General features: G+C 38.3%; 1 protein-coding gene and 2 long non-coding RNA genes across 14 annotated transcripts; 1 reads left to right on the plus strand and 2 right to left on the minus strand.

Annotated features, from left to right (window-relative positions):
• Positions 1 to 81,553: 81,553 nt before the first annotated feature.
• Positions 81,554 to 565,401, minus strand: L3MBTL4 (L3MBTL histone methyl-lysine binding protein 4). Of its 12 annotated transcripts, none has more exons than XM_078153502.1 (23): positions 565,313 to 565,398; positions 514,244 to 514,284; positions 443,997 to 444,076; positions 443,363 to 443,465; positions 437,589 to 437,643; positions 423,267 to 423,332; positions 406,696 to 406,764; positions 406,486 to 406,577; positions 389,828 to 389,932; positions 387,370 to 387,505; positions 384,953 to 385,044; positions 379,142 to 379,296; positions 377,990 to 378,066; positions 372,141 to 372,226; positions 363,332 to 363,442; positions 333,379 to 333,493; positions 299,891 to 299,993; positions 252,015 to 252,188; positions 228,474 to 228,544; positions 100,744 to 100,913; positions 96,000 to 96,101; positions 84,256 to 84,318; positions 81,554 to 83,211 (listed from the first exon to the last, which is right to left on the minus strand). In XM_078153502.1, exons 4-23 carry the CDS (start codon positions 443,432 to 443,434, stop codon positions 83,044 to 83,046), a joined length of 2,082 nt encoding a protein of 693 aa, XP_078009628.1. In that variant the 5' UTR covers positions 443,435 to 443,465; positions 443,997 to 444,076; positions 514,244 to 514,284; positions 565,313 to 565,398; the 3' UTR covers positions 81,554 to 83,043. The 12 variants fall into 12 exon arrangements, with proteins under 12 accessions (XP_078009628.1, XP_078009629.1, XP_020830641.1 ...); XM_078153503.1 differs by lacking the exon at positions 565,313 to 565,398 and adding an exon at positions 565,175 to 565,208; XM_020974982.2 differs by lacking the exon at positions 514,244 to 514,284 and having other exon boundaries at positions 565,313 to 565,399.
• A 3,534-nt stretch (positions 565,402 to 568,935) lies between these two features.
• On the plus strand, positions 568,936 to 577,881 carry LOC110199961 (uncharacterized). The gene is made up of 3 exons (XR_002322120.2): positions 568,936 to 569,483; positions 574,795 to 574,850; positions 575,317 to 577,881. It is a non-coding gene; the product is annotated as an uncharacterized LOC110199961 (long non-coding RNA).
• Positions 577,882 to 589,974: 12,093 nt separating this feature from the next.
• On the minus strand, positions 589,975 to 626,641 carry LOC110199957 (uncharacterized). Its single transcript, XR_013485723.1, has 4 exons — positions 626,455 to 626,641; positions 625,624 to 625,842; positions 606,120 to 606,220; positions 589,975 to 591,074 (listed from the first exon to the last, which is right to left on the minus strand). It is a non-coding gene; the product is annotated as an uncharacterized LOC110199957 (long non-coding RNA).
• Between the last annotated feature and the right edge of the window lie 304,616 nt (positions 626,642 to 931,257).

Genomic DNA, 931,257 nt, shown 5'->3' on the forward strand with positions numbered 1-931,257 from the left:
AGTAAATATTTGGCTGAATTGAATTGATTTGAATTAGAATGCCCTCCCTCTTTTTTCTTTTCTTTTAAAAAAAATAGCAGATAGTATGCTTCTATCTGCATTCAAACTCCATAGTTCTTTCTTTGGATGTGGATAGCATTTTCCATCATGAGGCTTTTGGAGTTGTCTTAGATCCTTGTATTGCTGAGAAGGGTTAAGTCTATCAATTTAGCAATCGAACAACGTGGCTGTTAATGTGAAAAATGTTCTCCTGGTTCTGCTCATTTCACTCAGCATCAGATCATACAAGTCTTTCCAGGTTTTTTGGAAGTCAGCCTGTTCTTCATTTCTTATAGCACAATAGTATTCCATTACATTCATATACCACAACTTGTTCAGCCATTCCCCAATTGGCGGGCATCCTCTCAATTTCCAATTCTTTGCTACCACAAAAAGAACTGCTATAAATATTTTTGTACATGTGAGTCCTTTTCTCAATTGTATGATCTCTTTGGGACATAGCCCTAGAAGTGCTATTGCTGGGTCAAAGGGTATGCACATTTTCATAGCCCTTTGGGCATAGTTCCAAATTGCTCTCCAAAATGGTTTCACAACTCCTCCAACAATGCATTAGTGTTCCAATTTTCCCACATCTTCTCCAACATTTATCATTTTCCTATTTTGTCATGTTGGTCAATCTGATAGGTGTGATGTGGTACCTCAGAGTTGTTTTGATTTTCATTTCTCTAATCAATAGTGATTTAGAGCATTTTTTCATATGACTATAGATGGCTTTAATTTCTTCATCTGAGAACTGCCTGTTCATATCCTTTGATGATTTATTAATTGGGGAACTCCCTCTTTTTTCACACTCTCACACACACACACACACACACAAACACCTATTGAATTTCTTACCTGCCCACAAAATCACAGACTATTAGAAATTAAAGGAACCTTCAAGTCCATCTTGTCGAATCCCCTCATTTTGAAGAAAGAGAGGCCAGGGAGGTCAAGTAGCTTGTCCAAGTTACACAAATAGTGAATAGCACATCTGGAATCAAAGTCTAGCTGAGGGGTGGGGAATCTGCGGCTTTAAGGCCACATGTGGCCTTCTAGGTCCTTAAGTGCAAACTTGCAATGAATCCAAATTTGGTCCAAAAGGCCACACTTAAGGACCTAGAAGGCCACATGTGGCCTTAAGCCCACAGATTCCCTACCCTGGTCTAGCTCTCCTGACTTCTTTAAAACTGAATCCATGTGCTACCTCCTCTGGGAAGCCTCATTTCCTACTCCCCAACCCCATTGGTAGTGTGACCTTTGTTCTTTTGGAACTTATACAATACTTCATACTTCTTTTATGTCCTTATTGTGTATTATTTTGTATTATAATTAATGTGTATGAATCCTATCTCCCTTAAAATAGAAGCTCCATAACTAGATTAGTATGAGTCATGAGAGGAACGGCAAGGAGACTGACCAGACATGCATGGAGCATCCTGATTAGAGAGATATAAGAAATTAGATTGGTTAATCAAGATGAGCTCAGTCGGAGAGCTGTGGATACCATTTGCTCCATTGTTTTTGGTTTCTGGGCTTTATGACATATGTGTGTGCATGTGCATGTATCTATGGGCATATATATCTATATAACTGGTTGTATGTACATATGTGCCTATGTGTGTAAAAGAGATTATATTAAAATTAATTAATTAATCAAAAAATTAATTTAAAATATCATTTATATATAAATATATAAAAATAAATAAAATATTTTAAAAATAAAATTAAAAGGAGATTATATGTTAAAATGTATATTACATATAATGATGCAGAAGGTTTATGATGTTTCTTATCTTAGGAAAAAATCATTTTTTAAGACAATACAAAGTTTAGTGGACAGCTAGCAGTTATTTAATAAATTTGGCAAGTAGAGATAGCTAGTTTGGAAATTAATCCTTAAATAGACTTTGTTTCTCTTCTTATTTTGGTGGGGAAGAGAGGTAGGGAAGAAGACTGAATTATCCAGTTATTTACAGAGGTCAAGTTCACTAGGTCATTCCCCTATTTTTTCCTTTGCTTTGTCTAGGTAGCTATATGGCAGCTACAAAGCATGGATTATCTATGATTGACAGGAAAAAAATATTTTTTGAGTCTTCTTGAAGCCCCTAAGGAGGCCCTGCAAGAATCCCCAGCCTGCAGAGGATGAAGGTCCTTTCCATCCTCCTGAAGCAGTGGGGAATTGACATGGGTTCAAGCAGTTAGGTGGTGCAATGGATAAAGTGCTGAGCCTGAAGTCAGAAAGACATCTTCCTGAGTTCAAATCCACCTCAGGCACTAGCTGTGTGACCCTGGACAAGTCACGTAACCCAGTTTGCCTCAGTTTTCTCATCTGTAAAATGAGCCGGAGAAGGAAATGGCAAACCACTCCAGTAAACCCCAAAATGGGGTCACAAAGAGTCAGACATGACTGAAAACAACTGAACAATAACAACAACAACAACAACAATTTCAGTCCCGTGCCTATATTGCTGGGATGCCCCTAAAACAATTCTCCCATGTGGATTGTTAGGCAGTCTGTCATCCAGTCCACTGGATGTTTCTCAGCAGCACCCTTGGACGTAGTACTTGCTATGGAGGGCTCAGATGGACTCAGATATTGAAGGAATATAGTATGGAGGCGGATCCTGCCATTAGTGTGGCTAACATTCCCAAGGTGGCCTACCCAAGGCTTTTCAGTAAGAATAGAAGGTTTCCCTCTGCATAGTGATGGATTTTCATCTCAAGCTCCTCCTGGTGTGTGTGTGTGTGTGTGTGTGTGTGTGTGTGTGTGTGTGTGTGTGTGTGTGTGTGTGTGTTTTCGTGTCAGCTAGCCTGTTGTTTGGGGAATGGCTACAGAGGCATGTGCATATAAGGGGATATCACTGTGCTGTAAGAAAAGATGGACATGATGAATGCAGAGAAGCACAGGGAGACTTACATGAATTGATTCATAAGAAGTAAGCAGAACAACAAATATACATAATTATCACAACTTGGAAACTGGAAAGAACAACAAAACAGCCAAAATTTAATATTTTGAAATTATCCTTTTTTTCTTTTTCTTTCTTTCTTTCTTTCTTTCTTTCTTTCTTTCTTTCTTTCTTTCTTTCTTTCTTTCTTTCTTTCTTTTTGTGAGGCAGTTGGGGTTAAGTGACTTGCCCAGGGTCACACAGCTAGTAAGTGTCAAGTGTCTGGTTTGAGACTGGATTTGAACTCAGGTCCTCCTGACCCTAGGGCCAGTATTGTATTCAATGTGCTACCTAGCTGCCATTATTATGAAATTATAAAGGTCAAACTTGGCCCCAAAGAAAAGATACAATAAGATACTTTCCTCTTCCTCCATTTTTTGCAGTGGTTGGGGTCCACGAGTATGAAATTTTCATATAACAATAGACCTTTTTCAATGTGTTGATCAGTCTGACTTAATTTTTTTCTTCCTCTTTTTCTTATTTAGAAAAAAAAATTGTTTTAAGGGATAGCTCTCCAGGAGGGAAGGAGAAAGATATAAGGGGAAACCCTGATGATATAAAAACAAAATATATGAATAAAAATCTACTTAAAGAATGTTAGCTAGATCTCAAAATGATCCATTGGTAGTATGTTTTGCTATTTCTGTTCTTTATGCTGGTCTTTGCTGTAACCTTTTGAGGTAGTGAGCTCCCTTTCCCTGGAAGTGTTCAAGCAGATAGTAGATGTCTTATGTCAGAGATGTCATAAAGGGCATTTATTTTTTCATTAAAGGGACAAACTAGATTACCTTTGAGGGCCCTTTCAATTCCAAGACTCTATGTCTTTCTATAAATATGTCGTGCCAATGAATCACAAACTGCCTTTCCCACCTCATCATTCACACATTAACACATTGATAAATCAATAAATAAGACCTAAATGCTTTCCTTTTTTGTCAGAAATCATTTTGATCTTGGCAAGGAAACAAAGGGCATCTTAAATCTCACAATATTTTGAGAAACAGCATGGTAGTGTGGAGAACCTTCTTTCAAATCTTGTCATAGATACTTAATAGTTGTGTTCCCTGGGCAAGTTAATCAACCTTCCTGGCTCTAAATTTCCTCATCTGCAAAATGGGCTGGGGGGTCGACTTTGAGGCCCACTTCAACTCTCAATCTCTGCTCCTGTGAATGTGGACATGGGAAGGGCTGTATTTCTTTAAACTGCTCTCGAAGGGAAGAAAAGAAACCTAATGTTTCTCATTGCTTATAAATTGAATTTCTATAAAGTCCAGTGATTGAAAAATCTAAGGACAAAGAAAGGTGCCATTCTAACAAAAACATGTCCCAATTCCTTCTTTCCCAGTATGCAAGACAGCAACACTTTCTTAAAGAGGCAAAGACAAGTTATGAGGATCCTTTCTCCAGATGTAGTAGGGACACTTGGTCAAGTAGACATTCCACATAGTGAGAAATAGTGTGCTGTCCTTTACCCATGTAGAAAGGCGATAAATCGATGTTCAAACCACTGATTTTGATTTTTAAAATATTTCACAACCACTTCCACTGAAGATCTGTATTTGGCTAGGAAATGGGTTAAAGGAAAACCACTAGACACTTAAGGCAAATCTCCTACCAGTTTAAAGTGTTCACATTTTTAAAAAGTTGAGCCAAACTCTCTGATTTTCCTCCAAGGGCCTCAGAATCACTGATACCCTCAGGCTTTTGATGAGATCAGTATTAATGCCCTGATAAAAATTAGACTTAATGGAAATGTGATGCCAATCAGTGTATAGCTCCAGGAGATCTTTTTTCTCAAAAGAGATGATTTTCCTCATTTATAGAGATAAATGCATGTATGATTGAGATTGGAAATCCAGCATCCAGGGGAGGAAGCGCAGGGGAAAAAAGGCAATTGGAACGGTTGTTTTAAGATCATATTCACTTGTGTATGTATCTCAGACCCCATTTGACTAATTTGAGAACTGAAAGACAGGTTTTATCCTAGGCTCCCAGAGCATTCTTCAGTAACAGCAGCATCTGCAGGGATGGCCTTGCCTATCAGAAGCTCGAGTCCAGTGCCCTGCCAAGCTTGTGGGTGGATTTGACAGGGAGCCTGTGATTGTGCCATGGCTTGGCAACTGAAATCATTTCTAAAACCTTAAAGACATAAAGCTCCATATGGCTTTATGAGTGTAACAAATGCCTTCCAAGTTTTTTTTTTCCTGTCCTAATTAAATGGGTATGAGCAGAGAATTGAGATGTTATGTTGAGATCTTGAGAGGTCACCTGTGTCACACTGTCTGCAGGGAGAGAGGGGCAGCTCCAGGGAGGTGACTCCCTTTCCTCCCCCTAGACCGTGTCTTCACCAAATCAGCATATCTTGCATCTATCTCCTTCTGTCTACTTATAGCAGTATTTACTTAGTTCAGGTCCTTATCACCACTTGTGCCCTCATGTGACCTATTGCTACAGCCTCCTAATTGTTCTCTCTGGTTCTAATATTTCTGCTTCATAGTTTATCACCATGAAGTTTCCAAATTCATATCCTTACTATATGTTTGACCATGGCACTCCATTAAAAAGTTTCAATAGTCCCTTATTGTTCCTTGGATAAAACACAAACTTCTTAGCCTGGCATTCAAGGCCTTCCACAATATGATTCCTACTTACCTTTCCAGCTTGTTTCACATTAATTCCTTCCATTCACTCTATGCTGCAGCCAAATTAGTCCACTAATGTCTGAACTTAAGCTTCAGTCTTCTTTTGCCCAGGCCATTTGTTCCCTATTCCTAGAATGAACTCACTCACACCTGGGTTTTCTCTCAGAACTCCTCCTCCTCCTCCTTGCCTGTCACCTTGCCCCAGTGTGAGTGCCCTATCCTCCTTTTCTTCTTACCTATATGTGCTGTCTTCCTCCACTAGAATGTAAGCTTCCTAAGGTGAGGAACTATCTAGTTTGCTTCTATTTATATCACCTGTGCCTGGCATAGAACCTTGCCTTCTACACAGAGTAGGATAGGATAACTGGAACTCTGGCCAGGGCACCAAAATTTAGAAGGCACTTAAAGCTCTATCTCAGAGCTTACATTCTCTTGCCCACAGTGGCTTTATCTCCATACCCTAGAATCTCTTCCGCCACATTTCTCTAACAGGAGCCATTACTTCAATAACCCTTCAGAAACCTCATAATATCTCAGCAAATAATGCTTCCCCCTACAAGCTATATCCCAGAAAAGCTTCTTATCTTACCTCTGCTTTCCTCTCCCCCTTTCCCTGGGTCTATAAATTCCTAGTTATGTCTCTGCTCCTATGCAAAGCCTTTCATGACATTTACCACCTCCCCCTCAAAAGAAAGTAATTGCAAGTCTCTCTTCCTAAAATTATTTTGTATTTATATAATACATAATATAAATATTATATACAGTTTATATTTGTTCATAATTTGATAATATACATTATACCATTGATTATAGAATTATATAGTATAACTTATTTATTTATAATTTTATTATAATATAAATATAAAACAATATTTTGTACTTATATAATGAAATATATAATATAAATATCTATAATTCTTATTTATTCATAATTTAATATTATAAATATGTGTTATATTATTATGTAGTATAACTCATTTGTTCATAATTTGTATTTATGATGGGAATATTATTTATGATAGAATAAAAATTATTTTGTACTTCCTAAAATTATTTGGTACTTATCTATGGGTCAAATCCCACCATCTTTGAATCTATAGAATCTAACATAGGGCCTTGCCCGTAATAAATGTAGTCACTTAGCATATGTTTCCTGAAATGAATTTGTAGTTTAGGAATCTGAGGTCCAGAGGGTAAGTTAGATCACCTATCCTCCAATGGAAGAAATTAGATAGGTTACTGAAGTTTCTGCTAGTCAGACTCTATGAGCCTGTGACAGGGCACATTTGAGGTTACAGAAATATAGTTATAAAAATTTTAATATGCAAAAGATCACCTAGTATTCTAACTTTCTTATTATCATACATATGAGTTCCTTCAAGTTCATGGCATAATCACAGCCAGAATGCACTGGGAAGGCATTGATTGCACTTAGGTTTATTATATTCCAATGGTTGCTGCCTTGCTACTTCTGCCTGCGAGATTATTCAAACTAAGCATCTCTCTTTATGAGCCACAGCTTCTGCATTTGCAACCTAAACTAATACTGACCTATAAACTCGTGTCTCATTTCTTGCTCCCTCTCCCTTCTGGTCTCTTCTGGCAGTGCTGCTTTTCAGGTTTCCCTCTGGTTAATTACCTTGTTTCTATGAGCCTTTCCCCAGGAGGAGTTAGGACTTTTGCCAATCTAGTGGAATTTTCTTTTCATATCTATCTTCTTCAGCCAGAAAATCCTTTAGTGGAATTTATCCATCCTTATAGGTGTCTGTGATACCTTTTAATTTAGTATTCCCATTAATGTGCTGTTTACTCCTTCCTCAAGATCATTAGGAAACTTGCAATACTCTGGGGAACATAGTGGGAATTTCTCATCTAATCATGTGTATTTAAGGTCTTACTGCATTCTTGGTTACTTTTTTGCTAATATCTCTCCTTTTTAATCTTTTTCTCCATGCTATAACCCCCTCCCCAAGCTTTTGCTCTTCATAAGATTTCTAGGGAGCTCATTCATCCATCTGTATACTGGGTAGAGATTTGTTGAGCAACTGTGGTTTGCAAGACACCATGCTATGTATTAAGGGAGGTCCAAAGATACAAGCCCTACCCTCAAGGAATCCCATAGTGAAATCAAAAGTACTTCCAGCTTAAGGATGAGATCAGAAAAACCTGAGGTAGATGTTCTAAAAATTAGAACAAAAAAAATTATAACTGGTGGTTCAGTACTCCACGCTCTGGGCATATATAAACAGAGTACGTTCTTCAGGACTATTCCTCCAAAACCACTCTTTCTCTAGCTCATTTTCTCGCAAGTTTATTCTGGAAGAATTACTGAATACAACCTATCTCTGAGCATTTGCTGCTGTAAGTAAAAGGGTCTCCCAATCTCATGCAAGTGTCCAATACAAATATTAGGAAAAGGACAGCCTTTATCCAACTCCACAGAATATGCAAAATACATAAAAAGACTCAGAGGAGACCGTCAACAATATAGAAAACACATCAAGTGTTCATGATAGTCCACAAACATAGCCATAACTTGCCTCCCTATCTGATGAATTATAATTTCCCCCAGGATTCTGTAGCCCCACTTGAGGTCTGGACTTCCCTCAGAAAGGAAAGAAAATGAGAGTTGCTGGATAGGCAATGGGCAGCTAGATGGTGCAGTGGATAGAGCACTGGGTTCTATCAGCACAGGAAGACTTATCTTTATGAGTTCAAATCCTGCCTCAGACACTTACTAGCAGAGTGAGCCTGGACAAGTCACTTAACCCCTTTTGCCTCAGTTTCCTCATCTGTAAAGTAATCTGGAGAAGGAAATGGCAAATCACTCCATTATCTTTGCCAAGAAAATCCCCAGTGGGGTTATGAAGAGTTGGACGTGGCTTGAACAACAACAAGAAGACAGGCAAGACACGTACATTCTAGTGAGTCCTATTTTTACTCCCAGAAGCCTTTTGGACTCCTCTGGAAGGGAAACCCTTCCCTTAAGGAAGTGGGGCTTAGAAAGGAATTTCCAAGAGAGTCTTAGGCTACTCATCCTCACCATCCAAATAACTCATAGTGATGAGTTTGTACTGGAATACAGAACTTTGTTCTGGAGTACAAAGTTCAGTTATCTCACTCCTTCATATCATGTCTTTAGCCCTTTGTAGCTGTTTCTCCCAGGAATCAGAGGCAGAATGCATGATCCTCATTTCCAGCTAAGAGGCATATGCCTTGCAGGAATCCCCCTTTCCTGAACTCTAAAACTTTCTTGTTAGTAATAAAACAAACTCTAAGACTGGAACTACTTGAGAAATCCCCTTTTCTCTGGCTAAAAGGCAAGATTCTGGGATCATGTGGCCCAGGAAATCTCCCTCCTCTGACTAAAGGGACAGGTTCAGGACTGTCAAACTTGGAGCTACTGAAGTGGCAACGCTCAGGAACTGCTTCCACTTGGTTACATGGTTCCATTCTTCATGACTGTCATATGTTTGAGAAGTTATGACTCTGACCATCAAAGACTTGGGTCAGGAACTCAACATCAATTCCTTTTAGTCCATCTGAGTGGACTGAAGTCCTCGGGTAGTTTCCATGTACTTCTGTTCCAAGGCTGCTATGAACAACTCAAGGTGTCTCTGGGAAAAAAAGGAAGGGAAAAAAGATTGGTATGATATATAATCTCTCTTTTATAGGTTAGCACAAAAGGCAGGGTCCTACTCAAAGAGTCTCATGACATCTTGAGACCATCCCCTATTATGAAACTTTATAGGAACAAAAGGAAATATTCTTACCCTTCAAAGGGAAGCACAGATCAAATGTCCCAACCAAATGCTTCCCAACCCTGTAAGATCATCAGATTGATTAGATACCTTCCTCAGTCATTGTGACAGATAGATACAAGACAGATAGGTACAAGAACCTTCCTTTCCCCTTTTCTCTCCCCATACTTTTATAAGAGGAGTGGGGAGGAGGAAGGAATCACAAAGAATATGTGGAATATGATTTGAAAGGCATGATACTAGTAGATTAAAAAGCTGCTGTGGCCAAAAGCCATGACAGAGAACACTGAACGGGGTGCTGAGATAGATATTCAAGAAGAAAGATTGCAGATGATGCGTTGTGTGAGCTGTCTGAAACTGTGGGGTTATCTAAATCTCTAGATAAATACATAGAAAGGGATGTATTTGGAAATCAATTCCTAAACTTTCTACTTTTGTATAACATTTGTTAAATGAGACAAAATCCATCATTGAGAAAGGATGAACTGTGGAAGACAAAAAGGGACTTTTAGAGAATGAAATACCCTCCTCTTTGACCAGCACCCTATGCCTCTTTTGAAATAACTGGTTATATTCATTATTATCTTAAATATAAAACCTATGCTCTGACTTCACGTGTACAAGGGGTATCATATTGTTTGCCTTCTCAATGTGTGAGGGAGGGGCTTAAAGGAGCTCAACATTTTTAAAAACTTAAAATAAATAAATTTTTTAAAAAAAAGAAAAAAACAAAAACCTATGATCCAAACCTTTGGAAATTTTGGGTTGTTTGAAGGAAATGAAATCTAATTCCTGTAGGTCTGAGGGATGAAATGATTAACATGATTTAGGAGTCTTAGATTCTAAAATGAAGGCTGGTCCTGAACAAAATTTAGGTGAACTTGGATTTCCCCACTTCCACTGTTTTTAATTTCCTCCTCCATCTCTTTGGCATGGAAAGTTATCAGCACTGGAGCTATCATCCCCTATTCAAGATATCAACTGGCTAATCAAACTCACCTGTGTCCTTGGGATATGATTAAAGGGCTGCTCCCTAGTACTGTTTATACATTTTAACGATGGTCTTAGCACAGTACCTGGCACATGGTAAGGCACCGCATAAACACTAGCTATTATTATTACTGTCTTCTACTGTCATTGGACCACTTACTCTGAGAAATGGACTTGTCCTTCCACTTTTTTATATCTTACTCTTGTTTTAACATAATGTAGAAATTAAAAAAAGAAAACTATTTTTGTTCCCTTAGCATTCACCTCCAGCTTCTACTCTTTCTGCACTTTCGTACTCCCAACACTGTTCTCATAGGATGATATCACCCTAACTCATGTTTCTATTCACATTTCAAAGACATTTTCCTCAGAACTCAACTGGGCCATAGAAATACTTGAAGATCACCTACTAAGTCAGAGAGGAATCATGGTCCACATTGGTAGAGAAAATACTCAAACCAAGGAAAAAATGGATCTTTGAATTATTAATGACCTTGCAAAGCACTGGGCTAGAGAGGCAATGTGGCATATTGGAAAGAGCACTGGACTAGAAGTCAGGCAAGACCTGTGTTCAAATTTTGTCTCCAACTTGCTACTGTGGGACCACGTCACTAAACCTCACTGAGCCAGAGTTTTCTTGTCTGTAAAATGGGGGTGATGATACCTGCATTGACTATCTCCAAGGATTGTGAAGATCAATTGAGATAATATAAGTAAAACACTTTTTAAATCTTAGAGTACTATCTGAGTGCCATATATTCTTATTATAAGCTCCAAAGATACACAGATAAATTGAATATAGGTGCACTCTCTGGGCTCTTATGATATAATGGAAAAGAGGAAGACACATACACAAATAGTAATTACATAAAGACAACAAAGAATCTTAGGAACTGAAAGAAGCCTCAGATGCTTTTTCATCCAAATCCTATCTAAAGAAAAATCCCCTCTTCAACATGCCTGTCAAGTAGTTATGAAGCTTTTGCTCAAAGACCTCAAGTGAAGAGGAACCACCATCTCCCAAGGTAGTCCATTCCACTTTTTGAATTGCTCTAGTTGTGAGGAAGTTTTTCCTTGTATCAAACCTCTATTTATGTCTTTGAAACTTCAACTTGTCCTCCCTCTGAAGCAAAAGAACTGTGGGTGTACCTCAAGGTCCTATCCTCTTCTCTTACTCTATATTCTTTCTTGATGATCTCATCAGGTCCCACGGATTTAGGCATTAGATATAGATATAGATATAGATATAGATATAGATATAGATATAGATATAGATATAGATATAGATATAGATATAGATATAGATATAGATACAGATATATAGATATATACATGTGTGTATATATATACATACATACATATATACATATATACATATATATACATACACACACACACACACACACACGCACACACACACATATATATATATATATATATATATATTGATGACTTCCCCATCTATATATCCAACCCTGGTCCCAACCCTGAGCTCCACTTCTGTATCTGTTGTTCAGTTGTTCAGTCATATCCAACTCTTCATGACCCTGTGGACCAGGGCATCTCCTTTGGTTAATTCTTGACTTGGCTATAGCAAAAATGCTGTTATAAATATATTTCTGTACATAGACTCTTTCTTTTTCTCAGTGAGTTCCTTGAGATATATGCCCAGCAGCGGAATCTCTGACTCAGAGGGTATGGACATTTCAGCCATTTTATTTGCATAATTCCAAATTGCTTTCCAGAATGGATATTCTAATTTACAGCTTCACCAACAATGTATTCCTATGTTTTTATTTTCACAACCCCAACAAAACTGACCATTCCAATTATTGTCATCTTTGCCTATTAGCTAGGTATGAGGAAGAAATCTCAGGTTTATTTAGATTTTCATTCATCTTATGATTAATGATTTAGAACATTCTTTCATATAGTTAATAGTTTATAATTATTTTGAGAACTATTTGTTTATATTATTTGGCCACTTGTCCATTGGGGATTGGCTTGTGGTATTAAATATTTCTGTTGTCTAGATATCTTCAATATCAATCCTTTGTTAGAGATATTTGAGCCATTAAGTTCCAGGCACTATGCTAAGCACTGGAGATACAAAGAGAAGCAAATTAACAGTTTCTGCTGTCAAGGAGCTTATGGTCTAATGGGAGAGACAATATGGAAACAATTATGTACAAGCTTCGTACGTATAGACTAAATTGGAGGTAGTCTCAGAAGGTATTAAGATTAAGGAAATCTGGGAAAGACTTAAAGGAAGCTAAGGAAACCAGGAGGCAGAGATGACAAAGGAGACACAAATTTTTTTTTTCACTTCTTCCCTTCTTATTCTTTCTGGTTAAATTTGATTGTGCAGTGGTATTTCAATTTCATGTGATTGAAATTATTATTTATTTTTTGTTTTTTGCAATTTCTCTAGCCTTTGTTTGGTAAAGAACACATCTCCTTCCCATTGCTGTGCAAAGAATATGCTCTGCTTCTCTTCTAATTTTTTTTTAATGTCATGATCTTTAGTTTTAGGTCAAGTATACATTTAGACTGTATTATAGATGATGGTATAACTGTGTTGATCTCAACTTAATTCCTGCCAGACTGCTTTCTAGTTTCCCAGTAGTTCATATCAAATAGGGAATTCTTTCCTAGGTGATTTATGTTTTCAGGTTCATGGAACAATGGGTTATTGAGTTTCCTTGTTTCTGATTCTCCTTTGTATTGGTCTGTTCATTGATTTACTTTCCAATTTTTTAACCAATAACAAATGCTTGGATGATTGCTTTGAGATATGGAAATGTTATTTTTCCTTTATCCCCCCTTTTTTATTGTTTCTCTTATATTTTGGATCTTTTTTATATCCAAATTAATTTTGTTATTTTATCTATCTCTGTACAGTATCTCTTTGGCAGTTTATTATAGTAAACAAAATGTAACTTAACTTTGGTGGTATTTCCATTTATATTATAGTGGCTTAGCTTCACTATGAGCATTGGCTATTCCTCTGGTGACTTAAGTTGGTCATTATATTTTTTAAGGAGAATTTTGAAACTGAATATATGTTTCTGTGTGTGTATGTGTGTGTGTGTATGCTTGTGAGCTGTGCTGTGGTGAACTGACTTCCAAATTTTTGTGCTTTTAATAGTTATTTTGAATGAGATTTCCTATTCTTATTTTGTCTCATGGATTTTATTATCATCATTATATAAAAAGCTGTTGAATTTTGTGGATTTATTTTGTAGCCTACAACTTTGTTGAAGCTATTGTCTTTATTAGTTTCTTTGCCAAGTTTCTATGATTCCCTAAGTAAAACATTATGTCAATAGCAAACAGGCATAGGTTTGTCTCATCTCTGCCTATCTCCATGCCTTTAATTTTTCTCTTCAGTAATATTGCTTTAGCTAGCACTTCTACAATTAGATCAAATAATAGTGAGAGCGGGCCTCTTTGTTTTACTCCTTTATTTATTGTGAAAGCTTCTACTATATCTCCACTGCATAAGATGCTTGCTTTTATTATCAAATACATGTTTTTATGATTTTTAAAAAAATCCCTCTATGCCTGTGATTATTAGGGTTTTTAGCATAAATGAGTGTTGTATACCATAAAAGGCTTTTTACTCATCTATAGAGATAATGTGGTTTGGGATGTTTTTGTTTTTAATATGATAAAGTTGATTGCTTTCCTAATTGTGAACTATCCTTGTATCCCTGGTATAAATACTATTTGGTTATAATTAAAAGCTTCTTGGATCTTTAACAGGATTTTATTAAAAATTTTAATTTCATATTCATTAATGTTATTGCTCTATAGTCTTCCTTCTGTGCTTTATCTGTCTCTGGTTTAATTACTAGGATTATATTTTTATCATACAAGGAGTTTGGTAGAGTGGTTTATTTGTCAATTTTCAGGATAATTTGTGTTGTAGTGATATTAATTGTTCTTTAAAGATTTAGTAGAATTATCCTGTAAGTCTATCAGGAACACGAGCTTTTTCCCCCCTTTAATCATTCTTTTGTAACTAGTTCTATTTTTATTTCTGACATTAGATTATTTAAGATCTCCATGTGGTATTCTGTTATTGTGGGCGTTTTTATACTTTTAAAGGAAAATTTCTATTTCTTTTGTATTTTTTCACTTTTTTGTCATATAACTATGTAGGTTCTGATAATTCTTTTCATTTCTTCTTTTATTGAAATTTTACCCTTTTTTAACTGTTGCTATTGTGTTGATATGATTTTACATGCTCTTTTTTTTTAATCAAGTGAGCTAAAGGTTTACAATTTTGTTAGTCTTTTTTATTTCAAATTTATTTCTCCTCTAATTGTCAAGTATCCCTTTTTTCGCCTATTTTGAAAGTTTATTTGTTGAGTTTCTGATCTCCCACTACAGAATCAATCAATCTGTGTCTGTCTGTCTATCTATCTTTATCTGTATTATATCTGTATCTGTGTGTGTGTATAGTATCAGAAGTCTCTGCAACAGGAGCGAAACCCCTGAGGTGGTCTCAAAGCACAAGACTATGGGCAGGTTAGTGTGCCCAGCTGGAGTGTGGAGGCTGGTGGTGGAACTGAGTAAGAGAGTTATGGATTAGAGATTTCACCGTTTTAAGTGATCTCCACTATATAACAATCCTAAGATTGACATCTTATTGGCATCTTCTTTCTTGTCTTGTGGGTTCAGTTGTAACTGCTTTACTTCTGGTGTAAAAGTCCTCTTTTGGGAGAGTTTTTGAGTGTTAGTGAGGAGTGGAGAAAATGTCTAGTTCTTTATGGTCACATGGCCTGGAAGGATCTCCTTCATAATCTTTCAACAACTCTCTCTCTCTCATTACCTTGACCATCAAGAAGAACACAGTGTAACAAGCACTGGATTTGGAGTCACAGCATTTCAATTTAAACCCAGACTCTGCCACTTAGTGACCTTGAGCAGGTCACTTCAACTCTCTTTGCCTTGGTTTTTTCCAGGTGTAAAATGAAGGGGTTGGACGAGATGACCCATGAGATTCCTTCCTGCTCTTAATATGTGATCCTATGAACTAGTCATTAGCCATTTTTATTCTGTTCTTTCTAGTCTAAAGATCAACCTCCTGGCCAAAGAAGACAGAAGCAAAATAGAGTTGAACTGTTTCACTTCTTCTTCATTGTCCTCTATTATTATCCTCTCCACCCTGACCAGCAATCCTATCCTGTCTTTGATCTTCCTCTTTTTCCCAATATAGCTTTAAAAAAAATCCTTAGCTCCTTCTGCCAAGGTCAGCTCATTCCGAGCTTGAGCACACTCCTGACACTCTTCTTAGAGGACTGTGCCAAGTTTCATATTCATCCTCTGTTAACTGCCCTTACTATCATTTTCTGTGCATGTCTTCTTAAAATTTAAATTGGTCAATGAGTTTTCTGTGAATCTACAGTGGTCTCATTAGAGAACTCCATCCTTTCTTCTTCATGGGGAGTTTTTATCTTTGTGTCTTCAGAATTTCATTCTTAAAAGCTTCTGGTCCTTCCTGGGCTGATTTGCTTTGGAAATCATGGAATCTCTACTTACCCTTTCAAATCTCTCTCCAAACCTATGGCACATGTCAGGCTGCCTGGATTTCTTTTTCTTTATCACAGATTCCAAAATGGAGCAAACACAACACCCTTAACACGCCTATCATTTCCAACTCAACATGTTTCTCTTTGCTGGTGAGCCTCAGATTCAGAATTGACATTCCCTTTGTTGATTCCTCCATACTTTGAAGGATGAAATTATTATTAAAGCAAGTCAAGAAATGATTAACTGCTCTGATTTTGGCAGAGAGAAAGTTCCAGCAGAGGCACAAATCATTGAAAATACCCAACCTCCATCACCATGTCATGTCCCCATGCCAATCTTGTGATATATTTACTGAATACTTCATGCATTTCCTCTTTCTGTCTCAGTCAGCCTGTCAACAAGCATTTATTAAGTACTTATTCCTAAGTCATGCACTGCATTAAGTGCTAGGAATACAAAGAAAGGCAAACATCATTGTCTCTACCCTTAAGGATCTCTTATTCTAACAGGGGAGACGACATGCAAACTAATACATATGTACAAGATATTCACAGTATAAATAGAAAGCAATCTCAAAGGGAAGGCACCATTAGTGGGGAGGGACCAGTAAGGGCCTCTCACAGAAGCTGTGATATGAGCTGAGACTTGAAGGAGGCAGAGGAAAAGAGGGAGAGCATTCCAGGTAATGGGAAACAGACAGTGAGAAGGCACCGAGTTGTAAGATGGAATGCTGTGGGCAAAGAAGAGAAGTAGATCGGTGTCACTGGAGTGTAGAAGAATAAACCATGAGACTGAAAAGGTAGGAAAGGGCCTGGCAATGAAGGGGTTTAAAAGCCAAACAGAGTGTTTTTTATTTTATCCTAGAGGCAACAAGTTTGATTGGAGTTTATTAAGTAAGGGGAATGATGCTTTGACAGCTGAGTGGAGGATGGACCGGAATAAGGAGAACCTTGAAGCAAGAAAACCAATCAACAAGTTATTGCAATAGTCCAGGCATGACGTAATGAGGGCCTGCACCAGAGTGCTGGCAGTGTCAGAGGAGAGAAGGGGATGTGTATGAAAGTAATAGAGAAGAAAGAACAACAAGATTTGGTAGCAGACTGAATACAGGGCAGGGGTGGGGGAGTGGGAGAGTGAGTGCAAGAGAGAAGTCAAAGATGACACACAGGTTGCAAGCCTGGCTAACTGGAAGAGAGGTAGTGCCCTAAACAGGAACAGAGAAACTGGGCAGAGAAAGCGGATGGGAGGAAAGATAATGAGCTTTGTTTTAGAAATATTGAGTTTAAAAGGCCTACGAGAGGGGCAGCTAGGTGGCACAGTAGATAGAGCACTGGTCCTGAAGTCAGGAGGACCTGAGTTCAAATTCAGCCTCAGACCAAATACTTGACACTTACTAGCTGTGTGACCCTGGGCAAGTCACTTAACCCCAATTGCCTAAAAAGAAAAAAAATGTCTGTGAGATATGAAGTTTGAGATGTCCAATAGGCAGTTGAGAATTTGAGACTGGAAGTCAGAAGAGAAAATAGAGTTAGATCAAAGAATCATCTGCATGGAGGTGATATACTTTTAACACTTCAAAATAAATTTATTTATATTTACATGCATTTCTAACCGATGCCCCCCCAACTGAACAAAAAAAAAAAAAAGAAAGAAAAAGAAAATCATCATCATAAACATTACAGTTAAACAAAACAAATTCCCAGAACAGCATTGCCTGAAAATTTCTTTCTTTGCATTTTAAGTTCGTCTTCTTTCTGGCAAGAGTTGAGGAGCATATTTTGTCTTCTTTAATTTTAATTTTATTTTTTAATTAACAGAAATCTATTTTCTCTCTTTCCCACACCCTACTCTACTGGAAAAAAAAACAACAACACAAAATCTTCATAAAAATACACATAATCGAGGAAAACAAATTCCCTTATTGGTAATATTCCAAAAGTATATGTCTCATTCTGCACCTGGAATCCATGACCTCTCTGTCAGGAGGTGGATAGCAGTCCTATAGAATCATGGATGGTCACTGCATTGATCAGTTTTCAAAAGCTGCTTGTTTTTAAAATGTTGTCATTATATAGATTGTTCTGGTTCTGATGATTTCATTCTCCATTAGCTTCTCTGTCTTCAAAATTATTCATTTTTATAGTTTTGATGTTATGGCATAAATTGCTTTTCTAGTGATGCTCACTTTATTCTTCTTCAGTTCATACCAGTCTATCCATGTCTTTTTGAAATAATCTTTTTTCTCATTTCTTACAGAACAATATTTTCCCATTGTATTTTATGCCACAATTAGTTCAGCTATTCTGCAGTTGATGGAAATCCTCTTAGTTTCCTTCTAGTTTTTTTTTTATCAATGCAAAAAGAATTATAAGTATTTTTGATATTCATTTTTTTAAATCTCTTTAGGGTATAGATATAGCAGTGATACAGCTTGGTCAAAGAGTATGCACTTATTACTAAGTTTTTGTGTGTAATTCCACACTGCTTTTCAGAATTGTTGGACCCAATATGCCCATTGTACCATAGCTCCTCCAATATTTGTCATTTTCTTTTTTTTTTTTTTCATCTTTGCCAATCTGATGGCTGTGAGGTACAATTTCAGGATTATTTTAATTTACATTTCTTTAATTATTTGTACTTTGGAGCATTTTTCAAATATCTATAGATAGCCTAAACTTCATCCTTGATAACTGCCTATAATTATCCCTAAACCATTTGTTCATTTGGGAATGACTCTATTCTTATCCATTTGACTCAATTCCTTATATTTCTTAAACATGGGAACACGGGAGGTGATGAGACCACCAAGTGAGATAACATAAAAGAAGAACAGAATAGGTACCAGGACAGAGTCTTGAGGATACCTATAGTTAGTGGTTGTGTCCTGAAAGAAGATCCAGCAAAGGATACTGAGAAGGAGTAGTCACAGAGGCAGGAGGAGAACCAAGAGAGCCTTTTCTGTTATTGTGACCCTCATGATAACACAGTTTTTGTTTCTGTCTTTACTGTTCTTCATCCAAATGCTATCCATCAAGCTTCCTTCCTTATGGTTTCTGAATTTTCTTAGTGAATATATCTTTTCAAAATACAATATTAATCCTTTTCAACTTAAATCCCTTTCGATGAAATAATAATAATTTAAGACCAAAACCAATTATTTGGGCATCATTAAGAAAAAAACAATATAAAATACTTTAAAAACTCTACATATTCCATTTTGCTCGATGTCAAAGCAAATGTTCTTTTAACATAAGCTATGAGAATAAGGTGATAGGTGGTACAGTGGGTAGAGTACCAGCCCTGAAGTCAGAAGGACCTGAGTTCAAATTCGGCCTTAGATCAAACTCTCGACACTTATTAGTTGTGTGACCCTGGGCAAGTCATTTAACCCCAATTGCCTAAAAAAAAGGAGAAGGAGAGAGAATAAGGCTTTTCCTAAGGCAGTTTGATAGACCCCCTTGTAAGTCTAAAAGTATAATTTCAACTAATAAACATGATTTCCTTTTATCTCTCAAAAAAACCCCTTTTAATTAGATTTGCAAGACTGCAGGTTCTTACCAAACTCTTACAAGCTATGCTCTATCTCTTCCCAGAATCTTCATATTCCTGTATTTTAAGTCCTGGTTCCAAGTAGACCCGAGATAAGCATAAAGGAGAGAGCCAGGCAAAGTTGTATGAGAAATTTATTTGACAGTGTTCAGGGAGGAAGTGGCACCTGGAAGGCCTTAAAGGAAGGGAAGGGCTTCAATAAAAAGAAAAATGTTTATTGGAGGGTGGGGAAGTGTTAGATTGGGAAGAAGGATCCATTCAAGGTATGGACAATGCCATAAACAAAGATGTAGGGAAAGGAGAACATAATAAGAGGACAGGGGATACAGATCATGCTAATTTGGTTGGAAAACATATGCAAAGGGGAAATTATATGACATAAGACTGGAAATGTAACTTGGATTCAGATTGGAAAGGAGCTTGAATGACAATATCAGCAATTTATTTTTTATGCAGTAAATGGGGGAGAATGAAAGTTGTTGTTTTTTTTTAAATCAGAATGGACAATTAGGAAGATTATTCTGGCAGTATTGGCTCTAATGTCCATGTGGAAAGCCAAGGAAAGTTGGTGCCTTGGCAGACTAAAGGACAAGAGATTTTTGAAGTGTGTCTTGGGGTGGAGGGGGAGGGATGACCTTGAAGGAACTCTCAGGCCTCACATTTTCTGCTCTGGCAGTAAGAAGGACAATTCCCGCTTGGTGGACATGTTTTCCAAGGCAATAATCATGAGAGTTTCAGTGTAATCTACAAAGTGTTTTCAGGTATATTATCCTTAATCTTCTTGATACAGAAATTATTATCCTCATTTTATAGATGAGGAAACCATACCTCAGAGAAGTTGAGGTCCTGGGTGAGTCACTTGCCTGGTAAGTAAGACAGAATAACTAATTTTTAAACCAAGGTTCTCTGACTCTACATCCAAGAATCTTTCCACTATACCACATAGCTCAAAGCTTTGAGACAGCTGGGTGGTAGAGTAGATAAAATGCTAGGCCTGGCATCAGATATATGGTCCTGGGAAAGTCACTTAACCTGTCTGCCTCAGTTTCCTCTTCTGTACAATGGGGATAATAATAGTACCTACCTCTCAGGGTTGTTATGAGGATCTAACTAGAAAATCTCTGGTATATAGTAAGCCTTTAACAAATGTTTATTTCTTTCCTTCAAAGCTGCATCTTTGTTCTCTATTTCATGTCTAATATACCATTAGATAGATTTCAGGAGACATATTTGATTTTTAATGAATAATTCAGTACTCCTGAAAGGTGACAGATGGACAATGAAGATCTCTGTTTACCCACAGGAAACATTGTACATGAATAATGACTTCTCTCTCTCTCTTTTTTTTTTCCCATCAGGCCAGTCTTTGTCTTTTCAGTTGGCTGGAACAATCATTCCAAATAGGTCTCTGCATTTTTCTGCTCCAACTACCTTTAAAAGTCATTTCTCAATGTATCCCTGGAGTCATGGTTTAATTTACCTTCTCTCAATGTGCATATGGAGAAACTGAGGCAGGGTTAAATGAAAAACAGTATGTATGAGAGGAGGCAATAAACCATAGGACCTGAAATATGACTTTTTCCCTCTCCAGAGGGAAACTGCCATAGAACTGCTGCATGTGCATTTTGCTAAACAGATCGCAGAAAGGGTCATCAACCAAAAACAATGTTTAGTATTTATTCTCCTTCCAGCACACTTACTAGGTAAACCTATCTCAGAGCACTTTGAGCTGATCTCAAGAGAAGCCTCAGAAAAAAAAATCCCATTCTAAATATTATTTTCATAAGTGACACATAGTCACACCACACTTTAGGAAGTTATCAGTTGTCTAAGATTCAAAACCATATTTATTCCCCATACACCTTCTCTCTCTGTCTCTGTCTCTCTTTCCCTCCCTCTTTCTCTCTTCCCCCATCTCTCTCTCTCTCTCTCTCTCTCTCTCTCTCTCTCTCTCTCTCTCTCTCTCTCTCTCTCTCTTTTGCTCTGTCTCTTTCTATCTCTTTCTCCATCTCTGTCTCTCTCAAAAGTAACGTTCTTTAATTTTTAAAGGTCAAGGAATGAAGTAGAGATGAAATCTGTTATTAAAGAGAAACCAGATGCTGTGGTAATAGAAGTTAAGAACACGGACTTACCCTTGCCTTGAACACAGCTCCCATAACCTACTTTTCACATGGCAAAAAACATCTTCTGTTTGCTCCAACTCGACAGTATTAGTCCATCTTGTGAAGCATCTCCCAGGGTCACTCTAAAAGCCAATTCACTCTGACTCTCTTACTTCCCTTCCCCACTCCCCACAATATGACTCTCTACTACAGGCACGATGAGCTAGAGAGGGGAGAAATGAAAGCTGATAGGAGTTAAGGAGGCTCCATGACACATGGAAAGAATGCTTAATTTGAAGTCAGAGGACTCAGGTTCAAATCCTGACCTGCAACTTTATAACCTATGTGACTTTGAGTAAGTTATTCAACTTCTCTGGGCCCCAGCATCCTCATTTGTAAAATGACAGGGTTAGAATAAATGACCTCCAATGTCCCTCCCAGTTCTATAACTATAACCTTATGACAACCACATTGGTTTTTAGAAGGGAGATGATAGGGTAGCACTCAATAAAATTTCAAAGTAAATGAAACTTGACTTTGGCATCTTTCCACCTCTCAGTTTCCCTATCATCTTGCTTAGGAATTCACAATCCTCATGCCATCTAAAACATCCAATTTCTACCCCCCACCCTCACCCAGGCTGGCTATCTGGAAAGTAAGCTACAGTGACCTATCACTTCCTTCTTTGCTCCTTTAAAACTCTTATTCCTCCCCTGCTAGGAATCAGAAAAACAATCTGATTCTATGTGAATCCCTTAGAATTTGTAGGTGTGTGGGTTGATTTCAAACATTCTCTGCATAAGTGCCATCTCCTTTTTGTATCCAGGAAAGTCTTGAATGTTTCATGATCATGCTATTCTTTTTTTTATACTTGATTATTTCCAAGTGTAAAGCAATAGAAAAGTTTCATGCTGTCTAAACTGCATCATGGGGCAGGTAGGTGACACAGTGGATAGAGCACCCGCTCTGGAGTCAGGAGGAACTGAGTTCAAATCTGGCCTCAGACACTTGACACTTACTAATTGGGTGATTCTGGCAAGTCACTTAATCCCAATTGCCTTGCAAAAATAAAATAAAATGCATCTCAAAAACCAAAGTTTTGTTGTTGTTGTTTGTTTTTACTGTTGACAGATATACATCACAGAGACAAGAATATGGGCTGAATGATACAATCATCTTTCTCTTTAGGTGGTTCTTATGTTTGCTTGGATTTGTTTGTATACCAATCTGGAGATGATTTGGACAGCAAAGTAGGTTTTGTAGCCCCAGCCTTCATACAGCTTCCATGAGCTTCCTTTGGCAGAATCTTTTGAAATGTTTTTGGGGATACCGGATGCCCAAAAGAGATTAAATGGCAGGTATAAGGAATTTCTAAACCCAAGTCAAATAATAATATGGAACAAAGGACCTTGATTCAACACCAGACATGGGGGATTCAAAGACTAGATTTACTCTAAGTCTGGGTGCACTCAGCTTGGTTTTTATTTGACTGTCCTTCGCTAGGTGTCCTGGCTTACAGTCTCAGCTATAACTAAAAAGCTGTCAGCCTGACATCATCAGAGAGAAGCTTTGTAGTTATTCAACCTTAGCAGATCTAGTCATTGTACCTGAGCACATAGGAACAGAAATGGTCAGCAGGGAACACTGAAGAGATATAGCACAGGCAAAGATCACAAGATCAGCAGAGATGCACAGAAGAGGCAATATGATGCCAATCCCAACTGTGCTTCTGACTTCCTGGACTTCAACACCCTTCCCCTTTAGTCCAGTCCTACATAGACTTTTCAGCTTACTTTTGAGGATTGCCTTACCCCATGAATAATGTAAGGCCCTTGAGGGCAGGGACATGTTCCTCTTTGCTTTATTTTCTCCCCAGCCCCTAGCATAGAGCCCAGCATATAGTAAACGCTTAAAAAATGCTTATTGCCTATCTGCTTGCCCAGCAAAGAGCAGAGACACAATGCCCAGTGGAGACAATGTGCCCAGAACAGAGACAACACAGCCAGGAGAGCAGACAGCAGAGATGAAACACCTAGCAAAGAGTAGTAGAAAACAATAATAAGACATCACCAGAGGAAATCTGTAGCCCTACAGCATCAGAAATGTGAATTGCTCTTGCCATACTCATGGGTGTCCTCCGGTCAGATGGTTTCTTGGTATGTGACTATCCATTTTCCCTACTCAAATGATCCTTATGTACATGTCAGTTCCTTATAAGCACGCCCTCCAGATGTGGTCCTTAATTATATATATTCTCTGAATGTGTTCCATTTTCCATGGTGGTATGCTAACATGTAGAAGAATGCATCCCATTTGTACACGCGGGTGAGAGGTAATCATTTGTTAATACTCTATATGCTATTCTGATTGATTACATATCTTTTCTTTGAATGAATTTGTCTTCTGGCTGGTTAGTAAAAGTAAGCATATTGGTGGGAACCCATGAGCTGGAGTGGGAGGAGGGGGATGATCCAAAGAAGGTCTCAAACCTGTGACAGCTTCTGAGCTCACAAGGGAGAGGGAATCCTAGAAGGGATTCAAGATCTCCCTGATGTAGATACTTCCTTCAAAGGTATCCTTACCCACCCATTTATTTTTGTCCTATATAACTTTTGTCCATGTCCTCTCTTCTATGATACTCATTGTTTTAAATATGGAATTCCAAAAGTGGTTAGATTTATGTCTGGCGGTTTGGCTTGCCAAGCTGGTAAGCTACATGAGGGCAAGAACCAGTATCATCTAAAATTTGAATGTTCCTTAATGTTCTTCATATAGTGTGTTTTAATAAACATTTCTTTTTTTTTTTAATGACTCCAGTAATTTCTGGTTGCTAAGAAGCACCTACAGACAGATTTGGATGTTGTTTCTTTTAGGTAACATTTACTTTTCCTACAATGGCCAAAAATTAAACTATTCATTGCTTTGCTGCTCATTTTAGAACTTCTGGCTGTTGCTTATGATACCTTAAATTTCTATAGCACTTCAGGGTTTAGAAAACACTTTCTTCACAACAACCCTATGAAATAGGTAGCAAAAGTATTATTAACCTCATTTTATAGATTAAAAAAACCTGAGGCTCAGAAAGGTTGAGTTACTTGACCAAGGTCACAGAGTTAATAAATGTCTCACATCCAAGTATTCTAACTCTTAAACTCTTAAATAAATGATTAAACTCTTAAACTAAACTCTTTCCATGACACCCTCAGCACCCTCTGCTCCCAACCCCAGCCAACTCTCCATTTCCCACCAGCTGTATTTCTTGGACTGGCTTCCACCATAGCCCTGCACATGGTCTTTCCCCCATCCCTTCCCCGGCACCTCTGCTTTTCATCTTCCTTTTGTGTGTTATCTTCCACCATTGGATTGTAAGCTCCTTGAGGGCAGGCACTGTCTTTCTTTTTCTTATTTGCATCCCCTTCACTTAGCTTAGTACCTGGCACATATAAGTGTTTAATAAATGCTTATTGACTGATTATACTGTTGTAAGATTTACTTTTCCTGCTGTTATCTAATTCATTCAAAAATACTTAAGTTCTTGCTGTGGACAAAATTACGCTAGGCATTGGAGGAGATACAAAGATAAGTGATGCAGTCCTTGCCCTCACGGTGGGGAGGGTATTAGACACATACATAAATAGGAAATAACTATTCCTATAAATACATACCTTTCAGAATAGATTATAAAAGATACACAAGAGAGATCCGAAGTGCTCATCAAGGACTAAGCAAGGAAAGTCCATTACCTATTAATTAAGTAGAAGATTGCCATACCCTCCGAGCCTGATAGCAAAAGCTTTGCCACTTTCCTCTTCAGAAATCTCGGACTCCATTCATAGCTAACCTCCATAAATATATTCCATGATCTGCACTTAACCTTCCCCAGAGATAGGTGCTTGTTTATTACATTGAATTAATCTTTAATTGGTAGAATTTCAAGCAATTGAGAGAGCGATATTTCTGGACAGGGCCCCTTACCCTTAAACCTTAACAAACTTAGCCTGTTTCAGTCCTGGGGGTGGTGAGAGGGTGGGATAGAGAGAAAGGAATACAGTGTTTGTGGCTCTCAACGTATTCACTGCGGCAAAGGGAAGAGGCAAAGCAGGAAGGAGGGGAAGAGCTAGGTAAAGCTGAATATTACTCTGAGGCCCTTATGAAGACTGTTGGATCTATAGCCCAGAAAGATTCAAATATCTAAGCCTTCTAGTTCTCTGAAAATACACTCCCAAGCCAAGCCTGGTATCCTGGGAAGAACTCCTTCCTCCAAGCCCAGATGACAGGTTTGCCTACTCCTTGGTACTAGAAGCAGGTGAAGGGTAGAAGGAAGGGTGACCATGGGGCTAACTTAGCTTAAAGCAGAGCTCCAGTCTGTCCTACTAACAGACTAGACCAGCTAGGGTTGAAGACTGAAGGCAGGAAGCTGGAGGAGTGACATTTTTGGTCAGGATACCATGCTTCTGAAAAGAAATTTCGATTGTGTGAAGAAGAAGGGGAAGGGAGTCACAAACTCTCCTCTTCCTTCTCTGCTCTAAGAACCATCCTTTTTTTCAGTTGGTTCCAGAAATGTTTAGTTTGGTGATATGAAAGCAATCCTGATTGTAGTCATTAACATGAACTACTTGCCATTTATCCCTAAGTACCATCCTGCATAATAACTACGCTTCCATACTTTGATGGATCTGTCATCTTATCAATGTGGAGCATCCTTCCAATGTCCTCTTGTTCTGTTTGACTCCAATCCATATTCTCCCATAGATCCTTTACATGGAGTCCATCCAAAGTTTTGGGGTCTACCCTCAATATCTTTTGATGTTGCTTGGATACCAATGGAGTACTAAGGTTTTCCATCTTTCCTCTTTTTTTCTCGTCTTTTCTTACCATACATCTCTGATGACATCCTTTATACTGTGTCGCTTGTGATTTCTGTATTAATAATAATTTCTTTATTGATATTAATAATTTCTTTATTAATAATAACATTTGCATTTGTTGCCTATGTAGATGATGTGCAAGGGTGTGCTGGTAAATGCTTAACAACCCCCCCAAAGGCAACACACTTTTAAGTTTAATCTGTATTATTAATACTTTCTCTATCTTTCTTAAATCAAATAGAAACAGAGGCCACTAAACCATAATAAGGTTCTCTGTGAACCATATAGTGATAGCAATTTTCTTTTTTTTGTGAGGCACTTGGGGTTAAGTGACTTGCCCAGAGTCATATAGCTAGTGAGTGTTACGTGTCTGAGGCTGGATTTGAACTCAGGTCCTCCTGACTCCAGGGCTGGTGCTCTATCCACTGCACCACCTAGCTGCCCCATGGTATGTGATATTATATATATCATATTTTTATTTTTAAAAATATTTCCCAATTGTATTTTATCTAATTCAGGTGGTTGGTCTAAGCAATCAATAAAACATTAAGTCAAACCCTGATTTATAGCATTTGCTGATTTCTGAAGCATAAATGCTCATGCTGAAAGAGCTGATTGGCTCTTGTTAGCTGATGTGCCCCCTGGTTATCTGTGACCACATGGTTCTGTCTAGATGTAGCTCACAGGGAGGCATGCATAGATATCTCTAGTCTTCTTCATTCACCCTTCTCCAAGGAAGACTTTGATTCCTGCCAGAAGGGGAAACAGGAGATTGGGGCCATGAAGCAGACCAGTCTGTTCTCCTTAGAGAGGGGATACTGGGCCAGAATTATATCGGTCTACCACTCTAAACGTTGTTAGCCTAGGGGAATAAAAGTTCAAGCTGTGCTCCTGATCACTATCCCTTAATGGAGGAGTGCCCCAAGCCATATATCCAAAGGCTTGAGTCTGTTCCCACCAAATGCCAGCTGCACAAAGACCACATACAGAGAGTAGGAAATCAACCTATTCAGCCAAGCTAATAGCAAACAGAAACCAGAGCAGTTATACAATGAAAATGTAACAGATAAATGAGTTCTCCCACTGGGTTCAAGGTATCTCAGTTCAATCAAAAGGGGGCCTAACTCTCACCCATGGGGATTTTATACAGAGTTCCTAGCGTGCTAACCTGGGGACAGAGATGTGATTGAGGTGCCAGCTCCTCTACGAGGTTTTCTTCTTCGCAGAGTCTCTATTTCCCCTTAGGGACCTCTCCTGAAGGTGAAAGTCAAAAGACCAGAATCTCCTGCTAAATTCTTGCCAAGTCTGGGAGCGATTAATCAATCTTTACCAATGAGGAGAGTCTTATTCAAATAGGCTTTGAACCTCTGGTTACATTCAAACAGACTTTGAGCGTCTGGTTGCAAATATAATGCAGCCTACTTATAACCATCAGGCATTTCTGTGTTACATTTTCAATATTAGCCTGATAAACCTGGTTGTAGGTTTTATTTTATTCCAGCACCAACCTCTGTTCACCTATGTTTAGTCTTTGTGACTTGTTTCACATGTAGCTTGGTTGTCTACTTACACCTGAAAAAAATTAGACCTTGACTCCTCCGCATCTATTTCTGCAATGAGGTCCTGAGATAGAGTGGAATTTGAGGAAAGAAGCCCCTTCCTTTGGGTGATCGACATCATTGTTTCTGGTTGGCAGTCTGGGTGAGTCAGTCTTGGACTTGCCTCCTTCATAGAGGAAAAAGCCCTGGACTTGGAGTAAAAAAAAAAAATCTGGGCTCAAATCTTAGCTCTGCCTCTTAACAGTTATATGATCTTGAGGAAATCACAACTTCCCTGAATTTCTGGTTCCTCATCTGTAAAACAGAGCAAGTAAAATACTTGTACCATCTACCCCTATATACGGGGTATAAGGTATATAAGTTACTGTGAGAAAATAACTTTATAGACTTTGAAGTGTTATGTACATGCGAGTTATTATTATTCACGGACAACTCGAAGGTCCCTAAAGGGGGAGAGGGAGAGACAGAGAACTGTCCACTAGATAATGGGCCCCAACTCTAACAGCTGGAAAGATAGCTCTGGTCTCACTTCCCCTCCTCCTGAATGAATGAATGAATGAACGAATGAAGAAGCAAATGCTTACTAGGTGCCAAGGACTGGAGATACAAATAGAAAAGTATGTTGTAATGAGGAATGCATATAGGAGGTAGGTAGTCCTATTAACAGAACTCAAGCAATTCAATTTAGTAAGCATTCATTAAGTATATACTGTGTGCAGAGTGTTGTTTAGTCATTTTGCAGTCATGTCTGACTGTTTGTGACACTTTGGGAAGTTTTCTTGGCAAAGAAACTGTGTAGTAGTTTGCCATTTCCTTCTCCAGCTCATTTAACAGGTGAGGAAACTGAAGCCAACAGAGTTAAGTGACTTGCCCAGGGTCAGACAGCTAGCTCGTATCTGAGGCCAGATTTGAACCCAGGTCTTCCTGACTCTAGGCCTGGCTCTCTATCCACTGTGCTGCCATGTGCAGAGTACCATATCACTAAACCTAACACTCTCTGGGAATGGGTGCTTGCTGAATTAACCTTTAATTGGTAGAACTTTAGGCAGCAGAGGGGGAGATATTTCTGGAAAGGGGGCTGTCCCTTTAAACACTCAACCTAGTCTAATCCTGGAGGGGTAGGGTGGTGGAGAGACAAGCATACACAAAATGTGACTCCCTTCCAGCAGGAGAAAGAGGTAAAGCAGGGAGGAGGTGAGGGACTGGTAATATAGGATATTACTCAGGGCCCTTATGAAAACTCCTGCATCTATAATCCGGAAGGACTCAAATATCCAAGCTTTCCTAACTCTCTGATAGGGGATACTTCAAAGTCAAGTCCCCTGGGAAGAGCTCCTTTGTCCCACCTTCAGGTGACAAGTTTTCCTATCCCTTGGTACCATGAGTAGAGACAGAGCTCTGGCATAGGGGCGGCTGCTGCTGTTGTTGGCCCAAGGCCAACCCTGGCTATTGGCCCAACTCTGAGGAGATCTGTGTTCTGGTTAGCACCCCATGAGGTCCTCTCACTCAGTGCTATCAGCTGGGGGGAGGAGGGTAACCCTAAGAGAGAGGAATAGCTTGCTGTCTCTCACACAGTGGTCATCTTCATAATTACTGTACACTGTGGTTACCAGATTTCACATGGTAGCAAGATAGGCCATTTTTTCCCACTAACGAAATGGCTTTTCCTCTCCATGGTGTTCTGACCCAAATACAGCAGCTGGCGAATTCTGGGAAAAAACAATGCAACAGTGAAACACATATGGAAAGGCTTTCAGGTGCTCTGATTATGGAGCAATTAATTAAAGGACAATAATGGAAATGTTCCAGATAACTCACCTCAAGCAGCTCCTCATGATTCCTTCTGCATCCAGGATATAAAAACACAATTATCAGTTAATTTGTTTTTAATATGTCCGTATAGCATTAGGCAATTCTTTGGTAATTGAACAGCAGCTAAATGCCCAGGTGTTTTAAGATACTTTTTATTCAATTACCCAACTTTCAGAAGACACAAGATACAATTAGCTCGGATTATTCACACACAGATGTACACCCTTAATCATTGCTGTAATAATAATGACTACTCACATTTATTTACACTTTTATCTTATAGAACACTTTCTCCTCAACAATACTTTGAAAATGTTAGTTGTCAACCATTTTGCTGATGATAAAACTTATCTCTGAGGGCTCTTCTAGGGCTGATGATCTATGATCATTAAATGGTCCACATAGCATAGTAGATAGATAAGAGTTTGACTTGAAGAGAGGATGACGGGTTCAAATCCTGACTGATATTTCCTAGCTGGGTGACCATGTCATTCTAATAGCCTTGAACCTCTATTTCTTCATCTGCAAAATGAGGTTATTAATACCAGTAGTATCTACTTCTTAAGATTGTTGCATACTCATATGATATAATGTATACAAAGTCTTTGCAGACATTAAGGGCATATATAAATGTCAGTTTAAAATAACAAAAATAAGTAAATGATGTTCTTTGTTATTGATTTGTTTCGGTTGTATCCAACTCCACTTTGGGGGTGGAGGAGTTCTTGGCAAAGATACTGGAGAGATTTCCCATTTCCTTCTCCAGCTCATTTTACAGATGAGGAACTGAGGCAAATAGGGTTAAGTGACTTACCCAGGGTCAAACAGCTAGTAAGTGTCTGAGGCTGGATTTGAACCCAGGTCTCCCTGACTCCAGGCCCAGCACTTCATCTACCTAGCTGCCTTTAAATGATGTTCAGAGATGTTAAATGTCTTAGCTATAGTCTCATACCCAAAAAGTGGCAAAGGTAAACCACCCAACCAGGATCCCCTGATTCCAAGTCCAGCACTCTGTCTTTGCTGTCTCTCCACTTTGTAATGAGGCATAATCGGATTTTTATTGTATGCCTTTTCATTGGATGCGTTATATTCATATGGTTTGCCATTGTATGTTGGGAACCATATTTTATCTCTGCTTTGTTCAGTACCTCTCTGTGTGTGTAATCCATGATACTGGTAAGACGCATTTACAGATATTACTAGAGATGTGGGAGTCCTTCCATAGTTTTTCAAAAATATTTCTTAAGCACCTACTTTGTGCTAGGAATCGTGATGGGTGCTATAAGCAAGGAAGATGAAAAAAAAATACAAAACCTGGTTCCTGCTCTCAAAGAGTTTGTACATATTTGAGGATATTAATAGATACGCACACAAAAATCATTAACAATAGGCTTCAGAGTTAGCATGGTAAAGTAGACCAAGGGCCTAGGATCGGGGTGGGGAACCTGCGGCCTTCTAGATCCTCAAGTGTGGCCCTTTGACCGAATCCAAACTTCACAGAGCAAATCCCCTTAATAAAAGGATTTGTTCTGTAAAACTTGGACTCAGTCAAAAGGCTGCACCCAAGGACCTAGAAGGTCACATGTGGTCTCAAGGCTACAGGTTCCCCACCCCAGCCAGATTCAAAACCTTCCTCTGATGCTTCCTCCACAACCTCCCTTGGACCTCAGCTTTCTCATCTATGAAATGAAGGCCTCAGAAATGCCTCTGAGGGATATTCCAGGGCTGGATTTATGATCCTATGATTTGTGATTTCATTGGTGCAAATATCCTTACCCTCATGTAGACTGAAAGTCCTCCATGCCTTAGCAGGCAGTTTCATGAGTTACTTTAGCAATGTGTCCATGATATGTTTAGTCTATATTTATACATACACATATAAAATGTCCTTAAAGCCTTAATGCCATTTTGAAATTTAAATGTTAAATTAAAATAAATTAAAATTTACAATTAAAACAGCACTAAGACTTTGAGGACACCCTGTATCTATTCTATAGTCTTGTTTGTTTGGGGTTTTTTTGTGCAATGTAAGCTACCAGAAGGTTGGAATGAAATGCTTTCCAAGTGACATAACTGGAACAAAGCTCTACACCCAAGGCCAAGGAGGCATAAGTGATATTGGTGGTGATTGACTGTTCCCCAAGTAGAATCCTACAGATGCATCTCTTAATTACAACATTAACCCTAGATGACTTGGTTGGAGGGGAAAGGAGAAACTGATTCCAAGCTCCGTGTGTGTGTGTGTGTGTGTGTGTGTGTGTGTGTGTGTGTGTGTGTGTGCGCGCGCGCGTTCAGAGAAGGTGGAACTGCCAGAAGCGTTATTATGAGCAGGAGAGATAATGGCAATCAGATACTGTCCCTATATTTTTTTCCTGTATCTCCCTGGTATTCTGGGATCACATTTCCAGGTTTGTGGTCTTTCTGGGCCACAAAGATGTAGCTGCCAAGTCTGTTCTCCTCCACCCTTTGGAATTCCTAGCTGTCTTCAGAGTTTACCTCAGGGGCCACCTCCCACACCTGGGATAAGAAGCCATCCTTTTTTTTCTTTTTTGTGGTAGTAAAGAATTGGAAATTGAAGGGATGCCCATCAATTGCGGAATGGCTGAACAAGTTGTGGTATATGAATGTAATGGAATACTATTGTGCTATAAGAAATGATGAGCAGGCCGACTTCAGAAAAACCTGGAAAGACTTGTACGGTTTGATGCTGAGTGAAGTAAGCAGAACCAGGAGAACATTGTACACAATAACAGCCATGTTGTGCGATGACTAACTTTGATAGACTTAGCCCTTTTCAGCAATGCAAAGATCTAAGACATCTTTAAAGGTCCCATGATGGAAAATGCTATCCACATCCAGAGAAAGAACTTTGGAGCCTGAATGAAGATTGAAGCATACTATTTGCCACCTTTTTTCTTCTGTTTTGTTTTGCTTTCTCTTTCTTGTAGTTCTTTCTATTGGTTCTAGTTCTTCTTTACAACATGACTAATGTAAAAATACGTTTAATAGGAATATACATGTATAGCCTATATCAGATTGTGGAGGCGGGGAGGGAGAAGGAGAAAAATTTAAAACTCTAAAGCTTATAGAAATGATTGTTGATAAGTCAAAATGAATTAATAAAAAAAAGAAGCCATCCTTCGTCCCCTAGGAATTGCTCTCCACACATCTTGCTCCCCCCAAAAAATTGTGTTTATGCTGTATAGATTTTTATTTACTTATCTATGTACATGTTTTACTTTACACACCCTCTCCCTCCTCTCCTCTACCTGTCCCCCCACCATAATTCTTCCTATGACATAGACTATTTCATTTTTGTCTTTGTCTTTCCAACACCCAATACAGTGTCTTGCATATAGGGGATGGAAATAGTAACTGGGCCTATAATTTTATTGGTTTATGGAATTATGGATGAGGAAAATCCCCCTTCCAATGTAGGTTAGCACCTTTCTGCAACTTGTAGTCTTAGAGAGATACCAAGGGCTCTGGGGGTTAAATGAATTGACCAGGACCACTCAGCCAGTATGTGTCAGAGGCAGGCCTTGAATCCAGGTCTCTTTGGCTCTGATGCCTGCTCTCTCTCCACTAACCTGTTATGCTCTCAGTCACACATATTAGAGACTTAATAAAGATTTGTTTCATTGAATTGAGAATAGCTCTTATGTGCTCCAGGAGGTGGTTAGGAGAGAGACTCTCTCCCTTTTGTCTCTTACTTAACCCCAGTCTCTTTTAGTCCCTGCCCCAGCTCCCAGCCTCCAGGGGTTGTTTCTGGCATGAGCCCAAGGGCTGTGAGGCTCTCTCTGCATGTGGTCATTAAAATTACATGACAGGACATTGGCTGCTCAGACAGAGGTCAACTTTCAGTGAGATACAGCTAGAGTTAGTGATTTAATAAAAGGGGACATGGAGAAAGATGAAAACACCAAAAAGAAGGCAGCAACATTGTCCCTCTCACTTTCTGTTTTTAGATGGCTAATGCTGACCTTCAGTTTTCTGTATTCTCATAGGCGGAAAAACCAAAACAGGAAACTTTCCTCCCTGAATGATGCAGCCCCTCACCAGCCCGAGTGGGGATTTCTTTACTTCTCTTCTCCTGTCAGACTTTTCATTTCTTTCCACTATCAACTTCAGCTTGGGCCTAATTCAGAACTCTCTTTTGTCCTAGCTCCTGTTCTCTGCCAGTCCTTACCATTGGGGCTGTTTTTATATGACTTCCATTGAATTTCCTCCTCATTTTCTCTCCCATCACATTGGCTTGCTCAGTTCTCTTCTCTGTTGCCTTTCAGAGTCCTGGTGCTCTGGGTTCTGGCATCTGGACTGTCCAGCCTGTGTCCAGCCTCATCGGCCCCAGGGAGAAACACAAGTACAGTACAACCTCCTCTTCCTTTGAAGGATCCAGGGCAAAACGCATCAACCCCAGCAGCTGGGGTGTCAGCTAATTCACTGAATGGTCGCTGAAGGGGCCTGAAAGGGTCAACATGGCACCCTAGTGTTTGACTTTCTAGTGAGGAGTCACTTCCACTCTCTTGTTGGGTCTTTTCAAAGGCTGATTTTGAGGTGGAAAGATACTGCTTTTAGTCTCAGTTCTGATGTAAAAATACTGCCTCTGTGACCATGGACAAGTCCTTTCACTATCTTGAATCTCAATTTCTTCATCTATGGAACAAGGAAGTTGGATCAGATAATATCTATGGTCCTTTCTGCCTCTAAATCCCATAATCCATTGATCAGTAAATGACAAAGCTACTATTGTACTATATTCTCACAGTCATGCTGTGAGGAAAATGCTTTGTAAACCTTAATGTTCTTTTAATAAAAGGAAATTATTATTGTCACTTACATCAACTTGTTTTGTTCCTTCAAAAGATGAATATCTCTTTTAAGGAAAGGTGTCTAGACTATAACAGCTAGGTGGTAGATAGAGCCAGGCCTAGAATTAAGTTCTGATCTCAAATATGGCCTCAGACATTAGCTCTGTGACCTCAGGCAAGTCATTTAACCTCTGTATGTTTCAGTTTCTTCATCTGTAAAACGGAGATAATAAGAGAATCTACCTTGAGGATTATTGTGAAGATAAAATTAGATAATATTTGTAAAGCACTTTGCAAACCTTAAGGTGCCATATAAATACTAGCTAGCTATTAAACAGAAATATCTTTTTGTTTCCTTCTGTCTCTTATGTTGTCATGATAGCGTGTATGTATTAAGTAGCTTAAACAGCTTTAATCACTTTAAATTGAACTAAAACCTTAGGGACAGTCTATATCTATCTATCTATCTATCTATCTATCTATCTATCTATCTATCTATCTATCTATCTATCTATATATATATATATGTAACACACACGTGTATATGTTATGAAAGCATATAAATCTCACTTATCCAGAAGAGGTTTAGATGATGACCTTCTACACTAAGACTATTCAGGGAATCTCACAGCACTGTGGAGCTAATTGCTCACAAATGCAAGCAGAAATAGCAATCAATCCAAAAAGCATTATATGTCAGGCCCTGCTCTAAGAGCTCATATATAAGCAATCCATCCTTCAGCAAGGACATATGTGAGAATATGCACAATGAACATAAAGAGAATAAATACAAATACATGCAGAATACTTATATATAAGACTGTTTGGAAGGAATGGCGCTAGCAGTTGAAGGGATCAAGAAAAATTACCTGTGGAAGGTGTTGCCTGAGTAGCATCTTGAGGAAAGAGGAATTCCCTGATGTAGAGGTGAGGAGAGATTGTACTCCAGGCATTTCCACTGCAAAGATATGGAGGCCTTATGTAGTCTTTGTATTATATGGGTTTGGAGATGGAAGCAGAAAACAAAAGACAGGTATACTAAATGATTTCTCTAGTCCCATTCTTGGAATGTGTACATTACTGGTCTGGTAAATAAACTCCCTTTCTCCTCAGGTAGTACAGTAGATAGAGTTCTAGGCCTGGAGTTAGGAAGATCTGAATTCAAATTTAACTTCAGACACTTACTAGCTGTATGACCCTGGGCAAGGCACTTAATTTTTGCATGCCTCAGTCTCCTCAGCTGTAAAATGGGGATAATAATAGCACCTACCTTCCAGGGTTGTTGTGAGGATCAAATAAGATAATATTTATAAAAAGCACTTAACACAGTGCCTGGCACAGAGTAGGTGCTGCGTAAATGTTTATTCTCTTCTCTTCCTGCCTATTCTAAACTACACTCTTGTTATTGCCTTCAATTCCTCCCCTACAGAGAGATTTCTCTGTGCATTTTTTTTGGAGGTGGGGGGGCAGTCGGGGTTAAATGACTTACCCAGGGTCACACAGTTAGTAAATGTCAAGTGTTTGGTCTGAGGCCAGATTTGAGCTCAGATCCTCCTGACTTCAGGGCCAGTGCTCTATCCACTGCACCATCTAGCTGCCCCTTTTCTGTGCATTCTTGAAGGGAGGGGTAAAGCAACAGAGAAGGCAGAATCACCCATCAGTACAGCATTCCCCAAGAAAGCAATGGCAATTAACTCACTTTCACTTAATGGCAAAAGCCTCACATCCACTTTACATACTTTGGGATGTTTAACAAAATTAATAAAGCAGTATAATTTTCTCTCATATTACTCTTGAGCCCCCAGTGAATACCCAGACTTAGCAATCATTCATTTTACCCTTTGGACCAGGGCTATTTGCTAGTCCCTCCTTTTGCAATTCCCTAGTCCCAAATGCTAAGGCACACACATCAAAATAAGTCACAGTCAATCATATTTTTATCCAGAATAAGCCAGCTTTTAAATAAGGAATTTTAAACAAATTCAAAGAGCAGAAAGCCACTGGAATAAAATATGGGAAAGAGGCTGACTGATACCTATTCTCTCTAATGGAAAGCACCTTTAGCTGTCCTGTTCTGCCCAAAGAAAGCAGAGGTGAATACAGTACAGAAAGGAGCACCAAGGCAGTCATGTTGATCCAGTTTCTAGACCAGGGGTTCTTCACCTAAGGTCCTTGAACAAGTCTGAAAAATATTTTAATAACTTTATTTCAATATAATTCATTTCCATTACAATCATAAATATTTTATTTTACGCATTTTAAACATTATTCTGAGAAGGAGACCGTGGGCTTTGCCAGACTGCTCAAGAGGTCGTGACAAAAAAGGTTGAGAATCCCTCCTTTAGACTCACATGCCAAAACATTTGCTTGAGTTCATCTCTTGAATCATGTGCTCCACAGTAATACCAACACTTCTAGTCTCAGTCTCTCTCAAGAATGGGAGAAAACAGTGTTATCTGTTTGTGACTATTATCTCCAAGACATATATCTCCTCTATCCAAAAAGTAATATCTCCTCATACTTTGCTATACTTATCCACATAAACTAATTAAAATCTACCAGATGTCTACATAAAATTATTACTATCTTTATTTTGCAGATGAATACACAGATATAGAAATTGCTTATGTGATGTTTCCAAGGCAGTGGTGGCCAAAATGAGAATATCAGGTGGTTGGGACTGCTAAATCTGTGGCAGAAATATACCCAAGGCCCCCCTTGGAGTCTAAAAGAAGGGATATACTGACTGGAGCCCTTATAGGGACATTTGATCCTTTACAGATACCCAGGCCCTTAGTAGCAAGAGAGTCCAGGAAGAAAAAGCCAAGAGTCATTACATGTATAGAAATAAAAACCACTTTGGCATAAAACTGGTTGGAGAAGGAAATGGCAAACCAGTCAAGTATCTCTGCCAGGAAAATGCCAAATGAGGTCACAAAGAGTCAGACACAGCTGAAAAGACTGAACACGAATGAAAATGGTAGGATAGAAGATACGGACCTGTGATTTCACTGGTATAGGGAACTCCCAGTGGTAATGGAGGTTGGCAATTTCTCTGCAACATATAGTCTTAAGAAAGTTTCCTGGGTCAGCCTCAAACACTTGACCCTGGGCAAGTCACTTAACTCCAAATGCCTCACCAAAAAAAGAGAAAAAAAGAGAAAGTTTCCTGGGGGTACTGGGGAGTTGTGACTTGTTCGTTTTCATACAGCCAATATGTATACAAAGCAGGACCTGACCTGACTCTTCAGTTTAGTTTTTTATCTGCTGCTGCTGCTGTTGAGGCATTTCTGTCCTTGTTTGACTCTTCATGACCACATTTGAGGTTTTCTTGACACAGATACTAGAGTGGTTTGCCATCTCCTCTAGCCCATTTTCCAGATGAAAAACTGAGGCAAACAGGGCTAAGTGACTTGCCCAAGGTCACACACCTAGTAAGTGTCTGAGGCCAGATTTGAACTCATGTCCTTCTGACTCCAGAAGGACTTCTGACTCTTTCTACTGCACCATGCAGCTGCCCCACCTCCAAGGCCCCTTTTAAAAAAAATACTGCTATCTCTCTATAGAAAATGATGATGGACTCATCTCTTTAAGGGATGCAATCTGACTACATCACAGATCCTAGCGAGGTCATGGCCACCTTCCACAAAATCATCACTGATACAGCCATGATTTCCTCCAGCACTTCTTAAACGACTGCAAAACTCTCCTTTTAATGATCAGAAATAGCAATGGACTCAGAGCTGTAAAATCAGGAACTTCAAGAAAGTTCTGATCAGACTTTACCAGCCAATTTAGGAGAGTTTGTATCATTCTCCCGAATTTCTATTTTGAGAGGAAATAGTCTTGTTTTAGCTAACAGGCATAGCACAGTGTAATACAAGGTGGCAGGATAATGTAAGAGACTGAAACTCTGAATGTTAGATAAATATTTGGTGGTTTCTAATAAATAGTGGGGGGAAAATCAACCATTTACTGAAAAGTGATACCAGGAGAGCAAAGCGAGACAGGGGGAAAAATCTGTAACTTTTGAATTTCTGCTAGCGAGCTTATTCATTCATTCAAATGAAGTATGCTAAGCTCTGGAAATGCAAAGGCAAAAATGGAAACAGCAATGCCCTCAAAGGGCTTATATTCTACTTGTAAGCTGCAACATATGTGTGTGTGTGTGTGTGTGTGTGTGTGTACACACACACACATATATACACACACACACACACACGCACATATATATACACACACATGTATATATTTAGTTTTCAACATTCACTTTTACAAGATTTTGAGTTCCCAATTTTCCTCCCTTCCCTCCCCCCTCCCCAAGACAGCAAGCAATCTGATACAGGTTGTACACAACATATACTTTAAAAAGCAAATACAACACAGTAATAGCCACACTGTACGATGACTAACTCTGATAGATTTAGCTCTTCTTCACAGTGCAAGGATCTAAGGCAACTCCAAAAGTCTCATGATGGAAAATGGTATCCACATCCAGAGAAAGAACTATGGAGTTTGAATGCAGATCGAAGAATACCATTTGCTGGGGTTTTTTTCTTCTGTATTGTTTTGTATCCTCTTTCTTGTGGTTCTTCCTGTTGGTTTGAGTTCTTACCTACAACATGACTAATGTGAAATATGTTTAATAGGAATGTATATGTAGAGCCTATATCAGATTGACGCTGTCTTGGGGAGGGAGGTGGGAAGTGAAGGGGAAAGAAGTTTAAAACTCAAAAGCTTATGGAAGTGATTGTTGAAAACTAAAAATAAATTAATTTTTAAAAAAGCAAATACAAGAGGACATATGGAAGATTAATTCCTGAGAGTGCCGAGGGTGGGGGAGGAAAGCAAATATGAGATAATTTGAGGAGAGAACACTAACTCCTGAGGTGGAGGAAAGGGGGAAAGAAAGAAAGGTTTCTTGGAGGGGGTGACGTCAGAACTGAGCCTTGAAGGAAGCTAGCTGTCATAAATGGCTGATGTGAAGGGGAGTCTGTTCTAATCAGAGGTTACAGCCTAACAAAGGTAGGGAGATGCATTTGGAATGCAGAGTTTAAGGAAGAGCATGAAGGTCAGTCTGGCCGAAATGTTTGTTGCTGTTGTTCAGTCCTGTCCAACTCTTCTCGACCCCACTTGGGGTTTTCTTGGCAAAGATACTGGAGTGGTTTGCCATTTCCTTCTCTAGCTCATTTTCCAGATGAGGAAACTGAGGCAAACAGGGTTAAGTGACTTGCCCAGGATCACACAGCTACCAAGTGTCTGAGGCCAATTTGAACTCAGATCTTCCTGACTCCAGGCCTGGCACTCTAACCACTGTGACACCTAACTGGCCCTTGGCTAAAATGTAAAGGACTTGAAAGGTGAAAGGGATAGGAACTGTGATTAGGAGGGGAACACCTGGGTGAGGACACTTTCTCTACCAGTGCAGCCAAGATCACCTGGCTATTATGTGTCAAAGGCAGCACACTGGTCTTTCTGCCTTCTATCAGCTCTCTATCCATTAGGCCATGCTGAGTCAGAGCTCATTGCTTAGGCTGAGGGTAACTTTTAACTGGGAAGCCACAAATTTTTTTTCTCCCGGTAACAGCTATTTTAATTTGGTCATTTTCCTCGAATACGGCTATTTTTACCACTGTACACCCATAACAGTACACAACCCACTATAGCTTTATGCTCATTTTACCTGTGCTCATGTTTGGAAACAATGGGATAAGGAAGTTTAAATTCTCAGAGAAAGATTTCCTGAGATAGTGCTGGAGAATGATTCCACACACATCTGGGGAAAATCAGAAAGGGCTGCACAGAGACAAGCTTAGCCTGTAGAAAATAAATTATTTGAAAGTGCTGTGTGGGACCCATCTCAAAGTTTCATAAAGCAGGAATGAAACACAAATGCATTCACTGTATTTTCAAATTCAGTGGTATTTATTCCATCCGGCACATTTGATTTAAAGGAAGAAATTGGTTTCTGAAGCAATCTGGTTGAGGATTGTTCCCCAGGGCATCACCTGCTAGTACTGGAATTCAGAAGTGGGTGCTGGGTTTCATTCCGGGCAGGAATTCCACAATAAGCTAGTTATGCATGCTTTTTCTTTCCTAAGCTGTTCCAATAGCTCAAGGCTTCGACTATTTCCAGGCCTCTTTTACCTCATTTCCCATACAGTGGAATATATTTTAAAAATTTATATGTGTCGTTTGCACACAGTATTATGAAATGTTATACCAGGAATGTGTCAATCTCCAGCTAAACAGAAAAGAAGGTTTCAAGTGTATGTACAGGGGATCGATGACTAAGTATCTGAAGGGAGCTCCACAGAGCAAACAAAGAGAGAGAAAGTTATGGAAGAGGCAGACATGCAATTATATCTTCTTTCCTCCATGCAGTGACTATGACATTTCCTGCAGTCAAAAATGATGATGAAACTAATCTCTGCAGCTCATGTTCAGTGCCTGGTTATCAAAAGGGTCCAGCCATTTGTTCCCGGGGAAGAGCTGATGGGGAAGAGGAGCAAAGCATCAGCAAACAGCAAGAATTCCAAGAACTGAAGGTCAGTTCAGGGAGATCTGGTGTCCTGCCCTTTCCCTTAAAGGTAGTGGCAACTGCCAGGATGAGGTGGATCCATAGGGCCCACATGGCCAGGGATAATGTTGTCTGTGTGAGGTAGAGGCCCTTCTATGAGGGTTTCACAATCTTCCTCTGGAGAGACATCAAGGGATAGATAAAATCATCCTTCGATTTAATTTAATGAATATTTCTTAAGCCTCTACAGCCTGCCAGCCAATGTGCTAGGTGCTGGGGCTTCAAAGATGGAAATGAAACCATCCCTCAAAGAGCTTATATTTTACTGGGGAAATACAACCTATATATTAGTAAGTACAAAGTCTTTTCAAAGTAATACAAAATACAAAGTAATACAAATCACTTAGAACTTAGCACAATCTCTGGCACATAGTAGGTAGGCACTTAATAAATGCTTTTTCAATGATTAAAAAAATTTCAAGAGGGTAGAGAGTGATAATACCTGTAGGTGGGAGTAGGGATTACATAAGACATGGCATCTGAACTGTGCTTTGAGAAAACCTAGAGATTCCAAGAGGCAAAAGTGAGGAGGGAGTGCGTTCCAGACAAGGGGCATCATTTATCCCATGGAAGGGAAGAAGCATTTGTTGAGCACCTACTCTGTACCAGGTACCATGCTAAGCACTTTACAAATATTATCTCATTGGACCCTCACAACAACCCAGTGAGGTAGGTGCTATTATTATCCCCATTTTACAATTGAAGAAACTGAAGCAGACAGAGGCTAAGTGACTTATCTAGGGTCATACAGTGAGTGATCAAGGATTTGAGAGAAAGGCTTATGTTTTGTTTTGGATAGAGAACTAGCTTAAAAGCAGGTCACAAGATACAGGGGGAAACAGGCAGTTCTCTGAATGGAAGGTTATTAAATAAAAATGTTGAACATTTTCATAATGATCTGAATGAGAGTGAACACAATGAAATCTCTAGCACTGCAGATGGGTAGTGAAATGCCAAGCTGACAGGGATAAAGCAAGATCTCACAAGGTCTTGTGAGTGGGCAGAAAATGGCAAATGAGCTTTAGCATGGGCAAATGTAAGGTAATACATTCTGGGGGAAATAATCCCAAAGTATACTTACAGCAAATCTCTGTCCTATCCCAGGGAAGGGATCTTGCAGTCACGGAAAGTGTTCCTTGCATATATTACCTTCCATTTTTCAACACAATTTCATGTCCTCTTTTGATCCCTAAAACAACAACCTGGTGAGGTAAGCAGGGAGTTATCATCCCTCCCTCCCAGAGCTGTTGTGAGTCTCTCGAATGAGATAATAATTACGAAGCACTTAGCACAGTGCCTGGCACATAGTAAGTGCTATATAAATATAATCATCACCATCATCATCATCGTCGTCGTCGTCATTACCATTGTTCTTATTTCATGGTAGAAGATGGAAAAGTGACTTGCCCAAGACTAATTAGCATCAGGGCCAAGCCTGGAACATAGGTCTCTTGACTTTTAGCTCTTCCCACTATTTTATACTTCTCTAACACAAGCTAGCATCTTAGTGCATGGCATTAGTACTATAGTCCCCTACAATGCCATCCATCTTCAAGAAACATTCATCCTCCTTTTTTTTCAATTAACAATCATCTATTTTCTCCCCTGCCACCTTCTTCCCATTGTGGGGTGGGGTGGGGAGAGTGAGAAAGAAAAAAGAAAACCCTCTAACATATCTGCTTAGTCAAGAAAAACAAATTTTGGCTTTTGAGAGCCAAGATGGCGGAGTAAGCAGGACATCACCATAACTCTCCCATACTCACCTCCAAACAACCATAAAATAATACCCCCAAACAAATCCTGGAACAGCAGAGCCGGCAAAAAAATGGGCTGAAACAATCTTTTAGCACAAGAAACTTGGAAGGTTGACAGGAAAGGTCTCACTTGGGTAAAAGGGGAATGCAGTCCAAGCCAGGAAGAGTCCCAGCAAGCCAGGAGCAAGCCCTGACTCAGCAAAGCAGTGGGAGATCCTGAGCCCCAGTGTGGTGGAGCAGGCCAACACCAGGACCCCTCATGTACCTCAGCATAGGCAGGGGAACAGACAGACACCAGCTCTGAGAACTTCCACATACTTCAGCCTAGCCCCTGACAAAAAGGTATATGCCAATGACAGGGACCCCCACAGGTGCCTAAGCAAATGAGCAGACACCAGCTTCAGGACTGCACACATAACCCAGCATAGGCACCTGCCACATGCTTCAGTGTAGCCCTGGGCAAACAAGCCAGGAATACCCCACTGGCCTCAGCACCCACCAGACATCAGCACGACGACCCTGGCTTAGCATCAGGCAAGCTGCCAGACCCCAATGACCTCCAGTAGTGCCAGCCACACACTCCCACCCCTCCCCTCAGTGCAGCACCAGACATGAGGGTCCCCTGTGGGGCCCAGGGCAACATCAGTGTGGCACCAGGTAAACAGCCCAGGACCTGCAGCCCCTGGAACAAGAAGCCTGAGTCAGTGCCTCTTCTACCATAGGAGCAGAGCTCAAATTTAAAAGCAAGGGAAAAGGCCAAAAAAACCCAAGCAAACAACAACAACAACAACAAAGAATCTGACCCTAGAAAGTTATGGTGACAGAAAAGACCAAGACATAAACTCAGCAGAGGACAACAATATCAAAACACCTAAGGGCAAAACCCTAAAGAAAAATGAAGAGTGGTCTCAAGCCTCACAAAGACATCATGGAAGAGCTCCAAAAAGGAGCTCAAAATCAAATAAGAGAGGTAGAAGAAAAACTGGGAAAAGAAATGAGAGTCATGCAAGAGAGTTATGACAAAAGAAACAACAGCTTGGGATGGAAACTGCTTAAAAAGTAGAACTGGCCAAATGGAAAAAGAGATACAAAAATCCCCTGAAGAAAACAACCCCTTAAAAAGCATAATTGGCCAAATGGAAAAGGAAGTACAAAACCTGAGGAATACAACTGCTTAAAAGTTAGGATTGGGCAAGTAAAAACGAAAGTCTTTGTGAGATACCAAGAATCAGTGAAACAAAATCAAAAGAACAAAAAAAAAAACCCCAGAAGAAAATGTAGACTACCTCATGGGAAAAACAACTGACCTGGAAAATAGATCCAGGAGAGATAATCTCAGAATCATTGGACTACCTGAAAGCCATAAGCAAAAGGAGGACCTGGACAGCATCTTCCAAGAAATTATCAAGGAAAGCTATACTGATATCCTGGAATCAGAGGACAAGACAGGCATTGAAAGAATCCACTGATCACTTCAGGGAAGAGGTCCTAAAACAAAAACTCCAAGGAACATTATAACCAAATTTCAGAACTATTAGGTCAAGGAAAACTACTTAAGTGGCCAGAATTCAAATATCAGGGAATCACAATCAGGATTACATAGGACTTACTTACAACATTAAAGGATTGGAGATTATGGAACATAATATTCCAAAAGGCAAAAGAGCTAGGACTACAACCAAGAATCACTTACCTAGTAAAATTAAGCCATAAAACTTCAAGGGGGAAAATGGTCATTCAATGAAATAGAAGGATTTTAAGCTTTCAAAAGGAGAAGACCAGAATTGAACAAAAAATTGGATCTCTAACATCAAGACCCAAGGGAAGCCTAAAAAGGTAAAAAGGGAAAAGAAAGCATAAAAGATTTAATAGAGCTAAACTGTTTACATCCCTACATGGGAAGATGATACTTGTTCTTAAAAATCATACCACCAATAGTATAGCTAGAAGGAATATACAGACAGAGGGTTCAGGTATAAGGTGAATTTGAGGGAATTCCATTTAAAAAATTGCTTAAGGGATGAGAAAGAGGAGTACACTGGGTGCAGAAAGAAGGGAGAGGTAAACTGGGGTAAATTAGGTTACACAAAGAGGTGTGAAAGCTATTATAGTTGAGGGGAAGATGGGAGGGTGGGTGACGAGCATTGCTTGAAACTTATTCTTATCAGAATTGGCTCAAAGAGGGCATAATATACACAATCAGTTGAATATAGAAATCTAACTTATCTGACAGGGAAGTAGAAAGGGAGGAGATTAAATAAAGGTGGGAGAGAGGGGGAGTGACAGAAGGGAGAGCAGATCAAGGGAGGTGGTAGACAGAAGCAAAGCACTTGTGAGGAGGGAAATGGTGAAAGAAGAAAGAGGACAAACAAGAGGAAAAATAATATGGAGGGAAATGCACAGTAATTATAACTGTAAATGTGAATGGGATGAACTCTCCTACAAAATGGAAGTGGATAGCAGAGTGGACCAAAAACCAGAATCCTACAATATGTTGTGTGCAAGAAACACACCCAAAGCACAGAGACACACACAGGGTAAAGGTAAGGGGCTGGAGCAGAATCTATTATGCTTCAGCTAAAGCAAAAAAAAAAAAAAAAGCAGGGGTAGCAATCCTTATCTCAGACAAAGCAAAAGCAAAAAATAGACCTACTTAAAAGAGATAATGAAGGAAACTACATCTTGCTGAAAGGTTCCATAGACAATGAACTAATATCAATACTCAACATATATTCCCCAAGTGGCAAAGAATCCATATTCTTAAAGGAGAAGTTAAGTGAGTTATAGGAAGAAATAGACAACAGAACTATGCTAGAGGGGGACCTCAACTGTCCCTCCCAGAACTTGATAATCCAACCAAAAAATTAACAAGAAAGAAACTAAAGGGGCATATAGAATATTACAAAAGTTAGATATGACAGACCTTTGGAGAAAACTGAATGGGAAGAAAAAGGAATATGCTCTTTTCTCTTCAGTACATGTCACCTACACAAAAATTGACATGTATTAGGGCACAAAACCCTCAAAATCAAATGTAGAAAGGCAGAAATATTAAATATATTCTTTTCAGATCATAGTGCCATGAGAATTACATTCAACAAAGGGCAGTAGAAAGATAGATTAAAAATTCATTGGAAATGAAATAATCTAATCCTAAAGAACAAGTGGGTCAAAGAACAAATCATAGAAATAATCAATAACTTCATTAAAGAGAATGATAACAAGACAATAACCAAAATTTATGGCATGCAGCCAATGCAGTACTTAGGAGAAAATTTATTTCTCTAAATTCTTACATCAACAAAATAGAGAAAGAGCAGATCAATCAACTGGGTGTGCAACTAAAAAAAAAAACTACGAAAAAAAATTAAAACTCTCCAATTGAGCACTAAATTGGAAATCCTGAAAACCAAAGGTGAGATTAATAAAGTTGAAAGTAAAAAAAAAATATTGAGCTAATCAATAAAATTAGGAGCTGGTTATATGGGGGAAAAACCCCGTAAGATAGATAAGCCATTGGTTAATCTGATTTAAAAAAAAAAAGGAAACCAAATATCTAGTATCAAAAATGAAAATTGTGAAATTATATCAATGAAGAAGAAATTAAAGCAATCTTTAGGAAATATTATGCCCAATTACACGCCACTAAATCTGACAATCTGAGCAAAATTGGTGAATATTTGTGAAAATGTAAATCACCCAGATTAACAGAATGGGAAATAGAATGCCTAAATAACCCCATCTTAGAAAAAGAAATCAAACCATTAGTGAAAGAAAAAGAAAAAAAATTCCCTAAGAAAAAGAAAAAAACAAATATTTATATTGGCCATGTCCAAAAATATTTGTCTTATTCTACATCTTGAGTCCATCAACCTTCTGGCAGCAGATAGGTAATATTCATCACCCTCTGGAATTGTGGTTGATCATTGCATTGCTCAGAGTTCATAAATCTTTCAAAATTGTTTGTTTTTACAATGTTATTGTTATGGTATAAATTGTTCTTCTGGGTATGTTCACCTTACTCTGCATAGTTGGCAGTCATGAAGACCTGAGTTCACAATCTGCTTCAGAGACTTACTAGCTGTGTGACCTTGGGCAGGTTACCTAACTCCTCTCAGCCTCCGTTTCCTCTTCAGTAACACTGGGATAATAATAGTGCCTACTTCATGGAGCTGGTGTGATGATCAAACAAGATAACACGCATAAAATGCTTTGAAAACCTTACAATCCTAGAGAAATGCTACCTAATTATTATAATTATTGTTGTTGTTGTTGTTATTTAGTGGTTTGCAGGTGCAATCCTGCATATCATGAGTTCATCACACCTTGAGTAATACGTACAAGTTCCAACAACCTCTGGAAAAAGGTAATTGAAATGATCATGGAGGTGGAAAGGCTCCTATATGTGGGGAGAATTTTAAAATAAGGACATTTCCATCTGAAAAGATGACAACTGTTAAGAGATACTCTCAAAGCTTATATTATCAGGAAAGCTAAGTGGAGGGAGGGGAGTAGGGATGTACTCCTTTACCAAATCCCAGCATATGTGAATTAAGGGACAACTTGAAACCTAAAGGAGACTTTTAAAATAATAACTCCTTTCTCTGGGGCTTTAAAGTTTACAAATGACTTTCCCTGACAATAGCCCTGTGAGGTTGAAAGGTAAAGTATCTTTACCCCTATTTTACAAATGAGAAGACTGGTATTCAGACAGGTTAAGTGGCTTGCCAATATAGAATCATCCAGCCAGCAAATGTGAAAGATGGGATTGCAACCTAGCTCTTCTGCCTCGAAGTCCAGGCTATAGTATACAGTGGGAAGATTTCTGGAAATCAGAGACCTTCGATTAAAATTTAGCTCATCTGTAACTTACTATCTGTTCAGAACTTAGTTTCTTTATCTGCAAAATGAGTGTGTTGCACTAGGTGACTTGTGAGGTCATATCCAGCTCTAAAGGTATGGTCTTATGTTCTATAATCTTTCTCCTAGCACACTCAACTTAGGAAATATATTGGTCTAATGAATCTGTGCTGGCCAATATAACTAGGTTCAAGAAGGGTTTAGGTATGTCAGATAGAAACATCATAGGAAGCAGTGCATGGTTAGAAAGAGCCAGGAAATCCTGGATCCAAGTCCTGCATTAGACATATACTAGTGGTGTGACCTGTGGCAACTCTACAAAATTGCAGAGAAGAGTGTAATCTGCACTGGTAGAGAAAGTTCCTTACTGGGACCTTCTCCTAACCAGATACATCAAATTTGCTACTGGCAACACAAATAAAAATGCAATACAACATAGATAATGTTTTTTTTTTTGTTTCCTATATTGTTTCAATATTGTGCAGCTAGGTGACACACAGGATAGAATGCCAGCCTTGGAGTCAGGAAGACTCATCTTCCTAAATTCAAATCTGGCCTCAGACACTTACTAGCTGTGTGACCCTGGGTAAGTCACTTAACCCTATTTGCCTCAGTTTTCTCATCTGGAAAATGAGCTGGAAAAGGAAATGGCAAACCACTCTGGTGTCTTTGCCAAGAAAACCCCTCACAGGATCATGAAAAGTCAGATAAGACTGAAAAATGTCTCAACAACAAAGTCAGTATTTGAATTTAACCCAGTTACCCTAAACCATGAAATCACAAGTCTGGTAAAAAGCAAATGAATAAAAGTTGGGGATATTTAAGGTGCAGTGTTATGTGATTTACTTGACACAAGTAATAATTTTTATGTAGTTTCATTTTGTGACAGTAATGATCATGCAGGTGTGCTTCTACTAAAACTAGGCTAATTTGAACCTCTGTCCTTGACCAAAAAAAAAATTAAGTTGATTTGATTTCTCCAGCTTTTGTTAGTTCTCTGTCAGTTGTGTTGGGTTTCATGCCAGATGTGTTTCATTGCTTTCTTTTGTTGTGTTTTTAATTTTGTGGTTTTTAAGAATGGACTTTGTCAAGTCCAAGTTATGGTTCTTAAAGAGTACGCTTTAATGGCTGTTAGAGATATTGCAGTTGCTATTGGTATAGGTAAGTCAAATATTTCAAGGATCTTCAAGCCCACAATGAAACAGGAGCTATTTCATCCAATCACAAAGGAAGGTGCTGTCCAAGTTGAAAATCAAGCCCAAGTACTGACAAGTTATTGCTGCAAAACAGCCTGATTGTTCATCAAAAAGAGGCAAAGAACTTCAGAGGGACCTGGCAACTGGAGGGAGTTTATTATCTCCCTCTACAGTATGGTAGAGGCTTTTTGAAATTAGAAAAGCAGCATAAAGACCAGTAAAAATAAACCAACAAAAACTCCTGCTAACTGTTGCTATGAATGAAAAATAAAATTGTATGGGTAAAACAATAAAGAGACTGGAGCACTGAAGATTAGAAAAATATTATTTCTACTGATAAAACTAATATTTCATTCAAGGCTATATGAAAACCATTGTCAGAATAAGTCCACATGAACTTGTAAGATCTGACCATTTTCATTACACTGTAAAATGGCTACCCCCAAAAATGTTGGGGGATTTTTACTTCCACGGGGTCTAGAAGTCTTGTCTTCATTGAGGTAATGATGAGCTATACTGAGAAACAGAATTGTTCCTAAACAGAAGTCCCCAAACGTAGATAAACATATTTCAGTAGCCTGGGAACTCACCTGACTCCAACTCTTTTGAAAACCTATAAACTATAATCCAGGCTAAACTTGGACATGTTTGCAGAGAAGTGCTGAATATCCAATGTGATAAAAGGGTCATGATAAAGAATTAGGATAGGCATCAAAATCTTGTGGACTCAACACAGAATTGTGGAAAACAAATCACTGCAGCAAAAAAGGAGGGCAAGTTGCATATTAAAAGTTGTTCAAAGTGGGAAAAGTTGTAAGATTCATTATATGCCAATAAATTTAATTTTAATTTGTCCCAAGTAATTTGCACTGCACTGTATCTATCACTAATCTTTTGTGATTGGAGTTGGGATGGAAATCATGCTTTCCCACAAACCATGTATTGGCTCCACTGTCATGGGGAGGATCCAGAACTCTGAAGAGCACTGGTGTGTCCCAGAGCCAGCCATATTTGTACTCTTGCATTGAATGCTTTTTTCCTGAATTTCACAAGTCTGAGTTTGCAGCTTACGATCATTCTAGAAACCTAACAAATGTCTCCTCAAATCACTTTGTATTAGACTCAGCTGTATACATCTTGTATCATCCCAGAATGTAAGCACTTTGAGGGCAAGGACTGTTGTATATGTTTGTTTTGACTTTGTATTCTACAACCTAGCATAGTATTTGGAATATAGTAGCTTCTTCATAAATGTTTGTTGAGTTAAATTGAGGAGACTGTTTCATGGGCCACCTGAGATGTACTTATACTAAAAATAGGTTCTTGAATTTAAAGCAACCCTCCTTTTCCTAACTGATTTCTAGCATTTAAAGCATACTCTCCTCATTCAGCCTAGCATCTTTTGATATTCCTAGGACTATTTCTCCTATACCAGGTGTTGGGAGCTTCCATCTAAAATGAGTTTCTTTTTCAGTGATCTAGAGCCTAAGCTCAGTAGCCAGTTCTATGGTGGCAGGTACCACTTCCAAAACGGTATGAGCCTTTGTTGATTTAGGCCCCTAGGGAACACTGGGCTATTTGTATCAGAGCAATTTCTTGGTCATATTTATGGTCATCCTGAATTTTTTCAGGCTCTGGAAATAGGTTTATTTGTATACTAGGATTTATTTCAAAATAGTCTATAAAAGGAACATAAATTAATATTACTGTATCTTAGGAAATGATATGAAGAATTCAAAGAAGCAAGAGGAAGACTTTGTAAACAAAGTAAGTAGACTGAGGAAAACAGCACCTAGAAAGAAAATACAGATGGAAAGAATGGGGGGAGAAGTGAAAACTGAATGCTATGTCATTATAATGACCAAGCTTAACCCTGAAGAGGAGAGACGAGAAAAAAAAATCTCCCACCCTTTTTTTTTTTACAGAGGTGGGGGACTATGAGCATGGAAGATTATACATTTTGTCAGACTTAACGGATATGTTGGTGAGTTTTGCTGAACTGTTCTTAAGAACATTTTTCTTTGCTACACGGGACGGCTCCTTGAGTGGAACAAAGGATGTATTTATACATTATGGTAACAAAATATATTAATTTTTAAAGGAATGCAAAGGTGGTTTGAGTAAGAGGAAATTAAATATAGTTAGTCATAAGAGCAGTAATTTTAGAATTAAATATAATAATAATATCTTGCATTTATATTGCACCTTAGACTTTGCAAAGCATTTTATAAATATTATCTTTTTTTGGGAGGGGGCATGTTGGTTTTGGTTTTTTTTGAGACAATGAGCATTAAGTGACTTGTCCAGGATCACACAGCTAGTAAGTGTCTAAGGCCAAATTTGAACTCAGACCTTCCTGACTCCAGGACCAGTGCTCTATCCGCTACTTCACCTAGCTGCCTCATAGATACTATTTCTTTATGACCACAACAACCCTAGAAGATAGATGCTATTATTATCTTAAATTTTTTCATTTATTTATTTATTTATTTATTTATTTATTTATTTATTTATTTATTTATTTATTTATTTATTTAGTTTGTTTGTTTGGTGAGGCAATCAGGGTGCCCAGAGTCACACAGTATTATCCTCATTTTAGAGATGATAAAGCTGAGGCAGACAGAGGTTAAGTAACTTGCTCAGGGTCACACAGCTAGTAAGTGTCTAAGGTCAAATTTGAACTCAGTGCTTTCTGGGTCCACACCCACCGTGCCACTAGTTGCCCACATTTGGGTTTGAGTTCTGACTCTGCCATTTAATAGCTGTGTCTCTGGGGAGGTTACTTAACTTTTCTGAGCTTCAGACTTTTGATCTCTAGAGTGAGAATAATAATATTCGAATTACCCACTTCACAAGATTATGAGGAAAGTATATTGTAAACCTCAAAGTGCTACATAAAATATGAATTCTTATTATGGGGCCCAAGAATCAGAAAAACTTTTAAAAGGCTGACATGGTTCAGATGCTTCTAAAATCTCTGTTCCAATGTAAATAAGAATGAAACTTTATAGGCCTTCATGACTCAGGTCATACCGGAGGTGGTCTAGGAAACCAAAAAGTATTACGGGAATACAGCACAGTGTGGTTGTGTTTTTGTGGTGACTGTTGGCTTCATTTTCTGTATCCCCAGCACCCTTTGCAATGCTGAGAGAGAGACAGGCAGAGACAGAGACAGAGAGATGGAGAGATGGAGAGAGAAAGACACAGACAGAAAAATAGGGACACAGACAGGAACAGAGACAGAGGGAAAGAGAAGGGGGGGAAGGGAGGGAGAGTGCGAGTGAGAGAGAGAGAGAGAGAGAGAGAGAGAGACAGAGACACAGAGAAAGATACAGAGACACAGAGAAAGAGAGAGAGAAAGACAGACAGGAACCGAGACAGAGGGAAAGAGAAGGGGGGGAAGGGAGGGAGAGTGCGAGTGAGAGAGAGAGAGAGAGAGAGAGAAACAGAGACAGAGACACAGAGAAAGATACAGAGACACAGAGAAAGAGAGAGATAAAGACAGACAGGAAACGAGACAGAGGGAAAGAGAAGGGGGGGAAGGGAGGGAGAGTGCGAGTGAGAGAGAGAGAGAGAGAGAGAGAGAGAGAGAGAGAGAGAGAGAAACAGAGACAGAGACACAGAGAAAGATACAGAGACACAGAGAAAGAGAGAGATAAAGACAGACAGGAACCGAGACAGAGGAAAAGAGAAGGGAGAGAGAGACAGACAGACACAAATAGAGAGAGACAGGGATACAGAGAAAGAGAAACAGAGAGATAAAGACAAACAGAGAAACAGAGAGGGAAAAAGAGGAGAGAGACAGAGACAGACAGAGAAAAAGAGAGAGACCCAGAGACAGAGAGATGGACAGCAATATCCTCCACATTAATTTTCAGATTATTTGGCTCGTGTTTTCCATAGAGGAAAAAAAAAGATACTGCCATTCATTTCCTGATTTCTCTTGTAGCTTAGGGGGAAGAGACTGCTTTAGTCATCGTCAATATAACTAACTTAGGGAACTGTTGCTCTTACCTAGGGACGCAAGAGTTCTGACACCCCCGAATCTCGTATATAGAACAGCAATGCCAATAGCCTGACACATATACAGTGGTTCAAGGTTTGCAAAACACTTGACATACATTATCTCATTTGACCCTCACAAGCACCTTATGAGGGAGGTGCTATTATTATTATTCCCATTTTACAGATGAGGAAATTAAGGTTCAGAAAGAATGACATGATTTGCTCAGGATTAGATGTAACTGGAAGTCGTTCTGACTCTAAGTCCAGCTCTCCGGCCACAATGCCTCCAGTGTTGCTTAGTATTAATGTTTACCTCCAAAGAGCTTAACCTGATCCACAGTAGATAAAGACAGGCTTATCAGTCTCACCCTCTATTCTCCCAAGTCCAACAGTAACAGCTCCGGGATATAAGTAGACTGTGAGAGGCTCAGGTTGGGCCTAGTAAGACCTCTGAGGTCTTACAAATATTGGTTGAATTGAATACCACACTCTGGTAATGGAGATGGAAAGAGAAACCAGGGATCCTAAATCCTAGATAGGTTTGGCCTCTGTAAATGCTTTACAAAACACTTTGACATGAAAATGCTTCCAAAAAATATAGAAGCCAGGGTCCCTCTTGGTCCTTTGCATCTTCAAGAAATGAAATCCAGAACAAACCAGAGAACAGCCCTTGTTCCATCCTTCAGGTGGTGGAAAATGGGTCATTTTCTGCAGCATCTTTCATCCTTATTGGTGCCAATCAACTAGGGAAACTCTCATTGCAGTTTCTCACTATTATCACTTCAGGTGTCTCAGATGACTTTGATGGGAAGCAGCAGCTCTGCAATAAAGACTGTTGTCAGCAGCTCTGCAAAGTTCCTGGCTTAGCTTTTCACGTTAACAACCTCCTCCTCCATCCTGGTAGTTGGGTTCAAAAATATCTCTCCAGCCCAAGCAAGGCTATCCAATATCACCAAGATGCAGGATGTTGGCCAGCTGGGCTCATTCCTCTAAGAGGAACAAGACCTTTAGTCTCTGTGCAAGTTTGCTGGCATTGACCACCGGTTTTTCCCTTCCTCCTCCCATGTTCCTAGTACTTTTTGAAATCGCTTCAGTGTAATTTGCATTCCTGGCACCGGTTGAAGGCTGGGGTAGAGTAAATGATGGGAGTGAGAAAGGTGAAGAATGTTAGGGGGTTTGAGTGTGTATCCTCAGCCTGAAAAAAGACTTAGTAAGAAGTACCGCTAATCATATTGGGTGACATTGCATGCATTCTTGAGTCAGGGAAGAGGTCAATGGAATTCAGCTGTGGGTTTGAAACTGTTGGTTGGGGTGGGTAGGGTAGGAGATCTCCACAGCTGCCTGAGGGGCCCTTTTGTCCGACATCTGGGTAGGGGCTAGGGACCTGACTACCAAAAGAGAATGCACGTTCCTTGAATGCAGGGATTGTTTTGTCTTTTTCATCCCCAGAGCCTCTCACAGTACTTTCTAGGCTAAGGTTTTCCTGTGTTATTCTAGGGAGCCATGGAGGATTCTTGAATATATGGGTGTTACAGTCAGATCAGAGTTTTACGAATAACAGTTCACCAGCTGAGTGAAAGATATATTACAGAGAGGACAGACGGAAAGCAAGTTATCTGATTATTAGACTACTGCAGTTGTCTACTATTCATCTAGGTGTACTCGGTGCCCTTGCAAGCACGATTCTAACAAAGTTTGTACAGAAAGGACAGGTACCTGAGTCCATTATCAATTAAAAAAAAAAAAGAAAACATTTCCCTTTGGTGGGCCCCCCTTCCCCCAGGTAGCTATGCAGTTCCTCTGACTATAAATGCCACTCTGGGGTGAAGACCCCTTTGATCCCCATGCAGATAAACAGCTCAAGGTTGCCAAGGGGTCAAGTATTCCTTTGCCTTTGGTGATCCTTACCTTCAGGACATATACAGTTGCTCCAGAGTACCTTAGGGTTGATGAGTCTTTCCCAAGTTGGGGGAAAAAAATCAAGGTCATTTAAAAGTTGACTTTTTTCCTCCATGTTTGCATCGTCCACATGACTGTCAGTACCAGTGAAGGTCAAAATCAAGCTGCAGGTTTGTTCCTCTTCTGTACCTTATTATTCTTTGGTTCCAACTCCTCCTTGGGCTCTTGAATCACTGTATGGCATTCTTCTGAGAGTCATCCCCCAGCTCACTCGCAGTCTGGATCCTCTGGAAAATGGATCCCCAGGTTCAAGGTATCTTGTGATCCTTAGTGCTAAAGCAATATCTCAGGAGCCCCAACTGATGTGTTTCCATTAATAGTTAGCCAGGGGGAACAAGCTGTGCTATATGAATGTAATAGAATACTATTGTTCTATAAGAAATGAGGAGCAGGCAGATTTCAGAAAAACCTGGAAAGACTTGTACAATCTGATGCTGAGTGAAATGAGCAGAACCAGGAGAACATTGTACACTGTAACAGCCACATGGTGTGATGACCAACTTTGGCAGACTTAGCTCTTCTTAGCAATATAATGATCTAAGACAATTCCAAAAGACTCATGACAGAAAATGCTATCCATCTCCAGAGAAAGAACTATGCTGTCTGAATACAAATCAAAGCATACAATTTTCTCTCTCTGCTTTTTCTTTCTTGTGGTTTCCCCCTTTTGTTCTGATGCTTCTTTCACAATATGACTAATGTGGAAATATGTTTAATATGATCATACATGTATAGCCTATATTAGATTGCATGCTGTCTTGGGGAGGGGTGGGGAAAAATTTGGAATTCAAAATCTTATAAAAGTGAATGTTGAAAACTACAACTAACTAACTAACTAACTAACTAAATACAAAACAGCCAGAGGACACAATTAACTCAAGTGCATTTACTGAGATGGCATAGTAATGACAATAGCTATAAAATATTCTATCCATAAATCTGGGGTACACTCTCCCATAAATAATATATAGTGTAAGTAAGAAGATTGGACATACACATAAACTATGCTGATAGAGAGGAATATATGTGGAATCATACAAGACCCCTCCAACTAACACTTTCAGCACTGCAAAGCTCCAATATCCTTTTTCTTTTCATAGATTCCTCACTTCGTCAGGACCAAGGTTTCAACCCAGGTCTTTCTTGATTTCAAGTCCAGCATTTTTCCTACTGTATTATGCTGACTCCACACTACAATTCAACACTGATTATGAGAAATATGGAAAAAAAGAGTTCTGGAACTGGAAAGGACCTTAAAGATTATTAGTGGCAGAGGCAGCTCGGCATCTTAGTGGATAGAGTGCTGAACTTGAAATCAGGAAGACCTGAGTTCAAATCGATCATCCAACATTTACTAGGGTAAGTCACTTAACTTCTATTTGTAAAGCACATAACACAATGTCTGGCACTTGGTAGGTGCTTAATAAATGGTCATCTGTAAAATGAAGATAATAATACTTACCTCTTAGGGCTACTGGGAGGATAAAATGAGATAATATTTGTGAGTCACTTTGCAAACACTAAGCACCATTTAAATGCCAGGTATTAATATTATGAAATGAATAAAGTTCAGACTCAGGAGGTACAAAAATATAGAGCAGAAATTTGATATGTGTGTCATATAAAGCAAAAGAACACTGGAGATCAGAATGCTAGAACCTGTGGACAGAATCTGGTCATGGGACAAGGGTCACAAAAGTATAGAACAGGGTTACTAAATAATGACGTTTGGGTAGTCATTGACAAGAACGATGGGGTCTGGTGAGCAGATTAGTTGTAGTTTTAACATCCTCCCATAGCTAAAACTGCAATCTCAACTTTTCATCCAAAGTTCCAGGGACTGAGTACTAATTAGAATTTTATTCAACAAACGTTTATTAAGCACCTACTATATGCAAGGCACTGTGCTAGGCAATGGGGATAGAAAGACAAAAAATGAACTAGTCCATATCCTCAAGGACCTTACAAAATGTGACTGCAGGATGGATGCATGAAATTAAAAAGAAAAATAAAGGCCAGTGATTTTAGATGCTATGGGTAAAGTCAGACCAAGCAAGATTTCTGTTTGTTTGGTTCAGGAGAATTCCATTGTAGGGATACCTGCCAGTGTTATAAACCAAGCCATGGCCTCTGGCCAAATATTCCCACTGAGAGCCCACAGCAGAAACTCATCATGGGCTTTGACTCACTAACAGCCTGCGGCCAAATGAAGCCTGCCTGGGTGATGAGGGAGGATACCGTATTGACAAAGTCAGGGGCAGGCGAGCAGATGGAGGCTCAGCGCAGCTCCAACAATATCAGGCTTCAGCCTCTCCTGACAAGCACTAAAACTGTCCAACAGGCTGCCTGGCCACACATCTCAGCCTTGCTGCTGATGGCACATTCTATTCTCAGAAGAGATGCCCAGGTGCCCTTTGCTTGCCATGTCTAATGTGAAATGGCAGGAGAAAGCCTGCAGGCAGGACAGTCTGTGGTGCAGGTTCAAAGTCAGGCTCCTAGCAGCTCAGCCACGATGGGCTTGTCACAGGGACAGCAGAGATGACAATGAGATGCCAGGGCAGTTGCTGCAGAGAACAGCAAGGAGCCACGATGGTTCATGAGGCCTAAAGAACAGGACCTTTGAGTGACTGATGCCCAGCTTGAGGGAGTGAGATGTTGATGTCTGTATGTCTTTGACAAAAACCTTGATTTTTTTTCTTTTGTTTTAGAAAAAAAATTCATTAGTTGATAATTTTTGAACAGTCATTTCTGGAGATCTTTCTTCCTCCTTGCAATCAAACCCACCCTCGTACATTAATTTATTTAAAATTTAATTTTATTGATATAATTAGCTTTTATGTCATCTCATTTTCCAATTACATTCCTCCCCCTACTCCCAGCCATCCCTTGAGAGAGAGAGACAGAGACAGAGAGAGGGAGGGAGGGAGAGAGAAAAGGAGAAAGAGAGAGAGAGAGAGAGAGAGAGAGAAGGAGGGGGAATGGAAGATAGAGGAAGAGGAGGATGGGGAGGGAAGGAGAAAGGGATGGAAAGAAAGAGAGATAAGGAGAGAAGGAAGGAGAAAGAGGAGGAGGGGAATAGGAAACAGAGGAAGAGGGGGACAGGGAGGGAGGGAAAGAGAAAGTAAGGAGAGAGGAAAGAGAGAGAGAGAGAGAGAGAGAGAGAGAGAGAGAGAGAGAGAGAGAGAGAGAGAGAGAGAGAGAGAGAGAGAGAGAGAGAGAGAGCTGTCAGTAAAACTAACCAAACTCAGTAAGAACAAAGACAGTGACCTTGTCTGACAATGTATGCCCCATGGCTTCCCACCTCACCTCTCTTCTAAGGTGTTTCATTATCTGGTACCAAGGATGATTATTATAATCACTCATAACTCACTTTTCTTTTCTGTTCCTTTCATTTCCTTTATTGTAGACATTGAGTGTTCTATTCTCCTGGTTCTGCTTATTTTACCCTGCATCAGTTTCTGTGAGTGTTTCCCTCTTACTCTGAATCCTTCATCTGCCTCACTTCTTGCTGCACAATAACAGTTCATTGCATTAACACACTACAACTTGCTTAGCAATTCCCAGTGGATCCATCCATCTTGTTTCCAGCCTCGGCTACCACAAAGAGTGGTGCTATCAATATGTTTGTATATCTGGAACTTTTTTCTGTCTTTGATCTTCTTGGGCTGGATGCCAAGTGGTGGGATGCTTGGGTCAAAGACTATGAACAACTTAGTCACTTTTCTCAAATAATTCTTTGACAGAAATCTTGGCCAGGATGAATATTCAGAAAAGGCTGGCTTATTTTGAAACAAAACCATCCTGTTCCCCAAGACAATGAGGCAAATGGTTGCTAACAGTCCTTGACCACGTACATAGTGGCAGATTTGATCATTCAGAGCCTGCCAGCAAGCTTCGTTTTGAGAAAATACTTAATAAAGCAGATGTTGAATCAGTGAATAAATGAAAATGACCCACTGGTGTATGAAGATGATGTACTGTTAATAGGCTATGATCCTTGAATTATATTTTTTCCCTACCGATGGCAATGGACTTGGGCTCATTTGCCCATTCTGGCTTCCTGTTCCACTTCTGACCAGTAGTGATTATCTGAGAGTTGCCTTGTTGAGCTTTAGTGGGCTGGGGACTTGAAACAGTTTTTCACTTTGTGGAGCTAACTTCCCTGTCTGGGGCTTAATCCAGTGGAGCTATGTCATCCAGATTAGGAGTTTATAGATATATGTCAAGGAATCCATGAACTTTAAAGCAAAAAAAAAAAGTCATCTTTATATTAACTAACCTCTAACTTAAATTTAGCATTTCCTTCAATTATGGATTTAAAAAAAATATTCTGAGAAGGGATCTGTAAGCTTCACCAGAGTTCCCGAGGGGTCCTTAACACACACACACAAAATAAAGAGCCTTTCCTCTAACTGGTAAACTATGTTCAGCATTTTAAAGGTCTTTACATCCTGATACCAACTATCTATCCAGTTTTATTACATATTCCTGCCCTTCACATAAACCATGGTCCAGGAAAACTGACCTTGTTTCTTACAGATGACATTTCATCCCCCCCCTCTCCTGCCTTTGGAAAAGCTATTTCTCAATCTTGAAATGCACATCCTTCTTACTTCTGCATTTTCAGAAGGAAGGAAGCAGTTAGGTGGCACAGTTGACAGAGTGCCAGGCCTGGAGTCAGGAAGACTGCCTTAGTTTCTGAGTTGCTTCTATAAAAAAATAAGCTTGAGAAAGAAATGGCAAACCACTCCAGTATCTCTGTCAAGAAAATTCCAAAAGGAGTCATGAAGAATTGTACATGACTGCAAAAAGAAAAAATGGGTCTTCCTGATTCTGGGCCTAACATTCTATCTACTGCACCATCTACCCGCCTCTGAAAATGTAGAGCTTCATTCAAAGGTCAACTCAAGTACTGCCATCTCCTACATTTTTCTTGATCTTTTCTTGATCTCTCTCTCCCCACCAGCTACTAGTGCCTCATTGCCTGAATTACCTTTTGCTTATTTTTATGGAGCTATTATCCCAAATCCCACTTTCACTGATGAGTCAGAGTCCCCCAAAGCATGACTACTATATGCCCTCAGGACTCTAGGGTTAGCCATTAGGGATTGGAGGCTGTTCTTTTATTGTTATATCTCATGAGCCCCCACTGGTGTGCTTCTCACCAAGATTATCAGTTTGATACCAATTAGCCAGGATAATTAACTTTTATAAAGGGATATTTACTAAATACCCCTAAAGTTAGAATAATTGGTACAAAACAACCCTCAAAAAGTCTGTGACACAAATGACCACCAATACATAGAGAATCCAGAGGAAACAGCAAAGGTTTTAACTCACAGATCCTGAAAAAGTCTTTTGCTGTGAGTCTTCAAGATGTTCTGCAATATGATGTAGCTTTTCTGCCGGTCTCTTTGTAGACCTTAGGATCTGTCTTTCTTCAACGACTCTTGTCTTCAATGACTTCAATGTCCTTGGCTCACAAAGCAGACACTGTACCAGATGTACTAAGATTATGCTAAGATTAGGCCACTAATATAGCTCTAGGATTAGGCTCTGGCCCTTCAAAGTTCATAAGTTCCTTCTCTGGCCAAACGGGACATGGATAGGGAGTAGGGAAGGGGAAAGAGAACAAGGGCAAGGCATTCTTCTCCTTTCCAAATGACTCCTCAGGATTTTGTTTGGCTTTTTTCAAAAATATATTTATTTTTTGTTTTCGACATCTACTTTTATAAGATTTTGAGTTCTAAATTTTTCCCCTCTCCCTCCACCCCCTCAAGACAGCATGCAATCTGATATAAGCTATACAAGTTTGATCATATTAAACATATTTCCACATTAGTCATGTTGTGAAAGAAGAATCAGAACAAAAGGGGAAAACCATGAGAAGGAAAAAAAACAACAAAAGGAAGAGAAAATAGTATGCTTAGATCTGTATTCAGACTCCACTAGTTCTTTCTCTGGACGTGGACAGCATTTCCTTCTCAGGGTTTTGACTGGAATACTCTCTCTCAGCCAGCCACTCCTTCTTCACTTGGCCAAGTCATAGGGAAGTGTTCAGTCCTTGTTCACACCTACTGAATAACTGATATGTACTCTCATTTGGTAAATGTATCTGGGCTAGCACTTTGATCTTTTCTTAAATGGGATGAAGTGATTTGATTGATTTACTCAATCAACCTCCACCTTTACCCTTCCCCCCATTCCAATTTTAATATTTGCTGTTCTCAACAAATCTATTGGAGTGTGTTTGGCAAAGTGCATAATCCCAAATCCTGGATAGCTCTTTAGAGACTTAGAGAGGTTCTTCATTATTCTTCCTCAATGCTTTCCCCAGAGCTTTGTACTAAGTAGTCACAGAAAAAAGTTTGTGTGGCCTAGTTTGTAATCAACTCTGGAAATTAATATGCTTCCATTCTTCCAAATACATAGTGACACAATTTAACAAATAGCATTTTACAAAATTGTAATAAGTTAATAATTTCTATCTTGCTAGTTCCTTCTGCAACCCAAAACAATAAAGAAAAGAGGAAAGAAAAAGAACAGAAAATTAAACCTTCCTCATGGGGTCTGGGGTATGTGTGGCAATCCTTGTCCCTTACACAGTTCCTTGAGCATGTGGGGCTCTTCTCGCAGGTATGCAGGACCTACACTGAAGTGGAAGTTACTCCTTCATCCTCAAGGGAGAAGCCAAACTGATCGGGTTTTTGGCGATTGCAAACCAGCTCTGAGGTTTGCTGGGGAGTTAGGGAACTTCATCCTCCCCCACTTATATGAAATGTTCTCCCCCTGACCTGTATGTATATGTATACATATATGTTTATATGTATATTTTATGTATATGTAATATACATAATCTGTGAGTACTCTGAATGTGTGTGTATATATCTACATATACACATTATATACACAATATACATATGCACGTGTATGTGTGTATGTATATATGTACATGTACATATATGCACATATATGTATGTATATATACACACACACATATTATATATAGTCTCTTCCAATAGAAGGTTAGCTACTTGAGGGCATGGGCACTTTGACTTTTGTCTTTGTGTATTCAGTGCTTACCACAGAACCTGGAATATAACAGGCATTTTATAAATGGTTGTTCATTGCTTGACTGATTAATAAGTTTTTAAACACTTGTATATTTGGGGCACCTAGGTGGCACAATGGATAGAGTGCAAGGCCTAGAGTCAGGAAGACTTATCTTTCTGAGTTCAAATCTGGCCTCAGACACTTACCAGCTGTGTGCCCTGGGCCAGTCATATAACCCCATTTGCCTCAGTTTCCTCATCTATAAAATGAGCTGGAGAAGGAAATAGCAAACTACTTAAGTACCTTTGTCAAGAAAACCCCAAATGGGGTCAGGAAGAGTTGGACATGACTGAAAACAACTGAACAACAACAACAACCATGAAGTGGTGTTGCCAGATAACACTTTTCAATTATATGTCTATGCAGTCTCTTTAGCGCGAAACCTCATGATCCTTGGAGAGGTCTCTAGAGGAGAAGGCAAAGGTAAGTCAGTACCACATTCTAGGAAGACTTACTTTTGCACCATCTCCTAGGAAGTCACAGTGCCCACTCTAAGCTCAATCAGAAAATAAAGATGTATGGCTGTTATTATTTTTTCCCCGAGCTATCCCTCCTCCCACACTTCCAGAAGCACAGACCCAGAAAGGGCCACCCCCATCCCCAGTCCCTTCCCAGCACCGAAGCAGATGGCAGATGTGCTCCATAGATGAACCGAGACTTCCACACTTTGGTGTTGTCCTGAAGGGACAAGGTGGCTTACATCAGGCATAGTTCTTGCTGCAATGCAGTAGCCAATGTTCTAGGCTAGAAGGAGAAAGAGAACTGGGGGCTGAGCAAATGAGTTCATTGTTCAGAAGGGGAATGAGCTCTAGCCTTGCCACTTGTCTTTTGATGGGAATTGTGAGGAGTGGGGGGCTCATCCTACCCACCTTGATCTCCTCTACACTTGGCCTGCTTACCTCTCTTAGCTTTGGCCTGCCAGGCTTGCAGCTCTTGGCAAAGAGGCGCCCCATTTCCCATTCCATGTTCTTGTTTTAAAAGAAAGGATTGAATCAGGAACAAGGTGCCTTTGTACTTATTCCACTGGTCCCTCCCCTCCCCTGCTCCCCTTGTAGGGCTTTGAGGGGAGTTTTCATAGTGTGGAGGAGATGGAGAAAAAAAGATGCTGTGCTCAGGCCTACATTCTCAAAAAGGAAGGGAAATGATTTTCTTACATGTTTCATGTCGAAAACATAGAAGAAACTCGGAATGCCAGGTCCCTGCTTCAGCGCTGGATTTCTATAAGGAACTTCAACTTGAAAACAATCCTCATTACTTTCAAAATATCCTTTTTTAGGGTTAACTTCTTCCTTTCCAAGGCTCTGTAGAGGAGACCTCACCAGGATCATAAGATTTATGATAATGAGTCCGGGGCAACTCACATGACAGAGGCTGGGGATATGTGGTCAACATCAGGGCATCTGGTCCAGTCTTTTCATTTTACTGTTAAAAACTTAAACCAAGATAAGTAGTGACTTACCTAAGGTCATATGGCTTAAAAAGTATCAGAGTCAAGATTCAAATCCAGATTCTGATGCCTTCTCTGTACTTCTTCATGCTGCTTTCTCCATGCATGATGTTATTTTTCCGAGGGACAGTCATTGCTAAAAATGAAGGCAAGGGTTTCATCAAAGACTGGCTTGTGTGTACTTTACCAGTTGGGATTGTGCAAGGTTCTTTGTTCCTAAGAGAAAGGTGATTGTGCAAAACTGGAGTAAGGCCAGACTCATCTGGTGATTCCTCGGCAGTGACATCAAACAAATAGTGACTTAGTATGTAGTCCTGGATTAGGTACCATTGAATTTGAATTCGCCTCCACATCAGTTCAGACTGAATTACCCTGTGAGAGGCAGCATGGTGAAGTGGAGAGAGAGCTAGCCTTGCAGTTAGCCAAACTTGGGTTCACTCATTGACTGGCTTTGGGATCTAGGCCAGTCATTTATCCTCTCATTGCTTCCAGCAAACCTCTAAGACTATCCATTCAAAATTAGTTGTCCATCTGATTAGTGGAGAGAAATTCCTTCCTGGGAGCTCCTTATATCAAGGAAACCACAGATATGTTCCCCCTAAAAGTTCACTTGTTTTTTGTTGAGCAAACACACAAAGGGCACCTTCTACTGCGCTAAGTGCACTACGTATATCATCTCATGACACTGATGTAACAATGCTGGGAACATGATGGGGATGGTCACAATAGGTTGGTTCTGCTGTGGTTGACACAAAGTCACCACTTCATTTACAACGAGAAAAAGAAACCCAATACAGTTGCCACTCTTGACTCGAAATATTCGGTGAAATCTGTGCAGAAACATCAACAAGTACGGTCTGGGTGCTTGCTCTATACCCATAGGACATAAGTTCTTTGAAGGCAGGGGCTGTTTTTGTTTTTGTCTTCGCGTCTCCAGTATAAGGCCCAACACAAAGTAAAGAGTTAATAAATGCTTACTGAATTAAATTGAACTGAATTCCTAGCAATGCACTAACTGAGTTTTAAAGAATTTATAGTCTAGATGGGAATCTAGAGTATCTGGCAGGAAGCAGAGAACAAGTAAGTGGCAAAATATGTGATGTGGACATAGCAGTATAGTAGTATTTGCTCAGCGGAAGAGGAAAAGGAAGGGGGGAGAGAAAGCGGATGCGTGGTCAGGAAGTCAGAGAAGAGTTCAAACCAAAGAGCTCAAAATACAAGGCTTCTCTTCTAAGGCATTTCACATTGGTTCTCCAAATGGAAAGATTGGTTCAGGCTCTCATGCTTGAAAACAGTCTTCTGTTTTGACTAATGCTTCATTATTACATTTAAGGCCTTGTTTTGAATACTCATTTTACAAACCACTTAAAAATAAAAGGGAAAGTCCATTTGGCTCCTGGGAGCTCCCTTTTAGCTTGGGAGGCCCAAGTATCCTCATTCTGATTATTTGATTCTGCACGCAGTCAATAGCTTTTCAGGGTGTTTCCTCCTTGTGTCATACAGATAGCACCTTTCATGATATTTGACACAGTTAAAGAGTGAATATATCTGTAGCATCATTAACTTTTAACGGAGGTCATGGTGATAACAGTCTATCTACTTCTCAACAGGCTATTTAGGGATAATGAGGAGGCTTTATTTCAGAGCAAGTACCTGGGGTAGCAGGGTGGTAAGATTTGGGGAATGAAAGAAATTAAAGGAACATTAGCTACAAAAAGTGGATGAAAATGTCACAAAACCAAACTTCTGGAGACAGGCTAAAGGAAATGAGATTTACTCTAAAGAGGAAAAGTTGAAGGATAACTTCTTGAGTCCTCAACATAGCTGGTCATTGTTTTTAACTAATTAAGCCACTAAATAACTATCTATATGGACTTGGGCATGAATAAGGGCATCTAGGTGGCCAGTCCTGAAGTCAGGAGGGCCTGAGTTTAAATCTGGCCTCAGATACTAGCTATGTGGCTCTGGGCAAAGTCACTTAACCCTGTTTGCCTCAGTTTCCTCATCTGTAAAATGAGCTGGAGAAGGAAATGGCAAACCAGTCCAGTATCTTTGCCAAGAAAACCCCAAACGGGATCATGAAGAGTTGGACATGACTGAAACTACTGAACAACAACACAGACTTGGGCAAGTTGTCCCGTCTCTCTAGGCATAGATTCCTTAACTGTAAAATAATTAAAATAGTTAACATTTATATAGATACTTCAGGTTTGTCAGGAGCTTTATTTGTAAGAGAAGTTCCTCAATGCTTATCTATTTGAGCCTTGAATAACCTGAAATTTTAACTGAAAGCTTAACATACACACACACACACACACACACACACACACACACACACTCATATAATATGCATATATATGAATACATACACAAATCTCTTACATGTACCTAGTAACTTACATGTTGTTTCTCCCATTTGAATATGAGCATCTTGAGGGCAAAGACTTTTTTTGCCTTTTCTTTGCATATCCCTAACACAGACTGAAAAAATAAGGAAGAGCACCAGGGGGCAACCACCAAGGGGTGCTCCTAAGAAGTCACAGGGAGAAGGCAATATGGTAGCCACTATGGGATATGGAAGCAAACAGGGTGGTGGTGGTGGTGGTAACTTTGTGCCTTTGTTGCTGGGTCAGTGGCCAAGAGACTTCAATCACGATGACACTGTCTTCATGCTAAGTGGCTTCAACCACAGAGTGGGGGCTGAGACACCAAAGAGGCTCCTGGAGCAGTTCAGTCAGTTAATAAGTATTTACTAAGTACTGTGCCAGGCATCATCGCTACCCTCATCACCATGCTGCTGATGTAAGCCCTGACTGACACCACCTCCCTCAGCTTCCTCTCTCCTCTGACTGGAGGGCTGGAGGATGAGTACCAAACTCCACCTACTGCCTTGAAAAGGGCAGAAACTGGACTTTGGGGCTCACTCCACTGCATCTGCTGCTCTGCCATGGAACAAAGTGACCCCCTTCCCCATCTCCACTCTGCTTTCCTCCCTCCTTTGTTAAGTAGTCTCCCGGTCCCCCCATTATACTGTAAGCTCCTTGAGGACAGAGATTGTTTTTCTTTTTATTAATTGTATCCCTAGCACTTTGCACAGTGTTTGGTACTAGTAGGTGCTTAATAAATGCATATTGGAAGAGTTAAGGATACAAAGATAAAAACCAGATTTTTTTAAAATTTAAATTTAAAAAATTTTAAATAAAAAAAATTCTTTTTAAAGTTCCTACCCTGAAGGAGTTTCCATTTTTCTAGTTATTTTGACAATGGAGTCCAAGTAGTGACTGTCAAAAAACTTGAACAGGAGGCCCCAGCCGTAGTAGCTAGTGATACTCATAGTTGTCATTTGCGCAGTAATGGTGGGGTAGGGTGGTGAGTAGGGTTGTCCAATTAGCTGGATTTGCATATTCCTCACCATTCTACTATTGAGTCATGGCCTGGGTATAATAAGTACTCCTTCTCTGTCCCAGGATATTGTATCAACAGATATGTAATTCTATTTTTTTTTCAGCTCTGAACCCCATGCCAGAGACAGTATTCTGGCAAAACCTCTCATTGTTAGATCAAGGAAATCCAGGATTACTTCTGTGGGCTGGATAGTGGTTGCTAGTGTTGGGGGTGGAGGAGGTTTTAGCAACACAGCGTCTGTCTGCCCACATAGTCCTTGTTCCCAGTAGGTCCGAATCACCAGAGTCCCTGCTTCTCTCTTTATTGTGGCTGCCTCTGCCCACACGTCTGTTCTTCTAGCTCCATATGGTTTCTCAAGGTTCTGCCTGTTTCTTCAGAGGCCTGGCTCCTCTTAGAGTTTTCTCCTTTGCCTCTAATGAATGAAATGACTTTCGAAAGTCACCTGGGGGAACAGCCATTCATTTTTTGTTCTATGGCATTATTACTTTTCCAATTCACTCAAGGCACTTGTTCATACTGACCTTTTCTTATTGGTCCCACTTGATCCTTTTTCTGTGAGGAGGTATCATGCTTTCTAGGACCAATTCCTTTATATTCACAAACAGCTAAAATCTCATTTGGGCTACACAACAATTTTGTGACCTGGGTACTACAGCTATTATTATCCCCTTTTTACAGATGAGAAAACTGAGGCTTACAGAATTTAAGCTACCTGCTCATGGTCACATAGCCACTAAGTGTCAGAGGCAGGACTACAATTCAAGTCTGTCCTGACTTTAGGTCTAGTGTCCTTTGCAGTACACCACACTATCTCTGAATAGAGGACACATGCTGGGTGTCAAAGCTCATTGGCTGTTCCTGGCTCATTGACTGACTTTCAGGAGATCGGTTTCCACCGTTGCTCAGTTTTCTCCTTTCTACATTAGAATAATAACCTTCCATTATCCCCACTGGGGGATTAGAGGGAAGGCTGGGAGAATTAAGTATCGGATAAATTTCTGAAGATGTGAGGTGGAAGGTTTATTTGAGCAGCAGAATGAGATGAAAATATATACACACTGCAGATTCATAGGTATGCCTCATAAACATCAGCTTACCACTGAGCTAAAATTAATGAGCCTGTATATAAAGCACTGCAGAACAAAATATATTCCTGATGACAATTTTACTTAATTACATTAGAAGTATCTCTGATTACTCCTTCTTAATTGCTACTTACAGTCTGAAGAACTTTGATGGAAATTTCCAGGGAACAGTTTACATAATTATTAAAATAAAACTAGTGTTTACAATGCCATTAAAACCATCATGGCAGCCAGTCACCAACCAAGTACCTACTGGATGCCCTGTTGGAGGAGCCATTGAGCCATGAACACACACACACACACACACACACACACACACACACACACACACACAAGCTTACAATCTGATAGAGACAGCAAAATATTAAGAAGGCCTAAAAGCTTCTATTTATATTCCCAGTGCTTAGCACATAGTAAGCACTAAATCAGAGGCACGAAGTCCACAATACCCTTAGTGTGGCCTGAACCAGCTTAAAATGTAACTGGGAAATATTTAACAGAATAAATAAAAATATGTACATAGAGAGCATTACATTTAAAAACTAAATTAATTTGGGTTCCATAAGGGATCATTCTGTAGGAATTAGTGGCCCCTATTTCTATTTAAGTTTGACACAACTGCACTAAATAAAGGCCCTCTCTAGCTAGCTAGTAGAGATCATTGGTGTGGAGCACATTCCTTTCTTACCACTTTCTTTTTCTGGGTTAAAGAAAGGTGTTGGAAGGAGGCAAAAAGACAAAAAAAAAGATAGGTTGGAAGGAAAAACATTGTTAACAATCATAACTGTGAATGGGATGCATTAACCCATAAACAAACATAATTGAATCATAAATGTTCACACAGAGCTTAAAATAAGGGACTGGAAAAAAAATCCATTATGCTCCAAGCAAACAAAAAAATATAATAATAAAATATAATAATAATAAAATAAATATATAATAATATAATATATAATATATAATATAAAAATAATAAAATAATAAAATAATAAAATAAGATAAAATAAGATAATAATAAAAATATAATTGATTAAAAGAGATAAGTAGGGGAACTACATTATGGTTAAAGGCAATGGATTAATATTAATACATAATACAGACGCACTGAATAACATAGTATCTATATACCTAGAGAAATAGTTAATATATAATATAATAACTATAATAGCTAGGGTCTTCAATATACTTCTCTCAGACCTAGAAAATTTAACTAAATAATAAACAAGAAAGTAGTTAAGGTCTTGAATAGGACTTTGAAACATTTAGATATAATAGATTTCTGGTGATTACTAATGGAAATAGAAAGGAGTAGGCATATCTGCAGCCATGTACAGCTGAAAAATGGAATACATTACAAAAACTGAATATATTAATACATAAGCACCTTATAGACAAATGCAGAAATATTAAATGCATTCTTTACAGACCACAATGTGATAAAAAAAATTATGTTCTATAAAGGGCCTTTGAAGCCAGTAATAAAAATTAATTGGAGACTACCTTAATCATAAAGAATTGCTGGATAAAAGAACAAATCATAGAAAAATTAGAAAATTTCATCTAATAAAATGACAATGATGAGAAAACATACTAAAAATTGGGATGTAGCCAAAGCAGTCCTTAAGAGAAAGTTTATATCTGAAGGTACTTTCATTTACAAAAGAAAGAGATCAATGATTTGATTATGCAGTTAAAAAACTAGTAAGGAAACAAATCACACCCCCTGAATTGAGCACTAAAATAGAAATTATGAAAATCAAATAAGAGATTGACAGTATTGAAACCAAAAAAACTAAAACATTAAATTGATAAAAATGGGAGTTCCTTAAGAGAAGAGGTCTGTGGTATATGATAAAGAACCTATATAATTGGATTGGAAAAACAATTTCATCTGTATTTCAATGTAATTGATTTTGTTTCTAGTCCTATGCATTTTATTTTAGGCACTTAAGAAAGTCATTTTGAAGGGGGCAACTAGGTGGCGCAGTGGACAGAGCACTGGCCCTGAAGTCAGGATGACCTGAGTTCAAATCCAGCCTCAGACCAAACACTTGACATTTACTAGTTGTGTGACCCTGGGCAAGTCACTTAATCCCAAATGCCTTAAAAAAAAGTCATTTTGAGAAGGGATCCATAAAAATAAAATACACTTTGACCAGGTTGGATTTATAATAGGTTGGTTCAATACTACAATCAATATCAAGTTCAATATAAATATAATACATAATATATTTGTGCTATATAATTAAGAAAAACTATAAATTCTATATATCCATACATGTGGGAAAAGTTTTTGACAAAGTGCCTCACCTATTTATGTTAAAAACACTAAAAAACATAGGAATAAATGGACTTTTCCTGAATATGATAAGTAGTATCTTTCTAAAACTTAGGGCTATCTTTATATTTAATAGGGATAAACTACAGGCCCTTCCTATAAGATCAGAGATAAAGCAAGGATGTCCATTATTGCCATTTTAAAAAAATATGGCGCTAGAAATGATAAATAGATCAATAAGACAAAAAAAGAAACAAAATCATTATTTTTTTCAGGTGATGTGATGCTCTACTTACAGAACCCTAAAAATCAAATAAAAAATAATTGAAACAATAATTTCATCAAAATAGCAGGATATAAAATAAATATAAAACATTATAATTTCTGCATATTTCCACCAAAAACAAGAAGGAACAGAAAGATAACGGTGCATTCAAAAACCTTCAGAATGTATAAAATATTTGGAAGTTTACTCACTAAGGAAAGCATAAGAACTATATGAATGTAGCTACAAAACATTGTTTAAAGAAATAAAGATAGGCCTTAATAATTGGAGAGACATTAATTGTTCATCATTGGACTTTGCCAAAATTTTTTAAATGGCAACACTATCTAAGTTAATTTATTCATGTAGTGTTATACTAATCAAATTAACACGGGATTAATTTATAGAGCTAGAAAAATAATAATGATATTCATATGAAGGAAAAAGGACACTAATATTAAGGGAAATAATTTTTAAAAGTAGAATATAATGAGGCCTATCTGTATTAGACCTTAACCTCATTACTCAAAAAGCAGTTACCATTAGAATTATTTGGAACTGGTTAAAGACTAAGGAAGTCAATCAGTGGAATAGATTATTTATGCATCATATAAAAACAAATAAGCATAGTAATATGGTGTTTAATCAACCCAAGGACCCCAGCTACTGAAGTAAAGAGTCACTATTTGACACACCTCTTAGTAAAACTGGAAAAAAAAATGGCAGAAATTAGGTCTAGGCCAACATCTCACATCATGTACACAGGATAAGTTCCAAAAAGAAACATAACTTAGATATGACAGGTCACACCAGAAAAAAAAAATTCGAGGAGGAAGGAAGTATCATTTACAACTATAGATAAAGGAACCAAACAAAGTATACAGAGTGATGCAGAAGATCAGTAGGTAATTTTGATGATATATAAGGTTTTTTTAAAATTAATGCAGTTAAAATTAGAAGGGAAAAGTTAACTAGAAAACAACATTTGTAGCAAGTTTCTCTGAAAATGGTTTGTTATGCAAGATATATATGGAACTGATTCAAATATATAAGAACAAGAACCATTCTCCAGTAGATAAATGATCTAAGGATATGAATAAAGATGTTCACAAAAGAAGAAAGCTATCAACAGACATGAAAAAATGTTCCAAACTACCAATAATTAGAGAAATGCAAATTAAAACACCTCAGGTTATATCTCCCTCCTATCACATTGAGAAAATGACAAAAAGGAAAATGACAGCTGTCGAAAGGGCTGTTCAAAAACAGACACACTAATATACTGTTGGTAGAACTATGAATTAGTCCAGCCATTCTGGAAAGCAATCTGCAATTATACCCCAAAAGTGACTACACTGTGCATACCCTTTGACTCTGTGATGTCATTAGTAAGCATATGCTACAATAACATCAAAGAAATAGTAAAATGTACAAAAAGACCCACATACACAAAAATATTTACAGCAGCTCTTCTTGTCTTGGCAAAGAATTTGAAAGTAAGAAAATGTCCATCTATTCAGGAATTGCTGGACAACTTATGCTAAATACATGTGATAGAATATTACTGCATCATAAGAAATGATGAAAGAGGTGGTTTTAGAAAAACCGGAGTCGTCTGGTATGAACAAATGGAGAGTGAAGTGAGCAGAACATGGAGAAATAAAGCAAGGTCAACATGAAAGCAAATCTGAACATGAATTCAGAACACGTTAATTACAACCACTTAAGAACGGGGAAACAGAACAAGCAGGAATGCACCAAGAACCCTGCTGGGGACTTGGAGGGAGTGCCTGAAAAATTGTTATGATTTGTACAGTGAAATTAATTTAAACGCAAGTTTGTTCACATTGATGTTCAAGTTTTTAACAATCTTTTTGACTTAAAAAGAGTTCCTCCTACTCCCTAGAAAGAAAGGAAAAGAAAAGCTTTTACAGTGTGATGCAGACAAAAACAGATTGCTGTAGTATAACCCGAGAGGGCTAGTAACAAGGAGTTTTGGCTAAATGGGAAAAAGAGACTGCATTGCCAATAGTATGCATGAAGGTGTGAACTCATATTTACATGGACTGAAAATCTTGGTGAGGGATTATCCAATATTAATTTAGTTATTTTCACATGTTCCGCAGTGTTCAAAGACTAGGGCATCAGTTTCCATGGGTTACCGACCCCCAGTTAAGAAAGGGTAAGAATCTAAGCTTTTGCACATTCAACTTTTTTCATTTCCTAAATAAGAAAAAAAGACTTTGAGCTGGAAGTAGCCTTAGAGATCTTCTTTCATTTTATAGTCCATCTCTTTCATTTTATAAATAATAATGATGATATTACATAGTGATGATTGATGATTTTATATAGTGCTTTAAGATTTGCAAGATGCTTTACATATTTTAACTCATTTAATCTTCACAGCAAACCTATAAAATAGGTAATATTATTGTCCCCATTTTACAGTTGAGGAGACTGAGGCATATAATGGTTAAGTGACTTGCCCAGGGTGACAAAGCTAGTAAGTCTCTGAAGTAGGATTTGAACTCAGGTCTTCCTGACTCCAAGTTTCATACCCTATTTAATAGCTACTGAGGGTAAGTGATTTGTCCAAAGACATATAGCTAGTAAATGGCAGTGTTGGGATTGGGAGTCCAAATATCCACAGCTGTTTCCATACCCTAGGGGTCCTGTCTGTGATGGGAATAATGATAAGGACCATTGATGTCAAGAAGATAAACACCATTCTTCTTGACAGGGAAGTCCCTTGAAGTTCTTCAGAAGTAATCTGCATAAAATCAGAGTTAGATGTTGCTAAAACAAGTATTGGAAAAGTGGAAAAATCCAATTAACAAGCTCCCACCTCTAGGCCCCACTGCCTATATTTTCCAAAATGTGTCCTCAGAACACTGTTTGGTGTGATGTGAATAAAAATACTTCCAGACGTACCAGTATCTCTGATCTCACCAAATTGGTCCTTCCTCCACTAAAGCAGTTTGCATCCCATTCATGTTCTGCAATCTTATATTAACATTATATTTTAAGTCCCAAAGTCTCTCCAAGTTAGTTTGAGAAATAAGAGTTTTTCACAATTGTCAATCACCCAGGTAGAACAAGTAATCTTAGAACACATACATTTTTGAACCACATTAATAAGCTGGCTTAGTGACATGCAGAGAAGTTAGGTCTCTTGGGGAAAAATGAACAAATGTACTCACCCTTTGGAGGCAAACAAAAAGAACTAAGACATCAACATCAAATTATAAAACAACTCCAAGAGGATTCTGTCTAAACACACAGTTGTACAGCCTCAACGTTAGCCATCTAATAGACACACAGATTCTCTCTGCTCCACTGAACAGACACCTGCATCCTTTGGTGCCAGTTACATGTGAAAACAACCGTTTAGCTTATTCAGAAATAGCAGAGTTAATTTCAAAGTATTTGTCGCCCATCGACTTCTGCAGTGAAGCTGAGCCAATACAGTCAAGAGTTCCTGGCATCTTCTCCTGTAAAAAAGCCTTTGAGGCCCCAGCAATTCACGGCAAAATACACAGTCTTCCATTCTCATTCAAACAGTCCATCTGGGTATTTAAAAGAACTGCTATCTGCTGCAGCTCAATGATCACAGAAAATCCCTTTTAGGAACATCTGAGCTTAACCTGGGATTTTCAGCACTTTCTGTTCTTCATGTATCACTTTCTCTTGGGGCCTAATTTCTGAAATCACAGGGAACACAGTCTAATTTCAAATGGAAGGAAATCAAGAACTTAGCAAAAGGTTCTCTACAGACAAATAAAAGCCCATTGAAGTCTGGTGTCATGATACCAAGTCACCAATTTAGAATTGAAAAAAAAAAAGGAGGTATGCCATGATTTATTTTATATGTTTTAGAAGTTTACAGGTTAAGTTCTTCTTCCTCTTCCCAGCTCCCCATAAAGCAGTGCTTTGTTCCTTTAACTATCAATTCTTGATCTTTTCATTTCATGAAAGTCATCAGCGCTTTCCATCTGACTTACAACTGAAATTTCCCATACATGTGTGGTCACTCAAATGGGAGCTCCTTAAGAGAAGGGGTCTATGATATATGACAGAGAATCTATATACTTGGATTGGAAAAAGGTTTCATCTTTATTTCAACATAATTGGCTTTGTTTGTAATCCTATGCATTTTATTTTAGGCACTTAAGAAAATCATTTTGACAAGGGATCCATAAGGCTTGTGCCTGACCTGTGGTAGAGCCTTTCAAGCTTGCTTGACTTGATCGGCCACAGTTAGACACTCTGTACATCGACCCTGACATCATGATGTCACTTTGGTTCTCTTCACTTACAAAGGACAACAATGCACCAGACTTCCAAAGGTTCTCCATGATAAAAAAAAAAAGAATAAGAAATCCTGATCTATGTAAATTATAGAGTCCCACTGTTGTTTTAGGGGTTACCACTACCAAATGCATGTTGGAAGTGCTGTAGTTCTGGTCTCTCTGCAGGCATCAATATGACATATGTCCAGAATTTCACGGTTAGAAGGGACCTCATCAGTTTTCTAGTCCAAGCCAAACCTGAAGAGGAATCCTTTGTACCCTATACTGACAAGTAATTATCAGGTCCTACCTAAAGACCCCAGAGGATCAGGAACTCACCGATTTCTCAGGAAGTTCTCAGGAAGTTTTCAGCTCTAAGTACTGGGAAGGTTTCCCCTACAGTGAGCCAATACAGACACCCCTCAGCACCTCCATGCACTGCTCATAGCTTTTTCTCCTTCTGGGGCAAAGTGAAATAAGCTTAATCCCTTTTCCATGAGACAGCTTTTCAAATCTTGAAGACAGCTATTCCCACCTCTCTTCTTCACTTCTTCAGGCCAAAAATCTTTAGTTCCTTTAACTGATCCCCACATGGGTTGGTTCCCCTTCCCCTAACAATCTTGGTTTTCCTTCTCTGGATGCATCCCAGTCTGTTAATACCCTTCCTAAAGCTAGCTGCCCCAAATTGAACACCACAATTCAGAGGTGGTCTGACTGGGGCAAAGTATGGCAGGGGGTTCTTCCACTGTTCTGAAAATAAACTACACTTCTCCTAAAGCAACCCAAGGCTGCATTTACTTTGGGGTCAGGGTGGGGGACTACCATGGCACATGGTCGACTCATTTAGTTTGTAGGTCACTAAAAGCTCCAGAGGCTTTTCCATAGGTACTATTGTCTATAGTCACGTTGTCTTTTCCTCCTCCCACCCTGTCCTCATGCAGTTAATTTTCTGAAACCACGTGGAGGAACTTAACATTTGTCATTCTTAAAATTCATTTCAATAGATGTAGCATATTGGTGACATGGCAGACAGAGTGCCAGGCCTACAGTCAAGAAGACCTTAGTCCAAATTTGACTTCAGATACTTTCTAGCTATGTGAGCCTGGGCAAGTCAGTTAACCTCTGCTTCAGTTTTCTCAACTGTAAAGTGGGGATAAAAACAACACCTACCTCTCAGGGTTATTATGAAGATCATATGAAATAATATTTGTAAAGTACTTAGCACAGTTGTGTTCTAGGCACATAGCAAGTACTACATAAATGTTAATTATGTTACTGTTAATTGTTATCATTATAGCCCATTGTTCTTACTTGTTAAGCTCTTTTTAAGAGTCCATTCTGTCATCCAAGTGGCTGACAATATCTCCCAGTTTTGTGTTATCCCTATCCGATAAATAGTTCTATGGTTTCTTCCAAGTCAAGAATCAGGGATGAGAAACCCGCGGCCTCGATGGGAAGCCTTCTAGGTCCTTGGGTGCAGCCTTTTGACTAAGTCCAAGTTTTACAGAACAAATCCTTTTATCAAAGGGATTTGTTTGGTGAAGTTTGGATTCTGTTAAAGGGCCACACGTGGCCTCAAGGCTGCAGGTTCCCCATCCCTGTGAGTCCAACCCATGTCTATATTGTTTACAAAGCATGGGGAAACTTGAGGTTGCTCATACTGTCAGAATGTATGCTTTTTTTTTAGAGCGCAAAAATATTCATTTCTTAGTTTTCAACTAAATAGTTCAAAAAACATTTATTTTTTAGTTTACAACTTGTAATCCCAGTGCCTTGCGCAGTGTTTGGTATATCGTAGGCCCTTAATAAATACTCGGTGGTTGACTGGCTCATGTAGGCTCCAGTTCACGGCTGTCACTACTAAATAATTCTTGTCCCCATGGTTTCCTTATGCTTTATCACAATCCCTCAAGGAACCCTAAATTTCAGCTTTGTAAATATCATCAAATAATTAAGATCAAATGGCTCTTTGACTGTGATCACTTTGGATGCAAACATTACGCATTACGAAAATTAAATACCCTCTGAAAATGAGTAATAGAACTTGATCCCAAATCAAAGCAGAAGACAATGTTATTAATAGGAGGACAGTCAAGGTAACTCAGGGCTAACCATAGGAAGAGAAGAGAGGCAGGTAGGAAGGAAGCAGCAGTCTCTCTTCAGCAGTTGTTCAGTCATGTTGGATTCTCTGTGATCCCATTTGGGATTTTCTTGGCAGATATCCTGGAGTGCTTTGCCATTTCCTTCTTCAGCTCATTTTATAGATGAGGAAACTAAGGCACACAGAGTTAAGTGACTTGTCCAGGGTCACACAGCTAGTAAGTGTCTGAGGCTGGATTTGAACTCAGGAAGATGAATCATCCTGACTTCAGGACTAGCACTCCATCCACTGCACCCCTGGCTGCCCACTGTTCATCAGGCCACTAGTCAAATTTGTAGACAAGAATGCAATGTAAAGTTAAATCATTTAGTTTTCTGTCATAGGAACCTTCAGATCTGCTACATTCTTTTTTTTTTTTTTTGGTAAGGCAATCAGGGTTAAGTGACTTGTCTAGGGTCGCACAGCTAGTAAGTGTCAAGTGTCTGAGGCCAAATTTGAACTCAGGTGCTCCTGACTCCAGGGCCAGTGCTGTATCCACTGTGCCACCTGGCTGTCCCTAGAGTTCCTAATTCTTTAGGCCCACAAAATCTTCCTCCTAAATTGCCACAGTTGCAAAAATATTATAACATTATGAGCCTAAAGAAACATGCTGCTAGGGTTACTGGTAAATTAGCATCAGTGAGTGTTTTGATATTTCAATTCTACTCATCCTAACAGGAATTTTTATATCCAATAATTAATTGTTTTCTATGGTAGCGCTTAACCAATTTATTAGAGGTAGCCGTGTGCTGTTGTTCAGTTATGTCCAATTCTTTGTGAACCTGTGGGCTATATCATGCCAATACTGTCCATGAGGTTTTCATGGCAGATACTGGAGTGGTTTACCATTTCCTTCTCCAGCTCATTTTTTTTTTAACAAATGAGAAACTGAGGAAAACAAGGTTAAGTGACTTGCCCAAGGTCACACAGCTAGTAAATATCTGAGACCAAATTTGAACTCAGGAAGATGAGTCTTCCTGACTCTAGGCCCACCTAGCTACCTCAGATGTAGTCATGTTTGTATCCAATATCAGCAAGTTAAAGAACACTGCTAATACTTAGAGATGCTGTTAGAGACTAGTATTCAAAGCTTATTATTTTATTCTTTGTTTATTTGGCTAGCTTCCCATTTTCTCCAAAAGTTAAGTGGGCATACAGTATCATTCAATGACATTGCTGTGTGACTGTAGTCTCATATATGGGTTTAGCTCAGCCAGGAATTTCCAGGTTCATTTGAAACTCTGCACCCAGCAAATGAAAGGTGCCAGCTCATTAGTCATAGATGTATGTTAACACTGATTCTTGATTCCGGAGGCCTGATGAAGCATGTTACCCACTGACAGAGTGTTGATAGACTTAATATACAAAATGAGATATACGTTTTCAAACATGGCCAACATAACAATCTGTTTTGCTTGACTCTGCATCTTTTCACATGGGTTTTTCTTTTTCTTTTTCTCAATAAGGGTGGAAGAGGTAGGGAGAGAAAATAAATGTTTATAAATGAAAAAAAATGTAAAACAAAACCAATGAGTCAATTTCTTTCTTTGCTACTCTTTCAATTTCTTCCATATGTGGATTATTAAGGGTTGTGGTTTCCAACCCAAAAGGGCAAGATGTGGTATAAGGAAATTAGAGACCTAATACAAGATGAGAATCAATTGTTCGGTATCTGAAAAACAGTCAGATTTCTTTTGCAAACTTTGCCTGATGTACTAGGAGTCTTGTCAGAGGAGCAATAGATTAATTTAGGATTCCTGCCAGATGCTGATGGCCCTCAATACTCTGCCCCATGAATTATATTTATTGGGGATTGGCAACGATTTTTTTAATAAGAGATTTGTCTGCATGACTGAAAACTTGTAAACTGCATGAGGACAGTGACAGAGTCTAATCTATCTTTGGATTCCTCTCTACGAAGCACTGAGGACAGAGGTCTACATATCATAAATGCTTAATACATAGTGTTTGAACTGAATGGAATTTAAGAGGATGCAAATCTTTTTGCACCCTCGCTGCATCTTTGAATGTCTCCCTTTACTCATACCACACTCTAAGTGGGGTAGAGTAGGGATAGGAAAGGAAAGGATCTATGATTTTGTTGGTATAGAGAAAGTCCCTCTACCATTGCAGGTTGGCAACTTCTTTGTAACCTATAATATTAGTTGCCTGGTGCACTGGAATATTAAGTGACTTGCCCAGGGTCCTAAACCCAATGTGTCAGAGGTGGGAATTCTGTCTCTCTATCACACACACACACACACACACACACACACACACAGAGCTGGGAAAAACAAGGAGGATCAGATGATGGGGCCTAAATATCACCAGGAGCTGGAATGGAAAGCTAATAGCTTTCCATTAGAAGTTACTTATCCTTCTCTTGTTGATACAGGCTATCAGGAAAAGGAATTAAAACTGTGATATGGATGAAAGTCCAGTAGGGTAGTCTCCATTGACACTTTCAGCTGTTATCAGTCATTTGCACTTTAGTGGGAACAAATATAACGTTTTGTTTTTGTTGGTTTTTTTTTTTTTTTTGGAGATCAAGCTTTGTTAGGAGAAAGCATAAAGACTGATACTTGAATTGGGAAGACTCTCAATCCATTAAGGAGGAAGAAAAGGGAAGTTTTGCCTCCTTCACAACTCTGCTCACCATGGATGACAATCTTTCATAAAAGCACTCTAGTCTCTTAGGTTCATGCCATTTTCTGGGCTGAACTGGGTCTTTTCCAGGGGGATCACTTATATCAACACTGGGAATAGGGATATTAGCCCAAGTCAATGAGATCCTGTTACTTTTCCCCTGGACTCTAGCGGTTGGTCTCCTTACTTCAAATTTTCTACTTTTCAGTTCACAGCTGCGAGAGTGGTCTCCTTAGGACTCACGTCTGACCATGTCACTCCCCTGCTCAAGAATCTTCACAGGCTCCTTACTGCTTAAAGGATAAAATAAAAATTCTTTAAAATGGAATTTAAAGTATATCACAATCTAGCTCCACTCTATCTTTTCAGACACATTTCACACTTTCCTTCATGAACTCTACATTCTTATCCAACACCTATCTGCTGCTTTCTAACCACACTATTCCAACTCTTGTTTCCATGTCTTTGCACAGACAATCTCAACATGGGTGGAATTTATTTCTCTCCCCCCCCACACCCCCATCTAGAGTCTACTCCCTCCTCCCTTCTGCTTTTTAGAATACTTAGCTTCCTTGAATTCTGAGTTCAGCGGACACCTAAGGCAAACCTTTTATCTCCTATTGTTAGTACTCTCTCCCTCCTCAAAGCCTCTCTTAAAAACATATTGATGCCATTTGTTTTTCTATCATATTCATTTCCAAACATAGCCTTCTCTCTCCTATCCAGAGAATAATCCCTTGTAACAAAGATTTTTAAAGTCAGAGAAAAAAAATTGGCAAAACTGGGGAATGACTGTTGGTCTTACACACTTGTGTTAGATCCCTAAATACCTTGAATATCAGAACATTATCAGAGATATTTGATGCAAAGATTTTCCCCAAGCAAAAGGTTTCTCACCTACATTTATTTAGTCTGTGCGATTTCATATAATCTCCGTTATCTATTTTCTCTCTTGTGATCTTCTTTATTTCCTTTGGTTAAGAATTCTTCCCCCTGGCCATTAGTTGTGAAATGTACCTAATCATATTCTTTTAATTTTAAGCTTACTGTGGTATATGGTGTAAGTTGCTGGTCTAAACCTAATTGCTGCCAAATTGCTTTCCAGTTTTCTCTGTAGTTCTTGTTAAAAAAAAAAAGCAACTCCTTAAATTATGTTGCACTTCCTTAGATAAGCACAAATTTTGTGTACTTCCTTAGAACAATGAGTAGAGAAGAGATAGATAGAGTCAATATCATAGAGGTAGAATTGATAACTTGGCAACTGACTGGCTATAGGTAAGAGTAAAGGCATTCTTTCAGGGGTATGATTTTTTATCACCACTGCCACAACCCTAGGCTCAATGAGCAGCAACCCACCTGAAGATCTGGGCTGCTATTTTAAGCAGGGATGGCGGCAGTCCTTCCAAGGTCTGTCCTGAAGCCTACCAAACAGACCTAAGAGACTTAAAACACCCAAACCGTGGCTAAAAAGAAACTATGCACATTGAGCAAAACCTAACCCAAACACAAGGAGTTGCCAGCACAATGTGGGGCACATAATAAGTGTTCAACATATAACTGCCAAATTTAACTTAACAGAACTGGTTGGTCTGTAATATTAATAAATAGCTGTAATGCAAGACTCCATAGTCTTTTTAACTTACTGCTTTTTGTCTCGCAGGTGCTTAATTTTTGTTGTTGTTATTGAATTACTTTTAATTGGTCCCTACTCTTCAAAACCATATTAGAACTACGAATTGCCCAAGAAAACCTATTCCCACATATGCAGCTCTCAAAGTAGGCTATATCCTTTGCTTGCTAATGCATGAGATGTCACTATGATTTTGTCTTGATTTCAAATGTAAGGGAAAGAGTCTCAAAGCTTAGACACAGTGTGTCATGTTAATGAAGGCAAGGGGACATGACTATCTCATGTATATCAATCTTTATTAGCATTTAAAATATATTAAAATATCAATAGAGTAAAAGCAGGGGTTTCATTTATCCATAGAAAGATTTGGTAAAATCACAGAAATGGAAATTTACATTAACCAATAATATATTAAAATTCTATCTAAATCAAAGACCCCAAGGAAACATAACAAATGCATATGCTTTAGAGATGATGTTTTTCCTCAAGTAACTGGTGTTGTTGACACTTCTATCCAAATAGATACGATATTAGAAAACCGTAATAGCTAGTTGCAAGTAGAGGGGGTGATAGTAGAACTTTATTATTTTTTCCCCTGATTTCTATGTCATTCCCCTTCTGCAAACATGGTGGAATTAATAATGTGAGCGCATTTGCCATTTCCTTGTGCATGGGCCCATCCGAAAAGAAGTGCCAATTATGGAGGATCTCATAGGATTCTGGTTTCAGGTATAATTACTTCTAGGTAAACATTAGCTTACAAAACATTTGAAAGTGGGAGACAATTCTTTTCAAGTCTCCTCCTTCTGATCATTCTTTTACGATGACATATCTCTAGCTTTAAAAAATACAATAGGCTCATCGTCCATTATAACACAGCTTTTGATTGCACAGATTACATACACAACAGGACAAGCCAGTCCCCTGAATGTGATCAGTTATACAGAGCAGAAGCCTGACATAACACAGCTCATCTATAAAGGCAGATTGTCAGCCAAAAGCAGTGTAATAAACAAATCTCAATGCTATACCATTTAAAATACTAGGGGACTGGATGATTGTCAGAGCTAGGCAGATGAGTGCTTCATTTTAAACTGCATAGGCCTGATTTTTGTGCTATCACATCATCACATCCCCCTTTAAAGGTCCCAAGAAGTCTTTAGTGAACAACCAAGAAATGGTCACTTAGAAAAAAGAGAGAATTAATGAATCATGAAAACATGTGCTTTTTTTTTTAAAAGCATTCACACTTTCCTGAGTAAAGTACACAAAAATCTCACAAGACATCTTTTTAAAGCACCAGGTCTTTGTCTCTTCCCTCCGTGTATCTCTTGCAGACTCATTACAGTCCAGATGGCAAATCTGAGCCAAGCTTGGATGTTCTGGTGAAAACATTAACAGTGTATTTATGAACACTGTTTTTCTAATATTTCACCACTTGAGGGTTTTTTTTTATGCCTGGGAGATGGGAAATGGCTTCTTTAATGGAATATAGGGAAAGAATAAAAATGAATGTATGTGTGGACATCTTTGGTCTGTCTGACGTGACAAGACTTTGCCAAAGAATAACAATGCTGAGGGACGTTTGAACGTGCCTAAAACTTTTTCAATTCTGGCACGTCGTCACCAAAATCTTTTCAATGTATAAAACTCAGAACATTTTTCAGTATGGACATGACCAGGTAAAACATGAAAAATCAAATTAATGTATTCCAGATTTTATTGCTTGAATAATCTAAGTTCAAGGTGTCCAGGAGAGGATGGTGCATCTATTCCCTGATGACTTTGCTGGAGGCAGAATCTGTTTCTCCGAGGTCCTGGGCATTCCTGAACATCAGGATGGAATTATAAATCTTCAACGCTGGGCCAAGTTTAATACGCATCACTTTGACTATATCTGTCTGGGTCAGAAGCAGGAAGGCTTTGCCATCAATCTGCTGCAAATAAAAAAAAAAAGGGCCTTGTCTTCATTCTTCTCCACACAGTACTTCTGATTCTCCTAGACTTTCTCTACAATGGCTTTGAGCCAGATAAGGTCAGGTGTCTCCTTATCCCTCTTCCTGTCCTACCCTCTTCCCACCTCAGCTTCTTTTAATGTGCTATCTTCCCCTTTAAAGAACATAAGCTCCTTGAGGGCATGGACTGTCTTTCTTTTTCCCCCCTCTTTCTATCCCCAGTGTTTAGCACAGTCCTGGCACATAGCAGACACTTAATAATAAATCACTTGCTTGTTGACTTAACCTTGTCACCAGTTTCTCACTTCAAACCCATCTGTCTACAACAAAAAGAGGCATTATCACATAGCAGAGAGAAAAATGGCTTTGGAGCCAGGAAAACAGGGCATATACAATGTGTGACCAAAGTCATTTAACTTCTCAATGACCTAGGCAACTAACACTATAAATTGTGGATAAATTGTGGCTATATGCATCAGTAAAGGGAGTTTCCATAGTAGGAGTTTCCTACCCTCATGAAATCACAGGGCTGGGCCTGGCTCAATACCATCACCACCACCCACACCACCACTACCACCAATAACTTCCGTATGGTCAAATATGTAGAGACTCAAACTCACCCTCACACAGGCCACTTAACCAGCCATGCCCTGATTTAGGAGATACAAGGCCAAGAAGGATTATGGTTTCTCTGAGCTAGTCCGTCAGAACTAATCTTTCCAATTAGTTTTTTTTTTTAATCATTTGAACATACACTTAAAAGTCGATTATTCCAATGCTGTTAAGTCACAACAGAGGGTGTACACTAATAATCCAGCCCATGAGGTAGGGGTGGGGATTACTATGGCTGCTCAAGCAGCTGGCATCTTGGGAAGGAGACAAGGTGCCTTTGCAAAGGCATAGCTATATACGACAGAGAAAAAGCTATACAAGACAACAACAAAAATTGTGACTATAATGACCAAGCTGGGCCCCGAAGACAAGAGATAGGGAGGCTACTGAAATACTTTTGCTGACATTTCTTACCTCTTTCTTGAAGTATCTGGAATGATCTTCACAGCCTGGAAGGCTTTGCACAAAATTTGCCACCTATAACACAAAACGAAAAACTTAATTTGAAACATGTGCATAGCAGGGGCTTAAAAGCTTAAATTCTATCTGTTCAAATTGATTGAATAAACTGAAATAATTTCTTAGGTCATAAGTGAATCACAGTATGGCTCAGCAAAGTACCTGGAACATGGTAAGTGCTTGAATGCGCTCTCTCTTTCTATGACTCTATTTCTCTCTCATAACCAATTTTATATCTGTGTACACATGCATATTTATATATTTCAAACTGTCAAAGACAAATTCTGGGACATCTCCTGATCACTCAATTCAACTCATTAACCACTTATTAAGTGCTAGTAATAGACAAGGTGCTACATTAGGCATTGAAAGTATAAAGATGAAAATAAAACAATTCCTGTCCTCGAGGTGAATGCTTGTGGGGGTAGGGAAGCAGTAACGACTAGGAGAATTAGGGAAGAAGGCACTGAAGAAGTGACACCCAAGCTCAGCATTTCAGGAACACAAGGAGAGGTGAATTCTAGGCAAAGAGGACAGTTTGTGCAAATGCAGAGCACCAAGCCTGGGACCTGGCTAATAGTCTGGGGTGTGCTGGTGCCAGCGTAGACTACTTTGATAGAGCTGATAGTTAAATTATAAACATGAAAATTTACACCTTGGAAATCAACCAATACTGAAAATCAGAGCTTGGCTTACTGTTTATCTAGACACAAGAAAGTATTGAAGAAAATGTTAATAATACAAATTACATTTTAAAGTGTGTAATGGGTACTCCCCTCCTCTTCCACAGCCTTGGTAGTAGTCCAGTAAGGCTAGAACACAGAAGAGTACAAAATAAGGTAGGAAAAGTAAGTAAGGAAAAGTAAGACTGGGGAAGGCCTTCAAGGACAGGCTCTTTGTATTTCTGTCTTATAGGCAATGAGAAGACATGGAAGGTTTTCTGAGTATTTGATTGGACCTATGCCTTAGGAAAAGTATTCTGACAGCTGTTTGGAGGATGTATTGGAGAAAGGAAAGATCAGAAGCAGGGGGACCAATTAGAAGTGAGAGGTCATGGGGCTTTAAGCCAGAATGTTGGCCATAGCAGCGAAGAGATGGAAACGGATGTGATAGTTATCATGGAGGGATGACGAACAAAACTCGGCAGCTGACTGACTATAAAGGAGAGGGAAGAGTTTAAGTGACTTGAGTCACTTAAGTGACCCCAGGTCACACAGGGTGGCAAGCCTCAGAGGCTCGTCTTAGCTCTCTAATTCCAGGGCCCAGTGTACTTTCTGGTCACTTTAGAGGAAGTAGTTTCAGTTGAGTGGTAGAGTGCAAAAGCAATGAGAAGTGAATGGGTGGAGAGGAAATGAAGGTAGAGGGTGTAAAGATAATTAATTCTTTCTAAGAGTTTGGCAGTGACAAGGAGGGAGATACAGGACAGTGGCTTGTAGGGTCAATTGAAGTTTGCTATGGGCATCTATGAAGGACACTGGACTTGATATTCAGACCTATTCAAGCAGCTACACACAGTTAATGGTTTTCTATATCTAGGTTAAAGTTCTACTAAAGATCTCTCTGTAGATTCAGGAAAAGAACATGTTTCCCAAGTGTCAGATCAAACAAAAGTGGAAAGTACAGATGTCCAGGAGCTTGTCCCTTGTACCACACAGGACCCTGACCCAGTGCAATTATTTTGTCTGATGCACAAAGAAAGTAGACTTTATTTAAAATGTCAGGAGAATATTTTCATAGTGAAATGAATAACTACCTCCTTACCCCCAGAAAGAGTTCCTGGGTGATTAAATAGTCAATTTTTAATCAGGCTAGAGGGCAATCAATACATTGATGGTCAGTGGTTTCTCAAGGCAACCAAAGACACAAAGGGAGACTCTGAATCACCTTAAATCCCTTCTGAAAGAGAACTCTTCTGACAAATGAAACTCAACCCTGATTGGCAGACATTTAATGAGAAGGTGGGCTAAAAGTCTTCAGCTCCTCCTAGTGAGAACATGGCTTGATCATGATACCCAGCCCAGTTCAGCAATCTGGACAGGTGAATCCATCTCCAATCAGACCACTCTGGCTGGTTTTCTATTTCATGAGCTGAGTAACCCTAAACTCTAATGGAGGGGTACAAGAAGGGGCTCTTTTCCCCAGGGTAAGAACTTGTCCAGATTGGATTCTGTTTACACTCTAAACAGAAGTTAGGTGTCCCAGTTGGGTGGCATACCCCCCAAGATTGAAGAGCATGTTCCTTGAGGGCTAAAGGTAATCTCAATCAGTCATGTCCTACAGAGACTGACTTTTTACAGGAGCTGGGCCTTAATGAGGAAATTGAGGAAAAAGTCCTGGATCCCAACTTAATAACTGGTTATTGATATAATAGTAAAATAATAATTTCTCTCAATAGGTTTGAGATTTGAAATTCCCAAAATCAACAGATTTTGGGAAATGGAGGCCCTGGCAGACTACAAGAGTTGTCAATGTCTCATCTGGTGGTCTGCTCAGTTCAGGTTATAGTTTTCCTGAGTCTGATTCCTGAGACCTAGATGTGAAACCTAGTCATGAAGAAAGATGAGCCTTTGGAGAAAAATAAATGTCAGTGTTCAGCAGGTTTTTTTCTCCTGGAAAAATTAAAAGGCAACAAAACTCTAGTATTTTCCTGTCCTCATCAAATGCCTGAGAAATCTCTAGAAAGGGCTGCTAGCTTCTCTGTGGCAGTGCCCTGCACGCGCAGGTGCTTAGTTCAGTTACTGAACTGAACCAAAACAACACATGGTAACTACTCACATGTGTGTGTGTGTGTGTGTGTGTGTGTATGTGTGTGTGTGTGTGTATGTGTGTGTGTGTGTATGTGTGTGTGTGTATGTGTGTGTGTGTATGTGTGTGTGTGTATGTGTGTGTGTGTGTATGTGTGTGTGTATGTGTGTGTGTGTGTATGTGTGTGTGTGTATGTGTATGTGTGTGTGTGTATGTGTGTGTGTGTATGTGTGTGTGTATGTGTGTGTGTGTATGTGTGTGTGTGTGTATGTGTGTGTGTATGTGTGTGTGTGTATGTGTGTGTGTATGTGTGTGTGTGTGTGTGTATGTGTGTGTGTGTGTGTATGTGTGTGTGTGTGTGTATGTGTGTGTGTGTGTATGTGTGTGTGTGTGTGTGTGTGTATGTGTGTGTGTGTATGTGTTTTAAGTCAAAGTTTGTCAGAGATAATTTATTCATATACACAGATTTCTGCTTGGAAAGAAATTCAGAATTCCTTAGGTTTTGGATTTACTTAAACAGAACAGTAATGTTCACGTCAGTGCACTTTTGGTGGGATATCTTCTAGCAACCTCTTCACCCTTGAGATCCTCCTCCATCTCTATGACCTGTTGGCTGGTTCCTCTCAGGGCATGCATTTTAAGGAGGAGGCTTAGGCTAAGTGTCTTTTATTCCTCTCCAAGCTGCACTCTTGATTCTTTACAGCAGAGGACTTTGTCTACAACGCCCCTTCCATCCCTCAAGCCAGGCACCTTCTTCCTGACTCCCTTTTATGTTTCTTGAGGCTGGGGCTTTCTGCTTGCATTCCTACTCCTCTCGCTTATTTAGCACAGGTCCTGGCACACACTAAGGGCTGACAAATGCTGGTTGACCTGACTTAAAATCACTCACTCCTTCTTTAACGGCTCCCATTTAAATCCGGTGGAAGGTCACGGTAAACAGGACAAATGCTCTCTAATAATCTTAGTTTCAGGAATCATGATCTTTCCCTGAAATTGATTGCCTTCTATTCAAAGATTCAAGTGACCCCGCAGGACTTCAGACTAAGACACCATCGTCATTTTCTCAATGGCTACAACACAACCAGTGCTTTGGTACTGTACACTTCTACATTCTCCCATTGTCATTCTGGGCACAAAATAATCTCATGCATGAGCCACGCTTCTAGGACAGCATTTTGTACTCTCTCTTCTCATTCTCTAGGCTGCACGTAATCAGCGGCAAGATACATGACTCGAGTTGGTTCATTATAAATTTGGAGCTCCCTGCTTTTTGCTTCAATACAGCAGATGCAGCAAAACAATGAAATAAAGAGAACTATTCCAGATGCTCAGGGTGTGTATCATGTGGCATTTAGGGTGGAAGCATTGCCTAGCATGATCCACTTTCATTTTTATCCAATCCAATTCAAGGCTATTCAATTCAACAAACATTTGTTTATTAGGCATCTACTCCATTCAGGGTGAGAGGCAGTGGCAGTAAGGGCAGACATTGGGGGAAACTCTGGGTTCCTCTACAGTTCACTAGCTAAGTGACTATGGACAAGTCACTAACCCAGGCAGCTCTCAATCTATATATTGTAGATATCAGTAGAGGGAATTAGGTGGCCCAGTGGAGAAAGCACTGGGCCTGGAGTCAAGAAGACCAGAGTTCAAATCTGACTTCAGACACGTACTGCGCTGTGACCTTGGACAAGTCACTTAATTTTTGTTTGCCTCCGTTTTCCTAATTTGTAAAATGGGAATTACAATAGTACCTACCTCCCAAGGTTGTTGTGAGGCTCAAATGAAATGATACTTGTTAAGTACCTGGCACACAGTATGTGTTATATAAATATTAGCTTTTATCATTTTTTATTATTTCTATAACAGGAGCTCCCCAAAAGGATAAAAATCACAGGTCCAGACCATATCAGTATTCCACCCACCAAAAAACTAACCAACAAACCCACGGAAGGCATTGTCCAACAGTCCCTACCCTTGAGGAATTTATATTGTAGTGACTCATGGAGGGGACACGATCTGAACATCAGCTTGTTTCCAGGGCGACCTCACTGGAAGCTCTGGCTTTTTTCAGTGGATACAAAAATCATGTTGGTTCAACAACCACTCTTGTCCTCTTTGTAAAAAAAATTCACTGATGCATACATAAGCTACAAGCTACCAGATCTACCAATCAAAGTACCAGAAGGATAATTTATAGAGCCAGACAAAATAACAACAAGATTGATTTGGAAAAATAAAAAGATCTAGAATATCAAAAGAAATAATGAAAAAGGAATGGAGACAGAATAGTACTTCTAGAACTAAAAGAATATTGTAAAGCAGTAATCATCAAAACTATATGGCAATCATTTAAAAAAAGGATATTAATAGAATATTAGAAAAGGAAAAATAAAAAAATAACTAAATTCAATAGCCCAGTGTTTAATAAATGTCAAAACATAAATTAACTAGGAAAAGTATGTGACAAGAATTGCTGGTAAGCTTGGAAAAAGTGTGGTAGAACACCATCTTATATCATATACAACAATCAACTAAAAATGGGTATGTGACATGAATATTAAAGATCATACCTAAAAAAAATCAGAAGATAACAAGATAGTTTTCACAGTTATGGGCAGGGAATGAATTTTTACGCAAAAAAGGGATGAAACTGATCACAAATGATAAAATAGAGCACTTTCATTGCATGAAATTAAAAGGTTCAATATGAACAAAATTAGTATAATTAGGATAAGAGGGGAAATGGTTAACTGGGATGGGGGAAACATATCAATGATCACTCACAAGAATCTGATATCCAAGATATTTAGGAAACTAACAGAAATACAGAATAACAAAAGTCATTGCTATATATAAATAGTTATATGAGATAAAAGGATACAAATGGTTCTCAAAAGAACTGCAAATTATTAACAACTGTATGGAAAAAAATGTTCCAAATTACTAATAGTAAGAGAAATGAAAATCAAAATAATTCTGAAATTTTACCTCACATTCAGCAAACAGGCAAAAATAACAAAAGATGTCAAAAGTCAATGAAGAAAAGGCTGTACAAAGATGGAGACAATAATGCACTGTTATTAGAGCACTGGTCAACTCTTCTGAATAATAATTTGGAATTATGTGAAGAAGATGACTAAAATATCCATATGCTTTGACCTAGAGATTCTAAGCAGGTCATTAAAAAAAAAAAAGATCGCATATATGACAAAATATTTATAGCAGCTTTTTTTGTAGTAGCAAAGAATGGGAAACAAAGTAGATGTTCATCAACTGGGGAATGGCTAAGCAAATTATGGTGCAAGCCTACAGGGGAATGTGCTGTTAAGAAATGAAAATATAATGAATACTGAAAAGCATGACTTATACGAACAGATGTAAAGCAAAGTAAGGCAAAGGACATACACAATGATTACAACAATGGGAACTGATCCTATTTCCTGAATAAATAAGATTTTTTTTCCTTTTCCAGGTGAACAAGAAGTAATGAACTGTCTTTTTGTAACCTATATTTAGCTTATCAATGGGGCAGCAAGGTGGCACAGTGAATAGAATGGTGGGTCTGAAGTCAGGAAGATTCATCTTCCTCAGTTCAAATCCAGTCTCAGACGCTTACTGTGTGACTCTGGACAAGTCTTTGCCTCAGTTGCCTCTTCTGTAAAATGAACAAGAGAAGGAAATGGCAAACCATTCCAGTATCTTTGTAAAGAAAATCTCAGTGGGGTCATGAAAAGTCAGACATGACCAACATTGACAAAATCTAGCTTATCAATACTTCCTTCTTAGAACTACTGAGCTGTCCCTTGAGTCCAGGCTGCAAAGGGATATGATTGGAAATCTAGAAAATTAAATCCAAAAAATTAAAATAATGCTGCTGAATCATAACGATCATGTTTGGCCCCAAAGAAAAGATATGAGAAAGCACCATTGCCCTTTTCTCTGCAAAAGATGGGAATTGTGGGTGTGGAATACATGCTGCATATAATATCAGACTTTTCTGATATGTCTTGCTAAAATTTTTCCTTTTTTTATTTTTATAAAGGATGGCTCTCTGGGATGAGAAGAGGAAATATTGGGAAATGTAGGTTTTGTAAAAACAAGACAGCAATAAAAATATTTAAAGAAAACAATTTTTTTTAAGCAACACCATAGCTGGTTGGTTTTCTCAAGGCCACTTAATCAGAGCTGCAAAGCAGAATTTAGCACCTGGGTGCACACCTTGGGCTGCTCACTCACCCTGATGTCTCTTCACTATATTTAGTCAGACTCAGTTTTACACCCAGTATGAAAGCCTCAGAATATTTTGTTTGTTTTTAGAAATAATCAGTGTGCTGATGTCTGCTTTGGTCAGCACTGACTCCACAAGTATAATTTTATCTTGAGTCCTTGAACCATTTTTAAAATAATCTTAAAAAAAATACCGGATGAGGATAAAAACATCACCACAAATAGCCAACCATCAAGCTGATAGGAAACAAAATGTTCTTGCCAGTATAGCACAGTGGGAAGAGGCCTCGGTTATCTGCCACACTAATCAAGCTGTATGACCTTGGGCAGATTTGACCTGTCTGGGTTTTGGCTTCCTCATTGTAAACGAGAGAGTCAGAGTAGATGACCTCTAAGATCCTAAGAACCTGTGATCTGATGTTCACTAAGAAAGGGATGAAAGACTCAGATTTAGACGTGGAAGGAACATTTGGGGTTAAAAGATTCAAATCATTATGTTATCAATAAGGAAAAAGAGGACCAGACGGAGATAACATGAGAAAGAGCCTGGATTTGAACACAGGCTTTCTGACTCCAGATCCTGCATTCTTTCTACTACGGCATGCCAAGAGGTGTTTGAGTAAGGGTCAGTTCACATACATAGTGGCTGTACATAGCATCTGCTTAATTCTTTCACCTATCAGCAAGTGTAAACTTTTTTAGTTGTGAAACTGGATTATCTGTGAATTCTTTGGGTAAGGAGGTATGATATGATATGATGTTACATTACATTACATCACATTATATATTGTCATGTCAGATTATATCATCATATCATATCAACAAGAATTTATTAAATACCTACTATGTGCCAGTCACTGTCCTTATCACTTTACAAATATTATCTCATTTGATCCTCACAATAACTCTGGGAAGTGGGTAATGTTATTATCCCCCTTTTATAGTTGTGAAGAAATTGAGACAGATAGAAGTTAAATGACTTGCCCGTGGTCACATAGCTACGAAGTGTCTGAGGCTGGATTTGAACTGAGGTCTTCCTGACTACAGGCCCAGAGTTCTCATCTACCAAGATTATGGATGACACATTCAAACACTATGGACACCAACTCTATTTACTGAGTAATTTTTTTTCTCTTCCTGATGAACAGGGATCAATAAACTCTCTTTTTGTAACCTGTATTTAGATTATCAATACCTCTTTCTTTGGACCTAGTGGGCTACCGCTTGGGTCCAGACTGTAAAGGGATGTGATTGGAAATCTAGATGTTCTCCAAGCTAATGAATAAAATGAAATTTCCCAGGCAAAGAGTACTCCTGGGGGATAGGAGATTGTACCATTCCCCAAGTGGTCTTTATGGATAGCAAATGACCTTATTGATATTTCAAGGTACATCATCTGTTCAGGATGAGTGAGGAGGACCAAAGAAACAGTTCTTCATTTCTGAGGAAAATGTTTTAGCAGCTGAGTTCTGGGAAAGGTCCCCAGAATTTCTGCTTATTTGTAAGAGAAATGATTTTATATGGCAAGAGAATATCCTACTGGGAATCTGGAGACCTGAGTTCTGGTTCTAGATTTGTAACTAGAAAGTTACTCCCCATCCCTGGGACTCAGTTTCTTCTTCTGTAAAAATGAGGGCAATGGAAAAGACACTTTATAAGATCTGTTCCAGCTCTAACATTCTATAACTGTAGGAATTTCATTTTCAGAAAAGCAGAGAAGAAATACTTCTGTTCTGTAGTAACAGTCCAGTCCTCTAAATTGACTTGATTTGTCTGCATGTAGGTTTAATTGTTCTTTTCTAGGCAAGCAAAGGCTCCTAATTATGTTTTTTTTCTTGCTCCCTGAAACCAGAAATTGTTGCTCATTATTATAGACAGGACAAATTGAAGATAATCAACAGAGGGAAGGCACCAATATTAAGGAAGATTCATAATATTTTCCTGCAGAAGGTGGGATTTTAGCTGAGGTCTGAAGGAAGTCTTGGAAGCCAAGAGGCGGAGATGAGGAAGGAGAGAGTCCCAGGCTTTGGGGGACAGCCAGTGAAGGTTCCCAGAGTCTGGAATTTAAAGTGTCTTGTTGGAGGATGGAAAGGAAGTTAATGTCCCTGGATCACAGAGGATATGGTGGGGAGGGTGAATGCAAGAAGACTGGAATGTAGGGTGGGGGACAGGTTATGAAGGTCTTCGAAAGCCTAACAGAAGATGTTGGTAGTAATTAATATAGAGCAGTGTGGTACACTGGAAGGGACACTGGGATCTAGGTTCAAATCCAACCTGTGACTTTGGACAAATCACTACTTCTTGCTAGGTCTGTTTCCTCATCTATAAAATGAAAGGATTGGATTAGATGGCCCATAAGGGCAGCTAGATGGTGCAGTGGATAGAATGCCAGGCTTGGAGTCAGGAAGACTCATCTTCCTGAGTTCAAATCTGGCTTCAGACACTTAATAGCTGTGTGACTCTGGACAAGTCAACTTAACCCTGTTTGCCTCAGTTGCCTCGTCTATAAAATGAGTTGGAGAAGGAAATGGTAAACTGCTCCTCATCTCTGCCAAGAAAACCCCAAAGAGGGTCACAAAAAGTCGGACACAGCTGAAAACAACTGAACAACAAGGTCCCTTCTAGCTATAGATCAAACCATAAAGATACTGCTTATTCAGTGAATGCATACCAGTAGCAGTCATCGAATTCCATCACCAGTGATCAGTGTCTGTATTTACCTGGTCCTGACATCTTCATGGCTTAATCATTGGATTTCCCAGTCCCTCCAAAAACAGCAGTCTGAATCCTAGCTGAGTTTATCTTCCCCATTTCGATGCTGATGAGTAAGTTCCATGAAACTTAACTATGAGGGATTCTTGATCAAAAGCTTAAACTAATATAGGATTTTTACCTTTGATAATATGAGGATGAAGCTTGATCTCATGGAAAGAGTGCTGTTTCTGGAGTCACTGGGCTCCCCAATGACTCAGGGAGAGGTCCTTCTCCTGGAGGGTGTGTGGCATGACTTTCACAATATGGTTAAAGCCTGTCACTGCTCTAGGAGAACACTGAACGTGAAGAATGACACAGCAACCTGGAGAGTCCAAACTTGATCTTTCTGGGCCTTGGAAACTTCCCTCACTCCTTTGCTTATAACCTACTTTTGTTGACATCTGTCTGTGGATCTCAGCAGGCCTCGTTTTCTCCAGTGGGCTTGCTGTTTCCTCCAGATCCCTCCAAATGCCAGTGTTCTCTGTTTTGCTGAGCCTGTTGAAGTGTGCCTGATGGTACCACCTTACAGGACATTTGGGATCATGCTCCCAGCCTGTCTCATTTTTTTTTTTTTAAACAGCAGAGTTTGTCATTTGCCCGTTTTATCCCCTCAAGGTCCAACTGCATAACATTCCTATCCTCAGCTTAGCGGTGCCCTGGATTCTTTGAACTGCGTTCCCCTGTGCAAAGCTTGCTTTGAAAGAGACTGCCATCTTTTAGCGTTAATGAACATTTGGGGAGCACTTGGCTGGGGATGGGCAATTTATATACAGTGCTTTAAAAGTTTTTTTTTTTAATATAGGAACAAAAATCCCTGTGCTTCTGCCAAGAATACTTACCAAGTCTCTCTGCAGCAGCTGGTGAGATAGATACGTACAGTCTGCTCACCCTATCTCCATAATGTGTATGTGTACATACACACACACACACATACACTATATATATAGGACTAAGTGTATGAATATATGTATATAGGCTCATATATGCCACTGCAAAATTCATTCTCTCGAAAAAAATACGTGCATGTGCAGAAACTGTTCTAGACAAAAGCGAAGAGAAAAATAAAGAGGTGGAAAAGACATAGGCCCTGCCCACAAGGAGCTTACAGTCTAATGCAATAAAGCAGGCTGTACAAAAATATGGCCCATGGGCCACTTGCTGCCTGCCAAAGGATTCCAGGCAGCATGCCAAAAATGTATACAATGTAAAAGAAAGTAAAGATGTAATGAGTGCTTTGTCGGTGCCCTGCTTAACATGCCTTCCGCTAGTCACTACTGTGTCCATCATGTAACATGGCCGGTGGGCTGCCACAGCATACTCTCTCCTATTTGTCATGTGACGCACGGCAACCAACCATGTCATTCTGTCTCTAGTCTGAGAGGAGCGAGAGTCTTATTACCTTTTTGTTGTGTTTTTGGTTGTTACTGGCATTGAATAGGGACAAAGTGAGTGCAGCAAAGTAAATTTTTTTTAAACATTAATGTGATTCCATGATAAAAAAAAATCTTAAGTAATAAGTGTAATTAATTAATATTAATTGAAATTTCCCTTTTCAAATATGGTTTATTTGCAAAATAGTCTGATCATTAATTATACCTTTACTTGCAAAGTGAGATGCTAAAAACCTATCTACAACGTGAAGAAGTTTAGCCTATTCTAATTTTGGCCCCTACTAAGTTGTGCAGGTCTGCAATAGGGTATCAGCAGAGATCAAAGGTCAAATGAAACTCTGCTAGCGGAATAGTACTGATCAATTCAACCACCTTCATCTTCACAGCAAAAAGAGATGCTTTTTTTCCCCTAACCAAATGTGATTAGAAATAACTAACTTAGAACCAAATTTCTAACAACATAGAATAGGTCTTTCACTGTACCTAGGCAAAAGGAAATATCCTTTCATCACTTCATCTTCTTTGTCATCTAAAGGGAATGGTACTTAACCCACAGGCTGTGGTTCATTTAGTACATACTGTTACAAGATTCTGCTCCATCACTTTCACTGCTGAGGAAGCACAGAAGTCATTTTTCTTCATCCAGCCATCCCAGAACTGCTTTCTCAAATGACTTCTATTCTGTAAATCAGAATTCCATACCAGATTCAAGCTGTTTTAAAACTCTTACCAAATCGTGGCCAATGGAAATACCTTCCCCACTGAACTCCGCTCTGCAGCATACCTTATTTTTATGTGTCTAACTCAGTGTGAGGTGCAATTAGAGATATAAGAGCAATATAAGACATAATCCCAAACCTCAAAATCAAAGTCTATATGGAGAGACAAGCTTAGCACATATGGAACCATTAGGTGCTAACCCACATGATGTTTGTTCAGTTGTTTTTTCAGTCATGTCTGACTCTTCACAACCCCACGTGAGGTTTTCTTGGCAAAGACACTGGAGTCGTTTGCCATTTCCTTCTCTAGCTCATTTTACAGATGAGGAAACTGAGGCAAACAGGGTTTAGTGACTTGCCCGGGGTCACACAGCTTGTAACTGTCTGAGACTCAGAAAGATTCCAAGCCCAGGGCTCTATTCACTGCATCTTGTGGCTGCCCCAACTTCGTTGCTAGATCTCATTATTTCAAGTATAAAAGAAAAGGCAAGGGGGTGAACAGAAAAGCATGGATTTGATCAGCCTGGTCACACAGCTGACTTCTTACAGAACACTAGAACAGCTGATGCAAACATTTACACTCTCTGGGGCCACTCAAGGATAAGCATCTGAAGACACAATCAACTAAAGTTTAAGGGGCTGGATTGTAGGTCTCTGTGTCCCCTGTGCAATGATTTTCCTAAGTTCTCAAAAAGCATTTGGTGACTGATTAAGTGATTTGGTACTGCCCTTTTTCTGCAATATTGGGTTACCTTTAACTCACTTTTCTTCCATGCTCAGTAAAAAAAAAAAATGCATTCTCTAACCTCCAAGGAGAAATACTGGGAAAATAAGAGACTATTTTCAGTAAGAGTCCCCATTTTGTTCAGAGGAAAATTAGGAGCAATGTATGGTTTAACTGATTCTGGCTTAACTCAAAATTTAAAGGCAAACCTATGTGGAGTGACTTTTTTTTTCTGTTTTGCACTTGGCATTGTAATTTTTTTTTTTTAACCACGATATCTCTAGCATGTCCCCTTCTTTCAGAGAACCCCAGGCATGTTGCTCACTTTACCCTCTATGGCCTGCTCTACCTTCCCACTAGGGGACTTGCCCTTGTGTGGCAACTCTTCTTCCCCTAAATCTTCATTTCGTAGAACTGCTGGCTTCCATTTAGATTCAGCTCAAGTACTATCTCCTGCAAAAGGTGTCCCTCCTCTTCTCCACCCCACCTGTGCCCCATACTGTGCTAATGCCTTCCCCTTTATGATTACTTAGCATAGAAAACAGATGGCTGGGCCTGAAGTCAGGAAGACCACAGTTCAAATCTGACCTCAGGTATTTACTAGCTGTGTGACCCCTGGAAAAATCACTGAAACCCTTTTTTGCCTCAGTTTCCTCAATGTAAAATACAGAAACAAAGAGCATCTGCCTCTCAGGGTTGTTGTAAAGATTAAAGGAGCACTTAACACAGTTCCTGGCACATAGTAGGTGCTTAATAAATACTTGTTTCTTTCTTATTTTTTATGTATCTAGTATTTATATATATGCATACTGTCTCCCCAGCCCTCCTGGAGGCAATGGAAGGTTTTTGCTTTTTCTCTGTCTCTTCTTAGCATAGTACCTGGTACATAGTAGGTGCTTAATAAATGACTGTTTCCTTCTTATTCTATATGTATCTGGTATGAATATATATGCAGACTGTCTCCCCAGACCTTGCTGAGGAAACACAAGGTTTTTGCCTTTTCTTTGTCTCTTCAATGCTTAGCATAGTGCCTGGCACATAGTAAGCACTTAAGTCAATCAAATGGCATTGCCATCTGGGCAATGCATGTTAGCAACAATCCTAAAGTTGGGCCTGCTCTTTGGTAGTGTAGTACGGTTGCAAAAACTCTGAACTTGTTGTCACAGGAAGCCTCTGATATTATCGCCTTAGCTAATTCTTTGTTACGTCTCCGAGCTCATGACTCCTCTTCTGTATGATGAGAGGGTCTGATGGAGTGATCTTTGCAAATCCCTTTTAGTCCTAATCCCATAATTCTTCAAAGTCAAGGTGAATAAATTACTTTCCAGGAGAAAAGAATTCAGTGGTAAGAAATGAATGAATTCTGCTGGAGCACCAAGATGCCACTGGGCAAATACCTAGTTTCAGAGAGTAACACTCTTGCCTTGAGTTAGAGAGAGTCACATGCAGGAGTAAACAAGATTCTGAGAAACCTGAAGTCCTCCTGTGTATTTTCACATTTTTGTTGGGATGAAGCTTATGGTAGAAGAAAGAACACTATATCTGGAGCCAGAAAAGTGGTTTTAAATAAAGGCTTTATATACGCTGACTAGCTGGGTGATCTTAGACAGGTCACTTAAGCTTGGTGATAATGCAGAGAAGAGTGATTTGGTGAATAGAGGACTGGCCTTAGAGTCAGAACATCTGTGTTCAAGTCACACCTCTGACACATAACTGGTTGTGTGACCCTGGACAAGTCACTTAACCTTGAAATGTTCTTGACAACTCTCTAAGATGGTAAGTTGCAGAGAAGGTACTGATCTGAAATGGCAAGAGTTTCCTCACCAGGCAGGTCCCTATAGAAGTAAAATCATGGTATTGCTAATCCACTACCAACCTTTCAGGTTCCTTTAAGGATTAAATCAGAAAATGTACAGGAAAGCAATTTGTAAACTATCAAATGAGACAAAATACAAGGTTTTGATATTGTTTCATGATTATATGTGAAATTTTTTTTTCCTTTTTTTTTTGCAAGGCAATGGAATGAAGTGACTTGCCCAGGGTCCCACAGCTAGTAAATGTCAAGTGTCTGAGGCTATATTTGAACTCAGGTCTTCCTGAATCCAGGGTCGGTGCTCTATCCACTGCACCACTTAGCTGCCCCTTATATGTGAAATTTTAAGTGAGTGATATGCTGTCATGAAAGCTTTGGCCTTTATGATTAAATTATTCCAGCTACAAGCAAAATAAGGAGGATTAAGATGAAGAGGGGAAGCTGAGGCAAAGGAACCAGAAGAAACCAATTAACTTTAAATGGCTTTCTTGATTTCTTTATGATCTTTACTTTCTTTTCCCCTTCATGGCATCTTTTTTTTTTTGGCTAGGCAACAGGGTTAAGTGACTTGCCCAGAATTATGCAGCTAATAAGTGTTATGTGTCTGAGGCTGGATCTGAGCTCAGGTCCTCCTGAATCCAGGGCCAGTGTTCCATCCACTGCACCACCTAACTGCTCCTCCCCTTCAAACTTACATAATAACCTGGGCGACATCAGAGCATTTGTTCGGACAAATGGAAAGGGGTACAATTTTGATAGAGCTTTCATAGAAATCTATCTTATACTCATAACTAGGAAACCTCGGAAACTTCAATGTCTTTCTCAATGTACTTCCCTCAAAGGGCTTCCTCTCCCCTGTGAGCGCTCAGACTAACAAGAACATTAAACATTAAAATATTTTATTCACAGAACAACAAAAAAAGGAGAGAACTAGCACCTAAGGCAATAGACAATTATGAAAAATTCTCCATCTCCCAAAGAGATCTTCTGCTACAGCCCTGTGTGGTTTGATGTTGCTAAATTCTCATCTTATAGCTCGATTAACCACCAATAATCCATGTTTAATCTGGTGGGTAGAATTGACTCAGGGATGCAAAATTGCTTCTGCTGATTCTCTGAAGGAACTACTCTGGTACTTACCTACATTTACTATCCCTGCTTATATTTATTTTTCTGTGTTATAGGCCCTTCCTATTTTTTTTTTTTTTTGGTGCCATGAATCAGATTGCATCCTTGGGATTCCCATGGTTTTTCGATTCACCATGCCCTAAGAATAGGTCACCTGGGTCACTGGTTGGTTCCCCCTGGCCAGTAAGACATGTTGGACCTATGATTAGCTAGGATGGCTATCTCTGGATGGAACCATCTAATTTAATCCTTATCAGAGTATTAGAATATATAACATATGGCTTGTCTGTAACCAAAATGGAGGTCTACATACACAACTGAAAAACTACAATAACAGCCACTTCGAGGCTAAGAACTTCACATTTAAAGATGAGATACTGGCATCTAGCCCTTGATTGGCAAATGCAATAGGTTTCTGCCAATCAGCCATCCTTGCATGAGGGAAGAGAAGGAAGTAAGGAAGGAAAGAAGGAAGGAAAGAAGGAAGGAAGGAAGGAAGGAAGGAAGGAAGGAAGGAAGGAAGGAAGGAAGGAAGGAAGGAAGGAAGGAAGGAAGGAAGGAAAGAAGGAAGGAAGGAAGGAAGGAAGGAAGGAAGGAAGGAAGGAAGGAAGGAAAGAAGGAAGGAAAGAAGGAAAGAAGGAAGGAAGGAAGGGAGAGAGGAAGGGAGGGAGGGATCTTACTTGACTTTTCCTGGCTTACGCTTGATATACTTAGATCTTATGCATTGACCATAGCCTCCCTTTTTTACTGAACCAAGGGCTTCATGCATATTTAAAAAAAAATCTTATCTGGAGGAGAAAAAAACACACACTTAGCAAAAATCATTTTATCAGGCATAAAAGGACATGAACATGAAAGCCATTTTAAATGCCACAGTTCTCATTTAGCCACTGTCCCTCAAAAAAGCTTCAAAACAAAGAAAGGAAATAGATTTCTCACCTCATCAACAGTCCAACTGGCTACTTCACTTGCCTGGATATCAGCCACGCCTGGAAGAAGCTTGCAGTGCTGTTCCCTGCACAGTGGAAGGTCTCGGGAGGGGTGGCTTGACATGGCAGACAGGAAAACTGACTGGTGGAGGGCCAGTTGTGTATTTTCAGTAGAGTATTCTGGGGGGCGAAAAAGTAGTGCTTTATGGAACCACTTTATTCAACCTAACTTAACAAATCTTAATAATCCCAATTTACAGCATTTACCATGTGGTAGGCACTGTGCTAAGTGCTTTAGAATTATTATCTCATTTGATCTTCACAACAACCCTGGGAGGTAGGTGTTATGATAAGTTCCATTTTATAGACAAAAAAAAATGAGGCATGAAGAGGTTAAGTGACATCTCTGGGGTCACACAGCTAGGAAGTGTCTGAGGCCACACTTGAACTCAGGTTTTCCTGACTCTAGGTCCAGCGTTCTATCCACTGAGTCACCCAGCTGCCCACTGTCTACAGAGTTCATTGTGCTATGTGCAGTGGAAGAGAACAATGTTTAGAAGAGCAAGGTCCATGCATTCTTGGAGCGTATAGTTCAGGCCAAATCTGCTATGATGAATGGCTATTATATTTAATCATGTCATTATAATGAATAATAATCATGTTACTACAATGAATAATAATCGTAATAACAATCCTCCAATAAGGTGCTTGGAAGTGATCCTGGGCTTTCAGAAGCTATTGTCACCTGTGTGTCCCTGGACTATGGGCTCTAGCAGGAGCAAGTACAGGCCACGCATCACAGTGACTGTATATTGTTTGTAAGTCAGCTTCATTAGGATTGGGCAGGAACACCACCAGAAGAAGCTGGTCCTCAGGAGAAGATTTTTAGCTACAGTAATCATCAAACAGTCTGTTCTGGTACAGAGGATCTGAGATCTAAATATGTAGATCCTCTTCTTTTCCTCAATAGAGCTTAAAAAAACACGTTTTTGTTCTCTGTACCTCTCCTCTGATGACTATTGCTGTACACTGTAGTTCTTCTGACATCTCAGAATCTCAGAAGACATTCATTTCAACCCTTACCTGGATGATGTTGATGATGATGATGATGATGATGATAATAATAATAATAATAATAACTAGCATTTATAACTCATTGAACCTCATGACAACCCTATGAAGTAGGGTCTTGCAGAATGTGAACTCTGGCCTTCCTGATCCCTAGTCATTTACTCTACAAACAGTACCAAAGATCATCTAGTCTTTGCTTAAAGCTGTCCAGTGAGGGGGAATCTCCTTCTACCTCCTCCTGCCCATTCCATCTTTGGATAGTTCTAGTTGTTAGGAAGACTTTGCTTAGAGCAAGTCTACGTTTCCCTCTTCATAATTTCCACTCATTGCTCCCTGTTCTGCCCTCCAAGGCAAAGTCACTATTTATCCTGCATTTTCAAAGAAGAGCAGGGACACCACGGGGTGATGTCTTGATTCATGGGTGAATCAGATTTAAGTGAAACAGAGTTGGACAAAGTTGGTCAGCCTCACTCTCTCTTTCATAGCCATCAAAGTCCAGTGGCAGGAAAAAAGTCAAGATGACTGGCAATGACTTGGGATGCAGTAGATGACCTTGGTATTCTCTATGTCTGACCAAGCTCTAAGGGCTTCAGCCACCTTGGAACAAAATGTTCTCATTCGCCCATTTTACCAGGTGAAGTTTGGGGTGGACACCAAAGGGCCTGAGGCCCAGCAGTTATCTTCAATCTGGTTTAGCCCATCTGCCAAGATGGTTTACTGGGGTATGGCCACAGTGCATGCTACAGCTTCCTGGAGTTGCAGGTGAGAACCAGGTCACAGGTGGACATCAAAGGTAGGTGAGCAGCCCTGAAAAGAGCTTGGCAAGCCCTCACCAGAGGTGTTGGTCCTCTCTGAACAGCCCATATACCAAGGCCATGCAGAAGAGAGCTAATCTCTCTTCCATATTACAACATTTCAAATACCTGAATATAGTAATGTCACCACTAATTCCTGTCTTCTCCAGACTAAATATCCCCAGGTTCCTTCCTGTAATCCTCATACAACACAATCTCAAAGCCCTTTATCAGCCTAACTGTCCTTTGAATACTATGTGATGTCCCTTTAAAAATGTGAACTGAAAACACTACAATTTTCAGACACAGTCTGACCAGAGCAGAATATTGTAAGAATATCACTTTTCTAGAACTGGACACCTATGCCTGTCTGAATGGAATCTATGATTTCCTTCTTTTTAAGTTTTATTGTTGTGTATTGTTCTTATGTTACAAACATTTGCAGATTACTCCCACATTTGTAACAAAGCAAAATAATAATACATGACCTTCTGAAAGAGCATACAACATTTTATATCTGTAGCACTGCTCCACCCCCAGATCTCTCTCTTTTTTTAATGAACAGAAATCTCTTTCCTCTTCCTCCACTCTCCATGATATTGGGGGGAAAAAAAAGAAGAGAAAAACAAAATTATTATAACAAATAGGCATAGTTAAGCAAAACACATTTCCTCAATGGTTATATAAAAATACATACATACACACATACATACACATACATATACACGTACATGTACACAATCATACATAACTCTGCACCCTAAACTAATCATCTCTTTGTCGTGGAGAATGTGTTTCACGCTCTGGAATACTCGGTCATGTCCTCTGGAATCATGAATTGTCATTGTACTGACGATAGTTCTTACAATTTTTAAAGTTGTTTGCTTTTACAGTGTTATTATTGTATAAATACAAGCAGAACTCCCAGCTCTGCTCATTTCACTCTTTATCAGTTTACAAACATCCTCAAGAGGATTCATTTTTATAATACTGATGTTATAGTATGAATGGTTCTCCTGGTTCTGCTCCTTTTGCTCTGCATCAATTCATACTAGTCTTTTTACAGCTCTTTGAAATCATGTATTTCCTTGCTCCTTACAGCACAATAATACTCCACTTTCACATATCACAACATTCTTCAATAGAGAGAAATCCCCTTAGCTTCCATTTTTTCTTATCACCACAAATAGAGCTGCAATATTTCTGCACATACAGGATCTTTTCCTCTTTCTTTGATCTCTCTGATATAGCCTAAGAGTTCATTAGTTTTCTAGACTATCTTATTACATTGGTGATTCATACTGAGCTTGAAGCCTACTAAAACCCTAGATCTTATTTTCACATGAACTGCTGCCTGGCCAATCTTCTATATCCTTGTACTTATGAATTTTTTTAAAAAGTTAAATGTAAGACTACATATTTCTCAAATTTCCCCTTATTAGAATTAATAATAAAGGTTTAGGCAACTTTATTCTCTTTTCCCTGTGTTACACTCTCCTAATAACAGAATTCCCTTCTGCCTCTTCATGTGGTCTTTCTTCATTTTTACAGTGAAGTCGTTTCTTGAGTTTGAAGGGAATGCTTTGTTACTAGTGTGAAGGCATTTCTCTCTCATACCATCATGGTGGGCCTGATGCTGAAGTAATAAAAAAAAGTCTGACATTTATATAAAGCTTTAAGGTTTACAAATATGGTTTCATTTGATCCTCAAAACAGTACCATGGTATAGGTAGTATAAATATTAGTATAGTAATTTCACAGATAAGAAAACTCTGAGAGATTAGATGGCCCCCCAACTTCACATGGTAAATGGCAGAGCCAGAATTCAAGCCTGGGTATTCTGATTCTAAGTCTTGTTTTATTTTCACTGTATTATGCTGCTTTCAAATCATTACAAATTCTCACACATATACAAATACAAAAATAATCATAATATAAAATAACATGTACATTACAGAGGTTCCAAACAAAGTGCTATGTGGGAGACATGGGGAAAAGACAGCATTATAAGACCATAGGGTATAGGCCTAATAGGAACTTGAAAGATCATCTAATCCAACCCTCACAAACTTTCTAGATGAGGAAACAGGCTGAAAGGATTAAGCTTGCTGGGGATAATAGCAGAAACTCAGACACACCAGGGATTTTCAATGGATTAGTCAAAGGCAATTGATAAGCAGCATTAACTAATTGTCAAGAAGGAAGACATCTTATCCTAGCTAACTGGCATTCATTGATCTGCTGGAAATTCTACTTTTGAAGAGTTGGATCAGTAAAGATAGCTGGGTCTGAGGATGCCAAGTTGGATAAATGGGATTAGAGAGAAAGAAAGATGGTTTTACAGGTATCATAAGGGTAGAAAGGGAATTTTAAAACCTTACAAAATGGGGGACTTTCCACACGCAGGGAGGTTTGTGCATAGACTAATGGTTAATTATGAAGGCTCAGGGGAGAAAAGATTAAATGATGGTGAATGAGCATGTCATAGGGCAAAGAAAAAGATGAGGGTATACTTGTTTGTGGTTAGGAATGGTGCTCAAGGTTATCTGCATCCTTACAGAGATGACTAATGTTGAGTTGGGCATGGACTTTGTGTCACCTCATTCTGTCAATAAATGATAAATGAAGCTGTGTCAAATGCTTGCACTGTGAGGTACCCAAGTTATTCTGAATCCTTGCCCCTCCCCAACCCCCAAGAGCAGATAGATCTAATAAAGTGATTTGTCCAAAGGCACATAGACAGTAAAAGAAGAATCAAGGTAGGATCAAGGGAAGCTTCCTAAAGGAAGGATGATTTATGTGTGGCTCTGAAGGATGGATAAGGAATTCAGCGTGTATGTGTGTGTGTGTGTGAGAGAGAGAGAGAGAGAGACAGACAGACAGACAGACAAAGGTGGTAGATCATTCTAGCATAGGCAATAATGTTAACAAAAGCATGGGAGGTAGGAAAGTACAGTGCATGCATGAAGAATGGAAAGTAGTTCCATAACATATGTGGATAAGGCTATTAAGGCAGGTTAAGTCTATGTTATGGAAGGGTCTTTAAACTGCTAAGTAAAGTTAAAGCAAAAGAACTTTAGTAGTGAATATGAGTCAGTCAAGCATTGATTAAATTCCTACTATGGGCCAGGCCCTGTGCTAAGAGTTACAGATACCAAAAAAGGTAAAAGACAGTACTTGCTCCCAAGGAACTCACAGTCTAATGAGAGATAAAACATATAAACAATTCTGTATAAACAAGAAATAGACACACACACACACATATTGATTATTTACAGATTATCTTGTGTGTGTGGTAGGTTTCTTGCAAAAGGTCGGATTTTAGCTGCTATTTGAAAAAAGACAGGGAAGTTAGAAGGTGGAGATAAAGAGAGAGAGAGTGTGCTCCAGGTACGTGGGACAGCAACTAAAAATTCCCAGAATTGGGAGATTGAGTATCTAGTTAGTTTAAGGAAAAGCAAGGAGGCTAGTGCCACTGGATTGCAGAGTATGGGGGTGGGATTAGGGAGTAAGAACATTGGAAAGGCAGGAAGGGACAAGGTTATGGAGGGGGTTAAAAGTAAAACAGGGTATATTATTTGATCCTGGGGGCAAGAAGGAGCTACTAGAATTGACCTAATGGGGGAAGAGGTGACATGGTCAATCTTTCACATTAGAAAGATGAATTTGACAGATGAGTGGAGGATGGACTGCAAATGGGAGAGAACTGAGGCAGGGAAAATGAGCAGGTTATTGCAACAGTCCAGGCAGAGTGATGTTGGTGGTGTTGGTGGAGGATCTGAAATGGTGAGGTAGTGGTGTTAGAGGAGAGAAGTTGCCATATTAGAGAGATATTGTGAAGGCAGAAATGACAGATCTTGGCAACTGACTGGATACGGAGGTAGGAGTGAGAGGGTGAGGAGGCAAGGATGACTCCTGGATTGTGAGCCTGAGTCACTGGAAGGCTGTTAACACTTTCCATAGTAACAGGTAGGTTAGGAAGAGTGGAGGGTTTGGGGAAAAAGACAAAGAATTCACTTTTGATACACTAAGTTCAAGATTGTACAAGACATCCAGTTTGAAATGTCCAATAGGCAGTTGGAGATGCAAGAGAATGGAAAGGGTCAGAGAAGAGGCTGCTTTTAGTTGCATCCCACTTTTTGTGAACCCCATGGACAAGTCCATGGAGTCATCTTGGCAAATATACTGGAGTAATTTCCCATTCCCTTCTCCAGTGTGCCCCATTTTAAAGACAAGCAGCTAAGGCAAACAGAAGTTAAGTGACTTGCCCAAGGTCACACAGCTAATAAGCATCTCAGTCTGGATTTGAACTCAGATCTTCCTGACTCTAAGCCTGGTGCTCTTTCTACCACACCATCTAGAAAGGTTAGGGCTAAGCAAATAAATATGAGAACCATCTGCATAGAGATGATAGTTGAACCCACAGGAGCTGATCAGATCACCAAGTTAAACAGTGTAGAAGGAGAAGAGGGCCCCAGGCAAGGCTTACCTCACCCCCACCCCTCATTAGCAGGTGAGATGTGGAAGACTATGCAGAAAAGAAGACTGAGTAGGAACAGTCAGACAGGTAGGAGGAGAATCAGGAGACAGCAATAGCAAGAAAACCTAGAGGGAAGAGAGCATCAAGGAGAAGGTGACTGACAGGGTCAAAGGCTACAGAAAAGTCAAGAAGGATGAAGACGGAGAAAGGACCATTAGATGTCGGAAGAGATCACTGGAAACTTTGGAGAGAGCAGCTTTGGTGGCTCGATGAGGTCAGAGGTTGGACTGCAGAGAGTAGTCAAAAAAACACTTATTAAGCATTTAGGATACAAATACAAAAAAAAAGGATCCATACCCTCAAGGAGCTTACACTCTAATGGAAGAAAACAATAGACAAGGGAAACTGAAGAGTGGGGTGAGAGGAGGGAAGGTACTCAAAACAGGGGCATGGTGAAGTCTTAGGAGTGTAGCTGGTGGGAAAGGAAGAGTTAAGAAGGGAGTGACAAGAAAGGAAGTGGAGGCATCAATTGCTGGAAGCCCCACCTGAGAGCTTAGCTAGAAAAGACAGAAGAGGTATAAGATGACAGGTAGCAGGAACAAACAGATCAAGTGAGGGTTTTTTTGGAGAAGAGAGAAAAATGGTTGTGTTTGTAGGCCAGTAGATGGGAGGATCTGAAGACAGTGAGAAAACTGGGATGATAGAGGAGGTAATCTGCTGGAAAAGATGGATTAAACAGGATTACTTGTGCGTGGAGAGGGGTTGGCCTTGCCAAGGAGAAAGGCCCCCTCTTTTAGTGAGAGAGGAGTGAAGGAGGTATATAATAGTGGTAGCCAGAGTGGAAATGTGAACTATGACTCCAAGGAAGAATGTAAACTACCTTCAGGAAATGTAAAAAGCAAAAGAAGCTCCAACTCTCACACAGGAAAACTTGCACACAACCCTGGGCCATCCCTGGCACAACGCCTTCTTTGTTCTGTTTCTATATCATACCTGGCCTGACCTGGGGCTGGCGCAATAATCCACGATGTTACTTTGTCCTGCTGCTGTCCAGGATGACTGTTCTCTAAGTGAGTAAACTCTCCCAATTAAGCCTAATAAAACCTATTAATAATCAAGTTGACATATATGATTCAAGAGAATCCCAAAGAACTAATGAAGCATACTATCTGCCTCCAGAGAAAGAACTGATGCTGTCTGAATACAGACTGAAGCATGCTATTTTTCACCTTCTTTCTTTCATTTTTTTCCCCCAAGTCTTCTTGTATGAAATGACTACTATGGAAATATTTTACATGACTGCACATATATAAACTATATTAGATTGCTTACTGTCCCTGGAAGGGGGGAGGGGATGGAGGGACAGAATTTGGAACTCAGAACGTTTTTTTAAAATGTTAAAAATTGTTTTGACATGTAATTTGAGGAAAAATCAAATATATGAAAAATAATTTTTAAAAAATCAACCTGGGCCCCTCTTTCTTCAGTGTCTCTATATTCTCTTGCAGGGCACACCACTCTATGGCATAATTAGGGCAGGACAGAACTGTCTCCTTACAGGAGAAGAAGGTGGCAGAAGACATTTTCATGATGTGAGATTAAGAGGAGGGGAAAAGAAAAAGCTCTCAGCAAATGGCCTTGATTTTTTCAGGGAAATATGAGGCAAGTTTTTCAGCTGAGAGGGTGGGGGGCAGGTGAGTCATGGGAGGTATTAAGAGGGATGAAATATTTTGGAAGAGATGCAGCAGTAAGACAGTGAGTCAATTAGGGAGGATTAAAAAGACTGCCCTGTCACAGTGAATGTCCAGTTGAGACCACAAAACATAAATTTGTAGAGAACCAGTCAACACAGTTTTATGATTTTCTCCAGCTTTGTTCATCAGGGAATTTTAACTGGAGGAATGGGTGATAGGGTCAGATCTTTGATAAGAAAAACAGACCTTGCAGCAATATGAAGGATGGAAGTAGAAGGAGTGTGGGTGGAAAGGTAATAGTCCAGGTGGGTAGTAATGAGGGCTTATATTAGGGTGACTGCTGGGGTAACAGAGAAGATGGAGCAGATAAAGTTAATAAGCATTTATTTAAGTACTTACTACGTACACGTAAGCCATAACTTGGAGAAGCTTCCATTTTAATTGGGGAAGACAATACATAAAATGGACCTGAAAGAAGGGTGGATGGGAGCATTACCCACACAGGGGCATGGTGGTAAAGTCCAGTCGGTAGAGAAATGAAGGATGGCTGGCCTAGCCTTTCTTCAAAATGGAGGTTGCAAGAGGAACTCTCCAGTGGGAGAAGGGAATTGTGGGAGTAGATGAACCCTTCAGGGTGAGAAGACCACAGGGTTGAAGGGAAATTCCAGGGTGAGAAGGCAATTGAGTCATGAAGACAAAATTAGAGAGTCAGAAGAGAGGAATTTTAGGGAGAGTGTCTCCTCTCTCCTACAGACACCACAAGCCCTTCACTTAGCTTGAGTATTACTTCTGTACTTACAGAAATATACATTCTCTCTCTCCCTCTTTCTCCATACATACACATATACATATATAGATACACAAGTATATATCTAAGTATATTCTTTCTCACTCTCTCTCTCTCCCTCTCCTGGACTGCCCATTCAAATCCCATTTCTATTATCCCTTCATGTCTATGGGACAACTACACCTGGATGTTCCTCCAAAACAAATTCAACATGTGAAAAATTGAGATGTGGGGGTAGAAGTAACAGGACTAGATGACCAATGGATGTGAGGGAAGAATGGAGAAGAGTCCATATCAAGGTTTTGAAAACAGGAAACTCAGTGAGTGGTGGCAACACTGACTGAAAGAGTGAGTCAGAAGAAGGCACAGGGTTGGGGAATAAGTTTTGGGAGAGATGAGTTCAGTTTCTGACATGATGAATTTGTTATGGAAGGACATCTGGGTGTAGCTGTCCAAGTGCAAGTGCAGGCAGGTAGAGATATGGATCTAGGCCTGGGAAGGACAGCTCAGCCTAGGGATATATAGGAGCCAGCTGCACCAAAGTGACATTCAAGCTGTGGGAATGGGTGGGATGTCTATGAGAGAGGGTGAAGAGGAGAGACTCTCCACAGATAATACGTCAGTGCTATTAGAGTCTCTTTCCTTTTTCGCTTCTGGGTCTGATAGACATCCAAACCCCCAGGTGATTACACAGGATACTGGCTGGTAGAAATGCTGGAACATCTGGATTTGTAGCTGCAGCTGGTAAGTTTCCTCCCAAGAAGGACATTATGCAAAGTTCCACTGATGGCAGCTGTCAATCCGTGGCCAGCTCCACAGATGATACATTTGATTTTTCATGTAGTTTCATCTGAATCTCCTATGAACTCACAGCATCACAGACAAAACAAGATTACCATCCTGCTGAGAGTGTTCGGCCTCTCCTCAGCCCCCTACTTGCATTACATTTGTTTATGTATACAGTCATCCCTTCCACATCACGACTTTCCTCATCCCGGCTTTGATGTGTGGGGGGTTGGCGTAAGAAATTAAATGAGTATTTTTCGGAGTTTTGCAGAAGCTGCAGACAACATGCAAAGGCCCACAGATGACACAAAGCCTACGACCAAATACTTAACCCAAATTTTACAATAAGGTACCGTAAACACCCCACGAAAGAAAAAAAAAATCAAACTCCTTCTCTGGTAATGAAGGAAGGGCCAAGACATTTTACACGTATTTTCCAGATCATGGGAGCGCCACACACCTAATCCCCTCGACATGGAAGGGTAACTGTATGTCATATTTCTCCTTCTCCCCCAACACCAGTAATAAACTCTTTAAGGGCAGAGACTAGCCTTAATTTATCTCTGCATCCCCAGGGACTAGCATTATCCCTTGCATGTAGTAGAGATCTAGTACATGTTTGCTGAATTGACTCAAAACGAGAGGTTGGCCCTGGAAAAAGGTCATGTTTGCTTTCACCTTGAATGCAGTTATACCCATCTATAATGGCTCCCTGCTACCTACAGGATCAAATATAATACCTTACTACAATATATATGTATATAACAATATCTTATTATAACATAGGCATATTATATTATTATATATAATTATAATATTATATATTATTGTGCTATATATAATAACATTATTATATTACATGTAATATTATATATTATTATAATATTGTATATTATAAAGTATTATATTTGATCCTGGAGGTAATAGGGAGCCAGTATAGATGGAGGACAACTATAGATCAACTATAGCCACTACAGATCAAAGCCCTTTATAACCTGGCCCCTCCCTGTACTTTTTTGTTGTTAAGTTGTTCAGTCGTATATGATTCTTTGTGAGCCCATGGACCATACTGTCCATGGGGTTTTCTTGGCAAAGATACTGGAGTGGTTTGCTATTTTCTTCTCCTGTGGATTAAGGCAAAGAGAGGTCAAGTGACTTGCGTAGGGTCATACAACCAGTAAGTGTCTGAGGTTATATTTGAACTGAGGTCTTCCTGACTCCAGGCCCAGTGCTCTATCTACTGAGCCGCAGATTTCCCACCCCTGTACTGAGCCATCTAGCTGTCTCCAAGGCAAACAGAGACTAAGTGACTTGCTTAAGGTCACCTAGCTAGTAAGTGTCTGAAGCCAAATTTGAACTCAGGTCTTCCTGACTCCAGACCGCCTCCACCTCCCTGCATATCTAGGCTAATTACACTTTTCTCCCTTCCACGTATTCTGTGATCCGGTGACACTGCCCCCTGGCTGTTCCTCATGTATGACACTTTCTTCTGACTGCACATTCACCGGCTGTCCTTTAGCCTAGAATATTCCTTCTCCTCCTCTCCACCTCACAGCTTCCCTGACTACTTTCAAGCTTCATTTAAAATCCCACCACCTGCAAGAAAACTTTCTTGAGGTGCCACCCACCCCTCCCCCCAGCACCTTCCCACTATTATCTCCAATTTATTAAAGACCTATCTATCTTGTTTGTACAGTTAATTGCATGCTGTCTCCCTCATTAGACTATAAGCTCCTGAAGAGCAGGGATTGTTTTTTTGTATCACTTTATATCCCCAGCATTTAGCACTACTGACTGGATCGGATTTGCTGTGCAAAAGCTGAGAGATAGGGGTTGTTCTTTTTGGAGTGAAGGCTTAGGGTTTATGACAAATCTAAGACAGACTATTCTATATGGTGATGATTATTTACATGTAGAAGGTTGGATATCATCACTGCTCAGCAGACCTTTGCTTTGACCTGGTGAGCTTGATGTCCTGTTCAAAGGGCATATTAGCTTTTTCGATTGGGCGGTCTGGCTTTAAAGAGGTTTAGATTCTACCCATGTCACCTCCTATCTCCTCCACAGTCTAAGAGCCTGAGTTATATGGGGATGACCAAGTCAGATAGTGAGACCAGATAAGGAATAAAAACATTATGGAGGTGGCAGGAGAGCCAATGTGCTTACAACAAAAAGGAATTTATTTTAACGTAATTTCATCATACGTTAGTAAAATTGTTGGTATTTTAAAGACTCTTAAGAGAAAAACTACAAAAGCAAACTAAAAATCTACTTTTGCTAATGCAAATGATAGATTAAGTAAGCAGTAGCCACGTAATTTAAAACCTATTATAATGGTCTGTATTTTCCTAACTGGTCCTGAAAATATGAAGCATCTATTATGCAAATATTATACCCTTAAATTAATCACCATTTTTAGCTGATGAGCCTGACCCACAGTTTACATAACCCCTTCCACTGCCAATACCCATTAGTAATCACAAGGTTTGAAACTACAAATGAACCCGTCAATCATGTGGCCTCTCTATAAAGCACTTTGAGTATAACGTGGCCAAGATGTCTCAGGAATATTTACTAATGCTCCCTGTCTATGCAGATAACAAGACAGCAAAATTGCTGGCTGTACCCGAATTCTCATGCTTCAGCTGCAGGCAGCAGCAGCAAATTCATCTTTAAATGCTGATTTGTCCAACATTGACCTTTTTAGTATGTAAATAGGTTATCTCTCTCGGTGTAGTTCAACTAACAGAAAGTAAGAGGCTGCAGGTTCTGAAGGAAAACTTCTTATTTCCTCCCAAGAGCCAGGATGTTTACAAATGTGAGTGCTCACTAATGAAGTTGTCAGGTTGGGCCATGAGTATATATAAAACACTTACTCCCACCCTACACCAGGGTCAACCTGCAAAAGAGTTGGGTGGCCAGAGGAAGACAGGAACCAGGGAGGATTATAGCTAGGAAGTCATACACTGTGAGACATTAAGCCAAGGACAAAGCCTAGCTTTAGCCTGGCAAGAAAAACAAAACAAAACAGTTTGTCAGTCAATTGTCTATTCCTATATAAATAACAGAGGCTTTAAAAAGGAAATAAAAATTGGTTGTTTTTTTTTTCTTATATCTCTCTCCCCAATTCCCACAGACCCACGCTGGCCATGTATAGGTTTAAACTTCTTAGGAACTTTAGAATCTATGATAACTGGATCTAAGCCCCTATAGGTATAATACAGGCATAATTCAATGTTATGGGAGTATGTATAAGTGGTCACAAGCATAGTGCCTGTCAGCTATCTGCATTTCAGTAACAGCCAAGTGGCCAGACCTTGCCAAATTATTGTTAGATTTAGAATAGTTGTGAATACAAGGAAGGTTGAAGGTACGGGTTAAAATGTATTAAAAAAAAATGAAATAAAACACTGCATTCCCAAATGAACAGCTCTCTCATGCCACAGTTTTCTTGAGAGCCAATGTGCTGCTTTGTGTTATGTGGCATATATTCAGAAATATATCCTAAATATGGAATTAGGTCTTTTCACATCAGTGTATGGCAAAGTACCCATTAATCTGGTTACCTAAGATTTCAGGACAGACACTTAAGATAATCCTGGTGGTAAAAAGGTCCTTTTATAGTTTATAGTTCTTGCCTCATTCTATTTTTTTTTTTGCTGGCATCCATACTTTTATGCCACGTTAATATGTTGATCAAAGGGACAATTTGGTATAGCAGACAAAGTCTCCTAGTAAATCAAACTATTTGGTTGAAGGAAGTATCATCTAGACTTCTCCAAGACTGAAAAAAGCTTCCTAATCATATGGGAGTACATAAGGTTTATGGTGAATAGATTCTTATTTGCTGTAGCGAGAGTGCAGTGGGTGTCAGGGAGAAATAATGCTAATAAAAGAAAAGAGGTTTTATTTGTCCAACTAAAAAGACATGCCCTGAGCTGGGAGTGTGGGGTGGAGGAAAGACAAGGCCAAAATTAGTTATATCTTGTAACAGAGCAACATATTATAAGATCAGTCTTAATGTCAGACATTGAAAGCTTGAAAGTTGTATTGTATGTACATACAACACATTTATAAGCCACAGGTCCATTTTATAGGAACACACTTTCACAGATTTAGAACTGGAAGGGATGTTAGACACCACCTAAAATGATTCTTTCATTTACAGATGGGGAAACTGAGACCCAGCCTTATCATACATAACTAGGGAGGGAGGAACACACATGTTTCCATTGTGTTTATTCTTCCTGGTGAAGGACCAGTAGATTTTGTCATGGACTCCGGTTGCTTGTACTCCCTTTCAAGTTCAGTATAGTCCAGTCAAACAGGCCTCTGATTGCCCTGCATACATGATCCTCCATTTCCTGTCTCTGCCTGTTCATGTGCTGTGCCCGGGGTCCCTTTTATCATCTCCCCATCACTTAGAATCCCTAGTTTCTTCCAAGACTCACTTCATCGGCCACCTCTTCCACGAAGCATTTCTTGAATCTCCTGAGCTGTTAATGTCCTTACACCTTCAAATCACCCTGTATCTGCTTTCCATATTCCTTGCATCTACCTGTATATACTATCTGCCCCCAAAGAATGTAATCTTCCTGAGGGCAAAGCCCATTTCACTTTTGTTTTTGGATTTCTAGGGCTCAGTACTGCCTGGCGCATCGATTGCTGATTACTTGGTTGACTGATTCTCCAATTCACAGAGAGAGCTGGGAAACTGACTTCCAAGTATGTTCTCTTTCCCTTACTCTACACTGCTTTGAGAGGGATGTACATATCCTGCTTTTTTAAAGCCAGTTCCTGAGGCAAGAGTTTAAAACAACCAACTTATAAGCCTCTCAATTAAATTGCGAGGTTATGAACCAATTTTATCTTACATGGTGCTCTTAGCTCCACATGACCTAGCATAATAAAAACAACACTGATAATAACATGATGCTTTAAAGTTTGTAAAGCACTTTAACATATGTGATCTCATGTTTTTTGATCACAACAACTCTGTGGGTATTATTATCATCATTTTGTAAATGAGGAAATTAAATATCAGTATTTTCCCATGTTTACCCAATACATAAAAAGGCTGATCCAGTGGACAAAGCTGTTGGGCCTAGAATCAGGAAGACATGAGTTAAAATCTGCCCTCAGGCTGTGTGATCCTGGGCAAGTCACTTGATTTATGTCTGCTTCAATTTCCTCATATATAAAAGAGGAATAATAATAGGACCTATCTACCAAGGTTGTTGTAAGAATCAAATGAGATTTGTAAAGTGCTTTGCAACCCTTAGAGTACTATGTAAAGGTTAGTTATTGTGATGATGATGTGTAAGAGATCAATGAATAAATGTAAAAGGTCGAACCTGAACCCATGTCTCTCAATACCAAGTCCAGCCTGCTTTCTACTAGACCACGAATGCTGTGTATGCATTAGCATCTCATTATAGATACCACTGATGGATTGATAACAGAAACACAGGGGGCCCATGTGTGGCTATGGCTACTGCTCTTGGCACCCAGTTTCACCAAACCAAGAGGTTTGGATTGAAGCACACTAAAGCATGAAAGAAGGTGCCATGTTAGAAATACAACTCAGCCATGTAGTAAGAGGGATAACTTTATCGAGAGCACAATTAAGTACTTCATCTATGAGGTTACAAACCCTTCAGAAAACAGCCAAGAATAATTTAGTACTTTAGAAATATCTCTCCTTTTGAGAGGGCTGATTGTTTTAATTAACAAAAATGTTCTTTATATTAGGGGAAAAAATAATCATGAAACATATATTTAAGCCAGATTTTGCTTCTTCTACCAGCAAAGTATGATGAAAAGGAATAAAGATATCTCCATTTCTACACTGGCCCTTTCATGTACCCCCCCACCCCCTGTCAAAAAAACCAAAACAAAACTAGGCATACAGTTACACTAAATCAGCTGAATACCATTTGAGAATGCATATGTTGGGAGAATTCCCCTCTCCCCCCATTTCCCCAACACTGTGATTTCTTCATAGGCATCTTGCCTTTGTTTATTATAATTAAGTTTTTAATGATTTCTGTCAAGGTGCCCAGAGGCTTTCAGGCAGGGGGACCTATCAAGGTTTCTGTTGCCAGCATGGCCTTTGCAAAAGTGCATTCCCTCAGCACTTGAGACAAAGCTCCAAAGGAGCTCCGGACTGGTCAAAGCACAAAGAGCCTTAGTCATACACTCTACATCTTTAAAGAGACACTCTGAATATTGCGGGGAGGGCAGAAAAGAGTTGTCTTCAAACACATTTTTAAGTCTTTACCTTTCTTGCTGAGCCAATTACATGTTGAAATCTGCCTGCGGGTCCCTGATGAGAGGGAGAAATAATTAATCAATCTTCAATTGCAAGTGAGGTTACAAAGGTCCAAAAGCAAAAAGTTGTCTCTCTTATATGGTGAAAATAATATAACCTAGCTAAAGGTGTCTCTTCTCAATTGTAAACCAAAATTGTAAAAAAAAAAAAGATTATCATAGGGAGCAGAGGAAAAGTAAACCAATCAACCCAAAATCCTTCTCTTTTGATTTCTCTCCTACTGCCCAATTTCGTATAGAAATTCCTTAAAGATTCTTTAAAAAAAAAAAAGACTTTGCTATGCAGCACCTGTGAAATCATATGGGTGATATGTCAAGGGCTTCACATGTTTTCAAACACATCAAAAAAGATATCCATCTGCAACACAAATAGCATCTTTCCCCCCCTCTATTGCGTCCTTCCTCTTCTCTATAACAAAGGGGAATAATAAAAATGACCTCACAGCATCTCTCTCATATGATCCTAATCCTTTTCTCTACTCACACATCTATTACTTAAGTTCAGGCCCTCATTACCTCTCCCCTAGAATATCGGGATGGCCTCCAAATTGCCCTTCCTCTCTCAAATCTCTCCCTCCCCAGGCCATCATACACACAGCCGCCAAAAGATTTTTCCTTAAATTTCAGTCTGACCATCTCAACTCACCTACTCAATCAGCTCCAGTGACTCCCTATTGCCCTTAGGACAAAATTGAAACTTCTCTGTTTAGTTTTTAAAGACCTTACCATCTGGCCCTAACCTACCTTTCTAGCATCATTGGATACCACTTTCCCACTGGCAGCCTGCAATCCAGCCAAATTGGCTTTCTCTGCTTCTCATGCACCAAGACCTCATTTCCGGTCTTCATGTCTTGGCACTGATTGCCCTCCATTCTTGGAATGTGCTCCCTCCTTCATCTCTGCTTCACAGAATCCTTCTCCTTTCAAGATACAGCCAGAACACTACTCTCTACATGAAGCCTTTCCTGACAACTCCCACCACCTCAATGCTAGCACCTCCACGTTCAGGAGACCTTGAACTCAACAACTTTGTGTTTATTTCAGCATATTTGTCTACATGATTCTTCTCTCCCCCGTTAGAATGTAATCTTATGAATAAGGATTGTTTCCATTTTTGTAATGGCATTCCCATCACTTAGTAAAGTACCTGACTGATTGCTCACAGGGTTATAGATTTAGAACCGGAAGGGACCTTAGACTTGATGTAATCTTTTATGATAAAGGTGAGGATACTAAGGGCTCCAGATGGAAAAATGATAAACACTATGATAAACTGCATCTTCGTTCACCTGGGGATGGCCCTGCTACCACGATGGTTTCCGTGTTTTCCAATTAAATTCACAGTTTTTTGGCTTCTTTCAATTCGTCCTGGTGTTCACCATTCTCCTGGTTCTTCTGCTATGCTTCCCTTCAAACAAAGAGGAAATGAGAGGCACAAGGGAGCTATCTAGTATGCTGGAGGATCTTTATCTGCTTCTCTTTATGAGTCTGTTTTCCCCAGCTTGGAAATCCAAGCTCCTCCAGAGCAATAATTTATTTGTCTATGTTGAATGCTTGGCACATCATGGACACTTCCTAAACGCCAAGTGATACCATCACCAAAACACAGAGCACCATTTGTTTGCTATGCTCACCCAGCATCTCTTTTCTCCCATTTATTCTGCATTCATACATTTATATCTGCCGAGTGCTTTATAATCATAGCTATTAGTCATTCCTCACAACAAGACTTTCTCCTCTCAGTCCCTTTTATTCAAATGTGGGAAATGAAAACGCAGAGAAGAAGGAGATTGGTCCAAGTCTATCCAGTGAACCAGTATGAGGGGAAGAAAGAGAACGAGAATTTGGCTTGGCTGGTCGATTGCTTGGCCTGCTGTCTCCGTCTGAAGTCAAGTTCTGTGCTGCTTTATGCAGGAAGGAGCCAGGGGACCGAGAGAGAAGCAGCAACGTTCTGGTATACCTACCCTCCCTAGGAGCTCCTGGAGAGCTGGCAGGGATGAAAACTTGCTGTTATTATTCATGTAATAGCTCTTGTTTTCTAAATGCTGTCTCCCTGGGGAAGAAGACCAGTGCCCATTCATTTTAAATGACAAATAAGCCACATGCTCAAACTGCAGTGAGCAGACTAGAATCAGAGCTGGCGTAAGAAGTCAAGGAATCAATTCATTGAAGGCAGAGATTAGTTCATTTTTTCTTTGTTTTCTTAGTGCCTGGAACGTGGTGTTGTTGTTCAGTCATTTCAGTTGTGTGTTACTCTTTATGAAGCCTTTTGGGGTTTTCTTGGTAAAAATACTGAAATGGTTTGCCATTCCCTACTCCATTTTGCAGATGAGGAAATCGAAGCAGACAGGGTTAAGTGACTTGTCTGGGTTCACACAGCTAGTAAGTATCTGAGGTCAAAAACTGAACTCAGGTCTTTTAGACTGCACGCTCTATCCGCTGCACTACCCACTGCACTGCCTCTAGGAATGCTGTGATTTTAGAAATCTGGTGAAAATTTAAAGGAACTAGCTGATAGGGAAAAGCAACGCCAGATGGCAACTATTTATCTGACTGGTCCCTTCTCTCACTCTCCTTCATCAAGCCCCCTGTACATGGATTTACCCCAGACCTCTGTCCAGGGTCCTTTCTCTTCTCTTTCTACATGGCAGCTAAGTCATTTCTTCAGCTATTATGGATTTAACTCTCAACCTGATGCAGAAGACTTCACAATCTACATATCTAGTCCTCTTCTCTCTTCTGAGTTCCAGTCCTCTATCTCCAATTGTTGGGGCACTTAGGTGATACCGCATGCAGAGTGCCAGGTAGAGTCAGGAAGATTCCAGCCCCAGACACTTATTAGCTGCAAGTCGCTTAACTTCTGTTTTCCTTAATCCACTGGAGAAGGAAATGGCAAACCACTCCAGGATCTTTGCCAGGAAAACTCCATGGGCAGTGTGGACACTACTGAACAATAACATATTTCATATTTACATATCTGTGTACTCTTCCCCCTCCTTCACCAACAGAATGCACACTCCTTGAGGACAGGTCCTATTTCAAGAGGGAGTGAAATCATAGCCGCACCTCCTAATCCTAACCTCTGTGCCTAGCACAGGATTTGGTGCACAGTGCAATGTAAGGTCCTGGAGGACAGGGACTGTTTCACTATGTCCCTGTTGCCAATAACTAACCGCTCACTGAATAAAACTGGATTGAGTAGTCTAAGGCTCCGGCTTTATATGACGCAACGTACTAGGCAGTGCAAAGTTTTTGCATATTTTTGAATTTCTAAGATTTCTAATAACATAGCAGACACCACTTGGAATCAGAACTCCACTTTGCAAGTTACCTCTCCTGAACCTACTTAATTCATGAATTACTAACGGAGCTTGATGAGCAGTTGTGAGCTCTCTAAGTGGAGCAAATGATTTAGTCACAGGAGAATCAGACAGAAACTCCTGTTTAGCATTCTGAAGCTCTTAACTGGTCCTTTCACTGCTCCTTATACATATCACTCCATCTCCTATCTCTGTGCAAAAGCTCAGGCTATTTTCACAGTCTTGAATCCACTCCATCCTCACCTCCAAATTCCTTCCTCAAATCCCTTGCTTTCCTGAAGTCTCTACTCACATGCCATCTTCGACATGAAGTATTTTCTGATTCCCGCTCACCAGCTATTAGTCGTCTCTCCACTCCCCAATAGAACGTAAGCCTCCTGACGGCAGGGATTGCTTCTCTTTTTGTTTTTGCATCCTGTGGGCCTAGCACAGACCTGGCACATAGCAAATGCATATTGACTGTACCGTGTTTAGCATGCACTCTGTGATGTCTCAGTAGCACTCTTCACTGGAAGAGATCTGAGGATTCTGAACATGACAGCATCCATTTGAGAGTCAGACACTCCTCCTAGACCCAGGCAGCAAGCAACAGTCCACTCTAAATTAGTTACCAGCCTCTCAACAAAAGACTTGTGCGCAACATAGTTTCAGTTCCCTAAAGAAGAACTGCCTTGTGCTATAAGATCTGCTCCACACAGTAGGGGATGCCATTAATTACCCTTTTTTTGATTGAATACTGCAACAGTCACCCAGCATGTCTCTTTCATGCTCCACAAGGCTATTTCCTTTCATTTGCAAAGGTGACACTGTAATTTAATGAATACTCACATCAACTTGACTGGAGTGAGCAAGAGAGTACCTCTTCACAGAGATGTTTTTCCTCCAATGAATGATCCCTAGTCTTTCAGGAGCAGATTGGAACAACTTTAGAGGAGAACAGAAGGAAAACAGAAAGCAGAAACATCTGTGGCTCTGCATGAACCAACAAACTCCTGAACTTTGGAAGTAACCTCTTATACCCCCTGCAAACCAAGTCAAAGAAAGCTGGGGCAAAGGGTGAGCACAGGAAACACTTCTCTTTTGCCAAAAAACATGTGAGCTTTATGAGTCCATAGCTGTGATCTGTGACTGGTATGACTCAACCTAGGATTTTCCCATTCTGAAAAGCTTATGCAGGGTCTAAATTTGCCTTTCTTTGAGTCCCTAGCACCTACACAGGGGCCTCACTAGGAGTAAGCATTTAATAAATAGTTAATTGATTGATCACACCATCATTTAAATAAATTAGGTCACGATAAATAACCTGTCAGACCTAGATGGGACAGCTGAAATGAAAATGGATGTAAACCTCACTGTTAAACTGACAGATTAACAATAGCTAATAACAGGTAGCATTTTAAAGTTTGCAAAACACTTTACATGTCATTCCATTTCACTTGATGAGCCCATTGGCTCTGCTACATTAAATTCTCAGCTCTACTTGTCCAGTCCTAACTCAGACTCCAGTCTTACATTTCCAGCTCCCTAACAGACATCTTGAACCAGATGTCTCCTTTTTATTGTTAGGTCATTTTTAAGTGTTTGACTCTCCATGACCCCATTTGGGTTTTCCTGGCAGAGATACTGGAGTGGTTTGCCATTCCCTTCTCCAGCTCATTTTACAGATGAGGAAACTGAGGCAAATAGGGTTAAGTGATTTGTCACAGAGCTAGTAACTGTGTGAGGCTGGATTTGAACTCATGAAGATGTATGTCTTCATGATTCTAAGCCCAGTGATCTATCCACTGTGCTACCTAGCTGCCCTTGGATGTCTCTTAGATGTCTTCAAATCAACACTTCCAAAACTGATTTATTTCCCCTTCTTCCAACCATTCCATCTTCCTAACTTCCCTATTACTGTCAAAAGTAACACCATCCTCCTACTCCCCAACGCTGATAATTTAAGTGTCATCCTCAACTCCTCATTTTCATCCCCATATCCAATCAACTATTGTTTTGTGGTTTCTACATTCTCTTTCTTTCTTTCTTTCTTTCTTTCTTTCTTTCTTTCTTTCTTTCTTTCTTTCTTTCTTTCTTTCTTTCTTTCTTTCTTTCTTTCTTTCTTTCTTTCTTTCTTTCTTTCTTTCTTTCTTTCTTTCGGCAATTGGGGTTAAGTGACTTTCCCAGAGTCATACAGCTAGTAAGCATCAAGTGATCAAGTGATCTGAGGCCGGACTGAACTCAGATCCTCTTGACTCCAGAGCTGGTGCTCTATCCACTGCTCCACCTAGCTGCCCCAGTTTCTACATTCTTATCTTTTGAATTCTCCCTTCTCCTCTGACACCACCACCACTCTAGTGCAGGACCTCATTACCTCACTCCTGGACTATTACAACAGTCTGCTGGTTGGTTTCCCGGCCTCATCTCTCCCCAATTCAGTCTATCTTCCACTCATGTCAGCCCCCGATTCATTAAATTCTACCGGCTCCCCACTACCTCCAGAATCAAACAGAAAATCCTCTGTGTGGCTTTTAAAGCCACATAACTGGCCCCTACCTACCATTTCTGTCTGCTCATACCTGATCCCCCTCTATCAACTCTGTGATCCAATGACTGTCATCCTTGTTTGTCATACAAAATACATCCCCCAACTCTAAGCATTTTCACTGGCTATCTCCCAAGACTAACTCCCTCCTTTCTCGTTTCCACCTCCTGGCTTCCTGTAAGTTTTAGCTAAAAGCCCACCTTCTACAAAAAGGTTTTCCTTTTTCTCCTTAATCTTAGTACTTAACCTCTGAGATTATCTCCAAGTTATCTTGCACATATCTTGTTGTACATATTTGTTTGCTTGTCTTCTCCATCACTGGACTGTGAACTTCTGGCTCACAGGTACTGTTTTTTTGCCTTTCTTTGTATCCCCAACTCTTAACATAGTCTCTGGCACATTGTAAGTGCTTCATACTTGTGGACTAATAGTCTAGCCCTGTAACCCTGGGAAAGTCATTTAACCTCTCTCAAGCTCAGTTTTATCATGAGTAAATGGAGGTAACAATACCATCTACAAAAAAAAAAAGTAGCTGGTAGGTGTTTTGACAGGATCAGAACTCAAGTCTTTCTAAGTCTATCACTTTATTTGCTCTACCAGGTATCAACCTCTTTCAAATTAAAAACGGAAAATCTTTTGACCTTTCCTAAGTTTGGGGGCTCTTCCTGAGAGGCAGCATTTGTAGAGCAAAACAAGGTTTAAGTTTTCATCTCCCCCCTGCTCGCTAACCAGCTGTGTAAATATGGACAAGTCACATAGGTTCTCTAAGCCTATTTTCTCCTCTCTTAAAACGAGGATAATACTCAATCTGGTGACCTCACTTGGTTTTTGGGAAGCTTAAGTGAGAAAATACATGATGATACACGTACGCTGTAAAATGCTCCAATGTCCAATGTCGGTCATTGGTATTGATTGGGAGGTGGGAGGAATGGGTGCGTTACTTTATTTCTTGGTTCTTTAGTTTCTCCATCTGAAAAATGGGAGTGATAACACCTATACTATCTACCTCTACTTCACAGGGTTGTTATGGGGAAAGCATTGTCCAAAACTTAAAAGGGTCATAGAAATGAACTGCTGCTGTTGTCATTGTAGGATTAGCAGGATAATCTACTTAGGGATGAAAGGGACCTTTGTTATTGCTGCTGGGGAGTCATGCCCTACTCATGGTCAGTGGACCACGGTGTGCATGGTTTTTCCTTGGCAAAGATACTGGACTAGTTTGCCACTTCCTTCTCCAGATGATTAAGGCATATAGGGACAATAAGCAACTTGCTTAGGCTCACACAGCTAATAAGCGTCTCAGGCTGGTTTTGAACTCAGGTCTTCCTGACTCCAGGCCCAGTGCTCTATCCACTGAGCCACCTAGCTGCCTCCTTACAGGAAACATCTGTTCTAATTCCCTTATTTTGTAGATGAGGAGCTATGGTCCAGAGATTAAGTGACTTATCCAAGGGGCACAGAAGTAGAAATGGAATGCAGGTCTGACCAACAACGATCACTCTTTGAACTGTAGTTTACCCAAGAATGGGCATAACCTGAGGTTTATGTGGGTCAGCATAACTCAAAAACTGGACAGCAATTCAGGCCGAAGTGGCCTTGTTGGACCTGTCTTGGTCTGGACTTGCATCTCTGGTGCTAGTCAGGGAATAGATGCTTCACTTTGGAGAAATAAGGAGATTAGGAAAACTTTAATGGAATATTTCCCCCTCTACTCTTCTTTTCTTTGCCCTTTAGCAATTGATGCTTATGAAATATTAAATATATAACACTCCCATCCTACCATTTCTGGATTTCATAGTTTCCTTGATTAATAGCTGGAAGGCATCTAGTGAACGCCCTCATTTTGCAGATGAGGGCACCGAGGCCCATAAGGGAAGAGTGACTTGCTAAAGGTCATGGAAGTAATAAGAAGCAGAACTAAGATCCAGACCCCGTTTCTCTGACTCCACATCCAATGCTTTTCCCTCTGTACCACTTTGACCCAAATGAACTGGTCAGTCAATCAATCAACATTTATTAAGTGCTATGTGCTAAGTGCTAGGGGCACAAAAAAAAAAGAGGTAAAAGACAGTCCCTTTCCTCAAAGAGCTTACAATTTAGTAGAGACAGAATGAGAAATTTTGGGATAGATATAGATGGATTCTCACTACAAAAAGAGGCTTACACATCCTGCTAGAAGGGGATGGGGCCAAAATATCTTGTGGGTAGCACATCCTTTTCTGATTTCCAAAAGAGAAATATTGAGAAATCAGGGAGAGGGAGTATACCAGACCACTAAGTGAAGAGTGAAACTTGGCCTGGGTAGGTAATGTCTGGGATCAGAGATTACATTTAGATACTACATAACTAAACTTCTGGTTTCTTTCCTGAACCTCTAGAATACATGTGCCCTGTGGTCTTCTACCTGGGGCCTGTATATTCTTGATTTAAAAACAAAACACAACAAAGCAACTCTAAGCTGCAGAAATGACAGCACCAGCCATAAACCCTGGCACCCCTCCTGGCAGGCGGAAGAAAGCATCTGCCTTCAGAGAGCTCCTAGTGCCAAGCTCAGCATCTGTGCGGCTTCTGGTGGCCCAGCTCTTCAGCTGATGAGAACGTGTACAAATGCTGATCTTTGGCAAAGAAATCTGCCTCTTGCCTTGGCAAGGAGAGACAGCACAGAAGTTAACTCTGTGGAGGTGCCAGGGTCTGCCCTCATGGAGGTGCTGACATTTTCACAGATATAAATTAAAAAAAAAACAGCTAGAGTTTTCGGGGCCTCCAGGAAACCAAGCATCCTGAGTGTCTTCTTTCCAAGTGTCTCAGAAATCACTGGCCTTTGTCCCCAGGATCACCTGGTTATATTAGACTATCTGGAATGGTTTCTTTATTGTTGCTGCTGTTTTCGGTTCTAAAATGGATTTCAGTAAAAGAGAAAATCTTAGAAGCAAGGATATTCCAAAGATGCTTGGAAAGGCATGTCTTTGGGTCATGATTCCTGAATGATGCTGACCTGGGCAGAGCCAGATGCTGCATTTCCTTATTTCTGAAACATGACTCCGTGCTAGGGGATGTTCCTTCATGATTTCTATGGTAGTTCTTCCTCTAGAACTTGCAAAATACACAGGCTGACTCCTGTTTACATATTTGTTGTTATTCCTGAGTGCCGGCAATTCAATCAAGAAGCCAGTAGAAAGAAGTTTCCTGGTTAAGGGTTATACAAATTTCAACTACTTTTCCTGCTTTTCAGTTAGAAAGAAAACCAAAGAAGAGCCCCACAAAGCCTCATTGTTAAAAAGATTTTAAACTTACTGGCTTCTCTTTTATCATTCTACCCCTAAATCTAAAATAATGGGAACAAACCACATTGCTAGGTACCTGACCTGCTTAGGGACCTGCCCACCCAGGCCAGGTTTCACTCCTCACTTAGTGGTCTCATATGTCTCCTCTCTCCCTGATTTTCAAATATTTCTCTTTTGGAAACCAGTAAAAACATGTGCCACCCACAGGATGTTTTGGCTTCAGTGACTTCCTCTTTTCAGCCACCCATAAGTCACTTCCCTTGGTTTCACATGTTTGGTAATGAGAGAGAACCTGGTAGGTTGTGCCCATTGTAAATTATAAAAGGAAAGAATGGAAGTTAAATTTTTTTTTCTGGTTAAATTTATCAAAGGACAAATGGATGCTCTACAAGATTTGCTCTTGAATTAAGATAAAATATTCATGGAACATCAAATTTCCCTCTGAGACTCAAGTCTCATAAACAAAACAATACTGAACTATACAAAAGCTAGCATGCCCAATGATCTCCCTCTCCATTTAAAAGAGATATCCTATACTATCTATATGCACAGAAAATATACATTTAATCTACTCTAATTCATTGGCAAGGGGAGCTAGGTGCAGTGGATAGAATGGTGGGTTTGGAGCCAGAAAGACTTATCTTCTTGAGTGCATATCTGGCCTCAGACACTTGCTAGCTGGGAGATTCTGGGTAAGTCACTTAACACTGTTTGCCTCAGTTTCTTCATCTGTATAATTAGCTGGAGAATGAAATGGTGAAGCACCCTAATGTTTTTGCCAAGAAAACTCTAAACAGGATCACAAAGGCTCAGACATGACTGAAAAAGACTGAATAATTTATCAGCATTCAAGGAGATAGAGGCATTTCACTGTTGTTTTTGTTTTTAAGTAGAAAAATTTGAATTAAGAGAGGAGTTTTAGAAAGCAGATGCTATCTATAGACATGTAAACGTGTATGTACATATTACACACATATATAGCAGACACACAGGTTGGTCAGCCTAGTATTTTTTTTTAAAGGCTTTTGGCAGGTAGAAACCAAAATAAGCCCTGAGCACAATTCTTGCTCAGGTCACGTGCATTTTTTTTTGTGTGTGTGTGCATACATCCTAAGCATGCTACCTTATCCTTTTCACATTTTTCCTAACAAGTTTCTTGGAAGATTGCCTCCACCACTGAATTGTCTTCAATTAGCCTGGTTAGATTCTTGACACATTACAGAGCTGATTTTTTTTTTAAGGTCTGCTAAATAGCTGATGTGGGATGAGGATGTTCTGGGGGTAATTTCTGGCATGTTACTGATAAACACTGAATCGGCCTGAAGTATAGTATATGCTATGTAGAATTTGCTTCTTAAACTATCTGTCAAAGCATGGAGCTAGAGGGAGCTGAAGAGTAGCACAGTGAGGGTTGGGGGTGGTACTGGGGCTTTTAAAAGAATGAACTGATATTGTCTGAATACAGACTGAAGCATGCTATTTTTTCACTTTTATTCTTTCTTTTTTAAATTCAAATCTTCTTGTAAAAAATGACTAATATGGAAATGTTTTACATGATTGCACATATATAACCTATATCTGATTGCTTACTGTCTCTGGGAGGTGACAGAAAGAGAGATAAAATTTGGACCTCAAAACTTAAAAAAAACCCCACCAAATGTTAAAAAACTGCTTTACATGTAATTGGGGAAAATAAAATATTATACATTAAAAAATATACAACTAAAAAAAGTATAACCAAGGGATTGTGAAAAGTCTAGAAGAAGAAAGCTGACTGAAACTCCATGAAGTATAAGAAACTCAATCAAAGACACAGCCACTGTCTGTGACATTGATGCTCATGAAGTGGCTGTGTGGGCATGAAGAAATAAATGGGGTTCTTGATCTAGGAGCCATTACTGGCTATAGAATCATGCAAACCTATCAATGAAGGACAAGGATTTGGAGCCTCTAGATTTCAGGGCATCATTAACTGTATACCATGTTTTTAACCTTTAAGTAACTGGTTCAAACTCAACCTATCAGAATTATAAAGAACTGCCAAAGGCATGTGAGAAAAAGGAAATGATGAAATTAATTAAAAAAATTTTTTTAATTAAAAAAAAAGAAGAAGGAAATGATGGCATTCATCCCTTTTTTTTTTAACAGATATCTGCTTGGGTTTCCTGGAACAGAGGTCACAGTTTAAATGGAACACAGTTTTAATGTCCCTATAATTGGACAGTAATGAAATAAATGGAAAAGACAATCTTGAAATGAGAAAAGAAACCCTCTATAAAAAATAAATAAAGGTCTTCCAAGTACCCTGTGAATCGGAATCCTTTCAAAACTTCCACTTGAGAAAGGGGAACAGAGCATTGCTAGAGCAAATGGGAGCTCCTGTAGGAAGTACTGCTTAAACTGCCTGGGAAAATAATGTATTCTGACCCAGTAATTTGTTGGAAGGGCCTATTCTTAATTAAAAACAACTAGGTGGTGCTGCGGATAAGAGCACCAGGCGTGGAGTCAGCAAGACTTGAGTTCAAATCTGACCTTGGATACTTACTAGCTGTGTGATGCTGGGCAAGTCACTTAACCTTGTTTGCCTCAGTTTCCTCATCTGTAAAATGAGCTGGAGAAGGAAATGTCAAATCACTCCAGTATCTCTGCCAAGAAAAACCCTGAAGGGGCCACCAAGATTCAGACATGACTGAACAACAACATTTTTTACTAAGAGGCATTTTTGAAGTGGTGCAACTAGAGTAGGTTTATGTTTTAAAGATTAAATTATGAAGTCAGAAGAAAACTAGATGACTGTCAGCACGCAATGCAAAACCTGAGGTGGTTCCATCAACATTTTTACTTCAATATTCTTGTTAATGATCAAGAGAAATAAATGCTTCTGTGCATGCATGCATGTATAGGTGATAGAAACAGGACAGGATAAGACACATCAGAAAGTAAATTTGAAAGAAGGTATTCTTAGTAACAGACTAATTCAAATCAACTGTTGCCACAAACTTAAAAATCTTATTTCTTGTAATTTTATTCTCATTTCTATAGCTTGGAATCTTCCCAAAGTATCTTTTTTTAAGCAAGTAATTTAAAAGAAAGTACATTTGTTTAGCTAAAAAAATAAAGTCAGAAGTGGCATATTTTCCAAGTCAATTGATGACTCCAATCTGAAAAGACATGCATCTCATAGGAAAACAAAACAGAAACTATCAAAAAACAAGCAAAAACTGACCCCCATTTTCTTTGAATATCAAAGATCTAGAGTTGGAAGGGACCTCAGAGGCCTTCTAGCCCAACACCTTAATTTTCATATATGAAGAAATGAGGCCCATCAAGATGAAATGACTTGTTCAAGGTCACACAGATATTGCTAGAGGTGGGATATGTATCCACATCCTTGGACCTCAAAACCATTGCCCTTTTCTCCAAGCTACCTTGCTTTGGCTTTCTTTCTTTAGTTTAACATCTTCATGCTGAGTGTTTCTCTGCCTTAGTTCCACAAATGCCTTCACTAAGTAGTATTTTATTTTAACATTTCCAGTCATGTCGCACTTAACTGCTGAAAATCTCATGGAAAAATATCAGGCTGTATTGCTAGAATGCTTTAGAGAACCCAAAGATAAAGGATTTCAGGTCATTATGGCCAAGATTAAATCCTTTTCCTCAATCCCATCACAGGCTTAGCTGTTCTGTTTATAATGTTTGCCTCCCTTCCTCCCTTCATTGCAGAGATAGGGGGCCTATGGGTATGGAAGGCAGCATACCTTGTCAGTGATGATTAATGCACTGGTTGGCTTTGCTATACTGTTCTTTCTCTTTCCCCTCATTTTTTTTTCTTTTAACAAACGTTGGCTCATTAGGCAAGGGATTTATTAAGGAGTGGATATAATAACAGAAAGCACAAATAAAATTTTAAAATAAAAACAGAACATTTGCTCCTATAATCCATAGCTATAATGAACGATATGCTGAACATAAGTTTTATTTTCAGGACTATTTGTGGCTAATCCTTTTTAGGACTTGTTATTGCACCTCTTATAACTGAAGATGGTGATTAATATAAGTAAATTTAAGTACAATACTGCCAAAACTTAATTATTCATGAGACTAGCAAGAATAACAACAGTAACAGAAACTTTTCAAATAACCTACCATTCAAAACCAATCAGAAATCCTTAGAAAAAATTTTAAATTCCATTCAGCATCTGATTTGGAAGCTAACCAGGCAGACTATAAGGTTTTTTTTTTCCTCTCTCCTTCAAATTACAATATATCATATTATCAAAGATGGCTATTTCTGCTTGGTTCCCATTTCCCTTTTGGTGAGATAATTAACTGATATGCCAGACCAATTTGTATTCAAAGTACCTACTAAAGACTTATCTAATGTGGTAACAGATTTTGGGAATCACCAAGGAGGAGCTTGAGTACCTTTTGGGGAAGATATTGGCAGGGGAGAGAATGGTAGCATGCTTGTTTGCTATATCCCCAAATGTCAGGACTGGAAAGGACCACTGACACCATCTTGTTCCATCTGTCTCCCAACAAGACTCCTCACTATATCTCTATCAAGGGATCATATAGCCTCTTCTGGAAGATGTCCAGTTATAGAAAACTCACTACTTTTTGAGTCTGTTCACTTCATTTTTATTTTTTAAATAATATTTTATTTTTTTCCAATTACATGTAAAGACAATTTTCAACATTCTTTTTTAAATAAGATTTGGACATCATTCTAGTCCAGAGGTGGGGAACCTCTGGCCTCGAGGCCACACGTGGCTCTCTAGGTCTTCAAGTGTGGCCCTTTGACTGAATCCAAACTTCACAGAACAAGATTTTGCGTTCCAGATTTTTCTCCCTCCTTCTCCTCCCCAAGATGGCAAGCAATCTGATGTAGGTTATACATGTGCAATCATGTAAAACATATTTCCACATTAGTCACATTGTGAAAGAAGAAATGAACCAAAAAAGAAAAAAAAAATGAGAAGAGTATGCTTTGATCTGCATTCAGACTCCATCACTTATTTCTCTGGATATGTCTACTTCATTTTTAGACAGTTCTAATGGTCAGACGTCCTTCTATTGAGCTGGGATCTGCTTCTGCACAGTCGTCTCTTTTTCCTGATTCTGCTCTCTGCAGCCAAGCAGACCAACTCCAATATTTTCCCCATACAAGAGCCCTTTCAATATTGGAAGTCATTTAATGCCTCCTCCCTATGTCTTCTCCAAGATAAACATCCACAGTTTGTTGAACTAATCCTCACATAGAATAGTATCCAGTCCTTGCACCCAGCCTGGTCATCCTTCTTTGGATTTTCTCTAGCTTATCAATGTCTGTCCTGAAATGTGCCAGGCAGAAATGAACATAACATTCTAGATGTGGTCTGACCTCAGCAGAGAAGAGTAGGACAATCATATCTTATGTTACAGACATTATATTTCTTAACATAGTCTAAGGTCATATTAAGTTTTTTGGCTGTCACATTGGTGATTCATACTGAGCTCTTTTTTGGATATAGTGATGTGGTCTAGCTATGCCTCTTCTTTTCTCCTACTTGTGAAGTTGGTTTTTTGAACCCAAGTGTAGATTTTTACATTTATAGCTATTAGATTTCATGTTATTAGATTTGGACATCATTCTAGTCCAGTGGTGGGGAACCTTCAGCCTCGAGGCCATATGTGGCCCTCTAGGTCCTCAAGTGCGGCCCTTTGACTGAATCCAAACTTCACAGAACAAATCCCCTTAATGAAAGGATTTGCTCTGTAAAACTCGAACTATGGCTAAGTAAAGCTCGGCTATGAGTTCCAGCTTCTCCAAGAAGGCTTCTCTACCTGTCCCAGTCCATATTGGTCTGTTTCTTCTCTAAATTCCAACTTAGTCACTATTTCAGCACTTAATTCTTCTTGAATCATTTCCATGTTCCTTATCCAGATGATAAACTGCTTGAGTTGAGTGGCCATCTCTTACATTATGCATCAGCCACACTGCTCAGTAAAGTGCTACAAAACAAGACCTAATAGGATCTCAGATTCAGAGTTGGAAAAGAGCTTAGAGTTCATTTGGTCCATACCCTACAGTTTAGAAATGATGAAATGGAAGGGCCAGAGAGGTTAAGTAATTTGCCCAAGGTCACACAGGTAGTAAGCGGCAGAGACGAGATTCCAACCATGATGATTTGACTCCAAATCTGGTACTTCCTCTGCACCAGGCTACCATTAAACAAATTCTTGGTGATTAATGCATTACTAAAGTGGCTTATTATGCCAGTAAAATTAAGAAAGCTTGTGAAATGATCTCTCGTACAGCTTGCTGCTGCTATTCACTCATTTCAATCATGTCTGACTCTTTGTGACCCCATCTGGGGTTTTCTTGGCAGAGACACTGGAGTGGTTTGCCATTTCCTTCTCCATTTTACAGATGGACTCATCAGTTTCACATTCAATGGCCTTTCCCTAGTTGTCATCAGCTTTTGACACTGCAGACCACCACCTCCTATTGGTTATGTATCTTCTCTTGGCTTCAGAAGCTCTCTTCTCATTCTCTTTCTACCTCTTTAATTGCTCCCACTCTGTCGCCTTTTCTACCTTCTCATCCTCTTTTTAGTTCCTTAACATAGTTGTTATAAAACTGAGGCAAATGGGTTATGTGACTTGCCCAGGGTCACACAGCTACTAAGTGTCTGAGGTCACATCTGAACTCAGGAAGATGAATCTTCCTGACTCTAGATCTAGTGCTCTCTGCACTGTGTCACCTAGGTACCCCTTTTGTACAGCAGCCTTGCTTAAATTCTAGAAACAGAATAATGCAATGGGTAAGTTATGTGTGCCAGCCTTCTTGAGGAATAAGGAAGATTTAAAGATCTTAGTAAGCGACAGTAAAGGTGATTTCATTAGGGATGAGAATCAGTTGGATAGGTGTCTGCAGGCAATAGAATTTTCCTCATCTTAAGTTACACAGTGGCACATGAAAATGACTATAAGGCAGCGATCAGATCACATAACACACAGGAGGTTCATCTGAAGATACTGTTTTTATGGCATTGCAACGCAGTGATGTGAATAGGACTGAATAAGCCAATTTTGACAAAGTTGGTGTGCACTAAAATGTTCCTTCTATTCTATCCTTTTCTACACCTATTTCGTTCACTATGGCAGCTTTCCAAACCTTATCCTCTCTCTTCTAGCCCTCAACTGCACCCCAGACTTCCATACTGACAGAAGATGATTTAGACTCCTATTTCTCTTTGTCAAAACTTCCTGGCACCATCACCCACTTTCTCATCAAAGAAGTGCTACTGCATCCCTACTCTTCACATTCTTCCCACACTTTTGATCCTATTCACTCCAGTCCCTATTAGAACCCTTCCTTCCAGCCTTTCTCATTTCTTTTCCCTCTGGCTCCATCTATCTAAAAACATGCTCATGTCTCAGGATTCTTTTGCCTTCCCACCCAACAGACACACACCTTGCCACACATATGTTTCAAAACTTTTATTTTAATTTTTTCCCTAAAAGTAGTATTTAGTGATTCTCTCCCCATCACAAATTTGTTGGAAAATGTATTTAAGCATGATGCCTCCAATCCTTCAACATCCACTCCTTGGATCCCTTGAAATCTGCTTTCTACCCACCACTTGACTGAAATTGCTCTCTACAAGGTTACCAATAGATGCCTCATCTTCACATTCAATGGCCTTTCCCCAATTGTCATCAGCTTTTGACACTGCAGACCACCACCGCCTCCTGCATATTATCTTTTCTTGGCTTCTGAAGCTCTGCTCTCCTCATTCTCTTCCTATCTCTTTAATTGATCCCACTGTCTCCTTTCCTACCTCCTCATCCTCTTTTTAGTTCCTTAATGTGGTTGTTATACAATTTTCTATCATTGCCCCCTTTTCTTTCTATAATCACTTCGCACTTCCCTTCACTCTCAAAGGCTTCAACTATTACTTCTAAGCAGATAACTTGACAATCTATGTTTCCCAACCATCTTCTCTCTTCTGCGCCTCTCTCAAATCTGCACCTCCCAACAGTTCCCTCCCATGTGACACATCCCAAACTAAGCATATTATCTTTCCTCCTGAGTCTGTATCTCCTTCTGCCTTTATGATTTCTGTTACTGGTACCAACCTGGCTTAGGATCTCATGATTGGAGCCTTGGTGTTATTGGTAACATTTTCCTCTCCCTCATATTTCACATAATCAGTTACCAAATCCTACAGGTTCTCCTTAACATCTTTCTGTCTTTTCCATCCCAATTTCCATTCCCATTGCTACCATCCTAGTATAGGCCCTCATTATGACCTGCTGAGATTATTTCAATATTTCCTAATATGTCTTCCAACTCTCTTCACCTTCTAAGCAATCTGTTGTGCCACTGTCAGATTTATCTTCCTTATATATTGATCTGGACTCCTCTACTCACTAGCTCACATTTATATGGTCGTTTAAAGTTTGCAAGGTACTTTACAGATAGGTAGGTGCTATTATTATCTCCATTTTACAAAAAAACTGAAACAGAGGGAGTTAAGTGACTTTCTCAGGGTCATATAAGTAGGAAGAATCTGACACCGAATTTGAACTCAGGCCTTCTTGCCTCCAGGCCCAGTGCTCTATCTAATGTACCACCTAGCTATTTCATGTCCTTCTAATAATAGCCTAATGAACAAAGTTTAAGTTTCATAGTTTATCATTTAAAGTTCTATACAAGCTGACACCATCTTACATTCCAACCTGACTTCTCATTATTGTCTTCTATCCACATCTCTGAAAGGCAATATGGTATGGTGGATAAATAGTCAGGAAGTCCTGGATTCAAGCACTGCCTCTGACCCATGACAGCTGTGTGACCCGGGGCAAGCCCCTTAATCAGTACCTCCAAATAACTCTTGAAGGGAGTTTCGACAGTATATGTAACCTACACACTGATGAAAGCACAGGTCCAAACCAAACACTCACTCCTGTGTAGCAGACAAACTGAATTCCTCTTTGCCCTATGCTTTTCATCTCTGAGTCTTTCTTCAGAATGTGCCTTATTTCCAGCATTTCTTCCCTCTCTCTGTCAATCCCTAGATATTATTCAAAATAATTCAACTTCAACCTCCTTCCCAACCCACCATCTGTAACCATCTTCTCCTCTGCACCTTACCTACTAATTTGTTTTGTACTTTTGTCCTACACAATTATATTTTAGGTTTTATAGTTATATACATTTTATATGTATTATCTCATTTGATTCTCACAACCCTGTGAAGTAGATACTCTACAAACCTTAAAGTGCTATATAAATGTGCTGCTTCTTCCTCTCCCTTCTCTTCTTTCTCTTTCTCTTCTCCTTCCTCCTCTTCCACTTCTCCTTCTCTCTCTTTTTCTTCTTCCACCACTATTACCACTACAATTACTATTACTACCAGTACTGCTGCCGCTGCTGCTACTACTACAATAAGAAGCAAGCAACAAGGTTAGAAGTTCTGTAAAGATGAAAAATATCTTATCTGAACTTCCTCTTTCCAATAGTACTCAAAGCAATTTTTTGCACATAGTAGATGCTTAATGCATGTTTACTATATTAAAACTGTGGGACTTGCAGCTCTACTCTTTAGACAATAGGAAGCATTTTACATGGCATTTTAATTTGCTGGAACTATAGGAGCAATGAAACAAAACCCATTCATCAAAGTATTCCCTCTGATTATCGAGAGGAAGGGATGCAGATGGAGGAAATGAAATAGATTTTGAATATTCTGAGGAAATACTCAAGATACTTAAGACCCTCCTTCCCCAAAAAGAGAAATGAAAGGTACTTAGATCATAGATCAAGATCTGGAAGAGACCTCAGAGGTCATCTGATCCAACACCCTTATTTTTATAGATGAGGAACCTGGTTCACCCAAGGAAGGATAGGAACCCAGGTCCTGTGATTCCATAAACAGTACTCCTTGCCCTTTACTAAAACTCTTCCTATGTGCTATTATCTTATGCTAATGTCATCTGAGAGTGAGAAAAAGGTCTGGAAATGATGACCTAGAGAGAACTTCCTGAATGAAGATGAGTCACCCACCAATATGGAGGACTGGAAGCCTCAGAATGGTGACCAACTTGGGTTCTGGGATGCAGGAGGACTAGAATCTTCCTCTTCTCCAGGGAAGAGTTTAGTGACAGAACAAGAAACAGACAGAAAAGAGCAGATGACAGAGAAATTAATATAAATAAGTTGTTTGTCCTTTTGAAAGAGGACCAATGACATCATGGGGTGATGGCTTAACTCTTCTGGATTTAAGTGAGGCAGAGTTGCACAAAGTTGTCAGCTTCACTCTCTCTTCCAGTCTTATTGAAGTTCAGTGACAGGACAAAAGTCAGGATGACTGGTGATGGCCCAGGATGGAGTCATTTTCAATATCTGATGAAGCTCTAAATGCTCCAAAGCACCTGTTTTAACCACCTTCATGGACACTGAAACAAATTGTTCTCATCTGCCCATTCTGCCAGGGGAAGTCTTCATGTGTTTGAGGTCAACATTCCCCTAATTCACTGAAGGGTTTAAAGTTTGTCAGTTACTCTCAACCTGGTTTAACCCATCTGCTGGGACAGTTTTATCACTGGGGTGTGGCTGCTGTGCATGCTACATCTTCTTGGAGCCACAGGTAAGAGTGAAAGGTGAACACCAAAAGTGGATGAGCAGCCCAGAAAAGGGCTCGGCAAGCGCTCATAACAGAGCTGCTAGTCCTCACTAAATACCTCATACACACCAATAAATAAGTAGCCAATGTAACAAAGAAGTTTGCAAGAAGATGCTCTAAACCACTTTCACTCCTCTCAAGAGTGGAATATAATTAAAGCATTTCCAAACCACCCTCTTCATCCTAAAATATTCAAGGAATTCTGACTGGGTGTCAAATGGCAAATAAACATTTATTGAGTACCCACTATGTACCAGGCACTGAGCCAGGGATACAAAGAGAGGCAAAAGACAGTCCCACCTCTCAAAGAGCTCACAGTCTACATGTTCCCTGAAATGTACTATTTAGCACTAAGTGGATACTATAATGGGGAAATCATCATTTCAGTTCAGATTATTGGTATTCACTTTTACATAGCATCGACCCTCAATAATGCTGCACACATGAAATCTCTAAATCTCACTGGAGTTTCCACTTCCTTTCCAACACAACTGTTCAGAAATTTTGTAAGATTCAGTGAGGAAACAGAGCCCCACTGAGGTTAAATGATTTGCTTAAGTCACAAATGCAGTATAATCAGAGGTGAGATTCACACCCACGTCTTTTGACTCTAAATTCAGCGTTCTTTCGATGGTTGATAAGAAATACTTTAAATGTATTTCCAGATCTGCCCCTTACCTGATTCACATTCTGGCAAAAAAAAAAAGTGTTAAAAGCAGAGAAGTACCTAAAAGTAGGTTGGCTGACAGGTGGGAAAGAGTACTTCTTAAATAGTTCCAAATTAGCATATGATTTGGGAATTACTCAATTGAACTAATAAACTAGGTCATTCAGATGTATTCCATTAATATTTTCCCTTACAAGAGAGTGCCTATCTGATTGGTGTTCAACTTCATATTAGCATTTAATTCCTTGCTTCTGAAAAACTGCAGGAAAATTTCCCATTGTTAGGTGTACTTTCCTCAGACCTAGACACAAAGCATAGCCATTGTATGTGTTTGCAACATATAATTATGCATAATTATATTAAAATATTAAACACTCCACAGGCCTTTAAAAAGTAATGTAATTCATTGGTATAGAGTCATTGCATGAATTACTGTACTGATTGTCAGAATACTAATCAGGAAAATACACCAGAATATGCAAAGATAATGTGCTGAAGTATTTTAGTTCATCAGAAAATCAGATGCCTTTCAAAAGAAAAAAAATCCTAAAAAGCTCACACAGGCTCAAGAGTTAGAAGGGATCCCAGATGTCATTTAGTCCAAACTGTACTTGAAATGGAATAAATGAGGGGTCCATCCATCTAGCCACTGCCTGAGGACCTCCAGTGATAGAGAATCTACTACACTCTGGGGCAGCCCATTTCACTTTTGGCAAGAATAAAGCAAAAGTCACTTTTCTGCTCAGTAAATTCCAAGGGCTCTCTATTACCTCTAGAATAACAAAAAACAAAAAAACCCCAAAACAACAACAACAACAAAAAGCACTCTCCTATTTGGCATTTAGAGTCCTTTACCACCTGGCTCCAATATACCTTTCCAACCTTATTATACGTTTGCTCACCTTCACATGATGCACAGTCCAAATAAACTGGTCTTCCTACTGTTCCTAAACATGATGCTGAATCTCTCCCTTCCACACCTTTGCACAGGTGACTGTCCCCTGTGCCTAGAATACACTACTTCTTGCCTTCTACCTCTCAGAATCTTAAAATGCATCTCAAACAACTTCAATATGAGGTCTTTTCTTGCTTGTCCCAGCTGTTAGGATCTCCCTATGAAAAATTTGCCGTATATTTATTTTGGATATATTTATACGGATATGGATTACCAAGCTCCCCCTGCCTGTTAAATTGTAAGCTCCTTGAGGGCAGTGGCTGTTATATTTTTGTCTTTGTATTCTTAGCAGACTCTGGCCAAGTACCTGGCACATAGCAGAGGACTACAATAAAAGCTTATCAAACTGCCACTTGATTCTCATTTTCAGAAAGTTCTACCTTAGTTACAAAGCGCTGAATTCTGGCTCTCTGTACCTTCCACCCTCGCTATCAGGTCTGCCCTCTAGCCAGTCAGAACAAATTTAATCTTTCAAATATCTGAAGACCACTATCACATCTCCTCCTAAATCTTCTTTTCTCCAGGTTAAACATCCTCAGTCCTTTTGATGGGGGAAAATGAGGGAGGACTGAATAAGTGTTAAGGGGTGGGACCATGAGAGTTGGCACACTGATAAGGAAGAGTTGCCTAATTTTTACTTTGCTTCTGTTTCTGTTTTGCCAAGGAGAATGGCAAAATAAAAATGGCTAATCAGGAGGTGATACCTACTATAAGAAAGAAAGCATTTGTGCTGCCCTTGGTGAATTCAAGTCACCATATCCAGATGAACAACAACCTGAAATCCTGCAAGAATTGGCAGGTACAATCGCTGGGTCACTGACATTGACCTTTGAATAGTTACCAAAAATAGGAATGGAGAAGAACAAATGTTCCCATTGTCAAAACGGAATAGAACAAGGAAAGGTATCAATAAACTATTAAAACATGCCTATTTGGCAACTATTTCATTTGTGCATAAAATCAATAAACAAATACTTGAGCACTGATGCTAGGTACCAGGCACAAAGAAACATAAAGTTTTTTATATTCAAGGAGATTACAATTTAATTGGGGGAGATAAGACATACACATATAAATAATTTTGTCATTCAGTCATTTGCAGTTGTGGCTAATTCTTTGTGACCCCATTTGGGGTTTTCTTGGCAAACATACTGGAGTGGTTTGCAATTTTCTTCTCCAGTTCATTTTGCGGATGAGGAAACTGACCCAAACAGGGTTAAGTGACTTGCCCAGGGTCACACAGCTAGTAAGTGTTTAGGCTGGATTTGAACTCAGGAAGATGAGTTTTCCTGAATCCAGGCCTGGAACTTGTCCATTGTGGTACCCAGTCACCCCTTAATCAGAAAGAGAGAGAGAGGGAGAGGGAGAGAGAGAGAGAGAGAGTATGTGTGTGTGTATACACATATATATATATATATATAATTTTATATAATATGTCTATAATGTGCATATAATATAATTATATATAGTACAATGTATATGTGTGTATAATTTTTAATGGGGCAACTAGGTAGCACAGTGGATAGAGTTCCAGGTCTGAAGTCAGGAAGACTCATTTTCCTGAGTTCAAATTTGGCCCCAGACACTTATTGGCTGTGTCACCGTGGGCATATCACTTAACACTGTTTGCCTCAGTTTCCTCACATATAAAATGATCTGGAGAAGGAAATGGCAAACTACTCCAGTATCTTTGCCAAGAAAACCTCAAATGGGGTCATGAAGAATCAAACATGACTGAACAACAAGAGAATATGTTATATATTTTATATAAATAATACTAACAGCAATGAAGTGGCCTTTCCTAATCTTCCCAACAGCTAGGGTCTTTCCCTGCCTTACTACCTCATATTTATTTGTATTTATGCTGTATATTCTCACATACGCCCTTGTTCTCTCCTCTATTAGAATGCTAGCTTATGGGGAGTAGGAATTGTTTCACTTGTTCTATTTTATCCCCAGAATCTAGCACAAGGCCTGGAACACAGCAGGCGGGGGGGGGGGGGAGAGAAGCCTACTGGTTGACTGATTGATAAAGTAAAAAATACATGGTAAGTGCCAAATGAGGGGACAGGTTGTAAGTGCTACAGGAGCAGAGAAGCAGAAGAAATCAATCCCTGTGGTCAGGAAAAAGCAGAGCAAAGCTCACAGCAGAGCTGGCATCTGAGATGTCTCACGAAAGATGGCTAAGATCCAGATACACAGAGAAAATATCACTCCACTTTCTCCCCTATCACTCTCCTAAATCCTCTGCATTCTAGTCTGTGACCTCCTCATTCATTTGAAACTGCTCTCTCCAAAGTTACCAATGATCCCTTTAATTATCAAATCTAATAATGGCTTCATCCTTCTTCACCTCTCTTGCACTCCGCCTTTCAGTCAGTCAATAAATATTTATTAAGCACCTACTATGTGCCAGGCACTGGGCTAAGCGCTGGGGTACAAAAAGAGGCAAAGGACAGTTTTTGCTCTCAAGAGCTGACAATCTAATGTGACAAGATGCAAACAACTATCTATGAACAAGAGATATACAAGATACGTGGGAGAGAATCAATATTAGGGAAGGCACTAGAATTAAGAGGGATTGGGAAAGGCTTCCTGCCATCCTCTTCTCCTGGCTACTCTCTCTTCTCTAAGTTTTTGGTACATCATGCTCTCTCTCCTGGTTCTCCTTGTCTCTCTGACTACTCCATCTCATCTTCTTCCACTGGATTACCATCCAGGGCACACTCACCAACAATGAGTGTTTCCTAAGGGTCTCTCCTTCACCCTTTTCCCTTTTCCCTCCATACTATCTTACTTAGTGATCTCATCAGCTCCCATAGATTCAATGATCATCTCGAATAGATCCTCAGACCTATTTATCCAGCTCCAAGTTCTCTTCTGAGCTCCAGCCTCACAACACCAACTGCCTATTAGATATCTCAAATTCAACAAATCCAAAATGGGACTTATTATCTTTCCTCTCAAAACCCTTCCCTCCCCCAAACTTCATCATTGTCTAAGTCACCTTTTTAGTCACCTGGGCTTGCTACTTCACTGTCAAGGATCCTTACCCTCTCACTTATATTTACCTCGCAAATCCAACATGATACCAAATCTTTTTGTTTCTATAGTATCTCATATATTTTCCCATTTCTTATTCTACAACTGCTATCCTTATGCAAGGCCTCATCACCTCATAGCTGAGCCACTATAACAGAATGCCAGGTGAGGGTCCCTGATGCAAGACTCCATTTCACCCTCCAATCAGCTACCACAGAGGTCTTCCTAAAACAATAATCTGATCATGCCACTCACCTACTCGATCTAATAGGTGTGGGGGATACATGGCAAGGGACAGACACTGTTTTTGTCCCTAGGCTGAATTTCTTTTTTCTTTTAATTTTTTCTTTTTTTGGAGGCAATCAGAGTTGTATATAGTTTTGTTCATTAAGTTGTTTTTTGGTGTTTTTTTTTTTTGGTGAGGCAATTGGGGTTAAGTGACTTGCTCAGGGTCACACAGTATCTAAGGCCAGATTTGAACTCCTACTTTCTTGTTTAAAAATAAGCTCACAGTACCTCAGTAATGAAGAAATGGTTACTTGCATAGGTGATCAATTAATTCCCTGTTACAGCTAAGGGGACAAGATAAAGTGAAACAGGAAACACTTGAAACCTCTGCTCTTGCGCAAATGTTAAAATACCAATTACTGAGAACCTTAGTTAAATAACATCAAAGTTCCTTTATGCAGCATCAGAAGAAAAAAAAAAGTAATACCCAACCACTCTTACTAAGTCATCCCAGAGATTTTTGGGACATACTGAAATTGACTTAAAGTAGCTCCTAAAGGAGAAATGAATGAGCCTTAACACTGGTAAAATTGGACAATTTTCTCTCCCCAAAAAATGTGATTTAGCCACTAAGCTAACAAAATCTAATAATCATTATAAGGAGAATCAGCCTACATTTCCTTTGGTGTTAATAATCATTGCTAGTATATGGGGATCTTTTTTTCTTCTCAATCCCTCAATAAGGGATACAGTTTGTATCATCCCTTATCTCATCAATACCTTCCAGTGGTTAGTACTCTGGTATCCCTGGGATGAGTAGGCACCAAGCTGAAGGAAGTTCTTTATGACATCTGCCCCCATCAAGTTCACTTCCAAAGGCAGCCCAGTCAATGGAAGAGTTAGTAGTTTGATCATCTTCTATGCTGGATCCTCTCAAATTTATCTAGGAAAACTGTGCCAAAGCAGAGTTAAAACACAGTATATCCCAAGTTCCTTGCTCTCAGTGCCTGGCAACACATTCTTAGAACCACGAGCTTTGGGAGCTAAAGGAATCTTAGTGTTGTCATATATTGGGGGAGAGACCAGATGAGCTCTAAGATACATAAAGATGAAGTGAGTTCTCTAAGGTCATATACAATACAATGTTGGAGCAAGAACTTGAAGCCAGTCTCCTGACTCATACACAGTCTAGCGCTCTTTCTATTTAATCAGAGCATCAAATAATAATGATTATGTAGCATCTAAATAATGCTTTAAGGTTTGCAGAGAGGTTTATGTACATGTATATGTATACTTATACACAGGCAAACATGTGTGTATATACTATGTATATACAGACATCTTTAGTGGGGGTCTGGCCAATGGGGAGCCCTGCCTTTGAGAGCTTGCACAGAAGGCTCTGCCTGATGCAATCCCTTGGAATTTTCAGGGTGTGCTCAGCCAAGGTATTACTTCAGGTCAACTTATCGAGTGAAGAAGAGAAGCTTTTGATGACTCAGACCCTGTTTTCCTGGCTGTGTTCGTGTGTGAAGTGCTGTCAGCTTCCAAGTGGGAAGAGAGGCCCCTGGGACTTTATCTCCTGAGCCAGGCTGATGCTCTGTGGCCCAGGAGTCTGTGATCCTGCTTTTGCTTCTCTGTGAAGCCTAATTTCTCCCTCTCTTAAGTGATGAAATATCAGATTAGGCCATCTCCAGACCTTCAAAAGGTCTGGAAAGCAAGCTTCCAGAGGTCCAGGAGCTAGAGTCTAACCCAGATCCTATGAACAGCCAAGCCAAATAAGGAATAAAATACTTAATAACCCACTTGATTCAGCATAGATGATTGAAGCCAGCCAAGAGGGAAAGCCACTAATTCTTGCATTGACTGAGCTGCCTTTGGAAGTGAACTTGATGGGGGCAGATGCCATGAAGAGTTCTTCAAGTTGGAGCCCACTCATCCCAGGGATACCACTGGAAGGTATTAATGAGATAAGGGATGATGCAAACTGTAACTGGTATCTAACACTGGGAAGAAGCTTTAGCTAACAGCATTAGTGAATTATCCCAACCCCTCAGAGGTATCATAGAAACCTATAGAGGGAGATGTAGTTTGCCTAAATATTTTATGGGACCTGCTTCAATATAAGTGTGAGCTGGGATAAGGATCTCCAAAGCTGATAAAGGCTATATATCATATGATCTGTGCAACAACCCTATGAGATGTGCTGTTAATTCAGTCAATAATTCTTGTAACAAGAATCCACTGTAAATAGACTGAAGGAAGAACACAGTTCTTCATGTGTGAAGTATCTTGAAGAAAACTTACATTTGGTGGGGTGGGGGTGGTAGGAGGTGCTGGGGGAAAAGAGCATGAGAAACTCATATGGTCTCTACCTTTATAATAACAATGACAAAATTTTAATTGATCTGCTTTGGCTACACCAGAAAATTTGGAAAATTACTGCTACATTTTATGTCATGCTCAGTAATAAAACACCAGTAGCATCAGAAAAATTCAACAGGCACAGTTAAGTCTGTGCTACTGAATCTGCCTGAACACAAAATAAGACAATGCATAAGGAAATTAAACAATTGTAGGTGGTACTCAAGCGTCCCCCTGCCTTGCCTTGCCTTGCCTCCAAGCACCCCAAGAACCTATGCTACTCTGGTGGCTTAAGAATGTCTGAGACAGTACCACAAGCCCTACACCTCTGCCACCAGGCTCTCTGAAACCTCCCCTATAGCCAGGAGGTGCACCGTGGGCAGGACAGCATGGCTGAAAACTGTAGGCAAAGGAGGCCACTGTGTTCAAAACATTTATTTTATTCCGAACTATCAAAGCCAGGAAGACTTGGTTCAAATCCTGTCTATGACACATGTTGGCTCTGTGCCCCTGGGCAAGTGCCCCCTCACTGCCTTAGGCAACTATCTAAGACCACTATTGAAGACTTAAACTTCTCAGTGCCCTAGGTAACTCTAATGTTCTAAGATGCAAGGAAGGTACCAGCCTTCGTTAATAGAGGGGATTTCCTCAGCCAAGATTTCCACATACCATTAACAATAAAGGACATATGAAGAAAGATGCTATCTGCATCTAGAGAAAGAACTGATAAACAGAAGTGTGTATAGAATTATGCACGTATAATTTTACATACATACATACATATATGTGTGTATATATATACACATATATATATATACATACACACCCACTTGTGTCTAATGGTAGCCATCTATAGGGTGGGGGAGAAGGGGAGGAAAAAAGGAAAAGAAAAAAGAAAAAAAAGAAATTTATATGATAATTTTATTACATATTTCAAAGGAATAGCAAGTTGTACAAAACAGATTTGCAGTTTCATGTACAATCATCTTTTTTACTATATTATGTTATGGAAATATGCTTCTTTTATTCCATAAATTAAAAATAAGTAAATAAAGATTGCCTTATACCAATAAGATCACAGATCTAGTTCTTCCTATTCCTCTTCTCTCTGTTTTTACAGTGAGTATGTAAGTGCTGGTGCACACACAAAATATATTCTACACAGGAAAAAGCATAACTTTATGAGGAGCTCAAATCTAGAGCTTCTAGTAAATATACTGTTCATGTTTAAAAAATGAAGTGTCTAGTCAAGGCAAATTTTGAGACAATCCATCATTCGGGGAAAGGCTTAGGCAAAGGGCCATTTTGAGTATACCTGGATTTTATTGAAGAAACATTCCTGAGCTTATAAAAAAGAAAAATTTTAAATTCAAATGAGGATATACTTTCTTTAGACCATTTTCCTAATTCTTCTGTTGTGAAAAAGGTAAACAGTCTTGTTGTTATATTAGTTGCCATGCTTCAAGTATTTTCATGGTGCATTTTTGGTACTTTCATAGGACTGGGGCAATATTCAAAAATATTACCTCATACCAAATGAGCTTACACCTGGTTCTAACTCACTTAAGGAAAGAATTCCCCAAAGCAAAGTTAAGGTACTGAGGCTTGATAGTATCTATACAGGTTTCTCTGTATTCCTCAAACAAAAAATTGACGTAAGTACATAACTATAACAACTGTCACAACATAAAAACACCCATTTCTATTGAAATGTAATATATGATAGTGAATCTGTACAAAATTAAAACTATGCCTGTATATATTTTTTTCCTTCCAGCGTATCTAATATAAATAAACACTGTTTTTCTAGAAGTAAAACCTGATTAAACTGGTCTCCATGAATTTGGAATTTATACTGAGTCAAACAAAGAGTATGTGATTTTTATTAAACAAACTGTTCAAAGTATTCTTTTCCTAATATTTCAGGGCCCTTAAATACAAGTAAAAATAGTCAAGGCTAAATTTAGTAGCTTCATTGAACCAAAGCCTCAACAAATTATTTAAGATTTCTATATTATGCTTTCAGCAACACAGTACAGTGGCAAGAATCCAAAGAACTGGTACTTGTTAATGAGTACCCTCTAATACCTTGGAACTCAGTAACAGCCATTAACTGGCCTTATATAATAGCTAGCATGTAATAGCTAGTATATATATAGCTCAAGTAGCACTTCAAGATTTGCAAACACCACAACTTTACAAATATATAATTGTATCCTCACAACAATCCTGGGAGGTAGGTGCTATTATTATCCCAGTAAAATACTATTATCTTACAGATAAGGAAACTGAGGCAGATAGCGCTTAAGTGATTTTTCCAGAATCACATAGCTGGTAAGTATCCAAGACTGGGTTTTAATTCAGGTCTTCCTGACTCCAGGCCAGGCTCTATACCCACTGCATCGCCAACCTGTACAAGTCATTTAATTTCTCAGGACATTGGCTTCCCTTTCCTAGAAAATAAAGAAGTAGGACCAGATATTCTCTAAGGTCCCTATCAGCTCCAAAGATTCTATTACCAACTCTGGGACTTCAGGCCCAACCTCTATCACCTGAACTTCCATTTTAAAAACTCTGTCAAGAAAAAAAAAAGAAATGGTATCTAACATGACTCATTTTTGAAGAAAACAGACTAGCTCTCTGTGATTACCACTTCCTTTTCTTGATGTTCACTAACTATCCTTCTAATAACAGATTCTGGTATTTTTTCCAGGAACCAAAGGTAAGCTCATTGGCATGTAGTCTTCAGGCACTCTATCCACTGTACCACCTAGCTGCCCCTTTTCAATCTTAATATTCTATAAGAAAAAAAAAGATTGAATTCATTTCCAGGAATTCATTGGCCACAGAGCACATCTTCTTTGACGTGGGCACACTGTATTGGATGGTCCTTTGCCAGTGTCTCCTACGTCATGCAATCGATTCCAAAGTTCTTCAGAGAGACCTTGGTATTACACATAATGCCATTTAAAAAACAAACAACTTCCAGTCTAGTACATTTCTAGAAAAATATGTGTCTACAAAATTAGCATTTTCCCAAAGTACACGTAAGGATTCCAGTCTGATTTTCAAAATGGTTGGGAAATCGTTACAATTAGAACACCAGCCAGCTATAGGCAAACTCTTATAACCAGTGGGGCCACAGGTTCGATGCATGCATCTGACAGTTACCATCTGTGTGCTCTTCAGCTGTGATCACGCCACATAGTGACACGGCAAGGTAAAGGTACAATCAAGGATATAAAAAAAAAACAGCAGTAGGCCTGGGCTGGATTTGATTAAATCTGAATCTTATCTCCATACCACCTTACCTCAGTCTAACATTCCCAAACAGTTACTTTCATGCCGAGTCTGGGTTGGAACAATGGAAGCTGAAACTATTTAGAAAAAAAAAACCTAACATATCAGAGACAGGCTATTTTAAAATTATTTGGTGGGTAGCCTTTTTCATATTTATCAAAATAAGGAAAATGGAAATTTAAGAACTTGGTTAAAGTTAGAAATAAATGAAAAACTTTTTTTTTAAATAAAAGAAAAACTGAGTATTTCCTGGCTCTATTCCTTGCTTTCTTCCTCACTGGCTTAGATAATAATTTTAACCAGGTTCAAGAAAAATGTATTTCCTTTCTTTCTTTATGCAAGGCTGTCTAAAGAAGATTAACTAAATATTGGAGAGGCATGATTTAGAGATTCAGAAATTTACAATGAAAAGAAACAAAACAAGATGACACCAGAAATCTATATCTATCTAGTTTAATGTCTTTAAAAATTAGACAGCCTCATTTGTCTGAAAATGTCTAAGAAATACCAACAACAAATCTTTGTGAAAAAGAAGCAACCAAAACATATGTACAGCTAGGTCCCAATTAGTGTGAATAGTGAATCCCCTGAAGTAGTCATATGCATTCAAATTCACACTACTTGAAGTTATAATTATAATTATGAAAATATGGTAAATGGTTTGGTGCAATGGAAATATGCCGTGTGAATTAGGATAATATGACATTTGAGAGATTCATCATTCGCAATAATCAGGACCTAGCTGTGTACACAGACCCTCCCTACCTCCACCACACACAGTGCTTCCAGGAGTTCTGTGGAAGGAAGCTATAGGGAGGCTTTCAGGAAACTACAGCAACTGAAAGATATTGACAGATGATGGTGATGTTCAGCTTGGTTTTCTCACTCACAATTTGAATTAGTTGTTTCCAAAACACTTAACCTCCATTTTCTCATCTTTAAAATGCATATTCAAAAAAAAAACACTTTATATATGGTAGTTGAAGGCTGGATTTAGAAACCACATCCATTAGTTACCAACTCATAAGAGACAGAAGTAGCGATTATAAAATACAGTAAAAATGCTCAATTATATTTCATTATTAATGCTTAGGCTACAGGAAAAGACATTGGGAAATTGATGGAAGGGAATAATTTCTTAAGAGTAGGAGATCTTTTGAACGAATAGGATCCCACGAATCAATCAATCAATAAGCATTTATTAAGAGCTTACTCTTTGCCTGACACTAGAGATAGAAACACAAAAGTGGAATAGTTTCTATGAGTTCCAAAGGGGAAGACAACATGTAGAAATGCAAGTATTTACAGAATAAATAAAAAGCAAATTACAAGTTCATTGAGGAAGAGTACATTAGCAGCTGTAAGCATTAAGAAGGGAGGGCTTCATGTAGAAGGTGGTCATTGAGGCAGGTCTTGAAGGAAACCAGGGATTCTAAAGAGGTTGAGGGAAGGAAGGAATATATTCCTGGGAGGGTAGACAGTCTGTGGCTACACACAGAGACAAGAGAGGGAGACTCATGTGCACAGAATAATCAGTAGATCAATTTGGCTGCACTGCAGAATATGTGGAGAACAGTTAAGTGTCTATGTAAGAAGAAAGGTGGAAAAGGGTCAGTTTGTGGACAACATTAAAAGCCAAACAGGAGTTTCTAGTTAATCCTAGAGATAACAGGGCCACCTAGTTGCCCCAATAGGGAGCCAGTAGGCACTAAGTTTCTATCACTGACTTTAATAATTCTACATGAAATGGATAGATGGTGGAAGCACAGTACAGAGCAGACAGCTTTGGATCTGGGAGTTGAGTCTGATTCCTGGCTCTGTGGCTTGCCTCATATATAGCCCTAGGCTGGTAATTTCACATCTTTGGGCCCAGTTTTCTCGTTTGTAAAATGGAGTTAGACGAGATGATTTCTCAGGTTCTTTCCAGCCCTGTGATTCGGTGAAACTAAGGCTAAAAGTCTTAACTCTCCAACACTTCCTCTATAATTTCATTCGACTTTTCTGGTCTTTGTTTTTTCTGTCCTCCTTTTAACAGCAGGGTGAGGAGAGGGTTGTGTTTTTGTTAGGAGAGCCAGCAGGTAGAGACTTAAAATAGAATTATAAGAGAAAGAGATTTATGGCACAATTAAAATCTGCAAGGGACAATTTTACCTATGGTTCCTAAAAGATGTTTCATTTGTTTCTTTTTCATAAACTAAAAGGCGGGGGGGGACGACGACAGGGGGACTTCACAGTATGGTTATGTCCTAGCAGTTAAAAAGAAATGCTAGAGGTTACAGTTCATGTTTTGGTTCTATTGCTTAATTACAGAACCTTGGAAGACTAGCTCTTTCTTGATCTCTGTTTAAAAAAAAATAAAAAGCATCATCTTTTCCAATCTCTTAGAACATATGCTCATTGTCAGTCAACAAGAATTTATTGAGTACTTAATGGGCTGGAAAGGGGAAGGTGTACTTAATGGGGGCCATGGTAGAGAAAATCTGGATTGAAGATTGGAGAGGAACAAGGCTGTGGCCAGCCTGGGTGTCTTCCTTATATGGAGGGTCTGAAAAGAGCCATCCAGTCAGAGGTGGAAGCCGCATGGGTGGAGGAGTTGTTTCCATCGTGTGAATTCAGGGCTAGAGTCAGATTCCAGGATGAAGAGCTTTCTGGGGGCAATGGTCTGGAAAGGCCAGAGTGCAGCCTGGAGAGTGTAGCTCACAAGGAACCAGGAAGATCCTAGATCTTTAACAATAATACTGTCTATGGAACAGTATTATAAAATGTAATTCTAGAAGTTGACCTAACTTGAGGAGTCCCTGAGGCAGAAGGAGCCCTCTCCCACCAAAGCAAACAAACAAATAAATAAAAGGTCTGATTCCTCCTTCAAGCACGGATCCATTCTACAATGACTGAGTTGAGAATAAATTCACAAACCGGCCAGTACACATATCAACTTTCATGATTCTTTGGTATTACTTTGCTACTGCAATACCTTACCACTTAAGAACACTGAAGTTCACTAAACCTCGTACCCTTAGGTAAGAATGGAATGTAAGAAGTTATGTAGCCTATTTTAATGCCTTCAGGCAGGGCAAAGTAGTAATAATGGAAAGAGCCTAAACTTGGAAGGAAGGGACCTTTGATTTTAGTTTCTTTTTTTCTGCCATTTCCCAGGGGTATGGTTTTAGACAAGTAATTTAACTGCTCCAAGCCTCAATTTTTCAATCTCTAAAAAGGGGATAATAACACTTAAACTATGTTCCTTACAAAGTAGTCATGAAGAAAATATTTTAAAATGCACAAATGGAAACTCCTATTGCTCACTTACACTTACCATTGATCACATATGCTCGCTTACACTAACCATGCTTCACATTCTACCTTGGCTGTCTTGCCATCTGCTCCCTGTAGCACCATCTAGACTGCTGGTCCAGACTTCCAAAGGCTATGCTCTTGAACACAGTATGTTCAGCTTTAAAACAACCACCCTAGAGGCTACACTGTGCTGACTGGTGAGAGTATAACTGCAAACTGAAATGGTCACTCCATCTAACCATGCTTCCTTCTCACTACAACCTTGCCCCTTTGACCACTTGTTCTGAGAACTGATATTAAAAAATCATGCTAGTGGAAAGGGTGTGACAATCATCTCCTCTAAGGCTTCACTCATCAGGCTACTACCCCCTTACATGTGTTATGTTTCCTACAAGAATATAAGCTTCCTGGGGTCAAGGACTGTTTCTTTCTTTTCTTTTCTTTTTTCCCCCAGAGCTTAGCCCAGTGCTTAGCACATAGTAAGTGCTTTATAAATTTTTTTCATTCATTTCATTTCATTCATTCAGAAATCTAATAGTTATTTTTACTTAAAAACTTTCCAGATAAGACTCCCTCCTATTTTTAAATACCTTCCCTAGGAATGCATTTCACTGTTGAACATCTGTAGGACACTATATATTAGACAAGGTATACTCAATAGATAATATACACATTAGTATCTCATGTATCACATCTTAGTGATATTAAAGTTGCAGGAACCATATGCATCAATGGACCACTGGCAGAAGGATGAGATGTATAAAACTAAAGCCAGATTGGTAGAACACCACAGGAGATAGGCATGGGAATGGACTAGATTCAAGGGAATGCTCAGATACCACTGGCAAAAGTGTAGCAGAGGATCAAGAATCAGATGAATCATCTGGAGTCATGGTGCACACACATACATACTACAGATCAGAGCAAGACAGTAGGACAAAATCAGAAGAGTAGTTACGGTCTAAGAAATTCGCAGTCTCTAAAAGAGAAAGGGCAAGGCAATAAATTCAAAAACCAAGACAGAGAGTTTGGGTAGCAAATTGATCAAATGGAAAATAGGGAATCAGAGGGCATAGGTTTGAATCCTGAATCTGCCACTTTTCTTCCTAAATGACTTTAGGCAATTCATTTAACTTTGGAGGGCATCAGTTTCCTTATCCCTACAATAAGTAGAGATGAGGAAAACCAGAATCACCCTTAAGGTCCCATCCAACTATGGTTCCTATAAGAATTCTGAAAGGCAGAAAGACACCACAATGGCATAAGCCAACAGGAACACACAACATTGTGCTGGCCTTTTGCCCCAGCTTCTAGGAAATCTCCCACATGCACGTAGACAAGAAGCCTCTGCATCTCACTGGAGTAGAGTAGGGTAGGAAGGACACAGGAGAAGACTCTGTCAGAGTTTCATCAATATTAAATATGTTATGCAGCAAAATGCGATGTCTAAATATAATTAACTCTCACTCCCATATAACAATGTTTGTTCACATCACCATATGTGCCACTGTTCACATAAGCTATTTCCAGCATAGGTGTTCTTTGGCCCCATTCTGTTTCTAATCTGAAGCCTTCATGCTTAAATCTGTTTGTTTTCATTTCAGACATCATAAAGACTGAGGATACAGTTGGTTTCCATCTCCTATGCAAGAGTACTTTATAGACTTCAAAATCATTATTAATCTGCCCCCTCAATTTTCCCTTTTCTAGAATGAATGATGCCTGGTCTCTCATTTCCTGATGGGTCTTGTTTTCAGCCTTTTAATCACATCTCTTACCCTCCCTTGATGCCCCTTTCAAATTGGGCATGATTGATTATTCTGCAGGTTTTTTAAAAAAATGCTAATTTACAAGTATGTCCTATTCCCAAACCTCATTCTGGCATAGAGACGAACTTGTATGCTTGAAGGCTATATCATTGAAGGGTAAATTCTAGGTTGCAAAGTCCCCATTTTGTTGGTTGACATGTTTGTTATCTGAGGGATAGTTTAGTTAAACTTAGAGAGGCTCATCTCTAAAAATTTGACCAGCATATGATGAATTTTTTGCTCATAGTAACTCATGAAACAGACAAAAAAACCAAACAAACCACACACATACACATGTGGGGAAGGGAGAGAAAAAGAGGGAAAAGTTCATATTGTTTCTAATGACAAGGCCTTTCTCCTTTTTCTTACTTTTTTATGATAAGAACTAAGTAAAAGTGAAGTCATAAAATGTAACTTATTTTTCTTTTCTTTTTTTTGGGGGGGGTGAGGCAATTGGGGTTAAGTGACTTGTCTAGGGTCACACAGCTAGTGTCAAATGTCTGAGGCTGGATCTGAACTCAGGTCCTCCTGACTCCAGGGCGAGTGCTCTATCTACTGTGCCACTTAGCTACCCCCCCCCGCCCTGCTTATTTCAATACTTCAAAAGTTAATGATCTTTTGGACCTGGGTTCTTCCTTTCCTGATGCAGAACACAACATTCTTCTTTAATTTAGTGACTAGTCGTTATGAGTTGCTGTGACTAAACGAAAGTTTTTACTCTGTAGCCAACCCGGCAATGTCTTTCCAAACTTAGCTAGCTGGTCCATCTTTGGGTCTTTCCATCTTGGTACAACCTACCAGGGCTTGCACCCTGCTGATACAGCTGTTAATAACCCAGGGACATGAGAGGAGGACTTCAGTGGAAGATGAAATAAAAACTGCTAATAAAACTGAGCCCAAGTCAGTGTTTCCATTTTAAAAATTTGTTGTTAATTGAATATGAAATCTAGTAGCAAAAATATGACCCTGCTTTTGAAGTTCCCAGCTCCAATTTCATGAACAAATACTTATTTGTAATATTTGTAATGGGCTTTTTCTTGGGCCTTTGGCTTCAGCTTCCCACAAAAGAGAGCACCCTACTCCTAACTCTTTGCTCAAAGAGTAACAACTCTTTGAGTCTGAAGAGGAACTCTGAGTTGCTGAGTGGGACCCAACTGTATTCTCTACAATCCTATGGTGAAAGGGCTATGAAAGTTGTAGTGGTGAGTATTTAAGGAAAAGGCTTTCTTGTGGCCTTCAGATATGCCAAACCTGAGATCTTCATCACCATACCCCTACCTCAAAAGTTAGCTTCCCCCCAGCAAAAGGGGAAAGACCAAAAGGTTGACCTCTCCAAGCTTCTGGAAAGGAGGGAACCCTAGACCCAGCCCTTGCCCTGTTTTACCTACAGAAGGACAAGCTCATTTTGTTCTCTAACTTGGCCTCTGCTCTTGCTCTGCCTAAGTATAAGGAGAGAGATTTGTACTGAGGAGAAAGGGGAAGGGGACTGGAGTTACGGTCTCCTGGTATGAATCTCTGGATTACTTAAGGGACAGAGGCTATGGTCCCCAAGGGCTCAAAGATTCCCCACACAGTTTTAAAAAAAAAAAAGAGAAGGGGAAGAGTTTTCCTTGGATTATTGGTCCCTCTCTTTCCTCTTTTTTTTTTTGGGTGAAGCAATCAGGGTTAAGTGACTTGCCCAGGGTCACACAGCTAGTGAGTGTTATGTGACTGAGGCTGGATTTGAACTCAGGTCCTCCTGACTCCAGGGCCTGTGCTCTACCCACCGTGCCACCTAGCTTTGGTACTCCAACCAATCCTTTACCCTTTTGGCCAAAGCCTTGCTCTCAGAGGCTTTCCTCATCCCTAGGCCCTGGAAGCCAGCTAGCCCCAGGGAGTTTCAGGACATTGTATTTTTATGAAACCCAAAGAAGGGGACTACAGAGAAGGGAGAGTTTGGACTGGACTTAGAGGTATTGGGGCCATTAGAATGGGACATGGAAGACACACACACACACACCACACACACACACACACATATACATGCAAATCTCTAAAACTCTAAGTTGGAGAGAAGGTGTCAATCTACATTGGTAAAGGGAGTTTCTATATAAAGGAGTTCACCATACCAGTGAAAGTCCCAGATCCAGTCCCTATACTTATCCTTGGATCAATAAAAGCTCAAACAAATCTTTTCAATTTGAAAGCAACAGCTTTGTAAACCATTCCTTTAATCTATACCACATATATACTGAGAATTAATACTACAGAAGTTTTCATTTAGGCTAGATCTGTTTTCAATCTATAGTCTTTAAATTTTTAAAAATCAATCCTAGCTTACCTATCTCTGCTAGAGATACTAAAAGGTATTTTCCCCCTTTAATTTCTTTACCTCCTTTTATTTATGTAATACAACTCCATTTTTAAATTACTCTTGTGAGATTTTAGATAAATACACACACACACTTACTATACAGTCTGACATTATTTTAGACCAAGCAAGGATTAAAAATAAGGGAAACAAAAGAAAAATTTTACTTTCTTTTATTATTTTTTTGTGTGTGTATGTGCACATACACTGCTTATTTTATGTGTATGAGTATACATATTATACTTATGTGTGTGTGTGTGTATATATATATATATGTACATACATATACTTTGGGAGGTATAAATATACACGTACACAGAATAAGAAAAATAAGGAAGTAGTGGCAAAGAACTAGAAATTGAGAGGATGCCCATCAATTGGGGAATGGCTAAACAAATTGAGGTATATGATTGTGATGGAATATTACTGTGTTGTAAGAAATGATGAGCAGGTTGATTTAGAGAAACATGGAAAGACTTGCATGAAATAATGAAGAGGTAAATGAACAGAAACAAGAAAATGCCGTACACAGTAACAGCAATATTGTTCAAGGAATAACTGTGAATGACTAAGTTATTCTGAGTATTATAAATACTCAAATCAACTACAAAGGACCTATGAAAGAAGATGTTACTCACCTGGAAAAGAACTAATAAACAGAAGTATGTATAATATAACAAAAAAAAACCAAATTAAATTAAAAAAAGAAGTATAAGAAAGTACAAGTTTACTTTTTCTTATTTTTCAGTTTAAACCTTAACCTGGCTTGACCTAAAATAACGTCAGACTTTAGGTATTAATGGAATACAAGCAATACAAGTGTGCCTATAAAGAAGTGAGGTGATATACGTGTTGCGGTATACGAGCACTACAGACTGACTACCCAGCTTTATGCCACAGTATGGATAATGGACAATTTGCATCTATTTTGCTTTTTCCATATGGGTTGTTAGGCTGACTTATCTTAAGGAATCATGGATCTCATTAAGAGCCTTAGATCCATAAGTAGGGACACCTCAAAGACCTTACCAACCATAGGGACTCCTCCTTCTTTCTGGATCTTACAGTGAACATCCTCTACGTCATACTTTGTTTTATGTCTCATCTGAAAATAATCAGAGTGGTCACTGAACAGTTATTACTAAGGCTGCTTTTATCAAGGAATTTTGTATGACTGTGATATTTGCACAAGATTTTATGAAGGCATCTTTAAGGCTGCGTCTCACTCCTCCAAGTCAAATGAATGATAAACACTGAGAGATCTTGAAAAACAGCAAAAGCAAAATAACATAGCCAAGTTTATTCTATAGGATCCCAGATACAAACCAGCCTTATTCCTTTGGATCTGTATCTCTTTGAATTTGATTTGGATGAGTGATTCTTTATAAAAGTCTGAAAATTAGAAAAATACAGGAATTACCCTGACACCCAGTAATACTGGCATCATTATTCCAAAGTGAGGAAATTAGTGTAGTTATCAACATGGGAAATATTTATAATTCAGCGACCTCTGTTATTGTTACTGCTGCCAGTGCAATAATTTATCAAGTTACGGTGTCTTACTGACAAGATTGAAACGTACATTAGCAGTGAAAAATGATTGCTAGGGAAGACTTAATTACTACCCTATGTGTACTTAATGTTGGTTGAAAAAATACATGAAGGCAAGCAGAAGTTGAATGTGACAAGAGCCTTTTTAGTTTGTCTATCAAGGAAGGCTGTAGATTTTTGGAAGAAATAAAAGAAGAAAACGAAGAGGGCAAAAGATAGCATTTAATGATGAACCTACGTTTTTCACATATAACTACCTAACATTAGAGGTTTTGTGTCTTTGTGAGGGGTGTGGGGGGGGCAGTGTTGGTCCAGGAATGGGAGTCAAATAATAACTGCCAAGTTGTTTGCACACTGTTTGCAAGGCACTTTGTATAAACTCATTTGGACCTCACCATGGGGATAGGTCCCACATCTGTGAGGTAGGTACTATGGGTATTATCTCCATTTTACAGATGACAAAACTGAGGCTTAGAGACATAATCTGTAAAAGGTCCCAAGTCTTGTCATTGTCAGAGCCTGTATTTGAAAATGCAAGTCTTCTAGACACCGTGTCTAGCGCTGTGCCCACTGCACCATGCTGCCTCTGAAATAGCAAGTATAGGTACACAATATTGTGTCAGTTCATGTTGAAATGGGTCTGCACACTGAGTTTTCTATTCATTCTTTCCATATCTAATGGCTAAAGTTATTCTCTTCCTGTTACACTATTCAAAATAAAACATCTCTTTTCTGTGGCCACACAGTACCAGGGTCTACCACTCTCCTCCATTCAAGAGCAGCAACACCTTGTAAAGGAAAGAACACTGGATATGAAGTCAGAGAACCTAACTGTCTTTTTACTCCTTTCCTCCTTACAGCTTCATGACAACGGGCATACCATTTGATCTCTTGAGGACTCAGTCTCCCCATCATTAAAATGGAGACAGTAACAGGGATGAAAGGGAACAAGCATTGAGAATTTATTATGCACTAGGCACTATCCCAAGCACTTTATAAATATCTCATTTGATTGATGATGGTATCAAATGATTTAGAGCTAGAATAGACCTAGGAGATTATCTAGTTTATCACCCTCAATTTATAGATAAGATGACTTATTACGCAAGTAATAAGTCATAGAGTTGGGATTTGAACATAGGTCTTATGACCCTAAATAAGAGCTCTTTCCACTTGTCTCTTCCTGTACTACCAGACCAAATGTGAAATTAAAATTAGGGTGGAAAAATCACTACAGGCATAGCCAGGTATTTCAAAGACACTGAAAGGGAATCACTGTTATAAATCCCATGAATTCCCAAAATAGGAATAAGTACCTGACTTTGATAACAGTTTTACATGAAATGAACAGTATTAGCAAATTCCTTCCTGTGCATGGAACCTAAAAAGTGTACGTTGTAAATTATATATATAAATGGGCAGCTATGTGGCATGGTGGATAGACTGCTGGGCATGGACTCAAGAGGACCTGATGTCAAATCCGGCCTCAGACACTCACTGGCTGTGTGACCCTGGCCAAGTCACTAAACTCTGTTTGCCTCAGTTTCCTCATCTGTAAAATGAGCTGGAGAAGGAAATGGCAAACTACTTTAGTATCTTTGCCAAGAAAATCCCAAATGGGGTCACAAAGAGTCAGATATGGCTCAACGGCTGAAAAAACAATATAAACGGAAGCTGTTATTATCATTTAATAGTCATGAACACTGGAACCTGGTGCTGGAGTACATCACTAGTCCAAGATGAAGCACAACGTGATCAGACACAGAAGACAACAAACCAACCGTGCAAATAATTTTCTTTTTAAGGTATTTTCGTGATTCTTTTTAAAAACATACTGCTATGTTCCCTCTAATAGAACTTTGTTTTGTAACAGAGAGGCATAGTCAAGAAAAGCATATACTTGTACATTGACCATATGTGATGCTTCATTCCACATCTGCCATCCACCACCTCTCTGCTGACAGCAGGAAGGTATGTTTCATCAGTAGACCAGTGGAATCAAGACTGGCTACTGTGCTGATCTGAATTCTGATGCGTTTTCATTTAGAGAAGGGATAAATGTTTTCTGTTACATTACTATACGCACCATTCTCTTGGCTCAGTTTACTTTGCTCTCCGTCAGTTCAAAAAATATTCCCCAGATTCTCAATGTCTTTGTTTACATATATGTATATCATGGCAAATTTTTAAAATTTATTTAATTATGGTATTTTAATTTATTTAATTATGGTAATTTCTTTAATATTTTTCATTTAATTTTGGTATTTTTTATATTTAACTATTGTAAAATAATTTTTCATCACATTCATATATCACAATTTGTTCAGTCGTTCCTCAAATGATGGGCACCCAACTTGTTTTGAGTTCAAACTATTTCCCCCAGATATACAATAAGATTCTAAAAATGTCTTTGATGATGATTTTCTACTTTACAAATTTCAGTACAAAATAATATTATTGCCTAAATAACTGTAGTGAAAGAACATTTTTAGGTAAAAGGAAAAAACTATACCCACTAGCTTAAAAATGGCCCCAAAGGGCTGTTTTTTTCCCAACTCTTGATGGAAGTAATCTTGCTTCTGGACTGAAACCTTTTATTCTGAAAATCAGCCTGCAGCATGGTAAGACCAAGTTTCCCTTAAAAAATAGGATTTGTAATAGGACTGCTGACAGAGCCATAACAAGACAAATATGTGGCCAGCATCAGCGTAATAAACAGTAGGAAGAGACATTTCAAGCCTTAGTTTAGACACCTGCATGACAGCACAGTGGAACAGACATTGATAAAACATAGATTTGAGGGAGAAAAGTGAGAACAAGATGTAAAGCCAAAACAATAAAGATGAAGAATTAAGGAGGACTTAGCATGAATGGCTGTCTATACACATAATGAAAGATTTAACATTATACAACAAACCTAACAGTTGAGGATGAAATGGAAATCAGGGTGTATGAAGCCTGGCTATGTGTCTCAAAGAAGATAAAAGGTCATAAAAGCTTTCAATCCCATGAATACTCAGGGAGTAAGTCCCTAAAGTAGAAATAAATGCTTGACTTTAATGATGGTCTCATGTGAAATCAACAGAATCAATAAATTCTCTCTTGAGCATTGTGGCCACCAAAATACATAGCCAAATGACAACCATTCATAGCCCAGGCATTTAGCATCAGGGGAAGGGAGAGAGAGTAAGAGTTCCTGGGTGTACGTAAAATCTATTATGACCTGTTTTACTTAGTCACCTTGTGTCTTCCGCAAGGAAATGTCTCTTTACTGAACAGAATCTCTAACTTACTCTACCATTCATTTCCCTCCCTTCTTCTGATCATCTATATACTACTTTCCCTACCTTTTCTGTTCCACACCTGTGCCCATTACACTGGAAAGAATATTTTAACACACTGTGTATTCCATCATATTTTGGTTTTCCTTTCTTGACCTCAATGATCAGTGACCAAATGGAAAACTATAGAGATTTTTCTATAAGCACACACCCACATAAACCAACCAAAATAATGAACAAACCATTCTCCTACCAGGGTGCCTATAGTTTCATTTCTGTTGTCAAGAAAAAATGCCCTAATTCAGTCTGATTTTCAAGGACTACCTAGAGGCATGTATTGGTAGGAAGACAGATATCTGCCCACAGGCAGTGAGAACAGAGAATCTCTAATTTTGAGACCAACAGTTAAGAAGGGATGACTCCTGTGTTACTTTTCTGTGTTCATCCCCCCCTCCCCCCGGCTTCTTATACTATTCACTTGCTCTTTTTTCTATTTTTTTTCCAACTATAATTGGTTTGGTACTAAGTCCCTTTGCTGACTCAGAGTAGAATGTGCTATTCAAAAACCACATGTAACTTCTGAAAAGGAAGTAAGTTTAAAAATTCATCTATGATGTTCCCCCATGATGAAGAAAATCCTTGTCCCTGCGCTGCTCTTTAAACTCCTGAGGAACTTGTCTTCATCAAGGAAGATTAATCTGATATTTGTTCATGTTCCCATTTTTGATGATTCATTTCTAAACCAATTTTCTTTATCTAGAACTTTATTGGCAGGAAAAAAATAATGTGGGTTTACTAAGTTTTCTACTAACTAGGTTATAGGAAAGAAAGGCTTGGGAAATGGAATCTTGTTTGCTGAGCCTATGATAGACAAGTAGAAGAAATCCTAGGATGAATTTCAAAAGACTGGTTCTGGTACCAGATCTGACAGTAAAGCTGATTGACCAAAAACCTCTTCTCTCTGGACCTCAACTGTAAAATGTTAACAATTACCTGTCCTCTGACCTCACATGTATGTTGTGAGGGTACTTTCCAATCATTACCAAATCATGTGGCCTGCACTAAGGCAATTCACCTCATCTCCTTTCCACCAGAACGTTGGTTTGAGCTCCTAGGACCCTGTTCAAGTAGGTGAGCTTTCGCCCTGTCTAGCTTGGAACCAGACTTTCATCTGCTTCCCCAGCCACTTCCAATCAGGTGAATACTCTTCTTCCCTTTTAGGTCCCTTTCACGTGTGTGTGTGTGTGTGTGTGTGTGTGTGTGTGTGTGTGTGTGTATCTATCTTTCCCATCAGAATGTACACTTTGAGGGCAAGGACTATTTTGTTTATTAGCTTTTGTACTCTCAGTGCTTAGCACAATGCCTGTCACACAGTAAGTACTTAATAAATCATTTATTATTAATTAATTCATAATTGCTATGGGAAGTTCTATATAAATGAGAAATTATTTTAAATTTTAAAATTATCTTAATCCAAATACTACTATTAAGCTCTTTCCATTTCACTGTACTTAATGCACACAGAGAGGCAGCAAACAGTGTAAGGGATAGAGAGTGGTTTTAGAATTAGAAACCCCTGGGTTTCATTCCTCTTGGCTGTGGCTGTGTCTGTGTGACCCTGGACATGTTCCCAAACCTTCTAGCATCCTAGGCAACTGTTTTAGGCTGCAAGTCACTCTGAGGTCCCCACACCGATAAAATGAGGAGTCCTGGTCCTACTCCATCATCAATGTATGCTGCAAAAGGTTTTCTCTTCTCTCTTTCAGGGAAGGGCAATCTCCAGAGAAATTAATTAACTGCAAGAACTGTACCTCAGGACTGCACCAAGAATGTTGCTGGGCACTACGGTATTTGTATATTCTTGGGAGAGGTGAGCAATACCTTCCCCTTCACCATCACCCCTCCTGCCCTGTCCATGGGAGGCTTGTTTTCCTTGATCACCCAAGTGACCGTTATCAGGAACAAATCATTTACTGAATTCCTTCAGTCTAGAGCAAAGAAATGTGGCACCATCCCTATCCTCAAGAACCTAATAGTAAAAAGTGCATACCCTTTGATCCAGCAATAGCACTTCTAGGGCTATATCCCAAAGAGATCAAACAAATGGGAAAAGGACCCACATGTACAAAAATATTCATAGCAGCTCTTTTTGTGGTGGCAAAGAATTGGAAATTGAGAGGATGCCCATCAACTGGGGAATGGCTGAGCAAGTTGTGGTATATGAATGTAATGGAATACTATTGTGCTATAAGAAATGATGAACAGGCTGACTTCAGAAAAACCTGGAAAGACTTGTATGGTCTGATGCTGAGTGAAGTGAGCAGAACCAAGAGGACATTACCTTCTGTTGAGCTTTGTTTCATCTTTCTGATGGTTCCTCCTATTGGTTTTAATTTTTACGTACAACTTCACTAATGTGAAAATATGTTTAATGGGTATGTAAATGTAAAGCCTATATCAGATTGTGTGCTGTCTTGGGGAGGGTGGGGGGGAGGAAGGGGGAGAAAAATTTTCAACTCAAAAGCATATGGAAGTGATTGTTGATAAATTAATAAAATTTAAAAAAAAGAACCTAATTGTAAATCTATACATGTGTATGTATGCATACGTGTATACATAATATCTATATATGTATGCAAACACAGGCAAGTAATATAGAAGGAAGTCAGAGGATGGAATGAACACTAACCAGCTGGGCTGGTGCTGAGAACTCTTGAGTCCTCAGAAGGATAAGGGTAAAAAAAAGGCCCTCTCTATAGCAGAATGGACATGGTATCTTTGGACTTTCCAATATGCCATCTGGCCCTCCCTTGTTGTCTTAAAATAGTTTAAACTGTTTCCAAACCATTCTTTGTATATATTTCAGGGATCTGAAAGTGACCCTTATATAATGTTATAAGAAAAATGTTGTGAGCCAAGATTCTGGTTAGCACAATTTAAGAAGAAAAACAAGCAATGATTCAATCCAAAGTTTAATTAAGCTTAGGCAATGTAATTAATGATTTGCTACTGCCTTAGGAGAAAAAAAAATAAACTGCAATCAACTTACTGGGATCACGAAAATTATGCTTTTGCCAAGGTAGGTAGAGGAAATTTCATGATGGTTTAGCTTTCAATTCTATGCACAGGTGCTTTACATCATTATCAAATTATATATTTTTGACATGTCCATGACACTAAATTATCCACAGACAGAATAATTTAAATTTATATAGTTTTTAGTAGTTTACAAACAGCATTTGCTATGTATTTTAGTCCATCTGAGCCTTGAAACAACCTTGTCTAATAGGAAAGGTAAATCAGAGATGAAGAAACGTGGCTTAGGGAAGTTCAGAAATTTACAGAAGGGAAGGAAGAAGGGAAGAAATGAAGGAGATAGAAAGAAAAGATGGGCTTACTAAGCACCTACTATGTACTAAGTGCTTTACAATAATTATCTCATCTGATCCTCACAACAATCCCAGGAGGTAGGTACTAAAATCATTCTCATTTTACAGTGGAGGAAACTGAGGCAGGCAAAGGTTAAGCAACTGAGGTCAGGACTCCAGGGCTGGAGCTCTATCCATTTGCCCCACCTCCAATTAAATAGGCAGTAAAGTCTTTAACACCTAGTCCAATTCTCTTTCCCCCATACAAGCCATTTTTGGTTAAATGTTAGACATGCTAAATAAATAGTGTCCCTGAATCTTTTGTGTACTTACATTTTAATCACTGAGTATCAATTTAAGTTAGAATTATATATTTTATAAGTGGAATATACCTTCAAGACCTTTCTCCTGTCATACTAACAGCTACAACCTACTTTTAAATGACTTCTGCTCTTATTCATGGGAGCCTGAGTGCCTTCTGACATGAAGACTGCCAGCTCAGCCATGCCTTCTTACCTTGTGTAGCTCTTGTCCATATCACATCCTCTCTTTGATAATATCTTTTACAGCTAATCATGCATTTCTTTGATGATATCTTTTATTATGCCTACCATGTACCTCTACTTTGCCCTTTGAGTGAACTGCAATTTTGATTCCTCAGATTCACAGCCATATAGCATCACTGGAAAAATACTGGTGTTTTAAAAATGAGGTTTTATTTCAAGAAAAAGGATGGGGTCACTGAAAAGCACTACAAAATTTCCCAGATGCAACATAACCTACTTTCTTCCTCCTATTTCAATGCTGGGTCCATAATTTTAAATTAGAATGGCCTACAGGCTTGGCAGGTAGGACTGAGAACTGGGGATTGGATGACATTAGTTAAGATTATGCAGAAATACAGTGATTGAGAAAGGGTATGAACAGATCCTTCTAAACCAGTTAGCGTTTCAATAGAAATAAAGGATTTCTTTGGAACTAAGGAATAAACCAATGCATAATCATGAAGGCAAAAGGATAAGTCACTGAGGTAGGACATAATGAAGGGAGTTTTTGAGACAAAAATCAGTGTCTGTAAGTAAAATTCTCACTCTGCCTTATTCTCCTTTCCATGACAAAAATAATGCAGCAATTAGGCAAGGGAAGGGTCAAGTTAGATAGTGTTAAATTATAATCAAGTATAGGCCCAGATTAAATTTGTGATTTTTTTGTTATGCTAAGAAAACAAATATTTCTTACATTTTGACCTTATGTAAATTCATTCGGACAGCAAGGTGGCACAATGGATAGAGCGCTGGGCCTGGAGTCAGGAAGGCTAATCTTCCTGGGTTAAAATCTGGCTCAGTCACTTACTCCCTGTGTGACCCTGGGAAAGTCATTTAGCTCTATTTGCCTCAGTTTCCTCATCTATAAAATGATCTGAAGAAGGAAATGGTAAAACACTCCCGTATCTCTTTGAACACAAATGAGGTCACAATGAGTTGGACGTGACTGAAAATGACTAAACAAAAAAATTCATTCACTCATTCTGTATCAGTTTACTTCATTATAATTTAATCTGAACATTTAATAAACATGTATTATGTTCAAGACATGATAACAAGGCTCTAGAAACATAAAGAGAAAAAACAGTAAATCATCCATCTTCAAGGAACTTGCATGGCATTTGAAGGCTATAACATGTATACGTAAAAATAAATATAAGCTAATTTAAACAGGGAGAGAATGCTGATCACTGAGGGCAAGCAGGAAAATCAAGGGCAACAAGCACTCATTTGTTGATTTACAATTTTAAAATAATCAAATGAGAGATACTGATTCTAGGAACAGCCATGGATATAAGCAGACGTAAAAAACAAAAAACTTGGCACTGGAAAGAACTTTTTAGGTCAGTTAGGCTGACCTCTTTTACGAAAGGCAAAAATTTATAATTTGGGAGGTCAAGTAATTTGCCCATTGTCAAACAGTGACATTTATTTAATTTAATAAATTTATTAATTATTAATTTATTTACTTTAATAAAGTCATAAATTTAGTGATTGATCTGGGACGCCATGCCAGGTATTCTCACTCCCAATCTATATATTAATCCTTTGATTTTTCAAGTGTCTATATGTAAAAATACACAGTGAACTATCTTATTGAACACATTTGATAGGACAGTGCATTGAGGTACTGAGGTAGGAAAGAAAGGCTGGTGTTATTGGGACCAAGGGAAGGGTTCCTTACTTGCTATAGGACACAAATTGTTTGAAAGAATACTATCATGATAGGATTACAAAATCTTAGATACAGAAACAGATGGGACCACAGCAGGAGTCTTTCTTATTCTTTTTATTCTGACGATTGTGACTTGTTCAGAGTCACAGAGATCATAAATAACCGAGTCGGGATTTGAACTCAGGGCCTCTGATGACAAACCTGGACCTCTTTCCACTTCCTCAATTTTAAATATTGGGCTCCAAAGCAAATTTTTTAAGGACAAACTCCTTCCTCTTTGTTAAATGCAATGTCAACAGATTATTATGACTTTCTGAAATGACAGGTCAGTTTGTGGTCTTAAATAAAATCTTAAATGTTATTGAATGATACAAGAATAAAGAGGGTCCATTTTTGGTCTTGAAAGAATCGATGAAATTCTATTCATTAAAGACAAATAGAAACAGGTCTGAAGGCAGCAGCAAATCAAAATGTTGAACATATTAAAATCTGCCACAAATTATTTTTCTAGGATCATTTCACTCTCCCAGTGTGCCTATCGACATCATCTCATCCACCCACCCAAACTTTGACATACACACAGAAAAGTGGTGCCTCTGAGAATCAGTGTACGGGAACAGTAATGGACTGAGAGCTGGAAGGACAGTTTTTGTCTGGGGGTTTGTCACTAATTAGGTGTGTGACCCTAGGCAACTTCTTTGGACCCAAATTTTCCCAAATGAAAAATAATGAGGGTTGGACTGGATGGTGTCTGACGTTCTTTCCAACTTTAACCTTTTATGATTTCAATTCTCTCATACTGTTGTGAGAGCAATGAGGCAGGCAGTATAACACATATCATTCTTTACATCTCTACCTGCTTACTGGACATTTTGAACCACATGTTTCTGAAACTCGATAATGTCCCAAACTGAACTAATTCTTTCCCCAAACCCTCCCCGTTCTGTCAAACTTCTTTATTATTGTTGAAGGCACCACCATCCTCCCAATTACTTGGGCTTGCAACCTAGGTGTCATCCTTGGCTCCTTATTCTCACCTCTTCCCCCAATCCAATATGTTGCCAAATCCTGATAATTCTCCCTTTTCAACCTTTCGGTTGAGAAGGATAACACCCTCTTATCTCCTCTGACACTTCTACCAGCCTGATGCAGGTCCTTATCACTTCACATCTGGACTTTCTAGTCTCCTCATAACTTATTTTCCCTTTCACACACCTCTAGGTATTTTCACTAGCTGTCCTCTATGCCTGGAATTTTCTCCTTCTTTCTCCCCACTTCTTAGCTTCAAAGTGTCAGCTAAAATCCCACCTTCTGCAAAGGGTCTTCCCTGTCCCCCTTAATGCTAGTGCCTTTCCTCTGACATTATCTCCAATTTGTCTTGTATGTATTTTGTTTGTATATAGTTGTTTGCATGTTGCCTCACTGGTTAAACTGTAAGCTCCTTGAGGACAGGGATTGTTTGAATGTTTCTCTGTATCTCTAAGCACTTAGCACATGGTAGGTGCTTAATAAATGCTTGTTGACACATATGATGAGTTAGATAGGTGCTAACTGTATTGTGTATAAATACTTAGAAAGTTGATCATGCATAGGAAACATACTTCAAAGAAATAATTTGCTTAAATATATTGCTTATCCTTTCCTAGCATCTTCCTTTCCCCATTCCCTCATAAGACCTCATACGACATTTTCCCTTGCCTTCTCCTCCAAGGTCTCTCTGCACCAATATCCCCTTTGTTCTAGAGTCTCCTTGTCCCTTATGTCTTTATACAGTTACTTATTTCTTGGTCCTTTTCTAACACCTCCATCACTTTTTAGCTACCACCTGCTTCTCTCCCATTTTTGTTTTTTGGTCTTTCCCACTATTTTCTCCTCCATCTACATCTGGAGGCTTTCATTTCTCACACCCTGGTTCTCCATCATGTCCTCTCTAGTATCTAATACTATCTTCCAGTCCATTCATCTTTCCTGATGCTTGTTTCAAATCTCATGGCATTAAAGACACTATGCAAGTCAAAGCTTTCCTTTTGAAATAAAGCTCATTACTTTCTTATTGAAATACAGGTTGATATTAATATATAGTCTAAAACTTTTATGAGGACATTCATTCACATATACAACATTTTAAAAGAGGGTATCCTCTACAGAAAATACCCAAAAAATATTTTTGAACTGTTAATAAACATATTAATCAAGAATTATAAGCTCTGATTGTTCCTTTAAGTCCTTCAGTTCTCTTCCTCCCCAGCCCCATTCTCTTCTCTGCTGAGTCAATGACAAACTGTAGAAATGACCTATTTTAAAACTATGAGGTGACTTTAAAACACGAGGAAATAAGACAAGGAGTGAATAAGACTCTTTCACAATGGTAAGGAGATCTAAAACTACTGGCCAGAATTCAAAACAAAACAAAACAAAACAAAGCTTGGAAATGAACGGCCATCAAGTTACAAAGACAGAACCATTTTCCTTAAGAAGCATGTGCCTTAAGAAATACACAGAACTACAGACACGGATAACAACAATAAAGATAAACAGGTTATAGTGACAAGTTACTGCAAAAGGGTGGTGCATATTAAAAGAGTCATTCACAGTGCTGACACAATGGAATCATATCCATGTGCCACCGCCCAAAGTTTTATTTTTTTTCTTTGTCATTCACCATGAATTTATGCCTACTGCGAGCCCTCCACTTTGCTACTGATCCTTATCAAAAAATGTTTCCTTAGAAAGTGGAGGTTTGAACAAATTGGCAATGATGAAAAAAAAATCAATTTTGGAAAGGCTGCAGAAAGAAAATCACATTAATAAATTGTGGATGGAGCTATCAATTGGTTCAAGTAGTTTGAATAGCCATTTGGAATTATGCTAAAAAAATGATTAAAATATCCATATACTTGGACCCAAATATCCCACTGATATTTGAGAGGAGATTCAAGGAGATCAAAGACAGAAGTTCCCAAATATCAAAATATTAATAACTGCATTTTTGTGGTAGCAAAGAACTGAAAACAAAATAAATGTTCATTGACTATGGAATGACTAAACAAATGATGGTAGATGAATGTGATAGAATATCATTATGTTAAAAGAAATGATGACTATGAAGAATTCACAGAAGCATAGGAAGACTTATATGAACTGATACAGGATGAAGTAAGCAGAAGGAGAAAAACAATATAAAAATGATTAAAACAAAGTAAACAGAAATGCAAAAGGATAAAGAATGAGAGACAGAAAGCAGAAAGAATAAGAGAAAGTAAAAGTAAAAAAGTAAGAAAGAAATTGCCTTCTCCTTTTACCTTTTTTTTGAAAGGTAAAAAAGGAAGGAAGGAAGCAAGAAAAGAAGAAAGTGAATGCTGTGTAACTATAATGACCAAGCCTGGCCCTACAGAAGAGTTGAGAAAATACACCTCCTGCTATCCCTTCTTTGCAGAGATATAGAACTATGGGCATGGAATACTGCATATATTTTCAACCTGGTTGATATGTTGGGTGGTTTTTAACCAAAGTCTCTCTTGTTCTCTCTCTTTCTCTCAACTTTATTGTGAGAGTCTGCAGATATATAAAGAGGGAGGGAAACATTTGGTAATGGAAGTGATATGAAATAAGCTGAGATATGAAAACAGTTTCTAAAATGGTTACAATAATGTAAATGAAGACAACACTAAAGGACAGTTTATTCCTGTAAGATTAATTGCAATGAGCAAACTTGGAATATCTTCAAAAACAAATAATAATACTCTCTTTCCTTAGGTCAAGGGTCTTAACTTGAACTTGAGTGTGAACTTTTTTTAAAAAAAACTTTTGATAACTACATTTTAATATAATTGGTTTTATTTGTACTCCTATGTATTTTGTGAGAAGGGATCTGTATTTCACATTGACAAAAGGGTCCATGACTCAAAAAACAAAGTAGGAGATTACAAAGTCATGAACACTGTCAACTTTCTCTAACTACAGTGCGGTCAGGGCAGACAGGAGGTGCATTGCATAGAGCACTGGGCTTAGAATCAGTAAGGCTCAGCTTTATGAGTTCAAATCTGGCCTCAGACACTTATTAGCTGTGTGACCCCAGGCAAGTGACTTAATCCTGTTTGCCTCAGTTTCTCAAATGTAAAAAATAAGCTGGAGAAGGAAATGGCAAACCAATCCAGAATCTTTGCCAAGAAAATCTTGGATGGAGTCACAAAGACTCTGACACAAGTGAAAAAATGACTTAAAAGTGTGGCCACTGGGACCAGGTTATTTTGCTTAATTATTTTTCTTTGTTATAAAAGAGAATTCTATTGAGGATGGGATAGAAGGGGTAGATCATGAAATAGCTGTGGACTAAGAAGGCACCAACAAAAATTTAAAATAAATAAATAAAAGCAGACTTTTCCCATTTTCACTGATTTGCCTTCTCTGACACTAATACAGTTATGCCCGTATACTAAAGATTTACACCAATAATTTACAAGTCTAACTAGCTGTGGTAGCAAACAGAAGGGGATCTATTGCTTTCATAAGACTCAGAAACAGCAATCCATATTGGTAAAGTTGGGAAAGAGAACAAAGACTCCTGCTTCTCATCTAGTGATTACAGAGATCATGAGTTGTGAAGTAAAGGAAAGATAAAAGGAAGCTTTGCTTTTGGCAGCAAACTTCACCTCAAACACGTGGAACTGAAGTTTTGCGCTATAATTTCCTTTTTTCTTTTATACTAGAATGTAGAAGATTAGATGGACCAAGTAGGGAAGACCCAGGCTAAATTTGTTTCCAGGAATCTAACTGTTGCATAACTTTCCAAAGAATAGGGAAATAAAATTCAACTAAATTAATTAGTTCTAATTAATTAATTAATTAATTAATTAATCAATTATATAGAACAAGCATTTGTTAAGAAATTGGTATCTGTCAAGCAACAGGCATGGTGTTGTGAGGGATACAAAAGAGGTCCTGGTATATGATTTGGAATCTGCAGTCCAGTGCAAAGAGCTTAGAAAAATATTTGTACTTCAAATACAGGGAAGGACACATTCACAGACTCAGGAAAAGAGAAAAGAGGAATGAAGCAGATTTTTCTCCTTATTTTCTAGTTGTTTATTTAAATTTGTTAATTTTACTGTAAAGTACCTTATATGTATAATTATTATAGTTTTTAATGAGATTGAGACTTTAAAAACTGAGTATCAATTTCATTATGAAAACCCACCAAGATTATTAGGGTAATTCTAGCAATACTCAAAGTACCCCACTGACAGCTACCTCACTTAAAAGCAAGGGATATACACTAAAATGTTATCCTTCTACTATGCTTCTAGAGATATTTTACCTCTCTATCTGGAGTGTCCATATCTTTCCCTATTTTTGACGGGATCTTTTAGGAGGGTCAAAGATTCTTGTCCTAATATGAATAAATGCACTCTATTGGTTGATTTGATTAGTTTGGGCTCTGAACAGATTAGGCTTAAAAAAAAGAAGAAAAAGAGCCATATCTGCTTATTTTTATGTATAGGGGTAGTGAACTAAGGGATTTCACAGGAGACTCCTAAAAGAGAAATTTGGTATCTTGTACCACAATCTTATGAAAAATGGTTGAGGAATTTGAATCACTTCACCATTTTTATATTTCAAACACAACATTCATATTCATGTAAATGGTTTTTCAGGAGCAAATACTAAATGAATCTGTCACTGTAATTTCCTAACATATTCCAAGATGATATTATCATGCTAAATCATGGTCTCTAAAGACCACAGAGATTCAATCATAAAAATTGCCCACTTTTCCACTCTAATGAATACTAGAGATGGTCATGAAAGCTGCCATTTACTACAGAAGTACTGGTGCAATCATACCCTGACTAGCCCCCTAGGCTAATAATAAATAACCATGCCAGTCAAATTCACTTGAAAAACAAGAAAGGAAACAAAACAATGTACTTGGATGAATTTAAACCATATCCTGGTTAAGAACTAAAAGACCTTAAAAACATTGACTTAAGAAAAGTATTGCTAACAGCTTAGAAATGTTTCTTTTTTCTGGAGGCAAACAGGTCTAATATGGATAGAATATTGCGCTTTCAGTAAGAGAGAGCTGGATTTGCATATTAACCACTAACTGTGTAGCCATGGGTAAGTTACAGTATTACAAAATCACAGAAACTGAGTTAGAAAGGTCCTCAGAAGTCATCTAATCCAAAAAGGCAAACAAGACAATATGTGTAAAGCACTTAGCATACAGCCTCTGATGCACAGTAGGTACTTAAATAAATGCATACTCTATTTCATTCTCTCATTTTACATGTGAGGAACTGAGGCCCCAGGCCTTAGGAAAGTGACTTTCCTAGTCAGTAAGCTAGTAAGTGCCTGAGTTTCAGTTTCCTCATCTGTAAAAGGAGGACAACAATCACTCCACTATCTACCTCCCAGGGTAGATAGGTGAGGTTAAACTCTTTTCAACAAGCATTTTTATTAAGTGCTTACCACGTTCAAACTTCAAATGAGAATCTGTGTAAGCACTTTGCAAACTTGAAATCATTATATAAACTTTTGCTATTATAATTATTATTACTATTCCAGTCACTCAAATCAATGGGTACTTAAAAAAAAATCTCACATTCTGTTTGAGAATAGGGCTTTTAGAAGATGGCATGGTTAATTAGCACAACTACACATTGAGGAATTTAGTTTATGATTATGAAAAGGTCACGTACTTGAAAATAAAGCTTAGTACGCCTACTACATTTAGCTAAATAATCACAGAGGATGTTTAAAAATAAATTCTAATATTCTCTCTTCCAAGAAACATCATCTCTTGATCTGGACTATTTTTTTAAATCACTGTTTCTCTTCTCATTACAAGCCAAGGTTTTCTTCTATACTGCAGAGGGTAACCACATTTCTAGTTTTTTCTTCAATTATTTAGTAATATCACAGTTTTCAAGATGATGCTGGTAGAACTGGGGCTCTGGTTGTGTCATTGCTGAAATGAGGTCTTTAACAATAACTGTACATATAAAGAACTCTATGTACTTCCTCTTTATCCACCCTAGGGAGTTACATGGTACAGTGGAAAGATTTGCAGCCAAAGGGTTGGGGTTTGAATTGCTACTCTTCCATTTATAGGCTGTGTGACATTAGGTGAGGCATTTAACCTAAACTCTAGGTCTTGATTTCCTAATTTAAAAAAATGAGGGGATTGAATTAGATGATCTGTAAATTCCCTTTTGGTTCTACATTGCCTAACAGATGATTAACCTGTTCAAGCCAGGCAAATATGCCAAAGACATGTTTTACATAGAGATGACTGGTCAGTCATCATTTATTCAATCAATATTTATCAAGTTCCTATGATATTTAAGGTATTCTGTGAGACCCTGAAGGAATTAAATGTGATAAAAAGATGATCCCTACCTAGTAGAAGCCTATAGTTAAGAGAAGATTAACTGATCAGCTATTTCTTTCTAATACAATTCAAATTCAAACAGCACACATCCCCATTCCCCAATCCTTTGATCTATTCAAACCTAAATTTTTGCTGGTCATTTTTAACAAATTAAGAGTGCCTACAGTAAAAGTCTAATCAGCCAATTAATTTGTGCATTTACTCAGCTAAGAACACTCCAGTTTTCATTTTCTAAAACCATTCTCTCTTTGTTTCCAATTTCTAATGCATATAGGTTCATGCTGTCCATTAACTTGATTAGAACACTCTTTTCATTGCATCTTTTAAAAGTATTAATGGATATTTTCATGAGACTCCCAAGCATTCCTTAAAAGTTCTCTCATGTTTAGCCAACACTCCAATGACAGCCTGTAATAGTTGCTGGCTATCCAGGAGAACACATACTATGAATGCTGCAAAGACACAAAAATCAGTAATCACTGGAACCTTCCATACATTCATAGCCTTCCTGGGTCTGTGCAATGGCTGTGTATCTGCCACTAAAATATTCTGTGTATGATGCAGAGGTGTCTGTGTATGGAGAAATGGAATGCTGGGAGTGAGCAAAGTTACCTAGGGAGGAGGATGGACGTATACAGATTATGATGGAAATCTTGGTTGCTCTCAAATTATCCCTACTACTTGAATTAAATGGTTTTTACATAACTCTTCAAAGTATTTTACAATTTTAATTGCATTCATGCTGACTATGAAATAGGTATTAATTTATTATATAGAAGGTCAGTTGGCACTTGTTAAATCTGACGTTTTAAACTTCATAGGATAATAGAATCATAGTAGTTTAGACTTGGAACAGATCTTGGAGGCCAACTACTCCAACCCCTTCATTTAAGAGATGAAGGAAACCAATGCCTTGAAAGCATGTAACGTTAAAAATATCTTTCTATTACAGCAGCAAGGAAGTCAGAGATAATCTTTACAGCCTCCACAAAGGGTAGATGGGTAACCAATTAATAGCACTGCAGGGAGGCAGCTTCTCTACCACCCCTAACATCTGGGAAGCCTCTAGGAATATGTACAGCAAAAGATTAAAAGGGGATCCAACTCTGCATAATACCTCTCAGAAAGTAGAAGTAGAAGCATCAAAAGGAAACTCCACTACTAGGAAGTCACACAAGAAAAGAGAGCAAGCAAGCTGAAGAGCTGCAATAAAAATATACATATGATGGAATAAGAGTAAGTCTTCTCCAGCAGAATGCTCCCCCTAATCATCCCATTCTGTCTCTTTCTGTAAATTGGCTGCTTCCCTGCTCCTTGTACAAACCCAGACTATCCTTAAAAACCCTCATTTAAACTAGGGGTCTGTCCCCACTAGCTATTATCCCGTATCTTTCCTTCTTTGAGAAAGCTGTCTACAAATCAGTGCTTTCTCTTCTTTACTCCTAATTTCTTCTAAGCCCTCGGTAGACTGTCTTCCAATCTCATCATTCAAATGAAAACCACTCTCTCCAAATACTCCCTCAAAACTTGCTCTCTGGAGTCTTCAAAGGCAAGCCAATTCAATCCAAGCCAACATGCATTTTTTTCCCTTGCTCTCCTCCCCTAGTCATACAGATGGCTACCAGCAAACACAAATATTAGTGTGCATGTATGCATATACATATATACATACATATATGTGTGTGTGTGTGTGTGTGTGTGTGTGTGTGTGTGTGTGTGTGTGTGTATAAATAAATAAATAAAATCATTCCGCACATAGTTCTATTTATAAGTTCTTTCTCTGGATGTAGATAAAGTCTTCCTTTTTAAGTCCATTAATTTGGGTATTTATAATAGACAAAATTACTTAGTTGCTCAAAGTTGTTCTTAAAAACAATATTGTTGTTATTATATACAATGTTCTCTTGGTTCTGCTCATTTTGCTTTTCATTATTTTGTGTAAGTCTTCCCATGTTTTTCTAAGATCATCAAGCTCACCATTTCTTACAGCACAGTGGTATTTTCATCACAATCATATACCACAATGTTATGTATAACATTAGATTGTAAGCTCCTTGAGGGCAGGGATTGTCTTTCGTCTTTTTTTGAATCTCCAGTGCTTAGCACAGTGCCTGGCACACAGTAGGTGTGTAATTTGAACATAAGCATACTCTCCCGATGTCCTCCTGTTTCTGTTTGCATGTCATTGCACTGTCCTCCCACCTGAAATACTCTCACTCTTCACCTCCATCTCTTAGAACCTCTGGCTTCTTTCGAGACTCAGCTCAAACCTCATCTTCTGCAGAAGGACTTTCCCAGTCTTCCTCCTCCTCCTTCTCCATCTACTCTAAGGTTACTTGCTATCTACCCTGTATCTTGTACATACACACATCCCCCCAGTAGATGCCAGCACCCCAACCCCAACCTCAATCCATCTTTTACATTGTAAACTCTTTGAGGTCAAGGACTTTCAAGGACTAGTTATGCTTTTTCTTTCTCTCTCTGGGCCTTGATACTATGCCCAGCATATAGTAAGCGCTCAGTAAATGTTTGTTGATTAATTGAAAATTTATAAAAGGGATTTATTAAATAATAACAAGACAAATAATAATAACACATTATTCACACACAGGGTAAAGAAGAAGAACACATTATATATTATTATTAATAACAATCCACTTGATGATTTACAAGGTGCTTTATAAACATTAGATATATATCATTCTATATCAAGTGAGTAAATGCGTACAAAACACCCTTTAAACCTTAAAGAACTATGTAAGTGTCAACTACGAGGAGTATGATTTATCAAAATCTATGGGAAATAGTCAAAACAGTACTCTGGGCCAAATTTAAAGTGCTAAATGGTTCTATTAACAAGAGAAACACATTACACATATTATCTCAGTTGAGTCCACATTTAAAGAACTCAGAAAAGGAACAAAACAATATACCAAAGGGAAACAGAGGAAGAAAAGAAAACCCATGAAGATTAGGGAAAGATTTTAATAAAATGGAAAATTCTACTATTTACTTCAAGGATCAATGACTTTTATTGTGATGAGCCCTCCCTTCACTGAATAGATCATATCCCACGTACAACTCTGTAAATGGAATTAGATAGAGATGTGATGTGGCTGAGAAATTCAACAACCAGAAGTCAGAATGGTGATGTCTCTCTGAAATGAACTGATTTGGTCCTCAGACATCAAATATGTGGCCCATTAATGGAGCTGTAGCTGAAGCCTTTGGTAGGATCTACTAGAAAAGCACGTGATACATTGGAATAACCTTTGAGAGCACAGAAGGAAGATGTCAAATAATGTCAGTATTCATTTTCCAGGTACAGAAAATGAAACCACTGAAATTATTAACAAAATCAATGCTTTTGTTTTAAAAATAAAGGACAAAGAAGATAGATAAATAATTATCTAATTTAATTTCAAAAAGTATTTAACTAAGTCAATGACCAAAGTTAGAAATAAAAAATGGGAGATTACAAAAATACAAAAGAAAGTAGGGAAATGCTGGAGCAGGTACCTCTTTATACTATTTTTAATCAGAAATGAAAAAAAAATGGATAATTATCTACAAAAATGGAAGATATCCATACAAAGCAGAAAATGGAAATAATAAATAATCTAATCCAAGAACAAAATCAGACCATTCATAAAAAGTATTAAAATCAGTTGCCCCATAAAATAGAACCAGAAAGATTTACAAAGAAATTATTCCAAACCATTAAGGAAAAATTAATCCATACATACATATAGGCTATTTCTAAATATGGAGACATACATTATATTATCCACATCTTTTTATGAAGAAAATATGGTTTTAATTCCTAAACCTAGTAAAGATAAGGCTGAAAAGGACAATTATAGGCCAAGAGAATGGAAGAGGTACTGTAAGAACTAGAGAAGGGCAAAGATCCCAAATTAAATATATAAGCAAAGGAGGAGAAGGTAGTTTATAAACTATCGGCTAGTGACTTTGCCTTTTACTCCTGGAAAATTCTGAAACACATTATTAAAGGGATGGTTGTGAGCATTTATAAAGGCTTGCAGTGATCACTCAAAACCAGTATAATTCTATTAAGAACTGGTTAGTTTGGATTTTTACCATACACAGTCATTCAGAGGCAGCTTTCAGATGGTTGTAGAGGTAACCAAGGGTGGTGGAATTAGAGTGGTGAAATTGCAGTCATTGGACCTTCCCCATTCCCAGACTTGCAGCTACCTGCATGACCCCAGAAAACGACTTAATCTTGTTTATAATGTGAAAGGGGATGGGTTTGATGTTCTTTAAGATCCCTTCCAGCTCTTAAGTCTATGATCCTATGGCAGAATAACTGTCCTGTTAGTCTGCAGCAATGCTATAGACATAGACTACTTTGGTTTCAAAAAGCCTCTCGTACAGGTTTTAAAAGGACATCAAGGTGGCACAGTGGATAGAGCATTGGATTGGAATCAGGAAGACCTATCTTCCTGAGTTCAAATACATTGTGATGCTGGGCAAGTCACTTAAACCTGTTTGCCTCAGTTTCCTTATTTGTATTGTGAGCTAAAGAAGGAAAAGGCAAACCACTCTAGTGTCTTTGCCTCCAAATGGAGTCACAGAGAGTTAGACACGATTGAACAGGTTTAAAAAAAGCCAACTGTTATTGTCTTTTTGGGAGCAAAGAAGTCAGTCATTACAGTTATAACTATTGTTCTGTAAGGTTCTTCTCTCATTACAATCAGGGAGAATGTGTGCTTTCATTATTGATCTATGAAAGTTTAAGAGATATACTATGGAGAAGGCAGAGAAAAAGAACTCAAGGATAAACTTCTTTCTTGTGAGAGCTGTGCTTATTATTCCCTTCCTTTTCCCCCCTAAAAAGAGAGGGCTGGAGCAGATGAGTAGTAAAGAACCTTCCAGCTTTAAGTCCACAAGCTTTGATCTTATTAGCAATAAAATGAGACAGACAATCAAAACATCATAGATTTAGAGCTGGAAGAGCCCTCAGTGATCATTCAGTCCAACTCTTTCATTTTACAGATGAGGAAACTGAGGCCCAGAAAGGCTGAGTTACTTGCCCAGAGTTACTCAACTAGTAAACGTCTGAGGCTGGGTTTGAACTTCATCCAACATGTTTTCTGCTGTACCATGCTGCCTTTCCAAAATCTACATTATACATTTCTACGTAATCACCAACAAAATCTGGGAAAACGAACAGAAAAATACCACTTAAAATTTAACAAAATACATCAATTATTTGGTCATTAACTCATCACAATACACAAAAGGCAAATATTTAAAAAAAATTTTAATTATTTTCTCAGAAATTAAGGAAGTACTGTTGAGATGTCCCCAATACGCAGGGCAATCAATCAATAAACATTTACTTAGAAACACCTACTATGTGCCAGGCACTGTGCTAAGCACTAGGGATACAAAAAGAAGCAAAAGACAGTATCTGTGCTCAAGGAACTTACAATCTAAAGACGGAGACAACCTGCAAACAAATACATACAAAATGAGCTACACAGAGGAAAAATAAGAGATAATTAAAAGGAGTTGGGGAAGGCTTTCTCTAGAAGCTGGGATTTTTGCAAAGACTTAAAGGAAACCAGGGAGTTGAGGAAGGAGAGCAGTCCAGGCATGGGAGGCAGTCAGAGAAAAGGGAGCAGAGAGAAGGGTAAAGTAAAATGTCAAAACCTGTCAATTTAATTTAATGAAAGATCAATCACAATGTGAATGGGCTACTTCACAGTATTAAAGTTATAATAAAATTCATGTAGACAAGACTACCATGAGCAACTATGAAAAAATACCTAATGGGGGGGGCGGGAAGAAGAGGGAGAATTGCCCCTGCTAGGTTTCAAAATACCCAAAAGAGTAGCAACTATGAAAAGTCTCAGGTGGTAGGATAAAAACATTTTTAACAATCAAAGGGACAGTAGCAAAGAATAGGAAGATAGGAAACAAAAAAAGATGTCTACCAAGTACAGAACAGTCAACAAATTGTGGTACATGAATGGATGGAAGGGAATATTACCACGCTATAAGAAGTAATGATAAAGATGATTACAGAGAAGCACAGAATTAGAGCATAGTGAAGAAAACATGTGCAAATGACTATAACAAAGAAAAACAAAGAATAATCATACACACACACACACACACAAAAAAAAAAGTGAATGTTGCAAAATTATAAAGAACAGGGGGCAGCTAGGTGGTGCAGTAGATAGAGCACTGGCCCTGAAGTCAGGAGGACCTTAGTTCAAATCCGGCCTCAGACCAAACACTTGATACTTACTAGCTGTGTGACCCCAGGCAAGTCACTTAACCCCAATTGCCTTAAAAAAAATTATGAAGAACACACATGGCCTGAAAGAAGAGAGAGGGGAAAACACTCCCAGCCCACTCCTGAGGCGTGAGGAAGTCCACGAGTATTGCACATTGCATATATTTTCAGACTTTTTCAATGTATTCATCACTTATGCTAAATTTTCTTCTGTCTTAAAAAATACTATTTGTTATATTCAATGGATTTTTTCAAGCGGATGGGGAGGGATAATGGAAAAAATGAAAAAAATAAAAGATGTCAACAAAAACTTATTTAAAAATCAACACGACAGCATAGAGAATTTAAAAATGAGATCTATATACACACAAAACCAGTTAACTAATTACTTTGGTGGGTTTTTTGGGGGGGAGATTGATAGCAGGTTAGCAAATGATTAGTTTAGGTCCACTCTTCATATCACATCCATACTAGGTCAAGGACCTGGAAATTTTAAATAATAATTTTAAAATGTAAAGAAAGAGGTAACATATATCCAGGATGAAATACTTTTGCCTATTAGTTTTCACAGACAAAAATGATGTAGTTTGTTAAAAAAAAAAGATGCTGTACAACACAAAATAATGTTCCCAAAATAAAATGAAAAGAAACAGATGGGAAGGGTTAAGTATGTATAACTGACAAAAGTTTGATAAACACTGTATAAGTTTGATAAAGACTGTATAAGTAACCAAAACAAATTTTCAGTGACTGACTACCCATTCTCTAGTAGTAAAATGATCAAAGGATGTATGTGAAAATGCAGTTTTGAAAGGAGGAAAGAGAAATTGTTAATAATCACTCAGAAGTATGTTCAAATATTTAGTGATAGAGAAATGCAAATTAAAAGAAATTGAAGTTACCATTGTTTTTCATTCAATTGGCATAGATGTTTAGAAACGTTAAATTTCAATCCCAGGAAGGGTGTAGGGAAGTAGGCATTCAATTATCATGATGGCGGGATGACAAATTGGTAGAAACCGTCAATATACAATAAAAATTAACAACAAAAGCCCTTTTTGCTTGGACCATCTTGGATTATAAATTTCAATCTTTTTTTTTTCTTCTCTTTTCTTTTTTTTAGGCAGTTGGGGTTAAGTGACTTGCCCAGGGTCACACAGCTAGTAAGTGTCAAGTGTTTAGTCTGAGGTCAAATTCAAACTCAGGTCCTCCTGACTCCAGGGCCAGTGCTCTATTCACTGCGCCGTCTAGCTGCCCCTATAAATTCCAATCTTAAAAGAACTTTAGACATCATCTAGTCTGTTTTACAGAGGAAGAAGCTGAGGCCCAGAGAGGCTGTTGTCACATGCTCAACATCACTCAGGAAATAACAAAGCCCAGATTTAAATCTAGGCCCTTAGACTTCAATTCCAGAACTTTTTCTGGAATTTCTTATACCATGCTGACTCCCTAAGGCATAGTAAGGATACTATTAAAATGGGGAAACAATTTATTTATCCAAAAATGTTTCTAGCTGCTTTACTTCTAATAAAAAAAATTTAGAAATAATCTCTTTGTATCAACATCTACAAAGGAAACATTTTTTGTTTTTATATGGGATTCAAGTACATATTGTCTTTATTATTAGTATTTGTTGAGTATCATTAAACATTTAATACAATTATTTTTAAATGGGGAAAATGAAATCTAATAAAGTTGCTTTTAATATCCACTTAATATAGAGGGTTCCATTGAAGAATCACAATTATGATTATAAAAATCTTCATGAGTATAAAGTACTTTATGAATATCCAATATTTCCATTTATACAATGCAAAATTAAAGTAAAGTGGTTGAGTTAATGGCTCATCTACATATTAGTATTTGACCTAATATTATAATTTCCATTTCTCTCCTTCAACTCTACTCACCCTATGATTATTTTACTATAGCTATTCTGTAGCAAAGTATGGCTTTTCTAGGCATTCTAACAATCAGACACATCTTTATTACCAATAAAATAACATTAAAAATAACTAGTATTCATAAAGATGAGCATGAAATATTGCATTTAAATGTCTTCTGAACCAACAATGAGAGCATATAAAGCCACAAACAGTATGACCTCAGTGCTAAGCACAGATCACCATATGATAATTCTTTAAAAACAGGTGCAATATGAAAGCTATATAAGGCAATTATTAATTAAACAGAACTCTCGAATAACCAGAATTAATCTTTAACCATGTTGGATATAAGAACTGGTATGTTTAATCTTTCTTTAATTCTATTCTGTGACTTAAAACTTCTTTACATTACTGCAATGTATAAAAGCAGCCTCAAAGTAAAACTTTTAACTGATTAAGTAGGATAACACTGTCTCTGACGAATTCAAGCAGAAAGGAGAAGAAATTCCAAGCAATTGTTTTTCCTCCCAAAAAAAGAGAAAAAGTGGAATTATGCAGAAAAACCTTAAGCTGTCATTGGGGAATGAAGAATTCTATAGGAAAGACAGTGGTCTGAAACTGAGAAAGTCTGGTAGAAGAGAAAAATATAGGTCTTAGAGAGATACTACTATACCAAGAAACCTTAAACCACATTACTTGAGAGTATGAGTTACAACAACAATAAAAGCCTAACAGAAAAATAGTCAGGGGCTTACTGCTTTGTCTCAAAGAATTCTGAGGGTACAAAGAATCATTCCACTTTATTTTGTCTGGGGCATTATATAAGTGACACTTGCCATTCTTACCCACTGAGAATTTGTGAAGGGCTTTCTCTGAATATAATGTAAACCTAGAAACCTGAGTCTTCCATGGTATAAAGAAATGGACACGATGTGTAGGCTCAGATGAACTTAATTATTTTTTAATATCCAAAGGACAGTCAATATTAACACAATGCAGTAACAGTAGGTGAGTTTCCAAGCACAACTCTGAAAGGAGGCACCTGGGATGTGGATTTGGAGAAACGGTCTGTCACTCTTCAAATAAACAGCTGAACTAGGTCTGCTCTAAAAGAAAATGCAATCTTACTGCTAAACTTCATTAAGTCTTCATGTTATGTTAACTATGCCTGAAAAATTAGATTAGAAAGGAATTAGTTATCCTAGAAAAATTAAATGACTGGAGAATAAAGTTAAAGAATAAGAAAGTTAAAGAATAAGATATTTATTTTGCTGATTTAAAAAAAATTATTCGTTTGAGCTAATTAAAAATTTGTGGCAGCTAGGTAGAGTAGTGGATAGAGTATTAGGCTTGGAATCAGGAAGACTCATCTTCCTGAATTCAAATCTGGTTTCACACACTAACTAGCTGTGTGACCCTAGGCAAATGACTTAACTCTGTTTGCCTCAGTTTCTTCATCTGTAAAAATGAGCTGGAGAGGGAAATGGCAAAGCATCCCAGTATCTCTGCCAAAAACCCCCCAAAATGGGTTCATAAAGAGTTGGACACAACTGAAATGACTTAACAACAACAAAGAAAAGTTTGATTGATGTCGCTGATTACAAGGAAAAGACCCTGACTCCCTTAAGAAAGGATCGTAGCACAGAACAGCATTAGCCCCTGAATAAGGGGGTGGAAGAAATATCAAATTTAGCAGTCATAGCGATCATTTTAATGCCTGGACTTCAATGCTCTTGGGCAATTCTGCACTCACATGGCAAAGGAGATAAATAGCTAACGATGTGGTCCCCACAAAGAAAACAGAATACTTCTAGGAAGCATAAAGAGTTGTGCATGCTCAATCACAAACAGCATTTCCAGTAACTTCCAAAAACAGAAAGGAACTCTAAAATTAGGGAAAAGCATCTAAATAGAGTGAAGAAATATGTGTGAAATCTATGGTTTTTCCCAGAAACTGGATTAATCTTTAAGCTGAGGTGCTGTCATGCAAAACAGCCTCAATTTCTTAAGAGGGAGGATGAATATAGTGGAATAAGAAATGAGGTAAACGAGGTGAGTGTCCAAATGGTGTAAAAGTACAGTTAGATGCCCCTTGAAAGCTATAAGCAGACAACTGCTGAGCAGATTTATGGGTCAGAGTAATATGGTACTCTCACAGAATAGCATCTTTATGGGGAAGAGTATAATATTTATAACAGAGCTGTCAATTAGACAGAGAAGCTCAGCTCTGGAAGAGACCTGAAAAGATCATTAATCCAGCTCTTGTTTCTAGGTAGTGCTGCATTAAAACCATCATAGAAAGGTAGCCTTCAATCACTGTTTACTATTTTAAGCAATATTCTTAATTATATGATTACATCATCATAAGTGTTCCTTCCCTCCCTACCTTAAGGTCTTCTTGAGTTACTATGACATGCCTCTTTAAAATCAGGTAGGTTGATACTCATATGATAAATCTGTTGTTTAGTTATTCAATCCCATATTTGGGATTTCCCTCACAAAGATCCTGGAGTGGTTTGCTACTTCTTTCTCCAGCTCATTTTACAAATGAGGAAATTGAGGCAAACAGGGTGAAGTAACCAGCCCAGTGTCACACAACTAGTAAATGTCTGAGGCCATATTTGAACTCAGGAAGATGAGTCTTCCTGATTCTAGGCCTGGCACTCTATCCACTGTCATCCACAGATGACAAATACACCACAGTCCATCATCAGGTCACGCCAGGAATGCCTTCCACCTTGGTAGGACTTTTCTGAGCTTGCTCTCTATAGAACACTGCTTTTGAGAAAGAACCCAGAATTACCTCCACACCATAATGAGGCACAAGAGGAGGTTTTTAGGGGCAAGTCATACACTCCAACCAAATTTATTGAGAGTTTACTGTATGTATTATATGTTGCACTGCTCTAGATGCTGCAGGTTACACTAAGAATTATGACATGGTTTCTTTCTTCAGGTAATTTATACTCTAGTAGGAGATTTAGGAAAATGAAATAATAATGTTGTTGTTCAGTCATGTCTGACTTTTTGTGATTCCATTTGGGAGTTTCTTGGCAAAGACAATGGAGTAGTTTGCCATTTCCTTCTCCAGATCATTCTACACAAACAAACAGGGTGAAGTGTCTTGTTCAGGGTCCCACGGCCAAAGGGATCCATGACACAAAAATGGTTAAGAACTCCTTCTCCAATTCATATTAGTAAGTGTCTGAGGCCAGATTTCAAGCCCAATGCTCTATTCACTGTGCCATCAAATCTGATCAACTGCTAAAGGAATGGTACAGAGAATAACCGCCATAAAAGAATCTTCAGAGAATTCAATTCGTCAAGTACTTATTAATCACTTGATATGTGTCAGATATTGCGCCAGGCACTTAGGATACAACAGTCCCTGCCCTCAAGAAGCTTCCATTTTGAAAAGCCTCCATAAGCTTCCTCTGATAGTACATTTCAGTATCTCACAATCGTTTTAGTAAGAGATGACTTTATTTGGATTTTAAACTTTACAAAATGTTATCAATGAACAAATATTTATTAAGCACCTACTATGTGCCAAGTATTATGCTTGAGGTTGGGGATAGGAACAGGAATAGGGAAAAGGGGCTAGACTTGTAATTCCATTAGGATAGCGAATTCCTAGGTGAGGAAACTTTTCCCACCAATTCAGGGCAGCATCTTTCTCGCAACTTATTGATTTAGAGAGTTACAGGAAGTATTGATATTAGAGGACCTGGGGATACAAATAAACAACAACCCAGTCCTTGCTATTACAACCTCACTTGCGAGGCAAGGCAGTTCAAGTACTATCATCCTTATCTCAGGCTCCAAGAGCTAAACAATTTGTCCAGTCTCACTGGACTTGAAATCAGACCACTTTCTACAACAATACGTACCTCTCTCCTGAATGCCTAATTAATAAGTTTCCTGCTCTGACTGAAGTCTTTTCAACATTGCCCTGTCATTTGTGGACACAGAGAAGAAATATCCACTGCCATTTATACTCAAACACTTTAACATTTTCTTCTTCTGTAGTTTCCCTTCCACACATTACCAGCCCAGGTCCTTTTAGCCTTTCCTCACAACACATGTTTGCCAAACCTTTAATTGCTTCTATTGTTCTCTCTGGATCCTCTTTGAGGGCTCAGTATCTTCTCAAAACCAGCTTCACCTCTGTGTCTCCAAACCCATATTACTGTCCTAATGAAGGCTTGTCCTGTGCTGTGAGCACTGAGACAGGATGACTTGCTTATATTACCCACTGTGCAGACAACCCACATTTGTTTCTTTCCTACAGAATGATATTGGTGATTTGTTATTTATGGATCTTCAGATTTTATTTTCTGTTTTACTGAGAATAAAACAAAAAGGAGAGACCTGGAATATAAATTAGAGCAGGGGTGCTTAACCATTTTTGTGGCGTGGACCCCTCTGGCAGGCTGGTAAAGCATATGGACCCCTTCTCAGAATAATGCTTTTAAATGCACAAAGTACATAGGATTATAAAGGAAACCAATTATATTGAAATGTACTTTTTTAAAAAAGGGAAGTCCACAGACCTCAGCTTAAGAGTTCTTGCCTTAGAAAATCATGAAGTCAAACTCCTCATTTCATAGATAAGGAAAACTGAACAAATCACTTGGAAAGACTGATGAAGTGACTCATTCCCAAGCACCGGAGAGAGAATAAGGATGAGAATTTAGGCCTTCTAACTCCTGTTGTTGTTCAGTCCTTTTTCAGTCATGTCCAACTCTTCATGACCCCATTTGGGGCTTTCTTGACAAAGTACTGGAGTGGCTTGCCATTTCCTTCTCCAGCTCATTTGACAGATGAGGAAACGGAGGCAAACAGGTAGTGTCTGAGGCCAGATCTGAACTCAGGTCTTCCTGACTCCTGGCCTGGCACTTCATCCACTGTGTCACCTAGATGCCCTCAGATATATTAGACAGATATATACACCATAACAGGTTTAACCTCGTTAGCCTACAACACAGCCTTGGACTTTGCAATCAATATTATAAAAGTGGTTCACTGAACCTACAAACTCAGCTGTCCTAACTAACAAGGAAAGAAGGGAGGAAAAGAGCATTTATAAAGTGCCTACTATGTGCCTGACTATTGAGCACGTCAACTAACAAGGAAAGAAGGGAGGAAACAAGTATCTATTAAGTGCCTACTACGTGCCAGGCACCGTGCTAAGCACTTCACAAACATTATCTCGTCTGATATTCCCAACAACCTTGAGAGGTAGGTGATACTATTATGCCCATTCTACAGTTGAGGAAACTGAGGCAAACACGGGTTTTTAAGTGACTCGCCCAGGGTCACACAGACACGACACTAAAGTGTCTGAGGCTGGATCTGATAGCAGATCCTGCTGTGCTACTTGGACAGACTCCTAGGATTTTGTCATTACCAGCTTTATCCTAAGTGGTGTTTTTCCTGGATCAGCTTGCCATCCCAGTGACTGTCCAGGCCAAAGCTCTCTTCCCTCTTTCCCACACTCATATAAGTGGGGTCTGCCACCATTAAAATAAACTCTGAGGGGCAGAAATGGCAGTACTTTTGTATCTCTATTCTTTGTGCTTCGCTGAGTATCCTGCACATAATTAAGTGGTTAATAAGTGCTCATTCATTCATTCATTCTCTAGGATTGAGATAGGTCATTATAATTGATGTGAGTACAGCTTACCTTTAGTGTAATTTTCATTTAGACTCTTACTGTCAATAAATCAGTCAATTAGCAAGCATTTATTACTTGCCTACTGTGAACCAGACACTGAGCTAGGCACTGGGGGTACTTACTATGTATAATCTTCTCTTGCTTCTGCTCTGCTTATCTTTCCACTTGAAAATGTGGACAATACCTGTACTACATCACACTGATATAAGAAGAAATTAAGTAATTCATCTGAACTATTTAGAGGAGGCAGGAACCAAAGCCCTTATCTGACCTATGCTTCTACTTGCATTTCTAATATTAACATCAGAAAAATTCTATCATCTTCAATGAATATGAATTAAGTGTCTACAGAATGCCTGGGACTGCAAAAGGCTGTATGTGGCACTGTGTAATCTCCTCTACACTGAAATATTCATTTACTATAAAGCCTCTTCACATATGTGTATGTGAGATGGGGGAAGGGGTGGAGAGGAAGACAGCGAATCTTCAAATTTATTCAAATCAGCATGAGGAAGGTGATAGTAACTTTTACAAAATCTAGCACAAACTGGGCCCCTGTAAGAGCCGAGGAGAGACACCTGTCATGTGGTTTTAAAGTCTTTTCAAATGTCCATCACGATATATCAAAACAGAGTTTCCATTCTTAAGATATGAGAATTTAAAAATGTTATGGAGTAAGTCATGACACCACATTATTTGAGAAAAATGTGGCCTATGGGGGTAAAGGGGCTTGTCCTCAGTCATCCACATATGAAATAAATGAAAGAGTATGGATTCAAATCCAGCTCCTCTAATTCCAAGTCCAGTGTCCCTCCTGCCCCCCAAACACACACACACGCACACACATGTACACACACATATGCATGCGCCTGTGCACACATGCGCACACACAAAAATATCTCTCTTTTCTAATCACCAACCTGGGCATACACCTTTTTTCTCTCTTAAATCCAAATAGGTAGACATGTCCACCTTATTAATATATTGATGCACTGAACTGAAGAAGCCAGAGCAAACACGGGCTTAACTTAATTATTTCACAGACTGGGGCAGGCAGTATAGAGTTATGGAAAGAGCACTGAACTAGTAATCAAGAAAATTCAGTTCAAGATGCAGTTCTGCAAGTTATTAGAGATGGTATAGTGGATAGAGAGCTAAGCCTGGAGTCAGGAAGACCTGAGTTTGAATCTGGCCTTAGATATTTATCAGCTGCGTGATCCTGGGCAAGCCACTTAACTTCTTTTTCCCTCAGTTTCCTCATCTGTAAAATGGGGATAATATACCTACTTCTCACACTTGTCATAAAAATCAAATGAGATAATGATGGTAAGAGCGCAACACAGTGCTTAGCACATAGTAAGCACTATTTGTGATTATTATTATAATTGCTAACCCTAGACATATTAACTTTTTTAAGCATCAGGATTTATTTTTGTTTTTAATCTAGGCCTGTACATTTGTCAGAGGGTCTCAAAGAACTGCCTGGAGCACTGAGAGGTTAGATGACTTGCCCAGGGTGATACAGTCAGTATATGTCAGAGGCAAGTCTTGAAACTAGGTCTTTCAGACTCTAAGGCCAGCTTTCTATCCATTAGCATAGTTTCCAGGAGCTGAAGTTTGCTCATCACTACAATGAAGACAAAAAGACTTGTACCACAGTGGATAGAGAGCCAGCCTTGGAGTCAGGAAGCCCAAGGTTCAAAGCCTATCTCTGAAGGGTCACCCTGGGCAAGTCACTTAGCTGTCCAATGCAACTTTCTAAGATCCTAAGTTAAAGATGAGGTGCTGACCTGCATTTGTAGGTGTAGCTTACACACTGGGATTCCCTGATTTGATGAAATCACAGGTCCAAATAGACCTCCTACTCCCAAAGCCCAAAGCAACTACCTCACAGGGTCTGTTGTGAGGGAAATTCTGTTAAACTAAATATTTGAATTTAATTATAAAATTCTATAGAAACAAGTTATTATAATAATAGAAATGTTGTTTGTCTTTTGTTTTGGAAGAGGACCAATGAAACACCATGGGTGATGTCTTGACTTGAATATAAATTGAATTTAAAAGAGGCAGTGTTGCATAAACCCATCAGCATCACTCTCTCTTCCCAAGTCACTGGCCTGGGAGGAATGGATGACCTTGTGTCTTCCATGTCTGAACAAGCTCTAAATGTTCTACAGTGCCTCCTTTAGCCGCCTTCATGGCCACTGGAACAAACTGGTCTCATCTGCCCATTCTGCTGGAGACATCCCCCTAACTCACTAATAGGTTTCAGGCCTGTTAGTTACCCTCAAGCTCGTTTAGCCTGTCTGCCAAGACTTTTTACCAGGGTGTGGCTGCTGTACATGGTATGGCTTCTTGGAGCCACAGGTGAGAGATGGATGACAGGTGAACCCCAAAGGTGGATGAGAAGTCCTGAAGGGCTTGGCAAGTCCTCCAGTCAGAGGTGCTGGTCCTCCTGAACATCCCATACGACCCACTGTTTAATGTGCCCGGAACCTCACTGGTTGGAAAAAAAAAATTAGTCAGATATTTAAAAAAAAATCTACTAAATGGGAATTTTGGGGGATTTTTGAGAAAGCCACAGATGACATGTGAAGGCCAGCAGAGAACACAGAGCCTGTGACTAAATACTTAACCTAAATTTTACAATAAGGTCCTGTAAACAACCCATAAAAGAAAAGGAATACATTTAGACTTCTTCTCTGGTACAAATTCTTTCCCAAACTCTTTCCTCTCCCACCAATCTGCTGTTCTGCCCTTACTTCAGTTTCCCAAGACTTCCCCCTTATAAAACCTGTGTAGCTTACATGACATCACCAACTCACATGTGAAATCTCCAGGATTAAATTACTCACATCCATTCAAAAGGATAATTCTTGAGCCCCCACCAATCTATTTACACACAATTTGTTCAAGGCAAAGGCACTTAGTGAAATAGCATATGAATGTTTCAGTCTCTCAGTGCATCTGTGATCTTACCGATGCGGAAACCCCTCCTAATGTTACAGTACACAAACACCCCTCCACCCTGCCTTCCTAGCCTGTGATTCATGTTCGTATCTCCCATAAAACCTTCAAGCTTCTTTTGTAGAACCGTCCTTAACACCCAACTTCCTGGTATCTTTCATTTCCTTATTTATAAATTATCTATAAATTTGGGATAGGAAAAACTGATCAACTTCACAATTAATTAAGAAGGGCCTGCAATGGACCTTGTGACGTTTTACAAGAAGACAAGCACACGACTTGGAGTCAGGAGAAATAGATTAAAAATACCACCTCTAATACTTACTAGCTGTGTGACCACGAGACAGTCCCTTTACCCCTTTCACCCTGGTTACTTCATCTGCAAAATGGGTATAAGAAAAAGGTAACACTGACCATACAGGACTCAGATGAAGACAAATTAGATAATTTTATTTTTATTTCTTTGGTGGCAATCGAGGTTAAATGACTAGCTGTCCAGATTTGAACTCAGGTTCTCCTGACTCCAAGGCTCAGCACTCTATCCACTGTGCCACCTAGCTGCCCCAAATTAGATAACTTACATAAAACACTTTGTGAATCTTAACATACAATATCAATATCCAATAGTATTATTATCACATCTGCAATAGCTTGTTATGGTTTTCAAAACACTCTCATATGAACTAATGCTTGTTAAAAGAAAATCCTGGTTGAGGCCTCACCTTGGTCAATTAAAAGTAAATTCAGGAAAGAAGACAAATATAGTACTGAACCAGCAGAAGATCTGAGCTCTGGTTCTAATCCCACCACTTACTCGCTATGTCACCCTGGGCCAATAGCTCCACTTTCTGCAGGAGATCGATCCTTGTTCTCTTGGCTACTAGTGCCTTTCCCTCTTAAGGCATCTGTCAGTATCTTGTAAATACATATTTACACATACGGTGTCTCAAGACCAGATCATGGTTTTTGCCATGGGTTGAAAGAACTGGTACATGTAGCCTAAAGAAGAGAAAACTTAGGGGTAAATGGACTGTATTTTAAGTTTTCAAAAAGCTGGCATGTGGAAGAGAGGGACTGACTTGTTCTGCTTGGCCCAAGAGGGCAGAATTACAACAAAGGGTGGAAATCGCAGTGAGGCAGACAGAGGTCTGAGGTCAGAAAAAAGCTCCCTTGCACAGTAATCCCATCACAGGAGTTAGGTATGCGGCACCTCTATCATCTGCAATATCCACATAAAATTTTTTGGCCCTCTTTTTGTACCAGAGAAGAAGTCTAAATTTATTCTTTTTCTTTTATGGGTTGTTTATAGTACCTCATTGTAAAATTTGAGCTAAGTATTTGGTCACAGGCTTTGTGTTGTCTGCTGGCTGTTGTCACATGTCATTTGCAGCTTCCTCAAAACCCCCCCAAAATTCCCATTTAATTTCTCATGCCGACCTGTGATATATTGAAACTGCGATGGGGAAAGTTGCAGAAGGGATAACTGTATTAGAGGTGTTTAGATATGCAACAGAAGCCTAACTGAGACAGTGTGGTCTACAGAATCCATAGGTTCTTTGAGTCTTTATACCATGAAAGTCAGTGTAAATACCCTACAACAAGGAAATTATTAGATTATTACATTTTGCATGTCCAGTCTAAATACAGACGTGTTCCTGAATGTGCCAAGCTGGGGTAATAATTTTTTAATTTTAAGCTATGCTTGGATTTGGTGTGATTTTAAATCATGTTTGGAATGCAAGTGTTATGATGAGTGCTTTAAGAAAGATCCCTAAAAGGATTCATCAAAAGAACACTGATATTGACATATGGCACAAGCTCTCTAAAGCACAGTAAAAAGACTCCAACAATCCATTACCTTCTCATAGGAATATATTCCTCTTTCTTACTTACGTCTGTATGAGCAACAGATGCCTGTGGTGAGCGGCCAACTCATCTATCTTTCATTGTCCTCTTAATTCTTTCTGTTTTCCCTCAGCACCAGACAAGGTGTTTCTCATGCAGAACTAACATATGTTGAAGCCCCTTTCTGCTGCCAATCATTCTGAGCACCACCCAACCTTTTACAAGCCCAGTTTAATCCTGCCTCTCAACATTAAGGAGTTCACAGGGCAATTTATTGGCAAAGTCTACAAAGGTTCTGTCTTGTTTTCATTAACCTGATTTCTAACTGATATTCAACAAGTACTTAGTAAGCATCCTCTATCACTTAAGGAGCTAGATAAAATGAAATAAAAAATGAAATAGTCACCTGCCTTCAAAGAGCTTATGTTCTATTGGGGAGGGGGGAAATGATGTGTACACACAGATGAGACACATTTTTAAGAAGTAGACCTGTGATTTCTTGGGTGTAGGGATAAAATCCCTACCACCTTGTATCTCAATACCTATTCTATTATATATAACTTTTATTATATTTTATGCTATTATCTTCTCATATATAACATATATTTATATATAACATATTAATAATAATATACATATATAACTTTTCTATTATATATATATCCGTAACTCTTTTGTATACAACATATAAAGTACTTATAAAGGTGGAAAACACCAACAAACTGCAAGGACGGATGAAGGCCACAGGTAAAAGAAAGCACCTGAGCTGCTGCCCAAGGCAGCTGAAGATCTCAAAAAGCAGAGGTGAGAATGGAGGCCATTGTGGATATACCAGCCAGACTGTATAAAGGTATAGAGCTAAGAGATGGGAACCACAAGAAAGGGGGGGATGTGTAATGCATATGGGGGAGTACTGTAAAATCAGTCTGGGAAGATCACTAGATCTGGCATCTGAGGACCTCAGTTAAAGCCTCTGCTTTGTCACTTTGCTGTGACTTTGGACAAAGTCACCTAAACTCTCTCTGAGCCTGTTTTCTTGTCTACAAAATGGGAAAATGATACCATCTTGAACTACCTCAAAGGATCAAATGATATAATAATAAAGTACCATAGAAATATAGGTTATTATAACAAGACTGCCTTGTATTTCTATAACTTGTTATAATTTACAAAGTACTTTTTACAAATTCTGAAACCGAACATGTGAGTGGTTCAGTCAAGGACAATTCCTAGGGCACCATGCTGACTTATGCAGATCTCAGGGTGCCATTATCTGCCATGAACTTGCTCTTGGGCTAGGCTCTCATGTCCTAGAAACTGGCACCACATGGGTTGTTAATGAGCTTCCCATGCACCTGCTGATCTACAACATGTCTGGCTGACAACCAGGATGGCTGCTCAGCAAGCCTTGTGCTTTACTTTTAACCATTCTTCTGATTCCCCCTTTGGGAATGTGTAGAGAGAAAACAGTGTATTCTTTCCAACCTATGCTATAAAGTGCAGGCATAGAACGAGGAGTCTGTAAAGCAAGTATATGCTAAGCCATCAGGGCCCAGGATGTAATTTTATTTCACTGTTTGACCACACATCTCCAACAGAGTTTGTGGAAACACAGAAGGGAGCTCAAGAAGGCTGGACTGCACATCCCTCTTTTTTTTTTTCCTTTTTGGTGAGGCAATCGGAGTAAAGTGATTTGCCCAGGGTCACACAGCTACTAAGCGTCAAGTGTCTCAGGCTGGATTTGAACTTAGGAACTCCTGACTCCAAGGCCAGAGCTCTCTCCACTGCACCACCAAGCTGTCCCTGCACATACCCCTTGAGTGAAGTTCAGGGTCAGAGTCATAAAGAACTTGTTATGGAGTAAGTGGGGAAAGGGGAAAAAAATCAATACAACCCTAAGCAAATCACTTCCACTTTCTGGATCTTAACTTCCCTCCTTGTACTATGGGAATGATAATTCCTGTAGCTCTGACCATTAAAGGGTGTTGGGAGGCTTGAAAGAGATAATTTACACAAATTATAAGACATTCTATAAATATCAACTACTATTCTTATTGAAAGGCAGCAGCATGATGTAACAGAGCCATGCAGTCAGGAGGACCTGGGTTCATATCCTGCCTCTCACTTGTACTAGCAATATGACTACAGGCAAAGCACCTGCCTTTCTGTGACCTCAGAACTATATATTACAGGTAAGACTGTATATTATATATAATTTATATATACTAATTATATAAAAGTATTATATATAACATTAAATATAATTATATATATGACTACACATTCCAGGTAAATTATAGGTCTGCACAAGTGATGGACATTTTTGCACTGGGAATTTCCCACACAAATGAAATTGTAGATCCAAACCACCCCCTTTAATATTTTTGAACATTATTATTATTTTTTGTTGTTATTATTTAGATGAAGAAGTTGGTAGGACTTTGTCCTTTCTCAAGATTCCTTTTTCCTAAGTGCTCCTGAATCAGCTGTCAGACAGACATACTTTTTTTTAGGATCATGTAAAATTCCTGTTTAAAAAAATTCCCCATCATCTGAAAAATAGAATCATGTAAAAGTTTTGCTACTGGATGCAGTCTTACAATTCTGAAAAGCAATCAACCTTGTAGTCTTCCTAATGATAAAAATATTAATAAATTCAACTCTAATTTCTACAATTTAAGAACAAATTTCCTAGGTCCTTTACAAGCTGTGATACCCTCTATTATTAACACCTGTGCACATAAATTTTGAAGTATTTAATTTTAGGTACCTCAATAAAATCAATACCTGACAGTATTTTTTAAAATGCAAATATAGCTTGACTCAAGCATGAACAATAGTTCTGAGCATTTGGATTTGACAAAAAAATATACTTCCCTGGAGCTCCACAGGGCTGCTTTTAAGTACAGGGCTTCTGTTTTGTAATGGTGTTCTCCCAGGGCAGTAACACGGGGCTGCAAATGAGCTCTGGAGAGAAGGATATGAATCTTTCTCCCTCTAGCCGATCTGTACAAAACTCTGAAATATTAAAAATTATAGCTGCTGTGGCAAATACATTGAATGGGTGCTTTTGTTCTTATGTTTTCCTTGTGCAAAAAAGGAGAAAGCCACAATAATGTATGCTAATCAATATTCAGAAAGATTTGGTCTCTTGGATACCTTCTGTCTTGGGTTTTTGGGTTGTGATGACATCAGATGCTTTTATACTCAGATTCAATGAACAAAATACCTAGGCATTGTTGCTTCTCTTTGTGCTTTTTAAAAATCTGTCATTCATTAAAGATATCTGGGCAATTTTACAAATGCAGGTTTTTGGTGGGGTTTTTTTTGTCTCTCTAGGACTTGGCAAAGTGCCAGACACATAATAGGCACTTAGTCAATGATTTTTCATTGAACTCACAAGGCAATTCTGGTGGTAAACGACATGTTGTAGATAGCAAACATGCTATTTGGCAAAAATGGAGACCAATGAGATGCCAATATAGCTCTCCGATAAAGTTTGATCACTTTCAATTCAGCAAATATGTATTAAGCACTCACTTAAGTGCTATGTATGAGGGACAGAAAAAAATTAATAAAGCACAGATTCCACACTCAAGGAGTTTACAATATAATCCGGGACAGGGATATAATAACTATGATACCAGGGAGAACACGGTAAATGCAAAAGAAAAGTCCAAACTAAGTGCTGGGAGAAATTTGAAGAAGGATCCTTTTCATCTGTGGATGGAGAAAGTTCAAGAGTTGGGAGTAGGGAAGTCCATTACAGGCAGGTGGATGGCATGTTCAAAGGCATGAAGATAAAAATGCCAACACTGAACAGTTTAGAAGAACGAATTATTAAAAAACAAAACAAAACAAAAACCCCCAACCATTCAGAGAGCTTACTATGTGACAGGCATTGTTAAGTGATGAAGATAGAATTACAAAGGCAGTCTAATCCCTGACCTCAAGGAATTTACATCCTAATAAAGAGACAACACCAGGGGAATGGTGGCCAGGAAATGTGTTCTGGTCTACAAAGTCACAAGGATAGTGAGTGGAAATCAACTGAAACAGCCTTTCCAAAAGAAATGCCAGTTGTTTTTTTTTTATTATAGTTTTTAGAGCAAGAAGTGGAAATTGTGTGTGTGTGTGTGTGTGTGTGTGTGTGTGTGTGTGTGTGTGTGTCTACAATGGTAGACCAGGAGATGGCCAGAGTAAAGACTATGGTCTCCTAGAATTCAAAGCTGAGTGACTCAGCTCTTCCCAGAGTACTTAAAGATGGGAATAGGGAGAGGGAAGGCTGGATGGGAACTGGGACCAGACTGTCCATGGGTTCAGGTTCAGGAGTTTATGCTGAAGGCAATGGGAAGCTATTGAAGGTTTTTTCCCCTCCCTAAGAATAGGAATGACATGATCAGAAAAGCTCATTAGGAATACCACATACGTACTAGCATGAAGGATGGATTGTACAGGTGATATATTGGATGCAAGAAAACTAATGTAGAGGCTAGTATCTTATTCTAGGCAAACAGAGATAAGGGTTAGACCTTGGGAGTTGAAAAGAAGGTAGAGACTGGAGAAAACAGAGGAATTGACAAGACTTGCAAACTAAAGGGATAAAGAGAGTGATGGGGAGAGAAGAATTTAAGAAATTCTGGTATTCTCTTAGACTTTGAAGAAAAGTTCATACAGACAACTTTGTAACTTATCCCTCCCTTGACAATGCCAGCAGCAATACAATAATGAGCAGGGACTTTAACATACACATTCCTTCATTCTGAATGTTTTACTGGCCCTCTTAACTACATATTAGAGAGAAGCTAACATTCTTATACTCTGCATCCATATTACAAGGTTTCTTAACCTTTCTTATTTGTGTTAGGCATCCCTTTGACAGTTTGTCTATGAAACCCTTTTCAGAGTAATACTTTTAAATGCATAAAATAAAATACATAGATACAAAGGAAAATCAATTATATCAAAACATACTATCAAAATATCTTAAAAAAAAAGACCACATACAGGTTCACGGAGCCCAGGTTAAGACCTCCTGCCATGCCACACCCGTGATGAAGACCAGCTTTATTAAGAAACTGACTTTATGTACTCTGGCACTGTCAGAGTACCATATTTCAGCAGTGAGTTTGACTACATTGCATTAAAATTTTCTGGCTTCAGAGGATGGATATTAAAAGTAGGAAAAATTGGCAGTGGCAGTCTCGGCTGGCAGGATAGCTACTGTAGAGAATTGGAGGAGTCCTGTAATATTCCTAATCACCTCGCTATTTTGTATCATTAAGCATTTATGGTTTATATCTGGCCCCTGTGCTTTGTACTTGATGACTGATGGGTTTCTCTTATGGAATCTCTATTATGATGGTGGTGTTTGAAGGTTTCAGGACTGTTTTAATATAAAATATTTATTTTGAAGTTCTTTGGGCTAGGAGGCACAAGTCAAAAGGGCCTTTTTGTGGTGTGTGTGTGGGGGTGTAATCCACAAAAATATTAAGTTATGAAAATAACATTAAAAAATTTGGGAGGTGGTGTTTATCATTGATTTCTGTGCGATGATCTCTATAAGACACAGATATTGTAAGACACAGGCTATATAACATCCATTGGCAAGATATCTCTAACTGGAACTTCCTGTCACTATGGTGATAATTGCTGTTCATCCTTCATTACTGAAGAGGACTGGTGCAATCACAATGAAAGGGTCAGGATGAAGTGTAATTAATGTTCATATGATGACCCTGACATTCACCACCCTCCAAGTGTTTCCTGGGTCATCAAAGATTCAATTATATTCAGGATATAATGTCAAACCCACTTGAATGACTCTTTGACAACCACAATATTTGATTGATCAAATAATTTTTTGATTCCTACTATACAAACTGCATAGTTGGAATTCATACTAAATAATTAAGATTATCTCACTTGGCAGAACTGAAAAGTTAAGCTGCGCTTCAATCTTTATTTAAGCAGAAGGCAAAAGAATCCACATGCCGTTCTACTTGACCTCTGCAAACCAAGAGGCAGCAGGTTATAGAAATTATTGTTTTCCTTCCAACCTCCTAAGTTAAAGAAATGAAAATCTCAGGTGAAGTTCTGCAAGCAGTCCACTCTACTTTGCCTATACTAAAGGATTTTCTGTTTCAAGATCCAGTGAGTAAGTAGGCTAATGGATATAGAGAATGCTGTCATTGTTTGTTTGCTGGGAAGGCACAAGTCAACAAACTGGAAAATGTACAGCAATAGCACAAAATTGTGTCATTTAAATGTGAATCTGAACACTACAAATCTCAAACTACAGCCGGCGTGCACCAGCAGACCTGGGGAAAGCCACTCAGGCTGAAGGGAATCTCGTTACAAAGTTTACTGCTTCCCACTGAAAGTTTGTCTTTCTGAGCAAAAAATCTAAGGTAGATGCATGTCAGCATCATTTTGCTGCATTTCATGCACAGCTGGTACTTTAAAAGCACTATCATTGTGAGGGTAATGAATGTAATCTAGAGATATTGGTCAATAACTCATTTATTTCAATATCCTGGTTAATACAAATTAAGGCTCTAAACGGCAGAGCAGAGACAAATTAGCAAGACCGATACCCCATACAGCAAAGGGACATAAATATTATGACACGTTTGATAAAAGAAGCAAAGGCATCAGTAGTTGCCATGGCTTGATTGGTGATACTAGTTTTCCTTTTGGAAAGGAACAATCCTCCTCCTCCTTTTTGTGGTCATCGCCTCTTTTTGCCACTGGCTCTATGTGGACAAAGTAATTTTGGCATTATAAACCTGCTAGGACAGAAATTAACTAATCAAAAAACATTTATTAAATACCTTATTATGTCCCAGGCACTATGCTGGGCACCGTACTTTTTTTTTTTTAAATTAAAAAAAATTTTTTTAAAAATTTTTTAGGCAGTTGGGGTTAAGTGACTTCCCCAGGGTCACACAGCTGGTAAGTGTCAAGCGTTTGGTCTGAGGCCAGATTTGAACTCAGGTCCTCCTGACTTTTGGACATATATCAAAACCATTCCTGTTAGTTTCCTCATCTGGTATTTCCCTATACCAATGAAATCACCAAATCATACAGATATGTATATATACACATACATATATTTATATATGGTTATTTTATAAATATGTGTATATTACATGCACATACACACACACACACACATAATTGTTATTACTCCTTGACTCTTCCACATAGCTGCTTTCTCTTATCAGAAACATTTCTCTTTAAAGGCCCAAGCTTTCAATTTCACCTTCACAGTTAGCACTGGAGTGACCTCAAGAGATGAGTTGAACTAGTCAGCCTCACCCCACCCCCCTTTTCTTATAGCAAATGTTGATCCAGCACAAAAGAGTCCACAATTTCAAACATTTTCTACTTTTCCCTTTACAATCCAATCAACCTAAATCCACAATCTAAGTGGGGGACAGAAACTGTACTCCAAATTCCTTTTAGAGACAGCTGATCAATGCAGGAATGGGTTTGGTCTTGCATAAAGGACATAATTATTAGTCTGGCTTTTCCCATAAAACATATTTTTTTTTCTTTTTTTCTTAAACTTAATGTGAGTTTTATTTATTTATTTTCCTGTGGCAGAGGAGAGGGGGGGAAATGGACCATGAAAGAATAAACCTGAAAATGTTTTAGAATGCATCTTATGAGATAAGGTAGGTAATTTATTCTTGCTACCAATTTTAAAGAAACAGATTTTGTCCCTGCACATGGAAGTCAATGAGTAGTGGAAATTTAAGCATGTCTTCAAAAGACCTTCTTTCAGAAACACGAATAAAAATGTCCTTTATTTTATGGCACAGAAACGGAATAATCTGTATTTAGACATAGTGTGCCTATGCAATGCCTATAGGTAAATAATATCTATAAAAGTCAATTTTCACCACTGACTACCCTATGTGCATATGTTGATATAACTTGTCACTTAAGCTGAATTAAAGCACTATCTGGATGATGCCATACTCTTACGTTAGACAAAAGAAGCTGTGGCATGAAGGCATTTTCATCAAGGATTTTCGTTTGGGGAAGATAAATCCCTTAAAGTCCTCTACTATTTATTTGCTACAGATGGAGAATATCCCTCTGTTTTACCTCCCACTAGCTCCTAGATCCCTGGCTGCTAAGCGATTTCACAGGTTAACTTATGTACTATGAATCTAGCTTCCAGTGCCTTCCCTCTGTTAATTTTCTCCTATTTATACTATATATAGCATGCTTTGCATATCCTTGTTTGCATGTTGTATCCCCCATTAGAATGTAAGTTCCTTGAGGGCAAGTACTGTCTTTGGTCTCTATTTGTATCCCCAATGCTTAGCACAATGCCTGCCACATAGTAGGCACTTAATAAATATTGACTGATTGACTAGCATCTAGGCTCAATGCAAATCAAATGCGATATTCCTACCAATTCCTCATCCCTATTCTAATTGCCCATTCTAACTCAATTTACCTATCTAGCCCATTTCACTATATCTTTTGAAGCCTCCACCCTTTTCAATAAACTTACCTAAACAGTAAGACATTTTGGCCAACATTACTTCTACCTACTCATTTTACCTGAAACATGCCTTGTAACCCTCACCACTAGGGACCACTTTTTCTCACTCTCTAAGACAGACTGTCATGGGACGAGAAGAGAGAATGGTAAATTCCTTCCCTCTCAATTGCCATTTCCTGACCATTTCCCTATCTTCATTCTTCATTAACCTTTTCTGTTTTGAACTCCATGCATTACAACCCTGTCATCTACTGATTGCCAGGTCACAGTGCCAACTTTCTTAATGAATTTACTAAATATTCACAGTGTGAATGTCATCTTTTTATGACTAATAGTTATGTTGACAACCTTACCACACAAATTTCCAACCTCTCCAACTCCAGTGGCCATCTCCACCACAAGTCAGCTACATGTCAACACAGTCATAATTCTTAGACTTTAGTATGTTAGAAGTATATGTTTCCAATGAGAAGATTAGGACTGATCTTGTGTCATTTTCTTATTAATTCTATTTACAAGTAATTGATTTTATCCTATAACTGCTTAAGTCATGGTTCTTTGTTTTAGAGCTTAGTTCAGAGTTCAGCTGGCCTGAAAAAGGTTAAATTTAAAAATCCAGCTTTCCTGTTCAAGGAACTCCAGGTGACCTTGGAGAATGCATATGAACACAAAGGGAGTCACACCCAATATCTTTACTTTACCAACCTATCCTTCGAGGATGTCTGGTTTGCTGTCCAAAAGTCTGGGCCACTGACTCACACCTGCACTTGAACAAAGAGTACTTCTTAGGCTCATGAGAGAAGAAGGGAGGTCATTACTAGTCCCTGTTACTAAACTTCCAACCAATCATGTTGTTCCCTGCATCTCAGCTCTGTAATCAGAGCTTAATTCCATGATGTCATCTACCCTGCTCCGTTCTTTGTTCTGTATTCCCCAAAACCTACATAAGGGAAACTATCCGTCTCCAAAGGGTCTTTGGCATTCAAGGAGCCAATCCATTGATCCACTTGTTGACAGGCAGCATGCCCTTGCAAATAATGTTTATCTTGCTCGGAGATCTGCCTCAGTTTACTCTTTTGTTAAAATCTCAAACACAATACCAACTTACCAATGAAATTCCATTCTATGAACCCAACTTCCAAAGTTTTTGCCTCCCTCATAGTTTCTCTTTTCTTCTGTCTACAGAAGAGGAGTGATCTCTATTCCTCATTAAAACATATTCTGCTAACTGGGCCCCTGACTCCATTTCTCCCTGCCTCCCCCAGAACCTTGCTCCCATAATTGTCCTCTTGTTCCCATTCATTTTCAGCCTCTCCCTATCTACTGGCTCCTTTTTATCTATTTTTCTAAAACAAAATTTCCCTTAATCCTTCTACTCCACATATCTATGGTTTAGGTTTGCTGCCTTCCTTTGACATCAAATTGCTTGGTCAGGTATGGGTTGGCCTAGATGTTCTCTATGTGATCTTCCCATTATAAGGTTCTGGGATGCCTTCCAATATTATATGACTCACATCCTAAAGTTGTCCCTACTCTCCCAGCACATTTTACTCAAGTTGGCTTCACTTCTCTCCTTAAATGGCTTTGACCATATAGTCTAATACTTTAATATTTACATAGCTACTACCCTGGAATCCTTAATTTCCCTGAATTTAAGTTGTTCCCAACTCCTTAATGCTCAACTCTGGAAAAATCCTACAATCTGATTTCTTTGCACCAGCTCTTAGGCTGCTAAGCACCACTGGGAAAATCACATACTCAAGCTAATTTTACTGACTACATACTTATGGAACACAACCCTCATATGAGTCTTTGCTAATACTTAATCTTTCTACTTTACACTTGACTCCCTGTAACATTCACCATAGTGACAATTCAAATCTTTTCATTTCTCCTGAATCTCCTACTGTATCTCCATACCCCTAGACTCACAGTAGATGACAGCCTGTGAAATCATTTAGAAGATAGATCATTTGGTTCCGGGAGCCTATATGGCAGAGTGAAAAGGTAGTCGCTCTCACTCTCCCCTATCAACCTCTGAAAACCCAGAAAATATCACCCCAGAAAAAAACCCTGGAACACCTGAACTAGAAGAAAGACAGGGAGCAGCAGTGCAGCAGCCCAGCAAACGGGTCTCCCAGTGCCTCAGCAAAAATAAGGGAGGCAGAACTACAAGGGGCCCCTGGCGGATAAGTACCCTGCAGGCATTCATCTGAAAGGAGGTGAAGAAAACAAGCTAAAGGCTTCCTAAAGCCCCGGCCTGGCTGATTCCAACCCAACACCAGGTGAGCAGTGGGAGCCCTGCACCCTCCAATTGTGAAGAAATTCTGAAACCCAGGTGGTAGAGCAGGCAAACACCAACACCTGGACCTCCCAGTGCCTCAGTGAGGGTGGGGGAAACCGGTGGAAACCAGCTCAGAAAACCACCAGGTGCCTCGGCACTGAACCGCAAAGGAATCTCCCAGTGCATTAGCAGAAACGAGGGAGACAACACTGCAGGGGGCCCCAGGCAGATAAACACCCTGCAGCACCCATCTAAAAGGAGCTGAAGAAAGCTAAAGGAAAAGCATGCAACCTAGAATTGCCTGAAAGTTCCAGCCTTGCTGATTCCAGCCCAACACAAGGTAAGCTGCCAGAAACCTACAGCCTCCAATTGCCAGCATAAGAGGCCCCAGCACACAAAGCCAGTGACCAAGACCTAGGCTCCCAACACAAGAAGCTTGGGTCAGTACCCTCTGTTCCCCAGCAGGAGAGCTCAATCTCTTTAAAGGCCAGGGAATAAAGAAACACCATGAGTAAAAAGAAACGTACCATAGATTCATATTATGAGAAGAGTGAAGATCAAGACAGAAATTCTGAAGAGGACAACATTGTCAACAAACCCACATCTGCAACAACAAAAGGGAATATGAACTGGTCTGAAGCCCAAAAAGCCTTCTTAGAAGGAGCTCAAGAAGGATTTTAATAGTCAAATGAGAGAGGTAGAAGAGTCCTTCAAAAATACAATTGGCCAATTGGAAAAAAAAATACACTGAAGAAAACAAGTCCCTAAAAAACACAATTGGCCAATTGAAGAAGGAAGACAAAACTAACAGAAGATACTGAAGGAAACAAGTCCCTAAAAAACACAATTGGCCAGTTGAAGAAGGAAGTACAAAAACTAACAGAAGAAAACAATCTGTTAAAAACTAGAATTGGACAAATGGAAACTAATGTCTCTATGAGAGAGCAAGAATCAGTCAAACAGAAACAAAAAAATGAAAAAATAGATGAAAATGTAAAATACCTCATCAGTAAAACAACCGACCTGGAAAATCGACTCAGGAGAGACAATTTAAAAATTATTGGACTACCTGAAAATCATGATGAAAAAAAGAGCCTGGACAGTATCTTTCAGGAAATCATAAAGGAAAACTGCCCAGAAGTCCTAGAACCAGAAGGGAAAATAACCATAGAAAGAATCCACGATCACCACCTGAAAGAGATCCCAAATTGACAATGCCAAGGAATATAATAGCAAAATTCCAAAATTACCAGATGAAAGAGAAGGTGCTGCAAGCAGCCAGAAAGAAACAATTTAAATATCATGGAACCACAGTCAGGATTACACAGGACCTTGCAGCTTCTACATTAAAAGACCGCAGGGCATGGAACATGATATTCCATAAGGCAAAGGAGCTTGGAATGCAGCCAAGGATCAATTACCCAGCAAAAATGAGCATCATTTTTCAAGGGAGGAGGTGGATATTCAAAAATAGGAGACTTCCAAACTTTCCTGATAAAAAGACCAGAGCTCAACAAAAAATTTGATCTTCAAGTACAGGACTCAAGAAGGACTTAAAAAGGTAAATGGGACAGAAGGATACAAATATTGTTAATAAGGGGGGCTGTTTAAACCCCTACAAGGGAATATGAGACTTGCAACCCTTGAGAACTGTATTGTTATTACACCTTGTTAAAGGAGTATACATAAAGAGGGTGGATATTAGTTGACTTTGATGTAATGATAAAAAAAAATCTAATCAAGTGGGTTAAATGGATCCAAATAAGTGGATCAATCTGATCTTAGAAAATGTACTGAGAAAGGAGGAGGCAGACAAGGGTAAATTACATTACAGGAAAAGACACAAAATCCTATTACAGCAGAGGGAAAGAAGGGGGGGGGAGCATTGTTTGAACCTTACTCTCATCAGATTTGGCTCAAGAAGGGCATAATATAATCAGTTAGGTATAGAAATCTAACTTGCCCTATAGGCAGTAGGAGGGAAAAGGGGAAAGAAAAGGGAGGGGAAAGAAGGGAGGGAAGAAGCAGCAGTAAGACTAAAGGGGAAGAAAAGGGAAAGGGATAATAAAAGGGGAGGGACTGAAGGAGGCGGTGGTCAAAAGCAAAACACTAGTGAAGGGGAAAGGAAAAAGGAGAAAGAAAAGCATAAATGGGGGAAAGGATGGAGAAAAAGACACAGATAGTAATCATAACTGTGAATGTGAATGGGATGAACTCTCCCATAAAACAGAAAAGGATTGCAGAATGGATTAAAAACCATAATCCTACAATATGTTGTTTACAGGAAACACATTTGAAAAAGAGTGACACATACAGGGTAAAGGTAAAAGGCTGGAGCAGAATATATTATGCTCAGCTGAAGTAAAAAAAGCAGGGGTAGCAATCCTGATCTCAGACAAAGCAAAAGCAAAAATAGATCTAATCAAAAGAGATAAGGAAGGAAACTACATCCTGCTAAAAGGCACCATAGACAATGAAGTAATATCATTACTAAACATATATGCACCAAATGGTATAGCATCCAAATTCTTACAGGAGAAGTTCAGGGAGTTACAGGAAGAAATAGACAGCAAAACTATACTAGTGGGGGACCTGAACCTCCCCCTCTGCACTAGATAAGTCTAACCACAAAATAAACAAGAAAGAAGTTAAGGAGGTGAATAGAACATTAGAAAAGTTAGGTATGATAGACCTCTGGAGAAAACTGAATGGGGATAGAAAGGAATATACTTTTTTCTCAGCAGTACATGGCACATACACAAAAATTGACCATGTACTAGGGCATAAAAACCTCACAATCCAATGCAGAAAGGCAGAAATATTAAATGCATCCTTTTCAGATCATGATGCAATAAAAATTATATGTAATAAAGGGCCATGGAAAGATAGACTAAAAAATAATTGGAAACTAAATAATCTAATCCTAAAAAATGATTGGGTCAAACAACAAATCATAGAAACAATCAATAATTTCATTCAAGAGAATGACAATAATGAGACAACATACCAAAACCTATGGGAGCAGCGAAGCAGTTCTTAGGGGAAGTTTTATATCTCTAAATGCTTACATAAATAAAATAGAAAAAGAGGAGATTAATGAATTGGGCATACAACTAAAAAAAGTAGAAAAAGAACGAATTAAAAACCTCAACTAAACACCAAATTAGAAATATTGAAAACCAAAGGAAAAATTAAAAAATTGAAATTAAGAAAACTATTGAACTAATAAATAAAACTAAGAGCTGGTTTTATGAAAAAACAATAAAATAGATAAGCCTTTGGTTAATTTAATTAAAAAAAAAAGAAAACCAAATTACTAGTATCAAGAATGAAAAGGGAAGCTACCACCAAGGAAGAGGAAATTAAAACAATAATTAGGAATTATTTTGCCCAACTATATGCCAACAAATTTGACAATCTTATTGAAATGGATACATATTTACAAAAATATAAATTGCCCAGATTAACCGAAGAGGAAGTAAAATACTTAAATAACCCCATCTCAGAAAAAGAAATTGAACAAGCCATTGATGAACTCCCTAGGAAAAAATCTCCAGGGCCAGATGGATTTACATGCGAATTCTATCAAACATTTAAAGAACAATTAATTCCAATACTATATAGACTATTTGGGAAAATAGGTGAAGAAGGAGTCTTACCAAATTCTTTTTATGATACAAATATGGTGTTGATACCTAAACCAGGAAGAGTCAAAATAGAGAAAGAAAATTATAGACCAATTTCTCTAATGAATATAGATGCAAAAATTTTAAACAAAATACTAGCAAGTAGATTGCAGCAACTTATCACAAGAATAATACAATATGACCAGGTAGGATTTATACCAGGAATGCAGGGTTGGTTCAATATTAGGAAAACTATCAGCATCATTGAGCATATCAACACAAAACCAACAGAAACCACATGATCATCTCAATAGATGCAGAAAAAGCTTTTGATAAAATACAACACCCATTCCTATTAAAAACACTAGAAAGCATAGGTATAAATGGAGTCTTCCTTAAAATAATAAATAGCATATATCTAAAACCTTCAGCAAGCATTATATGTAATGGGGACAGGCTAGAAGCATTTCCAATAAGATCGGGGTGAAACAAGGATGTCCATTATCACCACTGTTATTCAATATTGTACTGGAAACCTTAGCTTTAGCAATAAGAGAAGAAAAAGAAATTGAAGGCATTAGAATAGGCAAAGAAGAAACAAAGCTATCACTCTTTGCAGATGACATGATGATATACTTAGAGAATCCTAGAGAATCAAGTAAAAAACTACTTGAAATAATAAACAACTTTAGCAAAGTTGCAGGCTATAAAATAAACCCACATAAATCATCAGCATTTCTATATATTACCAACAAGCTCAGCAACAAGAGATACAAAGAGAAATCCCATTTAAACTTACTGTAGATATTATAAAATATTTAGGAGTCTACCTCCCGAAACAAACCCAGGAACTCTATGAACACAATTACAAAACACTTTTCACACAAATAAAATCAGATCTAAATAACTGGAAAAACATCAGTTGCTCATGGGTAGGCCAAGCTAATATAATAAAAATGACAATCCTACCTAAGCTAATTTACTTATTCAGTGCCATACCAATCAAACTACCAAGAAATTATTTTATGAGTTAGAAAAAATGATAACAAGATTCACTTGGAAAAACACAAGGTCCAGAATGTCAAAGGAACTAATGAAAGGAAATGCAGGGGAAGGTGGCCTAGCAATTCCAGATCTTAAATTGTATTATAAAGCAGCAATCATCAAAACTGCTTGGTACTGGCTAAGAAATAGGGAGGGGATCAGTGGAATAGGTTAAATATGCAAGACACAGTAGTCAATGACTATAAGTAATCTATTATTTGATAAACCCAAAGACCCCAGCTTCGGATAAGAACCCACTCTTTGAAAAAAACTGCTGGGAAAACTGGAAAAGAGTATGGCAGAAACTAGGCATAGACCCAAATCTCACACCATATACCAAAATAAAGTCAAAATGGGTTCATGACTTAGATATAAAGGCTGATACCATAAGTAAACTGGGAGAACAAGGAATAGTTTACCTATCAGATCTATGGAGAACAGAAGAATTCATGACCAAACAGGAGATAGAGAACATTATGAAAGCAAAATGGATCATTTTGATTACATTAAATTGAAAAGTTTTTGCACAAACAAAGCCAATGCAACTAAGATTAGAAGGAAGGTAGAAAATTGGGAAAGAATTTTTACAACCAGTCTCTCTGATAAAGGCCTCATTTCTAAAATATATAGAGAATTAAGACAAATTTATAAGAATAGAAGCCATTCCCCAACTGATAAATGGTTAAAGGATATGAACAGACAATTCTCAGATGAAGAAATTAAAGCCATCTATAGTCATATGAAAAAATTCTCTAAATCATTATTGATTAGAGAAATGCAAATCAAAACAACTCTGAGGTACCACATCACACCTATCAGATTGGCCAACATGACAAAACAGGAAAATGATAAATATTGGAGAAGATGTGGGAAAATTGGAACACTAATACATTGTTGGTGGAGTTGTGAAATGATCCAACCATTTTGGAGAACAATTTGGAACTATGCCCAAAGGGCTACAAAAATGTGCATACCCTTTGATCCAGCAATAGCACTTCTAGGGCTATAAACCAAAGAGATCAAACAAATGGGAAAAGGACCCACATGTACAAAAATATTCATTTTTGTGGTGTCAAAGAATTGGAAATTGAGAGGATGCCCATCAACTGGGGAATGGCTGAGCAAGTTGTGGTACATGAAAGTAATGGAATACTATTGTGCTATAAAAAATGATGAACAGGCTGACTTCAGAAAAACCTGGAAAGACTTGTATGGTCTGATGCTGAGTGAAGTGAGCAGAACCAAGAGGACTTTGTACACAATAACAGCCACATTATGTGATGACTAAGATTGTTCAACTGCACCCTTCTCAGCATTATGAGGATCTAAGACATTTCCAGAGGCCTCGTGATGGAAAATGCTGTCCACATCCAAAGAAAAACTATGGAAGTCGAATCGCTCTCAGTTATTTTTACCTTCTGTTGAGTTTTGTTTCATCTTTCTGGTGGTTCCTCCCTATTGGTTTTAATTTTTACTTACAGCTTCACTAATGTGAAAATATGTTTAATGGGTATGTAAATGAAAGCCTATATCAAATTCTGCACTGTCTTGGGGAGGGTGGGGGGAAGAGGGAGAAAAATTTTCAACTCAAAAGCATATGGAAGTGACTGTTGATAAATCAAAGTAAATTAATAAAATTTTTAAAAAAAGAAGATAGATCATTTGATATGAACCCATGAGATGAGACAGCAGTCCCAACTTTTTTCTATTTCTCAAAACTTTTCAGCATCTTCATTCAACTTCTCTTCCTTCCCTTATAGAAGGAAAGATATTCTTACTGTACAAAACACTACTTACATCTTTGATAACATTCCCTCCTGCTTCCTCTAGGACTCTGTTTTACCAGACCTCTACAATGTGGCACCACCCCACTGAAAAAGTGTTACTATGTACCATTCTCTTCTGTGAGTGCTACACTCCATCTAGAATGGACCACTGAGGTACCTAGTATTGTGTTCAGTTTTGGGAACTACACTTAACAGAAGTCTTTACCAAGCCAGAATTTCCAGAAGGGTGTTGAAGACCATACCAAGTGAAGATTAGTTGAAGGAACAGAGGATAATTAGCCCAGAAAAGAGGAGACTTGGGAGAGGGGCACTATGGCCACACTGAAGGGTCTGAAGTACTGTCAGAAGGCAGAGGGATTAGCCTTGTTGTATTTGGTTCTAGAACTAAGAGCAATGGGTGAAAATTCCAGGGAGGCAAATTTAGGCTGAAATAAAAAGAAGCACTTATGATAAAGAAAAGTTGCCTAAAAATGGAATTATCTGCCTTGAAAGTGAAAGGGTCCACCTTCATCAAAGGTCTTCAAGCTGAATACAAATGTCCACTTATTTGGTCAGTGATGCTGAAGAGGAGATTTCTGCTCAGGCTTAGATGACCTCTCATGTCTTTACAAGCTCTGAGATTCTGTGATATTCTCTATTTCCTCATAATTTCATTTTTGTCATCGTATAGGCCTTAGCAGCTAGCATAGTGCCTTGCACATACTCAAATACTCATTCCATATGTTCTCCATTAGGGGTTGGGTGGTCTTAGCCAATATGTAACCAAAGAATTAGTTACATTTAGAGACAACTCTAACATGTATTTGTGAAACTCAACACTAGAAAAAACTCACAGAATGTATTCAATTGATGGCCAGTTCACAGAATCATCTCTAAATATTTCAAGCTAGAAAGGGTTTTATAAATGAAGTTCAGACTCCTCATTTTACACATAAGGAACCTGAGATTTAGGAAAGACTCGGTGACTTCCCAAAAATCATACCGCAAATTATTAGCAGAGAGAGAATTAGAACTCAACTCTCTACATTCCTAATCCAGTGCTCTTCCCATGACAGGGTAGCTTCACATTACATCACAGAGTAAACACACCTTAAAGCCAAAGAGCACCCTTTCAGCAATTTGGTATTTTGCTGCAATGTATATTTAATATTGATGAGATTTTGAAAGGATAGTGGTCTTGGCTTTAAGGTGTGTTTATTACATCAATCTAGATTTAATTGCTACCATACTGGAAAACTCCAGTGAACTTAAAGCAAGCAGAAATGAGAGGATGATAAACAAAGGTTATAGATGTACTTTGAATCCCATTTATAACATCTGAAGAAGTGGAATCCAATCACCACTTGAAGACCTCCACTGTCAGGGAATCTAACACCTTCCTCACCCCACCAAGGCAGCCCATTGGGACAGTTCCAATCGTTGGGAATCTTCTTCCTTATCTTGAGCTGAAATCAGTCTTCCTATAATTTCTACCCTCTGGTAATAGAAGAGTATAGCTAAGCGTGACAGTTTCACACAAACAAAACTTCTTAAGCCACAGACTATGTTTCAACTCAGAATTTGTGAGAAAAATCTTGATGCCTCAGTGCAAAATTACAACCATGATTGCAGAAACAACTCAAATCGTCTAAGTGACTTACAGTGATAATGCATTCCTGACCCCTTCTGCCAGAGGCAAGAGTGGAGGGAAGCAGACAGATAGAATGAGTCTAGAGGTACAATCTCCTGACACCAAAATAATTTTATCAACCACATCTAGCCAATTTATGTGAATTCAAAGCTACCTGGAGTTTAGATTGGTGGATTTATAAAAAGCTCTAGGGACCCTCTGTCTATTAAACAGACCCTAATCCACTCAGGCCACTCCAAATCGGTCTAGAGTTCTCCATAGATTGAATTTTCTGGCTTGTGGTAATGTATGCAGTTTCATTTCCTAGAACCAGAACAAGAGTGGAACTCAAAGGGTGGAAGTGGGAGTGGCAGCACTTTATTTCTAGTATCCTTCTTTGTGAATAAGTTCAGTTAATAGTGTATAGCCTATTAATCAGTCCTTCAGTTAGCTTAGGCTGAGTTTGCGTTCCTAGAGATATAGAGAGACTCAATTAAAATAAGGCTTTTCAAGCACCTACTGAATGCTAAATGCTGGAGATATAAAACAAACCGAACCCCCCAAAAAGAGACAGAGAGAGACTTTGCCCTTGAGAAACTTGCCCTTTCTACTATGGACATTCAACATGTTCAAAGAGAACTAATTATGCACCAAGTAAACTCACAGCACTTTGGGGGCAGGAGGTATATGAACAGGCCCTGTGAATGGGAGTAGGAGTTCCAAGAACTGTAAGGGAGAAGGAAGAGTATTCTAAGATAAGTAGCTGGGGGAAGGTGTGGGAGGAGGGTAGCCTGTGGAAAAGCTCAGAGGTGGAAGATGGAATGCTGTGTATGGTGGAACATCAAACAAGCCAATTTGGCCAGAATCCAAAGGTTTAAGGGAGAGGAAGGTGCAAATCAACCTGCCACATTGTGGCTCTAGCTCTACAGGAGTGTATACTCTATCCCAGAGGCAACAGGGAGGAGGCACTACAGCTTCTTTTAGTAAGAGAGCGACTAGTTCAGACCCGAGCTTTAGGAATACGAATACGGCAGCTGAAAGGACGGATGCTGGGAGATCAGTTAGGAAATTTCTGCTTTAAAACCAGAAAGGAATAAAGACCTAAGCTAGGGCAGCTGGGGGGGTGAGTACAGAGAAGGGGGCACATGTGAGACACTGTACAGAGTTAGAATCAACAAGACACGGCAATGGGGGATCGTGAGCAAGAGTAAAGAAATTCTAAAGAGCAATTTGGAACTATGCCCAAAGGGCTATCAAACTGGGCATGCCCTTTGACCCAGCAATACCACTGCTAGGTCTGTATCCCAAAGAGATTAAAAGGACCTATTTGTACAAAAATATTAATAGAATCTCTTTCTGTAGTGGGAAAAAATTGGAAATTGAAGGGGTACTCATCAATCGGAGAATGGCTAAACAAGTTGTGGTATATGCTATGATGGAATATTATTATGCTATATGAAATGATGAGCAAGATGCTTTCAGAAAAACGCGGACTTACTTGCACTGATGCAAACTGATGTGAGCAGAATCAAGAGAAGACTGTACACAGTAAACAGAAATACTGTATGAGGATCAACTGTGAATGAGTTAGCTATTTTCAGCAAATACAAAGATCCAAGACTATTCCAAAGGATTTGTGATGAAAAAATGCCATCCACTTTCAGAGAAAGAATTGGAGTCTGAATGTAGATCGAAGCATACTACTTTTTACTTCCTTTGGGTTTTTTTGTGGGTTTTGTTTTTTGGTCTGTTTTCTTTCACAACATAACTAACTAATATAGAAATGTTTTGCATGACTTCACACATATAACCTATATAAAATTGTTTGCCATTTGAGGAAATGGGGAGAGAGGGAAAAAGAGCATTTGGAACTCAAAATTGTAAAGAATGAATGTCAAAAATTATTTTTACATGTAATTGAAGCAAACATATTTTTTAAAAGGAGTAAAGAAGAAAGGATGTTTCTTGGGTTGAGAAGCTGGGTCTGGAGTCAGGAAGTCCTAAGTTAAAATGTAGCTTCAGATACTAGCTGTGTGACCTTGGGCAAGTCACTTAACTTCTGCTTGCCTCAGCTTCCTAAACTGTAAATGTGGATAATAGTAGCATCTACTTTGCAGTCCTTTTGATGAATGAAATATCTGTAAGCAGGCACTTGGCATAGCATCTGGCACATAGCAGGTGCTATATAAATGCTTAGTCCTTTCTAGTCTTTTCTCCCTCTCTACAGAAAAAAAAAGGAAGTTAAGAGAAGGGGTGGGTTTAGGGGGAAAGATAATGAATTATCATGAATATGTTGAATTTAAAGTGCTTATGGGATAATCATATTGAGGTGTTCATCGGTCAGCAGGACACAGACACCTGGAGTTCAGGAAAGAAATGAGAACTTGATATGGAGATTCTGGAGTTTTCCGTACAGAGGTGACAGGTGAACCCATAGATTCTGATGAGATCAGCAAAACAGAATGTAGAAAGAAAGGAAAAATGGCCCTAGGATAGAGCCTTTTGAGACAGAGAGGAGGCAGGACAGGGATGATGATCCTGAAAAGGCCCCTGAGAAAGAATGGTCAGAGAAATATAAATGGATGAATGAATGGATGACAGAAACAATCATTAAGTGTTTATCATGCGTCAAGCACTCTTCTAAGCAATGGGGGTATGAACAGAAAAATGATATAGCCCTTTTATCAAGAAGCTCACATTCTAACTAGGGAAGACACCAGGTAGGAGGAGAACCCAAAGAAAGTAGCAACATGGATATAACAGAGGGAAGGAAAAGTATTCACGGACAAAAGGTGGTCAATGGTGTTAAATGCCACAGAGGCTAAGTGGATTACAACTATCATCTTTATTTCTAAAGGACAGACAGCACAATTAAACCAATTCAAATTTTCTGCAGTTTTCTGGTCATTTTTTTTTAAACAAGGTAATGACACTTTTTAATGCATTCAGAGATCCTAACCTTTGATAACATAAAAACCCTAAGACAAAAGACTCCAATTATTCCTACCAGTTTTCCCCAAAGGGTAAGACTTTTCTTTATTATCGGATTTTATTTGGGAAATTATGTATTCATTTCAAGATAAATTCATTTTGTTTACCAAACCCTGGGTATCATCATATGCACATCACTAATCCACAATCATCCCTTAAATCAGTAGCTTAAGGGTAGATAAGCATCAGAGGAAGAGAGAAGAGCCCAAGCATCTTAATCTAGGCTGCCACTGAACAGACTGAGAAATTCACTTAAAACTGCGTAAGAAATGGGTCATTCACTTGGAAAACATGGCAGATACAATTTTTCTTTATGCAGGTACTGTCCTTTGTGCCCTTAACTGCAAGGCTGCATAAAAACAAGGTAGAAGAGAGAATAATTTCATTAATTATTATTTTCATCATGTGTCCATTACAGCACCAAAGGCTATATCCATGAAACCCATACTCCAGCAGTATTCAAAGCTGTAAAAAGCTTTGAATATAAACCCAGAAAAAGCACAGTAGGTGTGTTTTGTGACCATTGTCTGAGCTGAGGTCAGAGAGTCTGGTCATCAAAAGGTTGACCACTAAATGATGAATTTTTTTTGAGACACAGCAACTTCGGATCCTCTACTGAGATTCAGAGGGATTGTGATCATCATTGGTGTCTAGAACACCCATACTGCTGAAATCACAAGTCCTTCAAATATTATATTATGCCATGTTTATTTGATGTTCGGTTTAGATTCTTAAAATCTAGCCACTGCTCAGATTCTTACAATCTAGCCAATAGCTCACCAATGTTCAGACTCCTTAAGAGTCTGCCCAATATGACGGATGTTCTAATAAACCTTGCCTTTGGCTAAAAGAAGTCTTGGATTGAATTCTTTTGGGCAAGACGCATATGTTCTGATTTTGGGGTCCCAGACCCCCAGACTCCCTAAACCTCAACATTTTGGTGGCCCTTACAGGGAAACTGCCTAACCCCAAGTTTTTCTCCAGCCAAGACTGGAAGGTATGTAAGCCTCCCCACCATCCTTCTTGCTCTGCAGTTGGGGTCGCTCTCCAACCACCAAGGCTTGGAGGTGCTTTTTGGGCAGATGGTTCTCTCACTCAACCTGACGTTCTCGGCTCTTGGTCCACTGGGTTGGTTGAAGGCCATGGACCTGGTACATCTTCCGCAGCACAGAGGACAAGGATGGATGCCCTATCTGGAAGTGTATGCCCAATTCTGTCAATTCTCTTGGAGCTAGGGAATTGGGAAAACTGCAGTTGTTTTTTGGTTCCCTGAGGCTTACTTACTCCCTTCCCTCTATACCCCTGAATCTTCCTTCATGGAGGTTACAGTGAAAAGTTAGCACAGCTAAAAATATCTTGGCAGATTCTGGAGGTTCTGTGATTGATCACTAAGGAGTTTTGAAACACCTCTTTACAACCCTGGTCACTCCCTTCCCTTGAGTCAAGAGAGTATCTGTTAACCTCTCATAGGAGAAAAGAGTTTCACTCTTTCCCCTTCACTTTGATTTCATCCTCCCCCATCTGGGGAAAAGAAGGAGGTGGGGAGCAGCAGCAGCTACAGCATGGGCCCCACTGGCAATGGCCTTGGGCCCTAGGGCAACTTTTGCCTGGAAGCATTATCCAGGTTCAGCACATCCTGCTCAAGGTACAGGAACTGGCCTCTGAACTTGAACTTGGTAAGCAGTAAGTTCAGTCTTTTTAAAGTTGTAGTTTTAACTATTAAAGATGATATTGATTCTTTGTGTGAAGTAATTTGGAAATGTGTTTAACAAAACTGAAGTCATCTGATTGGTAATGAGTTTGTTTCAAGTTTCAAATTGGTGAAGCTGTGATTAGTAAAACTTGCTGTTTGAGGTAAAAAAGCTCATGATTCTCTATATATAAGGTCCACTTTGTCACTAATGTTCAGATTCCTTAGGAGTCTGGCCAATATGGTCGATGTTCTAATAAACCTTGTTTTTGGCCATCGATAAATCAATAATCCACCATCTGAGACATGCTGATGAGGATGGGATCTAGACCCCAAAAAGAAAAAACCCTGGACTAAATCTCTGGCGGTCCCCAGAGGCTATAATTCCATCAACTGGCCTTTCATTGTAGCTATGCCCAATCTGTTACTCTCAACCTAGCCTAGACCTCCCTATGTCCCCCGGCCACTTCCCACCCTTAATCCTTTCTAGACTCCATTCTCCCTTGGCCACCCCTGGAGTTCTATTACCTTATGGACTACTTGGCCACTCCTAGATCCCTCCCATAGTCTTTCTGTATATAAGGTCCATCTCATCTCCATTAAGATGCTTGGATTCTTATAATCTAGACACTGGTCAGATTCTTATAATCTAGCCAATAGCTCACTAATGTTCAGACTCCTTAAGAGTCTGCCCAATATGATGTATGTTCTAATACACCTTGTCTTCGGCTGGGGAAAAAAAAAAAAGAAGTGGTCATACTCTGAGCCTCCCTTCCTGCCACCAGTCTATATTATATACACAACCTCATACACAAATGGCTCAAAATCAATTATTTGAAGGCATTCAGGCCAACGGAGCTGAAAATGTGTTAGTCCTTTTGGTTTCTTTCCTTCTCTTTTTAAAAGTATTGGTTTTGTGTAGACATGTCCAAATTTCTACAAAATGAAAAGGACCAGAGTTACAAAATTCATTAGTAGAAAGACACCAATAGTGCCACTTCAAGGACGAATTTCAGGTCAAGCAGAAAAGGATTCAACTTGAGAAAAGAAATACTGTCAAAAAGTCGAATAAGAATGTCAGAGACGCTGAAATGGTTTTTGACACGAGCTTTACTGCCAATATGATCAGCACAAAGCAAAATTCCTCTAGTTTCTGTAGCTTTTCTGTAGTGGACAGAGGAGATAAAAGTCAAGCCTTTGGATATATTTTCCATTGAGTCTAAGGGATTTATGGTTTTTCTGTCAACCACCTCAGGTTTTTTTAAAGGAGACAGGTTCAAGTCCAGATATCTAGTTGAAAAGTTTAGGGATGGCAACTATAGCCTGGCATACTGGATATAGTACTGGACTTGGGAGTAAGGAAGACTTGAGTTCAAATCTTGCCTCAGACACTGGCAGTGTAGCTCTAGTCAAGTCACTTATTCGCTCTCAGTCTTTTTTCTCTACTATATAATGGGAATAACAACACCTACCTCACAGAGTTATTGTGAGGGTCAATGAAATAGTATATGTACAGTGGTCTGCAAACCTTAATGGTGAACAATAAATACCAATCAAAGCAGAACAACACTAGTCTCAAAATCACAGAATCACAGAATCTGATAACTGGCAAGAAAAGCAGACCCTCAGTCTGAGGCATTATTGAATAAGAATCCCTTCTCAATAATACCCAGCAAGGGAGCCCAGTAACAGAAGCAGTCTACTCTTGAAGACCCTTAGGAAGAAGGAAATTAACTCTCTTATTAAGGAGTTAATTCACCTTTTAGAAAGCTCTGATTCTTAAGTTTTTCTTTATATTGAGCTGAACTCTGCCTCTCTGCAAACCCACTGCTTCTCGTCTTGTTTTCTATATGCGTCATCTTTTCAAATACTTGCAGTCATCATGTCACCACTAAGTTTTCTCTTAACAAGCCTAAACGTCACCAAACTGATCCTCATGTGATGAAAATGATCTTAAGTTCCTTTATCATCTCCATCACTGTCCAAATACTCTTATGAGTTTGTGGGTGAACTGACTCACAGGTTACAACCCACAGAGAAGACAGTATCTTAGATATCATCTGGCTAGGGTAGAAAATAGCTGGACTCTAGGACCCAGAATCTTCAGCCCTGAATGTTATATTTCTCTTGGCGAAGGCTAATTTATATTAGCTTTTGGTTGTTATTGTTGTTGTCATATCACATTGCTGACTTTGAGATGGAGCATTAAAACCACCACCACCACCATCACCACCATCACTACCAAAAAAGCCTTCTAAATCTTATTCAAATGAAATGTTGTCTAGACACAACTTCCTTATCTTGTACTTTGTGCAGGTGATTTTTTTGAAATGAAATGTAAAATTTAATATATTCCCAATTAAATTTCATCTTAGTAGATCTGGACCCACTTTTCTAACCTATGAATCATTATGCATTCTGACTTGGTCATCTATGTTAGATATCACTCTTTTGTGTCACCTGCAAATCTGATAAGCATGACATCTATGCCTTCATCTAAGCTGTTGATAAAAATGTAAATAGCCCAGAGCAAAGAACAAGTCCCCTTAAATATTCCCTTAGGGCTCCTTTTCATTATCCTAGGCTGCTCTGAGACTGTCTGAGTTGCTTAGTTCAACTGATATCCATATTAAGGTACCTTAAAAGGTGGATACCTTTCAGGTGTGCATTGGATTAGATGGCTACTAAGGTTTTCCTTTATCAAATTCCGTGATTCTGTTATTATGATATAATACGCATAAATTTAATGAGACCAAGGCCATCATGTAACACTCCAGTTGATAATTTCGTGTTGAGAAAAATTCTCTTTGAAGGTTAACATCTAAATGAGAATCTTGGTACCAGCACCACTCAACATCACTGGAAAAACTTAGAGTACCTAATGTGGTGATGAAGGGCTGGCATTTGACAGACACCTCCTTCCTTTAAAATATGAAATAAATGCTATCCTGGTGTTCATATTTAGCAAGAACACTGACACTTTCCCTCCCCACTCCCCATGCCCCGTTCTAACTTCTTTATCAGTTTCTTTAATTCCTTTGCATAGTATTTGTATTTAAAGTTCTGATTTTCCAAGGGCTGGGGAAAAAAAGCTTCTACTACTGTGAATGAACCTTATTTGCCATGGGTAGCTAGTATAGATGCTGTAACATGATTTTCCTTTGTACAGTGTAGCCACCAAAGCCTTATCAGCCAATTTTGAAGGAGAAATAATGCTGGATCTTTATACTGTAAATGCCTTCTGAAATTATACAAATCTCTTCTTCAAAGGGGAAGAAAAACAAGGCAGAAGAGCAAGGTAAAACAGTGAATGAGAAAGAACAATGTAAATAATAGATGAAACTGCAGTCTTTCCTAGTAAATAAAGGACAACACGTAAGTGATACACAATGTAGCCCACAAGGCAACGGTAACTATAGCAACAATGAAAGGAGCAATGAAATTTGCTGTGACTTGACAGAATCCCTGACTGATCTGTGGTCTATAGAGTCCAAGTGATGTTAGGACACATATTTATTTTCACATTGTACAGAAATATTTCACATTCCATATTTATGGAAAATTAATTATTTGTAAAGCTACTATCTAATTTTTTTTTCAAAAGTGCTTTAGCTCCGCCAGCTTACCTAACAGAACAGGCTGAATGCTAACAAAGCTCCCTGACTGTGTCAGGAACAATTATTTTCAACATCCTCTTCTCAGGAAGATGATTTTTAGGTCTGACATACTTCAGTTCAGAAATCTGACCTGCTGATGACTGTCCAAGAATCTGAATGATATACTTTTAGGAATCATTAACACAGTTTCAAGGCATCATACTAGACTGACTTACCTGCATACATATGAGATGTTAGATGTGAGCATTTTAGAGGCTTGTCCCCTTCTAAATTGTTTAATCTCAGTCTGAAGTAATATGGGCCTAAGAAAGCTCAGTGGGAATGCATGTGATGTTGAATGGCCTTTGGGGATGCTACAATTTGTCTCACTAACATGCTTTAAATTCTTTCATTAAGAGGTCTTCTCCTTTTTAACCTAATTTCTTTTTGCAGCAGGCTCAGTGAAACTCCTAAGGCTGACTCCACCAATTATATTTTTTGAATGATTCTTATAAATCTCAAGGCTAAGAGAACAATTTCTTAAAATAAGAGCCTTCTGATTAGTGAGCAATTCTTGTTCAGCTGTCTTTAGTCACCTTCAACTTTTCGAGACCCCATTTTGGGGTTTTCTTGGCAAAGATACTGGAGTGGTTTGCCATCTCTTTCTCCAGCAAATTTTACAGATGAGGAAATTGAGGTTAAGTGACTTGCCCAGGATCACCCAGCTAGTAAATGTCTGAGGGCAGATTTGAACTCAGGAAGATGAATCTTCCTGACTCTAGGCCTGGTACTCTATCTGCTGTACCTCCTAGCTGCCCTTCATGAGCTTCTACACTAGGCTGATTTTCTAGAAACTTACAGACTATATCTCTAGTAAAGGGAGCAAATCGTCTACCACTTCTGGTCCATCAGATCATCAGGGGTATTTTTTCTTCTAGGTCATTAACATACTTGTTCTGCAGGTAGCATTAGTTGAAGCCTTTTTTCTAGCATCAAAATTAAGTGACAGAATAGAAAGGTGACATTTTTTTAATAGCAGCAGAAGGAACAATGAACAAAGGATAGTATATCTTTGCTATGTAGCCTCCTATAATAGCCTCCTGTATCATTCTTAAAGAGTTTTCAAAGGCTAAATAAAGTCATGTTCCCTCCCTGCACATGTCAGAGGGGAATGGGAAGGGAAAGGAGACAGTCATAATGGCTTTATATCACTCTGCCTGATATAACACAGCGGATATTCAGTTCAGCTTCCTGGCATCATACATTGACTTTGAAGGAAGAAGTAGAGCTAGCATTCTGCTGGAAAGTTGGAGGGCAATTCCAACCACAAATTAAGATACCTTCCCATGGTTTAGAAGGTTTGACAAACTCATTCAACAAAAGGACTTAATATCTGATTAGAATTAAGTTAAGTCTCAAGGGGAACAAATATCTGACAATTGGTGACAGTAAGTGACCACGTCTCGGGTATCGAGTACATCTCATTTATGAAGATTGGGAAAGGTGAGGATTGCTCTACAAGGTAACTAAGTAGAAGTTGTGCTGGTTTGGAGATGAGGATGTGGCAGAGACAGAGAGTTAAGAGTATTTTTAGAACACTTGTGAGAAAGCTTGTGGTGTTGACTGCCCACATCACACCAGACTCGGCAATGCAGAATTTAGTTTCCAGAGTTGACAGTCCCTCAAACCTCATAACCCAAAAACATGTTACCTATTTATTAAGCAAGTTTATTTTTACCCAAATATTCTTCATTTTTCCACCAAGCTTCTTTCCACATTTGTGTTTCAATAATACTTTGTCAATAAACTCAAGGATGGAGTTCAATAGGAGAAACCACTTTTTTTTTAACTCACTCCCAAAATTCTACAGGAATATAATTTTCACTTATAAAAAGGATGTAGAAATTTAGCTGAGCAGTGCGCTCTAAAAATAAAATAAAGTCTAATAGCTGAAAGGGCAGTTAGATGATTCAGTGGATAGTGTATCCTGGGCCTGCAGTCAGGAAAACCTGAGCTCAAATCAGACCTCAAACTTAGCTATATGACCCTGGTCAACTCACTTAACCCCAGAATGCACAAAACTGGAGAAGAAAATGGGAAACCACTCTAGAATCTCTGCCAAGAAAAGCTGATGGACAGTTGGTTCAGGGGTCACAAAGAGTCAGACAGAACTGAAGGACTGAACAACAATGGCTGAAAAAAATGCCCCTACTTGCTTTCAGATTTCTATGACAGAAGCTGAAGGTAGATACATTATGGCTAATATTATTTTACTGAGGAAAGGCCACCTTTATTCTCCAGGCTACCACCCTTTTTAAAGCTCCATATATAACAACTGTTTCCAAGAGCAATGATGATTTGTCAACAATGGACTGAGTTATTGAGTTAAGCCTAAGATACTATGAAATAAAGGAAATGTTTCAAATGAAACTATAATTTTACTAAACAAGGATAATAAATAACATCTATATACTGCAAAAACATATCCCCTTGGTAATTGTCTTTATTTTGGTTTGAAGTTTCCTTACTTCTATTAGACTAATTCTCTTGTCCCAGCCCAACAACAGCATGGCCTGCAAACTGACCAATGCTAGCAGCCACCATGGCAGGGAAATGAGGACCTTATCATCATTTGCCTCAGTCTACCAAGGGACATCCCGAGGGACCAGCATGAATTGGCCTTGGCAAACCTTTCCCATCCCCAATTTATTCCTAAATCTCCAGTTTACAGATTCCCACCAGGCAACAGATATCCACTTTTAGCTGTATGCTCACCTGTTCTACCTCCCCCCATCCCCAGCTTGGTTGAAGGTACCCCAGACATTCCACTTTAACCCTTGTGCCCACCCAACTACCCCCTTCTCAACAGTAATTGGTTGAGGACTGTCTGCAGGGACATTATTATCACTGATGATTTAGAACATCTAAAGGAGGCATAAATCTCTTATAAAACAAGCATCTTTTGACTCTTTTTTGTAGTTTTTAATATCTGGATTAATCTCTAAATAAGATTAAAGGCTTTCTTCAAACGGGTAGTATTGCAGAGAGATTGAATTCGTATTTACCATAATAAAATAATAGTACTACATATGATACCATACATCAATTACGCACTTTTGCAGTGCCTCAGTCTTTTATAATAACCACTGAAATTTTTCTGTTAACATTTAGAATATACATTATATATTCCCAGGCTAGTTTCTCTTTATTTTTTTTCCTTAATATTGGAGAAAAACATGACTTAACTGTAAATGTCATCAAAGTACCTTTATGACTTTCCATTTTGCTTTTTAATCTATCTATCCCAACACATGAAGTGTTACCTACTAGATTACGTTTTTAGGTATAACAATTGATCTAAATCTTTACATGACAAAGATCCCAAGTACTGAAAAGTTGTTTTTTATTTCACCGTAATTAGTTTGAAAGCCTCTCCAAGAACTGTCTTATCCCCCACCTCCCATTAAAAAGTAAATTCCTTGACAGCAGAAGCTTTAAATCACTGTCTTTATATCCCTAGCTCATAACAAAGTGCCTAGCCCATCGTAGGTACTTAAGAAATGCTAGTTAATTGACTTACTACTAAAGCAAGAATAGTGCTCTGTAGAGAACACTAATCTCTCTGCAGAAATTTGGGCCCTTGGAAAATACAATCCTCAAGTTTATTACACCTGGTAAGCCCTGAAAATTCTACAAGCTACCTCACAGCGTAAGTCAATCATTTTGCTAAGTGGTATTATCCTAAGTACTGTGACAAAATGGCATGAACTACGGAATATCACAATCTCAGAAGAAATGGAATTACAAGAAATAAAAAGGACAAAAGAAGCCTCATGACAGGTATGGTAGATTACAGTATTTTACCAATGTCTTCCCCTCACTTTTATGTGTTGTAACTCGTCCCACCCCCAACCACTCGCAGGAGAAAGTCAACTCCTCAAATGCTGGGATTCCTTCATCTTTCTGTCTGTTTCCTTAGTGACTGCACATGGAAGGCATGTATTAAATCTTGGATGAAGTGAATTATATGGCTGGAAAAGGAGGTGAGAGTAACAGAGGGAGAATGAGACAAGAGACTGGACAGCTGGAAGAATATTTTCCAAAATGAGGGCCTTAAGCATTTTGGGCATATCTTTGATGCAGGATTTGCAGAAAAATACTATTTTCAGATGTGGCTAATGTATGATTTATTTTGCTTAATTATACATAAAAACATTTTTTTTTTAAAAAACTGGGTTCTATCTCACCTAGGCTGGAAGTGCCATAGCCACTCATAGGTTTGATCTCACTCTTGCTTGGCTCAGAAACTTTGACCTGTTCCATTTCCAACATGGTTTGGTTTGCCTCTCAGCATCTTGTTGGCTCTCTCCATTCTTAGGGATTATCCCTATTCATCTCAGAATTAGTAAGGACACCGTCAGCTTAGCCCTACTGTAGCTCAGAACTCCTGATCTCAAGAGATGTACTTCCACCAGCCTCAGCCTCCCCAGGAGCCAGGACTGAAGGTATAGGTGACCATGCCTAAAGTGACTGTACATATTTTTAATAAGGAATGGTTACCATTGTGTGTGTGTGTGTGTGTGTGTGTGTGTGCGTACGTATGTGTATGGGTGGGTAGGGGGTTGTTAGTGGAAAGTAAGAGGAAGGAAAGAAGTGAGAAATAAGGGAAGAAAGGAAGGAATGAAGGAAGAAAAGAAGGAAGGAATTAAAAAGTTTCATTACATTATTTGCATTTAAAAGTTCATGATTTCACATACAACTTTTTTGCTGCTGTTCTTTCAGCACTGAAATGTTTATGTTGGCTGATAACCGTTCACTTCATACTTCCTTAATCAAAACTCTGATATTCCTTTACCTGACTATAAGATCTTCTCATTCCATCTCCCCTTGTACTTCAATGCTCCTAAATCTATTCTTTGCTCTCATGAGACCTCCAATCCCTCAATATTTTATCCTGGCGCTAACTTACTCTCAATTCACTTTTCTCCCTTTCCAATTTCAACCCTGTATGTTAGCCAATTCAATTCTATCCTGTTCTCTATTGCTGAATCCCCTAGCCTCTTACCCTATCATCCCTTGCCAAACCGCAGCCCTGGAATACTCCCACCATTCATCCACTTTGTTAACTCCTACCTGTGTGCTGCTGAACGGAGCTGGAAAGTTGCTGAATGAGTATGTTATAAATTCATGTTATCCAGCTTAAAGTGAGGCCTCACTATAGCAATACTCCCCTAACCCCACAATTGATTTTTTAATTTCTCTCCCCAGAAACTGTTTCAAACTTTCGCTTCCCAATCTTACCATCATTCCCTCCCCATGTTCCTTCTATCTCCCTTTATCTTGTACCCCTCCATCAACTCCTATGGGTTTAGTCTCTTCCGATGACTCACAAATCTATCCATAGATATATCCATATCCATATTTATCTCTCCAGCCCCACTCTTTGCCCTGAGCTTTGGTGCCGTACCACTCCCTTCACCTCCAATGGTTCAACCTGAGATTCAACTGGTTCCCATCTCCCTGAGACCATCAAGGGCTCCCAGGACGGTTCATCCTTCTCCACTGTCCTCTGCCCCTCTCTTGTGTGAAATTCCCCTTCCACTACCTACCTCCCCTCTTGGACCAGGCTATATGCCTAATGTGTAAATGTCATTAACTAATAAAGGAGAAAAGATTTTTTAAAATGCCTATTGGATATTATAAACTGGATGGCCCAGAGACATCTCAAATATAACATATCTAAAATATAATTTACTGTTCCTGTTCCCTCCTACCTGTCCTCTTTATATTCTCTTTTTATACGGTCTCTGCATATAGACAGATAGATATGTACATATATGTATATATGTACACACACATACACACATATATACTTGTAGTCACCTCCACTGGAATCTAAGCTCCTTCAGAATATAGATTCTTTCACTGAATTTTTTTATCCCTAGTTCTTAGCACATTGCTCAACACACTTAAGTACTGCTTGTTGACTAAAGTTAAAAGAGAAATGACAATAATAATAAAATATGACAACAAATAATAAGATGATAATTCATACTTCACGGTTACAGAACGGTTGTTTGCTTCCATGAGGGGAGTCTTCACTTGGATAAAATCAAAATCAGTTGTGACAAAACTTATAATTACTAGCAATAAATAAAATTTTTGATACTTCTCTTTATAGTCAAGCCAGCAATACCAATATTCTCCAAGGAAGTGTAAATTTTATAAGTGTTAACATCATTGCACCAGAATCCCACACCCATACGTAACAGAAGATCTAAATTTACAGACATCATTTCTTTTGTCCCAACCCCCATTTCCTGTACATTTCTGAAAGTTAGTTTTCATGACCATTTGGTACTACAGGTAGGGAACCCAAGAAAGCTATGGCAGTAAACTAGTAAGCAGATGATTCAGTGGCAATAGTTAGGCAGATCATATGACATACATCATACATTTTAACACCCCCTCCCCCCTCCCTGACATACAAACACCCAAACACAAATCATCTCCAGGCTATTCATATTCCCAAATAAATTATCTTATTTGTGCATTATTCAAATTAGGAGAGAGGTGGATACACCCACTAAAATACTATTATGAATTAGCAAGAACTAAATGATCATAGCTCTCTGTTTGGTCACTGGCAAAAAGCAAAAATGAAAAGAATGATGTAAATCTGTTTCCTGTTACTGGTACTAAGGAGCTAAGTAACTTGTAGCATCAATGTTGCCATTATTGGTAGAGTGGGAGGGGATTTCTAGTTAAGCAGAACCCCAAAGATTCATGAATACAACTGGCTTATTTTAAAAGACATACTCAATTTGTGTTCCAGGTAGATGATTATGTATTAATTCACTTTGGAGCAGTTTTTGGACAAATCTAGGAAACTGAATGGAGAATGTAATACAATTCCAACTACCAACTATAATCCAAAGAATTGCTCTATGTGGTGATTTGGTCCAATGTAACTAGTGTGTGAATGATATAATACAAGCCTCAAGTAAGATACTGAAATCCTTCCCATTCTTCTGGCAAAGAAAATAATAAACAGCTGTCATAAGCATCCTTTCAGCCTACGTGTGGCTATCAGGTTTGCTGATATGTTTACCTTAGATAAACCTCTTAATTACTTTAGTTATTACCTTCTGGCAGGAGGAGTGGGTGGCACTTCTTTATTTTTTTAATTTCAAATTACTTCTATTTTGCTACCAACACTCTCTTCTGAAAACCCAGCTTTCTTAATTAATTCCTTACAATCCTGAACCTAATTAAAATTTTCATGTATCCAAAGCTATTTTTATACATTTTTGGGAGAAAAGAAAGAGCACTGATTCTGAATTTCATAGAACTATACCTGGTTGAAAATCTGGTAGCATTTCAGCAATTTTTTATAATACCTGCCAAGTCCAGCTACTACAGTGAATGAACTGCTTTAGGAATATAAAATGTGTAACTCAAAATTTAAAATATGCCTAAGATAAAAAAAATTTAGTTGAAAAGTATTTCAAGGAAAAGAATAGACACTAAAATTTCTACCCACTTTGTGGGGGGGGGTGTAAAATATCATTAAAAAAAATTTTTTTTAAAGAATTCATGATATGTAAAAAAGTATCACGATGAAGCTGAGAAAGAGCCAGCCTCAGACCAGGGAAGATATTTGCTGAAGTCCTACCTTTCAACACACCGCTATGTGACTGTAGGTAAGTTTTTTAGCCTATCAGGGTTCTAGGTAATTTCCTGAGATGCTACAGTGTAGAGAAGATTCTGATCTACACATTGGTAGAGGGAGTCTCCTTACCCAGGAATTCTCTATCCCAATGGAATAACAGGTTTGCTTTTTTTTTTAAACCCAAACAAAGAAAAATTCGGCCTGATTATAAAAACTTGTGTTCAGAAAAAGAGACACAAATCATGTCCCCCTTCACAAGTTAATACAAGGGAAGAAGAGTATTCTAAGAGCTAAAGAAGGCAGCAAGATTAACTGTCATCTGGGAAGGGAAGGGGAAAAATTATAAGAAATGAAATAAAGCTGAACTAAAAGGCATTTGCGTTAGACAAAAGAAAGGCTTGCTAGCATGACCACATACAAAGACTATAATGCTAAATTACTTCCATCCCTGTATACCAGTAGCTTCTTCTTTATGTAGAGCTCAGCCAGTAGGATACTAGGTTCAGTGCTGGAAGAAACCTTAGAAATCATTTATTCTAATCCCCTCATTTTAAAAGATGAAGAACTGATACCCAAAGAAGTTATGAGACTTGCCCAAGGTCATATTAAGCATTAAGAAGCAAAGTCATGATGTGAACCCAGGTCCCCTGATATCAAGCCCAATGTTCTCATGAACCCATCAAAGGAACCCACAAAATCATTTTAAATTCTTAGCATAGAGCTGTGGATCCAGGATCTTAAAATATTAAAACCAAAGAAAATAGTAAATGCCTGGAGAAAAGAAAAACATATGGCCAAGAATTTGCTTTTTTCTGTAAAGTGATGAAGAGAACAAGTATGTACTGAATAATTAAAACACATTTCATTTTTTACATTATGCAAATATATTTTTCTATTTATAAGGATTATCCTCATTACCACATTTACTATGTGCATTGTAAAAAAGGTTGGGTGTTGGTGTGCACGTGCCCACGTGTTTGCATGTTTTAATAAAAACATATAATTACTCTGTCGAGATGTTCCAAACCTTGTGGAAAACTGATTGAGAACTTTTTTTTTTAACATCTCTTATATTGTTTTCATAAATGGTACTTTTTAAAGATAAGGGCTTTAAGATTTTTGCAAGAGACCATGCTCTTTTTTTTTTTAACAGTGCCTTTGAAAACACAAGGTTCTACTCTCCACTCAGCTAAATATACAAATTGTTCTGCTTTAAAGAGGGTGTGTGTGTGTGTGTGTGTGTGTGTGTATTCGTGATCGCGCGCGCGGCGCACGTGCAGTGCCCTGTGCCTAATAGAGCCACAGTATTTTATCAGCCCTCCATTTTCTCCTTTGTGGCTGGGATGCAATCAAGAGCTGTTCCCTGGACCACAAGCTGTGCTTCACTCCCTACTGTGATGAGCAGAAATAGGCTAGCATGCTCCCAGGAATCCCAGCCCTCTCGTTCAATGACTGCCAAGTACACTTTCTTTCTCTCCTCAGAAATGTCTAATGGGTATTGCCTTCCTGAAAGGGAAATGCCGAACCACACAGCTGTGTTAATTTCAATGCACTCTAGGTTAAACCAGCAGAAAACTTTGCATCTCATTTTCATTTACAACAGCAGAGAAAGGTTTCCTATGGAGCTTTAGGAGATACAAATAGGGTAGAAATTCACTTCAGCCAGAGGGACAAAGGTGCTGATTAATTAATGATGATACAAAAATGCTTTAAGTGACCAGCATGGTGGAGCGGTCTGAGTGCTAGATTTGGAGTAGGAAGAGACCTAGGTAGGACTCCTTTGTCTAAAGCTTCCTTGCTGTGTGACCTTATTATTGAGCCTCTACAAGTCTCAATTTCCTGTTTAAAATGAAGATAACAATGCTTTTGTACTTACCTCATAGTGTTGTTGTGAGGGTCAAATGAACGATAAATATACAAGTGCTTTGCAATATCATATATATGTATATATATACACATACACACACACACACATATATAACACTGATATTTTCCATCATTGTTTGAATTAAAGCTACAGAAATAGAAACTGATTTGTTATGCTGATATGAAGAGTCATACACAAAAATATATCTTTATTGAGCTCTGCCTGGAAAGAGAATTCAACAAAAATAACTCTTGAATATACCCATAAACATATCCTCCAGCATTTATTTATTTGTTTGGTTTTTTTAAGGCAAGTAGATTCTTTTCTGCCTTTCTAAACCAGCGTCATAGCATCAGGGAATTTTAGCACTGGAAGGAACCTCAGAAGTCATCCTGTAGATGAGGTTATCTGCACAAATACTTTAGTCCTAACCTATTACAATAACATCAGAGATATTTTGGTTATAATGCTCTCTATGCAGAAGGCAAAGGTAGATGTTTCCATGAATGACTTTACTCTCATGGTCCTGTTTAAAAGAGTATGTAGTTTGATACTCTTCTTAGTGTGGGCAATTGTAGAGCAACTGCAGAATTTTGTAGTTGAAAGGGGCCTTAGAGATCATCTAAAGATTAAAAACCAAAATCTTTATTTTATTGATGATAAAACTGAAACTCTAGCATAGCTTGCTTTACTAAGAAGATGAAGCAGAACTGGAAACTAAGTCTTCCTATTCCCAGTCTAAAGGCTCTTTCCATCACAGCACTCAGTAAGACAGTTGAACAAACAAACAAACAAAAACTCCAAGAAATTTCCCATAAGAAAGCATTTTTTTTGTTGTGTTTTTACCTCTGAACAAATTATCCAAGTCAATATCTTCTTTTCCTTTGATTTTCAGACACTTTGCCTGCTGTACAAGTCTGGGCAAAGAACAGAAATAAAATCTAGGTTCATTATCCTGTGAGGTGGGAATAAATCATGGTAGCAGCATGAATCTAAATCAACACCACAGGGTAAACAGTAGTGAATTGGAAGGTATTTTGCTGCATTAATTTTTTTCTTGAATTTTTTTTTCCCAGGCCAAGAAAAAGGTTTTATTCAGGGACTAGGCCGAAATGTTGAGAAGCTTGTATTGTCACAGGTAGAAGTCACTTAAAATTCAGGAACTATGTTCTTTAGAACCTAAGAAGAGCTGTTTGGGTAAGAACCAGTTGCTACTGATGGCCTTAGGATCTGTTGCTAAAAAGATGATTATAAACATGGTGCTAGAACAACTAGGCAATGTCGGCTTCAGTTAAGTTACTGAGTCACAGAGCATTTGTTTACTATTGCAGCATTGCGGAATCTTGCAGGCTCTAATTTTGCAACTCTGATCATGGAATGTTGTTACAACTTGGCTTAGCACACTTTAAAAGATAAACATTATAAGAAACCTATACAAGGTAGTTAAATGTGTAGCATTGTTCCCAAGCAGGCAGGAAGCAGACCCATTTTAATTGATTTCCATGTTGCAGTTATGTAACAAAATCATAAATTTATTTTTCTTATGTTACAACACTTTAAAACTATTTAATCCTCTCCTCTCCCCCCCTACACCTCCCCCGTTGTCTCATTTTATTCTTCGAGAATCATAGAAATTTACATTGGGTCCTCACAGACCAGTTAGTCCAACCCAGCCCTTAATAAGTCTCCAACAAATGGTCATCTAGCCATTGCTTTAAAACCTCCAATGATGGGGACCTTATCACCTCCAGAAGCAACACATAATATTTCTGGAGAGCTCTTACTTATTAGGAAGATTTCGTTTCTTATATTAAACTTAAATTTAAGCCTCTGTATTTTCTACCCATTGTTCCTGGCTTATCCTACAGGGTGAAGAAGGACAACTCCAATTCTTTTTCCATATGAGAGCCCTTCAAATATTTGAACATAGCTATCATGGTTCCTTTTACATCTTCTCTTTTCCAGGCTGGGCACTCCTATTTCCTTCGCCCATTCCTCATATAATCTCGAATCACCATCCTAGCTGCCCTGTTCTGGAAGCTTTCCAGCTTATAAACAGTCTTCCTAAAATGAGGCAACCGGAACTGAATTTATTATTGCAATCAGATAATTATAAACATGGCACTAAAACAACTAAGAAATGGGAACTTCAGTTAAGTTGCTGAATGTCAGGGAACTTATTAACTTTTGTTAATGTGTTCCAGATATTGTCTGACCAGGGCAAAGTACAGTGGGACCATCACCTCCCAAGTTCTCAAGGCAACTTTTTGTGCCAACTAAGGTTATCTCAGTTCTGTAAAGGAGGAAAACTGAGGAAGAGGTGGGATTAAAACACTCACTGAACAGTTCAGGGAGAGGTATTTTGGAACACGTGCAAAATTTTTAAATAATTTAAGGAGGTGGTATACATAACTAGGGATAAGTTTTATGTGTAGATATTATCTATTTGTGTAAAAAAACCTATATGTTACAGAACACACAAATCCTATGGGTTTAGCATCTATTGTAGATATTTTGCTTTGCAAATAAGTTATTGAAAATATAATTTCTAATAAAATTCATATTTGGCACCTTCATGATGGGGCAGTCCTGCATATCTATTTACAAACTGAATGTAATCACACTAAAACATCAGGCATATTTTATGTACTTATTGTAATGCAGGATAAAACCATAAGAAGAATGCTAAATTGAAATGTCAGTATGGTTAATATTTTATAAAGAGAAAGAGAGCATAGCATATTAGAAAAGATTTGAAATCAGGAGAGACCTGGGTATGGAACCCACCTCTGACACCTGCTAGCAAAATGACAACATGCAAAATCATTTAACTTTTCTGGTCTGTAGCGTCCTCATCCATAAAAATGGAGAGAGTAACACCTGTGACTCCCATCTCAAAGGGCTGTAGTGAGTATCAAGAAGGAAGCAGGTACGAATCATGGTTCTATAATTTACTATCTCTGTGACCTCAGATAAATCACTTAACCTCCCTGGGCTCTATGTTCCTTAGCTAGAAAATGAGGGGGTTATATTAAATGGTCTCTAAAGTCCCTTCCAGCTCTAAACCTATTTAAAAAGTGCTATCTTTCTTTCTTTCTCTCCATATATACACATATACCAGCTATCACATTTTAGAAATATTTTTTGAGGATTAAGAAATGAAAATGTAATTTTTTGTTACAAGGAATGGCTTTCGGGGAGCGGGGAAGGAAAGGGATACAGGAAGAAATTTTAGTGATGTAAAAATAAAAGACAGCAATAAAAATATTAAATAAATGAAAAAGACTAGAAGCTTACACAGAAGTCTTCCATACCTGTAAACATAAGAACCCAGTTCCTTAATTCAACCAGTGTGAATAAAAAGACCCTTGAATACAATAAATGAGAGGGGAAGGAGAGAAAAGGAAGAGCATCCAAACAGCCTCAAAAGAGTATAGCTTTTTAGATAAGAAGGAAATAACAACTGAGTCAACAAGCAGCGGGGGGGGGGGGGGGGGGGGCACGCCGCAGCGGCAGAATAAACACCTCCAACATGATGAACAAATACTATGGATAAAAAGATCCACAAGAAAAGATACCAGAAGGGGGGAAAAACAGATTAACTTCCACAATGGCCCAAGAAATGGAAACTTTGAATAAAGGAATGGAATCGATGAGAAATCAAATCCTCAGGCTGGAAAGCCAATTTGCTGCAGAAGCAAAATTTTAGCAAAGCAAGAGCACAGGACGATGTGAAGGGAGGAGGGGAAGGGAGAGATATCTTACAAGCAAAGATGACAGAGTGAGAAGATTCATCAGAGAATTTATCTAAAAATCAGGAGATCATCTAGGAAAAAAAACATGAAGAAAAAGTGTTTAACCAAGATATTTTCAAGAAATTGCTTTAAAAAAGTCTTAGAATTAGTAAGATCAGGAGACATAATGCAAGTCTATTGGATTCACTGGGCACCCTCAAAGAGAAACATCAGATTCAATTCATCTGGGTAAAGAGTCATTGAATTCTAGAGCTACATGGACATAAAGAAATAATCTTACCACTGGCTAAGGAGAAACCCTCACCTATCTAAGGTAATACAATTCAAATTTCACTGGCTCATTATCTATCATGATAAGAGAGAGAAAAAGACTGTTATATGACCTTAAAATAAGAGTTGGGGGATTATTTCAAAGAAAGAATAGGGGAAATATCATGAATATTTTTCAGAGTAACCAAAATTCATTGGGTCTGTTATAATTTGTGGCAATATCAAGTGATGAGGGAGGAGGGAAATTAGTGTATATATCTTGAAATACATTATGTATACTACTGTAGCCGGTAGCATTTATAATTAATTTAACTGGATAGTGGTTGATATGTATAATAAGTGAGAGGTAGAATGTACTGTGTAGATGAACTAAGAGGGTTTAAAATATACTTAGCACTTATCACATATATTCAGCTGCGGTACTTATGATATTCAAATATTCAACAAGGGGAAGAGGAAATGAGTAATCTTAAAAGGGATACTACTATCTACTGGAGGTAAAAAGAAAGAGAAAGGGTCAATATTTTAAAAATTGAGAAAAGAAAACATTCCGTAGAGTTAATGGAATCAGTCAGGTCAGGATTAGAACTGTATTTTATTGAATTACATTCCTTTGCAATGAAAGTGGTAATTTGAAGAAAGTGTTACGCACTTAAAGGAAAATTTGGGATAACTGAGTTAATCTAGAAAACTCTTAGGGTTCTAGGAGTGTGTTGGGGATGAATGCACAGATGTGTTTGTTAAAAAAAAAAGAATTAGAAGGGTGTTGAAAGCTGGGTCTGCTATCTCACACACCTATAATCCTTACTACTGAGGAAGGTAGGCAGGTAGAGGGCATGAATTCAGATGTTCTAAGATAAGTAGGGCTAAGCTGATGGGGTGTCCTCACTAAATCTGGCACCAATATAGGAAGCCCCAAGAGCAGGGGGGCCCCTAGGTTGCCTAAGAAAGGGCAAACTGGTTCAGCCTGGAAAATGGGCAGGCCAAATCTGGACTGATGAGCAGTGGGGTTGTCCCGTGACTGACTGCTGTACTTCCAACCTGGGGCAGATAAAGAGACCAAGTCTTTAAAAAAAAAAAATCAAACAATTAAAAAAAAGTTGAGTTGATGGTTGTAGGTGGATTCCACCCCCTGTAGGAAGCCTAGATGGCACAAAGTTGATATAGGGATTGGCCTAGAGTTTGGAAAATCTAAGTTCAAATTTGGCCACAGACTCTTCCTTAATGGGATAACCCCAGCCAAATCCCTTAACTTGTCTGCCTCAGTTTCTTTATTAGTAAAGTGAGAATAATGATAAAACCTACCTCCCAGTGTTGGTGTGAGGGATCAAATAAGATATTTATAAAGCATTTGTCACAGTGCCTGGTACACAGAAGGTGCTTAATCAGTGCTTGTTTCCTTCCTTCCTTCCTTCCTTCCTCAATTCTTCTTAACCTTACTGCCTTCTCTCTGAGGTTATGCCAAATTTATCCTGTGTATATTTGTTTGTATATATAGCAGTTTATAAGTTGTCTCCCCCAATAGACTGTGAAATCTTGGAGATTGTATGCCCTGTCCTTAGCACAGGGGCTTAAAAATGCTAGGGGACTGACTGGGTGTTACAGCAAGAATTTGTGTGTATCAGCAAAAGGCCAATTAGAACTGTGTATGAACCATATGGATTTCAATGTAAATGGATTAAATATCTACAAAAAGAAAACGATTACAGAACAGGAAGGAGGACAAGCTGCAACAAGTCTGTAGTTTACTACAGGTGAGTATATGCCATGCTTATGATATTGGGGATTCCAAATGAGAGGCTGGAAAATAGGTTATTGTGGATCAGCAGCGTCTAGAAAATCAGGGCTGCAGTCCTCTTTCTGGACAGTTCATTTCAAACCAGAAACCAATGAGAGAACAGTAGCAACTCAATCATCAGTAAATGAACCACTGACAGAAAAAATACATCAATATTAAAGATTTGCGTACCTAATAGCCCTAATAAATAAAATTTTAAGGTTAAGGATTAGTTAATTTGTAAAAGGATCTAGACAGAAAGCAGGAATGGTGGGTGATTTCAACATCACATTTTCAGTATATAATAAGTCAAACTGAAACATAACTAATATAATTGAACAGTATACTAGAAAAATAATTTGATAAATATGTGGAACTAAGTGAGTTTACTAAGACAATTTATTTTAATTTAAATAAGCAAGGGACATTCAGAAAAACTGATCAAAATTTAGGGTATAAAGACCTTATGAATAAGTGAAGAAAATGCATATATTTAAATACTACTTCTACAGAATGTTAATTAATATAATAATAAAAAAGAGAAATGTGATAAAATTCAGCCTTCTGATGGCTTATTTAGAAAACTCAAGAATATCAACAACCAAACAACAGGTTCTTGTGCGCATCTGGTTCTTAACCATTATTATCTATTCTAACCTATACCTCTGATCTATTTTTTATTCATAACTAAATAATTTAGATAATTACTATTTAGTATAATTTTAAATCTGGAAATATAACCCTTGCTTCTTTTTTTTTAATTTTTCATCATTTCTTTGAGTATTGTTTTTCTCATTCTATAAATTATGTTATTAGTATTGTTACTGGTGAAGCATTCAATCTAAAGATTTATTTACAGAAATATTGTTAAACTTTCCTCAACTTAGCAATAAACACTGAATTATCTTTTTTCATTTTTTAGTTCATAAATTATTTCATAAAAAGTATTCTATAATTGAATATATATACATATATATGTATATATACATACATACACACACATATGTATATGTATGTGTATATATATTCCCTGTTAGTTGTGTAAACTTGGGCAAATCACTTCATCCATTTGGGCCTCATCTGTAAAATGGACAGTTGGATTCATCAAGTTTTAGTTCATGTAAATCTTCTGATATTTCTCTCAATTCCTCATATATGTCATTTCTTACGTGTCATAATATAGTATTATATTAATGAGTCACACTTTCTTCATCTCTCTCCTAATCAACAGCTATCAAATTTGTTCCTGGTTTGTATCTTTGTTCATTTTTCTATTAAAGAATTAATGAGTTTTCTCAACCTGCTTCCTGTCGCTAGAATGCACCCTCCCCGCAATTCTGACTACTGAAATCCTCCACACATCTTTAAAGCCTACTTCAAATGTCACCCTCCTCTGAATCTTTTCTTGTGTCACAGGACAGTCTGCTAAAGCTTATGGGATCAAAAATATTTTTAATGCACAAAATAAAATACAAAGGATGCAATTATTTTGAAGTATATGTACATATATATATATATGTATATATATATATATATATATGTATGTATGTATGTATTTTAAAAGTTCAGAAACTCTAAGAAGGCCTTTCCAAGACTTCTCATGCTCTTTTATTTCATAGCATTCTTTCCCTCACCACCTACTTAGAAGTCAAACAATTTTTACAATAGGGATTTGCAACATACATACAGCTATCAATGTAGAATACTATACTATACATCCAGTCTGTCTCTGATGTTGAAATCTGCCATTTGTCATCAAGGGTCACTGCCAACCTTTGTCATCAATTTAATTCAACAAATTTTATTAAGCTCCTATTATGTGCAAAGGGGTAGAGGGGTAGGAAAAAAGGAAGGAAAGAAGGAAGGAATTGTTAACTGTATAAAATAAAATACACAGAATTACAAAAGAAACTGATTATATTCTAATACAATGATCGAAATATTTTTTTTAAAAAAAGTTCAGAGATACTAAATTAAGAATTCCTGCTTTGATAGATCTTTTCAGTAAGGTGGATACTCCCATCATTGAAGCACATTACAACTCTTTGATTAGAAGGTCTTCACGAGTTACTAATATGTCCATGAGAGTCATTACCTGGTAGCTGACCTTCCAGTAATGAACCTCTGAACTCAGCCAGGCAGGCCATAAGACAACAAACACATACAAACCCTTGCTGGGCTTGTATCTGAAAATATTTACCTGCCATAGCTTGGGCTCTAGGGGCACAGTCTTTGAAAACCCAAAATCTCTTGCAATTTCATAATAAGGCACTAAGTATGATGTGTGTATATGTGTGTGTGTTTGTGTTGGGTCCAGTGGTATGCTGGAGCCAGCTCAAACCAGCCAGTGAGAGTCAATTGCTAAATTTTCAGTGTGAGCATTTACACCTTAGAAAATTGGCAAAGCTACTATTCAGGATTTGATTTATTGTTTTCCCGAGTGTCTATACTTCAGAAAGTGATGGAGAAAATGTTAATAATGCATTTTAACCTTAAAAGTATGTCACCTCCATGCTTTTATATTTTCAGAGAGCTGGCTTTATTAAACATTTACCACCACACTCTTGGGTAGGGTAGGGAGAGTAGGGAAAAGAAAGTGTACTGAACTGTGTACTGAAAAAAACCAAAAACCAAAAAACCAGACCCAACAATTCAAGCCTATTTTTGTCTGAGAAGCAAAAGAAATTTTTTTCTGACATAAGGAAGGCAGCAGTAACATCCTGTTTTGGCCTTCTATTTATTTGTATTTCTTTAAAGGCTGACTGTGATAATTTTTTACATTCAGAACAAATGATGAAATGGAATCATGTTCAACAGACCCACTATTGTCATGTGTCTTCTTGATGCATAAAAAAGGAAGCTTAAGGACTTTAAAAAACAGCAAATGACTATTTTATACATGCAAATATATCTTTTTCCAAAACGTCCTTCTCTAACTTCATGATGGTGGTTAGTGATTGCTTGCACTGTCACAGGATTTGTTTGTTTTCCCATATGCCTCCCCTCCCTCCAAGGTCTATTCCCCAGGCCCTGACCCACATAGCCACCGAAAACAGAAACACTAGGGTCTAAGATCCTGGAAGATTCTGCTTGCCTTTTGTTACCATTTAAACAGCTTTTAGTTTGTTTTGTTTTTTGGTTAGAACACCTTTACACTTAGTATTGGAAAATAAGTGCCTTGCATGAGAACACATTTTAGAAAGCATAAGGCACTATATAAATGTGAGGAGTTGGTAACAGGATTAGCCAAAAGAATTATAGAACTGGGAGAGGTCACAGAAATCATCTCATTCAAACCTCTCTCTCTTTACAGATGAGATAAACGAAGTCCAGAAAAGTTCAGGGCCTTGGCCGGGGTCACAGAGCTAGTTAATCGCAGAAGCTGACTTCAGGACTCCTTCTTCTACTTCATTAGGGGGGCTTCCCTCAGATCCCGTGACAGACACATCATTAGGCATGGATGTTCTTTGGAAACAGTTAAATCTTTTCAAAATTTCGATTCATATTAAGAGTTTGAAAATACCACATGATAAAAAATAACCAGCTAAAGGTCACATAAAACATGAAGTGAAACAAGTCAGCATAAGCTCTATTGGTAAAATTTTGTTTTCATGTAGTATATGTGTGCGTGTGTTTATGTATGTACATATGGATACCAATGCCTCCTCTACATAGGGAACCTTGAACAGTTTTAATACAAGTGGTTGGCTGGTCATTGAGTTGATCCAGCTTCTTGTATCTTTCAAAGTTACTTGTTTTTTACAATATGGATGAACTCAAGGTAGAGAATGAGACTTTTTTTGGACATGGCCAATGTGGGGATTTGTTTTGCCTGATTGCGCATATTTATTATAAGGATTTTGTTTGCCTTTTTTTTCACAGTGGGGGAGGGGAGGAAGAGAAAATAGATTTTTGCTATTTAAAACACACACATACATAATACATATGTGTGTGTGCGTGTGTGTGTGTATATATGCCCTTTACTGGCTAGAGCCTGGAACCAAGGAAGTTACTTAGAAATTTACAGACTTATATACTTTCAAAAGAATTTTAAAATCAGAGCAAGAAAAAACACTGCTTAAAACTTACAAAAAATATTATCAGATATATCTGATATGTATTACAATACCAGATAACAGCATCCATGGCTTTTTTTTCTTTTGTCTTCATAATATAAAGTATCCTTAAGAATACAGATAACAAATCAGTAACTCATTCTAAGTTACCAATTTTGTTTCCATGATTATAAAGTTGTATCTATGTCTGTATTTATATATGCTTCAATATTGGTTCTGTAATTTTGACGGTGTGGGCATTCTCTCTTTAAGTAGACACTACAACCCCATATAACCTAACAGACACTATTCAAGAGTTTCCTAACATATAGTTAGTCACCAGGCTTGAGCTTGAATCTCGTCCTGTTCCACAGAACGTTCCAGAACTTGTGCTCTTTTACCTACCATAGCTTTTGATAACCAAGTTCAACATCCAATTGAATCCACACACCTTGTCCCCCCATTAATTTAATTACTTCAAATAGTTCATAATTTATTTACCCTCCATGTTGGGGATAAGTACATCATAAATAGGTAGGTAAAGACAAAAAGAGGACAGATAGATGGAGAGGGGAATAGATAATAATAATAATACCTAACATTTATATAGTACCTGCTATGTGCTAAGCACTGTACTAAATCCTTTACAAATATTATTTCATTTTATTCTCATAACAAGCCTGAGACATAGATTAGATAATAGATGCTATTATTATCTCCACTTTACAGATGAGGAAACTGAAATTAAACAGAAGGTAAATCATTTGCTCAGGGTCATACAGCCAGATTCTGGGTCTTTGATAGGTGATCAGAGCTTTTTTTTTAAAATATAATTTTCTATGACTAAAAAACATTCCCTATTAAGAGTATGAAAACACTAAATTAAAGGCTCTTTTAGAATTCATGGCTCTATGACACCAATTCTAAAAATTAAATTGAAGCAACATTTATTAATCATTGACTTTCTGTGTAGCTGCAGATTCACAAAGATCAATGACATATGCTTTTTTTTTTTTTGCTTTATGGTGAGGAAATTGGGGTTAAGTGACTTGCCCAGGATCACACAGCTAGTAAGTGTTTGAGGCCACATTTGAACTTAGGTCCTCCTGACTCCAGGGCTGGTGCTCTATCCACTGTGACACCTAGCTGTGCCTGGTGATCAATGACATTGCTCCCAAGGAACCTGCAATGTAATGGGGCAAGTGGGAGAAGGACCTCCACCCCTCCTCCACACACACAAACATGACATGTGGGAAAGCATAACAAATAGAGGCCCAGGTAAAGCCTTGTGAGAAATCTGAGAAAAGAGAGATCATTTTTACTGAGAGAAGAGTAGACAATTTCAGGGAACAGCTTTATCAAGGTGGTTGCATCTGAGGTGGGGCTTGAAAGAAGTAAGGGATTTTAAAGGATGCAGATAAGGAGAAAATATACTGAGAATGGAGAGGAGAAGAAGAGAGATTAGAATGAAGTTTGGCTGGAATAAAGAGTCAGTAAGAGATAAGGTCAGACAAGTAAGCTGCAGTCACATGGCAGTCTACTTGAATGCTAGAACTGGGAGGTAATACTTTTATTCAGTAGGCAAGGAAGAGCAGTTGGAGGTTTTTAGTCAGAACAGTGGTATAATCAGTTAGGAGGACTACTCAAGTAGAGAGGTGAAAAACTGATTGGAGAGGGAAGAGGCTGGAAGCAAGAAAACTCATTAGGAGGGTAGTCTAGGGAAAGGGAGAAAGGATCCTGAATTATGGATTACAGTACAAGTAGAAAGCAGATAAGAGAGGGAAGAGATAGAAATCAAAGGGCTTCGTAAATGGAGTGGATGAATGGGGCCAGGGAGAGTGAAAAGTCACAGATGACTTCGAAGCTTTAACTGAGTGAGTGAAGGATGGCAGTACCATCAGCAGGAACAGCACAACTGAAAGGAGGGGCGGGATTAAGGGATAAGGAATTCACCTTTGGACACAATGAATTTAAAGTAGCAGGAGGGCATTCAGCAGACAGTGGGAAATGTAGGAACAGAACTCCGGGGAAAGGACAAAGATTTGGGGACAGGTCAATGCAGAAAATATTTTGGGGGAGAAGAAAGTTGTTATTTGGAGTGATATTTAAAATAAGTAAATTTTATAGTAACATAAATAAGTGATAATATTAACAAGTGATATTTCAAATAAGTCAATGGGTCATTCACAGAAGGGACCTCACTTGTCATCCTAGTCTATACACAAAAGCAATCTTCAAGAAAACATACCTGACAAATACAATTGTTAGAGAGCAAAATCTAAGCCGTATCTTTGTATTTCTAGGGCTTCCATGAGGGAGAACTTATCATCTCTCAAGGTGGCCCATCCCACTCATGGACAGTGCTAATCACGGGGAAGTGTTTTGTGTCTTCTAGACTAACTCCATGAACCTTCAACTCATTCTTCCTCGTTTACCCCTCTGAGGCTAAACAATACACCTAATCCCTTCTCCGCATGGTAGGATCAAATGAGATAATACGTATAAAGTTCTTTGCAAACCTTAAAAATGCTATCTAGATGCTCATAACAACAACAACAACCATATAATAATTTTTTCCTGATTCTTGTCTCCAACAGTTTTTTCAACCAATCTCCATATGCCATGGACTCAAGGTCCTTCATTACCCTGGTTGCCCTGTTCTGGATATTCTATAGATTATCAATGTACTTCTTAAGGCATGGTGCCCACAGCCAAACACAACATTCTACAGGAGGTCTTGTGAAAACAGAGAACATTGAGACTTCCATATAACTATTCCTGGAAGTTCTGCCCCCCTTAATGAAGCTATTCTGTTTCCCTTGGTGTAATGAGTGAGATCAGTATTAGTCATGAGTATATATCATGGTACTGAAAAAATAGTTCCTATGATAAGACTTCAATGAATGAAGATATCAACTCCCCTTTAGAAAAGGAGATACAATGTCCAGAACCATGACATTTTCTGACTTGTGAAGAATGAAGACAGAAAACAGAAGGATTTGGGTTTGTTTCATTTTGTTTTGTTTTTGCTCAATAATATTTGCCTACCAATGCTTATTCTGGATGGATTACAAGATTTTACCCAAAAAAAAACTGTATCAGACCTGATTTAAACCATATGTACACTTTATCTCAGTTTAAAAATGTTTCCTAAGTGTTGTGAAGTAGTTAACCTTAGGTTATAGTGACAAAGACGAACAGTAAGCAAGATAACCCAAAGCCAAAGAACAATGAAAAAAAGAACTACTGAAATCTGTTTTGAGCGTGCACAATATCACCTCTGGCAGCTTTGCCTGTCTATTTATGTAAGGTTCAGGTTGTTAAAAATATATTTATATTATCCAATACTTGCTATCTGGCTATAAGGGAGACAGCCCAGAAGCATGCCCCAGGGCAGTGGGGGAGTCAATCTAGGGCTGGAACTTTTTCCTGGATAAACCACAAAATGGTAAGGGAAAGCTGTCAGGATTGTACTACCAGTATTCTAACATGGCATTATATTTAGAACTTTAGGTCAGGTATGGCTGAATAATAGTTGAGGATGCTATGTCTTTTTTAGTGGTATAGAATCATAGAATCTCATTATTAAAAGGAACTTCCATGATCATCAAGGGCAGGGATGCTAAACCTTTGTTGCATCATGGATCTCCTGGGCCGTCTGTTTAAGCCTATGGACCCCTTTCTCAGGATGATGTTTTTAAATAACTGAAGGAAAAGCTAGATTTCACTTAGAGGTTAGTAAAAACATCTATTTTTTTTTCCTCATTCAAGTTCACAGAACCCTTGAAATTGATCCACGGAACGTCTTGGGGTTTATTTATCATAGTTTAAGTTCAACCTTAACCTTTAACTTAATCAAGAATACCCTCTATCTGGGACAGTTAGGTGATGTAGTACATACAGCACTGATCCTGGAGTCAGGAAGACCTGAGTTAACAATATGGCTTCAGACACTTACTACCTGCATGATCCTGGGCAAGTCACTTAATCCCAATTGCCTTACAAAAATACCCTCTATCTAACTTCAAAGGCAAAACCAGAATGGACAGGAGAACTAAAATGGAACTTAACCCAGCCAACCACAGGGTGTTTAGCTCCTCTATACTAACTCTATGTACTGAGAATTAGGACACTTGGGTTCTACCATAATGTTGGCCCTACCATTAACTGGTAGGTGTGACCATGTGCAGATCACTTAAGAATTCTGGACCTCTATTTTCTCATCCATAAAGGAAGTGGCTGAACCAGATAACCAGTAGAAAACCCATTTTCATCTCTTAGGTTTTATGATTTATGAGCACCATGGTGGACAAACACTTTCTTCAGCTCAGGGCAGAGATATTCTGGAGTGAGAAGGCCTTTTTCAGTCTCCGACCAAGAGCCAATATACTTATTGTTGTTAAGTCTTTTTTCAGTTCTGTCCAACTCTTTGTGACCCTGTTTGTTTTGTTTTTCTGGCAAAGATACTAGGGTAGTTTGGCATTCCCTTCTCTAGCTCATTTTATGGAAGAGGAAACCGATGCAAACAGGGTTAAGTGACTTGTCCAGGGTCACATAGCTAGTAAGTGTCTGAGGCCAGATTTGAACTCAGGAAGATGAGTCTTCCTGACTCCATGCCCAGCACTCTATCCACTGTGCCACCTAGCTGTCCCTAAGCCAATATAATACTAGTCCCTAATTGCTTCAGGGTTTCTGTAGGCATCTGAATTAGTCTTCAGTTAACAGGGAATTCAATTCAGTCATCATGGGATTCAGTTAGTTCAGCAACCTCCAAGTCATCCAAATCCAATAAACAAGTACTAAATTCCTGAGGTTTGTACGTGCACATGGCACAGGATGAACACAGACAGGCTTGATATAATTTCCTAGTTTCTTCAAGTCAAGATTTTTATGGGGGCTTTCTAATTACCCAATTTTACTTTCAATAGTAACAATAGCTGCTTTCATTGTAGGACCAATGGGCTTCATGCTCAGGAACACAGTGAGCTGAATGCCCATTTTCACTACATTTGTCCTGCTGGGATCTTATGAGAACATACACTCTCTACTTCAAGGCCAACAGATGTGGCACAACAGCAAACGGGCTGTTGGATACGGAATAAGAAACTCCAGAATTCAAATTCCACCTCTGAAACCTGCTAGTCAGGCAAAGAGCAAGTTACTCATCCTAAGTTTCTTCATTGTTAAAATGAGGAAAATAATATTTGTAAGTTTTATCTCCTAAAAGGTCATTGTGGGGCTCAAGCGAGATGAATGCCTGAAAAACACTTGGTAAACCTGAAAGAGCTATGTAAATATCAATTATTAGTGTGCTATTAATTAATTAACAGTGTTGACTGAGTGCCTACTATGTGTTCAGAAATGTGAGCGTACAAAATACTACAAGGCACGGAGCTTTCCCCCAAGAGCTCAAAGATTGGTTTTGTAAACAAGAGATACAAGTAAAAAATAATGAGTAAAAAGACAGGAAAAAATAAGGTTATGGGGCACACAAAGAGCTTAAAAGGAATCAGAAAAAGACAGAATGGCATGAGCTGTTTATCCAGGAAGAATTAAAAGGCACAAGACATAAAGGCTCCATAAGATATAGATGAGAGGAGATGAAAAGAAAGTTGGGGAGAAAAGCCTCAGGAAAAGTATAGAAATGAGCCTGGTTTGGGAGGTAGGGGCTGGAGTATAGACAGTGAGGTGACTGGCCTGAAAAGAGCTAGAAAGACGGGGAAATAAAGTTGATTAACTAATGAACCAGATACACACAGACATAGTCTGGTGTGTGGAACGACAAACTTATGTCCTTAGAATTCTGAAAATCAATCTTATTGTCGCTAATTTGGGAAATGGAAACAAGCTGGGTTGGCCTATGGCAGTGCAATTTATTACCAAGATTGTTAAGGAACTTTTCCACTACACCATTATCTCTAATTACCACAGTTCTGTTCTAGCCATTTTTATTACCAGTGTACGCCTAGAGAAGTACATAAGATTTACAAAAGAGTATGTTACGTGCGAACACAGTGACCTTCAGTCATTTATTAGCACTGAGCGAATTGGAGAGACTTCTTGGTTTCTGACACAGAAATGAGGACATGCTCATTTTAAAGATGCTGACTTTGAAGCAGTGGATGATAAGACCGTGACTTTGAAGTTAGAAATGACTTCAGGGGTCATCTGGTGCAACTCTTCTCATATTCAGATAAGGAACTGAGGTTTGCTCTTTTCTATAAGGAATCACGATTCCTCAAGGAATAATTCCATAAGGAAGTACGATTACACAAAATGCTAGGACTTTTTTGGAAAGTTGTTAAGTGACTTGCCCAAAGCCCACAGGGAGTAAATTAGTTAGGATTCAAACCTAGGTCCCCTGACTAAATCCAAATTATTTATAAGGCACCATGCTACTGGGTGGGACTGCCTCAGAAAATTATGAAAAGCAGAAAGGAACATGAGTTACAAAATGACTGTCATGAAACTCGATTAAATCAGGACATTTATAGATGAAATTGGAAAAAGGATAACAAATCGATGGATTACTGGTTATTTGCCAATATTTCTATCTTGATTTAGGAGGTGAAGTATATAGAATGTTGAGCCAGGAGTCAGGAAGACCTGAGTTCAAATATGGCCTCAGACACTTACTTCACTGTGTGACCCTGGGCAAGTCACTTAACCTGTTTGCTCAACAGTAAAATGGGGATAATAATAGCACCTACTCAGCAGGGTTGTTTTGAAGATCACGTGAGATATCTGTGAAATGCTTAGCACAACACCTGGTACATAGCAGATGTTATATAAACGCTCATTTCCTTCCCCTTTCCCACTGTTCTCATCAACAGTCAGTCAGCAAACATTTGTTAACTACTTATCGCGTGCCAGACACTGTGTTAAGTTTTGGGGTTACAAAGAAAGGCACAAACATCCTTCCTACCTTCAAGGAGCTCAGTTTAATGGAGGATACAACATGTAAATAATTATGCACATATAAGCTATATACAGTGTAAACTGAAGGCAGTCTCAGAGGGAAGGCATTACTCTTGGGGTAAGTGAGGATGGAAAGCAGAAGAAAAGACTCCTGCAGAAGGTGAGAAGCCAGGAGGCAGAGATAAGGTAGTAAAGCATTAGGCATGGGGGACAGCCAGTGCAAAAACCTGGTGGACTCTTAGTAGGGCATGTAGAGAGCTGACATGGTGAGATTTATGATTGGGGAAAAACACTGGCAACTGAACGGACTGTGGATAAGAGTTAATTAATCTTTTCCTACCAGGCCTTCCTACTGGTCCTCACACACGACATTCCATCTCTGAAGTCCACAGTGTCACGTGTAAGCATCAGTAGGAAGGCCTGCTCAGTGGGACCATAGTGTGTACGGAAGTGAGTAAAATATACGAAGACTATAGAAAGGTAGGGAAGGTCTGGCTGTGAATGACTTTAAATGTCAAAGAGAAGAGTTTATATTTGGAGGTAACACAGAGCCACTGGAGTTTACTGAGTAGAGAGGTAACACGGTCAGACCACTGTTTTGGGAAAAATCACTGGCAAAGTGGATGGAGCGTGGGTAGGAGTGGGGAGAGACTTGAGGCAGGGACAACAACTAGAAGGCAATGTATTCAAATCAAGGCCTAAGAAATTAAAAATTGGGGCAGCTAGGTGGTACAGTGGATAGAGCACTGGCCCTGAAGTCGGGAGGACCTGAGTTCAAATGCAGCCTCAGACCAAACACTTGACACTTACTAGCTGTGTGACCCTGGGGAAGTCACTTAACCCCAACTGCCAAAAAAAAAAAATTAAAAATTAAGTGACAAATCTAATAAGGGAAAAAAGAAAAGTATGTTTTTCTGTGACAAAAAGTGATACTTAACTGGAACTTACTTCTTAATTATTCTTTTCTAGTAGTCCAGACAGGGCAGCTAGGTGGCACAGTGTAGAGTGCTGGGCCTTAAGTCAGGAAGACTCACCTTCCTAAGTTCAAATCTGGCCCCAGAAACTAATTAGCTGTGTGACTCTGGGCAAGCCACTTAACCCTGTTTACCTCAGCGTCCTCATCTATAAAATGAGTTGGAGAAGGAAATGGCAAAGCACTCCAGTAGCTCTGCCAAGCATCAGTAAGAGGGCCTGCAAATGTGTGAGTGGAGAGAAGGATGTACAAAAAACATGTTATAAAAGTAGCAATGATAAGAACTGAGAATAAACTGGATATGTAGGGTGAGTGTGAGTAAGCAGTTGAAGATGACACCTTACCTAGATAAGCTGGAAGATGATAGCACCCCAGTCAGAGAAAGAGGACCTTTGGGAAGAGGGGAGGGTTTGGAGCAGAAAGACAAGGAGTTCTGTGTTAGACATGGGGAGTCTGAAGTGCCTGTGAGACATTCCATTCAAGATGCCCCAGACAGTGATGTAGTCCTAGAGCTAAGGGGATTGACTGAAGCTGACTGATTGATATATAGATAGATAGATAGATGGATAGATAGATAGATAGATAGATAGATATAGATATAGATAGATAGATAGATATAGTATAGATATAGATAGATAGATATAGATAGATAGATACAGATATATAGATAGATACAGATATATATATCTCTATATCTATAGATATATGTATATCTATAGATATATATATATCTATATATCTATATATCTATATATCTATATATATCTATATATATATATAGATATATATAGATATATATACGTATAGGAATCATCTGTATAGAAATGATCATTGAATCCATGGGAACTGATGGGATCAGCAAGGCAAAGAGCATAGAGAGAGAGAAGAGAAGAAGGCCCAGGAGACAGCCTTGAGAGATGATAACTACGGATGAGTCAGTGGCCTCACAAAAAGGAGGGAGGGGCACTAGATGGCACAATGGAAAGAACACTGGTCCCAGAGACAGGAGGACCTGAGTTCAATTCCAGCCTCTGACACTTACTACTTATATGACCCTTGGCAAGGTAAGAGAAGAACCAGGGAAGAACAGTATCACAAAATCCTGAAGAGATTACCCAAGAACAGATGATGATTTACAGGCTGTCTACCCTTCCACCCTGCCCTCCCCAAAAAGGGTAACAATAATGAGAAAGGAAAGCAGTCCTTTCTTAGCAATAACTAGCTAAAAGACTTTTAAAAAAAAAGTCATCTACATTCTGTGGATGTCAGTTTTCTCATCTGCAAAATGGATCTATAAAATTAATGTGGTTTTTTTTTGGGGGGGTGTACTAGGCAATGGAGTTAAGTGACTTGCCCAGGGTCACACAGCTAGTAAGTATTATGTGTCTGAGCTGGAGTTGAACTCAGGTCCTCCTGAATCCAGGGCTGGGGCTCTATCCACTGCGCCACCTAGCTGCCCCCAAATTAACGGTTCTTAATAAAATTAATCTATTAATTGCTCTCCCTCCTAAAAGTCATAAAATCATAAAACTGCAAACCATCTTAACATGGGAAACACAGAAACATTAGAAACACAGCAACAGACTGTCACTGTAATTGTATCAGCTCCATTAGGAACAGGTATAGAAGGTGTACAGCTAATCACTTTTATGGTAACGACTTCTAAATGTCTTTGGTGTAGCACATTTTAATATTACTTGAAATGTCACCCTACCTAAAGAAAATTAGAAAACTCACTATTTGGGGAATCAAATATTACATTAGTGACTAACCTTAAGCCTTTTATAATAAGGTCCCTAGATATAAAGGCTAGTTAATATTTAATATTAGAGAGCTTCTCCACAAAGGATAGGGTATAATTCAACAAGTATTTATAAGAGCAAAGGTACTGAATATCAACGAAATGCCATGCATTTGTGAATGTGAAAGGAAATGAAAAATTAGTATCACGCACCCTCTTCCTTCACTCATCACTTTTCAGTTTCCTTTTGAGCTGTCTTCTCCCCCTATTTTGTAGGCTCTTAGAGGGCATGGACTTTCTTCCTTCCTCTCTCCTTCTCCTTCTCCTCTTCTTTTTCCTCTCCTCCCTTCCTTATATTTGTATCACCAGCATTTAGCACAGTGTCTGGTATTTAGTAGAAGCTTAGAGTAACTCACTGAATGTTCTGAGATACTCCTTGGGGGAAAAAAAATAAATGAAAAGTAAATTTTGCATTTTTGATTTCAGTAATAATAAGATCTGATTATTTAAATTAGATTAATTCGTGTTTGATTAAGAAATTATAAAAGGCCTATCTGGTGTATTTGGTCAGACAGCTGTCTCAGTTATAATTTTCATGAGTTCAATGCTACAAAAAAGCATTTAAAAAGTTGTCAAGAAGCATTTGTTCCAGGCACTGTGCTGAACACTGGTGATAATGAATCAAAGAATGTTATCTTGTTGACTTTTAGAAGAGAACACATGATATTCTAACAATCATTATACATTTTTAGAAGTTACAAATACCTGCTCTCCTTCCATTTCAAGCAGGAAGATTTTTGGCTTTGGGCAAAGATAAGCCATTGGACAACTCTTATTTGCCAGAGATATGAATAATTATGGGAGATGAGAGGAAAGTCATGTTCTTTTCACCTTTCATATTCTCCTTATCTAATGTTCTTCTTTCAGTTTCCTTTCTCCTACTTTTGTTTCTTTCTTTCTTCAAACTAGAGAGGAGGTGTAAAAAACTAGGTGTGAGCAGAAGTCAGGTCTGCTACTGTTATCTCTATTCAGTGACGTACAAATATATGAGAAAAGAGGAAGAGGAAGCAAGGTGGGAGGAAACACTCAACCTGCAACAGCTTTGGCCCTGAAATCTGAAAGAAAGGCAGACAGAAAGGCTGCAAGGATGCATGGAAAACTTTTCAGGAGGGTTGCATATAGCGTTTAGGAAATGTAAGGAATCGATATTAATAGAAGAAGATGGTGCTTGATTTTACGTTCAACTACTAATTTAAAAAATGTGCTATTTTCACTAGTCTATCTAAGACATTTTGTTTATTCAAAAATGTTTTGGTGCAGAAGATTTCTGAATTTATAAACACAGGAAAGAAACTTGTGACAGAAATAAATAAGAATATATTAAAACAATACAATACAAGAAGCTCAAAAGGGGAAAGAGAACAACTGCACTTCATGAAGAAAAATATATTTTGAGGACAGAACATGACAGAGGTATCCAAAGCATTTTCTTTCTTCTTTTTTTCCTCTAATAAAGTCCAAGATCTCGATCTGTTAAGTCAAATGAGACTGGGGGCTCTGAGAATGAATATCTAGAATACCTGGAAGGAAAAGAGACATTCCCTGGAATTTTATTCTGAAAGAATATGTAGCCTAATACAGTAAAAAGAGCAAATGGAAGCAATGGTCTTCATGACTCTAGAAACAGGAAATCAGGAATGGAATGTTCATCAGAAAATGAGAAAAAAGGACCTGCCCGCATTAGGAAATAAAGACGATGCTAGAGACAAGTGTGCTTTCAATGACTTCAAGTTGTAAATAATGTGGGTGTGAAAAAATCACTAGAGAACAACTAGACCCTGTGAAGTTTCAACAAGAGAAGTGGGTGTAGAACAAACAAAATCCAAGAGAAGTTTATAAAAATAGAGAAACATGTGCACACACAAGAAGAAGACCACGTAATACAAAAAAAGGAGAAAAGCCAGGCCTCAGGACCATCCAAGTAAACATAAGCCACTCTACAATTATGAGACGTGACATCAATGCTAAATAACCTCAGTATAAAGAATGAACAAACATTTTAAAGAAACTTTGGGTGTAAAAATCTATCTAAGCATCCATTCACTGCTCAATTCAACTTCTCCCACAACATATAAGCTGCTCCTCAGGGGTAAGCTAGGTATTTGGAAAAGCTACATGAAATACATCTCCTGGTGCTGAAGTGGAAAGTTGCAACAGGCAGCCGCTGGTGCTCCAGGCCTTGAGTCAGGAAGACATGAGTTGAAGTCCAACCTCAGATACTTCTGAGGAATGGCTGTGGGCAAGTCACTTAACCTGTCTGCCTCAGTTTCCTCAATGATAAATGGGAATGATAATAGTACCTACCTCCCCAGGTAATTGTAAGCGCTTGGTGCAATGCCTGGAACGTATTAGCCATTTTAAAAATGGTTATTCCCTTCCCCAATACAGTAGAAAGAAAGAGTTGATGATCTGTAGTTACTAAAAACTGGAAATTAACAGGGGACCTATTGATGGGGAAATGTCTGAACAAAACGGGATAATTAACATATTGGAATATTATTATGCTGTACGAAGTGACACTTCTGAGGACTTCAGAGAAAAATAGGAATATTTTGTATGAATGATGCAGAGTACAGTGAGCAAAAACAGGAAAAAAATGAATGCAAACAAAAAGAAGACTAACCATAAAACAAATGCAGTGTAATCAAAATGACCTATCTCGGGTCATTGAGAAGAGGTGAAAAAATGTACCTCCCTCCCTTCCTTAGTGTGATGGGGAGCTAAGGATGCTGTTGCATAAGCTGTTAAAGATGAACACTGTGTTTGCTGGTTTGGCTGAAGTGCTTTTTCTTTGTTAAAGGGCTTTTCTTGATTACAAAGTTCACAGAGTGGATGGGTAAAGTATAGCTGGAAGGACCCTCCAAGTTCCTACACATACACGTTAGTGGTAATGCAAGAATACCATGGGTTTAGGTTGGAGCAATACCCCTCTCACCAGCGTCAGATGATCCTATGATTCTAGGTTAAACAAGGAGTTTCTATTTTGTTAGAGAGAACTAGAGATATAAGTCAAAGGGGAAGAGTATTAGACTGAAAGTCAAGTTGCCCAAGTTCTAGTTCAACCAAAAGATCGTGGTGATCACACTGATGATGATTAGAGCCCTAACTGCCAGTCCTAACAATCTTGAGCAAGCCAGTTCATGAATTAATCTTTAGGCCCTCAGTTTTCTCATCTATAAATTGGAAATGTTGACCTAGTTGAAATCACTTTAAGGTTGTTTTCAGTTCTAAAATTCTACTACTCTATGATTATGAGATTGCTGGATTTAGGGGCTAGGAGCCTGCATTCAAATGGGGTTCTATAACTTCAGTGCTAACTACATAACCTTTAGCAAATTGCTTAAATTCCTGGGCCTCAAATGAGTTTCCTCATTGTGAAATGAGAATATTAGTCTAGATGACCTCCAAGGTCCATTCTAGCTCTAAAATCAATGATCCTGTAGTTACTTTCTACCAATCAACTTCCACCTGGAATTTGATTGTGCCCTAACTTTTTGTTTTACCTACGCCCAGTGGTTATTTTATTGTTTGCCTGTTCTGTCAGTGCACCCTTCAATTTATTTGTTATTTATTGATCATTCACTAATAAGTGAGAGAAAATATGATATACTGAACAGAGGGACTGGTCAGGAAGATCTGTATTCACAACCTGCCCTGGAAACATATTAGCAATGGACAAGTCACAGTCTGTCAGTGACCCCAAGAGACTCAGACTGTAAATCACAGATGAGTTATCAATCTACATTGGTGAATCAAGTTTCTACACTGGTTGTTCTCTACACCAAGTAAATCATAAGTCTAAACATACATATGAAATTATTACTTATACTAATTCATATTTATATAGAACTTTAAGGTGGAAAAATTGCTTTCATCTCAACAACTCAGTAAGATGGGTAGGGCAAGCATCATTAAACCACTTTACAGATAAGGACACAGGCTTAGACTAGTGACTTGCCATGGTCACACAGCTAATAAGTATGAGAGCTGGGATCTGAACGAAAATTTCTAGAGTCCAAACCCAACATTCCTTCTGCTATATCACAATGCATCTCTGCAGTTACATTATGTGATTTTTACTTATGATTCTCAGCATGGAACCTTGAGAGCTCTGTGTACAAAATATTCTATAGCAATCTTCTGAGTGAACAGATAAAGAAATGTTCTGAACAGTTATAAGTATGTTTCCATCATTCTACTGAGTGACTATACATAAGTATAAATTGAAAGCTGACTCTTCTCTGGATGAATCCTAGGTTTACACTCAGAAAAATAAGCAACAAGAAAATAAAATTCCAAGAATGAAAGACAGTAAGAATCATTATTAAAATATTTGTAAAGTAGATGTCTGCACTGTTTAGGAGGAAGAAAAAAAGAAAATCAAAGTCTAGTAAATGGAAAAAGAAATCTAGGCAAAACTAATCAAAGAAACAAACACTGTAACTGAGCAAAAAAAAAAGAGAAAAGGATTGATGACAGTAATATATAAAATAACTGTTCTTGGGGAGGGAGTTAGAGAGGTTATGAGGAAACCAAAAGACCTAGTTTTATACCAGAAAGTATGCTTTCTCCTTGCTTAATTGGACCCTCAACACCGAGAGAAATATGAACAATTTTTGAAGATGAAGTAAGAGCCAAAAGTTTTCAAAGGAGAAAAGACTTGGTTGGGAATTATGCCCCAGTGAAAGTAACAATTTTTGAGCTATGAAAGAAGGATTAGAGCAAAAAAATCAAGTGAAAAGTATGTAAGGAACTGTCAACCCCAAATGATCTGAAAATGAAAAATCACTTTACATGCTCTTACATTCTAAGTAGTATTCACAAAAAAAGCTTCTTACCTGAGTTTACTGTTGAACTTTTCATGTTTTCCATTGAAGTTCACACTACAAAGACCTTTCAATTTTGAATGTGAAGAGTCGGCCACGAAATTTGCCTGTGTTTCTCTTCCCAAACAATGATGAAGCACTGCCTCCTTTTTCAAGTTTATGTCTGAATATGGGCAGCCATAAGCACTGTTTTGTATTTAAAAAAAAAAAAAGGAAAAGAAAAAAAAAGGCCCAATTGTTAGTATGTAGTGATAAACCAGCAATCCACTATGGTCAGAACAGATTTAGAGCAGCATTTAAAAATTGAGAAGATACATCCTGCTTGCACCAAATGCACTGAATATGTTTTTCCTTATCTGAAACTCCTTTGTTTGATAAAATATCAGATTCCAGATGTATAGATATTGGTCAACTGAAACAGTTTTTTGAAATATTTAACTTTTCATAACTATAACATAAGGAAATGTTTTCCATATGGTGATATAATGCATTTGTAACATAAAAGCTGATATCCCAGATGATGTCAGTCCATGAGTTGGATAGATTTTATTAGGTAAAACATATGTCATAAAATAAAGCCTATGGACAACTGGACAATCTTACCAATATAAACCCTTACAATATAATTTATTTTTATACCAATAATCTGGGAATGCCATTTTGCTTTAAAAAAAATAGATGAAAAGGTCTGGTTTTCTGAAATGCCTGTTTAGTTTAAACGACCTTGATTGATTTCATCAGTATAGGCATTCACTGCCTAGAGGCAGCTAGAGGTACAGTAGATAGAGTGAGGATCTCAAGATCAGAAGGTCTGCGTTCAAATTCTACATCACACATTTCCTAGCTGTGTGACCCTGGGCACATCGCTTAACCTCCCTGGCTCAGTTTATCCATTTATAAGATGGAGATAAAAGTGCCCACCTCACAGGGCTGTTGTAAAGATCAAATGACCAGCTCTCAATTCTCACTGCCATCCTGTCTTCACTGAAATACAACCACTGAAATATTGACAGTGGACCCAAGTAGTTCAGTAGTTGAGGCCTGCTTGACAGTATCATCAAGGAGAAGAAGACCCAGAATCAAAGATCAGCAAAAGAAAAGCCATCCTTTGGAAGTTATTAATGGTTCAGTTATAATAGTTTATATCTCTCCTCAACAGGAAAAAGTTGAAGGAAGATAGAAAAACAAACACAGAGGTAGATATCCTCCTGGTAATGATAACATCTCTCATTCCCTTTATGTCAATCACAAGAAAGGAAGGGCTCTGTTTAACTGTTGAATAAGAGCTTTAGATAAGAAACAGAAAATGGGGAAAGGAAATAAGTATTTAATTTCCAGGCGCTGCGCTGATCACTTTACAAATATTATTTCATATCCTTACATCAACCATGGGAGATAAGTGCTACTATTAATGCCATTTTACAGTTGAAGAAACTGAAGCAGCATCTGGAGTGGACATGCCGAGGGTCACATAGCTAGTAAGCAGCCGAGGCCAAATTTGAACTCAGGTCCTCCTGACCTGCCCAGTGTTCTATCCACCATGCCTCCTAACTGTATCGTAGGGCACAAGCGCGGCGGAAGGGTGGAATTTTTAAAAATATTTTTATTCTGGTAGAGAGTTCCCAAAAAGCATAAAACTTAATACTTTTGTTGGAAGTACTTAACAGTCTAACATAACTTTCTGTTACAAGATTTTTATTACCACTATTTGTTACAAATTTTCTTTTTTTCCCCTTAATTTCATCGCGTCACTCCCACTTGAATCACTCTGTGTAACACTAAAGCTTTCTCCTCCGAAATTTTAATTCCCCTGCATTTACTATATACCCTTGCTTGCTGCTGCTTCGAATTACATTTTATTTCCTTTAATCTACACTATATATCAATCCCTCCAGTCATTTAATTGTACTCATTCATTTTTTCCAAAATCCCTCCAGCTAGACTTTATCTCTTGGCAATGAGGTATACACAATGTAACATCAATTCACCTCACTAGGGCAGAATATTCTCTGAATTCTCTGAGGCAAATATTCTGAGGACACATCCTCAAATCACAAAGATGGCAGTAAAACTTGAGGTCAATTTAACATTTTTAAAAGACAAAGGCAAAAACTGCATATGAAGAGAAGATATTTGAAAGGAAACTTCCTAAGGAAATCATAACATAAAAACAAAAATTCATAGGATTGTTGATTTAGAACTGAAAGGGACCTTAAGAGGTCATCAAATTCAACTTGTTTCATTTTACAGAAGAAGAAACTGAGTCGGAGAAGTTAAGTGATTTACCCAGGGGAATTCCTTACTCCAAGCCAAGCACTCTGTCAACTGCCACCTTCTGTTGATATTGTTATTGTTTAATCATTTTCAGTCATGTCTGACTTTGTCAACCCTTGTTTGGAGTTTTCTTGGCAAAGATACTGAAGTTATTTGCCATTTCCTTCTCTAGCTCATTTTACAAATGAGAAAACAAAGGCAAAGAAGGTTAAGCGACTTGCCCAGTGCCCAGACACTAGCAGGTTATCTAAGACCACATCTGAACTCAGGTCTTCCTGATTCTAAGCCCATTACTCTACCCACTGCACAACCTACCTGCACCAAATGCCACCTAGGTAGTGATAAAAAATTTAAAGATGAAAATAAAATCGTAAACATTTTAAAGCACACATTCTTTTACCAAGGTAAATTACAAAAATCTATAGTCCCTCATTTTATCAAATATTTTTGTGTCGTTTTGCTTTTTGAAAATGAAAATATAAATGTAAAGTACTTTGCAAAACTTAAAAGTATTATGCAATATTAGCTAGTATTAATTATTATATGTTTATGCTACTCATCTGTATTAAAATTAATTTTACTGATAAATCTGATTGACAACAATTTTTAGCTGATGCAATAACATTTTCATACATGCCAACTCCCAGCTAAAGAAGGTTAAAAATTATGGAGGCCAATCTTCAATAAACAAGTTGTCAAAGGATAATCAATAAGCAGTCCTCAAAAAAGGAAATGCTAACTATGAACAACCAACCATATAACAGAATACTCCACATCATTAATATTAGGTTTGACTTCACATCTATCAGAGTGGCAAAGATAATAAACAACCAAAATGGTAAATGGTAGAGGAACTATGAGAAGATAGGCACATTAAAGTCATGATACCATATATATCCTTTGAATCAGTGGTACCATCATGCCAAGGTCAGACAGAAGGAAAGGCTCCATATATGCAAAAACAATTATAACAGTACTTTTATGGTAGCAAAAAAACCAAAACAAAACAAAACTAGAAACAAGGTAGATGATCATTCACTGATGAATAGCTGAATAAATTTAAGTATATGAATTAATGGAAAATTATTATGCCATAAGAAACGATGGAGAAGAATAATTCAGGGAACCTTGGGAAAATTTAAATAACCCTATTCAGGACAAACTAACCAAAAATAAAAGAACATTAAATACAACAATAATAACACAAAGGAAAATAATCATGAAAGACAATAGAACTCTTATTATTATAATAACCAATCTTATCTCCAGAGGAAATATATTGAAACATATCTTCCTCCTCTTGGCAAACAAGATGGTGGACAATAGTTGCAGAATGAAGTATAAATCAACATAAGTTTAAATACACTTTTGCATTACAAAAAGGGTCCCTTGCAGAGAAGAGGGGATGATGGGAAATACTGATTATGTAAAAAAATAAAATATCAACAAAACATTTTGAAAAGATTTGGGGTATCTCATTATTGTCTTCAAAAATTAAAAAAAAAAAAGGAAGAACAAGGTACCTAGAAAAACACCTGCAGACTGAGAAAGGTTCCCATTTGCTGACCGAGGCATGTGTTACATAATTGGAATCTGGCTGTTTCTGTTTGCAGGGAAAGAAGCAAGGGAGAGAAAGGAATAAATAAGAATTAGGTCTATAAGCACATGCACAGCAATTAGACTGCTTGTGTGTCAGGAAAGAAAGGCTCCTAAAAAATGGAAACAAACTGCTAGAAAGGCTTTCTGATGCCAAGATGGCCTGACTATCTTCAAAGAGATTTGGACAGAAAATAAGACTTACGGTAGGTCTGTAAAAAGCACCATCATCAAATCTGAGAACAAAATCAGGGTAATGTTAAAAAGCAATAAGAATTAAAGATGGATGACAGGGGTACCAAAGTACACCTTAACCTTTCTTTACTCTCTTGCCCAGAGGTGGGGAACTTGCGGCCTTCTAGGTCCTTGGGTGCAGCCTTTTCACTGAGTCCAAGCTTCACAGAACAAATCTTTTCATTAAAGGGATTTGTTCTATAAAGTTTGGATTTAATCAAAAGGCTGCACTTCGGGACTTAGAGGGCCACTTGCGCCTTGAAGCTGCAGATTCCCCACCCCTGAGTCTTGCCATATATGTGTATCTCTTGAAAAACTGTCATTTAATACTTACCTGCTTTGATAAAGAGTTCTCCATTTTTAAGGAAGAAAAGGCTAATGAGTAACTCACCCTGGGCAAGTTACTCAGCAGCAGTGGGCCTCAATTTCTTCAGATGCAAAATGGAGTGGTTGGGTTATATGGTCTCTAAAACCACTTGCAGATTATGTTTTAAAGAAAAGTTTGCTAATCTCTTTCAAAATATTCTACCGATGACATTGTACACAGTAATTGCAACATTGTACAATGATCAATTATGACTGACTTAGCTCTTCTCAGCAATATAATGAGCTAAGACAATTCCAAAAGACTTACGATGGAAAATGCTGTCCACATCCAGAGAAAGAAATGATGGATTCTGAATGCAGATGGAAGAATACTATTTTCACTTTCTTTGTTCTTAGTGTGTATTTTTTTCCTTCTGTTCTGTTTCTTCTTTCACAACATGAATAATGTGGAAATGTTTTACATGACTGCACATGCATATAATCCACATCAGATTGCTTGCTGTCATGGGGAGGAGGGTAGGGAGAAAAGTTTGGCACTCAAAAATCTTATAAAAATGAATGTTAAAAATATAAAGAGATAGTATTTATAAAGCGAAGAAAAAAATTCCACCTTTGACTGACCGGACAAGGAAGATGCTACAGAGATAACACTATTCAAATTTTAGCAGGTCTGTAGTTAAAGAAGAAACAAACAGCCTTTTGAGTACTGAATTGCAGATTTAACTCTACAGCACAAGGAGCTGATGATTTCAGAAACAGTACGCGGACAAGTGGAGGAGACTGGTACACCCTCCATAAGAATTATACACATCAAAAACTAGAGATACACTTCGTTCAGTGTTCTCTTTTAAAACAGAAATACTCGTGTGTGTGTGTGTGTGTGTGTGTGTGTGTGTGTGTGTGCGCGTGTGTACGTGTGTGTGTGGTGGCGGTGGTGGTTAGGGCTAACCTTCCAGCTATTTAAACTTTAGTATCTATTAAGGATAATCGATGAAATTTTCTCTTAGAACTTCACATTTCATCTTATTAAAGGCCCTCATTTTCACACTGGTAGCATCACAAGTGAAATTGGAACCCAGGTCCTTTGACTCCAAAGGCAATGTTCTCTCCTCCTTATTATAATGAATCCATCAGAGACAATGACAGTGTAACGCTGAGGAAAGTGACCTGGGTTTGAATGTCTGAAACTCTGAGACTTTCTCTGGGTCACTCTGTATCTGAGCCATTAGCACAGAACCCTCAGAAAAATTAAGGGGTTCACTCAAACTCTCCTGCCTTACATTTTCTCAACTTTTAAATCCATTTTGCTTATAACAAAATGAAACTCTTCCATTTACTCTTCGGTGCAATGATGAAAAAAATTAAGGTCCTAAAAGCAAGAAAAACAGTAAAGTTAAAAACATTTTCTCAAGTGGTGTGAAAGGAACGCTACAGCTACAGTAGGAAAATGAAAACTTATTTTACGTAAAAAGGATTGCTTATATGGGATGGGATGGAACCAACTCTGGAAAGACATCTGTCAGAACTCCTACCGGAATTCTGTGAGTGAAATTTCCTTAGAAGACTGAAACACACTGGGGTGACTCTTAAGAACCGGGCCTCTCTGTGGAACATCAGTCACGATCAATGGTTCCTTTAAAGATCAATGACCTCTGTGCAAAGACTGTTTATAGGAAGCTGTTTCTTCTTTTTGCTTTAAAAAAGATGAAACCTCGTATACTCCTCACTCTCTAACCATATGTAATGCATGCTCCACGTGGGGTGGGCACTCAAAGAGGTTCTAGTAGCTATGACCACAAGGATTCTCTTTTTCAAGTGTCATCTACAATTCAGGAAGGTGGCGATGTGGATTTCTTTCTCAATGATTTGACATATATATCTCCAGATATGCAAGATGTGAACTAGAAAGGAATGACAGACTGTTAGAGTTGGGAGGGACCTTAGAAACCCTCTGATACCAAAGTGTCTAAACATGTTTTGTGCCACTGACCCACTGAGCAACTGGGTGATACCTTTGGACCATTTCTCTGAATAATGTTTTTAAAAGGATAAAATAAAATATATAGGATAATGAAGGAAACTAATTACAGTTAAATAAAAATGGATTTTTTTTTTGCTTTTAAGGTCACAGATATCCTTGAACCCTGATGTAGTTCAATTCCTTCATTTATACAGAAGAAGTAAGCCTCTCTAAAATCACAAAGTTAGAGTAGAATGTAAGACCTAGAGCCCAAGTCTGTCTACTTTCTAATCATGGACTCTTCCTTTAAAAAAAACTGATATTTTTTTATGTCATGGTAATTTCATGATACATGTTTTTCCTTTCTTCCTTCATTCCATTAAAGTTATCCTCAGAGTAAAGGAAGATACAGAAGAAAAAATAAGTATTCTTTCTACTGCATTAGATGAAAAAAGAAATCCTGAAAGCTTTTCATTCTGATGGACTGCACAGGGAACAGAAGGCCAAATATAATGATATTTGTATCCTTGTATTTTTCCTTCACAAAGCTACTCTTTGTCATTTAATCATTTCAAATAGTATGCAAGTATTCTAATAGTATAAAAGCCAAAGGGACAATGTCACACTTAGTGGGCATGCATTAGGAATGGTCTTTTAAAGACTGTAAAAGAAATGTGTTTTGACTTGTTTTGCTATTGTAACACTTTGAATAATGATGCCAGAACAAGGAAAAATCATTAAGGAAAATCATACAGGTAAGAAAGCATTTATTATGTACCTACTACGTGCTAAGCACTTTACAAATATTATCTCATTTGATTCTTACAATAACCTTGGGAGGCAGGTGCTATTATGACCTCCACTTCACAGTTGAGGAAACTGGGACAGTCAGAGGTTAAGAGACTCGCCTGGGGTTACACAGACAGTAAGTATCTGAGGCTGGATTTGACACAGATCTTCCTGAGTCCATGTGCAGCATTCTCTTCACTGGGCCAACTGGTTGATCAGTCTCTTTCTCCTAAAGTACTTTGATTAATAGTCCCTAGACCCTCCTAATTTGTAAACTACAATAAAGAAGTACATCATCTCAATAAATATGCTAATAGCCTTAAATAATTTCTATCCAATGCCTAATGCACCCCATGAGTAATTGTGCAGGAAATGCATCTGGCTTGCATAGTTCTGAAATTTCTAACATCTACTACCTGCATAGTTAACATTGCACAGTCAATTAAACAGATGGAGTGATGATTAGACTGCATTACTGATTCAATGAAAGCTAATAAAACAGCTATGAATGTGTTTCTACTACAACAGTAACAATTACCTATTTTATAAAATTTTTCTTACAGTTTTATTCTTTGCATAATATGCTTAAGTTGTGGAAACACATCAAAATTTCCTACGGTTATTTTCCAGGAAGTATCACAAAAGAAATCTAATTGTTAAATTGAAAGCACCTGTTTCCATTACATTTCTTTTTGGCAAAGATGATTCTACAATAAAGAAATATCTAGTGTATATTTGTGTATGTGTATGTACATATATGTATGTATATATGTATGCATACAATAATAACTATAGTATAGTATATGTACTACACATAGTATATATAGAATAGTATGTATACTATACTATAAATACACACTAAATATACATACTAAAATCACTTTCCATACTTATATACTAAATAAATATCTTGTTGTTGTTAAGTCGTGTCTGATTCTTCATGACCCCATGGATCACAGCATTCCAGGCGTATCTATCTTCCATTATCTCCATATACACACATATGTGTATGTATATATGTGTATATGTAAATGTATACATATATACACACACATCTATTTCAAAATATTATATAAGTCTATCTTATAAAATAGTTTGCTGAGACAGTCACAAGTCATTCTTTAAAGAACAGAACACAATTTTAAGATTATATATTTTTGAGTAGCCAGAAATACTTCTAAGTTCTGATTCCAGTATTCAGTGAAATAATATCAACTCACTGATTCATCTAGCAAATATCAGTCAAGGGCCTACTATGAACGTGGGGACCAAATGGTACGATACCTGTCTTCATGGAGCTTTCATTCTAATAGGGGAAATAAAATCAACAAACAACTAGGATACATAGGAGAACATGAAAAAATAATAATAAGGGATGTACCAAGAGATATGATAGAATGGAGGGAAGAAAGATTACTTCTAGCAGTAGCACCAGGGAAAACTTTATAGGTGAGTTGTTATACAAATTAAGAACTAAAGCATAAGTCGGTTATGACCAATTGGAATGGGAGCAAGACAGAAGAAACAGCATAACCAAAGTCAAAGCTACCAGATACAGGGAACTCTAACCAGTCAGGAGTGCAGGGAGCTGGAGTACCTGGTTGGAGGTGTTCAACTCAGGAAGGTAGAGTGTAACAGCACGGTAGAAAGACGGAAGATGACTCTAGTGGCAGAGTGTAAGATGGACTATTAGAAAGATGTAGCACGTCATCAAGGAATTATTTAGATGGCACAATGGAGAGAGTGCTGGGCCTGGAATTAGGGAGACCTGAGTTCAAATCTGGCCTCAGACACGTACTAGATGTGTGACCCTGGACAAGTCACTTAACCTAGTTTGCCTCAGTTTCCCCACCAGTAAAATGAAGTGAAGAGAAAAAGGCAAACCATTCGAGTTTCTTTGCCAAGAAAACCCCAAAACGGGTCATGAAGAGTCAGATAAGACTTACGACAACATATGGACACAGTCTGACATTATATACAATGTTTCTCTCACATGGTCTAACCCACTTTGCAAAGAAGCAGTGGCAGGTATCTACTTTTATCTCTCCTCCAGAGCTAAGCTTTGTCATTATCATTTCACAGCACTCAGTTTCAATTTTGTTTTTATTTCCATTTACATCACTGTAGTCACTGTGCATTCTGTTTTCCTGGTTCTGCTTACATCAGGTCCTCCTGTCTATGAGAAGCAATACATTACAACTGAAATGGTGTGAGATTTGAAGTCGGAAGACTTGAGTGCCCATCCCAACTCTGACCTTTCCTGTGTGAGCTCAGGTGAGGCACAAGCACCCTGAGCATCACTTTTTTGTAAACGAAAAAGGACCTCTAAGCCTCTAAGGTTCCTCCCAGGTCTAAATCTATGATCTCATGATCCTTTTCTGTAATTCTTCTGGTAAAAGCTATGTAACCACTTGTGTGGGATGTAAAGGTGAATGTTTGTCAGGTAGAGGTTGGAATACATGAAGTCCCTTATTCCCTTCTCTCTCAGGCAACTGGGGTTAGGTGACTTGCCCAGAGTCACACAGCTAATGAGTATTATATGTCTGAGGCCACATTTGAACTCAGGTCCTCCTGACTCCAGGGCTGGTGCTCTATCCCCTGTGCCACCTAGCTGCCCCTCTCATTCCCTTCTCAAGTAGTAGTTGTGGTTTGATTGTTTCAGTCCTATCCGATTTTTTGTGACCCCATTTGGGATCTTCTTGGCAGAGATACTGCAGTGGTTTGCCATTTCCTTCTCCAGATCATTTTACAGATGAGGAAATCGAAGCAAACAGAGTTAAATGACTTGCTCAGGGTCATACAAGTAGTAAGTGTCTATGGCAAGATTTGAACTCAAGAAGATGAGTCTTCCTGACTCCAGGCCAGGCAGGAACTCTCTCCACAGCGCCCCCTAACTTCCCCCTTCTCTAGCAGACACTATCAGAACTCCAATTTAGAAATCAATTTAGAAGGGTTTTCTCATTCACTCACATCCCACTCATATAATCAAATGTTTTAAGAAACAGTGCAGACATGAAATTTGGAATTTATTTTTAGGCATTAACTTTTGAAAATTCTTCAGTGTTTCAGGGGAAAAAACACTCTTTATTATGTTCAGATAAACAGTTCTGTATGGTTGACTGCCAATCCAATTTTACATAATGAAATGACTGACAAAAACCAGTGGTAGGGAAGTACTGTAATTCTGCGTAGGTGTATGTATGCATACATAGGTGGTCAAGTGGACAGAGAACAGGGTCTGTAGTCAGGAAGACCCGAGTTTGAACTCTGCCTCGGAGGTGGTGACTGTGTGACCTTGCAAAGTCACTTAACTGCTCTGTGCTTCAGTTTCCTCAAATGCAGAATAAGAGTAATAATAATAATAATAATAATAATAATAATAATATAATAATAATAATATCTCAGGGTTGTCATGTGGATCCAGTAAATTTAACATATGTAAAGAACTTTGCAAATCTGAAAGTGCTATATAAAAGCTAGACAGTATTATATAAAGTAATGTTATCATATTAAATAACAGATTAAGTTTGTAGAGTATTTTAATGTATGTCAAAAATGCTTTATGTGCATTATCTCTTTTGATGTTCACAACAACACAATGAGCTAAATAGAACAAGTATTATTCCTATTGAGAAAGGGAACAACAGGAATTCTTCATTTCACATTTTTAAATTTGGAGAAACTAGGGGGCAGTTGGATGGCGCAGTGGATAGAGCTCTGGCATTGGAGTCAGGAGGATGTGAGTTCAAATCCAGTCTCAGACACATGACACTTACTAGCTGTGTGACCCTGGGCAAGTCCCTTAACCCAACTGCCTCACCAAAAAGCAAAATAAAAATAAAAATAGAAATAAAATAAAAATAAATTTGCAGAAACTAAAAATAATGACATAGCCATTCTGACTCTGACTAAATAAGGATAGATTTTCACTGTCTTCTAAAAAAAAAAAATCCCCAGGGGCAGCTAGTTGGCGCAGTGCATAGAACACTGTCCCTGAAGTCAGGAGGACCCGAGTTCAAATCTGGCCTCAGACCAAACACTTGACACTTACTAGCTGTGTGACCCTGGGCAAGTCACTTAATCCCAACTGCCTTAAAAAAAATGATTGAAAAAAAATCCCCAAATAGTTATTCTTTTGGAATCTTTCTCATGTAATAGGTAAAGTTTATAATCTAGTTAATAACTATAGGGAGTCAAATATACATATATTTTAAATTCTCACTATATGAAAAAACAAATTTTATCCCATGATGTTTTGATTCAAAACAAAAATAATTTAGGGAAGAAAATAATTAAAATTTAATTTATGTCTAAGATTAGCCTTTCCTCTTAAATACTTGGGTATAATGGCAACATTATTTTACAATGGTTTGGGATAAGGAGAGGGGAGATTTTATTTAGGAACTTTTCCTGGTGAGGAACACCCTCTACAAAGCATCTCTGGACCTTCTCATTTACTTAGAGTGGTACAGAGCTGTCTAGAACATTGAAAGTTTAAATGCATTGCCAGACATCACACAGCCAGCGGGTGTCAGAGGAAGGCCTTGAACCTAGACCTTCTAGGCCACAAAGCTGGCTCTCTATCCACATCTGCTAAGACATGCTGCTTCCAGATATTTACATAGCAAATTCCAATCTTCATAGTAGTTATGCAATATGTGTCTTGAAATTCTACAAGCCTACTTATCTCAGGACCTAATCATCTGTGGGTAGGGTCCAGTTTTGTTAGAATGAAGACCGTATCATGAAGGGCCTTTGCTATCATGCCTGAAAGGAACCAGATCATATACAGTTTTTAAATTCTAGGACAAAAAAATCTAAGATTTTATTCTAGAGGAAGGAGAATCAGTGTGGAATGGCAGATAGACAGACTTAGAGTTATCAAGTCCTAGATTCAAATTCTGCCACAGGTATTAATCTGTGTGACTTACTGTTGTCGCTGGGAGTCACTCGGGCTCTCTAGGTCTCAAGTTTCCTCACTTGTAAAATGAGGGAATTGAAATTCCTGGCTTCTGAGGTCCCTTCTGGCTCTAATCTTATGAGCCTATGAGCTAAGGTTGTTGAGCAGCGGGCCTGTCTCTTTGGAAGATTGTTTTGGAAACTATGTGATAGATGGGATAGAGAGAGGAGAGACCAGGAACCAGGAGACCTGCCAAGAGCTTATTACAAAAGTTCAGGTGAAAGGTCAGTTCTCCTCCTTCTTTTCATTTTGCATAAGTCTTCTATAATCCATGATCCTTGCAACTTTCCCCTATCCCTTAAGTTAAAAGTGTTTCCTACCTTCTCAAATTTCCCTATAACATTTTTTGCTGCTATTGCACTCTACATTGTAGGATACTGTTTTGTGTATAGCAGGTGGCTTCCTCCCTACTGGACTATAAACTCTTTGGGGAAGGCAATGCTTTATTTTCTGTAGCCCAGCACCTAGTACAATACATTATACACATTTTCTGTTGTTCAATCCTTCAGGCATGTCCAACTCTTTGTGACTCTGTGGACCACAGCACACCAATAGAGTACATGAGGTTTTCTTGGCAAAGATACTGGATTTTCATTTCCTTCTCCAGTAGATTAAAGCAAACAGAGTTTAAGTGACTTGCCCCAGGGTAACATAGCTAGTAAGTATTTGAGGCCTCATTCAAACTCAGATCTTCCTGACTCTGGGCCCAGTAGCTCTATCCACTGAGTCAACTAGTTGCATCATTATAGATATATCAGACCTTTAGTAATGGTTCGTTGAATTGAAATCAATATCCTTAGGAGGTATTTAGCCACAATTATCCTGACTTTACTAAAGAGGAAACAATCTCAAGGTACAGAAGGTAAGGGACTGAAGAAGGGCAGAGACTTAACTAGAACCCTGGGCTTTGAAATCCCTGTTCAGTGTTCTGTCCATTCACCTGTGCTACATCTCTAATAATAATAATGACAATGATCATAATAACACATTTTCATAAAGTAACAGACACTGGATAAATGTATATGCAAAAGGATAAATGAAAACACCTTTGGGAAATGAAGATGTCTACCAGTTTTATTCTATTCGATCCTAAATTTATTGAACTAGCACAAGACAATATTTGGTAAGAAAGGGAAAAAATTCTGGAGAAACAAAGGTACATGTCTGCATGTAATGAAATGTGATGTGAAGAATTGGCCATCTGGATAATTTTATATTGGGACAAGCTGTAATTTACAAAGCTTTGGAAGGGAAAGAAAAACAAAAACGAATGAGAAGCCCTGCATTTCTCCTGGAGAAAAATTTAATAGTTCTAAGCCAATATATTTTTAAAGTAGAATATATATGTATGCACATTTATGTCTTTCTTTTTATATACAAATTATACACAGAGTCATTCACTGACACGATATAGCTACGCCTGCACTGAAAAATATATTTGGTCATTTTAACAATTATCTGGATGTTTTCTATTTCCTGATGGTGCTAGTGGGAAGCTGACTTAAATAAAGTAGCAATAAATTAAATAAATCAACCTAAAGTGTCCCAATGTTTTAAGTGAAGCACAAAGCAGAAAACAAAACAACAACAAAAAAACCTATATCATCTTACTGAAATAACAAGCATCAATGAAATAGCTACTGAGTGCTTAGAAAGCACTATAAGGACAGAAAATAAAAAGAAGGCATGGACCCTGTCAATTAATTTGGGAGGCAAAAACGTGCAGTGTGTATATGTGCACTCATGCACGTAATGCTCAACATTTGTGGGTATGAAAGTGACAAGATAAAAGCTGAAAAGGATATCTAAAGAATATCTAAAGATTATTATCTTGGCACTTTGGAAAAAGTGAAACAAAATAGAGGATACTGGAGGCATGGGTCCCCATCTAAGAGAGAATGTAAATAATCCAGACAGGATGTGATGCGAATATGGATAAGGAAAGGAACTCTTAAAATTAGAGAGAAAGAAATTAATTTAGGATGTAGCAAAGAACAAATCAGCAGGAGTTAGTGATGCCCTAGTCACTGAATAAGCGAGCTATTTTGGAAGAAAAAGAAATTTAAAAAAAATAATTCTAAGGTTGTGGCCTTAGGGAAATACAGGCAGGAAAATTATAGCACCAGGGATAATCAAGAGGGAAGTCAGGAAAGGGTGTTCAGTCGCAAGAAAGAGAACAATTTCAATTTTTAACATTTTGGCAGCACATTTATTTTAAGTGAAAGCCTTATATGAGCGACCAAAAATATAAGGCTATTGGTGGTTTAAGATGGCAACAACAGAAGTTTTAGGAGTTATCTACTTAGCAAACATAGTTGAGACCAAGAGTCTACAAGCTTCTCAACCTGTATTCTGAAACCTGGGATGGCCAGCCATAGGCCCTGTACATTTACCATATTTATTGTGGGCCTTCACTCTACTATACTTATAGATCTGTGACTGCATCAAAGTGGCTACTTTGTTCCACCGATGCTGATCATTACCCATCCATGCCTGCCCTTACTGTCTGCTCCTATCCATGTCCTCCCATAGGTTCAACATAGAAGTCCATTCAAATTGTTGGGTGCCAGCCCTGCTTTCTTGACACTGTAGAGTTATGAGTAGAACAAAAAAGCTATCAGCATTTCTTCCTCAAACTCACTATGTGACCAAAACATCATCTTTTTTTATCACATGATCTCCACAATGGACATACTGACTTTGTTATTTCTTTAAAGTACCTTATGTTTTATAGGTTGCAGTTATTTCATATCTACCACATGACTCTTCATTGCTGTTTATGTGATACTCAAATTTAATTCTTTAGAGACTGCCATGTTTCATGACTCATAATCATACCTCATAACAGCTCTCCTCTGGTCAATAAACACTTAGAGATCTGCCTCTCCTGTGTTTACTGCTGCCCTCTGCACTTTGACACAAGTCCCGTCACTTATGTGGCTTATTCAATGCAAAGATGAGAAGGCAGCAGAAATGAAGAAGAGAAAAAGAAAAAAAAAACTGGTTTATCGTATTGTCCGGGCATTGCCTCGTGCTCAGTCCTGTGAAGGATGTAAAAAAAATCTAATATAGAGTTCCCAGTTGCAAGGAGTCCCTTACAATCACAGCTGGGGAAATAAGATATGTAAGAATACACAGAACTCTTAAAATTACATTAGGGAATAGATGACTACATGCTAAATGAGAGGTACAGACAATAAATGTTATATTGTAGGTAAGGGAAGGAACAACTCACTAGAAGGGTAAGAGAAGGCTTCAAGGAAGACATGGAATTTTACTTGGTCCTTGAAAGATGAGAAAGCTATAGATAATTGGAGGAGGGTTTTTTTTTAACCTAACTTTATTTATGAAAACATATTAAAAATCTCTAGCTACCTATCCCTAAATACTTAGAACTAGGCTATTATTTTAGGGCAGCTAGGTAGCGCAGTGGAGATACAGCACTGTGACTGAAGTTAGGAAGACTCATCTTTCTGAGTTCAAATCTGGCCTCAGATGTTAGCTGTGTGACCCTAGGAAAGTCACTTATCCCTGTTTGCCTCGTTTCCTCATCTGTAAAATGATCTGGAGAAGGAAATGGCAAACCACTCCAGTATCCCTGACAAGAAAACCCCAAATAGGGTCATGGAGAGTCAGACTCGACTGAACAACAGGCTATCATTTATCGATAAATATTTTAATTGGCATTTCTGTTACATAAATTAGCATTTTAAGCTTGTCAACTTATTACCATTTCAATCTAATAAAATGAGAAACGGTCCAAAGTTACAATAGTGTATCCCACTGATGTACCATAAGGTGAAAACACTATTATTTTATAGAATTAGATTTCACAGTTAGAGTCACTAATTGGGAGTATACCCTCCAAGATATTCAAGGCAGATTTAGTGACTTGAAACAGATGCCTTCATGAACTTCAGAAGCACAGCTGTGCTGCTTTGATTTTCCTCCGAAGAAGGAATTTGCTATGTTGTTATTGTTCCTGCCCCACTGCTCTTCCTTCTCAATACCAGAGATCTAAAGGTGCAGGTACTTTTCGGAAAAGGAGAATGAGGAATAAATGAGAAACACGTAGAAAAAATTAGAATTCTATCAGATTTTTGTTTTTAAAAAACTGGTACACTAAAGCTCTACTCTCTTTGTTTCACTATGCCCCCAAATGAAAAGAATTTGATTATTCAGTATAAGGGATAGGGACTGAATTTTTTATTTCACCGGTATAGGGAATTCCTGGAAGAGAAAACTTTCTATAAATACAATCTGGCACCTTCTCTACAACTCATAGCCTTAGAGAACTGCCTGGAGTACTGAGATAGCAAGTGATTTGCTTAGAGTCACACAGCTACTATGTGTCCTCAAACTTTTTTGTTTTGCTTTTTTTTTTTTTTGGTGAGGAAATCAGGGTTAAGTGACATGCCCAGGGTCACAAAGCTAGGCTAATATATATGTCAACAGTAAGACCTGAACTCAGGCCTTCTCAGCTTCAAGGTCAGGCTACCATCCACTATTCTAACTCTGCCTGTCAAATGCATTATGTCTTTTGCTGAAGGAGCAGACTAAGTTTAATACCAGCTTGTTGGCCACCAATCATTAATATTTGTTCATTCATTCTAGGTGGTGAGTCTCATCAAGCTTTTCATAAAATTTCTCTACCTCTTCAGCCTCTATAAAAGATGCTGGTCTATAACTTGTATTATAAATGCTCATCATGAAATATGATTATATGTACCACGAAATGTTTCTTGCTGCCTTTGGAAATGTGATAAAGCCACTGCCTCTCTTAGGAGAATACATAAAGCATCTTTACCACTTAGCTATAATTTCCTTCTTGTCTTCATTTATAGTTTGAATTGAATAAACAAACATTTATGTCATGGACCGCAAGGATCTTACATTTAGAGCATTAACAGTTAAGTAAATATTTTGACTATAGAGTTATAGAATCACAATAATAATTTTTTTTAAACACAGCAATTTAGCCTCAGCAAAATGGCTTACTGAATTTAATTTTCATGAATGGTGAGTTTATTCCACCAATAAGATAACCTTAGAAAGGAACAGCGTATTTTTATAGAGCTGAATATTTGCCTTTGTAAAGGAAGCAAGATATGAGACACATAATTACACTGCACTTTCTTTCTTAAAAAATAAAATTGTATTGATATCTTCTGTGTTTACCTCAGCTACTTTTCCCAATTTAGCTCTTCCCTTTCCCCTCCTAGAGAGCCATTCCTTATAACAAAGAGAATAAAAACAGTTCAGAAAGATCAACCTAGCAAAAGGGCTGACATAATATACAGTATCCCACACCCAGAGTCCTACAACTCTGCCAAGAAGCAGGAAGAAGTGCCTTTTCATATTTTTTCTTTAGGATAAGGCTTGGTAAGTATGAGTTTGCAACATTAAATTTTGATTGTTTTACTGTTATTCTTTCCATTTACACTTTTGTGGTCATTATGCAAACTTTTTTTTGTTGTTATTCTGCTTACTTTACCGTGGATCAGTTCATATAAGCCTTCTCATGTTTCTCTGTATTCATCTTAGGCATTACATCTTATAACATTGTAACAGCATTTATGTACCACAATATACTTAGCTATTCCACAGTCAATGTAGTCTATAATTTAAAAAAAAAAGGCTTTAATTACTATTTTTTGAGACTACAGGCACACTTACATTTTTATATTACTTGACTTTTTTTTAAATCACCTATCAATTCTCTTGTTTATGATCCCATGTGATTTCATCAATCCTACAGTGAAAGATTTTTCATTCATCTCTGATACCTTAAATACTACAATTTCAAGCCCCATGCTTTCTGACTGTGGCTTTATAGACTATTGACTCGTCCAGTATATTAAAAATTATTAAGAATTTTTATGTTACCCTTTTGTAATCCGAACAAAGTTTTCCTTGACTTTATTTCAGCTTGGGAAATAAACAGAAAAATTCAGAATTTTGTATTCCTAAAAAAAATTTCAAATTATCCACAAAAAAATTCATTAAAAAAAATTAGCAATGTGGACTGAAACACCTCCCTGCTTTTTTATTTTTATTTTTATTTTTCCTTATTTTTAGGTCTGTGTTTGTCCGTTCCAATCACTGATACTACTGAAACTCTCCTTGGACTCATTTCTCAATGTTTATCATTTACATCGTGTTAGCACACTTCCTGCCCCTTCATCCTCTTCTGATCCCAGTGATTCTGAACCTTGGGCCCCAGTGTACAAACCCTGCTGCCTATCCCTATATGACTGCTTCCTCATGTCCATTCCCTTCCTCTCCCCTCCATGTTTCACTCCAAGTCTACCTATGTTTTCCATTATGCTATCTTGAATGCCAAGCCAAAATTAATAAACTTCCTTTTATCTTAAATCTTTTCCTTTTTTCACTTCCTTCATCTTGTAGCACTGTGAATTGGCTCCCTGTTGATAACACTGTAAACCTAGACACCTTTTTAGTACTGATTGCACTTTTACTTATACTCTTTCATCAATTCAACTAGTAATGGGGGTGGGGGCCAGCAGGAATCTTTCTTGCTCCTCACTGTCCCGTTTTCGGACTGTAGCACCATCACTTGGCCATGTCCACTTATCTGAGTTTCATAACATCCAAATCTATCACCTAATCTAGATCTAGATGGCCATTACCTTTACCATGATATTCTCCTTCTTTCCTCACTATCTGACCCAGTTCAGTATTTGACTCAGCCTTCATCTCCTCCTCAAACCAGAAGATCTTTCTACCTTCAAACCGGGGGATTTCAACATACATATCGATGCTCCCCCATCTACCCTACCTTCCCACATCCTAAATCTACTCAATTCCTATGACCTATCTTCTCTATTTCATCTCTGCTACAAGATTAGATAATCATAGCCTTTATTTTTTCATCAACTACAAGTGTTTCACCTCCATGTTTATGATGAACTTATCAGCTCACATAAATTTAATTATTATTATCTCTATGAAGATAATGGATACAGGTGATCTATGTCCAGTCCCAGACTCTATTCATTACCTATTAGACATTTTAAACTGAATGTTCTAGAGACATCTCAAATTCAACATATACAAGAACCAACATTCTACTGAACTTCCTTATTTCTGCTGAGGACCCTACCATTCTTACAGTCTTCTCAGTTTATAACCTTGGCTGTTATCCTTGACTCCTAACTCTTCCTCACCCCATGTTTCCAATCTGTTGCCAAATCTTGCTTATTTCTACCTTCACAACATTACTTGCATCTAATCCCTTCTCTCTTCATATGCAGCTACCACTTTAGTTCAGACCTTCATCACCTCTCCCCTAGACTATTATAATGCCCTCTTAATTAACTACTCTGCCTCAAATCCCTCACATACACCACTCAATCTCCCATGTCCATTCCTATATACTAGCCATTGATCCCTCATGTCTTGAATGTACTCCCTCCCCCTTTAAAATCTAGCTCAAGCCTTCCTTCTATATGAAGGATTTCCTGATCTTCCCAACTGAGAGTGCCCTCCTTCTAAAACTACTTTGTAGTTGGGCAGCTAGGTGGCTCAGCGGATAGAGTGCTGGGCCTGGAGTCAGGAAGACCTGAGTTCAAATCCAGCCTCAGTCACTTATTAGCTGAGTGACCCTGGGCAAGTCACTTAACCCTGTTTGCTTTAGTTCCTCATCTGTGAAATATGCTGGAGAAGGAAATGGCAAACCATTCCAGTATCTTTGTCAAGAAAACCACAAATGAGCTTACAAAGGGTCAGACACAACTGAAATAACTGAACAACAACAACAACTCTGTAGTTATTTGCATTTATTCTCTTTGTATTTACACTGTATTTACTAATATGTGTCACAGAATATTAGCTCCTTCTGAGTAGTTTAGCAGTGTCTGGCACTTAACAGGGACTTAACATAAAGTTAATACCTATATACCTGATTAATAGATGGTCACCAGTGAACTTAAAGTTCTAAAGAGCCTCTATCATAGAAAAGAAAAATACAGCCAAGAAGGCTGCTTTCCTCTCCAAGACTTATTCATTCCTTTATTCCAGAGGTTTCATTAACTGTAATAGAGAATGTGCCTGTACAGGGGCGGAGCTCTTAATGAACATTCAAACTCTGTAGTTATTCAAAGTAGTGACCCTTTTAAGCTTGAGTCTGCAGAGGAGAGGAGACACTGCTCCATAAATATTTATGACCAATACAAAAGATTACTTACAATCAGTAATTTGAAGTAGTGTAATTAATTACTTAGGGTATATTAATTCATTTGTAATGCTAGTGTCTTTCCTAGTGTTTCCTCTCCAGTTTATCCTGTGTATATCTTGTTTGCACATAATTATTTGCATGATGTCTTCCTCATTAGACTATGAACTCCTTGAAGGCAGGGAGGAAGGGACTGTCATTTACCTTTTTTTTTTTGTATTCCCAGTGCTTAATACATAGTGTGCACTTAATAAATATTTATTAATTTGATGACTGATCTCATTTACAGAGGCAAAATTTTTTATACCATTTATACTTAATAATTCTGCCATTTCCAAAGTTAACCTTCTAGTAACAATGGAATACATACATATGACATCAACTATTATTTCCTGGGATGTACTATAATGGAAATAGGACTGTATTTTAAAGTAAGAGGAGCAGGTTGATATCATGGCTCTGCTACTTACTATCTAAATGCCTACTATGCTTAACCTTTTGGGGTCTCAATAATAAAATGAGAAAGTTGTACTAAACAATCTCTAAAGTCCTTTCTAAATTCATCTCTCATTCTCTCCCCTTTCTCCCCTCTCCTTCCTTCTCTCTTTCCCTCCATTACCCTCAACTTTTCTTCTCTCTCTTTCACTCTCTTTCTGTTTCTCTCCCCCCCCCCCCATGGGTTGGCAATGCTGACCTTAGTCATATAACACTGATATTCGATGGAATGACTCTGGCAATTATCAATATTTAAGAGAAGAAAAAACTAAAAACAGAAAACTGCTATTCTACTAATGGAGGCATAATTAAGTTTCCAATAAAAACGCAGACTAGTGAAATCATTAAGAAATGATTGGAACGAAAGGCCTAAGAGGAACTAGGTTCTGTTTCCTTAATGTCCCATTCTAGTCCCCAGGTTACTGGTGATTTTCTTTTCTCTCTACGAGGTTCCCTCATTCAGTGACACCTAGGGAACAAAGAAAAGAGGAGACTAGGGAGAAAAGGAGGAGATTAAAGAGGAAAGAGAAGGTAACAAGAGGTAGACGAGGTAGAAGGAAAAGGAAAGATAAAAAGAGGGATAGCAAGAACAGAGAACAGAAATGAGAAACAGGAAGGCAGGGAAAAGAACCACAGTTACACAGTGGATGAAATGAAGAGATGATGACAAGGGAATTAATTTGATGGAAGATTTTATAATCCATTATTTTGCATAATGGCAGGGCAGTGACTGGGCAAACTCTGTACAATCCCAGAGCCTCTGGGCAAAAGCATGCGACTGAGAACAGCATCTCACCCCAATAGCTTCACCTGAATACGGGGGTCACATCACAGACAGATTCTTCTGAATGACTAGAACCAGAGCACACACACACACAAAATCTAACTCAGGGGGCTATCAGGCTCAGCCTAGTGTACTTTAACTAAATTCCTGAGGCCTTTATTAATTGGGGGAGACACTGTAATGAAATAGACAGAAAAATCCACAGCTCAGATTTATTTTTTACAACTCACATTGTTCTGTGTGTGTTCTTTAGCCAATACACAGATATACTTACATATCAACCTGTGCAGACAGGTGTATCATACATAGGATAACGTGCAATCCAATCAATCAGCAAACATTTATTAAGCTCCTACTTTGTGGCAGGAACTCTGCTAAGCTCTGGCCATACAAAGACAAAAGGCAAATAAATGGTGCTTGCCTTCAAGGAGCCTACATTCCACTGAGGGAAAAACAAAACAAAACATGTAAAAATAAACCCAACAGTATTTGGCAGGGAAAAGGAGACTCTAACAGCTGAGAGGCTGAGGAAAAGCTTCATGTAAGAGGTGAAATTTCAGCTGAGCTTCACAGGAAGTTAAGGGTTTTAAGAGTCAAAAGGCTGGGGCACAGTAGAAAAGCACCAGTGCTGGAGTCAGGAGGATCTGAGTTCAAATGCGGCCTCAGACACTTACTAGTTGTGTGACCCTGGACAAGCCGCTGAACCTTGATCGCCTCAAATAAACAAACAAACAAACAAATAATAAATAAATAGATAAATAAGTAAGTAAATAGATGAAATAGTTAAAAGGTGCATTCCCAGAGGAAGTGCATTCCAAGCATAAGGAATAAATGGCACAAAAGAACAAAATGGATTATTGTTCACGAAGAAAATAAGGCCCATTTGGAACACAGAGTGCATGATACATTCAAACTGAACAAACATTTATAATGTACTAATAATTTGGGGAGCATAAAGGATGAATATGTGCCTGGCACACAGTAGACATTTAATAAATGTTTACTGACTGATTCACATTTGGGGGAGGGGGTAATATAGTTATGCAACCATACTGTTAATTCATACTGATCATGGCATCACATGATTTTCACGTTGGAATGGACTCTAATTCAAGTCCCTCATTTTGAAGGTGAAAAAAAAAAAGCTTCAGAAAGAAAGTAACTGACCCAAAGTCACATACTAAGAAGAAGAGTGAGGACTTAAATATCCACCTGCAAATCCAGTGATCTTTTCACCATATAATCTTGGGGCAGGTGAGGGTGTTACAGTGAAAGTATTGTGAGAATGTGGAGGAAAAAGATATTATATCTGGTTGAGAGGATCAGGAAGGGCTTTCAGGAAGGAGCAGAGCTGGAGCAGAGCTGGCCTCTGAAGAAGAGGAAAGATTCTACTAATAGAAGCTGTTTGGAGAGAGGTAAAGCATTACAGATACAGGGACTGGCCTCCATAAGCTCTGAGGATCACCTCAACTGTGGGATTCCAAAAGAACCAAGGCAAGAAGGTCTCTTCCCTCTCCAGGTAATCCTCCACTAAGCTACCAAAGTGATATCCCTAAAGCATAGGTATGACCATGTTCATTCAGGCTAAAATATCCAGTGGCTCCCTATTGCCACTAAAATAAAATATGAACAGTTCTGCGCTTGAGCCATTGTGGTTGTTCGTTTCCTTGTTCTCAAGGAGGACCATGACAGGAAGGAGATATCATGACTTACTTGCAAGTGAATTGGATTTAAGTGAGGGAGGGCTATGCAAAGTCACCACTGTAAGCATCTGATAAGCCTATGTTGACTTTTCAGGCTCATTTCACTTTGATTTTCTTTTCATGTACTTTATATTCCAGGCAAACTGGCCAACTTCTTCCTCCCCTGTGGTATTTTATTTCGCATTTTGGTGCCTGATCGGCAGAGGCTGATCCCCTATGCCTCAAGTACACCCCCTCACAGCTCACTTTGACCTCTGAGAATCCTTTCTTTCTTTCTTTCTTTCAAAATTCAGCTCATGTTACCTTGTACAACAATAACAAACGGCATTTATTAAACGCTTGTTCTGTGCCATGCCCTGGTCGAGGTGCTAGAGTTAGAGTTAAACAAAGTCTTTGATGTCAAGATGTGGAACAAGGAAGGATGTGTCTTCTTTCTGTGCACATGGGGCTGAGCACTGTTCCCTATACCTCAACCCAGTTGTATATATCAAGTAAAATATTCTTAGTTCTATCTCTCTTTTGTGCACTGTTTGATTTCTACCACAACAGTATCTCATTTACATGGATTGTCAGCATGTGAGATATACTATACAAATTATTTTTTTTCACAAATAACTGTAATTTAGCCCTTTAAATGCCCATATCTGGCTATTTTAAGCAATTTTTCTTTTCTTTTTTTTTTTTGGCTAGGCAATGGGGTTAAGTGACTTGCCCAGGGTCACACAGCTAGTAAGTGTTATGTGTCTGAAGTAGAATTTGAACTCAGGTCCTCCTGAATCCAGGGCTGGTGCTCTATCCACTGTGCCGCCTAGCTGCCCCTATTTTAAACAATTTTTTAAACTATCCTAAATATAATGGAAACATATTTAAGGACACTATAGAATTCCTTATTTTCTTAAATAGTACAGTGGAAACTGACTGGCTTCTTCTGCATGACTCACAACCATCCTTTTGAAAATGAATGAACATACTTTAGTGTAACAGTGTATCCTTCAGGGATGTAGGGCTCTTGGCCCCTACACTAAATAGCCCCTAAATTGCTGTGCTCATAAACGCTTTTGCCTGAATTAAGTTTTTCTGTTTTCAATTTGGCTATTATCACTTCTTATCGCCAACAGTATGCCTACCTCTAACTACCTGATCTACTGCTTTTTGTTTTGTTGATGCTGAGTAGTTTCAGTCATGTCCAACTCTTCATGGCCCCATTTGGGGTGTTCTTGGCAAAGATACTGGAATGGTTTGCTATTTCCTTTCCCAATTCATTTTATAGATGAGGAAACTGAGGCAAACAGGGTGAGGTGACTTGCCCAGGGTGATACAACTAGTAAATATCTGAGGCCTCATTTGAACTCAGGTTTTCTTGACTCCAGGCCCAGCACTCTCTCCATGGCACCACCTAGCTTCCCACTGATCTCCTCTTACCCCTCCCTACATGACTGCATATAATGTGCCATAGGGATGGGAAAAGCAGAGACCACTAAAACTACTTGTTCAGTGAATAGGCTCAAAATGAGAATATGAGAGAATCTTTAAGAAATGCAGAAATTTTGTTTGTCATCTTCTTCTTACAAGAGTATCTCATCAGCCTTCTTTTCTTCCCTGTGTGCTCTATTCTGGGGAAATCACATTGAATCCTAAGGCTCCAACTACTAACTCTATGTATATAACAAATCTATAAATCCAGCTCTAACCTCTCTCTTGAAGTTCAGACATGTAACTCCAAATCCCTATTAGACCACGATACAATGGCACCTAAATGTCAACGTGTCCAAACTAAGATTGTGAATTTTTCTCTAAATCTTCATCAGGGTCTATTTTCATTTGCGACAACACCATTTACACAAGACTTAGTTTTGTAAATCTTTAACATTTCCGTCTAATCTAATGTAGAACAGCTATTCATATCAATGTCTTATGTATCTTATGCCCTACTAGACTAAATATCTTGAAGGCAGGAGTTTAATTTTATCTACCTTTTGTATCTTCCCTAAAGCACAGTATGATGCTTTGTAAATTACTAGACATTGTTTATTGCTCTGTATTTTATTTTCAATTGGGGATAGAAGTAAAATGGGGGGAAGGGGTTGTTCCTGCTTCTTATCTGTGTATCAGGAGGCTGTCAGAAATGTGACCTCCAGGTAAGTGAGGGGTTCCTGTACTTGGAAACCTTTTCATGTAGAATCAAAATGACAATGAGAGAACCTGGGGAATCATATCCCAGCTGTCATTTACTACCTTGGACTAGACACTTCACCTTGAGGAAAGTACTTTATCTCACTGGGTCTCAGTTTCCTCATCTGTAAAATGAAAGGATTGGCCTACATACCTTCTTAGATCTCTTCTAGTCCTAAATCTATGAACTTATGACACCCAAATGAATAAAACAATTCTGTCCATATTTGAAGCATTACTTAAAAAAATAAGTAAAATCAGTCCTAAAAAATACAAACATTTGGCATAACAACAAAGGGAAACATTTGAGTTTTTAATACACATACATTTATAAAACATCATGGAGACCAACAGCAGAAGACTACAAGTAATACAACTTCACAAAACAATTAGAAGCAGTAGGAGCAAAAACAAATCTGCAAAAACCTTTTTATAAAAATCAACTAAGCCAAGAACATTTTTAAATGAAACCAGAAAATGGAACAAATTTGTCAGCTTTTCTATAGTGGTCTATTCTTATCATCCTCAGGAAAAGAACCAGCACATCTGAATGAACAGTTCAGTTCATAATGGGCCATATGAAGAAGGGCCCCAATCTTTGGGAGAACATGCAAAAGAATCAGAGGATCACAGAAATCTCTACCACAGATGGGTAGCAACCTACACTGGTGAAGGGCCCAAATCACAAAGGCTGCAAAGCCCCTAAAGCACAAAAAAATGCAAACTGCATGAAACGATGCGTAGTCATCTAAACCCCATTCATTCCAGTGAGAACTATGGAAAGGAACTTCCTTTTGAATAGGTCTTAGGAATGTTTATAAGAAATCTTTTAAAAGACAAGGCCCACTCTTCTCAGTGGACACAGGTCATTCTAAACCAAATTAATAAACTACATGATTTGAGATACATGACTGTGAAAATAGCACCTCTATTGATTTTTAGTATAGTCAGAGTAATCAAATTCATATAGCAAATAAGGCAGAGGAATGCTGCTAAGTTGTTTAGGCTTATACATGTTAATGATGAATTTTCCCATTAGTGTCAATGAGTTCTGCCTGTTTAACTGTAGGGCTTCCGTGAAAGAAAAGATACCAAATACTGTGATTGCTTATATTGGTGTCTTTCAAACTGTGTCACCCCGAAAGCAATTTCAGGAAAGATATCATAATGAGAAAGTGCTTTACAGAACTGGGTATATAGAAACCAAAACAAAAGGAGATAGACAGGAGTCTTTGGAGAAATAAAAATTGTTTCCTCATGTTTTGTGAATGTGTGAGTATTATCTGATTAGAACTAGAGGCTAATATATTCATAGATCATGAAGTGAATTGCTTTCTGTGTTTTCAGAAATTCTGTGAGAAATGAGAACAAAGACCTGGGGGGTAAGTATTCAAAATAAATATGATATAAACACCTCATTATGTTATAGCCAGGTTACTGTAAAATTTCATTTCTACTAGAGTAACAAAATCAAAATATGAATCTGGGGGCAGTGGAGCATTTTTAATTGGGAGAGTGAAAAATAGCAATTAAAAAGCAAAAAGATGACAACAACCAAAATAAAAACAAAAACAAGGCAGTGTAACAGCCTGCTCTGAGGCAGCATGGTATAGTAGAATTTGTACTCCAGGAAACATTCAGGACTCTGAATCCCATTTCTGCTATTTACTAGGTCTGTGACTATGAACACATTCTCTGAACTTCAGGCAATTCTCTAAGATCGATAAAGACAGGTTGGTATTTGCAATGGTGCTGTTAGATAGGTAACACCATCTACTCCCACTATCCCTACTCCTTCTATTTTCATTCCTTCCTCACTCCTCAATTCTCAATTTTTCTTCTAACTTCATAATTCAACTCCAACTGCTCTCTACAGTTACTAATGATTCTTTGCTCCTAAATGGGGTGTACAGGGGTGTTCAGGAGAACTAATGTCTCTGGTGTGAGAGTTCACCAAGCCCTTTTCGAGGCTGCTCATGCACCTTTGGTGTTGACTTGATTCACTCACCTCTGACCTGTGGTTCCAAGAAGTTGCAGCATATGCAGTAGCCACATACCATAAAACTATCTTGGGAGACTGGCTAAACCAAGTTGAGGGTAACCTACAGGCCTGGTGAGTTAAGCATGTGAAGTTTCCATGGCAAACCAGGCAGCTGAGAACAATTTGTTCCAACAGTCATGAAGGTAATTGTGGAGCTCTCAGAGCTCGGTCAGACATGGAAGGTGCCAAGATCCTCCACCGCATCCCAGGCCATCACCAGTAATCCTGCCTTTTGTCCTGCCACTGGATTTCAACGACTCTGGGAGAGAGAGTGAGGCTGACAACTTTGTGCAACTCTGCCTCACTTAAATCCAATTCACCCACGAGTCGAGACGTCACCCTGTGATGTCACTGGTCCTCTTTGAACATGAAGAATAAATAACAACGCAATTGCTGAATACCTTAGTCCTCATCCTTTCTGACCTCTCTGCAGACATTGATACTTTAACTACTCTATCCTCCTGGATGCTCTTATCTCCAGGTTTTTGTTGCACGTTTCTCTTGGTTTTCCTCCTACCTATCTGGTCACTCCTTAGTCTCCTTTGCTCATTATGTACATCCTGCATCCTGTGCATTTCCCAAGATTCTAGCCTGAATCTTCTCCTTCTTCTATATCCTCTCTTGGTGATCTCAACCGTGGGCACAAATATGTGTGGATGACTTCTGGATTTGGCCCTCGTCTCTCTTTCTAGTGGCAGACCCATATCATCAACCGACTGTTGAACATTGGAGCTGCATATCCCATGGGCATCCCAAACTCAACAGATACCAATCTAAACTCACTCTTGTTCTACCGCACCATGTACCTACTTTTCTCATCCCATCCTTCCAGTTCCTGGGTTGTTAATCTCAGTCTTTCTAGACTTTTCATTCTTTACCATCAGTTCTTAGTGATCCCATCAGCTCCCAATCAGAGTTCCATTATCTAGTCTTTCTCCTGAGCTCCCATCATGCACCACCAATGTCTCCTATGCATCTTGTGAAACTGAACTCATTATCTTTCCCCCTTCATACCCCCTTCCCCCTTCAAACCCAGGTTCACAATTTCTACTTTCCATTTCTAAACCTTCATCAGCTCATTCTCAGGCTATTACAATAGTGTTGTGGTTGTTCTCACTACATCAAGTCTCTCCTTATTCCAATCCTATACCTCATTATCAAAATGATTTTCCTAAAAAACACTCCAGCAGTTCCCTATCATCTCCAGGATAAAAAATAAAATCTTCTGTTAGGCTTTTAAAGCCTACCACAAACTGTCTGCTCCATGCACCCTGCCATCCAGTGACACTGGCCTTCAGGATGCTCCTCAAACACAACCCTCCATTTCCTTCCTCTGTGCATTGGCTGACTTCTCTTCCTTCTCCAGGTGGCCTAGAATGGGCTTCCCTTTCACCTCTGCCTCATAGTCTGCCCTCCCTCAAGACTCAACTCAAATTCTTCCTTCTAAAATAGGCGTTCTGATAGGAGTGGAAATAATCCACCCATCACCTCCACCAATCACCTCCTGAAAGAGATCCCCAAAGGAAAACTCCTAGGAATGTTGTAGCCAAATTCCAGAGTTCCCAGGTCAAGGAGAAAATACTGCAAGCAGCCAGAAAGAAACAATTCAAGTATTACGGAGATACGACCAGGATAACACAAGATTTAGCAGCTTCTACATTAAGGGACCACAGGGCTTGGAATATGATATTCAGAAGGGCAAAGGAGATAGGATGACAACCAAGAATCACCAACCCAGCAAAACTGAGTATAATCCTTCAGGGGGAAAAATGGATATCCAGTGAAATAGAGGGCTTTCAAGCATTCCTGATGAAAAGATCAGAGTTTAATAGAAAATTTGACTTTCAAATACAAGACTCATGAGAAACATGAAGAGGTAAACAGGAAAGAGAAATCATAAGAGACTTACTAAGGTTGAACTGTTTATACTCCTGCATGGAAAGATGATATTTGTAACTCATGAGACCTTTGTCAGTATTAGGGGTAGCGTGAGGGAAAAAATTATATGCATGTAGATAGGTAGATAGACAAATAAATAGAAGGCACAGAGCGAGTTGAAGATGAAGGAGTGATATCTGGAGAATTAAGGGGTGAGAGAGGATTACACTGGGAGGAGAAAGGGAAAGGTAGAATGGGGTAAATTATCTCACATAAAACAGACAAGAAAAGGCTTTTACAATGGAGAGGAAATGGGGGAAGGTGAGAGGGAATGAGTGAATCTTATTCTCATTGGATTTGGTTTAAGGAGGGAATAACATACAAACTCATCTGAGTATGGAAATCTGTCTTACCCTACAAGAAAAAAAGCAGGGGGATGATAGAGAGGAGGGCAGACTAGAGGAGGGGGTAATCAGAAGCAAACACTTCTAAGGAGGGACAAGGTCAAAAGAGAGAATAGAATAAATGGGGGGGTGGGATAGGGTTAAGGGAAATATACTTAGTTTTTCACAGCATGACCACCATGGAAGTGTTTTGCATGACTACACATGTATAACCAGTATTGAGTTGCTCACCTTCTCAATGAGGGTAGGTGGGGAGGGAAGAAGGGAGAAAATTTGGAACCCAAAGTTTTAAAAACAAGTGGTAAAAAATCATTTTCATATACAACTGGAAAATAAGAAACAGGAAATAGGGTATAGAAATCTATCTTGCCCTACAGGAAAACAGAAGGGGAAGATGATAAAAGAAGGGGTGGGGGGAAGATAGAAGGGAAGGTAGATTAAAGGAAAGGGTATTCAGAATGCATGCTGTCTTGGGGTTGGGGGAGGGATGAGACAGGTAGAAAATTTGGAACTCAAAATCTTGTGGAAGTGAATGTTGAAAATTAAAAATAAATAAATTAATGAATAAAAAAAAAAACAAAACAAAAAATAAATAAAAAATAAAGTAGGTCTTCCATAATCGTCTCTCCTCTTTCCTTCACTCCCCCTCCTCCAAGAATGCCTCCCACTTACACTATGTAGAGATATAGTATTAATATAGCAATCTGCATGTTATCTCTACCACTCGAATATGATCTCCTTGGGCAGAGGGGCTATGTTTTTACATGTATTAGTATCCCTAGTGCTTAGCACAGTGCCCAGCACAGAGTACACACTTAGTAAATGCTTGCTGACTTACTGATTCTACTTATATCTCTTGTATTTATACCCTTTATTCACTAAACCAACACTTTAAGTTCAAGCCCTAATCACATCTTTCCCAGCAATAGCCTTCTACCTGATCTTCCCACCTCCAGTCTCTCCCACCTCCAATTCATCTGCCAAATAGCTATTGAATGTGTATTCTAAAAGTACACGTCTTACCATATCAGTTCTCTTCTGAAGAAGCTCTAGTGTCTTCTCATCAGCCACAAGATAAAACACAAACTACTGGATACAGGGCTTTGTTATTCCCTGGTTGCTAGTGCCCTCCAATTACTCTGTATAGAACTTATATTTATTTATATGAAAACACGCTATTTCTCCCAAAAGGATATCAGCTTCTTGAAGACAAGGACTATTTCTTATGGTACAGTGTCTAGCAGAGCTGGCACTCAATAACTGTTTACTAAATAAATGAATTAAGCAGAGAAGACAAGAAATCATCTTAAATATCTAAATTTGTACTTTTGTTGCAACTGTAATTTTACTGGCCCTGAATTTCCATAACATTTTTTCACCAGAACAGTCAGATTACCAGCTGTTCTGTTCTGAGGCTACATAAAAATTTTGTAAGCTGCTTCTGTGACCTTATTTTCAAATACTGTTAAATGACTTTAGTAGTGATTGATTAAATGAACACCAAAATATTCATTTTTAATGAGCTTGCAATTTGTTTGTATGTATTATGGAAGAATGGTACATCAATCACTCAGTATGAATGTTTAGATAAAGATACAATTACACATTTTAATTTATTTAGTGCCTTTGTAATGAATTTGGTGGTATTCATTCTGCCACTAGCAATGAGTCTTTTCCTTCAAAGGGCTTTTTAGGAAAATGGATAAGTACCCCATCCATACTAGTTTTTGAACATTTTTTTTTATAAAGAGAGCTCTGATTATTCTCTGCTTAAGAATCAGTAGTTAACAAGGTGCATTTTAGAAATATGATAACTAAAGAAATAATTCAGGAATTGTTAACATGAACAAGAGTTAGAAAGGCACCCTGGATGGGCTGTTAAGGGCAATCATGTAGTGGTGACTCTGGCATCACAGACATAGCTGATCAGCTGTAGATGGGGGCAGAAGTGGAAGTTAAAGGGTTTCATTAAGCTCATAATGCATTTTGCTGGCAAACACCCAATAACCGCAGAACTCCTCCAAGTTTGACAAGGAATTCTGACAAGGAGCAGTCAAAGTAAAACAGGATGCCAGGTACATAAATGTACATGGATTACTGGGCAAGCAAGCACACATATACACACAAACATTCTCTGTCTCTCCTCTCTCTCTGTTTCTCTGTCTTTCTCTCTGTCTCTGTCTTCCCTACCACAGGACTACAATTTTAAGGAAGGTTTTTGGACTAGTTCATTAACCCAAGGGATATGATAACATAACAAATTAGCAAACCAACTGTGAGAAATGTAAGGCAATGCCAAGGTCCACAATCCTAGAATCACTTTCAGTGAGAGTCATTTCACTGGGGGAAGAAATATATCTGCCTTAAAGAAAGCTATAAAGAGACCATGTCATTTTAGAATTTGTGGTCAATAAGGATAGGAATGCCAACTACAATCAGATATGGATCTCAGATTTCACAAGAACAAAACTCATAGTTCAAGATCAGCATGGCCTGAGACTAAAAGGGAATTCACCTAAAGAATATGACAGGAGGCTCTCAAGAAGAAGAAATTTTGGTGATTAAATAATAATCAATTCAGATCAGGAAAATGGAGAAATGTCTAAAAAGATGGATGTGTCTGAACAGAGAATTCATCAACCACACTGAGATTTAAAAGGATACATATAAGAAATGGGAAGCAAAGGCAAATATCTGAAGACACATACAAAGAAGTAGCATGATCCCATATGAATAGTATCAGAATAGTTAAAGTATAGTTTAATCTGAGATCTCTAATAAAGTTGATGAATGGGCAGACAGCATCTTACTTTTTATGTTTTAAATATGTTTTTATTGATATCTTTTTGCTTTTACATCATCGATATTTCCACAATAGACCACCTTCCCAAGTTGAATTAGTTGTAAAAGAACTACTAAAGTGGGTGGAGGAAAACCATCTAGTATAGATGGATTTACTTTAAAAAAACAATTAATATCAACATTTTATAAATTATTCCCCAAAAATGAGAAACTCCTTTCATAGGATGAATATAGTCTTAATATCTAAAATGGAGGAGGATAAAGCAAAGAAAAAGAACTAATTACAGATCGATATTATTAGTGAATATCAGCTCAAAAATTTTAAATAAAATTTTAGCAGAAATATCACAGAAATTTATCAAAAAAATAATGTGCTACGACCAATTTTAATTTACACAAGGAATTCAAGGATAATTCAAATGTAGGAAAACAGTGAACATAATTAATTAGAAAATAAAAACCTACCTAACTACTCCATCCATAGTTGGAGAGAGGAGAGAGAAACTTAACCCTCATGCCAAAAACCTTACAATGTGGGGATCTTTTATGATTATTAATTAAAAGGGCTTTTTAAAGCAATGTTGAGAATAAGAGGAGCATCAGTAAAGGGAGAGGACCTCATTAGCAGATATTATACACAAAAAGCTGGACTCCTCAACTCTTACGTTGCTGCTGTTTTCTCTAAGGAGATAAGTGATTTTCTGGGAAATAAAAAACAAAAATGCCTAACAAAAGACTGGAAATGCAAAAGAAATGGAATGGTAAGAATGTGCCTGTTGGCCCTCAGCAAGTTTCAAACACTTCTGGGAAAGACTTGTCTATAAGTAAAATGGAATGCCTTATGGAACAGTCAGCTCCCTTTCAAGGTCATCAGGCATGACTGGATACAAGGTGGGTTAGACTGTGTGTTGAAGATCTTTTCAATTCTAAAGATACGATTTCATAAACGGTTAAGCCAACAACTCAACATCATAAGACACAGAAGAAGAAAAAGCTCACTGATTGAAAAAGAAAGCTGTTATTTTCTTAATTTCTGGAAATTCATACATAAAAAACCTGTGACTTCTTTCACAAATCACAAGAAAGAACACAACATATAATCCTAAGATCTTTATTAAAATCCTGGCTTTATTCCTCATAATATATATAATTACCTGCCTCCCTGGTTTCTTTCACTGATAGACGCGAGTTGGATTAGATGAAGTCTAAGATCCTTTCTAACTTAAAATCCTAATATTAAAACTAGAAGGAACATTAGTGATCATTTAATTTAATCCATTCACTTATCAAATGAGGAAACTGAGGCCCAGAGACATGAAGTACCTAGAGTAAAGACATACAATAGGTTGTAGCTGAGCTAGGACTAGAAAAAACCCGTCTCTTGACACCTAACTCAGTACTCTATGCTACTCTATACACTTTGATGAAATTCCATAAAACAAGATCAAGTGGTTTTTAAAAGTTATTACCTTGAGACAGACTGTTATGCAGAATGGGACACATTTTTGAACATGGCCAGAACCCTAATTTGTTTTGCTTGACTCTGCTTATCTGTCGCAAGGCTTTGTTTTTCTTATTCTTTTCTTTTACTGGGGTTTGGAAGGGAAGGAGGGAAAAATAAATGATAACTGGGGTGGAAGAGAAGTCATCACTTTGAATTGCAACATGCCAGAGAGAGAACAAGAGAACCAGAATACCAGTATATTCATTATCACCAAGCTGTGCAATACCTTTCCCTTATACACTTTTAGAACTGTGCAGTTGGCCAATATTCCCTGAATCAGCCAACCTTCCACGGAGCCAGAGTACACAGTCATTGGCAGCTTTCAGAATGGCTCTGTGTGTGTGTGTGTGTGTGTGTGTGTGTGTGTGTGTGTTTCCCCTGGATTGTTAATGCATTTTTATAGAATGGGAGGAAGGAATGGGGGATTTCTTTGAGGCTGTCTTATTATTTGGTGGGGGCAGGTAATTTCTTTTACACATAATACCTCACACTCTTGCTGTAGAGATTAAGAAAAAAAAATTTTTAAATTTGGTACCTATTAAGGATTGTTCCCAGATCTACCTCATGCATAGTCAATGATGAAAGCCTCCTTGCAAATCTAAAATTCTTGTGGTACATACAATAAGAAAGAAAAGTCAACTTTGAACATCACAAATGACCTCAAGAAAATCAACTGATGACTGCTGTTCACTAGAGCCCATTTAAAAATCCTAAGATGAAAGGGGCTCCATTTAGGATAAACAGAATATCTTTTCATGTATTTGTTTGTAGTCAAATCTTCTGCATTGTTTGTTATTCTAAATGAAGCAAATGCCACACTGACTACTTTCATAATCTGTTATCATTTGACAAATACATTGCAATATACTATTTATTTTAGATTATGTCCATGACATTTCTTTATGAATCCCAATTCCTCATTCGTTCAGCTATTATTCAGAGGATCTGAAAAATTTAGTAAACACCAATTGCTTCTTATAAATAGGCAATGCATCTCTTCCATCTGGCACCACACTCACACACATTAAAACTAGCATGTACAGGCACTTGGTTACATTGAGAGGGACTGAAGCTTAATTCAGTGTTCATTAGAGAAATGAGATGAGGTTAATACTGCTTTTTTTTTTTAAAAAAGGACAATATATCAAACTGTACTTGCTTTCATTTTTTTTTAATAACTAAAATTCTTATTTAACATTTCAAACTGTAAAGCATCTTTTTATGGACATATGAGTATTATGAGGAATGATCAACAGCCAGATATGGAAAGGTTAGAGAGAACATCCATGCAGCTTGGATTCATCTAACTCTATGTTCTAAATTCTGAAGATTGAGCACTGGCTGACTTGAAGTGCTGTTTTTATTTTGCTGGGGTCAGGGGGAGTGAGGAGGAAAGAAATTATACAAAACATAGTCTACTAAGAGCTCAGAATTCCTGAGCTCAAGATCCCTCAGCCTCAGCTGCTCTGGTAGCTGACATTATTATACTCGTGTAGATTATAAATATTGTGTCTCTTCCTCCAAACCATCCCCATTTCCTTGTGGCAGTCACAAACTGTGTGACCTTACTAGATATTCTAGTATAATATAAGTAGAGCCACAAACTTCCTACTGAACTTTTGGATGTCACAACTTTTTTGCACAGCGGAATATCTAAAGTAGCATATCCAAATGCCCAGCTGACAATCAAGAAATAAGTTGGGCTCATAGAAAACTAGACTCACTATCTCTCGATACTCAGATAAGAGTAGAGGTTATAGATCAGAGATTCGGAACTCAAAGGAATCTCAGAAGTCATGTAATCTACCTTCTCATTTTACAGATCAGGAATTAAGACACCCTCTTCCCCCCAAAAAAGCAAGAGGTATCAAGTGGCAGAACCTGGGTCCTCTGTCTCCAAATAAAACACTCTTTTCACTATACCAAACGATCTTTAAGAACTCTGTAACCCTTAAAGCACCATACAATGTCAGTTGTTGTTTTGGTTATCATAACAGATCAATATTCATTCTTATAGAAGTCCATTCTATTCAGTGATACTTGAATTCCACACAGAACTTAACAATCCCAGATCATCTAGAATCCAACACCACAAATATCTTTTTAAAGTAATTAGTGCTATCAAAATTGTAATCAATCTGTAAATCTGATATTGACCCTGGCTTCATTAATAATCTCTTTGCCCACTGTAGGCATCTTACTTTCTGGCAATGGCATATAAGTAAATTAATAGCACAGAATGTATAAGAATGCTATTTTTTCTCATTTAGCAAATGACAGTTGAGGGCTTAGCAATCTTCTTTATGATCACTCCTGACTCATATTCCCAGAGTTTCCCATCATGACCTAATAATGGGGGCTTAAAAAAAACTCCAAAGCCTACCTTTTGTCCATCTTCTTGCATCAGGCAAGGATCCTTGCATAGTCCTTGTATCAGGCAAGATTAGTTTTCCACATTTAACCCTCAAGTGACTATGATGCCACAAACTCCAAAAATAATGCTACTGCTAATGATTCTGTTTGATTGTGCTTGTATCTGGAATCACCTTTCAATCTTTACTTATATTATATTGAATTGAAAGTTAACCAGCTTGTAAAAAAAAAGAACATTATTTCCCAAGGACCCTGTAGGCATCTCAAAAATATTCTTCAAATGACTGTCATTTTAAAAAATTCTGTGATGTTTTTTAACTATGATGTGGTTGGTACTACATTAAAACCAAAGGCTACGCAGTGAAAAATATAGTAATCAGTTGTCTACAAGTCCAAACAACTGCTCTGAATTATTTTTACAATGAAATATTGCTCCCCACTCCCCACTCCTGCACCCCTATCCAATGCCAACTAAGCAATCTGCAAGTTATTTTAATATAATGTAGACACAATAACACGAGCTATTTTCCAGCAGACTTTGGTAAAATACACTTTGGGGGACCAATAAGAAAATTAACAAATGACTTACTTACCATCAGGGAAAGACTGAACCCCGTGAAAAAGCCCACTCATCATCACTAGAAGTCAAGTGGTTTTATTATCACATCAATATGACTCTTACTTCAATGGTTAAATGGAGAACATTCACACTTTCATATCCTGCACAATCTTTGCCAATACCTTTCTAGAAAATCATTTATCAGGGCTCTACTGAACACACAGGCGCCTTCTTCTAAGCTTCAGATAACTTGGGTAATGAATGAAAGATGCTCATTTTACCATACCTCAATCAATATCCACGAACATCAGATGAAAAATAAAACAAATCTAACCTAACAGGGTAAGTAGTTATAATCTGTGCCCACATTCTAATTCAATCATGGATTTAATAATCACACAAAAGTAGCCAGAACTCATCCCTCTTGCTCTTTCATTCTTATTTATGGGTCTCAATGATATTCAATAACCCCCCCCCACATTTTGGTGGAGAACAGAGGATCTGACTGAGTTCTTCTCAACCATTTAACCTGATGCAGAATTCTACAGCTGCATATACTTTAAGCATGTAGAATTTGCTCCCCGTTTTTGCTTTAAAATTCAGCATTCCATGTGCACTTTCATTCCATAAAAACTTAGGTCAAAATTCATTTTTTCTCAGATATTTTCCAGTCCAGTAAAGAAAGTCCTATCTGTTAACCTTCAAGAATTTTATAGTAACATAGAGGAAGTCTTCATATATTCGTGACTGATCTTTTTCCTAATGAGTTTTACTAAATTGCATAATCGTGTCATTTTAAGAACTAAAAATGTCTGCTTTTAAAAGTAAAAAGTATCAGGATTAGCTGCTGTGATCCTACCAGCTTTGTGATAATGGGCAAGTCACTAAACATCTGTCTGTCTCAGTTTCCTCATCTACAATATGGAGATGATAATAGCGCCTAAACCCTCCAGTTGTTGTAAGGATCCAATGTGATAATAAACATACAGCACCTGGCAAACAGTAGGTGCTTAACAAATGCTTGCTTCCTTCCTTCTTCCTTCTTTCCTATAGTACAGCACAGAGCTTTAAGGCACTTTACATATATCATTTAACTTGGTCCTCCCTCACTGAGGAGGTGCTGCAGATATTATCTCCACTTTACAGACAAGAAAATGGAAATTCATGCAGATTAAGTGACTTGTTCACCATCATACCGCCAGTGAGGATCAGAGACAACAGAGCCTGTGTGCCAATCAGAAGGTATACAACAGTAATCCTCAAGTTGCCCTATAGATAAATGAAGTCATATACTTTTTCCCATCCTAACTCTTGAGAAAGAGAATTTGAGTTTTAAAGAAACTCACTGTTACAGCCAGAAAAGCATGTTTAAGCAGTGTATATATATATATAAAATTCTGATAGGAGCTATAAAATAACACATTTATTCACTTTACCAAACCTAAAGCCTTAAGCTTAAAAAATTTTCAGGCTTGAGTACATGCCAATAGAAAGGGGGAAGAATACTACAGTTTGCTTATATTAAGCTGAGATAATGGGAAAATTCCTATGGCTTGTTTGGGACCCATGTGGGGAGTTCAATAAAGAAACTTCAAGGGGTGTGATGATCAGTATGCCACAAGGCTACTAACTATTTATATCTCTTCCTAACTAAAGTTTTAAAGTAAACCTTCTTGAAGTTTTTTTTTCTCAATAATAAATAGTTCCAATTTTATATTAAAACACCAATGAAACAAAAATAATTTCATGAAAATAAATCAATTGGCCAAATTTCTACAATATACTCGCTTCTATGAATCAAAGATTGCCTAGATTATGAAACAAAACTAACTATAGTTTCATTGAGTTACTGAGATCCAGATTGTAAATTAGAGAATAATGTGTGAACTTAGTTGGTACTTCTGTTCACTTTATCATGCATAAAACGTTCGGTTTTAAAAAACAGATGGAAAGAAATTAACTGTAATACTCAAAGGAATACATTGTTCAAATAATATTTTTGCAAATAAATGGAAATATTGATTTTTAAATTAATAAAAAGTATAAATGGGTACTTAATTTCTATAATATCCTTTAATTTCCGTTATGTTATTCCTTTCATTAGGTAGAAGTTTTTTTTCCCTTAATTACCTAAACAGTATTATCAAATGAAATTTAAAACTCTTCCAAAATGCTAAAATCAAAACCTGAATTTATTCTTGAACATACAAAAGCAATGAAGTCCATTAATTCCAAAGATACACTCTGGTAATTAGAATTTTCATAAATTTTAAATGAATAGTAAGTAATATAATAAAGTTTTCTTTGCTTCCAACCAGAAAATCATTTCCTGATCTTAGACCTATTATCCATACTAGGATAGAAATAGGGTAGAAAATTTAATAGTTTTGTCTTTCTGTTAACTCAAGGAACATAAATTTCCAAGTAATGCCAGGTGCTAAATCTCTCCTTTTAGTGGTTAAAAGAGCTCTACATAAGTTCTTGGTGATAAAGCCGTTTACTATATCCCAAGACAATTGCTAGCATAGTGCACTTTCACAAGGTCATGAAAGCAGAAAACAGAACTTTAAAAGGTAGACTCAAAGAGCGATGAGGTCCTCAACCACTGACAGTGTTTCTAACTGAGGCGCCTAAATACAGAAGTCTTCCTGATCTGTCTCAACATATGCCATGCAAGGGAAACATCTCCGTGGTAGAAACACTTCCCTCAGACCCGAGGACTAGGGAATTCTGAGTTTCTTTCCAGTTCTACTGCCCTACTCTGAACTAGAGTCAAATGGGCAGGAGTTACAGGGAGGTCCTTTTAAAGCTTCATATACAGAAGACCTTCCTTATAAAACAGTCTGACTATGGAATGAATTCCCACAGGAACTCATCAAGTTTGTCATTGGAGGAATTCAAGCAGAAGCTGAATTTCTTTTCTTTATCGCCCCCATATTCAATCAGTTGCCAAATCCTGAAAATTTTACCTTCAAATCTGGCTGCACTTCTCCCCTCTCATTAATACTAAAAATATTCAGGCCCTCATCTCATCTCAACTTAGATTACTGCAAACAGTCACTTAACTAGTCTCCTTGGGTCTACTCTTTACTTTTCGGTCATCTACTGATATGATCCGATTGAAAAACTTGCTATGGCTCCCCACTGCCAACCAGATCATGGATATATGTCTGATCCTGATATTCAAGGCCATCTACTACCTAGCCTTCATTTCAAGCTTTAACCTTTTCTACCGCTCCTCTACTGACCTTGAGTTGGATATGTTTGATAACTGTGTGCCAAATGTCTATGTTTCATACACATAATAACTGACCTAACTCCATTCAAATAATGATATGAAAATAAAATGAAATAATATTTGCAAAGTTTTTTTTGTAAAGCACTATATAATAGCTAACATTTATATAACAATTGCTACATGCCAAGCACTGCGTTAAGTGCTTTATAATTATTATCTCATTGAATCTTCACAACAACCCTCAAAGGCAGGTGTTATTATTATCTTCATTTTACAGATAAGGAAACTGAGGCAAACAGAAGCTAAGTGACTTACCCAGAGTCACACTGCCAGTAGTTGTAGGAGGCCATATTTGAACTCGGGTTTTCATAACTCCGAAGTCTAGTACACTCTCATTTCTGCTACCTAACTACCGACATACCTTTGCTTTGTCAGATAAGTTCTAATTCAAGAAATCATTTTTATGAAGCACCTTCTATGTGCCAGACACTACTCTAGTCACAGGAGACACAAACACAAAGAATAGTATCTCTACTAACAAGAAACTTACATTTGAAAACAGGGTGAGCATTGCATCTATCACTGTAACCTCTCTGTTGAACTGTTCCTAGCTGATACCTGGGTTTCTAGACAAAAGAGTAATAAATGTTGTGGGCAAGCTCCATGTTGTCCTATAAAAAGCGCTTACAACAGCGGTTGTTTTTATTTGACGTCTCTACCTTCAATCAATAGAAACCCTTTCTCTATTGGCATTCTCTGAGGATAGAATGCATTGGCTATGTCTGGGTTGCAGTGAGGTGACAGGATCCATGAACAAGACACACAGCTTTACCGGTAGATATTGTAACTGCTAGTTACAAAACAAATCAGGTTGTTATACTCTATAGATCAGTTTTTACTACAAACTTGGACTAAAGAGTTCTAATTTTAATCATGGGTCCTAGTTTAAAAATAAAGTTGTACTTTGTAGTCCTAATAGTTTCATTTCATTAAAATTTTTCTATGTTCACAAATACACCTACTTCATTTTTATCACTCTGTGAATGTTTTCAAATAAAATGTAAATTGTTTGATAATTGTGTGCCAAATGTCTAAGTTTCATACACATAATAACTGACCTAATTCCATTCAAATAATGATTTATGCAGATCCTACATGAATCCAACAAGGCTATTCACATTACTGTTAACTCCTCAATTACTTTAATCAAGGTTAAAAAGAAACTTGTCTGAAATACACCAATAAAGGACACCAAGAAGGCATTTGATGTAAATTAATGATGCCTCTAATACCAAGGTCTTCAATCATCTCACTATCTTAACTATCCTATTAGTTGTATAGAATAAGAAACTGATACGTTATTTTTTCTCATCATTTCTTTTCTATTTTTTTGTTTGTACCATCAGGATTCCTAATGACTAGTGGTTCCTGATAAGTTTACTATGCCTTTAATGCCTTTTTTGAAAACTGTATCCTATGTTTCTTTGAAACAAAACAGACTTTATTGATATCTTATTGTATTATTTCAACCCCTTCCGTCACTGAAACTTCACACCACCCATTAGGTCACAGTGGGAAGAAAAATTAGATTACACACATAGGAATTAAAAGTCTTCTGAAACAAGTTCAGTTTGAAAGGATGATGACAGGAAGGTGGGTCATTAGCCCCCAGAAAGGAGAATCAGAGCGTTCAGTCCCATCGGAAGGAAAGAAGAGGTGTGAGCAAGACTCAGGTGCCAGGTATTTTCCAGCAGACCTATCAGTCTACCCGAGGGAGAATGGCAGGCTCACCAAGGAATCTATGACCAAGTGGAGACCCAAATAAGAGGTAGACTAGACTAAAAAGTCCCCCCTGTATAATACTTGCAGATTTGACTTCATTTCCCACCCTGCTGTGCTGTTTTGGACTTTTCTATCATGCCCCAGACACCACTGAATCCTGTAAGATAGCTCTGGAACTCAACCTATCCCTCTGCCCCTGGGGTTACTTCCTCCCTCTGACTGAGGGGTGGAGAGCTTCACCCAGAGCCTGCACTTTATGGAGGGGGCCCAGGTCAGCTATCTCTTCATTTCCTACCTGGCTCCTCTGGACTTCTCCATCATGACACCCATTCCCTTTACTCTCCTCTCTTTTCCAGCTTCCTTCTGTGTGTTGTCTTCCCAATTAGACTGTAAGTTCTTCCTTGAGGACAGGGACTTCATCTTTCTTTGCATGGCCAGGGATTAGTATAGTATCTCCCCTAACTTCTCTGCTGACTTCCAATCTTGCATCTCCAGCTGTCTTTCAGGCATCTCAAACTGGATATCCAACAGACATCTTTTTAAATTATTTTTATGTATTTAATTTTTAATTTACAGAATAAAACATGCATTTCAACATAGTACAATTTTAAAAAAGATGACTACATGAAATTGCAAATCTAAAGTTGACATGTAAATTTCTTTGCTTTTTTTCTTTCCTCATCCACTCTCCCATCCCCTAGTCCTACAGATGGCTAACACTAGATACAAATGTGTGTGTATGTGTGTATTCTGTTTACAATTTGTTAGCACATAGTAGGCACTTAAATGTTTATTAAATGACGTGTAATAAAGAAAACCTATTCAGAAAGAACACCTGATATTTACTGTGATGACATCTGATGGTATATAAAAATATCTTTCCTAATGGGACCCTTCCTGTCTGCCATAAGGAGGGGTCTAAGTTTCATCACCTGTTCTTAGAACTTCACTGGTTTTTCAGACTTCACTGATTTTCAGATTATTCAGTTCTTAACTTCATTTTATTGATATCTTCATTCATATCGCTGGAGTCATTGTGTCTTTTATTTTCTTGCTTGTTTATTTTGTTCTCAGTTCATATAAATCTTTCTATGATTTTCTGAATCCCTCATTTCATCATTTCTTACTAGACAATAATATCCCACTGCATTTACATACCATGGTTTTTTCAGTCATTTGTCAGTGATGACCCACTTTTGTTTCTGGTTCTTTTCTACTACAGAGTATAGCTGTGAATATTTTGGCATACATTAAACTTTCATTTTGATCTTTGATATCTTTGGAGCATATGCCCAGGAGTGGGATAAACTGGGGAAATGGGTATAGACAGTTTGTCTAATTACTTCTGCTATATAATTCCAAAATGATATCCAGGACAGTCAGACAAATTCACAGATCCACTGACAGGCTGCATGATGTGCTGGTATTCTCAAGTTGTTTAACATTAACTTGTTCCATCTTTCATTATCTTTGTTAATTTACATGATGTGAGATGACACTTTTCAGAGTTGTTTTAATTTGCATTTCTCTTAGTGATTTGCAACACGGTTTCACAAAGTTATTTATAATTTGCAATTCTTTTGAAAAATGTTTGTTTATAATTTCTGAACATCTTTCTATTGGGTGACAGTTTTACATATTTATGTTCATTTCCTATATGCATTTTGGATATTGGACTTTTTATTTAATAAATAGATTGCTCTTCCTTTACCAATTCTCTTCTAATTCAGTTTTTGCTTGTTTTATTCATGCAAAAGCTTTTTCATTTTAAATAGTTATAACTGTTACTAATCTTTTATGAGCTCCTCTATTTCTTGTATATTTAAGAATATTCCCAGTAGCTATGGTTGTTAAAGTTCTTGTTTTCTTCCAAATTTTTTAATGATACAACTTTTTTATATTCAGGTTGATTATCTATTTTTAACTTATTCAGTTTACAGTATAAAATATTGGTCTATGCCTAACTTCTACCAAACTGCTTTCTAGTTTTCCTTGTATTTCTTGTTAAAAAGAGATGTTTTCTCCAATAATTTATGTTCTTAGACTAAAACACTGGGCAACTACAATACATTTCACTGTTCTGCTTTTCTGTCTCTATAACTATTACCTAAATAATTTTAACGGGTGGAACAGTCAATATAGTGAGTGCTGGACCTGGAATCAAGAAAACTTGAGTTCAAATTTGATCTCTGATACTTACTAGCTGTATGACCCTAGGCAAGTAACTTAACCTTTTCTTGAAATTTATTTTATTTTTAATTTATGTAATAAAACAAGCATTTCCATAACATAGTACAATAAAAAGGATGATTACACACGAAACTGCAAATCTATAATGTACAACTCACTATTCCTTTTACATATATAATAAAGTTATATATTACATATAGTAGTTATATATAAATATCTATGAATACATAATAAAATATATAAATTAATAAAATAGTGTATATATAACAAACATGTAAATTTCTTGTTCTTTTTTTTCTCCCCTCCCCCCCCCACCCTAGAGATGACTAAGTAACTTAATCTCAGGTTGCCTCATTTCGCTCAACTATAAAAAAGAATTAATAATAATACTAGTAGCTACTTTATAGGGTTATTATGAGGACTGAATGAGATAATATTTGAAAAGCACTTAGTACAGTGCCTGGCACATTTTGTTTTTGCTGTCGTTTGGTCATTTTCAGTCATGTCCAACTCTTTGTGACCTCATTTGGGGTTTTCTTGGCAAAGATACTGGAGTGGTTTGCCATTTCCTTCTCCAGCTAATTTTATAGATGAGGAAAACCAGGCAAACAAGGTTAAGTGACTTGCCGAGGATCACTCAGCTAAGAAGTGTCTAAGGCCACATTTGAACTCAGAAAGGTGAGTCTTACTGACTCCAGGCCTGGCATTTTATGCATTGTGGCGCCCCCTAGCCCGCCACTATTCCCTTCCCCTTCTCTATTGCTTTATAATAAATTGTGAGCTTTGACATTACCATGTACCCTGCATTCATTCTTCTCATCCATTTACCCTGAAATTCTAGATCTTTTATTCTCCCAAAGATATTTTAATATTATGTCTACTTCTACATACTGTCTGCTTGGTAATATGACTGGTGTAACATTAACTATAAATAAAATTTACTAGTATTGTCATTTCATTTTCTAAGCACAGCCTAACCAGAAGTAGTGAATATTTCCCCAATTATTCAAATAATTTATTTTTAAGAAGCACTGCTTACTTTTTTTCCAAGCATAAACATTCAAAGTGGATCACTATGGCATTGAATGGTTTTTTAAAAAATCACATTCTTTACTTTCAAACATCTCAGTCCCTAAGAATATTTTATAGAAAGGCCAGTAAAAGGAATTTTAGACATTCCAAATATGTCATGATTTTCAAAATGTAGGAATGTGCTGCGTGGGACTGGCAGTGGCAGAACCTAAGAGGAAGACGTGAGTTAGAAGACTAAACTATTGCAATATTTAATTAATGGGGAATCTAGGGATGAAGGTGAACCAAACTTCTAATTTCACTGGTACAAGGTCCCCGGGTGAGGGGTCTTTATTCAATGCAGTTACATCAATTCAGGTAAGTAACTCTTCTGTGATTTATAACCAGTATTGCCTGGGGCAACGTGATGTTAAATGAATGTTCACGTTCATCTGGCATTTATGTGTCAGAGGTGGGAACCCAAATCTTTCTAACTCCAAAGGCAGCTATGTACTAAATCCTGCTGACTTGAAAGCAGAGTTTTGAAATTCTTGTTTCTTTGATTCCTGTCTCCCTCCCCCTGTCCTTTATCCTTGCTGCCACTGAGAAAAAAATACACTCTAACAGCATGGCAAATTTCTAAATAAAATATATACAACATTTGTAACATAAAAATTAATACGGATTTCAAATTGATATATCAAAAAATAAATATGGTACATCAATATTTTTGTTCCTTTGGGATGTATAACATTATGACTGAAATAATCAAAAGTAATATGAAAACCCAAGGCAGAGACTACAGACACAAAATGAAATGCTCTTCGCCCTGATAATCACGGCAGAATTATAATAGTTTCATTTAATTTTGGTTTTTAATTATACAAATGAGGTGCTTAGCTTAGTAACTGATATTCAGAGGGTAATGACCTACAACGAATATAAACAGAAGTAGTAGTTTTCAAAAAAGTAATACATTAAAAACATTTAAATACCATACCTATGGGGTAGATAATTACAGTTAACTCCAGGAAAGCAACATTCTGAACTTCACTGTAAATACCACTGACTGCTACTCAAAATGAGTAAATGATAAAACAAGGGAAATGAAGACAACCTTCCAGAACTAATTTAAAATTTCCAACATATCCCACTCTATACTAAGCCAATTAACAAGAATTCCCAAGAAATTCTTTCCCCTACCTTGGCTGTACCGTATTATTAGAAATTATGAATGTTTTCAATGTTTGTCTCCCTTAATAATAAATGTCTGTAGCCTTTCCCTCTCTTAATTTCATATCAATATTTTAAAAGAAAATTCATAATCTCCTAAGCACATATCGTCCCTTCACCTACACAAATTGCAATCTCTCTACAATTAGTTGCCTTAGTCAAATAAGTTCATCACCTGGTGGCCAACCTTCTGAAGATGAATCTCCTCCAACTAAGATGGTAAATATCATGGGATCCCATAGGTCATCCAGGCTGTACTCAAAGCCTTTCTGGGTTGATAAAACCTACCAGAGAACACACTCTACAATCGTCAAGCCTCCAAAGTCACCTCCATGCCCCCATGAACCATCAGAATTAGACATTAGTAGAGGTTCACTGCATAAAATAAATTATTTATTTATATGGCATCTTGAGCATTGCAAGGCTTAGCTGATGCCTGTAAATGTGGACTCCAGATATCTTCCCTTTAAGTCATATGCTTTCCATCATAAACAATGTGGGCCAGATTCATAACCAATTACACAATGATAATTTCCCATAGCATGAAGATCTGATGATTTATTTCAGCAGCCTTTCTCCTGTTTTAGGCATTTGTATCAACTTCTATGTAAGTTAATCAACTTCTTATCTATGAGCTCAGAGCTTATTTAAAATAGTATGTCTGAATCACCTGTGCGAATAACCTGACATTTCCTTTCCCAATTTATAGAATTCCCAGGAGTAGGAAGAAAGAGGGGGATTGGAATTGGTTCATTTATTTGCATATTCATTTTTGTGTCATATTCTTCTGGAAAACTGAGAGTGGAAATATTTTTATGATTGATTCTTTCCCAGCAATTCTCCTACTACCATCCACATACCTGAGAGACAGAGAGAAATATAGCTAAGAGAGAGACAGAAATAAGAAACAGAAATAAGAGTTGCAGAGGGCAATAAAGCTTTGTGGATTCTCCTGGAAGGAGACGGAGTGGTATCAATGTAAGCAGGAGAATCTGAAGGCAGAGCAATGGGCTGCGAACACAGTCCAGTTAGTATGAGGCCTTGCAGGAAGCAGTGAAAGGGCAGAGAGCTAAAGGATAAAGAAGGTCTGAGGAAAAAAAAAATCTGAGGAAGGGCAGAAAATTCTAGGAGATTATGGGAAGGAGAGAGAAATGGAAGGTAGACCATCTGTGTAAGGTGGTATGAGGAGCACAAAGTTTCCTAGAAGCAACTGGAGGGTTTCTATAGGAGTACAAAGTTTGATGAAGAGCAGGGAGATAAAATATACCTGATATCTGACTGGCTTTAGACCTTTCTAAATTTATCTTAAGCCAAGAGTTGGTGTTAATCTGTACAGATGATTGAACCCATAACTGAACTTAGTCAAAATTATTTTTAAAAGGTACCTGTGATGTCCCATGTAGCTTGGACCTCTGATATGACCTACTCCTCGGCAACCTGGAGTGGGACAAACAGCCTGGCCTGCAGCAGTTTTCTCATCTTTTTCTCCTTTGAAAAGTAAAAAGAAAAAAAAAAGCATATATATTTTAAAAAATAAACTCTGAGTAAAGAAAATAGGAAAGACTAGAATAGGCAAATGACATCAACAGCTGAGATTTTTATCTTCTATGAAATGTGTATCACCATCAGAAAGCTCTTATTAAGGGCTGATTTCCATATACAGTACAGAATGATTGGTGTGATTTCTGCCCTTAAGGGTTATACAGTCTAAAAGACAAGACCCCGCACGCACAGAGTTGGAGGACACACCATACCTGAATAACAGGCATTAATGAAATACATAAATTCATCCTTCATAAAGCTGCCCAAATACTCTTCACAAGTCACAGATAAGGCCACAGTCATTCTGCTCAAAAAGCTTCAGTGGCTCACCACTTCTATTGGCCCAAAAGACCAAATCCAACCTCTGTCTGTTTGGTACAGCTTTGGTACAACTAAGAATGGTTTCTACATTTTGAAAAAAAAAGTTTCATTGTATTTAAAAATGTAAAAACCAAACACAGGTAGAGGGCTAGATTTAGCTAACTCCCAGCCTATAGGATAAAATACAAACTTGTCACCCTGGCATTTAAGGACTCTACAATCTGGCTCAAATCTATCTTTCTAGCATTTTATACCAAATTCCTCAGTTTCATTCATCCTGCATCCAGCCAACGTAGACTACATTTTAGCAGGACATGCTCCATGCCTTAAATGAACCACCTCCTCCTCCTGTACAGCTTTCAGAATCCTTATCTTCCTTCAAAGTTTAGGTCAGGCATTGCCTCCTCCAGGTAGCCTTCTCGGATCCCTCTAGTTGACAGTGTTCTTTCAATCCTTGAATATTCTGAGAAAATTTTATTTGTGCTGTTTCTCTGTTCATATTATTTGCTACCTTGTAATTCATTTGAGTACATGTTAGAACGTCCATGTCACAGCAGAATGAAGCCATTCTAAAGGTCAGGGACCCTTCTGTTGTTGCCTTTCTATAGTTAATCAAGCACAGTAGTTTTCATACAGTAGGTGCTACTAAGATGTATTGAATTGGACTGAAATATTTAACACGATAGGTGCCCGTCATCTCTTCTACCTGAGAGGCTGAGACTGGTGAATCTTGAGCTCAAGAGTTCTGAGCTACTTAGTTATATGAAAAAAATGCTCTCAATCACTACTGATTAGAGAAATGCAAATTAAAACAACTCTAACATGCCACATCACACCTATCAGATTGGCTAATGTGACAAAATAGGAAAATGATAAACACTGTAGAAGATGTGGGAAAATTGGAACACTAATGCTTCGTCGGTGGAGTTGTGAACTGGTCTAACCATTCTGGAGAGCCATTTGCAACTATGCCCAAAGGGCTATAAAACAGGGCATACCCAGCAATAGCACTTCTAGGTCTGTATCCCAAAGAGATCATAAAAATGGGAAAAGGACCCACATGAACAAAAATATTTGTAGCAGCTCCATTTGTGGTGGGCAAGAATTAGAAATCGAGGGGATCCCCATCAATTGGGGAATGGCTGAACAACTTGCGGTATATGACTATAGTGGAATACTATTGTTCCATAAGAAATGATGAGCCGGTGGACTTCAAAGTAAACCAAGAGAGCAACGTACATAGTAACAGCAACATTGGGTGATAACCAACTTTTGATAGACTTAACTCTTCTCAGCAATATAAGGATGTAAGACAATTCCAAAAGACTCATCTACATCCAGAGAAAGAACTATGGAGTCTGAATACAGATCAAAGCATACTATTTCCTCTCTCTCTCTCTCTCTCTCTCTCTCTCTCTCTCTCTCTCTCTCTCTTTTTTGTTTCTTCTTTCTTGTGGTTTTCCCTTTGGTTCTAATTCTTCTTTACAACTTGACTAATGTGGAAATATGTTTAACATGATTGTACATATATAGCCTATATCAGATTGCATGCCATCTTGGGGAGGGGCTAGTGGAGGGAGGGGGAGAAAATTTAGAACTCAAAATCTTATAGAAGTGAATGTTGAAAACTAAAAACAAATAAATAAAATAGAAAAAAGAGTTCTGAGCTACAATGGGATAAGATGACAGAGTGTTCTCACTAAGTCCAGCATCAACATGGCAAGCCTCGGGAGTAGAGGGCCACTAGGTTTCCTAAGGAGGGGAGAACTTGCCCAGGTCAGATATGGAGCAGGTCAACTTCTCATGACAATCAACGGATTTATCAGGTCATTGTAAAGTCATAGCATGTCCAAGCTAAGCAAGAGAGGATGATCATCTTAAAATAAATAAATGAACGAGTAAGCAAGTAAACTGAATTGGAGAAAAGAACGTATTTACTTTATCCCTTTCATGGACTAATCTCTGCAAGAACCAATCTGTTAATTAAGTAGGTACTTTAATTGTGATGGCACTGAATATATAAAATAATTTAGGTTCAATTGTAATTTTTATTGTATTGGCCTACTTATAAAAAGACACATGAAGAAAAGTGCTATCTGAATCCAGAGAAAGAACTGATAAATATAAGTATAGAATAATTTTACATATATACACCTGTTTGTGTCAATGGTAGCAATCTCTAGGGTGGGGGAAGGGGAAGAAAAAAATTTACATGATAACTTTATTATATATTTAAAAGGTATAGCAAGTTGTACATAACAGATCTGCAGTTTCAAGTACAATCATCTTTTTTATTATAGTATGTTATGCAAATGCTTGTTTTATTCTATAAATTAAAAATAAAATAAACTTTACAAAAGAAAAAAATTAACTAAGTAGGCTTTATTGTTGTTCAGTCATAACTGACTCTTCATGACACTGTATGGGGTTTTCTTTGCACAGCAGTGATTTGTCATTCCTTCTCTAGTAGATTAAGGCAAGCATAAGTTAAGTGATTTGTCCAGAATCTCACAGATAGTGTTTAAGACCAGATCTGAACTCAGATCTTCCTGACTCTAGGCCCAGCGCTCTATCCACTGAGCCACCTAGCTAACTAGGGTCTAGCGACTGTAAAAAAGAGGTAGCTAGGTGGCACAGGAGAGCTGGGCCTGGAATCAAGAAGACCTGAATTCAAATCTCACTGCAAATTCTTTCCAGCTGTGCAAACTTGGGCACTTTACTTAACCTTTTTGCCTCAGTTTCCTCAACTGTAAAACAGGGATAATAACAGCAAGATTGTTGTGAGGATCAAATGAGATAGTATTTGTAAAGTACTTAGTGCAGAGTAGGCACTATACATTTATTCTGCTATCTCTTACCCAATATAAAATAATTTCTAGAAGCAGAAGCATAGACAAGATAAGGAGACAGTACCCTCCTGGAATGAGAGGCAGCAGATGCAATGTCCTAAAGGAAGGAGATGGAATCTCACCTATAGGGACCAGCAAGTCAGTCCAATTGGTTTGGAATAGAGAGGGTGGAAGGAGAGTAATGCACCCTCCTGAAATACAGGCCAGAGCCAGACTAGTAAAGTGTTTAATGACCAAAAAGATAAGTTTGTGTTTTAACCTAGTGGGAACTGGGAAAAATGAAGCTTCTCAATCAGAGAGTGATATTATTAGATTAGATTAGGAATATCCATTTGGCAGCAGTGAAGAGGATGGATTAGGGACAAGATTCAGAGACATTCATTAAGAGCCTATTGCAACAGTCTAGACTAGATGGTGAGGCCCATGTCAGGTGACGGTTGTGCAAGTGGAAAGGAGGAGAGAGTTTGGGTCTGCTGCCAAGCTTCCTAGGACCTATACGTACAAAAGATATTTATAACAGCTCTTTTTGTGGTGACAAAGAATCAGAAATCAGGAAGATGCCCGTCAATTGAGGAACGGCAGCTGTGGGGTATAATTGTCATGGAATACTACTGGGCTACAACAAATGATGAAGGGGATGATTTCAGAAAAACCTGGGAAGATGACTCATATGAACCAGTGCAAAGTGAAGTGAGCAGAACCAGCAGAACATCGTACACAGTAACAGTAACACTGTAAGGACGATCAACTGTGAAAAACTTAGCTACTCTGATCAACACAATGACCCAAGACAATTCCAAAGGACTAACGATGAGAAAATGCTATCCGCCTCTAGAGAGAGAACTAAAGAACTCTGAGTGCAGATTAAGTATAACTTCTTGCTTATTGTTTGTATATTTGTTTTGCAACAAGGATAACATAGAAATGTTTTACAAGATTTATAGGTATATTTGATATCATATTTTTTGCCTTGTCAATGGTAGGGGAGAAGCTGGAAGGAAGAAGAGAATTTGGAACTCTTTTTTTTTAAAAAAAAAAGGAATGCCAAATACAAATAAAAAATGAGTTTGGTAAAAAGAAAAAAAATTGTTTTTCTTTTATTTCCTTTCCTTTTATTTCCTTCCATACTTGCTGTTTTGTGAAAGGATATTCCTCATAATCTCCTGTTTTTCTCTGTATGATTTCACAAACAAGTTTATATTCTAAACTGGTGCTGCCTTTGGCTGCCATCCCTCTCCAACTGGCAAGGAATTCAAGCATTTTCTGGATGAGACAATTTTTAGGTTCTTTTAAGGCAGCCCTTCTCTTTGCCAAAGGCCAACCGATCTACATGCATTCTTGATCTCACCCTTTCTCATCTTGCCAGCAGACTGCCCCTGGGATCATTCCCATTTCCTCTAATATCTTCAATCTTTCTTATCTATTGATTCCTTCTTTGCTTCCTATGAACACATGTAGGTCTCCCTGACCTTTGAAATACTCTCACTTGATCCTAGCAACCTGGCTAGCCATCATCCTGTATCTTTTCCTTCCCTTGCTGGCTAAATTACTTGAGAGCATAGTCTACACTGTGCTTCCTCTTCCTTTCCTCTCACTCTTTTCTAAACCATCTGCAATCTTGCTCCTGACCTCATTCAATGCTCCCTTAGCAATGATCTCAATGGCCAAATCTAATGGTCTTTCTGCAGCATCTGACCCTATTGATCACTTCCTCTTGCATAGTTTCTCCTCTTTATATTTTTGTGACACTGCTCTCTCCTGGTTCTCCTCTGTCTAACCGCTTCTGTTTCCTTTTACTGGATCTCCATCCATGTCAACTCTGATCCTCCTTGACCTTCCTGCAGCATCTGAATCTATTGATCACTTCCTCTTGCATAGTTTCTCCTCCTTATATTTTTGTGACACTGCTCTCTCCTAGTTCTCCTCTGTCAACCATTTCTCAGTTTCCTTATGCTGCATCTCCATCCATGTCACACACATACACACTAACCAAGTATCTCAAGGCTCTGTCTGGGCCCTCTTCATTCATCCCTCCACACCTTCTCATTGGGTAAACTAATGAGCTGATGATTTCCAGATCTACAGTTCCAGCCTATCTTTTCCTTGAACTACAATCTGTCTTTTAGGCATCTCAAACTCAATATGTCCACAACAGAACTTATTATCTTTCTCCAAAACATGCCCCAAGTTCCCTATTTCTGCCAAGGGAACTACTATCCTCCCAGTCATCCAAGCTCACAACCTCAATGTCATACCTGACTTCCCACCTTCACATATCCAGTCTGTTTCCAAATCTTCTCATTTCTACCTTCACAACATCTCTCATGTATGTCCTCTTCTCTGCACTTGCACAGCCAACACCCTGCATCACCTCAGGCCCTCATCACCTCTTGCTTGGACTATTAAAATAGCCTTCTAACATTTTTTCCCCTGCCTTAAGTCTCTCCTGCTCTCTCTCCAAATCATCCTCTATTCAACTGTCAAAGTGATTTTCCTAAAGCAAAGATCTGACCATGTCAATAACTACTCAATAAAACTACAGTGGCTTCAACTATGTCCATGATCAAAAATAAAGTGCTCTTTTATTATTTTACTTATTCTGTGCCCTGGAGAATCTAACTAAAATGACACACTTGCAATTCCTCCCACGTGACATTCCATCCTCTGTCTCTGTACCTTTGAGCTCGCTGTCCCACCAGCTTTACCTCCTCACCTGTGCCTCTCAGTTTCCACGTATTCTTGCAATACTCAGCTTTTGCAGGCAGCTTTCTCAGTCCTGTCCGTGCCCCTAGATGCTAGGATGTTGAGATTACTTTTCATCTGCACTCTTGTATGTTCCAACTTATTTACACATCGTCTCCCCATTGCAATATGAGATATTTGAAGATAGGAACTGGGGTGTTTTTTTGTTTTTTGTGTCCCCCCCCCCCCAGTACAGTGCCTGGCACACAGTCTTCTTGTTGAATCTTTTTTCAGTCATATCACTCTTAGTGAACCCACTTAAGGTATTCTTAGCAAATATAATGGAGTAGTTTTTCCATGCTCTTCATCAGCTCATTTTACAAATGAGGAAACTGAGGCAAACAGGATTAAGTGACTTGCCCAGGGTCACATAGCTAGTCAATGTCTGAGGCTGGATTTGAACTTGGGAAGATGTGTCTTCCTGACTCCAGGCCTGGTGCTCTAGCTAGTGCTCCACAAATACTTCTCTTCGGCCTTAAAATATGCATTGAGGTTGTTATGAAATGAGGTTGTCTTTGAACATATAAAAAAAAACAACAATTCCAACTATTCCTGTGTTGTCATTCTAACTGAGCCACTGAACACTGTAACATTTCTCTTTTTTATGTTTTTATTTATAATGAGGTCAAGATTGATACAAGTTATTTCTCCCAAGATTATATTCACCCATTGGTCACAGGACAAGGAGGGCAGTTATGTGGTACAGTGGATAAGGTGCTGGGCCTGGAGTCAGAAAGACCTGAGTTCTAATCCAGCCTTGGATGCTTACTAGCTGTATGACTCTGGTCAAGTGACTTAACCCTCTTTGCCTCAGTTTCCTCATGTGTAAAATGTACTGCAGAAGGAAACAGCAAACACTTCAGTATCTTTCCCAAGAAAACCCCAAATGGGTACACAGAGTCAGACACAACTGAAACAACTGAAAAACAACATAACAGCTTAAGTAAATCTTTACAAATTATCTAAAAGCTATGTGATTCTTAGAATGCCTGCCCCTCTTTCCACTAATCTACCGCCGTTACTACGGAAGCGGAAGAGGACTCCAGAGGACTGAGCCCCATGTTATATTTCTCTTTCTTTGATGGTACTTCACAGTCCAAGAATTTATCTCCAAGTGGTCAGAGCACTGGTAATGAAGTACTTCAAAAACAGAAATAGTCTGTTTCTCAGATTCCATTCAAAGTCACCAAACCCACTCCTTTCCCTAAGTTTTCTCTTTATGTTCAGATAACCACCATCTTCTCAATCGCAATCAATAATCCTCCATTCTACCCTCTTTCCCAATCCATAGATCCAATTAATTGCCAAATTCTATCAATTCCCCCCCATAGAATCTCTCATATATTTCTCCTTTCTCTCCAGCACAAAGCCATCACTGTAATTCAAGCTCTCATCAACACTCATCTAAATTACTACAGTAGCTTCCTAATTATTTTCCCTTCCTCCAGTATGTCCCCTCTACAGTCTTTCCTCACTACAGCTGACAAACTGCCTGTTCATATGCTTTACCATTTATCAATTGGGGAATGACTTGCATTCTTATAAATTTCATTTGGCTCTCTACATATTTGAGAAATAAGGGCTTTATCAGAAACACTGGCTGTAAAAACTGTCTCCAAGCTTTCTGCTTTTCTTCTAATCTTGGTTGCATTGGCTTTGTTTGTGCAAAAACTTTTTAATTTAATGTAACCAAAATTATCCATTTTGCATTTCATAATGCTCTCTATCTCTTGTTTGGTCATAAATTCCTCCCTTCTCCATAGATCTGACAGGTAAACTATTCCTTGCTCTCCTACAAATTCATATTTCTAAAGGGCAAGTCTGAATATGTCACTCTTCTTAAGAAACTTGAGAAGCTCCTTATTTCCTCTAGATCTGGGGTTCTTAACCTGGGTTCTACGAACTTCTCTTTTAAATAAAATGTTCAAGGCTGACTTCAGAAAAACCTGGGAAGACTTACATGGTCTGATGCTGAGTGAAGTGAGCAGAACCAAGAGGACTTTGTATAAAATAGCAGCCACGTTATGCAATGACTAAGAATGTTAAACTGAACCCTTCTCAGCATTACGAGGATCTAAGACATCTCCAGAGGCCTCGGGATGGAAAATGCTGTCCACATCCAAAGAAAGAACTATGGAAGTCGAATCGCTCTCACTTATTTTTACCTTAAGTTGAGTTTTGTTTCATCTTTCTGATGGTTCCTCCTATTGGTTTTAATTTTTACTTACAACTTCACTAATGTGAAAATATGTTTAATGGGTATGTAAATGTAAAGCCTATGTCAGATTGTGTGCCGTCTTGGGGGGGGGGAGAAAAAGGGAGAAAAAATTTTCAACTCAAAAGCATATGGAAAAAAAAACTTAAAAAAAATAAATAAATAAAGGGGAAAAAAAGATAAGAGCCTATTCTTCATTCAGTTTGCCAATCAATAATCACTTATTAAGTACCCACTATGGTCAGGCACTGTGCTAAGTAATGGGGATACAAAGAAAGGCCCCACTGGTGGGGGCTCAGGTCAATGGCATTAGAGAATCACTGCAATGCCTCAGAATCCTGAGGGGGAGATATACAGGCATACCTTGGAGAAATTACAGGTTCAATTCTAGACCACTGCAATAAAGCAAATACCACAAAAAATAAAAATAAAAATAAATAAAATGTTCAAAACTATATTTCAACATAATTGGTTTCTTTTGTAACCTTATAGATTTTAATGTATGCATGTAAAAATGTTCTTCTGGGAAGGGTTCCATCAGTTTCACTAGACTGCCAAAGGAAGCTGCAACATAAAGAAGGTAACAAGTAGTGCTCTAGATAAAACCCAAATTCCTCTGCCTGACATTTAAAGTTCTTCACCATATGGATTCAGCCTGGCTTTCCCGATCACGTTCCCCAAGTGGTCCTCCCAAGTTTCTCTTTCCATATAAAATATTCCACCTTCATCCCTATGTCTTCTTACACCCTTTCTTCCATATCTAGAAGGCTCTCCCTTCCTGCGTCTGCCTCCTAGAATCCCTAGTTTGCTACCTGCTTCAAAGCACAGCTCAGATGTTATCTCTCACAGAAGGCCCATCTTGATCTCCCCTCATCCGAGTGGTTACTTTCTCTTCTAATGTGTTTCTGTTGTCTGGTCGTTTTTTCAGTCATGTTCAACTGTCCCCGACACCATGTGGGGTTTTCTTGGCAAAGATACTGGAGTCGTTTGGCATTTCTTTCTCCAGCTCATTTTACAGATGAGGAAACTGAGGCAAGCAGGGTTAAGTGACTTGTTCAGGGTCACACAGCTAGTGTCTGAGGCCAGATTTGAACTCAGGAAGATGATTTTTCCTGACGCCAAGCCTAGCACTCTATCCACTGCACCACCTACCTGCCCTCCCTTTCCTAATTATGCTTATTTGTTTTGTATTTACTTATCAGTATATATGTCATCATAGTCTCCCTCCCCCACATCCTCAGCCCCTAAGCAGGATCACAGACTTGGAACAGAAAGAAACCTCAGAGGTCATCTAGTGCAACCCCCTCATTTTGCAGATGAGGAAACTGCCACAATAGTAAAGATCTGGGGCAGGATTGGAATCCAGGCCTTCCTGATTCCAAGGCCAGCATCCTATTGACAATGCCATGCTCCTTAAAGGTAGGGATTGTATGGTTTTTGTCTTTTCTTCCTCAGTGCCTAAAAATGGTGCTTACTAAACATATGTTGAATTCCATTTCCATCATGGTAGAACCTGGGGCAGCTAGGTGGTGAAGAGGATAGAGTGCTGGTCCTGAAGTCAGGAAGAATCATCTTCTTGAGTTCAAATCTGGCCTCAAACACTAGCTGTTTGACCCTGAACAAGTCACTTAACCCTGCTTGCCTCAGTTTCCTCATCTATAAAATGAGCTGAACAAGGAAATGCCAAGCCACTCCAGTACCTTTGCCAAGAAAACTCCAAATGGGGTCACGAAGAGTTGGCCGTGACCGAAACGACTCAACAACAACAACAGAGCCCGTTGAATCAAAAGTGAAGCTGACGTAGCCTTTCAGAACCCAGAGAACCCCCATGCCACACGTAGGCATCAGATTAGGACTTTGTAAGTAGTAAGGTATCAGTTGAAAAAATTATCTCTGTAGGGGAACCAGATGTCTTTGTAGAATCACATAAAAACATTTCTTCTTGAAAATGTTTTCCTTCCATTTTTCTTCCTTGATTTTTTTTTTTACTTTTCCTATATAGGTCACTAGGAAAAACTTTCATAAATAAAGCTAACTTTAATGCTAAGCCATATGGCTTTGCCCTTTGCTAGCTAAGTACATCTACTAATCTCTTTGGGCCTCTGTTTCCTCCATAGTAAAATAAAGGGGATAGCCAAATAAATGCTCCTTGTAGTTCTAAATCCTAGGAATATATCTGTGAAGTGCTTACTAAAGCATGATTGAATTTTCCATCAAAGCTTCCTTGACAAGAATAAAGAACAGAAAAGAGACATATCCTTGAAAACTCCAGATTTTTTGAATAATGAAAAAAAAGTATAATATTAGTGTCAACATTAATTCATGGCTGCAATTATATAAGCAGGACATATGGTTCACTACCTCTCCAAGCAGCCGAGAACATTGAAACAATGAGTGCACATGATGCTGTTATTTGATGTGCCCTTTCTGTAAGTAAGCAATGTTACTCTGAAACGCAGAGAGAAGCACAAAATGTCCCAGCCCTCCAGGTCATATGAAGCTGTCCTACATAATGCATGAGTATGAGAAATCCTTGTAGTCAGTGTAGACTCAATACGTAGGCGATTTCTTTGTCCCCAGAAAATGACTGAGGAAATTGTCTCCTCATCTCATTCAGAATTGACCAGAGGTGGCAACCCTGACAGAAGGAAATGGAGTTTATTATGATCTCCAGACTGGGTTAGCAGCTGAGGCCACCTCTCATCTATTCCCACCTGTTCTCTGCCTTCCTTGGAGGACGGAAGAGTTGCTTCTTTTGTTTTGCTGCTGCAATCATCTGATCTAATGCAAAATGAGAAAACTGACATTGATTGAATCAAATGAAGATACCTTAATGGATATGATGCAAGAAGATCTCAGTGACAAGAAATAGGAGAGGGGAAAGAAGGATGACTGTAATTATGTCAAGGCTAATTTCCCACTGCTAGCAAAGCATTCAATTTGGCTTGATTCTATTAGCAAATTCTTCTGCAGAGAAAATAATATTAGTGTTGGGTAGCAGTATCAGTAGAGGTGACATTAAGCTTGCAATGCCATTTTATCAAATAATTACACTAGCTTTTGAGTGAGAAAAATTTAAATGTACTTAAAGGTCATAGACTACAAAGACATCTACAGACTTAGAATTATAAAATGTCAGCCCCCCTATTCGTTTTTGTCCCCAGAAATGATTTACTCACCTCATTTAAAAATTTCAAACAATTAAAACCCACCTATGTTTTGTTTTCAATGAGTCAGGCACATTATCGGTGTTCTCTGCCTTTGGGTTTGGAATTTTTTCACTTTGGGAAATTTAGAGAGATAGTAGGTTATTCAGAAAATTTAATGAAATAATTGCCTTTAACTTTGGAGAAAAGCAAATAAACATCTTTCAAACAAAGCTTATCGGTTAATTATAAACATTTTCAGTTTCCCCCAAAATTGGGCTTAATAAATATCTATTGTACTAGATTAATGAGTTTCACAAAATTCCATAATAAAATCCAGTAGTTGTTTCACTCCGAGTGTTCAAAGTGTTGTGGAATCACATGACAAAGGGGGGGGAAGAACTTTATGAAATGGATAAATCATCAGAAGAATTCAAGAAATCAGTTCCCTAAACAACACAAATGCTCCACTTATGAAATGCTACACATAAGCCACTAAATTAGAAGAGTAGTCAACAAGAAAAACGTAGCCTTAGCAGTATCTTCAGGAGGATGAGGCTCATGGACCGTTAGTTATCAAGCTACGACCTTTCTGACAGCTGACGATGAAACAGAAAGATGGCTGGTCAACTAATCAATGGTAAAACACAAAAATGGAGTCAATAGTAGAACCAAATAAAGAGATTGGATGAAAATGACCTAAGGTTGTACAAGATTGACCAAAATTAGGTAAAGAATTAAAAGAAAACACAAGGCAAAGAGTGGATTAATGGTAAAGTTGTTCTGAAAGTCCTTTAAACATACTTGACACAAATGTTATAATGGGAAAGCAAAAAGATGAACTCCGTTAACATAAAACAGTTCAGGAGGAAGAGAGCCTTCTGGATAAGAAAGAATGGGATAGCGGGGGGAGGTATCTGTTAGAATCTAGAATGCCTGAGACTAAAATATCTGAAACATTCTAACAAAGATTTGTATGCAAGTATAGGCCAGAGGTGAATGAAACTTCACAGAACAAATCCCTTAATAAAAGGATTTGTTGTATAAAACTTGGACTCAGTCAAAAGACCACACCCAAGGACCTAGAAAGCCACATGTGGCCTCCAGGGCCCAGGTTCCCCACCCCTGGTATATAGGCTGACTCCAAGCTAGGGTAAATCAGGTTTATGTGAGGAAAAGGTTTTACTATGTTGTTTTATCTGTATAAGGATTGAGAGGCAGAGAAAATATGTTGTTGTTCAGTCATTTCAATTGGGTCTGCCTCTGTGGCCCCATCTGGGGTTTTCTTGGCAAAGACACTGGAATGTTTTGCAATTTCCTTCTCTAGTTCATTTCACATATGAGGAAACTGAGGTAAACAGGGATAAGTGACTTGCCCAGGGCCACACAGCTAGGAAGTATCTAAGGCCAGATTTGTACTCAGAAAGAGGAGTCTTTCTGACTCCAGGCCTGGCACTCTATCCTGCCATTAGCTTACAATTTTCAAAAACAAAGAAACTAATCTCTCCTAGTACTTGGTAAAAGAAAACAAATGACTATGGTTTAGAAAATAAAAATGGGTTCAAGCTCACAAATGGCATTACATAATCTTTTATTTTTTAAGGCAATTGGGGTTAAATGACTTGCCCAGGGTCACACAGCTAGTAAGTGTCAAGTGTTTGGTCTGAGGCCGTATTTGAACTCAGGTCCTCCTGACTTCAGGGCCGGTGCTCTATGTACTGTGCCACTTAGCTGCCCCAGCATTACATAATCTTGAGAGTTAAAGGTCACCTGACCTCCCTCCCCTTCTTCTACAACACCCCCAAGAGATGGCCCTGTTAGGAGAAAGGTCCTAAGATAAAACAAAGCCTCGCTGTATTAGTTTTAGCCATTACATGATCAAGATATCACAGGCTCATAGACCCACATCTGGAACAGGCTCTAGATAGCAATTAGTTGATCCCCTTCATTTTATGTATATAAGGCCCAAGATTCACATTTCCATTTGTAATCCCAAGTCATTTGCCCAAAGTCACACAGGTCATAAGAAGTAAATCCAAAAACTGAACTCAGGTCCCCAGACACCAATTCCAAAACTCTTTCAAATGCTGTGAACATATGTAACTAATTCCCAAGATTCACAAGGCACATTATATCAAGCAATTATTTTTTGAGTCACACAAAGGTACCATGTTCAAAGCAGATGCTATTAGTTTTCTAACCCCATGCTATAAACAAATTATCTGATTTTTCATTCAGATATATACAGTCTAGCTTACACTAAAAAGAGCATGTATTTGTCAGAAACCTCTGGCACTGCCACCTTGACCTCTAGTCTGCACTTCTGAGTGCTTCAGGATATCCAAATGCAGATAGTTGAGCCATTCCCCTGCTCAGTTTCTCCCTGTTCTTTTTCCCCATCTCTTCTAGGTTTCTGCCTCTTAAAAAACCTGGTTCAATATTAAGCTTAAACTCACATCTTTTCTTATTCTACTCTATCCTCCAAACAACTGCTAATGTGATTTTGCCAAAGCACAGATCATAATAAGGTGGGTCCGTGGCATCCATCCACCTAGCCTCACTCAATAAACAGCAGTGGCTCCCTGGTATGTATTGGATCAAATATAAACCTCCTCTGGCATTTCATCTCTTTAAACCCTAGTCCCATCTACCTTTTTAGCCTTATTTATGCATTACTTCCCTCCATACATTCTATGGTTCAATCAAGCTGGACTTCGGGCTGTTCTTCAGAAGTGACACTCCACCACCGCCTGTCTCCACGCCTTCATCCTCCATGCCTGCCTTCATTCTCTCTCAGCTCCACCTCTTGCAACCCCTGTCTTTCTGACTCTCCTCAAGTTTCTGCATGAGGTCTTTCCTGGGCCCCTAGCTGTTAGTGTCCCATGTGCCTTCCCTGAGATTACCTTGTATTTATTTGTGTATATGTATCTATGCATACATACGCTCGTGTTGGGTCCTACTCCTATTAGAATGTAAGATCTTTGAGGGCAAGAACGACTTTGCATTTGTATTTGTAACCCTAGTGTCTACCACAGTGTATAGTACATAGTAGGCACTTTAAAATTCTTATTGATTGATTAGTTGAAGCATAAAAATCAACAGCTTCCTGTCCCTTCGTGTTTCTTTCATGGACCTTGGGAAGAGATGTAAACTTTAGAGTGCTTTGTTATCAGGTCATGTTTAATCCTTTCACCTGATAAGCTTACATTTTTTCCCCCTCCTAAAGGAAGTTATATTTTTCTGTTTTTATCAATATGTCACACACAGTCTGATGACTGAAATCCAAACTAGCTTCCTACTGATGGAGACTTCTTCACCCATTCTCATAACCTAAATATGCATAAACCTTCCAATGTAATTTGAACAATACTACATTTTCAACATTCAGCTAATACATAACAAGTCTGCATCACAGCATTGCCCCAGTGCAGGGCAACTATAACAACATCCTTCCAACTGCATAAAAATGAATCCAAAGCAGTGAATTGTTTCATGAAAAAATAGTGGGGGCCCAAGGATGTCAAACATAGAAGCAAATGTCCAATACATACCAAAATATTCAAAGCAAAACTCTTTGTTGTAGCAAAGAACTGGAAACAAAGTGAGTATTCAGTGATCAGGGAATGAAAGGGAAAAAACGGGCATATAGATATAATGGAATATTATTGTGTAGCAAGAAATGACAAATGAGGAATACAGAGAAACATGCCAAGATTTTTATCAATTAATCAAGTAAGAAAAATTTATTAAGCATATACTATGTACAAAGCACTGTGCTAGACAATGGACTTATAAAGACAAAAATGAAAGTGTAGCTGTCCTTAGGAAGCATATATTCTGTTGAGGAAGACACCATGTTCATCTATAAATCTATACAAATAAGCATAAACTGATTGATGCAGAGTAAAACAAGTACAACTAAGAGAAAACATAATCACTATAACAATATAGTTTTTTTCAACATTTGTAAGAACTATGCTATGAATTTTACAAATATTAAAAGATTATAAATTTGTAATATTAAAAGATCCCTAAAAGGAAGGTGAATTCTGACTTCCTCACAGACTAACGAAGGTGGGTAGGAGACTACTTAGGCAGAGTGTTGTATACACTATCAGATGTATTTAGAACAGGAATTTTCGCTTAGTTGTTTATCTTTGTTAGGAGGGATAATTCAATCTGCAAGGGGATGGAGAGAACGTTCCACTTCCAACTAGAAATGATTGAAATGGAGACAGAATATATTTTTCTTTAAAGAAATCAAAAGAAAAGACAACAGAAGGGATCCGCCATATTGTGTCTAACCCAAAACATCTTTCTTCAAATCAAACCATAAGCGAAGTATGATATGTAAAAATAGCCAAAACACATTAGTAGTGAAGTAGACATCTAGTCGTTTCTAACAGACAATACTCTACAGAACTCAATTACATGAGAAATTCCTTTTTGTCATTCCAATTATACTTTTTTCCCCATGGCCTTTGCTTTAACCCCACCTCTGCACCTAATGGCACTCCTTTCTTTAATTGCCTGGAAATGAACTGGCAAAAGGTGGTACATTTACAGTAAGTAAATTCTCCATAGTGCTAGTTATAATAGGTGGTTATGTGTGATGGATGAAACTAGTTACCTTCCCTTTAAGATCTACGTACTGCTTACTCATCCCTTAGCCTTTTAATTAATCTGGATTCAGGGACCAAGGCAATAGGAGAAAATACATGAAATAACTCCTTCAGGGAGTTTAAAGTGTGACTGTTGCCCCAGAGGAAACTCTCTGGTAACAGATAGAACAGAACAGTCCCTAGCTGCCAGAATGCCTATTCAAAAGGCAAATAACAACAGTGTCTTTTAATTGTAGTTTCTGAAGTCAACCAGACAAAATAAAGTTCATATAACAAAAGACTATGTGCTCAACTTCTGAATTATTATGGATTGGGGGCAGGAAAAAAGAAGGGAAGGGGAGGGAAGGATTTATTATGTGTCTACTATGTGCCAGGCACTGTGATAAGATCTTTACAAATATTATCTCGTTTGATCCTCATAACAACCCTGGGAGGTAGGTGCTAATAATTATGATCATCATTTTTTTAGTTGAGGAAATTGACGCCATGCTTCTGGCTGTTATATAATCTGCAATCTAATCAGTAAACAAACATTTATTAAGTACCTACCACGTGTCATTTATTATGCAAGGTGATACAAAGACAAAATGAAACAGGAAGCCTACAATCTATCAAATGTAAGACTATGTAACTAATGCAAGGAAAAGGAAAAGGACCCACAGGTACAAAAATATCTATAGCAGCTCTTTTTGTGGTGGCAAAGAATTGGAAATTGTGGGGGAGCCCATCAGTTGGGGAATGGCTGAACAAGGTGTGGTATATGAATGTAATGGAATACTATTGTGCTATAAGAAATGATGAACAGGCTGACTTCAGAAAAACCTGAAAAGACTTATATGAACTGATGGTGAGTGAAGTGAGCAGAACCAGGAGAACATTTTATACAGTAACAGCCACAATGTGTGATGACTAACTTTGATAGACTCATCTACAAGGATCCAAGACAACTCCAAAGGACTCATGATGGAAAATGCTGTCCACATCCAGAAAAAGAACTATGGAATCTGAATGCTCGCTCTCTCTCACTCTCTCTCTCTTTCTTTTTTTGTTTGTGTCTTCTTTCTCCTGGTTTCTCCCATTGGTTCTAATTCTTCTTTACAATATGACTAATATGAAAAAGGTTTAATATGAATGTATATGTTGAGCCTATATCAACTTCATGCTGTCTTGGGGTTGAGAGACAGGAAAGATGGGGAGAAAAATTGGAACTCAAAATCTTATGGAAGAGAATGTTGAAAACTAAAAACAAATAAATAAGTTTTTTTAAAAAAAGAAAAAGAATGCAAGGTGAAATGGAAAAGAGTGCAATTTTTCCAGAGCTCCCTCTCTAATTAAAAAAAAAAATCATAAATGGCTCTACTTAAAATGTCTAATTTTTTTAAATCACTATTTATTCCTAAAGGGTCCTTTAAAGGTATATCTATCCATCTTTTTTTTAAAAAAACGATATGTTAAGTTGAGTCACTGCAGTTGTAACCAACTCTTCATGACTCCACCTGGGGTTTTCTTAGCAGAGATATTGAAGCCATTTGCATTTTCTTCCCCAGCTCATTTTACAGATGAGAACTGAGGCAAACAGGGTTACGTGACGTGCCCCCAGAGTCACAGTGTCTGAGGAAAGATCTGAACTCATGAAAAAGAATCTTACTGATTCCAAGCCCAATGCTCTATCCACTGTGCCACCCAGCTGCCTCCCCTTTTAAAAGGACACATATATACTACTAAAGATGGCATAAACACTTTAAAAAATTATTTGTGATAGATTATGGGAACCAGTGTGGTAGACTGGAAGGAGATCTAAGCCTAGAATCAGAACACCTGAATTTGAGTACCTGAGACGTGTTGTGGGATTTCACTCAAATCACAACTCTCTTGAAGCATCTTTTTTCGCATTTATAAAATGTGAACATTACTAGTTAGAATGAATTTAGATCCATTCAGATTGTGTATGTGAAGCTTTAAATAATGGGGAGGTACTATATAAATGACAAGAAGAAGGACAGATTCCTGTTGTTTGCCACCATTTGATCTCCAATCTGAGACCTGAAAGGACAGCTGACTACAAAAACGAAAACATGCCTTTTTAACCTCATCTCTAGGACTGTCTCTGTTTCTATGTGTATTTCTCTACTCTGACTTTTTGTCTCTCATTTTTTTTAAGAGAGAAGTAAAAGTCTGCAACTACAGAATACAAAGTGATGTTCTCTGGTTATAGAAAAGGTAATAAGTTTTTCAAATTAGCTTTGTGTCCTTGGGCAGATTGGTTAACTTTTCAATGCTTTCCTTTCCTTATAAGTAAAAAAAAATGATAAGGGAGAGAGGGGAATGTGGACAATCCTAAAGGTCCCTTCCAATTCTAAAATTTATGATTTTATATTTTATATCATTTATTATTATATTTATATTATATATTTTATATTGATTAGTATGGTCTTTTCTATAGCAAGTAGATATCGGAGTGGTGTGCTATTTCCTTCTCCAGCTCATTTTACAAATGAGGAAACTGAAAAAAAAGAGGGTTAAGTGACTTGCCCAAGGTCATACAGTTAGTAAGCATCTGAAATCAGATTTCACTCTAGGCCTGGCACTCTACCCACTACATCACCTGGCTGCCTAGTTCACTACTGAATAGTGAAGTCTACCAAATTTCATTATCACCATCAAAATCTAATGCCCTTTCTGTACTCGAGTGACAAATGTAATAACTGCCTACAAGTTAAACCAACTATAATAGAAAAAGCACTGGATTTGAACTGATAAAACTTGGGTTTTAATCCTGACTCTACCAATTACTCCTTTGGAAACCTTTGAGACTCAGTTTCCTCATCTGTAAAATGAGAGAGTAGGAGAAGATGATCTTTAAGGTCCCTTAAACAGCCTAGAACAAAAGCACTTTGAAGTAGGATTCTTCTCCCCCCACCCCTCAAGAAATACTCTGATGAATAGCAAATGGCAACAGCATCTGAAGAAGTAGCAATCAGGCTTTGATTTGATTACTATTTGATATAGTGCTATCACTTGTGGGGCAGGAGTCCTACTGTGAAGTCGAACACTATTCCTATAATTTTCCTCCAAAAGACTTGATATTTTTCTTCTGAGTACATTCTGCAATACCCACAGGTCATTATCCCATCATTTACTGGTTTTGATGGACAGCTAGGTGGCGCAGTAGATAGCGTACCAGGCCTGGAGTCCAGAAGACTCATCTTTCTGAGTTCAAATCAAATCTCAGACAATAAGATGGAGAAGGAAATGGCAAACCACTCCAGTACCTTTGCCAAGAAAACCCTGTATGGAGTTGCAAGAGTCAGACACAACTGAAAATACCTAAGCAACAACAATTTGGCTTTGATAAAAATCTATATCTAAATACAGTGAAAGTTGATGTTGGAGACACAAAAATGAACGTTCAAGTTTAATTAAAGAGCAAGAATAAATTAGAAGCACCTTAGAGAGACTAAGGGATAGACAGGGATAAGAGTCATATTGGCAAGGGTATCAAAAATTTTGAAGTAATTAGTTGATGATGCTATCATTGACTATAAAGTAATTTTGTTAGTTTTAAATGCCAATTTTATTTTAAATTCATACAATGCTGCACATGGAAATATATTTTGCATGATTGCATATGTATAACCTATATCAAATTGCTTGCCTTCTCAATGGGGGATGAGAGGGAGGAAGGGAAAGAATTTGAAACTCAAAAAAACTTTTAAATGAACATTAAAAATTGTTTTTACTTGTAATTGGGAAAAAAATAAAATACTGAATTTTAAAAAGCCATACAAAAGTATGGTTTGCCTTGTTTAGAGACTGTGTAATATATAATAAACTAAAATGGTCAAAGACCATTTGGTTTGACTATTTATAAAAAAGGCCAAGGACTAAAGAAAATTTCTGGCCATAATAAGTGACTGATCTTCAAAATTGCTCTGTGCTGATATTTGAAATACAAAGGCCAGATTTTAGAGAAAAGTAACTAGCTTTTGTTCTCACAACTCAGAAAGGATCCACAAGACAGAATATGTAGGATAAATGCTTTAACTAGAAATACTTAAAGCATGTGATATCATTAAGAGAAGACTGTAAGTACATTTTGAAATGTATTATTTTCTTGATAACTCTATCATGTAAATCTGTAATTAGGGACTTTTAAAATAGCTGACTTTTCCCTCTTCTTTTTCTTTCTTTCTTTTTTTTAAAAACATAATACAGTGTAATTGTCTATTAAGTCAATGAGTACTTAGGGACTCTTAAACCTGCAGATTGCAAAAGAATCCTTACGAAATTTCCTTTGAAATAGAGCACAACTGAGAATCCCCACTTGCATAGTTAAATTAGCAATCCTCTTTGGTCTGAATGACACAAGTACTCTATCATAGTTAGAGGTCAAGATGAAATCCATCATCCAAATACATTATTTTGTAACTTAAATGAGATTGCCCATCTCTGCTAGATTAAAGACTCCCTAATTCTATATTCTTGTAGTTTTCATCAAAAAGACTCATTTATTTCTTTGTGTAGTCTCAACTCTACATAATATAGAATGTAAGCACCTTGAGATCAGGAGCTATTGTACTTTTGTCTGTGACCATATCTTTTCACACCACACCTAGCACATCACAGGTGCGATGAATGTTTGTTGAATGACTGAGTTTAGAACTTGGAAAGCATTTTAGTTAGTAAGTCATTATTTTCATAGTATCTAAAGGCTGTATTTATAAGTTGGCTATATTATTGATTACACAATCTTTAGATTCCAACTGTGCTGTTTATTCATTTATTCATTCATTTATTTATTTATTCCCCTATTTATCTACTTATTTATCTTTCTATTCATTCATTCATTCATTCATTTACTTATCTACCAATATATCTATTTGCCTATGGGCAAAAGTTAGGAATATTCCACAGTCTGTTCCTCTTTTGTGTGCTCTAGAAAAAAGACCTCATGGTCACTGTACATTAACGTTTCATTTCATTTACTCAGTAAGCATCATAATGAATTCAAATATAAACAAAACATCACCACAATGGCAATATTATTCAGACATGGAAACTAATTATGAAACTGTCTTTGTTCAGCCTGTCAGCTCTGCTTATAAAAACTTCTTTGGTTGGCAGTGGATATTATTTTAGAAACCTTCAATTCCTGCTCTATCTAGATGGGGCGAGAAATGCTTCTCTCTAGGACCTCTGACCCAGTATGGTACAATGGAAAGAGTACCAAGTCTGGGGGCAGATGATGGTTGTTTGACTCCCAGCTCTGCCACGGAGAACGTGGGGGGCCCTGGACAAATCACCTAATCTAACGTACCTCCATTTTCTGTCGTGTAAGACAAGGGGGTTAGACTTGATGATTCCCAAGGTCCCTTTTAGCTTTAAGTCTGTGATCTCATGATTCTCTATATTGATTACTTCCAAATCTACCAGCCAATCACCATCATCTAGGCAAAGGGACTCAGAGACTAAAAAGGCTTTAAGAGACCAATCATGAATTTGCATTAGTGATTACTGAAGTGGGAATGTGAGGCATAATTGGCTCCTGAAAGGTTCCTGGAAGCATGACAAAACAAAATACAAGACTGTGTTTGACAGCCCAGGTGAATAAGGCATTTGGATGCCCTTCAAATGCACCAAGATTAAGGGAGCTCACGTGTCTCAGTCTATGTTGCCCAACTACTGAAGTTGAGGATAAGAAACCAAGCTTTGATCTTGCTTCTGCAGGGATGTGATATTATAAACCAAGGAATTTCACGTAGTTCTATTTCCCTTACTTAAAGACAGGTGTTCTAGTTTCTGGTGGTCCCCCTTGCCCTGCTAGATGCCAATAACAACAACAATAAAAATGTGAATACTAGCATTTACATAGGGCTTTAAGGATTGCAAAGTGCTTTACAGATAACATCTCCTTTTATAAATGTATAGTAAACTTAGGCTATTGCCAGAGTGGGGCAGCTGTAGATACAGTGCTGGGTCTGGAGTCAGGAAGACTCATCTTTCCTGAGTTTAAACTTGGCCTCAGACACTTAACTAGTTGTGTGACCCTGGGCAAGTCACTTCAACCTCTTTGCCTCAGTTACCTCATCTACAAAATGAGCTGGAGAAGGAAATGGCAAACCACTCTAGTATCTGACAAGAAAACACCAAATGGGGTCACAAAGAGTCAGACGTGACTGAAAATGACTGAACAACAATTGCCATAGTGAGGTCATTGATGCTATGAGCATCTCCTTTTTTCCTACAAATAATAATAATGATAATAATAGTAACTGTCCCTCTTTCTATCATACCTATGTATACTACTCATGGTTTTATAATGTCAATTCTTAAAACCCAATCTTTATAAATTAAGTTACAACATAAATCCTTCCCTGGAGTCTAAACTTTATACCAATGTGCCCACCCCTGTCCACCATTTTAAGGTCTGAGGAGTAAATCTGAAATTACTTTACTAATTACTTCTAAATCATTAGCAAACTATAGGGGCCAAGAGATCCAGGAACTGCTGTACGCTTCCCATTGGGGTCATCACTACTAAATCCAAGGAATGAAAACCAACCTTCTCAGGTTTGCTCATATTTCTGACTGTATCTGGAATCTCTCCCTTGGTTTATACTTATTCTTATATGTAAGCTGAGAGAACAGCTCCTTGTGTCTCTCAAGTTTAGGGTGCAATGTGTTCACTTCAGAAACAGTTCAGCTTGTTGATGTTGATGCTATAGTCACAGCGTGCGGGAGATTGCTCAAGCTGTGGATGTAATCCCTACATCTACAACAGACTTCTGGGTTCTTTGGCACTTAAGAATAAACACTTTTTTGTACGTCTCATGAAGAAAGCCCTATTGGGTATCAAACTCAGTATCCAGAATTGCCTTAGATTAAGACAATAAGTGATTCTACTGATCCTAGTGATGTGTAAATTACATAGAGCTCTAGGATTATAGAGTTGAAAGAGAATCCAGAGGCCATCATCAACCAGAATCTGATGCATGAATTCTCTTTGTAGCATTCCCAACACGGAACCATCCAGGTCCAAGTGGGACTCTTCGAATTATAAGAAAGTTTTCTCATATGTTGAGCTTACCATAGTGCCTATTTGCATAATAAGCATTTCATCAACGTCTGTAGAATTAAACGAATAGAGGTCTAAATCTGACCTCCTATAATGTCATCATATTTCTTCTGGGACTAAGCCAAAGTACTCTAATCTTTCTCCATGAAATGTAGGCAGGGGTCTTAAATTCAAGTGACTTCTCTTTTTCCATATTAACATTTCCACAAAATATATTTTACAATATTAAATATATTGACTAAGCTGCAGTTCTCTACCAGATCTGAGTAACAGGATAGCTTTCACAGAAAAAAAAGACGGTTAAGTATAAATGAATAATATAAAAATATGAGGTAAGAAAAGACATTTTGACCCATCAACAAAAAGCACCTCCTGATTAGCTACTTAGAAAAATATAACAAAGAATTCAAAATTAAATAAAACATATACTGTAGAGCAGGCTGTTATTTGTAGCCAGGAGGGAAGTGGATCACCATCCTTTTCAGTGTTTCCTCCTGTGAGCTGCATAAGAAAAAAGAGTATGACAGAAGGGAAACTTGGTATGGGGAAGGTAATGGAATTATCCTCAACACCTTCCTTGGACCTGAGATTTGCCTTTGGATGACTAATAAAAGTAAGTCATCAGAGGGGATTTGTGAGCTATATAGAGAAGGTTCTGACATACTACCTGGGAGAGCTTTCTGAGGGCCATGGGTGAGAGAGCGCTGTTTGCCACAACACTCTGAAACTTCTTATCAAATTCAAGCTTTTATCTAAAATGATCAAAAGCACAACTGGGCATAATAAAATACTTGATGACTATTAGAACACAAGTAGGTGGGAATCCTGAAGTCGCAGCGTAAGATGTAGGAAGTCATTTCCTGAAACAAGCAGTGAAGAAAAACTGCTGACAGGAAATCTTATGGACCCTGCAATCTGCTCCCAAGAAAATAACTTGTATTAATAAAACCCACACACAAGAGCTCATTGCTAGCATTAAATATTGATGTTACAGACCCACTAGGGAAAATTGGCCCACTTACAGAGATTCTATCTATCAGAGAATGGGCCAATCATCATTCCCCAAATGCAGGTAAACATTAAAGGCTACTCATACCAACCAGAAATGTCAACTCACTTGAAAAGCAGTCTATCTACAATGCAAATGTGAGGTTACCTGCACTAGGGATAAACTTCATAAAACACTGAGATCCCTAGAACTAATTTATGAGACATTTAGGCTTTGATGGTTTAGGAAATCACAAAGAAAAGGCAGAACTGAAATACTTTGCCAAGAACTTTAAGGGAAGTCAAAGCCAGTGATTTTAATGGAGTTGAATGAATCTAAAGGTTTTTCCACATTTAGGCTTAGCCCATAAGTACATATACACATGTAGAACAACCATAGTAAAGGATATAATGCAGTAGTTGTTCACATTTTAGCAAACAGTCAACTCATAATTATCTTGCCAATGAAAAGAAGCAATAGATGGAACTGATCATAAAAATTCATGGCTAACTTTTCTTGACTTCTGATTCCTCTGGTGAAATCAAACCCCACAGAAGCAGATTTCTGCCTAGCAAGGCAACCAGGAAGACAGTCAGGAACTGAGTAAAAGGATATGATGTATAATTGAATAGACAACCCACAGAACTCACTCATCAGTAAACAGGAATATATACATATTTTTGGGAGAGACACTGCAAATGGATAGTGACTTGCCCAAGATCCCACAGCTAACAGGCTTGAACACACAAGTTCTTGGAAGGCCAAATCCTACATTCTTTCCATAGGACTATTCTGGCATATGGCAGGTACGATCAGGCAATATGTAATATAGTTGAGGAATCATGTAGGAGAAAGATGACATTAGACAAATGTATGACTGGAAAATAAAATAGGTCAGTCATGCAATAAAAAGAAAGATAAGTGTCACTTGTGTGACACTTATGATGACCCATGTCATTCAACAGTATCCACCGGTTTCCACATTTGTCAAATGAGCTGGAAGGAAATGTCAAACCACTGCAGTATCTTCGCCAAGAAAACCTGAAAAGAGGTCACGAAGAGCGACTCCCTCCCCTCACCTCAAATCCTTCTGGCATCCTCCTCTACTATCTCCTGCTTCACTACAATCTCTGATGAAGAGTTGGACCTTCTGCCTTCCAAAGCCAATCTCTCTACATGGGTATTTTGAGGTTCCCCAAGAACCTCACAATGTAGTCAAGGTAATGTTTCCTTTATACCAGCAATGTCAAACTCAAATAGAAATGATTCCTGTAGGCAGCATAGTGACTTAGAAAACCACAAAATTAACATTATCTATGCTGTATTCTACTTTTATTAATTTTGTAAGATGTTTCCCAATTACATTTTAATCTGGTTCTGATTATACTGTTTTGCTGGCTTCAAGTCAGATATCTCTGCTCTACCCCATGCAACTTTCACTCTGGAAACAGACACAATTTGGACAAAGAGATGAGTTTGGAGAGAGAATTCCATGTGGCAAGAATGACATTTTGGGGGACAGTAGGGGAAAATGGATCGATAAAAGCAGGGCCAGATTATGGAAAACCTTGATGAAAAACTAGGGAGAGGGGTTCAGATTTGATGAAACAGGAAAATAATGTAAGTGGTTTGAGAAGGAGACTGAAGAGAATGGTGTTAAAGGATAATTATATGAGCAGCAGAACATGAAGAAGAATCCCAGGGACAATGCAGGTTCAAGAAAGCCAGATAGGAGCCAGATGAATAATCCTAGCAAGAGCAGATAGGAAGTTCACTAAGAATTTAATGATACCGTCTAAAGAGAGCTCTTTACGACTATCTTTTTTTTCTGGGCAGATGAATTTAACAGATTAGATCTAAGAGATTGAAAGTCATCTATCTTAACTAAAATATATCACTTGGGAATTTTGGCTAAGATGCTATTGTATTAATAGAGCAATAGGAGGGAAAAAATTCAGCAAAAGATACATTCTATTATTTTTAAAAATGGTTGATTCTTTGGGGTAAGAAAGTGAAAACAAACTAAAGTGACTGATGTATGAAAAATAAGGTCCACTGACCCCATACACATGATCTTCTTAATATTACCCAAACATGGACCAGAGAATCTTCTATGCAGTGGAATCCTGCTGGGTCAGAGAAAGTAGGAGTCAGAATTACCGGATTAGTTGTACAAAAGCTTCAGTCAGCTGCCAAGGACTCAGAATGCTGAGCTGAGCTTGGGCAAAGGAACAAGGTAAGTGCCTGGATCAGAAGCAAGACCCTATACTGCCAGAATCAAAACAGTTTGAGGAATGAGGAGAGAAATGTGATCTATGTGTTAGTCTGAAGCACAGAACACCAGAACAAGTGAATATGAGTTCTACAAAGAGTTCATTTAATTAGCCAAACTCTGTTTTGTGCCAGGACATGTGTACTTTTATCCACAATTATGTGAGCCTGGCCCTGTTTTCCAGGCTCTTCTAAATCACTTGCCGACAGACAATTCCTGACAATCTAAGGCTACAGACATCCATAAACTAGTGTTCTCCAAACTGTTTTGACTACACATTCCTATCAGTTATAAAAACATAAGTTAACAATGGTCATATTACATTACATATGTATAGATTTATATGCATACACACACACACACATATATGTTACATATGTACCACAGCAGAAATACATTAAGCACACTGAAAAACACAAAAAGACATTTAAAAGGTCAAGACGAAGATGAAAGAATATTTTCCAAATAACTTATTTATTAAATGATACAAAGTACCTTTTTTTGTTCTCACTAAAATATATTAATAGCAACAATGTTTTAGTAAAATGGATGCAATTGAATATTTTTCATTATTTTTTAAAATCTTGGTTTGGCATAATGATTCTAAGTTGGGCTGGAAAGTTGTTTATTTTGTATTAAAACATTTAATAAAATTTTAAAATGTTATTTCATCTTCACCTCATACTTTTTTTTTTAGTTTTTAGACAAGTGGGGTTAAGTGACTTGCCTCGGGTCACACAGCTATTAAGTGTCAAGTGCTTGGTCAGACGGCACATTTGAACTCATGTCCTCCTGACTTCAGGGCCGGTGCTCTATCCACTGCGCCACTTAGGTGACCCCCCAACACCTCATTCTTTCTAATATCTTTTTTGTGTATATGTTTTACTTGGTTATAATGGCTGTTACAACTGAAAAACAAAAAAAAAAACATCACAAAGGTAGTTGGGTGGTACAGTGGAAATAACACAAAAATTTGAGTCCCAATCCTTCGTCAGACATTTAACTCACTGTACGATCCTAAACATTTTGCCTGTCTGTGCCTTTGTTTCCTGATCTATAAAAAGATGATAACAGCAGCATCTACCTGACCAGGTTGTTGTATACATAAAATGAGGTAACATGTACAGTACTTTGCAAACCTTAAATTGCTATATGAATTCTAAATACATTCAAATGGAAGAAGTGCATTGATGGATATGCTTACTAAATAATCCTTTGATTCTATTCACCAAATTCACCATTATGCAAAGGTTTTTTACCGAAATTCAGTTAGTAAGTTCCCATCCTCACTGATAACATTAAGTCACTATTTAAAAGCAGTTGGATATATGGAATATACTTAGAAGGAATAGCAAGTTGTACATAATAGCTTTGCTTAAATTCTTTTTATAAGGCTATTTATCCTGTATATAGCTTGCTTTATATATATTTGTTTGGCTGTTGTCTCTCCCACTAGATTTTAAGTTCCCTGAAGGAAAGGACTGTCTTTACCTTCAGCACTTAGCACAGTGCCTGGCACACAGCAGATACTTAAAGTTTATTGATTGATTGATAAAAAATAAATAGAAACAAAAGATGCAATAGTTTTTTTCTATTCCTCACGGAAAAGACTTCTTAGTAGACACTCTGAGGCTTTATTCTGATTTAGTCATCTGAAATATTACCTTAATTTATGCCTGTATTCTAGACATAACTGAAAACTTAGCTCCTCTGAGCATCCTTTCCGACAAAGACTATTAATTTTGATTACTCCTTTATTTCAACACTGTCATACATAGCCTTTCATCTGCATAAAGGGTATTGCACTCTTCTCTCTGCACAGTCACAAGGCTAAAATCAGCAGGACAAATAAAGTCCTAATTTTAACAATTATTTTGTGTGGAACAAAGGTGTCGATGGAAGCAAATGCTGAGTCACATATCTGTGTTAAAAGTAAAATTCTCATGGGAGTTGGGGGGGAAGGAATATGACTGAAAATTTAGGGTAAGATGCACACAGATTCAAAGAAAAATAGTATGCAAGAGTCAAAGGGAACTTAGAAATCATTTGTTCAGATCCTCTCACATAAGGATGTATCAGAGACTGTAAAATGCCCCATTTGGCTGGGCATTTCCATTTGTTGAAATGCTATTTCTATGATGTGTCCCTTTAAAACATGACATATTGTGACTCACCATTTCAGAATTGCTTGCATCATACCTCAATGCATCAAGGATTTGTGATTTCACTCAGGTAGTGATCTTCTTTCAGGGTTGGAAACCATAACCCTTCTGTGGCATCACAGAGAGTTGCTGTGGCCTTAAGAAATTCCCACCTGGTCAGCATCCATTTGCTGGGCGATGAGCCTGTCTGAACTCACCCAGGGTGGTCACTCTGACAATATCAGCCCTGTCAGAATTTGTGCTTAATAGGCAAAGCCTTCAAAAACCACATGTCAGCTCCACACTAAGAGAAAGCAGTGGAAGAAGACTTGGGTAGACTGTCTGTATTGCATGTGTATGTAAAAACAAACTCTCAACAAGTCAAAAGCAGCACTCTCCAAGAAAAAAACAACTGGATGAATATGCTAGGTAAAGAACACAGGATTACAGATCCAGAATTGGAAAGGACCTCAGAGAGCACCTCGTCCAGCCCTCTGAATTTTCCAGATAAGGAGAGGCCCCAGGAGATACAGTGACTTGCTTACACCACCTAGGTAGTCAGTATCAGAGGCAGCATTTGAACCTAGGCCTTCTAACTCCAAAGACAATGCTCTTTCTATGGTACCATGCTGCTAAAAGCCAGATCGAAGATACCACATTCAATTGGAACTATGTAAGACCACCAGAAGCAACAAAGTTTTTATTTATTTCTTTAGAAAATAATGTTTTTAATTAATAAGCATTTATTTTCTCTCCTTCTTATGCCGTAACCCTGGGAAAGGAAGGTGAAAAGGAAGGAGAAGACGAATGAAAATGAGGACATAAAAACAGGTATTGGTCTAAGAAAAAGCGACAGGGGAAGGGGATAAAAGGAGCTGGGGAAAGGGATAAAGGAACAAGAGAAGCGAAGGGCATAGGGGAAAGGGATAAGGGAAGGAGATAGGGCTGGGGATCAGGGGAAGGGAAGTGGGTAAATATATACCATCCCACTTTTTTGTAAGGGTGGGAACCATGGTTGTGGGACTTGAAATATGATATTAAACCTTTCACTACATGGCTAGTTTTGCTGAACTATTTTTTTCCCTTTTTATTCTTTGTCAAAAGAGATGATTCTCTAGTAGGGAGTAAAGGGAAAGATACACTGGGAAATATAAGTAATATAAAAACCAAAGCTAATAATTTTTTAAAAGTACTATATAAATGTGAGTTGCAATGATGTCAATGGTGACTACTTAGGGTAGAGACAGATACCTTGGCTATGACAATCTAGGCTACCTCGTCCCCCAGCTGGCACCACACCAAAATACATTGTGATCCTAAGCATTCCACAGCAGCAACAGCAGAAAGCAATTAGGCCAAATGGGGAAAAAACCTGCCAAGAGTTATAGGGCCATATGAGACCAAGCAACACAACTTTGAGAAGTCTTTGCATACTATTTTAGAGCAGTTGGACCACAAGAACCTAAAATATCTCCAACACACCCGAAAATCAAAATAGTGAGAGAGATGATAGATACTCCTTTTAGAGAATTCTACTGTGCAGAAAATTTTCATCATTCAGGAAGGTTTCAACTCCTGAAAACCCAAGGGCCACTTGGACATTATGAGGGAGAGAAATGTAACAGAAGAAAGCCCTGGGATCTATCATAACATCATTTCACCACCAAAATGGCAAAACTCATCCTAAAAGTATCAGGTCCAGAAATAGGGGAATCTCCCTCCCTTGTTCCCCTGAGAATAATGTGGGTAATAGTGTCAGTGAGAGCAGCTCAGCTGCAATGAATTCAGAGGAAGTTTTATGGCTTATTGGACAGTTCAAAAACACTTAAGTACCTGCAGGAAACTCAGTGCATCAAATTATACAAACTGTTTATGCAAGTAAGATCTTCACTGTTAATTAGGTAACAAATTTTGTAACCTGACCCCTGGACCACGTTTCTTGGCTCCCTTAATAAATTCTGTTTGATCTAGAAACTGAGTCCTTGTATAGCATTTTCATTAGTGGCTTGGATAAAGCCACAACTGCCACATTCCTCAAATTTGCACAAGATACACATCTGGGAGGAATAATAAATACATGTGATGTCAGGTCCCCAAAAAAGACCAGCATAAGCTAGAACACTGAGACTAAATCTAGTGAGATGTAATTGAATAGAACTGAATGCAAAATCTTACTTCCAGCTAAAAAAATAAAAAATCAGTATCCCAAATGGGAGAACGATGGGCAGAGAGCAGTTTACCTGAAAAAGATCTAGGGGCTTTAGTGAAATAGGGATTCTTATAGAAGTACGGAGGTTAGATTTATGAAGTCAGCTTTTTTTTTCCCTTTGGGTTAGGCAATGGGGTTAAGTGACTTGACCAAGGCCACACAGCTAGTAAATGTTAAATGTTATGTGTCTGAGGCTGCATTTGAACTCAGGTCCTCCTGAATCCAGGGCAAGTGCTCTATCCACTGTACCATCTAGCTGCCCCTATGGAGGTTAGATTTAAAGGAAAATATTAGGTCAGTTCTAACTCTGAGATTCTGTGATCCCTGTTTTGTGATCCAGGCAATACCTCTGGCTTTCAGTAACCCAACAAAATCCTAGCTCTATGACCACAACCTCTGAACTTTGCAGTTCCCTCCCCTCTCTCCCCTCCCTACCTCTCCCCTTGCATAGTGATCTGTAAGTCAAAGCCTCCCAGCTCCTTACTCCCCAGTATCTTGTCTAAAATAAAATAAAATAAAATAAACTTCAATCTACCCTTCAGAAAAATCTCAATCTAAGTGTGAGTTAATCCAGACGCAGGGCTCACTCAGGTGGGATCAAGAGGAACAATACGCTGCTGAGGATTTGTCTCATATCAACAAACACTGCTGAGATCTGCTCATCATGGAATATCCCTTGGCAAAACCAGCTCCCTTCCTCCCATTGGTGAATTCTTTCTGAAGCCTCCATTTTGCTGAAGGGCTCAGGCCAGCCTTCCTCAATTTCTCCTAGCTTTTCAGGTCCCTTTTGTATGTTGTCTTCCTTTGTTAAAATGCAAGCTCCTTGAGGGCAGGGCCTGTTTTTCTTCTGGCTTGTATTTGTATTCCAAGCGCACAGTCCAGTGCCGAGCAAATAGTAGGCATTTAATAAATGTTTGTTTTCTTTCTTCCTTCATGTGCAGGGATCCTCACTTTCAGGGTTACAGAAATTCTCTCCAACCTGATAAATCTATCAGGCTCTCTCTGTGTGTCCCACATGCCCAAGGTATCACTAAATAGTATGATAGCATGCATTATTATCGTGTGTGGTGGAATGTAATGAAAAATAGCAAAAGATGACATTTATACAGTATTTTATGATTTACAAAGCATTTTCTAAAAGTAGTAAAATTGTATCCACACAATCCCATGATGTAGAAAATGTGAGCTTCACTCTCCCTCATTTTGTAGAAACAGCAGTAATTCCCATTAATGTGGAGTACTTTAAGGCCCACAAAGTGCTTTCCCATAACTACCCTACTGGACAGTATTTCAATGATTAGGAAATTGAGACTGAGAGAGTTTAAACACCCATCCTAAGATCACTCAGCTAATCCCACTGCAAAAGTTAAAGTTTGGCCTCAAACCCAGGTATTCTGATTCTTGTACTGCCCTAGATCTCTTCCCATTTTTAAAAGACACTAAAAGTCATATATAAAGGGAATTGAAACCAGACAGTCAAGTTTTTCAGCATTTTCATTAAAATTTCAGTCCCTATTGTACATACCTTAGTTTCTATTAGTAGTCCATTCTTCCCTAAAAGACTTTGATGCCCTATAGTAAAATTTTACTCTCTGCTAAATTTTCCTCTCTGCTTTTTTCTTGCTACATATTCATGTATTGAAATGATTATAAAGCTACTCAGTTGCATATTTCCTTCCACACCTACCTTTACCACTTGTATTTAGTAGGTATGCTAGTGGAATATGTTTGACTATAAAAGACACCTTTTAAGAGTAGGGGATTCTCTGAAAGACATATCTGTTTGCAATAGTTATACAGCCTAAGGAAGTCTCTCTCTGTGTTTGGTTTAATAGAAACCAATCTAATTTGTAGATCAAAAGCCTACATTTCATCTATCAAATGTGTACATATAAGAGCTAGAGCAATGAGCAAAAACTGTTTATGTGTATCTGAAATAAGTTACTAGTTATGAGAGTCTGAGCAAATCAAAGGAATCATTTACATAAAAAATTAGACACTAGTTACAAGGATAAAAGGTGTGGTAAGTAACAACACACACACACACACACACACACACACACACACACACACACACACACACACACACAACACACACATATACACCCCCAGGGTCTCAGTATCAACAGATTTTATTATTGTTCACACATCAAGAAGCAATTACTGGAAGCTATTCTATTTCTACACAAAAACATTTTTTTATGAAAATAAAATCCTACAGTGGAATATGCAGTTAATAAAGTATAAGGACTGAGTACTAAATATGTTCATTCATACATTTGTTCTTTTTTTATTCAAATGTTTATTAAGTATTTGCTACAGGAGAGGGCTAGATAGAAAAACAATGAATACCCAATTTCTATATTCTAAAGCTTACACACTCCAGTAAATAATGACACGTGTACAGATGAATGTGCAGCAAAGATCTAATACATTACACTATACTGACAAACACAAAATCTATACACAGAAGATGGCATTAATTTGCTCAGCTTGGTTTCCATTCTTAAAACGGACAATACTATCAATCAAATTTAGCTAATACTATCTAAAATCCATTCTGATTATCATACCTAATTCGTTATGCATGACAAATCATGGATGATTATTGATTTTCAATGATCTTTTTTGTATTTTTGCCTATTAAATACTTGGCTATTTGAAATATAAAAGAAGTTAACAACCCTAAGGCTCAAATGCATGCAAGGCAATTGAAAAACAACAAAACTCAATGAAAAAGATTGTACTTACGATATGGCACCTCTAGGGGGTGACCTGTCATATTGCACCATCCTATTGGGTGGATGTCAGGGCTGTCAACATCCATCCAATAGTCATATTTATGGCTCCAGCCATCAAAGTGGACCTGTCAAAAAGTGTAGTTTGAATAATCAGCATTTTGATAGTCATATATCCAAATATATATATGAAAAAATGTTATTAACCAGAGATCAACATACCACAAGTATAAAATTATCAAAAAATATTATTTGTGATCATAGCAAATAAAAATAAAGTTAAATTGAGAGTTCAAGACACATATATTTCTCAAAGAAATAATAAAACTTTTGACTTTTTGTCTGTTTTTTCTATTACCACAAGTAGATTCAGACATGGGTGAGAATTTTCACAAAAATTAAATGCCATTGTCACACTCTCTATTTAACCAGCTATTGACTTCTCATATCATCTTTTCTCATATAATCAAAAACAGTGATAAAACAAACCGAAACATTTTTTGATTTCCTGACCAGAGTTTTATCATCTCCATAGATGTTTCTCATTTTCATTCTGGTCTCATCTTTCCCCATATGTTTATCTTCAGAAATTGGCACGTTTTCAGGTTTGGCAAACCCTAGGACACTTTTCATCACATCCTAAATACACACACCCAAAAGAAAATATGCCTCCTAATTGCCCACATCAGGCTGAGATGTGGCACTGTTTCCACTATAGGTAAGTAGGGGGTAAATGTAAGTCTTCTATTTACCCAAGTTTAAAAAACACAGTATCAAATGTGGGGGAAGAAGAGAATGGTTAGACAATATTTCTTATGAAGAAGCAGTAAAAGTCAATAGTTTGAGGTGGTAGACAAAAAAATTCAAATGACATCCCAGGCTGAACTTACAGAAGCAAAATATCAAAAACACGAGATTGATGTTTCACTGTAGTCTATTATAATAAAAAAAAAAAATCTGGAGTAGTCTGTCAGGTTCTGGGCCCCACGTCTGAGGGGAGAGAGAAATAAGATAGTTCTTTTCAAGGCTGTTTTCAACACATGAAGGCAAAATGTAGTACAATCAGGAAAAGGGGCCCCTAGGTGGCGCAGTAGGCAGAACACTGGGCTTGGAATCAGGGAGACTCATCTTCATGAGTTCAAATCTGGCTTCACTTCCTAGCTGTGTGACCCTGGGCACGTCATTTAACCCTGATTTCCTCAGTTTCCTCATCTATAAAATGAGCTGGAGAAGGAAATGGCAAACCACTCTCGTACCTTTGCCAAGAAAACCCCAAATGGGGTCATGGAGAGTCAGATAGAAGCGAAAAACAACTTAATAACAAGAATCAGCAGCAATGGGTGGAATTCGCAGACTGGAAATTCTGCAGATGTCAGAGTGGAAGACTGAAGGTTGAGGGGTAGGGATGGGAAGAACTCCTAAGGATCAGAGCTTTCCAAAAGGGGACTAGACTACCTGGGAAAATGGAAGGGACCTCAGAAACCATCCAGTATAACTTCTATAAGAAAAGAATCCTCATTCTAATATACCTAATAAACATCCACCCAAACTCTGATTTAAGACCTTCAAAGCAAGAGGAACTCATCACTTCTTCATGTAGCCCATTACATTTTTTTTTCACAGCTTCAATTGTTTGGAAGATTTTCCTGATATCAAGTTTTTGCAATCTCCCCCTATTGCTACTGGGTTTTCCCTCTGGGGCCAAACAGAACAAATTTAATTCCTTTCTTAGGTGACAGACCTTCAAATATGAGAAGACACCTATCACGCCTCCCCTAAGTATTGCTTTTCCCAGGCTAAACATCTCCAGTGCCTTCAACACATCTTTCTATGCTGTGGACTGAAGGCTTTTGATCATCCTCTTCACATTCTTCATATTCTCCCTGTAATACTTCCCAGGTTATCATAAAGTATGCTGTCCAGAACTGAACACAATAATTCAGATAAGAGAAGAGTACAGTGTGGCTATTACTTCCCTATTCTTGGAAGATATTCCTGTCTTAATGCAGGCAAAGATTGATTAGCTTTTTTTTTTGGTCATGCTGATGAAACACACTGGGCTTGCTGTCCACAGAAAGCCATTGATCTTTGTCAGAAAAATTTCTGTCTAACCATGTCTTATACTGTGAGGTTGATCTTTTCATACCCAAATGTAAGATTTACATTTATCCCTACTGAGTTAAACTTATTAGATTTCTCTCAGTGCTTTATAATGCCAAGAACCCTATGGATCATCACTCTGTCATCTACTTTATTAGCTATCCCATGGTACCATCTTTAAATTTGGTAAGCTGGCCATCTAGTAAGTAGTCATTGACAAAAATATTAAACAACACAGCACAAATCTGAGCCATTACAGGAGATACCCCAGCTATGCTGACATTGAGTTATTAACAACTACACTTTCATAGTTAAGCCACCTGACCATTATGGGGAGACCTTCAAACAAAGCCTGGATAGCCACTTATTAAAGATGTCATAGAGAGGATTCTTTTTCAGGCATCATTTGGATTAGATGATTTCTGAATTTCCTTTAGCTCTGAAATTCTGTGCATAAATATCTAAAAACGCTAGATGAAGACTACTGCCAATATAATATGGTAAGGAAAAGAGGTGTTGTGAGCCTCAGAAATAGAAGACAGAACAGGTGGTATTTCACACAGCATTTAGAAGATTTCTCAGAAATTATGACAGCACCTGGGAGTAAGTGTGAGAGCTGAATTAACTGGATGGTGGTAGCAAATACAATTCTGAAGTGCCAAGGGTTTTAACCTAGAACTGTGAAATGGGATGGAAGAAAAAATACACCTTTATTTTCATTAACTTCTAACTGAAATTTAGCAATTCCTTCAATTGTTTAATGAGACTACCAAAAGAGACTGTGCCACAGAGAAAAGTTAGTAATTCCTGCACTAGAATATTTAACGGAGACAGAATGGGAAGGGAATTGGTGTATTTTTAAATTTTTTATTATGAATTTGACAAACATCAACAAACGTGGATATTTCCATACGCAAAGAACAGAAAGTGTATCATAGATAACACTATGCATATCTATTACATACAGCATAAAGTACATATTATATTTAAACAGTAATACCAATATGTCTCAGGTCAACTGTCTCTTTTTAAACTCCCTTCTGCTCTCTTATGCATCACTATCACTCCCTGCCATTCCACTCCTCTCCCCAAAAAAGAAAAAAAGGCTGGGCTCCAAAAACAAATAAAGTCAAGCAAAACAAATTAACACACTGACCACATATGAAAATGTATGTATCATTTTGTTACCTATAATCCCTTACTGTTGTCAGAATAAAAATATGACAAAAAGATAAACTGAGGCAAATTTCTCCAAGCCTTGATATCATTTCTCAACAGGGCCAGGCCACTTGATGGTCAATGGCTTCCTCCATTTATGCCTAAGACCCTTAAAAGAAGAGCTCCCCTTTTATAGGTTTTAGGGAGTACAGAACAAAGAATAGAACAGGGTACATGAAATCACCGGACAGGACAACATAGAGCTGACGTGAGAGGAACAAAATGACTGGCTGGAAGTTCGGTAACAAAGCACTAGCAAAGACTTCCTCTTTCCTTCCTGAAACTAAGAAGTGCTCACTGTTTGAGTCCAGACGCAAAGTTAGTGGGCCAGACTGTGGACAGCAAACCAGTATCCCTGAAGGATAGCTTGGTGGTGTAAAGACACTAGACCAAACTCCTGGTGCCAAACATCCCCCAGGGATAGTAAAATTCAAGAGTAGTACAGTGATTAGCAGGAGAGCTGGATTTTTAAACTTAATCCATTATGGGCCAGCTGAATCTCTGAACTAAGTTCTGAGACAAAGAACCACGACTTAAGCAGTTGCAGGACAACAGCAGTCAATTGTAAAAAAGAAAATTAAAAAAAAAATAGATACAGGATCAATTCACTGGGCTGCAGTGCGAAGACCACTATTGCCTTTTTGGATATCATGCTTGCTTCTCCTGCCTCTTTTGTCAATTACATGAACCTGTGTTTCTTTGTTATCAGGTAGAGTTTAATTGGAACTGTATTGAAAAATTACTATATTATGCTGATGAAAAGAAAAGGCATCCGTAATTTAAAAAAAAAACAACAAAACTCTGGACTTTAGAAATGCTGAATTTATATCAAAGCTCTACTAATCCTTTACTGTTGACCTTGAGCAAACTTCTCTCCTTCTCTGGGCCTGTTTCCTCAACTCCAAAATAAAGGATTTGGTCAACATGATCACTAAGTCACAGCTCAAGCATTCTGTCATTTTCTAATTTATATCTTTAGTCTCCTCTTGGCATTGATTTGCTACATATTGGCCAGATCATTTAACCTTTCATCGGATCAGTTTCATCACTTTTGATAGATTATGCTGCTCTCAGATATTGTATAGATTTTGTATATTAATATTTGAAAACATCATTTGAAAATATAAAGTGCTAGTTAAGTACCAGAAATAAAAGTAATCATCACAATTAGTAGTTCATTTGTGTTGCTGGGAGCAATAAAAAAAAATGTTGTTTGATTTTTTAAAGAGGCTATAGAGCCTTTAAACTGTTCTCAATTTAATTAATTTTAGTTAAGGAGACAGACTTAAATTTGCTTCTAAAAATAAGTGGAACTTAATTTAATGTGGTCATCATGACACACCTGCTGGATCCAAATTCTTTATCTGGATCAGATCCAAATCACCTCTTCTCCTAAGAGTTAGTGGTCTAAAAACGTGGATGTTCAGTCAGTAGTACACCGGCAGGATCAGAAGGGGAATACTTGTATACAATTTTTATGAATTACCACCCATACTTTATTTATCAACATTAATCCACTGGGGAAGAGTGTAGAACAGGCAAGCAGGAAATGAACACCAGAAATAGTCGGCACATTATGGATGGAAATCAGAAAAGACAGAATAGTGCTCTAGAAGAGTGCTCAGGTCTGAGGCTAGATGAGGTTCCTTCCAACTTCTGAATGTGAGAAACGCCTTTTTGCCTGTTCTATTCTGATGGACTAGTGATTTCAAGAGTGGGTATTCTATATACTAACGAGATTGGGACTGCCTTGGGCTTTCTGATCCTAAGTCATTCTTGCACCCTCTGTCACACGAAAGTTTAATCCTTTTTGAAGCTGACCTGTTAACCAAAGCATCTAGCAACAGCATCCTGTGGGACAATGACTGTCCTATCACCTCCACATTACTCCTAATAAACGCCTCATTCCCTTTCTTTTAATGTCTTAACTCCCTGAATATTCTATCCCCCCATCCTGTCCCATACTGATACACCTGTTCTCATCTGCTTCTATTCCATTCAAAGCCCAGGCAAAGTGCCACCTTCTTACCTTGTACATGAGGCCTTTCCTGATCCCTCCAACTGCTGGTGCCTCTATCCCCATCTTTCCCTCCCCCCGAAATATGATCACTTTTAAAATTTCCTATATAAATTTTTTATCTATTCATTTGTGTGCGTGTTGTTTGCACCAATAGAATATAAGCAACTCAAGAGCAGGAATTGTTTAATTTTGTCTTTGCAGGTGCTGAAAATGGAGTCAAGAGGACCTGAGTTTGAATCGTGCCTCAGATATTTACTCACTCTGTGACCTTAGGAAAGTCACTGAACCCCTCTGTACCTCAGTTTCTTCATCTGAAAACTAGGGTGGGGGATATACTTGATGGCCTTTAAGGTCTTTTGCAGCTAAATTACGATCTCTAGCACCTGACACACATCAAGCATTTAATGAATGCTTGTTGATCATTTGCTCTTATTTCCTACTCAAAAGCACTCCTCTGGACTTCTCCATCATGCCTTGGGAATACCTTCATCCTGGCAAGATCACTTCAGCCCCAGACCTCACAATTCATCGGTATTCACTGTCCCAGGGCCCTTTCCTCTCAGAACTTTCATGGAAGGAGGTGGCCCAGGGCAGACATCACTTCATTCTTCATCTGGCTAGCATTTCTCTGCTTTTCTCCTTCATGTCCTCTCACCAGAGACCTTCTCTCCTCACCCCACCTTTTCTGTTTCCCCTTTTATCTCCATTACACTGTAAGCTCCTTCTGGGCAAAGACTATCTTTTGATAATTTATATTTTCATAATTTACAACAGAGGTTCCCAAAATTATTTGGCCTGTGGCTCCCTTTAAAAAAAAAAAATTCAGTGCCCCACTGGAAATCTACTTTCTTTAACCCTTTAACAGTTTTGTTTTGTTTTGTTTGAAATTTGTATCGCTTAAAAAAATGTATATTTTTTTTAAAATGACATCTTAAATTCAATAATTTATTGTAAATGTGTGGGGTTTTGTCCTGCATTGAAATTTTCACTATACTATATTGTGTCATGTAACCGTACAGTATTGTAAACAAGTCATTACACACACATATTCCTGCCAATGCCTACTGGACTTCCCTACAATGCATAACACATTTGCCTGCCAATACTTGCTTGTTAAGACCTGTTGGTAGACTTGACCACTGATCGGTTATAACTTGCATTTTGTGTGTTTATTTGGAAAATAATGTAATCACTATGACTTTAACTCTGTTACAAAACTGATGAAACATTTACAATGGTTTTTCAAAATGTTCTTATCTTCTCTTCTTTCCTTATGCTTCCACCATCCCCTTATTTTTACTCAGTGTCCTCCGATTACACCCTACTACCTACTACTTCCCCCCAGGATCATTCCACTTTGGGGACTTATGAACAATGCCCAGCAAAAAGTGCTTAATAAATATTGACTGACTGATATGTAATAACATAAAATTCCAAAAAGTAAAATTTGAAAAATAATAGTTTATTTATTACTAATCCATACACACTAATTTTTTAATCCACTCACTACATGTTTTCTCTCTCTCTCTCCTCCAGCCCCTTTCCCTCCTTCTATCTTAGATACTTCTGGGGACGGTATAATTATTAAATGTCTAAACTGATAACAAAACTCATTTTAACAACTTAAGCCACAAATAAGTAACCCGATGTTTAACTCTGTAAAATATTATTAAGGCACAAGGAAATGCAAGTAAGGTATTAATGCTCAAACCACTCTGAAACAAGACTTCTGTTGCATGCATTTTACATACATTTTGTACTTTCTGTTTTTCTGGTCTGGAACTTTTTTGGAGGGGGAGGAAGGAGGGCCATGTCTAGAACTGTAATTTCACATGGAGTGCCAAGTGTTCTGCAATTTATAGCCTTATAGTGGTCTACCTAGCGTCACACTGTTAATATGTATCAAAATCTGGACTTGAGCCCAGGTTTTCCTGACTCTTAAGGAGGCTCTATATTCAATACACTAAGCAGCCTTTCATAGAGTCTTAGTCATAATTAATATTATACAGTACCTGAACTGAACTTTTCTTGAAAAAATAAAATTAAAATTCTAGATTATTCTAGAATTCTAGAAATGCAAGATTTCTATAGGCTTCCTAAGTTTTTTTTCTTTCTAGAATGTCTTTAAATGTTTCTGAATTTGAGCATTGTAAATCATTACAATTTTTGCTCACACAATTAACATTCTTCAGGGGATATATTCTAATGACTGACATTTTATAAGAAAGGAAATATACAATCTCAAAACTGGTTTTGAAAACATTGAAAACATCTATAAATGTTTTCATGGTACTTGTGAACATCTCAACATTTCAAGCACTGAAGCATCCCAATAAGCAATTAGAATGGAGGCCATACATTTCAGTATAAATAAGCTTCTGGGGCTATGTCAAGGGCACTGGCCTCTTCTGACAAAAAAAAAAAATTTCCTTTAGCTATCACTTTGGTAGAAACTTTCAGTATGTCTCATTATTGAAAGAAATCTCTCAGTTCATTGCAAGAAATTTGAGATTCCTCTCTTCATTCAGCGCTTTATTAAATCACTAAAGATTCTATGCTAAGTCACACACATTGGAATTTATGCAACTAAGTTTTGCAAAATCTACAGAAGCCATACCCACAGCAAAATAGATGTCTCTTTTACATCTATCTTTGGGTACTTAACAACTGTTCTCATCACAATACCTGTATATGCTAAATATGAATTTACCTGAAGGCATGGATTGGTCACCTTTCTTTAAGAAGTAATTTAAAATTTGTATGTACTCTAACATGGAACTGGTTAGGACAATATTTCTGGATACTAAGTTCTTAATTGGCTTTAAAATTAAAATTTCTCTTTACTCCAGAACATCTTTTGAGTGCCTTGACTCAATTTCTAAATGCAATTCAGCAACTTGATACTCTCTGAATCCTTTGAATTGACTCAATAATGTAGTACAGGGGTCTAAATTGCAAATAGTGGAATAGTCTTTTTTTTAACCTTTAAAGATAGTTTAAATGTATCTTTCTCCTCATCAAAACATACAACACTAAATATAAACTTTCCCATGAGACTCTACTTTTACCTCCTCACCTTTCCATTTATGTTTGTTGTCCCAACAACTAAATAACCTATTAATCTATCCCAGGTTGTTTTTTTCCAGAGAAATGACTATCTGAAAATATTTTATACGGTCAATAAACTTGTCTACATATCCTTTATCCTGGAAAACCCCCCCACATTTAATCTTAACATTCCTTATAGTAATCATTATATATCTCTCCCCTTACAATGGCTGAACTCCTTGAAAAAGCCATCTATACCTGGTACCTACACTCCTGTCTTCCTGATTCCATGCCCGGTCCACCTATTTATCTCCCAAAGCTTTATCCTTGGCCCAGCTTACTTTTCACTTGATACTATCCTACTTGGTGATCTTATCAGCTCCCATGGTTTCAAATGTTATTATGTATTTGTAGTTGATTCCCAGATCTACAAATCTAGCCATAGTCTCTATGCTGAGTGACAGTTGTGTCTCTGCAACTGTCTTGAATACATCTTGAACTGAATTAGATATCTCAAATTCAACATCCAAAATAGAATTCATTGTCTTTCCCCTTAAAGCCTCCCTTCTTCCAGAAGCCCCAATTCCTGTCCAGGGCATCACCATCCCCATCCTCCCAGTCATGCAGGCCCACAACCTTGGTTCTTATTCATATTCAACTCCTACAGCCAAACCATTACTAAATCTTATTGTTTTCTACCTATACAACTCCCCTTGCTTAATTCCCCTTCTCTCTACCTCACTTAGCCATAACCCTGAAACAGGCTTACGTCACTTTTCACTTGGACTATTGAAATAGCTTTCTAACTGGTTTCCCAGCCTCAAGGCTCTCCCTTTCACATTACCCTTATCTGTACTCTGGGTGTAAATGTAGATATTAAAAATATGTACTTTCTCATTTACAGGTTGTCTTCCCTGTTACAAACTATACTCTTTTGAAGGCAGGGGACATATTTTGTCTTTGTATTAGGAAAGGAATGTGGTTTTGTACTTAGGAAAATTACCAGCACACAGTTAAGTACTTGATAATGATTACTGAATGACTAACAGTTCAGTTGAGCAATTCAGAACTGTTATGGAGATTAAAAGTTCCAAAAATAAAGAAGTCCCAGCTATGGTCTGTCCTCACTTTGAGGGCATCACAGGAAAAGGGATCGGGAACATCTCTGGCTTTGGTGTCAATGCAGAAGTTTGGTGGTTGGATATAGAGCATCCTGGGAACCACTTAGGTATTAAAAGATTACAACATCAATGTCTGATTTCTTTTCAAATCATTTACTATTTTATGATACAGAAGTTGTCATGTTTTCCTCAATCATATAGCATTGTGATGCACTCAAAATAGCAATTGTTGGTGTGGCTGAAGGTATAATTTGATTCAAATACATTACTATCAGTGATTAAAACAAGCGTGTGCAAGACAAAGCTTTAGAAATTTAAAATATTTACTTTTAAATAAATTTTTTTTTCACAAATTGAACCATTTCACTCTGACATAACACAAAAAGAAAACTTTAAATATCAAGATAAAAACATAACATTCAGCTCGTCTGTATTTTTTTTTAGTTCAATGCTAATGTGAATTTCAAGAGCTTACATTTAAATCTTGATAGTTCTCTTGTTGTGCAATATAGATTAAAACTTAAAATGTAAGCCGACAGATATACGTTGTTGATATGCAGCATATTTAAGGTGACCTTAAAATGGGGATCCGAACAACCTGAAAATTTTTGTTTCTGTATCAATTTCTGGTGTTTACCTAGACTGGTTCTCTTGTTCTGAACCGTATAATTTATCCAAGTGACTCCAGGAGCTTTCTATTTGTCTTTCTTGTGTAAGTGAATAATTACCTGAACCACAGCAATGACTCCTGAAGATTAATTAAATCGCTAATGATTTCAAAGAACTGTGGAAAACACTGAACAATTTTCAGGTTACTGAGAATGAATGATTGCTTACATATAACAAATTGGCTAGTTTTTCTGTTTTCAAACATTCCCATGTTCACAATTCATTAAGGAGGCAAAACATGGTACGTTTATCTCAAAACAGATCTAATTTTGAGGAAGACTTAAGAGCTGGAAAGGATTTAAGAGATGTATCAATAGTCCTCACAGGTGGAGTTACTAGCACAGACAGTAATCCCGAGTCCAGCCTTAAGCCAAGGCTCTCTAACTTTATTATTCCACAAGAAAAGCCCTGGTTTTAGAGTCCAAAGCACTCCATCCAATCAAACATTTAATCAGTGACTATGGACCTTATCTACAAATAAGATGGGAAACAATGATACTTACTCTAATATCACAGCTTTATTCTAAAGAAAGTACTTCGTAAACCATAACACTACCTATAGAAATATGAGTTTGTAGTCCAAGTCTGTCTCTTTATTTATGCATGTGTTCAGTGAAGTACATTAAATCTTACCTACCATAATCTGCATTAAGATTAGCTATTCACTGTTCCCTTATTTTTTAATTCAATTTTATTTTCAGTTCCAAATTCTCTCCCTCCCTCTTCTCCCTTACCCACCCACAGAGAAAGCAAGAAAAGCAAAACCTGTTACCAATATGTGTACAGTCAAGCAAAACAAATTTCTGCATTAGACATGTCCCCCCCAAAAAAAGTTTCAACGTGTACTGAGTACATCAACTCTCTATCTAGCAGTAGACAGTCTGTTTCCTCCTGAGACCTCTGTAAATGTGGTGGATCCACTGTGTTGATCCTAAATCTTTCAAAGTTACCTCTACAGTATTGTTATTGTATAAATTTATTCTCCTAGTTCTGTTCTACCTCACTTCGCATCAGTCCATACAAGTCTCCCCAGGCTTCTCTGAAACCAACTCGTCATCATTTCTTACAACACAACAGTATTCCATTACACCCACGTACTATAACTAGTTCAGCTATTTTCCAATTAAGGGGCACCCCTTGACTTTCCAATTCTTTGCTATCATGGAAAGAACTTCTGTAAATATTTGTGTATATATGGGTCCTTACCCTCTTTGAACTCTTTAGAACATAGATTTAGAAGTGTAATGTATTACTAGGTCAAAGGGTATGCACTGTTTAACACCTTTCTGGGCATCAGCTATTTACTTTTCTACAAAACCTCTAGAAATTGGATGTTTTTTTCTCTTTTTATCTCTTCAAATGATTAAGATCTAAAGATGGTTTCTTGGTAAATCCTCAAGGAAAAGAAGGCCATCATCTTCGATATGTTGTTCCCTTTAGGTGAGAAATATATTCTGTTACCTTTCAGGGTATGGACAAAGATTTTTTTTAAAGTAGGCATTTATGTAAAATAATTTATTTTTCCTACTTTTAGCACACTCAATTCGATGTACTATGTTGATTAAGCATACTATAGTATGTTTTGAAGAAATGCAAATTTCAGCAAAAGAAGTAGAGCTGGCCTCAAAAGCCAGGAAGATGTGGGTTCAAATCCTGCCTCTGACACACACTGACTATATGATTCTGGGCAGGTCACTTAACCACTATTACTCCAGTAGTAAGACTGTAAGTTTCAAAAAAAGTGTCAACCTGAATCAGAGGGAATTTGCTTAACACAGTTGTCTATATCCAGGAAATCATATATCTAATCCCTATCACTTTCCTATGTCTTCCCAAGTATTCAATACATTTTGATAAGCCCTTCCTTTGTCAATTATATTGTAATGAACATACACACACATACAGGCTTTAATAAAGCCTTAAAAAGAATACTGAGGTATTATAGCAGCTCACATTCATTAACAGTACTTTCCTCACAACAACATCATTATTTTTTCTGGATGAAGACTGAGGTATTAATTGACTTGACCAAGGTTATTCAGCCATTAAGAATCTAGGCAGGGATTCCAAACCAGACATCCTAGCTCTGATGCCAGCATTCTCCCCCCTACATGGAGCTGCCACGCTATCCCAGAAAAACTCCTTTCTCTGGAACTTGCCCTCTCTTGCAGACTCTCTGCTTCTATTTAATTTGCATTCCAGCACACCCCCTCCTGCCCTACCTACTTACTAACTCCTGTTTTTACACTTTCGGCCATCTTCAGTATATCTCTCTACTTTCATTTTCTTTCACAGACAAGAGTAGTGCTATTTAATAGTTAAAAACAGGGAAGTATTTGAGGATTCTGAAACCCAGTGATAACACTCACGATAATGAGTCTAGCAACTACCTTAGAAATTAGGTTAATGCCACAGGTGTAAAATTAATGAGATTTCAAATGAGTTTTAAATTATTTGGTATCAATTCAAAGTTTAGTACATACATCTAATGCCCTGCTGAAACGGTGCAATAGGCCAATGGCACATGAGGAAAGAATAGGAAGGAATGCATCATCATTTGGTATGTATCACCTTCACCTCCTCTTCCAGCTTGGCCCCCACCCTCAAAGCCATTGTCAAGGTGAGTCATGGCTGCCATTTGCAACTGGCAAAAGGAAAGGCACAAGAGCCCAGGACCCATCTCACCCTCCACTCCTGCTTCCAATCTGCCCACACAGGTAGCCACTGTCCAGAGCAGGAGTGGGGAACCGGCGGCTTCAAGGCCACATGTAGTCCGCTAGGTCCTCAAGTGTAGCCCTTTGACTGAATTCAAACTTCACAGAACAAATCCCCATAATAAAAGGATTTGGTCTCTAAAACTTAGACTCAGTCAAAAGGCTGCCCCCAAGGACCTAGAAGGCCACATGTGGCCTTGAGGCTGCAGGTTCCACACCTATAGTCCAGAGGAACAAACCTTGCGGAACTTTAACCTGGCAACTCCTCTCGAAGGTGCTGCAGCTCCTGCCTCCTCAGGAGCCAGAGCTATTAAAAACCCAAAAAAGAAAGGTCATGATGCCAAACTCCTTGGCACCAACAAATGGTTCAGCATCAGCAAAAAAAAAATGGTTTCATTAATGGAAATGACAGTAAAGAAAGTACATTATTACTGGCCTTGCTGTTGCACTCGAAGGACCATGGTGCCTTTTTATCTACCCTGCAGCTGAAACCTATTTTATATACTCTTTCCCACTATTAGAATATGAACTCATTGAGGACATGGAGTTCTTATTTTTTTATTTGTATCCCCCAGCACTTAGGATAATACTTTACATTTATAGAGTTTAATCTGAACTTTTCCACTCATTCATTCATTCATTCATTCATAAAGTGCCTACTAAGTACTTGGTACTGTACTATCCACTAGGGTACAAAGAAAAAAATTCCTTGCTTTCAAAGAGCTTCCATTCTTCTGTTCAGATCTTTTCAGGCTAACACATAATATAATTCATACACGCCTTGTATAATTCACTGCAGTATTACCTGTAACTAAGAGGAGTTGAAGGACACTCCATTAAATTCACCCTAGGCAGGCTTTTCACAATCACTGAGGTATCATGAGAGAGGAATTCAGTTTTAAATCTATCCAAGCCCTTCCCTACTAAAGACTTAACCAATTATCAAGCCTCTATGTTTTAAGATTTTTGTCTATCAAAATCATCAATGTAGTCAGGTGTTTAATAGACTGCACCTCCTACATTCATCAAAATTGTGACCAAGATTTCTGCAGCAAGAGTTAAACATTCCACAACTCAGGTATAAAAAGTGACTCAGCAATGGTATTAGAACACACACTTCTCCCCTGAGAACACATACACCTCAAAAAAGGAAAATGGTATTAGAAGACGTAAGAAGAAGGTTAGATCTCATAAAAGAAACAAAGGAGAGAGGGGCAGCTAGGTGGCACAATGGATAGAGCATCGGCCCTGAATTCAGGAGGACCTAGTTCAAATCCGGCCTCAGATACATACCATTTATTAGCTATGTGACCCTGGGCAAGTCACTTAACCCCACTGCCTAGCAAAAAAAAAGAAAAAAAAACTAAGGAGAGAGTATGATTTAACAAGAGTGATTAGTCTTTGTCACTGAAAACTGGTCCTGATGAAATCTTTGGGTCAAGTGAAGGAGACTGCTACCTCTTACAGCATAGTCATTATCTGCATTATCATTTATTTATTTTAATAATTTCCATGTGAACTTGAGAATTAGGACACCATTGTTATATGTCAGTGATTTAAAACTAAGCATAGTGGGAAATGTCTTATTACAGTTCATTACCTGTGCAGTCTAAAGAACAATTCACAACTTTTCAAACACAGTGTGCAAATCTAGTGGCTATTAACTTTTTTTCACATAAGTGGTTTCCCATGCCTGGAATATGATTCCTTCGAATTCCTCGATTCCTTGACTTTCTATAGTCCTTTTCCATCTCTTAATGCCCAGTTCAGGTGTCCACTCAACAAAATGTTCCCTAACCTCTGTCAACTGAAAGTGATCTCTCCTTCAAAATGTCCTACAGCAGTGGTATCAAACAGTAATGCGGACCTCTAAACTGTATGTACAAAAGGATCTCTGAGGGATACATAATGACTTAGAAAACAACACATCAACGTTATCTATGTTCTGTTATATCTTTATTTATTTTATTAAATATTTCCCAATTATAATTTAATCTGGTTTGGGCTCCATTCAAGGTTGGGATTAGCTTGTGGCTTGTGACCTGCACTTCTTCTTCCATATAACATATTACCGATTCTCCCCATTACCACTGTAAGACTCATAAAAGCAGGAACTCTATTGTCTTCATTCTAGCATCCTCACAATGCATAATTAAGTGCTCTGCACAAAGTAGAAGACAATTCATAAAGGTTCACTGAATTGAACTCATTTTGGATAACAAAATCTAATTGCCAAAGGATCATTTTGGGAGATATAGCCTTGAGTCTAAAATAATGACCCTAACCTTGATTCCATCTTCTATCCTACAGCCTTTGCCCCCTCTAATACCTTCTCTATATAACTGCTGGTTACAGCTACATAAGCTTTTACTATATAATTCACATGCCCAAAATTCTACAATGTTTATTTATTGCATATCACATTAAATCCAAATTTCTCATCCCAGCATACAAGGTATTGCATAATATGGCCCTCCTTAAACTATGGAACTGTATTATCCACAATTATATAACCTTCTGCTTATAGGAAGATTGGTCTCTTCAAAGTTCCCGGATGACAGACTGTTTATTCCTGCCTTACTGGCTTCATTAACAATAATTCACACATCTACAGAACTTTAAATTTGCAAAGCACAATCCTAAAAACAATACTCTGAGGGGTGTAGTAAAAGTATGGTTATTCTTCCCCATTTATAGATGAGTAAACTGAGACTCAGAGAAGGTGACTTACCCATGGTCACATAACTTGCCATTCATGTTACTGTGAAGATTAAATGAGGAATGTTTGTAGAATGCTGGGTAAAAAGTTAAGCCCTATGTAAAAGTAAGGCATCACAATGAAGGGAAGTATTAGAAACAAAATAGAAACCACCATCCTACTCTGGTATAAAACCATGGTCTATTCATGCCTAGAAGAGTGTGCACTTCTTATGGCCACACCAAGCTACTAGAGAAGAGAAATTAAACTGTAAAAGGAACAGGGAACCCACAGTGGGATAAGGTGAAAAAGATTAGGAACTCTCAATCTGAGAAGAAATCTAAAAGAATGAAAATGAATGAAATAAATGAAAATCTACAAAATGATGAATGGTTGGCTTAATCTTTTTTAAAAAGATGACTTACTGGATTATTGTTCTACAAATTATGTTAACAGAGAAATTAGAATTCTCTGGAGTATAACTTTGGAGGGTTGACTTCATTACATCCTTCCACAATATGTGTCCATGTTGCTGTCAGAGGCAAGAGAATGTGTTGGATAGAGTAGGAGACAGTTATTTATATAGGAATAATGTTCTGATTTATGGCTGAGGAAATCTGCTTTAAAAAAAACTGCAGTAGGATTTCATAATGTTATGTTACGGAATAGTGAAATTTGGTTATAATGGGGGATGGTGGGGTCATTTCTTTAACTAGAAATCTAAGGAAGATAGTGTGGCATTATGGTAGGAGCAAAGAATTTAGAATTACGCAGCTTAGTTTTAAATCACCTTTTGGCTACTTACTTTTGAACTTGGACAAGTCCTACATTCTGGGCCTCAGTTCCACATTTATAAAATAAGGGGGAAAGGGAGATTGATTAAGTGATCACTAAGGTCCCTTTAAATCTGTAATTCTATAATTCCAAGTATTTTAAGAGATATCATGTAAAATGGATATAGATCTCTTCTGCTTGACTCCAGAGGGAAAAAATAGGAGTAATCACAGAATTTGAGTTAGCTGAGCCCTTAGGAAATGTCTAGTCCAAACAATACATGAAAAGAACCTACTTTATAATATGCTCAAAAAGTGGTCAAGAGAGAGTACAGTGGGACTATTGATTCCCTGATCCTTGAAGCTATGCCCCTCAATGCAGCCCAAGATTGTGCTCGCTATTTTTGGCCAAAACATCAAACTACTAAAAGAACAGATGCTGTCTAAACATGCCTCCCTCATCCTGGGAATTTACTTGTGAATCTGATATTTGTACACAAGTGAAAAAAGTGGGTGGAAATTGCAGAGAAGATGATTTTGGCTCAATGAAAGAAAAACTTCCTGATCATTAGAATTATCCAAAAATTAAATGGGCTGAGGAGGTGGTAGTTCCACCCTCACTAGATCAATCAACCAATCAATCAACCAGCATTTAGGTACTGATTAGCTATGTGGCACTGGATTGAGTAATAGGGATAAAAAGACAAAGAAGAAACAATTCTAGCTCTCAAGAAGCCTTTTTCTACTGGGGGGGGGGGAAGAGGATAGTATATATGTATACACATGTGTATACAGAATGGACATACTTCTTTAGGATGAATAAACCTCTTACAAGCTTCAAACTGAATGGTACTCATTTATGAAGTATTAATTAAGATCTTTGAAGATTTGTTGTGGGTTTTTTTCTCTGATACTGCATGACATACGTAGAAGCAGAGGGAAAGCATAGGAGATGATTCTAATTCAATCTCCTCATTTTATAGAATAGGAAACTGAGGTCTCAAGGGAGGAATGGAAGGGTCACCTAGGGTCACACCATCAACAGCATCTGATTTTCAACTCTACTTCTTTGACTACCAAGTGTGAGCAAGCAAGCAACTCAAAACACATTTATTTAGTTTCACATGGTTGACTGTGGTCTAGCTCAATTCTTAGGTGTTTTTCACTTCATTTCTGATCCTGCTGCCTAACCCACTTTCACCATCTCTTAAATCTGCGTGTGTCTTTGATCCTCACTCTGTCTCTCATGTCACTGTGATCTTTCAAGTTACTCTAAATGCAGCTTTCATCTTCTCTTCTGTCTTCTTTGCAGCTCCAATTCTGTGGCTGTTGTAAAATTACATCATTCTTAGGAGACATGTTTTCACAGAAGCCATAAGGAATTGCATATCAAAAACAACATAAACCAGAGAGTATATTTGAGGGTTGTAAACCACTCATGATCTCTCTTCACATCCCTATTTATATATTTACATTTGTTTCAGTTTCCCTCATGGTGACCTGATTTATGCTCCATTCTTAATATGATTCATATTAATGGAAAGATCAGTTATACCTTGGACCAGCTAGTCTATATTGTTCTGAATACATTTTAATCTTTCCCAGTATATTAAGCTCTATTCCTCTAAGTACATTTTTTTTGCCCTAATTCTGTACCTTGTGAAACACCCACAATGCTCTGGGATCATAATAAATAATTCAAATAAAATGAATAATCTTTTGCCTAAAAATATGTTTTCCTATTGTCTTTTTCTCACAGTTCCCTGTGTCCCCTTTCTTCCTCTTTCTAGCCTGACTGCTCCAAATTTCTGTAAAACTCATTCAAATGAAAATTACATTCTAAAAGAATTTTAAAACAAGTATGCCATCAACCAAAGATGAAATAGTAATAAGTGCTCATATTTCTATAGAACCATTAGAGCTCTGTGAGGTAGGTAATACAAAGAGCATTATCACCATTTTATGGATCAGAAGACTCAGTCTTGGAGAGATAAAAATGACTTGCCCAAGGACACACAGGCAATAAAGTACAGAGAAGGGATTTTATGAAGACAGATAAGCATGAGCACTACAAGTTTGTTGAATATCTTCTCCCCAGATAGAGTCACCTCGAAGGCCAAGGAAAGAGAAATAGGGAGTTCCTACTTCTCACCTTAATTGTGACAAGAAGATAGGAAAGAATGACTTTACTTTGAAGAAGACTTCCACCATCTTTGAGAATTCCATGACAACACAGGGAATTCTGATAAAGACTAATCACAGAGAAAAACATTTCCCAAAAGAATAACCTTGACTTTTAGTAACTCGCATCATTGACCTCAGACTTTGCAGACTTCCCCCATATCCATTCTGCCACAGAATGCTACTGATTGAAGCTATGTATTCTAATTGAGCCTAAATCGCTATTAAAAATACAATGTGTGGTGTAAGAATGTGAAGATGCTACCAGAAAGCAGTCAGTAATAGTGCACTAATACATTTCTTTTTATATCTGGCTACTTACAGACCTAATGGTAAGCAAGATTTTCCCTCTACTCTCAAAGAACCCAAACTGGGAAACTCCCATACCAATTGAAATCTAAGTCCTCTGCCTTCAAATCAGGATCTCTCTCAAAAGTAGGTACCATGCTTTGTAATAAGCAATTTATTTAAGACATGAGAACAAACAACCTTTCTTGGCTTTACATAATGAACTGGTATGCACTGTGGACTGACAAGGGATTTTAATGTTGATTAAAATGGCTATTAAGCTGGGTAGTCACATTAAACTCAGAAATCACTGAAAATTAGTGTTCTTTAATTAAAAAAAAAGTCTCAACAATCAACTGAATTCCAACAATCATCCATTAAGTGCCCCCCAAAAAAAAAAGGTACGCATAGCTTCTAACCTCTAGGAACTTCTATTCACAGACCATGGTCCAAACATTTAGAGCTAAATGGGGCAGCTAGGTGGCACAGTGGATAGAGTGCCAGGCCTGGAGTCAGGAAGATTCATCTTTCTGAGTCAAATCTGGCCTCAGACACTAGCTGTGGAATCCTGGGCAAGTCACTTAATCCTCTTTGCCTCAGTTTCCTCATCTGTAAAATGAACTGGAGAAGGAAATGGCAAACCAATCCACTACCTTTGCCAAGAAAATCCCAAATGAGGTCACAAACACAATTGAAACCACTGAATAACAACAACAATGGGAGTTAAGAGGTCATTGAGCCCAATCTCATTTTATAGATACGGAAACACACTGAAAGAAGTTAAGTGATCACACAGCCAGGGAGTGAGTATCTGAGTGAGGATTTGAGCTCAGGTCTTCCTGAGTACACAACTAAAACTACATCCTACCTAGTAGTCTCTAATATAAAGATACAGTATTTACACAAATAAATAACTATAACGAATGGCAGCTTTTCTTCCTAGGCACTCATCACAGAATCAGGATGCTGCTCTTTCAGATACTGCCTCTGACACAGACTGGTTATGTGCCCTCGGACAAGTGACTTCATTTTTCAGCACCCTGGCACCTTTTCAAGACTCTAAATTGCAGAGCCCTTTTGGTCTGTATTGGTGAAGGTAGATTCCTCCCACAGGAACTCCTTACACCAATGAAATCATTGTCCTAAACAAACAAAGAGTAAATTTAATTTGAGGAAGGAGAGAAGATTAACATATAGATAGATCAGAGAAAGTCTTCCACAGGAGAACATGCAGCACACCTTGAGCAAGCAGACGTTACTAAGAGGAAGGGGTGACCAGAAAAGGGGTCGGTGTGTCCTACATTCTGAGTCCATGATGTTTGATCTGTTTGAATCAGACACAGGATTTCATTAGTAGAGAGAACTCCCCTTGAGAAAAACAACCACTACTAATGTACGTCAATCCCTTCTCTGCACCTCAGTCTTAGAGAATTACCTAGGGAATAGAGAGATCAAGAGGTTAAGAGACTTTCCAAGGATCATACAGCCGGTTTGTGGCAACAGAAGCACTTGAACCCAGGCCTTTCTGACTCTGAGGCAGGCTCTTTATTCACTAAACCACTGCTGACTCTGTGTTCCTGTTTTTAGGTTTAAAAAAATTATTTGTTTGCTTGTTTTAATATATGGCATAGTGGTAAGAGGGCAGTTAGGTGGCACAATGGATAAAGAACTAGGCCTGGAATCAGGAAGACTCATTTCCTTGAGTTCAAATATGGCCTCAGACACTTACTAATTGTGTGACTCTGGGCAAGTCAATCCTGTTTGCCTCAGTTTTCTCATCCGTAAAATGAGCTGGAGAAAGAAATGGCAAATCACTTCAATATCTTTGCCAAGAAAACCTCAAAGGGAATCACAAAGAGTTGGACACAGCTGAAAAACGACTGAACAAAAGGGTAGAAGTATTTCATATTTGTAATTGCTATCAAGGATAAAATCTGTTCAACCAATGTATATTTCCAGATAGATGTGATACAGGTAAAATGGTCACAGAAATCTGGGCCTAATAATCCAACTCCAAAGTACAGAATAGTACACACACAGCGCTCATCACCATTGAAATATCAGGTCCTCCTGAACAGATCACTCATCCTCCCTGAGCACTGTGCTTGGTAAAATGCAACATAAAAACAAATGTTCGATAAATAACTGAAGCTAAAGTACACGGTATTTTCAGTTAGTTTTAAAAGAAGGTTGTCATTAATGATAGAAAACCACTAGCAACCATTACCATTCTAAATGACTTTTTACCATTGACTATCCATTATGTTTCCACTGCTACCCAACATTTCCACTCTTTTTCACATAATATTAGAATAATGGCCCTATGATATGCTATTCAATGACACTCTTGTAACCTGACTATGATTCACTGTGACTATGTTCCAAGAAGAAACAGAACCACCATATGCAATGAAATGATGCATCGCTTCAATTATCCAAATACAACATAAACCTCTTTGAGCCCTGCTTACAGGAAGCACTTTGGTTCATCAAAGAACATTAGTAATACAAAAGCATTGATTAATCAAAGTTCCCATACAGCATTACTAATGGCCTCTTCTTTATGAGACAACGAAGAGCATCCAGTTATTACTAAGTGCCAGGAGCCATTTCATGGTTGTTATGCCTAAGGAATAAGTCACCACTTGCAAATAACCTGTGTCAGTAAAACCCACATACTAGAGCTCATTACCATCATTACATATTTATGTTACAGCCCACAGGCAGAAGCTTTTGGAGAAGCCACCTATCTGAGAATAGGCCAATCGCTGCTCAACAAATGGGGGAAAATATAATAAACTATTCAAAACCAACTGAAAAATTAACGTAAGTGAAAGAAGTCCATCTACAATGAAAAGAGCATGTTGCCTACACTTGGGGAAAATATGAGATGCAAAAAAATGACATCTATTAGGTTTAAGATACTCAGACTTTGATAAATTAAAAAAGATGAAAAACTTTAATATTAGTTAGAATTCCAACCTCTCTAGAATAATAGTTTTGAATTTTGCTTGTCAGGACCCTGAATCCTTATGGTTATGAATATTCCAAAATATCCCTTTATATTTGGACTAGATTTATTGACCATTTACAGAAAAGGCATTTCTATTTGGAAATAGGGTAGCTTCTGAATTATAGTGGAAACTTATTTGGGGGCAGGCAGTGTTACAGATGATACCCAAAAAATGTAATTTTATCCCTGTAGGGAACTCTTCCCCTTCCTCTAATGTAGCTTGGTCACCCTTATAATCTATAGCCTTAGAGATCTGCCTGTGGAACTAAGAGATTAAGTGACTATCATTTATGATCCTATGAACCTGTTTACTTGGCTATAATCATATAGCTAGTGTATATAGAAGGAGAACTTGAACACAGGTCTTCCTAGCAACATATGAAATGAGTAGAAGAGGAAACAATGGTATACATAGGGCAAGTGATTTTTCTCAGATCAGTTATGGAAAAGAGGACAAAACGCTAATTATTCACATGCCCACCTCAGATTTTCTTAAATAAATGACAATTCAGGCATTATGGAGCTCTGAATGTGAGGGCACCTTCATACAGCTCTTCTGCAGGTGTGCTAGAAGCACGAGCAGCATTCCTTTACAGCAGAGGTTCTAATCTGGGATTAGTGAACTTTCAAAAACAAAAACCTTTCTGGTAATTGTACCTCAACATAATTAGTTTCCTTTGTAAATCTACATATTTTATTTTATGCATTTAAATACACTCTGAGAAAAGGTCCATAGCTGTCACCATACTGCCAAAGGGGTCCAGGACATCAAAAAAGTTAAGAATCCCTGTCCTACAGTATCTAGACCTCTCTCTACGCTACATTGAGCAAACCTGCGTACCTGAGGTGCTGGAAACAAGGCTCTACTTCACCACAGGCACATATCCTGACTGTCCTTATTTGTTTCTATCTAGAAAGATACTTAAAATGAGGGCATGCATCAGTCTTTTTTCTACTATTAATGTTCACATCTTCAGCCGCATTGTCAAGTGTACCGTCTGTGGACACATCTATCCTTAATGGATCCTGAGTGATGGTAGAAGAACCAATCAGACATGACAAGTGACTGCATTCAGGGAGTGAAGGACAGCAAAGAGTCAGAGAGAAGCTCAAGGCTTCCATGCCTGAAAATAATCATCCTTCCCCTGACTCTGCCTTAGTATTAACTCTATATCTAGACCTCAGTCAACTACTCGTTGCATTTGAACATTAATTCTGCCTTTATTCTCCTATCTACATATTATTGGTTTCTGCCTACCTACTAGGTCCCTATCCTATATCCTCCACATAGACAAGTTTATTTTTATTAAGTCATCTCCTCCAGGGGAATGAGAGATGGGAGCCAAAATAAGATCCAAGTGAGTGCAAACCAAAGGCTAGCTTCAGTCGGGAACCAGAGTTTCTCAGAAAAGCCAAAAAATGAAGGGGTTGAAACAGACCTGGGAAAGCTGGGACTGACCGTCAGTCAGCGACTGCTGATTTAGTAGGGGCCTACGAGGTGCCAGGCACTATTCTAAATGCTGAGGATTAAAAGCAAGTGTAAAGACATGACCTGTCCTGAGGGAGCTTACAGTCTATTGGAGAAAACATATAAAAAGAAGCAGACATTGGTTAGGGGCTGGGGAGGGGAGGGTTTGAAATGGGGACATGATAGAGAACCTTAAGGGTGTACAGCCTGAAGGGAAATGAAGCCCTGACTGAACCGGGCTCTCTCCTTAAAAGGAAAGGTTTCCGTCCTCCAATCAGAGGAAGAGAGGGGCCCCCAGGACAAAAGGAACTGAAGACATGTGGAGTTCTAGGGCTGACAGGATCTTTCAGGATACAGACATTTAAGGATAAAGAAGGGAATTAGAACTATCCAGATAGACTCAGCACCTCCCCAAAGGTTCAGACTTTTTCAAAAACCATCAACATCTACTCTTTTCAGAGGCCAACTCTGATGTGTCAAGTGAGGTCAGAAAGCAGATCCATCACTCTCCACCTCTCAGCCTTGCAGATGAAACCATGGACTAAAACAGCATAACCTCATAGACACTGATCCTGGCTTGCCGGACTGGATTCTGCCCCATTTGTGCAAACACCACAGCTTTGCTTTCTGGATTCACAGTACACACTCAATGTCCCCCAAATTGTGACCTTTTACCCATATGCCAGAGCAGCTACTGTTTACCACCATTCTGGCCTCTGGTGACCGCAGATATCCAATATTGCCACCCACAACCTTAATGCAGATATGAACAGAGGGACCGCACACAAGTAGAACAGCTGCTCTCAAAATTGAGTTGGATTTTTAAACACATATTTCCAAAGTTTGCTTGAATATCATTCTGCTGAAAATGCACTCTCCTTCCTCAAATTTTCCTGGAACACTTTTTGGAAAGATCATCTCTCTTTTGCACCCTGCATCTGTACTATTCTCAAACTGTATTTATTTTCCTTCCATATTCAGTCCAAATTCTACCTCATTCATCTAGTCTTTTCAATTTTTCTCCTCTCCCACCACCCCTACCCTCTGTTATTGGTACATTATCTTCTATCTCAACTTACCTCTTAGTATACCTTTATCTCCTTAACATATATCCCCAGTCTAGGGATTTCACTACCTTTTGTTGCATAATGGACCCCTCTGATAGTCTGGTGAAGCCTATGGGTCCCCTTCCCAGAATAATGTTTTATATGCATAAAATTAAATACATAAGATTAGAAATAAAACCAATTATATTGAAATATCATCATTAAAATATACATACAAGTTATTTAACCCCAGTAACAAGTTATTTAAGAACCCTTGCCCTAAGACAGGAATGTTTCATTTGTCACTGTATATGTCCCAAATCAAGCACAGTGTCATGCATATGGTAGGTTATGGCAGGTGCTTAATAAATATGTTGGACTGAGGTAATAAAGTCCTAAACCAGGGTGGTATCTATGAAAGGATAAAAAGCAACAAATTAGAGAGATTTTTGTCGTTGCTTCTCTAACATATTTTCTTTCCCAGGATAGATACAAAATTAATGCTTACTGTACTGAATGGAGTTAGGGAAGTAGAACCACCTGGGTGAATGGCTGATTGCAGGGAGTGAGGGAAGAATGAGGGATGAATAGGATGCTTCTATGCTTGATGATAATAATCGTGATCCCCCTGTATCTACTGCAGCACTTTACAATCCACAAAATTCTTTATCTATAGCTTACTGTTTGATGTGTATGACTACCCTGTGAGGTAAAAAATGTATTACTAGCCCCGCTTTCCACATTAAAAAAAAATTAAGGTTCAGAGAGGTTAATTGATTTGTCCAAGGTCCTGAAGAACTCAAATCCTTCGTCTCCTAATCTTGTATCCTTTCATCTATGCTAAATCATTGGCCATTGGGAGTCTGGAGTTAGCTAATTCATCACAAGAAGTGCCGACAACGACTCTGTGGGTGGCAATCTAATTACAAAACCAGTATATATCACCACAATAAAATATTAGAGGGCAAAATGTATTTATTGCAGGAGGCACCAACTTTAACATAAAATATGAAAGTGAAGTATTATCTGTCCATTTGCAGATATTTAAAGATGCTGGTTCTCCTAACTACAAAAGCAGGTATATTTGGGAAAGAACACACTTTTTTTTTCTGTGTGATCTATGTTCAGCTACAATTCTGAAAGAAAAAAGTATAAACAAAAGTTGAAATTCTAAACTAACTTGAAATAGTTTAGAAAGTTTCAGGAAAATGTTTATTAAAAAAACAGTTAATTATCTAGATTTATAGGCTATATATAGACTTTGAGAAAATCATTTTATTGATATAAAACAAATTTTAGTTTAGCAGCTATGTTACAAATAAAAAATATGTGTGTATATATATATATATATATATATATATATATATGAGTGCAGATTACAAGGTACAGTAAAAAACAGGTATTTTAAATAACTTCACTCAGTATGAATATTCTTTATATATAATCATTAAAAGACATGAGTAGCACTCCTGTAAATAACCCTACCTGGCTCAATCTTAGTAGAAATAACACCTGTTTCCACTTTGGTCTTTTTCCTATTTTTAAATTTTTGTACTGTGATCCCTATCAAAACTTTTAAAAACACCATTTTCAAAATCTTCATCTAAACTGAAAAGAAATCAGCAATAATTGTTTGGTACCATTATAACCAGTAATTGGAAGGTCAAGTGTTAGAGAACAGAGCAACTGGTTAACACTATTTCACTATGTCCCCAATTTTCAAAAGACTTTCTTAATTTTTTCCAATGAGAAATTCTGACAAGTTCAAAGATACATAAATTTGTCTCCTTTTTTTTGGTAGCCAACTAAACTAAGACTCACCAAGGTTGGTGACCTCCTCAAGGCACAGCATAACCCCTAATTTCAGTGGGTTTTAGCTGTTTTGCATTGGGACTAACACCTCCAAGCAATTTCCCTCCAGGTTTTAAAAGACAGAAACTTCTAAACTTATTAACCTGACCTAAAATTCAGAACTATCTTTAGTCTAAGTTGCCAATATGCCATGCTAATGTCTTCTGGCCATAATGTTATTTCTTTTTTAGAAATGCCATAAATACAGGCAGTTAATGCATTAAATATGAAAAGACTAACTGAAGGAACTCAATTTATTAATGATTCAATAGACCTTATGCTGAAAAGCATCTATTTGGGATTCATCTATTATTCATTTCACAGCTTAGCTGCCATTCCCACAGCAAATATTTATTAAATATTACTATGTTTTAAGTCATCTCCATACGTTTACTTGTGGGAGTACATATTTTCCCAAATAAAGGCTAAATTTCCTAAGAATATCCATCAGTCAACAGTAATTTAACATGTATTTTCTGAGACAGTGGCAGGAAGGGGCTTTCACACACAAAAGATACACTGTGCAACCAAACAAAAGAATGATTATTAAACAGAATAACTGACTATAAATTGAACAAGGCACACTGATGGAAGGACAACATAAATATTTATAAGTGTGGTAATTAATAAACAAAACAAGGAACAACAGAAGGAAGTCAGCGCTTTGGAGATTGTATCCAGTCTAAAAAAAGTAATAATTCACTCACCACTGGGTAATGTAAGAGGTAGGTCACATTGAGCATGATTTACAGATACATTATGTAGAAATAGCTACCTTCCCCATTCCTTTGTGGAAACATTATGAATGGTAATAACAATATTTCAGATTATCTGGGTGCTTAAAAATGGGCATAGAGACAATTACACACCTATCTAAAGGAAAAAAAAAAGAATCCTCAAAAAGACCACTCTTGTCTTCACATGGATATCTCTCATAAACAAATACATAAATAGCTGTTAATAGCCATAGCTATGAAATGGTGAATTAGTTTAATGAAGAAAATTACCCTTTCAGAAGAACCAAGTAAATACCTGAGGAGGTGTGTGTCTATGTGTGTGTGTATGTGCGCATGTGTCTTTAAATAACTTCGGAAAGGACATTAACGAGGTTACAAGTCTAGGCAGCATGGAAGAAACAAGATCCATCTCCTTTCAACTCAGAGTTCACAGATTCACAGAGGTGAAGACTACCTTATTAAACCTATACTAGAAGATTTCTAGTGAGAAGGACCTTTTCCTCTTCCCCAAAGACAGTATGTTTAAATTCTGGAAAGGAGTTAAGTTTTAGCAAGTTTTTTCTAACACTGATACATGATCTTATTAATGAGTCTTCTCCTGCTAATGATGCAGATTACAAACAATTTATGATCTCCTATTATGTTTATTGATTATTTCTGGTCTCTTATAAATACACTATAAATAAGTTTCATAGACTCTCCATCAGTTATCCCTCCCTCTTCCTTCATGACCAGCCTATGTTTCTTCCTGGTCAAAAATCCTCTCTATTGACAACTTTTACACTGTTTTTCTCCTGTAATTTTGTTAATATGTTGCAGGGTACTAAGGTCTACCATGTTTCTTTGCCCTTTGAATGATTCTGAACTTTGATTCTTCAAAGACTGATATTCCATGCCTCATAGAAAAAGAGCTACAAATCTGATTTTTTCCAACTTCCACCCAATGACCTTAATTCTAACCCCTGGAGATGAGCAGAACAAACCTAATACCTTATGTTATAACTCCTTAGATATATATATGACATCTAAATATCCACAGTTCTTTCAGAGTCCCCCCTGTAGGTAATGGTCTCTTGTTCTCCCACTAGGTTTCAGCCTTATCAGAAGGTCCCCGTTTCTGTCAAAAGGTCACAGAAAGAATACAGAATACCTCTCACTGACCTCCCTGGGACACTATCAATTTGAATGTGAACAATGACAGAATTAGCTTTTCCTGGCTGACACATCACCTTGTTAATGTGTAGTGAGTTTGCAACCTACCATGTCTCATGCATTCAGGACGGTATTTTAATTAGAGTTCAAAATGTATATTTTACATCTTGACTGGAAAATTTTTTAAACATTCTTTTACTGTCATCTTAAAACAATCTGACATACATTTGGATGGGAAAGTAGTTTTTCAATAAAAATATGACAATTGAATTCAACGCAAAAGTTTAAGTCAATTTATAGAAGTTCATATATAACTAACTTTGAGAAACAGGTTGAATATGTAAAATGTTACTTATCTGTATGTCAAAAAAAAATTCTAATAGCTTAAAAAAATCCCATTCAAAATTGAGTGAAATAAATAGTGCATGAGCAAAATACAAAACATGCAACAACAAAAAGTTCAAAGTAGTCATAATAATGTTAAAATTTTAAGTAAAATCAACGTACCAAAAGAATCATTCTCTCTTTCACACTTTGCCTGTAACTTTAAGATTCTTCCTAGAATTTTCCTGAGTACCAGGATCTAAAGCCAATTAAGAAACCATCAGTATGACACCTACTACCTATTACTCTGTCAGACTGGAGTAATTCACACTAACTAGGTTCTTAGGCCAGAGTTTCTCCACTTGTAAAATAAGGAATCTTTACTAAAGCATCTTTAAGATTCCTTCTACCTTTACAACCCAACACACTGAGTGTGACAAAGAAGAATTTAACTGGAAATCACATCACAGAACTGGGTTTAAATCTTGGCCATGCCACTTAACTAACTCTACTTATCGAGGCCTCATTTTCTTCATCTAAAAGATGAAAGGGCTGGACCGGATGACCTAAAAAGAACACTTCAAGCTTTAAGTCTCCACTGATTCTAGGAGAGATGTCTAACATATTTATTAATAGTATCTTATTAACTTATTCTCTATGTTTCTGAAATGTCTGTTGTCACTTGCATATTATAACTTCTATGAAACAATACATCTAAAGGTCATTTCTTTTGACTAACCATGTGTATATCAAGCCTAAATCAAAACTTCTTTCTGCATGGCATCTATTAAAATTATGCTTCTTTCATTTCTTTATTATTATGAAAATGAACTGTGCCTGGGTGAAAAATGATTTCTAAATTGAAGTCATGTGATTTCAATGATTTAATGACTTACACAGAAGCTCTACATGCTGAGCATAAAAAAAAATTAAGGTCTTTTGATTCACTGATTTTTAAAATATATATCATCTTGAGGAAGTTCAGAGACGTGATTATTAATCAAAATGTTACCTTAAAACCTAATCTCTTCTTTTTGCATTTCTATTCTGCACAATGTGATTGAGATAAGAGAAAAAGAAAAAATTGTGTTGCTGTTGTCAAGGACTGCAATGGTACAGCTGCTTTTGGAGGAGAAAAAAAAACAACGATGCTATCAGCACGCAAGAAACTCTGGTGACCGCCTAAATGGAAAATGTATTAGCATTTCTCTAAAGCTCGTGAGTCACTTCTAGCCTGCCTAGTCACCCCCTCCTAAATAAATGAGAGTTGCAGGGACTAATCACACGCAGCAAAGCTTGTGTTGGTAAATGAGGTCAGTCTCATTTCGCTTGATTTCTCAATAAATCAGGCAGATTTTATCCTTGGCATTCTATAGATGGAAGAGCTTGCAGCATCTATTATTACTATCTCCTCTATAGACAAGGCACTCTATATATTAGGCTTTACATCTGCAGAAGCAGGTTGCTGGCACACATGATGACATCCTGGAAATGGAACCAGGTTGGGGGATAGACAGTGGAGAATTAATAATGCGAAAGCATTACCTTTATTCTTTGGTCTTCTACATCTATGACAGAGGCAACACGAATTAAACTGGGATTACGCTTATCCACTGCTTCAAGTTTCATATTCACTAGGAATCCATGAGGCTTTCGCTGCAAAGAACATGAGAAAGACGAGTCATAACCAACAGAACAATCTAAAGTCAAAAAGGCAGCAGAAAAATGAAATCAATACGCTCTTTAAATTAATACTTTGCTCATTTTGGAAATGGAAGAAATTAGACACACAGACACTCCACCCTGGCAAAGTAAATATATTTCTTTGTGAAATTCATTCTAAGAGGAGGTGTGAGCCATGTTTAACATTGTTAATGACTCTGAAGGGACTTAAAAGGCCATCTAAGTTATTTATTTTACAGATGAGAAAATTAAGGCCTAGGAAAGTGAAGTGATTTACTTGTATCAAGTCACATAACTAATAACCTGGGGAGTCTGGATTTGAATCCAGGTTCCCTGACTCAAATTTAGCACTCCTTCCACTGTCCCATTTCATTATGTCAGACAACTAACCTAAACTGACTGCTCAAATGAGTCAAAGACATGAAAGTCAATGCCTTTTTGTTCAAAGTTGTTTAGAGTGTATTAAATGTTATTTTGGCTAACCAGCCTGTGAACTATTGATTGGAGGCTATTTGAAATACTGAGGATATTCTGGGACACAGGATGTTTGAGCTACAAATTCAATGAATGAAACGGTCCATCAGAATCTTTGATCTCTTCAAAGTTTATCTGGTTATTTTTGTTGTGTGTATATGTGTTTTTTTCTTATAAACACCTTGCAATTCGAATAACCACTGGCTGTTCTCACTTCGCAGTTTTGTAATGAGCACCAAAAAAAAGGGCAAACACACAAACAGAAACTTAGAAAAAATTAATTTAATGAACTTGGATAAAAGCAGTAGCATTACAATTAACAGAATACACATAACATGAACAGACACACACATATGCATTTATATGTATATATGCATGTATGTGTATTATGTATGGTTGTCTATTAATTTAAAGGGGTGAGAATTAAGATGATTTGCCTGATAAAATCACATGTCTTTTCTTCTCCTATTAGAATGTAATACTGGTTAAGAATTCCTAACTAGAGAGAAGCTAGGTAGTGCAGTGGATAGAGTTTCAGCCTTGGAGTCAGGAGGACTAAGGTTCATATCTGGTCTAGACACTTGATACTTATTAGCTGTGTGACCCTGGGCAAATCACTTAACCCCAACTGCCTCACCAAAAAAGCAAAAAAGAATTCCTAATCAAACAAGGGATAGATACATTCCAAAAGATAAAACAGGTAATTTCAATTCCATGAAATTAAAAAAGCTTTTGCATGAATAAAATTAATACAACTAGAATAATAAGGGAAAGAACTGACTGAGAAAAAATAATTTTTCAATTAAATATTTCTGATAATTACCTCATATCCAAGTTCCATAGACAAGAAACAGAAATATATAAGGCCAAAAGCCATTCACCAATATGTAAAACAGTCAAAGGATACAGATAGTTATTTAAAGAATTAAAAACTATTAACAATCACAGGAAAGAATGATCCAAATCATTAATAATAAGAGAAATGCAAAAGTAAATAACTCTGAGGTTTTATTAGCAAATCAGCAAGGACGACAAACAAGGAATTTAGTCAATGTTGGAGGAATTAATCAAAAAAGGGAGGCATAAAAATGTACTGTTGGTGGAGTCTTAAATTAGTCCAACCAATCTGAAAAGCAATTTGGAATTAAGTGAAGAAATTGACTAAAATATCCATTATCATTGACCCAGACCTTCCATTGCAAGGCATATCCTCTGAGGAGATGAATGACAAAAAATAAAGGTCCTGAATACTCCAAAATATTTATAGTAGCACTTTTTCTAGTATCAAAGAACTGAGGGAGGGACACAAGGAAGGAAGCAGGGAGGAAAGGAGAAGAGGGAGGGAGGAAAGGAGAAGAGGGAGGGTGGAAAGGAGAGAAGGAAGAGAGGGATGAAGGAAAGGGAGAAGAGGGAGGGAAGAAAGAAGGGAAGGAGGAAAAAGGGGAGGGAAAGAGGCAAGGAGGAAGGGAAGAAAAAAATAGAGGAAAGGAGGGAGGGAAGGAAGAAAAGATGGAATGAAGGGAGGAACAAAGAGAGGGAAGGAAGGAGGGAGGATGAGAGGATATGTAGATGTCTGTCACTTGAAGAATGGCTAAACAAAGTGTTGTCATGGATATAATGAAATATTACCAGCAACAACAAAAGAACAGAAACTGAATGCTATGAAATTATAGGAAGAGTCAGGAGAAGGTACCTCCTCTCAATACTTTTCAGGAATGGGAGGCTACGGGTATGGAGTACACATATAAAGTCTGTCTTTTTCAATGCAACGGTCAGTACTACCAAAGTCTTCCCCCATTCCCTTCCCATTTTGTTTATTGTTTGTTATAAGGGATTGTTCTCTGGAAGGAGGAGGAAGGAGGACTATATTAAAAAATAGAAATAATTTGAAAATGAAAGATATCAAAAATATATTTTTAAAGAATAGAGGGGCAGCTAGGTGGTACAGCAGATAGAAAATCCGCCTAGGAGTTAGGACGACCTGAGTTCAGATATGGCCTCAGACACAGCTCTGTGACTCTGGGCAAGTCACTTAATCCCAACTGCCTCCAATAAAATAAAATAAAGAGCAAGTCATTCAAGGGTAACTTATCAGCTGTCCAATGATACAGGAGGTGAGAAATGGAAGAAACAGCGTTTGGCTTAGAAGATGGAGAAGCTAAATGATTTGCCCAGTGTCACAAAGCTAGTATGTGTCAGAAGCAACTTTTAAATTATGGAACATTTGGAGAGGGGGGTGTGTGCAAGTGCGCGTGCATGTGTGTATGTGTGTGTGTGTGTGTGTGTGTGTGTGTGTGTGTGTGTGTGTGTGTGTGTGTGTGTTTTATAAAGTGCTGGAGTGATGAAACTAGGAGATGAAAATTTATATACTGAATTACCCATCATTATAAGTAACAGAATAATATAGTGGATAAAATGCTGGGTGTTGCATTGGCAAGACCTCAGCTTGAACACTACCTATAAGTCTACCTCTAGCTATGTGATCATGGCCAGCTCACTTAAACTTAACTGAACCCGAGTTATTCATTTGTAGAATAGAAGCAGCAGACTTTATGACCTCTGAGGTCCCATTCAGCTCCAAATCGATTATTTAAATCCTAACTATGCTATTTAATAGATGTTACATTGGGCAAGTCATAATCTCTCTTGCCCTCAGTTTCTTCATCTGTGTCTATCCCATTCAATTTCCTTTAATTTCTAAGATCCCTTAAAGTCGTCAACATATGAACTTATGACCTATGTGATCTCAGACAAGCAAATTAACGATTCAAACCTCAGTTTCTTAATCCTTGAAACAAGAGAATCTCTAAGGTCTTTTAAAATTCTATCCTATGAGCTAAACATCAGTGTCTGAACAATACCTCAAATCCAACATGTACAAAAGTGAAACAATCATTTTCTCCTATAAGACTGCTTACTTGTTACCTTCTATTGACAGTACTACCATCTTCTAGCCACCTAGTCTGGAAACATTTGCATTCTCTTTGAACCCATCCCATATACAATCTGTCTCTTCTTTTCTGCTCCCACTGAAATCACTCTTTAGTTGATCATAACCTCACAAATGGCTTAGTATATGTCTGCTGACTGGATATCCCTCCACTTTCCCATTTTCTCTCCAATCAATTAATCACACAGTTATCTGAATAATCTTAATGTACTGCTAGGATGATATCACTCCTCTATTCAAAACTTTTTAATGACTCTTTGTTGCCTTGAGCATAGAATACAGTGATTAGCCTGGTACTCTACATATACTCCCTATGGACATATTTTATTTACCCTCCTAACTCATCATGTGGTTCCTATCCCTATTTCTAGCTTCCTCTCATACAATTTTCCTTGATGTATTTTATACGACAGCCACTAATCGCTATTCTTATTCTGTTTTCTTCCTTCTTTGTTCTGCTGCACTGCCTGGAGAAGATTCCCTACATCAAGCATCTGACCTTTTAAATCTTTCCCTTTCTTCTTAACCTAACTCACATCATCTCTTCCCTAAACTCATACCTACCTGCCCCCTCCTCCATAACATAGTGCAATATAAACATTCTCGAGTATGGTCTGGTGGTCCTTGAGACCCCTTCAGAGAACTGTAAGGTAATAATACCAAGACATTACTATCAAAATATTGTTGTTGTTCGGTCATTTTAGTCATATCTAACTCTTTGTGACCCCATTTGGAGTTTTCTTGGCAAAGATACTGGAGTGCTTTGCCATTTCCTTTCCTAGTTCATTTTACAGATGAGGAAACTGAGGCAAACAGGGTTAAGTGACTTGCCCAGGATCACACAGCCAGAAGTGTTTGAGGCCATATCTGAACTCAGGTCCTTTTGACTCCAGGCCAAGCACTCTATCCTCTGTATTACCTAGATGCCCATTAAAATATTAATGCTTATGAAAATTCTCCCCTCATTTTCATGCGTGAGGCCAGATTTTCTTCATCAAATTGAACCAAAACAACCTATCACAACAAAATGAATGCATAAGCAGATTATAAAAATCCATCTGTCTTCTAAAAGCCAGACATTAAATTTGCAAAAATATGTAAAATAATGCCACTCATTTCTCAATTTATGTTTTGAAAAATAGTTCATTTTTGTCCAAAAATGTATTTATTTTAACATATAATGGGTTTATTATGCTTTTTAAATGAATTAATAAATATTTTAAAACTTTAAATATTTTAATTTCTAATACAGTAACTATCAATAGACAAAACACATGTAAGCAAAAGTTCCAGTCCCATATCAATTTGTAAAAGTATAAAGAGGTCCTGAGACCAAAAAGTCTGAGCACTGCTAAAGAAGTAGATGTTGCAATGAACTTGGGCTCAGGAAGACCAAGGTTCAAGTCCTACCTCAAACCAATATTAGCTGTGCAACCTTTGGCAAGTCATTTAAATCTTTCTTGCCTCAGTTTCCTCATCTATAAAATGAAGAAGTCAGACTCCATGGCTTCTAGGAGCCCAACTAGCTCAAAATTAATCTCCCTATCATTTTCTTTCTAAATTTTGCATAGCACTCTATTTAGGCCACTTTTTTGTCCTTATTACATTCTTTTGGATTGTAATAATTATGCAGATTCTTTATTTAACTGCAAAGTGTTGAAGGGCTTTGTATTACCAGGGCCTTGCAGTAGTGCTTAGATGTTCACTGAATTGGATCTTCATTATAACTCTTCCAAAAATGCAACTGAATAGCATACAGCCTGACCAAGTAGAGCTATCTTTGTTCAAAGATTATGTTCTGGAGTAAACTAAGGCATCATTATCAACATCAATTATTTTACAACACAGGTTACATTCCTTCCATACTTCGTCCTTAATAGATCATAACAGAAGGACTATGTTCAGATGTAGGCACCACATTTTATGATGGACACTGACAAATTGGAGAATGTAAAAAGGGAGAATAAACAGAATGATGAAATTCATTTGACTTGAGTATTGGTTGAATAAATTTGAGATGTTTAGGAGGAAGAAGCAAAGATACAGGGGGAACATGGTAATTCCCTCATATATCTGAAGGGCTGGCATAGAGAAGAAGTATTAGACTTGCCTTGCTTGACCCTGAAGGATAGAATTAAATGGATGGAAATTGCAAAAGAGAAAACACTTAGATATGATATAAGGAAAATGTTCCTATGAAATAAGAGCTAACCAGAAATGTAATGGGATGTTTTGGGAGTTAAAGTGTTTGGCCTCACTGGAAGTGTTTAAGAAAAGGCTGGACAACCATTTGTTGGGCAATGTTATGGGGCAGAATCTTGTTCAAGTAGAGGTTGCACTAGAAGGTCTAATTCTAACATTTTGTGACTCAGATGAATCTATGCTGACTCTAAATCAATTCACTAAATATTTCTTAACCCCATACTATGTACATGGCACTGGGGACAGACAGAAACATCAACTAAGGTGCAGTTCTGGCCATGAAAGAACTTATAGGACAGGGTGCCTCAAAAGTCTTAAGGTAAACTTGAGTTATTAAAGTCTAAACACCCTGTATAATGGGGGGATTAGACATATGCATAAATGTGATACAAAGAATAATGCGGGAGGCACATGGGAAAAATCTAAAGAAAGTCTTATGAGAGAGAGAGAAAAAGAGACAGAGAGAGAGAGAGAGAGAGAGAGAGAGAGAGAGAGAGAGAGAGAGAGAGAGAGAGAGAGAGAGATCATGTCCAATTGACCAGGAATCATCAAAATCATCATGGCAACAGTGATAAAGGCAGCAATGTAGTTTGGAGTAGGGAAAGTGATAAAAATGAGAAATGGAGAATGAGATTAAGGAATAATCTAGTTTAGCTAGAATACAGACTATATAAACAGGAACAGAGTGACATAGAGTGATATAGAGATAGGAAACCAGACTGTAGAGGGTCTTGAATAGCAGAATAAGGGATCTGTAACATAATTCAAAAGAGGCTGAAGGCTTTTGAATAAGATAAGTGATGGGACTGGAGCAATAAGTTAGGAAAAGCTTATTTCATCCATTGTAAAGAACAAACAAGACATGTTATTAGATTAGAAGAATATAGCTTAGAAGGCTATATTCTTTTAGCTATATTCTTTTTGGATAAAAGTACAAACTAATTATTTCCTATCAAATGGTTGTTTTTTCTTAAAAGATAAATGCAAGGGGAAAGAAATCTAGTTAAGGAATCCTTTACATTGGTTTTCCAGATGATTCAGTCCTCCTCTCCAATCTCCACACATAATGTTTAAATTTTGGCTATCTTTTTTAGCAGAACTTAAAATCCAGAACGTTCTATCTTCCCTTGGATACTGTGACACTATTATCTCTAGATTCTATTTCAATCCGTACGCCCATTTTAGCTTAGCATCTTTTTCTGGATCATTATCCATATTCTGACCACGAAACAGGACCATCCCACAATACTCTCTCCGGACCATATCTCCTCTTCTCTCAGTCTAATCTCATGGCTGGCGACTGCATCCATTTTCATGTATTTAATTATCAGCCTTATGCAGAGGACTCCCAAATGCATACACCCAATAATAATATATCTCCTAACTCATTTTAGATTGTCAACTGCCTGCTGAGAATCTTCACTTGGATGTAATTAATTTTCTTACTGGAAAACTTCAACAAACTTGCCAATTTCTGTTGAGGGCACTGTCATTTTTGTAGTTGTATGGATTCAGAAAGCTGGAGTCATCTTTCGTTATTTCTTCCCTCTCGTTATTCCCCAAATTCAGTCAGTCATCAAGTCTTGTCAATTCTATATTAAAAATGTCCACTAGATCTATGACCCCCTTTCTCCTCTTACACAGTAACCACTCTAGTTCAAACTCTCATTTTTTTTTTGTTTAGTCATTTTTCAGCTGTTGCCAACTATTCCTGACCCCATTTGGGTTTTTTTTTTTTGGCAGGTTTGCCATTTCCTTCTGCATTATATTTTACAGATGATGAAACTGAAGCAAATGGGAGTAAGTGACTTGCTCAGGAACTCAGAACTAGTAAGTACCTGAGGCTAGATTTGAACTCAGAAAGATGAGTCTTCCTAACTCCAGGCCTGATGCTTTATCCACTGTACCATTTAGCTGTCCCAAACCCTCATTACCTCTCACTTAAATTACTGCAGAGCTTCCTAAAGTCTCCTAGAGATTTCCCGAGTCTAGTCTCTGCTTGCTCGTAATCCATCATCCACATAGCTCAATTCCTAAAACAAAGATCTGAACATGTCATTCCTGTACCCTAGAGATTTTAGTGACTTCCTATTTATCCTCTAAGATAAAACACAAAATCTTCAGCCTGGCATTTAAAGAGTACTGCCTTCCATGCTTTCCAGGATTCTATCACCCCCCTTCAGACATCTTCTATTCCAGGTAAACACTCTTGCTAACTCTTCCTAGTATATGATATTCTAGGTTCCATCTCTGCCCCTTGGACCCCCACGTGTGAAATGCACTCACTTCTTAGCTTTACCTAGTTAGACTGTAGTGCCCTTCAAACCCCAGCTAAGTTGCCTCTGCTCTGGGAGGCTTTTCTTGACCCCATGCTATTCTTCTTTCCATTTTGAATCTGTTGTTGCTATTTAGTCATTTTTCACTTGTGTCCAATTCTTCATGACCCTATTTGGAGTTTTCTGGGAAAAGGCACTAGAGTGATTTGCCATTTCCTTCTCCAGCTCATTCTACAGATGAGAAACTGAGGCAAACATAGGTAAGTGATGTGCCCAGGGTCACACAGGTAGTAAGTGTCTGAGGCCAGATTTGAACTCAGGTCTTCCTGACTCCAGGACCGGCACTCTAGCCACTATGTAATTTATCTGTACACAAGTTTCATGGTCCAATGCAACATAAACTCCTTGAGGGTAAGGACTTTTTAATTTCTACTTGTATCCTAAGCACTCAACACAGTGTCTTGAACATAGAAGGCAGTGAATGTTTATCGAATTCAGTTGTTAAAATTAACTTTTCTAAACCTGTCACACAAAATTCAATACCTAATATGATAAGCAATCAGGTTTAGTTTGTTTTGGGGTTTTGGTTTTTTTGGTCTGTTTTTTTTTTTGAGAGGGAAAAGTGGGTTTTGGTCAGAATCTGTGATTCATCAGTGTAGAGAACTCCCAATATGTATGTGCACTCGAGCACATCAGCAATTCCTTTGTAATTTACAGTCTTAAAAATTGGCCTAGGGACACACCTACACCCACACCCACACACACTAACCATGTTAAAAGCTTTGACTGGAACTGCAGAAGATTGAGTAGTTTCCAAGTAGTCTGCCCAAGAAAAATTTTCTGGATCAGGATGACCTATGAGAGAGAGAGAGGGGAAGAACAGTGATCATGAAACCACTGAGACATTAACTTTTCTTACACGTACTAAATAATATTGAAAACAACAGTAGGTAATAATGACATAACTATTCTTTTACCAAAAAACAGTACTACAGGGACAGATGGTAGAACAGTGGATAGAGTACCAGGCCTGGAAGCCAGGAAACCTGAGTTCAAATCTGGCCTCAAAATGTAGCTGCATGACCCTGAACAAGTCACTTAACCCTCTGCTTTAGTTTCCTTAACTGTAAAATGGAGATAATAACAGCACCTACCTTACAAAGTTGCTGTGAGAATCAAATAAGATAATATTTTTTAAAAACACCTAGCAGAGGCACATAGAACACAACCCATTCAAGGATCTTGTAATTAAAGGAAGCTTCAAGGAGTCAAGGGGACTCTTACTAGGCAATTCAACAGCCCCTATTAGGCAACAACATTTTCCTCCTGATAAGACCTTTGCTATTTGAGTTAATATAATTTTAACTCCATTTCTTATAAAAGAATTGAACCCAAATTTTAAGCAAATTGGCCCCTAAAAATTAAGAAGGTATCTGTAAGATTTGTGAGTCTTCACTAAAAGATTTTAGAGAACATCACACTAAAGTGAATTTATGAAAGTGTAAAACTTCTTTATTTTTGTGATTTAAATTCTTTAAAACTGACCTATTTTTCCTTAGGATATCTTATCTCAAACCTAAAAGAACTGAAATATTTACCAGGGGAAACCACACGCTGTTATACTTTCAAATTCTGTAATTGCTCTCAGAAGAGCAATTAGCTATAAGCTGTGACTGATAAAGCAAATACGTTTTTCTGACAACAGTGTAATTGCAACCATAAAACATAATTTGATATAAAAAAATCCATAGGCTTAAAATTATGACAGGAAAAACTCACTGACTTTTAGGAAAATAACTATAGTTACCAAATCATTCATCCAAAGATTCTAAGAAGAAAATCACTGATGTGGACATTGCCTAATATTTCTTGTGAGTTACATACACTTAAGTCAACAGAAACCAAGATTCAGGCAGTCCTAGTCTAAGGAATGACTTAGAACACAAAGTTTGAATGATAATATGATAGAAAAAAATAAGGCAGAAACACTTTAAAATAAGTTTAGGAAGACAGTCCTCTTTCAATAATTTTTGAGATGCTTTTTGACATTTCAAAAGTATAATTTTATAATTTCTGTAAATTCATCCACATCAGCTGAGATTTGATTTTATTCAATTTCATGCAATTCAACAAGCATGTTTTAAGCATCTACCTATAAAAAAGATGAAAAAAAATTCCTGTTGATTTTAATTGTCATCAAGGGTCTTATATTCTACTGGAAGACAAAATATATAAAAACCATATTTCGGGTCTGAACAGTAAGAATTTTTGCTATAAACTATTATGTAATCTTTGGAACTGCAATGGATTTTAGCCTTAGATTAGGAAACCTGGGTTTAAAATCCACTTCTGCAAGTATACTCATATCTCTCTGAGCCTTAGCTTTCCCATCTGTAAAATGAAGAGGTTGAACTAGACGACCTTCTAAAATTATGATCCTTAATCCAGGGGGGATTTTGTGCAAATGACAAGGACCAGATTTCAGACATATTCCAATGAACCAGCCAAATGGATAAATGTGTCCAACCGCCTTTGCCATACATATGGATCTTCAGATTACCATAGTTGTCAACTCTCCAATTTCTTTAAATTGAAGAGAACAGCTCAAATCCTGTTATGTGGAGAAGGGCTTAGCCTTATTTAGGAAGACTGAATTGGACACTGGCTCAAGACAACCTTCTTCCCTGTGCAGTCCTGAACAGAATGTGATACGACAAAGGAGATGATATTCTCATCATGGTATCAAATGACATAAAAAGCATGAATTCTTAGCAGCAAAGGGTACTACTCTTCTGAACAGTAAATTAAGACTTAAGGACACCATTCCCAGACCTTATCCCCAGGCAAAAGGAATCCAAGATCAAAGTTAGTAAGCAGGTTGCTATGGAGTGAACTTAAGCTTTTAAGACCAGAAACACAATAGGCATTTTCTCCAATTTATCCTAACTGCTAAGAGAGACAAAGAAGTCTAAGCCTTGATAAATAGCAAAAGCCATTGAAATATGGAAATTATTTGTTGCCACTCATCTCAAGTTGTTAAACATTTATTAAGCCCTTACTATATGCAAGGTGGCATAGCGGAGAGAGTACCGGGCCTGAAGTCAGGAAGACTCATTTTCCTGAGTTCAAATCTGGCCTCACTTACTTACTAGCTATGTGACGCTGGGCAAGTGACTTAACTATGTTTACCTCAGTTTCCTTATCTATAAAATGAGTTGGAGAAGGAAATAGCAAATCACTCTATTATCTCTGCCAAGAAAACCCCAAATGGGGTCATGGAGAGAGGGACACACTGAAAAAAGACAACAAATATGCAAGGCATCAAGCTAAGCACTAAGGATATGAAAAAAGGAAAATAAACAAATGTCTGTCTCAAAGAGCTCAGAGTCTAATGCAGGAGGTAACACGCAAACAACTATACACAAATAAGATGATAAATTGGAGATAATGACAGAGAAGGCACTAGCATTATGGAGGAATTTAGGTCATTTCAGCCTCACAGGTAGCTTCTAAGACACATCAGCAGGATACTGGAGCAGCAGAAAGAGCACTGTATGTGGACTTTTGAATGTGAAATTGTGGGACATGAGTTTGCATCATAGCTCTGCCACTGTAAGACCACTTGTATGACCACAATAAATAAACAAGCATTTACCAAACACCTGAGTTGCAAAGCAGAACTGCAGTAGCTCAAAAGAAACGTGGGATGCTCAAATTTAGAGACATCTCCCTTCCAAATGTTCCTATGGACTCTTTGTGCCTGGCCTGTGACAGAGCCTTCCAAGCTCATACTGGTCTGATCAGCCGTAGCTGGACATACTGTACACTAACCCCAACATAGTGATGTCTTCAAGTACAACGGGCAACAAGCAACTCTGTGGGGAAGACGTGAAAAGTGCTGAGGATATAAAATACAGGGAATGAAACAACCCCTACCTGCAAGTCATTTGACCTCTCTGGACCTCAGTTTCCTCATCTGTAAAATAAGAGGGTTAAACGATATGACCTCTAAGGTCTCTACAGGATCTAAGAACATACCAGTGGTCTCACTTTCATTTCCTACACAAAGCTTGGCATCTCAGCTGGTCTCTACTGAACCCTCTTTTAAGCTGTTCTCAGTTTCGAGAGCGACCCCAGATGTTTTAAAACCGATGAGATACTGAAAGGGAAGTGAGAAGTGGCACCTTAGACATCAAGACTTATAAGAGCGGGAGGAGGAGAAGTTTCTCTGCCTTCTCCTCGTCTGTGGTTACCAATGCCAAATTTAAGGTTCACTGTCTTCACGTTGTTCTCCTTTTTTGTTGATTTTGAAAGATTAGATATCCTTTTGCCTAGCTGTGAGAAGGAAGGCTTTCGTTTCTTTTAATACTGCAGGGTATAGCTATGGCCAGAGCCAAGGAACAATGCACTATAACTGCCAAGTACTCATGGAAGACAGAAAACTGCAAACTTGGCAGTTTCTATTTTTCTTTTTTTAAACTTAACATTCTATGGAGCCTTAGTGGAGAGCTTCCAACCTATTTGAAAGCAAACTAAGGTATGATGGTTAGAGGAAGGCATTACTCCTCCCCCTCAACAGCATAAAACCGAGTTGAACTCAATAATTTATTCATTTTCACAAACTAACTGATCCACTTTATTACTCACATCCCTCCAGGGCTCTAGAGTCTCTGCAATAACAAGATTTCCCCCCCCCCCATCATTCTGCTCTTGGCTCATGACAACAATGATGGTGACTTTGTTTCTATCTCTTTAATGTGTTATGGAAACTATTTCTAGATCTTCTCAGTGCCAAGAGATGAGGATGATGGACTTTAACTTGAGTTTTTTTTGAGTACCAAATTTTATCCCCTGGGGACAACAAGAGCAATGTGAAATGAGTAGGGAGGGTAATCATCAGTACAGAAAGTGGAAGGAATATCTTGCTAACTCCAACTAGAACAACTATGTATATTTTGAGATCTGACAAAATCGTCAGCTCATCTTAAAGTGGATTATACTAAAGTTAGCTTTAGCCATTTTTTACAGAGATACAGGACAAGGGACTCAATATAAGAGTGATTTATCTAAATCAGATTGAGTAAATAATTATTTGTCCTGGAAGATCCTTCTTGACACATGTAACAGGCTTAAATATCTTCAGTTTCTTAGTGAATAGCCATTTTTCATAAAGTCTTTAGAATTACAAAACGAACTTCTGGATGTGTTCTGGATATTTTTAGAACAGTATGTCCACCAGAGAACAGTTGATATGGGATCTGTATTTAAATTAAAAGTTACATTTTCTCCCTTGTGAACCGTTATTTAAATATCATGCTAAGATTAAATAGATAGCTACCACACACAACTCATTTTTTGTTGCGTGCCAGATGCAAAAATGGCAAAGGCATTAACGGATCATTTTTTCAAGGGATTCTTGATAATGTGTCAACTCTTTGATCAACTTTGTGGCCTTTTAAAAGTCCTTTGAAAGAGTTCTCATTAATTTAGCTAACCCATTAAGAGACTTCTAAATTGGCTTGGTGAACTGAGTCTGAGCTTTTACATTAGGTCACAGATTTAAAATTAAAAGGGATATCAGAGGTCATCTAATACAAAGCCTTGCTTTTACAAGTGAGGAAACTGAGGCCCAGAGAGGTTAAGTAAATTGCTCATGGTCACACAAGTAGAAAATATTATAGGCAGGACTTTAAGTCAGGTCCCATGCTGCCAGAGTCAATGTTATTAAGTCACATGGCTCCTCTTTTCCTAGATTTCCATACATTTCCATGTGCTTGACATTGCTACCAAAACTGACTTGGATAGAATGATAAGTGTATGAACACACAATGATAAAATTGGTTATTATAAGTTGTAACTGCCTAGCCATCATATCATGGTGACTAATTTACAAAAGAATAATAATAATAATTCACTAGTATATCACGTAAGATTTTTCTCACAACATTACTATAGGTGATATTATTATCTCCCTTTTTTGTTGTTGTTATTCAGTTGTTTCAGGCATGTCTGATCTCTGTGATCCCATTTGGGGCTGATTTGCCATTTCCTTCTCCAGCTCATTTTACAGATGAGGAAACTGAGGCAGACAGGGTGATGTGACTAATGTCTAACGCTAGATTTGAACTCAGGAAGATAAGTTTTCCTAACTCCATGCCCCATGCTCTATTCACTGTACCATCTAGCTACCTATCTCCACTTTAAAGATATGGAAACTAAGGGTCAGATAGGCCTGGCAAGACATGTGCTAACTAGTTATATGTGTTAAAAGTAAGGTTCTTTGGCCTTCTGATGCCAAAGCCACCTTCATCTTTCACTATGTCATCCAGCGCATCTCACAAAATTTCACATTCAGCGTGGTCACTAGTTGAAGCACTGTTTGTTTTAAATGACTTCCTACTTTGCCTTATAATCTCATAATTGCAGGTTGGGTGGGTGGTGTTAATAGGGGGAGTAGGAAGATTTCAACCACTTGCTACTAAAGAGCGTAGTTGATCTTGTCTCGTTTTATTCTGTTTTTGTTGCTGCTAGAATTAACTTTGCATATCCCAAAACATACTTTGGAGTCTGTCCTTCACACTGTAACTATGGCACAGAAAAAAGAGAGGACACACTCACCTTGGGGTGCTATCAGAGTTCTTGCATTTTTCTGACACCATCCAATTGGTTGAATAAAAGGACTATGAATATCACACCTGCCAAAAATATACAATATTACTCTAAATAGAGTACTCTTCTAACTAAAGTAAGAGAAAGAGTTCAAGATTGATGATGGATATCAAGAGCAATTATCTTAAAATTACAGATGATCAAAAACAGCTTTATGTATGCTACCTTGTATTAAACATCTTGTACGTTGAATAACTTTGCCTTAGTAAGCCATAACTTTATCTGAGGTCTCACCAATCTTTATATAACACAAACCACCAACAATGTCCTTCCCTACCTCAAACCTACATTCTGCATGATGCTCTCATTTCATCTTACATTCATCGTACAATCAAAATTTGTACAGGTTTAGTCATTTTCAGAAGAAGTAGCTCTTTTATTACATATTATATTCTGGAAAACAGTGCTAGAAAATTATTTTAATGACAACTTCTTCCTTATTTAGCGCTGTAGCTCAGAAATACCATCCCTCCTTTCTAATACTATGTTAGCTTAATGTCATTATATGATCTATGTTCTCTGCTTTCTTTAGGCTTCCGAAGAACTCATTTACCACTTTAATTTTTATCTTCTCTAACAGGCAGCAGAACTATTTCTCAAAATTTTGGGGGGAAAAATGAAATTCTAGAATACTGCTTCACAAGAATGTTCTCTTTACCAACTAGACAAAATGTAACAAGATGACTTGAACTATACACATTAATTCAAATATGACACCATTAGTAGTCTATCTCATCATACAGGGGGAAAATAAGTTCTATGATTCAACTCTCAGGAGAGAAGAGGAAGAAAGAGTGAAAAAGGCAGCCAACTTCTCCCATGGTTCTATCATCACTGAGCATTCAACTTTATCTGAATATGGATCACACCTGATTATCTTTACCAGTAAAATGGTGCACTGGTACGTCTCACTGAAAACCTTACAACATCTATCCAGAGGGCTTCATGCACTCACTGGGCATTTGGAAGGTCGGCTGACCCCTCTCCTCATCTCTGTAGACAGCTCCCAAATTGGTGGGAGGAGTCCATCATTCTCCCATATCAGTGCCAGGATAAGTGGGAAGTCACAATATTTTAGATGAACAAGGACAGGTTCCTCACCAATAATCGTAGCTGTCATCCCAGTTGTCAAAGTGAACAAGCAGGCGATCTCCAACAATATCTGCGATGGTGGCCACACACACCAAGGAAGGGTTCTTCCTGTCAACCGCTTCAAGCTTCATTCCTACCCGAAGTTCTTCTGCTGGAGTTTCAATCTAGCAAAGCATCGCCATGGAAATACATTTTAAAGACAGCATGAAAGAGAACTAAACTAATATATTTTTTTAAAAATTCCATGATTTCTGCTACATTTCATTCCTTATCTTCTGGAATAGAGCTAAGAATATTCCAGTAAAGACTGTGCAAACAGGCTAGTATAACATATAGAGTCGTTATAATCATGTGAAACCTAGTTTTTATTTTATGGTTTCCTTCTGTTAATCATAGCAAGCAATTTTTATAGCACTTTGAGGTTTGCAAAACATTTAAAAATAACCCACTTTATCTCCCCAAAAATCTGGGAGGCATTTATAATAATAAAAAACTATCATTACACCCATTTTACAGATAAGGAAACTGAGGCTGGAAGTGACTCTGTGACTTGCTCAGAGTAAGTAAGGTCTGAGGCTAAGTTTAAAGTTTTTCTGACTCTGGAAGCAGAAGCATTTATTTGGTGGGTTATTTTTTCCTTCACTTAATTATCCTTCTTTGCAGTTCTTACTCAAATTAGATTGAAAAAAAAAAAACAACTTAGGATTACTGAAAGCAGTAGTGGCTTTAAAAAAGAACAGTCTTTTAACTAAAACAAAAGTTATAAAATATGTAAGGCATGCACTTCAGTCACTTCAAAACAAAAGTTAAATAATCTGACTGCTTGTTCTTGAAAATTATGTGGACTCCCTCCAAATTTAAACTGCATTTCCAAAAATTAGTGGGAAAGTTTCTAGCATTTGCTCATGACTAGAATTCATTTTCAGGTTTCAGAAGGGCACACTTTACCTGCATACAAGCTCTATACCCAGATTTGAAATTGCAATGTAATTTCCAAAAATGGCTTTAACAACATAAATGCCATTTCTGAATTCTTAGGTCCATGGGAAATAGTGGGCACTGGAGGCGAAAGAAAGCTGTCTGCACTGAAGGATTCCTGGATGCTCTCACACATAACTCACCAAATCTTCACAAAAGCCCTCTGCAGTATGCAGAGTAGATATTAACATCTTCATGCCAAACAAAGGGAAACTGATGCACAAAGAACTGAGATGCCTACAACCAAAGACATCCAACTAGCAAGAAGTAGAACCAGGAAAAGAAACTTGTTTTCCTAATTTCCAACATATACTATTTATACTAGGGGTGTGGGGGGTGGGGGTGGAACTTGTGGCCTCGAAGCCATATGTGGCCCTCTAGGTCCTCAAGTGCAGCCCTTTGGCTGAATCCAAACTTCACTGAACAAATCCCCTTAATAAAAGGATTTGTTCTGTAAAACCTGGACTCAATCCAAAGACCACACCCAAGGACCTGGAAGGCCACAGGTTCCCCACCCTGGTACTAGGTCAGTAAGGTAAAGCCACCGTCACCAGATTAGAAGATTGTCATTTCCCTTCTCACCTCTATAGGTTTTCAAGGCAGCATGAATGGAGTGACGGCCCAAGGAAAATCCTACCTCCCTCCTCACAGAATCTATGCCCTGAATGTACAAAATTTGGTGGATCCTTTCTCTTTCTATTCAATTCAAAAGCAGATTTTCTTCTCCATTTCAAGTGTCTGTCCAAGACATATGTACTAATGGATTAAATGGACTAACTATTCAACTTCATTTCAAAATCTATGTAATATACATTCTCTGTAAGATCATGCTGTCCTTCAGTCATTTTTCAGTCACGTCTTTCATGACCCCATTTGGGGTTTCCTTGGCAGATACTGGAAAGGTGTGCCCTTTTCTTCTCCAGCTCAGTTTACAGATGAGGAAACCCAGGCAAAAGGGGGTAAGCAACTTGCCTAGGTCACAGATAGTAAGTGTCTGAGGCCATTTTTGAACCAAGAAAGATAAGTCTTCCTGACTTCAGGCCTAGCGCTCTATCTATACACCACCTAGCTGCCCCTTCTGTAGGATCCTATAGCTTTATATAAGTAAGAGCAGTATCTTTTAAGAGACATAGATAAAGATGCCCTCCATTGATAGTAAAATTCTTCCATTTATAGTTTGCTCAGTATATCCCACATGATACTACCAACACCTTGATCAAGAACACACTTCCCTACTTTCTACCTTGTTTGTTATGGCAATTGCATCTGTCTCAGAATCTTGTTTGATCTTGATATAGACAGAGGAGGCACAGGGCTGGAAAGAGAGTTCTTAAGGCTGTGCTTTGCTACTCTAGAAAGTCAATTTAGTTTTTAATCACAAACAATAAACACAGTAGGATCTCATCTTGTCTAACCCTCTCAGTCAAGTTTAAGCAAATTACATATAAGATGCAATTGGCTGTGGAAAATTATTTGCCAAATTACATATGGCCTTTTCCTTCTTGCATTTTTATCAATTATGTCCTCAATACGCTCATGGGCCTATTGATTGGTTAATAGATAGTTCTCATGAAGGTTTTACAGGGAAAATAAAGTTATATCACATGGTTCAGTAGTTACTAATACTTTCAACATCACCATTTTTGAATAACAAAGTAATCCAAGAGCTTTTCCATATTTTTAAACCATCTGCCAGCCTTGAGATAACTCTAAAATTAATGTTTCTTTATTTCCTTGTCATCTCCAACACAGGCTTCATACACTCAACACAAACTTGGCCTACATGTTATTCTTGACCTTATCTTTTTAATTTTCACTTCCTGATATAAGATATCCTATAGCAATAGCCTCAACGTGGTGCTTCCACTGTAACTGATGATGACAACAGAGTGCTATTTCATTAAAGGTACATTTTTCTCCTATAGGATTATGCCCAACCTATCAATCTGGGGATAGCTGAACAAAGTATGGTACCTGAATGTAATAGAATATTATTTTCCTGAAATGATGAAACAGGTGATTTCAGGGGAAACTTTGGAAGACTTGTTAGGAATTGATATAAAAGTGAAATAAGAACCAGAACAACTTATAAGACAATAATAATACTGAAAAACAAAGACAACTTTAGGACTTAAAAACTTAAGGTGATCAATGCAATCCCCAATCATAACTTCAAAGGACCAATGATGAAGCAGGCTACCCACCCCCTGACACAAAGATAATTAACTCAGGATACAGAAAGAGACATCCATTTTTAGACATGTCTAATGTGGGAATTTATTTTGCTTGCCTATGCATATTTGTTATTAGTTATGCTTTGTTTTATTTTTAAAGACGGAGTGGGAAGTGGGCAACATAGAGAATATATACTTGTTAATTTACAAAAGAGAGACCAGAAATACTGAAAAATTTTTTCCATCCTATTTGAGTTCCTTAGGTTTCTAAGTCTTCTAAAAGGCATGTAGCCTTTCCTCTCTTAACCCAGAATCACTTTTTTTTCTTTTTTGCCTTTCTTGTGCTGCCTAATATTTGCCTTCCCATGGAAGACATCAAGAAGGAAGATAAAAGCTGACTTTGTCTAGGAACATTTTCTAGCTTTTTATAAAACTGTTCAACTTCTTCAACCTTTATAACAGATTTTGATGCAAAAACTACAATAATCTTCATAGGAGTCATTTTTCTTACACTTATAAATTGGTTGGTTGTCCTTCATTCTTGCAGAGGACCAAAATAATATCACTATGGTAGAGTCAAATTATAGTGTGTCTCACTGTGGCAAATCAAACCAATATGAACTCAGAATGCTCTATCACAGGACAGGCACAAATAGTGCATGGGAACATTTGGGGGAGGATTCTCTAAATCTGTGCATCTTGCATTTCTTTTGAGCTACTTCGATTCTACTTTGCTCACAGAGCACAACACCTTCTTTGATGTGGGTACACCATTCGGGGTGGTCCTTTGCCAGCAATCAATTGCAAAGTTCTTCAGAGAGACCTTGAGAGTGTCTATGTATCGCATGTGAGAATTTGCCTTGCATGAGTTCTCCATAAAATAATCTTTTAGGCAAACATACTTATGGCATTTAAACACCATGGCCAGTCCATTGGAGTTGGGCTCTTTGTAGTAGAGTTTGAATGCTTGGCAGTTTAGCTCGAGAAAAGACATCAATATATAGTACTTTTCTTGTTAGGTGACCTACAGAATCTTCCTAAGACAATTCAAACAGAAGTGATATAGTCTCCTAGCATGGCATTGGTATACTGTCCAGGTCTCACAGGCATGCAACAATAAGGGCAGCATAACAATTCTGTAGACCTTCAGTTTGGTGGTCAGTCCAACACCTTTCCTCTCCCACACTTTCCTTTGGAGCCTCCCAAACACTGAGCTACCTCTGGCAATGTGTAGGGGTATTACAAGGCCAGAGAACCAAATATTCTATGTAATGATATAATCTTGATGCTTTTGGAGACATAATTCTCCTAGGATCACAGACCTAGTTGGAAGGAACCTTAACATCCATCTAGTTCAAATTCTTTATCTTGCAAATGAGGAAACTGAGGCACAGAGATTAAGTATCATCCTAAGTGAGAGGGACAGAATTTAAACATAGATCCTTTGACTCTAAAACCATCACTCATACCTCACAACCCAAAGAAAGCTTCTAAGCTAACTCCTTTATTTTTCTCTCCAAGGAAAATCTGTGACCCATTTTTCCATGTCACTGCAAGTTATTTATATCTTCTGATTTCATTTCCTATAATAATACGAACATTGATGAGTTTCAGTTCCTGTAGTAGCATATCTTCTTTGTCATCGAAAACAGATCTTGCATTCAGAGGTCTAGGAGTCAAATTAATGTTGAGGCAGTCTATGAAATAAGTGATGCTAATTGTCTCCTGAGCCATTTTTCATTACTCTACCACCACGTTGACTACCCAGGAGAAAGGAGCACTTTGTGCTTTTCAGTTTCATGAGTTCATTTCATCACCTAGAGTTCAAACTGCTGAAGAATCTGGAGACACTTCTGGCAATGACAATTCCTGGAGAAAAGTAACAGACAGAGGCAGAAATGGCATCTGGAACTTGTCCACCCAAAGGGGAGAAAACCATGCTAGTTTTTATAATATTAAGCACAACTTTTCTAGATACATTCTGTCTACCTGAAAAAATCTACACTGGTTTGAAAAACACACCACCTCATACATAGGTCAATTTGCAGTATGAACTATTGGGAATGAACACATTTTGAAATGAGACCTGTAATTTTTAAGTATCCTCAAATGTAATCCCTTTTACCTATGGCTCATTTACTTTCCATATTTAAATTATTCTGTTAAGAAAAACTGATACTGCCCAGAGAAATGGTTGGTTTTTAAGTTGGAGAAAAAAAAAATGAAAGGCAGAAAAATGAATTCTTAAAGAATCATCAACAGAGGCGGTATGGTAGCAGGGGTAGGGAACCTGCAGCCTCGAGGCCACATGTGGCCCTCTAGGTCTTCAAGTGCGGCCCCTTGACTGAATCCAAACTTCACAGAACAGATTAAAGGGCCACACTTGAGGACCCAGAGGGTTACATGTGGCCTCAAGGCGGCAGGTTCCCTACCCCTGCTACCATACTGCCCAATGCTGAACTTGTAGGTCAGGACAGATCCAGGTTCAAATCCTGCCTCTCAACACTTACTAACTGTACATGAATACTATGTATACTATGCTTGTACACTAGTTTGTGACCTACGCATTAGCTATTAGGATGACCATCAATGTAGCAAACTATAAAATACTCAGGAAACCTGGGATTCGAAAAAAAGTAGCCTGATTTATATTAAAGTAGATACTTACCACACTTCTGCTTAGGAACAGTTTCTTGGGAGCATTCTGTAATTTAGAGGTCTTCAAGTTGTCCGTACAAGTAACCTTGTCCTTTTTGTAACCTAATGGAAATGAAAAGTTTTATAAATACCGTGCACATGGTTATTGAATTAATAATTGTTATTTTTATTCCAATTTTAAAAATCTTCTTGCCTACATTTCTCTGACTTACAGGAAATCTATGGATTTATCTATTAGGCATCTAGAGTCTCTAATTCATTCAAAGATCTAATTCATAAAATGTAAAACTGGTCACCCGAATTTTCTTCATGTACAGAAATCATTTCCTACTACAAGTCAATCAGTCCTAGGTCCTTAGACATCCAAACCAATCATTAAATAGTTCTCAAGTAGGCAGAAAGATATGATGACTACCAGGAAGGCTTTCCAAAAACTCTCAGACATCTTGTCAAGGAGTTGAACCCAACTGTTCCCAGACACTCAGAGAATCAATGCTGGCCCCATACCACCACCATCCCATCATCATATCAGGAACAGTATTAACTGTATTTGTTTAACTGGTTAATTAATTTCCAGTTCCCTATCAAGTGGCATGAGGAACTCTAGTCCCCAATTCTTTTTATTTTTTTATTTTTTAGGCAATTGGGGTTAAGTGACCTGCCCAGAGTCACACAGCTGGTGTTATGTGTCTGAGGCCGGATTTGAACTCAGGACCAGTGCTCTATCCACTGCGCCACCTAGCCGGCCCTAGTCCCCAATTCTTACAGACCACTCCTAAGAGTCTAATGGACAGCTGGGAAGAAAAGAACCATTAGGATCTACATCAACCAGAAGTCACTTTTCAGTTAATTCCAAGGGAAATGATGGTCATCCAAGGGCTTCTAGAAATCAGAGATTCCAATGAATTACCTAGTAAAAGGACAGCCTGTCTGACAATTTACTGACCAAAAACGTAGACCTCTACTGAGTTTACATCCATCTGGAATTTGCCTTAATTACTAATAAAGAGAGTCTAATATAATGGAAGTTGTACTAGACTCAGGAGATGCCTGGTTCTGACATTAACTAGCTGTGTGACTATGCTTAATAAAATTAACCTCTCTGAGTCTCAGTTTCCTCATCTGTAAAATAAGAGTAACAATACTGCAATACGCACTTCCCAGGGCTTTACAGTGAACAAAATTCTTTGTAAGTTAGAAAGCACTGTATGTGTGTGTGTGTGTGTGTGTGTGTGTGTGTGTAAATGTATATGTATATATGTGTATATATAATATATACGTAACATATATATGCATATGTGTGTGTGTGTGTGTGTGTGTTTGCTCCTATTTTCATAAGAATAAAGCTGAGCCCAAGGGAGGCTCAATTATATTTAGCTGTCTATTCATGGCATCTCTTCCATTATACCTCTCCCGCATTATGAAGATACACAATACAACCTCCTACCTTATTCAATTTACAAGAATACAGCTGATGACAATTTTTTCTATTTCTTTGATAGCTCATTAGAGACACATTTTTCAAACAAATGGTTAATCTTTATCAAACAGCTTAATTTAGGAGCATGAGATGTCGGATTCAGAACTGGGAGGGGCTGAAGAGATCATCTAAACAATCCGGCCCCTTTCATTTTGCCGATGAATTACACAAGACCCAGAGTGGCAAGGAGGTCACTTGGGCACTAAATGGAAGAGCTGAAATAAAAATCCAGGTCTTCCAACTCTAAACTCACCATTTTTTCAATGGCCATTAGATTGTAACCTCACTAAGGACAAGAGATTTTGCCTCTTTTTGAATCCCCCGTGCCTGGCCCATAGTGGGTGTTTAATACATGTTGACTGACTGACTGCCTCTTTCTTCAGCATGTTAAAGGTCACAGACGTCATCTTATTTCCAACAACCTTGTTTCATAAGCAAAGGATGAGTGATTACTCCTGTTTTACAAAATGAGGTAACTTCTCACAGAGATGAGTTGACCTGACCACGAGAAGAGTTAGTAAATGTCAGAACAAGCATCTGACCGTCTCTTGACTCTTAAGTATGGCTTGGCTCTTGGTATGACACCTGAATTCATTAGGCTAGAGTCCTGGTGTTTCTGTGTCACAAATCAATGATAAAATTGAGTGCTTAATGAAATGTACTCCTTTCATTACCCAGAGTGTTTGCTTGCTTTGTACTTAGGTCACATCATGACAACATTTCAAGTGAAAATGTGTTGACATATTTGATGTTATTATGCATGTGTTTCCAAGTAATTTATAATGGTAATAACCGTTGGACACTAGGTCTCCTTATATGGATTTCTTCTCATCTTGGAAACTATATTATGATGGACTCTCATGTTCATGTTTTGTGAAATGTTGTTTAAAGGAGAACTGAAATAGCAGTCGACCACCTTTCTAGTGGGTAAACATTTCCCCGCTTACCCTTAGGGACGTGCAATTCACGTTTGGTCTTTTCACACCACCCCACTGGGTGAATATCAGGGGAACCTGCATTGGTCCAAAAATCATAGCAGCTTAAATAGCCGTCAAAGTGAAGTCTTAGGCGATAACCACATACCTATAAAATGGGACGTGAGGAAATAGATGTAATTTTCTTTGCTTAAGACAGATGCAAAATTCACTAAGTACTAAATATTTTTACCTCAAATCAACAAGTAAAAGTATTAGCGATATGTTATTAAGGGCTATTCTCTTCTTAAAAATAATATCTGATTTATTTTAATTTCTAGAATATATAACTAAGATCGAGCAGAATGGAAGCTTCTTGAGGGCATGGTGGTTTCTTCTTTGTACTTGTAGTCCCAGTGACAAGTAGAATTTCTTTCACATAGTAGTGGTTTAATAAACACATCTGTGGAATTGAAAGTAGTATGCAAGGCAAGGATGCACAAAACTTAGTTTATGAGGGCAATTCAAATATTCAGATGCAGATGTTATAAAAAGGGCTTGTCTGGTAAGTTCACAGAGTTGGGACCCTTCTTCAAAAATCTTTCTTTTTCCTCCTCCTCCTCTTCCTCTTTCTCCTCCTCCTCCTTCTTCTTCTTTTTTTGCTTAGGCAATCTGGGCTAAGTGACTTGCCCAGGGTCACACAGATAGTAAGCATCAAGTGTCTGAGGCCAGATTTGAACTCAGGTCTTCCTGACTCCAAGGCTGCAGCTCCATCCAGTGTGCCACCTAGCTGCCCCTTTTTCTTAAACTGTGACTCTGAAAGACCAACTTAAACATACCAAGCCCCATCTTCTCAGCAACACTGCCTCTAGTCCTTCTATGGTACAGCTAATATAGAAAGGCCAGGGTTACATAAGCTAAGATACTTAAAACTCTCATGTATAGACCCAACAATTTCAAATGCTGTGTTTAAAAGGGGAGCAGTGATGTGTACCCTCAGAAACACCTTATTTCTTCTTTATCCAAGCACTATGTACTTGTCAATTTGACAAATAAAAAAGTTAGTAAAACAAACATGTTCTCTACATTTAATACTATCAAAATTAATAAGCACAGAAATTAAACAAAAATGGAAATTAGAATTAGAAAAATAATGCACATTGACTATGATTACTAAAAAGTAATATACAAATGTGAAGAAACTAAGGCAATAATAATAATTCACCAATGTTATCAGTATGCTAAAGTATGGGAGGTTTTCTTTTGACTGCAGTTACACAACCATCTTCATGCTGACTGTTACGCCAATAATGGAATTTTTTTAAAATTAAAAAACAGTATTTTTACTTTTAGCAGTAAACTTTGTTTAGTAAATATTTTCTCACAAGCCACTTACTTCCATCACACATTTTTCACGTTTCAATAACATAGCACCTCTCACACATTTCTCACTAACTGAGCTTAAAGACTTAAATGTAGTAGGGAGAAAATCAGCAGTCTAGAATTCACCTATGACTGTCAGACCTTTAAGCACTCCCTAATGAAGGTAATATAGGTATAAGCAAATGCATAAGTGTTTATGTAGTGGTATATGTCCAGATATTACTCATTTTGAATTGGGAAGCAGCATGTCATATTTGGCCTTGAAGTCAGGAGAACCTGGCTTCTGTTATATACAAGATATATGGGCCCGGAAAAGTAATTTAATCTCCACATGCTTCAGGAAACTCCCTAAGACTTCCAGAGGTGCAACTTGCATTGGTAGAGGGACTTTCCTCACCCCAATGAAATCAAAGGTTCTATTCTTATGTCCTACACACTACAAAACGTACATTCACCCATCCCTGACTAAAACAAAATAAGTAAATGAATAACATGCAACAGTAACCTAATGAAATCCTTTTCAACTCCAATCTGGCAATACACAATAATAATTACAAAACTGATCAGATCCATGGATTTGATGATGTAATTCCTAGGGTTACAATCTAAGGGTCTACTAAAAAAAGAAACAAAAGTCTAATTTGTATAAAAATATTCACAGCCAATTTATTTCTAACAGTGGAAAAACTAGGAAACATCTATATAAATGCTTAGGAAATAGCTAAACAAACTGATACATCAATATATCAAATACACTGAACCACTAACAATAACATGAGAACTATAAAGAAATATGGAAATACATATGAACTAAGAAAAAGTAAACAATCTACACTACATAAAAACTAAAATATTTTTATGTCTACAGAAAGAAGACATCAGAAGGAATAACAGAATTGCTATTGTTACATAAAAATATTCTTTTAAAATACAATTAATTTTAATTATATGGTTTCATTGGGTTCTATTGGGGTTATCTTTGTTGAGATATTTTTTTAAATGACATAAAATTAATTGCTCCAGCGCTGAAAACCCAATCTGTTATTCTCTAGGAATTTATTTTAACTTCTATAGAACAGTCAGTGAAACTACAATAAACTTCTCTTACCTCAGCTACAGAAAGCACAAAGAATTTAGATGGATCCTGGGGGTCAATGCCTTCTAATCTCATTCCAATTTGAAAACCATTTTCATGCTCAGGAAAGGACTGATCCTAGGGATATTCAAAAATACAGATAATTAAACTCTAGCTATTAAAATATTAACATACCAATACCCTGTAAGTAAAGATTTAGCATGCATATTATATTAGCAAATGGGAATCCTCTGTACTACCTGTAAAACTAAGCAGTATTTACCTTTAAAAAGCAGTCTACTGAAATTACTTAGCAAATATAGATGGTACACTAACTTTAAAGCACTTCAAATCATTTAAGATTATAATCATTTTACCTGCAATGCCACAAGCCCTAGAACATGAGATGCTTAGCCTTTGTTTCATAAAGGGCCACTTACTATTTCCATGAAACATTAAAAGCAATGAGTTGGAGTTGGGAATTGGGAATAGACCCATCTATGCATGGTGGCAGCTAGGTATGAACAGCTATGTGGCTCAGTGGATAGAGTGATGGGCCTAGAATCAGGAAGATTCACTTTCTGAGTTCAAATCTGAGGGCAGATTTGAACTAACACACACTAGCTGTGTGATCCTGGAGCACTGTTTGCCTCAGTTTCCTCAGCTGTAAAATGAGCTGGGGAAGGCAATGGCAAACCACTCAAGCGTCTTTGCTAAGAAAACCCCAAAAGGGGTCATGAAGAGTCAGAAACAACTGAAATGAATGAAAACCAACAAATTCATAGTTGACAAGTGTTGAGCAACATTCTGCTAAACAAATACTGCCACATAGTACAGATGATCCACAAAAAATAAAGTAAATAAATAAAATAAACACTTCTTTATAGCGCAAAGGGTCATATCATAAAATTACAAATAAACACACACATATATGTTTTATCTCATCCTTAAACACTGGATGACCACCAAGGCCCCTTTTCTCCTCTTCTCTGCACCTTCCTCATTCACCTCATTAGCTCCCAAGGATTCAATCATCATCTCTACACAAATGACTCTCAAATCTAGATATCTAATCTTCAGTCCCACATCAACAACTGCCTAAAGGACACTTTCAATTAAATGCCCTTCTAGGTATGCCGAATTCAGCACGTTGAATATAGAATTCATTATCTTTCTCCATAGACCTGCGCCTGACCTACTCACTTCTCTACCTCTGTTAGGGTTACCTCTCTCCTTTCAGGCCAAGTTGGCAAGTTCTTTATCATCTTCACCTCTTCACACTCCTTCTCTCCTGTATCCAATGAGTTGTCAAGTCTTGTCATCTACAGTCTTCCTCCCATCTTCCCGTTTCTCTACACTCACACGGCAAACAGACTAATTCACACGTTCACTCTTCTCACCTGGACTACTGCGATAACCTAACTGATCTCCCAGGTTCACTATCTTTCTTCTTCAATCCATCTTCTGCACAGCTGCCAAAAATCACCTCCCTAAATGACAGGTCCAACAAAAATCACTCAAGAATCTCAGCGGCTCCCTGTTGTCCCTAGGATAAAAAGCAGACTCCCTAGCTATTCAATATGATTCTAGCACTTCTTAGACATTTCAAATTTCTCCTCATGAATACAAACTACATTCCAATCAAAATACTTGCTGTTTCCCAAACCCATAGTTTCATTTCCTCTTTATGACTATGCCTCAAATGTACTCACTCCTCACTCTCCTCAACCTAAGCATACCTTCAAAGTTCAATGGAGCCGTCACCTCCCACAGGAAGCCTTCCCACATTGTCCTAGTTATTAATCCTCCTCAAATTATCTTGCACTTGGATCAATGTGTATATACTATCCCCACAGGGAAACATAAGCTCCATGAGGACAGGCACTTTTGTTTTCCCTTTTTATCACCAATGCCTTACACACACCTCTAGACACGTGACCCAGTGATACAGAAACTTTTTGACATCACTCCTGACAACAGGAATAAGGGCTATCAAAAACTTTTGTTAAATAGGTAGAAAATTACTAGGTTTAAAAGTCTTAAGAGTAAAAGGAAGTGAGTATCTAGAAGAGAAAGATAGCTCTAAAAGAGAGGACAGATGTTCAACCAAATTGATAAGCAGAGAGAAAAAAGACAAGTTATCAATAAAATTCTAAACTACCTTCCAACAACAAATGAAGGTCAATAGAGAAGCAGGGGTCCTTATTAAAATGCCCAATGAATCTGGTGGGGGTTTTTTGTTTGTTTTTTTCTCTTTGCTTATTTTGCTTTTTGGTGAGGCAATCAGGCTTAGGAGACTTGCCCAGGCTCACACAGCTAGTAAGTGTCAAGTGTCTGGTCTGTGGCTGGATTTGAACTCAGGTCTTCCTGACTTCAGGGTCGGTGCTCTATCCACTGCGCTACCTAGCTGCCCCTGCAACTGGTGTTTTCTAAAGATATGATTGTCTAAAAACAGCAGCATGGACAGCCTCGTTTACATAACAGGGAAGGTGAACATTTAGAACTATAAAACCAATGAAATTCAGAACTAGGAGGCTGGAATGCTCAAAGTTCAACAGCCTCACTTTACAGATAAAGAAATTCAAGTTCAGAGATATAAAGCAGCACATATCACAAAATAAAAACCATCCAACTAAAAGCTGTCACTTTTATAAATGCCCAAATGGGAAGATAGTTGAACATTAGCACCAACAATAACAGATTGTGTCCAGAATAATCTCTAGCTGACACAGCCATCAACCATTTTTTTTTCTTTTTTTTTGGACAACCAAAAAGACTGGAGGGACATGGAGGGGGAGAAGGGAGTGTCCTGGCCTATGATTTGGCTATTATGGGGCACTTCCAATGAGGAAACTCCTTCTACCAATAAAGGCAGCACGTGGGTTGTAAATCATGGCCTTAGAAAGTTGCCTGGAACACTACAAGGTTAAGCGACTTGCCCAAAGTCACATAGCTACTATGTGACTGAGGCAGCACTTTAACCCAGGGTCTAGTTTTCTCTGAGGTCTGCTTTTTAACCACTCTGCCATGAAAATGATGTGTAATCTGTTTTTCTAAAGATTGAAAACATGCAAGAATACCATATTAGTCTTCAATATATTCTGGTGAAGAAATAAGCAATGCTTATTTGTGGCCATATAAACAGATGAGGAAAACAAGATGGTATAATGCCCATTTCCCCCAAAGATCAACTCAATTTGAGTGGAGGAGTCAAAATTATAACCTCAAGTTATCTCACTTCCCATTTTAACCTCTGTTTATCCAGGCAAACAATTTCAAAAATCTAATAAGAGGAGTCTTGATTAAATGTTGACCATCATTTTTTTTATAATTAGAAATAAAATGATCAGTATATGAAAACCAGGTAATGATTAAAAGTCACACACAAAACATTTCATCTGGCACTGTTATGTTAATAGAAAGTATAGCTTAGCATTTTAATTCCAACTGGAACATGAAATATTTGTTCAGAATCTTAGGAAATGACCCAAAAAAATATCCTGAACAGCTGGCCCATATGCCTGTATCATTTTAGATTTTTTTTTACCAAGAAAGATGTTCTTTAAAAGATGATAAAAAAGCTAAAATGAAATGCTAAGACTGAGTGATTTCTGAAGCATTTTTTATTTGTACAAGAATAAAATGCCATGTGTGTGTTTAACTCTCCCAGGCTTCTTCTCACATCTACTCTGTTTTCCAGCAGATTTTATTTAACAAGTTTTATATGACTACCTCCTGTTCACTGCTTTGAAATTTCTCTGTGGTTTCTCCCCCCACATTCCCCTCAAATGAAAACAAGGGGGAAAATGTGTATTGATAACATTGAAATGAAATTTAAGCAGTTGTAGGAACTGACAGAAGATGCTTTTGTAGAAATGTCAGTCACAAAATAAAAAGGGGGGAAACATGACTTCCTGGGGAGCAGACTATGCCTTATTATCACACATGAATGATAGAAGCAAGACTCTTGCAGAAATTCACAGCCAGAAGTTAAGATGATCAATGTTACTATTATCAGCATATCAAAAGTGCTTCTCAATTGAACATTTGGGAGCTTTATATAATACTGTAACTAACACTGTATATATAACACAGCAGTGTCTTTCCTTTTCGGGTTTCAAATGAAAATAAAGCATACCATTTTCACAATTTTGAAGGACAGCATTCAGCAGGAAATGTCACCATTTTATGAGCTCTTTTCCAAATAGTCTCCTTTAATGATTCATTCACATGATACGCTTAGGGAGGGAGGGAGAAAATAAGCGTTTATTAAGCACCTACTATGCGCCAGGCACTATGGTAAGAACGTATTTGTAGGGGAGGGGTCTATTTCATTAAAAAATATCTCAAGATTATACCTGGTAATGAGGTTCACAGAATGAGTTTCTACTATATCCCATGGTGAATGAAAAACTTTACACCCCTAAATACTGGATCTTAATAAAATACCATTATTGAACACAACATCATCTACTAAATTAAAACCAATCACTCTATCAATCAACCTTTAAAGAGATAAATGCTAGATACTCTGGCAAAATCATTTCATTTCTTTAAGTCGCTAAAGCACCAGACCCCAACTAATTGTGTTCCTAGTGACCTTAAAAAAAAGACAACCAACAAATCAGTATCTATTCTAATACTCCAAGACCAAAAGTGTTCTTTCTCCTGTGGTAAACGATATTTAAGAATATGCGTATCTGATAAATTACGTTCTCTCTCTCTCTCTCTCTCTCTCTCTCTCTCTCTCTCTCTCTCTTCTCTCTCTCTCTCTCTCTCTCATGAAGCTGCCCATTCCAAACAAGTCAATTTCCCTTCCAAAAGGATATGCTATTATCCTTGAAGCACATCAGTTTTTCCATGAACTCAGACTGGATACAAAATAATCAATTTTTAATTTCCTCATGACATAAATGACTCATGATCATGCGATCCACTTGTTAGATTAATAGGAATTATTTCTAATTTCAAGGGGGAAAAAACTGAATTTTACAGCTGAGGCTAATCTAGTGGCGAGGGATGATAAAAGGTCTATCTTGCAACTCTTGTTTTATATGGCATTTTTTTTTACTATTTTGGATGCATTTAAATTCTGGTCAGATTTCTTAAATGGCTTACAAACATCATGTGCACAACACAAACACAGAGAGCAACATATCAATCTGTCACCACTTTGCCAGGAGCCCGCTACATAGCAGGTACTGTGGCACATAAGCACAAAAGTGAGGCAATCTGTGTTCTTAAGGAGCTCATATCCTACTGGGGAGACATACAACATTTTCACAAGTTATGTACAAAACAAAAGCAAAGTAAGGAAATGTCCCTTGTTGGAGCTGGAAAGTGAGATGAGCCTTGAAAGGAGTGAAGGGTTCCAAGAAGTGAGGAGGTGAGAAAGGAGCGCATTCCGGGAACAGTGCATACGGTCAGCATGACAGAAGAGAGGGGAAAGATAGAAATTCATCCACAGTGTAACAACAGTACTGCTGCATAGATAGGTCAGTCTATATTTTTCTGCTTTCTGTGAAGTAATAAGTTCATTCTCCTCTTCATTGAGTGCCAAACAACTCTATTTCACCTCCAAAATGTAAGAGAATTATGTTAACGTGTTTGATTGCACAATTAAAGTCTGCACTCAAAAAACACACCAGACATCTCAATAACCGACTGGATTAAATTCTCAGAAACAAAACAAAATGTACAACACAACTCTTTGAGAGTGCGATACTGAAATGGGCAAATCTTAACACGGCTAAAGAGTTCTCTATGAATAAAGTAAAAAGGACACCTAGGTAAGAGACTGTATGTAAAAAGCTCAAAATACCACAGACCATTTCCAGTGCCCTTATCAAAGCTGTCCACAAATTCCTCGACCAACAGAAAGCTTATGTCAAGAATCCTTGGAGAATATGTTGTCTAAAAAAAGAGAAAACAACAACCCCAAAACCATGGAACCTTTTTTCAAGCAGTGGGTCCTTCTGGAGGAAAGAGTCAATGTCACTTTTAATATAAAAGTTTACTTCAAGGACAGTCGTGGAATTTGCCATTCCTTGACTGGGGCAGGGGGAAGAGGGGAAGCACCATTTTGTCTCTTAATCGCTCTTCTAAAACAGTTATGAACTTGGCATTCAACTTCCAGCTGGAAGTTCAGATAAGCAGCTGTAGCATTTGTAGAAAATGAGAATACCAGCCTTTAGAACAAATAAGCAGCACTTACCTAACTCTCAAGTACTATTGCTCTGCATTTGCTGAACTATTAGATGTCAACCACTGAATTTGGAATTAGACCTTTTTCAACTAATACCGTTGGGGGGCGGGAACTGAGTTTGATTAGTTGTTGGGGTGTTTTTTTTCCCCACATCACATCACTATAGCCACTCCCCCCTCCAAATTAGAGATTATTATAGGTAAATAAAAATTCCCTTTTTAAAATATAAGTAACAAACTTTAGGTGGCCTGACTAATAACAGCAATATGTAAAGGTGGATCCTGGTTTTCAAAAGACTTCATATGACTTCAGACACAATACTTCAAACCCTGGGTAACACTGAAATGCACAGGATGACTGTTAAAATTCTGCATGTCAGAGTTTTTCAATACATTGGTTAGTTTTTCTGAACTTTTCCCTTATTTTTTATTCATTTTTTAAAAGATGTCTCAGTAATAGGAAATGTTGGTAATATAAATGCAAATAATATCAATAAAATTTACTTAAAATATGAATTCAAAGAATTATATAATGGGACAAGAATTAGAAATAAGGAAAACATAGAACTACCATATTAAGGTAAAAAGACTGTATGCTATATGTATGTGCACACACACACACTCTCTCTCTCTCTCTCTCTCTTTCTCCTCTCTCTCTCTCTCTCTCTCTCTCTCTCTCTCTCTCTCTCTCTCTCTCTCTCTCTCTCTCTCTCTCTCTCTCAATGTGGGGACATAATTTGATTCCCAGCAAGCCAAATAGAGTGCAGCACGTCATGGAAAAAGCTAATAGAAGGAGAAGGAAGAACACGTGTTTACTCACATAGTCTTTAATTCACAGCTCTAATGTACTCATCATGTAATACTGTATGCATGTATTTTATTTGTGTTGTAATCTATTCACCTACTAGATTGCAGGGTCTATTAAATCTATATCAAGTCTATAAAAAATTTCCTCAATGAAGTCAGGGGTCATATTTCACCTAAAATTTCTATCTCTTCAATGTCTAACTTAATTTTCTGCACAGACACAATAAATGTTGACTTAAAAATTATAGTAGAAATAATTATATTGAACAGTTTAAAAAACATAGCATTTCATCACAGCTATACCATTTGATTTTAAGATCAATTGCTATGTCAGCGTAATGTAAAACTTTATCATCTCTATCCCCACTCAATCACACATAAAATCTAATGAAAATGGTTAGATGAATACTATTAATCAACGCTTTTTTATAATAGATGAACATTCCATCACAAATTACACTATTTCACAAATGACTAACTTTGATATTTCATATTACTTAAGCCAAATGATACTATCATGTTTCCTGAAATGTACAAAACTTCCTACACAACGTATTACTAATAATAGCTCACATATAAACAATATTTTGTGATCTATAAAACCCTCTTCTGAAAACAGCCTTGTGATGTGGAAAGAGAAAATACACACACACACACACACTCTGCAGCAACTTTAAACTTATTTAAAATTTTTTAAAGTGAGGAAAGGTAGTGCCTTTAGGAAGACCTGGGAGCTCCCTACACTAAAGTCATGAAAGGGGATATGTACTTGGATTTTTTTCAGACAGAAAAGGATCTAAAAAGGCTTCACATGGGGTTTGATGCAGACAAAATATGATCATAGCACTGGGCTACAGATCTAAAACCAAATTCATTTGCTCATTTACTTTACTCTCGACATATCTAGTTCCTGAATTCCATTTGACAGTGCTAAAATTCTGACTAGATGCTTAAAACAATTTATGACCAAATACTGTAAGAACATCTGCCTGTATAGAAAAAGCACAGAAAAAGAACTTAAATGTCAAAGGAGGATGAGGGGGACATTTAAATATGCACGATGAATTTTACTTCTACAGGCAGCATTTTTTTTTGCTACTTTAGAATGGTTCTGAAGCCTTTTAATATTAAAAGGAAGTTGAAAAGGTAGTAATGATATGATATTCACAAGACTTTTTTTCAGTTAAGTTTCAAACTGCACAATTCATGCAAAGACATGTATTGAGCACCTATGTATTGATCTTATGCTTGGCAGTGTGGCCAACATAAAAGCAGAAAGCATGTTCACAGTCACTAGGGATGACATAATTAAATTAGGAAGCAAGAAAGCACACAAGTGAAACAACAAGAAAACCTTTTAAGGAAAATTTAGTAGTATCAGAATTCAGAACAAGAGAAAGATCATTAAAAGCTGAGGTCAAGGTTCTCAAAATCCAAATCACTTCCAGTTTCATGGGTCCTTAATCATAATAAAATAATTATGATACATGAATTTAAAATAAAGCAGCAAAGATGAGAAATTTTTTTATTTTAGTTTAAAATAAAATATTTTTTTCTCTGTTTTTCTGAGCAAATACACTAATTATTGAGGGAAGGTTATGCTTTTGTTCAATGTCACAAGTGTTCTCTATCTAACAGAGCTGTTTTGAGGAAAGAACTTTGTAAACTGTAAAATGCTATAAAAATGAGAATTGTTATTTTCATTATGCAAAGCATCAAACAATCAGCATTTTTAAGCATCTCTCCTATGCCAGGTGAGAGGGAGATTGGCACAGTTGGGAGCTGACCTTGGGACCTGGGACACGGGTTCAAATCCTGCCTGACACATTCTCTGTGACCCCCAGCAAGTGCCTCAAATCCCCAATTTCTTCACTGGAAGTTCCCTATCCTAATAAACCCCCAATTTCTTCACTGGAAGTTCCTTATCCTAGTAAAATCAAAACTCCATTCCTATGTTCTGGGAATGTGTATGTGTGTGTGTGCGAATACACAATTGTATCTCTGTGTATTGTAAATACTCCATATGTATATGTGTATACATATATACATGTATATATTACACATGTATAAACACATACTATACATACACACACATAATAAATATACATACAAATAACTCAGAGAAGAGAGGGAAAGCAGGGAAAGAGGGAAAAGAAGGGAGAGGAAAAGAGAGGGAGGGAGGAAGGGAGAGATGGGGGAGAGAAAAAGAGAGAGATTGATTCCTCAATGAGAACTATCTGTATCAGTCACAAGTATACTCCCCATCTATTCCATGAATTCTATCTTCCTACCAAACTGTCCTTCCTACTGGCTGTTCTCTATCTAAGATATTCCACATCTCCCACTTCTGTGACTCTTTAATACCTAGAATTTTCTCCCTACTCAATTAAACCTTACCAAATCTTCACCTTTCTTGAAAGCATTGCTAGTGCCATCACTTACAAATGGTCATTCTTGACCTCCCCATAGAGATGTTCTTCCACTGCTCCTACATACAAAAATTACCTTGTATTAACTCCACATTTATGTTGTATATGTTTATCTGTGTATTTGTTGTTGTCCCCTAATAAAATCTCATAATTTGGCCCCTCAGGGAAAAGAATGTTCTGTTTTTATCTTTTTATCTCCAATACTTACAACAATACCAGGTACACGAGACATTCAATAAATACTTGTTGCCTTGAGTTGCAACTGAATTTGTTAATAATATTCTACATTGTCATTTAGACATATATCTGAGTTTTATTACCATTCCTCTTCCTTATGGTCTACTTTTAATTACTAAACCTTTCCACTAATATTCTTCTTCCTAAAGCCTGCCTTCTATAGTCTATGGTATCTACTTGAAAGATGTATTTGAACAATCTTCTCCCTCTCCATCCATTGAAAGTTTAAAATTATTTTGATAAGACCTGCACGTCTCTGAGAAAATATATTTACCAGTGCTAGCTATTTGCAGTTCCTGCCTGACCATTCGTATGTCTTAAACCTTGAGGGAGAAATTCAAATCCTATTTTTAATTACCATCATCTTAACCATTTATTTACTTTGCAAATTCGCCTCTCTTCTGAAGGAGCCATCTTGAATCAGCAGCTATTATGAAGAAACTGTCTAAGCTCCAAAGAGCTTTAATATTTTTTGTCCAGAACTTTATCATCCATACCCAAGGCTTTATGGAAAATTAAGTTTTTAATAAGAATTAAAGGGGGAACATCACTGGAAGATTGTCAGGGAAGGAAGGATATGAGGGCAGAGACAGAGGAGGCTACGAGTCATGTAAAACAAACCTGCTTAATGACACGGTTTTGCTAAGCATTAATCTATGTACAGATGAAAGGGAAATAGACCAAGAATCCTCCAGTGCATTAGTGTTAAAGGAAGAGGAGGAGAGGCATAAAGAGAGAGGGGATGTTCTGAAAATCTTGGAATTCAAAGAAGTCCAGAATTTCAGGGTGGGAGGGACTACAGTGGCTTTCTAGTCTAACTCAAATCCAAAAAAGAATCTTTATAGAACAAATCTAATCCCACTTCCACTCAACAGCCCTCCAAAATAGTAGCCAGCACAAAGCAGGTGTTTATTAAACGTTTGTTTGATCAAATACTTGAAGAGAGGCATCTCCACCTCACCTAGCTAGCACCTTTATTTTCTCTAAGATAAAAATGTCTGGGTCATGTGATCTCATATGGCACTCAAGAACCTTCATCATTTTAGCTGCCTTCTCTATATGTGCTTCACCATAGCAGTATCCTCCTTTAACAGTGCCATAAAGACATCTTCTCAAGTAGCATCACATGTAGTCAACGGTAGTTTGCTCAAACCATCCTAGGCCAAACAATAGGTTAAAAAAATCATCTAATAATGGCTAGATCAGATGGAATGTCCTTCATTGTATTCTATGGCATATAAATTAGGATAAATTAAGGTGACATATAATCAAGGAAATGGGTTCTACAGAAGACTAGGGAGTATTAGGGAGTCTAGCAGTGCTTAGACTGAAAAAGGAAGACGAATAGCTATCAACAGGTACCAGTGAAGGAGAAATAAAGTAAAACGGCAGAAAAGGTGACAATGAACAAACATGAACGTATTGTGCCAGGCACTAAACAGATAAAAAAGTGTGATGTTGAAAAACAGAATTATGGGTTAAGAGCCATATGATGACATCTAGGGTATGATCATATTTATGAGCTAGGCTTCAGAAAAGATTTAATGATTCATCTTTCACATATCCAAGAGAGTTCTGTTTAGTCTCTTCCATTCCAAATACTATACCAAAAATATCTTCCACTAAAATCACTGTGGAGATTAAACTGGAACAAACACGCTGTGCTCAAGAAGCATCTGAAATGATGATAGGATTGAGAATTTCTTATATCCAAAAATATTTCCAAAGACACATCTGAAAAAATGTTTTTAAAATGCTTTAGAAATTTCACAATTTCCAAGTAATAATAATGATAATAACAATAAATAGCTAATATTTATATATATGTATATATGTATGTATATATAGATATATACATATACATACATATATACATATATATATATATAAATATAAATAAAATACTATGTATTAGGCACTTTCTAATTATCATCTCATTTGATCCCCACAGCAATCCTGGGAGGCAGGTGCTATTAAAATCCCTGTTTCATAGATGGGGCAAACAGGGTTAAGGGACTTGCCCAGGGTCACACAGCTGGTCAATGTCTGAAGACTAATTTGAACTCAGGTATTTCTGACTTCAGGCCTATATACTCTATCTACTGCACCACTAGCTACTCCCAGTTTACATCATAAATGTTCTTTGGAGAGAGAAGTAAAAAAGGCAGGCCTATGATTGCACCGGCGTAGGAGAATTTCTGATTTCAGAATCTTGCTACCCATGGAGATCAGCACCAACTCTGAGATAGATAGATGGAGGCTGAATGAATGCACGCATGCATAAATACATATATACATACATACACACATACATACACAAACACATACATGTACAGACACACCTATACGTATACATGATGTGTACAATTTATCAGCTGCACAGAGATGATATGGATTTCCTATGCCTGTAGCATTATAATAGTTAATCATATATGTAAGCTTTAAGGAGCTTACAATTTCACTGGCAAACAAAATATGGAGGGGCAGCTAGGTGGCACAGCGAATAAAAGCCAGGAAGTCAGGAAGACCCGAGTTAAAATTCAGCCTCAGATACTTACCAGCTGCGTGACCCTGGACAAGTCACTTAACCCTGTTTGCCTCAGTTTCCTCATCTGTCAAATGAGCTGGAGAAGGAAATGGCAAACCATTCTGGCATCTTTGCCAAGAAGCTCCCAAATGAGGTCACAATGAACTAGACGCAACTGAATAGCAACTAAACAACAAACAAGATATTACAGAATACATATTGTCGTTCAGTTGTTCACTTGTGGCAGACTCTTCATGAACCCGTAGGAGGTTTTCTTGGCAAAGATATTGGGGCAGTTTGCCATTTCCTTCTCCAGCGGATTAGGCAAACAGAGGTTAAGTGACTTGCCCAGGGTCACACTGCTAGTTAATGTCTGAGGCCATATTTGACCTTAGGTCTTCTTGACTCCAGGCCCAGCACTCTATCCACCTAACCACTAGCTAAATAAATATTAGTATTTGCTAAATCTAGTGAGTCTTTATCCTGAATCTACTTTTCAGCCCTAGGCTTTAGCCCAGGGGTGGGGAACCATCAGCCTTGAAGCCATGTGTGGCCTTCTAGGTCGTTGGGTGCGGCCTTTTGACTGAATCCAAATTTCACAGAACAAATCCTTTTATTAAGGGAATTTGTTTTGTGAAGTTTGGATTCAGTCAAAGAGCAGCACTTGAGGACTTAGAGGGCCACACGTGGTCGCCATCCCTGTCTTAGCCTCACAAGACCCTAGGAAGCCAACAATAAGTTCTTACCACAACTCATGATGACTTACATAAGTTTTCTTGCCTCAGTTCAAAATGTCCTTGTCTCTGACACTTAGAGCCCACTTCTGCTCTCCTATCTTCCTGGCTTTTAGCCATTATCCCCATTTCAACTGATGGTCTCTGCATACCCCCAGCTGAATGTCTTTTGCTCGCCTGGTCCTGTCTTATACATCATATCCTCAAGATCTAACGAAGCTCTGAGCCCAGAGTTGGGACTATTACTTAGTGATAGAACGTATGGTGCAAAAAGAAAGCAATCTGAATAAAGAAAAACTGAAGGACTAGGAAAAGAAATAATTCCACCTTCTATCTCTCCCACAGAATTCTGCAAAGGTGGTCAATAAATACTTATGGAGCTGGGCCATCAAGAGATGGACAGTCTTTGAAGAAAACAAGAGAAAGTGAAAAGCTAGGACTGGGGAACCAGCATGCCTCAAAGAATAGAATTAGAATCACAGATTTTGAGCTGGCAGGAACCTCTGAAGTCAATCTGTTCCAAGTCATCTGTTACAGATGAGGAAACTGAATGAAGCCCAGAGAGGTGACTAACTCAAGGTCATACAGGTAATAAGAGGCAGAGCCAGGATTAGAACTCAGATCCTCTAACACCAGCTCCAGCACCACTAAGGGTCCATATGAGAGCAGTGGAAAAATATGATGCAATAGGATGGGCAATGCACCTAAAATCACTTTTTATTCAAGAGGCAACAGAGAGCCTATTAGGGGATTGTGGGTGAAGAGATATCCAAGAAAAGACACCATTCAAAGAATCATAAATCAAGCAGTATATCACTCACACAATAGTTCCCAGTTGATCATCATTATAACCTTATGGTCTATCTTAAGATTATCTTAGAAGCAGTACAGAAGATTGACTAGAAAATTAAAGACTGAAGGAAGGGTGGAGAATGAGGAGCTCTTGCAAAAAGGCATTGAGAAAGGGAAGACAATATGGTACAATGGAAATAATTCTGGAATTGGAGTTAGAGAAACTTGGCCTGAATCCTGTCTCTCCCATTGTCCTACCTGTGTGGTCTTGGGCAAGGTACTGAACTTTTTTGGGTTTCAGTTACCTCACCTGTAAAATAACAGGATTAGACTACAAGATCTCTAATGTTCCTTCCAAATGTAAATCTCTAATAATGATGAATAACTAGAAAGCTGGCTACGTGAGGATATGGAAACAGATGGGAGAGATTATGGAGGTAGAATTGGCAAATCTGGCTAATTAGTTGGATAAGGGAGATGAATTCATGATTATGAACTTGAATTATGGTGGCAAGAAGTCTGGAGGAAGAGTAGGAGTAGGGAGAAAGAACATAAGTTTTATTTATAATATGCTGAGATTAAGGTGATGATAGAATGTGCAGGTTGAGGATGTCTAGCAGTCAGGTGGTGATGATCAGGTGAAAAATCAGAAGAGATACTGGATGGATGGACGGATGATAGAGATAGATAGATAGACACACAGACAGACAGTTATTTGGAGATGAAAACTGAAGCTATGGGAGCACATAAAAATCACTAACGGAGAAAATATATAATGAAAAAGGGAACCCAGAGAGAACAAGCCAAGGGGAACGTCCAGATTCTAGGTGCAAGAGTTGGATGATCATTCAACAAAAGCTAAAATGTAAAAAGAGAGTAAGACTAAGTCAACAGGGACCTCTGAGAAGAGTAGGGTAGTGGGAGGAAGACTCACATTTAAGAGGCAGTAGGAAGATGGCCTAGCAAAGAAGACTGAGAAGGAATTATCACATAAATAGAAAAAACAGGTAACAGCTCTTTTCGAAATGCCCTATTGCTTCCCATGCCTTGGCACTAAGGAGAAGAAGTATATATGGCAGATTTGCCACATCTCTGTCAGTTAAAACCAAACCACTAGGATGGTCTAAGAGCTTTCTAAAGTCTCTATAGACCTGACAGAAAAGAATTAAGTACTAGGTACACAGTATTCATTCCAAGTCTTGATACTTGTTATGAACAAACTAAAAATGGCTTCTGCCCTTGGAGGTCTTCAAACCTATGAAGTGAGTGACCTTAGTCCTATGGGTGATAACTAATCTCTAGGCAGAGAATAAAACAGTAGTCTAGAGTTAACTACAAAGTATCCTACCAATAGGGGGGACTTCTATATGGTTGCTGCGGCGTGCCTGACCTTTGATAAAAGATCACACTTATAAAGCTGGTGCAATGAAATCCAAACCAGTTCAACAAAACTATATTAAGTATGAACAGTGTGCCATGCCCTATAGCAAGGTCAGACTGGAAATACAAAGACAAAAACAAAAAAATCCCCTCTCTTAAGAATCTTACATTCTACTACAAGTGCTGAATTTTTAAATATACTGTATCCTTTATTACACAAGGGAACCAAAATGGCAAGCTGCTTCTAGCTCAAGGTTCAAAAATTCAAGTTAATCAATAAACAAGAATTTATTAAGTGTGTACTACATACTAAGCATTGTGCTGGCAATGTAAAAATAGTACAGCACATGGTCCTGCCCATCAAGAAACTTGTGATTTCATTGAAAAGACAAGCAATACATTTGAAACAATAGGGAACCAGATGGTATATAATGAAGTGTTAATGTCTAAAAATACCAACAGTAGTTCAAAGAAGGAGATGATAATAATAGTTAGCATCTACATATCACTTTAAGGTTTGCAAAGCACTTGGGAAATATCTCATCTGGTCCTCATAACAACCCTGGGAAGTAGGCGATATTACTCTGTACATTTTACAAATAAGGAAACTGAGGTAGACAGAGCTTTACATGACTTGCTCAAGACCACACAGTATCTACAAGCCAAAGTACCTAAGTATCTTCAGCCAAATTTGAACTCAGATCTTCCCGTCTCTAGGATCAGAACTCTTTTCACTGTGCCACCTGGCTGATGTGCCCAGAGAGAGGCAAGGCTCCATGGCTAAGGTATGATCAGAGCTGAGTCTCAAAGGATGGGCAGGATTTGGATAAATGCTGCAGGTGAAAAAAATAACTATGTAAGCGAAGGAATGACGTAGGAATAGCATGGCATTTTCAGACAACAGTAAAGAGGCTGGCCTAAAGTTAGAGATTAAATGGTTGAGGAATAACATGAAACAAATTAGAATCGGAAGCCATGTGTTTTACGCAACAGTTTCAAGAAGATGGGAGTTGTTAACATATCAGATGCCAGTTTATGATGGCACTAGGACAGTGAGATGGGGAGGAAAGCGTCAGAGAAGCTGGTGCCTTTAGGGCCAGATTATGTCTGTGAACCTCAAATCGAGGAAGAAAATACAAATCGGTCTATGAAGATACGCTCACGTTGTGTCCACTCTAAATTAGCAGCTGCTAAGGTCATTTATGACATAGACATCAGGGATTTTATTCAGTGCCTTTCAACACCGAATCTTGTCCACCAGCTTCTATAACCCCACTCACCAAGACAAAACCATATTTGGATGGGAGATGCACAAAGCAGGGTGAGAACAAACAAAACAGAGGTATTCTCTCCTATTTGGGATGATTCTTTCTGCCCCCCCACACCCAACCTTTCATAATCACAAGTAGCAAACTTTCCAATCTGTATTTCTTCTGTGAGAAGAGGATGAACGGTTGTTTACATACAAGCAAGTCACTTAAACCTCAGTTCCCACTTAGTCTATATAGTGTGAATTTGCTTTAAGAAGTTCCTCCATGGATTTAAAAAATAATAATAATAATATCATATGGAACAACTTACCCTAGAAAAGAGTTGAGCAGGGGCTGCTACAGCATTCTGTTCCTTTAAGTATTGATCCCAAGACCACGTCTCCCGTTCAGCAGCTAAATTTACTAGAAGAGAAAGAACAAAAAATGTTTCCACAAGCAACAAGTTTGCTTTACTGGCTAGAAACCTTTGAAATAAGTTAATTAATGAGATAACAAACTAGAAAGAAAACCGAAGAATTACATGCAGTTCTTTCGGATTCATCATAAGGAATTATGTAACTCAGAGCCTTCCCATGTTCCAGTTGTCCTTCTATAACATAAGAAAATATATTTTTACCTCTCAGGGATTTTTATTTGAAAAACTCTTTTTTCAATGGCTATCAATTCACAATTTTAATCATTTCTCCTGTTGAAGACAAAATTCTCATTGTTCAACTCCTCCTCCCTTGCCCAAAAAAAAAAAAAATGTAAACAGCTAGATGCTACCCACCTTTGCCCCTTTATGCAGCTGCTAGAGTTGGAACAGAACCAGCTACCAGAGGGAGCTACTGTGCTCAAAGCCTCTGTCTCCTCCCATGCTTGCAAGAGGCTGCCTAGCAAGAGCCAGAGAGCTCCTTTTCTCTCCTCTAAGCTGGGCCTTTGCCCCCATTCCCATTAGATCAAATGTGAACAGCTGTTAAAAAACTGATTTCCAACTTTAGTTTTGCTGCACTGCACCTTGTTAAAAGGGATGTCTCTGATAAAGGAAAGGGAAAGGGATATAGCAGGAAATTTGCGCAGGGTAAAAACCAAATATATTATTTTTTTTTAATGAAGAGACAGAACTTTGTATTCTGTTTTAAAATGGATAACATTCCAAATAGATTCGACATAACAGATAATTGTGAAAATTTTATTCAACGTAAGAAAGGATAACTCTCAGGATCTAATTTTTTCAGAACTCATGGCAGGAAAGGGCAGAGATTATTTAATCCAGCCTGCTCACTTGACAGATAGAAAACTAAATGCCTGGAAAGTACATAAGATAAAAAGGAATTTTTCTATAAAATTAAAATTTGAAGGCTATATGAACATATTCTCATTGTTAAATACCTAGCAATATAAAGTTATGACACACAGTAGTCCCTTTTTTTCAATAGTTCAGCTTTATTTTTGAAGTTGCCTTGTGCACAGCTTCATTTCAGTTAAATTCTTGTAAAATAACTGTCATTAGCTGCCTGACATCTAAGCATGCTGTGTTGGATAATGCCTCTTCTTAGGCAGCCAACTGCAAATGAAGTAATTCCCCTCATATTATCAAGATATCACTCCAATGTAATGAACTCTTTAAGTAGTCTGTCATTGAAATTATGGTAACTCTTAAACCCCTTACTTCATAATGAGCTGGCAATGCTATTGTAGCAAAAACCCTCCTTCCCAGCCTTAACTTGGAGTCATTTTCCTTTGCAGTCTTATGTTTCTTTTCCTAAAATTCACTGACCCCAGGGTCTCTGTAAGTTTGTCTTAATAGAATCAGTGAGGTAACTATCTCCATCCCAAACATGGAGCAAATCATCCAAGTTTACAACTGCTGAGCAACATTCCCTTCATATAATGATTAACTATAAATTTACTTGCCTCTCTCTAAGATGTAAGCTAAATTGTGAACTACTATAATCCATCAGAATGATGAATTGGGCTTATTCTATCAGTCAGAACTCTGACTCACAGCCTAAACCAGAAATCTCCTTCCTCTCGGGACTCAAGAGAGGAATAATTTAACCAAAATATTATTTAAGGTTATTTTCCCCATGATCTTTAGCAATGTATAAAAAAAAAACTACTTCAAGTTTGCAAAATTACATCCTAACTTCATAAATTCCTGACCTTTCAAAACTCTAGCTGGATATTACACTACAGGTGACTATACACAGATTTCGGGATTTGAAAGGTACATTAAATCTCAGACCCCTGATGTCTGACCCCAGGAGAGCACTTTTACTAGATAAGAACTAAATCAATGCTCTTTAGAGTTAAAAACTGAAACTTCTCCCTCCAGAGTCACCAATGGCGTGTTAACTGTCCTATCTAACGGATTTTCCCCTCAATCTTTATCCTTCTTGACCTCTCTGAAGCATTTGACACAGTTGATCATCCTCTTTTTCTGGACCTTTCTTCTCTAGGTTTTCATGACACTCCTCAATCTAACATGTCCTTTTGTTGGACTGCTCCTTATCCATCTCCTCCTTGAAGCATGAATCCAAAACATAACATAGAACCTCCTAAGACTTATGCAAATGGATGACAATTATTCACTTCTGGTGATTCATTTGGTCATAGTATATAACTCCACAGGGAAATTAAGTAGTACTGCTGACAGTTATGAACTCTTGAGCAAGAAACTGAAGACCATAAGGGCACAGGTGTGTTTTCTTTATTTTTGCCCACTGAAGGTAATGCATGCAAAAGAGAAAAATTAATTTGTGGAATAAACAAGTAGATAAGATGATGTCTAAAAATGAGATGTAGATCTCAGTTTAAAATATAAGGCTGCAACATGACTAATGTGGAAATATGTTTAATATAATTATACATGCATGGCCTATATCAGATTGCACACTGTCTTGGGGAGGGCAGAGGGGAAGGAGGGAGAGAACATTTAAAACTCAAAATCTTATAAAAGTGAATGTTGAAAACTAAAAATAAATAAATATATATATTTTTTAAATGAAATACAGGGCTAACAGATTCCTAGAACAAAGATGAACTACATGCAACAAAGGCTGGTTGTGAGAAGACAGAGGCATGTTAAGACGAAAAGCATTTCATATTCTCCACAAATACTCCATCTATTAAGAGATAGAAAGAAATCACCTCAAGACTCTCCCACTCCACCTAGGAATCCACTGAGATTGCCCACCCACCCACCAGAGTCCCACAGAGATCTTGGGATAGACAAGCCAGGGCAGATTAAAGAAGTGGCACAGAAGACACAATGCAGGAAGACCCTGGAGCCTTGGGGACAATTTTCAGTACTCCCTATGTATGCTGCCTAAGAGGCACCTAAGCCCAGCCTAGTGACTTTGGGGTTTTCTCTTTGCCTAATCCAAACGAGGCCTAAGACCAGTTAACGCAGGCTAGTCTAGTAGAGAGAACAACCTCAAGGGAGTTTAAGGGAGGATCCACCAGCGGTCTGAGTCTAACTTTGGAAGGGGAAGCTCTAGGTAAAAATACAGCCTGGATATTACATGAACCTTATAGCAGGAACCCAGCACAGGGACAGTATCCGCTGAGCCTAGCAGCTGTGAAGGAGGAATCCAGGCAGAGCCTACAAAGGAAAAGTCCTGGGGTCCTATGACTAAAGGGAGCTCACAGAAAGAGCTCAATTCTAGAGTAGCCCATGAAGCTATTAAAGGTGGGATCTAGTCTGGCACACTATACAGAGTAACAGGCAGGCCCTGCCCACACCATTCAGTTGAGGAGCTTTAACCCAAGCCACCCCCACCACATTACTCCCCAACCACATGCAAACCAAGAAAAAAGCCCTGAATGCCTTGAAGAAATAACTTGGTGTAAGAGATGCCCAAGGCATAAACCACAAAAAGACCTTGTAACAAGTTCTGACAAAGCCTTGGAGAAAAAAAAAAATGGCCTTGCCAAAGAGACCACAGTAATACCTGAGGAAATCAAACAAGAAATACAGAACGGAAGATTCAGAAAGGCAAGAATGACCAAAAAAATGGGAAACTGACACCTCAGAAGATGAAAAACTTCACTCTAAAACCAAACGCCCCAAAATTAAAATGGGTCAGACAGGAAAAAAAAAAAGACATAATTTGACAAGAAATATCAACATGAAGCCCAAAAATTTAAAAAAAGATTAAGGAATATAATATCAAAAACAAATAACCTGGAAAATAGATTGAGAGAAAATTTAAGAATTATCAGGATGGTTTAAAAACTATTATGGGGGGAAGTGAAGTCTACATTGATAAATGGAGAAGAAAAATTATAATACAGTCACAGAAGAAGAGGTGAGAGATGATTGATCTCTGGCATTAATTGAATGGGAACAGAAAGAAATATACTTTTTTTTTTTAATATAACAGCTTTACAAAACTTGGTCATGTGCTGGGGCATAAGGAAATCACCAAAAAAAATGAAGAAAAGTACAAATGCTCAACACATCATTTACAGATTATTGTTATTTTTTTTAAAAAACATTCAATTAAGGACACTTTAAGACATAATGCAAACATAATTAGGGGATAAAAACAAACCACAATTCTAAAGAATTGATGTGCCAAAAAAACAAATTTTAGAAACAGAAAATTTCATCAAGGAATACTACAATAAGGAAACAACATAGCAAAACTTATCAGCTGCAGCTAAAGTAGTTCTGAGAGGAAATTTATATCTCTAAATATTTTCAAAAATAAGAGAAAGAGTAAACTAAAGAATTGAGCATGCAATTTAAAAAAAAATTAATCAAATTCAACTAAATAATGAAATAGAAATTATGAAAATTAAAGATTAATAAAACTAAAAACAAAGATCATCTAAATGATAAAGGCGTAGGCTTAAAAAATAATAAAATAGATTAACAGGCAGGTAACCCTATTTTTAAAAAGAGAGGAAAAAAAATCAAATTGTATTTTTAAAATGGAAGAAAAAAAGGAGAACTTACAACAATTTAAAAAGAAATAAATGATCAATTATAGGCCCATAAAAACCTGATAATTTAGACAAAATAGACAAATATTCATAAAAAAAATCCAAATTGACAAAAGATCCAATATAAGAAAAAGAAATTGAACAAGTCATTAATGAATTTCCAAAGGAAATAAAAACAACAAAACTCCAAGACTAGATGGATTTACAAGTGAATTCTATCCAACATTGGAAAAACTGGTTCCAACACTAAAGAAATAAAAGAAGCCACACTTCCCATTTCTTTCTATGATATAAATATGGCCTTGATACCTAAAACAGAGAAAGACAAAGCAGAGAGAAAAAAACTGCATATCACTATGCCTAATGAACAGTGATGGAAAAAAATGTTAAATAAAACATTAGCAAATAGCTGCCAAAAACATATTAGAAAAATTTTATTCTAGGATCAGATTAGTTTTATGCCAGGAATATTGGGTTGGTTCAACATAAGGAATTGAGTCAAGTCAACAAACATTTATTAAGTGCCTACTTTTTATCACTTTTTACAGACAACTCTTAGAAAACTCTAGAAAGCCAACTAAAAATTAATTAAAATAATAACTTCAAAGAGGCAGATCATAGGATAAATTCACATAAATCATTAGAATTCTTTATATATAAAACCAAAATACAAACAAACCAGCAGGTAGTGCTAGAAAGTAAAATTTCATTCAAAATAACTTTAAAAAGCTATAAAATATTTGGTAGTGGATCTACCAAGATTCACTCAAGTGTTATATGAAACTATAAAATACTTTTTGCCATGCCTCCCACATAATAAACACTTAGTAAATCTCTTTATCCATCTATCTAACTTTGCCTAGTAGGTTCTGATATTTATTTCTTCTATTTTGTTGTGAGTTCTCAATTATACTATTTTGTTGATTTGAATTTCTCCTTGTTAATCAGATTTGTTTAAACATTTATGAATTTTATTTTTCAAAGGATCAGAGAACTAGTAATTCGTTGTTTTTAAATCAATTTTAGTTTCCAATTTACCTATTTCTCCTCTAATTTTTGAGATTTTCTTTATTACATATTTTGGGTATATTACATTCCCAATTTTTTTAAAATGTAAACTCTGTTCACCAATTATCTTCATTTCTAATTTGCAAATGTATATTTTTGGAGATATCATTTTTCCTCTGAGGGCTGCTTTAGCTAAATCTCATTAGTTTTAGCCGATTGTTTAGTCCTTGTCTTTCACATAATTAATTGTTTTTATTATTTGTCCTGCAAGCCTTTCATTATTTAGAATTTAATTAATTTTCCCTTTAGGTCTCTGTCTCTTGTTAATGTCTCCTGAAAGGATTATTTTTCTATTATGGTCAATTAAGGACGTTTACTATTTTTGACTTCTTAACGTGTATTTGCAATTCCTCTATGCCCTAATACATGTTCAATTTCTGTAAAAGTTCCGTATGTTGCCAAGATATATTTATATTCTTTAGTGGCCTCATTCAGAAGGCAGGCTATAGTTTTAGCTCTAATTTCTCCAGGAATTTGTTCAACTTTATATTTTCCCTTTTGTTTATCTTTCTATTGGATTTCCCCAAATTAGAGAGAAACATTAAAGTCTCTCATTATTATTGTATTACAATTTATGTCTTTGTGTTCAATTCAGTTACATTTCCTTTATAAACTGACACTACGCAATTTGGAATATATGAGTTTGATTTGACATTAATATTGATTATCTATGGCTCCTTTTAGCATAATGTGATTTATCTGTTTATATTGTGAATTTTGTTGTTGTTTGTTTCTTTTTCTGGTGAAATGACTCTAACTCTAGTTTTTCTGGATTCACCTGAAATTTGGTCATTCAGAATTACCAGTTAGAGGTTTCTATTACTCTTCCATTTGTCAAACATTCCTCCGTTTTTTGGAGTTTTATTTAATTTATTGAATTCCTTCTGTCTTCCTTTCCCCCTTCTTTTCTTGCTCTCAGTTATGGGGGAAATTCAAAATCCTCTCTCCCTTCCCTCTTCTCTAACTTCCTTCATTTTTGCCTGTTCCTTTTTCTAAGAAGGATTTCAGTCCTTTGTTATTTCAATTAATTCTCTTCTCTTTCTGTCTTTTCTAAACTTTTATTTTTTGATTTATTCCTTTTTCGCCTTTTAATGCTCCTTATGGGAAGACTCACATGACCTAATACAAAGTGAAGTAATCTGAGCGGGAAAAGAAACATAGACAGTCATCCCTTCCACATCGTGACTTTCTCCATCTAGGTTTCAATACAGCTTGGGTGGGCATAAGAAATTAAATGAGAATTGTTTGAAAGTTTTACAGAAGTCCCAGATGATATTCAAAGACCAGCAGGTGACACAGAAAAAGTTTAGAAACTTAGAAATGCATAAAATATGTGTAGAATTGCATAATATTGACATATTTTATCTTTTAATACCATAATAATTCAAACTTCTTCTTCTGGGAGAAGGGGAGGACCAAAAAATTTTACATGGATTTTCCAGATTGTGGAGGCACTGCACCCCTAACCCCCACCAATACGGAAGGGATAATTATATACAATGATTACAACTAGGTAAATGGAAAGGGGGTAAAAAGCAAAATAATAAAAAATAAATGTTGAAAAACAAGGAACAAGCTTGACAACAAAGCAGAGAGATATAAGAAGATACCTCCTCTACTCCTTTGCTATGGTAGAGGTTCCACCAGAGTGGAACACTGTCTATAACGTCAGAATTGTTTAGTTTATTTATTGGTATTGCTGTTTTTCCTCTTCCTCATCTTCTTTATTTTTTCTTTAAAAAAGTTTTGTTATAAGAAATGGCTCTGGGAGGGAAGAAGGGAAACAGCCAATGTAAAATCAAAAGATATCAATAAAAATCCCCAAGTAAACAGTGAGAGACAGAGAGATCTTTTTTTTTAAATAAACAGAACTTCAACTGAAATTACTGACTCCAAAGCTGACCTTTCTACAAACCCCCACTGCTGCCTCTATAGAAAAATTAACTCCAATTTCCAAAACAATCTCAGTAAACATTTATAGAGAACTATTCTGTCCGATTAAATTAGGAATTACAAGCTGAATTCTTCAGTTAACTACCGCCATTAAGTAAGCCATCCAGGTATTTCCTCTTGTTGGACTATCACTGCACCTAGCCTCATGCCTTGTACACACAGAGATAAGAGCTTGTTGAATCTAATTGCTTTTGAATGGAACTCTTTGTGAGTCTGAGACCCTATTAGTACTGACCTGAATTATAAAGTTTTTAAATGCCAAGACATTCCAGGAACTGTTATAACTAATGACCAAAGCAGTTAAAACAATATACTAGAGTAAATCAGTAATGGTACTGTTCCCTTAGCAACAGGGATAGAATAGCTCCCATTTATAGCAAGCAAGCCACAATTTTCTAATTTAGCACCTCACTGGCAATGAAACAGTTAATATCAGAAATAATAATCTGCAAAATTAGAGCCCTCACCATCACCCAAGAACCACTGCTCATGTTATTTTGATAAATTTCTCAATAAACACTCAAATCCCCTGCTTCTACTAAGTAATAATAGTAATTTAAAAGATAATCCAAAAATAACAAGTTGATCATAATTAGAATTCACTCTCTGAAACAGATGTAGCAACTGAGAGATTGAACGTGCATCTAACAGAGATTTCTAATGTTTTGAGGTGATTCTCATTAAGGTGATCACATACAGATAATGCTAATATATCACATACTGACAACACTAAAAGCCAGATCTTTGGCCCAAACGCATTAGTGCAGAGCTTGTAATGTTATCTTCCATAAGTAGTTTCAACCATAAGTTTATTTATACTAAGTTAATTTATTATAAGTTTATTTACCAACACATATGAGAAATTATCATAATAATAACAATCTTGAAATATACTGAGCCATAACTCTGTATTTATGTATAGGCATGTTTCTGCTTTGAAATTAACATCTTGAAAGAGCCACTGAGAAATTATTGAATGATTTCACATTTGGACAGCATTAGAGTCTAGGGATATACACTACTTTTACCAGCATCAATTCATTTTCACAATTATCTTTTTGAGATAAGTAGAATGGGTGGAAAGGAATGTAGAACCAACCTCAAACAGTAAAAATTAGGTGCAAGAAAAGTTTACAGCTCCTTATAGCCATCAAAGAGCTCTTTCAAGAAGTGGGGTGTATATAAAGGGGCTTAAGTTTGATTTCCACCTACTAGTCATGAGACCTTGAACAATTAACCTCTCTCTCAGTGCCAATCTCTTCTCTGAAAAAATGAGAAAAAAATCTCATACAATTTACGATGCTCTTGGCAGCATCACTGTCTTCCAAATTCAGTGTTTTTTTCCACTTTATTATGCAGCCTCTCATAATTTGATGAAGAATAACTGGAAAAAATGGAACTGGATACTGGTTAGGATGAACCAGATTGGGATTTTTAGCCTGGAGAACCACATAGCTTAGTGAAAACTAAGGCTCAGGATCAAGAAATAAAGGAGACCAAAGGCTTACCTAAGAAGCCTCAGACTTTTAAATCATGGCTATATTCATGAAGAAAATATAACATATGGAGAACATTTTATTCCCCAAAACACAATTAATATCAGGAATCCTTCAAAGCTGCTTTGGCCTTCCATCCAAGGCTGTCAATACTTGCCTGTCTTATTGATTTCATCCATTCCCATAGCTTCAATTATCATTTTTAGGCAGATGACTCCCCAATTTACAAATCCTTTCCAAACTGCTTCACACATCTCCAACTACCTAATGAATATTTCAAGCTGAATGACCTAACAGTACCTCCAACTCAAAATAAAAATTTAAATTCATTTGCCACCCCAAACCTGCCTCTCCTCCTAACATCTCAATTTTGTTGTTGAAAGTATCATCACACAACCCAGTTACTCAGAGTAAAATACCTGGATGATCTTTCGCACTCCTATTCTCATTAGTACTCTCATCTTTTCTTCTGAATTTCACTGATGTGGCTATTTCCTCTAAGAATTTATCCATGCCTGTCCAATCCTGTAAAATTCTTGCCCATGTCCTGCTGTTAATATGCCACTAGGGTCCACTCAACATGGAGGGGGCTTTTCTTGATTTCTCTCAACACCATAAATATGCCAGGGGAATATCGAGCTGTCTGTCTATTATGCCTTGTGCTCCACCTTGCAACTATGTTATTTTCTCTTTTCTTGAGGAGACATTTCTTTGGGTTCTTCTTCATAATTTCCTTGTTTGTAACATGTTACTACCTATTCACATCCACTTTTCCTTCTCTGCTGAACTTTGGGTGACTTCCCTTTTCAATTCTTTGGAAATCACAGTATTTCATGACTCAGTCACAGAACACTACAACAATATTGGTTTTCAAAACTGAATCTTTGTTTATCTAGCTGCCAAAATAATCTTACTAATACAAAAAACATTTTACTCTCCTACTCAAAAATTTCATATTCATACCACTATTTTTCTAGTGATATCATAGAACTTCAAGTCATGTATTATACTGCAGCCTCAAAAGAAATGAAGTTGAAGATCACCCAAAAGACAATAGAGAGCTGCATGCTAAGCAGCTTACAACACCTGAGAAATAACAGAAGAAATGTGGTACAAAGAGTATTACTAAGAGAAAGTTTGGGGCAGTTCGGCAGCACAGTGGATAGAGTGCCTGGCGTGGAGTCAAGAATACCTGAGTTCAAATCCAGCCTGTGACACTTACTAGATGTGTGAGTCTAGGCAAGTAACTTACCCATTTGCCTCAATTTCCTCATCTGTAAAACGAGCTGGAAGGAAATTGCCAACCACTCCAGTATCTTTGCCAAGAAAACCCCAAACGGGGTCAGGAAGAGCTGGACACAACCGAAACGACTCCTCAACAACAGCAATTTTTAGAGAAATTTATGACAGACATCCCAGTCATTTACTGAAAACAATGAACAGCCTAAAAGCTCCGCTGGCATCTCTGCAACGTCCAAAGAATGAGAAAGCCTGATGCAAGTTATATGGAAATGCTTGGGAAAGATTTTTGAGAAGAAATGGAAAAGACAGATTAGGAAGACATGAATGGACTATGGTCTGCAGAAGTAACAGTAGTGTCAAATTCAAATAGAAATGGGGCTACTACACTGTATATAAAGATCCCTGCAAGCATATACCGACTTGGAAAATCACACATTTGTATTTTTTCTTTATTAGTACATCAAAACATTAATTGTCAATTAATTTGACTGATTAATTAGTTAATTAATTAATGTATAGGAGCTACATTTTAATCTGCCTTAGGCTGCACTCAGGAGTTATGGGCCACATGTTTGACCCCTTTGGTCTACAGACCTGAAAAAAGAGGTTAACCCTTCCATTTAGGATGAAATACAGACTCCATAGCCTGGATTCCAAAGCCCTCTACAGCTTTCTCTGACCTCCATTTTCAGCCTTGCATAACTAACTATACTTCCTTTCCCAATCTAGATGCCAAGCAGCTAGGTGGCGCAGTGGATAGAGCTCCAGCTTTGGAATCAGGAAGACCTGAGTTCACTTGACACTTACTAGCTGTGTGACCCTGGGCAAGTCACTTAACCCCAATTGCCTCACCAAAAAGAGGAAAAAAATTCTACATGTCCAAAAAACTAAACCATGAGCTTATTTGGGATACTTTCCTGCTTGCTCCTTCTTCCATTAATATAATCAAGATGCCCCTATGCCAAATTTTACTCTCCACATTTTACTCTTCATTTCGAAATCCTTCTCTCCTAGCTCGGGTGTTGTCTCTTCCTGAGCCTCCAGCTCAAAGCGCGATCTCCCTCCAACTTTCTTAAAGCAGCTAGTTCTCCCCTTTGCTCTCATCACACAGAACCTTCTAAGACATGCATTTGTGATCCTGGGGTCATAAGAACACAAGGTCACAGATTTAGAGCGGAAAAGAACCTTAAGAGACCACTTAATCAAACCCCCTCATTTTACAAAGTAGAAAACTGACACCTGGAGGCTGCCTAAGGTCCCACCGGGTACTAATAAGCATCAGAAGCAGACTTTGAACCTCGGTCAAAGAGACAAAGTTCCTTAAATTGTTTCTCCCAGGTCACTCCTTTATTAGACTGTCAGTCAGCTAATTAATCAGTCAGTCAACAAACAAAAATAAGAATGACAAAACAAAGCCATTAAGCTGGAAAGTTTCCCAGTGCAGAACAATCAATAAACAAGAGTACTAAAAGCCAGTCACAGCTCTTCAGGAAAGGCAGCAGCCAAGGGCAATGTTAAGTTGAAAGAACAGAGTCATTTTGCAAAACGCTACAGAAGAGGATCACTGAACCTGGTATAAGAATCATAGCAACACTTACAAAATGCTTTAGGGTTTGCAAAGCACTTTACACATATTAACTTATTTGATCCTTGTAACAGTCCTTGTAGATGCTATTATTATCCCCATTTTATTACTGAGGAAATTGAGGCAGAGATTAAGTTAATAATATTTCCCCTTTTTTATAGAATGTCAGGCTCTGTGCTAATCCCTTTACATCATTATCTCATGTGGTCCTCACAACTTTGAAAGGTAGCTGCTTTTCAGACTTTACAGATAAGAAAATTAAGGAAAGCAGAAGTGAAGTGACCTTCCCAGGGTCACACAATTAGTTAAGGGTCCGAGGTCAGATTTATGTTAATGTTTCATTTTTCCCAATTATACATAGAAACAATTTTAACATTCTTTTCAGATTTTGAGTTCCAAATTCTCTCTCTCTCTCTTTCTCTCTCTCCCCTCCCCATTGAGAAGGCAAGCAACTTGACATCGGTTATATACATGTGGTCATGCAAAACACATTTCCATGTAAGTCATGCTATGAAAGAAAACACAGACAAAAAACCCCCCAAAAACCCAAGAATAAAGGAAGTAAAGAAAAAGTATGTTTGATCTGCATTCAGGCTCCACCAGTTATTTCTCTGGAAATCTGAGGCCAGATTTTAGCTCAGGTCTTCCTGACTCTAGGACCTAGTCCTCTATCCATCGTGCCACCCAGCTGCTCTTTAATTTCCCCTAACTCTCCTCCAAATAAAAAAAGGGAGGGAGAGTCCGCAAGACAAGGAAGGCAGATGGATGACCTGGCAATAGAACTTCTGCCTTCCTCATCTCTTTAAAATTTTGATAGAAATTGTCCATTCACTGAAACTATCAATAATAGAAATATTAAAAGGAAACAGTCTTTCAAAACTATTTTCCTAAGCAGAGTGCATGTTTGCAATCGTTCAACTAATGTAAAGAGGATTTCACTCCATTTTGATGTTTTAAAAAGCTTTTGACTGTATAACAAAACAGAACTTTGAAGGTTGTTCTTTAAGACTTCTCCTACATATGCATTCAAATTCGTCAAGACTGTGATATGTGACTCCAAGTCATGTCATCCTCTCCCTGATGCCCACAGTCCACTTCAAGAACAAAGGACAAGCCACACAACCACACGATCTAAGGGGGAAATTCCCCAGCTCTGAGAGGTACCAGTGGTGGACAGAAGCAGCAGGTGGTCAACACATCTGTAAATAATCAGATCCCTCAAATTAACAACGGTCAGCAGACCTGCAGAATCATCCAAAGACAGCCGAGAAGAGACACCCAGAAGAAACCCAGCACACAAAATAAGCACGGACTCCTCAGTTCAGAGGGGCCAGAAGCACTGGTACTTCTCCCACCCAAAACACCAAGATTTACAATGGATTTATTCCATATGGAAGATACACATAAGAGCATCCCCAGCCCCAATTACACACACACACACAATTGTTCTCTATATCTGGCAAAATGATGCTCAGGATATCTTGCAGTTTTGAGACCCCAGCAATATCAGATAATAAATAAAGCATTTGGGAACTGTCACACTGGTCTAAACTCAAGCACAGAGGCAGCTGTCTCTATATAACATCATTCCAAAATGGTAGGGGATGGTACACTCAGAAGTTACTCAGGATATGGATCAAGTACTGACCTGCTTGGACTCTCAGTTCATGGAAACAAAAGTCCCCTTAACCTTGGTTGCCCAGAGAATTAGGATCGCCTGATGAATCTACTTGGGAACTTAGACAGAAGTGGGTTCTCTTCAACCATTCCTGGGACATAAATTAGAATTGTCCAGGATGAGAAGGAACAGAGACATTGACTCCTACACTGGTGAAGAGCATATCTGAGCCAATCAGATTTTCATAATCCTACAGAGATGTGATTTTATCAAAGGGAGTTGTGTCTGGAGGATGGTAAACAAGATGAGAAGATCACTTAAAACCACCTGTTATAAGGAAGGCTTATGTCACTGTTGGCATATATTGTCCCAAATGCCTGAAGGGCAATTCTTCCCTTAGATTCCTTCAAGGCTCAGCTCAGGTATAGCCTACACACAAGACCTATTCAGGAAAGCAAGATAACACAGAGCATTGGGCCTAAAGTCAAGAAGATACCAGTTCAAATTTGACCTCAGACTCTTACCAGCTGTGTGACCACGGCAAATCAACTAATCTCTGATTGCCTCAGTTTCCTCCTTTGTAAAATGAGGATAATAATAACACCTATCTTCCAGGGTTGTTGTGAGAATCAAATGAGGTAACAAATTGTAAAACACTTACAGTGCCTGGCACATAAAAAGCACTATACAAATGGTAGCCATTATCATTATTGTCATTCTGATCCTCTCAGTTGCTGCTGTCCTCAAACCCCCCCCCCCAGAAATTGGCATTTACTTAATTTTACTTTAATTTTTAATTAATTTTACTTAATTTAATTTTTTAATTAATTTACTTTTACTTCAATTTAGCTAATTGGTATTTACTCTACTGTGTAGATGACTTCCCACCCTCCAAATAGGATGTAAATTCCTTGAAGCAAGGGGCTAGTTCTTCCTACTTAAGTCCAAATGACCTATTATAGCACTCCATACACACACTTAATAAAAGTTAATAGGTCACACATAGTTAAACATTTCTTCTTCCATGGAATTCCTATGCTGAACATGCTTGGGAAAAGATGTTTTTTTCATCTGACAAGTTAAACACAAAATGAAGGCACATCATGGTGGCATTTATATAGATATGAAACTGATACTTACATAGTATTTACTATGTATACGGTGCTAGGAACTTCACAACCATTATCTCATCTGATCCTCACAAACAACCCCAGAAGCATTTGTGCATATTCACATTTTAAACATGACACATTCTAACTGCGTCCTTTTCAGAACTTACCAATTTGAGAGAAAATTAAAAGGATATAAGACCACAGGCATTCTACTCATTAGTGTAAGAATTAATAAAGTCTTAAATTCACTGTACCCTCACTTTTTTTAAAATTGTACATTTTGGTTCCTCACAGTTAATTGGGTTAATAAGTCTTTCTTTCACCCTGGCCTCAAAGGCCAGAAAAGGTCAGCTGAGCCAAGCTAAATGAAACCAAAAAAACCCAGAAAATTAACAGAAAAAAAAATGAAAAGTTAGAAAACCTCATTTAGGTCTTTTAAATATCCAACTAATTGATTTTGTAATGAAAATTATTGCAAAAATATTTATTGGTAGTTTGAAATACTACATATCATGGTAGAATTAAAAGATATTTCTTTCTATTTAATAATAATCATTACATTTAAAGTTTATAAAGCACTTTACATTCCTCATCTCATTTGAGTAGACACTGGGTATTGGGTAGACAATACAGGTACCATTACCTCATTTTTATATATATGTGTGTATGTATATGTGTGTATATATATATGTGCGTATATGTGTGTGTGTATATTTATTTATTTATATATGTTTTCCCCAATTACATGTTAAAACAATTTTTTAACATTTTAAAAAAACTTATGAGTTCAAAATTCTATCCCTCCTTACCCCCTGAAATGGTAAGCAATCAGATATAGGTTATACATGTTCAATCATATAAAACATTTATATGTCATTTTGTACAAGACAAAGAATGAAAGAAACAAAATGAAAAATAGAATGCGTTAGTCTGTATTCAAAAAATATCAGCTCTTTCTCAGGAGGCAGATAGCAAGCTTCATCATCAGTCCTTTGGGATTGTCTCAGATCATTCTGTTGTTGAGAATAGCAAAATCATTCACAATTCTTCATCACACAATACAATATAGCTGTTACTGTGTATGATGCTCTCCTGGTTTTGCTCACTTCACTTTGCATCACTTCATATACATCTTAACAGGAAGAAAGTTAGCACTAGGAAGTTAGGTGACTTGCCTCCATCACACAGCTAGTAAGTGTCAGAAGCAGTATTTATTTTGTTCAACATTACCCCATTACATTTTTATCGGTTTCAGGACTGTACTCAGGAATTGTGGCTCCTCCAGGCCACCAGTTTGACAACTCTGTTCTATATGATTCAAGAGGGTGAGAAAAATACCTTCAAGAAAATCAAACAACTGCAACTCAAACTGATTTGCTCTGGTAAAAAACAAACAAACATACTGAAAGAGGGAATACTTTAAGGGCTTTCCCAAACTTCCTTTAAGTCCCAACTAAGATACTACCCTTTCCCCAATTGCTCTTAATTCCAATGCCTGTCCTCTATTAATCATTTCCTATTTATCCTGTATATAGCTTGCTATGATTATATGTATCTGAATGTTGCCTGCCCTATTGGATTGCAAGCTCCTTGAGTGCAGGGACTTCTCTTTGTTACCTTTTGCATCCCTGGTACTTAGCACAGTGCCTGGCACATAGTAAGCACTTAATACATGTTTGCTGATTGAAGTACAATATAAAGAGCTGTAGTGAAAAGTGAGTAATTAATTGTTGGGTTTTCCCTTTAGAAAAGAAAGACTGCCTGTATCATAAAATAATTGGGTTACACGCAATGATGATCTTCAAGGTAGAAAGAACAGGGATACACTTTAATAAGCTATCAAGAAAGATTATTATATATAATGTCTTCTCTGGGCAAAAGAGATTTTCATGCATCTCACATGATTTGGTTATTAATCTGGAATGACCTGACATGAATTAAGTCAACTTTATACCAAGAAACTGTTTTACAATACATTTTTATAGTTTTTGCTTTGTTTTTAAAGTAAATTGACTCTATCACCACCACCTTCCATCTAAGCATCCTCCCCTGCCCCCCAGAGTATAGATAGGGAATCCTGCGTACGTTCTTTTGACATGTTGGTGAATTTCATGGAATTCTTTTCTTCCTCCTCTTCTTCATTCTTTAACCCTGAAAAGGTTTGAGGAAGTCATAAATCAGAAAATATAAGTGATGGAAAACCAAAATATATCAATAAAATTATCTTTTAAAAAACAAACTCATTCAACAAATAAGTGTTCAGATTTTTTTCTAAAGGTCCTCCTAGCATTCTAAAGCAGGAACTTTGCCTTCTCCTTGACCCATCCCAAGTTATTATCATCAGCCTACCTCCAAGAACATAAAGATAAGGCCCAAACTAGGCCTCAATAATAATTCTCTTTTTATTCAAAATGCTCTCCCACAAAATTATTTTGTACATATCCCAGGGTGACTATCTGGAAGTTTTGAGGAAAAATATATTGTGCTCCTTTCAGCTTTTCAAGAAAAGAAAACTATTAAAAACCAAATGAATTTTAAAGATTAAAAGTTCATATCTGGCTGCTCCTAAAGGAAAAATAACTTCTTCCTTAAACATTAGGAAAGCTACATACGAACACAATTCCAGACCTACTTCACTTAAAGGAAACTCATTAGAATAAATAATAAATGTTACTAAGGAACCTTTTGCTATTTCTTTATGCAAACAGAAGCCAAGTCTCCAAATCCATCATAAAGAGCATGGAGACAAACCAAAACAGACAAATCACATCCTACCTATGGAGACTCTTAACTGAGCCAACCAGCCTAGACTTCGCACAAGACAAAATCCTTTAAAACCCCAAACTTTTAGCTCTTCCTGGTAATAATGTAAGCTGGGACACAAATAAAGGCATAGGTTGAATTCTGAAAGCCATTCAGCATTTAGAAGACTTGCCTTTCTATGCCATCAATCCAGCGTGAAATAAATGGAGCTTGGAGTCATCTGCAAATACTCAAATGGCTCTGTACCGTCATCAATTCAGAAGTTCCTGTCATCTATTCATGTCATAACTGACCCAAGTCTGTCCTATGTGACTCTCTTCCACGTCCTCCCTAAAGTTTATCACAATGGTTCTACCCAAGATGAGGGAAGCCTTCTTCACTTTCTCGTGACATCTCACAAGGGCCAGTGAAGAAATCTAGCCTTGTAACTAGCAACATGATCAGTCCATCTTCTCTTCCTGTCATATAATTCCTTGATGACAACATCCGTTCCTGTTGTTCAGATTAATTCAACAACTATATATTGCAACCTCCTCACACCCAAAATGCACTTTACCAACACCCTCTGTATATGAAAACAAAAGTAAAATGTTAGTACTGAAACTAAGGGCCTTTACTGCTATAGAAAACACTGGGTAAATAAAGGAGCCGTGCAATTTCCCTAAAGTAGTCCAGCTTGCTCTTCTTTGGAATTCTGGCCCAGCTCACTGTTCTTTGGCATTGTTTGTCCCAGAGACATATGCTATGATACAAGCTCTCTAGGGTATCCATTCAAATGCACCTCGATAGAAGAGCAATAAACATTTTTCATCCATTTGGTCTTTCTTCTGTGGACGGATGGGTGAAACTCATTTGAGCTACTACAGATTTTTTCCAAGAGACTCTTCTTAGGATTTGATATGGTCAAAACAATGCCATCCCCAAACAGTAGTATCTGGAGGACCTCACCATCCACCAAGAATCTTCCTCCACCTGGATCTGTTCCATCACAGTGGTAAATACTTTTAATAAGCATACATCTCCCTCTTTTATAAGCTGCCTGATGGAGTATATCAAAGAACCATTTCTGTGGTGACATCTTCTAAGGAGCTTTTAATGATGTCAATACATGGATTGGAACAGGGGTGTGCTGGAACTAGCTTACGCTGGCTCAAGGGAGATGACTGTTAAATTTTTAGTGTAGGTTTTCACACCTTGGAAATAGGAAACTGCTACAAACCAGGACTTGATTTACTGCTTTGCTGATTGTCAAAGCTTAAAGAAAGTGGTGGAGAAAATATGAATACTGATGATTAAACTTAAACGTGTGCTATTATTATACAGATGAGGAAACGGAGGCTGAGAAAGGTTAAGTGACTTGCCCGAGGTCACGTAGCTAGCAAAAATCTGGGAACCCATTCGAACTCAGATCTTCTGACTCCCAAGTCCAAGGTTTTATCTTCTGTACCACCTGGATGACTCTCACAGCTAATACTATAAGGAGACTGGCCTAGAAGATCTCTAAACTCTAAGATCATTTCTATTCACCCTATTTAAGAATGACTATCAGGGGCAGCTAGGTGGTGCAGTGGATAGAGCTCTGGCCTTGGAGTCAGGAAGACCTGAATTCAAATCCGGCCTCAGACCAAACACTTGACACTTACTAGCTGTGTGACCTTGGACAAGTCACTTAACCTCAACTGCCTCATCAAAAAAAAAAATGACTATCAGTAGGGTCTTAGCATCATTAAATCCCAAAGACGGAAAGTATCTCAAAGGACATCTGTTCTAACTTTACACAAACTACATACCTTTCTTGGTATGCAGTTAAAACTCAATACCTCCCAAAGGCAGTCAATTTAATCTTTTGGTATGTCTTATTTAGGAAGTTTTCTCTATATTTAGCAGGATTCTAGATCCCCAGAACTACCATGAAACATATTTCTTGTTAAATCTGGCTACACTATGATACCAATTCTGCTAGCTCCTTGACTCATCACTCCAAGGAGAGTGCCATAACCATCCTTCCACTGCATTGCGTCTTTTGGTTTCATTTATAATGACAATATCAGTATAAATAAGGTTCAGTTCTGCCAGTAGTATTTCAATTTTCTCATCACTGGACCAAGAAACCAAAAGCTAAATTCACATTACAATATAAGAACCACATGACTCTTTAGCAGCCTCTTTCATCCTTTTGTCTCCCTATCACTAAAGAATTGCAATATGAGTCATTTTATATTTTTATCCATTACATGGACTGCAATGGCCAAAAATAATCAATAATAATCAATGCCAACTTTAGGATAGTAACTTTTTGTCTTTAGACAAGAGATACATAATTTATAGCTTGCCCCGTATTCAATTCCTGTCCAGTTTGGCAGAACTATAGAAAAGGTTTGTTAACTGTAGGTCTGGGAATTTGTTTTTTGAATATTTTGGTAATTGTATTTCAATATAATTGATTTTCCTTGTACTCTTACATACTGTATTTTATAAGTTTGAAAACACAATTCTGAGGTGAAATCTTTTGGCTTCCAGACTGACAAAAAGATAACACAAAAAAGATTAAGAATTCCTGCTATAATTTTCATCCTACTAAAACAGCCCTTGGATAAACTCAGGAAAAACCTCCACATGATGATGGGCATCACAGTAGTACCTTAGAGGAAAATGAATAACAAGATAACACTCATAATCCATAGTCCTGCTTCACACATTTTTATGCACTGATAACCTCTACATTTAGACACCATTAAAATATCATCATTGTTTTGGTTTGGTTTTTTTGTTGTTGTTGTTTTTGGCTTTGTTTTGTTTTTCATTTCTTTCATCTTACTTAATGAAATATATTCCTAGGATGGCTGGAGAACTGAAATAAAAAGTATGGCAACACTAGTTGATTTCAAAGTAAGAGAGTATTAAAGTTTTAAAATTCACATGAAAATTAAAACAAATGATATGAGAATACACTGGACCTTCACTCTAATTTTGTTGTTGTTCAGTTATTTTTACAGTCATGTCTGAAATCTTCATGACCCCATTTGGGGTTTTCTTGGCAAAGACACTGGAGTGTTTTGCTATTTCCTTCTCCAGCTCATTTTATAGATGAGGAAACTGAGGCAAAGAGTTGCACAGCTAGTAAGGGTCTGAGTCCGGATTTGAAGTAAGGAACTAAGTCTTCCTGACTTCAGGCCCAACACTCTACCCACTGCGTTATCTAGCTGCCTCTAATACTTTTCACTAAAGAATATTAAATTCACTACAGTTTAGTTACAAAAGAGACTTCTTGTAAGGGGGGAGGAGAAGGTCTCCCTTATATAGGTGATCTCACAAAATGGATTCTAAGACTAAGGCTGTGAAAATGATACATTGTCAGTATTTAAGCATGTAATGGTTCATTGAAACACTATTTGTGAATATTAGAAAAAAAAAAGGAAATCAATGTAAAAAGAATCATATTGGTTTTGCCTTTGTGGACTTTAATATCCTTCTCTAGCTAAGATATTAACTAGGATAAAAAGGCATCTCAAAGAGAACAATGCAGACACAGTCCACTGTCAGCTGGGACTAGAGTGAACACGTAAAGTTCCAACTAGCTTTCCTCAAATAGTGAGGAAACCAAGTAGGGCAAACATGTCCATGGACATAAGGCAAGCTTTTTAACAACCTTTTTTGCAAACGCACATAAAAGCTGGAAAATTCAACTCTTGATGACACATATTTTGTAACCCATCAAGTCACATGTTTCACTGAAGAATTCAGCAGCTGGTAGACAGTAACACACAGGGGTAACAATTTTGAAACTCTGCCTAGGGTACACAAACACTCTGTCCCAACTCTGATAGACATTTATTTTCCAAAAATTTGTGATTGTCATTACCCAGAAAGTCAGCTAAGAACTCTGACAAAAGACTCAGAGGATCATATTCAAAGGGCCTTCTTGGAAGGCTTAAAAAAGGCATTTAGTGAGCCCCATTTTCAAAGTCAGCATTTAAAACTAATCCTTAGAAATAAGTTAGGCAGTTGGGAAAATGCATTTATGTTCTCTTCAAAATTTAGCAAACTATTGCTTCAAAATACTATGCCTTCTCATGGCTTAAAAGGCTTACTATGACTTCCAAAGTTACTTGAGTCAATGGGAGAATCTGACTCATAAAGATCTCCATGTGTGTAAGTATGTGTATAGGTATGGTCAAAGTGGTAGAAGGAGGAAGAGAAAGGAAGGAAATAAGTGTTTATTGAGTACCTACAATATGGTAGGCATTATGCTAAGTGCTTTACAAAAATTATCTCATTTAAACAGGATATAGACAGTTTTCAAAACAATTGCAATAAAAAACCTTATAAAAATTATTCTAACTCATTAGAACTGAAAAATGTAAATTAATAAAATACATAATTATTTGTATATTATCTCCCGCATTTGGTTGTGAATTCCTTGAGAGTAGGGTCTGCCTTCTGTCTCTTTGTAACCAAAGTTTACATGAATTGATGCAGAGTGAAGTAGGCAGACCAGAAAGAATGGTATACTGGTGTGTGAGGGCCTGTCCTATCTCATTCATTCAAGATACCTCAAAATGTGAAGGTGGCACAGTGGATACAGTGCTGGGCCTAGCGTCAGAAAGATCTGAGTCCAGATCTGGCGAAGTAACTTAACCTCTGTCTACCGTAGTAAATGGTAATAAGAGCACCCACCTCCCAGGTTTGTTGTGAGGATCAATGAGGTAATATTTATGAAGTGCTTAGCACAGTTCCAGGCACAGAACAGGTCCTTAACAAAGTCTTCTCAAAACTCCCTCCTCCCCACTCCTCCACCAATGAGTTGATCTGATAGCACAGATGGTGGCTCAGAGAGCTGGCTGAGCTCTAATTTGAGACTCAGATTCTAGGAACCTAGTACTTCCTCCCCTCTCCCCATTTCTAGCCTTCCCAAGGCCTTGGTTGGCTATAAAAAATAATCCTTCCAAAAAACCTTATTATCATGTATTAGTTTTATTCGTGAGCTGCATTTTCTTCTCTGGCATGTCCACTGACTTGCCATAAAACCACTTATTTGGAGAGCATTCACTATTAAATGATAGAAATAAAAAGGATAGGAGAGACTTATCACCTACCCCTTTCCAATTATGTCTGTGAAACCGAGAAAAGCCAGTTTGCTTGTTAATTCAGAAAGAAAAAATAGGTCATTAGTAGAGGAAATGAACAAATTCAATATTTTTATCGCAGAGATGCCAACTTCAAACATCTGAAGGGTGAGAATCAGGTGGTAACTTACAATAGAAGCTCATTAAGTCGTAGACTTTCCTCATTTAACATGTGGAAAAACTAGAGTCCACAGTCATTTTTTTTAAAAGTAACTTTGTAGGATGCCTGGACAGAGTTCTATAGCCATGAAATCAAGTTTCCTCCATGAAAAGCTAACTGAACCATTCAAGGAATGGACCCAAAAGCATGGCATCAATGCAAAAATTAGGACACATTCCTGGTGATATCAATTTTGTCATCACTCCCCATCATTTCAGAATGATTCTCAGAGGCAGAATTCAAATATTTTCCCTGAATTTCCACATCACTTTATCGCACGTGGAATGACAGAGAACTCTTACTTTATTCACTCATCTTATAAATGAGAAATATTGTGGTATATGAATGTAATAGAATATTGTGTTGTATTTCACAGGAATGATGAATATGGAAATGATGAATAAAATGAACACAGAAGCATGTATAGATTTCTACAACATGATGCAGACTAAAATAAGCAAAGGCAAGATAGCTCTCTCTCTCTAGAGAGAGAGAGAGAGAGAGAGAGAGAGAGCGCGCACTGGACTCGGGAGTCAGGAAGGACTGGGTTCAAATTCTGCCTCAGACACTTAATAGATATGTGACTGTTAGCAAGTTTAACTGGTCTGCCTCAGTTTCCTAATCTGTAAAATGGGGATAACTACAGTACCCACCTCCCAGGATTGTTGTGAGGATATCTGAAATAACATTGGTAAAATGCTTTGCAAACCAGAATGTCAATAGCAGTAGTAGTATTATAATCACAAAGGAATTGGAAAGACCAAATGCAAAACAATAATAAATGAATGTAGCAAAATTAAAATTTTACTAGCAAGCATAGCTTCAAAAAAAGTAAGAAGATACTAGCAACCCACTCCTTTTTTAGAAATGGAAGGTGCATAGGGGTGGTAGATTGAATATATTTTCCAATATTTTCAATATATCAATTAGTTCTGCTGATTTTTGTCTCTTCTCCCCCCTTTTCATTTAAAAATACTTGTTATATGACACAGTGCTCTCTGCCAGGTAGAAAAACAATGGGAGAAACTGTGATGATGTAAAAATAAAAGAAAACAATAAAAATTCATTAAAACAAAACAAGAAAAGTGAAGCAGAAAATGTCAAGGGCTTATCTCACATCAAGAACTATGGAAACAGATGGCACATCACTCATCTCCCTGACAAAGATCCTCAGTCAGAAAAGAGTTTCATAAATTTAAGTTAGATCTCTATCACAAAGAAACCTCAAATTATTCCACTTTTTCAGACCACTTAAGGACAAGCTAGATTTAAGGAATTATAGAAATTTAGGTCTGAAAGAAGACTCAGAAGGAATTCCATCCAAACTCCCCATTTTAAAGACTAGAAATTGTAATTCAGAGAGGCTGTGACTTGCTAGGAATCACACACCTGCTGAGTGGAAGAAATTAGATGACAACCTGGGTCACATACATCTAATCCAGAGCTCTTCTTAGGGACACAGTCTCTTCAAAGGGGAAGTCAAAGCTTCAAAAAGCTCGAGTTTCCAGAAAAAGCAGAAAAATGTTTAGCAAGAAAATTTGTTCATCAAAAAAATATTTATTCCAAACCTACTATACACATACCCCTTCTCACCTCATTTAGAATGCAAATTCATGAGGATGGGGACTGTTTTGTTTCTGTCTCTGTTCCTAGCCCCTAACACAATGTATGCCACACAGTAATCTAATAAATGCTTATTGATCGATTCACAGATTGATACTGAAATTAAGATGCTGCTCAAATCAAACACCCGTTGGAGATGAATGGAAAGGAAAGAAATAGGCTCAAATTTATCTAATCTACTATAACAATAATTCCTTATGCCTTTATGGTACTTTTGACTTTCAAAATACTATTTTATTATTTGGGGAATATTATTTATTTTCATAGAAAAGAACACAAAACAACTCCTGAAATAGTCAAGGAAAGTATTACCATCTTCATTTTACAAATGAAGAAACTGAGTTTTTCAGTGCTAAATATATATGATCAGCAATGAACAAAACTGCAAAATGATTGAGAAATATCCTCCCCAGGATGAACTGGTTACTTTTGCTAGCTTCTTTAACTCCTTTAAATCAATATTGTCAAATTCAGATAGAAACAGGAGCCACTAATCCGTCCATAAGGATCCCTATGGGCTACGTGTTGACTCAATTTTAAAATGCAAAATTATCTGTTTTACTATATTTTTATTTATTTTATTAAATATTTCTCAGTTACATTTTAATTTGGTTCAGCTGCCTTTTGAAGTGTTGTGGGTCACATGCAGCCCACAGGCTGCACATCTGATACCTCTGCTTTCGATTAACAGTCCTATTTAGTCTTAAATGTCTGTTGGCTGACTTTTTCTCATGATATATTCCTCTTTCTACAGCTCCTCACAACATTTACTACTGCTCACAAGCCTTTAGGGCAGCTAGGTGGCACAGCGCTGGATCTGGGGTCTTCCTGAGTTCAAATCTGGCCTCGGACACTTACTAGCTATGCAACCCTGGGCAAGTCACTTAATCCTGTTGACCTCAGTTTCCACATCTGTAAAATGAGCTGGAGAAGGAAATGGCAAACCACTCCAGCATCACCGCCAAGAAAACCCCAAATGGGGTCAGGAAGAGCTGGACATGACTGAAAACGACTAAATAGCAACAACACAAGTCTCTCTTCCTAGCTCTCCTCTGGGTGTTCATGACGCTAATCTCTTTGTTTCTCATCCTATTTGTCTCTTCTTGGCTAGATCACCATCCACATATTACCTTCTAAATGTGGGTTTATGGTGCAGCTAGGTGGCACAGTAGACAGAGCATTGGCCCTGGATTCGGAGGACCTGAGTTCAAATCCAGTCTCAAATCAGACAACTGACACTTACTAGCTGTGTGACTCTGGGCAAACCACTTAACTCCACTGCCTAGCCCCCCCAAAAAAAAAAATTCAAAAAACAAACAAAAAACAACAACAACATTGGATTTGGGGTCAGGTAACCTGGGCTAAAATCCCAGTTCTGCTACTAATTAGCTGTGTGACTTTGGCCATGTAACCTCCCATCTCTGGAATTGTTTTCTCAGCTATAAAAGGAAACAGCTGAATCAGGTAATCCAGCACCAACCTCTATGTTCCTTTACACTGCAAAACTTCTGAAAAACAGACTACAAGATCAGTCTGACAAGGTGATGTGTCTCAAAGGACAAACTCAAGAAAGTTAACTTAACCTTCAAACTGAGAAAATATTTTGTGACATACTACATATCCATGAATAACAAAACCACATGCTAAATTATTAAAGATACTTAATTTTAGTGGCTAGGCCCGCTAAAAACCTTTGGCCAGAGTCTGTTTTCACAAAAGAAACAAATGCCTTAAGTGTGATACAACAGATGCCAAAAGCAAATTTACAGGAGTGTGCAAAAAAAAAAAAAAAGAACAGGGGAAAAACAAAAACCTAATAAATAACAACTTATTTGTGAGGATGAACAAGAAGTTGTTTTTTCTCTCTCCCTTTCCGTCTGTCTGTCTGTCTGTCTGTCTGTCTGTCTGTCTGTCTCTCTCTCTCTCTCTCTCTCTCTCTCTCTCTCTCTCTCTCTCTCTCTCTCCAACCATAAACCCCTGCTGTTAGGCCTAGGGACACTTCACATTTATTTTTGAGATGCCACTGTTGCATAACTAAAATGCATTTCAATGGGACTGAATGTCAAGTTACATAATGGCCATGATTAGTGAATTCTATTTTGCTTTTTCAGCAAACATCAAGACAGGTCTTTGGGGAAGGAAAACTACAAAGCTGCAACTTTCTATTTACAATAGGAAGCAAGTTCTTTATTATTTGAAACATTCATCATTGAGTGAAGGATCTCATACCTAAGGGAATCCATGATCTCATCAGTCTGAGTGTGCCCTCCACTGGGAGAGACTGAAAACCCTTCTATGCTGTTTCTTCTTGGAAGATTCCTGCTCCTATTTCCAAACTACTTCTTCCCCCCCACCCTCTCATAGATCCATCCAAAATGACGGAGTCTTTTGATTCTTTTAATACAACAAAGGTACCAATATAGTACTTGGGATGTTCATTGTGCACGGGTGGGAAAAATCACACATCAATGACAAACATGATGCTCAAGATTCTGAAACAAGAAGGGGCAGCTAGGTGGCTCTGTGGATAGGGCAACAGCCCTGGAGTCAGAAGAACCAGAGTTCAAATCCAGACTCAGACACTTATTAGCTGTGTGACCCTGGGCAAGTCACTTAAACCCAATGGCCTCAAAAACAAACAAACAAACTTATGTAATAAGAAGCAATCTGTGAATCCCAGTTCTGGTTTATTGCATTTTACAGACTCTCGCTTCTTCGTCTGTACGAACTTCTAACATTATAGAACTGTACTCACTTAAATACTTTTATGAATTCATTATTTAACTAGATACATTCACCAATACAGATGGAAAACTCAGTTTATATTTGTGCTAATCAAATATTTGAGGAGGTAGCTAGGTGTCAAAGTGTGGGACTTGGAGTGATTAAGACACAAGTTTCATTTCTGCCTCAAGACACGGGTTATGTGACTCTCCTCATCTCCTACTACAAGTCACTTAACCATATGTGAAGGACTTTGCTAACCTTAAAAAGCTTTGTTGTTCAGTTATGTCTGACTCTTCATGAACCCATTAGGAATATTCTTGGCAAAGATACTAGACTGCTTTGTCATTTCCTTCTCCAGCTCATTTTACAGATGAGGAAACTGAGGCAAACAAGGTTCAGTGACTTGCCCAGGGTCCCACAGCTAGTAAGGTCTGAAGTCGGATTTGAACTCAGAAATATGAGTCTTCCTGACTTCAGGCCCAGTGCTACTGCCACCTAGCTGCCCTTAAAAAGCACTATATAAATGTTAGTGATTTTTTAAAAATGCATAGGTAGGACTTTTTAGGGAAGAAAGGTTGTTATTAAATAAAACTATGCTTAGGCACTATTCTTAAATATAGATATGACCTCTCTATCAAGACAAAATTGTTACCCACCTAACTGTAATGCATAAAAAATTCTGCAACAGCAGTTTGCTTAAGTAGCAATAATAATATATCTAGTTAAATAGAAGTTAAAAGGATTTACAACTTGTAAATAAGATATTTTAAATGACAGTAATTAAAAAAGGAAGATACAGATTAAAAATCTAGTAGGATCTATAGCACTGTGCAAGATTATTAATAACCATAATAAGTGAAATTAATTCCATGAGTAATATATTTGCTTCTGAAACACAGAGTATTTATAATCAGACCTTGAAGAAACTGGTTGTGAGGAAAATTTAAGTAAAGCACTGGAAATATTGTGAAATACTATGGAGTTTAAGCTTTAACATTATCAGGAAATACTGGAGTTTCACTCAGCTTTAAAAGTGCCAAAGATCATGACAAAGACCTTATATAAATAAACTACTTGGAAAACTCAGCTGTGATTTATTTCCAACGGTGATCAACATTTACTAAGTGATATATCACTGAGGAAATGCATAATGAAAAGAAGACGAGTTAGGTCCCAGGCTAAGCACCAAGTATACAAAAATGATAATGAAGTAGCCCCTGCCCTCAAGTAGCTTATGTTTAACTGGAAGGGAGATCAGAAACATAGATGGAGTTATGGCTTACAAGGCATACAAGGAGGATGGAGAGAACATTCACACCTGGAGGTCAGAAGCAAAACTCAAGAAAGAGTAGAAAGAAGGGGTAGCACCTCAGTAGGGGTAGCCCTGAAGAGTCACAGGGATTCTAAGAGGCAGGGCTGGAAGCAGTGCATTCCAGGCATGGGATCAACTTCTGTGAGTGCAGAGAGGAGGGATGTGACATATGAAGACAAGGAAAAGTCTGGCAGTCCACTCTGGTGGGCTAACAAAGTACATGCAGAGGACTACTATGAAATCAGGTGGGCAAGGTACGACCTAGATTGTAAAGGGACAAGATTGTGCCGGACAAATGAGTCTATATTTTTATCCTATAGGCCACCGAGGTTTGTTTGGTTTAAGTTGGGGGAAGGGGGTGACATGATCAAATCTGCATTTTAAAAATATCAGTTTGGCAGCTGTGTGGAAGGTGTATTGGAGAGGGGAAACTAGAAGAAATGGGGGAGTCCAATGATGGAGCCATTGCTGTAGGCCCAAGGGATGAGAGCATGAACTTCAGGAGGGACAGGTTTTCTAAGTAAGACAATGAGTCCATGACAAGAGTACAGGAGGTGAAGGCAGAAGGAAAGGAATAAGCATTTATTAAGCACCTACTATACGACAGGAACTGTGTTAAGCACTTTATAAGTATTACTGCATTTGATTCTCACAACAACCCTGGGAAGTAGGTGCTATTATTATACTCATTTTATACTTGAGGAGACTAAGACAAACAGAAGTTAAGTGACTTGTCTAGGATCATACAGTTAGTAAGTTATCTGAGGCTAAATTTGAACTCCAGTCTTCCTGACTCCAGGCTCAGAGCTCTATCAACAGTGTCACCTACCTGCCTCTGAAGAATAACAGATGGACAACCTGACTACTCCACCAGGTCCCCAAAAATGTAAGACTTGGAGGAACAATGCATTGACGGATTAGGTCCTATATCCTGCCCACCACCCCATCTCATAAATTAAAAATACCCCAATATAGGAAGTATCAAATGAAAAGCCCTAAAAGAATATTAACCTGCTTGCTGTAACTATAATATGCTTTATAGATTAGAGCCTGACTCAAGAGAATTAAAAATAAAATCAGAAATTCAGACCACAATCACAAATGCCATTTGGGAGGGGAGGGGAGCTGGCTATTTGTTTCTGTTATAAAGCCCTTCATGAAGGAATGAACACCTAGGATCATAGGCTGAAGCAGCTAGGTGGCACAGTAGCTAGAGTGCAGGGCCTGGAGTCAAGAAGATCTGAGTTCAAACTCAGCTTCAGATACTTCCTAGCTGTATAACCCTGAGCAAGTCACAATCTCTGTCTGCCTCAGCTTCCTCAACTATAAAATGAGGATGATAATAATAGCACCTACCTTACAAGACAGTTGTGAGGATCAAATAAGATAATAATTGTTAACAGAGATAAGGCATTTAATAAATGCTTATTCTCTTCCTCTTTCCATTTTTAGAGTTGGAAAGAGTCTTATAAGCTATGAAACTCAATCAGCTAATTTTACAGTTCAGGAAAAGAGAGACAGAAAGTTTACATGACTTGCTAGGGTCAAACAGCTAGCCCCTGGACTCTTGGAAATTCATAGATCAATGTTTCAAAGAGTCCAGCCAAGTTCATAAGAACCAGGCCTGATCTTTATGAGAAAGAATCTGATAAATTTTCAAAGTCAGTCATGGAGTAAGTCAAAACCTCTTCTCAATCCCCTTTCTTCTTTTCTTCCTTTACCCCCTCCACCAATTAAAATGCTCAAAGATCCCAAAGAACAGAGGTAAAAGATGACACTTTTATATCCCTGCCTATCAATGCCTAAGAACCCCTTCGAAGTGAGAGATAAGAGTGAAACACTTGATACATGTAAGAGATGAGACCTTGCTTTTATTTAAAAAAAAAAAAAGGGAAATCTGGGAAGCCCCTGCAGGTACTGCTCTCACCCCCATGAACTGACATGATACCATAACTGACCAATCTAATGGAAACCCACGGGAAGACATAGAATGGAAAACTTGCAGCATCTCCCAATACTTCCTAAAGATTTAGTCTGATATAAAGAATATCCTTCAGTGAATATTATTTGGTTGTCTAAGTTATGTATGGGATCTCTTTTACCTTTCTGAGTGCAAATGCTAATTTACCACAAAAATGACTTAGAGAGGCATTTGCCACTAAATATAGGAAACAATATGGACAGGATTAACTGACCAACTTCCGTTTCCACATTATATCTATAGAAATGGGGGGGGGGGCAGCTAGGTGGCACAGGGGATAGAGATTGGCCCTGAAGTCAGGAGGACCTGAGTTCAAATCCGGCCTCAGACCAGACACTTGACACTTACTAGCTGTGTGACCCTGGGCAAGTCACTTAACCCGAACTGCCTAAAAAGGGGGGGGGGATAAAAAAGAAATAGGGCTAATTCAACTGGGTGATTCCTGCACGGGGAAAATCATCTTCCATATACAAAAAGACATGGGTGAGTTGTAATATACATCAATGTTAGGAATCCACTGATTTCTTCCAAACATCGAAGAGATCAAGGATTTACTGAAGTACTAACACATACACAACAATATTTTAACTTAAATCAGTCATTTACATCCTGAATTTTAAAAGTTAAACATTCAAACTGCTGTATTATTAAAACATCCCCTTAGATCGTGCAGTTCACTATGCAGTTAGACTTTGAAGAAGATAATTATAGTTACCACGGCAGGAAGTGGGCATGCCATTCTTCCGTTTCTTGTTGTCTTTAGCTTGCTCCTATAAGACAGAAAACTTCCAATTTAGAGGGTACTTTGGTTTTTTAAGAGAAAAACTAAAGACTACTTTTTTTCTCTATAGTCCAGGAAACAGGAAGCAGCAGTCCTCACATGGGCACGCTATATTACAAGATCTGCCAAATAATGTCCTGGTTCAACATGTTTGGCTAAAGTGGACGCTCTAAATTACTCAAGCCTTGGTGCTTGAGATATTCAACTATCCACAACAAGTTATAAATGTATGATTTCTGAGAGCTAACAAGACATAGCTGATAAGACAGGATGTCACAAAAATGTCTTGAAAAATCAATAAAATATTCCATGTGATTTATCTATTAATTTCCTTCTATTTCATGAGTATTCTCAGCTATATAGCAGCTCAAAACAAAGACCTGGGTTTAAAGACTCCTCTAATAGACTCCTCTAATAAACACTGATCACAGAACTCTGAGTAATTAATTTAATTTCCCAGTACTCCCAGACAATCCTCTAGTCTAAGACTATCAGTTACAGAATCATTACAGCTGCTTTGATAGAAGGAATTTGTTCTCTAGGAATTCCCTACACTTTTATAAATTAGAGATCCATGCCCGTCTCCCTTCCCACTTACCTCCTCACCCCCAATAAAAAAAAAAGAAAATCAAAAGATTTGAAAATCAAAAAAATTTTATAAAAATCAAAAGCTTAAAAACAGCTCTGATCTACTATGAGGATTTTATATAACATGTTTATATAGACAAATTTATGCAGTAGACATCTAGAAGGAAAAAAAAATAAGTAGGAGAAAAAATAAGTGGCATAATAATGCAACCTGCTAGCTTTTCCCCCATGGCAAATTCAACAACACCCAGTACTACCCAATGGTATATGAAATGATGTTCTCATTTTCAAAGGAAAGTCCTTTATCCCAATCTCATTCCTCTTCACCCAATACAAATAATAATCTCTAATGAAGTTTTAATCTGGAGATTGAAAAGGTGATAAAAATCAGAGTTCAAAAATCACAGTAGGAGCTCCCACTTAAACAGTCCTTAACATTTGCAAAGCACTGCATATACATTATCCCATTTGACTTACACAAGAATCCTTTAAGTAGGTGCTATTATTATCAAACCTACTCTACAGGAAACTAGGACTCAGAGATGTTAGAAATTTTTCTATTGTCACACAGCTAGTAAGTATCAGAGGTGATATTCAAACCTACGATGTCCTGACTCTAAGCCCAATACTGTTTCTACTACCTCATTCTTCCCCTTGAGCCAATGAAGATAACACAATGTCTACCTGGGTCACACCTGATTCTATACAATACCAATGTTACCAAATTTTTTTCATGAGTACTAGAACACTTAAAACAAGGGAAATATGTAACTCCACATCCACCTGTGAATTTATTTACCTAGAATTTATATGGACAGCTAGGTGGCACAATGGAATCAGGAACACTCAACTTCCTAAGTCCAAATCCAGCCTCAGACACTTCCTAGCTATGTGAGCCTGGGCAAGTCACTTAGCCCTGTTTGCCTCAGTTTCTCATCTGTAAAATGAGCTAGAAGAAGGACATGGCAAAGCACTCCAGCATCTTTGCTAAGAAAACCCTAAATGGGGTCATAAAGAGTCGGACACAACTGAAATGACTCAACAACTTTTCCTTTCTATCATCTTTCTGTGACCAACACTACCACCCTAGTTCAATCCCCCATTGCTTCTTGTCACAGACTATTACAATGCACAGCACACTGAACACCCTGTCATCTCTTCATCCGTCACTGCTAAAATCATTCTTGCTGCTGCCTAATGAACAGCTATGACCATATCATCACCCTATCCCAGAACATCCATCAATTCCCAATTGTCTAATAAAATAGTACAAATCCTTAGTGTGGCGGTCAAGGCCCTTTGCAGTCTAGCTCCAAGCTACCTCTCCAAACCTACTCTCTACACACATACACACATACACATACACACACACACACACACACACACACACACACACACACACACACACACACACACACACACACACCTTGTCCTGCCTTCTACCTCTGCAGTGCCGTTGCTCATTCCATCTTTAATGCTTGCAATGAACACCTACCTCTTCTCCTTCCTATCTGTTGCAATCTACCCCTCCCTAGTTCAGTAGCTTGAAGCCTTCCCTAATGCTTCTACACAGAAATGATCTCCACCACCTCAAAATTTTTAGAGTAGTTTATTTGGAACTCTCTTACCTATTTTTCATTTTCTAATTTGTATTATATTTATGTAACTAGCTATTTTACATACCATTTGGAGGTTTACAAAGCACCTTATGAAAATAAACCAAAAACTATTCAATAAAGGAGACTAGGGACTGTAAAGAAAACTAAATGGCAAAGTCTGAGAATTGTGCATTAACCCATATCTATAAATCCCCAGCTTCTACAGAATCCTTCTCACAAAGCAGGCTCTTTACAGAGTTTTGTGGAACAAATGAATTTCTTCTGCAGGGGTATAATAGGCTTTACACAAGCCAGAAAATTGAGCATAATTTTGAATTTCAGAATAATTTGTACTACTGTTATGATCAATTAATCCCACTTGTTGGATAATTTTATAAAATTTGAAAAGATAATTGCTTATTTCATACATCTACATGTCATAAATCCTAGCTGTAATTAATTTTTAAAAGAATCATTTTAAAAAGAGAAAAATGAGGATTCAGTCTTTTGCAAATCCTGCTAAATAGGTATAATACCTAGAGGGTTAATAAGGAACAAATACAATCAACTCACAAAGGACGAAAAAGTTAGATTTGAAAATTGAGAACAAACCTCAGTGTCCCCCTCCCCAAGAAAAATATGGAAAGAGTGAAGATTATTTGCATAAAAGCACCAGAAAATAAATTCAAGATAAATAAAATTCTCTGCTTGAAAATTTCCATTCACTGATTTACAATCCAACCATTCGAGAGAGAGGATTAGCAAACAGGGAAAACAATCCAAAAGGTTTAATGTTCTCTTCCTTCAATTGCCTACACTTCATCATGTTCTTTTACTGTAACAGAACAACTTTTTTTTCTAATTAATCAGCTTCTACATTTCACTGGTCATAAATTCAAACTGGATGAAAGAAAATAAAAAGAATTAAAGCTTTTTATTCCTTGCCAATTTTTTGTTACTGGCCAATTTCAAGTCACCATCTTGGAAATAAAAATTCCTTTGTGCCTTTACTTCCCTGTGAAAGAGAATCTTCCCAAAGATTAGATTTCCCAATATCATACTGGATTTCTGTCTTTCTTCACATGCCCAAAACTTAATATGGTGCCTGGCACATAGTAAGTGCTTAATAAATGCTTGTTGATCTGTTACCATGGCATCAATGCCCCAGATAGCAATATACACAGGCTTAATGAATATAAAAAAAAAAAAGCACTGGAAACCGATTCAATAATCCCCATAATAAACTGCAACTTTGTTGAACTATGTTAGACATACCAATATTCTTTCTGTATTTTAATTCTTCATGATATATTTTTTATATTGTTTACATTTCACAATATGTTCTTCTTCCCTTTCCCTCCCAAAGAGTCATTTCTTATAACAAAAGATGGAACTAGAGAGGAAAAATCAGTTCAGACTAAATCTGATATCAAATGCAGCTACCCACACAATCTCCTGACCTGTATGAGTAGGGATGGAGATGCATTCTCATACATCTTTTTGGGGACCAAGCTTGGTCATCACAATTTCACAGCATTCAGGTTTGGTTATTTAATTGTTCTTTCCTCTTACAATGTTGAAGTAATTATTTCTATTGTTTTCATGGTTCTTCTTACTTGATCTTGTATTAGTTCTTATGAGTGTTTGTATGATTCTCTGTACTCCTCATAGTCATAATTTCTTATAGGACATGAATAGTTCATGACATTAAGGGGTGGGCTGGAGCCAGCTCATATTGGAGAGATGAATAATTAAATTTTCAATGAGAACATTCACAACTTGAAAATCAGCAAATGCTACAAATCAAGGCTTGTTTTATTGTTTTGTTGATTGGCTAGATTTAAGAAAGTGACAGAGAAATATTAACAAAGCAGATGAAACTTAATAGTGTATTATGGGGGGGCAGCAAAGTTAAGATGGCAGTTTAGTCAATCAATAACCATTTTAAATATATACTACTTAATAGGCACTGAGCTAAATGCTATGGATACAAAGAAAAGTAAAAGTAGTCCTTGCTCTCAAGAGGTCCATAATCAGATGGAGGAAGACAACAAGCAAATATGCACAAACAAGCTATATATGAGCTAAATAGAGAATAATTAACAGATTGGAGGCACTAAAATTAAGAGAGATTGGGAAGAAGTACAGCATAGTTTCCCACCAAACCCAGACGTTCCACCAGAAGCATGTAGAGCCTAGAGCTAACATAAAGTCCGTAGACAAGAAGCAGATGAGAAGAATAAGCAAATAAAAAAACAATCACACTATAAAGAGTTATTACAGAGATCAGGAAGCTCAAAATAAAACAGAAAAGAGAATGAGTTAAACACATCTACAAGCAGTCTCACAGAACACTGGACAACATTAGTCAAACATTAGACAAACCAGAATTCTAGGAAGAATTAAAGCAACAGGTTTTTTCAAAAGATTTTAAAAGGTTATTTTAAAAAACAAAAGCAATGGGGGAAGAGGGGGCGGGATTGGGAAAAATGAAAGCTAGGGAAGAAAGATATAAAGAATTAACAACTTGGAACAAGAGGTACAAAACCTTACCCTTTATGAAAATAAGAATGGACCAAATAGAAGCTAAGAACTCAATGAGACATCAAGAAATATTAAAACAAGTCAAAAGACTGAAGAGAAAAAAAAAAGGAAAATAAGGTGTTTTTTTTTTAAGTGACCTGGTAATCAAAGGGAGGAGAAAAAGTTTAAGAATCACTGGAATACACAAAAGCCGTGACCTAAAAAAAAAAAACAGGCTGGATATCATATTTTTAAAAACCACCAAAGAAAACTGTTCAAATATGTTAGAATCAGAGGTCAAAACACAAACTAAAAGAATTCATTGGTCACCTCCTGAAAGAACCCCAGAAAAAATCCTCCAGGAACATATAGCCAAAATGCAGAGTTCCCAGGTAAAGAAAATAAAATATCACAAATAGCCAGAGCCAAAGAAGTCAGGCACCAGTGCATCACAATGAGGACCATATAAGATTTAGGAGTCACTACTACAGAGTCAGCTAGGTGGCTCAGAGGACAGAGAACTGGGGCTAGAGTCAGGAAGAACTGAGTTCAAATCCAGACTCATAGATATTTAACTGCTCAACGCTCTAGACAACTCTCTGATACTCTAAATTGCAGAGATGATGTAGAAGAAAGAGTTTCCTTACCTGGGAAAAACTGCCTGTATCAGTGATATCACAGGTCTAATTCCTATCCCTATTTTACCATTTTACTTTTAAAAACTGACAATTCTCTGCATTCTAAACAGAACATACATGGTTTTACCGATTCTATCAGTATGTGAACTGGCCATAACTACAATTCTGTATACAAAAAGTATGCATAAATATAGATAGACAGAGACAGACAGACAGACAATCAATCTTAATCAAGTCCTAAATATATAGTGTGAATGAGAAACCTGGTAGTGATGATTAGAAAAGGAATGTACAACTATGCTATTCATTTCACACAGAAAATCAACACGTTATCGTAACGGATCAGATATTCAGGCCTTACCTTGCCTCTCTCCTGAGTCAGATGGTCCTTTGAATCTACATTACGCTTCCTCTTCTTTTGAAGCTGTTTCATTGTCACGTTCTCACTCCTCACCAGTGGTTCTCTACAAGACAATTTAAAATGAGAAAAGAAGTATTTTTCTACAATTCATTAAACATGCTTTAAATTATGAATCTTACAAATGGTGATTAGGGACTGCTTCCATAAACATATTAACAAAAATTACACAATGGATCTGTAATCCTCAATAAATGAATTAAGCTATAAAATTTTAAACAGAACCATACAATTATAAGTAGAAAAATTATTCTTCAATGCATCTGGAATTTACTTCCAAGACAAATATTACTGCAATTGTTATGTCAGGTAATTTTTGTTTTGTTGCTTAACTGATTAAGTATCGCACCTAATTCTCCAAGGTGGAGTTGATTAAGTATCACACCCAATTCTTCTGAGCGAAGTAGGAAAATTAAATTATAAAAAATGCAGTATACTATTTGTAGAACAAATTCACATTAAGATGTCTGCAATGCATTTATTACTTTCAACATGCTTCTCTTCCCCTTAAATGATGATTTGGGGAAATAAAACACAATCTTCCTCTTCACACTTCCATACAAATAATGGTACTCACACTTTCTAAATGACTAGAACTGTCCAGCCAAAGGCAATCTTCACCAAAGTTCTGAATCATCAAAAGCACATCACAACATTCTGAAACACAACAAATGAAAACAAAGATTTCAACATTAAGATACAGATATACACATATACTTATATGCATAAATGTATATTATAAGTATATATGTCTACATAAATAGATGTATATGCACATGCACATATATACACATGCACCTAGGAAAGTACTCTTATAACAAACATTTTCTCCCATAAATTTTTTGAATGTCTACTATCAGATGTGTGTATGAATAGATAAAAAATGTGTGGGGTGTGTGTGTGTGTGTGTGTGTGTGTGTGTGTGTGTGTGTGTGTATGTACATATGTGTCTATGTATATACGTGTATATATATACACATGCATATGTGTATATATGTGGCTGCATGTATACGAATGTATTCGTGTTACCATGCATGCATGTGTACATTCGCATATATATTCACATACCTACATAATATGATGGTAGACATTCAAAAATTTTATGGGAAAGAATGTTTGTTGTAAGAGTCATTATGCTAGGCTGTCCCCATGCCCAAAACACTCTCTCTCCTCATATCTGCCTCCTAGTTTCCCCTGTATTCCTTCCTCTCAGCTAAAATCACACCTTCTGCAAGAAGTGTTTCCCAGTCTGTCTTAATCCTGTTTTCTGTTTGAGATTTTATCCTGCATACATCTTGTTTATACGAAGTCATTGGTACCTAGCTGTTTGCATGCTGTTTCCCTCACTAAATTGTGAGCTCCTTGAGAAAAGGGGCTGGTTTTGCCCAGTGCTAAGACACAAAAAAAGGGACTTAAATAAATGCTGATTATCACTCCTAGGTCTATATCCCAAAGAGATCAAAGAAAAAGGAAAAGGACCCATTTGTACAAAAATAATTTACAGCAGCTCTCTTTGTGTTGGCAAAGCATTAGAAATTGAGGGGATGTCCATGAACTGGGAATTAACTGAACGAGTTGTGGTACAACATGACTGTGATGGAATACTATTGTGCTATAAGAAATGACGAGCAGGATAGTTTCACAAAAACACGGTAAGACTTATATAAACTGATGCAAAGCGAAGTAGGTAGAATCAAAAGAACACTGTAAACAACAGTAGCAATATTTTAACGATGATCAACTGTGAAAGACTTAGCTACATCAAGACAATGATCCAAGACAATTCTAAAGGACCCAAGAGGGAAAATCTTATCCACATTCAGAGAAAAAACTGATAAACTCTGAGCACAGATTGACGCATACTTTTTTTCCTTTATTTTTCTTGGGGGTCTTTTGTGTTTTCTTCTGCAATGTGGCTAACATGGAAATATGTTTTGCATGGAAAAAAAGTGAATTAAATAAATACTGGTTGACATACTGTCTGACTTTGGGCAAGTCATTTTAAACTCTCTGAGTATCATCTCCTTCATAAAATTAGGGAAGTTAGTTTTAAAAAATCATGGACTTTTAGAACTGGAAGGAAATTTAGAGATCACTAAAAAAAAAAATTCCCACTATACTAATGAGAAAAATAAGGCCCAAAGAGGAGTAGTGTCTAGGGGGACAACCTGGGTCTTTTACCTCCAGGTTCAATGAATTTCCACTTCATCATGCTAACTCCTGATGTTTTACATTTCCTCTAGCTCTAAAATCTGCATACCCATGATCTCAAGTGATTTATATTAAAAAAACATCAAAATGATGTTATACCTCATATTACAGATGAAAAGGAAAAGGTGCCCTCTGAATCGAAACAACAATATGTCACGCCTAATCTGGCTTATATCTGTGACCAATCTGTTAACTGGATTATGAAGGCCATTAATTGAACAGTTCTTGATTTGTAAATAAAATTCTCATTAGAATGTTGTTTGGCTTTATTGTACATAGTTAAAAGCTCACCAAATTCCTCAGTTTTCTCTAATGTACAAAAGTCTGTTCTTCATGGCCAGTAACTATTTGCTTCAATTGAGAAGCTATTCATATCCCTGAGAGATGTACTTGTCTGACTGAACTCAATAAAATAACATTCATTTCAAGGACTATAAATAAAATTTATCATGACTAGCTCCCGGTGATATCTATTATGCACTTCTATGCAAACAAACTATTTAGATTTGATGCCTCTGGCAAAGTATTATTGCATTAGACATAAGCACCACCCAGCCTGGATCACCTTGCATTATTAATAATATTCCAGAACTTAGCAAATTAAAAGCAATCTGTCTGTTTACAGTCCTCCCCCCCCCACCAAATTCCATCTTTCTCTGCCTCTCATCAAAGTTATCACTCTGCTTTTCCTTTCAATGGAAGTTTTTTAACCACCATAAATATGTAAGAAATGTGATGTAATGGTAAAGGAAGAGGCTAGACAGGGTCAGAAAGTCAAAGACTCAAATTCCACCTCAGATATTAAAATGTATGAACTTGGACAAATCATTTGACCTCTATTTGTCTCAGTTTCTTCCTCTATAAAAACGGGATAATAATAGTTCCCACCTCACAAGGTTGTTGTGGGGCTCAAATGAGATAATATGGGTAAAGGGCTTCAGAAATCTTAAGTGTCATGTGAATGCTATTATTTTATGAGATAAACATGGGTTTTCCATGTTTCATAAAAGAAATAATACATGCCATACTATTTAGAACAGCTTTTAAAAAAAATTCAATCACAACGGTCAAAGGATATGAACAGTCTTCAGATGAAAATATTAAAACTGTCTATAGTCACAGGAAAAAATGCTCTAAATCACTATTGATTAGAGAAATGCAAATTAAAACAACTCTGAGGTACCACCTCATACCTATCAGATCAGCTAATATGATAAAAAAAAAGAAAATGATAAATGTTAGAGAAGATGTGAGAAAACTGGAACACTAATGCACTGTTGGTGGAGTTGTGAACTGATCCAATCATTCTGGAGAGCAATTTGCAACTATGCCCAAAAGGCTATAAAGCTGTGCATACCCTTTGATCCAGCAATAATACCACTACTAGGTCTGTATCCCGAATAGATCACAAAAAAAGGAAAGGGATCCACAAGTACAAAAATATTTATGGCATTTCTTTTTGTGGTAGCAAAGACTTGGAAATTGAAAGGATACCCATCAATTGGGGAATGGTTGAACAAGTTGCGGTATATGAATGTAATGGAATATTATTGTTCTATAAGAAATGATGAGCAAGTAGATTTCAGAAAAACCAACAAGGACTTACATGAACTGATACTCAGTGAAGTAAGTAGAACCAGAAGAATACTGTATACAGTAACAGCAACACTGTGTGATGACCAACTCTGATAGACTTAGCTCTTCTCAGCAATACAATGGTCTAAGACAATTCCAAAAGACTCAAGATGGAATACGCTACCCACATCCAAAGAAAGAACTATGGAGTCTGAATACAGATCGAAGCACACTACCTTCTCTTTTTTCTTTCTTTCTTGCGTTTTTTTCCCTTTTGTTCTAATTCTTTCACAACATGACTAATGTGGAAATATGTTTAATATGATTGTACATGTATAGCCTATATCAGACTGCATGCCATCTTGGGAAGGGGGAAATAGAGGGTGGGGGAGAAAAAAATTGGAATTCAAAATCTCAAAAAACTGAATGTTAAAAACTATCTTTACGTGTAATTGAAAAAAAAATACCATTAAGGTAAAAAAATTCAATCATGCTATTTACCTATGTGTGATATTTAACAGTATCTCTTTTCAGCCCAGAAACAATAAAGCTAGACAAGAGAGGTGCCTAACCAGAGACAATTAAGCATTCAACACCACAGAGAGAAAGGAACAATCAGCCAGAGCAGAAAATTAATCTTTTAATCCCTTTAAATGCCAGTTAAGAATGCATACAGCCCAACCAACCACATCTCACCTGAAGTAAACTTGACTTGATTTTCTTGGCAAAATATCAAAATATCAAAGCTAGTACCTGGATTGCCCGTTATACAGCATAATAAAAATAGTCAAAAAAAACAATATCCACAGGGGCTGGCTTCCCAAGAAAGGTGGGGTTCACAATGAATAAACAGGAATGGCCAGTCCTGAAGATGTAACTATAAGTTATCACTTAGGCACGCATATTAAAAGTAGTGGTGATTCAGAGGGAAAACACCCCTTGTGGACCGTGGCTTTTGAAAAATGATCCAGATATTGATCTTTAAATCACAATAATAACAGTTAACATTTATATAGCCCTTTAAAATCGGCAAAACACTTTACATACATTATCTCATTTGAGCTTGACAAACACATGAAATAAAGAGGAAAATGGGGCCCAAGGCAGAGGAAGAATTAAAATCCAGGTTCTTTACCTCCAAATCTCTCCACTCTTTCCAGGGCTGCCAAGCTGACATCAATTGATGTGCCAAAGCTTAACTCCCTAGAGAAACCCTAAGGTTTCATAAGCTGTTTACTCCTATTTACACACAATCCTAACAAGCCGAATGGGCTGTTTTTGAAAACCGAAGCAACATATCTTATAATCAAATTCGAAAGCTGGAAAGGAGCTCAAAGAGAATGAAAGGGCAGAAAAACATGACAGCTGGCCCAAGAGGACAGACCGAAAGGACTACTAAAAAGTGGGAACAAGACCTAAAAAGCACAGCGAATTAAAGGCCATTTAGGGTAGAAGCACAGAATACATATACCCTAAGAGGCCCGAAAGGCAGAACCGTATTGTAATACAGTACAATAATTTATATTCAGATTGATGACAATCATTTTAAAAACAGGTTACGTTCTGTTCATCCTTTTATTTTTTCATTCATTTTTAATATCATAATCATGTGTGGATGTAGGTTCTCATCCCACCTCACCCCCAAATGACCCAAGAAAAGCAAGTAACCAGAAACAACAGTAGAAATTACCACATCTGACAATGCACACAACATTCTGCTTCTGCAGTCTCTTTGTGGAGAGAAAGGAGACAGATATCATTGTCCATTCTTTAGAACCAGGATCAATTATTTATCACATCTATCTGTTACAATTACAGAATTCTCCCTTTGGATTATTACTACTACTAATAACAACAATAATAATAGCTAACATTTAGAAAGCAAGTACTATGTACCAGGCACTGTGCTAAGTGCTTCACAATTACATCATTTGAGACCTGTGAGGTAGGTGCTAGTATTATCCCCACTTTACAGACAAGGAAACTGAGGCAAACAGGTTAAGTGACTTGTGCCTTACTAAGTATGTTACAATTAGTATTTCATTTGATCTTTGATACAATAGTGTGAATTATAGTAGAATTATTTCCATTTTACAAATGAGGAAACCGGGGCAAACAGAAGTTAAGTGATTTGCCCAGGAATCAGCTGGTAAACATCTGAGGCAGAATCTGGACTGAGATCTTTCTGACTACAGGCGCAAAACACTGTGCACTATGGTGCCACCTAGCTCCCTACAGTATTAGATTCACTGTGTCTATTGATTTTATGATTCTTTTTATTTTACTCTGCATCAGTTTACACAGATCTTCCCATGTTTCTCCAAGTCACTCATTCTCATCACTGAATCATTCCATTCTATTACATTAATTTACCATAGTTCAGAAAAACTTCCCAATCAATGAGCATCTACTTTTTTCTAGCTCTGCTGCCACAAAAAAAAAACCCATACATTTTATAATATTGCTTCCTAACTTTCCCCCCAGAGGGGCCTAGTGTGTCATGGACCCCTCTGGACCCTTCTGACGCTCTGGGAAAATCTATGGCCCCCTTCTCAGATTAATGTTTTTAAGTGCACAAAGCCAGATACAAAAAATTACAATGGAAATCAATTTTACTGAAATACAATTTAATATTTATATGAATATCTCTCTTCATACACACACACACACACACACACACACACACACACACACACACATCTATGTATAAAAATAAAAGTTCATGGACCTTAGGTTAAGAACCTCTGTTTTGGAAAATCCTTTCCTAAGTTATTAAAGTGTGTGTGCATGTGTAAATTCAGACATTTCATACTTATACAGATAAGCTTCCAACTATCCAGAATAGTTGGAAAGAGCTGAAGATCTGTACCAAATACTGCACTATTATTCCAAAATACAACCTTAGGGTAGAAGAGTCAAGAATTAATACCACAGAACAGAACAAGGAGAACATTGTACATAGTAATAGCAACACTGTACAATGACCAACTTTGATAGACTTAGCTCCTCTCAGCAATGCAATGGTAATTCCAAAAGACTCCCATGATGGAAAATGCTAATTCAGAGAAAGCACTACGGAGTCTGAATGAACATCGATGCATACTATTTTCTTTTTTGTTGTTGTTTTTCATACTTTTGTTCTGATTCTTCTCTCACAATAAAAGGAAAAAAAAGCAGACTTCTTATTTGGTACAAAGGGAGAGCCAAAAAATTTACATGGATTTTCCAGAACATGGGGGCACCAGGTCCCTACACCACAATGTGGAAAGGATAACTTTATAAGCAAGACAAACCGGAGAAAATTTCAGAGAGAAGGCAGTAAGATTAAGGATGGCAGTGGGAAGCCAGGAGGAAGAGACAAGAGAATGAGTCAAGGATGATAGCAAGGTTATGGGACTGGGTGACTGGAAGTGTGGTGGTACCCTCCAATAGTAATAGAAAGGGTTTAGAGAGTATACAGGAGAAGAAAGTGATCATCAGTGTCAAAGGCTACAGAGGTACAAAGAGGTTAAGAAGGATCCAGATTAAGAAAAGACTATTAGATCTGCCAATGCAGAAAACACTGACAGTTTCAGAGAGAGTGATTTCAGCAGAATGATGAGGTCAGAAGCCAAACTTCAGAGGGTTTAGAATGGAGAGAGAATGCAGATTAAAGGAATGGGAAGTGGGCAGGAGGGGAGCAGGGTCCTCTGAGCAGGCAATGTAGAATAGGGAACAACAGAGTTTGTACAAGGACAGCTGAGGGTTCAGAATCACAGGGATAGGCAGCACATGAAAGGCTGGAAGTACTCCATCCACTGAGGAATGGAACCCAGAGTATCTGGATGGAGAGAGAGAGAGATCCATTGAGGGAAGCAGCTTGGGGATCTAATTAAGGGTGGGTCTGATTTGAGAAAGGCCTCTAGAACAGAGGTGCCAAACACTTCACCTTTGGGGAATGACGACTGACCCATATTAAAATGAAATTGGGAAATATTTAACAAAATAAACAAAAATACTATAGAACACAGATAAAATTAATATATGGTTTTCTAAGTCAATATGTGCTCCACAGGGAACTTTATGTACAGCTTCATGCCCTACCCCAATTTCTATTTGAGTTTAATATTACTGCTCTAGAGCACTGGCATCTTCAGACCTCTCCTGGGGCAAAGACAAACACACTACAGGCAGGTTGCCTGGACAGGGACTGTAGCAGGGCTCACTGGGAATTCCAAGGAGCACAGACACCCCAAGTCACAAAGGCAGTCAGGATTTGAACTCACATTCTCTGACACCAAGACCACCACTCTTTTTTGATGACACAAGTCCAAGGATTGTTTAGCATGCAAATCCACATTGGAAAGCATCACTGGGGAGCACGACCTATTCAGAAGTCACTTCTGAGCGTCCCCACCTGTGCAAAGAAGCAGACAAGATGATACTCCCAAAAGTCCACTGTCTAAAAACGAGGTACATGGACCCCCTCATTCTGATAACACAGAGTGTGACAGCAAGAGATAATGGGATTATATGGGTAGGAACTCTGAGAGCAGGGGTCGTTGGTAGGTAGCAGCCATTCATAAGTCAGGTTTTCATAACTTTGAGATTGCCAATCATACTGCGGGAGCTTTTTTAGGCAAGTATATATCTTAGACTCCATTCAAAGGAATATGGCTAACTGAATTACAAAAAGTCAGCATCACCTACAGAGTTTTCTTAGAAGAATATGTTTATCTATTTTACTTTTATATTTATTTCACAGTACTTCGTGTATTTTATATACTCTCCTAGAAACTACATTATTTTCTATTCCACAAAAGCACAATCTCAGCGACTTTATCCAGGCTGTCTTCCATGCCAGGAATGCACTTCCTCCTCACCTCAAAAATAATGCCTAACCTCCTTCAAGGCTCAGCTCAAGTGCCAGGAGAAGATTTTCATGATCCTCCTTTCTTCTCCTTCACTCCCCAACACAGACAAGTTGGTTCTCTCTCCCTTTTCAAATGATCATGAAGTTTCTTATCTACTTACATGTCATATCACTGCAAGAGAACATAATAAGCGTTAGGTCAGGAGCCGCTTTTTGTCTTTCAATCCCCAGTGCTTACCACAGTGCCCTGAAGATAGGTGGCATTTAATAAATTTAATAAATAAATTATGTCCCACTCCCCAGGAAGAGATTCATGACAACTATGTTCCATCACTGAATGAAAAAGGCACACTCTGCCTAAAAAATTCTGCTAGATTCCTAAGAGACAATGAGTACTTAACACTAGAATAACTTGAGAAAATGCTGCTACAATAAACATATCCTACCGGTGATGACATTTTTGAATACAGTGGCTTTCTAAAAAGCGACATGTGAAAACATTGTCGAAAGAAAATTTCCCCAACATCATATATTTAAATGTTGTTCAAATAATTCTCCTCCCAGTAATTTCTTTAAAACACTGGCACTTGAATCATAACAAATAGTACAGTTGCCAGAGATGATTAAGCAAGTTAAGAGACATGAGGTGATCTTCTCACTGAGGCAGCTATAGTGGTATAGTGTATAACATGCTGGACTTTGAGTTAGGAAGACGAGTTCAAATGCTGCCTCGAGACATCATAGAGCAATTTAATCCTGAACGAGTCCAAATTTAAGCTTTCTCAGCCTCACTTTGGGCATCAAGGTGGCACAGTGGAGATGGAATGCAGGGTCTGGAGTCAGGAAGACTCATCTTCCAGAGTTCAAATCTGGCCTCCAACACTTACTAGTTGTGTGATCCTGGGTGAGTCACTTAACCCTGTTTGCCTCAGTTTCTTCATCTGTAAAACAAGCTAGGGAAGGAAAAAGCAAACCACTCCAGTATCTCTGCCAAGAAAGCCCCAAATGTGGTCAGGAAGAGTCATACACAACTGAAGCAAATGAACAGCAACAGCCTCAGTTTCCTCATCTGTAAAATGAAGTTAACAGCAGCACCTATTTCATAGGGTTGCTGTGAAAACCAAATGAGAAAATGCATACATAGTTCTGTTATAATGTGTTTAAAAAACACCAATCTGTTCCAACCCAATTGATATAAGAGATCATTCTGAGTATAACTCAAATTTTGAATTGGCTTCTGCCTAATTTCTTCCACGAGAAATGAAAAAACTCAGAAAACTACCCCACTTCACGATAACTCACAAGCTATACAACACATCAGACTTACCCACTCACACAAACAAACTTTCAGGTCTTGGTCAAAGTAAAGCACCCTATTTATTGTATATATCTTCTGATGAAGTAGGAGCTCTGAGGGGAGAAGAGCTGGTTTGCACCACACCCTCACTCCCATCCTCTTCCACCACAGTCAGTGGGCCTAATTTGCCCAGCCTGTGGGACGCAGATAGAGCCACTACATATGTATAAAACTGTACTATCATTTTTTTTTTGGTTAGGTTCCTATTTTTTTTTATGTGTTACTGATGAAATTCTTAAGTGGCCCCTAACTCCATCTTCCTTATAAATTCTGTGGGTTTTACTGTGTGATTTTGCATAGCAAGGTGCTTTCTAGGAACACGTATGTCCATTAGAGTAGAATTGCCTTTATATGTTAAAGCACTTAAAGAAGGAAGAGGAGGAGAAGAAGGAAAAGGCGTGCCGGGGGAAGTACACCTGATGTACTTTTCAATTTAATCAATGTTGCTAAGGTTCTCCATCACTTTCCTAAGTCTAGACAGTCAACAAAACAATATATCAAGCTCTGATTTATAGCATTTACTGATTTCCCAGGTGTGAATGCTTAAGCTGAAAATTTAACAATGGGCTCTCAGCCCAGTGGAGCTTGCTACAGAACCCCAGATTTCAGTTTATACTACTCTTGGTAGAAATAAGTGACTTCTCTTAGTAGCTGGCTAGACTGCCACCGATGTGACCCTTTTTCATCAGCCTTGGACAGCTGGTGCCCTGCCTGCCCTGTTATTTCTTGGAATCAATTTTCCTCTGGCCCAACATGATTCACTGAAACAGAGACTGACAAAGCAATTTTTGATGATCCTGGCGGAGGAAGCTCATTACTCCTCATGTAGGATCACATTCAAAAGTACATGCTAGGCTAGAGCAGGAGCTCTCAACCTGGCATCCACAGACCAGCAGCTCCAGTGGCAGATTTCTGGGGGTCTATAAATCTAGATGAGAAAAATGTACATCTTTTCTTTTCCCACTAATCTCTAACCAAAATTTAGCATTTTCTTCCATTGTGATTTTTTTTCACTTGTTCTTACAAGGGGCCAGTAGGTTTCACCAGATTGCCAAAGAGGTCCAGGATACAAAAGGTTAAAAACTCATGGGATAAAGGGATACTATCTGAATGTTGCAGTACCTTTTTTTACTTCCTTCCTCTGATTTCGTTATGTGGACTTTCAGAAATGGGCTGGGAGCAGATAGAATAATCAGGGACTAGGGAGGATAACCATGACCATTCCACCAGAAGCTATAGTGCCATGATGAATGGCACTATGGAAACCACCATATCAGAGACCACTTCAGATCCTAGGACAGTTACAGTGAATGAAGGCCAAGAGGAGAAAAGATCCAGAGCTTCTGAGACTACTGATGGTATGAATACTAGCTTAGCTGCTGACCTCAGGAAGTTGCATTCCTAAAATGGAGATTAAGAGTAGACAGAACCCCTTTACTGTCTTCTCAGCTTTCCTGGGTTTTGTTCATTTGTTTCAGAGTTTTGATTTTTTAAGTCCATAAGTCTGAGATACTACATAACCCCTTTCACCATTTTTTTTCTTAAATTGCATATATCTAAGGATATATCTGTCCAACTACACTCAAGGGTCTGGGAGAAAAACAGAAAAAAAAATGACTAGGAGATAATCAGATTCAAACACTAGTGTTTGGTCTCTTTCCCTGTTTTACTTTACTGTAACACACAATAAACTTGTCGTCACAGAGTGAATGTACTGGGAAGTGACCTGAAAGGATGGAATCCACAATTGGATGGGGATTGGGAGATAGGTAAAGAGGGCAAATTTCACATTTTAATATTTTGATATTTTATTCTAATCCCTACATTAACGTGAGACCTTGTCAGCAAGAGAAGGGATACCACAGCTGTTTCAAAGGCATCAAAAGAGTCGGTCACTGGGGGTTTAGGATATTGCAATTTCTATTGCTATTCTCCACCCACCTCCCCATCCTTCAGAGAGATGGCTTAAGTAGATTCCACACAATAAACAATTCATGTACAGTAGTGAGATAATTAAACCACCTTTCTGGATGAGTAAAGCGACACATTATCTTTCCAAAGGCTTAAGGAAGGCAAATCAAAGGCTAGTGTAAAAGATTTTGAAACAGCCCCTCAGGTGAGAGACCCTTGGATCCAGTTTCAAACGTAATACTCTCTCATTCATTCAGGTAGGCCAGTCATGGTACAGAGAAATGGGTCATAACATCCTGCAACTCCTAAGAAAAAAGGTTAATGATGTAGCACAGTGCCTGATAATAATTAGTTGTATAAATTATATCTACCACTCAGCGCTTTCAGACTAATCCTGAAAAAGTCTTGTGATAATCTTTCCGACATGGTAACCAAGATATCTTCTTTATCCATTCTCTCCTTCTCCTATGCCTATGTGATATTCTAAGTCATTTAACAACAACGTTTATTAAGGACTTCTGTGTACAGACTACTAGGACAGACACAAAGTCTGGATAAGCCCCTGCCCTCAGGAAGTTTATAGTCTAAGAAGAGTCAGCACCCATGTACTTCAAATATATTGTATCATATGAACATAACAATTTTGTGAGGTAGCTACTATAAATATTTTATCCCCATTATAACAGATGAGGAAGCTGAAGTTCAGAGATGTTAAATGACTTCTATATCACATAGCTTAGTAAATGTTGGGGCAACCTTCAGCTAGACCCATATTCAATTCTTTGTAAAAAGCAGATGACAGGATTTAAGAAGTGGGTTCTTACATTATGGCCAACATGATATCACAGGGAAAATGGCCTAAGACCATCTCTCCTGCCACCACAAAAAGACTGTCTCTGTCACTCTGATCCCTTGTTCACTGGGTTCAAAATCTCTGTTAAAAGTGTCAGGACTCTCAGAAATCAATGACACTTTCAGAGACAAAAAATAGCATGTATCACAACACACTAATCATGCGGGTGTTACAGCTTCCTTGACTGTCTTAAAATCAATAAGGCTTTGCAAGCTAAAAATAATACATATATATGCTGCTTTATAATAGCAATCTATGCTCTGTGGCTCTCCCGGAAAGTATGAGTTGTTACTTGAAAGATTTTTTTTTCATTTTTTTCTTGTTTCTCTTATTGATCTTTTAAATTCCCCATGTTATGCAGCTGGCTGGATTTCTTTTCCTCCAGTTTCAAATCTAACCCAATGGTAGGTGAGAATCACAGGTCAAAATAATTATATCTTGCTGCTCTAGAGCCACATTTTTTTCTCTTTCCATAAACTGAATCTATATTTTTCAAATGATTATCCATTTTACCCCTAGACAATTGCTCTTAATTCTATTCCTATCAATTTCTCAGCAGGAGCCACTTTGTTACATAGATCCCTTTCACATATACTGTCATTTTTTTAAGAAATAACTGAACTATAAGCCCCTCTAAACGTAAGGACTTGTTAAAATCTAAACCTAAAGACTTTTTAAATTTATTAGCTTATGATTCCTAGATTCACTCAATTCCACATGTATAAGTATGTATAGCTGAGTACATGACTACATGCATGCATATACAAAGTATACTTATACATGTGTAGTTGAGTAAACCTAGGAATGGGAAGCTCATGAATTTAATAAATACTTAGGTGAGTTTAGAGGGGCTACATAGCTCAATTATTTTTTAAAAATACAATATGTGTGAAAGTGATGTGCCAGAAAGTGGATTCTGCTGAGGAACTGATATGCATATAAGTATATGTAGCTGAGTACATGATTTTATGCATGTATACATGCATACTTATATAGATAGATGATAAATCTAAGACACTTATATATGCATAGTTATATATGTGCAGTTGAGTCTATGCATGTATATGCCTCAACTGTAAAATGGGGAAAATAATAGCACCTACTTCCCAGGGTTGGTGTGAAAATCAAATGAAATAATTATTTTATATCATATATATATATATATATGTATATATATATTATATTATTTATATCAAGTGATATATTATATTATATATAATATATTATATATGTTATAATGCTGGAGGAGCTTTGGGATAATAAATACACTAACACACTATTGGTAAAGCCACGAGTTAGTCTAACCATTCTGGAAAACAATTTAAATTACGCAAGAAAAACCACAAAACCATTTATACTCATTGTCCCAGAGATCCTACTAATGCCAAAAAGAAAGGTCTCATATACACCAAAACATGCAGAGCAGAATTTCTGCAGTAGCAAAAAACAGAAACAAATTAGTTATCCGCCACTGCTAGGAGAATGGCTAAACAAAGTGTTACCATAAATGTTAATTTGTGTAAATGGGATTTATTTTGCACCATAAGAAACTATGAATATGAGCAATTCTGAAAAATTTAAGACTCAGGAATTGATGCAAAATTAGGAAAGCAAGGCCAGGAGAACAAAACGTACAATAACCATAACAACGTGAATGAAAACAGCATTAAATTTCAAAAAACTGCAATGACCAATCTTGTGCTAGGAGAAACAGATGATAAAACATATGAGGACATAAGTTCCTTGGGATCAAGGACTATTTTATCTTGTATGTTCAGTGTACAGCATAGTGCCTTTTAGAAAACAGGAATCTAATGAGTACTCACGGAATTTAATTGAATTTCTTTCCTGTAGGTAAAGACTACAGAAATAGAATGTGACATATGAATCAGACATAGGCATTTTGAAGGTCAGTTTTGATTGACCATTTTTCTTTCTTACAAGAGCAGATTCAGGAGAGGGAACAGTGAGAAACGACTGATTTTGTCAAAAGGCATCAATAAAACATTAAATATAGTTTTAAAGAACAAAAGTAACAGGATGGAAATGCCTTTTTTAAATGTTATGAGCGGGGGCAGCTAGGTGGCACAGTGGATAGAGCACTGGCCCTGAAATCAGGAGAATCTGAGTTCAAATCTGGCCTCAGACCAAGCATTTGACACTTACTAGCTGTGTGACCCTGGGCAAGTCACTAAACCCTAATCGCCAAATAAATAAATAAATAAATAAACAAACAAATAAATAAATGGGTGAATAAATAAATGAATAAACAAGTAAATGAATGAATGAATAAATAAAATGTTATGAGCATGATTAGAAATTTAAATAATTAATGCTATCATTTCTTAAGCATTACCAAGTACTGACTGAGCACCAATGTGGGCATAATACAAAAGTAATAGAAGAAATCACTGCTTTGAAAGGTGTGTTGAAATAATTAAGAAATAACTGGGCTGGGCGGGGCAAGGCGGGGGGGGGGGCAGCTAGGTGGCATAGTGAATACAGCACCAGCCCTGGATTCAGGAGAACCTAAGTTCAAACCCGAACTCAGACACATAACACTTACTAGCTCTGTGACCCTGGGCAAGTCACTTAACTCAACCGCCTAGCCAAACAAAAAAAAAAAGAAAAAAGTAAAGAAATAACTAGGAAACAATGGAAGGATAAACTGTTTGGTGCTAATCAAGTACAACAGGAGCACAAATAATGAAGAGATCAGTTTAGATTGTATTAGACCAGAAACGGCTCCTGACAAGATGCGGAATCTGAGCTAGACTTTCAAGGCTGGTCCAAATTTAGATAAAGGAGAACTGCTGAGAAGCAACAAATGGGGAGAGAGAACATTCAAGGTGGGGACAAGAGAATGAGCAAAGGAAGGATGGAAAGGGGGAAAAAAAAGAGGTCCATATTTTCCAAGAACTGATAGTGTTAGTCAAAAAGAGGGTTTTTTTAAAAAAGATATTTACCTAGAATAACTACAATCAAAAAATGAAACAAAACCTATGAATTCACAGGTAATAAAAATCAAATGTCATTATTTCTAAGAGAAGTATTTACAAATATTGCAGAAATTCCATGTATATGTATGTGTATATATGTGTGTATATGTGTATATATATATATGTATGTATGTATTTGAATCTATTTCTCTCCCATCTTGTTCAACATAAATTTTCACATCAAGCTGATGACAAAAGGATGCGATAGAAACCATGAAAAATAACTCCAAACCTAAATATCTCCAAAGAGTTATGCTTGACTATCCATAGGCTTAGGAAAAATTTCAATGAAGTTTCTTTCTTTCTTTCTTCTTTCTTTTTCTTTCTTTCTTTCTTTCTTTCTTTCTTTCTTTCTTTCTTTCTTTCTTTTTTTTTAACTAGACCTGTGTTCACTGGCACAGGGAACTCTCAGTGAGGATCAACAACTATGTGGCAAATTACAACCTATGAGAGTTGCCCTGAAAAGCTAAGTGACTATGCAGGGATGGTCACAGGCTCAGGGTATGTCCAAGGAAGGGCTCTGAACTCGGAGCTTCCTAAGCACCTGTTGTGCTACATAGCCTCTCACCCTGCAGTTTATCTGAGGGAAAATGTCGCTTTAAAATTTATTTTCAGTTAACACGAATTCTTCTCGGGTACCATTTACAAAGAAAATCACTCACTAGTTATTTGTTCAAGAAAAATGTTAATGTTTTGTTCCTGAAAAAAAATATCTGAAACCATTTCTGTCAGCAAGAAACTTAAGTGACAACTTTGAAGAGGTTGGAAGACTTGTGAAAGAATTATTAAACTCTGTTAGCAACACAGAGATGAAGGGGAACAGACAGAAACAAATGGCTGAGGAAGTAGTCACAAGGATGAAAAATGCTATCTACCTCCAGAGAGAAAACCGACAGACTCTGAGTGTAGACTAAAGTGTAATTTTTTCACTTTATTTTTCTTGCCTTTTCTGGGCAACATGGCTAGTATGGAAACATGTTTTGCATGATTTCATATGTATAATTGATGTCGTATTGCTTGCCTTCTCAATGGGCGGCAGAAAGGTGAAGGAAGAAAATTCACAACTCAAAAAAAACTTAAATTAATATTAAAAATACATAATAAATTTGGAAGAAAAAAAAGGAATTGGACACAGGAAACTTCACACTCCAATTTCATGCTCAATAACCCTTCCAATATGGGAAAAACAGTCTGGGAAATCTAATCAATAAGGGATTGGGGCAGGGGTGAGGGAGCCCAAAATGAAAAACAAAGCCCAACTCTGGGAGGCCAGAAACCCAGGCTCTGGTCCAAGTTGTACTTGTCACGTAACTTGAGATGACCCCCATCCCTTTCCAAGTGTAACAGATGAAAAGCCGGACCAGCTCCTCCTGACCTGCTCTGCCTCTAAGCAGCCTCTTCTTATCTGGTGCAGAAACAGGGAAGTGATTTCAGAGTCAACCCCTGACCCTTCCATAACTACTGGACACCCAGTTAGCAGAAGGCTGAAAAAGAAAGCAGGTCTACTTATGGAACAGCCTGCAGGGTTCACAGACAGGTCAGAGGAACATTTCACCATGTAACATCCTGGCCTCTCCCCCTCCCCTCCCTTCCCCCCAACCTCACTGCGATGGGGAGAAGGCCCTGCAAACTCCAAGGCTCTCACGGTGGTCTGCAAGCTCGGGCAAGGTCTTCAGGATCTGGAGACTTTTCAAGCGTGGGCCCGGGGCTAGATCATGGGTGCCTCTTGTCTCAGGACTAGCCTCACTAAATTGAAAGAGGATTATAAAGGGCTTGTGTTCAATATATATGTAAGAAATTGAGTGAAATTTGTAAGAGTAAGAACCATTCTTACAAATGATAATAATCAAAGGAAATGAACAGACAGTTGTCAAAGGAAGCTATCAGTAATGATATGAAAAAGAAGCTCCAAATGACTAAGTATAGAAATACAAATTAAATATTTACAAAGTTCTACTTCATACTCTTCAGACTGGCAAAGATCACCAAAAAAAAAAAAAAAGAAAAAAAAGAAAGAAAAGAAAAAAAGAGAGAGAGAGGAAAATCACAAATTTTGGAGATGTTCCATCTCAAAGGCTCTGGCCATTTTCAGTGAGTGCCCCCCATGCCTGGAATGTTCTCCCTCCTTATTCCTACCTCCTAGTTTTCTTCAAGTCCTAGCTAAAACCCCACCTTCTACAGTGAGCCTTTCCCAATTCTTCTTAATTCTACTACCTTCTCTCCACTGATTTCCTATTTGTGCTGTATATAGCTTCCTTGTACATAGTTGCTTGCATGCTGTCTCCCATTAGAGCTCCTTGAGGCTATCTTTTTTTTTATTTCCCCAGAGCTTAGCATAGTGCCTGGTACACAGTTGGCACTTAATAAATGTTTGCTTTTTCTTTTCTTTTTTTGGAGGCAATCAGGGGTTAAATGACTTGTCCAAGATCACACTGCTACCAAGTGTGTGAGGCCGCATTTGAACTCAGGTCCTCCTGACTCCAGGGCCAGTGCTCTATCTACTGCATGACCTACCTGCCCCCCCTTTCTTGTTGTTTTGGAGAGTTTTTTTGGAGGAACCTCTTTAGGAAATAAGATACATTGATTCAGTTCTGGTGGGGCTATAAATTGGCCCAGATGTCTGGAAAGCGATTTGGAACTATGTCCAGAAATCTATCAAACTATGTATACCACTGATCCAATCACAGCATGAATTTAAATCAAAGGAAGAAGAAAATGACTCATATTTACAAAAATATTTATAGCAGCTCTTTTATGATGGCAAAGAACTGGAAAATAAGAGGGTTCCCATCAACTGGAGAATCTTTGAATAGATTATAGTATATAAATGTATTTTGCTGCTAAGAAATGATGAATGGCATGGTTACAGAGAAATGTGGGAAAAGTCATATGAAGTTATGCAAAGTGAAATGAGCAGAAACATGAAAACAACTTCTACAAGAAAAAACATCATTGTAAAGGCAAATTACTTTGAAAGAAGTAAAAACTCTGATCGATGCAATAACCATCACAAATTCCAGATGACCAACGATGAAGCATGCTACCCACCCCCTGCTAACGAGGTAAAGAACTCAAGATATAAAACAAAACAAAGTTTTTGGACATGGCCAATGTAAAGCTACATGGCTGATAGAGCACTAGGTCTGGAGTCAGGAAGAGTCATCTTGACTTGAGCTGGACCAAAACATAAACTCCATAGAGAACAATATCTATCATAGGTTTGTTGTGAAAAACCGAATGAGGTAATGCACAGTTTTGCTATAAAGTATTTAAAAAACACCAATTTGTTCCAACCCAGCTGATAACAAGGGAACATTCTGAGCATAATTGAAATTTTGAGTCTGCCTCTGTCCAATTTCTTCCACAAGAGATGAAAAAAAAAAATCAGAAAACTACCCACTTCATGGTAACTCATAAGCTATGACCCTTCGGACATCCACTTGCACTACACAAGCAAACTTTCACGTCTTTGTTAAAGTAAAGTACCGTATTTACTGTATATCTGCAGTAGAAGCTGTGAGAGAAGAGCTGGTTTGTACTACACCTTCACTCCTACTGGGTCACTGGGCCCAATTTGCCCAATCTGTAGGGATCTGATAGAGCCACTATACATGTATAAAACTGTACTATCATTTTTAATTAGGTTCCTATCTTTTTTTATATGTCACTGATGAAGTTTTTAAGTATTTGGCTCCTAACCCCCCTGCCCCATAAACCCTATGATTTTTACTATGTGATTTTTGCATAGCAAGATGCTTTTTTTTTTTAAATTTTTAGGCAATTGGGGTTAAGTGGCTTGCCCAGGGTCACACAGCTAGTAAGTGTCAAGTGTTTGAACTCAGGTACTCCTGACTTCATGGCTGGTGCTCTATCCACTGCGCCACCTAGCTGCCCCCTAGCAAGATGCTTTCTAGGAACATATATGACCATTAGAGCAAAACTGCCTGTATATCTTAAAGTGCTATATAAATGAGTTATAGGAGAAGGAGGGGGAGCTAACATGCTAGACGATGGAGTCAGGATCCAACAGATCTTGAAAGGCTAGGCTGTAACATTGGTCCAAATCTTATAACATGAAATTTAACAGGGAAAGTGAAAAAGTCTTGTATGTGGGTTTGAAAAATCAACTTCACTTGTAAAAGGCTGCAGAGACATAACCAAATGACAGTCTGTCTGACAAAGATCTTGGGGTTTTTTAGAGCACTTTAAGCTTGAATATGTCAATAATACACTATGACAGCGATGGGATCTAGGGCTACCCTAAGAAGCAAAGCTTCCAGCAACAGGGTGGTGATTATTGTTTTGTTGTTTGTGAAGAGGACCGATGACATCAGGAGGGCGATGTCTTAACTTGCAAGTGAACTGGATTTCAGTGAGGCAAAGCTATGCAAAGTCATCAGCCTCACTCTCTCCTCCAGGGTCATCTGAATCCAGTGGCAAGACATATACAAGGATGACTGGAGATGGATGACCCCAGATCCGGGAGGTGATAGTTAATAAACTAAACAACATCCAGAGAACAGGAACCAGGATAATGCAATCCCTGAAGATCTTGCCATATGAGGTCCATTTGAAAGAACTCAAGATGTTTAGCCTGGAGAAGATAAGACTCAAAGGTGTAAATAATATGCTCAAGCATTTGAAGGACCATTGCGTGGTAGAGGGATGGACTTGTTCTGTTTGGCCCTAGAATAGAACCAGAAAGAATTGGTAGAATATGCAACACAAATTAAAACCTTGCATAAAGTACAACCTTTTAGAACTATCCAAAAGTCTCCAAGCAAAGCCTGAATAACCACTTCCAGATAAACATTTATCAAATACTATGTTAGAAGAGATCCTATTTCAGTAGTGGGTGAGTCCCAGAAGTCCCTTGCAACTCTAAAATTCCATAATAATGTGAATCTCTGTGCACAGGAGGCCAATAAGGCTATTCAGAGGGTCAAGAGGGCCAACCCAAGGTAGAGGAATAACTCCCCATTACAGTTTAAAAATGTCGATCCTTAAATAAGCACAGGAAGGCTGGGAGGGACAAGGCAGATCCCAAAAGTAGCTGTCTGTACCCATTATAGATTTAAAGGACACTTGCTGGGGGAGTCTAACAGAGAACAGACAGAGAAGAAAAAATACAGGAGATGCTTGACTCTGACTGCTGTGGCATGACCAGTCATGCTTACACAGTAAAAGCTCAAGTGGCATCAAAAAAGAGATTAAAGACTGTTAACAACTAAGACTCAGACTCATACCTAGATGCCTAGAGCTTTCAGGAGCAGTCAGTAAATGCAGACAAAAACTCTAGGGTCTTCCTGAGGACCAGCATGGCTGGAGGCTTCAATGGGATTTCTCACAGAGCAATAAATTCAAGCTAAGAATACATTTTTTTTAAAGAAAAAAAAAAGAAAGAAAAGCTCCATCCCTAAGCTGAATAAAGCATCTGCTATACCTATATGTTACATTCTTTTCTATTTTACCTCAAATAGGACCTTTCACAGTTTGTAAAATAACTGATATGAATATATCAGTTTACAAAGTCTTTTTCTTTATAACAAGCCTGTGAGGTAACTAAAATAAACAGTGTTATCCCTATTTTACAGGTGAAGAAACTAAGGCCTAGAGAAGTTAAGTGATTTGCCTATAATTTTAAAATTAGTAAGCATCTTCTTCCAGAGCTCTTTCAGCTATAACAAAATATAAATAATTCATAAGCATCTTAATAACTGTATTTTAAAAATACAAAAAGTATAAAACATATAAAATGTATTATATATAAATCAGATGTAGGAATAATATTTATTATAAAATTTATAAAGCATAAAAGTAGTTTGCTTTTTATCAAAACCTAATTTCTTGCCAAATGGCAGATTTTTCCCCAAGTAAATTATTTTGGGAGATTTGTTGAACACAAGGCTATTGTATTCAATTATTTCTAATCCTTCCTTGTTCTAATCTGCTTTTCTATTTTTTTAAATGATGATTATCATTTTATAATATAGTTTGAAGTCTAGAATTGTTATTTCCCCTTCATTCCTACCCTCCCCACGTTCCCCTTGATATTCTAGATCTTTTGTTCTCCAAATTAATTTTATTATTTTCTCTAACTTTCCAAAGTATCTTTTTGATAGGTTGTTCAGCATAGCATTAAATCATTAAATTAATTTCAGTAGTATTGTTGTTTTTATTGTATTGGCACTACCTAGCCATGAGCAAGTGAGCACTTCTCCAATTATATATGCAGTTTTTTATTTCTCTACAGGACATTTTGTAACTCAAATCTACATAGGCATTCAATGTATTCTGGCAAACTGACTCCAGATATTTTATGCACTTTGTAATTCCACTGAATGAGACTTCTATTTCTAATATTTTCTGCTGGGTTTTGTTATTGCTACATAGAAATTCTATTGACTTTTGTAGATTTATTTTGTAGCCTGGCACTTTACTCAAATTATTGTCTCAGTTGGTTTCTTTGCTTATTCTCAAGGATATTCCAAGTAAAACTTCATCTCATCAACACAGGTAGGTTTATCTCCTCTTTGTCTAGTATTACACTTTGCATTTCTCTCTTGTCTTGTGGCCATTCCCATGTCAAACAACAGGAAAGAAAGGAGTAATCCTTGCTTTACTCCTGTATTTAAAGCAAAGTTTCTAATACTAGCTTTTGGTTTGAGATAAATTTTTTTATCATATTTTAAAAAGATCCACCTATGCCTACACCTAAAATCTCCACGATTTTAGCATAAGTGTAATATTTTATAAAGTTTTCTTTTTTCCTTCTATTGATATAATCATGTGGTTTAAGATTTTTTTCAATATGCTTATCAATTATGTTAACTGCTTTTTCAAATGTTGAACCATTCTTTCATCTAGACTATAAATCCAATTCCATCAGCTACATTAAAGCAATTTTTTTTTTGATAAATTGCTGGAGCCTTCTGCAAGGATTTAACATTTTTGAATTGCTGTTCATTAATGATACTGGTTTAGAATAGTTTTTCTTTGCTTTATTCTTCCCCAGTTTAAGTATCAGGACTATATTTGTCTCATAATATGAGTTTGATAAAGTGCTTTCAGTCGTAATTTTTAAGATAATTTGTAGAGTGTATTTGAACTGTTCTTTAGAAGTTTGATAGAATTATCCTACAATTTTATCTGGATCAAAGGGTTCCCCTCCTCCTTTGGTAGTTCCTTTATGGTTTGTTCCATTTTCTTTTCTAAGATTAAATTACTTAAGGTCTCTACTTGGTATTTTGTTCTTTGAATCTTTCCCATTTTTGTAGAGAAACCTCTGTTTCTTTTGAATTCTCAGTTCTGCTGCACATAAACTGGGTAAATAAGTTCTGATAATTCTTTCTCTTTTTTTGTCTGTTGTGATTTCACTTTGATAATTTTTGTTTAATCAATTTTATTTTCTCCTTTCTTCTTTTTAATAAGGTTAGCTAAAGTTTAGTTGGTAAATTAGTAAATTCAGTTGATCTCTTCAAAAAACCTGGTTGTAGACTTAATAATTTATAATCATTCTGGTTTCCAATTTACCTATTTTTCCTGTAATTTTAAAGATTTCCTCTTTTGTGCTTATTTGGAATTTATGTGTGGGTCTATTTTTAATTGCAGATACAGCTCATTAATTCCCTATTTTGGTATTTCATTAAGGTATATCTTAGGGATATAAGATTTTCCTCAGAGGACTGCTTTCGCTACATACCAGAAATTTTGGCATACTGTCTCATTATTATCATTGTCTTTCATGACATTTTTATTTTTATGATTTGTTCTTTGACCCGATTAACTGCTTAGGATTTCATTAGTAAATCCAATTTAGGTGTAAGTCTCTTCATTGTACTCCCAGAACGAATACTATTTTTAATGTATTGTAGTCTATTGCTGCTTTTTTACATTTATTTGCAATTCTCTGTGCCTTATATGATCTTTTTGAAAAGGCTCTATGTATTATTAAAAAAAAAAGATACATATCTTTAATGTTCCTATTCATCAGAAGCAGATCATATACCAGCTATGGCAAGGGGATGAATTCTTAAGCAAGTAAGGAATAGAGTGAACTACAAAATAGAAAATAGTTAATTTTGATGCTATAAAATCAAATTGATCAAATCAATTGATCATCTGACAAAATTAATGGAACTAGGATTAAGGAGGGAAGAGGACAATTAGAAAAAAAATCCTTTATCAAAATCTCCAATAAAGGTCAGCTATGTAAGCAATAAAGACAAGTAACAGAAATATGTAAAATCAAAAGTCATTCCCCAATACAGAAATGGTCAAAGGATATAAACAAACAATTCTCGAAAGAATTGTGAATTATTAACAGCCATATGAAATTGTTAACAACTATATGCTCCAAATCATTAATGAGGTAAATGCACATCAAAACAACCCTGACATGTAACATCATACCTAGCAAACTGACAAAGATGACAAAAGATTGAAATTGGAAGTGTTGTGGAAAAACAAGCAGACTGATGAATAATTATTAGTGGCATTACTAGTTGGTTTCAACATTCTAGAAAAGCAATTTGGAATTACGTGGAAATAGTACTGAGGATGACCATACATTTTGTTCTAGTGACTCCACCATCCCCCAAAGAGGGCAATGACAATAGAGAAAGGCCCCAAATACATGCAAATATTTATAGTAGCATTTAAAAATGAGAAGCAGAGTAGAAACTTTTCATTGACTGTGAAATGGATAAAAATATTCTGACACGTCAATCAATCAAAACATTTCTTGAGCCCCTACCATATACCAGGCACTGTGCCAAGCACTGGGGATACAAAAAGTGGCAAAAGACAGTCTCTGCCCTCAAGGAGTTTACAATCTAATGGGGTAGCATATAAATGTAACGAAATACTACTGTGCTGTAAGAAACAATGCAGATACTGAGCACTGAAAAGCATTAACTGATGCAAAGTGAAGTAAACAGAGCAAGGCGAACATTATACCTAATGACAACCACCACCAAAAAAATAAACTGAATGCTACAAAATTATAATAGCCAAATTTTGCCCCAAAGAAGAGAAATGAGAATATAAGCCCATTTGTTTCTTTACAGACGTAAGGAATCATGGAACGCTGCATATAATGAACATCACCTTTTATCAATATGTTGATTGAGTCTACCAAACTTTTTTTCATCTTTTTAAAATTCTTTCATTTAAGGGATGGTTTTCTGAAATGGAATGGGGGAAGGAATACAGTGGGAAATGTAGGTGGGAAATATGGGTGGTATAAAAACAAAAGACAGTAATAAGTTTTAAATTGCTCAATCTTAACTGTGACCTATGGAGAGACTTGGACTGTGGTCTTATAACCAAATGAGAAGCACTGACTCATGACAAAACCCCTTGTCCTGAAGACACTCAGCCAGAAATCTCCCCAAAAAGCATCGGAGTGGTGATAACACTGTTAGTTCATATAGCCTGACCTGTTAACATCACAACTTGTTTTGCTGACACTTATTTCCCTATATTTCTTTCCTATGCAAGAACACTTTTGTAACAAAAATACTTAGTACCTACATTTAGTCCATTATATTCATAACATTCCAAACACGAATCACTTGGTTGGAACAATCTATTCTCAGCAAAGAATGGGTATTTTCAGGAAGATATACAATGAAACTGAAATAAAACAAGTTTCTTCTTGAGTCAGATCTTAACAAGGAACCTTCATTATTTTACTTAAAAAGAATATTAGAAAATCGGACCTGCTCATAAAGGCAAATTAACATAAAATTGCATTTAAGAGACAATTATAAAGTAGGTTTGTTGCTATTAAAAAAAAAAACAAGTTTTAAGTCTCTCCATACTCCAAAACATCCTCCACACAGCTGCCAAGATGATTTTCCTAAAGCACACGTTTCACCAGGTCACAAACCTACTTGATAAACTCCTATGATCCATTGTTATCCCTAAGTGTCAAACCCAAAACTTCTCTATTTGGCATTTAAAGCTCTTCATAACCTAGCTCTATTTTACCTTTCCAGGTTTATTATAGGGTTTTCTGGGTCACAAAGGCAAAAATCCCCACAACCTCTCCAAAACAGAAATTATATTCAAATCTGGCCTCAGCAAGTCACTTAACCCCATTGCCTAGCCAAAAAACAAAAACAAAAACAAAAAAAACAGAAATTATACACCAAAGATAAAACAACTTCAGATGTCTCCATGGTCTAGGTTACTCAGAATCCAAAAGAAGATTTAAAAACAAAAACAAACAAAGAAAAAAGCCCAGAAACTGAGGCTTACTAACTCTGAGCTTACTTAGCACCCCTCCCACACTATGGACAAGGTTGCACTTGGCAGACCCAAGGATACAACACAGGCTTCCATCACCCACCCCCGTGATACCCCTATACCTCCTCCCTTTTTCCAGTGCCACAGAGGTCTAGAACTTGGGCCTCAGTGACCAGCATGGCCAGAACTTTTGAGGAGCAAAAGCCTGCTGGGGGATGCAACCCAGAAGCACTAGAGCTTGCAAAACTCTGAAGTGCTGGTGCTAGTGAAAGCAGGTTCTGAATTGCCTGTGCCAGGCTTCAGAACTGAGGAACAGAGAGAGTGGGACAGACTACCAGGAAAGGATACTGTGCATGTGGAGGGCTATGCAGTACTCCAACAAACCTAAAAAGAGCACAACATTCAGCTGTTCTGACCACCCAAATGTGAGTTAGAGCAGAGACCAAGGTTGGTCTCTATGAATTCCCCAGTATGGTAGGAGGCTCAGATGCTTTGAGATCCAGCCCCCAAGGAAACCATAATCAACGGGGACGCAGTCAGAAAGTGAGTGATAAGGAAAATAATGGGGAAGAAGATAGAAAGTACCAAAGATGTCAGGAAGAAGAAAACTCAAAGACCTTGAACATAAACAGATAAATCAACAGGAAAAAGAATAATATCAAAAGGATATATGTCCTCTAGATATGGTAAATGAGTTCAGGCATCTATGAATAATTACTGCAGAATAGAAGGATGATGTTCCAACACTTGATGAGACAGAGGACCCGGTGGAATTTGAGGACATAGAAACACAACACACTATTCCTGAATGATTTAAAAGAGAAATGAGAATTATGAGAGCAGAATTTATGTCTTGAACAGCAAAAATAATGAGCAGAAGAGAAAAACTTGAATCTGCAAGGACAAGCCTCACCAAAGAAACAAAAGAGAAAACAGATTAGGATTGTAAATACTGTACACAGAAGTAAAGGACAACCTAAAAGATGAAATGCAAAAAACAATTACATTAAAAAAGAATATGCTCACTATGCAAGCAAAACGTACATAACCGGAGGACAAGATGTATGCACAGACACCCTAAAGATTACAGGGCCCCCAAAAGCACACAAAGGGACAGAAAACGCTAACACCATAATAAACTGCTCAAAACTTCTTAACATGGACAATGAAACTCCAACTGAAAGAATTCACAACACACAGTAATAGCCACATTGTGCGATGACTAACGTTGATAGACTTAGCCCTTCTCAGCAGTGTAAGGATCTGAGACACTTCCAAGAGTCTCATGATGGAAAATGCTATCCACATCCAGAGAAAGAGCTATGGAGTTTGAATGCAGATCGAAGCACACTATTTGCTGTTTTTTTCTTCTGTTGTGTTTTGTTTCCTCTTTCTTGTAGTTTCTCCTATTGGTCCTCATTCTTTCTTACAACATGACTAATGTGAAAGTATGTTTAATAGGAATGTATATGTAAAGCCTTTGTCAGAATGCAAGCCTTCTTGGGGAGGGAGGGGAGGAGGAAGGGGGAGAAAAAAAATTTTAAACTCAAAAGCTTATGGAAGAGATTGTTGATAAATCAAAATAAATTAATTAAATTTTTTTTTTAAAAAAGAATTCACAAATTGCCACCAGGAAAAAAGACAAAAGCAAAAGCAAAAAACTCAAGGCTCCAAGCTTATTATACATTATTCCCTTTCATATGCTTTATGCTTCAGCCCAACTGACCTTCTTGCAGTTCCTCACATGCGACATCCCATCGAACCATCACTGTTCCTTCAAACAGTCTGCCTGCCATACCTGGAATTTATTGTCTTTTCACCTCAGCCTTTCAGAATCTCTAGTTTCCATCAAACTTAAACTCAAGTATCACCTTCTACACATGGCTCTTCTTTCTCCCCAAATGCAAGTTTCCCTGAAATTATACATGCCTATGCTGTTTCCCACCAAAAAAAAAAAACACCACGTAATCTCTTTGAAAGCAAGGAGTGCTTCATTTTTGTTTTTGCATCCCCAGCGCCAGGCATATAAGCGGCAAAGCACCTAATATATGCTTGATGACTGACTGAATCATTTGTAGCCTTAGATTAGACTCACCCTCTTCCAATGGCTGATAATGACAGCTAGCATTTATGTAGAGCTATAAGATTTGCAAGGCACTATAGAGATGTTCTCTAATTTAATCCTCATGACAACCCTGTGAGATAGGTGCTATTATTATCCCCGTTGAATAGATGAGGAAACTGAGGCTGAGAACAAATTAAGTGACTTACCCAAGATTATACAAGTAATGAGCATCTGAGTCAGGCTTTGAACTCTATTCTCCTAACACCATGTCCAGTACTTGGGCCTCCCACACCATTGGCGAAAGAGACAAAGCAACAGGGAGAGAAACTGTCGGAACATTTTAATTCTACTCAACAAAAAACATTTGAGTGACAAAAATGAGAGAAACTTTTGGGAGGGGAAAAAAAATGTCTTCAAATTCCTGGAAAGAAACTATGTCTCAAGGCACGAACTTTAGACATCAAGAAATCAGATTTTAAAATAATGCAGAGAAAGGAAAAGTATGATCCCATGACAGAAAAATCTAAAAGGGAATCAGGTGAGGATGGGTTAAAAGCTTTAAAAATTAAATTCTAACAATATATCCACTTATTATACCACTGAGGGGGGGAAAATGGGGAAATAACAGACACTACAAGGAGTTTGCAGTGAGGTCTTCATTTTCAAAGGTCAAACAAAGGTCTGGAAGGAAGGACACATAACCAAAGATGACACACAAAAGAACAGAGAATTATAATAAGTCAGAGAGGCTAAAGGCCATGATTATCTAAGCCTTGTGTAAAATGTTAAGGATGTCAAAAAACAGCCTTCGCTTCACTTCCACAAACATCTATAAGTATCTACTTTGTTGACAAAGAAGGCTGGAGTGGGCACAACTCTCTTCCCTCTTCTCTATGTCTGTCTCCCAAGCCTCCGGTCTTATCATTTCCAGAATAATTTCATTGCAGACACGGTCCCCACCAGACTTTAGGAGGTTCCATGATTCCAAGGATTATGTCACAACTAATGAGAGAGCAGGGAGAGGATTCTGCCTGTTTCCTCCCTTCAAACATTATCAACAGGGAAATGAATCCCAAGATAGCTAAGGAAAACTCCACCTATCAGCTCAAGCTCTACTCCTTCCCTGATGCTTTTCCCTGGATCTTCCCAACTGAAAGCATTCTTTCTCCTTAAATTTTCCTTGATTTCATCTTTTCCTCACTCCTCCCCAAATATCCAGGTCCTGTTTCTATGTCCACAACATCTCAAATCCATCCATTTTTCTCCACTCCCACAGTTTTCATCATAATTTGGGCCTTCTCCAGATTACTTATTGCAAAAGCCTACCAACTGGTCTCCCTCTACAAATCATCCTCCACAGAGTTGCCAAATTGTTTTTTTTTTTCTAAATTGGAGGCTGGCTAATATCATTATCCTATTCAATGAACTCCAGTGTCTATCCATCACCTGCAGACTCTCTGCTTTTCCAAGCTTTTCATACCTGGCCCCAACTTACCTTTACAGCCTCATTACACATTACTTTTCCCATTTCTCACATAGCCTTCTTACTGTTCTTCATACCTGATACTCCACCTACCATCTCCCTATTTTTGTAATTTGTAATTCCTTCTCACTTTTCTTCTTAAAATGGCTAATGTCCTTCAAGATTCAATTAAAATACCATTTTCTATATGAAGCCTCTCATGATCCACCTAGCTGCTAGTGCTTTACTACCCTCCCCAATTACACTGTATCCACTGGGCACCTATTTTATATATACATGCATGTACATATATAAATACACATCTGTACATACATGTATGTACACACACATTTTCTCCTCCCAATAGACTGTAAGCTTGTTGAGGGTAGGGACTGTTTCACTTTGTATTTGTATATCCAGGGATTAACATAGATTAATTTATGAAGTTAGAGAAAGCATATCTATAAGACTTATAGATGGCATAAAATTAAAAGACACATCTAATATTTTGGAAAACAGAATTAGGATTCAAAATTTTCTCAAAAGGCCAAATCTAAACAAAATTTAACATAGATAAAATGTAAAGTCTTGTATCTAGGTTTAAAATTTCAATTTTTGAATATATGATAGAGAACACCTGGCTTAACTGCCATTTGTGTAGATATAGGCTAGAGGTGCAGCTAGGTGGTGCAGTGGATACAGCTCCGGCCTTGGAGTCAGCGACACGTGAGTTCAAATCTGGCCTCAGACACTTGACACTTACTAGCTATGCGACCTTGGGCAAGTCACTCACTCCCGATTGCCTCACCAAAAAAAAAAAAAAGAATGTAGGTTAGAGACTGGACCTGTGATTTTATAAGTATAGGGAACTCCCAGGTGGGGAAAAACCTTCTACCAATGCAGGTTGGCATCTTCTCTGCAACTTACAGTACTAGAGTGTCCTAGAGCACTAAAACATTAAGTTATTTGCCCAGGGTTGGTCATATAGCTTGTACATGTCAGTGGTAGCACTTTAATCCTAATCTTCCCGACTACAGTGTCATGGCTTAAGTCTTCATACAGACTCAAGATAAATTAACAGAATAGAATGAAGGTTAAGGGGAGCAACCCGTACACTGCACTTTGGTCAAAATACAGATTCTAGTCAAAAAACCATGTGCCATTCTTTAAGCTACCCACGTTAGGATGGCCATTTCAGACTTAAATTTGTCTAAAAGTGGGTAACCAGGGTGGTGAAGGGGCTAGAGACCAGATCACATGAGAAAGCAATGAAGGAAATGGAGAGACGTTTCACTTATAGAGAAGAAAAGTTTTAAGACCAACGGGTAGGAGGTTACAGGGAGGCAGATACCTCTCTATAAAATAAGATTAAAAACAGCAGTCAGAGCTGTCCAACAAGGAAAGAGCTGCTATGTTAAGTAGTGAACGGCAGTACAAGGTCCCTCCCTGCTCAAATATTCTATGATAACTAGAAACTGACTTTAATTAGGTGTTAAGGGATATTTTTAAGGGGGAAAAAATAACATTCAGACTTGCCTTGGGAAAAATCCCAAGCGAAACTTTTCTTAAAATCCCCTTCCCCGACAAAAGGCAACATAAAAGGGCAACAATTTCCAGTAATGAATCGTGACCTCTCAGAGATGAAAGCATAAACAGGACAATTATGTCAAACATACTTTCTTTCTCTAGTCAAACTAAATTGAAGCTGTCCCTGAAGGAAGGCAGGATATTACCCAGAGGTAATACAAATTCTCACTAGTTAAAGAAGTCGTTAATAGTCAAGGGCTGTTTCCAAACTTGGGAACAAATCAAATGAATTAAACCATAGCAGATCAACACATTAAACTGAAAGCAAAAGACAACAACCAGTGACTGCAACCCATCCACATTCACAATGGACACATTCGGCTCCGTGGCCTCTCCCTCTTTGAAAAATGATGCTAATAAAGGAAACCATCCCGGCTTTCTGCCACTGATCTAGCTCATAACATAACAAAACAACCACCTAACTGACTGTGCATGAGGTGGCTCTAAAATATCACATTTCAAAGAAAGATGATTAAAGCAGAAAGGGATATGCCTGTCTGCCTGACAGTAATCACATGTGCATTCTATTCATGATTTGTAATAAGCATCCCTGTTACACTGAGGCAGTATCACACCTGATGAGGCAAGAAGGCTTCAGTTCAGGCCGACACGATTAAACAAAAGGCACAATAAATATTAGGAATATCTGGTGCCTGATTTCAGTACAGAACATAGTCAGCAGGTACTCTGAGAGTTGTTTAATAATTCATTTCCCTTTAGTCACTCAGAATGTCTTTCATAACATCATGATCAGGGAGATTCTTTAAAAAATAAAAATGCATGCATGCATAAAGCCCTGACAGCCTTCCTTCCCATTTTTCTTTATTGAGGGGAAAAAGTCAAGGCAAAGGGGGACTGTTATTTTTTTAAGGTAATAAAAATGAGATTTTTGGTGGGATTATCAGTACAGCAAAACCTCACAAATTAAAGGGAAAGTCCATCTGAATGACAGCATATTTTAAATAAAATTAGATTTTGTTAACTGATAATTGCATGTAACTAAAACCAGGGTAGCAGTAGGCCTGGTGGGGGTTCTCACACACTACATCTGCAAATAACCAATCAATAATCATTTTGTTGTTGTCGATGAGTTGTTTCAGTCACATCCAACTCTGTGACCCCATATGGAGTTTTCTTGGCAAAGATACTGGGGTAGTTTGCCATTTCTTTCTCCAGATCATTTTACAGATAAGGAAACTGAGGCAGACAGGGTTAAGTGACTTGCCAAGGGTCACACAGCCAGTAGGTGTCTGAGACTGGGTTTGAACTCAGAAACATGAGTCTTCCTGATTCAAAGCTGTGCTCTATCCACTTCACCATCTAGCCATCCAAAGCAGAAAGAAGACATACTTCTGGCTGGTTTAGAACCCAAGACCTTTTCCTGCCTGTTAGGTGAAAATGATAACCACTACACTGTGCATCAGGCACTGTGCTTAGCACTGGGGATAAAAAGAAAGGCAGAAGATATCTCTGCTCTCCAAGAGTTCACAATCTAATGGAGGAACACATTATAAGACACTGAAAAAGGTGGGGGAGGGGAGAAATGAAGGGAGGAAGGCATGATGATGTCCAAAGGAGGGCAGCCAGGTGGGAAATGAAGAGATGGCTGCCCCAAACACCCTTCTTAAATGGAGGACCTGGGAAGGGCTCCCTAGCATCCATCCTATCCACCTGGGAAGGTGGGGAGGGGCCTCAGGGCAAAGGGTACTAAGGAGGTGTATGACTTGCAGCATTTATGTGATCCTGCAAGGTGACAGGATTGCTGAGAGCATAATTAAGTCCAGAGGAGTGCAGCTAGTGGGAAATAGTGCAAAAGTATTCATAATTAGCTTATCAATTATATGTAAAGGAATGCTTCTAAAACACTTGAAAATAATCTTTCCCCTTGGATAAACACTCCCACTACAATCTCATATAAGCCAATTTGTAGAATCTGTTTTTAAAAAATGGAAACAAGGTAAACATCAGCTCCCACTATCACCTAAATTATTCTATTATAGCTAAGTGGAATGCCAAACACTATGATTTTCCTCTATGTGAAACATTTCTATTAATTAACCATAATATCTATGAGCTTGATTGGGTTAGTTATCCCCATTTTTGAAGCTGAGGGAAAAAAAAACCTACAATCAAATACCAAGTTAGCAAGAAGGTTGGAATTCCAGCCATCACAGAATTTCTCAACATTTGCCACTGACTTACAATGCACAAAATAACTCTTACTAATTCTGGATGGTTTTTTGTAACATGATATAGATACTGTTAACCTCTATTCTTTTAATTCCACCCTGATGATGTTTTCTTTGTGCCCTACTTGCTAAGATAAGCCATCTGAATCATCTGGACTTCTTTTATAAGAAAAAAAAATCAGACCAAAAATAACTCTCCAGCACATTCCTCTGTGTGAGCAGTGATGCAAGCTCTGAATCACCCTTCACCAATCCTCTGGACCCTAAGCCATTTATATATAGGGCAAGTCATCATTTGAACTTCCAAGTCACATCTTAGAAGAGCAAACAGTATAGAAAAAGAAAAAAGAAAAAAAAAACTTCTCAAAGAAGCCAGAATCAAATTGTTTAGGGAAGGAAGGAGAAAATTTAGGACTCAAAAATGTTTTTAAATGAATGTTTAAAATTTGTCTTTACATGTAATTGGAAAAAGTAAAAAACTATTAAAAAAATAAAAAGAAGTCATGTCACTGTCCTCACATAAAAAACTCCTTGCTTGTTAAACAGCTAAAAGTGTCCTTCTCTTTTCCCTTTACCCATTGTATAACTCGAATTTCTCTATTTAAACTTACCTGTCCCTCCTCATCCTCAGTATCAATCATGTATCCCATCAGCTCCCATGTCACTTCTCTTAAATCAATCCATCAACGTGCATTTATTAAGCACTTACTACAAGCCAGGCTCTGTGCTAGGCACTGAGAATACAAAAGCAAAAATTAAAGCCCTGCTCATAAAGAACTTACATTCAAAAGAGATAAGAATATATAAACACACATAGAGTCAAGATAAAAATAATAAGTACAAATGAATACAAAGGAATTAAATACAAGGTCATTTGGAAGGGAGAGCAACCAGAAGTTGTGGAGATAAGGAAAAGCTTCATGTAGAAGATTGTAGAAGATTGTGCATCTGGAAAGAGATTACATTAGGTAGTAGGGGGAGGAAGAAGTGGATTCCTGGCATGTAGTACATACAGCCAGTGCAAAGTCACAGAGATGGGAGATGGGGTGTTACCTGTAAGGAACAAGAAAAAGCCTATTTTGGATGGATACCAGAGTGTAGAAATGGGAGATAATTCCGCTCATGGCTGGAAAGATACACTGGAAACCATGTAATAAAGAGTTTTAAAAGCTAAACAGTTCATATTTTTATCCTAGAGACAACAGAGAATTATTGGAATGACCAGGAATAGGAGTAACATGGTCAAGTCTGTGCTTTCTGAAAATCACTTTGGCAGAGGTGGACAGGATGGACTTGAGCAGGAGAGGCCTGAGGCAAGGAAACCAATTGGGAGCCTACTGCAATAATCTAGGAGGGAGGTGCTACATTTTTCTTAGGTAGAACTTTAGCACAGAAACTATGATTGATGTGTAGACAGAACAAACTAAAAATCTTGAGCAGCTAGGGTAATACGTATTATCTTGCTATCTGGTTTGCATCTTTTCCATGAAAAGTATGTTTTTCAAACCAAGAACTTATTATAATTCCTAGGTGCTCAAGTTTTAGAGGATACCTTTTTCCCTATTTATTCTCCTACTTTATTATGAATACAACATTCAACTATTGATTGTCTGACTTGAAACTGCTTACTTAATAAATACATAATTAAAAATTCCTTCAACTACTAGACCACTTGTTACCATCAGGATTTTTCATAAAATCATTAGAGTCAAACTAAAACGGAAAATAAAAAGGAGGTTCTTTTATTATCATTTGGCCAATGGGTAGATAAATCAGTTACTTAAGTGTCCCTGACAGTGTTAAGACACACAATCTACTTCCTTTGACTGCGTGACCCAGACAATAAAATAGAAATAAACCCTCATCTATCCATTAATCTTAAGGCTAAACCTGTTTAATGCTTCAAAGTTCAAAATATAATCTCATTATTACACTTCAGGTACTTAAAAATATGAAGCTTAGGCAGGAAAATTTGTATGATGCCAAAGTATACAGTGTATATGAAAAGGTCAACTTCATGGAACATTAACCTCTCTGTACATTTTTGATATATGCATTGCTCTTCAGAGAGACAGAAAAGTAGGTGAAACCAAAAGTGGTTCACACCTACATAATCCCTTACAATTTAACAAGTACTTTCCTGAAAATAACCTAGACAGAGGAAACAGTTATCATTTTCATTGTATGTATCAGAAAATTTAACTTACTCATGGTCACACAATTGAATTAGAAGAATCAGGTCTCAAAATCAAACCTTCTTACTCCAAGTATAGCAATTATAAACACCACTTAAAATAGTATCATTCTCAACTGTTAGGCATATCTTTTTCCCTTTTGAGAGGATCCAGGTAACATTCCAAGAAAACAATCTGAAAGCAACAATTTTACATTTTAATTTCCCAATTGCATTCCTCCAGTGCCAAAAACATTGTCAATAAAGCTTTATAACTCAGTTTCCACAAAGAGCTAACAAGAAAGGGGCTAGGGGAGTGATCAATGAGTGGGGGGAGAGGAGGTCAGGAAAGGCGAAAGCCATAGCAGAGATCAATTGCTTTAAGGGTGGAAAGAAAATGTATGGTGTGACTGCATGGCAGTTAAAAATCACAATTCCTGACCTCATCTGATTGGGCCAAAAAGAAACCAATCTCAAATCCATGCTGTTAGGGAAACAATCTGGTATAATACAAAGAGGGATGAACATGGAGGCCTCAACTTGAGCCACAGGACCTTAATCTGAAACCTTACCCTACCATTTACATCCTATGTGATCCCATTTAACCCTCTGGGCCTCAGTAAAGGGAGGGGTGTGGAGTAGATGACCACTAAGGTCCTTTCATATCTTAGATTTTTGATGCTATGATCCTAAAATTCAAATAATCCATTCTAACATACTGACCTTACAATTCCTATTTCAACCTCAGAATCTGCCCCTTTTTAGACTTCACTAAACTTGTATCATCATCACATGGAAGGCACCCGAGGACTGGAGAGTAACAACTCTGCACACTATCGACCATGAACAATTCCTAGAAAAAACTCTACGACTTTGTCTAAGAGATGCTTGAACATCTGGAAAAGAAAGCGATCAAAAGAGCCAACATCAGAATTAGATCATGCCACAACTAACCTTCCGTCCTTTTTTGACAGGTTCACTAAACTGATATGCAAGAAAATATCACAGATACACTTTCTTCTTGTTGTTGTCGTCGTCATCATTGTTGTTCAGTCATTTCAGTCATATCCAACTCTTAGTGACCCCATTTGGTATTGGAGTGGATGCCATTTCCTTTCCCGACTCCTTTTACAGATGAGGAACTGAGGCAAACAGGATCAAGTGACTTGCCCAGGGTCACACAGGTAGTAAGTATCTGAGGCCAGATTTGAACTCAGGAAGATGAATCTTCCTGACTTCAGGCCTAGCACTGTATCCACGGCACCTCCCCCTAGATTTTAAAAATTCATATAGAAAGATGTCACCTACAAAACAGTTCCTTCAGATACAGAGTTAACTTAATTCCTAGATCCAAATGATAAATAACTAACGGTTCCATGATAAACAATGGTTCCATGAAGATCACCAAATGAGTATCTCAGATACCAATGCTTGGCCCTGAGCTTTTCAACATTCATATTAAACATGCTGACAAAAGCATTAATGTCACATCTATGAAATATGCAAATGATATAAAATTCAAAAAGATAGCTAATGCTGTAAGACAGAGAAAAGGATGCAAAAAGGTGTCACCAGGTGAGGATTGCTGGACCAAATTTATTAAGAGAACTTTTAATAAGAATAAATAAAATCTCCTACTTAATTTTTTAAAAATTATTTTTTTTCAATCAATAAGCTTCCTCCTATGCTCCCCATTGGAAAAGCAAACACATAAACAGAGGTCTGACAGGTAATTTCTTCCTTTTTCCTTCATATATCCATTAGAAGCTTATACAGTGTGAGATGTTGGTTTGTACCTAGTTTCTGCCAAACTGCTTTCCAATTTTCCCAAAAGTTTTCATCAAAAAGTGAGTAATTTTACCCTATTAGTTTAGGTCTTTAGGCTTACCAAACATTAGGCCACTGTAAACCTTTACTTCTGGTATCTAAATACCTAATCTGTTCCACTAATCAACCTCTCTGTTTCTTAACCAATACTATGTTGTATTAATGATTACTAATTTGTTGTATAGCCTAAAATGTGGGACTGCTAGGCAGCCTTACCACTTTTTTTTTCATTATTTACCATGAGATTCTTGAACTTTTGTTCCTCTCGATGAATTTTATTAATTTTTCTAACTACAGTAATCATTTGGTAGCTTAATTTGCATGGGGCAATGAATAAATTAAGTGATATTCTCTTTTGTATTAGGCTCACTTGGTCTACCCATGAGTAATTAGTATTCCTTCAATTATTTTAGATGTCTTTATTTTCATAAACAGTCCCAATAACTTCCCCTACACCTTTTCAATTATCATTTCTGTATTGTCTTCCTGCATTAGACTGAAAGTTCCTAGAGGGCAAACACTGTCATTGTTTTTTATATTTTTATTTTCATACCTTAGCACAGTGCCTGGAACATGTAGCTGTTTAAAAATTTTTATTGACTGATTATAGCTATAGTCATATAGTTCATGGGTGTGGCATGGTAGGTTGACTCAAGTATAATATAGTTCATGGGTGTGGCATGGTAGGTTGACTCAAGTATATTATGTATTCTGTAGACATTTTAAATGGAATGTCTCCTTGTATGTCTTTCTGCTGGGTTTTATTGAAAATATACAATAATTCTGATGACTTATGTGAGTTTGTTCAATAATGTGGAACTTCACTAAAGTAATTTTTTCAATTCATTTTGGGTGACTCTCTAGAATTCTACAAGTACACCTCATGTCATTTGGAAAAAGTAATATGCCCAAAGGGCAATAAAACAGTGCATGCCCTTTGCTCTAGCAATATCACTACTAGATCTGTATCCCAAAGAGATCATAAAAAAGGGAAAAGTATCCACACATACAAAAATATTTATAGCAGCTCTTTTTGTGATGGCAAGGAATTGGAAATTGAGGGGATGCCCATCATTTGGGGAATGGCTGAACAAATTGTGGTATATGAATGTAATGGAATACTATTGTTCCATAAGAAATGATGAGCAGACAGATTTCAGAAAAACCTGGAAAGACTTTGATGAACTGATGCTGAGTGAAGTGAGCAGAACCAGGAGAACACTGTACACAGCAACAACAACATTGTATGATGATCAACTTTAATAGACTTAGCTCTTCTCAGCAATGCAATGATCTAAGACAATTCCAAAAGACTCATGATGGAAAATGGTTTCCATTTCCAGAGAAAGAACTATGGAGTCTGAATGCGGACTGAAGTATACTATTTTCTATTTTCTTCTTTCTCATGGTTTTTCCCTTTTGTTCTGATTCTTCTCTCACAACATGACTAATGTGAGAATATGATTAATAGGACTATACATGTATAACCTATATCAGATTGCATGCCATCTTGAAGGTGAAGGGAAGGGAGTAAGGGGAGGAAATTTGAACTCAAAATCTTATAAAAGTGAATGCTGAAAACTAAAAATAAATATTAAAAAAAGAAAAAATAATAATTATATTTCTTCTTTGCCTATGTCTCAATTTTGTTCTTTCTTTTTTTGGTTCTGTTACTAGAGTTTCCAATTCTAACATTACTTCAAGTGGTAATGTTGACAATGGACCTCCTTACTTTAGCTCTGGTCTAATCAGAAAAGCCTCTAGTTTTACTCCTTTACATACGATGATGGCCTTTGATTTTAGATACATACTAATTACCATCTTTAAGGGAAAGTCTATTTATTACTGTGCTTGCTAGTGTTTTTAATAGAAACTGGTGCTATATTTTGTTACAAGCTTTTTCTGTCTAGTCATATGATTTTGTTCTTGTTATTAAGAGTCAATTATATTTGTAGTTTTCCTAATGTTAAACTAAGTTTGCATTCTTGACAAAAATCCAACCTGAGGGAGAACAGGAAGAGGATAATCATAAGGAGGATTTAAAAAAGAAAAAAGAAAGTGTATATGCCTATGATTGGGGTCTAGCTAAGTGAAAGAGTGAAACAAAAGCTATAAAGCACTCATGCTAAGCATATACTTGTCCCATGATCCTCTTCTTTGTAAAGGGAAAACAAGAAGCAAAGAGAGGAAAAATTAGAATAGGATATGATTTATGAGCATATATGTGAATGGAATGGACTCATCTTCAAAATGGAAAATAGCAAAATACATTAGAAAACAGAATTCAATAATGTGTCTTTCTTTTTTCTTTTTTCCAAGAAACAAAGCCTCACACAATTAAGAAAAAGAGCTGGAGCAAAAACCTGTTATGCTTCAACTGAACTCAGAAAAGCAGAGGTAGAAGGAAGAAGCAATCAGACATGACAATGGACTAGAAATGGGAGATGAAGGAAAGTGAAGAGTCGAGTATTCCCAAACTTAAGATAAAAATCATTAAAGTCCAATTATAGCACAAAATGGTGTAGAAAACCTCAAGAAAAACTGAAATCAAAGTCCCTAGATTCACAAAGACCTCTCTTGAATAGGCTTCGGCATAATTTGTTTCTAAGAGGTCATAATCCAGGGTAACTGCATGTTAATGCCCTCAACAGTAACAGCAAAGTTTGGAATGTGGGACTTTCTGTGGGGGAGAAGATAAGGAAATAAAAGATCTCCTTTGGTCTTGTTGAGGTTGAGAAGCCTAAGGAACACCCAGTTCAAGATACCAAAAATACAGTTGATAATGCAGGACTAGCGATGAAGAGACTAGGAGCAGATATATAGAAATGGGAATCATCTGCATAAAAAGAATAACTGAACCCATGGAAGTTGATGGGACATTAGGGCAAAAAGAGAAGGTTCAGGACAAAGCCCTGGAAGATACTTGTGTTTAGTGGGTATAACATGGAGGAAGAACCAGCAAAGGAGACTATGGAGGGATCAAACAAGTAGAATGAGAAAACCAAGGAAAACATATAATTAAAAATGATAACCATGAGTGCGAATGTATTGAATTTGCCCATAAAACACAAGGGGAGAGCAGAAAGGATTAAAAAGTAGAATCCTACACGTTGTTTAAAAGAAACACACTTGAAACAGAGATTCCAACAATGGCAAAATAAAGGGCTAGAACAGAACTTGTGCCTTAAGTGCACTCAAAAAAAGCATGGGTAGCAATCATAATTTTTAGGCAAGACAACAATAAAATCAGACAAGGTTAAAATAGATAAACATTATAGTTAAAGCTTCTAGAGGCAATCAAATAATATCAATACTTAATATCATTTTATCAGTTAATTTCATTGACTTTTTAAAGTTCTCTAGATAGACCATCACGTTATCTGCAAGAAATAGTCATTTTGTTTCCTTTTTTGCCTATGCTCATTTCCTGTCTCTATTACATATGATCTGGACTGGAGGGAGGGGAGGAGTAGATATTCTTCTGGTACAGAATCTAAGTATTTAAAGGTACAATTAACCTAATCACAGGGAGAAATAGATAGCAAAGTAGATAAAATGTTGGGAACCTCTCTATGAATCCCTTTCAGGAGTAGACAAATGTAACAAAGATAAATAAGAATTCCATTAAAGACTTAAATAGAATTTTAGAAAAGCTAGATATGGTAGCTCTCTGGCAATTATTCAAAAAGAAATGAAAGAAGTATATTTTTTCAATTATGTGTTGCACTTTCACAAAAACTGCCATGTACAAAGGATTAAAAATCTTATCAACACATACAGAAAGCACAAATACCAAACACACCTTTTACTGACCCCAATGCAACTTTAAAAACAAATAAACAAAAAACCCAGGAAGAATTAATTAGGCATGCAATTTTTAAAAAAAAAGGTAGAAAAGCAACAAATCTGAAATACCCCACTAAATATCAAAACAGAAATTCTTAAAATCAAAGACCTTAACAAAACTGAAAGAAAAAAAGAAGTAAATATAAGAAGGAGCTTAAAAATATAGGTACTATAATTTTTGAAAAGAAAAAACCAAATGCACAGTATAGAATATTTTATTCTATTATATGCCAATAGGTAACAAATAAAATAAAATTTTGTCTAAAATTCCTATATCAACAGAAGAAGAACTCATGGATGTAAGGGGGAGTTTCTAGTTCAATAAATTACTTACCAAAAGAAAAGACCTCAAAAATTAATAGATTTTAAAAGTTCATCCTATCAAAAAAATTTTTTTTTAATTCCATATTATAACAACTATTTGCAAAAACAGGAAAAGAGGTACAGCTAGGTGGCACAGTGGATAGAGCTCTCGCCTTGGAGTCATGAGGACCTGAATTCAAATCCAGCCTCACACATATGATAGTGTATACTAGCTGTGTGACCCTGGGCAAGTCACTTAACCCCAATTGCCTCACCAAAAAGAAAACAACAACAACAACAACAAAAAACACACCAGGAAAAGAAGGAATCTTTCCAGATGGTTTGTATGATAAAATATGATTTTTAAAAAATTTATCTAAACCAGGATGAAACAAAGCAAAGGAAAAAAACTATAGACCAATATGCTAATGAAAAGGCAAAATTTTTAAATAAAATCTGAAAAAAGATTACAACACATACCCCCAAAAATTATATACTATGATCAGGTAGGATTTATACGAAGAATGAAGGGTTGATTCAATATGAAGAAAACTAAAATTACAGAATACTATAATAACCAAAACAATAAAAAGCACACGATCATATCATTAGATGCTGGAAAATGTTTGACAAAATACGACACCTATTTGTGTTGAAAAGGCAGAAAGCATAAGAAAAAATTGGGGGGCATTTCCTTAATATGATGAGTAGCATCCTTAGAGACCAGAGACAGCCCTGAAGATCTAATTTAACATTCTGTATCTCAAAAGTTTCATGGGGTGGAAAGCTGAGCCAGAATCCAGGGTGAGACCAAGAAGGGTAGACCACTCCGCTCAAAAGTGAAAAAGGGGACATGGCCTGGCTCTAGCACAAAGATAAGACTAAATTTCAGGAACTAAAGCTAGAGAAAACCAAAAGGCAGAAGATGGCCCTGGCCTATTAATAAATATTGCAAGACGAAGGAAAATGATCAACACCTGCTGAGGCAGAAGACCCTGTGGATTACCCAAAAAAAAAAAAAAAGCACAGAACTACAGCAGTATGTCTGTGAATTGTTCGAGAGAAAAATAACTGTGAAAGCAGAATTTAAGGATTGCAAAGCAGAAATAATTGGCAAAAAAAAAAATGGAATCCACAGTGGAAACTTTGAAACAGAAACAAGAGAGAGCAACTGGTTAAGAATGCAAACAGAGAGACAAGGACAATTGGAAAGAGGAGAAGGAAATACACAGAACAGAAAGATATTCAAAAGGAAATCCAGAAAAACAGGACAGCTTTAAAACTAGCATGTTTGATTTACTATATTCTTTGAAGAAAAATCCAAGCTAAATGTAATTTCTTTAAAAGATTAATCCCATTAACCATAAACCTGAAAGTCCTATCTTTTATTTTCCTTTAGGTTTGTTTGTTTTTAATGTTTTAACTTTTTATATTTTGGTTGTATATCCATTTGTATTCACTGTGGTATGTGGGATAGGTGGATGATCTAAACTAATACCCGTCATCCTACTTTCCACTTTTCCCATATTTCTTGTCCAACATAAAATCTTTCTCCCGTAGTTCGTGTAATACAAATCACTTACAGTCTTTAAGTAAAGGATGCACCATAAGAGTGTTGGAGAGGTAAGAAGGATGCATTGGAGTTGTCTTTTATCCCAGGGACACATCTCTTAAGGAGATTTTGATAAGAGGAAGATGCCAATTTGGGACAGATGGACTTACATTTCTCAAATTAAATACTCCACCCTTGGGAGTGGGATCCCCCTGGTGATTCTGATAGCGTTTCAGATTGAAGAATGTCTTATACAGAAAAGCTTAGCTCAGCACTTTCCACCTTTATTAAATCTGAACCACATACAAAGCCACAGAGCATAACAGCATGCAATTATAACCTACAATTAAAAATTAAACATATTCTGAAATTACCTTTTTAAAAATAAAATAACTTAATGCATTTCAGTTTGTGAGACAGGCATCAGTGAAATCTGATGACATAATTATTTTATTTGTGATTTGGTCAAATAAATCTTATAATTGGTTAAAAATGCATCTTTGCCAGAAAAACATACAGAAATTTTCTCTTGTACCTATAAGTTTCTTTAGAAGAGAAAGCTTTAATCAGGATGCTTACATTTCAAATAGATAAATCCATCCTTTTTTCTAAACCATTTCCCAAAAATTCCTTATTCTATATAACACTACAGGGAATTCTCCCACCATATATCAATTTAATTCCCAGCATTACGGATTTAGAATCTTACCCTTTATGCTGAAGATGACCACAAAAATCACTCATAAAAGTTGACAGCTTGTGACAGCATTTCACTATTTTTACATTCAAAGACGCTGTGGTCTCTTCACAAACAGGCAAATAAAACAGGTTTTTGTAACTGAGATCACTAAACCAAATTTGATCATACTCTATCATTTTTTTTAGCACTCTAGGAATCTGAGAACCAAGAAAAAACTCAAAAGAATGTATATATTTGTATCTATCTTTCCTTTTTTTCCTCTTTCTGTTTAATAATTACTCCAGTTAAATTGATAATTCAGAACTACTACATGACATACTAATAACAAGTTGGCATTCTCTGTCATATATACAATACCTAACACAAAAATAGACATTCTAATATAAGAATGTTTAAGTGAGATTTAGATGAAGGAAGAATTATTTCACAACCATTTTTGTAGTCCCCCCCCCACTAAGGCTTGATGTTCATATAATTTTACTTTACAACATTCTAGCACTTTATATCAAAAATTCAATACATTTTATAGATGTAAATTAAGTCTAAAATCAGTTCTATCAATTATAATAATTTTACAGATGCCTAAGCTGAAATATTGGAAATGAATAACACAACCTTGTAACAAAGCGCAAAGACAATGTCAGGCTATCCCAATTTGGAATCCCAAATATTCAAGCTACCAGTGATAAAAATCTGAATTTTAAATGCAGCATTGGGATAACAATAAACTTTTCAAGCTAAGTGGTACAACAGATAGAGAGGCAGACATACACCAAAGAAGACCTGGGCTCAAATCTAGCCGTAGGCACCTACTAGCTATGTAGCTTTGGGTAAGTCAATCTGTTTGGCTTTGTTTCCTCAACTGTAAAATGGAGCTCATAACAGCATGTAACTCCCAAAGATATTGTGAAGATAATGAGATATTTGTAAAGCACTTTGTAAAAGTTAAAGCATTACATAAATACTATTATTATTATGAACTAAATTATAGGAGTGATCCTGACTCCAAATGTTACTGCTAGCTTTTCCAAATCACTGTCACTAGATCTTTCCTGAGTATTAATATATGAAGAAAGAAACAGGGAAACCAGTTAAAACTTGAGATGAACTCTTTAAAAGCATTATGTGATCTTTAGAAGTTAGTGACTTGGGGCAGCTAGGTGGCAAAGTGGATAGAGCACCAGCCCTGAAGTCAGGAGGACTTGAGTTCAAATCCAGCCTGAGACTAAACACTTGATACTTACTAGCTGTGTGACCCTGGGCAAGTCACTTAATCCCAGTTGCCTTTGGAAAAAAAAGGAAGTTAGTGACTTGACTCATGCTGAATACAACTTCAAAATCCCATAATTTGAACATTAAAGCCTTGAATGAAATTGTATGCAAGTGCAACAGCTTTTTCTCCAAGTTCTTCAGGTTAAATGAGCTGATAAACTTGAGAACTAAATATATATATATTATCCTAAGAATTATACTGTAATAACTTGCTTCCAGATAGTTTTCCACTTCAGCATATTCTGGGAGAGGCTTAAAAATAGATTAAATTCTTATTAACGACTTTAGCAAAGTTGCAGGATACAAAATAAACCCACAGAAATCATCAGAATTTCTATGTATTACCAACAAAGTCCAGCAGCAAGAGATAAAAAGGGAAATTCCATTTAAAATAACTGTAGACAATATAAAATACTTGGGAGTCTACTTGCCAAGACAAACCCAGGAACTATATGAACGCAACTATTAAACACTTTTCATACAAATAAAGTCAAATCTAACAACTGGAAAAATCTTAATTGCTCATGGGTAGGTTGAGGTAATATAATAAAAATGACAATTCTAATTAAATTAATCTATTTATTCAGTGCCATACCAATCAAACTATCAAAAATGTATTTTATAGTGCTAGAAAAAATAATAAAATTCATCTGGAAGAAAAAAAAGCTTAAGGATATCAAGGGAATCAATGAAAAAAATGCAAAAGAAGGTGGTCTAGCCGTAGGCTTCTTAAACTTTTTCCACTTGTAGACCCCTTCGGCGCTTCTTAAACTGTGGGCTTGACTCTAGCCATATCAGATTTCAAACTGTATTATAAAGTGATAATTATCAAAACAATCTGGTACTGGCTAAGAAATAGATTGGAATAGATTAGGTACAAATTACATTATAGTAAATGACCATAGTAATCTGGTATATAATAAACCCAAAGATCCAAGCTCTTGGAACAAAAACTCATTATTTGACAAAAACTACTGGGAAAACTGGATGGCAGAAACTAGGTAAAAACCATCATCTCTCATTGTATATTAAGACAAGGTCAAAATGGGCACACGATTTACACATAAAGGGTGATACCATAAGCAAATTAATAGAGTTTAGAATAGTTTATCTGTCAGATTTACAGAAAAGGGAAGAATTTAGGGCCAAATAAGATATAGACAGCATTACAAAATATAAAATATATAGTTTTGATTATATAAAATTAAAAAGGTTTTGCACAAATAAAGCCAATGCAACCAAAATTATAAGGAAGGCAGAAAACTGGGGGAAAAAATTTTGCAACAAGTCAAATTTATAAAAATATAAGTCATTCCCCAACTGATAAATGGTAAAAGGATATGAACCAGCAGTCTTCAGACAAAGATATCAAAGCTATCTATAGTCATATGAAAAAATGCTCTAAATCATTAATGATTAAAGAAATGTAAATTAAAACAACTCTAAGGTACAACTCACACCTATCAGACTGACTAATATGACAAAAAAAGAAAATGCTGGATGTTGGAGAGGATGTGGGAAAACTGGGACACTAATGAACTGTTGGTGGAGCTGTGAACTGATCCAACCATTCTGGAGAGCAATTTGGAACTATGCCCACAGGACTACAAAATTGTGCATATCCTTTGGTCCAGCAATACTACTGCTAGGTATATATCCCAAAGACATCCCAAAAAAGAGAAAAGGATCTATTTGCACAAAAATATTTATAGCAGCTCTTTTTGTGGTGGCTAAGAACTGAAAATCAAAGGAACTCCAAAGCAAGCTGTGGTACATGATTGTAATGGAATATTATTGTGCTGTAAGAAATGACAAAGCAAGATGATTTCAGAAAAACCTGGAAAGACTTACATGAACTGATGCACACGGAAGTGAACAGAACCAGAAGAATGTCGTACACAGTAACAGCAACATCATTTGGTGAAGAATTGTGAATGACTTAGTTATTCTCAGCAATACAATGATCTAAGACAATCCCAAAGGACTACTGAGGAAGCGTATTATTTGCCTCCACAGAAAGAATACAGACTGAAGTATGCTATTTTTCACTTTCCTTCTTTCACTTTTCTTTTATTCGAGTCTTCCTGTACAAAATGACTAACATGGAAACATTTTCACATAATTACACATGTATAACCTATATATCTGATTACTTACCATCAAGGGGTGGGAGGGTGGGGAGGAATAGATTAAATTCAAATAAGGGACAGGGCACACCATGAATATACTAAATACCAGACTTCAAGTTCATGAGGGCAAGAGTATGTTTTATTAAAACTTTGAATCTCCCCTCAGTGCCTAGATCAGTGCTCTTCACTCAAGAGATACTTAATAAGGAGATCAAAATGAACATATCAGGGGCCTTCTAACCAACCAATATATACAAGTTAGTGCTCCATGTGAAACTGCAGAGTTCTTTTAATGACCCACACTTTGTAAGGAAGACAAGATTTTTAATACCAATATCCTGCTAATGTTGGTGAATAGCAGAACATAGCCGTCTCTGAAGCATTAAAAATTATTTATCACACAGAGGGCAATGGTGAGGCACGTGGTGGGATAACAGGCTGCCGCACAGAAGCAATGAGGAACTCTAAAGAACAGGGGGACAGGACGTCTTGAAGGAAATATATGGCAGGAAGGGAAGTTCACCCAATTACGAGGCAAGAGATGACAGGTAAACAGCCAGAGTATTCCACTAGTATCCTGGAGATGTTAGGAAAAAATGAGGAAGGGGGACAGCTAGGTGGCACAGTGGATACAGCACTGGCCCTGGAGTCAGGAGGACCTGAGTTCAAATTCAGCCTCAGACACATAACACTTACTTAGCTGTAAGTCACTTAGCTCCAATTGCCCCACCAAAAATACAAACAAACAAACAAAAAAATGAGGAAGGCCTCCAGAACTTTGAGTAGTCCCACTCTGGTGAACTAATGGGAATGGACAGACAAGGGTCAAGCAGGACTGGGAGGCTTTATTGGAGGGAATTAACTAATGAAGGAGCACAAATAAGAGTTAAACAGGATAAACAGGCTTTATTGGGGAAAACTAGACATTCCCTTGAGGTTTTGTCCTGGGCATCAGATTTCTGCTGTGCTAAAAAATATGAAGGGTATGATTCATTTGAAATGTTGTAATCAGAAAAAGAAGTTAGAAAATCAAGGAGAATGCCTTTGGGCACCACTAAATTAAAGGAGGATGAAGATAAAGAGCCAGTATAGGAAACAAGGGAATACCAATCCAAGAAGATAACTGGATGAGTGAAATAAGTAAGGGAGCAGAGAGGACCAAAATGAATGGTCTGTATTGATATGGTGCCTTATAACAGTGCTATGAGGTCATTCAGGTAGGAATATTTCTATTTTACAACTAAGGAAACTGAGGCTTGGAAAGAATGTGTATCTAAAGAGGATGGGTCACCAAGCAAGGCCATTTTGGTTTGCTAAGGTACAGGGAAGGTGAGTGGAGCCAAAGAGCAGCAGATTAACACACTCTCTAATAGCCAATAGATGGGAGTATAATTTTAATTATGTTTCCAGAAATGGAAAGCTGGGGGAAGGGGTAATGAGAAGATGACAGGGTATAAAGTATAAAGCAGCTGGCCTGATATAGTGGGCCAAAAGGGCTAAATGCTCCAGGTCATGGCCTGTGGACCAAGGGGCAAGGATACCAGAAAGAAGATAAGCATTCACTGTTGGAGTTGTGGACTGATCCAACCATTCTGGAGAGCATTTGGAACTTTGCCCAAAGGAATTTCACCGTCCATACCCTTTTATCCAGCAATACCACTACTAGATCTGTTTCCCAAAGAAATCAAAGGAAAAGGACTTATTTGTACAAAAATCTTTATAGGGGCTCTTTTTCTACTGGCAAAGCATTGGAAATTGAAAGGATGCCCATCAATTGGGGAATGGCTGAACAAGTTGTGATCTATGATTGTAATGGAATACGACTGTGATTTAAGAAATAACGAGCAGGCAAATTTCAGAAAATCTGGATTTATATGAACTGATACAAAGTGAAGTCATCAGAGCCAGAATATTATATACAACAACAGCAATACTGTGTGATGATCAACTGTGAATGACTTAGCTCTTCTCATCAATACAATGATCCAAGACAATTCCAAAGAACTCGTGATGAAAAATGGTATCCATCTCCAGAGAAAGAACTGATAAAGTCTCAATGCAGATCAAAACATACTATTTTCTACTTTATTTTTTTCACGTTTTATTTTCTTTTGGGTCTGTGTCTTCTTTCACAACATGACTAACATGGTTAATAGGTTTTGCATGATTGAACATGCATAATCTATATCAAATTGTTTACTGTCTCAAGGAAGGCAGAGGTAAAGGAGGGCAAATTTTTTAAAAAATGAATGTTAAAAACTGTCTTTACGTGAAACTGTGGAAAAAATGAAATATTAAAAAAACAAAGATGAGCATTCATCCTAACCTATCTTTGATCTAAACTTCTCTATTTCCCTTATGGGTACAACTACCTCAGACTCATTCTCAACTCCTCTCTCTCCTTCAACTCCTATTATTTAATCAATTGCTGTGTTGTGCTGAATCTACCTCTGAGACTTCTTTCAAATCCAACTCTTCTTTCTCTTAATTCTGGTCCTCATCACCTCTCATCTGAATTACTCTACTAGCCTCTTCACTGGTCTTCCTGTTTCTTGTCTTTCTACTCTCCAATACATCCTCTGCACAGGCGCCCAATGAATACACCTCTCCTAGAATACCATAATATCCCATGACACGTGTCCCACAACGTGTTTGGACGTTTCCCAACTGGTGGGTATCTACTTTAAGTTTCTTGCTACCACAAAAAAAAAAATGCTACACATACTTTTGGTGTGCACAGAATGTTTCATTTTGTTCTTGGCCTCTTTGGGTTAAATGCCTAGGAAGAGAATCTGAATCAAAAAAAAAAAAATGTTAACACTGAAGTCTTCTTCACAATCTCTTCACATAAATTACAGATTGCTTTCCAGATTCACCAGCAGGGCCCATCTTTACCCAACTCCTCCAATATTGACTATTCTCATCTTTTATCATTGTTGTCAATTGCTAAGTGTTTGCTAGATGAAACCACAGGGTTGTTTCAGTTTGCATTTCTCCTATCATTAGTGATTTGGAGAATATGATAAATATAGAGGAACATACATGAACTGATACAAAGGCAAGTAAGCCAAGTTAAGAAAGCAATAAACACAATGACTATAATAATATAAAGGGAATGAATAACAATACAGAAACTGAATGCTGTGAAATTATTACAACCAATTTTGGTCCCAAAGGAAGGACAGAAGAAGGCATCACCATCCTCAACCCACTTATGACTTCCTTGCAAAGAAAGGTGATTACAAATATGGAATACTGCATATTTTTTCAGTATACCAGCAAATTTTGCAGAGCTTTCCCTCCCCCCACCTTTTCCTCTTTTTTTCTTCTTCATTATAAGGGTGGCTCTCTTGAGAAGGAGAGTTGGGAGAGATACAGTGGGAAATATTAGTAATATGGTAACAAAAGATTTCAACCAAAACATATTTACTAAACATAAGGAAGAAAATAAATGAGCATATTTATAACACGTGATTGACTCTGTCACTCCTCTGCTCACAAATCAGTAGTAGCTCCCTATTATTCTAGAGTAAAACATAAAATCCTTGTCCTATTATTTAAAGCCGTTCACAATTTGGATCCCATCTACTTTTCCAGGAGTATTTCAAGCTATTCAAGGTCACAGGACTGCTGGCTGGAAAGAACCTTAGAGATTCCTTAAAACAGTCTCCTCACTTTACAATGACACCCAGAAAGGTTAATAAATTTGCCCAAAGCCACAAAGATAGCTTAGTACCAAAGGCAGGCTTCAAACCCACATCCTCAGACTCCAACTCCAATGCTTTATCAACAATACATGTTGCCTCCATATCATCAAGTTTCTCTGATTCAGCATTAATATCCCAAATAGGGTGTCTCCCCTGGATAAGGGCTTTTCCTCATTCGTTAATCAATGCAAAAGCATTTACTAAACTTAAATACAAAAGTCAGTCCCTGCCCTCAAGGACTTTGCTTTCCAATAGGGAAAGATAACACACAAAAGGAATAGTGGCAAGGAAAGGGTGAAGTCACAAGGATGGTGGCATCTGAAAGATGTGCCCTCCACAGAAACAATGGAAGTGCTGATTTGACTGCCATTTCCAGAACAAGGGAAGGAAAGAAGGGCAGCATGGCGGCAACTCACACAAGGCATCATGGAATGCGATGTAGAAGATGTAGTGGTGGGGATGCCAGCTGACTAGAGGTAGTGAGAACTCACCAATCAGCATGGCCCCAGGGTAGGAGTTAGAGATCTTAGTTGGGAGGATGCACAGTAGAAACAGTAGCCTGAAGGCAAATTTCTCTCCACCAGATCGTGTATGATATTAAATAATGACTGCGTAGTAATGAGAGGCTTTTCTGCATTTATTATACTTACAAGTTGTCTTCCTTCATTTTTATTACATTTAATTAGGCCAGATACTATTTGAAGCTATTTTCCTGTGTATTATATTTATAGGGACTCTCCTGTGGGGAGCAATCGACTATTTAACAAGACTGACCTCAGACTAAAGCATCTCCCAAATATATTACATTGAAGGTATGCAGCATTTTATTGGTTTCTCTGTTAACTTGCTTTCAATTTCTTTGTTGGTTCGACTGCTGCCTCTGCAATCTGCCACCACAGTCACAGCACTGTCCCAAATTTGTGTTCCAGAGACAGTAATCTTGTAAATTTTTCTTAGGATAATATTTCCATGGCACTGCTGTGCTTTAAGAATTGACTTTTTGGTGTCAGACATAGTCTCCCTGGCAAGCTCACCTGCTGTGTAAGAGAGGTAATGCTGGGCTTTGAAAAGACTGGAAAGAGTTTGGAACAGTCACTACAAGAAATGTAATAGAAAATCAATAACAGATTAACAGAAAGGATGCACTGAGTATATCATCGGGGGCCCAATTAAAGTTATTCAGCATGAATTTGTAGTGGAACTAATTGGACTGGTATTGAAATTTTCTCCAGCACAACTTGCTAGCATGGGAAAAGGATCAGAAAATATCAATTGAGTTGGAGAATGGTGAGGCAGGTATGAGGGAGGGTCTAGATATCAAAGGATTTGAAGGTATCAAGGTAGTCCACAAATACCTTTGATTTGAGAGCGGTACACATGTGACTGGCTTTGTTCTGAACACACCTCCTCTATCTGCCTGGCAGCACCCTGCTCCTTTCTGTTATCACTGCCCATTTCTGGAAAACTAGAAACCCTGGTTTCCTTCTAGACTCACCTCTAGCACCATCTACAGTGGAAGGACTTTCCTGGTCCTTCCCCACCCATCTAAGTCCCTAATTCACTTCTCAAAGGTTCTGTGTATTTGCTATATGTCTATATTATGCTGTACCTATATTGCACATTGGAATGCAAGCTCCTTGAGGGCAGACATGATTTAACTTTTGTCTTTGTGCATATAGTAGGGGCTCAGCAAAGGCTGGTTGAATGGCTGATTTATTCCATACTTAACCAATTCTATTCAACTATCCCCAGGGCCTCCCAGCTTGTGACAGAGATAGGAAATTGAACAGACACCTGATCGAGCCCCAGTCCCTCAGTGTTAACATCTATTTCTTCCTGTTTCACTGCTGACTCAGTAAGTGGGTTGTTCTAGCCTCCATTAGCATATGAACTATATATGTGGACCAACAATATTGTCACCTATAATTCAAAATTTCCAAGATGTATAAGGGACAAAGGATCCAGACTTCCCACCCATCAAACTAGGAATGACAAGAGCTTAACATAACCTAGATGTGTCAATTCCAGGTGGTGACCTCTCAAAGGACAATCCTTTTCCTGTCAGACACTAACAATCATTACCCTCAAGATTTCAGGAACCTCCCTGCTGGAGTCCTTGAGAGCCTCAACCTTACTTTGACTACACCCCTGCCAAATCCAGGGTGCCCTATTTTGAGCCTCATATCTTCCCACATGTAAATTAAAACACTGGTATTGTAACAAAGGCCTATTTACATTTTTAAAATTTACTTTATTTTTCAATTCACAGAACAAAACAAGCATTTCCACAATACAGTACAAGAAAAAAAGATGACTGCATGTGAAACTGCAAATCTACCATGTACAACCTGCTACTGCCTCCAAACATACAACAAAGTAATCATGTATACTTCTTTTCTTTTCCTTTTTTCTTCCCTCCTTTCCCCTCCCTGCCCCAGTACTAGAGAGTTACCATTAGACACAAATAGGTATATATACACACATACATATACATGCACAAACGTATATATACATATAATTACTCTATACACACTTCTTATCAGTTATTTCTCTCAATGCAGATAATGTCTTTCTTCATATGTCCTTTATTTTAAATTTGTATATTTATAATAGTCAAAATGACTTAGCTGCTCAAAGTCATAGGAGTGGCTAGCCTATTTGCATTTAGCTTTACTATCTGGTCTGGCTCTTCTTGAAAGAAATCCCTAAGCTCCCAAAATAGCTGAAGATATTAGAAGAGTTACCAGCAAGAGCACAACTACGAAGAAACGACCACCAGGACCGGCTTAGGTAGGAAGGAATGTGAAAATAAGAGCATTTCTGGGAGAACTAGAAAGGGTAAAGGGCTTAAAGACCTTGATGATGGCAAAGGGTAGGATATCAGGAAGTGAAAAGGTGGTAACCCTGAGTAGATAGGAAGCTTTGGCCAAAGAAGAGAAATCAGACATCTACGAAAGAAAACAATTTCACACATTTGCTGAGGTTTCCGAAATTTGTAATTATTGGTGCCTAATTATAGTTCAAATGTATAGAAATGTTATCTACCTTAACTATAAGCTTTAGAGCCAAACTAATAGCTATTACAGCTTAAATAAAGGTAAATATCAACTTTAGTAGCTGAGATTATTACTGGAAAACTACAAGTACAAGCTAACATTTTTAGCTAAATAACGTTAGTTAAGCAAATGTAGCTTTCCCAAAATTAATTATAGTAAAAACAACTTCCACTAATTTTTATTCTGAAAGTTTAGTGACCCATCATAAGGTTGAGAATCTAAAGTAAGGGCCATTTTGTTTTTCTTAGCAGCAAGCTGGAAGCATCTTACAAATAAAAACAGTTAATCTTTCTGCAGCCACCAAGAGAGCTTCATTCATTTACTTCAATATACTCGGAACTTGCCCCATTTACACCAAAATTTTATAGCAGGGCTTTTTGTAGCAGCAAAAAACTGGAAACAAAGGAGATGACCCCATCCAGAGGGTAATGATACACAAATGTGGTGAACATATTACTGTGCTGTAAGAAATGGTGAATATAACGATCACAGAGAAACATGGAAAGACCTATGAACTGAGACCAAGTGAAGAAGGCAAACACACACAATGCATACTGCCACCACAAAACAATGGAAAATAATGCTATGAAATTATAAAGAACAAGACTGGTACCAAAGAAGACATGAAAGATCGACACCTCAATCTCTTCCAATATTGCAAATGCACAATTTTAGCTTTGCTTAATTTTTTTTCTTTTTTTAAAAAAATTCTTTGTTACAAAGGATGCATCTCTGAATGCTGTTCAGTTGTTTTAGTCATGTCCGAGTCTCCAGGACCCCATTTCAGGTTTTCTTGGCAAACATAGTGGAGTGATTTGCCATTTCCTTCTCCAGCTCATTTTATAGATAAGAAAACTGAGGCAGATAGGATTAAGTGACATGCCCAGGATCACAAAGCTAGCAAGTGTCTGAGGCTAAATTTGAACTTGGGTCTTTCTGACTTCCTGACTCCAGGCCCAGCATGCTATCCACTGTAACAGCTAGCTAAGAAGGAATGGAGGAGAATTAAAGACGGTTATCTAGATACAACCAAAAACAAATTGTGGAACATGAACATAATGAAATATTACTGTGCTATTTTTTAAAACTGACAAATCCATTGAATATAAAGAAGTACGAAAAGACTTATGTGAACTGATGCAAAGCTCATGGGGCTGACAGCACAATGCACAGAGTGCCAGGTCTGGAGTCAGGAAAACTCATCTTCCTGAATTCAAATCCTATCTCAGACATTTACTAGCTGTGTGATCCTGAGCAAGTCACTTAACCTTGTTGGCTTCATCTGTAGTAAATCACTCTAGCATCTTTACCAAGAAAACCCTAAATGAGATCATGAATAGTCAGACATGACTAAAAAAAAAATTAAAAAACAGAACAAAAAAGTCAGCAGGAAAACAACATACACAATGACCATAATCAGGTAAATGGAAGAACAACAAAGCAACAGAGACTGAATGTTGAGAAATTATCTTAACCAAGCTTAGCCCCAAAGAAGACAAATGAGTAGGCATTTCCTCCCATCCCACCCCAGCTGGTTTGCAAGAATCACAGACTGCAGGTGTGGCAGACTTAATCTAATGTCACTTTTTAATAGATTGGTTTGCTTCGATGAACTCTGTTTCCTCTTTTTATATTTTGTTTAAGGGATGGCTCTCTGAAAGGGGCAAGGGAGAGGTGCACTGGGAAATACAAGGGATGTAAAAGCAAATGATATTAAAAATGATTTACTTTTTTGAAAGTAATCCTTATGAGCATCTTCATAAAAACATTCACCAAATTCCTAATTGGGCATAATATTGTGCTAAATGGAATACAAAGAGAACCATTCTGATATAAATTCACAAGATGCAGCAGACTAGGTTTCTTTCAGACAAGAAGTACTGAAAATAGTATAAAACACATAAGTGCATTTTATGGAGACAAAAAGATGAATGAAATGCCCTATTCAAGTTTAACTCAGAATGAACCCTGTTTTCATCTGGGGACTGTGAAATGAAGATTTATAGCATGAAGTCAAAAGGGAGAAATAAGTATTTGAATCATAAATGCAAATTATGGTAATGATCTAGGCTACTCAGACCTGGCCCCAAATTATTCAGTCTACTCGCTCTCAGGAAAAAAGAATTAATTGGCTATTTCCTCTATCATTCCTTTGTTACTAGAAAATATTAGACATCTTAGCAGTCTGAACAAAGGAAAGGAAAGAAATATTCTCCAGGTCTCTCCTACCTCCCACAGAAACCAGGGCTAAGAAACCTCTGCTGACAAGAATAGAAACAGGAAAAATTTCATGGGAAATTCTCAAAGACCTGAAACACTACCTTAGCTTTAGATATCCAAGAGTTCTTAAATTTCTTGCCAGGGGTCTTAACTTTTCCTCCTGCCCAATGATTGTTGAAGCTGAATTCATGGAACCAAGTCATTCTGCCATGTTAAATTAAGCAGTAACCTTAAGCACAGAAAAAGCTAAAGAGGGAGATGACCTGTGTGCCCTCTACCTAATCTAGAGCAGGGGAACCTGCGGCCTTCAGGCCACATATGGCCCTCTAAGTCCTCAAGTGCAGCCCTTTGACTGAATCCAAATTTCACAGAATAAATTGTGGCCTTGAGGCCGCGGCTTCCCCACCCCTGACCTAATCCACAGTTTTAGGAACAGGTAAATAGGGCATTCAATAACAACAGGATGTGTGGAAGTGTAAAGAAGTCACGTTTTCTTAAACACCACTGAGGTCTGTTTATGAAAAGGATCTACTCTATACTTCGCTCTATCACGTACATTTGAAACTGGATAGCTGCTCCTTTCAGACACATCTTCCTTTGTAAACAGAATGAATCAGGTGCTCTAAGGATGCATTATGTGTCACTGGAAGGTCTTTTTTTGACCGCTGACTTACTGGTCAAGCATCCTCCAGAATAGCAACAATAATAATAGCATTTACATATTACTTTAAGGATTACTCAGTACTTTATTATCTCATTTAAGGTAGGTGCTATTATTGTTCCTATTTTACAGATGAGGCAACTGAGGTTGAGAGAAGTTAAGTTACTTGCCCTGGGTCACACAACTGGGACCAAGACTTGAACTCAGGTCTTCTTGATTCCAAGTCCAACATTCTGACCACTGAGCCACTTAACCAAGCATGCCAACATAAACCTTTGAATCTAAATAGAGATGCCCCCATCCCAAAAAAAGAGACCACAGAGAAGATTAAAATACTCTCACATCAGATGATAAGATGCTTTCACATCAGAGAGATATCTATTACTGAGGAAATAATTTAACAAACGCCATTTTAGGGCCTTAAAAAGTTGATAAAATCACAGGATTTTATAGCTGGAAGGGATGAGTTATGTTTCCAATGTTTCCAACAATCAATTAGGGGAAAAGTTCCTAAATCAAAAGAAAACTATAAATTACAGGGGAAAAAAAGCTTATGTTTTTCCAAGTGAAACACCTTTGATTGTGTGAACATGTCTACATCAATGTTGAAAGCATAGCAATTAATATTTTACAACAGCTTATAATTTATAATTAAATAATTTATCAAATTAAAGAAAACATAATTTAAAAGGAACTTTAACATACTCAAGAAGTATTTATTGAACAATTACTATGGCCAGGCACTATGCTAAATGTAAGGAATACAAATAAAAGTAGAAAAAAAAGACAGCCCCTGTACTTAAGTGGATTACAGTCTAATGAGAGAAGACAACACAGAAAGAGAAGCTGAAAAGAGATGGATGGAGATAACACCAGAAGGGGCATGGTACAGCGTCTTGATAGAGTCCTCAAAGTCAAGAAGAAAGCCTGGAGAGAATAAAGATATGGTTAACTTGGGCATTCCACTTACAAAAGAGGTTTAGGGAGGAACCAGTCAATCCTAAGAAGAAGCTTCAGGAAAGAAGAGAATTTCCACTGTAAGAAGTCCTTGGGGAGAGTGTAGTTCTAGTACACTAGACCTTTCTGCTCCACGGTGGATATGTATCTGGCCACTGGACCCAGATGGTTTCCGAGGAGGGAGTGAGGCTGGTGACTTTGCACAGCCCTCCCTCACTTAAATCCAGTTCACTTGCAAGTCATGGCATCACCTTCCTGAAGTCATGGTCCTCTTCAAGAAGGAAAGACAAACAACAACAGTGATAGATGAACAAAGGCTCACAGGTTGAGTAGTAGTAGCAGTGGCAGGAAGGCCTTTAACTCAAACTTTTAACCAATCTGTCCAAATGATCGTTGGACATCTCCAATTGGAAATCCTAAATGAATCTCAAATTCAGTATTTCTAAGCAGAAATCTTTATTTAACTCCCTAAAACCACCTCTCCTTTAAACCTTCCCAATTCCATCAAAGCCATCCCATCGTTTGAGTCATCCATGACTGTAACCTGGGTGTCATCCTCAACTCTTCCTTCTTCCTTACCCTCCATATCCAAACAATTGCCACGTCCTATAAATGTTCATTCAACATTTCTCACATCAGTCCCATTTTCTCCATTCATACACCTGCCACGTCATTCATGCCTCCATTACCTTTTGCCTGGACGACTGCCTTTCAGTCTCTCCTCTCTCAAATCGATCTTCCACACAACTGCCAAGTTGATATTCTTAAAACTGGAGTCTAACCATATTGTTCCCCTATTAAGGAACCTTCACTAGTTCACAACTGCTTCTAAGTTAAAATACAAACTCCTAAGCTCAGCATTTAAATTCTTCACAACGTGTCTCCAACCTGCCTTTCAAGATTTATATTACCTGCGTTTTAGCCAAACTTGCCTAGAACTTTCTATGTCTTAAGCTTAAAAATTCTATCTTCTATCTCTAGGCTTTTGCACAGACTGTATCTCAAGCCTTCAAATGCACCCTTCTCTTCGCCAATTATTAAAATCCCTAGCTTCTTCTGTGATTAGCTCATGTGCCATATCCAACAGAAAATCTTTCTCAATATCTACAACAGAGAGTGATCTACCCCTCATCCTTAAATTATGTACATTACTGAATTACATGTTACATCTCCCAGTATAATGTTAAACTCCCAAAGGCCTAGACATTTTCATTTTTTTATTATTGCCAAAACCTAATATCATGCTTTGAACATAGTAGCTACATAATAAATATATGTTGGATTTAATAGTTCTATAGCCCAAAGATATAAAAAAAAAAAGGAAAAGGATGTATTTGTACAAAAATATTTATAGTAGCTCTTTTTGTGGTGGCTAAGAATGGCAATCAAAGGGATGTCCATCAATTGAGAAATGGCAGAACAAGCTATGGTATGTGATTGTGCTATAAGAAATGATGAGCAGGCAGACTTCAGAAAGACCTGGAAAGACTTGTATGAACAGATGCATAGTGAAGTGAACAGAACCAGGAGAACACTGTACTCGGAAACAGCAATACTGCTCAATGAAAATCTGTGAATGATCTTGCTATTCTCAGCAATACAATGATCCAAGACAATCCCAAGGGACTAATGATGGAGCATATTATCTGCCTCCAGAGAAAGAACTCATATTGTTTGAATACAGACTGAAGCATGCTATTTTTAACTTTCTTTCATTCTTTTTCTTTTATTTGAGTCTTCTTATACAAAATGACTAATATGAAAATGTTTTATGTAATTACACATACATAACCTATATATGATTGCTTACCATCTGAGGAAGGGGGGAGGGAAGAGAGGGACAGAATTTGGACTCAAAAAAGGTAAAAAAGGATTTTGTCAACATACAATGCAAATTATCACAAAAGAGACCTCTCTTAAATGAGTGATGCTTTGAAAAATATATGGTATGCTAGTCAGCTTAAACTTTTTTTCCTTTTTTTTTTAACCACTCAGAAGAGGAAATTGCTAGGATTTTCCCTAATAGTTAACTTTTCTTTTTTTGGAAAAGCATAAAAACTGCTTCTTTTATAAGAAAGACTTGTATTTATAGTATTCCTTCAATTACATGTACATTTGTTGTTTTCTAAATAAAGAAAGCAAATCTTGTGAAGTGAGTAATTGTGTTACTAATACAGAAGCAATAACATTAATGGCTGTTATGGCTGACTGGCCCTCAAAGAAGCTATTAAATGCACTTCCCTCAAGAGGCATCCAAGGATCACAGATTTAGGGCTGGCAGGAACTTTAGAATTCATCTAGTTAAAACCCCTCATTTACAGAGGAAGAAACTGAGTCCCAGACAAGCTAAATGATTTGCCCAAGGTCATACAGCCAGAAAATAGAAGAGCTGGGATTTGAACTCAGGTTCTCTGACTCCAACATTCTTCTCACACAAGCAAAACCAGAACATACAATTTGCTGTTGTTTGGTTGCTTCAGTCATGCCCAACTCTTCAAGACCCCATTTAGGATTTTCTTGGCAGAAATATTAGAGCAGTTTGCCATTGCCTTCTCCAGCTCATTTTACAGATGAGGAAACTGAGGCAAACAAGGTTAAGTGACTTCCCAAGGTCACACAGCCAGCCAGGTTAAGTGTCTGAGGCCTGAATCCAGCCCTCCTAGCTGCCCAATACAGACAATAATTACATATGCTTTCATTGTTGGGTCCTTTCAGTCCTGTCTGACTCTTCCTGACTCCCTTTGGGGGTTTTCTTGGCAAAGAGCCCAGAATGGTTTGCCATATCCTTTTCCAGCTGGTTTTTACAGATAAGGAAACTGAGGTAAACAGGGTGAAGAGACTTGCCCAGGTTCACACAGCTGCAATGCTGACATTTAAATGAGAGCTTCTAAAAGTGCCTTCAAAAGTTTTGTCTCTACATCTCCAAAGGTTTCATGATGAAAAATGCCATCCACATCCAAAGAAAGAACTATGAAGTTTGAATGCAGATTGAAGCATACTATTTGCCATTATTTTCTTCCGTTTTGTTTCCTCTTTCTGATGGTTCCTCCTATGGGTTCTAATTCTTCCTTACAACAACACTAATGTGAAAATATGTTTAATAGGAATGTAAATGTACAGCTTATATCAGACAGCTCGCCGTCTTGGGGAGGAAGGCGAAGAAGGAGGGGGACAGAAATTTAAAACTCAAAAGCTTATGAAAGTAAGTTATTGACAAATCAATATAAATTTTTAAAAATCTATAAAAACGCTCTGTCTCTAAAGAAGGTTAAATGCTCCTTTGAAGTTTTGTTTACATTATGACTTCCTTTTGTCAAGATAGCAAAGGTAAAACTTCATGAAACTGTTTCCAATTACCAGGAATTTTGAGTTAAAAAAAAAAAAGAATAGAACTATAGTGCTTTAGCTTCTCAATGACAAAAAAAAAATTCCTGTTGCTTTGCAAGTGTCGATAAATGAGGTTTTAATAGTCAAAATAGCACTATTTGGTACAGTAAGCCTCCATTTTGGGGAAGGGCCCAGATCCTCATTCTCCTAACTTTATCACCATGCCCCTTAGGGTGTCTCCTTTTATCCCTTTTCAGCCCTCAGTTCCCCTTTATCGACTGAATTACCACCTTAGACTGTAAGATCCTTGAGGGCAGAGGCTATCTTTTTTCTTTTTGCTTGTATTTCTATCCCTGGTGCTTAGCATAGTACCTGGCACATAGCTGGGACTTAATAAATGCATGTTTGTTTGATTTGACTAGCATATAACATTATCATACAGTCCTGAGGTTTCACCAATAGGAAAATAACTAAAAATACTATTGATGCCTTCTTTCTGAAAATAGAGGAGAGTTTGCTGTAATGCTTAGCACAGAGCTTATCCTAAAAATACACTTTTTAAGGTGTTTCAATTAAAGAGCAAAAAACTAGTTTCTTCCAGGAAAGAAAACCACACTAATTATTTGTATAGTAGATTTTTTTTAAGGAACTCACAATAACATATTCCATGAAAATGTGACAAACAGGGGTGGCTAGGTGGAGCAGTGAATACAGCTCTGGCCTTGAAGTCAGGAGGACCTGAGTTCAATCCAGCCTCAGACACTTAACACTTACTAGCTGTGTGACCCTGGGCAAGTCACTTAACCCCAACTGCCTCACCAAAGAAAGCAAAAAAAAAAAGTGACAAACAACTAAAAATCTTCAATTCAAAATCCAAGAAACCTGAAAAATTCTTGAACAAATAAGTGCAATAAATTTATCCAAGATTTCTGTCAATTAGCTGGCAGTGGCTTCAAATGATGCAAACATAAGAAGGAAAAATGGAGAAACAATCGCTCCTGTTTGTGCCAAGATGGTCCAGGTTCAAAGAATTACTATAGAATTAACACTTATTTACAGTTCCCCAGGAAAGCCTTTTTTTACTCTCAGCCACAAAACTGTGCTTGCCTAAAAGATACATTTTATACTGTAGAACATTTTTCAACTCTGTGTAAAATATGCTTCACCATATTCTAGAGCTAGGACTCCCCTATAAATCGTTACAACTTAGCTAAGAGTTAGTCCCATCAGCCCCAGGATTTTTCTTCCCCAGTGTTTTCAGTCATTCAGTTATATTCTCCTCTTCATGACCCTGTGGACCACATCATGCCAATACCGTTCATGGGGTTTTCTTGGCAAAAATACTGAAATGGTATCCTCTTCCAGTGGATAAAGGTAAACAGAGGATAAGTGACTTGCCCAGGGCCACACAGCTGGCAAGGGTCTGAGGCTGGATTTGAACACAGGTCCTCCTGACTCCAAGGCTGGTGCTCTATCCACTGCACCACCTAACTGCCCCTTTCTCTATTAAATAATGGAGGCAATAACAGCTGTACCACTAACCTCAGAGGCACTGTTGAGAAAGTCAAATGATAACATGTGCCATGTGTTCTTACAAACCTTTCAGTGTCAGAACTTACTACTGTTGTTTTTTAAAAGTATATTCTTGTGGTACAAGGAGGAAGGACAGAGGGAATATGCATTTACATAATACCTACCACGTACCAAGCATTGTGCTAATAAGCGCTTTACAAATGTCTCAACCGATCCTCACAACAACTCTACAAGGTGGGTAGGGTTGGTATCACCATTTTGTAGTTGAAACTGAGGATAGATGACTCGCCCAGCGTCACACACAGTTATGAAGTGTATGAGGCTGGATTTGAACTCTGATCTTCCTGACTCCTGGCCTATCACTCTCTCCACTGAGATCTGTAGTTGGATGACCCAGGTTCAAATTCTGATTGTCACCTACAACCTGTGTGACCTTGGGCACGTCATTTATAAATAAGTAGGCTCAATTTTTTACTTTTTAATGATAGAGGAATGCGATCAAAACTGTTTGGAGCCCGGTGATGCAGGGAGTTAGAGGCACAAGTCCAAAAGAAAGATCAATATTAGGGAGATGTATCTAGAGACTGACATGAAGCCCTGGACTTAATGAGAATATCAATATAGTGAGAACTATAAAAAGCAACAGATGAGGAACAGCCAGGGGTTAAGAGAAAAACCAGGAGAATGTGGCGCTTCTAAATCCAAGGAAGAGGAAAAGCCCTGAAAGAGAGGGATCACAGGATATCAGGCTCAGAGGTAAAAGATGGTCACCATACCAAATGCTACAAATCTGTCAGAGAGGAGGACGAATGAAAGAGGCCGAATGATTGGATACTGAGACAGTCACTGGTGACCTTCTAGAGAAAAAGAGTATCATTACATTATTAGGGGCACAACTCAGATTACAAGGGGTTGAGGGGAAAAATGAGTACTGTAGAAACATAGGCACCTCCCCCCAGCCCCTGCCACCAAGGTAGCAGTAAAAGAGAAAAAAGATATCAAGGAGTACCTAGATGGAGTAGAGTAGAAAAGTCAGAGGAAAGAGTTTTTGGTTTGTTTGGGGTGGGTTTTTTCCCATTGGAATTAGGAAGATTTAAGCATGTTTGTAGACAGATGGGAAGGTGCTAACAGAGATGCTTTACATTAAACCAATGCAAAATACAACCTCAACTCTCCCAGCCTGCAGTTCAGGCTGAAAGAATAAAGGTTTCTCCGTGCTAAGGATCACTCTTGGGCTCTCTCCCTACCTGAATTAAAACAAACAAACTGATCCCTCTCTTGAAACCTGGGTGCAAGACAGTCATCTAACAGTCTCTTATCACACCCCTTTCCCAAGTAGCTGCAGTCAACCAAGCATGTTCAACAGAAACTCTTCAGCCACTGATCGCCTTGTAAAGGTACCTGACCCTCACGGCAGAATGTTCTCAGATAAAGCACTGGACCAGCAGGGATGCTGCCAGAATGACACTCTGCAGTCCCCACACAGCTTCACAGACAAATGCAAGATGCTGCTATTTACCCACACCATCATTCAGCATGAGAAAGAAGGTACAGTGCTCCCTAAAATATACCTTAAAGGAGTCAGGCACTGTAGGAAATAGGAGATCTTTGAATCACTTTAGCAGAGACATCCTGGCTCTATAAACTGCCCTTGGGAATAGCTTTAAAAAGACCTGACTCATACTGACACTATTTACAAGGTAAACACTGTACTGGATATACACTGGAAATTCCTTTAAGTGTTTGCTGAATTGGAAATATACACAGTGGATGCGCGGAATCAGCCCATAATTCCACCATCAGTCTTCCTACTACTAGGTCTTTCCCTCTGAGGTTACTTTCCCCTTACACAATATATATAACTTGTACCTACACCTACTGTATTTGTATGTGCAAATTATACAGAACAAGCACGGTTTGAAAGAAGTGAGAGGATGCTCCAACCCACCCCTTCACAGGTTCCCAGGTGTGGTACATTGAACAGGACTGGGTTGTGCTGATTTTTGTCCTCTTTTTCTGCCTTAAAAAATATATGTTAGGGGCAGCTAGGTGGCACAGTGGATAGAGCTCTGGCCTTGGAATCAGGAGGACCTGAGTTCAAATCCAGCCTCAGACACTTGATACTTACTAGCTGTATGCCCCTGGGCAAGTCACTTAACCCCAACTGCCTCAGCAAAAAAAAGTTTTTAAAAAAAGTTATATGGGATGGCTTTCTGCAAAGGGGAGGGACAAAGGAAGGGATAAATTATCAAGATATAAAGAAACAAACAACATCAATAGAAATTTACTTAAAAAAAGGTTAGTTAATGTTTGCTGAATTGAATTTAAAAAGCAGATAATAAACAGTGGGAGAAACATATATTATTTACATAGTATGTTTAGCAAATACATCACCCACGATAACCAAGCAAATATGTTGAGGAACAGATCAGAGGAAGTAACTGAGGATGCAGGTGGGTGTACGCCAAGTCTGGAAAGCTAGGAAATGTGGTCTGTATTCTGTAAATACCCTGCCTTTAGAAACTGTTTTGTAAATATACTGCTTTATGTGTTAGTTAATGGGTAAAACAGCCACAACCTGGGAAGAAATTATCTTCTGAGATGCAAAAATAACAAAAGGTTATGGGCTAAATTTTTAACATTCCTCCCCATGTTAATATCCCTTTTAGTAAGCAAACCTCTAAACTCAAAGTAAGACCCAAACCACAAAAGAGGAATTAAAAAAATCAAGCGAAGTGCATTCGAAGTGACTGAAAACTATAAACTTAGGGGAAATGCCAGGCAAAAGATTTTAATATCATTATTCTAATACCTGACACTCGAAGGAAACTAAAGATTTCAAACATGATAGCTTGTGCCCAGAGAGACAGAAGACAAGAGTATTATTATGGGCAACAGTGGGGAAAAACCAGTCTGGCTAGAACAGAGATGCCAGACTTAGCAAATCTGCTGATGACACAAATTGTAAAGGATAGCCAACAAGGAAGATGATGTACTGAAAGCTAACCAGAACAGAACCAATGGACCAAAGCAAATAAGAGAGACATTGAGTTTAATAGGGATAAATTTAAAGTCCTGAACGCAGATTCAAAACATCAGCTACCCACGTACAAGATCAGGGGAGACGTGATGCCCAGCCAGCAAGGAGGGCTGTGGTCCTGCTGGCCCCTGCCCTGGAGAGACTCGGCCTAGAGAACGGTGTCCACTTCTGAGTATTACCTTTTGGGAAAAGCGTTGTTGGCAAGATGGAGCATATCCACAAAAAAGCAACCAGGATGGTAAGGAGGACTCCAAACAATGTTATCCAAGAACCAGCTGAAGGACTAAGAAAATAGTAGATGTAGAGCCACAAGGAAACTTGAGGTTATCCAGGCCAAGCCCTTTGTTTTAGAGGGAACTGGAGACCAGTTAAATAAGGACCATTTAACATCCAGGGATTAAATAACCCGCACGAAATTAAGTGGCAAAAAAAAAAAAGTGGCAAAAAGTGACGGAGTCAGGACTTCAGTAGTTCCTGTTTCACTTTTTTTCTCTGTATCACTTAGAGCATTGCATATGCTGCCTCATACCAAAGTATTCACTTAACTGATTATTACTGTTATTAAATAAAAGTATATCCCCTGTGGTTCAAGGGGAAAGGAGAGAGGGAGGGAATACACAATACCATGTTAAGTGCTTTACAAATACTGTCTTATTTTGATCTTCACAAGAGCTCTGCAAGGTAGGTAGGGTTATTGTCCCCATTTTACAGTTGAGGAAATTGAAGCTAGCCAAGGATAAATGACTTGCCCAGGGTCAAACAGCTTAGTGTCTGAAGCTGGATCTGAACTCAGATCCTCCTGATTCCTGGCCCAGCACTCTACCCACTGGGATTTGTAGTTGACTCCAAAGCTGGGCAGCTAGGTGGGACAGTGTATAGAGCACCAGGCTTGGAATCAGGAAAACTCACCTTCCTGAGTTCAAATCTGCCCTCAGGCTCTTACTAGCTATGTGACCCCAAGCAAGTCACTTAACCCTGGATACCTCAGTTTCCTCATCCGTCAAAGGAGCTGGAGAAGGATGCAGCAAACTACTCCAGCATCTCTGCCAAGAAAACTCCAAAATGAGGTCACAAAGCATCAGACAGGGCTGAAATAACCGAACAGCGACCAAAGCTGGAGTTCTTTCCACTGCACCACATGTTCCACCCAAATAAGAAAAGATAAGAACAACATGGTAATAACGATCACTGTCTCTGAGCATCTTGTGTTGACTTATTTTGGCTGGTACCATGGGCGAGACTAGAAGCAAAGAGCATAAATCACAAAACTGTTAGGTTGAAAATATTTTTTTTTCTAAACACCTAACAAAGAGAGCTATTCCAAAGTGGAATGCCCTACCTTGGGTGATGTTTTTCCATTATCGAAATATCTCAAAGCGAAGCAGGAGAACCATTAGTCAGGGATGTTCTATAAAGGCTATTAAGACATGGGTAGGAGTAGATGGTTTCTGAAGTCCCTGTCCTAGCTCTAGGGATTACCAGTAATAGCTAACATTTATATAGCACTCACCATGTGCCTGGCGTCAGGATAAGCCATTTACAAATAATATCTCATTTGATCCTCACAAAAATCCTGGGGGAAAGGTGATATTATTATCCCCTTTTTACAGATGAGGAAAATTGAAGCAGAGGTTAAACGGCTTTCCCAGAGTCATACAGCTATTAAGTGTCTGAGGCTGGATCTGAACTCGGGTCTTCCTGACTCCAGATCCAGCACTCTATCCTTGGCACCATCTTATAACACCTACAGCAAGCAGGACCCAAGCAAACAAGTTTTCCCATCATTTTGAGGAAAGGATTCCAACCTCAAATGCTCTACAGAAAGACAAATCACTTCATCTCTGTGTTTCCTTCTCTATTATCTATGCTTACTACATGGAATTTTATGAGCTGAGGGTGAAAAATCTCTCTATTGGCTTCTAAAAGTGTAAAACATGTAGCCCAAGTTCTCCCCAAAGACAGGTGATCTTTTTACCTTCTGACATGTTTCAGTAAAAATAAGCTAGACCAAACACAAGAACTTTATTCGATGTGCGATTATGCCACTTTAAATAAAATTCTGCATGCTTGATGCTGCACTGTCCAATTTAACTGACTTATATACACTAAGTTTAGAAGCTATATACTGTACAGCATACTGATATAACACACTTGATTAAATGTCAATTGTTCTCATTTCTATTTTTAAAATTGGACATCTGGTCCTTGGGAAAGCATCTAATTATAATTTCAACAAGAAAGAAGAAACTTATGTCTACTTTAATTAAAATGACCACACTTTTTTCTATCTTTAATGTGAAGATTGTTGGTTCTCCCCAAGTAGACACTATACAAGTTAAGAGTTTTACTGTCTCAGTTGTTTTTCAATATAAAGAAATAACTCATGAGATTCCACCTTGCTTAAAGCATCACTACTCTTCTAAGCAGCTACAATCCGACCTATCAAGGGGTACATTTTTCAGGTATTTAGTTATTTCTGGCACAAGATTACATGAAATATTTTCTAAAGCTGAATGTGATACAAGGATGCTATTTTCATCCCATTGGCTTTCTTAATTAATTGTGCTTCTAATCAAAAGAAGATAACTGAAATACAATTATATGTTCATCAATAGATAATAACGACAAAACAGTATTCTAAAAGGGGAAGCTAGGTGGCACCATAGGGCACAGAGTGCCAGGCCTGGAGGCTGGAAGACTAGTCTTCTGAGCTCAAATGTGACCTCAGACACTTAATAGGTGCATGACCCTGGGCAAGTCACTTAACCCTGTTTGCCTCAGTCTCCTCATCTGTAAAATAAGCTGGAGAAAGAAATGGTAAAGCACTCCAATATCTTTGCCAAGAAAACCCCAAATAGGGTCAGGAAGAGTTGGATACAACTCAAACAACTGAACAACAGTAACATAAAGCAAACAACCCACAAGGGGAGCATTTGACCCATCTCCAAAGAGAAAAATACCATAATTGACTCTCTATTATCTACACAAATGGGGAGGAACATGACTATGGGTGATCTAAGTCAATGCCTAACACAAAAATCATTTGGTTTGTAAATGCATTTTTGCTTTTACAGTTGAATGCCAGTCTCCCAACTGTTGTAGATATTTACTACAAATAAAATAATAATAATTCTGACTCGGGACTCTAAAGGGCCTTAGAAACTGATAAATTAAAAATAGCTCTTCAAAAAACAAAGTACAAGAAGGAACAAAAACAGGGCACTTTGTAACTGTAAATACATACTTTAAAAAAATGTTCATAGAAGTTCATGGCTTCATGGACAATCCTCCTTTTTGTACTTTGTATCCTGAAATGTGAATTTGTTGATTATTAAATTAAATAATGAAATGAATTTTCTTTAATGCTTAGGGAAAAGAAAGGAAGCTGTAGAATAGGAAAACGTTTATCAGAAATATTTCAGACCTTTCATATCCAAGATATATAGACAACAGCAACATATGTGTATATATACATACATATATAGGTATATATATAAAACCAAGTCATTTCCCAACAAATGGTCAAAAGAAATGAAGAAACAGTTCTCCAAAAAAAATTGTAAACTATATTTAAAATGGTTTTTACCATAGGAAAAGATGCTTCAAATCACTAGCAATAAGAAAAATCAAAATCAAAACAATAAGCTTTCATCTCACTTGTTTTGCAATTGTCAGATGATAGCAAAAGATAGAAATAGTGTTGGAGGGACTATGGAAAGTCAGGCATGCACCAATACACTGTTAGTGGAGTATGAATCAGTACAAACATTTTAGAAAACAATTTAGAATTAAGCAAATAAAAAGGCTAAAATGTCTACACCCTTTGACCCATGCATTCCCTTGTGAGGCATACGCCCTAAAGAACTGACAAAACACACCTGTATACATCAAAATATTTACAGCAGTATTTTTTGTGGTAGCCAAGAACTGCCTATAAAATAGATGCTTATCAACTGAGAAGTGATTAAACAAATTGTAGTACATGAATGTAATGTAGTATCATTGCGCTGTGAAAAACAATGAACATAATACAGAGTGAAAAAATTTATATGAACTGATGCTAAGTCAAGCAGAGATAGCCAAGAAATCAATACACATGACTATAACAATATAAACGGGAAAAAATCATCATAAAATAAGTCAATAAGCATGTAGTAAGCACCTACTGTGTGCCAGGCTCTATGCTAAAAAATGGCAATGAAAAAGAAAAGCAAAAACAGTCCCTGCTTTCCAGGAGCTCACAGATTAATGGAGGATTCAACCTGAAAAGAACTGTGTACAAACAATGTACAGACAGGATAAACTGGCTGTAATTTCCGGGGGATGGCCCAACGTTAAGAAGATAGGATCTCAGCAGAGGGTTCAGGGTAGTCAGGGAATCCAAGAGAAAGACTTGAGGAAGGAGAGAATGCCAGGCACGGGAGACAGGTACAGAAAATGAACAGACTTGGGAGAGAGAGCTTCTTGTTGGAGAAACAGATGTTGAGGATGTGGAAGAGTGAAATGCATATGACAACTGGGAAGGTAGGCAGAGTCCAGGTTATAAATGGTTCTAAAAGTCAAACAGGATTTTATATTTGATCCTGGAGACAAGAGGGAGTCATCGAAAATGAATGCTAGGGGGCAGCTAGGTGGTGCAATGGATAGAGCACTGGACCTTAAGTCAGGAGGACCTGAGTTCAAATCTGCTCAGACCTAACACTTGACACCTGCTAGCTGTGTGACCTTGGGCAAGTCACTTAACCTCAATTGCCTAAAAAAAAAGAAAAGAAAAGAAAAGAATGTTAACAAAAGTTCCTGGGGGAGGTGGTCACAGGTATGGAACACTGCATACATTGTCAAAAAGTTTAAATATATGATTGGCTTTGCTGATCTTTTTTTTCTCTTTATCTTTTTCTTTGAAAAAAAAAACAAAACTTACGTGGTCTGGTTCTGTTAAAGGAGGAAAGGGAGGGATACTGGGGAACATTTGGGTGATGTAAAATGAAATATATATACATATATACATTTATTTTTAAGTCTGAAGAACTAGTACTCCAAACACAAGGCTACTGAGGGTGAATGTTATATACAGCAGAGCAACTAATAAATTAAGCAAAGTGCTGCCCAAAATTTAAAAATAAAATTTGTCCTGAATGAGTCATAATAAAGAAAAGCACAGCTTGATTTTCTGCGGATATGTCTCCAAACTTTTAAAGCATGTCCTTACCTGGTAATTTCAATGTTATCAATCTTTTTAAGAGCAAATACCTGCAACAAAGGGGACATACTTTAGAGTACTCAAAAACCAGAATATTGCTTATTACTAAATTTCTTAAAATATTAAATGTATTCCTTAAAAAACTATGGAAGATATAGGCTCTTAATTTTGTGAATTGCTTCTGATTTATAAAAATAGCAACAGTAGCCAATTTAAAAGAAAATGAGTAGACAGATTTGGCTAGAACTGAAGGTTCCAAGTAGAGTCAATCAGTCAATAAGCAGTAATGGGAGGTAAGAGGACCATAAATTGTAGATTTTAAAATTATGAAGCTCAGACTTTATCCCTGTAGGCAATGGAGAAATGCTAAAGATTGACACTATTATAGACAGTTTCCAGCTGGCTCACAAGTGAATTCATGGGATCACAGTATCTCAAAATTTCAGCACCTCAGAGGTCATCCGGTTCAATTTGCTCTAACATTCATCCCTAATAAGTGATACATTAGCCTCTGCTTTAAGGACAATCCAAAAAGTAAATAAAACATTGCAAATCTTCAGTGGGGGGAAAAAACCCATAAAGGTAATAACGTTTTTCTACTAATCTAACAATCTAATCTACTCATCAAGACATCTAGGTAGTACAATTAATAAAATATAGGACCTAGAGTCAGGAACACCCAAGTTCAAATCCAGCTTTAGAAACTTAGCTGTATGACCATAGGCAAGACAATTTCTCTCTTAGTTTCTTCCTCTGTAAAATGGACATAATAATGGCACCTTCCTCCCAGTGTTTTTGTAAGGATAAAATGAGATATTTATAACTGCTCTGCAAATCTTATGAGTGCTATACAGAAGCTAAAACTAACTAATTAATTAATTAATTAGTAATTGCTATATGTTAGCTATTAGGAACAGCTAGCTTTAAATGCTAGCTATTACTAACCAATTAAATAAAACCTGGCATGCATGCTGCAGTACATTCCTAGGGAATCTATGTTTACTGATCTCCCCCCTCCTTTCCCTCTCTCTCTCTCTCTCTCTCTCTCTCTCTCTCTCTCCTCTCTCTCTCTCTCTCTCTCTCTCTTTCTCTCTCTCTCTCTCTCTCACTCTCCCCCCCCTCTTCTCTCTCTTTCTCTCTCTCTCCTTCCCTCTTCTCTCCCCTCCTTCTCTTCTCTCCCCTCCTTCTCTCTCCTCTCTCTCTCTCTCTCTCTCTCTCTCTCTCTCTCTCTCTCTCTCTCTCTCTCTCTCTCTCTCTCTCTCTCTCCAGTCTCTCTTTCATTTTCCATGGAGCTAACAGGAATGTACAAATAGAGGCTTAGGGCTGCTCCCATGGTCCTTACGAGGGGAATGGGAGGAAGGGAAATGTTGAAGAGGACTGATCACTGTGCAAGGAAAGACAGCTTCCACTAACTACTCTCTTTTACATCTGCTAAGTGTAACAGGACTCTTCGAGGTCTCCCTCACACTCGCAGCAATGAGCCTGAGACTGGATATCAGGTCTTTTGCTGTCTCTTCTGCTTTGTGTGTCTTTTTTCCTGGACCTAACGGCCCATGCAGGAGGTTATCTCTGGAAAAACTCATCCTGGGATGAAACACTCAACACCAGGAGGATGAGCCCAAGTCATGTCCTGAGGACCTTGGGAGAGTTACAACAAAGAACCATGGTGAAGATGAAATGGTTTTCAGCCGTCCAACTGTTCCATGTTTTAATGTATCAACCCAATTGAAAGTGTAATAGAGCAATGGGTTACCGTTATCACTTATTATTTGTCAACACACGAGTCTTTTGTGTTTAAAGGATGAAATAATTCATTTCCTATAACTATCTACTTTGCAATAATGAGCAGAACCATAGAAGGGGCCCTGCTAATCCCTTCTGGAAAAATCTTAAGGATCAAATCAATGTTTTGTTCAAGACTTTTTCCCTGGCACTATAGATGATGGATGTAATAAATAATAACCAAAAAAAAAAAAATGATGTCCTTAATCTGGCGTCAGGCTGCCCAAGAGATAAACTCAGTCTTCAGGCCTTTATTAGGGGGTGCCCTGAGTCCCTTAAGCAATATTTACATGAGAAAGTATATGGACAGAAAACTTCTCTTTCTCAACATAAATGTTATGTACTAAGGAAGAAGCTTTTCCTGTGACAGTTGGGCAGAGCTGGAAGAGAAATAAGAAGGTTAAAAGAGCCATTTGCTGACATAAAAATAAGATTCTTGGTGCAGAGAAGTGTGGAAAAAGAGAGGGAAAAGTAGAGAACAGGTTATGCACGTATTTCCCTTCCCTGAAATAACTTACAAGAGATGAAAGAAAAGATGGGTCAGAAGAGTCCTATTCCAAATACCAAGAGGAGGAAGAGCCTGGCTGCTAGACCAGTGTAGAAGCAGACACATAGATACCCTGGGATAGATAAAGGGTACCATTTCTGCATACAGACTTTCATGAGTTATATAAATCTTAACTAGAGTAATTCTTGTATTTTGTTTTTGTTTTTACCTTTTAGGAAACTGCCAGTATAAAGTAAAAGCAAAACTCTTAGAGGAAGAAATTATAAAGGAAAAAAATCACACTATTTCATTTGTTTAATTTAGAATGGATGTTGCTTTGAAGATCACCATTAAATTGAGAGGAACTTTCTTTCTCAATCTGTCTAATGGAATTAAAATGAAAAACATTTGTTTTCTTGGTGTAGAACAAGTTTTTCTCTTAACATTTGATACTCTCCAGTTTTCAACATGGGAATAGTGAATTAATGTTTTTATCAATCTGTTTTTTCTTCTTTTATTTTATCAATTTAAAAATAAGTTCTTCAAATATGAAGACTCCATATCTTTTTTCAACTCCACTATTTCTCTGATACTTTCTTCCTACTCTTGGCATGTCTGCCACCAACTGTCCCAGCAGTTTGCTCCATCTTTGTTTCAATGACAAATGCTAATAACAACAAAAAAACCTTCATCCATCCTCTCCCCAAATAATATTTTCTTTTCCCCAGATACAAGTAACAATTCCCACTCATCCCAGAACCCTCACAACCTCATACGTACATCCAATTTTTGACACCTCCTCTAATATTAGCATTATTTGCTGCCAATACTCCATCAAAGATATAAAATTAAATTTCTGAACAAGTGGGAAATATATGGGAAAATATTCAAAAGCAAGGCATTTGATTAATTTGGTATTTAAATGAAATTCATTTCAAGCCAAACTTAATAAAGCACGACGATACCAAACATGTTACTGTTAATATAAGAAGACTCAGGTCTCTGAAAAGACTGCTTAGGCATACCAGGGAAATTTGGAGTGGTCCTCTGCATCACCACTCATGCCTAATGGTAAATACATGCAACAAAGTAAATTTATGTACTGTTAACGAACCATTTTCTTCTCGACAGGAACAGATTGACATAGTTTAGCCCTAGAAAGTCACTTTAAATTCAAACAAAAGGGCACAAGGGGCAGCTAGGTAGCACAATGGATAGAGCACTGGCCCTGGAGTCAGGAGGCCCTGAGCTCAAATCCAGCCTCAGACACATAACACTTACCAGCTGTGACCCTGGGCAAGTCACTTAACCCCATTGCCTAACCAAAAAAACCCAACCAAACAAAAAACAAATAAAAGTGCACATAAAAAAAGCAGACATAAAAAAAAAGGCAACAACTTTCTTTTGGTCCCCAGTGAGGCATTCTAACCAAATCCTAATTCTCAGAATCAGTCTGCCGACAGTTATGCAAGACTCCACAAAAGGTAAAAGGGTCCTAGGAGAGGGCTCTGGCTGAGAAGTAAAATGAGATTCTTTGTGGCGTCACAGGGTGGGAGAAATTTAAGAATTTATATGGCCTATTCTTTGTGTGTCCATGTATCCATCAGAACAATATTCCTTAAAAGTCAACTGTCTGGTCAATTCTCAAAGGTACTGCACAACCTCATAATGAAGAGAGAATTCCAAATGTCAAATCAGTATCACTCTAGCTGAGCTAAAATTCTCTTATCTTCTTAAGAGGAAACAGAGTAACTGTTCAATTCTTGAGTACGGTGCCTCACACAGAGTAAGTCCTAAATAAATGTTGAATAAATGAATTTTTTATAATATCCTTTCATTCATATTCAATGACCATTTATTAAGTGCCAACTTAGTGCCAGGCATTAGAAATACAAAGACAAATGACAAAGTAATCATTTGTTACAAGAGGGGCTTTGGAGAGAACAGGAGGGACACTGAAAGCTTGGGGGGACAGAAGGGGAATGGGAGAAGGTAATAATAGAGATGTTCTCCAAAAAGAGAAGAAAAAAGAAGAGTCTCAATGAAACATTTTAAAAAGACACAGAAGAGAGTGGACATAGATAAGTAACTCAGTATTGGTACTACTGTGTTACATTTAATCTACTTTATAAAAACTCAGATTTAGGGTTTCATAAACAATCCCACCGATCTTTTATTTGTATACAGAAATGTTCAAACTCACAGTAAATAAAAACAAGTGAAACAAGAAGATCGCTACTGGAGGGACGGGAAGAAGAAGAGGAAAAACACATACAGATAACGAAATACAAAGCGATTTGGAGTGAGGCGGCAATGACGACTGGGAAGGACTCGGTAAGGCCAACGATAAGGGCATTTGAGTGAGTCTTAAAGGTAGAGATAAGGAAGAACAGCATTCCAAGGACCAGGGACAGCCAGGCCCAATTCATGGAGGTGAGAGGTGGCAAGCCCTTGAAGACTATTATCCCCAATTAGAGTTCTTCTAAGTAAGAGCCTTGGTAAATCCAACTCCTTTAGTTTCTTCCCACAAGATCCATTTATTAAGTCTTCAATCATTTCTATTGATCTCTTCTGAAGCATCATTACATCTTGTCAGAAAGGAAAAGGTAAACTTAGTGATCTAGTATTAAAGGAACAATCACCATCTGCACACAGGATATCAGAAAGAGAACCAGAAAGATTGAGGTCAACCCTCATCTTTGACATAAACTGGCTACAAGGCCCCAAGCAAGTGACTTAAACTTTCGTACAAATCTCTCAAAGACTAGAAATTGCAGAGCTGATGCTGACCTGCATTGGCAAAAGGAATTTATACACAGACACACAAACAGAGACAGACAGACAGACACACACACACACACACACACACACACACACACACATACATACATACACACACCCTTACCTTATGCCTCCACTTACTGAGATTAACGTGAGAGTAATGCATTGTAAATCTTAAATCACTACATAAATACAAAGTGCAGTTACACAGACAGTTTTGGATCCAACGTTAAAAAAATAAACCAGTTATGAGTCATTATCTAGATCTAGATCTAGTCAGATCTAGAACTGAAAGTGAGGCTGTCTGGTCCAATACCTTCATTTTACAAATGAGGAAACTGAGATCTGAAAAGGTTGCATAACTTTCCTAGGGTCATACTACCATTAAGTGTTAGAGACAGGATCTGAACCTAGCTTCTCTGACTCCAGCGCAGGTGTTCTTTTCTCCATGTACTTCCTCCTTAAATTGGATTTAATACTTAAAACTGCATTAAGACTTTTATTTATACATTTAACATTTTGACTTTACTTACCTATGAATATAAAAAGTCTTATCACTTAAAAAAAAGAGTTATAAGATCAGGTACCTTTCATAGCTACGGCTAGAGAGACTTCTTAACCAAACAGGAATAGGAGATCACAAAATATAAAATAGCTCATTTTGAGTATAAAATTTTAAAGTTTTTGCAGAACATAAGCAATAACTAGAAGAAGGAAAGCTACTGACAGGCAAAAAGGAAATGAACAAAAAGATATACAAGAACAAGAGTCATTCCCCAATGGACAGATGGTAAAAAGTAATGAACATTTCAGAAAAGAATTGTAAATTATTAACAACCATATGAAAAAGTCCCAAATTAGTAATAATACAAGAAATATGTATTTAAAAATTTTTAAACCTCTAGGATATATTGCCAACCTAGCATATTTGTAAAGATGCCAAAAGCCAGAAAAAGTCAGTGCTGAAGAGAGTATGACAGGCACATTAATACATACTTGGTGGGATTCTCAATTGATGTAACCATTTTGGAAAGTAATTTGGAATTAATCTAATGTCCATACCCTTTAGATCTCACTGCTTGGCACATACCCATAAATAGGTCAAAAAAAATGTTTAGGACTTTCCAACAAAATATTCATAGAAGTACTTTTTATGGTAAGAAAAAAAAACCTACAAACAGAATTTTGTTTGCTCATCAACTGGGGAATGGAAAAACAAATTGTGACATGAATGTAATGAAATATTACACCATAAGAAAGGATGAATAGAAAGAATTTATTTTCTAATGAAAAAACAAAAAAATCTGAATTATGACATTATAAATACTAAGAGATGAGAAAATTCATCTTCCTCTATTCTTTGCAGAGATGGGAGACCATGGATGTTGAACAGAACATACACTGTTGGACTTGGTTGATGCATATTGATTAGTTTTGTTGAGCTGCTTTTATTTCCTCTTTTTTTTTTATTCTTTGTTACAAGGGATAGTTTCCTGGAGAGAAGAGGGGAGAGAGAGAGAGATTTGAAAATGAAATATGTGTAAAAGCAAAGGATATTAATAAACACACACGTGTTTGTGTATGTATATATGTGTATGCATAGCATGTAGAAAGTTGGCTGGTCTCAGACTCTAGATGGGTCCAAGTCTTGCCTCTTACATAAAAAAATCACTTGGGCAGCTAGGTGGTACAGTGGATAGAGCACTGGCCCTGAAGTCAGGAGGACCCGAGTTCAAATCCAGTCTCAGCCCAAACATCTGACACTTACTAGCTGTGTGACCCTGGGCAAGTCACTTAACCCCAATTGCCTTTAAAAAAAAAATCACTTGCCTTTCAGTGTCCCTGGAATGTTTCCAAGAACATAAATTGCATAGAAGGTCGAGATAGTTCATTGATAGAAGTCGGTCCCCACTGGGAGCTTCCTGAACAAATTAAATCTCTCTCTCATTATACATGTGTGTTTGTATATGTATATGTGTGTGTGTGTGTATATATAATATATATGTGTGTGTGTGCATATATGTACACACACATACATACATATATACATATATATTTTTTTAAAGTATCGATTTTTTTTTTACATTAGACAAAACTACTGGGGTCCCCGGATAGATGATCTTCATGACCTAATTCCAGGAGGACATCATGGTAGTCACATAGATACATAGAAACTGATACAGGAATGAAGGGAGGGAGAGAAGGAGAGAGAGAGGGAAGAAGGAAGAGGAAAAGAAAAGGGAAGGAAGAGGGGAGAGGAAGAAAGGGCAGGAGGATAGAAGAAGGAAGGAAGGAAGGAAGGAAGGAAGGAAGGAAGGAAGAAGGAAGGAAGGAAGGAAGGAAGGAAGCAAGGAAGGAAGGAAGTATTAAGCACTGCTATGTAGCAAGCACTGAACTAAGAGTTTTACAAATATTACCTCATTTAATCTTCACAACCCTAGGTAGGTGCTATTATTAACCCCATTTTACGGTTGAGTAAACTGAAGCAAGCATCATTTAAGTGACTTGCCTAAGGTCACTCTGCTAGTATCTTAGGTGGGATTTGAACTCAGGAATTGATGACTCCAGGCCCAGCTTTCTCTCTGCTCCACCACCAAAGTGCCTCTAAGTTTATGGCAAAATTTGTTGAGGAGGCGCCAAGTTCCTGAAGGTTCAAATTTCTAACAATAACACAGCCAAGTATCCCTATATCTTAACTTTCACATCTTATTCTAGATTTTATCAGGAAGTATCAGAGCACATAAGATGACAAAGAAAAAAATTTCTTGACTTTGCTTGATTAGAAATGTTTGAAACTCAGGGATTTATATTAACTTTTATACACACTGGTTTGAATATTTTTCTTCTTAAACAAAGCTCACAAATGGCCGACTTCCACACTGGTACTACTCTTAGAAAAGCTCAAAGGGTTCTTTGCTTTGAACTTAAAATCATCTCCATTACATCTGGGGTCTTCCTCTGGGAACAAGGATAATCATAACTAAATTAGAAGAGCTACTTTCTGGAAAGAGATCTGACTAAAATGCGCCTCAATTACATTCTAAATTTTTATGGTTCCAACTGGGAAACAAGACAGAAAAAATTAGCATTACACAAGGGGCCATTTCCTGGATATTTAAGGGCCACTGCTAATGGTACAATAGAGGCAGAATTTGATCTAATTTTCTTCTCTTTGTTTCCCCATCAAGTACAGATGTACAGTAATGCCTTTTTTATCGAGCATGGTCAGAGAATAAAAAACTTCATACAAACAAATTTTTATCAAAACTGAAGCTTATGCCTTTTTAGGCACCAATTTTTTATGAAAACAAATTTATAATCATTTTAAGGAAATCAGTCTAAAGTATGCTGGATAATTCTATACTTTCTTAGAGAGTACAGTGAATACAATCTAATGGGTTGATGACAGAGTATCATTGCTATGCACATCAATTATTATTACCATGTTACAATCAATGAACACTCTAAGTATTATTTATAGGGCTTCACAGGACTCCTACACTAAATGCACCCAGATACCTAATCTTTGTGACTTCTCTCCTCACTTTATATAGTTTCTAATTACCTCCTTCACTATGAGGCATTCCCTCCTAAAAGAAAAAGGATAACAAGACGGCAGTTGAGAAAGTAAATGGAGCTCAGCTCATCCCATCATTAAATAATCTGACTGCCCAACAACTTTCAAGAAATAAGTATTCTAGATGCTATAAACTTTTTGATTTCAAGACCCTTTTAATACTCTTCAATTATCAAGGACTCTTATAAACTGAAGATCCCAAAAAACTTCTATTTACGTGTTTATGTATTGTTTTATATATTTTTACAATTATCTTTCACATCTGGCTCAGTACAGGACAGCTGGATTCTCACATGATTATGCATTCAATTTGCTTCTTTATGTTGTTTTGGTTGAAGTATATGATAAAAATCTGGCCTAACAAGGATATAAAGCTAGCTAGACAGATAGCTAGCTAGATAGATAGATTAGAAAAAGTAAGAGTATTTTAATAGGCAAATAATATCTTAAATACTGTGAAAATAGTTTTGACTTCCATGACACCCTGAAAAGATTTTGGGGATACCCAGTATTCCAAGAATCATATTTTGAGAATCCCTGCCCTAGGGGATGAAGGCATAAAACTTCAGAAGAAAAAGTCTTCAGCTATAAGAAAACCCCCAAAAGGACAAAGGCAGAAGGGAAAGTCTTTGGTGTTGGGGGGGGGGAGAAGAGAATAGAACAAGCATTTATTTAGCACCTATTATTTGCCAGGCATTGGGCTAAGTACTTTACACTTATCTCATTTGATCCTCACAGCCCTGGACAGTAGGTGCTATTCTTATCACCCCCATTTTACCGCTGGGATAACTGAGATAGACAGAAGTTAAGCACTTTGTCCAGGTTCACACAACTAGTAAGGTTGGATTCGAATGCAGGGCTTCCTGATCCTGGTCCCAATGCTCTATTCACTGCCCCCTCCACCTAGCTGCCAAAGTAAAAAGATAAAAAGTTTAAAAAAAAAACAAAATCACAAACCTATTCAGGAAGTGAAGGTGGGAGAAGATGGTAGGGGCAAGGGCGTAGGGGAGCAGATGAGTGGGGGGCAGATGGTTAACTCTTTGTGGAAGAAAAGGTTCTTAATATAGTGAAGTAAATAAAAATAAAAAGTCCCTCCCCCTTATTCTTCTCTCCCTAACAAAAAAGCCCTAGCTCAACTAGGTCTATTCCAACAAAAGAAAGATAACTTCAGATTGAACTGAAAGTTTTAGAATAAGGTTTGTTTCTCTCATCATCCAAAGGAAAAGGCTTCAACTTTACCAGCTGTGAGACTATGGGCAAGTCACTTAACCCCAAGTAACTCACCAAAAAAAAAAAAAGGCTTCACCTAAGACCAATCACAAGAAAGGAGAATTTTAGTGTCCCTGGTGAGGAAAAAGGCATTGGCCACAATCAGAAGAAAAGGAGTGGTTGTTGTTCAGTCGTTTTAGTCATGTCCTGCTCTTCATCATCCTATTTGGGGTTTTCTTGGCAAAAATAGTGAAGCAGTTTGTCATTTCCTTCTCCAGCTCATTTTATATTTAAGGAAACTGAGGCAAACACAGTAAGTGACTTGCTCAGGGTCACACAGCTAGTAAGCGTCTGAAGCCACATCTGAACTCAGGTCTCCCTCTCTCTAGGTGCAGCACTCTATCCATTGGGCCACCTAGCTGCCTAAGTAAAGAGAGTATAGCCTAAAGAAAGACCTCTGTGGGTAAGAGAAATATCCTCAACTAGACAAACTCAACTCCTGAGGCATCAACAATAAAAATGAGGGGTGTCAACAGGCAATGAGGCTTATTACAAAAGAAATGAATATGCACGTGGAACCCAAAGGGTTCACAGTCCTTACAGAAGTTTGCATATTTATGCACATATTTATGTAGGACAAAAGGATGAGAAAACAGGAAGAGGCATGGCATGGGAGGAGAAAGATGTGGTAACTACTCCAGAAGCGGGGGAGCAAGTTCATGGCAAAAGCCACATTCTTTTCCCTTGGGAACTGCTAGACTATGAAGATAGATGGGGTTCTCTACAAAGGACCCCAGCTACACAAGCATTTTCCCCAGCCTAGCACAGCCTGGCTGGTGCCTGTCCTGCCCTCCCAAAGTCCAGTGTTTCTGGAAAGTATGGCAACTGAAAAAGACAAGTTCAGGGGACCCCTTAACATCAGAAGGAAAAAAACAGGACGTTAATGATGCCAGAGATGACCAAGGTACAGACCTGCAGGAAGAGAAAACTCAAAAACATCTACAGAAAAACAGCTTGTCCACAGGAACAAGCAGAAATCATCTAGGAAATGGTGCAAGTGTTTTAAAAAAGATTATAAAAGCAATGTGAGCCACGTTGGGGAGAGCAGGAAAAAGAAATAACAGCTTAACAGAAGAGTAAATTATTTATTTCCTTATTTAGAGTTACTTACCCTAATAAACAAACTCCCTAGAATCAGAATGGACCAAATGGAAATTAATGATTCCAGGAAAAAAATAAAACTTCTTTTTAAAAAGGTCAAAAGAATGAAAAAATATAAGCTGCCTAATCAAAAACAAATAATCTGGAAAACAACAAATCAAGGAAAGGGAACTTACAAATCATAGGGTTGCCTAAAATCCATGACCAAAAAAAAAAAAAGACATGGATATCATATTTCAAGAAATGGTTTTAAAAAAAAAAACTGCCCAGACATATAAGAACAAAAGGCAAGGTAAAAATAAAAAGAATCCACAGATCATCTCCAAAAAAACTCTCAAAATAAAACTTCCAGAAATGTCACTGTCAAAATCTAGAGCTTCCAAACAAAAAACAAGATATTGCAAATATCCAGAAAGAAAGAATTCAAATTTCAAGAAGCTATATTCATGATTACACAAGATTTAACAGCTAACACAAGAAAGGTGTGAATATGGAATGAGATATTATAAAAGGTGAGAAAAACCCTACAACCCAGAATAACTTAACCAATATAATGTAGTATAATCCTACAATAAAAAAAAAGAATTTCAAAGAAATAAAGGACTGATGACAAAACTGGAAGCTGAAAAGGAAATCTAAAATACAAATACAAGATAAAAGAAAAAAATAAAAAAGCAAAGAAAAGTGAATAAACAGAAGAGATATAATAAGGAAGAACTGTTTATACTCTAATGGGGTGGTGAGCAGGGGAATCAAAAGGGTTCTTTCAGAATCCTAATGTCACAAGGGATCAGAGGTAGCCAACTGAGACAGAAGATCTATAGTTTTGTTTATTTTGTCTATGCTTTAAGAAAAAAAAAGAGGGAGAGGGAGAATCGGGGGAAATGGGAGGGGAAATGGGAGAACTTGTTAACATAAATAATCAAGTTGCTAAAGCAAAATTATACACATCATAAAAGCAGGGAAAGTAGATATCAATTAAACTTGATTTTCATCTAAATTGATCAAAAAGAGGGCACACATACAAACACATGTAGTTTGATATAGGGATACAGGGATCCAGACAGGACAGGAAGAGAGAAAAGGAGTAGATTCAGAGAAGGATCACTCATAAGAAGAAAAATCTCTTAAGCTTAGAGGATATCGTGAAGAGATCAGAAAAGGGGGGAAAAAAGGTCAAAAGGGGGAAAAATGTTAACATCTTAAAATAAACAAGGAGTATAGACAACAAAAAGCATAAAAGAATAGAATTGAGGGAAATAAACAATTAACTATTATAAATGTGAATGGGATGAACTTACCTACAAAATGAAAGAGGTTAGCAGGAATGGATTAGAAAGCAAAACCCAACAATGTGTTGCTTCGAAGAAACACACTTGAAACAAAGACTCATCCAGAGTTCAAATAAATGGTTAGAGCAAAAAATTTGTTATGCCTCAGATAAACACAAAAATTTAGGGGTAGCAACTATGATTTCAAACAAAGCAACAGAAAAATAAACTTAATTAAAAGAGATAAACCACATTTTGCTAAAAGGTAGCCTACACAGTAGATTAATTTCAATATTTAACATATATTCATTAACTAGTATAACTTTTAAGTACTTAAAGGAAAAACCAAATGAATCAGAAAGAGAAATGAAAGGTAAATCAATAGTGGTAGGGTACCTCAAATTACCGTTACTATCGCTAAATAAAGCTAACAAAATAAACAAATAATAAGCTAGTGGCCTGAATACAATTTGAGAAAAAATAGACCAGACCTCTGATATTTACTGAATGGAAACAGAAAGGAGCACACATTTCTCAGATGTGCATGATACCTTTACAAAAACTGATAGTATCTAAAGATATAAACTTCAAAAATAAATGCAGAAAATCAGAAACATTTTTATATCCTCTAATAACCACAATGCAATAAAAATTATATTTAAGGCTTGCTTTTAAAAAGCACAATCAACTGAAGATTAAACAGGAAAACTAAATTACTAGCATTAAGAAAAAAAGGAAAATCCACAACAAATGAAGAAATAAAAGATATGTTAGAAATCATTTTGCCCTGACACGCTCATTATCTGTTGTTTTCCAGAAACCTGATAATCTAATGTATTAGAAGTAGCCAAATAAAAGGAAATGCTGGCTTAAAGAGTTTTCTGAGGAATAACATACAAGAGCTTGGGTAAATACAATTGATTCATCTAATTTGGCTGCTAAGATCTTTCTGCTTCCTTCGTAGTTCTTGGCTGTGTTCCAGGTAGCTGATTACTGAGGTGTTACTGCAAAATATGAATTGTTTTGATGAAAAAATAAATGGTTTATGGTTTTAAGAATAAAAGCATTAGCTGTAGAATATATTCAATGATCCAATGTAAATATAAAATATTCAACAAAAATTAAGACAAATATTCTAGTAACAAACTTTCAAGAATCAATACAACATCAGATATTTGCAGTCAACTTGTAGTACAACTTGTCCACTATGTCTTTAGCACAAAGTGTTTAGAGATAATTTTAAGCACGTAGTGGATGACAACATTTTGGGGGAAAATATGGAACATCGATTACAGGATTCCTGTTTGTTTCCAATGTCGTTTTCATGATCTAAGAGTGTGATATTCCATGATTAGCATCCATACAGAATTGCCATAAAATAATTAGTGTTCAAAAAAAAAAAGAGCCTTTGTCTCAGGGAAAAGAGCAGGTCATTCCCAAATGCAATATTGTTCACTCCCGGGCTTCAGTTCAATTCTTGGTCCAAATCACTGTCCATTTACAATGTCTGACTAAATATGTGTATTGATGGTCCACATCTCCAGTTTATACAACACATGGTAGCCTCCTACATATTACCAACGGGTAGCATAGAGGTATCAGAGAGACGAATCACAGGAGAAAACAGTCAATAAGCAATTATTTAGCACCTATTGTGTGCCAGGCACCATGCTAAATGCTTGAGATACAAAGAAAGGCAAAAGACAGTCCCTGCTCCCAAGGAGCTCACAGTCTAATTTAATTAGTAAGACAGCCTATAAACAACTATGTACAAATAAGATACCTATAGGATAAACTGGAAATACTCAAAGCAGGAAAGCACCAGAATAAAGGGGAATCAAGAAAGGTTGCTTATAACAGATGTAGCAAGACAAGGCATAATGGAGAAATTGCAAGCATGCCCCACTGATACTCACGCAATGTCAAAAGATCTAGAAGAATCCCAATACACTGGGTGAGCCACCTACCGAGGGTTTGTCAGCAGACACAGACAAAAGCAGCAAAGAATAAGAAGATGTGAATGGGTTGTAATCTGCACTATACTCATGTGGATGAGACCACAGATGCATCAAAGCATCAAAGAAGCTTCTTGATGTCTACTGCATGGCTGCCGAAAATTATGAGGACACACCCTCCAGGTTCCTGTTGAAAAATTTAACAGCCAAAGCAAACAGTATTGTCAAAGACTCCCAGTATTGCTCCACAATAACCCTGAGAATTGCTGCCTGAAACAACTGAGGGTGGGGGAGTGGAGAGGGCAGGATCTGGGTTCTCCTCCATATGGGGAACTCCCTGAAAGTAAAGTCCCTCTGTCAATGTCTCTGCAAAGTCTTGAAGTGTTTCCCAGGCAAAATGAGAGCCTGACTGGCCCAAGGTCCCACAGGCAGCATGTGTCAAAGGGAAGCATCTGAACCCCCCACTTTCCTGATCCCAAGGCCAGTTCTATACACAATGCCTTGGCTGCCTGAACCCACTATCAGCAGAAAATCTGTAAAAAGTAATGAATAAAAGAGGCATAGAGTTCATCTAAGTGTTCTTGGGTAGAGCAGCTGGCTCTTGGCATGCAATCCCTTTAGATGCAATAGAAAATACAAAAGGAGAAATGGGAGAGGGGAGGGGAGGGGAGGGGAAGGGACATGAATGTGAAGCTTTTTAACCTCATGGAGAAGGAAGAGTCACAGCAGCTTCCTCTCATCCAGAGGCAGCTGGTGATACACTGGGCCTGGAGCCAGGAACACCTGAGTTCAAATCCAACCTCAGATATGTCCCAGCTGTGTGATCTTTGGAAAGTCACTCAATCTCTGTTTGCCTCTTTCCTCAATAGAAAGAGTGGACTCACAATAGCATCTACTTCCCAGATTCCTTACAAAGATCAAATGAGATAATTGTAAAGCACTTAGCACAGTACCTAGCACGTAGCAGGCATTCTAGCTATTATTGTGGTAAACTACTTCATCAACCTAAAACTTAATTCATTTGAAATATAGCAGGAGAGTTCATCATTCTACAAGTACACCAAAGTGAAACATTTCATAATTACTTTATACTAATCAGCCCCCTAATTGTTATTCTTCTGTAATTGAGATTTGTATCGCTCTACTCAGGGTGGAATATAGTGAGAACACAAACAACTGTAACAAAGCATTTTCCTTACATGACACTGAGATGTTAACTTTCCCTTCTGCAGATGAAAACACAGGCTCTGAGTGGCTTGCCCTTTTCATACACATGCAGTCAGCAAGTGTTTCAGGTGGGATTCAAGCCCTAGTCTCCAGACACCCAATACAACACTGCCTTCCCCAAGGCTGCTCGGCGTTTTAATCACTATTGACAGAAAGCACTTTGTAGGAGGAAATGTTTCATACGAAGAAAAGCTACAAAGCTAGCTAGCTTTTCATGTGGATAGGAATTTCTCTAATGTGGATGTGGATTTTTTTGTCTATCCTCTTTCCCTCCTTTTCTGTAAACATTTCACAAGATTTCCCCTCTTATTCACTTAATTACAAATACCACCACCCACTTTAATGTTTGCAAAGAATTTCACTCATAAAAATGTTATTACATAACATAAATATTCCCATACCCATACAGAATGGAAGCATCATAAATGGTTACTAATTTGATGTGATTTACAGAGAAGGAAAATATGAGGTTTCTCAAAGGTTGCATGACTTACCCAAGGTCACTTTTATCTTGATTCTTTTTCCCCATTCTATATGGAGGCACTATTTCAGTTCTCCCAAAGAAGAATCATGAAACTCCAGCAACTCAAGAAAAGATTAACTAATCTACCAGGTCATCTAGCCCTGGGACATAAAACTACTTTCTAAAATTTATCCAGTCCAGTTATCTCACACAATAACATTTCTATTTCCCACAGAAATGGTTCTCCAGTTCAAATACATTAATAATATCTGGCATTTATAGAGCACATTAAGGTGTGTAAAATGCTTAACAGAGATTATTTAATATGATCCTCACAATTACCCTGGGAGGTAGGTGTTATTATTACCCCTATTTTACAAATGGGGAAACTAAGACTTTCCCAGGGTTTGCATCTGAGGCAGAGTTCCAACAGTCTTCCAGACTCCAAGTGCACTGACAATCAGAAATAAGCAGAAATACTAGCAACCCTCATCATCTCTGCCTAGACTACTGTAACAGTCTGCTGGTGGGTATGTCTGCCTCAAGTCTCCTTGCTCCAATCTGGCCTCTATTCAGCCACTAAAGTGATTTTCCTAAAGCCCATTCCAATCTAATCAATTAATATTTATTAAACACCTACTGTGTGCCAGGCACCGGCACTGGGGATACAAAATGAGTCCCTACCTTCAAGGAGCTTAATAGGGAAAATAACATGCAAACAAATATATACAAAGCAAACTACATACAAGATAAATAGGAAATAGAGGAAAGGTAATGGAATTAAAAGTGGGTTGGGGAAGGCTTCTTATAGAAGGTAGGATTTTAGTTAGGGCAACGAGGTGGCACAGTGGATAGAGTGCCAGGTCTGGAGTCAGGAAAACCTGAGTTCAAATCTAGCCTCAAGACACTTAATAGCTATGTGACCTTGGACAAGTTACTTAACCCTGTTTGCCTTAGTTTCTTCATCTGTAAAATGAGCTGGAGAAGGAAACCACTCTAGTATCTTTGCCAAGAAAACCCCAAATTGGGTAATGAAGTGTACAACACGCCTGAAAAATGATTGAACAACAAAAGGAAACCAGAGAGGTTGGTAGTGGCCCATCCTCCATTCAGTCACCAAAATGACCTTCCTTTTCTTTCACAACATGACTACTATGTATATGTTTTGCATGATTACATGTATAACCTATATCGAATTGTTTGACTTCTCAATGTGGGGGGAAGAGAAGGTGTGTGCCAGGGAAGGAAGAGAGAATTTGGAACTCAAAGTCTTAAAAACAAATATTAAAATTGGTTTTACATATAACTGGGGGAAAACAAAATACTAAATAAATACCAAAAAAAAAAAAAGACTTTCCTGAAGTGCAGGTTTGATCATGTCTCTCACACACACACACACACACACACACACACACACACACACACATGTCCCCCTCAATAAACTCCAGTGACTCCCTACTGCCCCTAGGAGCAAACACAAAATGCTGTTTGGCACTCAAAGCCCTTAATAATCTAGCCCCTTCCTACCTTTCCAGTCTTCTTATACTTTACTCCCCACACATACTCTTCAATCCAGTGACACTGGCCTTGTGGCTGTCCACAAAAGAAACACTCCATCTCTCGGCTCTGGACATTCTGTCTGTCTGCCCCCATCCCCGCCTCCACTCCATCTACCGAATCCCTGCCTTTCTCAACTAAAATCCCCTTTGCTATAGGAAGCTTTCCCCAAACCCTCTTAATTCCAGTGCCTTCCCTCTATTAATCATTTCCTATTTATCTTGTATATAGCTTGCCTTGGATATGTTTGTTTGTCTGTTGTCTTCCTCATTAGAAAGCTCCTTGAGGGCAGGGATTGTCTTGACCTCTTTTTGTACCCCCAGCACTTAGTACAACGTACGTGGGGAGAACATAGTAAGTGATTAATACAGTTTATTAACTGATTAATTAAACTATAATTCTTCATCTTTGGTATCCACACTTTGACCAGGTGAAAACTGTCCTTCCATTATCCCTTCCTTATCTATAAGCTTTTCAGGTTCAGAACTCAATGATACCAACACAATTTTCAAAAAAAAAAAAGATGGTTAAAATAAATAAATAAAATAAGAAAATGAAAATTTTTAAAAAATAGATTGTTTTGTGTAAGAAAAAAAAATCCTGTGAGGCAGTCAAGACAAATACTTCCATTGGACAGATGTGTAAACTGAGACTCAGAAGCAGAGGATTCAATGACTTGTTTAAATTACATGACTAAATCTGGGCCTAGAATACTAGCGTTGTGAAAGGACAATGGGGCATGAAGTTATAAGGACACCAAGGCTCCAACATTGGGGCAAGTCACATCTCTCAAAAATCTACAAAATGGGAATACGGTTTATATCACTTACGAGAAAAGTGGTTTTAAAACCCTGAAGAGTCTTGTAAATGGGAGTTAATTTTAGAACCAAGGTCTCCCTCCAGGGATCCACGAGTAGCTGTTGGTGGTGGTGGTGTTTGTCCTTCCTTCTCAAAGAAGACCATGACATCAGGAAAGTGATGCCACAACATGCAAGAGAATTGGATTTAAGTGAGGGTGGGCTGGGCAAAGTCACCAGCCTCACTTTCTCCTCCGGAGCCATCTGGGTCCAGTGGCCAGATACACATCAGGATGACTGGAGATGAAATTCACTGGCTCAATCGCATAATAATTCTGTTTCTCTCTTCTCTTTGATCTAAGTGTTCCCCAACAAACAATACTGTAGAAAGAACTGACAGATTAGGTAACTATTACCTCCAAAACTGTCAAAAAAAACTCCATAGTCCAAAAGCACATTCACCTTTTAACAGTCATACTTTTCATACTAACTTTTGAACCCTACCACCAAAACTCCTTCATTCTTTCAGTGCATGAGCTTGTCCACCAATAAACACCTTTACTTTGAACTTAACTGTTCTATTTTATTAGTATTTTTTTCAGATAGTGTTAGTGTATCATCTGCAGGTTCTCTTCTTATACGTGCTCTATTTCTTCGTTCTCAAAGTTGCTGCCCTGAAGTTTCCTGTTTTTGTGGCTTTAATATCAGCCAGCAAGCCTAGTCACCAAACTCTGTTCTAACACTGTAAAAAACTCTTCTAAAACCTAATAAAGGAAAACCTTATTGACTCCCAGGCATTAATTCAAAAAGCATGAAAATTTCTACCATTATTAGGAGAAGATAAATTAATAAGATTATGGGGAATATAACAGCATACATTCATCTGGCAATAAACAAGTCTTATCTAAGTATTAGAAAAGCCCTACGGACAACTAAAAATTTAAAAAAAAAACCTCACTAGGCTACTGTGCCAACTGTACCCCTCGTATTTGCCTAACCAAATAATTTCCCATTCTATAATTTCAGTTTCCTCTTTCAGTCATGTTCAACTCTTCATGATCCTACTTGGAGTCTTCTTGGCAAAGATACTGGAGTGATTTGCCATTTCCTTCTCCAGCTCATTTTAAAAATGAGGAAACTGAGGCAAACAAGGTTAAGTGACTTGCCCAAGGTCACACTGTAGAGGGCCGGCTTGGGGAGTTGGAGGGCTTAGGCCATCCCGGGTCTTACCTGTAGCTTGTACTAAGCCTGACAGCTGTGAAACTCAGGATGTCGGCTCACCACCCCCCAATTCCATCTCTTGAGAACAGGATACAGGAAGGGAGGAAACGGATGGAGTACAGGACAGGACGCAGGAAAGAGTGTAACAGACAAGGTACGAGGAAGTAAGGAAATCACCTAATTAGATTTGTACTTTTCATGAATAATAATGTTACTATTGCTTGATCCAGTGCTATATAAGCCTGAGCCCTCAGATCAATAAACAGAGTTTGTTCTTCACGGCTCTCACCTGGCCCATGATTCTTTCTCTCTTCACACTCTGCCGGCATCAGACCACAGCCGGGGACGCAGGCGCTCCTGGCATCACACATCTAGTTAAGTGTTTGAGGCTAGATCTGAACTCATGAAGATGATTTTTCCTGACTGCAGGCCTGGCACTCTATCCACTATACCAACTAGCTGCCCCAACCTCTGTTTCCTCATCTGGCTATAAGATGACCCTTAATACCTATGTAACATAAGACAAATCCCTTATTCTCTACAGGCTGCCATGTCCTCAACTCAAAAATGAGGTAGTTGAACTAAATAGCCTCTTATGTCTCTTCTACCTCTATGCATCCATTCTACCAGACTGACTATGTGGAAAGCATGGATCCCTGCAAGCCAATACAAAACTGACTTGTGACAGTGCTCTTGTCTAATGTTAGGACAACAAGTAAGCAAAAAGTATCACGATCTCCTGGAAATAAGTAGTTTGTCCTATTTCTACCATCAACCTACGCATGGATGATGGGTGGCCATCATCAATAATAATAGCAATTCCCATTTCCATAGTAATTTAAGATTTATAAAGCACTTGGAGAGAACCAAAAATAGTCTTTACCAGAATTGCTGATCCTCATGACTACCTTATTTCTACCAACGGCACCAAAATTCTGGAAAATCCAGACTCTGTCATTTCAGGATATGGTGTTGATGTTGGAAGAGTGGGAGCAATTTAACCTATCAGTCCTCAAATGCTGGTGACTCTCCCTTTGTAACATCACAATTATCGGCCCATTCGTCCCAATCCTGCCACCATCATACTAGCTCAAGTCTCCTTCCTCATAAATCCCTTTATTTGGTCCTCATAATTCCAATCCATCTTATTATATACTGCTACCAGATTAACCCTCTAGATGCACAAAGGTAGTTAATACCTCTGCTCAAAATCCTGCAATAGCAAAATCCCTCCCCTTGATGACAGTACAAAGTCCAAACTGCTTATTCTGGCATTTAAATCCCTCACAATCTTGCCCATTCTCTTGTTCCTATTAGAACTGCTCACCTATAGTCCCTGTCCAAAATACATATGCTGTGTTAGACCAATGCCAGGAACGGAACACATGGCTGTCGTCGTCAGGACAGTAACAAACACATAATGCTCATTTACGTGTCAACATCATCTTTGCTGACATAATTCAAAAAAACACAATTAGGCACCTTCCCAATATCTGGGGAAATTGAGCTTATTCTCAATAAGAACCAGTTTTACTGCCCTTGTGTCACTTGGCAGATTTATTTTCTTAATGTCTGCTCTATTACTCCATAAAATATTACTATGAGACTTAAGGACTGTCATTGCCAAGATCACTATGCCTATACTAATAAATTATCATTTTTCAGGAGCTATATCTAATAAAAATCATAGAATCTTAAAGTTGTTAGGACTTTCAGAGGTCATCTGGTCAGTGTCTTTATTCATATGACTATAATATTGTGCCTTCTACTCCTTCCTTGAATCCCTCCTCTTATTTTAAAGAGATGAATTATCACACAGTGCATAGAAAGGGGGGGGGGCCTCAGAGATAGGAAGGCCTGGTCAAGTACTATTTCTGACCGACTATATATAGGACCCTTGAGTCAGTTAAATTCTCAGTGCCCTTATGTAATTCTCAAAAACTGTAAGCTGCATAAGATTTGAGAGTTTTCTCAATGGGACGAAAAATTTAAAATCCCAAATTTTTTTTAAATTTTATTAATTTATTTTGATTTATCAACAATCACTTCTATATGCTTTTGAGTTGAAAATTTTTCTCCCCCTTCTTCCCCTCCACCCTCTCCAAGACGGCATACAATCTGATATAGGCTTTACATTTACATACCCATTAAACATATTTTCACATTAGTGAAGTTGTAAGTAAAAATTAAAACCAATAGGAGGAACCATCAGAAAGATGAAACAAAACTCAACAGAAGGTAAAAATAAGTGATAGCGATTTGACTTCCATAGTTCTTTCTTTGGATGGCATTTTCCATCTCGAGGTCTCTGGAGATGTCTTAGATCCTCGTAATGCTGAGAAGGGTTCAGTTTAACAGTCTTAGTCACTGCATAACGTGGCTGTTATTGTGGACAAAGTCCTCTTGGTTCTGCTCACTTCACTCAGCATCAGACCATATAAGTCTTTCCAGGTTTTTCTGAAGTCAGCCTGTTCATCATTTCTTATAGCACAATAGTATTCCATTACATTCATGTACCACAACTTGCTCAGCCATTCCCCAAGTGATGGGCATCCTCTCAATTTCCAATTCTTTACCACCACAAAAAGAGCTGCTATGAATATTTTTGTACATGTAGGTCCTTTTCCCATTTGTTTGATCTCTTTGGGATATAGCCCTAGAAGTGCTATTGCTGGATCAAAGGGTATGCACATTTTTGTAGCCCTTTGGGCATAATTCCAAATTGTTCTCCAAAATGCTTGGATCATTTCACAACTCCACCAACAATGTATTAGTGTTCCAATTTTCCCACATCTTCTCCAACATTTATCATTTTCCTGTTTTGTCATGTTGGCCAACAGACATTTGTAAAAATGAATAAAATCACTCCTGAAGTTTTCAAAATGAAATCTTTTTCAATTCTTTAGCAGCTAGAACCCAGCAGATCATACTGATATTTTATATTCATTTGGAGCAAAGTACTATAAAGTTAATGATTTCCCAAAGTTATACTAAGATTATACTAAGACTAAACTCCTAAAATTCTAGTACTACTACAAGTGTAGCAGCCAATGTGTTACTCTTCCAAGTTTAAAACCTTCTATCTTCCTGTGAATTGGGGATCAATAAAGTAGTTTTGAGTCATAAAATAAATGAAGATGAATTATTTTGATTTTAAAGGATTCACCTTTTAGTAACTATTCATTATGGGAAAGGGTTTACCAACGACTATCTCATGAGAAGAATCCTGAAGCTTGACAGAGTTCTCTTTAAAAAAAAAGCAATTAAAGAAAAGATGAGGTAAGCAACATGCAAAAGAAATGGAACACATTAACACAGTGTTCAACAAATTTAAGGCTAGAAAATTTCTTGGAGAAAGACTCCTGATTGGACAAGAAAAGCCAGGAAAATGTGATTTGGCAGAAATTAGTTTTAGGTCAGCATCTTATGCCTTACACTAGGTGTCAAATACACATGTAGTCTACAGCACACCCACCTAGGGCAGCCCAAACCATAATAAAATAGTTCCTGTCCGTTTTTATGTGCTTTTTATTAATTTTTTTTAAAATATGAACATGTACAGTTTTCTAAGTTAATATGTAAAGCCCTCAGGAAGTCTTCTCTGTGGTTTAGTGACTCCCATTTTTCTTTGAGCATGATATCAATGTTCTATACCATGATAAGCTTCAAATGGATATGCCATCTAAATGTAAAAGCTCACATCAAAAGTACTATGTTAATGCCATCTAAATGTAAAAGTTCACATCAAAAGTACTATGATAAGCACTAGGGATATAAATAAAAAAGCAAAAGTTCAGGCCAAGAGGGTTTAACTTTATTTACAAGTAAGTAAATAATCTATACAAAGTGATGAGTCAATAACACCTACAGGAAATCAGGAAAGGCTTCTTGGAGGAGGCATTTGAACTAAGCCTTGAAGGGAGTTAGGAGTTCCAGGAATAGGAGATAAGAAGAAAACGTTTCACAAACGGGGGACAGTCTGCAGAGTCAAGGGCAAGGAGGTTAAAGATGGAATGCTCAGTGTGAGAGAGTCTGGCTGGAGCACCCAGTGCCAAGAGAAAAACGTATCATCAGCCTGGAAAGATAGCCTGGAGCCAAGCTGTAACGTGCTTTAAATATGAAATAGAGTTTAAATTATATCCTGCAGACAATGGCAAAGACTATTTTTAAAAAAGGAAATAGTCAATGTTGGAGAAACTGTGGGAAGACAGGCACATTAACACATTGTTGGTAGAGCTGTGAATTGGACCACCTGTTCTGACAGACAATTTGGAATTATGTGAGAAAAGTCATTAAACTATTCATACCTTAAAAAAAAAAGTCTCAGTCTCCCCTTCTCACTGAGGGCTACTTATGGTCCCTTGATTCCACTATTAACCAGCATGGAAACGCTGACCTGATCCATCTCTGACCTGGGCCAGTTCACTCCTTCCTTAGGCAACCTGTCTCCCACTCCCAGGGCTGGGCACATCAGACACCTGATCAGCACAGCCCACCGCAGCTAAGAACTCCACCAGCCTCAGCCTGTATCCCTGGTAGCTGAATTTACAGGCACCTGTCAAAGCCCACGGCTATTCATAAGTGTGAGGGGAAAAAACCATGTACATCCCAGAGAGGTCAAAGACAGAAAGACTACCAAAATATTCATTACAAAGTAACTGAAAATAAAGGATGTTACCATAGATTGAGGAATATCTGAAGAAACTATAATATATGAGTAGAAAAGAATACTGTGGAGGGGAATTCAGAGAAACAGAAGACTGGTACCAGCTAATGGAAGAACAGCCAAGAGGTAACACACAATGACAATAATTTATCACAGTATATTTTATATGCAGGGGTGAACCAGGAAATACTTAACCACCAGCTGGGGGGGGAGAGGGTGCAATGTATAAATACAACATATTTTTAAACTGAATCTGTATTAACATTTTGTCCATCACCTAAACTTTACTGAATCAACAAAGCAATCGAGCCCTGATACGCGGCATGCCCTGCTATGCGGCCTTCGCTTACTTCCAAGGTGTAAATGCTCACACTGAAAATTTAACAATCTGCTGCTTGAGCTGGCTCCAGCCCATCCCTGAATCCCATTACACTGCTACTGCTGCTGCTGCTGCTGCTGCTGCTGCTGCTGCTGCTGCTGCTGCTGCTTCCACACTCTCTCTCACACCTGTCCCCAGCTTGGTACGCCCAGCTTCACCAGTAGTTCAACACCTGAACTCTTCTCTTGACTGTTAACACCATACTACAAGCATCGTAACAGGTCTTCCTGCCTCCAATCTCTGTCTTTTCCTTCACCTCGACGAATCTTTCTAATGTCACCTTTCTAATGCACAGCTCTGATACCTACGTCACTCACCTAAGCAAATGTCCAACAGTTCCCCGTTACTAACCAAATAAAACAAACTCTTGATACTGGTATTCAAAGCCTCCCCCCCCCCATATTCAAGATCTTACCTACTTATCCAGGCTCGACTCATATTACTCCCTTTCATGTAGTTTACATGCAAGGACTTGGGTTCAAATCCCATCTCTGATGTTTAATACCTGGCCCATCTTGGGCAAGTCATTTAACCTCCCTCTTCAATTGTAAAATGAAGGGTTGGACTTCTAAGGTGAGGTCCCTTTCAGCCCTAGACCTACAATCCTATCTTTCATACTCTATTCAACCCTTAATTCTCATTTTCCCTCTCCCTTTCTCTGTGCCTGCCTTTTCTAAGAAATCTCCTACACTAAGAATGGTTTCCTATCCCCCACAACCTTCCCCAATCTCTGTTCTTCCTTTCCTTCAAGTCTCAACTCAGATATACATCCTCTACAAAGTCTTCCCTGGACCTGTCTCTCCCAGGTAGCAGTGATCTCTTTCTTCTAAATTTCTCGTGGCACTTTATATAAACTTCCTGTCTGCTGCACATGTCTCTCTCTCTCTCTCTTGCATCATAATCATAAACTCCCATAGAGATGGGTGAATGTGTCTCATCTTGTATCATCTAGTGGGCATTCCATAAGTGTTTACTGATTTTAATTGAACTTTGAAGAGTAAAAACTTGACACCTGTACTCCCAAAAAGAAGCCTCCCCAAACAAAATCTTCTTCACTTTCCTTTTCTACTAGTCCTTTTGACCTAACTAAATCTGAAAAGACTTAAACTTCATCCTATTGTAGTTAAAACAGGCTTAGACACAGCTTTGAAAAGAAAAAGGGAACAGTGCCACCTAACTGTGGAAATGGCTTTGTTTTAAAGATTTTATTTAAAATCACATTAGTAGCAACTATCTTAATTATTTCTTATTCATTCTGATCCTTATTGGAAGTAATTTCTAAGATATGAGGTACATGATGCCAGCTTTCAGAAAGATAGGAAGCTAAAAGTCAATTTTTAATAAAATTCAATTCTGTAAAATATAATAGTTCTAAATGTTTAATAATAACATGGGCTAAAGAATAGCTAGCAAGGTAGATTACTACTAAGTAAAAATCTAAGAAAATCTCCCTTTTACATCTTTCCTCTACAAAGTCCTGTTATTGCTGCAAAGAACAAAAAAAGGACTGATAGGCAGGAGATAGCATTTCACTCAGCATGAGGAATATTCTCACAATCAATGATGTATAAAATTCACATGGGCTGCCTTGTGAAGTAGTGAGCTCCACATCACTGTTAAGTATTTAAACAGAGTGAGAACACCCACTCAGATGTTGTAAAGCAGTTTGCCCCATCCACAGGTGGCTTGAATCAGATCACTGATAAAGTCTGTCTTTCAACTAGCATTTATTATGCACCTACTAAGTGCCAGGCACCATATCTTCCAAATCCAAGATTCTATTATTCTTATTGAAATTAAATTCCTTGCAAAGCATAAATCCATATTTTCCATTTTATGCCTAAAACACTGCCATGATTCTACAAGTTTTAGTAGATTATGTTACAAAACAACTGAAAAGATTTTTAAAATTTTCTTTCAACTAAAAATAAATGGAAGGTTAGCGTCCCAGATAGAGCACAGGTGCAGGAGTTAAAAGTTGTAGGCTGCAGCCTGGCTCTAATCTCCTATGTGGACTCAGGTAAGTAACACATACTGTGCCTGCCTCCCTCAGAGGGATGGGGTGAGGAAAGCATCCTCAAATCCTTAAAGCCCTACATGAATGTGGGTACTATATTAACGGATGAGACAATGCTTCAAAAGCATTAAAAATGGCACAAAAATGTGGAGTACAGTAGTCCTACTACCACATATTTTTGAAACAATTAAGTCGAACCAAAATCATAAGATTTCACAAATATAGATTTAAATAGAAAATAACTCAAAGTAGGCCTATTTAGCATCATGTCCTCAAAATGCCATAAAGGCAAACATTACCCTTAAAGCAACCATTAGTCGCAGCCATACATCTAAACAGGCAATAAACCTTCAGAAAACCTGGCAACAGCCCTTAAAACACATAACCTACTCCATTTTTAACAATAACAACAACATAGCTTTATGAAGATCTTTGAGGTTTGCAAAGTGATCTACACATGATTTCATTTGATCTTCCTAACAAATCTGTAAGGTTGCTACTCTGATTAATCCCCATTTTACAGATGAGAAAACTGAGATCTAGAGCTTAAGTGTCTTGCCGGAAGTCACACAACCAGTAAGTACCTGAGGAGTGATTTTAACTCAGAACTTCTTCACTAAGTCTTAACAATGCACCACCATATTTCTCCCTTTTAATTTTGTTTTCCTGTAAATCTGCTTTTATGGTTGAATTGCTGAATGTATTTTACCACAGGCAGTATTTCTACTGTTAGGCTAATCACGTTTATCATAAGAGGGGAAAAAAGATGGGAGGAGGGCAGAAGGAGGTAGATATAATAATATGGGAAGGAGGGAGTCAATGAAAATTCTATGGATCTCAAACAAGAACCACTTCCCTGAAAGACCTGAACGGGCAAGGAGAGAGGGAATGTTCTAATGGCTAACAAAAAAATCAATGAACAACTAAGAAGTATAATCTGAGGTGAGAATGAGATTACTCACTTGCTCTCTTTCTCTCCTTCCCCTAGTTGTTGACAATCTAATGAGCTGAACTCTCACAATACTGAAAGTCATTAATAAAGCAAGAACAAGTAAACCTACCCTGAGTTATCACACTCTTAATCTTCACTCATTTGACAGTGTCAAAGGATAAAAATGAATAACTTCCCAGTAATTATTCAATATTCAGAATATAAAATAAGTTTGCATTTTTCAAGTGGGAAACATTTTCCAACTTTCTCAAGGTGCTACTGTTTCCTCTAAAGTTTCAACCACCTAAACAGCTTTTTCCTCTACTAGGAAAAAAAAAATACATCAAGACCTGTGGCTCTGGAGGCTAAAAAGCTGTTGCCTTAACCTCTTAAGCACAATGAAATATTTAATTATCATCACAGTCAATAAGACATTTTTCTGACCATCCACAGTGGTGGAAAAATTTTGTCCTTTAATGTACAACCTTGATACTTGGAAAAAGCAGGAGTCATTTGGAGCCCAGGTAAGAAGAAAGCAGTCCAATTTAAGAAGGAACTTCTTTAAAAAATTAGAGTTGTTAAAAAATGGCTTACGGTCCTTGGTGAGGTAGTGAGCTCCTAATCACTGGAAGTGTCCAAGTGACCAAAGGGTGTGTGACCATCTGTCAGATAGGCTTTTAGGTGAGATTCCTGCATAAGATGGCAGAAGAGACCAAATGACCGCTATCAATCCTTCCAATTCTGAGATTCTGTGACTCATACTAAAGCAGATAAAGCACTTTGCAAAGCTTAAGTTATTATATAAACACTAGTTATCATTATTATTTTGTGTAAAAGAAACAGGTGACTATAAACTGATTTTTTTTTGTATGTGATAAACTGACTGTCAAAGGATTTCCAAAAAGGAAGTCATGCGTTATTCATAACAAAGGAATGGCACATATTCAGGATGGCACAAACCTTGAATAGTTTTTCTAGGAGTCATGTTAGATTTGTGTTAGGACAACACAAAAAATGCTCCCTTACCTGAAAGCTATGGTATATATTTATTAAATGTCAGGACCAGGATAAAAAGAGTTAAGACCATTCAGAAACCTTGATCTCATTAGCATGGCATTCAAATAAGTCCACAGGGCACTTAAGTCGAATTGTGGATAGAGTGCTGGGCTTGAAGTAAGGAAGGCTCATCTTCCTGAGTTGAAATGTGGCCTCAGACACTTACTAGCTGGGTGACCCCAGGCCAGTCACCCAACCCTGTTTGCCTCAGTTTCCTCATCTGTAATATGAGAAGCTGGAGAAGGAAATGGCAAATCATTCCAATATCTTTGCCAAGAAAACTCCAAATGGAGTCACAAAGAGTTGGACACGATTGAAAAAAAAATGAACAAAGAAGTCCTCAAATCCAGTGACAACCACAGGAGTAATCAACTATTCATCAGAAAATTCAACCTTATTTCTATGAATAATTCTGCATGTAATACCTGCCACTATCAAATTAAGCAGACCTTTTTAACAAGACAAACTCATAAATTATCAAATATGCTATCCTAATTTTAGATCCTAATTTTATTCAAAGTAAATTTTAAGAAGTTAGCATACATATACCAGTATAAGAGCATTCTTCAGAAATAATCACCTTATACACACTAATCTGGAAAGATAGTTTAAGAAAATACAGTGCTTTGAAGAACAGAGGTACAGGTAGGCTAAATTAAATCATATCCAGCTGGAGAACTGCCAATCTGAAGAGGGTCTGCAACTGAGGGAAGAAAAATACCCAAGTAAATATACAAAATTAAAACAAGAAGAGAGTGGGTCAGGATAGACAGATAAATAACAACAGTGTTAAGTAACTCACAGGAAGTTGGGAGGGAGGCAGGAATTCTACTTATGGCTCAAGGCTACATATACAAATGTACAAAGTTTATTTCATTGGGGGAAAAAAGGGGAAGACTTGAAATTTTAAATGCTGTTGTTCAGTTGTTTTTCAGCCATGTGCAACTCTTTCATGACCCCATTTGGGGTCTTCTTGGCAAAGACACTGGAGTGGTTTGTGATTTCCTTCCCTAACTCATTTTACTGATGAGGAAAGTGAGGCAAACAGGGTTAAGTCATTTGCCCAGCATCACACAGTGTGGAAGTGTCTGACACCACATTTGAACTCAGGAAGATCAGTCTTCCTGACTCCAAGTCCAAAACTCTATCCCCTGCACCATGTAGCACAGATATCTCAGACATAAAAGAGGCTTTCTGGGAGAAGACTCACAGCTGGAATATAATAAAGGAAGAGCATATTTTGTTTAAAAAGAAATTTTATTTATTTATTTGTTTGTTTTTGGTGAGGCAACTGGGGTTAAGTGACTTGCCCAGAGTCACACAGCTAGTGAGTGTTATGTGTCTGAAGCCAGATTTGAACTCAGGTCCTCCTGACTTCAGGGCCGGTGATCTACCCACTGCGCCACCTAGCTGCCCCTAAAAAGAAATTTTAAAAATCATAAACAGCCATTTGAAGCAATACTATTTGTCAACAAGTTATATACCTATGTGGAAATCTAAAAAGCTGTGTGTCTAGGGAGGGGGAAGCTTGGTAGAAAGCATCTGAATATGAATAAAAGGGAAATAAAACTGAGATCACTGTGAGAATAGTCTTCCCAGGACAAGAAGAAGAAGTATTTCAAGCTCCTAATTTAAATCACCAACCTGGCACAGAAGAAAGGAATAGCGAGGCCACTCTGGTACTGTGGGATAAGCACTCGGTTTGGAGTCGGAGGACCTACATCTGCCCTGGCTCCATGTTTTCCAACTGTAATACCCTTGGCCAAGACTTTTGTTTCCTCACTCATATAATAAATAGGGATCATAAAACCTGCACTATCCACCTTGCGGGATGGCTGTGATTTGCAAATAAGTTATTTATATAAAACACTTATAAACCTTGGAGTCCCTTGATAAATGTCAGTTATCATCCTCATTACAGTGATGGGTGTAAGGGGCTGTCTTATTTATGTTTGTATCTCTCCCAGCACCTGGCCCAATGCCCTGCTCAGAGAAGACGCATAATTATTTGTCAAATAAATGGGAGACTTATCCCAAACTACCCAAACATCTGCTCCAAGTCTCTCATTCCACTAAATAGAGCATCTCATAAATTCCTGACTTGTCCTGATGACAATTCCATCTCTTAGAAAACTGATGAAGCAATGAGGGAACGGATAACTTGGGACTTAATTCTGACCAACAAGGAGGAACAGAGGTTGGTGAAGTGGAAGGGCCAGAACCTTGGAAGAAAGTGACCAAGTCATCTTAGAGTTTCTAACAGCAAAGGTAAGAGCATGCTGGGCATAGACAAATGTGTGTATCTCAGGCTTTAGAAAGGAGACTTCAGGAATGACAGGCACAACCCTATGTTCCAAAGCTCTAAAAAGGGTAATGATCTAAGTCAGAAGTGCCACATATCAGTGCAGCTGAACCACGTTCATTTCAATTCAACAAACTTTTATTAAGTGCCTCCTATGTGCCAGGCACTGCACTGGGCTCTGGGGATACAAAAAGAGGCAAAAGACAGTCTCTGCCCTCAAGGAGCTTACAATCTAATAAGGGAAACAACATGCAAATAAATATATCCAAAGCAAGCTATATACAAGATAAACAAGAAATAATTAAAAGAAGAAAAGCACTGAAATTAAGAATTAATTAACTGGAATGAATTAAAGCTTCCTGTAGAAGGTGGAATTTTAGTTGGGACTAAAAGGAAGCCAGAAAAATCATTAAACTGTGATTGATAACAGCCATGTTGTGCGATGACTAACACTGATAAACTGAACCCTTTCCAGCAATACAAGGATTTAAGACATCTCCAAAGGCCTCATGATGGAAAACGCTATCCACATCCAAAGAAAGAACTATGGAGTTTGAATGTAGATCGAAGCACACTATTTGCTTTTTTTTTTCTTCTGTTGAGTTTTGTTTCCTCTTTATGGTGGTTCCTCCTATTGTTTCTAATTCTTACTTACAACATCACTAACGTGAAAATATGTTTAACAGGAATGTAAATGTACAGCCTATATCCAGATTGTGCGCCATCTTGGGGAGGGTGGTGGGGAGGAAGGGGAGAAAAATTTTAAACTCAAAAGCATGTGGAAGTGATTGTTGATAAATCAAAATAAATTAATCAAAAAATGTAATTGGAAATATTTAACAAAATAAATAAAAACACAATAATACACAATAATGTTGGTATGTGGGGTTCAAGGATGTGCTGGAACCAGCTTAAACATAGATTATTAAATTTTCAGCATGAGCATTCACACCTCCGAAATCAGGAGAAGATATATGGACAAACTAAAGAATGGCATGGACATTAAAGAACTGTGTGGAAAGTTAAATTCTGCATAATTATGAGGATTAAATTTGGCCCTAAGGAAGGGATAACAAACTTCACCTCGCTCCCTTCTATGCAAAAGAAAGGGCCTACTGCCACTTAACCTGTCTGCCTCAGTTTCCTCACCTATAAAATGAGGATAATAGCAGCACCGATGTCCCAGGGTTATGAGGATAAAATGAGATCATATTTATAAAGTGCTCTGCAAACCTTAAACCTTTATATAAATGCTAACTACTGTTACTATTATTATTTCTATGAGTGTGAAACATTACTTATACCGTCAATTTCAGTTTTGCTAAACTTCTTTCTTTCTTCCTAGTTATACAGGAAAATTCAATAGGCAAAGGAAGGTAAAATGCATACATTTGGGAAAAGTGATATAAAAATTTAATTGTTTTTTAAAGAGGGAGAGGAGAATAGTGTCTAAAAAAAGATCAGAACAAAGTGAAACTGAAGCTAGGAATGAGAAGGAACTGAAAAGAGCTCCTTAGGCATATTTGAAACAAAATGAGGACCAAGAATAGAATAATAAGAAGTTGTATTCACATAGCACTTTGCTTTACAAGTAGTATCTCACTTAATTCTCACAGCAAACCTGGGAGGTTGGTGCTATTATCCTAATTTTATGAGATGAGGAAACTGAGACTGGAGGAAGTTAAGTGACTTGCCCAGGGTAACACAGCTAAAAGTAATAAAAGTCTCTCAGGATGGACTGGAACTCCTATCTTCCTGATTCCAAGCCCAGCATCAGTATCCACCTTCACTGCCTATTTCTGCATAGACAGAATAATGTTAAAGGATATAAAAGATGAAATACTTAACTCTTATCTCTCTTCATTTGTGGAAAATGTTCTTCAGACCATAAAAAACAGCACAAACACATTTAAAAGAAATTAAAGACCAAGAAAGCAAAGAGACAGTAAAGCAAGCCCCTTTCTGTTACAAATGAATTCTTTAAATGAGGAGTTTGGATTCCCTGAGCCTGATGAACAAATATTTCAGACTACCAAAAGAACTTAGCGATATAACCCACATGAACCAGTAGGTAATCTTTAAGGAAGTATGAGGAAGGCCAAAGGTGCTTCGAGACTAGAAACAAGTACATGTTCTGACTTTCAGGGAGAAATATAATATCCCTGAAACATTAACCAATTCAACAAACGCTTGTCTAGAACCTACTTTCAAAACATGGTGATAGCAGCTACACGTGACATAAAATAAGATACAATCCCTGATCTCCAGGATTTATTATCTAGAAGAGTTACATAACACAAACATATAACAATGCAAACTAGAACAGAAGTGATGCAAAAGTACAACTGATTCTGAGTACTATGCAAGGTCTAGGAAAAGGAATGTACCTTCATCTAAACTGCCAACAGCACCACCAACAGCACCTCAGGAAGGAGGCGGGGTGTTGTAAATAACAAAAAGTAAAGAAACAGCACACACAGAATTCCAGCTTGAGAGGTAGAAGAGACCTCAAAGGGCAAGTGCCCCAGCCAACTCTTTTTAACACCCAGGCCAAGGAGCTTGAGTGATTTGCCCAAGTTTCAAAGGCAGTAATCATCAGAAAGCAGGATGTAAACCTAGATCCTCGGATTCTGGAATCAGTAATCAGTCCTCTTCCCTGTGTTCCACAATGCCTCCTACCAAAAAGATTTGGGCCAATTAACCAGCCAAGAAAGAAGGAGAGGATGATACACCAGGAGCTCAAAAATCTAGACACAAGCCACCTGAAGTCCAAAGTAAGTGTTCACAAACACACCAGAAGGTGTGTCCAGAAGGGCAATGAATCAGAGACTGAGTCTAAGAACAAATATTTGCTCCACAGCTCAACAGGACCAGATTTCAGTCTGAAACAAGTTCAGAAAAACACCAACGGAAGAGAAAAAGCATGAATCACGAACTAGCAACTGAGAATTTACATATGAAGAAAGACACTATCGGCATCCAGGGAAAGAACTGCTAAATAGAAGTATGTATGAATAAATTAGGGAAATGTTTATTTTATTTCATAAATTAAAAATTAAAATAATTTGCCTGGCATTCTTTTATGGTAATAGCATGAAAACTATGTCCCCTTCTTTGCTCAGTTCATATTTCACAACTTACAAGAAGATAAGAGAAGGCTTACAAGAAGATAAGAGAGGTATCATGTGGCCTGGGTCCTCGAGGAAGGTAAATTTTCAACAGGCATAGATGGGGAGAGGAGGCATTCCAGGCATGAGATATACCACAAAAACTGAGATGGGTGGGCAAGGAAGGAGTAATACATTTTGGCTGAAGTGCAGACTACATGCAGCGTTGTATGAAGTAAAACTAGCAAATCAGGGGGTACCAATATCAGAGCACAGGATAACAAAGCTGGAAGGGGACTTCCAGACCATCTGTCTACTTCTCTCAAGACTCAGTTAAATTCTGTCAGACTCTTCATGACCCCATTGGGGGTTTACCTGGCAGACACTGGAGGGCTTTGCCATTTCCTTCTCCAGCTCATTTGACAAATGAGGAAACTGAAGTAACCAGGGTTAAGTCACTTGCCAGGGGTCACACAACTACTAAGTGTCTGAGGTCACATTTGAACTCAGGAAGATGAGTCTTTCTGATTCCAGGCCCAGCACCCTGTCCACTTTGCCACCCAGCTGCCCAATTCTTTCATTATATAATTCAGGAAATTGAACCATGGGATGTTGTGGCTTGCACCAAGGTCAAAAAGGTACTACACAGGTCATCCATAACAGGTACCTCCATTTCCTCTCCTCTCGCTTTCTTAACCCCTTACAATCTGGCTTCTGACTTTATCACTCTACCATAACTGCTCTCTCCAAAGTTACTAAGGATCTCCTAATTGTCAAATCCAATGGCCTTTCCTCAATCCTCATTCTCCTTGACCTCACAGCCTTTGACACTGTTTGTTGATCACTCTCCTTAACACTGTTCTCCCTAGCTTTTCAGGACATTCTCCTCCAGACCACGCCCTCCAACCTTAGGTTGTCCCATTGGGTTCTGTCCCAGGCTTTTTTCTCTCTCCTTCTATACTATTTCACTTGGTGATCTCATCAGCTTCCATGGATTTAATTATCATCACTACTATTCTCAAATCTACAATTTCTGCCCAACCTCTCTGCTGACCTTCAATCTCCTATCTCCAACTGCCTTTGATTCATCTCAAAATGGATAGACATAGACATCTTAAACTCAACATGTCCAAAAGTAACCTCATCCTTCCCTCTAATTCCTCCATCCCTGCTGCCACCACCTTCCCTATTATTGTAGAGGGTAGCACCATCCTCTTAGTTCCTCCAACTCACAACCTAGGTTTCATCCTGGACTCCTCACTATCTCTCATCCCACCCCATAGCCAAGATGTTGCCAAGGCTGTCCATCTCACCTTTGCACCCTCTCTCAAATACACTCCCATGTCTTTGTCCTCAAGGAACTTACAATCTAACAGGAGTGATAACATACAAGCAAATACATACTAAGCAAATTACATACAGGATAATTATAACATAATTGAGCAGAAAAGTAATAGAATTAAATGGGGTTGGGGAAAGTTTCTTGACGTATCTTAAATTTAACAATTTATTGTAAATTTGTGGGGTTTTTCCTGCATTGAAACTTTGATGATGCAATCTTGCATCATATAACTGTATAATATTGTGTTGTAAACAAGTCATTACATACACATATTCCTGCCACTGCATGCTAGACTCCTTGCACAATGGACAACATGCTTACCTGACAACACTTGCTTTTTAAGACCCATCAGAGGACTTGATCACTGACTGGTTACAACTTGCATTTTGTGTATTTATTTGGAAAATAATGTAATCACTATGACTTTAACTGTTATACAACAGATCAAACATGTACAAACGATTTTTCAAAATTTTCTTTTCCCTTATTTTTATTCAACACCCCTTAATTGCACACAAGGCTACCATCATCCCCCTCAATCTTTCCAGCACCCCCAGGGGCTGGTATCACCCACTAGAGTGATTTCCCTAAAGCACAGATATGATTATGTCACACACTCCCTACTCAATAAATTCCAGTAGCTCTCTATTGCCTCCAGGATCAAATACAAAATGCTTCGTTTGGCATTCCAAACCTTTCATATTTACCACATCCTCCCCACCTTTCCAGTCTTCTTACACCTTCCTCCCTGACACATACTCTTCAATTTGATGACAATGGACCTCTGACCATTCCAAGAACAAGACACTCTCCCTCAACTCCAGTGCTCTGGCTGTCTCCCACACCTGGAATACTCTCCTTCCTCCACTCTGCCTACTGACCTCCCTGGCTCCCTTTAAGGCTCAATTAAAATTCTATCCTTTACAGGAAGACTTCCCTAACCCTTCTTAATCCTAGGCTTTATCTCTATTACTTCTTAATTCCCCTGTATATAGCTTGCCTTGTGTATACTTGTTTGCATGTTGTTTCCCCTTCCGCCTCAGACTGTAAACTCCTTTAGGCAGAGACTATCTTCTGCCTCTTTGTGTATCCCCAGGTTTTAGCACTGTGCCTAACACACAGTAGGTATCTAATAAATATTACTGATTGATGGATAGTAGAGCCAAGATTTGAACACAGGCCCTCTATCTCCAAATCCTGTTATGCCAGAGCCTCATACTCTAGGTTAGGAGTTAGAATCTTATTACATAAAACAATAAGATTTTGAGCAGCAGTGTATCATGATCAACTGTCTATAAGGAAGATTAATCTAGGCACTATACAGAGAACACAAGTCAGAGAACAGAAGTGGGAAAAAGTTTGGGACTTTTGGAATCATACAATCAATAAATATTTACTAAGTACCTACTACCTCAACATTTTTGAACTGCTGGAATTATACAATCAATCAGTACCTACCATTGTGGCAACAGTTATGAACTGTTGGAATTATACAATCAACAAGCATTTATTAAGCACTTATGGCATACAAGTAGATAGTATTAAGAGTATGCCCTGGGGTAGGGACACTGAGAACCAAAAGGTGAGAGATGGGAAGAGAGATTTCCTGGGTAGAATCAATAGAAATCAGCAACTGATTAGACATTAGAGATGAGTGGAAGAAGAATCAAAAACAGTAAAAGATTTCAAATGTAGGTAAATAGCTGTGCCAATGACAGAAATAATGAAGTTGTAAGGGGGCTCTGGAGGTAATACATTAAATATAGTTTGAGAGAGTTGAGTTTGAGGGGCCAGAAGACTAAGGTGGAAAAATCCAGCTAATAGCTGAAACCATGAGTCTGACACAAGAATGTCATAGACTAGAGGAAACATAGTTGATATTAATCTACATAGAAAAAATAGCTGAAGCCATGAGAATAACTGAAAACTGTCAAGGACAGGAACTTAGAAAAGGAACAGAACAAGGAAATCGACAGAACTGAGGAAGGTAAACCCACAAAGGAGAAAGAAAACTAGATTTCCAGGGAATAAGGAGAGAGTAGAAGGAAAGGAAGCTGAGTTATATACTATTTTTCAATAAGACGAAAGAGCAAAGAAAAGTGGGAGTTTGAGGGGGCAGAAAGCTTGTTTGCATCTGGAGAGAAGAATGACTGGAGACACCCAAGAAAAAGTGAAGACAAAGAGATTGTATATGTATGAAAGGGAAAAGGAGAACATTAATGGATCAGGGCCATAGGTGAAGGGATTAGCCTAGGAAATAAAGAGGGATATATTAACCTCCACCAAAAAGGCAAGAGATTCTCAGAAGCCCTGGCTTCAGTCCAAGTACAACCTCTTCCAAAGGGACTTTCCTGACCCTCCTCCCCCAGGTGCCAAGTGTCTTCACTTTTTTTTAAATTTATGAAATAAGTATTTTCATAACATTATAGAATAAAAAGATGATTGAACAAGAAACTACAAATCTATTACAATTCTTATTCCTTTTAAATATATAATAAACTTTTTCTTTTTTTTCTTCCCCTCCTCCCCCACTCCTGCCCTAGAGATGGCTACCATTAGACACAAATATGTGTGTATATGTATGTATGTATATATGTATGTGTGTGTGTAAAATCATTCTATACATTCTTCTACTTAACACTGCTTTCCCTAGACGCAGATAGAATCTCCCTTTATAGATGCTTTGTGGTTAATTTGAACATTTATAACAGTCTCAATCACTTAAAGATGTTTTCAAAACAATATTGCTGTTACTGTATACAACGTTCTCTTGATTCTACTTTTTTTTATTATTCATTATTTCATGCAAGTCTAGCCATGTTTTTCAACCAAGCTCATTATTTCTTATACCACAACAGTATTCCATCACAATCATATACTACAACTTGTTTAGCCATTCCCCAATTACGGGCATCCCCACAATATCCAGTTCTTTGCCCCTACAAAGAGAGGTACTATGAATATTTTGGAACATAGAGGCTCTTTTCCTTTCTCCCTAATTATCTTTGGAAACAGATCTAGTAGTGGTATTGCTGGGTCAGAGGGTTGGATCTCCAAAATGGTTGGATCAGTTCACAGTTCCACCAACAGTGAATCGCAGTCCCGATTTTTCCAACATTTGTCACTTTTCCCTTCAATCATTTTAGTTAATAGGAGAGATTTTAAATGATACATCAAGACTGCTTTAATTTGCATTTCTCTAATCCAAGGGTGGGGAACCTGCCTGGAGGCCACATGCAGCCTTCTAGGTCCTTGGGTGCAGCCTTTTGACCAAGTCCAAGTTTTACAGAACAAATCTTTTTATTGTGAAGTTTGGATTTATTCAAAGGGCTGCACTTGAGGACTAGAGGGCCACATGTAGCCTTGAGGCTGCAGGTTCCCCACCCCTGCTCTAATCCATAATGATTAAGAGCACTTTCACTACCTTAACTTGTGTTTTTCAGTAGTATCAAACTCTTTGTGACCCATTTAGAGTATTCTTGGCAAAGATACTGGAGTAGTTTGCCATTTCCCTTCTCCAGTGCATTTTACAGATAAGGAAACTGAGGCAAACAGGGTTAAGTGACTTGCCCAGGGTCACACAGCTAATTAGTGTCTGAGGGCACATTTGAACTCAGAAAGATAAATCCTGACTCCAGGCCTCATGCTCTATCCACTGCACCACCTAGCTGCCCATATCTTACATAAACTGATTTATATACATGTTGTCTATCATCATATTAAATTATATCATATTGTTATGTTATGTTATATTATGTTATATTGTATTATATTATCCAGAAGGCACAGGGACTAGTTTTGCTTTTTCTAAGGCTCCTTAGCAAAGGTCACATAGTAGGAAAGTTGATTCCTTTAAAAATTGAAACATTCAAACAAGATAATCATCCCCAGAGCTAAGGAGGGATTAACTAGAAATCTGGAATTTTTCATATAGTTGAAAATTCTGGCTTCTAAACAGCTTGCAAAGTCTGGTAAAACAAAGGATTGGCATTAAGGTGTCTCTGAAAATTGTCACTCATTTGCTTGATGACCTCGGACAAGTGACTTGACCAATCTGTGCCTTTAAATGCCTATGTGTGTAAACAGAGTAACAAGGTACACCATTTATAAACTTGACAAAGGTGTTCTGAACAATTTTCCAGTAGGGTCACACAGCCCATCCAGGGCTCACTCCTCCGACCTGCACTAGCCCTTAAACATAATAATAGCCAGGCACAATACAAATATTATCTCATTTGATTCTCATACCAATCTTAAAGGTAGGTGCTGTTATTATCCTCATTTTGTAGCTAAGGAAACAGACCAAAAAAAAAAAAGTTAAATTACTTGCCCAGGGTCACATGGATGGTGTCTTGAGATTAAACTTCAACTCAGACCCAGTGATGCGATTTAGGGGTTCAGGGGTGCTGGAACCCCAAAATCACAACATGCAAGTCCTGCTCGAAAGAATTCGGCCCAAACCTTCTTTCAGCCAAAGACAAGGTTTATTAGAACATCCATCATATTGGCCAGACTCTTAAGGTGTCTGAACATTAGTAAACAATTGGCTAGATTATAAGAATCTGACCAGTGGCTAGATTTTAAGAATCCAAGCATCTTAATGGAGACAAGATAGACCTTATATACAGAAAGACTATAAGAGGAATGGCCAAGCAGTCTATGAGGTAATAGAACTCCAGGAATAGCCAAGGAAGAATGGAGTCCAGACACGATTAAGGGTGGGAAGTGGCCTGGGGCCATAGGGAGGTATGGAATTATAGCCTCAGGAAAACGCCAGAGATTGGCCACAAGGGAAAGTCCAGGGCCCTTCCCCCTAGGTCCACATCCCATCCTCATCACCAGCACTTTATCCACAGACACTCAGTTTCCTGAACAAAAAGCTTTTCAAGCAGTTTCCAAGTTAGAAGAGTTGTCCCAGAAGAGACAACCCCTAAAGTCTATAGTTATGAGCATTACTGTGACAGTCAAAAGCAGAGGGCTTGCCCCAAGGTAAAATTTTACTCGGGGAACTGGAATTTAAAATTATGACACTTCTCAGAAAAGGGGGGTGGAGGGTGGGAACCTCACTCTAAACACAGGAAGGAAGAATTTCCTTCTTCTGTGGATTAGGGAAACAAGTTAAGTGACTTGCCCCAAGGTCACAGAGCTAGTAAATATCTGAGGCCTCATTAAAACCCAGGTCTTCCAGACACCTGGGTGAAGTAGATAGGGTGCTGGGCCTGAAGATTCATCTTCCTGAGTTCAAATCTGACCTTTGACACTTAACTAGCTGTGTGACCCTGGGCAAGTCACTTAACCCTGTTTGCCTCACTTTCTCCTTCTGTAAAATGATCTGGAGAAGAAAATGACAAACCACCCCTACCAAGAAAACTCCAAATGGAGTCTCAGAGTTGGACACAAATAACAACAAACTTCCTGACTCCAGGCCCAGGGCCCTAGCTACAGAACTGCTTCTCTTCACTTTCACTAACATCAATTGTTTGATTATCTTTATGCAAATAGACTCTGAAGAAGGGATTAGTCTCCCAGCCTCTTCCCCAACCCTATTAGGCAGAAGAAAGTAGGACAAAGCACTTTAAATATTTTAGTTATCTCATTGGATCTGGAAAACCACTAGACTTCAGAGAACAGGGGCTGAACCAGGGTTTTCCTCGACAATGGGAATTCCCAGGTAAGGAAACTCCCTCTACCAAAAACAGTAAGGGAGTCACCTACAGCACTGACAGGTTGGGTGACCCACTCAGTCATTTATGTGACTGGGGTATGTATGTAACACGTATGTGTCAGAAGGGAGATTTAACCCACATCTATAAGCTAAGAAACCAGTTCTCTGTCCACCATTCTACACTACTCCAATTGTAGGTGCAGCTTAGGATTTCACTGCTGCTCATCCTTCGCTCTCAAAGATGACCAATGACATCACAAGGGTGATGTCTATAGCACTGTAGGAGAAGGAAAGGCCAAAGGAAAGATCAAAAATAAAAGCACTGGGAGCAGCTAGGTGGCACAGTGGATAGAGCACCTGCCCTGAAGTCAGGAAGACCTGAGTTCAAATCTGGCCTCAGACCAAACACCTGACATTTACTAGCTGTGTGACCCTGCGCAAGTCACTTAACCCCAACTGAAAGAAAGAAGAAAGAAAGGCATTGCCAAGAGAATGTCCTCCCAAAGGGATGTCTTAGCTTGCTTTTCTTAACAGAAAAAAATCACATGCACTAAAAATCTGATATTTTACAACTTATCCATCCCATTATCATGGTGACAGATTTATGACTGGCTAATAATAATGATGGAGGCAGCTTGGTGGCTTGATAGGCCTGGAGTCCTGAGTTCAATCTGGCCTCAGACATTCACTAGCAGTGTGACTCGGACAAGTCATTTAACCTAATCCGCTTCAGAAATGACAAACCACTCCAGCATCTTTGACAAGGAAATCCCATGGACAGTATGGTTCAAGAAGTAACAAAGACTCAGACACAAGTGAACAACAACAGTAATAACAATTATTATACTATACCGTACTGACTACATGCCAGTCCCCGCACTAAGCATTTTAAAAATGTTATCTTATTTGATTTTCACAACAGCCCTGGGAGTGCTATTATATATGCCATTTTACAGCTGAAGAAACTGAGGCAAACAAGTTTAAGTGACTCCTCCAAGATCACATAGGAGAGCTGTACTCAGGTCTTCCTAACTGCAGGCCTAGGGCTCTATCCACTGTACCACCCAGCTGCTTAATTCTGTCTAGTCTTGGCAGGAAGTATCTATCAAACATAATTATCATATAAGCCAGTGGTGTCAAACTCAGAAAGTCATGGGGGCCAATAAGTTTTACATGAGGATCCCTTCAGGCTGTGTATTGACTTAGAAACCACATATTAAAAGCAGCTATTTTTTATTTATTTTTATCTATTATTTTGAATATTTCCCAATTACATTCAAATCTGGTTCGCAGACCTGGGAGAACTGTTGCAGTGCATGGGGCTGGTCTGGTGTATGACACTTCTGCAAAAGGTATTTTCTGATAAGGGCTGAAAAACCAACTTTTTCAACAATAGAAAATTTCTCATCACCAAGAAGCCTCTTAATATGGAAAACTTCACCTTCTTTCACGAACTCACTCTGCGGCCTTGAATAAGTTTATGTTAACATTTCTGGGCTCCCATTTTCCTCCTCAGTAAAATGAAAAGGGGGTAGGAACTGTACTGAGGTAAATAATGTCTAAAGTCCTTTTAGCTCTAACATTCTATGATTCTAAATATGGAGTAAAAAAAATTAAAATTCCATACCATCATGTTGTTTCCTTTGGAAGAAAATATTAAGAGAAATAAAAACTCAAATATGATAATGTATGTAAAAAGTTATGCAAATGTTAGTTCTCATCATTTAAGGGTCTCAGTCCCACAGATGTGGCCAATGTCAGAGCCAAAGCTTCCCTTGAACTAAAATGCCTCTTGAAACAGAAATAACCCAACTTCAGGAAAACACCAAGCAAACACTTTCCACTAAACCATGCATTACTGACTTCTTCCATCATATGGGGAGAGCAATGGATAACTATACCTGCCAGGCTCCCTTTATTTTTCTTCACTGGCCATAGCAAAGAGCATTCTTTATTTTGGATGCTGAAGATTGGAATTCTTAAAAAGATTTCTGTGACATTCTCCTCATCCTCACTACGGGCACAAAAAAACAAACAAGATAAAAAAAACCTCAGCTCTCAAGATTACCAGTGGCTGATTGCAAGATAATGAATGGGCAGAGTCCCTCACCCAAAGACAGCAACAGCTGGGAGCAGACACACTTCCTTCAGTTTACACAGGATCCACAAGAGAGATGCCAGTTAACAGCTGCTGTTCTACATGGTTTACAGAATCCCGCAACCTTGCTTACTGAAGTCTTTAGCAACCAGTAAGTCTCCTTTCTGGCTTTGGCAGTTAGCAGAAATCGCAGAAACTCCTGTGCTTCTATTTAGTTCTGAGAACCTGGCCTGAAATTCCTTTTAACAGCCTTCTGCAAAAGGGAAACCAACCTTGTCTACTAGCCACAGCTTCAAACTTCCAGGCCTAACTGAAAAGTATGTCTTAAACTGCTGTCCAGAAAACATTCACAACGTATTTTCCAGGAATTAAAAGCATAGCCAACGAACAGCTCTAAGGGGCAAAAGCTTTGTTCTCAACCATCTCCATATTGCAGGTGTATAAAATAAGGATTTTGAAACACAGTACCATTAACAATTCAAGGCTAACATGTGCAAAGACCTGGGAATTCACAGTCAAGGGGTGTATAGCTAGGGTTTTAAAGTCTGCCAAACATGTTACCTACGTTATTTTAATTAATGTTCACCCTAATCCTAGAAAGTGGGTTAATCCCATTTCACAGATGAGGATGTATATTCATAAAGGGTGACTGCCTTGCTCCCCATTCTACAGATGAAGTCTCAGTTTGAGACTCCACTGAAAACGAAGCAGTCACAGCTAAATAATGGATTCTGAACTCAGGTCTTCTTGACTGGAGTCCAACATTCTGGCCACCGTGCCCATGTAGCTACCTAAATTACATTAGACCCTTTCTAGATCTTTCTAGGCTCTAATCTAGCATAGATTATAGATCTGCTATGATGCTCTCTAACATTTCCTCTAGTTCTAAGAGTCTATAAAATATTCTATGAACTGGAGGCTGTGCCCCTATGTCTAAAAAGTAACTTCCATAGAGACGATAGAACAAGGTCTATTGGGTGTATTAACAATTTACACAAAAGTAAAACAAACCCTTCTTCAAACACATCTTATTCGAGTATTGTATCATAGAGAACCAAATCTGATTTTTTTTAAATATCCTTTTCCCCTCAATCTATAATTAACACATAAACACTGCAGCCAGTTTCACACTTCTCCAGTGAATACAGAACTCAGAATGGATCAAAGCTGTACTAAACTCAATAAATAAATACCTCATGCTATAGGCTGGGGGACCATAGCAAAATCAATTCCTTGGAGATAGGGAAGAAGATAGAAGGGGAAAGATTAAAAGTAAAGAATTACTACCCATATTCGGTTTTTTTAAATTGTTTTAAACAATCAAGAATGATAGCCTTTTAGGATAGTTGTTTTTTAAGAGTATGCTGTACTTGCATTTAGAAAATTATGAACACGCATAAATTCTTATATTTGCCAGATGACCTCACAAATGACACTAGTCTTGAAGTCCATTTGAAACTCCTCATAATCACTAAACCGACACGGAAAATGTACAAATTCTGTGTTAAAGCCGGTTGCCATGTTTCAAGGTGTATGCTGTTTTGGTCATATGCTCAAGTACAAACAGACTCTACTATTTGCACATGACCATTCAAACAATTGGAGCCATTAACTCTAACAAGAGCTAAGAACAATAGTTCCGCCTAGAAACAAACCAATTCTCTCCAAAAGTGATCTTTTTCCCAGGGCTTAACTCTCTCTAGTAATAATAACAATAATGATAAGAACAGCTTTAAGGTTTATAATTCACTTTAGGAATATTAACTCATTTTACTCTCACAACAATCCTGGGAGGTGGGTGCTATTAACTCTGTTTTACAGATGAAGAAACTGAGGCAAAAGTTAAAGCATTCACCCATCTAGTCAGCTTCTAAGGCCAGAATTAGACTCAAATATCCCCATCTCCAGGTCTAGTGCTCTAACCACACAGCTCTACCTCAGTAGTATGAAAGCTCCTTAAGACAAGGAACTGTTAAGTAGCCCTCCTCCTTAAAAAAATGTTATACTGAATTCTAGTCAAATCTCAAGGCCTTTGATCAGTGCTGCCTTTGACACTGATGAAAACTAGCTCCTTAATAAAAATCATCTCCCTGGATTTAACACTGTATTAACCTTATTCATCTTTCTTTCAAACTACTCCTTCACAGTCTCCTCTGGTAGGGTCCTTTTCTTCCTGCTTCCTAATTGTGGCTGTTCTCAGTAGCTCAAGCCCCTTTCCTTCAACAAAACTTACCAAGTGTCCTCTAACTGTAAAGCCTTGCTGCAATGCATACAAGGATGAAGAAAAAATTATCGACCCCCTGCCCAACTCACCCCCCACCACTACCTTCAAGGAGTTTATAGAGGTAATAAAGGATAAAACAAGATGGGGTGGAATACAAAATGAGTTTAAAGGAGTAAAGTTTACCTCCAATTTGATGGGGAGGGGGTTATAAAAGGCTAAACTGGAAAGATGGCATTTAAAATTCGCCTTAAAAAGTGGTAAAATTTCTATAGGTAGATATGGAAAAAGAGAGGGAAAGAGGTAGACATTCCAGGCATAAGAAACAGTATAAACAAAGGCAAATAAAAAAATCTGGGCTCAGTCCCTTAGGGCCATCTTTTCAGCACACTTTTATAAGTAGTCTTCATTAGAATATTATCTCCTCGAGGGCAGGGTCTAGCTTTCTTTCTCTAGTATTTGTAATTCTCAGCGCTCAGCACAGTAGCAAGGGCTAGGTGTGAATGACTGACTATATATACATATATATATATATATATATATATATATATACACATATATATATGTGTATATATATGTGTATATATATATATATATATATATGCTCATTTAATCCTCATTATACTCACAGGTGTTAACCCCATTTTACAGATGGACAAACTGTGGCTCAAAGGGTTTGAAGAGATCTGGTTTGCCAAAGCTAGTCTTTTTAACATTCTAGATGGAGCAGATTATGAAGGATCCTGAGATACATCCTGGTGAATTGAAAAGAACAATGGATTTTGAATTAAAGGACTTCCTTTGAATACTGGCTCAGTCAAGTATAAGCTATATAATTTGGGAAAGTCATTTAACCTTCCTGGGCTTCAGTTTCCCCACCTACAAAACAAAGGAGGGGACAGGACTAGATTACTCCAAAACTAGATTCCAACTCTTAACTTATTTTAACAAGCTGGACTTTATCCCATAAGCAACATCGGGGCTTATGGATTCTGAGCAGGACACACAAACAATCAGAGTTGTGCTTCAGGAAAATTAATCTGGCAAAGGCATGTGTAGGAGAGTTTAGAGCAGTAGGAATGGAGACATGGCAACCAGTTAGGAGTCCACAGCAATAACCTTGTCCAGAGTTAGAGCCTAAACAGTGGCTGCAGAAATGGAAAGGAGGGGGGCAGATGCCTGAGATACTGCAGACGGAATTCAATCAAAAGGACTGAGCGACTAAGTGAATGTGGGTGGAAGGGAGATGTCAGAAACAACTCCAAGGTCTCCAGCCTGAGTGACTGTGAGGAGAATGGTGTATTGTACCCCTGAGGGAAAATAGGATAATCAGGACAAAGAAGCTGTTAGAGAGAGAAGCAGTTGGGGGACAAGAGATAATGAATTCAGTTTTGGACAAGTTTGAGTTTTACATGCTTTAACTGCAGCTGTCCAGTAGGTAGTTTGAAATAGGGATTAGAAGCTCAAGGAGAGAGTTTGGAGCTAGAATTATGTAAAATGCAAGGTAATGGCATATATAACACCTACAAGAAAGAGAAAGTAAAAAGAAAAAAAGGGACAGTATCTGAGCTTCGAGGAACACCCGCCTCTATTTAACCACCTACAGGTGGAGGAAAAGAAAAAATACAGGAAAGGCCGTGAATTTAGATGGTAGGAAGAGAAGCAAATAATTTCAGGATCTAGTTTAACCCTAACCCACTGAGGTCCTTTCTGAAGCTGAACTGCCAAGCATTCAAACCCAACTGAAGAGAGCGCAATTCCAATTGGCTGGCCACCCTGCTTGAATGCAAACATAAGTTTGCCTAAAATACTAATTTCTGGACAACTCACACAAGGCAAGTACCTATATGGAAGAAAAAATACAAGGACATTCTCGAGGTCTCTCCGAAGAATTTTAGTATCGATTGTGAGACATGGGAGACACTGGCATGGATGGAGTGCCAGCATCAAAGAAGGCACTGTGCTCTATGAGCAAAGCAGAATTGCAGTAGCTCAAAAGAAACATGAGACGCGCAAATTTAGAGACATCTCCCTCCCAGGTGTTCATACAGACTATTCGCAGCCAACCTGTGACAGAGCTTTCCAAGCTCCTATCAGTCTGATCAGCCACAGTCAAACACACTGTACGTGGACTCCAACACAGTAATATCATTTTGGTCTTTTAACGTTATGAAGGGCAGCAGCCAACCAACCGATTTCAGAATCCCAAAAGTCAAAGCAGTAACACAGCAAATCGTTTTGAAATACCACATGCAACCATGATACCTGAAATTGGAACTCGCTGCTTAACTAGCGTTCTCAAGTTCTTACTGCTTCCAGCTCTAGCCAAGTCAATCAAACCTAATAGACAAACATCCTCAATATAAACACATCGTCACCAAAGCCCACCAGAATACCCCCAAGCCCATTATGACATCCCCCAAGATCAAAAGCCAAAGTACAACCAAGCTCATCCTCCCCACCTCAGTTTTTCTACCCCAATCTCACCACCTCCACCAAGTCTCCAGCTTTCTTCAATGAGCTTTGTTCTTATAAAAATGAGTGTCCCTATAGTTCTGTAGCCAAATCCTATTTGCACAGGAAAAAAAAAAAACCTACCTTAGATAGAGTATGTCTCTGTCCAAAACAGTTAATGCCTTCTGTCTGTCCAATCACTCACGTACCTCACAAATCCCACTTCTATCAGAAATCTTCCTCCTGCTTTAAGGATACTATGAATATGAATCTGTGAGGCATACAGACTGTACTCTATCTGTACCCAAATAGGTAGAAAGCATGTTGTTGCCCATTTGTTTCCGTCTCTCTATGACTTCACTTTGGGTTTTCTTGGCAAAAATACTGAAATGGTTTACCATTTCTTTTTCCACCTCATTTAACAGATGAGAAAACTAAGGCAAACAGGGTTAGGTGACTTACTCAAGGTCATACAGCTAGTGTCTGAGGTCACATTTGAACTCAGATTTTCCTTGACTCCAGGCACAACACTCTATCCACTGTAGCACTCAGCAGCATACTTTGGTGGAAAGAGCATTTGATTTGGAGTCAGAAGACCTGAATTCAAATCCTCAGATGCATATTGCCTACTGTGACCTTAGGTTGAAAACTCCAAGGCCTGGACCTGTTTCCTCATCTAAAAAAAAAGAAGAAAGCTCTCTATGATCCTATCAACCCACTTTTAAATAGGAAGACTAATATGAATTAATACAAAGTGAAAGAAGTAAAACCAGGAAAACAACATACAAGACAACAACCATGTAAAATGGAAACAACCACCACAAACAACCTAAACGTTGGGGCAGCTAGGTGTTGAATTGGATAGAGCACTGACCCTGGAGTCAGGAGGACCTGAGTTCAAATCTGATCTCAGACACATAATACTTCCTAGCTGTGTGACTCTGGGCAAGTCACTTAACCCCAACTGCCTCACAAAAAAAGAAAAAAAAACCCTAAATGTTATGTAATAAACAAGCTTGATCCTAAAAGCCTAGATACACCTCTCCCTTCCTTCTTTGCAGGTGAGGAACTGCGGTGTTGGAATACTGCATATGCTGTCAGACATCATTAATGCTTTGGTTGGTTTTGCCAAAGTGCTTCTCTCCCTCTTTTTCTTTTTTCTTTTAATTAATTCTGACCAGGGCAACAGTTCCATGGGTAGGGGAAAGAGATATTCCATAAGGACGACAATGTAAAAACAATAGATCGCAAGAAAAAAAATAATTCATTTTGGAAGAAAAGTTACTAAATAGACTCAAGGAAATCGTATGATTAATCAAAAACAAGCCCTGTCAGCTTCAATTTGCATTTTATGCAGGGAATTTACAGTATATTTCTTATAAAGCAGGAAGCATAAGGAAAAGAACACAGGCCCAGAACTCTGGAAACCTGAATTCTAATCTCAGTTCTAGAACTTAACTAACTTTGAGCCACAGGGCAAGGCACATCTCTCCCAGGCTCATTTCCTTATCTGTAAAATTAGATTAGACTTTTGGTGAGTTAGAACAACAAACTGGGTTCGAAATGAACCTCTGCAAACTGAGCTTCTGCAAAGTTTCTGACCATTTTCTATGTTAAAAGGAATGTGAACATATGATCAAGAATCACGAAGTCCTAAAAATAAGGACAGTACCTCTGCATTTAAATCATGAGAGGCTCAGGGTAGGTCAACACCAAACCCTTGATTACTGACTGAATGACCAGACACTGACTTCATCAAAGCCTTGATTATTGACTGAATGACTACCATCTAGTCAATTTTTTTTTTAATAAAAGGGCTTCTTCTGTAAAATTTGGATTCAGTCAAAAAGCCTCACTTAAGGGCCTACAAGGCCACATGTGGCTTTAATGCTGTAGATTCCCCACCCATGGATCACAAAAGGACTCCTTCAAACCTCTGATTATTGACTGAATGACCAGACACTGATTTCACCAAAGTTTTGATTACTGACTGACCTCACCAAATTTTCGACTATTGACTGAATGACCAGACACTGATTTCACCAAACCCTTGATTATTGACTGACCAGACACTGATTTCACCAAAGCCTTGATTACTGACTGAATGACCGGACAGTGATTTCACCAAACCTCTGACTATTGACTGAATGGCCAGACACTGATTTCACCAAACCTCTGATTATTGACTGACTGACCAGACACTGATTTCACCAAAGCCTTGATTACTGAATGAGTGACCAGATGCTGATTTCTTCAAACACTTGACACATACCATCTTAAGAATAACAGGTGCTTTTCTTCTGGGGAGGAGGAAACGGGGAGAGTAGGGGAATTTTTTTCTTTGCCATGTTTTATCAGATGAAAGGTCAACTTTGTCATAAAGAAAGGCGTGAGCCGATCCCAAAGACAAAAAGAGAAGGTCGTGGGACTCAGGGAGTTTTCACACATAGGAGACACTACAAGCTCTGGTTCAGGCAAAACCTCCTTCCGAGATCTTCCTCCCTCTTGTAGAGTTGGACTCTACTTATCTCATCCTAGCCAACGATGGAAGAAGCCACGGGTGATGGAGGAGATGACGAGTGTCCCCGTCAAATAGGGTTTTCCCCCAAAGGAAACAGAAAGTGAAAAATGATTACGGAACATCTGTCCTCTGAGTCCCTCCCGCAGCTCAACCAAGCTGAAGTTGAGAGAGGAAGAGGAGGGAGAGATGGGGCATGGTCGGAGGGTCTTCGCGGGAAGTGAACGACCCCGGCCCGGCCCAGGTGCAGGAGGAGGAGCAGACACCCGGGCAACCCCGTGGGAAACAAAAGGCACGCGCGGCGCACAGTCCCGGCAGGGTACGATCACCCTCGGGGTAGGAGGGTGCTCCCGTGCCCCTCCCCCCGAACAAGGTCGGCCCCCTAGCTTTCCCCGAGGTCCTCCCTGCCCCAGCAGAGCGTCGGGGCTGTGTGGGCTCCTCCCGCAAGCGATCGCGCTGGGCGAACCCTTCACTTCCCCCCGGCCCCCCAAAGTTAACCCGCGCTCCGCGGATGCTGCTGCCGGCGCCACTGCTGCGGCTTTTGCGCCCCGTCCAAAGTGCAAGCAAAGTGGGGATAGCCCGCACCACGTCCCGCGTCCTCCGAAAGAGAAAGAAAAAGGGGATGGAATGAAATTAATTACCCCCGCCGCCCCCCCCAGCCCTCCAGGCACGCCGAGCCACACGCCACGCACGCACCTCGCGGGGCACTCGCCTTCCACCTCCTCCTCTTCCTCCCTGACCTCCCCGGGTTCCCCCCACCCCCCAGCGCCCCGGCTCTCGCACACGCGCCCTCGGGACCATCCCACATGGCTCCCGAGCGAGCGTCCTCCTTACCCCCCGCAGCGTCGGGCTCAGTGACAAGCCGGGCGGGGCCGCGACCCGAGGAGCAGCCGGGACTGCGCGAACCAATGCAGCCAAACCAGAGGCCAGGGGTGGGGAAGGGGCGGAGGGGGAGGAGAGGGTGGGGAGCCGCCCCCTCGCCCGCTCCTGGCGCGCATGCTCCCGCCTCCCTCTGCGGGAGGCCGAGGGAGAGCTTGCACCTGACTTCCCTTCTCCCTTTCCCTTCTCCCTCGGGCAGCCCGCGGCTTTTCTGCGGCTCTTGGGCTCTGCACCGGGCAGGTGGGATGGAGGGGGGCCCTTTCCCCTAGCCCGGGTGCCCTGCGCTCTCTCCCCGCTCGCCCTCCAACTCCGCTCGGATGCGCGCACCCCCGGAGTGCGGTCCCGCGGGCCCTGGCCACTTTCTCCTCCGCTGACTTCCAGTCCCGCCTTAGAGCCCTGGGGGTCTGCGCCGCTGCCCCCCACCCCCACCCCTGCCCTTCATCTCCCATTGCACGAGAGAGTGGATGAAGGAGAGAGGACAAAGCACGGGTGACTTTCCAGAGTATTAGCGGTTGGAGGGACCGAGAGGAGTGGGTGCCTGGGTTGAAGCAGGTGAAAGTGTCAAGGACGAGCTTTTCCTTTATTTTAAATAGAGACTTGTAGGAAGAGGGGAAGGGGCCAGTAGGAAGGAATAGGTAGAAAGGGAAGATGATAGGTAAGCCGAGGCTTAAAAGATATGGGAGGGAATAGGATAATTAATAATAATAAATTACATTTGTGTAACGCTTACAATGTACCCGACGCTGTGCTGTGCGCTTTCAAATTATTATCTCGTTTGATCCTCACAACAACCTTGGGAGGTATTCTCCCCATTTTATAGTTGAGGAAATTGAGGCAGACAGAGGTTAAGTTGATAATTATTATCTCATTTGATCCTCAGTTGTGGGAGGCAGATGCAGTTATTCCCATTTTACGGATGAGGAAACTGAAACAGAGGAGAAGCGACTTGTTCGGGGTCGTACAGATAGGAAGTATGATATGGGAAAGGTGCAAGTCTCAGAAGAAATAGGAGGGAATAAGATAATGCTAGCTAATATTTATAAGTGCTTTACAACTATTATCTCCTCTGATTCTCACAGTAACCCTGGGAGGCATGTGCCTCCCATTATTCCCATTTTACAGATGAGGAAGCTGAGGCAGCTAGGAAGTGACTGAAGCTAGATTTGAATTCACATCTTCCTGACTCCAGGACCAGGGCTCTACTATTAGCCACTGCTGGAAAGGGTCAAGGAAGTAGGTCCCATGGTGGTCAGTCCAGTGCTCCATTATACTCCACTGACTTCATATTTACATAAAATAGTAAATTTCAAAAATGAGCTCTTTCCGGTCTTCTTGCTCTATCCCATGGATGTTTTTTTTCCCTTAATGAACATCAGTGGTCTATGGAAGTAGATGGGGAAGAAGGGAAAGGATAGAAAGAGGAAGGATTCATAAACGACCTGTGAAGTGTTTTGTTTTTTTTTTAATCAGCTTATTTTTTTCCTAGAGAGATGTGGAATATTCCAATCACCCAGTTTTAAATTAGGAACAATATATTTAAGGTCCTCCAGCATGTTGAATGGACCCTCTTGGTAAACGGTAGGGAACATATGGAGACAAGAATTGTAACAGAAATTGGATGAACTATAGTCTTTTGGTGTGGTACATCCAGAACCATTTAAATACAGATAGGTCCCAATTAATGTGTTTGAACTATGTGAGATTGGGTTATAAAATGATAAATGGTCGCATGTAATTCAAGCTAACATTCAATTCACTTGCAAACTAGTTGAGAGTTCTAACAGTGGAGGTTGGATGTAATTTGCTGCTAGGTTCCATATTGTCAGTGAGTGTTCATTTATTTAAAAAATCCTTAACAAAATGGACAAAAGGAAGAACGCTTTGGATGGAAACACTACCAGTACGAAAACAAGAAGAGGCTTGTTAGAGCAAAATTAGAGCAAAAAAAAATGGATAAAATCATAACTGCATGAAAGTGGTCATAGTAACTCTAAAATACAAGATGTGCGAATGGCTAGATCTATGGTATGTAATACAATAAAACGAAATAAAAGAAAAAGGCAAAGTTGCATCAGCTCTCAATGGTTTGCCAATAACTACAGGGAATAGAAATGTCACAAGATAGAAACAGAGTGTGTTTTATAGCGGTATGGATTGAAAATTGCTATCCAAAAAGCTTTCCTCTTAGCAGAGCAGCTATTCAGACACAAACTACAGGTTTATTTAAGGCCTGGAGAAGCAAATAGAAATGAAATAGCTAGTGATGAAACTTTTGTTGCAAGTGTTTGTTGATTCAGTAGTTTTAAAAATCAGTTTAGTTGCATTATATTAAAATTATCTGAGAGGTGGCCAGTGCAGATGAGGACACAGAAGCTAAACATCCTAATGTTTTGAAGGAAATAATCAAAGAAGGTAGATACATTGATCAACAAAATTTTTAATGTGAGTGAAACATGCTTATTCCGGGAAAAGATGCCTTCCACAATTTGCATTTCTAAGAAGGAAAAAAATCAACCTGGATTTAGTATCTAAGATCACCTAACACTTTTTATTGGGAGGCTACCCAGAAGGTAGCAGGAAGATGTCTTAGTGGATGAGAGCCCAGCCTGGAATCAGGAAAATCTAAATTCAAATCCAGCCTCAGGATTACTAGCTGTGTGACCCTGGGCAAGTTACTTAACTGTGGCTTGGTTTCCTCAACTGTAAAATGAACTGGAGAAGGAAATAACAAACCACTCCAGAATCTTTGCCAAGAAAAGCCCTTGGACAGCATTGGTGTGATATGGGCCGTGGGGTCACCAAGAGTGGGACATGACTGGAAACAGCAAATCAGAAAGAGATTTTAAATTAAAACCAATGCTTACTTATCAGTTCCCAAATCCTCAAACTCTGGCAGGCTACAACCATCTATTGCTTCTAGTTCCTTGTTGGTCAGATAAGGAAGCAGGGGTAATTAAAGCTGTTTTCAAAAACTGATTTTCAAGTTATTTTAGCCAGATTATTAAAAAAACTATTGCAAGGACCAATGATACCACATTTAAAGCGCTGCTGATTTTAAAGAACACTCCAGGACATCCAACTACCCTTGGTGAGAATGTGAGCATGCAAATCTACCAATATGTATGCAGATTTAAAGAAAGAGAAGGCGGATCAGTCTATGCTTCTAAATTTTTTTTTTTAGTCAGTTGGGGTTAATTGACTTGCCAGGGTCACACAGCTAGTAAGCATCAAGTGTTGGTCTGAGGCCAATTTGAACTCCAATCCTCCTGACTTCAGGGCTAGTGCTCTATCTACTGCACCACTTAGCAGCCCCTCTAAAATATTTTAAAAGACAATGATGATGTTTTTATCATATTGTAGAGGCTTCTTTTTAGGTGTGATATTCAGTAATTTTAAAAATCTTGCTTTCTTAAATCACACCTTTTCCTTATAGCAAGTTTGAATCAGAAGTATTTTTTTATCCTTTCCTATTCTATTACATTAATAAACAGCTTAAAAACTTCTTTAAATTTTTTTTTCATTGCATCTATCATTGACTGGAACCAATTACCATATTTATGTAATTATATATTATTTGAATGGTTAAATTCAAATAATCTGACCATAGGATTCATTATTTGCCCTAATTAGAACCTAGTTGGTACATAAAACTACTCAAATTAATATAAAGTATCTTCAAACTTCATGTAAGTATTACGCCCAGTTAAAGGAGAAATACAGAAGACATTAGGGGAAGGTTAAAAAAAGCTAAGAAAAGAAAGTCACACACACGCTCAGAAATACTTTGTTTTTATGTAAGTTTTTATTGTTACATTCTGTTTTTACATCACCTTCATTTTCCAAGATATCCTCCCCATTCCCCACCACCATTCCCTTAACAAAGAATTAAAAAGAAGTAACAATTCAGCAAAACTAACCAACGTGTCAACCTAGTCTTAATGTTATCCTTGACTCTTCATCATCACCTCACATAACCAATCTGTTACTGTTTCTATTTTCACAGCTTTTCTACTAAGTCTCCTTAGGCCTGGACTTCTAAAATAACCTTCTAACTAGGCTTCCTGCCTTAAGTCTCTCCTGACTCCTGTCCATCCTCCCCTCAGGTGCTAAGATGATTTTTCTAAAGGTAGGTCTAACCATGTTACACTTTTCCTGTTCAGTAAGTTTCAGTGGCTCACTGTCACCACCAAAGTCAGATAAAAACTCCTCACCCCTTCTCTACCCTTCCAGCCTTCTTACCCCATATTCTTCTTCACACACTCTACCTTAAATGACCTGTTTGATGTTTCTCATACTCTATTTCCCATCTCAGTGTCTTGGCACCAGCTGTCTCTGATTCTTGAAATGATTTTCTTTCTCCCAGCTCCCCTACCTCCTCCTCTTAATTTTCCTGGCTTCCTTCAAGATTTAGCTCAAATTCTACCTTCTACAGGAAGCTTTTCCCACCTACCCACCTTCTTTCCAGTGCCTCCCTCTCTCAGATTACTGCCATCTAATCTGCTTTGTATATACATTTACCCCTTCCACATTGTGGTTTCGATATATCATGGGTCAGGACAAGAAGTTAAATGGGAATTTTAGGGGAGTTTTACAGAAGCTGAAAATGACATTCAGCCAGCAGACAACACAGAAAAAGTTTAGAAACTCAGAAATGCATAAAATGTATGTATAGTATAATGTCAACCCAAATTTTACAATAAGGTACTGTAAACCCTCCATAAAAGAAAAAGGAAAAATTCAGATTTCTTCTCTGTTATGAAGAGAGGGCCAAAAAATCATGCCCTCTAAGCCCCGTGAGGTAAAAGGGATAACTGTATCTTGCAAGTACCTAGATATTTGCATGTTGTCTACGCCATTAGAATATGTACTTCTTGAGAGAAAGGACCATTCAAGTTTTTTGTTTGTTGTTTTTATTTTTGTCTTTCTTCCTATCCCAGGCACTTAGCACAGTGCCTGGTATATAGCAACTAATTAACTAATGCTCTTTGACTGACAGGTTGGTATTTCATGTTCCACATTCATAAGTCTCCTACCCTCAGAAATAGAATTTTGGAGTAATACAGCCCATCCTATGGACTTTTGGGATGCTGCAACTGACTGTTTTGGCAACAGTAAGCATACATGGGGGTATCGAATCTTAATGCTTGCTCCATGAAACAATGAAATTTAGTTAGGGGCTGTATTCAATCTATAATGGACTATGGAGTTAAGCCATCTGTGACATACACATAGATTTGTTGGTTGTGAAAATTAAAAAGGACAAATTCAGTTCCTAAGGTACCGTGAACGATTTTTCCTAGAGTGCTATTTTATCTCCAATGATACAGATGTTCTATTGTCTTGAATCTAGAATTGCTGCCAGCAATGAAAAGGTTGAAAAAAAAGGTTAAGAATACAACTTGTCCTACTGTGATATGTAGTGTAGATACATTTAAGGCCTCATTGTAAAGGTATAAAGTAATTATGGACTTAAAACACCTTGGTTTTCTCAGTTTTCTTTAGAAATGTCATAATTTTGAGACATTTCTTGAGTAAGTTGGGATTAAACATATATAGGAACTGAAAGGCCTTGTTTTCATGGGCTCAATTTAAATGAGAAAAAGGAAAGGCTAGACAAACACAGGCGATAGGAACAGAACTTTTCCCCAGGATTACTTTGTTCTGATTTTTTGTGTGAGTACTGCTGACAACTTCATATGATCCTATTAGGAAAACATAATAGCTGCTTTTAAGTCACATTCTGATTCAAATTATGTAGAAATATAGGCAAGAATGCATTAGCACAGTTTTTGCAGAATTTTAAGAGAGTAGTAGGAATAAATCTTTTTTGTTGAAACAGCTGTATATTAGAATAGAATGATCAGATTGTTGGACTGTTACAAAATTTTCATTGGTCTATGAGTAATTGAGAGAATGATATAGAATGTTGTTATTTAATTTTTTTTTATAATTCAGGTGAATCATATAAACTCAAGTAAGGCTGACCAATTAAATAATAGTAATTTACTTTTGTCATAGAAATTCTCAGGTTATGGGAAGAGCTATATGAATTGATGCAGAGTGAAGTGAGCAGGGCTAGATCATTGTCCATAGTAGCAGCAGTATTGTCACGATGATCAGCGAAAGACTTAGCTACTCTAATCCACACAGTAATTCAAGACAATTCTGAAGGACTCATGATGAAAAATGCTATCCACTTCTAGAGAGAGAACTGATAAACTGAGTGCAAATCAAAGTATAATTTTTTCACTTTATTTTTCTTGCTTTTTTTTTCTTTTTGCAACATGCTAATATGGAAATGTTTTACATGATTTCACATGTGTAATTGGTATCATATTGCTTGCCTTCTTGATGTGTCAGCTAGGGACTAGAGGATGGCAGAATTGGGAATTCAAAATTTTAAAAAAGTGAATATTTAAATACTTAAAAAATAAATAATAGATTTGAAAAAAAATAATTCCCAGATTGTATACTCAATGTCTAGAAAAATTACCTTCTAAATATCACCAAACATAATCAATTCCCAATTTTGTTAGTAGATCTGAAATCATCCTGGTTGCCAAGAGTATCAGTGGCTTCCCTTTTGAAATAAGCTAAATTTAAATGATGCAGTTTAGGGGTTTAGGGATCCTAGGACCCCAAAATCACAACATGTAGGTCCTGTCTGAAAGAATTTGACCCAAGCCTTCTTTCAGCCAAAGACAAGGTTTCTTAGAACATCCATCATATTGGGCAGACTCTTAAGGAGTCTGAACGTGAGTAAGCAGTGGCTAGATTATAAGAATCCCAGCAGTGGCTAGATTTTAAGAATCTGAGCATCTTTAATGGAGACAAGATGGACCTTATATACAGAAAGCCTGTGGGAGGGATCTAGGAGTGGCCAAGTAGTTTGGGGTTATGGGAGGTTGGGGCCTAAGGAGATCTGAATGGGAAGGGAAATGGCCAGGGGCCATAGGGAGGTAAGACAATGGAGGGTGAGATTGGGTGTAGCCACAATGAAAGGCCAGTCGAGGGGATTATAGCCTTAGGGGAACGACAGAGATTTGACCACTTGGGAAAGTCCAAGGTTTTTCCTTTCTGGGGCCCAGATCCCAACCACATCATAAACATTTAAATCCTCTACTAAACTTGCATATTATTCATAAGTAGACTTTTAAGTTTTTTCAAAATTGCTATGTCAATAAATTCCATTACTTTATGCCATAGATCAGTAGCAGATATATTGATGTTATTATGTCTTTATCACAGTACGTCTCATAGCCCCTTGTTGCTAGAGAAGCACCAGCCAGGGAGTGTTTCGGAGCTATTGGAGTGATTCTGACCAGGGGTTGACCAAAAGTGCCTTTGTGAAAATAGCACTCATCTTTGGAACTGCACTTGGACTGGGGATGGGTGATGTGGAGTCGGTCTGTTAGAGGGGAGTGACCAGTATTATTACCCCTGGGAACCACTTAGAAAAGTCATGTCCCAAGAATATTCATTCACAGAGAAAACAAGTTAAAGATATAATAGGCTGACTATTTAAGTCTGGACAGGCTGCACTAAAAGGCCATTGCTGGATCCTTGGGAGTACAGTATGCACTCATCTTCCACCAAATTGGATAGGAAACTGCTACATAGGTCTTGTTCACCCCAAGTTCTTCTTCTGCCTGGGAGAGTGGGCGGGGATCTGGGAATTCGATTATATGATGATTTGGACAGACAGAAGCAGAGTCTAGACACCTCATTAACCAGTAACGGGGATGCCAATGGCTGGGATGACACTTGGCCCCCCGAGAGTATAATCCAGACATGTGGTCCAGCTACTTGGGCACAGGATGGAAGTTGGGAGCACAGACTCCCATCTCTATCCTTAATAGATTAATTAGGTTACAGGTAGTAGTGGAAATTATCACTAACCAAACAGCCCGAGCCATAGACCTCCTTGTGGACCAGGCCACCCAAACTTGGGAAGCTGTACTTCAGCATAGATTAGTCTTAGATTACTTATTGGCTGAAGAAGGAGGGTCATGGTGGGAACAAGCCTTCTGGTTTTTCTTAATTGCCATTTGTGGAGTGATTTTACTCCCCGTCTGTCTCCCTTGTATAATACAGCTTATTACACAGGGTGGTCCAAGATTCCCTGTCTAAAATGATCAGAATAGAAGGGAAAGGTGAAGTGAGATTAATGGTCTTAAAATCCCAAGGATGGGTACCCATTGTCCAAGATGACGGCAGGAACCTGATGGAGGCAGTGAGGAACAGTTAGTAGAAGAGGTTTTTCAGGAATGGTGTGAGGAGACTTCAAAGAAGTAGAAAACAAGAGGGGGGATTGTGAGGGATGAAATGCCTGGAACAGTGAAGTTTCCCCAGGGATTAAATATGAGCTATTAAATCTTGTGTATTTTGGAATAGCATGTGCCGTACCCCAACCTGCAAGAGAGAACATTGTGCAAACTTTGCAAACATTGAAACTGCTCACCCTTGCAAGGCTAACATTTGCAAAAACAGCTAATCTTGCAAAATGGCCTTGAAACCATCCAGATCCTGTTTTTGAGCTCAGAGCAAACAGCTATTAAAAGACTTCCCACCTTTTCTTGTCTCTAGGCAAACTTGTGTAACCACCTTTGTTCTTTGTTGCTGGGGAAGATTTCCTCAAATAGATTGTGCACCCTGAAGCCCAGGCATTGGGATAAGGGGTTAGTGAGGAGGAGCTTGAGTTAGGGTATAAGAAGACTTGCTTTCTGTAACCAATTTGCACTCCCTGGCCGGGGCTTCTCTAGCAATGAGAGGCATGCCCTTTCTCATGAGAAAGTAATAAAACTCTTTTCTGCTTGTCAAAAGCTCAGGCTCTGAATATTTTATTTGAGTAGTGGTTTCTGTCCCACACATTACCATATATAAAGTACTGTATTTATTTGTTTATATGGCCCAGGACAGCCATCCTTCTTTCCTCTTTTGGCTCTGCTTCTGACTCTCTGGATTTTACTACCATGGAGTTTCCCTCAGGGCCTCTGCCCTCTTCATCTGCCCCAGCAACCTTCTTCTCCCACTAGTTAGTTCTACAAAAGCCTTCATTTTGAGGCTAGGCCTAAGACAACCATTCTTCTTTCCTCTCCCAACTCTACTTTTTGACTCTTCAGACTTAACCATCATTTCCCTTCTCCCTACTTTCAGGCTCCCTTTTATGTGTTCTTTCTGCATTAAAATGTAAGGTCTTTCTGTCTTTCTGTATTTGTATTCCTTCATAAATACTTGTTAACTTGTAGACAGTATACAGCCTCAGAGCAAAGAATATGCATATTAGCATTAGCATAAGAATGTCTACATTATTCTCCATTTTGTGATCCTTTCCCACTCCCTTTACTTTGTATACAACACAGATATGTTGCTATTATTACTGTCTTCTGTACATATTGTTATTTTGGTTCTCCTTTCTCCATTGTACAACACTTCAGGTCTTCCCATGTTTCTCTGGATCAATGAAGACAGAATGAATCCTACTTAAAAGAATGTAAGCTATTTGATGATAAGGACTGTCTTTTTGCTTATATTTGGATCATCAGCACTTAGCACAATGCTTGGCACATGATAATTGCTTAATAAATTCTGGTTAACTTATTAACTTACATCTTAAGGATAATTGCTGGATAGGGGCAGCTAGGTGGTTCAGTGGATAGAGCTCTGGCCTTGGAGTCAAAAGGACCTGAGCTCAAATCCAGCCTCAGATACTTGACACGTACTACCTGTGTAACCCTGGGCAAGTCACTTAACCCTGATTGCCTTACCAAAAAGCGGGGGGGGGGGGGGGGGGGGAATTACTGGTATGTAATCTTGTCAGGACTGTTACTTTTTGGATTAAAACAGCCCCCAAGAATTTTTATTTGTTGCAATATTTCTTCAGGAATTATCATCATGATTTCTTTTATCTTGTACACCAATTACATACCACTGCTGTTTATATTTTCTTTCCTGTTTAGGTGTTGTTTTCCTGATTGGACTATTAACAAGATTGAGAACTGGAAAGATCTAGTCCAGTGCCTTCGTTTTACGGGGGAGGAATCTGAAACCCAGAACATGGAAGCCATTGGACCAATGTCACACTGGAAATAAGTAGCATCACTAACATTTGAACCCAGCTTCTCTGACTTCAGTTCCATCACTCCCATTGTTCCAATGAAATGGAAAGCATCTTTTAATGTAATAGGTTTGGGTGGGATTGAACCCCTTTCTTTCTACAATTATAGTTCATTATCAGCTCTATATTAGTACTTTTTACTCATAACAATTTTTGATGGTAATAGACAGCTAGGTAGGACAATGAAGAGAGTGCTAGACTTGATGTCAAGAAGGCCTGAATTCAAATCTTGCCTCTGTTATTTACTAGCTAAGTGATACTTGATAAGTTACTTAACCTCACAGCCTCAGTTTCCTTACCTACACAATGGGGATAATAATAGCACCTACTTCATAGGGTAGGAGGGAGGATCAACTGAGGCAATCTATACAAAGCTTTGTAAACCTTGACATGCCATATAAATGTTAGTGCTTTGCTATTACTCCTGTTAGTAATTTAAATTTAAAATTTATTTAAGAGTACAACCGTGTAAGAATTAAATTGAATAACCACAAGGTAATTATAAAAGAATAAAATCCAAATAAAACTCAACAAAAAAAAAGAATTTAAATCTGCACATCTCACTGAAAACTCAACAGTCTTCTGAGGAATTGCCTTCTTTTGTTAAAGTAATACTGACTGCTCTGACCCCCACGGCTGGAAGGCCAGGCATATTCCATTTCACCCCACCCCCAGGGCTCTCTGGTACTCTTAAGGAGGACTGTGGAGGTTTCTAGGCTGTTTGCCAGTGGTTCCAGCACTGAATGATGGTGTTCCTTCAAGTCTTAGAGGTGGAGTCCCCTGTACTCCGGTTTCATTTAACCACTAACAGTGAGGTTAGCTTTTATAAAAGAATATTTACTTTAAACATATATTAAGAAACTTACAAACCTACTATAGGACACATGGGAGGCATAATTTCCCTCTATCCCCTAAACCTCCAAACCACTTCTGTCTCAAGGGGAAGGGGATTAGGTTCACAGCTTAGCTCAGTGCCTATAAAGCACAGTCCCAAGTTCTAAATCCAAACCCTACTTCCTCTTGGGCTTGAGTCCCCAGTACCCTGGCTTCTCAGAGCTTCCCTGCTAGGCTGGCTGGCTACAACATCCCACTGGAACCCTGGCTCTGAGGTCACCATGGCTTGATTTTGGTCTAGTGGGGATTACCACCTGCACTTGAAAATGAGAAGGATAAATGAAACTAAACAGATACAAAGTCCTAGGCCATGAGGCCTAAAAAGACCTAAGGGGTAAGGTATCTTCCCTTCCTGGATCAATTCATGGCATCCATACTGTGAGTGAATTATGTGTCTCTTCACACTCAGTAAGCATCTAGAAGGAGCTGCCCCACCATTCTAGAGAGTAATTTGGAACTATGCTCAAGGGCTATGAAAGTGTGCATACCCTTTGATCCAGCAATAGTACTTCTCGGGCCGTGTCCCAGAGAGATCATACAAATAGGAAAAGGACACACACTGAGAGGATGCCCATCAATTGGGAAATGGCTGAACAAGTTGTGATATAGGAATGTAATGGAATACTATTGTGCTGTAAGAAATGATGAGCAGGCAGACTTCAGAAAAACCTGGAAAGGCTTGTATGGACTGATGCTGAGTGAAGTGAGCAGGAGAACGTTGTACACAGTAACAGCCACGTTGTGCAATGACTAATTTTGATAGACTTAGCTCTTCTCAGTAACGCAAGGATCTAAGACATCTCCAAAGGCCTCAGGATGGAAAATGCTATCCACAAAGAAGAAAGAACTGTGGAGTTTGAATGCAGATTGAAGCATACTATTTGCGATTTTTTTTTCTTCTGTTGTGTTTTGTTTCCTCTTTCTAGTGGTTCCTGCTATTGGTTCTAATTCTTACTACAACATCACTAATGTAAAAATATGTTTAATAGGAATATGTATGTATAGCCTGTATCAGATTGCTTGCTGTCTTGGGGAGGGAGGGTGAGAAAAATTTAAAACTCAAAAGCTTATGGAAGTGATTGTTGATAACTCAAAATAAATTAAAGATTTAAAAAAGAAAAGAAAAAGCTGCCCCAGTCTGGCAGTTTTAACAATGCATCCAATTAAAGGAGTTTACTCCCTTCCAGTGGTAGTGGAACCCAAAGAAGCAGGGTCTTCCATGTTACGTGAATTGGGCCTACTCCAAGACCCCATTAGACTGTCCTGTGAGATGTAGGAATCTATGAAACTATTTAATTCAACAATCATTTTTAAGTGCTTACTGTGTACAAGTCACTATTCTAGTCATGAGAGACAGAAAGATTTAAAAAAAAAAAAGACTTACTTGCCCTCAGTAAACTTATATTGTATTAGAGAAGATAGGACCCTACACAGATAAATACAAGTTGTCCATTTTTGGCTAATAGCTTTTGTTTTAAGCTATTTAGGCTTTAATAAATGGCTTTAAACAACACCAAGACTTTGGGGATACCTTGTATTACAAACTAGTATAATGAAAGCAAAAAGAGATAGCCTGGCAAAGAACTCTGAAAAATTTTGGGGTGGGGAAAGGATCTTCAGAGAAGGCTTCCTCTAGAAGGTGGTTTTTTGTCTTGACCTAAGTCTTTAAGAAAGGCAAGGATTCTGAAAAATGGAGATGATAAGGAAATTGATTCCAGGAATTTATTCTTGCACAGATGTATAAAGATGTGTAAAGGTGGGAAACAGATTGTCAAGCACAGGGAATAGCTAGTAGTTCACTTGAGCTGAAATGTAGAATGTGTGAATGGGGAGTACTGTGAAATGAAGACAAAAGCATGGTAGGCCTTAAATCCCAAGATAAGATTATATTTTATCCTACCTGCTATCGGGAGCCACAGAAAGATTCTGAGCAGTAGAGTCGGACTTGAACTTAAAGACAATTATTTTTGCAGCTATGTGAAGGTTAGATATGAGAAGCGAGGGAGTGAGGGCAGGGAGACCAGTGAGGAAGGTGTTACAGTAATCCATGCAAGAGATGGTGATAGTGGTGGTGTGAATAGAGAAAAGGGGGTGATACTAGAGATGCTGTAGAGTAACAGGATTTGGAAAGTGATTGAGTGTGACAGGGTGAGGAAAAGCAAAGACTACTTAGTAACAAAGGACAGAGAGAATATCTGTGCTATCAATAAAAGTAGAGGTGTTGAGAAGGGAGAGTTTAGAGAGAAATAGGTAAGTTTGGTTTTGAACCAGCAGATTGCCCCCTCTATCATCCCCACTCTCACTTATCTTCAATATTTTCCTGTCCACTGGCTACTTCCTACTGTCTGCGATTATGCCCATGTCTCACCTATCCTCAAAAAAAAACCCTGGCTTGATCCTTCCCTACTGTCATCCCATATCTCTTCTGCTATTTATGGCAAAGGATCTCCTTCTTGAGATGGTCATCCACACAAAGAACTGGAAATTAAAGGGAGGCCCATCGATTGGGAATGGCTGAACAAGTTGTGGTATATGAATATATTGGAACAATTTGTTGTAAGAAATGAAGAGTGGGCAGATTTCGGAGAAATCTAGAAAGACAAGAACTGGTGCAAAATAAAGCAAGCAGAACCAGGAGAACATTGTACAATGACCAACTATGAATGACTTAGCTATTCCTAGCAATACAATGATCCAAGACAATTCCAAATGATTCATGATGAAAAATGCTATCTGCATCCAGAGAAAGAACTGGTGGAGTCTGAATGCAGATCAAAGCATACTATCTTCAGTTTCTCTCTTTTTTTTAATGTTTTTTTTTCTTTTAGTCTGCTTCTTCTTTCACAACGTGACTAATATGTAAATAAGTTTTACATGATTGCACATATATATATGTATAATCTATATCAAATTGCTTGCCATCTTAGGGAGGTGGGGAAGTGAGGAAGAAAGGGAGAAAAATTGGAACTCAAAAAATCTTAAATTAATGTTAAAAATTGTCTTTACATGTAATTGGAAAAATAAAATACTAATTTAAAAAAATCACCCACAGTAGTTCTCTCTTCTGTCTTCTCACTCTCTTAACTCTTTGTCATCTGGCTTTTGAACTCAGCATTCAGCCAAACAGCTCTTTCCAAAATGAACAATTATCTCTTAATTGTCAAATACAATGGACTTTTCTCAAACCTCCTCCTTCTTGACTTCTCTGTGGCCTGTGACGCAGTCAATCACCCCCTTCTCTTTGACACGGTCTTCTCTTTAGGTTTTCAGGAGACCTCTCTCTCCTGCTTCTACTTATCTGGCCACTCCTTCTCAGGCTCCTTTTCTGCATCTTTCTCCAGGTCATGCTCACTAACCATAGGTGTCCCACACAGTTTCAGGCTGGGCCCTCTTCTCTTTTCTCCGTACTACTTCTCTTGGTGACCTCATCGGCTCCTAGGGACTTAGTTAGCATCTCTATTTTGACAATTCTCAAATTTATTTAATCATCCCTAATCTCTCTGCTGACCTTCAGTCTCACATCTCCAACTGCCTTTCAGACAACTTGAATTGGATGTCCAGTAGACATATAAATTCAATATATCCAAAAGGAACTCTTTATCTTTTCCCCAGAACTCTTCTCCCATTACAAACTTCTTTAGTACTCTTGAGGGCACCACCATTCTCCCGGTCCCTCAGACTCACGACCTAGGTGTCATTCTGGATTTCTCACTGCTGTCATCCCCATACCCATTCTGTTGCCAAGGCCTGTCAGTTTCCCCTTTGCAATGTTCCTCCCTCTCTCCTCTGGTACTGCCAGAATGCAGACCCTCATCACCTCACACCGTGATTATTGCAATAGCCTACTGGTGAGTCTGCCTCCCTCAAGTCTCTCCCATCTCCAACCCAACCTCCATTTAGCCACTAAAGTGATTTTCCTAAAACTCAGGTCCAATCATGTCACCTCCTCCCTACTCAGTAAACTTCCTATTGTTTCCAGGGTCAAATACAAAAGATCCCATGTTTGGCATTCAAAGCCTTTCATAACCTATTCCCCCAGTATCTTTCTAGTCTTCTTACACCTTACTCCCTGACACATACTCTTGGGTCCAGTGTCACTGGCCTCCTGGCTTTTCCATGAACAAGACACTCCATCTTTTGTCTCCAAGTGTTCTCTCTTGCTGTCCTCCATGCCTGGAATGTCCTCACCTGCTCTGACTACTGACCTCAATGGCTTCCTTTAAGTCCCAACTAACATCTCACCTTTAATTCCAGCTTGTCCTCTGTTATTTCCTATTTTCCCTATCTGTAGCTTACCTCTTTTATAGTTGTTTGCGTGTTGCCTCCACCATTAGATTATAAACTCCTTGAGAGCAGGAACTGTCTTTTACCTCATTTTGTATCTCCAATGCTTAGCACAGTGCCTGGCACATAGTAGATATTTAATAAATGTTCGGTGATTAGAAAAACTTCTCCATTCTTTTTTTTTTTTTTGGTGAGCCAATTGGGGTTAAGTGACTTGCCCAGTATCACACAGCCAGTAAGTATCAAGTGTCTAAGGACAGATTTGAACTCAGGTCCTCCTGACTCCAAAGCTGGAGTTCTATCCACTGTGCCACCTAGCTGCCCTAACTTCTCTATTCTCAAATGGTCGTCCCAGAAAGCTTAATTGATATATGCTATCTACCACTAAACATCCTCATGGAGCTTGAAGGAAAAAGACATAGAATCTCCAAAGGAAGATTTTATATGTGATTATATTTCAGGTCTATGTAATTGTATTTCTATAAATTATTATTGAGAGTAAAAGTTTATCATCCCCATTGTGAGGTCATGAAAATGAAAAATGGAAAAGCCGTTTAATATTTCAGGTAGAAATTGCTGGGTAAAAATGACTTTTTGAAAAAAATGTTTGAAATAACAGTAGCTATCCGCATTATTTAAAACAGCAGATTTTTAGCTCCTTGAGAGCAAGGACTGTCTTTTACTCTTTTTGAATCCCTTGTTCTTAGTACAATGGAACATTTTGTTTAGTTTGTCATTTTCAGTCATATTTGATTTTTTTTGTGACCTCTTTTGGGAGTTTTCTTGGCAAAGATACTGGAGTGGTTTGCCATTTCCTTCTCCAGCTCATTTTACAGACAAGGAAACTGAGGCAAACAGGGTGAAGTGACTTGCCTCGGGTCACACAAGTAGTGAGTATATAAGGCCAGATTTGAACTCGGATCTTCCTGACTTCAGGCCAGGCAGTCTATCCACAATGCTACCTAGCTGCCCCAACAGTGGCACATAGTAGATGCTTAGTAAGTTTATTCCAGTAGAGGTAGAAGAAGAGAAATAGTAGTACTTTTAAGATTGAGCTTAAATATTTGTGCTGTATTGTATTGTGCTTTTTGACCCCCAGTTCTAATTTGTTGAGATAATATGTTAAAGATAAGGCAGAGAGTGGGAAATTAATATACTCATAATTAGGGAACTTTTGTCTGGAAAATTCCCTTGAAATATTATGAAACAAAACCAAATGGCCCAAAGCTGGTTGAAGCTAGCTCCCAAAGAAGTAATATCTCACATTTATATAGTGCTTTAATATCTGAAAAATGCTTTATCTTATTTGTTCCTTGCAGGAAAGATGGTGTTATCCTTATTTTACAGATAAAGAAACTGGGGTTTAGAGACATTAAAAGACTTTCCCAGGGTCACAATATCTAGTAAGTGTCTAAGAAAGAATTTGAACTCAGGTCATCCTTCCTCTAAGGTTCAGCACTCTAGCCACTACCTATATAGCCCCTGATAACCAATGCATTGATTTGGTCTTTATAAAAATGTATGTTTTCTTATAACAGACAGAACCACTAAAATCCTATTCCTGTTCCTCATTGTGACATGGAGATGACTTGGTCTTCTCAAAGGTGAGGCCAGAAGTGCACAAGCTTTGGCAGGTCCTTCCAAAGAGAAGGGCTTCAAGTACTGACCTAGTGATGGTGAGTAAACCAGCCCAGCCAAGCTGGTTGGCCAGTTACAAGGTGAGGTAATCATTTAAAAAAATTCTGTAAGACCATCTCCCAGCCTGTAGAACAGTTGTAATCTGTACCATTGAAGGACAGCTCTACAAAGATGAAATCATAAGTATTTAAATACTAAAGAAAGAACCATAGTTGACACATCTAAAGACTGACAGAGACCTACCAGTATGCACTGATTAAACATGGAGTGAAATATTTATAGAATCAGAGTGTCAAAAATCATAATCTAGTCCTTCTCAAAAGAGCCCAAGTAGCATCATTTCTATTGCTTATGCTAGAATGATTCATGCTGAAATGAATCTGTCACTGGAATGGCCCATCTATAAAAATTTTTTCACAGCTTGCTGGATTTCATCAACAAATTTCATCTTCTGTTTAGTTTTTTATTTAATCAACTTAAACTCATTTGGACAGATTCTCTTCCTAGGTAGCTCTGGCAGAGTCACTGGTTTTTTAAATTTCATTTACATCAAGTTCCCTTAAAAAAATCATCTTACTTTAATTACATTCTTCACATATTTGGAGGAGTTAGTGTGTTGCCTAATTTTCCAACCTTTGGCCAAAAAAAAAAAGTGAGTATAACAACAACAACAACAATAACTTACCTACTTTAATATTTGCAAAGTGCTTTACAGATACTATGTCAGTAAATTTTTACAACCTAAGGGGTAGCACCATATCCATTTCATGAATTAGGAAGCTAAGACTGAGAAAGGTTAGAGGTCATGAGTAAGTGACAAGCTGAGGACTTACACTCACATCATGGCAGGGGGATAATTTTAACTAGGGAAAGAATGGACATAGGGAAGACATTTTGAGATAAATGTGGGGGGCGGGGGGAATGGTAACCAGGGGAGGGTATAGTTCAGGGTTGGGCTGCATAATTAAGGACATGAAAGGAGAAAGGCCCTACTATGGGACAGTGTTCTCTTCAGCATCTGCAATAACTGGCATTGTTCTGAGAGTGAGATACAGTGGAAAAAAGGAATCTATGGGTCAAGCCCTCTGAGACAGTGGCAGAAAGTGGGAGGGAAGAGCTGAGAATGGCTGCCTTAGAAGCTTTGATTGCATGATTAATACAGAGAAAAGAGAGAGACCAGATAATTGTAGAGGTCATGAATATGAGAATGAGGGTGTAGAGTAGCTAAATACAAAGGATGAATAATGAAGAGAGTGAGAAAAATCCTTTTTGGAAAGGGATGCAAAAAAATGCAATTTTAAAATCTAATGAACGCAACTAGTTGAAGGGGAGGAGAAGAAGGGGAAATCTACTTGACTAAACTGAGAAGGGAAAAAATTGAGGGAAGAATTTTATAACCAGCTGAAAGCAGGAGAATAAAAGTAACTGATAAACAAAACCCCAAAGGGAAAAGAACAACAAATGAGAAGAGAAGATAAGTACTGAGAGGAAAAGAGCCAGTGGGAACAGGGCCACCTTAAAAAAAGATACAAGTAACTGAAGGACAGCAGAAGAGGGGGAAAATACATAAGATGAAAAAAAATTTTCCATATTAGAGACACATAGATGAAAATATAAACCAAATTCTTATTACTTTAAATGTGAATGGATTAAACAATCCAATAAAACAAAAGAGAGTGACAGATTGGATAAGGAAACAAAATCCTACAGTCTGTTGCTTACTAGAAATACAGTTAAAAAAAAACAGATAAATTCACAAAATAAAACTAAGGGGATAGAAAAAAAAATGACTATGCTTTAAGTGAATCCAAAAAGTAGCAGCTGCAATCATCCTATCTAACAAAGTAAATACAAACATTCACAAAATAAAAAGAGATAAAAAAGGAAACTATATTATGCTGAAAGGAATCATAGACAACCAATATCAGTAATAAACTTACATGCTCCAAATGCCTTAGCATGCAAATTCATAAATGAAACATCTGAGTTTCAAGAAGACATAGTCAGTAACCTAATAGTGATAGGAAACTTCAATATCCCTCTATCAGTTTTGGAGAAGTCTAACAGAAATGTAAACAAAAGGGTAAAATTTGGAACTGAACAAGTTTCCGAAGAAACTAGAGTCAAAAGAGTCATGGTGTCTTTTAAAAGGGAAAGTAAATGAATGTGTGTGTGTGTGTGTGTTTCTTTACACCACATGGAACTTTTAAAAAATTGACCATGCACTTACTAGCTATGTGACCCTGGGCAAGTCACTTAACCCTGATTGCCTCACCAAAAAGCATGACCATGTACTAGAGCACAAAGATATTGCAAACAAATGTAAAAGGGCAGAAATAATTACTACATCCTTCACATACCATAACACAATAAAAATAAAAATTGGATTAGGGACCACAAACAAAAGATAGAGATCTAAACAGGGAGTTAAAGTGGGTTAAAGAACAAATCATAACAATAACTATGTAAAAGAAAGTGATAATAAAACAACATACTAACATTTCTGGGATGCAGCTAAAGCAGTTGTGAGGGTGAAAATCATATCTTTATAAATATTCATTAACAAAATAGAAAAAAATTGTGAACTGAATATACATTTTAAAAAATTAGAAAACCAAAAATATCTAAATAAATATAAAATAAGTACAAAAGAGGAGATATTAACTTTTTAGGGGGAGAATATATAAATTGGAAACAAAAAGATGATAAATAAAGCTAAAATCTGTTTCTTTGAAAAGACTAATAAAATTGATAAACCCTTAGCTAATCTAATTAAAAAGAGAGTAGAAAATCAAGTCAATAAAATAGCAAATGAGCAAGGTGAAATTACAGCAAAACTAGAAGAAATAAAAAGATAACCAGGACATTTTACGCACAGTTTTATGCTTACAAAACGAAGAATACAAAAGAAACGGAGGAATAGCTTCAAAAATATAAAATACCCAAACCATCAGAAGGCGAGATAGAGATCTTAAATAACCCAATAGATCTAACTGTAAAGGAACTATCAAAGGAAAAAATTCCTGGTCTTGATATATTCCCAAGGGAATTCTATCAAACTTTTAAAAAACAGTTAATACCCACACTTCACAAATTATTCTCAAAAATTGAGAAAGAACCCTATCCCAGATCTTTTATGAGACAAATATAGTCCTAATACCCAAACCAGGGAAAGAAAAAACATGGAAAGGAAACTATAGATCTATATAATCAATGAATATTGACTCAAAATTTTAAAACAAAATCCTATCAAACAGACTACAGTGATTTATCCAAGAAGTCATTCATTATGATTAAGTGCTATTTATACCAGGGATGCAAGGATGGTTCAATATTAGGAAAACAAGCAACATAAAAAACCAAAACATCCCAAAACACTTGCTCATCTCAATAGATACAGAAAAACCCTTTAACAAAGCACACCATTCTTTTATGCTATTAAAAAAACAAACCCTACAAAGTATAGGCATAGTGGGACCTTTTTTAATAACATAAAAAGCCTCAACCTAAAACCAAAAGCAAGCAGCATATGCGTTGGAGATATATTAGAACCTTTTCCAATAAATATGGGAGTGAACCAAGGATGCCCACTCTCACCACTATTATTTGATATAATTCTGGAAATGCTAGCAATCACAGTAAGAAAAGAGATAGAAATTGAAGGAATAAAAATAGGTAAAGAGGAAATAAACCTGCTGATGATATGATGGTTTACTTGAGAAACTCTAGGGAATCAGAAAGGACTAATTAAGACAATAACTTCAGCAAAGTTGTAAGCTACAAAATGAATCCTCAAAAATCAATAGCATTTCTATATAATAATAACAAAACACAAGAAACTATAATAGAAAGGGAAATTCCATTCCAAATAACTACAAAGTGCACAAAATAGCTGATCATCGACTTCCCACAGTACACAAAAGACTTAGACTTAATTATAAAGTGTTTCTTAAAAAAAAAACAACTTAATGAGCTGAAGGAATATTCAGTAGTTATGGAGGTGGGAGGTCAATAGGTGTTGCACATTGCATATATTTTTGTATTTTTTTGATTTATCAATAGGTTATGATGACTTATTTTTCCTCTCTAAAAATATATTATTTGTCCTATGAGATTGCCCCTCTAGGAGGGGAAAGGGATTACTAAACAGATAATATAAGTAAAAGCCCCCAAAAGAAGAAATCAATTTTCCTATATAATTTACAGAAATTATGCTATTCCCTTTGTTGAAAACTGGGACATTTACCATTTTGCAGGTCTTTGGCACAGCTCTTGTTCTTCAGTATCTACCAATGATCACTCTACAATTGTATCTGCCACTTCTTTCAGTATCTAATGATATAGTTCATCTGAGCCTGATGACTTGAAGTCATTGAAGAATAGAAAAAGTGTGAATCAATAAAATCTCTCTCTCTCTTTTTTTCTTTGCTAAGAGCCCCCAATTTTTCCAGGGAATGCCTCCCAGCAATGATAAAATCTATCCTTCACCATGTGCATTCTCACCACCCATTGCTTAGCTCTTGAATGAATTTTCCTAAGGACATACATAAATCAGTAATGCAATGAGTGAATACATTACCTTAGAGAAACTGGTATATTTCAAAATGAATAGTAAAAGAGAAAGCAAAATAAACTGTTAAAGAAACAAGGATTGGAGCATAGCCTCAGTTGTTTCTTGGGAGAATGCAAGAGTGAGATTAATGCAAGGGACAGGAAAGTAGGGAATCACCAATTCTGTGTTCAGCAACAGAGTTGAATCCAACTACCCAGTGTCTATTCCATGTGGTTTCTGCTCAATGCAGCTAGAGTCTATATTAGAGTCTCAGCATTGTCTCCTTATAGTTCGCTTGTGGAGGGGTCCTGGGGCAGCCTCAACCTCTGGCTCCTAAAAACCATCACCCGTTTTTCGCTCCCACCCATTCACTGCCTGGTTCAGGACATGAAAGGTGTTTTTGTCCTCACTAGTAAGCATGCATCCCCAATGTCTATTACAATTCCTTGGGGAGGTAAAGGAAGAAGGAAGCATTGATTAAATGCCTACTGTATGCCAGACACTGTGCTAAGTGCTTTACATAAATATATGCTCCATATATAAAGAAAAGAGAAATATCATTATCTGTGTTTTGTGGATATAGAAGCTAACAAACAAGAAAAAGATTTTTGATTTTTTAATATCAGAGAAATGAAGGGGAAGGAGAGAAGGGGGCAGAGTGATCCATAGTAGCAAAGTAGAAAGTATTATTCACCAGTGATAACTACAAAATTGAGAACTGTTCCTTGGAAGGCTTTAGTCACTTATTAAAAGATATCTTTTAAAGTTTCCATTGTGGAGATAACTCCATTAATTTAGTTTTCTTTTTGATTTACATCCATAAAAACAAACTATTTGACTGGAATATCAAAAATCAGAATTATTTTCTTTACCCTATATTATCAGATAAGGGCATCTAGGTGATGCAATGGATAGAGTGCCTGGTCCAAAGACAGAAAGATTCATCTTCCTGAGTTCAGATCTGGCCTCAGACATTGACTAGCTGTATGACCCTAGGCAAATCACTTACTCCTGTTTGCCTCAGTTTCTTCATCTCTAAAGTAAATTGGAGAAGGAAATGGGAAACCACTCTAGCAGCTTTGCCAAGAAAACCCCAAATGGGGTCACAAAGAGTTGGACACAAGTGAAATGACTGAATGACAACAAATAGCATATGATAGGCCAAATGGAGACTAATCTTAGAGGCTACTTTGTGCTTTGCTTAAGTTGCATATTTTATTACAGTACTAAAGAAATTGGATCATATACTGGAAGTTTTGATTTGTTCTAACTCTCAGATGTCTTATCTAAGTGCTTTCACAAACTCTCGTATCACCATCCTTTTAACTAGAGCATGAGTAACTTATCAATATGTCCATACATCATCAAGACATTAAGCTATCCCTTGATATTCCTGAATCTTGAGAATAAACTTTTTACACGTGAATATTGTCTGTAGAGCCACACAGTATAGTGGAAGGAGCCTTGGATCTGAAGTCAGGTGAGACTTGGGTTTGAATCCTGCCTCAGGATTTTAGGCAAGTTACTTAAGCTCTCTCAATCTCACTATCTTCATTTGTAAAATGAGGATAATAATATCTAACACGTGTTTGTGAGCAGCAAATATAAACTTTAAAACACTAAATGTCAGCTATTATTATTTTAAAAGTTGCACCCCACGAGTCTCTAAACCAGAAATAGCCAATCAGTTTATGATTAGAAGAGAGAGAAATAAAAAGCAGAAAAAGGAAAATTGTTTCCTTATGGTTAGGGCATTGAGAATGGGGGAAGTTTTTATACTATAGAGCAGTGTTGTCTAGCAGAAAGAACACTAAATTCTTAACCAGAAAATGTGAGTTTAGATGTTGCCTCTCTTCTCTTCTACCTCCGTGACCTTAGCCACATCACAGCTTTTCCATTTCTTTATCCATATTTAAAGAGTTAAGAGTTAGATTAAAGAGTTTCCTAGTTGATTTTATGAGTTTCCTAATCAAACAGATGAGATTACAGAGTGTGAGCCTTTGTTTGGAGGCTCTGGAGAGCCACTTCTCCATGGAACTATAGGTATGACCACCAGTACTTTGTCAATACAACATGGAGAATTCCAAAATGATTAACTGGTTTAGAATAAGAAGTGCATTTTTTAATAACAATTTTCTCAATAGCATGTTAAAAAAATTTAATGTTTATGTTTTTAAAATTTTGAGTTCCAAATTCTCTCCCTTTTTTCTTTCCTTTCTTCCCTCCTTGAGAAGGCAAACAATGTGCTATAAATTATACATATGAAGTCATGCAAAACATTTCCATATTAGCCATGTTGCAAAAGAAAATGCAGACCAGAAAACCCAAGAAAGATAAAGTAAAAAAGTCTGCTTCAATCTACATTCAGACTCCATTAGTTCGTTTTCTGGAGGTGGATAGCATTTTTTCCTTCAGAATTGTCTTGAATCTTTGTATTGCTAAGAACAGCTAAGTCATTCACAGTTGGTCATTGTATAACATTGCTATTACTATGTATGATGACCTCTTGTTTCTACTCACTTCATTTTGCATCAGTTCATGTAAGTCTTTCAAGGTTTTTCTGAAATCATCCTGTTTGCCATTTCTCATAGCACAATAGTATTCCATCACAATTGTATACCTTTGTTCAGCCATTCTTAGGGGTGGACTCTTAACAGAAAAAGGACCTTCTGTGGTCTATGAAAGTAAGCTGTGAGACCAGCTTTCTAAACAAATCAGCACGCAGCAGAGCAGACCTGCATTCGGGGAACCCATACCCATTTGTAGTTTCTTCTCCCCTCCCAGGTACAGTAGATAAAGACTTACAGAAAATACATGAAAGAGGTGGTTATGTGCTGGTAGTTGGCCCAAGTGTTTATGGACAATGTTCATAAACCCTAATTCCTGTGTGGAAGGATTGGGGTGGGGGGGATTTTGCCTGACTAGGTAAAGTGATCCTGAAATCTATACTTCTAGTCAGGGAAGGAAGATTTTCTGGGGAGCACCTCTGCAGAAATACCGAGTTCTAGAGTTTCTAATTTCAAACCTTCTAGATCAGGGGTTTTTAACTTTTTTAAAAAAGTTTATCATGGACAGTGGTGTGCTAGTAAAGGCCTTAACAGACTTTCTGGGAAATAAAAAAAAAACACATGATACACTTTTAGGTTTAATCTGAATTATTAGCATTTTCTCAATTACTTTAAATCTAAAACAACAAAATAATGAATCAAGCCCCTTTCTTCGCATTCCAAGGTGTAAATGCTCATACTGAAAGTTTAACAATCAGACCTGAGAGCCAATTTGAACTAATCCCAGCATACCCTTTGTCGTGGACTCTTTGCCAGTCTGGTGAAACTTGTGGGCCTCTTTTCAGAAGAATGTTTTCAAATGCATAAAATATAATGTGTGGAATTAAAAAGGAAACCAATTATATTGAAATTGTTGTCCAAGTATTAAAAAAAGAATTCATGAACCACAAATTAAGAGTCTTTGTAGAGATATTTCCTGATGCAGCATGCTCCTTGGAGAAAAAGGAGGTTCATTCTTATAGTTCCTGTGTGATGCTTTCTTGGAGAATAAAGCCAATGAATTACTTGGGTAGTTCAGACCCAATGGGAAAGAGATTGCTTGTTCAGCAACCCACAATTGTGTTTACCTTCTAGGGAAAATCTAAACCACAAGGTGATATTATGAGTCTTAGGAAGACTATGAAGGATACTGTGGGAACAAGGGACTTACGGGAATGTCAAAGCATTGCCCTCAAAGAAATCCCCAGTTCCTCTCTCTTCTGGAGACAGGGTGGAGCTAATGGGTTATTTAAATGTTTTATTTATTTGTCTACTGTTTATGGACTCCTATGAGTGCTTTGCATCATCTACATTTTCTAACGGGTAAAATGAAGGCTGCCCCAAGTCAGTATTTTACCTTGAGTGTCTGTACAGGAGCCAAGGGCCCTTGCTATCTATATTTAGGGAAATTTAGATGCTAAATATGTTTTGTTGTTGTTTAGTCGTTTCAGTCGTGAATGACTCTTCATGGTCCCATTTGGGGTTTTCTTGAGCAAAGATACTAGAACGGTTTGCTGTTTCCTTCTCTAGTTCATTTTACAGATGAGGAAACTGAGGCAAACAGTTGTTTTCCTAGATATGTCACAAATGTATCAGAAAAATTTCCTAGAGTAACTCTAGATAGGGGCAAGGAGCCAAAGAGATCATTTTCTTCTTTGTGTAAACCACCAAGATTCTTCCAAAGACCTGAAACATACACAAAGCAAGGTCAAGAAAATACTATAGCATTGAAGAACAAGAAGCATTGGTGACTGACAGTATGTCTTAAGCACAGAACCAAATAAAGACAATGACTTTTTATGGAATGCATAATGACCACACATTGCTGCCTCATTCAGCCAAATTTGCGCAATTGTGGGCCTGACCTTGTCTTACTATTACCCTGGAGAAACTGATTTATAATATTATAATGGGGGGTGACATATTTTTATATTTTTTATAGTAGTGTATTTTTACATAACAAAATTCTCTAAGTGAAAACTATAAATAACGTTGTTCATTTTAAAATGAACTTAGCCCAAGATTCTGAAAATAGTTTTTTGAATTTATATACAAAATGTACAATTCATTACCTTTCCTTTCAAAATCTCCCCTCTTCTGAACTTCCCTGTTACTTTTGAGGACACCCCCATTCCCTAAGTCACCCAGGTTTGAGCCTTGATTCTTCACTTGCCATATCCCACACATGTAATAAATTATAAAATCTTGTCATATTTTCCTTCCCAACATCTCTCATATATATGTCTCCTTTTTAACTTGGACACTGCCATCACCCTCATGCCAGTCCTTATCCTGTCACACTTGGACCATTGCAACAGCCTCATTCTTCCTGCCACACTCCAGTTCATCCTTCATTCAGATATCAACGATCTCCCTAAACTACAAGTCTGAACATGCCACTCCCCTACAAAATAAATGCCAGTGGCTCTTTATGACAAACTGAATAAAATAGAACCTCCTCTGTTTAGCTTTTAAGACCTTTACATTCTGGACCTTTCTTATCTTTCTAGTTTTCTTATTTTTTACTGGCCAGCAACACTGGCCTTCTTTTTAAAATTTTTTGTAAATATTTTATTTTTTCAAATTACATCTAGAAGCATTTTTTAATATTATTTTTTATAAATAGTATTTTCCAATTACATATAAAGATAGTTTTCAACATCCATTTTTATAAGATTTTGAGTTCCAAATTTTTCTCCCTTCCCCCCAAGATGGCAAGCAATCTGATATAGGTTATACATGTGCAATCATGTTAAACATGTTTCCACATTAGTCATGTTGTGAAAGAGGGAATAGAACAAAAGGGACAAACTATGAAAACAAAAAAAATGAAAATAATATACTTTGATCTGCATTCAGATTCTATAGTTCTTCCTCTGTGTGTGGATAGATAACATTTTCTATCATGAGTCTTTTGGAATTGTTTTGTATCATTGTACTGCTGAGAAGAGCTAAGTTTATCACAGTTGATCATCACACGATGTTGCTGTTACTGTGTACAATGTTCTGGTTCTGCTCGCTTCATTCAGCATCAGTTCATGTAAGTCTTTCCAGATTTTTCTGAAAACTGCCTGCTCATTATTTCTTATAGCACAATAGGAATCCATTACATTCATATACCACAACTTGTTTGGCCATTCCCCAGTTGATGGGCCTTTCCTCAATTTCTACTTCTTTACCACCATAAAAAGAACTGATATAAATATTTTTGCACATGTAGGTCTTTCCCCCTTTTTATGACCTCTTTGGGATACAGAACTAGTGGTGGTACTGCTGGATCAAAGGATATGCACAGTTTCATTGCCCTTTGGGCATAGTTTCAGACTATTCTCTGGCATGGTTGGATCAGTTCACAACTCCACCAGCAATGCATTAGTGTCCCAATTTTCCCACATCTTCTCCAACATTTATCATTTTCCTTTCCTGTCATATTAGCAATAGTCCTTTTCTAAAATTTTGCATTCCAAATCTCTCCCTTCCTCTCCACCCCCCTCACTGAGAAGGCAAGCAATATGATATAGATTATACACGTGCAATTATGCGAAAGATATTTCTATATTAGTCATGTTGTGAAAGAAAACGTAGACCAAAAATAAAACCCCAAGAAAAATAAAGTTTAAAAATAGTATGCTTCAATCTGCATTCAGACTCCATCAGTTCTTTCTCTAGACGTGGATAGCATCTTTCATCATGAGACCTTTGGGAAATTCTGACCTTCTTGCTATTCCTCAAATGAAACTACCTCCCAACTCTATATTTCCACATTTTCACTGGCTCTTTCTCCTCAACACTGCCGCCTACCTTTTCAGGCTTTCTTCAAAACTCAGCTCAAAGCCAGCCAGAACTAGAGGAGATCTTTCTAGCCTTTTACTCATCCCCAACTTTCCTCCAATTTACCCTGTTTATATTCTTGTACAAAAACAGTTGTTTGTATACTGTCTCTCCCCTTCAAACATGATGCTCTTTGAGGGCGGAGACTATGTTTGCCTTTTTTTTTTTCTTTTAAATACCTGGTACCTAGTATAAATGCTAGCACCAAGTTAGCAGTTGAACTCAAAAAGAAATAGAGGCTAAACTGTACATAAAGATCCCTGGGGGATGCTCAAATTAACTTTAAAAAAAAAACACAAATCAACATTATCTATGTTTTGTTGCATTTTTATTTATTTTGTTAACTATTTCTCAATTACATTTCAAACTATTTCAGGCTGAACTCAAGAATATAGCACCAGCTGCACATTTGGCACTTCTGAATGAAGCACTTATTTTAATGATCTTTTTTGTTTCTAGTAAGCATTTTTTTGCCTTATCTACGTGAAGGATCTGTGACTGGTGTTGATTTTGACCTGACTGGAAAGTTTATTTTAGGGATTATCTAGCCCACCCCTCCCATTTTATGACAGGGGCAAGAAATCACACAGAAGTGGTTACTGAGATCAGGAATTAAGCTACAGAACTGGGATTTGAAGCCAGCCTCTTTAACTCCAATCTAGTTCTCTTTCAATTGTATTGTTCTGCAATCTAGTTATGAATCTGAATAGCCTTTACTTTGCCAAAAGCTAGATTACAACCATTTATTTTTGTTCTCTTGGCTGTCAATTTTCTATTACCGTGTTATCTCTGTTATCACTAATGAATTTTTTTTAAACTGAAATAAAAGAAATAATTAAGGAAATGCATGAGAAGAAAGGAAGTATGGGAATCACGTATGAGACTGAGTGATAGCAAGTATGTTCAAAATAGTAAAAGACTCAAGGGAAAGTCTCCAACCAGTTGGGTATATTTTCTATGGAATATTAGTAGAAAGGCACAGAACAGAATCGTGTACCAGACATGTGAAAGGGGGTGTGTCTTGCCAGGGAAGCCAAATTCTCTTTGGAATGACATCCCTTGGAAAGCTGTCTCATTTCATAGAATGAAAAACCTTTTGAGCATGGGAGAATGTAAGCTCTTTGAAGGCAAGGACTATTTCATTTTTTTCTCTATACTCTGGGCCTTGAATGATGTCTGGCACTGGAAAAAGATATTTATCCTGAAAGAAAGCATCACAGATCTGTGATTTCTTCACTATAAGAAATTCCCAAGTAAAAAAAACTCCTTCTACCAATGAAGATCAGTAACTAATTTCCAGTTTAAAGTCTTAGAAACTTCTCTTGGACGTTGAGCAGTTAAATGACTTGCCCAGAGTCACACAGGTTATACGTGTCAAACGTAGGATTTGAAACCCAGGTCTTAACTCTGAAGCCAGTTCTCTACTTAACTACAACATACTGCTTGTAATTTGCCTGTTAAATAGTACGGAGGTTGCAAAATGTTCTGGGGGGCATCTAGTGGTATGCAGGTAAAAATTTAACACTTAGCTCTCCAGGAAAAAAAAGTGTAGAGAGACAGACTTTTAAGTTTAATATGTTTTTTTTTAACATTTTCTTCATCACTTTCTCAAGTCTAGACAATCAACAAAACAACAAATCAAGCCCTGATATGTATCATTTCACTGATTTCAGAGGTGTTAATTACTGTCAATTGTTAAATTAAAATCTAACAATTGGCTTTAGCACACATTTCACAAAATAAGAGATGTTGGAGAAGCATGGAAAGAGTAGGACACAAGCAGAAAATTGCCAGTGCATCCTGAGCTCTGGCATTCACTGGGACCTTGATGAGAGCAAGAGCCATAATCCAAGGTTTCAGTGATTATTCAGCTCCCATCCTGAGAAGACTGTTTTCAAAATTGTACAGGGGTTTCCTGTGCAGACAAACCCAGTGTCTTGTCCATAAGCTTCCTCCCGGAACTCTTTAAAAGTCCCTGACACTCAGAGGTTCCAAATACTATGAATTCATTCACAGCCTTCTGGGGGATAGAGTTCCAAAGAGAATATGGAGTCCATGACTATACCACTACTACCACCACCTGATACATGGCTAGATTGGAAGCAGCACCGAGACAGGGAGTTTACACACCAAGGAGTTAATAGCTATAATGGACCTTAGAGGACATCTAGTTCACCCCTTCACTTTACTGATGAAGAAACAGAGCCTCACCAAATTTAAGTAGCTTGCCCAAAGTCGTGCACTTGATAAGGGGCAGAATCAGGATTTGAACCTGAGCTCTCTGAGTCTGAGACTGTTAATAGCCAGAAAAACCCTCAAACGTCACCAAGTCTAACCTCATGCAAATGAGGAAACTAGGGTCAAAGGAATTTATGTCTTATCATAGTTTAGATTAGTTATTAGTTTAACATTACTAACATTAACATTACAATTAACATTACTAATCACTAATTAGTGATAATGTTGGAACTAGAATGCAGTTCTCTTAACTCTCAATTCAGTGATTTTTCTTCATAGTCTCTTGTCCACCTAGGGTTTTATCTTAACTATAGAGTTGTAACAAGTTTTGAATATGCAATAAATCTTTTTAAAAATAAGAGCAATTTGGAACTATGCCCCAAAAGTATGAAATTAATTATGCATACCCTTTAACCTAGTGATACCACTACTAGGTCTGTACCCCAAAGAAATCAAAGGGAAAGGAAAAGGAAAAGGACCTATATGTACAAAATTGTTTATAGCAGCTCTTTTTGTGGTGACAAAATATTGGAAATCAAAGCAATGCCCATCAATTGGGGAATGGCTGAACAAGTTGTGGTAGACGATTATGATGGAAAACTACTGTGCATAATAAATTATGAAAGGGATGGTTTCAGAAAAAACCTGGGAAGACTTACATGAAATGATGCAAAGTGAAGTAAGCAGAACCAGGAGAACATTGTGTACAGTAACAGCCACATTGTACAATGATCAACTATGAATGACTTAGCTATTTTCAGAAACACGATGATCCAAAATAATTCTGAAGGATTTATGATAAAAAAAAAAGCTATCCATCTCTAGAGAAAGAAATGATGGCATCTGAATACAGACTGCAACATACTTTTAAAATTTTCTTTATTATTCTTGTTTTTTTGGTCTGCATTTTCTTTTGCAACATACTTAATAGGAAATGTTTTGCATGACTCCACTTGTTTAATCTGTATCAAATTTCTTACCTTCTCAAGGAGGAGAGAGGAGAAAGAGGAAGAGAAGGAGAGAATTTGAAACTCAAAATTTAATAAAAACAAATGTTAAATTTTTTGTTTACATGTAATTGAGAAAAAACATTTAAAAAGAGCAATATTAATTTCTTCATTCTTTTCATTTAACAAATGTTTATAGTGTGCTTGCTGTGTGTGAGGTACTTTTGGTTTCCCAGTTATCCTCAGATTTAAAGAATGGGACAAATTATCTGCAAAATTATCACTCTCCATAGAAAGAGTTGATAAGGATTTGGTGAATCAGATAACACAGCTCTTCTCCACTTCTAGAAGCCAGGCATGATTTTTCTCCCAACGTCCTCTGATTTACAGTTTCACCTCTGGTGTTCTTCTCTTTCACACATTCATTTATAGCCCAATATTTTTAACTAAGCCAGATTGTTTGTGGGTTCCTTCTGCCTTTCTTGGTTTCATAAGTATTTTGATCATGTGAGAAGATTAGCATCAGCTAGCATACAGAATAGCTTAAACTGTGATTACATGAAGCATCATACATATTTGTAGCTTGTAGCAAGCAGATAGTTGGGCACTGTTTAAAGTGGGTATCATATGAATGAATATAACACTTCAGAGAAGGGCAGCATGATTAATTCCACCTATACATACACACACACACACACACACAAACACACACACACACACACGACACTGGAGCCATTGGTGCATTCTGTTGTGGAGCTTGTCTAACAATATAATGATACTGATGATGGAAATACTAATTATAATCCATATGGTGATGAAGCTTATTTATTTTTTTATTAGTTAATTTATTTTTAGTTTTCAATATTCACTTCCACAAGATTTTGAATTCCAAATTTTTCTCCCCATCTTGCCCCTCACCTCACCCCAAGATGGTGTGCATTCTGAATACCCCTTCCCCCAATCTGCCTTCCCTTCTATCATACCTCCCCCTTCTTTTATCCTCTTCCCCTTTTATTTTCCTGTAGGGCAGGATAGATTTCTGTACCCCATTGCCTGTATATCTTATTTCCCAGTTGCATGTAAAAACAATTTTTAACATTCATTTTAAAAACTTTGAGTTCCAAATTCTCTCCCTTCCTCCATCCCCACCCTCATTGAGAAGGCAAGCAATTTGATACAGGTTACACATGTGTAGTCATGCAAAACACTTCTATAATAGTCATGTTGTGAAAGACTAACTGTATTTCCCTCCATCCTATGCCTCCCTCCATCTATTCTATTCTCTCCTTTGACTCTGTCCCCCCTGTTTGCTTCTAATTACCCCCTCCCCCAATCTGTCCTCTCTTGTATCAATCCACCCCCCTCTCTTATCTCTTTTCCCCCTATTTTTCTGTAAGGTAAGTTAGATTTCCAAATCCAATTGAGTGTGTGTGTGTGTTATTCCCTCCATAAGTCAAATCCAATGAGAATGAGATTCACTCATTCTCTCTCACACCTCCTTCCTCTTTCATTCCACTGTAAAAGCTTTTCTTGCCTCTTTTATGTGAGATAATTTAGCCCATTCTACCTCTTTCTTTCTCTTTCTCCCAGTACAATCCTCTCTCACCCCTTAATTTTATTTTTTAGATAGCATCCCTTCATATTCAACTCACCCTCTGCCCTCTGTCTATATATATATTCTCTCCAAGTACCTTAATACTGAGAAAGGTCTCATGAGTTACAAATATCATCTTTCCATGTAGGAATGTAAACAATCCAACTTTAATAAATCTCTTATGATTCCTCTTTCCTGTTTACCTTTTCATGCTTCTCTTGAGTCTGGTATTTGAAAGTCAAATTTTCTACTCAGCTCTGAATCAAGATTTCTTGAAAGTCCTCTATTCCATTGAGTGTCTATTTCCCCCCCCCCCCGAAGGATTATACTCAGTTTTACTGGGTAGGTTGTTCTTGGTTTTAATCCTAGCTCCTTTGACCTCCAGAATATTATATTCCAACCCCTCTGGTACTTTAATGTAGAAGCTGCTAAATCTTGTGTTATCCTAATTGTGTTTCCACAATACTTAAACTGTTTCTTTCTGGCTGCTTGCAATGTTTTCTCCTTGACCTGGGAACTCTGGAATTTGGCTACAATATTCCTAGACATCTTCCTTTTGGGATCTCTTTCAGGAGGGGATTGGCGAATTCTTTCCATTTCTATTTTAGCCTCTGGTTCTAGAATATCAGGGCAGGTTTCCTTGATAATTTCTTGAAAGATGATGTGAAGACTCTTTTTTTTTTTTTTGATCATGGTTTTCAGGTAGTCCAGTGACTTTTAAATTCTCTCTCCTGGATCTATTTTCCAGGTCAGTTGTTTTTCCAATGAGATATTTCACATTGTCTTCTATTTTTTTCATTCTCTTGGTTTTGTTTTATAATTTCTTGATTTCTCATAGAGTCATTAACTTCCATTTGCTCCATTCTAATTTTTAAGGAATTATTTTCTTCAGTGAGCTTTTGGACCTCCTTTTCCATTTGGCTAATTCTGCTTTTTAAGGCATTCTTCTCCTCTTTGGCTTTTTGAACCTCTTTTGCCATTTGGGTTAGGCTATTCTTTAAGGTATTATTTTCTTCTGTATTTTTTTGGGTCTTCTTTAGCAAGCTGTTGACTCGTTTTTCATCGTTTTGTTGCATCACTCTCATTTCTCTTCCCAATTTTTCCTCTACTTCTTTCACTTTTCAAATCCCTTTTTGAGCTCTTCCATGGCTTGGAACTGATTCATATTTTTCTTGGAGGCTTTGGATGTAGGAGCTTTGACTTTGTTATCTTCTTCTGGTTGTATCTTTTGATCTTCTTTGTCACCTAAGTAAGATTCCACAGTCTGTTTTTTTTCCTGCTATTTGCTCATGTTCCAGCATGACTTTTCTTTCTTCCTTTTCTTTTTTTTTTTTTTTTTTTGGCTAGGCAATGGGGTTAAGTGACTTGCCCAGGGTCACACAGCTAATAGGTATATGTGAGGCCAGATTTGAACTCAGGTCTTTCTGAAGCCAGGGCCAGTGCTCTATCCACTGTGCCACCTAGCTGCCCCTCCCTGCACCACTTAGTTGCTCCTTGACTTTTTAACTCTGTTAATGTAGGGGTCTGCTTCCAGTGTGGAGGGTGTTCTGTTCCAAGCTTCAGGTGTTTTGTGCAGCTGTTTTCAGAGATACTTCTAGGGGCCTGTAAATGTTCAGTTGTTCCAAGGTGTTATGATCAAGGGCGAGGTGTTTACTCTTTTCCTGGCCTGTGCTGTGGTCTATGAGTGACCACAAGCACTCTTTTTTGCCTTTGAACTGTGAGGAGGATTCCTTCTCTACTGTGGCCACAAACTTTGCAATGCCAGTGCTCCTTCTTACCTCAGGACTGCCCAGGACCACAGTGGCCCCAGGGCTATGCTAGGGCTGGAACCTTACTGGGCTCCTCTCTTACCCAGGTCTGACCTTTCCTACTGACTTTCTAAGTTGTCTTTGGCATTTGTGGGTTGAGAAGTCTGGAAACCACCACAGCTGCCAATGATTCAGTCCCCTGAGGACTGTTCCAGGATTGCTAAGGCCTGGTCTTTGTTGGTACACCCAGGCTCAACTGTGTTCCTCTCCCAGCCCAGTGCAACAGACCTTTCCAATCAACCATCCAGGTTGTCTTGGGCTGGAATTTTGTCTCACTTTGTCTTTTTGTGGGTTCTGCTGCTCTAGAATTTCTTTAGAGTCATTTTTTATAGGTATTTGGAGGGGTTTGGGCGAGAGCTCAAGCAAGTTACTGCTTTTATTCCACCATCTTGGCCCTGCCTCTGAGACTTATTTCTAAAAGTCCAAAATATGGAGGTGAAAGAGAACCCTCCTAGGCACCCTACATTTAAAGTTTTTCCCTGCTCCCAAAAATCCTTACATGCAGAGTATATACCTTCTACCTCCTTTCATAATTTACACTAAAGAATCTGACATCCAATAAGAATGCAATGAATAAATGAAAATTTCCAGTGGTGTCAAACTCAAATGGAAATAGAGCACCAAACCATGCATAAGAATCCATAGGGCCGCAAATTGACTTTTTAAATTAATTAAAATTAATTAATTGAAATTAAAATTATTTGCTTTATTGTATTTTTATTCATTTAAAAAAAATATTTCCCAATGACATTTTAATCTGGTTAAGACTGCATCAAAGGACATAGCACCGACTGCTTGTTTGACACCTCTGGATGAAGCTTTTACTTGAGAGATCATTTTGGTTTCTAGAAAGCATTGATCTTTTGGCTTGTTATCTACAGGAAGGATCTATGATTTCCTCTGATTAGAGATCTCCCTTCCCCAAGAAGGATGCAAACTGTTTTAGTAGATAAGTCCAGGGCTTATTGCCTGAGTTTTAGATGACTTGCCATTTGAAGCCAGGCCCTCCAAGCCCCTTAGTCTATCCCCTACACTTCAGCCCCTGCTATCTGGAATCCAAAATTCATTTAACCCCTGACATTTATGAGAGCAGCCCTAAATGTGGAACTCTGAAATCCTCCAGAGCCTCTCTTTATCTTCTCCTTTTGGTCTTTAGGGAAACTCTTGGTAGAGTTTCAGAGTTTGTAACGATAACTAAAACATAATGTTCTTTCTTGAACTTTTGTTATCTTTCAGCATTCCTTATACATCCTCCCCTTTCTGCAATGTTAAAAAATGTATCTATTTCCCCCACAAACTAAATTAAACTGTCCATTTGGGATAATCCTAAGGTATCTTTCATTTTTTCTAAAAGTAATGGTACTACAATGTGTGGTCTACTTTCCAATCTTCAGCGTTCTAACACTTATTATTTTTTGAAAATGGATGAAAACATTCCATAACCCAATGTAGTGATATTCTTTATGCGTAAGGGAAATGGCAATCACATTTTACAAAAATACATATTAAGGAATGAGATTTTGTTTCTTTCATATCTTTTACAACTTAAAAGGCTTACTGGGCATGTCTCAAAATTGCTGAAATCTGCATTTCTGAGGAATTTTGTGACTAGATGTGGGTCAGCATATCACATTCTGCCTAAAACAATTTGAGACATCTTACTCTCCCTCATTTAAAGTTTTCTCCATATTTCTTGTCAAAAGATCGTAGGTTTATTCAGATGCATTTTATTTACATTGCCATCACAGGAGTCATATCGAATATCTTGTTTATCAATACACTACAGTAAATATTTGTTAAGTGCCTACTATGTGCTGGCCATTATGCTAATAGCTGGGGATACATTTAAGTAAAAAAATGATCATCCAGGCCCTGAAGGAGTTTATGATCTAATGATGGAAAGCAACACACAAAAGGAAGCTGCAAAAGGTGGAGTAAGTAGTGGGGGTGGGGGAAGGGGAAGAGAGGTACCCAGCTTGGAGGCATGATGATGGTGGACTCAATCCAAAGAATGAGGTTGGACTGGTGAGGAATGGAGAGTTGGCTGGGCTCCTGAATTGTCTTTAAATGGAGGTTTAGGTAGTTTTTTGCTTGATACTGGGAAAACAAATACAAAAGGGGTTCTTATCCTGGGGTCTGTAAACTTTATTTTATTTCTTTTTTATTTAGGCAACTATTTTTCAATACATTTGGTTTCCTTTCCCTATGTATTGTGTTATATGCATTTGAAACATTATTCTGAAAACCAGATCTCCAAAGGGATCCATGACACAAAAAAGAAAAAAAAAAGATTAAGAATACTTATACTGGGGAGAGACATCCCATTCAGAGATTAAACAAATGTAGTTTATTCAGGGTGTCCTAAAAGCATTAATGCAGTTTTAAGCTTTAATAGCTTAAAGACTTTTGGGACACCCTGAATACAAAGAGATACACAATAATTGTTGGGGAAAGAGAGAGTAAAAGCTGGGGAAATCAGGAAAGATGTCAAAAGAGGTCATGCTTGATCTCAGCCTTGAAGAGAAAAAAAAACCAAAACACTATTGTACAAGAAGAAAATAAAGATGATTTATTTATTCATTGTAATTATTTTTTTCTTCTAGAGACAGCATTCACTTTGGGAAAATAAGGGCTATATTTTTCTTTGTTGTGTATCATACCTGTTGCCAGCAACAGATAGTGCACCAAACAGGAAGGCTCAAAATAAATGTGAGAGGTGGGCCAGGCGGAGCAGTAAAGACTGACTCAGTTTATTCATCTGAGGGTACAGGGTATATAGAAAAAATCTAGCCTAACTTCAAAGAGTCCTTCCCGTGAGATACTCCCCCAAACATCTGCTGAGGATGTGACAACATACATTTCCTCATTATCAGGGTTCCTAGATTGGGTTGTATTTTCCAAGTCTTTCCCAGGTGCCTTGGCACCACCTGCATAGAGGAGTGAATGTGTAAATCTAAGGTTCGAAGAGTGAGAAGAAATGTCTCAGGAACCTCCCTTGCAGGGGGAGATTTGGAGAGCCCTGCTTCCTAAATGACTGAGCCCTGTAGGTTAAGCCTGGGCAAGAGTCAAACTCTGTCCTGGATCTTAAACCCAGATTGGACTCTTAGAGCTGGCCCTCAACACATATCTAGCACAGTATACATGTTTAATATGTATTATGCAGCTAAATTCTTCCTTCTTACACATGTTCCTTAATAATAACCAGAAGCAATGCACTGAATGGATATTGCTTACCCACCTCAGGAGTTAACATGCCACTCTGAGCTCCTAACTTAGTTATAGGATCCATAGGATCCTTGGAGATCACCTAATTCAACCCCTAATTTTATGGATGAAGACACTGAGGTCCAAAGAGGGCAAACGATTTGCCCAAAGTCATAGAGTTAATGGGCTGCTAGGTGGCGCAGTGGATAGAGTACTAGGCCAGAGGTTAGAAAGACTCATGTTCCTGAGTTCAAATTTGACCTCAGACACTTACTAGCTGTGTGACCTGGGACAAGTTACTTAATCCTGTTTGCTGGAGAAGGGAATGGAAAACTACTCCAGTATCTTTACCAAGAAAACCTCAGATGGGATCACAGGAAGACAGACATGACTGAAGCAAGACTGAATGATAGCAAAGCCTAGATTCCAGCTCAGCACTCAATGCCAAATTTAACATTCTTTCTACTACAGCTTACCGCTTCATCCCAGATAGGGATAAAATAATGAAATTAACACCTTGCACAGGTATAGTGCTTTAAAGTTTGAAATAAGGCCTATTAATAATAATGTAATTGTCATGGGAAAAAACACCCTGACACAATAGAGAAGAATTTGCATGAGCATTAAAATCAAACTAAAGCCAAATTAAATCAGGCAAGTTACTTTAGAACACCTAATTTGAACCCTAGAATGTTAGTGACATTGCAGCTAAATCTCAGCTCAAAATTTTTTTCAAAGGCTGGCAACGTCTATGCTACAAAGAACAACCTCTTTCTGAACTCCTTTTAACATTTACAGTGACCAGGAGATTAATTTTTCTCTAATTATAAATTAATGAATTACATGGAGTTAGTTTTGAAGTACAATGATTTAATTTCTGATTTTGGGTTATCAGGGAAAAAAGGCCTGTCAAATATCCATAATTGCAGTTTGGGGACATGTTCCCCACTGATGACATGAAATGAAAATTACACATAATTGAAAGCAAAGATGCTTTCTGCTTTAAATCGGTCTAGGTGTGAAGTGGATTGTTTCTATTTAAAAAACCAAAGTAACCTTAATGTTAAAGAGGAGAAGTTTGCCAGTTTTCATTTTCATTTTTAAATTAATATAACTAACTCGTCACCTTCACACCAACTCTAAGATGAGTCATCACAGGACCCTGGACACTGTCTGATCAACTGGCTTTTTCTCTATCCTATAGCCAGAAGATCCCTATTTCCTGTCCCCGTTATCTTAGTGATTCAAAATTTCTGTCTGTTGAGGTGAAAATAATTTCTCCTGCTGCTTAACTAGATACGATCATCCCTGTGTACCTCAACCTTACCTTTCCACAGGCCATATGGTCTTCAGCTTCTAGAACCTCAGGTCAATTTCTCTTTCTTTCCTTTTTTTTAAAAAAATGTTTTATTTGCATACTTTGGGCTACAATGTATCTTACAAGTGGAGAAACAAGGGGCAGGTAGGTGGCGCAGTGGATAGAGTACTGGCCCTGGAGTCAGGAGAACCTGAGTTCGAATCTGGCCTCAGACACATAACACTTGCTAGCTGTGTGACCTTGGGCAAGTCACTTAACCCCAACTGCTTCACCAAAAAAAACGAAAGAAAAGAAAAGGGGAAACAGAGGTCCAGATATTTTAAGCAATTTGTTCACAAAAGTAATATGTAGCAGATTCAGGGTTTGAATCCAGGTCCTATGCCTCTAAACCAATGCTTCCCCCCCCATCACACCATGTTTCCTTAAGTCTGATGCTTTCTATTTTAAATCATCTTTATTTCTGGATATATCTTCCTCCCTGCCCCATGCTATTGAGTCTTCTCTTTAGTCAATTAATAAGCATTTATTAACTGCTTACTATGTGCCAAGCACTGTTCTAAATACTGGAGATGCAAATTAACAAGTGAAAACAGTTCCTGCCCTCAATGAGCTTAAGCTTTAATGAAGAAGATAGGATGTACACGTATAGGTGTAACAGTCCTTTTCTCAGAGGGCCTAAATTGCAAAAGACCCTGAAAGTTATATTTCTTCATGCTCTGGAAGAGAAGAAGCTAGCATGAGAACAGGACTAGAGGGCACCATTTTTTAAACTAAAAGAGAGTTTTAAGGAGAGAAAAGAGAGGACAAGAGGAGAGAAGGGAGCTAGCAAGGCTTCCTAGACTCACATAGCAGCAGCAGCAGCATGGCCATGGTAGTAGTATGCATTTCTTTTCTAAACCTATCTCTCTTCCAAATTTTCCTGTTTTTATTGAGGATACTAGCATTTTTCTAGTCACTCATTTTCAGGACCTTGTAGCAATCCTCATATCTTTGCACTCCCTTAACCTCCATATTCAATCAACTATCAAGTCTTTATGATTCTATCCCCACAGTATCTCTTGCCTCAGTCCCCTTCTTTCCACTGAAATGGCTACTCTCATAATTCAGGCCCCCATCACCTGTTGCCTCATCTATTGTATGCCTCATCTATTATAATACCCTCCTAATTGACCTTTCTGTTTCCAGTTTCTCCCCTCTAGAATCCATTCTCAACATAGCTGACAGACTAATCTGCCTAAAGTATTTGTTAAGAAATTTTCAATGACTCCCTGCTCCTTCTAGGATGAAATGTAAATTTCTCCACCTGCCATGTAAAGCCCTCCACAGATTGGCTCCCAACTGCTTTTCCATTATTATTAGCCTTCACACACTCTATGTTTCAGTAAATTTGACCTATTTGTTGTTACCCAGACTTAACACTCTATTTTCGATTTTCATTTCCTTTTGTTATTTTTTAATTTAATTTTTTAATCAAACAAAATCTATTCCTGTCACTCCCAAAACAACAATAAACAAACAAATCACTTGTAACAAATATTCATAGGAAAGCGCAACAAATTCCTGCATTGGCCATATCCAAAAAATACATCTCAGGCTATACCCTAAGTCTGTCACATGCCTGTCAGGAGATGGGAAGCATGTCTCCATGTCCTTGAACTGGCTGTACCCTATGCCTAAAATGTAATCTCTCTTTATTAACTTTGAGGCTCAATTCAGGTACCACCTCCTATGAGAATCCTTTTTTGATCCCCTTAGCTGCTCCTTACTTGTTTCCAGTTATCTTTTACTTACCTCTCTGTATACATGCTGTAGAGGACCTTTGACTCTCAACAGGATGTAAGGTGCTTGTTGGCCAGAGTCTTATTTTGTATGGGTCTTTTTATCTCCAGAACCTAGAAGAGTGTATTGAACATAGTTAGCCCTTTAAAAAAAGTTTGCTGAATCATGAAATTGTTTGTGGTCTGCAGAGAAACTTACTAAATAAATACAATTAATATTTTATATTAATCACATGGCATCAAAACTGCTGCCAAAGTGTGGCAAATTGGGATGATCTCCCTGGCCCTGTACTTTGCCCACCACTCCCCTTGATCAGTTGTTTTAAGGCTTTCTGGGGCACAGATCAAACCAGATCCAAACAACTGGAGAAGCATTAATTGCTCATGGGCAAGGCAAGCCAATATAACTAAAATGACAACACTATCTAAATTAATGTACTTATTCAGTGCCATACCAATCAAACTACCAAAGAATTATTTTATAGAGCTAGGAAAAATAATAAAATTCACCTGGAGGACCAAAAGGTTGCCAATGAAAAAAACAAAAACAAACCAAGGACAGAAGCCTAAGCAGTACCTTATTTCAAATTACACTACAAAGTAGTAATTATCAAAATAATCTGGTAGTAGATAAGAAATAGAATGGTTAATCAATGGAGTATATGAGACATACAATACACAGAAGTAAGTGACCACAGTAACGTAGTGTTTGATAAACCCAATAATCTAAGCTATTGGGGCAAGAACTCAGTGATTGTGCAAAGACTGTTGGGAAAACTGGAAAGCAGTCTAGCAGAAACTAGGTATAGACATCTCACGCTATATACCAAGATAACCTCAAAATGAGTATATGATAGACATAAAGGATGATATCATAAGCAAATTGAAGGGGCATAGAAAAAATACTTTGTCAGAACTATGGATAAGGGAAGAATTTATGACCGAATAAAAGAGAGAGAGAGAGAGAGAGAGAGAGAGAGAGAGAGAGAGAGAGAGAGAGAGAGAGAGAGTGAGAGAGAGAGAGAGAGAGAGAGAGGATCACTGGAGGTAAAATTAGATAATTTTGATTACATTAAGTCAAAAAAGATTTGCACAAACAAAACCAATGCAGTCAAAATTAGAAGAAAAGCAAGAAATGGGGGGGGATTTTATAAGTTTCTCAGATAAAGATCTCATTTCTTAAATTTATAGGGAACTGAGCCAACTTTATAAAAAGAAGAGTCATTACCCAATTGATAAATGGACAAAGTTTATGAACACATATTTTTTCAGAAAAAGAAATCATAGCAATTGATAATACAAAAAAAGAATGCTTTAAATCATGAATACTTAAAGAAAGGCAAATTAAAACAACCCTAAGGTACCACCTCATACCAATCATATTGGCTAAGATGACACAGAAGGAAAGTGACAATGCTGAAAGGGATATGGAAAAGCAGGGACACTAATGCATGTTTGGTGAAGTTGTGAACTGGTCTAACCATTCTGAAGAACAATTTGGAACAATGTCTAAAGGGCTATACAGCTGTACATACCCTTTGACCAAGCAAATATATAATTTTCTGCATTCTCCACTGTTTCTCTTGATTGTACATCACACTGCACTTAAGAAAGCATTGGCAGTGTCAGAGACTCCATTCAGGAGTATTGACAAGTACTAAAAAGCCATTGTCATAAATTTGATCTGTAACATGGACCTGTGGCTTGGAAGCCCAAGATAGCATCCTATCTTCGAGGTCTTTCTTCAAGCAGGCAGGGGGCTATCTCTAGTCTTCCTGATCTACACCTTGCCACTGGACCCAGATGGCTCCGGAGGAGAAAGTGAGGTTGGTGACTTTGCACAGCCCTCCCTCACTTAAATCCAATTCATTTGCAAGTCATGGAATCATCTTCCTCATCTCATGGTCCTCTTCAAGAATGAAGGACAAACAATAACTACTATTACTAGCCCTGTACCCCAAAGAGATCAAAGAGAAAGGAAAAGGACCCTCATTTACAAAAATATTTATTGCGGCTCTTTTTTGTGATGGCAAAGAATTGGAAACTGAGGGGTTGCCCATCAACTGAAGAATGGCTGAACAAGTTGTGGTATATGATTGTGATAGAATACTGTTGTGCTATAAGAAATGATGAAGGGGATGATTTCAGAAAAACCTGGGAAGTCTTATACAAACTGATGCAAAGAGAAGTAAGCAGAACTAGAAGAACATTATATAAGAGCAATAATGTAGTACTCTTCAACTGTAAAAAACTTAGCTACTCTGATCAAGATAGTAATCCATGACAATTCCAAAGAGTTCATCATGATGAAAAATGCTGTCTCCTTCCAGAGAGAGAACTGATGAATTCTGAATACAGACTGAAGCATATTTCACTTTATATTTTTGCATTTTTTTCTTTTGTAACATAGCTAATGTGGAAATAGTTTTTGCATGACTTAGTATGTATAATTATTATTTTCCTTGCTTACTCAATAGGTGGGGGAGAAGTTGGAGGGAGGATTATAACTGTAAATAAAATTTTTTGAAAAGACTTTCTGTGACTCCTTGGAACTAATAATTAGGTTTTTTTCTTCATAATTTGTATTTAAAACACACATACATACAGACTCTATTGTGTCATATTGAAAAATGTTTCTGAAGGGTTTGTTTAAATATTACAACATTAAAAAAAATGGAAAACAAGCTTTGTGATTCTATTTACTTTAAAATACCTCTTTACTATTTTAATGTATTTTTGTCTTGTACATAGTAGAGGCCTAATAAATGTTTACTAATTTGATCTGAATTTTAAAATTAATCATAAGTATATCACTGGAGACAAAGAAATGGGAAATGTTTGCTGGTACTTTTGTTCCGTTTTCCTCCTAGTCTGTGTTCTTGTGAGAGTTCCTATCCTGATCATAATGCCAGCTCACCAGCTCTCCCAGGTCAAATATCCCTACCCTCTTCCCAGCACCTACCAGCCATATGCTGCCCTAGAAAGCAAACTAATATAAAACTAGAGGGCCTGGGTTCAAATTCTAGATCTGCTTCTTTTTGATCGTAGCTCAGTCACTTGACCTCTGGGGCACAACTTTCTCATTTATAAAATGAGAGAGTTACTACACAAACAAATCTGATCTAGTAAGAATTAGAAGGCATACAGATAATTGGGGGGGGAATCTTTGCAGCAAGTTTCTCTGATAAAGGTCTCATTTCTAAGATCTAAATTTATAAAACTAAGAGCCATTTCCCAATAAATCAAAGAATATGAATAGGCAGATTTCAAAGGAAGAAATCCAACCTATCAACAATTATATGAAAAATACTAGTAATGATTAGAGAAATGCACATTAAAGCAACTTTGACGTTCCACCTCACACCCATCAGACTGTCAAAAATGACAAAAGAGGAAAATGACAGATGTTGGAAGGGCTTTGGAAAAGAAGACCCTAGTGTGCTGCTGGTAGAGCTGTGAATCGGTCCAGCCATTCTGGAAAGTAATTTAGAGCTATGCCCAGCATGTTACCAGAATGTGCATGGTCTTTGACGCAGCTGTTCTGCTACTATCAGGGCTAAACCTGGAGGTAGACTGGTGGTGCATTGGATAGAACAGCAGGTCTGGAGTCAACAAGACCTGAGTTCAAATGTGGCCCCAGACACTTCCTAGCTGTGACCTTGGGCAAGCCACTTAACCTCTACCTGCCTCAATTTCCTTAATTGCAAAAGAGGGATGACAATAGCACCTGCTTCCCAGGGTTGGTATAAAGATCAAATGAGATATTTGTGAAGTGCTTAGCACAGGCCCTACCTAGTACATAGTAGGCACTTTTTAAATGCTTACTTCCTTTCTTATACCCCAGAGAGATCAAAGAAAGAGAAAAAGGTTCCATATATGCAAAAATGTTTGTAGCAACATTTTTCATGATAGCCCAAACTTGGAAACTAAGGGCATGTTCTCCTAGTGGGGAATGATTAAACCAGTTGTGGTATGTGAGTGCAACGGAATAATACTATGCCACAAGAAATGATGAAATCAACAGTTTCTGAGGTAACTGGGAAGGTTTTTACAAACTAATGCAGAACAAAGAGAGCAGAACTAGAACAATTTATGTAAATATAACATTCTAGAGATATAACACTTTGAAAGACTTTGGAAGTCTGATCAATTCATGGTCAACCAGGAGCCAAAAAGAATGAAGTTCATGAAATATGGGCACTCAGTTCCTGAAAGAGAGAATGAATTTAAAATGCAGAAAAAGACACGGGTTTTCAGACATAGCTATGTGGTAGTTTGTTTTGCTGGACTGTACGTCTATGTATTGAGGGCTCTGGGGTTTGTTTTTTTCCTTTTCTTTTAAAAATTGGCTCAGTGAGGGGGCAGGTTGGGGAGGGAGGAGAAGATGAAAAAAAAAACTTGTTAATTGTGTAACACTGACCACTGTGGCCCTCACTGCCTCTGGAAGACCAGGTAGGTCACATTTTCACTCCATCCTCAGAGTTCTTCTGGAATTCTTAAAGGGAATTAGGCAGCATTTAGGCTGTCTACAAAAAGCGTCAGTTTCCCAAATATAGGGGAGATTCCCCCCCCATTCCACTTAGCCCCTAAGAGTCAAATTAGTTTTAACAAAGAAATATTTATGCCAAAAGGGCAGTGACTCAGGAGGTCAGCTAATGTAAGTAGTAGCTCCATTAAACTGTGTTAAAAAAAAAAAAAGATGTGTGTGTGTGTGTGTGTGTATGCCATCAATTATAATTCCCACCACCAATACCCCAGACTGGCCCTCTTGCCTTTAACTCACTTTGCTCAGGTTGCTTTTGATGTTTCTCTTTCCCTTCAGTAGATAGTATTCAATTTAATCTGATCTCACAGATATTAGGGAATAGAGGATGAGCCATAGTGTAATTGGCCAGGCAGTCTCAGCCTCTGGGGATAATAATCCTTCCTAGCACCTAAGGAGAAAAGTAAATAGGAATTTTCTAGGTTGTAAATGGCTTGATCACCTTTGAAACTGTGAGTTCAATTCACACGGCAGCTCAGCTAGACTTTGTCAACATCAGTGCTCTAGGTTATTTTTACCCATGAGGCTTGTGTTAACATTTAAGGAGAAGAAATGGTCCATTAGTCAAAAGCAAGCATAGCTCTCCAACAAAGCATCAACGCCTCTAAATTAGTGTCTTCTGAGTAGTTTTAAGTTAGATCACAGGAAAAGTCAACATCATATTGTCATCATCATCAGCACCACCATCGTCATCACCAGCATTTCTATAGTGCTTGAAGGTGTGCAAAGAACTCATATGACTTTACAACAACGCTGTGAGGTTGGTGCTACTATTATCCCCATTTTACAGATGAGGAAACTGAGGCAAACAGAGTTAAGTCACTTATCCAGTTTTACAAAGCTGGTAAGTGTCTGAAGCCAGATCTGAACTCAGGTCTTCCTGACTACAAGCCTTTCATTCTTCTGCTTTGGTGGATGCTCAGAATTTACTATTGATGTAATGATGTTGGGGCAACCTCCCCAGTGACCTGTTTTCTCTATTATCCCAGGTTCTAAATGTTCAACTTGACTCATTTTCCCCCTATTCACTGGAAAATTTCCTCAATTTACATTCATCTATTAATCAATCACCTCAGCAAAACAATTTAAGAGGACTGGCTAAGCCCAACTGCTATGAGTGTGTATGGTGTGCTCAGCTATTTACAATTCCCACACAAGCTTCAGAGTATGTGTTGTTGTTGTTGTTTAGTAGCTTGACTGACTTTCCATGACCCCATTTTGGTGTTTTTGTGGCAAAGACACTGGAGTGGTTTGCCCTTTCCTTCTCTAGCTTATTATACAAATGAGGAAACTGAGGCAAACAGGGTTAAATGACTTGCCCAGGGTAACACTGCTACTAAGTGTCTGAACCTGGATTTGAACTCATGTCTTCCTGACTTCAGGCCCGATGGACCATTTACCTGGCCCAAGAGGATGTGTAGTTATGACTATTTTCTATCTACTGACTGCATAGTGAAGTCTATTGATTTTTGATTGGCTACTGAGCTGACCTGGGCTTGTATTCAAAAGACACTAACCGGTCAAGGTTCATTCTCTTTGCTATGTAGCTGGTTCCAGTAGGGAAGATATACTATAAGCCTCTGGATGGGAAGAAGCCACAGGCCACTCCCCACCCCCTCTGCTCTGGCCAGAAAATAGGCATTACCTCTTTGAGGTGGTTCTTTCCTGCTATTAGGTGAAGGAGTATCAGGCTAGGCTGTGACCTTGTCAACTTTAAAAAGTCAGGAAGGGCAGCTGACAGACGTCTGGGAGTCTCTGCTAGATTTTGTGGATAGCCTAACCCAATAAGTGTCAAAGTCCCAAGAGACCTGCTTGACCGAGCAAAAAGTGGATCAAAGGCAGCCAAGATCACGCAAAGGTAACTCATCTATTGGCCATCACATTTGGAAGTGAACTTGGTGGGGCGAATGCTTTATAGCAACTGCTTTAAGGCTAAGCCCACCATCTTCAGGGACCAAGGTAGTTTAATGGAGAAAGTGCCCTCGAGTGTCCCCTCCTGGATCATTGCCTTGTCATGGTAGAGGGGCTTGTGTAGCTTAATGAAACTATGAGCTATGCCATGCAGGGTTTCCCAAGATGGACAGGTCATAGTGGAGAGTTCTGACGAAAGGTGATCTGGTATTTTTTGCCAAGAAAACTCCATGCAAATCTGGATAGCATACTCAAAAACAGAGACATCACCTTGCCAACAAAGGTCCATATAGTCAAAGCTATGGTTTTTCCAATAGTAATGTATGGCTGTGAGAGTTGGGCCCTGAGGAAAACTGAGCACCACAGGATCAATGCTTTTGAGTTATTGGTGCTGGAGAAGACTTTTGAGATTCCCTTGTACAGCAAGGAGATTAGATCAGTCAATACTTAAATTAATTCAGACTACTCATTGGAAGGACAAACAGTGAGGCTGAAGCTTTAATACTTTGGCTATGGGAGAAGACAGAATTCATTGGAAAAGACCCCAGTGTTGGGAAAAATTGAAGACAAAAGGAGAAGGGAATGACAAAGAATGATATGGATAATAGTGTTATGGAAGCAACCAACATGAGCTTGGACAGACTTCGGGAGATGGTGTAGGATAGAAGGGCCTGGTGTGCTATGGCACATGAGATCACAAAAAGTTGGACACAACTGAATGACTGAACAACAAAGCCCACAAGTATTGAGGGAAATACTTTGTAACATCTGCTTTTGGTTTATTTCCCCAATAAATATAATTTTGTAAAAGTTAATTGATGTTAATTGTTATATGATACTAGAGGGAGCAGGATGTCACAGTCAATAGAATGCTGGCCCTGGAATCGGGAAGATGAGCTCCATTCTGCCTCAGACACTTACTAGCTCTGTGACCCTGAGAAAATCACTTAACCTCTCAGTGCCTCAGTTTCCTCATCTGTAAAATGAGGATGATAATCGCATCTACCCCCAGGGTTGTTGTGAGGATAAAATGAGACAATATTTGTGAAGCATTTTGCAAGCTTTAAGGTTTTCTATAAATGCTATTAGAGTTCTATTAGAGTTCTATTCACTGTAGATATCAATAACACAAGGGAAATACTAGCTGTAACTGGAATTAGTTTTGGGAGAATACAGCAGAATAGGGGATCAAGTTGATAACATTTATTATGGTGAACTATGTTTACATAAAGTAGATTAGCAAGGATGAAGGAATTCAGTTAAAAATAAGAATAAATATGAGTTAGAGTTTCCAAGGCCAACAAGAAAGAATCAATATTTCCTGGGGGAAAATTATAACTGAATTTCATTCTTAGAAATGAAAGGATTGTTTTTGGAAATTGATGCTCAGCATAAGTGATTGGCCTTTTCAGATGGTTCATTCCTCAGAGAGGATAGAGTGATAAATTACATTCAGTTATCTTCCACCAGTCTTCCTCTTGGGTTCTCTAAATTTATACTGCCCAGTTCAAGCTCTGTGCAAGGGTGACTTGCCCAAGACGGGCGAGAAGACTGGTCTGACTGCTCTTTACTCTAGGAATTTAGGAATTAGGGGAGTAAATGGAGGCCATCTCTGGTACCATCTGTATAGGGAAGGGACCAGGTTCTAGATGCAGCTTTGAAGGGAGGATAAGGAAAAGGTTCCTAGGCTAAGGAAAGAGTAGAGAGGGACTGAACTGGAGGAGGCTGTTGGGAGGATTGTTGTTGGGGTATGGGGTGGGAATGGTCCCACCAGACCCAGGAGACACAAATGGAGCAGTGTGGGGAGGTTTGAAACAAAGGGCATGACAGCAGGGCAATTCTGATCCCCCAGAACTGCTCCTTTAGATCCTCAAAAAGCCTTCCACCTACTGGTTGATGCCTGAAGTTGCAATGTCACAGTCTTATCCCTATAGGTTAATGTTTTGATCTTGAAGACAGTAACATTTAAGTTGTTATTTATTTATATACCTTAATGTGAATGAAAAAAATTGAAAGTCCATTTTTATAGGGGTATAGGGACATATTGGGCAGCTAGGTGGTGCTGTAAAAAGAACTCAGGGCCTGAAGTCAGGAAGACATGAGTTCAAATCCAACCTCAGACACTTAGTAGCAGTTCGACCCTGGGCAAGTTACTTAACCCTGTTTGCCTCAGTTTCCTCACTATAAAATGAACTGGAGAAGGAAATGACGAATCATTCCAGTATCTTTGTCAAGAAACTGCCACCACCTCCCTCCCCTCCCTCCCCCAAAATATAAGCAGTTGCAAAGAGTAGGGCACAATTGAAATGACTGAACAAGGGGAAGAAGCATGTGGACATCGGGACCTAAGGTGTGCGTAAGAGGGGAGGTGGGGTTGGCATTACAGAAGAAAAGAAAAGAGCTCAGAGGGTGTTGCGGGATACTTGATGACAAAGTTCACAACTTTGCTTCAGATCTGACCTTGTGTATTTCAGTATGCTCTTAAAATGGTCACAGAATGATATTTAGGGATGAAAAGGACTTTCCAGTTCATCTAGTCCAAATCTCTTAAGTTTATGGTTGTGGAAAACTGAGTCTCAGAGTGGTTAAGTGACTTGTTTGAAGTTACATGCTAAGTGTCAGAGCCAAGATTTTAACTTGGGCCCTGTGACTCCAAATCTACTATGCTCTGACTCCACTATACCACATCGCTTTCTACAATTCATACTACCGTAGAATAAAAAGCAGGGCAGCTAGGTGGTGCAATGGATAGAGTGCTGGGTCTAGAGTCAGGAAGATGCTTACTAGTTGTGTGACCCTGGGCAAGTCATTTAACCCTGTTTGCCTCAGTTTCCTCATCTATAAAATGAGCTGGAGGAGGAAATGGCAAACCACTCTAGTAACTTTGCCAAGAAAACTTCAAACTGGGTCATGAAACATGGGACATGACTGAAACAACTGAACAACAACAGAATAAAAACAAAACAAAACAACAACCTCAATAAAAACCCAAGATTACACTACTCAACTATATTTAACTTAGGACTCACTTCAACCCCTTGTATTTTTAAATTTGTCCTACTAGTTATTTGCTTTTGTCCTCATTGACTCTCAGTTTGTTCAATTTCTCAATCTCACTTTGAATTCTGTTCCCCTTTTTCATTGTATCAGAAACTTTGCCCAGCTGTCACCTGCAACTTCATAAGTATGTTCTGAATTCCTTCACTACAACCCTTGATAAAATAGTACTATGAATAAGAATGTTCTTCCCCTGACCTTTATGTGATGTATCACCTCACTTGTATCACCTCTCTTCTTCCCCCAACCCCAGCAAACCAGATAACACCAGGCTATCAATCATAGTCCTTCACTCATAATTCTAGAATTAATCACATACCTGCCTAACAGTGGTCAAAGTCAAAGCTCTGGGTCTACCTCTCTAGCTTGTTAGTGAGAACAAACTTAAGTATGTGCCATTTACTATAACCAATGAGGAGCTCTGAAGAACAGGAAAGAATTGTAAGACAGGAAGAGAAGAAGACTGGCTGTTCATATACCAAGAACAAGAGGTGACAGGTGGGCAGCCACTGGTACTCTAGCAATTTCAGAAGAAAGAAAGGAAAGCCTCTGGCATATTGAATGGACCCCACATGATGAACTTATGGAAGGACCTGGACAAATGACCTACAGGGTGGTCAGATAAGGGAAGGTTGCAATCTGCATCATTGGAGGGAACTAAATTAATGATATTACAGATCTGTTTCAGGGTGGAGAAGTTTGGGTTCTATTTGTATCTGAATAGATTTATCTAAGTATATATGTATATATATATATATATATATATATATATATATATATGTATATATATATATATGCACACACACACACACATATATATATACACACACACACACGCACATATATATATATATTATATATATATATTATATATATATATTATATATATATATACATATATGTATATCTTTCTGTATAGGTTTCCAACTCCTTCCCTGAGTATGTCCCCCACCCCCATAAGTTGCTAAATGAGTTCTCAGAGAAGTAGGAATGAAGCAAGGGAACATGCTTAAGAAATTGATGTTTTGAAATTGGGGAATAAGGGAATAAGTAGGAAAAGAAAACACCAGCGACAGACATAGTGACAGATTGAGATGGGGGAAAAATGAGAAAGGATGGCTTACAGATGTTTATGAGTCTCCAGTGGCTAAATTGATTGGCACCACTCCAACCTATTTATAGTTCCAGAGATTCCAGGAATTGTTTGAGGGGTGCTTGAAGAAGTCAGCAGCCTCTTCAGTGGGTGACTTTTAATGCCCACCAACCAAATGACCCTATTGTAACTAAAATGCATCCTTGGTAGGGATATCTTCAGAGAGTGTCTTCCTACCCTTCTTGGAGCAGCATCTTTGTAGCAGTCCTAGGTGAGAGGTGGCAGATCTGAAATGGCCCAGGTATGGTGCAATGGCTACCTTGTACAGTGAGACCCATGCCTGTGTGTGTGAGCAGTCCTCATGTTTCCAAAGTTAAACAGAGAGTAGCTATTAATATCAGATGATGATTGATGACTACAGTGAATGCTGGTGACAGCAGAAAGTGAAGAGTAAAGAATAAGACTTATCAAAGGTTAAAAATTGATCTCTCATGTCCTTTGCTCCACAAGTAGAGGTCAGTTATCTTTCTGCCTAGCCGTACTCCAGTGGAGTGTGGCAGGAATATTTTCTTGGGCTACATTTGTGATATCAGTAATGAATGTCTGTGTCTCTGAATGCACTGGGCATCTTGTCTTTCTCTCTGTTACCTGGTGCCTCTCTAAATAAGAGAGTCTCCCATGTTGGTGTTATAGATCTCTCTGTCATTTATGCTGCCCTGATTCCATTTATCTTCCATGCAGTGAAAATGTTTGCTCACCTAATCAACGTATTCATATGAAGTTACTTATTTATGCCAGGAAATGAAGTGGAGACAGACAAATTTATTATATACAACAATGTAAAACACTAATAATGATGTTTCTTTTAATATGGCCCTTCCTTTGATTTCATTGTTGGAAATAGATGAGCTATAGCTAGCTAACTAGGATGAGTTTATCTTTGTAATCACTACATTTTATGTTTTGTATTTTAATTGCAGTCTTTCCTTCTCTCAATTCAATTCAACATGCATTCATTAAGCATGTGCAAGGCATAAAGACAAACTCAAAAAATGCTACACCTCTCCCAACAACTTTCTTCATTCTAAATTGAATATATGCAGTATCTCTAAGTTAAACATAATGAGCAAGAAGGATGTAGGATCACAGACTTGGTTCTGGAAGGAACCTTAGAGGTCACCTAGACCAAATTTTCATTTTACATAGAAGGAAGGAAGACTCAGAGAGTTAAACGACTTGCTCAAGGTCACAAAGACAGTATTTATTCTACATGCTTCTAATTACAGATTTTGTTTTCTTTCTTATCTTGCTGATGTTCTTCATTTTCCTAGTCACTGAAAAAGAGAGAAAGAAAGAAATAAAAAAAGGAACCAAAGAGAGAGGAAAAAAGAAATAAAGGAGAAAGGAAGAAGGAAAGAAAGAGAAAGAAGACAAAAGAAGGAAGAGGAAGAAAGAAAAAAGAAGGAACAATGAGAAAGAAAAAAGAAAAGGAAGGAAGAGAGAGAGAAGAGAGAAAAAGAAAGGAAAGAAGAGAAGAAAGAAGGAAGGAAGAAAGAAGAAAAGAAAGAAAGAAAAAGAAAGAAATTGGCTTTTTGTCCTCCCATTCACAAAAATTTTGCAGCAATAATATTTCAATATATCTTGACCTGAGTAACACAAAAGTAAGCTAAATTATTGATAATCACACTTGTTAAACAAAAGAGGCAGACAGAATAGGTAAGGACATTGGTTTGCCATACACATCTTGGAAGCGAACAAGTCCTGTGGTCTTAGAACCTACATTTTTTTGAGGCTGCTATATATTTACTAATGATATGAACTGTCCTAAACTCAACCAAATTTATATTTAGAAGATCAGAATCACAAAATGTTAGAGTTGGAAGGGCTCTCAAATCTCATCCACCTAATTTTTTCCACTCCATCCTCCCTGCAAGGTGCCTGACTGATACATTCCTATCTCTCTCCTTCTCAAGAAATTTCAAGGGCTCCCTACCGACTGTAGGACTATAGGATCAAATATAAAATACTTTGCTTGGCATTTAACATCCTTCACTGTCTGACTCCAATTTATCTCCTCCTCTTGGTACTACTCACTCTCTTCAAGTTTCAGTTCAAGTATCTTCTCCTATAGGGGGCTTTTTCTTCATTTCCCCAGATTATTAGTTCTTTCCTGTCTCCAAATCACTCTTTATTTGCTTTGTGCATACTTCATATATACTTATATATTTATGTAACACAGACACTGGCCAATGGGGGCAGAGTCTTCGGAGCATGCCCGGTGGTCTCTGTGGGATATATACCCACGAGGAGGTGTGATGAGTTGGCTTCTGAAGACTCATGATGGTGCCCAATGGAAGGAGTCTGTCTCCAACTCAGAGCATGCATAAGGTTTGGATAACTGTCTTTTGTCAATTTACTTGTCCTCAGAAAGCCTTTTGATTGGCTACAGAGAATAGAACTGAGTGTGCATAAAAAAGACCCCAATATAATTCAGCCTCTCTTTCTAGCAGCTTTTTGAGTGAGTGGAGGAGAAATGCTGTAAGCCTCCAAGGCAAGGTGAGGGACTCCCTCACCTGGTTGCCCTGTGGCTTTTTCCCTTCTGTGTCTGTAGTGGTTATTCTTCTGTAATCCTGATCAAAATTATATTGGAGTACTAACTATTGGCTAGATGATATTGGGAAGATGTTAACGGATTGATCCATATTGAGAGGAATATACAATGTGAGGGCTCATGAATGATAGTGTTAACCTCACAATCCCTTAGGGTGACTACTTAGGCTCCTAAAGGGAAGAATAAGATCTAAGCTCTGAGGACTAACCTGACAGTGTGAGTGTGGGTTGACAGAGCAAACTCCAGCTATTATATGTGGTACATATAACAGGGAGATTGGTCATTGGGAGCCCAGTCCTTGGAGTATGGCCAGTGGCCAGTCTTCTTGTTCCATACACATGGTGTCTTCCCTCAGTAGAATGTGAACCTAAGAATGTAATCTGGAGGTCAAAGATTGTTCTATTTTTTGTCTTGGTATTCCTAGCACCTAACGCATAGTAGGAGCTAAGTCAATTTGAGTTGAATTTAATTGAACTCCCACCTTCTCCTCACCCTTTTTATATGTTGTCTCCCCCCCACCCCGCCATTAGATTATAAGCTCTTTGCAGGCAAGGACTGTCTTATACCTTTCTTTGTATCCCCAGTGCCTGGCACACAGTAGGTGCTACATAAATGTTTATTGATTCTGACTCATTTTAGAAATGGGAAAATTCCCAGGAGATCCATTAAAATTGACCTAACTCACTCAATCCAAACCCAGCAATTGCTCTGTTCTAAGAAATGTCCCAAGTATTAAAAATAAATGCTGATTGAATAAAGGAAGCCCAAGAGGGGCATCACACCACTGCACCATGACATCCTTAGCAGTCTGGATCTTGACACCTGTTTGTGACTATAATCAAGCCACATTGTGGACCCTGACCCACCTTTCTTCCCTGTTGGTCTCAGAGAGCTTCATGACAAACACTTTGACTGGGGATAGTCCGCCAAAAGATGCTGCTCCTGCCTGGCTGGCTGGCTTTGATCCCACTTTCAAAGCTATCACTTATTCATTCCCCAGGCAAAGTTTTCATGTGCTGGACAGAAATGTCAGAGCATATGTTAGGGTAATTCTGGATGTTTACACAATGTCCTCATGCTCACAGGTCTTTTCCCCTTCACCCTGTAGATCTGCCCTTTGCTCCACCCATTGTCCCAGGAAGTCACAGGTGAAATCTCTAATTTTCTGCTTTATAAAGCAAGATTGGGTTTGGATGGGGGTTAGAGAGATGGAGAGAGGTTGTGGGGAGTAAGGGCTTGGAGGGTTTGTTTCCTGACCTGCACCTTGCCTCTTGTATATAACATGTACAAGAATACAACAGCCTGACTCACTAGGAGTTGATAATTAGTGAGTTGAATTTTGCCATTATTGGTCTAACATCATGTAGAAGCCTTTAATACTAAATTGCAATGAAGGAGATCTAATATCATTAAGCTGTTAATTCACAGCTATCACAAACTTTGTAAACAATGCCATAATCGTGGATAGAGCACCTGGCACACAGCCAGGAAGACCTGAATTCAAAAGTCAAGACCAGCCTCAAACACTTACTAACTGTGTGACCCTGGGCAAATCGCTGAACCTGTTTGTCTCAGTTTTCCCCTTTCTATAAAATGGAGATTCTAATAGCACCTACCTCCCAGGGTTGTTGTGAAGATCAGATGAAATAATAATTGTAAAGCACTTGACACAGTGACTAATGCACACTAAGTGCTATATAAATGTTAGTTCCATATTGTTTTATGTGTGCAAAGATTTTGTAAATCTAGAGCAGAAATTTTCATTGAAGGTTGTGTAACCCAATACTTTGTTCACCATGTGGAATTTAGGATTATTTTCAGTGACTAATGTGTGAGACTATCATTGGTTTCTTAACTAATGTCCTAATTAATTTTTTTTAATCAAATCTTCACATAAGAACTAAAATGTATAGTTAAAAATGATCTTCATAGTCTTGGAGCTGCCCATGGTACTTTCTCGAAGGGACTTTGCGTTTTTATTTTTCATTGAAGGCAGAAAATTATTAACAAAATTAATTAAGAGGAAGAATGATCTCTGGATCACTAACACGAATGATATATTTCACTCCTCTTTGGTAAAATAAGAAACAAGGAATTTCCTTGGCATAGTTTCCAAATTAAAGAAAATTACTATTTTTCGGGTGTCAAGAGTATTACTATGTATGTGTAACCTCGCTTTCATCCAAGCCTGAGGCACTTTTAGCATTTCTGAATATAATGAATAATATAATTTTCTCTGTTGGCAGAGAAAATAATGAGCAGCCCCTTTGTACCTGTGTAAGGGACTTACTGAGTTAGTTCCAAAAACTTTAGAGACAGAAATGTGGACAGAGGATACTCTAGGGGAGGTGGTGGAGGAAGAATTTGGAATAGAGGACATGCATGGGAAGGTGGGTCCATCATATCTCTAAACTTACTTGAAATTCTAAAGATTGCTAAAAATGGACCTCCTATAGGTGGGAATTTTTTCTCTTTCCTGGTTTGAACTGAGATTCTCTCATTTGCAGATAAAGAGCTGATTGACTCTTGCATATTATTTGATATATTTTTAAAAATTAATCAATTTGTTTTTAGTTTTTAACATTCACTTCTATAAGATTTTGAGTTCCAAATTTTCTTCCCATCTCTCCTCTCCCCCCAAATACAGTGTGTATTCTAAATACCCCTTCCCCCAATCCACCCTCCCTTCTATTACTCCCCCCCCTTCTCTTAGCCCTTTCCCCTTCTATTTTCCTATAGGGCAGGATAAATTTCTATACCTCATTGCCTGTATTTCTTATTTCTCAGTTGTATGTTAAAACAATTTTTAACATTCATTTTTAAAACTTTGAGTTCCAAATTCTTTCCATTCCTCCAACCCCACCCACCCTTACTGAGAAGGCAAGCAATTTGATTTAGGCTATACAGGTGTAGTCATGCAAAACACTTTCATAATAGTCATGTTGTGATAGACTAACTATATTTCCCTCCATCCTATCTTGCCTCCCCTTTATTCTATTCTCTCCTTTACCCGGTCCTTCCTTAAAAGTGTTTGATTCTGATTACCCCCCTGCCCCAATCTGCCCTCCCTTCTATTATCCCCTTCTCTTATCCCCTTCTTCCCTATTTTCCTGTAGGATAAGATAGATTTCCATACCCAGTTGAGTGTATATGTTATTCCCTCCTTAAACCCAGTCTATTAGAGTAAGATTCACTCATTCTCTCTTACTTTCCCCTTCTTCCCTCCACTATAAAGGATTCTTCTTGCTTCTTTTATGTGAGATAATTTACCCCAAGTCTACCCCATTCTACTCCCTTTGTCCTCCCATTACAATTCTCTCTCACCCTTTAATTTTACTTTTTAGATATCATCCCCTCATGTTCAACTCATCCTGTGTCCTCTGTCAATATCTATATCTATCTATCTATCTATCTATCTATCTATCTATCTATCTATCTGTCTGTCTGTCTGTCTATCTTCCCTCCGACTACCTTAATACTGAGAAAGGTCTCATGAGTTACAAATATCATCTTTCCACATAGGAATGTAAACAGTTCCACTTTAATAAGTCCCTTATGATTTTTCTTTTCTGTTTACTTTTTCATGCTTCTCTTGAGTCTGGTATTTGAAAATCAAATTTCCTATTTAGCTACAGTCTTTTCATCAAGAGTGCTTGAAAGTCCTCTATTTCATTGAATATCCATTTTTTCCTTGAAGAATTATGCTCAGTTTTGCTGGGTAGGCAATTTTTGGTTTTTTGAATATCATATTCCAGAATATTATATTCTAAGCCCTCTGATCCCTCAGTGTAGAAGCTGCTAAATCTTGTGTTATCCTGATTGTGTTTTCATAATACTTGAGTTATTTCTTTTTGGCTGCTTGCAATATTTCCTCCTTACCTGGGGACTCTGGAATTTGGCCATAACTCCTGGGAGTTTTCCTTTTGGGATCTCTTTCAGGAGGGTTTAGTAGGTTCTTTCAATTTCTATTTTACCCTCTGATTCTAGAATGTCAGGGCAGTTTTCCTTCATAATTTCTTGAAACATGATGTCTAGGCTTTTTTGTTGATCATATAGATCAATGATTTTAAAATTATTTCTCTTGGATCTATTTTCCAGGTCAGTTGTTTTTCCAATGAGAAATTTCACTATTTTTTTTCATTCTTTTGGTTTTGTTTTATAATTTCTTGATTTCTCATGAAGTCATTAGCTTCCATTCTAATTTTTAAGGAATTCTTTTCTTTAGTGAGCTTTTGGATCACCTTTTCCATTTGGCTAATTCTGCTTTTTAAGGCATTCTTCTCCTCATTGGCTCTTTGGACTTCTTTTGTCATTTGGGTTAGTCTATTTTTTAAGGTGTTATTTTCCTCAGTATTTTCTGAGTCTCCTTTAGCAATCTGTTAACTCATTTTTTATCATTTTCTTGCATCGCTCTCATTTCTCTTCCCAATTTTTCCTCTACTTCTCTTACTTGCTTTTCAAATTCCTTGTAAAGCTCTTCCATGGCCTGAGCCCAATTCACATTTTTCTTGGAGGTTTTGGATGTAGGAGCTTTGACTTTGTTGTCTTCTTCTGTTTGTATGTTTTGATCTTCTTTGTCACCATAGTAAGATTCTATAGTCTGAGATTTTTCTGCTGTTTACTCATGTTCCTAGCTAATTACTTGACCTTTGTTAAGGTCTTTGTTAAGGTAGGCCTTTGCTTTAAGCATGGAGGGTATTCTGCTCCAAGCTTCAGGGGTTTTGTGTATCTGTTTTCAGAGATACTTTTAGGGGTCTATAAATTTTTAGTTCTTCCAAGGTGGTATGATCAAAGGAGAGATATTTGACTCCTTTCCTAGCCTGTGCTCTGGTCTATAAGTGACCACAAGCACTCTTTTCTGTGAGGAGGATTTCCTCTTTACTGCTGCCAAAGTTCTGCCACTTCAGCACTCCTCTTCACCCTTGTACCACCACCCAGGACAGTGACCCAGACCCAAGCACAGGCAAAGGAGGAGAATCCTGCCTCAGCACCAGCAAAGAGATCATTGCAATCCCCTTCTGATCAGCCGCTCAATTCCCCCTCTGTCTGTGGGCCAAGAGCTCCAGAAGCAGCCACTGCCGCTGTGGCCATCATCCCGAGACTATGCTAGGGTCAGGACTGTATCACGCTGCTCTCTCACCCAGGTCCTCCAAACCTTTCCCACTGACCTTTAAATTGTCTTTGGCATTTGTGGGTTGAGAAGTTTTGAAACTGCCACAGCTGCCCGCAATTCAGTCCCCTGAGACCTGCTCTGGGTTTGCTGCAGCCCTGGCTTTGCTTGCATGACCCACACTGGACTTCACTCCTCTCCCAGACTGGCACAACAGACCTTTCCAATCAACCATCCAGGTTGTCTTGGGCTGGAAATTTGTTTCACTCTGTCTTTTTGTGGGTTCTGCTGCTCTAGAATTTGTTTAGAGTCATTTTTTACAGGTATTTGGAGGGGTTTAGGAGAGAGCTCAAGACAGTCACTGCTTTTACTTTGCCATCTTGGCTCCACCCCTCACTTAGTATATATTAATCTAGGCAACTTCTTTGATTTCTATTTGCTGTTTGCTTGGATGAATAGGTTTGCTTCCTATTTGCTGTTGTGGACTTTCATGTAACCAGTGTTTGGTAGGAAGGTACTAAGCTGGCAAATATAAACTGAAGGCTACCTTTCCACTTTTTTTTTTTTTGGTGAGGCAATTGGGGTTAAGTGACTTGCCCAGGGTCACACAACTAGTAAGTGCTATATGTCGGAGGCCAGATTTGAATTCAGGTCCTCCTGACTCCAGGGCCAGTGCTTTATCCACTGCCCCACCTACCTGCCCCTACCCTTAAGAACAACCAGGGAAGTGGTTTTCCTTCTGAACCCCAACTTGTATTCCTAGATTAGAGATATTTGAAGGGTGGCAGATAGATATGTTCCAGCTCAGTATCCCTCTTGGAGACTGGAATAGAGACTACCCAACTAATATGCTTGCTGTGGAGGCGTGGCTTTCCTTGGTTCTCATCCTTTCCCTAAAAGCAGATCAGACCTCAGGTTATATCTATCCATGGGAGTAGAAAATATATTCACTTAGATAAATCTATACATTTAGATAAGTTGCATGCACATGTATCTTACATATGGAGAAAATATATATTACATATATGTTTACAGGATATAGCTCTGTGTGTATGTATGTATGCATGTTTGTGTGTGTGTATGTGTGTGAGTGTGGTTGCATTTGTGTGAGCACATGCTTGAGAGATAGCATATGGACTACTGGAATTCGAATCAAGAAAACTGGAATTTGAATTTTTTCCAAGTTACTTACTCATTGTGTGATCTTGGGCAATAATTTACTCTGTTTCCTCATCTGTAAAATGGGGATAGTAAGGCAGCTAGGTGGCACAGTGGATAGATTGCTGGGCGTGGCGTCAGGAAGTTGCTGTTCAGTTGATTCAGTCTTGTCCAACTCTTCATGACCCTGTGGACCATGCTGTCCACGAGTTTTTCTTGGCAAAGATGCTGGAGTGGATTGCCATTTCCTTCTCTAATGGATTAAGGCAAACAGGTTATTTTGTAAAGCATCCTGTAAGTCTTATGTGAACCGTGATAATTTTGAATACTAGAATCCTAAACCAGGTCAGAAGACCTGAGCTCAGACCTCATTTCAGCACTTCCTAGCTATGTGACCACTGACAAATCACTCTCTGAACCCAATTCTCATTTGATGTATGAGGCTGATTAGGGAACTTCCTGATATATTTACTAGTGTACCTCCCAAGGTCTTCTGCTCTGGCTCCTCGGGGATGGACCCAGATGTTGGCTTCTTACTGAAAGATAAGTACCTCATTCTGTCATTGCTTCTTGGTCACCATGGCTGTGTGTTGTGTGGAAGGTGCCTGGTAGCTGAGCCAAGAGGAGTTGTCTCTTCAGTAGGCTATAAGAGCTATAGAGAAAGACTAGTGTCTTCTCTAAACTATGTCACTTGGGAATCGGACAGTTCTCTTTGGACTTCCAGGAAGGAGGGAAGGAGATTTCTCTTCCCTCCATCCCCAGAAGCCATGGCTGATACAAATACACAGCAGCAAAAGCCTGGGCACATATGAAATAGCAGAACAAGAAGATTTGAAATAAAAAAATTTCCCACAAATATACTCACCATTAGGGAGCACCCATGAGAGAGTATGGAGGATTGACAAAGGAAGAATCCGTATGAAGGAACAAGTCACATTGCTGTTGCCACAGGGTGATGTCTTCTGGTGACGTTATCGCAGTGGTCTCAGGAAACCTGCCCATTGATGACTATGCCATCTCTTTAGGAAACATCCCTCTGTTAGGCTCACTGGACTTCCTCCTAACCAGGAACAGGAGTCTCTGCTGAACAAGCTCTTTGATAGTTATGGGGATTTCCAACTTTCTCTACTTTCAGTTAGTTGGGATATAATAGCTAGAGCCATTCCAGATAAGGGCAGACTGAAAGTCCTTTAGTCTTAAAGGCAAAACACCATTAAGAAAAGCCTGGCAGAGTACCCCCAGGCTATGATTAGATCTCTCCTTTGCAACTCCTAAATCTGGGACAGAGATTAAAGTTATAGATAACTTTACCCATTAATTAGCCATCTTCACTTATCCCCAACGGCTGTTTGGTTTAGTTGCAAATAAAATGATTGTGTAGTCATGTTTCAGGTGTGTCCCATTTTTTGTGACCCCTTTTTTTTGTGGGAGGAGGCTTTTGGCAAAGATACTGGAATGGTTTGCCATTTCCTTCTCCAGCTCATTTTACAGATGAGGAAAGGAAGACAGAGTTAAGTGACTTCAGCAGGGTCACACAGTAGTAAGTGTCTGAGGCCAGATTTGAAATCAGGAAGATGTCTTCCTGACTCCAGTCCTGGCACTCTGTCCACTGCACCACACAGCTGCCCACAAATGAATTTAAGACAGATCAAAAGGTAAACCAGGGAGTCAAGGTCAATGGTCTTTCCCTTCCTAGCCCACATTCATGTCTTTGTTATGCAGGTCTGTCCGCAGTAAAGTCAGATTGTTTTGGCCCATAAAAACCTCCCTAGATATAAAATAGAGAAAAATACTTGCATCACCATTCCCACAGACTTATTCTGAAGAAGGAGGTTTATAGAATATAAAGCCTATGCCCCTCTCCTGCTATCTTCATGCCATGCCCCCTGCCTCTAACCTAGCTCCACAGCTTCTCCTGAAGGCCCTTTGTACTGAGTGGGGAGAATTCTCCATACCCAACCAAACCCAGACCCTCCCATGCCAGTGCTCCCCAGACATCTTAATGCTATGCTGCCTTCATGCTGTGATACTTTCTGTAACTTTGGGAACAGTAATTAAATCTACACTTTCATTTGTGTAAAGGTCATGTAGTTAAGTGGTGCAATGGATAGAGTGCCAGGCCTGGAGTCAGAAAGATTCATCTTCCTGAGTTCAAATCAGGCCTCAGAAACTTACTAATTGTATGACCTTGGGCAAGTCATTTAACCCAGTTCCTCATCTGTAAAATGAAAATGAATCACCTTCTGATTAGTTTGAAAGAGCAACTGATTTATATCAAGCCTAATTTAAACAAACACTTTTGCATGATTTTGGATAGAATTGAAAAATGGGTATCATCATTTAGTAAACACAGATAATGATTTACTATAAACGCACTTGGATCTACATATCTTGAAGGATCTTTACAGCTATGATATCCATTAAACCCAAGGATTTAAATAAATCTAGAAATGGACTTTTAAATCCCTGTATCACAAAGTGGTAAAACAAGATTTTTAGAAATAATGTAACATATTCAATCACATTTTTATCATTAAAATATTGTGGTTAATAATAATATTTTTGTCAGAACCAAAAATTTCTTTCCTGTTAAGAAATAAAAAATAAAAAATTTAAAGTATTTTAAAACTGTTGTTGATTCTATCTTTATCTCATTCTTTTTAATGTTCATTTTAATTCATGCTTCATAATATACATACTATGTTAGTTTAGTACATGCATATAATTTATGCATCTATATAATTTATAGTATACATGTATATAGTTTATACATTTATATAATTTATAGTAGATATGTATATAGTTTAAGAATAAATATAGATATATTAGGGGCACATGCTCAGAAACATCTTACTGATAGAGTATATGATTTTAAAACTTTGGAGAAAATTACTCTATTAATCATGTATTGAGATGTATTTTTTCTTTCATTTATTTTATTCTGAACTTAAGAAATAAAACAAGCATTTCTATAACTTAGTAGAATAGAAAAAAAGATGACTGCACATGAATCTGCAAATCTATTATGTACAACTTGCTATTTCTTTTAAATATATAATAAAGATATCATGTAACTTTCTTCTTTTTCTTTTCTCCCCCCAAGATAGCTACTATTAGACTTAAATATGTATTATATATGCAAATACATACACATATACACATATATGTATGTGTATATATATATACATATATATGTACGTGTATTATACACGTACATATATATGTAAGACCATTCTAAACATACTTCTACTTACCAGTTCTTTCTCTGGATGTAGAAAGTGTCTTTCTTCATATTTGTTTTAAACTGGTTCTTTAATATTTTTGTCCTCTGACATTTGCTATAATTTTATTTCCAGATTCAGTATTCTTGACTATTCCTTAATCTCCATACCCTTATTTAGGTACCTTTTTCGTATAATGAAGGTATAATACCACTAGTGATATTATTCACCATTGGTCTTATTTACATGGTCCATCATCAGAACAAGAAATATGCTTGATATGAGATCCAGATTAAAATCATGATTTCTAAAAGCTACAAGTATTTATTAATGTAGATTAATTTAAAGCATATTACCAACCTCTTTTTTCAAAGTGGATGCATGTAGAGCAATTTGTGGGGGAATAGCAAAAATTACTGAGGATGGTGAATCAGCAAAGGAGAGTGACATCAAACAGTTGGTCAGGTGGGAGAAGCAAGAGAAAGCAGGGTCAAGGAAGTTGAGGGTGGAGAGAATATTCAGATGCAGGGAGTGGGCAGTAGTGTCAAATGCTGCAGAAGGTTTGCCAGAATAGTTTGCCATGGGAACTGGCCACAAGAGGTACCAACCAGAATCATGAAAAACTGACGATCTTGCATCTAGTAAGTATGGAAGATAAGGATGATTTTCTAGGGACTTAAATAGTAAGGGAAATGTTTGTCTTTCTGACATAAGACAGGAATTGCTATGAATGCTAGGATTTCCTAAAGAATGAAAAGAGGACAATGGGGGATAATTTCTTATGTTTTAGATTATCAGAGAGAATGAAGAGTTTCTTGAAGAAAAAAAAAAAAGGACTTTAATATAAACACAAAGAAGAAGGATCTAAAGATGCAGAAAGAAATATTAGGAGGGTAGAAGAACATGATATTGATGAGGAAAGGAAGAAGAAGCTCTGACACTTGGAGCTAAGTGAGAGTCTTGTCCAGAGGGAAGTGTTGGACCTTCTGAGAAAGAAGCAGTTACTTGTTGCTTGATAATGTCAAGGTAATTTCAGAAGCTAGACTGATGACCAAAGGTCAATGAGAGAGGATCTGAATGGTAACTGTTGGTGACAACAGCTCTTCCAAACAGAGTATTTTTTGACTTGACATAAACCACAGAGTGATTTGTTGCCTCTTGAGGTATATATATGGGTATGATGAAGGGGCTCAAAAGATACTTCAAATTTAATAATCTGTATCAGTGGTAGTGATTCCTACTTACTTCCTTTGTATTATGTGAGGATAAATGATACCATCAGAAGGAATCTAGAAAGCATTGCTATGGATTATAAAATCTGTGGAGAAGAAACAGTCTAGAGAAGAGAAAAACCAGGGGAGACAGGATAGCTTGTTCTGTGCATCCCCTAAGACAGAACAAAAAGCCTTAATAGAGTTCAAGGTCTGAAGAGGAAAACTTAGGCTCAATGTTAGGAAAAACCTCCTAACAATCGGGGCTGTTCTAAAATGTAATGGATTGTCTGGAAATGTGGAAGGTACCCCCTCCTCACACACTATTCCCACCTCACCCCTTATCTGTCTGATATCATCAAGGCTAGATAACCATTTATTAGGTGTGTTATGGTTGGGATTCTTTTAGGGTATGAGTTGGACTGGATGGCCATGGAAGAGGTCTCCTCTGACTCTCAGAATCTGCAACCACAGGGGCATAGGCTCTATTTCATTACTATTCACAGCTGAAGACAGGGACTTTAGATGAGAAAGGCAAATTTAGCTAATAACAGGCTGGTTAAGAAGACAACATGTGAGAACAGGATTTGACTTTCTGGATTACAGTTTAAAATATCTTAGTCAGTGATGGAGTGTACCTAAAATGGCCAGTAAAATTATATTTGCCTAGAATCTAGTGAATCTGATTAAGAGGGTTTTGAACTGAAAAAAGAGGAGAGGAAAGAAAAGTGCTTGATCTGCTAATAGTAATAGCTAGTATTTATACAGCACTTGAGGGTTTGCAAAGTGATTTACAAATATGATCTCATTTTATCCTTACAACAATTCTGGGAGATAGGTGTTGTTATTAACCCCAAGCGTACAAATGAGTAAACTGATGCACAGAGGAGTTAAGGGACTTGTTCATTTAATAAACGTTTTGAGGCCAGATTTGAACTAGGTCTTCCTGACTCCAGGTCTGGTGCTCTATTCAATGCATTCCTTGGATGCCTCTGTAGTACACAAAAGCAGCTACAACAGTGAAGAATAGCCCAAAATATGTCCAGCAATTTACAGGAAATTAACCAACAATCTCATGAACTCAATTTTATATATAAATGAATCTTGTTGTTCAGTTATTTCAGTCATGTCCAACTCTTCGTGATCCCATTTGGGGTTTTCTTGGCAAAGATACTGGAGTGTCTTCCCATTTTCTTCTCCAGCTTATCTTACAGATGAGGAAACTGAGTCAGAGTTAAGTAACTTGCCCAGGGTCACACAGCTAGTAAATGTCTGAGGCCAGGTTTGAATTCAGGAAGATGAGTCTTCCTGACTCCAGGCACAGCACTCTATCCACTGTACCACCTCACTGCCCTTATAAATGCATATAATACAGTTAATAATTAAAGTAAATAGAAATTTTGATGTAAGGAAGAAAAGTAAATCTTATAGTTGTTTAGATACTTCATGAGATGGGACTCATGCCTGGAATATGGCTCTGAAAGGGTATGCAGTAGAAAAGAATATGTGCAAATTGGGGAATAGTCACATTTCTTATTAAGAAGTTTTACCCCTATGAGAAAATACAGGAACTGAAAAGGGCAAGCACGGCAGAGAGCATTTACGTAAAAATTAATGGAGGCAAAAAGAGAAGCAATAATATTTTGGGAATATATTATACACCATATGGACAGAGGGTGGAAATTGACGAAGAGTTTGTGGAACATCATACAGTCGGCAAAGAAGCATCATAGAGTAGCGATGAGGGACCTTGGTTATCTGGGCAAATGTAGAGAAGTTAGAATTTTTAATTCAATTCAGTTGATTAACATTTACTAAGCACCTACTATGTATCAGGCACTGTGCTAAGCTTCTTGACTTGCCTCAGTGGCAATTTCATTCTTCAAAAAGCAAAGGAAGCAACGAAAACGTTAATCTTCAGTGTGAATTCAGATTGGCAGTGCTAGTTGCATGGTAAGGACAACAAAAGTAATTTTTTATTTATATTATGAAAAAAGAAGGCAATCAAGGAAGGGACAGGACTATTACACAGGGTGGCTGGGATGAGGTAATGGATGGTAGAGAGAAGAATGAAATACTTAACGCAAAAGAATCTGCCATCTTATTGATTTGGTTTTCTCCAGTGATGCAGATGGTGATACATCCAAACCTGTTTATCCTGTATGAGTCTTGTTCACATTCTTTCACAAGTTCATCACAGTGAGGCCACCCAATATTCGGGAAGCTTTCCTCACTTTATTTTTACTCAGTCAGGTCCAACCATGTCACCCCTCTACTGAGACTCCAATAACTCCCAGTCACCTTTAGGATCAAATATAATACTCCCTGTTTGGTATTCAAAGCCCTTCATAATCTAATCCCCCTCTTCCATTCCAGTTTTCTCATACCTTGCTACCCAACACATACTTTTTGGTCCAGTGACACTGGCTTCCTGGCTGTTCCAAGAATAAGACATCCCATCTCTTGGCTCTGGACATTTTTTTCTGGCATTCTTCCAAACTTGGAATGCTCTCTTTCTTCATTTTAGCCTACTGACCTCTCTGGCTTCCTTCTTATCCCATCTAAAATCTCACCTTCTACAGGGAGCCTTTCCCAACCCCTCTTAACTCTAAGTGCCTTCCTTATTTCCTAGTTTTATTTATTTATTTATTTACTACATTATTATTTATTTATTTATTTATTTATTTATTTATATTTATTAAATACTTCCTATTAAATTATTTTAAATTTAATTTAAATTTAATAAATTATTTATTAAATGTTTCCCATTTATCTTGCATATACCTTGTTTGTACATATTTGTTTGCCTGTCATCTCATTAGATTGTGAGCACCTAGAAGGCAGGGCTTATCTTTTGCCTCTTTTTATATTTGTAGTGCTTAACACAGTGTCTGGCATGCAGGAGGCACTTATTAAATGCTTATTTGACTGAGTTATATGTTAGCGCCTTCTCACACCCACTGTGTGAACTCTATTGTCCTTTGTATGATACGATACTCATTTTCAGTTCTTCAAAGACTGTTATATTCCATGTCTCCATATTGTATGGATATAGTTCTGCTATAACCTTTGTTTTGAAAACACAAATTTGTCCCATCATGATCGATATATTAGAGGACAATTTGAGTATAAAGTGAATTTTGAGTTTGCTTATGATTGTTTGTCATTTGTCTTTCGTTCTTGAAGAGAACCATGGCATCAGAAAGCTGATGCCATCACATGCAAGTGAATTAGATTTAAGTGAGGGAAGGCTGTGCAAAGTCACCAGCCTCACTTTCTCCTCTGGAACCATCTGGGTCCAGTGGCAAGATGTAGATCAGGAGGACTAGAGATAGCTCCCTGCCTGCTTGATGAAAGACCTTGAAAACAGGATGCTATTTTGGGGTTCCAAGCCACAAGTCCATGTTACAGATCAAATTTATGACAATGGCTTTTTATTACTTGTCAGTACCCTTGAATGGAGTCTCTGACACTGCCACTTTTGCCTTAAGTGCAGAATGATGTACAATTAAGAGAAAGAGTGGAGAATGCAGAAAACTATATCATTTCACAAAAACTCACAAGCTGCAGCCCTTCTGATGTCCACTTTGACAAACTTCAGGTCCTTTGAAAGGTAAAGTTCCAGATTTATTGTACATTTTCTGGTGCAGTACTTGCTGTAGTCAGAGGACTGGTTAGCCCTTCTGCCCCCTTCCCCCCTCCCGCCCCGCCCACAACACCCACCCTTCCCACCTCTCTATCCTTACCTTCCACAGTGGCCAAAGTACCAGGATCAGAGGCCAAAGTACAGCCCCTGAACTCCTTCTCCTGTAGCTGAGACCTATACAGGACGCACTCTCACCCACTGACTTGTCTAGCCTGGGCCCTGTGGGAACTAGGGTACAGGCCAAGCAGCAGCCTGATGAAGTGGCTGCTACCATTTATTGTAGGATTCTTGTATTTCTTAACCGTGTGATATGTATAAATCTGTGCTACTGTTTTTTTAACTAGGTTCCTATCTTTTTTTATGTGTCGCTGATAAAGTTTATGAGTGTTGTGCCCCTAAACCCATTTTTCCCATAAGCCCTGTGGTTTTTATTGCACAATTTTGCATAGTGCGGTTATTTTTAGAAAAGCATATGCTGCATCTTAGAAGAACTAACTATAAAAAAAACTTGTTAGAATATTGATAATAAAAAGATGATCCTTTCTGGGAGAAGCCTGGGATTATTAGAAGAGCTTTGCATGCTCTATAATTGCCCATCCACCTGTGTGTCATAATTTGAGCCACAGAAGCTCTTTGTCTATTTGGTATTTTCTATGTGAATAGTCAAGCCAAATTTTTTTTAGAAATTGGGGATCTTTACCAGGAACTTCTGCATTGTTCCAGGACTTGATACAATCAGAGCAAGACAAGAATGTCTCTGCTAACAGAAACATTTGGAAGACATTGTTCTCCTTCAAGCTGGTTTTTGAAATAGTTCTCCTCTACCACAGGGGCAAACACCTTTGGTTTGGTGTGCATAAATCTCTTTGTTTGCCTTGCCTTCTAGTTAATATCAGAGAGTCGTTAAGGAAGTGCTTTTTCATAGTGTGTGTGTGTGTGTGTGTGTGTGTGTGTGTGTGTGTGTGTGTGTGTGTGTGTATCTGGCAAATATAAAAACAGAAATTTGAAATACCCAATTTTTATTTTCTTCCTAGGATGAATTATTTTCATACGTCCTTTTTGTTAAAAAAAAAAAACCAAGCAGATTTTAAATTAGATAGAACAGAACAAAAATAGGAAGGACATGGCACTGGGGTTTGGAGGAGCCCCACAGACTGATAACTGACCAGCATAGGCAAACCCATCATCAAGGGGTCCTGAGAATCAGCTGTGTTTCCTGTGCTTATCACCTTGGCTCCTCCTGCCCCAGGCTTGTCCTAGCATTCTGTACTTCTTTGTCAACCCAAGATCAACTGATAATTCAACTCATCTAGCACACCTCCCCAATTAACTCCACCTGATTCCTTGACACTGCCTTCTCTTCCTCTCTTATGCTCTTGATGTAATCAGCTCATACCTGTATTCACATACCTGTATTAAAATGTTCTTTGTAATTAAAAAAATAGGGAATTAAAAATTAAAACCCAAGATAAGTCAGAGGTAGTAACTAGGTGCCCTTGAACAGTTGAAGTTGTAGTGCCCAGGTCAATTAAGTGCCATGTTACTGAAATTACTGATGTACATGATTGTCAATGATCTTTGAAAGATCATGGAGAAAAGGGAGGTCCCATTGGCATTGAAGAAGAGTAAATGTCCCAATTTTCAAAAAAGGTAGAGAGTAGAGTCAACTAATCAATTAACAAACATGTCTTGAATGCCTAGTATGTGCCATTCTCTGTGCTAAGCACTGGTGATAAAAAAAAAAAGAGGTGAAAGATTAAAAAAAAAGGTGAAAGTCTCTGCTCTCAAGGAGCTTACAATCTAATCTATAAATGAGAAAAACAGGAAATAATTAAAAGAAGGAGAACATTGGAATTAAAAGGAAGGTTTTCTGTAGAAGATGGGATTTTAGGTGAGACTTAACTTTAGTTGAGCCGGGGAAATCAATCGGAGTGGAGAAAGGAGAGCATTGGTATGGGGGAATCCCCAGAGCAGAGAGTTGGAGTGTTGAGTTTATAGAAGAGCCCAGAGGCTAGTGTCAACTGGATTGAAGAGTACATATTGGGGATTATGGTATGAGAAGACTGGAAAGGTAGAATCTGAAGCTATAGGCTGGTATGCTTGACTCCAATTCCTGGCAAAATTTTAGAATTTCTTATTGAAGGGATGCCTATTGAAATCCTAGAAAAGGAACAAGTCCCCAAAATCCAGTTCATTTTGTTCCCTTTTTTTTTTTTGTGGGGGGAAGGCAATTGGTGTTGTGACTTGCCCAGGGTCACACAGCTAGTGAGTGTTATATGCCTGATGTCAGATTTGAATTCAGGTCCTCCTGACTTCAGTGCCAGTGCTCTATCCACTGCACTACATAGCGGCCCCTTGTTTCCTTTTTTTGATAGGGATATCAGACCAGTAGATTGTTGTAGCAATGTTATAGATGTAGTTAACACAGTTTCTTATGCAATAATAATAATTAGCATACAAATAGTGTTTTTAAAGTTTGCAAATGTTTACTTTATATTATTTCATTGAGCTTCCCAATAATCCTGTGAAGTAAATAATAGAGGTATTTACTTCACAGGATTATTGGGAAGTAAATACTAGAGGTATTGGTATAGAGGTCTAGACCTCTAATATTAGATAGAGGTCTGGACCTGGAGTCAGGAAGATCTGAGTTTAAATCTAGCTTCAGATACTTACTGGCTATGTGATCCTGGGCAAGTCACTTACCCTCTCTAGGCCTCAGTTTCCTCATCTGTAATATGGGGGATAATAACAGTACCCATCTCCTAAAGCAGTTGCGAATATAAAATGAGGTAATACATGTAAAGCTCTTTGCAGACAAAGTGATATATAAATGTTTGCTATTATTGTTATTACAGATGAGCAAATTGTGGCTCAAAGAAGTTGTGCCTTACCCTAGTCACACAGTTATTAAGTAAGATTTGAACACAGGTCTTCTTGAGTTCACGTCCATAACTCAATAAAATATGTAATGGAAAAAATGGAGATGTGGGCCAGTTGATTATAGAGCTAATTATGTGAACTGGGAATAGGTTGAATAACTGGACTCCAAGTAGTCACTAATGGGCTGATTTCATCTTGGAGGGAGGTTTGTAGTGGAGTTCTTCAGGGATCTTTCCTGTCTCAGTGCTGTCTAGGAACCTTGATGAAGATATAGATGCTGTTCAAATTTGCAAATTGCAGAAGGCTGGAAAGAATAACTAGTATGTTGAGGGATGAGTCAGAATCCAAAAAGTTCTCAATAGGCTAGAAGGATGGACAGTGTCTTAGAAGATAAAATCTGATAAAAGTAAACCTAAAACTTTATATTTTGCTTTAAAAAAATCAACTTGAGAATTATAAGATGGAGCAGGTTAGACAACAGTCTGTCTGAAAAGTGTCTGTAGCTTTTAGGGGACTGCAAATGTAATACTGTTGATGACATGACAGCCATCATCTGGGAAAGCAACTTGTACAAAGAAGGGGCCAGCCATCCCTACCAACTGCCAATCAACTGCCATATAAAGGGCAGACAAGCCAGCCTAGCTGAAACAGAAGGGCACCTTGAGGGAGAAAGAGGAGACAGCATGTGCCAGATCTTGATGGAGACAGCCTGGGACCCTGAACCCAAGAGCCTTGGGAATAACCATACTTCTAGCCCAATGTTCTCAATCAATCAATCAACATTTATTAAGTGTCTACTACTTACCAGTTATTGTGTTAAGCACTGGGGATACAAAGAAAGGCAAAAGGCAACTCTTGTCCCCAAGAATCTTACTGTCTAATGGGAAAAGACAATATAACTTTTGGTATAGTGCATATTTGTATTTTGTAAGCAGAAAAGAGGAGGAGAGGTGTGGCATGATGGCATGATGGAAAAGTCCACAAGAGTGTAGTGAGTGGGAAGTGAAGAGATATTGCCTTGTCCTCCCTTTTCAAATGGCGGTTCTAGGAGGAGAGATCATCTCCACCCTCAGGCAGAGGGAAGGAGGAGCTCCAAGGGGACGGATACTGACAAGTATTAGTTTCAGAATTGAAATGATTCTGCTGGATGCCAAGGTTCCTGATTCATGACAGAAAATTCAAGAAGAGTGCAGCCATCATCCTGGGAAGCACTACCTACAAAGATGTAGCCTACTTGTGTGGGTGCTACTGAAGAACCAGAAAAAAAAAGTTTTTGTCACCAAAGTCCTCATCACTACCAAATGGCTGAACATCAGAAGTTATGATTTTGTCAGTGGAAATGGCATTAAAGAGGAGGTATTAATATCTGCTTTGCTGCTGCACCCTAAGGATCATGGTACTTTTCCCTCTAATTTACAGCTGAAATATTTCCTATGTACTTTATTGTCTTCTCTATTAGAAGAATGTGAGTTGCTTGAGATCAGGGACCATCTTACATTTCTATTTGTATCCTCAGCAGCACTTTGCTCATACTGGACACTTAATGAATGCTTCATTCATTCATTCATTTATGTCAGAAAAAAAAAAGCTAAGTTAACTTTAAGGTGTATCAAGAGAAGGCATCATGTCTACAACAAAGAAAGGTTATAGGTTGGAAGGGGCCTCAGTGATCATTTAATCTAATTCCCCCATTTTACAGATGAGGAAGCAGAAGACCAGAGAAATTATGTGAAATTCTCAAACCGTATCTGCAGTATGGTATTCAGCTCTAGGCACCATATTTTAAGAAGGAAGTTGATGAGCTGAAGAGAAGCTAGGTCCAGATATCAGGATGATAAGGGACTTTTAGACCATTCCATGTGATGATCTTTTGAAGGAACTGGGGATGCTTTGGGAAGAAAAGATTTCCTGGAGACGTGATAGCTGTTTGCAATATTTAAAGGGCTGTCATGTAAAAGGGGAATTTGATTTTGTTTTTTTTTTTTGGTTTTTTTTTGGTTTTTTGGCCTCACAGGGTAGAACTAGAAACAATGAGTGGGAGTTGGAGAAAGATAGATCTGTAGTTGATGGAAAGAAACCATTTCTGGCATTTAGAAGTATCCCAAAGTAAAATAAGATGCATTGGGAGTTTCTGTGTTCCTTCAGATTTGAAGTTTCCAAGCAAAGGATGATGACACCTTGTGTGGAACTTTTTTTTTTTTACCTAAAGTTTGTGAGAATATTGATTGTTACATGAATGCATGGAGGCTGAATACGTTCATGTAGGTAGGTGGCAAGAGAGACTACCAAATTCCATTCCATTACTCCAGTTTTTATACCTTTGAACAAGTCTGACCTTGTTTTTACCAAACATCATTTCCCAGTTGACATAATATTGACAGAAGTCCCTTTTCTTACCCTAAAGACATTTTATTTTTGAGAAAGTTCAGTTCTCCTGTACAAATCATCTTGCAGTTTTATCAGCCTCTCCTGTTTTCTCCTTTTTCTGCTTTGCAACTTTGTGGGTTAATACGAATTGTTTTATCTTTTTATAACATTCTGTTATACACAAAAATTTAACCTTTCTGGTTTCCCAGAGTCAGATAGCTAAGAAGGATTCAAACCTAGGGCCTCCTGTTTCCAAAGTTTGCACTGTTCCAATGAATCAATCCAAATTTATTCAGTGTTTACTATGTGTCAGGCATTGTGCTAGAAGTTTTACAAATATTATTTCATTTAATCCTCTCAACAACCCTGTTATTTCCTCCATTATACAGTTGAGAAAACTGAGGAAAACAGAGGTTAATTGATTTGGCCAGGGTTACACAGCTAGTAAGTGTCTGAGGCTGGATTTGAACCCAGGTCTGACTCCAAGACCAGTACTCTATCCATTGTTGTCTCCTAGCTGATGGGACTTCTTTTTGAAGCAGTTTTTGATCAGGTATGGGTTTGACTAGATGGTCTCTGAACCACTTCCAACTTTGAGAATCTGTGATTCTGTGATCATTTAATTCAATTGCTTATTGAGAGGTAGAGCTTAAACCGTCCCCAGGCAATTAAATGCTTTACTGGTCTGAAAAATTTCCAGAGAAATTTATAATATCTCTTGGCAATGGTATTTGATATAAGTTGGTTAGACAAGGCCCTTTCCCTTGGAGGGAAGGAGGGGATAAGTAGACAGAGATAATGAAAAGGGCTGATGAGTACAGAAGTGCAGTCCCTGATACCAAAGCAGTTCTACCATTCTTCTGTTTATCATTATCTGACCTGTTCATAACTGCTGTATTCAAAGGTGCCTGTGGTCTGTTCAGTCTAGGATGATTGTAAAGGCTCCAGCTTCCTTGTGTATAGTCCCTGGATGCCCCAAGTCACACTGTCGTTTGGACAGAATCAATTTCCTGGGTTGCAGTTACTTGTGTGGTTGGGACCTACGGGTGGCCTTGGGGAGGAAACACATGTCCCCTTGTCTCCTCTTTTTTTTGATTTATGAGTGAATGTTCTGCCAGTGGTTTATATGATATTAATAAATTCCAATAGCAGATTAGAATTGAGTGTGGCTGAATTTCCATTCCTTGACATCCTAAAATGAATTAACCCACTACCCATAACACTTATAGTCATAGTCTTCTCCCTAATCTCTGACATCAATCTTTTATGAAATATTCTATAAATCTTATCTCTTCAACAGAAAACCTAGTTTCTTGGTTATGTAACAATAATACTGATGAATGACAACAAAGTAGATCAAAATAATTACTGCCCCAAAATGATCAAAAATGAATATTGCAAAATCACAAAGATTAATTGTGACCCCAAAGAAGAGATATAAGAAGATACTCCTTCCTATTCCTTTGCAGAGATGGAGAGTCTGTAGGCATGGAACATTGTATATATTATCAGATTTTTTTTTTGATGTATTGATTGCTTTTTATTTTCTTCCCTTTTTTTTTTGGTAATTGTTATAAGGGAAGATTCTCTATGAGAGAGGAAAGAGAGAGATGACAGGGGACATTTAGGCCATGTAACTATAAAACATATCAATAAAATTATTTTAAAAAATAATAATTCTGATAACCCAATTTTGGCAAAGCTTTATTGTGACATGGATATGACCCTGGGTTCTTAAACACTATGCCAGTAGAGAGTACAAACTCTGTAAGGTTCCACTAAACTGAAGAAGAGTCAAATACAGGCCTTCCTGAATTCATTTAGCAAACTTTTATTAAATACCTATGATATGACAAGCACTCTTCTAGGAACTGTTGATGATAAAAAAACAAAAATAAAACAGTCCCTGCCCTCAAGGAGCTTATATTCTTTTGTCTCTCAGACCTTATGATGGCCTGTATGTCTGTCTCCTGAGTACCAACCTAACAAAGTGTAGAGGTGCTCATTATCATGCTGGTAACAGGATAACAAAGTTTTTGGCTGTAGCAAACATAAACACAAACTGCTTGGAGAGGATGTCAAGGAATTATGATCTGTATGGAATCCCAATTTCTATACTACTTTGATACATATATGGATCCATGATCTTATTGTCTTGAGAGTACAATTTACTCATATCATTTTATTCTGTGACATTCATTTCTGTGTCCTTAGATAAATCCTCCTTAGAGTTCCCCACTCAACTACTAGAAGACTTCTCTTGGGGCTTTTAATGTTTCATGGATTCTAGTGGAATATGTGGCTTCTAAGTATTAATTCTTACTGTCACTATTGGTCAGACCAATCAATCAATTAATAAACACTTATTGAGCACCTACTATGTGCCAGGAACTATGCTAAGCACTCTTTTCTAGTCATACATGTCCTCGATAATACCATTTACATCACTTTTCATGTGGAAGACATTATTGTCAACACATTGAATGAAGCCTGGTCACATCTGCTTTGCATCTTTCCGTTGACTTTTGCGTTACTTGAAAATGATTATTTTGAAATTCTGGTGCTCTCTGATTTGAAGCCACATGACATCATTATGAGTGAATTGATATTAGGAAGATGGACTTTGATAGCAGGACCAGCATGTTATCTTTGAAAGAGCTATGTAATTGGCCAAATATAATCCATCTCATTCTCCTCTCCCTATTCAATGCTGGGTCCATCTCATTATCCATTTGCAGAGGTTATCCAAGATACATACACACACACATACACACACACACACACACACACACATATATACCCACATGCTATACCTTGCTGTATTTGTATGTATATGCATATATATAATTTATGTATATATTTGTATATGTAAATATATAGAAACTATACTATACACACACACAGACACACAGAGTAATGAACTAATTGAGTAGACTATCTTTTCAATTTTGTGTCCTCATCTGGGAAACACATATAATTCATCCAGTTGGCTTTTCCTGTGTGAATTGCCCTTCTCATCTCTTTTGAGCAGACACATATGTCATAGCAAAAACAGTTGAATATGGGATGGATCTGTGGTTTTTATCCATATAGGGACCTCCAAGTGTGGTATTGTTGTACAATTGATAGAGTTGGGAAGATCTGGGTTCAGGATCTCACCTCAGACACTTACTGGCTGTGAGAACCTTGACAAGTCATATAATTTCTCTATGCCTCAGATACCTCATCTGTAAAATGAGAAAGTTGGTCTTAATGGCCTCTAAAGCCCCTTACAGTTTTAAATTCATGACCCTCTGATTCTAGGATTTTATGAATTCCCTCCATCAGTACAAATGTATCTATGACTTAGTTGAGAAGGGCTAGGGGAGTTGCCTGAGGTGTGGAGGTTATATTGCATGGTTATATAGCAAGTATACATGAGAGATGGGATTTGAATCCAGTGTTTTCTGACTCCAAGCTCCATGAAGTATGGCATATGAGCAATACTACTATTCAGTAGTATCCACTGTTGGTATCATATAATAGTATCCATTCATACTAGACTATGCAAATAGCAGTATCTAGAGAATCTTACGATCTATATGGATGATAAAGGAATCCCTATTCCATTGTGACTCTGTGGTGGACATTACCCATTACATTGGTGTGCACCTTAGTGAACATGTATCTTTTCATTTCTTCATCTTTTGAAAAGGACATTGGTACTTATTGGCAATTATTTTTATATTGATTCCTTTGTCTAAACTCCTCATGAACAATGCAAAGCAAGATGACCAAGAGTTCTATGAAATTGTCTCTTGGTGCTTTTGAATGTTTGGTGAAATGAACTCTACCAATTCCTTTATTTCTCAGGAAGAGAAATTAGAAGTCATTTATCTATTTAGATTCAGTTTCTTCATATCTTCTGTTTGAATTTGTATTTGGGATGTTAATACCAGTGAGGTTCAGATCCTCAAGTAGCATATCAACTCATTGATCATTGAATAAAGATATCACATTTAGAGTATTAAGATATGTTGATGTTTATGGTCAGTTTAAAAATATGGTTCTTAAACATAGCCCTTTGCCCCTTTCTTCACCAACCCAACTAGACATTTAAAAAATAAATGCTATTCATTGATCATGACAGGAACCAATTAAATGAATGGGAATTGCTAAGAGTAAAGAGTAAATCCATTAATAGCAACAGAAATGGAAGTGAAAGTATATGGATGAGTACGATTAGTTTTGTGTGAATGAATGAATGAAAAAGTACTCATTGAGAGCTTACTATATGCCAATCACTGTTCTAAACATTGATGATTCATTTACAAAAGCAAAACATTTCCAAGCCCCAAGGAACATACACTCTGACAGAGAAAAATAACAAATACTGGTCTGAGAGCAGTTTAAAGTGGGGGGGGGAAGAGGTGGAGAGGAAGGGAAAAAAAGCAATTTACACTATACCTTTGTTATATATTTGGAGGGAATAGCAAATTGTACATGGTAGATTTGCAGTTTCATGTACAATCATGTTTTTAAATTTTTATTGTGTTATGGAAATGCTTGTTTTATTCTGTAAATTGAAAATAATATAAATTTTTTTAAAAAAGAAATGTAAAAAAAGTCCTAAGAAGAGTTTGGGAATTAGATTGATCCATTCATTCCAGTTTCAATAACAGTATTTGGTTATGGTTCCAAGGCTGGAAGTACAGGGAGGTGTGTAGTGTCCTGTAATAGGTAAGAAGATAGCCAGGGCATAAAGGGATGCCTGGTAGGAACTAGCTAGATATAGTTGGCCATATGAGGTAATCACCAATCAGTACAGTGAGGGCCCCAGGGCTAGAGTTCCAGAGGCAAAAGAGTTGAACGCTTCAGGACATGGTCTCTAATCTTAGAGGGATGTCATGGTAGAGCAACAAGCAAGAAGAAGTCCAGACTGTGAAGAACATAAGTTATTCATCAACACTTTACATGTATCTTAAAAGCTCATGATAGAACTTAAAGGCTGCTATTAAAGATCAAAGTCCCTAAAGATACAAAGATAAATTATAGCTATATCTCCCTTCTCCCCCTCCCCACCCTCCAAAGTTGAGTTTTTCTTTAAAAAAGACTATTTTGATTGCCATACAAGGACATGATCAAACACTCACTTCTGCCCAGCTGGCTTCAAGTCTAGCTCTATACTTTAATAACCTGTACCTCCCCCACACTGAAGACATACACAAGGAATAGCCCAGCCCACTCAGTTTTATCAACAAAGAGGTTTTTGATTCCTACAAACTTCAAAATTCTTTTCACTTGGCTTGTCAACTAGGTATGAATTTTAAGGGAACCTGTCAGGGGTTCTTATGCTTCAGCATGAGTGTTTTATGTCTTCATGATAAGAAACGAAGCTAGAATAATTGTCACAAGATGTTCCAGGTGGCCAGTTCTCATCCAAATTCATGAAACGTAGGAAAACACATCACCCAAGATGTATGCACATAAGGTTCTTAGTTGCTTTTTGACTATAAATGGGTCTGGATAGTCATGTGCACACATGTTGATTTTTCCTTGGAGACTCCATTATTCCTAAAACATGGGACATTATTTTTTAAAAAGAAAATGAATATATGCTAGGCTTGAAAGTGTTAGGAGCATCAATCAGAACAAGACAAGATTTTGGTAAATATTAAACCCCCTCATTAGAACCAAATCCATGCCAGACTGAACATGGAAATATGGATTACAGAGCTAGCTGGACAATTATAAACTCTTATACTGATAGGAATGTGTGCCAAGCACAGATTGTAAAAATGTATATTTCTCTTTTTTCCCTTAATAGTATTTTTTTTTCTAATTGCATGTAATAATAGTTTTCAACATGGAACAGATATTTCTGCCAGAAAATCAGAAATCTCTAACCCTTGATGTAGATCTGAGAGGTCAAATGCTACTTCATCTATATGGGGCAGCTAGGTGGCACAGTGGATAGAGCACCAGGCCTGGAGTTAGGAAGACTTGAGTTCAAATTTGGTCTCAGATACTTACTAGCTGTGTGACCCTAGGCAAGTCATTTGACCCCGTTTGCCTCAGTTTCCTCATTTGTAAAATGAGTTGGAGAAGGAAATGGCAAACCGTTCTAGTATTTTTGCCAAGAAAACCCCAAACGGGGGCAGGAAGAGTTGGACATGACCAAACAACAACACTTCATCTATATGGCGGCATTTGATGACATTGTAAATTCTGAGATTTTATCATTAATGATGGAAATGGGTAACAGAAAAGGCTGTTGCTGAATCACTGAACTGGTCAGACCTCCCAAAGGCATTATGAAGGATGTGACTTCCTTAGTACACACACTTAGTAGGTAAGTCCTAGGGAATTGCCTGAGGCCCATATGGATGAAGGAAATTTCTCAGGATCACACTGGAAGTGTCTTTTTGGGAGTGAGATTTGAACCCTTCTTATTCCAAGTCCAACACTCAGTTATCTACTATCTTAGCTATTTCACCTCTGTATGCCTCTGGCAACTCCCTAAGATTTTAATTACTCAGTTCCCACGCTGAGGAAATCATATCCTTCATACTGCCTTTAAAAGGACTGGACAAATTCCCTGATGATCAACAGCATTTTCCGATTAATGTTACCAATTTCTACCATTAATGATAAAATATATTTCTTAGTAAAAATCTCAGATTTTACACTTTGTCAAAGGTCCCTGTATACTTCATGTAGACATTTAGCTTATGAGAACTGTGTCAGTGCCTAGAGATTTCTTATTAACATTGCAGGTCACATGCTCTGAGTCTAGCCAGCTTGAGGCTAGTAATAAATGCTAAGAAAAATAAAACATTTTTAAAGCCATATCAGGAGTAAGAAAGAATGGGAGTGCTGCTCAGAGTGGATGAGATCATCATAACTGACAGGGATGAAAAGACTGAACTACTTCACTCTTCATTTTACTTCTATTTTCTCTTCCAAGGAGAATGATTTCTGGATTGGCAAGAAGAAAAACTAGGAGATAGGATTGGAAACTCGAGATAACTAAGGAGAAAGTGAAAAAGCATCTTGTTGCTTTCAATGAGTTCAAATCATTCCTGTTAAGAACCAGGGATATGAAGTATAAAAATCTTCCAAATCTTAGGTCAAGTATTTACTACCTATGTGACCTTTGGCAAAGCACCTAAATTATCTGTACCTCACTTGCTATCGAAGTTCCGATTTTTCTACCTCAGTGACAAGTTCCTTCTTATAGGTTAGAGTCGAGTTCAGGAAGCAATTCTTGTTGCTTCCTCCACCTTTTTAAAGGATAAGATTATTACTAAGGCTGATCAAAATTTAGTAGCTGTTCTGCTTTCTAGCAGATTTCTCCTGTTTGCAGAGAACATTCTAATAGGTGTCTATAGGGTTTAATTCCTCCGTCATTACAGTACCATGCTTCCATGGGGGTTTGTGATCTATTTCACAAAGTTCCCAGCTAATTCTTCCTGTGTTCAGATGGTATGTAGAACATCACTTCTTTTCCTTCTTATCCAACTGTTTCCCACTGTGTTTTTCCCTCCAACTTTCCACACTTCCTCATACAAGTATACATTTTAATATAAAATTATTCCCTTTTATCTTTTTAACATTTCTTTTGAATAAGATAGACCTTTCAGAGCCAAGAATCAAGGACAACCCTTTGACTGAATCCAAACTTCATAGAACAAATCCCCTTAATAAAAGGATGTGTTCTGTAAAACTTGGACTCAGTCAAAAGACCACACCTAAGGATGTAGAACTTCACCATGTGGCCTTATAAATAGGTATGTATGTGTATATGTATATAAATACTATCTTAATGTCACTGCATAGATATTCCCCCTATAAATATATATCTATCAATGCCCAATTACATAGAGATAACATATATGTACATGTATGTGTATATAAACAGCTTAATAACGTCACTATATAGACATGTCCCACTACATATATATGTATATAGACAAGCCCTATAATATATACATATATGTGTATGTATGTATATGAACACCCATATAATATCACTCTTTAGACATTTGCTACTACATACATATATGTATGTGTGTGCATGTGCATATAAATACCCTCATAATGATGATGTAGTGGGGCATGTCTCACAGGCATGTCAAGACCCAACTTTTTTCTCTAGTTGGTTCATTTACTCAAACCTTCTCTTATGCTAGAAGGTCTAAGTTCTCAGAGGTAGACAACAAACAGATGGTTACATTCCAACTTTCAGTGTCTTGAGGGTGACCAGACCTCCATCTGAAGAGGGCCTTAAAGGGACAATGCACCTTATACAAGTTTCTTAGGATTATGTAGGCAATTTTCTGTCTGCCCATCCTCTTGCTGTTTGTTCTTTGACTTTTAAAGAGAACCAATGGCATCCTGAGGTGATGTCTTGATTTGCACGTGAATTGGATTTAAGTTAGATAGAGTTGCACAAAGTGGTCAGCTTCACTCTCTTTCCTAGAGTCATGGAAGTCCAGTAGCAAGACCTAAGTCAAGATGACTGGCGATGGCTTGTGGTGCAGTGGATGACCTTGGCAATTTCAATGTCTGACCAAGCTCTAAGCCAGAGGTTCCCAAACTTATTTGGCTTACTGCCCCTTAAAAAGTATTACTCAGCATCCCCCTGGAAATCTACTTTCTTTAACCCTTTAACAGGCTTTTTGAAATTTGCATCATTTCAAAAAATAGGAAAATATATATATTCTTAAATGATGCTTCTTAAATTTAATAATTTTTATAAATTTGTGATTTTTTCCTGTATTGAAATTTTAATGATGCAATATTGCCTCATGTAACCATATAGTATCATATTATAAACATGTCACATATTCCTGACCATGCGTGACATGCTCACTTGTCAACACGTGCTTGTTAAGACCAGTCAGTGGACTCGACTGATTAGTTATAACTTGCATTTTGTGTGTTTATTTGGAAAATAATGTAATCACTATGACTTTAACTCTGTTATACAACAGGTGAAATATGTACAGTTTTTCAAAATTTTCTTCTCTCCTTGTGCTTCTACTGCTCCCCCCAATTGTACCTGATGCTACTACTGCCCCCCTAGATCATTCTAGTGCCCCTCTGGGGGGTGGTATTACCAACTTTGGGAATCTATGCCTAAGTGTTCCACAGTGCCTGTTTTAGCTGCCTTCATGGCCATTGGGACAAATTGTTCTCATCTGCCGCTTCTGTGGGGGAAGTCTTCACATGCATACAGTAGACATTCTACACACTCACTGACAGGTTTGAGGCCTATTGGTGACCTCATCCTGGTTTGGCCTGTCTGCCAAGATGGTTTTACCTGGGTATGGTCACTGCACATGCTACAGCTTCTTGGAACCATATCCCCTACTGGTCCAGTAAAAGCCTCTTGACTACATTCCCCAAATTCTAATTAGATGCATTTTTCTTGGCCCATGTTATGTACTTTTCATATTTTGCCTAGAGCTCATTAATCCTGTATTTTGAACCACGATCAAGAAACCAAATTCCATTCTTAGACATTATCTTTTTAACCAGAACTTTATAAGACTCAACAATATTTTCTAGGTTCCTTCCTAGAAACATCATTTGTCACCAGATGAGTCATCAGAAGTGGACAGTGGTCATCAGGTTCAACAATTCTTGGGAGGCTCTCTTTCATATCCTTGGGAAGATAATGCACTATCCTGTTGCTCAGCATTTAACTATTTTAGTGCCCCTTGGCAGGGAGACTTTAATTACCACCATTCTTACCTTCTTCCCCTGGCTATAGTTGATGACCTCTCAGTTAATGGCATCTGGGGAATCAAATCATTATTCGTTGGAGCATGAGAAGATACTTTCCCCAGAAATGGGCTGGCTCCTTCTCTCTTTAAGAAGTCTCTTATCTATTATATAACTTAAAATGTTCAAATCGGCCTTTTTCCTACCTTTCTTCTCACATTCTACAACCCTCCAGCTTTCTGACAGTGATGAGACTTTTACTCTGTTTCTTTACAAAATCTTTTTCTTCATTGTTTCTTCCTTGAGAGAAGAGCAATACAAGGGTACATGAAGCATCTTTACAGGGCGTGATAGGAGCACTATTTACCAGAGGTCTCTCTCCCATCTAGGTTAAGATAGGTGAGAGGTGGGGAATCTGCGGCCTTGAGGCTACATGTGGCCCCCTAGGTCCTCAAATGTGGCTCTCGGACTGAATCCAAACAGAACAAATGTTCTGTGAAGTTTGAATCTTTTCAAACTTTAGGTCTTTCCCTAAAACACAAGGAAATTGTCCCCAGGATTTGATTGACCAAGAAGGGCTATGTCCATTGAAGTAGTTTCCTGGTGGCCTTTGGTTATATTTATGTGGTTTCCTGGTCACCTAAGGGCAGAAAAAGGCCCATTCAAATAAAGTGGTGGAGTTGGGGCCCTTGAGAGTTGGCAAAGAAACCTTTTGAGTCACCATACTCTGCTTACCGAACGGACCTATTTCCATTTTCTTTTGGTGGGGGAAGGGACTTTACCAAAGATAAATGCTGCGGTAGCCTTGTGGGATATCCTTTCTGTGCCACAGTTAAGTAAGCCTTTTTTTGTTGTTGTTAACTGTTGAATGACCTTTGAGCATTTAATTTCATCCTAACATCAAACCTAAACTAACAGAATATTAGCCTGGGTCAGGCCCACCCATTATATAGACCTTTCTAATGTGGTAAGCAGGAAGTATAAGGAGATAATTGTTAGCCCCATTTGAGTCTGAAGTGAATCCTGACTTAACAGAGTTGTGAAGAAAGCACTTTGGAAATCTGAAAGTAGTATGGAGATGGGACTTGTTGTTATTATTATCGTATGAAGCCACATGGCCCATGTCTGGGAACTTGTCAAGACCTGTCAAAAAGGACTATGTCAGGGCATAACTGGGATTCTTCAGTTATGTTGGGGGCAGGGGTAAGTTCGAACAACGTGTGTCAAACCTAATCTCCTAATAACTCTATATCATCCTGGGTACAGGTTTTAAGTAACTCACTTCGTTCAATGATTCAGTAGTCATTGTCAGAGCTGGAGATAAAACCAAATTGTCAGCTCAGTCCCTTGCCTGTCAGAGAATACTACTTTGAAAACATGCTCTTGAATTATCACTAGTTAAAGGATATTCCAGAGTTTTAATAGTTTATGATTAAGCCTTGTTTACAAAATGTGTATTTTCAAAAGAACTGTATCCCTCTGCAGAATATATTGATTAAGATAGCTTAATAAAGAGAACAGAAGCCATCCGAATTTTTCCTATAACCTCTTCTCTTCTTGCTTAGCTCAGAAAGGATATAGACTTATTAGTGAAAAAAATTTTTTTTTAGTCTCCTTGATCACTTAATAGATCAGATAAGGAATTGTTTTCCTCCTTTGGAATGTATTCAAGCCAAGAAGCAAATTTCACAAATAAAATGTTTTAAAAGGTGTTTTGAGATAATGAAGCCAGGAAATTAATCACTGTTTTTTTAATTGAAGCATTCAATCTTATTTCAAGGCAGGCAAAACATTGATAAAGAGAGAGCAAAGACAGATAATCTATCCCCCAAACCTTTTAACAAATAAAGAGGAACTTTTAAAAGAGCAAGGCAAATGCACTAATCCTTGTCAGGTCTACTCATGAATTCAATATTATTTATGCCAAATATATTGGCAGCCTCAGAGATGGGTTTATATCCTAAAAGGCTCTCTATCATAAGGGCAATGTTCCATCTGGATGATTTTAAGACAGCAATTTAAAAGCCAACAGAGGTTCAATCTTGGCTCTTTTGTTTGGAACAGTCAATCACATCGGTTATGAAAAAATGACAACTAATAAATTATTATATGCTTTCTTTCACTGCTCAGTTTTTATTATAAGTAAATTATAAGCGCCTTGTATCCAAAGTAATAGGCATTTTGGGAGTGGGAGGAGAGGTAGAGAAAAGAAGAAAGAAATAGAGGAAGAAAGGAAAAGGATGATGGAAGAAGAAGAGAGGAAATATAGAGAGAAGGAAGAAAGAAAGAGGAGAGAAAATGGAAATGTGAGGGAGTCAATGAATTAATTAACTCAGTAAATCTGGGGTGCACTTTCCCACAAAACACTTTGGCTGGAGCACAGGGTTCCTGAAAGGGAGCAGTAGGAAATAAAATTGAAAAGGTAGGTTAAAACCAAATCATGGAATTTTGTGAATCTCATCACTTTGAAAGGCAGAAAATGAAAAGTTTTTAGTTCTGGTGACCACATGGACAAGTATTGTTTGTTTCACTCATCCCAGATTAGAGCTAATGAACTTAGCAGCTTTGAAAGGTCCTAATTCATTCTCTGAATGCAAGTACACAGGTTCCCCCAGATTCAATTTATCATCATCATCATCATTAGTAGTAGTAGTAGTAGTAATAGCAGCAATAATAATGCAATATAGGCCGTAGCTCAATCACCTCTGCCATTAATGCACATTTTCTGCACTTACTTGGCTTGCCCATACCTCCCAGCCTGTCTGGTACCTGGATGCAAAGTTAAAGGTCAGGCAGGGAGCATGAACTTGGGGAATGGTCTTATGAGAGAAGAACAGAAAGTGGCCAAACTAGATATGAAGGCCAGGGCTTGACTCGTTGTATGCCTGTGAAACCTGGACGGTATACCAGCATCATGCCAGGAAACCAAATCACTTCCATTTGAATTGTCTTAGGAAGATTCTGAAGATCACCTGGCAGGATAAGATACCAGACACTGAGGTCCTTTCTCAAACTAAACTGCCAAGCATTCAAACTCTACTGCAATGGGCTGGCCATGTTGCTTGCCTAAGACTATTTTATGGAAACCTCACACAAGGCAAGAGTTCACATGGTAGTAGAAGAAGCGATACAAGGACACTCTCAAGTTTTCTCTCAAGAACTTTGGAATTGATTGTGTGACATGGGAGATACTGGCACAGGACCAATCAGCATGGCGCGCTCTCATAAGAGAAGGGGCTGTATGAGCAGAGCAGAACTGAAGTAGCTCAAAAGAAACATGAGATCTGCAAATTTAGAGAATCCACCCTAAATGTTCACATGGACTATTTGTGCCTGTTTTGTAGCAGAGCATTCCAAGCTCATATTGATCTAGTCAGCCACAGTCGGAGGCATTGTAATTGACTCTAATATAGTAATGTCATTTTGATCCTTTTTGAGAATGAAGGACAACAACCATTCCACTCCTGCCACTATTATCAGGAATTTTCCCTAATTATATAAGGACATTGATGTGGTTATATACTAAAGTAGATACTAAGGCTTCCCCAATTCCAGACTTTGAGGTCTAGTTTTGAGACCATGTCAGTCTCAAGCATCAAGATTTCAGCATTCACCTACTGGGCAGGTCCTCAAAGCCATTTTGGATTCTTGCTAGAAAAAGGCTGTTAGTCTGCTTTTCTAAATCTATATTTTACGAACCCTCAGCAGTGTTTCCCCTTAATTATAGACACAGTTAACTCAAAGCAAGAGTTCTTACTAAGATGCCATAATGAGTATAATAGCTTTAAAATACTCTCCCCAACGCACTCTCCCACAACACACACACAGTATTTGTGGGAAGAGCAGGCACAGAGTTAAAGCACAATAATAGTAAGGCAGACTTCTAGGAAATCAGTGTGGCCAAGGCAAGTCACAGCTCCAGAATGAAGGAGCCTCAGTGTCCTTTCTCCTTTCCTGGAGCTTCTGTACTTGATTCCCTGAGATAGCTCTCTACTGAGGCAATTCTGGCTTCAGCAGTGTTCCTGCTGGATTCAGTTTCTTCTACTAGTTGAGTATCATTAATTCAATGCATCATGCCCAAGGTAAGAGGAGTGGGGGAAGGTGGCATGTGAGAAATGCCCCTCACTCCAAAAATGAATTCCTCTGAGAGACCAGGCTCTCCCTCAATTACTAGCTCCTATTCAAACTACCTTGAATTCTCTCATCCTCTCTAATTCACAGACTACTCCAGGCTTAGCTAATTCAGTACTTAAAATTTTTATTGTTTATACTTCAGAAGGGGAATAACAAATACAAAGGGGTGCCTACCTCCAAGGAGCTAATACTGTACTGGGATCAACAGGTCCACAGATAAACACTGTTGTTGTCTTTCATTCTTGAAGAGGACCAAAATGGCATCACTCTGTTGGGGTCAAATTACAGTGTGTCTGACTATGGCTGATCAGAACGGTACAAGCTGAGAAGGCTCTACCACAAGTCGGGCACAAATGGGCCATGTGGACATTTGGGGTGGATTCTCTAAATTTGTGTATCTCATGTTTCTTTTGAGCTACTGCAATTCTGCTTTGCTCATAGAGCACAGCACCCTCTTTGACGCAGGCATGCCATGCTGCTCACAATCAGTTCCAACATTCTTCAAAGAGACCTTGAGAGTGTCCTTGCATTGCTTCTTCTGACCTCTGTGTGAGTGGTTGCCTTCTGTGAGTTCTCTGCAAAATAGTCTTTTAGGCAAACATACATTTGGCATTTGAACAACACAAAATATATACAAGTAATTTTGGGGCCAGAGAGCAGTAACAACTGGGTGGTGGTGGTGGTCAGTAAATGCCTGAGATAAGAGGTAATCATTTGAACTGAGTCTTAAAGGGGCAATAGTGAATCTAAAATGCATGAGTGAGACACAACAGCATTTCAGGCACAGGCAAAGCCAATGCAAAGGCCTGGCGGTGAGAGAGAGAGAGAGAGAGAGAGAGAGAGAGAGAGAGAGAGAGAGAGAGAGAGAGAGAGAGAGAATGTAGTGTTCAGGGAACAGGAGGAAAGTTGGTTTATCTAGACCATAAAATTTATGGAGGAGAATGGTATAGAATAGGTATGAAGTAGTATATTAGAACCAGATGGTAAAGGGTCTGAAATACCAAACAAGAGAGTTTATGTTTTATCCCATAGGCCATAGGGAATCACTGAAGCTCCTTTAGAGGGTTGGGACCTGATTAGCCCAATGTTTTAAGAATATTGTACACATACACACATGTGCACACACACACATACACTCATATACAGTGTATATATTTCAAACTTTTAAAATATGTAAATGTCAGTTATTATTATCGTTACTATTCTTGTCCCCAGTGGCTAGTGTTTATGAGTGATCTCAGACCATTCTATAACTTGATTTTCCTCTATAACCTGTTTGTAAGCCTAAGGGTTATGCCATTTGGATCATCTTTGTAACAGTCAATTCTAATACTACAGCAAATCCAAGGATGCCAAGTGTATGGCTTATAGATTGATTTATCCTGAGTCAAACTTGGAGTACACTGCTTATTCATATACATACATCTGAGAAAATGCTTAGGCAAGATCTTCTCTGGCTCTACATTGCCAAGGTTTTCTCTGGTGTATACAAGTCGATTACAGAACAGAGCACTAACCCAATGTCTTTAGCAGAGTTTCATAATATTTTGTTGCTGTATAGAGCCATAGTGCTGTGAAGAAACTGCATTCCTCCCTCCCCTATCCCTATGTCCCTTGCATAAGTGAAGGAAGTAATATATTATCAATCTCCTTGTGCAATTTCTTAGTGGTTCAACAGTTCAAAATTGTCTTATTTCAAGTAGGCCTCAGGGAAGTCTGGCTAAAATCAAGGTTTTAAGAGGACAAGTAATATTACACTAAACAAATACTGAAGCTCCTTATTTTATTGTTGCTCATTTCAGATGCCATAAGTATACGTCTTTCCAGACTGTTGATGATCTGGGCCTTCTAGGATACTAAGTTGGGTGCTTCTTTGAAGCAGAAAACTATGTAGTCAAGCTAGAGAGGCCATAAATGAGAAATGGGTAAAGTGTGGACACCAGGCTGCCTAGCATTGAATGCAGCCAGAGAGTGCTTATCAAAGTGCAGAACTACTCCCCATAGTTGTAGCTGTTTCTTAATCTGTGTTGCTAGAAATGATGTTGTGGTTGCAAAGTACTTATTCTACATGTCAAATCTTATTTAAGAGCTCTCCTGCTTGTCTGTGATTCCTTATGGTTTTCTTTTTTTTTTTTTCCCTCTCTGTGTTTTTGAAAGAGATACCTCATTGACATTTTCATTCTTTTTACTTGTCCTCCCTTACTCCTTTTCTCCCTTCTTCCTTTCTTCTTCCTTCCTTCCCTCTCTCCCTTCGTCTTTTCTTTCTTTCTTTCTTTCTTTCTTTCTTTCTTTCTTTCTTTCTTTCTTTCTTTCTTTCTTTCTTTCTTTCTTTTTCTTTCTTTCTTTCTTTCTTTCTTTCTTTCTTCATTTCTTCCCTCTTTCCATCTCTCCTTTCTTTCTTTCTTCCTTTCTTTCCTCTTTCCATCTCTCCTTTCTTTCTTTCTTTCTTTCTTTCTTTCTTTCTTTCTTTCTTTCTTTCTTTCTTTCTTTCTTTCTTTTTTCTTTCCTCTTCTTCCTTCTTCCTTCCTTCTTCCTTCCTTCCTTCCTTCCTTCCTTCCTTCCTTCCTTCCTTCCTTCCTTCCTTCCTTCCTTCCTTCCTTTCTCTTTCTGTCTGTCTTTTCTATTGTAGAAGTTGTGTGAGCAGAGAGAAGGGGATGGATAAGCTGTGGAGATGGGAAAAGAAGATTTGGCAATTGATTGGACATTAGAGTTGAGGGAGAGGCAAAAGTGAATGAAGGAAGACTTTGAAGATGTGGACCCAGGTAATTGGAAGGATCAGCATTAATAAGGAATTTTGGAGGAGGGCTGGGTTGCGGAGAAATTATGATGAATTCATTTGAGGTATGTTAAATTTGAGGTTCATGTGGGGCATCCATGTAGAGGTGCCAATAGGCAGCTGGTTATAGATGACTAGATACTTAGGGTATGGTCATATGTAGAGAGAGAATAATTAAACCCATGGCTTCTGGTGAATCAGCCAAGAAGAGACTGTGTAATAGAGAGAAGATTAGAGGACCCATGTAGGACAGAGCCTTGAAGGATCCCTTTCCCTTAATGGAAAACTGTAAAAGTCTACACATTAATAATCATCACTGTTATTATTGTAATCCAAGAAGGGTGATGAACTATCACTGAGAAAAGTTCATATTGATCCTGGATTTCTCATGTTGGAAGTACCGTACCATGGCCTCTCTCTCTAGTTCCTTAGAACCTCAGTTTTAAGGAGGATTTCCAGGCCAGCCAAGTCCTCATTCTTCTCCAGGCTGTGCTCCTGACATGCCTCAACTTTGTTTATAACATCCTCTGCCGGGTATCTTCATCAATCCTACTCTAACCCCTTCCCCTACCCTTTTCAGCTTTCTTTTATGAGCCTTCTTCTCCCAATAGAATAAAAGCTCCTTGAGGACAGCGACTAGCTTTCTTTTGGCTTGTATTTATATTCCCAGCACTGGCACAGCGCCTGGCATGTAATAAGTGCTTAATAGATGCCTACTGATTTGCGTGAGGAATAGTCCAGACAGGTTGGAGCAGGGATGTGTGCTGGTAAATTGTTGACAATCAATGGCCTGAAAAAAAAAAGCACTGCAGGACCTACTTTCTAAGTTTAATCTGCACTAAAAACCTGGAAAGACTTGTATGGTCTGATGCTGAGTGAAGTGAGCAGAACCAGGAGAACGTTGTACACAGTAACAGCCACATTGTCTGATGACTGACTTTGACAGACCTAGCCCTTCTCAGCAATGCAAGGATCTAAGACATCATGACGGAAAATGCTATCTACATCCAGAGAAAGAACTTTGGAGTTTGAATGCAGATCGAAGCATTCTATTTGCTCTTTTTTTCCCCCTTCTGTTTTGTTTTGTTTCCTCTTTCTTGTGGTTCCTCCTATTGGTTCTCATTCTTCCTTGCAACATGATTAATGTGAAAATATATTTAATAGGAATGTATATGTAGAGCCTATATCAGATTGTACAACATCTTGAGGAGGGAGGTGGGGAGAGAGAGGGAGAAAAATTTAAAACTCAAAAGCTTATGGAAGTGATTGTTGAAAACTAAAAATAAATTAATTAATTAAAAAAAGAAAAAAAATTTGATCTGCACTATTAACATTTTCTCTATCACTTTCTTAAGCCTAGACAATTAACAAAACAATAAATCAAGCCTTGATTTGTAGTTTGTTAATTTCTGAAGTGTCAATAATCACCCTAAAAATTTAATAACTGGCTTTTCCTTTTTATTGTTGTTATTGCTGTGGTGTTTTTTTTTGGGGGGGAGTAGGTAATTGAGGTTAAGCGCCTTGCCCAGAGTCACATAGCTAGTAAGTGTCTGAGGCTGGATTTGAACTCAGGAATGATTGGTTTTCAAGAGCTGGTTCAAGGTGGCTGCAGCACACCACTGGGTTGGAGGAAAGGGAGAGTGTTATTACAGTATCCCCAAAGCCAAGGGCAGAGCACAGGGTTGACAGTGTCAAAAGCTGAAGAGATAGATGTCTATTAGAATGAGAACTGAGAACAGGCTGTTGAATTTAGTACTTCCAAGACATTCCCTTGATTTATCACAAGGCCAAATGTCTGTAGTTTCCTGGAGAAAAGAGATGTGGCTACTCTTGAAGACTGATAAAGAATGTTATTTTTCATATTGAAGATCAGGATTCCCAGGAGTGTCTGAGTAGTAAAATCTTACTTTGTGGATGCAACCCTTTAGAACTCACAACAGCTGTTTGGTGATTACATGTGCACTGTGTCTGTGTTAGTGGGGAGCTGGAACCAGGAGGAATCAAGAATTTGTTTCAAGGACATTATGAGGATTTACAGAATTTCCAACATAGTTTCATAGTTGGAGGCCAAAGCTATGTATCCAGTGAACCAAGCTTTGCTACCATCCCTCTCATCTTCCTCCCTCTCTGATATTTATCACCCTAAAATGACAGTTCTGACCTTCACCTTTATCAACTTCTTTTTTTTTTGAGTACTCTATCAACCTCTCCATTCTTTGCTCTGCTCTTATCCAGAAAATATGTTTAGCCCTCTTCTTCTTAACCCCTTCCCCCACCATCATTTGCATATCATTTATAGGGATGCTTCCAAGTCTGACCCAGGACTAAATGTGATGCCTCTGAGAGCTGAGTTGCTGGAGGAATCCAGACCAGCTTTGACAAAGAGCATAGCAAAAGGCCATCCCCTTCAGATGTATATGTGTATGTAACAACGTGTGCACATGGCAGCCCGGACAGCTTCTGGCTGTTCATATGTGCTGGCTCAGGACTTAGGACTCTAGAGATGATGAACTCTCTGGCTGCTTCCAGCTGTGTGTAGGAAAGAATTACTGATTCCTCACTTACCTTTGTGATCTTGCATAAATCACATAATAATGGCTAGCATTTATACAGCACTTCAAGGTTTGCAAAATGCCTTATAAATATTATCTCATTGCATCCTCACAACAATCCTATAAGGTAGGTGTTATTATTATCCTCTTTTACAGGTAAGGAAACTGAGGCACAAAGAGGTTGTGAATTACCCAGGATCATGCAACTAGTAATGATCTGAGGCTGGATTTGACCTTAAGTCTTCTTGGCTACAAGACCATGGCTCTGTCACCCATATCGCCTAATTGCCCGTTTCATGTTACTTGGCCTCAGATTCCTCATCTGTAAAATAAGGAGGTTGGAGTAGAGGATCTATAATTTATGATCTTTTGAAATATCTAGAAACATCTTGAGGAGTCACACAAATTGATATTAGGTCACAAGCTAGAAATTTATATTAGTTATATATCATAGACATCTTTTGCATTCATTTCAACAAACATGGACCTGCTGCAAACAAGGCACTGGTCTAGGTACTAGGGATACAAAAAATTTAAGAAAAAAAAACCAGTTCTTGTCCTCAAGAAGCTTACTATTGAAGAATTAATTCAGTGCTTGGCTTTTTCTTGGTTTGGCCAAGGCATTTTTGTTACTTCTGTACACAAGTTGAGAATCAGAAGAAGTCTCACACCCATGTTCTCCACTGAAGTAGAATATGGCTAGCCAATTTACAACTGGGTTCAGGAGACAAAGCACAAATTGCGTATGGCAGAGTTGAAAGAGGCGTGTAGCACAAGGGTAGGAGTGGGAAGTACGGAGTTAGATTGATGGAGATGTCCAAGTTGTGGTTGGAACATTACAGGTAGAAGTACTGAAAATTAATTAAGTCAAATCAAGTCCAAAAGCATTTATTAAGGACTTACCATGTGCCAGGCATTGTGCGAATCTAAGCAAAGAGAAAAATAGCTCCTACCCTTAAAGAGTTTAAATTCTAATAGAAGACAAAGACATAAAAGAGGTCCTTCCTCATATTGGTGGTTCTGGGAGGGACTCACCAATTGGAGGAAGAAGCTGCATAGGCAGAAAGAGAAGACAATTATGGTATGATGGCAAAGTCAGGAAAATGAAGTATGCTTTCCATTGTCCTGCCTAGGGATAGCATTCCATTCCAGAGAACAATTTCTCCTCATTCCCCACATACCTTCTTCTTATTAGGAATACTTAGTCTACCTATGGGGCAGTTAGGTGGTACAGTGAATGGAGTGGCTCAGAGTCAGAAAGACTCCTCTTTCTGAGTGCAAATTCAGCCTCAGACACCTTACCAATGACCCTGGGCAAGTCATTTAACCCTGTTTGCCTCAATTTCTTCATCTATAAAAATGAGCTGAAGAAGGAAATGGCCCACCATTTCAGTATCTTTGCCAAGAAAATCCCAAATAGGATCACAAAGAGTCAGACATGACTAAAAAACTATACAACAAAAGTCTTACCTTTGCAGTGATGTCCTTCTCTCTGGAACTGCAATTAAGAAAAGCCTAATGTCCTGCTCCCTGTATTACATTCTACTACAGAAATGCACTACCTACACAAGTACATATAGTCCAAAGAAAGCAGAGGAGAGAGAAAGCACTGAGAGCTGGGGAGAGAAGGGAAGTCTTTATATACAAAGGTAGCACCTGAGCTGAGCCTTGAAGGATTTTGAAAGGTAGAGGTAAGTAGGCAGAGGCTCAGATATGCTGTCTGTGTGAATGGTTGGAAGCAGGAAACAGCATACGGAGGTTGGCAAATGACTAGTTTAGTTTGCTTGGGATATTGTGTGTTGAGGAGATGAGAGAAATGGTTATTAATAACCAATAGTTTGGGGAGATCCAGAGTTCTCCCTTTCTTCTAGTCCTGATTTTAAAAAGGAAAAAGTTCAGTATCTTAAAGGACATAAAGGATAATAAGATTGAATTAACTCCTCTCAATCTTGGTCAGATCCCACCCAACTTTACGGAATTTAATCTAAGGTGGAAAAGTCCATTGTACTCTTCTCAGGTTTGGGTGGGGACAGATTCTTTGATTAGATTGCCCAGAACTGAGGGTGGTGTGGGTATAGAGATAAGACTCTAGGTCTAAGGGCAACATGATGTCACTCTCAGCCCCTCATTTTAATATATCCCACCTCCCATTGTGCTAACCAATCAGAGTTGATTGCCCCTCCTCTTCCAAAAGAACATATGAGCCCAGAGCCCAGCCGCCATAATTGTCTTTGATATAAGAGAGAGATGGCCAAATGTCCATCCTTTTGTTAATAATGTGCTGGTCTTATTCATAAAATGATTAAATTCCCCAGAAGCCATGTTGGGATTTTTTAATTGCTGCAAGATTAATGTAAAGTAAGGCTGAAAAGATGGGTAGGAGCCACATTATGGAAGACCTTAAATATCAGACTAAGAAGCTGTACTTTATTCTGCAGGCAAAAGGGAGTCGTTAAAGGCTTTTTTTTTTTTGAATAAGTGGGGGAATGACCTGGTCAGACCTGTGCCTTAGGAAGATGTTTTTGGCAGCTACATGGAAGAGGGATTAGAAAAAAATGGGACTGGAAGCAGGGAGACTAATTAGGAAGCTATATACAATATTAAAAACCTTCCACTCAAGATTTGAAACTTTCTGACTAGAACAAGTTTGTCCGAGACCCTGCTGAAACAGCATTTCCTTTGTAAGGGTACATAAACTCCAGGATGGTATCATTAGAAGAGGCTAGATACTGAAACACAATCCCCTAAAGACCAGTGAATCTACCCAACATAACTAGGGAAACTAATCCGAGTAGTATATAAGTGCCTGAACAAATTACCCAGAAATTGACTCTCTTCAGTGGAAACTAATTCAATCTCATCAGTGTTTAGCCTCCTCCACAAAGATGACCTTCCCTGAGGCCAGATAGTGAATTAAACAGTGTATTATGCCAGGTACAACAATCCAGCCAAAGAGGAAGCTACCTACCCACAGGATGATCAGCTGAATGATGCCTAGACAGTTTGCATATTTGGCAGAGGGGTGACAACTTGAATTAGCTTCTGGTGGATAGTCTAAAGAACAGCAATGGGAATTGTAGAGATTGCTGTTTCAGAGGGAAAAACAGAAGGCCACAGGCAAGCATCCATTCACTACCATTTTGATAAGCTACAGCATTATGGTTCCCAAGCTGCCAATTCCACTCCTCCAGACCACTAGCCTGCTTTGGGTTCCTTGTGCTCATGGACAATTGGATTGGCTAAAACTGGGCAGACACTGGTGCTCTGCTTAATACTTCCCAGGGGAACTGTTGTTCCTGAGCCTTTTGTCCTGATTATGCAAACAAGAGATCCTAGAATTAACATTGTGTTTTAAATATTTTCCCCTCCAATTACCCCATCCACCTCCCCAAATGGCTGCAGGCTACAAACTGGGCTGTTCCAGTGACCCCCAAAGCATCCAAGAAAAGGCAGCAGAAGGCCAATCAATAACTGATCAATAAGACTTGGTGAGAATAGAAGTCCAAGGAAAATCTGTTCTAAGTTCTTTAAAAATTAAAAAAAAAGTGATAAGCTTAATTTATTTCCTTACGGATATGCTTTTGTATAACTCTCATTCTCTGTGGAGATTTTCTCATCTTGTTGGTATTTTAAGAGGAAAAATTTCCTTAGAACATGAGTTCTTAACCTTTTTTGTGTGTCTGGTAAAACCTACGAATCCCACCTCAGAGCAATGTTTTTTAAATGCATAAAATAAAATACATAGGACTGAAAACAAAACCAATTATATTGAAACAGTTATCAAATTATTAAGGGAAAAGCAACCCAAGCCCATTGACTCCAGGTTATGGACCCCTGGAGGAATCAAATATATTTACATGTGCATGTATAGCCTTCTCAGCCAGGTCTGGCACTGCCCACATGGTGTGATCTGAGGTCAGCCAAAGGAAGCCTTCCTTCTCTCCCGTTTTCTTCTATTTTGTTTGCCGGGGACTCCAGTTGTTTAGTACATAGCAGTCGCTGTTATGATACAAATGTGCGTTTCTCTAAACCGATATCACGTGTTCACATTACAGGGCTCGGACAGGGGTGATCGATGCTTAAGAAATGGGACACAGGGATTATTTTTTGTTCCAGGAAAGCTAGGTGGGGTAATGCATAGAGTGCTAGAGTTGAGTTCTAGATAGACCTGAACTCAAATTCTGCCTCAGACACTTAGTAGTTATGTGACCCTGGGCAAGTCTCTTGATCTCTCTCTGCCTCAGTTTCCTCATCTGTAAAATGGGGATACTGATAGCACCTACCTCCCAGGGTTGTTGTAAGGATCAAATAAAATAATATTTGTAAAGTGCTGAGCACAGTGCCTGGTGGGTAATAAGTGCTATAAAATGTTAATTATTATTATTAGTAGTAGTTGTTTATTTGTTCAGTTATGTGCCCCTGGATGATAGCATGCCAGGTCCTTCTGTCCTCTACCATCTCCCAAAGTCTGTCCAAGGTCATGTTTGTTGCTTCCATGACACTATCTATCCATCTTATCCTCTGCTGTCCCTTTCTCCTTTTGCCTTCAATTTCCCCCCAACAGAAGAGTCTTTTCCAATGAGTAGCAGAAGTAGTATAAGCAACTAGGCTTGCAGATCCAAGGTAAAGACTGAACTTGGGTTAATTTTCAGGCCATAGAGAATAGCTATTTTTCAAATCAGTTATTTAAAGTTCCTGTTTGTAGTTCTATTACATAAAGGATAGTAATTTTATGACCCTGTGTCTTGTAGAGAACTGTGGTTCAATGAAAATATGGGCTAAGGGTGAGCCTTTACTTGGAAAATATGACTCACGCAATTGAAGCATTTGTGACATCAAATGAGAGGTAGAATGCTGGCAGGATCAACTAAGACTCACATTGGAAAGATTTGTATTATATATTAGCTAGTCCATTCCCTTCATTTTATACATGGGGAAACTGAGGCTGACATGTTAACTGACTCACCAAAGGTCATACTAATTATTGTTCACCTGATTAAAGATAGCACTGATTGGAACAGACCTGGACCTCATTTTAAGTCAACAGATAATTTTGCTTGATGACAAAAATCTAAGCATGACCCCCATTAATGAATGTGCTAATCATTTTGTCCTGGTTATATAATTAGTCACAGTCTTTGCCACAATTTATGCACACAGATCATAGGATCACATAGATTTGGGGCTGAAAATGACCTCAGAGATCATCTAATTGAGCCGCCTAATTTTATGGATAAGGAGACAGGAGCCTAGAGAGGTTAGTGACTTGTCCAAGGTCACCCGGGGTAGTAAATAGCCCAGCTGACATGTGATCCTGCATCCTCTGTCTCCAAATGCCACATTTCCCCCATTGCTACTAACCTATTAGAGCTGAGAAAGTGAGGTTACAGAAATACAAGTTTATGAAATATTTATCTGTCTGAGAAAATGATGTCTTTTTCTGTGATCTTTGCTTTCTCCTCTCCGATGTGAATCTTTGGCATTTTATGACACCAAACTGACATTTTTAAATTTGTAGCTCAGTGACGCCTCTTTGCACATTTTGGAAGGAAATGCTTGGTTCTTAATGTTATGTGTGTTCAAGATGAATTCCTCCTAATGGCAAGAAGATTAAGAATCCCAGACATATAGGGCATTTCAAATAAGTTAATAATTAACGGCATCTTTTCTTCTTCAGAATGCAGACATAAATAGAGGCAAAGTCATTTTCCAGTGTAAGTTGCTATAACCTTCAATGACAAGAACTTGAATTTAGAATCCTTTTCTTCACCACCTTTTTTTTTGGGCTGTTATTGTTTTTAACTCCTTTTCAGTATATTTAGAAGAAAGGATCTTTGCCATTTTCAACAGTGGCCATGATATGAATTTACTTTCTAAAAATGATCACAGATTTTTAAGGAAAATATGGATTTTTCAGTTGATTATACCATTCTGCTACTTTTATCTGTGTAGATTGGAACCATCCAGCTCAACTTGTTTGTGAAGAATAATGCTATTTAATGATATAGATAATATGCAGTAAATATTGGAACACCCAAATTCTAATGAGGTGATTCTATATGAAAATACAGTTTTAGTAAACTAAATTATTCACATTTACATTGGCAAAATTATCTTGGGTTTCATTTCACATTTCATTTCATTCAATGTTGATGTGTGAAGATGTGGGTTTAGAGTCAGGAAGATGCTTATTAGCTGTGAAATCTGGGGCAAGCAAGTCACTTAACTTTTCAGTGCCTCAGTTTCCTCTTCTGTGAAAAACAAGGAAGTTGGACCAGAAGGGTTCTAACATCCCTTCCAGCTCTAGATCTCTGTTCCTGAGATCCTCTCATTTCAAAAGGAGTTCACAAATAAGCCCACCAATGCCTCAGTTCTTGGCAATGGGTAAGAGGCAAAAGTTTGATTGACATTGCAGAGACAAAGTAAGTTTACTTTGAACATTTTAGGGTTGTTTAAAAACTTGTTGGTATTGTTTAGGACAAGTAGAAGGGCTGATACAGTCTAGACAGCATGTTTTGCTTGCAAATTTGATAATTCTGATTCTTTATTAGCAGAGCATATGTGTTGAGCTATCTTTCCAATATGGTGATGAATATATGGTGAACCATATGGTGATCCATTTCCATAATGTTTTGCTCAATTACTCTTGTTGTGAAATGGCATGAATTTTCAAGGTGGTTAGTGGTGTACAAGAGACACAAATAGGGGAAACATGCACAGCCACAGCTTCATAAGCATTGTGCTATCACCTACTGAACTCATATGGTTGAGCTGGTGCATTGCTATCCAGAGATGCAAGAACAGAGGTGGGAGGGAGAATATTTGCTTTAGGCAACAGCACTGGGGACAAAGCAAAGGGGTGGAAGAGAAGATAAATGTTGGGACATACCTTTCCTCTTACTTCAAACATATCCATGACATGTCCTAAAGAACTAATGTTCTAAAGAACTAAGATTATTGATATGATGTCCTAATGCTATTGGGTGTTTGGCACCGACAATATTAGATACACTTCTGCCTGGTCCAGTTACTATGTCAGCATTCCTTCTTAAGATGATAACTTGGTCAACAGCAAAGACTCAATCTGGACTATTCAGTGGCCCTCCTCCCTCATTCTTCTTGACTTGAGTCCTAGGGTATTCTAAAAACTAAAAGCATCAGTTACATTATTTGCCTTGCATGTAGTTGTTCTTTAATAAATATTGGTTGAATTGAATTGAATTACATTACTAAAGAGAAATATAGCCGGAAAAGCCCTTTTATTATTTTTTTTTGGCAAAGCAATCCATCAATAATGTCTTTACCCTTTTAAGTGTAATATGCAATATCTTTTCTCCATATCTTTCTTTTTTAAAATTTTTATTTTCAGTTCCAAATTTTCACCCTCTTCACCTCAACTTCTCCACTTATTGAAAAGGAAAGTAATGCAAATCCATTATACATGTGAACTCATGCAGAAAACATTATTGGAATAAAAAAAGCAAAAAAAAATTAAGAAAGAGGAAAAAGTATGTTTCCATCTGTACTTATAGTCCACTAGTTCTCTGTCTGGTAGTGGATAGCATTTTTCATCATGAGTCCTTTGGAATTGCCATTGATAATTGTATTGATCAGAGTAGCTAAGTCTCACAGTTTATCATTATGATATTGCTGTTACTATGTATAATGCTCTCCTGGTTTTGCTTGCTTCACTTTGTACCAGTTCATATAAGTCTTCCCAGGTTTTTCTGAAGCCAACCAGCTCTTCATTTCTCATAGCACAATAGTATCCTGTCACAATCATATATCACAACTAGTTCAACCATTCCCCAATTGATGGGCCTTCCCTCAGTTTCTGTTACTTTGTCACCACAAAAAATTGTTGCTATAAATATTTTTGTATATGTGGGTCACTTTCCTTTATCTTTGATCTCTTTGGGATACAGATCTAATAGTCTTATTGCTAGGTCAAAGGATATGCTCAGTTTTATAGCTTTTTGGGCACAGTCCCAAATTGTTCTCCAGAATGGTTGGACTAGGTCACAACTCCACCAACAATGCATTAGTGTCCTTATTTTCTCACAGCCCTTCCAATATTTGTCATTTCCATCTTCTGTCATGTTAGTCAATCTGACAGGTGTGAGGTGACACCTCAGAGTCTTTTCACTTCACTTTCTTCCACTGCTAAATGAGGTGCTGGAGAAAGTGATTTCTAAGAGTCCTTTTATTGTATTTGGTCTGAGCTTTGTGGCCTTTTAGTATCATCTTTATTCATATTGTTTTAGGTATTGTATACTCTGATCATTTAGTTTTGCTTTCTTCACTCTGCATTATTTCATATAAGTCTTCTTGTATATTCAAAAACACAATTTGTTTATCTGTTTCACAAATGCTGGGCACATAGTTGGTTTCTAGCTTTTTGCTATGACAAATAATAGCACCACTAATACTTTGTTTCTGTTGTTGACCCCCTTGGGGTACAAACCCAGTAATAGATTAGAATAATAATAAAAAAAGTCCCTTGAATATTTAACCAATTCACAGCTCTACCATCATCAAATTGCAGGCTTTTCTTTCCAGAGCCCCTCCAGTATTGAATTCTTCAATTTTCTACTATCTCTGCTAATGTGATATATGAAGTCATTTCAGAATTCTTTTAATCTGAATTTATCTGATTATTAGTGATTTGGGGCTATTTTTCAGATATTTATTAGACATAATCTCTTTTTGACTCTAGAAGTGCAAGAAACCTCAGAGCTAATTTTGCCCATGCCTTTCACTTTACTGATGAAGAAATGGAAACTTAAGGAGGAAAGGGGGAAGGAAAGAGAATCAGCCTTTATTAAGCACCCACTATGTGTCAGGTACTGTGTTAAGTGCTTTACAAATATTTCCTATGTCATTCTGTTCATTGGTAGCTATAGAAACTGTCTGGCATGAAGGACAGGTAAGATTACGTTTTCATGCCAGACAATTTCTATTGTCTTCTTATCTCCAGTGAAGTCCTCTTTTCAGTGCCTGTCCTTTGGATACTGTCAAAATGGGGAGAAGATTTAGGATGTTACAATAGTAAGTCTTTCCCCCTTATCTTTTCTCTTTCCCTTTTCCCCCTGCCCTAATAGATACTGTAAAAATCACATTATGCCGAAGAGTCTTTATGGGAAAAGGGGAAAAAGGAGGTGTTACTAAGCAGATGATTGCTTTGAGAACATTAATAATATTAATAATAATAATGACAGTTAGCATATATATATTATCATTAATACCTTAATGTTTTCAAAGCACTTTACACATATTATCTTATTTTATTCACACAACAAACATGGGAGGTAAGTACTATTATTATCTCTATTTTATAGATAAGGAAAGTGAGGCAGACAGAGGTTAAATGACTTGCCCAGTGTTACACTAGTAAGTGTCAGAAGCAAGTTTTGAACTCAGGTCTTCCTGACTCCAGGCCCAGCATGTTATTCATGATGCCACCTAGATGCCTCATTAAAAAAAAATCACTTTTTTCCTTTTAACTCATAAACATGCATAAGTTTGAAATATTTCCTTTTGCGTGTTGAGGAAGATTATATCTTCCATGCCAGACAATTATGCAATTATTCTCCAATAAGTTGTCCAGAAGGAAAAGGTCTAGGGGCTATTAGGATTTTTAGAGATGGGTAAGCATTAAAGGACTTAACTAAAAAGAGAAATTATAAATCCATTTCCATTTAACAGAGTATTTTAAAATCTTCTCCTGAGGATTATGTCTATGGACAGTAGGAAACCTTGAGAGCAAACCATTTCACAGGACCAGGCTGCATGCCATCTGTAATTGTCTGTAGTTATTCTTGGTCTGTGGAAATCTCTTTCTAAGGCACATTACCTGTGGTTGCATCATTTTGCTACTAAATAATAGCTCGTTAAGCCTGGCAGAAAAAGACCTCTGGAAAGAAAAGGAAGCCAAATTCACTGACAGGAGAGCCCGCCCCCTTTCAAAAAATGAACCACATGGACTGGGCTTCAGAGAGAAGTGAGAAAATGGAACAATCAATAATGCTAGAAAGAAAAATATGTATTTAGGCAAGACAATTGTCTTACTAATTTGTGTACTGTATCAAAAAGAGAGGCCAATAACTCCTTAATGATTTTCAGAAGAGGTATCATTGAAGTCCTGGTTTGAAAAGTGAGGCTATGGACCAAAAAATGCACCTGGAGACATGAACTCACCTTGGTGACAGAAAAACCTGGCCCTGTCAACACAAACGAGTCACTGAGTACGCCATTCGGGGCTCACGAGTGCTGTTTGCAATTACGTGGGCAAACAAGAGATTTCTTAGTAAGTGACTGTGAAATGTCTTGCAGGAAACAACTTCTCTTTTTGGAAGTCCAGGTCCACAAAGTTAACAGCAGATTAGGGAATTTACTGATTAGGACTGATTTGTATGTATGCTGAACAAATCCTTGTAAATTCCAGAAGGTTTCCATGGGCCAGAATTATTGATTTTTTTCAAGGTTTTCTCTATATATAAATACTCCAACGGACCTGTGATTTCATTGATATGGGCATTTCCTCCAACAAACACAGAATCGCAGAATTTGAGAGGTGAAAGGGACATCTGTGGACCCCTAGCCCACCCTTTACATTAAAAGAATCCTAATAAGTAGATGTACAGCCTATACTGAAGACCTCCAAGGAGGGGAAACAGAGAGAGAGAAAATTGGGAGTTTCCCAAAATTCAATTTTATTTTCAGACCTGGATTCTCTCCTTACTACCTCCCTCTCCTTATCAAGAAAATGAGAAAAAAAACACTTAAAAATACATAATCAAACAAAAAACATCCCCACATTGTTCATGTTCAAATATATAGATGCCTCAATTTGCACTGAGTCCATCACATCTCTATCTGAAGGTGGCAAGAGTCTTTCATCATGAGTCCTCTAGAATTATGATTGGTCATTGCATTGATCAGTGTTCCTAAGTCTTTTATAGCTGTTTATATTTACAATATTGTTGTCATTGTATAAATCGTTCTCCTGGTTCTACTCACTTCACTTTGCATCAGTTCATACAAATCTTTCCAGGTTCCTTTGAAACCATCCCTTCCATCACTTCTTGTAGTACATTAACATTCTATTTAACATTCTATCACATTCATATAACATCACTTGTTCAGCTATTTCCTAATTGATGGCCCCCACCCAGTTTCCAATTCTTTGCTACCACAAAAATGAGCTGCTATAAATATTTTTGAAGATATGGGTTCTTTTCCTCTTTCTTTGATCTCTTTGAGGTTTGGTGATTTTGCAGGGTCAGTTTAATAGCTTCTTGGAAAGAGTCATATTCAACTCTTCATGATCCCATTTGGGGTTTTCTTTGCAAAGATACTAGAGTGGGTTGCCATTTCCTTCTCCAGCACATTTTAAATATGAGAAAACTGAGGCAAACAGGGTGAAGTGACTTGACCAAGATTACACAGATAGTAAGTGTCTGAGGCCAGATTTGAACTCACAAAGATGAGTCTTCCTGACTCCAAGCCTGACACTCTATCCACTGCACCACCTAGCTGCCCCAGCCTTTAAGATACTTGAAGACAACTACCCATGCCCCTGTGTCTTCTCTTCTCCAGGTTAACAATACCTGGTTCCTTTGTCTAATCTTCATTTGACATGGAAGAGTCTTGACTCTTCAGGTTATTGGTTACCTTCCTCTGGATTCTATCTAGTTTATCAATGTCTTTCTTAAATAGTGGTACCCAGAACCTAAGAAGGGGTAGCTAGGTGGTGCAGTGGATAGAATGCAAGGGCTGGAGTCAGGAGGACTCATCTTCCTGAGTTCAAATCCAGCCTCAGACACTTACTAGGTGTGTGATCTTGGGAAAGTCACTTAACCCTGCTTGCCTCAGTTTCCTTATCTGTAAAATGAGCTAGAGAAGGAAATGACAAACTACTCCAGTATCTTTGCCAAGAAAACTCAAAATGGGATCACAGTCAGACCCAACCAAAAAACAGCTGAACAACAAACGAACCTAACAGAAAGTCTACTCCTGGAAGTCATACTTTTTTTGGGGGAATTGGGGTTAAGTGACTTACCCAGAGTCACACAGCTGGTAAGTGCTATGTGTCTGCAGCCAAATTTGAACTCAGACCCTCCTGACTCCAGGGCTGGTGCTCTATCCACTGTGCTACCTAGCTGCCCTTGGAGTCATACTTTTCTTAACACAGCCCAAGATTACATTGACTTTTTTTGACTGCCACATGACTGACTTTTACTGAGCTTGAAGTACATTAAAATCCATAACTTTTTCAGAATCATTGTTCTCTATCCTGGTCACCCCCTTCTGGTTCTTGTGAAGTTGAGTTTTTATATCCTGATTAAGAGTTTACATTTATTCTATTGAATTTCCTTCATCCTATTAGAACCAGATCAATGTTCTAGCCTGTAAAGATCTCTTTGGATCTCAGACTCTGTCATGCAATGTGTTAGCTATTAGCAGATGTGTGTATCATCTAAAGATTTAATGAGCATACTCTCTATGCATTTATCTAGATTATTGAAAAAAGCATTAAATAGGATAGGGCCAACCATAGCTCCCTGGTGGTATCCCAATGGAGACCTCCCACTGCATTGACATTGAAGCATTGACAATTACTCTTTGAATCTGGCTGTAGGAATCCCTTTGATTATGTTCTTGTCTAATGCATATCTCTCCATATTTATCACACGTTTAGCACAACACTTTATCTAAAGCTTTGATAAAATCTAGCTTTACTCTAACTGCAGCATTCCCCACATCTGCTGAAGTTGCAATCACCTGAAAAAGAGGAAACGAGTATAGTCTAACAAGACCTGCTCTTGATACAGCTATGCTGGCTCTTTATAATTGCTGGTACTCTTCTGGGATGTCTTTCAACCATCTCTTTACTTATTTGTTCTTGAATATCCCTAGAAATCAAAGCCAAAATCATTGGCTTATGGTTTGCAGTCTCTGTTCTCTTGTAAATCAAAGGCATTCACCTTTCTCCAGTCTTGTTTTTCCCTAATCTGCCAAATTTTATTTAAATTTTACTTATAATTTATTTAAATTTTATAATTTATTTTCAACATTCTCTTCTTTTTTAATTTTGAGTTCCAAATTCTTTCCCTCTCCCCTCCCACTCCTCCCATCACCCATTGAGAAGCCAAAAAAAATGATATCAATCATACCTATGAAATTTTGCAAAAAGCATTTCCATATCAGCCATAAAGTAAAAAAGAAAGAAATAAAGATAGATGAAAGACAGACAGACAGAAAGAAAGAAAGAAAGAAAGAAAGAAAGATGAAGAAAGAAAGATAAATGAAAGAAAGAAAGAAAGAAAAAAGAAAGAAAGAAAGAAAGAAAGAAAGAAAGAAAGAAAGAAAGAAAGAAAGAAAGAAAGAAAGAAAGAAAAAGAAAGAAAGAAAGAAAGGAAAGAAGGAAGGAAGGAAGGAAGGAAGGAAGGAAGGAAGAAAGAAAGAAAGAAAGAAAGAAAGAAAGAAAGAAAGAAAGAAAGAAAGAAAGAAAGGAAGGAAGAAAGAAAGAAAGAAAGAAAGAAAGAAAGAAAGAAAGAAAGAAAGAAAGAAAGAAAGAAAGAAAGAAAGAAAGAAAGAAAAGAAACCGAGAAAACCGTACTTCAACATGTACTTACCATTCACTAGCTCTCTTTCTGGAGGTGGACAGCACCTTCTCATCATGAGTCCTTTGGAACTGTCCTGACCCACTGCACTGACCAGAGTAGCCAAGTCTTTCACAATGAGTCATCATCACAACATTGCTTCCCTTGTGCACAGTGATGTCCCCGTTATTCTCACCTCACACTGTATCAGTTTGTACAGCTGATCTGCCAAATGTCACTCACAGTGACTAAATCATAACACCAATGAGTTCTTTCAGTCCCTGAGAATATAGGTCATCTGTACTAGGTGACTTTAATTCATCCAGAGCAAGTAGGTCCTCTTTTAATATCTCCTTTTTTGTCATGGGCAGCCAGGTGGTGCAGTGGATAAAGTGCTAGGCCTGAAGTCAGGAAGACTCATCTTCCTGAGTTCAAATCTGGTCTCAGATACCTACTTGCTATGTGACCCTGGACAAGTCATTTACCCCTGTTTGCCTCAGTTTCCTCATCTATAAAATGAGTTGGAGAAGAAAATGGCAAGAAATTCCCAGATGAAGTCACGAAGAGTAGGACATGACTAAACAACATTTGTCATGGATGACACCTCTTTGTTTCCCATTCTTATTCTGTAATTTCTATTGCAAGATTATTCTCTTTGGCAGAGAACAGAGAAGGAAAATTAAAAATGGGCAATTCTCCCCTTTATTGGTTGTTACTTATCAACCTCTCTTACAAAGTAAAGAGGATAGATCACTTCTTTCGCCATCCCTTTTCTTTAAATATAGCCAATGCCACTTTCCACCCTTTTTTGGTTTCCTAAACCCCTTGGCCCATTCTTTAGCATGACCTTTAGCATTCCTGAAATGACTTTTTACAAGACAATGCCGTACTTTAAAATTCATCTTCTATTACCTAGTCTTGCTTTCATCTTCTGTATGTTTAAAAAAAATCTAACTCTTTTGTTAATTTACCTCTACATACACACAGATCTGTTCAGACAAATCCATTTTTTCTTCCTCATTAGAATGTTTTCCCCTTTATGTTTTCAGACTTTCCTTCTTGAGCATATCTCAAGCACCAAGCACAGTGCCTGGCATATAATTGGTACTTAAATATTACCTTATTGATCCCTCCTGGTCTGACTTCCCATCTAATATTTTATTTTGAGGAAAGAAGATTGAGCAGACCACTTCCCATCCATGCCTGCTAATCCTGTTCAATGGCTTCATCTTGCTTTAAGTTTCTTGTAGGAATTGTCTGGTCAATTTTGGGGGACCTTTCCTTGACACACCAGTGGAGTACAAAACCTATTTGTCATTTACTTCTTACTCTCGCCACATGATTACCCCATCTTTGTGTTTTAATCACACATTTATTTGATGATATTGTTTATACCTCCTCTCTTTCATAATTCCTTGTTTACAAGGAATTTCAGAGTAGTAGGATGGCATAGTGGAGTAAGCACTGGTCCTAGAATCAGGAGACCTGAGTTCAAATCCAGCCTCAGAGACTTACTAGTTGTGTGACCATGGGCAAGTCACTTAAACTTTGCCTGCTTCAGTGTTTTTTTTTTTAACTGTCAAATGAGAATAATAATAGCATCTACTTACCAGGATTATCATAAGGGTCAAATGAGATCATAATTGTAAACCAAGATTTGTGAAGAGCGTAGTATTTGTAAAACAGGGAAAATAATAACACCTACTTCCCAAGGTTGTTGTGAGCATCAAATGAGATAGTATTTGTAAAGTACTTAGTGCAGAGAGGCAGCTAGGTGGCACAGTGTACAGAATGCCAGGCCTGGAGTTAGAAAGATTCATCTTCCTGAGTTTCTGAGTTCAAATCTGGCCTCAGACACTTACCGGCTAGATGACCCTGGGCACACATCTGCAAGTAATGGTTACACACTGGATGCTGGAGTTTGAGATCCAAAGAGATCTCAAGAGGATAGAACATTGATCTGGTTCTAATAAGATGAATGAAATTCAATAGAATAAACTTAACCCTGTTTGCCTCAGTTTCTTCATCTGTAAAATGAGCTGGAGGAGACAGCAAATCACTATCTTTGCCAAGAAAACCCCAAATTGGTTCAGAACTGAAAAATGACTCAACAGCCATACTTAGTGTATTGCCTGACAGGTGGTAGGCTCTTAATGAATGCTTGTTTCTTCCCTTCCTCCCTCCCTTCCTTCCTTCCTTCCTTCCTTCCTTCCTTCCTTCCTTCTTCCTTCCTTCCTCCCTCCCTCCTCCCTCCTCCTTCCTTCCTTCCTTCCTTCCTTCCTCCCTCCTTCCTTCCTTCCTTCTTCCTTCCTTCCTTCCTTCCTTCTTCCTTTCCCTCCTTCCTTTCTTCCTTCCTCCTCCTTTCTTCCTTCTTCCCTCCCTCCCTTCCTCTTCCTTCCTTCCCTCCTCCCTTCCTCCTTCTTCCTTCCCTCCCTCCTCCTCCCTCCCTCTCCCTCCTTCCTTCCTTCCTTCCTTCCTCCTTCCTTCCTTCCTTCCTCTCCCTCCCTCCTCCCTCCTTCCTTCCCTTCCTCCCTCCCTCCTCCCTCCCTTCCTTCCTTCCTTCCTTCCTTCCTTCTTCCTTCCTTCCTTCCTTTCCTCCCTCCCTCCTTCCTTCCTTCCTTCCTTCCTTCCTTCCTTCCTTCCTTCCTTCTTCCTTCCTTCCTTTCCTCCCTTCCTTCCTTCCTTCCTTTCCTCCCTCCCTTCCTTTCTTCCTTCCCTCCCTCCTTTCCTCCTTTCTTCCCTCCCTCCCTTCCTCCTTCCTTCCTTCCCTCCCTCCCTTCCTCCTTCCTTCCTTCCCTCCCTCTCCTCCCTTCCTTCCTTCTTCCTTCCTTCCTTCCTTCCTTCCTTCCTTCCTTCCTTCCCTCCCTTTCCCTCCTTCCTTCCTTCCTCCTCCCTCCCTCCTCTTCCTTCCTTCCTTCCTTCCTTCCTTCCTTCCTTCCTTCCTTCCTTCCTTCCTTCCTTCCTTCCTTCCTTCCTTCCTTCCTTCCTTCCTTCCTTCCTTCCTTCCTTCTCCTTCCTTCCTTCCTTCCTTCCTTCCTTCCTTCCTTCCTTTCCTCCCTTTCCTTCTTCCTTTCCTCCCTCCCTTCCTTCTTCCTTCCCTCCTCCTTTCCTCCTTTCTTCCCTCCTCCCTTCCTCCTTCCTTCCTTCCCCCCTCCCTTCCTCCTTCCTTCCTTCCCTCCCTCCTCTCCTTCCTTCTTCCTTCCTTCTTCCTTCCTTCCTTCCTTCCTTCCTTCCTTCCTTCCTTCCTTCCTCCCTTTCCCTCCTTCCTTCCTTCCTCCCTCCCTCCCTCCTCCTTCCTTCCTTCTTCCTTCCTTTCTTCTTCCTTCCTTCCTTTCTTCCTTTCCTTCCTTCCTTCCTTCCTTCCTTCCTTCCTTCCTTCCTTCCTTCTCCTTCCTTCCTTCCTTCCTTCCTTCCTTCCTTCCTTCCTTCCTTCCTTCCTTCCTTCCTTCCTTCCCCTTCCAATGATCCTCAATTTAAATTCTTTGGAGATCACAATGTTTCATGAACCTCTCTGCTGTTTCTACTTGATCCACTATCTCCAAGATATTTAAATTGATTGCTGAGATGTAACTCTACAATCTCTCTCCTGAGGTATACATGGCACCTACATACCACATCATCATATGGTCTAGATTCAGTTTTGGCAAAGCTTCACTTAATCACTATGTCAGCTGTGGCTGAATTTGCCTACCATAGAAGTATAGTACTGAGCAACAATTTGTCTTCTTTTCTTTCCCCTTACTTAAAGGATGATGCAAACATCTTACTCATGTAACTTTGGAACTCTCCCAACTCTAGGAAGAAAGAAAGAAAAGACTTCCATGGCAGTTGGGTTAAAGTTGCTTTTCATACATCACACAAAATTAATATGGGAGATCACCAGACCACAGAGGTGCCATCTTTTTTTATTCTTTGCCATTATTTCCTCTCATCTGAACAGCTAGCCTAAGTGATTATGTGAGGAGTTACAAGTAACATGGATTTCAAAAAGATATTTAACCCAACAGGTAACATGGATATTTAAAGAGATCTTATTTCCTTTTTCCTATATTAATCATAAATATAGCCAGCAGGAGCTAGTTACCTAGAAATTCACTGAGTATATCACATTCAGTAAGACTTTATTAACTGTGATGCATTTAAAAATTTTCCCAAATATCATGTTGCAAACAATATTTATCCCTAAGACCTTTTCTTCTTTTATACTAACACTTCAACACCCAGTTGAAAACCAATACCGAGATATGACAGGGTCAAGAACCAAGTCATTAATCCAGACTTCCACCTTTGTGAGGACAGGTCTCATCTGTTGGTGCTATGAACTTCATAAGAAGCAGAAGAAAAGGAAGAACCAAAAATTGATCATCTGCTTTGTACTATTGTGGACCAGTGCTTACCACAATGCCCAGCACATAGTAGGTGCTTAATAAATGTTCATTGACTGACTGGTCATGGTCTAAGGAAGGGGCAGAGGGGATGAACCTAAAGCCCCTAATTCAGACAGTATTGACTTGAGCAGTAAGTCTAGGGAAGAGGGTAAGAACTGAAGATAGGGAGAGAAGATTCGAGAGTGAATGAAGAAAGGGACAAAGAGGTCAGAAATCCATGTATATTGACTAGATTGACAGGAGCGTCTGCTTTCTTTTAAGAAGAGTCCTGCATTGAAGCAATCAAAGGTCTACCCCAAGCTGGTAGGTTTCCAAGGTGGGTGTAGTCAACTGATGAATCCCAGAGGCTCGACCAGGGATACAAGAGCCTAGGAGCTCCTCAAAACCCTCTGAATTTTCAGAGGGAAAAATTTGGAAATAAAGAAAGCTGTTCATCCTGTCTGCATAGAAATATAAGGATGGGGGTCCATCCCATTAAAAAAAAAACAACAACCTAGAAGTTCCAGGCACTGAACTGCAACAATCCATTGATCAGTGCTATAAAGTGGGGTGGTAGAAGTCTATCAATTTGATAACTGAATGACAACACACAGGAAATGTCATATAATCGGCTGACACTTCTGGACCTGTGTATAACACAGCAAGCCAATCCAGCACCCGGAATTCCAGTAGCAATGAGCTAAGTGGTATTTGAATCCAGTAGTGAAGGACTCCTGAGTAGACAATGACCTTGGGAAGTTGCAGGATGGTGGGGAGGATCAAATTTTTTTCTCCTGTCACCCACCACCATTGACTGTGGAACTTGCAATGGTCAGAAGAGCCAGAGGTCTATAACTATGCCAATAGTTATGTCCCCTAACAGTAGTGACAGCACCTACATTAGGAGCTGAGAAACACATTGAGGATCTGCTAGGCAAGGTGAGGAAATACAGCTTCAGGACTCTACAAAGGCACTGACTCTAAGCCCCTAAGAGGATCTTCGTGAAAACTCCCAAAAGGGAGAAAATGACTTTCACGAACATGAGCTGTGAGTTTATCCTTTGGCCATATGTACTTTCTAAGTTTGAGCCCACTTTCCCCAGGAAACTTGGATCTACAAGGGGAAAATATATCCCTTGTTTGGGGAGATGTTTTGTTCTAGTTCTTATTTTCGGAATTCTTTCCCTCCTTGCTTCAGATTCCTGGCTTCCCAGTCTTTCTTCAAGTCTCAGCTAAAATCCTATCTCCTACAAGGAGCTTTTCTTCGTTCTTCTTAACACTTGCATCTTTTTTCTGAGATCACCTCCAATGTACCATGGTTATATCTTTTTTGCATATTGTCTCCCCCATTAGATTGTGAGCTCCTTGAAGGCAGGGACATTTTTTTCCCCTTTCTTTGTATCCACAACCCTTAGCACAGTGACTGGCACATAGTAGGAGCTTAATAAATTCTTGTTAACTTCATTCTACCACATTAGTAAATTCTTTTTTTCAAATTTAATTGTCTGCCTGGTACATCAGATAGGGGCTCATAAAGGCAGTTCCAAAAACATCCCTAACTTCTCAGGCTTGTACCTAGAACACTGCAGGAAATGATAGCTATTGTCCTCTAGGGACCCAACCTGCCTGTCCTTGGAAATAGCCTTGGGGAGGAAAGGGGTGGAGTAGGGAGAGGATAATATGCTACAAAGGCAAATGTCTCTTCATCATTTATTTACTGAAGCAGTTTCTTAACATGGTGCCTTGCACATAGTAGGTACAAGTCTGTAGAATTGAATAGAATTGTGTTGCTATCACCATTACTTTTTCAGTATTTCCATCTGTGTTCTGCTCTCCCAGTCAGATGCTCCTTCTTGGCATGAAATCACTTAAATACAGGGTCAGCAAAAATCATAGTTCTTGTAGGACATGGCCTACATTCAGCCTGACTTCTCACTCTACTATAAACAACTGATCAAAGTGTGGTTGCCCCTGAGAGTCAAGGAAAGAGATAGAAGGAGTCTCTTCTTCCCTCACAGACATCAAAGGGCATGTTATTTGTTCTCTGAGGCTAGAAAAGGAGGGGAAAAATACATCTTTGACAATAGCATTTAGTGATGCAGTGCCCTTACTAGTTCCAAGTATTTTACAAATATTAACTCATTAATCACACTCACAGTGGCCATTACATTACTATTATGCACATTTCTCTAGGTTTTCCATAAGCTCTTGAACTGTTAGCATTCTCTCACACATTGATAGCTTCATCATTTTAAAAGATAGTTTTCTCATTTCCAAATATATGGGGTGTATGAAACCCCTTGGATTCCAAGAACTGAAATTGGTTTCCTTATTGTATTTTTGCCCCTCCATTTCCTGTGCACAACAGGGGACTTTGGTATTTGTTTTTATAGCTTTTCCCCCCTTTGTGATAATGCACATGAATGCTGAATTAAAAAAAATAATAAAACAACTGAACAAAAGTCATACTGAGTCTTGAACTTCACAAATATCAACAATTTTAAAGGTGCAGTCCAGACTTGTGTGTAGCTTAGACATTTGGTAGAATCAGAATTTGGTCTTTTTTTTTTTATTGCTCTGATTTTATGAATTTACATAAGGCTAGTTTTACATCTTGTTTCTCCTACCTACCTGACCTTCTTTAATGAAGAATTCCTGCTTCTCTAATGGGAAATTTGGATGACTGAACACACTGTCATTTTCAGGACTAAGTTAGAGGATCAACTCAATCTTCATTTGAAAAGAGGAGGGTGTGGGAACTCAGTGGTATATAATTTAACAGTCACTACATGCTGTGCAGACTGCTATGAATTATCACCTTTTCCCTTGGTTCTCAACAGCATATTGTGTTACCTCAGCTCTGTGATACACTTGCCAATGCAATCCCTGCCTTCCATTTTTCTCCTGTTGTGAAACATCCCATTTTTCTGTTTTGTGCTGAGTTCTGTCCTTTGTTGTCTTTCCTCGGATCGAGCCATCGCACATCCCCAGGCAAAATGAGGAGAGCCCATGACTGCATCCTTGCTGTCTGTCTGATCAAATGAAATCTGGGAGAAGGCTGAACTGAATAATAGTTTTATTTTTGTGTGTGTATGTGTGTGTGTTTATGTATATACTGTAGTGTTAGGTACTGTCACAGTCTGGTATTCAGAGCAAGACAACAGAAATCCCCCAGGAAAAGCAGAGGAAGGTTAACATGGGGCATGGAGCAAAGCATGTTCAATGGTGCATTACCAAATGGTTTGAATTTTGAAAAACATGCCTTAGGCATACCTAGCTAGATTTTCTTTTGGTGTATTCTTTTGTAGTACTTTGCCTACTCTTTCCCAGTATGGGTCTCCTGAAATCTAGCCAAGATTTGAGGTATATTAGGAGGCAGTATTTACTCAAATCCATAGCTCCGGATCCCCCATGGATACACCTCATTTGCCAGCCAACCAAAGGATGTGTTAATGATATTTAGTTGTTTCAGTCCTGTCTAACCCTTTGTGACCCCATTTGGGGTTTTCTTGGCAAAGATATTGGAGTGGTTTGTCATTTCCTTTTCCAGCCCATTTTACGGGTGAGGAAACAGGTAAACAAGATTAAGTGACTTACCCAGGATCCTACAGTTAGTAAGTGTCTGAGGTCAGATTTGAACTCAGAAAAATGAGTCTTCCTGACTTCAGGCCTAGTACTCTAACCACTACACCATTTAGCTCCCCTAAAAGATGTGTCTGTTAAAGCAAAAGAAACATATTTAAACATCACAGCAAACTAAGTGACCAGAAAGATTTTCCCCAGATACAAGGGTACATTCTCCCACCAGTTACCACACGCACACAGGGAATTTGCATGGCTAGGGAACATGTGTAATCAGAGAATTCACCTGGATGGATATATCTGTGGTTGAAGAACATACATGGAAAAGCATAGGGAATATGTGTGCTCAGGAAGTATTCATAATTAGGGCAATGGACTCTGCTTAGGTGGAGCTAGTATACCCACTGCCACCACTGCTGATGCTTCCTCTATTACAGAACAATCAATGTCCTCTGATGGCGCCGTTGGACTTTGAGTTTGGAATCATTGGACGTGGTGTCTCTGTTGATTTTCTCTACTCTTCTCTGTGGGAATCTTCACTGATCTTTCTTCTAACACCTGCTGCTATATCCTCTGATTTAAAGCTAGAACTACAAGAATCTCATCTCTTTTAGTGATAGCCCAAGGGGTATTTCTGATCTTTCATGATTTGAGACCCTACTCAATTATGGGACAGCTCCCTAGGGAAGCTCTCAGGCCTTAAAGTCTATCTTTGAACTGATCTCCTGTAGTCCATGACAGAATCTCTCCATTTTAAACCAGGGGTTCTTAACCTGAGGCCCTTGAAATTGTTTTTAAAAATATTTTGATAACTGTATTTTAATAAAATTGCTTTCTTTGTAATTTTATATATTTTATTTTCAAGATTTAAAAAGATTATTCTGGGAAGGGGTCCAAGGATTTCACTAGTCTATCAAAAGAAATACATAACACACACACACAAAAAGGGTCTAAGATTTTACTTAAGGTATGGCAAGAATATCTCTTTTTACTTTTATTCTGCTCCTGTTTGCCAGCATTTATCCTTGCAAATCATTCTAGAAACTACACTTAGCAAAACTGTAAATAAAGGAGCTAGGTGAAGAAGTGAGATTACTTTCGAACACCATCAAGTCCTTCCTCGCCTGGCTCCATGTAAATTGCCTCGACTCCCCCTGGGAGCCAAGTCACTAACTTTCTGCACTTGTAAGCATAGTGACTAATAGGTTACACTATGCCACTCATAGTTTTGCACAAAAGTTTCTACAAAAAACTTTTCCTGTGTTTGCCTCATTTTGTCTATCTACCAGCTCCCTTCCCTCCCAGACACACCCATTATACCATAGCCAAAAGTGAGACAATTCCTTTTGGCAACAATCCTCCCTCACCTGTGTTATACAAAGATGCTTTGGTCATCTTCTCAGGGAACTGGGATTTCTTCCAGACATTCTGAGGCAATGAAGTACATATCATCCCCATGTGGAGTCTAGCCACAGTTTAAGAAGCACTGAAGGGGTCTCAAGTGGTAAAAGTTTAAGAAGCCAATCACTCCTGGTATTATCCTGAAGGTGCTCTCAGTGAGCCTATAGAAATTAAGTTTATATCCCAATACTTTTAATTGACAGTTTTCTATTATCTACATTATTTAGAATTTATACATACATATATAGACAGATAGACATGCATTTCTTTTTTTTCTTTTCTTTTTTTTGTCAGGTAATTTGGGTTAAGTGACTTACCTAGAGTCACACAGCTAGTGAGTGTTATGTGTCTGAGGCTGCATTTGAACTCAGGTTCTCCTGACTCCAGGGCCAGTGCTCTATGCCCCTTAGACATGTATTTCTGTAGACATGTGTGTCTATACACATGTAATTCATAAAATTATTGTCTTTGTGTCTTCATCTGTGATTTTTTGGTCTTCTTTGTTATATTTTAAACAATTGGGGCAGCTAGGTGGCACAGTGGAGAGAAGGCTGGAAGACAGGAAGACCTGAATTCAAATCTGACCTCAAACATTTAATAGCTGTGTGACCCTGGGCAAGTCACTGAACCTTGTTTGCCTCAGTTTCCTTGTCTATAAAATGAGCTGGAGAAGAAAACAGCAAACCACTCCAGTATCTTTGCCCAGACAACCCCAAATGGGGTCGCAAAGAGTTAGACACAACTGAAAAATGACTGAACAGCATTTAAAACAATGTTTTCTTGATGTTCTTTTCTCACTTCTATCACTAACCACTATCCCACTTCCCTTCCCCATCATCCTCTAATAGAAGCCCTTCCTTGTAACAAATATGTGTGGGTAAGCATAAAATTATCACATTGGCTATGTTTGAGAAGGCATGTGTTTCATTCTATACCTTTTGCCTGTCATCTCTCTGCCAAGAAGTGATAGGTATATTTCATTATCAGTCTTTTGAAGTCATAATTGGTGGTGTCTTTGGTCATAGTTCTGAGGTCTTTCAACATTGCTTCCCTTTATTATGGTCATTACGTAAACTATCCTTCTGGTGCTGCCCCTTTCACTTCATACTAGTTAATGTAATTCTTTCCATATTTTTCTGAATCTTTCCTATTCATTGCCTTGTATGGAACAATGAAATCTTGTAATATTATCATACCACAATTTGTTCAGTCACTACTCAGCTGATGGGTACCTATTTTACTCCTTTTCAGTTACAGACAGCAGTGATTTCTATCCACCTATACAAGAGTCCTTAGATCATTACATGTAAGTTAAACAATAAAAAATAAATTGCAAATGTAAGTTAAATATAAAAGAACAATAGTAGGCTAGTGACTGGTCCCAAGACCATTTCTATCTGAACTCCATCATAATAAATGAGAACTGAGTTCCACAATAATAGTGGTTAAAAAAAACAAAACAAAACAAAACAAAAAAACCTGACCTCATTTACATCCTATGATGCTTTTCACAGAATCTGAGATTGAGAGCTAGAAAGCATCTTAAAGGCCATTGAATTAACCCTCTCATTTTACAGCTGAGGAAACTGAGGCTGAGAAAGATTAAGTGACTTGCCCAGGGTTACATAGCTAGTAATTGGAGGCAGCATTCAAACTCAGATCTTTCTGCTTCTTAATTTATATTATTTATTGCTCCACCTAAAACAAAAACAAAAACCTCTAGAAAAGAGGTAATCTATGGGGTGAATGGCTTAGCAAGAGTGGTGTGATTAGGAGGCATGATGGGCCCCTCCTGTGTGCTTCTAAGCACCACTGGGCCCAACTTAAGAAAAAAAAAGGCCTCAGCTTCGGGGAATCAAGTTGAGTTAGAAAAAGTGGCAAATGTCTTTGTTTTTGTTTTTTTCATTTTTGTTTCACAATCTCCTATAGATTCCCTTAGGTCTGAATTCTCTGACTGGCAACTGACTTACCAGTTGGTGTTAGACCCTGGGAACCAAACCAAACTGTCTTTTTCCTCTTCTTTTTCAAATTAGGCTGCTGTTCTCCACACTTAGTCATTTCTTCTGCCTGCCCCAGCTGAGGATTAACCTTAATTAAAAATGGTAGTTGAAAGTTGTAGGTGGCTATAAGGTTTGCAGAGCACTTCCTATTCGTTATTTCACCACTATAGCTAAGTTTTATTATCCCTATTTCACAGATCAGCAGCCTGAGGTTTGCAAAGATTAAATGACTTGCCCATGGTCATATGGCACTTAAGTTTTGGTGTTTCTTCTACTTCCAAATCGAGGTCCTTTCCACTGCCTGTGCTATATTATATCTATCTCTTTCTCTCTCTCTCTCTCTCTTCTTCCATTTGGTGTAAATTTCCATAATTACTAGAATAATAATAAAATATAAATAAATAAAATGATAATAATTACATACTAATCTGTCCAGGCAGGCATGAAAGATAGTGAAAGATATCTCTGTTTTCAGATGAAGACAATATTGGTCTTTTAATGACCTTATGTCTTAATAACCATGTGGCCTAGTTGATCATTGTAATTCCAAAATCCTCTTGAATTTCTCTTTCAATTTGAAGAACACTTTTAGTTCCTTGTTAATTTTCAGAGCAGAGATGACTGACTGGTGTTGAGTTAATTATATAATCATTTCTTCTTGAGCTCAGGTTACCATTTCTGTATCTATCCACTTTTGCAATGTCCTTTAGAACAAAGGTTCTTAACATTTTTTTGTGTCATGGACCCCTTGAGTAGTCTGGAAAAGTTTATGGACCTCTTTTATACAATGCTTGTAAATAATGGAAGGAAATGCTAAATATCAATTACAGTACATTAAAAATGAAGATATATTTTTCCCATCCAAGTTTATGGACCCCCTGAAATCTATCCACAGATTCCTTGGACCCTAGGTTCAGAACACCTGCTTCTAAGGTTCCTTAGAGGATTGTTTCTGAGAATTCTATTGTTTTAATTATACCAGAGGAAAAACAATGCATTTACATAAAGAAATCACACAATTTCTAACAACATTTAGAGAAGGAATATTCTTCATAAGCTCAGGTTAAGCTACTTTTCTTAGGTTACATAACCAGTAATTGGCAGTGCCAGAACTGAACTGATTCCTAGTTCAGTGTTCTTTTCACTCTATCCCATACCTCCAAATCTCAGTCCAGTTTCTGTTTGTAGGGCCAAGCCTGGTAAAGCATGTATAGTTTAACTGAGGGCTTTTTCTACTTGATGCTACGTTTGGGAACTCTCCAAGATTTTTAATGTGATATGGCCAATCATAGTTTCATAAAGGACGTTAGAGGTGCCAAGTATCAATTAGTGAGAATGATGGGTATCAGTCTAGGAAGGGAAAAGTGAATAAAGGCATAAAGGCAAAGCAATCTAGTGGAAAGTCAGACTTCAAATCCAAAGGTCTTGGGTTTAAGTCTCAGCTCCATCACTTACTGGGCCTGTGACCCTGAATAGATCATTTTACCTTCTTGGCTATTGTGAAGCAAGCATTTCCCAAATTGTAAAGTACTAGACAAATATGAGCTATTATTAGAATAATTTTATTAGGAGACTCAGAGCTTACGAAATTCAATTCAAATAACCTATTTACAATATGAGCTCAGGGTAGCGACATTTTATATGCCCTGGTAACTCTGCAGGAAGCAGCAAAATCCTTCTGTGAGAGCTTACGTTATTCTAAGCTGTCAACCTAACATTTTAATCTTGGGATTTGGGTCAGTTCTTGCAGGCAAAATCTTACCCAGAGCTTTCCAGTTCTTTGCAGAAATAATGGTCAAATAAAGGTTATTGGGAATATAAACATTTGCCTAGAGTATTTTCCTTTTTACCTACATGACTGGACATTTTCTAGATGATGACTTTGCCTGAGAGCAGTGAGATAAAACCTAGACTCAAGAAATGAAGCTGTTTGGGCCATTTGACTATTTACAGTGAACCCCACTGAAAAAGCAGCCACTAGATGGCAGTAGTTCAGCATGGCAGCACCATGTCTTCCAGGGGACTGCAAAGAGGCTAAGAAAGCATGTTAACCCCTTCCTTTCCTCTAAATGCCCTGGTTGTCCTATTAGGCATAAAGAGCCTTCTTAACTTTTGAAGTAATTGGGTGCTTAGTGGAAGGAGGAGAGTTGACTGGATGAGTAGCTGGGTGGCTCAGTGGATAGAGCACTGGGCTTGGAATGAGGAAGACTCATCTTCCTCAGTTCAAATCCGGCCTCAGATACTTACTAGCTGTTTGTCTCAGTTTCCTCATCTGTAAAATAAGCTGGAGAAGAAAATGGCAAACCACTCCAGTATGCTTGCCAAGAAAACCCCAAATGGGGTCAGGAAGACTCAGGCACTATTGAAAGGATGGAACCACAAAAGGATGAAAAAGGAAGGGCAAATGCCATCTGTAAGGTGTGCTTAGCAGCATCCTGGATACAAGGCACAGAGGGGAATGAAGAGAAGGCAAGTCATTACCATAATTTCCATCTGATGACCTTAGCAAGTCCTATTTCTATTTTTTGTTTTTGTTTTTGTTTCCTGGTTTATAAAATGGAGGAATTAGGTTAGGTGACCTCCAAGGTCCCTTTCATCTTCTAACCCAGGCTGCTCAGGAGGTCATATTGGCTTTCAACACATTTTTGGAGGTGTCGCTTACCAAGCTAGCTGCTCTTTCCAAGAAACCTAATTCTGGATCTTTTCAATGATTTTAAACTAAATGATTGCATGTGAGGCAAAACACAGGAGATAATTACCATCACTCTTTTGTGTGTGGTGTATGTCGATGAAGAGAAAAGGCGTGATTCCAAAGCCAAAAGGATGTCAGCAGGGTGTGATGGAGAGAAAAGAGTGTAGGAGTTTGAGTCAGAAGAATTGAGTTCTCATCTGAGCCCTTCTGCTTACTAGCTATAACACTTAGCTTTTCTGAGCCTCAGTTTTCTCATCTGAAAAATGTGGATAATAATACTTTTATTCCTGTCTCAGGTTTGTGGTAGAAATTAAGTGAGGATGTTTCAACGCAAATCTGTAAACAGAAAGCACTACATGAATAATTATGTAGTTGTTCAGTCATGTTTGACTTCATGACCCTGTGGACTGTGCTGTCTGTGGGGTTTTCTTGGCAAAGATACTGGAGTGGTTTGCCATTTCCTTCTCCAGTGGATTAAGGTAAACAGAGGCTAAATGAGTTCCCAGGGTCACATAGTTAGTAAGTGTCTGTGGCCAGATTTGAATTCAGGTCTTCCTGGTGCTTTATCCACTGAGTTACCTGGCTGTTGCCTATCAATAATTATAAGCTATAATTATCATAAAAGGAAGATCCATTTGAAAAGGAGAGGGGAAGAGAACAAGAGTTTATTAACTACTTACCATGTGTCAGGTTCCACGCTAAGCACTTCACAAATACCTCATACGATCCGCTGGGAAACCCTGGGAAATAGGTGCTATAATCATTTCCATTTTGTACCTGAAGAAACAGAGACAGAGGTTAAATGACTTGCTCAGGATCACATACCCTGCAAATAGCTGAGGACAGGTTTGAACAAGTCTTCCTGACTCTAGGCCCTATACTCTATTCACTGGGCACCTAGCTGCCTCTAAAAATAAGCTGTAAATTAAGTATTCAGTATATATATAAAATTTTAAATCCCTTTTTTGATATGTTAATGTGCAAAGTTGATTCCAATCATTTTAGTCATGCACATGAAATCTGACCTGAGTTGCTAATTCCATCAGGAATAGTTTTCTCTTTTTTTTTGGTATTCTTCCTGTGGTAGACTTTCCATGGTCCACTGATTCACATCAAGTAGACGTGAAATAATGCCAAGTGACTTGGCTGGATGGCTGAATTACATGGTTTTTGATGAAGTAGATTCTTCATTAAGTGTGTAAGCTATTATCTGGGAATGCTGTACACATTTGGAAGCTATATTAATGTTTTTGAAACACCAGTACCTCTGCCCTGGCAGTCATTTACTATAGAACCACAGGGGCCAATCTTCTTGATGTTACATAGAATCCCAGAATCGACCAGGAGGAGGAGAGCTCACTGGGTTGCCTTTGGGAAATATTCCATCTCTTTTAATGACTCCAACCAAGCTTCTCTTTGAAACAAAGACCTGTCTTTTAACATCAATAACCTGGTGATGCTATATTCTGTGACTTAACAGAATGCCATTATCGCCAAAGAATTTAAGTTTCAGGTCACCAGAAGGTCAAAGGAGTGGTGCATGGTGGTCGGGAACAGGCTGTAGCACATTGCTAATGAAGAGTTGCACAGAAGCAGCATGACAGATGTTATCAGAGAGGTGTGTGACTGAATGAGATGACCTCTTTTTGTAGTGAGAGTGAGTGATAATTAATGTATTTCATTTGTATTCACAGAGTTGAAATTAAAGAAGGATATCTTGTAGATAATGTGGTTTTCCAGATACCTATTTACAGAAGACAGGTGTTCATTGGATCAATCTTGAGGAAATTGTGAAGCCTCCTAAATGAAATTTATCATCACTAAAAAAAGTTTGACCTAACTATCCACACAGGAAAAACTAAGTGGAGGAAGAAGACCTATTGTTCAGGTGATAACATGCAAGTAGGCAGATAGCCTGTAGAGCTACTCTATTAGTACGGTGTATAATCTGGGTAGGGGCAGCTAGGTGGTATAGTGAATGGAGTACCAGGCCTGGAGTCAAGAAGATCTAAGTTCAATTCTGGCCTCAGTCACAGCTTTGTGACCCTGGGCAAATCATTCACCCTATTTGCTTCAGTTTCCTCATCTGTGAAATGAGCTGGTGAAGGAAATGGCAAACCACTGCAGTGTCTTTTCCAAGAAAACCCAAAAATGGGGTCACAAAGAATAGGGCATGACTAAAATGACTGAAGAACAACAAATGTTCTGTATTGATAGCATGGACAGACAATGAAATGGATTTCGAATTAAATACCTGTCTGGGCCTGTTTCCTTATCTGTGAAATGCAGCATAGTATAGTAGAAAGAACAATCCTATGACCAGAAAGCTTCTGAGGTCCTTTTCAACCCACAAACAATGATCCTGTGAGTAGGAGGCATAAAGTAGGTTGGATTACCTTTGCAAAACTGCACAGTTCTTTTACAAGCTTCTCCCTTGAACAAAACTCCACCATTTTAGCTACAACATCTTTCTGATGACACCATATGGCTGTGAAGCATGGATGACCGTAACCTCTGAAAAATTAAAGTTGGACACCACCCAAAGGACAATGGAGAGGCACATAATCGGCACGAGTAAGGTATAGCATATATCATGAAAAAATATGAGGGAGAATCTGCATGAAAGGTATTATCAAAGCCTTTTAGATCAAGAAAGAAGTGAGCCAGCCATATAACAAGAGTGAAGGATAGCTAGCAGGCATCCGCTGTGCTGTATGTGCATCCATTCAATATTTAGATATAACTCTAGGTTTCCACACTCCACCTCATTCGATGTGGTACAAGGACAGGGATGAAGTTTTAGATGTGTGAACACAACAGTTTAGTTGGGGCAGAAAGATGGTATAGTGGGTAGGGCTCCAAGCCTAGAGTCAGGAAGACCTCAGTTCAAATTTGCCGCCAGATATGTTGTGCACAGCTAACTCAGCTCACCACAATAGCAAGGATCGTTTACTAACCCTGAAGGGATAAGGTCAGCTTAACCTTCTATCTCGAATGCGCATTGATGAGGCAGGAGACAAGATGGAAGCAATTCCTTTTAATTTTAACAAAGCATTCACTTAAGTACTAAAGTAACAGGAACTTCTTCTCAAGTTAAGATGATGTAAAGCTCATGCTGTGCTAAGGACAGTGCATGCACATCCTGTGCACTTATCTGACTCCAATCCCAGATAAACTGCTAATGACCATACAATAACTAGGGGAGTTAAAGATTGTTAAAGATCCATATAATGGAGCACCGAACCAGGCAACCTTTGCTCATAGATCAGCTCCTGAGAGGGGCCTCCGCCCATCAGTGAGACCTCATGAACAGCGTGTGGCCCTCTACATCCTTACAGATCCCCAACACAGGCATGTACCATCTATGGGACCCTGGGCAAGTCATTTAACCTCTGTTTGCCTCAAATTCATCATCTGTAAAATGAGCATATTAATACCATCCACCTAAAAGGGCAGCTAGGTGATGGAATGGATAGAGTACCAGGCCTGGAGTCAGGAAGATTCATCTTCATGAGTTCAAATATGGCCCCAAACACTTACTAGCTGTGTGACCCTGGGCAAGCTAAGTGACCCTTAACTCTGTTTGCCTCAGTTTCCTCATGTATAAAATGAGTTGGAGAAGGAAATGGCAAATCACTCCAGTGTCTTTGCCAAGAAAACCCCAAATAAAGTCACAAAGAGTAGTACGTGATTGAAAAATGACTCAACAATACCTTCCAGATTATTGTGAGGATCAAACGAGATAATATCTATAAAGTGCTTAGCACAGTGCCTGACGCATAGCCAATGTCATATAAATATCAACTATTATTATTATAATACCCTGTGATCCCTGAGGAATTGTGAATTACTTTGATTAGGTCAAGAAGAGACTAGTGTTGGGGGGCAGCTAAGTGGATAGAGCACCAGCCCTGGATTCAGGAGGACCTGAGTTCAAATCTGGCCTCAGACACATAACACTTACCAGCTGTGTGACCCTGGGCAAGTCACTTAACCCCATTGCCTAGCCAAAAAAAAAAAAAAGAAGAAGAAGAAGAGACTAGTGTGAAGAGTTAACCCAACAAAACTGACCATGCCTTTTGTGGCTGAAAATAGCAATAGAATTTTAGCATTTAGTCTATCAGAGAAGTTATCAAGCTTTGAGAGTTTCCAAGCTCAGGAACACCTCGAAGAGGTTGACTCTTTCATCTCTAACAAAATGCAACAGGAGGAGGGGAGTGAGCCCAGAGGGCTTATGTTCCTTATCCAATTGACCATTTCATCAAAGAGACTAGGCTAGTATGAGAAAATGCATTCAACTGAGAGATGAGAGATACTTAAGAAGGACAAGCACTGATGCAGATGTTTGCAGAAAGATAATCACTGGAGGGAGGAAGCAGCTGCAAGGTACCTGACTCCTTAAACAGAAGAGAACACCAGCTATCGATTAAAAAATGTCTTTGCTAAAAGCTAATAGAGCCGATGATCAATGGGAAATACACTACTGGGGGCTCATGAGTGGCTGTAATAGGGATCCCAGCATCCTTTGGGGTGCGCTAAGAACATGAGAGAGCAGTAGTAATTACTTTCAGGGGACCCAGTGCTCCAAAGTCAGTGGGAATTGGGGAAGTAATCCCAGAGGGGATGCTGCAAAGAGATCTGGAGGAAGAATCCCAACATAAACTCCTTGTGGAGGATTTATGGCAGCACACGGACGAGGTGCAAAGGCATGGATGGGCTGCAATCTGCGCTGTTGGAGGGAGTACCCACATTGAGGAGGTAACATACAACAAAGTATCAAAGTATATTTCAGGATAACCTTATCCTCCCACATTTGGAGCACTTTTTGTTATGTTCGGTCATTTCAGGTGTGTCTGACTCTTCATGATGACTTTCGAGGTTTTCTATACGCAAAGATTCTGGAGTGGTGTGCCATTTCCTTCTCCAATTTCCTGTAGATGAGGAAACTGAGGCAAATGGGGTTAAGTGACTTGTCCAGGGTAGAACAACTAATAAATCTAAAGAAAAACTAATTAGGAATACTAGTGGCAGATTGTACAACAAATTTGTTAGAAAATTGTCTTCTTGGCAGGCTCATCCTAGAAAGGCCTATGCATTTAGAGTAGCTACCTATATCTCTTCTGGCTAGAATGTTAACTCTTTGATCTCAGGGACAGCTTAATGACTGTCTTTGAATTCTCAGTGTAAAACACAGTACCTGGACACAGAAGGCGCTAAATGAATGTTTGTTGATTACTTGATTGAGAAAGTACAGAACAAAACTGGCTCAAGCAAATGCCTCTTGTGTGGAATCACTACATAACATCAGAAATCATAACGCTAGTATTTATAGTGAACTTTTTAGTTTCAAAAGTGTTCTCCTGCTTGAGTCTTACAGTAACCCTGTGAAATAGGCAGGGTGTGTATTATTATATCCATTTTTAGTAATGAAGCAACAGGCTCAGACTGGCCGAGGGACCTACCCAAGTTCGCATGTCTACCTGTTGTATACTTTCAGAAATAAACATTGGGACAGATATGGTAGGCAAGCCATCCCTCCAAGGTTTCCTTCCATCTCCTCTTCATGAATCTTGTATATCCATATCTCCCTCATTAGAGCTGAGATAATTAGCAACATATCTATCTTAGGGCTGTCAGGTTTAAAGCTAAAACAGATCTTAGAGATTACCTATCAATGCCTTCATTTTATAGATGTGGAAACTGAGGTCCCAAGGACTGATATGACTTGCCTGAGCTTAGGCAGCTAATTAGTGACAACATTCAGACAAACAATGAGAAGCCTAGGACCGCAGGAGTAAAAGCTAGAAGGGATTGTTGGAATCCATGAGTCCAAACCCCTCATTTTGCTAAACTAAGGCTGAGAGGTTGACTCTCTTGGCTCAGGTGACACAGGCAGAGTTGGGACGAGAACATAGATCTCCTGACTTTTGGGCCAGGGTGCTTTTCACACTGCTTCCTGTGATACTTCATGTGAACATTCACTTACTGCTGAAATGCCAGCTGGGCCCACTTGGTTCCAATCACCGCTTTTCCAAAGGACTCTCTCCACAATCTGGATAAATCTTTAAAATTTGTCATACTCCTCTTTCATTGAACTGGGCAATGTAACACCATGTCAAATTATTTGGGCATATGGAAGAACTATTAAAGGAAAGTTAGTTCTGCCAAGTAAGTCTCTGAAGGGGGGAAAAAAGCAAGTGTTTCAGAGAAGTTTCTGCTTTATAAGCTTGATGGTATCCGAATGGCCACCTTTCAAGCATAGGAGATTGTCTGATTTATAGCCAGCTGTACAGGGCCGGGTGAATCAATGACTTCCTTGTATCTGCAGAAATGCAATAGCTTCTCTTGGCACTGGAAAACTTGTTCATATCACGGGATATATTTATGTGACTTTAGTGCTTTACTCATTAAAATTCATAGGCATTCTCAATCTAATTCTCAAAGAAAATAGGTCAATATTTGCATGCCCAGTTTTTATTATGTTTTTGCAAAGCTACCACAAAAGGTTACATTTTTTCACTCTTTTGAATGACCAATGTTAAGTCTCCAGCAGGAGTTTGGCTAAAGCAAAAACTTGTTTATCTTACTTTGACATTTCTAACTTGGTAAGAGTCCAAGTCTGTAGTGTTCCACAATCTTGGCGTTTTCAATTATCCAGTTAGTTCTGAGGATTTTTCTAAATGACCAGTCAAGAAGTCAGCCAACAGGCATACAGTTAACAGAGTTGAGTCAACAATGCCTTCATTGACTTTCCTGGTTGGATAAATTTGATGGGCACTTTGGTGTTATTTTCAGAACTGTTGCCTTCAAGATCCATCCGTGGTCTTGTCACAGATCCACAGAATCACTTCATTAGAACTGGAAGAAATGTGGGTAGTTGAACCCTTATCTGTACAAGAATCACCTCCTTAGCCCTGCCCCACAGCATGCTTGAAAGGATCAGCCAAACTTCAAGAAGACCTCTAGAGAAGAGGCATCAATTAACTCCCCAAAAACCCCCTTCCTTAAGGGCTTTAATAGTAAAAATAAAGTTTTTGCTTAAATTTAGCCTTAATTCGCTTTGTTTTAGCTTCTATTCATTCCTCTTAATTCTGTCCTTTGGGGCCGAGAAGAGCGAGTCTAATCTTTCATTTTTGTAACAGCCCTTCAAAAACCTAACTTTTGAGGTCCCCTATCGCAAGTCCAATCCAAGCTAAAAATTCCCCCAAAAGTTCCTGAGTTAAAATCAAAGAACTTGGGTTTGCATCCTGACCTCACCATTTGCTTATGTTGTGTGACTTTGGATTATTCACTTAATTTCCTTGATTCAATTTCCTTATCTGTAAAATGGGAGCAATACTCACATTAGCTAGCTCTCAGTGCAGTTATGAAGATCTGAGATAATGCAACCTAATCTGATAAGCATTTTAAGCTCCTCTTTATAATCAGAGCTGTGGAAGGGAGAAACACAGTACACATAAGACATAGTCCTTTGCCTTCAGGAAACATATTGGATTGGGAGAGAAGGGATGTGCTCATATAATTATTATTGCCAATAATATGTGGCAAAGGCATATGAGAGACATTACAGGGTTGTGCAGGAGTTAACCACAAATTAAGAATGGTTTTTCCATTGTAAATATGGGCAGTGGGACAGATTTGGAGCATAAGCTGTAGTATGGCATCCTCTGTAGTAAAATAGAGCTAGCCCCCAACCCAAGAAGATCTGGATTCAAGGCTTGCCTTTGACATATACTGTCTATATGACCCTGGGTAAGTTATTTACCAATCAGTGCTCTAGGCAATGCTCTAAGACCGTAAATTGAAGAAAAGGCACTGACCTGAGTTGGTAGAGTATCTAATAGTTCCCTATATCAGCGAAATCACAAATCCAGTCTTTATCCTTTGAGTTCATCAAAGATGTACAAAAAAAAGCAGCATTAAGGTCTTGGGGGAAAACCCTTTCTTTACTGGAAGTGATCAGGAAGGGGAAGGGGAAAATCAGGCCTGGCTTCATAAAAAAGAAGGCATAGATGATGCTAGATGCAGGGCAGTTATTATTATACCACAGACTGCGGTCCATTGGCTTGAGGCAACTGAGGCAAGGCTGCCCTGATTGATTTTAGTAATCCAATTTAGTAATCCAATTAGGTGATGTCCCCAGGAGTACAGATTAGTGCTGGCCCTTCCACGTTATCATGTAAGTGTCCTGATATCCTTGTCCTGCTTAGCCACTGGCAGCGTGCCTTTTCCTTTTAAGGAGACAGATGTTGAGCCATGGCAGTTATGGACTTAAACGGCCCCTAAGGCCTCACACATTCAAGGATGTCAAGGGTAGGAAGCTGGATTGCCCTTCCTTCCATGATAGCCATCATTACAGTCCCTTAGTTAGGTTTTTCCTCTCTCATTCCCTGAAATGTATAGGAGGTATCTCATTTGGGCCCTGCTCAGTCTGCTTAAGTTCCCCTTTGGTTAACTAGCAAATCAGAGTTTTAATGACTAATGTTGCTAATACCTCAATATTCCAAGGATCCATAGTTTCATTGGTGTGGGAAGGACCTACCTGAGCTCTCTTTTCACTGGCATAGCCTTTGAGAACCCAGGGCGTAGAACTTTGAGACAGCAGTGGAAGGTTAAAGTGGATAGACTGCCCAGTGGATAGACTGCCAGGTCTGGAGTCATGAAGACTCATCTTCGTGAGTTCAAATCTGGCCTCAGACACTTACTAGCCATGTGAGCCTGGACAAGTCATTTAATCCTGTTGGCCTCAGTATCCTCATCTGTAAAATGAGCTGTAAAATGAGGGAGATGGCAAATCACCCCGGTATGTTTGCCAAGAAAATCCCAAATGGGGTCACAAAGTGTCAGACTGAGCAATCATAAAACGTTCATCAGATCACAGACCTTGAGCTAGAAGGGGCATCAAAGACCAGCTAGTCCAACTCACTCATTTTACAGGTGAGGAAACTGAGGCTCTAGGTGGTCTTCAGTTGCTTATTATGGTAGTCCAAAAAATCTCCCAATTTTTTGTGTGAAGCCTCAAGTCTAGAGGTACTTCTCCTGACCTGCCCCTTTTCTGGTCCAATCAATTGCCAAGTCCTCTAGATTCTATGTCAATAACATCTCTTCCATCTGTCCCTTTCCACTGCTCTGCTCTCACAGTCACCACCCCAGAGCAGGTCCTCCTCAGCCCTTGACAGGATTAGCCTCTTCATTGGTCTCTCTTCATTTTGGTCTTTATTCAATCCTCCAAACAGCTGCCAAAGTGATATTTCTAAAGTGCTGATCTAGCCCTGTAACTATCCCTACTTAAGAAGTTTCATGGAATCTCTGGTGCTGTGAGGATCAAATCTCCACTCCTCTTGGGCTTTTAAAGTCCATTGCCACCTGGCTCCAGCCTGTGTTTCTAGACTTATTACACATTACTTATCTTTCTATACCATATAGTTCAACCAAACAGTTCTTCTTGCTATTCCTCACACAAAACACCATCTCCTGTTTCTGTCACTTTGCACAAATTGCCCCGAATGCCTAGAATGCACTCCCTCCTCTTCTCTGCCTCCCGGAAGCCCAGATTCATTCAAAGCTCAGCTCAAGTGCTTCCTCCCACATAAAGCCTTTCCTGATCTACCTCTAGTAGCTGATGCATTGTATACACACACACACACACACACACACACACACACACACACACACACACACACACATTTAGTATATGTTTACATGCTGCTTCTTCTGACAGAACGTAAAGCTCATTTTTGACCTTATGTCTCCAGTACCTTTCATACTGCTTGGTGGGTAGTAGTCTCATAAATAATTGTTGGTTGATTGATTTTGTGTTTGTGTATTTGCATATTTCCTATTTATCATTCCTATTTTATTTATTCTGTAATAAAGTTGAAGGAAGACCACCCAGCATTTTAAAAATTTTATTTTATTTTTAACTTATGGAATAAAACAAGCATTTCCATAGCATAGTATAATGAAAAAGATGATTGCACATGAAATTGTGAATCTATTATGTACAATTTACTATTCCTCTTAAATATATAATAAAGTTATCATGTAAATCTCTTTTTCCCCTTTTTTCTTCCCTCCTACCTTGTTCCACTCTAGAGATGGCTACCATTAGACACAAATAGGTATATATATGTAAAATTATTCTATTTGTACTTCTATTTATCAGTTTTTTTTCTCTGGATTCAGATAGTGTCTCTCTTCTTAAGTCCTTTATTTTTAATTTGTGTATTTATAATAGTAAAAATGGCTTAGTCTCTCAAAGTCATTCTTAAAACAATATTGGTTACTGTATACAGTTTTCTCTTGGTTCTTGGAAGAACTTAAAAAAGAATTCAAAAACCAAATAAGAAAGATAAAGGAAAAATTAGGGGGGAAAAGCAATCCAAGAAAATTATGAAAAGAAAGTTAATCAAGTGGAAAAAGACAGATAAAATCTTAAGGAAGACTACCCAGCTTTTAAGGAATTAGAGTGTTTATATAGGATGGATCATGTCAGAAGGCATTCATGTATTTGCTTTGTAGACAGCAGGCTACCTATTTTTTCTTTTCAGATTATTGGGGGTGTGGGGGAAGGAGGTCATGGTGATGAGGTTAGGATGACATTAAGGTGGGTAGCATCAGTGCCCTAGAGGACAAAGAAGGAGAGAACAGAAAACAGGGGGTAAATTGCTGATCCTTACCTCTCCCTTTTCCTTAGTTCTTTTCCCTACAGACACCACACAGATTATAACACCCATAACTCACCTTCACTGTGACCTTTAACATCTACAATGTATTTTATGTACACGTGGGCCTTACAACAAGCCTGTGAGGTTGGTGTTTTTATTATCTCCATTTTAGGGAAATACACCATGACAGGCAAGCAAAGGGATTTTCCCAGAGTCAAGTAAGTAGCAAGTGTCTGAGGTGAAACTCAAATCCAAGTCTTCCTGGCTCCAAGTCTACTGCTCTACCCAAAAGAAATTCCTCAGTCCTTAAAATTCCAGGTCACTAGAAAACCATGGCCAAAAAATCTGTACTCAATCATCTGGATTTGTAGGTCTTACTTAGCACAGTGCCTGGCACATAGGAGACCTTTAATAAATGCTTGTGGACTTGTTGGTTGACTTTGCCAATCTGTAGTATTCTTTATATTGAATCATTCTGGAAACTAGTTAAGTCTTCCTTCAATTAGAGAATCTAAGCTCATTCAACTGGTGCTTGTAAGGAACTATGAGTCTGGCCTATTAACTTTTTAGGCTGCTCCCTTCAAATGCCAAGTGAATAAAGTTAAATCATTCCAAAGATTACTCACTAAATGGGAACAAGAGACATTAGTCTTTTGGACAGGAGATTTGGACAGATCACAAGTACGTGCTGTGTATTAATGAAAGGAAGGTATTTCCACCTTGTGTTTTCCTCAGTGTGATAAGTTCTGTGGTTGGGAGGAGCTGACTGACTGTTATAGCAGAATGAGTTTTGTAACATGTTCTGGATAAATATCAAGGCAGAAGTCAGAACTCTTCTTTCCATCTGGGTGACCTGAGCGGAGTAGAAATGTTCATCATTTCAGACACTTGCCACCCAAAAGCTAGTCTAGGCCTTTGGTTCCTGGAATCAGCACTGGAACAGGGCATGAGGGTAATTTTTGCATCACCAAAGTTTATGTGATTGAAAAGAGTTTTTTTTTTTCCCACTGCTAGGTATATATCCCAAGGAAATCCAAGGCAGAATGAAAGGCCCCATGGATTCCAAAATAGTCATAGCTGTACTTTTTTGGTAGCAAAGAATTAAAAACAGAGTAAGTATCCACTGACTGGGGAATTGTATAATAATAATAAATCACAATAGCTAACGTTCATCTATAGCTTTAAGGCTGGCAAAGTACTTTATAAATATTACTTAATTTTATCCTCAATATTAAGCTGCTATTTTTATCTTACTTTTTTTCTTGTTTGAGAAAAAGATAAATTTAATGATGACTCAGCATTTGGGGGATTCTTTTTTAAATTAATTTATTTTAAACTTAAATACTCAATAAGAAAAGAAAAATAAAGATGTTATAAACATATCTCACTTTTAAAGATGAAGAAATTGAGGTAGCCAGATTAAGTGATTTACCTAGACTCACACAACTAATAAAAGTTTGAGGCTGGATTTGAACTCAGGTCTTCCTGACTCCAGCTCCAACACTTAATCCACTGCATTGCCTAGCTAAACAAATTGTGGTGAGTAAAAGTAATGAATATTACTACTACATGAGAAACCAGGAAGATGAAAAGTTCAGAGAGCAGGAGAAGGGATATGAAAAGAGTAGAAATAGGAAAGCAAGGCACATCATGACCACAACGTAAATGGAAAGAATAATAAAACGTGAGGAATGAGTCACTGTTAGATACCCTTGGCCTCCCTGGAGAAGGGCTGGGAACATGAACTTCTCCTCTCTGGTCGCAAAAGGAGTGGGCTATGGATGTAGAATATGACACCTACTGTCAGGTACAATTTTGGTGTTGGTAAGTGGTGATGAAATGCTTTTGTCTTTGGAATAGCAAATTATAGGATTGTGAACTTAGAGACCATCTGGCCCAACCCCTTTGTTTTACCATTGAGAATCTGGGGCCCAGGGAGGCTGAAAGATTTGTCCAAAGTCACTTAAGTATTACTCATTAGATGTGAACTAAGAGTCTCTGTAGAACCAGTTCTCTTTCTTATTATACCACACTGCCTCCTTTTTAAAAATTTTTTCTTTTGAAATTTTGGTTGCAATGGACAACTTGCTGAGTAGGGGAGGGGTGAGAGCTACATTAAGAAATGAATACAATGTAAGAAACTATAGGAATCAATAAAATTAGCTGAATGTTTTTTAGTGAGGCAATCGGGGTTAAATGACTTGCCCAGGACCACACAGCTACTAAGTGTCAAGTGTTCGAGGCCAGATTTGAACTTAGGTCCTCCTGACTCCAGGGCTGGTGCTCTATCCACTGCTCTACCTAGCTGCCCCTAAACTAGCTGAATTTTTAAAAAAGAAAATAGCTGCCAACAAAGACCAACGGCAAGAGATAGAAAGAGAAATTCCATTTAAACTTATTGTAGATATTGTAAAATATTTAGGAGTCTACCTACTGAAACAAACCCAGGAACTCTATGAACACAATTACATAACACTTTTCACACAAATAAAATCAGATCTAAATAATTGGAAAAACATCAGTTGCTCATGGGTAGGCCCAGCTAATATAATAAAAATGACAATACTACCTAAGCTAATTTACTTATTCAGTGCCATACCAATCAAACTACCAAGAAATTATTTTATAGAGTTAGAAAAAATTATAACAAGATTCATTTGGAAGAACAAAAGGTCCAGAATATCAAAGGAACTAATGAAAAGAAATGCAGGGGAAGGTGGCCTAGCAATTCCAGATCTTAAATTGTATTATAAAGCAGCAATCATTAAAACTGCTTGGTACTGGCTAAGAAACAGAGTGGTGGATCAGTGGAATAGGTTAAATATACAAGACACAGTAGTCAATGACTACAGTAATCTATTATTTGATAAACCCAAAGACCCCAGCTTCTGGGATAAGAACCCACTCTTTGAAAAAAACTGCTGGGAAAACTGGAAAAGAGCATGGCAGAAACTAGGTATAGACCCAAATCACACACCATATACCAAAATAAAGTCAAAATGGGTTCATGACTTAGATATAAAGGCTGATACTATAAGTAAACTGGGAGAACAAGGAATAGTTTTGTCTATCAGATCTATGGAGAACAGAAGAATTCATGACCAAGCAGGAGATAGAGAACATTATGAAAAGCAAAATGGATCATTTTGATTACATTAAATTGAAAAGTTTTTGCACAAACAAAGCCAATGCAACTAAGATTAGAATGAAGGTAGAAAATTGGGAAAGATTTTTACAACCAGTTTCTCTGATAAGTGCCTGATTTCTAAAATATATAGAGAATTAAGACAAATTTATAAGAATACAAGCCATTCCCCGATTGATAAATGGTCAAAGGATATGAACAGACAGTTCTCAGATGAAGAAATTAAAGCCATCTATAGTCATATAAAAATGCTCTAAATCATTATTACAAATCAAAACAACTCTGAGGTACCACATCACACCCAACACATTGGCCAACATGACAAAACAGGAAAATGATAAATGTTGGAGAAGATGTGGGAAAACTGGAACACTAATACATTGTTGGTGGAGTTGTGAAATGATCTAACCATTTTGGAAAGCAATTTGGAACTATGCCCAAAGGGCTATAAAAATGCACATACCCTTTGACCCAGCAATAGCACTTCTAGGGCTATATCCCAAAGAGATCAAACAAATGGGAAAAGGACCCACATGTACAAAAATATTCACAGCAGCTCTTTTTGTGGTGGCAAAGAATTGGAAATTGAGAGAATGCCCATCAATTGGGGAATGGCTGAACAAGTTGTGGTACATGAATGTAATGCAATACTGTTGTGCCATAAGAAATGATGAACAGGCTGACTTCAGAAAAACCTGGAAGGACTTGTATGGTCTGATGCTGAGTGAAGTGAGCAGAACCAAGAGAATATTGTACACAATAACAGCCATGTTGCACGATGACCAATATTGATAAACTTAACCCTTCTCAGCATTACATCTCGTGATGGAAAATGCTGTCCACATCCAAAGAAAGAACTATGGAAGTTGAAAAAAAAATGAAAAAGAAAATAGCTTTGTCAACATACATTTTTTTTCATAATCTGCTGTTTCATTATTAATGATTACTCCTGAGAAATTTGGATTTTGATGAATTTTTATTCTACATCTTTACATTATAAAGAACTCTTTTCTCCCTGGAATTCAGATACCCCATGCATTCATTTCATCTTAAAACTCTTTCTTACCTATTTCAGTTGGATACTCTTTTCTGTGTGTGGAAAGAGAAGCCTCAGAACTCATTTGCTTCCATCCTGTGAGCCTCTTGGTGGGTTTCAATAGTATCTGGGTCAAACATTCTTTGATGGGAAAACTCCTTCACCATGGGAAGAGGTCCATCCCCAAGCACATCAGAGACAACCAGAACTCACAAATCCTGATTTACTTTTCATTCTGAAACCAGAGCCCCAGAAAAAGACAAAGGGAGGCAATGCTTTAAAGCCAGAAGTAGCATTGGGTTTGGGGTTTGTACCAAATCTCTCAAGATGATTTAAATACTTTAGCTGGGCATGTAAAACCAATTAAGATTATCTTGCACCAAATATATACATCATCTATGGAAAATTGTGAGATATCATAAGGCAGAAGGAGTGACTGTTCTTTACAAGGACAACCAATTGTCTTTATAAGTATTTTTCTCATCTTTCAGATGTTTACTTCAGGAAGCCTAATGAGGGAAGATTCAGAAAAATCAAGGGCTTAGGAAAGAGAATCATGTCTTTATAGAAAAACATCCTGAGGTAAGAGAGCTGTTGGGTTATGCTCATAATTTAGCTCAAAAGATAACTCACCGCAGGAAGATTTTAGCATCTTGTTTTTCGAAATGCAGTTCTTTTGTGCTAAAGACTGGCAAATATCTGACATCTAACCCTTTCTTCCTGAGAAGATAACCGAGGTCCTCCATGTTCTGCCAATAATAATCTTAATTTTTCCACTTATTGCTGGAACTATGGTATCTGCAATTTGGGAAAACCATTACTCTGGCTGTCTCATTCCCCTCCAACTACCCCCCCCTTTTTTTTCCTTTTTAACAATTGTGCTTTGGCATTTGTGTGTTTATTGTGATTTTCTTTGTATGGGGGTGGGGCTGGGGTGCTACCAGTATCAATTGTAAAGGAATCTGTTCAAGCTTGTGGGAGCAAGGGAATACAAGATACCCATGTTAATTTCCCATCACCTTAATCACTTCCAGAGTTTGTCTCTAGATTGTCCAATGAAACAATAACACTGGTTATGAGTTTTGTTCCTCAGGTTTGCTCAACCCCATCATCAGACCAATCTTACTAGTTGCCATCATAAAAAAAAATACAAATCTCATCTTAAACCAGCTATTTGTTGGCTTTTACCTTTCTGAAGACTTAGCTGGATGAGAGAGATGGGCAGCTCCCAGATCCACTTAGGACATTGGTTTGTTTTTAATTGTTTTTTACTTTTAAAAAATAGACAACAAAGCCCTATCTTTTAACAAGTAAAATGTTAAAACCAAAAAGCCTTCCTGGTACTGGTAACAACCCAAGCTGTCCTTTGCCTTCTGTGGTTGCTGATTGCAGTTTCTTAGGGAGCAATTTGGAGATGGAATGCTTTTCTGAAATCACAGGGAAACAGAGCACATGGACTGATTTTTGCACATGTATTTCCAAGGTCAGGACAGTAAAAGAGAACTCATAGTGTTTGCTCTCACACTTTAAGGACAAAAAAAAAAGTGAATGTTGCATGTGATGGAATACTACTGTGCTATAAGAAATGAAGAGCTGGCTGATTTTAGAAAAACATGGAAAGACTTGCGAGGAATAAAGAAGAGTGAAATGAGCAGAACTAAGAGAATGTTGTACACAGTAACAGCAATATTTTTTGAAGAACAACTGTGAATGAGTAAGTTATTTTGAGTATTACAAATATTCAAATCAACTACAAAGGATCTATGAAGGAAAATGCTATCCACCTGCCGAGAAAGATCTGATAAATAGAAGTATGTATAGTATGGTTTTCTCTCTGTCTGTCTGTCTGTCTGTCTGTCTCTATCTCTCCCTCTATCTCTGTCTCTCTCCATATCTGTGTCTGATGGTGGCCTTTTCTAGTGCAGGGGAGGGAGAAGGGAGAAGCAAAAAGTGCATAGCAGAGAAAAAAAGAAAACTGAGAAGGAAGAACAGAAAAGCAAGGTGGCTTTGAAAATGATTTATAGTATTTGTTATATACTTTTTAAAAAAAAAGTAAACTGTGAAATGGAAAAAAAATAAATTTCCCTTTCTGGCCAAAAAGAAAAAAGAAAAATAGAATGTGAATTCAGAAAATAACAATTCAGAAAGATTGAATAATTATGTGCAGCAGCCTTGTGCTTTCTTCTTTCTTTGATAAGGCAATGGTATAGGGTCTGATCTTGCTACCCAGAAAACCACACTAAACAAAGCATTTTCATTTGTAATGAAATCCTCTCTTAAAGATGCTCTGCTTCAGGCAGATACCAGCGTCATATTTTTCTAAAAGAGGTTTGTCTGTGCTGAAATCTGATGAATATTTGACATCTATCACTGGTATGCTGGAGCCAGAGCCAGCTGTTAAATTTGCAGTGGGAAAATAGATAGATGCTACAAATTAGGGTTTGATTCATCGTTTTGCTGATTGTCTAGACTTGTTAATGATGCAGATTAAACTTAAAAGTGTGTATTGGGTTTTGTAAAGCTGGTTGTTAAACATTTACTAGCATGCTCCTGAAACTAACCCTTTCTCATTTGAGTTCAAGTCCAGCCTCTGACACACACTGATCATATGACCCTGAGCAAGTTGTTTATTTATTTTTGCTAGGCAATGGGGTTAGGTGACTTGCCCACGGTCACACAGGTAGTAAAGTGTTAAGTGTCTGAGGCTGGATTTGAACTCAAGTCCTCCTAACTCCAGGACTGGTATTCTATCAACTGCGTCACCTAGCTGCCCCCCTGCGCAAGTTATTTAACCTCTTAGTGCTCTAGTCTAGGCAACTCTTAAGACTGTGCATTGCAGAAAAGGTGCCCACATGCAACAATAGAGAGTTTCCTCACTGGGAAATATTTAGCTGTACCAACAAAACCTATAATAGACCAATAAATCTATACTATACAATAAAATCTATACTATACCAATAAGATCACAGGCCCATTCCTTATCTCTGTCTCTAAATAATAAATAAATATATAATAAACAAATGAATGAATAAATAAATGAATAAATAAATAAACAAATAAGCAAATAAGTGAATAAATAAATAAATGAATGAATGAATGAATAAATAATGAATAGAGACCGTAGGGGAGCTAGGTGGTACAGTGGCAGGTCTGGAGTCAAGAGGACTCATCTTCTTGAGTTCAAATCTGGCCTCAGACACTTACTTGCTGTATGACCCCAGGCAAGTCACTTACCCCTATTTGCCTCAGTTTCCTCATCTGTAAAAATGAGCTGGAGAAGGAAATGGCAAACCACTTCAGTATCTTTGCCGAGAGCAAAATGCCCCAATTGGCTTATTCAAGCTTTTCCCCAAGGACACCCATGACACCAGGTAACATTAACACAGAAACATCGAAGGGAGCTCTCTAGAGAAAGCTCCTCCCAATGTGACACTGCTGTGCCATAAATCCGTCTCACATAGTTATCTTACCCTCTCTTCTTCCAAAACCTTATAGCTCTATCACCACATTAACACGCAAAATACAAGCCCACGTCTGTTCTGATTTTATCTGCTGTACATAGGTAATATTAGAATAGAAAAGGGACTGGTGCCCTCACTCGGGTCACTGGCTTCAGCTTTTAAGCCCCACTGGTCAATTGTCCTGCCTTCCCAATGATGGGAACCTCCTGACATTTGGCCCAGTCTGACACTGAGGGCTCTGGGAAGGACAGGTCAGATAAAGGAGCAAATCCTAAGGCTGGCCTGCCCAGCCTGCAGACTGCCTTAAGGCAAAGCTGACAAAACTGTCAGAAACACGTCAAGCATGTAGGTGTGCTGACTTTGTAGTTCCACCTACGTGGCTAGAGGAAGGTTTGCTGCACGTCAATAAGTCATTTGGGCTTTGAAGACAAGGTCATCCATTCTTCTCATAGGTTTTCTCACTGATCTATTATAGCATGCTCTGTTGTTGTTCAGTCATTTCAATTTTGTCTGTCTCTTTGTGACCCCTTTTGGGGTTTTCTTAGCAAAAATACTGGAGTGCTTTGCAATTTCCCTCTCCAGTTCATTTTACAGATGAAGAAACTGAGACAAACTGAGTGAAGTGACTTGTCCAGGATCACACGGCTAGTAAATGTCAGAGTCTGGATTTGCACTCAGGTCTTCCTGTTTCTAGGCCCAGTGCTCTATCCTCTACATCACCTAGCTGCCCCTAGCATACTCTGCAGAACTACTTAAACTACGCGGTTTGATTTTTTTTAAAAAGAGATAAACACGGTTTGGTTGAAAACACAAGATCGTATCCATAGAATTGTAAAATGGATCATCCCCCAAAAAACCCATTTCTAAGGAGCTGATGTAAGTTGAAATTCCAGTTCCTTGCATGAGTAACCTTAACTAGATAACCAGAGTCCTCCAAAATGTCAGCTCTAAACTTGTCAAAATAACACCAATTTATCCCGAATATGACCATTAACTAATGGGACAAATTACATTTCCTCCTCATTGACATCTTGTGACCATTTTGTAACAAGGCTATTGAAACACTTTTCAATGATGAACTTTCCTACCAATAAGTAATAAGTGATAGAAAAATGCCAAGCTTATATTTTGCCCGCTAGAAATGTCAGCTTAATTGGATTCATGCTTTCCTGCTTCATCTCAGTACTATGAGTATTCAGAAAGATTATGTAGAACAGAGGGAAAATGGAAGTCATATTTCTTAATGTATGCTCAAGATACTTTGGACTTAGGGCAATGAATCCTTCCCTGGAAGAAACAGGGAGGAGAAACTAGAAAGTAAAGACCTGGAAGGAAAAAGATAATTGACGCAAAGAAGCAACATCCATTGTCCTGCATTCAAAAGGCAGATGTCTTCTCTGTATTCATACGTTGTGTCATGGAGGGCTGGCCCCCGAGTCCAGTAGCTACAAATATGCTCAGAGTGCAGCTGATGCAATTCTTTTGGTGGGAGAAGCTGGGATCCTGCTTCTAGGAGCATCATGGGGGAATCTTGGAGAGATTTGGAGCATATGTTCAGTAACCTATTTTGATCTGTTAGCCACACACCCTCTTTGTTGTTGTTTGTCCTTCATTTTTGAAGTGGATCAATGACATCTTGACGCATGCATGAATTGGATTTAAATAAGGCAGAGCTGGACAAAGTTGTCGGCCTCATTCTCTCTTTCAGAGTCATCGAAGTCCAGCAGCAAGACAAAAGTCAAGATGACGGGCAATGGCCTGAGATGCAGTGGACGATCTTGGTATGTTTGACCAAGGCTCTAAGCATTCAACAGCCCCTGCTTCAGCCACCTGTATGGCCACTGGAACAAATTATTCTCTTCCACCCATTTTGCCGGGGAAAGTCTTCACGTGCTTGGGGTAGACATACTTACCAACAGCTTTGAGGTCCATTGGTTACTCTCTACCTGGGTTAGCCCATCTGCCAAGATGGTTTACCGAGGTGTGGCTGCTGTACCTGCTACAGCTTCTTGGAGCCACAAGTGAGAGTCAAACACCAGGTAGACGTCAAAGGTGGCTGAGCAGCCCTGGAAAGGGCTTGGCAAGCCCTCACCCCATACACCCTTTTGGCTATGACTGTGTGGGTAGAACTGGAGGAGGAGAAAATCGTTGAAAAGGCACTAGCTGCTAATTGACTTCTCTTGATTTGATTTCTTCTAGTCTGATAGAATTCTGGAGAGAGACAATCCTTTAAGGGGAGAGGCCTTGGGTATTTCCTAATATAGACCAACTGAGTGAATGCCTGCTTTGAGCTTTGTTCTTTTGCTTTAGCTAAGGAGACTGGGCACCTAAGTGGCACAGCAGACAGAATGCCAGGCCTGGAGTCAGGAGGACTCATCTTCCCAAGTTCAAATCTGGCCTAAGACACTTACTAGCTGTGTGACCCTGGGCGTGTCACTTCACCCTGTTAGCCTCAGTTTCCTTATCTGTAAAATGAGTTGGAGAAGCAAATGGCAAACCACTCCACTCACAAAGAGTTGGACTAGACTGAAACAAACCAGCAACAACAACAACTATTAGACTGGAGATAACTATGACCTTGTTATCTTTAAGGGATCAGCAGAGTGAGTCACCTGAAGTTGGGGAGTTGAATCCACACCAGATCTTGAAACAAACCAGTCTAGCTTTGAGTCCCAAGGAGTAAGGAGTGACCTTTGGGACCCAGCCCAGAGGAAGCTGAGAATAGGCTTATTTAACAGTATTGTGTTTGAACTTGAATTTGATGGGACTCATGCTGTGTAGAAATGGCATTCAGTCTGAGACCACTATCCCCAGAGACTAAGGTGGTGTAAATAAGAGTGTTCCCGAAGGATTGTGGGGGAGATGTTTGCACTTCTATTCTTACAATATCTTCATAGTAAATATCCTTTCGTAAGATTTATCTGTTAATTCATTAAATGGGACTGGGGCGTTAGTCACTCGTAGCTAGCAGTTCAGTGCACATACCCAGAGTGGGGACTTGAGTCAATAGCGTTAGAAAAAAGATGTTACCCCTAGATTCCTGGGGAAGCTGGGTGGTGCAGTGGATAGAGCAGTGGTCCTGGAGTTAGGAAGTCTTGAGCTCAAATCCAGCCTTGGACACTTACTAGCTGTGTGACCCTGGGCAAGTCACTTAACCCCAGTTCCTTAAAAGAAAAAGAAAAAAGAAAAGACCTGTTATCCCTAATATCCTAAAGGGAAATGTATCTGGCCCAACTCTGGGAGAATGAGGTCAGATAGTTCTCACTACATATGCTTTCTATATGGGAAGGACCATTTATACCTCTGCCCTAGAGGAATCTTGAACTCCACTCCTGTTTCCCCTGGCTCTGATAGCTTTTGCCTTATTTTGTCAGAGCCTCATCCTCCTCATCATTTCTTAGCTAACTCCTCACCATGCCCTCATGTGGACAGGCCCCAGCACTTCTTTATGTATCATATTTCCTCATTAGAATCTAAGGTCCTGTAGTGCAGGGCTGTATGATTTGCTTGTCTCTGTATCACTGAGGCATAACCCAGATCCTGGCACATAGTAAGTACTTAATAAATGCTGTAAGATCTAGCCATCCATCTATCTATCTGTCTATCTATCTATCTATCTATCTATCTATCTATCTATCTATCATCTGTCGATTTGTCTGTCTATCACCTATTTATCAATCATCTATCTATCATCATAATGCGGCAGTGAAATTTCTGAGATGTCACCCTTTTACTCCAGTGGTGCACTGGATAGAGCGCTGGAGTTGGGAAGATCTGAGTTCAAATCTGTTCTAAGATACTTCCTAGTTGTGTGACCTTGGGCAAGTCACTTGCCTCAGTTTCCTCAACTAAAAAATGGAGATAATAATAGCACCTACCTCACAGAATCATTGTGAGGATCAAATGAGATAATATTTGTAAAGAGCTCAGCATAGTGCCAGGGATAAAGTAGGCACTTATTAAATGTTTCTTTCCTTCCCTTTCTATGATGTGCAGGGGACTAATACCTTGTCCACTGATTTCTATGTTCTTCTTAATATACTGATCAAGAATTCCCTGGCTGCAAACTTCAAGTAGTTTTAGTTTTAAAAATGAATGGGGGGAAAAGTCCAAGAAAGCTATTTGTTGTAGAAATAAGATTTTTACCACTGAAATTAAATCTCATTTTCAGTTGCATCTGACTCTTTGTGACCCCTTTTAGAGTTTTGTTGGCAAAAAGATAAAGGAGTTATTCATCGTTTCCTTCTCTAGCTCCTTTTACAGATGATGAAGCTGAAGCAAACAGGGTTAAGTGACTTGCCCAGGGTCATACAGCTAGTAAGTGTCTGAGGTCAGATTTGAACTCAGGGAGATGAGTCTTTCTGACTCCAGGCCCAAGATTCTATGCACTATTGCATCACCTAGATGCCCCTGATATTAAATCCAGGAGAGATGTAAACGCCAAGGTGTGGTATGAGGTGATGTTATTCCTTTCCTCTTCAAAAGTAATATGTCCTCCCTCTTGGAAGTAGCTGGCTTGTTAAATATAGTACCTATTGAAATAGTTTGCTTTTAGCTATTTAATCTTAAGTGTCTACAGGAGAAAAAAAAATCAAAAGACTCTGACTTTTTTTTTTTTGTAACAAAGGTATTATATCAGCAAGTTCAGGAACTGCCATATAACTAGTGGGACCAGGTTCCCTTTGTCAAAGGGATAGTCTATGGAGATTATGCTGTACAACAAGGCAAGGGAAGAGCTTTAGTGTTTTTGGGATGTGTTGCTAGGTAGCCAGCTACTCAGTATAATTGACCCCCCTTATACAATCTCTGGGATAGGTAGTAGATAGAGCAGTAGGCTTGAAATCAGGAAGACTCATGTTCATGAGTTCAAATCCAACTTCAGATACTTAGTAGCTGTGTGACCATGAGCAAGTCACTTCACCCTGTTTGCCTCAATTTCATCATGTATAAAATGAACTGGAGAAAGGGCAGCAAGGTGGCACAGTGGGTAGAGCGCCATCCCTGACGTCAAGAGAACCTGAGTTCAAATCCGGCCTTAGACACTTGATACTTACTAGCTGTGTGATCCTGGGCAAGTCACTTAACCCCATTGCCTAGCCAAAAAAAAAAAGAGCTGGAAAAGAAAACAGCAAGCCACTGCAGTATCTTTGTTAAGAAAACCCCAAATGGAGTCAAGAAGAATTGGACAAGATTGCAATGACTCAACGACAACACGTAATCTCAGATTTAGAAAGTTGAAAAACCATCTGACTTGGAGTTATAGGCCATCTGCTAAAATGTGCAGAAGGGAATATGTTTTGTGTCAAAACTTATTGAATTTAAAACAATGTGGTGATTAGGAAAAGCTTACCCTGCCACCGCATTGGGAATGTAGGCGTACTGAGCAATGGACAAAGATGCACTAGGAATTTTCTAAATAATATATTGCTCAATATTCCTGGTATCTCAGCATAAGAGTCATCAGGCCAAAAGTGAGGCATAATAGATTGAACAAAACTTCTTAAAGGGCAAGAGCAGGAGGATGCATCCTTCCAGATGCTTAAGGTCATGTTACAAATTTTGAGAAAGTATCCTGACAAGCTATAGATCCCTGACAGATTGGGAAGTTACTTGTGTAACTTACTGCCCCCCCCTTGTGTTACCCAAAGACTGAATTACTGCTTTCTAAGCTTCTTGCAGTAGCCCTAGGCCCTGTCACTTCTCACCCGGCCTGTTATAATGAGCCTCTAAGCCACCTCCCTACCTCCAGCTGCTTCCTTCTAAAATCTACTTTTCATAGTTTTGCCAAAAGAAATCTTCATAATGCAAATATCTGATCTTGTCACTTCCCTTCACAACAACCTTTATTGGATTCCTAGGATAAAATAGTCACTTTTTTTTTTTTGTGAGGCAATTGGGGTTAAGTGACTTGCCCAGGGTAACACAGCTAGTGAGTGTTGTGTCTAAGGCTGGATTTGATATTCAGGTGTTTCTGACTCCAGTCTCAGAGCTTTATCCACTGTGTCACTTAGCTGCCCCCAAACAGTCACTTGTTACCCTGGTATATGAGGCACTAAATAATCTAACTCCGGCCTCTCTTTGAATCTTATTTCGTACAGGTAGTGCTGCTATAGCGCTTGCTTTGAAAGCTCAAACTTGATCCAGATGGATAGATTAGGGAACAATTTGAGCATAACTTGAATTTGGAGATTGCTTAGGCATGATTTCCGCCTTGGGAAATGATGAGAACGCAGAAAAAACACCCTACTTCACAATCACTCGCAAGCTACAACCTTTGTTACAGCCACTTCCACATGTCTTTGCTGAGGGGAGGGGAAGGAAGGGGAGAGGAAGAGAATGAAAGAGAGGAAAGGAGACAAGAGGAGAGGAGAGGAAATAGAAGGGGAAAGGGAAGGGGAGGGGAGGGAAGAGAAAGGGAGGGGACAAGATGGGAGGGGAAAGGAGGAGAGCAGAAGAGAGGAGAGAAAAGTAGAAGTGAGGGGAGGAAGAGGAAGGAAGGGGAAAGGAATGGAGGAGAGGAGAGAAGAGGACAAGAAAAGGATGTAAGGGAAGGGGAGGAGACTGTCCTGTTTCCTACCACCTCTCAAACATGAAAGATCCTGAAGATTGTGCTCTCATTTCTTTTATCTACTGCTATGACTTTAATTATCACGCTTCATCAGGTTAGGTCTGTAATTTTGTTGGTTTGGGGAACTATTGCTAAGAAATCTCCCTCATACCAATGGCACTTTCTCTCAACTTAAAGCCTTACCTAGGGTACTGAGAAGTTAAATGACTCATGAAGGGTTACACAGCCAACAGCAGTCAGAGAGAAAACTGAAACCCAGATCTTTCTGACTCAGAGACTGGCTCTCTGTCAGCTACCCCAAAATGCCTTTTCTGTGCAGATGACTCCTAAATTCATGTCTCCACATTCCAACCTCTCATCATGGCTTCAGGTTCATATTTCCAACTTCCCGAGAGCTGTCTCCACCAGGATTCCCCACCAGGATTTCAAACTCATCCAAAACTGAATGCATTTCCCTCCCCCAAACCTAAAAGTCTGTTTTCTTCCTAACTTTTACAATCCTGTTTTTTTTGGCACCAATCATTCTGTCAGTGTCCCAAACTATAAACTCATAGCAAGCTTTGACTTTTACCTTTCTTTCATTTTCCCTCATTACTTTTCCCCATTTCCTTCATTAACTTTCCCCATTTAGTCAGATACCAAATCTTATTGATTCTAGGTACTCCTCTCAATTTCCATTGCAGCCATCTGAATTCAGGACCAGTGGTGTGCTGGAGCCAGTTTAAACTTGTTCAAGAGCCAATTGTTAAAATTACACCTTGGAAATTGGCAATAACTCTATAAATCAGGACTTAATTTATTGTTTCATTGATTATCTACATTTAAGAAAGTGATGGATGAAAACTAAAAAAATTAAAAATTAAAAATGATGGAGAAAATGTTAATAGTACAGATTAAACTTAGAAGTGTATCATGCATAATTTTTTTTTTCAGAGAACTGGTTGTTAAACATTTGCTGGCATACTTTTAGTTCAGGATCTTTTACCCATACTAGTGTAATAACCTCCTAATTGGTTTTTCTATTTTGAGTCCTCCTTTCCAGTACATGGCTCAGTCCAAATCCTTCAGTCTCTCTCCTTTGCCTACTCAAGACATTTTCAACCCTTTTTTCTGGTATCAATTGATACCAGAATACCTTTACACACTTATTTCAATCACTCCAAATTCTAGCCAAATTTTCCTCCATTCTGCTTTCGCTTATGTCTTGCCTTTTCTCTTCTCTATATCTTTGCTCATGTTTTTATTCAGTCATTTTTCAGTCATGTCCAACTCTTCGTGATCCCATTTGGAATTTTCTTGGCAAAAATACTGGAGTAGATTTCTATTTCCTTCTCTAGCTTCATTTTACAAATGAGGACACTGAGGCAAACAGGGTTAAGTGACTTGCCCAGGGTCCCACAGCCAGCAAGTATCTGAGGTCAAATTTGAACTCAGGAAACATGAGTCTTCCTGACTCCAAGCCTCGTGCTCTATCCACTTTCCATCTAGCTGCTCTCTTTTTCTGATCCCAGAAATTGAGTTCCCTAACTCTTGACCCCTTATGAAGTTTCTCTCTTCTGCTATTCTGATCAGACTCTGTCTCCTCCATGAGGCCTCCCTCGATCCGTCCAACCACACATGATTTCCCAAAGTGCTCTGCCTTGACCTTGCCTTTATGATTTTTACATTCTTCCTTTTATTCATTATTTGCGTGTTTACCTTTTGCTCCTTTTAGATTCTAATCTTCCTGAGACCAGGGAAATATATACCTTCACATACTTACTTTTTAGCATGGGACGTTGTACATAGTGGTAACTTAATAAATAGGCAGTGTGGGATAGTGGAAAGGACACAGGATTTGGAGTTAGAGGCTCCGCATTCAGATTTGATTTCTACTGCTTACTAGGTGTGTGACTTTGGGCAAGTCATTTAATCTATTTGGACTTCAATTTTTTCATCTATAGAATGAGGGTTTGGATTATATGACCTCAGAAATCCATCCAGGCCATGTTAAACCCCGACACCCTTGGCCCCTCACTCAGTAAAGTATGGTGGCTCCCTCCCTATCAACTTCAGGATCAAATATAAAATCCGCAGTTTGATATTCAAAGTCTTTCATAACTTAATTCCCCACCCGCCTTTCCAATCTTTTTTTTTTCTCCTTTTAGGCAATTGGGGTTAAGTGACTTGCCCAGGGTCACACAGCTAGTAAGTGTCAAGCTTTCAGTCTGAGTTCAGATTTGAATTCAGGTCTCCCTGACTTCAGGGCTGGAGCTCTATCCACTGCCACCTAGCTGCCTCTCCAATCTTCTTACACCTTATACCTTCCCCACATACTCTTTGATCTAGTAACTCTGCTCCTTATTATTCCATAAATAAGACACTCCTCTTAAGTCTAGACACTTTTTATGACTGTCCTCCATGCCTGGAACACTCTTCTTCCTCATCTCCACTTCCTGTCTTCCCTGGCTTCCTTCAAGTTCCAACTAAAATTCTTTCTTCCATAGGAAGCCTTTCCCGATCCTTCTCAGTTCTAGTGCTTTTCCTCCATTAATTATCCCCACCTCCCCACCCCTATCTCTGTCTCTGTCTCTCTATGTGGGTCTCTGTCTGTCTCTGTTTCTCCCTCTTGCTTATGCTTAGCTACTTTCTTGTTAACTGACTGACTGATTCTGTGAATATAAAATTCACAGGGATAGGGAATTTCCTTAGGGAGGGGCTGCTTTTCTTTTATATTCATTACATACAGAATTGCTGCTGGGCTCAAGAAGGTTGGGACACTTGCCCCCCTCCCTCTCAAGGGGGCCCTAGCTCCAAGCCCACACACAAGCAGTCGCTGTTTCTGTTGGGTGGGCACCTTCCCAACTCTACCCCTCACTGAGAATCACAGAGAGAGATCCCACCTTGAGAGGGAGAAAGAAAACAGCTCCAGATGAAGGAGTCACACCCTTTAAGGTCTACTGAGTGTGTGGTTCTTTCTGCTTCAGTGACCAACCTTCTTTGATTCACCCCGTTCCCTGAGGCTGTCATGGGGACCACGGGATTATCTGAGGGAGCCCAGCTGCAAGGAGAGCACATGTGTCACTCACTGGAAGGGGCCCTGCTCCATCAGACTCCATGGGAGGATTCTCTAGCCAGAGTTTGGGGGTGGGATCCTTCCCCGATTACACCCATTACACTTTCACAACTTGTTGGGGCAAAGTTTGCAGGGGCATTCAACATTAAAAATCATCTGGCATAACATGAGATGGAAAGTCATGTTCAAAGGAAATCCTTTGACCTTGTATTTTTCACATATGTACTTATCTACTTTTTCATTGCTAGCTTCAGCTGAGCACAAATGCATTTCTGCTCTTAGAAGATGAGTAAATCTAGCATTATTCATGGCACGGAAACAGGGAGGGCCATTTTTCTCCACAAACTTCTGAGAGTTTTTTTCCTAAAGAGGATCAGATGACCTTGGAGGGAGAGCAGGGATCTGCTGGGGGCAATCAGGCCTTGTGGGGCTATTCAGAGATTGTTGTGGGAGCTGTCAGCTAAGCTTGGTCAGGAGGAACCATTCTTGGACCCCATCCAGTCTGTCAGGATTTCCCAGAGCAGTGTCTGCACTGATGAATGCATACCATCCCAAACCTCTTTGGCTAGGAGAGCAAATGAAAGCCACTTTCCCCCCTAGTCTCTGAACCACGGGATGTTACACACAGCTATGGGGTTGTGGCAAGAACACTGGATTTGAAGTCTGTGGACCTGGTTTCAATCCTGGTTCTGCTGTTTACTACCCATGTGACTTATTTCCCCTTCTGGGCCTCAGGTTCCTCATCTGCTAAATGGCAGGAAAGGTATATGTGTATGCCGGGTGGGGGTAGGGGGAATGGGATGACCTTTAAGTCTCCTTATGCCTAATCCCTAAAGCTTTGCATTCACTTTTTTTTTTTTGGAGGGGAGGGTGAGGCAATCGGACTTCAGTGATTTGCCGAGGGTCACACAGCCAGTAAGTATCAAGTGTCTGAGGCCGCATTTGAACTCAGGTCTTCCTGACTCTAGGACAGGAGCTCTATCCATTGCACCATCTAGTTGCCCCTGGCTTTGTATTCATTTTGAAGGCCTTGAGGACTGTTTTTAAAATCATCAGATCATGGGTTTATAATTGGAAGTGACCTTACAGATCTAGAGATCCCCTCATTTTTACAAATCGGGAAAATGATGCCTAGAAAGAGAAATGACTTGGAATAATAATGGTGTAGTGGATAAAATACTGGGCCTGAAATAAGAAAGACTCCTCTTGCTGAGTTCCAATCTGGTCTCAGACACTTACCAGTTGTGTGACCCTGGGCAAGTCACTTAGCCCTGTTCAGCTCAGTTTCCTCATCTGTAAAATGAGCTGGAGAAGGAAATGGCAAGTCTAGTATCTTTGCCAAGAAAATCCTGAATGGGTCTCAAAGAGTTGGACGGGACCGAATTACTAAACAACAAAATGAGGACATTGGTAGTAAGATTCATGGGATTGTAGATTTAGAGCTGGGAAGGACCTTAGAGGCCATTCAGTCCAACCCCCTCTTTTACAGATGAGGAAACTGAGGCTCAGAGAAAAATGTTTTATCAGATGCAGCTAGGTGATACAGTGGGTAGGAAGGCAAGGAGACAAGTTCAAATCTAATATAAATCTGCCTTTAGAAATTTACTATCTGTGTGACCCTGGGTAACTCATTTACGTCTTTCAACCTCAATTTTTGCATCCTGAAAATGAAGGAATTGGACTTGATGGCATCTGAGACCCCTTCTCTATCTAAGTCTAAGATCCTAAGATTCCCTTTCTTTCCAGGGTCACATAGGTAGTAAGCATCAGAGAAAGGATTCAAAACTAGGTTCCCTAAATAAAGGACAATTCCCACCACCTCATGGGTGCTTCGTTGGTACACTTCTGTATCAAACCTCATGAAAGTGAAGCCTGGGCTGGGAGAACAAAGGGGCTGGTGTGCGCTGGTGAGCTTGAGTAGGAGAAGAGAAAGCAGCGGAGGGACTTTCTGGGGAGAAGTGAAATTGTCCTTCACGGAAAGGGCATTTCAGGTAACTTGTCAACAAGCTAGAGTCCTCCAGAGAATATCCACTTGTAAGTCATGGCCAAATGTGAAAAAGACCTTGGGAGCTTTACAAGGAGCTCACTCAAGTTTGACTGGGGCAAAAAAGAAACATCCCTTCTTTGTTTGAGTGGCAAATAAGGTCAGCTTCACAAGCTTCCCCCCTGCCTAATGGGCACCCACATATTTTGTAAAGCTTGGAGAACGTACACTGAGTAGGAATTCATCTCTTCCTGCTGCTTTTTTTCAACTCCCTAATTATACTTTGCTGTTGATATCACATCATAGATATAGAGTTAGAAGGGGCCAGAGGTCATTGAGTCCAGTCTCCCTCATTTCTACAGATGAGGAAACTGAGGCCTAGAAAGATTAGGTGACTTGACCAAAGTCATGCAGCAAATAAATGTTGAGGTAAGATTCAAACCCAGGTCTTCCTGACTTCAACTACAGCACTCTATCGATGATCCAAAATGGAGCTGTAACACGAGGTTTGTATGTTACCTCTGAAGGAAAGAATAACAATAATGATAATAGCTGATATTTTATAGTTCTTTGAGATTTATAAAGAAGTGTTGGGTGTGGTAATACATGCCAATAATCCCAGTTACTGGGGAGCCTGAGGTTGATAGGTTTCTTTTTTTTTATTAAAAAAAAAAACCTTATTTTATTCCGAACTTAAATAAAACAAGCATTTCCATAACATAGTAGAATAGAAATAAAAAGATGATTGTACATGAAACTGAAAATCTATTACTTAAAACTTGCTATTCCTTTTAAATATATAATAAAGTGTGATGATTGAAAATCTCTGACAGAGTTTTGGGTAACCTATAATCAATTTTATTAATTATGTCTAGAAAGCAGCCAACAAAATAGGTTTGCTGTTCCCCTCCATAAGCAAAGGGAGAGAGAGCCTTCTACCTGGAGGGTAGAAATAGACTCTGATTGATTAACGAGTAATAAGAGAATTAATATTTTAATGAGACGTGGGCTTATTCCAATAAGGGTCTTGGGATATGTGACACTAAGCACCCAGTCTTGATCAGAGACTTATCAATGTCTATTATCACCTGTCTGACAAAAGGGAAAATCTACACTTTCCCAGATCTATCTGAGTAAACACAATGAGCAGAAATCCATCAATTCACCTAAATTTAGAATTTCTTTACTCTCTTTGATTAGATCTTAGCCTTCCTGGCCGAGTAAGTCTTGCCCAAGATTTCCTACAACGGTTGATTTCTGGATGAGGAAGTGGAAAGCCCTTGAGTCCTAATGTAATAATTACTCATTAATATATGACAGAAATAATAATTTCTCTCAAAAGTTATTATGTAACTTTCTTTTTTTTTTCTTTTTTCTTCTCCCTGCCCTAGAGATGGCTATTATTAGACACAAACATGTATAGCTATGTAAAACCATTCTATACATGCTTCTATTTATCCATTCTTTTTCTGGATGCAGATAGTGTTTTCCTTCATATGTCCTTTGTAGTTAATTTGGGTATTTATGATAGTCAAATATGACTTATTTACTCAAAGTTGTTCTTAAAACAATAGTGTTATTAACTGTATACAATGTTCTCTTGGTTCTGCTAATTTTGCTTTTCATTATTTTGTGCAAATCCATCCATGTGTACAGCAGGTAGATTTCTTGAGTTCAGAAGTTCTGAGTTGCAAAGGTCTAGAATGCCAATGAAATGTCTAAACCAAGTTTGGTATCAATGTTATGAGCACTTTGGGGCGGGGCAGAGGGGGTGGGAGGCAGACTTCAGGTTGTTACAAGAGGGCCTAACCTTCACAAGTTGATTGAATGGTTGGTCAGTGGTGGAATAGGCCATTGGTAGTCCTTGCACCTCTGGCCTGGGCAGGATGGGGAGAACTAGTTTTAAAAATAAAAAATTTTTAAAAATGTGGTTTATATCCAGCATTTCTGTTGCCTGGGAAAAGAACTGCAACATACCTGGAACAAGCAGTAAGACTAATTCAGTTGAGGAATGTAAGAAGGGGAAAGGACTGACCTTGAGAAGAGACCTTAGACCTTAAGCACACAAGGCTCTGTGGGAGGAGAGACCTGAGACATTGACTGGGTGGAGAGAGAGAGAGGACACCTTAGACCACTCTGAAAAAGGATGCCATTAGGGGAGGGAGCAGGATGGCACTAGGCCTTGAGGATCTCCCTACCTGGGAGAGGAGCTAGGCCATCTTCCTATTTCATCTAATTCTTGCTAACTAGGTGCTAAACTCATCCCTTTCCACCTGATGAAGGAAAACAAGTGTTATGTAGACCCTGGAAATAGCCCTTGATAACCCTCTCCTAGTCACACTCAGCCCATTTGACAGATGAGGAAACCAACTTCAGAGAGAGGATGTACCTAAGCTTTGCAAAGAGCTTATTCTTGTAAACTTGTTTCTTGTCAAAGAAGTAGTATCAGAGCTCAAACCCAGGTCTGACCTCAAGTCCAGGGCTCCACAGCTTTTTCCACTATCCTATGCTGTATCTACCAAGATTTTCTTTCCTTAGGCATGCTTCTTATGGGAAAATATGGAGAAGAAATGGAGACTCAGATTTCTAGCTAGATTAGTGCCCCTAGAAAAACCCATGAAGCTTTATGCTGGGCTGTCTTAAAATGTTTCTGCTCATCAAATATCATCTCAACAGGATTCTGCTTGTGTTTGAAATTTTAAAAGCTTGTTTTTAAACGAGGCTAGCATAAAATTCAATTTTTAAAAGATTTGGTTGGATGCAATTTTCTCCTTTTTTGTGTTTTTCTTTTGTACAGTCAGATGAATGCAATCTTGCGTGGATTTTTAATAAAGGGAAGAAAACACACAGGGCATGTAATGCTCAAACTCCATACACTTATGAATCAATGGAGAGCAGGACTCAGAGACCAACCATACAGGGAATTGAGCTCTAAAACTGCTCGCTGAATTGGCTTCCATTTGAGCCCAAGTCGATGTTCCGAGAAAGCATTTGTTGACACCCCCTCATCGGTGTTCACTGGAAAACTGGCAGCAAGTGTCCTGTAAATCATGCTTTTCCCTGAGTCAGGAAGAAAAGGTATTCGGAACCACGCGCCAAGTAATCATGCAAAGATGCAAAACCGAAGGCCAAGTTTCACTACGGCTTGGGTCGGCACAACGGAAAAACGGAAACCTTTGTATCAACATTGGGGAAGATTCATTCCACTAACTAGTAAGTAGGTAAGTAGCCTCACTGTCCTAGAATCTGTCATGCAGAAGCAGTCCCTTATTCCCTTTGGAAATGGAAGCAAAGTGAACAGCTTTGTAGAGAGAGGATAAATCACACATAGGGATGTGAGGCTGCAAAGTTTTTAGCTGAGTGATTCTTAGAGGCAGAGAAATCTATGCTGCCCTCCAGACACTTGCAGAAAATCTGTTTGCCAGTCTTTACCCTCTGATTTGTTGTGAGAAGACAGGCAATCCAAGTTAATGGCAGTGGTCTTCAGAAAATGTACTACAAATATGTGATTGAACTAATTGTGCAATGACTAATTAGTCATGACTATTGGGTAGTCATTCAGCTATTTAATTTTCATGTAATTCATGTACAAGGGTTTGTAGGTAGAAAGGACACTAGACATAATCTAAGGAAGAAATTTGTAAATAGGTTTCTTTTTTTTTGTCATGGATCTATTTAGCAGTGTGGTAAAGTCTATGGATTCTTCAGAACAATCTTTTCAAATGCATAAAATACATGGGATTACAAAGGAAAACTAATTATAGTGAAATACATTAGAAGTAACTAAGTGGTGCAGTGGGTAGAGCACCAGCCCTGGAGTCAGGAAGACCTGAATTCAAATTCGACCTCAGATACTTACTAGCTGTGTGACCCTAGGCAAGTCACTTAACCTTGATTGCTTTAGGGAAGAAATACATTTATCAAAATATTAACATTTCTAAGTTCATAGAACCTGCTAAAATCTCTTCCCAGACCTCTTAGGGGTCATGGACTCTAGGTTAAGAACTAGTGTACCCCTCCTCATTTTGCAACTAAGAAAACTGAGATTCATGGAAGTTGTGACTTCTTCAAGTCATACTGGTAGTAACTAGAAGAATTGGAAATCAAATCTCTGTATTCTGATTCCAAGTCCAGCAACCTTTTCCCTTCTCCCCTAATTGAGTTATCTTTGAAAAAAAACAATACACTTTTGTGAAATGATTTTATGGCCAGTTCCAGGAATTTAGCAGACACATGTGCCCTCCAACCTCTCTCCTGGATAATGCTTTGAAACCTTTTCCACCCACACGGAACTGATCTTGATGATATACTGGATTTACATGTCCACTTGCAGCATGTTCAATCTATCTGTTTCAGACAAGACAAGAGAGGGTATCTGGAGGCACATTATCTGATCTTATACAGTATGTCATTGCATTCTACTCACTAGACTAAAAATGATTATTAGAAAGATAGGACCATAAACAACTAAACTACATTTTTTAAAATAGATTTTCATTGCTATCTTTTGTTTTTATACCTTCTAGATTTACCACTGAGTCCCTCACCCTCCCCTTTCCTTTTAGCAAAGAATTTTTCCCCCCTAAAAAGAAGGAAAAAAGGGAGGATGAGACAGAAAAAGATTAGCCAAAGCCATCACTACATTGAAAAACATACAAACAAACAAAAACCTCTGATGTTATAGTTAATGTTTTGAAATGTAAGTTACTTGAGTGTAGGGACCATCTTCCCCCCGATATATTTTTACTTACTTCATTAGATATTTCATAGTTATATGCAAAAAGTTAACATTTGCTTTTTTAAAAAATTTTGGGTTTTAAATTCTTTCCTTCCATCCCTGTCTTCCCCTATCCCTTCTTTGAGAAAGCACAATAACTTGACATAGATTATACATGGCAAGTTATGGGAAATATACTTCTATATTAGCTATGTTGCAAAAGAAAACACAGACCAAAAAAAAACCCCAAGAAAATAAAGTTAAAGAGAAAGTATGCTTTAATCTGCATTCAGACTTCATCAGTTCTTTCTCTATATGTAGGTAGCATTTTTCATCATAAGTCCTTCCGAACTATCTGGGATCACTGTATTGATCAGTATAGCTAAGTCATTCACAGCTGATCATTGTATAATATTGCTGTTATTATGTACAATGTTCTCCTGGTTCTGCTCACTTCACGTTGCATCAGTTCATGTAAGTCTTTCCAGGTTTTTCTGAAATCCACCTGCTCATCATTTCTTAGGGAACAATAGCGTTCCATCATAATTATATATCACAACTTGCTCAGCCACTCCACAACTGATGGATGTCCCCTCAATTTTCAATTCTTTACCACCACAAAAAAGAACTCCTATAAAAATTCTTTTTTACATGTATGTCTTTCCCCTATCCACCTTTTGGGGATACAAATCTAGTAGTGGTATTGCTACATCAAAGGTATATGCATAGTTTTATAGCCATTTGGACATAGTTCCAATTCCAAATTGTTTTTTTCTTGTTTGGTTGGTTTTTGGCAATTGGAGTTAAGTGACTTGCCCAGGGTCACCCAGCTAGTGAGTGTCAAATGTTTGGTCTGAGGTCAGATTTGAACTCAGGTCCTCCTGACTTCAGGGCTGGTGCTCTATCCACTGTACCACCTAGCTGCCCTCCAAATTGTTCTCCAGAATAGTTGGACCAGTTCACAACTCCACCAACAGTGAATTAGTGGCTCAGTTTTCCCAAATCCCTCTCAACATTTGTCATTTTCTTTTTCTATTATATTAGCCAATCTGACAGGTGTGAGGTGGTACCTCAGAGTTGTTTTAATTTGCATTTCTCTAATCAAAAGTGATTTATAGCATTTTTTCATGTGACTATAGATAGCTTTGATTTCTTTGTCTGAAAACTGCCTGTTCATATCCTTTGACCAATTATCAACTGGGGAATGACTTCTAGTCTTATAAATGAAACTTATTCTCTGTGTATTTGATATCACCCTCTATGTCTAAATCACATACTCATTTTGACCTTATCTTGGAATATGGTATGAGATGTTGGTCTATACCTAGGTTCTTCCAAACTGCTTTCCAGTTTTCCCAGAAATTTTTGTCCAATAGTGATGTTCTTATCCCAAAAGTTTGGGTCTTTAGGTTTATCAAACACTAGATTACTATGGTCATTTACTACTCTGTGTTGTGTACTTTATCTATTCTGCTGATCCACAGCTCTGTTTCTTAGCCTGTACCAGATTGTTTTGATGATTACCACTTTGTAATATAGTTTGAAATATGGAACTACTTGGCCGCCTTCACATTTTCTTTTCATCAATTCCCTTAATATTCTTTTTCTTCCAGATGAATTTTGTTCTTATTTTTTTCTAGCTCTATAAAATAATTTTTAGTAGTTTGATTGGTATGGCACTGAATAAGTAAATTAATTTAGATAGAATTGTCATTTTTATGATATTGGCTTGGCCTACCCATGAGCAATTGATATTTTTGCAATTGTTTAGATCTAACTTTATTTGTGTGAAAAGTATTTTGTAATTGTGTTCATATAGTTTCTGGGTTTGTCCTGGCAGGTAGACTTCCAAGTATTTTAGATTGTCTAGTTATTTTAAATGGAATTTCTCTTTCTATCTGTCACTGCTGGACTTTGTTGGTAATATATAGGAATGTTAATCATTTATATGGGTTTATTTTGTATCCTGCAACTTTGCTCAAGTTGTTAATTATTTCAAGTAGTTTTTTTAGTTGATTCTCTGTGATTCTCTAAGTATAACATCATATCATCTGCAAAAAGGGATAGTTTTGTTTCCTCATTGCCTAGAAATTCCTTCAATTTCTTTTTTTTTTCTCTTATTGCTATAGCTAACATTTGTAGTATAATATTGAATAATAGTGGTGATAATGGGCATCCTTGCTTCACCCCTGATCTTTTTGGGAAGGCTTCTAGCTTATCCCTCATTACAGATAATACTTGCTTATTGTTTTAGATAGATATTACTTATCATCTTAAGGAAAGCTCTATTTATTCCTATGCTCTGTAGTGTTTGGTTTTTTTATAGAAATGGTTGCTATATTTTGTCAAAATCTTTTTTTGCATGTATTGAGATAAGCATATGATTTCTGTTGGTTTTGTTATTGATGTGGTCAATGATGTTGATAGTTTTCCTAATAATAAACCAGTTCTGAATTCCTGGTATAAATCCCACCTGGTAATAGTGTGTGATCCTTGTGATATATGTAATCTCCTAGCTAGTATTTTATTTAAAAATTTTGCATCAATATCCATTAGAGAAATTAGTTTATAGTTTTCTTTTTCTCTTTTCATGTTTCCTAGATCAGGTATCAGCACCATGTTTGTGTCATAAAAGGAATTTTGTCAGGACTCCTTTGCCTATTTTTCAAAATAGTCTATATAGTATTGGAATTAATTTTTCTTTAGATGTTTGATAGAATTCATTTGTGAATCTATCTGGCTCTGGGATTTTTTCCTTAGGGAGTTCACTGATGGCTTGTTCAATTTCTTTTTCTAAATGGGGTTATTTAAGTGTTCTATTTCCTCTTTTGTAATACTGGACAATTTATATTTTTGTGTATTTCATTTACAGTGGCAATTTTATTAGCATATAGTTGGGAAAATAGCTTTTAATAATTGCTTTAATGTCCTCTTCATTGGTGATGAACTCACCCTTTAAATTTTTTATACTGGTAATATAGTTTTCTTCTTTTTTTAAATCCCCTAACAACAACTTTATTTTTTAAAAAAAGTATTTTTTATTCCTATTGGTTCTAATTCTTCTTTACAACATGACTAATGTGAAAATATGTTTAATATGGATATATCAGATTGCATGCCATCTTGGAGAGGGGGGAGGGAAGGGAGTCGGAGAAAATTTAAAACTCAAAGGCTCGTGGAAGTGAATGTTAAAAACTAAAAATAAATTAATTAATAAAAATATCTATCTATTTTTAGTTTTAGTTTTCAACGTTCACTAAATTTTCTCCCCTTCCCTGGCCTCTCCTCTCCCCAAGATGGCATGCAATCTGATATAGGCCATATGTGTACAAGCATATTAACATATTTACACATTAGTTGTAAAGAAGAATTAGAACTAAAATGAAAAATCATGAGAAAGAAAAAAAACAAACAAAAAAGCAAAAATAGCATTTTTCTATCTGCATTCAGATGCCATACTTCTTTCTCTGAATGTGGATAACATTTTCCACCACAAGTCTTTTGGAGTTGTCTTAGATCATTGACTTGCTGAGAAGAGCTGAGTCTATCAAAGCTGGTCATCACACAATGTGGCTGTTACTTTGTACGATGTTTTCCTGGTTCTGTTCACTTCACTCAGCATCAGTTCATACAAGTCTCTCCAGGTTTTTCTGAAATCTGCCTGCTCATTATTTCTTATAGCACAATAGTATTCCATTACATTCATATACCACAACTTGTTCAGCCATTCCACAATTGATGGGCGTCTCCTCAATTTCCAGTTCTTGGCCACAACAAAAAGTTGCTACAAATATTTTTGTACATGTGCATCCTTTTCCCATTTTTATGATCTCTTTGGGATGCAGACCTAGAAATGATATCGCTGGATCAAAGGGCATACACAGTTTTATAGCCCTTTGGGCATAGTTCCTAATTGTTCTCCAAAATGGTTGGATCAATTCACAACTCTACCAACAATGCATTAGTGTTCCAATTTTTCTACATCTTCTCCAGTAGTTATCATTTTCCTGTTTTGTTGTGTTAGCCAATTTGATAGGTGTGATGTGGTACCTCAGAGTTGTTTTAATTTGTATTTCTCTAATGAATAATGATCTAGAATATTTTTTCATATGACTATAAATAGCTTTAATTTCTTCATCTGAAAACTGCCTGTTCATATCCTTTGTCCATTTGTCAATTGAGGAATGACTTGTTTTCTTATAAATTTGATTCAGTTCTCTATATATTTTGGAAATGAGGCTTTTATCAGAGATACTGGCTATAAAAATTGTTTCCCAACTTTCTACTTTCCTTCTAATCTTGGTTGCATTGGCTTTGTGTGTGCAAAAATTTTTTCATGTAATCAAAATTATCCATTTTGCATTTCATAATGTTCTCTATCTCTTGTTTGGTCAACAATTCTTCTGTTCTGCATGGGTCTGACAGGTAAACTATTCCTTATTCTCCCAATTTGTTTATAGCATCACCTTTTGTGTCTAAATTGTGTATCCATTTTGACTTTATCTTGGTATACTGTGTAAGATGTTTGTCTATGCCTATTTTCTGCCATACTGTTTTCCAGTTTTCCCAGCAATTTTTGCCAAATAGTGAGTACTTATTCCAGAAGCTAGAGTCTTTGGGTTTATCCAAAAGTAGATTATTATCATCATTGACTATGGTATCTTGTGTACCTAACGTATTCCATTGATCTACCACTCTATTTCTTAGCCAGTACCAAGCAGTTTTGATGACTGCTGCTTTATAATATGATTTTAGATCTAGTATGGCTAGGCCACCTTCCCTTGCATTTCTTTATTTTTTTTAATATGATTTTTGTTTTTATTTTTTCTAGATCTATAAAATAATTTTTAGTAGTTTGATTGGTATGGCAAATGACAACTTTAAAGACTCTAACTAATTTAGCTCTGCCTGAAAGTTTTTGGGGAAGAGCCCTTCTTTCTTTGAGGCAATTGGAATTAATTGACTTGCCCAGGGTCACATAACTAGTAAGTGTCTGAGGCCATATTTGAACTCAGGTCCTCCTGACTCCAGGCCTGGTGCTCTATCCACTGTGCCACCTGGCTTCCCCAAAGAGCCCCAATTTCATTAACAAAACACTATTGGACCTCCAATATATCTTCCATCTCAATTCAATTCAAACAAATATGTATTACATCTACTAGATGCAAGGTACTACACTGGGAGATAGAGATGCAAGAACATTGAAAGAACTTAAAATGTGAGACTAAGGAAGGAATGGATATAAGAGGCAAGGTGGTCTCATGGATGTCATGCTGGACTTGGGTTCAGGGAGACCCAGCTTCAAATCCCACTTCTGCCCCTTAGATATGTACCATAGAGGCCACATAAGTTATTTTAGCCTTGGTTTCTTTTTCTGTAACATGAGGATGACAGTGTCTTATAGTACCTCCCTCCCAAGGTTATTATTAGAATCAAATGAGATAATTTGTACGACGTACTTTTCAAACAACATGATGTAGTAGATTTGGGAGTCATTTGCAGAGAGGTGATAATGGAAACTATAGATTTGAGGAAAACACCAAGTGAAAGATTGTAGAGAAGGAAGAAAGGTAAGGACAGAATGATAGGGAACATTCACATTTAGGAGCAAGAGAGGATTAGCAGCATGTCCCAGTGGAAAGAGGGAAAAGGCCTGGCTTCAAATCCTGCTTATGTCTTTACTACCTATGTGACCTTGGGTAACCTTTCTGAGGTTCAGTTCCTCATCTATAAGAAGTAGGAGGTTGGCCTCAATGACCTTTGAGGCCCCTTCCATCTCTGAGTCTGTGCTACTAAGAGGCGGCTTCAATCTTCTCCACTCTCCTCTACTCTTGTTAGAAACAAACCTTCTATTTCTTATCTAACCATAATAGTAGCACTTGGAGAATACATAAACAAAGCTGAGGGCCAAGAGTATAATTTATCCTTAAGTGCCTACAAGCACGAATTACAGATTATGTCAGTTAAACCAATGGTCCCCAAACTTTTCTTGGGCATTCTATGCAGACCTTCCAGCTGCCAAAAGGGAGAAAAAGATTTTGTAGATTTTGCAGGATTCCTGGTTTTTGGACAGTGTCCTGTTAGCCTAATTTCAAATGCTTTCCTGGAGGCTTTTGAGTTGATGGAAGAAGGCGAATGGGTGAATTTGGAGTTGGAGGGATAATGGAAATAAAAGTAATAGACCTGGACAAAGTTAAATTGTCCCACGTCTGCGCCACAGAATCTTGGCTCACAACAGCCCCAGGTAGATATCGTGGGATTGAGAGGGTCAGCTCAAGCCATCCCCATTCTACTATCATTCTGGCTTACTACAAGTAAGGAATTTTGCCTTCATTTTGGAAATCTGGGGAAAGGGTTGCCCAATTAGCAAGAGAAAGGAAAGGTGAATGAAGCATTTATCTAAGTGATGGAGACATAGAGAAATGCAGAGTGATATAACGCTAGACTTGAATTTCTTGGATCACAGTTTTTTCATCTGTAAATGAGGGAGTTGGCCTAGAAAAGAGGTTTTTAACCTTTTTTGTGACATGGACCCCTTTGCTGATCTGGCAAAACCATGGACTCCATTTTCGAATAATTATTTCAAATGCAAAAGACAAAATATATAATATCCCAAAGGAAATTAATTTTATTTGAAAAAATAATTTTTTTCCTCTTTGAATTCATGTACCTCCCTGAATTCTATCCACAGGACTTTTTATGAGGGAAGGGGGTTATGGACCCTAGTTTAAGAATCCCTGGCCTAAAAAATCTCTATGATATTCAGAACCTATAATCCTGTGACCAGGTGGAAGAATGTCACTGACAACACAGTTCTCGGAAACCTCCTTTCCAGACCTGAGTCCCAGTTTTGTCTCCCAGCCCCTTGATGTTGTAAGGGTTACTCCTCTTTAGGGTTGACTGAACAATTTCCCCTGATTCCAGACCCTTGATGGGCCCATAAGGATCAGTAAGTCCTTTCTGCTCCCTTCCTCTCTCCTGGAAAAGGGCAGATTACTCCAATGCCCTCAGGCATAGTATCTGAGGGGTAGTCTAGTCTAGAACTTGACCAGCTAGGTGGCACGATAGATAAAGTGCTAGGCCTGGAGTCAGGAAGACCCGAGTTCAAATCCAGCTTCAGGCACTTACTAGCTGTGTGACCCTGGGCAAGTCACTTAACCCTGTTTGTCTCAGTTTTCTCATCTGTAAAATGATCTGGAGAAGGAAATAACAAACCACTCCAGTATCTTTGCCAAGAAAACCCCAAATGGGGTTATGAAGAGTCAGACACAACTAGAACAACAGCAAAACAACAAAGTCTAGACCCTTCCCATAGCCTGGTCTTTATCCTCAAGGCAAGCAGGACCAAAGATAAGAGACAATGGAAGCAATGGAGAAAACAGGAGGAGTGCCAGCCAAATGCAACCGAGGCTAGTACGAGTCACCATGGAAACATCATTTTAGAGCGACTGTCCATCCCTCTGGAATCTTTCCATCACCGCGCCAGCCATTTCAGTTCCTATTTTTGAGACACCCTTCTATACCATTGAAAGTCATATAAAAGGAGAATATTAACAGACTTCCTTTCAGGAAGCCAGCATCAAAGGCAGCCTGTACCAAGCATATTGGACATCTCTCTGTGTTTTCAGCACTGTCCATTAAAGCTGTCATCTTTATCTTCACTTCAAGGGTTTTTCTGAGCTGAAGGCAAGCCAACTTGGACTTCAAATGATCCTGCCTGCCATGCGTTTTTCAGATCCCTAATACTATTTAGAGAGTCTTAAATACTAATAGAAAAGTCATTCATTAGCTTAGCTGCCACTTAGTTCCCATGGTTTTCATATCCTACTTGCAGTTTTTGTGCCCGGAGATTTGTTTGAGAGAATTGAGGAAATGAAATAAACAGATACATAGCAATACAATGCAGTGGTTCTTTCCTGTAAGAGTTGGCAGGAACTAGGAAGATTTTTTTTTTCTGTTGAAGCTCTAGGCCAGACTAAAAAATAAAATTGTAAAGAAAACCTCAAAAAACTGTGTTACTTAAATCTAGCCAAGTCAGCCATCAATCAAGAAGAAACTACTGTTCTTTCTCTCTCTTTAGAGTTCTACATTGTCATTTTCTCCTGCATTCCTTTGAGGTTATGCCTTGAGGGCATAACAGACTCCACTTTTGTTTTCAAAGCCTCTGTATGTATCAAAAGTCTCTGGAGTGTAGGAAGAAAGCACCATTGACACACAGAAAAGCCCCTTACTCTGAAGCTAAGTGGTTGTGTCAGCATACTGCTCACTAATGGAACTAAACAGTGATGGAAGAGAAGGCTGTACTTCTCCACCAAAGGACTGGACAGGTTCCTGCCACACCAACTTAAGTGTCAAAGTCACATATTAGGGAACCAGCAATATATATGGATGTCCCTTTTGCATCGCATCAAACTCTAGCATAAGCTGTTCTCTTTTCCTTTGTATTCCACCTCTGAACTCTCATAACCTATCAATCAACATGTATTTATTAAATGCCTATTATGTGCCTGGTGCTATCTTAAGGGCTGGAGACACAATCACAAAAATGCAATAGTCCCTGTCCTCAGTGAGCTTACTGTTTACAGGGAAGAGAAACAGGTACCTACATAAGGAAACTGAACATATATATCCAAAGTAAATGCAAAATAATTACTAACAGTGGCAAAACTTTAACTAGCCTTGTAAAGAAGCTCAAGGGATTCTAAGGGTCAAGTGGGAAGGAAGGAGTGCATTCCAGGCATGGGAGGCAGCCTGGGAAAAAAAGGTTCAGAGGCAGGAGAGGGACTGTCATTTGTAAAGGATCTCATGGCTGGACAATAGAATACATGAAGAATGTAACATATAACCAATAATGGAAAGATAAGCTGGAGCAGGATCATGAGGAATTTGAAATGCTAAACAGAGGAATTTGTACTTTGTCCTAGAGGCCATGGGGATCCTCAGAAAGCCAGTTGCCTGAAGCGCTGAGATGTTGAATGACTTGCCCAGGGTCACACTGTTAAGTCTGTGTGAGAGATAGGAATGGCCCCATGGAATGGGAAACCGCTGAAGTGCTCTCTGCTGCTCTCTGCTACACCCTGCTGTCTCTTTCCGAATTTCGTTTCATACCCTGTTTCTTGGTGCCTTTTTCATCTGTGCATGTCTATTTCTCCTCATTAGACTGCTAACTTCTGGAAAGCTGAGATCCTCAAGGGGTCTTAGTGATCTTCCCATCTGCTCTAAGCGCACATTGAATTCAGTTTTGTTCGGTGAATTTCTTAAGTTTAGTTTTCAGGGAGGAAATGTCATTTAGCGAATAATACAAAGGAAAAGCATATGAGTCAACATTGCTTTTTTTACTCAAACCAGGAAACTGTCATTTGTTTACTAGGATCTTCCCTCTTTTAATTATTTCCTATTTATCCTGAATATAGCTTATTAATACACAGTTGTTTGTTTGCTTGTTGTGTCCCTCATTAGATTGTGAGTTCCTTGAGGTCAGAGACTATCTTTTGCCTTTTTAAAAAAATATTCCCAGCACTCAGCACAATGCCTGGCACCTGGTAATCACTTAATACATGCTTATTGACTGACTGCTTACTATTCTTATTCTTTCTTTTTCCCTCCCAGAACAAATGTTGCCTTTGATGATTTGCTGTAGGTGTTCAGGTCTTGAAACACAATCATGAGTGTCTCAAAAAGGATTTCCAGGTCTCCAAGGGGGAAAAACAAAATTACATCTGGAAATGTTGAATGCGTTTTTGAAGAAGACCAAATATATAATTCATGATTGCTTCTATCATTGTCAGGAGAGCCCCAAAAGGAGCTTGTTGGATCTTTCTTTGAACATTGACCTTCCCTTGCTTGATATCATGAATGAGAACCTGTTATTCCTGGTTAAAGTGGCACAACCAATATGGTGGCAAAAGCTTGCCTGGCATTGAAAACTTCTGTACCTCATGTACGGACACATCATCAATGCCAGGATGAAGTCTTCATCAGAGAAGGCAGTGAAGACCCAAGACAAAGCCTGGGCACGCTCCACAAAAATAAACTTTTATTTGTAGTGACAAGTCTAAGCCATTAATTCACTTTCAGCCATGATTAATTAGATTAAATAATACCAAAATATAGGACAAGGGGGAAAAAAACCAACACTCAGGTATATATATAGTGTAGATAGTGCACTTTAAGAAATTTTCAATTTGACTTGCATCAAGCTCTTGCCTCCCATTTGCTTGGCTCCATTCCCAAGGAGAGGAATTAAGCTGGGGGATTCCCAACACCTGTAATCCTGAGAACTTCCTACTACCAACCAATCAGCTTCTGAGAATGTTCCTAGGAGCCCAGGCAACCTCACTGGGTGGCAGTTTCTTATTGCAATAACTTGCTCTTCTAATAACCACTTGCCCCATAATCTCCAAATTGGCCAACTCTTCTCTTGCCACTCCCTCCTCCCTTGGGAACTCTCACGCAGCTGAACTGCTCCTAATTTGCTTGTCTCATAGGATGCATAGCGCTCTACTCCACTCATATTCTGGAAGAGTGATAGAGAAGATTGACAGAGTCAGGAAGAAATGAAGGGGTCGGACTGAAAGATCTTCAGTCTTAAATCTGTGATCCTATCAAATTATTTTTTAAAATTTAGTTTTAAAAAAAGTAAACTTAATGCTAAAAATATAAACATTTCAGTATACAAAGAAGAGGGTTTATTTATTATGAATTAGATAAGAAATCCTTATACGAATAGATTTATATTTTATATGGAACTATGAACTCCTGTTGCATAAAGATTTTTTTAGAAGTATAGAATACATTTAACACAGTACCAACAAAATTGCTTTGCTTGTTTCTCCTTCTGAACTTTTTGTTTTCTTCTGTGTAGGGTCTAAATGTTTTACTAATATTCTCTTTTTCTTGTATCTGTATTAATAGCTACCAATTCATTCCCTCTTCCCTAAATAACAAATAAGCGTTGTCCAGCAAAACATACTGTCTCATTCTGTACCTCTACTCTCTCATTTTTCTGCCAAGAGTTGGGTGGAACCCAATCCAATCTTGAACTCTTGTCAGTATGAAGCCATGCTTGAGATTTGCCATATGCCCAGATCCTGTTCTTATTTCTTCTGGATTAGCCCCTCCTCTTTGGTGTGAATTTCCCCTGTTGTTTTGACCAGGTCACTTGAACCCAACTGGGCTGGTGATCTTTCCAGACCTATTCTAATTACAATCCACTGTTCCCCTTCTGTTTGTTGATTGTAGAGAGAAGGCATGCTTACTGAGGCTATCTTAGCTAATGAGTCCTCTGATTTCCCAGTATAGCTTGTAATGTTTGCACTTTAACCCATTCTTTTGAACAATGCACGTTCATCTTTTTTTAAAACCTGAACCTTCAAAGTCCATTTATAACTTTAGGTTAATATTAATAAGATCAGAGAATGCTGACAAATAGGGAAGAGTTATGTTTGGGATGATGGTGGCTTACACATGAGAAATGACTTAAAAGACTTCATGACTACAAAATGAGACTGGGCAGTCACATAATGAGGATGAGGGATAACAACAGACAGACAATCTGAGTGTTTCCCTGGTAACCGTGAAATGCCAAAAGAGGAAGAGATACAGTGCATTGTGTAGATATCATATAGATGAATTATGGAAGGGAGTGAACACAAATTGAATAGGATAGGGAGATGTGGACAATTTGCCATCTGTGTCATAGAGCTATTTGGTAGAATAGAGGGAGTGTCCAAATGGATGAAATTTTGAGTCCACTGAAATAGAGAAGCATAATCTGTTGAAAGCCAGTAAAGCTTTTGGCGAGGATGTTGGTCACTAGATAATTTCTTCTTTAGAGTATCATAAACTCCAGTCTCCTCTTTTTGAAATATTTTGAAGTAACCTTCCTCCTAAAGGTGACCTCCCTTCTGTGGTGATATTTAATGCTTCCCACCCTCTGGAACAATTCTTCCCCCTGTCATCATCCCTAAATTCTTCTGAGATTTTCTCTTTTGTTGTCCTAGGACATTGTTGGTTTGGCTCACCTAATTCCCATCAAACTCTTTGAGCTAAAGCTGGTGAAGTATTTGTAAGCTGTGTTTTAAAGGGCTAGCTGAACAAATTCAAAGATTAATTGATAAGAAGCAAAATACATTTCCTTACAATTCCATCTCTTCCTTCCAGTTTTGACACGCCGTGATTCTGTGGTGTTTAAAAATATTTGGAGATCATTGACATTTTAAAAATAAATCTATCCATTTAGGATCAGAGTACCCTCTTAACGTGCTTGGGGCAAACAGGAAAAGCATTCTAATGTTCCACATCTCACCTTAGACAAAGTCAGGATGGTGTACATTTCCTGCCGGCAGATTATAATTGAATTCTGTTATGTTCTCCAAACATCCATCTATTTTGTTGAAACACTACTGAGGCATGTATAACTTGATTGATTTATTATTAGCTCAATATTTAGTGTTCCAGGTGCAGGGAATAGCTGTCACACTCAGCTGGAGCTGTGATCATATTGAGTGATTCATAGAGTAGGTCTGGAGACAGAAGTCGAGAGGTCCTACCACCAGTCCAGCTGATTGATCTGTTCTGCCTCCAGCTTTGCCTGTATCCTCCTCTCTTACTTTTTAAGAGTCCCTAATGTCACCATTTAACTACCTAATAAAACTAAGATGGTCTGGATTTTAAAAAAAAAGTAAGAAAAGATAATAGTAGCTGTCTATATATTTTTGTCAGGTAGTGTTGTGACATGAAATTATTGGCTTGTCAAATACCAGATGGAGCTGCCCTTGTACCTCAGAGAAAATCTTGGGAATTGTGGTAGAGGGCTCTAGTTAAGAGAAGCACTAGGGGAGAAGTCTTTCAATGCAGGGACAAAAAATGTCCACACATCTCAATTTTTTTTCCTTTCAAAGTAGCAAATTTGGCGTTATTTTTAGTGTTTTATTTCTATTTCCTAAAAAAGAGAAAAAGCAAATTTTTTTCTTAATAATAATGATAAGTAATGTAATAGGGTACCATATCATGGCTAAGAATGACAGATGTAAATAAGCAAACCTCAAAAGCATTGTCAACTGTTAAAAAACACAAAAAAGAATGCTCCGAATAACTAATAAAAAGAGAAATATAAATCAAAATAACCCTGAAGTTTCACCTTACATCCAGCAATTGGTAAAGTTGGCAAAAGATGGGAATGGTCAATGTTGGAGAAATTATGGAAAGATAGGTACATTAGAGTACTAACGGAACTGTGAATTTGTGCAACCATTTTGGAAATTGACTAAAAAGTCCATACCCTTTGACCTATAGATTCTACTACTAGCCATGTATCTGCAAGAGATCACTGATTATAAAAAAGACCTTATGCACACCAAAATATTATAGCAGCACTTTTTGTTGTAGCAAAGAATTGGAAATAAAGGACTGACAGCTAGGTGGCACAGTGGATATAGTGGTGGGCATGGAGTCAGGAAGACCTGAGTTCAAATTCAGTCTTAGGTACTTACTAATTGTGTGACTTTGGCTATGTCACTTATTCTCTGCCCACCTCAGTTTCCTCAAATGTAAAATGGGGATAATAATGACTCCTATCTCCTGGGTTGTTGTGAAGATCAAATGAGATATCTATAAAGAGGTTAGCATCGCACTTAGCACACAGTAGGAGCTATATAAATGTTAGCTATTATTATTAATGAAATAGATTGCCATTGATTGGGAAATGGCTAAAGAAACTGTGGTATGTAAATGTAATGGAATATTGCTGTACTGAAAAAAATGATAAAAATATTGAATTCAGAGAAGCACAGAAAGACTTACATGAACTGATGAAGTAAGCAGAGCCAAGAAAACAATGTACACAATGACTACAACCATGTAAATGGGAAAAAAAACACAGAACAATCAAAAGGGAATGTGACAAAATTAGAAAGAGTAAGCATGGCTCCAGGGAAGAAATCTGAGAAAACACCTCCATCCAACTCCTTTGCAGAGATGGGATGTCCATGGGTGTAGAACATGCACAATTTTCAATTTTTTGTGTGTATTAGTCAGCTTTATTAAATTTTTTTCTCTTCCTCTTTTTTTTCCTTTAGAGATATCCTTTGTTATATGGGCTGATTCTCTGGGAGGGAAGAGTAGGAGTTTTCCTGAGAGAAACTGTGGTTTTGTTAAAAATAAAAAACATCCACAAAAATTATTCTAAAAAGTGATAGATTCGAAGAATATAAGAGAAAAGAAAGAAACTATATAAAATAATGAAAAAAGCCCCTATCCCACTCAGTCCAAAACTAAAGAAACTACATATACATTGACTACAACAATACAATTTTTTAAAAAAATGTATACTTTTACACATATATGAATGAAATCATAGCATCAGAAGGGAATTTAAAGGGAGTTTTGATGAGTTGATATTGTTGCATATATGCTTAAGAGTACATCTTTATTATTAATATTTTTTGTTTCAATATGTTTGATGTTGAAGACAAGAGGACTTTCCTATCCCTCCTCCCATTGCCTTCTCTTTTAGATCACCTCCCATTTATGGTGAATGTATCATATATGTCCAGACATTTGCATATTATCCCCTCCATTAAATTGGAAATTTCTTGAGAGTAAGGACCACATTTTTGCCTTTCTATTGTGTAGTGTAATTCCTGTCATTTTTTTTGTTGTTGTTCAGTGATTTCCAATTCTTCATGACCCCATTTGGGGTTTTCTTGGCAGAGATCCTTGAATGTTTTGCCATTTTCTTCTCCAGCTCATTTTTACAGATGAGGAAACTGAGGCAAACAGGGTTAAATGACTTGCCAGGGTCACACAGCTAGCAAGTGTCTGAGGTCTAATTTGAGCTCAGTTCCTCCTGACTCCAGGCCTGGTATTCTGTTCACTACGCCACCTAGTGGGCACATACTAAGTACTTAATAAATGCTTCTTGACTAACTGATTGAATATTTTTATGTGGAATTAATTTTTGTCCAGAGCTATGATTTCATTGGTGTTAAGAACTTCCAGTGTGGAAACTCTCTTCACCGAGAGCATCTCTAGTTAATAATCTAATGGCCCTAAGACTAGAGCCTAGGGAACTGAGAAGTTAAGGGACTTGCTAACGGTCACATAGCCATTATATGTCAGATGCAGGATTTGAACTCAAGTCTCCCTGATGCCGAGTCCAGTTTCCTTCTACTAAACACACTGACTCTCAGAAAGGTTCATATATTATCAGGGGCAGTTTGGTGGCACAGTGGATAGACTGCTGGTCCTGGAGTCAGGAAGATTTATCTTTCTGAGTTTAAATCTGGCCTCAGACACTTACTGGTTGTGTGAGCCTGGGCAAGTCACTTTACCCTCTTTGCCTTAGTTTCCTCATCTGTAAAATGAGCAGGAGAAGGAAACGGCAAACCACTCCAGTAATTTTGCCAAGAAAGCCCCAAATGGGGTCACAAAGAACTGTACACAACTGAAAAATAACAACAATAAAATATTTTGAGAATAACAAATATTTGTGAACCTCTTACTTCTATGATACATGTTTTCATTGGTGTGGATACTGCCTCTATCAATGCACTGCTGTATTTCTTATTAGACAGCCTTCAGAGGCTGGTGTGGCTGCAAACATTCTCCACCTGGTGACCCAGCTTCTGGAGAGCTCTTCTTAGCCTGGGGCTCTTGGGCACCGGCCTCAAAATCTGTGTGATTGTAAGGGGGAGTCCGTGACAGCAAACTGGGTGACATCATATGATGAAGTCACCAGATATTCTGGATGGGGAGAAGGGAGACCAAGATGTGAGACATCCTGCCAAGTTCTCCTGGACTTCTTGTGTCAAGTCAGAGCCTTTGACACAGAGGTTCCATAAGAAAAAAAAAATCACAAAACTCCTGATTTCAATTATATTTCATGCATGCAATGGGGGAAAAATTAATTCAGCCTGCCTATGAACTTAACAAGCCTGGCCTTCAGACCACAGACATACAGACCAGGGCCTAACTTGCAGTTTTTCCAACTGGGAAAGACTTGCTTCACCCATCATTCCATTGACTTTGAGACAATAGAGTAGCATCAAATCCATAGTGATTCATTGAAATAGTATTTTAGTGGAGGTACAATCACATATGCTCTGAAATTATGAAGTGATTTACCTATATTATCTTATTTGAATCTCACAATCATCCAGAGACATAAGCAGTACAGGTGTTTATCTTCATCTTACTGATGAGGAAGTTTAGGTTCAGAGATGCTGAGTAATTGGCTCAAAGTTACATCACTGAAACTCCATCTCAGGCTTTCTAATGCAAAGTTCCATGCTTTTCCCATAATACTACACCTCTCTTAGAATACAAATATATAGCAGAGAACCTACATATGTTTTTAACCTATTGCTTTAGCTTGTTTAGACTTGTTAAACATTTTTAATAGCTCAGATTCTCCAAAGTTAGTGTCATAAGGACTCTTTCAGAAGGTGTAATTAGAGTTAAGTCTTGAAGAAAGTCAGAGAGCTAGGAAATGTAGGTGAAGAAGGAGCATTCCAGGCATGCAGGACAACTCTTGAAAAGGCACAGAATAGCAGATGAAGTATCAAGTTTGAGGAACAGCAAAAAGGTCAATGTTGCCGGATAGTACAGCATTTGGAGAAGAGTAAAGTGTAAGAAGATTTGAAAGGTAGAAAGAAGCCAGGTTATGGAGGGCTTTGAAGGCCAAATAGGACTGTATACAGTTTTTGATGTGGAAATAATAGAAAGCCTCTGGAGTTTATTGATTATGGGAGTGAAATGGTTAAACCTGCTATTTAGGAACTAACCCTGCCTAATTTTCCTAAGAGGGTCTTGTAGGCTGGGATACACAGTTGGAGGGGGGAGGCATATTTGAGGTGTTTGGTCAAGTTCCTATACAATAGGAAGTACTGATATGGGCAAGAAACATACTCGATTAATGCGTTAATTAGACTGGTTGATTATCAGCCTTGGAGGAAAGGGGACATCATACTGTGATTCACTCTGACAAAGCTGTATCAATGAAGGAGGCTTATTTGAAGAGAAGAGGGGCAGTTTTGAGTCCTTGGCAGACTTTTTTTTTTAATAATAAATTTATTTATTTACTTTTAGCTTTCAACATTCACTTCTATAAGATTTTGAGTTCCAAATTTTCTCCCTATCTCTCCCCTCCCCCTACTCCATGTAAATTGATATAGGCTCAACATGTACATCCATATTAAACCTATTTTCACATTAGTCATGTTATGAAGAAGAATTAGAACCAATGGGAGAAACCACAAGAAAAGAGAAACAAACAAAAAAACCAGAGAGAGCAAATAATATGCTTCGATCTGCATTCAGATTCCATAGTTCTTTCTCTAGATGTGGATAGCATTTTCCATTATGAGTTTTCTGAAGTTGTCTTAGATCCTTGCATTGCTGAGAAGAGCTAAGTCTATCAAAGTCAGTCATCACACATTGTGGCTGTTACTGTGTACAATGTTCTGCTGGTTCTGCTCACTTCACTCAGCATCAGTCCATACAAGTCTTTCCAGGTTTTTCTGAAGTCTGCCTGCTCATCATTTCTTATAGCACAATAGTATTCCATTACATTCATATACCACAACTTGCTCAGCCATTCCCCAATGGATGGGCATCCCCTCAATTTCCAATTCTTGACCACCACAAAAAGAGCTGCTATAAACATTTTTGTACATGTGGGTCCTTTTCCCATTTGTATGATCTCCTTGAGATACATACCTAGAAGTGGTATTGCTGGGTCAAAGGGTATGCACCCAGGCAGACTTTTTGTAAGAGGTTGTTGGGCACCACTGTGCAACAGTGAGTCTTCGGAAGAGAAGAGCCCTGACCTGGCTTGATTTTTGTGTTGTCACACTATCATGTGTACTGGAATGGGCATCCTGAAAGGGGAGGCTATCACCTGCTGGGAGATGCAGGCAGAGTGGACCGACAAAGAAGACTGGAGATAGGAGGCTTGACTTCAGATTCCAACTCTGATGGCTTTGGGTTGTAATTTAAAGAGCAAACAGGGGAGTGAAGATTTCATGTGTGTTGAAACAGATTAAATACACTTAGATTAGGAAATATATAGCTATTTGACATAGTTAACAATTTTTTCCCTCAAGACAGATACCTCTTAACTGACTTTCCTTCCCTAACCTTTTCTGCCCCATTTTAGCAGAGGAATCATTGAGCTTGCCCTAAGAATTTGCAGTTCACTTAGAATCCCAAAGCCTCAGTTTCCACATTTGCTAAATGGTGAGGATAATCTCTATCCCTCTTAAGTCCCTTCCAGTTCTAGAGCTCTGATCTTATGATCTAGTCAGGTAGAAAACAGCCCAGGGCTGGCTGCGGTCTGGGGGAGGGGCATCAAACACCGGAGGCAAGTCCAGAGATCTGCAGGAGACACTTTGTGTTAAGCAACAATGAGAGACAGGGCCTGTTGCTGGCCCTCCTGGGGCATATGTGCCTAGGAGTCTCCAGAGAAGGGCTGCTGATCGGTGGACATTTTCATTTCTCAAGAACTTTTCTGTAAGAACGATTTTCTTCAGCCTTTAAATAAACTTTGTTCTTCTCTGAGTTTTGAGATCTGCTGACTTCCAAAGAGGGTCAGTCACAATGTACTGGCTGATGTCATATAGTGAATTTCCAGATTGCCTAGGTAGAAGGGGATGGGTACAAGACCAGGATGTGAGAAGTCATCTACAGTGTCCCTAGGCTCTTTGTGACATGGGAAAGCCTCAACAAAAAGATTATGTGAGAAAAAAAGCCACAAAACTCCTCTCTTTAGTTATATCATACGCATTGTATTCAATGGGAGAAAAGAAATTATGTTCATTAAAAGTCACTTTATATTTCTTTAAAGAGATATAAAGAGGTGTCAAATGAAGACTCACTACAATTGACTCCTACTTCCCCAAGGAAATATAGGAGAGGCAAAAGAAGCTCAAAGGAAATACTATTCTTACGAAGAATTTAATTCTCTGATCATATAAACCCCCCCCCCTTTTTTTTTAAAGGAAAGGATGGCTTTAGGTTGTGATTTAAAGAGCAAACAGGAGAGGGAGCGTTTCATGTGTGTTGAAAAAAGATTGAATTAGCTTTGATTAAGAAATGTATAGTTATTTGGCATAATTAATGATTTTTCCCTCTCAAGACAGATACTTCTTAATATCTTTTCCTCCCCTAATTTTCTGCCCACTTCTAGAAGAGGCTTTCCTAAGATAATGACTCCTAAAGAAAACATTTGTTATTTTAAACAACTATGACTTGAAATAAGTCACTCAATAAAAATTCTCATTTGGTATATCTGCCCAGTAGGAAAACACATTGATTATTAAGAGACATTTGACTGAAGTATAGAAATAAAACTGCCTTTAAAAAACCATGAATTCATGAAATCCAGGAGGGGTCCAGGGTCAGAGATTTTGAACCCGATTTCCAGCATCATAGCAGGAAGGAAATCTGCAGTTCAACCCTGAATGAGAAAGAGCAGAGCTTTTTTATGTGGTATCTGAGCTTTGGAATCCAAATCAGAATGGGTTTGAGGGCAGGACTGAAAATATATAGATTTTAAAATAATTGGAGCCATTTTCCTAAAGATAGTTTCATTATGCGTCATCTAGAGAAGGATGAGGAACATTTTTGTTTCCCAAACGATTAAGGACTATTAAGACTATTTAACATGAAATAATGACATACTTAAGTGAAATTTGAGAGAGTCATTGCTAGAGGGAGCACATTATAGTTAAGAACATGAATGAATGAACAGCAGAACAATACTATTATGCAGAGGGACTATTAGTAATGCCTGTTGTATTTCCTAGTAATTATGTTTACATTTTCTGTGTGTAAAAAGTGTGTGTGAGAGGGGGGGAAGAATTAAAAGACCACTCAGAATGGGTCCAAATTACTGGACATGAATCCAAAATTATCATCTTGCTTCTCTGAACGTCCTAATAAGCAGGACACTTCACCTTGGAAAGACAATGGTCTGTCAATAGTACTTGAAATAAAGAATGATTTGTAGCAGAAACTCCCAAATGTGCCTTGGTAGTGCCCAGGTTGGAAGGGTTGCTGTGTTTGTGTACTTATTATTCCTACACTTCAGAAACAAGCATATTCAAAGGCACAAAAGCCAAGCATGTGTTCTGGTATCAGAAGGTTAAGAAGGAGTTGATATGAGGTTCCTTTAAACTTCCTGGCTAAACATTGGCCTTTCAACATGCAAGGAGGTTTTCATAATATTTCCACAATGAAGATCATGCCAAAGACTCACTGGAAATAATGAAATAGAGATTTCTCATGACTCTTTTCTCTCTCTCTCTCTCTCTCTCTCTCTCTCTCTCTCTCTCTCTCTCTCTCTCTCTCTCTCTCTCTCTCTCTATAAATCAGGGAAAGCTGTGTTACTTTCTTTACCCATATGATATATTTGATTTAATTATTTCATTTACTTTATTTCATGTCTTAAGACAGAAATCCCCTTCTCTAAATGTGAAAAGCATTATCTGTTTGTTCAGGGGACAAGATATTTCTCTTGGACATGTAACTATATAAGCAAATTTGCTCTATGGCAGTGATATTTACTCCTCTTCATGAAAGCATCTGCTTTCAGAGATTAGTGTGTGGTACCTAAATAAAGGGCAGCTAGGTGATGCAATGGATAGAGTCCAACCCTGGAGTCAGGAAGACCTGAGTTCACTTCTGGCCCCAGATACTTACTAGCTGCGTGACCTTGGGCAAGTCACTTAACCCTGCTTACCTCATCTGTAAAATGAGTTGGAGAAGGAAATGGCAAACCAGTCCAGTATCTTTGCCAAGAAAATCCAAAATTAGGTCACAGAGAGTCAGACACGACTGAAATGACTCGACAAACCTAAATAAAAGGAATATGGCTTACCAAAAAATATGGGGTCATCAGACATTTAATTTACTTTACTCCATAAATGCATATGTCATTTTCTAGCAGGTAGTGAAGACCACGGAACAGTTGAAAGTTTCCAAGTTTCTCTCCCTAGAACTTGTTGAGTAGATCTTGAATGAGATCTAATCACTATGCAGAATTATAGAATGTCATCTTGTCCAACCCATGCCTAAACAAGAATCCTGTCTCTACAACATACCCCAAAGCGGTCATCCAGCCTTCGCCTGGATACTTCTAGTAAAGGAGAACTCACTCATTTCTGAAGCAGTCCATCATACTGTGGGATGGCCTTAATGATTAGAAAGCTTTTTCCTCATATGGAGCCTAAAACTGCTTCTTTGCAACTCCTATTCATTCTTTTTTAGTTCTTTCACCTTTTACTCTTAATTTTAAAAATTATTATTTTTCTTTTTCTCTGTTTTTATATCACCTTATTTCTCATTCTTCTTCTTTCCCTACCCAGAGAGCTATCCCTTTTAAGAAAGAATAAGGGGCAGCTAGGTGGTGCAGTGGATAGAGCTCCAGCCTTGGAGTCAGGAGGATCTGAGTTCAAATCCAGCCTCCGACACTTGACATGTACTAGCTGTGTGACCCTGGGCAAGTCATTTAACCCCATTGCCTCACCAAAAAAAAAAAAGAAAAAAGAAAAAAAGAAAGAAAGAGAAACACAGCAGTCTGGTGAAATTAACCAGCTTATTAATTAGGTCTGGCAGTATATATAGGTCTCTACATTCCTGGACCCACTCCTTTACAAAGAAGGGAAAGGGAGGTGCATTAAGTTAACAAGTATGTATTGCTACCTATCGTGACATCTCCTCAATTCCCAATTCTTTGTCAACATTGAAAGAGCTGCTATAAATATTTTTGTATGTATAGGTCCTTTTCTTGTTTAAAAAAATCTCTTTGGGATACTGACCTAGTAATGGTATTGCTTGGTCAAAGAGTATGTTATGGCCCTTTGGGCATAGTTCCAAATTGCAGTTAAGATAACATTTGTCAAGCATTTAGCATAGCCTGGCACATAGTAGGCACTTAATGTTTATTCCCCTCCCCTTTAGTCAGTGAGAATATTTCTTGTTTCTGCTAATTTCATTCTTTGTCAGTTCGTACCAGTCTTTCCATGTCTCCTTGTATTCCTCCCATTAATAGTTTCTTATGGTCTGGTAAGTCCATCACATTCCTGTGCTACTCTTTCTTTTGCCATTCCCCAATCAATAAACATCTATTTACAATTCTTTTCTACTAAGAAAAGTGCTGATAGAAATATTTTGTGATATATTGTGTCTTTCTTTCTGTCTTTGACTTCTTTGGGGTATGTGCCTAACAATGAGATCGCAAGGTTCTCGCCTTGTAGCCACTTTCTTTACATAATTTCAAATGGTTTTCCAGAATATTTGAACTAATTCACAACTCCAACAACAGAGAGTCAATGTGCCAATGGAAGGAAATTGTAAAAATCAAAAAAACATATATTAAGTATCCACTGTGTATAAGGTACTGGCCTCCCTTCTGAGGAGTAGCTTATTAGCTCGTTCCAGCTGCATTTAAAATTCTTTCGCCTTTTGTTAGGTGCATTCCCAAGGCAACTTGACCTGGCAGCTTGTTGGTGATGACAACAGCAGCTAGATGCAAAAAAACAAAAAACAAAACTCCAAAACCCAAACCCCACAAATTTGGTGAATTTTAGCAAGAGAAACAGAGTTATTCATGGTATAGTTAGATGTACACTATACCATAACTAAGGCAGCTAGGTGCCGCAGTGAATAGAGTGTTGGGTCTGGAGTCAAGAAGACTCATTTTCCTGAGTTCAAATCTGACCTCAGACACTTACTAGCTGTGTGACCTTGGGCAAGTCACTTAACCCTGTTTGGCTCAGTATCCTCATCTGTAAAACGAGCTGGAAAAGGAAATGGCAAACCACTCTAGTATCTCTGTCAAGAAAACCCCAAATGGGGTCATGAAGAGTTGGACGTGATTAAAACAACTGAACCACAACAACATTAAATAACTATACCCTCATTCTAAGCCCACACAGACTTGCTTTGGGGACAAGCCTCCATCTGACCCATAGTGACAACCATTGTTCAGGGTCCTGTCTCCCACCTGGATCCCAGCCTCCAAAGCACTGGTGGACTGAATGATCTGTGGCTGTGGCTTGCCCTGTATTGCCAAGACGATGATATTTCCCCATGCCAAGAGACTGCCTGGCATCTTGTGATTAGGTTGCCTGTCCTTCTTTGTCTCCCTCATATACTGAATCACCCTTTCCTTTGATATTGTACTCTACTGAACCTGGCCACTAGATTAGTCAAATTTTCAGGGATAGAATATTTTGCAAAGTAGACTTAAAGCTCATCATTTGATCCACATTTCAGAATCTCTATCAAGATTTCTTTCCAGCTTTCCCTGCTGGGTTTCAGAGGAGCTCAGGCTCCTTGGGCTTTGCCACTGGGGGCTCTGCCACATCGCCTGAAGAAGCACAGACGACACAGAATGATAAGTTTGACAAGGATGTCCCAGAATTCTCTTTCAATTACAGGTAAGCCTCTAGCAATAAATTGCATTTATGGCCCTCCTTGTAACAGATTCCCTTCTAATCTGCCCGTTAACAGGTTACACACGGCTGTTCAGGAATCCCTGTGATAGGTTGCATCACACATGCCGGATGGCACTACCCCAGAAATGCCAGCGTTTCCCCTTCCTTCTTGGGAAGAGGGACAGGCTCAAGCATGAGTGCTTTCCTGTTGCCTTCCACACACACATTTGTTTTGTTTTGTTTTTCTTGTGGGCACTCTTTGACTCTGACATTACAACTTGTGAGGAGTAAAGACTGTTAAGGAAATGGGTACAGTGGAAAGAGCACTGGGTCTAGAATCAAAAGACCTGAGTTCAAATCCAGGCTCTACCCATTATTTCCCATGTAATTTTTGGTAAGTCACTTTTCTGTGCCTCAGTTTTTTCTTCTGTAAAAGAAGGTGTTGGGATTAGTTGACCTCTGAAGTCCTTTCCAGCTCTATAAAACTCTAATAGAGAATGATAACTCATGTTTCTATAGCACTTAAAACAAGCCTGTGCCCAGCAATTCAAGGATCTAAGACATCTCCAAAGGCCTCGTGATGGAAAATGCTATCCACATCCAAAGAAAGAACTATGGAATTTGAATGCAGATCAAAGCATACTGTTTGCCATTTTTTTCTCTTCTGTTGAGTTTTGTTTCCTCTTTCGGGTGGTTCCTCCTATTGGTTCTAATTTTTACTTACAACATCACTAATGTGAAAATATGTTTAATAAGAATGTGCATATGTATATGTACATATATATATATATATGTATATATATATATATATATATATATATATATATAGCCTATATCAGATTGTGCACTGTCTTGGGGAGGGTGGTGGGGAGGAAGGGGGAGAGAAATTTTAAACTCAAAAGCATATGGAAGTGATTGTTGATAAATCAAAATAAATTAATAAAAAAAATAAAAGAAAAAGAAAAAAAGCCTGTGAAAGAAACAATATAATTATTATAATCTTCACTTTACAGATGATGAAGCAACCTCAGAAAATGTAAATGACTTGCTCAAGGACTCACCACTAAACAGGATGAGAGCTAGAATTTGAACTCAGGTCCTTTATTGCTAATACCAGAGTTCTTTCATATTATATCCCACAAAACTATGCTTTTTAGTTCATGCCCAGATTCACTAGGCAGCCATCTGGCTGCCATTATCATAGCCAATTAACTTCCAAGCCAAGTTAACCTGGGGATGAAAATTCAATGATTCACTCGAGACTGGAAAGTTGTACCTGAGATGCATCCATATGCTACTCATTAATATGAAGGCCAGAGACTTAAACGTAGTAGGTTCTCTATACATGTTTGTACTGATTTTTAAAAGATCCTTCCACAGGCACATTGATGAACTATTTGAATTAGTCCAAACATTCTGGAAAGCAATTTGGAATTATGATAAGATCATGGCTAAAATATTCATACCTTTTAAATCTAGAGATGCCACCACTAGGCATATATTCCCTAGAAGGTCAAAGACAGAAAGGTTCAATGTTTGCCTCTTTAGAACATCACTTTTTTTGTTGTAGTAGATGCCGATTGATTGAGGAATGGTTAAGCAAAGGGTGGTACAGGAATGTGATGGAGTATTACTGAGCTCTAAGAAATTATAAATGAAGAATAACAAAGAGACATGGGAAGACTTATATGAACTGATGAAGAATTAAGCAAGCAGAACCAAGAAGACAATAGTCTCACTGACTACAATAATGAAGATGAAAAGAGCAGCAAAACCAAACTTTACACACATAATTTAAAAAAGTGAATATTTGTTTATATCTTTTGTGTTTACATCATCTAGATTTTAAGCCTCCTGCATATCTCTTTCTTCTCCCCTCCCAGAGAATTACCCCAAAAACCAAGAATTAAAAAAGAAAAAGAAAAGAAAAGGAGGAAAAAGGAAAACAATCCAGAAAATTGATGTACACATTTTTAAAAGGCTGACATTAAATGCCATGTTCCATATTCAGGCATTCCCCACCTCCCTCCACATCTCACCTCTACAAAGTTGCCAATGAGGTATCTATTTTATTTCTCTTCTTTGGGGCCAAGTTTGTTCTTTATGATTTTGCAGTACTCATTTTTTACTGTCTTGTAGTTCTTGCTTTTTTTTTTTATTTGCATTATCATTGTATGTATTCTTTTCCTGTATCTGCTTACTTCACTCTGCATCAGTTCATGTAAATCTTTCCATGCTTCTCTATATTATCACATTCGTCACTTCATATGACACAGTAATATTTCATTACATTCACGTATTACAATTTGTTTAGCCATTCCCCAATTGGTGGACATCCACTTTGTTTCCAGTTCTTTCCTATCACAAAAAAAATGTTGATATAACTATTTTGTGGGCAGATAGGTGGAGCAGTGGGTAGTGCGTTGGGCCTGGAGTTGGGAAGACCTGAGTTCAAATTTAACTTCAGACACTTACTAGCTATGTGACCCTGGGCAAGTCACTTAATCTTGTTTGCCTGTTTCCTCATCTATAAAATGAGCTGAAGAAAAAAATGACAAACCATTCCAGTATCTCTGCCAAGAAAACCCCAAATGGGGTCACAAAGAGTTGGACATAGCTGGACAACAACAAAATTTTCATCCCTTCTCCTTATTGCCCTCTTCCCTAGGAGGTTCAGCTTTTTAATATCTCTTCTCAAATGCAGCCCCAGAACCGATGACAGTATTCCAAATGTGGTGTGTCTAGGACAGAGAACCACCAAACCATCACCTCCTTTCTTCTGAACATTTCTATCAATGGCATCTGGGATTATGTTACCCTCTTTCAGCTGCCACATTACATTGTTGTCTCAATTCAGTCTAAGCCCTGGAGGAGTGGGAACCTAGGGATTCACTTTGCTTCTGAGAAAAAGGAAAGACCCCCAGGGCCCTCAGCAAGTTTGAGCTGAGACTGGTCCCAGAGTCAAGAGCAGAGAATTGGTGCCAAAAATGAGTAAACAAACAAACAACTGCTCTTATTCCAGGGATGCTCAAGAAACAAAGTGAGATGAGAATAACTCAAAAACACCTACAAGCAAAACCACAAAGAAAAACAGCTTTGCCACAACATCAATTAGAATTCCTTGAATAAATGAGGTGAGAATTTTAAAAAAGTTAGAACTGACATTTTAAATGAAATGATAGAGAAAAGAATGAGAAAAGAAATTAGAGCTATAGAGAAGACTTAGAAAGAAAATTAATAGCTTAAAATAAGTATACAGCCTCACCCAAGTGCAACATCCTAAATCAGAATAAATGAAATAAGAGTTAACAATTCCAAGAGGTAACAAGAAATATTAAAACAAAGCCAAAAGACTGAAAAAATATGGAAGAAAATTTAGGGTATCACATATTAAAAACAACTGACCTGAAAATAAATCAAGGAGAGATAACTTAAGAATCACTGGACTACTTAAAATCTGGAAACAAAAAAAGAGATTGGATATCATATTTCAAAAAGTCACCAAAGGACATTTGCCAGACATATTAAAATAAGAGGGAAAAGTTAAAATAGAAAGAATCCATCCACCATGTCTTGAAAGAAACTTCAATATAAACCTTTTCATCTGAACTGGTCAAAAGAGGGCAGAAGACACACACAAACATGCAAAGAATTTGGTGTAGAAATACGGTCAATTCAGCAATGAAACAGGAGGGAACAGGAAGAGGGGAAAAGGGGGAATAAGAGGGTGATGTAGATTCAGAGAGGGCTTAGATAAGTAAGATGATGCTTAAGCTTGAAGAGGAGATTATGAAGAGGGGATTAAAATAAATTTTAAAAGGTAACAATATCTAATAAAGAGGGTGTGAAACAAAGAGAAGAAAAAGTGTAAGAGATTAGGATAGAAGGAAATACACAATTATCATAACTGAATGTGAATAGGATGAATTCACCCATAAAATGGAAAATTATAGTAGAATAGAGTAGAAAGCAGTATCCAGCAATATGCTGTTTACAAGAAACTCACTTGAAACCTAAGACTCACAAAGATTATAAAATAAGGAGTTGGAGCAAAATCTATTATGCCTCAGCTAAACTCAAAAAAGCAGAAGTAACAAGTGTGATTTCAGACAAAGTAATAGCAAAAATAAACTTAATTAAAAGAGATAAACAGGGAAATTACAATTCGCTGTAAAGTACTATGGGCAATAAATTAACATTTAATGTATATGACAAAGATTAAATGTACTTAACATATACGTGTTGAACATAAAACTAAATACTTAAAGGAAAAGCAAAATGAGTTACAGAAAGAAAAAGACACTGAAACCACAATAGTGGGGAACCTCAATATATACCTCTCATAGCTACACAACTCTAAACAAAAAATAAACAAAAAATAAATACCTGAACAGCAGTTTAGAAAAGTTAGAAATGATAGATCTTTGGTGATACTTTAAAAATGGGAATAGAAGGGAGTTTACATATCTTAGCTGTACAAAAATCGAACAACAAATTATAGAAACAACAGATAATTTTATTAAAGATGATGATAACAATGAGAAAATATAGCAAGATTTTTGAGATATAGTCAAAAATAGTACTTAGAGGAAAATTTATATCACTAAACACTTTCATCAACAAAAGAGAGTGAAAGAGAACAACAAATTAGGCTTGCAACTAAAACCACTGGAAAAACAAGTTAAAAAATTAAATCTGAACTTCCAGTAAAATGTACACACAGATGCACATTTTTCTGGTAGTTTTATACACACACACACACACACACACACACACACACATATACATAAGTAGTGTATGTATATTGTGTGTATATATGTATATGTACATATACACATATGCACATGTATACTCACATATACCCATATGTGTATATACGTGTATACACATACATATACTCACGTATGTGCCTAATGGAAGACAGTGACTTGGTTCCCAGCTCACCTACTTACCTTATGTTTATGTTCCCTAAGGAATGTGTTCCAGAAGAGAAAACATTACCATCCTATCCCACAAAATACAGAAACCATTGTTTATTCTTTTCCCGAAGAGTTTCAGGAACTTCCATTATTTCCTGTGGGAATTGAAAAGTCCTTTACAAATAATGTAATTCAGGGTTCCTTTTTTTATCTTATCTACCATCAGTTCTGTATGGATATGCTTCTATCAAGGAAGGAATCTTTATTTTAAATGATATTCTCTGGAAGCCAATGAAAGTCATCATTGGGCATATACTCCTATTCAGAATAATTATGACTAGAAAGAGATGAATGTTTCATAATTTCCACTCCAACTTCTGAATCATAGGGCTTAAAATATATGATTAGTATAAGGCTTGCTGAATTACCTTTGCCAATTAAAGTGCAGTGTCTGATTTTGTATAATTTAGGTTACTGCATATAGTAATCATATCTAGGTGTGATGAAAAGTTATCTGCTCCAATTATACTTGTATCATAGGTGTAGCCCTTTTGCTGCTGACAGAGATACCTTTGTATGTGATACTAATATGAATTTGAGGAATTCTGGGAATACTATTAAGATTTGCTTGATTGGAGGTAGAACAATAGTAGGATAGATAATCTGGGGCCACATATGGCTAGAGTGGAGGGATATATAAAAGACAAAAGAGGACTGAAAAACAGTACCAATATTTATCATATCAGTGTAGATTCTTTCTCGAACAGGGCACATTACACCTTATCCAAATCTTCTCATCTTGTACAACTCTAGCATATATCCACAGCCCAAAATGCTAGAGACCTTCCTCTAGGGCTCTTGACATTGTCAGTAACAGTGAAACACAAGGACTGTCCACTGGTTATCCTTCATTTTCATTCCATGATGTTTCCAATGTACGTTGCTAACAATATCTAAAAAGCTAATACTGATGTGCCCTTTTTTCTTGATAATGTTGTGTAGCAAATTTATACACACTATGTATCTCTCTATTGCCCTTTGAGTGAAGTTTCTTCAAGAACTCTGGATTATGAAGTAGTGTGAGTGAAAATTTAGATGAATATGAAAGGAAAGAGAGAAATAAGAGAGAGAGAGAGAAGAGAGAGAGAGAGAGAGAGAGAGAGAGAGAGCAGGGAAGGGAGGCAAAAGGGGAAAAGGGGGCAGAGGGGAAGGAAAGGGAAGGAGGAGAGAGAGGGAGAGAAAGGGATAAGAGAAGCAGAGGGCAGAGAGAGAGAGAAGGAGAAAGAGAGGGAGAGAGAGATAGAAACACATGGGGTGGAGAGAGAGAGAGAGAGAGAGAGAGAGAGAGAGAGAAATAGGAGAAATAGGAAGTCCAGCTGGAGAGGGACCAAATTCAAGTGAAAGTTTTTTCAAGGAAAGGTGCATATTTATGAGGAAAGAAGTAGCTAATTGAAAGGAAGAGAATGAAGGTGTTGGGGAGTGGAATTGTTTCTCACAAAATTTATTTTTGCTTGACTTATTTTAATCATGTGCAGAGTAGATTTGAGGGACACAAAAGAGGCTTCTTGTTACAAATGTTTTCTTTCAACTTTGGGGTCACAGTGTCATGCTTAGTGCCCTGTATTACTTAGTGCTTCCCTCACACATGCACACTCCAAAACAAAAGCCCACAATTCAAGCATCCAATATTGAACAGAATCTGCTTCTGTTCAATTGCCCTTTTATCACAGTTTACAGTTTACACAAATAATTTGTGAAGGGGCAAGGAGGAAGAGTGAGAGGTACAAGTGCCCAAACTCTAGTTTTCTATCTCCACTTCACACTTGGTCTCAGGACATTCTCAATATTCTTAGGCCAACTGCCAAATTCTCCCAAATCCCGACACTGACTCACTCTTTAATCTCACTTGAAACCCACAATTGCTGTCTCTTTCCACAATGTAATCACAACTCTTAGGCTCATCACTCAAACCACCAGTCTGGATCTACCAGCTCTGAGTTGAATTCCTGATCATCCTAAATACTCTATTCAGAATTGTAGATAGTTGTTTCCCAGAAAGTGGGAAACAGAGAGAAAATGCTTTGCTTCGGGGCATAACAATTTCCTTTTCCTCCTTTATAATGCAGTCCCAAACTTCTGATACAAAGTGCATCTAGGTAGTATGGTGGATAGAGCATCTAAATCTAGAGAAGGGAAAATCCAAGTTCAAATCCAGACCTAGACATTTACCAGCTGTGTGACCATGGACAAATCCCTTAACCTCTATCTGTCTCAGTTTCCTTATCTGTAAAATGGGGATAGTAATGGTGCCTTCCTCACAGGGTTGTTGCGAGGATCGAGTGAAATAAAAGCACTTAGCTGAGAGCCTGGCACATAGTAAATGCTACATAAATGTTAACTATTATCATTAGCTATTATTAAATTGCTACTATTCTGGATATTCCTTTGTTTCAGTTCAATTTATTTCTTCATTCCTTCCCTGCTTCTGTTGAGGGCACAACCATTTTTCCAGTCATCCAGGGACACAACTTAGGAGTCTCACCTTTGACCCTCGTTTCTCCCTAAACTCTCATCTCTAACCAGTTGCCAAGTCATTCTCTCACATTATCTTCTACATCCATCCTCTTCTCTCTACTCTTACAGGCATCAGCACAACTTCTTGTAATGCTCTCCTCCCTGACCTTCCTGATTCCTGTCACTTTCATCTTCAATCTGTCCTTAACCCAGCTGCCAAACTGATGTTCCTAAAACACAGAGCTGAAAATGTTGCTTTCCTACTCAAAAATATTCAATGCCTTCCCAGTGCCTCTGGGATAAAAGAGAACATTCTCAAGTTGGTTTTTAAAGACCTTCACATTGCAGCTGGTACCAAACTGGTAATCAGGGAAAGTGGAGTACACATTCCCTTCATAACTGTTCCAAATTGGAAACTAAAGGGGTGTCCTTCCATTGGGGGATGGCTCAACAAATTATGGTACATGAATGTAATGGAATATCATCATTCTGCCAGAGGCAATGACAAAATCAACAATTTCCAGGAAAACTGGGAAGACCTCTATGAATTTATGCAGCGTGAAAAGAACTAGGAAGACAATTTATACAAGGAGGACAACATTGTAGAGAAAAATAACTTTGAAAGACTTTAGAACTCTGATCAAGGAAATGGGTCCAGAAACTGAAGGTAAAACATTCCACTTACCTTCTGAGTGCTAATGAACTTAAAATGCATTTTGGGGTATGGCCAATATTGGACTTTGTTTTGCTGAATTACATATATTTATGACAAGGGTTTCCTTTATTTTTGTTGTTGTTGTTGCTGTTGTTGTTGAATAGGGGTGCCATGGAAGAAACATATAATTTTTGTAAAATTATTTTTAAAAGTGAAGTTCAACTTTTGTCAGTATTTATCTAATATGAATATAGGGAATTGTGCTTGCTGGGGTTTAGGGAAAAAAAGTTACCAATGACATTAAATCTTCTACATCCATCCCTTATGATATACTTAGACTATGATTGTCATCACAGACGTAGAAAGGGAGGAAAAGTTGAAGGATTCAAATGATGATTTAGACTTAGAGATTCCAAGTGGCAACAGGAGGAAAAAGTTGCAAAAACAAATTTTAAATACCTGAGCACTTTTCTGGCTGTATAGTCTCAGTGTGGCTGGCTAGGGTCTGCAACACAAAAAAGCTAAAGATAACCCTAAGGCTATAAACTAAAGAGACAGCAGATGCCTCTTTGAGAGGAAGAGGTCACATTACAGCAAAAGACCAGCAGATGGTAGCAGAGAAGCATAAATTCAGTATTGATGCCCATCAGATAGTAGCACAATGACATTACCAGGGGACATTGGTAGTTCTGCAGTGTTGGAGGTGTAAATTGTCTTGGTCATACATGTTCCATGACCTTATGTGTTACCTACATGTTTGCCACTTCACATATATTTCTTGGTCTTGTGAGCCCATATAAATGTCTTCTAACCCCACTGATGGTGGTAGGAGGTAAGAACTATGGTACAGGAAGAATATTTCCCATTACTTATTTTGCTATGCTTGTTTAAGTACGATTCTTAATTTGAACTAATTTTTCCACTATCTGGTTTGATAAGAGAAACACAATAGTGGGAACCATGAGTTATGGTTTTCAGAAGATGCGGACCCTCAAAGTACTTCTAGGGGCCCATATGCGTGGGTAGAAGAAAAAGAACATGCTTCACCCAATGATAAACCTATGTCAGGAGTAAATCAATTGGTTAAATTCTCTCTTCCATTTCTTGTATGCCAGTCAACTTTTTTCCCTGTGCAAATTTCCGAGTTAGCTATGCTCTGGAAGACAGGCAAAACTTTTTAAGTTTCTAATGATGTCATTTCAGATACCCCGTACAAACTTTATTTCTCTTTGTGAGTTGAAAGCCAAAAAAGGTTATTTGCTGCCCGTGTCAAAGCCTAGAGGGTTATTTACCCCTAGCTGTCTCCTTTGGTTACTCCCTACCTTCCGGCTGCCTCTTGTGCCATTAGCCTGTCTACCACTGTCAATATCAGTTTGCTGTGACTTTTAACCTTTGCTGTTGATTATAAAAACTCAGCTGGAAGCTGCTGAATACAAACCTGCTGCTCAGCACAAAATTAAAAAAAAAAGTCAGCCTGGAGACAAGGTGAGCAATTCAGAAAACTGGGACTGGATTTATGCAATTTGTGGATTGAGGCACATCTCTTTTGACAGGTTGGTGCTACACATCCTTGTCCCCACTCCACATATCTTCCCCCAACTATCACTTAACTCTCCATTTTCAGTTCTGCAATACATAGCTACCCCCTCCAGGGACAAGGAACTTATTAAAATGCTTTCAACAGACGTTCAGATGAAATCTTTACACACATTTTATCCCTCCTCTCCCTCCATCACCTCCACCCCATCAGCTAGCTCTTATATATTCTTAGCATCACTCAAGGTCACATCTTGGGCACTTAAAGGTACATAGACTGCTGGGCCCGAAAGGGATCATCTGACCAGACCATCTCATTTTACAGATGAAAAAACCTGAGTCTCAGAAATTATTCGTTTGAGGTCACACAACAAATTACTGGCACAGCTAGGCATGCAACCCAGGATTGTGACTTCTGCTCTGGAGCTCTTTCCATTAATCCACACCATTTATGTTTAAAAATCTCAAAGTGATAAGCAAAGAGTACTAGTCTTTCATTGAAAAGCAAGGTAAAGTGTCTCATAGAGAGTTGAATCTAAGAAAAAGGGAAGTGTAGGATCTTTGGTTTAGAGTTGGAAAGGACCTTTAAGGTCATCTAATTCAATCTTTTCATTTACAAAGGAAACTGAGGCCCAAAGAGATCAAGTGATTTGCCTAAGGTCACACAGATAGTGTCAGAGGCAAGATCTGGACCCATCCACTCTGACTCCCAATCTAGGATGTTGTTCCCTGCTATCAAGAACCTTTGAAGCTCATTCTATTAAAGCTGTTTTCCTTTAAAGAGAATAGTAAAGGAAATGTTTTATGCTTTGCTAGAGTTAGATTTGGTTTGCCTAGCAATCATTTTTGGGAATATTTCCTTTTAGATTATATGATGGCAATATTTTTCCACCCAGAATTTTTAAAAAGAAACTAAAATTGGTTTTCTGGATTAATTTATGTCCTATTATATCCTGAAGTTTAAGCAATGTCCTTCTTCTGACTAGTGATATTTTAGGTTTCTCAGTTGTCTACTGTCTATTTTCTAATACTATGAACATTTACTAAACAATTGACTTTTGCTCTTATTCTAAAATACCCTAGGCTAGAGCAGATAATGGACACCCATAATCTCCTCCCTAAATTAATAGCATTTAAGATTAGTTCAACAAAACAAATGCTCTGTGACTTCATTTTTAATCTTGCACTCTCAATTAGTATGTTAATGAAGCACCCTTCTGCACCACACATCAAAGCTTTATGTGACAACATAATTATCAGAATTTTATCTGATATGACGGAAAATGTATAACTCAAATCTGTGGTGTGGCAGCTGAGAGCCTACAGGGTGTGCATCTCCAGCTGTGAAACACACTCTGGCTGAAATTCGGGGATGGAAAAGCCTGAAAGCCTTCAAATGTCAATTTGTCAGATTGAACTTAGAAAGAAAACTTTCCATTTTCCTGAAAGTTCATCTATTTGGAGGGGTAATATTAACTAAGATAGTGCCTTTTTAATAGAATTTCTCTGGTACTTTTAAATTTCCCAGGGATTTAAGGGACATCAGAAATTATCTAGTTCAATCTCATTTTACCAATGAACAAACTGAAGTCTTCACTCAGGGATGTACTAGCGAATGTTTAACAACCAGGCTCTCTGGGAAAGAAATGTAGGCACATACACTTTTAAGTTTAATCTGCATTATTAACACTAGATAATCAACAAAATCATAAGTTAAGCTTTGACTTGTAGCAATTGTCAATTTCTGAGATGTAAAGTCTCATCCTGAAAATTTAACAATCAGCTCTGCAAGCTAGTGAGAGCTCACTCTTAAACACCTCCTCTTTCACCTCAGTAAAGTAGAGTGATCAAATAGGGAAAAACTGGCAAAGTAAGCCTTTGAAGTCACCAAATCCAATACTCTTTCCACTATAGCACACATCAAAGTCACAACATAAAATAACACAATGCATATGTAAACACATAAAGCAATGGCACGTGTTTTCAGAATTTATAAAGAGCACATAAAATCTTCATGTATATTTACACAGTATGGTTGGAAGAACATTGGAGTTCTCCTAAACAAACTCCTTTTAATCTTCAATCTCTTCCTCTTATGCTTCAACCTCATGACCTTAACTGAAATGAGGCATTTTTCATAAGATCATAGATTTAGAGGCAGAAGGGGTCTTAGAATTTATCAAGGTTCATTTTACAGATGAGGAAACTGAGGTTCCTAGGAAAGGTAAGTGACTTGCTTAAAGTCACAGAGGTAGTAAGTGTTAAAGCTGGAAATCAGATTCCAGTCTGCTTCACACTAAAGCTAGCATGCTTTCTACTAGACTGTCATATTCCTTTCCTCCCTTCCCAATTCTGACAACTTTCTCTCTGTACTTCAACTCCAAGTCTAGGATAAAAATTAACATATTCAACTCCTTGATGCATGCAAACTCTTTAACATTCATATGTAACCAGAGGAGTCAGTGAGCCTGTTTACAGATGAGGAAACTGAAGCAAACAGAGGTTAAGTGACTTGTCCGGGATCACACAGCCAAGGTCATTTTTGAACTCAGGTCTTCCAGACTCCAGGCCCAACACTCTCTCCTCTGTGCCGACTAGCTGCCCACTCAAAGAGCGTTGCTAACTGCAATGTGACCCAGCCAGCCTTGTAATGGAAACCTCTGCCTTAGATCTTATCTTTGCCCCAAACTGTTCAGTCTCCAAGATCCTGAGCTCTGAAATTGTTCTTTCTCATAAAATCCACCTGTTCTCTCAGATCTTCCAGCTCTCCCTCTGCTCAAGCTGCTCTTCTACCTCATCATTAACTTTTTGCCCTCAACCCATTAACGATCCTAGTTCGTCAGGCTTCATTTCCTTCTCTTCAAAGTTTTGACCCTATTGTCAGCCCATGCAATTGTTCTCTCTATTGCAGTTTTGACTTTCTCTCCCCTTTTCCCTTCTGCTGTTTCTCTGGCAGGTTAAGTTCCAACCTTGGTGGTAGCCTCATTATACCAGGGTTTTGTAGTAGAACCTGGAGGTGATGGAGAGTCCCTGGAGTTTCTTGGGTAAGGGGTTTGAGTTGATATGGTTGGACTTAGGTTTTAGGAAAATCACTTTGAGACAGCAGAATGGATTAAAAATTGGAATTTAACAATATGTTGCTTTTAAGAAGCAATAAAAATGAAAGATGCACACAGAGATAAAGTAAAGGGCTGGAGCAGAATTTATGTTAAAAAAACCAAACCAACAAACCAAGGATAGTAGTCATGATCTTAGACAAAGTTAAAACTAAAAGAGAAAAATAGGGAAATTATACTACGTGTCAACAACATTATACAATATTGTTTTAGATCATTTAAAATAACTTTGAGATACTGTCTTTCATGTACCAGATTGACTAAAATGATAGATGCTTTTCAACTGGGGAGGAATGGCTAAACAAGCTGTGGTATATAATTGTGATGGAATACTGCTGTAATATAAAAAATGATGAGCTGGCTGATTTAGAAAGCTTTGAATCTAGGAAGGAAGATGTGATCCACCTCCAGAGAAAGAACTGACAAACAGAAATATGCATAATATAGTCTTACATGTATGTGTGCATAGGTGTGTATACATATCTATAAACATATGCACATATATACAACTGACTCCTGGAGCAGCTAGGTGGTGCAGCGGATAGAGCAACAGCTCTGGAGTCAGGAGGACCTGAGTTCAAATCCGGCCTTAGACACTTGACACTTACTAGCTATGTAACTCTGGGCAAGTCACTTAACCCCAATTGCCTCACGAAAAAAACAAAAACAAAAACAAAAAAGTACGCAAGATACACAATCAATAGGTCAAGACATAATTTGCCAATTTCTAAGGTAAATGCTTCTTATGTCATCTCTACTCTCCTTTTATTTTCTTCTATTTTTCAATTTTTTGATTTTGTTCTAATATTTCTTTTTTATCACATGAAGTTCTTGATTTCTGTTTGGGTTTTCCCATCAGGGTTCTGCCTCATGCTTTTCAGTTGTTGGTAATGCTATCAAAGCTTCCTAGTCTGTGCCCTTACTGTTTCTCTAGCAGGACTCTTCTGGTGGCCATAGCTTTTGGCTGCATTTTTGTGAAGTCCTGGGCTAAATGAGGAGTTTGTTGGAGTTTGTTGGTATTTCTCTGTGGATTTCTTGGTCATTGTTCAGTCTGGTGCTCTTTTTTTTTTTTTTTGGCAAAGCAATCAGGGTTAAGTGACTAGCCCAGGGTCACACAGCTAGTAAGTTTCGAGTGTCTGAGTTCCTATTTGAACTCAGATCCTCCTGACTCCAGAGCCAGTGTTCTATCCCCTGCCCTACCTAGCTGCCCCCCGGTGCTCTTTCTATATCATTGCTGGAATTTAAAAGCAGGAGAATTGAACTCCTGTGTGATCTACATAACCACCCTCTTTAAGGCACTAAATGGTCCAAAGATAGTGCCACTAAAATTGTTCCTACATACTAGATTGTAAACTCCTTGAGGACAGGCACTTATCTTTGTACTCCAATAGCTAGCATAGTACCTTATATATTGGATATACTAGTTGCTCCAAATATTATCCAATATTATCCAATAATTGTCTTTGAATCAGAAACTTAGGGTTATGTTGATTATTATTTGTGGTGACTTGGAAAATTCATGCATAATTATTTAGCTTCAGTTTTTCACTTGAAAAATGGGGATAAAATATTTGCTCATCATAGGTTTATTGTAAAGATCAAATTATATATGATATGTAGTGGTGCTTTAGAAATGAATCAAAGAAATGTATCTTTGTCATTGTCTGTCTAGCTCTCAAAATGGCAGGAGTGATGGGAACAATATTAGCTTGTTTCTTCTATAAATTACATTTTATTCCCTTTCTCACTGGAGAAAAACTACCCAAATGACCTTTTGAGTATCAGCTTAAATAATGCCATGATTATCACTATCTCAAGGCTCAAAGGAGGTCAAAAAGAATTCATTAATTATACTTTAATGTATCATGCTCTTGGTTCTAGAAAATAGAGGAAAATGTGGAAGTTTATTGTTTTCTCAAGAAATTGTTTGAGGATGCTATGGACTTGGTAACAACTGCAGTAAGAGTAATTCAGAAAATATGATGAGATATTAGGAACTGGGTGTAATTCACCACAGCTAAAGACTTGAAATCAAAGAAGGTCCCTCTGGAATATGAGTTATCATGATGCATAAATGCACAGACCTTTAGAGCTGAATGGCCCATGGCCATACCATGATTGGACCAGACGGGTGAAAAAACACTGAAGGGGGAGGAGGGACAGAAGAAGGCAAGGCAGCCAGATTGGTTTTGTGGGGGAGAAACTGAAGACCTGAATCCTCATCTGTGCTTTTCCCAAATTAACCATTCCTCCAAAATCTAGGTTTGCTAGAGAAATCTTCAGAGAGTGAGATGTCTTTTCAAATTTCCAATAGTTGGGCAGGAAAATAGGACCAAATCTATTCACTTCTACCAATTATTTTTGTGACCTGGAGGAAGTCACCTCTGGATTTCAGTAAAATGATTGAATTGGATCAGAGCTGGAAGGGCCTGGAGTGATTTATTCCTAAAAGATATACATTTGACCTTATCACTCCCTTCTTTAAAAAATTGCAATGACTCCGTATTACCTCTAGGATAAAATACAAAAATCTACTCTTTGGCATTTAAAGCCCTTCACCATGTTATTACACGTAGCTGATGCTAAGGTTTGGTTGTTTCAGTCACGTCTGACTCTTCATGACCCCATCTGGGGTTTTCTCGGCAAAGACATTGGGGTTTGCCATTTCCTTCTTTGGCTCAGGATCACACAACTAGTTAAGTGTCTGGAAGCTGAATTTGAACTCAGGTCTTCCTGACTCCAGGGTGGGTGCTCTATGCCCTTATTACACGTTACTCCCTTTTGTACTCTCTATAGTCAAGCCAAACCAGACAGCTTGCTGTTACCCTTACAAAATACCACCCCTCATCTCTATATCCTTGCATAAGCTGTTCCTTGCATCTAGAATGCACTCACTCTTCACCTTCATTTCTTTGAATTCTTAGCTGGCTTCAGATCTCAGCTCAGGTGTTACCATGAATCCTTTCCTGACCATCCCCCAGCTGCTGGTGCCCCATCCTCCTTCAAAATTACCTTATATTTCCTTCATGTTATATTTTGTATTTATGTATGCGTGTTGCTCGCCTTATTATAGATTGAAGATGGAGACTGTCATTCTTGTCTTTGTATCCCCAGCACTTAGCGAAGTATTTGGCACATAGAAGGTACTTTATTAATGCTTGTTGGTAGATCAATCATATGGGCCAACCCCCTCTTTTTACACGTAAAGAAATTATGAACCCACAACCCTATAAAAATAGAAATTTGAAAAGTCTAAGTTGTATGTATGTTGAAATCTTCAAATTAAAAAGTTTTTCATTAATAAGCATCATGCTCCTCAAAATCTTTTTCTAAAATACTAGCTAGCTTAAAAAATTTCACACAATAGAAAGATTTTGTGCTAAATTTTGGATAAATGCATTTTTTGGCTGCCAGCAAAGTGAGGAAGCTTCTTCCTTAGCCATTTAGTGCCTTGTTAATCTGGATGCTACTAATATGTTAGATTCATTTGATAAGACTGGATTTTTAAAGCACTAATATAAAAAAGTTGGAATAACCAAAGTACCCATTGAGAAGCTACATATACCCATATATGAGAGGCAGCATTGTATAGGGGATAGAGGAAAGGTCTTAGAGTCTGGCAAGCCTGGGTTGCATACTAGCTGTGAGGCTGTGGGCAAATTATTTAACTTCTTAATCCCTTGGACCAAAGACATGGGTTCATAACCTAATTCTGTCACTTACTACTCTTGTGACCTTGTGTATGTGTGTGTGTGTGTGAGAGAGAGAGAGAGAAAGAGAGATGAGCTTGACTTACTCTCCACTATCTTTTACCCCTTGTCCTTTCTTTTCCCTTTATAATCTAACAGATAAATGTTTGAGCTAGACTGATATGGCCATATTCATATACCTGTGGCTTCCATGCTAAAGAATTCCTTTTTTTTTTTTTTGGCTAGGAAATGGGGTCAAGTGACTTGCCCAGGGTCACACAGCTAGTAAGTGTTCTGTGTCTGAGGCCAGATTTGATCTCAGGTCCTCCTGACTACAGGGTGGGTGTTCTATCCATTGCGCCACCTAGCTGCCCCCAGGAATTCCTTTTATAATGTACGTGGACCACTATATATCAAGATTGGCTGGTGTGTCAACAGTGCCAACAATGAAGAGCTCCTTTCTCAGACTTTGGTACTATATACAGTTGTGGGACTCAGGGGTATAGGGTATAATAGAGACAGTTTATATTTTCAGTGTGAGCATTTATGCCTCAGAAATTGGCAAATGCTACAAACCAGAGCTTGATATATTGGGTTAGACTAAGAAAGTGATTCAACTTAAATGTGTGTCATAGTTTTCAAAGAACTGGTTGTTAAGACATTCACTAGGACACCCCTGGTTGTGTCTTCTGGATCAGTGAGCTGAGATGGCAGATTTCTGAAGACTTCTTCTTGTTGCAGACAGCAATAGTGACCTAGTTATCAAATAATTAAATTATTTTTCTATAAAATAAACATTTTTTAGCCATTTAAGGGATGAATCATGAATCCACCTGGGTTCTGTTTCCCTAGGACAGTGGTGGCAGTGCTGGTGACATCTATGAGGTGGCAGGACCAGGCTAGACTACAAACTTCTCTTCCTTTTGGGGTCTGAGAGGTGGTTTGGTTTGGGCCACAGAGTTTCCTGACTCTCCCCGGTACTTGGAATTTTCTTCCTGTACTCAGCCTCTTTCCTTTTCTGGCTTCCCTCAAGTCCTATCTAAAATCCCTTCTCCAGGAAGCCTTTCAACCCCTCTAAATTCTAGTGCCTTCCCTCTCTTAATTATTTCCTATTTATGTGGCATGTAGCTTATTTATACGTATTTCTTTACTTGTGGTTTCCCCAATTAGATTTTAAGCTCCTGGAGGGCAGGGAGTGTCTTTTGCCTCTTTTGGTATCTAAAGTACATAGCACATGCCTGACCTGTAGCAGATGCCTAATATTTATTATTTATTGACTGACTGATTTTATCTTTTAATATTAAGAATAGCAAGGCTATTCCTCACTCTCCCCTCCCTGGAGCATGCTAGTTCCAATCAATGGAACAGGAGCTTTGGAGATTGTATGTGGTGGCCAAGTGCTGAGAGAACTTTGTATTTTAGATTAACATGGAGAACCCTGAATGGTCCTTTGTGGTCCACACAGGAGTGGTCCACACTCCTACTTCCACCTCCAAACCCATGACAGCAGGAAGGGAGCTAGGTGCTGCATGTATTAAAAGGAGAGATAATACCAAACTCTGAGTCTCTGCTGTGACTTTCCAGGTGCCATGATGTAATTCCAATGAGGGATGAGGAAGGATGGCTCCTTCTCCATCCCCATATCATGTCAACAATCACCATAAACTTGCGATTAGGAAGGCTTTTACCAGGGCCCAAGGCTACTCATACCTCTTTTGTGTTTGTTCTGTCCTGATCTTAGAAAGTAAGGCAACAACTTCAAGATGGACACGTCCAAGAGATGACCTTGTGAGTTCAGAAAGTTTGGAGGTCTTTGAGTGTGGCAGCAATTGACTATGAAGGGGGCTGGGCATGAAGTTCAAAGAAGGTTCAGTTTTGTAGTACAATGAAGGCAGAAAGCTGAAAGGAAATGAAAATCACTCAATCAGCCATGCCACAAACTGCTTTATGTTTTGATGAAGTTTAAATATAACCCATTTAGTAGACTGTACGGATCATTTTAAGTTACCAAATCTGATTTTGTTAATGCAAGCCTGTGAACTGGTTCATGTTTAATCTTTCTTGTGTATGCAGGATAAATTATCTCTCCCATTCTTGATTCATATTGTACATTGAGTAGTCTTTTATTTCTTATTTGGGAAAATGAGGCACAAACCATAACCTAAGCCTTAAGCAATTTTTCTTCAGGGCACCAGGGTGGGAGAATTATTGAGCTGAGGAGTATGAGAAAGAGGAGTCTAATTAGATGCAGGTCACTCCAACTGAATCTGGTCCAAACCACTCTATTGAGCACAGAACTGGGAGTGGTCCCCAGCCCTGCTGGCCTAGCCCAATGATGGATAAATAAACTGTATCTTTGTCACCATTACAGTGAAATTAATCAGAAGAAATTTAGAGAGCCCAGATCATTACAAGAAACCAGGTTCTAGGGACACCGTGGTAATATAGAATTCTTACATACAAAATGGGGATAATAATAGGGCTACCTCCATCATAAAATTGTTAGGAGGAGAGGACTTTACCTTGAAGAACTGTAGAAATGTAACTTTTTATTATTATCATAGGACATCTGGCTGGTCTATCTGTAGGTATGTCTGTATTTTCAGCCCATCTGTTTGTCATTTCCCAAGATTTTCTGAGCCCTGACTTTTAACCTAAGAAGTTCTTTGTTTGTTTGTTTTGTTTTGTTTTTTTACATTCAGTCTAGGTTTATTCAGCCAGCTAAGAGATCCTAAAGCAACTTGGGATTTACATTTCAATCACTAATTTCTTTAACAAGCACCCCTTTGTTGTTCAGAACCACCTCTGGCTTCTTCATTCAGAATTAAACTTTATCTTTTTTTTTTTCATTCCAGGCATTCTTCATGTACTTCTGAAGCTATCTGACTTCTCCCCACATGTTGTGGGGAAATATTTCCCTTTTTCCCCTTTAGGTATACTTTGTTTAACAAAAGTCACAAGAAATAACCTTCATTTTGGATTTAGGATCATAGTTCTCAACTAGTTGAACCCCTTTGTTTTACAGATGAGGAAACTGGGACCCTGAAAGGTTAAATAACTTGTCCAAGTTCACATAGGTAGTACATTGCAGAGTCAAGATTCAAACTGAGATCCTATGTCAATATTTAATGATCTTTTCACAGAACCATGTTAAGGATTCCATGCTGAGAAATCTCCTTTTTAACATATATTGATCACTATATACCAAGATAAGTTTCAAAATGATACATGATCTAGATATGAAAGGCCATGTAAATAAATTAGGAAGAAAGTACCTTTCAGGTCTATGGATAGGAGAAGAGTTTACAAACAAGTAAGAGATCACACAAGATAAAATGGATTGTTAGGTTTTATTAAATTAACAAAGTCTTTGTACAAAGAATCAATGCAGTAAAAATTAGAAAAGAATCAGGTAACTGGGGGGAAAATCTTTGCATAAATTTCTCTGATAGATTTTTTGTCTATTGGCAAATAACTCAGTTTTATATATTTGAAACAGTTTCAAACTGTTTCAAATATATAAAACTGAGTTATTTGCCAATAGACAAAAAATGGTCACAGGATACAAATGGGTAATTTTTGAAAGCAAGAAATCCAACCTATCGATAATGACATGATAAATATTCTAAATCACTAGTAACTAGAGAAATGCAAATTAAAGCTACTCTGAGTTTTTTTTTCTCACAGCCATCAGAATAGCAAAGTTGACTAAAAAAGAAAATGACAAATGTTGAAACAACTTCGGGGAAACAGGCACATTGATGGAGCTATTAATTAATTCACCAATTTAGAAGAAATTTGGAACTATGTCCAGAAAGTTATTAAGCTATGCAAATCATTTGACCCAGCTACACCACTATTGGGACTATGCCCCCAAAGAAATCAAAGAAAGAAGAAAAAGTTAACAGGGCAGAACCAGCTATAGGACATCTTTCCAAATTGGGAAGCAGGATACTTCCATTACATATTATATTATACAGGAATGTGTCCTATATGTACAAAAATATTTATAGCAGCTGTTTGTTTGTTTTTTTTTTTTCTTGTGGTAGCCACTGCTTAGATTTTTATAATCTAGCCACAAATTGTGGTACTTGAAAGTAATGGAATATCATTGTGCCATAACAAATGATGAAATGAACAGTTTCAGAAGCTGAGAAGACTGATTTAGAGCCAGGAAAGCACAGGGATAGGAGGACAATTTAGGCAATGATAACATCATAGAGAAAACCAACTTTGAAGGATCTTAGAACTATGATCAGTGCAATTGTTGAGGTTAGGGGGTTTAGGAGTGCTATGACCTCAAAATCATGACATGTGAGTCCTGCTCAAAAGAATTCAACCCAAGCCTTCTTTCAGCCAAAGACAAGGTTTATTAAAGATATGCCACATTAGCCAGACTCTTGAGGAATCAGAGTCTGTGAGGTATTGGCTAGATTCTAAGAATCTGAGCAGTGGCTAGGTCTTAAGAATCTAAGCAATGGCTAGATTATAAGAATCTAAGCACCTTAATGGAGACAGAATGGACTTTATATACAGTAAGACTGTGGGAGGGATCTAGGAGTGGCCAATAGTTTGGGGTGACTGGAAGAGGGGTCTAAGGAGGATCTGGATGGGAGTGGCCAGCAAGCTGGGGTGAACCGAACTCCTGGGACCTGTACCACATGGCCAAGGGACAATGGAGCCCAACTAGGATTAAGGGTGGGAAATGGCTGGGGGTCATAGCAAGGTTACAGAATAGAATTGGGAGATAGCCACAATGAAAGGCCAGTTGATGGGATTATAGCCTCAGGTGAAAGCCAGAGATTTGGCCATGTGGAAAGTCCAGGGTTTTTCCTTTTTGGGGTCAAGATCCCAACCCCATCACAATGATAAACCAGGAGTCCAAAAGAATGAAGAAGAAACACACCACTCACTTCCTTACAGAATGGTGATGAACTTAAAATGAAGAGAAATACATTTTCAGACATGGTTAGCCATAGGACTTTGTTTTGGCAGACATTTAGCTATGAACTGATGGCCTTATTTTTGAGTTTTATTTTTTTGGTAGTGGAAGGGACAGATTAGTTTTTTAAAAAAAAGCTTGTTAATTGGAAAAACAAATAAGTACATAAATAAATAAAAGTGTATTGACATTACAAATTATCCCCCTGCTTACTAGCTCTCTGACTTTTTATGGGAATAGCACAATATTTCTGGAGCAAGGCTCTGGACTCACTGTCCCAGAGTAAGGCTAGTTACATCTCCCTTTGGGGGTTGTAAGGGCATCCCTGGGGGTCAGGTATACTTTTCTGTAATACTTTTGGCTATTTTTGGTGTGTTACTTCTACAGTTGGACTTATGCTCCAGTTTCAATTAGCTTTTATACAGGAATATTTACTGTGAAGACTTAAAAATATTTCCCTCCAATACTTGCGGACACACTCTCCTCTGTTCTACCTTGATCCCCAATGAGAATGGACTCAGACCTAACCCAGTTGAGAAATTCACTTCCAAATGTTGCATGGCCAATGGAGGTGTGGGTTAGTATGTATCTTCAGTCTCCTTCTTCTAAAAACAGGAAAGAATAGTCATAAAATAGAAGCAGCAGCCGGGCTATATGCTCTTAGCATCATGCCATTAGGGAGGGCCTGAGGCCTCTTCCCCACTTGGCGGCCCACAGCAGTTCAGCCTCCTATGATGTCTAGAGGTTAGGGGTGCTGGAACCCCAAGATTGTGACACACAGGTCCTGTCCAAAAGAATTTGACCCAAGCCTTCTTTCAGTCAAAGACAAGGTTTATTAAAGATCCATCATATTAGCCAGACTCTTGAGAAATCTGAGAGTCTGTGAGGTATTGGTAGATTCTAAGAACCAGAGCAGTGGCTAGATTATTAGAATCTGAGCACCTTAATGGAGACCAGATGGACCTTATATACAGAAAGACTATGGGAGGGACCTAGGAGTGGCCAGTAAACGGGTGAACAGAACTCCTGGAACCTAGACCTGGTGGCCAAGGGAGAATGAAGCCTAGCTAGGATTAAAGGTGGCAAATGGCCAGGGAGGTAAAACAAAGGAAGGCCAGGCTAGGTTAAGGGTAACAGAATTGGGAGATTGGGTATAGCCACAATGAAAGGCCAGTTGATGGGATTATAGCCTCAGGTAAAAGTCAAAGATCTGGCTATGTGGGAAAGTCCAGGATTTTTCCTTTCTGAGGTCCAGATCCCAACCCCATCACTTCCAATGCCCATCTGCAAAGAGTCATTGACAAGAGAGTTGACCTGGCTAACCTGGGCTTATTGAATGAGCCCAAGCCTTACCACTGAAGCAATCAACAATCAGTCTCTTCATCTCGTGGTTAATAGGGCAGAACCAGCTATAGAACATCTTTCCAAATTTGGAAGCAGGGCACTTCCATTATACATTATACTTTTCTGCACGCAACCTTTTCAGCCTCTTCCATGTGGGAAATTGCACCAGTCCCCTTATTACTTTTTAAAAGATATACATATATACATATACATATACACATACACACGCACATACATGCACACATACACATCCTTGACTTGGTAGTAACACTGCTTAAATAGGCCTTGCTTTTAGATGGCTGGAAAAAATGAAATGACCAAAAGGGCCGGGTCTCAGCTAAGCTGGCTCACTAGAGCCTCACTGTCCCCAAGACCAAAGGCTAGAGATTTATTTGGAGGTAATAAAAATCCTAAGTGTATGACTGCAGTTTAAATAGAATCTACTCCTGTGGGGACCCACTTCTCTCTGTAAGCCTGATCCTCCCTGGTGGTCCTGCCACTTGCACAGAATGGTGGGATGCAGCAGGAGGTTCCCAGCAAGGCATCCTGCATAGCAGCTGCACTGCCACCTGGCTGCTCGGTCTTTAACTAGGAGCTGCTGTTTGCTTTCACTCGTATGCAGAGGCCACGGAGACAGGAGTACCCAAAGAGTCCAGCACCAAGATAGAAATGACAAAGGGGAGAACAAGTATCCCATGTTCCCTAGGAAAGGTTGTATAGTGGGATTATATATAATGGAAGATATCAGTGCTGGGGGCTTGAGCTGGAATTGGTGATAACAAGATTGCTCCCATGAAGTCATATGTAGTTAAGTCAACCTCCATTTTAACATTTCAGTAGGAAAAGGACTGATTCTGTTCCTTTGAGAGGAGGTTGCCTTTACCCAGATTTTTTACCATATTCAATCATGGTGGCTGTTACCTATCAGCCCGCAGGTCATTCTCTCTCAAAGAGTTTAGGACTTGGTTCCATGTCTTTCTCCACCCAAAACCTTGCTCTTGTACTAGAGGACTTCAACCCAAATGCCCCCCCACCCAAATTCCCCATCTTATCTCCAGTTCCTAAAATCCCCACCTCCCAAGACTTACTGCTACACTCCACCTCAATCACACACAGGGATGGTTATGCTTTAATCTGACATTACCCTCCAGTGCTATCCTTCCACTATCAAGAAATCTGAAATGCCTTTATTAAAAAATGGCCTCCTATCATTTCATCTCTCTGTATGCCTCACTCCTCCTAAGTCTATACTTTGGCCCCACTATTATCATCAGTTCCTATACCATACAGAGAGGCAGCATGGTGTAGTGGATGGAACTTTGGACTTGGAATCAGGAAGATTTGGGTTCAAATCCTGCCTGACACCTATTAGTCATGTGATCTTACCTACGTCATTTAACCTCACTTAGTTTGAGTGGGTTGAATTCAGTGGCCTTTAAGGTACTTTCCAGTCCTAAATCTAGGTTTCCATGAAAAGTGCTGTGCCATGTAAATGAGTTGTTTTGTTATGCATCGTTAGTACTATGTTCTCATCCTTTGAGATGGAGTCAGTTAGAAGTTGTTCTGGGACAAGTCACCATCTTGTTATTGTCCCTTTATATTTGAGGTTTTGAAGACTCAGGTGGATAAAAATCACTGCTTCCTATAATTGTATAAAAAAGCAAAACAGGTGCCCATCAATGGGCTGGGGCAGAACAAATTGACATTATGTGAATGTAATGGGGTTTTATTGATCCATAAGAGGTGACGAATAGGATGGATTCAGAGAAAGTGTAAAGACTTGTATCAACTGACACAAAATGAAATGAGCAAATCCGGAAGAATAATTTATGTGATGATCACTCTCACTGAGCCAAGAAGAGTTGTTAAAAAGGAAGGCTACATTTCTATTCTCCTTCCTCTCACCTCCTAGACAGGAGAGGCAAGTTTCATGGAAGCCCTAATGGGACAGAACTGGAGAGACTTCTGCATATCTTAGGGTGAGTGTCTCTCCTTCTGAAAGAGCACAACAGCACCCCAGCCAAGGATTGCAGCTGAGTCTAAAGCTGGAGGTGATAAAGACTGAGCTGTCCACTGAATGAGGAGTCACTTCGCAGAGGAGTGACTTATTCAGCAGAGAGAACCCTTTGGTGAACTTCAGGAGGATTATGCTATCTTGAGGGGGAAAAAACTCTTCCAGTGCCAGGGGCTGTGGGTTACCCTTTGCCACATCTATAACTTGAAATAAGAGTACTAAATATTGTATTCTAAATTCTACTCATGTGACCAGTGATGCTAGCCTCCTCGCTGCACTCCATCTCCCATCTCTGAGTGTTTTCATTGACTGTCCTCTACGCCGAGAACATTCTCAGTCTTCATCTCTACATCTTACCTTCCCTGGCTTCCTTCAAGTCTTAGCTGAAGTCCCACCTTCTACAAGAATACATTCCCAATCCTCCATAATCTTCCTACCTCCCTCTGAAACCACCCCCTAATTTATCCTGTATTTATCTTGTTTATTCATAGATGTTCACATGTTGTCTCCCCCATCAGTCTGTGGGCTCCTTGAGAGCCAGGGCTGACTTTTGCCTTTTTTTGTATCCCCAGAATTTAGCACAGTGTCTAGAACATAGAAGGCACTTAATAAATGCTCATTGACTTTGACTATGACTATGAATGGCATTTTCAAAGGGATTTAATAGCTGGTTATTTCTATGTTGATATATTTTTTAATCCTAATTTTTATTTTATTTTATTTTTGTTTTAATTCTAATTTCCTTTTCTCCCTCAATACAACCATCCCATCCTTAACAGCTGCAGGCTATCCATTAGTGACCTATTGCCAAAAGAGAGCCACTTGTTTTGATTATGGTTGTATGTGTGACTTAATTTTCTGAAAAGAGGTCATAGTGGTGACTTGAGATAGCAGTATATGTCATATTTTTCTTGTATGAGGAATTATGCCCATTAAATTGATTCATCTACTACTAATAAATTCTATAGTTAGAACAACCTAGCATGAGATTTGTCTCTGTTCCTTGAAATCCTGGGCCCAAACAGCACAAGTAATGATCTTGGTCTTTTACTCCTAACATTCTAGGATATTAAACTACTTTTACCTTCCTTATCTTGTTAATATGCTCCCAATATCAGTGACTTTTAGGCAATTTTTGGTGCCAAGTTAATATGCTTCCCCATTGTTTTTTCCCTTTCAGTAACAAGTACAGCACATTCTGTAATCTCCGTCAAACTATTCTTAATAGAATTGTACTTGGCAGCTATACTATCATCATGGTGATATATTTGCTTTCCACAAAGGTAAATAATGACATGGAAACATTCTGAGCACAGCTGGTACAAAAGTTTTTAAAATGTTCATCCTCAAGCAATTTCCCCCCCCACAAGAAATTATATAACATGCAATTAGAGACTTGGAAAGGAAATGAGAAAATGTGATTCTTAGTATTCAGACCTAAAGGCATTGAGCTGTGGTTTGATTCTTCAGTTTTCTTAAGAAACTCTCAATCCCTCTTCTAGGGAGGCTTTAAGTAAGCATCCAAAGGAAGAAAAGACTATAGGATGAGAAAGAGTCCCTTACTGCTATGTCTCTCTCTGATTTATAAAAGGTACATGTGGGGACAGCTAAGTGGTGCAGTGGATAGAGCACTGGCCCTGGAGTCAGGAGGACCTGAGTTCAAATCTGGCCTAAGACACATAACACTCACTAGCTGTGTGACCCTGGGCAAGTCACTTAACCTCATTGCCTAGTCAAAAACAAAAAAAAAGGTATATGTATGAGTCCTTGCTTTGAGGTATGCTTCTTACCCTCATTTAGAGTCATAGAATTTTGAGGTTGGAATAAACCTTGGAGGTCATCAAATAAACATATACAACAAATATTTATTAAGCACCTACTATATACAGAACACTGTCATGGATGTTCAGAATACAAAGATGGTCATTGAACTTATCTAACCTTCTTTTATAGACAAGGAAACTGAGGCCTCAATTCCTTCCTAAGTTTTCTCTAGGGTTCTTTGCAAGACAGCTTTTGTGAATTGTTTAAGTGTCACTGAGTCTATTAACAATGGAACTGATTTTCTGAGCTGTTCCCTCTTTTCCTAATTCACATCACCTCTCAATATACATAATTTACAATTCTTGGCATAGTTGCTCTATAACCAGGGGTGGGGAACCTGCATACCTTCCCCCCCGCCACAACTCCCACTATATCTCTCATACTTCCTTACTGATTACATGCTAATTTTAGATGAGAGGTGTATATTCAAGCCCTTTCCCTAGAAATGATGGACAGCGCTATTTAGAATGGTTTGGGGAAGCATATGTACTGTAGCCATCTTCCTCAGATCTATTTAATGATCCATCAGCCCTATCTATAGTGCCTTTTCCAAGCCTAAAACAAGTGTAGCTTGGGGCTCTAGGGACACTCCCCCATCCCTCACTGGTAATTCTAGGTTAAGGTCCCCAGAGCACAGCCGACTATTCATTTTTCAGGGCTCCCTTGAGGGACTATAGGTTCTAGTATTGTAGCTAAGGAGCCCTCACTAGTGTGGTCTCCATTAACAATTAGCCAGCCAGACTTAATTAGCTTTTCCAAAGGTAAAGCAAGAACAATAGTAAGCTCAATAGATAGAACATTTCCCTCAAAGGTCAGGATACATTCTCCCACAAATACACACAACACCCATAGGAAGTTAACCATAGAACTTAAATTTAGAGTAAAATGATAGTGAGGCCATAGAGAACACATATTGCCAAAGGGTACATGCATATTCTTGGTTACTGGCAAGCATTTCCTTCCATAGCCAGCATTCTTCTCTGATATAAGGGAACACACTCCTGTCTCTGCAGTATTTCTTTGGGAGCAGTGTCCTCCTGGTCCGTTGACTACAGTTATGTGATCATTCTCTCTTCCTCCTACTCCATCCCCTCAAGAATAATTCTTGCTCACAGGTTTCAATCCCACTCTGGAATTGTAATCCTCAGCTCCAGAACTTGAAGTCCTCCAGCACTAGACTGGTTCATGTTTTGACGGCATCTGCTGATATTTCTCCAGCTTTTCAAAGTCCTGATGGGTATGGTTAATTCATTTGGTTAGCCAACCCTCTTGTTCCTTTCTTTACCCAATTAAAGAGAAGCTCACCCCTAATAATGGGATTATAGAGTATAAACAGCCTTACATTTTTTTTCTAAAACCTACTTATGGTTGTTGAGTGATTGGCCTGGTTCCTTACACTAGTTATAGGTAAGGCACATGAGGGAGCTTCACCTCAGCCCAGAGGTTCTTGGTCATTCATAGATGTGGAACTGGAAAAGACCTCCTAGACTATCTAGTGCAAGCCTCGTCTTTAACAGATGGGGAAACTGAGGCCTAGGAAAGTTAATGACTTGTTGCAAGTTACTCAAGCAATAAATGTTAGAGAAAGATTTAAACCCAGGTCTTCTATTACACACCCCAGAGAGCTGGAAATCTCTCTTGTTCAAGAGCATGAAAGCCATGAATAAGTCTGAGCATATGGCTTGTAAAACAAACAGTAGCCCATGGTTTTATTTATTTGCTTATGTTTAGGGGCAGCTAAGTAATGCAGTTGGTAGAGCAGCAGACTTAGAATCAGGATAGACTTCAGTTTTAATCCTGCCTTAGCCACCTATTATCTGTGTGAGCCGGGCAAACCACTTAACCTTCCTCAAGGAATTGTTGTGAGGATCAAATGAAGTGACATATGTAAAATGCTTTGAAAACCTTAAAGTGTTAAATAAATGCTATTATTATGCCATTCTACTTTTTTTTTTATCGTTCTTCAAATATCATTGACGCTTCCCAATGCCCTCCTTACAAAAGGACACTCTTGTAACTAAGAAGAGCAATTATGCAAAACAAACTGACACATTGACCACCTCTGACAATGCACAGCTCATTCTACAGTTCTATCCTATTCAAAATTTTAGACAAAGATAAATAGATGTATTGTTCTGGGTGGTTTTTTTAAATCCATTTTAAGATCCTCTGCAAAAGTGGAACAGGTTTCTTCTGGAATTGGAAGTTTTAGCCTCTGGGCAAGTCACTTAACCTGGATTGCCTCACCAAAAAAAAAAAAATTAAAAATTTAAAAAAGGAAGGTTCATCCTCCCTGGAGATCTTCAAGCAAAGACCGGATCACCCTTTACCTGGGATGTTTTAAGAGAATTCTTGTTGGGGTTGGATTAGATGGCCTCTAAGGTCCCTTCTAACTCTAAGATTCTGTGAAATTAAACATCAGGAGTAGGAAAGCCATCAGAGGAAGAACCACCCCTCCTCACCCCCACCCCCAACAAAATTGTGAGTCCCTCAAAGAGCAACTGAGAGACAGATGGTGGCATAAACAGGCTGAAACAAATTATTATCCAAGAGTGTGACACTGGTTATCTAGTAAGAGTGTGAGAAAGCAGATGGATAGCTTGAATGAGGATTGTGTCAATACTCAGGAAATGACAGATAATCTGGAGAAAACTCTCCCCTTACCCCAGCACATTGGGTGTACCGCCTGAGGAGGATCTACAGGAAGACATGGGCAAGAATCTTCCAGGATGAGGAGAGGTATCTATGCAGTGGAGGGAGTTCTGAAATTGGTCAAATCACAAATCCATTGATGTTTTGAAGTCTAAGAAAACCAAACTGTAATGCCTACAGTCAATATAATGACCCTCAGTTCCAATGACAGAAATTAATTGAATAATTACCAAATCTTTCCTTTGAAAATACCATTTTCTATAAAATAACATAAAAGCAATTCCTACTCTTCAGTATACTTGGAATCTTTGGTACAGTCTACTAGGAGATGTCTGTAGAGAGTAGTTCCTGCGTGGTACTGACATACATAGGTTTTTGATGTTGTTTTGGGCGAGGCAACTGCAGTTAAGTGACTTGCCCAGAGTCACACAGCTCGTAAGGGTTATGTGTCTGAGGCCACATTTGAACTCAGGTCCTTCCTGACTCCAAAGCTGTTGCTCTATCCACTGTGCCTAGCTGCCCCACCTACATAGGTTTTTGCTGGCTTGTTTAGATGTTAAAGAATGAATGAGGCTACTTCATCCATTGTTCCTTTCTCTACTTAAAATAGAAGTTATTCCTGACTTAAAGTATACGACTAATTGGGGAGAATTGACTATGGGCCAATGAGGACATATGTATTTTCAAAGGATCTGCTTGTATCCAAAGTTTAACATTAGTCTTTAAAATAATGAAAGTCCTTTAACAGAAACAATGTAATTCTCTCTCTCTCTCTCTCTCTCTCTCTCTCTCTCTCTCCACCCCATGTGTTTCTATCTCTCTCTCCCTCTCTTTCTCCTTCTCTCTCCTTCTCTCCTCTCTCTCTCTTCCTTCCCTCTCCTTCCCTTTCCTCCTTCCTCTCTCTCTCTCTCCTCCTCTCTCTCTTCTCTCTCTCTCTCTCTCTCTCTCTCTCTCTCTCTCTCTCTCTCTCTCTCTCCTTCCCTCCCCACAACACACACCTGCTGTTTGAACTTTTGGCACTATAAAGAAATGAGCTGTAAAACCACGAGCTCAACAGCCAGAACAGGAGTCCAAGTGTAGCACAAAATTGCAGGATCTCAAGGCCAGAAGTGGCCTTTAATGGACACCCAGGCCAGCTCCTCAGCCTCAGTAATAATCACACTTCAAACATCTGAGCCAATGTGCATTTATCCTCTCCAAAGAAAAAGACCCACAATTTTTGACTAACCTGTACCAGTATTTCAAAACTTGGCCAAAAATATTTTTCTTTGTTTGAAACCTAAATGATTCTGGCTAATTTTAGTCTCATGCTAAGTATTCAATAGACATTTAAGAAAGAAGGAAGGAAGGGAGGGAGGGAGAGGAAAAGGAAAGGAAGGAAAGGAGGGAGAGAAGAAGGAAGGGAGCAAGGAAGGGGAAAGGAGGGAAGAAAGGGCTGGGGCAGGGGGAAGGAAAGAGGAAAGGAAAGAAAGGAGGGAGGGAAGCATGGATGGAAGGAAAAAGGGATGGAAGGGAGGGAAGGAGGGGAGGGTGGAGGATGGGGAAAAGCAGAGGAAGAAAGAAAGGGAAGGAAGGATGGATAGAGGGAAGGAGGGAAGGAAGGAAAGGAGAAGGAAAGATAGGAGGAAGGAAGGAACAAAGGGAGGGAGGAAAGGATGGAGGCAAAATCTCCAGCTCTCTTGACTCCCAAATCAAGTGCCCTTTACGTTACATTATATCTCTCCTAGGATATTATCACTCAGTCCAATATCAGCTATTTACACCTAATATGACTTAATTGATCAGATTACCTAAAATAGTCATGAGAGAATAAGACATAGGTCGGATATGTTGTGGTAAAAGGCACAAGAATGGAGAAAATTCTGGAACATAAGGTATAGTCAAGGGAGGGTAGAAACAGATGGTACATCCACGGCAGGTCCTATACCTGCAGTATGAGAACCGTGGGGAAGAAGTGAGGAGTACTAAGATGCAATCAATTTTCTCCCCCATTTTACTGAGTCAATTGTCGTGGTAATGCAATGTGAGACAGTGTAGTATGGTGGTAAAGGCACACTGTCTCTAGAATCAGAAGTCCTAAATTCAAGTCCTGTTTTGGACCATTCCTGTGGGGTTACAGTGATCACTTATTTTTAAAATCAACAACAGACTACGCTCAGCTCTTTCTGTTGCTTTTCTGCTCCTCTTTCTTCCTACGCTCTCCTTTCTTCTTCCCTTCCACACACAGCTCAGGCACCATGAACTGAAAGTGTGAGAAGGGAAGGACTTCCTTTTTCTGCTCTTGCTCTTTTAACCTGCCTCCAAGAAATGTGCCTAGGGGAGTTTGTTCCTGCTCATTGTGTTTTGCCCTTCTCAGTTTCAGGTGCAAGAAGAGCCAGGATTGCATGCAGAAAGGCATTATCAGCTAGCCTGGCATGGAAGCAGGAAGAAGCCAGGGTGCCTGGGGCTCAAACCTGAAGGAGTTTTGAACTTGGAACCTCGATTGTGCTCTATAGAAACCAAGCTAGCCTATGAACCTACACCCCTTCCCTTCCCCAGAGACTGAGGTATTACAGAGTTTGGGTACTTGTGTGATGGAGGGTCGGGGTGGGGAATTATGCCTCTCGTGTGTTGTCAATACAAAGTAATTTGAGGGTGAGGAGAATATTAAGCACTGGAAGGGGGAGGTGTTAAAAGAAAGGTCTAATGAAGGATGTGGTATCTGAGAACAGCCTTTTTTTTAATTTGAATTTATTTTAACATTCACTTTTTAAAAAATGTTGAGTTCCAAATACTCTCTCTCCCTCCCACTCTCCTACCCTTGGTGAAGGCAAGCAATAAATCAGTTATACATGTGAGGTCATGCAAAATATATTTCTGTATTAGCCACGTTGCAAAAAAGAAAAAAAGATAAAAAACAAGAAATATAAAGAAAGTGAAAAAAATGCTCTAATCTGCCCTCAGAAATCATCAATTTTCTCTAGAAGTGGATAGTATTATTTTTTTTTTTATCGTGAGTCCTTTGGGACTAACATGGACCATTGTATTGATGAGAGTAGTCAGATCTTTCACACTTGATTATTGTTGCAATATATTGCTGTTACTATGTACAATAATATCTTGGTTCTGTTCATTTCACTTTGCAGCAGTTCATGTAAGTCTTCCCAGGTTGAGCTGAGCCTTGAATGAAGGAGTCAGGGATTCCAAGAGGCGGAGATGAAGGAGGAGAGCATTCAGAGTGTGGGGTTGGCTATTACTACAGTAACTTGGGTCAGTGATTTTCATTCTTGGGACGCAAGTTAGCCTGATCTCTCGGTCTGAACGCATTTAGCTGACTTATGTAAGTGATCTTTCCTCGAATTGGCTTATTTTCCTATTTCCCAACTTTGTTGCTGCTTCTGTCCCTTGGATTCTTATACAGTTCTTGTGGAATGACTGTGGAATTAACAAAAATATAACATTAAAGGTCTTTGTCTTCTGGGAGTTTTATCATCAACTCCCCCTGCCCACCCTACCATTCTCCTGCTGTCTACTGAGAGGCCAACAATTTCCTTTATCCTTTTATTTCTGATCAGATCCTTTAAACATACAGAGATTTTGAAATCCAGGAGGCAGGTGCAGATGTGGCCATACCTGTGCACTGAGATTTTTCTCTAAGAATGTATCCTGTGGCAACTGCAACTGATCAAGGAAACTGTAAGAACCTGAGTGCCCCACAGACAGTATCAGCAATGATCCAGTCACTTAGCCCGATGACAGAAAAATGGCCTTTAAAAACTCATGACAGTATTCAAAAGTTTGCCTCATTTTTTTGGACATGTCACAATTGTTATTAATCAAAATACACTGTACTATCCTGGGGATCTCTGGGCTGTACATGAAAGCAAAGAAAACACACAAAGGGCAATCTTTGACCACGGTTTTGTGGTTCCATACTGGAGAGGTTACAGAGGGAGCGTAATGAAATAACAGAAGGATTGTGAGTGTTTGAGATAACCATATGTAACATAGCAAAATCCCATTATAATTTTTTTACACAGTGATTTGGGATCAAGGTCATTCTATAAAGATAATTTTCTTTTAAGACCAAAATTGGCCATTTAACTGAAGAAAAATAGCATAGCCACTAGGAAGAACCTTGAGAATACTTACGTGTTCACTGTGGAACCAATGTGAGTGGACAGAGAACATTTTCTAACCTACTTGCTTCCACTATACTGCAAGGAGTTTTGTTCACCAGTGCCTTTATCATACACTCTGTCAGATGCCATCTCCTCTCCACTGTCAAAGATTCTAGGGGAAAATAAATTCAATTTAATTCTACAAACATTTATTAAGTCCTACGATGTCTGTGAGAGACAGCCTGCTGTAGAGGACAAAAAACCGGCGTTTAAATCAAGAAGACTTGAGTTCAAGCCTCACCTCTGATGCATACAAGCTATATGACCTTGGTCTTTAAACACAGCCTAAGGAATTTTATTTGCTCTTAAGGTTTTTGAGTGCCCAAGTGACAAGGTCAGATCCATGCCTTAGGAAAGCTATTTTAGCAGCTTCATGAAGAATAGATTGGAGAAGAGAGAGTGGAGATGTAGTACCTGGGAGGAGGCAAGCTTAAGTAAAAGGTGAAGAGGGCTTGAATTGCAGTCACCATATGAATGGTGGAATGGAGTAGAAGAAGAAAAAGTCAAAGATTCTCTGAGGTTTCAAGTCTGGATGTCTGGAAGGATGGAAATACTCTTTATAGGGAGAAAGAAAAAGGCAGCAGGAAGGGAAGGAATGGGGATGTTTAATTCAATTTTGAGTATAAGATTCTGGAGTTCAAATGAAGATGTGTCACAGTAGTACAGAAGAAAGATTAGAACTCCAGTGTAGATTAAGGAGTCATCTGATGAGAGGTGATAATGAACCCATGGAGTGAATAAGAATATCAAGAGTTAGATGGTACAAAAAAAAGAATGTAGGATAGAGGCTTGGGTGACCCTCACACTTAGGAGGTGGGAAGAAAAGTGATGATGTAGACAAGGAAATGGAGAAAAATAGTCAAGTAGGAGGAGAAGTGGGAGAAAATATTGTCAAAGAAGCCTCTGAGGAGAAGGAGGAGGTCAACAATGTAGATTACTACAGAAACATTATCAAAAAGGAAGACTAATAAAAGGGGGGAATAAGCACACATTGTGCCCTGCACATCTTACAAATATTATTTCATTTGATCCTCACAATAACTCTGCAAGGGGTGGAGGGGTGTGGGTCTGGGTGCTACTATTATCTCTATTTTTACAGTTGAGAAAACTTGAAGCAAACAGAGGTTAAGTGACTTGCCCAGAGCTGCACAGCTAATAAGTGTTTGAGGCTGGATTTGAACTCAGGTCTTCCTGATTCCAGGCCCAGGGAACTCTATCCACTGTATCACCAGCTGCCTCTGAAAATCCACCACATTTAACCAATGAAAAGGCCATTTTGGTTGCTTTATGCAAGGAAGTTTCAGTATAATGGTGGAGTCAGAAGCCAGATTTCAAGAGGAAATAGTTGTTGAGGTAGTAGAGACCAAGATTGTAGACTACTCTTTGTAGAAATTTAGCAGTAAAATGGAAGTGAGATGTAGGATTATAGATTGAGGGGATGGCATTGTTAAGAGAAGATTGTCTTAAGAATAGGAAAGGTCTGAGTCTACTTGTAAGGAGTCAGTAACAGGAAGAGAGTGAAAATTGGAGGAGCAAAGTGATAAATGAGGATGAAACAAGTTCCAGGAGGAGATGGGAAAGGATGATGTTAAAAAGAAAAGAAGAAAGTTCATTCAGGAGAATGGCCACTTCATACTCTGAAACTAGAGGAAAAGGGGAGAAGAGGGGCAGAGATATTAAAAAGAATTAGAGTTGTAGAAGAAGTGGGGGTGAAGAAGCTCCTGATGGATGATCTCATTCTGAGTAATGTGGGCACCCATGTCATCCACTGAGAGAGTTCAGAAGGGAAACTGAGTGCTTAATGAGAAAGGCAAAGGTTTGGAATAGCTGCTATAGGGAGTGTAACAGGGAGTATTTTAGGCATTATTTGTTCTTTCAGGCCTTGGACAGACTAGGGGATGACTAGGCTGCATAGCATTAGTGATTTAAAGTGTATTTATTCCTTCCTCTTCCTGAAGGAACTATTATCCAATAGCATCATTTCACAGAGTTCCTCAACTTTATATGCATTGCGCACAGTGGTGATACGGGAGAAGAGTGGGAAGATCTAAATGCATGTAGTTTGGTAGACTTTGAACATGACAACTAACACAAACCTTTTTACTGTGACGTGAATTAAGAATGCCCGGGCCTATTTGCTGTATAGTCAGTCATTTTTAATGCTGGACCCATGAGGAGTATACTATCAGAATACTATGACAGAAGAAAACAAGGAGAAGGCAGCCATTATCTTCCCAGCAGGAATCTACCAATTTAAGCATTTACCACTTCCATCTCTACCTCAGGAATCTCATTGTCACTTGCCATTTTTCAGCAGTTTACAGAATGGGTAGTTGGAAACATGTCGTAGTGGAAGATGTTGGTCTATTTGGATAAGTCTTTGAGAAGATGTTATAAGAATATGATCAAAGCATTAGATCCACTGGAAGATGCTGGTCTGAAATTGACAACTACAAATGTTAGTTCTGCAGTTGCTGTCAAGTATGTAAGTCACATGATATCCTAAAAGGGAATGTGTACAGATTCAGAAAGGATAGACGCACTTATTAGCTGCCTAAATCTGAACAATATATGAGAACAAAGGAGTTTTCTAGAATTAAGTGCCTGTTATTGAAACTTTGTGAAGAATTATGCTATCATTACTAATCAATAAATCAAGTATTTATTAAGCATTGTGTGTTAGTCATCACTGTTGCTGATGTTTGTTTTTCATTCTCAAAGAGGACCATGACCTCAGGGAGATGATGCCATGACATGCAAGTGAATTGGATTTAAGTGAGGGAGGGCTGTGCAAAGTCACCAGCCTCACTTTCTCCTCCGGATCCATCTGGATATAGTGGCAAGATATAGATCAGGATGACTGGAGATGCAGTAGGAGACCTTGGCCTTTTTAAGTTGAGGTCTTTAACAAGTCTCAGTTTGACCGAAACAACACCCAACCAGTAATTAAGGCTAGGTAAGAAATGAGGCCGAGAAAGGTCTTTTTTACCTAGTTAAAATAAAAATCCATCTGGGAGGGGAAGATCCTCAGGGTTTCTGGCCAAAATAGAAACATTTACTATTTACATTCACTCTGAGCCATTCAGGGCCCAAACAATGACCAAGTGGGCTTGGCCTGGGACCTATTGGCCAATCAATGACAGCCACAGTAATGTGGGTTTAAGGCATGGTCCTTAAGAAAGAAACCTAGCCCCAAACCCCAGGATATTGTAAGATCAAAATTTACATGCCTTTGGGCAGAGCACTCACAGGTAAGGGTGTGATACCTTATGTGACAGATGGAAGGGAAAGAGAGGAAAGAAGGAAGGAAGGAAGGAAGGAAGGAAGGAAGGAAGGAAGGAAGGAAGGAAGGAAGGAAGGAAGGAAGGAAGGAAGGAAAGGAAGGAAAGAAGGAAGGAAGAAAGACAGGAAGGAAGGAAAGAAAGGAAGGAAGGAAAGCAAGCAAGCACTGTGTTGCCCAACTGGCCAGTTCCAGTTGGGTCCCCAGTGGATCAGCTCCTACTGCTACTCACAGAGGCTGTTACTTGTCCTTTGTTCTCAAAGAGGACCATGACATCAGGGAGGTGATACCATCAGTCACTGAGGGCACAAATATAAATAATGAAGTAATTCCTACTCGCAGGTAGCTTGGTAGCTTACATTCTTTTTTTTTTTCTTTTTTCTTTTTTTTTGCTAGGCAATGGGATTAAGTGACTTGCCCAGAGTCACACAGCTAGTGAGTGTTTCATATCTGAGGTCACATTTGAACTCAGATCTTCCTGAGTCCAGCGCCAGTGCTCTATCCACTGCACCACCTAGCTGCTCGTAGCTTACATTCTAATGGGAATGGTCAGTGCATGGGTATGGAGACAAGAGCTGAAGTATTGTGTATGACATTAAGCATTTCAGTGATCTTGCTCATGGTCATGACATTGAGAAGAACCAGAAGGAAATGGACAAGAAATTATAATTAACTTTTATATAGCATCTACTATATACCAGGTACTGCACTGAGCTCTTTACAAATATTGTCTTATTTGATCCTTACAACAACCCTGTGAGGTGTGTGCTATTGTCCCCATTGTTGTTGTTGTTGTTGTTGTGAGTTGTTTCAGTTGTGTCCTACTCTCTATGACTCCATTTAGGGCTTTCTTAGCAAAGAGACTGGAGTGGTTTGCCATTTCCTTCTCCAGCTCATTTTATAGAGGAGGAAACTGAGGCAACAGGGTTAAGTGATTTGCCCGGGGTTCACATAGCTAGGATGTGTCTAAGGCTGGATTTAAACTTAGGTCTTCCTAACTCTGGGGCTAATGCTGTATCCACTGTGCTACCTAGCTACCTTGTCCCCATTTTATAGATGAGGAAACTAAGGCAAACAGAGATTAAATGATTTGACCAGGGTCATATAGCTAAGTATCTAAAGTTAGATCTGAACTCAGGTCTTCCTGACTCTAGGCCTAGCACCCCATCCACTATGCCACTTAGAAATGTCAATTTGGCTTGACCTCATTTGAAGATCTTTGGAACATATAGTGTGAATACATTTTCAGGAACTTGGTTAATTGTTTTATGCATCTACCAGTGCTGCCTTATGAAAATCCTGGCAAACCCTTTGTTTTACTCACTAATGGTAGCCTGCAAGGTTAGGAGAAGTCTTGTACCAAGTGAGCGATGTTCACTAGAAACCTGTTGAATTATCTGGTGGAGGACATATTGGAAATGGGACTCATTATCTCATCTACAAATTGGAATTTCTTATATTTACAGTGGGTGGTTACTGAGAAGTTCCAAGATGATGTTTATGGAGTTCAAGTGTGATTGGATTCAAGTTGGATTCTCATGACAGAGATGGGTAGCAGCCCTAGCTGACTAGGAGTTCAGCATATATTATAGGCCACAGAAGGATAAAGTGGCTGTACAAAATAAGTGATCCTGAAGCTAGAGTGACAAATCAGTGACATACAGAAAAGGATCTTATCACATGAAGATACAGCTGAAAGTTTTTTACTTCAAACTTAGAGTGTGCTATGAATGATGCATTGAACAAACCCCTTCTTCCCCAGCTGTGTGGGTGACTAATGAAGGATGATGAGAAAGCAAAGAAACAAGGAAGTGGCCCCCTGACAGCTTTATTCTCCAAGGGGTATTGTTGAGACAATGGCAAAATTTGGATCCATGCAGTGGAGTGCTGGGCTACATTTTAATAGATCCCACAAATGGTACCAGAAAGCAGTTAATGCCACAATAAGGCATTTACTCCAAGACCATGAAAGCACTGTGGGATGACCTCGTTGGATAAGGGCCAAGACAGGACACTTGAGTGAGTGAAAAAGAGAATACATTGACCCCAAATGGCCTTTAAGAAATGTGAGATTTGTGCTTTTTGCTTTCAATGGAAAGTGCTACCAACTTGTATACTTAGATAAAATAAATACTAGTATTTGAAACTGATACGTATATATAAGTATATATGTACATACACAATATACAGGTATATATGTACACACATGCATATATATACATATACATACACACACACACACACACACAATACATATACATACACACACATATATAATATATATGTATATGTATGTATGTATGTATGTATGTATGTATGTATGTATGTATAGGGGAGGGACTTTTTTGTCCCTGGAAGACAGAAAAATATATGCAACACTCTCATGATACAAGACCATTTCGCCTACTATATACAGTCATCCCCAAACAAGAACCGATGAGCTTTTACAGTTGTTTAGGTGGTGTGGAACAAGTATTTCCTGCCAGAAAGCACCGTGACCAAGGGAGATGCTTTTAAAACAAACTACTTAGGAAAGTATTAGTTTTGGCAGGAATCAAGAAATCTGGAACCACACGTTACCTCCCTCAGGGAGACCACCACCCAAACATTTTGACCACATATTACTGCATATGCTAAGGATCCTGAGGCCTGAAAAGAAGGCTCGGGGGAGTCAGTGTAGCTATTTTTTTAGTGCATGTTTAGATGCTATCAAGAATAATGTAATAGGCTTCATACCATATCTACTGTTGGCTCAGTGAGAGCTACATTTTCCCAATTACTTGTGCTTTCACATGTCAATAAATGGAAAAGAAATAGAAACTCAAACGCAGTATGCCTTGGAGTTGAGAGATTCCTATTATCTTAGCCTAGAAAAGCTCTGATACAAATGAAAGATGGCATGACACTTGAATTCACTGTCAGAGTCTTCATCAAAGTGACAGAATTCTACTAAGAAATCTTGGTACAAAGGAAACGCATAAAATAGTACACCCATGGAAAGCCATCCCATCTCAAGTAGTTGAGACTTTGGACAACTTGCCAGCCCCAGAGAGTGGTAGGAATCCTGCAAAGTCAATGTGCTACAACTACTTGTTGGCCACTGGGCAGTTAGAGAGAATCCCCAGGGATCAGGAGGAAGGACAGACAGATGGGAGAGTCAGCTAAGTAGATTCTAAGAAGGAGAGTCTACTACTTGCAGAAAGGCTCTCTAAGCTTGATAATAAATAATTCAGAAGACAATGACTCAGATGATGAAGAAACTGAACATTGGTAACTTCCAGAGGACAGGAAATCAATCGTGCTTGTCCCAGATACGGGAAGGCCTCAGCTCAGACAGCGGGAAGGGATGAGTCCAAGATCAGCCCCTTTTCTTTACCTAGTATCTAATAATTAATGCTGTTTAAGGTGAAACCTAAAGAGTTTAGAGACTGTGATAGGTAGCCTAGACCATTGCCAAGTTCAGGAAATCATGGCACAAGTTTCAGTCCAATTAGGGCAGTGACAAGGCTTATTTGTGATTCACTGAGAACAAGATGGTGTCTGGATCATACCAGCTCACGGGAGCCGATCGTTAATTTTCAGTGTGAGCATTTACATCTTAGAAATTGGCAAATGCTATCAATCAGGACTCAATTTATTACTCTGTTGATTGTCTAGATTTAAGAAAGTGATGGAGAAAAATAGTAACAATGCAGGTTAAACTTTAAAAAGCGTTGCTTGTATATATTTTTTTTTCAGAGAGCTGGTTACTAAACATCTACTGGCATATCCCTAATTAGGAGGAACTAGAGAAATGGTTGGCCATAGAGCCAAACTATGACCCTTGTTGGAGTGCATTTAGTATGTGTTTTGTATGCAACTGCAAATGTCAGATGTGTTTTGCATGACCTAACACATGTGTTCATTGTATAATACTTTACCATTTGTGCTAGTGTGCCATGATATGTGTGTAATATTGTCAGATGTGCTTCTGACTCTGCATATGACCCATAAATTTAGTTATGCAAGTCTGCCATATGAAGCATACTATATAGGTGATATCATAGGATTTATTTTCTTAGTCAAACATATCATTGTTCTTATACATGCTATTAATTAGATGCTATGCAGTAGCTTTGTTACATGTTTCTAAAACTAGTTGCATACAATTTGAATATGAATGCCACCTGTACATATACTGCATTAGGAAAATAACGTGGCTCTCTGTGACATACATTACATGTTGATTTATGAAACTTAAGGCATGTTCACTGATGCCCAAGTACATTCTATGATTTGTAGGGACTCTAAATATTTCACTGGAGGTGAAGATGTAATTAACCTGAACTTGTAGTGATTCTGTGGGACCTGTTCAGAAAAGGTTTAGATCCCGGGTACAATAGGAAAAGTCAGAGTAAGCATTTAAAAAAAAAAAGTAGCCTAATGTGAGGAGAGAGATAAGAGGTATAGCATCTGGGAAGGACTTGTGAATTTTTCCTCTTGCAGCTTGGATGGGACTAAAAGACTTGGGCAATTTTTGTCTGCTAGGAAAGCAATTCCCCCTTCCCTGTCTTCACTGAGGAAAGGAAAGGAAACAAACCAGTCTGTTTGGTGCTGCCCTGCCTGCTTAAGCCATGTCCTGCTCTGGCAGGAGTCAGAGACCAGCTGGGACATGCTGAGTTAACAGTCATTCCAAATGACTGGACCTTGACCTTCTAGGTATTTTTGTCATGAGTAAAATACCCCTGTGGTGGACATCGTTAGCTCCCTGAGGGAACAGCTGGGATGGGGAACTGAGCTCTTGGGTTTTGACTTTCCTGCCAAAAGGGAGGGTGGCTGCCTGGTCTGGAAAGAATTCGTGGGCTGGGAGGAGATACCCAGATTAAGTGCATTAATGTAATTTTTTTCATTCCTTTCTAATATTATGATTAAAGAGTTGTAAGTAAACACAAAGAGTTGTTTTTATTCTTTTCCAATAGTTTGATTAAAGAGTTATTCTTGTCTTGGTGAACAATCTCATTTGAAACACAACAGAGAAAGGATGAGGGACAAAGTTTTCCTAGAGTAAGCTAGAACTGAAGAATTCTGAAGGAATAAATCCACAACAGAGCCCTAGGTTAATGAGACGGGCATTGCCCCCCATAGAAGGGTATGGGGAGAGAAGCAGCCAGCTCTCTGAGCATCCAAGGCTTAGAAGTAAGTTACTCCAGAGCACCTTTTGGGGTTGAGTGAAACATTTGACCACTAAGTTAATCACTTGATTCACATCTTTTGACTCTCATTATTGAATAAGTTCAGGCATTGCTCCAAAGCACCTCCTTTCCCCCTCCCTCTGATCTGTGGCATATTTGCCAGGCTTATAATCACACTAATACAACAGGGGAAACGTTAGATGACCCAGCAAGTAGATAGGATAGACAGCAGGTAGGGCAAGATGGTAGCAAGTGAAAGGTAGAAGTCCAGGTAGTCTTTATTATGGAGGTCTGGAACTGGGTATCCTGGAAGATGAGGGGAGAGACAGACAGACAGACAGAGACAGAGAGACAGAGAGAGACAGAAACAGAGAGACAAGAGACAGAGAGATGGAGAGAAGAGAGAGAGAGAGAGAGAGAGAGAGAGAGAGAAGAGCAGTAGGCAACCCATTGAGATCTACTCTAAATAGGAGGGTGGTTGGCACCATGATCTGGCAATGGGGAGCATCAGTGATTTCATCACAAGGACTGAGATTCAGAAATAGGATTTTGGTCTCCAGAAGGGTTAAGAATGGTGCTAGATGAACTGGAATATCAGACAAAGAAGTAAAGCAGGGACTCACTAAAGAAATGTTCTGCTGGACAGGGAAGTGGTTGTAAGAAATGATGATGATAAAGAGCAAGCTATACATATATTCAAACATGGCCAGTGTGGGAAATGGTTTCACTTGATTATGCATATTTTTTATAAGGGTTTTGTTTTTTCTTTATCTTTTCCAGTGATAGGGGTAAGGAAGTAAGAAAAGAGTCTAAGGAAGAATTGAAAATTGGGGGAAAATTAGGTGCATGGACAAGGCATCTTATAATTTGTGTAATGTGGGAAAAAATCACTAGGCCAAGTATTGATAGAATATTTTGGAATGAGCTATGCACATGTAGAATAAAGGGGCCATGTGGGGTGAGCGCTTTCATAAGAAATCAGAGAAAAAAAAGCTATAACACTGTTAGCGTTGAGAACTCTAGAGCAGATATTCACATTTATTCTTTCCTAATTCCTTTCCCCCAACTAAAGTCCAAGACATTCTCTTGACGGTAGTGGTCCTTTGGTATGGTAGGAGGAGTGATCTCCAACCCTAACTATCTGTGAGGAGAATTTTGAGTGTTAGTTGGAGTAAAATAAAACGACGAACATTATTGAGTGTGAGTAGATTGCCTAACAGAATACTAGGAATTTGAGTGTCAGAAAGGAAAAATATAACTGGGTACAGACCTGAGGAGACAATTCCGCATTCAGATTTGAGGGGGTGAGTCTTGAACTGTGGCCTTTGTAGCTAACTACAGCAATAGCCGTAACCTTTCCTTACTGGAGTCATATGAAATGGACAGGCTTAGAGGAGAAATGTAGAGTAAGTGAGGCCATCAGTGGAAATGACCTTCTTTTCACGGAGATGTCTGAATGGCACCAGTCTAAGCCCTCAGTGGTTTCCTTATGGGACAAGTGAGTGCTAATTGTTTAAGCAAATCCACCAATAATGAGAAACAAGTAATGATAGCTGAGAAATGGGAAGAGCTGCTCTTAATTTCTGCTTTGCCATTTCAGTTACCATTCTTCCTATGCTTCAACTTACATATAGTAATGCTTCTTAATGATGTAATTCAAAAGCATGGGAAGAACCCAACTCCAGCCAGAGAGGTGATGGACTTAAAGTGCAGACTGAGATGTACATTTTGATGTTGCTAATGTGGGTATTTGTTTCCCCAGTCTATGCATATTTGTAATGATGATTCTATTTGTCCTTTTTATTGTTCAGTTGGGAAGGAGACAATGGGAGAGATAATAAATGCTTATCAAATAAATAAATCAAAATTTTTAAAAGCTAAAGGGAAGAGAAGAAGGGAAATAAAAAGCTCACCAGACCCACGTGAAATTCACAAGCTTGTAGGGTGTCTGTAGAACAAGCAAGGCTTCAAAAACAGCTCTAAACTTAGGAACCCTTTGGGATCCAAAAGTTTGTAAGGCAGTTTGGAATGCAGAATTCGTTTCCCCATAGAAAAAATGTCACACATGGGAAGACTTATATGAACTGATACAGAGCAATCAGAATCAAGAGAACAATATACAAAATTATGATGATGATGAAAATGAAAACAATACTAAAAACAATCAAAATCAAAGTAATTGCAATGACCAGTCTCAATTTTGGATAACAGAAGATGAAATACACACATCATCCTTATTGTAGAAAGATGAGGCATGACAGATACAGAATATTTTGCTAGAAAGAATGTGGTAGTATGCTAAAAAAAATTACTGGAAAACCAAAAAATATCAAAATTTTTAAAAAATGTTATACGCAAAGGTTATTTAACTATTCTATTTATCCATATAATATAGCTGAGCTACAGCACTCACAGTACTTATCTGGATTTGGGGTCCTGGATCTGGGAGGTAGTGAGGGATAGAACTGCCTATTGGCTCCTGTTCCTGCAACTTGCATCATATCATGATGCTCTGGTATGGGTCTGGGACTTCTTCTTGCCCTTGGGTGTAGCCTCACTACTCTTTAAGTTCCCATAGGCTGGAATGGTCTATGGGATATACTTCAGGCCAGACTCCATTCCTAGTGTCCACATACTTCTCTGTCTGTTTTCTCTATGCCAATGTGGTCTGGAAAAATGACTCGCTGTATTTTTTTTTTCTTGGATTTCCCAATCAGGACTTGGTATGGTGCATTTTCTACATCTTCGGGGAGGAGGAGTAAAGGCTTAGCTATGCTTCAGGCTATTCTACCATCTTGGCTCTGCAATCCTTCCCAAACCAGAAACCCATTAAACTCCTAATTGGTAGTCTTTTGGGTAGAGTACCAAAGGGGAAAAAAATCAGATTATGAAGGGAAGATATTTTCAGTCCAAATGAGGTACTACTTAGGCCATTCCTGTCTGACAATTTGTTCCTCGGAAAAGGGAATCAGTACCTCTGTTTTCCACAATTTTTCCCCTTTCTCTGTCTAGAGTTCACAGATTTTATTGAAAATATTTTAGGTTTTCTGTTTTTTCCTTCCATAGCATGGAAGGGTTTGGCCTGAGGGTTGGGGAATAGAACCAACAGAGTATAAGGAGAGGGAATGGCTTATTTGTAAATCAGGTGTTTGTCAGGTTGGAGACTGCCTGTCCTTAGCACAAAGTACTCTAAGCCCTTCAGAAGTGTACTTGGGAACCATGAAACATTGTTGCAACTCGGCATATTTTGAGGATAACTTAAGGTGCACCTGGGACCAATTATTAAAGAAGCATGAATCAAAGTGATGAATTCAGTCCTCAGGAAAAGCTCCAATATTGAGTACAGCAGAAATGTTTGATTTTAAGAGATCATAATATGATGATAATCAGTCTACTCCATCTAAGACAGTCAGCCCAAAGGCAACCCTTTGTCCTCTGCAGAGACTCATCTAAAATTTCAAGGCTGATTTAAGTGGAGCCATTTGTAAACGAACTCCTTTTTAGATATAAAGGTTGCAGTGGCAACAAGTGTGAGGATGTGACCCCTATGATACTCATGACAGCCAATGTGTGACAATAGGAACATACTCTGCTGATACTGATAATGAGATTGATAATAGGAGGAACAGTAAGCCTGAGGAGTACAGAGCAAGAACTAAGCCCCAGGGACTAGAAGATCAAAAATTTAGAGGTGGGAAGGATTATGGAATCATATATTTATAGCTAAAAAAGACCTGAGAATTATCTACAGAGAAGGAAAATGAAGCCAAGCAAGGTTAAGATACTTGTCCCCTGAGGTCACACAGGTGACAAAGCTGAGGTAGGATTAAAGGTCCTCTGAGTGAATTTAGGCCTCTCCTCAGATGATGTGATTTTTCACCCTTGGTTTCTGCAGAGGTCTAAAGAACAACAGAGCTATACATATATATGTATATATTCATGTTCATGTATATATAAATACACACATATAAATATGCTTTTTGGACTTGAGATTTCATCAGTGTAGTAAACTCAAAGTTAGGAATCCTCTTCTACCAATTCCGATTGACATCTGTTCTGAAACTTATACAATTAGAGAGCCAGTGGGGACACTGAGAACTTAACTGATTTGTCCAGAGTAACACAGTTAGCATGGCTCAGAAGTGAGACTTGAACTGCGACCTTCTAGATTCAGACCAGTTTACTATCCACTACATCAGACTGCCTCTCCTTATTGGGTCACCAACAACAGCCGTGCTGTTTAATTTCCTTATCAATATTTTGAAATATTAAGATGTTGTAATGTATAACCCTTCATCTTTCCTTTCTCTGTTGGGGATTCATGGTGAAGCTAGCCAAAGTAAATATGTATTTTAGACATTGTATATGTACATATATATAATAGTTGATGTGGAATCTTTAATTTCAAGAGTTATTGCTATTCCCCATCGTGGTTGTCTCTTTTTTTTTTCTGACTGTAAGCCTACTTGGCTTCAGTTTTCTTTTTCTAAAAAAGAAATACATCAGTCTTTCTCCCTTCATCTCTCCTTTCTCTGTTAGGGGTATATGGCTAGCACAGCCAAAATAAATAGAAACAGAGCTGGTGGAGACATTAACATTGTTGACAACCTTCCTCTTAGGAATAACCCATGAATTCAGCCTCCTCACATAAGAAAGAGACAGAGACAAGAGAGAAAAAGGGCTGGAGTGGATACTGAATTTCCAAGCTTATCAGGTTTCCCTGGACATGATGAGGGGAGGTGGTTCTGGAAGGAAGGAATACACCACTTGCATGGTTGGGTAGGATGATATCATGGTATTGTGATGCCAAAAACCATCCTAGTGGAATAGTCAGTCCAGGTAGAAGGGAGAGAAAATAGATTTCTCTTCATTAAAAATAAAAAAGAACAGTCTTAGAAGTTTTTACAGATATGGGACATGGCATATTTTTTCTTATATGAAAGGAAAATTTATTAAGTACATACTATGTGCTAGGCACTGTGCTAAGTTCTTTCATTTGACACTAAGAGGTAAGTGCTATTCTTTTCTCCATTTTGCAGGCAAGGAAACTGAAGCAGACAGAGGTTAAATGACTTTCCAAGGATCACAGAGCTAGTAAGTATCTGAGGCTAGATCTGATCTCAGATCTTTCTGATTTTAGGCCCAGCGCTGTATCCACTGTGCCACCTAGGCCACCATATTATTAGTTTTATTTAAATGTTTTACTTTGTGACAAGAGACATCCCAGGAAATGAGACTAATCTGCAAATGTTTGTAATGTAAAAACAAAACAATATTAAAAAAGGAAAAACAGAAAAAGCCCTAACCCTTAAAAATTTTTATTGATGTCTTTCTTTTTTATATCAATTATTTCCTTTAATACCCATATCCTTTCTTTGGAATTAAAAAAAAGTCAAGCAAAACTGCAATATAATGATCAATCATAGCATTGTGAGTATGTCACAGTCAGTATATGAATGTCTAAGTGGCAGAGGAGGGTGAGTGGGATTGAGACCACCTACCCAAAATAAATCCAGAGGTTTTTCTCAGTAGAAACAGAAGTTTTATTTTAGCAAGTCTTGCGCGAGAGTTGGGCATCACCTACCCAGGGCGGACTGGAGTAGTGAGGCAAGATACAACAGCAAGCAACCAGTTACATACCCTTAGATAAACCACTCCAAGAAACCCCCCCCCCAACTTGTTTACCTCAATCTCTTTATCCTCATTGGTTGAGGCAAGAGACCTTACAATCTATATTTAGAACCCAAGAAATATATTTTACCCAAACCAAGCTTGGAAGCTAGAAGATTGCCTTATTTGGTAAGGACAAGGCTGGGGTGATGTTTACGAAACAAGGGAGGGGGTAAGCAGCTGGCGTATGACCCTATTATATGATTTACAGGAAAACGGAACTTAGGCCCAGCTAATGGTAAATCCTTAACTAAATATTTGGGGCAAAGCTTCCATTTCATATGAGAAACTTTCACTTGTCCCACACAAGGGTAACTCCAGAAATCACACATGGTGTACCTGAACAAATATGGTTGCCATATTAACTTGTTTTACTTGACTATTTTTCTTAATTATAAAGAATGGCTCAGAATGGAGTCAGAAGTGGATATTGGGAAAAGGTTGTGATGCTAAAAACATAAAGACATCAATAGGCCAACATAGCAATTTAAATATGCCACATTCAGCATAAGCAATTTCTCCATTTTCCACTGAGATGTGACAGACATACTTTTAAGTTAATAATTATATAAATTCAATTCACTTCAATTCAACATTTATTAGACATATGCTGGGAGTTGGCATAAAGAAGGGAAAAAAGGAACCCATTCAAATATAGCTATTAATATATTAATGTACTAATACATTGATATAACAATATAATAATATAATATATTAACATATAAATATTCAGAAATAACATGTTGTTTTGGAAAAGAATTATAAAATCACAATTTGGATTTTTTTTAAATTGAGCAAACTGTCTTTACTTTTTGGAACTACCATTCTAGGAAAAAGCAGAGGGTTGGGAAGTTACATCTTCAAATTTAAGGCTTAGATAGAATGTGAAGGCTTCTTGAGATTTTGGAGTTTAATGTAGAATCTTGGAGCAAAAACTACTCAGTTTCTTGGTAAGTGCTTAGGTAAAGAAAATATTTTCCTTGGCAATGAGCATTTCACTTTTTCTTGGATAAAAAAAAAAACTATTAGAAAAAAAAAGTGGAGTTGGTCCAGCTTATTTAAATAGGCAGAGACCTAAATCAAAATAAATATTCTGGAGAAATCTTTCCTGGACTAAATGAAGAAGCAGAGGACAAACAAAGGAAAAGACAAGAAAAACAGTTTTTGGCTAAAATTATCTTTTAAGACTCAGGCACAGTTTGCACTCCTCTAACTCACTGTCAGAGAGAAACTAGAAACAGCCCTAACAAATCCCAGAGATGAATACTGGGTTAATAGAAGGAACACACGTGAAAGTTGACATTGGAATGATATGATAACCAAACCTTAATCTGCTAAAATTCAGTTGGAGGAAGGCAGGACCAGCTGACTAAGACCTTCTGAAAAGCATTACATCCTCAAATCCAAGGTCTCTAAACAATTGGCATGTGATAATCTTAATATTCATTAAGTTGTAAATGTGAACAGAGACCCACTTGCTTGCCTCTGAGTCTAGGAGATTTAAATTTGTAAAGTATTTCTGAAGACAAGTAAGAAAAAAAATCTTTCGAGTACAGTGTGTATTTTCAGCCTTCCAATTGTTTTCCCCTCACATAGAATTCCCCATGTTTTTCCTAAGTTTTTGATTCTGTTCAAGACCAAAAACCTGTTTGTCAAGTTCAGGCCAAGAGTTAATTTATAGAATGAAACTGTAAACCCAACAATAGAAGTTAATGACAGAAACTCTGACAGAATCATAAATGTCATGTTTGGAATCTGCATTTCTTCTAAAAACAGCAGATGGTTTCTTGGCATAGCATTATTTTCCATCTTTGCATCAAATTCAAGGCTGAAATTTTAATATACTATAGGTAGGGAGGTAAGACAGACACAAGACCTTTTAGAGAAAAGAAGAATTTGTTTCCTAGTGGACAGAAAACCAGGAGGAGGCATACAGAAAATAGATTGAGGCCTCAAACTCCCAGATGATATGGGAGGAGATGGAATGAAGGGCATAATAAGTTGAGGGATTGGCCTTGGCAAGGAGGGGGATCACCTCCTCATTGAGATTGGAGAACACAATGAGGGATGATGATGAAGAAGGCTATTGAGATGGGGAACAGAGGGAAGGAGCTCTAGACAGATGACCTTTATTTACTCACTAAAGTAGGAATTAAGGTCCTCTTTTTAGAGTGAAGTGGGAGGAAGTGGTAAAGAAAGTTTGAGGAGAGAAGTTTTATTTCCCCTTGTTTTACAGGTTCCTTATACCAGAAAAATGTCTTTTATAGTGAAACCTTGATGAATGAAACGCTCAGAGAAGGGCTAAGGGATCACCTGAAAGCTTTTTTGATTAAACATTTCTTGCAAATCTATCAGAATAAAATCCTTCTACATATACTGAGTAGTCTATTGGAATTAGTCAGAAATTAGTCAGGAAATCCAACACTGCAAATAAAATTTTTAAAAAAGATAGGAAACTGCACATTTTATAGCATCTCTGAGATTTTTTTATAACTCTCAGTTCTAGTAAATCAATCGATAATGATTAATGTCAAACTATCCTTTGAGGGCCATCAGGCAGGGGTCAGACAAGGGAGCCATATAGGGGCTGAAAATTTGCTAAACCTTGGTGATGGCTGCAAAGGCAGAGAGAAAGGCACATTTTGGGTAGTAACATCTAACCCACAGACTTTGCTCTTCAGTCTTTTCAGCTGTGTCTAACTCTTTGAGACGCCATCTGGGGTTTGCTTGGCAAAGATACTAGAGTGGTTTGTCATTTCTTTCTTCAGCTCACTTTAAGGAAACTGAGGCAAATGGGCTTAAGTGACTTGGCCAAGGTCACACAGCTAGTCAGTGTATGAGGCCAGATTTGAACTCTGATCTTCCTGACTCCAGACCTGGTGTTCCATCCACTGTATTTTGTGCCCCAAACTGAGCTAGGTGCTAGACTACAAAGGCAAACACAAAAGAGGTTTTTTTTTTCCCCCCTCAAGAAGCATGCAATTTTGGAGGGTGGTGGGTGGGAGAGATAATGTGTGCACATCTAAGTGGGAGTGGGAAGTGGAGAGAGTCTTGCTTCCCCCCTTCTGGTTCAGTTGATGTAGTCACAGAATGTAACCACTGAAAACAAAGTATTCATTTGTTAACAAAGCATTAACACCCAGAGATCCTTTTTACAAAGTGTGAATGTTATTTTGATGGAACTAAAGGGAGCCTGGTCAGTGGATAAGTGAAAATTATGGACCATACCCCTGGAAGCTTTAAATAGTATTAGCCAAGAGTCAGGGGAAAACTTCAGTTCTTCACTTCTCAGGGTGAGAGAAGAGAAAGAAAGGATTTTTACTCCTTCCCCACTCACAACTCATCCATAATATCTAGCAGCCAAACTACTTACCCAGAGAGGTACTCCATCCAGCAGCTGGCATCAGCTCAAGAGAGTTTGAAACACATACTTCAGACAGATGCAGATATGGAGAAACATACACTCAAGGCAGAAATCAGTTCCAAGGAGTGTGACCTTGGAAGCAGAGAAGAGAGCCTGCTTTGAACTCAAGAGGGTCATTGTGCTCTGCAAAGAGTAAACCCTGGGAGCCCAGCGAGCAATTTGCTTATTGGAGAATCTGCTTCCAAAAGCGAGATTTGTAGAGCAGATTCTACAGGAGGAAGGACTTCAAGGCCCTTCAGTACCAGAGCTGTGAGGCTAAATGTATATCCCACTAACAGTGAATTCAAAGTTTGTGAAGATGTCTCATAGATAATGTTTATGGGAGGAATGTCTTGTAGGTACTATTTTTACTATACCATCTTGGGAGGTACATTTATTGGGATCTAATTGTACTTACTGGTTTATGGTTAAGGGGAAGCATGGGGGCTCAGAAGTTAATTTTTTTTTATTAATTTATTTTTATTTATGAATAATCATTTCCATAAGCTTTTGAGTTTTAAATTATTCTCTCTCTCAAGTTAATAGTTTTAAGATCAAATATCTCTAGGATACCAATTGAACCCCAAGATAGCAGCTGTCCTTTGAGAAGTGGCTTAGAGGATACATATTAAGTATATATATAATATATGTAAAACCAGGATGAAGTAATTGGAGAGGGGAGCCATTGGCAGGTAAGTTTGGGAAAGATCTCATGAAGGAGGTAGCATTTGAGCCATGCTTTGAAGGAAACCTAAGGATTCTATTAAGTACAGGTCAGTGTAGCAAATTCCCCTTTCTGGACAATTCTAAATCCCAATATAGCTACTATTTTAACTATGGGACTCTATAAATTCCAGCAATTCTCTAGCTCACCACACCCCCTTAGGGAGATATGCAAGACTAGTGACTTCCCTGACTATTGTCAATCTAGTATCTCTCCTCTGCTTAATAAACAGACTTGAAATGCAGCAGATAAAGCACCGGGCCTGGAATCAGGAAGATCTGAGTTCAAGTGTGGCCTCAGACACTTACTAACTGTGTGACCCTAAACAAGTCACTTAACCCTCAGTTAAAGGCCTCAGTCTCCTCATCTGTAAAATGAACTGGAGGAGGAAATGGCAAACCGCTCCAATATTTTTGCCAAGAAAACCCCAAATGCAATCACAAAGAGTTGGAAATGACTGAATAATGACAAAGATCAGTCCACAGAAATGAACTCAACCTATCTTTCTGGAGAAATACAATAAAATCTCATTTAACAGGACTCCAAATAACTAGCATCTTTAAATAGCTAGAGCTTCTTCTCAATCTTTAAGTTAACAACCTTTAGTATAAGTGCTGGTCTCAGGATACGTTTGTCCAAATTTCCTACACCTTACATCTATAGTAAAATTCATTTCAATCATTCAGCCAACATTTATTAAATACCTCCTGTGCCGCACAGTAGCCAGAGTGCTGGGCTTAGAGTCAGGAAGGACTGAGTTCAAATGCTACTTCTGATGTGTGACCTTTGACAAGTCACTTGAGCTGTGTGTTCCCAAAGAACTCCCTGTGACTGATTTACCAAGTCATATCTGGATTGCAGTCTGTATTGGTGGAAGAATTACTGCACTGGGAGTTTCCCACAGTGATGAGATCATAGATCATTCACATATTCATATTCATAGATGCAGGACAGTGCTAGACCATGAGCATACAAAGATGAGAAGCAGCAATTTTTGTCCTTAAGGAGCAACTTAAGAAGATTCAATATGGAAACAGGCAAGTATAAAGCAGGGTTTGTTGTTCAGTCGTGTCTGACTCTTCATGACCCCATTTGGGGTTTTCTTGGCAAAGATACTGGAGTGGTTTGCCATTTCCTTCTCCAGCTTATTTTACAGATGAGGAAACTGAGGCAAGCAAGGTTAAGTGACTTACCCAGGATCACACAGCTACGAAGTGTCTGAGGCCAGATGAGTCTTCCTGACTCCAAGCTGGGCACTCGGTCCACTGCACTACCTAGTTGTCTCATAAAACAGGGTAGGATGTAGCTAATGGGCATAAATAAGTATAAAACAGGGTAAAATGATGAAAAAACAAAGAAGAAATCTAGACAAAGCACTCCAAAAAAAATTGAGAAGGGAAAGGAATCATGAAAAGCTGCTTGGAGAAGATCATCTGTGCTGGGACTCGAAGGACCAGGAGACTTAGCCATTAGAAATGCAGAAGGTGCAGGCAGGCAGCATAGTGCATAGAGCACTGATAGGGAGTCAGGAAGGCCTGGGTTAGAATCCTGACTCAGAAACTCAATAACTGCATGACCTTATCAAGACACTTAATCATTCTGCCTCAGTTTCCCAATCCATCAAATGAGAATGATAATAGCATTTATTCCACAGAGTTGTCAGGAGGATAAAATAAAGTAATACATGTAAAATGCTTTGCAAACCACAAAGCACTATATAAATGTTAGGTATTATGATTATCATTGCCCACCTAGGGAATGTGGGCACCAACTCACGTAAATCCTCAGAAACAGGAATGGAAAAGGTCAGATCTGAGGACAACGTAACCATGGAGGGTTGTAGTTGTTTGTCCTTCCTTTTCAGAGGGCTGATGACGTCACAGGGTGGTGACTTGACAGGCACATGAATTGGATTTAAGGGAGCTGCACAGAGTCATCCGCCTCACTCTCTCTTCCAGAATCATCAAAGTCCAGTGGCAAGACAAAAGTCAAGATGACTGGTGATGGCCTGGGATGCAGCAGATGACCTTGGTGTCTTCAATGTCTGACCAAACTCTAAGTGCTCCACAGCGCCTGCTTTGGCTGCTTTTGTGGCCATTGGAATAAATTGTTCTCATCTGCCCATTCCATCCCAGGGAAGTCTTCACATGCTTCAGGTAGACATCTTTGTAACTCACCAATAGGTTTGAAGCCTGTCAGTTACCTTCAATGTAGAGGGTAGCTTGTGAATTAAGGCTAGAATAATGAGCCATGTTCAGAATGCAGAGTCATGCTTTAGGTATGGGTGACTGTAAGGTTCCTTATGACTTTAAGAGTCTGGTTCTATGACTGCCAATGCTGTAAGATAACCACGCACATGACATTACAAGATCATCAATCATCCCATAAAGATGATATACACACACACTGCATAGGCAAGCCCGGGTATTAAGACTCTGAGGAAAGATTTTCAGAAAGACTTTGAATACAAAGCAGCTTTTTTGGGGGGTTAACCCTAAGTTAACCAGAGTGCCCCATTTTTCTGAACATTCCATTAATCAAGGTTTACACTATACAAGGATTTTATTCCTCACTACAAACAACCTGTTAGAAAGGGGCAAATTAATCTTTCAGTAACTGAAACTGAAAGATGTTCATGACAAATGTAAAAGTCCTGATATCTTAACACTAAGTCATAGTCACGTGCAAATCTCCACTTGTTGAAAAGCTCAAGTGTTCCATTTCCATGGTAATAAATGTGATAGTAACTCCTATAAGCATGGAACCCTTTGATACTGAAGTGGTTATTAAAAAGAAGGAAGTGGTCAAGGTAATGGAATTTTCTTTATGAAGCAGGTTACATTATAGCACTGGAGTAGTTCAAAATATTGATGAGGGAATTAAAAAAGATGACTGACCTCAAAAATGGGTCAAAGCCTACTGTACTGACTGCTCAATCATTGTGTCAGAAACTCAGAGTCATAACTAGGGCAGATCAACAGGAGATTTGCTCCAGGGCATTTAAAGTTAGAAAATGCTTATGGTACTTGTAGGTCTGAGCTTAGGTGAACTCTTCCCCATTTATCCTCCAGCAGCTATGTTGGGTACAACAGTGGATAGAGTGCTGTGCTTGGAGTCAGGAAAACCTGAGTTCAAATCCAGCCTCAGAAACTTCCTAGTTATGTGACCTTGGGTAAATCATTAACCTCTGTTTGCCGCTGGAAAAGGAAATGGCAAACCACTCCAGTATCTTTTCCGAGAAAACTCCATGGATAGAGTCCCAAAGGGTAGGACATGACTGAAATGATGGAACAACAGTTGCTTTGCGTTGACCTGTGGTTTTCTCTACTCAACGCTCTGCCCAGAGCAGTCAGTGTCTCCGTAGTGTATTGCCTGGCTTATAGTAAATGCTTAATAAATGCTTATTACATTCATGGTTACAGAGTCTCTCTCCCTTCCCCCTCAATTGAATTTGTCTTAAGATGTTGTTTTTGGGTAAGTCGCTTGATCTCTTCCTGTCCCAGGCAACTCTCTAACAGCATTAAGATGCAGACCTGCAGTGTTAGGGGGAGTTTCCTCACTGTACCAGTGAAATCACAGGTGTGGTCCAGAAAAGGGGGAAAAGTGGATTAGAGGGCTATTTGATCTCATTCTACTTGCCTGAGGGGAGAATTAGGCTGCTTGCCCTTGATTTAAACATTTCTAGTTACAACTCTGCAGAAACCTGTCACCAACAGGAATAATGGGGAATGTACATCCTATTAAACCCTGAGCATGGCTCAGAAGCAGTGAGTTGCCAGGTGATGCACAAGGCAGAAAGAACAAAAGATGTTTCATGTTTACAGTAGCACAGTGCCAGGAGCAAAGGAGGAGACCGAAAATAGACCTATGGCAGGTGGCAAGGGCAAGCTATTCGGCTCTAGTTAGGAGTGGCCAGTGACTAGTGGACTTTTTCCACGTGCTCTGCTCTGAGCCACACCTGTCACAGTTCTATAACGCCAGATGAAACATGTAGACACTTTCACCTTTGATGATGCCCTCACTTCATCTTGAATAGGTAGATCTTCTGAAATTTCTAAACATGGTCCTTTGTCATTTCTTGATATTAGTATTAATTTCGCAATGACAAACTTATCATTTGGGAGCAATTTTGAGTTCTTTTCTTCCCTTTTCTTAAAAAGTACAACAGTGACAATGACAAAAAAAAGGTTCATCTATGGAGAATGTGGAGAGATTGTTGTTTGTTTTTTTAATCACATATTTAATTATTAATGTGCACTGACCTTGAAAGCAGCTGCCTGTCACTGGTATGTTGGGAGGAACACACAAAGCATTTGTTGTCACTCCGGGCTGCTAGGAATGTCCTGTTCCAGAGAAGCATGTTGTGTGTGGGGACTGTGGAGAAGGACCAGGGAGGTGCTGTTCATTTGACCTACTGTGGAATGTAAAATGTGTTTGTGGTAGGGAGGAGGGGGGGAGTTTAGGATCGAAATGTGGGGGTAGGCTTTTAAAGATTTTTCAATTGGGCATGTTTAGTCCTTGGGTCAAATTTATTTTACTCTTTTGTTCTTCTTTTCAATAAAATGCCCTAGAAGTACAGCCTGACCAGATGCTTTGCTGAGCAGTTGTTTCTTTTTTCACCTTGGCCATAAGAATATTGGTAATAGTTTATTTAAGTTTTTCTTCAAAGTGTTAAAAAACAAACAACTAACATATAGTTGCTTCAGCCTCACACTGAGAGGCAATGTGGTGTCCTAGATAGAAAACTGACCTTGGAATCAGGAAAACCTAGGTTTGAACCTGACCTCTGACATATACTGGCTTTCTTCAACATGCCTCATAAGCTTTCTCTTTCTGGAAACTCACTCTGCCTTTATAATCTCTTCCTCTGATTAGTAAGTGCTTTCAGGAAGCTTCGTTTTAAAGCAAGTGCCCAGCAAAATATGCTCAGGTTTATAGTGGAAATGATATGGTGATATACTCCTAGCAATTGTTGCGATTATGACCTTTCAACTAACTCATTGAGAAAAACAAAACAAAAAAACCCCCCACAAATGTTTTATGAATTTCATGTTTTGTATTGATTTGTGTATAATATATAACAATTTGATTGCTTCAGGCTTTAATTTGGACATAAAAAATTCTTTGACCATTGCAATAAATAAACAAATAAATGAATGAATGAAGTAAATAAATGAGTCAATGAAGAAGAAAAGGAGAGGAGAGGAAAGGAGAGGAGAGGAGAGGAGAAGAAGAAAGTGCCCAGGGCTTCATTCCTTTCTGGTTTCCAATCCTGATTTTCTGTACTATTTTCTCCACCATGGCCTGCACTCAGGTACTTTCTCTCCTTCCTCCTCACCTTTGCCCATCCTTTTCAGAATCCTTTTAATGAGTGGTCTTCCCCCAATAGAATGTAAGTTTCTTGAAGGCAGGAACTCTTTTTTTTTTTGCTTGTATTTGTTTTCCCAGAGATCAATGTAGTGCCTGGTACATAGTTGGCACTTAAAAAATATTTGTTCACTTCCTGAGGCAACCTAAGCTGTCATTGCCTCTAGGGAACAGATAGATGGCACAGGTGATAGATTTCCTGACCTGAAGTCAGGAAGAATCATTTTCCCTACTTCAAATCTGGCCTCACAGTAGCTGTGTGACCCTGGGCAAGTCACTTCACCTTGTTTGTCTCAATTTCCTCATCTGTAAAGTGAGCTGGAGAAGGAAATGGCAAACACTCCTTGCCAAGAAAACCCCAAATGCGGTCATGAATAACAACAACAAACTCTCTACATAACTCTATAAATTGCAGAGAAGGTACTGACCTGAACTGGTAATTGTTGTCCAGCACTTCCCTATACCAAAGAAATCATAGGTCTGTTCCCTATCTCTGTCTTCACACTAGAGAAACTTACAAGTTTGGCAAATTTTTTTTACCAACAGAAACACTGAAGCACAGAGTTAAATGACCTAAACAGCTTATTCTGGTCTTAATTTGAATCTGACAGAAGCTCCCTTCTGGGTGCTTATGCAGGTAGCAACCAGCAACCTTCACCCAAGGAGCCTTCACCTTCTCTTCCATTTAGTTTGCTATCTCAGCAGCTGGAACATTACTGGGGAAAAAACAAAACAAAACAAACAAAGAAGCTGTGCCTAATAATGCATAAGTGTGTATGTGTGCATGCAAGCATGCATATATGTGTTTATACAAGGTGTCCCAAAATTCTTAGGACTTTTGGGACACTGTGTTTTTGCTCTTGTGCTCTTCGGCAAAATCCTGGCAACTCTTGATCCCTACGGTTCATCCCCCATAGCTTTTTTTTGGTAAAAAAACAAAAACAAAAACTCACTGTTCCAAACTTCCTTTTTCTTCAAATCTCCAAGCCTTTCCTCCATCCCTTTGTTTTAGCAAATGACTTTGTGTGAGTTAGTGACCCTTACTGAATCAAATAAGAGCTTTCTCATTATGTACCTCTACTTTCCAGTATATTCTGGAGTCTCAAAGCATGAGATAGATAATAGATAGATAGATTGATAGATAGATAGATAGATAGATAGATAGATAGATAGATAGATAGATAGATGGATAGATAGATGGATAAACATAGATGACAGATGGATATATGAGAGATAGATGAGGTAAATATGAGATAGATAATAGAGATAAATAGGTGATACAGATGGATGGATGGATAGATAGATGAGATAGGTAATATAGATGATAGATGAATAGATATATGAGATAGATATTATATAGATAGATGATAAAGATAGAAAGATAATACAGATAGATGATATAGATAGATAGATGAGATAAGGATGAGATAAATAGAAGAGATAAATAGATGAGATAGATAAATGATAGATAGATAGGTAGGTAGGTAGGTAGATAGGTAGGAAGGTAGAAAGAAAGAAAGATAGATAGATAGATAGATAGATAGATAGATAGATACATAGATACATAGATACATAGATAGATACATAGATACATAGAGATATCCTTCCCCCTTTTAAATCCAACCCCTTCACTAATGCTTTGGACCTCATCCTTTCTCACCATCTCACAGATCTTTTTCTCATACATGTTGCCCTTCCTAATAGCTTTAACCTCTTTTTCCACTGGCTTTTCTTCCATCCACATCTGAACATGTATAAGTTTCCAATTTGTTGAGAAGAGTATCCCTTGATTCAACATCCAGCTCTCACCTGAATTCTCTTCCTTCTTTCGGAACCCACCAACAATCTGGCTGAAAGAGTCACTGGTCCTTCCAGCTGTTGAGATGGGTATGGTGCCAAGATGGGTGTGGCCAACCTGCCCCATCAAAAGGAGCCCACAAATCATTCCACCTTGTTGCCAGGTGACTCACATCCGCAGGGGCAAATCTCTGGTTTTCCTTTGATACAGATCCAGCCTGCCTTTAGGTTCTGGCTTTCCCTTTCATCTTTTCCCATTCAATTTCCCCTTTTCCTCTCAGCATCACACTGAGGCTGCTGGGGCTTAGACTCTGGTATCTGGCTGTGCTTGCCTCCTTCAGATCTGACACCTTGGTTTCTTCTATTTTTTCCCTATAACTAGTCTGACTTCCATTTGCAGCACCAAGTAATAAACCTAGAATATTTTCAGTTTGAGCAGTTTCTCTTGAATTGTGTTAATGGCTGGAAGTAGACCAAGTTTCCCTGATGAATTGATTGTCAGTGAAATAATCTTTCCTTCCAACCAAGACCAGACTGAGCCCAACTCAGAATGAGAAGCCTATACTTTTACCTCTATAACCTTACAATTTGCTCCCCTTTTCAAAAAGTTTGTAAACTTCTATAAGTTTTTTATTTGAAAGGGACCCTAACAACAATCCCAAACCCTTTATTTTACAGAAAAGGAAACTGAGGCATAGAGAGCCTAAATGACTTACATGAGGTCATGGAATGAGTCAACAGAAAAATTAGGACTAGCACTTAAGTCTCCTTATTCTTCTTCCTGCTCTCTTTCCAACACAGTGCTCCAGAGGCAGTTGGGTGGCACAGTGGATAGAGTCTAGGACTTGGAATCTGAAAGTCCTGAGTTCAAATCCTGCCTCAAATACTTATTAGCTGCATGACCCCGGGCACTTCACTTCTACCTGCCTCAGTTTCTTTACCTGTAAAATGAAGACAATAATAGTGCCCACTTCTTAGGGTTGTTGTGAAGATATAAGATAATATTTGTAAAGTATTCAAAGCTCTATATAAATGTTAGCTATTATTACTGCAAAAAACACATAAAATGAAAGTCATTCTAAGTCATAAAGTAATCTAAAGTCACCAGTGATCTTCTGTCTCAGACTCTTCCTCCACCTGGATCCTTTGATCTGGTTTTTCCAGATCCTCTTCTTCTTCTCATATACCATGTTCCGTCCTTTGTTCCTTTGTTCATGAAATTCTTCCTCTCCCCTTTCTGCCATCCCAATTTTATATTTCCTTCAGGAACCAGATAAAGACCCAACTATTCCGTGAATCCTTTCTAGGCAAACCCTGTGCTACTAGGACATTTCCCTTGATCTGAATTTCTCCAGCAGTTATGTATCCTGAAGTAGAGCCTTATACTAGCTTATACACTTCCTTAGGCTTGTTCACTGGCTGCTCTGTTTTGTTTCAGCAACAGGAGTTGCTCACCCATGGTGAGGGTAGCCTTGTCTCTTTCTGTGTCCTCCACAGTCCCTAGCACAGAGAAGGCTCTCAAGAAATGCTTGGTTGAATGACTAAATAATGCATGTGGCTTATTGCCCCTATTTCAATAGCTAGGGGGAACACAGAGAAATCAAATTACTTTAGATATTCCAGAGAACAATCCTGGTGGTCTGGCAATGCCAATTAACCTCAAATCTCAGGTGGGTTTCTCCTTTGCAATGGTCCTCAGTTTTGGCAACTAGATAGCCTGGTGGATATAGGGTTAGACTTGGAGTCAGGAAGTTGTTGAGCTGTTTCCAGTCTTGTCTGACTCTTCATGACCCCATTTGGGGTTTTGTTGGCAAAGATACTGGAGACATATTAGCTATTGCATTATAGCTTTGTGTCATCAGCAAGTCTAAGAAATATGCCTTTTATTGCCTCATCCAAATCAGTATTAAAAAAAATAAGTTCAATAACAGAAAGCCAAGAATAGATCCTTGAAGCACTCTACTAGAGACCTACCTTGAAGCTAACATCAAGTTTTTAATGACTACTCTAGAATCTTGCCAGAAATTTGAGTTCACTGGCCTACGGTTTGAAGTGTCCATTCTCTCTCTCTCTCTCTCTCTCTCTCTCTCTCTCTCTCTCCTCTCTTTTTGGTGAGGCAATTGGGGTTAAGTGACTTGCCCAGATCTTCTCTTTCTATAAAATGAAAACATATGCTCCTTTCCCTAGGGCACCTTGCCCTCTCTCTAAGATCTTTCAAAGATTATCAAGAGCAGTTTAGTACTCATAGCTGCTAGTTCCTTTAGTACCCTAGAATGGAATCCATTTGGATTTACCTGGCAACCTGAGCTTATTAATTGCCATTGAGTGATCTCTATGTCCTGACTTATATTCAACTTAAATTCCTTGTTGAAATTCTTATTGTATCCTTTTTGCTCCAAAGATCATATTTTATGAAAGAGAAGATAGAAGCAAAATAAAAGTTGAATATTTCAACCTTGTCATCATTGTCCATTTCTATTTTCCTTTCTTTTTCTGTAAAAGATGGCCCTTAAGATTTGGTCATGGGGGGGCAGCTAGGTGGTGCAGTGGATAGAGTACCAGCCCTGGAGTCAGGAGGACCTGGGTTCAAATCTGGCCTCAGACACATAATACTTTCTAGCTGTGTGACTGTGGGCAAGTCACTTAAACCCAATCGCCTCACTAAAAATATGTGTGTGTGTGTGTGTGTGTGTGTGTATCTGTGTGTATATATGTGTGTGTGTGTGTGTATATATATATATATGTATATATATATACATATGTATATGTATATATATATATACATTTGGTCATGGTTAATATTATACTTTTGCATGCTCCTGCTCTCTTTCAGAACCTAAAATTTAGTGTATCAGTAGACCCATGATTCCATGGATATGAGATTGCCTCCACTGGCATAGATTACAGCCCATACATGCCTTCTCATACCTTCTCATCCTCTATGTTCAATCCATGTCCTTTCTTAAATACTGTGTAGATGATCTATGGAGGCCTTCTTCTATTTCTTTCCACATTTATTACTATCAGTGCCATGCCAGGCCAGTTCATTTGTTATCCCCCATGAGCAGCCCACCTCCTTTTCTAATCATGTATTTCCTGGATGCTAATCCCTTATGCCACCATTTACACATGAGATCTCATTGCATATACTGCAGCCTACTTATACCTACCATGCATCTTTCCACTGCCCTGGGGGTCATCCACAGTTTTGATTCTTTGAAGATTGTACTGTTCAATGACTTGCTACCACATATATAATACCTCTGGACCAATATGAATGATTTTTTTAAAAGGGGATTTTGTTTCTGGGAGCAGGTTGGGAGGCTTGCAAATGTTGTATAATTTCTCAAATGCAATGCAGTTTGCCCTCTCCTGGGCTTGCCTCATTTTCTGTAGACAGTACTTCTCCAAGATACATGTTCTGATTCATTGGCTTAATGGGTTGACTATCCAACTGCATGTCATAATCTGGGTAATCAGCATTCCTCATCATTTAAAACTAAGAACAAAAATTTTAGTCTTGTTTCTTTTAAATGGATTTCCTTCCTCCTTCCCCCAGCTCACTCCTGAGCCAAGAGTTCAATTCACCAAAAACAAGAAAGAAAGGTTGATGTTTATCAGATATGTCAAGAGGCCCTTATGGCAGGGAACTCAGGCTGTGTCACTGTAGTTGAAGGAAAGCAGCTGAGGCAAAGCCCACATGCTCAGAAACAAGTATCTCAGGGACCATGAAAATGAAATATATTTATTAAAATCAGGTTTACTTTTCACTGTTAAATTGCTGCATTTGCTTTTTGTAATTCATTTGCTTTTGGAAATGACAAGTCCATTCTTGGCTTACATATTGTTTTGTTTCCTTTTCACACATGTAAGTTACCAATACTCTAGGGATAGGTTTTCTTAAAACAAGAAATGTGTTTTAAATTCTTTTTTTTCTTGCTACAAAAATATTTCAAGTCGTGCTGGGTTCTGCTACAAGTTACTTTTAATTTTAAAATATGTCTGTAAATTTGGCAGAGATAGCCTTATTGGAGTCCTCCTCTTTTTTTCTTGGTCTAAGTTGAAGTAAAGTAGTATCAAGCCTTTGTTTTATAGAATCAGCAGTTAATGTAATAATGTTTACTTGAATCCACACAGAAAAACCAAAACTATCCATGTGTTAATAAATTTGAGTAAATGCCAGTTGTGATAGGATCACAAGTTTTGGTTTGGGAAATTACAGACGTCATGTTAAAAGGCTCTCAATGGGCATTTTTACTGGTTAATTCCCTTTCAAAAAAATGTGCTTTATTCATTTAAAGATTCCTTAGCAGAGACCCTTGGCAAAGCATTGTTTTACATATATAATGTTGGTGGGCAGTGGCCCAAGACTTTCAAGGGGTGGGAACTTGGAGGAGGAAAAGGGTAACTGTGAGACAATCTCATATTCTCTTAATTCTACAAGGGATAACTATGGGAAATTGATAGTGCCAGAAAGACAATTACTAATGACATCTTGGTCTCTTTAAGGAAAGACTGTGCTGGGAATTTCTCCTTTGTATTTAGATGCAATGCCCATTTCAGCTCTAACCTTCATCCTTAGGTTGTTGGAGCTGAAAGAGATATTAGGGATCTTTAAGTCCAGGGATTCTTAACCTGTGGTAGGGAACTTAAAAAAAAATGTTGCTATAATTGTAATTCAATAACAATGGTTTCCTTTGTAATCTTATATTTTATTTTATGCATTAAAGATTCGGGGCAGGGGGAGAGCATCCATGATACAGGAAAAGTTATGAGTTTCTGATCTAGTTCATCGCTTGATTGTACAAGGATGACAAGACTTGCCAAAGGTCACGAAGTTAGTAGAAGAATCAGGAAACCAGAACTTGACCCCAAGCCTTCCCCTTCTTAGTCCAGTGGTCTCTCCACTAAATCAGCCTGCCTCTGTTGAAACAGCAAAGACGTCTTAAAAGATCTATGATCCTAACAATGCTTAACTTGAGAGAAGGTGTTATTATGTTTTTGAGGGGGAGGGAAAGTGGGGAGAAAAGGGAGGCTGTTGACATTCCCTTCTCCTCTTAATTCTCTCCCACCCAAATCAAACCTTGTGTTTAAGTCTCTTTTTAATACAAAAAACAAAAACAAAACTAGCAAACAGATAAGATAGGGAAAGGGAACACCTTGGTATGAATGAGTATATCATAAACTTTCCTGAGAACAAATTTGGATAAAAGGGATATGGGAAAAGCCTGTGGACTTCTGGGCCAGAGAAGGTGAAAAGGAATACAAAGAAAGCTCTGGGGACGCCAGTGAGAGGTAGCCCTGGCTCCAAGACCTGTAATGGAAGGGTGGGATCTGGTTCTGCTAATTCAACAAAAGCTAATTACAGACAGTTGTCAAAGACCTCCTTACAAGAACCATGTCAACTAAACCTTGAGTTATACTCCTATTTCTAAAGTTTAAACTGTGGAAAAAGCACTCCTAAATTTATTTTCCCTGGTTCTCTTTTTAATTTAATCAGCCAGTTAAAAGAATCAAATTACCACTTCCCAAAGTGAAGGAATTCACCACGCTAGGAAACTGAGCCTTTAGGAATGTCTATATGACAAGAAAACATTCAGATGAAAAGGAGGTGGGGAAGTCAACCAAGGCATTATTTGTTTTGTCTATGTCATGTTAAAAAAAAATACCCAAACCAAACCTTGTTTGACCTTTTACTCCTCCAATGAATTAAATGATTCTTTGTCTAGGACTGAATAGATATAGAGGTTTCAGTGTGTAGACAACACAACTCATGTCTCCATTGGCAAAGTCAATTGAACAACCTAAATGAAATGACGAAAAAAAAGAGATTAGGCTCAAATTTTCCAAATTATCTGTAATAGCTATCAAATATTACTTGGTAATTCTTAATGTCTCCATTTCTTCTTGACAATATGAGTCTAATGACAGCTGATGAAGCGGCCCCACTATAGATTTTGGTTAGATAAGCACAGGTTCTGAGACAGTTTTACCAAAGTTTTGAAGAGCCTTCTGGGAGAAAGACAGAGAAGGAGGAAATAGGAAAGAAAAATAGTGAACCATGACAGATCTGGCTGAAGGGTTTGGGGATGTCCTCCTCCTCTCCTGCTAAGGTTGGACATTGGATACTGGTGAAGTAATACTAATGTAGCACTAGGACATTTCATTGCTGCATTTGATGCCTGGCTTGGGCACTCCATGTTCTCTTCTCCCTTACAGACTTTGAGCAAGGCTTTAGTCCAGAAAAGTCAGTGTATTTTTGTCAAGTCAGCAATGGCTTCTAGATCCCAAGGATGATTGTTTCTGAGACGATGGGCAAGTTCTTGTCCCAACATTTTTTACTTTCCTGACAGGAGCATTCCCAGACGTTTAACTCCCTACCCATTGGCAGTTGGGAGAGGAAGTGGTTTATTTGGGGCCACAAGTATTAGAAGTGCTTTGCTGTTGATATATTTTCTTTACATTAGAAGCTTGCTGTTTTAAATACTTTATTTTTGTGTTGACCATAATCTGAAGTCTAAGCAATTTACTGGTTCTAAATAAGAGAACATAATAGGAGGTGGGTTTGAGATAAGGGTAAGTTGAACTTAAGTCCTAAGTAGATTTTTAGGGAATACAGAAAGGCAGTGCCAAGGAGATTACATGCAAAGACACCACCTATTACATACATATGGAAATTATAGGGGAAATGAGCTTGGATACTGTTGCTACAACAATGTTGTTGTTCAGTCGTTTTTCAGGTATGTCTGACTCTTTGTGACCCCATTTGAGGTTTCCTTGGCAGAGATACTGGGGTGGTTTGCCATTTCCTTCTCCAGCTCATTTTACAGATGAGAAAACTGAGGCAAATAGGATTCAGCGACCTGCCCAGGACCACACAGCTAGTAAGTATCTGAGGCCAGATCTGAACTCAGGAAAATAAGTCTTTCTGATTCCAGGCCCCCCCACACACACACTCTGTCCACTGTGCCATCTAGCTGCCCTGCCATACCAGTAATAAGGGGTTAAATGTACTTAACTGAATGAGTCTAAGGGTAGGATACTAGTGATACAAAAGCATATTTTAAAAGTCTTTTTTTTCTCTATATAAAAACTCAATTTGCTGTTGAAAGATTCTCATATAGACATTTTGAATATAAGATTTATCACCAGAATTCTATAGAGAGAAGATCATTCATTATATGATTTTGCCATATGTTCATGAGTGGTCACAGTTCAAATGAATTAATTTAACATTTTAAAACCAATTAAATAAGAAATAGGATAAGGAGATGAATGCAATTTTTAGAAAAGTTAAATATGATAGACCTCTGGAGAAAACGGAATGGGAATAGAAAGGAATATATCTTTTCTCAGTAGTACAAGGCACCTACACAAAAACTGACCATGTATTAAAACCTCATAACCAAATGCAGAAAAGCAGAAACATTAAATGCATCTTTTCAGGTCATAGTGTAATGACAATTACATTCAATAAAGGGCCATGGAAACATAGATTAAAAACAAATTGTAAGTAAATAATATAATCTTAAAGAATGAATGGATCAAAGAACAAATTATAGAAAAAAATCAATAATTTTATTAAAGAGAGTGACAGCATACCAAAATGTATGGGATGCAGCCAAAGCAGTACTTAGGGGGAAATGTATATCTCTAAATGTTAATATCAATAAAATAGAGAAAGAAGAGGTCAATGAATTGGGCATGCAACTAAAAAAAAATTGAAAAAGAACAAATTAAAAATTCCCAATTAAATGCCAAACTGGAAATCCTGAAAATCAAAGGAGAAATTAATAAATTGAAAGTAAGAAAACCATTAAACTAATAAATAAAACTAGGAGTTGGTTTTATGAAAAAAGAAACAATAAATTAGATAAACCATTGGTTAGTTTGATTTAAAAAAAAAGAAAGAAATTACCAGTACCAAAAATGAAAAGGGTGAATCCACCACCAATTTAACTGACATTAAAGTAATTATTAGGAGCTGGTTTGCCCAATTATATGCCAATAAATCTAACAATCCAAGTGAAATGGATGTTTACAAAAATATAAATTGCCTAGATTAACAGAAGAGGAAATACAATATTTAAATCACCCTATCTTACAAAAAGAAATTAAATAAGCCATCAATGAATTTGCTAAGAAAAAAAAATACCCAGGACCAAATGGATTCACAAGTGAATTCTACCAAACATTTAAAGACCAATTAATTCTAATACTATATAAACTATTTGGAAAAATTGACAAAGAAGAAGTCCTTCCAAGTTTCTTTTATGAAACAAATATGATGCTAATACCTAAACTAGGAAGAGCAACAGCAGAGAAAGAAAACTATAGACCAATTTCCCTAATAAATATTGAGGCAACATTTTTAAATAAAATACTGTCAAGGATTATTACAGCAATATGTGACAAGGACTATATACTATGACCAGGTGAGATTTATACCAGGGATGCAAAGCTGTTTCAACATTAGGAAAACTATCAGCATAATCAGCCATTTCAATAACAAAACCAATAGTAACCATATGATTATTTCAATGGATGCAGAGAACACTTTTGATAAAATACAAGACTCATTCCTATTAAAATCACTAGAAAGCATAGGAATAAATGGAACTTTCCGTAAAATGGTAAGTAGATCTGTCTAAAACCATCAGCAAGTATTATCTGTAATGGGGATAAGCTAGAAGTTTTCCCAATAAGATCAGGGGTGAAACAAGGATGACCATTATTGCCACTATCATTCAATATTGTACTAGAAATGTTAGCTTTAGCAGTAAGAGAAGAAAAAGAAACTGAAGGAATTAGAATAGGCAGTGAGAAAACAAAACTATCGCTCTTTGCAAGTGATGTGATGGTAATACCTAGAGAATCAACTAAAAAACTAGTTGAGATAATTAACACTTTAGCAAAGTTGTAGGATATAAAACAAACCCACATAAATCATCAGCATTTCCCTGTTGCCAACAAAGTCCAGAGATAGAAAGAGAAATTCCACTTAAAATAACGACAGACAGTATAAAATACTTGGGAGTCTACCTGCCAAGACAAATTCAGGAACTATAGTAACACAATTGCTAAACCCTTTTCACACAAATAAGGTCAGATCTAAACAACTGAAAAAATATTAAATACTCATGGGTAGGTTGAGCCAATACAATAAAAATGACAATTCTACCTAAATTAATTTACTTATTCAGTGGCATACCAATAAAACTACCAAAAATTATTTTATAGAGCTAGAAAAAATAATAACAAAATTCACCTGGAAGAACAAAAGGTCAAAAATTTAAAAATGCAAGGGAAGGTGGCCTAGCTATACCAGATTTTAAACTGTATTATAAAACAATAATCATCAAAACGATCTGGTACTGTCTAAGAAATAAAGTGATGGATCAGTGGAATAGATAAGGTATACAATAAACAGTAGTAAATGACCATAGCAATCTATTTTGTTGCTGTGGTTGAATCATTTTAGTCCTGTTAACTCTTTGTGACCCCATTTGGGATTTTTTTTGGCAAAGATACTGGAACGGTTTGTCATTTCTACCTCCAGCTCATTTTTACAGATGAAGAAACCAAGGTAAACAAACTAGTAAGTGTCAGAGGCCAGATTTGAACTCAGAAAGATGAGTGTTTCTGACTCCAGGCCTGGCATTCTATCCACTGTGCCACAAAGATCCAAGCTTTTGGGACAAGAAATCACTATCTGACAAAAACTGCTGGGAAGACTAGAAAGTAATCTGGCAGAAACTAGGTATAGACTAACATCTCACATTGAATACCAAAGTCAAGTCAGAATGGATTCAGGTTAAAGGGTGGTATCATAAACAAATTTGGGGAGAATGGAATAGTTTACCTGGCAAGACTATGGATAAAGGAAGAATTTATGATCGAACAAGAGATAGAGAACATAACGGAATGTAAAATTCATGATTTTTATTACATTAAATTAAAAAAAGATTTGCAGAAATAAAACCAGTGCAGCCAAGATCAGCAGGAAAGCAGAAAACTGGGAGGGAAATTTTACAGCCTCTGATAAAGGCTTCATTTCTCAAATATATAGATAATTGAGTCAAATTTATAAGAATACAAGTTATTTCTCAGTTGATAAATGGGCAAAAGATATGAACAGGCAGTTTTCAGACAAAGAAATCAAAGCTATCGATATGGAAAAATGCTCTAAATTACTATTGATTGGAGGGATACAAATGAAAACTGTACTGCAGTACCACCTTACACCTGTCAGTTTCACTAATGTGACAGAAAAGGAAAGTGACAAATGTTGGAGAAGACGTAGAAAAACTGGGACACTAATGTGTTGTTGCTGAAATTGTGAACTGACCCTACCATTCTCGATAGCAACTTGGAACTATACCTACAGGGTTATAAAACTGTGGATACCCTTTGACTCAACAGTACCACTACAGGGCCTATATCCCAAAGAGATTTTAAAAAAAGTGAAAAGGATCTATATGTACAGAAGTAGTTATAGCAACTCTTTTTGTGGTAGCAAAGATTTATAAATTGAGAGGATGTTCATCAATTAGAGAATGGCTGAACAAGTCATGGTCTGTGATTGTGATGAAACACTATTGTGCCATAAGAAATGATGAGGGGGGTCAGGTAAGTAGTGCAGTGGAGAGGTGAAATTTGAGTTGGATCTTGAAGGGCAAATGGGTGCTACATTATCTTTATTTTACAGGTAAAGAAACTGAGGCAAATGTCAGTTAAATGACTTGCCTAGAGTCACACACCTATTAAGTGTCAGAAGCTAAGGTGAAGATAAGGTGGGAGAAAGTTCCAGATGCATAGCATTGCCAGTGAAAATAGCCAGAGTTGGGAGATGGAATGCAAGGAACAGCAAGGAGGCCAGGGTCACTGGTGGAAAATGGAGTGGAGTGGGGAGCAGCTTGAGGTTAAGAAACCAACCACTTGGGACTATTGCAATTGTCCAGGTGTGAGGTGATAAGGGTTTGGACCAGGTAGTGGCAGCAGTGTCAAAGGAGAGAAGGGAGTATATTTGAATTATGTTAGGAAATTAAATTTGCCAGGTCTCGACCTCTAATTGGATATGGGAAGTGAGAAAGAGTGATAAGTTGGGAATGATGCCTGGGTTGAGCCTGGAGGAGTGGGAGGATGATAGTGACCTCCATAGTAATAGTGAATTTAAGAAGAGGGGATGGTTTGGGAGAAAAGATAATGAGTTCAATTTTAGATATGCTGAGTTTAAGACATCTACTAGATATCTGGTTAGAGGGGTCTAATCAGCAGTTGGAGATGTGACATTAGAGGTTAGAAGAGAGGCCAGGGCTGGACAAATAAATCTGAGAATCAATCATCTGCATAGAAATGATAGTTTAATCCATGGGAGCTGATGAGATCATCAAGTGAAATATTATAGAAGGAGAAGAGAAGAGGACCCAGGAGAAAGCCTTGGAGTATACCCACATTAATGGACATGACCTAGAAAAAGATCCAGCACAGGAGACTAAGAAGGAGTGGTCAGACAGGCAGGAAGAGAACTAGGAGAGAGCAGCTCAGTGGTGTACTGGCGCCATCTCCTATCTGCTTGTGGGAGCCAGTCATTAAATTTTCACCATGAGCATTTATACCTCAGAAATGAGCAAATACTACAAAAGGAGGCATAATTGACTATTTTGTTGATTGTCTAGATCTAAGAAAATGATGGAGAAAATGTTAATAATACAAATTAAACTTAAAAGTATGTCACACGTATATTCTTTTTCAGGGAGACAGTTTTGTAATCATTTATCAACACGCTGCTAGGACAATGTCTCAAAAACCTAGAAAGAAAAAAAAATCAAGGAGATTAGGGTGATTGACAATGTCAGAGTCTACAGAAAGGGCAAGAAGGATGATGATTGAAAAAGACTATTAATTTTGCAATCAAGACATCATTGGGAGAGCAGTTTCAGTTGAAGGTTAAGGTCAGAAACCAGCCTGGAGAGAGTTAAGAAGGGACTAAGAGGAAAGGCACTGAAAGACAATGACCTCCTCAAAGAGTTTAGTCAGAAAAAGGAGAATAGATGTGAGATGATAGCCATCAGGGATGGGTGGATAAAACAATGTTTTTTGAGGATGAGGGAAACACAGACTCCTTCTGTAGGCAGAGAGAGAGCTTTTTCAGGCAGCAAGTTGAGGCCGTGGCTAGAGCTCTCAGCCTGGAGTCACAAAGACCTGAGTTCAAATGCGGCCTCTGTTACTTACTAGTTGTGTGATCCTGGGTGAGTCACTTAAGTTTTGTTTGTCTTAGTTTCCTCATCTGTAATATAGGGATAATAATAGTACCTACTTCCCAGGGCTGTTCTGAGAATCATATGAGATAATAATATGAAGTGCTTAACCACAATGCCTGGAATATAGTAGACATTATATAAATGTTAACTATTATTATTATTTTCATTTATTTTACTCTTGTTGGTGCAGTGGATAACATGTTGAATTTGGAGTCAAGAAAACCTGAATTCAAATTGTGCATTTAATTTTTATGAAGTATGTGACCCTGGGTAAGTCACTTAACCCCTTTCAACTTTAGTTTCTTCTTGAATAACATGGCGATATAATAACATCTATCTCACAGGGCTGGTGTGAGGCTATAATGGCAATGTATATAAAGTGTTTTGCAAACCTTACAGTGCTACATATAATGTATTATATATATATATATATATATATATATATAATATACATACAAATATTAGCTATTATGTTTAATAGTATATTTCCAGTTATATGTAATTATGATTCTTTATATTCATTTTTACAAAATGTTGACTTCCATGCTAGCCAATATTATTATTGTTTCTATGCTATATATTTTTGAAATATAACTAAATAAAGCTGACTGATCAAACCTGATCTCAAGAATCCACAAAGATGGAGAAGCATCAAAGATGGAAGCATCTTTTTCAATATCTCAGAGTAGAAAATTCCCAGTATTCCCACTGGATGCTTCATATCCTTTTGCTTATACTGATCATAGAAGACAGTCCTGCATGGTTGGCCTCTTAGTGAGGATGTTCTGCTGATGTGCATAATAACTGGGATGCAAGGATTATGAGTGGGAAAGAATTCCTTTCCCTTTAGAAGCAGCCTTGTCTCCTTTTCTGATTTTGCAGTGAAATAAAAACTTTTGCTAAGAGAACATTTGTCTTGAGACACATACTGTATTTGTAAACTCAGCCACATCAGCCTGCAATGCCGAGTTTCCATAGTGCTCTTCTTTCAAATCCACCATGGCTTTTAAAGTCTATTTTCATTCTTCTGGCTCGTTTTCTTCTTTTGGTTTGTCCCTCATCCTAAATATGAAGAAAGCCAAGCAACACACAAGGAGGAAAGAAGAGCCATGACCCAGTTTATGGGCGGAATAGCTGGCATCATTCACTATTCATTTATCTCCTAATTCCATGTGTTATTCTTATTTTCCTGTTCTTTGAAGACTGGATTAGCCATGCCCTCTGAACCCGGGTATTTCTCTCAGATGAGCTACTTAATTAGTCCACAAGTATAGAGGGCAGAACATTATGATTGATTAAATCATCCAAGAAACTCTTCTGGAAAACCCAGAGAGCCCTTCAGCATCCTGAATTTTAGTCCTAAAATATTTAAATGATAAATAGCATGTGGGAATAATTAAACCTGTAGCTGAGCACACAAGCCCTTGAAATTTCCATGTGCAGCTGGGTCAGATGTAGAATTTAAATATGATCCATAGGGGAAGCTGGAACTGCTGAAAAGATCCTTTCAGATGGTAGGTTGGCCTATCTTGGAGCCGTTCTTCAGTCCCAATGGCAATGTCAAGTGAACAAGCTCTGTGGACACATAAGGGCAGAGATTTATTTTTTTGGAGTAAAATTCCAGCCTGGTCTATTTTTCTTTCATGGTTCCCCAGAGGTCTAAATGAAGCAGAGCATGTGAACTAGAATGAACCCTTTGAGATTACCATTAAATAAACACAGACACCAAAATCCCTGCCTAGGTTCCAGTGAGAGCTCATTACAGAATTCCCCCCAAAGGATATCGAACTGAAGGTGTCTTTTTCAATTCTCTCTCTCAACTTTGTACCAATCCCCCTCTCGAGTTGCTCTTCACCATGAGCATATTGTTCCCCAAATGAAGACGTTACCATTTTTCTCTTTTCTCTCCCAGAGGCTGTTACAATCAACCGATTTGCTCAGTTATTTAGTTAAGAAAGAGTACCTAATTAGAAAGCCTTCTCCTCCCAAAGACTGTTTTAGAATTGGCTCTGGAGCTGAAGCAGGAGGAAGAAAATTTGTCAAAGAACCTCTAGGTGCTAATTATATAGCTATGTAATTCATGTAGATTTATATCAAATTAACACATGCATCTTAATTTCTCTAAAATGTCCACAGCATAAAGCATAAAGGATAAGTACTGTAGTATCTTATGATTTTCCCTTGGGTTTCACCTAAGTATATAATTTATTGGTAAATGTGTACTGGTTTGCACTCATGGAAAGAGCCCTAAATAGACATAGCCGTTATTCTTTGAAGTTGTAAGATAAATGGAATATGTTTTAATGGCATGAATTAATATTTTAGTGCCAGAAGAGGGCACATAAATTAACTATATTGCATAAATATACCCTAAAACCCACAAAACATAATAACTTAACTGAGTAAAACCTAAGTTCTTTGGAGGCAAAATTATAAGCACTTCTCTTGGTAGGCCCTTTGGAAATCCCTTGATATGACTGGCAAAGGGCCCAAGCTCCCATCTGTTGGTTTCTTATTAGTTACTGATCCTGGAAAAGCATCAAAAAATCATATGGTCTTCCCAGGTATTTTAACTGAGGAACAAGAAATGCCTCTCATTTTCATTCTTCTTCCAAGTATCCCAAATAGCTGCATATAATTGATATGAAAAAATGATCATACATACACACATACACTCATTGACTCTCGATAGGCAACAGTATTTCTGTATTTAAAGGATGGGGACAAATGTATATTTATCTACACACATATAAGTAGGTGTATATATGTTAATACACATGCTTGTATATAAGCATATGTACATAGATATATAAGAATACATACACACACATATATACACATAGGGATAAGGATTGGATCTGTGATTTCGTTGGCATAGGGAATTTCCAAGGGAGAAAACTCTCTCTACCAATGCTGGGTGACACTTTTTCTAAAACTTATAATTTTAGAGAGCTCCTACTGAGAAGTTAAATGACTTACCCAGAGTTGCACAGTTAGCATGCATTCAAAGTCAGTTCTCTCTCTCTCTCTCTCTCTCTCTCTCTCTCTCTCTCTCTCTCTCTCTCTCTCTCTCTCTCTCTCCTTCCCTCCCTCGCACTTCAGCCTCTGTCTCCAAATATAAGTGTATGTATGTATATGTGTATCTCCCAGAATTGTGAATCCATGGGTATTGGGAAATTCTGTGTGGGTATATGACAGAGACAGAGAGAGACAGAGACAAAGAGAGAGACAGAGAGACACAGAGAGAGAGAGAGAGAGAGAGAGAGAGACAGAGAGAAAGAGAGAGAGAGAGAGAGAGAGAGAGAGAGAGAGAGAGAGAGAGAGAGAGAGAGAGAGAGATGGGGAGGGAGGTAGTGGGGAGGGGGGAGAAAGAGAAATCATTAGAAAAAAAAGGATAAAACCAAGTCATGGAATTACAATCCTAAGTACCATCTGGTCAGTGTTTAAATAGCTGTCATTGCTTATGTAACCAAAACAATTTATCAACATACCTTATCCTAGGAATAATAATTAGGTGACAAAAATAAAAGTCTTCAACACAAGATGTTTCTCTTTATGTAGAGCAAATATAAATTGTTTGTGTAGAAAAATGATAACCAAAATGAATACGTTTTTCTGTTAGATTATAAAAAATTAATTACCATATCTCAGAGATGGAAGTGACCTGAGAGGTCATCTGATCTTACCCCTCCATACCTGTACAAGAATTTCCTCTATATCATGCTGAATAAGCCATCACATAGCCTTTGTATGAAGACCTCTAGCTAATAAAAACCCACAAATTCCCTAGACAGCCTGTTTTACATTTGGAGAATTCTAGTTGTTAAATTTTTTTTTGCTTATATAAAGGTCTCATGTTCTTAAAGAAAACAGTATCTACAACAAGACTATGTAGAGCAAAGTAAGGTATGATGTTTCCCAGGTATAGCCTCTGGGTGAATGGGAGTGTTTCCAGAATGCCTATCTGGGAGGAGAATGGTCATGAATTCTCAAGACAGATGAGAAGTAGGAAGCTTCAAGCAGAGTACTGGAAGAGAGAGAGGGGAGAACCTCTACTTGTCTGATCACTCCTTCATCTCCTTTGCTAGTTCTTCACTGATGTCATGCCTACAAACTGTGGGTGTCTCACAGTGCTCTGTTCTGGGTCTTCTTCTCTGTTTGTGGCACCCCAAAACAATTATAATAGTAACATCAAAGATCACTGATAACAGATCACCATAACAGACATAATAGTAATGAAAAAAAATTGATGTAATGTGAGAATTACCAAAAATCTGACATATAGACCCATTGTGAGCATGTACTGTTGGAAAAATGTCACCAACAGACTTGCTCAATACAAAGTTGCCACAAACCTTCAATTTGTAAAAATTGCATTATCTGCAAAGCACACTAAAGCAAAGTACAATAAAATGAGGTATGCCTGCATCCTGCATCCTAGTCTCTCCCCTGAGCTATATAGACCCACATAGCCAACTATCTTTTGGACATCTCAAACTGGTTGTACTGTAGGTATCTCCAACTCATTGTGTCCAAAACATAATTCATTATCTTTCCTCCCAAACTCTAACTTTTTCTGAGCTTCCCTATTATCATTGAGGGAATCACCACCCTTCCGGTCACCCAAGCTGTCAACCTTGGATTCATCCTTAACTCTTCTCCCTGTTTTGGTTGCACTTCTGGTACAATGGGTCACTCAGAGCCTGAGGAAAGGGCTCAAACAAACCTTTCATTTAAAAAAAAATTCCAATGCTTCTCACCCTCAAACAGTTCCCAAGTCAACTAAAAGATGCTGGCAAGAAAGATAAAAGCAGTCAGCAAGGAAGTTCCCTGGGGTCTCAGGAACTCCTTGTGAAAATCTTCAAAACTGCTTGTATGCTATTCTTTGGTGTTGCCAAAAGGGCCCAGAGCTGGGTCCCATATTAACCTACCTGGGCAAAGTCAACCAAAACTGTCTCAGGTCAGCATCATAACTTCTTTGCTCAAAACAGTCCCTTGCTGGTAGAAGGTGGGAGGGTTAATTCTGCCGCCCACGTTCCACCAGTTTCCCGGCCAATAGGAACCCTTCACATTCATCATCCTGCATATCCAATTTATGAACAAATCTACTTTCACAACATCCTCCTCATATATCCTTCTCTTCACTCACATACTTATTACCCTAGTTTCTTTGCTTATTATTTCTCACTGGGACTATTGCAATAGCTTTCTAATGGCTCTTCCTGCAGCAAGGCTGTCCTCACTCCTAACCATCTTTCATTCAGTTGCTGAAGCCATTTTCCTAAAGTATAGTCAAAAGAACCGGTGGCTCCACAACCAAATATGAAGTCCTCTGTTTGGCATTTAAAATCTTTCATCACCTACCCCTTTCCTACCTTTCCAGTCTTCTTACACTTTACTGCCTTCCCCTGGATCCTCCCCAGCTTGCCAATGTCCTTTCTAAAATATGGCCCTCAGGAGTGAACACAATACTTCAGATGTGTCCTGAGAAGGGTAGAGTACGGCAAGACTCTTCACCTCCCTGGTTCAAGACACGATAGTGTTGAAGATTACATTGACTTTCTTGGCAGCCATATCACACCTTTACTCATATTGAGATGGCAGTCCCCTAAAGCCCCTTGGTGTTTTTCAGAAGAAATGTTACCTAGCCATGCCTCACCATCTTGTACAGATGAAGTTAATCAATTTTTTTTAACATAAATATAAGACTTTACATTTATCTCAGTAATCTGATTTGATTTAGTATGATGATCTATTCAGTCAAGATTTTAAAAAATCCATCCAGCAGGTGGGCTATTTTTCTCAGTTTTGTGCCCTCTGCAAATTTGGTAAGCATGCCATCTATGCCCTTTTAACAATCACTGATAAAAATGTTCAATAGCACCATGACCAAGGACAGATATGTGGGTTACTTCATAAGATGACTCCTTTTAATTTAACTTTTTTTGGAGACTGGGTTTCCCTTTCTAGCTCAGGCTGGAAGTACAGTAGCCACTCAGGAGCTCAATTCTGCTATTGACTGGCATGGGAGCTTTGACCTGTTCCATTTCTGACCTGGACCATTTTGCCCTTCTTAGGCAGTCTTGTCATCTCCTGATCCCAGGACCTTACTGTACTGGTACAAAACCCACACAGACACCCAATTAGTTTAGCCCATGGGTGCTTAAAACTTCCAAGCTCAAGTAATCCACCAGCCTTAACTTTCCCCAGTAGTGAGAACTATAGCTATGCAGCACTGTACCTTAAAAAATTGATTTCAAACCACTGAGGTTTAAATTTTCAACAACCCACAACCCATCTAATTATAATATGATATAGCCCACATATAGCTATCTTTTCTACCAGAAAAAAAAATGTTAGACTGTCAAATTTCTTTCTAAATCCTAGATAAGCTATAGCTATACCACCCCCCAATACACCAGTCTAATAATATTGAAAGAAATGAAATGAAATTAGTTTGCCTTAACCTATTATTATGCATTTTCAAGATGTTCACTAACTGGCCTCTTAATAATAAGTTCTAGAATGTTTTCCAGGAATCAAAATCAAGTTTACTTGATTATAGCCTGGAGATGCCATTCTCTTCCCTTTTGTGAAAATTGGGACAATCTTTTCTGTTAGGTAATCCTATGGTATCCCTCTTGTTCTCCACAGTCTTTTAAAGATCACTGACAGTGACTCCACCATTACATCTACTAGTTCTTACACTACTCTAAGATTTATATTCATTTGGGACAGGTATTTTGAACTCTTACAAAGCATCTAAGAGTCCTCTTACTATCTCCTTACCTTTTTTATTTTGTTTTTGGGGGCAGAGTGTAAGCTCCCTATTAATTATTTATATTCTGTCCTTTCCTTTTCAAAGATCATTATTCTTGACACAGAAAACAGAAACTTGACTATAATGTTTCTGTGAGTTTTCTTCTTGGGATTTCTTTCAGGTAGCAAGCAGTGGATCTTTTCAATTTGTATTTTACCCTGTTGTTCAAAAACTTCAGGGCAATTTTCCTTAATAATTTCTTGGAGTAGTGTCTAGACATTTTGTTGGTCATCACTTTCAGGTGGTCCAACAATTCTGATATTGTCTCTCCTTGATCTGTTCTCTAGGTCAGTTGTTTTTCTAATGAAATATTTCACATTCTCTTCTATTTTTTTCATTTTGTCATTATTTCTTAGTGTCTTATATCATTAGCTTCAGCTTGCCCAATTCTAATTTGTAAGGAGTTATTTTCTTTCATAAGTTTTTGGATCTTTTTTTTCAGTTGGTTGACTTTCTTTTCATAGTTTTCTTGACTTTCTTGCATTACTCTCATTTTTCCCCTAATTTTTCCTCAACTTCTCTTATTTGATTTTTAAAGTCTTTTTTAAGCTCTTTCAAGAACTCTTCTTGGGCTTGTGTCCATTTGACATTTTTTCTTTAAAGCAGAAATTGTTTTTAACTTCACTATCATTTTCTGAGTATGAACCCAGATCTTCTCTATTCACCATAATAGCTATCTGTGGTTGGGTTCTTTCTCTTTTGCTGACTCATTTTTAGTGGTTTAGTCCTTGGTTGTTGACTTTGTGTTAAAGTAAGGCTCTAGCCCCAAGGAGTGAGGGATAATGTCTCAGGCTTCAGGATTTTCATACTGTTGTGTTCTGAGCTCTATCTGGAGACCTGATCTCAGGTACTCCTCTCCACTCCTTAGCCAAGGCCAGGGTCCCCAGAAACTCTGTTACCTCAAATGCTCTTACTCCCTGTGGCCCCTGCCATGGCTACAAGCTTCAGCTCATCCTTCTTCCCTGGAGCCAAAACCAGGGAATTTAGCTCTCCTGGGAGTGCCCATAGTCAGCAGGGCTTCAACTTCTACAACCTGCACTCACCAGCATGTGTTTAATCCTCCTTTCTCACAGCTATAGCCTGGGACCCCATCTGGTCAGCACAACTGGGCCTGGCATCCAGCACCCAATCCTTTAATCCTCCCCTGATCAGCCACCTAATCCCCACTCTGTCTGTGGGATAAAAGTTCCTGAAGCTGAGGTTCCCAGGGATTGTTGTTTGTTGATTCTGCAGTATTGACCTTGAAGGTATTTGTACTTTGATCAAACAAGGCCACCGCTGGGGAGGTCAAGTCTTTCCTAAGATCCTCCTAGATTGTCTTAGGCAGAAAATTGTTTTACCCCCACTTTTAATTATTCCTGCCACTCAAAGTTCACTTTGAGGCATTATTTCAACTTGTTTGTGGGAGAATTTGAGAAAGCCAGGTAATTTCATGCCTTATTCTACCATCTTCCACAAGTCACTTTCCTCTGTTTTCCTCAGTTTCCTCAACTGTAAAATGAGCTGAAGAAGTAAATGGCAAACCACTCCAGTATCTTTGCCAAGAAAACCCCAAATATGATCATGAAAAGTCAGTCACAACTAAAAAAACCTGAACAATAACAACAACAATATGGAAGGTCCTATGTTAGATCCTGGTGATACAAAGACAAAAATAAAATAATTCTTTACCTTAAAGAGCTTGCATTATAATGAATGAATGAATGAAGCATTGATTAAGTGTTTCTATATGCAAAGCATATGCTGAAGCGCTAAAGATACAAATAGAAAAGGAAGGCAGTCCCTGCTCTCAAGGAGCTCAAGTTCTAAGGAAGAGATAATACGTATGGAAGCTTTCTGCAGCAAATCAGATGGAAAATTCCCATGGTTTTCAGGGTGCAGAAGGAAAGCATTTATTAATGCTCTTCTTTAATGTCATTTCCACTGATAAAATAGTATCAGTTTCTGATGCTGAAGCATGTGACAATGCCAGATACTTTGGTGGCAAAATCTCTCTTTCCCTGATCTTCTATAGCTGTGGCTGCAGCCAGTGAAGGAGCATTTGGCAGGCCACATCTCCATTAAGGTTATTGCCAGGATGATGGTTAAGGGCACCAGGCTGGAAGTATTGCTATTACCAATGCTCATGGGTTCAGGGTCTTGAACTGTCTCCCAAAGTGTCTGAAGGGAGATGGCAGTCAAGGTGGTGGCTTGACTTGCCTGGTACATGCTGCCTCCTGCCTTTACCACAGGATGCCGTGCTACTTCAGGAAGGCCTGCTTCTCTGCCCTGTGTCGGGCAGTTGGTACACACATTACAACATCATGTATATAAATCTATCAATACAAAATAAAATGTGTAACATCTGACTTTCAACAAAAAAGGGTGTGGGGCAGACAACACACTTTTAAGTTTAATCTGAATTATTAACATTTTCTCTATCACTTTCTTAACCTTAGACAATCAGCAAAACAATAGATCAAGCCCTGATTTGTAGTGTTTGTTGATTTTAAAGGTATAAATGGTCATGCTGAAAGTGTGAAAGTGGAAAAATGACTAACAATTATGGATTTCAGAAAAGGCCTCTGGTAGAGTAGGAGGAGGCACTTGAGGTAAACGTTGCAAGGAGTTTATGTAGTATTGGAATTAATTATTCCTTAAATGTTTGATAGAATTCACTTGTGAATCCCTCTATTCCTGGGGATTTTTTTTCTTAGGGTGTTCATTGATGGCTTATTCAATGTCTTTTTCTAAAATGGGGTTTTTAAAGTATTTTGTTTCCTCTTCTGTTAATTTGGGTAATTTATATTTTTGTAACTATGCATCTATTTCACTTAGATTGTCAGATTTATTGGCATACAATTGGACAAAATAGCTCCTAATCATTGCTTTAATTTCTTCTTCATTGGTGGTGAATTCACCCTTTTCATTTTTGATGTTCATAATTTGGTTTTCTCCTTTCATTTTTTAAATAAATTAACCAATGATTTATCTATCTTATTGGTTTTTTCATAAAACCAGTTCCTGGTTTTATTTATCAGTAGAACTAAACTTTGAAGGAAGATAGAAAGTCTTAAAGGTGGTACTCAAAGAGACAGTATTCTAGACATGTGGTATGGCATGTGCAAAGGCAGGAGATGAAATATCTTCTATGGAAATACAGTAAGGGAATTCCATTGCCTGGAATGCTGAATATATGAGGAGAAGTATGACAAGATAAATCTGGAAGGATAGGTTAAAGTCAGATTGTGAAAAGCTTTAGATGTCCAGCAGAGCATGTATATTTTATCCTAGAGCTAATGAAGAGTCATTGGATGTTTTAGATCAGAGGAGTGAGTGACTTGATTAGACCTATAATTAAGGAATGTATACATTTTGTAGCTGTGTGGAGAATGGAGAAGGAAGAGAATGGAAGCAGGGAGACCAATTAGGAGTATATTGCCATAGGCCAGGTGAAAGGTGATGATCCTGTTCCTTTGTGGGCTGCCATTTGCAGCTGCCACAGAAAAGACATCATAAATCTGAAGTGACTCATTTCGCGCTCTCTGTGTAAGGTTAGATCAACTTACAGGGAGCTTTGTGAAAATGGGAACTTTATTTGTAGCTCTGTTGTGCTATAGAAATAAAATTTTGTTTTTAAATTCTGTAGGCAGCTTGGATGTGAGCATGTAAGCAAAGGTCAACTTTCATCATTCTTTAGGTCACAATGCTTATTCAGCTCTCCCATGTCATAAACTTCTTCACCCTGAAACCTTACTCCACTCCTGGGCTACTTCTCATTTTGGATCTACTCTTAACCCCTGAAGCATCACTTTCAGTTGCTTGGTTTCTCCCAACAGCTTTTCATTTAAGGAGACGACCCAGGCCAAAAGAGTCTTCATCCCTCTCCAGGCTACACTGTTGACTCTATCTCCATGGGACTTTCTCTCCTATGTCCCCATATTGGGTATCTTTCTCATCTTCTTGCCTCTTTCAGCTTTCTTTTATGTATTATCTTCTCCCACGGGAATGTCAGCTTCTTGAGGGTAGGGACTGTCTTTCTGCATGTATTTATATTCTCAGCTTTTAGAACAATGCCTGGCACATATTAGGTGATTAATAAAATGCTTGTTGACTGACTGACTGAACTCTTCTTGCTTAATCTCATAGCCCATCTGTGCTACCAGGAATCAGAATGAGTTATCATCTATGAACAGAGCCTTTTGAAAAACTGATTATCTCCTTAGCAATTTATATCTTTTTGGCTTCAAATCAACATCATCCATGAAGAACAATACATCTGCTTTGATTTTCTAGATTCAAAGTTCACTTCTGAAATGCAGCTTTATCTTCCATGACATTGTTAAGGCATTACATGTGTGTAAAGGAATGATTTGGGTTAGTGTGTGCATGAGGCGGCTGTTTGCAAGGTAGAATTTGAGTGAATCTGGGTGTTTCATCAATTTTAAAGTCTATCTAAATGTGAAAATTCAATAATTAGAGATTGATTCTTACAAGTCTTCAAGTCTTTGAGTCTCTCTATCTTTTTTTTTGGCAGAGAGGGGGGAGGAGAAACCTGTGTAGGAGAGAGTCTGGACTTAGGATTTTATTAATGTAGAGAATTTCAAGGGAGGAAATTGCTGTTACCACCTGTTACAGCACCTGATCTGCATCTTAGAGCCTTAGAAAGTTTCCTGAGGCCTGCAGAAGTAAAGTGATCAATCCAGTCTCCTGGCTCTGCTTTTTACTAGTTATGAGATTTTGGGCATGCATCTTAACTTCTCTGTGCCTCAATTTCATCTTCTGTAAAATGAGGATAATAATTGCTACATTATAAACCTCATGGAATTCTTCTGAAGATCAGATGAGATGTTGTATATAAAGAAGTTTATTAACCTTAAAGCATTGTATAAATGTCAGTTATCATCATTATTGTAGTCCTATTAAGGATAAGAGATAATGGAAATCCAAGAAAAATAGCAATGGCAACCCACCAGAGAAAAAAACAAGTTTTAAATCTCATCTCATTGGCCATTCATAGTAAGACTTCAGAAGCTCTGCTCTAAATAGCCCCATATCTTTGGAGAGCACAAAGATTAAAGCACAAAAAGCAGTTTGTGAGGGAGACATATTCTCTAGGCTACAGTGCTGCCAAGGTCACTGATACAGAGTAACCTTCCCCCACAGATCCAATAAAGTATATGAAAGAAAGAGAAGGGAAAGAGTCAATATAGTACTTTAAGAATTATTGTTATTTGCTTTATCTACAAGTTACCATTCTTTTCAAACAGAGTATGTTATTTGCATCATTCATCAAGGTGGTATTCTTAAATCCACAAGTCCAATTATTTCACAGGTCCAATTTTTTCAATTGAAAAATAAGATTCATTTAACATAAATCTGCTTTATGGTACAAACCACACTTTATATATGAGTGTGTGTGTGTGTGTGTTGTGTGTGTGTGTGTGTGTGTGTGTGTATTACAGAAGTTTAATGACTTTTTATGATTTTTTTTATGCTGAATCTTTACGGAGAGACAACATGATATAATAGGATTTGCAGTCCAAAAACCTGGGTTCAACTTTATTTTTTTTACTTTCTAGGTGGGTGGCCTTGGGCTTATGCTATTTGTTCTCTTGGCCCCAATTACTTCACTTGTGAGATGGGGATAGTTGCACTGATGGAAAAAATGCTTTTACTATCTTCATCTTTAGATTATTGTAAGGATCAGATGAAACAGTAGGTATGAAAATGTTTTGTAACCAAAAACATTTCTCTATAATTTTGAACTTTTTTCTTCTTCTTGGTCAGAGCACAGGACAAAATTTTCCCCCAGTTCTGCATAAGACCTATTGAAAGCTATAAATGTACTCTCATTGAGAAGCTGGGTAAATGTAATAATAATACTAACATATTTTGATACTTCAAAGGATCTGCGACCTCATCACTGTGGGTACTTTCTCCATTGGGGCATGACCTCTTATAAATCCACCATGGAGACCCACCCTATGTCCTTAGGGCGTTCCTCTAGATTGCTTGCCATTATATGGACATTGATAGAATAAGCAGTCATCCCTCACTTTCTGTAGATGATCAATCTACCTTTCTTTAATTTTCAGCCATGGAATTCTTATATATCATTTGTCCTGTTTCTTCTGCATATTTCTTTGTTGGGGAGTAGTTGCAACCTATTCACTGGAGACCATTCTCTTATTTTTTTTTAAAGTGTCAGAGCCTTGCCTTCAAATACCTTTCTTGTCTTCTCACTATGACCTTCTAAGGTTGGCATTATTATAGACATCTTAGAAAGAAATATTTTTAAAATCTTTTTGTTTGGTATTTTTGTATAAGTTTTCTCTTAGTGAATGCCAATATACTATATTCCTTTCAAAGAGAACTCATTTTAGGTGTATATTTAGGGGTGGTCTATACTTCAACCAATGTGGTAATCTCATTAATAAGTAAAAAGGATGTTTCTGTGGAGTTTTCTCAACTTTCCACTGGGCTCCTAAAATATTTCTTCAGGCCTGGGGTACGAGTAACAGCAGGATCACTACTGATGGATTTTGCCATGGAGTCAAAAACTTAAATAAGTAATTCATCTTCTGAAGAAAACTACTGAAGCCCTAATAAAACAACAGAAATCTTGCCAGATACAGATGGCCGGTGCCCAGCACAGATTCAAAAAGAAACCACATATCACTGGCCAAATTTTTAAAAGATCAGCTGGCACTGAAAACTATAGTCAAAAGGGAGACTTTCGCCAAAAAATCAGCTTCTCCAAAGACAACAACAACAAAAAGATTCAGTTCCACAAACGAGAACTTCAAAACTATTTAGTATTGTAAACAACAGGTGAGCTGAGAATGCTTTTCAGAGGGCATGGGAAATGTGGTGGCAAGAGGGAGAAGTGGACTTCCTCTTACATAAGGATAGGTCCCAATGGGGAAATTCAACTCCAACAAAGGAGAATGAGAAGGAGTATTGTCTAGTGGGAAAAACCTGGAGCCTGGGACTCAAGGACCTAAGCTTTCACCGTGGCTCTCTCATATATTATCTGTGTGACTTTGGCATTATTGTTGTTGTTAATCCTTCATTTTGAAGATACTGAATTGGAGCTTTTAAGCCAGGTTTACTGGGAGAAGGAGGATGTCATTAGGAGAAATGGGTAAATTGGGAGAAAGAGCCAGCTTTTGTGTGGAGGTAAGGGGGAATTGATTTCATCCTTTTATACTTGAATTTGTGTAGTTTCCAAGACATCCAAATGGAGATGGCCTGCAGGCAGATGGATAGTAGGGTTCGGGAGAGAGCTAGGGCTTGATTTGAGAGTCGTCAGCATAGAAGTGAATATTGAATCTATAGTAATGGGTTCAAACACCACATGGGGGGAGGGAGAGAGGGAAAGAGAGAGAGGAGGAAGGAGACAAGAGGGGAAGAAGAGAAGAAAGAGAGAGAGAGAGAGAGAGAGAGGAGGAAGAAAAAAAGAAAAAGAAGGGAAGGAGAAAGGGAGAGAGGAAGAAGAGAAAGAGAGAGGGGGAGAGAGAGAGAGAGACAGAAACGGAGAGAGACAGAGCACACAGAGACAGAAAGGGACAGAGACAAAGACAGAAACTGATACTGAGAAACAGAGACTGAGATCGAGAAACAGAGAGATATATACAGATATACAGAGAGACAGAGATAGGAGAAACAGTGAAAGAAAAAGAGACAGAGACAAAGACAGACACAGAAACTGAGATAAAGAAACAGAAAGAGAATGAGACAATAAGACATGGGAGGGGGAGAGACTGAGAGAGACAGAAAGGGAGGAAGAGAGAGACAGAGAGAGATGGAGACACAGAGAGAGAACTTTAACACTAAAGAAAAAAATCATTCATGATGGAATTTCTGACATCAGTGGAGAAGCTCATGGGATCATAAATTTGGAGGTGAAAGTGACCTTAGAGGCCATTTAATTTAACTCCCTTATTTTACAAATGAGGAAACTGAGGCCCAAAGAGGTTAAATGACTTGGCCAAGATAACACACTGGAGGTCACTGGGATCCAAAGCTAGAGCTAGTTCTATGGCATCACGCTGACTCCATTATTATTTGCTTGTATGATTTCTCTTGAATCATACCATATGGATGAATGGATTATCATCTGTCTCATTGGAAATACGGTGAAATATCACGATATCATACCACGGGATGGGCTTCTACCTATTCTGTCTATGAATAAGAGTAGCCTATGCCTGAGACAAATGAATAAAAAAAAAGAAAAGAAAAATTCAGTGGCTATTTGGCCAAGGAAATAGTGGCAGCCAATAAAACAAATGTTCTTAGAATAGTTTTTTTTTTCATTTTGAGACCAATTAAATAAAATGTAAAGTATTTCAAAAGCTAGAAAGGGGTTCTTTCTGTACCCACTGTACTTTCCTTCCCCTGCACAAAAATGCGAGAAATCAGCAACAATTAAGAGGGAAGGGAAGAAGGAAGGCACTATCAAAGACACTTAGCTTTGGGGTCCCCTGACCCCCCAGCAAACAATTCACCTTACAAAATACCAATTATTTCACAGGAATATAATCAAGTTACCATAGTAAATGATTACTCTGCTCTAGCAGCACAAGTAATGGCAGGCATAGGGGAAATGCTTTCTTTAGAAAGGCAACAGCAGCTGCTCGTTGAACACAAATGAGATTTTTAAGAGGCAAAGGGTTGAGAAATCTAAATAAGGACATAGGAGCCTACTTGCTCTTGGATGGGCCTGTAAATGAGGCTACAGAGAGATCACATTAATCCCTGTTTAAAATCCTTATTACGATCCATGTAAAAAGTTATGTTCTGATATAACCTAGGATTATTTGTGTCCCTCCAGGCACTCATTTGAAAACATATGTACCATAAATGGTCTGTATCAGAAAGCAGATTAGTACCTAATTCTAGGAGGGGAAGAGCTGCCAAGGGAAATATCTTTGTGAACTGATCAGTAAATGCCCAGCAGCGAGATGTCTAATGGAAGGGAGATACCTGGGGGACGCTACAAGGCAGGGCCAGATAACCACAGACCATCCTCAAAGACCAGTCGCATACAGCTCAATGAGTTTCTTTTCACTTGGCTGAGAGGGAGAGAACACCAAAGGTCTGATGAGGATTTTCACATTCAATCTAGTTAAACAAGAACATTTCAGTCATTTTTTCAGTTGTGTCCAACTCTTCGTGACCCTATTTTGGATTTTCTTGGCAAAGATACTGGAGTGTTTGCCATGTCTTTCTCCAGCTCATTTGACAGATGAGGAAACTGAGGCAAACAGGGTTAAGTCACTTACCCAGGATTACTCAGCTAGTAAGTGTTTGAGGCCACATTTGAAGTCAGGCCTTTCTGATTCCAGGCCTGGTACATAATCTACTGTACCACCTAACTGCCCTAAACTTGAAAATGCAACCTCAAATCGTCCAGGCAATCTGAACCTGAGTACAAAGACCTCTAATCACTTCCAACTCAAAAAAGCACAACACTAACACTCTCCACTGCCACATGGTTGCTTTATTACATGCATATTGTCCTCTTTATCATCCCCATTCATTTATCTTCAATTTCTCCTCATCTACTGGCTGCTTCTCTGCTGTCTACAGATATGCCTATGCCTCCTCCACCCTCAAAAAACCTTCAGTTGACCCATCCATCCCCACTAACTGCTGTCCCACATGTCTCTTGCCTCTTGTGGCTAAACTCCTTGGGAAAGCTGTCTACAATAGGTGCCTCCATTTCCTTTCCTCTCACTCCCTACTTAACTTTCTACAATCTGCTTCTGGCTTGGTCTTCAACCAGAATTAGTGTTTGCAAACTTACCAATGATATCTTAATTGTAAAATGGCCTTTTTCAAGCCTTTCCTACTGTTGATCACCCTTTCCTCCTTGATATTCTCTTTTCTCTAGGTTTCTAGGACACTATTTCCTGGTTCTTGTTCTACCTACCATTTCACCTTTATAACATGTCTCAAATATGCTCCCTTCTTTCCTCCAATATTGCTACCACTGTATATCAGGGTCTTATTCCCTCATTCTAGGACTATTGTAATAGTCTGCTAATCTGTTTGCCAGAAGCCTCTTTCCATTCCCTTCAATCTTCCACACTCAGCTGTCAAAGTGATCTTCCTAGAGTTCAAGTCTGATCATCTCTCTCTCTGTGTCTCTGTCTCTCATTTCTTTTTCACACACACACACACACACACACACACACACACACACACACACACCCCATTTTAATAAATTCCAACAACTCTATATCACCTCTAGGAGTAAATATAAAATCCTCTGTCACTCAGAGCTCCTTATAACCTAGTCCTCCCTTTCTAATCTTCTTACACCTTATTGTCCCCCCACAAACTTTGGATCTAGTGACACAGGCCTCCTTGTTGTTCCTTGAATAAGGCATCCCATCTCTAGACCCTGGGTGTTTTCACTGACTTGTTCCCCATACCTGGACTGCTTCCCCTCCTCATCCCCACCTCCTGACTTCCCTGGCTTCCTTCAAGTCCCAGCTAAAATCTCACCTCCGACAGGAATTTTCCCAGTCCCTCTGGATTCTAGTACTTTTTTTCTGTTGATGTTTTTCTATTTATCCTGAATATAGTTTGTTTGTACATAGTTGTATGCATGTTGTCTACCCCTTAGACTATGAGTTCCTCAAGGACAAGAATTGTCTTTTGCCTTTCCTTCTATCCCTAGTCCTTAGCATATAGTTAATAAATACTGACCAACTGAGTAAATTATTCTTTCTGCTTCCACAGTCACTCAGATCAAACACTAACTCTCCATCCTCACACTCAAACTTTGTTCTATTCTTTGACACAGCCACTGCCACTGCCACTAAGGGACCAGCTTCTACAAATGCCTTCTCTCTTCATTTACTATACCAGTACCAGAGGAATGTGAGATCACTCTCACCCATGGGTGTGCTGGAGTCAGTTCAAACCAGCTTTTAAGAACTGGCTGTTAAATTTTCAGTGTGAGCCTTTCTACCTGGGAAAATGGCAAACGCTACTAATCAGAGCTTGATTTATGGTTTTTATTGTCTAGACTTAAGAAAATGATGGAGAAAATGTTAATAATGCAGTTTTAACTTCAAAGTGTGTAATGGTATATTGTTTGCCTTCTCAATGGGTAGAAGAGGAACTGTAGGGAGGGTGAAAATTTGGAATTCAAGATGTAAAAGAGAGAGGGAAAGAGAGAGAGAGGGAAAGGGAGTGGGAGGGAGAGGGGGACAGAGAGAGAGAGAGAGAGGTTAAAAAATAAATAATGAAATTTTTTTAATTAAAAAAGAAAACAAGTATGTAATGTATTTTCAGAGAGTTGGTTATTAAACATTTACCATTAGCAGCATAGCCTATGAAGAAATCACAACTACAGACAGCTATGAACCAACTGCCAGGGATGACTCCACTCTGAAAAGGAAACAGTTCAAAATATAAGATCATTTGTACAATCTTATGGGGAAAAGTGGTGGAAGATTATGAACAGTAATGTACCAGAAAACAGTGAGAACCATTACTTAAAGTTTAAGAAGCAAGTATAAATAAAACTGGACTTTTGACACATTTAAACTAAATGATTCCAAGAACAGTCAAAGATGAAACTGAGAAGGCAATAAAACAGACAATAGAAAATTTGTCAAGATTACTGTAGCAAACTGTTGTATCAATGGAAAGAATACCGTAGATATTTTCCATCCATAGAAAGAATACTGTAGACAGAGACTTTCCATCAATAGCAGGAACACTGTAATTAGACTCAACATCCCAGACCTTGACGTGCTTCATAAGGAGGTGGAAACTACACTAAAGGAAAAAAAAAGTGGGAAGAACCATTGGATTAGACCAAATATATACAGAGGAGGTCTGTGCTGGAGGCAACACAATTCTCAGGCTGTTGAGGGATTGAATCCCAAGATATCTGAAAAAGGGGAGGATATCAAATACTTGGGGAAAAAAGTCACAGACTTTGTTTTTCCTTTACCCTCCCATCCTCCAAAAAACAATTCAGAAAACATCGATAACTTTCCTAAAGTGCCAAGAAACCTGGGGGAGACATAGGAAGTAGCATATGCCAAGAGGGTCAGCCCCTTTCAGACCCAAAGTACACAGCCTAGGACCTTGGAGCAAGGAACCTCGGGAACAGCAGTGCCTCCACCAGACCATCACCCCTAATTTCAGCATGGTCCCCACAGTCCACATTAAGGTGGGTAATACCTGTGGAGAAGTGGCCCATCTTCCTGAAGAATGCCATTATCCAACACTGACCAACCATGACTCATGGGAAGGCAAGTCCATAAACTCAGATGATGGCACAAGATTCCTCAAAAGATATAACTTTGCTCAATAGCACACAAACTCTTTGTTTTAATTAATAAAGTTTAAACTACAAGAGTGTAGTCAGTCAAAAAGCATTTATTAAGCTCTTTCTACAAGTCGGATACTATGCTAAGCACTGAGGATACAAATACAAAGAAAAAGAAGATAGTCCCAGTCCTCCACTTATATTCTAATAGGGGAAATGGACAGGTAAAAGGGAGCTTGAAAGGGGTGGTGGTGCTTGGGTGGGTAGAGGCTCTGACTTGGGGTGTGGTGGTGAATTCTGAAGAATAAGAGGCAAAACTGGGAGAGGAATGAAGGATGGCTGCCTGAGTTCCTCTTCAAAATTGAGGCCCTAGAAGGAACTCACCACTGAGAGAAGCCATTCACCAGTGCTAAGGGAAGTTCCAAGGTGAGAAAGTCACATTTACTGTTTGTTTGACTGTTTTTTATGGAGGCTTTGGGGCAGAATGGGTTGGTTATAAAGAAGTGACTGCAGTGTCGAAAGAAAAGCAATTTTTTTTATGTTTTTAAAAATTCATTTATTTATTTTTAATTTTCAACATTCACTTTTCTAAAATTTTGAGTTCCAAATATTTCCCCCTCTCCCCCCCTCCCCAAGACAGCATGCAATCTGACACAGGCTATGCATGTACAATCATATTAAACATATTTCCACATTAGTCATGTTGTGAAAGAAAAATCAGAACAAAAGAGAAAAACTATGAAAAAGGAAAAAAAGGGAGAAAACAGTAGCTTCAATTTGCATTCAGACACCATAGTCCTTTCTCTGGTTGTGGATAGCATTTTCTATCACTAGTCTTTTGGAATTGCCTTAGATCATTGTATTGCTGAAAAGAACTAAGTCTATCTAAGTCTATCAACTAAGTCTATGACTAAGTTAGTCATCACATAATGTTGCTGTTACTGTGCACAATGTTCTCCTGGTTCTTCTCACTTTACTCATCGTCAATTCATGAAAGTCTTTCCAGGTTTTTCTGAAATCCACCTGCTCATCATTTCTTACGGAACAGTAGTTTTCCATTATATAATAATTTTCATTACGTAAATACCAGGGGGCACTCAGAACCACTTCCTGGGGAATCCCAACTCACCCTGGTGGTTTGTGCATGCCTCACAGAGGGTAGAAGGACTCAGTAACTGCAAGACTCCCTCTGGTTATCAGAGAACCCAAGACCTATGCCTTCACTCTGCCCCCATCATTGGGCAGGATCACATGTTTTCTAGGGGTATGTGAATGTGGATCTACTTTAACCTATGTTAATTCTACGATAACCCCTCCTCCTTTTTAACACGCTGTGTCTCAGTGAGTGCTGGTCTTATGACCTTAGCATAATGGAGATGGTTTCCCATTCAAACGGACATACGTATTGGAATGCTGACTACATCATTTGTTGTTGTTGTTGAGTATTTCAGTCATGTCTGACTCTTTGTGACTCCATTTGGGGTTTTCTTGGCAAAGATCTGGAGTGGTTTGCCATTTCTTTCTCCAGCTTGGGTTACAGATGAGAAAACTGAGGCAAACAGGGTTAAGTGACTTGCTCAGGGTCACACAGCTAATGGTGTCTGAGGCCAGATTTGAATTCAGGTCTTCCTGACTCCAGACCTGGCACTTTATCCACTGCACCACTTAGCTGCCCCAAGAAAGCAATATTCAACAACAATGAAACAATCCATAATAGTAAGCAATACACATTTACAAAACTACTGTAAGCTGGCTGCTGTCCCAGACCCCACATGTCCCTCAGCCATAGGATTGATCTGGACTCATGTGTTAAGCTCTCCTTTCAATAGGTGAAAGTCTGTGGCAACATAGTTCCCATTTTCCCTACAACTGCTCATCCAGGTCTTCATATTTACCCATAGTTTACACTGGACAGAGGAAGAGCCTAGGCTATGATATTTCTAGGGGCAGCTAGGTGGCACAGTGGATGGAGTGCTGGGCCTGGAGTCAGGAAGACTCACTTTCCAGAGTTCAAATCCAGCCTCAGACACTTACTAGCTGTGTGACCCTAGGCAAATCACTTCATCCTATTTACCTTGGTTTCCTCATCCATAAAATAAGCTAGAGAAAGAAATGGCAAACCACACCAGGATCTTTGCCAAGAAAACCCCAAATGGGGTCACAAAGAGTCAGACATGACTGAAAATGACTCAACAACAACAAATGGAATTTCTAGGACTCCCCAGTTCTAGACCAGCGTCTGCCTACATCAGTCATGAAAGGCAATGCCCCTGTTTAAAAAAAAAATCCAATGGGTATGCAACCAGTGTCCAGTAGGATTTAGAAGCCAGAGAGTGGCTTCCAATGGAGATGGATCAAGCCAAATGCTTATGGACTCCAGTAGAGAAAACCTTAGATTTATTTTCCTTATTGATGGGCTACCTCCAGATTATAGAGATGTGACTGTTGAGATAACAAAAGGTTTAGAAGACATCCAACCAGGAAAGCACTTTAATTAACTAAGTCTCTTTTCTATCCTATTGTCATCAGCCTTCAACATCTCTGTAAAATTTAAAGAAATATTCTTACATGAGGTGTAAAAGATTTCCACTGCCCTCACTGTAGTTAAAGCCCTCATTGTTTCAGGCCTGTCCTGTGGCAATAACTTTCCAATAATCTGTCTGTCTCCTGCCTCTCAGCCCTCTAATTCTTACTGTACTCTGCCACCTTAATCTCTCTTAAGGACCGCTTTGATCCCATCCCTCCTCTGTCCCAAATCTTTACTGATTTCTCATTGCCCAACAAAGTCTAACATCTTACACCTGACATTCAAAGTCCTCTTCAATACGATCCCAACTGACCTTTTGGAGAGCATCTTGTATCATTCTCTGCATGAACTCTATTGAGTTTTCAAAATGAACTTCACAAGTACAGGATGTGAGAGGAAGGCCAGACAAAGTTCATGTGAATATTGGTTGGTAGGCTCGATTTAAGTCAAAAATATGAAGTGACATACAGATACGCTAATTTTAATGCATGCTACTTTCAGAGGTAAACTATCCAAAGCAAAGGAGATTAGAAGCATCCAGTCTTCTATCCTAGCCAGGCCCTTTATAGGTAAGGACACCATGTTTTAGGATGACTTAGATGTGCTGGAGAGCATTCAGAAGAAGTTGACCGGTATGGTAGAGGAACTGGAAATAAGAATATAAAAAGTCCGATGGAAAGAACTGGGAATATTAAGTTTGGAGAAGAAAAATCAGGGAGGACATTTAAAGGGTTGTCATGTAGAAGAGGTAGGCTAGCTAGGTGGCAAAGTGGATAGAGTGCAAGGCCTGGAGTCAGGAAGACTCATCTTACTGAGTTCAAATCCAGCCTCAGACACTAGCTTCACTCTGTTTGCCTCAGTTTCTTCATCTATAAAATGAACTGGAGAAGGAAATGGCAAATCACTCCAGTAATTTTCCAAGAAAACCTCAAATGGGGTCATGAAGAGTCCAACATGATTGAAACAATCAAACAACATTTGCTCTGCTTAGCCCCAGAGATTAAAATAATAAGCAATGAGTGAAGCTTGCAATTATGCAGAATTAAGATCTGTGTAAATACATTAAAAAAAAAATAAACCAAAAAACCCTTCCTAACAATGGGAGCTATCCAAAAGTGGAATCAGATGCCTTGGGATATAGTAGGTTTGCTTTTGTTGTAAGTCTTCAAGATAAAAATGAATGACTGTTTGTTGAGGATGTCATAGAAGGGGTTCAGATATTTGTCAATTTGACTTTTGAGGTGCCTTCTAATTCTGATATTCTGTGAAACTCTAGCCAAAGTACTCTCCTCCACAATTTTACAGTAAAGCAGGTGAGATATTATCTCAATTTTACATACGAGGCAGGATAGGCCTAAAGAAGTTAGATAAATAGCCCAAAGTCACCCAGGCAGAAAATGGAAAAAAGGGAAACCCAGGTCTCCTGTCAGCAAGTGCTTCTTCAGTTTCAATTCAAATCCAGTTCAACTAATATTTGGTATATACTTTCCTCGTTCAAAGGACAATACAAGATGAAAAAATCATAACCATGTTTTTTTCCAGGAATATATATGTTCTTAGAATGTTGCCTGTAAAATGAATATCTATACATCAACATCTATCTTCCTTTTGACTTTCGCTATCAAATTGGAGACATATGTTTCCTTATTTAAAAAAAAAACAATTGGTCTCAAGGTATAACAAAATCACACTCAAGAATTTATCAGACAATAAAAACCATTCATTTGAGGAAATAATGGAATATTACAGTAAAATAATAAAGCTTAGAGAAGACTGCAAAATATGACTATTATGTCACAGGGGTTATTTTTATGCTTCACACAGTAGATGAGTACTTTAAAAGAAAAACAATCCTATCTTAACAAAACAAGGCACATTGGGCTAAAAAGTCACAGCCTCTAGCAAATTTCCTGCTCATTACTTGACAACCTGGTCGATGCAATGCTCTTTGGCTGCCTGAATCCTGTTCCCTTGCACTTTCCTGCTGGCTTTTAGAAGTAAGTGTGTTGATTTGGGCACCAGGGAGGAGGACACAGAAGAGGCAAACACTCAAAATACAACAGGGAGCAAATTTCCTGAGACACATACAGGAACCCATGAAGTGACAGGGGAGTACATTTAACTGGGTCAAGAGGGTAAGAAAGAATTCTCTGAAGTTAAGTATATAGCTAATAATTTCTGTCCCATCAATCCTCTGAGTTATGAATTCTATAGTACCAAATTTCTTATGATAATGCTTTTGTCTGTAACAAAGCAAACCTGTAATTTGAATATAAATAATAATAATTAATTTAAATTAACAAGAATGTATTAGACACTGACTATATGCAAGGCACTCCGCTAAGCACTGAGGATATAGAAACAAAAATAAAATGAAATAATCTCTGCCCTCAAGTAATTTGTAATTTGCTGGTTAGAGACATGACACCTCAAAAGAAAAAGACAAAATACAGCAAAGCACATGAGTGGTCATGTAGACATGTCAAATAACTCTGAGATTTCAATACTCGGTGACAGATATATAATACTTAACGTTTGCAAAATAACATACGTTTATATACACACATAGATGTATATATATGTATATATGTGTATATATATATGTGTGTGTGTGTGTGTGTGTGTGTGTGTGTGTGTGTATGTAAATATTTATTTATTTATTTTGAACCTCACAAAAAACCTTGTAAAGCAGGTACTCCCAGTATTATTATCCCCACTTTACAGATAAGGAAACTGAGGTTCAGAGGGATTAAGTGACTTCAATCAATAAACATTTATTACATTCCTACTATATGCCAAGCTCTGTGCTAAATGCTGGGGATACAAAAAGAGGGCAAATGACAGTCTCTGCCCTCAAGGAGCTTACAATCTAACAGGGGAGACAACATACAAACAAATATAGACAAAGCCAGCTATATACAGGATAAATAGGAAATAATTAAAAGAAGGAAAGCATTGGCTTTAAGTGGTATTATGGAAGGCTTCCTGTGGAAGGTGAGATTTAGTTGGAACCTAAAGGAATACAGAGAAGTCAGCTGGTGGAGTTGAGGAAGGAGAGCGTTCCAGGCTTGGACACAGTCAGAGAAAATGCTGGAAGCCAAGAGATTCAGCATCTTGTTTGTGGAACAGGCAAGAGGCCAGTATCACTGGCTCAAAGAATATGTGTTACAGAGTAAAGCATAAGAGGATTGGAAAGGTAGGAGGGGTCTGGGTTTTGAAGGGCTTTGAATGCCAAACAGACCATTTTTTATTTGCTCCTAAAGTCAGTAAGAAGACACTGGAGTTTATTGAGTAGTAGGGTGACACGATTAGACTTCACATCTTAGCAAAATCACTTTAGTGGTTGAGTAGAGAATGAATGCAGTGGAGAGAGATGAGGCAGGCAGATGCCCCAGCAGCCGTTGCAATAGTCCAGACACAAGATGATAATGGTTTGCATCAGGGGGGTGGCAGCATCAGAGAACAGAAGGGGACATAGTTGAGAGATATTGCAAAGGTAACATCGACAGGCCTTGACAATAGCTTGGATATAAGGAGTGAGAGATGGTGAGGAGTCCTGGCTGACTCCTAGGTTATAAGCCTGAGGGACTAGGAAGACGTGATGTCCTATACAAGCAATACAGAAAATGGTAGGGGAGAGGTTTAGGGGGAGAGATAATGAGTTCTGTTTCAAGTTTAAGAAGTCTACTGGACATCTAGTTTGAGTTTTCTGAAAGGCAGTTAAAGGTGTGACGTTAAAAGTCAGGAGAGAAACTGGGGCAGGAAAAATAGATTTGAGAATTATCATCATAGAGATGGTAATAAAATCCATGGGAACTGAAGAGATCATCAAGTGAAGTAGTATAGAGTAAAAAGAAAAGACGGCCCAGGACAGAACCCTGAGGGACATCTATGGTTAAAGAGTATGCTATGGAGGAGGATCCAGCAAAGGAAACAGACTCTCCTTGAGGTCAGATAGGTAAGAGGAAAATTAAGAGAGGGTGGCGTCCTGAAAATCCAGAGAGAAGAGAGTACCCAAAAGGAGAGTGATGAACAGTGTCAAAGGCTGCAGAGAGGTTGAGGGCTGGGAAAAGCTAAGAGGTCATTAGTAATTTTGGAAAGAGAAGTTTCAGTGGAAGAATAAGGTCCAAAGCCAGATTTCAAGGGTGAAGAAGAGAGTAAGAGGAGAGAAAGTGGAAGCAACTTTGTCACAAAGCTAACAAGTGTCAGAAGTGGTTTGTATCATCGTTTTCGGTGGGGGCGTAGGAGGTGGGTCTTCCACTTCCTCTTGGGGTGGCTTCTGTTCTGCTATTCACTTTGGAATTTGCAGAGACTGGTTCAGAGTTTGCACAGCTTCAATCTTAAACCAGCACCTCTCTCATCCAACCATCACCTCTTACCCAATTGCCAATCAGATTCCCCAGGGGAAACAGCTGATAAGTTGCTCAGTTGGAAGAATGAGAGTTATAGAGGCAGAGAGATGTTAAATAACCAGGCCAAGATGTAAGTATGGTTCAGCATAAAGATAGGGAGGAAAACAAAGCCACACTCAGAGGCAGCCATGGAGTAGACCAGAAGGCCAAACACTGAAGATGAGACTGCATGTGTGACTATGAGTTAGAGGATCAACACAGGTATAAGGTTTGCTTAACCTGCTCCTAAGTGGAAACACGCCTTCTGATCAAAGGGAGCCAGCAGTTATACAGCAAGTGAAGGTTTGCAAAGAGCTTTGCATATGTTATCTCACAGATTCTGGGAGCTAAGTATAATTATTATCTCCAATAAGCACTGAAGCAAGATTCAAACTCAGGGCTTCCTGACTCCAAGTTCATGCCTTACGGAAAGTGTAACCTAGTTGCCTAGAAAGACCAGGGACATTTCAAAGAATCACAGTAAGTTACAGCTGGAAGGTATCTTCGAAGTCAAATCCAACCTATTTTATAGATAAAAAATATTGAGGCCAAGGTCAAAGAGAGGCATTGTGGTATATTGAAAAGAGCCTTGGATCTGAAGTTGGAAGCAATGGACTCACGTGGAATTTCTTTGCCTTCTCATCCATGCTCTGGGCACCTCCCTTCTCTCCCCCTCCAACACCACATCAAAGTTCTCTTTTGTGTGTTGTTTTCCCCCATTGGATTGTAAGCTCCTCAGAGGCAGGACCTGTCTTTCTTTTTCCTATGTATACTCCAAGCACTTAGCACAGTGCCTGGCATATTGCAGGCACTTAATAAATGTTTATTGATTATTTGCATCTAGGTTCTTGGCAAACTGCTTCCCTTTTCTGGGCCTCAGTTTCCTCTTTTGTAAAATAAGGTAATTATACCAGATAAAATCTAATTTCCCTTCAAGCACAAATCCTATGACTCTATGATATTGTGAAACAACTTGCTAAGGTCAGGTTTGATGGTGCTGACTCCAAGAGACAACAGTAGGAATGCCTTTATGTGTATGTCAGAGTTGTAAAAACCTTGACTTTGAAAAAAAATAAATAAAAGGGGAGGGCAGCTAGGTGACACAGTGGATACAGAACTGGCCCTGAAGTCCGGAAGACCTGAGTTCAAATCCAACCTCAGACCAAACACTTGACACTAGCTGTGTGACCCTGGGTAAGTCATTTAACTCCAATTGCCTTAAATAAATAAATAAACAAATAAGCAAACTAATAAATGAATGAATGAACAAATAAACAAAAAAGCAAATAATACATAAATAAATAAGTAAATAAATGAATGAATAAAAACCTTGACTTGGAGTAGGAGGACCTGGGTTCTAATCTCACTTCTCCTATCATTTGAGTGGCTTTAGGTAAGCCATAAAACCTCTCTGAGCCTCATTTTCCTCATCTGTAAAATGAAGGGGTTGGATGAGATGCCCTCTAGATCTCTTGTTATTCAATGATTTCTGTCATGTCTGACCCTTCGTGATCCCACGGGGTTTTCTTGGCAAAGATAATGGAATGGTTGGCCATTTTCTTCTCCAGCTCCTTTTATAAATGAGGAAACTGAGACAGATAGGGTTAAGTGACTCACCCAAGATCACACAGCTAGCAAGTGTCTGAGGCCAGATTTGAACTCAGGAAGGTGAGTCTTCCTGACTCCAGGCCCAGCACTCTATCCCTGGACTCTTACAATAGTCTCCTATTTAGTTTCCCTGCCATGAGTCGCTCCCCACTCCAATTCATCCTCCACAAGGCACCAAAGTGATTTTACTACAGTGCAGGTCTAGCCAGGCTGGGTGGCACATGGGTATAGTTGTTACTACCAGGGAGGCTAATATTAGTGATTGCTTGAACTTAGGACTTTTGAGCCGCAGTATGGAATCCAAAGAAGTGTCCATATTAAGTCTGGAACAAATACGGCAAGTCCTTGAGAGCAAAGAGCCACCAGTCTGCCTAAGGAAGGACAAACTGGTCCATGTTGAAACAGTGGATCAAAGCTCTCTTGCCCATCAGCAGTGAGTGATCAGTTGCCTTCTAGCTTATGTGAAATAGAGAGACCCAGTCTCAAAAAAATTCAGGTCTGACCGTGTTACACGTTCTCATTCAACAAATTCCAATAGCTTCCTGTTACCTAAACCTTCTCAATCTGGATTTAAAGCTCTACAAAACCTGTCCCTTCCCTATCTTTCCAGTTTTCTTTCGCATTATTCCTGTCTACCCACTCTATTGGGCAGCTAGGCGGTATAGCGGATAGAACACCAGACCTGGAATAAGGAAGACTTGAGCTTAAATCTGGCCTCAGACACTTACTACTTCTGTGACCTTGGGTAAAATAAGTCACTTAACCTCTGTTTGCCTTTATCCACTGACAAAGAAAATGGCAAACCGCTTCAGTATCTTTGCCAAGAAAACCCCATGTGGAGTCACAAAGAGCTGGACATTAGAATGTAATTTTTGCCAGGAACACAGTAAGCAATTAATAAATACTTATTAATTACTTGATTGTTAATAGTTTGTGATTTCTTTTAAAACTGTTCTTTTCCTATAACCATTTATCCATTGGGGAATGACTCTTGGTCTTATCTATTTGTGTTGGGCAGCTTATAAATCAGACCCTTTTCAAGTTTTTTTTTTTAAATCTATGGGGCAGTTAGGTGGCACAGCGGATAGAGCACTGACACTGAAGTCAGGAGAACTTGAGTTCAAACCTGGCCTCAGACCAAACACTTAATATTTACTAGCTGTGTGACCCTGAGGGAGTCACTTAACTCCAGTTGCCTAAGGGGGAAAAATCTATATACATATATATGTATATATTTTTCTTGAATTGATAGATTCCCTCCTTATCCTAACTGCATTGGTTTTATATGGACAAAAGCTTTTTTTATTTCATATAATTGAAATTATCTGTTTTGGTTTTTTAGTATATCTCCTATCCCTTATTTGGTTAAGAATTTTTCTCCTAGACATAGTTGCAAAAATACCTACAATCATTTCCCTCCATTTTAAAAAATGAAGTGAGCTTTCATATTTAAGCTTAGTATTGGAACTTTGGGATGTGGTATAAGGTGCTTACACAAACCTATTTCTTGCCAATCTGCTTTCTAGTTTTCCTAGCAGTTCTTGTCAAATAGGGTGCCATTCCCCAAATCATTTGTGTTATTAATTTGAACATTGTGTTCAACTCTGGTATTTTAGAAACTAAAACTTCAAAATAAAAATGGTATCCTTTTAAAGTACAGCACCTTAAGAGAACAACAGGCAGGCAAATTTCACAAATAAATACATTATGAATGTTTCCTTAGTATTATTTTTGATACTTTACATTAATGGATCCATTATCTCATGGATACTTATGTTCCCCCTATTAGGGAAGATCAAAACTGACCCATGCTTTCTCTCAATCTTTGCGAATATTTTTCTTGTTATTCACATATCTCCCATAAAGGATCTATCCAATATTTTATAGTAGAGTTTTCACAGTGTGGTTCACCAACCTTTGGGGGTGTCCGAGACCCTTTCAGAGGGTCCACAAGGTCAAAACTATTTTCATAATAATACTAAGATGCTATTTGTCCTTTAAAATACTCCTCTCTTTTCCAATTACGTATCTGTGAGGCCAGATTTTCTTCATATACTTCAACTAAAACAACATATTGCAGCAAATTGAATGCAGAAGCAGATATGAGAATCCAGCTGTCTTTTATTAAGCCAGACATTAGAGAGATTTGCAAAAATATGTAAAACAAATCACTTAAAATTTTTTTTTGTTTGTTTTGGAAAGCATAGCTATCTTTCACAAAAACAGGTTATTTATAATAAACTATAAAAAGATTATTATTATCTGAAAATGAATTAATAAGTAATTATTTTTAAATTATATTAGTTTTAGTTGCTAATATGATAAATAATAGCTAACATTTACATAACACTTGCTATGTGGCAGGCACTGTGCTAAGTGCTTTATAATTATTATCTCATTGGATCCTCACAACAACCCTGGGAGATAGGTGCTATTATTATCCCCATGTTATAGAGGCAAACAGGCTTAAGTGGCTTACTGAGGATCACACAGCTAGTAAGTATCTGGGTCAGATTTGAACTCAGGTCTTCTTCAATCCAGGCTTAGCATTTTATCTACTCTGCCATCTTGCTCCTGCATATAAATAGGGGGACATCTCCTGATGGCCTGATCTTTATCTTGCCACTGGACCCAGATGGCTCTGGAGGAGAAAGAGAGGCTAGTGACTTTGAACAGCCCTCCCTCACTTAAATCCAATTCACTTGTAAGTCATGGCATCACCTTCCTGATGTCAGGGTCCTCTTCAAGAATGAACGACAAAAAAGGGGCAGCTAGGTGGCGCAGTGGATAGAGCACTGGCCCTAAAGACAGGAGGAGATGAGTTCAAATCCAGCCTCAGACCAAACAATTGATACTTACTAGCTGTGTGACCCTGGGCAAGTCACTTAACCCCAACTGCCTAAAAAAAAAAAAAGAAAAAAAGGATGAAGGACCAACAACATATAAACAAAAGCTCTTTCATCCTCAAAAAATTTTAAGAGTATAAAAGTCATTCATTTTTAAGTGTATATGATGGGACCCCAAGAACAGAAATCTTAAGAACCACTGTTCCCCACACTGGAGCATTTCCTCTAGGTGTTTTTACATGTCGTCACTACCAGAGAAGCACTGTAGCAGCCATTTGTTACCCTTGGCCCTTTCTAAATGGCTGCCCCACCTTCTTTTCTGATCACACATTTCCCAGTGATATCCCTTGCATCACTTCAGGTGATGAACAGGTAATGGACAGATAAGGCCAGGTCATCTTTGGAAGTATGCTGTAGCCTACCGGGGCCCTGGGGGTTACCCATGGCTTCAATTCCTCAAAGAGTATGGTATTCCAAGGTGTGAAACTACAGAGCATCTTTGGGAGAACATTTGTGTTGAGGAAAGATGGATCTGTGTTAGGGAACAGTTCGGGTCCATTTAAAGTATTTTCCAGGGGACAGCTAGGTGGTGCAGTGGATACAGCACCAGCCCTGAAGTCAGGAGGGCCTGAGTTCAAATCCAGCCTCAGACCAAACACTTGACACTTACTAGCTGTGTGACCCTGGGCGAGTCACTTAACCCCAATTGCCTTAAAAAAAAAAAAAGGTATTTTCCAAATACAATCCAGCCTACCATCTTCTTTCTACTAAATTCTGGGCCCAATTCTTTGTCCCTCTGCAGTGCCTCTCCCACATATCTGTCCTGGTGGAATAACTCAGTAGACTAGCTCTCCAACTATACCATAGTAAATTGTGTAAAACTTGGCATTTTGCCTCTTTTGTTCTCTCCTGCAAATCACAGAGCCCCAGAGAGGCCTATCTCTTCAAGAACTGTCTTTCCTAAGCTATGACAGGGGCAGAGCTCATGCTTTGGGCTTTCTTGGCTTGGCTAGATCTCATTGTCACTCTCACATCCTCACTTCAGTTCCACAAACATTTCAGACTTGCCAACTGCATCCAAGGCGCCAAGCAAGCGGCAGGGATTTGACGTTGAAAGGTGACTGTCTTACCCTCGTCTAATGTTGGCATAAGACATGCACTCAAATAGCTAATACAAAACATGATAGGATAAGTGAGAAGGAGAGGTCCAGGCAAAACGGTTTTGGATCAAGTTCTTATTAGATCTCATGGACAATAATAAAATAACAATGTGATATTATAATAGTTTTTTTGGGTACTTTAAATAGAGACTCAGCTAGCAAAGCATCAGATCCAAGATCCAAACCTCCAAACCTAGTGGGGCTTTTTTTTCTCTCATTACACCAGATTACATAGAAACCCAGGAAGTAGTAACACTCACGGCTGTGAACTGAATGAGACGCTATGGGGTGGAAGACTTAGTCTACCGCTGAGTGGCACCTTTCCATCTGATTGGAGGTAGGACTGGAGCCATTTCACAGAATGTTATAGCTGCAAGAGACTTCCCCTTCCCTTATTTAATAGATGAAGATATTCAGGGCTCTCTAGTGATGGGGGTCATTCTGATACAGCAGAAAATGTTTGGAGTCAGAATCTGGGTTTAAGTTCCAAACTGAGCCACTGTGTGACTTTGGACAAGTCGCCTAACCCATCTGAAACTCATTTGTTTCCTTTGTAAAACAGGGGTAATATTTTTTGCCTATTTCACAGGGATATCATAAGGATCAAATGAGATAACAGATATGACACATTATACAAATGCAAGGTAATATTTATTGTTAGGGATTTCTCCCAAGAGTTGGTGGTTAATTGCAAAAGAGAATTCAAGGAAGATGTATACAACATTGCAGCCACACTAACATTAAGAGGCAATTGGGTATGGGGCTAGAAAGTCAGAGGCATGTCACCCTGGGTAATACACTTACCATCACTTACCCACTCAGCCTTCCAGGCAACTTTGTAATTTTAAATGGCTGAACAGAAGCTGATCCTCATTGATAGAGAAAGTTTAGTCACCTGGAGTAAACCATGCCAGTGAAAGGTCTAGCTCCACAAAATTAACATTAACCTACTCTCTCATAGTCTGGATGAAATAGTGGAAATAAGGGAAAAAATGAAAACAATTCTGGAATATTGGCTGTCTAGAAAGTTTTTCCACTGACCTTTCTCTAAAGGAGAGTCTCTATGATTAAATAGAAATACTTTGAAATATCGTGGGGACAAAAAGTTCAGAGAAAATAATAGAGTAAAAGAAAACCTTGAGCTGCAGTCCTTATGCATAGAGTGAAAAGTCAAATGAAACGTTTCAGCTTGGATAAGCATCCCCTTGCTTTCCCCGTCTCCATTCTTTATTATCTCACACACTTCTGTAGCATTGTAATGTCCCCTGTCTCTGCCCCTAGAACCTCCATCATCTTTTAAAGCCCAGTCCAAACATCACCTCCTCCATGAAGCCCTCCTTGATTTCCTCCATTTGGTAATGGTCTTTTCCTTCAGATAGGCACTTGATTTGCTTCTCTTATATGTACCTTTATATCTTATTTTGTATTATCATTATATAATAGAGGCGAGGCAAAGGCAAGCCCACCCCTCAGTGTGCTGGGTAGCAGACATAAGCCCATTCAATTAAAATTACATTTCCCATGAAGCCACAGTCCTTGTGGCACCTGGCCTCCGTGGGGACAAGACTTCCGCGTCTGTGAGACATTCTTGCAGGGCAGGGGATTTCTGATGTCATGAGAAGACAGAGAAGCCTGGAGAACTACGTCTGGAGAGGTGGTCGTGGTCATGGTGGTGACCGGTGTGAAAAAGGAACAGTAGCAGCACAGCCTGATTTAGGGCTGCCAAGAACAAGCTGGGCAAGGCGAGAGACAGACAGAGACATATGTAGACATAGAGGGACAAGTTCAGAGAGACAGACAGAGACAAAGAGACGTACAGAGACAGAGATAGAGCATCTAAGACAGCAACAGAGATAGACAGAAACAATGACAGAGACACACAGACATGGATGGAGAGAGACAGAGAGACAGAGACAAAGGCAGACAGAGACAGAGGGACAGAACAACAGAGACAGAAACGAAAGAGAAAGAGACAATGACAAAGACAGACAGAAACAAAGAGACAGAGACAAAGAAAGAGACAGAAAGAGTGACAATGAAGAGTGGACATTAGCAGCTGGTACAAGTGAAGATTCCAGTGCTGCATGTGTGGTCTGTCTGACCTTTGACCCCTCTGTGTAAGGCACACGTGCCATGATTGCTCAACGCTGGGGCATGGGGACTAAATAAGGCTGTTTTCCCACACGCTATGTTCGCTCAGATGAGGCTCTAGTTCTCACAGAGTTTATGTTGAAATGGATTTCCTATTCCTTTACTCGTTTCAAACCCAATGAAATCATTTCCTTTGCGCTGCATGTTTCTTTTCTAGGTCGCTAGACTTTTGAAAGCTGAGTTTTAGTGACACTGGGAGTTGAAGCCAGATGAGGTACAAACGATCAAATATACCCAATTGAATCAAGTAATTAATATGAATTTGGAGTTAGTGACATGCAGTCTACAATTATTTGTGTATGTATCACATCTCCTTACCAGAGTGAAAGCTCCATGAGGACATGGACTATATCTAATTTAATCTTTATATTTCTCTCTTTGGCATAGTCCTCTTCACACAGTAGACATTTAATAAATACTTATTGAATTAAATTAAATCAGAGAATCAAGGTACCATAAAACTTAAGCTTTCTGTCTTCATTTGGACAGAGTTACAACCTTCTTTGCAGAATTTTAAGAAAATATCTTGAGAGAATTAACATGTGAAGAGGAAATTAATTCATTCAACAAACAGTTATTAAACACCTACTATGAGCATTGTACTAGGCACAGGGGATACAAGGACAAAACTAGTCCTGGCCTTTAAGGACTTTTTTGCTAGAAGGAGGAAATATTTACAGAGATAAGTTAGTTAACAGTAATTTGAGGAATGAGAGAGCATTAACAAAGGAGATCAAGAAAGGTTTCCTGTAGGATATTGTTCCCAAATTAAGCCTTGAAGGAAGCTAATAAGGAGAGGAAAGGAAAATGCCTTTGCCTAGACATGTAGGACAGTTTTAGCAAAGGCAGAGACCATAGGAAATGTAATGTCAAATTCAAGGAACAAGTAGGACAGTTTAGACTAGCTGGAATGTAGAGTTGTAAAGGGATATCAGTCAATAAACATTTATTAAGTGCCAACAGTATGCCAAGCACTGAGCCAAACTCTGGGGATGCAAACTGAAAAGACAGCCCCTGCTGTCAAGGAGCTCAAGACCTAATGGAAGAGACAATACGCAAATCATCGTGTAAAAGCCAGATGTATATGGGATAAATTGGAGGTAACCAATGTAGGGGAGGCGCTGGAATTAAGGAGGATGGGAAAAAGCTTCTTATAGAATGCAGGATTTAGTTGAGACATGAAAGAAGCCAAAGAAGCCAGGAGGTAGAGATGAGGAGGAAGAGCATTCCAGGCATGGGGAACAGCCAGAGAAAAGGTCTGGAGGTGGGAGATGAAGTTTGTTTTTGAAGGAGCAAGAAGAAAGCCTGCTAGGATTGAAGGAGCATTGGGAGATGGTGTAAGGTGAAGGAAGATTGAAAAAGAGAGGGATTTATAGTTGATCCCGGAAGTGATCCACTGGAGTTCATTGAATATGGTGGTGATATAATTAAATCTGGGCTCTAGGAAGACCACTTTGGCAGCTGAGTAGAGGATGGATTAGATAGGGGACAAACTTGAGGCAGGCAGACCAACCAGCAGGTTATCGTGATAGTCCAGTACAAGGAGTTTAGGGTGTGCACCAGAGTGGTTGGCACTGTCAGAGGAAAGAAGGAGGCATATGTGAAAGATATTTCAAAGGTAAAATTGAAAAGACTTGACATCAGATTGGATATGGGGGTGAAAGAAAGTAATAGGCCAAAGATGACTTCTAGGTTGTGAGCCTGAGTATCTGGAAGAATGGTGGTACCCCTACCATAAAAAGGAAGTTAGAAAGAGGGGTAGCTTTGGGGGGAAAGATAATGAGTTCCATTTTGGACATGCTGTGTTTAGGATGTTTATAGTTTATATAGACTAAAAGTCAGGAGATAAATTAGGGCGGTATAACTAGATTTGATCATCATCTATATAGAGGTGATAATTGAATCCATGGAAGTTAATAAGATCACCAAGTCAAAGAGTGAAAACAGAAGAGAAGAAGGCCAGGACAGAGCACTTTGGGACACCCATGTTTAGCAAGTGTGACCTGGATGAAGATCAAAGGAGATTTAGAAGGATGCATCAGGTAGGAGGACAACCAGGAGAGAACAGTGCCATCGAGGAGAAGAAAGTAATCAACAGGGTCAAAGGCGAGGTCAAGAAGAGTGAGACTAGAGAAAAGGCCATTAGATTTCCAATTACAAGCTCTCTGGCCACTTTGGAGAGGCTCTTTCAGTTGAATGATGATGTCAGAAGCTAGACTATAAAGAGTTAAGAAGAGAGTGAGAGGAGAGGAAGCAAAAACACCTATTGTAGACGATCATCTTAAGGAGTTGAGTCACAGAAGGGAGAAGAGATATGGGACAATAGCTAGTAGAAATTGATAGATACAGAGGTTTTTTGAAGATGGAGGCATGTTTGTAGGCAGCAGGGAAGAGGTAGGTAGACAGGGAGATAGTGGGGCTAAGTGAGAAAGTGGGGATGATAGCAGGGGCAACTTGCTGGAGTAGAGAGAGGATGGAATGGGATCACTTGTGCATGTAAATGGGTTTGCCCTGAGAAGGGGAAGGGCTACCTAAAAGAGGAGATAGTGGTAAAAATCATTGGAGTGATGTGAGATGAAGAGGAGGGGAGAAGAATGAAATGTGAGGTCTGATAGCTAAGATACACAAGGAAATTATGCAAATTTATAAGACCAAGAGCCATGCCCCCAATGAATAAATGGCCAAAAGATATGAATAGGTAATTCTCAAAAAAAAAATCCAAGTGAAAAGTGTCATATTTTTCAATGCCCCAAATCACTAATAACTAGAGACACGCATATGAAAACCACACTAATATTGTACCTTACACCCATCAGATTGGCAAAGAGGACAAAAAAAGAGAAAATTACTATTGTCAGAATAGTTGTGGGAACAGAGGCCCACAAGTATCCTCTCAGCAAAGTTGAGAATTGGTCTAGCCATTCTGGATAGCGTTCTGGAACTGTGTCTAAACTTTTCATGCCCTTTGACTCACTGATATCATTAACAGGCCCATACTCCAAGTAGATCAAAGAAAGGAAAAGAATCCATAGTTTAAAAAATATTTACAACAGTTATTTTTGTTATAGAAAAAAACTGGAATCTAAGATGATGCCAATCAATCAATGCCGGGTGACTGAGAAAAAGACGGTATACAAATGTAATAGAATATTATTTTATGGTAAGATACAATGAAAGGGAAGGTTTCAGAGAAATCTAGGAAGATTTGTAGGAAGTGATGCAGAATGAAGTGAGAAGGAACAGGAGAATTTATATAAAAAGAACCAACGTTATAAAAATAAACAACTTTGAATAAGGACTCTGGCAAGTATAATAACCAAAAATAATGCCAAAGGGCCGATGATGGAGAATGCTACCCACTGCCTAACAAAGAGGGACTGTACGTGATGTGCAGAACAAAGTGTACAGTTTGGGGCATGGCTGACGAGGCGATATGTTTTGCTTGATTGTGCATATATGTTACTAACATTTTGTTTGTTTTCCTCAGTGAGGTTGGCAGAGAGATGAGAAGGAGAAAATAAATGCATGTTAGTTGATGAAAAACATTGTCGAACAGGAAATGATGAAAGGAAAAGTTTTAGAGAAAGCTGGGAACATTTGTATGAACAGTGTATGTAGAGTGAAGTAGAGTGAAGTAAGCAGAGCCAGGAGAACAACTTTCACAATAACAGCAATAATGTAACAAAATACAACTTTGAAAGATTTAAGAACTCTGACCTAATGTAATAAACAGCCAAAATTTCAGAGGATTTACTATCATTAGTAATTAACATTTGTAAAGGTCTTACTACGAGCCAAGCATTAGGTAAGCACTTTCCAATGATCATATTTGATCCTCACAACAACCCTGGCAGGTAGGTGATGTTATTCCCATTTTACAGTTGAGAAAACTAAGGCAGACAGAAGTTACATGACTTGCACAAGGCCACACAGCTAGTACTATCTAAGACCACACCTGAATTCTGGTCTTTCTCCCTCTCTAACTGCCTCTGTGAAGCACACGTCTCTCTTCCTGGTAAAGAAGCGATGGACTCAATGTGCAAACCGGGATACAGTTTCACATGTGGTCAATGGGGAAGTTCATTTTTGCTCAATTAAACCCATTAGTTACAAAGGTTTTGGTTGTCTTTGCCTTTTTTTTTCCAGTGGGGAAGAGTTTTGGGGGAGAAGGGGGTAGCTATAGGAGTATTTAAAAAGAGAAAGAAAAGGAAAGAAATGAAGATCAATGAATCATTTTTTGAAATGTACAGAAGAGAATAGAAGGAAAGCCAGAAGGAATAATAAGTGAATAGGACGGTTTTGAAAGTTACATATTAAATTTACTACATACATTATATATATATATATATAAATTTATATATGTACATAAATAAATTTGCTATAAAGGAACCTGTATGTAACAGATTTTCCTTTTCACATACAATTATATTTTACTTTATATATAAAAGTGCTCATTTTATTTGGTATTTAAGTTCAGCATAAAAATAAATAAATTTTTAAAGAACTAAAAAAAGAACTACAATTCTTAAATTGCTACAGTTCTTAAATAATCCAGAGTGTTTCTTCAATATTTTAAAAAATAGCTAATGACAATGTATTCCACAGAAAAAGATGCTCTCCAGACAGAGGCAGACAGAGCCTTTCTTCCAAGGTTTAAGAAAGTCCTTGTGCTAAGTACCTCTTCCTGGTTTTCTACCTTGAGCTACAGAGATTCCACTCTTACCCTGACGGCCCTGAGGTTCAGAATGGTACCCATCGTGGAGGAAGAAAATTAGGCTTCTTCCTGGCACAACATGAACTGCTTTCCCCCCGAGGCAGCTATTTGATGCAGGGATAGAGTACTGGGCCCGGAGCCAGGAAGACCTGAATTCAAATTCAACCTCAGACACTTACTAGTCATGTGGCCCTGGGCAAATTATTTGACTTTTGCCTGCCTTGGTTTCTTCAACTGTAAAATAAGACTAATAAGAGCATCTACCTCCCAAGGTTGTTGAGGATTAAGTGCAATAGTATTTGTAAAAACAAACTAACAAAAAAAACCCACTTAGCACAAGTCCTGGCTCATGTTGTTTTATTGATTAGTCTCATTCTTCATGGCCCCATTTGGGGTTTTCTTGGCAGAGATACTGGAGTGGTTTGCCATTCCTTCTCTGGCTCATTTTACAGATGAGGAAACTGAGGCAAACAGGGTTAAGTGACTTGCCTAGGGTCACACAGCTACTAAGTGTCTGAGACCAGATTTGAACTCAGGAAGATGAGTCTTCCTGATTCCAGGCCTGGTGCTCTACCCACGGTGCCCCCTCTCTCTAAAACGCCCTGGCACACAGTAGGCACCATATAAATTCTTGTTTTCTTCTTCCTTTCTTTCACTACCATAGCTACCCACTCACCCAGTCCTCTGTAGAGAAGGTAAGGAGACCTGGTTTCTCTCATCTCCTGCCTCACCTGGCCTCCAGCCCCATTTGATTACCCTTCCATCTAATCGTCACCTAGATTCCCACGTGGGCAGTTTGGAGTACTACACCTAACATACGAGGTTTGGCTCTTAATCCAAATTCCTTCTGTTAAAACTTAAATTCATTTCCTTTTGTTCTTTCCTCGGTGAAGATGGAAAACACCTGGTTCAATATAGAATAGCCTTGCTCGTTCCTGAAAGTAACCTTTTTACCCTTAAACTTCAAAAGTCTGAATTCCTTTAAACTGCCAGTTAGAGGATGTGCACCTGTGCCTCCTCAATAACTTGAGGCATCGCTATTATTAGGCCTGTTTCATGGAACTAAACAGTGAAAATTCTGAAGATTCAGACAAACAAGACTGAACTAAGTGGAGATAACCTTACCTTAGCCAAAAAGTTTCTAGGGCAGGCTTGGGAGGGGGTCATTCCATTGTATCCTGCTTATTCAAACAACATCTGGAGTATTGTGGCCAATCTCAGGCATTACATTTAGCAAACTCATTGACAGTCTGGAGAATATCCAGAAGATGGAGGCCAGGATGGTGAAGGATCTCACCATCCTGTCATGTTCAATTGAATTTAACTCAAAGAAGAGAAGGTGTAGAGGAGACCTGATAACTATCTTTAGGAAGATGAAGAACTATCATTAGAGGAAAAGATTAGTTTGTTCTACACTTCTCCAAGAGGCAGAAGTGGCAGTAATGGCTGGAAGTGTTTGGGAGACCGATTTAGACTTGACTTAAGCTACAAAAAAATCCCCCAACAATTAAAACTATTTAATATTAGAATGGACTCACAGGAAGTAGTGGGTTCCTCCTGAGTGGAGGTCTTGAAACAAAGGCCAGGTGACCAGGCCAGATGGGTGCACTGTAGAACAGATTCTTGTTCACTTATAGATTTGACAGAATGGGCTTTGAGGTACCTTCCAACACCTGGATTCTGTGATTCTGAGCACCACACAACAGTTAGCCTCCCTAGGTCTGCCTGCCAGGTTCCCCGAGTGATAAATATTTTTTCATCGAACTCTTTCCAAATGAGTCCCCTTTTATCTTTCTTCACATAGGAATTCAATGAATAAACATGGGGTATCCCTCAGTAGTTCCTCAGATTACACCCAGTAACATATAGATAAACATCCTCAGCTTGTCTGTGGGCAGACAGCATTAAAATTAAGCCAGAGTTAAAGAGATGCCCAAAGACCCCAGAAAAAGTGCATGTAACATGTCCTGCTATTGAATAGAAGTCAATATACATTCCATCTGTCTTGGAAAGAGGCTTAGTTACTAGAATTCCCAGAAGAAGCCTTTTTGTTTGTTTGTTTTTGGAGGCAATCAGGGTTAAGTGACTTGCCCAGGGTCACACAGCTAGTGTCAAGTGTCTGAGGCCAGATTTGAGCTCAGGTCTTCCTGACTCCAGGGAGAGTGCTCTATCTACTGTGCCACCTAGCTGTCCACAGAAGGGGCATTTTAAAGGATAATGAAAAGATACAAGATGGAGTCGATTGCCATGGGTTTGAATTCCAGCTCTGTCACTTAAGACCATAGCTTCAGAGTGGGAAGGAACCTGAGGTCATTGAGTTTAACCCGATCATTATATAGATGAGGAAAATAAGGCTCAATGAGGTCATGACTTGCCCCCAGTAGTCGCATAACTATTAAGTGTCTGAGGCATGATTTGAAACCAGGACTTCCAAGACTGGCACATCATCAACTTTCTCTATCATGCTCCAGGGACCTCTTCACTCTGGAAGCTCACTCCCTTTCTGGAGTCCCGACACTGGAAGTACCCAGCGCCCCTGTGGCCTCTTCCTCTGATTGGATGGATCCTCCCAGCACCTCCATTTAAAGATGCTGACCCAAGCTAGCCAAGTCTCATTGTCTTTTCAGCTTCCTTTTAAGTATTGTCTTCCCCTATTAGAATGTAAACTCTTTGAGGGCAGGGATTCTCTTTCTACTCATGTGGATAGATAGATACATAGATATAGAGATAGAGATAGAGATAGATAGAGATAGAGATAGACAGACAGATACAAATATAGGCGATATAGATATAGATATAGATGATATAGATATAGATATGGATGATATAGATATAGATATAGATATAGATTAGATATAGATATAGCTATAGCTATAGATTAGATATAGATACAGATATAGATATAGATTAGATATAGATATAGATATAGATATAGATATAGATATAGATATAGATATAGATATAGATATAGATATGCATTCCCAGTAACTACCACAGTCCCTGGCACAGAATAAGCACTTAAAAGCTGATTGACAGACTTGTTGACTATCCATACTATGCCATGCTCTGTGGTGCAGTGGATAGAATACCAGGCCTAGAGTCAAGAAGACCTGAATTCAAATCTGGCCTCAGATACTAGCTGTGTGGCCCTGGGCAAGTCACTTAATCCTGTTTGCCTCAGTTTCCTTACCTGTAAAATGAGCTGGAGAAGAAATGGTAAACCACTCCAGTATCTTTACAGAAAAACAAACAAACAAAAAACCCAAATGGGGTCACGAAGAGTCAGACATGACTGAAACAACTGAACCACATACCACGCTACTAGCTATGAGCTTGAGTAACTCACTTAACATATCTGGGCCCAGTTTCTTCACCTGTAAAATTAGCAAATGGGGCTAGATGATGTCAGAAGGTCCTTTCCAGATCTAAAATTCTGGGATTTTTCCAACACGTTTTGACCTGCACGTGATCCCATGGCACTGGGCCCCACGGATGGAGTTATGTCAAGGCTCTTGCGTGTAATCCTCTGGCATGTACTATACTTTCCAGAATACTGAGCATCTGAACCACAACTTGCAGAGCTTAAACTATGTTTCTTCCCTTCCAACTCTGCATCTTGGTTTAATTCTCTTTAAGCTGCAAGTCTGATTTTTGGAGCTCAGAATAGACAGAACAAATTGCTCCGTCCTAGCCAAGTTCCCAGGAAATGAGATCATAAGAACTCTGATCTTGTGAGATGTTTTAAATCAATTTTATACATTAATACAGCTCATAACTAGCACAGGAAAAAACGCTTCACCACAGATTCCAGAGCAACAGGCTGATTACCACCACATCCTCTCCTCTTATATCTCTGGTTATTTCAATAAATTGCTAAATCCTTAGAGGCCCTCACCCTTGTTGTTGCTTATACAGTACAGTTCAATAGGAGGAAATAAAGTGAATGATTTCTTTAAGGAGAAAAATACCTATCACAATAACCACTTGCTCATTGCTAGTTTAAGACTTTAAGCTTAGCTTAAATCAGAATGTTAAATTTCTAGCATTTCACCTTTAAAAAGCTAATGAAACAAAAAGTTCCACCTTGCAATTGGGCAACCCAGTAGGGTAGCAGGGAAATGGGAACCCTATTCTAATGCAGAATTCAGACTCCCAGAGAGAGCCACTTTATTCTCCTCCTCAGGTATGTGTTTCCTGGGATCCTAGGGGTGTATTAAGTGTCCACTGACAGATGGATTTTCCCATTATGGGCTGCTTTTCTTCATTTGGGAGGGTAAGGCACAGCTGTACTAAGCTCTTTGTGTAAAGGATTTGCTAAATGGAGTCATCTTCTTTCATCCACTTTTCAGCAGAGAGCTCCAACCAGGAAACCACAGGATTTAGTGCCCATTAAGAACTAAGTGCTTCCATTTTAATCCCTATCTCTTTTAGGGCACAGACTTTTTGCTGGGCCTCACAGCTGGTAAAATTCCCTCATGACCTCTCACCTCTATCATTTTCTACTTGGTGTCCACTAGTCTTGCTTTCCAAAGCAGGTCTCCATCTTTATCGATTTGCGGAAATTTAAGACAATGTGCCACTCATGAATAAGAGTGTTTTTTCTCAGCATTGAGCATAATTGCTCTTCCATTTGGATCCTTCAAAAAGCAGAATGAGTACTTCAGCAGACAGTGAGCTTCCCCTCACAGGATATCTTCAAGTGAAAGCTGGGTAAGCTCTTCCTAGGAATATCATGTAAGATAGTTCTGGTCGAAATTGAGTTAGAGGTTTCTTCTAATGCTATGATTGTTTTTGTTCAGGGGACTGAGTTCTCCAATATGGCTGGAATCTAGCATGTGTAGAAGGAAACAATACAAGATAAGAATGGAAAAGTAGAGTTGTGCCAGGTTGTGGAAGACAATGAAGGCCAGACAGAAGAGTCTGAACTTTCCCTGGTAATCAATAACAGACCATGGAAATTGTTTTTGACTATAAGAGTACATGACCAGACCACTGGAGAAAAAATTATTCTGGCAGTGATATAAAAGATAACACAGAATTTGAGAACTGAAAGGGACCTCAGTGAGATTCTCCATTTAATCCAATCCATACACAAAAGGAATCCTTATTATAGCACATACAATTATTAGCCACCTAACCTCTGTTTGAAGACATCCAAGAAGGAATGCAAAGTTAAAGGTTCTTTGAGTCCAGCCATCCAGTCAGTTCTGAATTTACTTAATTACATTATTTTTTAGTCCATAGCTCTTCTACTCCACAAGAATATAAGAGATATTTTATCAATAGCTTTGATAAAAATCTAAGTAAATCTCATCCATAACATTCCCCTTGTCTACTAACGTAATCCTGTCAAAAAAAAAAGGAAATTAAGGTAGTTGGGCTTAACCTGTTCCTGATAAATCAATGCAGGATCTTTGTAATTACTATTTCCCTTATTAGATCTTAATCAACTATCTCTATAATAGGCTTTTCTAGAACTTTCCCAGGAATCAGTCAAACTCACTGGCTTATAGTTTACAGGCTCTGTTTTCTTCCTTAAAAAAAATGGGATATTTGCCATTCTCTTGTCTTTTGGTATCTATCCCATTTTCCATGGTTTTTCAAATACCACTCATAGCAACTTAACAATCATATCTTCTAAGTTCTTCTAGTACCCAATATAGTTCATATGGGTCAGATGACTTAAATTCATCAAGGGAAATTAGTTGCTCTCTTACCAACTCTTCACTTATCTTGGGTATCAACCCCCTATTAGTCATTTTTTGTTCTGTTATTTCTAGTGTAAAGGTCATTCTCTTTAATATAGAAAATAAGAGTCACATAGTTCTCCCTTCTCTTTGTTGACAGATGATAACATCTCATGCACTAAAAGCAAAGGTCCTATCCTTTCTTTGATCTTCCCTTTTCTTCTCATATAGCTTAAAAGAATCTCTTTTTGTGTTCCTTAGCTTCCCTTGGCAGCCTCTACTCGTTCTGAGCTTTAGAACCCCTTAAACCATTTTTAAAGGATCATGCCATGTGTATTCATTCTGTTACTTGGCCTTGTTTCCATGTTCTGCACATTATCTTAAAAAAATCTAAGTGGATTGGTGAGTTCCAAATGTTTCTTCAGATGTCTCTTCAGAAAAATTCCATTTTTCCTCCCCAGTGAAACTGTTTCCTTTTCTGTCTTCAAAATGTCATTCTTGAGCATCTCTCATCCCTTCTAGACAGATTTCCCCAGGAGCATTTTAGTCCATGGGAACCTCCATATCTTTCCTCTGAAGCCTTTGGAATCTCCTTTCCTCAGATATGAGATGCATGTCAGAATATGCCAAGATTTCTCTCCTCTTTCACAAGCTCTAGGAGGGAGCACTCATTCTTCCTCCCACTCCCATCCCCCAAGTTTCCAATAATTTCTACGCTAGCAACCTCTTGCTTATTAGTGAGGATTATTAGATCTGGAATAAAATTTCCCTTTGCTGGTTCCACCGCTTTTTAAAGAATGAAATAGGTTGTTTTGGGGAGGTAAGAGAGTTAACATGAAAAGACACACCAAAAGGCTATTACAGTAGTAAAAAGGTGGTAATGAGGGCCTATATTAGGGTGCTAGCAGTTGGAACAAAAGAGGGGTGATGGGAAATTGGATTTGAGAGATGCTGTAGAGGTGATGACTTGTAACTAATTGTATATGAGTAGTCAGGAGGAAGAAAGAGTCAAACATAGCCCTAAGCATGAGAAACTAAGAGAATGGTGGTGTTAGACAGAATAATTGAAGTCCAAAGGAGTGGTTTTAATAGGAAAGGAGGTCTTGATTTTGGACATTCTGAATTTGAGTTTCCAATGGGACATCCAGTTGGAAACATAATGAAGGTCTGAGGCTCAAAAGAGAAGTGATGACTAGAGTTACAAGTCTGGGAGTCATATGCATAGAAGTGGCAGCTAAAGCCAGGAGAGTGGATAAGATTGCTAAGGGGAAGGGAGAGGCCCTCTTAGGGAGGGCCACTCTACTCAAGTCATCAATTGGACCTCCATAATTGAGGACCTTGTTACACAGGACAAAGAAATACGTATTGCCCTGGAATAAATGGAATATGATGTCACATGATCATCTCACGGATATATCATATTTTCTGGCCTATTGCCATTCTGGTTCCCAGCTCTGTGCCTTTGCCAGGCCATTTCCGTGTCTGCAGTGCTCTGCCTCCTGGGCCTCTTGGGATCCCTAGCTCCATTCAAAGCTTAGCTTAAATGCCACTTCCTACAGGAGGCCTTTCCTGATCTTCGAGATTGTTAGCCTTCTCTTCTCCTTACTCCCAAATCTGTCAATTACCTTGTGTTTTGCTTTGCATATATTTCACCTTTACTTATCTGTGTACATGTTGTTTTTTCTTCAATAGACTGTAAATTCCCTGGGGCAGGGACTGTTTCATTTTTGTTTCTGTATCCCTAGCTCCCAGAACTGTGTCTGGCACATGGTAAGAACTTGATATATGCTTGTGAATTAAGTTGAAGTTTCTGTATCGTCTACTGGAACTTTTTGATCTCACAGACTCACTCAGCCCAAACCAGCTGAGTTTTCCCGGGTCACTGGTGCCTATTCCCACCTTTCTAAGCTAATTTCTACTAATCAGAGATTGCTCATGTGAGTATGTCCATGCCTGTGTTGCTTATATATATATAAAGATTAGGTAAGCCCTATAAACAAGAAATGATTATGAACAAAGAAGTTTTAAAATTCATAACTTGTTGTCTGTTACATGTCCTTACCTTCTCCCTCTTCTGGTCCTCTATATTTAGTGACCAGAATTTGGAGGTTTTGCTAATTTAGTAGACACTCCTGTGGGACTGTATCCCTTGCAGTGTGTGGAATTCCTTCTTCAAATTGACCTTATGCATGAGTCTGTGTGTTTTTCTATGTATCAGACATTGGACCAAGGGAGACAAGCCTGTCCTTGGGTTTCTGGGAGAGAGAAGGAACTCATGCATGAAGGATGCGATTGCTAGTCTGTGCCTATCTGTGGACATCAGTAATGAGGCAAGGCACCGACCTAATCTGGTCAGATTATCACTGCTGACCGGAAAAGGGTCCCAGATTAGGTTTCTTAGGCTTTTATCTGAGTGTGATTTAAAGACAGCCATATCTCTACTGTCAGGGAACAGAGTGGAAACAATGCCGGGGAAGAAAGAATACTTTCTTAGGCTGTTTTAATTTTAATTATACATAGATTTCTGAATGGTGCTTCAATATCTTTAGAGTGATATGTGTGTATAAATGTATATATACATATGTATGTATATCTTTATATATGTGTACACACATGCAATATCTATATTGTCTTATAGCCATAGTAAATAGTTATATATGTCCTCTGATTTTTATTTGCCAATTCTGTCATCAATGTTATGCTTTCCTTACTTTTCATCACTACTGTTTTTCAAGACAGAAAGTAATGCTAATTGTGAGAGATTGGGATTACACTTTAAAAAAAAATTCTACAGGAAGCAACTAGAGAAAGAAGAAAAAAAATGAAGAGAGGATATGAAAGTGAGACAACAAATTGAGGTCAAACAAAGGTCCCTAAAACTATCCAGAAAGGGAATGAGCTGCCTGGTGAGGAAAAGAGCTCCCCGTGAAGGGAAGTATCTAAGCAAACGCTAGATGGTTGGCCATGACGAGGATACCTTTCCAAGAGCTTTTGTATTATGAAGGAAGTTAAACTATGTGGTCTTTAAGGTGTTGCAATGACCATTAAGTTCCCTAAGTCAAGCAAGGTCCCTCTCCCTCTCTTCTCTCCCCCTACTCAACTGGGCTACACCTTTCTTCTAATCGAAAACCAGAAAGTGCTCATCAGAATGCAATGATTTAAACATACTCTATTGGATAGAATCTAATCCCAGTCTTTTATCATAGCTCACTCTTTACTGGTATGTGGGGGTGAGGTAGGGAGAAGATAAGTAGTGAGCAGGCCACAACTCCATGCATAAGGATGTTTGCTACTCCACACTTATTCTAAGGCCATCCCATGGTTCCCATGCCAAGTTCCAAATGTTCCGTATGAACTGCCCTGGCTCCCCAGTGCTACAATCTACTCACCCTCTAATTTCCCACAAACTCACTCTAGACATTAAATGTAACTTCTGCCTTACTCAGATCTCCTAAATTAATCTCTAAAATTTTCATTCTGTGATAGAGGCAGCTAGGTGCTTCAGTGAAGAGAATGCTAGGTCTGTAGTCGGGATAGACCTGAGTTCCAATCTAGCCTCAGACATTTATTAGTTCTGTGACCTTGGGCAAGTTACTGAACCCCGTTTGCTTCAGTTTCCCCATCTGTAAAATGAGCTGAGAAGAAAATGGCAAATCACTCCAGTATCTTTGCCAAGAAGAACCCAAAAGAGGTCAAAAAGAGTCAGACATGATTGAAATGACTGAACAAAAACAAAAACGTGTATTAACAGTAAAGCTATTTTTTTGCTCCTCCTAAATGCTGCATCCCTCACTCTAACCCCAACCAGAAATTTTAGCCTTTGCTTTATTTTGCCACTTCGGGCAAAAGGTAGAAAACCAGAGAAACTCTTCAGGAAGGGGGCATGCCTGCCTCCCTTTTTCTTGATCCCTTAGTATTTTCCAATGTAAGGTCCCTTCCAATTCTTATATTCTATGACTCAAATACATAATTAAAGATCACAGACTTGTAGAGCTGCAGGGGAGCCTCAGAGGTCATGTAATTTAAAGATGTACTGGGACATGAAAGATCATCTAAACCAAACCTTTCACTTTTTTAAAAAATCAATTTATTTTGAATTATCAACAATCACTTCCATAAGCTTTTGAGTTTTAAATTTTTCTCCCCCTCCCTCCACACCTCCCTCCTCAAGACAGCATGCAACCTGATATAGGCTACACATATACACTCCTATTCAACATATTTTCACATGAGTGATGTTGTAAGTAAGAAGTAGAACCAACAGGAGGAGCCACCAGAAAGAGGAAACAAAACACAACAGAAGAAAAAAAATAGCAAACAGTATGCTTCAATCTGCATTCAAACTCCATAGTTCTTTCTTTGGATGTGGATAGAATTTTCCATCCCGAGGCCTCTGGAGATGTCTTAGATCCTTGTATTGCTGAGAAGGGTTCAGTTAATCAATATTAGTCATCGCACAACATGGCTGTTATTGTGTACAGCATTCTCCTGGTTCTGCTCACTTCATTCAGCATCACACCATACAAATCTTTCCAGGTTTTTCTGAAGTCAGCCTGTTCATCATTTCTTATAGCACAATAGTATCCCATTACATTCACGTACCACAACTTGCTCAGCCATTCCCCTATGATGGGCATCCTCTCAATTTCCAATTCTTTGCCACCACAAAAAGAGCTGCTATACATATTTTTGTACATGTGGATCCTTTTCCCATGTGTATGATCTCTCTGGGATACAGCCCTAGAAGTGCTATTGCTGAGTCAAAGGGTATGGACATTTTTATAGCCCCCTTGGGCATAGTTCCAAATTGCTCTCCAAAATGGTTGGATCATTTCACAACTCCACCAACAATGCATTAGTGTTCCAGTTTTCCCTCACCTTCTCCAACATTTATCATTTTCCTGTTGGCCAATCTGACAGGTGTGATGTGGTACCTCAGAGTTGTTTTGATTCGCATTGCTCTAATTGATAGTGATTTAGAGCATTTTTTCATATGACTATAGATGGCTTTAATTTCTTCACCTAAAGAACTGCCTATTCATATCCTTTGACCATTTATCAATTGGGGAATGACTTGTATTCTTATAAATTTGGCTTAATTCTCTATATATTTTAGAAATGAGGCCCTTATCAGAGAGATTGGTTGTAAAAATTCTTTCCTAACTTTCTACTTTCCTTCTAATCTTGGTTGCATTGGCTTTGTTTGTGCAAAAACTTTTCAATTTCATGTAGTCAAAGTTATCCATTTTGCTTTTCATAATGTTCTTTATCTCCTGTTTGGTCATGAATTCTCCTGTTTTCTATAAATCTGACAGGTAAACTACTCCTTGGTCTCCCAGAACCTTTCATTTTTCAAAGTAGGAAACTGATGCCCAAATTGGTAAAAAGCCTTGCCCCAGATGGAGGCAGACCAGGAACTAGAACCAAGGTCTCCTAACTTCTGTGCTTTCCACTGTACAATTTTCTCACCAGCTGCTCTGTTGGATTTCAACTCTACAAATATCATACCTCCCCAAGAATAAGCTAATCACCAGAAATCTCATCTTCATGGAGAGTGATCCAGTTTTTATACCCAACAACACCTCCTCAGCAGCATCAGTTGCATCTCCTCCAATTGGAGGGCTGAGGAATTAACTCCTGCTAAAACCTCTTTATAGAAAGTTCAGAATTTTCCAGCTAACTTCCAGCTGACTAAAACCTCTTTATAGAAAGCTCAGAATTTTCCAGCTAACTTTATTTCCCATCAGCCACTCTCCTTGGTTTCAACGTGAATATCATTCCCTCATGCCCTCCTAGCACCCCTTCCCCTTCTCAGCTTCCTTTTGTGCACTATTTTCCCCTGTTAGATTATAAAGGGAAGGGATTGTTTTTGCTTTTTTCTTATTTGTATCCCCAGTGCTTAGCATAGTGCCTGGCACACAGTAGGTGCTAAATAAATGTTTGACTATTGACTACCATACTCTGAATACAAGAATTAGGAGAAAAGCAGATCATGTGTTGTGGCTAGCAGATGTAGCAGGGAGAAAAGGAAAGCAAGGGAGGCATAAGAAGAAAGTCCCAAAATAAAAAGATGTAGAAAAAAAATGAGGTAAGCATGTGGAGTCCTAATACAAAAGAAATAGTTCAAGAGAAGGCAATGACTAGGATGTGATGGAAGGACTGAATTGAAGTAAAACCCTTGCTGAAATGACTCACCTTTTTAAAATAAACTCTTTCTGTCTCTGTCACCCAATCATCCAGGCTTAAAATCAGGGTGGAAAGTTTTTACTCCTCTCCTTTCCTTCACCTCCAATGCAATTGTTTGCCAACTTGTGTCAGTTCTGTCTTGGGAAGTACCAAAATCAATTCTAGAAACCCAAGAATTCCTCCTCAAGTGGCGACTTCCTTCTGCTGAACCTATCTGCGCTCAGCAATACTGGACCTCAGAAACCACAGTCAGTCTGTGGCCAGATGAACATTTCCAGCATGGGAGAACATGCTAGAGTTAGCACACTGATGGCCTTGGCTTCCACGGTCACTGCCCGCCGTGATGGGGCCTTGGAATAGCTGCCTTTTCTGTTGATTGTCTAATGGCAGAGTCCTATAGATTAGAAACATTCTTATACAACGTTTCCCAAAAGTCTCTGTGCAGTTTTAAGCTACGGGACCCAGTCAGTTAATAACTATTCATTAAGCATCTGCTATGTGGCAGGCACTGTGCTAAAATCTGGAGATACAAAGAAAAGTAAAAGATAGTCCCTGTTCTCAAGGATCTCGTAGTCTCATGAAGGAGACAATATGCATGCTATATAAAACATAGAGGGAATAATCAAAAGTGGGAAGGCACTAGAAACAAGAGGGGTTGGGAAAGGCTTCCTATAGAAGGTGGTATTTTAGCTAAAACTTGAAGAAAACCAGGCAAGCCAGAAGGTGAAAATGAGGAGAGAGAGCAACCTAGATATGGAGGACATCCAGTGAAAATGTAGGAATCGGGAGGTGATGTTGAGAGTTGTTTGCAGAACATCAAGGAGACCTATGTCACTGGATCAAGGAGTGGGGTACAAGGTGTAAGAAGATTGGAAAGCTTGGGAGGAGGGTTAGGTTAGGAAGGACTTGGAATGCCAAACAGAAGATTTTGTGTTTGAACCTGGTGGTGAATGGAAGCCACTGGAATTTACTGAGCAAGGGGATGATAATAGGAAAATCATTTTAGTGGCTGAGTAAAGCTTGGACAGAGTAGCAGGCTACTGCAGTAGTCCAGTTGTATGAAGATGAGGGGCCTATAACAAGAGTGGTGACAGTGTTGGAGGAGAGAAGGGAGAATATTTGAGAGGTGTGGCAAAGGGAAAATCAACAGGTTTAGGAACAGATTGGTTATGGGAGGGGTGAGAGATAATCAGGAATCCTGAGTGACACCTAAGTTGTAAGTCTGGGGAACTAGGAGGCTGGTGGTGCCCTCAACAATAGTAGGAAAGTCTGGAAGGAGAGAGGGTGTGGGGAGAAAGATAATGAGCTCAGTTTGGGATATGCTGAGTTTAAGATGTCTATAGGACATCCAGTCTGAGATGTCTATGGGCAGTTGAAGATGCAAGACTGGAGGTCAGCAGAGAGCTTAGGCGTGGAAAAGTAGAACTGAGACTCATCAGCATGTTAGCTGTTGCATTAATGCAGAGTTTTGATTAAGATACTTTATTTTTGGAACTCAAAGTTTTAAAAATGAATATTAAAATTGTTTTTACATGTAACTGGGGAAAATAAAATATTAAAAAAATTTAAAATACTTTAGGTTTTATTAATTCTCTAGCATTGTGTCATAATAACTCATCTTCAAGAATAAACCAAAGTTACATTTAACAATCAATAAGTGCCTACTACTTGCAGAGCCCTTTACTAAGTGTTGGAAGAGATAGGAAGGTAAAGTACAGCATTCTCTGCCCTCAGGAAACTGATAGACTAGTAGAGGTGCTAAGATTTTTATAGGATAACTTGTAAGCTAGAAGGTCCTGAATTAGAAGATTCATCTAAGAACGGTAAATTCAATGCACTTTGAGAGTCTGGAGGGAGATATCCCCTGAGGGTGTCACTTCTTCCATCTTTAATTTTTTTAAATTAGTTAATTTATTTTTAGTTTTCAACATTTACTTCCATAAGCTTTTGAGTTTTAAATTTTCTCCCTCTCCCTCTCCCTCTCCCTCTCCCTCCCTAAGATGGCATGCGATGTGATATAGGCTTTACATATACATTCCTATTAACATCTTTAATTGGGGGAAGGGACTAGGCAATCAGGGTTAAGTGACTTGCCTAGGGTCACACAGCTAATAAATGTCAAGTCTCTGAGGCCACATATAAACTCAGGTTCTCCTGACTCCAGGGCCAGTGCTCTATCCACTGCACCACCTAGCTGCTCCCTATCTTTAACTTTTTTGACAAAATTTTTCCCCTTCCTTTTCTTTCTCTCCTTAACCCCCAAGATGGCTACCATTAGTTACAAATATACGTATATCATATAAATACATATATGTATGTATGTGTATATATATGTAAAATTATTCCATACATGCTTCTATTTATCAGTTCTTTCTCTGGATGTAGATAGCATCTTTCTTCATATGTCCTTTATTTTAAATTTTTTTATTTATAATAGTCAAAATTACTTAGTTACTCAAAATTAAAACAACATTGCTGTTACTGTATAAGATGTCTACTCACTTCTCTCTTAAATTATCCTTAGTACAGTTTGTTCAGCTCTCTGTTTTGCCCTCATTACCAGCTGTGTGACCCTGAGCAAATCACTTAAGCTCTCTGGGCCTCAGTTTCTTTTATCTATAAAATAGGGATAATAATACTTTCCAAGGTTGCAAACTTTAATACATGGTGTAAGTGTGAGTTGGCATTGTTATTGTTAATGTGTTCAGTTGTTTCAGTCTTGTCCAACTCTCTGTGACCCCATTTGAGGTTTTCTTGGCAAAGATACTGGAGTAGTTTGCCATTTCCTTCTCCAGCTCATTTTATAGATGAGGAGACTGGAGCAAACAGGGTTAAGAGACTTGCCCAGGGTCACACAGGTAGGAAGTGTCTGAGGCCAGATTTGTATTCAAGCCTTTCTGACTTCCAGGTCTAGCACTCTATCCATTGCATCACCTAGCTGCCCCTATTATTGTTGGTGGTAATGATAACAGCAATAATAATGCTCTCATGAACTGATAAGATGTATACAGTTAAGGACCAACTCCTTAGTTGCTACCAAAAGTCCTAGAAGTTTTAGAAGATAATGTAAGGATAGGGAATAGACCTATGATTTCATTGTTTCATTCCCTCTACCCATGAAGGTCAACACATTCTCCACAATTTATAATCTTAGAGAGTTGCCTAGAACACTGGGAGATGAAGTGACTTGCCCACAGTCATACAGCCAGGATGTATCAGAGATGGGACTTGAACCCAGGTCTTCCTGGGTTGCTTGGCTCTCTCTGCTAGGTCACATGACCTCAGGATTCTGTATACAGATGTAAACATAGATGTCAGTTTGAAAGGAGAGGTTTAGTCACCTTATTTCCCTACTCCAGTGCACCTGGAGTCTTATCGGTATGGGCACTCCCTCCACTGGTACTGATGACAACCCTTCTACCTCTTATGAGATTCTTGTTCCTAGTCTTAAATTCTTGATAGAGGATCTATCCTACATGCTACAGTACTTTATCTGGTGGGCAGCTAGGTGGTATGGTGAATGGAACACTGCACTTAGAGTCAGGAAGACTGGAGTTCAAATCCTGCCTCAGATATCTACTAGCTGTGTGACCTCGAGCAAATCACTTAACCTCAGTTTCCTTATCTGTAAGATGAGGAGTATTGAACTTACTGGTCTTTATGGTCTCTTCTCCCTCTATTTCTATGATCTATCTTTTTTAATATTTTGTGGATTCCAGTTTAACCCTTAGATCATCTATCAGCCACTCCTTTGTCTGATCTTCCACATACTCAGTGGTGTCTTTCAGGCCACTTTTCATGTGGGAGTTATTTTTGGTAACCTGCTACAGGCTATTCTACCTGCCACCTATGTTTTCGTTTCTTCTTAGGTCACCTGCAATGTTAATTCTGCTCATATCGTGGTACTCCAAATTTTGCTGCCAAATAGCATTACTGGGAGAATATTATCATTGAAGAGATGGCCTTTGGCAATAAGGAAGTAGTTTGGGATTTGAAAGTGCTACCCAATTTCCTACATGTGAGCCAACCAGATATCCTCCTATTCAGATCTGAGCAAAACTCATTTTCCTTCCATAATGCCCATCCATCCCGGATGAATTCACATTGCCAGTTCAGCAGTATGTCAAAATCTGGGCAATCACAGGCATTTTTTAAACCATATTTCTCCTGTGAATAGCCAGACTGATCTCTTTTGAGTACCTGAGATGTCAGTGAGGAGGCCCTCCAGTGTTGGAGGGCTAGATGCCGTCAGCACAAAAGACAGAGAGAAATATTCACTTTCTAGCAAGAAAATAATTTAAGGTTTCCAGAAGGCTAAATTGACTAAATATCAGAAGACAGTGACAGATTTAATAAACACCAGTATTGCAACATGCCATTGTATTCTGTTTCTCCAAATCTTGCTAGATATACTGAGAACTGCCCCCACACAGTGCAATCAGATATCTCTCTGTGATTTTCTATCCACAAATCAAATTTCACGGAAATTTGCAAAAATTTACAGATGAAAAATTCACCATTGAGAAGCTTCTATTAGCCAGTTTTCTTTTCAAATAACAATAGAAACCACACATCAAAGTTAAGAGGTCTTTCAATATCAGTTAACATGTACCAAACTTAATTAAAATGTCAACTTCTTTGGGAAAAAAAACAAAAACAAATGAAGACAAAATGTCAAGTGCTTGAAATAGAGAACTCATTTCTTTCAGTGAATAAGTTAGTCAATAAAAGTTTATTAAGCACCTACTATGTATCAGCACAGCAGTAGGCACTGAAGATATGATAACCAAGAAAAGTAAAAGACAGTCCCGTGTGACCCTGGGCAAGTCACTTAACCCCAATTGCCTCACCAAAAAATAAAATAAAATAAAATAAAAGACAGTCCCTACTCTATAGGAGCTCACAGTATAATGGGAGTGACACCATGCACATAACTATGTAAAAACAAGAAGATATATACAGGGTAACTGGAGGTGATCAACAGAGGGAAGAATTAGAATTAAAAGGGATCAGGAAAAGTTAATTGATCTGATTTAGTCCAGACTCTTGCCAGAGCAAGGTACCTAGGCATGGCAGGTGGGTGACACAATGCATGGAGCCCTAGGACTGGAGTCAGGAAGACCTGAGTTCAAATCTGGCCTTAGCCACTAGCTGTGTGACCCTGGGCAAGTCACTTACTCCTATTTACCTCAGTTTCCTCATCTGTGTAATGAGCTGGAGAAGGAAATGGCAAACCACTCCAGTGTCTTTGCCAAGAAAACCCCAAATGGGGTCATGGAGAGTAGGACATGACTGAAATGACTCAACGATGACAACAGCGATCTCCTCAACAATAGAGCCTTGCTGTCCTAGCAAGACAACACAGGCAAATGCACCATCCCGTCTCCAGCAGAGTACAGTCTTGCACTGATGGGGCTGATGGTCCCATGTGCACATGGAATAACCTTGGGCAGGATATTCACCTACCTTCTGACTAGCCATGAAGGTTGCCCATGCCACCGGCTAATGTCACCGTATGGGAATGGCTAGTTTTAGTTCTCCACAGAGATGAAGGAAGGAAGCCAGAAACTTCACATTTCAGAAACATGGCCAAATCAAAAGTAACAGGATGATAGGAAGGGTCATCAGAGAGAAGGAAGCATGCCTAGTGGAAAACATCAATAAAATGAATTTCGTTTCTCACAGGGTCCCCAACGTCTTCTTTAATACCTCAGGATTTCAAAAGATCATTAAGATTTCCAGCTGGAAGAAACCTTAAAGATCACCTAATCCAACACCCTCATATTACAGATGAATAAAATGAGGCCCATTCATGATGCCATTGCCCAGCACATAGTAGGTGTTTAATAAATGCTTGTTGACCATCTGATGTCTTTGCCATCACAAGGATAGCAAAGAGCAGAATCTGGTAGGGGAGATGAAAGCCAGTGAGGAAGACAAAAATAGAACAACTCTAGGGTAGCATTTTGAACACATTTTGAACACAGCGTAACCCAGAGAGCAACGCAGTCTCTTCTCTCTCCCTCTCTCTCTCTCTCTCTCTCTCTCTCTCTCCTCTCTCCTCTCTCTCTCTCTCTCCTCTCTCTCTCTCTCTCTCCCCCTCTCCCTCCCCTCCTCTTCCCCACTCTCTCTTCCCCCCTCCTTCTCTCTCTCCTTCTCTCTCCCCCCCCTTTCCCTCTCTTTCTCTGTATGTGTATATACATATGTGTATATATGTGTATTTGTATACGCATGTACAAATAAATTTTAAGGAATAAAGATCCGATTAATAAATCGCTCTGCTCTTTATTTTTTTCTCCTGCTTATCAAACCTTGGCTGACTCAGAAAGCAGTTGCAGCCAGTGCCTTTCCAAGAGAGATGCTTGACTTCCTGCTGAACATAGGAGCTAAATGTGTCTGTCTCCTGCTCTGATTCTAGAATTCCAGGATCCCAACTCCTTCTTTCAACTTACATAGGTCTAAAAAAAATACTACACCATCACCAAAACACAGCTCAAACACGGATTAACATGGTAAATTCTTTTATCTAGCAGGGGCATTCAGGATTCCAGAACGGGCGGACAGAAGGAGTACAGAGAAGGGAAGCAGGCAGCACTGGCCAGCCTGGAGCACTGGCCAGCCTAGGTCACCGGGAATGCCACAGCCAGCACTAACCTCTGACTGCAAGGGCAGGAAATGAGTTTCCTGTTAGATACCAGAGAGGAGGTGGTTAATGAAGCTGCTTCCACCATAGCTCGCAGTTGTTAGGGGAAAGGAAAATGTTTGAAGAAGTGGTCTCACTGAACTAGGTCTACTCAGCATCTCAGTGATTTGCCATCCTCACCGTGTGTCATAATTTCTTTAAATGAAAGCTCTGGGGGGGATCAAGCCTAGAAGCCACCATCCACCCCCATTGTTTCCAAGATGGAGGACACGCCTGCAAATTGGACCTCCTTCTTTCTCCTTTCCTCGTCAATCCCACGGGTCATCACAGGGGGATGCTGGGAAAGCTCGTAGAGTTCCCTGGCCACTCTGACACAGGGATGGATTCTGAGGCAGGGTCACAGTAGTACAGTGGTCAGGGATTATTTAAATCTCAGGAGCCAATAAGAACATTGATGAGTGTATTGTTAAGTAAAACCATATTGTTAAATACTGTTAAGTGTATTGTTCAGCTAAATTTAGAGCTGGAAGAGACCTTAGTGGTCATTGAGTTCAACCCCCTCATTTTACAGATGGAGAAACTGAGGCCCAGAGAGAACGATAACTATAAGGGATAATTATCAAATATATTTATAAGCACACATATTTTGCCTAGAATTATGAGTACATTTGTGTATAGAGTTCCTTTCTACCCATATAGATTGGTAATTGCTGCAATTTCTATTCGGAGAGTTGCCTGGGATGCTGAGAGGACATGCCTGGAGTCAAGCAGCCAGTGTGTGCCAGAGATTTCCAGTTAGATTGTTCTGACTCAGAGGCTAACACCATCTTCAGCAATTTTTCCATATAAAATTGATTTAAATTCCTCTATTTTTGTTGAAAAATTCCCTAACCTCCTTTTATCCATGGATTGGTCCATATATTCAAATTCACTGAGACATAGGTTCCATTGAACTCCAAAGTATTCCTTGGCCAAATTACTCTGCACAAGCTGACCTCCCATACAGAACATAAATACAGGTTCGGACGCATAGAGACATTTTGATTTTATTATAGTATGAAGTGATTGCTTCTGATTACTCTGGAATAACAGAGCATGTCAATAAATGAAAGAGTAAAAGGGAAACAGGAACAATTCATATTCCTATTCCCTCTTAAAAGTGCTTCATAATGAAAATTTAGGAGGTGGGGAGGATGATATTCAAATACCTGCTTAAAATGAGATGAACTGAGATATTATCATTTTACTTCACTAAGGTATTTGATGCAGGAATGCTTAAATTGTTGGTTTCTGGTTTATGTTTAACCACTGGGTGAGTTGGGAAAGAATGTCTAGGAATCATTTTTAGTCAAATAAAATCTAATAACTGGGGTGGAGGGGGGAATGTTAACATCGTTTTGTAGCTTTGTGCCCCTCAGAAGAAAGACTATATATAAAGCTAAGCTACTATTGTAATATTATTTATGTTCATTACTATTATATAAAACCATTTTTAATTAAAAAAAAAAAGCAGAAGTAATAGTCTTAGGGGACCTTAATCCAGACACATTCACTTGGCCTAGTCTGACATGAAATCTCTGGGTAATAGACAATGTTTTTAAGACCACAGTACTTAAATATCTTAGGTCATAGTTTTCCTGCTGACTTTTAGAAATTTCCAGAACAATCCTCCTCAGAAAAAGAGTTTGTATACTTAATGCCCACAGAGAATTCATTCATAGTATTCCTAAAGGATCTTGGCTGCTATGAAATCTTCTTGCCTCAGAATACTTTCCTAGAGAAACAAAAATTTTTACTTTGAAAAATCAGGACAGCTGCTTTTTTTTTCTGTTTTCCTAACTGGCAAAACAAGCAAAATTGTACCAGTGTCAAGAAAAAACATGATTTAAAATATTTTTAAAATACTAAAAAAAAAAAAAACATTTAAAGTACTTTATTTAATATTATGCAAGATATATTTACAACTAGATTTGTGCCCCTAAAATGCCTTTAAACATCATAGTGTTTTTAAAGCATAATTTTAAAATTATTTATTCATTTTCAAGACTGTTAGACTTAATATCTGCAGGTAAATACTGAAGAACGGAGATTTCTGCATTCTCATTCCTTTTTTCCTTGTCAAGTCTCCTCCCTTTTCTCTGCCTTTCCTACATCTCCCAATGATAATGGTCCTGTCAATGAGAATGCATCACATTAAACTCCTTTGTGTAGGCAAGTCTCAGGGGCTGGGAGAAAAGTTATCTAAGAAATTAAAAATGAGGGAGGTGAAGGCTACATGTACAAAAACACACAGAACCCGTTTAGTCTTTCTTCAGACATTTGTTGATGTTACTCAAGGTCTGTCAAGCTTTGTGTTTGTAAAGTTCAATTTCTTCACCCCAAGGAGCACTAAATAATTATTCAGCGCTCCCATCTTCTCCCAGAGTGATGGAGGTTGCTCAATGCATGCATTATTTTAGAAGCTGTTGCAGTAAAAAAAAAATCTCAATATTGACAGTGTATTCATTTCCTACAAACAGAATTATTGATGCAATATGGCTTCATTGGGTACTCATATAAATTCTAGCAAAATCCTGGATACAGCAACTAAGCACGTTAAATTCACATTTAATTATATTGCAATATCAGCCACAACATTAAATCTAGGGCTACACATGCCTTACAAAAAAAAAAAACCCAACAACAACAACAGAAAAGGAAAAATATTACAGCAAATTTTTTGAAGTCATCCATACTTCTGGGGTATTTTTTTTTGTACTAGAGATGTTTAAAAGTCCGAGTAAGAACAAAGGTTTCAGGTTTTTTCACCCTACTATATTTTTAGCTCCATTAACAAACTGATCCAAACATATACAGTCCAAAAACAATCTCCATCAATAGATCCTAACACCATCATGACAAAAATATTAAGAATATCAGAGCTAGAATGTTAAGAACTGGTTACATGATACACATTTGAACAAATGGGCCATGGGCAAAACTCCTGCTGTGGAGATAGCAGAACATCCTCCTTAATAATACTCCAATAGACCTGTAATCACATGAAATGGATATTTTCTTCAATGACCCGTCAATGCCTGTCTATTGATCTTATTCACATCGACCTACAAATTCATCTCAAAGATTTCACTCAATGTGTCAGGGGCTTTCTTATATCTCCCTGACATTGTGTAGATACCAGTGGAACACACAGGCTGGTCAATGGTCTTTCCTTCCCATCACTGCAAGACTTTGGGAGAAGCTTGAGGTCATTAAAAGAACTGTCCAGTTTCCCAATGGCAATCCATCTCTCCTCCTTTTTTTCAGTTTCAGACCCAGCTCATTGTCCATTTACTGTGTGGGTCATAGATTGATGGAAGACCTCAGATGGACTGTCCATTCAATTTCATATCACAGTCTTCACAATAGACATTCTTTGTACAATTGGTTTTTCCTGTGTAGGCAAAATCTGATTGTATGATTGTGAATTTCATTTAGGAGTCTCTGTAATGTTCTGTGATAGAAGCCATGAAATTATCACAGGCAGGGTAATGACTTAATATATGGAAAGCACTTTGCAAGCCTTAAAGTTCTACATAAATAGTAGATATTGTATTTGACTATCATGGAGATATGCACTAAAATTACTCTCTTTCCAGCTTAGCCCCATCCAATCCAGAATGTGCAACATATGAAGCTTCTGCCTACCTGCTGGGTATTAGCACACATATAATTGAAGTGATGGGGGCAACTAGTTAACACAGTGGACATAGTGCTGGGCCTGGAGCCAGGAAGACTCATCTTCCTGAGTTCAAATTTGGCCTCAGACACTTACTATCTGTATGACTTTGGGCAAGTCTTTTCATCCTGTTTACTTCAGTTTTCTCATCTGTAAAGTAAGCTGGAGAAGAAAACGGCAAATCACTCCAGTATCTTTGCCAAGGAAACCCCAAATGGGGTCACAGAGAGTTGGACATGACTGAAAATGACTGAACAACAATGATTGAAATGATATCTACGTCCTGACTTTCTATAGCACCTACTTTGCCTGACCCTTATCACACTGTATATCACTTAACATTTAACAGTACCTTACATAGAGTGGAAGCACAAAAAAATTTGTGTTGAAGGCATTTGAAGGAACAAATGAATACTGTATTAGAGTTACGTCTGTCCTTACTTTATTTGATTTTAAGTCCTATCCCAATGCCTAGTTGTGATTTGGAGGTGATTCTAGGTTCTCAAAGACTGCGGAGCACAGTGGAGCACAAGCCAGTTTGGTGGATGCTACTAGGCTGGAGAGGTTTCTAATACAAGTCCAACAGTGGACTGCATTCTATCAGTGGAGAATCAGCCCAACTGAGGGCAAAAGGGTTCATTGCCAGAAGGTTGGCTCCCAGGGGATTTGTCAGCCATGACAACCATGTAAAGAACCTTAATGGAGGATTTATGGGAAAACATGAACAAGTCTTATAGGATTAGGAGAATTTTGATCTGCATTAGGGAAGGGAATACACACAATGCAGAAATCACAGATCACTCAAAATTACCAGTCTCTTTTTCCAGTTCTGACCCTCACGGCTCTGAGCCTTAGTTTCTTCATGTATAAAACAGGAGTGTCAGCTGGACTGAACAGGACTCTAACCCGTGAGGGGCTGGAGCCAAACACAGCAAGCTAGAGACAGCAGAGTCAGGAATCAAATACAACTTTAATTGCAAAGTGAGGGAAATAGCTTGCAAGCAAGGACACACGTGCCAGAGCCCCTACCGTAGTGGGGGAACCTGAGGCAGTGTGGGGAGAACTCAGTACTCATACCACTGACTGCACAGTGAGCTGCAGCCCGGGCAATGAGGGGTAACAACAACAATGAGCTATGTTTGATTCATAGCAGGGCATTGTGACCGCGACATGGGTACTTATCTGAGCTTGGCTGAGCTCAGAGAACACTTGGTGCTGGTCAAAACAATACAATAATTATGTGGGATTTTGCCAGAGGGTGAGATCACCCAGAGGGTGAGTGCAAAGGATTGTTGTTACACCAAGCTCAGGGCACACAGCTTGCTTGCTAAGCCTTAGCTTTGGAAAACAGGGTGTCTCCTAATATCTTGACAGGGGTCAGCTTCATAAGCTTATTGTGAAGAAAATGTTTTTTGCTTTGTTTTGTTAGGCTATACATATTGTTTCAGAGAAAGGATTATATTTTGGAGTTGGGATGAAGGTGGTAACACTTATTAGTGATAATGATGCTAACGAAACATTTTTTAAATGCACAGAAGAAAACAAGAAAGAAGGGGAAAAACAAATAGAATAATTTTGTTAAGCCTGTGTTAAGTATATATAAACTTGCATACACCTATATATGTATATATACATATATGTTTCTTTAAAACAAACTACATATAACAGAACTTTACAGTTTCTTATACAAGCTTGTTGGGTTTTTTGTTTTTGGGTATTGAAATGTATGAGTTTGTTGATGATTGATAAATTCACAATAAAAAAGAAAATTTAATTTAATAGAAAGAAAATGCTTTGTAACCTATAAAGCACATATAGATGTCACTACAGTAGTGTTTTTCCTGGCTCTTGGCTGTGTTTTGGAGAGTTGAGGTCGTCAGATATGTAAAATGGTGCTATATGCTTCTACTCTAAATGCAAGCCAAATGACATCTTTGTGGTCTGAGAGGGTCTCTTTCCTCCATTTGAAAATGCCAACTTTTTCCACTGAGTAAGGAGGGCATGAGAAGAATCTGATCAACCATGTTCTGAGTATACCAAGGCTGATGGATTCTTCTTTCCCATGAACCTCACTAAAATCCAAAAGTTTTCTCAATGAAAATGTCACCTTTCTATTTCTTTTCACTCCATCCAAGCGATTATTAACTCACTTTCAGATCTCATTGCATTAGACTATTGACACAGGAACATAGTGTTTCATTTCCCAACGCATATGAATTCGATTTTAACTAAAATGACGCACATATTTTAAGCAAATGATCAGAACATGAGGCAGGAGAACAAAAGAATACTCAACTTATCACTGGTCTTTCAATCAGTTTGCGATTATGGCAAAAACATTTTTATTATAAAACATTTGTTGAACATATGCTTGAAAATCTTCCAAAATAGTTTTCTAACAAGGCAAAGCTGACATGAACTTCAAATCACTCTTCACATTTTTAATGCTAAGTTGCTGATAGGCACAAAGCATACAAACAACAGTTGACCCAGAGAGTTGAAGAAATATCTGTTTGCTCTCTAGCATCTTCATAAAATGGGACATGTAGGGCCTGGAGTAAGGAAGACCTGAGTTCAAATCTGGCCTCAAACACTTACTAGCTGTTTGAGCCTAAGCAAGTCACTTAGCCCTGTTTGCCACAGTTTCCTCATCTGCAAAATGAGCTGGAGAGGAAATGGCAAACCCCAAACGAGGTCATGAAGAGTTAGATAGGAATGAAATGACTGGACAGCAGCAACAACAACAGTTCCCATTAAAGTCTTATTCGAAGACTGAATTGTAGACTGCAGGCAACCGGGAGTCACCTTTTTGACGGAAGCAAAAGATCTGGTAGATCCTATCAAACAGTAGAGGGCTTGACTGTGGCCCTAGTAATGAACCCTATGTCTGCTGCAAAAGGACCAGCCTGGCTAAATTTGCAGAAGATCATCACCAGATTAGATACAAGGTGAGGAATGTTTTAGTCAAAGCAACTTTTAAGGACCTACTAAAGTCATAAAGAGTTGTAAACTATATGTGGAGGATGTCTCCACAATAATTAACTTGTAGGTACTGGCATATCAAGGTAGGTAACTAATAATTTTCTCTCTCCATAAGTACATAGCAAGTTATTCTTCCTGGCCCAAATTTAGCTATCAACCTTCTTAAACCAAGTTGAGTCCACACGTTCCTAAGGTACACTTGAAAATAGTCTTCTGCCCTTGAACTCCTGTGCCTTATTTTGCCCCCAAGATGAAAATGTCTTTTTGTACAAAATGACTAATATAGAAATGTTTTACTGTGTGTGTGTGTGTGTGTGTGTGTGTGTGTGTGTGTAGCACCTCTATAACCTATATAGGATTAGTTACCATCTCAAGGAGGGAGGAGGGGAGAAAGGGAGGAAGGGATAGAATTTAGAACTCAAAACTTTTTTTAATGTTAAAAAAAGTTATTTCAACACGTAATTGGGGGGAAGTAAAATATTATTTAAAAAGGAAATAAGTGGAAAATGGAAGCTTAATAGCATGTAGGCTTTTTTTTTCCTTTTTGGTGAGGCAATTGGGGTTAAGTGACTTGCCTAGGGACACACAGCTAGTAAGTGTCTGAGGCTAGATTTGAACTCAGGTCCTCCTGACTCCTAGGCCAGAGCTCTATCCACTGCGCCACCTAGCTGCCCCCAGATAGGCTTTTTAACAACAATTTTATGTAAACTCTTGTGTCAGTGGCTCCCCACAACATGAAAGATCCAGGAATACTTAGAGGACCTGTCACTTTAGCTCATTGACTTCACACAATTGATCTAAAAACATCAATATCTAGAATTGACCAAGGGTAGGTTAGTCACCAGCTCTTCTCACAAGCACACAAGCTCACAAGGCTCAATAAAGGCTGTTTTAATTACAAGTTAATAGAAACAAATGGAGCTTACATGGGAATCAGCAGAAAGTAATGACAGATCCCCATGGACAATTTTCTCTCAAAGATGTGGATAGTCAATGTGGTTTACTCTCCTGCTCTGAGTAAGACTCCAATTGAGAGCTGTCTCTATTTACTCCCCCACATCACTGCTCCCCTATGCAGTTCCTTTGTCTGCATTGTTTTCCTTATCCTCAGGAACTCTTACCTCCCCTACTCTCATCAGACATGGCTGGCTGCTGCTCCGTATCCAAGCTCCAACTGTGCTCCCCCTTTAATGTTCCATTGGAGCCCTGTTCTAGGAGATAGTGGTCATTTCAGCTACTGGTGTTTTCCATCACCTACCTCCAAGCTCTAGCTTTCCCACCCTACTTTGCAGATGGGGCTTTCTACCCATCTGCTTCTTGCTCGGCTGCTCTGTGGGGATCATCTCACACTCAGTAGATGGTGTTCATCTCCTTTTCCAGAGGACTAGCTTTCTAACCTACCTAGGAAAGTTAGGTGGTATAGGGGATAGACCACTGGACCTGGAATCAGGAAGACCAGAGTTCAAATCCTACCTCAAACACAGTAGCTATATGACCCTGAGCAAGTGTCTTAACCTCTGCTTGCCCTAGTTTCCTCAGCTATAAAATGGGGAGAATAATAACACCTACCTCCCATGGTTATCATAAGGATCAAATAAGGTAACATTTGCAAAAAGCTTAGCATAATTCCTGGCACTTAATAAATATTTGTTACCCCTTGTATTCTCCCCCCTGTCCCCTCCATGGACAAGTCTCTGAGAGTATTTCTTGCAGTTCAAAAACAAACAAACAATCCAAAGCGAAATCCCACCTCTGCTTCTCTTAAGTTTTCTTTTGTGCAAGGTCCCCACAACTCTAAAATTCACATAAATAGATTTCTTGGGAAAGGGGTGGGGGTGAGTTATGGGAACCTCTTTTTATTCCTTGCAATTCTTTGCCTTCAATCCCACATGGACTGATTTTTGTCTTCAACTAGGTCTCAGAATTTATTTAGGACAGACCTGATTTCTCCTCACTTATCCTTCCGTCTCTAATCTTCTCTTGGAGCATCTGGGATGGCTTATTCCGATTATTCTAGCCACTTCTATGAGAAAGGAGAATGGCACCAGTCTTCCACTGTGGATACCTGGATAGCTAGAGGAGGGAGGATGAATTTGTTGCCCCTGTTAAGTTAATTTTTAATAGTGTAGATCCATTTCTCATCAGAGATGTTTATTTGTTTTCCAGAATGGCCATTTATTAACTGAAAATCAATGCATTGGTTAGCTGATTCTCATATCACCTACCTTATGATCTTCCCTGTGGTAAGAAAATAGTGGGTATGGGAAGTTCCCAGGATTTTTTTTTTGAGAATAAGCCAAGGGAGCAGCTAAGCAGAAAATCCCCTGGAGCACCTTCTGAAAAGGACTACAAGCTGATAAAAGCCATGCCACCCCCTGCGCAAGTTGTCCATGGCTTAGCACTGTCACTGAGGGATTTTGTCTGCTCCGAATCATGTGGAATCCCCAAGCAGAGTAGGACAAGGTATTTTCTGGATGAAACATGGCTTTTGAATCATAGCTGACCATTTCCTGCTTCATGGAAACTTTTTTCTTCTCATAATTTTCCAGCATAAAGACAAGAGGCAAGTGTTCAGCCAAGGTTCCAGTACTAGAGACCTGCTCCAGGGCCTCGCATCAGACAGCCATAATGATGTATCCAGGTTCGGGTCTGGGGAAGCCCAGAGGTCTACTTAAAGGGGAATCTCATACTCATTGGCTCATCATCACACTCTGCACCTCAATGTCCTAAGGAAAATTATAGAAATAATGATGGACTTACACGTCTATGGGGGAGGGAGCATAAGAGGTACCCAAAGCACCAAATGGGATAAATGTCAGCTTCAAACCCTTTGATGCTCACAGGGTTGGTGCTAAAGGAAGGAAATACAAGAGGGGCAAAAGTAACCAGAAGCCCTTATACAGGTCTGGCTAAGGTGGGGAACAGCATGCTACCATCTTTGTATTGGGACAAAGCCAGCCTTTTCTACTCCTCCTCTAAGAAGCCTTCCTTGATCTTCCTTACTTACCTCTCCCCAGTGAAAGTGATCTCTGCGTCTTCAAATTTTTCATTAGCACCATGATTTTTTAAAAATTATCTTACTTGCCCTATTATCTTGGTTATGTATGCACTTGTCTTCCTCCTTTCCCCATTAGATTGTAGGCTTCCTGACAGCTGGGCATGTTATCATAATTATCTTTGCATTATCACTAATTAATAGAGAGCCAGGCCTAGCACACAATAAAAACCTTTAAGAAATGTTGAATAAGGAGAAGCTAGGTGGCGCCTTGGAGAGAGCACCAACTCTGGAGTCAGGAGGACCTGAGTTCAAATCCAGCCTCAGACAATTGACACTTACTAGTTGTGTGACCCTGGGCAAGTCACTTAACCCCATTGTCAAGAGAGAGAGAGAAAGAGAGAAAGAAAACAAATGTTGAATGGACTTTCTGAGCCAAGATTGCAGAGTGAGGAAGGAATCCTCTTAAGTCCTCCCAGATTCTCCAAACAACTGAAAAACAGCCTCAGAATTGATCTAGGAGCAGGGAAGCAGCTTAACAGCACAGGAGGAAAGGTCTGTCTCACTGGAATAGGAGGGTAAGGGTCCAAGAGCTGCAGCAGCAGCCAGCCTCACAGCAGGGCTCCAAGCCTGGGACAATCCACCAGTGAGGCCTTCTGCAAACTAGCAGCTCCCTAGGCAAGTGAGCAGTATGCAAAGCCCAGCCCCAGTGACCCCACCCCCAAGCCACCAGTGAGGCCTTGACCCCACAGTAAACCAGTAATGAAGCCCCACCCCAGGGCTGGCCAACTGTGAGACACCAATCCTGGGGCCTGCCAGGAGGGAATCCTATTTCCATAGCCACCTCTGGGGCAGACCAGCAGCAAGACCCTTCCTCCAGAAAGACTCGGTTACCATAGCAACCAAGCAGCAAGGCCCCCACCCCTAGAGGAGGCAGCCCCTAAACCCCCCACCCAGGGGAGGCCAACAGGGAGGCCCCACCCCCCAGCACAAGCCAGAAGGGAAGCCTAGGACAGAAGCAGCTAAGCCCTGCAGCCCAGTGAAAGCCAGCAGTAAGACCCAGAGCCTCAGCACAGAAAGCCTGGCACAGTACAGGACTGGAGCACAGCTTTCACATAAAAATACCAAATCACAAAAAAAGGTAGAAAAGATGATCCACTACAACAGACTTAGCTCTTTCAGCAGTACAATGATCCAAGACAATTCTAAAAGACTCAGATGGAAAATGCTATCTACATCCAGAAAAAAGAACTATGGAGTCTGAATGCAGATCGAAACATACTATTTTCACTTTTTTGGTTGTTTTTTCTTTTTCATGTTTTTCCCTTTTGTTCTGACTCTTCTTCTACAACATGACTAAAGTGGAAATATGTTTAACATGATCATACACGTAGAACCTATATCAGATTGCTTTCTGTTTTGGGGTGGGGAGGGAAAGAAGGAGAAAAGTCTGGAGCTCAAAATCTTTAAAAGAGGAATGTTGAAAGCTGTCTTTACATGTAATTGGGGAAAAAATACTATTAAGTGAAGGGGGGAAGGAAGAAAAAAATGAGCCCCCAAAAAAGAGCTTGACTATATAAGTTATTATGGTGATAGGGAGGATCAAGGCATAAACTTAGAAGAGGGCAATAGTGTCAAAATGGCTACATGTCAAACCTCAAAGAAAAATGTAATTTGGTCTCAGGCCCAAAAAGAATTTCTGGAAGAGTTTAAAAAGGCTTTTAAAAAGCAAATTAGAGAAGCAGAGGAAAAATTGGGAAAAGAAATGAGAGTAATGCAAAAGAATCATGAAAAAAGAGTCAATAGCTTGGGAAAAGATAAACAAATTTTTATTGAGGAAAATAATTTCCTAAAAAATAGAATTAGCTTCTTCTCTCTTATGGTTTTTCCCTTTGGTTCTAATTCTTCTTTACAACATGACTAGTATGGAAATATGTTTAATGTGATTGTACATGTAAAGCCTATATCAAATTGCATGTTATCTTGGGGAAGGGGGAAAAGAGGGAAGAGGAGAGGATTTGGAACTCAAAATCTTGTAGAAGTGAATGTTGACAACTAAAATAAATATTTTTTTTTAAAAATAGAATTGACCAAATGGAAAAAGAAGTACAAAAGCTCACTGAAGAAAATAATTCCCTAAAAATCAGAATTGAACAAGCAGAAGCTAATGACTTAGATGACTCTAAGAGACATCAAGATATGATAAAACAAAATCAAAAAAGTAAAAAAAAAAATAGAGAAAAATGTGAGATTTCTCATTGGAAAAACAACTGACCTAGAAATAGATCCAGGAGAGATAATGTAAGAATTATTGGACTACTTGAAAGTCATGATAAAAATAAATAAATAAATAAAGCCTGACCAACATTTTTCAAGAAATTATCAAAGAAAACTGCCCTGATATATTAGAAGCAGAGGACAAAATAGAAATTGAAAGAATCCACCACCTGAAAGATCCCAAAACATCATAGGAACATAGGAACATCATAGCCAAATTCCAGAGCTCACAGATTAAGGAGAAAGCATTGCAAGCAGACAAAAAGAAACAATTCAAATATTGAGGGGCTGCAGTCAGGATTACACAGACTTGGCAGCTTCCACATTAAAGAACCAGAGTGCTTAGAATATGATATACTGGAAGCCAAAGGAGTTAGGATTACGACCGAGAATCACCTACCCAGTAAAATTGAATATAATCTTTTAGGGGGGGAAATGGCCATTTAACAAAATAGCCTTACTAATTAAAAGAGCAGACCTGAATAAAAAAATTTGATCTCCAAATACAAGACTGAAGGGAAATATAAAAAGGTAAAAAAAGAAACAGAAAACATAAATTCAATAAGGTTAAACTGTCTATATTTATACATGGCAAAATAATATTTATAACTCTGAACAACTTTATTACTATAAGAACAATTAGAAGGAGTATATGTAGGCAGAGGGTATGGATATAAGGTGACTTTGGTGGGATGATACCCTCAAAAAACAAAATAAAGATGTAAGAAAGGAAATTACCCTGGAAAAAGGAGAGGGGGAGATTGAATGGGATAAATTATCCCACATAAAAGAGGCATGAAAGAGCTATTGTAATGGAGGGGAACATGGGTGGGGGGGGAGGAGGAGGGGAGCTTAAACCTCACTCTCGTCAAAATTGGTTCAAAGAAAGAATAAGATGCATACTCAGTTGGATATAGAAATCCATCTTATCCTTTAAGGAAATATAAAGGGATGGGGATAATAGAAGGGGGGGACCAGACTAATAAAAGGGAGGGTATATTGGGGAAGGTGGTGATTAGAGGTAAAATACTTGTGAGGAGGGAAAAATGGGGGGGGAAATAAAAGGAGGGAATAAACAAGTAAAAAATAGAATGGAGGGAAATACACAGTTACTTATCATAATTATAAATGTGAATGGGATGAACTCACCCATAAAATGGAAGCAGATAGCAGAATGGATTTAAAACCAAAATCCTACAATAAGTTGTTTACAATGAATACATTTGAAGCAGAGAGATACATACGGAGTAAAGGTAATGGCCTGGAGCAGAATCTATTGTACTTCAGCTAAAGCAAAGAGAGCAAAAGTAGCAATCATGGTCTCAGACAAAGCAAAAGCAAAAATAGGTCTAATTAAAAGAGATAAAGAAGGAAACTATATCTTGCTGAAAGAAACCATAGTCATATCAATACTAAACATATGCAATAAATGATATAGCATCTAAGGAGAAGTTGGAGTTACAAAAGGAAATAGATAATAAAACTGTATTAGTGGGGGGATCTCAACTTTCCCCTCTCAGAACTAGATAAATATAGCCAAAAAAATAAATAAGAACAAAGTTTAAAAAGTGAATACAATATTAGAAAAGTTAGACATGGTAGATCTCTGGAGAAAATTGAATGGGAATAGAAAGCAATACATGGCACCTACACAAAAACTGACTATATTAAGACATAAAAACTTCACAATCAAATACAGAAAAGCAGAAACAGGAAACATATCCTTTTCAGATCATAATGCAATAAAAAATTATATTCAATAATGGATACTGGAAAGATAGGTTAAAAATTAATTGGAAATTAAATAATCTAATCCTAAAAAACAAGTGGGTCAAAGAACAAATCATAGAAATAATCAATAATTTCATTAAAGAAAATGACAACAATGAGACAACATACCAAAATTTATGGGATGCAGTCAAAGTGGTACTTAGGGGAAAATTTGTATCTGTAATTATTTACATCAACAAAATAGAGAAAAAGCAGAATAATGAATTGGGCATGCAACCAAGAAAACCAGAAAAAGAACAAATTAAAAATCACCAATTAAACACAAATTGGACATCTTGAAAAATCAAAGGAGATATTAATAAAATTTAAAGTAGGAAGACCATTGAACTAATAAATAAAAATAGAAGCTGGTTTTATGAATAAATAAATCAATCATTGGTTAATTTGATTAAAAAAAGGAAAGAAAACTAAATTACTAGTATCAAAAGTGAAAGGGGTGAATTCACCACCAACGAAGAGGGAATTAAGACACTTGTTAGGAGCTATTTTGCCCAATTATATGCCAATAGTATCTAAATGAAATGGATGAATGTCTACAAAAATATAAATTACCCAGATTAACAGAAGAAGAAATAAAATGCTCCAATCATCCAATTGTAGAAAAAGAAATTGAGCAAGCCATCAATGAACTTCCTAAGAAAAAATCCCCAGAACCATATGGATTCACAAGCAAATTCTACCTAATGTTTAAAGAACAACTAATCCCAATACTACATGAACTATTTGGAAAAAATAGGTGGAGAAGGAGCTGTATCAAATTCCTTTTATACAAATATGGAACTGATACCCAAAGCAGAAAGAGCCAAAAGAGAGAAAGAAAATTAGAGGCTAATTTCACTAATGAATATTGATGCAAAATTTTAAAGTAAAATACTAATAAAGAGATTATAGCAGTATATCACAAAGTTCATACCCTATGGCAGGATTTATACCAGGAATGCAGGGCTGATTCAATATTGGGAAAACTATCAGCATAATTGACTATGTCAATAATAAAGCCAATAGAAATCATATGATTATCTCAATAGTTGCAGAAAAAGCCTTTGAGAAAACACAGCACCCATTCCTATTAAAAACACTAGAGAGCATAAGAATAAATGGAGCTTACTTTAAAATGATAAGCAATATTTATCTAAAACCATCAGCAGGCATTAACTGTAATAGGGATAAGCTAGAAGCCTTCCCAATAAGATCAGAGGTGGAGCAAGGATGCCCATTATCATCTCTATTATTTAATATTGTAGTAAAAATATTAACTATAGCAATAAGAGAGGGAAAGAAATTAAAGGAATTAGAATAGGCAATGAGGAATGAGGAAACAAAGCTATCATTCTTTGCAGATGATGTGATATTGTAATTAGAAAACCCTAGAGAATCTACTAAAAAACTACTTGCAATTATTAACAACTTTAGCAATGTTACAAAATACAAAATAAACCCATATAAATTGTCAGCATTTCTATATATTACTAACAAAATCCAGCAGAAAGAGATAGAAAGAGGAATTCCATTTAAAATAACTGAAGACAATATAAAATACTTAGGAGTCTACCTGCCAAAACAAACCTAGGAACTATATGAACACAATTATAAAACACTTTTCATACTTTCCCCTAAACAATTGGAAAAATATTAATTGTTCATCTCTAGGCAGAGCCAATGCAATAAAAATCACAATTCTACCTAAATTAATCTATTTTTTCAGTGCCATAACAAGCTATCAAAATTATTTTATAGAGCTAAAAAAAATAAGAACAAAATTCATCTGGAAGAACAAAAGCTCAAGGATATCAAAGGAATCAATGAAAAAAAATGTGAAAGAAGTTGGTCTAGCCATGGCAGATCTCAAACTGTATTATAAAGCAGTCATTACTAAAAACAATCTGGTACTGGCTAAGAAATAGAGTGGTGGATCAATGAAATAGATTAGATATAAATTACATTATAACAAATGACAATAGTAATCTCATATATAATAAACCCAAAGATCCAAGCTTTTGGAACAAAAACTCATTATATGACAAAAACTGCTGGGAAAACTAGAAAACAGTATAGCAGAAACTAGGTATAGACCAGCATCTCACATCATTTACCAAGATAAGGTCAAAATGGGTACATGATTTACACATAAAGGGTGATACCATAGACAAATTAAGAGAGCATGGAATCATTTATCTGTAAGATTTATAGATAAGGGATGAATTTAGGACCAAAGAAGATATTGGGAGCATTACAAAATGTAAAATAGATAATTTTGATTATATAAAATTAAAAATTTTTTACACAAACAAAAGCAATGCAACCAAAATTATAAGGAAAGCAGGAAACTATGGGGAAATTTTTGCAATGTGTCTCTAATAAAGGCCTTATTTCTCAAATATATAGAGAACTGAGTCAAATTTATAAGAATGCAAGTCATTCTCCAATTAATAAATGGTCAAAGGTTATGAACAGGCAGTTTTCAGACAAAGAAATCAAAGCTATCTATAGTCATATGAAAAAATGCTCTAAATCACTATTGATTAGAGAAATGCAAATGAAAACAATTCTGAGGTACCACCTCACACCTATCAGATTGGTTAATGTGACAAAAAAGGAAAATGATCAATTTTGGAGTGGATTTGGGACACTAATGCACTGTTGGTGGAATTGTGAACTGATTCAATTGTTCTGAAGAACCATTTGGAACTATGCCCAAAGGACTATCAAACAGTACATACCCTTTGATCTAGCAATACCACCGCTAGGTCTATATTCCAAAGACACCCCCCCAAAAAAAAAAAAAAAGAAAAGGGCCTCTTTGTACAAAAGTATTTATGGTAGCTCTTTTTGTGGTGGCTAAGAATCGGAAATCAAAGGGATGCTCATCAAACAGGAAATTGCTAAACAAGCTTTGGTATACGATTGTAATGGGGAATTATTGTGCTATAGGAAATGAGAAGCAGGATGATTTCAGAAAAACCTGGAAAGACTTATGTGAACTGATGCATAGTGAAGTGAACAGAACCAGGAGAACTGTACATAGTAACAACAATATTGCTCAATGAAGAACAGTGAATGACTTAGCTAATTCTCATCAATATGCAGATCCAATACGATCCCAAAGGACTCATGATGAAGCATTCTATCCATCACCAGAGAAATAACTGGTATTAATTAAATACAGACTGAAGCATGCTATTTTTCATTTTCTTTCTTTCATTTTTTCTTTTATTCATCTTCTTGTACAAAATGACTAATATGGAAATGTTCTATGTAATTGCACATATATAACCCATATCTGATTTCTTCCCGGCTCAGGGAGGGAGGGAAGGATAGAATTTGGAACTCAAAACTTTAAATAAAAATGTTTAAAAAATTGAAAAAAAAGAAATGTTGAATGAAGGAAAGAATGTTAATGCTGATCTTTGAGAGAAGAAGAAAGATCCATTTCATTTGATACAGTCTAACTAAATAATGTAAGTGATAGATGCAAAGGATCTATTATATCTAAAAGAAGAAAATCTGATACCAATCATATAAATTGACATTTATATGGCACTTGAAACTTTTCAAAACACTTTACATGTATTATCTCACTGGAGCTTCACAATAACCTAGGGAGGTAAAAATTATCAGTATTCTTATCCCTATTTTACAGCTATGGAAACTGAGGCTTACATATATTAAAGGATTTGCCCAAGGTCATACACATATACATAGTAGTCATACATAGTAAGTGTCATAGGCAGGAAGTGAACCTAGGCCTTCATGACTCTAAGACCAGCATTCCAGCCACCATTTGCTGCCAGTGTAAAGCAAGGAGTTTTTTTCAACAAAAATTATGTTTTCCGTCTTGTTCTGGAAACGGAATGGGAGATTTTTTTTTCTGGGTCCAATCATTCAGAAAAGACATCTTTACAAAAATAATCAAGTCTTTTCCTCAGATATTTGGATTGATGCTTCTTCTCTCTCTGCTTACCTTTGTTTACAAGGATAAAGACTTGACAAGAGGAACTACATGTTTCTGAGGTCATTGGGTCAATTTTAAGAGGAGAATGAATGCTTTATACTATGTGTAAGTGGGGGTGATTATGCTGACTTGTTCAAAAAGCTCCAGGGAAGGAAGAGAAAGATTGTGCTGAGATGGATGTATAAAAGGTTGGAGGTCATTTGGAAACGCAAGAGACCAGGCGCTGGGATCTGGCAAAATCAATAAGAAAAAATTCTGTCAGCACAGGAGCAAAATGCTGAGTGAGTAAGCATCTGAAACAGAGAACTAACTTACAGTGAATTTCTAGAATTCACTGCCCAATGGCTTTTTTTTTTTTAATTAAAGACAGAGAGAAACTAGGGAAGAGGAAACCACTCATATCCCTCAGATGTGAGTAAGGCCTTGTCATAGAAGATTGTTAGGGGGATTTTGTAGTGGTTTCCAAGGTTGTTATCTTTCTTCTTCTAGGTCAACTGCATCTAGCTCCAAGGTAAAGGGAGATGCTTCCTTTTCTTTAAATGTTAAACACTGACCTATTGAAGAGATGCAAAGCAATCCAATCTTTGTAACTCTCTCTCATATATTTTATTGGCAGGAATTTTTTGTTTTGTTTTGCTTTTTTAACCTCTTTTTGTATCTCCAGCATTTAGCACAATGCCTGGAACATAGTAGGTGCTTAGTAAATGTTGATTGATTTGATTGTGTATCTATACCTATATTACATATATACACATTAATGTATGTATACTTACCATACATGTATACATGCATAATATACATGTATGTCATAGAGTCTCATGGCTGAACAAGACCTCAATATTTATCTGACCAAACCCCCTCTGCCTTCAAGCAAGTAATCAGGACAGACAGTTACTTAGTCTTCAGAAGGAAAAATACTACAATCTTTCTTAGAAGCCTACCTACATTTTCCAAACCTCATTACCTGTGGTGGGTGTGCGTGTGGTTATGATTCATTCATTCTAAATGTTTATTAGATACTTACTAAAGAAAGATGATGTGCTATAACAGGAGATAGAGGGAACTTTTAGTCTAGTTTGAGGATATGACAAAAGTACAGATAGCAATAGACTATATTCCACAGCAGGGACATTGGAGAGGTGCTGAACAAAGTGGTCTGGGAGATCTGACTAAATAATAATTCAATCAGAGTCATAATCATTTCATGTTGAGATATATTTGGGCCAGAAAATGTTAGTTTCATATGAATCACTAACAATCATTTGTTGAGCACCCGCTATATCCAGAACATTGTTCTAAGCTCTGGATATCATAGTCATTTTATGAAAACTTTATCTGGCAATCATCAACCAGCAATCAATCAGCAAGCATTTAGTAAATGCCTACTGTGTGCCAGATACTATGCTAGGCACTGGAAAAAAAATGACAAAAGTGAAATTTTTCCTATCTTCAAGGAACATAGATCTAGAACTGGAACAGTTCTCAGAAGTCACTTTGTCCCGTTCCCATCATTTTACATATGAGGAATCTGAGATCAAGGGAAGGAGCCCATAATTTATCAGGGGATATAACACACATATGTAATGTAAGTATACACACACATAAAATAGGCACACACAATAAACACGTGGTAGTTTTGGGAAGGAGGGCACCAATATAGGGGAGGTCAGGGAAGCTTCATGTACAAGGTGGTTCATGAGTTGAGATCACTTGAGCAAACGTTTACTGGGTACCTACTATGTACCTACTACTGTTGTGGGCACTATGAGAGATACAGACACACACGAGGCCTCCGACCTCCAGGTCAGTCTATTTTGGGGAGGTAAGACTAAGGCACATGAAACAATTGACAAGCTATGAAAGACAGGATATGATTAAGAATTAAGTTGTGTGAGGTGGAAACAAGTCCTGGGCGAGTTCAGATAAGAGGGAAGTCAAGGAGGCCTTCAGTAATCCAGCAAGGCTTCATGGAGGAAGTCAAGTTTGAAAGATGAGAAGTATTTGAAGAGGAGGAGGGGTGGGCATTCCAGGTAAGAAGAAAAACACAAATGGACTGTGGTGGTAAGAATAAGCCCACCCTTACAGTGGATACTGAGGGGACTGGCCCTATTGAAGTAGAGAGTTTTTGTTGTTGTTTTCTAAGAAGTAAGAAATAACTGATTTCATTATCATCATTATAGAGACGACTCCCAGATCCATATATCCAGCCCTAGTCTCTCTCTCCTGACCTCCAATCCTGCATCACCAACTGACTATTGGACATGTCCAGCTGGACGTACTAAACTCATTAAGTCCAAAACTGAGCTTCTTATCTGTCCCCAAAAAACTCACACCTCTTCTAAGTGTCCGGGGTACCCCCGTCCTTCTAGTCACCCAGGCTCACAACCCTGGTGTCATCCTCAGCTCACTCTCACTCACCTCACATCACCACTTAGTAGCCAAATCTTGTCCTTTCTATCTCCGCAAAATTTCTGTCACGTGATCCCTAAGTTCCCCTCACAAAACCACCGCTCTAATGTTCTCAGGACTTCATCACCTGTCTCCTGGACTATTGCAATAGCCTCTTAATTAGTGTCCTTGTTGCCAGTCTCCTCCCCTCCAATCCGTTCTTCAACTGGATGCCAAGCTGATTTTCCTGAAGCACAAGCCTGACCAGGTCACTTCTCTACCAATAAACTCCCCATTTCATGGCTCCCTGTTATCTCCAGAGTACAACGCTGAACTGCCCTATTTGGCTTTCAAAGTCCTTCACCACCTCGCCACTTTTGTGGATGCTGATCAGTTAATTGCTTGATGAGTTTAACAAAAGGCTGAAAAGTTGGAGTGGGGATAGATAATGGTGTCTAGTAAGACAGGCAGATTTGTTTAGACTCGATTTGAGGCAGCAGATGATAGTAGAATAAACACCAGGTTGGGAGTATGAGACTCTTTGAGCCTCCATTTCTTTATCTGTGAAACAGCAATAATAGCACCTATCTTGTAGGACTGCTGGGAGAATCAAAGTCATCTAACTGATGTGTGTGTGTCTGTGTGTATACACAATGTGTGTGTGTATAGCCATATATATACACACATACATCTGTGTGTATACACATACGATATATTGTATATATTATATCATGCATATAATATATAATATTTATATATGCACATAAATATTACATATAGTGTTTTCCAAACCTTAAGTAGATATAAAAATGTCAGGGGGGAAAAGAAAGGGACTTGGGTTCTCAGCCGAGTTCTTCTTCTACTTAACTAGCTTTGTCTTAACCTCTCTGGGCCTTATTTTCTTCATCTGTCAAACAAAGAGGATTATATTCATGTGATCTAAATACAGATCCAGTATAAGATTTTGAGCAGAGGAGCATAAGATTAAATCCATGTTTAAGGAATATTGGTCTAGCAGTATTTGTCAAGATGGTCAGGGGGGCAGGTAGGTGGCACAGTGGATAGAACACTGGCCCTGGAGTAAGGCCCTTGAGTTCAAATCTGGCCTCAGACACATAACACTAGCTGTGTGGCTCTGGGAAAGTCACTTAAACCCAATTGCTTCCCCTACCTCCCCCCAAAAAAGCAAAACAAACAACATGGTCAGGAATTCAATTCAACAAAATTTTTTGTGTTTTCCTGTGTTCGAGGCACTGAAGTAAAAAAGATAAGGCACAATCTCTGCTCTCCAGAAGATTTTTATTGTTTTTCAGTCATGTCCAACTCTTCATGACCCCATTCGGGTATTCTTGGCAGATATACTGGAATGATTTGGCATTTCCTTCTCCAGCTCATTTTACAGATGAGGAAACTGAGTTAAGTGACTTGCCCAGGGTCACATAGCTAGGAAGTGTCTGAGGCCAGATTTGAACTCAAGTCTTCTGACTCCAGGCCGAGAGCTCCTTCCACTGCCCCACCTAGCTGCAGATTACAGTCTATAAAAATAGTGGTAATATAAAGAAGGATGGGGTAAGAATGAATAAGAGGGATTGGCAATGCGCTCTGTGAAATGTAAAGATGATGATCACTCTTCAGCTGAGGTGTATCACAGAATCACCAAATCTCTGAATTGGAAAGAACCTCAGGGACTTTCTAGTCCAACTTTTACTTGACCAAAAATCCCTCCCAAAACATCCCCAACAAGTTATCCAGACTAAAATTCCAGGGAGGGAAAGCCAAGCACTTCCCAAGGCAACATATTCTACGTTTGGATAGCTCTAATGGTTAGGAAGTTTTTCCTTACATTGAGCCAAAACCTGTTTCCTTCTGATTTTTTGATTCTGCGAGGATGGGACACCCAAGTGCAACCTTGAAGGAAGGAGAGGGGTTTCAACAGGCAGATATGGGTGAGTTGTCCATTCCAAGGAAAGTGGACAGTGAAAGCAAATAAAGACACCAAAACAGAAGAGAGAGGTGTGATATGGATAATTGTGCCATTTGTCTAGAATAACAAACATTGATAGTGAGCAGTGTAAAATAAAGTTAAAAAAATTTGCTAGGAATCAGATTGTAAAAGGCAGGAGAGGGAGGGTTGTTATTTTAAGTTGGCAATGGGAGCCACCGATGGTTTCTGAACAAAAGGGTGACCTGTTTGGGGAGCAAGTAGACTGAAGATAGGAAGTTCTGAGAAATGCATAGAAAGACTGTAAATTAAACACCCAAGTCATTTAGAAGGGGAAGGATGTAGAGTCAAGGATGCCAGTTATGAAGTTGTTGCAGTCATGAAGTGGTCTACTTTGATAGTGCTAAGAAGAGAGAAAAAAGGAAAGATTTAAAAACATATTTTGAAGGAAGAATCGACTTGGTGACTGACTAGATGAAAGGATTAAAGGAGAAGGAGAAATCAAAATTATCTCTAGATATTAGAGCCTGGGGACAGGGAAAATAATGTCGCCTCTGTAAGGAAGGTTAGAGAAAAGCATGTTTGAAGGTACAAAGAATTTATTTGGAGAATCTGTGTGATATATTGAATAAAAACACTGGGCTAGCAATCAGAATTCTAGACCTTACTCAGCAATATCTGTGATTTTGGTCAAGTCACTTAAATTGACCTAGGATTCAGTTTCTTTATTAATCATACAAGAAGTTTAGACTAGTTAATGTCAAAGTCTCCTTCCAGATTAATGACCTGAGTTTAGAGGGATTCCAGGTCATCCAACCTGAAATGTCTATTGGGTGATTAGAGATGGGAGAAGGAGTGACAGAAAGGACATGACCAGAGATACAGATTTTGGAGCTGGCATCCTACTAAACCAACATATTTCCTACATAAAACAGTTGTTATGCAGTCGGTAGCAATATTAAAGGGTGAAAAGATAAAATGTTCAATTAGCAAACCATGGATATGAATACTGTGTTTAAAACATATATGGTACATTTTGCATAACGAATCATAAAAAATAGTTTGTTTTGTGTACAGTGGCACTGTCAGTCACATATTAAGAGCTGTGCTCATTTGCTTAATATGGGGTATTACTCTTTTAAAGAAGGTTGAAGAAACTATTTAAGGTAAGCTGATCCCAAGGGCAATGGCATAGAGTCAGTTACCTTTCAAGGTTCCTTGTAGTCCAATAGCTCACATATATAGCTTTAAAGGCCACAAAGCACTTTACATAAACTATCCTATTTGATCTTTATGACAAATCTATAGATTGGGCTGTATGGTACAGTGGATAGAACACTGGGCCTGGAGTCAGGAAGACCTGAGTTCAAATCTAACCTCAGTCCCTTACTAGCTGTGTGAGCCTGGGCAAGTCATTTAATCTCTGTCTGCTTTGGTTTCCTCACTTGTAAAAGGGGATATAATAGCACCTACCTCCCATGATTGTTGTGAGGTTCAAATGAGATCATAATTGTAAAGCACGTAGCACAGTGCCTGGCACAGAGTACGTAAATGTTAGCTGTCATCATCATCATCATCATCATTATTATTATTATTCCCATTTTACAGATGAGAATCAAAAAAGGAAAACAACTTGCCCAAGGTCACACAGATTATTAAGTGACTGATGTATATGATCCAATGATTCTACAATTATTGCTTAAGAATTGAGAAAAAATGAATTGATTTTTTCCCACCTCTGGATGTGGAGAGATTTCAAAATGAACCGATGGAAATGAAGCAATCAGTGTCTTTGAAAAAGCTGGGTAAAGATGAGCTCTGTTACTAAGTTAAAGGTTGAAGTTGGAAAAAGGAAATAAAAAGTTGCTGAATTAAGTCAAGATGAAATCCTGTGATGAATAAAGAGGATGGGTTATTAAGGAGTGTGCAGAGACTGAGCTCTGGAAACATAATTAGATTCCTTTGTGGAAGAGAATTTTTTTTTGGGGGGGTGAATTTTGGAAGAAAAAGAGGAAATCAGGAATAAAGGAAATTTTTTAAAAATGCAAGCCAGATGAGCCATTTCCTGTCCTTGAGGTTCTTACTCTTGTCTGGTTGCTGATACTATATTCTTCTTGAAAAGTCACAGTTCTCTCTCGTGTTTTTCTTTCCATAAGCATGATAGCCATGACTGGATATTGTTCTCTGTTTTTCCTTGAACATAAATTATCCTGACCTCAGCCAATGGAATATGGAATCAGTCACTTCAAAGCTTCTAGAAACCACTCACCCTTGACTGTGAACTTCTAGATGATTTAGTGGCACTGATCTGTTGGGTCTCAAGTCCAGCTTCCCAGATGAGTAGTACAGCTCAAATCCTGTTGCAATTAATTATAATTTCAAGCTTTTTTGTTGTACTGGAATTTCATTGTGTGAAAAATATGGGTTATTAACCGGGACTTGGAATTCTGTGCTAGTGGCATTTGAGAACCCTGCCAGGATAAAGCAGTTCAGTTGATAGGTCACCATTTTGTGGAGATATCTGCGCTGCTGTGTCTGTCCCAAAGTTTTTGTGCTTTGTGTTTGGTTGTCATGCAGTCATTTTCAGCATTGCCCGACTCTGTGACCCCATTTGGGGTTTTCTTGGCAAAGATCCTAGAGTGGTTTGCCATTTCCTTCTCCAGCTCATTTTGCAGATGAGGAAACTGAGGCAAACAAGGCTAAGTGACTTGCCCAGGGTCACACAGCTACTTAGTGTCTGAGGCCAGATTTGAACTCAGGAAAATGAATCTTCCTGACTCCAGGCCAGGCACTCCATCCACTGCTTCACCTAGCTGCCCACATTTTCATAGCTTTATGTAAGTTCTTTCCTCACAGTTATCCTGTACTGCCCTTCTGCTTTGTTATGAGCTGGTTAAAGGCTTTAGTTTCTTGATTCAGAGCCTCACTTTCCCCATCTATAAAATGGGGTTAATAATAGCTCTTACATCATAGGACTATTGTGTGTATCAAATGAGATGATATATATGTAAAGCCCAAAGTTTAACATAAATGCTAGCTATTGTTATTATTCAATAAAATTTTTTATTGAATTCAATTTGCTGAGTCTTTATTGAGCACCGAATATGTGTCCGGTACTGTTAACAGTCACTGAGGATAAAAAAAAAAAAGAGGCAGTGACCCAGCTGTCATCCTGTGGCCAAAAAGGCTAAATATTGAGTCCACTCAAATGAGATATTGAAAATAAAAGAAAAAAACAACCTAACCTTAGATACTAAGTCTCCTGGTCAAAATGTACTTCTATTTTAAAATGAAGAATGCAAAAGTTAAAGGGGTGGGGGCACTTTACTTTTTCTAGAACAGGAAGGTGGTTAGTGCAGAAATGCATCTCTGAATTTTTTTAAAGGGATTCATAACATCTGCTGCCGCTGCCTTTGGATAGAAGGAGGTTTTCAGTCCTCTCCACACAGACAGTGAGAAACAACAGATAGCCTTCAAACAGAGGAAGCTTGAAGGGAAGAAGGAAAGAAGAGCTGTCTTCTGAACAAAAGACTAGCTCCTCCTCTAGTTAGCTTGGCAAGGGATTGGACTCAGGCAAGGGAAAGTCATTCCATGTGCATTCCATAGACAGAATGGTCTGACATTATCGTTCCACACATAATGGTCTCACACCCTCCCACTGTGGCAGAAGGGACCAGCTAAGCAGAGATAAACATTATCTTCTGTCTCAGTGAAATGCTAATAATTGAGTGCAAGGATGGGGTCATTTTGTCTTTGGATCTCTCTCTGCTTTTATTTGTATTTTTGGCAGTTAGCATAGTGCCTGGCACTTAGTAAGTGCTTAATAAATGCTTGTTGACTTGCCTTGCCTTACCTGGCCCACCTAACAGTACTTAATAAGTGTCTGTTAATGGAATAATGCAATATACATCCCATTTTACAAAACATACCATGAAAACCACTAGTTCTGATCAAGAGATACTACAGTAATATGGGAAGAATGGACCCAAAATCTCAACCAATTCTAACTTTTTCCAAAGTTGTTAATTGTCATCTCAAATTCCTCTGATTCCCTATTGATTAGCAAGCAATCCACTTCATTGGGAATGAAATTAAAAATCATGTGGAAATAAAAATGAAAAAATAATAAAAATGAAGAAAAAAGCAACCTTAGTCAAAATCATTCTTAGGAATAACTTTTGGATTATTTAAGAAGTTGCCTCTGATACTGATTCCAAACTTCTTTCATTCATTTGCACAAAACAGAAAGAAGCATGAAAGATTTGTACAATGGTGTGTTGGTAAATATTCAACAACCAGCTTTCTAAGGGGGAAAAAGGAACTCACAATATACATGTAAGTTTAATCTGCATTATTAATATTTTCTCCATCATTTTTAAAAATCTAGACAGTCAACAAAGCAATAAATCAAAAGCACTTGCCAGTTTCTTAAGCTTCAATGCTCATATTGAAAATTTTATAATCAGCTCTCACAAGCTAGTTTGAGCCAGCATTCCCTTGAATCTGTCATAGAAAAGGAAAGGTGAAGGGTGGGCAATGACGGTGGTGGAAGCAGCTAAAAATCATTTACAGTTTCAGAAGGAAAAATATGCACTAAATAATCTCTGTGGAGTGGAATGATGTATTTACAGTAAAGGGTAAAAATGTATGCCTATTCATGGGTGTATTTTGACTTTTATGAGCAATTGCACATTACCATAAAGAATACAAGTAATTCTTAAACAACTTGAGCAAATAAGGCCCCTGTAAAACACAATCATTCACCTTTAATGTTAGACCATATAAGCTACTAAAATGAATGATGCGGCCCATGAAACAGAAATGAGAGCTCTGGTTATAAAAAACAAACACTATTCGATGACAGCAAGAACCGACTCCAGAAAGGAAATACTATTTATTTGCATTTCTACAGAGCTTTAAGATCTATTGAGAACTCTTCTCACAGCAACCCCACTAGGTAATACAAATATTTTTATTCCCATTTTATAGATGAGGAACTTGAGGCTCTAAAAGGTTAAATGGTTTTCCCACAGTCATTCAACTAGTAAATGCCAATCAAATTTGTCAATTGAGAATTTATTAAGTGGCTCCTAAATGCCAGGCATTGAACTACAAAGACAAAAACAAAATAGTCTCTGCCCTCAAGGAGCTTACATTCTAAGACCACATGTATGTATAGAGGTACGTATAAGATATAAATATGTCTGACTCAAAATAGCCTTGGAAGGGAAGGCACAAGAAGATGGGGAAGAGGGGAATGGGGAAAAGGGTCATGCAGAAGGTAGTGCTTGAGCTAATCTTGAAGAAATAGTGGGGGTGAGGAGGGAGACGCTCCAGACAGGGGATACAACAAGTACAAAGTCACAGAGATAGGAGATGGAGAGCCATATGTGAGGAACAAAAGCAAGTAGCTTGGACTGGAGAGAGCAAAGACAGGAAGAGCAGCAAGAAATTTTTGAGATTCAGTTGTTTTTCAATGGAGGCTTACTCCTCATGACCCTATTTGGGGTTTCCATGACAAAGGTAGGGGAGTGTTTGCCATTTCCTTCTCTAGCTCATTTTACAGATGAAGAAACTGAGGCAGAGTGAAGTGACTTGCCCAGGGTCACACAGCTAGTAAATGTCTGAGGCCAGATTTGAACTTGGTAAAATGAGTCTTACTGATTCCAGGCCCAGCACTCTAGCCACTGTGCCATTTTTTTTTAAAGGAAAATCTTTCTGAAACTTTAAGGACTCTATCAATATGAAAGACTCTCATCAGTGACTCATAAATGACTACCAATATGAACTACAATTACTATTTGTGATAGCTCTCACCTTCCATTCCGTTTGATTCAAGAAACATTTTTAAGCACCTCCTACCATACATGAGAAAGATGCAAAATGCCAAGAAAAGGACCCTTACACTTACAGGTCTTGTAGTCTAGTCAAGGAGGGGTGACCGACAGACAATAGTGTCATCTCAACTTCAGTAGCACAATGGATTCATTATTTCCTTCATGTGGATTCTGCTTCTAGTGGCTCAGATCACAGCCCATCCACACCTTCTCACTCTGAGAGATTCTTTTCCCCATCCTCCCCTTACTTCATGTCTATATGCCTCAGGCAATTCCCTATATTTACAAATCCATAAATGGGAAGGATGAATACCCGCACACTGATGAAATCATAGGTCCATCTCTGATCTTTCATGTTACTTCTTGTGGACAAGTCATATCTGATGACGTCTGCCTCCTACTTATACCCACCAAGAGCTTTTCCATTGTTGTATGGGTCACCAATAATTGTAATTCTTCAGGGATTATGATATTCCGTGATTCACAACCATTCAGTATCAGCCCAAGATTGGTGTTAAATGTTGGTTTATTCTCGAATAGCTTGGGACTGTTGAAAGTCATTTCCCAAATGTAATCCAACTTACCCTATGCCTGTTATTCAGTTCTGAGGTCTAGCCCATTGTTCTTTGGAGGTACTTCTCTAAGATACGCGTACTAATGGACTAATTCAATGGGCTACCCATTCAACTACATCTCATCATCTGGGGAGGGAGGGATTTCTTATGTGGCACTCTTGTGAGTGGTCGTAGGCCTCACTGAGGAGGTTCTGTAGGTTTCTGGGACAATGAGAACAATGTCATTTGTAAAGAGGAGCACCTGCATCAGGAGGGCACTCCACTGTCTATAGAGAATCCCTCCACTTGACCACGCAGAACATCTTCCATGACACTGATGATATTCTTGCCTTATTCGTTGCTTGATACTGATAGTAAAGACAGTGAGTTGAGGTGACTAAAGAGCCATCTTCAAAGTCAAGAAGTCTTGGGAACAAGTCCCATCTCAAACTAATACTGCTTGTGTAATTCAGGGCAAAACATTTACTCAGTGCCCCCAGGAAAAGGCAGCTGGATGGTTCAGTGGATAGAGCACTGGGCCTGGAATCAGGAGGACCTGAGTTCAAATGTGACCTCAGATACATAATAGCTGTATGATCCTGGGCAACTCACTTAACCTCTGTTTGATGTAATTCATCGGAGAAGGAAATGGCAAACCGTTCCAGTACTTTTGTCAAGAAAACCTCTTATGGGATTACGAAGAGTTTGACATGACTGAACGACAACAAAACCTCTAGGAAACTTCTAAGACTGTAAGCTTCAGAGGTGATACCAACCTGCATTGATAGAATGAGTTTCCTCAAACACCTTCCTACCTTTCCAGTCTTCTTACACTTCACTTCCTTCCCCATGTTCTACAATTCAGACACACAGGCCTTGTTGCTATTCCTTGCAAAAGACACTCCATCTCCTGACTCTGTCCCTTTTCGATGACTCTCCCCATGACTGGAATGTTCTCCTTCCTCTCTGACTCCTGGCTTCTCTGGCTTCCTTTAAGACCCAGATTGAATCCTGCCTTCCATAGGAAGCCTTTTCCTAGTCCTTTGTCTGTCCCAAACCCAACCCCTTCCTTTTGATATTACCTTCCATTTACACTTTAGATAACTTGTATGTACATAGTTATTAACAATTTGTTTCTTCTATCATAACTGTGAGCTCCTTGAGGGTGGGGATCAGATTTTTACCTTTCTTTTAAAATCTCCTCGCTCAGCACAGTGCCTGGCATACAGTAAATGCTTACTGACAAATGCCTATTGACTGACTGACTGGGAGTTTCCTATATCATTGAAATAGCATAAATTTATAGAAAATGACAAGTCCTGTGCCTTGATACTGATAATTAGAAGATCTTTAAACAAAAGCTTCTCTGTGTTTGTAGCTAATAACAAAATGTAGTAGGATTTAAACACGTGTGTGAGAGATGCTCTTAACCCATATGTGTGTTTTCTCATTTCTACAAAGTCCTTATGGGAATAATCTATGTGCCAACAGAGGCCATGCTTGATGAAAATGTAAGAAGATAGGCAGGCTTCCAGACACAATTAGCAGCAGCCAGCCTCATCTTCACAGCTACACAATTGGCTAAAAGGTGTAGAAAATGCATATTTTGTGCTTGTATTGTAGAATGAATGTTGCTTTAGAGACTCTCCTCTTACTGATGATTATAATATGAAACAATACATGATAAGTACATTCCAGAAGAACAAAACTCTATGGGGTCTGGAAAAGGTCATTATACTAAATTAAGAAATATTGTTGTTGATCACGTTGAACTTGTTGAAATTCTTGACTTACTGAATTGAGACAGCAACAAACTATATTAGAGTTACTATCATTGTTTTTCATTTCTATTTAAACCAAATGTTCTCCAAAGAAAATTGAATCACATTTGCTATGATGTGCAAAAAATATCAGAATAGTTAGGAACGAAGGAAATACATTGCAAGGAAAGAAAGTTGACAAGGCTGCATCCCTAATTATTGCTAGAGGGAGAGAAATGGGCTATGTAAAATACCACAAGAAAGGAGGTCAACACACATAGCATCATCATAGTAGTATAGAATACTATATACATACATCTATGCAAATAAATACTTATCTCTATGTATAGTTGACTCACTACTTCAAGGATGTGTGATTTCAACATTGCTTATTCATTCCACCAGTACAGATCCCAACCAGTAAGCAGAAGAACTATGAAGACAACATGGACAATGTCTACAGCAGTGTAAATGGAAAGAATACCACCATCAATGGAGACTAAAAGCTGCAAAATTATAATGTCTAAATCACTCTCCTATAATGATAGACCTACATCTATCCTCCTTTCAGTGGCTAAACCCCATGAGAAAGCTGGCTACAATTGGAGCCTCCCCTTTATTTTTCACTCTCTTTTTAACTCTCACCACCTCCTCTCTCCAAAGTTACCAATGATCTCTTAATTGACAAATCTAGTGGCCTTTTCTCAAACCTTATCCTCTTTGACCTCTCTGAAGTCTACATTCTCCAATCCCTTTTCCCTTTTAAAGTGCTTTCAGATCAGTTCCCTTTCACCTTGCTTCCTTATGAAGTAGGTGGTGTAAGCATCGGTCCCATTTTACATGCAAGGAAATAGTCACAAGTGGTCAAGCAGCTTAACTAAAGCCACATAGCTAGTTGGCGGCAGAGACCAGATCCTGGTCCAAGTCTCCTGATTTCCAGTCCTATGCTCCTTCTACTGTTTTATGTGATGATATGTCTGTATATAAGGGAGTCTGGAAGGAAAAAAAATGTAGACCCAGCAGTCCTTACTATGTGAAACACATGTGAAGTCTGTCCTTTGATGAGTGGCTGTAGACCCTTTTGCAGAGGACTGATTATTCTTTGTAGCATAGCTTCCAAAGACTCAGGGTTGGCCTACGGCTGGGTTCTGTAAAAGAGCTACTCCACCCATTGTCACACACATAGAGATCAGTGGCACGTAAGGTTGGGACTTTTGGCCACAGCTGTTTTCCAGCCATCCCATTATTCCATGTTGCTTGTGGCTGCTCTTCAATGAATCCTTGAAGTGTTTCTTGTGCTGTACTATTTATGATTGCTTCCCTTCATCTCACTCTGCAACAGCTGTTTGTGCATCTAGAATGTAATAGAATATTAACTTCCACTTTACTAGAGGCAGCCCATCATTTTAGGCTGTCAAGATCTTTTTGGATTTGAACTCTGTCATCTTCCATGTTATTATGACTCCTGGCTTTGTGTCAACCCCAGATTGGTAAGTCCTACTATCTATTGTTTCTCTGAGGCAGCTAGGTGGGTAGAGGGCATAGAGCTCTGGATTTAGAATCAGGAAGACCTTCACTATTTCACAGCTATGTGATCCTGAGCAGCTCACTTCATCTTTCTGTGACTCATTTGTAGCAGTGGGACTCCAGGCAAGTCACTTCACCCTGTTTGCCTCAGTTTCCACATCTGTAAAAATGAGCTGGAAAAGGAAATGGCAAACCATACCAGTATCCTTGCCAAGAAAACCCCAAATGGGGTCATGAAGAGTCAGACATGATCGAAAAAGACTGAACTGAAATGTATGTGATCAACGAGTCTAGCATCCTTGATCAATATGTCTAGTACCTTTGCCAAAAGAGGAAATGAGGGTAGTCCGATAAAATTTAGTTTTGTTGAACCCAGACCGGTTTATAGAGATCATTCATCTTTTCCCTTGCTAAGTATCCACAAACTAGCCTTCTGGTAATGTAGTCTAGAGTTTTCCCAGGACCATAATATTTAGAACTGGAAGAGACCTAAAATATCAATTAGTCCAAATACTGCATTTTATAGATGAGGAGACTGAAGCCCAGAAAGGTTAACTGAATTTAAATTCATTGGAATAGAGTTTGAAGAATTTGGCATTTCCCCCTTTCTAAAACTTGGGCCACTTGCCCATTTCTACCTATCCAAAATTGTTCAAAATCTATCCAACAAATGGTTTAGCATTTGGATCAAAAGTTATGGGATCTAGAGATGGAAGGAAGCTCAAATCATCTAATATAACCTCGTCATCTTGCAGGAGAGGAAATAGAGGCCCAGAGGGTTGAAATGATTTGTCCAAGGTCACATAGAGAGTAAACAGGAAATTCTTTCTGTATCCTCGGATGTGGTTCATCTGGGCCTACTGACTTAAGCTCATTGTGGTCAGCAAGTTGCTCTCTTACAAATTCCTCACTAATCTTTTGTTCCCTATTAGCCATTTTCTACTCCATCTTGCCCACTCTGAATATGGAGAAAATCGAAGCACAATAGCAGTTGGATAGTTTTCCTTTTTTTCCATAATTCATTGTCATCATTAGTCCTATCTCTTCTTTGACCTTCCTTTTGCTTCTTGTAGAATTAAAATATCACGCATGCATACACACACACACACACACACACACACACCACACACACACACACTCACACTCACACTCACCCTTAGCATTCACTATAAGCTTTACCTCATTCTGGGCTTTAGTGATCCTGGCACTGGATTAGGTTACTCTTTCATGTTCTCCTGTTATTGGGCCTTACATCAATCTTTTATACTTGTCTTTAAAATTATCTGAGTTAATTGTGAAATCCCCTCTATGATTTCATTGGCAAATGATTGTCCAGCTGTTGCTTGAGCATTCTAAGTGACAGAGAAATTAATCATTTCTTTTATTTTTTTTACTTATTTTCAAAAGGATGTCTTTTGTTTTCATATCATTTTATTTCCCAACTTATCCTTCCCCACTCCTGCACCCAAAGTTGTTGTTCAGTTATTTCAGTCATATCCAATTCTATGTGACCCCATCTCGGGGTTTTCTTGGCAAAGATATTGGAGCGGTTTGCCCTTTCTTCCTCCAGCCCATTTTACAGGTGAGGAACTGAGGCAAACAGAGTTAAGGGATTTGCCCAGGGTCGCATAGCTAGTAAGTGTTTGAAGCCAGCTAAGTCTTCTTAATTCTAAGCCCCAGTGCTCTATCCACTGTACCACCTAGCTCTGGCCTTCTCCCCTCTCCACCCAAAGAATCATCCTTTTTTAATAAAGAATAAAAAAAGAAAGGGATGGAGGGAGCAATTCAAGAAAACTAACACAAATCAAGTCTAATAACATATGTCATACTCCATATCCATAGTCCCCCACCTCTGAAAAGAAAAGAGGGAGGTATATTTTCCTATCTCTTCTTCAAGGTCAGGCTTGGTCATAATAATTACACAATATTCAGGAATTTGCCATTTTGGAAGACAACCTATCACATTTTTGGACAGCTTTGATTCTTTAGAATTTTTTTTTCATATAAAGGCCAAGTCTGACTCCTGGTAATTCCTAATCTCTGTTCTATGCCAGTCCTTCATATATTTGATGTCTCTTGCTCAAAGACTTTTCTTTTCCAGAGTAATCATTACCAATGCCTTCAATTTTACGTCATATAACATGTTTTTCAAACCTTTCATCGGTCTTGTTGCTTTTATCCAGACACACTCTTATATGTCAACATTCCTCTTAAAACGGTGCCTAGAAAATGAAACACAAGACTCTAGACACGGACTGCCCATTGCAAGAAAGAGTTAAAATGCTTCCTTTTGTTCATGAGGTTATGCTTCTATTAAGTCTATCTCAGATTGACTCAGTTTCTTTAGAAGTCGCTTTATACTGTTGCCTTACATTGTACTTATAATCAAACCAAATCCCATTTTAACCCCTGATAAGCCAGTTTTCTGTCTTCTTGATTTTTTTAACTTACAAAAAATCTGCTCCTCTCAGATGTGTGTCATATTATAGATAATACTGAATGATAGATTTAAAAATTCAAAAAGGTCTTGATAGGCTAGACTATTTGGCTAAATCTACTAAGATGAAATATAATAGGGATCCATTTTTGTCTTAAACTTGTGTTAAAAAATCATCTTCACAAGTATAAGAAGGAAGAAATAGGATTCAACAAGAGGCTGAAAGGATCTGGGGGTTTTAGGGGAGTATGAGTTCAATGAGAGGCAATGGTGCCATATGACTGCCAAGAAAGCAATTGTTAGCAAATCGTCTACACTGAAGCAGCTAGCTAGTGTATTGGACAGAGCACTGGATTTGGAGTCAGGAAGACCTGAGTTCACACACTTACTAGTTATGCAACCCTGGGTAAGTCATTCAACTTCTCTTTGCCTCAGTTTTCTCATCTGTGAAATGGCATTTATGATCTTATCCCTAAGACAGGAAGAGGTGTCTTGCTTAACGATTCTCTCACACCACAGCTGGGATATCATGTTCAGTTCAACCCCATTTTAGGAAGAATATTAACATGCCAGGGAGCATCCAAAGAAGGTCCTTGGTATTTGAACTAGCAGAGATTGAAAAAATTGAGAATGTTTAGCCTGAAAAAGAGAAGGTTCTGATAAGACATGACAGATGTCTTCAAGCATTTGAAGGATGTCTTGTGAAAGATGGATTCCACTTATTCTCTGTGGCCTCAGAAGTCAGAGCCAGGAGCCATGTGGGGAGGATGCAAAGAGGCAAAGGGAGGTTTGATCCAAGAAGAAGCTGCTAACTATTAGAGCCATTTAAAGGTGACCTGGGTCACCACTGGCCGTATTTATTATGCAATAGTATCATAGTAAAGGGAGAGCGAGAGTCTTCTGCTGGCCAAAATAATGTCCTAAAAAATTGTGCTTTGATGTAAGACACACACACACACACACACATATATAAATATATATATATGTGTGTGTGTATATGTGTATATGTGTATACATGTGTATGTGTGTATATATATATATATATGACTATGTATACATATATACGCACATACAGAAAGACAGAGAGAGAGAGAGAGAGAGAGAGAGAGAGAGAGAGAGAGAGAGAGAGAGAGAGAGAGAGAGAGAGAGAGAGAAATTCTGGCCAGGTAGATAGAAAATACCGGACTTAACAGCTTTACCTTTTGTTCAGTTTCAAATTCATTTTCAGCTAAACCATAGAGCAAGGGTTCTTAACCTAGAGACAATGAACTTGTGATATATTATAGACATAGATAGACAGATGACTGATAGAGATAAAGAAATGGATGGATAGATAAATAATAAAGAAATGGATGGATAGATAGATAGATGGATGGATAATAGATGATTACTAGAGACAGAGAAATAGAAGGATAGATAGATAAAATATATTTCAATATTATTGGTTTCCTTTGTAATCTTATGTGTTTTATATATTAAAAAATATTCTTCTGAAAAAAGGTCCAAAGGCTGCCAAAGGGGTCCATGACACAAAGTGAGGTTAAGAACCCCTGCTGCAGAGGATTTTTAAACCTAAATTAGGTAGTTATCTGAATGTTTTGTTATCTGCCCAAACATAGTGCTTGAAAAGAAAAGATCTAACCTCAACCTGGAGGTATTCTGCCTGGTTTTTGTCAGGTGGTTTGGTAGCTATGACTAAAGTAGGCTATCTTAGCCTACTTCTTATCACATATAGTTCTAGTGACTACACATACCCTAACAGACTGAAGTTGGAATAGCTTGGCAAGCCCTGAAGAAATGAGCCCCAGTGATAGCAGCAGGGAGCAGTGCCCAATAGAGATTGTGCATCTAGGTACCAGAATACTACTTCACTGGGACCGGTAGGAACCAGCAGAGCAACATGAACCCAATGGAGACATTAAGAGCATCAGGGGCCAACAGAGTCATAAGCCCAGCAAGGTACAGGCCCAGGGAAATCAGTACAGTGTCATCACCAGAAGACATCAGGGGTCCTTCAGTGTTAGAAGGATGAGGAGTTGTCTCTCCAGAAGTATCTCCCATGTGTGGACTTATTCATGACTCCTGATACGTTCACTCTCCCTTATGATGCTGTGTATATTCATAGGAAAGTATGCCCTAGGTGTATGGGAGGATGCATTTTTATAAATCTTCTTACGAATCTATTAATGTTAATCTATTTCATTAATTCTGACTTTGCTTTGAACAAGTGTGTACTTTGATGAGAAAAAGTACATACCTTGGTGGGGGCTCATGAGCTACCATTGTGAGTAGAAGTGTCCTAATAAGTACTATTGACCTGGTATAAATATTCTGCGGTCCACCCCTGTGAGGAAGGGGTGTCCCAGGGGCTACAAATGGATTGCAAATTTAGAATTGAAAGATACTAAAAGAACATCTAGTCCAATCTTCTCATTCTATAAATGAGGAAATTGAGATTGAGAGATGAAGTGACTTGCCCAAACTCAGAAAGGTAAAGTGTCAGAGCTAGGATTTGAACCCAGGTCTTCTGACATAGAATCTAATGCTCTTTCCACTAACACCATACCTCCATAAGGGATTCTTCATCTTGTATGTATTGGAACAGAGTCATCTGATGTCCTTTACAATTCTGAAACTGTGACTTTTTATTTATTCCTATTTAATTTCATATGGGCAGTTAGGTGGCTTAGGAGATAGAGTGTCAGGCCTGGATTCAGGAAGGCTCATCTTCTTGAGTTCAAATCTGGCCTCAGATACTTACTAGTTGTGTGACTCTGGGCAAGTCACTTAACCCTGTTTGCCTCAGTTTCTTCATCTGTTAAAATGAGCTGGAGAAGGAATTGGCAAACCACTGTAGGATCTTTGCTAAAAAAAAAAACCCAAAAGGGACACAAGTCAGACATAAAAGAAATGACTGAAAAACAACAACAACAAAATTAAATTTCATCTTGCATATCATCCCTGTTATTCCAGACCATTGAACATATATACATTTCATCATCTTATCCACAAGGATATCATGACTGACTTCAAATATCTTCGTAAAAATGAAGATACACCATGCCTTCAGCATCCTTCTGGCTTATCAACCTAGCAAAAAAGGAAATGTGATTTGTTTAACATGGCTTTCTGTCTGGCAGCTCATTCTGGCTCTTAGTAATCATCTGGTGTTTGCCCGTCCACTTACCATTCACACACTCTCAGGCAAGTCATTCGAGTTTCCCGCCAGTAAAATGAAGATAAAGTTTCCAAATGTACTTTGAAAACTGTAAAGTGCTAAATAAATAATTATTCATCAATTTTAGAATTTTGCCAGAGATTGCTGTCAAACTTTCCTTTTGGCAGTTTCCAGAATCTACCTTTCCCCCACTTTGAAAATCCGACCATTTACCCTTCTTCTCTTCCTTTTGTTTCCTCAAATCACAGCATGGCCAGCTTCTATACCTACGTATTGGTTATGTCTTAGTGAGATTTAGAGACTTTATCCAGCTAGCTGAATTCTGATGGTCAGGCCCTATTCTATACCTAATACTCTAGCAAAGGCTGATCTTTAACACTCTGGAAGAATGGCAAGTGGTAATGGGTTTTTTGTTTTTCATTTTGGAAGGAGGGAGTATAGTATGGTAGATAGAATGCTGAGCTTGGAATCAGGAAGATCTGGCTTCAAATTTTACCTCTGCTACCTCTGCTAAGTGTTGTCATTGTTCATCCTTCATTTTTGAAGAAAATCAATGGGATCATTTTAATGTCTTGACTCGTGGGTGAATTAGATTTAAGTGAGACACAAAGTCGTCAGCCTCACTTTCTCTTCCAGCATCATCGAAGTCCAGTGGCAGGACAAAAGTCAGGACAACTAGCTGTATGACTCTGGGCAAGTCACCTATTTTCTCTAAGCCTTAGTTATTTCTTCTGTACAATGGGGCTAATGCCAACTCACTAAGTTATTGTGAAACTTATGTCAGAATGTATGTAAAACATTCTGTAAATTTTAAAACAATATAAAAATTAAGCATTTTTATTTAGTCAACAATCTGTTACTTTAAAGAAAAACATTTGTGAGGCACCTAGGTTGCGCAGTGGATAGAGCACTGACCCTGGAGCCAAGGAGGACCTGAGTTCAAATCCGGCCTCAGACACATAACACTTACTGGCTGTGTGACCCTGGGCAAGTCACTTAACCCCATTGCCTAGCCAAAAAATAAAAAAAATAAAAAAACCAAAAAACGAAAAAAACATTTATGTATGCTCAATGTTATTTATCCATGAAGTCACATCAAGACAGATAGCATATTGACTAACACCCAATTAAACTTTTTGGCTAGAAAATTCACTACATACTTGGAAATATTTGAAATAAATAATTTGAAGAAAGTTTCACAGGGCAGTCCAGTTCTACCGTTAAGAAATTCTTGGCCATGCCAAAAGGGTTCAGTTCATTCCTTCCCAAGGCATTTATGCAGGCCAGGTTTTCTATCTATGATTTGTTTATTGCTCATATTTCTGAGATGGAAAGATGAGTGCACATTATTTTCTCTTCCTCTCTTTCAAACTTAGTTTCCTCTTAACCTCGCTTACTGTAACAGGAGAGAGAGTTAAAGCTTTTATCTCCTAGACCTCAGGAGCCAGCTCAATGATCCTTTTTTTTTTTATTCAGATCTAGTGGTATATTTAAAGTGAAACTTTGTTTCTTTCTTTAGTCTCTCCTCAATGGGAAGAAAAAAAAATCATTCCTAGAATCAAAACCTTTATTGTACAAAAAGTTCCCTTCTGGGAATGTCAGAAACATAGTTTCTAAAAACACTCCTTTAAATTTGAGGCAGAGCAGATTGCAAGATCTGAGATGAAAAATAATAGATCAAATAGCTCACAAAATAAAAAGTTGTTTATGTGAAAATGTTTATGACTGTTATGGGAAAAGTTTTCTATTAGAAACTGGAAGAGTAAGAAGAATTTAAGACCAGGTCACTGATACCAGAAATTATAGAACTATGTAGATTTTTTTAAAGAAGAAATAGAGGCAACTGAACAATACACCACTATTGGCTGCAAAAATTTAGTACCTTCTGAATACCTAGGAAGATATGACCTGGCAGCTAGAATTATGCATTAGCAACTCGCTGTCTTTCATGAGCTGACACAACAAAGCCCATGCCATAAATACAAACTTCAAAATATCCTCAAAAACCCAACTAATAAATTGTACTAGAACCAGACCAGTTCAAATCTTGTCTCAGACACTGGCTGTGTGGCCCTGGGCAAGTCACTTTACCCTGTTTGCCTCAGTTTCCTCATCTGTAAAATGAGCTGGAGGAGGAAATGGAAAGCCACTCGAGTATCTTTGCCAAGAAAACCCAAAATGAGGACACAAAGAGCCTGACATGACTGAAATGACTGAATAACAAAAGAACCAGACCATCACCAGAGACTAACCTGTTATCTATAATCACCAGGTCATAACACTGATCTATAAAAATAGAAGAAAATATTTTTAAGAGCTGTTGCCATATCGAATAATCATAAATTCCAAGTTATGAGGAACAAAAGCCTTCCAAATCTAGAGCTACAGCAAAAGAAATCAAAATCATGTAGGAATTAAAGGACATGTGAGCCCCATCATCCTCTCTGCTGCTAAAATTAGAGGATGATTCAGTGAGCTCACTGGGGATACAGTCTAATACTTTTATTCAACTAGAAAAGACGGTTATTTTGCTCACCTCTTCAGTAGTCCATAGAAGATTAACTAGAAGAGAATAACAGCAGGATAGTGAATTGTTCCAAGATCATTACTATCTTGGGTAGAATTTAGGCAAACTCAATAGGATTTTTCTTTTGGTTTATCTAAAAAGAAGTTGTTGCCATTAAAATAAGTAGGGTTTTTTTTTCTCATTTAAAGAGTTTTCCCCATTTTTATCATATCCTTCTAATATGGGAAACATATGGGAACCATATGGAAACAGGATGAGAAGAATTTTTTAATAATAACTAATATTTACATAGTGCTTTAAACTTCACAAAAAAGTTGTGTATATTATATGTACCGAGGTAGAGAGGTGGTATAGTTGATAGACTGCTGAACTGGGAATAAGGAACACCTGAGCTCAAATCCAGCCCTAGTCACTTATTAGTTGTGTGACCCTGGACAAGTGACTTGACCTCTGTCTACCTCAGTTTCCTCATCTAGAAAATGGCCCCTACCTCCCAAGGATTTTTTTTTTGAGGATAAAATGAGTTGATATTTGCAAAGCGCTTCCTAAATCTTAAAGTACCATTTAATTGCTAATGATGATGAGGTGGTGATGATGATGAATACTAAGCTTAACTGAGCTTCTTAACAACCTTTTGAGGTAGATACTACAAGTATTATCATCCCCATTTTACAGATGTAACTCAGAAAAGTTGTGACTTTCCCAAAAGCACAAGGCTAGTAAGTGTTAGAAATACGACTAGAACCTAGGTTTTACCTATTCCATATCTAGTACTTCAACTAGCACTCAACAGTATTCATCTACATGAACATTTACACATCAAAGTGATGTCTTTGGTAATATATACATACATTATGTGTACATATTGCATATAGCATGATATTTTAGGATCTTGGTATATATTTTAACATATCAAAACATATATATGCATATATGTGCACACACAGTGTCTCAAAAGTCTTAGTACAGTGTCAAGCTTTAATAACTTAAAACTACACTAAGACTTTGGGAATATCATGCGTTACCTACATTTTGACTGTAAACTAATGATACTGATTTTCACAAACTACAAATGAAAATCTGTTTCCTCACTTTTTGTTCAGTACCCTCTTTCTGTAATTGCAGTGATCACATCTTAAACCTAGATGTGCAGATCCTAGTTTCCTGAGGCCATTAATGTCACATTTATGTTGCTGTTTAGACAATTAGTCGTTCCAACTCTTCATGACCCCATTTGGGGTTTTCTTGGCAAAGATACTGGAGTGGTTTGCCATTTCTTTCTCCAACTCATTTTACAGATAAGGAAACTGAGTTAAACAGGATTAAGTGACTTGCCCAGAGTCATACAGTTAATAAGTTTCTGAGGCCAGATTTGAACTCAGATTTTTCTGAGTCCAGGCTCTATCCACTATACCACGTAGCTGGCATGTATTACAAATAAGTATTTCTTATCCTTTACTTTCTCATCCCTCTTTGTAGTGACAGCAAACTTTCTCCCTTTTGTTGCTATTACTGTTGTTGTTGTTATTTTGAGGAGTGGGTTAGAGGGGTAACTTCATTTATCACTCATGTTGGGGGGTCCCAGTGTGGAAATTCTCATCCATAGATGCAAATAGGCATATTGACCTGTATGTAAGTTGTACTCTTAGAGAGTTACCTGGAGCACTCAGGTTAAATGGCTTTCCCAGGACCATGTATGAAAGGTAGGACTTAAATAAAATTCCTTCTGCCTCTGCCTCTGAAATATACAGTATTTATTTTAAAGTAACCGTATGTTGATGCCTACAAATATGTGGACAATGTGGTTGTACACTGGAGCACACATGGTCTTCTCCTCTATAATTGTCTCTCCTTAGCTGCCACTTCTTTATTATTGATTAGAAAAATGCAAATTAAACAACCTTGAGATATCGTTTACACCTATCAGATTGGCTAAAAATGATTGAAGGGGAAAGCAACAAATACTGGAGGGGATATGCAAAAATTGGGACACTAATTCATTGTTAGTGGAATTGGGAACTGATTCAACCTTTCTGGAGAGCAATCTGGAATTACACCCAAAGACTTATTAAGCCACCTATACCCTTTGACCCAGCAATACCCCTACCTGGTCTATTTCCAAAGGGAAAAAGGAAGAGAACCTCTATGTTCTAAAATATTTGTAGCAGTTCTCTTTGTGGTAGAAATTGCAGGGATGATTGTCAATTGGGGAATGGCTGAGCAAGTTTTGGTATATGATTGTGATGGACTACTACTGTGCTAATAGAAATGGTTAACTCAGTGATATTAGAAAAACATGGAAAGACTTGCATGAAATAATGAAGAATGAAATGAGCAGAACCAAGAGAACATTGTATATGGTAACAACAATATTGTTTAAAGAACAACTTTAAATGAATAAGTTCTTTTCACTATTACAAATACCCAAATTATCCATAAAGGTCATATAAAGATGCTAGCATCCAGAGAAAGAGCTGATAAACAGAAGTATGAACAGAATAATTTTGCACATATATATGTGCATTTTTATGTATACAGATACACACACACACACACACACACACACACACCTATTTGTGTCTAATGGTAGCCATCTCTAAAGCAGAGTGGGTAGAGGGTAGGGAAAAAAAGAAATTTACATATTTGAAAGGAATAGCAAGTTATGCTTAGTAGATTTGCAGCTTTATGTACAATCATCTTTTTATTGTTATGTTATGGAAATGCTTCTTTTAATCCATAAATATGTATTAATGTAAAAAAAATAAAAGTGAAAAAAAATGTCTCTCCTTAGCTGCCAGTTCTTTGTTTACGGCATAAAAATCTTTTCTGGTGGAATTACAGCCTTGCATTCCTTGGCTAAGCATTAGATAACTAATGATAGCTGGTCGGTCCTTATTATGTAAAATTCTGTGGCTTGTTTTCATGCTTTGATAAATTGAACATTATGAAAAGAAAAACTCTATTAGCTTGACCTGAAAAGTCCTGATGAATTGTCTGGCATTCCCAGGTCAGGGGTTGGATCACTACTACAACTACAATCTGAGAAACGTTTGAACACAGCTAAGAACCTATGGGAATGGTTGGATAACCCAACATGGCACAGTACTGAATTGAAGAACCATATAAATGCTAGTGACTATTATTAATATTAGGACATATAGGTGGCTCAGTGGGTAGAGAATTTGGCCTGGAATCAGGAAGACCCCTCTTCATGAGTTCAAATCAGGCCTCAGACACTCATTAACTATGTGACCCTGGGCAAGTCACTTAACTATATTTGCCTTAGTTTCTTCATCTGTAAAATGAGCAAACCACTCTAGTATCTTTTCCAAGAAAACTCAAAGAGTTGGACACAACTGAACAATCAAACTCTTGAAATTATTAATATTATTTCAATTAAGCTTCACGACAACTTTTTGAGGTAGGTACTATAAGCATTATCATCCTCATTTTATAGAGGAAATTCAGAGAGCGTAAGTGACTTGTTCCCTACATATGGTGTGTATTGGTTTGGTGACTGTTTGGGTGGTATCAGTAAGCAGAGCCTCACCCAAAGGTATGTGCTATGGTTTAGCAGAAATTATAAACCACTGATGAGGCAGGAAAAGAAGTACAAGAAAGAAAATTATAACAAAAGAATCCTCCATTTACCATAAATTCACCCTATCAGACTGACCACATATTTTGCAATGAAACTCATGTCCCATTAATATGTATTTAATGACAAGAAACACATGACTCTTAGAAAGTGAACAGGTGAATACATTGGGTAAGATGCTTCATTTCCTCTGTTTTTAATTTCCTAATATATAAAATAAAGGGTTTGACTGCAGACAGTTCTTGCTTTATGTAAGTGAACTATTCTACAGACCTCTACATAAAGTGATTTTTGTGTAGTGTGAATTTGCCCCTCCCCACCCACTTCACTTAGCCTATATAACAAAGCACACACAAAATAATATCTCTGTGACTTACATGAACTGATACTGAGTGAAGTGAGCAGAACCAGGAGAACATTGTACACAGTAACAGCAACACTGTGCAATGACCAACTTAGACTTCTGATGGAAAATGCTATCCACATCCAGAGAAAGAACTATGGAGTCTGAATGCAAATTGAAGCATACATTAGCTCTCTTTTTTTTCTTTTGTTTCTTCTTTCTTGTGGTTTTCCCTTTGATTCTAATTCTTCTTTACAACATGACTAATGTGGAAATATGTTTAATATGATTGTACATGTATAGCCTGTATTGGATTGCATGCCATCTTGGGGAGGGGAAGACAATTTAGAACTCAAAATCTTATAGAAGTGAATGTTGAAAATTAAAAACAAACAAATAAAAAAAATTTAAAATAATACCTTTACACAAGTCACAAAAATATAATAAAATGCAGGCATATTAAATACTGTACCATGATAGTAAATAGAATTATGAAATGAAAGGTAAAATTAATGATAAAGTATGTATAGTACAGTATATACAGTAAAGTTAACATAACTGTACAGTATATTTACTCTTCCCCACCCACCACATCTAGCCTTTCTCACTGGTGATTGGCTGTGTAACTCTTTTAATGAAGCTATGAAAAGTCTCTTTTTTTCTCTCATATGTCTGATGGCAGCAAGGAATATTATCTTCAACTAATTTTTGAGTTTTTAAAAATCGTGAAGTATTTGACTCAATCTTTTCAATGCAAGAAAAAAAACACTTAAATGATGAAATGCTTCTGCCAATTGTTTCGTTGTGAGCTTTTCTGGTTCCACCTTGGCTCCTAAGCTTCACTTTCTTCTTGCACTCTTTGCAGCTAGCAGTTCAATCAGATCTTCATTTGACAGTCTTCTCCATGAGATTCAATCAGCTCCTCCACATCATTCTTATCCACTTTTAGCTCCAATTCTTGTGCTAATTTTATGATCTTCTTACTCACTTGTTGGAATATTTCATCTTTGTCAAATCCATGAAAATCAGGTATGAACAGTGGACACACTTTTCCCCCCCAACCTCTCTTCACACTTGTTTCTACTAATCTTCTCATGCCTTAGCAATATTCTGGATTGCATGGCAAACATTATAGGACTTTCAGAAATCTCTCCTTGTCAAGTCCTCATCTAGATTCAAAGCTGCAATTGCCTGGACAAAGTAGCATATAAATAAAATGCCAATCAGTCCCTGATCCATGGGTGGTCATGATGAGGTAGTGTTAGGGGGAAGGTAGACCACTTTTACATTTTCACAAAATCATCCAAATGGGCAGGCTGAATAAGTAGAATCTTGAAAGGAAACCATTATCATTACAAAACTTCTTGACTTTGGGAATGAAGCAGTGCTTTGTTCAAAGATGATAAGGGTTTTCCATGCCTTACGTAGCCAATGATTTACAAACAGCAATGACTTACTGATTCCTTTCAGCACTCTGGGATTTTCTCAGTGGTGCACAAGCCCAGGTTTTAATCTGCAAGTCCCACTTGCATCTCCTCTAAGCAAAAGTGTTGAGTCATTTCAGTTCTGTCTGACTCTTCATGACCCTATTTGGGGTTTTCCTGGCAAAAATACTGGAGTGGTTTCCCATTTTCTTCTCCAGCTCATTTTACAAATGAGGAACTGTGACAAACATAATTAAATGACTTTCCCAGGGTCATACAGCTAGTAAGTGTCTGAAGCTGGATTTGAACTCGGGTAAAGGAATCTTCCTGACTCCAGGCCTGGCACTCTATTCACTGCATCACCTAGCTGCCCCAAGCAGAAGAGTAACTATTCTTTGAAACTTTCTACCCTGGCATAGTTTTTTTCCTCCATCAAAAGGTAGGTTCTAAATGTCATTCTTTGATAAAACAGGCCGGTTTCAACTACATTAAAGATTTGCTCAGGCAAGTAGGGACCATCATCTTTTATTTTTTGCAGAAACTCTGGGAACTTCCTTGCTGCCTCAGTATCTACGCTAGAAGTCCCTCCTGACACTTGCACATTATGAAATCTTGCATGATTTTTAAATTGTGCAAGCCAACCACCGCTTGCTGTAAATAGCTATGTTCCTGCAGGGTACTTGATCTTTAAATCTTCAAAGCGTCTTTGAGCCTTGGTTTGAATTGTTCTCAAGCTTAAAGGAAGATTCTTCTGAGCCTGGTCTTCTATCCACATAGCTAAGAGCTACTTCGTCTCTAGACTCATCTTTCAACAGATGAGTCGGCTTCATGCAAGCACTGCCTTTTGTGAGCTCCTTTATCCAAGCAGCATCCTTCACTACGGTGTTCACAGTCAATATTGTCAGACCAAGTTCTCATGCTATCAATGACAATTTTTGTCCTCCTTCATGTTTTCTAATTATCTTCATTTTCATTTCCAAGTCTATTGGATTGTGCTTATAAGACGGTTCACTTTTCCCCCCAAGAGTACATTTGCCACCAGCCAAGGTGAAAATAAGAGGATCGCTATTGAACATAGGGAGAGGCACAGCGTCACTCATTGCAGACACTCGGGAACTGACTTAGAGATGCTTCTCAGCTTCCCACCACCATTTACACTACCCACATCACACAGCATCTTACCATAAAGCATCTGCTTTGCATAAGAATTTTTGTACTTTTTTTTGGAATGTGGATTAAAGTCAAAATTTCATAATACGAATTTATGTAAAATGAAAACTATCTGTGTACAATCTATAAGGGTCCCTTCCAACTCTGATTCCTATGGAATTTAGTCTAATGTGACAGTGACTGTTCCCAATCCAGTATATGCCAAATGCTTCTCTATCTCCATTGAACTAGGTGGGATGAGGTGGCTTTACTTTCTAAAGCGTGTGGTTTCAGAATCCTGGGTGACAAAGAGTATGCAGTTTTGTGTAGAATGAGAGTCTGCTCTTAACTGCTAATGTGGTATTGATGAATTATATGCAATCCTGAATGTCTCGGGATAGTTATTCCAAAGCCAAATGCCATTTATTTTTATTTATGAAGTTCATGTTCAAAAAACAGTTCCTGAGAATCCTATTTTGCTTTTCCAGTTGTGAGTCCTGTAAGAGCAGAATAAAATTCAATTACTTGTATTCACATGCCTTTCACATTTTAAAATTTTGTATCACAATTTACCAGAGAAGATCATTATTGAAACCTCCTGACAGACACTGACTAGCTTAGTGGGTATGGGCTAGCAGGGGTGGGGAAACTGCAGCCTCAAGGCCACATATGGCCCTCTAGGTCCTCAAGTGCAGCCTTTTGACTGAATCCAAACTCAAGCTCCAGTGAAGGAATTCACGTAAGGCCACATGTGGCCTCAAGGCCTCAGGTTCCCCACCCCTGGGTTGGACACTTAATCCGTTTTGAACCTCAGTTTCCTCATCTGTAATATGAGAATTCTTTAGCAGACAGGAAATTTGCAGAAGGTTGAACAAAGAGTCTTTCTGGGTTTTAGATACATAATGACCTCTTTCTAAACCCAGCCAACAGAATTCCTTTATTTGTCCTGATGTAGTGCATAATATTCAAGTGTTATGCTAAGTATTGGTGGCACAGAAATAAGAGTGAAACAGTTCTTGACCTCATGAAGCTTACATTCTAATAAGATAAATAATATGAACCTAGACAAATATATATATATATATATATATAATATATATATATGTAATATATGTATTATATATATACACATATAGGCACACATTGTATGTGTGCACATATATACATACACACACGCACGCACACACACATATACACACACACACACATACACACCCCAAATGAATACCAGATAGTTCAAGGAAAGATAGAACCAGCAACTGGGGTTAGGGGAGGACTTGGAAAGGCTTCATGTAGGAGGTGGCCCCTGAATCAATTCTCTCCATAAATCTATCCTGCTATTATAATTTTTTTTTTGGTTGGGCAGTGGGGGTTAAGTGACTTGCCCAGCGTCACACAGCTAACAAGTGTTATGTGTCTGAGGCCGGATTTGAACTCAGGTCCTCCTGAATCCAGGGCCAGTGTTCTATCCCCTGTGCCACCTAGCTGTCCCTTCCCCCCGCTATTATAATTTGTTGCCATATGTAAGTATGTGGGTATACTTATGTATGTATATATGTACATATTTATTGTCTGTGCAGACTGGTGGAAGCCACAACCAAATGCTTCTTCTATCCCATGCAAGAGAATTCCATCCTCCTCTTCCCCGAATACCAGTGTTTCAGGATCTCTATCTTCTGAAACAAAATCCCTCTTTCCTTGATACCACTCTATGCTCTTTCATCTCCTCCCAGATCAATCCCACCCCATCCCTGTTTCCTTTCCTCCCCTGCTTTCCTCTTCCATTGTGCCTTCTGGAACCCTGATTCTGTTGTTTACTATACATCCCTGTCATCCTCATCATTTCATCCATCATCAGTTCAATTCAACAAGCATTTTATTAAGCCCTTACAATATACAAGATATGGGGCAGCGAGGTGGTATAGTGAATAGAGCTCGGGCCCTGGAGAAAGGAAGATCTGAGTTCAAATCTGGCCTTAGACACTCTGTGATGCTGGGCAAGTCATTTAACCCCCACTGCCTCCAAGTCCCTGCCTCCACATCACAAATATGCAATTTACTGTGCCAAATGCTGGAGTACAAGGACAAAAACAGTACTCGCCCTCAAAAAAGATCACATTTTCCTGGGGTGGGGGGAAACAACATATACATAGATAATGAAACACAAAATATGTATTCTATATATGTGTATAAGCAAAGAAGTTTTGGGGTGGGGAGAAGAGACACTAGTAACTGGGGGAATTAGAGAGAATTAGTTTTTATGTGGCATTTAGCTGAGCTTTGACAGCAGCCATGGATTGAAAGAAGTAGAGTAAAGAGAGAGTGCATTCCACAGGGGACAGTCTGTTCAAAGGCACAGATATGGGAAATGGAATATTGGGTAGAGGGATTTGCAAACAGGCCTGTTTGGCTAGAACAAAGAGTACATGAAGGATGGCTGACATGCAGAAAACCTGGCAGTGTAGACTGGAGCCAGACTGGGAAGGTCTTTAAAAGATAAACTGAGGAATTTATAGTTGAACCTACAGACAAAAGACCTGAAGACTAGACCAAAGATTTCATCAGGGTAAGGAGCTCCTGGTGAGGAACTGTTTTGACCAATGCAAATAATAATCTTCTTCACTGCTTTTAGCTTTAGAAAGCTGCCTGGGACATTGAGCGGTTAAGTGGCTTGTAGCGTGTGTCAGAGGGAAGACAGGAACCCAGAGTCTTCATGAGTCAGAGCCTGGCTCTCTGACCATTACATCAATCTGCCTTTTGCTCACATAGTTATTGCCTTTAAATATTTTTAAAGTTCCATCATCCAGTAAATATATAAATGTTTATTTTGGGATTCATGGGAGATGATAATACCTACTCAATTATTATACAAATATTTACTGAGTACCTACTATATGCAAGGCATTGTGCCAGGAGACTTTTATTGGGAATGTAAACTAGGAAATGCATCACTTTTAAACAAAATTAATGCTTCGTTTTTATAGTTCTGGAAAAACCTCTAAATCATTATCCCCTTAGAAGGACCATTGGATTTAGAATCAGGAGACCCAGTTTCTAGTCTTGCGTCCAACTAGCCATGTCGCTGTGAGCACATTATTTAGCCTAACCTCTCAGCCTCATTTTAGTTTCTTCATATAAAGATAAGGATAATTCTCAACATTTATTCAGAGAGAGGGAAAATATCACTCAATTATTCCTCATATATCCTGTTCCATCAGTGAAGGAATTCTCCAAATGCTTTTCAAAAAGTAACTCAGCTACTCGGAGATCAATTCAATTCACCCAGCAATAGCTCCCTAGATAGAATGTTGAGCCTGGAGTTCAAATCCAGACTCAGGTATTTACTAACTGTGTGACCCTGGGCAAGTCACTTAACCTCTGTCTGCCAATTTTCTCAACTCTAAAATGGGGATAATAACAGTACCTACCTCCCAGGGCTCTTGTGAAAATCAAATGAGATAATATTTGTAAAGTGATTATTACAGTGTCTGGAACATAGTAAACACTACATAAAGTCCAACTATCATCATCAAAGATTTATTAAGCATCTTCTACAATGAATATGAACTTGGACAGACTTTGAGAGATAGTAGAGGACAGAAAGGCCTGGACTGCTATGGTCCATGGGGTCCTGAAGAGTCAGCCATGACTGAGAGACTGAAAAACAACAACAAAATGCTTAAAGAGAGAAACAGCATAACAAAGTAGACAGAAGGTCCACCTTGGAGTCAAGAAAACTTAGGTCAAGTCTTTCCTCTGAAATATACTAGTTTTTGGACCATGGGCAAATCACTTCCCCAATTAGTGTTCCAGGTTACTATCCATAAATAAAAGTGACACATTAGTAGGCTGTCTGCTTTTGTGAGGGGTGTTTCCATACTAGGAGTTCCTTACCCAGATGAAAACACAGATCTGGACCCAATTTGCAAGCCACTGCTCCCTTTTGAGTGGACAAGACATTTTTCCCCCATAGGAAGAGGAAGGAGTACTGTGTGTCTGTATGTACAAGAGTGTGTGTTGAAAAATAATTCTTGTCATAGTCTCTTTTTGCCTTTAAATGGTATTTGGTCTGTCTAAACTTTATTTTCTGGCCTACCATTTATCTGTGAATTTGAAATGATAGTTGTACCTACTTTGAAATATAAATGTCTCACTTTCTAAGAATTCATGCTTCTTGAAACCAATTGAGAGCTTAGATGTTAATATTTCCCACTGCTGCAAGGTAGATAATTTCCATACCCAGGATACTCTGGAGTCTCTTCTTGGGAGCCCTGAAAGGGCCTTTGTCTTGTTTTCATGACAGGTTTCATTCCTATCACCTCCTACCTCTTTTTGATCTCACAGGGTCATATGGTACAATTATGAAAAGTGATGTTCTCCTGAAAATGTAGGCTCTCAGTTCTTCTTGTACCTGGCAGTATTGTCTTTGCAAAATTTCCAAGGCTGAAACAAGGAGTTTGTTCTAGGAGTAACTGCTATATGCACAGTTGATCACCCTTTGCACAATTCCAACATCGGAAGACAGACCATCTGTCTTCTTTACTCCTATTCATGTGAAGCTGAATGAAGCTGGAGAAAATCATGAAACCGTGCTGAGTGGCTCACTACAAATTTATGTTACATAATCTCAGGTAGACTCTAAGTAATCTTTTTAAATCTCTCTAACCAATTCACTATCAAATGAGATAATATTTGCAAAATGCTTACCTCAGTGTCTGGCAAATAATAGTGCTTACTATATGTTTGTTTCCTCCCTACTTACACACACACACACACACACACACACACACACACACAATCCATCTAATCATATCAGCTATTCAACCTCACCTCCTTCCTCCACCCTCTCAGTGAAAGAGCTCACTCCATATTTCACTGAAAAAAAGTGGCCATTTCCCCCTCCTTTTTCCTCCTTTCCACATCACTCAGACATTTTCCTTATCCTCTCCCCCTTCACTCTTGTCTCTGTTGAAGAGGTAACTCTTCTTTTTGGCAAGGTAAACCCCTCTACATGCATCTTTGATCTCATCCCCCCATTTTCTCCAGCAGATTGTCACCGTCCCTGAATCTTTAATCTCATCATATCTTGAAACTCTTGCTATTCTTTCCTGATGTTTTCAAACACAAACAGGTCTCTCCCATGCTTAAAAAAAAAAACCCAAAACCCTCATTTGAACTTACCAACATCTCTCCTTCCCTTCTCAGCTAAAATCCTTAAGAAATCTACCTATTCTAGGTGCCTCCACTTTCTTCCCTCTCATGCACTTCAAAACTCTATGCAATATGGTTTCTAACTTTATCATTTAACTGAAATTTCCCTCACCAAAATTACCAATAATCTTTTAATTTCCAAATCTAATGATCTTTTCTCTTGACCTCCCTGTAGCCATTGACACCATCCATGACCAGTTCTTTCTGGAAACCCTCTTCTCTAGATTCTTGTGACGCTGTTCTTACCTGGTTCTCCTCCTATGTGTCTGACTGCTCCTTCTCCATCTCCTTTGTTGGACCTTCATCCATGTTGTGTCCACTAACTGTGGTTGATCCCAAAGTGCTCTCCTGGGTTCTCTTTTCTTCTCCCTTTATTCTTGGTGATCTTATCAGCTCCTATGGGTTCAATTATCCTCTCTGTTCATAAATGAATGAAAAAAAAATAAAGCTCTTACTATGTGCCAAGAACTGTGCTATGTACTAGACCTTACAAATAGAAAAGTAAGATAGCCTCTGTTCTCAGGGAGCTCTCATTCTAATGGAGAAGAAAACACATATGGAAGGTTTCAACTGCAAATCAGATGGAAAAATCCTGTGGTCTTTAAGATCATCAGCAAAGCAGAAGGTAACGTATCATTTTTAATGTAATTTCTTTTGTTATTTAATAGCATTTTATTTTCAACATTCATTTTTTGAAAGATTTTGAGTTCCAAATTTTTCTCCTTTCCTCCCTCCCAGCCTCCCCAAGATGTCAAGTAATCTGATATAGATTATAATGTGCAATCATGTAAAACATATTTCCATTTAATGCTATTTCCACTAATAAAATCATATCAGTCTCTGATGCTGAACCATCTAACAGAGCTAAGGACCTTGGTAGCAAGAACTTTCTTTTCGGGCTCTTCAGTAGCTGTGTCTGCAGCACCTACAGGAGCTGTTAGTTATCAGGTAACATCTCTAGGAGGGTTCCTTCCAATGATGATGGTTTCAAGAGCTGGGCTGGAAGCAGGACTAAGGGTCTGGTAGGGAGAAGTGGTACTTCCAGTCCCAGGTCTCTGGGGTTTATCTGCCCACTGATGGCAGTTAGTCAGTAGATGGTATTATTTGTATTGTTGGTGATGAGGAAGGTAGGCCCTTTCCCCATGGTGATTTTTTTCCCTTAATATTAACTACATGGTCTGGGATAGAAGAGGATTGGTGGTCAGGAGTGCATTGCTATTCTCAAGGTTCATTGATTCTGGTCCTGGGCTGTCTCCATATGGCCTGAGGGGAAGTGATTGATGGTCAAGGGGGTGAAGGATTCCACCATCAAAAGGACTCTAAATTCTGTTCTGGTACACTGTAGTAGATAATACAATAATTCTGTCTGAAATGTCTAAAAAGAAAAAGAACATTGAATTGTTACCCAATTTAGAGGACATCCTTTTCTAAAAGGTTGCATCCATGCCTGTGGGGACTTCCTAGATTGGTGGAGAGGCTGAAGAGCAAAACTATTGGTGAGGAAAGGATTGTATAATAAAAAGAGGAGACAGTGGAGAGACAGACTATTGTAGTGACAGATTAGTTCAGTGGGAAGAACTCAGGGCCAGGGTTAGGAAAACTGGGTTTTAAGTTTCACACTAAAACTGTATGAACTCAAGTGATTCACTTTAACCCCTGGTTCTCAATTTCTTCATATGCAAAATGAGGGGATTAGACCAGATCAATTAGTTGATACACCAACAAGCATTTATTAAGTGGTCAATTAAACTATTAGGTAATGGTAATATGGGGTGGCTAGGTGGTGCAGTGGACAGAATGTTGGGCCTAGAGTCTGGAAGACTCATCTTCCTGAAGTCAAATCTGGCCTTGGACACTTACTAGCTGTGTGACCCTGAACGAGTTGCTTAGCCCTGTTGGCCTCAATTTCCCCATCTATAAGATGAACTGGAAAAGGAAATGGCAAACCAGTCCAATATCTTTGCCAAGAAAATTCCAAATGGGGTAGTGAAGAATCCGGCATGATTGAAAATGATTGAACAACTGGTGATATATGGAAAAAAGAATGAAATGATACTTGCTATCAAGGCACAAATTAAGACATATGAAAGGTTTTTTTTTTTTTAGATTGGGAAGGAGAGGGGTGGATTCAAGATGGCAAAGAAAAGATAGACTCTCCTGTGCTCTCCCAAATTTTCCTCCAAACAACTTTAGGATGGAGGGAAATACACAGTAATCATAACTGTGAAAAAAAATTTGCAGCAAGTGTCTCTGATAAAGGCCTCATTTCTCAAATATATAGAGAATTGAGTCAAATTTATAAAAATAAGAGCCATTCCCCAACTGACAAATGGTCAATGGATATGAATAGGCAGTTTTCAGATGATGTAATCAAAGCTATCTAGTCATATTAAAAAATGCTCTAAATTACAGATTAGAGAAATATAAATTAAAATAACACCCCACATCTATAAGATTGGCTAATATGACAGAAAAGAAAAATGACAAATGTTGGAGGGGATGTGAGAAAATTGAGACACTAAGGCATTGTCTGCATTGTTGTGAACTGATCCCACCTTTCTGGAAAGCAGTTTGGACCTATGCCGAAAAGGCTATAAAGCTGTGCATACTCTGACCCAGCAATACTTCTACTAGGTCTATATCCCAAAAAAAAAAAAATTAAAAGGAGAAGGACCTCTATTTCACAAATATTTATAGTAGCTCTTTTTTGGTGGCAAAGAACTGGAAATTGAGGGGATGCTTATCAATTTGGGAATGACTGAACAAGTTGTGGCATGTGATGGTAAAGAAAATTATACACATATATTACTACATATAGTACTATTGTACTATATATAATGACAAGCTCTCAGAAAAACCTGGAAAGATTTACATGACCTGCTGTAAAGTGAATTGAGCAGAACCAGGAGAACATTGTACACAGTAACAACAGTATTATACAATGGTCACTTGCAAATGACTTAGTTATTCTCAATGATCTGAGACAATTCCTAAAAGACTTATGACGAAAAATGCTATCTACCTCCAGAAAGAGAACTGAATGCAGATTGAAGCATATTTTTTTCAATTTTCTTTATTTTTCTTGGGGTTTTTTGTTTCTGTTTTCTTTTACAACATGACTAATACGAGAATATTTTAAGTTAACATTCAGCCAGCAGGGATCTTTAAGGACTGTTTAGTGATCCCATTTCCATTTGAGTACTAGTCCATACTCAATCCAAATCATAAATCTTGTGTCTAACATACTTAGCAAGTGACCTTCCAGATGCTGATCTGCTTCAAGATCTCCACTGTTGAGACTTTCAATACCCTCTGAGATAGCTGTTCCGATTTTAGACATCTCTGATAGGAAGTGTTTGTCTTTCCACCTGCAGTCCCTATTTAAGTCTTCTCCACATTCATCATCGTTAGTTCCTTCAACTAAGCCTCCTAATACATAGTTACTATTCCTGTTACCAACTTTGTTGCTTTAGTTTGCCAATATCTCTTGGAAATATTATACCTAGAGCACAGCCTATGCATAAAACTTTAAATTTATCCCTAGTGAATTTATCTCATTGGCTTGGGCTCATACTTAGAATTTATGGTGATTTGGGGGCCCCAATTCTATCATGCAAACTTTAAGTTATCCCTCCCAGTTTTGTGATATCTAAAGATTTAATAAGCTTGCCATTTATGTCTTCAATCAAGTTACTGGTATAATTATGTTCTTTCTTTGAACTCCTATAGCATTTTTCTTGTATCTGTTGGGTGGCAATTAGATTATAAACTACTTGAAGGGAGATATGTTGTATTATCCATCCTTTTATCCCCCTGGAAAAGTGACTTGGGCAGTGGCTTATCTATACTAGGATCTCTGAAGGACTCTGAGGATCTCTCTGGTGTCTACTGATGATTTTCTTTATGGCCTGGTAGAGTGGTGCATCTCTAAGACCCTGCTCACTGGGAATCTGGGATCCTGTCCTTCCTTCTTCCCCTCTTACTACACTTCAACATTCTTCTTCCCACTCTGCCGTTACCTCACCCTTCACTTCACACTGGGCAGTTCATTTAGGCCTGTCCTCTAGCCCAATACTTTACTATCATCCCCTAGAAGCTCAGAGTTCCCATGTGAATGCTCCTTCTAAGCCTATCCCCCAGATGATGCCCCTCTAAAGTCCTGACCCTAGTCAAGGTATTATATAAGCTGAGTGTTTCCCTTGACACTTTCCTTTAGAGACAGAACAGGGAACTAAGCTAGGCTGGATCTGACCTGACAGCTTCATCCCTGTTCACCCCCTATACTGGTATATCTGTGTTTAGGCTAAGCAGCAACATAAGGCAAGTCTTAGACCAATATAAACACCAATGAAAAATCTCTACACATCACAATGAGTAGAGAAGGGAAACAAACCAGATACCAAAGACTCTGGCTACTACTGTTGTGCTAAACCACGTCAGATGCTGAGACTTAGCCTGTGTCAGTATTTTCATTCACTCTACTGCCTTTCCCAAATGCACTGATGCTTTCTCATCACCAAGATCATTTGGTGATGAGAAGTCACCGAACCATTCCAGACTGTTCTCCCTGCCTCCAGTCTCTCCCTTTTCCAATCTATCCTTCACATAGCTACCAAAGTGATTTTCCCAGAACACAGGTCTGACCATTTCACTTCCTGTTCAATAAACTCCAGCAATTTCCTAATGCCTCCAGAAGAAACATGAATTCTTCTGTTCAGCATTTAAAGCCCTTCATACCAAACCACTCATATATGAGCATCCTTCCTATCCTCTAGGACCCTTAAATATCTTGGTAGAAATTTCAGGGCAATTGACTGCCCCTATATCAATGGCTCCCAAAGGGTTGGGAACTTTCTCAGAAGTATTTGTGCTCACTTTCCTTCTTCTACCACTCCAGCCTCCAGACACATTCCCCTCTCATTCCCTAAATTGAAACCTTAAAATGTTTAATTCATATTCATGTCTTCTGTTTTTAATATCCTCTTTCTTTCTGAATATATTCCTACCCCTACACTGTGAGCCATCTTTTGTTAAAAAAAAAAATAACAAAGGGAGAGAAAGAGGGAAAAAAACAATTTAGCAGAAAAAACCAGCACACAAACTGAGTCTGACAATATATGGAATGTTCCACGCCCATAGTTCCCCACTTTTTCAAAGAGTGGATGGTGGTACATTTTCTCATCTGTTTTTAAGGCATAGATTAGTCAGAATAATTACACTGTATTCAGCTTGGGTTTTTTAAATTCTTTCCATTTCCATTCTTATAATCATTGTGTATATTATTTTCTTGGCTCTGTTTCATTCTTCATCAGTTGACATATGTCTGTCCACAGTACTCTGAATTCTTCTTAGTTACTATTTCTTACAGATCAATACTGTTCTGTTACCTATGTGTACCACAGTTGATTAAACCATTCCCCAATTGATTGATCAGTCCATCAATCAAAAGCAAGAATTTTTAAAGAACTTACTACATGCCAGACACTGTGCTAAATGCTGGAGATACAAAGACAAAAATAAAAGTTACTGCCTTCAATAAGCTTATATTCTCACCTAGGCAGTGAGTGGTATCACAGGAAGAGCCCTGCTCTTTTTGCTGGAGTTAGAAAGACCTATGTCCAAATTCTAATTCAGATATTTACTAGCTGTGTGAGCCCAGGCAAGTGATTTAACTTCTGTCCATCTCAGTTTTCTCATCTGTATTTTTTTTGTTGTTGTTTTTGGGGTTTTTCTTTTAGGCAATTGGGGTTAAGTGACTTGCCCAGGGTCACACAGCTTTTCTCATCTGTATTTTTTTTGTTGTTGTTTTTGGGGTTTTTCTTTTAGGCAATTGGGGTTAAGTGACTTGCCCAGGGTCACACAGCTTTTCTCATCTGTAAAATGGGGATAATAATAGCACCTTCCTTCCAGGGTTGCTGTGAGGAGAAAAATAAAATATTTATTTGTAAAGCACTTTTGTAAACCCTAAAGCACAATATAAACACTAGTTATTATTATTCGGTCTTTTTTCAGTCATATCTGACTCTTCATGACCCCACTTGGGGTTTTCTTGGTAAAGATACTGGACTGGTTTGCCATTTCCTTCTCCAGCTCATTTTACAGATTAGGAAACTGAGGCAAACAGGTTTAAGTGACTTGCCCAGGGTCACACAGCTAGTATGTGTCTGAGGTCAAATTTGAACTCAGGTCTTCCTGACTCCAAGCCCAATACTCTATCCACCTGCCACCTAGTTGCCCATTAGAGTTAATGAGAGTTATCAAATGAGTATAGAAAAGAGAAAATAACTCAGAACAGAACTTTGGGGCACCCACAGTTAGAGGATGTCATAAATAATGATGAACCAAGATTGAGGAGGAAGAGTCAGACAAGTAGAAGAAGAATCAAGAGAGGACAGTGTTTGGAAAACCCAGCAAAAAGAAAGTATCTAAAAGGAGATGGTAGTCAAGAGTGTCAGATACTGCAAAGCGTTCTTGAACTCTTAAAGATTCCATCAATCAATCTAAAGACCGAGAAAAAGTCATCAGTATTTGCAATTAAGAGATCACTGGTAACTTTGGGGAAAGGATAAGTAGAGTGACAGTTAGAAGCCAGGTTGCAAATCTTTGTTGTTTTGGACAATTGGGGTTAAGTGACTTGCCCAGGGTCACACAGCTAGTAAGTGTCAAGTGTTTGGTCTGAGACCAGATTTGAACTCAGGTCCTTCTGATTTCAGGGCCGGTGCTCTATCCACTGTGCCACCTAGCTGTCCCTTAGGTTGCAAATCTTTGAAAAAGGCATGAAAAGAGAGATGGAGGCAATGAGAATTGATAAGATTTTTTTTCTAGTAGTTTAGCAGTAGAAGGGAAAAGGAATATTGCATGAAAGCTTGAGGAGATGATAGATTCTGTAGAGAGTTTTTAAAAAAAATTTAAGGTGAAGGAAACTTAGTGGTATTTGTAAGTAACAGAAAAGGAAACATTTGATATGAAGAGATTAAAGATTGGGAGGGGGATGATTGGGAAGGCATTCTGCTGGAGAAGAGAAGAGATAGGCTCAAGGGTATCTCCACCTTGTTTCCAGTTCTTTGACACCACCAAGATGCCACTATGAATATTTTAGTATACACGGAATCTTTTTCTCTGTCTTTGACCTCCTTGGGGAATACACTTGACAGTGAGAGTGCTGGGTTAGAGTATAGGCATTTTAGTCACTTTCTTAGTGTAATTCCAGATGACTTTGCAAAATATTTGTGCCGTTCACAGCTCACCAACAGTGTATCAAAGTGCTTATCTTCTCATTGGTCCTCCAAGACTGACTATTAAAATCTTTTATTATCTTTGCCAATTTGCTTGATGGGAGGAGAAGTTTTTGGAGTTTGTTTCTTTTTTTCTTTTTGTTTTACATTTATCTTATTATTAGCGATCTTTCATATGATTGTTAAAATTCAATTCCTCAGTTGAAACCTGTCATATCTTATTCCACTTATGAGGAAACTATAGATTCCTACCAGCTGACAAATCATTTAAATTAATATATAACCATGCTCTAAAGAATGAGATCTAGTAGAGATACCCCAGGACTTCTCCTTCTACTACTGAGCGTGTCCTCACTAGGCAATGGTGGAAAAGTTAAGATAGGGAAGAAGAGAGTGTGACACCATAATTAGCTAGAGAAGAGATACTTTTGAGAAGATAAGGCTTTTTGACACCCTTCTAGTGACAGTATATAGGCAACAACCTATTCTTCTTCAGTATAGAGTAAGTCCTACATTGGTGATTAAGCATTTAAGACTATGGGCTATGCACAACTATTTGAAAGCCATCTGGGATT

This window comes from Phascolarctos cinereus, unplaced genomic scaffold (assembly GCF_003287225.1).
Source record: "Phascolarctos cinereus isolate Bilbo 61053 unplaced genomic scaffold, phaCin_HiC Scaffold_4;HRSCAF=312, whole genome shotgun sequence".
Taxonomy (NCBI): Eukaryota; Metazoa; Chordata; class Mammalia; order Diprotodontia; family Phascolarctidae; genus Phascolarctos; species Phascolarctos cinereus.

What these genes read in the sequence shown, in the direction of transcription:
- L3MBTL4 (XM_020974982.2), bottom strand. Translation starts at nt 443,434, where the DNA reads ATGAAACAGCTTCAAAAGAAGAGGAAGCGTAATGTAGATTCAAAGGAC. An exon ending in TGACTCAGGAGAGAGGCAAG is followed by an intron (nt 437,644 to 443,362) that starts GTAAGGCCTGAA and finishes TCTGTCTTATAG; the next exon opens with GAGCAAGCTAAAGACAACAA. An exon ending in CCCCCTAGAGGTGCCATATC is followed by an intron (nt 299,994 to 333,378) that starts GTAAGTACAATC and finishes TACTTTTCAAAG; the next exon opens with GAGAAAAAGATGAGAAAACT.